The sequence below is a fragment of the Homo sapiens genome, chromosome 21 (assembly GCF_000001405.40).
Source record: "Homo sapiens chromosome 21, GRCh38.p14 Primary Assembly".
NCBI classification, from domain to species: domain Eukaryota; kingdom Metazoa; phylum Chordata; class Mammalia; order Primates; family Hominidae; genus Homo; species Homo sapiens.
This window is the reverse complement of record NC_000021.9, coordinates 20,870,244-22,008,430: the sequence shown is the minus strand read 5'-3', so window position 1 is coordinate 22,008,430 and position 1,138,187 is coordinate 20,870,244. Positions and strand designations below refer to the sequence as shown.

At 34.8% G+C, this 1,138,187-nt stretch overlaps 1 protein-coding gene and 3 long non-coding RNA genes across 20 annotated transcripts, besides 6 other annotated features; 2 read left to right on the top strand and 2 right to left on the bottom strand.

Moving 5' to 3' along the window:
- Positions 39,247 to 39,541: a silencer, noted in NCBI's record as "tiled region #9223; HepG2 Repressive non-DNase unmatched - State 24:Quies". NCBI's record gives its function as "represses a minimal TATA promoter and a strong SV40 promoter by Sharpr-MPRA in HepG2 cells {active_cell/tissue: HepG2}" and the evidence as "EXISTENCE:reporter gene assay evidence [ECO:0000049][PMID:27701403]".
- Positions 108,055 to 108,255: a silencer, noted in NCBI's record as "peak4379 fragment used in MPRA reporter construct". NCBI's record gives its function as "represses an SCP1 promoter by STARR-seq MPRAs in K562 erythroleukemia cells {active_cell/tissue: K562}" and the evidence as "EXISTENCE:reporter gene assay evidence [ECO:0000049][PMID:32103011]".
- Positions 147,015 to 147,215: a silencer, noted in NCBI's record as "peak4378 fragment used in MPRA reporter construct". NCBI's record gives its function as "represses an SCP1 promoter by STARR-seq MPRAs in K562 erythroleukemia cells {active_cell/tissue: K562}" and the evidence as "EXISTENCE:reporter gene assay evidence [ECO:0000049][PMID:32103011]".
- Positions 211,016 to 261,446, bottom strand: LINC01425 (long intergenic non-protein coding RNA 1425). The gene is made up of 5 exons (NR_109958.1): positions 261,388 to 261,446; positions 259,747 to 260,036; positions 223,378 to 223,458; positions 222,040 to 222,132; positions 211,016 to 211,252 (listed from the first exon to the last, which is right to left on the bottom strand). It is a non-coding gene; the product is annotated as a long intergenic non-protein coding RNA 1425 (long non-coding RNA).
- A 9,665-nt stretch (positions 261,447 to 271,111) lies between these two features.
- On the top strand, positions 271,112 to 285,138 carry LINC00317 (long intergenic non-protein coding RNA 317). The gene is made up of 3 exons (NR_038872.1): positions 271,112 to 271,179; positions 281,338 to 281,399; positions 284,657 to 285,138. It is a non-coding gene; the product is annotated as a long intergenic non-protein coding RNA 317 (long non-coding RNA).
- A 179,963-nt stretch (positions 285,139 to 465,101) lies between these two features.
- Positions 465,102 to 1,010,022, bottom strand: NCAM2 (neural cell adhesion molecule 2). Of its 17 annotated transcripts, none has more exons than NM_001352592.2 (19): positions 1,009,813 to 1,010,022; positions 797,740 to 797,890; positions 727,779 to 727,853; positions 724,031 to 724,237; positions 722,019 to 722,162; positions 716,190 to 716,327; positions 683,931 to 684,048; positions 672,766 to 672,926; positions 669,897 to 670,042; positions 634,418 to 634,568; positions 597,970 to 598,157; positions 589,862 to 589,958; positions 576,150 to 576,323; positions 541,706 to 541,825; positions 539,648 to 539,769; positions 530,960 to 531,140; positions 499,376 to 499,580; positions 473,775 to 473,894; positions 465,102 to 470,585 (listed from the first exon to the last, which is right to left on the bottom strand). In NM_001352592.2, exons 2-19 carry the CDS (start codon positions 797,867 to 797,869, stop codon positions 470,474 to 470,476), a joined length of 2,589 nt encoding a protein of 862 aa, NP_001339521.1. In that variant the 5' UTR covers positions 797,870 to 797,890; positions 1,009,813 to 1,010,022; the 3' UTR covers positions 465,102 to 470,473. The 17 variants fall into 17 exon arrangements, with proteins under 17 accessions (NP_001339521.1, XP_011527877.1, XP_047296740.1 ...); XM_011529575.4 differs by lacking the exon at positions 1,009,813 to 1,010,022 and adding an exon at positions 861,180 to 861,269 and having other exon boundaries at positions 473,739 to 473,894; XM_047440784.1 differs by lacking the exon at positions 1,009,813 to 1,010,022 and adding an exon at positions 861,180 to 861,269.
- Positions 643,045 to 643,617: an enhancer, noted in NCBI's record as "OCT4-NANOG hESC enhancer chr21:22737134-22737706 (GRCh37/hg19 assembly coordinates)". NCBI's record gives its function as "activates a minimal SCP1, AML or CMV promoter by ChIP-STARR-seq in naive H9 embryonic stem cells {active_cell/tissue: H9 hESC(naive)}" and the evidence as "EXISTENCE:reporter gene assay evidence [ECO:0000049][PMID:30033119]".
- Positions 675,568 to 675,862: a silencer, noted in NCBI's record as "tiled region #4883; HepG2 Repressive non-DNase unmatched - State 24:Quies, and K562 Repressive DNase matched - State 8:EnhW". NCBI's record gives its function as "represses a minimal TATA promoter and a strong SV40 promoter by Sharpr-MPRA in HepG2 and K562 cells {active_cell/tissue: HepG2 | K562}" and the evidence as "EXISTENCE:reporter gene assay evidence [ECO:0000049][PMID:27701403]".
- Positions 818,087 to 818,381: a silencer, noted in NCBI's record as "tiled region #4841; HepG2 Repressive non-DNase unmatched - State 24:Quies". NCBI's record gives its function as "represses a minimal TATA promoter and a strong SV40 promoter by Sharpr-MPRA in HepG2 cells {active_cell/tissue: HepG2}" and the evidence as "EXISTENCE:reporter gene assay evidence [ECO:0000049][PMID:27701403]".
- Positions 1,010,023 to 1,080,585: 70,563 nt separating the features above from the next.
- On the top strand, positions 1,080,586 to 1,081,453 carry LOC124905057 (uncharacterized). The gene is made up of 2 exons (XR_007067936.1): positions 1,080,586 to 1,081,068; positions 1,081,230 to 1,081,453. It is a non-coding gene; the product is annotated as an uncharacterized LOC124905057 (long non-coding RNA).
- Positions 1,081,454 to 1,138,187: the final 56,734 nt, after the last annotated feature.

Sequence of the window (1,138,187 nt, the reverse complement as noted above, 5' to 3'; positions counted from 1 at the left end):
GCAGTTTTGGGACTGGTTAAAAGGTAGAGGCTTGAAGAATTTGAAGGTGAGTGCTGGAGGAAGCCTAGATTGCTATAAATGAAATGTTAAGGGTTGTTTTATTGTGTGCTCAGAAAAATAGAGCTCTAGACAGAGTCTCAGTCATCCCAGAGATTACCTAAGTGGTTGTGATCATAATATTGGTAGAAATGTGAATGGCAAAGGCAATTCTGATGAAGTCATAGAAAAAAATGAGGAACAAGGTATTAGAAACTGAATAAAGGCCTTTCTTTACTATAAAGTGGCAAATAACTTGGCTGAATTGTGTCCACATCCTAAAACTTTGTGGAAGGCAGAATTTGGAAGCAATTAATTAGGATAGTTAGTAGAAGAAATATCTGAACAGAGGGATCAGGGGCCTTCATGGCTTCTCTTTATTGCTTATAGTAAAATATTAAAAGAAAGAAGCAAATTAAAGATGAAATGTATAATCAAAAGGGAAGTGGAATGTAAAGATGTGGAAAATTCTCAGCCTGAACAGTTTGTAAAAAGAAAGAGGGCACGTTCATGACAGAATACCAACAGTGTGGCCAAATTACTCTTTTTTCTTTCTTTTTTTTTTTTTTGAGATGGAGTCTTGCTCTGTCACCCAGGCTGCAATGCAGTGGCATAATCTCGGCTCACTGCAAGCTCCACCTTCTGGGTTCACGCCATTCTCCTACCTCAGCCTCCGGAGTAGCTGGGACTACAGACACCTGCCACCACGCCTGGCTAATTTTTTTTTGTATTTTTAGTAGAGACGGGGTTTCACCGCATTAGCCAGGATGGTCTCGATCTCCTGAACTCGTGATCCGCCTGCCTAGGCCTCCCAAAGTGCCGGGATTACAGGCATGAGCCACCGTGCCCGGCCCCAAATTACTCTTGATAATGAAATTAGTATGGATAGAAGGAAGCCAGATTATATTCATCAAGACAGTGGAATAATGGCCCTGAAGGCATTTTAGATGTCTTAAGGCTGCCACTTCCATCACAGGACAAGAGTGACAGGCAGAACAGTTTCAAGACAGAGCCCTAGGGAGCTCATGGTACCTCAGAGCTCATTACCTAGGGCCATGTCGAGTTTCGCTTCATGCATTCCTGTGCAGTGTTCTTTGGCCTCCCCAGTGTAGTGTAAGGAGGCCCAAATGCAGCTCAGCCTATCACTATGCAAAGCAAATGTGGTAAACCTTGGCAGAATGCAAGTGGTGCTAACTCTGCAGCTGTATGGAGTGCACAAACTATGGAGACATGGCTCTCTCCATCTAGACTTCAAAGAATGCCTTGAAGAGTCTCTGGACCCAGGCAAAGAACTGCCACAAAGTATGGCTGCCACAAAAGCCTCCACTAAGGCAATACCCATTGGAGCCCCTGGTTCAAGTCCACTGAGCCTTAAATTCAGGGATTCTGCAGAGAAGCCCCACAAGGGCTATGTGTAGAGGAGCTCCAGGAGCAGTGCCACCCCCATGACCCCAGAACTGTAGGGCCACCACATGCAATTCTAGCCTAACAGAGTTACATGTACTGAACGCCAGCCCATGAAAGATGCATCATGGGTGGCACCAGGCAAAGCCATAGGCTAGGGTCTTCTGGAAGCTTGTGGACCCAACCCCACCCTAGTGTGTCTGGAAGGTGGGACCTGGAGTCAAAGAAAAGAATTCTCAAGCATCAAGGTTTAATGTTGTTTACTTTGTGATTTCGTACTTAATTCCGATCCTCCTTCTTTCTGTTTTTCCCTTTGAAATGGAACTAACTGTCCTGTGCTTGTCTCACCATTGTATTTTGAAAGCACACAACTGTTTGACTGTACTGGCTCACAACTGGAGAGCACTTTGTTTCAGAATTATTTTGTACCTTGTGTCTCACCTATATCTGATTTAGAGATGCTAGATGTAAGACTTTTGAGTTGATGCTGTAACAAGTTAAGATTTTTGAGGGGTACTGGGATAAAATATATGTTTTTTGCATGTAAGTAGGACATGAGTTTGGGGATCCAGAAGTGAAATTATGTAGTCTGAAAGTTTCTCCTAAAATTTATATGTTGAAACTTAAGAAGTGGGACATTTAGAAGGTGATGAAGCCATGAGAGCAGGGCCCTAATAAATAGGAGTAAGGCCCTGATAAAAGGGCTTGAGAAAGTAGGTTCACCACTTTTTTCCCTTCTGCCATATGAGGATATGGTGTTTCTCTCCTCCAAAGGATGCAACAACAAGGTGCCATCTTAGAGCAAAGACCAGGCCCTCACCAGGCACCGAAACTGCCAGTTCTATGATCTTAACACTTCCAGCCTCCACAACGGTGAGAAATGTGTTTATGTTGTTTATAAATTATACAGTCTCAGGTATTTTCTGATACGAGCACACATAAATAAGACACCAAGGTATTTTCAGAGTTGATTCCTGCTGAGGACCGTGAGGAAAAATTTTGTCCAGCCTCACCTCATTCCTTGGCTTGTAGGTGGCTGTCTTCTTTCTGTGTCTTCACACTGTCTTTCCTCTGTACATCTGTGTCTAAATTTCCTCTTTTTTATAAGAACATCAGTGATACTGGACTACGGCCCACTCTAAAGGCCTTATTTTATTACCTGTGTAAACACCCTAACTCAAAACATGGTCACTTTCTGAAGTACTGGTGTTAAGACTTCAACATATAAATTTTTCAGCTCATATCAATGGCTAAATCAATTCTATAAATGCCTTATATCATAAATAGATTTTACTGAAAGTATCTGGAAATTTGCAGTAGATACTCTCTGTTCTGATAACAGAGTCTCAGTTTTACTGGTTGGCTGCTAAAGAAAATTATTTAATTCCATTCCCCAAGGAGCACGTCTACACAATGTATCTTAAAATGTTTATTTTGGACAGGAATGCAAAGCTGCTATCACCTTATAACATCACATTTTCACTTACTCATGTGCAAAGCCATATGCAAGATTTTAGAAACATACTCGCTTTGGGTTGTAAAACTCATAGTAAACCTGCTAGTCCTGTTGCCCGAAGAGAATGTCTATGCCGTCTCCTCTTCTGTCTTCTGGATACTTTATTTTGCGCATTAACAATTGATAATGTTACAAATACTGACAACTGCTCTTTTTAGAATCACCTATACCAAGTAGTATATGTGCTTTTAAAATCTCAAATCCACATCTGGCTAGAAAAACGTGTTAGAAATATCTAGACACAGCATTTAAAAAAATTTTACCTGCCTTCCACCTTTATTTGCTGATGGCATTAAAAGAAATGATTGTATAACTATTGCTTCTACCTGGATAAAATGCAATTATGGTGTCTTATAATATTAGTTAGCTATGTCTAAATAAATATAACTATGTAACCAATAAAACAAATAAACTGCTAAAAAAGTGTCAAAGAATCATATAAACTATAAACCTACAAAGCTTTCAGCCTTCCCAATAGGGAATTGGGCCTTAAGAAATGATAGCAAACACGCAGTGCTTACTATGTGCCAGGCACTCTTTGAAACTTTTCAAATATATGGTAGCTATAAATCCATGTCATCTTTACACCTATCTTAGTAAGGAGTCCCTATTATCATCTCCATTTTACATATGCGAAAACAAAGGCATAGATCAATGAAGTAATTTATCCAACATCAGCCTAGTGAATAGACAGCTGTGGTCGAAAGAAACTTTAAAGCAAGAAAGTCTGACCCCAGAATTAAGAATCTTAGCTACTGCATATACTACCACTTATTAGAACCAATGAAAAGGTGCTGAATGGTTAAGCACGTTGACCCGTGATCATGAGACCCGCATTCGAACGAGCTTTATCACTCATCGTCTGCGTGACCTTTCTGTTTCTCAACATATTCTTAGCATTCAGCCTTAACCAAACCCTCAATATCTACCCAATGCAGAGCCTCTTCTTTGGTGTTGCCAGCTTCATTCTTGTTCATTCTAAATGCATCCCATAAAATATATTATGGCTCTCACTTAAATAATAATGCCTCTCACCTATTGTGATAGGCAAAAAAGTGATTATAAATTCAAAGAGCTTAGCATCATTCTAATCACAGGGTAAGCACTCAATAATCCTTAGCTATTATTACCAATACCTTTTTGTAATTAGTGCCACCATCCTATGATTACAATTACTACTATCAGTACTGTTGATACTACCAATAAACTTGAATTATATAAGATTTAACCCTTTTCTTGTTTAGAAATAAAAAAGTGCAGCTCACTGCCAGTACTCATTTAATTTTACGTAAACATGCTCTTTGAAGCTAAACCAAATCTAACTGATTTTCAATGAGGAAATAGAATATAAAAACTGTTCTTGGAGTTATTCGTAATCAGAACTAACATCAGAATCATCTGAATCATGAGAATCATCTATTTTGGAAAAATCAGATTCATCAAATGAATCTTCCGCGAACAGCTGTTCGAGAACGATGTTAACAGCACGAGAAGGAGCTACGTTTTCTAGGAGTTGACATTTTCAGCAATTGAGAATTACTGTATTTTGTAAATTGAAATACCACTACTAAAAACAGAATGCTATAAATAGAATGATGTCTTTTGTTTCCAAAGTCAATAAACTACAGCGATGCCAAAGTAACAATAAAAGCAAGATATATCGTGGCAAAGTTATCTAGAGTGCAAGTGCTGCCGGGGAGTATTCTCTGGGCAAACGAGTAAAGGGTTAACATAAGCAGTTAGTCTAAATGTTGTTTAATGTAAATTTTCTACTGTGACTTAATGTTCAGTACAAAATATAAACTTTATACATATAACCATGATACTTAAAAGATAGAAAAATGTGTAAGTCAAAACTTCAGAGAAATGTCATCGTTTTAGAGAGAAAAAAAGAGATTTCCTTGCATTGCCTTCCTTTTCCACCAATTTTGCCTCTACTGCTTTCCTGGAGCAAGGGGTTCTTTGTAGACTAAGAAAAATAAAAATGCTATTTTGGCTGGATTCCCAGTACATTACATATAAAGGAATTTACTTTACTAATTTATAGTTTCCCAAAATTGTACTTCCAAAATTTTGTCAATTTGGTGGAATTCCTCAGATACTCTTATTCTTGTACTTTTTAATTATTTTTTCATTGCTACCATATAACTCAGTAAATAATGACAATAGATAAACAAATTTAGAGTATTCCTTATTTTGAACTTTAAAAACATGTAAAAATTATCTATTGTTGACACAATAGATTAATTAGAAAAATTAGAAAAAATCTCTGATTTTTAAGGATACTTATACCAAAAATGGTATACAGAAGTTTAAAAGAATCAAAAAACAAAGATCGTTTTTCCATTTCAAGTATTGAATGTGTGATTTAAAATAAAATATGAACAAAATAAGTACACCACTAAAGTTGTAATCATTATTATTATTATTTATTTATTTTCTGTTTTATTTTGAGACAGAGTCTCACTCCCTCTCCCGGCTGGAGTGCAGGGGCGCAATCTTGGCTCACTGCAACTTCCACTTCCCAGGTTCAAGCAATTTTCATGCCTCAGCCTCCCCGAGTAGCTGGGACTACAGGCGTGTGCCACCATGCCTGTCTAATTTTTTGTAGAGACAAGGTTTTACCATGTTGCCCAGGTTGCTCTTGATCTCCTGAGGTCAGGTGATCTGCCAGCCTCGGCCTCCCAAACTGTTGGGATTACAGACCATAACATATTATTTTATTTAGGATTTCAGTCTTGGAGAAGCATAAAAGCAATTTATATCACATAAAAGTTGCTTAAAAAATAAATAGTGGCCGAGTGCTGTGGCTCACGCCTGTAATCCCAGCACTTAATTAATTTTTTTTTATTTTAAGTGGTTCAGCATTAGAAATCAATACAATATTTAAATCTTAAAGAGCATTTTTATTATCCACATTTTTTAAAAAAACAAGTAATTTCTGAGTTGGAATTTCACCAAGAAGACCGCAGGAATGACATGCATGGGAACCATTCTGTAATGCATTGATAGGTACTGAAGAAAGTATACTTTCTTCTAATTAGGGTATGAGCAAAGAAATTGCAACTAACTGTGGAATTATAATAAGAATAGGATCAATATCAGTGGTGTTAAATTCTGCAATATTATAATATAGAGACTGAATAATGTCACTTGTGTATCAACTATTCTCATGAAATAGGTAGAAGACTGATATGGTTTGACTGTGTCCCCACCCAAATCTCAACTTTAATTGTATCTCCCAGAATTCCCACGTTGTAGGAGGGACTCAGGGGGATGTAATTGAATCATGGGGGCTGGTCTTTCCTGTGCTATTCTCATGATAGTGAATAAATCCCAGGAGATCTGATGAGTTTATCAGGGGTTTCTGCTTTTGCTTCTTATTTTTCTCTTGCCACCACCATGTAAGAAGCTCCTTTCGCCTCCTGCCATGATTCTGAGGCCTCCCCAGGCATGTAGAAGAGTAAGTTCAATTAAACCTCTTTTTCTTTCCAGTCTCGGGTATGTCTTTATCAGCAGTGTGAAAACAGACTAATTCAATAAATTGGTACCAGTATCGTGGGGTGTTGCTGAAAAGATACCCGAAAATGTGGAAGTGACTTTGGAACTGGGTAAGAGGCAGAGATTGGAACAGTTTGAAGGGCTCAGAAGACGACAAGAAAATGTGGGAAAATTTGGAACCACCTAAAGACTTGTTGAATGGCTTTGCCCAAAATGCTGATAGCAATATGGACCATAAAAACCAGGCTGAGGTGGTCTCAGATGGAGATGAGAAATTTGTTGGGAATTAGAGCAAAGGTGACTCTTGTTATGTTTTAGCAGACTGGTGGCATTTTGCCCCTGCCCTAGAGATTTGTGAAGCTTTGATCTTTAGAGAGATGATTTAGTGTATCTGGCAGAAGAAATTCCTAAGCACCAAAGCTTTCAAGAGGTGATTTGTGTGCTGCTAAAGGCATTCAGTTTTATAAGGGAAGCAGAGCATAAAAGTTTGGAAAATTTGCAGCCTGACTCTGCTATATAGAAGAAAAACTCATCTTGCAGGAGAAAATCAAGCCCACTGCAGACATTTGCATAAGTAGCAGGTAGCCTAATTTTTTGTTGTCGTGTTGTTTTGTTTGTCTTTTTTTGAGATGGAGTCTCGCTCTGTTGCCCAGGCTGGAGTGCAGTGGCGTGATCTCAGCTCACTGCAAGCTCCGCCTCCTGGGTTCACACCAGTCTCCTGCTTAAGCCTCCAGAATAGCTGGGACTACAGGCACCTGCCGCCATGCCCAGCTAATTTTTTGTATTTTCAGTAGAGACGGGGTTTCACCGTATTAGCCAGGATGGTCTGGATCTCCCAACCTCCTGATCCGCCCACCTTGGCCTCCCAAAGTACTGGGATTACAGGCATGAGCCACTGCACCCGGCCTAGGGAGCCTAATGTTAATCCCCAAGACCATGGGGAAAATGTCTTCAGGCCATGTCAGAGATCTTCATGGCAAACCCTCCCATCACAGGCCCTGAGGCCCAGGAGGAAAAAGTGGTTTTGTGGGCTGGTCCCAGGGTCCCTGTGCTGTGTGCAGCCTAGGGACTTGGTGCTCTGTTTCTCAGCTGCTCCAGCCACACTGAAAGGGGCCAACACAGAGTTTGGGCTGTGGCTTCAGAGGGTGGAAGCCCCAAGCCTTGGCACCTTGCACATGGTGTTGAGCCTGCAGGTGCACAGAAGTCAATAATTGAGGTTTGGGAATCTCCATCTACATTTCAGAAGATGTATGGAAATGCCTGGATGCCCAGGCAAAAGTTTGCTGCAGGGGCAGGGCCCTCAAGGAGAACCTCTGCTAGGACAGTGCAGAATAGAAATGTGTGGTCAGAGCCTCCACACAGAGTCCTTACTGGGGCACTGCCTAGTGGAGCTGTGAGAAGAGGGCCACCATCCTCCAGAGCCCAGAATGGTAGATCCACTCACAACTTGCACCATGTGCCTGGAAAAGCCACAGGCACTTAATGCCAGCCCATGAAAGCAGCCGGGGGGGAGGCTGTACCCTGGAAAGTCACAGGGATGGAGCTGCCCAAGACCATGGGAACCCACCTCTTGCATCAGTGTCACTTGTGTGTGAGACCTGGAGACAAAGAGATAATTTTGGAGCTTTAAAATTTGACTGCCTTGCTGGATTTCAGAATGGCATGGGCCCTGTAATCCCTTTGTTTTGGCCAATTTCTCCCATTTGGAATAGCTGTATTTACCCAATACCTGTACCCCCATTTTATCTAGAAAGTAACTAGCTTGCTTTTGATTTTACAGGCTCATAGGCAGAAGGGACTTGCCTTGTCTCAAATAAGACTTTGGATTGTGGACTTTTGGGTTAATGCTAAAATGAGTTAAGACATTGGGAGACTGTTGGGAAGGCATAATTGGTTTTGAAATATGAGGACATGAGAATTGGAGGAGGCGAGGGTGGAACAATATGGTTTGGCTGTGTCCCTACTGAAATCTCAAATTGAATTGTGTCTCCCAGAATTCCTACATGTTGTGGGAGGGACCCAGGGGGAGGTAATTGAATCATTGCGGCCAGTCTTTCCCGTGCTATTCTCATGATAGTACATAAGTCTCAGGAGATCTGATGGGTTTATCAGGGGTTTCCACTTCTGCTTCTTCCTAATTTTCTCTTGCTGCTGCCATGTAAGAAGTGCCTTTCTCCTCCGGCCACGATTCTGAGGCCTCCCCAGCCATGTCCAATTAAACCTCTTTTTCTTCCCAGTCTTGGGTAGTATTTATCAGCAGCATGTAAGTGGACTAATACAAGGACTAAGAAAAGGAAATATTTGAAACCTATAAATATAAGTGTATTTAAAAAATATCCTCATACATACTTGCATAGTAGATAATGAGAAGATCTCATTAAAAGTGAGCCAAACACGAAGTCTATCTGCAAACAAAATGAAGAAAGGAACTTAAAGGATGAATCAAGTTAAACCAGCAGTCCTAAATTTTGGCAACCTGTGCCGTTTTCTAGACACCTCTCCTATTTGCTGAGATGTTGGCGTCTTGTTAACTTTGCGGTCTTGATCTAGTCTGTCAGTTAACAGTTATTGAAAATACTGGCTAAACCATTGCTTTCCAAATTATTTGTAGTGGAGAGCAAATATCCTTAATTTTCAATTCCACAGAGGCTATTACTTGAGTACAATTTAATAAAAAATGAGAAACTCCAAAAAAAAAGAAAGGAAAAATCTATAAATATAAAAACCCAGACTCCATTTTTTTTTTGTTTTTTGAGACGGAGTCTCGCTCTGTTGCCCAGGCTGGAGTGCAGTGGTGCAGATCACACCACTGCCTCAGCCTCCCCAGTAGCTGGGACTACAGGCACCCTCCACCACGCCCGGCTAATTTTTTATATTTTTAGTAGAGATGGGGTTTCGCCGTGTTAGCCAGGATGGTCTCAATCTCCTGACCTTCTCATCCGCCCACCTCGGCCTCTCAAAGTGCTGGGATTACAGGTGTGAACCACCACGCCCGGCCTCCATTTTTTTTTTTTTTTTTTAATTATTGGATTCCATGGCCAAAATTACTCCATTAAATTGCAAAAAACCCATAATTTAACTATTTTTTCAAATTCTTCTTTACTGCTTTGACTTAAGGGTTTGTTATTTCAATAGAAATGCTTTTCTAATAAACGGGATGAGCAACAATTTAGTAAATTACACAGATTACCACATTCCTCATTATTACTGACAGCATATATTTTAAGTAATTAAAAATATTTCTCATTTCAGAATTGCACTTGGGAAAACGTCAAGAAAAGCAAATAAACATATATTCTTATATAAGTATGTAACTATGCTGGAATAACTGATTTTTAACTTTTCTGAGATCAATATACAGCATGTTGATTATCCTAGTAGTTGAGTAGTATACATTTAAATTTTACTAAGAAAGTAAATTTTAAATATTCTAATGAAAATTTTAATATCTGAGGTAAAGAGTATGTTAATTAACTTGATTTAATTATTCCACATTGTATTAAAAAATTTAACACCACTTTTTACCCCATAAATACAACGATCATTTGTCAATAAAAAAAGAAATTCTTCCATATACAAGTGACATAAAATGCAAATCAGAAAGAGTAGAGCAAGATGCTCAAATGGAAGTCTTCACTAGCTATCATCCCCAAAGAATCAGCAAATTTAACAACTATTTACACACACACACACAAAACCATCAGATGAACCAAAAATCAGGTGAGCAATCACAATACTTCATTTTAATTTTATATGCCTGAAAGAGGCACTGAGCAGGTCAGGAAAGACACTCTAGAATCATTGACACCACCCTTCCCACATCCCCTGGCAGTGGCCATGAGGTGCATTGTGGGTTTTGGGTGAGACTCTGAAATGTACTAGCTTCAGGTGAGATGAAGCAGATTCCCAGTTCTGGTGGCAATGGTGAAAGAATCCTTCTGCCTGAGAAAAGCAAAGGGAAAAGTAAAGGGAACTTTGGAGCCCACTGTCCTGCAGGGTGAGACCCAGGCCTGGCAGCATTTTCCACAACCAGATTGAAGATTGCTTGGGCCTTAAGTAAATATCAGTAGTAGTCTGACAGTGGTACACATAAGCCTTTAGTAGTGGTGGCCACAGGGAGAGGCTCCTCTGCCTGTAGAAATGGCAGCACAGAGTGGAAAGGACTTTATCTCATGCTTTGAGTGCTAGCTTAGTCACAGTAATATAGAGCACTCAGGAGATTTCCAAGTTTTGGACTTTGGTCCCTGGCTCCTGGATGGCATCTCTGGACCTGCTTGGGCCTGGGGCCTGGGGAAACTAACTGCTCTGAAGGAAAGGAAACAAGCCTGGCTGGCTTGGCCACATGCTGATTGTAGAGCCCCAGGGCTTTGAACAATCTTAGTGGTAGACAGGAAGTGGGCACAGCAGGCTTTGAGCTAGACCTAGTTCTGTGCTTCAAGTCTGACCCAGCACCATCCAAGTGGTGTTGGCCACAGGGGTGCTTGTGTTACCACACCCCTAGCTGCACATGGCTCATTAGAGAGAGAGAGAGAGAAAGAGAGAGAGAGAGAGAGAGAGAGGGACTCCATTTGCTTGGGAGAAAGTAAGAGAAAAGAACAAGAATGTGTACATTATAATCCAGATAATTATTTCAGATCTTATCCAAGACCACCACAGCAGTACCTCTACAAGTCTGCAAAAACTGCAGCAGAAGACTTGGGGTGCCCTTAAAAAGATATAGCTTATATCGTAACAACCAAGTCCCTTTGAATACCTGGAAAGACTTCCCAAGAAGGACAGGTACAAAGAAGCCCAGACTGCAAGGCTACAATAAATACCTAACTTTTCAATGCCCAGACATCAGTGAAGAGCTACAAACATCAAGACCATCCAGGAAAACATGACGTCACCAAATGAACTAAATAAGGCACCAGGATCCAGTCCTGAAGAAACAGAGAAATATGACCTTTCAGACGAACAGTCAAAATAGCTTTTTTGAGGAAACTCAGAGAAATTAAAGAAAACACAGAAAAGTAATTAAGATCAATTTCACAAAGAGATTGAAATACTTAAAAAGATTGAAGCAGAAATTCTGGAGCTGAAAAATGCAACTAATATACTGAAGAGTGCATGAGACTATTAATAGCAGAATTGATCAAACAGAAGAAAGAATTAGTGAGCTTGAAGACAGGTTATTTGAAAATACACAGTCAAGGGCACAAAAAATGAATCATGCTTACAGGATCTAAAAAAATTGCATCAAAAGGGCAAATATGAGTTACTGGCCTCAAAGAGGAGGTAGAGAAAAAGATAGGACTAGAAAGCTTATTCAAGGGAATAATAACAGAGATCTTCCCAAACCTAAAAAAAAAATCAATATTCAATCACAAGAAGGTTATAGAATGCCAAGTGGATTTAACCCAAAGAAGACCATATCAAGAGATTTAATAATCAAACTCCCAAAGGTCAAGGATAAAGAAAGGGTCATAAAAGCAGCAAGAGGTAAGAAACAACGTACAAGGGAGTGCCAATATGCCCTACAGCAGACTTTACAGGGGAATCTTACAGATCAGGAGAGCTTGGCATGGCATATTAAAAGTTCTGAAGAAAACAAAAATCCCTTTACCCTAGAATAGTAGCTCCATCAAAAATATCCTTCACACATAAAGCAGAAATAAAGACTTTCCCAAACAGAAGCTGAGGAATTTCATCAACACCAGACCTGTCCTACAATATGTGCTGAAAGGAGATCTTCAATTAGAAAGAAAAGGACATTAATGAGCAATAAAAAAATCATCCAAAGGTAGAAAACTCACTAGTAATAATATGTATATAGAGAATCACAGAATATTATAACACTGTAATTTTAATATGTTAACTACTCAAGCATAAAGACTAAAAGATGTACCTACCAAAAATAATAACTCCAACAACTTTTCAAGACATAGAGAGCTAAGAATGAGGAGAACTGTAAGTAAAATCAGTAGGAAAGAGCATGATAATGAGCAACTGAGTCTAGGACTCCTGGGGAAATGGAAACTTCAGAGAATGGAAAAAGAATAATAATAGAAATAAAAAAGAATTATAACTTGTATAATTAATAATCTTGGAACTACAGTAACAACAAAAATATTTGACTTCATTTCTATTATAAAACTTTCAGAGTTTTGTATATACTAATTTACTAATGACTTCCAAGAAACTTATGGAATGATTATTATTTTATCTGTGCTTTATTGATAAAGTAAGACAAAAATCAAACGAAATGATTTGCACAAATTCAGGAAGAAAAACAGTACAGTAATTAAACGAAACCCTACAAATCTGTGCATATATATACACATGGAGAAATTTGTTTTAATTGCTGAAATGTTTAGAATACTAACTAGACCCATGATTATAAACAAATATAAGAAACCATTTTAAAAAGTGTATATTATATAGCCATAGAAAATGATTTAAATAATATGGGTCCTACAAAATTGAAAATATACAAGTAGAAATCATATATAAATAATTTTAAAAATCCTCCTACATTTGAAGATTGACCAATGAGCACTCAAATGTATAAATCATTTAGACCTATATGTAGACATTCCTTTGTAAAATTTTAGAACACTAGGTCAAAAAAAAGTCAAAATATTCTTTCAAAGAATAAAAAAGCAGAAAAACAGTGGCAGAAAAAATGCTATTTCAAAAATACTTGAATGTGAAATCTGGCATTATTTGTAAGGCTAAGAACATTCTCTTTTGAGTAGTCTAAGATATCCAATACTATACTAATGTACCTTTAGCTATGTAGTGAATTATATATATAGTCATGATAATGCAAATTAATTTTAATTAAAAAATTTTGGTCAACGTGGTGGCTCACGCCTGTAATTCCAGCACTTTGGGAGGCCGAGGCAGGCGGATCACTTGAGGTCAGGAGTTCAAGATCAGCTTGGCCAACATGATGAAACCCCACCTACTAAAAATACAAAATACTAAAAATACAAAAATTAGCGGGTCATGATGACGGGCACCTGTAATTCAAGCTACTCAGGAAGCTGAGGCAGGAGAATAACTTAAACCCAGGAGGCGGAAGTTGCAGTAAGCCGAGATCACACCACTGCTCTACAGCCTGGGCAACACAGCGAGACTCCGTTTCCACACACACACACACACACACACACACACACACACACATACAAAACTGTATAAACGATAACCAATACCCAGAAAACAGCTATTGAGATAGAGCAGAATATAGCTATTAAATATAAAAACATAACATACACAAAGAGTGGAGGAAGTATGATTGTATTAGAATGAGAACTAATATCTTTACCCTTCCTAGAACAGGTCATTGTTGAAAATTCACAAGTACATATTGTATACTATTCTTATATAAATAATAAAGGCATGCAACAGAATAAATACATGTAATTATGTAAATATCAAACTTGGGGATGGAGTAGGAGAGAAGCAATGAAGATTTAAGTCAGTTGCATTCTTATCTCTCAAAACCAAAAGAAAATAGATACGTGTTAATCTGAATGAAATATTAAGAAATAGTCAAACTTATAGTTAAAATTATGGATGTAACAATCCTGACAGGGTTGTGGGCTGAGGGAGATGTTTTTCTTTCTGCTAATAAATACATATATATTCTCTTGATAAGATAAATGTTACTTTTTGGAATCATATATCTCAATCGTTTTCTGGATTCAAGTGAAAAATTGCAATCACAGGTCATGTCTTCTTGATTAAACATAAATTAAGAATGCTAAGCATGATAAGCTACTTGGTTTTTACTGTTGAAAACATTCAATGGTAGTGCTCACATAGCATTTTAAATTATTAGATTTCCATTTAGAAGTGAACACTTCTTTCACAAAATGTATGCTTTTAAAAATCAGTAGAATGCAATATTTTAAAATTAGAATATTACTTCTTGCAGTATTACTTTTTGAAAATTACTTGAGTTAGGATAATATATCTTGAACTTTTCATTTATTTATAAATTGTTATCCAAATATTCCAACTATTTAATATTTCAAGATCCATCCATTAGGTAGAACAATAATGTTTTACCAACCTACCTGTACAATAAGATTGATAGTCAAATTAGTTTATACTATCTGGAATATAGCATATTTAGTAACTATTTTTGAGTCTTTACTCATTCATTTGAAAACATTGTGTAAATGGAAAAAACCCTATACGATGTTAATTAATTACTTATGCCAGTTTAGTGAAATCCATCAAAATATTAGCATATTTATTCAAGAATGGCTAACATAGAAATAATGAAGCAATTTACCAAGTATGGATTCATAGCATTTCACTTAAGGTCCAATTGAACAATATACAACCTTGTAATTGTGAAAAAGTTGGAGATATAACTCAGTCTTCCAATTTTGGAATATCTTTAGGAAAGTTTTATATATAATTCGAATTATATAACTGAGGGCAAAAAATGTACTCAAACATGTTACAATGTAACACAGAGAAAACAGAATTATACAGGAATTACATGCCAGGTATCTACACTATATGAAGAGGTCACAGTTGTTTGTGTAGTCAAGATGCAATCAAAGAGAGACAAAGAGCTAATACCTTATGAATCATATACAGTGATGGTTTTCCTCAAGAAGTGAGAAACCAATATACTAATTCTACATAAGTCTGCCCTTAATTAGAACTGTAAAATATGGCTTAAATAACCACGTATGATTAATGCACAGTTTTAAATTAAATAATTAGGTGTTTCACAAATATTTAGTTTCATTGTCTCTAGAACCTAGATACATGCAAAATAACTTCAAGGCATTTGGAAATAAAAAATATATATATAGTGTGTGTTAAGAATGGAATACATTCTAAATAGTTTTGTATCTAAAACTACAATTTACTATTATAGCAACATCACAAAATAAATTGGATTATGGTCTGAACATTACAGTTGGGAAGGTAAGAGATTACATCAAATATCACTGTAACTGGTATTGACACTAGCCAGGCTGACTGCCTTCCAAAATGTGGAAGCTGAGACAATAATAAAAATAACTTGTATATCTGAGTATTTCACATACGTTGTCACATCTTATCCTAATACAATAATCAGTTACGTTGCAGTTTGTAAGCCAAAGGAATACTTACATTAGAGCTACATTATGTAGAGGAGAAATAATGTTAAAATAAACCCAATTGTTACTCTAAATACAAATAAGCCCTTTGTGAATTTCTATGTTTTCTGAATGAGCATTGGCTTATTAATGTCCTTTAAATCATAAAGCAAAACATCAGTTAAAATTTATTTTCTATTGGAGAGGCTTGTCATGTGCTCTGAGTCTTTGAAACAGAGAGCGGTTAACTCATAAGAATTTTGCATTTCAAAGTTACCATGCCCAAGGAAAAATAGCATTTATTTAAAAACAGTAAAAATGAACCATTTCAAAAGCAAATAGATTAGTGTGTTTTGTGACTTATGAAATATTGGTTTCTGTTAGAACAGATTTTATCCATTTCAAGTCATTTGTTCAGCCCTGAAAATATATGCATTTTGTGCCATTGTTTTCTAAAGGGCGGATCATGCCTTTTTATTTGGTATACTATTTTCAAAATGTCACAAAATGGCAAAGAGTAAAGAATTCTAGAGACCAAGAGAAACAAGTTTTGCATATTTAATTACAAAAGAGAGAGCAGAAAACTATTCCCAAGGCTTTTCAAGTAATTTTTATCTAAAATATGCATGAATATTTCATTTATGGATATAAAAATAGAAAAATAATTATCTCTTGATTACCTGTGCTCAGATATTGCTCTTAAGTATATTTATGACTGAAAACATTTAGAAATACTAACCTAAATGAAGGTGTGGTGAGAATGAGCATTGTTTGCAAGTCTTAAGATATATTATGATGACTGATTTGCTTAAAGTTATACTATGATTGAAATATTTGAAAATATTTTGTAAATTCTCTCCTCTTTTTGCTGAAAAATATCATTTTTTCTGTGATCTTAGTCATTATCATGCTTCCCAATATAGTTACGTAGCTTTGCTGATTATACCCAAATTTTAGGCCTTCTAATATCCAAACAGATATATTAAAACATCAGACATTATTACATTGTCATGTCACACGTAACACAAATCAAATATGGCCTGAACTAAAATCTTCATGTCTCCTGCATAGATCTTGCTTTTATCTTGAATTCAGTGACACATCTATGGTATAATCCATTACCTTCAAACTGGAGGCCTTGTAGACATCATTGATTTTTTTTTATTTTCATCATTTCTCTGTGTAATCAGTCTTAAATTTCTGTAGATTTTCTTCCAAATACACACTTTCTTCTCTAACTCTTCCGTACTAAGTACATTTTTCACCATCCCGATTAGAATTTTATGCTGTACTGTTAACAATCAATATTACATTTATTTTACTCATAGACCTTATTATCTATCATACTTCCCCCACACATCCCTATTGGAATCATTCTGTAAACAAACCCTGGATATGCCACAATAATAATTACCTGTCTTCTTTAATTTACTATTGTTCTTAGATTGAATTGCAAATAACTTAGCATGGCATAAAAGCTTTATCACAATTTGATCCCAACTAAGTTCTCAGTTTTCATTTTCTGCTTTACCCAACACTTCATCACTACCACAATATGGTCCTAGTAAATTACTCTCTGGCTGCTAGTTACATAATTTATTTTATTATTGTACTTTTCCACACATGTTTTACTTTGCCTGAAGTGGCCCTTCTGCATTCTTCACCCAACAAACTTCTCATGTTTTCACTTTCCTATACTATTCCATTGCATCTTCCTATTTCCTTTTCTTAGTATTCTTTGAAACAATGAAAAATGTATGGAGACTTTGCAAGCACAGTTGGCCCGGGAACAATGTGGAGTTTATGGACCCTGATGCCCTGCACTATTGAACACTCTTGTATAACTTTTGCCGCCCTAAAATCTTAACCACAAATAGCCTACTGTTGACCAGAAGCTTTACAGATAAACAGCCAATTAACACATTTCGTATGCTTTATGTATTATACATTGCATTTTTACAATAAAGTAAGCTACAGAAAAGAAGATGCTATTAAGAAAATCATAAGAAAGATAAAATATATTTAATATTCATTAAATGTGAATAAATGATTGTAAAGGTCTTCACTTTTGTCATCTTCTTGTTAGGTAGGCTGAGAAGGAGGAAGAAAAGGAGGGGCTGGTCCTGCTGTGTCAGAGGTGACAGAGGCTGAAGAGGTGAAGAAGGTGAAAGCAAAAGCAGAAGAAGCAGGCACACTCAGTGTAACTTTCCAGAAATGCATTGTAATTTCTGAGTTACTTTTCATTTCTCTAAAATTTTTTCCATATGGCACAAATCGTGCCATCATTTTTTATTTTTATTTTTTTAGTTTCAGCACCTGTGTCATAGCATGGCCTATGTCATAAAAGAAGTCAAATGAAGTCGTGAATAATTAGAATCTTTCTCTCAGATTGTCTAAAATCAACCTGCTTTTTGGCACTGCTTCTTCTACATTTTCTTCTTCATCTTGAGGCACTGGTTTGGAACCAATTATCTACATCAAGTCATCTTTTGTTAATTCCTCTGGTGTGGTGTTTATTAGTTCTTGAGTTTCTCCAAGATCTATATCTTGAAACCCTTTACCTCCTACCTTTTTTTTTGCTACAGCCACAACTATATGATTTCCTTGATTGGCTCTCTGGACACAGTTTTCTCAAGCAGGAATGTATTGTATCTGGCTTGATGGCTTTCATGGCTTTTTCTGTAACAATGGCATTTTCAATGCGGTAATCTTTCCAGACTTTCGTAATGTTCTATCAGAGTTCTCTTCTATAGCACTGGCAATTCTTTCCACAGAGTACCACGTGTAATGAACCCAAAAGTTCCTTATGACCCTCTAATCTAGAGGCTGAATTAGACACAGACTGTGTGTTTGCGGACACGTAGACTATGATGACATCTTCACTGTTGAACTCATGGAGTTCTAGGTGGCCAAGAGCATTGTCAACTATCAAAAAAACTTTAAAAGGTGGTGCTTTACTAACAAGGTACTTCCTGGCTTCAGGGACAAAGTATCTATGGGGTCAATACAGAAAAAAAATATATTTTTGTCAAGTCCTTGTTGTACAACTAAAAGATTGGCAGCTGGAATTAATATTTTATTAAAGATTTGAGGATAGAAGCTTTAAAGATAAGGGCAGCCCTGTTTATAAACCCAAACTGCTTTTGCACAAAACATTAGAGTTAGCCTATTCCTTGCTGCCTTAAGTCCTGGTGTATGCTTCTCTTTCTTGTTAATGAATATTCTTTGTAGCTTTTTTATTTTCCAGAATAGGACATTTTCATCTGCATTAAAATCTTGTAGATTCTCTTGAGATTACAATATTCACCTTTAACAAATCAATGTACACTCTCAAAGAGCATTATGCTACTTCATAAACCAGTGAGTGTAGTGCTTGCTTTTCATGCTTCTACTGTTATATATTCTGATTCTACATGTTATAAACCAAATAACATACTGTTTTTATCTTGCTTTAAACTACCAATAATTCCTTAAATAAAATAAAGGTAGATAGATGCATGGTAAAATGAATGTTTATGTATTCCCACACTTTTATTCGGCCTGGTATTTATTTTATCCTATACCGTCTGGTATAACATTTCCTTACCTGGATAACTTTCCTTAGCCTGTCTTATGTGGATATGCTGGAAACAAATTGTTGCAGCTTTACATCTGAATTTTTTTTACTTAATATTTGTTCACTAAGAAATTGTCTTGAATAAAAAATTTTGTATTCACAACTTTTTTCTTGATCATGCATTATTTTTGCATTTATTCTTTATTTAACGTTTTTATTTATCATAAATTGATTTTGCTTATTTCTTTATATCTGTGAGTTGTTCTTTTGGTCAGTTTGGAATCCACAAAGCTCTGAGGCTGTCACACTGAGAATGTGAGTCTTCTAAACATTAAGGTTGTTAGATTGTAGGACATATGATAGAACAGTTGGCTGCAAAATGATAAGATTGAGAGACTGTGATACCATGAGATATCAACATTGTGAATCTCTGATTACACTAAACTACAAGAACACAAGATCTCTTTCCATTTTTTATTTCTAACCTTAACCTCTACTTACTCAGAAAGTTATCATGAAAGAGATTACTTGTGCAAGAGAAATAACTTTGTGTTTGGTGTTCTTTCAGATTTAACTCTAACATGCTAGTCCAGAGTTGATTAAAAAATTGCTATTTTTCCATATGCTATTTTTTTCAACCTTAGCGATTAGTCCCATATATGAAAGTGTCTCCTGTCTCTTGTTCACTTATGAAGGGCTTCTCCCATGTTGACATTTGTTTGTGTCCACAGCTCCTTATAATGATTTTAAAGAAAAATATAATTTTTAAAAATTATATGATTTCTTATTGTTTCTATGAATGGTTTTCTATGATCTTCTATAACCTAATCATAAGTGGACATTTTTAATTCCTCCTTCTAAATGTTTTTTTGAGCTGGATTTTGTGATTCTCCTATGCAAATAGGATGAATATTACAATAGATTGTCTATTCCCTTTCTTATGAGACCATGTTGTTAATAACCATATATTCACTTACAGTATATGGGATCTAACGTACATTGTCATCTATCCATCCATTTTTGTTTGTTTGTTTGTTTGCTTGTTTGTTTTTGAGACAGAGTCTTGCTGTGTCACCCAGACTGGAGTGCAGTGGCGCGATCTTGGCTCACTGCAAGATCCACCTCCCAGGTTCATGCCATTCTCCTGCCTCAGCCTCCCAAGTAGCTGGGACTATAGGCGCCCGCCACCACACCCGGTTAATTTTTTTTGTATATTTAGTAGAGATGGGGTTTCACCGTGTTAGCCAGGATGGTCTCAATCTCCTGACTTTGTGATCAGCCTGCCTTGGCTTCCCAAAGTGCTCGGATTACAGGTGTGAGCCACCGCACCCGGCCTATCCATCAGTTTTTAATTGTCTAGCAACCTACCTTTATCTTTCTATATCAATCTATCCTATATAAGCAACTGTATCCTACACACACACACACACACACACACATATACACATATAGATGTTTATGGATAAAGTATTCTTAAAACCATAGACAATATTTTATTTTTGGTTAAAATCTAAGAATTATTTAATATAATTCTTAAAAATCTAGGCTAAGAAATAAAATGTATTATCAGAGAGGAGAGTTTAACATGAGTTATTGCCCTAAGATCCCATATTTTGCTTTTCAGGGCAAGTTATCTGTTGCAGACTCTAGTTCAACTTACTAATTTTACCCACTGATTCTGATCAGAACTCAGGAGAATGTGGATAGTTGTTTGTTTCATGACAAAGAAGGTTTTGCAATTTCAGGGTCTGTTTTCACTTACATGTATCTTTTCATCTAACTTATTTATGTAATCATTGACAGCCTTGCTTTGCCTTTGTATCTGGTACTTATATAACCCCTGACTCTTCAATACATGAATTCAGTCTAATGTATGAGTGGCATCAGGTTAGTGCTACTGAGATTAGTCAGGGTAATAAGCTTGGTAAGAAAAGTACCAGTGTATTCTAAGGTACCAATGAATCCTTACATATGAATAAATAACTTTAAGGCGAAATAAACTGTCAATGAGATGGCTTTCTAATTCTGGGGAAATTGTTGTTGATCATAAAGATGGATTGCATGGCAGGTCCCCAGAGCCCTGGCATTTGGTTGCCATTTTGCTTATCTCATGGTATTTCTAATTCATTTAGAACACAGTTATTTTACATAGAGTTATTTTGTGTCTTTCTACATCTATTATTCTATTCTGCCAGATCTTTGGTCACTTAAGATCAAGATCTCAAGTACCATAATAGAAGGAAAGTATCAGGTAAACATTCTGAGTCTAGCTAGGGCAGAGATCAAGTCTAGCTGAGACAGCTGAGGAGTTTTGGGAAAAAGAATCAGGCAGCCACACAGCATGAGGTACGTACGGTCAGTCACAGTGAGATATAGCGACATGCTGAGCAGGCCACACTAATCTGAGCACTGGTTTTAGGGCCAATATGGAAAAATACATTTTAAATTTAAACCCAATGTATGTTTGAGGCCTAAAGGAAATGTCTGCCGCTGATGAAGACCACCAGAGGGGCTGCTAATGTCAAACTTTATTTCTAACCTTTAATTTCATTCCGAGAGATAATACAGGCTTAAGGAGTGTGGTTTGTGGCTTTCATTTGCTGTGTTGCTTCCGTGTGCTAAGGCCTGGCTTTTTTTTGTAAAGTGAAATGCCAAAAAGTGCATATATATATATATATATATATATATATATATATATAGTTTTTTTAAAAAAACAAAAAAACTTCAAAAAATTTCTCAAAGGTGTAGTACATTTTGTTATTACAATTTCCAGATAGGCTTTGGAACATGTCGCTAGTGAGCATCAAAGTTTATAAAGGTTCTGCTAGGAAAAACATTGGTACTAGTTAGTCTTCAAAAGAGAAAGATCTGGATATCATTGTAGCTTTTTCCTTATACATATAGAGTTACTTAGTGGTAGCATCATTCTTCTCAGGTATTTTCTAGTTCTACCGGTGAAATGAAATGTGGAAAGCGTGTTATCACAGAAGAGTAGAGGAAAATTGGCTATGGAAGAAAAGTACTCTAGCAGTAAATGCCTTTAAAAACAGAATTAACTGATACATTTTCCCCCTTAAGAAAGAGACTCCATCTCAAAAAAAAAAAAAAAAAGAAGAAAGAAAGAAAGAAAGAGGCTCACATCGCAGAAGAGTTACAAGGAAGTTTCTCTGAGTGTTTGATTAGGTGATCGCAGAAGATGCTTTTAAGTTCTATAAGTGCAATTGTCAGAGTTGTGAAAAGAATAACTAATGAACCAGATGCAAAGAGAAAAACACAGTTTAATGCTACTAAAAAGGAATAATGCCCGTGCTAAATACATCCTAAGCTTCTTTAATTTCCCAACTTAGTATAAGTCCAAGTGATAAAAAATAGTACTTTAAAAAACTATATTTGGAACTTGCAAAAACAGGATTCTGAGATTCTTTTTTTTTTTTTTTTTTTTTTTTTTTTTTTGAGACAGATTCTTGCTCTGTCACCCAGGCTGGAGTGCAGTGGCGCAATCTCGGCTCACTGCAAGCTCTGCCTCTTGGGTTCACGCCATTCTCCTGCCTCAGCCTCCTGAGTAGCTGGGACTACAGCCGCCCGCCACTACGCCCGGCTAATTTTTTTGTATTTTTAATAGAGACGGGGTTTCACTATGTTAGCCATGATGGTCTCGATCTCCTGACCTCGTGATCCGCCCGCCTCGGCATCCCAAACTGCTGGGATTACAGGCTTGAGCCACCGCGCCTGGCCTCTGAGATTCTTTACTTTTCAATTTTGTCTTTACAAATAATTCTAATGTTGTATAAATTACAAAGAGGAGATTAAACATAAAATATTTTCATAATTGTTACATTTTATCAATTTGAACATCTGTCACTCAAAATAGTGTAACTAATATTTGAAATATAAAATCTTAACAGATTCAAATATATATGATTCATTAGGAAATGTAAAAAATGCATATTAGTTACATGTAATTGTTTATGTAAAATTGAAATACCAACAAAAATAAGGGGTTTTCAAAGGAAAAGAGAATCCAAAAAAACAAAGCGAAACTTTTTACCGAAAATTAAAATGTATTTTGCATTTCCCTAATAATTAGTGATGTTGAGCATTGTTTCATATGTTTTTTGGCCACTTGTATATCTTGTTTTGAGAATTATCTATTCATGTCCTTTAGTCCACTTTTTGATGCGATTTTTTTTCTTGCTAATTTGTTTGAGTTTCTTATAGATTCTGGATATTATAGTTTTTTGTCAGATGTATAGACTGTGGGATTTTCTCCCACTCTGTGGGTTGTCTGTTTACTCTGCTGACTGTTCCTTTTGCTGTGCAAGTCGTCAGTTTAAGTCTCACCTATTTATCTTTGTTTTTGTTGCATTTGCTGTTAGGTTCTTCATCATGAAGTCTTTGCCTAAGCCAATGTCTTGAAGGGTTTTTCTGACATTATCTTCCAGAATTTTTTAGTTTCAGGTCTTAGATTTAAGTCCCTCATCCATCTTCAGTTGGTTTTTGCGCAAGGTGAGAAATGATCCAGTTTCATTCACCTTCATGTGGTTTGCCAATTATCCCAGCACCATTCGTTAAATAGGGTGTCCTTTCTCCACTTTGCTTGTGTTTGCTTTGTCAAAGATCAATTGGCTATAAGTATTTGGGCCTATTTCTGGGTTCTCTATTCTGTTTCATTGGTCTCAGGATATCAGAGAGATACCTGCACCCCTGTATTCATTGCAGCACTGTTCACAGCAGTAAAGATATGGCATCAACCTAAGTGTCCATCAGTGGATAAATGGATAAAGAAAATATGGTATATAAACATGATGAAATACTATTCGGCCATAGGAAAGAATAAAATCCTGTCATTTGTAGGAACATGGATGAAACTAGAGTTTACTGTTAGGTGAAGTAAGGCAGATACAGAAAGACAAGTATCATCTCATGTTCTCACTCATATGTGGGAGATAAAAAAGTTGATCTCATGGAGGTATATAGAGTAGAATGATAGTTACTAGAGGCTGGGAAGTTTGGTTGAGAGGGATGAAAACAGTTTGGTTAATGAGTACAAACATATAGTTAGCTAGAAGGAACATGTTCTGTGTTTAGTAACACAGCAGAGTGACTATAGAGAACAAAAATGAATTGTATATTTCAAAATAGCTAGAAGATTTCAAATGTTTCCAACATAAAGAAATAAATTTTTGATGGGATGGATGTACAAAATACCCTAATTTAGTCATCACACATTGCACATATCAAAACATCACATGAACCCCATGAAAATGTACAATTATTATGTATCAATAATTTTTTAATGTGTAAAAAATGTAAAACAAATTAAAAAGTAAACAGGAATTTGCATAACACTATAAAAATGGCAACCAGATTTCAGGAAATATTTCTGCTTTACAAAACATGTTTACATTATTTTATTTTATTTATTTATTTACTTATTATACTTTAAGTTCTGGGGTACATGTGCAGAACGTGCAGATTTGTTACATAGGTATACATGTGCCATGATGGTTCGCTGCACCCATCAACCTGTCACCTACATTGGGTATTTCTCCTTATGTTATTCCTCCCCTACAACCCCACCCCCAAACAGGCCCTGGTGTGTGACGTTCCCCTCCCTATGTCCATGTGTTCTCATTGTTCCACTTCCACTTATGAGTGAGAACACGCTGTGTTTGGTTTTCTGTTCTTGCGATAGTTTGCTGAGAATGATGGTTTCCAGCTTCATCCATGTCCCTGCAAAGGACATGAACTCATCCTTTTTTATGGCTGCATAGTATTGCATGCAGTATATGTGCCATATTTTCTTTATCCAGTCTATTATTGATGAACATTTGGGTTGTTTCCAAGTCTTTGCTGTTGTGAATAGTGCCACAATATACATACATGTGCATGTGTCTTTATAGTGGAATGCTTTATAATCCTTTGGGTAATGGGATTGCTGGGTCAAATGGTATTTCTAGTTCTAGATTCCTGAGGAATCGCCACACTGACTTCCACAATGGTTGAACTAGTTTACAGTCCCACCAACAGTGTAAAAGTGTTCCTATTTCTCCACATCCTCTCTAGTATCTGTTGTTTCCTGACTTTTTAATGATTGCCATTCTAACTGGCATGAGACGGTATCTCATGGTGGTTTTGATTTGCATTTCTCTAACAACCAGTGATGATAAGCATTTTTTCATATGTCTGTTGGCTGCATAAATGTCTTCTTTTGAGAAGTGTCTGGTCATATCCTTTGCCCACTTTTTGATGGGGTTGTTTGTTGTTTTCCTTGTAAATTTGTTTAGGTTCTTTGTAGATTCTGGATATTAGCCCTTTGTGAAATGGATCGATTGTAAAAACTTTCTCCCATACTGTAGGTTGCCTGTTCACTCTGATGATAGCTTCCTTTGCCGTGCAGAAGCTCTGAGGAAGACTTATCACCATAGTTCTAAAGAATAATTACCATACTGTGGAGACTGGAAATACTTGATGACAGTTGAGAGCAAATGGGGCCCCAAGCCAAGTCATAGCTATGATATAAACCAACTTAGCTAAAGAGTACAAAGTTACTTATTTAATATTACCATTATTACTTTAATGAGAAAGATGTGGAAACTGGCATCAGAACTTATTTAACTATAGTTCTGTGTAGAGCAATGTTTAAAAGTACTGACCTTTAAGGCCAACTCCCTGTTTGAAACTCAGATCTACCCAGTTGTGTGATCTTACAAACGTTACTTACCTTCTTTTTTTTCTTTTTTTTTTTTGAGACAGAGTCTCCCTCTGTTGCCTAGGCTGGAGTACAGTGGCGCCATCTTGGCTCACTGCAACTTCCACCTCCCAGGTTCAAGCAATTCTCCTGCCTCAGCCCCCTGAGTAGCTAGGATTGCAGGCACACGCCACTATGCCCAGCTAATTTTTGTATTTTTAGTAGAGATGGGTTTTCACCATGTTGGTAAGCTGGTCTCGAACTCCTGACCTCATGATCTACTGGCCTTGGCCTCCCAAAGTGCTGGATTACAGGCATGAGCCACCGCGCCTGACCTACTTACCTTCTTTATTCCTCATAAATGCCTGTGCAACTGTGAATATTAAATAAATCATTGAATATGCTTAAAATAAAATTTAACACATTATGAATACTATTTACCGGTTATTCATATATAGCCAAATTTACTATTACACTAGTGTATTTACATAAAATAATTTATGCTATACTCCCAAACCATGTGGGGTAGGAATTATTATAATCACCTTTGATATCATAGTAATACACAGAAACTGAGTCATAGAGAGTTCATGTGACTAGCTCAACTCACATTGTTTGAAAGTGGCAAAGGTAGGATTTGGACTCAGAGCTTGACCAATTTGCTTTTTTAGATTTAAATACTTCATATATTGCCTGTTATTTTGACAATTATAAAAGTTATAAAGATATGTCTCTATGATAGACAGAGATAGACGTGGACTAAACCAGGTTGATAGAACAAGGGCATTTGAAGAAAATATAGCATTGTGGAATTCACACTAGCCTTGCAACTAGCAGTCTACCTATTTTTCTTTCCATAGACTTTTAAGACCTTACATACAAAAGCATATATTCACATTTGTAAAAATTATGAAGTGCTATATTTTTCTCTTTGTAGTCCTAACTAATAATTTTATTGCCTTTCCTGTACAGTTCATAGTGTGATTTTTTTTGTTGTAGTTATTTGGCTAAGAATAACTGGAAGTACACTGACATCGCCATTAAATTACTTGTGACAGAGGCTGTAGATTAATACAAATGTCTTTCCCCCAAGGACATGGTTCTGAAAATCCAACACTAAGAATTAAAAGCTAAGAGTTCTTTATGATCTCTAGAAGAAAGTACAAAAGATAACTACATGAACAGCCTTATTAAAAATGACATTAACGTTTCAATTCAGATAAGAATTTAACCCAATACGAATTTAGAAATGATTAAAAAGAATTGAAAATTTTCTTCCTTTGATTATCCTGAGATCTACCAATAGCTATGAATAAGCATAAAATTTTTCATTTATATTTCATATTTTTCGTTTATTAAAAACACTGTTTTGGAATCTTCTTTTAAAGAAAATAATTGCAAGAATGAATGAGTTAAAAAATGGTCAAACTATGCTGGGCACGGTGGCTCACGCCTGTAATCCCAGTACTTTGGGAGACCAAGGCAGGCGGATCACCTAAGGTCAGGAGTTCGAGACCAGCCTGGCCAATATGGTGACACCCCGTCTCTACCAAAGTTATAAAAATTAGCTGGGCGTGGTGGCAGGCGCTTGTAATCCCAGCTACTCAGGAGGCCGAGGCAGGAGAATCGCTTGAACCCGGGAGGCAGAGGTTGCAGTGAGCCGAGATCGTGCCACTGCATTCCGGTCTGGGCGACAGAGCGAGACTGTGTCTCAAAAAAAAAAAAAAAAAAAAAAATTCAAACTAGTGCTTAATTCCTATCAAATGATATTGAATGAATAAATGAATAAATGATTTAGTGTTCTTTTATATAATTTAATCTCAATTTCCTCCAATGAAATTTGAATTATCGTCATTCTCCAATTTAGAAAACATTTACATACTATGAAAGTTTATATTCAAGTGCATTATCTAAATGTGGTAAAGACAATTCCAAAATCAACTTAGCCACAGACCCAGTTTTGTTGTTTGTTTGTTTTGTTGTGGGTTTTTTGAGACTTTGTTCGATTTTAGAAAATTTCAAGTTTGTAGTTGTTTTGCTAAAACATTTAATAACAGAGCCCTTTTCACTCACAAAACTATATCAGTTTAGGCAATAAATGATATGGCCACTCTATTTTATCTATCTATCATCTATCTGTCTATCTCTCTGTCTCTCTATTATCTATCTATCTATATCTAATCTATCTTTCTATCATGTATCCACCTATTTTACACATTGATTATAGAAACAAATTGGCACTAACTTATAAAATAGGAAATTCACATAAAACAAGAGATTCAGCATGTCTCTAAAGAAATCTTAAATATATCTCCAAAGGAAATTGGTTCTCATTCATAAGAAACAGTTATAAGAACGCTTAAGAGAGAAATGTTCAGAATTGCTAAACAGTGAAAAAAACACAGTTACTCTTAAGAGGACTGTAGATGTTTAAACTGTAGTTTGTTTAAAGTATGTTATATTCCTGCCATACTACATTATATGTTACTTAAGATAAATAAATTATAGCAAAGTAATGTTTAAATTTCATCATAACGTGTGTATAAAATCATCTATTGTTTAGAAAGCTAAAATAATTTCAATAAGAAAAATGTACTTAACTATATATGTTAATGCTATAAATTATATTTTCAAAAAAACAAAGTAAAGATAATTATTAGCGTTGCCTTTTAGATAATAGTTTTATGAAAGATGGAGTAAAGTGAGGAAGCAAGGAATGAAATGGACGGAATGGGAATATCCATCCTTTCCACTCCATTCCCTAGGCCCCAATGCCTTAGCTTGTGTGTGTCTGTCTATGTGTGATGGCGGGTGGGGGAGCAGGTGGTGATTCTATAGGTTCTTATTATGTTACTAAAATGACTAACAAAAAAGCAGATTATGCATAGACTGAGGAGAATGTATTTTCAATCAAGAATTATGATAATTTTCTTCTCTGGAGAGGGGTCCAATCCTCCCCAACATACATACACGTACAGACCACAGACACGCAAACACACTCAATGCTAGGTAATACTAACAACACATTCAAAACAAACGTGAACCAATTGCACTAAATGTGATTTATTACAAGAACTGTTAGTATGATTAAGCGCAGAATATTTAAGAGTTCAATTTTAGAAATAAAAAGATATACTAAGGATTCACTTATCTAGCTCTATAACATAACTGTAATATTTCACGTTGCAACAAGCTCTACTTTTCTGACCTAACAGTAATCAGTGATTTTGTCACTAATGGATTTAATTGGCCTGCTTTAATATATACACAATTTCGAGTCTTTAAAAAAATATGAATTGAACTTAACAAATGCACCTTCATTTTTAAGGCATTTTGAATATATGCATCTCTCTCAAATAATTAGTACTCTCTCATTGGACTTTACATGGCCTTTCTTAGACATGCAATATGCAACTAGCTTCAAAAATATGTCGTTATAGGTTAGAGCACAATAAAGGGTACAAAAAATTTTCATATGTGGTATTACGCTCTTTAATTAACAGAAGACTCTATAAATTATCACACATCAGAAAAATAAATAAATAGATAACTAACTTAAATTGGTATCTGGAAATCAGGCTACTTTCAATTGAATTTCACGTTACTTATATTTATTCAACACTGACACTGAGTTTTTTGCGATTCGTTAATTAACTTATGTTTTAATTAATGAAAAATGAAAATAAGCAACCTGGTTTATTTTTACCTGATAGCAAAAAATAATGAAAAACAGAAAATAAGAAAATATGTTTTATGTTCCTGTATAAATTCACTTTTTTACTATTTTTTTGAATGTATATGGGACCACATTGTTTTCCACTTTAATCATGCTACTATATTCTTTTGCCAAATAATTTGATACTTACTTTAAAGTCCTTACTATATGAGCAACTTCTATAGAGTTAGTCAATAACATTCAAAATGTATCATTTAAAAAGGCAGTTAATGCAGATTTCTTCAAAATAAACAGAAAACAGTCTAGATTTGGTGGCTCACACTTGTAATCCCAGTACTTTGGGAGGCAAGGCACCAGATTGCTTGAGTCCAGGAGTTCAAGACCAGCCTGGGCAACATGGTGAAACCTCATCTCTACAAAATATAGCAAAGCACGGTGGTGTGTACCTATGATCCCACTACTCAGGAGGCTGAGATGGGAGGGTCGCTTGAGACCGGGAGGCAGAGGTTGCGGTGGGCTGAGATCGCACCACTGCACTTCCAGCCTGTGTGACAGAGTGAGACCCTGTGTCAATAGATAAATAAATAAATAAGTAAAAAATAATAGAGAACATTACAAATAGAGAACACTAAAATGTGCATGCATGTTTGAATACTTTTTTCAAATTATATAGTACTTTAGTAACAAATAGGAATATTGTATAATAGAAAGAACATTGTAAATAAAAGAATAACATACCAGAATATCTGAAAATAGGCTGAAAAATTCCCTTACAATGATTTCAGTTGTACACATTCTTGTGCATTCTAATAATTTCAGGAAATCCATATTTTAGGGAAATTGCATTTCAATGCTTCCTATAGTATGAATGTTTATGTCCCCCTCCCAAAATTCATATGTTGAAATCTGATCCCCGAGGTGATGGTATTTGGAAGCGGTGACTTCTGGAGTTGATTAGGTCATGATGGCAGGGCTCTCGTGAATGAGATTAGTGCCCTTATATAAGAGGCCCCAGGAAGCTCCTTTGGGAGCCTTGTGTCCTTTGTATCCTTTGTACCTTCTGAGTAAAAGATGGTTCTTTTTGAGCTGGGAAACAGGCCTCATCAGATATAAAATTTGCCAGACCATAATTTTGGACTTTCCAGGCTCTAGAACTGAGAAAAATAAATTTCTTTTATTTATAAGCCAACTAGTCTATGGTATTTTGCTTTAGCAAGCTGAGTGGACTAAGACCAAAATTGGTACTCAGAAGTAGGCTTGCTGAAGTAACAAATGCCAAAAAAATGTGAAAGTGGCTTTGGAACTGGGAAATGGTTAGGGTTCTAGAATATTCTTTTCTAAATATTTAATAATGGCAAGTTGAATAATTTTCTTTGATGCTGATTTTAACTATACTTTTTTCCTCTTTTTTAAAATTTTTATTTTTGGCAGGGGGCTATAGAGAGGTTTGATTATAGGCATTATCAATAAATTGAAGGAGTATAAATCAAATTTTTTAAAGAAACCTGTATCTGTGGATTTTTTCCCTTTTTTTCTAGAGCTGTATTAACACATCACACACTGCAGTTTCAGTTAACCCCACATCTATGACATGGTACTTAATCTTGGTTAAATTATGTTACAATTAACTTATAATTTCACAAGACTTAGTTTTCTTACTTTCCATTTATTATTATTATTTTGTTGATTATTATATTATATTTCAGGAAAGAGTCTTTTTGAGAATATATACGATGAAATTAATGGTAAAGCAAGAAGTTAAAATATTGCCATGGATTCCCTAACTCATCTCTGTTTAAAACAAATAAGTATTTTGTTATTCAAAATAGAGCTTCTTTGATCAAGACACTTCACCTCTAAGTCAACATCTGTGTTCTATCACTAAGAACACTCCTCCATTTATCATTTTGGATCACTTTTGCACCAACTTTTTAATACAAAGCCATTCTGAGTAGTTGTTTAAATGGCCCACTTTTTGTGCTAAATTTCATGTCTTACTACCAGTTTGCTATAGAGTTAATATAGTAACTACATATGTGTTCCTTATATCTTCATTTTATGCCTTTAAAATAAATGTTGCAACCTCTTCATAGATTTTAACATATAAGCATTGCTTACTCTGTTGCTCCATAAAGAATTGCCCTGAGAAGAGTCTCTCTATCATAAATTCATGCTTTAATTAGGAGGCCATCAGTCTCTTTTATATGTTTTGATGGATTTATGGTTCCCACTATGAAAGTGAACCCAACCATGCAAAGCTAATCTCCCTAGTAGGAATAAGCTTCTAGAACAGGACAAATGAAAGACACCTAAGTAATAGAGATTCCCTATGTTCTTCATCAAGTGTGTAGGGAAGTGTTTAATCAATGAGAAGTCCCAAGTAATATTAAACATAAGCACTCTTTTATGTACTGATAATGTTGCAAACTCCTACTTCTCATGGAAGTATGTATATAGAGAAGTTAGACATTGCAATTTAAACTTGGCATTAATGTTTAGTTAATTAATTTTCTCAGAATATGAGTGGTCACCATTTTTATAATGGTAATATAACTTTTTTCTAACTTGCATGAAATTGAAATAAAATGTCATAATAGCCTAGCAGAATTGCACGGTTTGTTACCATTTCATATTGATAAATCATGTTAAAGCATTCATAAACATTCTTTTCTCTTCCCCCACCTAATCCCTTTAACTACTCCTTAAAAGAGCATTGACAGACATTTAAAGAACAAAGAAGTAATTACCATGTTGATATGGTTTGGCTGTGTCCTCACCCAAATCTCAACTTGAGTTATATCTCCCAGAATTCCCGTGCATTGTGAGAGGGACCCAGTGGGAGGTAATTGAATCACAAGGGCTTTCCCGTGCTATTCTCCTGATAGTGAGTAAGTCTCATGAGATCTGATGGGTTTATCAGGGGTTTCCACTTTTGCTTCTTCCTCATATTCTCTTGCCGCCACCATATCAGAAGTACCTTTTGCCTCCCACCATGATTCTGAGGCCTCCCCAGCTAAGTGGAACTTTAAGTCCAATTGAACCTCTTTTTCTCCCAGTCTTGGGTATGTCTTTATCAGCAGTGTGAAAATGAACTAATACGCATGTGTTGGACAAGAGAGGCTCCCTAGCAAACATTTTATGACATTTAAAGAGTTGAAGGCTGAAGCATATTGGAAAACAATACTGGGGAGAAGATGTGTAAGTATGATACAAATGTTAGTGGTGTAGCTCTATGGATTATATTTCTTCTCTTTATTTATTCTTCTAGGCATCTGATATGATTTGGCTCTGTGTCCCTACCCAAGTCTCCCGTTGTCTTATGATCTTCAGTGTTGGAGAAAGAGCCTGTTGGGAAGCTATTGGATCACGGGGGCAGATTTTCCCCTTGCTGCCCTCATGATAGTGAGTTCTCAGTAGATCTGGTTGTTTTTGTTTAAAAGTTTGTAGCACTTCCCCCAATGCTCTCTCTCTCCTGCCACCATGTGAAGGCTTGCTTGGATACCCTTCATCTCCCATCATGATTGTTAAGTTTCCTGAGGTGTCCCCAGCCATGCCAGCTGTACAGCCTGAGGAACAGTGAATCAATTAAACCCTTTTTCTTTATAAATTACCCAGTCTCAGGTAGTTCTTTGCAGCAATGTAAGAATGGACTAATACAGCATCTTCTCCAAATTTAAGCACCTGCCTTCCCACAATTCATTTGAGAATTATCTAATATTTCACTCATATGCTCACAAATACTAAGGTTCGCTGTATAAGATCATTTTATATATTCCTTATTTTATTCATTCTGCAAAGTCCCTGATGTTTTTCTTAATTAAAGTCTCTATTATTTGCTTTTACACACAACATAATTAGTTTCAATGCTAAAGTAATATTCTTCAATTTTCATAAACAGATGGGTAGTTTGTCTACTTCTACATTTTTGTATCTTAAAGTTACCAGTACATTGACATGTCCTAACACAACAGTTGTGTATATTTTAGAAATGTATGCAATTGAAATCATATAGTCAGTGCTATTTAGTGCATAGCTTTTCTTGATCAATTTTATTTTTTGTAAGGTTTATCCCTTTATGTGCATGTATGTATGTGTGTGTCTTTTTATACTGTAATATGTTCCTCATTCTTTTTCATGTGTATTATTAAATGGAATGAATTTATGGCATTAAATAATTTTATTTATCTTAATTAATATTCACTAATTTTTTGTTGCCAGTTTTAATTTTTTCTATATTTTAAGAACTACAAACTTATAGAAAATTTGCAAGAATATTTGCATCAGTCTGCTACATATATGTCTCTCTTTTGCATATACGTACTTTATTTTATGACTTACCATATCAGTGTAAGTTGTGGATATTGTTACACTTTAACCCTAAAGTCTTTAGAGTGTTCTCATAAGGAAGAAAATAAATTATCCTATATAACCACAACAAAATCATCATATAAATTTAAAGCTGTTTCAGAACTCTTACCTAATTTAAAGCCTATGTCCAAATTTCTTCAATTATTCAGTATTATCATCTTTCTTTTATAGCTTTGTTGTTGTTATTGTTTTCTTTTCTGTCCTTTTTTTATAGCAGATAGATCCAATTTATACTACATTGTAATTAAATCTCAAAATTACACATCTCTGTCATATAGAACCTTTATCTCATATTTCTTTTATTATTAGCCTTCTGCATTTTGTGCTCCAACACATTTAATGAAAATAAAACAAAACGAGACAAAGCAAAAGGAAAATTACAGTGCTCTCTGAAAGCTAAGTTATTTTGTTTAAGAAAGACTTGTATGAAAACCCACACAATTCGTCACTCCTTAGTAGAGAATGTCACTACTAAAAAGGAGTCTTTAACCTCACTAAGAGTACATGAGGAAAAACACATGAAATTTGTTGCTAATCGACTTCTTCCGCCATTGTGAGAGCTGCTGAGTTAACCCCCTGAGTGTGCTTTGCATTCCTCACGCCAGGGTCCTCTGCCATGGTTCATGCTTTTTCTGCATCCTGTGAACTCTTCAGATGCAGTACCTTCAGGGAATGTTAGAAACCCCAGAAACCGCAGTATAAGTAGTCAGAAACTGAATGAGCAGAAATTCAATGAGTTTTTTTTTCCTTTAAGGATTTTAATATATTTAAAAAATAATCTAGAAACTATATATTCAACATGATCAATATTAAAACAATCAATGTAAAATGTAATCTTGTAATTATGTTTGCGTTTGTGTCATATTATATACTGTTCCAGAAAGAACTGACTCTACTCCTTCACAAAGAAAATGGGATCTTTTTCATTTTCTGATAATCTCTGATTTTTATATGAGAAAACAAGAGAATGCAGGGCATGTCTCAGTCACACTACTGTATCTATGATAGGCTTTTTCTTCATTATGTTTTTATTAGCATTTTTTAAGACATCATTTATTTTGTTTCTTCATAATAGTGTTATATTTGCATATAAGAATCTTTGTATATTTTTAATTCTGATTTCAAGCTAATGTTCCAGAGAGTAAAACAAATTTGAACCCTCTAATGAAAATTCGTGTGAGCAATTTGTCATAAGTAGAATAAACACAATGATATTATAGTTTTCCAGAGGGGGGAAAATTCACAGTAACATTGACTTCACTTTTTGATAGGGTGTGTTTGAGTTTTCTACAATTACTTTATGTAAACTTGGCTGTAAACTCTGTTTATTTTCCTGTCATTTGAATTACAGATTCTGTGTTCAGTCAAAATAGGAGATAGTTTGCTGTATAATGTTAAAATTCCTGTCTTCGTTGAATGATGCCCCAAATGTTGATATGAATTACATAGTGTGTCCTGCTGTGAGCATCAGAAGGTATGTAAAAGTTCAGGCAGGGAAGGAACTGAGCATTAAATGATAGTGACTGCCTTTTATGGACAAGTCAGTCATTTAACAAGTGCATAATATGGCTATTTTATATGACATGCATGTTATTAATTTAGGAGGAGGTCTTTCTTTTGTATTTTTAGGTAACTGAAATTAATTATTTCATAAAATAGTAGGAAGTGTGATGGTAATCTGTGGTTAAATAGCATTTGTTGTCTTGATATTGAAAGAAGATATTCTGTCAAAATGTTTATGGAAAGTCTGATTTAATATCAGGAATTTCAAAATAGTACCATGGAGGAGGAGGGGATGGTGGCAGAGAGGAAATAAGATTAACCTTGTCCTGAGGATTAGCGATGCTTGCATGGCAGGTACACTGGGGTTCATGGAAATTTTTTCTACTTTTGCATATATTTGAGACTTTCCATTTAAAAAAATGTTTTAAAGTTGAGGCAGGAATATTCCAGATGAGTTTGTTACCATTTGGGGGTAGCTTAGTAACTCCAGGTTAAAGAAGAGGTCTTTCCTCTAATGCAGAACTGTGCAAAACTCTCCTTGAATTTCTGACACCAGCTTCTGAGTAAATACATCTTTTTCAATGACAATGCAAAATATTCATGACAATTATTCTGAAATCGAGGGTTTTTTTGGCTTTAAATATAGCTGTCCAGTGTGGTCATCTGGTTAAAATGAAGAAAAGGAATGTATGCATTACAAAGAGCCTGTCCTATCCTATATGACAATAATACAGCAGCTTAGTCACTGAGAGCCCAGGAGAGAGTGGAACAGTAGCCAAAGAGCCAAGCACAGAGATTCGATAAAAGAAGCACTGGGGAAATAGAGAGAAGGAAAACAACTATTCAAAAAGTACAAAAATAAGGGAAAAAACGTAAGGTTGTTTAAACATTGACTTGTCTGTTTTTTTCAAGTAGCAAGCAACAACTGACTCTATTCTGCCTGCTTGGAAAAGATGAAAATAACACTTGTTGCACTATTGCCCAGAGTAGTCCTGTGGAAAAAAAAAATGAGAAAAGGGAGCTCAAACTGTTTGGTTAGAATTTTGCAAAAAAAAAAAAAACAAAAAAAAAAGTCATTCCCTTCTTAAAATATAATTTGTATCTATTTAAGGTTTAAATGAAATAAAACATCCTCTGTTTGCGGGAGACTGTTTAAAGATTTAGTCCCTAAAACTTAAAAAAGATTAGACTAAACAATAAGACTTTTATATGTAATGGTCTTTAACTCTCACTATCCACCCAATTTCATGCTGACCAGAGGGAACACAGCCGCCTTATTGACCCTCGGGCTTAAACTAGCTCTTGGCATATATTAGGGGCTGATTCTAGAAGAGGGTCTTGTCTATTTGAAAGCATACATGCTGTAACCATTAAACTGAAGGCTAACGTTCCGGTCTTTCCAAGACATCTGCTCACCTTATTAGAAATTCCTTTCTCCCTTGTCACGTTAATCACTGTGTCACTTCTGATCAGTATACACTGCAAGTCCAGCCTACTCAATTTACGTTTAGGCATCATGACTCCCATGGTAGTGCCCTGGCTGCCTTCCCAGAATGTGTTATTGGTGACCCTGTTGTTCTCTTCTTTAAACACAAAGTCAATTATAACTTGTTGGAACCTCTAATGATATCTGATGACTTTTGAGACATCATACACTCCCTCACTATGCTTCTAACAAATACAGCAGAGTCTATGAGAGAAAGTGTCCCTACAAAAATGCCAGATCAGACAAGGGCAAGCTGAATGGTCTCTTCTGATCAAGGGAGACTGCAGACAGTGTATTTGTGAGGACTCAGATCCTAGGGACTGGATTGACTCTGATGTTATTCCAAGAGAATGGAACACCTATAATCTCATGTCTAATTAGTATGTGCTAAATTAAACATGTACTGGAAACACAAAGCTGAGAAAAGAGGTTTCTATGACACTGTCTAATTTCCTTTTTAAAAGACTTGGATTTTCACAGACTGATGTAATAGCTCATCTTTAAGTTAGATTTATTTGTTAATTTAATTCAGTATGCATCTAGATGCATTAGATATCAGAACAATTTTAGGAAAAGCTATTACACATTATTTTCAGTTTAGATATCCATAAATATATATCAAAACATAATACATGTATTTAATCATAAAAATTTGTTTTCTTATAGATTATCAGTTGTAGAATACAACACACTAGTAAGCTTAACAGATTCGTATTTATGTGATATTCACAAGCACGTGAGTGATGAATTTTAGCAGGTTATATATCATCTCATTCAATGTTTCTCATAAGTATTCACGGTATTTGCTATTGATAAATGAAAATTTCTTGATATGGTACATCTTTCTTGTTGTAGAGTAAAAGTGGACTTTTTAAAAATAGAAATATGTCTTTAATTATTCGAAATATTCATAGGTAATGGAATACAGCTATTTTGTATTAAATGTATAAAAAGTAGAAAACTAAGCCGGGGGCGATTGTTCACACCTGTTATCCTAGCACTTTGGGAGGTCGAGGTGGGCAGATGACTTGAGTAATCAGCCTGGCCAGCAAGGAGAAATCCCATCTCTACTAAAAACACAAAAATTAGCCGGGCGTGGTTGCGTGCACCATAGTCCCAGCTACTCGGGAGGCTGAGGCAAGAGAATTGTTTGAACCTGGAAGGCGGAGATTGCAGTGAGTTGTGATCGTGCCATTGCACTCCATCCTCGGCAACAAAGTGAGACTCAAGTCTCAAAAAAAAAAAAAAGGAGAAAACCATTGTGGATCTTTACATTTTATTAAAAAGTAAGCCACATACAAATATATAAAAAGAAATATACTTTCATTCATTACAACCTGAAATATAAGTACATAAGCATGTACTATATAAGTATATAAAAGTATGTTTATCTTACATGCAATTCAATGATGAATCTGATGAGTCTGAATCAAGAATTTCATGGACAAAGAGTAAATATGTACATAGTTGTTATTTATTGTAATTGTGCTTTGTTACATGTATCATGATCTATAATTTTACTATATATTAGTGAGAAAATAGTTCATAAACCTTCTTCTCCAGAATATGGCATTTATTCTGAAAAAAACATATACACTTTGTATAAATGAGCTATGAAACATATGTGAAAGGAAAAATAATGCAAATAAGATGACTATATGATTATGCAATTAAGGAAGGTAAACAGGTTGATAACAGTTGAGAGAAAGAGGAAAGGAAAAGAGATATGTTTGAAAGACAACAAAATGTTGAGCTCTTAAGGCTATCACACACCCTTCTGTCACCAATTAACCTTTAGACTTCTATTTCAAGAAGTCACTTGTTGGAACAAAGATTCTACAGAAGCAATTGACAGATTTTGTTTTCCAGAAGTTACTAAGCAAAGCCAATTATAGCAGAGTGGCCCCAGAGACCCGCAGTATGTGATATTTACCTGTCAGTTGGCAACAAATCTTATTGCTGAGGGAAAGTAGGGTGGTATTAACCCAGGACCTACCATAGCATAATGAACCCAATACTATAATTTTTGAAGGACTGGGATGAGGCACAGGTAGAAGAGCAATGATTGTGTTATGCTGTACTTTCAGCACTTGAACAGAATGCAGGCAATAGTAATTACGAAGATTTAGTGGTTGACTGGCTTCTGTGTGCCTTGGAAGCCTTAAATAAAAAGGTTTCTGTGGGCCAAATAGCAACTCAAGACACGTCTTGGAAGCCAGAAGGCCTCTGTGGCAGAGTTTAATGAGACATTCAACTTTGGCAGCCATAGAGCAGAGTACTACAAATCAGGCTGCAGATTTAACCACAATGATAAAGAATCATAAATTTTTAAAAAATAGAGATTTGACAGATCTTCTAAAATGAAACTAGGGCCTGGTAGGGAATGGGGGACAGACTTGGATCACTGCGTGTGAGTCATTTGAATCCACAGATTCCCTGAAACTCTTAGTGCTGGTACAAGCAACACAGACCTCATTGCTGAAAGACAGAAGCCTCCTCTTGCCTGGAGGGCCTTAGACACACTTCCCTGATGCATATCTTATACAAAGTATACTCACCATGTTCTGTATTCACACCTGCACTAACCATTGTCCTCTGACAAATAGCTGGGTTTAGATCTCAGCAAGCACAAATAGAAAAATATGTTCCCTGCTGTGAGGTTAAGTAGCTTATTCACAGGAAAATATTACAGGATCTGACAGTTATGTACCAGCAGAAACAAGAGAAATGATTTTGAGGGTTGACCTTAACATTGTTGGACCGGGAGGAGGTGAAATATATGCCTGAATAACATTGAGTTTATGGATGTTTGATCACTTTCCTGTAAGTCAAGTTTTAACATCAGACAATGACACCTGGAACTAATCCTAATATACTTTAGGACAGTCAAATGATGCCTAGAGACAAAATTGGCCTTTTGTAAATGAAATTATAGAAATTTCAGACTTGTCAGAGTTTGGGTGAAAGGTAAGAAAACTAAGGAAAAAAACTTAAAAGAATAGATTTTTTATAACAGACTGAAAATCTCATCATCTGACAATGTTCTTCAGTATGGCCCAGAATACATGCTTACACAAAAGCAATAAATATTGCACCAGTGGAGAGGGCATTGGCATCATATGGTCAGTAGTAACTGTAGAAAAACTTGCTGTGGTCTTGGTCCCACATTTCAATGAGGATGACAGGATTCCACAATGGCAGAAACCACGTGTCTACACTTACCTATCGGAGAAGAGTTAGAGTAATATTCCAAAGAGAAACAATGCCGGGGTAGCAACCAAGGTGCCATGCTCCACAATGATCTGTAGTGATTACTAATACACTACAGTGCTCTGAGGGGTAAGATAGATGTTGATATGACACGTTATTGTTTAACTTACACAAGCAAAAGAAACTCAGTATCTGTTATTGCTGCTTCAATAGAAAAATCATGATCCCTACCATGTATCACTTGCAAAGGATTATTATTTCAAGAAACTCTTGTACAATAAATATTCCTCTAATGTGTTCTAGAAAATTGTGACTTGACGTCTACCTGACTACTGTCCATTAAAAAAAGAATAATACCTACTTTTTTTGATGTATGGACACAGATACCAAGGTCTCCAAAATGTTATCATACCACTCCTTGCTCCCGACCTGTTTGATTTAGGATTTAAGGAGGTCAGGTGATAAACAGATTCCTAGTTCTAGTATATCTCACAATGGGTTTAATGGGCCAGTGGTCCTACCCTCTGGCTATTTACCTTATTCTTAGATGTGTAACTGGTATCAGTCTACTTAGCAATTGGCTAAACTCTCACAAGGAACCCTAACTTGTGACAGTTATGTCCAGAAGAGATAAGTGAAGCAGTGCCTGACATTTCATTCTCCAGATGGAAGAGTAAATCAGAAGCATTACTGCACCCACAGAAGAATTCAGAGATCAGTGATACCCTTAAAGACTTATGATGATTATCCCCATTATATCAACACCGAATTCCCTAATTTCAGCTAGTTTCCCTACACACATGTGCTAAGAAGCCCTCAACTGAATAATTGAGTGAGACTCAACAGATCTCTGGAGTCTGTTTTCTGTAGAAATCTCTCCTCTCTAGTATCCCTCCTTGTGAATGCTAGTTAGCTGCCTTGACTTACCCAGGTTCACAGCTTGATCTACTTAGTTCACAGAGTGTTCAGGATTGTGCCTGGGTTCTGCTCCTTCCTGTCCCATATCCTGGAAATTTTCTGCAGCCAGTAAACTGTAGCAATCATAGGTCTCACCTCATCTCACTCCCATGGATCACTGCCCTTCATTGCCTGCTGTTGCTTCATATTCTGTCCATTTTTTTCTTGGTTCGTTTCAAGTAGAATCAGAAATATGGTCTCTGTTACTCTATCTTGACTGGAAGAGGAAGCTGGTGATAGAAATGATGTAGTGTGAGATATGAATGGCTGTGAGTGGTCCATGTGGTGTATGGCAGAATCTTTAGTGCCTTAACAATATACTCTCTGCCCAGGTCTCTAATCCCCTCTGCTGTGTTAGTGAGTTCCAGTGCAGGCTAAAGCACCTCACCTCAAGTTTCTGCCCATTCTCTTCACTGTTGTGTTTAAAGACTTTTTTTTTTCTGAAGTCACCTGGCCCACAAACGGGACTGTTGGGAAATACAAGGAAGTTATTGCCTTTCAGAGAGGGAAATTTATTCTCAATAATTGGAGAACAGGAGTTAGTGGGAAAATATGCTATTCTTTTATCCATGACAGAAAGACTTTAATGAAATCTACACTGGCAATGAGAGTGTCCATTGAGAGTGACTCCCATTTTCCACAGTAGCTTCTAGCTCAGTGACACACGTTTTGTTTTTCTTCTCCTCGGTCTCATTTTCCTAGAAGCCTTATCTTATTTCCTTAGAGCATGTCCCAAGCAAATTACTTACAGTCAAATCTTTGTCTTAACCTCTGCTTTTAGAGAGAATCCAAAATAAGATATCACATAATTTAGTATTTATGTTACATTGTATCAAAAAAGCCTTGAGACGTCACTAGAAAAGGAGTGAATGTCACTCCAAGATGTGTATTACGATATACAGAGCAATACATTTCCTTTTTGGAAGGAGAGAATGATCATAATTTTATTACAGAAAAGGGATCACATCCCGTAAAAGAGACAGGAATGATTTTATCACTGCTGTTACTCGAGAATTTTAAATTGGCAAAAGGGATGTGTATGAACCCTCAACTGATAAATGGGTGGGTTTTCTTATATTGTCTGTTGTCAATTCATCATTGCCTCTACCTCTCCCCTGAGATATCATCTGACTTTCATGGGTAAAGCTGAAAACTTCATTTCTCAGAGTCCTTTCTTATGTAGTTCTAGATAAAGTCAGTTTATGGGAGGCATTCACAAAAGATTTAGAAGTCAGAAGAGAGAGAAGATTTAGAAGTAAGAAGAGAAATAGAGGTCATCATCATTTGGAAGCAGTTGCAGAAGTGGGGTTCACTATGACTTCATATTAGACTTGACAAGAGCATTCATATTGATGCTCTAGATTGAGATATTTGGGAGCTCTGAAATTTAAGGTTTACAATAATTTCTGAGAACCACGAGAGCAACCATGTTGTTGTTGCAGACTGAAAACATGAGTGATGACTTTGCTCCTCTTTGTTCCAGCAATGATTGTGTAAACCTGTACTTCTTTCCATTTAAGCCCTTCATGAATGAACACATAGAGGAGCTTCTGATTTCTGGCTGATTGCTACAAGGGGCCATGCAGTAGTGCAAGTCTATCTGCTTCCACTCTTGCCACTCCCTAATGCCCACAGCAGTCAAAGATGTCTTCAATAGGATTTTGATCAGATCACAAACCTGATTTAAAAAACAAAAACAAAAACAAACAAAAAAACTCCTTAATGACACTCAACTTTTATAAAAATTTTTATTTTAGTTTCGGGGTACACGTTCAGGTTGATTCCATAGGTAATTGTATGCCATGTTAGTTTGGTGTACATATTTCATTGCCCAGGTACAGCAATCCCATTATTGGGTATATACCCAAAAGAATAATGACATTCAATTGATTTGAGAATAAAGTCTTGTAGGAATTTGCCTCTGATCACCTCTTAAAGCTGTAGTGAAGCACTGTTGTATGAATTTTCCTCTGATCACCTCTTCAAGCTGTAGTGAACCCCTGTCTTCAAGATCTTTACAATAAAGCTATCCCATTTTCTCTCAGTTTTAAAAATATACTAAACTCCTTTCATCCTTTCATCCACGAAACAACCAGCTTTCCTTTTTTTAACTTAATTTTTCTCACCTCCTGTTCTTTATGTCTAATACCTACTTGTTTTTCTTATCTCAACTAATAAATCACCTTCTTGGAGAAGTCTCTCTAACTCCCAAGAATATAATCCCTCCCTATTGTACTGTATAATCTCATTGTGTTTATCACAAATGTAATTAAGTCTTTGTATATATATTTCTACAGAAAATAATTAGTTACTTAAAGAGAGATATCATGTCAGTCTGGTTTATTATTTCATTTCTACCATATTACCATATTTTCTTTTTTAATTTTATTTTTAATTGACAAATAATAATTGTAAATATTTTAATGTGATGTTATAACACATGTATATATTGTGGAATGCTTAAATCTGGTTAATTACAATATTCATCATCATTATTTATTTGTTGGTAAAACATTTAAAATTGTTGGGAGAAAAGTTGAGTGTTGGGAGAGAAGCTGAGGCAGGGCTTGCATGTCTGCTAGACTTACTGGTTCCTTGCTTCTAGCACTCCCATTATCTCAAGTAGCCATATGTTTCTCATTCACTTGATACTCCATTTCCTTTCAACCCCCACATCCTCACCACCTGTTCTTTGTTTGATCACCAATAAATAGCGTGGGCTTCCAGAGCTCGGGGCCTTTGCAGCCTCCACACTCGCAATGGCCCCCTGGTCCCACTTTCTCTCTCAAATTGTCTTTTTCTCATTCCTTTGACTCCGCCAGACTTCGTCACCCCCACGACCTGGTGTTGGGTCTGATCACCTCCCAAAAAACCTACTTTTTTAGTAATTTTAAAGTATATACTATATTATTATTATTAAATATAATTACCATGCTGTACAGTAGATCACTAGAACTTTTTCCTCTTGTCAGTCTAACTAATACTTTGTACCCTCTGACTAGTATCTCCCCTTTCCTTACATACCCTCTTCCCTAACAGTTTCTGGAAGCTATTATTCTACTCTCTACTGGAGGACAATTCTTTAGGTGGCCTTGAATCCATCCAATTATTTATGATTTTATGATTATACTTCTAAGAATAACTGTAGAATGTGCTGGGAGTGCAATATTCTGAGAGGGGGTGGAACTGCCTGAAAGTACCAAGGTCTTATTCCTATGCCTCCTAAGAAATGTGACATCTTGAGTTAGAGAGGAACTGCCTGGGACAGCCCAGGCTTTGTCTTCACCTCAGTAACAGGATGCTCTTCGAGGCTTTTCCCAGTGAATCACAGGAAACAGTGATGAATAAAAGTGATTTATGGGTTAAGGTAATTTAGGGGAATGTGAGAACCATATATGAGGTAGCTCTGAAGGCTGCTGTGCCTGCCTTCCCACAGCTGAGAATTATTGCTTTACATATTCTCATTGCCAATACTACTAATAATAACACACAGATTGAACACTCTGTCCCTAGTATCTTAACATAAAGACTAGAATGGCAGTATATTAGTTGGCTCCAACTATTAAGTCTGAGCTCCCTTCCTCTTTCTAAACTTCATCTACCAAAATGCACTGAACCTAATGGGGAAAAGATAAATTAGCAAGTCTTCTTTTAACAATTTAAGTGAGTTTTCTATTCTAAAACACAACAAAATGCCATTGAATTTATGATCTTTTTCAACATTTTAACCTCTTTTTATCAGCTCTGATAAAGCTCAAATATTTTTTACAATGGATAGTTAATCTACATTTTAGTTTAATTTGTAATATTTACAAACTGCTATATTCAAAAACAAATACAAATCCTCCTTTGGAATAAAAGAATATGGTGTTTTCTTAAAGAAATATCTTTAAGGAAATTGGATGTCAAGACAGATAATGGGCAATATTAGTTTTACTTTTAGTAACTCTTTGTCAGTATGATTGCAAAGACATGATGAAAGAAAACTAACTGAATTATATAACTACATTCAGAAGGGATTAATGCTGAGAAGGAGCCCAGCAAATTGGATGTCGTAGGTGTGTCTCAAATCTCAAGTGGGGAGCAGGAAAGAAAGACTTCTAAGATAAAGTTAATGAAGAGGATAGTTGAAGGAGTGGGCTCAGTCTCAAACAGCAGTGAAAACCCAGTCATGAGGAAACAAGAGTAGATTAAAATCTCTTGACTCAAGTTATCTGTGTGTTCATTCAATAAGCATTATGATAATGTTATTGAAAATATGTTTGTATGTCACTTTTTTTTTTTTTTTTGAGATGGAGTCTCACTCTGTCACCAGTCTGGAGTGCAGTGGCACAATCTCAGCTCACTGCAACCTCTGCCTCTTGCATTCAAGTGATTCTCCTGCCTCAGCCTCCCGAGTAGCTGGGACTACCGGTGCGCCACCACTTCCAGCTAATTTTTGTATTATTAATAGAGACGGGGTTTCACCATGTTGGCCAGGATGGTGTCAATCTCTTGATTTCGCGATCCGCTCACCTTGGCCTCCGAAAGTGCTGGGATTACAGGCATGGACCACCACAAGTGGCCGGTAACTCACTTAATATGGAAGTAAAACAATGTTTTAGAACAAATGTGAAACATTTACCACTAAAAAGTACTGAAATTTTGCAAATTATCTCATTTATAAATTATGGAATTGAGCTCACATGGAAGATTCTTCTATTTAAAGAGGGAAAATATTTTTTAAAGTTACAAAAGATCCTTAGTATTCAATTTTCAGGGATGACATAATCCACCAATCATCCACTTTTATTCTACTCTTATCCACATCTGTGTTTAACTTTTTGCATATTTTTAAACTCATAGAGAAGTACTATTCATGTGTCAACGTAATCTAATAGATTAAATATATATTTAGAAAAAAATCCTGATGTTTTATAACTCACTGGGTAATCAGGATAATTATAAATAAAACTCCCTAATAGTTAAATCACCTCCTTATATTATATGCAGGCCAAACTATAATTTTCACTCCAATTTATTACTGGAAGTTCAAAATAATGCCCTCATACAGCAATAACCTACTCTTCTTAACATCTGCTCAGTATTAGAGGCTTTGACTTATTCCTCCAATTCCATGAATCACTATATGGTATGCATAGATTTTTGTCCTTGTATTACAAACTTCTTGAAAGTAGTGCACATGCGTGGTATTGTATCTTCAGGGTCTAATATATAAAACATGGTCAAAAAATGTTTGTTGACCTAAAAAATAAATCAGCAACCTAAATTAATTCTGAAAGCATGGATCAATAGTTTCCAAACATAGCTATTTTTCTTAAATTCTAGCATTTATTTTTATTAAACCTTTAGAAACATTTTTCCTTTTGCTTTTTCCTATTTACTATAAAATTTATTCCTTATTTATTGCATTACTCTGGAATATAGATTATAATAATAATGCATTTGCTAATGTGTTGACAATAATAGAATATATTTAAAAAATAATAGACGTGATATTTCTAAATATATTTTCAAAGTAAATTAAAATAAACTCAAATTACAATCCTCTTTAATTTCAAACCATTTATTCAACAATTTCCAAAGTAGAAAGCAAGAGTATTTGATAGTATTATATAATACTATACTATAAAAACCCTGGAAGACAACCGAGGCAATACCGTTCACGACATAGGCACAGCCAAAGATTTTATGACAAAGACACAAAAAGCAAGGACAACCAAAACAAAAATTGACAAATAGGACCTAATTAAACTAAACAGCTTTTACACAGCAAAAGAAACTATCAACATGACAAACAGGCAACTTATAAAATAGGAGAAAATATTTTCAAATTATGCATATGACAAATGTCTACTATCCAGAATTTATAAGGAACTTAAGCAAATTTACAAGTGAAAAACAATGCCATTAAAAAAAAATGGGCAAAGGACAAGACCAGACACTTTTCAAAAGAAGACATACACGTGGCCAACAACCATATGAAAAAAATAGTCGACATCACTAATCATTAGATAAATGCAAATTAAAACCACAATGAGATACCATGTCACACCAGTCAGAATGGCTATTACAAAAAAGTCAAAAAATAACAGATGCTGGTGAGATTGTGGAGAAAAGAGAATGCTTACATACTGCTGAAGGGAATGTAAATTAGTTCAGGTATCGTGTAAAGCAGTGTGGCAATTCCTCAAATAACTTAAAACAGAATTACTATTGACCCAGCAATCAAAGGAATGTATGTTGTTCTACCTACCATGAAGACACATGCATGCACCATTCATTGCGGCATTATTCACAATAGAAATAATGATCCTGGGAAATCTTTTACTCATATACAGAAGAAAGAAACTAGATCCCCGTATTTCACCATATGCAAAAATCACCTCAAAATGGATTGAAGACTTAAATGTAAGACCTGCAACTATGAAAATAATAGAAGAAAACACTGGAAAATGCTGCAAGACATCAATCTGAGCAAAGATGCTTGGGCAAGAACTCAAAAGCACAGGCAACAAAAGCAAAAAATAGACACATGGTATTACATCATGCTAAAAAGCTTCTACACAGCAAAGGAAACAACACAGTGCAGAGAAAATTTACAGAATAATAGAAAATATTTGTATACTATGCATCTGACAAGGGATTAACAACCAGAATATACAAGAAACTCAAGCAATTCAATAGCCAAAAAAGAGTAAACCCAAATAATCAAATTTTTAAAATGAGTAAAGGATCTGAAAAGACTCTTCTTAAAAGAAGACATGGAAATAACCAACATCATGTGAAAGAAAAATTATCAACATCACTAACCATCAGGGAAATGGAAATCCAATCCATAATGAAATATTATCTCATCAGGTTAGGGTAACTATTATCAAAAAGACAAAAAAAATGCTAGAAAGGATGTATGTGAAGAAAGAGGTACCCTTGTACCGTGTTGGTGGGAATGTAAATTGGCATAGCCACATTGGAAAGCAGTAGTATGGAGAATCTCAAAAATACTAAAAATACAACTACCAATGATTAAACAATCTCACTTTGGGGTATGTATCCAGAATAAAGGAAAACAGCTTTTAGAAAAGATATATGCAACTGTATTCACAATAGCCAAGGTTTGGTATCAACTGAGGTGTCCAATAGCAAATAAATGTGTAAAGAAAATGTAGTAAATATACAAAATAGAATACTATTCAGCTGTAAAAAGAATAAAATCCTGTCAATTGCAGCAGTGTGGATAAAACTGAAGGTCATTATGTTAGGTTAAATAAGCACAGCAATACTGCATGTCCTCACTCCTATTTGGGAGCTAATAAAATGGACCTCATGGAAGCAGAGTGGAATGGCGATCACCAGAGAGGGTTGAAGGGGAAGAGGATAGGGTGAAATTAAGAGAAGTTGGTTAATGGGTACAAAAATACAGTTAAATACCAGCAATAAGTTCTAATATTGATAGTACAGTAAGAAAATTATATTTACTAATGATATATAGTATATTTCAAGAAAGCTAGAAGACAAGAATTGTAATGGTCCCAAAATAAAGAAAAGATAAATTTTTCAGGTGAAAGATATCCCATTTACCCTAATTTGATCATTAAACATTCTATATATGCATGAAAATATCACATGCACCCCATAAATATGTACAACTTTGATATATCGATTAAAAAGTGGGGGTAAATAACAAACACGTACTCCATGTATCTAAAATAAAAGCTGAAATTTTAATTAATTAATTAATTTTTCATTTCAGTAGGATTTTGGGGAACGGGTGGTGTTTGGTTACATGAATAAGGTCTTTAGTGGTGATTTTGGAAATTTTGGTTTAACCAACACCCAAGCAGCATGTTATACCCAATGTGTAGCCTTTTATTCCTCACCACCCCACACCCTTTTCCCTGAGTCTCCAAATTCCAGTGTATCATTCTTATGCCTTTGCATCCTCATAGCTTAGCTCCCACATATGAGTGTGAACATAATGATGTTTTAGAAACACTGCCCATTGTTTTTATGCATTTTAGTGTGTTCGATGTGACCTTTATGTTCAACTCAGATGTCACATTAAAAAAGCTTCTAAGTACCATTTGTCAAGGCAATTTAATGTGTTTTGATGACTTTTTAAATGTCATATTAGCAATTTAATGAGCTGAGACATATAGCTTACACCTTGAAATATATTTTGTCTGAAATAGTTTATACATTAGTGCCATTTTCAAAAAAAAATTAGAACTGTACCCTCAACAACTTCACATTTCACTTGGAGTTGAACCTGTGTCCTAAAGCCTCCTCACTTTCCCACCATGCTTCAACCATCTTGATGCCCCTCTAAGTTCACTCCTGCTTTGTTTTTGCACTTGCTATTGTCTTTACAAGAAAGATTTTGCTCTCTGGTATTTGTGCTTTATTTCTCAACCTCCTTCAATTTTCTGCTCAAATTTCTCTTTCAGAAGGATCCTCTCTTACTACATTGTTTAAACTAGAACTTCTTCTTTCTGACCCATCAAAATTGTCACTCTTTAGGTCCTTATCTCATTTATTTTAATTAAGAACACTTTTCACCACCTGAAACATTATATACAATTTCCTTTTTTAATTTGTCTCACACAACAAAATACAAGCTAGCTATAGAAACACCAATATTATTTTGAATATCGAGTGTTTTCTCAATGCTCAGAATAGTATCTGACTTGTAGAAGGTGGTTAATATATGCGTAATGATTGAATGAAATTAATAGCATTTTATTTTTCAGCAAAATTTCTAATATTTAATTATTTTGTCCTTGTTCATGATGATATGCCAACACAATTTAATATTAGTTGTTTTAATGAATGTATTTTAAAGCTGTTACTGAAAAAAATGTATTTTCTGGCTAAAACAGTTTTTATTCTTTGAAATAAATAAATTATGACTTCCAATGGCCTCATCAAACTGCCAAAGTGAAATTGTGGTTACAAGAAAATAATGGAAGCTTGTTTAAAATTAAACATTGTGTATTTTTTAGATCTGGAGAGCCTCAATAAGTTCCCTATCCTTTGTACCACAATATAACACACAGGCATTTTCTAAATCAAAGCTTTTACTATTTAAGTGGTAAAATAAATCAAGCAATTTACCAATATAGCAAAAGTTATTAAATCTTTGTTGAAGAAAACGTCACATCAATTAGAAACTTCCTTTGTAAACATGGCACCATCAGGGCAACAATTTACTAACACCAAATAAAGATTTTCGGGAGTGTTGAGTGGATTTACAAATAGTGTTCCTCCAAAAGAAAATATCACTTTCTGAGCCTGACAACACTCAGCCAAGTGGCAGCTGTTCTATAACCCTAGTCATATGAAAATAATAGAATTGAGATGATGAGCTATCTAAGGTAGAAATAGTATTAATGTGACATTTTTATAAAGAGAGATACAACAAACTATCAGAATAAAGAGAATAGGCAACAACAAATCAAATTCTTCAGTCTTGACTGTAAGATGAATGTTGGTGAATCAATCTTTTTAAACTCTTTTGAAAAGAAATTACATTATCAGATGCATTTGTTACACTACATTGTGTTACACTGATGAACTATTAATATAGCATACACTGGATTCTTTCTTCACCTGAGCAACTTTAATTGCTGCTTCTTATTTTCCTACTGTGGCTGAAGCCCAGTATTTTGATCAAAGTGTTATCATATAAAAGGAATATTTTTATATAGAAATGACAAACTGCCCTAATATATCACAGCACAACTGCTCTACTCTAGAGTAGCAATAGTTAGGGCCATAAATAAAGTCTTGCTTCTGCTAAACAAAGGAATAACAGCAATGACATTAACTGTCTGGCTGGAAAACACCTAAGTGAATATTCTCAAAGGATATCTTAGATGATAGAAAAAAAAAAATAGAAAAGACCAGCCGCTTCTTGAAGTTTGTAGCATGAATTCAGAATGTACCTGCATAATTGTCAAGGGCAACACATTTTCCCCATGTAAGTTTATTGTTTAGATATTGCAAGTTGAGAATGAAAAGCATTTTTGCATGCTTTTTTAACCTATGAAATGTACTTCAGAGAGCCATATTTTCTAATCATGAAATCATATATATATATATATATATGTATATATATGTTAGTAGTTATTTTGTGTACATCTACTCATTTTTTTTTCATTCAAAGCCATTTGGCAAGGTGAAAATAAAGACTGTTGTTAATTATGCTACCACTCTTTATCCATCTCTATGATATTCTGAACCAGCAAGATATAGTGAGATCTAACAATGGTGAAATAAAATAAGTACTAAAATGATCACTGAATTTTTATTTTCCTTAATTTTTTTTGTTTTGTTTTACTTCATTGTGGTGTAAAATGTAGGAGTATGAAAATAAAGCTTTATATAATTGTATCTATACTTTACCTATTTGTAGGCTGTCATGTTGCACGTGATTTTTAGTACACTAAAATCAAGAGCAGTAACTGAAAAAAAAGGAGGAAAAAGGGTTATGAATAGCAAGAAAACGTCAGTGCAAAGAAATATATATATGTATGTATATGAAGTTAAGGATTAGGTAAAGACATAATTATGAGAATAAAGATTACATAATTGATTCAGTTAACCTTCAGTTTGAATCTTAGCTTTCTAAAAGCCAAAGAGAAATGGAAACAATCATTTTATAGTCAGTAAAAAGAAAGGAGTGCAGATACCTTAAGGAAAGCAAGTAATGAACCCATTACAAAGATCTCAAATAATATTACCGCATTATATCTCATATGTTTACAATGAGGAGCATATTGAGTAATATCATAAAAACTGTTGGTGTGCAAATCAGGAATATATTTTATATTATTTTTAATATGATTTTTGAGGACTTAAAAATATACTATTTTATTAGTCTGTGCTCACACTGCTAATAAAGACATACCTAAGACTGGGTAATTTATAAAGGAAAGAGATTTAATTGACTCACAATCTTGGTGGAAGGCAAATGAGGAGCAAAGGCATGTTTTGCATGGCGGCAGGCAAGAGCGTGTGGGCAGGGAAACTCCCATTTATAAAACCACTATTTCAAGAACAGCATGGGAAATACCTGCCCCATGACTCCATTACCTCCTACTGGGTCCCTCACCCTACACATGAGGATTATGGAAGCAACAATTCAATATGAGACTTGGGTGGGGACATAGCTAAACCGTATCAACTGTAATACTGTTTTGTATCATATTATTTTAGGAAATTGTTTTTTGGTGTGAAAAACCAGTTCTCTTTAGATAAAAGGGTATACTACTTCAAAAATTTATCTGTTAACACCGTATCTACATTTCTATTAATGCTTTTAAGAATCTAGATAGAAGACAGTTTTTGTCGTTGTTGTTGTTGTTTTTTGAGACTCTCACTCTGTCGCCCAGGCTGGAGTGCGGTGGTGCGATCTCGGCTCACTGCAAGCTCCGCCTCCCGGGTTCACGCCATTCTCCTGCCTCAGCCTCGCGAGTAGCTGGGACTACAGGCGCCCGCCACCACGCCCGGCTAATTTTTTGTATTTTTAGTAGAGAAGGGGTTTCACCGTGTTAGCCAGGATGGTCTTGATCTCGTGACCTCGTGATCCGCCCGCCTCGGCCTCCTAAAGTGTTGGGATTACAGGCGTGAGCCACCGGGACCCGCCGAAGACAGTTTTTAATAGTATTCTCTAATGATAACCTGGAGCTAAGGTACTCTTAGCTGTTGAGTGAGACCATAATGTATGAGTGATGGGAAACATCTCACTCAGAATTGAGTCCAAGGAGCACTAACCCCAAAGCTGTATGGGTTTGGATGAAGAAGTGCCTTCAGACAGAACAAGCCTTTTATTTTTTCTCATAAAAAACGTGGATCTAGTCTAGCACATGAAAGATTGATTACCTAGATATCTAAAATTATAAACCGTACAGCATGGTCAGGATCATTTCAGCTTGATGATTTCAAAATGCATGTCATTATCACTTGCTTGCAATAGCATATGGGTGGAAAAGATCTGTAATTCTTCTACGGAAGTTTAATATTATGCAATGTTGTGTCTTAATGATTCCTGGAAAAATTTGTTGCAAAATACACCCAATAAGTAAGTGAAACCTTTGGACTTCTATATCTGTCTGAATGGGGAAAACATAAAAAAGAAATCCATTTTGTATAGTTAATAATAAGAGTGTTTTGTATGATATTATGCTCATTACCTCTTTTAACTTACAGGTAACTTTATTTACTGCTAGTTAATGACTAGCACAATATACGGGGTTTATAGATCCTGGTTTTCTATAATGGACAGGACTATGTTTCTGAGAGTGGTGTACTGGTGATTACTGAAAGATGGGAGAGGTTGAGCAATGATTTGTACATCTGCAAATCCCATAGTGTAAATACACCCACCATATCCAATTTCAAGTTATGATGGGATGTCACTAAATGTGGAGTTGGGAAGAGGTGCTTAGTAGCACGTCATTATATAGTATTTTCAGAGTATAGATTTTACCATAAATATAGAAAACCCTTATTTAAATATTAATCATGCTCCCTCTACTATCCTGAATTAAAATTATATATGAAACTTAACACACATTTGAAAAATCAACATAATGCTATAATTGTAATACAAAGAAGAAATTATATAAGAAAGGTGGCTCCAATGCCAAGAGAAGCATATTGCTATTTAGGATAAGAGTTTCCAGGATGGTAAAATATTCTTGATAAAATTTTGAGTCATCCCTCGGTTAAAAGTGAATTTTAATTTGAGGAAAATTCTTTACAACTTGAAACTTCAAAAAATAGTTTATGTTGATATTTGTTTTAAATATATTCTAAGACAGATAATTATAAACATGTGTTTCATTTATCTGAATGTCCAGTCACCATTTGAACGTGAGTAGAATGAAAGTCAAGCCTGTCTGGCAGGCCTTCTATCTTTCTTATCCCTGGCACAGTAAAGGACAGAAGTATTCTCCAATCTTGTGACAACTAGAAAAATTGTATGCATGTGCCAGCTATTCCCTACCAGCGGTGTTATATCCACTGAAAACTACTAGTATTGGGGTCACTATGATGAAAATCAAAATACCTGGCCTCTGGTTCCTGGATTCTATTAAATAGCAATAAGTGTCTCACTTAATCTGTTACATGAAGGATATTTACTATTGTTAGTTATGATTTTTGATAATGTCCAATTAATAAACATCAGTATATCAACAAATTATAAAAAGATTCATTTCTATTTCATCTTAATTCTCAAATTTATTATACTGAAAATTTCTATATAAATATCATTCAACAAAACCTTAGTCTCACCAGCTGTGTATTGCTTTTATTAAAGAAAGGCATAATGCACTGTGGTGATTCTATTTCTACAATTTGTTGAGGTTATGTTCCATAAACCACTTAGAGCCAAAAAAGACATAGCTATTGATTTCTGTAAGTAAATCATTATTTCAGTGTAAAATGTTTGTCCACGCGATTGCTCACCCATTTAGCAAATGACATCTTACAGTATACTAATTGCTACGTCGTTTAATTCATCTCGATAGATATGCTGTTAACCACCAAAAGAAACCAAGAGAAGTGGATAACATAATTGCGTCTTAAAAATATAAGTATAACCTTCCGAATCATCCTAAGCCTCCTTTAAGACAACAAAATAAAACATATAATTTCCAATAGCTTTTAAAGCAATGGTGCTTCACAAATAGGCAGTTATATTCTAGTAATATTTTCAAAAGCTTTATATGAATTTTTAGACGTTATCTTCTTCATAGATGTATAAGTAATTTCCATTTCACAAGTCAAAACATTTTTAAACTGTGCAGTCTGATTGTTTTCACTGATCCATTTGAAACAAGCAGGCAAAACATGTTAGCATGTAGGTTCAACCTTAGATATTGTGCCACAATTATGCTGTATTGATCAGTGGATACTTACAGACAAATCTAGACATCATCCCTTTAATCAAGATCTCACAGTCTTATGGCTGAAACAGATTTATAAACAGGTAATTTGAATCCAAAATGTGTAATGTGCATAGAACATCATGGAGTCAAAAATTAGGGCACAGTGTAAGTTAAAGTAGCACCAGTGGCTATAAAATGTAAACATTGAAATATCCACGTGTTCAAATAATACGTTTATTTTTCATTCACATAAATATCAAAAATGGTGTTTCTGATTAGTGCCTGCAGGAGTCAGGGGTGGGAAAGCACTCTACTCTACTGAGTCACTCAAGAACTACAGCCTTCAACACTGTTTCCAGAGTCTTCTAGGTGATCATTTCAAGCTAACAAAAGTAGAGAGAGTGGGTAAAATGACATATCTGCTTCCTTAACAAGTATGGACTGGAAGTGACACCCTTGAATTATTTGGCTTTCTATGGTTAAAATCCAGTCAGTTGGCCATCTCTAATTGCAAGAGAGGCTGGAAAGTGAAATCTGGCTGAGATCTGAGAAAGAAAGGAAGGGGGAGAAAAGAGGGAAAGAGAAAAGGAGAGGGAAGAAGGGAGAAAGAGAGAGAGAGTTTATTTTCAGAGATTACATAGCACTCTGTCACTTTCCTCTGTGTTAAAACTAAAAGAAAAAGCACCACGCAGCTGTAAGCAATAGGAGATTTTAAAGGACTTTTAATCAGAGAAGTAACATGATCAGTTGCACATTTTGGATGGATGACTCTGGCACCTGTGCGTAGGAAGGAATTTGGGGGTGGCACATTTCTGGGAATTACATTTTTAGCCATTGATTAACAGCAAGTCTGAGCGAGAAGAAATAAATCATAGCATGAGTGTCTAGTCTAAATATGCTTCAACTGAAGAAATGGGGTGTATAATAAAAAATAGTTTTAATGGGGGTCAGAGATTTTCATAAAACTCTGCTGCTGACATTTTGTCTGTCAAGTACTAACTTTCTGAGCATTACATAAAAGAGAAAAGTTAGAGCAGGCAAGTTAGAAGAGCCCTTTCAAATCTACTATTCTAATGAGTCTTTGGAAGTATCAGACAGGATGAATTAGGGCAGTTCTAACATTGACCACCTGACTTCATGAGGAACATACAAACCAGTCAGTGTCGGTCTGAAATGGTAGTAAAATATATGAGTGTTACTAAAACCAGAGGTGGAGGATTGTTGAAATAAATATTCGATTGGATTATAAAATATATAAAAGTGAGGAGGAATAAAGATGTATTAGCTATATGAGCTTGAGCAAGTCATTTAACATAATTTTATGTCAGTTTCCTCCTTTGTAAGATGTAGATTGCAATAGTACTTACCAAAGAGAGCTATTTGATTAAATTAGATCATCCATGTAAAGCTATCATATTTTCTAGTATATAGTCAGTGGTTAGTAAGCTAATAACCAAAAAATGATAAAGAAGGTATGTCCCACCTCTTTGTTCACCAGACCCAAAAGTAGGGTGGATTCAACTTTGCTTTTCCTTGTAACTTCCAGACCATTCGTCCTAATTGTCCCTAAAATCCCCAGTTTTAGATCTCATGCCCTTATATTATAATCTTCAGTTTTAGATCTCATGCCATTTATTATATATTAATGCCATCTAAATGGCATTTAGATCTCATGCCATTATATTCCATCCAAGTTTTAGATCTCATGCCATTATATTATATTACTATATTCAGTTGTTTTCAATTTTAGAATATGTCACAATCATCTGGAAGACTTGTTAAAAGAGAGATTGCTGAGCCCTAACCAGAATTGTTGATCAAATTTGCATTTCTAACAAGAAATTTGCTTGGCAATTTGCATTTCTAGCAACAACCATTGAAAGTCACACTTTAAGAAACCATTTTTCTAATGCACGTACAATTACTCGGTGTTACAAACACTTATGGACTTCCACGTCTTTCCTCATTTCCCGAGGGTTTTACTTCTTGTCTCACTCTCACTCATTCCTAAAATACTTTGACATAATTCTTCGTAATATAAATAGCCACACAGGTGGCCTTTGCAACTCTCTGGCCTAGGAGGTGAGGCAACTGCACTCTTAGTATTTTTCCCACTGTACCCCAAACTTCCATTTGAATGACCCTACAAAGAACATGCTATCAGCAATAATTGCAACATCTGCATTACTTCAGTTTTGTACAACCCTCTCACAGACCAATACTTCTTATTTTTCCATGTTCTACTTACTAAGGCTCACACTCTAACAATCTTTTGGACCTAAATTCCACTGATGTCACCACCTTTTCACAGTCCTTCATCCTTGCCATATATTCAATAACTTCTTCTCCACCTTAAATTCTATGGTCAACTATTATTATATAAACTATCAACTTCTTGGTGTCAATTTCCTTTTATTGTACTTACCTAGAAAAATCCCAGACAAGATTAAATATAATCCCCCTCCTAATACATACCACATCTGCAGAGCTGTATACAGTTAGAGTAAAAACACAGAAGGCCGAACGCGGTGGCTCACGCCTGTAATCCCATCACTTTGGGAGGCCGAGGCGGGCAGATCACGAGGTCAGGAGATCGAGACCATCCTGGCTAACACGGTGAAACCCCGTCTCTTCTAAAACTACAAAAAATTAGCTGGGCGTGGTGGCGGGTGCCTGTAGTCCCAGCTACTCGAGAGGCTGAGGCAGGAGAATGGCGTGAACTCAGGAGGCAGAGCTTGCACAGTGAGCCAAGATTGCGCCAGTGCACTCCAGCCTGGGTGACAGAGCGAGATTCTGTCTCAAAAACAAGCAAACAACAAACAAACAAACAAACAAACAAAAAACAGAGACATACTGACTTTTGGCACTTTGAATTCATGATTAATAATCTGAAGTGTCTCCTTAATCTTGCCTGGAAATCATATGACTTAGTCAATTTGCTCTCCAAATGATAATTTCATACCCCCTACTCTCTCTTATAATCTCCCCTTCCTTCTCTCCATCTTCAGTCATGCTTCTAATTTGACTTGCAAATCATCAGAAGTTTCTAAGCTATAACCTACCTTTCTATGCACCTAGCATAGTCTACTTATACAATCTGACCCTTTCCAATGTTATGGTCCATGAACTGTAAGTTTCTCTCTACTCAAAGCCAGCTCTTCACTCATACGTTAGAACCCATCTACTTTCACCTATTCAAAGACAGTACTCTATAGCAATTTGCCCACATCTTTTCTGAAGGTTATTTCCTCTCTACTGGATTATTTATTTACTGTATGTGATAGTTATTGTGTATCAACCTGACTGGGTTGAAGGATACCCAGATAGCTGATACAACATGATTTCTGGGTGTGTCCATGAGGATGTTTTCAGAAGAGATTAACATTTGAATCAGCAGACCAAGTAAAGGAGACCACCCTCGCCAATGTAGGCAGGTATCACCCAATTCATTGAGGGCCCAGACAAAACAAAAAGGTGGAGGAAGTGAAAATTGCTCTCTCTCTGGAGATGGGACATGCATCCTCTCCGGCCTTTGGGTATCAGAGCTCCTGGTTCTCAGTCATTCAGACTCCAATATTTATTGCATCAGCGGGTCCCTTGATTCTTTGCCTGTCATCATCCGTTTCTGCAGCTCTAACCAAATACCTTAGAATGGATAATTCATAAAAAATAACAAATATATATCCTTTACGGTTCTAGAGTCTGGGAGGTCCAAGATCAAGGCCCTGGCATTTAGTGTCTGCAGAAGGCCTTCTTGCTGTACCCTCATGTGGTAGGAGAGCAGAAGGGCAGAAATGGTCCTAATTAGTTCCCTCCAGCCTTTTCCAACATGGCTAATCTCATTCATAAGGGTGGAGCCCCTATGGCCTAACCACCTCCTGAAGACCCCTTCTCTTAATGCTGTTACATTAGGTATGAAGTTTCAACATGATTATTTGAGGGGACATAACCTTCAACCATAGCACACATTTTTGCTATGGCGCTGAGAGATACAGTGTTGGCTCCTCTGGTTCTCAAGCCTTCAGAATCAGCCTAAATTACACCATCAGCTTTCCTGCTTCTCCAGCTTGAGACGGCAGACTGTGAGACTTCTCAGCCTCCATAATTGCATCAGGCAATTCCCATAATAAATCCCTTTTTTATATGTCTAGGTATGTACCCTATTCTGTTTCTCTAGAGAACACTGACTAATTGAGTATGTAAACATGTTTATATCCCTCCCATTTTAAATCAAACAAAAATATTGCTCTTATGACTATTTTTCCCTTCCAACGACTGCTCCTTTTATATACAAGTTCATTTGAAGTGTTATTTGTGCTATCCTCTTCACTGACTTTGTCTAAACTAGTTTCAATTAGACTTTTACCCACACCATCCTACCAAATCTGCTGTCAACAAGGGCAAATCTGCTCTCAACAAGACCCCTTTATTATGCAATGGTCAATTGCATAATGTCCAGTTCTCATCTAAGATTTCCTATCATGAACATATAAAATGTTAACCAAAATTTCTCTAGGCTTACGGAATATCATACCTAATTGGTTTTAATGCTACTTATCTGGCAGCTATTTCCCATTCCTTTTGGTAGTTTTGCCTCACCTAACGTCTAAATGTCTGTTTCATTCTGTTATATCACTTAACCTAAAATAAAAAAGTAGAACATAGTTAGTGATCAAAATTACATCTGTTGAAATAATTATTTTATCTGGCAGAGGATCACTGTATGGTTCAGATTCTAAAGTCTGGCTACCAATGTTTAGACCCTGACTATATTCATCAACAGCCACTTGATTGAAGCTACTTAATTTTTCTGTACTATAGTTTCTTATTTGTAAATGTCTATGGCACATAAGATCATTTAATAATATTAAATTAAATAGGATAATATAGGAAAATTACATGGTATATACTCAATAAATATTAGTTATCATTTTATCAAGTTTATTTTATTATTATCATCCCTCATAAAGAATGTATTGGGTAGATATCATTGCCCCTATTTTTCAGATGAAGGAATTTGAACTCTGAAAGTGTCTTTACAAACTTAACAGTAGTAATGGACAGTTTATATTTACATTCAAATTTTTGTGATTTCAAAGCTTATTGTCTTGCCACATGTAATAATAATAGCTAACACTGTATCAGCACTTCATGTATGTTAGGTACTTGAATTAATTATTTCTTGCTGCAAAGCAGTGATGCCACAAACTTAACAGCTTACTAACACACAGGTACTGTGGGTCAGCAGTTAGGGTAGAACGTCACTGGATTTTCCAAATCAAGAGCTCCTATTACAAGTCTGCAACCAAAGTGTTGGCCAACACTAGAGTCTTATCTGAGGCCTGTCTGGAAAAGGATCTGCTTCTAATCTTGTGGGGTTATTGGCAGCATTTAGTTCCTTGTAGACTGTCAAACTGAGAGCTTCAGTTTATTGCTAGCTGGCACCAAAAAGCCATCCTTATTTTCTTGCCCTGTAGGCCTTCCCAACATTCCCTTTTGCTTCCTCAAAGTCAACAAGGGAAAGAGAGTCTCGGTGTAAGAAGGGGATTGCAATTGCCTATAAATTAGTGAGGTAATCAAATAATAACATACACATAATCCTATACCTACTATTAACTTTGCTGTCTTCTACTCGTTAGAAGCCACGCGCAGGCTCCACAAACACTCAAGGGAAGGAGATTACATAAGAACTTGAGTATCAGAAGGCTGGATAATGGGGCTTCCTTAGGATTTGTCTGCTATAGTGATATTCTAAGAAATTCAATTACATTAACTAGAGTTCGAGTTTGTCTGTTTGTTTAGAAACAGGGTCTCATATACACCATGGAATACTATGCAGCCATAAAAAATGAATGAGTTCATGTCCTTTGTAGGGACATGGATGAAACTGGAAACCACCGTTCTCAGCAAACTATCGCAAGGACAAAAAACCAAACACTGCATGTTCTCACTCATAGGTGGGAATTGAAAAATGAGAACACATGGACACAGGAAGGGGAACATCACACACAGGGGACTGTTGTGGAGTGGGGGGATGGGGGAGGGATAGCATTAGGAGATATACCTAATACTAAATGACGAGTTAATGGGTGCAGCACACCAACATGGCACATGTATACATATGTAACAAACCTGCACATTGTGCACATGTACCCTAAAACTTAAAGTATAATAATAATAAATTTTTTTTTAAAAAAGATACTTATGTAAAAAAAAAAAAAAGAAAGAAACAGGGTCTCACTCTGTTGCCCAGGTTGCAGTGCAGTAGCATGATAATAGTCCACTGCAGCCTCAAACTTCTGGGCTCAGGTGATCTTCCTCCCTCAGCCTTCTGAGCAGGTGGCACCACAGGTTCTTGCCACCTCACCTAGTTACTTTTTCTAAAAAAAATTGTAGAGACAGGATTTTGCTATATTGTCAAGGCTGGTCTTGAAATGCTGCCTCAAGCAATTCTCCCGTCTTGGCCTCCCAAAATGCTGTGATTACAGGCATGAGCCACGGCACCTAGCTTATTTCCTGAATCACCACACTGTACTAGATGAAACATTTTATGAGTAAAGATTGACCTATTCTGAAGTATTAATGATTTAATTTTATAAACAACTTCAAGACAAATATAAATCAAGGGAAAATAGACTGAAACTTTGGTTAAACATTAAATTCATGTGAAAACTATTTTTTTAATTCAATTCAAATCATATAAGAAAAAGATTACAGAGAATATTAAGAATGTAAATTAAACCAAATTTGGTCGATTCAATGTATGAGTTTAATATCTATATACACATTTCTATTAGTATCATTATTTTAGGCTTTAGAAATTGTCTAAAAAATTACTTGATTTTTAAGTACTTCTGTTTCCAATATTTCCAATATTGTAAAAACTTTTGATTTTTGTTTCACACCTGGGTACCAAAATAAATTACGTTACCCAGCCTTTCTCAAAGTTAGCTGTGTGGCCTTGGACTTATTTGTGGTTTGGGAGACACATAAATCACTTAATATAAATTCTATGAAGTGTCTGAAAAAGAGAGAGGGTATAGGCTTTTCCTCCCTCCTGTTAGTTGGAATGCTGAAATTACAGCTTCAGTAAGAACAAACATATTGCATCACGAGGTGGAAGCTGCATTCTGTGGATGGCACATCAGAAAGAAAATGGGAGCCAGAGACCCTGATATTCATGGAAGTGACACACCACACCTGGATGCTGCTTATGACAGAAATAAGCTTTAATTTTATTGAAGTCACTATTAAGTCTCCGTTAGTCAAGGCCAAACCAAGTTCATACTAATACAATAAAATGAAAATAATAACTGATATCCAGCACTGTCCTTATGCTCACAGAACTGTTAGTCCTCATCTATATTTTAAAATCTTGATTTTTTAAAACTGTAAACGAGGTACCTTGCCCACTTTATAAAAATGAAGTTCTATTTTGTTTAAACTTCCAAATAATGCTTGGACCTTTCAAAGGAAGATAAATCCTATTCGACAGAAATTCCTGTTATGAGACCTGTTTATTTTTTAATATTAATCATTATGTAAATAAAATTTTATATTTAGCTGAAATATTGTCATACAATATATTTTTCAAATAATATTGACACTACTTCTCAGAGTATCTTATTAGAATATCATGTGACTTATTGATAAATGTTATTAAATATTTTATTATTATATAATAAAATGTAGACCAGTCCTATAAACTATTCAAGCAAATAGCCAAATTTTAAAAGCTATTGAAAATATAAATTTATGCTAGTAGTTTTTATCTGTAAATACAGCACAAACTTAATTCTATGTCAGTAAATTAAGGTTTCCAACAAGTTATACAATGCATAGAACCATGTAATCATCCTGCTCTTTTAATATGCTTTCTTTAAAATAAAGGTAATGAAGATAGCTAAAGAAGAAATGCAAAAAAGTCACGTTTTCTGTTCAATAAATTGTACATTTTAGGCAGTTGGCTTGAAAATTAGCCCATCATATTTTCTGTAGTAGTCAATCTTAGTATTTGAAGAAAGCAAGTCCCGATGAATGATCAGTTCATTGCCACTTGCCAAAATACAGTGAGGATTTAGTCTTTGTCCTGAGCAATTTAGTATTTATACAACTTGTGTGGTGACATTTTAATACAAAATGCCAATGTTCCATTTACAATGTGGATATCATGCTCTTTCATAGTTTTATACAGTGAAGTTATTGGCATTTTGGATAAAGTTAAAACATTAAATAATTGCAATGGTGTTATAACTGAAATATATAAAAGGTTTTAAAATTAAAAAGGGAACTTATGATTATTAAATAATTATAACATTTCTGATGTGTCTACACGAAAACTGGTGAAACAATTTAAAAGGCAAATATATTTGTTTCAAGGCAAATAAAATGTTTCATGTATGCTATGTGTAAGGATAAATGGTGAATCCATTTTCTAAACATTCTCCCTTGTCTTCTCACTGAGTTCTATTGCCCGGCTATTCATGATCTAATCAGGTTTCAATATTTAAACAGATATGGCTTATTCTTTCAAGCAGGTGGATTTTTTTTCAAACTATTTTAGTGGATGACCTTCTGAACTTGTAAGTCAGAAAATAGATTCCTCATTCTAAATCTCACTTTTCAAGACAGGACATTTTAAAAATGAAATTCAGAAGATACTGAGATTCTTCACCTTTGTGGGAAAGGTGGGGAAAGGAGGTTATATTGTAGAGGCATGGGCCATATATTTATAGGCAATGTATTTTGTTAACAAGTGAAAGGGGATATACATCTTAAAATATATTTAAAATATGTTTGACAATAAAAGTTTTTATAACATTGAATAACATATAGAAATTCCACCTCTGCCGAGCGTGGTGGCTCACACCTCTAATCCCAGCACTTTGGGAGGCCAAGGCGGGTGGATCACGAGGTCAGGAGATCGAGACCATCCTGGCTAACATGGTGAAACTCTGTTACATCTCTACCAAAAATATAAAAACATTAGCCAGATGTGGTGGCGGGCGCCTGTAGTCCCAGCTACTTGGGAGGCTGAGGCAGAAGAATGGCGCGAACCTGGGAGGCGGAGCTTGCAGTGAGCTGAGATTGCACCACTGCACTCCACTGCACTTTTTTTGAGACTCTGTCTCAAAAAAAAAAAAAAAAAAGAAAAAGAAAGAAATTCCACCTCAACTTTACATAGATCATAGATCAAATTCTAAAGCTGGTCATGTGTATGCTGACCAGTACAGCATCCAATATAGATTTTTATTTCTGTATTCCTCCCAATGGTCTTTATCTCTCTCTTCCTTCTTCCCCTACAGGTTATTATATCTGTATGCTATCTAGGTAATCATAAGTCATGACTTTTTTTAAAGAAAATGTGAAATAGTTAAGTAAATTCTTCCATATGATATTTGTCATGCTGTTTCTATCCCATAGGTCTGTTTGTTATTGACACATTGCTGCCATCTGCCTTGTGGATGTTTCTCAGGACATCTGCTGCCTATCAGATTCTTTGTTCTGGGTCTTTTGTTTTTGTTTTTTCCTCCCATTGTGTAAGAAATCATGAAAATCTATTTTATAACTCCACTAAAAATACAGATTCAAAGTGCTCAATGTTCTTGGCCAGAGGACATCCAGCATCTTCGTCTCTATCTTTGCCTCACAGATGTGAGGCTACTTGGTTTCAGTATTGTTGATCTCTCAAGTGAGTTAATCAACAAAGACTTTTTGATGGAATCATGGTCTAGCTTTATTCTTAGAGCCCATTGACTTCAGTTTTTTTCTTTTAATTTTATTTTAAATATAGACAGTAAAATTTGACTTTTTTTTTCCTTTTATTCCTAGTGTGACCATACAAACTGTTTTGCCTGGGGCATGCTAGGTTTATCCATGTTTTCCCAATGTCTTTTCCAATTTAGCTACTGAGTAAGATTTTTCATTTTTAATGAAATCAGCTTCCTAATAGTTGTGTTAAAATTAGTCACGCTGGGTTTTGTTGAACTACAAGTTCTTCCAGATCTTCTTTATCAGTGATCGAGATGTATGTGCAATGAATAGACTTATCAATTGAACATGTATTATACCTGAAATCTGTGTAGTGATATGCATCTCTCTTTTTTCAAAGTTTTCCAAATTTAAAGTAACTAACACTTCTCATTCAAGCATACCATGCATGATGCTCACTGGAAAAACAAGCAGCTCTCACTCACAAATAGCAAAACACGTCCAAGCTCTGGCGTGACCCCATCTCCCGGGTTCATGCCATTCTCTTGCCTCAGCCTCCAGAGTAGCTGGTACTACAGGCGCTCACCACCACGCCTGGCTAATTTTTTGTATTTTTAGTAGAGATGGGTTTCACTGTGTTAGCCAGGATGGTCTCGATGACCCCATCTCCCGGGTTCATGCCATTCTCTTGCCTCAGCCTCCAGAGTAGCTGGGACTACAGGCGCTCACCACCACGCCTGGCTAATTTTTTGTATTTTTAGTAGAGACAGGGTTTCACCGTGTTAGCCAGGATGGTCTCGATCTCCTGACCTCGTGATCCGCCCACCTCAGCCTCCTAAAGTGCTGGGATTACGGGTGTGAGCCACTGAGCCCGGCCCTATACTGGTACTATTAACCACATAAAAGCAGAAAAAAAAAATGGATGTCTATCCCGTTTCTACTTTAAAGTCGGTATTTTAAAAAAGTTTATGCCCACAAGGGACAATAGAAAGAAATTCTAGCCATGGAGATACGTTTGCATATCATCTTGTGAAGCAAGAATTTTTATTTAGATCAAATTACAAATCTTCTAAATTAATTATATCATTATTTAATTCTAATATTCTCTTGTGCATGAAGAAATGAACCAATACCTCCTAATATGGTAGCTTCTTTAGCAGAACTTCCAAACAGTAAAATGAAGACTTCTTCAGCATTATAAAGTGCTTCAAATAGGAAATCGATTAAGTAAACTCCAATAATAGATTGATATTTTTAAATTCAATTAAGTGAGTGAAAGTACAAGTTTAGAATTTATTCTATCAAAGATGAACCATCTGACATGTTGAATGTTATTGTAAATTGTAAACAATTTTATAATTTCAGGATTGAAGATAAAATTATTAGTTCTTGAATTAATAGTACAAATACTAGAGTAAGAAATCAATGCAAGAGGCCAGGCGTGGTGGCTTATGCCTGTAATCCCAGCACTTTGGGAGGCGGAGGTGGGTGGATCACCTGAGGTCAGGAGTTCGAGACCAGCCTAACATGGTAAAACCCTGTCTCTACTAAAAATACAAAAATTAGCCAGGTGTGGTGGCTCATGCCTGTAATCCCAGCTACTTGGGAGGCTGAGACAGAAGAATCGCTTGAACCCGGGAGGCGGAGGTTGCAGTGAGCCAAGATGACGCCTCTGCACTCCAGCCTGGACAACAAGAGCAAAACTCTGTCTCAAAACAAAACAAAACAAAAACAAAGCAAAACAAAAAAGCAGAAAGAAAAGAAATCAGTGCAAGAAAATTGAACTTAAAATTGAGGATGATGGACACCTAACTTATATTGTGCCCAAGCACGCATCAATATTTTGCCAATTAAAATAAAAGCTGTGCTTGTCAAAGTGCATATAATTAAAAAAAATAGACATTCGTGGTACTGAGCCACAATATTTTGATAACGCTGATATTAAATGCAAAATAGTCTTCAGCATTGCAAATAGCTTTCTTTCTTTGATGTTCATTAAAAAGCAGACATTAGAAAATCTGAAGAATTACTTTAAAATCAACCCAAATGTCCCACTAATGGTTTTGAGTATTATTGCAAATGAGTCCTTTAATTTAAATTTCATTTTATTTTTCTAAATTAGTTGTACATCTTTAATCAAAGTGTTCACTAACTGCAATGTCACAAAATTTCCACTTTCAAAACTGTTAGAATAATTCAGTCACTATAAAAAGGGATTGCAAACAAGAAAACTGGAACTATAAAAACAAACTAAAAGATAATATATTTGTGGCAAGAATCTTTGTCTAGAGCTTCTATTTTTTTATCTGGATTAATTTATGTACTGTTTGGGAGAAAATAAAATCGACAATAATTTTAATACCTTTTTTTGTAATATATTCAAATAATAGAGATTATTTGATAAGCTTTAACTTGAAAAACTTTCTTGGAAAATGATAGTATCAGTAATGGCAAGATAGCCTATATAACAATATTTTGATGGAAATATTAATGTTGTAAAATGAAAAAAGTAGAACAGGGAATATCCTCTGGCAGCATTTTCTCTTAGTTTATCGGGTCTCTCAAAGTCTCTACAGAATGATTTCTCAGTGAAATTTGTTTTGTTATAGAGAGTAGAATCAATTACATGCAATGATTTTAAACGTATTAACCATAAAAATGCAGAATGTCAGGACTGAAGATAAAATTATTAGAAGATAAGAATAATTATTTAAACCTGATTACAGGAAATTATAGAAAAATAAAATAAAAAATACACAATAATTTTTAAAAATATGCTTTAAGAAACACAGAAGACATAACATTATAGAAAAAATATAGTTAAAAACTGATTACGATATATAGAAATGGATGAAGAATAATTATTTTGCTTATATTATGTTTCAATGTTCAGTTAATCAATATACATATTTTTTAATTTTAGTTTTACATATACAGATTTTTATATTTATTTAAAAGGAATTTTTACTTAGTATTTTAAATAGAAATATATGGACACTAATCAAATAATAGCAATTTGTTACTTAATAAATATTTCAGTGTGTTACTTTAATTATTTTAGCGTCCTGTTTTATGCTTTAAAGCTGCATCTATATGGAGTTAAGAAATTTCTGCATTAGGGAATCATGCTGGCGCAGTTCTTAGTTTCTGACCATTTCTATCTCTGATGGCCCGTATCCCCAAGCCACAGTACTCTTTTACCTTGATATCTGCAGTAGTTTCCTAACATGTCTTCCATTATTTACGCTTGTCCTCCTAAACTCTATTCTCCATTATAGCAGCTAGAGTGAGAATTTTTTGAATGTAAACCGGTTCAAAAGTTTGTAAATGCTCCTTATTTCAATCACAGTAAATAGCCAAAGTCCTCATTATGATCGTCAGTTCTCTACAATAGCCCACCTGTTACCTCTTTGACTTTATCTGTTATAATCCCACCCTTGCACGCTCGATTTTGGTCACCGTGACCTTCCTGCTATTCCTCAGATATGATAGTCAACTTCTCTACATAAGAGCTTTGTTCCAGCTGTTCTGCCTCCAAAAACTGAATTTCTAACTTTATTCAGATCTTGATTCAAATCTTACCCACCCAATGAGCTCTACCATCTCTCCCCAACATGCATACACACACACACACACCCCACAACCACCACCACCACCACCACCACCACCCACTACATGCCAACCATTCTTTCTAGGGCCAAAGAACTTCTCCTTTACCTCCCCACCCCTTTCCCTATCACTCTCTTCATCCTTCTGTGTGCCACATACTTATATGCATAGTTATGGACTCTTTCATCTTCCAGAATTCCTCAAGGTCAGGACCTTTGTTTTCTCTTCAGTGTTAAGTCCCAAATACGTAGAGCCATGCCTGTCACATTGTATGTTCTCAGGAAATATTTTTATCAGATTTACATTTTAAAAACACTAATAATCAGAATTTATTATGACATATAGTATAACTATTTTGGGAAATATATACAATCCCGTACCATGTAATGATGATGTTTCAGGTCAACAATGGATGGCATATGACAGTGTAATGCAGTATTTTTATTGTGCCTTTTCTACACTTAGATGCACAAATACTTACCATTATGTTACAATTGTCTACAATATTCACTACAATAACATCTTGTTGAGGTTTGTAGCCCAGGAGCAATAGGCTATGCCTTATAATCTAGGTATGTAGTAGGCTACACTATCTAGGTTGTGTAAGTACATTCTGTGATGCTTGCACAATGACAAAATCACCAAAACTACTTATTTCTCAGAACCCATCCCCATCATTAAGCGACGCATGGCTGTATATACTACCAAGGCCATTCTTTTTGTCACCAAATTACAATCTTCAGTCAAGAAAAATTGATTAGAGAAAAATTTGGAAAATATTATAGAGGAGGAAAAATATTTTCTTTCTATCCTTTTAGGTTCTCAGCTGAAGCCCCAGTAACAAAATACATATTATCAATAGAAAATCATAAAAAATTTTTTAATACAAATTTTACATGACATGGGGGCCTTGATGAGGAAATGGAGACCAAAATGAACTGTCAAACTGAGTGTTTGTATACCAAGTTTGATGAAAAGTGGAATCATGGGAAAACATAAGAAGACAACAGGATTTGAGCTAAGTGTAGTAAACTAGTGGAAACTTGACAATACCTGTTCATTCAGATTCTTCTTGGTGTCCTTCCACCTTCACAGATAAGGTCACTTCTTTCCCATGGTGTAAAGAGGACATTTCTCACATGAGGATCTTATGATCTGCTTCAGTGCAAGGTAGGAAAATTCTTCCTGCACTTGCCATTTCTCAAATTTATTCAGCTTACAATATCCAATATGCCAAAGTATTATATTTTTGGGTAGCATATCCTAAATCTAGTAAATATAAAAATATTTTCTCCTATTTGCAAAAGCTCAAAATTCACCACTAGCAATGTGTAGTATTATAATAATTTAAAAGCACAATATTCTTCCTCCTTGATAAAAAATATGCCATATGCCTTTGACATCCAAGATAGCTCAGTTTTGTTGTTGTTTGCTTTTGTTGTTATATTTTAACATCTTTGAGAAAGCTTAGGATATTTGACTCAGTAATTGAAATATTTAACATACACTGTAAAAATCAGAAATAGAGTCTAGAGAACATAATTGCTCAAGTTATAAACTTCATATTGAATATTCATTCTCCTATTCATAAACACATCAAAACCAAAAATGAAAACAAGGAACCATAAGTTAACACAATTGTGATGCAGAAGGTGGAGAATAGGACATTCGCCAATTTTAGGACTTACTATTATCTGTCAAAGAGTTTAAAGTCTACGTTTTTTAAAACATTTTTAGAATATTTACTGTATGCAATGCTGGATGTAACTTTTTGTCATCTCTCCCAAATTATAATTCAGAAAACATTTAAATATTTTAAATATCTGCATACTTCTTTCTCATTGAATGAAGGATCACTAACATGAGAAACAGACACTATTGGTTTTGGTTATTAAAGGAAAAAACATATTTTAATCTTATCTACTTTAATGTATGCCACAACACCTAATCTGCTTTTATTTAAACTTTTCTTCAGTAAACAGAATATTTTCTTGATTTAAAATAATTGAATTACAGAAAACTTAGGATCCTGAAAAGTTCATTTGGACATTTTCTCCTCATCAAAATAATCTTCCTCAGAATTAAACATAACCCATCTACAAAGCATTTGAATATGGTGATATATCCAAAGTTGTAAGAATGTATTTTTGCCTAAGTTTTTTTCCTTCTGCCAAGATAATTACCAAAGTATGGAGAAATTTAACATTATATTTAATGTTAAATATGATTGTCAATTATAATATTAAAATGAATGAATTGTGGAGCATTGTTAATATGATTTATAAATATGTTCAGTTAAATGTAAAAATTAGACATTTGCATATTCATTTATAGGATATAAAGACAACAATTTCAGAATTACTCAAAATATAAAAAAGAACAGTGAACTAGCATGCTGAGGTGATTTTAGCTCTAAAACCAGATATACCTGATCAGTTAAGTTGGGGTCTTTGAGTAGAAAAAAACTTTTCACTCCAAAATCAGATGAAGAGAGTGGACTTCCATTCTGTATTGGAGCTAATGGTCACACCTCATTGAGCAAACACTTCAGGTCACTCCTCACAAATAGGGGTAAAATCTTTGCTCAAACCATCCCAAGATCCAGAAGTTTCCCTGGCCACTTTCATTCTGCTATATTAGGAGACGCCTAGTGTCTACCTTCCTCCAAGTTCAGGATAACTGATAAAATTCTGTCACTACTATCCTTGACCCAGTCCTCTGTCTGTATTCCCTTGTGAACCCAAAAATAACCTCAGAGCAAAGTGTCTATTACAGCAGGAGATAAATTGTATTAAGGATTAAAATTCAAACCCAATATAACTTGCTAAAACTCTTCACAATCTGCAAGTAAACAAAGCTCACTATTAGGAAGAAATTTTTCATTCTCTATTAAAATTTATTTTAATTTTAGGTAAAATGTAGTCATATGTAAAAAGGTGTAACCACAAGCCTGGTAGCAGAAATAAAACTAGCCAGTTTAGATATGTAGTGCAAAAGCAGAGGAAAAAATCAGTCCCTCAACAGTGATTGTCCTGCTAAGCATATGGAAAAAAAGCTGGGCATTACACCATGAATTAGGTAAAGACTGAGTGAGGATAATATTAAGGAATAATAGCCTCTAAACATATATACATATGATTGAGCAAAAGTTGCACTCAGTTGGCAAATACATGTCTGACATTGTTCTTATTATCAATATCAAACTTCACAAATAGGAATAATATTCATCTCAACATATTTGGGGATGTCTATGTCCCTTAGAGTAGATATAATTTTCTTCTATAAAAAGTCAAATAAGAAGAAGTAGTACAGTAATATTAATTTTGTCTATTTCACAGTGTAGTTCATTTAACATAATTGCAAAAAATAGTCAAAACTTTATAAACATGTTTGTTTTGGCAGGTGTATCAGTTCCTAGGGCTGCTGTGACAAAATATCACAAATTATCTTGCTTAAAACAGTATAAATTTATCCCCTCACTCTTAAAAGGCGAAAAGTCTGAAATCAAGGTCTCGGCAAGTCAAAGCTTTCTTTGAAGTCTCTAAGAAAGGAAACTTCTTTGCCTCTTCCTAGATTCTAGTGATCACCAGCAACCCTTTGTATTTGTTGGTTTGTAGACACATCATTACAATCTCCACCTCCATCTCTCATGGTCTTCTCCTGTTTGAGTTTCTCTGTGCAAATTTTTCTCTTTTTATAAGGACACTAGGCATTAGATTAGGGATCACTCTAATCCTGTGTATATATAAGGAATAACTTGATTATATCTGTGAAGATCCTATTTGCTTTTTATTTTTTTAATAGAGATGGGGTCTCACTTTGCTGCCCAGGCTGGTGTTGAACTCTTGGCTTCAAGTAATCCTTCTGCTCTGGCCTCTCAAAGTAGTGGGATTACAGGTCTGCCCCCTATTAAAAAATAAGGTCATATTCAGAGATGTTAGAATTTAGAACTTGTATTATATATATATTTTTAATTTTGTATGTGTATACGGAATACAAGTACAGTTGTATTAAATGGATATATTGCATACTGGTGAAGTCTGGGCTTTTAGGATAACCATCACCCAAATAGTGTACATTATATGCATAAGTAGTTTCTCATTCCTTATCGCCTTCTATCCTCCCACCTTTCTGAGTCTCCAATGTTTATTAATTTGCACTCTATATTTGTACACATTATTTAGCTTCCACTTATAAGTGAGAACATGTGGTGTTTGACTTCCTGTTTCTAAGTTATTTCACTTAAGTTAATGGCCTCCAGTTCCAATCATGTTGCTGCAAAAGACAAGGTGTCATTCTTTTGTTATGGCTATATAATATTCCATTGCATATATGTCACATTTTCTTTATCCAGTGTCGATGAACTTGTACAAACATTTTCTGTGTCCAATCATCCATTGATAGACAGAGGTTGATTCTATACTTTTGCTATTCTGAATAGTTCTGCAATAAACATAAAAGTGCAGGTGTTTTTTAATATAATGATTTATTTTTTGGAAGGTAGATACGCAGTAGTGAGATTGCTGAATCTATTCTATTTTTAGTTATTTGAGAAATCTTCATACTGTTTTCTACAAAGGATATACTAGTTTAAATTCCCATCAAGAGTGTAAAAGCATTCCCTTTTCTCCAAATCCTTGACAACATCTGTTATTTTTTGCCTATTTAATATTAGACATTCTGACTGGTATAAGGTAATATCTTATGGTATTAACTTGCATTTCTATTTGTTCCTGGTTCAATCTTGGGAGGTTGAATGTTTTCAGGAATTTATCAGTTTTCTTCTAGGTTTTCTAGTTTTTGAGTGTATGGTTGTTGATAGTGATCTCTGCTGATGCTATATATTTCTGTAGTATCAGTTGTAATGTCTCCTTTTTCATTGCTGATTTTGTTTATGTGGATCTTCGCTCTTTTTTTCTTGCTTAGTTTGGCTAGCAGTCTGTCAAATTTGTTTATCTTTTCAAAGAACCATCTTTTATCCTGATCTTTTATACTGTTCTTTTGTTCTCAATTTCATTTCCTTCTGTTTGCATATATATTATTTATTTTATTCTGCTAGCTTTGGCTTTAGTTTGTTGAATTATCTCTTTGAGGGATTATAATTAACTCAGAACAAAAGGTGAGAAAGAAAAGAAGCATGAGTAAAACAGAGAAAAATACTAAAAAGTGCATTTTAGGAAGTGCTGAGAGTACACAGAGGAAGAGACTGAAAAAGTAGAAAAGTAATGGATATGCCAGGAAAGTGATTGAATAAAATCATATATGAGGTGAAGCAAATGAGAATCGAGAATCAAAAGATTATATATATATATATATATATATATATATATATATATATAATTCCAGAAAACATTAAAAACTCATATTTAGTTAAACCCAGCAACCAAAATAGAAAAGTCATTAAGAAGGCAGCTCTGTTCGTGCCTTTGTCCAGGCTTATGTTCCCATTCCTAGTGACTACAACCTTAGGACGCTGACTTTTCTAATCAAAACTATAGTCAAATGGTTCTTGCTTCTTAAAATCTACTTGATTAATGGGAATTACCCCAGAAGACCCAGGGAGTTTTTGTTGAAATTTAGTTGTGCCTCTTGAATTGAAATATGTGTAAGAAACCATATATGATATCATGACTCATATTTTTTTCCATCCAGCTTTGTTATTTCAGTCCCGTATAAAGATGGCCAATAACAAGGCAGTGATGTTTGTATATGATAAATCCTTTATTCTTTTGCATCTTTTGTAAAAGCACAAGTGTCAGTCTCAATCAAAGAACTTAGGAAATATTCAGCTACAAATTCAAATTTCTAATATAATAGGTAGTGTATGAGCTTACTGGAACTCAGTGCAAATTTAAAGCAAACTTTATTCAGAAAAAGCCTTCAATTTTACTATCAATGTGACACATAAAATATGTTGTACATCCTTAATACACTAATTTATGTATACCTATAGACTTATAGAATTCAATGCTTTAGTCAGTTCAGCCTGCTGGAATAAAATACCATAAAATGAGTAGCTTAAAATCAACAGAAATTTATTTTTCACATTCTGGAGACTGGGAAGTCTAATATCAAGATGGCAACAGATTTGATGTCTGGTGAGGTCTCACTTTTTGTCTCATAGATGCTGTCTTCTCACCATGTTCTTAAATAACAGAAGCACAAGGAAGCTCTCTGTGAGGCCTCTTTTATAAGGACACTGATCCCACTCATGAGGGCTCCATCTTAATGACCTAACTTCCCAAAAGCCCATCTCCTAAGAGCATCACATTGGAAATCAGTTTTCAACATATATATTTGGTGGGAAACAAACATTCATACCATGACACTCAGTGAAATTCCCCTTTTCAGATTTTACTAGGGTTAGAAAATAAAATATCATTATTCAAAATTCCTTTTAAAATTCTGTAGATTCATATATAGTTTACATATTTATATCTGTTAAATTTTAAGTGAGTCATTTTAATGAACCTTTCTAATACATCAGAGAACTAATGTCAAATTAATAAAATGACAATTCCTATATCTCTTTGTATTAGTCTGTTCTCACATTGTTAGAAAGAAAGACCTGAGACTGGGTAACTTATAAAGAAAAGAGGTTTAATTCGCTCATGATTCTGCAGGCTATATAGGAACCATGATGCTGGCACCTGCTCAGATTCTGGGAAGGCCTCAGGAAACTTACAATCATGGCAGAAGGCAAAGAAAAGGAAGGCAAGTCTTACGTGGCTGGAGAAGGAGGAAGAGGGAAAGAGAAGAGGTACTACAGATTTTTAAACAACCAGATCTGTGAGAACTCCATCATGAGAATAGCACCAAAGGGATGGTGCCAAGCCATTCATGAAGGATTCATCCCCATAATCCAATTACCTTCTAGAAGGTTCCACCCCCAACACCGGGGATTATGATTTGACATGAGATTTGAGTGGAGAAACAGATCCAAACCACATCACCCTTAATGAAAACAAAATCAAATAAAAATGTACATAACGTACATACAGAAACATATGTGTTTATATTTTAGAAGATTTTTATCTATATTATATATGAATTTGTGTATATATGTGTATATGTCTCTAAGTATTTGCACATGTTAACAGATATTGAACTTCTTTCTTTCAGAATTTTGCTTGCCCATAGAGAAGGGGTGTTTTGCTTTGCTATTTTGCTATGCAGTAAAGCACTTGCTTGAGAGGAGGCAGAGGAAACTCTTTCTTGCCCAGTTGGACCTGTGACAAGATTTCTGGGTGATCAGTTTAAGTCAGGAAGATATTAATCAGCAAATTCATTGGCCCCATATTTAAATTTGAATTTTAATTATAATAGTCCTCCCTTACGTGCAGTTTGGCTTTCCATGGTTTTAGTTACTCATGATCAACCGTACTCCAAAAATACATGAAAACGGTATGAGAAAATATTTTGAGAGAGCGACCACATTCATATAACTTTTATTACAGTATATTGTTATAATTGTTATATTTTAATTGTTAGTTATCTTGTTAATCTCTTACAGTGCTTAATATATAAATTTAATTTTGTCATAGGTAAATATATATAGGAGAAAACAAATCATATAGGATCTGGTACTGTCTGCAATTTCAGGCATCCACTAGTGGTCTTGAAATGTATTCCTACAGATATGGTGGGACTACTCTAGTAATAAAAATGACATTTGATTTCCATCTTTCTGACTCCTCAGTCATTATCACAGTGGATTGTTAACTTTTAAAATAAAGAAGAGAATGATTTATTATTACAGGATTTCAATAGGAAACACATATTTAATACCAATCCAGATATATTGACTTATCTAAATCAAAAATCTGATAGCTATTCTAGAATATTTTCATCTTCAAATTCATGAAACTCATTATTCATTCACCCATTTGAATAAACCTCCAAATTAGATTTTTTTTTCAATTTTGTCACATTTTCTTTATTCTCACTGCCATTATTTTGTCTTGGTTCTCATCATTCATTAGACTACACTGAATAACACAGGCTTCTGGCAAGACAAAAAAGAGCACAATATTGCCATTTAAGGGTGGTTCTGGTTCAATTCCTGCTGAGAGTTTAACTTGGTCAATGCTTTGATTTTAGTAGGATTATTTCTTTTCTGGCCTCTGAAAAATCAAATTTAGTTGAATTGAAAACTTAGGGAAAACTCTTCTTATTTGTGTACCTTTACGGATGCAGAGGAAAGAATAAAGTACAGATTAAGTAAATATTTTATTTTATTTTAGGTACTCTATTCCAAACTCTAGACTAGTGGCAATTATAGATGGCTAGAGTGAAGGAGAGTTGAAAAAACATGTATCTAAAGTGCTTTCATTTTGCAGATGAAGAAAATTAAATCCAGAGAAAGCCCTTAATGTGCCCTCTGTTATTGAGATTTTAGAAGAGGAAAATCAATATGAATCAGTGGGTTTGAATTCTGAAGATTTCCACTGATCCTTAAAATGGGACATATCTTTTATTATGCTGAACTGGCACTGTGGGGGTATAGTGCAAGAACAAAAGCCAGCAATAGGTGAGGATCCTCAGTTACATATGGAGCACAATGGTTGCAAACCCTTTGGATAATGCTGCTACACATACATCTGAAACAACATAATTGCTTGAAGAAGGGTAAGGAGGTTAGCTCTCTCTCTCTCTCTCTCTCTCTCTCTATATATATATATACTATATAATATATGTTACATTATTATATATAATATATATGTTTTATTTTATTTTATTTTTTGAGACACAGTCTCACTCTGTCACCCAGGCTGGAGTGCAGTGGCACAATCTCGGCCCACTGCAACCTCCGCCTCCCAGGTTCAAGTGATTCTCCTGCCTCAAGCTCCTGAGTAGCTGGGATTACAGGCACACGCCACCATGCCCGGCTAATTTTTGCATTTTTTTTTTTTTTTTTTTTTTTAGTAGAGACCGGTTTTCACCATGTTGGTCAGGCTGGTCTCGAACTCCTGACCTTGTCATCCACCCACCTAACCCTCCCAAAGTGCTGGGATTACAGGCGTGAGCCACTGCGCCTGGCCGGTTCACTCTATGTTTTAAATACATACATGTGTGCACACACACACATGAATAATCCAATAGCTCCTAAACAGATTGAATAACTCCCTTTAAATACCTGTTAAGATATTCACAGATATAATAAAGCCATTTTTACATGAGTGTATCTTCAAGAATTATTCTTACTAAAAATATAAACTTTAGATCTCTGATATTTATCACCTTACTAATTTCATGACAAGTTTGCAGTAGATGTCAGTTTCCACTGTGACATGCATTACAATAAATCACAAGAGTTCCATTAAACTTCTCTCCAATTCCCATGCACAGATACACACACACACACACACACACACACACACACGAAATCCCAATTTTTCCTTCAAATTTCTATTATCTCTTCAAATTGCATGAACCATTTTAACACCTCTCACAGCTCTTTCTTTTCCCTTTCTGGGTCACCAGAACTACTTAGAATCCTTTCAGAGCAAAATATCTGTTTTAAAGAATTCTGTATAGCAAATGCTAACTGGTACCTTTATAACAGCTACAGCATTGTGTTCTCATTAGAAGACAATTTCCGTTTTCCCAAGAGCATAGTAATCTCAAGGAGGTCTATCACTTGTCCTCTGGCATGAAAAAAAATTCTCTTAATGATACCAATTAAGAGGTGTGAATGTCATTTCTACATCTTTGTTCTGTTTCAGCTCAGCAAGTCCAGGGCTCAAAACAAAGTCATAACAACCTTGTTGAAGCTTGTAGACTTTTGTAGAATTAGATTGCAAAGGCAGGTATTTCAAAATAACTGTAAATGTCTTACGATATTCTCAATAAGAGATTACAGATTACATTATCCTCTATTTTTATTTATGTTTGTGTTCTTTCTGTAAAACACAATAAAAAATGTAGGGAAAGTGTCTGTAATATTGTTTGACATTCTCTTGTCTAGTTAGTACTGTTTGTGAATTTCACAATAAGGCATTATTTTTTCTTAAATCCCTTTAAACAAATAATGCAATATTTATATAACATTCCTTTGATTACTCTTTTAAAGAATGACAAAAACAGCCACTCCTTTGTACTTTTCTGTTGACCTCCCATCCAAAAATGTTGATTTCTTCCTCCTTAATGTTAACATGTGCCCATGCAGCAGTAATTCGTCACCTCTGTCTGGATCAGCTTGTGACCAAGCGCCATTCAAAATCAGTTCTGCTCAATGAGGCGGTAAAGATCTATGGCTTCAGGAGTGCTCTGGATGAAAGTTCCAAAGTGAAGTATGGAGGAAAGAAGGAAGGGTCATTTTGTAGGAGGCGTTTTAGTCCTGCAGATGCAGTAATAGCTGTGTCCTTCTGCAGTAAAACACTATGGTTCCCTTGCACATAAAATAAATATTTTCTATATTTGAACACAAATATTAATAGTGTAATATTTAAAAACTAGTATGATTTATTTAATTAGCATTACATAAGTTAATTTTATAGTACATCGTTAGGCTTAGTTATAAAAATTAGTACAAATTTGCATAGCATTGAAATTGTTCAGTTATTTTCTTCATTGTAAGTACACAATAAACCTACAACAAAAATGCATTTGGATTCCTGTATCCTGTAGGTAATATTAGTATCAGCAGTACCAATTGTGCTAAGTGTGACAACTCAAAAAAATTTATAAAGAATTCCAGCTGTCAACTTTACTTTCTCTGCTCAGTTGAACTATGTAGTCAGTTTTGTAAAGCAGTTTTAAAATTCAGTAGTTTACACAATAAACCTTGCAACACTTTAGAGTACTTTGGACTATTGTTTCTATTTTACATACAAGCAATCTGAAAACCATAAAAGTTACATGATTTTCCAAGATCACTAAGGAGTAAGTAAACAATCTTGAGGCCCAGTGAACAGTCAGAGGTACGATTATATTCATTTTCTTGTTTGACTCAAATGTTTGACTCAAAATATTATGAAATCCTTTTCTGAATATTAATTCCAGGGAATAGGTGAAATGTAATCAAATTCTTCAATATTCTTCCAAGAAGCCATTTTAATCAGGTCAAATAAAATTTCAGAGAGAAAGTCATAATCAATATTTTTAGCAGATCTATTTAACAAGTTTACTTGCATTTCCTAATTTCTTCAGCTTCTTTTTCATTGTTAAAATCATTTATCTTACAAAGAGTAAAGCATAAACATAGTGAAGAGGTATATTTTAAAGTATAAATAAGTTTTCTGTTTACCACAAAGATATCAGATTCACTCCTTGAGAAATGAACAGGCCTAAAAAATTATTTTGTGTCTTTATATGATTATATATACAGAGAAATATACTCATCAGTGTGTGTGTGTGTGTGTGTGTGTATAACCACACAAACAAAAGCAGATAATATATCATATATATATATATATATATATATATATATATATATATAAATATGGTGTTTGTATATTTACACATGTACTTTTTTTCAGGTAATCATGTATCTTCAAAATCTTTCCCCATGGGCATATATAGTTTTATCTTACTTATTCTGATGATAATATGATATTCTATTGTCTTTAAGACATTATATAAAGTAATTATTTACTTATCTCCTAGTGACTTATTTAGATGTCACCCTCACATGCATATAACTCTGTATTACATGTCTATAATATAGAGTATTCAGTAGAATCTAAATTAATGTCTAGGCATATTTTATGTTTTCATGGATGTTATTAAATTGTCCAATATAAGGTTTGTACTAATTTACACTATTATCAGTACTGTGAAAAAGCGACTGTTTCATTGTACCCTTGCCAACACTTAGCATTATCAAATATCATGTCTTTATAATTTGAGATTTCATACATGATATATAAAGCTGATCCTTAAACAATGCAGAGATTAGAAGCACCGAACCCAACCCCCCCACACACACACTTGAAAATCCACGTGTAACTTTGATTCCCTGAAAACTTAACTGCTAATAGCCTACTGTATATTGCTAATAGCCTACTGTTATTGCTATATACTATATACTGTTATATAGTATACTGCTAATAGCCTACTGTATATTGCTACTTACCGATAGCATAAAGTATCAATTAACACATCTTGTGTATGTTGTATGTATTATATACTGTGTTGTTATAATAAAGTTAGCTAAAAAGAGAAACTTTTTTAAGAAAATCATAAGGAATAGACAACATTCACTATTTATTAAATGGAAGTGATTACCATAAAGGTCTTCATCCTCAATATCTTCACATTGAGTAGGCTGAGGAGGAGGATAAAGAGGAGGTGTTGGTCTTTGCAGTATCACGGGTCGCAGAGGTGGGAAAAAACTACATGTAGAAGAGGATCTACGTAGTTCAAACCTGTGTTGTGCAAGGGCCAACTGTATATTCACATTCTGTAAACTACCAGATCAGTAGTTTGCTTTTCATTTCTTCAATGATGAACAGATTTTATAATAATTCATGAATTCCCTGTTCATGTTTGTGGCCCATATTTCGGTAATGTTTCTAATGCTTTGGGGTGATTAGATCATTGGCAATTTTTGCAATTCATTTCTTTGTCCTTGACCTGTTTGGAAATACCTTGCTGCTCCTTTGTTGTCATAGATGCTCCATCAATAACTAAGTACTATTCAATTCTTTGCATTTTTTATTCCTTCTTTTGCTTCAAAGCATTTCCACATGCAGAGACCCAGGAGAATGTCAATGCTAGGAGAAGCCTTCTTGCCTGACTTCAGACTTCACCTTTCAGAGCTCTTTCAAAAAGTGATTTTGGGAGCTTTCAAACTAGTTTAGATGTCTCTACTCTATCTCATCATTTATCACTTGTTATTAATGTTTTCTGTTTTACAAGTTTTAATAAGAAAGGCAGGAAATGCTTTTTTATCCCCAGCACATAGCACAATGCCTGGGCTCAGTATATAGTTATTATCTCTGCAAAATCTTCATTGAGTTAAAAACATTCTAAAGTTATTAAATATATATTGAATAATTTTAAAAGAACAATTATGTTGAGATTAAATTATATTATTTGTTCATTTAATTATTTATGCCTGTATTTATTCTATAAATATAACTAATCACCTACTATAAATTTGACATTAAGAATGGAAATAAATAACAACATTAACTATTGAGCAAGTGTTTTTTCTGTACTAAGAACATTGCATACACTTTGTATTAATTGTTACAAAATCTTTTAATGAGTGAAACACTTATAGAGATTTTACAAATAAAAGTGAAATTAAGAGAGTATGATGTCAATATTACAAACCTCCTAAACAACAGCATCTGGATAACAGAATTCTAGGTTTCATTAATTCTAACACATAAATATTTAAAGATCTCCATTAAAAAGACAATAATTCTATTTTTGAATAAACAACAGACAACCTGTTCCATGTAAGATAACTGTTAAAATAGTTCCCATTATGTCCCTTTCATCTTCAAAACTGTATGTGTCTTTGTGATGTTTTCCCTTCTCTGCATCCACTGAAACAATATTGCATTTTTTTTCAATTCTGCTAATGTATTAAATACAGAGGTTGATGTTAGAATGCTGAAAATTGAATTCCTGAAATAAAACTTTCTTAGTATGAATTTATTAAATTTTTCATATGTTTTTCAGTTTGGTTTGCTAGCATTTTGTTGAGGTTTTCTCCATTTGTGTTTAAAGGATATTTTTAACTTTTGTTTTTAGATTTATTTGTTGTGTTTGTTATTAGAATTATGCTGGCTTTGTAAAAATGAGTAAACAAGCAGTTCTTCCTCTTCAATTTCTGGAAAGAATTTGTGAAGTTTTAGTATTGTTTCCTTTTTAAATGTTGTAAAAATATAAACATAAAACTATGGTTTAGAAAAGATGTTATAGACTCATTTCTCCCTGCTCATCCCTGCCAAGTACAGCAATACACTCTGGAAATAACGCAATAGACAACAAATGGAGAACTGTGAACAGAGAAAAGTGAATGTTAGAGACTACAAGGACTGGAGGAATAGCATAATATTAGGATGTCTTGTGAAGCCTCAGCCAACACAAAAATGTGTCTCAGCCTGATGTTGCCCAACCTCCAAGTTAGCAAGAAAATATAGTCAGCTTGGTTCACCACTCACCTAGATCAAACAGGAGTCCTGCCAGCAATATCAGTTGAACCTAGTAGTACTGGAAAGAGGGACTGATCAAAACCCCACTGACAAAAATCAAATGGAAAAGTGCTACCTTTCCGCACAGGGCCTGCGACTCCTCTCCTCATGACAGATATAGCAGGTATCTAGTGTCATTAGCAAGCGAGATTTCACCAAACCAAGCACCAGGCCAGGGCAGAACTCTCTGGCCCCTGCCGGCAAGGGATCCCACCACAGGGAATTGAGCACAGAAAGACTATTTTGGTCCCTATGGGCCTAAGTCTTTCCTCCCTCACATAGAAATACTGAATAGCCAGTAGGCACCCACAAAGGGGATCTGCTCACATGAGTGGTCCTGCTTAGGAAGTGTTTTTCATTCTCCCAGGCCAAATCCTCACTTTCCCACCATGGCCCAGCCTCGTAAACACCTTCTGTCCTCTCAGGCACCACCGATAGTGACCACCGCAATTTAAATGGTCATGGGATGCACAGCTGAACAATATAGACCAGAACCTGTGTGGTAAACCTGAACAGAGTGAATACCTACTACAATAAAATATTAACTGGGACCCTGACTTTCCTAACATAACCAAAATATTCAAGATTTAAAGCAAAAAAAAATCACCCATCATCCCAAGAGTCATGAAAATAACAACTTGGAGAAAAGGCATTCACATAACATCAATGTCGAAATTCATCAAGTATTAGAATTATCTGTCTAGTATTTTAAAGCAGCAGTAATAAAAAAAAGCTTCAACAATTAGACATTCTCTTGAAACAAATTTAAAAATATAGCAAAAGGTAGACAATATAAAAAAGAGCAAATGGAAGCTACAGAAATTATATATATATATAAAACAGTGAAATAAAACTTGATGGAAGGGCTCAAGAGTACAGTGGAGATAATAATTGAACTAGAGGACAGATCAGTAGAATTTACCCAATCTGAAAAATGGAGAGATAAAACATTGGAAGGAAAATGAAGAGCCCTTCAAGGACTTGGACTTGTGGGAAAATAATTTAAGATTCAATATTTCTGAACTGATGCCAGTTCAACTAGGAGAGGTTAATATAGTGCTTGGCAGCATAAGTCCCATGATTAGCCTTTTTAACAAATGGTTGTACTTGGATCCTGCCTCTGGAGCATGCTGTCTGAATAAGTAGAGAATTTTTCAAATCGCCAAATGCTTGCTCCTTTTAGCTTGGCTGTTTCTTCTTCAACATATCTGTTTCTTCTCACATTTTACTATAAACAGCAAGGAGAAACCATGTTGCACCTTCCACACTTTGCTAGGAAATCTCACCTAAATATCTAAGTTTATCACTTACAAATTCTACTTTCTACCCAACAACAGTACATAATTCAGCCACATTTCCTGCCACTTTTTAGCGTGGATTCCTTCAATGTCCAATAACACATTCTTCATTGCTTTCTAAAGGCATTACCAGAAGCACCTTTAACATTCATATTTTTACCAACAATCTGTTCGTGACAATATATGCGTTCTCAATGATGTGAGAACATTCTCTGTAGCTGTACCCATTTCTTTTGGAGTCTTCACTAGATCACTTTTAACATCTGTATTTCTGCCAGCAGTTCCTTTAAGAGAATCTAGGCTTTTTCTGTCAAGCACCTCAAAACTTTTGTATCCTCTATCCATTTTCCAATTCCAAAGCCACTTCCACATTTTTTGATATTTATAACAGCCGCATCGTACTTATCTGTGCAAAACTTTGTATTTGTTTTTTAGGGCTGCTGTAATAAAGTACCGTGGAATGGGTGGCATAAAACAACAAAAACGTATTCTCTCACAGAGAGAAGGAGGTTAGAAGCCATAAATTAATATGTCAGCAGTGCTATGTTCTCTCTTATCGTTCCTTGCCTCTTCTGGTGGTTGCTGGCAAACCTTGGGATTCCTTGGCATGTAGGTGTATCACTCCAGTCTCCATCTCCATAGCCACATGGCACTCTCCCTGTGTCTGTGTCTCTGTGTTTCTGTTTTCAATTCTTTTGAAAATAATCAATTATCACATTAGAGCCCATTCTAACCCAACATGACCTCATTATTACTTAAAATTAGTTATATCAGCAAAGACTAAATTTCCAAATATGACCACATTCTGTGGTTTTTGGTTTCTGAGAGACACTATTGAACTCAGTATATCATTCTCCCCATGAGTTTTATAACATTTTATTATTAAAAGAGAAATTATAATACTATCCTATACTCAAGACAATGTTATTTAAAAGTAGTAAAAGTACAGGAAACTGAAGGGAGGTAAGTTTTCTACACTGCACTCCAAGTGCTAAATGTTATAAAGAAGTACTTTTTGAAACCCTCTCTGTTTGGAATATATACGTATTTGTATATATTTGAGATGGTTTTGATCATTAACTCAATATTCTTAACAGATATATGTCATTTTAGATTCTATGTTTGTTCTTTAATTTTGTAGAGTCGAGTTTTTCAAGAAATATGTCAATTTCATCCAAGTACTCAAAGTTATTATAAAGTTTTCTTTTAACCTTTTAATATCTGAATGATCAATTTTTGATATCCTGGTTTTTATTTCTTATTTTGGTAATTTTCTCTTTAAAATATTTCTTTATTAATCTCACTATATGTTTATCATCTTTATTAAACCTTCAACAGAACTACGTTACTTTGCTTTATTTTTGTTTTTGTTACTCTTGTCTTTTATTTCATTGACTTCTGTTTTTATTTTTATTATTTACTGCCCATTATTTTTAATTTAATTTGTTCTTATTGAGCTTATTGGGTAGGAGCTCCTACAATTGTTTTCAAAATTTATTCCTCTTAAATTATAGGCATTTAAATCTACAATCTTGCTTCTAAGAACTATTTAGGCAGTATCTTATATATTTAAATATTTTGAGTTTTCCTTTTTTTATAATATTTTAAAAATAATTTGGGGATGTTTGCTTTTACCTATGGGCTGCTTAGAAATGTGTCATAGAATTCTCAAATATTGGGGAATTTTCTGTTTCTTGTTTTATTGATTTTGAATTTAATACAGTTTGAGTCAGGCTAAACACTGTATTTTTTTATAATTTGAAATGCATTGAACGTTGTTTTATGGACCGAAATATGTTTTTTTCTGTGTGTATTTCTAAAGCCTGTAGAGTTGTAATTGTTGGACATACCTTTCTGTAAATCTTCATTAGGTCAAGTAGGTTGATAGTGTTGTTATGATCTCCTATATGCATGCTGTATTTTTTCTACTTATTCTATTAATTACTGACAGAAGAAATGTTAAGTCCTCAAATTTTAGAATTTGTCTGTTAGTTTTGTTTCATGCATTTTTCAAGTTCTGTTTTTAGGTGTATACATATTTAGAAAATAATGTCTTTCTAATGAATTGTTCCTTTATTATTATGATGAAATGTCTTTATTTCTTGACTCATTCTTTTTTTATAAAGTCTACTTGTATCGTAATAAGATAGTCACTAGGATTTTTATGCTTATTATTTTACTTCTAACCTAATGGTGTCTCTCATTTTAATACGTATGATTTGGGCATTGTTTCTACTCTAAACTCTTAGCATTTCCATGGTCTCTGACTTGATGACCTGAGATTGAGAGATGATTAACGATCTCTTTCCCTTTTACCTGAGCTAGACCTCTGATGTCCCTGTAGCACTGTCTGACCTCTCTTATTTCTGTTGCTTTGTTCTACATTTGGCTGAAACTGCTCCACTGTAAGCTTCATGCGCTCTTGCTCCGCACATTCTGTCAAGCCGTTCATCACAGGAAGCCCTCATAAAGATTTCTGCCTCCTCCTTACCAACCGTTTGACACTACCTCCTTTCCAGTGTCTTGCCCTGTAGATCCAAGATTGCTGATCTGAACTCTGATTTTTGCTCTTGGGTCCAGTAGTAACACCATGCCCTGCTAAGAATGCAGCTTGCTCTGCCACTTTTAAGGATACTTTCACCAGGAGCCAGGGTGATTTTGAGGTTTGCCTTCCGATTTTCCCTTCCCTCAGTGATCAGTCTTTTGTTGCCTCTTTTCTTTTGACTAATAACATTAGTCTCAAATACCCCGTCTAGCTTTAAAGTTGTTTATTGTGGGATGGCAAATTCAGTACCAGTTATTCTATCATATAATCAGAACCCCCTATTTTTTGTTATTGTTTCCTTTCATCTTTCATCTTTTCAACTTTATATTGCTTGTGGGAAACTAGCTTTGACTCTGTCACTTAGTAAATTCTGTGACATACTAATATCCTCCAGGGGGAGCCAAAACATTAGCGTGCAGGTATAATGCACCTGGATCTCTGAGGTTCCACTGACCATGAAGGTATTTCAGATGAAATCTTAGTAAGAAATGCCTTGATTTTTTTTTTTAATCGCAGCAGATACCTCTGTTTTAATTAGGACACACACTAGTTAAAGGAAAATTTCCTCACAAAGATGGTCATCAGATCAAAGTCATATCTGTGAAGATGATCTATAGCTTCAGTGGAGATTCAAGGCCTCAGGGCTTTAGACGGAATGTTGAGTCTTTGAAGATAAATAATGTCAAATCCATTATTTGATAAGGTCTTGCAATCAAACTGTGGCAGTGATTTTAATGGTTTCATTTGAATGTTTGCTGTAATAAAAGGATAAGAATGTTACAAATATGGTGAGTGTGTAGGGCGGGTTCTTTAACTTCAGAGAGTTTGCTCATAATCCTTTTTGGCTTTAATTTATTTTCATTGACTGAATTTCCCTTTGAATTTTTAAAACTCCAAGCCACTTTGCATATTCTCTTTTTAACTCTGACCTTTCCATTTATTTATATATTTATATGCTTGTTGCTCTGTTTCAGTTTTTTTTTAGTTCTTAATCTCACTGCCAAACACTGGCCCTTGAGTTCTGTTTATTATAGTTGAATTTAATTGTGACTTGATGTAAAATTACAAATGGGTAACAAATTGTGAATTTGTGATAAAAATGGAAAGCTATTCAAAGGAAGAGTCACCTATTTGGTTTCCTAGAGTCATCTCCCAGTTGGCCTCTCAAATGCTAATTTCACTTTCTTTTAATCTATCCTCCATATTTTGCCCATGTGTTCTTTCTAAATACAATTCTATTTTGGTTTCTCTTTGCATCAAATATACCAGCAACTGACCATGACATAAAATTCAAAGATAAATTTATTAGTGAGGCAAGATGGAGGTCATGCATATCCATTAAACTCATCACTAACCCTCTCTTCTCTGCACACTCTGTGTTCCAGGCATTCTATGAAGTATGTTAAACTCTCCAGTGATATGTTTTCTCTTAATGTCAAGTCTTTATTAATTCTGTTCCTCAGCCTAAAATTTCACCTCCAAACACATCCATCTGTAAAGTGCTTGCTTCTTTTATCTTTTTTTCAAGTGTTGCATTTTCTTTTTAAGAATTTATTGACACCCTTTCCTCCCTCAAGCAGGTCCTTCCTTCTCTTTCATGGTTTTCAACTTCATTCTCTAGGTATTTCTACTGTAATAAAGTGTTGAAATTGTCTAATTTATGTCTATATTTCCCTATATAGTTTGTGGTTCTTACCTTCTTATGGACTGAGTCCCACATTATTCTAAAATTCTCAATGTCTACAACTTTATTTATATTTGTCCCCAACATCATTCAAAGTAAACTCACACATAGCAAAAGACTTTGAACTGATAAATAAATAAGTGTGTAAATAAATAAATAAAAGGTGGAAAGAGCCCTGTTTTTTACATAAACACGCCAACTGAGGTCAAGTACAATATGGAAGTTCTTTTTAGCCTACTAAAAATAAATCGAAACTCAAACAGAATATGTCATTTTTTTAAACCTTGACTTTTTTTTCCTGGCTATAGTAAAAATGTGGGAGAAATATAGTTATATGATGAGAAAGCAATTGTAATAACCCTGGAATATGATTTCCTAGCCAGGTCGGAAGCTGAGCAGAGACATGGCTCCACTAGAGTAAGTGTTCTGCAGAGAGACGACACCTCTGGCTGATCTGTGTGTTCCTGCCACGCAAAGCTGCTCTCTAGGCCCTCTGTGAATAGACATGATACTCACTATGCATATTTCCTAGATATGTTCCTGAGCCTAGGAATTCCTTGATATATTTTCTGGTTTCTTGGAAAAAAATAGGTGTTACCTAGGACCTCTCGGCTTATGCTAGAGATAGCAACATAGGATGGGAACAGAGCCTGCTCTCTTTGTTGAGGTATTCTCACTCCTACTAGTCCAAACATACTCTTTTTAGCTGGTGAATTAGTACATTTCCACACTGCTATAAAGACATACCCGAGACTGAATAATTTATAAAGAAAAGAGGTTTAATTGACTCACAGCTGGGGAAGACTCAGGAAACTTACAATCATGGCAGAAGGGGAAGCAGGCACATCTTACATGGCAGCATGCAAGAGAGGAGAGTGAAGGAGGAATTTCCACACACTTATAAAACCATCAGATCTCATGAGAGCTCACTCACTATCATGAGAACAGCATGAGGAAAACCAACACCATGATTCAACCACCTCCCTTCCTCCACACACGGGGATTATAATTCGAGATGAGATTTGGGTGGGGATACAGAGCCAAACTATATCTGTTGTGATCTCAGTGAAACTGCATAAAGAACAACTATGTCCAACATAAGGCTGTAGAATAATAAGGAAAAGCATGCACTGTGCTACATCCCTTCTTGATTTATCCCCAATAAATTTTATCTAGTATCATGAGGCATTAGTAGTGTGTTTCAGTAACTCCCTTAGATGATACTAGAAACCCAAGATAAGCTGTGTTTTACTCATCCTGGTACCCTGTTTCATTTTTAATTTTGCTTTTTGGAGATAATTCTAGTGAGCCATCTCATCACCTAGGGATAATGACAGGTGACAAGGAGGCACAGACCCACAGGAGTTAGTCCCCGTCCTCCCACAGAGACTGGGTGAAAGAACAAGTTATCTCCCTGAATGTTTGCATTTCAGAGATAGCTCTCAGGTCCTTGAAGAAACAGTTTAGAGTGTTAGCTTCACGTCCATTACAAGAGATTAAAAAAAAAAGATACATAATTGCAAGCTGCCTATGGAGTGAACATTTGTGTACTTCTAAAATTTATTTGTTGAGACCTCTTTCCCACTATGATGGTGTTAAGAAGTGAGGTCTTTGAAGTTAATGAGATTATTAGGGTAGAGTCCTCATAAATGGGATTACAACCCTTACAAAGGAAACACCTGAAAACCTCCTTATCCCTTTCACCATGTGAGGATACAATGAAAAGACCGCAGCCTGCAACCTGGAAGAGGGCTCTCAACAGGCACCACTGTGATCACAGACTTCCAGCCTCCAGCATGGTGAGAAATACATTTGTGTTTCTTAAAAGCCACACGGTCGATGGTATTTGTTATAGCAGCCTGAATGGAGCAGTCTTTTGAAGTAGCTTCTCCAAGATGGTTTTCCACAGCCTATCTGCTTATCAGCAGGTTTTTGATGGAACAAATAGTAAATTCATTTGGCAACATTGAGCTTTCTCAGGCCGACATTATAAGGGGAAAGGGGAGGATGTAGAGTAGGGGGAGAGCTGGGGTCATCCCAGGAACACAGCCTTATACTGCTATTATAGAAGCCATTCTAGAGTTTGGTCATCTCTTAGTGCAGGGGTTTGGATGGAATCGCTGAGTCGTTATATGTCGAGAGGTCTACCGGTCTCACTTCAATTGATATAATTTTCACGCCTGAACTATTCCTCCTGACCCTCTTCTGGTGCCATTCCTGGGGAGGACACGGAACAGGGGAAATGGTGATTTCTCCAGGTTAGCCTCTTGCTTGTATTATGGCAATAAGTGATGGGAGGCTTGACTGTTTCTCGTTTTGGCTTGTTGTCTTCATTGGCTACTCCCACACCTGGCAGTGTGGCTTCCTCCGACTCAGCTGAGCCTCCTGCCATACTCCACTCCTTTACCAAATAGAGTCCTTCTCTTCCTTATTTGAGAAGGAATTGTATAGTTCATTTCTCTTCTGAATAATATAGTTCTGTTTTTTTTCTGTGTGTATGTCAAATCTGATTTTTGAGGAACCTCCATACTCTTCTCCATGCAGATATACTAATTTACGTTCCCACCAAGTTTATGAGAGTTCTCATTTCTTCATATTCTCACCAGCATTTGTTATTGCTAGTCTTCTGGATAAAAGCCATTTTAACTGGGGTGCAATATATGTCATTGTAGTTTTGATTGTGAGAATTGTGACTCTTTCTAAGCCATTACATATTCATTCATCTGCAATGTCTGAAAATGGATAAAAGTTTTATCCAGTGGGTGTTTTGATCTAAGGGGATGGATAGACAGATCGTATGCTCCTATCAAGGGTACCTGGAGCAAATGTAAACTTGTGTTTCAGCTGGTTTTCAGACCACCCTCCTCTGCCCCCAGAGGTCACTTAGGATGACACCAACAACTAAACAAAGAAATTATCACTTCAGAAAACTGATCAATCAACTGCCTCATTCTCAAGTGGTCATGACAGACTTAAGTTCCTGTGAGCATATACTTGCTCAAACCTGGGAAATGACAGGGGAGTGGGTTGAGAGTAAATAATTATCTTTTTCTCCAAATATTTTATAACAAGCAATCTTAGTGATGACTCATAAGGCAAATTCCTCAGAAAGTGGGATCAATCCTTTTGCATCTAATCCAGTTTTTTGTGGTTTCCTTAATATCGTTCAAATGGTGTTCCTGGCTATCAAGCATACCAGGCTACACTTGGAAAACTACACTATTCTCAGACAGTACTGTGGAACCCATTAAGATGTAGCATCAATCAGAACTAATTGTGAAGCTTATATTTAATGATACCCCAAGCACCAAAGGGTGGGCTGATGAGGAACCAATTTGGGCGGCCTGGAGGCTCACTTCCTTCCCCTTCCTGTTGTTTTGCTCAAAGCTGGCTCATCATGACTGATTAGTCTGCAGAGGGACAGAAAATTATTTGATGTCAGCATTCCTGGCTTGCAAGACTGTTCCTTTGATGTATTTCTTGTTGCTTACAGAAACTAAGTGTTCTTTTTCCTCTTAGGCTAACCCGAAGACACAAAAACCTGGTGAAGAGGCAGGGATGACATATGGAGTAGCTTTTTCTTTGCATGTTCAGGTTGTTGGTTGAGGCAAGCATCTCTGTGGTGCACACAGAACATCTATATCCAGCCTAGGCTGTAGAACAATCAGAGTTTGGGAGACAGTGTTCATTATGCTACTGCTCTTCTAGTCCATGTCCCCAGTAAACCCTGGGTCATATCCGTATTACTTGGATCTAGTTGTCTTTATACCTGACCCACCTCAAGTCCCCACAACTAATAGGCAAACAAATTTGTATAAGGTTTGGAAGACATTACTTTCCATTTAATATATATGAACATGTGTGGAAAAAAATTAGTCAATGCCCTATATTTACACAATGTTTGCAAATCTTTGGGTCAAATGAGAAACTCATTCAAATTTAGAATAATATGACATGGCAGATAATTAATTTTAACGTATCACCTATCCTTAAGTTAACTGCCTAGAAAAGTATATGCATTTCCACATTTTAATTTGACTAAAGTGAGAAAATTACACAGCAAATTATTCAGACACATGACCTGACAGTGTGCGATTAGTTAACAAGTGTTATTTATCGATGATGCTATTCAAGCTTTGGAAAATGTCCAAAAAGAGAGCCAGTTGGTGAGTTCTGAATGATACTGTGCAGTACGGTAATTACAAAGTAAAATATTTAAATAATTTTTGTGGCTATTCAGTGAGAAAAATTAACCCTGACAGCAAATCTCTGTAGTATACCGGTAATTTCCTCTGATAAAACACTTTGTGACCTTGACAACTCTTAGTTATTCCAAGTTTTTCGAAGTCACATATTTCAATTGCTAGAATCAATAAACTTGAACTAACTTTACCAGAAGGGGAAAATTATGTTTTGTTGGAAGTGAGATAGAGAGATTTCCTCAGAGGTGTCTCAGGATCAAATTGCAGTTAGAACAGTCCTTGACAGAGCATAACCGTGTAATAATATTGTACATATTGGAATGATGTCATTTGATGAGATCCAAGGGGACTTGTGGTAAATAAATTTGGGGCAGTTCCTGGTTATAGGAAATTGCATAATCCAGTATCAAGTCTCACTGCTCTTATTGTATAGTTAGATTACTTTGTAACTGCCCTGACTATACATATTTATATTTGTAATTAATCATTCTCATCAACCTTTTAACATTAATTCACTATATTTAACATAATTTATTGCTTCAATATAACTCATTATATTAAATACATGTTTTATGAATTCAAGATTTTGTTTATGTTAAGAAACAAACATGATAAATGTATTCAAGAGAGAAGTAGTTATTTTGTTCTTCAGAAATAGCCTCAATCTAACTGTAAATCTAAAACATCTATGACCTCCTTTTCTACATGCAGGTTGAAACAAGCAATTACATTTGTCTCTAAGCAATACTTGTCCATCAAGTCCTTGGCAGCCAAAGCCACATCATTATTGTCTCTACTGCTGCTTAAACTCTTCCATTCTCCCTTTTGAAAATAATGGTACACATATAGAGTCTCCATCTAAATCCAGACCAAGAAATTTCAGAGTATTTATAAAATACACTATGCAAAATTGTGAAAATATAAAATCATAAGGGTGAGATATGCACCAAAATAATATAGTTTTGTTAAAAAGAGCTTTTCTTTTTCAATACAGCCAATTTTTTTCTTTTAGTTTCTCTTGTAGTTTTTTTGTTTGTTTGTTTTTTGTTTTGAGACAGAGTCTTGCTCTGTCTCCCAGACTGGAGTGCAGTGGCACGATCTTGGCTCACTGCAAGCTCCGTCTCCTGGGTTCCGGCCATTCTCCAGCCTCAGCCTCCCGAGTAGCTGGGACTATAGGAACCCGCCACCTCGCCCAGCTAGTTTTTTTGTATTTTTAGTAGAGACGGGGTTTCACCGTGTTAGCCAGGATGGTCTTGATCTCCTGACCTCGTGATCTGCCTGTCTTGGCCTCCCAAAGTGATGGGATTACAGGTGTGAGCCACCGCGCCCGGCCTCTCTTATAGTTTTTAAACTCCCATTAAGCTCAAATACAACAAGAGGCATTATGCCAGCAGGTATAAGGTGGTCTCACCATGCTTACTAGACAGAAAGGCACCCACACTACATGCCGGTTACCACTGGATTTACTACCTGTCAGCAGATGCTCACTGAAATGAAAATGTTCCCTGAACTCATGTCGTGCCAGACTTCGCTACTCCCCGTGCCTTTCCTCCTGGGAGAATGACAGGGATAACTATCTCTCTCTCTTATAACTAACATTTAAAATCTTACAGAGGAGTGCGTCTTTGCCCCTCTCTGGGGAGTCATTTACCTCCCCTGAAGGACATATTTTGTTTAAAAGAGTAAAGTTTGGGTGCACAGAACCCATTCAGTTATCAGGGTCAAATGCAGTTGTTTCTGGCTTCCAGGGTGTTAGGGTGAAATGCAATTGTTTCTGATATCCAGGGTGTATGCTCCCCATATGATGAGTGGTTTATAAATGCTATACTCTGTGATTTCTGGCTTTGCTACCTATCCACTTAAGGAAAACTCTTATTCCTTCCAATGCACACTGCATGCATCATAAAAACCCAGTGAAAAATATTTTTACTAACAATATCTCAATGAGATGAACTGGAAAATAAGTTAGTTGTAGAGGAAATGGAGTAGAATAGGAAAATTTTGTAACAGGCTCCTGATCTGGTATTGGATTCAGAACTTGCCTGTTCAATCTTTGATATCTGTTTGATTTTTCCTTACCCTTCTCTCTCTCTTATCCTTTGGCCCATTCCCTCTTCACTGATGTATCTGTGGATTGGATGTGTGGTGGCTCACACCTGTAATCCCAGCACTTTGGGAGGCTGAGGTGGATGGGTCAACCTGAGATCAGGAGTTCCAGACCAGCCTGGTCAACATAGTGAAACCCTATCTCTACTAAAAATACAAAAAATTAGCTGGGCCTGGTGGCAGGCGCCTGTAATCCCAGATACAAGAGAGGCTGAGGCAGGAGACTCGCTTCAACCCAGGGGGCAGAGGTTGCAGTGAGCTGAGATCGCGCCATTGCACTCCACCCTGGGCAACAAGAACAAAACTCTGTCTCAAAAAAAAAAAAAAAAAAAATAGAAGTGGATTAACTTGATAAAAGGCTTAGTTATTTAAAATAGATCTTGCCCAAAGTTACATTAGTGACACTTCTACTTAATTCTATTACTACTACTACCACTACTAACAGCAACAACATCAACAAAAATACTTGATATTTACAACAATTCTGTGGGGCAGGCAGAAAGTACAGGCATTCTTATCTCTGTTTTACTGGGGAGAAAAGCAAAGCTAAAATACTAAGTGAATAGCACAGGGTTGGAAAGAAGCAGAAATCAGATTTGACATATTCCTTTTTCATCAGAAGATTTTAAAAGCTTTCCTCTTTGAAAACACTTACATTGACACACATTCTAGAGTGGTCATAAATGTGTCTTTTGCCTTACACACTGAAGTGTTTATCATGTTTTTTTTTTGTACTCCCAATTCTACCGTTGTATGGAGATTCAAAGGAAAGGATCCTATCCATAAAATTCATTAGGCATAATACTTAGAAGAGTGCCTGATTCATGGTGGGTACCAAATGCACACTTGTTGAGCAAGTACATCAAAGGCAGCCATTGTGCCAAATTTATCTTGAAAAATATTTATGGCCCACATGGTGATGTGGAGACTTTCATACAAAAGATTAGTGATTGAGATCGGTTGGCTAATTAAATATTGACAATCCCCAAAATATGTGCAGTGTTGCTGAAAATAAAAAGAAGGAAAAAAAAAAAGAAAACTCTGAGCAGGTAAGTTCCTTTCATATATGATATTTTTTCCATAAAATGTGTTCTAAATTGCAGTTAATTTATTAGGCTAGAAAAATATTGACTTTAAACAAAAAACATATATTATGATATATCCACTACTCTTCCAACTTGGGTATGTGTCTAGGCTAATATATATTTATTATGAGAGTTGTGTATGATGAACAAAAAATTATTCAATGATACTTGTTAAAGCATGGTAAGAAAGACTTTATTCAGGACCACTGTGATAGGTATTGGGGCTGTTGCAATGGGATTTTGCTGTGAGGGGGAGAGATTGGGCTCACCTCCAGGATAAGTGGGGATTTATAGCCAAGGAGTAGTGTGAGGGTGAGTGGATACAGAATTACTAAGAGAAAACATCAGAGGTAAGGGGTATTCTGGCTAAACAGACCTAACTGGATTCTTGCCGAAGGCAGGCATCACCTGGAAGTAGAAGATAAGGAACCAAATCAGATATCGAGGGTGATCAGTTCTCAATATTGTGGGTTTTTGCTAAACCAACTCAGCTAGGTTCTTATTAAAATTGTATTTATAAGGAACTGCACAGATGGACCTAGAAGAAGGTTCAGAAAACTGTCTAAAGTTTGGTCAAGCAAAGAAATTTTGTCATGTGGGAGTATATATGTGTGTGTGTGTGTGTGTGTGTGTGTGTGTGTGTGTGTGTGTGATATTTTCCATTTCTTAAGTCTCTATTGTAGGTAAACTGTTAAAACATATTCCAATTGATTGAGACTGATCAAACAATTGATCAGTCTCCAGATCAGTTGAACAAAGGGAATGTGAGAGCGGTTGTCAGTGTATTTGGATTTATGGTGAATATATGTTAGGATTTGGAATGCTCCAACTATAGTTAATGCATAGGTTGAAACAATAACATTGTTTTAGTGTGAGCATCACTGGAATGTCCCATTTCCTGGAGAAGGAACACTATAATGTCCTCTTTTGCTTTTCTATTCAAGCATTTGTATTTTTTTTTCAGGAGAATCTCCATACTTGTATTCAGTAATGCCGATTTGATTACAACAACCTCTTCAACCAAATATATAACTAGCATAACAGCATTTGGAGTACCATGGTTAACAGTGTTTTAGCAAAGGCTTCACTTGAATTCCCAAAGCAGAAAAAAAGATAAATAGCTATACCCAACACTGAAGATTTATCCAGTCCCTATGTACTTGTGGACATGTGTGGTATAGTTATGATTCTGAGAAAGTTCTATCGAATGAGGCTGTTCTCAATGACTTGTGTTATTTTGAATGTGAGACCTAATTTCTCAGTACAGCTACCAATTCCTATTGATGTCCCTCTCACATTCACATGCCTGTGTCCAATCAGTCTTAGCATGATTTTATTTTAAATAGTCTTTGTTCTCAAAGCAATTTAGGTTGTCAGAGAAGCTCATAGAGCTCAGGTACAGCTTGAAGAGCTGCAAATGAGAATATGAAAGGCCATAAATCATGTGGCTTTCAGTTGACTAAAATATATATGGAAACAATCTGCCTTTTCTTCTTCTGTTCTAGAAATATTTTGTAGAACCAGCTCCCTCCCAAACTTACTAGCCTGAGAGAAAGAATTCTTGCAATGTGATAGATAAGGATTTAAAAATTATAAACAAACTGTTACAAATGTGAAAACAAACACTCCCATATGGCTATTTCTTAATTCACCAATGAGTTTTTGGCCAAAGGAATAATAGACAGGCACATCAGCTGCATATATTGTCTGAAAATGTTAAAGATCACAAATTTGATCTTTCTGTTCATTTTTTTTTTTGTGTCAGAGATCGTTGCCAAAATAATAGAATTAGTGGAACATAAAGCATCTCCTAAGATCACATAATTAATGTATGTATCTGTATGTATATCTAAATCAACAGCAATAAAGCTGTTCTTTGCAAATGTTTGTATTTTCAAACTGTATAGTATTCTATGTGGTCTTCATATTCTTAAAAAAGTAAATTATATAGAAGCATAATCAATCTTATTCTTTTTTCTTTCTTTTTTTTTTTTTTTTTGAGACAGGGTCTCACTCTGTCGGAGTGCAGTGGTGTGATTAGTATGAACAGGAGACAGGGAAATACAGAGTAAAAGAGGGCAGTTCCCCCGCAAAGGCCCCGCTCCCAAGCCTGCAAACCATAGAAACCCGTTAACCTAAATGGGAACAGGCATTCCTGTTTTCGTGCCCAAAAGTTGCCTTCTGGCCTGCCAAGCCCCCTATCCTGTACCCATAAAAACCCCAAACCCCCAGCTCCAGAAGGAGACGAGAGGATACTAGCGGATGAACAGAAGAGCAGAAGAGAGGCAGAGAAGGAGGGAAGAGAAGGAGCGTCAGGAGGAGTTCAGCTGGGGACAGTTGGAGAATTGTCCGCTGACCAAACTCCAGGGGAAGATTGTCTTCCCACTCTGTCCGCTTCCCAGCTACCATCCATCCTGCTGACAGCCACCTTCACCACTCAATAAAACCCTTTCATAGGCCATCCTTCAAGTACACGTGACCCAATTCTTCTGCAATGCTGGACAAGACCTCAGGATATAGAAAGCAATCACATTGGCCCCCTGCCCTTGCAAAAAGGCAGAGGGTCCATTGAACACTTAAGCCATCAGCAACTAAAGGAGTCACCGTAACACACGCCCATTTGGGCTCTGGAAGTCACAGGCTCTGTGGTGCTGGTGCCCAGGGGTGTTCACTCTGGTTCCTGCACCTGCCCATCTATGTGCTCCCCATCCTGTAATGGGTTTGAGTAGCAGTGATGACCTAAAAGAGGAGTCACACTCCTATCACACATCCTGTGTGTGTGTGTTGTGGGGTGGTGGGGTGGTGTCAGGGAACTCTCCCGTTTCAGAATCATAGCTCACTATAACCTCAAACTTCTGGGCTCAAAGTGAGAGGTGACACCAGCTGGGCTTCTGGCTCAGGTAGGGACTTGGATAACTTTTCTGTTTAGCTAAAGGATTGTAAATGTACCAATTAGTGCTCTGTGTCTAGCTAAAGGATTGTAAATGCACCAGTCAGCACTCTGTGTCTAGCTAAAGGATTGTAAATGCACCAATCAGCACTCTGTAAAACGCACCAATCAGCACTCTGTAAAACGGACCAATCGGCTCTCTGTAAAACGGACCAATCAGTGCTCTGTAAAATGGACCAATCAGCAGAATGTGGGTGGGGCCAAATAAGGGAATAAAAGGGGGCCACCCAAGCCAGCAGTGGCAACCTGGTGGGGTCTGCCTCCATGCTGTGGAAGCCTCCTTGTTTTGCTCTTCGCAATAAATCCTGCTGCTGCTGACTCTTTGGGTCCGAGTGGCCTTTATGAGCTGTAACACTCACTGTGAACCTCAGCAGATTCAGTCCTGATATCAGAGAGACCACGAACCCACCAGGAGGAGTGAACAACTCTGGATGCGCTGCCTCCTGAAGTCAGCGAGACCATGAACCCACCAAGAGGAATGAACAACTCTAGATGCGCTGCCTTTAAGAGTTGTAACGTTCACTGCAAAGGTCTGCAGCTTCACTCATGAAGTCAGCCAGACCATGAACCCACCAGAAGGAAGAAACTCTGGACATGTCCAAACATCAGAAGGAGCAAAGTCTGGACACGCCATCTTTAAGAAGTGTAGCACTCTGTGAGAATCCAGGGCCTCATTCTTGAAGTTAGTGAGACCAAGAACCCACCAACTCCGGACACAAAAGCATCTTCCAACCCCAGCTGCTGCATAGCTGCAGATACAGGTATACAGCACCATACCCAGCTAATTTGTTAATTTCTTTTTTGTTTTGGTAGAGATTCACTAGGTTTTTAGGGGTGGTCTTGAACGTCTGGCCTCAAGCAATCCTCCTGCCTTGTTCTCCCCATGTGCTGGGATTACAGGAGTGAGCCACTGCACCCTGCCCAATCTTATTCTTTTTCCTACCTTCATCTTCTATCACCTGTACTTTGTCTGAAACACCAATGTATTTTGTTATTGTTAACCTACCCCAAATTTTTCTACCACGTCTTCTCTGATTCTAGTGTAATGTGATCCCTTAAGTGGTGGCTCCCAATAGAAACCGTGTGTGTGTGTGTGTGTGTGTGTTTACTTCGTGCCATTTAGATAAGTCTGTGTGTGGGTGTGTGTAGGATAAATAAATTCATCTCAAATTAAACTTTGTTTTGCAGATGCAACCTAAGGTTTTAATGTTCTCACTTAGTCTAAGTAAATTACTAATACACAATGTCAGTGGAAAACAGAAGGAACCCTTTTGAGAAAGAAAAGGGAGAAAAAGATAAAAAAAAAAGGATGTTAACTGAATTAGCTGAGACGCCTCAGAAAAAGTGTATAACACCTTACTGAATTGATGTAGTTTTAAAATCTCCCTGTGACTTCTTTTGCTTTTTAATATTAAAGAGGAGGCCAACGTCAAGGAAAAAGAATGAAGCATTGTGTTAACTAAAGACAATCTTATTTGCCTTGCCACTTTCACAAAATAAGAATTCTTAAAGACTTTTGTAAGTTAGTAATACATTATAAAATGTATTTACTTCCACACTGCATGAATTGATGACAACTCAACTTTGAAATCCAATCTTTTTTTCTGTAAAATCAATACAAAATGTGATTAAAACTTTCTACTCCAATGTTATGATAAAGTTTCATTCTCTTTTGTCTCACTTTGTTTCCTTTAATGACCTCAGTTGATCAAGGTTAGTTTATTGCAATATCTTTATAATTGGCTTCAATACCCTCAAAACTTCATCCCCAGATTCTTCAATATTAATTGTCTATTGGTATACAACACTGATAACAGAAGGCTTGTTTACTGACTTGAAATTATTAGACTTTAACTCTTTCTAGTCTTCAAAGTAAGCTTTTTTTTTAAGACTCACTTTTATGTTTTTTACATTCTACCTAGCAGAATGTATGAGAAAATTATAGTAATTTTTTCTATTTTATTTTTTATTCTCCCTTTTTTTTAACCAAAACACAAAAGGTTCAGTCTAGGTCCTCCTGCTCACACAAAGCCAATCACTGAAAGCCAATCTCTGAGACAATTATGGATTATGGCCAAGAAAGGAGGCTTTAATGGTGTGCAGCCAAGGAAATGGGAGATCAGTCTCAAATTCATCTCCCTAACCAACTAAAATTAGGGGTTTATATATCAGAGAAGAAATGTAACTATATGTAATAAAACGGGAACTGGGGAGGCCTAAGTAAGCAATCATGATGAATGAGGGGACTGGTATGTCATTGTCTGGATGGGAGGATCTGGTGAGTTTCAGTTGTTTGATACTTTTTGAGAGGTCTGGTTTTCTGAGGAAGGAACTCAGATAAGTAAATGTAAGTTTCAAGCTTTGAAACCAGAAGAGTCAATTTCTATATTTATCCAAAAAACTATCTATGGGAGTATTGGGTTAGTTTCACTTCGGTGATTCCTTCCTTACATTGACTACTTTAAAAGCATAAAAGTTTACTACATAGTTTTGGATAAAGAATTATAATTTTTTGTGGATTTTCATGCCCTTAAAATTTATAATCTAATAATTAAATTGATTATGTTTGAAAATATTTAGGTTAAATTATAGAATGATTGTGTCAATACATATCTTTTTAAATAGCCCACCCTATGTGGAAGCTGAATAGGGAATTGTTGGACAGGAAATGGAGCCTGGCCAAGGTCACACAGCACGAAGCCATCACAGCATGATACTAGATTCTGGTTTTCAGAAAGCAATGTAGCTTTTTCTGTGTGCCATTCCCAAGTCTTTCCCCACCCACATCCCACAGCTATTAGAGGCAGCTTGTTTCCATGTCTACAGTTTGCTTTCTCTTAGGAAAGTTACGTCAAAGACACATTAAAAACATTTTAAAAAGTCATTTCTACCTCAAAGTGTAGTCTCAGACCTGCGGCTTCTGTATCACTCAGGAACTGTTTAAAGAAAAATTCTCAAGCACCACTGATTTATCAAATTAGAAATTCTGGGAACGGGATTCAGTAATCTGTTTTTAACAAGCTTTCTTAGTAATTCTTATACACACTAAAATCTGAGAATCACTGCTTTCAATGATGGAATTCTACTCCAGGCTGACTTGCAAGTCTCATCTCTAAATAGTTTGCTCATTTTGCTCTCTATATTCTATCCAGGGCTTCAGCTCTTACACCTTCAGGATAAGAAATATTACTGTTAAAAAAAACTGTATGTAGTCCTACAATTGCACTATGTTCACTTGCCAGAAAATGGAGTATTAGCTGGTTGTATCATTTTTCAGCTTCATCTATATTTCATTGAATCAGGTTGCCATTTCAGAATGTGTGGGATGATGATGGGAACTTGTCTAGTTTTACTGTAGATGAAGTTTTCGTGTCTATTTTATTGTGATTTATGTAACTTTTAATGACTGTCAAACAATTTGCGAAATGTGTACCAACTCTCTGTCTTTCTAGGAAGTCTCTCAGTGCACTGCATATTTATTAGACACTAACATCTAATGAAATGTAACTTCTTAGCTTTAAAATATAAACTCCCTTGCAATGTCATGGTTTCAGGTACACCCGAGAGCTATTTCAGTGCATCGTCATCTCCACTGAAATGGAAAAGGTATCTAGGGGTTATTTCTCTCTAATAGCAGAGAGGTATACCAATCATGCTGGAAAGTATAGTAGGTTGTCCCCAAGTGTTGACTGAAAAGCAAGTGGTATTTTTAAGAAGCATAGTCCCACTGCACATTAGAAAGCTCTGAAGAACTACATTTGTTTAGCTATCTGGTTAAGAATTCGGATCACATATTGGCTTCTCACTGGTGCTCTTAATAAAAATAATGTGCCAAAGAGGAACTGGAGAAAGAAACTGACTACTGTGATTAGGGGGAAAGAGTTGTGCATAAACCAATTGTTTATTTAAAAGAAACACCTGCTGTAGCAGGCGGAACCTAGAGTGATAGCTACCCTAAATGCTGCATCTCAAAGGAAAAAAAATAACTCAAGAGGTCTGCAGCCACCCACCCTTGCTTCCTTCCCTTGACTTTGTTGTTCTTTACCAAGAAACTCTCTGGTTTTCTCTTATAGGCGGGGCTGTCAATTCACTTTCACTGCTTCTTATTTATCCCTCTATTAAAACCTTTATAGGCCCTGAGTTCATTAAAAGTAACAGTGCCCCCATAAATCACAGGACTGTTTCTTTAATTTAAAAAAATCCTGCAGAAAAGTATTGAAAATTTCTCAACCTTTTCCAAAACTTGTACTCAGTAACTAACATCTTTGACTATAGTTAAAATGATATAAATAAATATAAACATAAACTAAAAGGTAAAATAGGTTGTGAACTTGAACTTATGTGCAAGGAGTGCAAGTAAAAGTTACGTACAAGTACCTGTTATTTTGGAGCTGTAACTATACTGATACATGAAAGTGACAGGAAGTACAACTAAATTCCCACATTTCTCATAATGTCACATTGATGTTTACTAGGATATTAAATACAAAATTTTCCAGACAATTATGTCTCTGCATATTTACACCACCGATTGTATAATCAAGTAATGGCCATGAGTGATAATTTTGCTCTTCAGTTCCCAATTTGCAAATATACCAGCTAATGGAAAAATTGACCTATCTATGAAAACAAGAAGTGTCATTCAGGAAACCCTAAGCGCCTTGTACAGAAAATACATGTTGGAGTTAAAGTTCACTTTAAATATGGGGAGATGGGGCAGTAAGAGGCAAGGCAAAGCACCAGAATGAGGAATGACAGACCAGAAAACTGGTTTTATTTTAAATGTACTTGAGGAAATGGACTTATGTATTATGAATAACATGAATAAGATTGAACACACTAATCTATTTCACATATTATTTTACTATATATAAACAATTAATTGATATGTTGAATTCTTTCTTGCTCCCTCTCTATGTGTTATATACATAAACAATATCTCATATTGTTAATAATTTTTTACAAATTTAAAAATAAAATAACTGACAATTACTACATATAGAACACCACATTCTCTTAGTTTATCAGGACCGTATTTTTGAAATATGTAGTATTTTCATATCATTTTATATCTATAGCAAAAAACTTTTAAAAAACACTTAAATACAAGACATTTTGGGTACAAATAAAAATACTATTTGTAAAAATTAACTCCTAATACACAACAATTTGACTTCTTTCTGACAGTGAGCTAGACTGTTAGTCAACATAATGTAAATAAATTACATGTACATTAAGGTTAACTAATTATAAAAGATAAGGTGAAAAATACAAACTTGTAAGCTTTAGTATTCTTTAAATCTTAGAATAATGCCTGAATATTGAAATACGTTAAGAAAGTGTCATAATAAAATAATTTTTATACTTCTTCAAGTATATTTTATTTTGAAAGCCCCATCCTTCGTAATGATTAGGATATACTATAACCTAATCTGAAATTTCCATTTTAATGATATAACAAGATAAATGTGTTTTACAATCCAGCGGAAATGCTCTTATAGTTCAGCAGTGTATTTTTATCATATGGTTTTGTACAATCATCTTTTCTGAGGCTCTGTAGTTTCATACAGATACCAAATTCTGTATGTGTGTGTGTGCGTGTGTAAAGATTAACTTACATAAATTTCTGAAAGCACATGAAACAAAGTGTCTTCAGCTGGCTTCATATCCCTATTTATAAATTTAAAGATTAAAAAAATAAGTCACATGATGATAAAATTGTTTTCTTACCTTTTATTTACCCAGGTAAAATAGCACTTTTGGCCTGTACTAGTCTCATGAATCTCTCAAATTTCCAATATGATTTATGTACATAGACAAGGCCTATATAGAAATGTACTAGGGTCCTCATTTGTCATTTTTGTATTGAATACAAAGCAGCAAGTTCGTAAAATAATTGGTGCCATACACAATAGATGCACTTGCTAAACTTTTTCACTTGAGTAGATCTATTTATTTTTCATCTGTTTTTAGGTAGTGCTCTGCTTACATACCTATGCCCTGGGGAAACAAGAGTTATCTATTTGTACCTAGAGAATAATTAGACTTTGATAAATGAAAAGAGACAGAATTCATGTACCACAGACTTCATATATCACTTTTTATAAGAGATCAGTTTTTGGTGTCTGTAATATGTTACATCAGCAAAGGTTTTGGTTTATTTTTATTGCTTACCATATTTAGCATATTGTTAAATAGTGTCAGTTATTGTGTACAAGTTTTGAAAAAGGCAAAGAAATTTTCAATAGAAAAAATTTTAGTAGCAAGATTTTTTTTCTCCCTCCCTCCCTCCCCTCCCTTCCCTCCCTCCCTCCCCTTCCCTCCCCTCCCTCCATCCCTTCTTTCCTTCCCTCCTTCCCTTCCTTCCCTCCCTTCCCTCCTTCCCTTCCTTCCTTCCTTCCCTTCCTTCTTTCTGTGTCTGGAATTGGTGGGTTCTTGGTCTCACTGACTTCAAGAACTAAGCCGCGGACCCTCGCGGTGAGTGCTACAGCTCTTAAGGTGGCGCGTCTGGAGTTTGTTCCTTCTGATGTTCGGATGTGTTCGGAATTTCTTCCTTCTGGTGGGTTCGTGGTCTCGCTGGCTCAGGAGTGAAGCTGCAGACCTTCGCGGTGAGTGTTACGGCTCTTAAGGTGGCGCTTCTGGAGTCGTTCGTTCCTCCCGGTGGGCTCATGGTCTCGTTGGGCTCAGGAGTGAAGCTGCAGATCTTCGCGGTGAGTGTTACAGCTCATAAAAGCAGCGTGGACCCAAAGAGTGAGCAGTAGCAAGATTTATTGCAAAGAGCGAAAGTACAAAGTTTCCACAGTGTGGAAGGGGACTCTACCGGGTTGCCACTGCTGGCTCGGGCAGCCTGCTTTTATTCTCTTATCTGGCCCCACCCACATCCTGCTGATAGGAGAGCCAAGTGGTCTGTTTTGACAGGGTGCTGATTGGTGCGTTTACAATCACTGAGCTAGACACAAAGGTTCTCCACGTCCCCATCAGATTAGTTAGATACCGAGTATGGACACACAGGTTCTCCAAGGCCCCACCAGAGCAGCTAGATACAGAGTGTCGATTGGTGCATTCACAAACCTTGAGCTAAACACAGGGTGCTGATTGGTGTGTTTACAAACCTTGAGCTAGATACAGAGTGCCGATTGGTGTATTTACAATCGCTGAGCTAGACATAAAGGTTCTCCAAGGTCCCACCAGAGCAGCTAGATACAGAGTGTCGATTGGTGCACTCACAAACCTTGAGCTAAACACAGGGTGCTGATTGGTGTGTTTACAATCCCTGAGCTAAACATAAAGACTCTCCACGATCCCACCAGACTCAGGAGCCCAGCTGGCTTCACCTAGTGGATCCCACACGGGGGCTGCAGGTGGAGCTGCCTGCCAGTCCTGCATGGTGCACCTGCACTGCTCAGCCCTTGGGTGGTCCATGGGACTGGGCCCCGTGGAGCAGGGTGTGGCACTCGTCGGGGAGGCTCCGGCCGCACAGGAGCCCACGGAGAGGGTGGGAGGCTCAGGCACGGTGGGCTGCAGGTCCCGAGCCCTGCCCAGCGGGAAGGCAGCTAAGGCCCGGTGAGAAATCGAGCGCAGCGTCAGTGGGCTGGCACTGCTGGGGGACCCAGTACACCCTCCGCAGCCACTGGCCCAGGGGCGCTAAGTCCCTCATTGCCCGGGGCAGGCAGGGCTGACCGGCTGGCCTTCTCCGAGTGCGGGGCCCGCCAAACCCACGCCCACCCGGAACTCCAGCTGGCCCGCAAGCGCCGCACGCAGCCCCGGTTCCTGCTTGCGCCTCTCCCTCCACACCTCCCTGCAAGCTGAGGGAGTGGGCTCCAGCCTTGGCCAGCCCAGAAAGGGGCTCCCACAGTGCAGCGGTGGGCTGAAGGGCTCCTCAAGTGCCGCCAAAGTGGGAGCCCAGGCAGGGGAGGTACCGAGAGCAAGCAAGGGCTCTGAGGACTGTCAGCACGCTGTCACCTCTCATTTCTCTCTCTCTTTCTCTTTTTTTTGTGACAGGGTCTGGCTCTGTTGCCCAGGCTGGAGTACAGAACCTCCACCTCCTGAGCTGAAGCAATCTATCTTCCAACCTCAGCCTCCTGAGTAGCTGAAAATGCAGGTGCATGCTACCACACCTGGCTATTATTTATATATACATAAATAATATATATACACATTTATATATTATAAACTATAATATATAAAAAAATATATATATATAGTAGAGATGAAGTTTTGCCATGTTGTCCAGGCTGGTCTCAAACTCCTGGGCTCAAGCGATATATACCTTGGCCCTCGATAGAGATGAGAGTACAGGCATGAGCCGTGGTGCCCAGCCAATAACTTCTCTAATTGAATGAATAGAGAAAATGATTACAATTTAACAACAGTATGGTGAACAAAAAGTATTAAACAAATCATTATAATCTACCTATTTTTACTGCAAAAATCCTGACCCAGTCTCTCGAGTAGCTGGGACTACAACATACACCACTGCATGCAGCTGAAACAACTTTTAAAAGGAGAATTAAGTTGTGAGATAACATATTTTTAAATGACATTTTGAAATGAATTACTGATTGGCTAAAGAAAGTAAAGTATCTGTTGAGGTCATTTTTAAAATAAAGTCAGGATTCCTACAGCACAAGCAACTCCAAAGTTAATGAACTTTAAAAGTCAAAGATCAGAAATCACAAAACAATAAGGAGACTAAACTTGCCAGTCACACTAAAAGGAAGATCTTCAGAAAGTAATAAAAGAAAATTCATTTATTATTTGTTTTGTTTATTTTAATTTTAATTTTTGGAGACGGAGTCTCGCTCTGTAGCATCAGCCTGGAATGTAGAGACGCTATCTTGGTTCAAAGCAACCTCTGCCTCCAGGTTCAAGCAATTTTGTCCCTCAGCTTCCCAAGTACCTTAGACTACAGGCGCCGGCCAGCACACCTGGTTAATTATTTGTATTTTAGTAGAGACAGGGTTTCAGCATGTTATGCAGGCTGGTCTTGAACTCTTGAGCTCAGGCAATCCACCTACATTGGCTTCCCAAAGTGCTAGGATTATAAGAGTGAGCCACCGTGCCTGGCTGAAAATTTAGCTAAGCCTGTGTGGGAAAGCATTGCAAAGTCAAAGGAATTTAAAACATATTTAAAAAAGTACAACTATCCTCACTTCCAGATATTCGTTAACATCAGACTTCATATCTTTAATATATCAGAATGTCAGGTCTTAATTTGTACGCAAGAACAACCTAATATCCTCTCCGAAAATTCTCCTATAGGTAACAATCAAGGAATCTTGATATTCAGGCAGGAAAAGTGAGAATTCTGGGTGCTCACAGCATTGTCAGATCTTTTTTTATTTAAAATTTAAAAATTTTGATATGCCATTTGCTATAGTTTGGATGTGTTTGTCCCTGTCATAACTCATGTTAAAAAAAGCCAATATAGGCTGGGCACTTTGGGAGGCTGAGGAGGGTGGATCACCTGAGCTCAAGGGTTCAAGACCAGCCTGGCCAACATAGTGAAACCCCGTCTCTACTAAAAATACAAAAAATTAGCAGGGAGTGATGGCACATGCCTGTAATCCTAGCTACTTGGGAAGCTGGGGCAGGAGAATCGCTTAAACCCGGGAGGCGGAGAGTGCAGTGAGCCAAGATCTGGCCATTGCACTCGGCCCAGGAGACAGTGTGAGACTCCGGCTCAAAAAAAAAAAAAAAAAAAAAGTAAGGAAAAAAGTCAATGTAATGCTACTGAGTGAGAGGTCATGGGATCGTTAAGAGGCATTTGGGTTATGAGGGATTCACCCTTAATGAAAGAGCTGATGTAGTCTCACAGGACTGAGTTCTCTTCTCACGGAGCTCTATTAGTTACTGTGAGAGCAGATTATTATTAAGAGAGGTTACCCCTCATGGTTTGCCTCTTTGTACGTGCTTGCTTGCCCTTTTGTTTTTACTTCCCCACCATGTTATGACTCAGCAAAAGGCCCTCACCAGAAGCCTAGTAAATGCTAACACTATGCTTCTGGGACACCCCAGCCTCCAGAATTATGAGCCAAATACACTTTTTTCCTTTCTTTCTTTCTTTTTTTTTTTTTCTTTGAGATGGAGTCTCGCTCTGTTGCCCAGGCTGGAGTGCAGTGGTGCGATCTCAGCTCACTGCAAGCTCTGCCTCCCGGGTTCACACCATTCTCCTGCCTCAGCCTCCAGAGTAGCTGGGACCACAGGCGCCCGCCACCACACCTGGCTAATTTTTTGTATTTTTAGTAGAGACGAGGTTTCACTGAGTTAGACCAGGATGGTCTCGATCTCCTGACCTTGTGATCTGCCCGCCTCAGCCTCCCAAAGTGCTGGGATTACAGGTGTGAGCCACAGCGCCCGGCCTTTTTATATTTTTTTTCTTAAACGGAGTCTCACTCTGTCGCCCAGGCTGCAGTGCCATGGCACAATCTTGGCTTACTGCAACCCCTGCCTGCCGGGTTCAAGCAATTTTCCTGCCTCAGGCTCTGGAGTATCTGGGACTACAGGCACCCACCACCACACCTGGCTAGTTTTTTTTTTTTTGTTTTTTTTTTGTATTTTTAGTAGAGACAGGGTTTCACCATATTGGCCAGGATGGTCTCCATCTCCTGACCTTGTGATCCGCCCACCTTAGCCTCCCAAAGTGCTGGAATTACAGGCGTGAGCCACTGCGCCTGGCCAAACTTTCTTTTCTGTATAAATTATTGTGAATTATCCCATCTCGGAATTTTGCTATAGCAACACAAAATGCACTAGGGCATTTGTATCAATTCTGATGTTTAAACATATATGGCATTAAATATTTATCCAGTTAAAACAGTTTATTTTTTTTCATGTTTTCTAAGACTTTCATCCTCATTCTATTCCTTGCTTCACATTCCTTCTAGTCCTACTTATGAACGCTGCAGATTAACTACTCCTTCCTTCTAGGTTAAAGCTACCACACAGTAGTGGTGACATATATGTGCATTTCAAAGCTGCACAGTCTCAGATAATATCATTGATATGCTGAGGAGTTAAATTTATTTTGGGTGATGGTGGATGTAATATGGTTTTGTTATATGTTTCTCCTAACTCAAGGTCATGGGGCAAGGCAGACTTATAATATAATGTGAGTGTCCAGAAAATTCTATTGCAATATACATGTTAGAGGTTCACAAGAGAACTTCCTAGGGCCTGAACAACTCATCGGCAAGGTATTTATTTTTAAATTCCTTTACATATATTCAGTCCTGAAGCTATAACATTAGACCCTATGGGAGTCCAGTGTTAACATATTGTATTTTTAACATATTGTATTAGTCAGGGTTCTCCTAACAGACAAAACCAATTAGATAGATATAGATAGACAGATAGATAGATAATAGACAGACAGACAGATGATAGACAGAGAGATAGATAGATAGATAGATAGATAGATAGATAGATAGATAGAGGATTTATTCGGGAAATTGGCTCATGTGATTATGGAAACTGATGATTCCCATGATAGGTCCTCTGCAAGCTAGAGACCCCTGAAAATTGGTAATGTGTCTCAGTTCAAGTACAAATGCCTCAGAACCAGGGAAGCTGATCGTGTAGCTTTCAATCCAAGGTCAAAAGCTTATGAAACTAGGGGGCCACTGGTGCAAACCCCAGAGTCCAAAGACCAGATCTGGAGTTCTGATGCCAAAGGACAAGAGAAGCAGTGTGTCACAGCTCCAGAACAGAGAGCATATTCACTTTGCCTGTTTTTTTCTACCTGGGCCCTCACATAATTGAATGGTACCTGCCCACATTGAGGGAAGACCTTCCTTAACTCATCCACCAATGCAAATGGCAATCTCTTCAGAAAAACACTCTCACAGACATCCTCAGAAATAATGCTTTACCAGCTATGGACGTATGCCTTAATCCAGTAAAGTTGACTCCTAAAATTAACCATTATACCTATCAAACAGGAAATACAATAAAAGTATTTTGATATTTTATGTATCCTTGAGAATAAAATATAAAATTAAAGTGCAAGTAGCAAGCTTCCAACCTCTGTTTTACTCTGTATGTATTTGCTGTTTTCTTCATCTTACAAGTAGCACAAGTAAGTCAGCATAAACCATAAAACTTTCTATTGATTATGAAAGTCACTCTATTACATTACGTAAAGGAGTCACATTAAACACAAAGATGAAGAAAAGTTAAGTATAAGAGAGTAAAATAGTTTTAACGAGTAAAAACCAATCTAAAAGAAAGGAGAAAAAAGAAAAAATATTACTTGTCTCGAAGCAAGTCATTTTATAATAAAATATTGCTAATTCCCAAGTATATAATAGAATATGTCTGCCTATAAAAACGTAAAATGCTGTATAATTTCTCTGTTGCAATAAAATCTTTGAATGACAAACAACACACACATGCCAACACACACACATATAGAGCACACAATGTCAGGAGTATTAAAAAAACGTATTTACTCATGAGTCTGCAGGTCAACTGTCTAGGCTTGGATTGACAATCTAGTTTTTCTGGCTCACATAGTTTTACTCATATAACTGGTCATTAGCTAGCTGCCAGCTAGTTTGAATCATCTTGGCTGGATATCTGCAAAAGACAAGCCAGGGCATGAACTTATTGTGATCAGCAGATGGCAAGAAACAAGCACAATTGATCAAGCACTGTTCAAGCTCATGCCATGTTTTTGCTAAAGACAAAGATTAGAGTCAAATGGAAAAGCACTAGAAGGTTAAACAAAGGGTGTGGATTCAGGGAGAGGTGAAGAATCAAGGTTACAAATGCAAGCAATGTGCCATAATTACATAAAGCCAAATCAAATAACTGCAAGGGAAAATCAATAAAGTCCACATTGTGTGTGGATATTTTAACTCACCTCTTTCAGTAATTGATAGATCCAGCAAAAAGAAAGAAATGAAATATGTGCATAACAAAATTATTATGTTTGGACATTGTAGAATACAGAAACATAACATAGGCTGGGCGTGGTGGCTCATGCCTGTAATCCCAGCACTTTGGGAGGCCAAGGCGGGTGGATCATGAGATCGGGAGATCGAGACCATCTTGGCTAACACAGTGAAACCCCGTCTCTCCTAAAAATACGAAAAAATTAGCCGGGTGTGGTGGCAGGTGCCTGTAGTCCCGGCTACTCGGGAGGCTGAGGCAGGAGAATGGTGTGAACACGGGAGGCAGAGCTTGCAGTGAGCGGAGATCGCACCACTGCACTCCAGCCTGGGTGACAGAGCGAGACTCTGTCTCAAAAAAAAAAAAAAAAGAAAGAAACATAACATAAATATTCTTCTGCTGTGAACATGGAACATTTACCAACCATACATATGTGCAAAGCCATGAAGCAAATCTAAACAAAATTTTGAATAATCACTATAATTAGTTATCTACCATAAATTTTAATTAAATTAAAATCTAATTAAAATTAAAAATTTACAAAAATATAACCATACCAAAATAAGTTAAATACTTTTAAAAATCTTAATTCAACATATTTATGTTTTGAATAAAAATGTATACTGGAAATTAGACATTATTTAGAATTAGCATTAAGCCATTAAAAGAATGAAATAGGAACCTATGAAATGGGAAAAATATTTTCAAATCACTTATCTAAGATGTTAATATTCAAAATACATAAGAAACTCCTACAACTCAATAAAAACAAATAACCTGTTTAAAAAGTACTTGAATAGACATTTCTCCAAAGAAGACATACAAATGGCCAACAGGTATGTAAATGATGCTCAACATCAGTAATCATTAGGGAAATGCCAAGTGAAACCGCAGTTTCACCTTGTGCTGTGAAGCAGGTTCATTATGCACTGGTTAAAACTTGTCTGAGTCTAATGAGACAGAACTTGTTGCACTTATATACAACAAGTTACATGAAGTTGATTTATTATTTAGAGATAGTAAGGTACAACAGAAGCCTAAGATTCATTGGGAACTAGTCCCCCAAGCTCAGGGAAGCTGCCCAGGGCAGATGAAGTTCCAATTGTGTGTGCTCCACTTGCACCACAGCTGAAGGGCTCTGGACAGCAGCCTGGCCTGGATTATATGACCTTGGAGAAACATGACATGCTGTGGTCATTCATTAAAGGACATCCTGAGGCCTGGCACGGTGGCTCACGCCTGTAATTCCAGCACTTTGGGAGGCCGAGGCGGGTAGATCACGAGGTCAGGAGATCGAGACCATCCTGGCTAACATGGTGAAACCCCATCTCTACTAAAAATACAAAAAATTAGCCAGGCTTGGTGGCGGGCACCTGTAGTCCCAGCTACTCAGGAGGCTGAGGCAAGAGAATGGCGTGAACCCGGGAGGCAGAGTTTGCAGTGAACCAAGATTGTGCCACTGCACTCCAGCCTGGGCAACAGAGAGAGACTCCATCTGAAAAAAAAAAAAAAAAAAAAAAAGGACATCCTGTTCTAGCAAGTTCTTCCCTATCTCAGGGCTGCATTTCTTGCACATTCTACTGTAATTCTTGAGAATTACTAAGAGAAAGCAGCAGAAGAAGATCAGTCCAAGCTCATCAATAGAACTGTCTCACACACAGTTAAGGTGATGTATTATCAAAAGAACAAAACAGCAAGTGTTGGTGAGGATGTGGGGAAACTGGAACCCTTATGCACTGTTTGTGAGAATGGAATAGGCAAAATGTCACCGTCAAAAACAGTATAGACATTTCTCAATAGCTCAAAATAATACTACCATGTGATCCAGGTATCCCACTTCTGAGTATTTATCCAAAAGAATTGAAATCAGAATCTTGAATAGATATTTGCACTCCCATGTTTATCATAGAACTATTCACAATGGCAAAAATAGGAAAAAAATAGGAACTTCTCAGGAACTGGAACAATTGTGACTCTTTCTATGCTTTAGCAAAGAGACTGGTGGCATTTTTGCCCCTGCTTTAGAGACCTGTGGAACTTTGAACTTAAGAGAGATGATTTTGGGTTTCTGGTAGAAGAAATTACTAAGCAGCAAAACATTCAAAAGGAAGTAGAGCATAAAAGTTTGGAAAATTTGTAACCTGATGATGCCATAGAAAAGAAAAACCCATTTTCTGGGTAAAAATTCAAGAGGGCTACAGAAATTTGCATAATTAATGAAGAGCTGAATGTTAATCAGCAAGACAATGGGGAGAGTGTCTCCAGGGCATGTCAGAGAGCTTCACGGGAGCCCCTCCCATCACAGATCCAGAAGCCTAAGAGGGAAAAATGGTTTTCTGGGCCAGGCCCAGGGCCCTCCTCTGTGAAGCCTCAGGACATGATGCCCAGCATCCCAGCTGCTTCAGCTCCAGTAGTGGCTAAAAGGGGCCAAGGTACAGCTTGGGCCATTGCTTCAGAGGATGCAAGCCCCAAGCTTTGGCAGATTCCATGTGGTGTTGAGCCTATGGATACACAGAAGTCAAGAATTGAGTTTGTGGAACCTCTGCCTAGATTTCAGAGGATGTATGGAAACACCTGGATGTCCAGGTAGAAGTTTGCTGCAGTAAGGGAACCCTCATAGCCAGCCTCTGCTAGGGCAGATCAGAAGAGAAATGTGGGGTCAGAGCCCCCACACAGAGTCCCCACTGGGGCATAACATAGTAGAGCTGTGAGAAGAGGGCTACCATCCTCCATATCCACCTACAGCTTCACTATGCATCTGGAAAAGCCACATCACTCAGTGCTAGGCCATGAAAGCAGCCAGAAAGGGGGCTGTACCCTGAAAATCCACCCTGCTTAGCAGTTCAAGGCTGTGGGAGCCCACTGCTTGCATCAATTTGACCTGTTTGTGAGACATAGAGTCAAAGGAGATCATTTTCGAACTTTAAGGTTTAATGACTGCTGTATTGGATTTTGGACTTGCATGAGGGCTGTAGCCTTTTTGTTTTGGTCAGTTTCTCCCATTTGGAACCAGTGTATTTACCCAATGACTGTGCCCTCATTCTATCTAGGAAGTAACTAACTTGCTTTTGATTTAACAGGCTCATAGGTGGAAGGCTTTTGCACTGTCTCAGATGAGACTGTAGATCTGGACTTCTGGGTTAATGCTGCAATGAGTTAAGATTTGGGGGGACTATTGGAAGGGCATGATTGTGTTTAGAAGTGTGAGGACAAGAGAATTGAGAGGGGGCAGGAGTTGAATGACATGACTAGGCTGTGTCCCCTCCAAAATCTCATCTTGAATTGTACTTTTCATAACCCCCACATGTTCTCGTAGGGAACTGGTAGGAAGTGATTAGATCATGGAGGTGGTTTCCCCAATGCTGTATTCATGATAGCAAGTGAGTTCTCATGAGATCTGATGGCTTTATAAGAATCTGGCATTTTCCCTGCTGGCACTCACATTGTCTTGCCCCCTTATGAAGAAGGTTCCTGCTTCTCCTTTGCCTTCTGCCATGATTGTAAGTTTCCTAAGGCCTCCCGGGCAGTTTGGAACTGTGAGTCAATTAAACCTTTTTCTTGTATAAATTATCCAGTCTTTGTCCTTTCTTTATAGCATCATGAGAATGGACAAACACAGATAGATACTGTAAAAAAGAATCAAAGATCTGGAACTGAAGAAATTATTGAATAAAATAAAAAATACATTAAAAACTTCAACAGAAGACTAGATATAGCAGAAGATACATTCTTCTGACCTTGAAGAGAGTGTTTTGAAATAACCCAGACAGAAAATAATAAAGGAAAGAAACAGATAAAAAGAATAATCAATGCTTATTTGACATGTGAGACAATAAAAAGTGACCAAATACTTGAATTTTCAATGTTCCAGAAGGTGAAGACAAAAATGAAAGGTATAGAAAACCTATTCAACAAAATAATATATGACTTCTCAAGTCTAGAAAGAGATTTAGACATACAGATACAGGAAGTTCAGAGATTCTGAAAAAGATACAATTTAAAAGGGTCTTCTTTATGGCACATTATAGTCAACTGTCAAATGTCAAAGACAAAGAGAAAATCCTAAAAACAGCAAGAGAAAAGTATATAGTCACTCATAAGAAACCCCTAGGAGACCAATAGTGGATTTCTCAGAAGAAACCTTACAGGCCAGGAGAGAATAGAATGATATATTCAAACTTCCCAAAACAAACAAACAAAAAGCAGTCAAAAATATTGTACCCAGCAAAGTTACTCTTCATAAAATAAAGGAAAAACAAAGTATTTCCCAGAGAAACAAAAGCTAAGGGACTGGACCTCCAAAAAAATGCTTAATAGAGTCAAATGCCTGGGAGCAAAAGATGATATCTTTTATCATGAAGACACATCGAACTGTAAAATTCACCAGTAAAGCAAACACACAAGTAATGAAGAGAAAACATTCAAATGGTACCACAACAGAAAACTACCAATTCACAATGATAAACAAAAAGGGGAAATAAAGGAACAAAGGATATACAAAAAACCCAGAAAGCAGTTGATAAAATGACAGGAAAAAGTAAATACATATCAATAATTACCTCAATTGTAAATGAATTAAACTTTCCACTTAAAAGGTATAGACTGGCTTAATGGATTTAAAAAAAGAAACAAATATGACCCTACTAAGCTGACTATAAGAAATTATTCTCTCATCTCATCATACACATATAGATAAAAGTAAAGAGATGGAAAAAAGATATTCCACATCAACAGAAATTTTTAAAAAAACAAGTGGGAATAGCTGTATTTATATAACATAAAACAGTAAGTCAAAAAATAGTAAAAAGAGACAACTGCATCATTATAAAAGATATGAAGTCAACATGAGGCTACAAGAATTCTAATCATATATGCACCTGATAATGAAGTACCTAGATATACAAAACACATATTATTAAATTAAAGGAAGAGCTAGACTCTAATATGGTAACAGTCAGAGACTACAAATCTCCACCTTTCAGCATTAAACAGATCATCTAGGCAGCAAATTAATAGACACAGTGCATCTAAACTGCACTTTAGATTAAATGAACCCGATATTTACAAAATATTATATCCAGTAACTAAAGAATATACACTCTTTTCATTAGCACATGGAACGTTCTCCAGATAGACCATATATTTTTATGTTAATCAAGTCTTAACAAATTTTAAAATATCAAAAGTATATTAAGTATCTCCTAAGACCAAGATGGAACAAAACTAGAAATCATTAACAAGAGGAACACTGAAAACTGTACAAATACATGGAAATTAAACAATATGTTTCTGTAAAACGCTGTTACTGATGAAATTAAGGATAAGTTCAAACATTTATTGAAATAAATGACAAATGAAATATAATATACCAAAATCTATGAGATACAGCAAAAGTACTGCTAATAGGGAATTTTATAACAATGAATGTATGCATCAAAAAAGTAGAAATATTTCAAATAAACAATCTAACAATGTACCTAAAGGACCTACTAAAGCAAGAACAAGCTGAACCCAAAACTAGTAGAAGAAATAAAAATCGGAGAAGAACTAAACAAAATAGAGACAAAACAATAAAAAGTCTTGATGAAATGAAAAGTTGTTTTTTGAAAGATAAACAAAATTGATAGACTACTAACTAGACTAGCAATAAATGACAGAAGACCTAAATAAACAAAATTAGAAATGAAAAAGAAGACATTAAAACTGATAGCATAGAAATACAAAAGACCAACAGAGAGAATAAGAACATCTATACACTAACAAATAGGAAATTCTAGAAAAGTAGAAACATTTTTGGACAAGTACAACCTATGAAGGTTGAGTCGGAAAAAAATAGAAATTTGAACAAATCTATAAAGTGTAATGAGATTGAATTAGTAATAAAAATATCTTCCAACAAATAAGTACTCAGGACTGGATGGCTTCATTGCCAAACTCTGCCAAATTTACAGGAAAAAACAAAAAACAAAACAAACAAACAAAAAAAACAGCAGTGCTCTTCAAATTATTCTCAAAAAATGAAAAGGAGAGAATTCTCACTAATTCATTCTACAAGGTCAACATTACCATGATATCAGAACCAGACAAGGTCATAACCACCACACAAGAAAAACTATGGACTCATATCCCTGATGAATATAGATGCAAAAATCTTCAACGAAATACCAACGAACTGAATCCCACAACACATCACAAAGAGAATACACACTGATCAAGTGGGATTTATCACTGGGGTGCAAAAGTAGTTCAACATACATGAATCAATAAATTTGATACATCATATCAACAGAATGAAGGGCAAAAAACCAATGATCATTTTAATAGATGCAGAAAAAGCATTTGATAAATTTCACCATCCCTTCCTGATAAAAACTATCAAAAAACTAGATATGGAAGGGATATACCTTAACCCAATAAGGCCATACAGAAAAAAAAAAGCTACAGCTAACATCTTACTGAATCGGGAAAAGCTGAAATCCTTTCTGCTAAGAACTGGAACAAGATGGTTGCTCATTTTCACAACTCCTATTTCAAATGGTATTGTAATTGTTATCTAGAGGAATCAGCAAGAGAAAAAATGAAAGCATTCAAACTGGAAAAGAGGAAGTCAAATTGTCCCTGTTTGCAGATGACATGATCTTATATCTAGAAAAACCTAAAGACTCCACAAAAACTCTTAGATCTGATAAATAAATTCCGTAAAGTTTTAGGATAAAAATCAACACAAAAAATCAGTAGTATTTCTGTTCATTAATAATGAACTAGCTAAGAAACAATGAAGAAGGCAATCAGTTTTACAATGGCTACAAAACATTAAAATACTAAGAAAAACTTAACCATGGAGTTGAAAGACTTCTATGAGTAAAAGTAAAAAACATTGATGAAAGAAAGTGAAAAGGACACAAAAAATGGAAAGAGGGTTCATGCTCATGTATCAGAAGAATTCATACCATTAAAATGATCACACTACTCAAAGCAATCTACAAATTCAATGCAATCTCTATACAATACCAATGTCTTTTTTCAAAGAAATAGAAAAAATAATCCTAAATTATTTATTTAACCATAAAAGACTCATAATAGCAAGAGCATTCCTGACCAAGAAGAACAAAGCTGGAGACATCCCATTACCTGACTTCAAAATATAATACCACAGTAACAAAAACAACATGACTTGGGAGGCTGAGGCAGGAGAATGACGTGAACCCAGGAGGCAGAGCTTGCAGTGAGCTGAGATCGTGCCATTGCAGTCCAGCCTGGGCCACAGAGCAAGACTCCATTTCAAAAAAAAAAAACAAAACAAACAACAACAACAACAACATGATATTGGCATAAAAATATACACATTAAGAGAACATAATAGAAAACCCATAAATAAATGTATCTACTTACAGTAAACTAATTTTTGATAAAGGTACCAAGAATTTACATTGGTGAAAGGACAGTCTCTTGAATCAATGGTGCTGAAAAACTGGATATCTATCAAGGTCAGGAGTTCCAGACCAGCCTGACCAACATGGTGAAACCCCTTCTCTACTAAAAATACAAACATTAGCCGGGAGTGGTGGCATGCGCCTGTAATCCCAGCTACTACATCAGGTAAACTCAGGAGCCTGAGGCAGGAGAATCACTTGAACCCGGGAGGTGGAGGTTGCAGTGAGCCGAGATTGGACCACTGCACTCCAGCCTGGGCGACGGAGCAAGACTCAGTCTCAAAAAAAAAAAAAAAAAAAACAACTCCAGATGTAATCAAAGACTTAAAAACAAGATCCAAAATTATAAAACGACTAAAACAATTATAGAAGAAAAACTATGGACATTGCTCTGGGCAAAGATTTTATGGCTATGATTTCAAAAGCATAGACAACAAAAACAGAAAAGGATAAATGGGACTATATTAAACTGAAAAGCTTCCACTCAACAAAGGAAACAAACAACAGAGTGTGGGACAACCTGTTAATTGGAATAAAATATCTTCAAACTATTCATCCAACAAGGACGTAATATCCAGAATAAACAAGGAACTCAAATAACTCAACAGTAAGAAGAAAAACACACACAAAAAAACAAATAATTTCATTAAAAAGTCAGCAAAGGACATAACTAGACATGTCTCAAAAAAGATATGCAAATGACCAACAGGTATATGGAAAAATCTTCAATATCACTAATCATCAGGTAAATGAAAATCCAAACCACTGTGAAATGTCATCTTAACCCAGTCAGAATGGCTCTTATTAAAATGACAAAAAAACAACTGATGCTGGTGACGAGGCAGAGAAAAGGGAATGCTCACACACAAATGCTTGCTTATACACTTATACTCTACTAATTTACATTTCAACCAACAGTGTATATTCTAAACTGCACCCTATTTAAATGGCATAGCACATTTGGTAATTTATAATCTTTTAATGGTTATTGCTAATAATTGAGTTTGAACAATAGTAGTTTTATTTTATTCATTTCTACAGAGATGTCCTAATGTGAGTAGACTTTGATAAAGTAAATAAGGCTATTTTTAACATTTCATTGATCATATTAACTTAGTCATTATAATTCTATTTAAATAATCAAATATCATCTAAATTTTCAAAGTGATCATACTCTACCTAATACATTTTGTTAATACAGCTTTTATCCATCTTAAATAAGTCAAGGTTGGCACTGAGATCATGGTTACTTAACGGAGAGAAAAGTGAAGCTATTGTATTGATTAGCTGACAATCAATAGGAGATTATAAGCACTAAAGTGAATTGGAGGTGAAGGTGGTGCTAAATTGTCTGGTTACGGGTATTGATCAAGTTAATAACATAATTGCAGAGTCCTTACTTCCCTCTCTAACATATATATTCAATTCTAAACATTTTAGCTGATTTGCTACTTCAAGAAATGTACTAAGATTTATGATGATCATTTTCTCTTCAAAAAAACTCTGTCATTTTTATGTATCTCTATTTGTTAACAGAGGCATTTAACTTTATTTTTCTCCTCTGTTTTCTCCTTCATTATTGACTCATTGTTTATTACTTTGCTCCTATTTTCCCAATTTTGGTTTATTTCTCTCCCGTATTTGGATTTCTTACCTTCTTTATCCTGATTTTTGTTCATCTTGTCCTTACTGTTTTCCCTTCATTCTGAGGTGATCTTCATTTTCGGATATTTACAGTTTGGTGAGATTTCATCACAAAGAAAATGAAGGAGTATGTTTGGATATTTTTGTTACTACTAACACCTGTCACGTCATTTGAGTGTCAGTTAATGCTCACGCTAGTTGTTTCCGGAAAATGGTGGTCTCTGCACTCTTTTTGCTATGTTCTTCATTTGTAACATGTTACATCAGAAATCCCCCCAAACTTGATTAAAATGGAACTTAAAATCCTAGTCAAAACAAAACTTCAATGTGACTTATGAAAGAGTAATCTCCTTAATGCCTGAGTCTTGCTGTATTATACTCTACCTCTGCTCCAGATCTTTGCATCCTGGTACGAAAAGCAATATATTAGAGCTTATCTGAACAAACCTTACAGCTTAACAAGATATTATATTTTCCTTGAGAGAGAAAGCATGTATGTGTAAAACTGAATCTTCTTGAGTTCATTTTTTTCTTTCTATCTTGAAGATGTTATCTTTTTTTGTGGATTCCATTATAATTCATACATAAATTCATGAGGTTTCCTAAATCCCTACTGATAGCTCTGTTCTGTGCGGTACAGGTTCTCACTGCATTACAAACCGGAATCACAAAACCGTATCCCTTGGTCTATCAAAAACCTTGCCCAAAATAGGCTATTGATGCATTGGCTAAAATTGTCATCTAAACCCATTACCATCTAACCATAGAAGTAAATGATTTTGTTATTCATTCCCCAAATTGGTAGTCTCTGGTGACCAATGCTGTTACTGAACCATTTCAACTGAATTCATGGACAACTGCTGATATTTCTTTCTATGAACCTTTAGGGATATTTTCTTTCACTTCACGACTAGGTAAAGCACAGGCTTAAAATCAAACATGCATTGATTTAAATACCAGTGTTTCTATTTATTAGCTGTGGTAGTATGACAAGTTGCTTATTTTCTTTATCTGTAAAATGAGGATAATAGTATAATATCATTAAAATCTATAATTATTGATGACCCATTCCACTGCATAGTAACCTTGTTCATGCTATGCCTTTTTTGGTTAATATTCTCTCTGACATCTGTAAAACTCTCTCAGTTTTACAAATTTGGATATTCTTCAGGAATAAATATAATCAACTTGATGACAAAAATTGTGACATCCTAATTTTATTCTTTCATTTATAGAAAGGTGTTACACATGGCCCAAGACTTATCAATATAAATAAAGTGTGTTCATGAAGAACGCCTTTAAAAAATATTATGTGACATCAACGATCTTATATTTTGATATCAGGATATTTCTTAGAAAATTTGGGACACATTATGTACCTTTATGAGTTCTTATATCTTGATCTAAGTACATTTTTATTGTATTTATAAGATTCCAATTCTGCACACCTTTGTTGATTAGGTAGATACATTTATAAACAACAAAAACTAAGCACAATGTTTAACTAGAGAGACTGCCCTCCTACAAAGAAAATCTAGTTTTCTGAAACTGTTTGACATCAGGCAAGTTATTTCTTCTCTTTCAGCCTCAGATTCTACTTAAGTAAAATAGAGATAAAAATATTACTGATTGCAATAAGATTTTGTGAGACTTAAAGTACTTAGCTGATAAATAGCAAAAGTAACGATTTTAGAAAGGATAGCTATAATATTATTATTATATGAGCTCTGTTTTTATCATTAAAAAAACATGGAATGGTTTTACAAAACCCCTGTGTTCTTCCCTTGAATAATTTGTGCATGTCTGTAATAATTTTAAATCATGTACCAGAGCTGAGAAATTAGTTTCTTTTAAAAATACTCCATTGATAACCAGCATCTTTGCTAAAGAGGACGTATTGCTTCCAACATCTCCTTTGTCTAATTTAGATTTATTCATTAATGTATGGTTTAAACAACATTAATACGAATATCATATAACTTTAATGTCTCAAATTTTTTGTTACCTCACGGCCATGCTTTAAACTCCTTGGCAGAAAAACACGAATAAATCTCAAAAAAAAAAAAAAACAACAACAATGTCCCTGTAAACGTAACATGAAGATATACACCCTTTGGCCAAGTTGCTTTTCAGCTGATTGCTTCCAAAGAAATTTGCGTTGCTTACTCTATTTGCAGGAGAGACTGGGGATCATCCCTTCCCACCTCTTACTGTAAAGCAGAATAAGCTGAGTTCCCTTTCTGCAGATAATTGGTGTTGGTAGTTTCAGGAGCACAGTCATTCTACACACGGGAAAATCAGCACTGTTTTAGAAATTTAGAAAATAAATTCTTCTGAACATTTGTTAACAATATAACTTGGGCACTTTTAATCAAAGAGAAGATACAATTTCATAGTTTGCACGTTGTGTTTAAACTTGTAAACATTCTTTATATGTGATAGTACTGTAAGATAAAATCATAAATGCTGCATAATATGATATCAATTTTATGAATATTCAATTACTGAAAGCTATTTTTCCCTGTATTTATTTTTGATACTACAGTAATTGGCATTTTTGTGCATGTAATTTTTACTTTCTTAGAATTTCCTTAGGCTAAAAATCTCTGGAACATATTTACTAGGGTAGTAGAATTTTTACTACCTTTATTAAAAATATTTTTTCAAACGATGAAAATTTAAGTCACATATTTTGTTGTTTACCACTTTCTTTGAAAATGTTGCCAAGGCCCAGAGTATACACAACGATATCATTTTATTTCATTTGAACCAAAAAAGAAGTTTATACTATTTAATAGTATTTTAATTGCATTTAATAGATGGAATGTAATTATAAAAAATAGTATTTGGTAAAATCACACGTAAGTCCGAAGGAAATATACAATTAAAAAAAGAAAATGCAGCTGGGTGTGGTGGCTCATGCCTGTAATTCCAGCACTTTGGGGGGCCAAGGCTGGTGGATCACGAGATTAGGCGTTCGAGACCAGCCTTGTCAACATAGTAAAACCCCGTATCTACTAAAAATACAAAAAAATACCCGGGCGTGGTGGCAGGCACCTGAAATCCCAGGTGCTCGGGAGGCTGAGGCAGGAGAATGACTTGAACCTGGAAGTTGGAGGTTGCAGTGAGTCGAGCTCTCACCACTGCACTCCCGCCCGGGTGACAGTGCAAGACTCCGTCTCAAAAAAAAAAAAAAAAAAAAAAAAAATGCAAAAACAAATAAACGAAAGGTTAAAAAAAATTAAACATTTTAAGACAAAATTCAAAAAGAAAGATTTTATATCTAATTTACAGAATAATAACATTAATTTTAATCAAATTAAATGTAATCGAATTCCCACAATATACTACATACTAGACTAAGACTAAGGTAATATTTTCAACACTTATTTCATTGTGTCTAAAGAAATGTAGCAATTTAGTTTAAGCATTGTATAAATTAACCAACTTACTTGTTTGATTTATAAAGGCATATCCACAAGGGTGCTGTATGTACATCATTTGCACTCTATAATGCTGATTGATGGTAGAAAACCAGGAAAGGGGAAGTTGGGAGACAATTAATTATAGTATTTAAGAATATATTATAATGGGAGGTATGTATGTATCCAAAGTGGGCTTGACTAAAGAAGGAATTTTATCTAAACCTTAAAGGTGTCATTCTATAACATCGAGAGTTTGAAAAAGGGAAAAAAAATAGAAGTGACAGCAGGAACAAAGCCTTAGAATTTGGGTAACAAAAGCTCTTGTGTGGGCGATTCAACGTTGCTTTAAAAATGAGCATGCTTGGGATTAAATTTTCACACATCCGGGGATAGGGAGACATAATCTTGTAAGTAACAACCAAAAAATGAGTAATAGAAAATATTTATGTTTTAAGTTCATACTGTGTAACATGTACTACCCAAAATAGTTAGCATGAATTATGTCATATAATTCTACAACAACCCTTTGGGTGTGACATTTTCAAGCCCATTTTATAAACGAGCAAACTGAAGCTCAGGCGGATGAACTAATTATGCATGGGATTAAATTATGGGAAAATGGCAGGGCTGTACTTTGAATGTACTTTTCTTAGTACTAGAGTTGGCAGTCTTAGGGCTATGAACTGGAGAGGAGCAATCTTCTCAGATGTGCAGATGCTTGAGGGATTGATTTACCTGTGAATGTTATAAGGAATTCCATTTTGATCTAGAGAAGAAACACATTGAAAGCTGTGGGAATGGAAACTCCCTTTATACATTGCAGGAAATTCTGTGAAAATGTGGACTTAATACAATTGAATGTATCATCTCTTTAAATACATGCTCATCTTTCTAAGTTGCTATATTGTTAAACTCTCCAGAGCAATTCATCATTTTACGTGATGGAATGATATGGAATTTTGGTTGTGTTCATTTTTTTGCTATAATTTTTGGAAGTTAAAGTTATAATAAAGAAAAAATATAAGCAGGGCACGATAGTCTAGGCATGACCAAATTATAATTAAACACATTTATCCTGCTTTATGTTTTCCCTAAGGAGTTAAATCCTTTAGGAATATTACCTAATTATTTAAGCAATGATTTTCTCTTTACAAGTAAGAAAATTAAACCAATGCCATGTACAGTGGCAGAGCTGTTATGCTCAAAAAGACTGAACAGTCCATCCCCCACCCCAAAACCCTAAACAGAAACAAAAAACAGATTTGACCTTCTCTTGTTACACAGACAGATAGAATCACGTTTTAACTTTATTCTCCACTGAATTTTGTGTAGCAAAGTCACAGTAATGACTCCACTATGTTCAAGTGAAAAGGTCTTTATGGTTCAAATAAGTCACAGAAATTAATAGGCACACTTGAACTTGGTTAGAAATTGACTTGCACTTTCTGGTTTGGTTTTCAAAATTACTACTTAAAAGCTTCTCTCAGGTTGTAATATATGAGGTATTTATGATGTGGCAAATAGAGCATGAAGGTTGGACCACATGAACAATTAGAGGCTTGGGAAATACAGTTTTTGAATTTCTTGTCTTATAATGTAAAGTTGAAATATAAAATCATAAATTCTCCAAGTAGGAAATTTGTGATGAATACCATCAGACCACAGATAAAAACAAACCTTTTCAGGGATCTGACTTCCTTAGTTGCAAGTCTAAGCAATAGACCTTACCTTAAGTTTTGAGAATTGTGGTTTGAAATTGATGCAATACATTGTATCTATAATAGCCTGTTAAAAAGCCTGGTTATTTTATCAAATGTATTTGCTATTGAGACTTAAAATTTTGTATTAAAAAGTCAGTAACTTTGAGAGTGTTTTAGTCAGTGAGGTTATGAAAACCTAAAAGTGTGAAAGATTATATACCACAGGGAAAACTGGAGTGTTTCATATTATATAATACTGCATAAAAGATTTTAGTAGAGTAATAAAGCTAGAGTTTTACAAACCAACACTAATGGTAGTGGTAAAAATGATATCTACATGACTTAGTAATACTGTAACTTTTAATTTATATTAAGTTAATGAATATCAATAAGGAAATGCAATCTCTTACTTTACTAGAACATACGATATTTATGATTCTGAATTAAATGATATATTTATATTTTATTTGTATGAAGGAAGATGTTTAGTAAAACAATGTAAACTTGAAGGAAAAATGTATCTGTTATACCACCAGTATTGTAATTCTGCATCTTATGGTTTTATGAAATGTTAGAAGGGCTATGCAAGTATCTCAATTCTGTACTTTCACAATCATCTTGATTTTGAACTGTTCCATCTCTGAGTAGAAGTCTGTAGAACACAGTTTTACTAAAGATGTTTTAAACTACCTTAAAAATGAACAGTTATTTTATAATGTAGTGGTTATGAATTTTTACTTCATTTCTTCCAGCTTTTATTTGCATTAACTGAAAAACACACTAAATCTGAAATATAGTGAATTCAATTATTTATTTAAATTTGTAACCAACTTATTTATTGGCGATTGGTATATGATTAACTCTAGTCATGTCTACATGCATTGGAAACTCTTTTTCACCTCTGATAAAATTTATTTAGTTATTTTGCAGTTTCTTCTTTTACAAAAATAGATACAGCTATATCCATAATTAACAATTAATTATTTTTCCATTTACCTGTATACATTTTTTCACCTGATAAGGAGCAACCCTGTGTAGGGGGAAGAGCATGGGGCTTGGGCACAGAAAATCTCATTTTATCACTAAGTAGCTGTGTAATTTTATGCAAATCTTTAAACAAAACACATTTGATGTTTCAAATATCAAATGAGAAGACATAGATGAATATACTTTACAAAATACAAAGTCACTATAAAATTGTTCACTATTACATTCAGAAAGAAATGAAATTATTTTTGTAGTATTGTGAAAAACTAAGCTTATTAAAATAGCTTAACACTGATAATTAATTTGAATTTTCCAGAAATCTGTTGTATTGGATTTCATAGAACCTGGCTCTGATAAACATTGTCTTTGCTTATATGTATTCAGCAATTGAACTTTCATCTTTTAGTATTACTCAATTGAAAACTCTGCCATATTTATGTAGGGTGATTTTTAGTGTGAATTTTTTACATTTGTGAATTTGTTGCCTTCCAGTATCTGTGTTGAAACCTACAGATCCAATTCTGTATAAACATTTGTTATCTAGTACAAAGGTTAACATACTTTCTGTCAAGGGCCAAATAGTAAATATCTTAGTAGCATATGGTTTCTGTTGCATATTCTTCTTATTATTTGTTTGCTTATTTATTTTTTTCACAACCTTTTAACATTTTTTTTAAAAATTAGCATGAGGGCAGTACAAAAACATACTGTGAACTGGATTTGGCCCATGGGTCATAGTTAGCCAGTTGCTGGTCCGATGTCATCTAGAGCTGCATCACCTTAATTTAACAGGTGATAAATTAGATTACACTTGAAGGAGGTTGACCAGCTGATCCAAGAGCAGAATGTCATTTCAAAAACCACATCTAATATTCTTCTGTGGATGTACAGTTACTTTGAAAATTGATATTTCTGCTTTTTAAATTTGAACATTATATTGGATATAAAATAGTTCAGGAGCCAGTAAAGAAAATATAAAATTAATGTTAATTGTTGAACGCATGTTCCTTGATAGATTTCATGAGGCAATGATGTAGAATTTGTATAAGAATCAATTACCACCTTCTGGATGTATACCTAAGTGTTTTCTCATTTCGATTTTAAGTACTTTTAACAATATAAAACTGACAGAAGGCAGGTATTCTATTCCTGCATCTACATGGAAAAGAAGAACTAAAATGATTCCATGTAGTGTCAACAGAGAGAAAAACAGCAAAAGTTGCAATAGTACACACTGTTATATCCAGGTTATATCTGGATTTAACTGCCCGTAGATACTAATTTCAACTCCGTCCCATATGGTGGTTAAATTAATAAAATCCTTCATGTGTATTTTAGAACATCAGAAAAGCCATCTGGCTACTATCACCTTAAATTTTAGTGTCTTACTGTGTGAATTTTACCGTCCGATGTACCACTTTAATGCCAGGGAATGTTTTATCATCCATATTTAATTATTAAGTACCAAAAAGCACTGGCATTTTGAAACCAGATATGGTAGGGCAGATTAAGACCATGCCCATACATGCCAAATAGAGTACTGGAAAATTATTTGTAATCCAAGGCAAAAGACTATTGACCTGAAATAGGCAGGTATCTTAGGTGGAACTATTATTCAATTTGCGTACGTCTGTGAGAGGAACAATTCTCCAATTCCCTATGTGCATATAGACTCAGTTATAATATATTATCAAGTTGCTTTCATAAAAATTCATAAGCAAAAATTATTGTGTAGAAAGTATAATAGACTTATTCAGGGCAAAGAACTGAAAATAAATTCCTGACTTGAATACAAATTTGTGACTTGAGTGTAAATTATAGATAATGAAGAATTTAGCTGATGCTATTACTCTGCTTAAAAAAATTTAAGGATGGCGTATGTTTCAGAAATGAATTGAAATGTAAAGTCTGTGACTTCTATTTTGCGACTTCTCTCTTTATTCTAAAGGTGAGGCAAATATTTAGAATAAATACACACTGAGAAGTATGATTCTTTAATCAATGTCAATAAAGGAATATAGCAGTTTAAAATTTTAAGGAAATACTTTGAATTTCTATACTATTTATATAAAAATACAATTCTCATGTATTTTACTGTTTTATAGGACTCAGATGATTTTATTGATTTATCACATAAAGAGAGCATATAAAAAAGCCACTTGATTAAAGTACTATATGCAAAAAAGTAAAGTCTGCTTTGCCATTTAGAGTTTAATGATTTCTACTTTAGGCATGCTATAAATAATTATGTAGGATTTATAAGACTGAGAACAAGATGATACACTGATGATCTGTTGGAGAGTCCAGAAGCAAGGCTGTATTTTCACAAACCTGTTTTAATCAGACACGTAATGTGTCTTTAGTGAAGGTTGTCCACATTGACTCTCTGTAGATTGTGTAGCAGTAAAGGTGGGGGCTGGAGCAGGCTAGAGTAGAAGCAATAGCAAAATCATCAGAACTATCAACTACTATTTACATTGATTTGCAATTTCCTTTCTTCCTCCTAATCAAATTAATAGTTTCTTCAGGGCTGGGATGGTGTCTGATTTGTCCCTATTTCCCCCACCCTTAGCACCACGTCCAGCACTATTGTAAATGCTTAATGATATTCGGTGAACTGAACTGACCTAGGAAGCTAAAATTACATTTGGCATCAAACGATCTATCAGAAGTTGTGTACTGTCAACAGAATCAAAGCTGTAACAATATAAAGCAGCCAATGCAGAAGAAATAATCAGAGGAGAGCTCCATCACAATTTGTGTTAGAATCAGGGGACCAAGACTCTTACAGGTAAAGTTGGATTTGGAGACCTTACCAGAATGTGGCCATTAGCAGACCCAGAAATGTGGGAAATGGAGAGCATGGAACGAGAGCAAGATGAAGTGCAAATGGTGACATTTGAAGCAGCTGCAGTGAAAAGCAAAAGAAGTTGTTTATGACCACCAGCAATGACACATAACCGTGGAGAATTCAACTGGAGTAGATTACAAGATGGTGGACCCTAAGTATACCTTAATCGACATTTGGTTGCTAGCGCCCAGAAATTGTAATTAGGAGAAAGTGAAGGAGGCATGGAACACAACTGCATCAGGACAAAACCTGATTAAAACAGTATAGAAAGACCCAGGATTACCTCAACTTGACCCAAATAGATGAGTATCCAAGGCAAAGGGAGAGTAATACGTAACATTTCTCTCCCAAGAGAAGATTAAACTCTGGGAAGTAACAGAAACCTCAAGGGCGGATTAAACTCTGGGAAGTAACAGAAACTTCAAGGACAGGAACAGGAGAAGTTTTCTGGCTCTAATTCATATTTATTATTTCAAGGCTGAATTCTAAATGTCAAGGGAAGAACTAAAAGTCCTGAAATATGGTTAGCAATTAAGCCGGGAGGTACAAAATTATTTTCTAGAAACATGTTTGTCCTCAAATGCAGAATTCTTTTTTTTTTTTGTATTTCTCCCTGCATGTCACAGATATACACCTTCTTCAGCTACACGATGCTAAATTGACTTCCTTAAAAAAATAGAAGGTACAACTTCTAAAGTAACATTTGTGAGATAGCTTTGATTGATTCAAAAGTGATGGACAGTAATCCGAGACTATCTATTTTTTTTCTTTTTTTGAGACGAAGTTTCGCTCTTTCGCCCAGGCTGGAGTGCAGTGGCGCGATCTTAGCTCACTGCAGCCTCTGCCTTCTGGTTTCAAGTGATTCTCCTGCCTCAGCCTCCTGAGTTTACCTGATGTAGTAGCTGGGATTACAGGTGCCTGGCACAATGCCTGGCTAATTTTTTTATTTTTAGTAGAGATGAGGTTTCACCATGTTGGCCAGGCTGGTCTTGAACCCCTGACCTCGTGATCTGCCCACCTCGGCCTTCCAAAATTCTGGGATTACAGGTGTGAGCCACCGCGCCCAGCCGACTGTGGCTTTATAATTACGAGTCTGCCCACACTATTTTTCTCTCCTTAATATTTTTAACAAGGAAAAGTATGCAATAATAACGTCAAAGGCATTATTAGCTTGGAGTTCTATTTAGTAAGCCGTAATGCTGTGAGTTGTGTATGGGTATATGTGTCTGTACATCATCAGAATACCTAGCTGAAATGAGAGTAACACAAAGAATTATGACTGACAAACAATATCATCAAGGATTCAAGTCAATCAGTTAATAATATTAACACGGTAGACATAGTTTTACAAGGCAAGATTAGGAATATACAACCAAGTTTCCTTGTTTTTAAAGATAAAATCTATTGCCTCCATTACTGAGAGTCTTGGTCCCTTTTTCCTACATAATTACTGAGAAAACAGCTAATGTCTATTTATTTCTGTTGTACTGGATTCTTCCTATTGATATTACCCTGATTCTGTTACTACATACCAGAGGATCTTTGCTAAAAATAGTTTAAGGATTTCTGACTGAGCCTTCTTTCATAATCACTGGATCCTCTCAATACAGTTATTTTGTTAGAAGAGTGAACTTTTAAAAAAATTATACATAATATAAAACTTGCAAATATGATGAAACTTGAAAGTAGCTCCTCCATATTGTGGTGGTGGCTGTAACATCCCCAATTAAAGCACTTAAGAATGTGACAGAGCAGGTAGCTGGAAGACCATTAAATTTTCTTAAGAAGTTAGTTAATATTACATGAAGCTTCACAGAGAAAATATAAATATCTATTTATAATGATATATTCACTGTGAATTGACTTCTTTATTGTAGTTGGAACACTTAGCGTGAGATCTACAGTCTTAACAAAAATTTAAATACACAATGCAGTAATATTAACTATAGGTGCTATGGTGAACAGAGGTTTAGAACTTACTCATCTTGCATAACTGAAGCTTTATACCTGTTGAACAGCAACTCCCCATTTCCCCCATCCCTCAGCACTTGACAAGCACCATTCTCGTTTCTGTTTCTATGAGTCTATTACAGATAATTCGTATAAGGGGAAAAGTGCAGTTTGTCCTTCTGTGACTGTCTTATTTCACCTAGCATAATGTACCCCAAATTCATCCATGTTGTCATATATGACAGAATTTTCTTATTTTTAAGGCCAAATAATATTTTATTGTATGTATATGCCACATTTGCTATATTTGCTTATCTATTGATGGACATTAGTTTCCATATCATGTGTATTGTAAATAATGCTGTAATAATCATGAAAATGCAGACATCTCTTGGAGATCTTGATTTCAATTGTTTTGGATAAAAACACAGAAGCGGGATTGTTGGATTATATGACAGACATTTTTCCAAAGAAGACATACACATTGCCAAAAGGTATATGAGAAATGCTTAACAACACTAACTGTTAGAGAATTGCAAATCAAAACCATAGTGAGATGTCATCTCATCTATTAGGATGGCTATTATAAAGGGAAACAAAAGGTAAGAGTTGGCAAATTCATTGGGAAGTAAAATGGTTCAGCTGCTGTGGAAAATTGTATGAAGCTTACTCAAAAATTTTGAATTTTTTCTCCCAGGATGCTTAGCTCTTTGTGTAACTTTTATTTTAAGTTCAGGGGTACATGTGCAGGTTTGTTATATAGGTAAATCTAAGTCATGGGGCTTTGTGGTACAGATTATTTGATCACCCAGGTATTAAGCCTAGTACCCATTAGTTATTTTCCCTGATCCTCTCCCTCCTCTCACACTCCACCATCCAGTAATCTCCAGTGTTCATTGTTTCCCTTTTTGTGTCCATGTGTTCTCATCATTTAGCTCCCGCTTATAAGAGATCATGTAGTATTTGCTTTTCTGTTACTGTGTTAGTTTGCTAAGAATTATGGTCTCCAGCTCCCCCTGCAAAGGACATGATCTCATTCTTTTTTTATGCCTGCATAGTATTTCATGGTGTATATGAATTAACTTTCGAGTGGAGAAAAGAACTGGTAGATTTGTGAGATTAACAAATATTTCCATAGATTCAAGTTCATTTTCCCAGGGTTTTCTGAGCCTAATAACCTCTGAAGTATCTAAAATATAGTTTTTCTTCCTTTCACAGAGCTATTTATGTTATATATGAACTACAACATAGAGTATTTAAAACTGAATAAATAGTGAAATTATGTCCTTTTCACAGTAATTTCTCATATGCTACTTCTCTAAAACAGTGTTTTGTGTTAAAGGAGGCAATCTATTTTGGTGGCTATTTTCTTTCCTCTAGCTTATTAAAATTTTTTTGCACAGATGTTAGCTGAAAAATTAGGAGGTAAATTATTCAAATGCACTCTAATAAATGTAAGCAAAGGAATAAGTCTGTAGAAATGTGATATTAGAGGTTGATTATAAATGTCAGCTTTCATCATGGGGAAGCATTTGCTGAGAAGACTTAATATATTAATGAAACCATTCAGAGTATCCTTCCATATAATTAGGATGTCAATGTAAGCTACAAAAGTATTTTTTGCTAATTCTATTTTATAGATTAAAATTCTGAGATCATATTGAAGATATTATTTACCAAGTTATCAAATAAATAAACACTTAGATAAAGTAAAGTAACCATCAGATATTAGATCAGAAATCAAAAACCCTAAACACAATGCATTACTTTGTATAACACAAACAAAATTTTACTGGATTAACTTCTGAAATTCTCTCTCTCAGACATACTCACATTTGTTTTGATTTGATATGACATATATGTTTGATTTTATTAAGCCTTGAAAATTTCTGTTTACTCTCAATAGACAATAAATCTACTAACCATAGTAGTAGAATAATTACAATAGGAACAGAATGAGACAGAAGGATAGAAAAGACACTCTACATTTTCAGTGTAATATTAATCTTAGGATATGTTAGAAAATGCTTATTCCTTAATAATAACTCACATGTATTATTTGTGACCCCTTCCCCCTCACAGTCATCTCCTCTTAACCCAAGCCATTCTTTCGGTCTCCAGTTTCAGTAACTGTCACACTGGCATAAGTACAGGAGTTTAGTAATACTTCATTTCACCTATCCCTTTCCAGACCATTGTGATTCTCATTGTCCAAATATAAATTGGTAGCTCCAATTTATATTGGACAAAGTATTTTTCCAACAAAGAAAAAATTTTTAGTGCCAATAGATAAAATAACTACACCTGTACCCAACTACATCAGTAGAATAAGTAACAAACATTTTGATTTCTCTCTGTCAAATAAATGTGTCAAAAGATCCCTTGTAAATCTAATATGATGTGTTAGGCTCAATGTGTGCTGGAAGACCTGGCTTTCTGAAAAAGGAAATGGAGAGCTCCTGTTGGTGTTTGCTAATATCCATCCTTTAAATAATCTCACCATTGCCAATATAAGTTGTGAATGTGACATCGAAGAGCTTACAAAATTCTTGAAAATTTAACAATTGCTCTGATAACCCAGTAGAAGCAAGGGCCAGCACAGGTCTGGGTGGGTTAAGTTCTGGAAATTTTGAGTGTCTGTTATGAGGCAATTAGATGAAGTAGGAAGAACAAAATAGATCCCAGTATCCTTTTATCAAAGATTTGTAAATGATCCCAGTTTCTTATAAAGCAAAAGTGAGGGCATGCACTATTGCTAACTCTGTCCCATCTTTGATGGCAAAATGCTAAGTATCAATATAATAAGTTATGACAAATAACTGAAAGTCAAGATTATAAACCTGTTTTGCCATGCCATGAAGGAAGCTTGCAAACGCAGTGATAAGCCAGTAGCTGCTGGTCATTGCATGCCAATCATGCGTCAATGGAAAACAACATTCCTATCATGTCTCTCCTTGTTCAGTAATTCTTAGACCCCAGAAAAAAGATGGCTATATGAAAAAAATGCATCCAAGAATGTTTCCTTTCATCCTTATTCTCTTGTTTACCAACAAAGAAACCTAGCACTCTATGGAGCTCTGTGTTTAAAAATTTCCTTTACTAGTAATGAGCTTACATCTGGGGAAGAACCTTAAATTTGAGTATTGTATCTGCTACATAAAAATAAATGCTCTTTGGTTTTATTTACTTATTTATTTTTATTTTTTATTTATTTATTTTTTTGAGATGGAGTCTTGCTGTATCGCCCAGGCTGGAGTGCAATGGCATGATCTCGGCTCACTGCAAGCTCTGCCCCCTGGGTTCACACCATTCTCCTGCCTCAGCCTCCAAAGCAGCTGGGACTACAGGTGCCCACCACCACGACCGGCTAATTTTTTGTATGTTTAGTAGAGACGAGATGTCACCGTGTTAGCCAGGACGGTCTCGATCTCCTGACCTCATGATCCGCCTGCCTCGGCCTCCCAAAGTGCTGGGATTACAGGCGCAAGCCACCGCACCAGGCCTACTATTTGGTTTTAAAAGATAGAGTGAGAGAACAAGATGGCTGAACAGAACCCTCCAGTAATTGTCCTCCCAACAGGAACATCGAAGTGAACAACTATCCACACAAGAAAGTGCCTTTATAAGAACCAAAAATCAAGTAACAATCACAGTGCCGAAATTTAACATGATATCAAGGAAAGAGGCACTAAAGAGTGTAGGAGAGACAGTCTTGAACTGCCTACCCCATCCCTCCCTCATCCGCCAGCAGTGGCCACGTGGTGCAGAAAGAGAATCTGTGTGCTTGGGGAAAAGACAGCATAGTGAGCGCGGGCCTCTGCATTGGAACTCAGTGCTGTTCTGTCACTGCGGAAAGCAACACAGGGCAAATTCGGTTGACACACAGGGAGTGAGCATTTAGACCAGCCCTAGCCAGAGGGTAATCATCCATCCTAGCATTTGGAACCTGAGTTACAGCTAGCCCAACCTTCATGAGCTGAAGTACCCTGGGGTCCTAAATAAACTTGAAAGATGCTCTAGGCCACAAGGACTGCAATTCCTGGGCAAGTCCTGGTGCTGTGCTGGGCTCAGAGCCAGCAGATGTGAGGTACACATGACCTAGTGAGACTTCAGCCAGAGTCCAGGGGAGTGCTTGTGCCACCCCTCCTCCAACCCCAGGCATTGGAACTCCTAGCTCCAGGAAAGACTCCTTTCATCTATGTGTGGAGAAAACAGGATAGAGTAAGAAGGACTTTGTCTTTCAAGTTATAGACCAGCTCAGACACAGTAGAATAGGGCACCTCATTCTAGGCCCTAGCTCCCAGATAACAATTGTAGACACACCCTGGCCCAGAAAGGAACCCACACCTTGAAGGGAAGGGCCCAGTCTTGACAGGATTCATCACCTACTGCCTAAAGAGCCCTTGGGCCTTGAATACACCTTAGTGGTAATCAGGTAGTATTCACTGTGGGCCTTGGGTGACACCCAGTATAGAACTGGATTTGGGGGTGACCCAGAGCATTTCCAGATGTGGTAGCCATGGGGAGAGACTCCTGCTTGAGGAAAGGAGAGGGAAGAGTAAATGAGACTTTGTCTTACAGCTTGAGTACAAGCTTGATGATAGAGTGATGGAGCAACGAGTGGGCTCTCCTAGGGACACCAATTTCAGGCCTTGGCCCCTCATCAGCATTTCTGGATCCACCTTGGGCCAGAGCGGAGGCTGCTGCATTAAATTGAAAGATCCAGGCCTGACGTCATTCACCACAAGATCACTCTTGGACCTTGAGTGAATATCAGTGGTAGCCAGGCAGTACTTGCCACAGGCCTGGGGTGTGATCCAGTGCTGTGCTGGATTTGAGTCTGACCTAGCACACTCCAAGTGGTGGTGGCAACAGGAGTACTTGTGTCACCCCTCCACCAGCTCCAGAGAGCTTAACACAGAAAGAAAGACTCTTATTTGTTTGGGGGAAAGAAAGGGAAGAGAACAAGACTCTTGCTGGTAATCCAGATAATTATTCTGGATTGTACCGAAGACCATTAAGGTGTTGCCTCTATGAGTCTGCAAACATCTGGCAGCCAACTTCTCAATGGAAGCTTACAGGCCAGGAGAGAGTAGCATAATATATTTAAAGTGCTGATGGAAAAAAACAAAAAACTTTTAACCTAGAATAGTATATCTCATGAAAATATCCTTCAAACATGAAGAAGAAATAAAGACTCCCAGACAAACAAAACCCGAGGAATTTTCCTCAATATCAGTCCTTTTCTACAAGAAATATTAAAAGGAATTCTTCAGTCTGAAAGAAAATAACTTCAAAGAGCAATAAGAAATCATCTTAAGGCCCCAAAGTCACTGATAATAGTAAGTATGCAGACAAACATAGAATATTATAACACTGTAATTGTGGTGGGTAAGGTACTTATATCTTAATTAGAAAGATAAAAGATTAACTATTAAAAATGACTACAACAATTTTTCAAGGCAGACATTATAACTAACAACAAAAAGTTAAAAATCAGGGGGATAAGGGTAAAGTGAAGAGTTTGTATTAGTTTTCCCTTTGCTTCTTTGTTTGTTTGTTTTTGCAATCAGAGTTAAGATGTCATCAGTTTAAAATAACAGATCATAAGATGTTATTTGCAAGCCTCATGGTACCCACAAGTCAGAAAGATACAACAGATATACAAAATATTTTTTAAAGTCTGGGCACAGTGGCTCATGCCTATAATCTCAACACTTTGGGAGGCCAAGGCAGGAGGACTGCTTAGACCCATAAGTTTCAGAACAGCCTGGGAAACATAGGGAGACCCTGTTTCTATGGAACATTTAAAAATTAGCTGGGCGTGGTGGTACTTGCCTGTAGTCCTAGCTATTTGGGAGGCTGAGGAGGGAGGATCCCTTGAACCCAGGAGGTCAAGGTTGCAGTGAGCCATGATTGTGCCACTGCACTCCAGCCTGGACAGCAGAGGAAAACCCTGTCTCAAAATAACTCAAATAATAATAATAATAATAATAATAATAATCAAAAATTGAAACATACCCCAAAGAAAATCATGTTTACTGATAGGAATACAGGAAGGAAAAAAGGAAGGAACAGAACACCACAAAACAACCAGAAAACAAATAACAAAATGGCAGTAGTGAGTTATTAGTTATTAATAATAACATTAAATGTAAATGGACTAAACTCGCCAATCTGAAGATATAGAGTAGCTTAATGGATAAAATAGCAAGATCCAAATCTTGCTATTTTTTGTTGCCTACAAAAAACACATTTTGCCTATACAGACACACACAGACTGAAAATAAAGGGAAGGAAAAGGATATTCCATGCAAATAGAAACCAAACAAGAGCAGGAGTAGCTGTATATTTATGTCAGACAAATACATTTCAAGACAGAGTTAGTAAAAGAAAAGAAATAATGAAGAACAGAACAGTAATAAAGAAATTGAAATAAAATATACACAAGATAAATGAAATGAAAATTTGGCTTTTTGAAAAGATAAACTATGTTGACAAACCTTTAGCCAAATTAAAAATCAGAAAGAAGATCCAAATAAATAAAATCATACATGAAAAAGGAGACATTACAGTCGATACTACAGAAATTCAAAGAATCTTTGGAGTACTAGGAGGCACTATATGCCAATAAATTGGAAAATCTAGAAGAAATGGATAAATTCCTAGACATGGATAAGATTGAATCATGAAGAAATCCAAAACCTGAACAGACCAAAAAAACTAAAGAGATTGAAGCCATAATAAAAAGTTTTTTGATAAAAAAAGCCCAGGACCTGATGGCTTCACTGCTGAATTTTAGCAAACATTTAAATGAAAACTAATACCAACCCTACTCAAACTATTTTGAAAAATAAAGGAGGAGGGAGTACTTCCAAAATCAAGCTATGAGGCCAGTATTATTCTGATACCAAAACCAAACAAAGACATATCAAAAAAAAAAAAAAAAAACCCCAAAACAACAACAAAATAACTAAAGGCCAATATTCCTCATGAACACTGACGCAAAAATCCTCCACAAAATACTAGCAAACTGAATTCAACAACACAGTAAAAAGACTAGTCATTATGACTAAGTGGAATTCATCCTAGGGATGCAAGGATGATTCCATATCCACAAATAAATCAATGTGATACAGTGTATCAACAGAATGAAGGAAAATAACCATATGATTATTTCAACTGACACTAAAAAAGCATTTGATATTATTCAGTATCCTTTTATCATAAAAACCTTCAAAAACCTGGGTATAGAAGGAACATACCTCAACAATATAAAGGCCATGTACAACAGACACAGCTCATATCATACTGAATGAGGGAAAACAGAAAGCCTTTGCTCTAATATCCGGAATATGACAAGGATGCCCACGTTCACCACGATTTTTCAAAATAGCAATGGAAGTCCTAGCTACAGCAATCAGCCAAAAGAAAAAAATAAAAGGCATCCAAATTGGGAAGGAAGAAGTAAAACTGTCCTTGTTTGAAGATTATATGATTCTATATTAGAAAAACCTAAAGATTCCACAAAAAAAATCTATTAGAACTGATAAACATATTCATGTTTATTGGCATGTGAAATTATACTTATTTCAATAAGAAGTTAGAACTGGAAAAGAAAAAGGGAGTGTGGGAAGGAATTAATGGATGGCTACTTTGATAGATAAGGTTGACGTGGTCAAAGTAGTAAATGTTACGTGCAAGAGATTGCTGGGCCTTGTGTGTGATGTACACTGTACCCCGCTTTCCTTTTTTTTTTTAACACAAGTATTTTACCTTAGAGGTGGTTTTAGGTTTTAGGTTTGTGGTTTTAGGACAAACAATCAACATACAAAAATCAGTAGCATCTCTATATGCCAATAGCGAACATTCTGAAAAGTAATCAAGAAAGTAATCTCATTTACAAACACTGCAGATAAAATAAAATACCTAGGAATTAACCAAAGAAGTACAAGATCTCTGCAATAAGAGCTATAAAACATTGATACAAAAAGTTGAAGAGGACACACAAAAAAATAAAAGATATTTCATTTTCATGGATTAGAAGAATGAATTATTGCTAAAATGTCCATACTACCCAAAGCAAGCTACAGATTTAATGCAATCCTTATCAAAATACCAATGACATTCTCACAAAAATTAAAAAAAAAATCTTAAAATTTACGTGGAAATTTTAAGACCCAAAAAAGACCCAAAATAGCAAAAGCCATCCTCAGCAAAAAGAACAAGACAGGAGGAATCACATTACCTGGTTTCATATTATGCTGTAGACCTATTGTAAGTAAACAGTGTAGTAGTGGCATAAAAACAGACACATAGACCAACAGAAAAAAATAGAAAACTCAGAACTAAATCCATACATCTACAGTGAACTTGTTTCTTATGAAGCTGTCAAGAATATAGTTTGTGTAAAGAACAGTCTCTTCAATAAATGGCGCTGGAAAAACTGAATATCCATATGCAGAAGAATGAAACTAGACCCTATCTCTCACCATATGCAAAAACTAAATCCAGATCAAAGATTTAAATCTAAGCCCTCAAACTATGAAACTATTAAAATAAAACACTAGGTAAACCCTCGAGGACATTAGTCTCGGCAAAGATTTATTGAGTATTACTCCAACAGCACAGGAAAACAAAGCAAAAATGAACAAATGGAATAACATCAAGTTAAAAAGTTTCTGCACAGCAAAGGAAACAAACAACAAAGTGAAGAGACAGCACACAGAATGGGAGAAGATATTTGCCAACTATCCATTTGACAAGGGATTAATAACCATAATATGTAAGGAGCTCAAAAACTCTATAGGAAAAACAAATCTAATAATCTGATTTAAAATGTGCAAAAGTTCTGAATTGACATTTCTCAAAAGAAGGCATACTGGCCGGGCACGGTGGCTCACACCTGTAATCCCAGCACTTTGGGAGGCAGAGGCTGGTGGATTACCTGAGGTCAAGAGTTCGAGAACAGCCTGGCCAACCTGGTGAAATCTTGTCTCTACTAAAAAGTACAAAAAATTAGCTGGACATGGTGGCGTGTGCCTATAATCCCAGCTACTGGGGAGGCTGAGGCAGGAGAATCGCTTGAACCTGGGAGACGGAGGTTGCAGTGAGCCAAGACAGATGATGTTCGCTGCACTCCAGCCTAGGCGACAGAGTGTGGCTCCGTCTCAAAAAAAAAAAAAGACATACAAATGGCAAACAAGTACATGAGTTGGTGCTCAAAATCATTGCTTATCAGATAAATGCAAATCAAAACTACAATGACATATACTGCACTCCAGTTAAAATGGCTTTTATCCAGAAGACTAGCAATAACAAATGCTGGTGAGAATATGAAGAAATGAGAACTCTCATAAACTTGGTGGGAACGTAAATTAGTATATCTGCATGGAGAAGAGTATGGAGGTTCCTCAGAAAAATAAAAATAGCACTATTTTGTAACCCGGAAGTCCCACCGCTAGGCATACACCCAAAAGAAAAGAAATCAGTGTATTGAAAAGATAACTGCTCTCCCGTGTTTATTGCAGCACTATTCACAATAGCCAAGATTTGGAATCAACCTGTGTCCATCAACAGACAAATGTACAAAGAAAACGTGGAACATATATACAATGAAATAGTATTCAGTCATAAAACAGAATGCAATCCTGTCATTTCCAACAACATGGATGGAAATGGAGGACATGATTTAAGTGAAATAAGCCAGGGACAGAAAGACAAACTTCACATGTTCTCACTCATCTGTGGGTGTTAAAATTAAAACAATTGAATTCGTGGAGGTAGAAAGTAGAATGATAGTTACCAGAGGCTGGGAGGGGTAGAGGGGAGTGAGGAATGGGGATGGTTAATGGGTACAAAAGTATAGTTGATAGAATTAACAAGATCCAGTATTTGATAGCACAACAGGATGACTGTAGTCAGAAATAATTTATTGTACATTTAAAAATAAAAGTGTATAATTAGAACATTTGTAGTACAAAGAAATGATACATGCTTGAGGTGATGGACACTCCACTTACACTGAGGTGATTATTACACATTGTATGCCTATATCATAATATCTCATATATCCCATAAGCATATACATCTACTATGTACCCATAAAAATTAATTTAAAAAAAAGTGACAAAATTGCTCTCCTAATCAAGCCTATGTCATGCATATGAGAAGCTAAACATCAGGCTTATGTGGATTGTTATGTTTTTATCAGACATAATTTACACCACTTTTATGAATATTGACAAGGTCAATTTTATAAATCACCAAGTGATGTTGAGGCTCTATAATAATAATGTGTAATTTACGACACCATTTTCCAATTTTTTGAAAATATTACCATGTTATCTGTAAAAGTAACTTGCATTAAGACTATCAGTGTTAAACAAATGTCTTAACAGAGAATTTAATTTGTTATTTATAAAAAGGAAAAGGAGTCAACATAATTTTCAAGTGTATAATTGTTTTTATTTGTTATGTGTTTGCCAGATTAACTGAATTATTATTGATTTGGCAGATGTCTTAAGTAATTTAGGGTGACATAATACATGTCATCAGGAGAATATATTCTTTATCATACGTCAAATTAGACTGTCTCCCATTGTTTTAAATAAAGCATTAACTAGAATGAATTATTGAAAATATCTATGAAAAATATGTAACAGTGTACACAGGATTAAATCTTTTAGTCAAATCGATAATGTGTGCTATATTATATTTTTCAATTAATTTGTGGTTTTCTTATTGTTGTAGATTTCCAAATTGGAAAATCTTTTACTGTGAAGATTTATAAATATGGGGCAGATTTTCCTTGTTTTACAGTGCAGATGACATTTATCACACTTTTTGGTGGTCCAAAAGGTTTATATATGTTTCCTATGTTTGTGAAACTGACCATATTGATAGTATGTGCCTCACCCAGGTAGAAACTCACCAGAAAATCATCTTCTGAGGCTTGCATCAGGCAATATTCAGACATGTGACATGAGCCTTGTTATAGACTGAATTGTGTCCCTCTAAGATTCATATGCCGAAGCCCTAACTGCCAATATGACTGTATTTGGATGTATGCCCCTTAAGGAGATAATTAAGGTTAAATAAGATCATGAAGGTTGGGCCTTCACTCCATAGGACTAGTGTCTTTGTAAGAAGAGTCACCAGAGCTCTCTTCCTTACTCAGCATACTCGTAGAAGAAAGGCCATGTGAGGACACAGAGAGAAGGTGGCCGCCTGCACGCCTGGAAGAGAGATCTCATCAGACTAGCCTTGCAGGCACCTGAATTTTTTACTTCCACCTCCTAAAACTGTGAAAAATTAAATATCTGTTGTATAAGTTGCTCAGTGTGTAGTATGTTGTTTTGGCAGCTGAAGCTAATACAAGCCCCAACGATCAGAAATATTGCTCGAGCCTTTATTCATAAACTTGAGATATCAAGAAATGGTGCCCTCCTATGTGTCTTCAGTGTCAGCAGAGCCAGATCTTTCAAAGGCAGCTTACAGTGTCCAGTGTCTGTGACACAAACAGCGGTTGTGCCCAGCAACAGCCATGAAGGGTCCTATGAACAGTTGTTCCATCGTATGGTTTGAGTGTAAGCTCTGGTTGTGTAAACTCCAAAACTGATTCTCTGGCCCTTCCTGAGATATCAAATATTAATTAATACATTTGTATTCTCTCTAAAGCAGTTTTTGTGTGTGTCTTTATTTATAACCAAAAGGTGAAACAAACGGTTTAAAACAGTGCTTTGCGAATTGGTGAGTCATAAAATATATTTACTATGTAATTTTAAAAAATTAAACAGAACAGAAATAACAGAGTAAAACATAGTAATTACAGTTTCATGAAATGTTTGTTTCATGCATGTAAGTATATATGACATATATGCATATGTATGTCACATGTGTATGACATGTATGTAAGCATCTTTGAATATGCACATACATTAATGTATGCATGTGTATGTGTACATACAGATACACATATCCAGAATATGTGTCCTGGATCTCAGATAAAACCTACTTTAAAGTGAACTTAGGGTTGGGGAGGCTGAGTAACCACTGGTTAAATGTATTTTGGATGGAGACTTTGATGGTATAACATGCTTCTTAAATAATTTTGAAATGAAGTAATATACAATTGGATTATATTAATTAATCACCAAGTACAATTTTCTTTACTCCCTCAAAAAATATCCCCGCCTAATTTTTGAGTAAATCTGGTTATACCTAAATTATAGAGCAAAGCAAAGTATTCTCAGCTTATCTTTCCTGATTTAACTTTGAAACAGAAAGAATTCCCTTCCTGCACATCCAAAAAATCAAGTTCTGCTTCTTGTTCCAATGACTTTTCCCCCTCACAGTAGTACCTTAAAAAAATGTAATCATGCTGACTTTAAAAGCATGGTTTCATTCCCTGGCATGATTTGTTTTTTTTCTTTATCTCAGAGATGAAAAGTTTTAGAATCTCTCTCAGAAGGGTGAGAAACTATTGTACACATCTATATAAAAAATCAAGAGATTTCTTCTGTGAGAAGTTCATATCCAATTTGTTTAACTTACTTTATGTTATAAACTTCAATAGCTTATTTGCTTTTTTGGATTCTGTGGCCCTTTCTGTTTGTGAAAAAACCTCTTGGCAACCAGGAATACATGACAGTATTCCTCAGCTGACAACGTGCCAAGGATCATCACATCTAGAAAAAGCGCTATCTGGCGGGACATAAATACAGGGTCATACCATAAAAACGACTAAAGCAACTGCTGAAGAATATAGAATGGATGTAAACCTCAGCTGACTCATTCAGTATAAATGGAATATGTGTGACTGAAATATAATTGCTTTTTAACTTATTCATTTGCATTTTAGACCAAGAGATAAATATGAATTGGATTTTATTCTCTCAACTGAATGTAAACAGACACATCATAAACCACATTCAAATTGGAACTTTAAGTGCACTGTATAGTTAGGATCCTTTCCTCATCCTTCTCCCCTTCCAGCTTCTGCCCTCAACTAGGACAGTACTTTGCTCAATATAGTAGCCGCTCCTTCATCCTGGTTCCTGGAAAGAGGGAGACACGAAAACTTTGGTCCAAGCCAGCCCCACAAAGCCCAGCTGCAGAATAAGCATTTCCTTCACTTAACATCAGGAAGCACGTGGTATATATATAATCTATTATACTTTGAAGGTTGTTTTTTGGAATCCAAAGCTTATTAATTATTAATATACAATTTAAAGTAGGGAAGATTTTATTGAATATATGTCTTATAGTATACAAAATAAATTTAAAAATATAACTCCCAAGGAAAAAAAATAATTAAAAGATCCGTGTCATTTGGGAGAAGTTGTTAAATCAGTGTCATGGTTCATATGAAAGTGAAATTTCTTAGCAAAAAGGGCAAATGACTTCTTTTGTTGTTGTTGTTGTTGTTGTTGTTGTTGTTGTTGTTGTGACGGAGTTTCACTCTGTCGCCCAGGCTGGAGTGCAGTGGCACGATCTCGGCTCACCGCAAGCTCCGCCTCCCGGGTTCACGCCATTCTCCTGCCTCAGCCTCCCGAGTAGCTGGGACTACAGGCGCCCGCCACCACGCCCGGCTAATTTTGTTTTGTATTTTTAGTAGAGACGGGGTTTCACCATGTTGGCCAGGATGGCCTGGATCTCCTGACCTCGTGATCCGCCTGCCTCGGCTTCCCAAAGTGCTGGGATTACAGGTGTGTGCCAAAATGACTTCTTAATATTACCATGGAATAGTCTTAATCTCATGAACCCCCTGAAAGCATCTTAGACACTCCTGGGGTCCCTGGACCATTTCAAAAACTGCTAGCTTAGCACAAGTCTTATTTCCTGGAAGGCATTCAATAAGTACTTGTTAAATAAATTAAGTCTAAAATGATTGATGGGGCTGGCACATCGCTGTGTTTGTAAATTCTGATGTGGTCATGCTACTTGTCCTCAGACCTCAAACCTGTGTCCACTTCTCCAGAGGGTAGGGTGTGTCTTGGCCTCTGTGCTCCTCTGCCCTTCCCATGAAAGTTGTTCTATGAATGAGTGGGTCAGAGCGTCTTCCAAAATCTAGAAGCTCCTAAGCACTCTGGAGAAGCCAAAACACCCTCCTCTGAAGAGGTTCTTTGTAGATGATTTTGAGGAATCAAGATAAGAGTTGTCTGACTTTGAGCTTTTGTATTTGTGTGAACAGGGTGTCATGAAGTCTGGGAAATCTGGAAACACAGACAAATGTATATCATACATCTTAGAAATGTAGAGGCACTTGGGGCCCAGACAAAGAAAAGATATCTCATTTAAGAGAAAAGCTAGAACATAAGTTGTGTTCTTTAAAAGACTTTTTGATCTTCAAAATGGCATGAGTTGCTCTAACTAGAACCTTGATTTTTAACCATTAATGTTCTCAGAAACATACAGTAAGTGATTTTATCTATTATCTAAAATGACAAAATAACTATAAAATTTAGTCTCCTTCTCCTAACTTGTTACATTGGGGAAATAATAGCCGTGGAATTCTTTTAGTTTTCAATCAAATGAGACAATGTACATGGTACAAGGCATTAGATTAGAATATGTACAATGACTGCTCTCTATTTTTGTTGCAATCCATATGTTGGAAATCAAACATTTGGTGGAAAAAAATTGAGGTGATGACTTATCTACTGACTTCCAGGTTCATGTATTTAACATCTTACCTGACACCTGTAGATACGACCATAATCCACATCTAAAAATTCATATGATCCCACCCCTCCTACTCTTAAGCCTGCTCCCGTAATCTTAACATCTCAGCTCCTGAGATTTTGCCCCCTTATTCTATTTGCTAAAGCCACAAAACTTGGTTTCCTTGACTCTTCTCTTTCTCACCCACATCTAGTTTCCAGTGAATAAGATTGACTTTACTTTCTAGATACATACCAAACTTGACTTCTCAACAACTGCATTGCCACCATCCTGGTACAAGTCACATTACCTCTTGCCAGGTAATTGCAAGAATCTAGTAACTGATTTCCATATTCCTGCCCTTGCCCTTTTCACAGTAGTTTTAGCACAGCAATCATAGTGACCAAAATAAGGCATAACAAACAAGTTTATTCCCATCCCTTGCTCAAAACCCTCCGGTGGCCTCTTATCTCCTTAGGGTAAAAATCCAAGAGTGCTTAGAACCCACAAGTCCTATGAGTGGCACATGGCACTTCTTGGTCCTCCCCACTTTACCTCTCTTTGCCGCCTTAACCCATTTCATTCTACTCTCTTGGCTGTGGATTCTGCATGCTTCTTAGACATCTAGGTGTGCTCTTGCTTCGTGGCCCTTTGAACAGGTTGATCACTTTTTCTGGAAATATTATCCCCTATCTCCTCTTTAGATCTCCAGTCAAATTCACTCTCTCAGGGAGACTTGCTCTGGAAATGCTGTTTAAAAGTTCAACTCCATCTACCAACACATACATACTTCATATTGCCTTTTCTACTTATTTTTCTTCCTTAGCAATTAGCATCATGTACATCATTATATATGTGAGTCTTTTAAAAAAGTTTTTAAGCCCAATGATGGCAGATTTTTTTCTTTTGTTCATTTTCAGTGGTCAGAATACTTCCTGGCAGTGAACAAATGCCCAGTGTTGCCTAAGGAATGAACTGATACAGGACTTGCAAATACATGCTACAAACCAGCGCTAGTACCCTTATCCCATCACCTCAGCAAAAGTTAGTAAGAATTAAGAGGTGAGGGGAGGTTGTTTGGGAGTAGGGGAGAGCTCTATGAGTTTGCTGTGCAAGCTGACTGTATTAGAAAGAATATTTATAGAAAGAGATTGTAATCCGTTTACCCCGAAAAAACAAAAACAGCTTTCTTACCAAGAGGCTATCTGTTGAACGTTCAGGGGATGGGACATCTGTGAAAGCCATAAAAGTGTATGTGAGAGAAAGAAACAGCTCTAATCACCCACCAGGCCAATGACAGATCCCACATATGCCTCCCGTGTGGTCATGAGGAATTTCTCTAATGTTACTTCCTTGGACCCAACCATGGAGAAATGGGACCAATTGTAAGTGTGTGTGTGTGTGTGTTTTGAGAGGTGAGAATATCTAAGTTAGAGATTAGAAGCTGATAATATCCACTATTCCATTTTCCCATTCCTAGGCTAAAACAGGACACCGTTAGAGGATGGGAAATGACCTAAAACCTCTGACTCATAGCAGGTTCTCAATTCTATTTTTAGAGTAGTTGGTAATAACAGTGCAAGTGTAAATTCTGTGGCAAAGTGAAAGTACAAACAACTTTACTATAGCTTAGGAAAAAAAACAGGTCTGCACTAGCTACAATGTGAGAGAGGTTAAATAGAGGATAGAGATAAAATTGTCACTGATACTCCGAATAGGAAGGAAGGTTTTGATTTCACAGAAGGGGACTGGGAATTGAGAAGACTCCACTGGTGACCCTAAAGAGTACATATATAAAAGGAAGAAGAATGTATTTGTGGTAGACAGAGAAGTTTGATGCATTTGCTCTTAATTTCTAGTGACTATGTTCAACTGCCTTGTAAATTAGAAATTTAAGGGTTTTTGACTGTCATACTTGAAATTTCTTAAAAAAGTAAATCAGTGATAAATTCACAACTCCTAAAATGTTAGTGGTTCTGATAAAAGTAGTTTATGTTGATTCATGAGTTGATCTGTGTGCCTGGGCTGTGTAATTGTTACAGGCATTTTATGTTAATCAGGCTTTTGATGTGTAAATAGCATGATTTAATCTCAATTTCATCACCAAGAAGCACTGACTTCAATGACCTTGTTTATGTTAAAACTCTTTTCTTATAAACTAGACTTTGAACTGGAACTATAAAAGGAATATCTGAACATCATTAACCTAGTGTTCGGTACCAAAGTTAATGACCATTTATATTATAATCATTAACAAAATAATAGAGTGATCAAGAATATTTTCCTACACCCGTGTGTGGCAACATACACCAGAGCGTAAATAATCTCTGTAAGTTTACTCAGGAAACATGTATCAGGTATATATAAAGAGAAAGATTAATCTACATCATAAGACATGAGAATAGTAAGTACACTAATTAAAAATAAATTAAATAATCCACTTGTATGTTTCCATTAAAACTCCTACATTATCTTTTAAAAATGAGTTTTAGACAAGCAGTTTTGCAGAACAATAAAAACAAAACTAGTGTCCTAACTTTATGAAGATTGCCTTAAATAAATTATTGATGTACCTTGAAATAAGTTTAACACCTTTATATGTTCATGGTAAAATGCACTTTTGTATTTTCACTTATCACTATGGGTTGTTAAGCCCGTATTGTGCATAAATAATCTTGATAAAAATTTTAAGAGAAAATCACATTGTGTGCTAGTGAATCAACAGAAAGGAGATTACTTTAGTCATGCCCTGTAATAACAACTTTATCTTTGTCAAGGGAGAAGCCTTGAAAGTTATTCTTCAGGAAATTGCTCTCGTATCTGTATGTTAATAACAAAAAGAAGAAACATAAAAATTGAATGTGGAAATATAAACCCCCAAAATTATAACAGAATTAAACATGAAGATATTATGCTTCATGCATATTTAAAATTAAACACTAGGTATGTGCTGTATTCTCAATTCTGCTGGCATATTTGCATATTAAATTCTTTTTAGAAACTGGTTCATGAAAACATCACAAGATGTGATACAGGAATTGCTGTATTACAACAAATCATATTACCATAGAACCTCTTGACAGAGTATTACTGTCATTCTAATTTTCTGTTTATTTGCATCTTTGATAATGATTGTGGTGATCTTGTTCTTCAGCAGTTAAACTGGTTTGATTACCAGTATGAACAATGGCATGTTATGAATTGTAAATGTTCCAACCCACTCTGCAGGTGCATCTCTGAGGAATACACATAAATTCTTAGGTTTATATCGAGGATGGTGAGTTATTTTCTTTACCCAACTCCTGTGGGTTCTGATGACCAGCAGGCAGATGATGCGGTTGAGTTGTGGAATCCAATTCCCAGTCAGAAAGCATGTTCCTTAGGTCATAAGTTTTCTTTCTTTTCTTTTCTTTCTTTCCCTTCCTTCCTTTCTCTCTTTATTTCTCTCTTCTCTTTTTCTTTCTTTCTCTTTTTCTTTCTTTCTTTTTCTTTCTTTTCTTTCTTTCCTTCCTTTTCTTTCCTTTCTTTCTTTCTTTTTCTTTCTCTTTCTTTCTTTTGCTTCTTTTTTTCTTCTTTTTTCGCTCTCTCTCTTTCTTTCTTTCTCTCTTTCTTCCTTTCTCTGCCTTCCTTCTTTCCTTCCTTCTTTTCTTCTCTCACAGTGAAGTTCTTCTGCTATTAGGTCATGCAGACAACAGAGATAACAACACAACTGAAATCATCTGAAGCCTCCACCAACTAACCATCATTAAAATAGATTCATTTGTGCTTATGAGATTCTATATCCTTTGAGAGTTTGCATTATTGCCCTCATTTCTGACAATTTAAATACAATCTTAAAATTTTGAATACCATTTATTAAAAAAATAGTAAAAATCAATTTGCTTGGAATGTTTGAAGAGAATATGCTGAATTGATCAGATGCTTAAAAGTAAGCTTAACAAATTTTTAGAAATTGCTGATGCTGATAATTATGCTCACGAGTTTTACTATATGAGACTGAAGAGTGTTAATTATTGCAAAATTACTTAGTTTTAAAATAAGATTTTGAAGTATTTGGAAAAGACTTCATGACAATATTAAACTAATGAATTTTTATGTAATGGTGAAAATGCAAAGGTGCCCAAATTTTGAAATACTAAAAAAGTTTATTACATAGCTATTATTGTTTCTAAAAATCCAAGACCAACTAAAAGAGTCTTCATTTTGTTTTACTTTAATTTAAAATGTTTAGTTACCACCTCTAAATATGCTGATACAGTCGGTCTAGTATGGTGTTCAAAAATCTGAATTTTATTATTTTTGCACATTTTTAAATAAAAGTCAGATAATTTTTTCACCTGGATTGTATGAAGCATTGATATATCAGCTCCTAGTTATGTTTGACTGGGGTTTTGAATGGATAAGGCAAATGCACTTGCAATATGAGTTGGACTTTTTAAATTCCCCCATACAATTTGAATATTTTTATAATATCATCATTTGCAGAGTATAATTTGGGGACTTTTACATGTTCCTGAACAGTAAAACCTGAATTTTCTCTAATAGTATAAGTCACGTAAGTCAAGCATGTACTTTTTTGGGAGTGAGGGTGGGAGTTAGCATCGCTGGTTACTGTGCAGGGAGAAGGGGAGATAACTGATGAAGGTAAGAATGATGAATTACACAAGATAAGTAATCAGGCTTTTTATTTTTAATATAATCTGTCTCAATCCAACTAGATCCCCCATTTGTCACTATTCTCTATATGCCGTCAATCTCAAAGGATATAAATCACCTGTTAATCATGTTGCTTTTTATCACCCCCTAATAGATCTGCATGCATTTCACAGCACAGTAGCCCAGCATGATAGGAATATAAAATCAAGGAACTTTAGGTTGTTATGCTTTCTCAGCTGGTACCTGTAATTGATGCTGTGGTTGCTAGGATGGAATTCATGTTTGCTCCTACCAACATAAGACAATTGGAACAGAAACTGAAGTAATACTACCGTCATAAATACACCTGTCATCTAAAAACCACACCTTTCTTTAAAATCTACACCTAGTTTAACACATTGTTAAGCCACATTGATTATGCAGCTCAGTGTGGTACACCAACATTCCTTTCCCTTGAAATGTACACATTGCCCATAATGATATAGAGTCTGCATATTCAGATTGACTAAGATAGGGTCAAAAACACATTGAGTTAATTTTATCAATTAGGAATTGAACTTAGCTAAGAGAAAACAGTGGTTTACATAATTGTTTTAACTTTTAAGTTCAGGTGTACAAGCACAGATTTGTTACATAGGTAAACATTTGTCATGGGGATTTGTTGTACAGATTATTTCATCACCCAAGTTTAAAGTCAGTACCCATTAGTTATTTTCCTGATCCTCTCCCTCCTCCCACCTTCCACCTGCCAATAGGCCCCTGTGTGTGTTTTTTCCCTCTACGTGTCCATGTGTTCTCATCATGTAGCTCCCACTTATAAGTGAGAACATGAGATATTTGGTTTTCTGTTCTTGCATTAGTCTGCAATGGATAATGGCCTCCATTTCCATCCATGTTTAAAAATTGTTTTATTTGTAGGAACTTCATTTTTTTTTTACTTTTATTTTAGGTTCAAGAATACATATGCAGATTTGTTATACAGGTAAATGCATGTTATGGGGGTTTGTTTTACAGATTATTTCATCACTTGAGTATTAAGCCTAGTATTTTTCTGATCCTCACCTTCCTCCCACTCTCTGTCCTCAAGTTGGCCTCAGTGGCTGTTGTTCCCTCTTTGTATCCAAGTGTTCTCATCATTTAGCTCCCACTTATAAGTGAAAACATGCATTATTTGGTTTCCTGTTTCCACATTAGTTTGCTAAGGATAATGACCTCCAGCTCCATCCATGTTCCTGCATAGGACATGATCTCCTTCTTTTCTATGGTTGTGAAGTAGTCCATGGTGCATATGTCCCACGTTTTCTTTATCCAATCAGCACTGATGGCATTAGGTTGATTCCACACCTTTGTTATTTTGAATAGTGCTGCAATGAACATATGCGTGTGTGTGTCTTTATGGAAGAATGATTTATATTCCTTTGGGTATATACTCAGTAATGGGATTGCTAGGTCGAATTTTCTGTTTTTAGCCCTTTGATTAATTGCCACACTGCTTTCCACAATGTTTGAACTTATGAAAACTCTCATCAACAGTGTACAAGTGTTCCCTTTTCTCTGTAACCTCGCCAGTATCTGTTCTTTTTAATAATAGCCATTGTGACTGGTATGAGATGGTATCTCACTGTGGTTTTGATTTGCATTTCTCTAATGATCAGTGATATTGAGCTTTTCTTCTGAAACTTAATGTTATCAGACTTCAAATTATACTACAGGGCTACAGTAACAAAAACAGCATTGTACTGGCACATAAACAGACACATAGAACAATGGAACAGAATACAGAGCCCGGAAATAAGGCTGCCCACCTACAACCATCTGCTCTTCAACAAAGCTGACAAAAACAAGCAATGCAGAAAAAAGTTTCTGTTGAAGAAATGGTGCTTGGGTGACTGGCTAGCCATATGCAGAAAATTGAAACTGGACCCTTCCTTACACCATATACAAAAATCAACTCAAGATGGATTAAAAACTATAACACCCAAAGCTATAAAAACGGTAGAAGACAACCTAAGCAATACAATTCAGGACATAGCAATGTGCAAAAATCTCATGATGAAGATGCCAAGAGCAATTGCAACAAAAGCAAAAATCAACAAATGGGTTCTAATTAAACTTAAGAGCTTCTGCACAGCAAAAGAAAACTATTGACAGAGTAAACAGACAACCTACAGCATGGGAGAAAATATTTGCAATCTTTGTATATAACAAAGTCTAGTGTCTAGCATTTATAAGGAACTTAAACAAATTTACAATAAAAAAATCCAAAATGGGCAAAGGACATGAACAGACGCTTTTCTAAAGGAAACATACATGTAACCAAAAAGCATATTTAGAAAAATTTTAAAAAGGAAATCTAGGATGGATGCTGTGGCATCAAGATACTTTCAAAGCAAATCAGTCCCTTTTACCATCATTTGCATCTGTTCATTTGTTATATCCTCATTTTTATATTTGAAAGGTGGCAGCCAGAAATCCAGCCATAAAGTTGATATTTCGTAAGAAAGATGGTAAAACACAAATGAGGCTCATGTCAAATCAATACATTCCCCTTAAAAGGCTCCCAGGAACATCTTCCTTTATCTTATTGGTAAAAAATTGTGTTACATGACACTAGCTGCTGCAAAGAAAGTTGCAGAAATTTTTGCGGGGGTGTAGGGGGAGGCTATTAATGCCAAAGGGAAAGCAAGTTCTATACTTAGGAGAGAAGAAAGAATGGATGTGGCAGTGGCCCTTGCTGTTTTGTTACATTTATTAGAGTGAGGAAAGCCAGCTTTTAACAACTTGTTTAACTGTGAAAAAAAAAAGGATGCCATAATTAGATGTAATAAATTTCAAAATCAGTAAGATTTTTGACTGGGATGCTGATAGCATCATAGCCAGAAAAGGGTAAAGAAGACTAAAATGTATCCTTACCCTCCTGTCCCTTTGGTTTCACTAGAATGTCATCCACTTCCACAGTTACAGCTAATTTTTTGTTTTTGTTTTTTTTTTTTGAGATGGAGTCTTGCGCTGTTGCCCAGGCTAGAGTGCAGTGGTGCGATCTCCTCTCATTATAGCCTCCGCCTCCCGGTTTCAAGCAATTCTCCTGCCTCAGCCTCCCGAGTAGCTGGGACTACAAGCGCATGCCACCACGCATGGCAAATTTTTGTATTTTTAGTAGAGACGGGGTTTCACCATGTTGGCCAGGCTGGTCTTGATCTCCTGACCTCGTGCTCTGCCCGCCTTGGGCTCCCAAAGTGCTGGGATTACAAGCGTGAACCACCGCACCTGGCCAACAGCTAAATTTTTTTTTATTGATAACTCTCAGATACATAAATGATATGTTTTTCTCCTCTCATTCATTATCATAGAAACATAGACACACTAAATATCCTAAAGCTGACCAATTTATATCAATATGTCCCAAACTGATTTTTTTCTGATTTGTTAATTTCTGTTCATGCCTTGCCCATTATCTCTCAAGCAAAATTAAAACCCACTTAATTAACTTTTATTCGGTGTTCTTCTTCATTTATCTCACCCAACTGGCACTCAATATTGTAGTTCTCCATTTCCAACATTTATTTCTAATAATCTTTTCATCTACTCTTACTACCACTATCCCCATTCATATCCTGGATGATTCAAGAGAAAGCTGTTTCCTCAACATTTTCTCTATCCTTTGTAGCATTCTTTTTACAAACAATGCACAGATCTTGTGAAAACCTTGTTACAATCACATCGGTCTCTTAATGAAAATCATTAAAGAATCACGATACCTAATAAAGTGGAAACACCTTAAGGAGATTTCCAGACTCTTAATCAAATATCACCCCATTTACTTTGTCAGTTGTATTTCTTTTTATTTTATTTTATTTTTGAGACAGAGTCTCACTCCGTCTCCCAGGCTGGAGTGCAGTGGCAACATCTTGGCTCACTGCAACCTCTGCCTCCCGGGTTCAAGCAATTATCCACCTCAGTCTCCCGAGTAGCTCGGATTACAGGTGCCTGCCACAGTGCCTGGCTAATTTTTGTATTTTTAGTAGAGACGGGGTTTCACCATCTTGGCCAGGCTGGTCTGGAACTCCTGACCTTGTGATCCACCCACCTCAGCCTCCCAAAGTGCTGGGATTACAGGCGTGAGCCACCGTGCCCGGCGTACCAGTCGAATTTCTTAACTTTCCATTGTGTAACATAGTTGAGCTAACAGACTACTTATTCACCCAAGGGAAAAAAAGCAAAACAAAAATACCTTTCCCTTACATCTGGACTTTTGCTTACACCCTAGGAAACACTTCTTAGGTATCTGTTGACATTGTATTTATCTTCAATTTCAAATTCAAATTAAGCTTTCTTAACAATTTTTGTCTAATTCAGCTGATTGTAATTTCTCTTTCTCTCTCTCTCTCTTTTGTTTTTTTTTGTGTGTGTATGTGTGTGTGTGTGTTTTTCTTCATGCAGGACAGGTTCCCAGATGGCCACAACCAGCCTAGCTCTTTCCCCTCCTTTCTTGTTTGTACTTCTCAGAATAATGTAGAGTGTTCTAGGAATGCGACATCCGGATGTACGGAGGAACTATTTGGAACAGCCTGGGCTCTGTTCTGTCCTTAGAACGGGATACAGCTCAACACTGTAGCTCAATGAATTCAGTGACCCCTGGGCATAAAACCCACAGCTCATTGCTTTTGGGGTCTCTTAGCTGTGGTACAACATGGAGCACATGCAGACAAGAGTCCATTTACCCTGGGAAGTTCTCCTGAGCCTTGCAGGATCAGCTTGCCATAAATCCTAGGCTTCCATTGCCACTTGTTACCTATCTGTGAGTAATAAAGTTGTTTCGCTTAACCTGGTGTGTGAACGTTCTGTCTTACCAGGCTGGTTCAAATAGTAAAAATTGCAAATCAATAACCAAGGCGTGGTAAGCTGGCTTAGCACACAGTAGTCCTTAATTTTTTTTTACCACTTTTAAACCACTTAATTTAGTAGCCCTGTTTTTCATGTAACTTGATATGGTTTTATATTCTCTTCTGGATTACGTAGTTAAGGGAATACTAATTATTAATGTGTCTCCTGATATGCTAATCACAGTATAGAAATGTGACCCAGTTATATGTCCAGGAAAAAATATGGGTATTTATATGTTGTGAATGAGATCTGCTCTGTGCCATCGTGCATAGGATGAAGGTTTAATATCAGAGGCCAATATTTATTTTCAAACCACTAAAAGATTACCTTTATGTAATTTACATCACTGCTATTCAAACTTTAATGTCTATATGAACCACTTAGGAGTCTTATTAAAAATTCAGATTCTAATGCAGTAGTTATTTGATAGAGCCCAATATTCTGCATTTCTTACAAGCTTCCCAGAGATGTAGATGCTATGGACCCTCAAACTAAACATAGAGAAGAAGGGAAATAAATAAAGGAACAGTTCAGGAGGACATTTAAAATATCTTTTTCTATGCCTAATCTATAAATAGAATACTAATAACAACAATATTTACTTTATGCTGTTGTAGATATTAAATGAGATTATAGGTAAGAAAGTGTTTTAGAAACATAAATGTGTAATTCCTTTAATCAATATATCTATGTAAAAGTAAATATTTTTTTTCTTGGGAAGACTGAATTACATATGTTGAAACATAAACATAGAACTTGTTGATAAACAAATCGCATATACCATTAACGTAACCATCTAATAATAATATTCCTGTTATTTTTAAGACTTTCTGAAGATACTTTCACTTTGAATTTCTGATCCTAATTTTTGCCCTCTGAAGTCCTTACAAAGATATGAACCAATTAGTTTACAGCCTGAACCTTAGACACTATTGTTCCTAAAACTATTCTAAATTACTCTGCAAATTTCTAATTTGTTTGGGCTTTGCAACAACTTTGAAAACTCACATTTTGTTTCTAAAACTATTCTAAATTACTATAAATTTCTGTTATTTGGGCTTTGGAACAACTCTGAAAACTCACACGCAATACAGAGCAAGATCTACAGAGCTAAAAAGAGAGTTTAAATACATGGATCATTGTCAGTTTGTCAAACCAGCCAAGCCATTTAGCAATTAGCAGCCGTAGTCACAAAATGCCAACTAAATCCAGAAGCATGTTCCTCTCATCAAACAGTCCAATTGTTTGTATTGATGCAATGCTTAGTCATAGACCAGGTGCTCTGTGCTTTAAATATGAATTCATTTTCTGAAATTAAGTCTGAAAACCTAATGAAAAAAGCTGGCTGTAATTGCCAGGATACATTACATCATGACAATAGTTATAAATGATTCAAACAGCAATTAAATATGCCTCTTACTTGTTTGACATGGGTTGTCGGAAGAAATTCCTTTAGTTCAGTTTACTTTTAGTATTTTACAGCTGCATTTCTCTGGAATATAGAGCCCATTTCCACAACTAAAAGGCCAATAGATTTTCTTTATGTAACACTCCAGTGCACTGCCTAACCTCAGTAGGGATAAGCATTTACCCTATTTAAAAAAAAGTTATTTCAAAAAACCCCTCTGACATTGCAATGAAAAGTGTAGTAATTGTTGGTAAAGATGATTTCTGTTTTTTCTTTTTCACTGTATTAAATGTTTCTCTGTAGCACAGCATGGTGACTTTTGTAACCTTTACAATGTTAAAATGAGCCATTCACTGTTTACTAGAGCATTTCTTTTGTAAGGTAAATGTATTCAATTGATTGAATTCTGGTAAGCAGTGAATTCATCCACAAAAGTAAGAAGTTTATTTGTTCAATTTTGCATTTCAAATAAATTTTATGCTTTGAACAACTATTCCTTTAACATATTTTTATGTTTATTTTAAATGAAGATACATAGAACATTAGGTTCTTTATTTAATGACATATTGGTTAGTCATTTGATGAATGAAAAAAATTATAATGTAGCACGAGTTCAAGTTGGTATGTATTATTAAGTGATAAAGATTTTTATCAAATTGTAATATAGTGTTCTGTTCTCATACTTTGGTATTCTTAAGAATAGTTGATTTATATTTTTAACATACACACGTACACACATAAATGTGCTTATTCAGTCATTCTCTTCTGATTTACTGGACATTTCAAGCAAAATTACAAAGTACTTTCTTTGCCATGTAAATTCTGGAATGTTAGAAAAAAATGATTATATTCAATAGGTTATTTTTGTTTCTGCTATTAAAACTAAAGTATACGTACACTTTAAAGTGATCATATTTATTATGATTTAACACCGTATGCATTTGAGCTCGTGATCAGCTGATATGGTCCTAAAATATTTAGTACTACGTCTTGAAGTTCAGCATTTAATTCCAAATTTATTACTATATAGGCTAAAGGACAGTTTGGCAGCTAGGATAAATTAGTTGTATTACCTAATTATTTTTCACTATTTTATAAGTTATTTCTGAAAGAAAAATGCTATGATTTTTTGTGATTATAAGGTACTAAAATAGAGTATTACATATTCTGTATGTATTTTTTTGTTTTTCAAATCACTAAGGGAGGGGGTTTAAACCTTTCATGGATATGCCATTAGTTTCATTGGATCTATAATGTGAGGGCAGTGGTGGCTGCTATTTCAGTGAATCAATAAAGTTAAACAACATGCTTCAAATGTCTTGATCTTATTATTTGTTAAACTTTTTATTAGATCAGTGTTTTGGAGTCTCAGTGACAGTCGTGCACATTATGTTATGTGTGTGAAAAAACAGAATCATGAGTAATAAAACATTGTTTTAGAAAAGTTGCCTCCATGATTCTACTTACTATTATACTGTTTGCTATAAAATCAATTTAATAAAAAGTATCTACACAGTGTTTACATTTTTGAACTCAGAAAAATAATAGTGAGAATTTGTACACTTAAGGTCAACTTACCACATGGACATCTGAAATTCTCTTGGGGAGTCTACAGGAAATAGAAAACAATAATAGTGCAACAATGACCTACGAGGATAGTAATTATATCAGCCTGCCTTAAGGAGCGCACTCAACTTCAACACTATCAGTCTGAAAGTTCCCTCCCGTTGGAACTCACAGTAATAAACGAGTCCATTTGTATTAAAACATTTAATTCCTGACACAATGGAAATAGGAACAGAGACATAAACATTAATTCAATTATTGACAGGATATTTTGGAAATGAAATAATAAAAATAATTGCAAGCTGCCAGATGAAGAATCAGATAAACAAATAGCAATATTTACTAAGCACTTCTTATGGGCCAGAAACCTTTATATGGTTGGAACAAGGCAATATGAGATATTACTTTGTTATCAGGAGACCTAGGGCAAGTAATGCATGGAAAACATCATAACAATGGAGTGTTTTTGAAGAATAGAGAAGATGGAAGCTAACAGATCATAAATCTTAATAGTTTTGATATGAAAAGAATATACGAGGCAGCCTGGACAGTACACATATTCTGAATTATTGAAGTTTGTTGTTCTGTTAATGTCTATCACTTTGTGGATAGAAGAACCTCATTTGCAGTTGTGGACTTCAGGGTCTGAATTAGACACCCAGCATTTTCATAAGGAGAGGATTAAAAGGATGTATTTTCAAGTCTGAAATCCCTTGTTTAGAATTTGGCTCTCCTCCCCATAGTTGATAATACTAGGTAAGTTGTTAACTCCTTTAAGACTTGCTTTACTCTGAAGTAAAATACACATAATAATACTTATGAGTTTTTTTTAGATTAAATGAATTGACTTATAAATCACTTTGATTGGTTAGGGGCTCAAAAAATAGTAGTCAAAAAACAAATTGATAATTTCTTTTCAAACACATAACATTGAGAAGGTTAGACATTCTTGTGGAATGAAACACTGATCCCATTAGGATCAAACAATATATATGCATTTTGAAACAGAAGGAGGTATAACATCACCAAGATGGCAGAGTAGGAGATACCAACCTTCAACCCCCTTAAATACACACACACACACACACACACACACACACACACGTACATACACACATAAACACACACAGAGCTATCCTCAAACCAAAATAACCTTGAGAGAGCTCAAAGTCCTATTAAAGAATCTTCTGTAACACACACAGTGGAGCAAATCACCAGAGAATATCTACATAGATATGATTTCTGGCTATATTGGCATACCTGAGATGCTAGAAAATGGATAGGAAGAAAGAAGAAAGTCAGAGGCTATTGGTGTCAGCCACACAGCAGGTACCACCATAGTTCTTGGCAGCCTGCTCTGCAAAAGACACCAGCATCTTCTGCCACTAAGTTAACCAACAGCTATTCCTGCCAAGGAACCTCAGGCATCTTTTCCAAACTCCCTAAGAAGCAGACACTGTTCAGCCTCACTTTGGGTAAGGAGCTGCCATCTCTCCCAGCCCCACTTGGGCCCAATCCCAAAGCCGTGGCTACCTCTTGAGTGCTTACACTCCAGACCTGGGCTCGGCAAACACCCACATTTCTGAAACCAGAGCCATCAATATGGTGAGGGAGCTAGTTATCAACCCAGGCCTGAAACCAAGGTCTCTCTGAGCATGCCTGTGCTCCAGGCACCAGCTCAGCTACTGTGAAGAACTAAAATCCACCCCAACACCAGAGTCACTGTAACTCTGCACATAACTATGCTCCTGCTCTTGGCTCCCTGGCTGCTTCATAAGCATATGCACATCACATATAGTTACGAACATGGCAGTGGGGCTGCGTGTACCCTGGACACCAGGGCTATTATCACTGCAGATCCGAGCCATAGTTTCCTCTACTTATACCATAGTTCAGACTGTAGCTGTGTGACCACTCCATACATGCTACTCATCACACACTGGTAACACCACTACTGCAAGTGGACTTGCACGCCGGACCTACTGCCAAGAGGGATCCCCTCAGCCACAACTACCTTGGTGGGAGAATAAGAGATCAGGAGGACCACAGCAGTCATCACCACTGAAGACTCTAACAACCTTTGCCACCACTGAGAACACAGGATGAGAATCAATTCAAAATAAATCAAAGACTTAAATGTAAACTGAAACTGTAACACTACTAGAATACTTAGGTGAAAAGCTCCATGACCTTGGGCTGGGCAATGATTTTATGGATAAATCCTCGAAAGCACAGGGAACAAAAGCCAAAAATACACACATGGGATTTTATTAAGCTAAAAAACTTCTGCATATTCAAGAAAACAATCAACAGAGTGAAGAGAAAAACCTATGGAATGGTAGGATATATTTTCAAATCATACATCTGAATAGGGGCAACTATCTAAGATATATATAAGGAACTCAAACATCTCAAAATCAAGCAAACAAAGAAGCTGATTTAAATACGGGCAAAGAGCTGGCCATGGTAGCTTATGCTAATCCCAGAACTTTAGAAGGCTGAGATGGGAGGATTGCTTGAGGGCAGGAGTTTGAGACCAATCTGGGCAACATAGCAAGACTCTGTCTCCACAAAAAATAATTTAAAAAAAGCTAAGTGTGGTGGTATGCTGTAGTCTTAGCTACTGAGGAGGACGTAGCAGGAGGATTGCTTGAGCCCAGGAGTTCAAGGCTAATATTTTAGAGGTTTATTTGGAGTACATCACAAGTTCAGTTAAGATTTAGTGATGCAATACATGAAAGTTATCTGACATTTCTGTCATTATATTCATATATGCTATTGAGATTCTTAGAGATGGCTTCTCTGCAGCCATCACAAAGTGGAATATTATTACTTAATTCACAATGTTTGTAAAAATGAAAAAATCAAATTTCTAAAGGTAAAAATACTAAGGACTGTGTTAAGTTTTTCAAAGAATATATATTAAGGTTATAAACAATGCTGCTTAATTATTACAATAAAAACCACAAAAGTGAATTTTATATATTATTTCTTAGTATGGCCCTCAAAATAATGTGTATGTGAGTAAAAATAATTCCAAAAGGACCCTAAGTCGATTGATAAGAGCATGTAGCTGTGTGGCTAAAAATTGAAGACCTATGGGTTACAGTCCTCTTCATTGTTTAGCCTGTTCACAAAGTTTAAAGTTAACTTCCAAAACTTGAATTCATAGGGCCTTTAAATTGATATCTAGGTTTTAATTTTTTTTCAAAAACAAAAGATAAGACAATATTTAGCCTTCATTCCCACTTAGCAAGTGGTTATCATTTCTAAACAACTGCTGCCTCTGTAGCTAAGATGTTAACAGTCCAGTTTCACTGTCTTATATTTCATTGTCTTACATTCTGCCTGTTCCTTGTAATCAAGATTTCTGTCTGAATCTTATACTGAAATTTCCTCACTTTAAGAAAAAACTTCGGCATTGTAAGACATAAATTTGACTTTACATTTTTCAAAATTGTTCTTTACACTTTGTTGAACTTTTGTATAACCTGAGGAAGTACATATTTAGAGGGTTTCTTTCAGTCAAATAACTTACTCATATGATCCAAATAAATTTATGGTCAAATGATCTCTATTCTGGATTGATATCATTTTCTGAATCAAAAGACGTGTGCCTTAACATAAAGCCGATTCATCACGTAGGCAAGTATGACCCTGTCAGGGAATTAGTATGGATACCAAAGACAGAGTAGTCCATGTCTTTATGTAGTTTAAATTTTGGTGGTGAGACCAAAAATGAGTAAGTTAAAAAAAGATGTTCTTCTAATTTAAAATAACAAATGCAATTTTAAAAAATTCAAGGTAGGAACATGAAATGATGATACATGGGAGATGTGTATTGCAGCAACAAATGCATGTGGAAAATGCTCTCAGATGACACAACTTGTAAGCCGTGATGTGTAGGGATGTCAGGGGCCAGCCTTGTGGCAGTACTGGAGGAGTAAGAGCATCACAGAAAAAGCTGTCAGGGTAACTTGATATTACCCAGCTGAAGAACCAGTCCTGCTATAAACAGTCTTGTTTTTGTTCCTTTCACTTGAAAGTCTTCTCCACAATTTGACACAACACATAAAAATCAATGACAGAAATAGGATGACTCATTCATGAATACTCTTCATACAGAATATGTAAAATTTCTCAAATTATTCATGGAAAAATACTGACATATTATTTTAGGTGAACAAGTTGAGTAATGGAATATAACAGTGAATAACTTAGGAGAGGATGTCACCATTTAACACTGGTTACATCACATTCTGCAATTACCAATAATTATTACCATCCAAACATAATGGCAGACATAAAACAGTAACCATTATGTGTCTGGAGTTGGTTCCGTCTGGTGGGTTATTGGTCTTGCTGACTTCGAGAACGAAGCCACCGACCCTCACAGAGTGTTACAGTTCCTAAAGATGGTGGGCCCGGAGTTTGTTCCTTCCAATGTTCACGTGTCCACAGTTTTTTCCTTCCCGTGGGTTCGTGGTCTCGCTTGACTTCAGGATTGAAGCCTCCGACCTTCACAGTGAGTGTTACACTTCTTAAAAGTAGCCCATCTGGAGTTCTTACTTCTTTCCCATGGGCTCGTGAGCTCGCTGACTTAAGAAGTGAAGCCACAGACCTTGCGGACCTTCGCAGTGACTGTTACAGCTCTTAAAGGTAGCACATCTGGAGTTGTTTAATCCTTCCGGTGGGGTTGTGGTCTCGTTGGCTTCAGGAGTAAAGCTGCAGACCTTTGCAGTGAGTGTTACAGCTCATAACGGTAGTGCAAACCCAAACAGTGAGCAGCAGCAAGATTTATTGTGAAGAGCAAAACAACAAAGCTTCCACAACATTGAACGCCACTGGCTTGCCGCTGCTAGCTCAGGTGGCCAGCTTTTATTCCCTTATTTGGCTCCGCCCATGTTCTGCTCATTGGTCCATTTTACAGAGCACTGATTGGTCCATTTTACAGAGTGCTGATTGGTCCGTTTTTACAGAGTGCTGATTGATGCATTTACAAACCTTTAGCTAGACACAGAGTGCTGATTGGTGCGTTTTTACAGAGTGCCCATTGGTGCATTTACAAACCTTTAGCTGGACACAGAGCACTGATTGGTGTGTTTACAATCCTTTAGGTAGACAGAAGAGTTCTCCAAGTCCCCACCCCACCCAGAAGCCCAGCCGGCTTCACCTCTCAGTTATGGATTATAATCTCAAATTATTTCACAGCATTGTCAAGTGGAAAATCCAGGTACCAAGATGATATTGTATGAAATCAGTGCTGTATTTCTTTATTGTTTTAATAGATGTTAATTGAGTGGCTATTACACGCAATGTTCCCAAATAATGGCCAGGAAGGGGCAAGAAGTGATAGGAATAATATCCAAGTTTCTGTTTTTGGTTAGTTGGTAGTGCCAGTCTACAAAATTCAGTAGAAAGAATAAATCTGAGGGGTGAGTAGTCAAGGGAGAGAGATGTAAACAAGTCTTAACTAGGCTTTTCTGGTTACTTTTTTCTGCCATTGACCTGGTGAAGGACAGAGTGACAGCATTCTTGTAAGGTAAGAGCTTACATAAACTGCAGATATTTTAATTAACGTTTCTTTATTAATGGATTATGGGAGGAGAATGTGAACCGGCAAAATGTTTTGGATAGCTATTTAACATAATAAATCTATCAGCCAAGTGGGATCGGACATTGGAGAAGGATGCTGGGTGTGAAGAATGCGGGGTACTGCAACATCTTAGCCTGACAACCTCAACAAACTCTGATGTTAAAACACCTTCAAGTATTTCTTTATAATTACACTAGATATTATAGAAATTAAAAGGTTGCACAATCTTTTTCTTATATTATCATTATTTTATTATTCAAGTCCATTTCAAAGCTCAAAGAAAATAACATATAACATTATGATAAACAGAATAAAGTTACAAACCACTTTAAACCTAAAAATGGAAAATTATGCTAAAGATTTCATAAAATTGATTTTTTAGTTTGTTGAAGTTGTCGATGATTATGGAATTCATAAATATTAAGAAGTTATGCCTAACACTAAAGCCTCTTCTCTTACCAGTAAATCAGGTATTAGACTTTTTTTTCGTTTTATGTCACTCATAAAAGGGCACAGTAGAATTTATGAAGAAATTATACATCTTCAAAAATTATAAAAGGGCACTGTTTATCAAACTTCATGTTTCGGTTTCTGTCCCTCTCTCTCTCGCTCCCATTGTACGTTTCTGAGAAACACAAATAAATTTTGACTAGTTGGATCAGTAGCATTGTATTTTAATATATTCAATTAATTCTGCAGCTGGGCTCTCAGGTTAGGCAGTTTTGGCAAAGATTCTCTAGCTTATCTCAAATTTCATTGCTGAAGCTGATATAAATGTGATGTTCTACAAATTCCTAACAAATTCCTGAAGGCCAGTTTTAAAATAAAGGTGTTAGCCAGGCACAGTGGCTCATGCCTATAATCCTAACACTTTGGGAGTCTGAGGCAGGCAGATTGCCTGAGGTTTGGAGTTTGAGATCAGCCTGGCTAAGATGATAAAACCACATCTCTACTAAAAATAACGAAAAAGAGCCAGCGTGTTGGCGCACACCTGTAGTCCCAGCTAGGAGGGAGGCTGAGGCAGGAGAATCACTTGAACTCAGGAGGCCAGAGGTTGCAATGAGCAGAGATTGCACCACTGCACTTCAGCCTGGGCGACAGAGCAAGGCTCTGTCTCAAAAAATTAAATAAATAAATAAATAAGGTGCTAAATATATGTTTCAAACTACTGTATTTTTCTGTTATATAACAAATAGATTATCAATAAAATTAAATAATATTTAGTAATATTACATTTGTGTTTCAGGCCATGAATGTTGAATGTATCAAACATCAAGAAAATGAGATGTATTTATCTGATTTGCTATCTGTCTTATCTTGGAAATGTACCCCAATCTTAGTTGTCACATTTACTTAGATTCTTCTTGGCTATTTCTCAGATTTTCCTTGTTTTCAATGACCTAGCAGTTTTGAGAAGTACATGTCTGGTATTTTGCAGACTGTCAACCAATTACTTTTGTCTGACATTTTTCTCATTAAACTGGGATTATGGGTTTGGAGAGGAAGATCTTAAAGGCAAATTTCAATTTCTATCACATCATTTCCAGAATACATGCTACCAACATGACTTATCACTGACCATGCTAATCTTGATCACCTAGCTGAGGTAGTTTTTGTCAGGCCTCTATACAGTGAAGTTACTCTATTTTAAAATAATACTCTAAAATAAAGTTCTATTTACTATTTTAGAGAATAGGATAATGAATATTAGCAGTAACATGCACATTAAATTTAACATTTGACCTATACTTCTATATATTCCTCAATACTGGAACTTATTTTTATAATAATTTATACTTGCATGACATAGAAATTATGCAATTTACTAGGGATGAGTATTCAAGTTCTTCTGTGAGTCTCTTGTCACTCTATGTAAAGGCTGAATAACCAAACATGTAATTTACTAAGTATTACATTCTGTTATTCTATGTTACTATATTCAACCAAGTGAAATTTATTTCATAACAAAAACTAAAATTTCAACTACCACACGATCCATTAATTCCACTACTAGGTAGATAGATACAGCACTATTCACAATAACCAATATTTGACATCAACCTAAGTGCTTATCAGTGGAACAATAGATAAAGTAAATGTTTTATATATTCACAATGGAATATTATTCAGCCATAAAAAGTATAATTCTGTCATTTTAAGCAACATGGATGGAACTGGAGGTCATAAGCTCATTAGGTTAAGTGAAATAAGCCAAGCACAGAAAAACAAATATCAGATGTTCTCACTCATATGTGGGAGCTAACAAAGTGGGTTTCATGAAAATGTTAGATTGGTGATTACCAGAAGCCAGGAAGGATAGAGGGGAGCAGAGGATCAAGAGAGGTCGATTAATGGGTACAAATATACAGTTAGAAGAAATGAGACCTATGTTCAATGGATCAGTAGGGTAACTATAGTTAACATTAACAATACATTTCAAATAACTGAAAGAGAATATTTTGAATGTTCCTAGAATAAATAAAAGATATATGTGTTGGGAATTCTTTAATTTCTTTAAAATGGCTTTGGATTCTTTATGTGTTGTGTAATCTTATTTTTCTTAAGTGTTTTTGGCTTGGGTACTGCCAAATTTTATCTGCCAAAAAGTAAAATCTAATGATTATGCCATTTCACTTTTATTCCCTGTGTCAAATGATAAGCAATTTCAAAGCCAACAGATATATTTTAAAAATTACAATTCAACAAATAAAATATAGAATTATAAGCCAAAAATAAAGTCATCTTAACAAAATAATGCATCTTAGATCATTTTATAAGGGAATTAGCTGCTCCCATTATCCTGAGTCTGACTTGTACAACAAAACGTGATCCTAAATTTATAATTATTACAAAGTTGTGCCTTTCCTATGTAAAGCAATCAGTTCACAAAAATACATAATTCGTCATACACAGACAAGAATAGTCAGCCTTATAACGAAAATTAAAAAAACAAAAAAACAAAACAAAAAAAAACAGGCCGGGCGTGGTGGCTCACGCCTGTAATCCCAGCACTTTGGGAGGATGAGGTGGGTGGATCATGAGGTTAAGAGATCGAGACCATCCTGGCCAACATAGTGAAACCCCCATCTCTACTAAAAATACAAAAATTAGCTGGGTGTGGTGGAGCACATCTGTATTCCCAGCTACTCGGGAGGCTGAGGCAGGAGAATGACTTGAACCAAGGAGGCGTAGGTTGCAGTGAGCCAAGATTGTGCCACTGCACTCCAGCCTGGTGACAGAGCAAGACTCTGTCTCAAAAAACAACAACAAAAAAACAAAATAAACAAAAAACAGAAAAATATAAAATATGTATGTATATTTATGTGTATTTGCATATATTAACATATACATATTTATATATTTGGTATTAAAAACAGTGAATTTGTTAAAGAGCTCATTAAATGAGGCTTAATTGAAAATTAGTGAACTGTAAGATTAAGCTAAAATTACATAGAATATCATGTGGATGCCTAAAAACATGAGAAGATAAAATAGAAGCTAAGAAATAGGAAATATTAAATGAAAATAAGATGCATTAGATTTGAATTTTGGTTGTATAATATATCCAGACATTGCGGATACGTGGCTGTATCTGCTTCATTCCACCTCATTAAGCATCAAGTTTATATACGATCCATCATTGCCTTTTTGCAGTCTTTGCTCAGAGCAAGAAAAGTATCCCAGACCTTGATTTCAAGAGGTCAGCAAGATCTCACATCATAGGTCAAACTTTTCATTCCTATTACTCACAGAGTTCTAATTTCTTTCTCCGCTTGTTTTTTGACTTTGAAACTAGCGATCTTGCATATTTAATTTAAACACACTTATTGCTTTGTGTTTATAGTCTTTCTAGTCTTAGAAGATGTTTTGAGGAAAACTTAGCAAAGGGCTCATGAGGAAATATATATTCACTCTCTGGGAATACATGAGTGTTTCAAAATAAAATTTTGTTAAAAATGAAAAAGAAGTAAATATATTTTTTCATATACAAATGCTGGAATAATTCAGTATTAACAAACACACACTACAAGAAATGTTAAAACAAGTGTAAGTGTCAAGCAGAAGAAATATGATACCAGATGAAAATATGAGATAACCCTTAAGGAATAAAAAGCACCAGAAATTATAACTACAGGGATAAATATATGAGTTGCATGCCTTAAATCTCTTTAAAAGGTAATTGACAGCTTAAAATATTGTGGAGTTTATAGCACATATATGTCAAATACATATATATATATATCTCTCACACACACACATATAATACACACACATACACATACACATACACATTCACACATCCAGTAGTTGATCCTTGAGCAACACAGGTTTAAACTACGTAGATCTACTTATACACAGGTTTTCTTCTGGCTCTTCCACCCCTGAAACAGTAAGAACAACTCCTCTTTTTCCTCCTCTTTAGCCTTCAAATTGAAGACAAAAAGAATGAAGATCTTTATGATGATCCACTTCCACTTAATGAATAGTAAATGCATTCTCTTTTTCTTCTAATTTTCTTCATAATGCTTTTCTTTCTCTAGTTTACTTTATTGTAAGACTACAGTAACATATAACATATAACATACACAATATGTGGTAATTGACTATGTTATTGGTCAGGCTTCCTGTCAACAGTAGGGTATTAGTAGTTAAGTTTTTAGAAAATCAAAAGTTATAAGGAGATTTTTAACTGCATGGGGATTGACACTCCTAATCTCTGTGTTTTTCAAGGATCAACTGTATATGTCAAATGTATAACAACATTTTCATAAAGACCTAGAAGGTAGAAAGGAAAGTACAGTAAATCCTCACCTAATCTCATTGATATGTTCTTGAAAAGTGAGTGTGTCTTTAACATAAACTATATATAAGGAAACCAACTTTTATCCTCATCAATATTGTAATGAAACTATACTGAATTAAATGACATTATTCAAGCATTTTCTGCATGTTGTTTCATATGAAGTCAGTTTTTTTAATTATTATTATACTTTAAGTTTTAGGGTACATGTGCACAATGTGCAGGTTAGTTACATATGTATACGTGTGCCATGCTGGTGTGCTGCACCCATTAACTCGTCATTTAGCATTAGGTATATTTCCTAATGCTAACCCTCCCCCGCTCCCCCCACCCCACAACAGTCCCCAGAGTGTGATGTTCCCCTTCTTGTGTCCATGTGTTCTCATTGTTCAATTCCCATCTATGAGTGAGACCATGCGGTGTTTGGTTTTTTGTCCTTGCGATAGTTTACTGAGAATGATGATTTCCAATTTCATCCATGTCCCTACAAAGGACATGAACTCATCATTTTTTATGGCTGCATAGGATTCCATGCTGTATATGTGCCACATTTTCTTAATCCAGTCTATCATTGTTGGACATTTGGGTTGGTTCCAAGTCTTTGCTATTGGGAATAGTGCCGCAATAAACATACGTGTGCATGTGTCTTTATAACAGCATGATTTATAGTCCTTTGGGTATATACTCAGTAATGGGATGGCTGGGTCAAATGGTATTTCTAGTTCTAGATCCCTGAGGAATCACCACACTGACTTCCACAATGGTTGAACTAGTTTACAGTCCCACCAACAGTGTAAAAGTGTTCCTATTTCTCCACATTCTCTCCAGCACCTGTTGTTTCCTGAGTTTTTAATGATCGCCATTCTAACTGGTGTGAGATGGTATCTCATTGTGGTTTTGATTTGCATTTCTCTGATGGCCAGTGATGATGAGCATTTTTTCATGTGTCTTTTGGCTGCATAAATGTCTTCTTTTGAGAAGTGTCTGTTCATATCCTTTGCCCAGTTTTTGATGGGTTTGTTTGTTTTTTTCTTGTAAATTTGTTTGAGTTCATTGTAGATTCTGGATATTAGCCCTTTGTCAGATGAGTAGGTTGCAAAAATTTTCTCCCATTTTGTAGGTTGCCTGTTCACTCTGATGGTAGTTTCTTTTGCTGTGCAGAAGCTCTTTAGTTCAGTTAGATCCCATTTGTCAATTTTGGCTTTTGTTGCCATTGCTTTTGGTGTTTTAGACATGAAGTCCTTGCCCATGCCTATGTCCTGAATGGTAATGCCTAGGTTTTCTTCTAGGGTTTTTATGGTTTTAGGTCTAACATTTAAGTCTTTAATCCATCTTGAATTAAACAAATGGAAGAACATTCCATGCTCATGGGTAGGAAGAATCAATATCGTGAAAATGGCCATACTGCCCAAGGTAATTTATAGATTCAGTGCCATCCCCATCAAGCTACCAACGACTTTCTTCACAGAACTGGAAAAAACTACTTTAAAGTTCATATGGAACCAAAAAAGAGCCCGCATCGCCAAGTCAATCCTAAGCCAAAAGAACAAAGCTGGAGGCATCACGTTACCTGACTTCAAACTATACTACAAGGCTACAGTAACCAAAACAGCATGGTGCTGGTACCAAAACAGAGATATAGATCAATGGAACAGAACAGAGCCCTCAGAAATAATGCCGCATATCTACAACTATCTGATCTTTGACAAACCTGAGAAAAACAAGCAATGGGGAAAGGATTCCCTATTTAATAAATGTGCTGGGAAAACTGGCTAGCCATATGTAGAAAGCTGAAACTGGATCCCTTCCTTACACTTTATACAAAAATTACTTCAAGATGGATTGAAGTCAGTTTTTAAGAATATATTGATGACATTAGGTGAGGACTCACTGTATATTATTCTATGATCTTGTGAACTGTGTAGAGTGGTATAATATCTCTTTCATCTGGACTGTGACAAGTTAAAGTAACCATTAAAATAACAAAATAAAGAGATATAACTAAATAAATTATAGAAGAGAAACAAATTGATTTATAGTAAAAGTAATAATGAATCTAAAATATGGCAGAAAGAGGGAAAATGAGAGAGAAAAGATAAAGCAAATAGAGTATAAATAGCATAATGAAAAACATAAGTCTGACTATACCACTAACACATCACATTTAATGGCCTAAATACTTCAATTAAAAGGCAGGGATTTTCAGATTGCATTTAAAAGCAAGCTCTAATCATATGCTGCTTGCAAGAAAAAAAACTTTAAGAACTATTAGCTTAAACCACAAATAGATTAAAAGTAAAAGAGGTTAAGAAGATAAATCATACAAATGCTTGTCAAAATTAAGATGAAGTGACTATACTAATATAAAAAATGTGATTCAGAGCAAAGAATATTACTGAGTATAAAGATTAATTTATAATGTTAATACTGTCAGGTTATCAGGAAGACATAGCTTTAAATTACATGAAACTAAAACTAATATACAAGAAAATTCACAATTGTAGTTAGAAATTTTAATTCTCCTCTTCTGACAATTGAGAGAACAAATAGAGTAAGAATGAATGAGGACATAGAATATTTACACAACACTACCAATCAACTTAACCTAATTAACAATTATAAACACTCCAATCAACAACAGCAAAACACATATTCTTCATATGTATGCATGAAATATTTACCAAGTTGGACCATAAATCAAGTCTCGAGTAATTAAAGAGGATTGTAATCCCTGGAAGTAACCTAGGAACTAAGTTAGAAGCAAATTAACAGACAGATCTACAAAAATGTCTCCATCATATGGAAAGAAAGAACACACTTCTAAATAATACATGTGCCAAATAATAGTGAAATTAGAAAGTATTTTGAACAGAATGGAAACAAAAGAACAACATATCAGAAGTCGTGTGATGTTGCTAAAGCAATACTAAGGGAGAAAGTCATGACATTAAAGAAGAAAAATCTAAAATCAATGCCCTTGTCATCGACTCCAAAACAATAAAACAAGAACTATAAATAAAACTCAAACTAAAGCAATAAGAAGAAAAATTAATAATCAGAATAGATATTAATGAAGTAAAAATCACAACACCAATGTAAAAACATCTACAAAAACAAAACTGGTCCTTTGAGAAAATCAATAAAATTGATAAATCTCTAGCCAGATTTATCAATAAAAAAGAGAAGAGTCACAAATAATCCATTTAAAAAATCAGAAAGTTAAAAAAAAACTCTAGGTGATTATACAATTAGAGAATAATGTGAAAATTGTCAGAATCAAAATGCAAGGGTGGAAAGTGGGTGAGGGATAAAAGACTACAAACTGAGTGCAGTGTGTACTGCTCAGGTTATGGGTTCACCAAAATCTCACAAATCACCAATAAGAACTTACTCATGTAATCAAACACCACCTGTTCACCAATAACCTATGAAAATAAAAAAAATTAAAAAAATGAAAGAAAGGAAAACGAAGACAGAGAGGAAGGAAGGGAAAGAAACCCTGACAAATAGAACCTGGGAAGCATATTAAAGTTCTCATGCTGTGTGCCTAATAACAAAAAATATCAAAAAAGACTGCGAAAACTGCAGACTTGCACAAAGGCCATCACAAACTTACACAAAAAATACTTCTCCAAAGACATCTGCCCAGCAATTGCCTGTTCATCCTAGAACTGACATCACGTTTGTTATTGATCTTATTGATCTTTGCAGCCAAGGATAATTATGTCCATACAATTATGTAATCTTCATGTTTCCTTTAAAAGCTTTGTCCTTTACCTCTCTAAATCCACACATAATTTAATACGGCGTGTGTATTCATATTGAAATACCCTGTTTCCCAATAAACATTATTCTCCTTTAGAAAAATGTATTTTAGTTGACTTTAGGAAGAACTTTACTCAATAAATTTATTAAGTTCAATATTTCAATTTCCTTGAATGACAAGACCAAATTTTATTCAGGTAGAAATAGGTGGCCTAGATATCTCATATCTATTGAAAACAGTAAAATTTTAGTTAAAAACTTTCTCACAAAGAATCCTCTTTATTACTAAATTTTTCACAAGAGAATGATAGCAAATATTTAAAGAAGAAATAATGGCAATTCTACAGAAACTCAGAAAATTGAAGAGAACGAAACTCATTCTATGAGAACCACATTATTCTAACATATTGTGAGAAACGCAAGTTATAGTTCAGTATGTTATATGAATATAGATGCAAAAAAACTTTAACGTTTAGCAAATAGAATCCAAAAATATATAAAAAGAATATTTCACCATAATTATTATCTTGGAAACACAAAGTTGTTTTACATTCAAAATAATAAAATATAATTAACCATGTTAACATTAACTGTTATTTGTGAAATATATATTTGATCTCAGTCCCTGTTTCTCTTTTTGTATGCTACTGAGTTTATTGGTGGCTGGGGGCCCTTAGACAGATTCAGGATGAGAGGTGGTCACCAGAAAGAATGAGGCATTATTAGAGGGTTAGAACTTTCAGCCCCACACTAAAACTCTGGGGAGAAGATTGGCACTGAAGATCGAGTTGATCACCAATGGTCAATGATTTAATCAATCATGCTTGTAATGAGACCTCCATAGAAAACAAAAAGGACTGGGTTTGGAGAGTTGCTGGATAGCAGAACACATCCTTCGTTCAGTTCCTGGAGGGGGATGTGCCTCAGGAGGGCATGGGAGCTTTGGGTCCTGATGACTCCTTGTTTTTTAACGCAATGAGAGTCATTTAGGACTTTTGATCTTCACAACTATAAGATAATACATTTGTACTGTTTTAAGTGAATAAGTGTGTGGTAGTTTGTTACAGGAGTAACAAGCAATTAATACATGAATGTATGCAAAATATACATCCAACATTAATAATTAATGGTGAAATTGATGCTAAATGCTGTCCAACTAAGATCAGGAACAATAGAGGGATATTCATTTCAACATGTACTGGATATTTTAGCCAATGAACAAAAGCAAGGAAAAGAAATAAATGGCATCTAGATTTATGCAAAAAGGAAAATTGTCTTACTGTCTTATTTGTGGAAAGCATAATTGTCTATAAAGAAAATCTGATGGAACTTGATAAAATCTTTAAAAGGAAATAAAAAGCAATGCTATTAGAACTAACCAGTGATTTTAGAAAGTTTACAGAACACAAGACCAATATACAATAATCCATTGTATTTCTAAATATTAGCAATGAATAATCAGAATTATTTTATTTAAAATTTATTTATTATAGCTTCAAAATGTTAAATGTTTAGGGATAAATTTGACTGAACATGTGCATTACCTGTCCAGTGAAAACTACAAAACGTTACTGAATGAAATTAAAGGAGGCCCAAAGAAATGGAAAGAGATACCTTGGTCATAGATCAAGAAGTCTCAATATTGTTAACATTCAATCCCCACCCCCACCCCCCAACTAGATTGGCTGATAAATTCAATGCAATCTCTAAACCCATCAAGGCTTTGTTGCTATTTAAGTTCTCAAGCTAATTCTAAACAAGTATTTGAAAATCTGAAAGACCTGGAGTGGCCAAAGCAACTTTGCACAAAAACCTGCACTAAAAGAAAAATCTTGGAAGTTAAGGGATAATTGAATAGATAAAAACCTCCAGAGAAATACAGAGTTATCTCTGGACAGACATGTTTACATTTCAAAGCGGGAAGAAACCTGGAACCATTTTTTTGTACAGTGTTCCCTATATATCCATGGGGGACTGGTTCCAGGAAACTTTGGGATACCCAAATCTAAAGATGCTCCAGTGCCTGACATAAAATGGCACAGTACTTCCATATAACTATGCACATCCTCCTATATTCTTTAAATCATCTCTAGATTACTTATAACACTTAACACATTGTAAAAGTTATGTGAATAGTTGTTGTATGGTATTGCTTTTATTTTTAATATTTTTAATTGTTGTATTATTTTTTATCGAGATTAAAAAATATTTTCCATCTGTCATTGGCTAAATCCACTGTGCCGAACGTGGCGATACAGAGGGCTGACTGCATGCCTTATCACTAAAGGACTATAAACTAGGAACATCCCACTCCTCTTCCCACAGATGACTTGCTTGTATTGGAGAAATGAGTTATCTCTGTCTCCTATCTCTTTATTATAGCCTCTTTCCCTCCACTACTTTGTTATAAATCTGGATTTTATTAATATAAAAAGGGGATTATGATCCAGGTCACCATATGTTATCTCTAATAAATGCATGAAGTATAGTCAACACATATGCTAAAATGAAAATTCCAGAGACAAATCTAATCCTATAGTCACAGCCAAAACATGATGGAAGCATCATCCATTCTTTCAACAAGTTTATACTGAGATTCCACTATATGTTCCTGCACTTTTCTTGGAACCAGGAACACACTGGTGAAAAAGAAATAGTACCTGCCAATCAACATTTTTAGAGTGAAATCATGGCTATAAGCTAAGACAGCCAAAAGAAACAAACAAAAACTTACAAGCGAATTGAAAGTGTGCTATATGCAATACCGGATACTGAACAGATGGTATATGCGCAGCAGAATAAAATTGCCAGGACAGAAATAACAAGGGTGCTCCTTCTTTTGGATGTAGATTTGTCCCCTCCAAAAACAGAAAGAAATTTTGTCCCCATGGATATTTTTGATTTAGGAGGGAAAAAGAGAGACGTTGGTTAACAAGAGAGAGAGAGAGAGAGGGAGGGGGAGACTAGAATTAGGAGCAAGATCATAACATAATGGGCAAACACCTGTAAATGGGTAAAATGAACTGAAATGAGTAATGTGTTTTTAATGAAGCTCACCAAATTAGAACAGGAATAGGAAATAACAGTGGAAAAACACAAACTGCTAGAGTGGTCTGAATAATTAGTATATTTCTGATGCTTTTTGTATTTTCCATAATATTGAAAAAACAAGGGCTACTATTACACTAGACCAATTTTTAATAACAAAAGTTAATTATCTGGTAAAAATCCAATGAAAATGAGATCACTATAACCTGAAATTAGTGACTTATGGGGACCAAAATTTTAGAATGATTTGAACAAGTATCCTAGATTTTAACTAGAAAAAAATGAAGTTATAAAAACAATGTCTGAATTTTAAATGTATCATTAAAATATCTTAAAGATCTTTAAAAACTAAACTCTGTAAATATAATTTTAAATGAGTTGGATGAGAGTGAAGATGTGAAATGATTTAATGATATTAATATGTCTAACATAAAGGTCCGTAATTAACACATTTAAGGGTTAAAAAATAGTTAATAACCAAAAGAAAATACAAATTTCAAAAATCTATAAAGTTAGTCTTAGGGGACTGTAATGTTAATTTTATAGAGCAACTTGACTTGGCCAATATGTGCCCAGGTATTTGGTGATACATATTCTGGGTATTGCTGTGGAGGTGTTTTTGGGTGACATTAACATTTAAGTCAGTAGACTGAGTAAAGCAGCTCACTTGCTCTCTCTGATGTGGGTGGGCCTCATTCAATCTGCTGAAGGTCTGAATGAAACCAAAAGGATGACCCTCCCTTAAACAAGAAGGAATTTATTCTGCCTGACTGCCTTCAAATTGGAACATCAGTGTTTTTCCCACCACAGATCCCACTGAAACATTGGATCTTAGATTTTGAGGCTGCTGGCCTTCAGGTTGAACATTAAATCATTGGCTTTCCTGGGACCTCAGCTTATCAACTCACCCTTGAGGTCAGCCTCCAAAATAGTGTGAACCAATTCTTTCTCTCATAAGAAATAAATTCCATGATAACTCTCTCTCTCTCTCTCCATATGTATGTGTGTGTGTGTGTGTGTGTGTGTGTGTGTAGTCATGTATCACTTAACAATAGGGATATGTTCTGAAAATTGTGTCCTTAGGTGATTTTGTCATTGTTTGAACATCACAGAGTGTACTTATACAAATCTAGTATATGTATAGGTATAGATAGTGTAGTCTACTGCACATCCAGGGTATATGGTATAGTTTTTGCTTTTAGGCTACAAACCTATTCAGCTTGTTACTGTACTGAATACTGTAGGCAACTATAACACAATTTTATCTGTATATTAAATATAGAAAAAGTACAGTAAAAATATGTTATAAAGATAAACATGACAGTATATAGGGCAGCACCATAATAATATCTCTCATCATATATGCAATATGTCACTGACAAAATGTCATTATGTAGTACATGACTGTGTATGTATATATATGTGTGTGTGTATATATATATATATATATATATATATATATATATATATATACACACACACACATATACCTAATATGTATAGCCTATGTGATAAAGGATATTATATTTCTCTGACCCCTTCACAGGACTCTCAATAAGGGTGTCTCATTTACCTAGACTGCAGTTTTCAACTCCTCGTGAAACTGGAGTGCATGAACGCTGGAAGCAGCCAGCTGTTTCAACGCCAGCAGGGCCGAACTCCACTCACTGGGACCTGCTGCACAGGTGAGCCATTGCAGGAGTCAGGGCAAGCATTTTTGGGCGGCGGCAGGAGCAAACTCCGTGCAGGCCCCGCGGTAGCATCTGGGGGAGGTGCCTGCAACCCCGGAAGCCCCAGAGGGAGTGTTACAGTGCTTTTTTTGCTCTGCCATCCGTGGACTGCTTAAATGTTAACAGCTCAATGGGCCCTCTGCCTTTTGTATCCATACTTGGGTCTCCCGAGCTCTTGTCCGGAGTCCAAGAGAAATTAGGTTGCATGAATTGAAGGATGGTAAATTCAGGTGATTTTATGGCTGATAAAAGTGGCTTTCAATGGGAAGGGGAGCTGAAAAGGGGATGGGGCAGGATGATCATCTTCCCCTGAATTCCGACCATCTCTGACCAGATTCTTCTCCGAAGTTATGCCACCAAGCTGTCTTTCTAGAGTCAAGCCGCTTCTCTCTGACATCCAACCGTAGGCTTCAATGTCCAGCTACCTTCCTCTCTGCCAGTTTTTACAGGCACAGGATGGGAGGAGGGGTCATGGATGGTTTAGGAAAAAGGCAACAGTAGAACAGTAAAGCAGAGGTGTAAGTTCTCACTTTGGGTCATGGTTTCAGACTTGAGGGTGGGGTTTTGTCGGGGACCCACCTTTTCTGCAGAGGAGAGGACCAGGTTAACTTGACTGTGTCTGGAGGAAGAAAATGAACAGAGACACCATAGATCTGGTCAAAAAACAAACTGAAAAATAAGAAAATAAGGTATTTAATTGTTATTTTGCTTCTATTTTCTCTGTAATTTGGAAATGAGATTGAAACCAATTGGTAAGAAGAAAAATTGATTAACACAATCAATCAAATGTATTGAGAAAAATTGTAAGAGAGCAACTAGCTTACTAAATGAGCTTGACTCATGGCTCAGACAAATTACATCTCAGGGCAATGAACAAACTTCAAAAAGAGTTAATTAAAGTTATGTCAAATATCTTTGAGAAATGATGGGAAGCCAAATGAAGATGAAAAAATATAGACTGAATATTTAAGAGGAGAAAGTTAAGTCTAGACCCCAGACTAGCTAAAGCTTCATATTGGCCACGTCCAAGATTGCAAACTCAGCATCAACTAGTTGAGTCTTGGGTACCTAGAAAAAATAAGTAATGAAAATCCTAAATGTTCCGAATTAGGGAAGGTTTGGAAAGGTCATGGTCGAGTTTAATAAATTACAGTGCATAAGGCAAAGAGGATAATAAGCACAATTTTTTCTGTGCTGATTATTTCCATCTGAAATATTACCTTAAGTTCTTGATGAAATACATTTAAGAAAATGATGATGTACTACATTACCTCTTCTCTAGAAGTATACGCAGAATAATGAAGACAAGAAAAGCCATAGTATTTAAGAAATTGTTGGGGGGCATGGATGATAGTAAATACAGAGAAAAGACATTTAACAGCAATAATTTGTGGTACATATTTGAAAACATGGCATTTTGTATAAAGATTTGGATGCTGTCTGGCATAGCTGTGATGAGAAAAATCGGAAGTCACAATTTGGAAAAGCTTTCTAATAATTATCCCCACCTCACCCCCATGGATCAGTTTGTCCCCTACTGTGGCATCATTTGATTTGAAAATGTGGATGCTCAAATTGAATTACCACATATTGGAAATGTTTTATGAAGGATGTCACGGTAATTGAGGCTGGTGTCTCAATCAATGGAGGCTTATTGAGCCTGTTTGATGGTCCATCTGGGAAAAATGTGAGTCACAGACACATTGGTGGCTGCTTTTTTCCAAAAGGATCCCAGGAGGTTTGGAATTTATACATTTTTCCTCAGAAAGGGATGTGAGGTGTATAGCTACATACTTCTGAGACTTTAGTTAATGCTCATTACATCTACATTTTGCAAGATAAGTTGAATGTTGGAAGAAAAAGGGAACAGAGAAAGCAGACATCTCAGAGAGGGGTGAAGGAATGATGAATCTCGTCTTTGTTCTATACCTGGAAAGATAAGATAGTAATTAACATGATCAGGGTGGAGTGTTTTGAAAGGACTGATTCTGGTTTATCCCTTAGGGAAGAACGCTTAATGGCAGTTAGCGAGGGAGTGGATGTAATGAGAAGTGTCCGAAGCCCCATCCTACCATGGCAGGGAACTCAGCTTGCAAAGTTTCTCTGGAGTCCCCTTAGTCAGGAGGGAGTTGAGGGGCTTAGAATTTCATTTTTCTTTTTCAGATGTGAGAAATTGTATTGGGGCTCAGGAAAATGACATCCCAAACTATAGTGCTTCGGCATGCTGAGTGCTTTAAGCTAAACGATAACCAAGATCTTGCTGACCTTTTCCTGCCCTCCTTTATTTGTCTCCCAAAGCATGGAGAGGAACTCTCTCTGAACTTCCTTTACCTACCTAAAGACTGATCTTTCAAAAGGGAATTCAATTTTCAAGAGCTTCCTTCTCAAGAATCTCATTAACCAGAGAAGATTAACTCAGAGGAGATACCACACACAGACACACTTTGTCACAGACTATCATCTATTCTTCTGATGGGCTCTCATGAGACCACTTATTACCTGGGAGACTTTCTATCTGCATAACAGACAAACTTTGTTTGTCCTGCATGTCACCATCAACACCCACAGAAGCTCCAGGCTCCCATTCCTTTCTATAGCTAAGGATGCTGTATAAACTTCAATCAGCTGACATTTCTTTGAGTCTCACATTTTGTGGAACTCTCATGCATGTTTTTTTTCTCCTGTTAATCTGTCTACTGTGTAAAGCAAACATAAAATTCTAAGGCCCTTCAACCATCTGAATGGAACCCTCCTCTTGGCCAAAGGCATTCCAAGGTTAACCTGAATCCAGTTTAAGCCATGATGGGAAGGGGGTTTAGACATGCCTTAGCACACCCACCTCCTTTTTGGAATTCAGGAAAAGCCAACCAGCACTGACGTCACCACATAAGTTAAACCTGGTAAGAAATATTTACATTCTCTGCTCTCTGAAGCCTAATACCTGGAGGCTTCTTCTGCATGATAAAACTTTGGTCTCCAGAACCCTTTATCATCATTACCCAGATATTCCTTTCTATTGATTCCAGATCTTTAGAAAATAACTTAACTGAATAAATTGCCTTTCAGAACATTTCTAAATCTATCTGTAACCTAGATGCCCCCGCTTTGAGTTGTCCCACCTCTCTGGATCAAACCAATGAGTATCTTACAGGTATTGATTGACATATTATGCCTCCCTGAAAAGCATAAAAGTAAGCTATACCCCAACCACCTTGGGCCATATGTCCTCAGGACCTCTTGAGGCTTTGTCACCTGTGTGTCCTTAACCTCAGCAAAATAAATTTTCTAAATTGATTGAAACCTGTCTCAGATGCTTTTGAGTTCACCACTGTCAATTTATTTTGTGGAATCAATTATCAAACCTTCAGAGAGGAGACATAAACCTTTCTCTTCCCTAGATATAGAAGGTGATCTTAAGACTGATCTTATGACATACTTCTAAATCTGATTGCATGCTGATAGTCATAACTATTTAGCTGATCTGTGCAACTTTATTTGTGTGTACTCATCCCTTCTTACACTGAAAGACAAAAATACAATCTGCATACTTCTATAATATTATTTGACTCACTGTGAGCACTATTAAATGAAAGAAGCTTTACTTTGGCTATGAAGTCATTTATGAAGAACTACAGCTTACATCATTTGCAACTTGCAAATGTTCTAAGAATATACTGTAGAGAACACCCTGCATGTCAAGGTGATGACCCAGGTGGCCCAGTTGGATTTACCCAGAGATAATTGCTTCAGCACTGTAAAAAAATTTCTGGCAGAATTAAAATATGTAGTGCATTACTTTAAATATTTATTATAGTCATTAAATTGCCAAATGCAATACATTCTCTCTAATTTAATCTGTACATCTCTGTAATTAACAACTTATTCATTATAAGAGCTATGTCTCATATATCATCTATATGCACAGGATTAAGTAGCAGAGTTGCCAAGAGTAAATGCTTCACCTATCTATAAAAGAAAACAAAGCAATACCCATTTTAATTATTAAATTATTTTCTCTCCATCAGTGAAACAACATATTCATTTCTTCATATCTATACGTATACATACAAATAATTATAAATGGGAACAAAAATATCAGTCATTAAACAATGAATCAAGGGTTATGATTTGAGATCCACCACCCTCTGCCCCACTCTAAGTGCATAATGATATTAGAAGAATCTAAGCTTACAACAGATGTCTTCTAGGACCAAAAAGAATATAAACACACAGCAATAAGCAGGTTTAAATATGCAGGCCTGCTAGTATCACAGTCAGAAAACAAGCAGAGGAAGAAGAAAATGAGTTATCTTTGGGTATAATAGCTATTAAAAGGTTTCCCTGAAATGGAGAACATTCCTGACTTTTTGAAATCAAGACGTGAGCCTGGTTTCTTACTTTGAAAGGAGACTGAAAAAAAAAAAAAGTTGTGATGGCTGTTTTGGCTGAGGTTATAGAGTTCACACCTAATGAAGTGGAATGAAGCAGATATAGCCATGCAGCTAATCATGTTGTTTATGTTATTTACCAATGTCACCATGGCACACGGATTCTGAACCAACTAAATTAGAACTTTCTGGTTCTGGTTAGAAGAAATTTATAACGCACAAAACCACATTATAGGAAGGGGTGAGTACACAAAGATAAAGAGAGAAAAACATAAAAATATAAACAACCCCCAACTTGGTACTAACTTGCAAACCAAAAGCTGGAAACTCAAATTGCTATTAATAAGGATAGCAAACTAAATCAATTGAAAGATGAATTTAGAGTAGATAAATTGAAAATAATAGAGGATTTTTTAGTCCTTTTAGGCTGCTATAGTAAAACATCGTAAAACAAGTAGTTTATAAATGACAGAAATGTATTTTCATAATGCTAGAGGCTGGGAAGTCCAAGATCAAGGTGCCAGCATATTTGGTGTTTGGCAAAGGCCCTTTTCTCGGTTTATGAAAACAATACCTTCTATATGTGTCCTCACATAGTGGAATGGGTGAAAGAGCTCCCTTGGGCCTATCTTATAAAGGGATGTTTCCCAGTCATGATAGCTGTGGGTTAGGATTTCACCATCTGAATATGGGTTGCGGGGGTGGGGAGGACAAGCATTCAGATCATAACAATGAAACGTAAAATGACTTTATTATAAATTTTTTAGATATCTCATAGGGATAAAACATGGAATCCCATTAATAAAAAGAAAAAAATTATAAAAAGGCATATATTAAATAAATTCATGTGGTTATAAGATTGACTTATCAGGAATATGAGAAAATGTAGTCATTGAATTAAAAAAATTAATGAGTGGAAGGAATTATAGGCCACATATAGTAAAGAAAGAATGAGTGCATCTAGAGACAGTTCTGAGGAATTTGCCCAGAAAGCAACACAAGAAAAGTAATTTGCCAAAAAATAAAAATAAGGAAGATTTAGGAACTGCGACACATATTTAGTAGGATTTTCACAGGATAATAGAGGAAATGTCAAAGAAACAGTATATGAAGATAAAAATTAATTATGTTTTTCTTAGCATTTTAAAATACTAAGAAGTCTCAGATTGACAGTGCCAAAATATAACTACAAAGAAAACCACTCTGAGGCCCTTTGCAGTAAAATGGAAGACCAGGTATAATTAAAAGGAAAATTATAGGAACTCCCAGATAAAAAGAAAAAGAAATTTTAGAGATGTTAATTAGATTGACAGTAAGTTTTTAATCATTAATGTATGGCAGGGTCACTGAAAAAAAGTTGGCCCAGCACAGTGGCTCACGCCTGTAATCCCAGCACTTTGGGAAACCAAGGCGGGTGAATCACGAGATGAGGAGTTCAAGATCAGCCTGGCCAACATGGTGAAACCCCGTCTCTACTAAAAATATAAAAATTAGCCAGGCATGGTGGCAGGCACCTGTAGTCCCAGCTACTCAGGAGGCTGAGGCAGGAGAATCGCTTGAACCCGGGCGGCAGAGGTTGCGATGAGCCGAGATTGCACCACTACACTGCAGCCTGGGCGACAGAGTGAGACTCCATCTCAAAACAACAACAAAAAAGTTTAAGAATTACATCAAAAAAGGTAAATGTCACCAAAAATTATCCATCCAGGTGCACCATCATTCATAATTGATGTGGATAAGTAACTATGAAGAAGACTCACATACCACACACCCCTCACTTTAAATCTGCAAGACATATTTTGGTAAATGGCAACCTATATGAATGCAGTATGCTGCCAAAAAAGATGACTACAATAAAAGACCAAAATATATTAGCAAGTTAACTGTCACGTGTGAAAACAATAATAGTGACCAAACCATTAGAATTTAATTTCTAAATAGAATCAATTAGGACAATGTGAAAAAGTGTTTCCTAAGTGGTTAAAATTTGCTAACAGTGTCTTATTTAACAGCCAGGGGCTAGAAGCAGTAATTATAAAAATACTTATTTAGATATATAAGTTAAAAGTAACAACTAAGAGAGTAGAAGAACTAGGTGTAACTTCTAAACCATCACAGGAAAAAAAAAGATTCTGAGTTTGGTAGGGTATAATGTGTTGGTATAAAGAGATAAAACATACAACAAGAGTTAAAGAATCAGCAAGATCATTCTAATTAAATTACATCAGTGAAAGAATATGGGCCTGAAGCAAGCCTTGCTATACAATTAATTGGTTCATATTTGATATATATAAATCCAAATACTTAGCAACGATCTTCCCAATCCTACAAATATAGTATTTCCCGTCCCCACCCACGCACCCCTAGTCTAGTGATATATCTCGAATCCTGTGTTCTCTGTCTAGGTTCATTTACTTCTTATAACCATCAACTCTTACCGTTGTTAAAACAAAAATCTAAAGGCAATTTTCTTAGTGTTTGTATGTTGGCTACCTATTGTGGCTACCTCTAGATCAGTGAACTGAAATACCGAGCTTGTGTCAAAACAAATGTGTTTCTCCCTTTGAATTTCTTTCCATGGGGATGTTTTGCTTGTTTTGCAGGGTACCTTTCCTTTGCTCCTTTAGATTCACTCTCCAGACTTTTCAACTCTGTTATCTACTACATGAAGCTGACCTCTAATATATGGATCAATGGGCTCCCTTGTGTCCTGCTGTTCTAGTTTGGCTCAGTCTACTAGATGCTGTGAGTTAGAGGAAAAAAGAGGGAAGATAGTAGGTCAGGGTATTCATTCCCCTGATTTCCTTTTCTGTGAGGTTGATTTGAACTGTGCAATTAATTCATTGTCACTGCTGCTCTCAAGGGAACCTCCATTCCATAATTTTCGTCTATCAGGTTATTATCACTGCTTCCTTTCCTCAAGGGTTGTGGTTTGGTGTCTCTCGACTGCTACCGAGCTCAGGTCACAGAACAGTCATATATGCCTTGTTTGCATCCAATAAACTGTGCCCAAACTTCAAATTTGACTATGCCATCTGGTTCTTATAGAAACCCTGTTAGGTACATTGTTTATTAAATATATAATTTTTAAGACCTGCCTTAGTATTCATATACTAAATGCATCATTAGGGATTTCATTGTTGCGCAAACATCACAGAGTGTACCAACACAAACCCATATGATACATCTTACTACACACCTAGGCTACATGGTATGAACTATTGCTCCTAGACTACAAACCTGCACATCATGTTACTGTATAGGGAAAGGACTCCCTATTCAATAGATGGTGCTGGAATAACTGGCTAGCAACATGCAGAAGATTGAAACTGGAACCCTAACTTTCACCATATGCAAAAATTAACTCAAGATGGGTTAAAGAATTAAATGTAAGACCTCAAACTACAAAAATTCATAAAAGAAAACCAAGGAAATGCCCACTTGACATCAGCTTTGATAAATAATTAATGGCCAAGTCCCCAAAAGCAATTGCAACGAAAACAAAATTGACAAAGAAGACCGAATTATACTAAGGAGCTTCTGCACAGCAAAATAAATTATCAACAGAGTAAACAGACAGTTTATGGTATGGGATAAAATATTTGCAAACTATGCATCCAACAAAAGTCTAATATCCAGAATCTGCAAGGAATTTAAACAAATCAACAAGCAAAAACCAAGTAACCAAATTCTAAAATGGGCAAAAGACATTTCTCAAAAGAAGATATATAGGCAGCCAATCAACATATGCAAAAATGCTCAACATTACTAATCATAAAAGAAATGCAATTCAAAACCACAGTGAGCTACCATCTCACACCAGTTAGAGTGGTGATTATTAAGAAGTCAAAAAATAACATGCTGGCCAGGCTGTGGAGAAAAGGGAACACTTATATACTGTTGATGGGAATGTAAATGAATTCAGCCACTGTAAAAGCAGTCTGGAGGCTTCACAAAGAACTTAAAACAGAACCACCATTTGCTCTAGCAATCCCATTATTGAGTATAAACCCAAAGAAAAATAGTTCTATCAAAAAGACACATGAACCCGTGTGTTCATCACAGCAGTATTCACAATAGCAAAGACGTAGAATCAACCTAGATACTCATCCAAGATGGATTGGATAAAGAAAATATGGCACATATACACTATGGAATACTAAACAGCCATAAAAAATGAAGTCGTGTCCTTTGCAGCAACATGGTTGCAGCTGGAGGCCATTATCCTAAGTGAATTAATGAAGGAATGGAAAACCAAATACCACATATTCTCACTTATAAATTGGAGCTAGACATTGAATACACATGGACAAAAAGATGGTAACAATAGACACTGGGATTTACTAGAAGGGAAAAGGAGGGAGGGGGTGTGGGCTGAAAACCTACCTATTAGATACTATGCTCACTTCCTGGGTGATGGAATTGTCTGTACACCAAACTTCATCTTTTGAGTATATAGGAAGGGAAGTTTCAGGGAATTTGTAAAAATGAGGAGTCATCATCTTCATTTGACATTTTCCCATTTATTTGACTATCTGAACTATAAAGGACTTTCTTACAGAAAAGTACACTAAAACATAGGAACAGATACTTGTCTCCCTAGCAGCCATTTGCCTTCTCATTTGTATTTTTCTTTCCAAAATCAACCTTCTGTAACAGAGACTGACAGAGGCTGAAGATTGTTGAAGTGTATCTTCTTACTATTTTGAATAGGAGTGACCAAAACGACTCAGTTCTCTTCCATGAGCTTTCAGGGAAGACTATTTGGAGTAGTGAGGGATTTGGAAAAATATTTCCACTTTAATAAATGAAGGTATTAAAAGAAGAAAACTTTGTTCTTCATTCTTTTCCTTCCTGCTTCAAATGCTGCCATAGTTGGATACAATTCTTAGAGACAAGACATTTCACTTTATACTATGAGGGAAGATATTGCCACTACAAGGAAGATAGAAGAATGGAGAGCAAGAACCTGGGTCCTCCAGGGCTTGCTGGGGCTCTGAACCAATCCAAAACAGCTCATAATTAGACTTCTGGTTATGTGAGATAACTGAATGTGGTTATTTTATGAGTCACAATTAGCTGTGCATTATGTTATAGCCAAAACAATATTTTATTGATATCGAAAAGAAGCTTCAAGCCACATAAATTCAACTTGAATCATTTAAATGAAAAATGCAGACTTTTTAATTTACATATTCAAAAATGACTCAAAAATACATCTCCATTGCAGACAGAAAGAAGGCAGGGAAGTCAAGGTAGGAGTTAAATTATTTTCCTTTATGACCTAACCCTTAAACTGTACATGTTACATTTTTAAAACATTGTATTTATTTATTTAATTGAAAATATTATACATATTTATCATGTACAACATTATGTTTTGAAAATGTATACATTGCAGAATGGCTAAATTAATCTAGTTAACAAATGCATTATCTCATACACTTATTTTTTGTGGTGAGAACACAAATTCTCCCTTAGTCATTTTCAAGCTGCAATATATTATTATTAACTAGAGTAATCATGTTGTATAATAGATCTCTTAAACTTATTCTTCGTATTAAGTGGAAATTTTGTATTATCTATGAACATCTCCCTAACCCACTCCATCCCCAGCCTCTCCTAACCACTCTTCTAACTCTGCTTCTATAAGTTCAACTTTTTAATCTTTCAAATGTAAGTGAGACCATACAAGATTTTTCTTTCTGTGCCTGGCTTATTTCACTTAACATAGTGTCCTCAGGTTCATCTACATTGTTTCAAATGGCAGGATTTCCTTCTTTTTAAAGGCTGAATACTATTCCATTATGCATATGCACCACATTTTCTAAATTCATTCATCCGTTGATGAACACTTTGCTTTCATATCTTAGCTGTTGTGAACAATGCTATAATAAACATGAGAATGTAGATATCTCTCCAAAATACTGATGTCATTTCTTTTGTATGTATATCCAGGAGAAGGGTTGTTGGATCACATGATAGTTTTATTTTCATTTTTTTTGAGAAATTTCTCTACTGTTTTTTGTGTGGCTGTAACAATTTACATTCCCACCAGCGTACATCTCTTATTGAAGAGAATTTCATTCCATGAACACACCTAATTCCTTAGAAGTGAAAAGAATGTGATTTTTTTTTTTTTCTGGGCAATACTGTGTGCAGAATAAAAGTTCTGTTACTGTGAAAGAACAGATGGTGACAATGTCCTTTATTTTTGCATTGATTTCTGTGGCCAAATATCCATGCGCTCGCTTCTCACAAATGATACAAACTCTTCCCATCTCCAGCAAAAAATAAACAAACAAAAACAAAACAAAGAACCCTTCCCTACTAAATTACAATGTCATTAAATGTTAATGAACAATGGATAATATACTGCAAGTTCCAATATGGACACTTAGTTTAGATAACTAAAAGACAAGTTTACACTCCCCATGTCAAAAACCATTGAATTTGGAATAGAATAACAATAAAAATCTGATTTGCAAAAGGCGGAAGAGGAAATGATAGGCCTTGTTCAAAGTATTTAACAAATGTCACTAAGCAGGACACCGCACCTCAGAATTAATTCCCTTATTCATGGTCCTGAGTGCATTTTGGCTGTCCCCCTGGGAAATTTTCCTTGTATAGTAATTTGCCCTGGTCAGAGTAAGAGGATATTGGAGAATATCTTCCTGGGGGGTGAATGTAGGTTTGGTGTCCTGGGAGTTGCTTATTAATTGTACAATCAAAGGCTCCGCATATCGAGCTGTTGGTGTCCTTGCTAATATAATTAACTTGAAAGACTTAAGGTCTCCACCCCTTAAAATGTTGGGCTGTGCCTAGTGACTTACCTCTAAAAGGCATGATATAAAAAAGAGGAAGAGAAAAGTAATGTTACAAGCACTCTCTCAGCCGGGTGATCAAGGATAGCATAAAAAAATGATATCATGTTGGTGGTATGATAAACATGGCACTTTACCTTTGTGATGTTTTTCTCAAAAATCCTAGTCTAATCATAAGAAGAACACCAGATGAATCTGAATTGATGGAGAGTTTACAAAATATCTGACTAGTACTCCTCAAAACTGTCAAGATCATCAAAAGCAAGGAATGTCTGAGACACACTCATCTTCTAGCGGTGCCTAAGGAGATAATGGTCATTAAATGAAGTATGGCAACCTGGACGGGATACTAGAACAGAAGAAAGAACGAGATTAAAAATGATAAACATGTGAACATAATATTGACTGAAAGAACAAGAGATTAAAAATGATAAACATGTGAACACAATATTGACTGTATTTAATGAGAAATTCAATAATGTTTGATTAATTGTGACAAATGATCTTACTAATGCACGATGTTAGTGGCAGTGGAGACTGGGAGCTCTCTCTACTCACCTTGCAGCCTTTCTGTATATCCAAAATTCTGTTAACATAAAGTTTATTAAAGAAGTCTTAGCAGGCATCTTGTCTAATTGCTTCAAATCAGTTTAATTGTGAATAAAAGTATCCAAATATTATTACTAGACATAATTTTAATTCTGAAGTGTATTGTCTTCAATTAAATGTTCTCTGCTCTATCTTGATCCCTCACCCCTCTTACCTTATAACAAAATAATGACAGATGTCTTGCTTTCCTACAGGCAGAGCTTGAAAGTGCATCTGCTTAGCATCTATGGGGATTAACCACATGTGATCATTGTAAATTAAATTCTAGGCTTAGGGTTTTATGCCGTACAAGTGCTGTCCCTTATGGCTCCAGAAACCTGTAAGGCAGGCTTGTGTCTAACCTCCCCTCTACCCAGAACAATTTTCCAATTTTAACTGGCAAACATGATTAAGTTACGAATCTTCCCTAATGTGAAGAATACTAAGCAATTCAATATCCTAAGATGTGTATCTACACATTCCTATAGTGTGTAGGACTCTGGTTCTAACAGTGAATAGGCTCACTTTGCCAGAATATGTGTTTCTTGCCAGAATGTACAGCTACATTTTTAATTTAAGAAAATAGTTTCTAACAATTCGACTTGAAGAACACCTGTCATATTTGAAATTATTAGATACAGCTAGGATTAGTCTCATGGCCACGTATTAGATACTTGTGTATCTAATAATCTTGCCAGCATTACAGAGGAAAAGTCACCAAGTTCCATAATTCTATACAATAATTTTTATGCAAGCCAGAGAAAGTATTTTACAGCTGCGATTATATTATTAGCTTCTCTGTCTTGGAAACCATTAGTGAGGACTCATTAACAGTGGATAAGAAACAGTAACAAAGATGAACTATTAAGACATTGTGTACAGGTTACAAAGGGTGGGCAGATTGTTGAGTAGATCATGAGAAAGGAAGAGTCATCCGGGGTTGGATCTTATGGATGCATTATTCTGACTACTCTACACATTTCATATATACTGTGATTTGCTGAAGCAAAAATCTGCATATCAGGTTACACCATTGTTAACATTTTTTCTACTGTTTTTTCTTTTCACTTTCTTCTAGGATGCATATCCTCCAAGTTGACAGTCCCTAAAGCAACCCAACTTTCCTTTTTCTATGTTCATTGCCTAATTTTTTAGGCTATTTCATAAGTATCCTTGTGAATTCACTATCAACATTCAGTATCAGTGTGACCTGCACTCCACTGCACTCCAGCCTGGACAACAAAGTGAGACCCTGTCTCTAAAAGAAAAAGAAAATTGGAATCCATATGAGTACTAGTTCTTTGTGAAATTAATATGGTGAGGAAAAATATCTTTCTCCCAAAAGGTAATTTTATACCAAATTATATGCAACTGTAGAGTAAAATATTTGTTTTGTTTCAAATTATATTCACAAATTTTTTGATGTATATTTGGTAAGTTTTAAAATTGACAATCACTCTTAACTCTGTATGAATGAGCTGCATGATTATATGATAATTAAACAGAAAAGTACAGCAAAGTTTCTAAATAATACTGACTAAAGAATTATGTTATTTTAATGATATGTAACACAATCAAATTATATCACACATTATATAATGAATATAAAATATATTATTTTCTCTAACATAGAGAAATCACATAATTTCTACCACCAATTATTTTACAAATGTAAGTACATTTTTTTCTTCAATCCATGTAAAGAAAATTGAAAATTGCTCATCACCAAATATAAGGATGACCTTTCCAGTATAACATAAGAGTTTTGTTTTTGCTTCTGTTCATTGTCAATCTTTACTTTGATTTTATTAAAAATACATTAAAATATTTTTTGGCCAATTTTACTAATGATAGTAAAGCCCATTGATATTTTTACCAATACAAATTACTTGCTTTATATGTTGCTTGCTCTACTTCCATTTCCTTTCAGGTTCTCACTCATTTTGTATTTCAAATGATTTTGTATCTCAGAATCCTAAGGATTTGTGTCTCAAATCCTAATTTACAGATAGTATCTTAATTATTTTGATTGCATGTCCTGATGAAATCCTGTGTGAATTCACTTCATGGATATATAAGTACTCCTCTCTTAATACTACATTAGTTATAAAATTTAATCTGCTTAGAAACATCTTCTTGTTACCCAAGAATAAAAATTTTCTTCAAAAATTACATATATCTTAATAATGGCATGGTTCTAGTATCAAAAGTCTTTAGCCTACAACATTGGCAAAATCTGAGACCATCTATTTCTTGAAACACAGTCCGGTGCATTCTATAATTTGGATACAGACCAGGTTTACATAATCATGCTGATGAAGCCATTCCAGAGAGACTAATGAATAAAACGAGAGTATGTTTTCCTTTCCAGATCAAGAGACAATTCTGCTGATAAAATCCTGGTAATTGTCAGATTGAATCAGATCCATTGTCTTCCAGACCAATGTCTCATATAATATTTTTCGCTGTAATTTCATTTGACATAAACTGTAACTGTTTGGGATGAGACTAAGATATGATAACCTGGGTTCAAATATCATATGGGTTTCATTGCTTCAAACGTCTTATCCACTATTAAAAAGTGTATGAAATAGTTTCTGTTAACTCTAATTTTGACAATGTAATGCTGCAAAGACTTGCTCTGTTAATTTTTATTCTTTGTTGTTTTATATTTTATTTATATACATTGTCATTGTTTACATTTTCTTCAGAACTCTTTAGACTTCCCCAAAAATGGCAGCATTCTTACCCTTGAATCAATTTTATCTCTTTTTTAAATACAATAATTTAATTGAATGTTTTTTGAGAATGAGAATTTTAACTTGAGACATAGGCAGATCAGTATATATATATAAACTTAGTAATGTATAAATATAATATGTATTGGTATCTATATAGTTATAGTGGTTATTTATTAGCTGAATTTTATTTATAGTGTCTTCACTTTTTCTATAGCTTCACTAAATTTGTCTACTTTTTCTGTCAATCGCTGTATAAGGTGTGCTAAAACCACCCAATAAGATGGTGGATTAGCCAATAATTCCTTGTATTTTCATCTTTCTTTACATATTTTGAAACTATAGTGTTAGATACATGAAATTTGGAATGTTTTTAAAATCTGGCATATTGAATTTTCAGTTCGAGATATTTTAATACTCTTTATACTAGTATTTTGTTTGCTTTCTTGCTATTTAGCTATTATTAACTGCCTGATAATTTTTTTTCTGTGTATATTCCATCTTTAATTTTTAAATTTTGGTTGTATTATCTTCTGGGTGTGTTGTTTGTCTCTACTGTGAATGACATATAAATACACCCTTTTAGATCACACACACACACACACACACACACACACGATAGCTAATGTAGCAAATTCAGCATCAGAAGACATGCACTACCACTATAATATATCGATAAAAACTAAAAGTTTCTTTGCTGGATACAGGGAATGAAATACCCACTCTCCAAACCCAGCTTCGAAGAAACCCTCAGTGACTGACTTTGCAAAGTGGTTGTCTGTGTACTCCAGCCCCCTCAGCCCTTTAGGAGCAAATTCTGATATGTATGTTTTGCATAGTTTCCCAAAGGTTTCCTTTAGAATTAACTTGACATCTATAAGAGCAATTAAATGCATCTTTTTATTGGCTTCTTTCTCATTCCATACTTTCCTACTTGTATTCATGCAAACACCAAATAAATTACATGTACTCAAATCCTTTTCTCATGGTCTGCTTCTGAGAAAACCCAACAGAAAATTCGAAAGTTCCAATGTTTTTGTTACCTAGGAAATATATTCATATTTATATGTATTGAGTTTTTGATATGATAGAATTTATTTTGACCATCTCATTTTGCCTTTTTTATGTTCTCTATATTTATAATTTTCTTTATAGCTTGGAGTACATACTGGGACGACATTTATTATTTCAGAACTTACTTTTATCTTTACTTCATTCTACCCAAAGGAAAGAAAAGGAAGCCTGAAGTTAATTTTAGAGAGAAAATGCATTTGCAATACAAAGAGGATAAAAAAATCTATATATGTTAAATACACTAGAGCAAGCATTTAAAAACAATTCTAGAGTATGATTTCAAATTACCTGTCCAAGAGACAGGAAAATAGTTGTAAATCACGGAGGAATATTTGATACTCAGGCATGTGCTTTGATCATTAAAAAAAGAGTTGCAATATCAGAATATTATTTATTTTGTAACTTTGAAAGGGGAACAAATTATAAAAATCTAGTAAGTATAACAACAGCAACTACCATTGATCAAGTGCTTACAATGGCAAAGGCATAGTGCTCAGAACTTTTCATGCATTCCCTCCTTCACTTTTCATCATAGCCCTGGGGAGTTGCACTGATATCTCTGTTTTGCAGATGAGGAATCTGAAGTTTCAATAGATTCAGTAAGTTGACCATGTGATAGAAAGTGCCCACATTACTCTGATATGAATTAAATAAATCGTAGAAATATTTAAGCATTCTGGAAGAGGATGAACTTGAAAATATTTTTTCTGAGGCAAACAGTTATGAATGTTTTGAAGTGTTTAATAATTCTCTTCTGCAGTGTATTGCTGTATGTCATATAATACTGTAATAAAGATCCTGTAATTTTAAAAATCATGTGCTATCTAAACTTTCTGAATAATATAAAATTTCAAAAAATATTTTCTCTTCATAGATATTTCCCTCAATTGAAGGTCCAGATCTGTTTTTCATACATACATGTATTTTTCACGTATGTATATATTTTACACATGTATGTGTAAAAATTTATTCTAATTATTAATGGAAACTTCATGAAATAAACAGAATCTTATCATTGTTTTGAGCGTGATAGGCATTTCTAATATCCTATTTTGGTTTATTCAAACAAAACTCTACTCACCTGTAGTAGACATGCTATAAAATAGAAATAAATATTAAAAAAAAGAAATAGGAATAATGTTTCAGAGCAAAGAGCAACACATTTACTCAGCAAAGCCATATAATATTTTGGGTTCTTGCCATTAATTTAGTGGTTTTCAGTCAGGACTGGTTAATATCTAAAGCCCTCATGTTTTTCCCCAGAAGCATAACACTGTCTCCATATTCTTCACACAGATGTTGTCAGGATCAAATAAAATGCTCTAAAAACTGTCAACTGCTATATAGTAGACAAATAAGGTATTATTGTTAATAAAGTAACCATTTACAGGAATTTTTCATTTATATTCTCCACTAATGTTTCTCTGATGGAATGTTTTGCCTTAGCCACTTAAACTATGTGCCCCATAGATAACCTTTAGCATCTTGAACTTTTCTGCTGCCAAATAATAAAATCTCTGCTCATTATCTTGTTGAATTAGAAGATAATAACCCAACAGAATGACTCTGCCTTTATTTCCCAGATGTTTGCTGTATAAAGATGTACCACTTGTTACACTATCCCCCCAATAGAATTTCTGCTAAAATTTGGTGATTTACTATTAACATGAAAGGTCTTTTTAGTCCCCTAACCTTAGAGTTCTGAGACTTCTTCACTTCCAATGATCTGGGCCTTCAGTTACTGACTCTCTGTTCATGCCCTAGTTGTTGTTATTTCCAGCGACTACATTTCTTCCTTAATATCAGCTCGAACCTTCACACTCTCCAGCCACCACTTCTAATTTTCCAAATTCTTTATTACTTGAGAATTCCAAGACCATTTTTTTCCTACCTGAACTTCCTTCAATCCTTTGACTTGCTGCTGATTGTCATTTCCATTATGTCTTCATTCTTCTCATTACCTGCTTTGGTTTCTATGAGCTATCATTATAATCATTCTGTTGCATGTATTTGCAATCCCCTTGTCCCTTGTCCTTCTGCATTTTGCAACCTTGAAAAAAACCCAAATTTAATTAAGTCAAGCTCTCTCCCTGTTTTATGCCTGCCTCTGAGCAACTCAAAGTAGTTGAAGAAAAACACACACACCCGCACTGACTCATCTTGCTTTTAACTTATGACTAGCAGCCTCCATTTACCTTCTGTTCAAAGATCCTACTCAATGTTCCTGGTATATTTACTGTATAGTTCTAATCTCAAGGACTATATCATACCTTAGTTCTTTTCTAAAACATTATCTTCGTAAACTTGAAAAGGACAATGAATCAGAAGTAAAATACAATACATTTTCAGGCGCTATCTACCTATCTCTGCAATTCTACTCGCTGGTTTTCCACCTGGTTTAGTTTGTCTTATGTGTATAACTATCTAACGCCAAAAACCAAATCCTAAACTTGTACAATGAAATTATCCTCTCTCAAATGATTTTTTTGTATACACTTTTGTACTTTCTATTATGAAATAACTCAGTGCAGAATGAATTTTAAAATATTTTTGGCTGCACAGTCTCTCTGCTATCACCAACAACATTGCTCTCCACACTTTGGAGTAAAACTCTCCTGAGTTGTCTGTATTGTTGAATCCAATTTTTCTTCTTCCATTCTCCCTTGAACTCCATCATGTCTGGTAATACAACAATTACAGTTAAAGCTTCCAATGAGATTTGTTTGTTAAATCTACTAGATATATTGTTTTTTTGCTTTCATCTCACTTGAGTTATATGAAGCAGTTGGCACAGATGATCACTCATTCATACAGAAACAGGTTTTACTTTTTGGTAGCCAAAACCCATGACTTAATAATTTTTCTGTCATTTCACCTTTCAGGCACTTTTGCTGATTCTTCTTCTAAAGTTTTCATGTCCAGAGCTGAGCCTTGAGTTATCTTTGCTGTACTTATAATGACTTTTTTGGTAATCCTACCCATTTCCATAGCCTTAAAAATCATATAAATGTTGAAAACTTCACTTCTTTGCTTCAGGCTGAATCTGTCACCTGAGATATTCCTATGAAAAGCATTCATTTTTATGTCTCTGAGTCATCACAGATTTAGCAGGTTTGATTCTTCACTTTGATTTTCAATCACTCCTGAATTTACTTCTTTTTCAGTTGTCCCCATTTCAGTAAAAAACAATCCCACTCTTCCTATATTGCTCACACCAAAACCTTGGGGTCTTCCTAGACTCATCTCTTTTTCTCTCCTCCCATAGTAATTGCAAAAGCTAACAGTGTTTACTATGTGTCAAATAGTGTTCTAGCTAGTACACAGACACGCACACAGAAAGGAGAAATTTTCACAACTAGATTAAGATAGGTAACACAGTAACCTGTTTTACACAGATAAGGTATCATAAAAAGTTTAAGTAGTACTCTGCTATGTGGCAAGAAACAGGCAATTTTGGGATTTAAACCAAAGTAGTCTGGTTCCAGATTGCATACTCCCAACAACTACTGTCATACTTTCAAGATATAGTCGGAATCTAATCAATTTTCATGGCCTTCAGTTACTGACTTGCTATAAGCCACCATTGTCTCACCTATAGTATTGCAAGTGCCATAGTCTTTATTTATAGGCCCTACTAGTACACCCTCCTGCTTGTCTTGCTTCCTCTCTTCCTTCTGGTCTCTTCAACTATCATCTTATTCAAGAAGCTATTCCTGGTCACCCTGCAGAAAATAACACTGGTCTTTTCTCTCTGCTACTTGACATTTTATCCTTTGTAACTGAGTACTCCCTTAGTTCAGGGTGAGTTTTCCTTTTTTCACCACTGTTCTAGTATTAGAAGAGTGCCAGATATTTATCAAATATTTTTAGAACAAATTAATATTCCATGCATACACTGAAAGCATTCTGAGTTATCCATATACTTAAGCTAAACTAAGCTGAAATAATACTTACCATGTTGTGAATAGTCTTCTTTTCAAAGGAAACTGACAAAATTGGTTGCTTATTTGAGTGGCATATATCATCAATTATTGGACAATTTGATGTGCAAAAGTCTGGAACAACTTTGTCATATTCTATTCATAGGTAGGGGTAGAACCTAATAAGTATTCTATGTCCATTGCAAGCCTGGAGTTAGACAACTTCCTAATTACCAAAATCTGATTTACTAGCTATACTCCTGAGATGGTTTGGAAGACTCCAGACACCATTCGTGTACCCCTTGTTTGCAGGGGCACAGTTGTCCTGTGTATTCCTGAAATTAGTTGTCTCCAAAGTGAGGTGTATGCATCAAGATGATCCACTGGGGTATAAGAAGAAAACATTACAATGGATAATATTTAAATGTCGAGAAATATTATTTTTATAATATTTAATATATGGATAAATACTGATGTTCTCACTTCATCTTAAGACAGATGGAGGGTTGTCCTACATTGTGTAAATATCCCCTAAAGAAAGAGAAGTGACAATCTTACTTTCTTTTTCCCCTAACAAGTTATCATGCATGCAACATTCCTATTTCAGGTTTAGTGAATTTCTGATAGTATTATTTTATTTTAACAAAAGTTAAGTTTTATAACATGAACAAGCAGCTGAAAAATATCCCTGCAAAGAGCCATTAGTTGACAATATTGGTCATAGTATAAACACAAGCAAACAAGCAATGGAGGAGCATATATGTTCTTAGTTAGAGCATATTAACTTTGTCAAGAACTACAGGATAAAGCAAATGCCAATTTAAGAAGATTTCAAGGGATGACAACAGAAATGGAAATAAAGTGAAACTAATTGGAAACATGTATTTAATGTCATGAGAGTGTGTGCTATGCCTTGAGATGCTTGTTAATAATACCATTTACCCATCATCATTAGCAAAACTGTTAAGAACTAAGCACTAAGTGTCAGTGATTGTTTCATTGACAGTAATAAGTATCAAAATTTATTTTATTGTGAATTTTTGTGAAAATAATGGATGATATGAAATATCAAATCATTTGACATTATTGTTTGTTAATTATCATTTTATTTTTATTTAGTTAATTTTAATTTCTCTTTTGTAGATTTTTGCAATATACATACATATCAGTATGGCAGTATAAGTTGTACAAGTATATAAACTATAAGCAAATCATACATATATTGGAGTATGTGCTCACAAATTTTAGAAATACAGGTGCATGAGTAAAATGGTTTGGCAATGAAAGGCTCATAATCTACATACGGTATTCACATAAATCTCAAGCCGTTAATGGAATTTGTTTATTCAAGCAATTGATTAATTTGATAAATATTTAAAATCCATTACACAGACCAGTACCGTGCAGAAAAATAAAATGATTGCATTATTGCCAAAAGACCCATATTAAAAACAAAAATTTGGAGAATGTTTAGCTAGTTTTTCTTACAACATGAGGTAAAATTAGACTAATTTATCATATTGTACAAATATGAAAATAAAGCCCTCAAATATTATGTGAAGAACCAAATAACAAAAATAAAAACAATGTCTTCAGGTAGCAGTTAAATCATATTTATAAATAAATGAACTGATATGATTTTCAACTCTAAAAGCTTGTTTTTATATCATATTTAAATTGGTATATCTAACATAAAAACAGTACATAATTTGTACTATACATTATTAAATAGTGAATACTTTATGTACAAATTCTTACATCAATATGCATGCTATTGCTCCTGATTAATGAAAAATTGAAGCATTTTTAGAATAACACAATTATGTCTCTAAAGTATTAAAATATTGTTGTTGGAATATACAATATATAATTACAATTAAATAATATTGCATATTTTAAAATATTTGCACATGTTTATTCATATTTATGGTTTTAAAATATAAATGTTATAAGAAAATTAGCTAAGTTTTGTAGTCAACTTAAAATGCAGTATTTATAATTGACTTTATTATTTAAAAGTTAGTAATATATTGAGGAAAACCTAAGAAATAGCCACAAGAATAATAAATCATGCTGTCATATTTCATATTATATTCACCAAAGATTAACTCTTTAAACTTCCCACTTAGAGTTAATGTATTTATTGTTATTTTTGAATGAGAAGAGTAAAATTCTTAAATTTTCAATCAAAATTTTAAATTTATTTTTTAAATGAGAGGAATAAAACAGGGCTATATTGTACTTTAAAAATATTAAACCTTTTAGAAATGTTAGGAAAATACTGATATCATGCTAACATATATAATATTTAATACAAATTAATACAAATTGACTTTCTGTTAAAATGTTCGTACTATCTAATAATAAGGAGCAATTATAATGTAAATGGTTGTAAGAATTTGACCCTTAGAGAAAACTTCTTAACAGAAAGACAAGGCCATGATTTAGGTATTAGAACATGGCACCTCCTACATCTTAAGTCAACTAAGCCAGTGAGTTTTACCTCCAAAGCATCTGTCTCCATTAACTCATGTTTCTTTGTCATCTGCAATACACTGCTGACCCACATAGGTAAGATGATAATATCTCTCAACTTCTCCATTAAAACGTCTCCCTTACTCCCTTTTTTTTTTTTTTTTTTTTTTTTTGGGACGGAGTCTCCTTCTGTCGCCCAGGCTGGAGTGCAGTGGCGCGATCTTGGCTCACTGCAAGCTCCGCCTCCCGGGTTCACGCCATTCTCCTGCCTCAGCCTCCAGAGTAGCTGGGACTACAGGCGCCGGCCACCACGGCCGGCTAATTTTTTTTGTATTTTTTAGTAGAGACAGGGTTTCACCGTGTTAGCCAGGATGGTCTTGATCTCTTGACCTCATGATCCTCCCGCCTCGGCCTCCCAGAGTGCTGGGATCACAGGAGTGAGCCACCGCACCCGGTCCCCCTTAATCCTAATGTTGGACTCACACCAGCTTACCACTGAGACTACCTAACCTACAGTTCTTAAGCACATGTCACCTTGGCATCCCTGCTTTTCATAGTAAATAATAAGAAGAAGCGAAGAAGCAAACAAGCAAGCCCAAACAAATGTGTTAGCGACCTGTGCCTTCCAAACAAAGTTGTGATTCCACCTTCTGATCTTCCTGTGCCATGCACTATGCAATTTTCTTCCAGACTAACTGTTTACAATACATCACACTCAAAGCTCAACCTTCTCCCAAGTTCTTGCTACTATAACCGTTTTGATGGTTGCTCCTGGACACATATGACTTGTTTAATGCACTGGACCTTTATAGATTTAAAGGTTAAAGGAGCATGCAAGAAATAGTTTTTTTAGCACCGTACAAAAATTTTTCATAAATATATGTATGTATAGTACGGTGGTGGATTTAACTTATGTTCTCAAATACATTGATGTTCCTCTCTTATAGGTAGAGTTTAAGCTCCTTCCATTGACCCTAGATTACATACACAGTTTGTGGACAGGCAACTTATAGGAGTTTATAGAAAGGGGGTACAGAAAGTTTCGATACACAGGAAGTTTCTATGTAGTTGTAAAAAATGATAAAATCAGTCATCGTGAACTTTCTCGAGTCACTTAGAAATATCAATTTTAATTTTTTAGTAACTTCAGATTTTTCCATATAACTAAAACAGGTAAAAATCATAAAGTGAGTTATAAAATTTCTTAAAAATATGTTAAAAACTCTCTTGATTAATAATATATTTATAAGGAGTTGATTTTCACTTTTTGCAATAAGATAAAAACTAACAAAACAACTTACAGATCTTTTTTCTCTTTCCCTGCAAACTTAAATCACACTTTATGGGGAGGCTATTGACTTAAAAGAGCAGAGTTACAGTGTTTTCAATCATTTGTCAGAGCGCATCTATGAAATCAAATTAAGAAACTGTTGCAAATGTGTTTAAATCACACACCCATGAGTACATCTAGTCCTAAATCCCTAACCACATGAGTAGAGCAGTCAGCACAGACAGATGCTAATGGAGACTCAAGAGACAGTCCTGTGGGAACCTACACAAACATGGTAAATATAGAGCAGTAGCTGATTAGTAGTAGTGTTTAAACGGTGTTTTTTTTTTTTTAAACAAATCTAGAAATACAATTACTGCTTTATTAAAGTCAATTTCCTTTTGTTTAGTCCTGTGTGGACATAGAAAACTGCATTTCCCTCCTAATTACTCTATGTATGAGTCATTTCTATAATCAGATTGCCCTTGTCCTTCCTTTCTCTAAGCTAAACAAATCTAATTCATTTAATATTACTATTTACCCGAGGGTTAATTATCTTTGTTTCTCTTCTCTGACCATCTCCTTTTTCACCCTTTCTTAAATAAGGTCAGCATCTAAAACTAGACACAATTATAGAAACCTGATTGATGTAGAACAGCAGAAAGATTGCTTTCCATTTCTGCCATAATTATTTAGTACTTCTCAGTATCTTATTGGATTACATTTTATCATGACATTTCCCCATGGCCATAAATGCCAGTTTCAGTAATTATTATTTTTCAACCTTATGGATAGCATTTCCCCCAAAATGTTCTCTTTGCAATTCATTTCTACGTCAACAATTTGGGGTCTCTGACAGTATCATTTATCCTTGTCACACTCTCCTCCAATGCACTTATCTTCTACCATCAGACTAGTTTCGTAATGTAGCATCAGATACCTTCATCCAGTATGAAGCCAGTCCCTGTTAACTGTCACATGAAGTCAAAGCTCTTCTGGTTAGTTGCCAAGTGTTTCCCCTTTCATCCCTGGCCTGAAGGTGAGCTCTCTCTACTCCGCTGTATGCCGCTGAAGATTTCTCCTTTTTCAAAATCTTTGTAACACTTTTTTGTAAGTTTCTATTCAATTATTTTTCTTTCTGCCTTACTGTAATCTCATTAAGAACATAGACTATCTGATTTACTCTTTCACCTTTATAGCCTGGAATTTCGTGCTAGTGCTAACATAATATATCTTTTATAACAAAATACATACAAAAGTCAGTTAATATACAAATAATATTGTGAAAGTATTAATATATAGTAAATACTTTCATAATTCATGTTATTCTGTAGGCCATTAGTCATGTCCAAATGAGAACTTTTGTCTATCCTATAAAAGTGGGAAGGGTGAATATCTCTTGGAAAGAGGAGAAAAAGGCAAAGTGGTAGCCCCTATGAAATTAACTGTTTGTGCAGAGAGAAAGAAGGAGCAAGAGCACAGTCAGACTTGAGGTTTTTTAACTCTCATCTAGGTCATAACTTCATAGAGAAAGAGCCACAACACTATAAGATGTTCCCAGAGTAAGAAGGAGATTGGATCTAGCAGGACTTTTGCTTATTTGTTCATATAAAAATATTTTTGAAATCCATTTCCTACTTTATCGTAAACTAAAATTATTCAAAATAGAAAAAAGTATATGAAAGTGTATTTAAACCAAGAAGAATTATAAAAAACAAAGTTCTCCTTTGAAAATACCAAATATTGAGTAATTATTATAGTGCCAACTAATTGACTGTATTAGAGAATTGGGACCACCTTGAAGAAAGTCATACCTACATAATTTTAGAAGAGAAACAGTATTTGGTTTGTTTAAATTCAGAGAGGGACTTAAGAATTTGGGGGAAAATGCCACCTATACGTTTAAGCATCAAATCTTGAGTGTTGTGTAGACACAGTTTAGAACCGGTAGGTCTGTTTTGTACTGAGGGTAGGTGTTGATTCCATTACCAAGGCTACAGCTTAAAGAGTGTATTAGTCAGGGTTCTCTAGAGGGACAGAACTAATAAGAGAGATTTATAAATGAAAGGAGTTTATTAAAGAGAATTGACTCACACACTCACAAGGTAAAGCCTAATGATAGGCCATCTACAAGTTGAGGAGCAAAGAAGTCAGTGGTGGATCAGTCCGAGTCCTAAAATCTCAAAAGTAGGGAAGCCAGCAATGCAGCCTTCAGTCTGTGGTCAATGGCCTGACAGCCCCTGGCAAACCACTGGTGTAAGTCCAAGAGTCCAAAAGCTGAAGAACTTGGAGTCTGATGTTCTAGTCCATTTTCACAGTGCTGATAAAGACATATGCTAGACTGGGCAATTTACAAAAGAAAGAGATTTAATGGACTTACAGCTCCACATTGCTGGGGAGACCTCACAATCATGGTGAAAGGTGAAAAGCACGTCTCAAAATGGTGGCAGACAAGAGAAGAATGAGAGCAAAGCAAAAGGGGTTTCCCGACCATTAGATCTCATGAGACTTATTCACTACCATGAGAACAGTATAGAGGAAACTGACCGATAATTCAATTATCTCCCACTGGGTCCCTCCCACAACATAAGGGAATTATGGGAGCTACAATTCAAGATGAGATTTGGGTGGGGACACAGCCAAACCATATCAGGCAGGAAGCATGCAACACAAGAGAAAGATGAAGGCCGGAAGACTCAGCAAGTCTGCTCTCCATCTTCTCTTGCCTGCTTTATTCTAGTCACACAGGCAGCTGATTAGATGGCACCCACCCAGATTGACGATGGGTCTGCCTCTCCCAGTCCACTGACTCAAATGTTAATCTCCTTTGGCAACACCCTCACAGACACACCCAGGAACAAGACTTTGCGTCCTTCAATCCAATAAAGTTGACACTCAGTATTAACCATCACAAAGAGCCTAGGACAAATACTGAATGAAGGACATGTTTGAGTACTCAGGATTCAACAGGATCTGCAAGAGTCATGGTGGGGATGGACCCACTAGGAGGGCCCTGAAGTCTCTGATTGTGGCCACTTCTTGCAGCCTAGATGGCAGGAAGACACTTACTGCTAAGGAGTATTAATTCATGAGCCCGAGGACAGCACAAGGATCCAAATCAGAGCATAGGTCCATTGTCCCATTATGATGAGGACATATAAGAATCTTCTACATGTCAGCAATAATGAGGAGCAGAGGGCTTATTAGAAGACTTAGTGTTTCCCCCAAAGGAAACCATTTTAAAATTAAAACAAACTGAATTTCTTTTAACTTTAATTTTACAAACTTCCCCTGCCCATAGCAGAAATGGAAATTTGTAAGCCCAATGGAAAAAAATATATACATATATATATCCAGCAACAGATAAATAAAAGGATCATGTTCCTGATTAGTGCCAAGGCAGATGTATAGGATTTCTTTTTACCTCTTCACAAATTTTCTGTATCTATTTGAAACCTGCATTCAGAGTCAGAATGCAAAGCCTTCTCACAAAATCCAGTTCTATCATACTTGTCTAAGCCCATCACCCACTTGGCCTTAATAGCTATCTCCTCTCTACATAAATTTTCTATACTTATATTAATCTCTTCACTGTGTTGCATAGTTGCTCATTTTTGTCTTTCTTTATGAATTACCTCATCTTTCTTTTCATTTTTTTTCTAATCCTACTACGACTGATCTTTAAGATTTAAGTCAGCCTCTAACTTCTAGATACTAGCATACTTTTATCTCTCTCTATGCTACAATTTCCGAGCTTCACAGTTTACCTCTTCTTTTTTTCTTTTTTGAGACAGAGACACACTCTCTTGCCCAGGCTGGAGTTCAGTGTTATAATCATAGTTCACTTAAGCCTCGACCCCCTAGGCTCAAGTAGTCTTCCATCTCAGGCTCCTAAATAGCTGGGATGACAGATCTGTGCCACTAAACCTGGCTAATTTTCTTTCTTTTTAAAAATTTCTTGTAGAGACAGAGTCTTGATGTGTTGTCCAGGTTGGTCTGGAACTCCTGGTCTCAAGTGACCCTCCTGCCTCAGCCTCTCAAAGTGCTCAGATTATAAGTGTGAGCCACCACATGCATCCCAGGATTTAGCTTTTAATTAACTTCATACTGCTCGTTTTAATTTGTTAGACTTTCTTCAGCAGTTAGACTTCTTAAGGAAAATACACAATGTTTGCACTTATTAAATAAATCCCTCTATACCCAGCAGAAAGTTAGATTAGTGAGTATTTTACTTAAGCTTATGGCCAATTATAACCTTCCTAGATCTACTTCATCTGTAGTTTTGTGAGGTCATTTTATCATCATGCATTTTAGTCTCATATTAGTGATTAATTTCCTTTACAAATGTACTTTTCTTACTGACTGTATACCTTTTATAGTTGTTTAGATAAATGCATATTTTTAGTTTGTTTTTCAATTTGTTTTACTACGTGGCAACCTATTCAAAATATCCATGTCTCTTATTTCTAAATATCATTGTATTAGTCAGTTATTGTACCATATAAAGAAATACCTGAGACTGGGTAATTTATAAAGAAAAGAGGTTTAATTTGTTCATGGTTATGCAGGCTCTATAGGAAGCATGTCTGGGGAGACCTCAGGAAACTTACAATCATGGCAGAAGGCGAAGAGGAAGGAGGCATGCCCTACATGGCTGGAGCAGGAGGAAGAGCAAAGCAGGGAGCTGCTACACATTTTTAAACAATTAGATCTCGTGGGAACTCACTCACTATCACGAGAACAGAAAGAGGAAATCCACCCCCATGATCCAGTCACCTCCCACCAGGGCCCTCCTGTAATATTGGGAATCACAATTCAACATGAAATTTGGTTGGGGGCACAAATCCAAACCATATCAATCATCATGTTTAAAATATTGTAGAAAAAATAAAAGGCATGGAGTCAGAAGACCATTGAATAAGTCTCTTAATTTCTCTGAGCTTGTTAGCACCCTTTTTCAAATACTAAAAAAAATCCATTTCCTACTTTATCCTAAAGTATAATTATTTCTTTTTTTCTTGTTTTTATTTGTTTCTTTGTTTTGTTTTGTGCAGTGGCATGATCTCAGCTCACTGCAACCTCCACCTCCTGTGTTCAAACGATTCTCTGCCTCAGCTTCCCAAGTAGCTGGGACTAGAGGTGCACACCACCACACCCGGCTAATTTTTGTATTTTTTGTAGAAATAGGGTTTCATTATGTTGGCCAGGCTGGTCTCCAACTCCTGGCCTCAAGTGATCCACCTGCCTCAGTCTCCCAAAGTGCTGGGATTACAGGCATAAGCCACCATGCCCAGCCCTAAACTATAATTATTTCAACTGGAAAAACAGATAAAAGTGTTTTTAAACCACAAAGAACTGTGAATATTATAGTCTTCTTTGAAAAATATCAGATATTTAAAAATTATTGTCATGCCAACTAATTGACTATATGATAAAATTTTACTAAATAATTTAAAACAAAATGTTGATTTTGTATACTACTTTATATGTCAATAGTTTTTAAAATTGGTTTATCATTTTGTTATGTAATTAAAATATAATTGAAGTTACAATGCCTAATTTAGCAATGGCAACCCTAGTGATATATTTTAAATAATTATTATGAGAGGCAAATTTCCTAGATAGGCTATAACAAACGTGTCATTTACATAGGTCAAAATGCTAATCATACTCACCTCTTTGCTGCCACCAAATCTATGCTTCTCTATGAACTTCTTTGAAATAAAAGGACTGAGTGAGATAAAGAAGATGTTAAAAGATGCCAGATAATGATAGTGAAAGGGAAGTCCAGTTTAAATAACAATGTGGCCTGCATTCCGAGGGAAGGCACTTTTGAGTGGTGCAAAGAAGTAGCAAGGAGCCAGGACAGTGACCATTGCTTCCTGTTTGGGAATAAGAGAATGTGTGTACACAGATACAGGTGAATACACACACACAGACACATACACACACAATTTTATGGTTTCTTCTTTTTCCTTATATCCAATACACACTGTATTGGTTGTGTCATTAAAGTGTGAGCCTTCAGAGATCAGTTACTGTGCAGCATGTTCCTGATTGACAGCCTCCCCGACCTAACCATTGTTACCAGAAAAATCTTACCCTTAAAGTACCTGGCATCTCAAGCGTGATTTACATATTCTCATTTCATAAACATCCTCATAGAGTTAGATCAAGAATTAAGAAAATTTTATTACAATACATTCATTACGTAACTTTTTTTCCTTTTGGTTTTGTCATCTCTAAATTGTGTGCTTTTCATGACATGGCAGATTATTTTAATTATCATAAGACATTGTTATGCTGTTCATAGAATACAAAAAGAAAAACTCATTATTATGGGCAATTTCAATGTGTAAGTATCATTTCTATCTGGCTATTAAATCTCAGATCAATATGAAAGCAGCCAGGAAGCAGAGGAGGTAATCTACTCACTAATAAACTGTAAATGAAACTCTGTGATTTATTACATTTTTGGAATTTAATATACACATAAATATTTCAACTGGTTCATTTAAATGTATTCAGAAACATACTAATAGATACTTGGATAACACCAAAGTCATGAGGTCTGAAGTTGTAAAATTGAATTATTATTCTAATTGGAAATAACCAGTGGTAAAGAATTATTTTACTTATAAAGTTATCATACTTCATATTTTATTCATCTTTTACTCACATAAGCTTTCCGCAGGAATGTTCTTTCTTATTCTCTCCACTGGCCCGAATCCTGAAAATCCAGAATAAAGGACACCTTTGTGTCTATAATTTCCCATTGCACTTCATTTGTATCTTTTTTTGTAGCATGCCACTCTCTGAATTATACCACATATCTAGTTTTTCATATTAGATTATATTAAAGGTATTTGAGGATATAATATGTTTACCTCTTTATGTTCTACAGAACCAGGTACATTACCTTAAATACTGTAGATATTGAATAAATATTTCTTGAGTCAGTATATCTGTAACAGATTGTTAAAGGGAAGTTTCCTAACTCACTTTTATCTGAGACATAAAAATAATAGGTATTGCATTTCCAAGTAGCATTTCCAAGTAGCTTTGTCTGAGACAAAAAATAGTTTGTTGCATTTCCAACTAGGTAGGTGGTTAGGAACCAGTTCGAGAACTCACTTATATCTAACAGAAAAGGTATAATTAGAAAGACCTAAATTCGTATCTTCAACAAGGTGAAGAATGTGTGCCATTTGCTTAAAGTCTATGGGTGCAGTGCCACTTGAAAAGCTTAAATATTTGTTTCCGGCAGCTGGAGATTTGGGGAATTGATGTCTGACGCATGCCTGAGAAAGATGAAGGAGAGAGATTGACTAGAGCAGCCTGTGGTGGCTGAGACTTGGAATAAGGCAGTGAAGGAGAGGCATGGTCTGCATTGAGAGAGTTGTGGTTCAAGGAGCCCAACATGGGGCACGTGACAACAGAGAATAAAAACACACTCTTTTAAAGGATGCTTTAAAATAACACCTGTTCTGTAAAACCTTTTGCAACTGTGAAGATTTAAAGGATAAAACTGAATAATTTTGACACTGTGAAATACTCACCGCAATCAAAATAGTGAACATGTCAACATCCCCCAAAATTTCCTCATGCTTCTTGGTAATACCTGTCTCTCATCCATTCTACCGTACCGTTCCATCCCCAAACAATCATTGCCTGCTTTTTATCAATACAAGTTAGTCTCCCTTTTGTTGAGTTTTGTATAAATGGAATCATCTAATACATACTCTTTTTTGGGGAGGGGAAGGTCTTGGCTTCGCTTATTCAGGAACATTTTCAGGTTCATCCATGGTTGTTGATTTTATCAGCAGTTCCCCCATTTTTGTTGCTAATATTCCATTTGTTGGGTACATTATAATGTTATGTATTCACCTATTCATAGGCATTTAGGTTGATTTTGACTATTACAAGTATCTCTTATAATGATACATGATATACGGACATATATTTCCTTTTTATTCCTTTGGGTAAATATCTAGGAGTAGACTGGCTATACCATATGGCTGACATATGCTTAGCAAATGAAACAAGACAAGTTGTTGAGCTGTTTTTCTAAAGTGGTTGTGTCATTTTACATACACATAGTCAGAGTATCAGAGTTCCAGTTCCACCCTCTTCTCTGCAATACTTCAGGTAGCCTCTTTTAATATTAGCCATTTAAACAAGCGTGTCATAGTATCTCATTGTGGTTTTTAATTTGCATTTTATTAATAATTAATGATGTAAAGCATCTTTTAATGTGTGTACTTTCAATTTACATAACATTATAAATTACAGAAATTATGCAGTTTATATGACTTTAAGTGACTATAAGTCTGTCTGTATCTTGCTTTTACAACATACCAGCTATAACTGAATCGGCTATACAGTTTGTTATTTCAGTGAAAATCTCCTAACTCAATAACTCAGTAAATCCATAATATGTTGTTTAATTACATGTTAAATGTTACATGAAGTTATTAATGTAGCAGATTCTTTAAAAAACTACTTTTTAAGGAAACATTAGGGTAATTTTTGGACTATTATAACACAAGGCAAAGCATTTGTGAGGTTAGCATATTGACAAAAATAAATGGCAAACTGAAGAATGATGTAAAGAAGCTCCACTAGATATTTTTTAAATGTTTCAATACAGATTTCAAAAAACTGCTTCAGACTATAAGCACTACACTGAGTATCACCCAACTAATAAATAAAAATTAAATGTAAAATTAATAAAATATGACTACAAAGTTAATTTCAAATTATTTGGTTTCTATTAAATGCAAATATTATATAAGGCAAATGGTGATAAACAAGAGTCTCCATATCTACAGTATATGTGTTTTGAATAATACTGTATTTGTACAATTTTTATTCTAGCACAGAAAGGAATTTATATTTCATAATCTTGGACTTATTCTGTTTTGTTCTGGTTACCAATTATCCATACGTTTCCCCCAGTCTATTTTCTAACTTGGTTCATAAAATATCCTATAGGCATTCATTGGTTGAATAAAAATCCCTCAGTAATATTTTCTAAAAGCAGGGAAGGCATAACCCTAATGAACAGCCACAAGGTATTTCCAGTTTGATGAATGCAAGTCCTTTGACATTACATTAGACCTTTTGCATTATTGATCTAATGAGGAAGCGAAATATAAGAATGGTGATTTAATATTAACCCTCAAAACTAAGACTTTGACAGCATCCTGTGCTGTCTATTAGGATAATTGTAATAAGCTGAAAAGAAAACTCACCTTAATAATTTGACTCATAGTGAAAGACAAAATGATCACAAAAACAGTTTATTTTGCCAAAGTAGACATAGTCTGATAAATCTTAATTTTTGATATAAATTTTAAATAAATTTTACTTTGAAAAATGAAAACAATAGAAATTAAAAAAATAATTTCTACTAGTTATAGCATATTTTAAGAACTCTGTTTAATACTTTTTTTCAGCACCACTCAAAATGGAGGATAAAATGAATTATTTTTGGGGGGTAGAAATCTAAGAAATATTGTCCTCTAATTAGCTGTAATGTTTTCACGGAATATGATCTGTCAATTTGTATGATATTACATCAAACTTTTAAATACTTTATAATCATTTATCCCTGCAAATATTCATTTTCATAAGTTTTAAAACATAACATCATAAAAGCTGTTTCAAAGCAGGTAAAAATATGTGTGACTATGCCATGGAAAAATTAATAACAAGTAACTGGCGGATCTTGTACTTTGAGACCCAAATGAAACTGACCATATAGTGTACGGAAGAAGTCTTGAATAACTCCAGTTGTCTCAGAATTGATATTTAGAGCACTAGAATAGATAATATATTAATATATGTCTATAATATACACTGATCCATACATGTATACATATATCTATACATGTATGTATCTATTTAACTATTTCATAAGCTGATATTCCCAATTTAAATTCCACACTAGAAGATCTGTTCTATTCCCCAACTCCTTTTTATGTGGTTACTCCCTCTTCCAGCAGTGCAACAATTGTCCACAATACATAATCTCATTTGTCAGTCTTAGATTACATTGAAAGCAGTTCTAAAAGTACCAATCCATGCCAATACAAAAATATTGCTAATGAGGTTACAGAACCTTTCAGAAAGTCTTTTTTGTCTTTACACTGAAGGTATTATAGTCAAAATACTGTGCTAATGTATTTGCAAGTTATTTGGATTCCTTCTTTGCTCCAACCTTCAGTTTGGTTGCATTTTTCCAATACGTTGAATGGAAATACTGTTAGGTTCATTTGTTTGTTGGTTTGTTTTTCATTTTAAAGATGTTTCCCTCAAACTTCTTAATTTTATTTTATTAATTATGTAAAATATTAACATGGGTCCAAAAGTAAAACCTATACCAAAAAGGGGAGTCTGAGAAGCTCACTCTTTCTTTAACACCGTTTCTCCCCATTTCCATTTCTATGTATGAATAGATATATTAGTTTCCCAAGACTGCCATAAGAAAACAACAGAAGCAGCATGGCTTGAAACAAAGGAAATTTATTCTTTAATGGTTCTGCAGCCTAGAAGTCTGAAATTAAAGTGTCAGCAGGGCCATGCTCCCTTTGAAAGACCAATCCAGGGACGAATCCTTGCTTGTTTCTTCTAGCTCCTGGTGGTTTCCTCATTCTTGGGCTTGTGGCAGTACAACTCCAATCTTTGCCTTTGTCTTTCTATGGCCTTCTTCCCTCTGTGTGTCTGTGTCTCTAAGTCTTCTTCTCCTAAAAAAAAAGTAAACACACAAAAATAAAAGAACCTCTACTCTACTACTCTGCTACTACTCTATACTACTCTAAAAAGTTATAGCAAAAATAAGGACTTAAGGCCTACTCTAATCCAATATGACTTCATCTTAACGTGACCGTATGTACAAAGACCTTATTTTCAAATAAGATGACATTCATAGGTTTACAGTAGACATGAATTTTGGGGGACACTATTCAACCCACTAATATGGGCAATATCATTAGTTTTAGATGTATCATTCCTGGCTTTTGTTTTGCAAAAATAAGCAAATATATGTATATTTCCTATTACTCCTCTTTCTTTTACACATATGATAGCACACTATATATACTCTATAAGGTTTTTTTTCCACTTAACATTGTATTCCTGTTTCTCCACTATTGGCAAAACAGATCTCCCTCAGTTTTTGTTTTCTTCTTTTTTTTTGGAGACAGAGTCTCTCTTTGTCGCCCAGGCTGGAGTGCAGTGGCGCGATCTCGGCTCACTGCAAGCTCTCCCCTCCCGGGTTCACACCATTCTCCTGCCTCAGCCTCCCGAGTAGCTGGGACTACAGGTGCCTGCCACCATGGGTAATTTTTTGTATTTTTGGCAGAGAGGGGGTTTCACTGTATTAGCCAGGATGGTCTCAATCTCCTGACCTTGTGATCCACCTGCCTCGGCCTCCCAAAGTTTTCTTAAATCAGAAACATAGATTTCAGTGTGTAATTCTAATAGTGTATTCAGTCAATCTCTTATGTTTATGCATGCATCTTCACCAAACATCTTGCTATTAAAAACAATGAACAACCTGTTGCAGGTGCATTTTCATATTGTTGGAAATGTGTCTTTAAACTCCAAAAAATGAAATTGCTTAATTCAAATGTAAATACACATTTGTTTTAATATATACTGAAACATTTTCTTCCTTAACTTTTTAAAAGCTATACCAATTTACATTTCTATCAGCTATGTTTGAGTGTTCTTATTTCTTTCTCTGTAGCTCTTTCTTTCTCTCTCTGTATATATCTGTTTTATACATACAATATACAGGTTAATAAATTTATAAATTTTATTAAATTATATTCAGTATATATCACATTTATTATAATTTTTTTAATATTTTGACACTTCCAAGGATATTTTAATAAATACACCATTTTATATCTAATAAATCAGAGCCACAGAAAGATATGGACATATAACTATTTTAGGCAACTAATGATTTTCTCCATTGTACAGGTCCTATATGCCTAAGTATGAATTTTTTTATACATAGTAATGTAAGAATAATTTTTCATTTTCACAATTTTTAGTTTTTCTATCTTTTCCCATGTAATTAATTGGTCTCTGGAGCCAAGTCAACTTTATCCCATGTTAAAAACATGAAAACATGGTTTTTTACATGACTTGAGAAACTAAGAAATACTAAAAAAGCACTAAATATCATCTAGTAGATTTTCTAGATGTTCCTATTTTCAAACTAATGCAAGGAATGTTCTTACAACAAGAATCACATAGGCAAAAACCAATGCTATTTAAATAATTCAAATGTTTTCTATAGAAGCATGCTTCCCATATTGATTATTAGGGACAATTTGTTTATGTGTAATGAGCTTGAGATAAATACTGAATCTAACAGATTTTTTTAGCTTTCTTGTTTTGCAGGCTCTTGGAAGGATATAATAATAATAAGATTAAGTTGCCATTGGGGAATAGTAGTAATTTCTTTGTGTATTTGTTGGTTGTTTATTTTTTTCTATTGTTGTATTTTGTTTTGTATTTAGTCCAATAGCAAAAAGAGAATAAAAACACGATAGTTTTTAGGACAGAGTAATGATAATTGTTACTATTGATTGAGTGTTTATAACATGTTTGATCTCTTGCTAAGTGCAGCACCTACATTAATTTTTATTTCACACAAAACTCCCATTTTGTAGTAAATAAAACAGATTTAATGAAGATAAATCACTTATTACTTCCAAATCACTTAGCTAGTCATTGGTGATATCAAGCATATCACTCAGTGTTCAGAGAACCAGAAATAGATAAATCAATAGAGATTTGACCTCATGCAGTATTTTCAGAGGCTTGACCATACGCAAACTGGTTAAGTAGTATCTGTAAATCTTTTGTCTTTGTATTTGATGTTGGATCTTGAAGTACACAGGACACGGGCAGCAGGGAAGGAGGGATAGGTGTTAGGTGGGTGAGAGCAAGCAGTAAGTGAAACCCAAAAGCGCAAGCTGTAGCAAATGAGAACAGGCTAAACGCTAGGTCAGTTGTTACTGCCTCTGAACCTCATTGGTATGGGTGTTCTGCATAAGCCAGACCTAACACACACAACTGACATAGGAGTTTATGAAGCCAAAAGAGGAACAAAAAGAAGGTGGGACATTTGCAGGCTTGGCCACTGCCTCAAAGTAAGGAAACAAGCAAGTGAGTGACACAGTGGAGAGCTACAGAATGGCTGCCCCTTCACTTTCACCCTCTGAATCTCTCCCAACAGTCTCTTCTGTGATCCAATTAGCCAGAAACATACAGAAAAGGAAATAATAAAAAACGTATTTCAGTGTAGCTACATTGACACATTACAAAAGTACATGAAGATTCAGTCGCAGAGTTTTCTATTTTCAAAATCTGTGTTCTCAAGTCCAGTGCTCTGTGGTTATCTATCATCGCAGGAAGTTTAAAGGCTTTTCTCCATGATTTCTGACTGTAAGGGGAGGAGAAGCTGCCCATGTCCAGGCAATTGAAGAAAACACATTCTCAAAGAAATGATGCCTCACGGGAGTTAGCAAATCCTAACACTGTGCTTAGCACAATTGCTTGGAAAAAGTTAGGCACTCGGTAAGTTCATTTTAAATAGATGACCACTTCAAGAAAGGTGGAGAGAGGGGGCGGAAACACAAGTCGCAATGGCTACAAAAGCAGGGCCCAGGGTGCCAGAAACTTGGTGGGCCTGAGGAACCAAGAGAATGCCGGAAACCAAATCCCCTAAAATCACAGCTTAAAGTCTGGTAATTTAGCTACTGGGTTTTCACATGATACTTGTGATCTAGTAAATAGATGTTCTTTTTATTCTTTCCAGTTTTTTCCCCTAAATTTTTATATTAACAGGGCTATTTACCAAGTGTTCTGTGGATTTAGATTTTTCTACATTATTCACTAAAACATTTTATTATTTGTTTCCTACTATCATCCACATGCACAGATTTAAAAACTACTCAGATCTGTTAAGAAAGTACTTATATTCAGCCAGGTGTGGTGGCTCAGGCCTGTAATCCCAGCACTTTGGGAGGACAAGACGGGTGGATCACCTGAGGTCATGAGTTCGAGACCAGTCTGGCCAAATGGTGAAATACCATCTCTACTAAATATACAAAAATTAGCCAGGCGTGGTGGCGCACACCTGTGATCCCAGCTACTTGGGAAGCTGAGGCAGGAGAATCGCTGGAACCTGGGAGGCGGAGGTTGCAGTGAGCCGAGACTGAGCCATTGTACTCTAGCCTGGGCGACAAGAGCAAAACTCTGTCTCAACAAAAAAAAAAAAAAGAAAAAAAAGAAAGTACTTATATTCAGTAAACAGCCTGAATTCCAACAAGTGTCCTTTAAATCTATTGTTTTGATAGCAATGAAAGGTATATTCTGAAGAATTTGAATGAACTATTATCTTTGAAGAGTATGTTTTTTTTTTTTTTAATTTTAAGCATGTGTTAGTTTTTGTTTATCTTCTTTTATTGGCAAATAATAATTGTACATATTTCTGGGGTATTAGTGATGTTTCAATACGCATAATGTATAGTGAGAAGATAAGGATTAACTTACATATCTATCAGCTTAAACTTTTATCATTTATTTGTGTTAGGGATATTCAATATCCTCCTTCTAGCTATCTTAAAACTATATAATATATTTTTGTTAACTATAGTCATCCTGCAATGGTATACAGCAATAGAACTTATTCTTCCTATCTGGTTGTTAGAGATAATTTGTTTAATAAATTATTAAGACCATAATTTTCTGAACTATATTTTTGAGCAAGCACTTTTTAAAAATAGGACAAATATTATAGTTAATCCAAAGGGATTTTTAAGTGTAAAGGAAAAATGATAATTCGTACTTTTTTGTTTTTAATGTTAGATTAGTAGTAGATTAGATTAGATGGTAGTAATAAATTAGATTAGGGCAGAGGATATGATCAAAGACAATGAAGTGTTCTAACATAAAATCACAAAATACTGTTTTATTTAGGATTTCAGTCTTGATGAAGCATAAAAGCAATTTGCATCACATAAAAGTTATTTAAAAAATAAATAGTGATAAGTGGTGGGTGAAAATGGAAATCTATAAATTTGTGAGCAATAGAGTTATTAATGGAAGGAGCCTATATGATCAACAGAATATCATACGCCCCAGTTAGAGTTCATGCAGGTGAAATGTGAGAATTAGTTTTGCAAAAAGCACAAAGAAAATAAATGAAAAGCTAGTCATTTTTTTAAAACCTTAAATACTATAGAGCATTCTATTCATTAGCCTTTGAAGTTTCCTGTTTTTCCATTGATTATTCAGTATAATTATAACCATGCATTCTAACAAGGTCACCTAGGACATAGAGAGCTTGAGTTCAGTTTTGGAGCCTCACTCCAAAATGCAAATGAGTGCAGTTACTTAAGAAAATAATTCTTGAGCCAATTAACGTACTCCTATTCTTTCCTTTATGATGCAAATTGCCATTAAAAAGCAGTGCAAAATTTTACTGAACATCACTTAATGAATTGGGAAAGTTCATACCATCTAACTTTAAGATGTAGAGGGATTGCCGTTATAAATATTTCCAGCATTCTGAATTGTACCTTCAACATTTCTCAACAAATGAAACATATAAACCAGTTATAACTGCCAAGGTACCTCATTATATTTAATATGTAAACATTCTGTGATATAGAATAATGGCATGATTACTCATAAACACACATATGTGCACACACTACACAACATCTTTAGTTGCCAACCTTGTGGTACTACCTCTTCATTCACCAGGAACTTACAGATCTACTTTAAAGACTTTCTCACTTCAACTGTTGTCACTATTCTGATTAATATCAAACTCATGTGGGCTGCCTGCTTAATATTGGGGCTTTAACTTTATATAAGAAACTGAAACCCTTCCCATCCCTTAACTTTTATTATTTCCTGGAATATTTTATCCCCTGAAATCTCACTTTACTTTCACCACAGCCTAAACCATATATTCAATAATATGCGTGACTATCGCCACCATCATTGATTCTCTGGGTTGTTTTTATCTACCATCTACTCCCTAACTCACCCCCATCTTCTTTGAGATCATTTTCCTTTATCCTACATCTCCTTACCCAGTACACAATATTTGCTGGTGGAAAAAAAATAATACCAACACGGTAAACGTATTGTTGCCATTTCAAATACAATGTTGCCAAATACAAATCTAATTGTTTCATGTCTTTTACCTTATTTTATTTCTCAGCTGCATTCCACATGGTTAATCTTCTTTTTCTGGAAACATTTTCTTTTTCTCCATGGCAGATATTTTTTTGGTTTTTCTTGCTACTATACTGGATTTTACTCCTCAATCATCTTTGCGAACTCCTTCTCCACCACTTTGCCTCTAAACACAGAGGAGCTCTTTGGTCTTTTTCTGGATTTTCCTCTTTTTTTCTATCTCCATTCAGCTTTTTAATTTATTTATTCACTTGTCTATATAGCTTCAAATTCAATGATGTTGTGGGTGTTTTTGATACAGAAGAAAATATTGTCCCCAATTATTCACTGACCCTTCCTGTAAGAAGATGATGGCCCTCCCAAAACATCTGGATTATCAGGACTTGCTTTAACCAATGGAGGGTGATCAGACATGATATATGCCATGTTTAAATCATCTAAGTAGAAGTTTTAAACCATCTTGTGCTTTTGCAATTCTATTTTCTTTTTCTTTTCTCCTTTTCCATGAGAATGTCTTATCTCAGAGGGAAGCATTTCTGCAACCTGCATTCAAAACTAAAGAAGACAGGTGGCATAATTATAGTCGAACTTCAGCTGACAAGTAATTGAGCAAGAAAAAATTTTACATTTGGATGCCACAGAGATCTGGAGTTATAAGCACCCCTACTTATAATTTTCCAAAAGAATTACTCACACTTAGAATAAAATTCAAACTACTTACTTTTTCTAAAAAAAAAAAAAAAAAAAAAGTCCTGTATCATTTGATACTTGCCTGATTACCTAACCTCTTCTACTATTTTCCTTGCTTCTCTCAGGATGTTTAAGCATCTTGATTTTTTTTCTCACTTTCTCTATGGGTCATTGTACTGTCTATTACCTTATTACAGCTGTTTGGAATGATCTGTTCTGATTTTTGTATATCTTGCTCCTCTTTTTTTTCCTTTAGGTCTTGGAATAAATGACATTTGAGATAGACTGTTAAGAAAAAAAATTTTTTTAAACCCACTAATTTTTCACCTCCTTTTATACACTCTTTTTTATTTTTTGAGACAGAGTCTTGCTCTGTCGCCCAGGCTGGGGCGCAGTGGCGCGATCTCGGCTCACTGCAAGCTCAGCCTCCCGGTTTCACGCCTTTCTCCTGCCTCAGCCTCCCGAGTAGCTGGGACTACAGGTGCCTGCCACCACGCCCAGCTAATTTTTTGTATTTTTAGTAGAGAGGGGTTTCATCGTGTTAGCCAGGATGGTCTCGATCTCCTGACCTCGTGATCCACCCGTCTCGGCCTCCCAAAGGGCTGCGATTACAAGCGTCAGCCACTGGGCCCGGCCTTTTTTTTGTTTTGTTTTTTAGACGGAGTCTCGTTCTGTCATCAGGCTGAAGTGCAGTGGTGTAATCTTGGCTCACTGCAACCTCTGTCTCCCGGGTTCAAATGATTCTCCTGCCTCAGCCTCCTGAGTAGCTGAGACTACAGGTGCATACCACCACGCCCAGCTAATTTTTGTGTTTTTAGTAGAGATGGGGTTTCACCATGTTGGCCAGGATGGTCTCGATCTCTTGACCTCTTGATCTGCCCACCTCAGCCTCCCAAAGTGCTGGGATTACAGGTGTGAGCCAAAGTGCCCAGGTTTTACTTACTCTTGGCTCACTGCAACCTCCGCCTCCCGGGTTCAAATGATTCTCCTGCCTCAGCCTCCCGAGTAGCTGAGACTACAGGTGCATACCACCACGCCCAGCTAATTTTTGTGTTTTTCGTAGAGATGGGGTTTCACCATGTTGGCCAGGATGGTCTCGATCTCTTGACCTCTTGATCTGCCCACCTCAGCCTCCCAGAGTGCTGGGATTACAGGCGTGAGCCAAAGTGCCCAGGTTTTACTTACTCTGTTTGTGCAAGCAGAATCTTTAGAATCATGCCATTATCCTGGGCACAAATCTGCTACAAGCTTCAATTTCCTCTGAGTCTCAGTTTCAGTTATTCCCTTCCAGGCTTAGTCCCATGGGTAAAGCTCTGCTTAGGATTAAGTTTCCTTGTATAACCCTTTCATTTTTTCTATAACATTTCCGTTCCTTCTCTAGTCCAAGGTCAAGGTACATTCTCTTCTTATCATCTAAATCTTTGCAAATGCACATTAATTGGATTCAAATCACCATTCTTACTCTTAACCTGTATGTACATATCAAAGGTGAAAATGAAGGTCAAGTAAAGAAATTTTCCCTGATAGAATACTGTTAACCAATTCAGCCACTCCAAATATTAGGGCAGGCTTATCCCTTAACACATTACCCATTTTAACTAAATGTCTCCCACTACCAAGTCTTGCTGAAAACTTACAGTTATGTGTATTGGAAAACACAGCTACTCTCAGTATTTCTAAAAATACAATGTGTGACTCATCTGCGACAGAATCACCTGGATGCTTGCTAAGAATGCAAAGTCCTGATTCACATCTCAGAAGTACTTCATGAGAATCACAAAGATTAGGGAGAAGGAATTTGATTCTTATGTGCTTTAAAAATAAATACATTTAAGGTGTAATAAGAATAAGTGCTCAAATAGGTTTACATAATGCAACGAACCCACTGAAAATTACCCATCTATTTCTCTTTGTTTTCATGTGGTAGCAATAATCCTCTTCTCTCCTTCAGGATGGACCAATATCTTGTCCTATCAGAAATGCTATTCATTTGTTAAGAATGCAATAACCAAAGAGTATGGATATGTAGTAAATCTTTCCAGAAGTTAGCCAGACATTAGAGCATAATATCACATTGATGTTGTTCCAAGAAATTTGGAAATTTTAGACACTACTGGTTACATCTGAATAATTCAGTTTGGCTAATGTAAGAGTTCTTATTATTAGCCTACTTGGTTAGCTTCAAGAAACTGACCTTGGCTTACTTCCCAGGACTTTATGTTTTAGAAAGAGAATTAATTCATAAACTTATTCTGAACTAGCCTGTGTCTGAAGTAACCTTTAAAGTAGTTAAGCAACTATGCACTTTCTTAAACCATTAGGTTAATTAATCTATGAAGATTACTAAATGGTTAATATTTTAAAATACATTTTTTACAAAATTTCTGGACAATAATAAACTTTTAGGCATTATACACTAAGAAAAATATTTTTTTCATTTCATTTAATTAAATTCTAAGTATTTTATGCATCCCTGGTAAAAAAATAGTCCAAACATTGTTCAACAGTGCCACTAATCACAAGACATTACCAATACAATTATTTGTTAATGTCAGTTAGGAATAAATATATACATTTAAAAACACTCTGAAACAAAACATCATTTTATTTCTGAAACTGTCTTAAGCATGTGAAACTCAGATAAAAGACTTTGAGAAAAATAGACATCTTCACAATCTGAAAATGAATATCGAGTTTTGCAATATCAGAATCAATAAAGCTTCTAGTCAAAAGGCAAGTAACACAAGCAATTAAGCAATGGGTTCTGGATTCAGACTTTCTGGTTACAGACTTTAGCCATATCATAATATTTTCAAAAAGTTAAAGTCTCAATTTCCTAACATAGATGATTTGATAAGAAAATGAGTTATTAACATAAGATATAGTCAGTGCTCACTAGATGTTATCTATTAAAGCATAGAGCTTTTTCTTTATATATTCCAAAGTAGCTATATATATATTTTAAATATGGACTTTTCTAGATCTGACATTGTACGTATGTCACACACGTATCTGAGCTTAAGTTTCATTGACTATGTTCCTTTCTTTGATATAATAAGAAACCAAATTTGATGGAGCTATACATATTTTTCCAAGGACTGAAGACCATCTCAAATAAACCTGGAACATCTGAGTTTTTAAAAGACATGATATATTATTTTAATTAACATTTCAATTGGAATTATTTCTGTACTTTAAAACATGTCAACAAAACCCTGCTTCTGCTTGCTTTGGTTTCCATTTTATAAGTGAATGCCTTATGAAATAATTAGCATCTTTTACAAGCAAATTAAGATGAATAATCACAGCTGCGGTCACAGATCCAACAGACACAGTGGGCTGGCCCATTACCATATGATGTACATTCTCAGGTGAAAAAAAATCTGAAAGGTGAAGTTCATTTAGCTTCCAGTCTCAGGTGATGGGGTATCATAATAAAGAAGAGCATAGGAAGGAACTAGGGAATCTCGACCTTTTTATTAACTGCATTAAAGAAGGAGAATTACCATATCAGGTAACAAGGAAGAAAACTATGACAGGCTATAGGGCTTAAAATGTAGTAGTGTATATTATAATCTGAATAAAATAATTTTTTTTAAAAAAGCCTTAACAATGTAGATAATAATTTTGTAATCTGTGACTTAACGTAAAAGAAATTCTATTTTTCATTTCCTCAGGCTATTTCAACTAAGTTCTTCTAATTAAGCCTGATTGGTTTCCCAAATTCAAATGTCTGCCTATTCTAATAGAATCTATAGAGTAATGTAATTACATAATCCATCTATTATACACGATAAAGATAGTACAGTTAAAGTGTCAAATAGAATCAAGGCTATCTTAATGAGAAATATTTTCTATTGTAATTTTTTCTTTCCCCAAAGAGATATGAAGGTATAATTTCCTGCGTGTGTGAAATGTTTATATGAAGCTTCTAAAAAGAAAAGTCTCAAGAACCATTTCAAAGTAAAAAGTGCTTTATATTTGTGACCTTGTACAAATTTCCTAATTTTTCACGGCCTCAGTTTCCTTATCTGTAAAGTAAGAAATAGAAGCAAAATTGTCCCCTCACTATGTGAATAACCAAGGATTTTATGTGTCCCCCAAATCAATTTTTTAAAGTAAGAAAATGATATAGTGGCATTTAGCCACGTGCAGTGGCTCATGCCTCTAATCCCAGCACTTTGGGAGGCTGACTTGGGCAAATCACTTGAGGCCAGGAATTTGAGACCATGCTGGCCAACATAGCGTAACTCAGTTTCTACTAAAAATACAAAAAAATAGTTTGGCAAGGTGATGCATGCCTGTTGTCCCAGCTACTGAGGAGGCTGAGGTGGGAGAATCACTTGTACCCAGGAGATGGAGGTTGCAGTGAGCCGAGACCATGCCACTGCACTCCAGCCTGGGTGACAGAGTGATACTCTGTCTCAAAAGAACAAAAAAGAAAAGAAAAGAAAAAAATATGATATAGAGGCACTTAGAAATGTATTAGGATTGTAGCAATTATAATATCAGATTTATTGACACTGAAAGCTAAGCATTTAATTGAGAAGTGTTTTATAGGAAAAAAGGTAGAAACTGCAATTCAGTAAACTGACATTTCATCTTGACATACCTTGAACAACTCTTCTTTTGTCTGCCTCAGAAAGCATGCATTCCTGGAAAGGGATGTGTTTCAGAAGCAGGGAGAAAGCCAAAAGGAGAGATCCTGTCCGGAACACATTATAATTACTTTGTTAGAGTTTTTACTAGCATTATACTCACCTAGAATAGAGAATGGGAATGAGATAGAAAAATGAATCAACATTTTATCTGTAACACACATAACCCTTTGCACAGGAAGATAAATGTGGTCTTTCCATTGTCAGTGGATGCAAAGTTAAACAGTTTTCTGGAAACTCTAAATCATATAGACAATCTGAAGATAAGAACATAAATATTGAACAACATATATCCAACAAACATATTTGAGTGTTTAATATATCAGGCACTTGAGATATATCAGTGGAAAAAACATCAAAGATCCTAGCCTTGTAAGGACATGCATCCTGGTAAATAGTAGATGTAGTAGGTAAATGATGTAATATGTTAAAAGCAATAGGTGTTTTGGGAATATTTAAAAAGAGAATAAAAGAAGATTAGAAAAGGGGTTCAATTCAAATGCCTTAGAATTACCTGCTGGCACACTACTTTTCAGTCACATTCAGCTACATGCAATACAGGCATGAAATAGTCAGGGGGTGAAATTAATCAAGTGTTTCAAAATGAATGTTTGAAACCAAGAGACAAAGGAGATTTGAGAATGTAAGCAAGAGAATGACTGTCGTGACTAACTATACCATTAAATCTAGTAAGGAAGAGAGAAAAACCATCAAAATGTTGAAGAGGAGTTGAAAAAGAAAGTGGTATGTAGAATCAATGAAATGTGTGTTTGGTGGGTCATGGAATGGCATAAATAAGGGAATAAGAGGAGATACATTCATTCTAAACCTGGGTCCTTACATTGATCTGGTGGTAGAGTGGGTTGGATGAAATGAAAATTATGGGGAGGTTTTAGATATTGCTAATATATAAAGTAATAAACATTTTTGTCATGAAAGAGTAAAATTGTTGTCATTTCAAAGACATGAAACACAATTAAGGATTATATTATAATAAATCATTGAGTATTTCATTATGAAAAATAAAGACTGTTTCAATGATATCAAATTGAATTGAGGAAATGCTGTAAATTTTTGTATTTCATTTGAAAGTTAATATCCATCACTGAAATGGCATTGGAGATTTGCATTTGTTTCCCTTACTCATATTGGCTCAGCTCACTTGCTTGTCATGGAAAAACTGTCAATTAGATAGCCCAGTTCATATTTTGCTGATAAGAAAACAATGGCACAGATAAATGAAATGACTTCCTGGTATAGAGAAGTTCCAGGCCTCAAACTAAGCTACTCACTTTTGCCTGCCAGAATATTCCAGTAAAAACCACACCTCCTCCCTGGTAGGTAGACCCGTTGGGTCACATCTCTGCATCACTCTGTGAGTAGAACAATAGACACAGGAAAAATTAATTTTAATGACAAATAGAAAGAACTTTGGTATTCAAATTGTTTAAATTATTTACAATATTATTTTATATAACATAGTAATATGCAAAATGTAGCAATATACAAAAATAGTTAAAAAATTGACAACTTGCAGGAGTAAAGTTATGAAAATCCTTTTGTTTGTTATGTTGGAGAAAGGCGGAGAAACTTTCAAATGCCTTGAAATTGAATTTTGATTAATTACTATTTATCCATCTCCAAAAAAAAGTGCATTATTTCTTACAGTAAAGATGTCAATGGCTGTTTCCTAAAAGATGCAAGGGTGTCCAACTTCGCACAATCCTGATGCTTTCCCTGAATATAATGCAATATATCATTTTGTGATTTTACTATATGAATATCCTTCAATATCACTTTTACTGTTTGTAGTATACTAAATAGAGGTGAAACCACTTTATTTTCCAAGCTACTGTGAGTTTTCATTTAAAATAATAAAAATTAATATGAGACCTTTTGAACAAAATGCAATTTAACTTTAGTGTAGTATTTTGAAACATACCAAATTCTTCAGCTAGAATTGAAATAACTAAATATGATTATTCAGCCCAATAATTTTAAAAGGAAAAAAAAACAGTCTTTTTTAGTGCATCTCAAGAAAATGCTAAAATCATCAGTGACAAGGTTAACATTCCAGGGCATTCAATCTATCTTTTGAATATGCATTGTCAGACAAGCCCGAGATACCACCAAAACATGTTTCCCTAACAGTAAATCATCATCATGATTGCCATTATTGATCTGTAGAGTCAGTAACCGAATCTATCCATGAGATTCAACATCATCTATCTTGATACTATATAGCCCCATCCTCCTGCCTAAACTCATTAAGCTGTCATCTGTTGGTTTACATCATTTTTATTTGAGGGCCCTAGCGAAACTTTGCACTTTACTTGGTTTCTAAAACAGTTCTAAGACCAAATTGTCTCATCAGGAAAATTCCTTGTTTCCCGTTAACATCTGTTGATTCCTGTCACATCTGTTTCCAAAAATGAAGACCATAATAATTTTAAATGGGAGGATAGGTTGAGAATGAAGCAAGATGGCAGAATAGAAGGCTCCACCTATCATCCCCTGCAAGGACACTAATTTAACAACTATTTACACACAAAAAAGCACCTTCATAAGAACCAAAAAATCAGGTGACCATTCATAATCCTTGGCTTTTACTTTGTATCACTGAAAGAGGCACTGAAGAAGTAGAAAAAGGAGACTTGAATCACTGACACCACCCTTTCCCCACCCACCAGCAGCAGCAGCTTTCTTTAGAGAGAGATTTTGTGCCCTGAGAGGGAGACCCAGCAATTTTGAGCCATTGAACTCCATGCTGCCCTCCTTTATAGAAGAAAGCAAAACTAGATTAAACTCAGTTGATGCCTGTCCACTGAGGGTGCATTTAAACCAGCCCTAGCCAGAGGAGAATGACTGATCCCAGAGGTCAGAGTTTGAGTTGTCGTAAGGCTCTCCACTGCAGGCTAAAGTGGTCTGTGGCTCCAAATAAACCTGAAAGGGAGTCTAGGCCACAAGAATTGCCACACCCAGGCAAGTCATGTCCTAGGGCTCAGCTGGGCCTAGAGATAGTGGATTGGGGTGGCATGTGACCTACTGAGACTCCTCTGCCTGTGGAAAGGGGAGGGAAGAGTGGGAAGGACTATGTCTTGTGGTTTGAGTGCCAATTCAGCCGCAGCACAATAGAACCCAAGGACGATTTCTAAGGTCTTTGACTCTAGTATCTGGCTCCCTAACTGAACCTCTGGACCTTCCCAGGGGCCAGGGGAAAGAAATCACTGCTCTGAAGGAAAGGACATAGGTCTGGATGGCTACAACGCTTATTCTAGAGACCCAGCGCTTTGAGCGAACATAGGTGGTACAAGGGAGTGGTTACAGCAGACCTTGGGTAAGATCCAGTGCTGTACAGACTTCAGGTGTGACCCAGTACACACTTAGGGGTGGTGGCCACAGGGTTCTTGTGTCAATTCACCCCCAGCTCCAGGTGGCTTAGAGCGGAGAAAGAGGGAAACACACATATACTGAAAATAAAGGGATGGAGAAAGATATTCCATGCCAATGGAAACCAAAAAAGAGCAAGAGTAACTAGTCTTATCAGAAAAAGAATAGATTTCAAGACAAAAACTCTAAGAAGGAGCAAAGAAGGATATTATGTAATAATAAAGTGTTCAATTTATCAAGAGGATATAACAATTTTAAGTATATATGCACCAAACACTGGAGCACCCACATATATAAAAAAATATATTATTAGAGTTAAAGAGAGAGATAGGCCCCAATACAATAATAGCTAGATACTTCAACACCCCACTTTCAGCAATGGACAGATCTTCCAGACAAAAAACCAACAAAGAAACATTGGACTTAATCTGCATTATAGACCAAATGAATCTAATAAACATTTACATGGATCATTCTCGAGGATAGACCATATGTTAGTTCAAAAAAACAAGCCTTAAAACATTCAAAAAGATTGAAAAAATATCAAGCATCTTCTATAAACACAATGGAATAAAAGCAGAAATCAATTACAAGAGGAATTTTGGAAACTATACAAATACATGGAAATTAAACAGTATGCTGCTGAATGACCAGTGAGTCAGTAAATAAATTAAGAAGGAAATTGAAAAATTTCTTGAAATAAATGATAATGGAAACACAACCTACCAAATCCTATGGGATACAGCAAATGAAGTAATAAGAAAGAAGTTTATAGCTATAAGTGCTTACATCAAAAAAGAAGAAAAACTTCAAATAAACAACTTAATGATGCATGTAAAAGAACTAGATAAGCAAGAGCAAACCAAACCCAACATTAGTAGAAGAAAAGAAATAATAAATTTCAAAGCAGAAATAAATGAATTTGAAATGAAGAAAACAATACAAAAGATCAATGAAACAAAAAGGTGGTTTTTGAGAAGTTAAACAAAATAGACAAATTTTTAGCCAGGCTAAGGAAAAGAGATTATCCAAATAAAAAAAAAATCAAAGATAAAAAAGGAGACATTATGCCTGATACCACAGACATTGAAAGTATCATTAATAGCAACTATGAGCAACTATATACCAGTAAATTGAAAAATCTAGAAGAAATGGACACATTCTTAGACATGTATAACCTATCAAGATTGAACCAGTTGAACCAGAAAGAAATTCAAAACCTGAAAGGACCAATAACAAGTAATGAGATCAAAGTCGTAATAAAAATCTCCCAGTAAAGAAAAGCCTGGGGCTGGGTGCGGTGGCTCATGCCTGTGACCTCAGCACATTGGGAGGCCAAGGCAGGTGGATCACCTGAGGTTAGAAGTTCGAGACCAGCCTGACCAACATAGTGAAACTCCATGTCTACTAAAAATACAAAAACATTAGCCAGGCACTGGGGGTGCATCCCTGTAATCCCAGCTACTCAGGAGGCTGAGGCAGGAGAATTGTTTGAACCTGGGAGGCAGAGACTGCATGAGCTGAGACAGTGCCACAGTACTCCAGTTTGGATGACAGAGTGAGAGTCCATCTCAAAAAAAAAAAAAAAAAAAAAGAGCCCAGGACCCAGTGGTTTTACTGCTGAATTCTACCAAACTTTTAAAGAAGAACTAATACAGAGCCTATGCAATCAATTACAAAAAATATAGGAGAAGGGAATACTTCCAAACTCAGTTTAAGGCAAATATTATCCTGATACCAAAACCAGACAAAGGCATACTTAAAAAAAAGAAAGAAAGGAAACTACAGACAAAAATATCCCTGATAAATAGAGATCCAAAATTCCTTAACAAAATATAAGCAAACCAAATTCAACAATAAATTAAAAAATCATTCATCACGACCAAGTGGAATTTATCACTAGCATGCAAGGATGGTTCAAAATACACAAATCAATCAATGTGATACATCATATCAACAGAATGAAGGAAAAAACCCCACATGATCGTTTCAGCTGATGTTGAAAAAGCATTGATAAAATTCAACATCTCTTCATTATCAAAACCCTCAAAAAACTGAGTATAGAAGAAACATACCTCATCATAATTAAAGCCATATATATGAGACCCTCAGCTGTCATACAGAATAGTATCATACTGAATGAGGAAAAACATAAAAGCCTTTCCTCTAAAATCTGACAAGAATGCCCATTTTCACCACTGTTATTCAACATAGTACTGGAAGTCCTAGCTAGAGAAATCAGACATGAGAAAGAAATAAAGAGCATCCAAATTAAAATGAAAGAATTCAAATTATCCTTGTTTGCAATTAATACGATCTTATGTTTGGGCAAACCAAAGAGTCCACTAAAAAGCTATTAAAACTTGTAAACAGGTTCAGTAAAGTTGTAAGATACAAAATCAACATACAAAAATCAGAAGCATTTCTATATACCAACAGTGAACAATGTAAAAACGAAATAAAATATAATCCCATTTACAATAGCCACACATAAAATAAATATCTAGGAATTAATTTCAACAAAGAAAAGAATGATCTCTGTAATGAAAAGTATAAAACACTGATGAAAGAAATTGAGGAGGACACCAAAAAATGGAAAGGTATTTTATGTTCAGGGATTGAAATAATCAATATTATTAAAATGTCTATACCACCAAAAACAATCTACGGATTCAATGCAATCCCTATAAAATTATCAATGACATTCTTCACAAAAATAGAAAAAAAAACCTAAAATTGTTATGAAACCACAAAAGATCCACAATAGCCAAAACTATCCTAAGCAAAAAGAACAAAACTGGACAAATCATATAACCTCACTTCAAATTATATTACAGAGTTACAGTAACAAAACAGGATGGTACTGGCATAAAACACACACACACACAGACACACACACACACACACACACACACACACGGAACAGAATAGAGAACCCAGAAACAAATTGACCCACATACAGTGAACTCATTTTCAATGAAGGTGCCAAGAACATACACTGGGGAAAAGACAGTCTCTTCAATAAAAGAGGAAAACTGGGAAATTCATATGCAGAAGAGTGAAACTAGACCTCTATATCTCACCATCTATAAAAATTAAATAAAAATGTATTAGAGAATTGAATCTAAGCCCTCAAACTATGAAACTATGACAAGAAAACATTGGAAAAATTATCAAGTATATTGGTCTGCACGAATATTTCTTGAGTAAACACCCCACAAGCACAGGCAACCAAAGCATATATGGACAAATGGGGTCATATCAAGTTAAAAAGTTTCTGCACAGCAGAGAAACAATCCACGACGTGATGAGACAACCCACAGAAGAGGGAAAATATTTGCAAACTACCATCTGACAAGGTATTAATAACCAGAATATATAAGGAATTCAAACAACTCTGTAGGAAAAAGTCTAATAATCTGCTCAAAAGATGGACAAAAGATTTGCATGGACATTTCTCAAGAGAAGACTTCCAATTGGTAAATGGACATATGAAAAAGTGCTTAACATCATTGATCATCAGAGAAATTCAAATAAAAAAATACAATGAGATATCATCTCAGTTGAAGTGGCTTTTATCAAAAAGGCAATAACTAATGCTGGCAAGGATGTGGATAAAAGAGAACCCTCTTGTACATTGTTGGTAGGAATGCAAGTTAGTGCAATCACTATGGAGAAATGTTTGGAGGTTCCACTACCATATGATCCAGCAATCCCCTGCTGATTATATACCTGATATAGTTTGGCTATGTCCCCACCCAAATCTCATCTTGAATTGTAACTCCCACAATTTCCACATGTCTGGGAGGGACCCAGATGGAGGTAATTGAATGATGGGGGAAGGTCTTTCTCATGCTGTTCTTGTGATAGTGAATAAGTCTCATGAGATCTGATGGTTTTGTAAAGAGGAGTTCCCCTGCACAAGTTCTCTCTCTTTGCCTGCCGCCATCCATGTAAGACGTGACTTGCTCCTCCTTGCCTTCCACCTGATTGTGAGGTCTCCCCAGCCACGTGGAACTGTAAGTCCATTAAACCTTTTTTTCTTCCCAGTCTCTGGTATGTCTTTATCAGCAGCATGAAAACTGACTAATACAGTAAATTGGTACCAGTAGAGTGGGGCACCCAAAATGTGTAAGTGACTTTGGAACTGGGTAACAGGCAGAGATTGGAACAGTTTGGAGGACACAGAAGAAGACCGGAAAACGTGGGAAAGTTTGGAACTTCCTAGAGACTTGTTGAATGGCTTTGACAAAAATGTTGATCATGATATGAACAATAAGATTAAATCTGTGGTGGTCTCAGATAGAGATGAAAAACTTGTTAGGAACTGTATCAAAGGTGACTCTTGTTATGTTTTAGCAAAGAGTCTGGCAGCATTTTGCCCCTGCCCCAGAGATTTGTGAAACTTTGAACTTGAGAGAATGATTTAGGATATCTGGCAGAAGAAATTTCTAAGCAGCAAAGCTTTCAAGAGGTGACTTCAGTGCTGTTAAAGCATTCAGTTTTATAAGGGAAGCAGAGCATAACAGTTCAGAAAATTTGCAGCTGGACAATGCGATAGAAAAGAAAATCCCATTTTCTAAGGAGAAATTTAAGCTGGCTGCAATGACAATCCCCAAGACAATGGGGAAAATGTCTCCAGGGCATGTCAGAGAGGTCTTTACTGCAGCCCTTCTCATCACAGGTCCAGAGGCCTAGGACAAAAATATGGTTTTCTGGGCTGGCCCAGTGTCCCAGTGCTGTGTGCAGCCTAGGAACTTGGTGGCATGAGTCCCAGCCACTCCAGCCGTGACTAAACGGGGCCAAAGTAAAGCTCAGGCCGTGGCTTCAGAGGGTGCAAGCCTCAAGTCTTGGCAGCTTCCACATGGTGTTGAACCTGCAGGTGTACAGAAGTCAAGAATTGATGTTTGGGAACCCCCACTTAGATTTCAGAGGATATATGGAAATGCCTGGATGCCCAGGAAGAAGTTTGCTGCAGGGGTGAGTCCTTCATGGAGAACCTCTTCTAGGGCAGTGTGGAAGGGAAATGCAGGGTTGAAGCTCCCACATAGAGTCCCCACTGGGGCACTGCCTAGTGGAGCTGTGAGAGAAGGCCACTGTCCTCCAGACCCCAGAATGATAGATCCACTGACAGCTTGCACTGTGTGCCTGGAAAAGCCACAGACACTCAATACCAGCCCATGAAAACACCCAGGTGGGAAGCTGTACCCTGAAAAGTCACAGAGTCAGTGCTGCCCAATACTATAGGAACCCACCTCTTGCATCAGCATGACCTTGATGTGAGACATGGAGTCAAAGGAGATTATTTTGGACCTTTAAGATTTGACTACCCAGCTGGATTTTGGAGTTGCATGGACCCTGTAGCCCTTTTGTTTTGGCCAATTTCTCGCATTTGGAATCGCTGTATTTACCCAATACCTGTACCCCAATTGTATCTAGGAAGTAACTAGCTTGCTTTTGATTTCACAGGCTCATATGTGGAAGGGACATGCCTTGTCTCAGATAAGACTTTGGACTGTGGACTTTTGGGTTAATGCTGAAGTGAGTGAAGACTTTGCCAGACTGTTGGGAAGGCATGATTGGTTTTGAAATGTGGGGACATGAGATTTGAGAGAGATGAGGAGCAGAATGATATGGTTTGGCTATGCCCCCACCCAAATCTCTTGATGAATTGTAACTCCCACAATTCCCACGTCATGGGTGGGACTCAGTCGGAGGTAATTGAATCACAGGGGTGAGTCTTTCTTGTGTGGGTCTCAGCATTCTGAATAAGTCTCACAAGATCTGATGGTTTTATACAAAGGAGTTCCTCTGAACAAGCTCTCTCTCTTTGCCTGCCACCATTCATGTAAGACGTGACTTGCTCCTCCTTGCCTTCCACCATGATTGTGAGGCCTCCCCAGCCACATGGGACTGTAAGTCAGTACCCAATTGAATACAATACCCAAAAGAAAGGAGACCAACATATGCAAGAGATATGTCCAACCCCATGCTTGTTGCAGCTTTGTTTACAAAAGCCAAATCTTGGAAGCTGCCTCAGTGTCCATCAACAGATGAAGGGAAAAAAAAAAAAAACTGTGGTACATGGGCGGGCACAGTGGCTCACACCTATAATCCCAGCATTTGGGAGGCCAATGAAGGTGGATCACCTGAGGACAGGAGTTCAAGACCAGCCTGGCTAACATGGCAAAACCCTGTTTCTACTAAAAAATACAAAAATTAGCCAGGCGTGGTGGTGGGCACCTGTAATCCCAGCTACTCAGGAGGCTGAGGCAGGGATAATTGCTTGAACCCAGAGACGGAGTCCGCAGTGAGCAAAGATTGTGCCATTGCACTCCAGCTAGTGGAACAGAGCAAGACTCCATCTCAGCAAAACAAACAAACAAACAAAAAAAAATAGAAAAAGAAACTGTGGTATGTATAGACATGATGTGCTATTCAGTCATATAAAAGAATGAGGCCTTGTCATTTCCAACACCATAGAAGGAATTGTAGGTCATTATGTTAAGTAATATAAGCCTGGCACAAAAAGACAAACGTCATATGTTCTTATGTATTTATGGGATCTAAAAATCCAAACAACTGAACACATGCAGATAGAGAGTAGAAGGATGGCTACCAGAGGCTGAGAAAGGTAGTGGGGAGTTGGAAAAAGGCTTAGTAACAGGTACAAAAAATAGTCCAAATGAATGAATATGGCCTAGTGTTTGATAGCACAATAGGGTGCCTATAGTCAGTAAAAATTTAATTGTACATTTCAAAATAACTAAAACAGTATAACTGAATTGTGTGTAACACAAAGAATAGATATTGACAAGATGGATAACCCATCTTTCATAACGTGATTATTATGAATTCCATTCCTGTATCAAAATATCTCATGAACTCCATAAGTATATATGTCTACTATGTACCCACAACAACTTTTTAAAAAGAAATAAACCTCTTGCATTTAACACATCAAAAAAATGGGAAGACAGCTGTCATCACTGAACATAGCATGTCATATAGGTCGTGCATGTTTATTTTCATGTCTACACGTATACTTACAAGAATGTATAATAAAATAATAATTCAATAGCTATCAGAATATAGGAAACACTACATAATGATACCTGTTATGGTGTACATTCAGAATAAATTAAGAATTGTTGAATACTATTTAATACTGTTACCTGTATCGTTGAAATAATAAAGTGGTAATAAAGAAATAATTTAGTTAATACTATTTACCTAGAGTTAAGTTGAAGATGTTTTGGTTTAGGAACTTAAGTTCTTTCCTTACCTTCATTTCCAAAGACTTTCAATTAATGAATTGCAGTATGTGTGTGAATATCATGACAATGCACACTAAATATTGTATCTATGTTCATTTCTCTTAACCGATGAGAAAAAGATTAAGAGTTTTTAACAAATTATCAGGAAAGCCCATGATTTATAAAGTATTTAAAACTACAAGATACATAGAAAACATGATTTTTTAAATTCAACGAATAATTGTAATAGTTGATTTGCTGAAAATAAAGAAGTAGTATATTGTACTTAAGAGTTTACACTCAAAACATTGAAAGTAAACATTAAATATCAGCTCAATATCAAAATGAAACATGAAACATGTTTTATCTACAGGTTAAAATCTCATGTGTTAGGAGCTTTTAGAAAAAAGCAAACAGTTTATGCAACAGGGAGAAATATATTTACATATATATGTGTATATATATACACACACATATTTCTCCCTGTTGCATAAAGGAGAAATATACATATATACATATATTTCTCCCTGTTGCATAAACTTATATATATACACAAGTTGGTATAATATATATCCTTTTTGACTTTTGAGTACCTTATTATGCTCTTTCCTGTAATTTCTATATTCTGTAATTAACAATTAAATGTTATACTTAAGAAAGTATAATAATTGCTGTTACAATAAAATTTATAACTAGTTTATAGGTGATAAAATTTTGAATTTTTAAATCACAGAAGGTGTAGGCAATTGAACATATTCTTTCTAATCTCTAAAGTGTAAGGTAAAAAATTAAGGTACATCATATCTATATATACTTATATAGATATATGTATATATATGTATATGTGTATGTATCTATACATATGTGTGTGTGCATATAGATAGATAGATAGATAGATAGATAGATAGATAGATAGATAGATTCAATCATCTTGGTGCAAATATACTATGCACTAGACTCTTGGCAACAAAGGTGGAAATGATGTAATTTATTATCCCTATCTTCAAGGACTTTACGTTCTGGTGAACTATTTAATTACATTAGGTTGTTGCAAAAGTACTTGAGGTTTTTCCATTACTTTCAATGGCAAAAACCACAACTACTTTTGTACCAAACTCATAATACAACTCTAACACAATGAGGACACTACAATGATGGAGATACACACAAGGTTGGACTAGCAAATGCTGAAAATATTTTCTGGAGAAAGCGACAGGAGGACTGCAAATGCCTTCAGTGCCACCATTCTGTGAACTCCTTGGGTTTCCAGCCTATCATCTTGTGACATCAACTATGAACTCAGCACATAGCAAAAGTACACTGTGCACATTAGGGGTCTTTAAAATACTTTATACTGAATGTAGATTAAGTTATATACTCATTCACATTGTATCAATTCCACCCTACTTAGGACTAAGCTCTTTTTCTAAACCTGGATTTAGTTAAACATACAGGTTTTGAGGACAAAAGTAAAATAGTAGTGAAGATGTATATATCTCCATTTTTGAAGATTTCTAAGATTTTGTTCATTGACACTGTACTAGCCATGATGAATTTTGCAGTCATGAGCATAATTCTAGGCACAAAACTGCACTTGTGCACTTTCTTTCTCTCTTTTTTTCTCTCTCTCTTCGTATGTGTATGTGTGTGTGTATTACCTTTATATTATGTAAATTTCCCATAATTTGTGATGTATGCATGCATACATCCACACATATACACCCATTTTATTTTTTTAAAAAAACTTTGTATTATGAAAAATTTTAATCATGTGCAAAATTATATAATGGATCCCCACGGATCTCTCACACAGCTTTGATAAATGTCAACACAAAATTAATCTTGTTTCATTTATACCCTCATCCACTTATGCTCTAGCATATTATTTTAAAGCAAATCTCATAGGTTAGATCACGTCATCTCTAAATATTTTATTATTTTACTCAAAAAGAAAAGGAATATTTCTCCTTTCTAGGAACTCATTATTTATATACCTGTAAACACAGATACATAGAAAATGATAAGAAACAGGCAATAAAAATGAATAAAAATATAGGGAGATACAGAAAATTGGAAGGAATACTGTTATTTAGCACAGCCAGAATATAGCAAATAAGCTTTTCAAGATAGTAGGTGAGTCTTATATATTTAAAACATTTCTAAAGTCATTTTTGATGTTACTGATTTTCATGTTGAAATAACCTCTGAAAGTTTTTATACAAATCTAAATGTGTTTGATGTTCCCCTTCCTGTGTCCATGTGTTCTCATTGTTCAAATCCCACCTATGAGTGAGAACATGCGGTGTTTGGTTTTTTGTCCTTGCGATAGTTTGCTGAGAGTGATGGTTTCCAGCTTCATCCATGTCCCTGCAAAGGACATGAACTCATCATTTTTTATGGCTGCATAGTATTCCATGGGGCCTGTTGTGGGGTGGGGGGAGGGATAGCATTAGGAGATATACCTAATGTTAAATGACCAGTTAATAGGTGCAGCACACCAACATGGCACATGTATACATATGTAACAAACCTGCACATTGTCCACATGTACCCTAAAACTTCAAGTATAATAAAAAAAAAAGAATACCCTCAAAAAATCTAAATGTGTTTTGCTTGAACAGAATCCCATTTCATATTTTTTGAAACAAAAAGCATTTCTTGCACATGTGGTATACATATTCTTCATACTAAAGATTTAAAGCAGAATAGGAAATGATTCTAAATTTGTGGACCCAGATAAAAGTATTCTATGTGATATGAATCAAGAATTTCCTCAAATAGGAGTCTTTTCTGAGTCTTAAATTTGAAAAATAATTTTCTTAGCCCTGCCACAAAATTAGGAAGTTTCTTAGTAAATGAAAGCCAGCAGCCCATGCAAAGACTCATCGATATGAATGAACTTGGTGGGTTCTGGCAGACGGAAGGATTGTGCTTGGTAGGGGAGGGAGTAAGTGGAGATTTAGTGTAAGGAGTTGAGAAGTCAGGGGAGATACTGTGCTAAGGAGTTCAAAACTTTTTGCTCCAGGCAGAGGGAAGTGACTAGAAGATTTGTGAACAGATTTGTGTTTTTCAAAGTCTAGGTTCAGTGTAAGAAGTGGACTTAATGCAGGAGAGATTCAAGACAGCAACAGGAAGTTTTACAAGAGCTGATGAGACACCCACTAGCCGTCCTAATTCAGTCTTTCCTAGTTTCTCACAGTAAAACCAAGGGAAGGCTTATGGACCCTCATCCGATTGTATGCCAAGAGTAGATTAGTAGGAGGTAGTAGAATACTAGTAGTCTACTCTGGGTATAGGCAATAAGGGGGTATATTTTATGTGGAGAAATTTAAAACAATAATGAAACTGACTAAATGTCTGTTTCTTATTTTCATACTAGCTGACAATGCTAAAACATATCAGAAGATATATTTGTTAGCCTAAGTTATAAACAATTGCTGTGATTAATGTTGTTTTAATAATACATCTGTCAGTTACAACTTGGAAGTTTGTATTACTTATCATTTAATCAACATTATATTCTATGGGAAATTTAATTCAAAGAATCCCTAGTTATATAGTCAACCCCGAATGCAAGGAGATTCACCTACACATTTTCATCTTGAGAGGAAATTTGTAAGAATTCATAATTGTTTGACCTTCCTTAAATTCATCTTGTATCTTTAACCCCAAAATAATTGCATAATTCTGTGTGCAAGAACTGTATGCAATTTTTCTTTTATGAGTTATCTTTTTCCCCTAATGTAAAGATTTAAATGAGGTTAATGAGAAGCCAAATATATTTGCAAGTAGCCAGAATTAGTCTTGAAAAAAATATACAGTGGACCACTAAGCTGAAATCAATCTTTGAAAATTAGTACATGGAAACTGTGGAGTAGGACATTGTGCAGCCACAACATTAAGGGAATGGATCCTTCCAAAGAAAAGTAGAATCAAGTTGCTAAGAAGAAGACCAAGAGAACTGAAAAAGGTGCTCATCTTATATAGTCAAAGATTTTTAAAAGTGGGATGGTTTATTGCCTAGATTGTTCTCTTTAATAAATGGATACTCATTCTAAATTGATGAATTAATAATGCCAATATTTGTTATTATTCAGCTGTTTCTACAATTTTTATAAAAGACAAAAAAGTAACAATATTTTAATAAATATCATTAAAATTCATGGTGTATTTTCTGTTGAAGATGTTTTATGGGAAATTTTGTAAGAGCAAGAAAGAAAACAACATTATAATATGTATTTCAAATAGGATATTTATAAACTTCTGCAAAACTCATCTTTATATTGAAGACTTTTGTTAATAATTTGTGTTCCTTGTTTCTTCGTGTAATAGAACATTTTCAAAACTAAAATTAATAATAAGTATTCTTTCACCAACAAGGAGAGAAAGAAGAAGGATGAATCTGGTTATAATAGCTATAGGACATGAAGAAGATCAACTTTGATAAAGTGATTGATAAATTCACATAAGTTAAGGCTGAAAAAAAATGTAATATTTATAAATATAACAAATCCGTACATCATATATTTTTCCTTTTTAAAAAGATATTGCAATTAAAAACTATCCATTATTTTCCTTTCAGATTTTATATTTTTTTGAATTTTTCTTTCATAATTCTACATATATGAAATTCAGAAACATAAAATTCTCACCCTGCAAATTTTTTGCCATAATTCACACTTATTTCATCTTATTAATAGCCCAGAAAATAATGTTGTCCTATAGACAAGGAGGATGCTAAAAAATGATTCACCCCGGCTGTCAAACAAAACAGACATTGCCCTCATTAGAACTCTAAACATCTCGATTTAAATCACCTTGCACCAACCTCTGAAAAAACTTAAATTCTATCAAAAGTTTACTGTATAGATTGGATATTAAGGAATTATTATACATTTTTAGCTATGCATGATGATGACATTACATTTACATATGAAAAGTGGAAGGCCATAAAGTCTGAGATATTTTTGAGACATTTTATCACCAAAAGAAAAAAACATGTGAGGAAACAAAGAAGGTATTAAAAAGATATCAAACAAGTTTAGAAGACTGTTTATCATTTGAATGATGTATATTTGGAAGATTGTTATAATATTCTCTCTCTGTGCAGAATAATTCATTTTTTTCATAACAAAAAATAATCATGAAAGAGTTCAGCTTGATCAATGGATCTGGATTGATACATTACATCATTATGTTTTCTGAGAAAACCTGACCATCAGCAGGACTGAATAAAAAAAAAACATAAATTTTAGTACTTGTCTTAAAGACTCAAAGTCTACCTTAAAACTGTGTACTTATTCTTCCACAACAGAGATACTTATTTTGTAGGGAGGATATAATACTTTTTGTAGTCCATCTTGATATCTCGCTCCCTCTTTTTTCCCCTCATCAATATATCTTATTCTGCCTGCATTCAAAAATTGCAACTTGTAAAGTAAGCATGTCTGGAGATGGAAAACCTGTAGTAAATGCGGTAACACAAAAAGTTAAAAGATGAAAGGAATTCTTCTTGTTGCAATGTATCATGGGAATTATGAATTAGTTTATTAGGTTATGAATTATGAATGAGTTTATTCATTAGTTCATATGAATTATGGATTAGTTTATTCTTCAGTTCAGAAATCCACTGAAATACTCAGTGGGAATAAGAGAAGAATCCAACTCAGTGAAGTAATAGCCCACAAATAGCTTCACTTTATTACTTTTTATGTTCCAGCATCTCTGATAGTTGATACGCACATTTCCATTTTTAATTCAGGAAAATATTAAGTAAAGGCTCAGGAATCTAAAGAAAATAGGACAAAACAGGTAAGATAAATGTGCTAAGTAGAAGAATATTTGCAACAAGTGTGTCTACAAATGTGGGAAAGGAAAGAAAAGATCTTACAATAAGGAAGCTGAACCCACGCACCTAATCCATCACCTGTGGAAGCAGCAGGCCAGGAAGGACACTTAGTCCAAAATAGAAAATATATGAAGTTAAAGTTAATGAAGCCATTGGTCAGAGTCTTACAAAGACAAGGGCCACAGAAAGAGGAGGCAAACAAGGTGGGAGAACTTAAGTTCTGTTTCTGGAAAGGTAAAAAAAATAAGAAAAGACTATTTCTGCAGAGGCAGGAGCAGAGTATATAATCAGGAAGTCTGAAGGGCAAAGAATTAGGAAAGTCCCCAAGTAGTGTCGAGGGAAATTAAAAGGTACATAGTTAGAAAGATAAGGAAGATTTATCTTTCTTGTTGCAAAAGACTATTGCAACAGGAAAGAAAACAAAAGGCAGTCTGAACTGAATTCAGGAAGTCTGAAGCACCAAGAATTAGGAAAGTCCCCAGATAGTCTCAAGGAAAAATTAAACCTGACAAAATAAAAACGCTAAGGAAGATTTTATTCAAGACTATTGCAACAGGGAAGATAAAACAAAAGGCAGTATGGACTGAACTCTGCTGCAGCAAAAGCCTGGAGAGTTTTGAAGAGCTGGGGTGGTAGATTATAAGCCGTGTGTGTTTTCAAATTAGCCTCATTCAAAGGAAATATAATTTCAACTTTTATTTTAGATTCAGCAGGTACACGTGCAGGTTTGCTAGATGGGTATATTGTGTGATGCTGGGTTTTAGTATTGATGATCTCATCACCCAGCGGGTGAGCATAGTACCCCACAGGTAATTTTTCAGCCCATTCCTCTCTTCCTCCTTCCTCCCTCTAGTAGTCTGTAGGGTTCCATCTTTATGTCCACATGTATTTGGTGTTTAGCTCCCACTTATATGTAAGAACATGCTGTATCTGGCTTTCTGTTACTGCGTTGATTCACTTAGAATAATGGCTTATTATTTGCAGAATGTAAACTCTCTTTTTATGACTGAAGGAAAATTTACAACTTAGATTTAGGCTTCTGTGCTCAGATAGAGACTGGGAGATGGGGGCTCTATCTTCCTTAATGATTACATTTCAAAGGGAAGGCTCCCAGGTCCTTGAAAAAGACAGTCCTTTTGAAACAGCTTGAAATCTCAAAGAAGCAGAGGAAGAACTTGCAATTACATGTTGTCAAAACTATATGCTTTAAGAAATGAGAGTTTAGGGTCTTAGAATCAGAAAGAAGTCTGTCCAAGATTTAGTCAAGCTGAAAAGAACATTAAAACCATCTTGTTCAGCATGGTTGTTGCTAAAATGCAGAACTGAGGAACAGAGCTATCTCTATTTATTAGTTACCTTTGATTACCTTGTAAGAAGGTATTTCTGTACTTTAAAGGATCCAGTGATTAAGATTAGCCCTAATTTCCATAATACAATGTTCTTCTTCATTTTGACCCTTCTTTTATCAAGGCACATTTCCCTTCTAAGATTTAGGCAAAGGTATCAAATGGTCCTTCACCAAGGCCTTTGATAAACCCAGAAGGCTGATTGAAACTGAAGAAAATGAAAGTGTAATGGAAGAGCACATACATGTGCTCAGTACTACAGAGGACTTCAGTCATTGAGGTACAGGTCTTTCAGTCAAGGAGCTCCTCTATATTTCCAGTTTGGAATTATCCAGGGAGACTAGTGTGTATGAAACAAACAGAGAGAAGCCAAAGGAAGTGTTTGGCCATAATGCAGAATGGATGGAGAAGGCCAGTTGCTGAGAACATATTAAAATAATAAAAGAGGTGCACTAATTCAGAGACAACCAATATGGGAAGGAAATGATTTAATTAAAGGATGATGAAGCACTGCAATGCAGAGTCTCCAAAGTGCTCACCAAGTCATTTTTTCAATCCTATACACAAAGCTAAACTATTCTTTTCTGGCCTACAACCACCATCTTGTAGAAAGATGAAACCATGGGATCAAGTTTTGGCTGATAAAATATGGGCAGAGATGAGGCATCTCTCTTCCTGGTCTATTACCTAAATTTTCTTTTTCCCTCTTTCCTCTTGAAGGCTGGAAAGGTGGAAATGAGTCTGTGGAGAGCTCCATATTTTTGAAGGATGTTGGAACCACTTAATGGAATACCTATATCCTGTATCTCAGTTCTTTAAAAAGCGCCGTCCTAGAGAGTTGCATGTTTAGCAAATTTACATTGGATGTAGGAAGAGCAAAACATATACGTTTGCTGTGTTAAGCCACAGGGATATTTGATTATTTATTTTGGCAGTTTACTGAGTTCTTAGTTCTAGAAGTAAAGCACAAAAACAAGGCTGACAAAATAAATGTAGAACGTTGGAACAAAAATGAGAATGAATAAAATCTCTAAGGGAAAGAAAAAGGCCAAAAGAAGCAATACTCAAAAACGGAGCTCTTGGAATGCGTCAAATTGGGAAACAAAAGGAGGATAAGTAGCTCTAAAGGAATAAAATAAACCGATTATGTAATAAGTATATAATAACATGATGTCATTGAAAATAGGAGAGTGAACATTTTTTTAAAAATGAGGGGTTAAACTGAATAAATAAGATCCAGACTACATTGATTAAATGTGTACATGAGAGGGATTCTGAAATTTTAAGTTCAATTTATCATAAAACTTACAGTTGAAGGGAGACATTTTATTCAGTGCTCTCATTTTAAAAGGGATATGGAAAAATTAATAGAGAAAGATATAATGATTAAAATTACACATAATACAGTGAGTCTTTTAATCAAGATAAACTATCATGAATGTTTCAGCAACAGATTTTTTCAAATATATTACTGTGTGTTGTTTTATGTTAAAGTCAGTGCCAGACACTTAAGGAGTCAATGTAAAAGTAGACTGAATTTCTTCACTCTTATTCCAGTGAAATTATTAGAAAATTGATCAATGCTTAATTATTTAACAGGGAAGTTTTGCTTGTGTTATTACTAGAAAAAAGAGATACTAGCAAAAATATATCTAAACATCCAAATAGTGATAATATAGCAGACCAGGAAATGTTAGAATTGTATGCAATTTTAGACTCTGAATCTAAAATTATTTAACTAGCAGGAACCTCTAGGACATACTCATGAATGAGCTACAGGGTGTCATTGTATTCCTGAAATTAAAAGTAAAATACAAAGTGCAAGTCATTTTTATAGAGAGAAGATATAACTTTAATCAAATTTTCAAAATGTCCATGACTCAAAAAGATCAAAAGAAATTGTTATAGTTCAGCTTTATCCCTTTTCAAATGAGGCACGTAAAATTCAGACCAATAAAATGTCACACAGGTAGTTAAAAAATTACCACCGTAATATATGTTTTCTTATCTATAGTACTATTCTTTTCCAGATACTGTTCTATGAAGAATTCTAGAAGCAATAAAAAAATTCAAATCAAATGATACAGTTACAGGGGAGAGGCAGGGGATGTTTTTTCTCATTCTTTAAGACCATACAGCTCTTTTATTCTGTTGCTTCCCCTGTAAAATGCCTGGAACCATTCTAATAAGCATAACGATTTACATGTTCTGGGATAGTTATTAAATCTGTCTAGGCCTTTCAGGCAAGGTATTATCAATTCTACTTTTTCTTTACATATTATATTTTCCATTACTTTTATATTTGGTCTCTTATGAAAGGTCTCCAAGTCTTTCCCATGTATTTTCATGTTCGATAACTACAAATTAAAGACATGGTAAATACTCTAGTAAAATATTCCTTTCCTGAAGCATTTTTTATTATTTATTCTTTACTCTTCCAGATATTTCACTTATGTAATTACTTTGGTCTCTCTAAAGTTGAAGGAACTTTGGAGAAAATAAAAGTATCCATTTAACTGAATTAATTACTGTAACACAAGTTTTTGAGATTTTTCATGAAATTTGATAGCAGTGTAATGTAGTCAAAGAGAATAGACTCTGAAGCATTTATGAGCTGCTTTGAAATATCTCCAACAATTAATTAACTGTGTAACATTGGGTATATTATTTTACTTCTATGAGTGTCCATCTCCTTCTTAAAATGGAAGTATTAGTAGAGAGACTAAAGGTTTTTAAATTAAACGTATCAATGAATTAGAAATAATAGATTTAAATTTCCTATAACCCTTCCCAAAAATTTTAATTATTTGTTAAATCTTAATGTATCATTTGAAATATATATTAGCAACCTTACTCAAGATTATTAATTTATGCTAAAAGATAATACAATATTGATTATTAGATTTTATCATTTTGTCTTTCAGTTATATCCTACATTGTCTTTTTTTTCGGTTTTTAGGTTAATGTTGAATTCCACAAATAATTTGGATTTTCTCAATTTTATTTTTTCATTTTTTTATTATACTTTAAGTTTTAGGGTACATGTGCACAACGTGCAGCTCCGTTACATATGTATACATGTGCCATGTTGGTGTGCTGCACCCATTAACTGGTCATTTAACATTAGGTATATCTCCTAATGCTATCCCCTCCCCCCATCCCACAACAGTCCCACAACCCCTAGTTCAAAGGGAATTATGGATGAACAAAGTGTGAAACACATAAAAACCAAAACTGGTTTTATTTAATAATGAGTTGAAAGTTCAACAGCTCACCTGCTGATTTGACATTTTTCCCCAACACTATAATCCTCCTGAGAGTTCATATTTAAAATAGTAATGGGGATGTATTTATGGGAGAATTATGTTTGAACTCTATATCTCTTCCTAGGCACCAATTTTATTTTGTATAGTATTTTAAGGTACAAATTGCGTGTGTGTGTGTGAGTGAGTGTGTGAATGCTGACGATAATGTGTATACATCTTCAATCCTAGCACAGAGAAATGACAATTTTGACTCCCAAAATATTACTTTTACTTCCCACAGCTTCTTATTGTTCCTTTCTTTGTCCAACAATTTGTCTATAAGAAGTGTTTTCTAAAGTTTGACAAAATATTTAACCTAATTATTTTAAAGCTTAAAAAAATCAAGTCTGAGGAACATAAATAGAAAGGAACTGGAGTAATACTGCACAGGCCATGCTTTACTGAGATAACATATTCACATGTCCCAGAATCTCAGCAACTTGCAGCTCTTTCTTTATTTTATTTATTTATTCATTATTTTCACAACTTAATTTAAAATATGCTTACTAGTATATTATGAAGAAGCTCAATAAATAATTGATACTACCGTGAAAATAGATATATTTTGTAGTTTGAAATATGCATATTACAATTTTTGGAACAAATGAGAACACTGTATTTTCTACATAAAGAGTGGTAGTCACATATGTTAATGTCTGAATTACAATATGACACAGCACAAGGCAGCACAATATGTCACAATAACAACACTGGGTACAATGTACCTCTGTGCTATAAACTTGGAATTGTTTTATTGATGCCCTGGCAATGTGAACGTGAGTATCTGGTTATAATTTAATGTGAAAAGTGTTTCTGCAGGCATTTTAACAGTGGACATTTTTATTGTTAGTCAAATCTAGCTTTTTGCAAGACAGGTAAACATAAAACAATCATGACATGTTATTTCATTGTTTAGTGACCAATATATCCGAGAAATATTTTTCCAAATGCAAATAACATTCCTATTTTCAATGCTAAAAAAGATAAATATTTGTCAAAACTGAGTACACCGAATGTTGTGTGTTTTACACATGATTTTTTCATTGTTCTATAAGTACATGGATTTTAACAAATATAACTCTTCATGCTTTAAACATAAATATTTTATTAATAACTGAATTTTTTTTAAAGTCATGGCTCTTGGAGATTTGCATGAGTTTAAATATATTAAGTACCTCACAGAATGCCTAATACTCAATGGAGACATGTTTCCTTCAATTTCCCTTCTTTATTAAAGATTATGATTTACTTTCTGCTATGTTTTAAAAGATAATTTAATTTACTGTAAATCCATAAATTGATGATGGATGTCAAAAATTTCCCCCTCATCAAGTCTAAAGCAGTATCTTCATTTTAGAAAATCTCCTTCAATTTTTCTCTCCAAGCAAATATCTCCCAAATTTTAAATTATGTCTTATTTTATTTTCATTAGCTAATTTACAAACATGATGAATACAAATCTCACTCTAAGTACTACGCTGAACATTAGGAATATGATGTCAGTAAGAAAAATATATTTTCTATCCTCAGATGCCTTACATTTCTAATGGGAAAATATGGAATAGAAACAATTAAGTAAATAATTTAACTCCTTAGAGTGCTCTGTGCTTTGAAAATTCAAAGGAAAAATATCGGTCAATGTATGACAAGACGAAAAGCTACTTTTGGAAGGATATGCTGAAAGAAGAACTCTTTGATCTTGATATGTCCTACATCTCATTGACAAGACATGAAACTCTGAGGAAAAGACCGTCTAGGTAAATAAATAAACAAGGACGGTGCCTTGATTGGAATGAGTTTGATTTGACAAAGGAAAAAGAATTACCAGCCTCATGTTTACATTACAGAAAGAGTTTTCTAGCTATATTTATCCTTGCCATCCTACATTCAGTTCTCCAGACAGCAGCATTTGTTGAAAAACATCATCAGATGCTTTGCTTGGCTAGTGAAAGGACTTCAGTAACTTCTTTTGAAATATAAAATAAATTCCAAATGATTTACTATAGCCTGCAAAGCCAACTCATGCTCAATCTTGTCTTTCTGACATCATCTTCCATTAGTACTTTTCTCATTCAACAAGCTCCAACAATATTGATTTCATGGTAAAGGGCAGAACATTAACACACACATGCTTTATCGGTTTGCAACTGATGACAGTTTGAAGACTAAGATGCATTGGTGAAGGTGACAAGATGTATCCTTGACTTGGAATGTAATCATACTTGATATTCTTCAGAGTGTTGTAACTGAGAAAGAAAAAGCAAGGATGTGCCCAAGGTTTTGGTCTGAGAAATTAAGTAAGAAGAAGAATGTGACTGGGTGTAACATGGGCAAAGCTGAATTTATTATTGCTCAACCCCTCCCAGTCTGGCCCTTTGCTCTATTACCTGGCAAGTCATTCATTTGAAGTTTTTCAGACTCTATTACCTTCACTCTTCACATTTAATTAATAGTCAGATCCACTTGATTATAAGTTTTAATATTTTTGTGTCAGATCTCTACCAGGCATCTATTAACTGGGTTAGGGATAGGGTTAGGGTTCGGGTTCGGGTTCGGTTAGAGTATGTATGATATATATACTTGGTGATGATATTTCATCACTGTCTCTAGAAATATTCCTAAAATGCAAATCCAACTATCTCTTGCTCTGCAGAAAGTCCTTTATGATTTTGTATTACCTTCAAAATCAAATCTAACCTTAGTAGAAAGGGGATAGATAGATAGATAGATAGATAGATAGATAGATAGATAGATAACCTCCATCATAAGGTTTCTGCTTCTACCACCAATGTCATCTTTTACTGTGTCCTATTTAGGACTTCCAGCTTTAGCTATTCTTAAATAATTGCAACCTCCAAAAATAAATGTTTCATAATCTATTCCTTTTTCCCCCCTTGAATGTCTCCTTCCACCATTGGACAACTGTTAACATTTAAAGACTCATTTCAAGGGTATTATTCTAGTAAATTCCATTTATAAAAAATTTTTTAAAAGATCACAGAAAGCACAATATATTAGTCGCTGATTGTATGATTCATTGCTGTGTGCTAAAAGAAAATCAGAAAACTTACTGACCTGAAAGAACAACAATTATTTTGTTTCTGTATCTATTCCTCGGGCAGGGCTTATGAAGGGTTTAGTAGGGAGCTTGCCTTTGATTCAAGAGGTCAGTTTAAAGCAATTGATCTCAGAACTGGAGAACATACTACCAAAATGGTTGACTCACATAGGTGGTGATTTGGTACTAGCTATCAGTTGGGATCTCAGCTATACTGTCAGTCAAAATTCATGCATACATCCTTTCCACGGAGTCTCACTGCTTTGCCTGTTTGAACATTCTCACAGCGTGGTGGCTCTTTTTCTACAGCAAACATCTCAAAAGATCACAGTGGATGATGATGGCATTTTTATGTAATATATTGAAGCAGTCACAAAAAGCCAGTGAGTTTCAAAGGGAGAGGGCAAAGACCCTATCACAGGATGCACTGTAGAAAGAACTTATGGAATGGAGATACTGTTGTGATCTTCACTGAAAAATGCAATACACCACAAAAATTTTGATTACATACCCCACACTCCAAAGTATATCACCCCACCCTTATAAATTCTGGCTCCCATTCTAAAGCAATCAATCGCTTGTTAGACAGAATGGATTTGACTGACTACTTAATCACACGGCAAATAATAACTTTCTCATTTGTTTCCTCATTTATGGCTGATATGAAATGGCATGGTGGGAAGAGGCTCAGCTTATTCCTGGTATAAATCACATACAGTGTAATGACCATCAGGCATGAAATATTTCAGCATTTTACCTTTATACAAAGAAAACTCATATTCTACGTTATTAAAAACTATTCCCATCCCTGTTTACTCAAATAACTATACCTGTTAAGATTCTCTTGCTTAGCAGAGTCCCAGTCAACTAACTCCAACTTACTTATAACAGTCCTCAACATATGTAATGTAACTCAGACACTAAAAGGGAGTAATGTGCTCTTCCAACTTCAGGGAAACATGATTGATAGTAGCTTCTCTATTCTAATACAACTAATCATCTTCCAGAAACGTCTATACTATACTATAGTTACATAGCCTGAATTCAAATTTTTATGAAACAAGAGGTGCTTAGGTATTATCCTCTTTCAAAGCCCATTCTGTAGACTGTAAGTACCCGTGAATTGAATTGAATGCTTTGGTGTGATCATGGAGGGGAAGTCTAGTTCATGTAGTATAAAGCTTAATCACTAAGGCAGATGGAGCAATAGCTGTGAAGTGGTGGGATGAAGCATGAATAGGCAGACTTTGCTACAGTGCATATGGAGGGCAGGAATAAAGGTTAACATACCCAGAATAACATAACAAAACTTGCATTTTCAATATCTGGTTTCTTATTACATTGCACCTCTTTTCCTTCAAGGTGCATGTGTGATTCATACTCTAAGCACTATGGGTAATACAAGGTAATCCTCCACTAATGCCATATGCCCTAATAAATGACAGCATAAAGAAACCAATTGGTTATATTATTTATTATGGTCTTTATGGCACTGGGAGATTATTGTAAACAGGGTTCATGTCAGGTCTTATATACAATAACATGAAACCACACTATATATGAGGAAAAGTCAGACAATTTCCAAACACTGAGTCAGGCACTTTCTACACAATGAATAATAAATGATACGTGCAGCAATTTGCTTTAGTATTTAGTTAACCAATTATTTAAATCTATCATATTCAATATATTATCAGGAGATATACGTGCTCTAACCTACTGTAGGATAGTATTTCAAGATTAGTACCTAATCAAGAACCAGACATGATACCTCTTACTTAGTGCATACTTCTGAATGGAGGACATGAATTCTCCCATATCGAGAAAGCACTAAGACACTAAAGTAGAAACTCAAAATATGAGTGACAAGTTTTGCAAATATTCTGTTTGATTCAGGTACATACTCCACTTTAAAGACATTAAGCAAATTAGAGGATTGTTTTAGTTCATATATGAAGATGGGCACAGAAGAGTAAGAGAAACAGGATGGGAGAAGCTTACCAAGACACAGTGATCTGGATAAGTTAGGAGCATTAATTTTGTGTAGCCAGGTACCGAGAGAGTACATACATAACAGCAAAAATACAAAGCCATAACAACAAATAACTTCCTGACAAAATCATGCACAAATCAGCACGTATTTTTTTAATTAAATAGGCTTCCCTAAGTGGAACAAAACAGAGCCATTGGATAAATATCATAACAACAGAGAAATGATCCACATTTTCATGTTTCATATAAATATTGGAATTCTGTCCCAAATCAGGATTTACACAATTGGGTGATGGATGTGAGACGGAAATCCTGACTCACAGCATAATAATTGTAAATACAGCATAAAAGATGCATTTCTACAGGAGAACATGAACAGCTTTAGCTTGTTGGTTATAGTTTTGCAGATCTAATAGTTAACAAGACAGCATTTCTACTGATGCATAGGTTCCACTGACAAGCTCCAGGATCATCTCATTCTAGTCATAATCATTGTCTGTCTTGAAGCCTGGTAGGGCATTGGTCATCTTCTTCTGTGGACATTTTCTCACTATGAAGTGACACATTATGTTATAGGGAATATAGCACATGTACCCTTGGCTGCCAGGTATGCATATGAGTGTGGCCATTCTACCAAAATTTTCTTTTCTGCAAAGCCTTGCAGAGGTGGAAATACTTGCCCTCCTACAGAGAGCTTGAGATTGAGCCATTAAACTTAATGTAGCAAAAAAGCAATGTTTGAGATCATTATATAGCTTGTTTTGGATTTACATATTCTTAATGCAAATTTGTGATAGTCAAAATTTCAACATAGAAATATCTATTCACCATAACAGTAAAGTTCCCATTTCAGTGCTTTCAGATATTGAAAAATATATATTTAAAGTTATGCACACATTCACATATACATGAATACATATATATGTAAAATCAAGCCAAGCAACCAAGCTGTACATATATTAAGGAAAATATCTAGTTCGAAATAAAATAATGTAAATATGACTATGAAAGGAAAAGAGTTATCTGTGTTGTTTGCTGTTGGAATTCCCCCGGATTACTAATCCTTGTTAAGTTTAAGTTTCTTTTTAATAAAATGTTGTATAATCTCATTTTTTTTTCCTAGCAGTTTGATGAATGTATTGTTTGGGACATTTAAAAAAAATATTTCTCAATTAATGCATTCTAGAAAAAACTGTTAGATATTGATCCAGAATACTTCAAGAATGGAGGTTCCAAAATATTTCAACATAACCAACATGACCTGTTTTTATGTTTCACTGTGGCAGACCTCCCCAAGAGGATCCCGAGTAATTCCCTCCTCATGGTATATCACACCTCTGTGTGTTCTCCCTGCCACCCCTGTCCCTTGGCTGGAGGTGGCAACTGTGACTTGTTTCTAACCATTAGCATATGGCAAACATGGCAACAGTAATGGCGTGTCATGCCTATGGTTTGCTTACATAATATGGCAAAGTTGATGGAACGCCTATGCCATGGTTCCCGTGGTTACATTATGTAAGACTTCATTCTAGCAGACTGAACGTGAAAATTCACCTTTGCTGGATTTGAAAGTATGCTTCCATTTGTGAGAGGATCTATAAAGTGGCTAATGTGGCAAATAAAAAAAATAAAAACTTCAGGCACTTAAAGGAGACAAGAGAGGCCTGCAGGCTATGGCCGTCAAGGAAATGGGAATCACAGTCCTACAAATCCAGGAAGATTGATCCTGCCAACAACCAGAGAGAGCTTGAAGGTGACTCTGATCCCAGCAGAGCCTCTGATGAGACTAAAGCCACGACCAATGCCTGGATTGCAGCCTGGTGAGGTCCAATTAAGCTATAGTTGGGTTTCCGACATACAGAAACTGAAATACAAAATGTGTGTTGTTTTAAGGCACTAAGTGTATGATAATTTGTTATGAAGCATAGAAATTAATACACTCATACATTAACGTGCCTATAGCCAAAGTAGAACATTTCAGTAAAGTTGAACCTTATGAAACCAGTCACGATGAAAAAAAGAAAACTTTCATCTTTACTATGCATTTCACATTTTATGGAGACATATTTAATGAGGAAATTATTTCATTTCTATATTTTGTGCCCTGGATCCATTAGAATTAGCATGAGACTAGACAAAGAAAAGGAGTTATTCTTCTCTCGTGATTTACAGCCCTAAATGTTGTCATTCTTGGCAGTACTATAAATCAGAAGTGTCTTTGTAAGTTACTAAAAAGTTACAATAGTAATTAAAAATTAGACTCAACCCTTAATATTTGGAATTGCTGAATGCGAATGTTCATGTTCTCTTTTTCACACACCGTGTGTGGGGAGTGCCATGGTCTGAACGTGTTCTCCAAAATTTATGTGTTGAAACTTAATTCCCACTGTGATGGTATTAAAAGATGGGGCTTTTGAGACATGTTTAAGTCAATGAGGGTGAAACTCTCATGAATGGGATTAAGGCCTATATAAAAGAGGCTTCAAACAGCATTCGGCTTTTTCTTTTTTTCTTTTTTTTTTTTTGCGTTCTAGGATTTTTGGGGGTTTTTTTGCCCTTCTGCCTTTGCCATGTGAGGACACTGTGTTTGTCCTTTTCAGAGGACACAACAGCAAGGTACTATCCCAGAAAGCTGAGAGCAGCCCTCACCAGACACCAGACCAGCTAGTGACTGGATCTTAGACTTTCCAGCCTTCAGAACTACAAGAAATAAATTTATAACATTTCTATATCCACTTATTTACATATTTACATTATCTGTTGCCCAGTCTCAGATATTTTGTTATAGCAGCACAAAGACAGAGAAAGAGCAAGAATTGAGTCTCTTTCTGCAAAGGAAATGGCCTTTTCAAGAACTGCAAAGGCAAATCTGGGTCTTTCACTGGTTAACAGCTACTACCTTAATGTCCTCTCATTCCTGTAAGAAAAATGTGGTCTGACATCCGAGGCTCTTCACAATACGACTCCACTTATGTTCCTAACATCCCGCCCTGCTTTCATGATATACCAAAATACTCAGTTATATAAACCGGCAATAGAATGTGATGCTATTTGATCTATGATCTGCCTATTTTGCCACTTCCTATTTTGTTCATTTGCAGTTTCTTCAGTTCCTTCAAATATGACTCCCCAAGGATGTGTTAGTTGCACTCCATTCATGCTGCAGCCCTGCCAGTGCATTCCCAGTCTTCTTAACACCAAGAATGTTGTACTGTGATTTTTTATATGCATTTACCTTTATAATTAACAACAATTGTCTTGAAGTCAGGGACAGTGTGTCATTCATATTTATATGACCAAATGCAGCAACTAGCATGCAGTAAAAACTGAAGAGATACATTTAGTGCATATACACACACATACACACACAGTGTAGTAAGCCCTTAATAGATAATTATTGAATCAATAGCTTGTAAGATAGTATTTGATTGTAAAAGGTTTTCACAAAAATAATGAGTTCTTCAGAGGAAGCTTTAATTCCATGATACTTTCTGAAAATGTGACAGTTAATTTTATCTGTCAGCTTCACTAGGCTATGATGCCCAGTTGTTTGGTCATACATCCTTCTAGATATTGCTGTGAAGATATTTGTGTGTGTTTTTAAAATTTTCAATCAGAGGAATTAAAGGAAAACCAGATTACCCTCCAAAAGGAGAGTGGGCCTCGTTCAATGTATTGAATGCATGAAAAGACAAGATGGAAGAATCTCAGAGAAGAAGTAATTTCTTCTCCAGACGGCAACATAGAAACCATGCCTGAGTTTCCAGCCTCTTGACTCATATGCAGACTATTTCAGATTTAAGATGGCAAAACCAACCTTTACCTGAATTTCCAGGTTGCTGGCTACAAATTTCAAATTTACTAGCCCCCACATTGCTAGAGTCAATTCTTAAAATATATTTCTAGATAGATGATGAGATAGATGATAAATTGATAGAGCTATTGGTTCTCTGGATTACCCTAACTCATACAGTGAGTAAGTTTTAATTGATGATGGCTTAATATTTACTCTGCCCTAAAAATGGTCCATCCAATAGGAGACGTAAAGAATGTCCTAATCCCATTATTTTGAACCTCAAATAAGATAAATCTTTTGGAATTTTAGAAAATTGCTTTTGACAATGAAATATCATATGTATAACATGTGTGTTAAAGATGTGTGTGGTGGCTCACGCCTGTAATCCCAGCACTTTGGGAGGCCGAGGCAGGCGGATAAAGAGGTCAGGGGATGGAGACCATCCTGGGTAACACGATGAAATCCCATCTTTACTAAAAACAAAAAAAAAATTAGCCAGGCGTGGTGACATGTGCTTGTCATCCCAGCTAGTCGGGAGGCTGAGGCAGAATTGCTTGAACCTAGGAGGCAGAGGTTGCAGTGAACCCAAATCGTGCCACTGCATTCCAGCCTGGGCAACAGAGGAGACTCCGCCTCAGAAACAAACAAAAAACAAAACAAAACAAACAAAAAAAAAAACCCACACAATTTTACTTTTAACCAACTTTCCTTATATACCTATGTTATTTATACTAAGCTCAATCTTGGTTTCAATGGATATTCAGATGACTTAAGGGTGCCATTATAAGATAAATGGCTTTTAAATAGGTATTTTATTGTCCTATGGGCTGAGACATTTTTTTTGACAGAATATCTATATAAAATGAAAGGAAAAAGGATCCCTGCTAGTGAGAGATATAGTTCCTATCAAAATACTCAGAGCAGTAGAGGAGGCTGTAGGCAGTGTAATGCAATCCCCTTTAAAAAGATGTCTCCATTCTAATCACTAGATCTTGTTGATATTAATATATTATCCAATACAGAAAAAAAAGGTTTTGTAAAAATAAGCAAAGGCCCTTGAGATATGGAAATTATCTTGAGTCTGATCTAATCACACTCATACACATACAGTCATACACACACACACACACACACACACTCTTTAAAAGTGGGAATCCTTTCCCATTTGTAATCAGAGGAAGAGTCGACAAATGCAAAGGCACTGGTTTTGAGGATGATGGAAGCTGGCCATGAGCTAAGGAATGCGAATGGTTTTTAGAAACCAGAAAAAGCAAGAAAATAGATTGTCCCTCAGAGTCTCCAGAACACAGTGCAGTAGGTACTGACACTTTGATTTTAGCCCAGTGAGGCCTATGTCAGACTTCTAACTCATTGAAATGCAAGATAATTCATTTGTATTGTTTTCTGCCAGCGAGTCGGTGGTAATTTATAACAGCAGCATTAGAAAACTGATACAGAGGTTTTCAAAGTAATTATGCTATGGAGACACGTCTATGAAGTTAAAAACGCACTGTTCAAATAAGGTCATCTAGCACATGCAAGTATTGGCTCACACCACTGATCGTTTCCACCAGCAGGCAATTGTGAGCACAGCTCACTTGGTTCAGTGGTGACCTTAGTACACAGCTAGAACTTCTAGATTGTTTCATTGAAGAAGACCTCAATTCAGGGCTGTAGCCAAGCTTTTTGAAGATGTGGGGCATTATTTAAGAAAGTTAGAAATTTTTGACTTCGTAATACCATCTTTTTCCCCAGCGTAGTTTGGGGTGCATTCTTGTCTTCAGTGTTTCTAAAGAGGAGCTTTTCAATGGCATTATCTCTAATAGGCACAGATGTACTATCCAAAGTTCAATGGCTGCATTGCCTGTCACGGTGAATTCCCATAGATGAATAAGTAGCATGTTGGGCTCCAAAAGAACAATATTGAGGACAGTCAGCCTTTCAAAATTATATCAATTATGCAAAAATAAGACAAATCTCTTGACTGATTATTGAATGAATGTCTAAATTATAATGAAGAAATGTTGCTGTAAGATGCTCTGCTCCCTGCATATAGGCAGATTAGTAAAGGAAAGGTAAAGCTAAAGTGAAGATAATTTATTTCCTATCACAGAGTTATTCTGAGGATAAAAAGGGATAAAGAAAAATATATTTGAAATTATATACATATGGAGAGGCAAGACTTTATTAAAAATCACAAAAGCTACTGAAGAAAAATAGAGATGAAAGAAAAATATAATGTACCTTTTGTATTGGTAATTTATAATTTTTAAAGTATTCTATAGCAGCAATAACTTTAAAACATTTCCTTCTCTAAATAAACTTTTGATTCAATCCTAAAAATATATAAAGAGTTTGAAAACAGCTAATTGGGACCATCCTCCATAAGCTAAATTAAGTTCCAACTTAATATTCATTGATGTTCCCTAAAGCCCAAATGCTTAGAGATTAGCACTGTCTAATAAAGACAAAATGTGAGATGCATATTTAATTTTAAATTTCTGGCAGCTGCATTTAAAGGGTAGAAAAGACAGAGATGAACTTAGTTTTAACAATATATTACATTTAATCTAATATATTCAAAATAGTGTTACTTCAATATGTAATCAATACAGTAAATATTATTAATGCATTTTATCCTTCTGTTTTACTATGTGTATAAAATCAAATGTGCAGACTATCTTTTTAACTATCTATATTGCAAAGACCTAATAACCACATGTAGTTAGTAGCTACCATATTAAAAAGAATAGCTGTAAATTTTATGCTTGTCCTGCATTTTGTTAAAAAAGACAGGTTTCATTCAATCCCAAGTTTTATTCAATTGATTTCTCAGAAAAAAACTTGATATACTCTCAGTCACTGACCATCAATCTGTAGTGGAGATATGGGCAGGTAGGAGCAATGACTTCCTTTCATAGCTTGGGCTAGAGCCATTCTAGTTGGTTTTTTATTTGTTATTTTAAATTTTTATGTAATTCTTTTTGGACAAACTTTTCTTGATAAAAAAATAGGCTTGAAAACAATGCTTTTGGGTAGTGATTACAAAATACAACCCACAAGCAGAAAGAAACCCATGGATATAGTATACTTTGGGCTTGTATATTTTATTGGAATTTTCTTTTTTACATAAACTGCTATGCTTATAGCTTCTTTCAAAAAATTAAATATTTCTTTAAACATTCCTTGCATGCCCGTTCCTCAGTCACTGACATATGTCAAAGTATCCTAGACTGATTTCTAACACATATTTGTATCACCTATTAAGTTTATAAGGGAAAATACAAAATTTGGGTTGTGCTCTAGCATCGGAGGTGACTTTCAAGACTAGACTCCAAATACATGAAATTAAAGTTTCCTATTAGTTTTTTTCTAAGTGCTTGAGCATTACCTACTTTCCTTTAATCTCAGAAACTGAAGCATACCTTCTCGAATTTGAGGTTTAGTATTTCGACCTGTGTTTTTCATTCTCTATTCTTCTATTGTCTCCAGGCAATTTGTTTTTCAGTTATCTCATTTCCTCTCCTATATCTTCCAACTCTTCCTCTCTCTGCATTCTTTACAAGTCTGATCCATATTACAGATCTGTTCTCTATTTATTAAATAGCACCATTATTATTTGAATCACTTGGGAATTACTAATGATTCCAAAGATTCTGAGTAGATTGAAAGTGGTGTGGCCTGTATATTAGTATGCTTTAAGTGCCCATATAATTCTAATATGCTGAAGTTTGAGAACCACTGGACTATATAATTTTCAGCTAGAACCTGATTCATTTTTTATTTAGTACCTATCAACACCAGTGAGAGACACTTTTAAGAATCCTGTCAATCTCATTTCTTAATCAGCTGTCAAATTCAGTCCTTGTTATGTATACATTACCACTTCCTTGTGTGGGAACTCATCTTTCCTTAGGACTAATTCGTTAGTAAAATTAATCATCCTGATCTTGATCTGCCTCTTGGACAGTAAACTCTTCAAACTTGTCAGACCATGCTGTATAAGTTACAAAGTGGATAATAATTTACACTCATTAAAAAACATTTGAAGGTTCACTATTGTGTACAGCATGAAGTTCAAATGCTTTAGTTAAATACATGACTATGTTAATCTGGTGCTTTCACATTCTTCACTATCTATAACATCATTCTCCCTCCATCCCACACTTTATCCTAAGCCCTTGTTCTATGTGATTAGTGATTAGTGCAAATCTTCTTGGTTTTCAGCATTTAGCTAAGACATCAAATTCTCTATCTAACTTTTCTATCTTACTCCCCACTGCATACTCCAATTCAAGTAGAAAATTTATACTTTGTTTTTATGCCATATATACATTTTTGCCTTTTTGCAAAACATGTATAAGCTTTGGTGCCTTATTTGCTTATAGATTTGCCTTCATTCTCCAGATTTTAAGGTTCTTAACAACAAGCACCATATATTTCATCTTTATATTATATTTATGTATACAGAAGTGGTCGTAACTGTGTGAATAGATATGATCAAATTAGATGATCACATGCCCTTATCCAAGTATAAATAGTGCCGACACTTCCTTCAATAAGACCACTTTACCTTCATGGGTTTTGTTCACGTATCTAAACCTATAACAGAGGTTCTCAAAGTGTGAGCCTTGGACAAGATGCAGCAGTGTCACCTGGGAACTTGCTAGAAATGTTCATTTGGGGCCTTCTTCCAGTCTTAATTAATCAGAAACCTGGGGGAAAAGCCCAGCAATCCACATTTCAAGAAGTTCTTCAGATACTGGTGACCTGCCAAAGTTCAAAAGCCACTGTAACAGTCAGGGAAAGAGCTAACATTTGCTGCCTGCCTAATTTTTCTCCTTCATATCATGCTGTCTACTAGGGGGCCTGGGAGAGCAAGCTCTCCATGGGAATTATAGCTCACACTCATCATCTGAATAACGTGAGGAAGTGGCTTAATTTTTTTGAACCTAAGGTTTCTCATTTATATAACAGGGTAAAATCTCACCTACCTCAAGAGTTGCTGAGAATATTAAATGAGTTACTCTATAGAAAATGCTTAGCACAGTTGATAGAGAAAGTGCTTCGCCTAATGGCTGTTCAAAATTTTTAGGTGTTTTTCTGCCACCTTTGGCACTATTGCTGCTATTTCTATAATTGCTATTACCCCTATTATCTACTATTACTACTATTACCATTACCAGATAATACAATTTTTATAGTAAATATTACGACTAACATAACCTACACTGCAAAAGAAGGGAAAATAAGAAATGCTTAGTAAATGAATAAAAAGGAAATTAGGTCATTTGAATAAAAACTATAGACACTGCAATGTCAGGTCATTTTAAAAAGTGGTAACTCAATATTTCACTGTCAAAGCCCAGTTAGAATATGGCAATAAGGTATACAACCCTTATGAGCCTATTGTTTTCTTTTGAAATTTGATATGCATTTCAACCCGAACTCACTCAAACTGGGGTGCTTACTTAGTACTGAGATGTTGTTGGAATCTCCTAGCCCTGAAGTAATCTGTTCATCTGAGTATCTTCCGAGATTTTATTGATCCCATTTGGTCTTCAGTCACTCATTCTTTCAGGTTGTCATTAAAGCATTCTCCTTTCCTGTCTACTGACTTCATTCAGATTCTGCTGCTCTTGCTGCTACTTTCAAGCCAATTGAAAGGCCAAGGGCATCATCCCTGGCTTCTTTCTCACCCTGGGACTTGGAAAACACTGTTATCTGTGACTCTTTTCTGCTTAATGCTAAAAATATCCATTCCCACATATGGGGAACGCAAAATAGCCTAAAGGCGTTGGCAAGGCAGGAAGTGAACTACAGAGAACATAAAAATGATATTAGTATTTATAATAAAAATCATTCAGTTTTATTTCTAAACATGGCATACTTTCTGTAATATTTCAAGGCTTGAATCATGTGTCCTTAAATTCACCTTTGGTTGGAAGTCACCTAACCCAGTTAGCTTTCCTTCACAAAACAAATTAAGTAACCATTCATCTGATAAGCTAATTCAATTCACCTGATCATGAAATACACCCAGTTCTGATATCTATCATGTGCTTGGCAACAATATTCAAAGTTTGTATGAACTGACAAAGACGTTCAGATCTTTACCCTGGAGAAAGATGAGGAGAAACATACAGTATTCACAATGCTAGTAATCAAATCTTAAGAAGCATAAAAGGAAAAACTTTAAGATCCTGCAAAGTGGAGAGAAGGAACATCAATAATGGTCCATGCATTAGTGGAGAAATAGGGATACAAATTTGGTTTTATCAAGAAGATGTGAGTTGAAATTGATAAATTTATTCCAAATGGGCTGAAATAGGTTCAAAATGTCATCAAGCTTAAATCTAAACTGTCAGGGAAAATTGATTCAAAAGACAATAATTGGTTTTGTGTCCCCACACAGTCACAAGATAAAACCACATGCACATGCACCCATGTACACAAGCTTTATTTTTGATATATGATTGTAATACATTTTGGTCCATAGATTTCTTTAATATGCAGATTTATTTATTGCACCCAATAATTCATACATTCATTTCTAATTTATCTTAATAATGGACTTGATATTTTCATTATCTATGTAAACGAAGTGGTAGTTTATCAGACTGAACAGGCTGACTTCATGATCCAAAGCTCAAATACCCAGTCCCAGTGTTGAATTAATTTACAAGGCTTGTTACTGACCCAGAGATAAAATAGAAAAACTACAGTCCCAGAATAAATGCTTAATAAATATTTATTTTAAACACAAATTAAAAATACTGAGGAAGGGAGAAAGGGAGAGAAGAAGGAAAAGTGGAAATTAAAGAAAGGAGGGAAGGGAAGGAAAGTAGAAGAAAGAGATGAAAGGAGAAGGAGAAAAAAGAAATGAAAAATAAAAATAATTTTCAGAAGCTCTGGTGATAAATATGCAAAGCCACTGGCTGCTGTTCTTACTATGAGCATTAGCTATTTCTTTCTTCAACTGATGCACAATTTCTACTGTAGTCATCAGTCAAATTTTTATAATATATAGAGAGAATCCCATTTCTTTCAGTAGGACTCATATTCTTCCATTCATTTAGGTTAATTCCAGAAGCTGTTTTTAAAACCTCACTTTACCTTGACACAAATTTCAGTAGCTTCTCAAGAACTGTGAACTCTCTTCTAAAGCATCTATATTGCTGGTAAATATCTGCTTCCAACACCACATTTAGACTGTTGTAATGACCACTTTAACGATTCCCAAGCATTAGACTCTCCCTGTAGACCTACCCAAAAAGCATAAATAAAACCCATCTCATTAACTTTTCTAAATTCCTGCTTGTTTGCCATCACTCCTTTTAACCGTCTTCAGTTTTCTACAATATCATATTCAAATGTGTACTCTCGCACTTTTCCAAATCTATGCCCCAACTACATTCCCAAACTTATTTTCCACTATTCCTAGGCATAAAAATCATTATCTCCTCCAAGGCTGACCTCTAAATATTCCTTTTATATTCCTACCTTGTCACCTCTTTTCTGAAGTTCTCAAATGGAATGCCCCCCCCACCCCGTATCCTTTCCCTCACCCTTACTTTATGACTTTTACTCCTAATCCCAAGCGTTATCAGTTCCCACTCTTTTTGCAAGCTTTCTCTAGCCAGCCCAGTCCACAGTGTCCCGTAGCTCACCTTTATGTGAATTGTATCTATGATCAGCCCATGTATTCAGCATATGCCATGAAGAATTCAGTACTTTTAGTTAACATTTTCTGGAGGACAGCAGTCCCCGTCTTATTATAAGTGAGATAGGCCAACACAGGATTTGGCCAAGAGGAAACACAAATCATGATTAAGAGCATGGGTAATGGTCAGGCGCGGTGGCTCACTCCTGTAATCCCAGCACTCTGAGAGGCTGAGGCGGGCGGGTCACGAGGTCAAAAGATCGAGACCATCCTGGCTAACACGGTGAAACCCCGTCTCTACTAAAAAATACAAAAAAATTAGCCAGGCGCGGTGGCGGGCGTCTGTAGTCCCAGTTACTTGGGAGGCTGAGACAGGAGAATGGCAGGAACCCGGGAGGCGGAGTTTGCAGTAAGCAGAGAGCGCGCCATTGCACTCTAGCCTGGGAGACAGGGCGAGACTCTATCTCACAAAAAAAAAAAAAAAAAAAAGAGTTTGAAAAGTGAGTAGATAATGACCCAGTGAAAGCAAGATATGTCTACATTTCAAAATGTTTTCAGAGAAAGAAAAGAAACAGATAAATTTAAGGATCTAAAGAAGAAAACTTTCAGGATAAGACAAACTAGAACATATTTAGAGGCAGGAATACAGGAAGTAATACAGAAATTTAAATTAATGAATTTCTATTAATTTAATAGAAATTTAAGCACAGAGGTAGAGGAGAAGATGCTGAATGGATTGTCTTCCCTGAGACATATGTGATGAGAGCAGAGATCCCCATCTTGATATGAGAGATCAGGAGTGAACTAGGATAAGGAAAGGTTTATTAGGAAATACAGGGTAGGGATCTAAAACATTTTAAGCTCAAGGACTTCAGCGAGGTAGGAGATAAATTCATCTTTTTAAAATAAGGAATGGAGGTGTATTAGTCCATTTCACACTGCTGATAAAGACATACCTGAGACTGGGAAGTAAAAGGGTTTTTTTGTCTGTTTGTTTGTTTGTTTGTTTTTGAGACCAGAGTCTCACTCTGTTGCCCAGACTGGAGTGCAGTGGCAAGATCTTGGCTCATTGCAACCTCCGCCTCCAGCGATTCTCCTGCCTCAGGCTCCCAGGTAGCTGGGATTACAGGCACGCACCAACACACCCAGCTAATATTTGTATTTGTATTTTATTTTTATTTATTTATTTATTTATTTACTTATTTTGAGATGGATTCTTGCTCTTGTCACCCAGGCTGGAGTGCAATGGCATGATCTCGGCTCACTGCAACCTCTGCCTCCTGGGTTCAAGCATTTCTCCTCCCTCAGCCTCCCGAGTAGCTGGGATTACAGACACACGCCTCCACGCCCAGCTAATTTTTGTATTTTTAGTAGAGACGGGGTTTCGCCATGTTGGCCAGGCTGGTCTCGACTCCTGACCTTGTGATCCGCCCACCTCGGCCTCCTAAAGTGCTGGGAATACAGGTGTGAGCCACCATACCCGGCCCATATTTGTATTTTAAGTAGAGATGGGTTTTCGCCATGTTGGCCAGGCTTGTCTTGAAACTGCTGACCTCAACTCATCTGCCCACCTCGGCCTCCCAAAGTGCTGGGATTACAGACATGAGCCACTGCACCCGGCCAGGAAAAGAGTTTTAATTGGACTTACAGTTCCACATGTCTGGGGAGGCCTCAGAATCATGGCAGGATATGAAAGGCACTTCTTACATGGTGGTGGCAAGAGAAAATGAGGAAGAAGTAAAAGTGGAAACCACTGATAAACCCATTAGATCTCGTGAGACTTATTCACTATCACGAGAATAGCACAGGGAAGACCAGCCCCCATGATTCAATTACTTACCCTGGGTCCCTCCCACAACACATGGTAATTCTGGGAGACACAATTCAATTTGAGATTTCAGTAGGGACACAGCCAAACCATATTGTTCCACCCAGGCCCCTCCAAATCTCATGTTCTCACATTTGAAAACCAATCATGCCATCCCAACAGTCCCGCAAAGTCTTAACTCATTTTAGCATAAACCCAAAAGTCCACAGTCCAGAGTTTCACCTGAGACAAGGCAAGTCCCTTCTGCTTATGAGCCTGTAAAATCAAAAGCAAGCTAGTTACCTCCTAGATACAATGGGGGTACAGGTATTGAGTAAATACAGCCATTCCAAATGGTAGAAATTGGTCAAAACAAAGTGTTTACGGGCCCATGGAAGTCCAAAATCCAGCAGGGCAGTCAAATTTTAAAGTTCCAAAATGATCTCCTTTGACTCCATGTCTCAAATCCAGGTCACGCTGATGCAAGAGGTGGGTTCCCATGGTCTTGGGCAGCTCAGCCTCTGTGGCTTTGAAAGGTACAGCCTCCCTCCTGACTGCTTTCATGTGGTGGTGTTGAGTGTCTGTGGCTTTCCCAGGCACCTGAAGCAAGCTATCAGTGGATCTACCATTATGGGCTCTGGAGGATGATGGCCCTCTTCTCACAGCTCCACTAGGCAGTGCCCCAGTAGGGACTCCGTGTGGGGGCTCCAACCCCACATTTCCCTTCTGCACTGCCCTAGCAGAGGTTCTTCATGACAGCCCTGCCCCTGAAGCAAAATTTGCCTGCACATCCAGGTGTTTCCATACATCTTCTGAAGTCTAGGGGGAGGTTCCCAAACCTCAATTCTTGACTTCTGTGCACCCACAGGCTCAACACCACGTGGAAGCTGCCAAGGCTTGGGGCTTCCACTGTCTGAAGCCACAGCATGAGCTGTATGTTGGTCCCTTACAGCTATGGCTGGAACAACTGGGACACAAGTTCCTAGGCTGTGTTCCAAGTTCCTGGAACACAAGTTCCTAGGGCACCAAGTTCCTAGGCTGCACATAGCACGAGGACCCTGGGCCCGGCCCACAAAACTGCTTTTTTCTCCTGGGCCTCAGGGCTAGTGATGGGAGGGGCTGCTGCGAAGGTCTCTGACATGGAGAACATTTTCCCTGTGGTCTTGGGGACATTTTCTCCAAGGTCATGGAGATTAACATTAGGCTTCTTGCTACCTATGAACATTTCTGCAGTTGGCTTGAATTTCTCCCCCGAAAATGGGTTTCTTCTTTTCTATCACATAGTCAGGCTGCAAATTTTCCAAACTTTCATGCTCTGCTTTCCTTTTTAAACTGAATGCCTTTAACAGCACCCAAGTCACCTCTTGAATGCTTTGCTACTTAGAAATTTCTTCCACCACATACCCTAAATCATCTCTCTCAAGTTCAAAATTCCACAAGTCTCTAGGGAAGGGGCAAAATGTCACCACTCTCTTTGCTCCAGTTCCCAAGTTCCTCATCTTCATCTGAGATCATCTCAGCCTGGATTTTATTGTCCATATCACTTTCAGCATTTTGGGTGAAGCCATTCAACAAGTCTCTAGGAAATTCCAAACTTTCCCACATTTTCCTGTCTTCTTCTGAGCCCTTCAAGCTACTCCAATTCCTGCCTGTTACCTAGTTCCAAAGTCACTTCCACATTTTTGGGTATCTTTTCATCAATGCCCCACTCTACTGGTTCCAGTTTACGGTATTAGTCCATCTTCACACTGCTGATAAAGACATATCCAAGACTGGGAAGGAAAAGAGTTTTAACTGGACTTACAGTTCCACGTGGCTGAGGAGGCCTCAGAATAATGGCACGAGGCGAAAGGCACTTGTTACATGGTGGCAGCAAGAGAAAATGAAGAGCAAAAGCAGAAACCCCTGATAAACTGAGCAGGTCTCATGAGACGTATTCACTATCATGAGAATAGGATGGGAAAGACCAACCCCCCATGATTCAATTACTTCCCTCTGGGTCCCTCCCATAACAAATTGGAATTCTGGGAGTTATATTTCAAGTTGAGATTTGGGTGTGGACACAGTCAAACCATATCAGGAGGAAAATATTGAAAAAAATGGCATAGCCCATGCAAGGAAGTGTGTCAGAGGATCAGCAAGAGAAACATTTCAATAAAGACTGTGGTATCTATTGGTCAGCTTGTTATCTAAAGTAAGATTATGGTTTTTAATCATTTCCATCATTAAAAATTTTTAAAATAAGGTTCATGTTTCACTGTCGTAATTATTAGATGCTCCATTACTTGTTGTGCTAAGTAGGCAGTCAATGGCATAATTTAAGAAAGAGCTCTCAAATGAACCAATAAAGGATTTGTGTCAGCATAAAATGTTAAATAGGAAATGATTTTTAATATTAATTACCATAATCTACATTGGAGCTGCAAGAAGGCAATAAAGTCAATCACTGAATCATTTGTCATCAATTAATGTTTCAATGGCTGTAGGGAATCTTACTGTTACTCTATCACACATTGGCAATTATAGGTGTTGCAAATTAACTTTCAAAAATTTTATTTAGTTTTTCTAATTACACGGTTTTAATTATTTTAATTTTTATCTTATGAAGCTATTTTCCACATGCTGGAGTGTCCGAAATAGGCTACACAACTTTTGTCAGAAAACAAAATAAGAAAATCATTTAAAACTGAGAAAAAGCAACTAAAATTTGCTTCTAGCAGCATCTAATTTATTTAGGCATTGCAAAGTACATAAAAAGTACTAGGAAAATGTAAGTCTATAATTTTTTACATTTCTATACAAACTAAACTTAATGTAGAGCTTTAACAAAACATATGTTTATGGAATCTTCTAAGAAGTTCTAAGAACATTCAGACGCAAATAATATACAACAATCAGAAGGATGATGTGAGGGAAAATTGTACCTAAATTGTTTGTGCCAGAATCACAGATGCATTGTCCTTCTGCAATAATGATTATTGTAGTTAGTGTTTCAATGTAGAATTATTCCATGTACTGTAGAGATGTCTGGAGTATATACTAGAATTTGTTTATCAGAATTTAACTGTGTACTCTCTGAAAAGCTAAGGTAACAACAAGAACTTCTTAAAACCAAAATTATGAAAATTTATTCTCTGAATATTCTGTGACCTGTAAGGATTTACAGTGTTCATTTATTATACAGCAAGTATATTAGTTTCTAATAGCTGTTATAACAAATTTCCACAGATTCTATGGCTTCAAACATGACAAATATGTTTTCTTACATTTCTGGAAGCTAGAAGTGAAAAATCAGTTTCCTTGGGATGAAACCAAGGGCTATGCTACCTCTGGAGGCACTAAGGGAGAATTGTTTCAGCTTGTAGGGTTGCATTCCCTGACCCATGAGCCCTTCCTGCATCTTCCAGTCAGCAGCATAGCTTCACTCTCTGATTGTTTCCTGCTGATTCCTTCATATGGTTTTCTTCTTCTGTAGCCTGTGTTAAATCTCTTTCTTATATGGGTACATGTGATTGCATTTAAGACCTGCCCATTTGGATAATTCAGAATAATCACCTTATCTGAGGATTGTTAATTTAATCAGATCTCCAAACCCTTTTTATGCCATGTAAGATAACACTCACAGGTTCCATGGTTAGGATGTGGTTATATTTGGAGGTTCCATTTTTCAACCTACTACATTATGTAATGCACACAATAATCTAAAACTTACTATTGTATGCAATTTTTCCTTTATCTAGTGTATAAAAAGGAAATTGCAAGGAAAAATCTTAATAGTTGAGAACTTTCAAACTGAAAGGAGCATACTGAAACTTGCAGACTAAAAGGAGCATGTTTAGAAAAACATGTTTCTATAAATATATAAAAAAACAGAGGCTGGGTTTCCACCCTGAGGGATTGTCACTTCCTTTACTTACAAATCTCTCATAACTGATAACTATGTGAGCATCTCCAGGTTACAGCACTTTTATGTCAAGGACACTACCTAGCAAATGTGTGCCCATGGGCAAAAGAGTAGAAATATAAAGATGAAAGCAGAATATTGGGAGGTTAAGTCAACATCAAGAAAACATGTGCTTCAAAAATGCAAAGAGAGTAATGTTTGCAAAAAGTAATAAAGGATCCTGGAATATTGGTAAACAAATACCTCTGCCTGGCCGGGCGCGGTGGCTCACGCCTGTAATCCCAGCACTTTGGGAGGCCTAAGTGGGCGGATCACGAGGTCAGGAGATCGAGACCATCCTGGCTAACACGGTGAAACCCCGTCTCTACTAAAAATACAAAAAAAAAAAAAAAAAAAAATAAGCCGGGCGTGGTAGCAGGCGCCTGTAGTCTCAGCTACTCAGGAGCCTGAGGCAGGAGAATCTCTTGAACCTGGGAGTCGGAGCTTGCAGTGAGCCGAGATCTCGCCACTGCACTCCAGCCTGGGTGACAGAGGGAGACTCTGTCTCAAAAAAAAAAAAAAAAAAAAAGAAATACCTTTTCCCAGGATATGCTATTACTTTTAGATTATTAGATTATCATGTGCCTTACATAATATGGTAGGCTGAATAATGAACCCTCCAAATATAACCACATCTATCTATCCACACACATATATATAATTGGTAATTGATCTCATTGCGAGTATATCTGGCATAACAGTCTGGATTAATAAGCTGATCTGCTGGTATCTGTTAGATAGCAGTAGAGGAAAATGAAAAGTATTTTGTGTGTGTGTCTGTCTATGTGTGTGTGTCTCTGTCTATATAAATATGTATACAGTTGATGATTGATCTCATTGCAAGTATATGTAGCCTAACAGTTTGGATTGATAAGCTGGTCTCCTGTTATCTGTTAGATAGCAGTAGAAGAAAATTAAGTGTTTTGTTAAAAGCACAAATCAGTCTCAGTAGGTGGAATATGTTCAAATGAGTTCAAATGAAAAATACACCCTTTGGCATCAGAGACCTGGGCATATTTTGATATGGGCTTATTTTTGTATGAAAAGTATGCAGATTTAGACATTCATAAGTTCCTTATAGAGACACAAACCTCAGTGTAAATGTGTCGCAAATTGGGCTATTACGTGATGACATCTGTTAATTAACTACTCATATATTTACATGTTATCTCTTCAACTGGCTTTTTTGTCCCTCATGGGATAGAGCATGGCTGAGGCATAAGACATAATCACGCATAGCAATAAATGTTCTGAGAGAAATATCATTTCCCTTTCAACAATGGCAAACCTAAGAGTTCAAAGTGAATCTATGTGTTCTAAAATCACTCAGGCAAAGCTTTTGAACCTAATGTAATGCATAGGATAGCATCTGGTACATAGTAAAGAGTGAGTAAAAGTATATTAAATATGTCATTAATGCAATTTGTAAAACCTCATCTGTATACAGCTGAATAACTTATTTTTAAAATAAACCAAACATTGGACTCAATATCAGAAATTCTTAGCTGAATAAGAAACTGTCGTATTTTTCTTTGGAAAAATAACAGTATTTAGCCACTGATACAAAGGTATACTCTCCTCATTTTTTTTCCCACCTTTTCGATTCACAGCTTGACTTTACAAACATCACTCAGATGACTGACAAGGGCTTAAGACATTTTCTCATAATGAAGAAAGGAAAAGAGACATCATAGAGACAATTCTATCTGGGTACATGGTAAATCAAAATTAAAATTACTTTTTTTCAGTCTAGTTTTCAGCTACCTGCAGTCTTGAAACTAAGTTCTGGACACCAGGCTATATGTCTATATAATCTCTGGAATTGCTGAAATGTAGAAAGAAAGAGTTCAGCTATTATCCCTTTTTTATTCCTTCTTATTGATTAGAATTTGGACCTAATTTTAGCAGCTGGAGAAGCCATCTTGGACTTCAGAAATCACAGGTTGAGTTTTCCCTGAGCAGACGCTGAAATGGAGTTTGGCATGCAGGATATTTATTAATAGGGCTTGTTATATCATTCTCAGTAGAATGTGGGGAAAGAAACAGGATTGGACAGAGGAAGAAGTCGAACAGAGATGGAGGCCCATGATAACCCCTCGCAGACTCTGGAGATCTGTGGATTTGGAGCTGCCCTTCAGAACAGTTTCATGGTGGTTTGAAGTGGTCATGGCTTTATACTCTTGTATTGCTTATTCACTGGCTATGGGTTACCCTGGCAAGGCATGCGACCATGGGAAAAGAAGCTCTTCGCAGCTGAAACAACCCCTTAAGGGGCTGATAGTTCAACAACCAGGAAAAAAAAAAAAAAAAAAAAAAAAAAAACCTTTCAATAGTGGAGATCTCAATGGTGCATCATAATGTCCAAAGCAGTGGCCACATTTTAACGGGCAATAAAAACCAGAAGTATCATGAGGCGTGGATCCCTGACAGAAATTTCCAGTCTTGTTCTGCTGACCTCTAGACTTCGATACGACATGAGAAATTCAAGCACATTCACTGTGGCATCTCCTCCACTAGCATGGCTTTTATTAGCAGCTTGATGGTAAGTCCCAAATCTTTATCTCTAATCTAGATCAAATACCAGACCCATATAGTTCATAAACTACTTGGCATCTCCAGTTGAAACAATGACTTCATCTTCATTTTCCCTCCACCAAACTAAAGTAAACATTATCGCCATCCAAAGAAGATTTTCTTTTTGTGCTATTAATCACAGTATATGGCACAACCATTTATGTAGATGCTCTTGTTCCACATTCTGAATTCTTAACTGAGTTCATGAAGGATTTCATGAGCTGACCTTTCCTATTCCATCTCATGGCACTCTTTACTAGATACTAAAACTTTCTTTCAGTTTTAAAGATGAGGCATTTTCTCTTTTTCCTCCAAACTGTTGTTCATGTCATTCCCTTTTTCGACTCACTCTTAAACTCTGTCCCCTTCCAACTAACTTCTATTCATGTGTAATGCCCTAGGCTAGATATTTCTGGTCACTCTCTCTACAGTGTAAACCAACTGCATTTCCAATAATTTCCATCCAAAACATAACTTAATCATGTCATTACATTCTTTTGTCTCTAAGGCCTGCAAAATATCTAGCATATAGCAGATGATTAATAAATATTGAGTGGATATGTGAATGCATGCATTAATGAAAGAAATCCTCGGTTTCATCTATTCCACTTTAATTTCCTTTCTCCATCAACTTCTCACCATCCAGTCTTCATGGGCTAGAAAAATGGTGAGAGGTAAAGTTGAAAAAAACACATTGGGATCAAATAATAGACAATGGCAAATATGAGAACAAAAGTAAATTGGACTTACTTCAGTAGTGTGGAGCCATTGAAAAAATTTAGAAGTCTTTACACAAAAACATGAGTTTAAGTTCTATGCTGTCATCAATTAAAGTGAACCAGAATGATTACTGCATCAATTACATTTATTTTTTAGAAATGCGTGGTCAGTGTTAAGCTGTGAATCATTTACCTGAAAAAACTCTGAAATCAAGGTAGTAGAATATCAACTGTGCACCTTAACTTCAGATAACATTAAACAGCAAGAGGAAAAAAGGATGTGGCTTAAAACTGAGAGGATAGGGTAACAATTTAAAATGACCTCTAAGAATAGAAAGACACACAGGACAAGATGCATTAAAGATAAGATGAAGGAAATATAACTAGAGAGGAAAATAATTTTAAAATGCAAAAATACAATATGTGCAAGTGTGACAGAAACACAGCTATGTGTCATAGTAAATAACAAGCTAGCCATGATCAGTGATGCAGCTCTGGAGAAAGCAAATACAGTGCAAAATTCTAAGTAGGAACCGTACACTCAGAGACAATATGATTCTCAAATTATATTCTCAGTGCTTCTGACATTTTTTAAAAGATTTTGTTTTTGGAACAGTTTTAGGTTCACATCAAAATTGAGAGGAAAGTACGGAGTTCCTATATTTCCCCTGTCTCAGCACATGCATAATCTCTACCATGATCAATATCCCCCACTAGAGTGGTATATTTGTTTCAACTGATGAACCTACATTGACACACCATTGTCACCCAGAATTTGCATTGTGTTCATTCTTGGTGTTAGACATTTTATAGGGTTGGACAAAGATATAATGACATGAACCCATTATTATGTATCAGATAGAGGATTTTTAGTGCCCTAAAAATCTTCTGTGCTCTGCCTGGTCATCTCTCTTTCCTCTCTCCCAGTCCAAACCCTAGTGACTACTGATCCTTTTAGTGTCTTTATGTTTTTGACTTTTCCAGGATGTCACGTGGTTGGAATCATATAGTGTGGAGCCTTTTCAGGTTATCTTCCTTAACTTTGTTATGTGCTCTTAAGATTACTCTATGTCTTTTCATGGCTTTATAGCTCATTTCCTTTTAGTGCTGAAGAATATTCCATTGTTAGGATGCACCACAGTTTGTTTATTCATATGCCTACTGAAGGACATCTTGGTTGCTTCAACCAAGTAGTGGGGATTATGAACAAAGCTATAATTATCAGCATGTAGGCTTTTGTGCAGACAAAAGCTTTCAGCTCCTCTAGGTACAGACCAAATAGCATGATTGCTGGCTTGTATGTTAACAGTATGCTTAGTTTTATAAGAAACTGTCAGATTGTCTCCCAAAGTGACAATTATTTTGCATTCTCACCAGCAATAAATGAGTTCTCTCTCTCTCTCTCTTTCTAGGTGCACAGAGGAAAGGCCATGTGGGGACACGGTGAGAAGGTAAATGTCTGAAAGCCAAGAAGAGAGTCCTCATGAGACATCAACCCTGTTGAAACCTTGATCTTCAACTTCTGGCCTAAAGAAATGTGAGAAAACAATTTCTGTTTTTAAGCTATCCAGTCCATGGTATTTTGTTATGGCAGCCCTATCAGACTAACACAGGTGGTTAGATTACTGTTCTTTATACATACGTTTTATCAATCAGATCATTAGGTTTTGAGTTCTCTTGGCTGTGTTTTAATAATGTCTCCTATAAATAGATTGTAACATTATTAATACATAAGTATATTTAAAAAGGGGAAAAGATTAGTGAAATCAATGCCCTTAGTAGAGTTATATTAAAATTTCATCACAACAATGAGAGTGTAGAAATTAGACACAAACTTGAAGTTGGGAAATTTAATATAAGGATAATCTATGTTCCAATTTTCTAAATGATGGCAATATAAACAATAGAGAAAATTAATGGAAACCTAAGTAATAAAAATACTATTGTGTAAATATATTCTTTAAATTATTATATTGTTTCTGGAATTTATAATTTTTAGGGACTGTGTGTATGTGTCCCTCCTCCATCCCCAAAGTTCATGTGCGAAAGTCCTAAAATGCAGTGTGGCTGCATTTTGAGTAAGAAAGTAATTGATGTTAAATACGGTCAAAATAAGTTGTTAAATATGGCTTGGCTCCGTGTCTCCACCCAAATCTCACCTTGCATTGTAATAATTCCCACATGCCTAAGGAGGGACCTTGTGGGAGGTAACTGAATCATGATCCTGGGTTTTTGCCATGCTGTTCTCATGATAGTGAATAAGTCTCACCGGATCTAGTGGTTTTATAAAGTGGAGCTCCCCTGCAAATGCCCTCTTGCCTGCCGCCATGTAAGATGTCCCTTATTCGTCTGTCATCTTCCGCCATGATTGTGAGGCTTCCCTAGCCATGTGGAACTGTGAGTCCATTAAACCACTTCACTGTATAAATTACCCAGTCTCGGGTATGTCTTTATTAGCAGCATGAGAACGGCCTAATACAGGTGGGCTTTTGAGACAATGGAATTAGTGTCCTTATAAGATGAAACAGCACAGAGATTGGTGTTTTTTGGTTTGTTTGTTTGTTTGTTTGTCTTTTTCCCTCCATGTAAAGACACAGGGGAATACTACAATCTGCAAGCCAGAAGGAAAGCCCCCATCAAAAATCAAGTTGTTTGGCACTTTAATCTTAGACTTTCCATTCTCCGGGACTTTGAGAAAATAATCTGATGTTTAAAGCACACAGTGTGGCAGTCTGTGGTATTTTATTAGGGCATCTAGGGGCAGATTAAGACAACATTTATTATTTCAAATGACTGCACTAAAAATGGTAAAGTTTTAAAATATCTGGGCAATAGGATGAGAGACCACGTGTAGACATGAGAATCATGAAGAATAAAGTCAGAGAATAAGTTATGAGGATATTGTCTGTTTGTGAGGGAGTGTGGCTTTCAAATACATTCCCCATTTGTTATTCACCTCTTAGAGGAATAGAGAGGGAGATTGATTGTCATCATTATTGTTGTTTTTGTTTAGTTGTTTTTTTTTTAAATCTAAGATAGACACAGTTCTTTGTGTGTGTGTGTTCATTATGAGACATCGTTTTTAGCTGATATTAAACAGATCAGAATTTTTAAAAATTCATGTAATACTATAAGAATTGCACGTTTTCAGAAACAAAATAGCATAAAAGTAGTATCAAAGAATGTCATTTGGGGGGCACATTAAGGAAATCTCATGCCGGCGTTCTCAGTGGTATTTTTTTCCATTCTTAATATTACCTCATACTCTATGGACTTAGTTGAGAGAAACTAGTGTTAGCTTTAGGAGAACTAACAAGATATCTTACTTTTCTTTAATAACCTACTAACTTTTGGGTTCAAAGATAAATTTTATTAATGCAGGATTTTATAAATATGCATTAATTTATGTTTACATAAAATTATACAATGAACTGAAAACTTTGGAAAACACAAATTCACCATAATGTCATTTCCTTGATTAATTTCTTTAGTTACTTTCAGTTAAAGAGGTTTAAATGAAAAAACTTAACAAACCACGTTAAGTTTCCTTGAAAAAAGGCACTGAAAGGTTAAAATAAATGAGAAATGAAAATGTGCTAACAGAATAAATAATGATTTTACTTCCTCCAAAATACAAATTTGTTGATAGTGATTTCTTTTGTATTCCAAGCCATAATTTTATCTTCTGTGTTTACTAAGGAATAATTTATTTTCTGAAGAGTAAGACTTTCTGTCATAAAATGATATCTGATTCAATATTGCAAAGACATTCTTCATAATTTTCTGCTGAAATGGGAGAGAAATGCTTTTCATTATCAAATTATTATTGGAAACATTGGGCTTACCAGTATTATAACTACAGTCAGAGTGTTTGACTACAATTATTTAAAAAACGTAACCTCCCGTACAATACAGCATTCTAGTTTAATTCTTAATTATTTAGCAATATTAGATAATTTTACGGTTTTCTGCTATGAATGTTAGCTTCTCTGGACCTGTTTTCCTTATCTATATATTAAAAAGAAAATTTGCTTCAATATGGCAGAAAAAAACTTAGGCAATAAGTTAGTTTTCTGCTCCAAATACATAAAAGTACTTTATAAAAAGAACAAATTTTAATTCATTACAAGATTTTTAATACATAGCAATAAAGTATAATTTTCCCCAGCAGTAATAAAGCACATATATATTTATATGTATTCAGTACATGAGAAGTAGATGTGCAAATATAAAAACATAATTAAAAGTAATTTTCTTAAGAATAGAATGCATAATATGTACTTAAAAAGATATCTCAAAATTTGAAAAATGCATTTTGGCGGGAAGAATTATATGGAGACTTCACAGTTTATCACAAATTTATTAGAGTTATATAAAGTGTGAAATATTATTTTTATAGCCCAAGTAAAATATCTTAGTGAAAAATAATTTTAAATAACATGCTAGGTTACCCTTATGAACTAAGTAAGACCATCTGAATTTCACATTAGCTTTATAACCTATGCAAATTAACGACCATTTTGCAAATGTCAATTTTAATGTGAAAACCTTTTATATTTAAAACCACGACAAACTAATTGTTACTCAGAAACGAACCATATTTGTAACAAATTCCATTTTGAAATGTGCATCTGATAGAAACTCTGCAGTTGAATTTTACTAAAGATTTTGAATTCTTACATTATTTGAGCCTCTGAATTTTAATAAGCTTTTACAGACACATTTTTGCTGTTTGAGTAGTACTCTCCATCAATGTTAATGAATATTTTTACAACATAACTTGTAAAGAACTGTTCCAACCATTAAATTAGATGAGACTTTTAGCATCATCTTGAAAAAAGAGATGCATCAGCTATTTTCAAGCACTTTTAAATACGTGATACATAACTTCTAGACTACAAAATAAAGTTGGCAGAACTCATATAAAAATGCTTTTGGTATTCTTATACAAACTTTTCAAAGACCAATGTCAATAGAGAGGGCAAAAGGTTAGATGAAAAAGGAAGAAACTTGAAAAATCTGGGAATAAATAAGCCATAGCTGGTAAACATGTTTAAAGCCAAGATGTGTTTAAAGATATTAGACATAACCCTCACATCTGTTTGAGAACCAAAAATATATATTTTTTAAAGTGTCAATGTCTTTAATTGATGAATAATCCTACTCATTTATGGTACATTGTGATATTTTACATATATGTATACATTGTATAATGATCAAATCAGGGTAATTAGGATATCTATCACCTCAAACACTTGTTTCTTTGTGGTGAGAACATTCAGAATCCTCTCTTTTAGCTCTTTTGAAATATACAATATATGATTGTTAACTATAGTCACCCTATTGTGCAATAGAACACTAGAACTTACTCCTCCTATCCAACAGTACCTTTGTACTAAGAGAACAATCTCTCGCCTTACTCTCTCCAGAATCTGATAACCACTATTCTACTCCTTACTTCTACAAGATCAATTTTTAAAAATTCTACATATGAGTGAGATCATACAGCATTTGTCCTTTTGTTCCCTGCTTATCCCACTTAATGTTCTCTAAGTTCATTCATGTTTTGCCATCGTGTATATACATCACATTTTTAAATCTAATCATCCATTGATGGATGCTTGGGTTGATTTCACATTTTGGCTATTATGAGCAGTGCTGCAATAAATAAGACAGTGTCTTAAAAAATGTTATAACATCAATACAATTATCTTGAGACAAATGCAGGTGAAGATAGATTTTTAAATGTATGCTAATATTTATCTTTGATAATGTTTTTCATTGTCTTTTCTTCCCAAGGACTTAAGGAATATTAGGAAGATTTTAAACATTACTAAATTTGAGAATGCTTTCTTGCTGAAAAGGATGGGCTTTGAAAAATACCTTAAATTTATGTAGCAGAAGGAAAAAAATCATAATAGTTCCAGTAGTATAAGAAAAAGTCATCTTTTTCTGTATTTCCTATAAGAATAGGTAAAGAAAAAGAAATTCCAGATGAATGTTTTCACTGCTTACAATGTTAATAAAAATGCTCTATTTGAAAAGTAAAAATAATTGGAGTAACTCAACGTTTACCAAAATAAACTGGTAGAAAGTGTTCATAGAATAAGTATTTTATCACACCCATATTTTATGAATCTACCTTCCAAATATTTAAATTTAATAGCAAAGTAGCCCAGAACATAAAATATTAAACATGTATAATAGCTTCTTTTCCTCAATAAATCTAATGTCAAGTGAGTTATACTTTTGTGGAAGCGACTGAAGTTTCTCTGTTTCAGAGGCTTTAGAATAATATATTTTTAAAATGATAGAAAGCAAGTATCTCCAGTATTATAAAATTATGGCAACACAAAATACATTGTGAATCATTCTCTGGACATCATTAAAAAAATATACTAACATGTCTGTATGTGTTTTATGTTTCTCATTCTGCCAGAAACACATCCTTTAACAAACTACCACATTTTGAACGAGTTTCAATTGAGCATAGCCTATGTATTTTATGTATATTTCATTATTCAACTGGTGATCAGATGCAAATTAAAGATAGTCAATATCTTTTTTTCAACTCAGCCAATATTCAAACACAGGTCAGATAAAAATCAAAGAGCTTAAGCTTTTCTATACAGATAGTCTCATTATAGACTTGTCAAACTAAATCTCAGTCTTTTCACAGTATTTCTATTCGAAGAAGTTCTAAATTGCTTTCTAATTCTTTAGGCAGCCTGCATTCACCAGATGTCAAGACCGTGCATAACATTGAGCATGAACTTAAGGCTTAACCTACAATGTACATTTGTATTCTTTAATTAAGCTAGTGCTAGGTTAAAGTGACTATACATTTGCAGCAACTGAGATAAAATATCTTATAAAATACAAGGGCTTAATCACTTACGTGTGATTACAAAATCCAAAACCCTCTAAAAAATTGAATGTTTTTATTCCTCGATGGGCAGTAAAATTTGACCTGCTCTGTATTCCCTTAGCGAATAAATAGATTTGAGATTATTTATAGTTTTTCTTACCCACTTAGTGTGAATATTCATAGGATTTGCTGTGAACATAAAGCTGTGCTTGATTGCAGACTTCACTAGAATTTGTATGTAATACACAGTAGATACGCATATTGCTTCTGAAAGTATTTCCAAATTTCTACATTCTAAAATACATCTGGGTTCATGGGCTTCAGAAAGACATATATATATATGTATATGTGTGTGTGTGTGTATGAATTTAGGGACAGTATTCTTAAGTAAGTAAATAAAAGGAGTCTGAAGTTTTTCATATAGCTCCCCTTTCTGAGCAATTTGTTGCAAGACCAGAGCTACGAAGAACCATTCTGACCTTAGACCTATATCTAGTACTGTCCCCCCTGAAAGTCACATCTACCTGGATGTCATTTTGCTCACTATTTCGCTTTTTGGAAAGTCTCATTTTTCATATTTGAAACCTGGGATGCCACTAGGGTCTTTGCCTTTGTAGTGACAGAAATGAGTTCTTATGCTATAATTTTGCTGAAAGAAACTATTTTCTTGCCTCCGTACTCCCCATAAGATGTAGCAACCTAATCTGACTGCCCTGAAGTGAGCTTGGTTTACTGGACAGACCACCAGATGGGTTGACCTTCTTTCACCGTTGTGCCTTTAGAATGTCTTGTCAGTAAATAAGGTGATGTAAGTCATGTCAATCCTTGGCTTAAAACCTTGAGGTAGTTCTCAGTTCTATCCAGGTAAAACACAAATCCCTTCCGATGACCCAAAGGCTTCCGGGTTACCCACTCCTTCTTCAACCTTGTCTTCCATGACTCACTCTTTCAGCTCCAGCTACATTGGCTTCCGTGTGTCTGTTCCTCTGGCACACTTCGAAGACTTTGCACTGCCTTTTTCCTGTACTGAGTTGTTGTTCCCCCGAATGTCCACTTACTCAACTTTTTATCTCCTTTAATTCTTCACTGAAATGATACCTCTTAGATGAAATTCATGGACTACATTTTTCAAATTTCAGTAGTCCCCAAACTCATTCCCTGCATGCCAATCCCCCTTAATCTGTTGCCTTTCTTTTTCCATGGTACATAAAACCATTTGGCACACACTATAATTCATGTATTTAATAGTTGCAATGATAATGTTATTTTGTCTGTATGCCATGTTAACAAATCAGTTGTTGTCACACAGTAGGCATTCACTAAATATTTGTTGTATGAATGAATGAATTTTTAAAATAATGGTATTGATATTGACTTAATCCAACTATGAGTTTAGAAAGTGCTGGATTGTTGGAAAATACATTGGATGAAGAATTAGGAGATGTGGAGTCCCCTTTGCTATTTTTCTGGTAAATCCCTACAGTGACTTTGAACAAGTTACTTAACATGGGCTTTAGTAATACAATGTTACAACAACAACAACAAATATAGAAAGGATTAGACTAATTCATTTCTAATTTTTCTCCCTTCTTATTTTCCATCTTCTTACTCAATTACTATTCCATAGTTTCCCATAAAAAGACAAAAAAGTGCCTAACAACCAACTTACAAATATTTGCAATGCATGGTAAATGGTAGGAGTTGAATAAATATCTGTTGGATAAACAAATGTATGGATGAAAGAAAAATTTAAGTGTATTATTTTAAATATTCAGATGATAAACTTATTAGGGTACTTTGGAAAATAATTCTGGGATGAAAACAAAAATTAGAGGTACAGCCAACTCTCGCATAGTATGCACACAGAAGAGGACAACAACATTATAAAAGTCATCGATGGGTCACATTCTACTAAGTGGATAGAGAAATAATTTTTGTGGGAGTGTAGAAAGAACACTTATGGAAGTGTGCCATGCCTGTGAAATTCTTTCTTAGTCGTGTTAGTCTTAAAAATGCATCCACAGTTGGAAATAGTGACCTTTGGGAAATAAAGGATGACCTAAGCTTTCTCAATCTTGCTCTGATGAGAGTAAGATATTAGTCCAAGAAGGAATGCTGCCAACAATTAGTCCATGTGCTGTATTTCTAAAAACGCTGCAATCCTTATCTCCAAAAAAGATGATGACATTGTAGTATATAAATGTGTACTTTCACTACAAAGCTAAAAAATAAATTCTACCTGCCAACGATTATACCCTCGAAAAGTTAGATGAAGTTTATTTCAATGATATTGATATATACTTTTCAAAACTAATTGAATGTTTTAAAGTATTATTATCAGTAATAACTTGACTCAGAATTAGTGGTTTATTGCTAAAATTAGTGTTTATGTTATAGGTAAAAAATCGCTAGAGATAAATACATTTAAATGTATTAAATCCAAACATATAAGAGCAATATGTTGCATTGAGAATGACTGGAAATAACATTTCAAGCTTTTTATTTCTCAAATAAGTAAAATATTACATCTGAGTTTTGTCCAAAAGATCAGGGTAAACCAGGAAGGAGGAGAATCTATAGTACACAAGAATGAAAAAACCAGATGAAGGGACTCCTGTGGATTTTTCAAATCAGGACAAAAGAGGAAAAAATCTAAAGTAACCTGAGGCTGTGAAAACGCAATGGAAATTTGAAGTGAAATTTAAGAAAATGAAAGTTTGTAACATGATTCGAAGTGCTTACAATATCAAAGGGCCAGAAAGTAGTAGAAGATGGAACAAGTGAGGGCAAAGTGTCTGTGTTTTAGAGATTCCAAAAGGGCAGTAAGGCAAGCTATTCAGAAATAGGCATGAACAACCTAAGGATATAATAAAAGTTAAGCTGGTGGCCGGAAGTGTGTCTGTCATATGCTGTTGTATGTGGTCATCTGAAGGACCCATGGAGAGCTGTCAACCGCATAATGTGATAGAAACGAGCCTCAGTAAGACATCTTCCTTAAGATAATAATTATGTTTGAGAGAAAATGTATTTGAAGTGAGAAAACCTGGATCTAGACTTAAGTATGTCTCAAATAAAAATATATCATTAAACAAATATTCTAAGAATTCAATCCCGTTTTCTAATCTAAAAAATTAACTAGCATCATAAAAATCCACACTATTGAGGCTACAATAACATTAAAAACGAAAATTTACATTTTAATCGACATTTACTTAAAATTACATTAAATTAATTAAATATTATTGTAGCCCTCAATAGTGTGAATAAGCAGTATTTACAACTATGAGCGTATCATTCCCCTGAACCTCAGCGTCATTGTGTTCTGAAACATATTAGCTATAAGTAGAAATGTTTTATTTGAATTATTTCCACCTATGTTAATAATCACTTAAATAATAATTAATTTACAACACGATTTTCTCACACTGCCATGATTCCCAGAATTTCTGCTAAAAAATAGTCCATCCTAGCCTGGCGCAGTGGCTCACGCCTGTAATCCCAGCATTTTGGGAGGCCGAGGCGGTGGATCACGAGGTCAGGAGATGGAGACCATCCTGGCTAACACGGTGAAACCCCGTCTCTACTAAAAAATACAAAAAATTAGCTGGGCCTGGTGGCAGGCGCTTGTAGTCCCAGCTATTCGGGAGGTTGAGGCAGGAGAATGGCATGAACCCAGGAGGCAGAGCTTGCAGTGAGCCGAGATCACACTTCAGCCTGGGCGATGGAGCGAGACTCTGTCTCAAACAAAACAAAACAAAACAAAACAAAACACAACAAAACAAAAATTTTATATATATATATATATAGTCCATCCTCTTTTCCTTCTTAGGCTTTTGAAAACAGATTGTCTTTTACCTATGTTCCTTCTACACTTTGAGCAGTGCCAGACACCTGATTAAAACTCAGTCAAGTATGTGTTAAACAAAATTTTGACTACCCTTCAGATGTCCCATAATATCAAAATCAAAATAGCTGCTGCTGCAAAATATCCAGGCACTACCTTTGTATCTTGAAAGCAGCAAAACTTGAACCAGTCTGCATGAATATTTTTACGATATTTCTTAGTTTGTGTTCCTAGGAGCAATGTTTGGAATAATGACTTGAGTGCAAGTATGTGTTGGGAAGGATCCTAACGCCTCACTGGAGGGCAGGAAGACAGAGAGGAAAGGAGAAAATGTGTAATAAGGAGGAAAGGAAGAATAGTTTGTTTGGTAAAGATGTAGTCAAGAAAACAGAAACCAGATGAGGTATTTTCACAGAAGTAAGTTAGTGTAATTTGTTATATGGGTGCTGGAAAGCTAACAAAGCAAAAGAGAATCATTCAGGTAACAAAGAAAGATGTCAGGCTAGAGGAGCAACAGGAGGAAGTTGGGGTTCTGGAAACCTAGAAAATTGGAGAAGGGATCCCATGAAATGGGGCTAAGACCTTCAGGACAGGATGTTACCAGGCTCTTGCGGGCACCCCTCGCGGGAGAATGCATGAGACTAGCCTTGGGTGAGCTGAAAGAAGCTACTGCCGGTTTTTACGTTAATTTCTGGGGAGAAGCTGTTGGGAACAGCTTACAAATGAAACAGATTCAGTCCTTTCTCTACCTTCCTGCCTTCCAATCTCCTTGTGGGTCTTCTTATTAACAGAATCTATTGAAAGGTGAGTAAAACAAAAAGAGATGTGTCTTGCTGAGATGCAGTCCCAGCATCACTAAACAAAGCACAGAAATACCAAGTATAATAGCTTCAAGTTCAGCAGCCTCTTTCAGCGGTTCAATCATTGAACCATTAAACTCCATTATAGAGGTTAAAAGTTTTTTTCTTTTCAAAATAAAGAATTATTATAGCCACAGGAGACACTAAGCTATGCAATGTATTTTTGGAAGTATTTTATTTGTTCGTATAGGCTATGTATGAACTAACATACAGTTTATATCCCTTTACAACTATAAAGGAAAGACATTAGAAATAGGCAAAATGTGTACTTTATTATTTTTTTCTTTTCTAACTTTTAAAAAATTTAAGTTTATGATTCATGTGTTTCATGACTGTTCATCTTGAATAATGTAATATGTTTTAATAGAGCCCAGATTCACCAGTTCTGGCGTGCACATCCTGAGGATGGATTTCTAATACTAATTCTCTGAATCTTGATTCATAACGTTGTGTAAATAAATAATAAGAGAAAGGTTAAAGTGATATTTTTAGTTTTAAAAGTATATAATCTCTTAGGTAATCTTTATTTTGTCAATGTTCAAGTGAACATTTTTCCAATCATATAAAACTGTGGTTTGATCAGTTTACTTTTTTTGGCTTCAAGAACAATGATTTATGGAATCAGGGAATTTTTGGAGAATATTTTTCCTACATCAATGATTTGCAAACCTAAAGAATTTTCAGAAATTATAACTTAAGGGTGACGGGTGGGAGGAGGCTGAGGACCAAAAAACTACCAGTCAGGTACCATGCTTATTAACTGTACACCAAAACCCTTGCCACAGGTCATTTACCCATATAGCAAACCTGCATATGTAAGCCTGAAACAAAATGTTTATTTTTTAAAAAAAGTTTTCATGTAAAAGACATGCTGACTTTTGTGTTGATACGCAATCTTTCTTCAGTTTTATATTTCTTAATGTTGAAAAATAACAGACTAAAATATTATAAAAACAGATAATAAAACTGTTTCCAATATTTAGGCAAGAATTCTATCACTGAACTACCAATGCCTTTGGAAGTATCCAATATTTTGGTTGTTTTGGTGAGTAACATTTCTGTGATCATTGATTGACAGGTGGCTTATGAAACAGTTTATATTTTTATGTATATAATCTATTAAGGTAATTTTTCTGTTGATTTGAAAGTTGATTCAGTTTTAACTATCACTAACATCTGAACAATCGTTTGTAAGGCTTTTAATAAAAAAACTCACCCAGCTGCATTTTATCAGTTACTTTTTAAAAATTTAATAGAAGAAAATTATTAAATAATTCAATTTTCAGAAAGGTGTATTTCCCAAGCTTCAAAAATAACACAGAAAGTATTATTATAACACGGCAGTTATTTTTCTTTAATGCATACTTAAATATCTTTTAAGTAAGGCCAAATAATTTTGAATCCTTAGGTGAAATTTAGAGTACATGATGTTTTTTCAACAAGTATTATGAAATATTCTATGGAGAAAATGAGGAATGCATGAAACTAGGTTGTGCTTTCTCTTCCTAAGATAAAAGAAGCTGTGAATAATTATGCCAGATTGGGTGGGAGTGTGTGAAGAACTAAAAACGGGGATCATCTCGTATATTAATGTTCTAATACGATAGAAATATGAGTTACTCAAAATCTGAAAAAAATCTGTGAAATTCAAGCAGATTAAATACTACATTTTAATGCCATTGAAAAAAATTTTCAACCTCTGTAAGAAAACACTTGTAAAAAAGGTAATACGGCTATTACAGTAGTCCCCCATTATCTTTGGTGGATGCATTCCAAGACCTCCAGGAGATGCCTGTTACCTCAGATAGTCCTGAACCCTATATAAACTGTATTATATTTTTTTCTATACTAACATACTTATGATAAAATTTAATTCATAAATTAGGCACATGAAGAGATTAACTGTAAGAACTAATAATAAAATAGAACAATTATAACAACATTCTGTAATAAAAGAGATCATGAATATGATCTCTCTCTCTCTCAACATATCTTACTGTACTATACTCACTCTTCTTCTTGTGATGGAGGAGAACCAAATAGATGGTGTGAGATTTCATCCCACTACTCAGAACCACATGAAATTTAAAACTATGAATTGCTTATTTCCAGAATTTTCCATTTAATACTTTTGGACTTGATTGCAGGTAACTAAATCTGCAGAAAATGAAACTGCAAATAAGGAGGGACTACTGTACATAAGAGATCCCTGCAGAAACTTTATGGGATATTGAAAGCATATTAGTGCAATACTAATTTGCAACAAAACAACTAGAAATAAATGTGATGGGAATGCATACCAATGATTGAATAATCTTAAAATGCTGTTTATAAAAAGTAATGATGTAATAAAAGGTACATACTTCAGGGAAGAATCCTCTCTGACATTTCTTAATGCTGTAGATAAGTAGAATGTTAATGCAAAAGTGTATGCCTGGGAGCGGTGGCTCACACCTGTAATCCCAGCACTTTGAGAGGCCGAGGCAGACGGATCACGAGGTCAAGAGATCGGGACCATCCCGGCCAACATGGTGAAACCCTGTCTCCACTAAAAATACAAAAATTAGCTGGGAGCGGTGGCAGGTGCCTGTAATCCTAGCTACTGGGGAGGCTGAGGCAACAGAATTGCTTGAACCTGGGAGGCGGAGGTTGCAGTGAGCCGAGATTGTACCACTGCACTCCAGCCCGCGCAACAGACGGAGACTCTGTCTCAAAAAAAAAAAAAAAAAAAAAAAAAAGAAGTATGTTTGTATGTCCTGTAGGGTGTGAAGCAGACAGAGGACACTGCAGTCTATGAACAGAGAATGGTATGAATGGAATAAAATTGATAATATAAAAACATACTGTGAGAGAACAATATATTCTATCTAATTCACTCTTAAATTTTCTACTCTCTGGTTTTAAAATACAGTTTCCTCCATAATATTTCCTAATATATATTCAAATTGTTTTCTGTTTTTGAGAATTACCTGTTACATTAATGAACTAATTCCAGGAATTACAAATATGTTTTACAAGCAATAAATTCCTAACCACATTAAATCCAGCTCAAAAAAAAAAAGTTCTAGGTAGAATGATATACTCACTGAACAATTTTCTTACATTTCAATGAGATGTAGTGTACAGGAAGTATATTTCATGAAATAGTGTCATTAAAAACTCACTACATCTTCTTAATAACATTTTGGTTCACTTAATTAGGCACATTCATTGTGTGCCATATTATAGATGCTCAAAAATAAGATATCTAAAATAAAAATCTGCCAGCCAATTTTCTTACAGTGTAAAAAATACATAAATTAGAGATGTTACTGTTATTTATTCATCAAATCTGATAGGATATTTTTCGCATAACAGTAGATAATCAAGAATGCTAGGGGACAGAGGAGGAACAGCATAATAAGCAGGAGAAAAATAAGAGAAAGAGAAGGAGGAGGAGGAGAAGGGGGAAGAAAGAGACAAACTTCCATATTGTTGCACCCATTTTTCTTGCAAATTTTGAAAATTATTTTTCCTTCCTACACTCTAAGCTTTAGAGTTAAACTTTAGAGGAACATTGCTTTACTAAATGTTATTAAACTTTATATTTGCATGATTTCCTCTTATTTTATCTGATCATATAAGAAGTATTTCGATTTTCTCATAACACCCTTAACCAAAAATATCACCTTTAGATTTTTACTCTTTGAGAAAAATCAGTTGAGAATAGTGAATATTCACAATGTGAGCCAAAGATGGGATATGCATGTGCATTAGGAGAAGTAGAAGAATAATAAAACTCATGATTTCAATATTCATAGCAAATTTCTCCAGCAATTTATGAAATGGGCATTGATATTTTTTGTTCTCTTTCAGCCCTCCATCAATGTTCATGGGTAAATAAGAACCCCGTAATATTTTTGTGAAATGTTTTCTACTCAGTCTAACCTATTCCAGCAAAATTTGTCCAAAAGAATTACTTTCATGGGGTTTTGGGGCAACATTTAATTTTGAAATAATGTTATATTATTATATATGACATACGGTTTTTGATTGTTTCATGTATTATTTTAACAGTAGATTTAAGCACTCTTTCCATACATACATACAGAATACCTATAATATGCAAAGCTCTGTAACAAGTGTAATGGGTGAAACATTTAAAAATGCATCTATAGTATGCATTTTTAAAATATAAAAATGCACATATAGTTCATTATATAAATATTTTGCACAAATGAAGCTTTATCCTATAACCTGTTTTTCTTTTTCATAAAGCTTTATTATTTATTTACTTATTTATTTTGCTTGCCCCTACTTCAGCTACCTATGGGATCATGCATATCAGTACTTGGAAATAAATGATGAAAGCAGCAGCTCAGCCACCTGTCCTCAATGATGGGAGGGCATTCACCTCTACAGGAAAGAAGACAGATGGTCAACCTGATCTATGCTGCTTGTAAGCATGGTAATGGCACACTTCCTGTCAAACAAGTTGGTGACATTGACTAGGCATGGCTTCTGGGAAAATGTCATGTAAGCTTTGTTACCATCTGAGCAAAATGGAGATGTTCCTTGACTGAAATATTTAGCATGTGTGTGTGTGTGTGTGTTTAATTTATGTGGCCACAGTTATTACATGGAAGACACATATTTTAATTTTGGCCATAAAATATACTCAACATCATAAGGAAGCACCTGGAGAGCTGTGTTCCTTTTCCTGAGGCTTCCCTGTTCCTTGTGATAACTTACATACTTGGAATTATAGAGACTTAATTTTGGTTAAAATCTCTAATTTGTGTGAATTCAATGCCTTGGGTGATTACATCAACTTTGTATTGGTCAGGGTTCTCCACAGAAACAGAACCAATAAGATGTACATATACAAAGACAGACAAGGCCCACAAAGAGAAGTTGGCAAACTGGAGACCCAGAAGAGCCCGTGGCGTAGTTAATGTTCCAGTGCTGGCAGGCTCAAGACCCAGAAAAAGCCAGAATTTCAGTTCAAGTCTAAAGGCAGGAAAGAACCAAGATCCCAGCTCAAGGCAGTCTGTGCAGTTCCTTTCTGCTGATGGGATGGTCAGCATTTTTGTTCCATTGAGGCCGTCAACAGACTAGATGAGGTCCAACCACATTAGGGAGGGCAAGCTGTTTTTCTCAGCCTATCAATTCAAATGCTATTTTCATCCAGAAACATCCTCACAGAAATACTCACAATAAATTTTGGCCAAATGTCTGGGAACCCTGTGACTCAGTCAAGCTGACATGCAAAATTAACCATCGCACATAGTAAGCATCCTTCCTTTTAAAAAAATTTTTAAAATGATACACAACTTTTGATATACCTTACTTTTTTAACTTAAAAATGACTTAGAGGGGCCGGGCGCGGTGGCTCACGCCTGTAATCCCAGCCCCTTGGGAGACCGAGGCGGGCAGATCACGAGGTCAGGAGATCGGGACCATCCTGGCTAACACGGTGAAACCCCGTCTCTACTAAAAATATAAAAACAAAATTAACCAGGGCAAGGTGACGGCCACCTGTAGTCCCAGTTATTTAGGAGGCTGAGTCAGGAGAATGGCGTGAATCCGGGAGGCGGAGCTTGCAGTGAGCCGAGATCGCGCCACTGCACTCCAGCCTGGGCGACAGAGGGAGACTCCATCTCAAACAAAACAAAACAAAACAAAACAAAACAAAACAAAACAAAACAAAACAAAAAAACGACTTAGAGAACTCTTCTAGTTAAACTGGAATAATGGAAATTAATATTTTTAATGGCTGTGTAATTTTTATGGCATGTATTTTCCTGGTGTATACACCATGCTTTGTCTATTTTTTAAAACTGATGACAAGATCTCTGTTTCTAATTTTTGCTACTTAAAAAAATGCTGAAATTAACATCCTTGTACATATACCTTTACATGACTTCACTTTTATTTCTTTTGTATAGATTCTTAGGTGTCAATGCTGCATCTAAAGATGAAAGTATTTTTTATTTTAATAATAGTCCCCAGAAAAAAAACCAAAAATGTGTGTAGACACTCTCATACTTTACATTACAAAATAATGGACTCTCATACATTAATTATGTTATAAGTTCTATGAAGAATGAACACATGTTCTAATAGTTTGTGAAACACGAAGATTGCCAGTCACTCTTTGTTCCTTTGCTACTGCAGAACCAATGTATTCTGATTTGTGCTTCAGTGTTTTACAGAGTTATCAGTAAAACAGCTTTCTTTTTTTGTTGTTGTTCTTATATTCTTAAGCCCTAGCTATCTTTTAATGATTTCTATGAAATCATCACCTAGTATCAAATGATTCATATGAGACATACACGCTCCTACAATCATCATCATTTTGAACTCTGAATCTTCATCCTTTCTTAAAGCATGTGGGCTTCAATTCTCTCTTTCCTTAGCTTACTTATTTCCCAGAAAGTAATTTTTAGAACGTGACTCTCATTAGCATTCTGCAATTTTTTCAATCCTGTATAAGAGATTATAGACCTAGAAAAGTGGAGCCTTTTATAAAATGGTACTGAGTAGTTGAGAAGGAAGAGGTTTCTGGAAATGCTATGAAAGTTGCCATTGTGAAGTCATTGTTGTAATGTTAAAAGAGTAATGAGATGAAAGACTAGCAGAGCTAAAGGAGAGACAGAGAAATTTGATGTCAATTATAATGAAATAGAGAAGATATTATATTAGAGTGGTAGCAAGAGAAAATGGGTTTGAAGCTTAGAAAATCATAAGAATTTTTGTAGTTAAAAGGGTTCCATGGAGAAAGATTTGAGAAGCATGGCAGAATAAGGAAATAATGGAACAAAATCCCTAGAGATAGAATAGATTGAACAGAGGATACAAATGGCGGAATTGGCTCTGGTGAAATGATAGTCAACGTCTCACTCAAAGATAGAACAGAATAAAGAGAAGGTGGATGAACATAAAGGGAAGTTTCATGCATAAAGAAAGTTCTGAAAGTACATAGTAAAAATAAGTTTTACATTTTTTCAATTAATTAGGAACCCAGGTCAGCTTTTGAAAGTAACAGGGTGAAATAAGGAAGCCAAGTAACTGATCTCCCCAATAGAAAGAAGACTTAGCCTTTTCCACTGGGCCCAGAGAACCAGATTGTGTTGCTTCATGTATCTGGCCTGGATACACGAGTGGGGAAGGACATGTTCTTGGCTGTTGTGTGTGGTGTCAAAGGAACAATAAGATAAATGACTTTATAGAAAAGTTAAGATTTAAACCCAGGGATACATTCCAATAGGGCAATCACTCTATAAAGGTGACATAAAGAGAAATTGGGAAGGGTGGAAGATAATAAAATATAATCTTGAGAAACCAAAATAAATATGGTGGGTAGAACATAAAGTTTATAGAAATTCTGTAAGCTCTGTGACAAAATTCACAACTGTTATATGTATGTGTGCATGTGTGTACTTATGTAAGTTTAAATAGACAAGCTGTTGTCTTATGCAATGTGTTGAGGAAGCTATTCAGAAGACAAACTTAGCCAGGTGCTGTAGTTACACTTGTAATCCCAGTACTTTGGGAAGCCAAGGCAGGCAGATCACTTGAGCTCAGGAGTTTGAGCCCAGCCTGGGCAACATGGCAAAACCCCATCTCTACAAAAATGCAAAAATTTGCTGGTTTTGGTGGTGCCTGTGTTCCCAGCTACTCTGGAGGCTAAGATGGGAGGACCATTTGAGCTCAGCAGGTTGAGGCTGTAGTGAGGTACGATCATGCCACTGCACTCTAGCCCCGGTTACCAAGCAAAACATTGTCGAAAAAAGAGAGGAAGGAAGGGAGGAAGGAAGGAAGGAAGGAAGGAAGGAAGGAAGGAAGGAAGGAAAGAAAAGACAAACTCAACTCTTATTTGGGAGCTTAATAAAAGTGGAAAAGGACATATTAGATTATGTATTAAGTAAAATAATTTAAATGAGTAAAAGTTAACAATGAGAAATTACCTAATTCTGAGTGACAGGAATTTTAAGTAGACAATCATCTATATTTACAATTTTCCTTTGCAACGTTAGCAGTGATGCGGTGGTAAGTGAAGAAAGGCTCATCCAAACATAGCAAGTTTTATGTTTGATCTCATTAAAGGTCAGAGGAAAATCAAGAGTGCTCTGGATAGGACAACTGACATGGTTCAATGTAGACAGGATAACAAAAAAAAAAATTAAGACTAAAAGTAGAATGAAAAACTAATACATGGAAAATTTCTGAAGAATACATGAGCAGATGAAGGAAAATATCAGATGCACTAAACATGATCAGATGATAAAGGGGAAGGATGAGATAGAATAAATAGACACAAAAACGTTAAAGTTTTCAGTTTGCAAGTGATGCCGTTCTGTGTCATTAAGAGTGGAAGTCCGAGATCAAGGTGTCATCAGGGTTATTTTTTCCTGAAGCCTCTCTCCTTGTCCTGCCTTCTCGCTGTGTTCTCACATGACCTCTCTGTGAACAAGCATCTGTAGTGGTTCTGCCTCTTCTTAAAAAAATCACAGGTCATATTGGATTAGGGCTCACTCAGATTACCTCTTCTAACATTACATACCTCATTAAGGTCCTATCTCCAATTACAGTCACCTTCTGAGGGGGGCTAGGGGTTAGGACTTCAACATCTGAATTTGGGCACGGGCATAATTTAGTCAATAGTAATCGTGTCGTAGCCTTGCCTGTGGGTGTAAGAAGGACAATAGAGAGAAAAAGGATCAAGAAAATGGAAGAAATAAACATAAAGATAGTAACTAACCAAAGGTGAAGAGAGGCAAGCGAAGTAATTACTCTGTGAATGTAAATTTGAATCATATAATTTTGGAATACATGAGGTAGCTAATTGATTAAAGCTATGTTAACAATTTATTTGGGCTCTTTCTTCTGTCAGACATTAGAATAACTGCTTTATTTCCATTTACCATGTCATATTCCTAACAATTTCGTGAAGTTGGTGCTATTGCTAAGCCTCTTGTACAGATAAAAATATCTAAGACTCAGAAAAAAAGGCTCAGCAAATTGTCCACCATCACAAAGTAATACAAACTGAGATTTAGACCCAGAATGTTTCAATTGTAGAGCCTTTACTTTTAGACTTAACTATCAGACACAAAAACTATATTAACTTATCAAGTTTGTCTTTCTTCACTTAAAGACTTAATATTATGGATTTTACAAGCTATTTGAATTTGAATAATATGTCTGACTAATACTCTTTAAAAAATCATTTGTAACAAACACATTACAGCCTATGCTTTTCTATCTGATGCATAACTAGCTGAAAAAAAGCTTAAATATGGATTAGGTTGGTTATGTTTTATGTTGCCTATGTCTTTATTCTCTTTCCAAGTCAGTTCTTTCCCAGCTGATTTTTATGATCTCTATATTTTTTGTTCTGTATTATTAGAAAAGTTAACAGAGAGTTCAAACAGTTCACCATAGAACTGATTCTTAAAGTCTTTTCTCACAAAAATGTGACATGAGGGCTAGCCATAGCACAAATTTAGATATAAATAAAAACTAAATAACATTATATGTGTACCTATATATATAAATATGTGTGTATATATGTGTGTGTATACATATATGTGTATATTAAAAATTTTTTCTAATATTTTAACTATGTGTGATACATACTATGGTATACTATACTCACTATACACTATAACTATTTATGTATATATAATACTGTACTGTATATTATAGCATACTATACTATATACTATATGTGTGTATATACAGTATAGTATATGATACTATATAGTATATAGATAATTTGTATAGTATGTGTGTATACGTATTATAGTGTAGTATACATATAGTATAATGTACTATACTATATATTATAGTATATAGTATATAACCCCATTAATGATGGGAGTAAATGGTATATAGTATACTGTACACTATAGTATACCATAGTAGTGTATACTTCATCACTTCACGTTACTGAAAAGTTGGTGGAAATTAATTACTGATGAAAAATGATAATTTTTTTTAACTTGATAAAAACTCCTTATACTCATTTGGTGAATACTAGGTAACCAATGCCTCTGTAAACTGAGAAAGAAAGGGAAGGACTCTAGCATTTGTTGTAACATTTTTATACAACTGCAACTAAATAATTGATGAAATATACACTATTATGATGTATAGCATATAATATCTATATAGAGTATAGTATATATAATATAGTATATAGTATGAATACAGAGTATAGTATATAGTAGGAGTATAGAGTATAGTATATAGTATATAATATAATGAATCATATATAGTCTACAGTATATACTGTAAAGTATATACCATATATAGATAGTATATACAATACAGAGTATGTACTATACAGAGTATGATAAAGGGGTAGGATGAGATAGAATAAAAAGACACAAAAATGTTAAAGTTTCCTGTTTGGAAACGGTGCAGTTCTGTGTGATTAGATAGCATATACTTTATAGAATAATATATACTATGTAGAGTATAATATATACTATGAGTATATAGTATATATTCTCATATACTATGAGTATATAGTATAGTATATATATTATGTATATACAGTATACAGAATTTAGTATATATATTATGTATATAGATTATATCAACTATATTATATACTATGCATAGCATAGTCTAGTATATACACTATATATAGAGTACATAGAATATAGTATATACTGTATACTATGCATAGCATAGAGAGTATAGTATATGCACTATGTATATAGAGTATATAGTATATACTATGAGTATACAGTATATATACTTTACATATAATAAAGTATAGTATATACTATATACTATACTCTATAGTGTATGTGTGTATATAAAGTATAGCGTAATATACTATATAAGTATACTATACTATATATACACGTATAGTTAAAATAATATTAGTAAAAAGTCTTTAATGTCTTTACACTGTTTGAAAACCTTTAGGATTTTCAAAACCATATAGAAACTCATAGTACTTGCGGTATAATCTGATATATGCCTTAAATTTTATAGACATTTATTATGATTATATTCCCAAAGAAAGTAGCTGTAAGTTATGTAAAACAGAAAAACAGGTACATAAAGTAATATTTTGCAACATTGTCTGCTTCATTTTCTAAATTTCCATTTCACATAACTTCTCAATTTTCTCAGTTTCTCAAAATTCTCAATATTCTAGTTCTTAATGTGATTTTTATCCTAGTTATTGATTTTCTACAGGTCCTGTGTCTATATTCATTCACACATAATTACATGAATATCCCATAATAGAGAATAGAAAATGTATGGTTCACACAATATTGATCTAAATTTACTAATTAATGATAATGCAAATACAGAATTAAACGTTATCTTTTTTTATTCTTTACATGTTAATGATTTACATGTGCAGTACCTTAGAGATATGGTGTTACAAAAAAAGCAAATATTTTAGAGTGTTTATATATCACCACTGCTTCTTGAATATAAGTAATAATGAGCCAAATGTTAGCATCTTCTGCCAACTGGGGTCCCATAAACCTTCTTATACTTCTAACATCATTGAACAAAGAGCTTAATTTATTGAGAATTCTGAATCCTAATCAGGATTCTAGATTTTTGCTTTTTCTGATATTTCTGAATAGCTGGCCAACGGAGCTTCTGGTTTTTTCCTTCTTATTTACTAAATTTTATAAAAGAACATATAATTACAGTTTATTTCAGAGCACAAAATGTACCAAATTTTATTTTTGATTTCTATTTCCACCTGCTAGAATTGCAGTGAAGCATTAAATCAAAGAGTTGATTGAGGTCTGAGCAATTTAGCATGCCACAGTTGTTTAATTATACAAGAAAAAGATAATTTAATACACTTTTGAGGTTTTTCCCCATTATAAACATAATTATAGAATTTTTTAAAGACTCATGAATTTATTTCCATAGCTAAATTTTAAACAATTCATGAAAAAATGATCAGGTTATTGATGCATTTTTAATTTTTATTTCCAATTAAAGCCTTAAGACACTTAATTTTATCTTTTCTCGTCCTTTATTTGGCCAAATATTTTTGTTAAAAAGTGACCATTTTACATTTTTAAGGAAATGAAATTTTATTAGTATTTATTAACTTGACTATGTTGAGTCCACTGTCCAATGTTTTCATGAATGAAATATATATATATTTTAATTCACCCAGTACATTCCTAGTACAAGCTTAGCCTAAACTATGATGCGGAGCTCTCCAATGCACTAGGTGGGATGAACCACAAAAATTCTGCTAAGAGACTGAGGAAATTCCTGGGAGCGAAATCATCTTAAAGGATAAGGAAACCAGACACAATGAACCTGACCTAACTGAGCCCTTTACATTGGACGAAAAGGTCATCAATTCTGCCTGCTGAGTCTTCTCTAGGCCTTGGGGAAAATTCAACTAAATTCAGAAAGAGATATCTTTCTAAAAACCATTGTAAGATATTGAGTCAGAAACAGCAATACTTCAGTGTATTTTAAGCCACAATAAACGGTCTATTCTGTCAAAGGCAGCTTGTGATATCTAATATGATAAAGACTAAAGAGTAGGCTTTAGATTTAGAAACCGGATACTTTATTTTTGACCCTGACACAAGCTCCTTTAGAATATATGGAGAAAGTGAATGGTGACAACTCTTTCAAAAATTTCTGTGGTAAAACACAGGAAACAAGTAAGATTATGTCCTCATGGATATTGAATGCGTACATTGAAGACCAAGAAGCTTCCGCTGTATTTTGGTGCATGTCAGCCTGTTTGTTTTAATGATGGGAGAAAATTGAGCCATGTTTTGTGAACATATAATTAAATAGTAGAAATTTGGAAGTCAAGGATCTTGGAGAAAAACAGTTAAGCAACATGATAAGGTGCAGAAAGGAATATAGGGATGACCTTTATAGAAGATACGGAGAGGTGAGTCTTTACTAGAAGCAGATCTTCCTCCATTAATGATGGGAGAGAAAAAGAAAGAGGTGAGTACAGATGCCGAAAGCCTTATAGAATTGGCAGTGGAAATTTGAGTTGGCATCCGCCTGATGACTTCAATATTCACTGTAAAGTAAGAAGTGACAGCATTTATAAGGGTAATGGTGTATAGGTGAGGAGGAAAGTAGGGATGACATTGAGAAATTTGAAATACTAGAGAATGGATAGTAGGTGAATTTTTCAAAGAGAGATGAGACAGTATTTCCCATCTCACATGCTCTTCAGCACTGTGGCTTTACCACTTTCCAATTAAGAACTGAAGTCGATTTTTCAGCCTTCCTGAATCTCACTAGTTACAGTGACTGCTTTTGCCAATAAAACACAGGCAAATTGACGCTGCCAATCCCACATATATCCTATAATGGGAAATTCAGCTTTGATTCTCCTTCTTGGAAGACAGGACCATATTAGAAGTGTGGTTGTCCTGAGTCCATCATGTTATGAGAAGCCAAAGCTATGACAAGTGATCCCAGAGATCAGATGCCATACATAGAGAGCTAAAGAAAGGAGCAACAAAATACCGAATGTGTGAGTAAGAAAGCCACATTGGAGCCAACTCATGTGGCTGCAATTAAGCAATTCAATTAAGAATTCAGATGACTCTATCCCCAGACACTATCCATATGCAAGGAAAAGATATAACTACTCAGCTGAACAAAGGCAATCCATAGAACTATGAGACATATATATGATAAATTATTGATTAAACCACTAAGTTTTGTGAATAGTTTGCTATGCAACTATAAATAATTAGAATAACATTGAATATGTTATTTTGCAGGGTGCTAGAGCAGGTTAACAAGAGGAATACCGTAAGATAAATAAAACACGTTGAATGTCTAAAAAGGTGTTTATTTTGGTAAACTCTCCATTTATAAAGCCATCCAGCTATAGTCATTAGCTAAGTATGGGCCCTGAGCACGAAGAAAATTAGTTGGGTTTAATCTAACGTTAAGGTTTAGCCAAGGCAAGTACAATAAAATGAAAATCAGTCGAGAGAGCAGAAGATTATAACAAATAATTATTTCAGTTGTTATTTTAACCTAAATTGAGTATCTCATTGGCTTTTATTATTTTATATCATCTTTACTCAAACTGTGTTCTGGAGTGCTCTGAGTCACCATCCTCATCATCCTCATTACCCCCAAACTTGCTCTTGCATTGAATGTAATCACAGTTTCTCTCCATCAAAATAGTGGGTGGAAATCACTACACTGTTCCTTTGGGTTGCTGTATGTCATTTTTAATCTTTCTCAAATGATTGGCATTAATTATAGATCATCATTCTTGAGAGGATATGTGTTTTTCAACGGGCTGATTTGGCACTGAAGTTTCTCTTTGTTCCTCTTCAAGTGGATGCTTATAATATAAAACCTGGGAAATTGTATTGGATCTTGAAATAGCAGGCAGGCTGTACTTTACAACAGTTTCCCTCTAAGTAAAGTTATTTCTGTGATGTTGTTTCTTTTCTCTCTTCTTTTTTTAAATAAGAAACGAGAGCTGTATTTTGTTTTTTAGGATTACACTTGAAGGTTTTATCAGAGATTAGAAAAATTATTTAGAACAGGAAATGAACTTCCTCTAGATTTATTTTTTTAAAGGCATCTTGAGTTTGTGAAATTGTTGGTCTTAAGCGAGAAACTTTATGATGTTAAATCACACTTACATTTTCACCACTCTCCTGAACTGTGAGTCACAGTTACAATTGCCAAGAAAAAAAAGAGTGCTTTAAATTTTAATAACTGATTTGCTGTGTTTTCTGTTTTGCTGGCTGCCAGAAAAGAACTGCTAGTCCTTTTCCATGCCAATGAAAACTGAAATAGAATGAGATGCATTTACACTGATGGTGCCAAAGGGGAAGGATGTGAGAAGCTGATATAAATGAACTTGAAATGTTCTTTCTAGTTTTATTTCTTCTTTGAAAAGAGATTTTCCTAAGAAAATGCAAGAATCTCGGAAGAGTAATTTATTTTGAATTCCTTTGTAAATGAATTAAAAATTGAATTGGCTTCAAATATATTCCCTGTGTTCTTCAGTAATGCGTAGAAATAATTACTTGATGGAAAATTTTTAACATAGCCATGCAAAGAAGTATGCAGAACAATAGGCTACTCCTTGGACAATGAAAATGCAACCCCACCTTCTCTATTTGGTCATGCAGCCTACACACGATTATCTAGTTCAATCATTCTGTGTAGTAGGGCAGTCATGTCCAAGAAAGAATGAAATAGAAGGAAGGCAATTTATTTTCTGAGGTAGCTTAGCCAGTAGAGTTTATCCCCCTCTGTTTTATAACACAGTCCCTATAGATATTCAAGTTTACTATTATTTACATGAGAATTAGATAAGTTCACATTTACATTCTTTTTTCTTTTACAAAGCTCTAGCCAGTTTTCTGGAATTGTGTGATTTTTTTTTTTTAAATAAGTCAAGGACCCCTATCCATCATTACTGCGTGATTTTAATATTTCTCTTGATTCTCTAACCTGTGAAGACTTACATCCACAGATGGAAAACAAGAGGTCCATACTATGTTGTGGTAAACCCAGAGACGCCTGACATTTGATTCCTTTCTGTGTTAATAAATCAGCTTTGTAAGCTTTTAGACAAGTAGATGGGCATACATTCTGATGTTGATGATTTTCATTTTCAAAGTGAACACCACACAAGGCAGTGTTTATCCATTAAGACTTTGGATCATTGTCTGTTGTGTATACCTGAGCTTTGACATGAATAGTACACTCTTATCTCATAGGTTTGGGAAATTGCTCAAGTAGAAAATTTCAGACCCCGGCTGTTGAATACCAGTCTCGACTGACACTTGCAATTATCCTCCATCCCATAATCCAGACACAGAGCAGGGCTGACTGAGGCTGTCACTGTGAATCCCCAAAGAACTTTCCTCTTTCTGCTTAAAATAACTCCCCAATCACCTGCGTCAAAACAGCTGCTTGAAGATTCTGCTTGCTCCCTTCCATTCTTCACACAAGATTATCTCCACATTGTTCTGTGGGCGCAGTTCTTATACTGGCAGAATTGCTACATGCCAGGACTTTTTATCAGAGACCTTTGCCTCCTGATGAAGTGTCACATTCAGAAGTAAAGCTTCTGACATTTTGGAAAAAGTCAAGGTCTTAAAGTCTAAACATTGGTTACACAGTAGCATTGAAGACCTCAGTTTTGTATGGATTTGGATGTCACATTTGACAAAGCATTCTGTCTCTCGTAGTCACATATTTCTAAAAAATCAGAGTAGATACTATTATCCCAATGCTTTGCAGCTAGTCAGAACTTGGGCCCACAGGGTCAGGGAACATACGTAGAGCAGATAAATAGAGTTCGGATTCAGATTCAGTCAAGAGCACGTCCACTGTGACTTTTGTGCACAGATAAGTAGAGGGGGAGAAAGAGTGACGGAAAGTAGAATGAACTGTATCGTTTTTGAAAGGAGTCAGAATTATTTTTTAAATATTGGTACATATATGCAATGATACATGATTAAATCCAAGGAGTAAGTTTTGGTCAATTCTGGAAAGTTATTTTAGTAAATTAATTATCAGTAAAGATGGTTTCTAAATGTTCCTTTCTTTGAATAGTAAAATAAATTAATATGAGCAAGGCATCCTTTCTATCTGAACCTGTAAGTGTTGTTTTATTTCTTTTCCAAATTAGCGTTTAAACTTTTACGAGAATAAAATTTACTGATAAACTAACCCCCCAAACTCCATCTTAAATGATGCAGTGCTACAGTCAGATGATATTTATAAAAAATATTAAGCATAAAGTGGCTTATTTTTTGGAATATTGAATACTGAAATTTAAACATCTGAAGCATTGGGATATTATAATTATCATAGTGATTTGCTAAAACATATAACTTTATTAAAATTGTGAATATGCCCTCCTATCAATCATTCCATAAATAATGTATAACAAAATATTTTTATCATTCTATGCTTAATTGACAATATTTAAGAAATTAGCTATTATGATAATTATTCTAGTTCAGGTTTTTGTGTTTATTCATTTTTTTCATTTCTATGGTTTTTATCCTGCTATCTGAATAAGTAATGTTATTCAGTCTTGTTGTTCTTGATGGCTTAAATGTCCTAAGCACATATAATCATCTGTATATTTAAAGTCAACTATATGTCTGCCTTAGAGAAAACCTTCAAAAGGTCCCTAATATTATAGTATCTTTTAACCTGCTTTCTTATATTACCTAGAACAGCACTGACCAATAAAAATATCATGCAAATTAATTAAAAATTAATTTTTAATTTTCTAGTAGCCATATTAAGAAAGTAAAATGAGTGGGGGAATTTACATAGTAAGCTATGTTACATAAACTGATATGTTCAAAATGTTATGTCAAATATAATCAATAGAAAATTATAAATGAGGCATTTTACATTTTTATATTATATATGAAATTCATTGTGTATATTTCAAAGTAACTAAGAGAGCAATTTCAAATTTCTCACCATAAAAAATGATGGGTGAGATGATATATATTAATTAACTTTATTTAATCATTCCACATTGTATTCATACATCAAAATAATAACATTTTATTCCATAAATGATTACAATTATAATTTATCAATTAAAAATAATATTTACGAAAGAAATGCATTGTGTGTTTATATCACATTACATTTCAATTTGAATTACACACTTTTCACTTGAAGAGAAATGTGGGTAGTGGATAAACGTGGGTAGCAGATACACGTGGGTAGTGGATACCATTTTAGACGATGTAGTTCTTAGCTGACTTTGCGGCTTTTTAAGTTGCTCTTTCCAGACTAGTGCATTAAATGTTGCTTCAAGATAAAATAAGCACACAATGTTATCACTTTCTCTAAATGTTAACATTGTTTTTAACTTTTATAATGGAAAATTTCTAAAAAATTCAAAAATAGACTCAAAGATATAATGGATTCCTTTTGTTCATTACTCAAATTTCACAGTTACCAGCTTATGATGGTACCTATATTTTATGTCAATTCACGTTTAATCTATATCTCCACCCACTTCTTCCCTCTATTTTTATTAGAAAATATATTCCAGACATCACAGCATTTCATTCACAGATAGTTAAGTATGAATCTCCAAAAGGCAAGCCTTTTTGAAAGCATACTGTCATTAGTAGTATACCTAAAATATCTGCAAATACTTTAATATTCAATGTCAATGTTCACACTTCCAATTGTGTCAAAATTGTCACACATTTTTAACCATACTTTGGAAGACATTTAAATTGATGATTTTTTAAGGTTTTTTTTACTCCAAAGATTATTTTTTTGTTTTTTCTCTCTCCCTCCTCTCTCTTCCTTCCTGCCTTCTGACCCTTTCTCTCCTTTCCACTTATTTGTTGAATAAATTGTTTTTGTTTTCTTATTTTATTTTATTTTGTTTATTTTTTCTTTTTTTATTTTATTATTATTATACTTTAAGTTTTAGGGTACATGTGCACAATGTGTAGATTTGTTACATATGTATACATGTGCCATGTTTGTGTGCTGCACCCATTAACTTGTCATTTAGCATTAGGTATATCTCCTAATGCTATCCCTCCCCCCTCCCCCTACCCCACAACAGTCCCCGGTGTGTGATGTTCCCCTTCCTGTGTCCATGTATTCTCATTGTTCAGTTCCCACCTATGAGTGAGAACATGCGGTGTTTGGTTTTTTGTCCTTGCAATAGTTTGCTGAGAATGATGGTTTCCAGCTTCATCCATGTCCCTACAAAGGACACGAACTCATAATTTTTTATGGCTGCATAGTATTCCATGGTGTATATGTGCCACATTTTCTTAATCCAGTCTATCATTGTTGGACATTTGGGTTGGTTCCAAGTCTACTATTGTGAATAGTGCTGCAATAAACATATGTGTGCATGTGTCTTTATAGCAGCATGATTTATAATCCTTTGGGTATATATCCAGTAATGGGATGGCTGCGTCAAATGGTATTTCTAGTTTCAGATACCTGAGGAATTGCCACACTGACTTCCAAAATTGACCACATAGTTGGAAGTAAAGCACTCCTCAGCAAATATAAAAGAACAGAAATTATAACAAACTGTCTCTCAGACCACAGTGCAAACAAATTAGAACTCAGGATTAAGAAACTCACTCAAAACTGCTCAACTACATGGAAACTGAACAACCTGCTCCTGAATGACTACTGGGTACATAACGAAATGAAGGCAAAAATAAAGATGTTCTTTGAAACCAATGAGAACAAAGACACAACGTACCAGAATCTCTGGGACACATTTAAAGCAGTGTGTAGAGGGAAATTTATAGCACTAAATGCCCACAAGAGAAAGCAGGAAAGATCTAAAATTGACAACCTAACATCACAACAAAAAGAGCTAGAGAAGCAAGAGCAAACACATTCAAAAGCTAGCAAAAGGCAAGAAATAACTAAGATCAGAGCAGAACTGAAGGAAATAGAGACACAAAAAACCCTTCAAAAAATCAATGAATCCAGGAGCTGGTTTTTTGAAAAGATCAACAAAATTGATAGACTGTTAGCAAGACTAATAAAGAAGAAAAGAGAAAAGATTGAAATAGACTCAATAAAAAATGACAAAGGGGATATCACCACCGATCCCACAGAAATACAAACTACCATCAGAGAATACTATAAACACCTCTATGCAAATAAACTAGAAAATCTAGAAGAAATGGATAAATTCCTTGATACATATTTTATTTTATTTTATTATACTTTAAGTTCTAGGGTACATGTGCACAACGTGAAGGTTTGTTACGTATGTATGCATGTGCCATGTTGGTGTGCTGCACCCATTAACTCGTCATTTAGCATTAGGTATATCTCCAAATGCTTTCCCTCCCCCCTCCCCCCACCCCACAACAGGCCCCGGTGTGTGATGTTCCCCTTCCTGTGTCCAAGTGTTCTCATTGTTCAATCCCCACCTATGAGTGAGAACATGTGGTGTTTGGTTTTTCGTTCTTGCGATAGTTTGCTGAGAATGATGGTTTCCAGCTTCATCCATGTCCCTACAAAGGACACGAACTCATCATTTTTTATGGCTGCATAGTATTCCATGGTGTATATGTGCCACATTTTCTTAATCCAGTCTATCATTGATGGACATTTGGGTTGGTTCCAAGTCTTTGCTATTGTGAATAGTGCCACAGTAAACATACGTGTGCATGTGCCTTTATAGCAGCATGATTTATAATCCTTTGGGTATATACCCAGTAATGAGATGGCTGGGTCGTATGGTATTTCTATTTCTAGATCCTTAAGGAATCGCCACACTGTCTTCCACAATGGTTGAACTAGTTTACAGTCCCACCAACAGTGTAAAAGTGTTCCTATTTCTCCACATCCTCTCCAGCACCTGTTGTTTCCTGACTTTTTAATGATCGCCATTCTAACTGGTGTGAGATGGTATCTCATTGTGGTTTTGATTTGCATTTCTCTGATGGCCAGTGATGATGAGCATTTTTTCATGTGTCTGTTGGCTGCATAAATGTCTTCTTTTGAGAAGTGTTTGTTCATATCCTTCGCCCACTTTTTGATGGAGCTGTTTGTTTTTTTCTTGTAAATTCGTTTGAGTTCTTTGTAGATTCTGGATATTAGCCCTTTGTCAGATGAGTAGATTGCAAAAATTTTCTCCCATTCTTTAGGTTGCCTGTTCACTCTGATGGTAGTTTCTTTTGCTGTGCAGAAGCTCTTTAGTTTAATTAGATCCCATTTGTCAATTTTGGCTTTTGTTGCCATTGCTTTTGGTGTTTTAGTCATGAAGTCCTTGCCCATGCCTATGTCCTGAATGGTATTGCCTAGGTTTTCTTCTAGGGTTTTTATGGTTTTAGGTTTAACATTTAAGTCTTTAATCCATCTTGCATTAATTTTTGTGTAAGGTGTAAGGAAGGGATCCAGTTTCAGCTTTCTACATATGGCTAGTCAGTTTTCCCAGCACCATTTATTAAATAGGGAATTCTTTCCCCATTCCTTGTTTTTGTCAGGTTTGTCAAAGATCAGATGGTTGTAGATGTGTGGTATTATTTCTGAGAGCTCTGTTCTGTTCCATTGGTCTATTTCTCTGTTTTGGTACCAGTACCATGCTATTTTGATTACTGTAGCCTTGTAATATAGTTTGAAGTTAGGTAGCATGATGCCTCCAGCTTTGTTCTTTTGGCTTAGGATTGTCTTGGCAATGCGGGCTCTTTTTTGGTTCCATATGAACTTTAAAGTAGTTTTTTCCAATTCTGTGAAGAAAGTCATTGGTAGCTTGATGGGGATGGCATTGAATCTATAAATTACCTGGCACAAGACAGGGATGCCCTCTCTTACCACTCCTATTCAACATAGTGTTGGAAGTTTTGGCAAGGGCAATCAGTGAGGAGAAAGAAATAAAGGGTATTCAATTAGGAAAAAAGGAAGTCAAATTGTCCCTGTTTGCAGATGACATGACTGTATATCTAGAAAACCACATGGTCTCAGCCCAGAATCTCCTTCCACTGATAAGCAACTTCAGCAAAGTCTCAGGATACAAAATCAATGTGCAAAAATCACAAGCATTCTTATACACCAATAACAGACAGAGAGCCAAATCATGAGTGAACTCCCATTCACAATTGCTTCAAAGAGAATAAAATGCCTACGAATCCAACTTACAAGGGATGTGAAGGACCTCTTCAAGGAGAACTACAAACCACTGCTCAACGAAATAAAAGAGGACACAAACAAATGGAAGAACATTCCATGGTCATGGATAGGAAGAATCAATATCATGAAAATGGCCATACTGCCCAAGGTAATTTATAGATTCAATGTTTTCTCATTTTAAAAAGTTTGTTTCCATAGCATTTCTTACATTCTGGATTTTGTTGATTGTATTGATGTAAAATAATGAAACTGTATTCTCTGTTCGTTGTATTCCGTATGCATTGAAAGGTGAATCTAGATGCAGGTTTTATATATTTTGACACAATTATTTTATAGTATATATGTGCACTGTTTTGATTTTTTTAATCAGAAAATTCATATTTTGTATTAGGAGAAACATATGAGCTGGTTATCATCTTGTTATGGTGCTAGCAGCTACTGGTGATTATTGCACAGATTATCTTATTGAAAATTGCAAAAAGTCAATATTCTAATCCAAATGTTTACTCTTTATTTTTTATCTGCAAAATCTTTCAGCCTGGGCGACAGAGTGAGACTCCATCTCAAAAAGAAAAAAAAAATAGAAATTATCATCAATTTCTGCTTGATCACCAAGTGGTATAATTCCTAAGGAAAAATTTAGAATAAATACTTCTTTCTTTGAATTTATCAGGTTTCAAAATAGTTTTTTTCTCAAGCTTTAAAAAATAAAGTATTTTTAAGAAATATAATCAAATTACAGATATGATTACATTTGATAGATTGATTTTTTTGTGAAACTAAGCATGTGCCATCTTTTGTCAATGGAAACTTCTATTAGATTTCTGTGTCTTTGAAAGCATCCTTGTTATAGAATATATCAGCGGCTGCAAACTCATCTTGTATATTATCTTGTCCATAGCTAAGTAAGTAATTTATGCTCTGTACCTTGGCACTCGGTAAAAGTATTATTAATAGGGGATAGCCCATATTTCCTAGGTGTTTATAGTAAAAAATTAGGAAATTTTTGTTGTTATTTTTTCTTCGCTGATTTCCAAATAAAGTCCAAAATGAGTTTACGATAATACTTCCCATTTAAAATGCAGATTATAGGGTTTATACTCAATCCATTTTACCTTCTAAATTTGTATCTCCTTTACCTATGCTGAGAAGCTCATTTCTCTAGGACATTGGGAGCAAAAGATTTCAAAGATTACACAGTTATTTATTGTTTAATTTGTATACCTTAGAAAACTACAGGCTGGGCGCGGTGGCTAACACCTATAATCCTAGCACTTTGGGAGGCCTAGGCGGGCGGATCACGAGGTCAAGAGATCAAGACCATCCTGGCCAACATGGTGAAACCCTGTCTCTACTAAAAATACAAAAAATTAGCTGGGCATGGTGGTGGGCGCCTTTAGTCCCAGCTACTCAGGAGGCCGAGGCAGGAGAATCGCTTGAACCTGGGAGGCGGAGGTTGCAGTGAGCCGAGATTGTGCCACGGGACTCCAGCCTGATGACAAAGTGAGACTTCCTCTCAAAAAAAAAAAAAAAAGAAAAGAAAAAAAAAAGAAAACTACAACCATCTCAAAATAAAAATACCAATACTACCATAAGTAATATGATTGTTTAAAATTTTTTATACCTATTTTTGTTCCACTATAAATTTATAGTCAAATTACTGTGTTTTAAATCCATTTGGCATAATTTTCACTTGTGGATATGCCCAACTGGGTGCAAATTTATGTTTATTGCATTTTATTTTGATTGTGTTATTTGAGATTTTTAATTTAATTTTGTGTAATAATTATATGCAATATTAGCATGAATTCAAATAAAACAAATAAAACTTACAAAACAAATACTATTTTAAAAAGCATAGTTTTTTTTTTAATCAAAGTCCTCTCTATCTTATTTCTACCATTATAGATAGGCTTCTCTTTCAATTGTTTATTCCTTCATGTTTTGTTTATTTTAAGCAAATATTTTTATGTTCTATATCCTTCTTAGATTAACTGCACCATACTATAGAAGGCATTATAATACTATATAGACATAAAACCTTAACATTTTAAAAAATAAGTCACTTATTAAAAATATTTAACTTTTTTAATGGAAGGAGTGAAAGACTTATATTTTGCTTTGCTATTATAGACTTTCTGGGATAAGAAGTTCACAGTTACTCAAAAAGATAAAAAAGAATTTATGGTCTTCATGTGAAAGGAAGTCTTTATAGTCTTTTATAAAATTTACACATTTTATTAGGATATATATTTGAAACCAGAGTATTCTTTCAGTTTGCTCCTGCAAGGGAAGAGGGCATAGATCTGTTTGATTCTTTGTCAAATTCTGTTTGATAGAGTTAATTGTCACTTAGAGTTGGAAAACAAAGTAGCCATTGGGCCTGCTTCATTTTGGAAATTGGTATATGCTTCTAGAAATATCTCCTAGAAATATTTCCTCTGGATTTGAGAATATATTCTGCCAAGTAGGCAGTAAAAATTACCCTCAGCTAGAAGCACTTATCTTCTATAACTCTAATTTTCAATTAAGCTTTGTATTTTAAATAGTGTTTATTAATATCTCTGATTTATTGGATGATAGATTCATATGAGAAGATTTTGCTTTAAGTAATGTAAACCAATTCAGAATTACCATAAAGTGGTGACTTTGAATTGCTCCAGTCATAGCTAATTACCAAAGTTTTAAATCCTTTCCATTTGTCTTCTCTCCTAAATTTAGCAAAGAGAAAAGATGTTGATGGCTGAGGTACTGTGTGATTTTCTCCAATCAGAGAGTTTTTGTCAGGTGTTTGTATTTGCCCTCTCCAGTGAAGGTTTACGTGCCTAAAACGTCTAGAAACAAACTTAGTAGGAATCATAATTGTCGTACTGCCTTAAATACACATCTAGGGATTTTCAATGTGTTTGCTTTAACCAAAAAAGATATTTAAAACAATGTATAGAGACAATTTTTTTAACAACTTGTTATGAGAAGGTCAGAAGTAAATTGATCTACATGCAACATATAGAGCTAACAGAAATCAAATATCCTGTCAACTAGACTACATTTCTTTTTTTAATGTAGACACTTAGGAAATCAATTCTCTCTCAACTTTATATTCCTTTATTTCATATTTTGGTACTCACAGATATGAAAAAGAACTTAGTTAAAGAATGAAAGAAAACTTTCACCAACTACCTGGAGTGGAGCATGCATGTATTATAACAAAGAGCACACATGAGCAAAAGACACTAAAATATGGGTAACTAAAATGTTCTGAAAGAAAGAAATTGTAAGAAAATGCAACTTTCCTTTAAGTATAGATAATATCATTCTCAAGAGAGTAATAAACCATCCAATTGCAGAGATACATATTTCATTTAATAAGCCATCTTAACACAGCCTTGGCCTATTTAGACAGGGGCCAAAGGTAGCACTGATGATGATGATGATGATAAATTATGCTTTGGAAAATGGTCCATCAGCTTACATTGGTTTTGAGGTGTGCCCCTCTGTGGTCAATATAAATTATAAACTGATTTCAGTACTTGATTTTTGGGAATTCAATCAAAAGGATGAGGCTTAAGGCAGTTGGATGCAAGTACAAAAGAACAGAAATGTAGCTGAATATGTGTGCATAGGGTAGGTAACTGAGTGTTGGGTAGAATCTCTGTATCCAGTCTTATGGCCAAAAGTATTTACCGATTCTGCCATATTATGATATTCAAATTATATATATAGTTTATATATCAATTTGATATAAATGTGATACTTATATATTTGTATATATTTATATATCATATTTATATCAAATTATGTAATTATATATAATATCTATATATTAATTTGACATAAAATTGATATTTATGTATCAAGTTTTTTGTATCAAACTAAATATATCAAACTATATATAATATAATTATATATAATTTTGTTATATGTTATTGTATATAATTTGAATATTATAATATAGCAGAATCAGTAAACAGTTCCTGATCATTACCCTGCATAATTTAAAGTTGCATCTAATCATTTCATTTTTATACACCCGAGGAAATGATTAAAGATTTTATAATTGAGAAGAAAAATATGAACATGCCGATACCTAAAGATAATCATTACAAAACAAAGCCATTGAAAGTGGGGAAAAAATAAATAAGCCAAGTGTCTTATTCCTTTCCATTGTCATCTTCACATTGCCTTTCTGGCAATTAAGCTCCTTTTAATTTGGCTTTTGCAGATATCGAATTCTAAATATTGAAGAAACCACATTTCATTGAAAAATGCCACACTTTCATTTTGGAATAAAAGATTTAGTCCATAAGAGATGAGATTCTAATCTGAATTTTCCTTTTAATAGTATTACATTCCATTATATGGCAGCCCTACATATAAATGAGAATGATAGGTTTTTTTTTTCCAAAATTAGGATATTTAGAGATGCCTTCAAAAAGGTTCATGTACTTTTTAAATAAGGAAATGTAGGGTCTGAATCAATGGGCTATTTTAAGACTGAAAATAGTGTGTTATTCCATCTAAAGTTCCACTCCACATCTTCAAATGGGTCACCCACTATTTTCATAGCCATGGTTTCCAGATGTGAGGTAGGTGGCCAAATTCCTAATCATAAAATCTTTACTAAGCCTCATTCAAGGGAAGAAATGACAATTGCCTTTACCACTTCAGCGCCTGGAAATTTTCTACAAAAATAACTTAGAAATGCATGGGGGCCATTAGGATCCTACCCACATCGTCTATTCTGTCTTTAAAAGTTGTAAGATCAGAGGAAAAGTGGTTTCAAGGCATTTCATAAAACCTGTATTTGTGAGCTCCTAATTAAGTGCTTACATAAAATAAAACCCTAACATTTAAATTAGTATTAGTATAGGAAGGGACGATACTATTTCCACTTTACATGAGGAAACTCCAGTCTGAGAATTGACTCTAAATCCTGCTCAAGAAGCAGCAGCTGGTAAGATAAAAACAGGATTTTAACCTGTAACTATTTGGCTTCTAATACACTTTTTCACCACAGGCTCTTGAGGGCTAGGCTAAAAAAAAAAAGAAAAAAAAAAAGAACCTAAATGCCTTGTAAGATACATGGACGTAATTCCACATTCTCTCTTTACCTCCTAGTGTTGTACATCTTGGTATTAATTTTAGGTCATTTTTGTCATGCTTGTTTATATTAATTCCCTCAGGCAATTTTCCAGTGATATTGTTAAAGAAAAATATATTCTGACACTTGTCACAGATGGTAATGAAGATTTTATACAAAGGACTCTGCAATAGGGTTTTGCAGCAGAAGAGAAAAATTGAGCTCAACTCCTAATACAGCATGAATAAGAGGGATTTATATCCAAGGAACAGAGAGAGGATCAGTGGATGAAAAATTACTAAAAAGAAACATCAGGGATAAGGGTACATTCTGGTTAAATAAACAAGATTCTTGCTGAGGACAGGACGGGGTGATCAGACACCCCTGGGGGGTGGCGAAAGATGAGGAATTTGATTAGATATTGAGAGTGAGTAGATACTGAGGGTGAGGCTTCTTGCTAAACTGACTATACGAGGTTCATGCTACAACTAGGCTCTTGAGATCAAGGCCCAAGAATGAGAATTAGTCAAAGAAAAACTCAGAGGAACCTGTCTAGAATTTGGTCAAAGAGAGAGTCTTTGTCAATATTAACACTGACCTTTAAGCTAATACTAACAAAATCTGCACCTCAGTCCCATTTTGCATCGGTATTTTTTAATCTCTTGTCCAACTCTATTAATCTCATTATAAATGATCCATGAATGTCTTTAAAATAAATCTAATGTTTGCTATTCTTCCCAACGATTCTATAATACCCAGTAGTTCCACCATTGCAGTTAAACCTCGCTAATTGATTGCTTTTTTTCCTGAACACCCCAAGTTTACTAGATTTTGGGTTATAGGCGTGGTTGGTCTCTTTCCACTAGTCCCTCCTTACCAATCCCATTGCAATCCCAATGCTAGTACTTGGAGAAACATGTTATATATGGAGTAGAGCCATCTACCACAAGGTGATACAAATACACATATTTCAAGTAACTTTACAAATTAGTTTGAATATTTCCATAATACATGTATGCCAAAAAATGTGATTAAAATTGTCTTCTATGGGTTGATAGATGCAGCAAGCCACCATGGCACATGCATTCCTATGTAACAAACCTGCACATGCTGTATAGAACTTAAAGTAAAACTTTTTAAAAAGTCTTGTAATACAATATTATTTTAAAACTCTGACTGTGCAACTGATATGATGCTGAAATAATTGCACTTCATGTAAGATCTTGATCTTGGAAGTATCATCTCTAGATCTTCCAAATTCCTCAGACGGCTCTATCATATGTGACTCCTTTTCAAATAATATCTGAACCCCTAAGAACTTTTGCAGAACAGCTACTCTATTCTAACAAAGAACAATGAGGAAAAGAGTTTTCATTGCTATGTTATAACATATATTATGTTATAACATTGCATTGCTATGCTATAACATTGCATTTCTGATAACTTCACCCTTTCATATCTCATTCTGAGTATTTTACTATTTCAATTAGAATCCTTTTATGTTGCCACCATAATCATCTTCCTGATTTTTAATCAATCTTTCAATATCTATATTTGCCATCAGCCACTGATCTTGCTACCCTGCTCTTCGTTGTATCGCTGTTATATACAATTTACTGAGTGTTCTTATCTCAGATAAAGAAAATTTCCTTATGTTATGTTATATGTCCGTCTATTTGACTTAAGCTAATATTATTTTCTCAATTTGCTTTCAAGTTTTCTTTTCTTCTTCATCAATATTTACTTTCTTAGCTATTTCTTTTGACTCCACAATTAATAAATGAATGGCAACTCTAGATATTGCTTAGTCCTTTCAGTAGAGGCTAAAATGATTGTTGCCATGTTTTATAAATTATTCTATTTCTATTTGCTATTAAAATGGAAGGTTATTTCCCTCTAGGTATTACAACCAATAGCCCATTTTGATAAGACACTAATGTTGAACACACTTTCCCTCTTTTTTTGTTGTCTTCTTTTTCCTGTAGCAAAATATTAATCAGTAAACAAAGATCTAGACCTGGAGTCATAAAACCTGAGTTTAAATCTCTTGTTCTTCCACTGAAAAGATCTGTGTCTTCCTCTACACAAGTCATTTAAAATTTCTGGTCTTTAGTTACCTCAATCACAAAATGATAAGGTAGAGTTTGTAATATTTAATTTTTCTTCTAGATCTATAAAATATGGAGATATCCATTAACCATATATCTTATCTCTAGCCTATATCAAATCAGACAAAAGCAGAAACAAATCTTTTTTTTTCTCTTTGTGAATGTGTAGTACATTGGATAAGATAAAACCTCCCATGTTTATTAAATATTTAAGTGATTGAATAATTAAGGAAACGCTTCTTGTTATTCACTGAATAAAGTTCATTTAGGTAGCTAATGGTTTCAAAAACTATAAATGTTAAGAATTATATCCATAGATTTAACCAGATTTAACCAGATTTAACCAGACCTAAAGAGAATAATGGTTTAACTAGTAAAACCACTAGTAAAATTTATCAAAGCAATATAAATTTTTAGTAATTATATAAAGGTTTTTGATGATATACTTATTCAATACCTTTAGTACCTAGCACATAGTCTGTGCTCATTATATAATTGAGTGATTTAATGTCATAGTAAAAAAATATTCAGTGAATCAATAGAAACCAATGTTTAACGGTTGCATATTGGATAATGCAGCCCCATGAGTAATGGTGTAATGAGTAACTGGCAATGATGATAAGGGAATGTACGTGGCAAAATCTGTATTGTTATAATATGGATTCTGAAATGCCACAACCTTGTGCTGCCCTTTTTAAATGTGAATAATATGAAATTAGCCAGCAACTGCACATATGACAATTAATTTTAAAAGAGAGGGGCCGGGTGCAGTGGCTCACACTTGTAATCCCAGCAATTTAGGAAGCCGAGGTGGGCGGACCCCCTGAGGTTAGGAGATCGAGACTAGCCTGACCTACATGGAGAAACCCCATCTCTACCAAAAATATAAAATTAGCCAGGTTTGGTGGTGCATGCCTGTAATCCCAGCTACTCGGGAGGCTGAGGCAGAAGAATCACTTGAACCCGGGAGGCGGAGGTTGCAGTGAGTTGAGATGGTGCCATTGCCCTCCAGCCTGGGCAACAAGAGTGAAACTCTGTCTTAAAAAAAAAAAAAAAAAAGAGAGAAAAAAGAGAGAGAGAGAGAAAGAGGTGGTTCCTTAACCAAAACAGGAAAATATGGACAGTGGAAAAATCTTTACAGGACTTTATTGAATAATAAACAAATATGCCAGTGTCTCTTCTGTATTTATTTTGATAAATTTTATTGATAAATCACTATGACTCACGTCATTAATAAATATTGTAGATTTATAATTAAAGTGTACATACAGGTAGAATCCAGCAAGAAATATTTGTCTGTTCCTGTACATTCTATATGTGACCTTGACTTTGTCACACATCCAGTCTTCTCCTGTTATAGAGAGTTAGTTCCATAAAGTTATATATTATGATAGCATGTGCAAACTAAAACCATCTACAGCTACAAAGCTCAAGGGTTGCAGTAAGTTAAATTTCTAATTAAAAACCTACATTGGTGGGATTCTATTATTCCAAGAAATTTCTAATCCAGACAGATAAATTGCAAAAAGCATTTGCAAGATGAAATTGCAAATAACATTGCTTAAGAACTGTCTGAATCTCCTTTTATCCAAACACAAGACCCCTTGCACGGTCACGGCCATCATTCTTTTCTCAGAGAAATAGATGGTTGTATTTTGAATCTCACATCAAAATGTTCAACTCAACTCACTTTGAGCACTATTTGTAAATCATTCTTTTGCAAATGCTGATTAAGATACTAATTTTAAAAATCTACCTTATAACAGTCCCGAACTCTTGTAAGTATCATAACTATAACCTCTCTTCCCCATATGCTACCAAGACTCTACAGAGGTAATAATAGTTTTTGCTTTAGTAACCAATAAACTCAGGGTAAGTTTGATGGTATCTTTGGGACTTGACCTAGACTCACAGTTAACGTTCTTCAGTAAATATATGAAGAAATAAAAAAGGAAATATTTATTTTCTTTGAAAATAAGACAATTTTAAAACATAATGATATATATTAAGCAGTATTTTACAACATTTATTACAGACTGACTACCATAAATGAGCTAAAGAAGAGCCTGCATTTTTTTCTTTTTCTTTCCTTTTTTTTTTTTTTTTTTTTTTGAGACGGAGTCTCGCTCTGTCGCCCAGGCTGGAGTGCAGTGGCACAATCTCGGCTCACTGCAAGCTCCGCCTCCTGGGTTCATGCCATTCTCCTGCCTCGGCCTCCCGAGTAGCTGGGACTACAGGCGCCCGCCACCACGCCTGGCTAATTTTTTGTATTTTTAGTAGAGACGGGGTTTCACCGTGTTAGCCAGGATGGTCTTGATCTCCTGACCTCGTGATCTGCCTGTCTTGGCCTCCCAAAGTGCTAGGATTACAGGCGTGAGCCACCGCCCCCGGCCGAGCCTCTACATTTTAAGAAGACATTTATAAGGGAGAGGTAGCCTTATGTGCGTTCTATATCCATATTTCTATCCTTCCCAACTATCCTATAACACAAATACCCAGTAGTTCCACCATTGCAGTTAAACCTCGGTTATTGTTTTTTTATTTCCCTGAACACCCCAAGTTTACTAGATTTTTGGTTATAGGCATGGTTGGCCTCTTTCCACTAGTCCCTCCTTACCACTCGCATTGCAATTCCAATGCTAGCATATAACGTCTATGTAAAAATAATATTGCAGGCCGGGAGCAGTGGCTCACGCCTGTAATCCCAGCACTTTGGGACGCTGAGGCGGGCAGATCACGAGGTCAAGAGATGGAGACCATCCTGGCTAACACAGTGAAACCCCATCTCTACTGAAAATACAAAAATTAGCCGGGCGTGGTGACAGGCACCTGTAGTCCCAGCTACTCGGGAGGCTGAGGCAGGAGAATCGCTTGAATCCGGGAGGTGGAGGTTGCAGCGAGCTGAGATTGCGCCACTGCACTCCATCCTGGCAGCAGAGCCAGAGCGAGACTCCATCTCTAAATAAATAAATAAATAATAAAATTGCAAGGAACATTCCAAGTAAGTTTATCAATAAACAACGGAAAAGTCAGTTTCAGACAACCCATGTTCTTAAATTTTTTAAAATCTCTTAATTGTGCAATTAGAAAAAAATATATGCCTTTTTTATGTTAAAAAGTTTTTAGCCACATGAAATTTAACAGAGTTGAATTTCTTGCAAAAAGAATGATTTGTGAATAGGGCAGCCTCCTGTTCCAGAGTAGGCTCAGAAAGACTCCAGCTCAGCCATGCATTGGAAGAAGATTTATAGACAGAAAAAGGAAAAATGAGTATAGACAGAAAACATAAATGAGGTACAGAAACAGCCGGATTGGTTACAGCTTTTACCTCATTTGGACATGGTTTAAACAATTGGTCCTCCTTAGTTAGCCAAAATTTGGTGATTGGCACAAAAGGTTACAGTCTGTTTACACCTCCACTTAAGTATACAGGAAAATCTTTAGGATGAATTTAAAGTATGTGAGGAGGCAGCTTTAGGCTAAACTCGGTCGAATAATTATGAATACCAAATGTTTTCAAAAACTGATCTATTCCTTTGAATAGATCAGTTCTATTTTAAGAACTGATTTCCAAAGTTCGTATTTCCATTTTAATATAATGTTAATCACCATCTTAAAATCTAATGCATTTAATATATCACTTATTAAGTACTATTTTTCTCTTCTATAGATCTTATAATTTAAAAAAGTTCTGGTATTCTTATTTCATAGATTGACATGGTTTAGTTTATCAAATGTATGGAAAATGTCAGGTGAGTCACATTTTTACTTTCCACAGAAATCTGTGTAGCACCTGTGAACTTTTGCTTCAGGTTTTGGTAACAAATATGGTTATAAGGATAAATGAGAATAAATGAGAACCATTCTGTGTCCTAAAATAATTTATAGTTAAATCGAATTCTAGAGAAGTAAACAGGAAAATATAACACAGTTTTACTTTAACAATTAAAGTGGATATAAGAAGCAAGAAGAGGAACACATATTCCAGGGTTGGAGACAGAGAGCAGCTACCTTACTTAACATTTTCTAGAAAACTAGATTATGGTATGAATATATTATATCATATGAGAGTTTTTATAGTTGACAACAGCAATGTTTTCTGCCTGTCCGGTAATGAGGGAGGACCACCCATCCATAATTAACAGAATGTTATGACACCTGAAGCTAAACTATTAAACGACATCTTTAACAGTTTTTAGTTCTTTTGTGTTAGATTCCTTTTTCTTCTAAGTAGTGTGATTCACTTCCTTTTCAAATATGTGTTTGAATTTCAGATATATGTTTTACCTTATTTACTGAGCTTCTCCTTTTTAAATGAATATTTACATTTTTTAGATGTAGATTTACATTGTTGACTTCCTTTGCTTCTTCAAAAATGCAAATTTGAACAACTTTCCAAGTGTACATTATTAGGTGTGGGAATTTCCTTTAGTCTGGAATGAAAGGGCTTTTTCTCCTCCTTCCAGTCTCAGAATAATAACTGGAAATGTGGAACGATTTGGAAATGTACTTATACGAATTATGTTTATAGTTGGTGAAATAATACCCTGTTTCTAGATGTTGGTCAACCACCTCATTTCTTCCCTTAGTAGCTATTCATTAAACAACATAATACAGGTTTAGCAACATGTGTTCTCATTTCTTTAAATTTGTGCTTTTATTTATTTTTTTTAATTCTGGTTATATTGGGATAATTTTTTATCCTCACAAGTCCCATCATCCCAAGAGATGAAACTCAGAAATACTGAAAATATCAGCTTCTATAGGACTCAAGATTCAGAGATATAACGTTGGCTTTACTAGTCTGATAAATTCACAAGATAATTCAATTTGGAGGGGATGATTTGGTAAAAGAAAGCATATGTCCACCTTTCGAAGGCTCTTGTTATTTGAAAATTGAGCCCCTTCTTGTATCAGCGTCTGCACTGGCTATGGGAGTTTCTTCCGGAGCTCAGAGCAGGCAGCAAAGCTGGAGAAGTTTCCTTAGCATCCTCTTCTGTGCTTTAGCAAACTTTCTCTCCAGCGTGGCTCTCCTGTCCTCAGCACTTCCATGGACTATCAAGAGACAAATAAAAAGAAAACCAAAGAATTCCCCTTCTGTTTAATCAGTTAAGAGCTCTATCTGTTCCAAATAAAACCGATTACTATGACTTCTAAATGATTAAATCATGAAGACTCTGACATTAGAAAGCCTAATTTTTTAAACTATCTTTACACTCAGAAGCTGAGGAGCATCAGAGGAAACCCAAAAAAAGGTTTTAATTCATCCATGAGTGTATTAGTCACTGATGAATGAATGACAAATTACCCCCAAATTTAGCAATTAACACATACTTACATTACAGTTTCTATGGGTCAACAATCCAGCTATGCTGTAGCTAGGTCCTCTGCTTCACTGTCTCCCAGGAAACTGTAATCAAGATGCTGGTTTAGGATCTGTGGTCTCACTCAGGTCTTAACTGGGGAGGAAACCATTTGCAAACTTGCTCAGTGAATGTCGCAGCACTTTGTTGCTCCACACACTATTGGACTGAGGGCCTCTATTCTCTGCTGGCTGTTGGCCTGAGGCTGCTGGCACTTCTGTGCCATAATGGCCTCTCTCATAGGGAAGTTTGCTTTATCAAAGCATGCAAGTTGAGAAGGTAATTGAGAAAGTGTACTAGCAATTCAGAAAACACCATCTTTTGTAACCTAATCCAAGAAGTGACATCTCCTCAATTTTGCTGTATTCTGTTGGCTAGAGGCAAGTTACTCAGGCAGAACATATAACACAAGGCTGTGGATGTCTTGAAGTGAGAATTATTGGAGGCCATTTTAGAGTTTGCCTAACTCAATTAGACATTAATTACCCTACATATAATCTTTCTTATGCTTAGCATTAAAAAAAGTCTTAAAAATAAGTCCTCTTGTTGAAAGCTGTGGAAGGTGTTCACGAATAGCTAAAGTAATTGCACTTGTTATTACTAAGTTATTAACATAGAATAATTTAGTAGGAGATGTGAAGTTCAATTATTCGTGTGCCTTGTGCAATTCAGAAATTAACAACCTAGAAGCTATAGCATAAAAGAAAAAATTAAATATCTGGTGTAGAGGAAAAAAGATAGCTTATGAAGTAAGATTTGGAAACTTTAGAAGACATCTACAGACAACTTCTTTGTAATAACTGTTTCAACAATGATAAAAAGAACTTACTACTTAATTGCGGACTATTGTGAATTAACAATTGGTTACAAAATAATTTGCATTGCAGAAATGAGACCAAATGAAGAAATCTTAGACAATAAAAAGGAAACCATTACAGCCTAATGAAATATTTGATCACAATCAAGAAAATTTTAATTTTACTAATTATTTGGCTTATACATGATTATTTTTTAATATTATAGTAGTAATATGACATAAAAATATAGAATGTGGCTCCCCAAAGACCATCAGAATAGCCTGTTCATCACCAAAAGTGGAGTTTATTACCTGCTGTAGTATGGAAGAGCATGGGCTTGACAAAGTGATAACACTGCCTGGGAAAAGGGATGTGGTGTTGCAGGCCTGTAATCCCAGGTACTTGGGAGGCTGAGGGATGAGAGGGTCACTTGAACCCTGGAGGCTGAATTTGCACTGAGCTGAGATCATGCCACTGCCCTCCAGTCTGGGCCACAGAGCAAGACTCTGACTCAAAAAAAAAAAAAGTATGGAAAATATACTTTATCTCTGAACACTAACATTGGAAAACTAAGAAACATTACTTACTTCTTATTTTCTCTTTATTGTGGAATATTTGAAATATTCGTGCTTTTACAACAAGCATGTATTGCTCCATAATTAAAAGTAAAATTAAATTTTATCACTGAACAAAGTTCTAATAGCAAGATCCTAAAAATATCTGGTAAAAATAGCACTAAAATAAGTGCCAGTAAATCTATCTTTACTAATAAAACTAGTATTATTATATATAACTTTTAGGTAAATGACATTATAAAAGTCATTACTTTTTAAGTAAAAGTCATATCTTTTCTAGGCTCAAGTTTCTCATATGTAATTGAGGCATTATTACATCATTATAAATGTCTCTTCCAGTTGTACTATCCTCTGATTCTAAATAATAATAAACCTGAATATCCATGGAAAAAAAATAGAAGTAGGGAGAATGGTGACATAAACAGCATGAAAGTTTACATACAAAAACAAGAATCCTCATTTCTAAAAGTATGCCTTAAATTTTCTCCATGATTGTACAAGATTTATTGGATATATCTGCTGACTGCAATTTATGAAGGTTAGGGAAAAGAAACAGTCTCTTAGGTGAGAGACCCAACTTAAATTCTCAAACAGTTTTCTCAAACCAGGATCTTCCGAAAACCAGAGGCAGACTCATTAGGGGAAACGCATAAAATATGCATATCCCTGGGCTACATCCAAGATCTATTGGATTAGAAAGTGACACTGGATCTCAATAATCATCATTTATGGTAAATTGGTCAAGCGTTACTGATAAAATCTGAGAACAACCTGTAATTAGAATTAGTAAAAAAAAAAAAAATGGCAGCCAGTAATAACTACAAAAACAGAAATTACAGGTTAATTGCAGATATCATTATACCTGCTTTAATTTTTTTTTAAACAAATCTGCCATAAGTCATCTATTCTGTATCTGGATGACCACTGGTTCCAAGTTAAAGGAGTCTAAATTGATAAACTTAGAAAGAATGTTGTGGTTCTATAGCTAAAGCAAGATTTTTCAGGTTAGTATAGAGCTAGACTTTAAGATAAATACAGTAACAGAGAGATGGCAAGTAAGTTGGGAGGGAGTCTGTTCAAATAGTTCAGTGAAACCATAGGAAGCTTTACTCCTTATAATCACTCCCATAGCAACCTGACTGAAAGCTCTCAAAAACAGTGCAATTCCATCGACTTTCTGAGTATTAGTTCTGGGCGAAAATGTGGCTGCACTACCACAATCTCAGAGAATGTGTTCAAGGACAAAGTCACTATTCCAAAATTCGGGATAGTGAGCCAATAGATGGCTGATTTGTCATCTGCTCTACGAGAAATGACAAAAATACAAATGTAAAACTAAAACATGATTTTTTTTAGCAGCCCGCTTAAAGCAAACCATTTCAAAGGATTTTATTCAATAAATACATCCATTTTATGTCAATGAATATGTCCATACATTATAACCGATGCAAGTGAGTTAGAGAAAAACATTTGGGAGGAAAAATTAAGAAGAATATTTCTATATGATTCTTTCACTGGAGCGATACATTTGTAATATATTTTTGGTAAGATCACTTGTTATTTGATTAACAGATGTTTACAATGTCATTAAAGCAGTGACTGTAATTTCACCAGGGTCACACACACAAAAACTTTAAAAATGATGAAAACTTTGGAATTCTCACAAGCAAAGTGTATATATACAAGACATTTTCATGTTTTCCCAAATCTCTTGAATCTCATTCATGGAGCATTAATTGTTATTTTGGAGAATGTTTCTGTAAAAATAGTGAAAAAAGTAATAAATGTAAATTGATCTTATTAAAGATTTAGCTTTTCAAATCTGTCAGAGGAAAAGGTGCTTTATGATTTTTAACTGTCAATCACACCAAAGCATTAGGTAGGTTGTTCTACATATTAGTCATTGAATTTTATCTGTCAAAATGGAAAATACGTGGGTAGTCACTTGAAAGTTCAAGCAAATTTAAATGAATTAAAGGTTCAAATAAGTAATTACTGTCATTGAATAAAAGGTTACTTAGGACTAAATTTGACCACTCCATCTATTTTATAGTCTCCAGTCAAAGTTTAGGTGGCTGTATATCATTGCCACTGTTTTTAAAAAGCTGACATAGGCATTAGTATGATGACATTGAAACTAATTTTACAAGATATTTTGAATGTAACTAAGCATGCGACCTGTGGTCTAAAGATATCCTACTGCTCTTTAATTCTAAGGACAAATCTCTGACAGATTAAGTGCTGTAAATCTTTTACAGATGCTGTCATGAATGCCTTCAAAGGCCACTCAATTTCCCCACAGTTCTGCCAGGAAAGAAAGATCAACTATGGGTACATATACAAGGAAGGAAGCAAGATAATCATTTTTTTTCTAGGAATTGCAACGCTGATTGGAATTCCATAAAATGTTATTAAAATGCTCAAAAATGTAATTAATGACAGTTGAGAATCTCAGTACTAAGCTCTAAAGCTTTGACAGCAAAATATTAAAAATAAGAATAATAATATAAATGTAAAAAACAGAATAAGTACATTACATGATGTCTAAATAATGACATGTAATTAATAAAATAATAATAGTTTGTTGAGCATGTAGTATATGCTGAATATATTTTATTTATAAAGTTTATTTCATCTACAAAAGCTGTACAAGGTTGTGTTCCCATTTTTTTCTTAGGGCCCAAATCAAGTGCGGCAAAATTAAGAGATGAGAGTCAGGCAACTGCAAAGTATCAAGCTCCAGATTCAAAGTCAGGTCTTACTGGTCTCAAAAGTTACATCTTTTTTCAATGAATTGGAGATTTTGTAATCATCTAGATTATAATATCAATGACGTTAACTAGATAAATAACCTGGTTGGTATTTATATCAATTAACCTTTGCTACGTCACAATGTGCCCCGCAATTTCCCTCAAAAAATTAGTAGCACGTAACAAAACAACAAGATTTTCTTTGACTGTTACTTGGCTAGGTGGTTTGTTTGTTTGATCGGGGTTGGGTGGTCTTGGATGTTTTCCCTCCAGGGTCCAGCTGGAACTAAGACACTCAGGCACTTTCTCTGAGTGGTCTCTCATCTTTTAAAATATTATCCCCGACCTGTTCATACAATGACAAAAAAGCATCTCAGAGAGAAGAGTGGGGCAAGTCTCACTGGGTGAGCACTTTTCAAGGCGTGGGTTACTTCATCTCTTCTTCCATGAACCAAAACAAGTCACGTGGCAAATTCTTTCCACAATACAATGCTCTGATAGAAATGGACTCAATTCTATGACTATTAAACCAAATGCTTTAAAAAAAAATCAGTGTTAGCCTTACCAAAACAAACAAAACATTTTTTGAATGAACAGAAACTTCCACATATGTGGTAAGTTTTCATACTTAATTAAAACAGAAGCTTTGCTCCTCCCTACCACTCCCTGCCACACCTGCTCCGCTGCAGTCTTCTATGCATCCAGCTGATGGCGACGCGGCCCTTCCAATTCGTTTGGCCCAAACAAGCCTCTTTCTTGACTCTTCTTTTTCCTTTTTCACATATCTCTTTTCTTTTCCAATCCACCAGGAAATTCTGCGGCATTTACATTGCAAATATGCAGAAAATGGCCACTGCTCACCACCTCCATTACTAACATGTTGGTCCTCGACGCTGTCATCTCGTTTGTATTTCTGCAATGGCCTCCTAATTAATTTCCCTAAGTCCACTCTTACAAACCTACACTTAACCCGGTAGTTAGAGTGACTCTGTCAGATCATGTCAAAACCTAATACTGGCTCCATATTTCAGTCAGAGTATAAGCAAATTCCTCACAGTAGCCCACAGTTTCCTACATATATCTGCACACTCTACCATCCTCTTTCCCTCAGTACCTTTTCCTTGAATATCTCATTTCAGGCTTACCAACATCTCAGAGGTTTCGCAAACAGGGAAGGCACACTTCTGCTTTATGAACTTGCAAATATCCTCACAAATCAGTGTTTTTCCTCCTTTTATTTGTTGCTCAAATGACATCTTCCCAATGAGGCCTGTATTGATTCTGATCAATATCTTTATAATTATAAACCATGATACACATCCTTGACTCCCCAAACCTCTATTTCATCTAATGTTTCTATTTTTCATAATATTTATCACATATAAACACATCATATAATTTACTTATTTTGTGTTTGTTGTTCTACAAGAGAAGGAAAGAAACTTTTGTTGTGTTTAGTGGTTTATTTCAAGTACCTAAAAGGTGCTCAAGAAATTTTGAATGAATGAACGATCATAATAATACAGAGGATTAAGATATTTTGATATTTTAGCAGAAAATAACCATATTTGACTATTTAAATTGACCAAAATAACACTGAACAGCAACAAAAATTTACATATATATATGATATACATATTCTCAAGTAAAGGTTCAGTATAGTAAACCAAGCTCTCTCATTTGTGCTCATAAACTTTAATCCTGCCTTTATAGGAAATAATTGAGCATAATCAATATCTCTGATGAGCAATCCATGAGGAATATCATACTTATTTTTTTCTGAAATCCCTGCCATCATTAATATGGAGTCAGATGAAGTGAAGTTACAACTAAGTGTAATGATAAAGCATTTAATATTCCTAGACAAAAAATGAACTTGAACTAATTTTATTGTTCATAACTTTCATTTCCTAACCATTTGTAAGTGACACTTACCAGCACATTACTTGGTAATGACCCTTTACAATTAAAAACAAACACTTTAATTAGCATATTTAAACTTTTTTTCCAAAATATTAATTGCCTAATAATTATGTGGTAGATTTTGACTCCAAGGTACAGAAGGGATTACTACATTCATATTAATTCTATGATTAGTGGTTTGTTGAATATTTTTATAATAATGATCTTGAATTATTTTTAGGGAAATAAGGAATTAAAAATTATCCCTGAACTATTTATAATAAAAATGTTTTATTGAATGCATTAAATCATTTATGTTTTAAAAACTCTACATTTATCCACTCATTCATTTATTTTATTTTTTATATTAAATGTGTAGATAACATACATTCATTTTATGTTCACTTAGCATTTGCCTGGGAAGCCTCAGAATAAAAAGGAGTTATTAAGCAAACTGCTACAATCATGTATGCATTTGGGTTAAAAAATGTGTTACAATGATGCTATCATAAAGAGAAAAATAAGTAGTTGTAGTCTTTTACCAATATGCTATGTAGAACCAAATAACACTGAAAATGGAGAATTTATCTGCATCTTCATTATCTTTCTCTTACACATCCCATTTCTTGTATCTCAACCTAGAATATGACTATTTTCTAGTTATACTCTATGTAGATTAAACATGCTAGCTAAGTTACTACTTCAGACTCTTTTCTCTGGTCTGTTTAAGGAGCCATCTCTAGCAGCATTCTTCTATTCTCTCCTACCCCTCACCAGATACAGACGGTGATCTTAAAACATAGATCCAAATTCATGTGTATATCAAAACATCATTGTGTACACCTTAAATATATGGAATAAAAATAAATTTAAAGATAACATTTTTAAAAAGAAATCTTTATATTTTCAAGTTATTCCCAGACATTGGAGTCTGTCTGTAAACAAACCATTCCCTCTTTGCCAAATCCTAATTATTGATGCAGAGAATGGACAATCATAATGTAATGGTGACTATTTCAAGCCATTAAGTTCCAGGTAGTTTGTTATACCACACTGAATAACTGGAACACCAGGTATGCACCTTAATGACTGATGAGAGTGATTGTGTGACTGAATAATTGATTGTAACCTCTGTTCTATAATCATGATGCATTTAACGAGAAATTCAAAATTTTGGACAGAGCTTTGTTAGATACTTCATCATGAAAAGAGAAACAGATACCGGTCGTCTGTCAAGGCACAAACCTACAAAATCTGTAGATTTCCTTAACCATTTCACTGATCATGGTCACCAAAGCTGATCACAAGCAGCACTTTCTAGATCAGTTTATCAGAGAAAACAATAATGCTTTGATCAATGATATAGTTCCGTTGTGCTTCCACCCACATTTCATCTTGAATTGCAGTTCCCATAATTCCCTTGTGTGGTGGGAGGGACCCAGTGGGAGATAACTGGATCATGGGACTGTTTCTCACATACTGTTCTTGTGGTAGTGAATAAGTCTCATGAGGTCTGAAGGTTTTATAAGGGGTTTCTCCTTTCACTTGGCTCTCATTCTCTCTTGCCTGTTGCCATGTAAGATGTGCCTTTTGCCTTCGATCATGATTGTGAGGCTTCCCCAGCCACATGGAACTGTGAGTCCGTTAAACTTCTATTTCTTTATAAATTACCCAGTCTTATGTATGTCTTTATCAGCAGCATGAAAATGGACTAATACAATAAACTACACCATTGCAGTCAGGGGTGTCGTTCATGTAAGACCTGAACTGATTTTATGGCTATGATACAAATAATCTCTTGTTAATTAAAGAAGAAAAAGGAGGAAGATAAGAACTGCTGCTCTTCTCAATAGAGGCAGTGAAAGCTAACAAGATTTAGTTGGTAAACTCCAAATCATAATTTTTACTTTAAAAACTATTTTCTGATAGTTGTTAAATGTAACTTAAATTCAGTATCACCAATAGTGCTTACAGGAGACACTGTAAGGTGTTGAGAGTAATTAAGTAACATTAATAATTTTTCAAATTACTCAAATTAATCTGCAAATAAAATAAAGAAATGTGATTAACATTTATGCTGTGTCAGATCATTTACAAAATAAAAATTTTTGATCAAAATTTTTATAGCTGGGTTTTAACCAGCAACGCAAATTATAGGAGTAAGTAGGTTTAGTAAATATTTTGATTTTAATTATAATTAGTTTTACCTACAGCATCAGTTTTACTAATAATGCATTTCAATAATGTTCATTTGCTTATAATTTTATTTTTATGTAGAGTATATTCAATTTCCATTATATATAATACCTCTACATGTGTGTAATTATTAATACATGTATATAATTATGCCTTATCAACACTAAAGCTCTGTTCTAAAATCAAAATGTTAAAATATAGAGTTACATTAAAAGGCATTACCTTCTGAAATTACACAAGAAAAGTTTTTTCATTTACCTCTGTGATGGTTAGTGTAAAAGAGCAACCAGAATTATGGCAATATTTCTGTAAAAATGAATAAGCTATGAGAATAAGAGCTATTTGCCAAACAAATTAAGTGAAAACCAGAGAACTTTGTTTTTTTGATTTTTTGCATTACACAGAAATATTGAAATTATTTTACTTCATTCACACATTCATTTTGTTATATATTTTCTGTTCTGAGAAACTTATGAGTTATCTTGTCAGAATGATTTTTGAGAAGTTTAATAATAATGAGAAAGTGTGAAATGACCTAAGAGAGTAGAAAGAGGAATGGAATAAAAGTATATAGAATTTCCACATAGTACTGGGGCTTCTAACTACAAATAAATGCATCTTCTTGAGGGAATAGGTTATGTATTAACTCCTTTTGTGTATCCACAATATTGGTAGAGTATCTACCACATGACTTTTACTAAGTATTTGTTGAATTAAATTGAATGAAAATGAATGCTGCATCATTTTTACTTAACCCTGACCTAATAATATATGACTTCTCATGTTTATCTACAATTATATTATAGGAAGAAAGAAAAAAAATTACATTTGTTGTCTTGATTCATTTTTACCACTACTGCTGGGACATAGATCAGAAGTCCTGGTGTTTGACAATATTGCTCTGTTTCTATTATATCTCTCTTTTTGGGGGTGGAATTTGCTGGTGTCCATTCTTACAAAGGCATTTGCAAGCTTAGAGGAAGAGAGGACTGTCTTTGCTTGTGTCATCTCTATGGTGACCAACTTAGGTGATTCTATAAAAGAAAACCAAACAGTTTACAAGGATTTCCTTTCAGAACTTATTCTTGAGGTTGTACTGCTGGACTCAATTTATCTAACCCTTCTATCACTCAACTTTCTCTTCCATATTTAAAATGGGCTTCCTCTCTCAAATATCCTTGAACTTTAATTGCCTGTTGTCAGCAGACTATTCTAGTGAGAGAAAGAAAAAAGCTGTCTTCATTTTTTCTCTTTTCCCTAATATCACCTCCAGGGTTCATTTCATGACACTCACAACCTAAGAACAGCCTGCCTAGGGGTCAGGGTATGATAATTATTCATTATAAGTACCCCTGGGGTTTTTTGAGCAGTCCTGATGACACTAGCTCATGACCATTGAATCAAATTAAATTGTAATTTTAAATATCATGCCAAACCTAATTTTATGTAGTAATTAAAATGACTTACAGCTCTCTCATTTTTCACTTTTTCTCTCTTTACTGAACACCTCATGCACTGCATTGTGCTTAGCAGAAGAGAAAGATAATATTGAGAAGTATCTTATGAGATCCTTTTCCTCAGGACATTTACAATGTTAATAGGGTGACAAGAAATGTGTGCATAAGATTTTTAAAACGTCTGCCAAATTTTTGTATAATAATGAAGTCCAGAGAATTACATTTTTGGCATAGATGAGTTTAGTTTAAATAGTGTCAGTTAAATGGTGTCAGATGATAGAAATGCAGTCAAGTGGAAAAGTCCTGCAGGCAGTAGAAAATGCAGGACTAGAGTTCGAAGAATGGTAAAAACTAGAGATTAAGATGAATTATTCTGTTGCATAGAAGTGGGTGAGTTTTTAAGGAAGCTCATCTCCATGAGAAAAATAAACAGTGGAGATGTATTTTAATAAGATGCATTCAATAAGATGACTGAAGACTGTTGAGATCTTTGAGTCAAAGCATGGATTATAACTTAGTTCTATATCTGCTATAAAATAAGTTTTGACCGCTGGTACCATCAAAAGATCAACAATAACAAAGAAAACTGTTCACCAAAGAAAGGTAAGTAAATTATTCTTACTGAAAAGAAGAGTCTTGAGTCTGCAGCATTTCAGAACGGAATGGACAGAGGAGGGTATTTACAAGATGCCTACACCTGTGATACTGCAGATTATTTCTGTTCATTCAAAGAAAGAAGATAATTAGGTTTGTGCAAAGATGGTGACATAATTAAGATTGGTGGACACAGTTAGATAATGGCCTTGATAAGTAAACTGTTGTAAAATAAGCAAGCTGTTTGGACAGGTTAGCAATCTATTGCCTGAGGGGAGACTTGCTTGCCTAAATTATCTAACTCTTTACTTGAGGAAAAATAATATGGCTTTGAAAAAATTTCTTAGGAAAATGTAAAATTGTTTACTAATTTATAGGCTTATTTTCCTAGGTAAACATTTCTGCACCAAATACATAAGTTATGCCAACACCCGCACCACTGATTGAGTGTTGGGGCCAGTAGACTAGGAACACCTTGGCCCCTATAGCATAGCAGATTTCTAACCTTGGGGGTCCAGAAAACAAAGCCAGAGCTCAGTACCAGCTCCCGATAGTTGGAACACACAACCAAGGAGTGCTGAGCCGAGCCTTGACCCACTAGAATCTTCCAGAAATGAAGACTGTAACCCACTTTATACCACCATAAAACCCCCAACAGCATCAAATAAGATAAAAGCAAAAAACTTATCCAAAGGATAGCATCTGCAAAGACTGAAGAAACTTCAGCACACGGATATGAGAAAGAACCAGCACAAGAACAACGACAGCTCAAATAGCCAGAGTGTCTTTTTTTCCTCCAAATACCCACATTATTTCCCCAGCAATGATTCTTAACCAGGCTAAAATGGCTGAAATGACAGACAGAGAATTCAAAATCTGGATAGGAATGATGATCGTCAAGATTTAATAAACAGTCAAAATCCAATCCAAGGACTATAAGAATACAACAGAATAATAAAGAAGCTGAAAGAAGTAATGGGCATTTTGAGAAGGAACTAAACTGATTTGATGGAGCTGAAAAACTCACTTCAAATTTTATAATACAATTGCAAGAATTAACAGTAGAATTAACCAAGTTGATGACAGAATATCAGAGATTAAAGACTTCTCCAAAACAACTCAGTCAGAAAAAAACAGAAAAAAAAGAAAAATGAAGAATACCTCTGAGAAATACGACACTATATAAAGAGATTAAAATCTATGACTCATTGGCATTCCTGAAGCAGAGGGAGAGAATGCAAGCAACTTGGAAAACATATTTGCCGATAAAGTTTGTAAAAATGTCCCCAACCACACTAGAAGACTAACACTCAAATTCAGGATATGCAGAGGACCCCTGTGAGATACTACACAAGATGACCATACCCAAGACACATAGTCATCAGGTTCTCCAACATTGAAATGTAAGAAAAAAATGTTAAATGCAGCTAGAGAAACAGGCAGGTCACCTACAAAAGGAACTCCATCAGGCTAACAGCAGAATTTTCAGCAGAAACCCTACAAGCCAGAAGAGTTTGTGGGTCTACTTTTAGCATTCTTAAGGAAAAGAAATTCCAACCAAGAATTTCATTTCCAGTCAAACTAAGTTTCATAAGTGAAGGAGAAATGAGATTCTTTTCAGATAAGCAAATGCTAAGCGAATTTGTTAGTACCAGACCTGTCTTACAGGAGGTCCTTAAGGGTGTACTAAATATAAAAAGGAAAGACCGTTCCGGGACAACACAAAATACAGTTTAAGTACATAGACCATTGGCATTATAAAACAACTATACAATCAAGTCTGCATAATAAATAGCTAACAATATGAAGACATGATCAAATCCACAAATATCAATATTAAACTTGAATGTAAATGGGATAGATGCCTCAATTAAAAGGCACAGAGTGGAAAGTTGGATAAAGCAAGAACCAACTGTGTGATGTCTTTAAGAGATCCATCTCACATGCAATGATACCCATGGGTTCAAAGTAAAGGGATGGAGACAGGTCTCATAAGCAAATGGAAAACCATCAAGAGCAAAAGTTGCTATTCTTATTTCAGACAAACCAGGCTTTAAACCAATAATTATCAGAAAGAACAAAGGAGAACATTTCATAATGGTAAAGGGTTCAATTCAACAAGAAGACCTAGCTATCCTAAATGTACATGCATCCAACACTGTAGAACCTAGATTCATAAAACAAATTCTTAGAGACCTGCAAAGAGACTTAGAAGACCACACAATAATAGTGGGAGACTTCAATAACTTACAAAGAGTAATAGACAGGATAGAGAGGCAGAAAGATAAAAAAAATATTCAGGACCTGAGTTTGACACCTGACCAAATGAAGCTAACTGACATCTACAGAACTCTCCACCCAAAACCAACAGAATATAGATTCTTCTCATCTGTATATGGCACATACTATAAAATTATCCACATAATTGGTCATTAAACAATTATCAGCAAACTTTTAAAAACTAAAAACATACCAGCCACACTCTCAGACCACAGTGCAATAATAATGGGTATCAATAATGAAAGCATCACTCAAAACAATACAATTATATGGAAATTAAACAGCCTTGCCTTAGTGACTTTCGGGTCAACAAAAAAATTAAGACAGCAATCAATAAATTATTTGGAACTAATGAGAACAAAAATACAACATATCGCAACCTCTGGGACACAGCTAAAGTAATGTGAAGACAGAAGTTTATAGCACTAAACAGCCACATTGAAAAATTAGAAAGACAAACTTGCAACATAATATGACACTTGGAGAACTAGAGAAACAAGAGCAAACCAACCTCAAAGCTATCAGAAGGAGAGAAAAAAAATTAGAGCTGAACTAAAATGTGAAAAACTATAGAAAAGATCAATGAACCTATGAATTTATTTTTTGAAAGATAAATAAGATTGATAGGCTGCTACCTAGACTAATGAAAAATAGAAAGATCCAAATAAACACAATCAGAAATGACAAAGGGGACATTACCACCAACCCCACAGAAATACAAAAAAAAAAAAAAAAACCAAAAACTGAGAGACTACTGATTACTATGAACACCTCTATGCACACAATCTAGAAAACCTGAAAGAAATAGATGATAACTTAATGAAACATACAACTCCCCAAGATAGAAAAGGGAAGAAATTGAATTCCTGAACAAACCAATAATGAGTTCCCAAATGGAATACATAATAAAAAAAAAAGTTACCAACCAGAAAAAGCACAAGACCAGATAAATTCACAGCCAAATTCTACCACATGTATAAAGAAGAATTGATACCATTAATATTGAAAGTATTCCAAAAACTTGACTAGGGGGGAATCCTCCTGAAGTCATTTGGTGAGGTCAGCATCATTCTTATACCAAAACCTAGCAGAGACAAACACACAAAAAAGGAAAATTTCAGGCCAATATCCTTGAAGAACATAGATACAAACATACTCAACAGAATTCTAGTAAACTGAATCCAGCAGCAAATGAAAAAGCTAATTCATCACAATCAAGTAGACTTTATTAATAAGATGTGAGGTTGATTCAACACACAAATCAATAAATATTATTCATCACATTAAAAAAAGTGAAAACAAAAACTACATGATCATCTCAATAGACTAAGGAAAGGTTTTCAGTAAAATTTATCCTTTATGTTAAAAACTGTCAACTGACTAAGTATTGAAGGAACACACCTCAAAATAATAAGAGCCATCTGTGACAAACTTACAGCCAACATCATACTATATGGGCAAAAGCTGGAATAATTCTCCTTAAGAACTGGAAAAAGAAAAGATACTGACTCTTACTACTTCTATTCATCATAGTACTAGAAGTACTAGTCAGAGAAATCAGGCAAGGGAAAGTAATAAAAGGCATGCAAATAGGAAGATAGAAAGTCACATTATCTCTTTTCACTGATTATTTGTTTCTATACTGAGAAAACCCCATAATCTCTGCCCTAAAGATCCTTGATCTCATAAACAACTTCAGTGAAGTTTCAGGATACAAAATTAATGCACAAATATCAGTAGCATTTTCAACAGCAAACAATGTACAAGCTTAAAGCCAAGTCAAGACACAATTTCATTCACAATAGCCACAAAATAATTAAATACCTAAGAATACAGCTAACAAAGGAGGTGAAAGATCTCTACAATGAGGATTACAAAATACTGTGCAAAGAAATTGGAGATGACTGAAACAAAGGGAAAAACAGTTCATATATGTTAATAGGAAGATTCATTATTGTTAAAATGGCCATACTGCCAAAAGCAATTTATAATTTAATGCTATTCATATCAAACTACCAATGACATTCTTCACATAATTCGAAAAAACTATACTAAATTTCATATGAGTCCACAAAAGAGCCCAAATAGCCAAAGCAATCCTAAGCCAAAAAACAAAAACAAAGAACAAAACAAAGCTGGAGGCATCACATCTCCCAACTTCAAACTATACTATAAGGTTATAATAACCAAAACAGCATGGTACTGGTACAAAGACAGGCAGATAGGCCAGTAGAACACAATAGAGAGCTTAGAAATAAGGCCACACACTTACAACCATTTGATCTTCCACAAAGTTGGCAAAAGTAAGCAATGAGGAAAGGACTTCCTATTTAATAAATGTTGTTGGGATAACTGGCTAGCCATATGCAGAAGATGGAAACTGGACCCCTTCCTTCCTTCCTTCCTACCTTACACAATATACAAACGTAAACTTAAGATGAATTAAAGACGTAAGTTTAAAACCTAAAATTATAAAAGCCTTGGAAGATAAACTAGATAAAACCATTCTGGACATAGGCCCTGGCAAAAACTTTATAATGAAAACACCAAAAGTAACTGTAACAAAAAGAAAAATTGACAAATGGGACCTAATTAAGCTAAAGAACTGCAAAGCAGAAAAAAAAATCAATAGAATAAATAGAAAACCTACAAATGGGAGAAAATACTTGCAAACTATGCATGTGACAAAAGTTTAATATCCAGAATCTATAAGGAACTGGAACAAATTTACAAGCAAAAACCAAACCACCACAGCAAAAAGTGGGCAGAGGACACTAACACTTTTCAAAAGAAAATGTGTGTGGCCACAAAACATCTAAAGAAACGTTCAACATCACTAATCATTAGAGAAATACAAATCAGAACCACAATGTGATACCATTCACACCAATAAGAATGGCTGTTATTGAATAAAGTTAAAAAAAGAACAGATGCTGGAACAGAGAAGAGGGAATGCTTATACACGGCTGGTTGGAATGAGTATTAGTTCAGCCACTGTGGAAAGCAGTTTGGCAAATTTATCAGAGAACTTAAAACAGAGTTACCATTTGACTCAGCCATCCCTGTATTGGGTATATACCCAAAGGAATATAAATTGTTCTACCATCAAGATGGTATTCATCCTGATGAAAACCAAAAGGTAGTTTAATATGAATAGCGTTGAATTGATGTCTACAATCACCACATATGTTCATTGCAGCACTATTTACAATAGCAAATACATGAAATCAATGTAAATACCCATCAGCAATAGACTGGATTTTAAAAATTTGGTACATGTATACCATGCAATACTATGCAGCCATAAAAAAAAAAAAAACAAAAAAAACAAAAAAAAAAAAACAAGATAATGTCCTTTACAGCAACAAGGATGTAGCTGGAGGTCATTATCCTAAGTGAATTAACATAGAAACAGAAAACCAAACACTGCATGTTCTCTCTGGTAAGTGAGAGCTAAACATTGAGTACATATGGACACAAAGAAGCAAACAACAGACACTGGGGTCTACTAGAGAGTGAAGGTTGGGAGGAGGGTGAGTATCCAAAAACTACCTATCGGGTGCTATGCATATTACCTGGGTGACAAAATAATCCGTACACCAAGCTCCTGCAACACACAGTTTACCAATATAACAAACCTGCACATGTACCCCCAAACACAAAACAAAAATTAAAAATAAAAGTACTTAGGGCAATGCTTGACTTATGAAAATCAATTTGATAAATTTTGTAATATTATTGTTATAATATTATTGTTATAGTAATATTATTGTTATAAATCAAAAATTTGGTGTTTATATTGCTTGTTATTCTTTCAACTTCCTGGATTTGATAGGATTTTATCTGTAAATAATTTTGGAAAGTTTTCATACATTACAACTTGGAATATGTCTTCCTGTCTCTTTCTTCTGGTTCTGATAATCCAATTCTGTTTATGAAACACCTTTTGAAATCATCCCATGTTCGTGGATGTTGAGTTCTCTCTTACATTATTATTCTTTCTGTCTTTAAATTTTACTTTACAAAATTGTATTGTAATTTCAAGCCCACTGAATCATTCCTCAATTTTGTCAAATCTATTGTTGAGCAATAGAAGGGATTCTTCATTTTCGTCGGGATGTTTTTTATTTCTAGCATTTTCTTTTTATTCTTTCTTACAGTTTCCATCTCTCTGTTTTCATTACCCATATGATCTTGAACTTGTTTCTTTTACTTTTCACTAAAGCCTTCAGCACATTGATTATTGTTATTTTAAATCCCTCATCTGATAATTATATCTGTATCATATCATAGTCTTGTTCTGTTAATTGTATTATTTCCCCCAAGGATATTTTTTCTTGCCTTTGGCATTCCATCTAATTTGTGTTGAATGCTTGACATTTTTTACCTGTAATATTAACTGAGGTAAATAGGCTTTTTATATTAGTATTGATGTAAATCTTGCTAGAGATGGGCTAGTTTAAGTTTTGTTGTAGCTATAGGTGCCAGTGGTTTACAGTTTTCTAATGTTTTTATTTTAGTCTCTTATTGATTTTTGGCTTCCCTAAGTACTCCTCAGTGACAATACATGTCTTGCAGCTCTTTAAGCTTCAATCCTTAGTTATTACACTGCATTGCTTTGGTGACAAATTGTCGGGGAGGAATGAGGCCATCTTAATTCTAAATCTTCAGTAGTTGAATGGGCATGTATCTTGAGAATACATTTTTTTAAATCTCCCTTCTCCCTAGTCCCCTCATTTGTTCAGTATTCCCGATCTATTTCCTTGAAGCTCTGACTCCTTTTCACTATTGTTTTTTGACACTGGCCCAATATTCCTACATGCCTGACACCCAAAAAACTGAAGCTTGAGAAACTTACTTATGTACAATGAGATACATCTGGCCCAGGGGGCAGTGGCTCATGCCTGTAATCCAAGCACTTTGGGAGGCCAAGGTGGGCAGATCACATGAGGTCAAGAGCTTCAGATTAGCCTAGCCAACATGGTCAAAACCCATCTCTACCAAAAATACAAAAATTAGCCAGGCATGGTGGCGGGGACCTGTAATCCCAGATACTCTGGAGGCTGAGGCAGGAGAATCGCTTGAACTCAGGAGGCGGAGATTGCAGTGAGCCGGGATCATGCCACTGCACTCCAGCCTGGGCGACAGAGTGAGACTCTGTCTCGAAAAAGAAAAAAGAGATCTATCTGCTGCCTGCTGCCCTCTTCCTTACCCCTCATTAATTCCTGTTTTTTCATATGTGGCTACAATAAGATGCTAAACCCCTCATTGGACCACCTGCTGTCTTTGACCAACTCCTCTTCCTTGCCTCTCTAGTTTTCCTCCCCCACTCTGTAAATCCCAAACATTAGTAGTTAAAGAAAGGATAATTTGGGTCTTGCCTCCCATCTCTCGAGCTGACGTTACCCATAATAAAGCCATCTTTCCTGGCAATACTCATAATCTCAGTGGTTGGCTTTCTGTGCAGTCAGCCCTAGCGTTTGTTTACATTTTCACCCACAGGTGATGTAGGAAGCCTAGCGGGGACTAGATTGGGAAGAATGCCTTTCCCTCTGCTTGAAAAAGACACTGGAGAAGTCTTTTTCCATAGAGAATAGACGTTTGTTAGAGAGAAGCCTCTAGGCATGTTTCACAATTAATTTCCCTCACCAGCAGGAGTCAACAATGGCATCTTTCTTAGACCTTCTCAGTGATAAATTGTTGATGTTACTAGAGATGATGCCCACCAAGGGTTGAAACTGTGGCCTCTGGGAATTTCTCACAGTGGACCACACTCAGTTTCCATCAATTGATAAAAATTAGTGTTGAAATACTTCTATCAGTTTATGGCTCAGTGATTTGCTTCAGTAAGCTGATCTCGACTATGACTCCATGGATGCACCTGTGTCTCCAGATTTTGGCACAGCATTCTGCTCTACAACCTCATTTATCTGAAGGATTTAAAATTTTGTGTCTTAAAATTCATCTACTTGTTCTTTTTGTAAAGATGCTCATGTTTATCGTAGACTTAAAAATTACCCCTCAAAGATGTTCATGTCGTAACTCCTGGAAACTCTGAATGTTATATGGCAGAGGCTCTTTTAATATCTGATTAAGTTAAGAATCTTGAGATGCAGAGATTATATTGGGTTATTCATGTGAGTATGATGTAATCACAAAGGATCTTAGAAGAGGGAGGCAGGAGTTCAGAGTCTGTAGTAGGTGTGATGATGGATGTGATAGGTTAAAGTGATGTGAAGAAGTGTCCACAAGCCAAATAATATAGGCAGCCACTAGGAGGTAAAAGGGCAAGAAAATAGATTCTTCCCTTCAAAGCTTGAAGAAGGAATTTACCCCGTTGACACTTGTTTTTAGCTTCGTGAGGCTGATTTTTGAACCTCTGACTCCAGAGATGTAAGACAAATTTACACTGTTTTAAGGCGCTGTGTTTGTTGTAATTTCTTATACCAGCAATAGGAAACTAATTTAACTTCTAAGTTCTTTATATGTCACAGTAAAATTGAAAGTCCTAGAGAGAGTATTTATTTCTTCCCATATTGAGAACATCTGGTGCTTGTAGAGATATGGAAGTAGGTGTGATCAGGTAGCACAATAGCAAGAATGCATGCCTGAAAAATGCTTTTCAAATCTGGCTGCCAAGTTAGAATTACTCAGAGAACCCATAGTAGAACAAACTGGAGTAGGCAGAATTCTAAGGATGTTTTCCAAAATTCCCATCTTTTGGTTATTCAAGCAAACACTCGTCTAGGTACTGCTGTAAAAAAGACTTTAGGTGAAAATAAGTTACCAATCAGCTCACCTTAAAATAAGGTGATGGTCTTAGGTTATCCAGGTGGGCACAAGGTAATTACATGGGCCTGAAACAAGCAGGAGAGGATGGAAAAGAATCAGAGTGATGTGGATGAAAGAGTAGGAGAGATGAAGCAGTGGGGTCCGGGGGAGGGCAGACCATGGAGATTGGATGCAGGAAAAGGGTTCAACTTGGCATCATGAGCTTTGAAGAGGGATAAGCAGTCACCACCTAGGGAATGTGGGTGGACTCTAGGATTTGGGAACAGTCTGTAGCTTACAGCTAGCCAAGGACACAAGGATCTCACTCCTATTACCCTCTTCAAGCAATTGAATTCCACCAGCAACCTGACTGAGTAAGGAAATGGATTCATCCCCAAAGCCTCTAGGATACTACTTGCTGACACCTGGCTTTCAGTCCTGTGAGACTAACCAGAGAAACCAGCCAAGCCACATTACACCTAGATGTCTGAACTACAGAACAATGAGATAATACATTTGTGTTTAAACCACTACGTTTTGGAAATCTGTTATGACAGCAATAGAAAACTAATATACAAACAATACAATACCTGACTTCATCTCAGACCAGTTCAAATATAATCTATTTGTAGGAGCTTGGGTGTGTTTTAAATTTATTTTTTTCTTGTACAAAAAACATCCTCAGATAATTTGGGTAAATGGTAAGAACCACTGCTAGGTTGACCAGCTTGTCGTGTTTTGGCCATGGATTTTTCTTACTTTTACCATTCTTGAGAAAGCCCTTAGTCCTATGTTAATGGAGACATTTGGTCACCTTATATCCACTGCCCTAAGTGAAACAAAAGCTGTATTGAATGTATAAGAGGCTTTTGACATTTTATCTTGGAAATACCTTTTAAAATCCTTCTAATTCCTCTTCAAATCATTTCTTTCATAACTAATCATGCAATTCTTCCCCTGCCTTCACAATGATTATTTGTCTATTGAACTTCTGTTTCTTCAAGCATTTTTGTGTAATTATGTAGATGTCTGGAACCTAACTAAAACTTTTACTGAATATCTTTGTTTCCTTGTAGGAAGTCCAGCCTTGTCATTTCACTTGCACACTTTTTTTTTCTTTTTCTTTTTCTTTTTTTTATTTTTTTTGAGATGGAGTTTCCCTCTTGTCACCCACGCTGGAGTGCAATGGCAAGAGCTCAGCTCATTGCAACCTCTGCCTCCTGGGTTCAAGTGATTCTGTGGCCTCAGCCTCCTGAGTAGCTGGGACTATAGGCATGTGCCACCATGCCTGGCTCATTTTTATATTATTAGTAAAGATGGGGTTTCACCATGTTGACCAGGCTAGTCTCGAACTCCTGACCTCAGATGATCCACCCACCTTGGCTTCCCAGAGTGTTCGGATTACAGGCGTGAGCCACCGTACCCAGCCTCATTTGCACACTTCTTATCAGCTATTATGAGTTGAGACTTTATTGAAACTTACCATTTATAAGTATATCAAACTTTGTATTTCCACATATAACAGCATTTCAATCAAGCAAAGATGCAATACCTCTCCAATTTACACTGAATAGCGATTCAGACATTTATGAATTGTTTTTACTATCTCTAAAAGAAAATCAGCATTCAATATTATGAAATATGAAATATTTAAACGTGTAATTTAAACATATTTGTCTTTTTCATTTGTTGGTGACTAAACACTTGTGGTTTATCTTAAACATGAGTTTTTATTCATTTGTATTTGACTAGTCATCAAAGAATCATCTTTTGTAATGAAAAACATATATCATAAAAGCAACTATTTCTGTTAATAGCTATATATACTATAAGTGCTCCCTTCAGTGATCACTTCACTCTTTACATTTTCTATTAAAACGTTTGTGCTAACCTGTATTCAAAGGAGCATATGTCAATTACTTGATACTTCTAAATGCATCTTTAGCACAAAAATGACAAGGACATTCATGTGGGACAGTTTACGTGTTTATACACTAGAATAAAATTTAGGAAAAAATTACAAATCAGGACAATTCATATGTCCAATTGATGAATTTGAGCTATATAATCTAAACAAATTAAAACGTAAAAGTAAACTCTGTAAGCAAGTACCAATTAAGATTTTTCCATTCATAAGTGGCAATCACATAGTAAAGATGAGAAGAAAGTCAAGTCATTTTGTTTTTGCTAAAGCCATCAAATACAACTTTGATTAGAGGAATTATAGGCACTAAAATTAATACAAGAAACTCTCATTTTTATTTGAGGATACCTTAACCTGTCCTCTGTCATATTCTTCAGGTGGATCTCAATAGTCATTAGGTTTTATTTTATACAAAAAGTCCTTAAGGCAGAATACCTACTTCAAAAATTGTTATACTTCATGTTAAATATTAACTTTTTCAAATGTATGTTCTATTTGTGTATTTTATGCTTACTCTTTGAAAAAGTGAAATGAGGTTAGAAATTATATTTGCCTTTATGTCATATCCTTTCTATATAAATAAACATGATGATTTTGGCTCAATTGATTTTTAGCTCAAGGAAATATAAATATAGAATGGATATGAATATCCTGTATTATTTTAACCAAAATCTCTCTCTAGTCTCAGTTTAGATTGATTGAATCTTATCTTTTTTTAAACTACTTCCAAAAATACCTTAAAATTTCTTTTTTCGAAGGACATTTAGTTATGACACACTCAGATCAAGTATTTGCTGAATAATTTAATAATTTTTTCACCTTAGGGAGGATTATGTCAATATTATTATATTTGATTAAGATAGTTCACAAGTTTGACCACTGTCTAAACATAGGACTTTGTATCAAATTGGATTTCCCATGCATGTCTCCACAATGACGTGTTCAAATGACCTGAACATATTTAATTTGCTCATTGTGATAGGCTTGGCCAAACCACAAGACTGAATCTCATATGAATAAATTAGTCTTTGTTAGTCCCACCCCAATTTGGTTATCTTAAAAGCAAGGCTAATAAGATGTTAAAACAAAGACTTATAAGGTAACCTGTTGTGCTGGGCATATACAAGGTGACCCCTATGTGTCCTGACCCTTGAAAAGTTTTTTTCCCCATAAGTTTGAGTGAAATCTCTGACTTGTTTTTACCAAAAGAATATGGCAAAGGTGATGGGGTAGCCACTCCTGTGATTCTTACGTAAGACCCCATATTAACAGAGTAGAGCCAGAAAGACTTTTGCTAGTCTTGAAGAAATAATCTGTCATGTTCTCAGAGGTCTGTAAGAGAACCTGAGAAAGAGCCACATGGAAAAAATTTCTGAGTGGCCTCTGGGAAATAAAAGCATCTCCCAGCTGACAGTCAGCAGAAAAGTGAGACCATACTCCTACAGTAGCTAGAAGAGAATTCGACCAATAATCATATGAGCTTGGAAGGGGACCTCAAGCTTCAGACAGAAATGCAACCTTGCTAATAATACATTAAATGCTGCCTTGTGAGACCCTGAGCAGAAGACCAAGCCATATTATTCCTGCAATTCTGACACACAAACTGTGAGATAATTAAGATGTTTTGTTCTAAACCTCTAAGTGTGTGGTAATGCATTGCACAGTAGTAAATACTTATACCCACGCATGCTTTGGCTTATTAAAGTACTTATACATTTTCTAGTAATATCTTACAACATCACGATAATTTGTTTTATGCAGTACACAGTTTGTTTCAAATGGATTTTTAAAATGTTTCCTCAGTTTTGCCATGATATTAAAATATACTCTTCAACTTTTCAATCTTAAGATTAACAATATAGTTATTCTTACTATAATCCCTTACTATAATTGGGACTATAAAAATAAATATAGTCCCAATTTATAAGGAAAATAATTCACTGATAATAAACAAAAACTACGGTAATCAAAACATCATATATCTACATTTTATTAGAAAATGTTTTGATACGCAATATGTCAATTGTTGTGCATGCAGCTCATAATCAAGCTTTAGCTATATCTAGATCTTCAACAGAAAAATTAAAGAAGAGTGTTACCTTTTGTTAAATCTGCACAACTCCTGTTTACACCTAGAGAACGGCACAGAATGAAATAGAGATAGAAGAGATTCAGCAATGTCAAATGGGGAAATAGTAACAGCTGGGGTTAGTAGTAAAGATAGCACCCCTGGCAGGGACATTGGAGCCAACCACAACCTGAGGCCATTTTGGTTGCTCTTGAACATGTCTAAGTGAGCCACTCTCTTCAGCTATTATGGAAGGGAGGACACTGGTAATGGGGTACCCTTCTTTTACACAGAGAACGAAACCTACTTCCATTGAAGAAGCAGACAGCCTGGCTATCCAGATGTTTGGGTGGGCCAAATTAAAATGTCAATTAAGAAAATCAGTATGAAAACATATATCTATTACCTAAGTTTCACATTGGTTTCTGTTGAAAAAACTTCTTTTCATACAGCACTCATACCTTCTTACATCTTCTCAAATTATTTGCTTTTCACTATAAAATCATTCAGTTTTATGTATCCACAAAGCTTTGGTGTGGAATTGGAACTTATGTTTAAAAGGGAAGCAGAGCATAAAAGTCCAGAAAATTTGCAGCCTGAAGATGCAATACAAAAGAAAAACCCTTTTTCTGAGGAGAAATTCAAGGTGGCTGCAGACCTTTGCATAAGTAATGAGGAGCCAAACGTTAATCTCAAAAGCAGTGGGAAAACTGTTTCCAGGGCAGGTCAGAGACTTTCGTGGCAGACCTTCCCATCACAGGCTCAAAGGCCTAGGAAGAAAAAATAATTTCCTGGGCCTGGCCCAGGGCCCCACTGTTCCGTGCAGCCTAGGTACTTGGTGCCCCGTGCCCCAGCTGCTCCAGCCATGGCTAAAAGGGCCAAGGTAGAGCTCGGGCCATGGCTTCAAAGGGTGGAAGCCCCAAGCCTTGGCAGTTTCCACATAGTGTTGAGTCTGTGGGTGCACAGAAATCAAGAATTGATGTTTGGGAACCTCCACCTAGATTTGAGAGGATGTATGGAAATGTCTGGATGTCCAGGCAGAAGTCTGCTGCAGAGGCAGGGTCTTCATTGAGAACCTCTGCTAAGGCAGTGCAAAAGGAAAATGTGGGGTTGGAGCCCTCCCACAGAGTCCCTACTGGGCACTACCTAATGGAGCTGTGAGAAGAGGGCCACCATCCGCCAGACCTCAGAATGATAGCTCCACCGACAGCTTGCACTACGTACCTAGAAAAGCTGCAGACACTCAATGCCAGCTTGTGAAACTATCCAGAAGGAGGGGTGTATGCTGAAAAACCACAGGGGTAGAGCTGCCCAAGACCATGGGAACCCACGTCTTGCATCAGTGTGACCTGTATGTGAGACATGGAGTGAAAGGAGATGATTTCATAGCTTTAATATTTGACAGGCCTGTTGGATTTTGGACTTGCATGGGGCCTGAAGCACCTTCATTTTGGACAACGTCTCCCATTTGGAACAGGTGTATTTACCCAATGCTTGTACCCACATTGTATCTAGGAAGTAATTAACTTGCTTTTGATATTACAGGCTCACAGGCAGAAGAACTTGCCTTTTCTCAGATGACACTTTGGACTATGGACTTTTAAGTTAATGCTGAAATGAGTTAAGACTTTTGGGGACTGTTGGGAAGGCATGAGTAGTTTTGAAATTTGAGGACATGAGATTTGGGAGGGGGAGGGTTGGAACGATATGGTTTGGCTGTGTCCCAACCAAATCTCACCTTGAATTGTAGGTCCCATAATTCCCACATGTTGTGGGAGGGACTCAGCGGAAGTTAATTGAATCATAGGGGTGGGTTTTTCTCCTGCTGTTTAAAAAGTCTCATGAGAGCTGATGGTTTTATAAATGGGAGTTCCCCTGCACAAGCTCTCTTGGCTGCCACCATTTAAAATATGACTTTGGTACTCATTCACCTTCTGCCATGATTGTGAGGCCTCCCCAGCCATGTGGAAGTATGAGTCAATTAAACCTCTGTCCTTTATAAACTACCCAGTCTCAGGTATGTCTGAATAGCACCATGAGAACAGACTAATATAGTCACCAAAATTTGGTGACCATCTTTTTTCAGTAAATACATCTAGATTTTTTTTTTTTAGCTCTCTGTTTGCAAGCAACAGAAACCAAAGTAGGGTCCTTTAAACAAGTATACAATCTTATGTAGATAGACAGGCTGATAGAACTTACAGAGAAGCTAAAAATGCTATTTTCATTTTCATATTTAAAATAGAAACTGGGGTAGCTCCAAGAATATAACTAACAGAAACCAAGAAACAGTTGATTCCAGGTTTCTCTGTTGGGATTCATCAGCTCTCACTGTTAAAAGTGATTATGCGCTCCATTCAAGATCCAAGAGAAGGGTGGGCACCTTGACACTTCCTATCAGGACTCAGGATTCTTCAGGATTCTGTCTAATATGTGTGTTATGTCGGGGGCAGTGATAGTAGATAACAAAGGCTAATTAGTATGAGTAGAGAAATAGTAGAATTGATGGGGTTCCAGCAGCCACAACAGATGCTCACTATATCTCTAATGCAATTTTAATGACTTATAAGTATTTCACTTAATAGATTACTTAATCAATGACTTTCTACTAAATGTTAACTGCTTAGCAATTTTTTTCATTTCATACATTGTAATTATCATTCTGGTAGCCAAGGCTTTCTAAGATCTCTCAAACTGGCTGATTCAGTGCAATGTAAGCATTTTTCAGCTAATTTCTCGTCATAAAGTTTGTACCAATTTAAACTTTAACCACAAGTTGAAGGGACAATCTATTTTCGAAACAAACAGGAGGAATTTATTTTGTTGTTTTATTTCATCGTTATTTTATTTGCCTTCCTTGGATCTCTGATTAGATCAAACATTTGAACATACTATTCCTGATGAGTATTTCTTTTATGTTTTCTGGCATAACAATGGTTCAATTTTTTTAATTTCAAATTTTATTTCAGATACTTGAGGTGCATGTGCAAGTTTGTTACATAGGTGCATTGCATGATGCTGAGGTTTGGGTACAGATCCCATCACTTAAGTAGTAAGCATAAAACCCAGTAGATGGTTTTTCAACCACTGCCCCCTTTCTCCCTTACCATCCCCACTGTAGTAGTCCACAGTGTTAATTGTTCCCATGTCCACATGCGCTCAGTGTTAAGCTCCCACTTATATGTGAAGAAATGCAAAATTTGATTTTCTCTTCTTGCATTAATTCGCTTAGAATAATGGCTTCCAACTGCCTTCATGTTGCTGCACGAGACATAATTTTGGTCTATTTTATGGCTGCATGGAATTCCATGGCATATATGCACTACATTTTCTTTTTGCAATCCACCATTGATGGGTACACAGGTTGATTTCATGTCTTTGCCAGTGTGAATAGTGTAATAAACATATTAGAAAGTCTGTCTTTTATTATAAGAGATCTTTACATATTTTCTTTTCAAATCTTTATATTTCATATATATTACAAGTATTTAAGAAATATGGTTGCTTATTGTTCACCACTTTTTATAATATATTCCATTACACAGAGGTTTTACATGTATATATACCCAAAGTATTTAGCTTTGCTTTTATAACATCTGCCTTTTTCTTGTTCTTGTTGCTTTCTAAGTTTCCTGGTGTGAAAGAAACCATAGAGTTTGTAATTGTTTTGTTTTTAATGATTAAATCAGTTCTTTCTGCATGATGACGTAGTGATTAATTCATCCTTACACAACATAATTGAAATGTTATCTTCATCATTTTTAAAAATGTGTATACTTGGTGTTGGTAATGAAAATTAAATGATAGGTGAGCACATGTAGAATCCAAAATTTCATCTTGCCATTCCCTCTTCTGCCTGAATTGTTTGAAAAAAGAGTTTCTCCCTGGAAATTATTTCTGTCTTGTATTCCACCAGAGCCCTGATTAAAATACCTTCCTGTCACCACCTTCCAATGTAGGGGAAAATTAGTTCTTTATAGACTCCCTTACTGGGTGCCTGAAAAACGAAGACATTGTGATGTATCTATCCAATAGGAAATTCAAATGTAAGTGTCCCAAACAAAATTATTAATTCACCAACAACCCTTTCTCAAGGTTTCTCCATTCCAAAAATATTGATCAGGAAATTATTTCCATAATTCTGTTACCAGTTCTCTGATCAATAAACTAAGCCAGAAATGCTATTTCAAATCTCTTGAGTTGATTTGTTTTCATATCCTAATATTTTTTCTGGCCTTCCTATTCAAATGAGTTTCAAGATTAGATTACATGCAATAATAATAATAGTATTTACTTCAAATTCAGTCTTATGTCACACTATAAATCTTCATGTAACTTTGTTTTAGTAAAAAATCTACTTCTCTTATTTAGAAATATACATAAAATCTTATAGATTAAACATTAGGTGACCACAATTTTTACTCTCTTTCTCCTGATTTTTGTTACTATACATGCAAAAGCAAGGTAGAGCACAAATTTAAAATGACCATTTTAGATAGCATGTTATAATGTTTTAGTATAATAAAAATGCCCATATTTTGGTTCTTTATCCCCATAAACCCTTATGTGAATATAGATATGCTACAAGTAAGTTACGAAAAAATTGTATATCTGCTACTTGCAGGGAAAATTCTGTCAATGTATTATCAGCAAGGCCAATGGTATTCAGGAACTGACGTATAAAGATTTAAAAGTACTTGAAGAAAAACAGCTACACATATGAACATATGCACTCTTTTGGCTACTGCTTCCTATAAAATTTTCAATATAATACATTTTGTTAATGAAATAAAATAAAATTTTGACATTTAATTGTTAATCAGTTCTCATATAGAGTTCAGGCCCAACTTAGAGTCCGAGGTATCACAAAATGAACAATCCTATTTTTTCATTTTGTTATATTATAATGTGAAAATAATAGACAATGTTTGTAAAAATATATCTTTAAAAGATAATTTAAAAGTAATGAAGCAGAATTATTTATGAAATGTATTGTCATAAATTTCCACAAATATATGAGGTTGACTACAGAAGTTAAAACAAAATATGTATTTATTTATACAAGACTTTGTATGAATACAAAGGTATAATGTTTATTTCACAAATCCACATTAATGCCACATATACTTTTAAAAGAAAATGTTGTCTAATTTATTTCCTCTGGATCAATCTAATATCTATATTGTCCTAAAGCTTGGAAATTTCATTATGTGGGTCAAATTTTTACTGAAGTTAATAATGGTCAGCTTTGACTTTTGTGATTTCATATAATTATAACAACAGTGGTATATTTTTTTGTCATGCTACACTCCAGAGTCTTGATACCAAGAAGGGACTCTTTAAAAAAAAATTAAGCCTGATTGTTCTTTTGTGCTTTTACTGTCACCAACACAACAGCAGTTGATTCAGAATGTGAACTATAAGGCGGCAAGTGAATCAGTTTGGGAACCAGAAGTTCTTGATTTATGTCCCAGCACTTTCTGCTGAAGATATGACCCATGGTGAAAGGAGTACAGCACAGTTTATTAAGCGTGGGCGGCTTTGTAAGCAGTGGAAATACATTCAAATGTAAGTCATATCTCTTTTTAGCTGTATCAACGTGGCAGGTTACTTAATCTTCTTGAAACTCGTTATTTTATAAATAGAGTGACTGTAAAAGAGTGACTGATGTTTTATGCCCAACATTGCTTAATATCTTAACCAGGAAAACATTCTAAATAGTTTGACAAAAAATCCCTCAAAATATGTTAGATATTTCTCACCTTCCTGTCTCTGTGCCTCAGTTGCTCTTCTATACATAATCCTTCCCTATGATTATATCCATGTACCCAATTGCCCCACTGGTTTTCTCCTGCCTAAAGCCCAATATTGTCCACTCTACTGAAAGTAGTACCTCTTGGATTATCTTTTTCTAAAAAGTAGACATACATGTTTCCATCCTTTTCCTTTACAATCTTCCCCTAATTATAGCTCTCATACACAGCTGGTTGTGCTCTCATTTTCCCCCCTCAAGTTTGGTAAGATTTGTGTTCTGTTTTAAAACCACGGTTATGTTTTCTAGAATGCGTTAATGAAATCAGTCTAAAAACATTCATACCAACAGAAAATACTCACATGCCTATGGCTATGAATATTTCTCAAAGTTGAGCAGAGGATTTTACTTGTTACACTTTAAATTCAATGTTATGTCTCTGCCACTCATGGGGAATGTTGCTGTCAACAAGTTTAAGTTGCATCTCTGCTTTTTATACCTCACAAATACCTTCAATCTGTCCTCAAGATTTTCAGGGTGCTTAGCTATATACCATTTCCATCCATGCCTTACTTTTACCGAGACACTTTTATCTTAAGCACTGAGTTGAAATTGACACACCAAGAGACTTCTATCCTCTACTTTCATGTTTTCTTTCTTCAGTATTAATTGTTTCATTCTCTTCATAAAATGTTAATTTTCACCTATGGATTTTTTTTCTATTATCACACTGGACTGATTCCTTGGAAGAATATGGAAATTTAGATATATAGTTATTTTTCCAGGAATCTTTAGACTATTTACCCTTTTTTAGCCTCTGGTGTTACTGATGGTATATCTGATACCAATTTGATTATCACCACTATTTATAGGTCTTTGGTTTACTTTCTGAATACCATCACCTCTTTTTTCAGTCTTAAGTAGTTGAAAATTTCACAATGTTATCATGACTAGGTCTTTCTGTTGTTGTTCCCGTAATTGTTTTAAATAATTAACAGGCTATTTCAATTCAAGGCATAAGTTCTTATTAAGCAATGGAAAAAAATCTCTATTTATTCTTCCCTCATCTATTTTTCCCTCCTCTATTTTCTAATTATCTGTTTTAGTAACTCTTTTATGTCTGGCATGGAGTCTCCGTATTTTATCCGTATGTTTTTTCCTCTTTTATTGCCTATTTCCCATCTCTTTGTTGTTTTGTTTTGTTTTTGTTTCTGAAACTAGATTTTCTTGGCTATCTCTCCCAACTTTCTTTTATTGTTGGCTTTAGTGAAGTCAAAGTGGCCTTTATTGCTACGGTTCGTTGCTTCATGTTAAACAGTTCCTATTTTGGTTCATGGATGCATTATCATCAAGCTTTTTCAGGATGTAATTAAGCTTTTTTTGTTTGTTTGTTTCTCTATTTTTTCTAATAACACTAAGGTAAATTATCCCCTCTTTGTTCTTTCTAGTTTTTTTTTAAATCACCTCTTAAAATATGCTTATGTTTTTTTGCCAACTTATTTTTAAAAATTAAATCAGAGATGTGTTTGTCAGTGCTGTTTTGGTGGCAGATTCGATGAATGGATAGATACCTAGCTATTTTACTGATGGAGCTTCTTATCTTCTGGAAGGTTGAGGTGAGAAATAAAGGAGATCAATTCCCCATTTAAAATTTTCCCATTGATTCCTATGGTTTGGGACTCACTTCTCACTATTGCCATACCTGGTACCTGCTTTCACTTCAACAATAATTTCCCTGGGATTTCACCAGTAGAATTATTGCCCTGTCCCAAACAGAATTTCCCATTCCCCAAATATTCAGACTATGGCTTCATTTTTTCTGGCAGTCAGTTGACATTCTTCTGCCCTCTCTTAATTCCATTGATTTGTTTAAAAATATCCCATGTGTTTACAATCTGTATTCCATATGGTGATTTTATAGCTATATTTTACTTATTCCTTTGCTATAATATCATTCTCAACTTCAGAAGAAACTATAAATCAATGTTTTCAGTGTAATACCCTGACTTAACCCTTTTAAGATTTAGAAGGAAGTGAAACACTGGACGGTGATTTTATTTGGACCCAAGAATTCCATAATTTGATACTCTGGAGTGATTCTCACTGAAAACTGGGAGCTGATCCCAAACACCTGGAAAGGTTCCCCAACATGTACAGCTTCTCCCGTCCTCCCATGCCACTTGAGAGAAAGCACACCACAGTCTCCAGAGAGAAGACCCTGAGCAAGTATTAAATCAAAGTAAAATAAGACAGGACTTGCCCAGAGCCTCAAATGACTTCTCAAACTTGGAAATCACTGATTGCAAATGCTTCTTTCATCTTGTCTGCACAGACAAATCCTATCTAAATATATTTTGTCATAGCCTCTTCTACAATCTCCATTATTTAGCTTGTTGACCTTTTTAAAGAGTTGTAATGTTCAAGCAAAATGAAAGGAGCTATGCTGAAAGGTGGCTGGTTAATAGTTCTGCTGCCTCTTTTACAGTGTGGCCTAATCAGAGTCCTGTTGAAGAGTAAGCCTACTTGCTCCTTTTTGTTAACAGCCTTCATGATTAATCTGTCTTACATCATGCTTCTCTTGCTTACATTTTAAAGTCGATAGCTTTTATTACTTGGGATCATCTTACTATGTGAGGATACTTACCATTTTCAGGATAAGCTTTAATTATTGATATAAGAGAATCATTTAAAATTGATTGTCGTCTTCTATTTCTAGCTGGTTTTACTACTAAGAAAGTGATATTTGCAAACCACTTTTTAAAAATTCACAAATGATCCATAAATCCCCTGATTTAAGTATCTGATATCAAAATGGCTGGGAAAGAGCCTGTCTTTTCATACATGTGGGAATTCACAAAAGGCAGAGCCAACAATAAGCTGGCTTCATAACATTCTTGAAATCCTAAAAAGGCCTTGTTGACAAGTTTGGAAATAACAAAGCAGTGACCTGGACAATCGAGTCCCATGCTATCCTGAAAGGCTAAAATTTGAATGAGAAGCAAAATGAGAGGCCAATATCAGAGAAGAGGTCAGATATATAGGAAATGATGGAAAAGTGTGAATGTAGAATTTGGGTTACAGATGCCAAGTTTTTTTCCTCTCTCAGTATTTTATTAGGTATTTGACACTTTGATCAAATTGCAAGCATATCCTAAACTTGAAAACTTTGATTTTTATATTTTATTTGCTCATCTTGCTCATAATTTTTTTAATAAGCTATATTCTTTAAGGCCCATTTAATTATCTTTTTTCCATAAAATCTCCCCATAATATACTATTCTATACTACTCAGAGTAGTATAAAATGTAAAATAAAATTTAATATCTCCACACATTAGTTTTTTTGTTTTATCTTTTTCCTTGCTTATTTGAAACTGAGCCATATTATTGCAATTAAAAAAAATGAATAAAGTTTTTAGTCTTTATTTGTTCTACAAAAAACATTCTTCATATAATCTTTTGTAAGTTAGCCTATATTCTGGCACTGTTGAAACATACACATCCCTTGTAAGTTGGATTCCTAGGTATTTTATTCTCTTTGAAGCAATTGTGAATGGGAGTTCACTCATGATTTGGCTCTCTGTTTGTCTGTTGTTGGTGTATAAGAATGCTTGTGATTTTTGTACATTGATTTTGTATCCTGAGACTTTGCTGAAGTTGCTTATCAGCTTAAGGAGATTTTGGGCTGAGACAATGGGGTTTTCTAGATATACAATCATGTTGTCTGCAAACAGGGACAATTTGACTTCCTCTTTTCCTAATTGAATACCCTTTATTTCCTTCTCCTACCTAATTGCCCTGGCCAGAACTTCCAACACTATGTTGAATAGGAGTGGTGAGAGAGGGCATCCCTGTCTTGTGCCAGTTTTCAAAGGGAATGCTTCCAGTTTTTGCCCATTCAGTATGATATTGGCTGTGGGTTTGTCATAGATAGCTCTTATTATTTTGAAATACTTCCCATCAATACCTAATTTATTGAGAGTTTTTAGCATGAAGGGTTGTTAGCCATAAAAAATGATGAGTTCATGTCCTTTGTAGGGACATGGGTGAAATTGGAAACCATCATTCTCAGTAAACTATCGCAAGAACAAAAAACCAAACACCGCATATTCTCACTCATAGGTGGAAATTGAACAATGAGATCACATGGACACAGGAAGGGGAACATCACACTCTGGGGACTGTTGTGGGGTGGGGGGAGGGGGGAGGGATAGCATTGGGAGATATACCTAATGCTAGATGATGAGTTAGTGGGTGCAGCGCACCAGCATGGCACATGTATACATATGTAACTAACCTGCACAATGTGCACATGTACCCTAAAACTTAAAGTATAATAATAAAAAAAAGAAACATACACAAAAATGGGAAGATTAGCCTAATTCATAGTAGATAAAATTCCATTTGCTCATGACCCCACTTCAGCAATTAGTTACATTTTGTCAATTTTTTAAAAATTTTTCTCTCCTTTCTCAGTTGATTGACTATATGAGTATAGTTGACCCTAGAACAACACGGGGGTTAGGAGTGCTGATTTCCCCACAGTCAAATACTTATGTATAACTTTGAATCCCCCAAAACTAAACTACGAATAGCTCACTATTGTCAAGAAGCTCTACTAATAAGATGTGCAGTTGATTAACCCGTGTTTTGTATGTGAAATATATTATATACCATGTTCTTACAATAAAGGAGGCTAGAGGAAAGAAAATATTAAGAAAATGATAAGAAAGGAAAATATATTTCATTAAGTGGAAGTAGGTTTTCATAAAGTTCTTCATCCTCATCATCTTCACATTGAGTAGGCTGAAGAGAAGACAGAAGAGTATGGAATGATCTTGCTGTATTTGGTTGGTGGAAGTGAAATAAAATTTGCATAAAAGTGGATCTGTGAAGTTCAAACTTGTGTTGTTTAAGGGATGAGTGTGTATAGTTTATAACTCTTAAATCCCAGTTCCGGTTATCATTAATCCCAGGGTGGACACCACATCTATCAACATTCATAAATTGTGCTTCTCTAAATTTCCCGTCAGTAAAAACCTATGTAGGTTATTGGAATAGTACGTACAAGGTGCCCATGTATTCTATCCAATACTTACATAGTGTGGTTATGTACAAATTACTTAATCCAGCAAAACAAGGATGTAGACTGACATACCCCCAAATTAATCAATAAGCTAAACTGAGCTTGGCAGTCGGACATTTATTATTTGCCTTTCATAGTCTTCTAATTCCTGATGCTAATATTCCTATCACACCACTTTCATTATTGATTCTTGTCTACTCTACATATTCACTGTCAAAATACTTCAACCTTGGAGTCAATGGCTATTACTCCAATCTCCACTTTATTATACTAATTTTTTTTTTGGTTGTCATCCAGTAAGCTATAGTCAGACTAGTACTCCCCCTCTAGAAATACATACACAGGAATGTGACATCAAATTTATCCTAACTTGTGATGGTTAATATTTGGTGTCAACTTGATGGGATTGAAGGGTGCAAAGTATTGTTTCTGGGTGTGTCTGTGAGGGTGTTGCCAAAGGAGATTAACATCTGAGTCAGTGGACTGGGAAAGGCAGACCCACTCTCAATCTGGGTGGGCATCATCTAATCAGTTGCCAGCATGGCCAGAATAAAAGCAGGCAGAAGAATGTGGCAATAGTAGACTGGTTTAGTCTTCTGGCCTGTATCTTTCTTCCATGCTGCGTGCTTCCTGCCCTCGATCATCAGACTCCAGGTTCTTCAACTTCGTGACTCGGACTGGCTTCTTTGCTCTGAAGATTGCAGACAGCCTATTGTGGGAGCTCACCTTGTGATTGTGTGAGTAAATACTCCTTAATAAACTCCACTTTATATATACATCAACCTATTAGTTCTGTCCCTCTAGAGAACCCTAATACATAAATTTCTTAGAAAATTGATGGAATTATTTAAGAATTTATTAAGATTCTTTGTATAAAACATTTTATTATTGTAAAAATTGGTAAGAAAAAGTATTAGTGAGATTTAAATTTCAGCATCATTGGAAACTGAAAGCAAGTATGCAGTGTGGAGGGCAGAAGTTTTGTGCCCATTTTTAACTGTCTAAAAAAGATTATAATTTCACAAATTATATATAATCTAATTTTATTTTTATTATTATCTTGACCAAAAAAAAAAAAAAAACTTATCTGAGTGTTCCAGCATCTTTGCTCAATCCCATCTCTTTTTTCAATCCAACTGTGCTTACATCAGCTACTTCATCAACTGGACAAAAATAGTAATTGTATCAATATGTAAAAACCAAAGAAAACCCCATACTTAAATGTTATCACCAAAAAGACTCCTAACTTTCTCAGAGAATTAATAAATGCTCAATAATTCATTTGTATTTATATTTTTTCAATGAAATAATCACATTATTGTTGATCTAATTTATGTAAAGATTTAAGTACTTCGAATTTTAACATTCTGGAAAAATAAAATTAAATTGGTTTATGCAAGTGAAAAGTCACAGAATTTCTTTCTGGCTCGTATGATCTGTAATTTTGTAGCAACTATGTTCTTCTCTATAACTTTCCTTATTTTTGAAAGACCCATAGAAAAATTGGTGCAACAGAAAGGACAGTTTATCTTTATACCATTGTTTTCTCCTGTTTCAGGTTATGTTTAATTTCTTCACACCACTCAAAACTCAGCTTCTGATTTCAAGAGTTCAACAACAGCCCTGAAGGATTCTGTCTGCTTTACAGCTATGTAAAATATGTTTAATCTTCAGATTCCTACAAGTTCCAGATGACAATGGAATATAAAAGACACAGTTAATAGTTCTTTATATTATACTTTAAGTTCTAGGGTATATGTGCACAACATGCAGGTTTGTTACATATGTATACATGTGTCATGTTGGTGTGTTGCACCCATTAACTCGTCATTTACATTAGGTATATCTCCTAATGCTAATGCTATCCCTCCCCCCTCCCCCACCCCACAACATGCCCTGGCGTGTGATGTTCCCCTTCCTGTGTCCAAGTGTTCTCATTGTTCAATTCCCACCTATGAGTGAGAACATGCAGTGTTTGGTTTTTCGTCCTTGTGATAGTTTGCTGAGAATGGTGGTTTCCAGCTTCATCCATGTCCCTACAAGGACATGAACTCATCATTTTTATGGCTGCATAGTATTCCACGGTGTATATGTGCCACATTTTCTTAATCCAGTCTATCATTGATGGACATTTGGGTTGGCTCCAAGTCTTTGCTATTGTAAGCACCGTCAAAAAGTGAGCGAAGGATATGAACAGACACTTCTCAAAAGAAGACATTTATGCAGCCAACAGACACAAGAAAAAATGCTCATCATCATTGGCCATCAGAGAAATGCAAATCAAAACCACAATGAGACATCATCTCACACAAGTTAGAATGGCGATCATCAAAAAGTCAGGAAACAACAGGTGCTGGAGAGGATGTGGAGAAATAGGAACACTTTTACACTGTTGGTGGGACTGTAAACTAGTTCAACCATTGTGGAAGACAGTGTGGTGATTCTTCAGGGATCTAGAACTAGAAATACCATTTGACCCAGCCATCCCATTACTGGGTGTATACCCAAAGGAATATAAATCATGCTGCTATAAAGACACATGCACACATATGTTTATTGCGGCACTACTCACAATAGTTTATAGTTCTTAAGGGTGTTGATATCACAAAAATTATTGTTTTTCTTAATAACACCAAATATTTGTTACTGTGATAGTTTATATTTTGAAATGGGCCGTATGGTTCTACAACAGAGAGTTTCCAAAAAAAAAATATCTTTTGGTTTATTTTATTCCCAGAGGCAGCTTCTGAAAAGCCACTCTGCCCTAAGAAGTCAGCCTACATAATTGAAGACAAGTGATGTAAATAATTTGCCCTGTGTAAGTAAAATGAAAACACAGCATGTTAACTATTTTTAGTTCCAATTACTAGGTAAATCTGCTATTAAATTATTGCATTCAAGGCTGCTGGAATAAGCTTAGAATTATACTTGGTATGCCATACCATTTTTAAAATGTGAAATCTAAATTATTTTTCTGTCAAGATTTAAGTTTAGTGATTGAACATGTACATGATCAATTTCTTGCTCTGATTGAACTTCCACTTTATGAGAACTATGTTATTGGATCAGATTTCTCCTAGAAATATCGTGTGAGAATTTGAGACAAAATTAATAATCACCCCAATTTTTAACTTTTCCACAGAGCCATCCATCTCATCTGTCCATGAAACACCTTTTAACTTCAAAGGATATTCAAAGTTCAGAAAAGATATATGATGTACAAAAAAGGCTTGTAGGGGGCATAATGGCACGCTGCATTAATGTAGCATTCTGAATTAAAATAACTTCTTTCCTTTTCAATAATATCTTGACATATTCGTGGTTCTTTAACAAAAACTTGGAAGGTGAGATGGATGAATTTAGATTTTGTATGATGCCTGCATAGTAAAACCACTGAGCACAGGAATCATTTAGAAGCAAATTTCAGTGGTTATATGTTTTTTAAATCAGTATTTAGGGAGAATATTTGCATAATAATATTACTAATTTCATATATTTCTCTATCAGACATGCATTAAAAAGACATTAAGTTATAGTACCATGGAGGAGAATAAGTTCTGAAGTTAAACATGAATGTGACTACCGGATGCATCAATACTAGCTTTTTATAAAACTACTTAAGCATCTTTGAACCCACCTGTTAAAGGTGGAGTTAAAATATAGCTTAAATATATCTTGGACAATGGGGTAACTTTTCAGTATAATTTATTTTTCTTTTCTACTAAATCTTCATTTGATAAATGACAATTTTCAGTTACCAATAAAACTAATGGGATAATGATTTATTCAGAAATCAATTACAGAGTCGTGCTGTGTATGTGGTCTTGAATTACACATAAATACAATGTTATCCTAGACCTTGGCAGTCTCTACCGTGTTTGTGTCCCTGAAATAAATTTGCATATAACCTGATCTTTGACATAAGAAACTCACAATGAAGCAGCTGTTAACATTTTATTATCAGCTGTTAACATTTTATTCTCATCTCTGGAATGAGATAACAAACAGAGCAAGGTGCTTTGGGAAGGAAAGGCTAGGTATCTTTTACTAGAAACTCTTATCTCATTATTTATATACAATATTATTACACAGAGAGTTTCATTTTAATGATTTTGAAGAACAATATAATAGCTGTGTGTAAAAAGATCGTTTTCATAAAGTCTCTTCTTTAATTTATATATTTAAGAGGAGAGAGGCTTTGCTTATATTTTGCCATACATGATACTCATCAAATACTGATTGTCTGACTGACTGTCCTAATTGAAGAACTAAATGAGGATAGGTGCTTTTGATGAGGAATGGCTTCTGTCATATGCTTTTCTGGTTGTATATTCAGAGTTAATGAATTTCTGCAGTGTCTGTATCTGTTAGTCTTTTCATGACAAACACAGTAACTATATGCTGTGATTTGTGTGTGTCCCCCAGAATTTATGTGTTGGAAATTTGGTTCCTCATGTGGTGATTTGGGAGGCAGTATCTTTAAGAGATGATTAGGTAATTAAGAGGGATTAATGCTGCTGTCACAGTACTGAATTAGTTACTGCGACAGTAGGTTATTATAAAGCAACGACATTCTTCATATTTTGCCACTTTCACACTCATGCCTTTGCCCTCTTTTCATGTGATAACTTGCACCTTTCTCTCACCAGATGCTGGTCCCATGTTCCTGGACTTCTCAGTCTCCCCCAGAACTGTAAAAAATAAATTTCCTTTCTTTATAAATTACCCAGTCTGTGGTATTCTGTTATAGTAAAGGAAAACAAGCTAAGGCATTATGTTAAATCTTGTAAAAAGAACCTCTTTCCTATGATTAGAGCTCCTCTCATATGCATATAGAAATCCAATGTTGAAGCTATCATAATTCTACTGAACCATCAACTTCAACCCACCCAGGTAAGATTATGCCTTCTTGAATATAAGAGAAACTTCCCCAATCCCTTACCCAACCAAAAGGATGAATCTTCGAGAAAAATATCAAAAAGCCCTGCTTCAAATCAGTAAATATTTGGTGGTAGGTGAGTGGTGTTTTCAAATAATAAATACAATCATTCACTCTCTGTTATGACTTTTTGAAGATAATTCATTTTTGTTTTTCTTCTCTTAAGGGCTGATTTAAACTTTCACAAATGTAACATCATATTGAATCACATCACATTGAATTTGTAATGAAAAAATGTGTTCCCCAGACGTCTTATGACCTCTGAAACTTGGAAACCAAGTTGGCAACTGAGGAAAAAACTATTATTTCCATCAAAAACTATGGCAACAAAAACATGGTCATGTTCATTTTAATTACTTCTGCCATTTTACTTGTCCCTCTTTCTAGTTATCTTTCTTAAGAATATTAATCAGTCTAAAGAGAATAAATGATTTATTATTTTCAGAGAGGTAGGTGTTTTGAACAGATCTTAGAGCCATGTGGGTCAGTGTTGTCAATCCCAGATTTATCTGTTTAAAATGCATGCCTCATGGACTTACACTTATTAATGTTATAATGTAGGTAAGAATCTTACCCAGTGCTCAGTACATACTAAGTTGTGGGTAAAACCTGCTTATTACTAATTATTCAACAATTCACAGAAAAATGGAAAATTCAGTTGTTCAAATTATCACCAATATGGGTGTTTTCTTTATAATGTGATAAGATTATTTGAATTTTATGACACATATGCCATGAATTTAAGATAAGTATAATATGGTTGCTTTAAGTTTTTCTTTTTCAATTACAATAATAATAATACAAACCTCCTTAGATCTATACACTTGAGATATTTAAAACACAATGTGTATGCAAAACATCATAACCTGGTTCCTCAAATCAACAAGGGACTATGAGTTTTATTTGTATGAGAGGTCTTGGACCTGTGGTATTTTGTTTACTACTTATCACTTTTGATGGCCACCCATTTGAATAGAGATCTAATCTGGCTCTGGGGGCAGGGAAGATCTTGGGACAGGAAAACTACCCCTTTCTTTAGGAGATGGCCCATTGATCTTTGCTTTTATCAGCTCCTGCAACTATCATTTGAAGGTAAAGATCAAGTTATTTACAAATTGCTTTAGATTGAAAGGCATTAGACTAGGCAAGGTGAAAATTAAGAGCTTGTGAATACATTGTAGGTGGAAATAATTTTTGGAAACGATTTCCCAGTATATATAATACACAATTTCTAAAATGAACAAAAGTTTGAAATAAGTTTTAAATAAGATGTTGAAAAGATGTAAGCGTAGCTGCTTTAATCTTAATCAATGCAACTTGTGATGAGGTAATGAAGAGCAGGCAATCAGTCAGAACCCAATCTACCCAAATGAAATCTCAAACAACAGAGGATATTTTTTACTTTAGTTTGTGTTAAGAGAGATGGGCAATGTAAGTGCTATGCAGATTTAATGTGCTAATGAAATAAATTCATCAAGATTTAAATTATGGAGGAAATTAAAATAAGAAACTGTTCTGTACACAAAAGAGACTATGTCCCAAGAGAATATCCAGCCTTGGTAAAGAACAACCCTAATGAATTTTAGAATAGATTTACAAAATATTATATATCACCTGTTTTTAAAGACTTTTTATTCTTTAGTTTCCTTAGTCAGTCCCTAGAATTTTTATTTAGGAAAGACCCTAGAAATAGAAATCTGAAATGCTCAGCCAACAAAAGCTTTGTGAAGTTGTTTGCCCAGCCAATGTATTGTTGGTGGTTAGATCATTAGTCTACTACTTCGATTTTGGGTGCTCAGTGAAGTACCTGGAGGCATTCAAGGGTGTGAGCACAGATAATTTAAGGGAATTAATTTCTAATTTAAATAATTTCATCTTTTATGTTAAATATTTCCTAAGGCCATTTGATGGAGCTTCAAGTTCTAATTTTCTTTTTTTTTTCTTTTGAGATGGAGTGTTGCTCTGTCGCCCAGGCTGGAGTGCAGTGGCATGATCTCGGCTCACTGCAAGCTCCGCCTCCCAGGTTCATGCCATTCTCCTGCCTCAGCCTCTCAAGTAGCTGGGACTACAGGCACCCGCCACCACGCCTGGCTAATTTTTTTTGTATTTTTTAGTAAAGACGGGGTTTCACCATGTTAGCCAGGATGGTCTCGATCTCCTGATCTCGTGATCTGCCCTTCCTCAGCCTCCCAAAGTGCTGGGATCACAGGCGTGAGCCACCATGCCCAGCCCAAGTTCTAATTTTCTGCCATGTTATAATAAACCTCTCCCAATTTTTCAAAGTAAAATATCTGTTGCCCAGCACTAAACTAGCAGGGTGATTGCCCCAGAAAATTACAAAGATCCTAGGCATCACTACTGAGACCAATCAAAATGTTTTTATAATGATTTTGAAAAAATAAAGAATTTTAATGACAGGATAAAAAATAAATACATTTGAAAATCAAATGATTCCAACTATCAGTTTTCAACAAAACTAAAGAATTTACCTACTTGGATTGTTTGTTGATAGGCCACTTAAAAATAATATTTGCTGAAGAATTAGAATGAGACATTTACAAACACCTGAAAAGAGTTGAAAGAATTCAATGTCATTGCTAGAATAGCACACTTATCCTCATCTATTTGTTTATGTGGACAAGTTATTTCAATACCTACATCTATAAAGATGAGTGTATTAGTTCATTTTCATATTGCTGTTACAGACATGCCCGAGACTGGACAATTTACAAAAGAAAGAAGTTTATCAGACTTACAGTTCTATGTGGCTGAGGAAACCTCACAAACATGGCGGAAGTTGAAAGGCACATCTCACATGGTGGTAGACAAGAGAAGAGAACTTGTGTAGGGAAACTCTGATTTTTAAAACCATCAGATCTGGCGAGACTCATTCACTATCAAGAGAACAGTGCAGGAAAGACCCGCCCCCATAATTCAATCACCTCTCACCAGGTTCCTCCCATGACATGTGGGAAGTACAATTCAAGATGAGATTTGCTTGGGGGCACAGCCAAACCATATTATTCCACCACTGGCCTCTTCTAAATCTCATGTCCTCATATTTCAAAAACCAATCATGCCTTCCCAATAGTCCTCCATAGTCTTAACTCATTTCAGCATTAACTCAAAAGTCTACAGTACAAGGTCTCTTCTGAGACAAGTCAAGTCCCTTCTGCCTATAAGCATGTAAAATCAAAAGCAAGTTAGTTACATCCTAGATACAATGTGGGTACAGGCACTGGGTAAATACAGCCATTCCAAATGGGAGAAATTGGCCAAAACAAAGGGGCTACAACCCCATGTAAGTCTGAAATCCAGCAGAGCAGTCAAATCTTGAAGCTCCAAAATGATATTTTGACTCAATGTCTTACATCTCAGTCATGCTGATGCAAAAGATTGCTTCCTGTGGTCTTAGGCAGCCTCGCTCCTGGCTGTTTCCATGGGCTTGTGTTGAGTGTCTGTGGCTTTTCCAGGCTCACAGTGCAAGCTGTCAGTGAATCTACAATTCTGGGTTCTGTAGAATGATGTCCCTCTTCTCACAGCTCCACTAGGTAGTGCCCCAGTAGGGACTCTCTGTGGGGACTCCAAACCCACATTTCCCTTCCATGCTGCCCTAGCAGAGGTTGTATATGAGAGCCCTGCCCCTGAAGCAAACTTCTGCCTGGGCATCCACTCGTTTCCATACATCCTCTGAAATGTAGGCGGAGGTTCCCAAACCCCAATTCGTCACTTCTGTGTACCAGCAGGGTCAACACCATATAGAAGCTGCCAAGGCTTGGGGCTTGAATCCTCTGAAACCATAGCCCAAGCTCTAGGTGTACCCCTTTCAGCCATGGCTGGAGTAGCTGGGATGTAGGGCACCAAGTCCTGCGCATAGCACTGGGACCCTGGGCCCGACCCACATAACCACTTTTTCCTCCTAGACCTCCAGGCCTGTGATGGGAGGGGCTTGTGAAGAGCTTTGAAATGCTTTGGAGACATTTTCCCTGTTGTCTTTGGGATTAACATTTGGCTCCTAGTTACTTAGGCAAATTTCTGCAGCTGGCTTGAATTTCTCCTTAGGAAATGGGATTTTCTTTTCTAACGCATTGTCTGGCTGCATATTTTCTAAACTTTTATGCTGTGCTTCCCTTTTAAAACTGAATAGCTTCAACAGCACCCAAGTCACCTCTTGAGTGCTTTACTGCTTGGAAATTTATTCCACCAGAAACCCTAAATCATCTCTCTCAAGTTCAAAGTTCCACAAATCTCTAGGGCAGAGGCAAAATGCTGCCAGTCTATTTGCTACAACATAACAAGAGTCACCTTTGCTCCAGTTCCTAAAAAGTTCCTCATTTTTATCTGTGACCACCTCAGCCTAGACTTTATTGCCCATATTTCTATTAGCATATTGGTCAAAGGCATTCAACCAGTCTCTAGGAGGTTCCAAACTTTCCAACATTTTCCTGTCTTCTTCTGAGCCCTCCAAACTGTTCCAACCTCTGCTTGTTACCCAGTTCCAAAGTGGCTTCCACAATTTCAGGTATCGTTTCATCAGTGCCCCACCCTACTGGTACCAATTTACTGTATTAGTCCATTTTCATGCCACTGATAAAGACACACTTGAAACTGTGCAATTTAAAAATAAAGAGGTTTACTGGACTTACAGTTCCACATGGCTAGGGAGACATCACAATTATGACAGAAGGTAAAAGGTCCATCTGACATGGTGGCAGACAAGAGAAGAGAGCTTGTATAGGGAAATTCCCATTTTTAAAACCATCAGATCTCGTGAGACTCATTCATTATCATGAGAACAGTGCAGGAAAGACCTGCCCCATAATTCAACCACCTCCTACTGGGTTCCTCCCATGACACATGAGAATTGTGGGAGTTACAATTCAAGATTAGATTTGAGTGAGCGCACAGCCAGACCATGTCAATGACCTAAAAAATAGTAAGAATAGAATGTATGGTAAACTCTGTCCCATTGTAATAATAAATTAATCATTAATATAAATTACGTTCTCATAGAGAGCTGTGTTTTCAAAAATCACTTTAATTTGTTAAAGTTGTTTATGAAAACATGATAAGTTTACATCATTTATAACAGGGACTAATAATTACTAGAAGAATAACTTACTCTTGATTTTTTTTATTTACAGATGCTTATGGTCACAAATAATAAATTATATCAAGAAAATATTTATTTTTAAATATATATGCATTATAATGATTATTAAATAGTGATAGTTGAGTGAAATTGGTTTGAGGAGAAAAAGATAAAATTTCTGACTGTTAAACCAAACACTGTTAATTTTTTTTTGAAAGCAGATAATTCTGGATATTACATAATTATTGTGTTTTGATTCCATTGGAAATATTTACAGATATGATGTAAGACCTTCATCTTAAAATGTCAATATCCATGTTGTGCTAAGTATTAAACTCAATGAAACTATCAAAACTTACAATAAAATGGTAGATGTCTGCTTAAAAGTGTATTTGTGTCCATAATTTATACACACTTATATAAATTAAGCAGTCAGATTAAATGTTGATTTTGGTGGCTTGGATTTGCCTAGGTAAATTTGATGATTAGTAAACCTCCATACCCTACTGTAAATAAAAATTATAAAACTGAAAGTTTCCACTTCCCTATTGTAAAGTAGAATTCAGTTGACTCAATATACTTATTTCCATTATATCATTCAGCAAAATGTTTAAAGGGTTAAAATTTTCATTCACACTTATAATAGGCTACCTATTTTTAAAAATTCCATGATTATATCACTGAGACTTAATATAGCTCTGTGACAGAGTTATAATGATCTCTTAGAGATAAATACGTTAACATTTTGAATGGATAATGGAATTTTCTGTGATCATTGACCTATTATACAAGTGGAGGAGTTGAGATTCAAATCCAAGGAGTCCGCCATCATGGGGTGTGCTCTTAACCATTATTATTTTATGCCTTGATCTTTGTCAATTTCTGAGACAAGGACATTTTTTAAAAAGTGTGCTCATGAGTTGCTGGTTACTGTTATGTGTCAGTTTGACTGTGTATAACTTATTAACCATTATTTCTGAGTGCTTCTGTGAGGATATTGCCAGCAAAGATGAGCATGTTCATGTATGGACTGATTAAAACAGATGGACCTCCCCGATACAGTTGAGTATTATCCAATCTTTTGAAGGCATGAATAGAATAAAAGGGTAAAATAAGATCATTCTCTCTCTCTGCCTGTCTTTGAGCTTAGACATCAGTCTTTTCTTGCCTTTGGATTCAGACTTAGACTGGAACTTACACCATCAGCTCTCCTGATTCTTAGACCTTTGGACTTGGACTGGAATGATATTGCTGGCTCTCTTAGGCCTCCAGCTCAACAACTGAAGATCTTGAGAATTCTCAGCCTCCATCATCATGTGAACCAATTTCTTATAATAACATTCTCTCTCTCTCTCTCCACACACATATAAAAACACACAAATATATATATTTCTATTGGTTCTTTCTCTTAGAGAATCCAGACTCAATCCATTTTAATTGAACAAATGTCGTTCTACTTAACAGTGATATAAAATTGGTTATACTGAAAGTCAAATTTGGTTACCCTTCCATTTTGCTACAATAATTTTTTATATGTTTAAGAAAAACTTAAACTGCATAAATATTATGCTCAATACATTTGTACCTTGGTACAGTAGAAAATATTTATTTTCTAAATAATTTTACACTAAATATATACATCCTTATAAATATGAATATTTTCCCATATGATTACTGTAGATTACATATATCTCTATTAAATACGGACAACATAGAAAAAAGTTTTGGAGTAAAAAATCTAGTGGAACTACACAAGTTAAATAAGAAGAAAAATGTATTTATTCTTTTTCTTAAATTTCTCTCAAGGATATTCAAAATAATTATTAAAATGAAGAAATTTTATTAAATGCCTATGAAATACTTGTTACATTTCAAAGTAATTTTTTATACAAAATTGTTTTCCAAAGACAAATGCCAGTAAATTAGGTATGTAAATTAAATAGCTTACATTTATTACTCACCTTGTTGATGAATGGTATATATTTAGAAAGTATTCATATAGACTTTAACAAATTTCAAATATTACAAATGATAACCATATAAAAAGAAAAATAACAGATGATCAAAATGTATGTGATTTTCAGTCTTCTGCTTAACTGAGTTACTAAGTCACAACTGTTCTCTTTTCTTTCATTATTGTTAGATATTTGAACACTTTTTTTTTAACAGATGGGGCTATTCAGAGTGCTAATTTAGGCCATATAACACATGAAAGATGACTTACTTGGCAATTTTTAAGCCCAGAAAATATTAAACTCATAAATTCTGACATATAGTCTATAACTTCAGCTATCATCATAAATAAATTAATAAACTTTTGTTAGGTATAAAAGTTTATAGTCAAAGAAAATGATTTCTAGATAATGATATTTGATGTGCTCAGAAATTATTGGCTGATTCATCTGTGAAATACGTTTCCAGATGCAATATATTCCTAGAAAGCAGTAGATCACTGAGGAAGACCAATAGAAGAAGTCACACTCATACTGTCATAACCTGATGTATAGGTTTATACACATATATACCCTCATGTGTGCATGCATATATACCCATGTGCCCACATAAATATATAATGGCTAATAGGTGACAAAGAGAGTGTTATAATTTTCTTAGAGAGCTGTAAAGAACAGTGCATTAAATCTAATTAGGAATATCATGAATAATTTTTTAGCAAAGGGCAGCTACTGCTTTTTGTACTTGCCCACATGGCCTGGCATCTCACTCTTCACCATATCCTATTAACCACCAAGCACAATGCAGAAGATTAATACTTAGATAACTCTCCTTCTCATTCCTGTTACCATTTACTACATGAGCCTCTTAAGATCAGCTCAACTCTCCTAAAGCGAGAATCTTTCTTTCACTCAAATGCTTCACTGCTACCAAATATTTTTCTAGCATAGATCTGATAACAACATTAAACTTTACATACTTAATTGACTTTCCAATATCTTTGACATCACATTTTATAATATTAACTACATATGTAGGTGTGGAAAATTAATTTAAAGGAAGGAAGCAAAAGTAGGTTTAGAGAAACCAGTTAGTAAACCACTGCAGTAGTCTAGGCAGGAAGTGATACTAACATGAACCAGGAGAGACTGAAACATACAGAAAACAATTAACATATTCTAATGATATTTAATGAGTAAAATAAATAGGGTTTGGTAATGAATTAAATAGAGCACGGAAGAGGACACTGGGAGAACTGCAGCTTTTCTGAATTTTATCATTGTAAAGTCATTGGTAACATTGGCTTTGAAAGACTGTTGATAAAGTTTCATGGATTCACTTTTGGATAGGTTTAATTCAAGGTGCCTCTGGAAAAAATGTGGAGATGTGAAATGAACATTGGAACAAATGAGTGTGGATATTCAAAAATAAGTCAGTGCTGGGAGTCATAAGAGTAGAGAAAGAAAGAAAGAAGTTAATACAGAAAAATTACTTTGAAAATATGGCAAATTTAACCAGACTAAAGTTCCAAGCTTCAGGCAACATGAATATTTGATGTCTAGGTAGAGATGGATAAGGCAGGATGAGAGAAGATCAAGAAACAGGATGAAAACCAGGAGAATGTGCTATCAGAAAAGCAAAGTGAAAATACTGTTTCAAGAAGGACTTTAATGAGGATCAAATCTGGGACCTGATCTCCAATGTTAGTTAACAATTGTGACACTACATTCTACAGAGAGATGAGAATGTAATCCAGACTGAAACAGATTGTTAAAAAAAAGTAGTAAGTATATATACCTTCTCAGGTGGTTGACTCTGAAAAATGATTAGATAAAGAAGTTGAGAAAGAACAAGGCATATATAAGTTCCAATTATATACAGCTGGTGTACTAGTTTTCATGCTGCTGATAAAGACGTACCTGAAACTGGGAACAAAAAGAGTTTTAATTGGACTTACAGTTCCACATGGCTGGGGAGGCCTCAGAATCATGGTGGGAGACAAAAGGCACTTCTTATATGATGGCAGCAAGAGAAAAATAAGGAAGAACCAAAAGCGGAAACCCCTGATAAACCCGTTAGATCTCATGAGACTTATTTACTATCATGAGAATGGCACGGGAAAGACCAGCCCCCATGATTCAATTACGTCCCCCTGGGTCCATCCCACAGCATGTGGGAAATATGGGGGATACAATGCAAGTTAGATTTCACTGGGGGCACAGCCAAACCATATCATTCCATCCCTGGCCCCTCCAAATCTCATGTCCTGACATTTCACAACCAATCATGCCTTCCCAACAGTCTCCCAAAGTCTTAACTCGTTTCAGCATTAACCCAAAAGTTCAGAGACCAAAGTCTCATTGGAGATGAGGCAAGTCTCTTCCACCTATGAGCCTGTAAAATCAAAAACAAACTAGTTACTTCCTAGAGACAATGGGGATACGGGTATTGGGTAAATACAGCCATTCCAAATAGGAAAAAATGGCCAAAACAAAGGAGTTACAGGGCCCATGCAAGTCTGAAACGCAGTGGCGCAGTCAAATTTTAAAGTTCCAACATGATCTCCTTTGACTCCAGATCTCACATCCAGGTCACGCTGATGCAAGAGGTGGGTTTCCATAGTCTCGGGCAGCTCCACCCCTGTGGCTTTGCAGAGTACAGCTCTCCTCCTGGCTGCTTTCATGGGCTGGCGTTGAGTGTCTGCAGCTTTTCCAGGCACACAGTGCAAGCTATTGGTGGATCTACCATTCTGGGGACTGGAGGACAGTGGTCCTCTTCTCACAAATCCACTAGGCAGTGCCCTAGTAGGATCTCTGTGTTGGCTCCCACCCCACATTTTCCTTCTGCACTGTCCTAGCAGAGGTTCTCATGAGCACCCTGTCCTGCAGCAAACTTCTGCCTGGACATCCAGGTGTTTCCATACAACTTCTGAAATCTATGTGGATGTTCCCAAACTTCAGTTCTTGATTTCTGTGCACCCACAGGCTCAACACCATGTGGAAGCTGCCAAGGCTTGGGGCTTCCACCCCCTGAGGCCACAGCATGAGGTCTACTTTGGCCCCTTTCATCCACGGCTGGAGCAGCTGGTACACAGGGCACCAGGTCCCTAGGCTGTACACAGCACAAGAACTGTGGGCCAGGCCCACAAAACCACTTTGTCTTCCTGGGCCTTTGGGCCTGTGATGGGAGAGGCTGCCATGAATATCTCTGACATGGGTTGGAGACATTTTTCCCACTGTCTTGGGGATTAACATTTGGGTCCTAGTTCCTTATGCAAATTTCTGTAGCCAGCTTGAATTTCCACTCAAAAAAACGAGTTTTTCCTTTCTACTGCATTGTTAGGCTACAAATTTTCTGAACTTTTATGCTCTTTTTCCCTTTTAAAACTGAATACCTTCAACAGCACGCAAGTCACCTCTTGAATGCTTTGCTGCTTAGAAATTTCTTCCACCAGATACCCTAAATCATCTCTCTCAAATTTAAAGTTCCACAAATCTCTGGGGCAGGATCAAAATGCTGCCAGTCTCTTTGCTAAAAACATAACAAGAGTCATCTTTGCTCCAGTTCCTAACAAGTTCCTCATCTCCATATGAGACCACCTTAGCCTGGACCTTATTGTTCATATCACCATCAGTATTTTGGTCAAAGGCATTCAACAAGTCTCTAGGAGGTTCCAAACTTTCCCACATTTTCCTGTCTTCTTCTGAGCCCTCCAAACTGTTAGAACCTTTGCCTGTTACCCAGTTCCAAAGCCTCTTGCACATTTTCAGGTGTCTTTTCAGCATCACACCACTCCTGGTACCAATTAACTGTATTAGTTCATTTTCATGCTGCTGATAAAGACATACCTGAAACTGGAAACAAAAAGAGTTTTAATTGTCCTTACAGTTTTGCTTGCCTGGGGAGGCCTCAAAATCATGGTGGGAGGTGAAAGGCACTTCTTACATGGTGGTGGCAAGAGAAAAATATGAAAGAAGCAAAAGCAGAAACCTCTGTTAAACCCATCAGATCTCTTGAGACTTATTTACTATCATGATGATAGCACGGTAAAGACCAGCCCCCCTGACTCAATTACCTCCCCCAGGTCGCTCCCACAACACTTGGGAATTCTGACAGATATAACTCAATTTGAGATTTCAGTGAGGGCACAGCCAAACCATATCAGCTGGTTATGATGGATAATTTGCTCAGGACCTGAAGATTAAAACTGAAATAAAATAAGCAATTAGCAAGCTTTGGGCAGTAGGTCAAATTTCAATTTCTTTACTTTTTCCTTTTTAGTCCCAATCATTTATTAATTGAAGCTCATGGAATACATCTGCATGCCCCTACAATATGTAAGTAAGTTTGTAGCATTGATGAGTAAATGCAAATATTCCAAGGCAAATAAAACGTAGCAGAAAGCCACAGATTGGAAACATGTTGCCATCATTTAGGTGGAACTGTGGCCAGGTGATGTTAAAACAGGTAAATAATTGATGTTATTTATTTGTTAATTACTAGTTGTTATACTTGTCTATTAATTACACACCTACATACACACAATACACACACATATGTATACAAATATATGTATACACACACTCGTATATCTGCCTGCTTCTATAGCAATAAAAGAGTAAAACAATGAAATTGATGCATAAGCACATTATGAAACAGTTTTCAGTAATGTCTGACATTTATATTCAAACTTTCATTCTAAATGATTGGTATGTTCTTTACATAATGTATGCATAGCAGGTGTTTCAACCTCCAAAAAAGAAATTTCTCTGAAGTGGAAATAAAGTAATTGTTCTGCTTCAGCAACTGCAAAGATTTTTTTTGTAATGGGAGAAGAGTCATTTTTGCACCAAAATAGAAATATGAAAGGCAAGAAAAGGTCAATCTTATCTTAATTATTGATAATGGACCTTAATTATTGATAATGGACCTACAATGGAACTACAAGGTTAGTTCTCAAAGGCCTATAGTTGGCAAAACTCATTTGCATTAACATTAAACAACAACAAAAAAGAGACTCTGATTTGAATGTATACAAATACATAGAGTTAAATATTTAAAAAATCCAAGTAACTATCTAAATCACTAACTTATTATCCATGTACTAGTCTGTAGTATATTTTGCTGAAGCTGTAATTCTTAGTGAGAAAATAAAATAAAGTCAAAGCTTGGGATAATAATTTGAAATATTCAGTTATAGCTTGTTTTATTTTAACTGAAATTATCATTTGATTATTGCATATGGCATGATAGTGAAACGCACTTAGTTTTGTAAAGGATTATAGTTGGTTGATAATCTTGTATTTTAAAAGCGAAGGTCAATATTTCTTTCTATATCACTTAAAAAAAAGATGACAGAATTTTTCAAGAAAAAGAAATGTTTCAATTGATTTTACCAGCGAAGTAACTCAGAAATCCTTACTGAAGCAGGTAAACAACATACTATTTGGGATTTAAGGGTTCAGATATTGCTATAATTATAATTACTAAAAAACCCAGGAGAAACAGTTTTAAAGCAATTTAATGGGATGATTTTAAAAGTATATACACAATTCTGTAAATAAGAACAAAACAGATTCATTTTAACATAAAACTTGGTCTTTTTCTCTTTTTATGGCTTATAAAAGTGAGCAAATAGAAATGAAAATAAGACAATCAACTTAGTTAATATTTATCTTAGAATAACAATAAAAATTAGATGAGGGCAACCCATTAATCCAACTTTGATTTGAAATGGCGAAAAAAAAAAAAAAACACACACCAGGTGCAGTGGCTTATGCCTGTAATCTAGCACTTTGGGAGGCCGAGGAGGGCAGATGGCTTGAGGTCAGGAGTTCAAGAACAGCCTGGGCAACATGGTGAGACCCATTCTCTACAAAAACTACAAAAATTAACCAGGCATGGTGGCGCACACCTGTGGTTTCTGCTACTTGGGGGACTGGGAAGGCAGGAGGAACACTTGAGCCTAGGAGGTGGAGGATACAGTGAGCCGAGACTGTGCAACTGCACTCCCAACTGGGTGACAAAGTAAGACCCTGTCTCAAAACAAAACAAAAACCACAATAGCTTCCACCACAAGATTTCCAAATTATAATAGAATAGGCATCCACAAAGGTAATATTTAAATACAATCTATTCTTATTATTCACAGTGGTTATGTTTTATACTGTCAACACTGGTATAGCAAATACAGAATCATTGCTCCTAAGGAAAATACAGAGTTAGGTTGCTGCAAGATTCTGCTCACAATATTTTCATCAAACTTTTACATCACCTTGTGTTATGTGTGTTTATATTTAAAGGGGTCTTATTTAATATATCTTGCTAATTCATTAACATTGACTGCAAGACCAACAGCACTACAACACATGCCTGAAGGAAACTCATGTTACACATTATTTTCTCTATCACATTGTAGTCTTCTTGCACCTACGTACCCTAGACAGCACTTCAGCATTATACTTAGGGAACATTTTTAAACAGCAAAATCAAAAACAGAAAGCACAAAAAATGAAGAAAACATGCACAAAAAACATGCACAAAATTCAATACAAAAATGTATTCAGTGAGAGAGTGGTACATTTGACCTTAGCTGAAAATGTGTAATTTGGACGGCTCAAGTTTTTTGCTGTTCTGGGCATTTTTGTGAATGATCATCAAAGCTCTGGAAGTATCAATTTGGGGGCTGCAAATAATTTTAGGAAATTGACAAATTTGCAAATACTGAATCCGCATATAATGAGGATCTACTGCTTCTCTTTTTACACTCACAGTCCATGATAATAGAGCTCCAATGTACATGGGCAGATAGAATTTATGTTATTGTCAAGAGCACTTGAAAGACCTCAAAATAGAAAAAAAAAACACATAAGACGCATACTTGTTGAGAGTAAATTAATCAGAGCTCTGTCATTAAATACAGACATGAAAGACCATAGTTAACAACTAAAAATAAACAACACATCTGTAACCATTTTTTAATAGTTAAATTGGTGATGAGGGTTTTTTTGTTTTGATTTTGTTTTCTTCTTGTGAGGGACAAATACCATTTAAAAGGGAATTTAGAGAAAAAGTATGGAAGCATTAATCTGAAACTTGCATTCCCAGACCAGGGTAAGTCTATGGGTAAAATCAATATGTATTTTATGGAATCTGGGCTGCCATCTCTAACTGATTGACAATGGATCTATTCGGTGAAGTTGGAGCACCAGGGTGAATACAAAATGATTTTAAACTTATTATTCCTAAAGTTTTCCTGTTCTAAATTTCCAACCACCAAAGTTACAATATCTCACAGCCTCCTGGGTGACTGTTTCTCAAGAACAAATGCTGATTAACTTAACAAGACACCTGTGTATATTTGTAGACCACTGATTTTAAGAAGCTTCTTAAAGCATAGGCAATATTCTAAAATCAGTTTTAAAGTGATTTATATATTCTTATATGTGACTATGAAGCAAGTCAGGGATGTCACTAAAATCTGTGAGCAGAAACTTAGGGGCCTAAAAATAATTTCTGAGTTCTTTGTATGCTTTAATAAAACATTTACAAAATGCTAAGACTCTTGAGAATGCAAAGGAAGATTTTAAGGGGGAAAAGTGAGTCCGTTTGGAAACAACACTCAACACCACTCAACACCAAAAAGTGACTTAAAAAAAAGAATATTTAAAATAAATTCAAAGATTATCACTAATAAAAATTCTCCCAACAAAGAAAAGTTCAGAACCAAATGGCTTCACTGCTGAATTCTACAAAATATCTAATGATGAATTACTACAAATTCTTCTCAAATTCTTTCAAAAAATTGAACAGGAGGGAATTCTTCCTAACTCTTTCTATAAGGCTAGCTTAACCCTGATACCAAAACCAGATAAAGACACAACAAACATAACTACAGGCCAAAATCCCTAAAAAACATAGACTCAAAAATCCTTAACAAAATACTAACAAACTGAATCCAATGTACATTAGAAAAATGGTCAAGTGGCATTTATTTCAGGAATAAAATGATGGTTCAGCATACACAAATCAATAAATATTATACATCACATCAACAGAATGAAGGAAAAAACATGATCATATCAATAAATGGAGAAGATCTTTGATAAAATTCAACAACTCTTCATTTTTTTGGGCAAGGGGACAGTGTCTTGCTCTGTTGCCCAGGATGGAGTGCAATGGCGTGATCTCGACTTACTGCAGCCTCCATCTCCCAGGTTCCAGCGATTCTCCTGCCTCACCCTCCCGGGGAGCTGAGATTACAGGCACACACCACACACCCGGATAATTTTTTTTTTTTTGTATTTTTAGTAGAGACGGGGTTTCACCATGTTGGCCAGGCTAGTCTTGAACTCCTGACCTCAGGTGATCTACCTTCCTCGGCCTCCCAAAGTGCTAGAATTACAGACTTGAGCCACCACGCCCAACCTTTTCATGTTAAAATTCTCAATAGTTATATGTAAAAGAAAAGCATCTCAACATAATAAAAGCCATATGAGATAAAACCTCAGGTAACATCTTACCGAGTGAGAAAAATCCTAAAGCTTTTTTTCTAAGAACCAGAATAAGACAAGGATGCCCACTCTCACCAATCTTATTCAGCATGGCATTAGAAGACCTAGACAGAGCAATTAGGCAAGAAAAAGAAAGAAAGGGCATCCAAATTAAACAAAAGGAATTCAAATTGTCCCTCTTGCAGACAATACAATCTTTTTAGAAAAATCTAAAGATGCTACGAAAAACTCTTCAGATAAATAAAATCAGTAAAGTTGTAGTATACAAAATCAATATACAAATATTGTATATTGATAAAATGTTATATATTGATAAATACTAGTGTTTCTAAGCATGAAGGGCAAAGTGAATGGAAAAGAAATAAGAAGGCAATGCCATTTATAAGACCACAAAGAAGTTAAAAGACTTAGGATTAAATTTAACTAAGGAGGCAAAAGACCTCTACAATAAAAGCAAGAAGATACTGATGGAAGAAATTGAAGAGGATGCAAACAAATGGAAAGATATCTCATGCTCATGTTTTGGAAGAATTAGTATTGTTAAAATAATAATAATATATAAAGCAACCTACTTCTTCAATGCAAGCCCTATCAATATACTCCACAGAAATAGAAAAAATCTTAACTTTTGTAAAATTAAACTTTTAAAATTGTGTGAAATAATCAAATACACTATGTACACATAAGCAATCCTGAACAAAAAGAACAAAGCCAGAGGCATCACAATACCAGACTTAGAATATACTACAAAGTTGTAGTAACCAAATCAGCATGATACTGGCATGAAAATAGACATATAGACCAATTAAACAGAGTAGAGAACATGGAAATTAATCTGTGTATCAAATTCCAACTGATTGTTGACAAAGTTGCCAAGAACACTCATTGGAGAAAGGACAATCTCTTTAATAAATGGTACTGGGTAAACTGGAAATTCAAATGCAAAAAAAAAAAATCTGTAACTAGACCTTCCACCTCTCCCACTATAAAGAAATCAACCCCAAATAGATCAAAGATCTCAATATAAGACCCAGAACTACAAACCTACTAGAAGAAAACAAAAAGGAAACACTTCAGGATACTGGCCTTGGAAAATATTTTATGAATCAGACCTCAAAAGCACAGGCAACAAAAAAATATATATACAAATGTGATTACATTAAACTAAAAAGCTTCTGTACAGCAAAGGAAACAATCAATAGAGTGAGAAGAAAAGCTACATAATGAAAGAAAATATTAGCAAACTATTCATCCAACAGAAGATTAATATCCAGAATATATATGGAACTCAAACATCTCAGTAGCAAAAAAAAGCATTCCAAATAAAAATTGACAAGTGATTTGAACAGACGTTTTTCAAAAGAAGACACAAAAATGTCCATCAAGTATATTTTAAAATGCTCAACAACCTCACTAATCATCTGGGAAATGCAGATGAACCCCACAATGAGGTATCATCTCAGTCCAGTTAGGATGGCTATTATCACAAAGACAAAAAATAAAAAATGCTGGTGAATATGTGGAGAAAAAGCAACTTTTCTACATGGTTGGTGGGAATGTACAGTAGTACAGTCACTACGGAGAACAGTATAGAGGTTCTCCACAAAACTACAAATAGGACTACCATATGATCCAGTAATCACACTACTATAGATTTATCCAAATTAAAAAAACCTCAGTACATCAAAGAGACATCTGCATCCATATGTTTATTACACTATTCACATGGCCAAGATATGAAATTAGCCAAGGTGTCCAATAACAGATAAATGGATAAAGAAGATGTGTTACATATTCACAATGGAATACTACCGGGCAGTCATGAGAAAAAATGAAATTCTATAAGTTGTGGCAACATGAATCTAACTAGAGGACACTGTTAAGTTAAATAAGCCAAGAACAGAAAGTTAAACACTGCAATGTTCCCACTCACATGTGGAAGCTAAAAGAAGTTGATCTCACAGAAGTAAAAAGTAGAACAGAGAATACTAGACTGGGGAGGGTAGGAGGAAGGGGATAGGAAGAGATTTATTAAACAATGCAAGTTACAGCTAGGTAGGAGAAATAAATTTTAGTGTTCTGTAGTGCTGTAGGATGACAATAGTTAACAATAATATTTAGTTTCAAAGAGCTAGGAGGAGGATACTGAATGTTCCCAACACAAATAAATGATAAATGTTTGAGATTATGAATGTGCTAATTACAGTGATCAGATCACTATACATTATTACATTATATGGATGAAACATTACCATGTACTCAATAAATATGTACAATATTATATGTCAATTAAAAATAAAATTAAAGGCTGGTCACAGTGGTTTATACCTGTAATCTCAGCACTTTGGGAGTCCCAGGCAGGCGGCTCACCTGAGGCCGGGATTCAAGACCAGCCTGACCAACATGGAGAAACCCCATCTCTACTAAAAATACAAAATTAGCCATGCATGATGGCGCATGCCTGTAATCCCAGCTACTTGGGAGGCTGAGGCAGGAGAATCGTTTGAACCTGGGAAGCAGAGGTTGCAGCGAGCCGAGATGGTGCCATTGCACTCCAGCCTGGGCAACAAGAGTGAAACTTCAACTCACTAAATAAATAAATAAATGTTAAATTAAAAAGTTATTTTAACCAAAAATCCAAAGGGAATATGAAATATGAAATTCAAATATACTATGACAGGAACCACAGAAATTAAAACGAATAGAAAACTTTCCAGAAAATCTAGGTAGATGAACAACATGCAATTATTTTGTCTCCTATTCAAAATTAAAATAAAGAAAATAAGCTAAAGAAAAATGTAAATTAATAGGTGCAGCTGACCCTTTAACAATGTGAAGGGTAGGGGTGCAGATACTCTGTGTAGTCGAAATTCCCTATAAAACATTTGAATCCCAACAAACTTAACTACTAATAGCCTATTATTCACTGGAAGATTTACCTATAAAATAAATAGTTATTAACACATTTTGTATGTTAAATTTATAATATGCTGTATTCTTACAATAAAGTAAGCCGGAGAACATAAAATGTATGACAAAAATCATAAGAAACAGAAAATACATTGACTATTCATGATGTGGAAGCGATTGTTTTAAAAGTCTTCATCCTCTTTATTGTCCTCACATTGAGTAAGTAGACTGAGGAATAGGAGAAAGAATAGGTTGGGTTTGCCTTCTCAAGGATGGCAGAGCTGGAAGAGGTGGAGGAGATGCAAGTGGAAGCAGGAGAGGTAGGCACACGCGGTGAAACATATTTTGTAAAAAATCGTTATATAAGTGAAGCTGTGCAATTCAAGCCATGTTGCTCTGGGGTCAACTGTACAAACCCCAATGAGATTTCAACATTTTTTTTTAATCCAACAGAGATACAGTAGCTGACATGGCAGAGTTAAAGAAGAAATCATCTATGAGCAAACAAGCCCCATCAAATACCAGGAAGGTTCAGCACGTATGGTGCCAGGTAACTTGAACATAAGAATGAAAACTGGCAGCTTGAAGTTGAGAATGCAAACGGAATCAGGGGAGGTGGCGCCAGAAGAGTCAAGAAGAAAAATGGAAATTGAAGGCTATCAGACACATTTGAGCATTTGGGAAATAGTATTTCCAAAAACAATTTGACAGTTTTGATGCAGAAGATGGGCAAAACCTATTTAACTAAAAAATGAATCATAATTATAGCCTCACCTCTTTTTAGTTCTATGTGACTCATTGGTGGAAGTATTAACATAGTCTCAATATTTACACAGCTCAAGCAAATACTAATTCATAATTTGACCAAAAATCAAAATTCTATTTGAGGCAAAATGGAAGTAGGTGGTTAATATTGTCAACTAATTTGACAAGAAGACTATATATATTTGAAGTTGAAAACTTAAAAAGGAACAGTATAAACATATTATTTGAAAACATAGAGCTAATATATGAAAGAAGAGCTGAAAGACTTGAAAATATTTTTCTCTAGTACTGAAAGTGTTGGTGGAGAGAAGCAAAAATAGAACAGGCAGAAGAAAGCTAGTTTCACATAAGCTTTAGTAACATACTTTTCATGTACTTAAATGTGTTACTTTCACTAAGATAATATTTTTTAAAACACAAGAAATGCTGAAAGGGAAATTTGAGCAATTGCTTATAAGGGTATATGGTTTGGCTGTGTCCTCACCCTAAATTTCATCTTGAATTTTAATCCCCATAACTCCCATGTGCCAAGGGAGATACAAGGTGGAGATAATTAAATCATGGAGGCAGTTATCCCCATGCTGTTCTTGTGACAGTGAGTGAGTTCTCACAAAATCTGATGGTTTTATAATGTTTGGTAGTTCCTCCTGCATTCATTGTCCTTTCTGCCACCTTGTGAAGAAGGTGTCTTGCTTCCATTTCCCCTTCTGCCTTGATTGTAAGTTTCCTGAGGCTTCCCAGCCATGCTGAACTGTGAGTCAATTAAAGCTTTTTCCTTCACCACTTACCCAGTCTTGGGTATTTTCTCAAAGCAATACGAGAATGGACTAACACAATGTACTGGAACACTGCTATAAGATACCTGAAAATGTGGAAGCAACATTGGAACTGGATAACAGGCAGAGTTTAGAACAGTTTGGAGGGCTCAAAGAAGACAGGAAGATCTGGGAAATTCTGGAACTTCCTAGAGACTTGTTCAATGCCTTTCACCAAAATGCCGATAGTGATATGGACAATGAAATCCAGGCTGAAGTGATCTCAGATGGAGATGGAGAGCTTGTTGGGAACTGGAATAAGATTCACTCTTGTTATGCTTTAGCAAAGAGACTGGCAGCATTTTGCCTTTGCCCTAGAGATCTGCAGAACTTTGAACTTGAGAGAGATGATATATAATATTGGGCAGAAGAAATTTCTAAGCAGCAAAGCATTCAGGAGATGACCTCGGTGCTCTTAAAAGCATTCAGTTTTATGCATCCAAAAAGAGATAGTTTGGAATTGGAACTTATACTTAAAAGGGAAGCGGAGCATTAAAGTTTGGAATGTTTGCAGCTTGTTGATGTGATAGGAAAGAAAAACTCATTTTCTGATGAAAAATTAAAGCCTGCTCCAGAAATATGCATAAGTAACGAGGAGCCAAGTGTTAATCACCAAGACAATGGGGAAAATGTCTCCAGGACACGTCAGACATCTTCACAGCAGCTTCTCCCATCACAGGCCCAGAGACCTGGAGGAAAAATTGGTTTTGTGTAGTGGGCCTACGGCCTTGCGCTTTATGCAGCCTCAGAACTTTGTGCCCTGCCCTGCATCCCAGCCATGGCTAAAAGGGGCCAACATGCAGCTCAGGCATTGCTTCAGAGGGTGCAAGCCCCAAGACTTTGGCAGCTTACACAAGTTGTTGGGCCTGCGGGTGCACATAAGTCAAGAATTGAGCTTTGGGAACCTCCTACTAGATTTCAGAGGATGTACGGTAACACCTGGATATCCAGGCAGAAGTTTCCTGCAGGGGTGGAATCCTCATGGAGAATCTCTGCTAGGGCAATGCAGAAGGGAAGTGTGGGGTCTGTACCCCCATGCAGAGTCCACACTGGGGCACTGTCTAGTGAAACTGTGAGAAGAGGGCCACTGTCCTTCAGAACCTAGAATGGTAGATCCACCAACAGCTTACACTCTGTACCTGGAAAAGCCAGAGACACTCAATGCCAGCACATGAAAGCTGCCAGTAGAAGTTTTTCTTTTAACAGTTTTAAACAGCACTCAGGGCTCTGCTCAAAACATTCTTTGAAGAAGTTTTGAGAATGGCAGTCCTTAAGTTATCATTGCCTCTGTGTGAATTAGGACCCTTACAGTTACTGGTGCTATAAACCTAATTAAAACAGCTTACAAATAAAAGGGCTTTATCAGCTCACATCCTTGGAAAAGACCAGGAGTGGAAGAGATTCCAAGTATTGCTAGATCCAGGAATCCTTCCTTCTATACCTCTTAATCCTGCTTTTTTCAGTCTTGACTTTGTTTTCAGAAGGTTTTTGTAACTGAGAGACAAATATGACCAGGAGAACTTTCATGATTTCCTCCTACCAGCCTATAACCCCCATAGAAATAGTTCCTTCCACATTGTTCTGGTAAATCAAAAAGCAGATTATTCACTGGTCCAACTTGAGGCAGTGTGGCTAGGGGAAGAATATGCTGATTAACCAGACAGGAGTCATGTAAACACCCTACTGGTTTTTGAGGTTCATTTTAATCTTATTTTATCACAATGGTATGAAGAATGATGAAGTGCATTACCAAAGGAAAACTGAGCTGACAAAAGACAAACTTCCATCATTAGATCCCTCCTCTACCCTTCTATATATCCGGTTTACGTTATTTGACATTTAACATTTAGCTTATATTACTGTGGATGCATTGTGTTTGCTCATGTATGTTTATGAATGCATATGTGTTTTCTCATCTAGACCCTAAGTCTTTATGGGAGGCTACGTTTTATAGTTACTTTTTATATGTAGCTACCAGTTCAGTTATCTATGCCAAAGAAGGGTTCAATAAACATTTGTGGATAATGCAGAATTATAGGGAAGGATGTTTAGTAATCAATCAGCATATCTTATGCCATCTTGTGCATGAAAGGCTATGATGAGATGTTTCAGTAAACATCACATATTCAGTGTAAGGATCTGTTACGAAGAAATGTTATGTACAACAAATTCTAACCTATTAACTGTGGTTCCATGCTCCTAAAAACCAAAAATTGATTTAGTTGGTAAAGCTGCATATAAACAGGCAGAAAATAATTCTGACCTTATGCAACAATAGAGCATGGTATTTGTAAAACCAAATGTTTTAAAGAAACACATCATCTAATAAACTGGAAATTGTGGTGACATTTTAGAGCTTAAATGTGAAATGAAAGGGCATTTCATCGACATTCATGATGCTCTAAAAACAAAGGAAATTACATTATATAAACTGCATTAAGTAGCCACCACTGCTTCTCCATATTGTTGATTATTCATGAGTCATCTGGATCAATCTCATCTGGCTCGGACCCTGCCCTGCCTGGCGCAGTCCTCTGTGACTTTCATTCACTTGGTCACATCCAAAGCAGCCACACCTCATTCTCCTGCTTGTCCGGGGCCATGGCTGTGGCTTCTGAAGCCAGCTCACAGCTCAAGGTTCTCTGGCTCTGCTCCAGCTGAGAACTGAGCTGCTGCTTCTCATCCCTGGCTCGGCTCCGCATGAACTGAGCTGAGAGTTTGGTACAGGCAGAAAGCTCTGACATTCTATGGCCTATTTTCATCCCATTTAATTCTGGAGGAGAATATGCCTGCAGGAAAAGTCTCAATGGACCTGAAGAGGACAGGGACTCAGAATCTGTCTAGTGTGAAATTAATGATCAAGCTAAAAAATGACTGGGAGAATGTGGAAAAGCTACTGCAAAAGGGCAGGGAGACTGTTAGGCAGCAGATTAGAAAGACGGGGTAGAGGGCAACCTGTATAAAGGTGGTCTCATGGCATATAATATATTGTAGTCATTCTCAAAGTGTTGACTGGGGACCCCTGGGTATTCCAAGTCCCTTCCCTATCATCCAAGAGATCAAACGTACCATCCTTAATTTGACTTTTTTTGGGCATAAATTTATAATAATATCAAGATGTTATTTGTCTTTTTAAATCTTATTCTCTCAAAGGAATACAGTGGGTTTCTTCCAGAGATTCATAGCATGAAGATGTCATCATTTTGAGGACTAATGGACTGTGTGCTTATCTATTTGAGTTTTACATATATTAATATAAATGTGTAATACAGTGAACATCCAAAGATATAAACCAGGTACACAGAAGTTCTTTGGGTTCTTCAATATACTTATTCCTTGCCTTGCATGGATCTGACATTAATGGGTTTCTCCTAACAGGGTACTGTGCAAGGTGAGGGTTGCCTACAATTTTAAGTGTATAAGAGTGTCTTTAGACAAATGTGCGTAATGGAAAAATGATTGCTCTAGGAATCACAAGACCTATTTCCAATTCTGACTTATGATCCTACATAATTCATTTGAATGCTGACCCTTTGTTTCCCAATATAAAGAGGGCCTAAGGATTTCCATTCAGTCTACCTTACAGGTTAATCATGGGTGTTTGGTGGCAATCAAGATCATAGAAATGAAAAAGGCTTTAATAACTGTAAATCTCAATTATAACCTCTTTCTGATAACTGCTAATATGTGAGTAAAGTGATAAGCACTGCTGTATACAAATGATGTCTTCAAACTGATTTGGTCTTAAAACTACTTTATGAAATAGATACTATTACTACCTACAATTTAAATTTGATGAAACTGAAGCCTACGGAGGTTAAGTCATTTTGCTTTGAAATTTGTAAACTTTAAAGAGGTTTCAGATTCACAGCAAAATTGAGCAGAAAGTACAGAAAGTTCCCATATATCCCCTGTCTCGACACAGCCACATCTTCCCCCACTATCAACACTTCCCACCACCGGGGTATATTTGTTGCAATTGATGAACTTAAATTAACATGTTATTATCACCCATTATCCATCATTTACATGAAGGTTCACTCTTGCTCGGTGTTGCACATTGTATGGGTTTGGACAAATGTGTAATGGCATGTGTCCACCACTGCAGTATCTATCATACAGAATATAGTTTCACTGCCCTAAACATCCTCTGTGTTCTGCATTTTCAATCCTTCCCTCCCCCAAACCCTTGGCAACCATTAATCTTTTTATTGTCTCCACAGTTTGGCCTTTTCCAGAGTGTCATATAGTTGGAATCATACAGTATAGAGCTTTTTCAGATTGGCTTTTTTCACTTAGTAATATGTATTTAAGATTCCTCTGTATCTTTTCATGGCTTAATAGCTCATTTCTTTTCAGCATTGAATCATATCCCAATTTCTGAATGTACCACAGTGAATTTATACATTCACCTACTGAAGGACATCTTGGTGGATTCAAATAGTTGGCAATTATGAATGAAACTGCTATAAACATCTCTGAGCAGATTTTTTTCTGTGGCTATAAGTTTTTAATTGATTTAGGTAAATATCAAGTAGTGTGATTGCTGGGTTGTGTGGCAAGAGTAAGTTTAGTTTTGTAAGGAACTGCTAAAATGTCTTCCAAAGTGGCTATACTATTTTGCATTATTGCCTGCAATAAATGAGAGTTCTTACTGTTAAGTAACTTTTTAATTTGTCTAAAGTCATGAAGCTGGTAAGTGGCTGATGCAGAATTTTAACCCAGTTGTAGACTGGCAGGCTTCAGAGTTCAAGATTCCTTAAAGTGTATATATACCCAAAGGCTTCTCCAGTTCCTCCATACACACATAGGCATATAAAACTGACTGCTGCTCAGAGCTTTCTGGCAATGTTGGAAACTACTGTCTTGCCTAGTAGGAATAGCTCAGCACACCTTATAGTTGCACTCCAGGAACAGGATAAAATTGCCTATAAAACGCCACTAAACCAATTCCTGGAGTTTTATATGTAATATATTTGCAAATACTTAGGAAATAAGACTGCAACTCTCAACTATTCACCGATTGTATGAAACAGATTTTTAAAATGTTAATAATCAAGCCGATATTTGATATAAAGTAACTTAAAGAAGGAAGAGCTTCACATACCTAATAATGATGCATGACATGTATGCAACAACAGATTGAAAGTAATGGGAGAGAGTGGAAACATTCCATTGCCTTTCTTTGATCCATGAAGTAAGAACTATGCATTTTATAAAGATGTCTTAAATTATTTTTAAACAGATAGATCATACTTAATTATTCTCTAATACATGTTTTACTCATTATTATTTTTTCATTTCGTATTTCTATGCTCTTGACTTGCCAGTAAGCTTTCCAATGAAAGCTGAGAAAGAACTATAAAATATGGTAGCTGTCTTCTCTCCTTTTTTCTCTTCTATTCTCTTTTCCAACATGGACACAGAGATAGAAACCGCCAAAGAGAAATGAAAACGTGTTTCTGTTATGATGTTCTAGAAAACAACTAATACATATCAAAGGTAGCCCCTTCGACCTTTACGCCTTGTCATCAATCACCATCCACTCCAACACAAAAAATGCACTAAATTTGTAGAACTAATTGGTACCTGATTTAGGACAGTATGGTTGTTGATTTCTAGTGACCTTTTTTTATCACATTTTTGATGATAATTGAGTTTCGTGCCAGTGGGCCACACTACAAGATTTGGGAGGTAACAGACAATTACTCATCCCCAAGATTTCTTTTCTACTCTAGGTAGTTTTCCTGGAGCACTTCTGATTTATACTTTTCTCCAGCATTGAACCTGGATTTTATACTTTTTAATAAAGGAATGTTGTTAGTAGTTGCATGAAAATTAATGGGAGATGTTTTGGTAGAAATCCACTTGTATTCTTGTTCTTGCCAGGATCACCATTAGTGATATGTGTGGTGCATGCATAGTGAACAAAGCTAACAAGTGGTTAAATCTCACCACCAGCAGCATTAACCTATCACTCTTTGCCCAGCACCTCCCCACGGCAGCATACCTAAGGCCTCCTTTTTAACATGCCAAGCAACACTTAGTTATCAATAGTCTAAGAAAAATTGTACTGGACAGATTTAAACAGACAAGGAAGACTCTATTTAAAACTATTGCAATATGAAAGAGAGATTCACCTAAACAAACTTCACCTAAACAAACATCAGCTCTGATACCAAACGCAGCCTCTGGGTGACCTTCACTCTGGCTTTGAATTTGACTTTGAATATGTCTAGAGATAGCCTTTTTTGTCATTTAATTTTCTGGTATTCAAGCCTCTGCTACTGGATTATTTTATCCTTCAGTTGGACACTTATCTTTTTTATTCCAAATATTTATCTATTTAAAATAAGAAAAAATAGACCGGGGGCGGTGGCTCAATTCTAGCACTTTGGGTGGCCGAGGCGGGGGATCACTTGAGGTAAGGAGTTGGAGACTAGCATGGCCAACATGGTGAAACCCCATCTCTACTAAAAATACAAAAATTAGCCAGGCATCATGGTTCACTCATGTAATCTCAGCTACTCGGGAGTCTGAGGCAGGAGAATCACTTGAACCCGGGAGGCGCAGGTTATAGTAAGCTGAGATCCCACCACTGCACCCCAGCCTGGGTGACAGAGTGAAACTCCGTCTCAAAAAAAAATAAGTAAGATTTAAAAATAAGATAAAATAAGGAAAAATAAATATTGAACAGTAGACTATATTGCTGGACTAACCTTGACAGTAAGATAGCTTACTGTCAAAGGATAAAATAAGGTCCAATATTTCTCAGAGCAAGATGAGAACCTTAACTGTCACATTGGTTCAAATAGTATTTTCTAAATACTTCTATAGGACACAATTTACAATTTTTTTGTGGACAGCAGCATTTAGCTGGTCAGTAATTGCTCCCACAGACAAAAATATCAGGGCCATCAAAGTTACTGAAGTTGGCTTTTAGGGAAACTGGTGTAATTGTTATCATTTCTATCACTCAAGAAACCCAGCCAGTCATCTCAGGTGTGACTGAGGCATTAAGACACAACACCACTTTAAAAGCGCAATGGGTGTCCTGAGAAACAGATTTGAGGGACCATCAAAATGTCATATCTTTAGTTGGTAAATTATGAACTGTGAAATGTGTCCTTGAAACCACTTTAGATTCATTTCAAGACTTTTTTCCACATAAAAATGTATATTCAAACATTTATATTCAAGTACAAATTTAATGAGCACAGGCAATGTTGAAATATGACTTTGATAACCAAGCTGATGAGCATATTAAAAAAGAATCACTGTTTTGTGTTTTCCTAAAAAACATGTAGACTTAGAATATTGATTGTTGAACAGCATTCAAGAATTCCTCCGTCTCTCTCTGTTGAAACTACACACCTCTAATCGCCTGTTGATAATGAGAGTTTCCAAGAGGTCTGTATTGTTTCTTCTTTATACCCTTGTCAGTTTAATAGTGCTTGACATGGCTTCAGCACATAAAATTCACACCTTGCACTTACATAATAAGATACTGAGTCTACAGCTCAATTTGGATTCTGAGCAATGTTTACCAATATTCTAAGTCCATTCTTGATGGAATAGCCTGTTGATCTCCTGTTAATGGCATTGTGTCTGAGCTATTTCTAATTCCAATAAAGGGAAACAGACCTGTATTATACACCCAGTTCTAATGAGAAAATTTTAAACAACTGGGCAAAAGGTCAGAGCAATAGTCTGAAAGCTGATATTCAGGTATATGTCATATTTCCTCAAGAAATTCAAAACTACCATGACAATGTTTTAGAGTTTGTATATCATATAATTGTGCACTTTACAATCTGTTCTACTGTACATTCAGATGGAAAGACAAAAGTTACGTGAGATTTACAGTTCTAACACTCACTATATTGTAAGCCTCTGAAAAGACTTTTCTGTATCCTTTTATATCAAGCACCCAAGAATAGTATCTTTTTTAAGCCCTGTTCAATTCAGGTGTTTCGTTAGTCCTTTAGATAAAGTGCTTTGATTCTGAATATTAATAAGCCTACACTTCCCTACAATTATTCCAATACCCTTTGTTGATCATTATTGCTTTCACACTGTGTTTTGCCTCATATTAAGGTTCTTTAATGTTAACTCACTGTCCCCAACCACCCTCCTCAACTCTATGCCGAGAGAACCTTGGACCTTTCTCTCCTCACAACTGCACTCGAACCACATCAGCTTCACTTTTACTGGCTTCAAAGGTTGGGCTTCTGCATAACATTTCACTAGAAGAAAATAAAAATGTGGTGGAGTTCTGCTGAAACAAAAGTTTGCAATACAATTTTCTGGGACATAGCCTATAAGCTGCTAATTCAGAAAATTGGAGATTTATTCACTTTACCTAAGTGCTTTGTACTTGCCACTTTCAGCAGCCAAAACCTCTTGATTAATTCTAAACCAGTAAGCAAAGGCAGCACCAAAAGAAAATGTAGGAACCCTTTGTCCAAAAGTTAGCAAGAATTTCACGACAGTGATAGCATAACCTAAGACCATTCACAGGGTTCTTCTAAGCATGAGGCCATTGTGATTGCATAGGATGCAAGCTCATGAAACCCACCCACCCTGACCACGGAGAAAGTCTATGTTTTGATGCTTTAACTTGTAATTATCTGAGTATTTAAAACTATTTTTCTACTTGTTAAATTATAAAAGAGATACTCTTTAGTAAGTAAATAAAATCAGCTATTCAAGCGCAATTCCTTGTTGAGAGCTATATCCCTGAAACCTGTGCTGAAAGACTTGAACCACATTATCCTTCTTGGAATGTCAACACAGCGCCGTGTGGACAATAAACTTGAAGGAGAATGAGGGCATTTTTCAGCCAGCTTTGGCAAGTTACCTCTTTAAAATTCTTAGTTCCTTAACTGCAATAAATATCCACATTTCCAACCTCCAGAGGTATAAAAGAGAGTTGTAGCCCAATGGAGGTGATTTCTTGTTAAAAATAGGGTGAACAGTAGATAACCCTTCCAGGATTAAACCCCCAGCCACTGCAATGAGTAGGATGGCCATTGCTTTTTCCACAAGGATCACCCTGTAGTTTGAAGGCCATTGCACCAATAGGGACTTTAATTAAGCTAAAGTCATTTCTGTTTCAGTAGGTGTCCAGCTGGAGAAATGATCACAAGAATATTCTGAATGTGGTTAATATCCACAAAGGGTGTAAGGGGCGTAAGAAAGGTTTCCTTTGTTTTGGCATAAGTAGTTTTTATACATTTATTTTACATGTTTTTATAATTTGTGCAGTGTTCATAAGGAGATAGAAATTCTATATGAATATGCAGTTTTATGAAATAAGTAGAAAACATATGTTTAATAATCTTAACTTTTTTTAATTACATAAAATAATACTTGCTTGGGCTAACATCAAAATATGGTTAGAACTAAGCTGAGTTGCAATCATGAAAATTTTAGATTCCTAGGCCAGTTGCTCTGAGCAGTAAATTAATTTTGTGGAACATGAAATTCAATTAAGCCAACATTTTAATGCAATTGTTATATTCAAGTCATTTTTCTATTTCCAAGGAGACACAGACCTGCTGATATTAAGTTCATATAATGGTATGTAACCAGTTGTAATGCACATTAATATTATACATGTCATAGTATTCTAGTCAAGGCATTATGGAAGAGCATTTATTGAAGTATTACATTATTAGTTATAAAAAGGATAAATCAGGTTAGCTTCCACAATGTTGGTGACTGATGAGTTAAGTGTTGAAAGATAAGTAGAATTTAGACATAAAAAAGGAAAGTATCATCTAAACATAGAGAATAACAGAACAAAGGCACAGCCACAAAGAAGTTTTGACATTTAGGAATCATACACACAGCTTAAAAGACCCAGTTGCTTTTACCACAGGCATGTGTGGGTTATTAAAGAATCCTTCTCTGTTACTCCTTTCTCAGCTGCCTATTATCATCATATGATTCATTCTGTATGAAAAGACATGAAGAAATCTAAGGAGAGAAAAATAAACGTAATCAACTGGGTCATAAAATGGATGGCTTTAGGATAAGCAAGTAAATTTCTAATTCAACTAAGGTTGTTTAAAGCTGAACCTTTCTCTTTATCAGATGCCCAAGGGGTAAAGGTCGTATAACATGGAGTAGTTAGCTACGATGACTTTTTAAATTATTCATTAATCAGACTCTTTAGGATGCTTTAACATCCATTCTTTGGCAGTTACATGGTTTCGTAAATGCTTTCAGTCTTGTAAAATCTTATTGTTCCCTTTATTCACTCTCCAATGCCATTTGAAAACAATATAATGGGACTTTAGGAAGAATCATTTAAAGATTGGTTCCAGAAGTTCAAACACATTGCCTTGGATAGCTTTTTTGTTTATTGGTTGGTATTTAGTTATCCTAACATGTTCTAAATGAACTTCCACATAAAGGCTCTAAGATCTAAGATATTTGAAATGCCTAATGAAACTTTTAGACAATTTCTAATTATTCAAGTATAAATTTTGAACTCAAATTTTACACATTTTTGGTAACACCTCATGATTCAGCTTGTTTGTGGCTTAGTGATTTAATTAATTTATGGTAAGTAAATCATTTCTATAGAGCAAATACATTCTTTCTTTTTCCTTTTCACTAGTGAGGACAATGATGAACGACATTCCCTGAAATGGAGACTGGATCTATCAACATTGATTCAATTTACACTGAGCAGAAAAGAGAAAAACTTACAATTTTAGGATGAGTAACTCATGAAGATGCTGGTAACAGAGATAGGGAAAACTGAAAGGGGAGTGCACCGGAAGTACAGAGAATGAGAATTTGGGCTTCTTGTGGAAATCAAATTAGAAACACTATAGAGATGCTGTGGAAGAGGATGCTTTGTGAATAATTTTTAATTGAGTATATAATGTGAATAAGTGAATGAACAACTACAGTTTTAAATCTCAGGAAAGACTATAAATTTCAGAGTGAAGATCATGTTTGAAACTATGAGATTAGATAGATTATCAGGCAGATCATGAAAAGATAGTTGAGAAGACTAACAAAGATAGCTGGAAGAATATCAACAAATTCTAGTTTGTAAGAAGAAGAGTCAGCAATAGATTGTGAGAAGGTGTAGGAAGAAAGAAGGCGAACCAAAGTAAAGAGTGCTTCATACGCCAAGGGACATCAATTAAATGAGCATATAACAAAATCAAAGGGTTTGGCCCTTATGAGATAGATGATTTATTTAAATCTTTAGATACTAAAAATAAAAATATATTATTGTACGTTAAGGCACATTTATTCATATTTATATTGAGAAGTGAAAAATAAATATGATAAGCCAGTGTTGTTTAATTGAAGTTTTTATTGATTAGGTTTCGTCTAATCATGTCTTGCCTCATCCTGATCTACCTTTTATCCCAAGACCAAAGCTAACCCATTATTTCAGTTTCCTGTGAGTCAGATCCTGATCTAAACCTGAGAGCTGACTTTTAGCTAAAATTGAACAGAGATTTGGGGAATTTATAGTGCTTAAATTTAAGTAGATGAAAGCAACTACCTACAACCAATATTTCTGCTTCCATAATTTATTATGGGCCTATGAAGACCAAGAAGATTATGTCCTAAATGATTATTGTCCTTGACCATATCCTTTGCGTGCTTTCATGATAATTTCCAGAAATGTTTTGACTAAACTTTTGAGTGTGTAAATGAAAACACACACAAGCAATTAGAGAAGGCTGCTATAAAATGTGCTGACAAAGAAAAATCACACAATAAGTCTTCCTAACTCCATCATTTTAGAATTATGCAGATAATGTTTTGTCTCCATGCCTAAATTATTTTTTATTTGATACAGTGATAATAGTACCTACCCCACCTGTCATTACACAGTGCCTGTACAACAAAATGTATGGCATTATTTGAACATACTGAAAATTTCTCTGGTATATAAACAACCTGCTAAATTATATGTATGAAATGTGAATATCATTAAACACTTAACTTATTCATAAAATGCAAGGTACATTATTTTCCATATACAATATCACAACTTTCCGTTTTTAGGTCAAAAATTATTCAGACAATGCTGCATAAAAATTCCTCTTGCAGAGCAAAATGGCTGACTAAGCAGCTTCAAGCCTTCATTTCTTTGCAGAAACATTTAAGAAAAAGAAACCAGGAACTAGCTGGACTAACCTTTAAAGAGTTCCAGAAAACAATTACAGCTCTATAGCTGCCAAGCAAATGCTTAATCAAGAAAAAGCAACCTTTAAAATGGTAAGAAACATCCTGACATATTTACTCACCTTTGCTTCCACGATATTTGTACACCAATATTCATAGCAGCATTTTCACCATAGGCATAAAGCAGAAATAAAATGTCAACCAATGGATGAATGGAAAAAAAATGTGGCATATCCGTACAGTGGGATTATTATTTAGCCTTAAAAAGGAATGAAATTCAGGTACATGAAACAATGTGGATCAAACTTGAAAACATTATGCTAAGTGAAATAAGCTAGATATAAAATGATAAGTATCGCATGATTTCATTTTTATGAGGTACTAAGAATAGTCAATTTCAAAGAGACAGAAAGTAACAGAGTGGTTACCAGAGTTTATGGATAGGAGGGAATCAGAATTTTTGTTTAATGGCTACAGGGCTTAGTTTGGGATAGTAGAAAAGTTCTGGAGATGTTTGGTGGTGATAGCTGCACAATGATGTAAATGCCCTTAATGCAGCTAAATTGTCCACTTCACGGTTAACACAGTAAGTTTTATGTTGCATATATTTCATCACAATAAAAAAGTATTCCCAGCACAATTTTTCTCCTGAAATATCAGTGCTCCCTCATAGGATAGCAGGAGTCATTCTTGTAGCTTGATTAATAACCAGAAAAAAGCCATTAATAATTCTGAATTCAGTGTATAGATATCAGTTATATTTGCTGAAAGAAATTCAACATTTCCTACTATATCCTTTTAGGGAAAAACAGGTGTGGGAGAGTATCAACATGATTTTTAATTTGTTTTTAATGCTCCTGAGTGTAGTTTTCAATGCAGAAAATAGTATTCACACATTACCCTTTAGCCTCATAAATTAATATTCATTAAATTTTCAAACACCAAAATTTAACTTACTACAAGACTTCTTGTAAGTTCAATGTAGAAATATTATTCCATTTATAAACCTGGAATCTTTTAATCTTTTGCTTATTTCCAAATTTTGAACACATTTTCTTAAAAATAGAAATTACATTATTAATCTAATTGCAAGTATTAATTGTATCAGATAGAAGCAAAGTATGCTAATTGAAGAAATGTGAAAAGCTTTTAATATAAGAGAACAAACATGGCCAAATGCAAACTATTGGTCCCATACAATTACATGAAATTAAAAAGATAATAATTATTAAGAATGTACTAATATTTTAAAATCTTGTGTTACGCTAGGTTGCTCAAATTTTATTTAAACAAGTTTTAATGGTTAGAGCATTTATTTTAATAAACTTGTTTTGGAAAAGTCACTGAAATGAAAGTAGAATTTATAATGTAATTAAAATATTGTCATATTTGACTAAAGTACATTTAAAAATTTTAAATGCTACATTTGAATATATTAAAAATGTTTTCAAAGTTTCTGACTCATTAAAATAAATATTCTCTGTTGATTAAAAGGTACTATTACATGAAAGCCCACATATTGTAAGTACTCTGTTATGATCAACTTGCTGTTTTTATCAATTTGTTTTCAACTAAATTGCTTTCTAGAAATTAAGTTTCTGCCATTTCTCCTGGAACTTGTAAGTGCAGAAGAGTTTGGACATTTTAGCAGCTAGTTATGGCAGGGTGGTTGAATTTGAGCTATATTATAGCTCAGAGTTTTTATTTCCTATTGAATTAGTCCTCAAGTTTATCTTCCGTGGGTGAGCAAGAGTGAAGAAAGTTTGTAGGTACTTTTAAGTGATTTGAAATCACCTCACAGAAGTTAGGACACAATAGAAGAAAAAGATTAAAACAATAAGATTTATTCAACTGGGGCTTGAAACCATAAACTTGTCAGTAGCACAATTTTGTAATATTGTGAACATGTTTACGATTCTTATTACTTAAACCTATGACCCAAAGGGCTCTAGTTTAGACACTCTTGCTCGTTTCCCTCATCAGACTTGCCTGAGGTTATAAGCTTAGGTATAATGTGTATAACTTATCGATGCCACATAGAACTGCTGTGTGTTTCTGTTCTTAAATTCCAGCTTTTATTTCAACCCCAGGTTGCTGACTCTCTCTCCTCTCCCCCTCCTCTCTGGAACTCTCAATATTCCTCTACCTGATGCCCCACCATGTTTCTTATTCAACTAAAGGACCACTGAAAACAGAGATCAAACCTATTCATGTCTATTTTGCTCTAGAAGCAAAGAATTATATTGTGCATCATTACAACTAAATAAACAGACTGTGCATACACATGAACTTGGAAATTTAATAGAATACAGAATTCTCAGACGTTATAGAGGTTATGAAAGGTCTCAGACATAGACTGATGTAAACTAGACTTCATTTTGAGATGGTAACTATTCTATTTGTTCTACTGATCCTTTGTCTTTTCTTTGAAAATGATATTCATTGTATTTTTTATTTTTTGCCTTCGCCTTCACTTTCTGTTTATACAACTGAACCACTTGGTGCTCCTTACACCATTCTGTTACCTTCACTTTGCCACTCTTGATGTAATATGCCTATTTTTAATGGTAAATATGTACTTCGTATCTCTAAGAATCTTTATGCTTCCAATTCAGGAGACACAGGGCTGAAAATAACTTTCTATCATTTCCATAAAACAACTGTTATTTATGAACGCCATAGGAGTAAAAGATATTCACTTTACAACTTTTTACCCTCTTAGAACCCTCGTGTCTTTATTTTGCCAAATATTTATCAAAGTGCAACTTGTGCCAAGCAAGGTATGCAGTCAAAAATGCTGAGTTAGGCTGGGTGCAGTGTCTCACACCTGTTATCTCAGCACTTTGGGAGGCTGAGGTGGGCAGATGGCTTGAGCCCAGGAATTCAAGATCAGCCTGGGCAATGTAAGGAGATCTCATCTCTACAAAAAATTAAAAAACTAGCCAGGTGTGGTGGTGGGCGCCTGTAGTCCCAGCTACTTGAGAAGCTGAGGTGGGAGGATTGCTTAAACCCAGGAAGTGAAGGCTGCATTGAGCTATGATAGCACCTGTGCATTCCAGCTTGGGCAACAGAGTGAAACCTTGCCTCAACAACAGGTGTTTGAAGTGTATGGTTTTTCTTTTATTAATTCTAGCTAGTGTTTTATGTGTATTATGATGGGCTGCCTGTGTCCTTTTGAGTTATTCAAGCAATTCTGATTCCACTGAAGTGTTGAGAGTGGAGGTTGATAAAATTTGCATTTTCCAAATTCCGGTTCTATATTTGAGAATGTGTAGTATCATGGAAGATTATTACTAAAACTTTTATAACTTTTTGGAAGTTTATCTTCCTTGAAATTAAATTGTCATTTAAGTTTAAGCCAAAGGATAGGTTTACATTTTTAATTATTTTGTAATCATTTGAGATGTAAACTTTTAAACCTATTATTTGGACAACTGATTTCCTGCTTTTGTGCATTGAAATATACTTGGAGGGAAACTCTAGAATATTGTCACAATTTGTTAACAAATGGATTTGAGGAATTAAAAAAAAACATGAATTAGCCCAACTGGAATTTTCAGATCAAGAAAACTTTAGCTTTAGACACAACCAAAGGCTCTTGGGATAAATTTTCCAAGACATGTAAATGGGCAAACAAGCTTACTGGGTTTTCTTTCACTGAGATTCAAGACAGTGTCTAGTAGACCTTGAAGGATTATCAGATTTTATGTGTTTTTCACTTTTGATTTTTTTTATATTCACAAGGATATTTAAAAACCCTGTAGCGGTAGAGGTTGAATTGTAAAATTTGATGAAAATTGAAATTATTCTTATTCATAGCAACAAAATGATTTTTTTCTAGGGAAGGTAAAATGGATTTCTGCTCTTAGAAAATATGACCCCAACTGTTGCATTTCATTTCCCTATAAACTATGAAATATTTTCTATCTCTTAGCAAATTCATTTTAGATTTCTTGATTTGGTGTGTGTATACACACACGAACTATACAATGTTCTTCAACTTCTTCTTTGAACTTGTTTTAACATCTTACTAGTTCCTACATTAATTAATGAGTTAAAACGCTTAACACATGTTAATTCCATATTCATAGAATCATACTTTTATCTTTTTAATAATTACAGTTTAGCAGTACAAATAAGTCACAGGTCAGAGCTTTCTTGACCTTTCCTTCACAGGCCCTGATCCACATAAAAGTGGTTCTGAAGGTAAGAATTCTTCAAAGGAAAGAATTTTCGACCACTTCAAATGAACTGTGGGGGCTCTCCATGGAGTTGCTAAAATAGGAACAGCATTAGAGCTACTTTTGCCTCAGAAGCAGGAGTCAGAATGAAGTTTAACTCTCTGGTGTTCTCTTTGCTGATTGATCAGGAAGTCGCCTCTGTTTCTGTCCACTAAGAGGCTGGTATTCTGGATCACTTGTTAAAATTGAATGGTGCTTTACGAGTTTCAGTTGATTGGTTATAATCAGATACAATATAATAAAATACAAAATCTCGTTTTTCTGTCTCTTAGATAAGTTCTGCTCTCAAGCAAAAGTTCATTTTACATCTTTAAAGAAAGTATACATCTGAAAACAAAACTCATATTAAAAATAAAATTTTTTTCCTTTTAAGATAAACTTTTCAATTTCTTTTAAAAAGATTATGTTATCTGTAGATGTCGACAATTAATTTTTTTTTCCTAATTCCTGTTTTGTACTTTTGGCAAGCTCCAGAGCTAGATAAGGCTTAAAGAGTTTGTATTTCTTTTGTTTATAATTGCTACCTTTTATTGTATTCTCTCTATTCTGAAGTCTATCTTTGAATTTCAAAAATTAGCATTTTTATTCTGTTCTTTATATCTTGAATGATTAATTTTCCATATAACTGATTTCCTACAAACCTCAAATCTGTTCTTACTCTTTACAACATGGTGAGAAGTATCTTTTATTATGTTTCATGTTCTTCTAAACTAGATTCATTTTCAACAGACTCCTAGAATATATCCACCTCTCTGAAATAATGACATTCATAATGCAACATAGCTAAATGATTAACGTCCTTTATATTTTAAGGAAATCGCAATAATATTCTCAAGCTTTTAGAAAAAAAAGACACACTAGAGAGCCTTTTCATGTATTAATATCATTGGGGAAAATGATAATATGGAAGACTAACCTTATAAGAGATAATATACAATATTAACACTTTAATATAAAATGTATTTTTGAATGCCTTAATATGAGAATTATACCTTATATCACAATTATTTTGGATTCTAATATAGGCGCACATTTGAAGAGGCAATTATTTGTAAAACACTATATGCAGAAATGAATTTTTGTAAAACATTACATTTAAGCCAAGCAAGCATCTAAATATAATAGAGTTTTAAGGGTCCATACAACCTTGATAAAAACAAACTTAACAAACACAAAATACAGACTAAAATTGTTCTATTGGCTTCTATGAAAAATTTTTTAATCCATAAATATTTGATGATATGACCATTCAGTTCAATTTATATCAACAAGAATATTAAAGAACAATACTGCAAATTAAGAACAGAAATACATTAGCATTCAAATACATGTGGCTTGCTTAAATAACAAAGGAAACAGTCTTATTTGAGAGATATGCAATATGAGTAAATGGTTAAAAACATATTGTTCATTCATTCATCTAGTCAACAAATACATATTTATTAAAGAAATAAATGAATAACATCAAATGGGGCATAATTTTCCACATGAATTTATTTACTTGAAAAATACTACTTATTTCAGTTTAACATTTCTAAGATAATATGCTATCCAATTTAATACCATTCCAAAGTAGTTTTACAGAATTTTAATGTTAAGATCCTAATATTAGTGATAATAATACTAGTAATGATAATGTGTTTTATAATATGATTAGAATTAAATGTATAGAATTTTTAAAATATGACTATAGAGACCATGCAGTATGACCCAGTAACTTGTTCTGAACCATTCTTGTCATTGGCGTACAAATAACTAGAGAAGATGTGAGTTAAGCCTGTAGCATACTATTCATTTATCAGATATATTTGAATTGGGCTGGAACAAGAGTCTTCATTTTGAGCCTGTGGTTTCCACAGAATTTTATATTTTCTGCCAGTTTTAGTTACATTTATGGAAATAATGACATTTTTGTGTCTTTCATGAACTAGAGTCTATTTTAAAACACACAGTGAAAAGCCACTCAGAGACAATAGCCACACAATTGAGTTAGGAGTGGGATTACTCAAACTGGCCCTTCACATCCCCCTGCTACTCTCTACATTACACTCGGCTGAGGCTCAGCAGACCTTTCTTATTATGTACAGAGGTAAATTAGTAAATTATTTTTTTCCATCTAATTTTTAAAAAATAATGATGATACCAACAATAGGAACTGAAGGCAAGGGGTAATTCCTTAGGACAACTGCCTATCGGAGGAGGGTGTTTGTATAATCTTCCTTAACTATTTATTTAAGAGCTTGAAGTATTCACTGAACATACCTACTTCATAGATTTGTGGATTTTTTTTTTTTTACCTTAACTACTCCAACAAGGAATTTGCTTTAACATCCAAGTCAATGACTCTCCTATTTTTTATACTCCTATTTTTATACTTATAATTTTCTGCATTGTTGACATTACAGGTTCTTCACCTGTAGTTCTGAAATTCAGAAAGCACTAAAATCTAAAATAGTTTTCCCAACTCATTTAGAAGCCAAACCTAACTTGAGATGACATGAATTTTATAGTCTCTGTTTATTTTGCTTTATGTGAATATTCATTTATTTTTCTCCAGAATGATGTATTGAGGCATTGTCCCAGAACCTGCTGGTGACTGTTAAAACATATAGTGTGTATGCATTCTAATAACTTTATAAAGTATGAAAATTTCTATAGTTCAAGCACATATAGTCCTAAGACTTTTGGATAAATGTTTGGGAACTGGTATTGTTTATTTTCTAAATTTTATTTCCATAATTGCTTAAGCTAACAGTTAACCCATCTCTTTCTGCTTTTCTGATTACAGTAGTCCTCCCTTATCCACAGGGGATAAATTCTGAGACCCTCACCGGATACCTGAAACCACATCCTGAGAAGGACAAAGTAAAATAGCATGAGGTTTAGTTATGATACTCAGAATGGCATGCATTCTAAAACTTACGAATTGTTTACTTTGGGAATTTTTTATTTAATATTTTCAGACAACCTCCGTTAAATGCAGGTAACTGAAATCCCAGAATGTGAAACTGTAGATATGGGGAGACAACCACACTCTTTCTCTGTTTCTCCCAGTGACATCCTGTGTATCAGCTCTGTGTCCGGGGTCTGCACCACTTATTTGTATTAGCTATTCCCATGTAACTACCACAAAGCTGAGGGGTTTAAAGCAGCAATTCGGTATCATCATTCACACATCTGTGAGTTGAATAGGTGCTCAGAGGCCCTTGGCTGATCTCTGCTTCTCATTGAAGCTCTGCAGGAAGTTAAGGTGGCAGATTTCAGCTGCAGTGGATGGGACAATTCAGTTTCCAAGTCCCTCGTCTTTCTCCTGGAACCAGAAGGTTAGTTCATCCTATTTTCATGGTGATGCAGAGGTGCAAAAGAGCATATATTTACTATTAAAGTAGGGAGATGGAGGAAGTGGGAGTAGGGAGGAGAAGACAATAGATATTAGGGGAGCAAACGACTGTATCTGATAGATTTCTAAAATATGACACTTCTGCTACTTTGTTTCCTCCCTTCTATCATTACATCTCTTTGAGCATAGAGGAAGGAGATCATACTGGCTTATGTGGCCACTTGTGATGGGACTATGAGCACGGAAAATTAGAACATAAATAAAAACTGAAGAATAAATTGTCCTATTTCATCATAACCAACCCCTACATTTGGAAATAAAGAAACAATGAGATTTTACTATCTAAATAAATACTTCACAATATGATTTACTCCCAAGTTTACACACTGGGAATGTATTTTTTTTATTAAAATACTTCCAAGTGGAAAACAAGTATTGATCCTGTTCTGAAAGTCAAGTTTTATATTGTACAAAAATTTGTAGTAAGAACAGTCATTGAACATATGAAAAAGACTCTTCTATTTTAAACATCTCATTTTTGACATAATATGAGTTGGTGGTTTCCAGGAACAAAGGGAGAGGGGAGAATAGGAAGAAACTGCTTAATGAGTATGGGATTTTACTTTATGGATGGAAGTGTTTTGGAACTAGGTAGAGGTGGTTGTTGCACAGCATTGCACAATGTACTAACTGCCATTCAGTTGTTCACTTTAAAATGGCTGATGTTATGTTACATGAGTTTTACTTCAAAAAATTATTTTTTAAAATGCTTGGGAAAAAAATCTCATTTTTAAAATGCCTATTTCCAATGTGTTTCAATATTGTATTTACATACATACTACTTAACAATTAGTTTTTGACAAGTCTATGATATCAAATCTTTGCATTTGCAAGTACCAAGTAATATTAAATTTCAACTAAAATTATTCAAAAGCTTCCAGTAACAAATTTGTTGGGCATGCAAAATGTTGACATAGCTTTCAAGTGATGAAAGAGTTGCTCCTTCAGGTTTTGAAAAATAGATTTTGTTTCAGATTTCTGGGTTTCAAAATCTTTTTCTTTAAATGCAATTCTCAAAATGCTTGGGGCATTTGTTCAAAGTGCAGATGCCCAGTCTCTTCTTCAGCCTACTGTTGACGGAATTCTAATGGTGGGACCTAGGATTTTGCATTTCCATGAGCCCTCTGGCAACTTTTAATCACATTAATGATAGGAGGGCTCTGCAAGCTTTATAAGGCAAAGGGGTTTTATTTAGGTAATGCTACATATTTGCTGGCTCTAGTAAGTGCAGCATTTGTGCTCCAAAATAAAGCAAATTCTGATTAAACCAAGGACAAAATGCCTAATTATATTTATGAAAATTACCTTTTTCCAAATATATTTATAATTATGATGGGAACAAAATATGGGGATTAAGTAATAAATTCTACTATCCTAATACACTACAGCTGTGTCTACAAAAGTTGCCAGTCATTCAGATATAATTTTGCTCTAGTTGACAGCATCTAGTCCAGTTTTGGCCAAGATACAAAAACACTAAGATCTCTGTAAGGACAAAAAAAATTCTTTTTATCTGGGTAGTTTTATAGTTTATAGATAAACCATTCCTATAAAAAAATGAAAACTCATTGATTTTCAGTAATGAAGCTGGCAACTGTGAGAGAGTTTTTTAAAAAAATGTAAAACTATAATATTAATTCAGGGAAGTACCAGTTGTTCACTTCTCTGATTCATAAAAGCTGTTAAGTTTTAAAATGTAGTCAGGTAATAGTGCTGATAGTTTTTCCACTTAAGACAGAAAAATTAGTCATTTCCACAATTGTGGCAAAATGATTAAGAATAGTTTGTTAAAGAAAATCTTAAAAAAAAATGGGTTTAACCTACAGAACAGCCTTGGGGGCAAGTATAAATGATGGTTTCTGCTGTAAAGTTAATTTTCGTGAGCCATGACCATTCATTCTTTGTTTTCATCATCTCTTTGGAGGAAAATCAAGGAAGAATCCTTTTCCTCATAATCTCCCTTCTCATTTTCTTTTCCATTTCAAACCATGTAATTTCTCTCAGAAAAATTTTGATAAATGTCAGATGTGATTTTATAACTTTATTATTAATACTCTTTTTAGGTTTCCTAATGGTATTGCACAAGCATACATTATATGTACATGTTTGAATCACTTTCTGTTAGAAATACCAACTAAATATAAATTTTGAAAAACCGGAATATCCATCTTAATCACAGTTCAGTACTGTATATAATATTAAGGAGCCTACTCTCTGATACGAACTGTAATTGACTGATGGATCTATGAATCAGCTCTGACTCATCTCTCCTCAGTAACTTCCCTCCCCTTTACTCAAGTTCCTCTCCCAAGCCTGAATCTACTGAGCTTCTGGAACAGAATGTGACTGCTGGTGAAATGTGGAAACAAAGGCCATGGAACTCAGGGAATGTGTTTAAGCTTACAGCCCACATCCCATGCTTCAGAAAGAACTCCGTGATCTGGAAATTTGGTTTTACTTATGTTTTGCTTGTTCTACAGAAGCTAAAAGTGAGAAATAGTGAGGAAATAGTATTTAAAAATAACTACAGAAATTTGTTACTTTTTCAAATATCTTCTCCTTTTTCTGTATTTTAATTTTTGAAAAGACTCATTCATATTCACTGTAGTACTTTCATGGTTTCTAAAGTGTAAAACACTAAATTTGTACTAGAATGTAGAATTCTAGAAATTTCACTACTGTCTTGTATGACAATGGGTTAGGATGTGACATAGGTAACTAATGGGAAATAGATGCAAACTAAAATATATCTTCATAAAGGGACAGTGATCAAGGAAGAGATACCTATTGTCAAGCACGTGTGATTCTTTCCAGTTTTGCTGTGGAAAGTGGGATGTGGTAGTAGAAGTTTGTGAATCTCTTCATGGTGAATAAAAATTTGGGGGTGAAATTTTGAAGAGGTTCCACGTTATTTCTTTAGGATATAGATCAGCAATGAAAGATCACAAAAAAAATGACTTTGACTTTTTTAAACAACTTTGTAAAATGTCTTAGGTTTTAATTTTTATTATGTCAAAATTTCTTATTTTCCACTTATCCATAATGTTGAGCAGAAATACTCTAAGTCAGTATGGAAATTGCTTCCTTTAATAGCAGCAAGCAGCAGCTGGAAGTCAGAAGCCTAAAAGAATACTGAGAATTGGGCAATAGAAGCTATCAAAGGTAGATGGTAAACAACTGAGATTTAGAGGGCCGCTGCAGAAACAAAGCAAATGTGTTAGTCCATTCTTGTGTCGTAATAAATAAACACCTGAAGCTGGGTAATCCATTTTAAAAATAGGTTTAATTGGCTTATGGTTCTGCTGGCTTTACAGGAAGCATGATGCTGGCATATGTTTCTGGTGAGGGCTCAGGAAGCTTAGAATCATGGTAGCACGCGACAGGGAGCCAGCCCATGACATGGTGAGAGCAAGAGTAAGGGGGTGGGAGGTGGGGAGGTCCCAGACTCCTTTAAACAACCAGATCTTGCAGGTGCTAGCTGAGCAAAGACACACTCATCACTAAGAGGACAGTGCTAAACCATTCATTAAGGATCCACCACCATAATCCAATACCTCCCAATAAGCTCCACCTCTAACATTGCTGATTACATTTCAAGGTGAGATTTGGAGGGGACAAATATCCAAAATGCATCAAGTGAATTCAGAGGCAGCAGGTTGAGCCCAAGACAGGCTGTAGTCCCCAAGAGCAGAAATTGTCCTGTGAACAGTCACTGTCATTCACTACAGAAGCATTTTACAAATGCTTTTTTTTTTTCATACAAGCCATAGTCCCCACATAGCTATATTAGAACCCTGTTGGATGGGATGCCTATTTTAATATTTTTATGATATTCACCTCAGATCTACTCAGTCTTAATCTTCTAAAGTGATACCAAAGGTCTATGTTTAATAAGTGCTCCAAGTAATCCCAAAAGGATGTCAGGAATGGAAACCATGGGATAGATATTCTCCTAGTTGTAATCATATCAAAAAGTAATTTCCAGAGTACTCAATGCTTTGATGTTTTTGAGGGGCATTGATGTTTAGAAATAAGGGTGAAGTTCTCAATGGTGAACAAGTATATTCAATGTTCAAAGTGAGATAACACAAGACACTCATAACTTGACATTTTTCTTTTCTATGCTATTTATTGAAGAGATTTTCAAGGAGGCTATGGAGTAGAAAAGAATGCCTGGAATTATATATGACCAATCAGGTCATCATTATTGCTGTTACAAATATTTCTGGATCTCCTTGTGCAATATGGTGGTATTGCACTTCTGTATCTTGAAATTAGGCAGGATCACATGGCTTACTTTAGCCAAAGACATGTAAATAGGAATTAAGAATAAAATAACTGTGCTCCCCTAGAGCAGGGAGCTATTTTATGCAATTTCAGAATCCTTATACCTTAGATCTTTAGTACAGTGCCTAGAAAATTCTCAGTGGATTTGCACCATTATGCACATATGACTTTGGGCAAATTTAGCTATATGAAGTTGTAAATGTACACATATTCACAGAGAGAGAGAAAGTATACTCAAGGGCCACATAATGACTTTACCGTCTACCCTAGACCATATATACTATGGTGGCCCCATGAAATTTTAAGGAAACTGAAAAATTTCTATCACCCAATGTCATTGTAGCTATCATAACATCATAGTGCAATTACTTTATTCTTTTGAAATTTAGTGTAACTTAAGTGTACGTTGTTTACAAGGTCTATGGTATTGCACAGTAATGTCCTAGACCTTCACATTCACTCACCACTCACTCAATGACTTACTAGAACAATTTCCAGTTCTGAAAGCTCCACTGATGGTAAATGCCCCATGCAAGTATACCACTTTTTAAAAATTTTTTATACTATCTTTGTTGCTGTATTTTTGCTATGTTTAGCGGTTTTTCAATTCACAAACACTTATCACTATGTTACAATTGTCTCCAATATTCAGTATAAGAACATGTTGTAATGTAAAGATTCGTCAACTGAGAGCAATGGGATAAACCATATAGCCTTGGTATGTAGTAGACTATATAAGTCTATTTATATAGTATATACATATATACTACATATAGACTATATACGTAGTATTTATAGTAGACTATATATAGACTACCTTCTAAGCTTGTGTAAGGACACTCTATGATCTTTACCCAATGATGAAATCATCTAACAATGTGTTTATCAAAGTGTATCCTGTCATTCATTGATGCATGACTGTATTTAATGCCACTTACTCTGCCGACTTTTGTGCTCCATGAGAAATTTCCCAAAACAAGTATGAGCTAAAATATGAAAACTTTCTCTTTTATCAATTATGTATTGATGTATTCATTTCACAAATATTTATTGAGTGCCACCTAGTCTAGCTACTTGAGATCGTTGCTGAACCAAATAAAGATTTCTTGCCTTGGGGAGCATATGTTCTAGTGGAGGAGATGCACAATAACCAGTACACCTACAAATAATTACATTATGTGGCACGTTTAAATGCGCAAGCTACTGAAAATGGAAAAAATAGAGTGTAATAAGGAAAGATCAGCAGCATGATGGTGTCACTGGAGTACCTGCTATAGCACTAAATTTGGTGGTTTAGGTAGATCCCTGTGAGAAAGTCAGATATGAGAAAAAAACCTGAAGGAGGTGAGGGACTAGCTAAGCACATATCTTTGGAAAAAGTGTTCCAAGCAAAATGGATATCTAGAACAAGAGTTCTAAGATATTCTCCTGCATTTGTGATCAGTAGATTAGTAGAAGATAAAGACAGATAATTGGCAGGAGGTCTTATGGCCATTGTATGGAGCTTATTGTTTATTTGCTGCTCTGATGAAATAGAAATTGATTGTAAGTTTTAGTGCAGAAAAGGGATATGATCTGACTTAAATATTTGAAGAATTGATGGTAATTTTCAAAATAAAATAGACCATTTAAGGGGAGGATAGAAAGAGGGAGACCATTTAGCATCCAACTGCAGTAATAGTGACAAATGACTGTGATGGCTTAGACTAGGAATGTAGCAGTGAAAAGGAGTTAGGCACAGTTCTTACTTCTTATTTTAAAAAAATTATTGTAAGAAAACAAATAAAGAGAATAAAATAGAATCATCTATATGCAATCCCTTTTTTTGTTTGTTTTTAATCATTAAAGTATTTCTGAGCTAGAAAACTGTTGAGAAAATAAAACACTGTGAACCCATCTGTAATATAAACTATTCCAGAATCAAATAAAGTCTTGTGTATCCCTACACAGCGTCAGTCTCTATCCACTGTTCCCAGAAGTAATCACCTTTGCGATTGTAAAGGTGAAGAGAAACCTTTGAAAGTTTGTTGAAAATTGACTGACAAAAGGCGGATTAATAGGCGAAATGGCATGCAAATTTTTATTAATGTGCATGGAGGAAAATCACAGAGTGATTAACTCCAAACCAACAGGGGACAGGTGCTTATGTACGCTTCTTAGGGGAAAGGGATTTGGGAAAGTGTGAATAATTTTAGGGGGAGTAGTAAATGATTTTTAGGGGAATTCTGTGGGCTTGGAGAATATACAATGACAAAAGTCTGTCCCAGTGTGTTGACAGACTTTACTCTTCCTGTGAATGAAGATTCAGGAAGGGAGCAGAGGTAACTGTTTTCTTCTTTGGTGGGTCCAGATTTTAGGCAGATAAGGAGATGTCAGAGAATAACTTCATTCTCTGGTTTGGGAGAGACAGAAGATTGAGAGACAAGATGAGGGAAAGGTCAGAGAGACCATGTGGCTTCTTCTTTAGTTCGTCATTCAAAGTTTCATATTTTGGGATATCAGTTTCTGAGTGCCAGCACTATTTATAAATGCATCAATAAGCCAACATAAGCTTGATTAGTCTATTTTTAGATTTTTATATAGATGGTATCTTACTATATATGTAGTAAGAGATGATAAATATTCCACACATGTTTTTTAATAACAATTTTATTATTTAAGACTCACTCATGTTGATAACATAGGTGTAGTTTCTTTGTCTTAATTAAGCTATTTTATTCTACTGTATGAATACAATTTATCCATTCTTCTGATATTTAGCAAATGTCACAGGTATTCAGGGAAATGCAATTAAACCACAATGAGGTTACGAATGTGTTAGACAGGCTTACGCAGAGAAAAACAGAACTATGTAGAATACATATGAAGATACTTATTGTAAGGTATTGCCTCAAGTGATTAGGAAGACTGGGAAGTCCCTGTCTGGAAGCCTGGCAGCTGGAGTGTTAATAGTGCAGATTATCCCAGCTAATATCTTCTAAATATCCATGGACAGAAGATACCATTTATAATTGTTTTAAAGTTGAAACTTGTAGAACTGTGAGAAAAAAGTGCATGAGGGAAAAACAGAATAAGCAAAGGCATAAAGATGGAAAAATTACAGGCATCTTTAGAAAGAACCTACTTCCGATGGAATGAGAGGTTTGTAAAGGATGTAATATGTGGTACGAGTTGAGCATTTCTAATTCAAAATTTTGAAATCTGAAATACTCCAAAATCTGAAATTTTTTCAGCATCAACATGAAGCCACAAGTGGAAAATTCCATACCTGACTTCATGTGATGGCTCACAGCCAAAATGCAGTCAAAACTTTGCTTCATGCCAAAAAAGTATTAAAAATATTGTATGAGGCCGGGTGCGGTGGCTCACACCTGTAATTCCAGCATTTTGGGAGTCCGAGGTGGGTGGATCACTTGAGGCCAGGAGTTTGAGACCAGCCTGGCCAACATGGTGAAACCCCATCTGTACTAAAAATACAAAAAATTAGCCGGGCATGGTGGCATGTGCCTCTATTCCCAGCTAATCTGGAGGCTGAGGCAGGAGAATCACTTGAACCTGGGAGGTAGAGGTTGCAGTGAGCTGAGATTGCACCACTGCATTCCAGCCTGGGGGAAAGAGTGAGACTCTGTCTCTCTCTATATATGTATATAATACATATACATGTATTATATACATATGTATTATATACAATGTATTTAATACATATATGTAATTATATATATGTATTATATACATATAGAGAGTATGAAATTACCCTTAGGCTATGTTATATAAGGTATATGAAACAAAATGAATTTCCTGTTTAGACTTGGGTCCCATCCCCCAAATATCTCATTATATATATGAAAATATTATGAAATTTAAAAACATCTGAAATCTGAAACATTTCTGGACCTCCAACATTTCTACAGAAGGGATACTCAGCCTGTAAAAGGGCCGGTTAACATCAAATTGTAGAAGGCTTTGCACGACATGGTGAGGAATATATAGTCAGAGGACCGCGGATAATAAAAACAGCAATTCCACTCCCAACTAAAAAAAGAAAAAAAAATACAATAAGAAGACATATATGTTCATGATGTAAAACGGATAACAAATGTTAGTGAACAAGTACAGTTGTTATGCAGAGCAGTAAATACCATAAAACATTGAAATAGATTAGTATTAAGTAACAACTGAATGTTAGAAGAAATGAAAACAATTTTAGGGGAACAGATGGCTAGTGTAGTTACTGAGCAGATGAGGTTTTCGGGAGTAATAGCTAAAAATCTTGGGGTTGCTGACCATGTTGCTAGCACGTTATTCCTGGAAAAGCAGATTTGTGTCTATGGTTTGAGCATCCCCTGCCTAGAAAGAAGCAAAAGATCTCAAATCAGGGACATCTGCTGAAATCATCAATACCTTGTTTACAAAAGCCAGAGCAAGAAGAGCTTGCTGTAGCTCAGCTGTTATTGTGCTTCCATAATTAGAAAATAATATCTGATTTCATGGGAAATCAAGAAAACAAGAGCAGCATGAAACACCAAAAATGGAAAGCCTCAATGAAGAGTGATTTCAAGCATAATTGTTCTAGTCCTCTTTTACTCAAATCAATAACAAAAGGGTCATAATCAGATGGGAGGGATATGGTTTTACATTCTTTAAAAAAAAGTAGTTTAGCTCTGAATGAAAATATTATGCCAATATTATTTTCACCAAATACAATATTAAACTAAACTTCACCAAAACAATATTAAACATTGGGAAACATCTGTTAAGATATTCCCAATACATTTAAAAATATTTGGTTTGACATTTGGCCAAATATATCTATCTTTCATTTGCTATTATTTGCAAGCAGAATCAGAGCCAATTTTCATATCATCAACAAATACTTTCCCATATGCTTTTCAAAGGCCCATGTTTCTTTAGCAGAATGTAATACAAACTCAATAACATTAAACAGAACTTAAGAAGGTACAAACCACTATCATGACTGTTGTTAAAAAGCCATTTATTAAGTTTCCATCTGCACAGCTGCTCTCTGTACACTGCATAAAGTGAATGACCATAAACACTTCTTTGGCATGATATTTAACCAAGCTAACAAACAACTCTTTTTGGCAAAAATACATATGAATATGATGAAACTAACCTTTGTTGAGAGTGAGTGTCTTTATACAATTAAGTGAATTTAATTCTCACTATCTCCCTATGAGTTGCTGTCACTCTTCTTCCTGTCAAGATGGAAAAACTATAGCAAGCAAAACTGAAGCACCACGGCCAGTGTACTTAGTGGAAGATACAAATCCACATCTCTTTGACCCCAAACTTTGATAGTTCACATAAACGTCAAAATATGCTAAGCCAGACATACTTGAAGTTACTGTATCTGTCCCTCTGGCTCCTTTGTTCTTGGGATATTAAACATTCGACTGTTCTCTCTTACTTCCAGGACTTTGAAAAAGCATCTTCCAGATTCTTTCCCAACTTACTTATATTTCTAGAATCTTTGTTCCACATATGGATTCCTGGGTAAAAAGTCAAATATTTTGATTCAGTGGATATAGATAAAGGCAATCAACTTGGGATGTTTAAACCCCAGCAGGTGACTCTAATGCAAATGATCTATAAATCACACTTTGAGAAACACTGTTGTTTCTGAGAAGTCTTCCTTGATCACTCAAGCTTGGCAAGGTTGTCCCTCTTTATTTCATATATTGCTCTCTGAGTATTTATTTGTAATTCTCACCACACTATTACTGTGATTGTCCACTTACATAGCAGGCCCCTTGAGTAGGTGTAAATATTTTTGAAGGAGACATATATATTTTAGCTCTTTTATTACTCTTTACCCAAGTCAGACCTTGGGAAAAAGTAGATGCTAAATAAACGTTTGTCTAAGTGACTGGATAAATGATAGAGTGATAAATGCCATTTACAATTGATAAACAACTGGATGAATGAATGAATGAATGAATGAAGGTTTCTATCAATTTTATCAGTCAGGTTATTCTAAAGAACAGAATCGATTTTTACTGGTTGAAACCGAGACATACTTAATTAAAAGTGTATTAAATAGTGCACAGAATCATTATGAAACCTGGAAACACAGAATTGAGGCTCTGCTTCTAGGAAAAAAAATGTGAAAGAATGCAAAAAAGAAAAAAGTGTTCTAATAAAAACACTATTGAAGTTGTCATTGCTACCTCCTAGCACAAAATACAAAGACCTTGACTGTTCTGCAATCACCACTACCCCACAGAGATGCTACTTCTGAGTTGGAAACTTGAACTTTACTGCTGTTTGTAACACCAGACACCTCTACTATCCCCGATGGGCAGATGGCACATATCTACCATATCAGTAAATTATTTTCCTGCATCTATTATGTGAGAGATATTGAGCCAGGGTAAGGGGTAGAGAGGGTGGAATCCTCTTTTCATTTAAAAAGACTAAGATCCACTCAGTCCAATAATTAAAATATTACAATGGTGTTAATGTGGTCTTCTGTGGTGCTGAATTTTTGGAATATCTATATGTTATGTGAATTGACACATTTAGATAATCATAGGGGAAAATAAATTCTCCAAAACTTTTTGATTAACTTCAGAAAATAAATTTGAGTGGCACATTGGTATATAAGGGTAAAGCTCTTTCTTGTCTCCTGATAGTATTCATAAAACGGTGAAAATAAAAACTTGGAAAGAGTGACAATAAAATTTTATTACTAGAATGAACTTATTGGCATGGAAATGAAAGTCAAGTGAAAGTTATTTAAAATGAGGGAAAGTGGAGTACCAGATCTTAACAAGGACAAAAGACTACCTAAAACCTGACACACAGAGCATGCAAAACATTCTCAAAAAATTTCCAGATAAAATTCAAAATGCAGCCACAGGAAGAGGGCAAAATTTCTTACATTGTGTTTTAGTTCACACACATTAAATTTATACATTAAATTGATGTGGAATATATTCTTAAATATGCATGGTAGTTTTTATGAATTCATCCAGATAAATTTCAGTCTTGCTGAGTTCAACATTTTTTTTCTATTTTTTTTTTATTGTGGTAAAATGTCTATAACACAAAATTTACCATTGAAATGATTTTTAAATGTAAAATTCAGTGGTATAGGTAATTCACATTTTTGTTCAATTATTACAACTATCCATCTCCAGAGCTTTTTTCATGTTCCCCAACTGAAACACTGTATCCGTTGAACACTAACTACTAATTCCCTGCTGCCACAGCCCCTGACTGCCACCAAACTACTTTCTGACTCTAGACACCTTATGTAAGAAGAATCATCCAACTGTTCTTTTGTGACTGACTTATTTCACTTAGCATGCTGTCTTTAATGCTTATCCTTGTTGTATCATCCATGTTGTAGCATGTGTCTTCACTTGAATTATTGCTACTACCATCCATAACAATTTTCCTAGGAATTCAGAAAGTATTCAAAGTAAATGATATCCGCCCGCCTTTTTTTTTGAGGAGTCTCACCCTGTCGCCCAGGCTGGAGTCTCGGCTCACTGCAACTTCTATCTCCTGGGTTCAAGTGATTCTCCTGCCTCAACCTCCCGAGTAGTAGCTGGGATTACAGGAATGCACCACCATGCCCAGCTAATTTTTTTTTTTTTTTTGTATTTTTAGTAGAAACAGGGTTTCACTATGTTGGCCAGGCTGGTCTCTAACCGCTGACCTCAGATGATCCACCCTCCTCGGATTCCCAAAATGCTAGGATTACAGGCGTGACCCACCGTGCCCCGCCAAGATATCCTTTATATACAATGTAGAAAGTTGTAAGTCGTGCTTGATATAAATATATTTTCTCAAGTACCATATGCAACCTCTCACCTTGTGTCATTCTACCCCAAAGTAATTTAAAACTGTGTATAGTTCATCTCACCTTCATGGTTCCAGAATAACTTGAGTCAAAAAAAAATCTTTTGCCTATAGTATTACAATAGCTTTGCATCCTTGTTTCCTCATTTCCATTCTTCCAATGTCTCCGCATAGCATCCATGATAATGTTCTTACAACATGTCATTCCTCAGCTTACAATCTGTCTACATGATTTTCAATGCTCTTAGAATAAAATTGATCCTCTGACTTGGTCTTCAGGGTTCTATGTGACCTGGCTTCTCCCACCACTCCCAAATTTACCTCTTGGCAGTCTTGGATACACTACCTACCATCCAGCAGCTCCTCAGTGCTCCACACCTTCACCCTTCTTAGACTTTTTCTTTAATTGTCTTAGTGTGCTTGCCATTCAATTCTGTTTAAATATCTTTCCCTTCCCTGCTTTTTCTGTTTGTTTCCTTACAGGGAATCTAAGGGTTGTTCCCCCTCTTCTCAGTAACATTTATTACAATTTCAAAATTTATAATTGTGTGTATATTTGCTAAAAATCTGTATCTCCCACAAAAGTGAGCCAGGCACGATGGTTTTGTTTACCGTCATATAGCCAGAACTTAGCATGACACCTGGAAGATAGCAGACACTTCCATGAAAATATTGATGGGTGAATAAATTGATTAATTTAATTGATGAATGAGTGATGTTGTGCTATGAAGTTGAAGGATGATTTTTCTCTAAAACATATATCTAACAATGAACTCCAGGTTCATCTCAGGCTGCAAACCCCTTTAGACTTTACTCACTTGAGAAACCATGAGATGTATACTCTTTATGATTCTCACCTTAAAGCTTTTTATTTTAGTCATGGGTAATGTCTTCCTTTCTTCACACATGGTTATCATTAGAAATTAGGGTTAGAAGTTTCCATGACACTCCTTGATACCCTGAACTAAAACTCTGAGTTAAATAAGTAACCAGATGCTCAATGATAGAAGAAAAAAGAAAGGAGGAGGTAACATAAAGATTTCTTTAATTAATTAAAATTAAATCTATTTTGCTCACAAAAGGACAATTTTGAAGTAAAAGTTTTTTCCAATTTTGATTCTTTACTACTTTTTAAAATTCAAAACATTATTTGTGATTCTGCTGACTCTAATATTAAATACAATTAGCAATACTTCTTCAAACTGCCTTCTTAGGTGGTTGACATCATTAAAACAAAAGTGGCATTTTATACATTTAAAGTGCCTCACAAATATGTTCTGATAATATGTCTGTGTGAATGAGCTAAATTTCTATAAGATGGTAGTGAGTTTAATGTGTTGTGTTGGTGCAAAAGTAATTGCAGTTTTTGCCATTAAAAGTAGTGACAAAACCACAATTACTTTTGCATCAACCTACTTAAATTATTTTCGCTTTATTGCTAACAGGTAGGAAATTTAAAGGACGCATGCATACATTTTTTGATTTTTAAAAGAATAACACTGTAAACTAATGGAATCCTTACAGGTTAGTTAAAAAGATAACTAGGTCAATTCATTAATTGTGCTGTTGATTTATTCCAATGATAGTAGCTGAGAGCAATGGTCACTTTCCGTCTGACACGCTCTATATCACAATATAATTCCCAGTTTCCCACTTCTACTGAGAGTTATGCAGACTGTTTTCATTAAAACCATGGCATATTTTGATTTTCTTCTTCAGTTATCCCAAAAAGGGAATGTTTCTGAGACCAGTCATTTGTGCTGCATTTCCCCTTGAGAAGCACCGCTATTAATTGGAACAAAAATGTTTGAATAGCAAATGTCATTGAATCTCTCAGGATGTTTCAAGCCTCTGCAGCAATGAGAAAACATAAAGCAAGTCATCACTGCATTATCTAGATGAGCTAAGGAAACAAAAGGGTCCTTAAATTGTGCCAACCTGTTACAAATAGCCTGAGAACTTTGACTGAACTCACCAGTGAATAGCATTTACTACGTATCTGTTGTGTCTCGGGCATTTAACCTAGTTGTAAGGTTATAAAGAAGAGCAAAAAAGGGCCTCTATCCTTGTTGGATGTATGATACACTGAGAAAGAAAGACAATGTCAAGTCAAAATAATGTGGAAAACGGCAAATGAAGGACTGCAACGTGCTGTTAGCAGAGCAGGGTCGATTAAATCTGCCTTAGGATTTAGTACTTGTGGACTAGTTAGTTATTGCTTTTAGTGGATAATAAACACTCTGTCAACTTAAAGCCAAGGAGTCATCTTTTCGAAGTGAATGCCCAGTACAGGAGATGGACAGGGCAACATTTAAGCTTGTTTTTGCTAAGCATCAATGAGGATTGAGAATAAAGCCGTTTCTAACAAGTAAATGGTTTAGCATTAAACAGGATCTAACCAAGCTATGAAAATTTGCTTTTCAATATAATCCAAAATTTGGCTTTGCCCATATATAAATGCCATATTTTTATCAGATAAAAATATGTACAAAGTTTATGTTTAATTTATATACAAAACCAGGTTCTTGGTTTATTTATTAATTGAGCATGGAGGATCATTTTTAGCTTTCTTAATTAGTAAGTTGATTCTATTATTTCTTTTGAAAAAATTAAGCTATTTTATTGTTTTCAATTGTTTCAGTTGTCTTAGCCTCAATTTACATTTTAACATTTAAATATCGTTTTAATGATTTCACACGTCACATTCTATTTTCTATTTTCTGACCCTAACTAAACTTTTTCCAGATATTCATACATTCAAGTGATTTGTGCTAATCATGCTTCTTGTTTAAGCTTTTTCTTTTCACTGAAATATACTCCACTTTATTTGTGATCAATTCTTCAGCATTTAATTACTTTCTTAGCCCCAAAATAAAAGTTTTACTTGTGAAAATGATGTATTAGACTGAAATATGTTCTATCACTTTACACAAGTTTAATTAAAGTAGAGAATTCCAGATAAGTTTTTGTCAAAACAAATTTATAAATACGTTGACATTTGGATCCACCAAAAAATGAATTATTCACTGGAATCCTTGATTCCTGAATTCTATTGTTCTAGTTTTTTTTTGTTTTGTTTTAAAATTAGCCTATTTATTTTTAAAACCGAGTTTGTTGTAATACATTGGTGTAATGTTATACTAAAATGTTCATACATCTCTAGGACATTTTAACTATAAAATTTTAAATCCATAATCATCATATTTTCCATTTTAATTCTAACAATATCTTATCTAGTTGATGAATATAAATTATTACTAGAATAATTTAGAATAAATAATCCTACAAGTATGACTTTACTTTTTTTGATACTAAAATAAATTTTATGCATATTTGCTTTAGTTAAAAGTTACTTTCCTGGTTTACAAATTATACAATACAATCTCTGATGTTTTGTATACAAGAACATTGACTGCTGTAGATCAGTGTGAGAATCAGTTTTACTCATTCATCAAGCTCAAATTTCAAATTCCTAAATTACAAAATGCCAAGACATTATTAGTTACGGAAATGGAACTAATTTGTGTGCATTGATCTTGTATCCCAAGCCTTTAACGAAGTTGTTTATCACTTCTAGGAGGCTTTTGGCAGAGTGAGATTTCTAGGTATAGAATCATATCATCAGCAAACTTCCTTTTGTTTATTTGGATGCCATTTGTGTTTTTCTTTCACCTGATTGCTCTTGCTAGAACTGCCAGCACTATATTGAATAGTAGTGGTAAGAGTGGGCATCTTTGTCTTGTTCCAGTTTTTAAAGGGAATGTTTCCAGCTTTTGTTCATTCAGTATGATATTAGTGTGTGTTTGTCATAGATGATTCTTATTATTTTGAAGTATGTCCTTCCAATGCCTAATTTGTTGAAGGTTTTTAACATAAATATATGTTAAATTTTATCAAAACTCTTTTCTGCATCTATTAAGATGACCATGTGGTTTTTGTTTTTAATTTGGTTTATGTGGTGAATCACATTTATGTGTGTTGAACCTGCCTTCCATTCCAGGAATCAAGCCTATTTGATTGTAGTTAATTAATTTTTTGATGTGCTGCTGGATTGGTTTGCCAGTATTTTGTTGAGTATTTTTGTATCTATGTAAATCAGGGATATTGACCTACCTAAAGTTTTATTTTTTATTATGTTTCTGGCATGTTTTGGTATCAGATTGATGCACCCTTTGTAGACTGAATCTGGGAGGAGTCCCTTCTCCTTGATTTTTTTGGAATAATTTCAGTAGGATGGGTACTAACCCTTCTTTGTACATCTGGTAGAATTCAGCAGTGAATCCATCTGATTCATGCTTTTTTGGTTTGGAAGGTTTTTTATTACTGTTTCAATTTTTGAACTAGTTACTGGCTAACATTACAGACATAGAATCAAAATTTGGATGGCGAGGAGGCTCGTGAGATAAAATAATTCAAACTCTGAAATAGGACATAGTCCTTTCAAGAAAGAAACAAATGATCTTCTGGAATCAAAAAACTTACCAAAAGAATTTTAATATACAATTAGAAGTATTAATAATAGAATAGACTAACCTGACAAAAGAATCTCAGAGCTTGAAGGTCAAACCTTTGAATAAATATAGGCAAACAAAAATAAAGAACAAAAAAGAATTTAAAAAGATTAACATAACCTCTGAAAAGTATGGAATTATTCAAACTGACTCAACCTAAGATTCATTGACATTCCTGGAAGAGAAGCAGAGGGAGTAAGCAACTTGGAAAACATATTTGAGGATTTTGTCCATGAAAATGTTCCCAATGTCTCTAGAATGGTCAAAATGCAAATTCAAGAAATTCGGAGCACCCTCGCATGATGTTATGCAAGATTACCATCCCCAAGATACTTAGTCATCAGATTTTTCAAGGCCAACCTGAAAAAAAATGTTAAAGGCATTTAAAGAGAGGGGGCAGGTAACCTACTAAGGGAAATTTATCAGGTTAACAGTAGACATTTTAGAAGAAACCCTACAGGACAGGAAAGTTTGGGGACATATATTCAGCATCTTTAAAGAAAAGAAATTCTGACCGGGAGCAGTAGCTTACACCTATAATCCCAGTTATTTGGGAAGCCAAGGTGGCCAGGTCACTTGAGGCCAGGAGTTGGAGACCAGCTTGGCCAACATAGTGAAATTCCATCTCTAATAAAAATACAAAAATTATCCAGGCATGGTGGCACATACCTGTAATCCCAGTTACTCGGAAGGGTGAGTCATAAGAATCACTTAAACCCAGGAGGTGAAGGTTGCAATGAGCCAAGATTACGCTGCTACACTCCAGCCTGAGTGACAGAGTGAAATTCTGTCTCAAAATTAACAAAAAAGAAAATAAATGCCAACCAAGAATTTCATATTTAGCAAAATGAAGCTTCAAAGATTAGGAGAACTAAAATCTTTTTCAGACAAGCAAATGTTAAGAGAATGCACTACCACTAGACCTGCCTTATGAGAGGTCCTTGAGGGAATGGTAAACATGGAAATAAAAGGTTATTACCTGACACAACATAAACATAGTTAAGGACATAGCCCACTGACACTATAAACAAACTAAAAAATCAAACATACATAACAACCAGATAACAACATGATATGACCAAATTCTCACATTTCAATATTAACCTTGAATGTGAATGGGTTAAGCCCTCCACCTAAAAGACAGAGTGGCAAGTTGAATAAAAAATCAATACTCAATTGTATGCTGTCTTCAAGAGATCTATCTCACATGCAGTGACACTCATAGGCTCAAAGTAAAGGGATGAAAAGAAATAAGAAGCAAATGGAAAACTAAAAAGAGCAAGGCTTGATACCTAGGATCAGATAAACAGACTTTAAACCAACAACAATCAAAAATGAAAAAGAAAAGTATTACATAACAATAAAGGTTTCAACTCAACAAGAAGTCCTAACTATCCTAAATATATACACACCCAGTATTGGAGCACTCACATTTAAAAACAGTTCTTAGAGACCTACAAATAGATTTAGACAACCAACATGATAAAAGTGGGAGATTTCAACACCTCGCAGACAGTGTTAGACAGATTATCAAGGCACGTCTCAAAAATTCCAAAAAATCAAAATTATACCAACCATATTCTTTGACCACATTAAAATAAAAATAGCAGTTGATATCAAGAAGATCTCCCAAAACCATACAGTTACAGGTCTCAAATTAACAACCTAACATCATACTAAAGGGAACAAAAAATACAAGAGCAAACCAACCCCAAAGCTAGCAGAAGAAAAGAAAAAACCAAAATCAGAGCTGACCTGAACAAAATTAAGGTGTGAAAATCCACACAAACTTTCAGTGAAAACAAAAATTTTTTTGAAAGAATAAACAAAATTGATACACCATTATCTAGATTAAGAAAACAAAAGACAGAAGATTAATGTAAGCACAATCAGAAATGATAAAGTATCACTACAACTGGCCTCACAGAAATACAAAAACACCATCAGAGACTATTGTGAACAACTCTTTGCACACAAACTAGAAAACCTACAAGTAATTAATAAATTCCTGGAAACACACAATCTCCCAAGATTGAAAAAGGAAGAAACTGAAATACTGAACACACCATGTCTTAACACGTAGCTGTCTTTATTTGATACATAAATAAAATCCAAGATACTAGCAATCACCTCCTGCCTTTTTATTCTGGTATCCATAGAATAAGAAGGCTCTTTTACTCACAAATACACAAACATAAAAGAATTGGCTAATATCTATATCTATGTATATACATATTTAAAGTGATTGAAGTATACAGTTTGAAAATGTGAGGAATGTAAAGATACAAAGTCAAGTACATATGAATTTTTAAAGATATTTTAAATGTATATTTGAAGAAAGGAGACAGAGTAAACAAGATTTAATATGTATTTCAAAAACAAGTCTGATAAATTAAATATTGTAAAACTTATATTTGTTAAAAAAAGATTCAAATATGTGTGAAAATAAGGAGACTCACAATATTTGTTCAGAAGAATAAACAAAAGAGTTTTACAGCGAGGGAGAAAATCATCAGAGTATTTGTAAGTAAAGATTGAAAAGATTTGAAATGTCAGAATCTGTGACATAATCTCCTATTGATTTGGGGGAGTAAAAAATAACTGATCATTCTTCCCTCTGTGGATATATAAATGTACACATTTATAGCTCATTCTCCTTAGTCTATTATAATTTCTTTATTAGGGGAATTAATTATCTACTGCCACATAAGAAATTACCACAAAATTTAGTGATTTAAAGTAAAAAAATACTTATACTCACACAGCTCCTGATTATCAGGAATCTGAAAGGGGCTTAGCTGGGTGTTTCCTGTTCAAGGTCTTTCTAAGGCTGTAAAGAAGGTATCAACCAAGACTGCATTTATCTCTGGGGTTGACTGGGCAAGAATCCTCTTCTAAATTCATTCACAAAGCCGTTGCCTGAAATTATCAGTTCCTTGCCTTGTGGGCCTCTCCATAGAACTTCTCATTGTGTGAGATATTGCTTTCCCCAGAATAAGAAATCTGAGAGACAGAAAGCATAAATTAAGGGAAGATAGAGAGAGAGGGAACAAAAAGAGAGAGAGTCTCTCATGGTCTTTCATGGCTGATATGGTTTGGCTATGTCACCATCCAAATCTCATCTTGAATTGTAACTTCCACAATTCAAGGACGAACCCAGTGGAATGGAATTGAATTATGGGAGCAGGTCTTTCCTGCATTGTTCTTATTATAGTAAATGAGTCTCACGATATCTGATGGTTTTAAAAATGGGAGTTTCTCTGAACAAGCTCTCTCTTTTCCCGGTGTCATCCATGTAAGATATGAATTGTGTCTGCTTGCCTTCCACAATGATTGTGAGGCCTCCCTAGCCAGGTGGAACAGTAAACCTCTTTTTTTGGAAATTGTCCAGTCTCAGGTATGTATTTATCAGCGTATGAAAATGGCCTAATACAGTAAATTCATACCAATAGAGTGGGTCGTTGTTGAAAAGATACTAGGAAATGTGGAAGAGACTTTTGAACTGGGTAACAGGGAGTGGCTGGAACAGTTTGGAGGGCTCAGGAGAAGACAGCAAAATGTGGAAAGTTTGGAACTTCCTAGAGACTTGTTGAGTGGCTTTGACCAAGATGCTGATAATAATATTGACAACAAAATCCAGGCTGAGGTGGTCTCAGATGGAGATGAGGAACTTGTTGCAAGCTGGATGTAAGGTGACTCTTGTTATGTTTTAGCAAACAGACTGGTGGCATTTTGCCCCTGCCCTAGAGATATGCAGAACTTTGAACTTGAGGGAGATGATTTAGGGTAATTAGCAGAAGAAGTTTCTAAGCAGCAAAGCATTCAAGAGGTGACTTGGGTACTGGTAAAGGCATTCAGTTTTATAAGAGAAACATAGCATAAAAGTTCAGAAAATTTGCAGCCTGACAATGTGATGAAAAGAAAATCCTATTTTCTGAGGAGAAATTCAAGCTGGCTGCAGAAATTTGCATAAATAACAAGTTAGTCCCCAAGACTATGGGGAAAATGCCTCCAGGGCATGTCAGAGGTCTTCACGGCACCCCCTCCCATCTCAGTCCCAAAGGCCAAGGAGGAAAAAATGGTTTTGTGGGCCAGGCCCAGGGTCCCCATGCTGTGTCCAGTCTAGGGACTTGGTGCTCAGTGTCCCAGCCATTCCAGCCATGACTAAAATGAGCCAAGGTACAGCTCAAGCCATGGCTCCAGAGGGTGCAAGCCCCAAGCCTTGACAGCTTCCATGTGGTATTGAGCCTGTGAGTGCACAGAGGTCATAAATTGGGATTTGGGAACCTTCACCTAGATTTCAGAGGATGTATGAAAATGCCTGGATGTCCAGACAGAAGTTTGCTGCAGTGGTGGGGCTCTCATGGAGAACCTCTGCTAAAGTAGAGCAGAAGGGAAATGGGTTGGAGCTCACACTTGGAGTCCCTACTGAGGCACTGCCTAGTGGAGATGTAAGAAGAGGGCCACCATCCTCCAGACCCCAGAATGGTAGATCCATGCACACCTTGTACCTTGTGCCTGGAAAAGCCAAAGACACTCAAAGCCAGCCCGTGAAAGCAGCCCAGAAGGAGGCTGTGCCCTGCAAAGCCACAGGGACAGAGCTGCCCCAATAGCATGGCAACCTACCTCTTGCATGATTGTGACCTGGATGTTAGACATAGAATCAAAGAAGATCATTTTGGAGATTTGAGATTTGACTGCCCTGCTGGATGTCAGACTTTCATGGAACCTGTAGCCCCTTTGTTTTGACAAATTTCTCCCATTTGGAATGGGTGTATTTACCAAATGCCTGTATCCCCATTGCATCTAGAAAGTAACTAATTTGCTTTTGATTTTACAGGCTCATAGGCAGAAGGACTTGCCTTGTTTCAGATGAGACACTGGACTCTGGACTTTTGAGTTAATGCTGAAATGAGTTAAGACTTTGGGGGACTGCTAGGAAGGAATGACTGGTTTTGAAATGTGAGGACATGAGATCTGGAAGGGGCCAGGGGCAGAATGATATGGTTTGACTGTGTCCCCACCCAAATCTCATATTGAATTATAACTCCCATAATTCCCATATATCGTGGAAGGAACCTGGTGGGAAGTGATTGAATTATGGGGGGCGGGGCTTCCTGCACAGTTCTTGTGGTAATGAATGAGTCTCACAAGATCTGATCATTTTAAAAATGGTAGTCGCCCTGCAGAAACTCTTTCTGTGCCTGCTGCCATCCGTGTAAGATATGACTTGCTCCTCTTTGCCTTCAGCCATGATTGTGAGGCTTTCCAAGTCATGTGGAACTCTAAGTCCATTACACCTCTTCCTTTAGTAAATTGCCCAGTCTCAGGCATGTCTTTCTCAGCAGCATGAAAATGGACTAATACAATGTCCTAATAGTGGATTGACATCCACTAACTTCTCGTTTTTTGTATTTGTTACATGGGGAGTCTCTAAATCCAATTCACATTGTAGGAGAGGGAATTCCACAAAGGCAATGGCACTGTTGCATATTACATGAGAACAGTAATTCTTCAGTATAATTATTTGAAGAAAATAAATATTGTCAAAAGAAGATCTCTTTGTTAGAATCACTCAACTGAAAACAAGATTGTAAATGCCATATTGAATTTATTGTCCAGTAATTTTTTCACTACACCATTTTTGAGTCTTTATTGTGGTCTTCACTCAGTTAACTGTGGATACCACAGCTATTCTCCCTTTCAACTGCAATCCTAAAGCTTCTATTTGTGTACTAGAAACATAACACTGTCCTTCTGGGCTTTCCATATTTTTGTGGTATTACTAATTGACAGAAGATTCAGCTGATATGGCTATGATGGTGTGAAGTCGAGCCTTTGTCTAGAAGCCCTCAGTTCTGTAGAAAAGGACGTCAAAAGAGAAGGTAGTTTTGAGCAATGACTGTAAGCATTGGAAGAATATGGTGTAAGCCCCACTGTCAATTAAATTGAGCTCACATAATTATCATTATCTTTAGAGACTACTTACCACATTTTTTGTTTTTTTTTTCTATTTGTTTTTTACCAACTACCAAGACTTAAATCTGAGGTTTCCCAAATCCTTGTTTGAGACCCTTATGGAATGTGCTAAGCTCTGTTTATAGTCATTCTATGAATTATTCCATAACTCCAAAAGGGGAATGATTATTATGCCACCTCTAGTTGTTCAGGTTATTTAGTTCCTTTAATAGAAGACTGTAGCTTCTAACCATATTAATAAAGTTTTTTCCTGTTAGCCCTAAAAATTTTAACTTAAAGGGATCCTAGAACTATAATTTTGACACAATTTTAATGAGATATTTTACTTAACATACAATTTATTCCCTTACAGGGTACTACTTAGTGTTTTTTAAAATATATATTCACTGAGTTGTACAACCATCGTGGCAAAAAAAATTTCACAACGTACTTGACACCCCAACAAGAAACTCCATATTCATTAGCAGTTGTTTCCTCTTGCACCTGAAATCCCCAGCCCTGGGCAACCACCAGTCCAACTTCTGCCTGTATGTATTTGCCTTTAATGGACGTTTCAGATAAATGGAATCATACAATATGTAGTCCTTTGTGGCTGACTTTTTTCACTTAGCATAATGTTTTCAAGATTAATCCATGTTGGAGCATACTTCAATACTTTATTTCTTATATTAATGTTATCCTATTGTATGAATATACTACATTTTATTTATCCATTGTTAATGAAAACTGAGGTTGTCTCAACCTTTTGGCTATTAAGAATAGTGTTACTATGAAGATTAATGTAGAAGTTTTTGAATGGACAAATGTTTTTATATCTCTTAGATTTACCTAGAAGTGGAATTACTAGGTCATATGGTAAGTTTATGTTTAACCCTTTGAGGAACTGCCAGAATGTTTTCTAAAACAGCTGCACTTCTTTACCACCAGGAATTTATGAGGATAACATTTTTTCACATCCTTGACAATGTTTGTTAGATGTCTTTCATCATAGCCATCTTAGGAGGCATGAAGCATCATCTCACTGCAGTTTCGTGTTGCATTTTCCCATTTGACTAATTATGTTGAGCAATTTTTAATGTGATTATTGGCTATTTAACATTTTTTTGAAGAAATTTCTATTCTGATCTTTTGTCCATTTTTAATTAGATTATTTATATTTTTACTAATGAGCTGTAAGTGCCCTTTATGTATTCTGGAAGCATATGGCTTATCAGATACATAATTTTAAAATATTGATTCCCATTCTCTTTGTTTTCAATTCCTGGATACTATCATTTACAGCACAAAAATTTAAAATTATGAGTATGTATAATTTATGGTTTTCTTCTTTTGTCATTTGTGCTATTGGTGTCAGATCTAAGAAATCATTGCTTAACTTAAAATCATATATTCCTAAGTTTTCTTCTAAGATTTACTCCTGTTTTTCTAAAAGTTTTTTATTGTTCAATTCCTACCTATGAGTGAGAACATGCGGTGTTTGGCTTTTTGTTCTTGCAATAGTTTGCTGAGAATAATGGTTTCCAGCTTCATCCATGTCCCTACAAAGGACATGAACTCATCATTTTTTATGGCTGCATAGTATTTCATGGTGTATATGTGCCACATTTTCTTAATCCAGTCTATCATTGTTGGACATTTGGGTTGGTTGTGGGGTGGGGGGAGGGGGCAGGGATAGCATTAGGAGATATACCCAATGTTAAATGACGAGTTAATGGGTGCAGCACACCAACATGGCACATGTATACATATGTAACAAACCTGCACATTGTGCACATGTACTCTAAAACTTAAAGTATAATAAAAAATTTTTAATTTAATCTCTTACATTTAATTTCTCCAATATATGATTGGGAAATTTCAGTGTATGGTGTGAAGAAGGACTCTTACATATTCTTTTCAATGTGTAAATCCAGTCATCATAGCATCATTTTTTGAAAGGGATATTTTATATATAGAACTGGTTTGGCACCTTTGTAAAAATTGATTTACTGTAAATATGAGAACTTATTTCTGTACTTTCAGTTCTATTTCATGGATTTACATGTCTATTCTATTGCAGTATCACACTGTTTTGATTACTGTAGCTTCACAGTCAGTTATGAAATCTGGAAGTATGAGACTTCCAACTTTTTTCCTTTTTCAAGATTGTTTTGGGTATTCTATGTTCTTTTTGTGTTAATTTGCTAGGGTTACTAAAGCAAAGTACTATGAACTAGGTGGCTTAAAAACATTTCCTCACTATTCTGAAGACTTAAATCTGAGATCAAGGTTTTGGTAGAGTTAATTTCTCCTGAAGCCTCTTTCCTTGACTTATAGATGTCCATCTTCTCCCATGTCTTCACATGGTCTTCCCTCTGTGTCTACCTGTGTTCAATTTTTCTCTTCTTACAAGGACATAATTTATATTAGATTATGACCCACTCTGGTGACCTCATTTTAATTTCATTACCTCTTTAAAGACCCTAATACTAAACACTGTCAAATTCTGAGATACTAGTGGTTTGGACTTTATTAATATAAATTTTGAGGAACAAAATTTATTCCATAACACTTGCATATCCACATGACTTTTAGGATCAATTTGTCATATAACAAATCCAGGGTTTTCACATGGATTTTTTGATTTTGGTAATATTGCCACCTTAAAAATACTGTTTTCTGATTCAAAACTTGGATTGTGTTTCCATTTATTTAGATCTTCTTTAATTTCTTTCAATATTTAATTTTACTTTTCAGTGTAAAAGTATCAAGCTTGTTTTGTTAAATTTATTTCTAAGTATTTTATTCTTCATACTATTACAAGTGGCATTATTGTCTTAATTTCATTTTTGGACTTTTATGGTTAGTCTATAGTAATTTTTAATATATATTATAATTCCATATACAAATAAAAATAATTTTAATGCTTCTTTTCCAATTTAAATGGCTTTTTATTTCATGGTTTTGCCTAATTTCCATGTTTAGGACTTCTAATAAAATGTTGAACGTAAGTGGTGAGTGATGACATCCTTGCCTTATTCCTTATTTTAAGGGAACATTAGTCAGTCTTGGAAATTTCATCAAAAGTGTGAACTATGTCACAGTGACTGGAGTCCAGTATTTTTGTATTATGTTACTCTTGAGGGCTTTGTAGGGGAGATGAACACCAGTGCTCTGCTCTTCGATGGATTTGCTGAAATACAGCTTCTGCAATACAGGGTTAGGTGGTATAAGAGTTTCTGCTCTCTGTCCCTCCCTAGATAAAACTGTAGTCCCAAACTGTGATGAAACCTATAGGGAGAAGGAGATCATCTTCTTAATTACACCAAGCTGAAGTAGAGCTTCCATCATACCGCTCTGCAGTTGAAGGGAACAAGTTGTGGCCAAACACCACCGGCATTGTTTCTACTGAGACAGAGCAGATTTTCCTAAATAAATGTTTCTCCATTTGATGTATGCCCTTAGCACCATTTACAGAGACTTCAAATGGTTGCTTATGATTTCCACATCCTTAATGGCTATTTAGTAGGGAGGGTGTCTTCCACCTCCCCACATCATCACTCTGCCGTTCTGAATGTCCTAGCTTTAAAATATGTAATTATAAATTCATTTGAACCTCATAAATGTTCACCATTCTATTATCTTAGGGCAATAAAACTCTTAAAGGTACTTAAAACTGTATCCAGTTGAATTTAGGATACTTGCATGACCAGCCATGAAAACAGAAGGTCATTCCAAGTCAGTCAAGTTAGACCATGCTTTCTAACTATTTTATTTATATTTACTAATTTTTACATTTTTCTTGGTAAAATAAATTAGTCAGTGATAACAAAATGATTAATGAACAAGACTCAATGGAAATGCATTGTTTTCTTCATCTTCATTAATACACTTGGTTAACATAGTATTTTTTGTTTCATTATTTATAATTTTTCATATTCACTGTAAATTAGACAAACTTAATATTCTTTTAATCTAAAATTGTCTCTACTTGGCCAATGTTTCTGTAAGTTTAGCTTGGCCCTTCAACATGAACCTTTTATACTTAAAAGACGTCTTGGTTTCTGACATAGCAATGTGTTTGAGGCTAACCTTTTACCTTTCAAATATCAAATATCAAATCAGCCATTTCTCTAAGGAGTCGTGATTCTGTTTAGTGGGAAACAGTATTAGAAACAAGAATTCAGATGCTTGTATGAATCATGGAATAAAATTGATCCCAGGACATTTCAATTGATATAGCTGGAAAAATACTATTTTGAATTTAGTTTAATTTTGCAATATATTGACATTTACAATGTCTGCAACAGGATACTGTTCTGCTTAAATTCTTAATTCTTTCATTGTACTTCTCAAAGTCAATGTTAAAATAGATGTGAGAAAGCAAGAGGCAGTTTTGCTACAGATCTGGTTATTAAATGAAATTATTTCTTTATGATGTAGAGGTTCACCAGGCAATCTTACTGCAGTGAAGGTCACAGAAATAAAGGGCTGAAAGAGAAGCTTAAGAAGTTCCAGATTCCAGATGAGAACAATAAAAAATACAAGAGGAAGAATCTGTGATAAGAATTCCATTCATGTCCTTTTCATTCTTTCAAAATCTCAAATCTCTGTATGAGATGAGATCCACACAGCCCTCCTTAGTCCTTTGCTTCTTGGAACATTCATTTCCTGTCTTTGACAAAAACAAGAGGGAAGTAACATGATATAGTTGTAGGTGGCTTGAACTCTGGTTCCAGACTGACCAGTAAAATTCTGACTTTGCCACCATTTAACTGTTTGACATAGCAAAATGTCATAATCAGTCTCAGCCTGAGCTTCCTTATTTGTGAAAGGGAGTAGATGATAATATTTCCGTTTATATGGTTGTTATAAGAATTAAATAAGTTAATGTTTACAAATATGTAGTATTAAATGAGACAGTATTACAAAACACTTCAACAATGCCTGGCAGAGATTGTTAAATAAATTCAATATAATCCTTAAAAGAATTTTTTCCTAACAAGTGTATAATCCTTGTCCAATCTTTTTCTGAGTTCTTGAAACATTTCTTGAAAAATATGGCTAAGGCATATATAAATGTTTAAAAAAGAAAAATTTTAAATTTATCCATGTGAAGAGTAAAAGCACGGATAAAGTATTTGCCAAAAAGTTTATCAATCTTAAATATTTATGACTAGTCTATAATAATTTACATTAAGATAATTTATGATTTGGGAAAAGAATACTTCAAAAAATTAAATTATAGCAATTTACTCTGAATATTCTGATAAAACATACATCATTTCAAAGGAAGATTTATAGTAGTGTAAGAAATGATTATGAAGGTGACTGCTCTTCCTTCTACTTGTATTTTATAGTGGGAATTTGCCTCAGTTGTTGTTTCTGATGGGTGCTATACCAGATGTCCTCCGGATGGTGCTAAAAACGTATGAGGTTCCTGGGGGTTAATTTCTGCTTCCATGGAAACTAACCCAGTGTGCCCCAGTTTTGAATAACCTCCTGCAGACTAACAACTGGAGGCACCTGCTCAAAAAAACAGTTTTCTTACGACTGGAGCAACCCACAAAATGAGAAAAAAAGTTTCTTATTTACCCTCCTCTGCATTAAATATTCCAGTTATCATTTTCAATCTCTTAAAAATAATTTCCATGCAATACACTTAGCTATGATTATTTTTAAAGGTGTTCATTTAAGTGCTTAGAAGTACTGACAGTTTAAGAACATCCCTTCTGACATGTAAGAGTTATTTTGTGCCATTAATAACAGAACCACCAATGGGCCATTTGTTCATTAAATAATTATTTAATTATTGATATTGATTTGATGTTGTTAACAAGATGAGAGTAATCAAGACATATATGCAGACACCAAGAAGTCAGCAATCTGGTTGAAAAATAGATCCACAGAAAAGATTATTCTAAGACAAACTGGAAAGTAAAATGTGTACTAAGTACACATGGTCATATGTGGATGTGAGTATTTAGAAAGTGTACATCACCAGCCATGGACAACAAGTCATACAGACCACTTGAGAGCAGGTTAAGAGCCTAAGGAACAGGACAGTGAGAAGATAACATAGGTGTGGAAAAAAGAAACAATGTGGTATTTGCATATATGTAGGATAGTAGGATAGGGTAAGTTATTCAAAATTGTCCAAACAGAAAATACAACGGAGGAAGTTTAAAAAGGTTTGAAGACACAGATAACATGGAGGGTCACATAATCATTGCAGTATGGCTTTCACCTATAAATTCTAGGTTAAGGGGAGCCATTGAATGCTTTCCAGCAAAGAATAAGCATACTTGGATTTTATTTTTAGGTAGATCTCTGGTGGCCATGTTGTAAATATGTCTGAGAGCAGAGGATATGGGAGGAGATGATAAGTAGGAGTCTAGATCAGAAAAGATGAAAGGCTAAAATAAAACAATGAATTAAAATATATAGAAGACAATGTTAAATATTTGCATGGAAAAATTAAATAAAAAGAACTTAAAGGTTTATTTGTATGGGAGAACTACCAACTAAGACTAATTATTCTTTTAGTTCACCGATGATTCCAACAACTTAGATAGTCAGTATTGGATATGAGTTTAAGATGACTGTGAGTTCCTCAAGTAAAGATGAGATGAGCTCTGTACTGAGTCTGAAGTTTAGGAGAAGACACTGAACTACACTAGAGACTAGGGGACTCATCCACAGAGAAGTAGTTACCAAATTCAAGTAATGGATATACTCACTTCGTGTAAACGAGTAGACCAAAACTAAGTATAGGATCTAAGTATAGGATCAAGTAATTGCTGAAATATTTGTGCTTCTCCTCCCTATGGATAGAGTCAGTTGAATGAAAAAATCCACTTCTCATATGTTTGGCAAAAAAAAAAAGTGAATAACTGGGAGGTCAGTGGAAACAGTTTCAGATTATTCTAATTTATAAATAATACACAACATACACATGAAAACTAAATCATTTCCTTTCTTCACTATACCTTTAATCTCAATTCACAGAAGTGACCTATGTTAATGGTATTAGTTTTTATTGCTTCTTTAACAACTATTCTTCTATTTCTTAACATATAAAGTTTTGTCAGTAAGTACTAAACCCCGTCTCATAAAGGATGATTAAGTTAGCATCTGGGTCTTGCTTTTGAATCTTTTATTAATTTTTTTTATACAGACATACTGTATTAGTCCGTTTTCATGCTGCTATGAAGAAATACTTGAGAATAGGTAATTTGAAAAGGAAAAAGGTTTAATTGACTCACAGTTCTGCATTATTGGGAAAGCCTCAGGAAACTTCCAATCATGACAGAAGGGACCTATTCACAGGGCAGCAGGAGAGAGAATAAATGCCAGCAGGGGAAATGCCAGACACTTAAAAAAATCAGATCTCATGAGAACTCACTCACTATCAGGAGAACAGCATGAGGGAAAGCAGCCCCATGATTCAATTACCTTTACTTAAACCTGCTCTTGGCTTGTGGGGATTATGGGAACTAATCCCAGTAATTCAAGATGAGATTTGGGTGGGGACACAGCCAAACCATATCATTCTTCCCCTAGCCCCTCCCAAATTTCACCTCCATTTCACATTTCAAATACAATCATGCCTTCCCAACATTCTCCCAAACTCTTAGCTCATTCCAGCATTAACCCAAATTTCCAAGTCCAAAGTCTCATCTGAAATAAGGCAAGGCCCTTCCACCTACGAGCCTGTAAAATCAATAGCAAACTTAGTTATTTCTTAGATACAATGGAGGTCAGGCATGGAGTAAATACACCCATTCCAAATGGGAGAAATTGGCCAAAACACAGAGGCTACAAGTCCCATGCAAGTCCAAAATCCAGTAGGGCAGTCATTAAACATTAAAGTTCCAAAATAATCTCCTTTGACTCCATGATTCCAGCATTACATATCCAGGTAACGCTGATGCAAGAGGTGGGCTCCCATGGCCTTGGACAGCTCTGCCCCTGTGGCTTTGCAGGTTACAGCTCCCCTCCTGGCTGCTTTTCCAGGCTGGCATTGAGTTCCTGTGGCTTTTCCAGTTGCATGGTGTTAAGCCGTCAGTGGATCTACCATTTTAGGGTCTGGAAGACAATGGCCCTCTTCTCACAGCTCCTGTAGGCAGTGCCCCAGTGGGGACACTATGTGGGGGTTCCAACCCCACATTTCCCTTCTGCACTGCCCTAGCAGAGAGTCTCCATGAGGGCTCCACCCCTGCAGCAACCTTCTGCCTGGACATCCAGGCATTTCCATACATCCTCTGAAATGTAGGTGGTGTTTTCAAACCTCAATTCTTGACTTCAATGCACCCACAGGCTCAACATCACATGGAAGCTGCCATGTTTTGGGGCTTGCATCCTCTAAAGTAATGCCCTGAGCTGTACTTTTGCCTCTTTTAGCCATGGCTGGAGCTGAAGTAGCTGGGACACAGGGAACCAAGTCTTGAGACTGCACAGAGCTGGGAGCCCTTGGCATGGTCCAGGAAGGAAACTATTTTTACCTCTTAGACCTCCGGGCCTGTGATGGAAGGAGCTGCCTGCAAGGTTTCTGACATGCCCTAGAGATATTTTCCCTATTGTCTTGGTGATTAGCATTTGGGTCCTAATTAATTATGTGAATTTCTGCAGCAGATTTTAGTTTCTCCAGAGAAAATGAGCTTTCTTTCCCACTGCATAGACTGGCTGCAAATTTTCTAAACTTTTATACTCTGTCACGTCTTGAATGCTTTGCTGCTTAGAAGTTTCTTCTGCCAGATTCCCTGAACTATCTCTCTCAAGTTCAAAGTTCCACAGATCTCTAGGGCAGGAGCAGAAATCTTCCAGTCTCTTTGCTAAAGCATTACAAGAGTGACCTTTACAGTTCCCAGCAAGTTTCTCATTTTTATCTGAGACAACCTCAGCCTGGACTTCATTGTCCCTATCACTATCAGCATTTCGTTCAAAGCCATTTAAAAAGTCTCTAGGAAGTTCCAAACTTTTCCACATTTTCCTGTCTTCTTCTGAGCTCTACAAACTGTTCCAACATCTGCTTATTACCCAGTTCCAAAGTTGTTTCCACATTTTTGGGTAGCCTTATAGCAACAACCCACTGTTTCCTGTACCAATTTAGTGTATTAATTCATTCTCATACTGCTATGTAGGGTAATTTGCAAAGGAAAGAGGTTTAATTTACTTGCAGTTCTGAATTGCTGGGGAGGCCTCAGGAAACTTGCAATCTGAAGAAGGCACCTCTTCACAGGGCAGAGGAGAGATAATGAGTGCCAGCAGGGGAAATGCTAGATGTTTATAAAACCATAAGATCTCATGAGAACTCACTATTATGAGAACAGCATGGGGTAAACCACCCCATGATTCAATTACCTCCACCTGGTCCTGCCTTTGACACATGGGGATTATGGGAACTACGACTCAAGATGAAATTTTGTTGGGGACACAGCCAAACTATATCACATACCTTGAAGATATTGTGGGTTTGGTTCCAGATCACTGCAATAGAGTAATTATCATAATAAAATGAATCACATAAATATTTTGTTTTCTGAGTGCATATAAAAGTTATGTTTACACTATTCTATAGTCTACTAAGTGTGCAATAGCATTATATCTAAAAACAATATAAAGGTCTTAATAAAAAGGTACATTATTGATGAAAATGCTAGCCATCATCTGAGCCTTCAGCAAGTCATATTCTTTTGTCTGTTGGAGGATTGTGCCTCTATGGTGATGGATTCTTACTGATCAGAGTATCGTTGCTGAAGATTGGAGTGACTGTGGCAGTTTCTTAAATAAGACAATTAAATCAGCCTCATGGGTTTACTTTTTTTTTTTTTCACAAACGATTTATCTGTAGTGGGCAATAATGTGTGATAACATTTTACTCACAGGAGAACTTTTGTCAAAATTGGAGTCAATTTGAAACCCTGCTATTGTTTTATCAAGTAAGCTTATGTAATACTCTAAATTATTTATTGTCATTTTGAGAAAGTTCACAACATCTTTGCCAGGAGTAGATTCCATCTGAAGAAACCACTTTGTTTGCTCATTCATAAGAAAAAAAAAAACTCATGCATTTACATTTGATCATAAAGTTATAGCAACTCAGTCACATCTTAAGGCTTCTCTTTTAATTTGAGTGTTTTGTTATTTCCACAATATCTGCAGTTACTTTCTTCACTTAAGTCTTGAATTCCTCAAAGTCATCCAGGAGGTTTGGAATCAACTTCCTCCAAAACAGTGTTAATGTTTATATCTTCACTTCCTTTCATGAATCAGGAATATTCTGAATGGCATCCAAAATGGCAATTCTTTTTCAGAAGGTTTTCAGTTTGCTCTGCCTAGATCTCCTAAAGAACTCACTATTGAATGCAGCTATAGCCTTATGAAATGTATTTCATAAAACTGAGACTTGAAAGTTGAAATTACTCCTTGATCCATGGGCTGCAAAACAGATGTTGTATTTGCAGGTATGAAAGCATTAATCTTCGTGTATTTCTTGATCAGATCTCATAGGTGACAAAGTGCATTGTCAATGAGCAGTAATATTTCGAAAGAAATCTTTTTGAATGAGTAAGAGTTCTCAATTGTAGGCTTAAAAAACTTAGTAAAACATGCTGTAAACAGACATGCTGCCATCCAGGCTTTTTTGTATTCCATTTCTAGAGCACAGGCAGAGGCAATTGGTGTAATTCTTAAGGGTACTAAGATATCCAGAATGGTAAATGAGCATTGGATTCCATTTAAAGTCAGCAGGTGCAGTAGCCTCTAACAAGAGAGTCATCCAGTCCTTTGAAGCTTTAAAGCCAGGCACTGAATTCTCTCTTCTAGCTATGGAAGTCCTAGATGGCATCTTCTTCCAACAGAAAGCTGTTTTATCTACTTTGAAAATCTGTTGATTAGGATATCTACCTCTATCAATTATCTTAGCTAGATATTCTGGATGACTTTGCTGCAACTTCTACTTTAGCATTGCTGTCTCACCTTGCACTTTTAGGTTATAGAGATAGCTTCCTTGATGAAATCTCCTGAACTAATCTTAACAAGCTTCAGACTTTTCTTCTACAGCTTCATCACCTTTTTGGTTAAGGGAATGTTGAGCCTAGTTTAATCTTTTCTCCAGACCACCAAACTTTCCCTCTACCAGCAATAAGGCAGTTTCACTTTCTTATTACTTGTGTGTTCATTGGAGCAGCACACTCAATTTACTTCAGGACCTTTTTATTTGCATTCACAACTTGGCTATTGGCAAAAAAAAAAAAAAAAAAAAGCCTAACTTTCACCTTATCTCAGCTTTCAACATGCCCACCTCACTTGGCTTAGTCATTTCCAGCTTTTGATTTAAAGTGGGAGACATGTGATTCCTCCCTTCACTTGAACATTTAGAGGCTATTGTGGAGTTATTAATTGGCCTAATTTAAATATTGTGTCTCAGGGAATAGAGAATATAAATACTTGAGGAGACGGAATAGATAAGGGGGATAACTGGTCAGTGGAGAGGTCGAAAGCATACCCATTTACAATTAAGTTTCCCATTTTATATGAGCACTCTTCAGTTAATGTTTTCTGTTTCTACCTAGCAAAGAATTACTCTGTCTTTGGTGTGTTGTGCTGGGCTCTGCTGTAGCTCATCAGTTGATCTGATCCTTGTTAATTTCCATTTTTCTGAAATATTCTAAATACCACTTTCAGCAGCCTGTGAGAGCAATGGAAAATTAACTCAGTGGTCATGTAACCCAATACTCTTTTACTATGCCTCCCTCCACTGAAGAGGCTGGAAAGTTAAAAGCAAAACAAATTAAAACCTAAATTTCCTAAATTCCCTTGCAAATTGGGTTCCACAAATTATATTCAAAAGTGAGTTGAATGCGGAAAGACAGGCTGGGTAATCATGAAATTCATTTTGCTGGTGAGAATTGTAGCATAGATGATCTTGCTCTAAAGACCCCAGTTCTGATGATGATCTTCTAATCCTTAGATTGTAGGAATTGTGTTCCTGGGGTCAACAGGCAACAGTTATTATGCTGGATTCAATTATAGTCTGGGGACTCATTACTTGACGCGAACATAAAGCCTGCTATTTTAGACTTTCTAACAATCTTTGTGTTTACCAAATTCTCTGTAGTAAATTATTTTTGCTTAAATTGGTATGTAGATATGATTTTTTTTACTTGCAAACAACCTTTGCCTGATACATATCTGTTTTATTTTGAGACAAGGTCTCCTTCTTTTGCCCAGGTTGGAGTAGAGTGGTGTGATCATAGTTTATTACAGCCACCACCTGCCTGGCTCAAGTGATCCTCCCACGTCAGCTTCCCAAGTAACTGGAACCCCAGGTGTGCACCACCTCTCCCTGCTATTTTTCTTTATTCTTCATAGAGATGATGTCTCCCTATGTTCTCCAGTATGGTCTTGAACGCCTGGGCTCAAGTGATCCTCCTGCTTGGGCCTCCCAAAGTGCTGGGATTACAGGCATGAACCACCAAACCTGGCCTTATTTTTTTATACTGTCATTGTTAGTATACTTTTTTGTGGCCTTTATTGAACTTCAGAAATCCTCACATTTAATGAGACCTTGAAAAGGAGGGTAAGTGGATAGCTGTACTCAGACTGATATATAATATATAAATCTTGGCCTGGCATGGTGGCTCACACCTGTAATCCCAGCAGTTTGGGAGGCCGAGGCGGGTGGATCACCTGAGTTCAGGAGTTCGAGACCAGCCTGGCCAACATGGTGAAACCCCGTCTCTACCAAAAATACAAAAATTAGCTGAGCATGGTGGCGAGTGCCTGTAATCCCAGTTATTTGGGAGGGTGAGGGAGGAGAATCGCTTGAACCTGGGAGGCAGAGTTTGAAGTGAGCCGAGATCGTGCCATTACACTCCAGCCTGGGAGACAGGAGCAAGACTCTGTCTCAAAAAAAAAAAATTATATGTATATATATATATCTTCATGTTTTATAAAAAATTATAAAACATGTAGAGCTCAAATATACATATTGTTATGAAAATTATGCTTAGATGCATCCTTTGTATTACATGGATTTAAATATTTCATATTTCAATTTATGTTTCATATATTTATCACTATGAGATGGTGTTAAAATTGTGCTAAAATTGGACATGAAAATATTACCCTAATGTTCACACACTCTAGGAATAACGGTTTACACTCCATTCTAAAATTGACTCTTTTGACTTTGAAGAATCCGGGTATCCATTGTCACTTACTCGAAGTACAGCACCTTGACAGTTGCTGAAGGAAAATGCACTGCCCAAAACCATCTGGATTAAATGCTAATGAGTAATTTTGCCTAAAAACTTATGCCAGAACAGACTGATTTGAAAAACATGGTTTGCTGGAGTGTCTCCTTGGATAATATTAACACCATGCTTACAAAAGCATTGCCCATCTGTTGTATATTTGCTTATTTTTTTCTGATTTTGTCAACATGAAATTAAGGTACGGAGAACATAATTTAATTTGAAAATCCTCCCACCTAGAAAAGAAACAAATTAGAGACTCCTTGGGTTGCATGTAACTTCACATTTAATTGTAATTTTGAGGTAAACACACAGACATATCTTAATAAGTTTTAGAAGTAGTAACAAGAAAATTATGGGGATAATTAATTTTATAAGAACTTGGGAAACAAGCTCATTCTGGTTAATGACTGTCTCTTATGCTCAGTGCTTCAGGTGTAAAGTTTAGAGTAACAAGGTGATTATATAGGGCTGAAAAGTAAATGAAACCCATGTACACACACCCATATGCATTGTGTGGCAACCGGGAGGCTCAATTTTCTAACTAACCTAAATTAAGTTCTTGATATTAAATCAGCATTTATGAAGTTGCATGGAATTCTAATTTCCAATTATATGTTGAAAAAATATTGCTTCATAAAAGAATACTTACATTCAAAATGATATAAAAGTTAATAGATGAAGACATTGTGAAACCCACACTAGATAACTAGAGCCATATGTAAAATTACTCAAGTTAATTTCTTCCTTATATTTGGACACGGTAAAAACTATTACATCTAAGGTAGGACAGTTACAGATAAATAGCAGCTTATTGGAAAGGAGATTGCTAAAGATGGAATACACCAATTGATAGGTGATATTTCTGGATTAGACTTTGCTTATTCTTTATACTTTCTCAGTCTCAAACTATTTATGAATGAAAGAATGGCGGCCAAAATCATATAAAAATAACAGGCACTTTTGGAACATATCCATGCCCAAGTCAGGATTGAAACTGGCTCCATACTAATAACCACATCAGAGAAATGTAAAAAGAAAAAAAAATACAGAGAGGAGTATGTACTAGGGTGTGTGTGTGTGTGTGTGTGTGTGTGTGTAAAACAGGACGGTGGGCATGAGAATAATTGTGCAGGAAGAAAAAGAAAGAATGTCAGGGGAACCCCACAATCTGCTTCTGCTCTCAAATATTGGATTAAAACTCTTCTCAGCTTGCACTGTACCTTAATGAGACATAACATTGGTCAATCGGTCTTAGTCACAACCTTAGATGACTGTCTCTGCTTTTGTCTTTCTAGCATATTCACATAAAAAATGTAACCAGTTTGTGTTGAACTCTGATTAAAATGAAAGACACTAATCAAGCAGGATACGAATACTAGTTTGAAACTGATTACACACAATTAAATTTTAAAAACACAGGGTATTTTACTATGAAAAGCATGAAAAGACATTTCTTAAAAATTGCAAATATGAAGGTCACATATCCCCTAAAGCAAGAATGCATGATTTAGATACGCCTGGGAGCAGCTGGAACTTGCCCTCTAGTTACAGAAACATCTTTTGATTCTAATATTTTCTCAAGTATTCATTTTACATGGTGAATTCTCATTTAGTGCCACCCCACACATGCAAAATTGCCCATACCATGCCTGAAAACATTCTATGGTTTTGTTTTTTTGGGATTTTAGATTTACAGAATTTTTATTACTGAAATAAAGTAAGGAGAAAAAATTATTTTACTCCTAGATTGAACTTTTTTATTTTATTTTGGCTTTTTTTGTCACAGAGTCTTGCTCTGTGGCCCATGCTGGAGTGCAGGGGTGGGATTATGGCTCACTGCCACTTCAATCTTCTGGGCTCAGGAATCTTCCCACCTCACCCTCCCAAATAGCTGGGACTGTGGGTGTGCACCACCACACCTGGCTTTTTTTTTTTTTTTAATTTTTGTTTTTAGTAGAGACAAGGTCTCACTATGTTGCCTAGGCTGATCTTGAACTCCTGAGCTCAAGTAATCCTCTCACCTCAGCCTCCCAAAGTGCTGGGATTACAGGTGGGAGCCATTACATCCTGTAAATTGTGCTAAAATTGGACAGGAAAATATTACCCTAATGTTCACACATTCTAGGAATGAGAGAGAGAGAGAGAGAGGAAAGAGAGAGAGAGGAGAGAGAGACAGAGAGAGTGAGAAAGAGAGAGAGAGACAGAGAGAGATTCACTCTTGTTGCCCAGGCTAGTACAATCGTAATCTTGGCTCAACTCAACCTCCACCTTCCAGGTTCAAGAGATTTTTCTACCTCAGCCTCTCGAGTAGCTGGGACTACAGGCACGCACCACCACACCTGGCTTTTTTTTTTTTTTTTTGGTATTTTTAGTAGAAACAGGGTTTCACTGTGTTAACCAGGATGGTCTCGATCTCCTGACCTCCTGGTCCACCTGCCTCGGCCTCCCAAAGTGCTGGGATTACAGGCATGAGTCACCGTGCCCGGCCTCCACCAATACATTGTTAAAGTTTAATATGCATTTCTGCCTTAATTCAGTTACCAAATATGCATACCATGACTAGATAATAAATGCTTTGTATCTACAGGTATTCTAAGAGTTTTATCATATTTCATATTTTCTTTAATTTTTCCCCTAAATAATCTTTAAGAAAAAAATGCAATGCAAACATAGCACTAAATGAAATTAAAAGTGAATAATATCAGGGTGTATGCGTTTAAACTTAAGCCAAAGGAAAAAATGGCATTGGAAATAAATGATGATCTAAAAACAATAGAAGTAACATTTATTGAACATTTACTATGAGGAAGATCCTGTGCTATGAAACTTCTGTGAGATTATCCTATGTAATCCTTGAGTATTTTCTGTAATCAGTTGTAATATCCCTGTTTCAAGGAGATAAAGCAACTGAAACTTGGAGAGTCTCACTGATGTGTCCCTGATCTCAAAGCTAACATATGGAGGAATAATGATTACTTGCGCTCACTGCAAAGCTGTCTCTATGCTTCTTAGGCTCTAAGAAGACTGTCCAGACTTCTTGGAGGTTTCTGGAAGCCTTGTGACTGTCCTGACTGGTGAACAGTGAAGGGAAGTCACGTGTGTCACTTCTGATGAGAGTCTTAGGAGCCATGATCGTTCTCCACAACTTCTCTTTCACTGATGCTGCAGCTACTGTGGCCATGAGATGACTTAGCAGAGCTGCAAGATAGAAGTGGCCTCTACCTTGTGCTACCAGGTGAATGTTTGTGCTGCATGTTGAAATCCTAACCCCCAAGGTAAGAGTATTAGGTGGTGGAAATTTTGGAAGTGATTAGTTCATGAGAGTGGAGTCCTCATGAATGAGATTAGTGCCCTTATAAAAGAGGCCCCAGAGAGATTCCTCACCCCTTCCACTATGAGGACACAGTGAGAAGGTGCCATCCATATCTGAACCAAAAAACGGATCCATGCCAGACACTGAATGTGCTGGCACCTAATCTTGGCCTTAGCCTCCAGAGCTGTGAGAAATAAATCTCTATTGTTTATATTCTACCAAGTTTATGTTATTTTTATAGTAGCCCAAATGGAGTAAAACACTTTGAATCATAAATGCCTATTGAGCATATCCACCAAATGTCACTGGACTTGGAGAGAAATCAAACTTTGCTTTGTTAAGCCACTGTAATTTCAAGATATACTGTGTCATTGAACAGCCTATCTTAGCTAAAATATAGAAAGGAAAACAATACCTTTTCCTGGTGTTATTAAAAGCAAGGAGAATAAACATCATACAGAGTCCATTTAAATGGAACATCACATACTGCATTGGCTAATATGGTAACAACTAGTTTCCAGTGACAATTTAAATTTAAGGTAATTAAAATTAAAATGTTATAAGTAGAGTTGCTAGTTACATAGCCACATTGTAAGTGCTTCATAGTCACCTGTGGCTAGTAGCTACTGTATTAGACAGCACATGGCACATTATTAACATCACAGGTTTCTATTGAACAGCGATGGTAGAGAATATTATGAGCAACTGATTCCATCTTTACTCTGTGTATTCTTGGTATTGACAGTGACTCCAGTATTAAGTGGATTTTGAAGCAGGTACTTCTGAAATTCTTTTGAGTCATGGCATTTTTAAAGAAAAGACTACAATTGCTTATGGAAATAATAAGAAAGAAAAGTCATGGGTTATCTCTTAAAAATGTATTTGCCTTTTTGATGATGATCATTTATAGATGTTTGTATATATGTGTAAATTTGACTATCCCTGTATTATATGTAATTGTACTGGGAAATGTCAGAATTTATACAGCCTGTCAAGTAATACAAAGCTACTAAATGAATAATAATATTTTTCAATACACACTCAAAAGTGCACAAACCCCACTTCTTCACCCTTTGCAATCACGATGTATTTCACTGCATGTAGAAAGGAAAGGTGTCAAGCAAAAATAGCTCTCTGTAAAGTAACATCTCAAAAAATATTTTCTATTCTTGCTCCTAAATTAATGTTTGCGACTTTGTGTCTGTGTGTAAAAGAAAAGGGGAAAATAAACTAATACCTGGAAGAGGTTAACGTAAATTGATAATATGAAACTTTCTGAGCCAAAATCAAAGCCAACTAAGGCATAAATACAGTTGTTACTTTGCAACACCTTGAGAAGCTACCTCAGCAAAGATTCAAGTTTTTTTTTTTCTCTTTAACCCAACTCTCCATGTCTCTTAGTAACAAATTAAACACTCTAAGAAATTAAAATCTTAAATGCTCTGAAACAAATTTTTCAGTGTTCCAGTTTTGCTTCAGGCTCTATGCTTACCCATTCTCATCAAGAAATACTATGCTATTATGAAATTCATTGTAGTACTGTCCAGGGAAACAGCAGCAGCTCCTTCTGCCTCAACTCGTAACCGTGAGAGTGGAAAGGAGAATCACAGTGGCCACTGGATTCCACTTTATCCTATGGTCAAATGCACCACTGGTATCGCCCAAGACAGGCTTCGTTCTTGACACTTGATTAATGGCAAGCCAAGGGAGAGAGAACATGGGGGCAGTCTGCCTTGTCCTAAAGGAACATTTTATCATTGACACTAATAGAATGACAATAAAAATGCAAAACAAATTTGAGTTGGCTTTTTAAATGTAGTTTTAAAATTCTCTACAGAAAACATATCCCCTAATTTCCAGCCCCACAGGCAGATCAATTTCGCTGACCCACCCCCATCTTGGTCACCTCTATTACTGGTCACATAAACCTGTAGTGACATGTATCCTGGGACCATGTCTGGTCTACAGTGTAGAAGAGGTCAAATAGGGCCAGGCGCGGTGGCTCACGCCTATAACCCTAGCACTTTGAGAGGCCAAGGTGGACAGATTGCCCGAGCTCAGGAGTTCGAGACCAGCCTGGGCAACACGGTGAAACTACATCTCTACTAAAATACAAAAAAAATAATAAATTAGCTCAGTGTGGTGGTTTGCGCCTGTAATCCCAGTTGCTTGGAAGGCTGAGGCAGGAGAATTGCTTGAACCCTGGAGGCAGAGGTTGCAGTAAACCGAGATTACACCATTGCACACTGCAGCCTGGGTGACAGAGTGAGACTCCGTCTCAAAAAAAAAAAAAAAGAAAGAAGAGGTCAAATAGTTACTTTTTCTCTAGCAAATCTATAATTCTATAAAAATTCAGCAGCTTTCTTCTAGTATAAATGGACTCTTCTTATCTCAATTAATTTACACATTTTGGAATAGCCTCTTTTCATTTTTTAACTGACTCTTCATTTAGTCTCAAATACCCTATAAAATATTTTCATTTATTCTGTCTATTCAATACTTTCTCAGATGTTTGTTTTGTAGCTTTGAATTATCCTAATATTCTTTAGGGCATAGTTGGTATAAATCATAACAGCAAAATAACTGTAAATTATATTATGAGTCAGTGCCAATTAACTTTAAAGGAATGGACTTTTTAACTCTGAGAAAAATGGCTTACAGCAGTCTGAGGGTGACATAAAAACTTAACAAAACTGAAGCCTTTGAAATCATAACATTTACCCTGAGGCTATTTAAAAACACTATGTTACATGGGCTTAGGGAAAAAATAGTTAATAAAATCCACATTCTAATAGAATAAATGTTGGAATTCAAAAAGGATGGGATTTTATTGAAGTCAATTTTTCCTCTGTTAGGAAAAAATAGATTAGAGGAAAAACTAAATGATGGAAATATATAACAGTAATTCACTTTAAGTGAAAAAGTTAGACGTAAGAATGTTCAATTATTTGCCATTAAAATACCAGATATCTAATGACTTGTCATTGAGGGTAAGTAATGTCTTATAATGTTCTTCTGCTTTTACTATGGTCTTCCCATTACACTCACACCTTTTCAGATTCACAATAGTGGTTCCCAATCTGAGGGAGCTAAACACAGAGAAAAGTAGTCAAAATATGGAAACAGGTGGAAGTATGTACTGACTGATTGATACACTTGCTGAATAAAAGGGAATAACTCAAAGAACCTCATGTTGCATTCTCTGAAAATGGAAGACAGGTGCAATGAGTAGCTACAGGAAAATCAACATGGTAAGGTGATTAATCAAAACTTTGTAATATGCAGCTGGGTGCGATGTCTCATGCCTGTAATCCCAGGACTTTGGGAGGATGAGGTGGGTGGATCACCTGAGGTCAGGAGTTTGAGACCCGCCTGGCCAACATGGTGAAAGTAAAATTACAAAAATTAGCTGAGCATGGTGGCAGGCACCTGTCGTCCCAGCTACTCGGGAGGCTGAGGCCAGAGAATTGCTTGAACCCAGAAGGCGGAAGTTGCAGTGAGCCGAGATCACGCACCACTGCAATCCAGCCTGGGTGGCAGAGTGAGACCGTGTCTCAAAAGAAAAAAAAATTAGCTTAAAAAAATAGTTCGTAATATGCAATCATATGCACTGGAGACATTTTCCTCATTGTCTTGGGGATTAACATCTGGCTCCTGGTTACTTATGCAAATTTCTGCAGCCAGTTTGAATTTCTCCGCAGAAAATGGGATTTTCTTTTCTATTGCATTGTCCTGCTGCAAATTTTCTGAACTTTTATGCGCTGTTTCCCTTTTAAAACTGAATGCCTTTACCAGTACCCAAGTCACCTCTTGAATGCTTTGCTGCTTAGAAATTTATTTTGCCAGATACCCTAAATCATCTCTCTCAAGTTCAAAGTTCCACAAATCTCTAGGGCAGGAGCAAAATGCCACTAGTCTCTTTGCTACAAAATAATAAGAGTCACGTTTTCTCCAGTTCCCAACAAGTTCCTCATCTCCATCTGAGACCACCTCAGCCTGGATTTCATTGTCGATATTATTATCAGCATTTTGGTCAAAGCCTTTCAACAAGTCTCTAGGAAGTTCCAACTTTTCCAATATTTTTCTGTCTTCTTCTGAGCCCTCCAAATTGTTTCAACCTCTTCCTATTACCCAGTTCCAAAGTCACTTCCACGTTTGGGGTATCTTTTCAGCTGCACCCCACTCTACTGGTATCAATTTATTGATTCTGATGATAAAGACATACACAAGACTGGGCACTTTACAAAAGAAAGAGGTTTAATGGTCTTACACTTCCACATGGCTGGTGAGGCCTCACAATAATGGCAAAAGGCAACAAGGAGCAAGTCATGTCTTACACGGATGGCAGCAGGCAAAGAGAGAGCTTGTGCAGAGGATCTCCTCTTTACAAAACCATCAGATCTCAAGAGACTTATTCACTATCACGAGAACAGCAGGGGAAAGACCTGCCCTCATGATTCAGTTGCTTCCCACCAGGCTTCTCCCACAACATGTGAGAATTCAAGATGAGATTTGGGTGGGGACAGAGCCAAACCATATCAGGTGTTAAATTTCCAATTAGAACAGTAAATAATAAGCAGTAGGCTCTTCTAAGGGACTTTTCTTACCCCTAGGGAGACAAGGTGAAAGCTAATGGGGTTTTTCCTACATGAGAGGGCACACCTGTCATAGATTAAAGAGAAGAAAAAAATGTATCTGCTTATAAAGGGGAAAAATTGATGTCCCTACTCCACTGAAAGCATCTCCTTATTTCAGAAATTTGACATATACAAAATTTTGATATATAAAAATTTTGATGAGCACCACATAGCTTTCATGTCACAGATATTATAACCTAAAGCTCTCTCCAAGGTCCAACGGCCTCATTATTCCTTGGAATGTAAGTATTGAAGAAGATAACCCCAATCTTCCTAGCTCCTCAGTGATTTAATCTAGGAATGTATTGGTGCTAGAATCATTTGAACCCTTCAGGCAGATAGAAGAAATTGCACTATCCTTTTGAATCAAAACAATTAATTAGACAAATGGCTGCAGATCTAATTTTCATGGTGTGTAAAGAGTCTCAGGAAACTATGACTTACTGAAATTCTGAGAAATCCAGGGCAGTGTTATTTCTTCACAGTTAGGAAACTCTAGGTCTGTTTAACTACTTTTATTTTTATTTACTATTTCAGCAGGCAGTCACCTTATTTAGGTTTAGCCCACAGCTTGGCCTACTTTTACAGGCTGTCAGTGGAGTTTTCAGAACTTTTGCAGTTTTGTTTCCGTCTGTGTGTTAGTCTGTTAGGGCTGCCCTAAGAAAAAATACCATAGACTGAATGGCTCATTAAAAAAAATATATCTCTCACAATTCTGAAGGCCCCAAAGTCCAAGATCAAGGAGATGACAAGTTCCTTGTCTGGTGAGGGTCCTTTTTCTGGTTCATAGAAAGTCATGGTTTCTGTGTCCTGACATGGTGAAAGGGGCACGGGAGCTCTCTGGTACCTATTTCAAAAGGGCACTAATGTCTAATGGGAGGTAATAGATATTTAGACCCTACCTCCTAACACCATCACATTGGGGATTAGGTTTCAACATATAAGCTATGTGGAGATACAGCATTCATATCATAGCAGTCTACCTGGCTTATTGGTTGCAGCTGGCATTCTACTTTGTCCTGCTGGTGTTGCTTGAGGAGGTAGAGGGGGCTTCCCCAGATTTGGTAGGTAGGGGGAAAGTGGTAACTCCCCTTCCTTCCTACACTAATCGGGCAAGCTTTCTCTGGGAAGTGAAGGGTAGTTTTAGTCCTATATAGACGAAGAGGTTTACTGGAAAGTAGTCTTGCATTTGATGGGAAAGGACAATGCTTGCCGTACAGCCTCTTCTTTATTTTGGGAAAGTGGGGGGCTCCTAATTGATTCCTTATTTCTGATGTTGTCTGAGGGACCTTTTGATTTATTCAGGGGAGAAATGAACTTATGTGGGCTGCCCTCTCTTGCTAGGCTTAGGTCGGTAAACGATGTGTCTGTGTGGCCTTGTGTGTGTGCGTGTATGTGTGTGTTCCTTGTGTGTGTGTGTGCTTATGCACATGCGTATGCATACACATGTCACTGTGTTGTTTCTCCAATCTTGTTTCTGTAACCCGGTCAACTTTTTATCACATTTCAGTGTACATTTTGGGTTGTCTGCTGGGCTATTTCCAGGGTTCATAGTATAGTGCTTAGTGGGGAAGAGGAGGGAAGAACAGAGAGGAATAGATCTAGATCATTTTCTCTGGACTGGGAGTTTCTCACTGTACTTCAAAGGCAACAAAAATAGAAACCCATGAGTTCAAGAGTTTTGATTTTTATGTTCCACAAGTAAGTGAAAACATATGATGTTTGTCTTTCTGTTCCTGGCTTATTTAGTGACTATAATGAATAATAACCTAATTGTACAGTTTAAAATAACTAAAAGAGTATACACAAAGGTTAAATGCTTAAAGGCATGGAGACCCCCTTCTCCATAATGTGATTATCATGCATTGCATGCCTGTGTCAAAATATCTCATGTACCCATAAATATATGTACCTACTGTGCCCCCACAAAATTTAAAAATAAAAATTAAAACAAGAAATCCAAGAATATATACTTCATGTATGTTTTTGGATAAGAGGACAACTGTGACATCATTCTCTATGAATATCTAAAAAATCAGTGTTAACACTGTGGAAGACACAACTACAACATTAGAAGGAAAATTGTCAAAAACAGTTGTGGAATCAGATTATTTTGCAAGTATCTTTGCATATTTACCTTAAAGAATAGAAATGGAAATTACAGAATATATACTGTTAGCGTCTTTCAGGAAAGAAAGACAATCTTATACACCATTCTCTAAGATTCGCTTTGCATGCCATTCCATAATAGTTTTATATCAAAAGATTTGTTTAAAGTACATACCTTTATAAGATTTAAATTTAAATATATATGGTTTTATGATTTTCAAAGACATTAGCTTTAACTGACTGATGACCAAACTATCACTAATGATCACAACCACATCAGGTATTTTTTTCACTGTATTTATTATTGTGGTGATTTGTTACTTTAGCTACCTAGCATAAGTATGGGTCTCTTCTCCATTTTCTCCTGTTTCAGCATATATGCACTGTGTTAGCCAGTGATGAAGTGATCAGTTTTCACAACATCTAGAGCACTGCTCTATGTTCAAGGATGGGCATAATATACAATCTGACTCAAAGAAATCAACTGGCATTTCAACAGAAATTGTCAGGGTAAAACCACTTTCCTACTAAATGTAGATGTAATCTCAGAAATTGGGTATATTGCAACCACATGGAGTTTCATGTGTAAAAATGAAATAATTTTGAAAGACAGAGCCAAGTAACAGAGAAACCAAATTTAATGACATTATTGAAGTCTTTTTTTTTTTTTTTTTAGACAGGTCCTTGCTGCTTTCCTCACGCTGTTATCAAACTCCTTTCCTCAAGCAATCCTCCTGCCTCAGCCCCCCAAAGTTCTGGGATTACAGGCGTAAGTCAACCCACCCAGCCTGAACACTTAAAACAAGTTGTACCTGAAGAAATCCCTAGCAATCCCTTCCTTTGAAGATAAGGAATCTTCAGTGATAGAGGATAGTAAATTCCCTATCTTAAACCAGTTTGAGTGAGGTTTTTTTTTTGTTATTAGTCGCATTACTTAGGAATATTTAGGATACAAATATACCTAAGTGATGCAACTATTACAAAGTGATTTCATATTTATTTATCTCATTATCTTTATTCACATCTTCCCTCATGGATTAAAGTTTGAAGAATCTGGATCCAATTTAACTGCAGGCTTTTTTTTGTGGAGGTGGTCAATTGGTAATGCCTCTTCAAATACAATTTCTCTCTTTCCAAAAAGGTATTTACTTACAGATAGAGTACCCCAGAAGGACCCATGAAAATAATGATTATTCTTCATTACTAGGATCAGAAGAAAAGTGGGCCATCTGTGATGTTCCCAATGGTAAATATTAAGTGGATGTCAAGCAAATAACAATGAGAGGCCCCAGCAGGGTCTTTAATGTTCTGATAATAGCAGAAGCTGTGAGTGACCTATATTATAATGGCCATAAATGATTATGGAAATGAATGAGTCATTAAGTTTTCCCTATTTAAAATTTTACACTAAATAAAGGACATCCTAAGATGGGAATGGGGTTAAGGGAGAATATACTTGTATTATAAACCATAAAAAGTTTTGCCTCAATGACATAAATTATATTAAAATTGAAACATTTAAAAGATAATTATGCTGCTTAGCCTTTCCAGATTTGCAATTCTAAAACATCTAAATGACGTTTTATTCTTTAGCTATATTCTGGCTTCAGTTACTTATATTCAAATGGATATTGCTTGTAGATTATTAGACAGTTCACCAATAAAATCAAATACCTGATCTCTCCTCATGCCTTATGTGTCACCTTGCTGTCACACAGCCATAGTGGTATCAAACCCAGTGACAGGCTTTTATTCCATTGAGGAACTAAATGACCATACTAATAGTTTCCATAATAATTATTCTGCAGGGTTGCTCAATGGCAAACCAAGTATATTATCTCTGTTGCCAGCAGAGAGCTCATCTGGAAATGTTTCAGCTCCATGCCAAGGACAACCTTCTTTGTTCAGCCTGTCCATTTCAGTTCTCTTTCAAAGAGGTCTACATGACTGGTTGCACACACCACATCCTGATACATATAAAGCTGTTAAAACTGTCCTAGCCTCTTCTCTACCCACTGTCCCAGTCTCTATATGTTCAGTTCATGAGGGAATTCCTATTCTTGTTTTCAATACCTCAAACCCTCTCCGGCCCTTACCTGTGATGATTCTTTTGGCCTAAATGTACTTTCTCTCTTCTCTGTATCAGACACTTCCTTCAGTTCTTTACGTTCTGGCTCAATTTAATTTCTGTGCAGGTTGTTTTTGTTTCAGTGCCCCAGTTGCTCCTTTCTGTTCTCACAGTAGCCTTTCCACGCCTTTATTTTATTGGTTTGTTTCTGGTTCCCCAAAACACTGAGCTGGGCAAGAAGAGACATTGTTCATTTTGCATAGCATAGTTTTTATTTAGTTTTGTGTTTTACTAGAACTCTTCAATGTTTAAATTAATTTAAAATGGTTTCAAGATTATTCTAGGGGTCAGATCCTTTGTATAGTTTTTCAATGGTGAAAAATCAATTATGATGATGGGTAGTTGGTTTAACTACTGATTGCATGAAAGTGAATTTTCTGTATATCACAATATTGAATATGATCAAGGTAATATTTTTATACAATGTTATTTTCAGTCACTGTCTTAATCCATTTTGTGCTGGTATAACAGAATACCTGAAACTAGGCAATTTATAAAGGACAGAAATGTATTTTCTCACATTTCTGGCACTGGGAGGTCCTAGATCTCGGAGCTGGCACCTGGCAAGCACCTTCTGGCAGCATCGTTTCATGGCAGAAGAGAGAAGGGCAAAGGCAGAGTAAGGGGGGCAGGAACTTGTCCTTTAATAAGGAATGCACCCCCACAATAACAAAGACACTTCCTGGATGATGGCATTAATCTATCCATTGGGCAGTTCTCCCACCACTCAAGCAACTCCCATTATATCTCATCTCCCAACACCAACATTGGGGATCATGGTTCCAACATTATGAATTTTGGGGGACACATTCACACCATAGCAGTCACAAAAATAACTTTTCTGCTTATGGTTCCTTTCCACATGTAAAACAATCAAAAAGACTAATTAACTACAAACAAAATCACCATGCCAAAAAACTTGAACTAGCAGAATTCATTCAAGGAATATTGTTGTTTTATTGAAACTGTTATGTTCAATGTGTTGGGTTTGAAAGTAAAGTGCAGGTTTTGCATTTCACTTTTTTCTTGGTCCTGTCTATTCAGAAAATAATATAACCTCCTTTGAGATGTCTTCATTATTGACATAATTATATATCCTATAAAACAATTTTTATCCGTTTCCATTATTTTTAAGGAGCTAATCAATTTAATAATGTACCCATCAAATATAATAATTATATAGTATTTACTGCTCCTAAAAAAGATCTACACATTAGTGAGGCAAAGGACCACAGGTAGGTGATATTCTACTTGAAATGTTAATGCTTTGCTGAGTTTGTTTTTATTTTGTGTTGTCCTGTATTTCTACACTACATTTTAGGATAAATTCTTCTATGTTTTCCACTGTTACCTATATTTAAATCACAGTGAAACTTTTATTTATACTTTTATTTTATTTTAATACTTGAGACACAGTCTTGATCTGTCACCCAGGCTGTAGTGCAGTAATGCTATCATGGCTCACTGCAGACTTGACCTCTTGTCCTCAAGCAATCCTTCCACCTCAGCTATCCAAGTAGCTGGGACTACAGGCATACACCACCATATCTAGTTATTTTTTGTACTTTTTGTAGATACAAGGCTCCTCCATATTGCCAAAGTTGGCTTCAAACTCCTGTGCTCAAACAATCCACCCACCTCTGCCTCCCAAAGTTGTAGGATTCACGTGTGAGCCACAGTGCCCAGCCTACTTACACTTTTAACTAGAATATGATTTTACTTTGCTTTTCTACAGAAAGGCTCGAACATACAATATCAAGTAAATACAAAATAACATGGCCATGTTCGTTTATGAAGATTACACCTAGTTGATGCAGAATATGTTGACCTTGGTTCTTTTCAAGGTTACTACATTATAAGGTTTGGCTCTGTGTCCCCACCCAAATCTCATTTTGAATTGTAATCCCCGTAATCCCCACGTGTCAAGGGTGGGACCAGGTGGAGGTAATTGATTCCTGGGGGTGGTTTCCTACATGCTATTCTCCTGATAATGAGGGAGTGTCACAAGATCTGATGGTTTTATAAGCATCTGACATTTCCCCTGCTGGCACTCATTCTGTCCTGCCATGCTATGAAGAAGGTGCGTGCTTCTCCTTTGCCTTCTGCCATGATTGTAAGATTTCTGAGGTCTTCTCAGCCATACGGAACGGTGAGTCAATTAAATCTCTTTGCTTTATAAATTACCCACTCTCAGGTATGCCTTTATAGAAGCATGAGAACAGAATAATACAGTAAATTAGTATCACATAGAGTGGGGTGCTGCTGTAAAGATAGCTGAAAATGTGAAAGCGACTTTGGACCTGGGTAACAGGCAGAGATAGGAACAGGTTAGAGGGCTCAGAAGAAGACAGGAAAATGTGGGAAAGTTTGGAACTTCCTGGAGACTTGGAGGGCTCAGAAGACAGGAAGATATAGGAAAGTTTGGAACTTCCTAGAAATTTGTCGAATGACTTTGACCAAGATGCTGATAGTGATATGGACAATGAAGTCCAGGCTGAGGTGGTCACAGATGGAGATGAGTGAAGGTCATTCTTCTTATGCTTTAGCAAACAGACTAGTGGCATTTTGTCCCTGCCCTAGAGATCTGTGGAACTTTGAACTTGAGATAGATGATTTAGTGTATCTGGCGGAAGAAATCTCTAAGTGGCAAAGCATTCAAGAGGAAGCAGAGCATAAAAGTTCAGAACATTTGCAACCTGATGGTAAGATAGAAAGAAAAACCCATTTTCTGAAGAGAAATTCAAGCCAGCTGTATAAATTTGCATAAGTAAGGTACTGCTGAATGTTAATCACCAAAACAATGGAGAAAATTTCTCCAGGGCATGTCAGAGACCTTCACAGGAGTCCCTCCCATCACCTGCCCAGGGGTCTAGTAGCCAAAAATGGTTTTATGGGCCTGGACCCAAGGCACCAAGTCCCTAGTGTGCACACAGCAGGGGGCCCCTGAGCCTGGCCCACAAACCCATTTTTTGTTCCTAGGCCCCAACGGTAAATGGAACCTCAGGGCATGGTGTCCTGTTTCCCAGCTACTTAACTCCAGCCATGGCCAAAAGGGGTCTACGTATAGTTTGGGCCATTGCTTCAGCGGGTGCAAGCCCCAAGCCTTGGTGGCTTACACATGGTGTTGGGCATGTGGGTACATAGAAGTTGAGAATTGAGGTTGGGGAACGTCTGCTTAGATTTCAGAGGATGTAAGGAAACACCTGCATGTCCAGGCAGCAGTTTGCTGCAGAGGTGGAGCCCTCATGGAGAACCTCTTCTAGGGCAGTGCAGAAGAAAAATATGCAGTCAGAGCCCCCACACAGAGTCCACACTGGGGCACTGCCTAGTGGAGCTGTGAGTAGAGGTCCACCATCCTCCAGACTTCAAAATGGCAGATCCACTGACAGCTTGCACTGTGCTCCTGAAAAAGCCGCAGACACTCAATGCCAACCACTGAAAGCAGCCAGGAGGGAGGCTGTACCCTGCAAAGCCACAGGGGTAGAGCTGCCCAAGACTGTAGAAACCCATGTCTTGCATCAGTGTGATCTGGATGTGAGACATAGAGTCAAAGGAGATCATTTTGGAGCTTTAAGATTTGACTGCCCTGCTAGATTTTGGACTTGCATGGGGATTGTAGCCCCTTTGATTTGGCCAATTTTTCCCATTTGGAATAGCTGTATTTACCCACAGCCTGTGCCCCTATTGTATCTAGGAAGTAATTAACTTGCTTTTAATCTTACAGGCTCATAGGTGGAAGGGACTTGCCTTGTCTCAGATGAGGGATTGGACTGTTGTCTTTTGAGTTAATGCTGAAATGAATTAAGACTTTGGGGGACTGTTGCAAAGGCATGATTGCTTTTAAAATGTGAGGACATGAGATTTGGGAGGGGCCAGGGGTGGAATAATATGGTTTGGCTGTGTCCCCATCCAAATCTCATCTTGAATTCCCAGGTGTTGTGGGAGGGATCAGGTGGGAGGTAATTTAATCGTGGGGGCAGGTCTTTCTTGTGCTGTTTTGGTGATAGTGAATAAGTCTCATGAGATCTGAAGGTTTTATAAAGAGGAGTTCCCCTGAACAAGCTCTCTTTTGGCATGCTGCCATCCATGTAAGACCTGACTTGCTGCTTCTTGCCTTCCTCCATGATTGTAAGGCCTCCATAGCCATGTGGAACTATAAGTCCATTAAACCTCTTTCTTTTGTAAATTGCCCAGTCTTGGGTATGTCTTTATCAGCAGCATGAAAATGGGCTAATACAACACCACATGTATGTATTCAAGACAAAATTATAAGGATAGATATTAAAGACCCAGTGCTAACAAAATAATACAAACTGACTAGGATTCATTTGAAAATAACCCATCATACTAACATTTAAGAATTCATAAGTTTATTGAAAAAATATGATCAACTAAGCCTATCACTGAAATGAATCAGATATCAGAATTATCTTAAATGATGTTAATGTAGCTATCTAAAAATCATTTCAATTATCAATTACAGATTATCTTGAAAGAAATTTTAAAATGGGAAATTCCAACAAAAATAAACGTTATAAAAGTATACAAATGAAAGTTTTAAAATTAAAACGTAAAATAGAATAAAAATATACCAGATGGAACCAGCAGTACAATGGATATGATAGCAAATAGAATCAATAGTGACCAAGCTGAGAATCAAATCAATAGGTTAACCCCTTTTACAATAGCAGCAAAAAAATAAATTTATTGGTTTATTTTTCTTCTTTCATCTTTCTTTTCTTCATTTATTCTTAATAAAGTGACAAACATTATTTATTTCATTTTTATCCATATTGTGTTTCAAACTTCTCACAACCATTACTTTTACATATAATTTTAAGGTACCACTTGTCTATTTCTTTTTATTTATTTATTTATTTATTTATTTATTTATTTATTTTTGAGATGGAGTCTCACTCTGTCACGCAGGCTCTAGTGCAGTGGTGTGATCTCAGCTCACTGCAACCTCTGCCTCTGTATTCAAGTAATTCTCCTGCCTCAGCCTCCCGAGTAGCTGGTATTACAGGCATGTGTCACCACCCTTGGCTAATATTTGTATATTTAGTAGAGATGGGTTTTCACCATGTTGGCCAGGCTGGTCTCAAACTCCTGACCTCAGGTGATCTGCCCTCCTTGGCCTCCTGAAGTGCTGAGATTTCAGACATGAGCCACTGTGCCCAGCTCACTTATTTTAATTAAAATTTATTTTTCTAGCAAAGCTACATTAAGATTTATCCAAAATGCAAAATAAATATTCCACTTCATTTTGAAAAACTTCAAGTTTTTCCACTTTAATTATCTCAGTTTATGGCAAGGTAGTTGTAATAATGATGGTTTGATTTCTCTGTAACTGTTTTCTGGCCTATGTTAAGATAAATTCCTTTGGCTGTGTAGAAATTCATGATTTATTTTATATTTTAAAAAATTAACCCAGTTTTGCTTGGATGTCCTAATAATTTTTGTGTCATCTGAATTTCTACTTGTCATTTTCACTGTATTTTATTAATACTTTTGAAAAGTCAGGTTTGTACAATCAATTTTGAATAGTGTTCCATGAAAGGCCAAAGGAGTCTAGAAACAAAAGAACAAGACAGACATATTTAGTTTGTCTCTAAAGGATAGTTCATCTGGGAACTTACAGACAGCGAAACATGGTCTTGGGTGGTAGCAAGACAGGTATAACTCCACACTGATACTCGCCAGTACCAAGGGCTATATACCATAGAGGAAAGATATAAGTGGTCTGAGCAACACAATTAAAGACAACCCTCCAGACTAGGTAACAATGCTACATGCCTCTACCCTACATTTATGTGATAACATCAAGTTTGCCTTATTCTTACACTAAGGACAGTGAAAAAATAAAATAGAAATCAGGAAGTATTCACAGGAGTAGGGCTAATCAGAAGTCAACATGGCAGATTAGCATCCAAGTTGGAGTCACTTTTATTTCTATAACTAGTTTCAAAATTTGTATTTTCACTGCTTGTAGGTCACAAAATTTACCTAAATAATATAAATGAAATAATTTAACTGTTCATCTGGAAGAGTATTTTCATTAAAATTGTCTTTAGTAGATAAGATGTCAAAGTGGAATAACAGTGAATGGCCTGGCTGGGTGTGGTGGCTCATGATTGTAATCCCAGCACTTTTGGAAGCCGAAACAGGTGGATCACTTGAGGTCAGGAGTTTGAGATCAGCTTGTCCAACATGAGGAAACTCCATCTCTACTAAAAATTAAAAAATTAGCTGGTGTTGTGGCATGCACCTATAATCACTACTCAGGAGGCTGAGTCAGGAGAATCACTTGAACTCAGGAGACAGAGGTTGCAGTGAACCAAGATCGTGCCACTGAACTCCAGATTGGGTGACAGAGTGAGACTCCATTCAAAAAAACAAAACAAAAGAACAACAACAAAAACTAATAGATTTAGCCAGAGAGAGCTTCTCCCACTGAGATAGAGGATACCATCATGCAGAGCAACACACTCTAATCTGTTCTTTGGAAAGAAGGTATTGAAAGTGGAGACAGGAAGAATGAAGACCCCCAGCTGGTGTGGAATCTGGGGACCCTGCATGGGATTGCTGAGCACTATGACCCGTTCCTGACCCTAAGCAGCTCATAGGTATTAGGTGAGTAACATAGGCATGGAGAGGCCAAAAAATGAACTTTTTAGATCCTAGATGTGGGAGACCCCACAACCCCCACTAGCTTATAGAAAGAAGTTCCCAGAGAGTTGGAAGAGACTGAATTTCAGCCTATGTGGAGCCCAGGTTTGGCATGGGAACAGCTATAGTGGAGAATATCCATGAGTATACATCTCTGAATGCTTGCTATGTTGCTTTAGGTGCCTTTAGCCTTTGTTAGATGCTAGACCTGGACAAAGCAGGGGTGTTGTGCTGGTAGGATGGGGTAGTCTAATCTTAGTGTCCCCCCTCCCTGCTGACCTCTCTAAGGGCTCCTGCCTGGCTGCATATGCTTGCAACACAGCCATAGTCTGCCAGTGGCCACTGCCATAGCTTTTTCACTGGCATACTCCTACTCATCAAAGTGCTTTTCCAGATGGAATCCCACAGGCATGCACCAGCTGCAGCCTTCTGGAGCCTGTGAGCACTCACCATTGACCTCCCCCAGCTGCCTTGCTGGTGTACACATGCATGTGAACCCACCACTGACCCACTGAAGTGCTTTAGTCAGCAGCCCCCATTGGAGTTTTGATGCCAGTAGAATGAAAAAACCTCTGCCCTTTCAGTGGAGTAGGTGTTTAACGTCGAGGGGCCAAACAACAAAGCTGTGGGCATGGTCCAAGCCCTGAAGTTTAGAGCATGCAGCCCAGGAGTGCTGAGCCTCCAGAAATGTAGCTGTATTAGTCCATCTTATGCTGCTAATAAAGACATTATTAATGTTTTTATTGATTATTAATAATTGTTAATATTTTAATCATTAATTTTAATTAAAATTAATTATTAATAATTATTAATTATTAATTTTAATTAAAATTAATTATTAATAATTATTAATTATTACCAAGATTGGGTAATTTGTAAAGGAAAGGAGGTTTAATGGACTCACAGTTCCACATGGCTGGGGAGGCCTCACAATCATGGAGGAACATAAGGGAAGAAGAAAGTCATGTCTTACATGGTGGCAGACGAGAGAGTGTGTGCAGGGAAACCACCCTTCATATAACCACCAGATCTCGTGAGACTCACTCACTATGATGAGAACAGCATCATGGCAGTAACCACTCCATGATTCAATTACTTCCCACCCAGTCCCTCCCACAACATGTGGGAATTATAAGTACTACAAATCAAGATGAGATTTGGGTGGGGACCCAGCCAAACTACATCAGAAGCCAATCAATTAAACCTAACTTATACTACAGTCAAACCTTCAAGGGCACCAAACAATATAAAAGCAAAAGCCCCACCCAAATGACAGCAATTTCAAAGATCAAAGGAACATCCAGAGACATAGTCAAGAAAGAATCAGCACAAGAACTCTGGCAACTACAAATATCAATGTCTTTTTGCCTCCAAATGGCTGTAATAGTTCTCCAGGAATGATTCTCAGCCAGTCTGATATGGCTGAAATGGCAGACATAGAATTCAGAATGTGGATAGCAAGGAAGCACATGGCGATATGGGAGAAGCTTCAAATCCAATCTGAGTAACGCTGCAAAAGGATTCAATAATTGAAAGGCAACATGACCATTTTAAGATAGAAACCAAATTGAACTTCTGCAAATGAAAAACTCACTACAGAAATTTCAGAATGCTACTGGAAGCATTAATAACAGAACAGACCAAGCTTAAGAAAGAATCTCAGAGCACAAAGACTGCTCCTCCAGTTCAAAGAAAGCAGAAAAAATAAAAAAGAAAGATTTTGAAAATTGAACAAACTTCTAAGAAATATGAGACTGTATAAAGAGGCCAAACCTATGACTCATTAGCATTCCTGAAAGAGAAAGAGAGAGGTGAAACAACTTAAAAAAAGTATGTGACGATATTGTCTATGAAAATTTCCAAAATACTGCTATAGAAGTTGACATGCAAATTCAGGAAATTCAGAGAAACACTGCAAGATACTATACAAGACAACAATCCACAAGATACATAATTATTAAATTCTCCAAAGTCAACATAAAAGAAAAGGCAGCTAAAGAGAAAGGCAAGTCATGTATAAAGGGAATCCCATCAGGCTAACAGCACATCTTTTGGAAGAAGCCTTACAAGCCAGAAGAGATTATGGGCTTGTTTCCAGCATCCTAAAAGAAAATAAATTCCTGCCTAGAATTTCATATCCAGACGAATGAAGCTTCATAAGGTAAGGAGAAATGAAATCATTTTCAGAAAAGGAAATACTAAGGAAATCCATTACCACCAGAACTGCCTTACAAGAGGTCCTTCAGGTAGCCATAAACATGTAAACAAAAGACCATTAATTGACACCTCAAAAACATACTTAAGTACATAGCCCACTGACACTATAAAGCTACTATACAACCTAGTGTACATAATAACAAGCTAAGAACACAATGGCAGAGTCAAATCCTCACATATCAGTGTTAACCTTGAATGTGAATAGGAAAAATGTCCCACCTAAAAGGCACACAGTGCCAAGTTGAATAAAGAAGCAAGACCCAACTTTCTGCTGTCTTCAAGAGATCCACCTCCCATGAAATGACATGCATAGGATCAAAGTAAAGGGACAAAGAAAGATCTAACAAGCAAATGGAACACCAAAAAGAGCAAGCATTGCTATTCTATTTAAGACAAGATAGACTTTAAACCAACAATTATCAAATAGGACAAAGAAGGGCATTACATAATGATAAAAGATTCAACATAAGAAGACCCAACTATCCTACATATATATACACCCACCACTGTGGCACCCAGATTCATAACGCAAGTTCTTCGAGACCTATGAAGAGACTTAGATAACCACACAATAATAGTGGGAGACTTCAACACACCATTAATAGTGTTAGACAGATCATCAAGGCAGAAAACTAACAAAGATACTTGGGATCTAAAATTAACACTTGACCAAACTGACCTGATAGGCTTTGACAAAATACTCCATGCACCCTCAACAAAACATACTTTCTTCCTATCTGCACACAGCAAACACTCTAAGATCTACCATACACTGGTGATAAAACAATTCTCAACAAATCCAAAAAAAACTGAAATCATATCAACCACACTCTCAGACCACAGCAATAAAAATAGACACCAAGGCTGGGTGCAATGGCTCAAGCCTGTAATCACAGCACTTTGGGAGGCTGAGGCAGATAGATCATGAGGTCAGGAGTTCAAGACCAGCCTAGCCAAGATGGTGAAACCCCATCTCTATTAAGATACAAAAAAATTAGCTGGGTGTGGTAGCAGGTGCCTGTAATCCCAGCTACTTGGGAGGCTGAAGCAGAGACTTGCTTAAACCTGGGAGGCGGAGGTTGCAGTGAGCTGAGATTGTGCCACTGCACTCCAACCTCAGCAACAGAGAGAGATTCTGTCTCAAGAAAAAAAAAGAAAGAAACCAATACCAAGATCTCTCAAAATCATACAATGACATGGACATTTAATAACTGTATCCTGAATGATTTTTGGATAAAAAATGACATTAAGGCAAAAAAAGATTGTAACTAATAAAAATACACAATGTAAGTACATCTCTGGGACACAGCTCAAGTACTGTTAAAAGGAAAGTTTATATACTAAATGCCTACATCAAGAAATTAGAAAGACTGCAAATTAACAACCTAACATCATACTTAGAGGTGCTAGAAAAACAAGACCAAACAAATCCCAAAGCTAGAAGGAGAAGATAACAAAAATTTGAGCTAAATTAAAACTGAAAAGCAAAAATCCATTCAAAAGATTAATGAAACCAAAAGTTTGGTTTTTTGCAAGAATGAACAAGATTGACAAACCACCAGCTAGATAAATAAAACCAAAAAGGGGGAAGATCCAAACAAACACAATCAGCAGTGACAAAGGGGGCATTCCTACTGACCACACAGAAATCCAAAAAAAAAAAGAAAAAAAAAAAACCTCAGAGACTATTATAAACAGACACAAGAAAATAGATAAATTCCTGGAAACATACAACCTCCCATGACTGAACCAGTAAGAAGTTAAAATCCTGAACACACCAATAATGAATTCCAAAATTGAATCAGTTAAAAAAAACCCTACCAACTAGAATAAGCCACGGACTAGACAGATTCACAGCCAAATTCTACCACATGTATTCAGAAAACCTGGTTCCAATCCTACTGAAATTATTCCAAGAAATCAGGGAGGAGAGACTCCTCCCTAACTTATTCTATGTGACCAGCATTATTCTGACACCAACATCTGGCAGAGACCTAACAAAAAAAGAAAACTGCAGATCAGTATTCATGATGAACAAAGACACAATAATTCTGAAGAAAATACCAGGAAATCGAATCCAGCAGCACATCAAAATGCTAGTCCACCACTATCAAGTAGGCTTTATTCCTGGAATGCAAGGTTGGTTGAATATATGCAAATCAATAAATGTGATTCATCACATAAACAGAACTAAAAGCAAAAACTACATAATCATCTCAATAGATGCAGAAAAGCCTTTCAATAAAATTCAACATCACTTTATGTTGAAAATCTACAATAAATTAGTCTCTGAAAGAACATACATCAAAATAATAACAGATATCTATGACAAACCCACAGCCAACATCTTACTGAATGAGCAAAAACCAAAAGAATTCTCCTTAAAAATTGGAAAAAAAGACAAATGCTCACTGTCAACACTTCTAATCAATAAGTATTAAATTCCTAGCCAGAGTAATTAGTCAAGGTAAATAAATAAAAGGCATCCAAATAGGAAAAGAGAAAGTTGAACTTCCTGCTTACTAATGATAATTTTATACCTGGAAAACCCCATAGTCTGCCCAAAGAATCCTAGAACTAATAAACAACTTCAGTAAATTTCCAGGATATAAAATCAATATGCAAAAATTATTACCATTTCTATACACCAGTAATATCCAAGCTGAAAGTCAAATCAAGAATGCAAACCCATTCACTATAGTAACAGAAATAATAAAATACTGAGGAATACATCTAAGCAAGTAGGTGAAAGATCTCTACAATGAAAATTATGGTGCACTGCTGCAAGAAATCAGATATGACACACAAAAAAGGAAAAACATTTTATGCTCATGAATAGGAAGAAATAATATTGTTAATATGACCATTGAGTCCAAAGCAATTTACACATTCAAAGTTATTCCTATCAAACTCCCAATTACATTATTTACAGTACTGGAAAAAAAACTATTTTCAAATTCATATAAAACCAAAAAGGAGCCCAAATAGCTAAAGGAATCCTAAGCAAAAAGAACAAAGCCAAAGACATGACACTACCTTACCTCAAACTATATCACAAGGCTACAGAAACCAAAACAGCATGGTACTAGTACAAAAACAGAGACATAGACCAATGGACAAGTCAGGGGACCCAGAAATAAAGCCCCACGTCTACAACCATCTGACTTTTGACAAAATAAACAAGTATTGAGAAAAGGACTTCTTAATAAATGGTACTAGGATGACTGGCTAGCCATATGCAGAAGATTGAAATTGAGCCATACACAAAATATGTACCATACACAGAACATAAACCATACACAAAATCAACTCTACTCACTGGCTTGAGGTGTCCTAAAAACATAGGGAAAGAAAAAAAATCAGTTTGAGATGGAATAAAACTTATATGTGAGACTCAAAGCTACAAAAACCCTAAAAGAAAACCTAAGAAATATAATTCTGGATATTGGCCTTGGAAAAGATTAATGATGAAGTCCCCAAAAGCAATTGCAACAAAAGCAAAAATAGAAAAGTGGGGCTTAATTAAAGTAAAGAGTTTCTGCATAGCAAAAGAAACTATCAGCAGAGTTAATCGACAACCTACAGGACAGGAGAAAATATTTGCAAAGTATGCATTTGACAAAGGTCTAATACTGAGACTCAGTTAGGAACAGAAGCAAATCAATAAGCAAAAAACAAACAACCCCATGTATGAATGGGCAAAGGACTTGAGCAGACACTTCTTAAAAGAAGACATTCATGCGTCCAACAAGCGTGTGAAAAGATCCTCAACATCACTAATCATTAGACACATGCAAATCAAAACCACCATTAAATATCATCTAACACCAGTCAGAATGCCTATTATTAAAATGTCAGAAAATTACAAATGTTGATGTTGTTGTGGAGAAAAGCAATGCTTATACACTGACAGTGGTAATGTAAATTAGTTCAGTCACTGTGGAAAGCAGTTTGGAGATTTCTCAAATCAATTAGAACAGAACTACAATTCAATCCAGTAATCCTATTATCAAGTACACACCCAGACAAATATAAATTGTTGTTTTAGGGCATTCTTGTGATGGTATAAATACCTGAGACTGGGTAATTTATATAGAAAATAGGTTTTATTTTATAAAGAATTTAGAAAGAAATTCTAGGTAATTTATAAAGAAAATAGGCGTATTGGTTCATGCTTTTGCAGGCTGTACAAGCATGGTACCAGCATCTTCTTGGCTTCTAGGGAGACCTCAGTGAGATTTTACTCATGGCAGAAGGCAAAGTGAGAACAGACTCATAACATGGCAAAAGTAGGAACAAAAGAGAGAGAATGGGAGGCACCTAACACTGTTAAACAACCTGATCTTGTGTGAACGCACTCATCACTAAGGAGATTCCATTAAGACATTCTTGCGGGATCTACCTCATCAATGATCCCAACACCTTCCACTACACCCTACCTCTAACACTGGATATTACATTTTAACATGGTATTTGGTGGGGATAAAGATACAAACCATATCAGTTGTTCCACCAAAAAGACACATGCACTCATATTGCAGTGAACTGGGGTATACTGCAATGAACTCAGTCTCATTGCAGTTCTATTCACAATACTAAAGACATGAATTCGACCTAGATGCTCATTGACAGCGGACTGTGTAAATAAAATGTGGTACATACACATCATAAAATACTACAGAGCCGTAATAAGAATGAAATCATGCCCTTTGCAGAAACATGGATGTAGCTGGAGGCTTTATGCTAAATTAAATTAAAGCAGGAACAGAATACCAAGTACTGTATTTTTTCACTTATATGTGGGAGGTAAAGGTGGAGTACTCATAGACACCAAAAGAGGAATAGTAGACACCGAGGAGAGTGTAAAAACTATCTATCCGGTACTGTGTTACTAACTCGGTGATGAAATCACTTATACACCAAACCCCAGCAACATGCACTTTACCCATGTAACAAGCCTGCACATGTACCCCCAAATCTAAAATAAAAGTAGAAAAAGAAATACAAAAGAAACGAAATGATACCTTATCCCCCATACTTCATTCCTAATGAAGACAACACGAATGAATGAGGTGGATGCAGACCTTATCCTCCATACTTCATTCATAATGAAGACAATATGAATGAATAAGGCGGATGCAGATTCAGCAAAACTGAGTTCTGGTCCTGGGTCATTCACTAGGTGAGTGTATTAGTTCGTTTTCACATTGCTATAAAAAATTACCCAAGAGTGGGTAATTTATAAAGAAAAGAGGTTTAATTGACTGGCAGTTCTGCAGGCTATACAGGAAGCACGACTCGGGAGACCTCGGGAGACTTATAACCATGGCAGAAGGTGAAGGGGAAGCAGGCATGTCTTACTTGGCTGGAGAAGGAGGAAGAGAGTGGAGGGGGAGATGCTACATACTTTGTAACAGTTAGATATAGAGAGACCTCACTATCACAATAACAGCAAAGGGGAAATCCGCCACCATGATCCAATCACCTCCTACCCAGCCCTTCCTCCAATACTGGGGATGAAAATTCCACATGAGATTTGGATGGGGACACAAACCCAAACCATATCAGTGAGAAAACCTGAAAAAGCAATGCTAGTAATCTTTCAAAGTAGGCCTTTTACAGAATGCCCTTTAAAAATATATACATAGTGCACACAAGGTCTAGGCTCAGTATCAATTAGTACAGAATTATTAACAAGACTCAATAAACCTTATCTTCTTCATATGTAAAACCAAAGCCCTTTTGAGCTCTAACCTTTCACTACTCTGTGTAATAAAACAGCATCTACATACAGGCATCTACATTTCCCCATGGAAAAATACAAATATATATTCATTTTAGTGTGCCTTTGGGAAAATAAAGATATCAAAGTGGGATAACTTAAACAACAGATTATGTAAATATTTTGAAGTATATTTCATCAGTTACTCTTAATTGTTTGGATTTTTATATATAAAAATTGAAATGCACTACATGAATAATTTTATGTCTTCAGAGTAAAATGCATATTTTTTTTCAGAGAAATTACTATTTGACCTTATCAATTGTTCACAGAACAAATGTTGTTATACTTTACTAATGCAATAAGACTGTGAGTTGCATTTACACTGGTTTACTGAGGCACATTTGATAAACAATAAACTGCACAAGTTTATGTACACAATATGATCAGTTTTACCAGATGTACACACCTGTGAAAGTAACAAAACAATCAAGATAATGAGCATATCTATTATCCCCAAGTTGTTTTGTAGCACTTTCAAATCTCTCTCTCCTACCACATCCCATTTTCCCCATGGCCAGAAAAATACTGATCATCTTTATTTTATTTTCTGTTAGTTTGACTTTTCTAGATTGTGTGTGTGTGTGTGTGTGTGTGTGTGTGTGGTGTGGGTGTGTATGTTTAACAAATGGGATCATAAAACACATGGTCTTTTGTTTCTGGCTTTTTTCTTATGGACAAATAATTCTGAGAATCATTTATATTGTTCATAGCAATAGTTCATTTCTTTTGTTGGTAGCTGTTATAGTGGCTATTGTAATATCACACAAAAAGTAAATTTTAGCGAAGAGCATTTTACCTAAAATAATAGGATCTTTTTATAGTAATAAAGGAGCTGATTCATCAAGAGGCCATAACAATCTGAAACATTTCTATATCTGATAATGAACTTCAAGTAAAATAAGGAAAAAGCAATAGAATTGCAAGGAGAACTAGAAAAGTTCTTTATTATAGTTGCAGATATTGACACCACTCTGAATAGTAGATAGAACCATGAGACAGGAAATTAGTAAGGATATTGAACACATAAATAGCATTATTAACCACAGTGACATAATTAACATTCATAGAACACTCAATCTAACGGCACCAAAAAACACATTCTTTGCTAGTTTCTATGGAACATTTGCCAAGATAGATTGTATTCTGACTATTGAAATGTATTCAAGTCCTACAATGTATGCTCTTTGAACATAATTTGTTTATTCACTCACCTATTAATGTGCAATTGAAAATAATAAATGTTTCTCAATTTATAAGAGATAGAATATTTTAGGATCTGAATATTGTTAAATAATTTGAAATCCTCAAGAAACATGGATTATTATAAACGTGTATGTTTCAATCAGTGAAACATGTATATTTCAAACACATAAATGCATATATTTCAATCAGTATGCATGTTTCAAACACACATTCAATAATATGTGTATTCCAACACACAAATTATAAATACACGTATTTAAAATACACATTGAAATATGTGTGTTTCAATCAGAAATTATATATATGCTTATATATATTTCACTTAACAAAAAATAGCTTTTTGTTAATTGTAGGAGACATAACAGAAACTGTAAACAAGGTAGCCATTTCTCTTAAGCACGATTGTCTTTTATTTAAAATTAATTTATTTTCTACCTTTTTGGCTGAAGAATTAAGTTTTGAAAGTTTCTGATCATTTTGGTGTGAAAACAAGGTAGGTGATTATCTAAGTCAATTTTATTTGAGGTTAAGGAATTCTCTCTAAATCACAATGCCCAAAATTATATTCTATAAAATTTTTTCTTATATTTTTAGACTGTACGTATTTTATTTTTTATACTTAAATATACAGTAATTAGGCATCCGTTTACAATGGTATAGCTGATTGTTGTAATGTTTCTTCATTGCAAAGTCTGAAACGTGTAACTCAAGGTTTAGTTTATCTGGGAACCCAGACTAACATAAATTTCAGTACCAAGAAAGGTTCTAGAGGAAAATAATTTTGAGAATGAGTTTTAAAATTTATACTGGGGTTTCCAGAATAGGCTTTCTAATCCAATTAGATTTAAAGATACAAATGTCTTTATTTCCAGTAATGTAAAGAGCACTGATAGTCCACGTCGTGAACTCTTTATAGAGGTATGAAAACTGTCTGTAATATATACTACTAATCAACCAAATACAAAAAGTAAGGAGATGGATGACTGTATATGACACCTTCAAACATTTTTGGAAAACTAACAAATATAATAACATGGGTTAGTTCTTTCTAATGTCACTGGACAAAGTAGGGGAATAAAAGATGAGCTCAGACATTTGAGTTCTCAGCTCAAGCATCAAGTAAACAACTTAAGACATTCAATGTATACCCAGAAGGAGAATCTTATTTCCTGTAGTCACAGGGCTGAAATTGCTGAATATCAAACTCAAAACCTCATCCTGTGACTGGCTGAAGTACAATGCAAATCAAAGGCCCAGTCTTGCATTTTGCCTCTTCTTAAAGTTAGGACTATTATGGTGGGAAAGACCAAGTGAAAGCCATTATCACTACCTTTACCTGGGAAAATAGTAAGTAACAAGCAATATCATATTCCTGGAAGAACTGCGGAGTTTTGTGCCACCATCAAGGTTTTAAAGTTTGCAGGGGCGGTAATTCCAACATTATTTTTCAACTCACCTATTTGACTTTTGCAGAAGACCTGTGAATCTTGAAGAATGACAGCAGATTATCATAAGCTTAATCAGGTGGTAACTCAAATTGCAGATGCCATTGTAGTTTTTATTTCATTGCTTGGGCAAATTAACACATCCCTTGATATGTGATATGCAGTTACTGATACAGCAAATGCCCTTTTCTCCAACACTGTCTATCCACCAGACGTGATTCGTTTTCAGCTAGCAAAACCAGAACTTTACCTTCACTGTCTTGCCTCAGGGTATATAAACTCTCCAGCCTTATATCATAATTTGGCTTGCAGGGATCTTCATCCTCTTTTCCTTCTGCAAGATATCACACAGACCCATTACATTGATGACATTTTACTAATTGGATCTAGTGAGAAAGAAGTAGCCGCTATTCAGACTCATTGATAAGAATTTTACATGTTAAAAGATGAGAAATAAATGTTACTAAAATCCAGAATTCTGTATCTAACAAATTTGTGGACGTCCACTGGGAGGAATAATGTTAAAGGTATATCTTAAAGTGATGAATGAGTTGTTGCACCTGGTGTCTCCCACAATAAATAAAGAGGCACAATGCCTAGTGGGCTTCCTTAGATTGTGAATGCAACACAATCCACAGTTTAGTATGCTACTTCAGCCCATTTAAATAGGACCCCAAAAAGCTGCTAGTTTTTTGTAGGGCTTAGAACAAAAGAAAGACAGGTCCAGGCTCTGGGCAAGCTGTTCGGCCACATGGGCCATATGATCCAGCAGATTCAACGGTACTTGAAATGTCAGTGGCAGATAGGGATATTTTTTGGAGACTTTGGCAGGACTCTATAAGAGAGTCACAGCATGAGCTTTTAGGATTTTAGAGCACGACCCTGGCATTATCTGAAGATAGCTATTCTTCTATCGAGAAACAGCTTTTGGCCCAAAACTGGGTCTTAGTAGAGGCTTAATACTCACCCACGGGCAAACAATGGGTGAGTATCAGTAGGGGTTTCCTCTAGAGAACCCCAACTAATACAGTGACTGACTTCAACACACCAGGAAGGTAGGGAAAAAAATATATAAAATCAACCCAACTCAATTCAAAGAATTACCAGATAAAATAAAGTGGGATTCTCTTAGTCATTATATTTTGCAGTGGTTTGTTATGTAGACAGTGGAGGGCAAGATAATGGTACCCCAAAGGATGTCTTATTTACTGAAAGCTGCAAATATATCATCTTACATGGAATGAAATGACTTTTTAGGCCAGGGGAGGTGGCTCATGCCTGTGGTCCCAGCACTTTGGGAGGCTGAGGCGGGTGGGTTATCTGAGGTCAGGAGTTTGAGACCAGCCTGGCCAACATGCTGAAACCCTATCTCTAGTAGAGATACAAAAATTAGCTGGGCATGATGGTGCACACCCATAGTACCAGCTACTTGGGAGGCTGAGGCAGGAGAATCATTTGAGCCTGGGAGGCAGAGGCTGCAGTGGGCCGAGATTGCGTCACTGCAATCCAGTCTGGGCTATGGAACAAGACTCCATGTTAACAAACAAACAAACAAAAAAACCACCACCACCACCACCACCAAAAAAAAAACCACTTTGTAGATGTAACTAAGGACAAGAGAGGGGAAGATTATGAGATTATGCTGGACTATCAAGGTAGACCCAATGTGATCGCAAAGCTCCTGAAAAGAAAATAAGGAATCAGGGAGTCTGAGTCAGAGAAGGAGGTGTGTCGATGAAAGCAAGGCTCAGAGTAAGGCAATTGCTGGCCTGGAAGATGGAAGAGGATCATAAGTCAAAGAATGCAGGCAGACTCTAGCAGCCTTTAAAGTAATGTAATACTGCTGACATTATGATTTTAGCCCAGTGAAGTCCATAACAGAGTTTGACCTCTAGAACTGTAAAATAATACATTTGTGGTCTTTTTAAAGCCACTAACTTCATTGTAATTTCTTACAGTAGCAAGAGGAAACTAACACACAGGCATAGATAAGTGGAACCGAAACTGGAAACTGCAAGTGGGCTCTTATTATAACAAAACGATATCCCTTCTGTCATCAGCTTTGTGATTATATGGGAGATAAAGGCCTAAATGGAGGAAAGAAGACTGTTAGTGAAGTCTCTTAGAGCAGTGAGAAAATTGCTGTTAGGGACTGGAGACAAAGAAAACCGTGTTTGCAGATATTTAGGAAAATTGTTGCCTATGATAAATTGGAAAACAGAAAATGTACCTAATGTGTTTGTGAATGTGACTAAGGAGATTTCAAGGCAGCATATTGAAAGTGCTAATTGTCTTTTTTTTTCTTCTCAAGTATGATAGGGTGTTGCAGGAGACATACGTGCTAGAGAGATATATGCTCAATTTTCAAGCAGCATTCAGAAGATTATTTCTTACAAAAGACTTGTTCTCTCTTTCCCACACTTTCTAGCTGTCAAAAGTTTCTCAAAAGTAATAAATGTCATAGAGTCAAAGATCAAAGTCTGGGTATTGTCAGTAAAACATAGTTTGGGGATAAAAAAAAAATCAAGGGTGTCCTTTGTTAGATCACATGGGAATGTAAGGCCGTGCCTTATAGGCTTTTATAACTGGATAAATGGGCTTTTAAAATTGTTAAGGGAATCATATAATAAGATCCCCCTTTGCAGCCCCACAGAGAAGTAACTATCTTGAAAACATTCCTAAGTGTGGTTCTTGTCTAATGTAGTAGACTATAATTTGATACATTTACACATACGTATATATATGTATATATATAAACATGTATGTATATACATATATATACATACATGTTTTTATATACATATATATACATACATGTTTATATGTGTGTGTCTATCTATCTATCTAGAACTCCCACTGTTTTAAAAAAGTTGTATCAGCTTGAATTTAGTGGGACTTAAGAAGTTTAAATGAAAATAGTTTTCTAGGCAGTAAATACATCTGGCCAAGAAACAAGCCAAGAAATTTACCCAGCTATAATCACGTACTCTTTCCTATAGAAAAGTAGGAATATCTCAAAGAGTGACCCTAACAATACGAAGAACAATATAGATAGTTATCTTACCCTTGGAATGGAATCAAACCCTAATTAAGGAAAATTCCCTGTGCTGTTGGTGGGGGGCAGTGGGTGATGGAATTGGTCATTTTTTTCTGACTGGATCTCAAAATTTCTACAGACACATAACTGTCAAAAGTCTCCAATTCCTTCCCTATTATTTGAATTGCCGTGTCTATTGTTATATCCTGCTCCTGCCTTATAATTATCTGTAGAGTTTTCCAGAAGGAGTTACATTATCTTTTTAGTGGACAGAACTCTGCACTGAAGAATTGAACCCAGGTGTAATCCCTGAGATGCTATGATCACCTGGGATTAACTTAGTTGAATAAATTCTAAAATTCAAATCTTATCATGGTAACACAATAATATACATTGAAAGTTTCAGGAAGGGTTTGAGTGAGTTTAGCATGTGGAAAAGATGTGAAACATTAGGAGACATAAGGAATATTGAGCTACATTGTGACATTAATTGTGCTCAGTGCATTATGCCCTTGTTTACACCCTCTATGCAAACACATTGACTATGTGCTTATCCATATGATTTAATGTGACTGACTGAACATCACAAGCATGATGCAAATAGAGGCTTGGGGAGCATTTGCATATTGGGACTTCCATTTGGAAGGTTGCCTTTTAGAAGCTGGTAGCCACTTAAGGGAGCTCAGCTACATCATATGTTGCAAAATAATTACCGAATTTATTCAAATCAATATGTGAAATCATAAAAAATAATACATTGTTAATGTTTTAAGTCACTACTACATTTCAATTTGTTATTCAATAATAGGTTACTGTCTAACGTAACTTACTCTGAGAATCGATGTTGAAATATGGCGGATATAAAGATACTCATGGCTACTATTTATTGGTATTTTCTGTGTGGTAGACATTGCATGAAGAACTGCATAAATATGATCTCAATAAATCTTTAAATAATCTCTTGAAGATGAATATTATTTACTTTAGGATAACAATTTTATACATGAGGAAATAAAGCTGCAAATTTTTATCTAAATTTATCACATTCAGAGCTAGTAATAGGTAACGGAATTGGGGTGTGAACCTAGGTTTATTCTAATTCTAATATCTCGGTTCTCATCTGTTTTTCAATATTACTCCAAGGATCCCAGTTTTGCATCCTGGTTGCAAAGACGTAGGAAATTCTTTTCTCTTCTGCTGAGTAAATGTGTGGATCTCTTGGATCTCTTGGTTTCTGAATTGGTGAAAATTTTTTTTATGCTTTTCAGAGAGTACTTCCCTTATAATTAGTAGGGGACCTTCACATAGTCAAACCTAGTGCTAAAGCTTCCTCAAACAGCATTGAATAAGCCCTGGATGTGTGTTGCATCCCCTCTGTGGGTTCAGTCTGTGTCCTTGCTTACAAACTAGATGCCTATTTCCTTCTCTTCAGCCAATGCTTCCCAACACAAAGAAAATTGCAACTTCCTTCAAAAACTCTATTTTCAAAAACGACTCTTCCAAGATAATTGGTATTTGCTTCATCTCCAGATGTGATGGTATACAAATGTTTTGGACTGATTTTGGTAAATATCCTTTTCTTTATATATCTCAAACTTCTCAGGCCAGTTTCTGACATTGGTCATGATTGAGATAGATGAAAGAAAGATGAGAGAAGTAGGAAGTGTGGAAATTGGAGGTGGAATTGGAAAGGTTGATGTAAACTAAAATAATCAAGTTAATCTTGTTTTCCAAATATGAAGACATTTAAATACTAGAAATATCTGACTTTACAGCCCATATATTAATAAAAATCTAAATTAAAGACTAAATTAAAGTGTAATAAATTTTATATTATTATAGTGGCCACTCTACCAAAAAATAAAATGCAAAAGGCTATCTATGGAAGATGTTAAAGTTATCCAGAAAAGTTAAAATACACAAACGTATGCGTTCTATTAAAGAACAAGTTTATGCCAAAGACGAGTACATATATGACACCTCATATAAAATATAAAATAATATTTATATTTTGAGAACATTTTAATTTGTGTATTAAAAACTCATGTTAAAAAAGAAATTTAAAATGCTGAGGCCATATATGGCATGAAACTTAGGAGAAATATGTTCATTATTTAATGTATAATAAAGAGAATTTGTATTTAGGCAATGCCTTGGGTTAGAAAAAATGTGGAAGAAATTCTCTAAAATATTATCAGGGTTACCTGCACAATTTCCAAAACACATCAGAGACTTAATTTTGGCTTCTTTCATGAGGCATAGTTTGTATTTTATTTTAATTGTCTTTATAATAAACATAGAATACTGAAATACCAAGCACAATATATATCTTTTTCTTCACTTTTCAAAGTGTTTGATGTTATTTTTATTCTATATGTGTATGTATTTTGAGGTATTTGTAAAGCTTACATTGAAAATTGCCCCGTTGTGAAAAGTTGGCACTCAGATTTTTAGTTTTTAAGAGTAAGTCACATTTATACTAGTTTTAAAAAATGAAAAGTACTTGTGAAATCATGTGTGAAATGATTAGCTTTGAAACAGAAGTTAATAATAGACTATCATTCAATATGTTCCAATGTTTATACTCTCTTTTAAAGAATGGTTGTTTGCTGTTAACTTGTGACAATGCTCTGGTTCCACAGTTGTTTACATTTTGACTGGTTTGTTCCAAACTTATTTTTCCTTCAAGTCTTTTTATTATTAAGTGCATTATTTTGCAGAATATGATGCTGTTGGGGAATGCATACATTGCGTTAAAGCATAACTGCTATATTTAGTTGGTTGCCTAGCATTTATAAATTGATCAACACAATTTGGTAAATGAAAAAATAAAGTGTCTCTAATCCATTGGACCTCAAATTTTAGCGTGCATCAGAATCATCAGAAATTCTTATTGAAACACAAATTACCATGGCCCTCTCCTACAACCTTCTGATTGATCGAATCTCTGGTGAGGTCTAGAAATTTACAATTCGAACAAGTTCCCAGGTAATGCTGCTCTAGGGGGTCACATTTTGAGAACCACTGCTCTAAACCAACTGTTTATTCATTAATTCTCTGAGCTCTGCTCAGTGTAGAAGCCAAAAGATTGTAACTCATTGAGAGATAAGATGGCAGAAAGCATTCTCTTCTTTAGAATATCTAGACATATGTTTGGAAATTTCTTAACACAGAAGTATTTGAAAAGCCATAAGCTTGCTCACTGCAGAAATGTTATTCAAAATAAACATAAAATGCAACACTTTATTAAAGTAAAAGTATCTTTACTATTAATATACAAATGGTGAAGTGTGACAAGTTTGATATACTGTAAGCCATACTTTCAATGTCTCTCATAAATACAAAACTTCAACATTTGCAGTATAATTTTTACAGTTTAGACATATATATACAGCATTTCATTGGGACATACCATATTGAAACAATAAGAAAACGTTGTGGTAGCTAACTTAAGAATATAGAATTTGAATGGAATATATAAATTAAAGAAAATAAAAGATAGTATGTTTCAGTACATACTGAGCACAGCATACAGTTCACATACCAAAAAAGCTTTTTTTTTAAAAAAACCTTTATTTCTAACTTCACATATTTCTAACAGGGTTTAGAGGCAAATGCTAAACCATGAATATTTCTTTAAGAGTTGGAACAAGTAGGTTTGTTCTTAATAGTATCATTTCTTTTATAGTATGCATGTTGTTCTCTAAAAAAACTATTTGCAAAATTAAATCATAGATTCTATCTCTGTTAACTTTCTCCTCTGTGTTACACTGTTTTCTCCTTCGCATCAGTGTAATCGGCCATAATTTTTATCTAAGCAACGTTCCTAGTCCCTGGTCTAGCACTTCTCAAAGTCAGGTCCTTCTTAGCTATTCCAAATATAGCAATTCAGTTTGCCTTTCTAGATCCACTCATTTCTTTGTTTCTCTACTCTCCTATGTCGGGTTGTGATTTGAAATTCTCCAACAGTGATGGTTTTGCTTACTGTCTTCCATGGGAGGCTAAAAACAGATGCCAAAAGATTCATGTTTTCATTTCAGAAAAGAAAAAAAATAAGTAGCAATATTTAAATTTACATGAGCAATAATTCTGAATGTTGTGTGGCCAGAATCTCAAAAATTGTATAAAATGAAAATTTAAAGAGGTAATAACAAATAATATATTTATGTTATAGATAAAATCCTAAAGTAATAAACTATTTTTCTAAGAATATTGTGTTATCAAATAAATATTTAGCATTATATATAATATAAAATTCTTTGCCTTTATATGAGAAGATATAATTAATCTATTCGCATTCTTGTATAATTGTAAATAGCTGCATCTACATGGGTAAATTCAATTTTTCAAAAAGGAAGGATGGGAGCTGGAAGAAAATTATGTTTGTTCAGCAACTACTATATGTGGGTCTTTTTATAAATTTCTCATTTGGACATAAAATTGTTTCATCTTAAGACATTATTAAGTCCATGAATAAAATACTTTCTTGAAAATTTTACCTTCTAAGATGAAGTATTTCATTTCTGCGACATCCATAATTTAATTTTAGCCTATGTTGATACATCCATATGCAATTTCAATGTGAGTGACTAAGTATTAATGCTTCAAAGGGTAAATAAACAGATGCAAATATTTTCTCTCTAAAGATAAATAAATAATGCTAACAAACTTATTGTTAAAAATATATCCAGATACAAAGTTTGTTGAATAAGCACATTATGTGATAATGATTATGAGTATGAGCATGAAAAAACTTCATGGGGGATTTAAGTTGAATGTTTACCTTATTTTCTGTGAAAAACAACATTGGGAACCTCATAAATAATTATAATATGCTATTCCAATATTTCCTAAATTAACTAATGGAAAATATTATTTCTACTTCTTGAACTGTACATATTTTCGTCAGTGATAATCTTATTGCCAAAAATAAAGGTTGATTTATTATTCGAAATAAAAAATATATATAAATGGAATAATGAAGACCCAAGAAACACCATAGTAATTTGCTTGATTTTCAAAAGTTATCTGTTGTCTTTGTCTTACAACTGGCAAAATTTAATTTCAACAATATCTAGAATGTATTTATTGTTTAGAAAAACAATACAGAACAGATTAAGAATATTTCATGTGTGTGTATAAAAAGAATTGTTTTGACATGAATTAAAGTAAATTATACAGTATAGTTTATTATATTTAGATTTTATATTCAAGGTAAAATAGTTTGAATTGAACTTAATTACTGACTGTAAATAAGACAGCATCATTTGAGTATCTCAAATCTAAGCAAAATATACTAGTAATGATGTTAATTGTAGTTTTTTTCTTTTAATAAAGCAGACTGTCATGCTAATTAAAAGGCACAGATACATCTTAATTATTTAAAATAAGAAGCATAAACAAAGATATGATCATAAAGTTACAATTAATTGTTGGCACACAAATAAATAATTTGATTAATAAAATCTATTTATATAAATATTTAATTCAAAGACTAAGATCCATATGAAGTGTGCTGGATCAAATAGCCTTTGAAAAATGCTTTTATAGTTATTAATATTAAAAATAAAAGAAAACAAGAAACATTAATGTTAGACATTAGTATCAATAGAATGGCAATGTCTTAGCCCACAAAAATAATAAATAAATCTTTAAAAATACAATTCTTAAATTCCTTTGACAATCATTGTAAAATATGTTGACACATTAATTTGTGTCAAAATTCTGATATTACTCTTTCCTCTTATATGTTGTTGAATACAGATTGTCACTGCCTAATTGCACCTAACCTATCAAGAAATACCAAGTTTTAGGTGATATCTTTGCCTCTTGGTTTAAAATATCATAGGGTTCAAATTATTTTAACAGTACTTATATTCAGTCAATTCTTTTGACACTTTATACTAATATTTAAGAGTACTCTCAGACAATAAAAATAACATTTATATGGTTATATGTATATGTTTGTTTAATCTAGAATAAGAATGAAACAGGTTATTTCAGTTCTACTCATATTTTACAATTTACTACAAGCCATCTTTTATTTTGAAATTTTTATAAATCATTTGGAGCATTCCATTGAAATATTAAAAAAAATACTTTATCACAGTATTGCCTTGCTTCAGCATGGCATGGATTTCAAGGACAAGAGGTAAGGACCACCCGGGCAACTGAAACAGTGCACTTGAAATAGTCTGAATATAATTAGCTTCAGATTATCTGTTAATTTCAGATCATTACTCCACATGAGTGGCAGGAAATTTAACATCATATATATATATGTATATATATGTGTATATATATATATGTGTATATATATATGAAATATATGTCAATTTCTTTACAAGGAAAATCCGAATAAATGAGAGAAACAGAAATGTCACATTGAGAAAACACAAAAATAGTTTGTTATTTATTATGATTTCTGCACTCTTGAAGTAAAGCACGAATATAACAATAGTAAACATGCGAAATGACTTTCTCAGTCATCGTATTTCTTTCACCATCATTAGTTTAAAACCATGTGGCCCTATTTAGAAATAATTAGCATTCATGGCTATTGCTTCATGGACACTTTACTAAGCTTGTACACTTTGCACAAACAAACTAATTCAAGTATTTTGACTAGTTTTAGTACACTGGTACAAAACAAAACAAACAACAAAATAAAACACAGCAAAATAAAGCAAACTGGATGATCAGACAAACATAAACTAAATATGAACAGTCAAATCTGTCAAAGACCAGTTGGATAATCAAGTCAGTTAAAATGACCTAACTGCTTTGTTTGTTTAGACACTACTCAAATTCTTAGGTAGGCACAAGAATTCTGTTCTTTTCTTCAGAATACGCCAGACAGGAACGCAAGGAGAGATTCCCGCATTTAACCCTGCAACTTATGGCAAAGACACTGCGACGATTTGGTGCCTTCAAACGAAGATGGTCATATTCTGTCCTGCTGTAGCCAGAAAAGTGATGAATTATATAAAAGTACTTAGTTTTCTCTCCTTGGCTGAGTTTCAAGCACTTTGTAAATAAAAATATTCATGAGTTGCCTTAATTTTACATTTAATAATCATCAGGTTATCTCTACAGAGAGACACACCCAGAGCAGGTTTCTGCAATGTTAAAATTGCTCCAATATTCCTTTGGAACGCATTCCCTGTCCTGTCACTATTTGAGCTATAATACCACCTGAAACACCAAAGGTTCTGAATGTTACAGGGCCTAAGGAAACCTTTGGCTCTCAAGGTTAATAAACCTGCTCCCAAATGGTATGTATGTTTATAATGATAAATACTTTTTTAAACCTTACATATAAGTTAAATCATGTGTCACTCTATTACCTCTGGGAGCTTGCATAGCTTGGAAGTAAAGAAGCATTTTATTCTGGTATAACCCTAACAAAAGATATTAGAAAGTTTGTGTTGAATACTTAAGGAATTTCTTCAACCAAAGTTGTTTATCAAAATCTTAAAATGACTTCTAGCTAGAACATCCGGAATAGAACACATAGTGGCATTTAATTATTTATCATTTACTCTTTTATGGCACATTAAAATGTTAAATAATTTCTTCTTAATTTAGTCAACCTTAAAATTTTTATTAGCCAATTATATTTAATGGTGAACCTATAACAGTGGTAAAATTAGTTCTTAAAGATTATATAAAACCATGGGCTAAAAATATATCTGAGGATATGATTTGAAGTATTTGAACACTAAAGACTTGTTTTTTGATAAATTATTTTAAAAATAAATGATAATCACATATTTATAAATATATCAAGACACCATATTGATATTGTTCCCATTTCAATTTACTTTATTTGAAGCTGAGGGCAGAAATCAATATTATTTCACTTGCAATACACTTTTTTTTGTATAATCCATTGTGAATGAATAGGACATATATAAAGAGATAGAGATTTAGAAAGTCTTTCTAATCTAATTTTATATACAACTAATATTCTTTCAAATGGGTAACAATTTTGATCTGGCACTTCAGTCTATCAAAAATCAATGTTGAAAATGCACTGAATCATAACTTGAAATGAGTTCTCCAAAGTTTTCAATTTTTAATATCTGCTAAAGATAACTGGCTCTTTGACGCCTACGTTCCCTGAAATTCCCCTGATAAAATGAGTAACCATTATTAAGCTCCTTCATCTTGAAGTTGAAAGCCACTTTAAGAATCTATTTGCCCAGAATAGGACTCATACACATGCAGGGCCTTCTTACACATGTAGCTCACGTTTTTTTTCCTTAACCCCTATATTTGTTGGTGGTATTAAATATAGTTCTTAATAAATAGAGCACTTTAGCCACATAATAAATTCCAGTACTTCAGTCATAGAATCAAATTGAATACCAAAGTGTTGGTGCCAGTCAGTCTTGATATTGAAATTCTTAACAAAATTAACAACAACAGCAACAACAACAACAATAACAAAAGGGAATGGATCATGGGCAGGAGTATTTGATCATATGTATATGTGTACAAGCTATTCCAAGCTAGAAGTTTCCCAAGAAATTAAGGTCAATGGAATAGTTTTGGTCATAGGGTCACGCAATCCAAATACTCTTCGTAGTGTTGTTCAAGCCCCTGTAATATTGTTGTTATGCTTTGCTGTCGTCTTCTTTTGATTGAATGATGTCGTTAGAAACTTTAATTTCTATAGTTTCTGGATTTAGAGCTTCTTTCCCATCTTCTTCCTTTAAAGGCAATTTTCTGGAAGATAAAAAATAATAAGCTTCATTTTCTGAGGTATTTAAGGAGACGTACCTTAACCTTTAAGTTACTGTTTTGTAAGGAAAATATGCTCCAATAATATGCTAACATTTTATATATGCTAAATAAGTTACTATTTTATAGAGAAAACGTGCTACAATAATTAGAAAGGAAAAATTAAATTTATTAACATAATATAAAATAGATTTAAAAAGATCTAAAAGAGAGTAAAAACAATTACTTGGCCTTTTAAAAATGTAATGCAGAATGATGAATGAAACAATATATTTGTAGATATAGATGCACCAAATTGCTCACTATAGGGTGGCTTAGATTTGGTAACTAGTTGTTGATCTCCAAAATATAATTACATGTTATGGAAGGTAAAATGCCAAAATATTTTTAAATGTCAATGATATGATTTATTAGCACTACGTTTTCTCCAGTGAAAACAATTAATAATTGTTGCCATATTCTGTTACATAAAATTCAGAAACCAGGCTGGGCGTGGTGGCTCATGCTTGTAATCCTAGCACTTTGGGATGCTGAGGCGGGTGGATCACTTGAGGTCAGGAGTTCAAGACCAGCCTGGCCAAAACGGTGAAACCAGGTATCTACTAAAATTACAAAAATTAGACGGAAATCACTTGAACCGGGAGGTGGAGATTGCAGTGAGCTGAGATCATGCCACTGCACTTCAGCCTGGGCAACAGAGCAAGACTCCATCTCAAATAATAATAATTATTATTAAAATAAAATAAAATAAAATTCAGAAACTAAGTGAATTAACAATATTCCTTAGAACTTAATGCAAATGAACATATTTTAGGACTTGCTCACTTTTTAATATTTATTGTATATGTTTTCTTTTGTCTCTTTTCACATTGTTTTTCTTGTCACTTTTATGTCACTTTGCAACACGGATTTTGAGTTGTTTGCAATTGTAACTTATGAAGCAATACCAACTTTATTTCTTAATATCAAGACAGCGTCATAAACCCTACTTCGATGCCAATGAATTGTGCTTTCAAGATTTTCCTAAAACTTGCAAATTCAATTGTTTACTATTGTGTACATGACATTTGGAGATGGGTTTTTCTCCCTTAACAACATACTTTTTCCACACCAAGAAAATTAAGTTAGAAATAGTATTCCAGGCCAGGCGCAGTGGCTCACGCCTCTAATCCTAGCACTTTGGGAGGCCAAGGCGGGCGGATCACATGAGGTCAGGAGTTGGAGACCGGCCTGACCAACATGGAGAAAGCCTGTCTTTACTAAAATACCAAATTAACCTGGTGTGGCAGCGTGCGCCTGTAATCCCAGCTATTCGGGAGGCTGAGACAGGAGAATTGCTTGAACCTGGGAGGCGGAGGTTGAGGTGAGCTGAGATTGCGCCATTGCACTCCAGCCTGGGCAACAAGAGCGAAACTAGTCTCGGAAAAAAAAAAAAAAGAAAGAAATAGTATTCCAATCCATCTCTGTGACTTTAACCTTACCATGTTATAATGGAGTGAAAGTTACAATGCTAGTTCATCTGGGATTTATTTGTAATTTATTTTATATTTTTGAATGAGAAGGGTAAAACATTCTGCAGATCAAAGCAATCAGAACTAATCAAAAGAAGTAATAGGCAAAAACTAGTAATATCCATTGCTGGGAATGAAAAAAACATTAAAAAACATTGTACCAACGAGAGCAGGCTATTTTATATATGTTATAAATAGTGCAGTCTCAGTTATTCCTTTTTAGCATTCACAAGTACTGAAAATATTGACAATACAAGGTCATAAAAGCAATGTGTCACCTCAAGCATCAAACTGTAGAGAAAGAGTTCTGATTAGAGTTCTGATAGTAAGTTAGCATAATAATATATCTCTTACTCATGAAATATATATTAAGTTTTTAATGACCCAGTGCTTTCACCAAATTGATAGTTTGTTTCTGGGTATAGAATTTCTCACCACTTACGTATAGGTAAAATATGTTTAAGATCACTGTTAATCATATTATTTTATATTGGTGATTAATTTTCTATAATTGTGAAATAGTTATTAAATTACCCTTTTTTCCCAAAATATAGCCTGGTCCAAGAGCATATTCTTAACTAGTTTTCATGTACACCTCTTATTTCTAAAGTGAAGAATGTAGAACCCACATCTAATACAGTTAATTTGAATTTACATTGTAATAATCTCTAAATGCAATCACTAAAATTGGCCCGAGGATTTATATTAAATTTTTTTCTATAGAGTAGTACTTTGCATTTGTGTAAATATTAATTATTTCAGCCCCTTGTGGGTAGACAGAGGGAATTTATGAAAATAAAATCATTTTCTTCATCTGTGACAACATTTTTTCTTTGATTTAGGATGAGAAACCTAAATCAGTTTACTCTGCAAGAAAATATTAGGTGTTACAAAAATAAATATTTGTTTTGAAAAATAATAAAATTAAAAAGTTTTTTTGGTGCACAGTAAAGAAGTGTGTGACCACCATGGTTTTGTTAGTACCACATACATCCAATAGAAGAATACTACTATTACTACTTTGTAATAATGCCTTTGCTTTGAATTATTCTAATTATTCTGTGCATGAATCTAGGCGTATATTCATCTTTTCAGCTTTTGATATCTACTATAGTTTTAACAGAGCTATTAGAGATGCAAAATAAATAACATCAAGAATGGAAACCAAGCATCATTTACTACATAGATATTGCAATGATAAACACTTTAATATTATTTTCTCCTCTGCACAAATATTTCTTTTTAAAATAGCCGTGCGTATATTTCAATGACATTTATATTCAAAGCGATGACAAATTTCCTAACATGTCCTTATTTCAGTAAATATAATTATTTTATCTTGAAAGAGAAAACAACACTATCTTAAAAAGACAGACTATTGTTGAAAACCTCAAACTCTGTAAGATACTTACCTTTTTATACTTTTGCATTAAATTACAGATATATGGTTTAACAGACTTTCTCTGACATTCATACAAAGTTTTCATGAAAAATGTCTCCTTAGAAAATGGATTTTAGATATTCACATGTACTTTCATCAAAAAAGTAAAAGCACAATTCTTTTACAAATAATTAATATTTAAATATGTAATACAACAATAATAATGTGTTATCATTTTGCCAATACCCATTTGAACATAAGTGAGCACTCCAAGCCACATACTCAGGTTCTGTCAGTGGTGTGGTTTCATTTGGCTCATTTACTGGGCTCCCATCTTCGTGATTAGTAACTCTTTCATCCTCTGTTCTCATCTCCACTATTGGTTCTTTTGATCCATCTTTCCTAGAAACATAAAGAGAAACATCTCACCTGTGTAATTTAAAAATGGATGCATTATGGAAAAAAACAGAGTTTAAAATCACCCAATTCTACCTTCCTCCAAATAAATCCAACTTGGTTAATTTAAGAAAACCACTGAGAAATGCTTTACCATTTAAATTTGTTTCACCATATATTATCACTCAGAAAAAAAGGAAGAAATTCCATTTTTTCTAGATAGATTTTCTCATCAAAACTGTATCAATTATTTTGCAAAATTGGTACACATTTTAAAATCCTACTGTATATATTCTATTTTGAAAAAAATGAAAATATTTTGTTAATAAAATGTACAGCATCAAGTAGGTTTCTTTCCTCTAACTAGCCACATTTGAAACTATCAAAATATTTCAAAACATTTTTAAAATAATAAAAAAGAAAACATTTTAAAATTTTAAAATATTTGAAATACTTCAGAAGGGTTGCTTTTATTTCAAAATTTAGAAGACAAAATTTGTATGTGTTGTCTTCTTTTAAATATGTCTATCCATTTGTATGAAAGATCTTAACTATAAAATGATTATGGACTTCTAACTTATTCACGTTTTTCAAGAAAATAGTTTAAATAAAATAATCTTTGTAACATATATGCATATCTTTTCATTTATAACTTCATCCTCCAATGTCGTCTTTATCAAATTTTGAATATATAACAGTGAATGTAATTTTTCACAATTGATGAAAACTAGAAAACTTATTATAATGTTTCATGCCTCACAACTGAACAACAACCAAAAAAAGAGTAACAAGGAAGTTATTTGGTGATGACAAGGAGTAAAGTGAGACAGAAGAATTGGGCATGAGGTACTCCTAATAAAGATTTCAAATAGGTACAGAAAAAAAAAAAAAAAACTAAAGAAGGGTTGGGGACTTCAATTTGTATTCATTCAACAGTCTTCATATGAATGTTTACAGTAACACTATTTATAAATTGCCAAAAATTGTAACCAACTTGTCTTTCAATAAGTGAATGGATAGTAGGTAATGGGTAAGTAAGCTGTGGTCCATCGGTAAAACTGAAAATTACTACTAATAAAAAATAAATGAGCTAACTACCATGAAAATATATAGAACTTTAAATATATTTACTAAGGCAACTGAGGCAGTTTGAAACGACTAAATACTTTCTAATTCCAACTATATGACATTCCGGAAATGACAAATGCATAATGACAATAATAAAGTCTGTAGTTGCCAGGGACTAGAGGAAGGGTGGGACATTTAGAACATTCAGAGCAGGGAAACTGTTATGTTTCTTATCATAATGGTGGATATAGGATATTAAAATTTGCTCTTAGGAAGCATATACACTAGGATTACCAAAAAAAAAAAAAGCAAGCAAACAACAAATCTACAATGGTCCAAAGATTGAACAGACTCTACAAATGCTGAGACTTATATAGAAAAAAACACTAAGGATATAAAACACTTTTGATCAGATCACAGTTCCATATCATTCCTCTTATCTGAGTATGTAGGTACCTCACATACACATGCATCATAATTTGAAGAATGGGTGTTTATAAGAATAGAAGAAATCTAGAAGTGAATAAACTTTTTTAGCTCTGAAAATCAGATGTCTGTAAGAGACAGTGATTCACACAGATTTAGCAACATTATCTGATCAAGGGCCCCAAGTAAGTAAGATCTACAGAGTAAGTAAAGATGGATGAAGAGCCCACCACCACTGGATCTTAATGTTGTTTGGTCTGTTTGTGTGTTAGTTTTCATTATTCTTCAATTGATTCTTTTAAAAAATTCTGCATTATGCCAGTGTTTGTGATGACATACAGGAGTATACTATTTGTGGAAATGTGGCTATTGATGATTCTTAGCAAGAAAATGATTCAAACATTTTCTTATATTAACAATTGGTACAAATATACGATGAACTAAAGCACAATGCAGAGAGAAGACAGAACTAGTGAATTCTGATTTTAATTCTTTTTCTTACTAAGAATTAATATGCAAACAAATATCTTTAAATTAAAAATAATTAAATATTACTGAAAGGACATTCAAGATTAACAAGAGAAAATGGTTAGTTAGTAGCCTTTACAATTCTTATTTTTGTTTTTGGTGACCTTTTTAATTTTAATTTTTATTACATTAATTTTTTTCCAGAGACATTCTACACAGATATCAGCACATATGAATCAAATGCATACAGTTATTTTTACACAAATAATATACTAACTGTATATAATTGAGCCTTTTGAACTAACACTGAGTTTTAGCTATAATCTATAAAAGAATATTTAGAGTTGTCTTTTATTTTTTCATGCTGCATACTATGCTGTTGTATGTATGTACCACCATATATTTAACCAGTTACCAACTGACAAACATTTAGGTTATTTTTAACTTTTTTATTATAATAAATACCATAAGTATTATCAAGTGAATATTTTACTTAACCTTGGTTGGCTATATTTGAAACACACATAATTTACATGTCGAATCTCCTATCCATTGTAAGATATATATATAATATTTTTCTTTTTTTTTGAGACGGAGTCTTGCTCTGTCGTCCAGGCTGGTGTGCAGTGGCGTGATCTCGGCTCACTGCCAAGCTCCGCTCCTGGGTTCACGCCATTCTCCTGCCTCAGCCTCTCAAGTAGCTGGGACTACAGGCGCCCACCACCACGCCCGGCTAATTTTTTTTTTTTTTTTTGGTATTTTTTAGTAGAGACGGGGTTTCACCGCGTTAGCCATGATGGTCTCCATCTCCTGACCTCGTGTAAGTTATATTAAGTAATACCAGAATCATTATTGATATTGTCTGTAGAATTAAAAAGAGTAAATGAGGCAATTGTTTGTCAAAATAGTCACAAAATGTAATGTGGATAAGTTTCACAATGTATAGACTGGTTAACATTATATAAATTCCTGCCATATTTTAGAACTTACTATTAAATAGGAAATAATAACAAGCATAGCATAATGTTTAAGGGAGGTGTTCAGACCTAAATTAGCTGGCTCTCCCACTAACTCATTGCATAAAACTCCCCATCCTTCGGAATTGCTTAGTTAATAAAACAAAGATGGTAATAGTGCCAAACTAATTCCTGTAGGTTACTTGTAATAGCTGATGCATGTGCCACACTCAATCAGTGTTACCTGCATCACTGTCGTGGCATGCATGGAGAATTTACATTTGGAAATATATTACTGAAACTTTCAATTTTAAGAAATTTTTTAAAAATGAAAATGTCAACACTGAAAAAAATTTATGAAATTCATAAACTTGCAGATAAAAATATAAACTTTCATGTAATAAATAGCATCATATAAATAAATATTTGCAAGTAATACAAAATCAAATGATTATAGGGCACATGATATAAGCAACAAGTAAGAGAAAAGGTTAAATAACTCTATGAAAGTGTGTAAAGATATTAAAAGACAATTAAAACAAAGTAACCAAAAAAAGAAACAAGCTCAGACTCAACCTAAATAGACAAATGCAAATCTTAAATAACATCAAAATAAAAACTTTTACTTACCAGATTGTCAAAAAATAAATTGGTGATATTTAATATGTCAGAAGTTGTAGAGAAATATGCATTCTTTGCTTTTATTGCAGCCATGAATTGGAATAGACTTCTGTGGGCAATTTGCCAGAATTTTTCAGTTTTGGCCTTCCATTCTACATCTAGTATCTTACTGTATATTTACAAAATTTATATATATGGATATTCAAAACAGAACAGTCCATTATAAAAATATTGAAAGTTTCTTCTAAAGTGTAACAATAAAGAAGCAGAGAAATACTTTATTATATCTAACACTATGGAATACTACTCATTTATGAAAAGAATGAGGAAGAGATTTATGTGCTGAAATGGAACATTATTGCAGCTGCATTTCTATGTGACATAAATTTGCTAAAATTTATATATGTATATATGTAGTACATAGAAATATCTGTGTGTGTGAGTGTGTGTGTATCCTAGGATATTATTTTTTACAAACTATAGACCACATGGAAAATTATTGGGAAGGAAGGAAAAAAATATTAATGCTTATGTATGAGGCAGCAAATAGGATCAGTATTGATTAAGGTCTTTGATTTCTACTTTTTACATTTCTTTGATTTTTGAGTGTTTAAATAAAATTATATATAATTTAATGTAATCAAATTATATTTTAATTTAATTATGTATAATTTAATTTAATTTAATTATATATAATTTAATTTAATTATATATAATTAAATTAAATTATATATAATTAAATTAAATTATATATAATTAATTTAAATTAAATATATATAATTAAATTAAATTAAATTATATATAATTAAATTAAATTAAATCATATATAATTAAATTAAATTAAATCATATATAATTAAATTAAATTAAATCATATATAATTAAATTAAATTAAATTATATATAATTAAATTAAATTAAATTATATAATTTTATTTAAAGTATATATATTTTTATTTAATTAAATATAAAATTACATATAGATACTGCTTTTGAAACTAAAATATTTGGTTACTTATGGAAACGCTAATATATGTTATGTTTTATCAACAGAGAGGGAGAGATTTTGCATTAAAACTGTGAATGTCTAAATGCATTCTGCCCCTGTCAAATGTCATCCAGTCTATCATAAAAGGTGATATTATTAAATATAAATTATATATGTTGGTACTGCTTTTGTAACTAAAATATTTAGTTACTTAAAGAAACACTAATACTATGTTATGTTTTATTAATATTAACACAGAGAGAGAGAGAGTTTCCACATTAAAGACAGTAAATGTCCATGCACTCTGCCCCTGTCAGATGTCATCTGGTATATCATGAGAGGTGATATTATTGATTAATTAATAAGCACACCCTGCCAGAATGTAAGGATTTCATGCAATTAATAAATCATGAAAACAGCTTCGAGAATGATTAGTTTAGAAAAGGGAAGAGTAAAAGGGTATACTGTGGTTACCTTAAAATACAAATATGGCTGTAAGGTTTTTAAAATATTGATGTATTCTATGTTTTATTTCAGAATGCATAATTAATAGAAAGTTTAACTCTACTATGTAGAATAACTTACTTGCAAATAATTTTAACTTAAATGCAATGGAAGGATATGCAAAAATAATCCAAATAAAACACATCCCAAAACAAATTTAATATTGAAAATTTCATGTTCCTTATACCTGCGTTGGATAGGAGGTATCATCATGTGACTTCATATTCTCTTTACTTTCTCAGATTTTCTGATTAATTGCTTGTGATTCAAGTTTGGGCCCATGTATATAGCTAAAATTGAGGAGCGGGTATTCATGTAATATTTCACTCACAATAACCATTGGATCCTACTGTCATGATACTTTCATAAGGGGGGATGAATGAAAAGGAGATTAGGACTGAACATCCAATAAGACCTCATTCATCTGTGTTTTTATGAATCAACCATGATATTTTCATTTTACATATTATAGAAAGGATGAAAATGATTCAAATATGCCAAATAGACAACAGCAAAATTTCACTCGTTTTTTGTAATCTGTGTGCCATTTGTTTCCCAGGGTTTAGAAATAAAGTGCTGAAGTATATAACTTCTTTTCTGGAATATTTGAAGTTATATAATTATATTTCTTTTAGATTTTATTCTGTATATTCACTTTTCCCCAACATCTATGATTCTTCTTGTTTCTTCCTTATTATTTAGATTAGTGTAATTCAGTATAATAGCCAGTCTTTCAGGTGATAAATGTGTGGTTGTCATGGAGTAATGATAAATATTTCCAGACACACATGTGAATATGTCTACTAGAAGGTAAACCTTGTTTATTAATGTTTTTCTTTTTCTTTTAGTCTTTTGACTTTCCCACGTACAGGTATTCACTGTTACAAACTATTAACCATATACATTGTAATTTTTTAACATCAGGAAAACATTCTGCTATGATGCCCAGCAATTATAAACTACAAAGAATAATTTTAAAATTCCATTTGTATAGACTTAATTTAGACCAGTTTTAATTTCATAGCAAAATTGAGAGGGAGATACAGAGATTTCCCACGTATCCCCTGCTCCCACACACGCATAGCCTCCCCCATTAGCAACATCTCCCACCAGAGGGGTGCATTTGTTACAATCAATGAACCTACCTTGACACATCATTACCCCAAATTTATACTTTACATTAAGGTTCACTCTTGGGGTTGTACATTCTATGTGTTTGAAAATGTTTATCATGACATTTTCTCACAATTATTTTATCATACAGAATAGTTTTACTGCCTCACAAATCTTCTGGGCTCCCTTTACTTATTCCTCCCTTCTTTCCAACATGTGCAACCACTGATCTTTTTAGTGTCTTTTGCTTTTCTCAAAGCAAAACTATATTTGTCATATAGTTGGAATTATAAAGTAGGTAGTCTTTTAAAATTGGCTTATTTCACTTAGTAATAATCATCTAAGTTTCCTCCATGTCTCTTCGTGGCTTGCTATCTCTTTCCTTTTTAGTGCTGAATAACAGCCCATTGCTGGGATCTACCACAGTTTATTCATTTACCTACTGAAGGATGTTTTAATTGCTTCCAAGTTTTGGCAGTTATGAAACAAGCTTCTGAAAACATCAGTGTGCGGTTTTGGTGTAGACATACACTTTCAACTTCTTTGGGTAAATACTAAGGAGCTCAAATAATAAATTTTAAGGTAAGAGTATATTTATTTTCTTGAGAAGCTGCTAAATTGTCTTCCACAGTGATTGTATCACTGCATTTCCATCAGCAATGAATGAGATGTCCTGTTGCTTCACATCTACCATTTGGTGTTGTCAATGTTCTAGATGTTGACCATTTCGATAGGCTTGCAGTGGTACAGTAGCTCATTTTAATTTTCATTTCCCTGATTCATAGGATTTGAAATGTCTTTTCATAAGCTTATTTACTATTTGTATATGTTCTTTAATTAGGTATGTATTAAGTATTTTGGCCCACTTTCTAATTGGGCTCTTCTTTTTATTATATAGAGTTTAAGAATTATTTGTATACATCATATAATAGTCCTTTGTCAGTTATGTGTTTTGCAAATATTTCCTCCCATTCCGTGATTCGTCTTTTCATTCACTTAACAATGTCTTTTGCAGAGCATAAATTTTTAATTTTATACTAGTCCAGCTTATCATGAGGTCAGGAGTTCGAGACCATCCTGGCTAACATGGTGAAACCTCATCTCTACTAAAAATACAAAAAATTAGCCAGGCGTGATGGCACGCGCCTGTAATCCCAGCTACTCAGGAAGTTGAGGCAGGAGAATCACTTGAACCTGGGAGGTGGAGGTTGCAGTGAGCTGAGATCAGGCCACTGCACTCTAGCCTGGGCAACAGAGCGAGACTCCATCTCAAAAAAAAAAAAAAAATCTTTCTTTCATGGATTGTGCTTTTGGTGTTGAATCCAAAAATTCACTACCAAAACCAAGGTCATCTAGATTATCTGCCATGTTTTATTCTAGTAGTTTTATAATTTTTTGATTTATATTTAGGTCAATATTACATTTTGAGTTAATTTTTATGAAGTGCATAATGTCTGTGGCTAGATATATTTTTTCTTATGGATTACAGTTGTTCCAGTACCATTTGTTGAAAATAACATCTTTTTACCATAGTACTGCCTTAACTATGTGTGACATGTCAGTTTACTTGAGTATATTTATGTAGGTCTATTTCTGAGGTTTTTATTGGGTTCCATTAATTTATTTGTTTACTCTTTGGCCAATATCACAAAGTCTTGTTTATCGTAGCTTATAGTAAGTATTGAAGTTGGATAGTGTCAATCCTACACATTTACACTTTCAATATTACTTTGGTTATTGTGGGTCTTTTTGCCTCTCTATGTAATAAACTTTAGAATCAATTTGTCAATATTCATATAATGACTTGTGATTTTGTTGGGATTACACTGACTCTACAGATCAAGTTGGGAAGAGCTGATGTCTTGTCCATATTGAGTCTTTCTATCCATGAACATGAAATAACTCTCCATTTATTTCATTCTTCTTTTATTTTCTATCATAAGTTACATAGTTTTCTTCATATAGATCTTGTACATATTTTATTAGCTATACGGCTGAGTATTTAATTTTGCGGGGTGCTAATTAAAATAATAATTTTGTTTCAACTTCAAATTTCACTTGTTTATTGCTGGTATACTTTTGATTTTTGCATATTAATTGATTTTTGCATATTAATCTTTTATCCTGCAACCTTGCTATAATCATTGACTATACCCAGGTGTTTTTTCAGACTTTTTTCATAGACTATCATGTCATCTGCAAACAAAGAGAGTTTTATTTCTTCCTTCCCAATCAATATGCCTTTTATTTCCTTTCTTTGTCTTAATGGCTTTCGCTAGTTCTTCCAGTACACTGTTGAAAAGAATTAGTGAGAGAGGATATAGTGGGGACAGCTTCTAGTTACTCACTAAGATGTAAAAAATGATGTAAGTTGTAGTTTTTTAGATATCCTTTATTAAGTTAAGGAAGGTCCACCCCTCATTGTTATTGAAAGCTTTTATTATGAATGGGTATCAAATTTTGTGAAATAATTTATGTATATATTAATATGATTTTATGATTATTTTTCTTTATTATCTTGAAGTGTTGGATTTACATTGATTTTTTAACGTTGAACCAGACTTGCATACCTGGGATAAATCCCACTTGGGTGTGATATATAGTTTATTTATAAATTGTTGGATTTGACTTGCTAATATTTTGTAAATGGTGTTTGCATCTATGTTTAGAAAGATATTGGCCTGTGGTTTTCTTGTCATATCTTTGTCTGGTTTTGGCATTTCAGTAATGCTGGCTTCATAGAATGAGAAAGTATTCTCTCTATTTCTATCTTTTGAAATAACATGTAGATAATTGATATAATTTAATGTTTAAATGTTTGGTAGAATTCACCAGTGAACTTGTCTGGGCTTGGTGCTTTCTGTCTGGGGAGACTATAAATTATTAATTCAATTTGTTTGATGGATATAAAGGTCTGTTCAGATTGCTTCTTCCTTTGTGACATTTAGCTGATTGCGCCTTTTGAGGAATTTCTCTATTTCACTTTGGTTATCAAATTATTGGCATAAAGGTGCTCATGGTATTACTTTATTATCCTTTGAATGACAATGCTGTCTATAGTAGTTATTCCTTCTTTATTTCTGATATTCTTGTGTATTTTCTTTCTCTATCTCTGTCTTCTTTTATTTTTCTGAGTTAGCTTAGGTATAGACTTAGCAATTTCGTTAATCTTTTAAAAGAACCAGCTTTCAGTTTTAATTTTCTCTATTGATTTTGTTTTGAAATGCATTTACTTCTTCTACAATGTTTATTATTTGTTTTCTTCTGCTTACTTTGAACTTAATCTGCTCTTCTTTTCTCAGTTTCCTGAGGTAGAGGTCTAGATAATTCACTTTAAATCTTTCTTATATTCTAATATATGTATTCAAGGAAATTTCCCTCTAAACATTGGTTTCACTTCATCCCCCAAATTTTGATTTGTTGTGTTTTCATTTTCATTTAGTTTAAAATATTTAAAAATTTCTTTTGAGATTTTTTCTTGGACCTATGTGTTACTTAAATGTACATTGTTTAATCTTCAAGCATTTGGAGTATTTTCTAGCTTTCTTTTATTTATTTGTAGTATAATTCCATTGTGGTATGAGAGCAGACATAGTATGATTCCTATTTATAAAATGTTTTAAAGTGTGTCATATGACCTAGGGTGTGATCTATCTTGGTGCCTATTCTAGGCAAGCTTGAGAAGTGTATGCATTCTGCTGTTATTGGATTAATTCGTCTACAGATGACATATATAGTTGATTGAACTTGATTGGTTAAGCAACGTCCTTACTGATTTTATTTTTTTCTCTTTTTTCCCAAATTTTCCCATTTTTTCTTACTTTTTTTCTTTTTATCTTTGTATTCTCCCCCCACACCCCCTTTTTTTTTGTTACAGAGTTTCGCTCTTGTTGTATAGGCTGGAGTGCAATTGCCCGATCTCAGCTCACAGCAACCTCTGCCTCCTGGGTTCATGTATTCCATTTTTTTTTTTTTTTCTGCTTGCTGAATGAGTTCCTTATAGGGCAGCGTTAAAGTCTCCAGCTATAAAGGTGGACACCTGTATTTCTCATTAAGTTGTATTAATTTTTGCCTCACATATTTTTATGCTTTGTTGTTAAACATATACATGTTAAAGATCACTATATTTTCCTTGAGAAATGACCCCATTATGATTAGGTAATACCCGTTTAGAAACCTGATAATAGGTAATACCCGTTTAGAAACCTGATAACTTTCCTTGCTCTGAAGTTGACTGCATCTGGCATCAATATTTCCATTCCTGCTTTCATTTGATTCATGTTAGCATAGTATGTCTTTTTCTATCTATTTATCTTTAATTCACGTGTCATTATTCTTATTGTGTGTGTGTGTGTGTGTGTGGACAATATCTGGTTGGGTCTCGTTTTTTTTTATTTACTCTGACAGTCTCTACCTTTCAATTGAGCTATTTAGATAATTATAATTTTCAGGTAATTACTGATACAATGGATTAATATATATACTATATTTGTAACTATTTTATTTGTTGCCCTTATTCTTTATTTCAGTTTTTGTCTTTCACTATTTTTCTGTCTTTGGCGATTTCAATTGAGCATTTTATATGATTTAATTTTCTTTCCTTAGTATATCAGTTATCTTTCTTTAACTTGTTTATTTGTTGTTCAAGAATTTTCAATATACATTTACAATGAACTGAATGAAGTCAATTTTCAAATAACACTGTACTTCTTAATGGGTAGCAAGAGTTCTTTATGATAAGTTATTTCTAAGTCTTTCATCCCTTATATCATTGTTACCATTCATTTATCTTATACGTAGTATATACACATAATATAATACAATACATTGTTTCCATTATTTTCAATAATCTTATGAATAAGAATAAGAAAAGTAAAAGTTTTTAATTTACCTTCACTTAGTCTTTCTCTGATGCATTTCCTTTCTTTAAACATATATTAGGGAAAGGACAGCCTCTTCAATAAACCATGCTGGGCAAACTAGATAGATATCCATATGCAGAAGCATAAAACCAGACCCCTATCTCTCACCATACACAAAAATCAAATCAAAATTGATTAGAGACTTAAGTCTAAGATCTGAACCCGTGAAACTACTAGAAGAAAAAGTTGGGGAAATTCTTCAGGACATTGGTCTGGGCAAAGATTTCTTGAGTAAGACCTCAAGAGCACAGGCAACCAAAACAAAAAATGGACAGATGGGATCGCATCAAGCTTAAAAGGATCTGAACAGCAAGGGAAACCATCAGTAAAGTGAAGAGACAACTTGCAGAATAGGAAAAAATATTTGCAAACTATTCAATTAACAAGGAATTAATAACCAGGATATATTAAGGAACTCAATTCAATAGCAAAACAACAAACAACAACAAATAACAACAACAAAACATAAACAAGTCCAATTTAAAAATGATCAAATGATTTGGAGACCTGAGTTTCTAGTTTAAAGCATTTTTCTGCTCTGAAGAACTTGTTCAGGGCCAGGCACAGTGGCTCACGCCTGAAATCCCAGCACTTTGGGAGGCCGAGGTGGTTGGAGGTCAGGAGTTTCAGACACGCCTGGCCAGCATGGCGAAACCCCGCCTCTACTAAAAATACAAAAATTAGCCAGGCGTGGTGGCACACGCCTGTAATCCCAGTTACTCAGGAGTCTGAGGCAGGAGAATTGCTTGAATCTCAGAAGGGAAAGGTCAAAGTGGGCCGAGATCACACCACTGCACTCCAGACCGGGCAACAGAGTAAAACTCTGTCTCAAAAAAAAAAAAAAAAGAAAAAGAAAAAGAAAAAAAGAACTTGTTCAAGCATTTCTTGCAAGTCAGATCTATTGGCAAAAAATACCCTCTATTTTTGTTTGTCTGAGAAAGGATATTCTTTCTGCTGCACATGTGAAGGATAATTTCACATTTCACAGAGACAGAATTCTATACTAGCGGGGTTTTCTCTCTCAACACTAAAAATACTTCACTCTCTTCTTGTTTTATGGCTTCTGCAGAAAAATCAGATGTAAAACTTATTTTTCCTCCATCAGTAAGGGCGTTTTTACCTCTGGCTCTCTTGCTCCTTTCAGTATTCTATATAGATAAGGAATATATATGTATAAATATATCATTCATTCATATATAATCATATTTATATATAAATATAGTATTCATATATATTCATCTTCATAAATATAATAGTCATTCATATATAATCATATTCATATATATAGCATTCATTCATATATATTCATATTCATATATATAGTATTCATTCATATATATTCATATTTATATATAAATATAGTATTCATATATATTCTTATTCATGTATATGGATTCATATATAAAATATATATACTATTCATTCATATATATGAATATGAATAATATATTTATATCTATATTTATATATTGATATATACACATTAATTTTCTGCAGTTTGAATATGATGTATATATGTGGGCATTTTCTTTTTACATGTTTGAATTTACACATTTGAATTTTCTGGATCTATGGTATGGTGCCTGACATTAATTTGGTGAAATTCTGTCATTATTGCTTCAAATATTTCTTCTGTTTATTTCTCCCTGTCTTTGTTTTTTAATATGACCAATATGCACATATTATAACTGTATTTACTCCATGGTTCTTGGATATTATGTTCTGTTTCTTTTGTTAGTTTATTTGTTTGTTTGAGTCTTTTTTTTTCTTATTTCCTCTTTGCCTTTCCATTTTGGCAGTTTCTGCTGAGATACCTTCAAGCTCAGAGATTCTTTCTTCAGCTGTTTCTATTCTAATAAGCCTATCAAAGACATTCCTCTTTTCTAGAATCTTCATCTCTGTGCTTGCATACATTGCACATCTGTTATTGCTTATTGTCTACCTTACCTGTTAGAGTTCTTAGCATGTTACTCATCGATATTTTAAATTCCTAGTCTGATAATTCCAACATCGCCATCATATCTAAATCTGGTTCTAATGCTGCCTCTCTCTTCAAACTGTGTTTTTTGCTGTTCAGTACTCCTTGTAATTTTTTTCCTGACAGCTGGACATAACATACTGAGTAGGGGTAAATATAATCAATAGGCCTTTAGTAATTTGGAGGTAATGTGTGGGGCAGAAGAAGAGACTATCATCCCATGATTAGGTCTCAGTCCTTTAGTGAGTCCGTGATTCTGGCTGTAAACTTCACAAGCATTTCTCAGATCCTCCCACAGCCTTGGTGGGACAGAATGAATAGAGTGGACTGGAGTTGGGGATTTCCAGGGGGAAACATAGAGCCGGGTGGTGTTGGCTATTTCCATTCTCCGGGTCAGTTAGGCTCTGTTAAAAACCCCATGTTAGGCTCTGGTTAAACAGTTTCTTCTGAGAGTAGACTTTGTTAAGAACAGAATGGTCTGATATATTTTAATGTAGTTACTTCCCCCTTCTATTTCCAGAAACATAAGGAGATACTTCTCCAATAATCATTGTAACAACTAGGTTAAGCTCCTGAAGGTAAAATTCTCAGAAGTATAGGACCTCCTATGACTAAGTCATCCTGGAGTTTTCAACTCACAGATTTGTCCACATCGAGCCTCTACCAATTCATCAATAACATTTTACATTTTTTTCCTATTCCTGAACTGGTTCTCACAGACGTTTCTGCTTACAGGTTTCTGCTCTGATAAGTTGTGATTTTCTGCATCTGCCTCTCTGCCTCTTCAATTTTCAGGACGGTAGTTTGCACTAACACCACATTTTTCTTATGAATCTAAGAATTGTTGATTTCAGTTTGTTTAGCTTTTGGTTTGTTAGGAGAGAGTGGCAACTTTTAATCTCTTTGCATGCTGGGCTGAAAACCGGGAGTATTGTTTTGGTTTGTTTTGTCACTGTTATTCAGAAAATACAATTGATATTTCATACATATTTCTTCAGTTTTTGTATCAAATCTTACTTTCTCTTATAACAAAGCCTTTTACACAGTCCATTCCCTCTGCCTGAAGAACCATCTTCCACACACCCCACCAGACACACACGAGCTAGTTAATTCCTACTCTTCCTTATGCTTTAGTTCTTCACAACTTGCTTACATAAATATGAGTAGGTAAATTATTTATTTTACATAACATTTATAAAAATTATTTATCATTTGATTTTTTTAAATTAAAATGTGGTTCCTGCCAGAATAAAAGTTTCCTGATAGAAAGGAATGAGTCTGCTTTTTCACAAGTTGTATTCACAGAAGTTAGAGTTGTCTCTTGTTGTATAGATGTTTAATAAATATTTTTAATATTAATGCTTAGTAAATTATGCTTGAGTAAATAACAGTAAAAAGATAATTTGATTAAAAAGTATTATTAGTCATTTTGATAAGAAAAACCCTTGAGAATGTAAGATATATAGTAATTTAAATTGATAAGAACCAAATTAAAATAGAACTTTACACTAATACTATCCTCTATGACACTGATCTTAATTTTTTTTTCTCTGCCTTGAGATGCTCTTAAAACAAAAATGCTTTAGGTGTAATTAATGCAGTTTTAATAAATCATCATAGTCATAAGTTTTGAAAACATGAAAGAGCTAGTCTCAGAATGCTTGGGATCATGTGTAAAAGATAGTATAAATCCGAACAGTCAAATCAGTTAACCCTATTCCTCATTAAGATTTTATATCTTTTTCAAACTTGAACACTACATTTTTGAAAAGAGCTGAAATCTGTTTTTCCAAAGCAGAAGAAATTTATATAAAAATTGTGTGATCAATAATAAGCATGGAATTAACCACATATTTTCATTTTCCCAATTCCTTAAGGTTAATTAAACTCAGCAGGTTTTAAAAACAGAGGTGTGGTGGACAAATTAACAAATAACAGGGTTATATAAAAATAAACAGCACAACTGCATACACCTGGTTGTCTGCACAACCAAACAACATCATGAAGGTACATTTTGATTTCTCTCTTTCCCTAATCCAAATATAAAATCAATCAGGTGATTGACACTACCCCAACTATATCTGAAATATACTCACTCTTATATAAGTGTAATACCACTGCCTTGGGCCAAAAAACCCCAACTTTTTTCATCTGGATTACTTCAAGCTCCTCTTAACTGGGCTCCCTGATTTTAAATCATTCCCCTAAACCTATTATGTCCAATAACCCATTCTTCACACAATAGCAAAAGTCATCTTCTTAAAACTCTTCTAGTAGTCTTCTATTTCAAACAAAATTCAGACCCTTTTCATTGACCCAAGAAGATGGAATAATACTTTGGCCCCTAGATAATTTCCCAATCTGATATTTATACCAGTTTCTCTTTCTCTGACTCTCACCAATAAGCGTCATTTGCCTTTGAACATAGCAAGCTCATCCCCATGTTAGAATCTTTACATTAATTTACACCTGCCTAGAATGTTCTGTCCCTTGATTGTTGTATTACCAGCTCCTTATTACCCACCCTTAAGCTTAATGTCACCTCCCTGAGAGGTATTTATGACACAGTATCAAATAACAACTTAACATCCTGCCTTTCATTCATTTAGTGCTTATCACTACTGGACATTTCATTTTTAGTTAACGTTTATTAACTGCCATCTTCCACAATAACTTGAACTCCATGTGAACAAAATTATTGTTTGCTTTGCTTACTAATTTGTTCCTAAGTTCTATAAAAGTGCTTATAACCTGGCATTTATTCCATAAATATTTGCTCAGTGGATGGGCAAAAGAGAAGACTTATAAAATTTAATATATATCTCTATCTATACCTTTATATATAATAGCATAATATATAGTATATGTAATGATGTTATTATATATAATATTTATTCTATGTGTTTTTATCTTGTGCCTCTATTTAAATAAAACAACTAAAACTAAGCTTTGTGATCTGTTTGTTTAGTTAGGAAGACAATGTAAAAGTACAGAAAATTATTAGGAGGCATAAAAGGCAATGACGAAGAAAGCAAAAAATATTGGAAATGAATTGATTCCACTGTATTTACCATGTCTCTTATTTGTATCTCATTTAGTGTGCAGTAGAGGCTAATTTATGTTTGTTCTTTAGTTTATTCCATGTCCAATAAATATGCAGTTTGCATTTTGTTTGAGAACAGTTGAATCTAATTTTTGAACTGAAATATGTTATCTAATTATCATCTCATGAAGTAAAAATATCCCTTACAGAACATACATAACAAATGGTCATAGACAAACAATCTAGTAAAGTTGAAAAAGGCTTGGTGATGTAAAAAAAATGTAGCTAGGAAGAATCGATTCTCCTGTATTTCTAACCCTGATGCATAAATTATTATTAAATGCCAGGCATTATAAGGGTAATTTTACATATATTGCATGCATTTCTTTACTTATGTCACACAACATGTGGAGCAGAACTGTAAATTCTCATTTTATGAAGAAAGAAACAAATGTTCACAGAAGTCAGAATGACTTCTCCAAGTGTACTGGGATTCAAGCTCATTTATTTTTCCACTGGTTCTTGGAATCTTTTCACAGCTACTTAAAAATAGGCTGAAAATGGTACTCTCTTACAAGGTGATAAAGTTTTATTTTACTTTATTTTTATTTTTCTTGAGATGGAGCCTTGCTCTGTAGCCCAGGCTGGAGTCTATTGGTGCCATCTTCGTTCCCCAGGTTCAAGCGATTCTCCTGTCTCAGCCTCCCGAGTAGCTGGGATTACAGGCATGCACCACCACGCCAAGCTAATTTTTGTATTTTTAGTAAAGACAGGGTTTAGCTATGTTGGCCAGGCTGGTCTTGAACTCTTGACCTCAGGTGATCCACTCACCTCGGCCTCCCAAAGTGCTGGGATTACGGGGGTGAGCCACCGCCCCTGGCTGTGTTAAAGTTTTAAGTCAGTACTTACTGAGGGAAAACTGATGAGACTTTTGAGTTAGGTTTTGAAAACAATATATCACAAGAAGAACACATAGCTTTCTATCCCTCTAGTTCCTTGCATACTATCTACAGAATAGAAGGAAGAAACTAGTGTCTTCTTATATGTGACAGAAAAAGACCATTTGGTAGAATGTTAATGTTAATATGAGCCAATGCCAATAATCAATGAGCTTGTAATTTATTCAGAATGGCTTATTTAAAACAATGCTAAGAAATGAATATAAAAATATGTAATAAAGGATATAAGAATATGACAAATGGAATGAAACAGGAGTACACAGATAAAACAGGATTTTAGCCAAGTTGATGAAATAGAAAATCTTTATTGAGCTAGAAGCATTTGAAGTGGAATTGAAGTGGAACTGGAAATATACTTATTCCATTGACAGAGATGAGGACCACAGAAACAGAAAATAATTTGGGAGTAATCACTCTAAGTTAGATTTCAGACATTCTCAATTACTGCCATTTTGTTTAGAAATAGACACACACAGGCATCCTGATGCCCAAGAGAATGATAAGGACCAGACGCAGACATTTATTTGGTATTCACACATGTAGAGGTGATATTTGGAGTTATGGGATAAATTATACATAAAGAAAGAGAACTGAGGAGGAAACACAGAGAAAAAAGATGATACAGAGTCTTGGAAGGGGATGGTAGAATGTCGGTGAGGGAACATGTAAACAATATCACATTCTCCAAGATGGTTTGAGAATTTGAAAACCAAAGTAAGACATGAGATTTGATCAACATAAAATCTCTCGACTGAAAAGAGCAGCTTTAGTGAAGCATAAGCCAAAAATAGAAGAGATTAAGCAGTGAGGGAGGAAGTTGAAAGTGGAAAAAAAATACAGATGGTTGACTTCTAGATTTTCTCAATAGAAAGAGCCAGATTCGAAAAAAGAGAAGAGAAAAAAACACTGGTATACAAAATAAAATGTGATATTACAGGAACATTTAACAGTTAAGTTTCTTGAATTTTAGGCACATAGAAATTCAGAAGAATTTCAATATTTAAAAAGTGGATTAAAAGCCTTTGTTTTTCAATTTTGAAAAATAAATCTCAGTTGGCATATGGCGTTTCATTTTAAGAAAAGTAATGATTACTTCTGCCTTAGAATTGAAAAAAAAACTTTTATAATTAGATTATTAAAATATATTACTTCCCAAACTAATAATTATTTGCCAAACTAATTTTTATCTCAATGGTCTCTCCATTTGTTAGCACTGATGTTATGAAATGCCTGTGCAAGGATTTTTATTCTTATTTCTCAGAGACTGTAGACCTTACTCTCCTTTTGTGAGTAATACAAGCTTTTCTGTAAGAAGCCAGACACGAAAGAGTACAAACTGTAGATGTGGTTCTTTGGGGAGTAATTGCAAGGGTAGGATGCCTTTTGTTCCTTTTGTTTTCTAAAACTTGTGTTTTTGTCATTTCTACTTCCATTCGATACATGGACATACGGTATGCTTCTGTGTGGCTCCCTCAAAATCCTGAGATCTTAACAACTGTAGAGTTATTTACTGAACAATTCATAATTGGAGTGACATAATTTTAGATTTGTAAAGAAAGTTTAAAATTACATGGCCCATGGTCTATTTTTATAGGCAAGGAATACAAAAACTCTAAAATTGCCGTCTTCTTCAGTTATAAATGATAAAATTTAATAAGAAGATTTCAAACACCTAAACCCAACAGTTAATTCTAGCTAAGTGTGGTCATTATACAGTACTTTACACGGGTTTAAGCTGTCATTGTTTATAGTGTCTTATCAGTATTAGTTCATGGTCATACCCAGGGTGAATGTCCATAATATATTGGATTTTAATTATGGTATTACAGGTAGTAAATTAAATTTTCCACTGAATTAATTCTATCGAAATTACTTTATTCAATGAAATGAGAATTGGGAAAAGTCAGCATTTTTTCAAACTTAAAAAGTACATTAGAGATAATATCTTGTTAGGAAAGCAATTTGCTTTGGTTCTAACAAAAAATAAAAATAATTATGTTTAAAATTTAGAGACTATCTTGATGATTTCACTATGTTTCATGAGTACATGTATTTTAAGACAAGTGGTTATAGGTAGAAACATTTTTTAAAAAATTTATTGTTTAGTTATAATGCATTCTAATGAATAACTCTTTACTGAAGTAAGGGAATTGGTCCTAAGGTTACTGCACTCATTTTCTCACAAGTCAAGTGGTGTCATGACCCTCATGAATAGCCCTCTTTGGACTCGTGCAGAACACCATCTGCTTAAACATATTCAGCAACCCAAAAGGACTGCATGTGAAAGAATAAGGTACTTTAAAAATTTCACTTCATAAGTAAATCTAGATTATTTACAAAGCTCACACAAGTTATTATTGGCTTGTTGCTTAAAATAGTTTATCTTGCAAAGATATTGATTGTCTTTCAATGAATCTGCAAAATTAATGCACTCCCAATACAAATTGTAACATTTTTAAAATTTGTAATTGCAAATTTTTTTATGGATAAATAATTTAAATTTTTTAAATGGATATGTGAGTCAAGACTAGCAAAACGATCTTGAAGAACAACAAACTTGGAGAACTTATTCTATCAGTTAGAAAACAACCATGGCAAAGATTTAGTGGTTAATAAAGTCTGGCATTGGTGAAAGGATAGAGAAAGTGAAAAGTGGAATAGAATAAGAAGAACAGAAACAGGCCTATTTGAATTCTGTCATCTGAGATGTCACAACCATGGCACTGCTATTCATGAGAAAAGAATGACATTTTCAATTACTAAAATTACTAGTGCTATTTTCTAAACATAATTTAAAAAATACTAACTGAAAAGTGTGTGGAGTCCTAACTCAGGTATATTGTATGTCTAAAGGTAAAATGCGAAATGATAAAGATTTAGTGGAAAATATAGAGGGCCTTACTGACCTCAGGATAGGCAAATATTTAAAAAATAAGACAAGAGACAAATTAAAATATTAAACTACATGAAGATCAGGCACTTCTGTTCACCAGAGAAAACATTTTTTTTTTTTTTTTTTTTTTTTTGTTTTTTGAGACAAAGTTTTGCTCTTGTTGCCCAGCCAGGAGTACAATGGCTCACTGCAACTTCCACTTCCGAGGTTCAAGTGATTCTCCTGCCTCAGCCTCCCGAGTAGCTGGGATTACAGGCACCCACCACCATGCCTAGCTAATGTTTGTATTTTTAGTAAAGATGGGGTTTCGCCATGTTGTCCAGGCTGGTTTCGAACTCCTGACCTCAGGTGATCCACCCGCCTCAGCCTCCCCAGAGACAACATTTTGCCAGTTAAAAAAATAAGAAAAGAGGTTATATGTAAAATTATATTTCATATGTAAATATTTTATTATAAATATAAATTTAATTATACCATATATAGGTTTATGTATACTTATAATAAATTGTATATACATAATTTATATGTATAGCCCAGGTTATATATGTAGAGCATGTTGTATAAAAGAACACACCTGCATAACAGTAAGGAAAAGAAAGGCAACCTAATAGAAAATGACTAAAATGCTTGAATAAGGACTGTAAAAATAGATGAATAAGGTCATTATAAAATGATAAAGGGGTTGGTTAATCAAGGGAATATAACAATTATAAATATGTATGCACCCAACATTGGAAAACCTTGATATATAATGCAAATAGTATTTGACCTAGAGAGAAAGATCCTAATAAAATCGTAGCTGTGAACCTCAAAACCCATCTTTCAGCATTGGACAAGACATCCAGGCAGAAAATCAACAGAGAAACATAAGTCCTAAAATATGCTATAGACCAAATGGACCTAATAAACATTTAAAGAACATTTCATCCACGTTTTTAAGAATACACTTTCTTCTCCTCAGCACATGAAACATTCTGAAGAATAGATCGTATGTTAGGCCACAAAACAATTCTTGAAAAATTCCAAAAAATTGAAATCATATCAAGCATATTTTCTGACAACGGAAAACAATAAACTAAAAGTCAATAAAAAGAGGAACTTTGGAAACAATAGAAACACATGGAAATTAAAAAAAATATGCTCCTGAATGACCATTAAGTCAATGAAATTAAAAAGGAAAATTAAAAATTTATTGAAACAAATGATAATGGAAACACAACATACCAAAACCTATTGGATACTGCAAAAGTAGTACTGAGTGGCATATTACAGCAATAAACACCTACACCAAAATAGCAGAAAAACTTTAACTAAATAACCTTACAATGCATCTTAAAGAACTGGAAGAGCCAAAGCTAACCCAACCCAAAATTAGTAGAAGAAAATAAATAATAAAGCTAGTATCATACTGAACCAGGAAAAATGGACAGCCTTTCCTCTAAGATCTGGAACAAGACAAGGATGTCTACTTTCACCACTGGTATTAACGTAGTACTGGATGTCCTAGCCAGGGCAATTAAGAAAGATAAAGAAATAAAATGTATCCAAAGTGGAAAGGAAGGAGTCAAATAATCCTTCTTATGATGACAGATCTTATATTTAGAAAATGCTAAAAACTCCACCAAAAAAACTATTAGAACTAACAAATATATTCAGTAATGTTTCAGGATAAAAAATCAACGTACAATAATCAGTAACATTTCCACATGTCAACAGGAAACAATTTGAAAAAGAAACCAATAAAGTAATCCCATTTATAAAAGCTCAAATAAATTGAAATACCTAGGAATTAACTTAAGTGAATAAGTAAAACATCTCTACAATGAAAACGATAAAACATTGATGAAAACTTCAAGATGACACAAAAATTAAAAGGCATTTTATGTTGGTGGATTAAAACAATAAATGTTGTCAAAATGTCCATACTACTCAAAGAAATCTACAGATTCAATGCAATTCTTATCAAAATGCCAATGACATTCTTCACAGAAATAGAAAAAAAGATCGTAAAATGTATATGGAAACACAAAAGACCCACAAGAGCCAAAACCATCCTGACTCAAAAGAACAAAAGTGAAGGAATGACATTACCTAACTTCAAATTATACTACAAAGGTATAATAAACAAAAAAGCATGCTACTGGCATAAAAACAGACACACAGACCAAGTGAAATGGCGTAGAGAACCCAGACATAAACCCATGCATTTACAGTAGAGTTATTTTTAACATAGCTGCCAAGACATTGGAGATAGGGAAGTCTCATCAATAAATGGTACTGGGAAATCTGGACATCCATATATAGATGATGAATGTAGACCCCTATCTCTTGCCATATACAAAGAACAAATCAAAACAGAATAATGACTTAAATCGAAGACCAAATCTATGAAAGTACTAGAGTAAACATGGGGGAAACACCTCAGATCATTGATCTGGGCATAAATTTCTTTGAGTAATACCTCTCAAGCATAAACAAAGCAAACATGGACAAATGGGATCACACCAAGCTGAAAAACTTCTGAACACTAAAGGAAACAATTAACAAAGTGAAGTGACAACCCACAGAATAGGAGGACATGTTTATAAAGTACCCATCTGACAAGGAGTTAATAACCAGTATATACGAGCATCTCAAACAAAACAGGAAAAAAACAAAACAAATAATCCAATTAAAAATGAGCAAGTGATCTGGATAGACATTTCTCTCAAAAGACAACATACAAGTAGACAGCAAGTATACAAAAAATGCTCAGCATCATCATCAGAGAAATGCAAATCAAAACCATAATAAGATATCATCTCATCCCAGTTAAAATGGCTTGTATCCAAAAGACAGGCAAAGATGAATCCAGATGATGATGTGAAGAAATGAAAACCATTATACACTTGTGGATTAGTGGGAATGTAACTTAATACTGTCACTATGGAAGACAGCATGAAGCTTCCTCAAAAAACTAAAAATAGAAACTACCATGTGATCCAGTGATTCCTCTGCTTGGTATATATCAAAAATTTTTAAAAAAATCAAGAGATATTTGTACTCCCATGTTTATTGCAGCAATATTCAGAATAGCTAAGATCTGGAATTGACCTAAGTGTCCATCCATGGATGAATGGATGAAAATTTGCTAAATACACAATGGAAAATCATTTGTGGAAATATTGGTGGAACTGGAGAAAATTATGTTAAGTGAAATAAGTCAGTGCAGAAAGAAAAATATTGTGTGTTTTCATTCATATGTGGGAGCTGCAACAACAACAACTTAAACTCATGGAGAAAGAGAAAAGAATAATTGTTAGCAGAGGCTAGCAAAGGTAACAAGGAAGGGGGAATGGGGGATTAAGTAGGAACAGTTAATGGGTATGAAAATACAGTTAGACAGAATGAATAGGATTCAGTATTTGGTGTCACAATAGATTGACAACAGCCAAAAATAATGTATCAGATATTTACAAATAACTAAAGGAGGAGAATTGGAATGTGTTCCTAGCACAAAGAATTGATAAAGGTTTGAAGTGACAGATACCACAATTATTCTGATTTGATTATTACATATTGTATGCCTGTATCAAAATACCCCATATGCAACAAGTATAAACTCATTTATGTAAAGTACAAAACAGGAAAAAGTAATCTATGGTGCTATGAAGTCAGGATATTGCTTAGCACGAGATTGAATAGGGACAGGAAAGGAGACGTAGATAATAAAGTTCTTTTTCTTGATTTGAGCGTTAAAAATGGGCATGCTCAGCTTGTGAATATTTATTAAACTGTACACTGATAATAGCTAAGCCTTTTAGAATATTATACTTCCATGAGAGTAAAAATGTTAAAACAATTAGCAAAAAATGCAGAAATATGTAAAAAATGATATATATTTTGGCATATATTTTAAAAGCCAAAACTTTAAAGTAAAAACTTTTCAAATAAAAGAATTATCCTTAAAATTTAAGGTGTAAATGATACAATGGAACAAAATTATATGATAAAGCCAAGACAAAATGTGTCTATAAAACAGTATGAGACCTTCCACGCTTCAACAGATGCATAGAAAAAGAATATAAATGATTCAACAATAAAAAAGCATCAGTCCTTGAAATACAAAACATGAATGGTCCTAATACAACATTTTTGAAGATGTCAGATACAGAAGGGTAGACACTGCAGGAATCCATTTATGTGAAGTTCCAAAATAAGCAAAAACTATCTGTGGTGAAAAATCAGGAATAGCAATGGCCTGGGTGAGGGAGGTTAATGTGGGTGGACTGGATAAGGAAATGAGAGAACTTCCAGAATGTGGTGGTAAGGTTCTGAATTGTGATATGGCTTTGTGTTACACATATAAAAACATTTGTCAAAACTCTTCAACTGAAACATTTGGTGCATTTTATTCTGTGGCTTTACTTACATAAATGTAAACACCTTTTAGACTGTATGTAATGATATGCAAGTTGAATTATGTAGGGGTTGTGTGATGATTTTTTGAAATTCAAGAAAATATAAGGGATTAACGTATGAATAAACATATGACAAAATAGCACAAAATGTTAATTGTGGAACCCAACTAGTTGTTTGCTTTAAAGTCTTTCAACACTTTTGTATGTGTCAGAAAAAGTATGCAGTAGAAAGGACTTAAGGTTAAAAATAATAAAGGGAATGTCCTGAACTCTTAAGACTGTTTATTTTTTGATTGCTGTGTTTAATGCACACATGTATATGTATACAAACCCACACATAACACACAAACGTGTGTGCATATGTTTGTGTATGATTTCCTGTGCTTGCTGAATTTTTTGCATTGATCATATTCTACTTTTGAAATTAGATCTATATCTATGTAAAGACAAACACAATAAAACAAAATGGAAATATTAAAACATTGTAATTTCCCTTTTACAGGACAAAATAATTTTCTAAAAAATCGATCTACATACTTTCTTGAAAATTATATCTGCTTAACTAAATAGAACTACACAGAGAGCTCCAAATTCTAACAAGTAATCAACTTTTGATCAAATTTTAGAATAGTATATTCAGAATCTGTAATATTGTATTTTATAGCACATATCATATTTTCTATACAAAAAATCATGAAGCCTGTTGTAATCATGCCTTACGTTTGTAGAAGTTGCCACAATTTTGTTGTTTTTAACTCAGTTCAACTGAGTTTTTAGCTCAGATTATTGTTGAAGCCTTTCTTTTATTTAATATAAACAAAACCGGTGGAATAAATCAAAATGGAATACATTTGCACAACTATCCATCCATCTATATGTTTATCATCTATAAATCATGGTAGTGATTCTTTTCAGTGAAGATCCCATTGTGAGGTTTAATTTTGAATAAACTGTTGTCAAAGTCACTTTGTTCTAGGTTATATATAAGGATACATAGTTTCAAGGTCAGAGAGCAGGCAGTGCAGTGTCCAATGTTGCATAATCAAACTCTTTACCCTACTCCTTTACCCTACAACGCCCTCAGGTAAAGCACTCGAGCTTGACTGTGGCGCTTGTTTAATATGACATGATGTAGATGCCTGATACTCACAGGTATGCAGCTTTTCCTTCTTCGAGTTCTTTACTTTTGCCACTGGAGCCACTTTTCTTTCCACACATTCTCCTAGTGATGCACATCAGCAACCCACATTGCCGAATAAAGAAGCAGCTGACGTCTGTTACCACAAGAATTAGCAGCAGTGCAGCAACTCCCAGGCCAATTACTGCTCCAAGCCCAAGACCATTAAACAGCGTGTCTTAAAAAGTAAAAAAAAAAAAAAAAAAAAAAAAAAAAAAAAGGAAAAAAAGTATTAAACCTCTAAATTAGAAAATATTAGATGATTATTTTAAAAATAAATCTTTTCCAATAATTCAATTTAAGAGACAGAATAAAGTCATAGTAACCGGCAGAATTCAATTTCATGATTGTTGACGCCTATTCCCTGGTTTCAAACAATATTTTAAGCAATTGATTTGTTAATTATGTGACTATCTTTTTCAAACTTCTTTTTTTTTTATTAACAAAGAAAAAGTGTCTAAGTACCTCTTCTTTTAAATATACCTCTTGAATCCCTGTGGGGAAGATAATGAATATTATCATATCCCTAAATGTACTTTATCAGAAAATGACACCCATTAATAGATCATAATGTTAAAAGAAAATTATAATCAAAACTTCTGTGAAAAGTGTTAAATAAATCTTCTATATGAGATTATGTTAGTTTTAAAACTTAAACTTGAAAATGGATGGTTCTGAGCGCGTTATTTTAACAGAGAATGTATTTAAATATACCTTTTTATGAATATTTTAGGAATCATCATTTGGCAAGAAATGGATCACCTGTATTTCTCCAGTTAATATTTTAACAAATATATTAGATTAAAGGCAACATTTTATAGCTATGGTATTTATGACCTTTTGTTAGTTTCTACCATGAGAAGGTAGGAGAAGGTGGAAGCCACTTTTCTTTGGCATATGGTTGCAGGAAATCCCAAAAGACATAAAGAAAGTAACCATGAAAGAGGTGAATAGGAAGAAGATGAAGTATTCTGATTGATAAAATTGAAATGGCAAGTGGAGCAAGTAGTAATGAAGATGAATCACGTGTTACGTGTTTGTAGTAGAATCTGAGGGTAGACTCCGCAGCTATAACAATATGGATCAGAAAATAATAACAATGAAAAGAAATAAACTGGTGATAATGTATTATCTAGAAGAATAAGGAAGAAATATAATTTGATAGGCATTCAAAATGATTCTTAACACATGTTAAGAATTAGCTTGCATAACAGTTTAGTCTTTTTTTTTTTTTTTTTTTGAGATGGAGTCTTGCTCTGTCACCAGGCTGGAGTGCAGTGGGGCGATCTCGGCTCACTGTAACCTCCACCTCCCGGGTTCAAGCAATTCTCATGCCTCAGCCTCCCGAGTAGCTGAGACTACAGGCGCCACTGCACCTGGGTAATTTTTTTGTGTTTTTAGTAGAAACGGGGTTTCACCGTGTTAGCCAGGATGGTCTCGATCTCCTGACCTCGTGATCCGCCCGCCTTGGCCTCCCAAAGTGCTGGGATTACAGGCATGAGCCACCGTGCCTAGCCCAGTTTAGTCTTTTTAATGACAAAATGCATTTATTACTCAGCATAATAACTGCATGTTCAAATATGTAACTGATGTGAAACACAAGTGACAGATACGGGTATAGATGTAAATTTGAACTGTGAGAAAACCACTCCTGAAAAAATATGTATATAAAACCTGTATTTGTTTTATATATGTATAAAAAGTTTTCCTATGTGATATTTTTAAACTTAGGTTTAATATTTTAATAATGACTTGAAGAAATAGTGATCCAAAGGAAATAGTGATCCAAAGGAATCAGAACAACTGCTAACATACAAAAGCAAGCACTAGCAGGTCGACTTTGAGTATGTCAGACTTGTCTGAATACTAGTTCTGTAGGATGACTGAGTGTCATGTCTACATTATTTTATTTTTTTTTTCAAAAAATAGGTTTAAGTTATTTTTATTTCTTATAATTCTAAAAGCAAACAGCTCAGTTTTGAAAAAAAAAATCATTCAATTTGTGATTTTGCCTGGCACTTCATCCCAGCAACTTTGTGGTTCACACTTGCAAATATACTTCTACAATGTCATCATGATACGGCAAATGAGAATTACTTAGTCACTGAATTAACAAATTTAGAATGCTCATGTCCAAGCAAGTATAATTTTTATTGAAATTATTTTGTTTTTCATGAAGAAAAACTAGTGATAAACACAAGGTAGTGAAAAAAAATAATGTATTAATGTCAATTTCAATACCTTCCTATACCAAATTTTAACATGCTACTTAGATGGTGATAGTTTAGTAAAATTGCTTAGCTAGTATCCGGGAATTTTCTGGTTTCGACAGAACTATTATCTTTGCACATGAAACCACTTGAGGAATAACTAGAGAAAGAATAGTATTTTCTCAGCCATGGGGATTTAATATTTTTTTTTAGTTTGCAAAATCTCAATAAACAAGTGTAGAATGAGATTCCAAAGATTAGTTATCAGTTTTTCAAAGGTATATCTCTATGCATGAATTAAAAAAGAACTATTGCCTCATGCTACAAAAATAATATATCAAGCAAGCTAGGATTTCTGTTTGCAGTTAAAAAAAATCATGGTATATATTTTCTTCCATTATCCATTTCCAAATATAAATGACTCACTTCTGAATCTATCATTACAATACAGTGAAATCAACTTACCTATGAAACATGTTTGATTATATGAAAATACAATATTTTCTTCAATTTCAAATGTATTCATTTTAGATATGTTGCACATTACTCAACAACTAAAGCTCAGGAAAAAAAATTGGAAAAAAATATACAATTGTGGTTTAGCCCTGGTGTATACATTCACATGATGATCCTATTGGTTTGAATGGATCACTCTTCTGCTACTTCGTTTAGGGTCTTCTCACATGCAGATAGTTCTAGGCAATAAATCCTATAGATCAATGACAATATATCTGATTTATTATACACATTCCCATTTACCTTTCCTAAGTATGAAGATTCTTGCTTTGTTCTTAAAAACACTGCATCAGGAGTAAGAAACGCCTGGTTTCATCACTTACCATCATTAGCTTTTGGGGTAAGCCATCTAGTATCTCTCAGACTGAAGTGCCTCTTTATTAAAATGGAGACAGTAATAATAAAAATAACAACCAAAAATAGGTCACAAGTTTGTTGAGAAGATTGTGTGAATGTGGTAATGTACTTAACCTCCAGCACTTATTGCCCAGTACAAAGTAAAAATCTAGCAAGTACTGCTTATAATTATTTTAATATTATAAAATTGATATTTAGTATTATAAAAATGATATTTCAACTAAAAATTATCTAATGTTAAACATTAAACTATTCTGTAAGCACATCTTTTCAGCAGTAATCTAAAGTGGAAGACTATCTCTTATTAAGTAATGATTATTCTCTTGAGGCTAAAGTAAGTTTTTTTTTAATAATTCAGGTTTGGCTAGTTAGCTTTTAAATGACAAGTATTTCATCCTGTGACCTTTTTAGCATTAAACTAGTATAATTATATGCTTCATTTTTATCTTTAGAAAAGCTTTCAGAAAAATTATATATGTAAAACATCTTCATTTTTTGGCTTAAACAAAAGAAATTTATTTCTTAACAGTTATGGTGGTTTAGAGTTTGAGGTCAAGGTACCAGCATGATTGGATTCTGGTGAGGGCTCTTTTCCTGGCTTTGCAGACAGCTTCCTTCTCACTGTGTGATCACTTGTGGGATAGAGACTCAGAGAGAACTCTCTTTTCCTTTTCTTTTAAGGCCATTGATCCCATCAGATTAAGATCCTACTCTTTTTTAACCATATAGGAGCCCTATTTTATTATGGTGAAGAATTGCTAAAATACTAATAGCTAGTACTTTTTTCTATATATAGAAAATTAACTTTATAAACTTATTACAATCGTAGGTTGCTTGAAGTTATTTTTATGAAAAAATAAGTATCTTTTTGTCATTGCAGAGGATAGAAGTGAACTTCAAATAGGTTTGTGTTAAAAATAGAATAAGATCAGGTATTTAATAGCACAACAGGATGACTATAGTCAATAATAATTATACATTTAAAAATAACTAAAAGTATAATTGGATTATTTGTAACACGAAAGATAAATGCTTGAGGTGATGGATACACCATTTTCCCTAATTTGATTATTACACATTGTATGCCTGTATCAAAAGTTGTCATGTACCCCACAAATATACAAATGTACTATTCTCTGAAAAAAAATTAAAATTGAAAAATAATAAGTTTATAAGTTTTGTCTTTTGAAAGTTATGTTCTATGTATGTATATACATATTATATATATATTAAATGTCACCTTGAGGATGTATTTAAATGCTTATACTTTCTCATATCTCATGAGGTTAGGCTGTTACAACTATAAAAGTTAAGTATTTTAATTATTTTCTCTCACCAATTTACTCTGGCATAAAAAGTCCACTATTTGTACTCTGGACGTTTCACAAATAAAACCATAAGCACATATGAAATGACATCATTAAGATTCGGGCACTACTAATGATGTATTTTCACAATAACATCCAGAACATTCATTTTTATTAGTTAATCATGGTTTATTACTTAGGAAATCAAACCTGAGCATAAGTAATAATTTAAATAATTGTAAATCCATTTTTTATTTTTTAAGATCATCAGAATACTTACACTTACGACTTATGGTGTAAATTTTATGGTAACTTTATAAGGTAGGAAAACAATATTATCAGTTCTAATTTACATAAAAGAAAACTGAGATCCAGAGAGGTCATTGGCCTAAGTCACATACTAACCCCTAAAATGAGAACTGTACACGTGAATCACTAATTAACTCCAGGTTGTATACTTTTTATACTTGTGTTAGAGTCAACATTTTATCTTGGATATTCACCAACGAGTAATGAAAAGATATGGATAAAATACAGTACAGCAATACAGCAAATACATTAAAATATGTATTATTCTTATAGAAAAATGTCAATATCCATATACCTTTAATATTATTTGGAGGTACAACTATTTAACAACTATTTAAATGAAAAACATCAATGTAAATTATTTATCTAACTTATATTTCTGCTTTAAGCTTCCTCTTTAATGATCATTTTGTATTGCTGTTATGAAAAATGGGCTTCATAATTGAATAAGAATAAATAATTTAGAATATAAAAAGTTAAAAATATATTTGGTTTATATTTTACTATTAAAAGCAACTGTGAGAATCAGTTTCCCTCTGAGCTGCATTTTCTCTAACCCCATGAAATTTGGAAATTGACTTTCTAAATCTGTTTCCCCATATCTTCTTGTAATTGCATTCAAATTTTCAGCCAAACATAAAATCAAAGTATTAAAGTATGAGAATCCAAGCTTCATTCAAATGTCTTATATACAGTAGTCCCTCCTCATCCAGTTTTGCATTCTGCAGTTTCGGTTATCTATAGTCAACTGTGGTCCAAAAATATCAAATGGAAAATTTAAGTATACAATTCATAAATTTTGAATTTGAGGCCATTCTGAGTAGTGCGATGAAATATCTTGCTATTCCTCTCTGTTGTGACAGGGACACAAATCATCCCTTTATCCAGCATGTCTATGTTATCTACACTACCCACCTCTTAGTTACTTAGGAGCTGTTTCAGCCCTCTATTGTCAGTCTCAAAGCGTTCATGTTCAATAACCCTTATTTTACTTAATAATGGCCCTTATACACAAGATTAGCGATGCTGGAAAATTGTTGTAATTGTTCTATTTTAATAACAGATATTATTGTTAACTTACTGTGCCTAACTTGTAAATTAAAGTTTATCATAGGTATGTACGTAGAGGAAAATCTGTATATGTAGGGTTAAGTACGATCAAAGGTTTCAGGCATCCACTGAGAGTTTTGGAATGTATCTCTGGCTAAAGCAGGGACTATTGTATGCGTCTTTTCATGTTTCTGTTGTATAAATTAAATCCCAACTGCAATATTAAAATATTTGTCCATGAAATGTATTATATTTGATAATACTAGCTTTTCAAAAACCACTGCACTATTAGATTCATAAAACTAGCCATGCTTTTTGACTCCTTATATAGTTCAATGTTTTATTTAACTTTTTTCTATGTGCATGTATCATCTTCTCCAGGTAGACTGAAAATTAATTTCAGGACGTGGAAAGCTGCAATAAAGACATGGAGAAAAAAGTCAGAGTCCTAAGATGGTGATTGGTTGCTGTTTCCAGAATACTGGTAGCTATTTTCATAAGAGATATTGTTGGATGCAGCAGGCAAGTAGGTTAAGCATATGAAAAGAGAAGACATTAAATAACTCTGATTGGTGTTGATGATATTACTACGTACGGTATCTTTCCACATTGGTGATAAGTCTACATGACTCTTAATTATATGTTCTTACTTCGTCCTTCGTAGTACAATATACTCCCTAACATCAAATGATATTTGGAAAATTTTGGCCTAAGTCTATAGCAAATACATACATGTATATGAGGAAAAACTAAAGAAGATTAAAAAATCCCCTGCAACTTGAAATTCTACCTGGTGATATCTAATCATGGGGGATGTTTTAGTTTGCTTTGTAGATTAAGGTCAATAGACATGAATTCAACAATACTTTTGTGGAATCTTATGAAGTGAAATTAAGTTAAGAATATTTTAAAACATACTCTTCAAAATTACCTCAAATTTGAATCATTTAAATAGTGCAGAGTTAATCCTACAATTAAATAAATTTGATACATGGATAGAAAATTGAGAGAATTAATAACTGTTCTTTAGAGTTTCAAAAAATATTTTTAGAAATTATCCATTGTAAAACATACCCCAAAAGTATCTTCTTTGAGAGGCATGAGTATAGTCTAAAGTTTCACTAACTTCTATTCAAAATGGTTTGAGAAATACTTAATATAAAGTGTCAAAATGTTGAAAACATTAAATTTACTTAATATAGTCAAGCAAAACAACTAGGCAAAATTTTTCTCGCAAAATACTTTAGTCAGTAGAAATGTTTCCTCCAGGGGATAGAGACTTTTTAAAAATTTGGAAGGTATCTAATTACTCTTATTTACCAATTTCTGGGAAATGTATTATCAGTGTTGGACTTCACAGGGATACTTCTTAAAATATTGCTGATTTGGATTTGAATGGCTTTGTAAATTACTGAAGTAAAACTATGATTGTAATTTTTAATATTTGAATTTGGTATACTGAAACTTAAAGGGCAATTTCTCAAAAATTACAAGAACACAGTCAATTAGTCTTGTTTTGATTGCATTTCTGGTGTGGAGAAAGGTGGAGTAGGCATCTTTCTGCAGCAGGGCTCCATCTAGGTCAGAATTGACAGCTACTTAAGAAGTCAAACATCTGGATAGTCTAAAGACTTCTGCAGCTACATAGCAAAAAAAAAAAAAGGAACATTAATCCATGTATGCTTCATAAACATTGATTGACTGTCTAATAAAATAGTGCAGAACCAGAAGGGTTGCCTAAAATGTACTAAAATAGAATTAATAAAATTAACATAACTCTTTAGAAATATTATACTTCAAGTCCATATTTACTTAGGGAGCATTATAAATTCCCTTATATAATTTCATCCATTGAATTACAAAAGACACGACAAAGGAGCTAATGGATATGATATTTACATTAACAAGGGCATACTGGTAATAGTTAACATTATGGCAAAATTTTGCGTTATGGAAGACACATTCTGAGATAATACATAGTTTTAAAGAAAAATGCATTGCACTAATTTAAAAACCAATTAACATTTCTGAGATTTATACAACGCTTCTTGTTGTGTTATGTTAGGCAAGCAGTCTACCAAGATTACCTATTCCTTATAAACCTGGATATTATATTAAATTGATGAATTAAATGTTTGTTTTGTGGCATTTTCCATAGAATTCCCTTGAATATACAAAGAGTAAAATGTAGTTCAAAGAGTCAATGTGTAGCAGAATGTAGAAAGAATCAATCAAAGCAGATACTAGACTAGGTGAGCAAAATAGTGTTCAAAAATAATTTTTTTAAAATTAAATGCTCACGGCTTTAAAAATGGTGGGGATATTGAGAATAAACTGTATTCATAATGTTCTTCCAGTATAAAACCAAACAGCATCCTTTACATTTCTTAACAGAAGCCACTTGTCACGAAATAAAATAGTACTCTTCAACATTATGGAGTTGTGAAGAGAGATGTCTTATATTAACAAAACTTCCTATCTTCTACAGGGAAGACCTTACATGTTAATCACAAACTTACTTACCAAATAGTTTAAATGAGTTAAGATTCATGTTTGGACTTTGATAGACTTCTCTCAGTTAAACTACATAGATAATTAGAAATATATGTATAAATGTTTTCTTTATATATTTGTGGGTGGTAAGAAAAAAATTATTCCAAAATATTTATCTTTATATATTTGAAAGAACATGACTTTCAGATCGCATTTGCATGTGTTGTAATTACAGGTAGAAAAAAAGGAAAATGAAAATTTTGATTTACGCAAGTTATAAAATTCACTGAATTTTATATGGAACCACTGATACTAGCAATCCGAGCACAATGTAACACTATTTCCATTTCTCTGAACAGGTTTTTCTTCTGCATCACACCAGGTGGGGCCTCTTGCATTTTTGCTACCTGTAGTGCATCCCTAAATGGATAGATTTATTCAATTTTAATTCACATTAAAACTCCTTATTTGAAAGAAGTGTTTGTACTTTTGAGGTTTCCAATGTTTAGTCAATACTCCTTTAATTGTATCAATTAGAGAAAAAAGAGAAAAATCATGGCAAATTTCATTAGCAAGGATGATTAAAAATATCATTTGACATTCATTCAAAATTTAAAAAAATAAACAGCACACTCAACAGCAACCATGATTGAATTTTATATTCTTCCTTCCTTCTAGAAAACTTTTAAAATTGTTTCCTGTATATATCTAGAGAAGAGCTGAGTATCCACTTCCAAGATGGGTGTTTTTATTTTAAATTATAAACAGGTAGTATTTTATAATATATATTGAAATATGTAATGCACATTATAAAACAGAAAAATAAAAAGATGAGTTGATATAAATGCACTTGGAAATTCTAACATTTTATATCTTCAGAGTGAATTATATTTTTCACCCATTTTGTGGTCCATATAATACAATTGGAAATATCTAAATAATATTGTTGTTTCATTCCCAGTTTCATTGTTGGTAAAATGGTGATATACATATCTAGTTATCTTAATGAAAATGCTCTTTTAGGCTCAAGCAAGAAAGTACTTTGGGAATTCCAAGTCATTATATACATATGTTATTATTTCATTTGTTAAATCTATTATTTTAAAAACATTCAGTTTAGAGTAGCTTCTTGTTACTTGTTGCTTATAGCAGTATTTTTTTTTAAACTAGAACTTCTCCACTTTTATACAAAACCTTCCTAGATTTTAGCAAGTACAAACATTTTGTTTTAAAATTTATTGTTATTGGCCAGGCACAGTAGCTCACACCTGTAATCCCAGCACTTTGGGAGGCTGAGGAGGGCAGATCATGAGGTCAGGAGGTCGAGACCATCCTGGCTAACACAGTGAAACCCTGTCTCTACTATAAGTACAAAAAATTAACTGGGCGTGGTGGCACGCGCCTGTAGTCCCAGCTACTTGGGAGGCTGAGGCAGGAGAATCGCTTGAACCTGGGAGCTGGAGGTTGCAGTGAGCCGAGATCACGCCACTGCACTCCAGCCTGGAGCGAGACTCTGTCTCAAACAAACAAATAAACAAAACATTATGTTATTTGTTTAATATGTTATCTTCATTAAGGCTTAAGGCTTCAGATCATTTCCATTCTTCTACTTTTAGCTACGCATTTTACTGTGGCCAGAATCAACAAGTTTTTAAAAATTTTAATATTATTCCTTTTTTATTTCTTCACTTCTTAGCTAGTAAATTTTGGTTTTGGTCATTGCTATATTCCTAATTGACACTATAAAATTTTTCTTCATCTTTTTAAAACTCATGTGAAGATGGAGGAAGTCCATATAATTTACTAATGCTCTTACTGTCACTCATATATGACTTTGGCTTTTGCTCAGTTTTGAGATAAGGAGATACTGGATTTTGGGAGGCATTCTCTTCTTCTATAATTCATTTTGCCCCCTAGTACATTATTACGTTTTTGTGATCATTAACATATTTATTGTATTATTATTTTGTCCAATATTTTAGATCAATTCATCTTCATTGTAATAAAACATAAAATTATAACTTTTAAAAGATTGTTACAAAGTGAATCAAAATCACCTCCCCAAAATAAATACTGTACTTCTTTTGTGTTCTAATCTTTTACTCTGGTATGTCTCGGCTCCCTCTGGACAGCTCAGAGTATTTATGAGATTATAAAAAGGCATTACATCTTTCAGCTCCCTGACAAAATGCACTTATTGGCAACTTTTTTAAGTTCACTCAAGTTCGCAGTCATCATATATAAAACTGCTTACAGAAATAATTGAATGAGAGCTGTATGGGTACAACATGTGTTACAGAAATAATTGAATGAGAGCTGTATGGGTACAACATGTAATCTCCTGTAATTTTCAATGAATAATTTGAAAAGAAAAAGTATGTAATGCTAGTAATGTCTGTGATGGCTGTGAAAAAAGCATTGTTATCTATGAAGAGAAAACTGCAAAGAGTGTCTTTTTAAGAGATAAATTCTATGAAATGAGTTTTGGAATATTAAAAATAATAATGCTTAAAAACATTAAAAATCAAAATTAAATTATAATCAGGAATACAGCACTTAATTTGATGAAATTACACCAGCTTATGGATTGTGTGTGGCCAGTTGGAGGGATTTTTAATTTTTAGAATCACACACAAGTTATTTGCTCTATTTTCACATACGTATATAATGAGTTCATTGGAACTCTTTTTAGATCTATAAATAAATTATAAAAGTTTATACTGGACATTAATACACTGATGTAGATTGTGTAAAATCATTTTACATAATTTCCAGCTCTTTTAGTCCCTTACAATACTATTTACAGCATCCACATATTATTTGGGGAATTTGAAAACTTTAGGTTTTAAAAATTCTGAGTAAAATTCATCAACAATTTTCAACATTACTTAAATAAATAAAAAAAGGCTAATGCTTATTTATATATGTTTTACATCCTCAGGCTATTTTTGGTAACTTTCAATAAGGTCGTTTTAATGTACCATTTTATGTGTACTTTGCTGAACAGTCTTGATGTAGACATTTTATTACTTACTACCGAATTTCTTTTCCCAGAATGCTTATTCTTTAGGGGGTAGATGTATGTATTTCCCAACACTTATTCTTCAGTACTGAGTCTCCATTCTCTAATGATTTTAAATGTTTTGTCAAAATGTTGTTACACGTATAAATAATTGTTTTGTAAATAAACTCAGTGGCAATCCAAAATTTTCCTTCAAATCACTTCAAAATCCTAGGAAGCTTATCAGGGATTCGGAACAGTAAAAAGGTAGCACCGATAACCATATCCTTTTATTTGCTTTTTCTTAATATCTGATTCAGGGCAAGAAAAAGTAGCTAATTGAGAATATTTGGTTAAAAATGGGGGAACTATAAACAAGTAGATTATAGGAATGGCATTTATAATTGTAAAACTGTATACCTTTTAGAATTTCAACTTTTATTTTTGATGTAGGGGGTATATGTGCAGATTTCTTACATGCGGAAATGCATGATGCTGAGGTTTGGAAGTCATATCACCCTGATAGCGAGCACACAGCTTGATTGATTGGTAGTTTTTTAACCCACACCCCATCCTCTAGTAGTCCACAGTGTCTGTTGTCCCCATATTTATGTCCATGTGTGCTCAATACTTAGCTCCCAGTTATAAGTGAGAACATGTGATATTTTGTTTTCTGTTGCTGAGTTAATTTGCTTAGGACTATGGCCTCCCGCTCTATCTATGTTGCTGCAAAGGACATGATGTCATTTTTTTTATGGCTGTGTAGAATTGGATGGTGCAGATGTGCCACATTTTCTTTATACAATCTACCACTGATAGGCACCTGGCTTGAATGCTCTTAGACAGAACAGAAAACCCAAAGTAATGCCACACACCTACAACCACCTCACCTACAACAAGGTAAGGGGGAAATAACTCTCTATTCAGTATATGATGCTGGGATAACTGGCTAGCCCAATGCAGAAGATTTTATCTGGATCCCTACCTTTCACCATATACAAAACTTAACTCGGGATGGATTAAAAACTTAAATATAAGGCCTCAGACTATAAAAATCCTGGACGACAACCTAAGAAATATTCTTCTTGACATTGGCCTTGGCAAGGGATTTTTGGCTAAATCTCCAAATGAAATAGCAACAAAACAAAAAATAGACAAGTGGGACCTAATTCAACTAAAGAGCTTCTGTATAGCAAAATAAATGATCAACAGGGCAAAGAGAAAATCTACAGAACGGGGGAAAATATTCACGAACAACGCATCCTACAAAGGTCTATTATCCAGAATCTATGGGGAACTTAAATCAACCAGCAATAAATGAATAATCTCATTAAAGAATACGCAAAGGACATGGACAGACGCTTCTCAAAAAGAAGATATACAAGTGGCTATTAAACATATGAAAAAATGCTTAGCATCATTAATCATCAAAAATGTAAATCAAAACCACAATGAGATAGTATCTCGCACCAATGAGAATAATCATTTTAAAAAGTCAAAAAACAACAGATGCCGGTGAGGCCGTAGAGAAAAGAAAATGCTTATACATTGTTGATGGGAATGCAACTTAGTCCAGCCACTGAGGAAAGCAGTCTGGAGATTTCCCAAATAACTTAAAACAGAACTACCATTTGACCCAGTAATCCAATTACCAGGTATCTACCTGAAAGATATAAATCATTCCACCCAAAAGACACGTGCACTCATATGTTCATCATTGTGCTGTACTTTGTTAAAGGGCATGTTTTCATATATATATTTTATATATTATATATATATTTCATATATATATACACACACACATACACTGGGTAATGTATTGGGAAGAGTAAGATACATCATTTAGAAATTAATATGCAGTGTAATTTATTGTTTACCTCTTGGCAAAAAAAATAATGTGAGGTTAGCAAATAGGAGGGAGAAGCATATAAATTAGTGACCAATGGTCAAGGAAACATAATAAAGAAAATAATGTTTGAGATGGTTTTCGAAAATAAGAATCAGGTTCCCATTTGACGTAAGGAGTCCATTTTAATCTGAACATGGCTTGAATAAAAAAAGATGTATGAAACTGTGTGTGATTCTGACATTAGAAAACATACATGGATATTAGAGGTGATTGGTGGGCATTGGAATTTTAGTGGTGAAGGATGCTGTTAAAGAGGATGGAGCTTGCAAGTGAATTCAGTAACAAATAAATAGATCAACCAAATCAAAATTGACAAACAGCACCAAAAACAAACTAGAAATTGTGATCATTTTCCAAAAGATGGTAGGGAGTCATTGGAGGGAAGCAGAATCGTCACAATGGTTTGGAAAGAGCTAGAGGCGGCCTGGGCTATGGTAATGGCTATTAAATGTCTGTCCAGTCTTCCCTCTCTCCTTCTCTCCTATTCCATGCCCATTTCCACACACCATATAAGAATGAGAACTCCTTGGATAATGTTTGGATTGAAAAGGTGAAGAATTAAATAGACTCAGCCCCTTATATATGATTAGTTGTTGAATTAAAATTACATAATTAAAGTCTATTGGTATATTTTAAAAATAGAAACTAAATAAGATAAAATACTATGAAATTGTATAATATATACGTTTATATTTATGTATAACTATTCTCTATATATTTATTTGGAATGGAATTTTAAGTAGCCCCCCATGGCCGCCCTGCTTTTTAAAATATCTACACAATCCCTCTTATAGTTTTAGCTATCCTTTTAGAACAATCTTGTGTAAAAAGTGAACCACTAAAATAGAAGTTTATTATGCTTGTATAGAAATGTTGATGAGAACTTGTCAAATTCTTGTTATCCTTTAAAGTAACTGATTTTAACATAAGAAAAAGAAAGAAACTGAGCTGTGCTTATTTTGAAAAAAATTGGCTAAAAACAAATTCATACATAACAGCTCTTTTGTGATAAATATCACAAAGTACTAAAAATTTTAAAAATAAATATTTTAAAATATCCTTTTAATAAATGTGGTACAACTGTAAACCATGAAAAATCATAAAATATCTGAAGTCTTTGCACAACAAAATATCTATTATCTTATCTATACTGACATTTCACATTATTATGTATGTTGGAACTGAGATCATTTTGGCACATATAAAATATCTTTTGTGTTCTTTAACTATCCAGTTGAACCTCTTCTTTTGATGTTTGCTATTATCTTACTAACTCTAAACTTTTCCAAATACTGTTTAAATTTGGTTATATTTCTGGTTGACTTTGATGGATGCAGTTTGTTTGCTATAAAACAACTAGTGTTTGTATTGATTAGTAGAAAAGGCAGCTTCAAAGATTTGCATGAATATGACCCAAATATGTATTAGCCAGTGTAAAAGAACTGAATAATTTTATTTTTAGTTCTTTGTTTAAGCCCCCACCTGACCAATTTTATTTTTCTGTCAACATTGAAAGGCTGCTCCATATATAGAAAATGAAAAATATATTTTCATTGTACAAACAAAATTATTTTCCTAGACTATATTACAAAATTGAAACATATCTCTATATGATTATACTTCAGTTCATATTTTATAATTTGTTTTCGAAAGTCCAAACTGTTTAATTTTCTCCAATATAAAATTCCTAACTATTTATAAAACTTCTGCGTTTTCTAAACATGTAACAGAATAAATGAAAAATGTGAGCAAATACACAGAAGATACGTATTATTATTTTTCTTGGAATCTATGGTAATTTATTAAGATGTTTAAAGTTTTCAGTTTTAGATACTCACTGCATTCTATCTTAGATATTTCAATTTCTGCTTAGAGTTATACAAAAACATCAATTCTACATTATTAAAACTACATATTTTAAGCATGTAGGGTTTATAAACGTCTATTATTATATAATGCATCTGACTGAAGACATTTTATGCTACCAGCTATCAAATTATAAAAAGACACGTAGAAACCTTGAATGCATGTTGCTAATTGAAAGAAATCAATTTGCAAAGGCTACATAATGTAAAATTGCGACCAAGTGACATTCTGGAAACGGCAAACCTAGGAAATAGTAAAAAGGTCAGTGATTGCCAGGAACTAGTGGAGAAAGGAGGGAGGAAGAGAGGATTTTTAGGACACAGAGGATTTTTAGGACAGTGAATTTATTATGTATGGTACCAAAATGGTGGATACAGGTCATTATTAATTTATCCAAATCCATAAAATGTACAACACCAAGTATGCACCGTAATGTAAACTGTAAACTTTGGGTGATTACAATGTGCCACTGTGGGTTCATCAAGTGTAACAAAGGTACCACTTGGGTGTTAGATATTCATTATCAGGAAGGTTGTGCCTGACTGGGGTAGATGGTATATGGGAGCCCTCTTTAGTTTCCATTCAATCTTGGTGTAAATCTAAAAGTATTTGAAAAACTAAAGTCTATTTAAAAGGGAAAACATGCAATGGTGATATCTCTATTACCTGCATGGAAAGGGCTACTATGCCTAGATTGATTATCTCCTATAAAAACAACTTTTACTTTTCTGTCCTTTAACAAATAAAAAAACTCCACATATTAAGTGAGGAGTAACACATATAGATGCTTTAAAAGGTTTTAGCTTCCTGTTTTTATGTAATAGAATTCAGCAGTGAACCATACCACATCCTATTTTAGATAAATATTTTTCCCTGTTCACTTAAACTTTCTTTCACGACTGAGCCATTTGACAGGACCGTGAGTCACAGGCTATTATATAAAAATTCCATACAAATTTTAATGTTTTCTGCCAACATGCACTAAGAAATAGGATGTTTTTCAAGAGCCAAGGGTAGTTTGCACTTCACATTACATACAAGTATATCCCATTCAGCTATTGTGAAATTATATTCTAGAAACAATAGTAAAATTTAGGTGTGTTATTCATGGATTCTTTAAAACAGAAATGCCAATTTGAAGATAATTTATTTTTTATTTAACCACATTTAAACAGAAAAAATAAAGTCCTCTATCTTGAATACTTGTTTTTAACATTTTGTTTCTCTTTGTAATATTAAATAAGAAATCAGTAGAGAAGCAAACACATAGCTGCTATGCAAATTGTAAGTGTTGAAACTATTTACTTTGAATTCTTAAAATAAAAAGGATGCATATTGAGATGAAAATATCTTACTTTTAGTGGACAGTAAATAAAAATATATTAATTAAAAATTACCTATCTCTACCAACAATGCAAATAAGTAATTTAGTAAGGTGTTATCAAAATATGTGTAAAAAACAAGAAAGTGATGAAAATTTAATTTGATATTCATTTAAAACCATAAACTTAATGTGTGCTTACTTACCTTGGTCATAGGGAAGCAGCTATATGTAAAAGTTTGAGTGAGAAAGATAAAAGCTGACTAATAGAAATACTGTGATTAATGGATGAAACCGTGGTTGTTGTACACATAGCCTTTCCTCTGACACATAGGGATTTTTTGTTGTTGTTCTCCACAGGCCAATCAAGAAAATAGCAAAGGAACTAGACCTAAGACATATGACCATATAACTTATAGGTCAGAAATTTACTTGTACCAACTTTGATTTAGTGTAATACAACAAAGATAGGAGGAAAACTGAGAATCAAAGTTGCTTGACTATATCAATGACTATTTGGTTTTTCTGATCCTCAGTTTGTTGATATAATAAAATAATAGAGTTTGGTTATAATAGCTTCAGATTTTCTCAAATCTCTTTAGTTTCTTCACAATGGCCCAGAATAGTAGAACAATAAAAAATTAATAAAGTAATATATATTTACTACAACAGTAATCATACAAATTCCTAAGAATTCCAAGATACCCTCCATTTGATATCATCCTATTATCAAGGGGATTCAGGAAAAATAAAAACAAAAATAATAAAAAGAAATAACTGTTCTGGTGTATGTTTCAAACTACTATAACTATTGTATCATTTAAAAGAAGTATAAGTATTACAATATATAAGACTTATAAATGCATTAAAATTTTCATTTTGAAATATACACAAGCATGTTTCAAAAGGTGTATAATAATGTATATATTAAAATATACATTTTGGACTGGACTGTCATGGAATAAGAGAAATTAAATATGCTCCAAAACAATCCAAAATCCTGAAAATGAACATTTTCTCTTTTGAATTTTGGCATCATTTCATATTTATCAGGCAATGTAACATTTTGCTCTAAAAGAAAAATATGACTTTTCTGTTTATATCTATGTCAAAAATTATTTTTACACTATAAAAGCTAATTAAATAATTTTTATATTACTTATAGTATTATTCCAAAATTTCAACTTACTATTTGTGTTTCATACCTTTGCAGTGGATAAGCACAGAATGTTAATCAATTTCTGCAACTTTATTCATTTGGTGCCCAAAACAAAAGAAATGACCAAAGGAACTGGAGAAAAATCACTTTACGTGTTTATATTTCCTTTATGGACTTTTGCTAGCAATGGAGACTAGTTAACAATCTTTATATTACTGAAATTGTTAACTATGTTCATGTGTTTTATTGAAATATATGATTATTTTGGCCTCCCACTAGAGATCGATGTTTTTATGAAGACACTAGAACAAGTTTACAATGGAAGTAACAATATTTGATATTGTCACGAAATTATTTTTACAATATACAATTGTTATGAATCTGCTGATGATGTATGGGTTATCCAAAAATTGAGTAACTTAATGAGTATAAGTTTATTACCTGCTCCTAAGTAAATAAATGTTTGTATTAAATTTGATCAAGTTAGATATGACAACACTCGACAAGGACAAAAAAGGCTGTACCAGTAATAAAGAAAACACGTATAACAAAGCTTTTCCTCAGTTTTCTTTATTACAACAATGGAGACACAGAGGTACAGAAAATAAAATGACATTTAATATACTATGAAACACACGCATAGGATTACACACAGTGCTGGATATTATGTTGAGGGTTTTAAATAAGATGATACTGAGGACAATACACTTATAGCATACTTTTTTTTCAAGAAAACAAGCTATGATGAAAACGAATGCAATTAAATGATCAGAAGTACTTTAAAACAGAAGCGTTATACATGACATCAATGAAAATGTAAGAGAAAAATATTCTTGAAAGGGGTACATGAATTGTGTACACTATTTAAAACAGTAGTTGTAATTGCTTGCTTTTTAGGAAAAAAAATAAGACTAGCTAGATTTATGTCGTAGCCCCTATTCAGTACATACATAGAATAAAAATAAAAATATATTTTCTAAACTGAAGTTGTGTCTCATTATTATGCATTCTTTACAGTGTGTAACATATTTTTACTAACTAAAATGAAATGATAAAGACTAATTGAATTTAACTTAAGCATACATAGTTTTAGAACTTTCAATATATCTAAATTTAATACAACCAATATTAGATTAGTTCACAATTAAAATTAAGTTTAATTCTACTTGGATGAAAGTATCCTTAAAAAGTAGATGAAATAATAGTCTACCAACAAAGGAGATGAAATGCAGTTAAGACCATCTCAGAAACACTAATAGAATTCTTAAACATAATTATTTTTTACATTTCTTGGATATTGTTTTTTTTTAGTTTTACAGAATATTAGCTAATACAGATGTTATGGACTATTCCAGGCTATGTGCAACATTTACTGACAGTTCAGGCTTGGAAATTAGTTAATAGCCAGGGAATATGTTGAATTATTACAAGAGATCTTTGTTGAGTTCTTAATTTTAGACAACAAAACTAAAGGTTTTTGGAAAACAAAGCATGGATATTAAACTCTCATCTTTGTCTAATTTTGAAAAAAATAAAATTAGATTTAAACTGAGGGAATGTTTTCCTTAGATAAAAATTGGGATTATGTAAGTATATAGAAGGAATAATACAACTTTGTATTTAAAAGACAAACCATATTAACTTTAGAATAATACTCCAATTTATATGGTAATTGGTAAGAGAACGAGTTAATAAGTGTTAATTTTTTTCTTTAGTTAAGTCCCAAAATTTACTGTGGAAATATATTCTGAATATTATGTTTAACTATCAAATATTAATGATTAAACAATACTATTTATGAGATTAATTTGGAAATGCCTCGTCACCAATTTCAACATAAGTTGTAATCATTTTAAAGACAATTTGTAGAATATCTGTATATTCAGTTATTTGAAATATGCAGATTTCAGCTATCTATCCAATATATTAGATTTGCTGAAGCTTTTATGACATATTTCTATACCACAAAGGTTAGTATTTTAAAATTTACAAACAATGAACAGAAACATAATAGAGGAAATATATTCCATTCATTCATGGCCAAAAATTTAGAAAGGAAGCATAAGAGAGACAGAGAGAGAAAGAGGGAGAGAGACAGAACAAAAGAGAGAAATGGAGAGAAAGAGAAAGGAGGAAGAGACAGAAATAGAGAAAAAGGGAGAAAATTAAAAATAAAGCATTAGAAGAAAGTAAGAAAGGATAAAAGAAAATAAATTTTAAAAAAGTGAAAACATGAGGCTGGGCACCATGGCTCACGCCTGTAATTCCAGGATGTTGGGAGGCTGAAGCAGGAGGATCAATTGGGTTCAGGAGTTCGAGACCAGCCTGGCCAACATGGTGAAACCCTGCCTCTACTAAAAATACAAAATTAGCCAGGTGTGGTGGCTGCACGCCTAGTAGCACACCCAGCTACTAGGCAGGCCGAGGCATGAGTGTTGCTTGTACACAGGAGGCGGAGGTGCCAGTGAGCTGAGATCAGGCCACTGCACTCCAGCTTGGGCGACAGAGCAAGAGTCTGTCTCAAGAAAATAAAAAAATAAATAAATAAAAATTAAAATAGAAAAAGAAAACATAATTAAATTGGACTTATTAAAAGATCATTTAAAGGATGTTACATTATCTCTTACACAGATTAATCATAATAAAACACATAAAGTTACATATTTAGGTATGATCAATATTATAGTTTATCTTTATTCAGTGAGTGAAATCATAATACTACAAGGCCAGACAAAAATATATGTGATAATATTTAGTTTAATACCAGAATTGATCATTTCAAGCTCTTAATGTTGCTTATATCATATTAATATCAAATTTAAACCTTTAAAGAAAACTTTACATGACTAGGGATATTTCTTAATTACTACAAACTCAAATGTTATCATGCATAATACTGGCTATTAGTCTTGAAAGCTAGACCCAAATATATTGTATTATTGTATTGATATCAGTATCCATCTTGAATTATTAAAATAATTTGTAATTTTAAGGTTTTATTTCTCCATTATCAGGGTAAATATACCATATTAATATTTAAAATTATTTTTATGTATCTAAGAATACCTCCAGATCCAAAAGTTCATGGTTTAATTCTTTCTTGTACAATATATTTCATTTAACATAAATGACTAATCATAAATTTAATTGTACGTGGTTGAAACTACTTTGGAATTTTTCTTGTTTTAGCTTTAATTTAACTCAAACATAATGAATGAGTATTCTTACACAGAAAATATTATAATTAATTATAATGGTTTCCCAATTGACACAAATTGCATATTATTGTGTGTAACATGTGCACTAGGATGCATACTTGTAACTTTGTTAATTTAAAAAGAACTTGAATATTTAAAAAGTCAAATTTATTTGCAATAAAATTATTTGTCTTTATATGTATTTGCTATATGTAAGTGAAAATTGCATATATATTAAACATCAATCTAACCCCTTCTATAGATAGGCATATTTAAAATGTTTACATATTTTAATTTCAATCTTGTTCATGTATACCAGGAATGAAGGCATATATGTGCATTTGCAAAATGCTTCTGGAAATAATATGAATATAGAGTTTATAAAATTAAACTTAGTCCGTCCTAATGACCTATAGTATTAGGAAAGAAATGAACAAAAATAGCAACTCACCTAAGGTTTTTCCACGTAAGAATACATTTTATAGGAAAGAATTTACTGCTACCTCCTAGGCCTACTCTGTTAGCATATCTGAAACATGGTACTTGTGGGTCTTACTGTGAACTGATGAGTAATTATAGTTTTGATTGGGGTAGAGAGGCCAGTAACGTTGACTGTAAAATGGAGGAAAGAAGACAGACTAGAAGAGATTGGGAGGAGAAAGAAGGAGATATCCAGATCTATATTTTAAAAATCCTGATATTCCACATGCAGATAATGGCAATCATGCATAAGTAAATCAATCTAGCTTCATAACTGGTAATACGGTCAAAACAATCTTTTGAAATATTTTAACAGTGAACGATACAATACACACACCATTGGACATAGACATATATTTCTGATTATATATAATGACTAATCTTACACTCAACACACAAGCTCAAATTTATACATCTTCAGAGACAGAATTTTATGTAAAACTCCATTGTATGAAAAAAAAATCATTGGATGGTACTAGGAAGATACTTAAAATAAGTTTAAATTTTTATGTCTTGCTTACCAGTAATCACATTTACTTAGATGGGTAGACAGATGAAATAATAGTAAAGCCAAAAAAGTAACAAACTCATTTTTAAAATAAACAAGTAAACTGTCTGATTTTTATGGCTGCATATAACAACAGTATTGTTCAGATAATATAAAAGATAACTCAGCAACACATTAAAACTTTTAAAAAATCCTAGGATGTAAAATGTCTAAGGTTTTATTTATTGGAATGCAATAGCTTTATTGTTTAGTTTTGTACTTTTTAATTTCTTAGAGAAATAAGGCAGATCACAAAGCCTATTATTTTACCATCTCTGAGAATATTTTTAAAAGAATTTATGTGTATCTCAGAGTTGTGAAATAGGTGTTCATGTAAGAATAAACATTTGGCCAAATGACAGACTGCTTATAAAGTTTAGGACTAAAACTAGATCCACACTTAGATGCTTAAAATCTAACAAACAACTCTTTAAATGTATATAACTCTGCTAACATAATTTTAATATTAGGTTCTTTTCAAAATGCCAAATTGATGTATCTTATTTCTGTGTATACCTCACTTTGAATGTTCTTTATATCACTTAGTGACCTTGAGTTATGATATGTAAAACTTCAAGATAAATAAACTTTGCACTAACTTACTAAATAAGTATTCCGTGATCTCCAAAAAAATATTTTGTCATTCCTAAGTCAAGATCATTTCTACATGAAATTCTCACAGAAATGTCTCTAATTTATTGGAAAGATCAAGTAAGGTTACAATGAATGTAAAAAACAGTTTCTGGAGGTGTTACTAGAAATCTTTTTATCAACGCCTTCTACAAATTAGTAACCAATATAAACTCTTCAGTCTCAAATATCGAGAAATTTAATATGCAATGATAGTTATTTAATAAACGGAATATTGGTTATGGTGATTTAAAAACAAAACTTGCCCTATAAATGGATTATATTTCCATAATGTGTGAGTTGAGATATCGTTTTATCTCAGCAGGGGAGAAAGGAGGGAAGCAGAAGTTTTTTTTTTTTTTTTTTTTTTTTTGAGACGGAGTCTCGCTCTGTTGCCCAGGCTGGAGTGCAGTGGCGCGATCTCGGCTCACTGCAAGCTCCGCCTCCCGGGTTCACGCCATGCTCCTGCCTCAGCCTCCCGAGTAGCTGGGACTACAGGCGCCCGCCACCACGCCCGGCTAATTTTTTGCATTTTTTAGTAGAGACGGGGTTTTACCGTGTTAGCCGGGATGGTCTCAATCTCCTGACCTCGTGATCCACCTGCCTCGGCCTCCCAAAGTGCTAGGATTACAGGCGTGAGCCACCGCGCCCAGCCGGCCAGAAGTGTGTTTTATCGGTTGATGGGTTGCTTCTGCAGTCTACAGGTCTATTACTAGATTACAAGAAAGGATAGCAGTTGACAGCTAGGAGTTTGGAAAAGATAAGTTAAAAGAAAATCTACTATGAAAGAGAGGCCTAGCCCTCATATGAAAAGATTCTGTAGCTATCTCTTTAAAAAGAGACACGAAAAATATTTCTGTTCAACAAAATGATAGCTTTTGATGAATGAATCACAGAGTCCAGAACCCAATCATTTGATTTACCAAGTATGTTATGGTCACTTTTATGCATATATGTACATCTGGTTGTTTCCTATTGTCCTAAATAAATAAGTAGTAAAAGTCACTTGTTAAGATGTGGTTGCAAGTGAAAAACACAAACACTCTTTACTTGTTTTGAAATTACTTAGGTAAAGATTACTTAAGTGAAAATTGCATATTCACATAATGAAAATTTGCAAAGACCAAAAATCATTCTTCATGCTACTCCCTCAAATCGAAATTCCTTTGAAATTTGGAATCTAGTTCCAATCTCAATTTCTTCCCATCTTGATTTCAACTTCTTTAAAGGAGTGTCTATAATATTTTCTTCTCTCTCTCTAATGCTTGCAAGAATTCTGACTACCAGATGTCCAGAAAAATGTAATAAATAACTACTTATGTTAGAACAATAGGACTTGAGGTCAGCTCAAAATGTAATCTAAATCCAGTGAATTGGGTGTAACTTTTTAGACATATACAAATTTAATTTAACATTCATTCTGGGAAAATTGCAGAGATATTTTCACTTAATGAAAAAAATTAATCGGTGTTCAAATTTAAAATAGGAAACTGTTTCACATTTATTCCTTAAGACATTTTGGTTCAACAAAGGGAAAATAAGCAGCACAATTGGGATACACATCTAATAAAATATAATGCTTATGTTTTATATAAATGGTAAACACATTGAAATATTAGAAATGTTCATAAAGTTGGAAACTTATACTTAAAAGTAACAGTAAAAAAAACAATAGTAGTGATCCACAATTCTACATAATAAAATTATGATTTTTAAAAAGTATGGCCATGGATATTTAATTATTTGCAAAATAATAATGAAAGATTAGATGTAGCAAAGGCTTAAGTTTCAAGTACAAGTGACATGCTATTTAACAAGGTCAACTTTAGGAATTAATGGAAAATTTAGAATAAAGTATGTTATGCAGTGAACTGGTAGCTGAAAGTAGCAATCCCGATTGAATTTCCTTCATTTGATTTTCTGACAAATTATCCACTTAAAAGGTTGATAATTGGGGGAAGGAGAAAAAGCTTAATCATTCATGGGTGAAGATACATGCATAATTAATTGGACCTTAGGAAATATTTTATTATAATTTTAGATAAGCCTTGCTATTACTATTTTTTTTTAATTTTCAGGGCATAAGAGGATATACCATATGATATAACAATGACATTAAAACACGCAAGACAAACTTATGGCTATAATGAAAGAAAACCCAGCAGCATTCAGCTGCCACGACTGGCTTCCATTTTCGCCTTTATTCGCTTCACAGCATTTATCTGCATGATGAAAATTGTTTTTGAAAATAGAATAAGAATGAAATAATTAAGAAAATAAAGGGTAGAGTTACAAACGAGGAAATCAAAAGAGAAAAAACGTGACAGTAGGAAAGAAAAAAGAATAATTAATGCAAGATTTACACAAAGTCATTAACAATTAATGCAAACCTACAAAAAATACTTTCATACAAAACAAGAATGGCTAAAATCTTGTATAAAACATTTCTATGTATTGTCACATATTAAAAACATACAAAGGTCAATATTGATGTTTATTCTGCATTACTCAGAAATTAATTCTGTCACTGATCCCTTATATGTGAATATCTTTCATTTATAAGTTGAAAATGTAAATTACAAGGGAAAAGTCACCAGTCATTTCACTGTGCTATTGGTGAATTCACAGTGCTACTTTTAATATGATCTCAATATATCCCACAATGTTTGATGGTAATTTTTTCTACCGTAATTTCTTAGGATATATTTAATAAAAGCCATTCTATTTTAATAATAAACAAGCTACCAACAAATATAAGTGAAAATTGCATATTCACATAATTAAAATTTGCAATAAGCATAGAAGCTAGAAGCATTAACCTATTGGCCATAAGCAAACTCCAGACATATGTCACTGCATCTCTTTTAAAACAATTTTAGGAACCAAAGATTATGAAAATATTTTTTAGACTTACTTTTTCACTACATGCTAAACTAAATGCTGCTGCAGGTGTAGTATCAATATTTAGGTTAGACTGAAAATTCCAGAGGGTTAAGATGAAGTTTCCCCAGGTAATTGGACTTCTATTTCACCATTGTTTTAGAATTTTTAAACTTATGTTCTAAAACAACCATAAATGTAATCCTAAAATAATATTTTCATATTTGCCATGTGTTTGAAAGTTGTTTTCTGTTCATGTTGAATTATCTAGTGATGAAGGATTTATTAGTGTTGCTTGAAACTAGAGTTGAGGTGATCAAAATAATTTTACTGTATAGTTCATTGGAAGTACAAATTAAAAGCCCATGAAAATACAAAGTAACTGAAATATTTTAGCAATATTTTTTGTGGTGATTTATATTATTTTTTTTAGCTTGTTAAATCTAAACAACTATTTTGTATGTATTATGTATGCATTACATGTTCCCAGAGGGCAGAATTATTTTATCATTGAATATAAAAAATGTTGAACAGAATTATTGTCATCAAATTATATTGATAGTCAATATTAAAATTAGACATGTCTTCAGGAAAAGAAGGAAGCAGTTACTGAAAGATACTAACGTCTTTTTTGGTTAAATATAAATGTTATCAAACATGTGGCAGGCCAAAAGAAATGGTGAAAATGTTTTTCAAAGTAAGTTTATTTATTTCCAAGGATTTTTTTAAACATTAGATTATATCCAGTCCAGAAGTTTAGTAGTATTTTTAGTCATTAAGATTACAGAACAAATCAATAAATGCCATGCTATCAGCCTTGAAATCCATAGTTTGGTAGTCATTTTATAACAATTAATCTGCTATAGTTTCCCAATATTCTTGTTTCTTATAAAATAAAATAAGATGGAGTTATGCTGCATGAATATTCTGAAAAGGAACACGATTGATTATGGAAACTCCATTTTAAATAAATCAAAATACATATCTTTCAAAATAAGTACATCTTTAATAAGAAAAAATGAAAAATATTAATTACAAAATTATTTTTTAATAATTATAAACTAAGAAGAAATGTAGTATCCACTAGCATACTTACAAGAAAAATTATTGTTATCAATGTAATATTTTATATGAATGTAAAGGGAGTAGGTTGATAAAAAACGAAAAAATAGTGCTTTAGTCCAACAAATAAATGTTCTCTAGACTTACCCTATTGTTTACAAAAAGTTAAATATATCTAATATACATAAGTAATGGGTTTTTAAATTCAAAATTCCAGAAAACTTATTTTGACAGTCTACAATGCATGAAATATAAAAATAAATTAAAACCACTTTAACCTTTAAACTCTATATCTTCTCTAACTTAAATGAAAAGACTTAAGATGTGCTAGTTTATTACAGATAACTTATTTCTAATATGTTTGAATTTATATTTCATTTTAAAATGAAAAATAAAATGTTATAAAATTATATGATCTTTTTTCATATTTTGCAAATATATAATGTTAACTCTATAAGATCTGAAAGGTTCTCAAATTCCCCATCATCACAGCCTTTAAAATTGCCTCACAAAACCTAGATCTAAATCAAACAATTCTTAATTTATGGTTTGTTTCTGATATGACTTTCTATGAGGCCTTAGCAATCCGGATTCAGTAACAGTAAATTAGACACGATTTTATAACTTTTTTTTTTTCGAGATGGAGTCTTGCTCTGTCACCCAGGCTGGAGTGCAATGGCGCGATCTTGGCTCATTGCAACCTCCAACTCCCGGGTTCAAGCAATTCTCCTGTCTCAGCCTCCTGAGTAGCTGGGATTACAGGCGGGTGTCACCATGCCCGGTTCATTTTCGTATTTTTAGAAGAGACAGGGTTTCACTATGTTGTCCAGGCTGGTCTCAAACTCCCGACCTTGTCACCGGCCTGGGCTTCCCAAAGTGCTGGGATTATAGGCGTGAGCCACTGCGCCTGGCTGAATTTGTGACATTTTTACAAATAAAATAAATATTTCATTTTCCCCTTTTTTTGATAAGTTGTGATGGCTTTGTATCAGCTACATGGTTTAGAGGGGTGAATACCATCTCCTACCTTCTCAGATGGCTTTGTCTGTGTGCCTGTATGTGTGATTGCTCCACGACTCCTTGATTTGTTTCATCTAGCATTTTTCATCATAAAAGACCTTCTAACACTGGCTTTTTCCCTCCTCTGCTCACCTTCATAGAAAAACTTCCTGAAAGCATTAAATAAATATGGAGTCTAAACTCCCTAACCTCACATACAATTCTCTGCCCACTTGTACCTAATTTATCTCTCAATGACGTCAGCAAAGCTGCACGTGATAGGGATACTTCACATCTGTTCTGGTTCAGTTCCATTGACCTTTCAGCAGCATTTGACACTTTACATCTATTCTTCTTGAAATATGACCCTTTGTTAACTTCCAAGATACTACGCTCCTGTTTTTCCAGTAAGTTTGTAAAGTGTTAGTCTCATGATGAGGGGTGGAGTGATCTGGTTTCTTCTTCTAGTATAATATGATAGTTCCTTGGAACTCAGTTCTTAACTTCTTTCTACTCTTCAGTAATTCAAGAAATATTCTCTGGAAATCACTGCTGTGCCAGTCGCCCTTCTAGTTACTGGCAAACACAAATGAGTACTACAGACATCAACCCCTCTTCAGATATTTTAGGCATTGCTTAGACGGGTTTACCCTCACTCACATACCATTCACCTGTTAACACTGACAGCATCATGGTGTATGTTTCCAAGCCATGGTTATCTTCTCATTTCCATACGCCCACATATCTAACCAACGATTTGATATTTCAAATTTAACAAATACTAAATGGATCTGATGTTTGATCCTCATTCTCCAAGTCTTGCTTCTCCTACAAAATTCTTCACCTTGAGAAATGACATCAGCAATGTTCTAGTTGCCCAAGCAAGAAACCTAGAAGTCATTACTGACTGAATCCAATCTATTGCAAAGGCAGCGTTAGTCTACACTTATAATGTGTCAGGAAATTTTTCGTTCTTTTATTTTTTCTACCGCTGTTCATCCATCAGTTGCTCTTACCCATAAGAGAAAGAATAATCTGTTTATAATACCTATCTCTTCATACAACTTTTCTGCTTACAATTATTTATTTCTTTTGGAAGATGTTTTACAATTACGTTTTTAAAAGCCCTTGAATTATCTGGTTTGCATTCCCTCTCTGACCTTATCTATAGTCACACACTTCCAGGTTCTCTTCCACACATGCCTTTTCCACCTCCTAGAACAGATCATGCTCTTTCTTGTCCCAGAGATACCTTCCACGTCACACATTTTCCCTGGAAAGTTCATTCCTGCATGTTTCCTTTGGAAACTCACCTTCTAAGAAAAATCTCTCTTAGTTGCAGTTATTCTTTTTTTTTTTTTTTTTTTTTGAGATGGAGTCTCGCTCTGTCGCCCAGGCTGGAGTGCAGTGGCGCCATCTCGGCTCACTGCAAGCTCCGCCTTCCAGGTTCACGCCATTCTCCTGCCTCAGCCTCCCGAGTAGCTGGGACAACAGGCGCCCGCCAGTACGCCCAGCTAATTTTTTTGTATTTTTAGTAGAGATGGGGTTTCACTGTGTTAGTCAGGATGGTCTCGATCTCCTGACCTCGTGATCCGCCCGCCTCGGCCTCCCAAAGTGCTGGGATTGCTGGCGTGAGCCACCGCGCCCGGCCAGTTGCAGTTATTCTAACTCATGTTGAATATCTGTCTTCTCTACCAGACTGTGGAGATTTTGGGGGACATGGGTCAGTGCTGTATTTTTCACAGATAAATCCTTTGTACTCATTCAAGGGTTTGTCACAAAGAAGTACTCCAATAAATAATTCTTAAATTAATAAATGATAGATCTTAACATTGCAGAACCAGAAGGAACTCACTTTAGAGATGAGGAAACAGTTATTTTGACAAGTTATGTGACAGGAACAAATCTGGGAATATAAACCAGAATTCTATCCATTTTCTTTCCAGGTCTTGCCTACAAAGCTCTCAGGACACGAGTTTCTCAAATTGAAAAATATATATATATAGAGAGAGAGGAAATGAATTACAGCATGTCTTGGTTACTTTGGTGCCTTCATATCTGCTTTTATTACCTTTTAATTTTTTCAACCTTTTGTCTACACGTATTGTTGGTTTTTATCATCAACAATTTTTTTTTTTTTTTTTTTTTTTTTGAGACGCAGTCTCGCTCTGTCTCCCAGGCTGGAGTGCAGTGGCGCGGTCTCGGCTCACTGCAAGCTCCGCCTCCCGGGTCCACTCCATTCTCCTGTCTCAACCTCTAGAGTAGCTGGGACTACAGGCGTCCACCACCACGCCCGGCTAATTTTTTTCTGTTTTTAGTAGAGACGGGGTTTCACCGTGTTAGCCAGGATGGTCTCCATCTCCTGACCTCGTGATCCGCCCACCTGGGCCTCTCAAAGTGCTGGGATTACAGGTGTGAGCCACCGCGCCCGGCCAACAATTTCTTACAAAGATAGCAGAGTCATTGGGGGTATAACATTTAGTAATCTGTGTAAAATCTATTTTTTTGATTTTATGTTTTATCTATGTTATTAAAATTTTGCCTTCTACTTCATATATTAAATTTAATACATTATTAAATTAAACGGATTAAGTTAATTCATTATGTTTCAAAATATATACACTAAATTAAAAATTTGGGAGATTATAGTATATACTGTTGCAATTTTCCTTTGGAGGAGGCTCTGGCTCAGTATGGGAATACGTATAGCATGTTCCTGATATTTGCATGAAATATAATTACCACATACGTATTCATTACAATTGTAGAAGTGGTTTCTGATGTTTCAAACATAGAGAGGTAATGAATTCGATAGTACATTCAGTCATTCTTATTTAGATGTGTTATCTTGTAAGGGCATCAGATTTGTCATATAACTAGAAATATTTCTGACCTCCAACATGTCATTAAACCTCTTAAAATCATATTTGTAAAATGAGAATAATGCTTCCTTATCCAGCTCAGATTTAAGAATAAAATGACATAATCAATGCAGAAGGGCTTTGAAAATAGTAAAAAAAGTCCTTAAAATGTAACATACCAGTGTTATTTCCAGGGACTTTTTACTTCCTAATTTTAAATTATAATTTGGTAGAATTTATTAACATTAGCAATATAAAGCTCTAATATCAATTACTTTTTAAACCTTATAACCAATACTAATTACTTTTTAATTGAAAGATTAATCATATAAAACTGCTTTCAATTACTAAACAACTGATGTATGATATAACAAAATCATAATATGTGAAATTAACATCAATTTGAAATTACAAGAGGGTTTAATGACATGACTGAACTAGCTAGTTTTCTTTTCCAGTTTCAAAAATATTATATATCTATACTTATACTCTAATATAATAAGACAAATAAATCTTGGTTTCATGGATTAATATGCTGTTCTTTTCTGTATATATGTACCTATAAAGAATATACCATATATACATAAATATCTGTACATGTCTGCATAAAATTAAAATATTAAAAGTAATAACTGAGGGAAAATAAATGTAGAAATATGACCAATTTAGCAACTCATGAACAGAGTTAAATGTTATTTTGAGTCAGAATAAATTTTTGCATCTTTACTTCAAGAGCATTTATCTGAATAAAAGTTTTAACATCCCTGTTGTGAACTTTCATAATATTACTAACATACTAAGATGTAACAATGTAAGCACTGTTACCTATCAATGGTAGAATCTAACCAGTGTGTTGCAAAGGCTGATTTACAGTGTTCTCCCATTTTATGAGCCTTCTTAAAACTCTAGGTATAGGTCTTTATGGAATTATATTTGTGGCTGTTCCTGCCTTTCTTTGTGACTAATTTTATGTTTCCAAAATCAACTTGCTTGGTCAGGCATAGGTTGGCTCATCATTACCTTCGGTCAAATCTAACAAGAATTGGATCATCAGTCTCCACATGATTGGCAGAGAAATTGTCTTCTTAGCAAAGCTTTCGTATGGCCTCAATAGACACTTTTCACGTTGATTATCATCAGTCACTCTTACTCTCTATGTTCTCCTAGTCATTCTTTCTCCACCACTCCAACTATTAATGGGGTCAAAATATATTTACAAATTAAGCAATACCCTATGGCAAGAGCGATGAGAAACTTTGTGTATGATATGTCACAATAATAATTAGAACCTGGAATTTACATTTCAGTTTGTTTTAATTATTAATAAGAAAAGTCAGTAAGGGTTATAAAAAGGTGGTATCATATTTATTGTTCAGTCTAAAAAAGAATATAGTTTTGCTTACCTTTAATAATGTTGGGCTTTGGTGGCATGCTGAATTCATAAACTGTCGGTTCAGAATATCCCAATCTATTGGCAGCTGTAATCTGAACTTCATACCCCATGGTCCACTGGAGATGCTCCAAAATGATGTGGTCTTTATTTCCTTGCACTTTTTTCTCTAGCCATTGGTCTTCCTTATCTTTCTGTGAAAGCAATAAAAATGCAGTTTGTAAATATCCATACACTAAAGTGACACCTTTTTAAAAAAATTATATTGGAATTGGAACAATATACTTATATTGGATATTGGAACAATTTTCATAGGCACAGGGATACATGAAGTTGCTGTGTCAATGAAGCCAGTATTATTTCCAACATTTTTCTATATAAAATATAATGTTGTTTATATTAGCCAAAAAGTGGTTTTGTCATTAATCCTTTATTCAGTGGTTGACAATTTACCTCCATTAGGATTTTTTTTTTTATTTCACATATATCAGTTAGTTTTTTGGCCATTTTGTTGATTATTCATCATTATGTGAATGGGAAAATGAAACATGATACACAGAAAAAACTTAGTATGTCCATTAAAAGAATTGCCAGGGACTATTGTTAAAGTTTTTTGGGGGGAAGAAAGATAAAGTATCTTGAAATAAAGTCTGGATATGAATGATAGATTTATATTATCACTGGTATTTTTTACTACTATGATGTTTTATGACATAAAATAATATACAAACAAAATTACTAAGTTTTAAATATATCATTAGCATAAGAATATAAAACAACGCCATCCTATTCTCAAACATTCTACACTTAAATACTATCTCATTCTTTTTCTAAAATATAAATTTGACCATATGACATTTGAATTTCCCTTTATTTGAAAAAATTACCATTAGAACTACAATTACTAATGAAATATAAATTGATACAATTATAAATTAAATTATCTAAAACAGTGTGATTATTGGGTTGTGCCATGTATTAAAAATTTAAACACAGAAAGCTTCCTTAACCTTTCTGGCTTGTCTTCCTTCTCTTTATAACAAAAGTGATGGTAGCAGCTGCTTCTGTCAGGTTTTTGGAAAAGCAATGAGGAAAATTGAGTAAGTTGTGTATTTCAGGGCCTTAGAGATCATAACCACTTAAAAAAATAACAGCGATTTTAGGATATAACTGTTTCCATAAAAACTGTATGGAAATGAAACATTTTCTCTGAAATCATGTATCTAATAATCTATCATTGCAACTGCAAATCTCACTTTCCCAGGGTATAAATATAAATAAATTACAGCCTGTCTATAACAATAGATGCAGACATGTCTTTTAACCTCATAGCTCAGCCCTGTATTACTCTATGTTGAGCCACAATTTAACACTGCTTCTTTGAGTATAAAGAATAACGATGTATTCTCCATTTTTGGTGACAATTAAGTATTTGTTCTCTAAAATATAATTGTGAAAGTTAAATTCATGATTGCATTAAATTGACAGTACTCAAACATGGAGTGTCCTTCAGAAGGAGGCAAGAAGACATTGTAATTTTGATAACATACTAGTATTCTCTTTTTCTAGTTAATATTTTTTTTGGTGACACAGAACTTTTATTACAAAGGAAATAAACTTTTTGGTGACATAGAACTTCCATTACAAAGGAACAGAAAAGTTTGGCCTGTTTTGCTATTTCGTGTAAAAATGAAGATATTAGAACCCCTAACGAAGCCCTGGTTTTAAATGAACAAGCACTACAAGTTATCAATATACACAAGAGGCACTTGCCTTGATTTTTGAAACTCAGGAATATCTGTTTTTATAAAAATGGCCTGTAGCCAGTACTACTTAAAGTATTATGAGATGTATGAACGATGGAATAACTGAGAAGAGAGGTTGTAACTTTTCTAAGTTAATCAATGGACAGTAAGGTTAAGAAAGAAACCTAGTTGCAATTTTGAAATGCTTAGGGCAGCTATGCTAAAAAGCCACAGCTATCACAACACCCTCTGTCTTCACCCACTCATTCATCAATTATTTATTCAGTTAATTGATTAGTGAGGACTTTCTAGAAGGCATGAACACAATAGTGACCAAGACATGTGCAATACCCTCATGTTGTAGTTTGCAAACCAGCCCAGAAGAAAGACATGAGGCCTTTGAAAAATGAGAAGGTGGAATGGAGGCACATAATACCTAATAAAGTCAAGGGCTAGGCAGGTCACCAGTGGGGAGGTGATATCACCCTTCCTGGAAATAATACACTCTAGCGCCATTTTTCTCTTCATTTGTCCTAATTGAGTTAATGACAAGAAGGTGTCAGTTTTTTACACAGCTTTAAATCCAAAAAGAAACACAGTGATTTTAAGCCTTAGATGCATAATCACTGGGAGATGTATAAGCAAACACTGTAGCTGTTTCATATAAATTTTTAAAAATTGTGTATATATATATATATGTGCATTATATATGTGTATTATATATATGTATTATAATGTATTATATATGTGTTATATATATAGACCTACATAGAACAAAAAAGCTTAAAAAGTCAACCCAAAAGTAATTTGAGATGATATGTTAAATGTATGTATATATATACACACACAAACACACACAACATATAATTGTAAATGCTATGTATAGCATATTCAGTATGAATATGCACATATATACATGTAGCATGTATTTTTATAAGTTATAAATTGTGTATACACACACATATATGGGAAGGAAGGGGTGTATGGCAAGGACACTGAAGGGTGGTATGAAGACAAGGGATCCATGAGGCAGCAGACAGCTGCATGTCCCTGTGGCCCTGGCATTACCTCAGCTATTCAGTACTTTCTATGTAACGATGAAGTGGTTGATGTGAGTAAATATTTTTGTGGAAATACTTGGAATTCAGTTTTGTTATGTATCTGAGTGAAGATGTGGGTGAAAGAGCCAGAAAATAAGCCAAAAAATGAGACCTTAATTACCCCAGAAAAAAAAAAAGTATTCTTTAGAGGGATAGATAGATGTCATGTCCTTCAGGTAATCCTTCAAAAATACCATTTTTGGAAATTAGACATTTAAGGTGAAACTTCTGTACAAACACAAGGCAGTCTCTTGTAAATTAACAATCATTTAGCTCTTATTTGTTGAAGCCCTTAATATGATAAATTAAAGGGCCCTCCATCATTTTAAGTATTTGGGCTGATAGTATAAGAAACCAAAGGGAGCTCTAACATGTTCCCAGCATAAATCAATTACATTTTCCTTTCAACATTAGGCAAGAAGGCATTTTAATCCCCTAATTGCTATTCCTAGGGAATAGGAAAAAAATTAAAGTGGGTGTTACCAAATACTCCCCTGGCATCAAAATCTCAAGTATGCATATCTGTAGAGTGTCTAATTTACAAAGGTTGAAATGCCTAGGGAACAATTTAAGATAATCTAGTTGCAAAACGTTCCCCTAGGTAACTTAATGAGATGATTTGCTGAATATGGCTATTATTAATAAGCCAATTAAATGTTGAAGGGCAGCTACTGAAAAAAAATGGTCATTTGCCTTTGGTATCGCTTCTCTTAAGCAATTCCTTTTTTTTTTTTTTGGTCAGAAAATAGCAGGGCCATATGGCAATTCAGGGTACTTCTTAATAGTGATTCTGAAGTCATACTATCAGCATTCAGGAAAGTATTGGCTATCATCTCTACAGGGAAGTGATTAGAGGCAAGGTGTAAGGGTCACTATTTTCTTATTTTCAGGGGCTGCTTGATACTTTTATTCATAACAAGAAACAGTTTACTGACTCCTTTTGAAGTCTCATGAAATGTATTATCAGCATCATTTTAAATATAAACTGAACAATTATAAAATGAGAGGACAATAGAGAAGGTGAGCTCATATAAGCAAGATGAAGTTTTGATTCTTCTGACTCTCATGTCCTATGATTTAAGATTTTGTATGTATATAAAGCAGTTCCCGGTTCCTGGATTCCCTGGTAGCATGGTTCAGGTATTCATATTTACATGACCTCACAGAAGGCCCAGAAATTATTTAAAACTCCATTTGCTACTCTCAATGTCAGAGAGGTGATTGATCAGTCTGGATTTTATATATAATATATATATATATATATATTTATACATATATTTTGTATATTATATATAATTGCATATATATACACACAAGCATATATTTTTATATATATATACAGATAGACCATATACAGAATTCAAGAAGAGTTTACAAATGGGCAAACGAGAAGCATCAAGGGACCTGGCTTGAATACCATGGCACTGTCAGATTCATCGAGAGACCAGTGAGTCCTTCAGAGCTGTCCTGGGTAGAGGCACAAAAGTCTCCATATCAGAATATCCAAAAGAAACAAACAGGTACTCATCATTGTTAGCATGAAACCTGGGACAAAAAGTTGTCCTCTGAGAAAGATATTAATCTTAAATTTAAAACACCGAATTGTATATAAAATTATATATACGTGTGTGTGTGTGTATGTGTGCGTGTGTGTGTGTGTGTGTGTGTGTGTACATATATGTATATATATACATTTGGAAGATTTAAAGGTTTGAAGATTTTAGCCGAGTTCTAAATTTAAATCTCTTTTTCCATGATCATAACAGATTCTACTTGCCTTTGTTCCATGTGCTGATGCTTGGTAAACTTTTTTAAAATTAGGCCCTACATAATCTGTTGCTAGTCTCCACCACCCACATAGTACTTAAGGCAAAATAAATCTAATTTTCCTATTCATTACCTTCTGTGTTCTCATATCTATAAACATTGGCAGTGCATTTTTTCTTGTGTTTCTTATTTCTCATATTAATTATTCTATTTATAATACTATTTATAATTGTATAGTGAGCTAATTTCTTTATTGATTTCTTGCTGTATTTGTTCATTCAGACAACACATAGTCTATCTATACAAAGAAGAATAAAACTCATCCTCTTAACTTACAGCAAAGAAAAATTACTAAAATGCTTGCTACTCTTTAATGTCCATAAGTATTCATTGTTTAAAAATACTTCAAAACTTAAACTATAATGGCTTTAAATAAATTTCCATGTACATACATAAACATTATTAACTGGAAAATGTTTTCTTAAGAACCAAAGCTTGATTTTACTTATTTATTATTTTAATGCCCTTTTCAAACTTACCTTTCTTATCCTATGGCCATTGAGATAGTGTACAACCTCGTGGACTCCAACTTACTTAAGAAGTTCAATTAAGACTTACAAATGCTAGTCCCTATAGTACTTCCTTACAATTGATTTTAAGCTACCAATTATTTTAGTTAAGGAAATGTATTTAATATGCCAACACTAAGTGATAGTTATGATCCCATAGCTATCATCAAATTAGAAATAAAATGGTGAAAAACTCATGGAAACATGTAAAAATCTATGTACTAAATTATATGAAGTTACATTGACACTATAAGTACAAAGTAGATGTAAAAATAACTTCATGATTTTTTCCAAACATTTCATGAGATTAATATGTTTGTCTTTATTTTCCAAACACACGGTTTAAACTTACTGATTTATTGTTAGAGACATTAATTTTCATGAAGAGTCCACAGAAATATCTCATTCTGCTTTTATTACTCTAGTTCTGTTCCAATAAATTCTGTCTTTGTAATGGGTGAGTGAACAAAGCCATGTGCTGTATTACAGGCTGACAGAATAATGGTGTTTCCTGGTTCATAATCTATAGGGAGTTTTACACTTTCTATAATAGGATATAGCTATTCTTGTCCTTTCCCAGTGAAACCCAAATTAAAGGCTTAGATTCAGTGTCTGCTAGAAATCAAGTCATATAAAGAATATATTGTCTAAATTACATTGTTCTCAGAATATAGCCCTGTGCACACTGGAGTTGAAAGATGTGGCCAAAGAAGAAATCAAGAAGTGAAAATCTTAGAGCTGTTTCTTATTTTCCAGATTCCTCTATGTACTTTTTTCTTCATTTTTTATTAAAAATATATTGAATATGTCTAAACCATTTTTTCAAGTTATTCAGTTGCACTTTATTCCACTGTGGAGTTCATGTGGTTTGAGAAACTAATAGATGAAGTAGTTTGGAATCATATAAAGAGAACAGATGATCAAGAACTTTTTGAAGTAGTTATTTCATTTTTTATTCAATCATGGTATCTCCAATTGGATCCTCAGAGCATGATGTTGACAGGATGGAGGAGGTGGAGAAGAGAAGAGACAACAACAAAATAGGGATATATAGAGTATTTTAATGATGAAACTAGAAGGCATACTATCAAGTGATATGGTCAAGAGAAACTGTGCCAGGATGGCTGTATCCGAAGGCACAAGAGCTGGGCAGTTGAGCTGAGATGAGATAGTGATTGAGGGGTTGCCTCTTGCCCAGTACTGCTGCCATCCATATTTAGACTGTTATGAATTACATTCTGATGTCTGTTCCCTCTCCCCACCAAGTCACTCAAATTCTCTAACTTTCCATTGGCGCTTGAAAAAAATGTGAAAAAGTATCACTTTATATTTGATTAATTACAAAATACAAAATAGCCAAGAGTGAGCAATGCCTATCTCATAATACAAAGGATATGGAATCATTCCCTTTGCAAAATTTGCCATAGGTGCCTAAATTTCTACTATTAAAACAATGTCCCCTGTTAAAATGATAGTAGCTCTAAGATGGATAACTTAGTAATTGATTGATTATCAGACAATTATAGTTATGTATGAATTAATACAATCAATCATTTCCAATGTGTTATGAAAAACAGATCCTCTAGCACTTCTGGAGTTAGAAAGGGTTGGAAATTAGAAAGAAGAGGAGGGAAAAGGACATACTTTTATTGGCGTGGTAAGCACAGACACTGGGTAACTGGGAAGAAACCAGGCACTTTTACCATTAGGTTGGGAGGAGAAAGAGAAAGGCGAGAAAACGGAAGGAGTAACTTTACTGGAGACAAAATTTGTTCTTGTTTAAACTTTATCAGTAAGCCGTATCAACTATACCTTAGCAACTATGTGCAAAGGTAAAATTTATTGAGTACCATTATATGAACTTGAGTCTCTTCAATCTTACTAATCTCATTATGCTTAAAATCTTACTTATTTCTATCCATCTGTGTTTCACACATAACTTCTCAAAAAAGATTAATTCTAATCCACATTTAAAGAAATCAATATGAATTTGAAGTCAGATTTTTAAAATAGTAATTTATGTTTTAAACTGTGTATATGTATACATAAATATATGGCTGTCTAAAATGTCATTATTTCCATTTGTGACTCTGCTTTGCTCTAAATAGATGCAGTGCTACTCAAGAAATATTTTTGATTACATCAATGACTGGGGCCACTACTGACAATACAGTACAAATAAAAATATACAACACGTTGTCTCACAAGTAGTCATTGCATTTTAGAGTCCACTGTGGGATTGTATTAGAATTCCTTACAAACTGTTACTATCCCCCAGTATTTTGTACAATAAATTTTTTCATCCTAGAATTGTGAGCAACAATCTGCATGGAAAGCCTGTTCTAACAGTCCAATTCATGAATTCTGGCCAAGCCTACCTCCCTAGAAAAGATTATCTCTCTTCTACCGTGTTTACAAATGTGCAAATGAGAATGGCCAGGAGACCTCACTTGAGTATGAAAGCTGGGACAAAAACTTGTCCTCTGAAAGGAGTATTAATCTTAAATTTTAAAAATTGATTTGATATCTAAAATTAATTATTAAAATATGCCATTCAAAATCAAATTTTTCTTTTTTATTACCCCTCAGAATGTAGATCTTTCCATTTAGAAGCAGCAGTATTATAATTTAGAAAATTGATGAGAAAATACTGAAAATTAACCCACACACTACTATGGAGTAATTATTTTAAACATGATCTGCTAAAATATAATTAATTTGGATAGCACTAATATGGATTCAGTCAACATAAGCATAAAACGCATGTTGTATGAATCTTAGAAAATTTAACTTAAAATTGTGTTTCATTTTTAACTTATTTTACAGTAGACACCAATACTCCAAGGTACTTATGGAAAAAAATGTTGAAGAAATTATTTTCAGTGGCTTTTGAAATCATCTTTTCTGAAGGCAAAACGCAGTTGTCCATAGTGTCACTCTATGACTCTGCAACTAGTGAACATTGTTTACCTCTAACCTCTATCAAAAATCTGTGTGCAGCTTTTAGCTCTCCAAACATCCTTACTGGATAGTGCTAATTAAAGTTGAAGAAAAGGATTCCCTCTTCATCAAGTTCACCGTGGCCATTCTTTGTTAAACATTATGGATAAGTAAGTCAAATTATTTGATTAATTTGTTTTGAGGTGTGATTTTTCTAATAATATTACCTAACATATGATTGCCAGGGACTTAGCCTGAAGTTACTAATATCAAATAAAATGAGAAGCTTGTCAGCAAAACAGGGGAAATAATATCTCATTTCTGAAATGTTTACTAGTCCCATTTCACACCTAAAAATCATAAGATGAAAACCATGAGAATACTTTGATGATCCATGCTTAGATTTTACAAAAAAAATAAAAAAAAATCACAATGATGACTGTCAGGAATGGAAGGAAGATTAGCATTTATTACCACAATTACTAAATACACATTCTCTCCTGATATGTTTATAAATTCAGTGCAACTCAATTTAATTTGAAAAAACCTAGCATGATATGACAATAAACAAGGTACTTACACTTCTATATTTCACAATGTATTCCAAAATAGGGGCCCCTCCATCGTCCTGTTTGGTGATGCTGAGTTTAAAGCTCTTTCCACTGCTTGGCTGTCCATGTATGGATGGAGGACTTGGTTCACCTAGATATACAATACAACATTTCTTCATTTGCACACATTTCAGATACCTAGATAAACTATATTTTAATAAAAAGAACAGTAATGTAATCAAAATATATGGTGTTATCCTGGATTTACCATTTGACATTGCCCTTTTGTGATATAATTTCTGAACATTTTCCCCATCCAAGAAGCAGCAACATTATAAATCTAGAAGTGTCATGCCAAAACTGTAGCCTGAGGACCAAATATATTATTTTCACTGATATGCAAATGCTCTGAGAAAAGTATAGCATTGCACAAATGTAAAACTTTATTTCTCTTATTATTAATAGTATTAAATCATTTTTATTTTCTTAATGTAAATTTAGTTTGTAAATGTTTTGTAAGCATTTATTAATATGAATACATTAACACATCAGTCTGTATGGAATATATACCTACCAGTAAAGATAATGACTTGCAATTAGTAAATGTGCTTTAATAAGCATTTTCTTTCCTGGGTGCAAATTTGAATAAAGTTTGCAGTATCCAATTTTATAGACCTGTGTTTCAATATTTCATTTTCTTCTAGGTTCATTCATATACTTGCCTTTGATATTATACTTCAACATAGAGATAGCCATATAACAATGATGCTTATATTGTTTTGAATAGAACAGGGATCTACCAAAGTGCAAGAATTTTCTATGTGAAGGGCCAAGAAAAACAGACCATGCACTGAAAAGGATTTCATATCTCTAAACCGGCATGACCTGTTATTTCTTCTCAGCAGGTTATTGTCATTTCTTTTTTCTTTCTTTCTTTTCTTCATTCTTTTTTTGAGGCAGGGTTTCACTCTGTCACCCAGGATGGAGTTCCATAGTGTGATCATGGCTCATTTCAGCCTTGACTTCCCCAGACTCAGGTGATCTTCTCACCTCTCACCTCAGCCTCCCAAGTAGCTGGGAGTACAAGTGCATACCACCACACCCAGCTGATTCTTTTTTTATTGTTTTTTGGAGAGATAGGGTTTTACTATATCACCCAGGCTGGTCTTGAGCTTCTTGGTTCAAGTGATCTGCCTGCCTCAGCCTTCCAAAATGCTGGGATTACAGGTGTAAGCCACCGTATCTGGCTGGTTATCTTAACCACCAGCATTGGGAATGGAGAAAAGAAACTTACCTGACAGATTTTATGATTACCAATAGAGAGATACTCTGTAAGATAATATATTGCAGCCATTTTGACTGTCCTAACATATATATATATATAAAAAGATATATATATACACATATACAACGATATATATATATATATAAAGATATATATATCAGGCAGTGTTACGCATAGATTTTTATAACAGTGGTTCAGTCGTATTTATTATGTTTTCTCACATTTAAAGTAATTTATTTAACATAAAGGAAATGTTAAGTCTTTTAAAATTTAATCTTCACTCTATGTAAACTCAATTAACTTACAATTCCCCAAAATATGATAGTTATCAGAACAAGGCTTCTCCTGCAGTCACTGTTTTAATGAATTAACATAATGATTCCTTTTCTGACACTTAGAGCCCATATAATTTGTGGAACAAGGTCAATAGTCAGGCCTCCAAAAAGAACAAAATATTGAACATGTTACATAGACATTTTTCTTCTCCCAGAATATAGTCTGAAGACTACAATCCAATTAATCAGACCATAAGTAAGAAGGACACTTTTGCAATAAGGACAATTTCCCGGGAACAATTTTTACTGAGTGTATTCTAGTGCACTCTTTTTTTTCTGCCTTGCTCTAAAGCAAAGTTATTTTTATGTTAATAAATCTCAGATGTCACTGTCTTCAGAAACCACTTCACCAAAGACATAATTCATGTCTCAAAAGTGTTGAAACATCTCCCTACATTTTAAAATCTATTAAATTTGCAAGTGAAGAAAATGACAAAAGAGAATAAAAAATAGAGATGATTACTTACGAACTGGTAATGTTTGGAAGATTTCTATTTTACTGTAGTCTCCTTGTCCCTTTCCATTTACAGCTGCAACCCTGATTTCATAAGTTGTATTTGGTTCCAGGTTGTTCAAAACAACCATTGCTAGAAGAAAAACAAAACAAAACAAAATAAAACATATATATACATATATATCTAATTGGACACATTTTAATAAGGAAAACAAATCAAACTATTACAATTCTGAGTGAATAATTTCACTGAAATCTTTCCATGAAATACCTAAAAAATAGATAAGTCATATAAGAAGAAACTGATTTGTGAATAGTTCTCTTCTTCACCTCTATTTTAGCTTTCCAAGCCACGTACTTTCAAAGAAAATTACCCGTTTCATTTGTGACACATTCTCAAAGTAGAAAGTTAAATCTTTTTAATATCCAAAAACCAAGAATGATGTTAATGATGCTAAAATGCATATATTCTGTATGTGTCTCAAGTAGAAGTACTCTACATAGATTATTTCTATAGTATTTAATAGAATCATGGAATTTAATATGCAGATTGGCTTCCAATGTCAGGTGATTTAGTCATGTCAAACAAGTGTGACAAAGTTGAAAATACAGCAAAAATAGTTTATTCTACAATTTCAAATCAAATCAAGTTGTTTTAATTCTAGTTTGAAGCCTACTCATAACTTGTATTTTCACTCTGAGTTTCTTCTCATTTACATACTCTACCAGACCTGGATTCAATAAGACACTAAGGAAGAATATGAAAAGGCACAAGGAAATAAAGGTTACTAGAAATATCTGGGTCATGTCAACCCTTGTTATTTGACCCTTGTTAATTTTGGATGCAATTATAGATTTCAAAATATTACATCTTCAAAAATTCATCTGATGGAGCCACCAGAATTTTATAGTTGCCACTTTCTTTAAATGCTTTTGCTAAAGAAAGCAGAAACTCAGCTAGGGGATATAACAATATCTTGATGAAAATCAAAAGGAAGTTATGTCTGGTTTACACAGTAACTCCAAGTCACATAATCAATTAATATTAGGAGATATAAAAGATTAAATCATAGGTAATTAAGATTATCTTTGCAGAACTATAGTTTTACATAAACCATGACCAGAAATGATATACATGCAATAACATTGTAATATAATTTATTAATATTATTTCTAATGATTATATTATAATTTACTAGATAACATATTCTCTGTATTATATGAGGATACTTAATGAATTTGTTGTGATACTTCCTTGCGTTCCATTCTTTTCCTCAATATTTATGATCATGGTATTTATTTAGCATTTTGTTTGTTTTCTATAGAGATGGGGTCTCACTATGTTGCTCAGGCTGGTGTTGAATTCTTGGGCTCAAGCAAACTGCCCACCTCAGCCTCCCAAAGTCTTGGATTTCAGGAGTGGGCCACTAGGTCTGGCTTAGCATTTTGTATTGTAATCATTTAATCTATATTATCACATTCTAGAAAAGAAAAAAATACATTGTTGAATGTACTGTGTCCAAAATTAAAAGAAAAAATATATAAAAATTACTTAATACCAGATAAATATTAATAGCCACAACACACATATCAACCAGACATTACTTAATCCTGTACAGATGTTCTAAAATCAACAAAAAAAATTAAATTTCCAAATGGCAAAATTTACTTTCGTATTTCTCAATTTCTCAACCTTATAAGAAAACTGAACTTGCTTTTTAGAGTGTACTGCCTTATTGAAGCCTCAGATTATAATACATTATTTCAGATTTAAGGGAGGCCAATTGGGAATAGATTGATTGGCACAGAAATCCTACTGATTAGAAGCTGCAAGGATAAATGGCATAGCCAAGGCTTGAATTCAATGATTTCTGACAGGGTAATGACCTGCAAACTTTTCAGGAAACCCAAACCCACTTGATAACTGGTAGTTAATGGTATATAATTTAAGCCCCAGAAAAGTATATAGTTACACTGAAGAGAAGCTGAGTGCATAGATAAAGAGTTGTTTATATAGATTATGGAATGAGAAGAGGAAATTTAACCAAGGTTGCTAAAATGCTAGTAAATTGGAATTTTACTGTCTTTAAGATGTAAAGCCTCTGCTGAAAGTCAGCATAACATGAATTTGTTTTGATGCTTCCTTTTGTTCCATTCTTTTCCTCAATGTTTACAATCAAGGCATTTATTTAGCATTTTGTTTGGTTTTAATAGAGATGTGGTCTCACTATGTTGCTCAGGCTGGTCTTGAACTCCTTTAACAAGAGTTTAAAAATCACAATATTTTATTAATTAAATCAGATAATGAATATTTTTAAAAGCAAAAGCAAAGGTGAGCTAGGCTCATACGCCCCATGCTATATCTAGTCATGCTTCATTAGGGTAAAGAGTGCAATAGAACACAGACTGTGCTATAACATCATATTGGCTGTCCTAAGGCCTAACATGTTTTGGAATAAGACTTGAAGAATAAACGCCCTTTTATAAAACAGCCAACTTTGATATATGGTATGCCTTTCCATATTTCTGTGATATCCTGGTGCAGCTGCAACATCATTTTAAGAGCATTCAGTAGTCTGTGACTTGGCTGCGTTGGTGATGGCATCTGGCAATGCTTATATTCAATTGTATTTCTTAATACAAGGCAAAAAGAGAAGCAAAAGAATTTAAACATGCACTTTCAATTGCAAATAAAATCCTACATAAATCAGAAGTGTAGAGATCATTATTCTAGATATGATTTCTTCATCTTTGTAGGTTAAAAATTGATAACAGCAGAGCTACCAAAGTACCAGGGCAAACCTACTGTGAGAAAAGTTGAGGTTATTAATTAGGTTAAACAATAAAGATGATACTCACCCCACATACCCCAGCAAAAAAAAATCAAGTGCAGATCTTACTTGAATTATCTGAGTATTTCAGGCAAAAGCTCTTTCTGGCTTGTATTGTCAGCAATCCCCTTCCTTCAACATTTCACAGGCGCTATGAGGAGTTTTGCATGCCCCACTACCTCTGCCAAGGCTAAGTATTTCCTTAGTTACACTGTATCAACTCAGAATGGAATTTCCCTGTTTCCTCACATGTTTCTGTTCTCAGATTCAAGGCTTACCCATGTACTGACCGAGTTTCACATCAGTTGGCAGAAGAAAGGAGCGAAGAGGGCACACCGATGGCTAAACTGTTATTACAGTCCTGGGCTAAAACATGAAAACTGAAAGCTGGCCAAAGAGAGGTTTTATAGATAACCTTTAAAATTATAGGGAAGAGGTATAAAATAAACCTACTGATGTAAGTTTTGCAAAGTTTATATACAAGAAGTCAGTTTGTTTTTGATTCGTGAATGCAGGTTTTGATACAATAACTCTTATTATGAGGCTTATTAACACTGCGTGAACATGAAGATTATTGTGTGAAATAGAACTCCACACATTGAGACTACATTAAAGTGAGAGAGGGAAAAGATTTGGAGGAGGCAAAGCCTGGATCTGTAATTTGACTTGCCTTTCTTAAATGAGAGGATATATACATTAAATCATCTGTAATTTACTGGCATTTTACCAAACAAGAGTTTCTGAACACCCAAGGTAGGGACTGAAAGAAAACTACCACTTGGAAAATGAAAGGCTGTGTACTCAATAATAGAGTTGTACCTCAAATTATGAAGATAGTTAATGTGAGACTTTCTTTCCCTAAATCTGCATATACAAACAGAACAACAGAACCTTAAACTGAAGTGTGGGATGGGTTCTTGCCTTGTAATTTACTAGAAATTCAAACTCCAGAATTAGGAGAAAGCAGATCTAGATTACAAACTAGTAAAAGCTTTTAAGGACAAAGTATAAATTAAGGTATTTTAGAGCTATATTTAGTCAGCACGATTTACAAATCTTAACACGGTTCTTCCAAAAATTATAAACAATCATGAATTTTTCTTTAACACGGCAACAGAAATGAATTCTCTATAGAATCTAGTTTCCTGCACTAATATTTCTACATCATTTATATATAACTGAATTTTAGAAATAACGCTTTATCACCTGTCTATAAAGGCAAAAAAGACAAAAAAGTCAAGATACATTAAAAACACTTTAACTTAAAAATGACAGAAAAATATAAATCTTTTTACATTTTTTATAAGTTTGGAAATGATCATAGTAGAGAGAAAAATTTGAATTTGAAAGTTTATTCTCTTTTTATTAGAGAACCAGACTTTATTAAAGGGAACTACACAAAATAATTTTTTGTTCCTATAATGCATTATAAATTACTTCCTGTTGGCTGTCAAGAGAAGTAGAGGCTATAGAATATTTACAACAATTGCAGCAACGACATCAACTAAATACATATTTGGTAACTAATTAAGCTCAGCAAAATTCTAAAGTAAGATTATTTTTATTCATGTTCTCTTTCCTTTCTCAAACCCTGGCTCTCTTCATGGGGTTTTTGTCCTATTCAACGTAAGCAATTACAGTCTCCCCAGATGTAGAACTGCTTTATCACTTAACCCCAATGGAACTGTTCATATTGTCAAGTACTGTGCAACAACTCAGAGAGCTATGAGAAATTACAAAGCTTAGCAAGGGTAAAACTGATCATCCAAAATAACACTTGGTGTTAATCCCCTCAGATAGATCTGAAAACACAGTGAAGTCCCTCAAGTTTCTCACTTAAAAAAGCTTTTGATCTGTAAACAATTAAAAGAAACAAAAGCAGGTCTATTTTTGAGAGAATTATCTGACTGACTTCTGCAGGAGTTAGCAACAGGCAAAATAAAAATAATTTTTTACTGTTTCTATACACACGCAGAACATTTTAATACTTTGATGCCAGCTCCACACGTACGAATGACTTCAGAGGGAATTCCATTATTAATGAAATTGCCTTTAAGTTTCCTTAGAAGCTTAGGTATGTAATCATCTCAGTTCAATTATATTTTCACTTACTTCTGAAATTTACATTTTTGCACAAATTATATTGTGTTTGAAGTTCTCATTACTTGCATAATATTAATAATATAATCTTAGTTTTTTTAACAGTACTTTAAATATTTTATGAATCATACTTTTACCTGTATGCATACATATTTTGGTATAAATAACTTTTATGGATAGATTATTGGTTAATAAAACATTTATATGGATATATATTTTGATGAACAGTGGAAAGAAAAATTAATCTAATAATGATGTGTCATTTGTCTAGGACTTTCATCAAAACAATATGTTGATGGCATTATTTTAAGATCACAGTTCAGCACATCCAAATGTTTACAACATATTTATTGTACTGCTTATGTAACTTTCCATCATGAGTATAAGTTATACTCAAAATAAACAATTTAACAATTGGAGTTTAATTGCTGCGAGATTTTATACAGGAAGTACATATTACCCTTAAAATCAGATGGCTTCCTATTTAAATAGAAAAACTTTGCCTTATATAAAAACATTAATTTAAAAACATAACAGTTTCATTGAACAAAATATGTTTCATAAACAATTTATAGTATTTTTCATTTCAAATATAATACTTCTTAGTATACGTAAAATTATTTATGCAAGAAAAATTCAACTGACGTTTTTTCAAGGTCCACTGAGTACGTAAAATATCACAAATGTGTAATTACTAAACATTTCCTTCTATAGTCTAAATGCGTAGATTTTTATAAAATATTCATAAAATATCTTCATGATGTCAGATAACCAGAAAATTGCTAAATTTTTTCACTCACAAAATTGCTAACTTCCCTAAATGTCCATACTGCCAAATTCTTTTTCTGCCACAAACTTTTTAATTTTTTTTTTTTAGCCAGGTGAACTGGGATGAGTTAAGGTTTTGTAATTAAATGCTCTTCTCTCTTCTGTGCTGACGGAAACTCTAACCTCCATTTTACCTATTTAACCTCCTAATAACATCTCTATATAATTTTTCTCAGTTATTGATCACACCCTCATTATTGTATTTGGCTACTATACTGTGAGAATCTTTTTATTATAAGGATCTTGTGAGGACACATATCACATACCATAAATACTGTCCTCAGCCCTCATCTAGCCTACACATTTTAAATGTAAAATAATAATTCAGCAGTTAGTGCTTGAATTTATGTTTTTAAAAATTATACCAAATGAAACACCACTTTTAAAGAAAACTGACCCAATGAGAGCACTTGTTAAATCTATAGTAGTTATCCTTTATTACAAATGCACTCTGCTCTTGTTGCTGAACATTGAAAACAAATTTTACTTTTCCAAATTAAAGTTTGTTTTAGGGAAAAATCTACTATTCAAGTCCTATCTGATCCTATTTCATTTAATACCAGAACTAACAGAGTTTGGTTACATTCTCCATTTCCTACACCAGTAAAGGGAGGCTCAGAAAGATGAACTAGCCACTAAGCATCAGAGTTTGGATTTGAACATGATTCTAGCTTAAGTTAAAGCTTTGTATGACCCATAGCTTTATATTGACCTATTAATATAAAACTAGAGTACAGAGAGCACTTTGTAGTAAATGAAAATCCTCATAAACGCGAATTATAAGGAAAATGTATTATCTCCCAATAAAACATTCAATACAAACAAAAATAAAAATGATAAATAAGAAAAATGATATTACTGTATATGCTTTTCTCCCAGCTTTATTGAGAGATAATTTACCAATAAAATTATATATATTTAAGGGGTTTAACTTGATGTTTTGATATATGCATACACTCTGAAATAATCACCATAAATTCAAGCTAATTAAACATATCTACCAATTCTCATATTTACCAGTTTTTTAATATGTTTGTATTTGTACACTTAATATGTAGCCTCTTAGTACATTTTAATATGCATTGTTAACTATAGTTACATTTCTTATTAACTTAGCACATATCCATATGTATCATTAATATGGCATTATTAATTATAGTCACAATGCGGTACATTATCTCTCTAGAATGCATTCATCTTGCATAACTGAAATTTTGTATCCCTTGACCAACATTTCTTCACTTCCCTTATCTCTCACTCCTGGCAACCACCATTTTACTCACTGCTTCTATGAGTATGATTCTTTTAAATTCCACATATAAGTGAGATCATGCAGCAATTCTTTTTTATGTCTATATACATATGTGTGTACATATAAATAATGTATATAAATGTATACATATGTATAAATATATAACAATATCCTATATTCTAATATATAAACAATATTATATATAATATATATAAACATTCTATACACATATGTATGCATACAGGAATATTATATGTGTGTATATATATTATATATATTATAAATATGGCATATGTGTGTGTGTGTGTGTATATACATATTTTCTTTAACCATTCATTCACAGATAGACATTAAGGTTGTTTCCAAATCTTGGCTCTTGTGAATAATGCTACAAAGAACATAGACGTACACATTTCGCTTGAGAATATATACCCAGATATGGGACTGCTGAATTAAGAAATGTCATACTATTTTCCCTAACAGTGTACAAGTGTACACTGTTACCGTTTCTCTACATGCTTGCGAACACTTAACTTTTCTCTCTTTGAAAAAAAAGCCATCCCAACAGGTGTGAGTTGATATCTCAATGTGGTTTGATTTCATTTCTCTGATGATTAGTGATACTGAGCACCGTTTCATATACCTATTGGCCATGTGTATGTCTCCTTTTGGGAAATAGCTATTCTGATCCTTTGCTTATGTTTTAATTGGGTTATTTGGTTTTGTGCTATTGAGTTGTATGAATTTTTCATATATTTGTGGAGACTCACCCCTTATCAGGTATATGGCTGACAAATATGATCTCCTATTTTATACATTCCCTTTCGCTCTGTTGGTTGTTTCCTTTTATGTGCGGAAGTTTTTCATCTTGATGCAATCCCACTTGTTTATTTTTGCTTTTGTTGCCTAGGCTTTGGGTGTCATATGCAAAATAATCATTGTGCAGACCAACGCCAAGAAGCCTTTTCCCTATATTTCTGTCTTAGTACATTCTGGCTGCTAAAAGAGATTACCATAAACTAGGAGGCTTATAAACAACACAATTTTATTTGTCGCAGTTCTGGAGGCTGGGAAGTCCAAGATCAAGGAGCTGGCAGGTTCAGTGTCTGGTGACGGCCTGCTTCCTGGTTTATACATATGTCACTTTTTCCTCACATTGCAGAAGGGGCAAAGCAGCTCTCTGAGGTCTATCTAATAAAGGCACCATTTCCAAGGCTAAGAAGGCTCCACTCCCATTGATTTGCTCCACTCCCACACTGCCCCTAAGTGTGCTCAGTGCCTGAGCCCCACTCCTACACCAGTTCTCTGCTGGGGCCCAGCGGCTCTCCAGAGCTAGGGACCTGAGCCTGCAGCTCTGCTAAGAGGCCCTTCCTCTGAAATCCACGTGGAGGCAGCCACGCTCCCAGGGCCTGGGGGCACATTGTGCCCTGGTGGAGATGGTTCCACAGGAACATGACCAAAGTTTGCTGCCTATGTTCTCTGAAGGGGCACCCACCATGTCCTACCCGAGACCAGGCCCCAGTGGGGCCACAGCTGGGACAATGAGAGGCGTAGTGCTGGCGTAACAGGAGCAGAGCCCACGATGTGAGATGGCACTAGGAGATCCTGTAGGCACCTTCAAACCTTCCTTTGAAACTTCCTGTCTCCTAGGCACCTGAACCCTGATCCTGTGATGGGAGTGGCAGCTCTAATTATCTTTGTATCTGCTTCATGGACATTCCTCCATTGTCTGGAAAAATTAACTCCTAGCTTCGACTGAGATGGCTGATCCATGCTAATCAATCTCTATATCAAATGTCCTCCTGGCCAAACCCTTAATGTTCTTTCCCAGTTTTTCTCATTTGTTACAAAATGGATACGGTAAAAAGTTCTGCATCCTTTTTGATTAATAATTCTATCTTTAAATCATGTATTTCTCTAGCCCTTTAATATAAGCAGTCAGGAAAAATCAGACTGCTTCTTCAACACTTTGTTGAGAAATTTCCAGGCGAATATCTGATTCCATCACACACAAGTTGTAACTTACCAAAAACACTAGCATACTAACATAGTGTACCTGAGTTCTTCACCACTTTTTTTTTTTTTCTTGAGAAGGAGTCTTGCTCTGTTGCCCAGGCTGGTGTGTAATGGCATGATCTTGGTTCACTGCAACCTCTGCCTCCTGGGTTCAAGCAATTATCTTGCCTCAGCCTCCTGAGTAGCTGGGATTACAGGCGCATGCCACCAAGCCCAGCTAATTTTTATATTTTTGGTAGAAACAAGGTTTCACCATATTGGCCAGGCTGGTCTCGAACTCCGGACCTCATGATCTGCCCGCCTCGGCCTTCCAAAGTGCTGGGATGACAAGCGTGTGCCACCGCGTCAGACCTCTTTGCCACTTTTTAACAATGATGCCCTTTCCTCCATTGTCCAACACATGTCATAATTTTTGTCTGAGACCTCATCAGAACGTCCTTTACTGTTTATATTTGTATCAACAGAATTCTCTTCACAAAGAAGTATTCACAAAGAATACTGAGACTTTCTATGTAGCTCTTTTTTCCCTTGTGGGCCCTCACAAGAATTTCCCTTAATAGTCTATTTGAGGCAATGCCAACACTTTCTAGCATGTACTGCAAAACTCTTACAGCTTCTAGCCATTACCCAATTCTAAACCCTCTTCTACATTTTCAGGTATTTGTTAGAGCAGCACCTCTACTTTTTGGTGCCCATTTCTGGCTTATTACATTTAGACAATTATAAGAGAATATCTTAGACTAAGTGGCTTATAAACAAGAGAAATTTCTCACAGTTCCAGAGCCTGAGAAGTCCAAGTTTAGGTGAAAGCAGATTCGACAGCTGATGAGGGCCTGGTTGTTGGCTTATAGACATCTTCTCATTCCACCCTCACATAGATGTAGAAGTTAGGTCGCTCCCTGGAATATCTTTTAAAAGGGCACCAATCCTACTCATGAGCATTTTGCCCTTAGGATTTAATACCTCTCAAAGCCCCACCTCCAATACCATCACATTGAGGACTAGGTTTCAATATATAAATTTTGAGGGTACCAAACAGTCATTCTATAGAAATTTTCTTCTAGTAGATTTATGGGCTCAGGTTTTACCTTTAAGTCTTTAATCTATTTTGAGTTGATTTTTGCATATGGTGTAAGATCTTTTTAAAATTTAATTTAAACTATTAGAGGACACAGTGTCTTTCTCAGAATATTTTACTTAATTACGTGTTTCTGAGTTCTCATTAGACTAAAAAAATGTAAATCCATGCTGATTATCCTCATGAATTGCTAGCACTATAAAATGAATACAATTCAGCATTTTCCTTATAGTTCACAGGAGCAAATTGTAATCACACTAAAAATACAGAGAAGAGAGATTCAGAATAAAGTCAATCAGATTCTCTGGTTAATTAGAGATTTTATTCTTAGGCCTTTTGTAGTAAAGATGCATGTACCAGCCACTTTGTTACTATTATACACTCTGGCCAGCATATTCTGTCATTTCTTAAACTATGAAATCAACCTATTTATTTCATATATCCCATTCAAGATTCCCAGTCAAATTTGCTAATAATGATGAATGAACTGTTCTTGCTATATCATTTGTATTCTCTACTATGGAACATACCAAATCACACAGAAAGCCCAGAGGCCTTGTTAGAATGTGAACAAGATTTGAGATCAACGCACCAATTGCAACACTAGGCAGGTTTTTGTTTCTTTTTTTAAAGTTTTCTCTCTTATTTTGAAAGAATTTTTAATATTATATTGGGAAGAAATTCATAATAATATTTAAAATTTGTCTTTGCTAAGCCATTCTTCTATATAGTTAACCCAGATATCTCCATTAATTCTAATAAATTGCTTGTTATTTTTCAATGAAATTCAAGCCATAAAAACCTTCTAATCTCTCTAGATATTTGGAAACATTTATGTTTCTTTCTGTCCTTTGTTGTTGCTTAACACAAATTTTTCATTTTCAAGTTATTTATTTAAATATTTTAAATGAATTAATATGAATGGTTTGCCGAGATTTTCACATCACTAAATATTTGTGACAAGAATTGTATTCCTAAATAATAATTCAAATATTTCAGGAAAATATTGCATTATATTTTTCTAATGCTATTTTGAAAGATTACACGTTATTTTGATATATAGCATTTTAAAACATGTTTTCTGGAGAAGTTAAATTATTAGGACAGTAATTCTATGAATAAACATTTCTATGAATAATTTATTTTCTTATGAGCATGTCATAGAACCTGAAAATGCTTATTTGAATTATTCTATTGGATCTCCTCCTAAATTAAAAGGAAAAAAAATCACTTGAACCTTGCATTTTAGAGCTCAAAAAAATGAGTATTTCTAAATTAAAGTTGCAGTGAATACAAATAATTGTAGGTATAAATGTAAAAACGATGAAATCATATTATTCCAATAACTTTTGATCTGGGATATCCTGGCTGTATTGAGTCATCAAACAGGACAAATTAAACTTTTTTTTTTTTTTTTTTTTTTGCCAATAGGTTTCCTTTTAAAAGGACTCTGAGTGGAAGATTATGTTAGAATTTGGGAAAGAAACCATGTGATCTTATTTGGCATACAAATTTATAATGGTAGACGTAAAAACACATATAATCTTCCCTTATGAAATTCATTTGTATTTGGTAAAGCTTAATAAAATGCAAAGAAGAATAAATTAGTAATCCTAATTGCTATCCTTAGGCAAATTTGTGATAATTTCCCCTTGTATCTAGAGAAGGAAAATGTATATTAAGGCTATGAGAATGCAAATAATGGTACTAACCACCTGCTTAATGAGAAAGACAAGTGCAACCTGTTTCTGTTATATATTTCTTTTTCTATTTATTAAGAAATTTGAATACTTCATATCTGCTACAAAACCACAGAGCAGGTGTTTTCTCCTTAAAGCCCTGGTTTTTTAAAAGCCCGCCAGCATTTAGATGCTTGAGAAAGCTAACACTTATATTTAGCCAGACCTATTTGTATACCAAACATTCTGAAGCTATCTTGAATATGTTTTTTAACCTAGGATCACAAAGTTTAGCATTAATGAGATTAATTAATACTGAAACCAACAAATACAGGGAAGTTATTAAAAATAACTTTCCTGCTGAAACCGACAAATGCAGGAAAGTTATTTAAAATATTAAAATCGTTTTACAGTCTAATACACATTATTTTGAACACAGTCATATATGAGTTGCATGACACAGGTTCGTATTTATGAGCTGTACCCATACATAAGTTAGGGATGTTAACACCTTAAAATTATATATCAAACTCACCACAAACAGCAATAAAAGCAAATGGAGAAAATAGCTGCTGGAATGTGGGATTCAAATATATTGACTAAGTTTATCTAATTAGATCAGTTGGCAGAATAAAACAAACTTCCAATGGGTATACACAAACATACACACTCCATATATACAATTTAATATGAATTAGGGAAGAATTTTTGTGATTATATTCTCACTTCCTTGAACAGTGCCTTGGCACACTGTAGGCTTTAGTTGTTTAATGCATGAAAAATTTAACATCACTCTAGAGTTTTGTAATTAGTACAGGAAAAGTATGATTTCTCTGTGTGTGTCTATATATATATTTAGAAAAGGGTAGGTGGTCAAATTTCTACAAAGTTAGATCAATTAATTTCCACAATATGTAACTAGAAATCCTAGGCATGGTAAATCATAACTTACCTTCATCATACTGTTTAAAAATTCAAAAAGAACATTCATAGGACGCTGAACTATTGTCATTGTAGACCTCTGTATTTCAAGAATAAAAACACCATACCGAAGAAAGAAACAAACAAAAACAAACCTTAACTATAAACATCGCCTTATATTCTAAGGACTAATTCAAGAATAATACAGGGGGAAACTAAATTTCAATATTTTGAGAACTAGTAAAGATGAGAATTTCAAAAATAGCAAAGAATCATTTGTTTAATGTAGAAAAAGAAGGAAAATGTATATCAAGTGATACAATGCACTAAGGATTCTTCATCTTTACTAAACATATGGCAGAAGGTAACTTTTACTTTTCTAACCCCAAAATTTTGCTTCATGTGGTAAAGGAGATTTTGAGAAAGGTTGTTCCCTACTCAAAATGATCCCTTTTAATAATGTCAGTACTTAAAAATGACCTCTCCTATACTCCTTTCTAGAATTACTTACGAGATTTTCAATAAGGTTCCATGACATTAAGAATAAAATGCAAAGTCTTCTCCATAGCCTGTAAGGCCCCATGGGACATTGGCTTGGCTATCTGTCTACTCCTACTTCATTTAATTCCTCTCTCTGATCATGCCATTCCAGGCAGGACGCCCTTCATACTGACCTCTGCCAAGGCTAGGCTTCCCTAGGTATTTATGTGATCATGCCCTCACTTCATATGGGACTCTGCTTAAACATCACAGACCCTGCTGACTCCTCTTTATAAAATTAGTCCCCATTCCCACCCCCACTTACACAGCATCTTGCTCTGCTTCATTTTTCTTCATACTTTATATCATTAACTGTTTTAAAATTATAAATTTTGATATATTAAACATTATATATAAACTATATATATTTTGTTATTATATATAATATATATTTAATATAATATATTAAATATATAATAATTTATAAATATATTTATATTTTTATATATGTATATATTATTTTTATATATTATATATTTTTATATATTATATATTATATAATATAATATATAATATATAATAATATATAATATATAATATATAGTATAAATTATATTATATATATTATATAATATATAAAGTAATATATATTATATATTATATAATATATAATGTAATTCATAGAAATGTTTATTCATATATAATGCAATACATTATATATTATATATATTATATAATATATAAAGTAATACTATATTTTATATATAAAGTAATACTATATTTTAATACATAAAGTAATATATTATATATTATATATATTATATAATATATAAAGTAATATATATTATATTTTTAAAATGATATATAAATATATAATACATATTAAATATATATAATATATATATTTATATATAATATATAATATATTGTATATATTATACTATATATACAATTATATGCACAATACAATATATATACAATATATATACTATATATAGTATATATTATATATTTATTTATAATATATAATATATTTTATATATTATATATTATATATAAATTGATATTTTATCTATTGATGCATCTATAAATACATCTTCCCCCCCGACAATGTAAATTCCATGAAGACATTGTATTACTTTCTTCACTATGGAATCTCTAGCAATTCAAAATTCTAAAATCTCCCTAAACATAGTAGGTGCTTTTCAGTTTTTGTTAAATTAAATGAATGGACATATATCATTTCAATTAAGATGACCAAGCAGGAAGTCATTTGTGTTAGAATATGTATGTATATATACATATACACATATGTATATGTGTGTATATAATATATATGTGTGTGTACATACATCTATGTGTGTGTGTGTGTGTGTGTGTGTGTGGTCAGTTCACATTTATAAATCAGAGGAGATAAAAAACCTCCTGAAAATTACATAACATAAGAGATAAAGTCACTAATAAACTATATCCTAAAACGAAAGAAAGGAAGTGTTCTTTAAAGCTATTCAGAATCTGAGCATCAAGAAATAGAGTAGGCAGGACAAATATTTGTAGAATTAAGTGAGAATCATTTGTCAAGAAAGAGTTGAAGATAAAGAATGTAGTATGAGTGGCCCAACCAATAGATGGGGAAAAAAGACAACACTACCATGGACAGAAAATCATGGGCCTTGAAACTTAAACCTACATTTTTTGCTATGTGTTTCTGTGTCACAATAAACTGTGGAGATGAAGATGTCTGGTGAGGTTTCCAAGTTGAAGCAGCGTCATGAAGCCCATTATTTTCTCTGTGATGTGAAATTTATCTTATTTTTCATTGACAAGCCCACGTTACCAGAACGGCACAGGCTTGTCCTGTCACCAAGGGGGATTCCCTTTTGTCTTTAATGTTAGATAACCCAGTAGAAGTAGCACATATTACACAGTTGTTAAATGCTGCTTTTAATTTAAAGGGTGGGAGAAAGAAGTAGTAACAATTAAGACTGTGCTTTAGAGGAAGAGAAACTACTATTTTAATTTTACTAAAATGTCTACTTATGTCTGCACTTAGAATAAAATAAATTGTTGCAATGGAATTTTTTAAAAATCTTGGTAAGTAGAATGAAGGTTTACTCATGTTCATTAAGAATTAATATTGAAGAACAGCTAACTACATAACATTACTTCCCAGAAAAGCTTGTGGATTCTCTTTCTACAAATTCCAAAGAAAGAATAAAACGATCAATGTGCTTAGATGGTTTAATTTGATTTGACCTGGACATGTTGATAATTTATAGATGTTTGAAAACAGTAACTATTTAGTTTTATTTGAGTGTAAACAAACAGTAATTAGATAATCCATTTATTCACCTCAAATGATATGGAAGACTCAAAGAGCCAAATGAACGGTAAACAGGCCCTCCAATGTGCAGTCAAGACAGAGAGGCGTGACTGATGTCATACTGCTTAACAAGTGAGCAGCTGGCAAAATACCTGTATGAGCAATAGTTCCTATAGGGTACCAAAGGAAGAGAAAACTATTTCCACTAAAAATGAATCTCATGAATTCTCATATAAACGCTTGGAATATATTGGACCTATATATATATATATTCCTACTTCTTTCTCCCACCCTTTAAATTAAAAGCAGCATTTAACCTGTGTGTAACATGTGCTACTTCTACTGTGTATTCTAACATTAAAGACAAAAGGGAATCCCCTTTGGTGACAGGAGATATGTGTGTGTGTGTGTGTGTGTGTGTGTGTGTGTGTGTGTGTATACATACATACATACATACATGATGGGGAGGAGGAATAACACAAATTCATGCATGACTGTAAGAAAGTAAAATGCATATTGGACATAATAAGTGGACAGACATGAAAGTGCCAAGTATTTATGTAGAGAAAAGATATGAGGTAAGGCAGAAAAGAAAGGCTAAGGCAGGGCACAGTGGCTCATGCCTATAATCCCGGTGATTTGGGAGGCTGAGGCAAGAGGACCACTTGAGGCCAGGAATTTGAGACCATCCTGAGCAACACAGCAAGACCTCTTCTCTAAGAAAAAAATTTTAAATTAGCCGTGTGTAGTCCCAGCTACTCAGGAGGCTGAGGTGGGAAGATCGCTTGAGCCCAGGTTTTGGAAGGCTTCAGTGAGCTATGATTGTGCCACTGTACCCCAGCCTGGGTGATAGAGCGAAACCCTGTCTCCTAATTTATAAAAAGAGACTAAGATATTAAGACACATGAGGCACACACACACACACACAAACACACACACACGCATATATTAAAATAGTATATATATACACACATACATACATATACATATATAATGTGTATATATACACAGTATTGTCAATCATTTATTCAGTGTGATTATTTAAATTGTAATTTATATTATTTGATTAGATGAATTGAAAATATTTTCTGATTTATCTTTGTGTACCCTGATGATTGATCTTTCAAATACCCTGGAATAGGTGCATCTTTAAATAACACTGTTATGTGCAATGGAGATTTTGTAAAAAGGCAAATCAGGCAGTGCATTAGTTTAAAAAATCAAAACAGTACATTAGTTTAAAAGATTAAAAGAAAGATGAACAGACACTGATACACAGAAAAAGAACGAATACAAGATGCTAAAAATAAGAAAAATTAATAATATTATCTCCATAATCTATACATAAAGTAAAAGCAATGAGAACCAAGATAGTACCAGCCTCTGAAATCATATCTGTACATGTCAGTCTGCGGCATTCATCACTCCATATAGGATGGTACTATTGAAATAGAAGATTAGAATCTTGCTGATATAAGCATCTTAAGCCATTGAGTGAATAATGGAATGGCTCTATACCCCTCCTTAACCTTTGAGGACATTTATATACTATAATAGATAAAATATTTAATGTTTATAGTAAGTAGTTTTAATAATCCAAAAGTTAAATAATGTTTAATACAATAGTATATGTTGGCATAATTTCAAAAATTTTATAGTTATTATATTTAAATGTCATCTAAAATGCGCTATCAATAAAATTCACTCTCAAAATGTGCATGAGAGCCCACAAGAATTCTTCACTGGGATTAGGGACTTAAAAGCTACATTCTAGCAAACATCATATGTACATTGAATTTTAAATTTGCCTTAAGAGTGTATGTTTGAGCAGTCAGATGAGCTCTAATTTTTTTTTTTTTAAGTTTCTGGGCACTATGAATACTTTCATTCTCCTCCCGTGGATTAAACTCCTATAAAACACTCATGAAATATTCATATTTGTTTTCTCACTACTCACAAACATTTTTCTTACATAAATTAATATCATTTATTTGTACTATTTATTTGATTCATAAAATTATGCATGCACAGAAAAGCTCATTAATTTTATTGAAAAATTAAAAAAAGTATTTGCATAGAAGTTCTCCTTAACATATAGCAGAGACCAGGCTGAGTATAGAATTATGTATGAATTTGTGTCTTCATCTTAAGATAAGTGAGGAGGTTTCTAGCAGACAAGTAATTTTACCTAAAATTGTTATTTTGCTTAATTTTTCTCTTAGCTTAGTGCCTGTATACTTTGATCTACATGGTTTAAAATCATTAAGAATGTAATTACATACAACATCCTAATTTAGCTATGGTTCTCTTTATGGGTGCAATGAACACAGTCCAAGATATTCTTATTTGAATTTTAACATACAGAAACCTTTCCACAACATGCAAATCAGAACAAATTTTCTTTCACTGAAAATATGGAATTAGTGTGGATTACTTTTCTTCTTTTTTGCAATTCATAAGTTTACTGCAGTTTCATTTAACATAGTCAGATGAATTTTATAGTCAATTTCTCCTTTATCATATGAAATATAGTCATTTAGAAATGATAGTCTTTTTTCTTTGGGCATTTATGTTAGAAATAGTGTAATCATAGAAAATACTCTAGTAGAAAAATTTTAAAAGCACTGTAACTCATTAAGATTTTAAAATCTGTATAGTAGTTTAAAGCTAAGACCAAATACTGATTATTTTACTTATTTATTTATTTATTTATTTATTTATTTTACTTCAATTTCCAGGATACAGGTGCAGGTTCATTACATAGGTATATATGTGGCATGATGGTTTGCTGCACCTATAGACCTATCCTCTAAGTTCCCTCCTTTTGCCCCCACACACTCAACAGGCCCTGGTGTGTATCTTTCCCCTCCCTGTGTCCATGTATTCTCATTGTTCATCTCCCACTTATGAGTAAGAAATGAGGTGTTTGGTTTTCTGTTCCTGTGTCAGTTGCTGAGGATGATGGATTCCAACTTCATTCATGTCCCTGCAAAGGACATGTTCTCATTCCTTTCTATGGCTGCATAGTATTCCATGGTGTTTATGTACCACAATTTCTTTATCCAGTCTATCATTGATGGGCATTTGGGTTGGCTCCGTGACTTTGCTATTGTAAATAGTGCTGCAATAAACATACGTGTGCATGTGTCTTTAGGGTAGAATAATTTTTATTCCTTTGGGTATATATGCAGTAATGGGATTGCTGGGTCCAGTTATATTTCTGGTTCTAGATCTTTCAGGAATCTCCATACTGTCTTCCATGATGGTTGAACTAATTTACATTCCCATCAACAGTGTAAAAGCATTCCTATTACTCCACAACCTCTCTGGCATCTATTGTTTCTTGACTTTTTAATAATCAACATTCTGGCGAGTGTGAGATGGTATCTCATTATGGTTTTGATTTGCATTTCTCTAATGATCAGTGATGTTAAGCTTTTATTCGTAAGTTGGTTGTCCACGTAAATGTCTTCTTTGGGAAGTGTCTGTTCATATTCTTTGCCCACTTTTTGATGGGGTTGTTTGTTTTTTTCTTGTAAATTTGTTTAAGTTCCTTGTAAATTATGGATATCAGACTTTTGTCAGATGGGTAAATTGCAAACATTTTCTCCCACTCTGTAGGTTGCCTGTTCACTCTGATGATAGTTTATTTTGCTGTGCAGAAACTCTTTAGTTAAATCCCATTTGTCAAATTTGGCTTTTGTTGCAATTGCTTTTGGCTTTTCGTCATGAAGTTTTTGCCCATGCCTACGTCTTGAACTGCATTGCCTAGGTTTTCTTCTAGGGTTTTCATGGTTTTGGGTTTTACATTTAAGTCTTTAATCCATCTTGAGGTAATTTTTGTATAAGGTGTAAGGAAGGGGTCCAGTTTCAGTTTTTTGCATATTGCTAGCCAGTTTTCCCAGCACCATTTATTGAAAAGGATATCCTTTCCCCATTGCTTGTTTTGTCAGGTTTGTAGAATATCAAATGGTTGTAGATGTGTGGTGTTATTTCTGAGGTCTCTGTTCTGTTCATTGGTCTATATGTCTGTATTGATACCAGTAACATGCTGTTTTTGCTACTGTGGCCTTGTAGTATATTTTGAAGTCAGGTAGCTTGATGCCTCTAGCTTTGTTCTTTTTGCTTAGGATTGTCTTGGTTATACAGGGTCTTCTTTGATTCCCTATGAAATTTAAAGTAGTTTTTTTCTAATCTGTGAAGAATGTCTATGGTAGTTTGATGGGAATAGCATTGAAAGTAGAAATTACTTCGGGCAGTATGGACATTTTCATAATATTGATTCTTCCTATCCATGAGAATGGAATGTTTTTCCATTTCTTTGTGTCCTCTCTTATTTCCTTGAGAGTGGTTTGTAGTTCTCCTTGAAGAGGTACTTCACATTCCCTTGTTAGCTATATTCCTAGGCATTTTATTCTCTTTGTAACAATTGTGAATGGGAATTCATTTGTGATTTGGCTCTCTGCTTGTCTACTGTTGGTGTAAAGGAATATATGTGACTTTTCCACATTAATTTTTTATCCTCAGAGTCTGCTGAAGTTTCTTATCAGATTAAGGGCATTTTGGGCTGAGATGATGGGGTTTTCCAAATATAGAATCATAGCATCTGCAAACAGAGACAATTTGACTTCCTCTCTTCCTATTTGAATACTCTTTATTTCTTTCTCTTGCCTGATTGCACAGGCCTGAACTTCCAATACTATGTGGAATAGGAGTGATGACAGAATATGGGACTACGTAAAAAGACTGGGCTTATGATTGATTGGAGTACCTGAAGAAGATAGGGAGAATGGAAACAAGCAGGAAAACATACTTCAGGATATTATCCAGGAGAACTTTCTAACCCAGCAAGACAGGCCAACATGCAAATTTAGGAAAATACAGAGAACACTACTAAGATACTCCGCAAGAAGGTCAACCCCAAGACACATAATCATCAGATGCTCCAAGATTGAAATAAAATTAAAAAAAATGTTAAGGCCAGGAAAAGGTCAGGTCACCTACATGGGGAAGCCCATCAGACTAACAGCAGACCTCTCAGCAGAAACGCTACAAGCCAGAAGAGATTGGGGGCCAATATTCATCATTCTTAAAGAAAAGCATTTTCAATGCAGAATTTCATACCCGGCCAAACTAAGCATCATAACTGAAGGAGAAAAAAAATCATTTTCAGATAAGCAAATGTTGAGGGATTTTGTCACCACCAGGCCTGCCCTGCAAAAGCTCCTGAAGGAAGCACTAAATATGGAAAGGAAAAACTGGTACCAGCCACTGCAAAAACCACCAAAATATAAAGACCAATGACACTGTGAAGAAACTGCATCAACTAGTTTGCAAAATAACAAGATGGCATCATGATGACTCTTGATCAGGATCAAACTCACACATAACAATACTAACCTTAAATGTAAACAGACTAAATGCCCCAATTAAAAGACACAGACTGGCAAAGTGGATAAAGAGTCAAGACCCATCAGTGTGTTGTATTCTGGAGACCCATCTCACGTGCAAAGGCACACATAGGCTCAAAATAAAGGGATGGAGGAAAATTTACCAAGAAAAAAAAAAGCAGGAGTTGTAATCCTAGTCTCTGATGAAACACACTTTAAACCAACAAAGATCAAAAAATACAAAAGAAGGGCCTTACATAATGCTAAAGGGATCAAGTCAACGAGAAGAGCTAACTATGCTAAATATATATGCATCCAATACAGGAGCACCCACATTCATAAAACAAGCTCTTACAGACCTACAAAGAGAGTTAGACTCCCACACAATAACAGTGGGAGACTTTAACACCCCAATGACAATATTAGACAAATCAACAAGACAGAAAATCAACAAGGATATTCAGGACTTTAACTCAGCTCTGGATGAAGTGAAACTAATAGATATCTACAGAACTCTTCACCCCAAATCATCATAATATTCATTCTTCTCAGTTCCATATGGCATTTATTCTAAAATCGACCACGTAATTGGAAGTAAAACAATCTTCAGCAAATGCAAAATAACTGAAATCATAGCGAACAGCCTCTCAGGCCACAGTGCAATCAAATTAGAACTCAGGATTAAGAAACTCACTCAAAACCACACAATTAAATGGACATTCAACAATCTGCTCCTGAATGACTCCTGGGTAAATAATGAAATTAAGGCAAAAATTAAAAAGTTATTTGAAACCAATGAGAATGAAGAGATGAAGTACCAGAATCTCTAGGACACAGCTAAAGCAATGTTAAGAGGGAAATTTACAACACTAATTGTCTACATCAGAAAGCTAGAAAGATCTCAAATCGACACCCTAACATCACACTTAAAAGAGCTAGAGAAGCAAGAGCAAACTAACCACAAAGCTAGCAGAAGACAAGAAATAACTAAGATCAGAGAAGAATTGAAGGGGACAGTGACACCAAAAACACTCCAAAAAATCAATGAATCCAGGAGCTGGTTTTTTGAAAAATTAACAAAATAGATAGACCACTAACTAGTCTAATAAAGAAGAAAAGAGAGAAGAATCAAGTAGACACAATAAAAAAGATAAAGGGAATGTCACCACTGATCCCACAGAAATTCAAACTACCATCAGAGAATACTATAAACACCTCTATGCAAAGAAACTAGAAAATCTAGAAGAAATGGATAAATTCCTGGACACATACACCCTCCCATGACCAAACCAGGAAGAAGTCACATCTCTGAATAGAACAATAACAAGTTCTGAAATTGAGGCAATAATTAATAGCCTACCAACCAAAAAAAAAGCCCAGGACCAGACAGATTCACAGCCAAATTCTACCAGAGTTACAAAGAGGAGCTGGTACCATTCTATCTGAAACGATTCCAAACAATTGAAACGGAGGGACTCCCCCTAACTCACTTTATTAAGCCAGCATCATCCTGATACCAAAACCTGGCAGAGACACAACAGAAAAAGAAAGCTTCACGCCAATATCCCTGATGAACATCGGTATGAAAATCCTCAATAAAATACTGGCAAACTGAATCCAGCAACCCATCAAGAAACTTACCCACCATGATCAAGTCAGCTTCATCTCTGGGACGCAAATCTGGTTCAACATACACAAATCAATAAACGTAATCCATCACATAAGCAGAACCATTGACAAAAACCACGATAATCTCAATAGATGCAGGCCTTTGAAAAAATTCAACATCCCTTCATGTTAAAAACTCTAAAAATGCTAGGTATTGATGGAACACATCTCAAAAAAAGAAGAGCTATTTATGACAAACCCACAGCCAATATCACATTGAATGGGCAAAAACTAGAATTATTCCCTTTGATAACCAGTACAAATACTGATTATCTTAAAGTTTTTCTATAACAGTGAAGTTGAGTAGTATGATAGAGGGAAATCCAGTTACTTCCAGGGAATTGTAAATAACTAGTTTCAAAGAAATGCTGCAGGATAAACACCTTGAAGCATAAGTGGAAATTAATTTACAATGACCTTGAACCTCTGAGAAATCTATAGGTCCTCCTACAGAACAACTGCCTCTACTATAATGGAAAAGGGCTATCTCTCACTGAGTACTTAAAAAGAGAAATTTAGACCCATCCCATCAGAACTGTTATCCAAAGAAGCTTCATATCTGGTATGCTACAGCATTTGAAAAATGCAATACCTGTCATTGATTCATGTCATTGGACCAAATGAATCCTTTACTCATTGCTTATAAAAGATGTCTGCTAATATACATAAAAATACACAGTAATATATTTTTCCACAACACAGAAAGCAAGCACAATAGGGAAGAGAAGAAGAAAAAAGAAAAAAAAAATTATACTTTTAAGTTCTGGGGTTCATGTGCACAATGTGCAGGTTTGTTACATAGGTATACATGTGCCATGTTGGTTTGCTGCACCCATCAACTCGTCATTTACATTAGGTATTTCTCCTAATGTTATCCCTCCCCAGGCTCCCACCCCTCGGCAGTCCCCGGTGTGTGATGTTCCCCTCCCTCTGTCCATGTGTTCTCATTGTTCAACTCCCACTTATGAGTGAGAACATGCAATGTTTGGTTTTCTGTCCTTGTGATAGTTTACTGAGAATGATGGTTTCCAGCTTCATCCATGTCCCTGCAAAGGACATGAACTCATCTTTTTTTATGGCTGCATATTGAGAACAGAGACACAACATACCAAAATCTCTGGGACACATTTAAAGCTGCGTGTAGAGGAAAATTTATAGCACTAAATGCCCACAAGAGAAAGCAGGAAAATTTTTGTATAGTTAAAGTAATCCAGTGTTTGTAGGAGGGGCGAGGGTGGGATAAAGAGAAAGATCATTTCTTGTGGAATATCTTTTGAGGTACATCTCCCCTTAAAAAATATTTCAAGTAACATAGACTCATATCAATATTTTCTTTTATTATTTTTAGTAGTGCCATAACACAATGTAGAAAATTCCCCATAAATTTAGAAAAGTCACACTTTAGGTAACTCATTATTATATAGCAAACATCTTTAAGAAAATATATACTAATATGTAAATAAACCAGACAATGGCTCAGTCTATGGGCCTTTTCTTTCCCCTCTCTGCATTTATTTATTCCTCTGTTGACTTCACAATATCCTGACTTTAAGCATCCAAATGCAAGTGACTTTTAAATTTGTACCTACAGTCTAGACCTCTCTTTAGCCATCTTCTACTGCCTTCATGGTATTTCTACGGGATTAAAGACATCAGTTTAAGTCTTAATTCACAAGGCTGATTTCCACTCACCAAACAAGATGCACCTAGTTTTTCCCATCTTGGCAACTTTTAGTTGAGATTTTAGGTCTAAAATGTCAGAATCAGCTTCAGTTTCTTTATTTCGTTTATTTCCACCCTATGTCCTATCCTCCATGTTCCTACGCATCTAAGGAAATTCTCTGGACACTACCTTTAAAATATGTCTAGAATTTGACAACTTCTTCCCATCCCTCCTCAACTGCCTGGTTTGAGTGCTGTGTGTCTTTCATTTAGAAGACCACCATTGCCTCTGAACTGTTCCGCCTTATTGCACTCTTTCCTCAAGATAGTAGCTAGAGTGATCCTAGATATTTCAGGTCATTATACTCTACACAAAACACCCCAAAGGACTGCCTCTAAAAACCAGAAAAAGAATTGAAGTCCTGTGCGATCTTACAATGTGTTATATCAGTGCTTCTGGAACTTTAATGTGTATGTAAATATCGGGTCATCTTGTTAAAATGAAGTCTAGATTTCATAGACTTGAGAAAAGATACAAGAGTCTGCACTTCTAACAGTCCCTCAGGAGATGTCAGTACTGCCAGGTCATGTTCATTACATAGAGTACCCCTTTGCCTAGCCTCGTATCTTTCTGATTTCATCTCCTTACGCCATCTGATTTTTTCTCTCTAGTGCAACCATGCTGACCTCTTTGTTCCTTAATCAAACAAGCCCACTCCAGCCTAAGGGCACTTTTGTTAGCAGCTTAACTCTGCCTGGGAGGCTTTCCTCCAGGATACCACGTTCATCTTTCCCAGTCTCTGCTGAAAAATCACTTTGCCAATAAAACCTACCCTCACTACCTTACTTAAAATTGCTAAGTCTCCCAACCTTCTCAATATTTTCAATCCCTCTCTTCTTCCCTTTTCCCCATTGCTCTTTTAAACCTACGAAATAAGGCATAAAAATCATCTGAATCCATCTGTTAGAATCTAAGCTCCTTAAGGGCAAATAATTTTTTGTTTCATTCATTGATATAGTCCAAATATTTGAAAGCATGCATCACTAATAGTATATACTAAGTATATATTTGTTGGAGAATATTTAGTAATTAGATTTTTTAAATGTATATTTTGTTCAATATAACTAAAATAAATGAAGATAATCATCATTTTGAAGTGATGGTATGAGTAATCACTTTGTGCCAGAACTGGAAAGCTTGAGGTCTCGTGACAAATGGAGATTCACTAGGATGTCACTTAAAAGGTATTGTTTTTGTTTTTGGTATTCCATGCTTCGTAAAATAATAACTGTCTTTTAGTTTTGTAGACATGAAACATGTATGGGTTTCTCATGAAAACTGCATTAAAGTTTACCTGAAGGTGATGTAAATATTAACTACTGCTGAAGCAGAAACACTTCCAGAATTTAAAAATCTACAAATTGAGAGTGAAGTATGATGAGCAAGAGAGAAAAGTATGTTTGAAAATTTTGATTTGGAAGACTACAGGGTTATGAAGAATTTCATTAATTTTTATTTGAAACCCTGCTAATTCGAGTCATTTAAATGAGTCAATCAAATGAGTTTGATTGTTAACTTGACTTATATTTCTACCTAAAAATTGTCTTAAACAAACAGAAAAGTAAAATTCATCTAAAATGTTTACTAAGCTTGGTAAGTACATGTAGCTTTTACTTGTTGAATAGAATTTCTGAAATCTTTAACAGGTAAAAATGATATGAACTTTTCCATGTTTGCATTCTTATTAATCCATTTTTTTCTTTTCTTTTTTCTTTTTCTCTCCTTCTCTGTTTTTTCTTTTCTTTTCTTTTCTTTTTTTTGTTGTTGCTGTTGTAGGATTTCCTTCTGTTTCCCAGGCTGGAGTGCCGTGCTGCAATCTCAGCTCACTGCAACCTCTGCCTCCTGGGTTCAAGTGATCCTCCCATCTCAGCCTCCAGAGTAGCTGGGACCACAGGCGCCTGCCACCACACCCAGCTAATTTTTGTATTTTTGTCAATATGAGGTTTCGCCATGTTGCCCAGGTTGGTCCTGAACTCCTGAGCTCAAGCAGTCTGCCCACTTTGGCCTCCCTAAGAGCTGGGTTTACAGGCATGAGCCACTGTGCCAGGCCTATTTATTTTCAATATGAGATAACTACAATAGAGGAAGGCTGTTAAAAATGACATTTCATAATAAACTCTGTAGTTTATTTACTACTAATATACCCATGATAATTCATTAATTTTGATACATGTACTGTGGTATGTTATTATAAGGGGAGGTTGGGTGAAGGGTGTCTGAATACTTTTGGTACCATCTTTGAACTCATATATAAAAATCAAATTATTTTTAAGTAAAAGGTTATTTTAATGACACATTTTTTAAAATGTCAAGCTGTTAGAAATATGTAAGCATGAAATCTCTACATCAGCAGCGAACTAAAGTTTGTTGAGCCAAATATACTAAGAGAAATTCTACCATAACTTTAGCCCTAACGCAGAACTTTATGACTGCACAACTAGGCTAGTAGGAGTTACACATATTCCATGAGTCAGTTCCTCTGTTTTAAGAGATTTGGGAAGTTTCATTAGCCTCCTCTTATTTTTCACTAATGAAACCAATGACTCAGTATATGAATGAACATACACGTGTTCTATACTTGAATAAATGAATACATTTTGTACATCCCCAGCTGCTTATTAGGATGCAAGAGTAGTTTTCTTTGACAATGTGTATCATAGGTATAAAAACATTTCAACACATATCATTTAAAGAAATAGGAATAATTTGTTTTTTGAATGCTGGCTATATTTATTGCTGGTACTTTGCATATTTGCACCTAAGATTTCAGTATCTGATCTACTAAACTTTACTATATTTTAATTCAGGCCTTTATTCAAAATTAGTTTTCTGACCTATCAAGAACAGGCATATTGATTATAAATCAAAATCTATATTTCAAAACCCTATCAGGAAAAAAAGGTATATAAAAAACAAGAAAGCACTACTTTTCTACCAAACTGAAATAAGTTTCTCTACCACAAATATTTTTTCCTCCAGATTTCTATTAAAATAAAAACTTTTGCTAAAATTAAACCTGAAGGCCGGGCGCAGTGGCTCACGCCTGTAATCCCAGCACTTTGGGAGGCTGAGGGAGGCTAAGGCGATTGGATCACCTGAGGTCAGGAGTTCCAGACCAGCCTGGCCAACATGGTGAAACCCCATCTCTACTAAAAATACAAAAATTAGCCAGATGTGATGGCGCGCACCTGTAATCCCAGCTACTCAGGAGGCTGAGGCAGGAGAATTGCTTGAACCCGGGAGGCGGAGGTTGTAGTGAGCTATGATTGTGCCGCTGCAATGCAGCCTTGGGGGACAGAGCAAGACTCTGTATCAAAAAAAAAAAAAGGAAGTACTTACTTATTTTTATTTATTTATTTTTTTAGAGACAGTATCTTGTTGTGTTGCCCAGGTTGGAGTTCAGTGGCACAGTCATAGTTCTCTGCAGCCTTAAACTCTTGGGCTCAAGTGATTCTTCTGCCTCAGCCTCCTGAGTAGCTGAGACTACTGGCCCATTCCTTCACACCCAACTAATAAAAAACAATTTTTTTAGAGAGACGGGGTCTTGCTTTGTTGCCCAGACTGACCCTGAACTCCCGGCTTTGAACAATTCTCCCTCCGTACCTTCCCAAAATGTTGGTTTCACAAGCGTGAGCCACCATGCCTGGCCTAACATTTTAAAATATTGATATTGTCATTTGTATTAAGAAAACTGAAAAAAAAAGAGTAGCTGTTTGTAAGATTAGTATTTTCTCTTCATTAAGTGGCCAGTGAGGTGTATGAAACCCACAAAATATTATATGATTTGGCAATGAATACATCCTGTAGCTTCCCCAACCAAAAAGTCTTGCTACAGCTGTGATACATGTTTCTCACTCAAAATGAAGAGTCACACTGACTCACATTCTATATCTCTATAGTTCGAGTTGTTGATATGTGACTGGTTCACAATTCCTTACAGTTTGAAAATTAGTTTCATGTCACATCATTGGTTGGGATAATTAGTACGGCTTCAGCTAAACCTTCAAAAAGAATATAATAATAGGCCTGGCTTCCATTGTACCTTAAACCTAGGACCAGGTGCACAGTGAGAAGGTAAAATTAATAAGAATTTGTTAATGATTTATTTAAGATTAGAATCTACTAACAGGACAGTATTTATGCTACAATATTCATCTTAAATAGCATTGCAGTCCACCAAGAGCTGATAATTACTTCTGGGTGGTGACATCAGCAATTAGAATTGGACACATCAATAAGTGTATTCAAAATCATATATATTTACTACCAAGGAAAAGTAACTAAACATTAAACTCACATAAATTAGAATAAATAAAGCTGCTCAGAGGGAAAAGATAGCTGAAATGTTGAGACCATATGTACCTGCATTTTCAGAGATAAACCTAAATCTATCTTCTAACAAATGCTTCAGAGAATGAGTATAATTGTGCTTACATAGAATTCTTAAACTTTAAGATATATGATTAACACAACCTGTGATTTACAAAACGAAGGCACAAACAAGCTTTTCCTTAGTATTCAAATATATATATATATAATATGTGCTTTAAATATGTATTCTAATTTTCAACAATATCTTCTCCTAGATAGCCAGAAAAACAAGCCTTCTAAGTACACCTAGAAATTATGCATATCATTTTCGAAAATCTTTTCAAATCCACTGATTATCTCACAGAAAAGGAAAGCAAACTCTGAAACATCAAAAATGAAGTGTGTGGAAAGACCAGGAGCTAGAGGAGCAGCCATATAATTGTTTTTTCTATAAATTGTGGCAGTTTTCTGGTACTCAGATTCTCAGAGCTTTTGCATGGGTCTCTGATGTACAAGATTGGTTTTGAATGGCCTCAGTGGGTTAAAAAAAGATTCAAAATGGGGAGATGAAGTGGGGATCCCTGCATAAACCGGGACCGTTAATATCCTTAGAATGAAATAAAAGGGTGTGCTAGAAACACACACACACACACACACACACACAGAATCTTGGTGGGGGATTGGATAAATACTTCTTTGAAAATTCATAACCATTGAATTGCTCACATAGTATAAATTGCTCACATGATCGATCTGGTGAGGCTGATATTCGTCAATACAATAGAGGTTGGAAGAAATGTTGTGTGGAATTTCTGGCATGCCCCAGTGGAAGAATTACAGTAAAGTCTTCTGGTTTCTTGATCAAGGTAATGTTATATGCAGTGCAGAGTTGTGTACCTTAAAAACAACAATAACAACAACAACGACAACTCCCGGCATACCACTGGAGCCTGAACTGTAGCTCACTCCATTGGCTGAATTCTGCTTCATCTTCACTCTTTTCAAAAGTGTGTTAATCTCTCATAAACACTTTGAACCTTAGTTTCCATTTAAAAGTTGCTTCTGGCGAGGCGTGGTGGTTTATGCCTGTAATCCCAGCACTTTGGGAGGATGAGGCAGGTAGATTGCCTGAGCTCAGGAGTTTGAAACCAGCCTGGGTAACATGGCAAAACCACATTTTTACTAAAAAATACAAAAATAAAAAAAAAAATTAGCCAGGTGTGGTGGTGCACACCTGTAATCTCAGCTACTAGGGAGGCTGAGGCACGAGAATCGCTTGAACCCGGCAGGCGGAGGTTGCAGTGAGCTGAGATCACGCCACTGTCCTCTAGCCTGGACAAGAGCAAGATTCTGTCTCAAAAAAAAAAAAGAAAAAAAAAGTTGCTTCTGTAGACACATACTTATTGGAAGGGGATGTATAATGGATTCACTTAAGACCCAGTCAGAGGTGCTATAAAATAATCCTTTCCATTCTCCTACCTCCACCAAATTTCAGTATTCCCTCTACCCTAATATGCTTTTGGTACTTGAAACAATGACATAAACAAGGCATACGAGGTCCACTCATGGAGTTTATAAACTAGGAGAAAAAATCCTTCAGAGTTATAATGTAAGAGAAGTACCATAAAATATAATATGTTATATATTAAAATATGCACAATACAATATAACATCTGAAATACAGTGCCACTTGGCAGTCACTCATTCTGGAGGAAGAGGGAATTTTACTGTGAGAGCACTTTCAAGGACTGATTGTGAAAGTATGTTGTAAGTGGTTCAGGGTAAAACAATAATTCTGGGAAGTATTAAAAGGACCTAAGTCAGTCAGATGGGAAAATGTGAGTAAGGTGGAAATGCTACTTTAAAGGACATAGTGACTCATTGAAATCACAGAAACAAAATGAAAGTATGTTTGGTTAAAGTAGAACGTTTCAGTCAAAACTATGTCATATGTTTCAATAATCAAATCATTCCTGTCAATTTACAGTAAATATAATTATGACTATTAACATCACATTTCATATTTCTGTCAGCAAAAATCATGTTATTCTGATGAATATCTTTACTATGTCTTTACAAAATAATACATCTCTTGGCTAAAGAAAGAATAAGTGCCAGACACACATATCTTACAACGTTAGGGGTGGTCCCAATGGAATTACTCAGCTTCTTTCCCTGGGTACTCATTGCATTTATATTGATCTTACAGTTACATATTTACATTCATGCCTGCTATACAAATATGGAGTCTACACTAAGAAATCCTTAAAAACTTGGTTTTCCCCAAAACATGATTTTATATATAAAGTGAGATCACATCACCATTTGAGATATAAAGTGTAAATGCAGCAATAAATAAATCCCATTACACAGGTACTCTTAATCTCAAGTAGAAAGAATAGTACCAGCACAGCCATAAGAAACTGTATGGAAACATGTAGCGGGCATGTTTCTGTAGTGCTGTAATTTTCAACTGAGACAATTCATAGAGAGAAGAAAAAAACATTAAATACCTAAGATTTGAGAAGAGGTCAGGCACCTCCTGCAGAGTTAAAGAAGAAGATGTTAAACTGGGTTTGCAACCCAAGCCTTGAGAATTAACTCCCATGCCCCCTGTCCTTCCCACTCCCCGCAATGTAAGCAGAAAACTAGGCGGAGGAAAAAATCCACTGATGAAACTAGTAAGTCTTCCACCCAGAAGAAAGCGCAGTGATGCTTCCCTCCCAGTAAGTGAAGGTAAGTCCAAGAGGTGAACAGAACCCACTGAATTGTTTGGCACAAGAGATGAGAGGAGAGATATGATATTTGCATCGCAATTTGGAAATTTGGACTTCTGCTTTTACAGAGGATTGATCTACTATGTCTCTTTAAAATGAGGAGAAAGAAAATGAGAAAGAGATCAGCTGCAAAGAAATGCAGTTTCTTACATCTTAGCTAAGTGAGAATGTGGAGCATTTCTCTTGGTCAAGTGGAAATTGCATAATGTTAGTGGGTGACATTCACACTTAAAAGAAATCCTGCTGAAGTAAAGGGTGAGGAAAGGTATAAAGAGCTCAAGCTAAGCAGCACCCCATGATGAATATTCTGTCTCCAAAAAGGAATATTCTATCTCCAAAAATGAAATATTCTATCTCCTTCTGGTGTGCTTGCACTCCAGTCACACATCCCCAAGGGGCAGGTACTTAGATGCCTGTCCCACAGAGGGCAGGTGACAGCGACAGCCCAATGAGGTCAACAGCACCAGAAACATGAGGTATTTGATCTCTTTCACCTTCCCAAGACAAGATGCAGTTCATTTCACCATTAAGCTCCCCAGGTTGAGGTTTATCTTTCATGGAGGCCAGAGACAATGTGAATGCAAAATTAAACATTATTATAAGTTTTAAACTGTGCATGGCTGAACTGTTTATTCTGGAAGGCAGCGATGCTCACCACTATACCAACAATATTGAACTTTTTTTTTCTAATACTGGAAGATGATAATATATCTACAGTGTCTGCCAAATATATTATTAAATAACTGAAAGGGAGAATCAAAAAGAAGAGCTTAATGTAGTAGTCAAATTTAAAATTCATGTTTATACTGCACTGAGTTGAGATCATACAGTGGTTTGATTACATAACTGTAACTTGATTTTAAGGTACTCATTAACATACCTATGGAAGATGAATCAACAATGGAAACAGAAAAAAGTACTAATGCTGTCATTTTCCTCAAATCAAAGTGAGAAATCCCTAGCCACAAGACTTTTGAGTATTTTATTCTCATTCGCAAGCTTTTAACTGTCCCAGTCTGAGGCCACTAAACATTCTATGCACGCAGCTTCCCTAGTTCATATTCTAGACTCACCAAACAAGTTTCTGACTCTCATTTTGTATCTTCATAATATACCAACAGGTAAAGTATGTACTTATATAGACTCTGAATGTTCTAATTTCTGTGACAGTTATTTCTCATTTCAAAGTAACGAATGTGCTTTGTTATTATATTTCAGTTTTATAAACATAGTGATCTGCCTCTGACAGATGGACAGGTAAGATAAAATGTCAGGATTTTTACCTTGATCAACTTGGCCAGATCAAGGGCACTATAAATTCTCCATCGTGCTGCACCTTTGCAAGAAGTCTGGAGGGAGCCTATTAACCTTTTCCTGGGTTTGGCAGGGCTAGGGTGCAGCAGCACTTTTGTGCCGTGTTCAATTTCTATAATATTCAGACTTAATATTAATTTTCTGTGTGCTTGTGCTTGAGCACAAACACTGAGTTTTATGCAGTTTAGGAAATAATGCCTTTTTTCCTTCTGTTTTTCACCTACCACCCTCCTTTTTCTCTCTTTTATTTTTATTTTATTTTATTTTATTTTATTTTATTTTATTTTATTTTATTTTATTTTATTGAGATGGAGTCTTGCTCTGTCGCCCAGGCTGGAGTGCAGTGGTGCGATCTCGGCTCACTGCAAGCTCCACCTCCCAGGTTCACGCCATTCTCCTGCCTCAGCCTCCCGAGTAGCTGGGTCTACAGGTGCCTGCCACCACATCCGTCTAATTTTTTTTTTGTACTTTTAGTAGAGACAGGGTTTCGCCATGTTAGCCAGGATGGTCTCGGTCTCCTGACCTCATGATCCACCTGCCTCAGCCTCCAAAAGTGCTGGGATTACAAGCATGAGCCACCGCTCCTGGCCCTTTCTCTCTTTTAATAAAATAAAACAAAACAAAATTTAAAGTAGCACAATATTCCTGCATCCAGGTTAATAATTTTTTAAAAAAAAACTATAGTCCTTCGTCTCACTCATTGTTTTTGGGGGGCACTGTCTTTATAAATCTCTCCTAAACCACACAATGTGCACAGATAATATAATCCAAGTATTTCATAATTAAAATAAATAATATGAGCTCATCAGTTTGAGAACATTATTTGAAGTATATGGTACATGATAGATGACTGATTAATGTTTCTGATACTTCTATCAAAAACCCATAGTTATGCTCAGTGCAAACTGATAAAGTAGGGTCAACACAGATGAGACCAGGATGATTTCATTTGCTTTCTCTCTATGTTCACTAGAATTGGTTCCCTCTTTCTTTCTCAGGAAGGCTCTTGCTTTTTACTGAACCCCTACACCATATGTGTTAGGGTCAAGGTAGGATCCTCATAGAACAGACCTATGGAACATTAATTTCCTCACTATTTTATGCTTCCCTTTTGGAACACTCAGTATGGTTCTGTGTCTTAAACAACAGAGGCCAACGCTGGTAATTCTTATTATTTCCTGCTTTAGTTTTGTCTCCTCCTAATGAGAAAACAAACTACATTTTCATAAGACGATGAAATTTTACGTAAGTGAAAAGAAGCTCTGTAAATTATTTTGATTTTTAATAGAAATATAAAAGTAAAAAAATATAAAAATACAAAAAGTAAACAAATATATAAAATTCTACAGATTTTTAGAGATGGCTTCATAAGTATAGAAGGTAACTACATTTTGCAGTATCATTTTCACACCTATTCTTGAGAGAAATATTAATAAATGAAACATGAGCATACATTTCATAAAATCCAGCCATCATATCTAGTATGTGAGCAATTGCCTTTCCACCAACGAATTTTTTTAAAGTGACTTCTTCCTCCAGAATTGAACTCTGCTGATTCTACTAAGCTCTTTCATTTTTACTGAAGATGGAAACTATTCACTCTGTATTCGAGTTATTATCAAGAAGAATGGGGCACAGAAAATATCTTCCCAACACCATTTTATTAAAAGAAAAGAAAATGTTGGAGGAAACCGAAAAAGCCAATCATACAGGTATACTGAAGATCAGCTTGAATTAACCAACACATTTTGAAATTGTTGACTCACTTTGAACTCCATGGGAGCGTACAATTTTCCAGATTTCTGACGCTACTTCTTTGACATCCACCTGATAGTGATGAATAGGTACACCTCCATGGGAGTCCGGTTTGTTGAAGGAAACCTTGGCCGTGGTCTGCGACAGCTCTATGATCTTCACTCCATAGGGACTGGATGGCACGTCTATGGACAAAGAAATATAAAGAAAACATAACCAAGGGAATGGGAATGGCCATTATTAAGGCTTATGGTGTTATGAGAACTAGGAGTGAAGGAAAACTGCTACCTGTATCACTTAATATGTTCGAGTTACAGAACTTCCTGAAACACCTGAATGTTCTTTTGAAATTACAAGAAAGTATACATGAGTCAACTTTTATTACCTCAGAAAATAGACAGTAAAATTAAAATCACACTTTAATTATTGAGGGAATATGTTACTTCTGCATTTTCTATACGATATAAACATTTTATTGAGGTCCAGGAAAACAATCTCGTGTGTGTTTAAGAAAAAAAAATAAAAGAGAGATAAAGAGGGTAGTTAAAACGTTAGAATACATAAATCAATTATTCAACCATCACCATAAATAATGGTGCCTTGTGAAAATACAAAATGTATTTTCTTTGCATTCACCACAATTATATTCCTAAATTGTAGGTAAGTGCTAAGTTTTGAGAAAAATGTCAGTATTATGAACTAAATAAGACTGTAAACTATTAGGTCTAATTTCATTTATATATTATCCAATTAAATTAAACCTTTAGTTGAGATATTAAAATACTATTCCCATATTTTCAAAATAGCTATAAAATTCTTCTTGTGTGTTTTATTTTAATCCATCCACTACTTAAATTATTTCAAGTTCAATAAGGTATCTTAGGTGGACATTTAATTTAGTGTCTAATATAAAAAATTATTTCGGAAGAATTATCTCAAAGGCAGAGCACGCAGAACTAGAAAAAAAAAAAATCCCAGTGAGGGATTTTTGAAAACTCTACTCCAGAAACATCAAGATTTAGAGACACATTAACATTAATTTCTCTATGAATCTCTTCCTCTTTTGTTCCTATCACATCTGAAATAATCTTAAACTTTGGATAAAAAAATAATTTTTTTTCAGAGAGGGAATATATATATATGTATACACACACACACACACACACACAAACATATATTATATGGTTTGGCTCTGTGTCCCCACACAAATCTCACCTTGAATTTTTTTTTTTTTTTTTTTTTTTTTGAGACGGAGTTTCGTTTTCTGGCCAGGCTGGAGTGCAGTGGCGTGATCTCAGCTCACTGCAACCTCAGCCTCCCCTGGGTTCATGCCATTCTCCTGCTTCAGCCTCCAGAGTAGCTGGGACTACAGGTGCGCACCACCACGCCCAGCTAATTTTTGTATTTTTAGTAGAGATAGGGTTTCACCATGTTGGCCAGGATGGTCTCAATCTTTTAACCTCGTGATCTGCCCACCTTGGCCTCCCAAAGTGCTGGGATTACAGGAGTGAGCCACAGTGCCTGGCCTCACCTTGATTTTTAATTCCCATAATCCCCATGTGTCAAGGGTGGAACCAAGTGGAGGTAACTGAATCATGGGGGCGGTTTCTCCATGCTGTTCTCATGATAATGAATAAGTCTCATGAGATAAGATTGTTTTATAAATGGTCTGGCTCTTCCCGTTTTTATAAAGGTCTGGCATTTCCCCTGCTGGCACTCACTCTGTTCTGCCGCCCTGTGAAGGTGCCTGCTTCTCCTTTGCCTTTCAGCATAATTGTAAGTTTCCTGAGGCCTCCCCAGGAATGCAGAACTGTGAGTCAATTAAATTTCTGTCCTTTATAAATTATCCAGTCTCAGATATTTCTTCATAGCAGTGTGAGAATGGGCTAATATATATAAACTTGACTGATAAATATGCAGTACATGTGAATTTCAATTCTTATATCAGTCATTTACATAAAATTGGGGCTGGGCATGATGGCTTACAACTGTAATCACTGCACTTTGGAAGCTGAGGTGGGCGGATTACTTGAGGTCAGGAGTTTGAGACCAGCCTGGTCAACATGGTGAAACCCTGTTTCCACAAAAATAAAAAAAACAGCCGGGTGTAGTGGAGTGTGCCTGTGATTCCAGCTGCTTGGGAGGCTGAAGCAGGAGAATTGGTTGAACCCAGGAGGTAGAAGTTGCAGTGAGTTGAGATCATGTCCCTGCAAATCCAGCCTGGGCAACAGAGAGAGACTCTATCTCAAAAATAAATAAATACAAATAAAAAATCTCATATGGCAGTCAAAAGTCAAATGTACTCTTTTTGCTAGAGTTAAAAAAGGTCACTGTAGGTCATATAAAAATATGCCTTATAAATAGTACTGAGCAAGAGCCAGGAGCACAGCTTTACGGCCTTTCACATGTGAATACTGTAAAGAAATGCCACAGTGTATATTTCAACTCTAATTAGAAACTGTGAATTATTTAGAGAGCCTATGAAGTACATGATGTTACAACTCTAAGGTTCAAACACACGTGTAGAATTCTGATGCATCCAAAAGTCTTAGAACTATTAAAATCATATCTGGAAATACAAATTTTAAGATATCTAAATAATGTTTTGGCCTTCAAATATTCTAATAATTTTCATGTTTCCTTAATCTCCAGGTTAATCTGCATGTCTTTTCAGCTGTAGGTTTGATCCAAAATTTACTTATAAGTTTGATCCAAAGTATAGGAGAAAGGCAAACAAATGCACACGGATCCCCTTAAAAAATGCCAATTCTTCAATCTGTGCTGAGTGGCTGACTCCCTAATGTACATTAGGTCTAAGTTGGATGTCATAGGCATTACACTCCAGTTTGGGGACATGTGTCAAAAGTGAAGGTAGTATATTCTGGGGGATGAGAGGGAGATATTATCTATCCTCTTGGGCTTCCATCTTTGAATATATGGTATAAACATGATTGTTTGTTTTTACTCTGACTGCAGAGGTTGCACCATTCACCAACTGTGCACCCTGACATGGTGCACCTGCAGAGAAAGAAGAGCCTTTGTTTTTTCTTTCAGCACAAAGCCACCATCATCAAAACATGGGCCAGTGCCTAGTCTCTTCTAGTTATATAGTCCGTTTTCAGATCTGCTGACACTTACTGTAGCCTTTTTTTCATATTATTTTCCACTGGCCTCTTATTTCTATTACTTCTTTTAAAGCAAAAGCATGCTTATGACTTTCATTCTCTTTCTAAATATTTTTTACATTTTGGTTTTATAAGTCCAACTGTCAACTGACTACTAAATTGTAAGTTTCTTGAGGAAAGAGATAAAACACTTTACAAACACACATTCGCACACATGTATTTATACATGCATACAGATAGATACATGTAACATAGAACAAAGTGACTGGAATATAGTAAGTTCTCAGGAAATACTTGATGAATTAAATATTTCAGTAATGAAAAATTATATACAAAGATACAGAACATATCTAAGTGAATAGTGTCAGATGTGCCTAGAATCAACATCTCTAATTCTTCTCTTCACTTTCTGGATTTTTCTGTAATCTGTAATTGTCTTCACCCTTGATTCCTATCTATCTTATACATCACAATCAGTCAAAACACTATTTTAATAATTCCTGCATTATAATTCTTGTATCTATTTCTTCCTTCCCATTTCCTCTGTTACCTCCCAAGCCCTGGCCCTATCTGACTTTTCCTGTGATGCCATTAGTGGCTCTTGGCTTCCTTTTCTATTGGATGTCTAACAAAAACATCAATGCACGAGGCATGCAAATGCAAAATCAATCTTTGTAAAGAACCACTCTGATCACATCACTTCCCTGCAATGGTATTCAGGAGCTTCATTTTCATTACAACATTAGTCTCGATCTTTTCAGCCTCATGTTCAGGATCCTGGATTATCTAATGCACTGGGTGTATGCAAAGATACTGGTCTACTCTAAAAGACTTTCAGACACAGCCCAATATTTCAACTGAGGCTCATATCGGATGCTCAGTTTTACACACTATTATTCCTTCATTGTTACCATATTTTTCTAAACTATTTTCTAGTGTCTTATATCCCAAAAATTGATGAATACCATTCACCACTCAATGAATGAATAAATGAATAGAAAAGCAATTGTGCAAATACTTATTTGTTTAATTACCCTTTCTCTTCACCTCTAACAGTGCTGGCAAAGTGCTGGATTAAGAGACTGGATATGTCATGAGAGTCCATGGATTCAAGACCTGGCCTTGCCACTTTTGTCAACTACAGCACTTAATCTTTTCACATCGCAGTAGTTTTCTCTCTCAAATGGAGATTAGAATAGTACGACGGCGAGTGTTGTTGGAAATATCAAGTAATGTTGAGCACTTAAACCCTAGAATACGTTAAAACTCTTAGCAAATGTCAGTCATTGTAATTTTTCTATCCCTCCCTGATCATCAGCCTCCTTCTATTACATACTTTTGTATCCATTGACATGTATCAATGTTTTAGTCAAATGGCAGGTAATGGATACAATATCGATGTTCAGCTCAGAATTTTTTGAGGTGTGTAATGGCAAGGAGTTGGTGCCATGACCTAGGAGTCAGATGGATACAATCTCTGGAGTCACTGAATGAACTTGTGTTTATTAAACTCCCAGAAGCTATTCATCTTGCATAACTGAAACTTTTTAATCTTTGTCCAACATCTTCCCATTTCTCCCACTCCCCAGCCCCTGGCAACTACCACTTTTCTCTGTTTCTATGACTTTCACTGTTTTAGAATTCCACATATAAGTGAGATCATGCTGTACATCTTTATATCTTGGCTATCTTGGCTATTGTGAGTAATGCTTCAATGTAACCAATGTCTTGGACAGCTATCACGTCTTGATTAACTGATAATGGAACTCTATCTTCTTATTTTCCAAGACTAAACCCTTCATCTCTGAATGACATGTCTTTTCCTTTTGTCTTCTCCAAAATTTTTCTTTATCAGATAGCTCTTTTCCTGTTTCTTCTTCTTTGGAATTTTATTCTTTCTTCTCAGTCTTATTACTGTGAATTATAAAGATCTCTTTTTTTTGTTTTCAATCCCACTCTCTTCTCAGGAAACATACTCTTCTTTTGTTCTTTGTTACTCTGTTTCAATAGATTATTTCTAATTTCTGCCCCAACATCTTTATTTCTGAGAATTTGCTCTCCCAGCACGCATAGTTCATAGACACTAACTGTGCTCTTTTTACACATATGAGGCTGTGGTGTTGCTAAACTTAGATCCAGGAATCTGAAGAGTTTGATTTTTGTAAACTCTCTTTTAAAAGGAAGTGCTAGCATGAATATTATTTCAGAATGGTGTTTTAAACCCTATCCTAGATATTTTTCTATTAACACTCAGAGTCAAATTATACGATTTAAGACACTCCTGTTTATCATAAGAAATTGCAGGCTAAAATCTTCATTTCCTAGACTGACTTGCTGCTATGGTTCTAAGTTTCATGTAGTGAACCTAGAATGAAAGGTACATGTATACAGTTTAGAATGCTGGAGGGGTGTGAATGTCAGTCCCACTTTTCTCAGGAGGTGCGCATGGACAAGAGGCTCTGCAGATATGAATGAGAGTAGCATCCGAACTCCCCATTCCACAGCCTATTCATCCAGTTTCAGGAGTGGTGTGGCTGTGATTATTAGCTGAGGGGTAACTTGGCAGGAGGGCTTCCTGACCTCTAGTTAGTCATTGCAGACTTCACATGTGGACCACGCTTATGCTATTTTGTGACCTTGAAGGTAGAATATTGGTGGCTGTCTTTGGTCTTTTCTCTGCCTTTCCAGTGATTTCATAACCAGCTTGTTCTTTATCATAAATCAGTTTCTGCTTGATTTCCTCATCAATTTCTATCTGGTAAAAGTCTCAAATACTAAAAGAATTGGAACATAAGTAACTGAATTTCCTAGATCCAGTAACACTGTTACATGCAGTGTCACCATAATTGCTTACAACTCAAGGACTTCTATGCTGAGATAGGTTCTATCTATTTCTGTTTTGAGTGGCTACCTTACTTCTATAAGGTTTTATATACATTTTTCTTGTTTCGATCATGCTGTGGTTTGAATGCTGGTTTCCCTCCACATTTTATATGTTGAATATATTATTAAGAGGTGGGGTCTTTTGGGATGTGATAAAGTCATGAGACATCCACCCTCGAGAATAAGATTAGTGCCTCCATAAAAGAGGCTGAATGAAGTATGTTTGCCCCTTTCACCATATAAGGACACACAGAAGGCACCATCTATAAAAACAATTTGGTTATTGGACCTACACCAAAAACCAAATCTGATGGTGCCTTGATCTTGAATTTCCCAGCCCCTAGAACTGTAAGCAATATATTTATGTTGGTAATACATTACAGAGTCTAATATATTTTGCTATAGCATCCAGAATAGAGCAAGAAACATTGTGAGCTTAATCTAATATTATATAGCCAACCTGCAATACATCTGAAATGCTGTAAATTCCTTCTCATTTCACTACTCACCTAGTTTTTACCAATTGCCAAATCCAAATTATTATTTAGACTTTTTCACAATATTTGACCAATTATATTTACATTTATCCTTCAAAATAGATACACTATCTCCCTGAAAAATTTCTTTCATTTTTTTTTTGTTCTTATACATCCATGAATTAAACTGAAGTTGTCCAGAGATCTGACCTTGGTTTTCCCATTTTTACCTCTAATATTCTCCATAGCAGTGTTCATTCACTACCAAGATATCAATGGAAATTATTTCCTCCAAATATGAGTATGTCTTGACTCTTCTCACAACTCACGGACACCCAGATTCACTTATCTTTAGTACTGGGCATTTCAACAATGGGTCATAAGCAAATCAAATATAACACAATGAACCATTCAAACATTCAATTTAGAGCTATTATGAGCCAGAAAAAAATTTTGAAGAGTGAACATTAGAGTGTTTGAGTTTAAATTTATATATTTTAGATATTTGGAGAAATTTGGAAATTGGCAGTTGTGTCACTTTTTTTTATTATACTTTAAATTTTAGGGTACATGTACACAACGTGCAGGTTAGTTACATACGTACATTTTATTCTATGTTGAAATCTGTCTCTAGAACACCACCAAGATAATTTTCTAAGATACATGAATCATGTTGCTTTATGAATAAAAATCTCCAAATTTCCCTCGTTGTATACCAGACAGAATGTAAACATGATGAATTTTTTTTTTTTTTTTTTTTTTTTTTTTGGAGGAGGAAGAGTCCCGCTTTTGTCGCCCAGGCTAGAGTGTAATGGTGTGATCTCAGCTCACTGCAACTTCCGCCTCCTGGATTCAAGCAATTCTCCTGCCTCAGCCTCCCGAGTAGCTGGGATTACAGGCACCCATCACCACACCCGGCTAATATTTTTTTGTATTTCTAGTAGAGATGGGGTTTCACCATGTTGGCCAGGCTGGTCTCAGACTCCTGACCTTAGATGATCCACCCGCCTCGGCTTCCCAAAGTGCTGGTATTACAGGCGTAAACCACCTTGCCCTGCAAACATGATGAATGTTTTTAAGATCTATAACTTAACTTCTCTCTACCTCTCTAAGCACATTACCAACACTGGTCTTCTCATACAATATACCCTTCCAGTCTTCCATTAAATGCCTTACTCATTAACAGTCCCATCCTTTCAGAGCATAGTGCCTATGTACAAGTGTAACCTTGATGTTTCTTTGAGTCTTTCCCTTTCATCTTCCCTGGACCTGTTTCTACTCCCTCTTTCAGACTCAATTCAAAAGTTGACACCTTTTGAAAGCCTTTTCCAAGAACTCCAATCAGAATTCATTTTTGTTCTCCCAAACCTTTGATTCACACTTCTACAGCAACCTTATATCTTTTGAACTCCAACTTATGTGTAAAGACCAGATGCCATGTATTATTTACCTTCAGATTCCCAAGATCTAGAACAATGTGTGGTACCTACTAGAAATTCATTATATTTTTTGAGTGAATGAATTAAAAAGTGATTAGGAATTGATGCAAACATGGATTCTCTGAAAATAATGTCAAGTTATCCTGATTTCCTTTCCTTCATAGCAATATGAGAATGAGAAAACCAAGAATATATTATGAATAGTTTCTGAATATCACTGTTTGCTTAATGAGTTCTTTGAAAAATCAAGATGTAGACTTGTCCAGGCTAGATCATAAAACTGATTATGTTAAAGAATCCTGCCGTTATATTTAGGTGAAGAAAGTGTGATACCAAATGAACTAATTTTAACATGCTTTCAAGTGTTATGGAGCAAAGGTCTGGCTAAGATAAAATCTAGGTACACAGACCAGTAGATCGGCCATAATTCCATATCTTAGAATTCTATTCAATTGATCCAGTTTAACCTGTAAGCCAATCTCTGTTCTCAAGGATGACTTATACAGGCTAATCCTGACTCTGGTGAAAATACAGATGAGTGCTTCATGATATTGTACTTGTGACTTAAATCAATCCTGAAAAAAAGAGCTAAAATATTGAATTTGACAGGGTTTCAGTAGGTTAAAAAATGAGTCAAAACTGACAAGATGAGATTTAATAGGGGTAAGTATAGAGTCCTGAACTGAGGTTAAAAAAAATCAATTGTGAAGCACAGTATCAGAGACCTCCCTTAATAGCAGTTTGTGTAAAAAATTGGTAGTACAAGCTCCTAAATGGAAAAAAATAACAAAAGTCAAATGAATTTAACATTATTTAATAGAAGTATAATGTTCAGAATAAGTAAGGTCATTATCTCATTTTACTAAGCCTTGGTCCTTGATGTCTAGATTGATGTATAATAACTAAAGAGGTATCAAGGTACTGACTTCTATCCAAAAGAAAAGTGACCAATATGAACTATAATTAGGCCATAATAATACCTACCTAATATTTGTTGAGTACTTGTCATGTGCTGGGTGCTTGAATGCATTAACTCACTTAGTTGTCACAATACTGTTACCAGGTACCTCTTGGAATGACTGCACAGAAACTCTTAAAGAGCTGAGGCTCTCATTCCCCAGGGGCTGGACATACTACCTGATGACAGCTAACAGCCAAGTCCCTCCCATAAAATTGCCCAAGAGAAGGTGACTTTATCAGAAACCTGCATCAATTAATGAAACAAAGGTGTGATTATTTTATTTAGGGTTAAGGTTTAATATAAAAAAGTTCAACAGTTAAAAATATAACAATGATGAAACAAATTAAGAAATTTAAAAATATATAAATGAAATTACTTGATAATAATATTTAAAATGTAGGGTAATGATTTTTTAAGAAAAGAAATAATAAATATGCATATAAATATACAGAATGCCTTGTCAGATAATCATCTTTTGGAAGTAGAAAATTGTAAGGAAGAAATAACACTATATAGTCAAACTTTTATTTAGCCTTACATGCTGTACAACTTTAATTTGATTCAAGATATGTACTTCAATCCAAATAGAGAATGCTTCCTACTAGAAAGCAGGATCAACACCTAGGAGGTACATTTTAAAAACCAACTTTATGGTGAAGTCTTAAAATATATACGTATTTGTCTGTCTTATATTTCTAGTTAATATTTGGATTAAAAGTTAAGAAAACAAAATTATCAAGCACATATGTGAAATATTTCATATTTCTGTAACAACATAGAAAGATTACTTTTTCCCCCCAATGTTCTAAAAACAGAGGAGATAGGTAAAAGAAGACTACGTCAACTCCTGCTCATTAATAGGAAGTCAGGGTTTAATGGAAAGTCCTTGCTTAGGGTTAACTGACTTAAACCAAACACATATACATTTTACTTCCATTTCAAAAATATTTCATTTTTATATTATTTTTATAGGTGTAGGGGGTTTTCTTACAATCACATATTATGTACTAGCAAAGTTTGGGCTTTTAGTGTATCCATCACTAGAATATTGAACATTGCATCCAACAAGTAATGTTTCAATCTTCCCCTCTCTCCCAGCCTCCCACCTTTGGGAGTCTCCAGTGTCTATTTTTCCATGTGTGTACACACTGTTAAGCTCCCACTTACAAGTGAGAACATGCAGTATTTGAATTTCTGTTTTTGAGTTGTTTCACTTAGGTGAATGGCCTCCAACAAGCCTGTTTGGGTTGCTGTTTCTGTCTTGGCAAGTGGGCACTCTTTTTACCCTCTCTGGATCCCAACACTCAACACTGGACCCCTGCAACACTCCTTCCACTCCATTCACTCTGCTCAGGCTTTCACATCCCATGCCAGGCTTCTGTGCTTCACCCTACTCCTACACAGATGCCTACCTCATTCCGATGTAGGGCTAAGTTATTAAAAAGGGAAAATGCAAGGAAAAAAGAAGGAAAGGAGGACAAATGGGAGGAAAAAAGGAAAAAATGTTTCTGAATGCTGAAAAAGTAATTGTTTCCTATATTACCACTGAATGTGTACAAAAATTTCACACTACATTTTGGCTCTAATTAATTCCCTTTGGAAGTAAGGTATTCTCTTACACTGTAAAATACCATATGCCAAATGATCTTGACCTTTTACAAGGCAAATAGGCCAATGAAATCTTAAACTGTGGTATCCTCATATATTAGGAAATATTTAATTTTTTATATAATAAATGTCTTACATCTTATTTAAAATCACAGTATAGTTTCAGTGTTAGGATTCTGCAGGACAGATTGTTTTCTACCAAATATTAGTATTAAATAAGAGTACCATAAAATAAAGCATATTTATAAATGTTGATATTTAAATGCATGTTTCCCATCTAAGGCTGACTGTCTGAATCATTTTTATATCTTCATTACAATTTCAACTGAATCCACCTTTTTCTAAAACAAATTCTTAGCCTGGAATTGATAAAATTTGGAATATTAGGAAAATTGCTGAAAAATATTCAAAAAATTTCCAATATTTTCTAACTCAGCTTTGATGAAAACTTTAATTTTTATTATGTTTGGACAGAAGAAAACTCAGTAATTTAATATAGTCACTAGAAGGATAGGAATCAAATATATTTTTCAATGAACAATATTGCAGTAAGTATTGTGAGATACAAAGGTACATGCACATTAAATACTACCTGTGAAGTTCATGGAATTATTTAAACCTAATCAACATAATGTTTTAAATACCAAATATTAATACACCCTCCTAAAAATTCTGGTCATTTATTAAGTTGTACCTAATCGAAAAACACATCATTTACGAAATGGCAATATACAATACTGGATCAATATTAATAACATTATATATACATATATTGATCCTATATCTAATTATTTATAAAATTATATACTAATTTAAAGAAAAGTTGCATAATTTCCAAAGGCTTGGAATTAATTTGAGTAGTGAATGTTTCTTATTAGTACAGTTGATTCTTCAATTTATTATCTATGCATTTTGGTGAGAATTAGCACACTTCATTTTCTTATAATTTAATTTGCTTGTATAACAGTCTCTTCACATTTCTAAACTCACTTATCTTGATTTTTTTTCTCCCTGCCTTCTTCCATCAATTCCTTCCATGTAATCTCTTTTCTCCCTTCTCTATCAATGCAGTAAAACCTGAATTGGAGAATAGCAGGTTCTCTAAGTTACATAATAATTTGACATTATTAGCTTAAAAATTTCCCTTCTTGGCCTTTACGATCAATGACATTAATATTTAGAATATATTTATACAGCAGTAAAAATGAACATTTTTCTGAACTTAATATAAAATTAAAGTTATAAATAAAATCTCTACCTGAAAAGGTTATAAAATTTCTTTACAGATGCTTTTAAGTCTGTTAAAATATAATATTACAATAATTTTCTGATATTACTTTACCTAGTCTTAGAAGACTGTAAATCACATTTTTTCCATTTGAGCTACATAAACTATTTTTTAAAATGTATTTTAGGATTCCTTATCAGTCTTGTAAAACATAATGGCAAATTTTATAAATAAGTAAACAATATCTGGCTTTCTGGTTTGTATGAATTTTTTATTCTATATGTTGTTATTTCTATATCTTTAAGTTTTAGAGGTAAAACTAGAATATTAACATATACATACAAAATAAAATATTTTCAACAAATTTATGTAACCTTCAATTTTCTATTTTCCTTCAGAAGTAAGATAGCTCTTTGTACTTTCAAGTCTAAAAGTTTAAAATATATTATTATAGTTCATTTTTTCTCAGAGTGTTTTGCTTTTTAATTTTTTCATCAGGATTCTCTCTTTACTTGAAATATAATTTAATTTTTTAAAAGTCAGGAAACAACAGGTGCTGGAGAGGATGTGGAGAAATAGGAACACTTTTACACTGTTGGTGGGACTGTAAACTAGTTCAACCATTGTGGAAGTCAGTGTGACGATTCCTCAGGGATCTAGAACTAGAAATACCATTTGACCCAGCCATCCCATTACTGGGTATATACCCAAAGGATTATAAATCATGCTGCTATAAAGACACATGCACGCGTATGTTTATCGCGGCACTATTCACAATAGCAAAGACTTGGAACCAACCCAAGTGTCCAGCAATGATAGACTGGATTAAGAAAATGTGGCACATATACACCATGGAATACTATGCAGCCATAAAAAATGAAGAGTTCATGTCCTCTGTAGGGACATGGATGAAACTGGAAACCATCATTCTCAGCAAACTATCACAAGGACAAAAAACCAAACACCGCCTGTTCTCACTCATAGGTGGGAACTGAACAATGAGAACACATGGACACAGGAAGGGGAGCATCACACTCCAGGGACTATTGTGGGGTGGGGGGAGGGAGGAGGGATAGCATTAGGAGATATACCTAATGCTAAATGACGAGTTAATGGGTGCAGCACACCAGCATGGCACGTGTATACATATGTAACTAACCTGCAAATTGTGTACATGTACCCTAAAACTTAAAGTATAATAATAAAAAAAAATCGAAAAAAAAAACCATGACCGTTCCTAACATCCAAAAAAAAAAAAAAAAAAAAAGTTCCCTATTTCTTTCACAAATATCTCACTTTTAAGTTGGAGGGATTAGAATCAGGTTTTAAAATCAATCCTGATGAGTAAATACATTGTACATGCTCACTGTATAGCAGATACAATGGTTTGAAGTTTTTAAAAGTGATTCATTCTTTATAAAAAGCAATCTGTATTGTTACCTATAAAAATGTAAAATATATTCTTTGCTAACATTTAAAATTACATGACACCCACTTTTTGGAAGTTCATATTTTTGTTATAGACACGCTAAAGTCTAAGGTTTTGGAAAATTTTTATGCATGCAAAATTGTTGTACATATTTACAGGGAACATGTGACTATTTAATATAAGCAGACAATATATAATGATCAAATCTGAGTAACTGGCATGTCTGTTCTTTCATACAATTGTCATTTCTTTGTGCTTGGAGCATTCCAAATATATTCTTCTACTTTGAAATATGCAATAACTTATTGTGAACTATTATAGCCCTACCGTACCACTGAACAGCATATCTTATTCTTTGTAATCAACTGTAGTTTTATGCTCCCTGAGTAACCCCTCTTCATTCCCTCCTTCCCAATATACTACCAAGCCTCTGGTAACCACAGTCTACCTGATATCTCCAAGAGATCCATTGTTTTAAATCCCACATGTAAATGAGACCACTTTATCAACTTAAATTTTCATTTGCTCTCAGAAATATTGTGTGCGATCTCAAAAATTATTGTGCTATACTTACCAGCCAAAGCAAGAATATATTCTTGAAATCTTGTTCCTATATGATTAGTGGCTGTGCAATTATAGCGTCCAAAGTCATTGTCAGATGTAGGTGCAATCTGAAATAATTATAATAACAAATGTTACAATTCTAAAACATCACAGAAGTTTTATAATAAACCCCAGTATGACTACCACTTTCACACATTTCATTTTTTACCCAACAACTCCTTACCATATATTTTTAATTTTCTTTATTAAGTAAGCATTACTAAATAATATAAATCCTTTTATGATGTATCCATGAGCCCGTAATATCCACAGGACTAGGCAAATCAGAATTTATCTATTAATTCATTAAGTAAACAAATGGCACCACTTCGATGTATCTATTAAATAGCATAACCATTATATCTACATATATGTAAAGCTCAGAAAGTAGTACACAGTTTGAAATATATATGTGTATATATTTATGTATACATGTATATATATATGTATCTATAGTTTGCAATCAATGTAGGTGTAAACTTGAAAACAGGAAGCTTGTAATAAAAGCATTGTTAACTGTTTTTTATGTTTTGGCCTCAGATCAGTTTGCTTTAATGTTCAACAAAGTCTCCAGATATGTGATATTTCTCTCCCTGTTTTGAGTTTATTGAACATATAATACTAACGAAGGAGGAAGGATCATTCTTAATGAAATCTTTCCAGGAACATACTGTGCAATAAAATGTTACTCTTTGCAACAATACTCATAGACAGGCACTTTTTCTCGCTATCTAATAACAGTATCTTGCTTCCATTTCTGTTCAATTCCTACCATTCTTTTTCACTCTAGGTAGAAAATAGCTGACCTCTATCCTTAAACATTTGAAATCCATAATTAAGTTAACCTTCGGGGATTCTATTGGTGAACACTGAGACAAACCCTGTAATTCTAATGTACAGAAATTCTGAAGTATCAATTTAGATAAGAGATTTGATGATAGTAATAGATATAATTTTCAATCTCTGTAACTATTATTAAGAGAGAATATGCCTACAAGAGTTGCTGTTAATTTCAACTCTATCCCAAAAGAGGGAAAAATGATTTTGTAGTAATGGGAGGCTATTAACTAAGAGTGCAATTTTGAGGCCCATTGAAGATGATAATTCTGAAAGAGTACAGAAAAGCTGTGTCATTCGTTTTCTAGTCAGCTGTCCATCTAGAAACAGATCATAGGAATAAGCTTAGAATTTGTAACAGCTCTTACATAATTACTGCTAAGTGATTAAAATATTCATTTTCCTTATGTGTAGCTTTTAATAAGCAAGGCTAATTTAACTCTAAACTAATTGTTCTAATGAGAAAGAGATTTAACAAAAAATTCTTATTCTACATGCATATGAGAAAGTTATTTGCAAATTCAACAGAGAAGAATGTGTTTATTGAATCAATATAATGCCAAGACAGGATAGCCACAACAAAGAAATGTGACTATTACACAGCTCCTTAAGATTAATAATTTAAATAGAGCCATTTTCATTGGAACAATTTCTTAAAAGCTCAATTCATTTTTTTGTTGTTGTTCCTGGGAGTTCAGCTATCAACAGATAAAAGTTCATCTTAAATAAGCAACCTTTTATCATGTTGTATGCTTAATAAATAAAGAAAACACCCATCACGACATAGATTAAGACACACACACACACATCCACACACATGCTCTAGATATAATCTGGCCAAATCATGTACCCTGAAGCTTATTTGATGTATTCTAGGAAAGCAACATAAAACTAAAGTCCAATAGTGGTTTTACACTTAAACCCAGCACAATGAAATGTTATATAATTTTATGAAAATATAAGATAATATAACGAGGGTATATTATAGACCATTAAGTAAAAATATTTAAATGTTTAAAATGTGCAAAGCATTGAAAATATTAATCAAGAAACATCTACTGATAAACACCCACTGATAAACATCTACTAGAAACATCTACTGATAAAACTATTTCTTCATATTTAAATATAGGCATACCTGTTTTATTGTGTCTTACTTTGCCATGCTTGAAAGATAGTGTTTTTCTTTTTTCTTTTCTTTTTTTTTTTCACAAATTGAAGGTTTGTAGCAATCCTGCATTAAGCAATCTAACAGCACCATTTTTTCAACAACAGTTGCCCATGTCCTGTCTCTCTGACTTTTTGGTAATTCTCTCAATATTTTAAACTTTGCATTATTATTAAATTTGCTATGGTGATCTGTGATCAGTAATCTTTGATGGTACTATTGTAACTGTTTTGGAGAACCACAAACTGTGCCCCTAAGACAGTGAACTTAATTGATAAATGTGTGTTCTGATTGCTCCACTGACTGGCCGTACCCTCATCTCTCTCCCTCTTTGGCTTCCTTATTCTGTGAGACACAATAATATTAAAATTAGGCCAAATCATAATCCTACAATGGTCTCTAGGTGTTCATGTTAAAGGAAGAGTCACACATCTCCCATATTAAATCAAAAGCTAAACATGATGAAGCTTAGTGAGGAAGGCATGACAAAACCAAGATAGGCTAAAACAGAAGCCTATTGCAACAAACAGCCAAGTGGTAAATGTGAAGAGAGAGTTCCTGAAAAAAATCTAAAGTACTACGCTAGTGGACTCACAAATGATAAGAAAGCTAAACAGCCTTACTCATGTTATGGAGAAATATTTTGTTGGCCTGGATAGAAGACAAAGCCAACCACAATACTCCCTTAAGCCAAAGCCCAAGCCAGAGCAAAGATCTAACATGCCTCAATTCAATGAAGGCTGACAGAGGTGAGGAAGGTGCAGAAGAAGAGTTTGAAGCTGGCAGGGGTTAGTTCATGAGGCTTAAGGGAAGAAGCCATCTTTATAACATAAAAATACAAGGTGGAGCAGCAAGTGCTGATGTAGAAGCTGCAGCATGTTATCCAGAAGATCAAGCTAAGGGCCGGGCGAGGTGGCTCACGCCTGTAATCCCACCACTTTGGGAGGCCGAGGCGGGCAGATCACGAGGTCAGGAGATCGAGATCATCCTGGCTAACACGGTGAAACCCTGTCTCTACTAAAAGTACAAAAAATTAGCCGGGCGTGGTGGCCGGCGCCTGTAGTCCCAGCTACTCGGGAGGCTGAGGCAGGAGAACGGTGTGAACCCGGGAGGCAGAGCTTGCACTGAGCCGAGATCGCGCCACTACACAGCCTGGGCGACAGAGCAAGACCCTGTCTCAAAAAAAAAAAAAAAAAAAAAAAAAAGATCAAGCTAAGATCATTGATGGAATTGACTACACTAAAAAATAGAATTTAAAGTAGATGAAACAGTTTTCTATTGCAAGAAGATGCCATCTAGACTTTTATAGCTAGAGAGGAGATGTAAAGGGCAGGGTTCAAACTTCCAAGGACCTGTTGAATCTCTTGTTAGGGGCCAATACAGCTAGTGACTTAAGTTCAAGCCATTGTTCATTCATTTATCGTTATGAAAATCCTAGGGTCTTTAAGAATTATGCTAAATCGACTCTGCCTGTGTTCTATCCATGGGAAAACTAAGCCTGGTTGACAGAACATCTGTTTACAGCCTGGTTTATTGAATATTTTAAGCCCACTGTTGAGATATAGTGCTGAGAAAAAAAAAAAAAAGATTCCCTTCAAACTAGTCGTGCTCATTGACAATGTACCTAGTCACCCAAGAGCTCTGATAGACATATACAAAGATATTAATGTTGTTTTCATGCTGGCTAACCCAACATCCATTCTGAAGCCTGTGGATCAAGGAGTAATTTCAACTTTCAAGTCCTAGTACTTAAGAAATACAATTTGTGGCCGGGCGCGGTGGCTCACGCCTGTAATCCCAGCACTTTGGGAGGCCGAGGCAGGCGGATCACGAGGTCAGGAGATGGAGACCATCCTGGTTAACACCGTGAAACTCCGTCTCAACTAAAAATACAAAAAAATAGCCGGGCGTGGTGGCAGGCACCTGTAATCCCAGCTACTCGGGAGGGTGAGGCAGGAGAATGGTGTGAACCCGGGAAGCGGAGGTGCAGTGAGTGGAGATCGTGCCATTGCACTCCAGCCTGGGCGACAGAGCGAGACTCCCTCTCAAAAAAAAAAAAAAACACACAACAAAAAACAGAAATACAATATTTAAGGCTTCAGCTGCCATAAAACAGTGATTCCTCTGACGGATCTGGGAAAAGTCAACTGAAAATCTTCTGAAAAGGATTCACCATGCTGACGCCATTAAGAATATTTGTGGCTCATGGGAGAAAGTGAAAATATCAACATTAATAAGAATTTGGAAGAAGTTGATTCCAACCCTCATGGATGACTTTGAGGGGTTCAAGACTTCAGTGAAGGAAGTAACTGCAGATGCGGTGGAAATAGAGAGCTAGAATTAGAAATGGAGCCTGAAGAAGTGAATGAATTGCTGCAATCTGATGATAAAACTCTAACAGATGGGAAAATTGCTCTTCATGGAGGAGCAAATAAAGTGGTTTCTGGTGGTAGAATTTACTCCTGCTGAAGATGCCTGAAAAATGTTGAAATGATAACCAAAGATTTAGAATATTACATAAACTTAGTTGATAAAGCGGTGACAGGGTTTGAGAGGATTTACTTCATTTTTGAAAGATGTTCTGCTATAGGTAATTCCTAACAAACAGTATTATATGCTGTTAGCCTTATAGCATCACCTGCTACACAGAGATCTTTCATGAAAGGAAGTGTTAATTAACAAAGTGCTTCACTGTTGCCTTATTTTAATAAACTGCCACAGCCACTCCAACCTTCAGCAATCAACATTCTGATCAGTAAGCAGCCATCAACCTTGCGACAAAACGCTTCACCAATGAAAAAAGTTACAACTTGCTTAAATCTCAAATTATTCCCAGAAAATTTTAGTAATTATTTTTCAGTTATGTTATGTAGACCTTTTTATACATCATGCTTTTGCACACTTAATAGACTATAGTGCCAACATAACTTTTATATGCACTGAAAAAAGCAAAAATTTGTGTGACTGGCTTTATAGAGATATTTACTTTATTGAGGTGCTCTTGGAACTAAACCTGCAATATCTCCAAGGTATATCTGTATCCAGCTAAAAATGCTGATATTAATTAATGATATTAGGTTTGGACAGAGTATAGTGAACTAACAAATATAGTTTTGAATATCTAAATATAAGCTAAGTGTATAATATTAATCAAGAAGCTTGCTAGTCTTTTTCTTAAACCTAAAAATATTTATTTCTTCTATGTATTCCATGATAAGAAAGTCATGGACACAACAGTAAGCACCCCTATTTAGGATATGAAACAAAGATACAGACAATGCAAAGCACAATATTATTCTAACAAACCTATTAAAACCAATCCTTCTTTCAATGTTTGCCCACATATTGAAAAGTTTTGTAATTTCCTCAGGATGTGGTCAGTTAAAAAAATAAAGTTTTGATGACCTTGACCTTTACAGATTACAGAGGCATTTATTGGCAGTAACTTAAATAATTTATTGAATATTTGGTTATGTTTTAAAACACACAATTTTAAAAGTTTGAATATATATACTTAAAGAAAAAATCTTTAAAACAATTCAATAAATTTATTACTGACAACTTGTTAAGTGTAAACTTTTCCTATATTTCCTTTTATATTCTAAAGAATTAGCACATATATGACTTTTACAATAATTACTAAACAAAAGTAACTGTCTCAAGCAACTGTATATACTAATAATTAAATATTAGTAATGCTCATTGTTGCTTTCTCTTTATATTATTGTTATTTTGTTATGCTATGTTTTCAAGTTGTGTTAATCACACATTTATATTTTTCATTCAGAATTTAAATTTAATTTGTGAGAGTATACACATAAACATGTCTGTTTAAAGTCAGTGGTTTAGCCAACAGATCACCTGGCTGTGTGTCAAGTAGGCAAAAATTGTGGGTTTTTTAAAATTTTATTTTGGAGTGCAGAGGGATGTCTTTAGGCAGAAGTTTAAATAGCATACACTATATACTATGTTGTATGTATAAAATGTCCCTTCACATTAAATATAGAGAATTATGAGTTGGCTGAGGAACTAAAAAATGTCAAGATGAAGTAAAGCAGAAATTACACATTAGTCTGTCATTTACTCACGAAATTCAATCTACTTTCTATGGACTGAACTGCCCGCCTCCTCACTCTGCCCATTCATATACTGAAACCCTAAATTCCGGTGTGAATGAATTTGGAGATAGGATCTTTAAGAAGGTAATTAAGGTTAAACGAGGTAATAAGAGTGGGACCTAATCCAACAGGACTGGTATCCTTACAAGAAAAGGAAGACACCAGAACTCTGTGTGCGCACAGAGGAAAGGGCATGTGAGGACACAGCAAGAAGGCGGCCAAGTACAAGTCCAGGGAAGAGTCCTCTATAGAAAGCAACCTGGCAGGCACCATGATATTGAACCTCTATCCTCCAGAACTCAGAACAAATTTCTGTGATTTCAACCATCCTGTCTATAGTATTTTATTAAAGTATTCAAGGAGACTACACACTACACAAAACAAGTTAAATCTAACCTGAGCTTTTCACTAAGGTAAAACACATAAAATTTAGATTAAAACTGTCCAGATGTTTTTATGAAATTGACATCCCTGTCAAGTCACAAATAGCTAATTCTTCTAAAATATTTCCAAAGAAACTTATTTATATTGAAATTGATTTAGACATAGCGGTTTAATTACCAACCAGCCAGCTATGCAAGTATTTGCAGACATGATGGCTAAATCCTCCTATCAAACGAATTTTTTTAAAGTCTAAATGGCATCAATGAGGACATTTTAAGTTAAGGCAGTATGGATATTAGACGGTATTCTAAAACGTGCATTTCATTTTAGCTTATGCAAACTGAATTAGTGAATAAAATGTAGCAACCTTTCAGCAAATAAGGCTGTGTGAAAAAGATTCCCAATTTTCCTAACCGCATCATAATTTGGAAAGGGTGATGATCATTTTCATAGATTTTTTTATGTTTCGGAAATTGATACACACATACACTCCAATTAATAAATAAGAGGCACTTTATTCAGACAGTATTTAAAGGCCAATTACTTGGCAATATAAAAATAATTATACAAAATCTTATTTTTAGTAATAAAACAAAAGATACTGAACAAGTAAATTTCATTTATTTTGGAATTTACACTAGAATTGTAAAAATCTAGCCAACAGATAGCATTTATACCTGCCAGACTGAAAAGAAAAAAAAGCTATACCACATGGAATCAATGAAAACATCAACATTGAAGACAAATTTTTAGCCCTCAATAACTATTACATTACCAATTTTTTCTTCCTAGATTTTTCCATATATATATATATGGAAAAATTTTTATCCCTCAATAACTATTACATTACCAATTTTTTCTTCCTAGATTTTCCATATATATATGTATATATATATACATATATATGTGTATATATATATACATATATATGTATATATATACACACATATATATATGTGTGTGTATATATATATATATACACACACATATATATATGTGTGTATATATATATATATATTTTTTTTTTTAAGACGGAGTCTCGCTCTGTCACCAGGCTGGAGTGCAGTGGCGTGATCTCGGCTCACTGCAACCTCCACCTCCCAAGTTCAAGTGATTCTCCTGCCTCAGCCTCCTGAGTAGCTGGGGCTATAGGCACACACCACCACACCCAGCTAATTTTTGTATTTTTAGTAGAGACAGGGTTTCACCATGTTGGCCAGGACGGTCTCAGTCTCCTGACCTTGTGATCTGCCCTCCTCAGCCTCCCAAAGTGCTGGGATTACAGGAGTGAGCCACTGCGCCCGGCCATATAATTGTTTTTATTCCTAAAAGTGCATTTATAAAAATAATGGTCTTTGCTATATAGCCACATTGCTATATAAGTGAATAGACATTCATACACTCATCATTAATGAGCCATGGACCTTTAAGTAAATAACTGTAAAATATATACACCATGATTTCTCTCTCTTATTATATATATATATGCATATGAAGATATTTAAATATATTCTGAAATAGTAGATAGTTGTTAAAATAATACAATTTATTGATGTATACATGTGGACTTACCTCTAATATCATCTTTCTTCCTGTACTATAAGTCTTTAAATTGGTCGTGTTTTTAGCAGGTAAGACTAATTTATCTCTTCTCCAGTGAATTGATGCTGGTGGATTCGATTTCACATCACAACTTATATTGATAGGATTTCCTTCCCAAGAGTAATAAATTGTTTGGTTTGATATAAACTTGGGGGCATCTGTAATACAATATAATAAAATAATTATAGGCATTTTCTTTAAGTTAAATAATCATTTAAGTAGTATAAGCATTAGTTATTTCTACTGTATAAAAAGAAGCCACATAATTCTAATTTCGTGTATTTTTTTTTTTTCTTTTTGAGACGGAGTCTCGCCCTGTCGCCCAGGCTGGAGTGCAGTGGTGCAATCTCCGCTCACTGCAAGCTCCGCCTCCTGGGTTGATGCCATTCTCCTGCTTCAGCCTTCTGAGTAGCTGGGACTACAGGTGCCCGCCACCAAGCCAGGCTAATCTTTTGTATTTTTAGTAGAGACGGGGTTTCACTGTGTTAGCCAGGATGGTCTCGATCTCCTGACCTCGTGATTCTCGATCTCCTGACCTCGAGATCCGCCCGCCTCAGACTCCCAAAGTGCTGGAATTACAGGCGTGAGCCACCGCTCCCAGCCTAATTTTGTGTATTTAACACAGTGCATCAGAACTCACGAAAATATATGTCATTTGAATACTTTTATCACATAATTTAATAGGATTAACATACACTCATAAATTACCAATTATTAAAATATAAGAGAACCAGAGTTAAATTTGCTCTTACTAATCTGACAAAAAATACATATTGACTATGTTAATGACTATCTACTTGTGTAGAAACTATTTCTGGAACAAACTATAAAGTGAGAGTTTAGGATAAAATCTAATAAATGGTTCTTTCCTCACTTTTTATTTCGTTTAAGTCATAGTCACTTTTTCTATAAATTATTTTGAAGACTCAGGTATGAAATCTAAGCTGGAATGGCAACAACATAACTAAACATTTTTTCCCTAAAGTATCCATATTTCCCATTTTTACTAAACCACAGATGTCATAAATTAATCAACAATAATTAATTTGAAAAGTAACCAGTTCCTATTCTTACGATTCCCTATCAATTTTTTCAGGTCTGTATTCTAGATCTCTATCACAGAAGTTAAGAGAAAACAATGTATAATTTTATTTAAAAATCTAAATGTGAAAACATACAAATGTTGTTTTCACTCTTCCTCCACCCCAGGACTACGATCTAAATCAAATGCCAAATATTGTAACCTCTCAATTTCCTGCCTGCATAATTATTTGAGAAGATTTTATAATTATTTTTACATGAAAGCATAATTCTCAAGTAAGCTGTAGCTAAAATTTTGCTCATATTTATGCTGATTATTGTTACTAATATTAACTACTTAGAACTTAATATCACATCAAAAATTATCAATTTAAGTCATTTAACTTTTAAATATTTTATTACTGCAAACTACTTAAAAAAGCAATATCCAGTTTTGTTATATCTACTAATTATATAAATATCAGATATGTAACTTATCTGTAGTACAAATGCAGAAGTAATCATTTAGAAGTCCTTGTCCTATTTTACTTTAATGAATGTTTTTAATGACAATCTCACATACAAGTCTGAAATGCTTACTGAATCATTTCTATATGAAGGTAAGTTGTTTATATACTTTATTATATTTAATATTTTTAATAACCTTGTAAGGAAGGAATAATCTCTGTTCTATGGAAAAGGGATCTGAGTTAAGAGATGCCAAGCTCATTCCCACAATAAGTTTTAGGGCTCAGATATCAATATAGGGCTATTTTAACCAACGTCTATTATATGCCCAATCAAATACAGAAATAAAATTATAATTTTCAGGGTTTGAAACATTTTGGTGCTGTGAATCCTATCATCTATTATTAAAGGGAATATAATTGAAACAATTCTCAGGAAGATAAAACAGCTTTATAATCTTGATTCTGCAATCCAGTATGTATCCAGAGAAAATAATTATAAATATTATAAAAGTTTATTTAAAGGACTTTTAATGCACTATTATTTTAATAACAAAAACTGAAAACAACTTAACATCCCATAAATGGTGGTACATCTTTGTACTTAGGTGTGCTAAATATTACACAGATACATTTGCCTATGGCTTTCCATTAGCTCGGCATATACCTGCCCTTCCCTTCAACTGACTGAGTTCAAAAGTAAGCTCCTCACTTTCTAAACACAGCCTTTCCACACTCTTCAGTTCTAGATGAGGTGGCCTAAATTGTGCACCCACAGCATTCTGTGATTTCCCTCATCATGGTCATTAGGCAATGGAAGCATCTATTTGATCGTTTCTACACCAAATGATGTCCATTTGGGGGTCAGAATGTATCTCAGTCACAATTATTTATCTAATGGCTTACACAGTGTTTTTTAAACTGTACATTGAATTGACTGGAAATTAAATAGTCAAATAAATTTTAATTCAACAGTTCAACTAAATTGAAAAAGCCAGGGACATGAAGAATCTAAGAACACACAACTGATTAAAGGAACAACTATAAGAGAAGCCAAATTTCTTGATATTCAAAGTCAAAAACTAAGTTTACGTCTATATCTTTATTTACAACCCTTAAGGTATGTAAAATAATTTATTTAGCATTATACTATTTCTTGGAGAGGATTAAGGAAAATATAATTACAAATAAACTCAATCCAACAAGAAATTCATACGTCTATATCTATATCTTTAAATTTATTTACAACTGTTAAGGTATGTAAAATATAACTTATTTAACATTATACTATTTCACGGAGAGGTTTAAGGAAAATATAGTTACAAATAAACTCAATCCAATAAGAAATTCATACATCCTAATGGAAACATTAATAGCTGACTTGCAGTCACACTCTGTCCACAATGTGGCATCTGCATGTAGTGTATTTTAATAGTGTAATTTAACTATATACTGAGGGTAAGATTTGTTGTTTTCCATAACAGAAAGCAATTGCCACTAATTGCTTGCCTGATGATCTCAGTGTGAATTTTACTCAGAATTATCAGTGTTGAATGCAATACTTGCTACAGGCAATACATGCTATACTGAAAGCCACATTAAAAAATGTATTTGTGGTATCAAGCAAGAAAATATTGATAACGCCGGTCTATAATAAAACAGAAACTAAATGTCTATACAGGATATGCTTTGTAAATATCAATACAGTAGCAAGGCAGCGATATTCACTGGCACAAGATTAGCATGTCAATGCAATTAACAACTTGGTACTGGGCCAGTGTGGTATGAGGGATGTGACTCTTGCATAGCACCATCTGAAGTGGCTGAAGAATGTAGCCATATGTCATGTTGGTGTACCAAAAATAGTCATTTTCAAAATCAGGAAGGCCCTTTACATCATGAAAGGTTTCAAATGTACAGAGGAAATAAACACTGGTGGTTAGAGAAACACATACAGGGGAAAAAGGAGAAAAGAATATAGCATAAGCAGAAGTGGAAAGATACTTTTGCCTATGCTATATTCTTTCACATATATATGAAAGAAAAAAGGCAATAGGCATGGAAACATTTTTATCTTGAACTTGCATTTTTTTGGCTTAGGATTTGTGCCCAATTAATTCCTGACTACATGAAATATGAAGTTATGGAAGCATATCTTAAGGAGTTATGTGTCCATCAATCTTATCAAAGTCCAAATCAAAATATGATTCTACAAATTATAATGAAAAGAAGTGACTTTATTGGAAGAATTAATTTTTATCTGAGCAGAGTAGAAAAAAGTTAAGATAAATTTGAATAGTGAAAAGATGGAAGTATGTCATTCACTGGAGGTGGAGAAAAAGATCTCCTTTCTGAAAGCCTCCAGTGCCAGTGACAATCAAGAAAGTGACACAGACACCCTCTTTGATCAAACTTTAGTCAGGTTCTTCTTAGCCCACTTTTCAACTAGGCCTTGACCTTGGCACTGTCCCTGGCTTGCCAGTAGCAAAGAATCCTGCCAAATCCATTTATAAGAGTTCCCGCACCCTTGATTTCTGATCACTCTTGCTATCTGACCAAGTTCTTCATTCAACACAATTGTGGTCTAAGTCTTTGGCCTGTCTTTAGCAAGGACCCTGTTAGGCCAGGTTACCAAGAAAGTCATTACCTCTGAAGTTTACCAGGTCCCTCTTAATAACTTTTCATCCACTGCCATCTCTCACTCTACTCATTGGCTGTACATTCCAACTTGTCCTTGTATTTGGCTTTGAGCTCAATCTCTCTCTTCTATTGCAATAGTCTTGAGCACTATTGTGTTAGTAATAATGACTAGTCTTCCTTACAGTTTTTAACAGGTCTCGGAATAATTTCTGTTTGACGAATGAGGGTAACCCCAAGAAGGTGTTTAAAAAGAAAGCTTGATTCCCTTTCTTAAAGAGAGAATGAGAGAGACAGATGTGAAGCAGATGCATCAGTAATAAGAGATAGTGGGTTACTTTTGGTAAAATTTGTATATTTGAAATATGAGAGTTAAAATAAAAAGCTACAGTTAATTTAAAATTATGAATGGGCAGGTAAGTTAATCACTTGCTTCATTATCAGAAAGTCAAAGAAGATTCCCTAGATTGTAGTTTAGAAATGTTAAAATGCCTTCCATTTTGAATTAATAAGAAATATTGTTAAACTAGTGTAGAAAATTTGTTGCAATATTGTTTACAGACAAGATTTGGATTTCAAAGGTGAATTTCAAAATTGTCTCCCTAGCACAGTTGTGATTAAGAAATTACAAATAAATTGATTCATAGAACTTTTGCCCTTGATCATAACAAGTAAACTTCTGCATTAAAACATATTTGCCTAAAATAATGGAAAATGTCATTTGACATCTCAAGAAAGAATACCCAAATAAGTATACTTACTAACGTCTTCAAATATAATAATTGATTTTAAAGACACTTTTTAAATTATACTTTTTATTTTAAAATACTTTTACTGTATAATTTTACATCAGGAATATGCATCTGGACCTCGCCAAAGTTAGGTTCTATAATCAACTTTCAATTAGGACATTTATGAAGAAATTAGGTTGTTACCTCTTCCCAAGTCTCTGCTGAGGCATTAAGAGGTTAAAATATATTACAATGCTCCCATCATTGTTAATACTAACGTGTTTGGCAGTAGGCATATTGTGTATGCTTTTTTCACATTTTTTTCATTGAGAATATTCAGCCTCTATTAAATCAATATTCTGAAACATAAAAACTAAAAGAGTCTTGTTAGTAATTATACCATAAATAAATAACAAAAATACTAAACATGACTGCAAAAATATCTTGATAGTCTAAAAATAGTAAGTATAATAATAATATATTTGTTATACTGTACTTTCCTCAATAGTGTATTCTAATTTTGATGTTTTTCAGTCCCGGTAAAGTTACAAACTTTTGGAAAGCCATATGTATGGCTTTAAAAATGTAAAATGCGTTACTACATGTGGAGTCTCTTTAAATTTTTAAAAATGAAAATAAAAACCCTTAGAGTTTTAATTTCAAATAATTATGTAGGCTTTACTATTGTAAAGTTGCTTTTGTAAAAAAGCAACTTTACTTTCACTTCTGTAAAGTGTGTGCACATATGTATATATGTATATATGAGTGAATATATACATATATGTACATACGAGTGGGTATGTGTAAACACACATATGAATATATACATATTCACTCTCATGTATACAAATATACATTTAATGGCATATATTGTGTATATATAGATATACTGACATATATTGATATACGGTATATACACATACATACTATATATACATATATACACTCATATACACAAATATATACTGTATTAGTTCGTTTTCATGTTGCTGATAAAGACATTCAAAACTGGGTAATTTATGAAGAAAAAGAAGTTTCATAAACTCGCAGTTTCACTTGGCTGTTGAGGCCTCACAGTCGTGGCAGAAGGGGAAGTGAAAGGCACATCTTCCCTGGCTGCAGACAAGACAGAATGAGAGCCAAGCAAAAGGGGAAACCCCTTATAAAACCATCAGCTCTCGTGAGACTTATTCACTACCCTGTGATTCAATTATGCTCTGCTGGGTCCCTCCCACAACACGTGGGAATTATGGGAGCTACAATTCAAGATGAGATTTGGGTGGGGACACAGCCAAACCATATTGTACACATATACATACAATATATTGACATATGTTGATATTGTTTACACACATATATTCACTCTACAGTAAACACGTATGCCTCACATCAGGGGAAATATTGAGTTATCTATTTTATTTGTTGAGAGGCATAATTATTTGAAATTAAAATTGAAAGAGGCTTTATTTCCATTTTTAAAAATGTCAAGACACTCCATATGTAGTAAGACACTTGAAAGCATAAAACAACATCAATTATTTTTATCATAAAGAGGGCAAAATTCATATTAAATTTTAACAGTATTATGATACCATATATTAAGCCTGACCCCTTAAATAGTGACTTTATTTTTATTTAAATTTCTAAATTGAACTCATATTTTAATGACAGAGCTCATACATTCTATATTTTCACATATTTCAATGCTACAATAACTTGTTTAGAATTAATCATACTCCATAACGTATGGTGAATAATTAACATTTTATTTATGTTTTGGTTTTATTTGTTTTGATTTCAAACTAATATTTACCTATTTGTACATTTATTCTACCTTCACTTTCAAAAAGATGTTGAAGGAATTTAACTTCTTCATGATATACTGCCATCATGGGTTGCCTTGCCAAATAAAATGTTAAAATCCTCCAAATCAGAATGATATATTTGATTGTACACTAATAATTCAAAATAATATCAAAATTTATGTCTATGAATAGTAAGCCATTTAGCAGATGCTGGACACAACTGTTTGGGTATAAAAGTTTTTCTTCCCTGAGTATTAACTGGCACATTGAGAGTTTGTGGAGGAAAAAGATGAATGTCTCAACCTTAATCTTAAAGATTTTCCATCTGCAGCTCTGGGAGGGCAACCACTGTCCCAAATTATCACTGGTAGTTTATTTCATGCAAATTACTGTTTAAATGCAAGGTATTCATCTCAACAGGAAACATTCTAGTGGATGAGGCAGATGCAAAAGTAAATAAATATATTGTTATATAACTGCAACCCAGAGAAAGATTCCCAGAAGAACATTAACTTAAATCTCTACTATTTTGTGAGCAGTTAAAATGTCCCAGGCATAGTGCTTCTCACAACTTGTCACAAGTCTTACAACAAGAATCTGGAGAAAATTCAATAGCAAAAAAAACACATAATCTGATTTTAAAATGGGCAAAGGAACTGAATTAGCCCAAAAGAAGGTAAATAAGTGGCCAACAGGTATTTTAAAAAATGTTCCACATCACTAATCATTAAGAAGATGCAAATTAAAGCCATAAGAAGATATAAACTCACATCAGTTACAAAGGCTATTACAAAAAACCCAGAAGGTAATTATTGTCAAGGATGCAGAGAAAAGATAACCCTTATATGCTTTTGGTGGGAATGTCAATTAGTACATGTATTATGAAAAACTGTATGGAGGTTTCTCAAAAAATTAAAAACGGAACTACCTATCAGGGGAACCCACCCCCAATATTTCAGTGTAGGTTCTTTATATTTTCCCTAAGTGTCAGCCACTCTGAGAAATAAAGAGAAAGAGTACAAAGAGAGGAATTTTACAGCTGGGCCACTAGGGGTGACATCTCATATCGGTAGGTCCATGATGCCCACCTGAGCCACAAAACCAGCAAGTTTTTATTAGGGATTTCAAAAGGGGAGGGAGTGTACAAACAGGGAGTAGGTCACATGCTTCAAGAGGCAAAAAGCAGAGCAAAGATCACATGCTTTTGAGGAAACAGGACCAGGGCAAAATCAGAAACTCCTGATAAGGGTCTATGTTCAGCATTGCACGTATTGTCTTGATAAACATCTTAACAGAAAACAGGGTTTGAGAGCAGAGAACCAGTCTGACCTCAAATTTACCAGGGCTGGGGTTTCCCAATCCTAGTCAGCCTGAGGGTACTGCAGGACTCCAGGGCCTATCTCAGTCCTTATCTCAACCACATAGGATAGACACTCACAGAGTGGCCGTTTATAGACCTCCCCCCAGGAATGCAATTCTTTTCCTAGGGTCTTAATATTATATTCCTTGCTAGGAAAAGAATTTAGCCATATCTCTCCTACTTGCATGTCCGTTTATAGGCTTTCTGCAAGAAGAAAAATATGGCTGTTTTTGCCCAACCCTGCAGGCAGTCAGACCTTACTGTTGTCTTCCCTTGTTCCCTAAAATCGCTGTTATTCTGTTCATTTTCAAGGTGCACTCATTTCATATTGTTCAAACACATATGTTTTACAATCAATTTGTACAGTTAACGCAATCATCACAGGGTCCTGAGGTGACTTACATCCTCAGCTTACGAAGATAACAGGATTAAGAGATTAAAGTAAGACAGGCATAAGAAATTATGAGTATTATTAGGGAAGTGATAAATGTCCATGAAATCTTCACAATTTGTTTCCTCTGCTGCAGCTCCAGCCGGTCCCTCTGTTCAGGGTCCCTGACTTCCTGCAACAATTACCATATTATCCAGTTATCCTACTTGTGAGTATATGTCCAAAGGAACTTCAATTAGTATGTAGAAAAGATATCCATACTCCTATATTAATTGCAGCATTATTCACAATAGTCAAGACATGAAATCAGATTAAAATGTGCATCAGTAGATGAATGGATACAAAACACATAGTATATATACAAAATGAAAATAGAAGGAAATTCTGACATTTTCAATGACATGAATGAATCTGGAGGATGTTATCTTAAGTGAAATAAACCAGGCACAGAAACACAAATACTGCATAATCTAATTTATACATGTGGAATAAAAAACAGTCAAATTCATAGAAAAGGACAGTAGGTTGGTGGTTACCAGAGGTTATGGTGGTAAGAGGAATAGAAAGATGTTGGCCAAGGGATTCAAAGATTCAGTTAGACAACAGAAGTAAGTTTTTGAGATGTATTACCCAATAAGATGACAACAGTTAGTGTATCATGTGTTTAAAAATTGCTAAGACAGTACATTTCAAATGTTCTCACCACGAAAAAGGCTGAGTATTGTGAGGTGAAGAATTTAAACATTCCACACTGTTAGACATATATGAAAATATCACACTGTGACCCATAAATATATACAACTAAATTAAAAAGGTCTGGAGATGTGCACACACATACACACAGAGAATAGTGGATGAAAACAAAATAAAATTTGTGGCTGGTGCTCATAAGCAAAATTTTGTATTGGAAATAGCATTGAGCTTGCAATCAAAATTGAGTGCCAACTCTGTCAAGTAGAAAAGATGTGACCTTGAGTTTCTGCTTTTAAGTTTGGCCTTTTTTTCTTTTCTTTAAAGAATTTAGGAGTTGAACTAGATAAATTCTTCCCAAATTCCTTAACCTCTAAGATTTCTTTAAAATTACCCTGGGACAAATTTAAAAAATAAACATGCATATTACTTTTAGGATACATAAAGTAGCACTAGTCCATATAAAAGGTGGCATTTGCCTTTCTAAAGAACTATGTAAGCCACTTGGGATAATAATTATTTCATGTTTATAAAAGCCTCTGGTGTAGTTTACTACATACAAATGCAGGCATTGATACGCATATGTTTGTACAATAAGGTGCCTTTGATCCCTGCTACTTGGGAGGCTGAGGCATGAGAATCACTTGAACCTAGGAGATGGAGGTTGCAGTGAGCCAAGATTGCATCAGTGCACTCCAGCCTGGGCGACTCCATCTCAAAAAAAAAAAAAAAAGTTTTTGGTAAATATTTTAATAAGTGAATATCTTTCAAACAGACAAAAAGAGACTACATGAGGGTAAATAATGCAGTAGTCCTTGGTGGTAAATGTATTATCTTAAGACTCCAAAATCTTCTTAATAAGTATATAATTAATAAAAATTGTGCATTACTATATAGACCATAAGAAAAGGAATACTGCAAACAAGATGTAATGTGTCTACAGACATTAAAAACAAGGAACTATGCTCTTTTAGCTGTTATCACAATGAAATGATCCCTAATGATAAATTATTTAGATTTAATTAAATGGCAGCTGTACAGGCAGAAGTCTGACCTAGAACATTTATTCTTAAATCCATGCCCTTGACTGAATCTCTGACATTACATTGCCAGCATCACATGAAACAGTAACATATGCCAGCATCTGAATGTGTCACCTTCCTCAATGTTTCATTCAGGACAAGCTTATTTCCAGCCCAATCCTTTCCATACTAGGAGACACCAAAGAAACTATAATAGGGTGTCAATTTAAAGCATGTCTTTGGACTTGGTACCAAGTTATACTTGTTTTGATAAATGCCCCCTCCCTGCCTCTTTTTTTTCTTATTCTGAGATTTAGAGGTGAACTTGGAGTCAGTACTGATCACTGCATTCTCCTGCAGTATGAGATTTCTTGACTTGATTACTTGCTTAATGCAAGCTTTCTACTTTCTTTTGTAATTCCTCCTTTGGCTCTGAAATATTTTCTCTGAGCCTAGTTTATTTGTGGTTGGTAACTGTGACCTAAGAAAAGTCTTATTTCTTGCTCAGTGCTGGCCTGCATTACTGAATTCTGCCTGTGTCTGAGCAGGGTGAAGCTGATAATAAAGCATAACACAGGCTCTGGGAACTGAAATATACAAGTCTTTGACCTGAATTTCCACTAGGTCATGAATATTAGAACCAGGTAACTCACTATAAAACTCACGATATACAATCCATTTTCTAAATCAAATTGAAAAGGCATTACTAGGGAAATAATTTATAATAAAAATAAGTTTTTAAAAATCATATTGATGAGAATAAGAATAGGCATCATCCTTGTAAAACTGTATTATGATTGTATTGTAGATTATGTCCTACATACTCTTCAAAGCATTCACATACTAGAGTGAAATATCTTCCTCTTTTCCAGTCATAATACTCTGTGGCAAACAATTTTCAAATGTCCTTTTTAATATTATATTTTAAGAACTACAAATAACAGAAAGAGTTATTTTCACATGTAATAGTGTAACAGTGAAACAGCAAAAGAACTGTCATAACTAACTCCATTTTTGTTTAAGGAGCCTTTATCCATTCTTACATGGAGGCTAGAATAATTTAATAACGCTCATAATACGCAAGGACAGCAATCATAATTTTCAAAACGAATTCTGGAGTTAAAGGAAAAGTATGTACAAATTAACCATATTTCTCATTAAATATTTATGGAAGCATTGTGACTTGACCAAAGACAAAATTTTCCAACCCCATTGGATCCTCACTGACACTCAGATGTCTGCCACCCTTGGTCACCTCTTGATCCTAATCCCCATCTCTTCACCCTCCCTGCCCTTAACCAAAAAGAGGCTGAAATTTGTACTGACTTAATATGGTACTTTGGGATTTTAGTCCACCATTTTCTTGGTTTGCTGGCTCTCAGAATAAACCTGCTTTTCCTCCTGCCAACTCTCATCTCTCATGTTTGGCTTTCAAGTGATGAGCAGCTGAACTTAGATTTGGTTATAATAGGGTGTCAATTTTAAAAGCTTTGTCATTGATTTCTCACCACTAAAGCACAATATATAGAAATATCATTCATGTCTCTCAATATTTAGTATGAGCTCTCTTGCCCAGTTCATAGTCACTACCTGGTCAGTTTTAGAAGCCCCTTGCTGACTTACTCACCTACCAGTTTCTACTTTAAGCAAATGTAACTATCCTGCTTAAAACCTTTTAAAGATCCTATTCACACTCCTTAAATCCAAACTTTTATGACTCTTTACAAAGCTTCACATAAAATAACCTAGGCTTATTTGTGACCTTGCATACATTTAAATTAACTCTTCTTCTTAAACCTTAATCATCCCGAACTCTTTTGTGCTTTCGGTGCTTTGTACTAGCTGTCTCAATCTGCCTAATCACCTTTTTTCTTCTTTTTAATTTTAATTTTTTATTTCAATAGGTTTTTGGGGAACAGGTGGTGTTTGGTTCTAAGGATAAGTTATTTAGTGCTGATTTGTGGGATTTTGGTGTACCCATCACCTGAGCAGTATACACTGTACTCAGTGTCTAATATTTTATCCCTCACCCTACTCTCACCCTTTCCCTTCAGTCCCCAAAGTCCATTGTATCATTCTTATGCCTTTGCATCCTCATAGCTTAGTTCCCACTTATGAGTATGAACATTTGATGTTTGGCATTCCATTCCTGAGTTACGTCACTTAGAATAATGGTCTCCAAATCCAACTAGGCTGCTACAAATGCCATTATTTTGTTCCTTCATATGGCTGAATAGTATTCACGCACACACTACATTTTCTTTATCCACTCATTGATTAATGGACATTTGGGCTGGTTCCATATTTTTGCATTTGCTAATTGTGCTGCTATAAACATGCATGTGCAAGTGTTTATTTCATATAATGACCCAGTAGTGGCATTGTTGGAAAAATAGTGGATCTACTTTTAGTTCTTTAAGGAATCTCCACACAGTTTTCCATAGTGGTTGTGATGGCAGTGGCAGCCCATCTGGAGCAGCCACTGTGAAGATGCCAGCTGCAGTTGGGGAGGTCTGGCCAGGTTTGTGCACTCCACAGAGCCGGCAGGGGCCAGGAACAGGAAGAAGCCCTGCCTCCTACCGAGTAGGTGGGGTGGGAGCCCTGCACTCCCTGGTGCATGTGCAGCCGCACAGTCGCGCTCTGCTCTCAGGAGGTGAGGAACTCCCCCTTCCCCCAAAGGCTGGGAAGTGCCTGCTCCCATCCCTGACCTCTCTCCATTCCTGGTGCCTGCTCCGATTTTGGAGCAAAGTTGTGGCCCAGCCCAGGTGCCGTCCCATCCCACCTAGGTGTGTGCACACTCAAGGAGGTGCTGACACACCAGACCCCTGCTACCTCAACCCCCTCTGGACATTGGGCACCTAGGAGCATAGGAGGGAGGCTGAGGGAAGACTAAATGTGGCTCAGCAGGGGCCTATAGGCACCCCTTGGCATGAACAGCCTGGGGGCCATATACAACATGTTGATGGCAGCAGGAGGCAGACAGCCTTCTGGGCAGAAAGCTGAGGGTCCACCTTCAAGCCAAGGAGAGCCTGAAGCCTGGAGTTAGGGCTATAAGTTCTGGGTGGAATCGTGGCCCAGAGTGATAACTTCTGGTGCTTTTTCCAGGCCTACCCATGGCCAACCATGGACCAATCAGCACTTCCTCCCTCTGAGCCCATAAAACCCCGACTCAGCCAGAGTTGGACAGATGTCAGGATGACCTGCCAGTGGATAGAGCTACCCACTTAGGGTCTACTGAGAGCTTTTCTGTAGCTCAATGAAACTGCTTTCCTCCTTGCTAACCCACCACTTGTCTGCATACCTCATTCTTCTTGGACATGAGACAAGAACTCAGGATCTGCAGAATGGCGGGACTGAAAGAGCTGTAACACAAACAGGACTGAAACATGCCCCCTACTTGCCACGTTGCAGGCAATGAGAAGGAGAGAAGAGCTGTGGTCCTTCTGGGAGCCTAGACCTTGGGGCTCCCCATGCCAGGGCTGTGGCGTGATGTAACACCATCTTTGGGGCTGTTCACTCCCTGAAGTCTCTGAGCTTTCGGGCACCACTGCATTCCCCTGGTCCAGATGCTTGTGCCCACAGTGGAAGCCCCTTGAGATACACCTGGTTCAGCCTTGCATGGAGTGGCACCTGGAGCTGCCTGTCCCACCACAGCAGCTGAAGTGCCTGGCTGGGCCCAGTGGCTGGACCCTGCACTCGCCCACTGATACACCCCTCACCACTCCCCACCTGGTTCACCCTTGGCGGGTATGGGATCTAGGCCAATAGCATGAGCTGAGTGGGCAGAATGAGCCCAGTGGAAGCAAGCAAAACCCAAGCAGAGGTACTACCAGCCACAGAAGTTTCTGGCTGGCAAAGTGACACTGTAAAGATCCCATGACAGTGTTACTAGTCTACATCCCCACCAGCAGTCTAAAAGTGTTCCACTTTCACCATGTATGTGCTAACACTATTGTATTTTTATTTTTTTGATTATGGCCATTCTTTCAGGAGGGAGGTTGTATCACATTGTGGTTTTGATTGGCATTTCCTTGATCATTAGTAATGTTGAGAATTTTACATATATTTGTTGCCCATTTGTATATCTTCTTTGAGAATTGCCTGTTCATGTCCTTAGCCCACTTATTGATGGTATTTTTTTTTTTTTCTTGCTGATTTGGGTTCCTTGTAGATTCTTGATATTAGTCCTTTGTCGGATGCACAGTTTGTGAAGATTCTCTTCCTCTCTGTGGGTTGTCTGTTTACTGGCCGATTATTTCTTTTTCTGTAGAGAAATTTTTTAACTTAATTAAGTCCCATCTATTTATCTTTGTTTTTGTTGCATTTGCTTTTAGGTTCTTGGTCATGAAGTTTTTGCCTAAGCCAATGTCTAGAGGATTTTTCCCATGTTATCTTCTAGGATTTTTATGGTTTCAGGACTTAGATTTAAGTCTTTGATCTATCTTGAGTTGATTTTTGTTTAAGGTGAGAGATGAGGATCCAGTCTCATTCTTCTACTTGTGGCTTGCCAATTATCCCAGTACCGTTTGTTGAATTGGGTGTCCTTTCCCCACTTTACGTTTTTGTTTGCTTTGTCAAAGATCAGTTGGCTGTAAGTATTTGGCTTTGTTTCTGAGTTCTCTATTTTGTTCCATTGGACTGTGTGTCTATTTAATCCATGCTGTTTTGTTGACTATAGCCTTATAGTATAGTTTGAAGTTGGGTAATGTGTTGCCTCCAGATGTGTTCTCTCTGCTTAGTATTGCTTTGGCTATGAGGGCTCTTTTGTGGTCCCATATGAATTTTAGAATTATTTTTTCTAATTCTGTGAAGAATTATGGTGTTATTTTGATGAGAATTGCATTGAATTTGTAGACTGCTTTTGGCAGTATGGTCAAAACCTAACCACCTTTGATATATTTCATTTTAATGTACCCATGTATGTTCTATCTCCCTAATTTAAAAATTATTTTTCTTTTTTTTTCTTTGAGACAAAGTCTTGCTCTGCTGTCCCGGCTGTGGGCCAGGAGTTCAGTGGCGTGATCTCATCTCATTGTCACCTCTGCTTCCCAGGTTCAAGTGATTCTCCTACCTCAGCCTCCCAAGAGCTGGGATTATAGGCATGCGCCACCAGGCCCAGCTAATTTTTTTTGTATTCTTAATAGAGATGGGGTTTCGCCATGTTGCCCAGGCTGGTCTCGAACTCCTGACTTCAGGTGATCCACCTACCTCGGCCTGCCAAAGTGTTGGGATTACAGGTGTGAGCCACCACACCCAGCCAGCCTAATTTATACATTCAATGAGGGAAAGAACAATGTTACTTGCCTCACAGTTCTTCTACAGCACCTGAATATAAGTAGCTATTCAGTCAATAACAGTAAAATGGATGAATGAAAACCAGGATAAGTATGTATTCCAGATGTCATCACTCCATTTAAAAGAAGATGAGAAATACACCCACATTTGTTTGATATTTCTAAAGACACAGAAATTTGGACTTCAATCCAGTGTTATATCTATTGTAATAGATTGTCTTTCTTAGACCTTTATAATTATTTTGTAAAGAAGCTGGCCCAGCACTTTGGGAGGCCGAGGCAGGAGGATCACGAGGTCAGGAGATCGAGACCATCCTGGCTAACACAGTGAAACCCCGTCTCTACTAAAAATACAAAAAATTAGCGGGTGTGGTGGCGGGCACCTGTAGTCCCAGCTACTCTGGAGGCTGAGGCAGGAGAATGGCGTGAACCCGGGAGGCGGAGCTTGCAGTGAGCCAAGATTGCACCACTGCAGTCCAGCCTGGGCAACAGAGCGCAACTCTGTCTCAAAAAAAAAAAAAAAAAAAAAAAAAAAAAAAAAAAAAGCTGGCCCCTTAAATTAACTAAGGTCTAACTGCACATTTAAAATAACCTGTAACACTCACTGTTCTTTTTTTTCAGTCATTTAAATTTTCTCATTTGATTTATGCTGAGGGAAACTACCAAGGGAGTAAAAACTAATATATCTTTTGGCACATTTAAAGGGTAATTCAATTAATGATTTCATAGATCCAGTTCTCTGTGTTCTGTCATATGTAGAAAAAGCTATGACAATTAACTGGATTCAGTCCATGTACCATGGGAATTCTAATGGCTATGTGGAATACTAAATTAGATGTGTGCTTATTTCCAGTTAACCATAACACTGGATATGCAGTTTTTGTTCTAATTTTAAACAGCCAAGTTATGCATACATCTCAGCATATTTTATGATCCTTGAGTCACAAGAGTAATTTTTATTAAGGAATACCTATATGTGACTTCTTAGCACATACTGGCTTTCTCTCTAATTTGACTTTCATTCATGATAAAACATTTACTGGTCATAAGAAAAATTTGATAAGTAAGGTGAATTATTCATATTTCTAATATTATTCTCCTTTTTCTAATCAGAATATCTTTCCTTCATCAAATCATACATAAAATATGAATAAAAATATTGTAGCTGTACTTCCAATGGCTAATTTGTCTTCTATTGGTTATGTTATATATTTGAATTTTTCATGAATAGCTGTATCATTTTTAAGTATAATTTCACCTATGTATTTAGAAAACAAAGATTAAATGAACCTCTTTCATAAAAACTTCTGAGTTATCAAAGGAAGAATTACTGGTGATATAGATATATCAGTATTCAAGTTGTTTCATAAATAATATAATGCCTGTTTTTTCAGAATTTGCCTTTCAAAACAAACCTGCATATATCCAAATAAAATTAAAATCTTGGTTTATTAAGATATTATCTTTAAATTTTACATATCCAATACTTATTAGGTTAATAAAGATCTCTTAAAATAATTAAAATAAACAGTCATAAGAAAAAATTTTGGTATGGTAAGAAAAAATTGTACAGGACAACCGTTTTAGCATTGATCGCCCTAGTATTTGCATCATAGAAATTAAACATTTTATACTATCTGGAAAAAATCACAGAAAAGCTACAGGGCTACAATAACCAAAACAGCATGGTACTGATACAAGAGCAGACATATAGACCAATGGAGCAGAATTGGGAACTCAGAAATAAGAATGCACATCTATAACTACCTGATCTTCAACAAACTTGACAAAAATAAGCAATGGGAAAAGGATTCCCTATTCAATAAATGGTGCTGGGATAACTGGCTAGCCATATGCAGAAGACTGAAAGTGGACCCCTTCCTTATACTGTATACAAAAATTAACTCAAGATGGATGAAAGACTTATATGTAAATCCCAAAAGTATAAAAACCCTGGAAGGCAACCTAGATAATATCATTCAGGACATAGACATGGGCAAAGATTTCATGATGAAGATGCCAAAAGCAATTGCAACAAAAGGAAAAATTGACGGGGTATAATTAAACTAAAGAGCTTCTAGCACAGCAAAATAAACTATCAACAGAGTAATAAAACAACCTACAGAATGGAAGAAAATGTTTGCAAACTATGCATTTGATAAAGGTCTAATATCTAGCATCTCTAAGAAACTTAAACAAATTTACAAGAAAAAAACCAACCCCATTAAAAAGTGGGCAAAGAACATGAACAGACACTTCTCAAAAGAGGACATACATGTGGCCAACAATCATTTGATAAAAAGCTCAATATCACTGATCATTAGGGAAATGCAAATCGAAACCACAATGAGATACCCATCTCACATCAGTGAGAATGACTATTATTAAAAAGTCAAAAACAACAGACCCTGGCTAGGTTGTGGAGAAAAAGGAACACTGTTACACTGTTGGTGGCAGTGTATATTAGTTCAGCCATTGTGGAAGACTGTGTGGGGATTCTTCAAAACCTAAAGACAGAAATACCAATCAACTCAGCAATCCCATTACTGGGTATATACCCAAAGGAATGTAAATCATTCTAGTATAAAGACACATTCATTTGTATGTTCACTGCAGCACTATTCACAATAGCAAAGACATGGATTCAACCTAAATGTCCATCAATGATAGACTGGATAAAGAAAATGTGGTACATGTTCACCACGGAATACTATGTAGCCATAAAAAAGAATGATGTCATGTCCTCTGCAGGGACATAGATGGATCTGGTGGCCATTATCCTTAGCAAACTAACTTAGGAACAGACAACCAATTATTGCATGTTCTCACTTATAAGTTGGAGTTAAATGATGAGAATACATGGACACATACAGGGGAACAACACACACTGGGAACTATCAAAGGGTGGAGGGTGGGAGGTGGAGAGGATCAGGAAAAATAACTAATAGGTACTAGGCTTAATACCTGGGTGATGAAATAATCTGTACACACACAGACACACAAACCCTCTGACTCAGGTTTACCTGTGTAACAAACCAGTACTTGTACCCCTGAATTTAAAAGTTTTTTAAAAATAAGAATTTTTTTTTGGCATTAGACTGAACTCATTGATAATTGCTCTTACAATCTTAGCAAAATTATTAGCAGCCCAAGAAACATCAAAGATCATTTAAACAAAGAGGATTATCATAAAAATAACTTGTACCTAACCAGCAATGTTTCAAATTCTGTTGCATGTGAAGAATTCTGAGATACCAAGAGTACTAAAAATAATGATTTAAAGAGGAGATTTGCTCTGATTAAGCCTTCATCTTCATTCCAAGGGCAGGAAATTTTTCATGTCCACAATACTAAAGCAGAGAGAAGACATGTTAGTGTTGGTGAGCTGTAAATTTGCAATGAAGGGATCTATGTGAATAAATACACTAATCTGAATTAGTCATGTATGTTTTAATATCACATTTGATTCAGATTAATTATTATCTGATCATTATTGTTTTAATGTTGTATTAGACTCAGATTCAATATTATCTCCTCCTTAGGTTCTACTTCAAAATACTGTGATGATGTTACCTTTCAAAGAGTTTTTTCTCTTATTGCTCATTTGTATACTATCTATGACACATATTTTCTTATAAGCACATTAAGTTGTATGTTAATTTATGATGCTTTCTAAGCTATTCTACATAAGTAGATTCCGGTTCCCTAGACTTATTGAAATATTTGTAAGTATGTTCAATTATTTGCATGTTTGAAAAATACTAACAGTCTATTTCTAGTGTTGTACAATAAATATTATTATTATTTCTATTATTACTATTATTACTTGAGATGGGGTCTTGCTGTATTGCTCAGGCTGGTCTTGAACGTCTGTGTTCAAATGATCCTCCTGCCTCAGCCTCCTGAGGAGGTGTGATTACATGCATGCACTACCACACTCGACTAAATATTATTAAATTGAATAACTAAAATCAAAGGTTTTTAAACGAATATACAGAAATACCATTTTCTTCTTGAATAACTTTAAGACAACTTACAGAAATATTGTTTGTTTTTCTTATCAATATGTGATGATTATCCAAGCAAGTTGGAAACCACTTAGAGAAAAATATAGGTGTGCATATTTTCACAAAGGTGAATACTATTTTAAAACTAGGCACATTACTCTTTTGACCATACATTTAGCATAAAAAAGCACAATTTTACATTATACCTAGAATGTAATATTTCCCTGTGATTAATGTTTTTCTCTTGCTTTCTAGAATTGCATGCATTTCTTAAAAATACAGTCGAGTTGTTTTTATAAATTCTTGAAATGATTTGAATAAAGAAAAATATATAACAAACTCAATTCTTGTCTTTAATGTAATCCATTCTAATTAATATATACTGAATATGTTATTTGTTCTTTTTAAAACGATGTTCACTAATAGTTATATACATTTATGTTAAGGTGATGTAAATTACAATAACACTATGAAATGCACTTGATGTCTTGCAATAGTCTCCCTACTGGTGTCCCTCCCTTGCTTCTGCCTTTGTACCCCTTTCAGTCTATTCTCAGCTCTGAAGCAAAGGTCATTCACTTAAAATATGATCTGAGAAGACTGCTTGTACCTCCGATCAGAACTCTCCAGTGGCCTCTCATCCTTTTCAAAGTCCTCCTTGATATTATAAAGCTCTATATTAGTGCTGTCTAATATAGACAATGGCAATGGGAGCCACCTATGCAATGTTAAATTTTCTAAGAGCCATACTGAAAAAGAAACAGAATAAAGGTCAAATTAATTGTAATAACATAATGCAAGCCAATATATTTACAGTGGTATAATTTCAACACGTAGTCAATATAAAAAAAAATAATAGCCAGGTGGCGCGGTGGCTCGCACCTGTAATCCCAGCACTTTGGGAGGCCGAGGAGGGTGGATCATGAGGTCAAGAGATAGAGACCATCCTGGTCAACATGGTCAAAGCCTGTCGCTACTAAAAATACAAAAATTAGCTGGGCATGGTGGCACGTGACTGTAGTCCCAGCTACTCGGGAGGCTGAGGCAGGAGAATAGCTTGAACCGGAGAGGTGGAGGTTGCAGTAAGCCAAGATCGTGCCACTGCACTATAGCCTGGCAACAGAGTGAGACTCCGCCTCATAATAATAATAATAGCCATAATATGGAATCAACCTAAGTGTTCACCAGTGCATGAATGGATAAAGAAAATGTGAGACACGTACACAATGGAATGTTATTCAGCCATAAAAGAGAATGAAATCTTATTATTTGCAGCAATATAGACGAAACCAGAGGACACTGAGTGAAATAAGTCAGGCGGTAAAAGACAATGTTCTCACTTATATTTGGGAGCTGAAAAAACTGATCTCATGGAGGAAGAATAGAATGGTGGTTACCAGAGGCTGGAAAGGATATTGAGCAGGGAAAAATGAAGAGAGATTGGTTAATGGGTACAAAATTGCAGTTAGATAGGAGGAATAAGACGTAGTGATTGGTAGCACAAGAGGGCAACTATAGTTAACAATAACTTACTGTATATGTCAAAATAGCTATAAGACTTAGAATGTTCCCAATATGGTTTAGCTGTGTCCCTACTCAAATCTCATCTTGAATTGTAGCTACCATAATTCCCATGTGTCATGGAAGGGGATTGGTGGGAGGTAACTGAATCATGGGAGTGGGTCTTTCCAGTGCTGTTCTTGTGATACTGAGTAAGTCTCATAACATCTGATGCTTTTTTAAAGGGAATTCCCGTGCACACACTCTCTTGCCTGCCACCATGTAAGACATGACTTTGCTCCTCATTTGCCTTCAGCAATGATTGTAAGGCTTCCCCCCACCCATGTGGAACTGTGAGTTGATTACATCTTTTTCTTTTATAAATGACCAGTCTACGGTATGCCTTTATTAGCAACGTGAGAACAGACTCGTACAGTTCTCAACACAAAGAAATGATAACTGTTTGAAGTGAGGGATATCCCAGTTACCCAGATTTGAGGATTACACACTTTTGCTTGCATTAGAATGTAGCATGGATCCCTTAAATACATACAACTAATACATATCCATATAAATTAAAAATAAGTAACAAAATTAGTGAGATATAGTTAGTGAGATATTTTATATCCTTTATTTTTTGTTCTAAGAGTTCAAAACCTGTTGTGTACTTTACACTTACAGCATATCTCAAATAAGCCACTAGATTTGTATTGGGAAAGCCTCTTCTGCATTTAGATTTTATATAATGTACAACCGAATAAACAGATTCACATACTCAATTTGTTCCAAAACTACTTAAAAGTTTTCCAATAACTAAATCGAGCATCACATTTTAAATTTAAGTTAATTAAAGTAAAAAGAAATCAAAATTTCAGTTGCTCAGTTGTACCGGCAGCATTTCCAGTGCTCCATAGCCATATGTAACAAGTGGCTGCCGGACTGGACAGCACATCTCTATAACATCTGGCAGCTTGTTAACTTCATGGCCTCATCTTCCCCTCCTCTCTGACCCTTGCTTATTCAGCTTCAGCAACATTAGCCTCTGCGCTGCCTCTTGAATTTCCTAGAATTGCTCTTGCTTGAATAATCTGCCCTTGTTCCCTCTGCCTGGAATGTACTTTTCCTACATTTGCAGCAGGTCCCTCTCTTACCATATTTTCTTTATCTACCTAAAATTTCACCCACAAGCATATATGTCTGATATGGATTAAATTGTTTAGCAAAATTTCACTCCAAAAGACCTCCAAATAGAAGGCTAGTGTATTACCCTGATGAACTGATGTTTGGCTTAGCCACATGACATTTTTGGATGTGATGTGAACAAACACTTTAAATATGTCTTTGTTGTCGGGCTTGTTTTCTTGTGCTTCTGCCATCACCATAAGATGATATCCTCTCTGTACTTATTGCCTCTTCAGCCTGGTTATATGTGTTACTGGATCCATACCAATGAGTCAAGCACTGCTGTTTGAAGCCAAGCTCCTTATTCAAACCTGGCTTTGATCAGCAGTTTCCAACGTGATAATTATCGTATGACACTGTGTTTTTGGGTGTTTATGATGCATAATTATTATGGCAAGCTGACTGATGTGTCTCACTGCACTGTTTTACTTTTTTCTTCCTTAGACTTTCTCACTGTTTCCCACATTATTTTTCTACTTTATTTTTTAAAGTCATTGGTTTCTCTTGCCAATGTCCATGAAAGCAGGGGTGTTTGTTTGCTTTATTCAATTCTATACACTAAAATCCTAGAAGAGGGCTTGGTGTGTACCATACGGCTGATTCATATTGTTGAAAAAATTTAATTACAACCCTAACCTCAGTATGCCTTAATTCATAGATATGTCTCTTTCACTTTACAAAATGGGAAATTGAAACTTGGTAATTTAAATGAATTAACCAATGTTTTAGGATTAGATCCATATGAACAGTGTGAGGCTGAGATCACATCATACTGAGCTGTTACAGACTTCACTGAGTTTTTTTTTTGTCTTGAATATCCTGAAAGATACACTAAGACCTTGTGGCAGATGACTTGCTGTCCCCTCACGCTGTGGAAATTCTGTACTTGTCCTATCCATGAGGTGTCTTCTCTGTTAAACCCAGAAAGCTCACTGAATGCTTGTGTCCTCCCTAAATTGCTATGTTAAATTCCTAACCCTCAAAGTAATGGTATTTGGAAGTAGGGCCTTTGGGGAGCAATTAGGTTTAAGTGACGTTATGAGGGTGAAACACCTGTGATGGGATTACTGCCCTTATAAAAAGAGAAAGGGACACCAGATTTGTGTGTGTGTGTGTGTGTGTGTGTGTGTGTGTGTGTATGTGTGTGTGCGCACCAAGTAAAGGCCATGCCAGTACATAACCAAAAAGAGGGCCCTTACCAGTCACCCAACCGTGCTAGCATCCTAATCTCCAACTTATAGCCCCTAGATTTAGAGAAATAAATGTTTGTTGTTTAACCCACCCTATCTGTGCTATTTTAGTACAGCAGCTTGAACTAAGATATTCATTGTCCCAGTGAGAACTGGGATTCCCAGGGCAAGGTCTTCATTCCAGAGAAAGGACAGAAAGCAAGGGTAAGATTCAAGTAGACTTTAGTATTTCTGACTGTTAAACAGACGCCAACAGGCAGTGATAAATCCAGTTACAAAATATGTTTTTATTTATTTGTTTGCTGTTTGTTCACTTCTAAGGCTTATCATCTCAAGGATTGAATATTTCCTAAAGTTCCTTAAAAATTTTCTTACCATTATCTCTGAAATACATTTTAACAAGATCTGATCTGAATCAAATAACACCTGTCAGAGAGACAATAATGTTATAAAACGAGGACAATCGACAGTATCTATACACATGAAGAATGTGGTATTTCACATTTTCCCAGGGGGCTCACATAAAGTTTGGGTTAAAAATCTACAGCTTAACAATAAAAGACTCTTCACCTTTCTTTTTTAATGGTCTGTTCTTTTTATCTTCTGGATGAAGAGATATGCTTTCCATTTTTCTCAGTTGCTGTCCTTGAAATTACCATACTGGACATAAAACCTAAATAGTTGCAGGCAGTAGAACCAATTTATGTCTGCAAATGAGCCATCTTCTTTAAAGTTTCATTGGCTTAAATGTACTATGGTGAGTGTAAAAGTCAGGGTCATAAGACAAGATTTTAATCACAGATATAAAATGTGTGTCTGCTATGACCAAGGAATTTTTCTAATTTCTAAGTGTTTACTGAAATAAGCTTCTTTATATGTTTAAATTATGTTCACATCTTATTTACCTCATCCTATACATCTAACCAATCATGCTAGTAAAATCACTTTATATATAGAGAATGTACATCCACTGTTATATTCAGAGAATTTGAGATAAGAATTACTCAATAAAGCACACATCTATTAATTATATGGACAGCATGTAAATAAGTAACATGATTCTGTGTTATGGGATTATTTAATGTAACCATAACCTTAGAATGTATCTGATACTGCTAACTCTCTCTTTTATACTACAGGAGAAAATGCATTTACAAATCACCATTATGTCTAAGGAGAATTAAAGGCAGGTGCAGCAAGCTCAAATAGAAAAAAAAAGTAAATGAAAATTTCTAATATTTCTTAGCATGCATTGTTAGTATGTAACTGTTAAATTAAATTTATACATAAAATAATTAAGTCTAATTAATAGTTACTATGTAATGATTACCTAGTCACAAAACTTAATGATATTCTAATTGTAATCAAACATACTATGTAACCAGTGCTTACTGCATTAAACTGTATATCACATGCCTGTTTTCTCCTTTGTTTTAGAAATTGGAAGTTTAGTTCAATTCCTGCTTCTTAGTAAAGTAACGCCTCGGAAATGTTGAAAATGAACTGGAAGAATGCCAAGAAATCTGTTTAAGCTGAAACACAAAAGAGGTTTTGAGCAAAAAAAGGCTTAATTTTCTAACACCTTAAGTTTAGTGCTATTACAGTAAATGCGGCTTCTATCAAATTATAAATGGTTTGACTCTTTTCTACTCACTCTTAGCAGTATTACCCTGTAGGTGCTTGGTTCAGGTGGTATAAGACTGTTCTGGTAATTGTGTGTGTGTATGTGTGTGTGCGTGTGTGTGTGTGTGTGTGTGTGTGTGTTTAACATTGTGTAATGTCTTTGTAATTTTTTGTCTCCATACAACTTTGATGGCCATGATGCATAACAAAAGTATTCTGAGCTTTATTAATAGGTAAATATTTAATTACGACAATAGCTTTTTGTGGCCTTTCACATAAGGTACTAAGAGTTTTATTACTATTATGAATTTGTTGCGAAATAAAATATCTAATAACAAACCAGGCTTCAACTGCCAAAAAATATACTTATTAGACAACTTCCACATATATCATGGGCATTTGATTGCAATATACAACTAAAAATGTGTCATAATCTTCACATAAAGGGAATTAAGATTTAATAAATAGTGGTGGCATAAACGTAAAAAAAAACAAGTTTCAACTTTCATAATACAATCATACAGGCTTAAAAGGAGTGTAACTAAAAGAGAGGACAGGCTAAATTTTAAATTACAATCATGGTTACATATTCCAAATGGTTATCTAACCCAATACCCCACTAAATGTAGACATATATCTCGTGATATTTTTTCTATTTCTATTACAAAAAATAAAACCTGAACTGTAGCAACTAATGAAATTAATATTAAGAATTATATTACTTTCTACTTAAGTATTCATCAATCTTTCACTAGCATATTTATATAATTTACCATAAGTGAATTTTCTATCATCGTGTTCATCTACTTTAAACATTATTTACATGATTTGGTCTTTCAATTAATTATAGGTCACTTAGAAGGTAATAATCTTGTATCTACAATAGTGAAGAGGTTAGGCAAATATATGAGCAAGTCAGTATCATGCTAAAGTTAAAAATTTATTCTTATATGTAGCAAAAGTTTGGAAACGTGAGGTAGATTTCCAATATATTTGGTATTTTCCTGGAATTCATGAGTAACTTTAATTGTGAAAAATAATAAATTTTCAGGAATGTATGTAAAGAAATACTATAAGAATCTAGATTAATCAAAAAGGAAACTAGACTGCTAGAGACTCACAAGTAATTTATAACAAACATGTAAGACATTAATAACCAGTCTAAAAATGGCATTCATCAAGCATAGGTTAGATCCATAAGAAAAAAAACTTTCAATAGAAATAAAAAATAAAATAAAATATGTAAATATAATCCATGACAAAATTTGAGAATTTGTTTAGTGATCTTAAAGATTTTCTTTTGCTTTATGTGAAATTCATTCTATATGAGTAGAAATAACGTTTTATAGTTAAAGGATACTATTTAAGACTTTAAACATATAACTCTAAATTCAGCTAAAGTTATAATATCTTTCAAATTAAAATTTAAAATACTTATATATCTACCAGTAAACTTATTACAGTTTTCATGAAGATAGTTTTTGTCTCTATGTAAACATGTCAACAAACACCAGGCTAATGAAGAAAATATTAAACAAAATTGACTGTCCAAAGGACTGATACACTGACAGAAAGAAAAGATACTTAAACACTTTTTTAAATTTTGTAGTTTAAACAATCTTACATTACAAAAATAATGTTTTTGAGAATATATGATGTAAAATACTCTAAACAATGTGAAAAATAAATTTTAAAAAAGAAAAATAATAAAAATACTGCTGAAAACTGAAACTAAAACACGTAGGTTATTGGTTCCAGACACTAGACATACCAAATATATTAATGCTTTAAAGTTGTACTAGAAGTAGAATATATAAAGATTTTTCATTATATAATGGCAGCTGAAACCCAAGATAGTACATCTTCACTACTAATAAGAATTTAGAACTCTGAAAATAATATGAAATAAATTTCAAAAACAACTATCCAAGGGTTCTCAAGAGGAAAAAAATCAGGAAGATTGTGATGGGAAATGAAAACTAGCTTCCATTTTTTTTCTTTGTTTTTCTCTCAAGGCTTTTCCCAGGGGACGGGCCCTAGTTGAAGAGGTTCAAAGTGATCGTGGTAACTAAAACTTGTCCAGAAGGACAGAGGTATCTTGGAAAAAAGCATACATAATGTTGGAGAGTGTGAGGGTAATCTCAGCTAGGAGTCAGAGAAGGGTATGTCAAAATTCTGTGTAAAAACCCACAGAAATTTTAGCCTATGCCCTAGCTCTGCACGCACAAACCAGCACAGCAAAAGCTTTGAGAAATCACTTGAGGTTTGAGTCACTGCTGACAGGATGGAACACAAAACTTAGAGGTGATTAACTCCTTGAAAAATAAAATCCCCACATATTTATCTAAAGATACAGAGAATGCACAACATAATATTTACAATATCCAGGACACAATTCAGTATTTTTTGACAACCAGTACAGTGAGGTGAATTGTAAAGGAACAATACAACAAACACATGCAAATACTAAAATGACCTAGATGTTAAATTTATCAGATAGTAGATTTTAGAGCAACTATTTTAGAGCAGCTTTGCTTATCATTTATGAGGTGAAGAAAATGTATATATTCTAAAATAGATAAAATGAAATGGATGAAACTATAGGACTTCTCAGTAAAAAGACAGAAAGAATAAAATGGAGCAAATTGAAATTTTAGAACTTAAAAAAAAAAAATACTATTTGGGCCAGTCGCAGTGGCTCCCGCCTGTAATCCTAGCTCTTTGGGAGGCCGAGACAGACAGATCACGAGGTCAGGAGTCTGAGACCAGCTTGGCCAACATGGCGAAACCCCGTCTCTACTAAAAATACAAAAAACAAAACAAAACAAAATTAGCCTCGCATGGTGGCACGCACCTGTAATCCCAGCTACTCAGAAGGTTGGGGCAGGAGAATCGCTTGAACCCAGGAGGTGAAGGTTGCGGTGAGCGGAGATCACACCATTGCACTCCAGCCTGGGCGACAAAGCAAGACTCCATCTCAAAAAAAAAAAAAAAATCCCTGAAATAAAACAAAAACTTTCACTATTGGCTCACCAGCAGAAACGAGATGATGGGGTAAAGAGTCAGTTGACTTGAAGAGGAAACAAGAGAACATTACCTAATTGGAAGGGCAGTGAGAAATGAGATAGATAAAACTGAAAAGTATATCATGAGCCTGTGAAACAATTTCAAAGGGTATAACATATGTGTAAGTAAAGTTCCAGAGATTAGTAAGAGATTACACACACAAAAAAATTGCAGAAATAGTGGCCAGAAAGAAATAGTGGCTCAAGCATATTGACAAATATAAATCCCCACATTCCAGAAGCTCAGTACACTCCAAATAAGAAAATTCAAAGAAAACAATACTTAGACTTATCCTAATCAAATTGATAAATAACAAAGGTAAAGAAAATAGCTTTAAAGCAGTTAGATAAAATGATATATGGCATATGAGGGAACAATGGGTCAATTTATATGGCTTTCTCTTTGAAAACAGAGGAGACTAGAAGATAGTGAAACCCCATGCTTAAAGAAATGTCAATGTAGAATTCTCAAGAGCAAAGAAAAACAATCCTTCAGAAATAGGAAGGAAGAGGTGTAGTGGACATTTGATGAAAGATAAATTAATGGAATTTATCTCTGGAAAATCTGCTCTACAAGAAATGGAGAAGAAACTTCTTCAGATGAAAAAAAATTGGGATCTTCAAAAATGAAGGAAGAATAAAGAAACCACATATAGATGAATACATATAAAATATTTTTTTAGTTCTTTAAAATATGCGTAACTACTTAAAAGAAAAAATATCTTAATTCCTGATGGGATTTTTAATGATTTGAGATGTAATGCATGATGTCAAAAAGATAATTAGATAAGGTGTGTGTAAGGAATCCAAATGGTTGCAATGTTTCACATTTTATGTAAAGTGTCAAAATATGAACTCAAGTCTATTTCAAGGAAACTTTGAAAATGTAGGTTTGTATTTTAAAATTCCTATAGAATCGCTTAAAACAAAACAAAATGAAACAAAACAAAAACCAAAAATATTGCCAATATATAAATTAAAATCAAATACTAAAACTTCGAATAACTCAATAGAAGGCAGAAAAATGGGCATAGAATGTGAAAAAAACATAGGAAAAAAAACAGAATATAAATAAAAATTGTAGGCCTAATTGAAATAGTAACAACAATGGCATTAAACTTAATAGCCTAAACCAGTGGATGGCAAATTATAGCCCATGGGCAAAGTCTTGCCCAAGGGCTTCTTTTATATGTGACTCAGAGATGAGGATGGTCTTTACATTTTTCATGGTTTACAAGAGAAAAAAAAATATGGCAGAGACTGTATGTAGCCCAGAAAAAGTAAAATATTTATTCCCTGACCCTGTTAATTACTGACTGCTTGTTAAACACTCCAATTATAAGGAGATTTACAGTCAATGAGAAAGCAATATTCTATCATATGCTGCCTAAAAAGACACATTTTAATTTCACATAAAAATGCAGACAGGTTAAAAGTAAATGAATGGAAAGTGTTATACAAACAAAAAGCATAAGAGGGCTAGCGTAGATATTTGATTATTAGCTAAGATATGTCAAGTGAGAGATCAGCAGAGAAAAAGAGAGGTATTTAATTCTGATGAAAGGGGATATTCATAAAGACACAAACGGGAGGGAGAATAACGACCTCCCAAAGATACTGACACCTTTACCTTCGGAAACTGCAAACACATTACCAGCTGCGACCAAGGTAAAGATGTTGACATGAGAAAGTTATCTTGAATTATCCAAGTGGATGCAATTAATTGCAAGGAAAGTTTGAGACAGAGATGGACTTGTGAAGAAGAAAAAAGAGTCAGAGTGATATGATGTGAGAAAGACTAGATCTGCCATTGCAGGCTCTGAGAAAGGAAGGAATCCATGAGGCAAGGAATGTGGGCAGCCTCAGAGAAGCTGAAAAAAAAAACAAGAAAACAGAATCCTTCTGGAGCTTCCACAAGGGAACACAGCCCGACCCACACATGATTTTAGCCCAGTGAGAATCATTTCAGACCTCTGACTTCCAAAATGGTTAAGACAATAAATTTGTTTTATTATACAACTAAGTCTTTTGTAATTGATTACAGCAGCAACAGGAAAGTAACACAACACACAAAGTATAAATGTTTATGTGTCTCATTGTAAGCCTCAAAATACATAATGCAAAGAAAAGAGAGAAAAAATAGTTCACAGTCATGGTAGAAGATTTTAATACCTCTTAATGTGATCAAACAGCTATAATAAAAATTCAGTAAGGATAGAAGTTTTAAACAATACTGTGATGGTTAATACTGAAGGTCAACTTGACTGGATTGAAGGATGCAAAGTATTGCTCTTGGGTGTATCTGCCAGGGTGTTGCCAAAGGAGATTAACATTTGAGTCAGTGGACTGGAAAAGGCAGACCCACCCTTAATCTGGGTGGGCACCATCTAATCAGCTGCCAACATGGCCAGAATATAAAGCAGGCAGAAAAACGTGAAAAGACTAGACTGGCCTAGCCGCCCAGCCTACATCTTTCTTCCATGCTGGATGCCTCCTGTCCTCGAACATTGGACAAGTTCTTCAGCTATGGGACTCGGACTGGGTTTCTTGGTCCTCAGGCTGCAGATGGCTTATTGTGGCACCTTGTGATGGAGTGAGTTAATACTCTTTAATAAACTCATATATATATATACATATATATCTTATTCTGTCCCTCTAAGGAATCCTGATGAGTGCAAATACCATAATTTACCTTGATCTAACTGACATTAAAACACAATAACAACTACAGAATATATGTGCTTTTCAAGTAAAATCGTCTATTCACCAAAATAGTTAATATGGTGGGATATAAATAAAATCTTTATACATATAAAAATAAAAAATACAGGGTTTTCTGAGCACAACTGAACTAAATTAGAAATCAATAACAGCAAAATATCAAGGAAAAATCCAAATATCTGAAAGTTAAACAGATTCTTGTACATAACTATGAGCCAAAGTTGAAATCAAATGGAAAATTATATTTTTAGCTGAATCACAACAAAAATGCAACATACTACAATATTGGGGGGTTCCGTTAAAGCACTGCTTAGTGAAAATCTGGAGTTATGTGATTCTATTAGAAAATAAGAATTATCTAAAATACATATACTAAGATTCCACCTAAAAAATCTACAACTAAGTGCATGGTGAATTCAAAATACATAGAAGAAAGGAAATAATGAAGATAAAGCCAGAATCATCAAACTGGAAAACAGACATATTATAGAAAATATGAATTAACAAAATGGAAAGCTAACACTCTGAAAAGATCAACAACTTTGTCAAACTCTTAGCTAGAAAAAGAAAAGTCCTTTCTATTAACTAGTGCTTGATCAACTAGAAATAAACATGGAAAAATAATGAACACCTACTCCACAAAAATGAACTCAAAATTAATAACAGCCCTAAGGTAAAACCAAAATCTACAAAACTTTAAAAAGAAAGCTTAGACATAAATTGTCATGGCCTTAAATTAGGTAATATTTTTTCAGAAAAAACACGAACCGTATAACATGTAAAAGTCCAGTTTGATAAATTTAATAAACTAGACGACAGCAAAATTATAATTCTTTGCTTTTGAAAAATTTACCTGAAGAAATCAAACAAAAATGTTTATTCCAGAGAATAGTATTTATATATCCACACAATCTGCAAAAATCTTTGCAGAAGTTTTTTGTCATAGTAGTCAATAACTAAAAACACGTAAAATGTCCATCAATAGGTACTAGATAAACAAACTCTGTTATATCTGTAGGATGTAATAACAGGAACAAGTAGTATAAATTATTGATGCACACATATACATGCGAATGTATGCCAGCTGTGAAAGCTCAGCAGAGACAATTCAAATAATGTGAGAAAATATTTGCAAACCACACATCTGATAGAGGGTTAATATTCAAAATATACAAATAACTCAAGCAAATCAATATCAAGAAAACAACCTGATTTTAAAATGGGCAAATTATCTTTAATTGATATTTCTCAAAAGAAGACATACAAATGGCCAACAAGTACCTAAAAAAGTGCTCAGCATCACTAATCATTAGGGGAATGCAAATTAAAACCAGAGTGAAAAATCACTTCATTAGAATGGCTTTATTCAAAGAGATGAACAATAACAAGTACTGAAGAGGAAGTAGATAAAAAGGAACACTTGTTGGGAATGTAAATTGGCATGGCCATCATAGAAAGTGGTATAAAAGTTCCTCCCAAAAAGAAAATGAGAGCCACCTTATAATTCAGGAATCCTTTGTCTGGGTTTATACCCAAAGGAAAAAAAAAAAAGTCTGTACCTGGTAGAGGTATCTGCAGTCCCATGTTCATGACAGTATTATTCACAACAGCCTAGATATGGAATCAACCTAAATGTCCACCAATGAATGAAAGGATAAAGGAAATGTGGTATAGATACACAGTGGAATACTATTGAGCATTTAAAAAATGATAAATCTTGTCATTTGCACAACATGGATGAATCTAGAGGACACTGGTGTTCAGTTAAATAAGCCAAACACAAAAAGACAACTACCTCATAATCTTCCTTAACTGTGGAAGCTTATAAAGTTTAACTCACAGAAACAGAGTAAAATGATGTCAGCAGAGGCTGGGGTGGGTGCATGGGAAGGAAGGAAATGGGGAGTTATTGATCAAAGGGTAGACAGGCAGATAGACAGGAGAAATAGGTTTTGAGAGTTATTGCATAGCTGGATCACTACAGTCAATAATGTGCTTTTCAAAGTAACTAAGAGTAAATTTTAAATGTCTCACCATAAAAAAGGTAGGTGAGGTAATGGACATGTTAATGAGCTTAACTGAATCATTTAACACTATATACATATAACAAAAATTACATTGTACCCCATAAATGGATACAATTATTGTTGGCCAATCAAAAATAATACTAATGATAAATTTTTAAAAGCATCACATTTGTACACCTTAAATATATACAATTTTTATTTGTCAACTATAACTAAATAAAAGTAAATAAGTACATTTCAAAGATAATAAAGTAAATTAAAAATAATACTGCATGACTCTATGTATATACATTCTTACATGTAAATGTAAACTAAATTGTAGTGATCAAAAGTAGATAAATGGATGCCTAGGGATAGTTGTAAAAAGGAGGGATAGATTTTAAAGTGACTTGAGAAAATTCTTGAGGGTGATGTAAATGTTTATCTTGATGATTATTATAGATTTAGTGGTGTATACATAGGTCAAAACTCATATTTTACATTATATATGGGCTTTTATTGTACTTAAATATATTTGAATAATGTCTTAACAAGAGATGATATTTATTTTTCTAATTATCCCCACTCAAGTAGAATAAATTTGAATGTTTCATTTTGGAAAAAAAGGAAAAATGATCAAGTGTTATAAGAGCCATTCAACTCATTTTCAACAATATTTGCAGAAAAATAATCAATGCTTAGGGAAAACAAAAAGTAGTTATATTTACATGAAAGTTTAATAGTAAGAAAATTTTTTTCAATGTATATTAATCTAGCTACCCTCTAATCAAGATGGCGGCAATAATAATCTCAGGGGATACTCAAATAATTCTCAAAACATCCTTTTAGAAAACAAGACCTTTCATCCCTGTTTAAATAAGATAAACTAAACTACATAATTTTCTGGTGAGCTTAAGTCTGCACATTTACCTTGGAATAATTAAGCAGAAACATAAACCAATATTTAAACTTATAAAGAAGGAATGCAATGTGATCAAAAGCAACTTGTACTTTGTTAGAAATCAGTCCTTGAAAAATAAAGTACCCAATGTACTTTTTTCGTATTAAAGTTATTAATTCATGGTATTAATAGATTACAAGAGCAAATAATTCAAATTGCAATATACAGTTGTTTGTTTATCCCATTATTTTCTACCCAGCTAAAACCAATAACTAAAAATCTCATGTAATTATGTATTAGCATTTTACATTAATTTGATATTTTATTCATTCTCACTTTGAAATCTGAATACATGCTGCGGTTTAATTTAAACTCCTGTTGATGGTAGACTTCTAATAAAGGAGGAGCTATGTTTTATTCATCTTTGTGTCCATTATCACTCAGCACAAAACCTGAAGCTTAAGGTGGACCTAGTATGGTTTTTAAAACTATTTTCAGTGAGGTTTTACAACATAAACATATATGAATTATAATCTTAATTTCGGTTTTCATTTGTTTCACACAAATACCTATGCTGTCATGCATGGACAATAATTCAGAAATCCCAGGGCATCTCTGGAGAATGTGGATACGCTTGAATAAAAGTATCTTTAAATGCTTGAGTATAAATAGGTCCCAACAGTCTCTTCTTTAAACCCTCTTATCTTATAACTAAGGAAATTGAGGACTCAGGGACACATAACACACTATTAATTAACATATTAGCTAGTCCTATTATTCTAATACTAGCATATCTTGTACGAGCCACTCTGCCTTACTGTGCTTTGGAAATATCCATAGTGTTCATTTCTCATAAACTCCACTTTTCTGAGGACCTGCAACAGACATTTAGTACTAATCCTATGATACAGCAAATGTTTTAAAATATTAATGAAATGCAAAGAATAAAAGTCCTAAATATAGTTTCATTAAGATAATATGTTGCCTAGCAGCCTAGCACTTTTGTAGGACAGTGGAAGAGGCCAGGAGGTCTCATATAAATCATATCTTGGCATGCTTAAGTTTTTTTTTTCTTCATTTAGATTCACATTTAGAAAAATTAAAAAAAATCATAAAGTAAATTTTGGTTTAAATAAACAAATTTTAATTAAAAATATAACAAATGTACTGTAAAAGTGTAAAGTATTTATAATTTGCTAATGATGTTGTTGGTCTGAAAAAGAAATATACTGTAATAATGGAAAAAAGTAGAAAAAATTATTAAGGGAAAAAGGTTAAGTAAGTTATTGGCATCACTTCCTCCTTTGTGTGTTCTCAATATTATCAATGCTTTCCATTTTTATTTTTTTAGAAAGTGTGATGGAAATAAAGTGGCTTTCTTAGAAGCTGCCTAATATCAGCAAATGAAGTCAGTAATTTGTGTCAGAATCAAGTTGCCTTTTATTGTTGACTGCCTTTCATAATCCTTTTTTCTTTTTTTTTCTTTTAGTTACGAAGTTTAGTAAATTCCAACAACTGTATGAATAGTTTTAAAAAGGTTGTTACAGATCCAGGAATTGTATAGTTTAACAAATATATCAGTGGGTGTTTTTTTTTTTGTTTTTGTTTTTGTTTTCTTTTTATCCTATTATGGGAATTTCTTTCCTTTTTATTATTATTATACTTTAAGTTTTAGGGTACATGTGCACAATGTGCAGGTTAGTTACATATGTATACATGTGCCATGCTGGTGTGCTGCACCCAGTAACTCCTCATTTAGCATTAGGTATATCTCCTAATGCTATCCCTCCCCTCTCCCCCAACCCCACAACAGTCCTTTTTTCTTTTAGAAGTTTCTGATTGGTCTTTCCATGAATTTCTTGACAAGCACAGTCTATAAAATGTAAAATAATATGGATAACTTATGTCTATTCTTGAGAAAATATTTTCTTTTTGAAGGCATTCTCGATAAGAGAATGCATCTTGTTTCACAGTTACCATTGCATTCTATCAATATTAATGTACTAGACATGCTCCAATAGAAATATTTTGTCAATAAGAATATCTCATACATTCCACTAAGAACAGCTATGTCCTTTCAAGCATCAGAGACTCTCCAATATTGATGCTTCATAAATATTTATTGAGAATGATGTTAAGTTTCTTCCTTTTTAAATAGCATGTATACCAAATTATTTTTAAATTCCATGCAGTGACCAGAGGGGTTTTGTGAAAGCTTGACTTACATTAGCCCTCCCATTTCCCAAAACTCACGTGGTTATGTACATTTTTAAATTTATTTTAAAAACTATCCTTGTCATGCTCCTTTCTTCCAGACAGAAAATAAACACTATTTTGATAAGACAGCATATTAGTACATTTCACTGCATTTAAAATACTCTTTATAGTTTATGAAAATGTAAAATAGCCTAACAAAACAATTTGAATAAGAAATGTAAACACTACATATTTGAGACATAATCATAAATATTATAAAGAAATAAAAAATCTAAAGTGATATCGACCAATTACTGATAATTAATATTTTTCAGTTGATACTGTGTTTTGAGTTCAATGTTGCAAAAAAAGAAAGACCATTTTCAGGAAAAGCAATATCAAAATGATGAAATATACAGCACTGTGAAATATCCTGTAATTTCCACTAGATGTCTCCAATAACTGACTGAATGATTCCTATATTTCCTCTAAAGCTATGCATTAAGTACTGAAATGTGAACTACATATATATTTTGGTCTTTATTGAAAAATCATATGTTTCAAAGCATGCAAAGTTATTTTAATGAAAATACAAAGGAAAGTAACTTACATTCAATATCAAGGTACATGCTCTTTTGATGCCCTCCAATTCTGCTTGCAGCTTCACAGTCATATCTCCCTGAATCTGACAACTTCACATCTTTAATATGCAGTGATGAGCTTCCATGCTGCCCTTTGACTTCGATACGGCCGTCCAGGCTCTGTTTACATCGATTCAGGAAAAAGAAAGATTTTATGCTTGTGTGTGCAAAATGGTGACCAAACATATAACATTATGTTACTTCCCATGTTTCTCTGGCAAAAAGAAAAAAGAAACTGTTCCTGATGTAGAAAGTATTTCTTGTATAGCTAAGAATAAGTTTTTTTTAAAAAGCACACTTTTTACATTCTCATAGCTTCATGAAGGTTTCCTGTACCCTGGCTGTATAATGATAAAAAGCATTTCAATGACTCCAAACAAAACCCAATCACTCAGCCTGATGTTTAAAGATCTCTCATGTGGTATCACCTTTCTGTCCAAGCACACTTTACAATTTGGATACCGTCAATTCCAATTATTTTGAATTACTTGTACTCTCCACAATATCCTGTGCTTTGAATAAACACTCTTCACAGACGTGTTTTACACTTTTCCCCTTTTTTTCTCTCTATATTTACATGGCAACATCCTACTTTCTATCCTTTAAGTTACTGGCAAAATTTCATATTGTATTAAAAATAGTTCCTGATTGCCTAAATAATTATGACTTATTTGAACTACATAATTTTCTTGGAATAAGTTGCTTTTACTAAAGTCTTGCTGGAACTTCAGATTTCATCCCATAGTGTGATAGTATAGTTGAACAAATGTAAGAAAATATTTATGGTACTTCACGTAAAAGTCACTTAAATTTCTAGGACAGAAACAGTATATTCTAATATTTTTAGAAAGCAAATTATGTTATAGTGAAATTTACATGCAGTTGAGTAAAGAAAATGTACTCCTTCAGCTATTATTTACTATGAGTTAAGCACTTGTACTTAATTAACTTTATTGGAATATAACAACAAAATACATTATTAATAATGCAAAGCAAATTATTCATTTTTATAAAGGAAACGTAATTATTTCACAGTATTGAAAAGTAAATTTTAAAGTTACATGATCTTCGCTTGAAAATAAACATGTTCTCTTGTAATTACCTGTTATACATGACATGGCTTTGACTTGTGAAAAACTATTGGTGTATATAGATGTTATTAGTAAAAATGTTTGCATTTAAAAGTTATTATCAATATACCTGAAATTATTAACATAAATTCTGGAAAAACAGACACTGTGCCCAAGTGTGTGATTCCTAGGAAAGTTAGAAGCCATTCTCAGGTTCATCACTGGCTCTGTAATGATGCACAATATGCATTTGAGTCAAATACTTGCACTAAAAGTCCAAGGTCATTTTCTATTTTCGTTTCTGACATTCTAAAGGACATGTCTCTTTGTGCTACAGAAACGCATTACAAATATCTGAAAGAAAATTCATTTATATCTTGGCTCTGATTCAACACCTACTAAAGATTCATTTAAGACATCTGATATTTGATTGAGACAGGTTAATGAGCATTTTTGCTGTCTATCTAGTATTTCCAGGTTCTATCACTGAATTAAGTAAGATGATTAGAAAACAAAGTGTCTGACTGTACATTATTATTCCATCCTTTACAAAAACGCACTCTCTGAAATTTGATTTGATGTTATGTTCTTTGCCCTTCTAGAAGGTCAGTTTAAGAATTGCTTATTTAAATGGTATTTCAATATTTTTATAATATGGTTATTTTTAGAGTTTATTGTCCTTTCAAAAATCCCTTAATCAAATATCCATGTGATAACCACTTCTTGAGTTTATTTGCAACTAAAAGTTTTTGTTGACAATTTTAATTGTCAAACAATTGAAATTATATAATGTGTCATTATTTATAGGTTATTTTTTGTGGCCTCACCTGACTAGACGTTTATTGTCAAATTTAGAATCCAATTAGAGTTCACAGCACATTTGAGGTGGCCAGTATTCCAAAACTTTCTATTCTTTCTACTGTGTCATGGAACACTTTTAGAGTCATTAAATCCTTTGGCCTTTTGGGAGATTGATGGATCATCTCACTTAACCATTCAACAATTATTTTGTGTCAGAGCGTGTGTGTGTGTGTGTGTGTGTGTGTGCACGCGCATTTATTTTACAATAAGCAACCAGGCACTGCGATGCAGTGCTGAGCAAACTGTAATAGTTTCTACCCTTGGTGGCATTAAAGTTAAACAAACAAGATAGATACTAATTTTACAGTACAATTCAAATAAATGTGAAAAGCACCAGGTAGGCAAACTATATCTTTCTAGGAGTAAGTGGAGGAATGGGGTAGGTATGTTTCCTGACAAACCAAAGTGTGGATTGTGATCTGTAAATAGTGAAAGAAGGGTGGTGTTGAGGGAAGAATTCCAGGCAGATGCCCTAAGAGGACATAAGAAAGATATGAGAGAAGCAAGAATACGCACAGAAGACAGTGGGGTCATGTGGTTCTCCTGATGATGGACAGGTAAATAGGGACCATAGGCAGAATGCAAGATCAATGCAGATACACAAAAGAATATGCACCCCATTGTGGATGCCTTCTATAGGTATTCTGTTTGCCTCATTCCTAATGGCATTATTTCTCTATCGAGTAAGTAAACTCAACTTCAAATACTCTGAGGTAAAGACAATGCATAACTGCTAAATATGTAGACAGAAAAACCAACACTCTCCAAAGGTTATTAGAATTAATTTATCCAAACTACCTTCTCAAAACTGTTTTAATGTATCAAATCCACCAGTTTCTACAGTCATACTAAGAATTTTAAACAGAAATACTGTTTTCCCTCCCTGTAAGTTTCTTCTCTTTACTATTAGCAATAATGTTCTTTCCTCTGGATTTGCTCCTAGCTTTCTAATCTTCCTCTTATTTCAATTTCATGAGCTGACCTCTTGTATAATTACCATTTCACCCAGCAGTGTAAATGATGTCAGAAAGATAAATACATGCAATCAAAGTTCTTCACTTAGGTAGTTTTCTTATTAGGTCCTCCTGTCTTTCTCTTTTCTTTGATAATAAAATAAAAAATTTATTCAACAAATAGGAATTGAATGTAATAATTATAAAAGGCAATACATACATATGATAAATTATACTTGTTAGACAACATCCAAAAAGCTTTACATTTACTAGTGTATTTAATCTCCATGACATCACTATGAGGCTGAGGCTAGTATTTCCATTTTAAGATGAGGAAATTGAAAAATATTCAATAACTAGCCCACATCCCACAGCTTATAAGCTTTAGCAGCTGAATGACCAGGTTGTCTAGCCCTGGAGTTCATGTTTGATTATTTTTGATATATGATTTACCACCTGAGTAGCAACTATGAGTTTGAACTATGTATGTACCGCAGCTATGTAATAGACACTTTGCTGGGTTCTGGGGCTAGAAAAATGCATTCACTCAAATTGAAAAGTGGGCATTTTTACCTACTAAATGTGTTTATTTCATTAGTGATTTTTCTAATTTTTGTTTTTAAAATATGTTATTCAATTTTAAATGAGGATTTCAAACACCAAAACATGCCAATAAGATGTTTGAAACATTTGATGGCATGTACAATATTTGGTTTCAAAAATTAGACACAAAACATTTATTTTTGATGCTTTAATGGGAATAAATTAGCACGTTTACTTTTACATATAAAAAAAGAAAAATGGGTAAGAAAGCAAAGCCCTTGGTCTCTCAGGTCATAAGGATCAGAGGAAAAAATGACAAATTATAATGCATGCTGATATAGATGACATTCAGAAAGGAAACCTAATTTGGTAGACAAAGGTGAGGAAGAGTTTCTCGTAGGTATTTATGCCAAAACGGAAGGACAAGTCAAAATGATAAGTCAGGAACTGTACTGGCTATGTAATTTTAGGGGGCAATTGCAAAATTTAATGTGGGAGTTTCTATTTAAAAACTATTAAAATGCCAAGATGACGATGACTGCAGCATATTAGCTCAAACTTGGGGTCGTTAAAGAGTGCAGAATCTGTGCAGTTGCATGAGTTGTACCCCTACAAAGTCAGCCCTCACCAATAAAAAAGTAAGAAAAGTAGGAAAAAAATGGTAACTGTGTGGGCTTGAACTTGAGGAAAAAAAAAGCTGTGTTGAAAGAGTTTAAAGGGGCTCACTGGAACTATCAAATTAAATATGAGGTTGAAGGGGTAAGATATGAAAGAGTTAGAGAAATAAACAAGACTACAATAAGAAGTACCCAAGCAAAAGAAAGACCAATAAGATCATGAGAAGATGCTGAAACTCACTAGCCATCAAGGACATTTAAATCAAAATCATGATACCACTTAGCATTCATTGGAGTGGCTACCATGAAAAAGTCAGATAGTAACACATGTTGGCCAGGATGTGAAGAAATTGGCACCCTCATGCCCTGTGAGTGGGAATGTAAAATGGTGCAGATGTTTTGTATAAAATGTTTGACAGTTCCTCCAAATGTTAAACAGAGAATTGTAATTACATTCCAAAGAGAAATGAAGATATATGTCCACACAAAAACTTGTACATAAATGCTAATGACAGCATTATTAATAATGTCAAAAAGTGAAAACAACTGAAATGCCTATTTACTGGTGCATGGATTGAAAAAAACAAGTGGTATAAACATACAAAGGAATATTATTTGGCCAAAGAAAAACCAAAATGAAGTACTCACACATGCTTCAACATGGATGAATCATGAAAATGTTACAGTAAGAGGAAAAAGCTGATAACAAAGGACTAGTATTGAATAATTCAATTTCTTTGAAATTTCCAGAATAGGCAAATCTATAGATACAAAAAAGTAGAATAATGTTTGCTTAGGGCAGGCAAGGGGAATGGGAGGTGGTGGTGAGGAGATTGGGGGGTGATGACCAAAAGAAGTGATCAAATGATCCAAAATTGATTGTGTTTATGATTGCACAACTCTAGGAAAAAAGGCTTTTAATTGCACAGTTTAATGGGTGAATTGTTTGCTATGTGACTTATACATAAATAACACTGTGAAAAGGTAAATATCAGTTGAAGGTTATTGGGTGTTTTACGAACAATTGGAAATGGACAGGATAGGTTTTAGGCAGAGGAATAAAGTAGATGCACTTGTGATTTAAAAAGATCACTCACACTGCAGGAAAAAAAGTAAATTAGAGAGGGTGCTATGGTCTGAATGTTTGGGTCCCCTCAAAGTTCATATGTTGAAATCCTAAGCCCCACTGTGCTGGTATTTTTGGAGGTTGGGCCTTTGGGAGTTGATTAGATCATGATGGTAAAGCCCTTGTTATTAGAATTAGTGCCCAATAAAAGAGCCCACAGAAAGCTAGCTAGTCCCATGCACCATATAAGAACACAAGAAGAAAACAGCATCTTTGACAAAGTGAGCCCTCAGCACACCTCAAATCCATCCTGCTAGCACCTTGATTTTGGACTTCCCAGTCTCTAGAACTGTGAGAAATAAATTTCTGTTGTTTATAAGCCACTTTACAGTATTTTGTTATAGCAGCGTGAACAGACTAAGATGGTGGGGGAGGGAGAACAACTGGAAATACATTATTACACTGATGACATGCTGGGAAAGGTAATGGTAGTGAAAATGGAAAAGAGTGAGTGGATTCCAGAAATATATTAAGGTGGAAGTGAAAGTGTTTTTAGTAAATGACCAAATGAGAAAGTGTTGATGAAAGAAAAGAGAAAAGAAATATTTCTTGCATTCTGTCACAGACCCTTTAGGTATAAAATGTTATCTACATTAGTAGATTGTTACCTCTACATAAAATTATACTATGGCTGTATACATTTATATTTTAAAATAAGTACCCATATTTTAATACATGTATAAAGTCTATTCCGTATTTCATATTCAATACTTTAAAAATAATATTTAAAATTAAAATATTATGATAATAAAGCTTTAAGTAGAATAAACCTTTTAGAGATTATTATTTTTAAATTTAAAACATGAGACTAGAGACTAGGTGGGTTCCAACAGACAGTTGTCAAAATGCTGGTTTTCAAAACATGACCTGAGTATTTATATTATTGCACAGGCATCCTACCTACTTTAATGTAATATAATAGTTAGGACCATAAATTGCAGAACCAGAATGGATAGGCTTATATCCTGGCTGTGGCACCTATAATCTCTAAAGCCTGAGATTAACTACTTTACTTAGTGGTACCTCAGTTTGCTTTTCTGTATAATGGGTATGATAAGAATACAGATTTCAAAGGATACCTATGCAGATTAAATGAGTGAATATTTGGAGTTTAGCATCTGTAAAGTACATAATAAATTGGCTAAAGCTACTGATATGCAGATCTAAGCAATAAATATGAGTTTCATACACCCATCTATTTCATTGTGATTTCCAAAAGCATTCTACATATATTCCATCTCAAAGTAAAATAATAACTTTCCCATACTCTATTTAATTGACAGTTTATTTTGCTGCTAGACTTTTCTCTTGATCCCATGAACCACGTGCAAATAATTTATAGTATTTTTCCATGGCCAATACATAATATATTTAGTAAAAGACAAAATACAATTAGGACAAATAACTACTATAGGAGGAGACAACTGCTATAATAAATAATAAAACATTTCACATAACTCCTTGTCAAGGTACATTATCAGGATGATGGTGAATATAAAAGCCCAGATTTCACCAGCATGTAATATATCGATGTAACAAAACTTTAGTTGTACCCCCTAAATCTATAAAAAAAATCACCAATAGATAAAGAAGCCAAGAAGATAGTCAGATCTAAAATGTACATCTTGTAAAATTTACTTTCATGTCACAAAACTATGAAAACCGCAAAGAGAAATCTGAAAGAATGAGCCAAATTATATTATGAAGCTCTTCCTTTTAAAAATGCGTTATAATATGGTCAGAGATATGGTGATAATGTATGCCACATAATTGAATTCACCCTGTGAACAGCGATACCATGTTATTAAACCACACTGCTCTCAAGTCATACAACTAGTCATTAGTAAGTATTGACTGCATTGTTTCAAGGTTTTGAGGGAGTCATACATCATATGGATCAACTATTTTAAAATCGAAAATTTAAAATGTTTTGGTATCTAATACAAAGTCAAAATTCCCTACTGGAAAACAGATAAAGTGTGATACTTAAAACGTGTGAATTGGAAGGGAAAAGTATTGATAACTATTGAAGCTGGGTGACATATACATGGGATTTGATGACACTATTCTCTAGTACTTGTCTTCTTGTAAAATTACATTTTGTATTTTATCATGGAAATTTTCAAACATCACACCCCAGATGGGATTTTCCCTGCAGGCTGTTTCCTGAATTAAGAGAATATGTGGAGCAGATCAGAAACCAGACTCAGGTCTAGAGCATGCTGCTATAGCATACTTAAAAGAGACCTACAGACTTTTGTATTGAAAGCTACTGAGATTTTGATGACATTTTACTGAAGAATTATGACAGCACAAGTGGACTAATGCACTCATTTAGTGCTGGTTGCTTTAATCCACATCTGGTGAGAATTAAATAAGATTAGGCAGGCTCCATGCTAGGTACATGATAAATATTGTTAAAATCAGTGATATAATTAGTACCCAGTGCCTAAGCAGTATAGTTAATCTAGTTCAAATTACAGACAAATGAGAGGTTGTTTTTTTAAGCAAGAAGCACAATATCCTACAGGAGATGCTACAATATCATATGATATGCTTGTAACAATATGTGACGTATAATAACTATTAAACAAATGTTAACTATAGTCATTGCGCTTGTCCTTTAGTATGTTTTTACGTAAATCTCCCAAAGTGGAAAAATACAGTAAATACACTATGAAGAAACTCAGAATATTTTGGGAACATTCTTCTCTATGCTTCTTGCTCTATCTACCAGAACAAATAAAAGTCCCATTCTGAGCCTTTGTCCACCCCATACTCACAGCATGGAAAAGACACAGTTCAGGTCAAAGGATATATTCACCTTTTTTCCTGCCTAAAACGGGAAACAGTACAAAGCTTTTTCAAAGAACTAAATATATCAATCGAGACAGCAATCCCACTACTGGGTACCTACTCCCCCAAAAGGAAATCATAGCACTTAACCTTTGGATAGATTATGGTGCTATGTCTTGATTTTGCTAGTCATTTTCTGCAGTATCCACTATGCTACTAATCCCGTCCAAGGTCATTTTCAGTATTGAAAATGTTGTTTTTTCAATATATACAATTTTTATTTGAGCTGTTTTATATCATCGGCATCTCTCCTTGTTGTGCTTGTGCTTTTCTGTATCTTCTAAATACATATGCAGGGCCCATTAAAACAATTGATCGGGTAGTGTTCTCGCCTACTACCATCATGTATGTCATCGATGGTATGTTTCTATTGATACTGTTTCTGTTTTTTCTTATTATGGGTTATTTTTTTCACCTTGCATATGCCACGATTTTTTTAATTTTATGCCAGACATTGTAACTGATATATTTTGAGTGCTATATGTTTTGTATTCCTTTATGTATGTCCAGTCTCTCTTCTGAGACATTAAGTTACTTGAAAACAATTTTATTCCTTTGAGGTTTGCTTTGAAGCTTTGTTAGGTGAGTTGGGAACAACTTTTAGTTTAGGGCTATTTTGGCCACACAACCAAAGCAACAGTTCTAGCATTCCAATGATTCTTTCCAAGGCCTTGCATTGTTTTTACACACACACACACACACACACACACACACACACGCACTAAGCAATAATTAGCTCAAATCTCCAACGGAAAGCACTGAAGATCTCCGGAGGTATTTCTCTGTGTGTGTGTGAAATTCTGTCATCTCCACAGGGCTCTGCCCTTTCAGCTACCCCACTGTGCGAATTCCAGCACACGTTGTCACCCAAACTCAGAACACTGTCTCCTAACAGGGAAAACAATTGAAGCATTCATCCCTGTGCTCCCGCCTGAAATCTCTCTCCAGGCAGTAGGCTTGAGCAATAATGGAGCTTACATCACATGCTTCTCTTCTCTTGGGGATCAATGTGCTGCCCATCACATTGTACATTTTGTTTTGTTGTTGCTGAGGATTTTTAAGTTCATTGTGCAAATCAGGCCCCACTTCATCCATTATGGAAGTTCTAAAAAGTATTTTAAATTGTCACTAGTTCCATAGTTAATGTCAGTGACATCTAGTGACCACATTTTGTCACCAATATGAGATTTCTTATGTTATAGAACACATCCTTATTCAAAGTATTAATTTTATTGGACTGATACCATAAAATTAAAAGTATCTGGCAATATATACATATATAGATGTATGTGTATATGTATATGTACATATTTATGTATACGTATACATATACATGTATATACATGTGTATATATGTATATATACAGGCTACACATACATTTTCTTTTTAAACAATCACATTATGCTAAATACATGTTAACATACCTATGTCATTAGATGTATAAGAAATCTTATATAGTCTATATGTATAATTACTGTTGTATGTGCTGATATTATTATAGCAAATATATGTTTTATTTTGAATATGGAGACATGCTGAATGATTCATATGCATTATTTGTCATGATGCCTTATAACTACACATTGGGTGAGAAGTTCAAGAAGGGTAAAATATATCTATATTGTGAGCTTTGAATGATCCTCAGGCTGTCTTGTTAACTCATGTATAATTGATAACAGATTTATATTTAAATAAATATGCCTATATTTATTGGAAATATTTTATACAGAACATGAAAGAAACATCAAAATACTAAAAAAATTAAAATCTGAAAACCGCAATTTCATCAAATTATTTTTGTTATAGAGACATAGAAACAACCTATCTCTAAGAGATGAGTGGCTAAAAACTAAAAGTGTGGAAAACAAATAGATGAACTCCACTGAGTTGCTTTTCAGTTTTGATTTTGCTTTTTGTTGTCTTAGTGTAAAGCAACCCTCCATGAAGAACAGGTAATTTATACAAACACTCTATATACAAATCAAGCTTTTTGTGATTGTTAGAAGCCTTCAATTAAAAGAGAAGAAACTCTTCAGAGAGGATCTAACAGAAGTTATTAAGATAAAATAATGTATAGGAGAAACAGAGTTGGAAATGTTGATAAAATGTTACGCTTTTTAAGCAAAATCAGGAGTCTTATCAAAACACCTTCCCAGTGTGGGATAAAATATACAATGCTGCAACAACCATAAACCATTGATAGAGTATGGATTTTGTAAAAAAAATAATTAAAACAGTACCAGGAATAGTATATTTTCTATATGATACCTTTTCTATAAAAAATCAAAGAAAATCATGTGTCAGACTGTGATGAATCTTTAACGTATATCAATCACCAGATGATTAATAAAACACTATGGATATTTTCATTAAAGGTAAGTCTGGTGACAGGGGAGCTAAAGACCCACGAAGCAGAAATGGTCTAGAAAATTATATGTATCTTTGCTAAGATATAAAAATGATGAGAAACAGCCTTTTTCCAGCTTGTAATACTGTGTTGGGATATGCAGGTATGAAAAGTGTTGAGTATTTATAGTACAGGGAAAATTGAGGCAAATTGTATGAGTGGGTATTTAAAAAGTATTCTACCTAGTGGTAATATCTGCAATATGACAACTTATGATGCTGATCTAAACAAAGCTAGCCATGTTTCCAGTAACATAGAAAGAGGTAGTTATGTCACAATAAATCTCCAAAATGTTCTCTATAATACACACAATAAAAGCATGCAGTTTCATTGCTCTTTAATCTCTTGCTTCTATAAACTTGTGTATGATATGTTAATTATCACTTTCTCTATCATTTGGCCCCAAAAGAGATTCTAGTTTATAAACAAATTATTCACTAATCAATCAAAAATTACATCTATTTATTCATATGTTTATCAATGAATATGCTACTAAAAATTTAATATAAATTTGTGTTTTGTTTTAAATTTTGGTTCCAGTATTATCAAAGCTCTTGTCACTCTACTGGGTATAGTGAACTTCGGAATTAAATGCAAATATCCATATAGAAAATCAACTATAGTGTGTCATGTACATTGACTTTTCATTTTGTAAGTTGAATGACAGTGGACTGAACTTTATCCTTAGTTTTTATCTAAAGAATCCAACAATTAACCTAAACATATTCATAGTTATTACCTGTTAAAAATCAATAGTCTATCATATAGATTTCAGTTTGACAGTTCAAGCACTCTCTCAGAAAATACAAAAAATAATTAGAAACTTCAGTAAGCATATTAAAGTTTTGAAATAGTTTTTACTGAATTTAAGACTTGCAATTTGCAGTCTTCTAAATGGATAAATTACCACTGAAGAGTTTGCAATGCCCTAGGATTTATGGAGGAAACATGAAATTTCATTGATTCATTAATTGATCTTAAGAGTAGGATAAGCTGGGCATGGTGGCATGTGCCTGTAGTCCCAGCTACCCAGAAGGCTGAGGTGGGAGGATTGGTTGACCCAGGAGTTCAAGGCTTCCGTGAGCCTTGATTGCAGCACTGTACTCAGCCTGGGTGAAAGAGCAAGACCCTGTTTCAGGTTTAAAAAAAAAAAAAAGTAGAATATGAGGAAAAGCAGGTTGTCACAGCAAATGGAAAAGTGGTCTATCATGTAAAGCCATTAAATAAGAGCAGAGAATTCCAAATTATATGAGACTATTAAAGGCTTTTGAACAGAACATTTATATTATATGGCTTGTTTCAGGTGAATCAATCTAACCATTTTAATGAAAATAACAGGCACAAGGGTGGATGCATTAAGAACTCACTGTTGTGTTCAAACTCTGTTCAAATAAAGCAAACGCTGGTCTGTAACCCATCCAAAAAAAAAAAAGTTACTGAAATAACGCAGGCAAGTAACAATGGTTTCGGCCAAGGCAGTAACAGCTGGTTGTTGAAAAGTAATTGAATTATGGATATATTTAAAGTAGGGCTAATAAAATTTGCTAAAAATATGAATTTCTATAATCTGTGCTTCAATACCCCACAATGTACAATTTACCTATATAACAAACCTGTACGTGTATGTCTGAACCAAAAGTAACAGTTAAAAAATGTATTTCTAGCCAGAATAAAAATAAATAAAAGCCAAAGATGTTTTCAAGCATTTTCCTAAACAGAAAAAGACACCACTTAATGAGAATGGGATGATTGAGGGAGAAGCAAATCAAGGGGAAAAAGAAGTACAGTATTGAACTGAATATTTTAACTTTGAAAGATTTATTTAATATCCAAGTGAAGCTGTCTGGTAAGTCATTGGACATAGAAGACTGGAGTTCAGTAGAGAGGTCCACAGTTGAAATTTGGAGATTACAGAATCCAATTGATCATTAAAGCCGTAAGACTAGATGAAATCACCAAGGACTCAGCATCATTAGAGAAATCCAAGAAAAAATGGCAGACTAGGGTGCCCAATTATTTAGATGTCAATTAGAAGACAAAGAATGATCAAAAGAGATTGAGGAAGTGAACAGCATAGTAAGAAAAAAACCAAGAGAGTTCACTAGAAGCCAAAAAAAACATGGTACAAACAGAAGAGGTTGTTTAACTAGGTCAACCATTAGGTTTCATAAAGTGAAGGTTATTGGTAAGCTTGCCAGAGAGTTTCAGTGGAGTGGTAAAATCTAACTGGAGTATGTTCAAGAGATAATTGGAAGAACAGGCACACACATAAATATACACATACGTATGAAGGATGTGTATGTGTTTGTGTGTGTGTGTGTATCAAGAGAAATAAGAATAGCTTTAAAAGTTATGGTAATGATCAATGAGGTATGATTATATATAGGGAGATGAATTACTGGACTGATGTTAGAGTGGATGAAATCCAGACTCCACATGAAAACTCAGATATTTCATTCATGGTAACATACAGGTTCCACTGGGTATGTTTGCAGGTGTAGTAGTCAGGATTTATTAAGATTTTCTTCTGTTTCCAACTAATTAGTAAAAGAGGAAGTGAATCATCAGCTGAGCTTTTTGATGATAGAGGAGTTTTGTAAATTTGAGAATAGATAAAAATTTATGAAGTAGTTATCTAAAACAGTGGTCAAGAAAATGAACCAAGAAAAGGTAGGATGAGTTCTAGGCAGCAGAAAGAATTTACGTTATGTTCTGGAACATAATTTTAAATACAGACCACTTAAAATTACTGTGGGATTTTCTTCAGCTATATTCAGCTGTGCTACTGCATGTGGAGAAAGAGGAGAAAAGTAAATTAAACCATGACTTGTGTTTTGCCAGAAATGTTTCTTTAAGCGAAAAAAAAAAGACTGGCATATACATAATGCACTGATTATTGTAATAGACAGTAAAATATAAGTTGGTGATTGAAAGGAGTGAACAAGGTAAGCGCTATGAACCAGGGGTAAAATGGTAGGATTTATGCATACTAGAATTTTACTATTCGTACTTATTTGAAAGAGTATGAAATACATTATCTTATAAGTAGATATATTATTGTCAATCTAAAAATCATGTAACTTCTGAGAAAGAAAGACTTAGATAGTCAGACAAAAACTTTGTGGATTACAAAACAGAAGCATTGATGCTATCATAAGAGATAGATCATGACAATATAATATCATAGCGAAGAAAGATTCTTACCTAAGAGTTTTTCACCCTCTATAAACACAGCTACTAAACATACGGTTGATCTTATAAATGAATATGTTCATTGAATATATCTTTTTTAAATGTATTATGTCAATCCCTGAGTCAAGAGAAATGAATCCATTGCAACTTCTGTGTTAAGGCAATTTTTGTTATAATGGATTCCATCTTATTAATTAATTATTGTGAAAGCAGTATTATCTTACGCACTGGTTTTTGTTGCATGCTTAAGCTCAACAATGAAATTCATCAAATGTATTCTTTTGCTGCAATTTTTATTAAAATGTTTGCTCAGATATTTTCATAGATACTATACTTACTTGTATATAATTTATTCAAATTGTTTTTCTATATATTTTTAAAAATTGAACCAAAATGCATTGCTGTACATACATTCATTCAAATTTATTTAATCTTGTTGTTTAAACAATTTAACATTATTCACTAGAATACCACATACCTAACTCAAATTACATTACTAGAAATTTGTTGTTTTTGTTAAGTCTATTAATATTCACTGATATATTTAGACTTCTTTATAGTGATACGATTTTATATTTTCTTCAAGTGTAGTAGTCGACTACTTCATAAGCAGATGTAAATGCTAACTGAATTCTGTATGTAGAATATGGTATTTATAAGAAGAAAATAATATATGTTTTGCTGCAAAGCCTTATTAAAATCACTTTTAGTATATAAATAACATTTTCCCCCAAACAACTATCATAAAATTGTAAACTACTATCACATTATCTTATAAAACTGACGACAGTTTTTTTAAGTGAAAGGTCTTATTATAGACTTCAAAATAATAGTTCATTAGTAAATGATGCTTTTAAAAAGACATATTCAATTTAAAAATATTATCTAGAATTATTTCAAAAACAATTTTTAAAATGACATTTTCAACATATGACTAGACTTTTCTGAAAATCTTTATTCAAGCTGTGTACAGAAAAAGATTTCAGAAAGTTGTAAATGATTGAAAATCCACCTCTCAGCAAGCTCAGAAGCATCAAGGAAGATTTCTAACAGGCCTAATTATATTCTACCACCTACATCAGATGGGGAATAGAAGTATCCATTTTGCCTACTGCCCAGCAGGGACTTATATTATTGCTCTTGGGGCACTAGTATGAAAAAATGCATTAGGTAGATCTTTAAAATGTCATTCAAATAAAAAATCCTTCAGAAAAGTCCATTATCTCTGTTGAAAAAAGAAAAAAGAAAAACACACACACAGCGTGAAAATCTACAGGTGCCAGGAACTGGTGGTATGTTGTTCAGCATTCTTCTCTACAATCAGAAGTTGACTTTTGTTTTCAATTTAAAGACATTATCCAAATAACCTTGGCTTTCCTTACTAATTGATTTATATGGAAAGCTAAACAGAAGAAAATTGAAGAAACACTCCCTCACTATACAATGTTATTAGAAAATCATCAACTAAAAAGTTAGTAAATATCAAATTTATATGAATTAAAAACTATCTAAAAATTTGTAATATTTACCGAGCCAACTGGAAGACTTACAGAATAAGGGGATGTTGCAGATTGAAGGAAACTTATTTATAAATGGTAGACTTGTACCAGAAAAAGTTATAACAATTTACCTGCTATCACAGAGCAGATAAATCAGTGTTAAAACTACCACGTAATACTAGTTCATTAAGCTCTATTTTATATAAACTTGGAATGCCAAAACTATCATGATTAGGAAGACATGAGTCATATGAACTAATTTGTTTTATGTAACTTATTCTATATGTAGTTGTATTTAATATCAAAACCGTAATAATTTTTCTAAGTAACAAATGTTTCATGAAAGTGGATGTGCGTGTATTTTTGTATGTTGAGTGTATGTGTGTGTGTCTGTGATAGAATAAATAAAGTAATTTCAAAGACAGGATCTCTATAGGGCATATACACAAGAACCATTTCTGGACATTTTCAAAATGAAACTCTTTAATCCCCACTGAAAGTTAGTGTATCAAAAGATCTGAAAGGTAGGTGCAGTTATATCTTAGGGAGTGAGGCTCAGTCAGGTTTACTTGTATACAGCTCCTTATGTGATTCTTACGTACAAAAGTGAGTTAGTCCCACTACGCTGAATACTAACTCACAGATCTAAATCCTAAACAAGACAGAATATCAGGGAAATATAGATTATTTGAGATCCTCTACGGCAACATCACATCGAATGAAAATATTTTCTCTTAGACATTGATGATCTTGCAGATTACGCTAGAGAAATTCAAGGGAATAGACATTCTCTTGTTTGGAATGTAATGCATGCTATTATCTATAATCTCTGTTGCAAATTCTATGCGTTTTCGTAATTACAACCCTGTTGATGTACTACCATGCACAGTAAGTAAGCAATGTGTCTAGTTCGGCTGTATGTATGACTAAAATATCTGAACAAACATATTATTGTTCCTTCAATTATTTGCTAAAGTATTTTATTAAGTTTATTTATTTGATTTTTATATTAAACTTATCTCTTTGACATTTGTTCTTCGCTTTTTGTTCTGTATTATTTGTTTTTTTATTTGTCTTAGAATCAAACACTAAGAATTGTCTATAATTGCATCCCAGAATGCACCTTCAGGGTTTGGTAAAAAGGTAGAAATAAAATTCCTCATATAAGTAATAAAAATAAAGTTGTAAAAAATTTACCCAGAAGTATAACTACTCACAAGGATGTATAAAAAAAAGACTTACATACTGTCTTTCAATCTTAAAGACAATGCTATAAATATGCCACTTTTTTATATTTTAGTTTTTCATTTCACCAGAGCTTTTTTTAAAAGTGCAGATATTTGAAATGCTACAGGCTCCATATTTTAAATCAATAATTATGGATTTGTTGGTTTCCTTTTGGTGATTTCTATTTGAGGTGAAAAAAGGAAGTTCAAAATCTTAAAATGCCCCCTATAATATAAAGATGCTTCCAATTAAGTATACCGTTACACATTTTTTAAGTTTTGTATTTTTTATAATCAAAGTCTAAGTAATTTTTGTCAGCCTGAAACAAATTACGAGGAGATATTTTGGTGATAGAGTTTGCAAAATACACTGAAAAAGAGGACTGTGAGGCATACGCATTGAACGGGCCTGTGTAAGTGTAAAGAAATATGCCAAAGCTATATTTGTGACCTTGTGAAAGCCCACTTGTATACTCAAAACTGGTATTTTGTATATGAAAACTGCATATTTCAAAAGTGTATATTCATAAAAAATGACTACTAATTTTAAATGTAGTTTAGTTTCATCTCCCCTCTTAAATTGCATGGACCATGAAGCAAGAAACATTTATTTATTTATTTATTTATTTATTTATTTATTTATTGATGGAGTTTCGCTCTTGTTTCCCAGGCTGGAGTGCAATGGCGCGATCTTGGCTCCTGCAACCTCCGCCTCCGGGATTCAAGCGATTCTCCTGCCTCAGCCTTCGGAGTAGCTGGGATTACAGGCATGTGCCACCACGCCCTGCTAATTTTGTATTTTTAGTAGAGATGGGATTTCTCCATGTTGGCCACGTTTGTCTCGAACTCCCGACCTCAGATGATCCAGCCTCCTTGGCCTCCCAAAGTGCTGGGATTACAGGCGTGAGCCACTGTGCCTGGCGAAACTTATATTTTTAGCGCTACACTCCTTGTGTCTAGATTAGCACATGCCAATATAAAAGTCTTCATTATTTATTGATAGTTGTTAAGTGAATTGGGGTTAGTAATAAAGGAAATGTTAGTTACATAAATTACTATGACTGATTAAGTCACTGCTTATATTTTATAAAATTTATTTTCCAGAAGTTACATTTTCTTAAGAATAAAAAAAGAAACAAAAAATATAATGTAATCTTCACATTTTATAAATAAAAATAATCTAAGAATTTTGTATTGTGAAAAGTTCACTCCATTGTTTTCTGTCTTCCAATAAACCTGGCTTAAATAAATAATTTTTAAAATATAAAGTTTGCTTAAATCCACAGTAGGAACCGCGAACCATAAATGACAATATTAAATTGCAATAAAATATTTGTAAGTATATAATAAAGAATAATATAACTGAGAATAAAACAATAATATAATAATGAATGCAGCAGTGTTGTAAGAAATATTTACGTGGTGAGATATTTAAATTGTTATAAGTTTAAAAGCATCATATTTTATTCATGTAGTTGTATTTAAGGAACTGCCTATCTTTATTCCTGAGAGAAATTCCTTTTGAATTGGTACTTTAGTCTGCAAAATATTTTAAGTATGTATTCTTCAGATCATTGTGTCTAAATTCGTGGAGGAAATACTATTTCTACACTACGGAAACAGCAAGGACCACTTTGGTAAAACTACAATTTATGTGTATTTGTGTGTGTTGATGCGAAATTAATTGTTAAAGGTGACTATCCCTACTTTGAATTAAAATTAAGGCCGGGAGCAGTGGTTCACGCCTGTGATCCCAGTACTTTGGGAGGCCGAGGTGGGTGGATCACCTGAGGTCAGGAGTTCAAGACCAGCCTGGCCAACATGCTGGTCTCTACTAAACATACAAAAATTAACCAGGCGTGGTGGCACGCGCCTGTAGTCCCAGCTACTCCGGAGGCTATGTCAGGAGAATCATTTGAACTCGGGAGGCAGAGGTTGCAGTGAGCCGAGGTCGTGCCACTGCGCTCCAGCCTGGGTGACAGAGCGAGACTCCGCCTTAAATAATAATAATAATAATAACAGCAATAAAATTCAAATAAATAATCTTTTTCCTTCCTTCCTTCCTTCCTTCTTTCCTCCGTCCCTCCCTCTCTCCCTCCCTCCCTCCTCCCTCTCTCCCTCCCTTATTTCTTTTCTTTCTTTCTCTCCTTTTTTTTTTTTTTTTGAGACATAGTCTCAGTCTGTCACTGTCACTCAGGCTGGAGTGCAGTGGCAGGACCTCGGCTCCCTGCAACCTCTGCTTCCTGGGTTCAAGTGATTCTCCTGCCTCAGCCCCCTGCAACCCCCTTTTCCCGGCCCCGTCCCGAGTAGCTGGAACTACAGGTGCACACCACCAGGCTCGGCTAATTTTTTGTATTTTTTGGAGAGATGGGTTTTTGCCATGTTGGCCAGGCTGGGCTTGAACTCCTGGCCTCATGCGATCCATGTGCCTAAGCCTCCCAAAGTGCTGGAATTACAGGCTTGAGCCACCATGCCCGGTCACGAAATAATCTTAAATTTCAGTTTTAATACATCTATTTATTGGAAGGAAGAGAAGGTAAAACTGGACTCACAGTACAAAAATTAAAGTTGAATCAGTTTATTTTATTTAACACAGAAAGACACATTTTCTCAATAAATGCAAAATCACAAAAAATACTACTATTTTGATTACAAATTATGCAGGTGATCTAGGCTAAGACCAAGGCCAGCATTTTATTATTTCACTTTAGCAGAAAAAAGGGAAGAAATTGCTTTTAAAGCTTATCCCGCTGTTTTATTTATTCAGTTTATTGGTCTCATCCTAAAAGAACATTTAGTGCTAAGGACTGGAAGTAAATGAGTTTCTTTTACAATGATTTGTGAATAAACTCAGTGCCCATTAGTGAAGTGAAGCATATTATTTACTGGAGAAAAGTGCATGGACCCACAAACAGGAGGATGGAAAACAGGTTCTATCCTAATTACAACATCTTTAAACATGTCCCACTCAATATTTCATAGCTAAATTTTGTATCACATTAATTCAAAATATGTTTGGACACAAAAGCAGAATTTCTAAAAATGTGATCTGTGAACCACTGGGGGAGGGTGGATACGCTGAGGTTAGGTAATATTTTGAAAAACAATTGTACTGTATATTTTGTATTAATTTTAATGTGCATTTAAAAATATAACTGGCATATGTATCATACTTTTAATTTCACTGATCATTTGGGTACAGATAAGAATAAATAAAAACAATTCAATTTAAAGAAGAAAGAGGACATGTAACAGTTCAGGCAGCACATGAATACAGAAAAGAGATGAAGCTGGTTATCAAATGACTGAAGTTGAGAAATGCTGCCTTAAGATAGTTATAATTTATTGCTGTACATTTCAGATACTTATTCAATGTACAGTGGGATTAATTTCTAGTGGATGTAGGTCTATACTACGTAGGAGAAGTATAACAGGAATAAAGTAATTATAGATTCTGTTTCTTAAGAGATGATAAATGATACAAGGGAGATGTCATCTGCTAGATGATATAATAAGCACTTTATATTTATGATATAAAACATTATATTCATATACATAAAATTACTTACTGTTATGTTTATCATTTTGTAAGAATTCTAGAGGCAAAATCACTCCCTCGGTAGAACTTTTTACTTCAATTTAATACTAAAATTGACAAGTAACATAGCATTTTTAGACAAATGTTCTAAAAACACCCAGTTTTATCATATGATATAAAAACATAGTTTGAAAAATAGATGAAGAACAAAGCATTCTTCAATAACTTGTTTTGTGGAGCACAATATGTTCTTTTTTTCCTACCTTAATGCCCTATTTAGGTACTTCTTAGAATGTTGAAGAATCTTTTCCAAATCAATATATACTGCTATAAAATGTGAAAGGTGTATAATGGCCCAAAGAAGGAAAAAACTGACTCACTTCCCACAGAGGAAAAATTTGAAGGAGTTAGGCAAGACAGATGTGAGAGAAAGGGAAGAAAAAGATGATGATATAAGAAATCTATATTTCTATTCTGATTTTGTGCCTCATAGGTAGAGACTAGCCTTCATCACTTAAGAGTGGCCTGAGAATCTATCTTCATCTAGCATAGGACGTGAGAGACCTTATGTGCACTCGCCTGTATGGATGGCGATTGAAGGCAAACATAAGGTGGTTATGACAAGAGCCAAATGCAGACTTCCGACATTGTCAACTTCCAAAAGGAATAAGATATACAGTCACAAGATCTGGAATTTAGTGTGGTAAAACCTGATATATGAATCACTGAATTAATATTGCTAGAGATTATTTTAGAGTAAACTTTGTAGCTATACGGAAGCACAATCTCTGACAACTAAGGGTAGAAGACTCAGTCATTTTTTAGATGGTATTCCATCATAAAGTACATAGGACTATGCTTTAAAAATTTTTATCTAGTCTCTTGTGTGACAGCAGTCATTGAAACGGAGTTAACATATTCATTTTTCTTTATGAAAAATGTAATTGCAACATAACAGTATGTATAATATGGAATGAAGACAGGATAACTCCAAGAATAATAGAAAATAACACTTTCCAGCCTGGCCAACATGGTAACATGGTGAAACCCCATCTCTACTAAAAATACAAAAATTATCTGGGCATGGTGGCGGGCACCTGTAATCCCAGCTACTCAGGAGGCTGAGGCAGGAAAATTGCTTGAACCCGAAAAGCGGAAGTTGTGGTGGGCTGGGATCGTGCCACTGCACTCCAGCCTGGTCAACAGAGTGAGACCCTGTCTCAAAACAAAAACAAAAACAAAAACACTTTCTTTTTTTTTTTTTTTTAATTTTCTAATCTTTTTTTTTTTATACTTTAAGTTTTAGGGTACATGTGCAACAACTTGAAAGTGTTTTTCTAGTTATACATTCTTCTAAATGTATAACTAGAAAAACACTTTCAAGTTGTTGGGCTTGTGTCTGAGATATTGTTACATGTAATCTCATTTCATCTTCAGAACCCTTTTTCAGGTAGGTCTTATATCTTGATTTGTACATGCAGAAACTGAAATCAGAGATGAGAACTAACATGGTCAATGACACACCAAAAGCAAGAAAGTCAGAATTAAGCTTTAATTGTGTGACACTTTCCATGACTTCCCATTATAATTCATCAATATCTGTGATTTCTATGTATACTAACATTTATTGATCAAGAAGAATGATAATAAGAGACGATCTAAATAAATTTGGAGCCAGGCAAGGTGGCTCATGTCTGTAATCCCAGCCCTCTGGGAGTCTGAGGCAGGTGGACTGCTTGAGTCCAGGAGTTCATGACCATCCTGAACAACATGACAAAACCCTGTCTTTACAAAACACCACCACCACCACCACCAACAACAACAGCCAAATAAAATAAAGTAAAATAGAAACCTACAAAAATTTAGCTAGTCATGGTGGCATGTGCCTGTAGTCCTGCTACTCAGGAGGCTGAGGTGGGAGGATGCTTGAGACTGGGGGGCTGAAGCTTGAATGAGCTGTGATTGCACCTCTGCACTCCAGCCTGTGTGACAAAGCAAGACCCTTTCTCAAAAAAACAAGGAAACAATAACAACCAAACAACTTTGATTCAAAAACAGATGAGAGCCTGCAATCCCAGCATTTGAGGAGGCTGAGGTGGGAGGATCACCTGAAGTCAGGTATTCAAGACCAGCCTGGCCTATATGGTGAAACCCTGTCTCTAGTAATAATAATAAAAAAATTAGCCGGGCGTGATGGCGTGTGCCTGTAATCCTAGCAACTCCAGAGGCTGAGGCGGGAGAATCACTGGAACCTGGTAGGGAGAGGTTCCAGTGAGCCGAGATCGTGCCACTGCACTCTGGCTTGGGCAACAGAGCTAGACTCTGTCTAACAAAACAAAACAAAACAAAACAGAAACAAACAAATGAACAAATAGATGAGAGATGTTTATATAAAGTGGCAATATTTAGTAGGTGTTTGTTATGTGACAAAATTATGTTAAAACACTTTGAACATACAATCTCACATATATCTCAGATCAAGGCTTTGAAAAAAAGCATGGTTTAATTTAATAAAGAAAAGTTTTTAATAAAAACAATATATTGCTTAGTATGTACAAGATAATTCAAAATTTTGACTTATGGCTATTTCATATTCTGTGGAAAGAGCTTTGGTTTGTCTTAAGCTTTATTATATACATTTAAATATTACAATTAAGTACACAACATTAATTAAATAAAGAGGTCAGGGTTTCCAATTTGTAAACACAAGTGCATCTTAAGAAAATGCCAAATTTCTATGAAAAGTTTAAGCTGTTGATTTATTTTTGGATAGCCCTACTACTGTACATCAATTATATTTTAATGGAAATATCGCCAATAATATTTGAGTTATCACTAAAATAAATTGCCTAGAAATTTAAAATAAACTAATAATTAAAAGTTAGTGACAACTAACTCAATAAAATAGAGAAAAATTATCTTGAAATTATATTGGATATTAGAAAAGTTTCTTTTTTTTTTTTTTTTTTTTTTTTTGAGACAGAGTCTCGCTCTCTCTGTCTCCCAGGCTGGAGTGCAGTGGCAGGATCTCAGCTCACTGCAACCTCCGCCTCCCGCGTTCACGCCATTCTGCTTCAGCCTCCGGAGTAGCTGGGACTACAGGCACCCGCCACCACGCCTGGCTAATTTTTTTTCTTTTCTCTCCTTTTTTTTTTTTTTTTTGTATTTTTACTAGAGACGGGGTTTCACCCTGTTAGCCATGATGGTCTCCATCTCCTGACCTCGTGATCCACCTGCCTCGGCCTCCCAAAGTGCTAGGATTACAGGCGTGAGCCACCGCACCCGACCTAGATATTAGAAAACATTTCTAAGGAAAATAGATACGCTTATATGTATATCTGAAATTGATCTGAACAGTTTTAAAAATTGCATATATTATTTTACATGTACATAAAATGCTTTGGATGACAGATAACAATAGTCATTAGTTTAAAATAGCTCTGTTTTTAACCAGTGTGAATTCTGTTGTTTTTGAAGGATATCACATTATGCAAAGCTATTTTGTGCTGTATTCATATGCACAGTTCAACAGTTCAATATCTTCCTCAAAGCAAGGAAGGGTTATTAGCATCAGAAACCAGTAGAATATGAGAAATTTCATATAAAAGGCATAATTTTTTTCCCAGTAGCATTTATGTGAAATAATATAATTCTATCACTATTTGAAGCTGTCCTGGATTGTAGTATAAAATTGTGCCCAATAATAAAATAAAAACAATTAGGAACACATCGTAGTTAGTGAGTTACAGTTATTAAAACTTTAACCCATTATCATTGAAGATGAACTCTGAAAATATTTATTTACTATCTTAATCATTTATTTTACAGTGAGAATAGTGTTAAGTTTCTAGATTTTTTTTAATTTTTAATTTTTAAATTTTTAAGTTTTGGGGTACATAGTAGGTGTATGTATTTGTGGGGTACATGAGATGTTTTGATACAGGCATGCAATGTGAAAAAAGCACTTCAAGAAAATGGGGTATTCATTCCCTCAAGCATTTATCCTTTGAGTCACAATCCAATTACACTTTTTAAGTTATTTTAAAATGTACAATTAAGTTGGTATTAACTATACTCACCCTGTTGGACTATCAAATAGTAGGTCTTATTCATTCTTTCTATTTCTTTTACCAATTAACCATCCTTACCACGCCCCACCTCACTATACTTCCCATCATCTGGTTACCATTCTTCTATTATCTATGTCCTTGAGTTCAATTGTTTTGATTTTTAGATCCCACAAATAAGTGAGAACATGTGATGTTTATCTTTCTATGCTGGCTTATTTCACTTAACACAATGATCTCCACTTCCATCCATGCTGTTGCAAATGACTGGATCTCATTCTTTTTAGGGCTGAATAGTACCCAACTGTGTATATTTTCTTTATCCATTTCATCTGTTGATGGACACTTAGGTTGCTTCCAAATCTTAGTTATTGTAACAGTGCTGCAACAAACATAGGAGTGCAGAGATCTCTTTGTTGTACTGATTTCCTTTCTTTTGGGTATATGCCCAGGAGTGGGATTGTTGAATCATAGAGTAGCTAGACTTTTAGCTTTTTAGATGAACCTCCAAACTGTTCTCCATTGCTATTTTACTATTTTACCTCCCCACTCAGAGTGTACAAAGGTTCCCTTTTCTATACGTCCTTGTCAGCATTTCTTATTGCATAGTTTCTGGATATAAGCCATTTTAATCAGAGTGAGAAGATATCTCATTGTAGTTTTCATTTGCATTTATCTGATGATCCATGACATTGAGCACCTTTTCATATATCTGTTTGCCATTTGTGTATCTTCTTTTGGTAAATGTGTATTCAAATCTTTTGCCCATTTTTTGATTAGATAATTATATTTTTTCTATAGAATTATTTGAGCTCCATATATATTCTGGTTAATCCCTTGTCAGGTAGTTTACAAATATTTTCTCCCATTCTGTTGGTTATCTCATCACTTTGTTGATTGTAACCTTTGATGTGCAGAAGGCTTTTAATTTGATGTGATCCCACTTGTCTACGTTTGCTTTGGTTGCCTGTGCTTGTGGGGTATTGCTCAAAAAATTATGCCCAGGTCAATGTCCTGGAGATTTTCCCCAATGATTTCTTGTAGTAGATTCATAAGTTGAGGTCTTAGATTTAAGTCTTTAATCCATTTTGATTGGATTTTTGTGTTTGGTGAGAGACAGGGGTCAAGTTTTGTTCTTCTGCATATGGATATCCAGTTTCCCCAGCGCCATTTATTGAACAGACTGTCTTTTCCCTATTGTATATTCTTGGCACTTTTGTTGAAAATGGGTTCACTGTAGTTGTGTGGATTTGTTTTTGGGTTCTCTATTCTGTTCCATGGGTCTATGTATCTGTGTGTACACCAGTATCATGATGTTTTGGTTAATATAGCTCTATAGTATCATTTGAAGTCAGGTAATGTGATTTGTCCAGTTTTATTCTTTTTGCTTTGGCTATTATGAGTCTTTTGTGTTCCATATAAATTTTAGAAAGTTTTTTCTATTTCTGTGAAAAATGTCATTAAATTTTGATAGGGATTGCACTGAATCTGTAGATTGCTTTGGGTAATATGGACATTTTAAAAATATTGATTCTTCCAATCCATGAACATACAATATTTTTCCATTTCTTGATGTCCTCTTAAATTTTTTTCATCAGTGTTTACAAAGTTTTCATTATAGATACATTTCACTTCTTTGGTTAATTCCTAGGTATTTAATTTCATGTGCAGCTATTGCAAATGGGATATTTTTTATTTTTCACATTCTTCACTGCTGACATATAAAAATGCTACTGATTTTTGTATGTTGATTTTGTATCTTGCAACTTTACTGAATTTATCAGTTCTGACAGTTTTCTTGTGAAGTCTCTAGGTTTTTCCAAATATATGACCATGTCATCTAAAAACAAGGATAATTTGACTTCTTCCTTTCCAATTTGGATGTCACTTAGATCTTTCTCTTGTCTAATTGTTCTAGTTGGTACTTTGATTATTAAGTTGAATAACAGTGGTGACAGTAGGCATCCTTGTAGTGTTCCAGATCTTAGAGGAAACACTTTCAATTTTTCCACATTCAGTATGACACTAGCTGTAGGTCTGTCGTATATGGCTTCTATTATTTTGACATATATTCCTTCTATTCCCAGTTTTTTGAGTGTTTTTATCATGAATGGATGTTAAATTTTATCAAATGCTCTTTCAGCATCAAATGAAATGATCATATGGTTTTTATGCTTCACTTTGTTGATATGATGTATCACATTGATTTTATATGTTGACCCAAGGAAAAATCCCACTTTGTCATGATGAATGATTTGTCTAATGTGTTGTTGAATTTGGCTGCTAGTATTTTGCTGAGGATTTTTGCATCAATATTCATCAGATACTTTTTTTATGTGTCTTTGTTTTAGGTATCAAAGTAATACTGGCCTTGTAGAATGAGCTTGGAAATATTCTTTTCTCCTCTATTTTTTGAATTAGTTTGAGTAGGACTGGGATTAGCTCTTCTTTAAATGTTTGGTAGAATACAGCAGTGAAGCCATCAGGTTCCAAGCTTTTCTTTATGGAGGATTTTTATTATGGCTTTCACCTCATTACTTGTTGTTGGTCTGTTCAGGTTTTGGATTTCTTCCTGTACCATGCTGTTTTGGTTACTATAGCTCTGTAGTATAATTTGAAGTCAGGTAATGTGATTTGTCCAGTTTTGTTCTTTTTGCTTAGGACAGCTTTGGCTATTCTGAGTCTTTTGGGGTTCTATATAAATTTTAGAAAGTTTTTTCTATTTCTGTGAAAAATGTCATTAAATTTTGTTTATGTGTAGGTTGTATGTATATAGGAATTCGTCTATTTCTTCTAGATTTTCCAATTTATTGGCATATAGTTGCTCATCAGTATTGGTTGTAATGTCTCTTTTTTCATTTATAACTGTATTTACTTGTATCTTCTTTGTTTCTTAGTCTGTCTAAAGCTTTGTAAATTTTGTTTAACTTTTTAATAAAGCAACTTATTGTTTCATTGGCCTTTTGTATTTTTTAATTCAATTTCATTTATTTCTGCTCTGTTCTCCATTATTTATTTTCTTCTACTAATTTTGTGTTTGGTTTGCTCTTGCTTTTCCATTCTTTATGATTTATCATTAGATTGCATATTTGAAGTTTTTCCTCTTTTTTTGATGGAGGCTCCTATAGCTATAAACTTCCCTCTTACTACTGCTTTTGCTATATCCCATAGGTTTTTGTATTTTGTGCTTCCATTATCATTTGTTTCAAGAAGTTTTTAAATTTCCTTCTGAATTTCTTCATTGACACACTGGTCATTCAGGAGCATATTCTTTAATTTCCATGTATTTTTATACTTTCAAAAAGTCCTCATTATTAATTTCTAGTTTTGTTGCATTGTGGTCAGAGAGGATGCTTGATATTAATTTTTTAAATATTTTAACATTTGCTTTGTAACATAGTATATAATATATCCTTGAAAATGATCCATGTGCTGAGGAAAAGAATGTGTATTCTGCAGCCATTGGATGAAATGTTCTATAAACATCTACCAGATCCATTAGATCTATAGTGCAGATTACATCTGAAGTTTCTTTGTTGATTTTCTGTCTGAAACATTTGTCCAATGCTGAAAGTTGGGTGTTGAAGTCTCCAGCTATTATTGTGATGGGACCTCTCTCTTCAGCTCTAATAATATTTCCATTATGTATCTGGGTTCTCCCATGTTGGGTGCATATATATTTAAATTATTATATCCTCCTGCTGAATTTACACATTTGTCATTATATATTAACCTTCTTTGTCTTTTCTTATAGTTTTTGTTTTGAAATCTATTTTGTTTGACATAAGTATAGTGACTCCTGTTTTTTTTTTTTTTTTGGTTTCAGTTGGCATGGAATATTGTTTTCAGTCTATGTGAGTCTTTATAGATGAAGTATGTTTCTTGTAGGCAACAGATCAATGGGTCTTATTTTTGTTATCCATTCAGCCAGTCTATGTCTTTTGATTGGAGAGTTTAGTCCATTTATATTCAATGTTATTATTCATAAGTTAGGACTTACTACTACCATTTTGTTGTTTTCTGGTTGTTCTGTGGTCTTCTCTTCCTTCTTTCTATCCTTCCTGTCTTCCTTCAGTGAGGGTGATTTTCTCTGGTGATATGATTTAGTTTTTTGCTTTTTTATCCTTGACCATTGGGAGTTTCAGTATTAAATGCCTTGAGGTATTAAATGCCTGTGCTATTATTTGGACGCAGCAAGTCTCAGAGGCTTACCAAAGCCCTTGATGTAGTACCTTCTTTAGGGAAATCTTTTGTGTTCTATAACTTTCCTGCGGTTAGATATTGATATTTTTCTCTAGGTTTAGGAAGTTCCTATTATCCCTTTGCATAAACTTTCTACACCTATCTCTTTCTCTATCTCCTTTTTAAGGACAATAACTCTTGATTTTCATTTTGAGGCTATTTTCTAGATCCTGTAGGCATGCTTCATTTTTTTTATTCTTTTTTTCTCCTCTGTGTATTTTCAAGTAGCTTGTCTTCAAGCTGACTATTTCTTCTGCTTGAACAATTCTGCTATTAAAGGACTCTAATGCATTCTTCAATATGCCTGCTGCATTTTTCAGCTCCAGAATTTCTACTTGATTCGTTGTAATTATTTCAATCTCTGTTAGATTGATCTGATAGAATTATGAATTCCAACTCTGTGTCATCTTGATTTTTTTTAGTTTCCTCAACACAACTATTTTGAATTCTCTGTCTGAAAGTTCACATATTTCTATTTCTCTAGGATTGGTCTCTGGGGTCTTATTTAGTTCATTTGGTGAGGTCATGCTTTCCCGGATGGTGTTAATGCTAGTAGATGTTCTTCAGTGTCTGGGTATTAAAGAGTTAGGTATTAATTGCATTCTTCACTGTTTGGGCTTATTTGTATCCATCCTACTTAGGAAGGCTTTCCAGATATTTGAAAAACCTTGGGTATTGTGATCTAAGTTGTATTTGCTTTAGAGGGACCCAAAGCCCAGTAATGTTGAGGTTCTTGCAGACTCATAGAGGTAATGCCTTGATAGTCTTGGACAAGTTCGGGGAAAATTATCTGTATTACCAGGCAGAGACTCTTGTTCTCTTCCCTTACTTTCTCCCAAACACAGTCTCACTCTATTTTCTGACCGCATAAAGCTGGGAGAAGAGTGACACAAGCACTCCTGTGGCCATCAGCAGTATGGCTGTGCTGTTTTAGACCTCAAGCCACCACAGCACAGAGTCTCACCTAAGGCCTGTTGTAACCTCTCCCTGGCTACTGCCTATGCTCGCTCAAGGCTTTAGGGCTCTACAATCAGCAGGAGGCAAAGCCAGTCAGGCCTGCATCCTTCCCTTCAGGGAAGCAAGGTCCCCCTTGCCCCAGGTGGGTCCAGAGGTGCTGTCTAGGAGTCAGAGACTAGAGGTCTAAAACCTTAGAAGTCTACCTGGTGTTCTATGGTACTGTGGCTGATCTGGCACTCAGACCACAAGATTCAGTTCTTCCCCCTCTTCCCTCCCATTTCCAAAGGCAGAGGAGCCTCACCCTGTAGCCACCACCACCCCAGACCACAAGGAGTACTGCTAGACTACAACAATGTTCCCCTGAGGCTGAGGTGCTCTTAAGTTAGCTTGTGGTGAATGCTGCCTGGCCTGCAATCACATTTCAGGACAGTGACCCACAGCAGGTCCAGAAATGGCATGCAAGAGTAAGGTCCTGGATTGGCAGACCCTACGACCCCACTTCATGCTTTACCCCCATGGCTGTGCTATTATTTGGACCCAGCAAAGTATCAGAGGCTTATCAAAGCCCTTGACGTAGTACCTGGGTATCACTGTGGATTATTCAGGGCCCAAGGGCTCTTTAGTTAGCCATTGATGAATGCTGCCAGGACTGGGTCCTTTCATGAAAGCCAGTGTGTTCTCATCTGGCCCAGAGTTTGTCTATTATAGAAACACCGTTTGGGAGATAAGACATGGAACAAAGTCCTCACAACTCTAACAGTTGCCCTATCTTGCTGTGGCTGAGCTAGTATCCAAGTCCTCCTTACTCTTTCCTTTCCTCTCGTCAATCAGAATAAAGAGGTCTCTTTTGGAGCCACAAGCTGTGCAGGCTGGGGTTAGGGGAGGGAAGATGACAGCACTCCTTTGGCCACCCCAGCTGGTGTATCTGTATGTCACATTCCTCCCCACCTGACACCAGTCCACTGTCTCTTGGCCCAGTTCAGCGCTAGGACTCTCCTAAGAGTTGCAGTCCTTATGGCCTAGAGTTTCATAAGTTTTTTCAAGTTTACTGGGAGACACAGAGCACTTTGGTCCTCACTGGTGAGGTTTGCAGGCACTCAAGTTTGTACCGCTGGAATCGGTGATTCCTTTCTGGCTAGGGCTGGTTTAAATTGTCCCTCTGTGGGTGGGTGTCAGTTGAATTAGGTCTTGTTTTCCTTTCTGCTCTAACAGGTCAGGACTGAGTTCACTGCCTCAAAATTGCTATGTTCTCTCTCCTCCAGCTCCCAGAGAAGCTCTCGACACCATGTCAAGGCTGCTGAGGGTGGTGGAGGTTTGTTGGTGTTGTTTATTCAGGACTATTTTTTTCTATCACTTCAGTGACTCTTTCAGCAATATGAAGTTAAAACCAAGTACTACAACTGTTCACCTGATTTTCGGTTCTCATGAAGATTGTGTGTGTGTGTGTGTGTGTGTGTGTGTGTGTGTGTATGTGTATAGATAGTTGTTAACTTGGTGTCCTTGCAGGGTTGGGGAGACAATTGGTGGAGCCTTCTATTCTGCCATTTTGCTCCCCTCCCACACCTCTAGATTGTTTTATATGGCATGGGTTTTCAAACATTTTGGTAGTACCCATTATACGAAGTAATTTTTTACATATATGTATTTTAACAAAAACCAGTAAATAGTTTTGGTGTTTACTGAACACTATATTTTAATTAGTTTAAAATAAGTAATATCAGATTATAAACAAGTTTTAAAAACAAAGCTTCTTCTGACTTTTCAATTATTTGATTAAATGGAAATATAATTTAAATTCCTATGAGAGTGCCAGCCATACACTTTAACAGAATCCTGAAGCCCTTGCACGGGCATGCACTATGCAGAGTGAGAGACCACAGTTCAAATCCTGCCACTGCCACTTACTCCCTGTGTGACCTTGTGCAAACCCCTGAATTTTCCTGAGCCTCAGTTTCCTCATCTACAAGCCTGGGAAAATGATTGGACTTAAGTCATGGGAATATTTTGAGATAAATTGTAGATGCATTTCCAAAGATGGCCTTAACAATATCTCCCACCCCACATACTTATCTACAATATGATTGTGAATCCTTCCCCATCAAGACAGAGTGCCTAATTCCTCTCATGTTGGATTTGGGCGACCTTATAATTTGTTTGTAACCAATATACTGTGGCAGAAGTGAGAAATGTGTGACTTCCAAGACTATGTCAGAGTAGACCAGATAGTGTCTGTCTGGCCTGATTCTTCTGAAATGTTCTCTGTGGAGAAAGCCTGCTGCCACAAAAGACAGCAGGCTGCTCTTAGATAGCCATACTGGAGAGGCTTCATATAGATGTTCCAAAAACAGCTCCACCTGAGCTTGCAGCCCACAGTCAAGACTGAATTCCAGCCACTTAAGTGAGCCATGTTGGCTTCTCAGCAAAGTTGAACCTCCTCATAACTACAACTACAAGCAACATTAGTAGCAACATCTGATACAAGCACATTAGAGATTCCAAGTGATATCCATCTGGCCAAGCCTTACTCAAACTTCTGATCCACAAAATCAAAAGTGAGAGAAAATTATTGGTTTGTGCCATTATATTATGGGGTCATTTACTATGCAGTAATAATACCAGACGATAAACTGAGATAGTTATGTATATGGTGATTTAAATGTTATTAGCATATTGTTAGTTGGGCAGTGAATGCTACTCGTGAACTCTTAATCATTTATTCCATGGGGAGGAAGGTCTTCCAACATACCACAGTTGGACTTTTCAAGTCCCTTACTTTTTCTCCCATGGGAAGTGAAGAGATATCTGATAGGTAACTATGGGGGCACAAAAAATTAAATACACTTCCTAACCACTCCTTTTTTTCTTTTCAGAAAGGACCACCCCAAAGAGAACATGGGTTCACCATTGTCCCCCTCAGTCAAGGTTATCTTAGCATGTCTTCTCACACAGGGGAGGGCTGTAAGTCTCATGCTACTTGGGACTGTGTTGAGTATGTTTATCTAATTATTGAGCTCAGTATAAGAGCATTCACTCATCTATACATTTAAGTCACATGGTATTTTATCCCCATTTTTTTTGTCTTATCTGGTGATTGAGAACTTAGACAAAAAAAAAAAAAAGAATATTGTTAATTGAGACCCTCCTCTCTGAAAAATCTAAAATGATGAACATATTTGCTAAATACATTGCCATGTTGTTAGATGAAATTATTAGTTTTTACTACACGACATTTATGATATTTCACTATTTTTGATCTATATATTTTAGTTTCATCAAAACTTGACTGATACATGCATAATGGAAATTTTAGTTTAGTTTTGTTTTATAGTTCCCAAGCCCCCATCAGGTGTCAACTAATTGGTTAAGATCATTTTTCTGTTGGAAATATTAGCTGTTAATTTTCATCCTTACTTGAAGTTGTTTCCCAAAATATGGCTTGAAGACTAACAATATGACACCAACTGATGAGTTTATTTAATATGCATTCCTATGCCCTGGGCTGCATATACTAAATCAACTTCAAGAAGTGGGAATCTAGAATCTGCATTTTCATAGTCTTCCCACGTGATTCTTATGGAAAGTACAATCCCATGCTACTTTCCATGATAGGAATAATATGATCTCATTAAAGTTCAATCAAACCTTAGTTATACTTTACAGAGGCAACAAGATAAACTATGCTTCAAGCGTGACTTGACCATTCTCATATGTAATTTCATTTCTAAGCTGTATTATGTGAGGCCATACTGTAAATTTGTAATATGACAAAGTAAAATGTGTAAATTTGTACTGTAAATTTGTAATATGGCAAGGTAAAAAGTAAAGTTTATTGGATATTTATAATATGATAAACATTGATATGCATTTGTAATGTGCTCATCTTCCTTATAACAAGAGGGTAAATATCAACATTTTAAAGATGAAAAAATTCATATTAAAAACTCATATTAAAAAGAGTTCAAATAACACTGGTAATGTTATTTGGACTCTTTGAACTCAATTTTATCATGCTGAGGCATCATAAATGGCAGAGCTGAGATTCAAAACTAGATAAACTTTACTTCAAAGTTCAGCTCAACCATTTGATTTGTGAATTATGCTATTCAGGAAACTAGAAATATTAGGGGAAAAGAAGTGTACTGGAGTATAGAAAAATAAGTCAAGGATCTTAAAATATATTTGGAGAAATATAATAGAAATACAATAGACTTAATTTCTTTATTGACTGGATTAAACTTGTGCAGAAAAGCATATTTGAGTTTCTATAATTGTTTATTGCAAAGAAACCAAGTCAGATTTTCTTAAAACAAGATGTGTTTTTTAATATACTCCTTAGGAAACAAAAGCTTTAAGATTATTTTTCACAGTTACTACAGAATAAGTATCTGTGTGTAGTTTGGGGTGGCCTGAGGCATAGATCCAAGAATAAAATATAACAGCTTTCTTGTTACTTGATGACATTTATTAATGAAATAACTGAGTATAATTTATCTTTCATTCTCTGCATAATATATAAGGTAACATTCATTAAATGCAGAGTAAAAACTATCTTTGAGAAGATAACTTTTAAGAATTTTGCAGTAAGCTGAAAAATAATTAGAAAACAGCATTAGAAATATGAAGGTATGATAAAGTCTAAGGGCATGAAAGTAAATACTTTTGAGTGATCTAATCTAAATAAACATGCAAAATTGAAACAAAAACAATCCTCTATGGTTTCAGATACGATTGTATTTTTTTAATTTCACATAAATTTAATTCTTTTCAGATTTGGCAACTGTGTCATAGTAACATACATTATTTTTTGTTAAGAATATACTAAAGCAAACTATAACTTTTATCTGGGTTGCAGAAGATTATGACTGTCATTCACATTTTATAAATTTGATTTTCAACTTGAATATATAAAATAAGTATATCAAAATAGTACAATTATCAAATAATCTCTTAAAATGCCATTATGAGGAGAAAATGAAACAAAAAAGGGTAACATATATGATAACACAGTCTTTCAAAAGGAAAGTAATAAATTGACCAGAGAAGTTACTTTTTTGGTGAATTTATGGGTTTAGCATGTTGTTAAATATAACATGATGGGATGGACTGATTGATGTAAAGTGTACTATGGACAAACATTTATTCTTCTCTTTTTTACTATCAATGTTAATAAATCAAAGTTATATTGAGGTGTATGAATACTTTAGAAATTGGACTCTTTACCTAAATAAAGTTAATAATGAAAAAAGTTTAAAGGAGGTTTCTCTTTAACACTGAGTAGAGAAAAGCAATGTAATAGCCTAATGTTATAATCTTCACTTATGTGAAATTGCCAGTTCTATCATTTCAATATTTCACCATCTTTTCCTTTCTCTTTTGTTTGTATTTGAAGTTCATATGAAAAGTTGTGAAATATAATAGTAATTAAAATCCATTAGTATAGTGAAACATATAGTAATGTTTCATTAATTTCTAAGTAAGTTGAATGCATTCTGGTTAAAGGTCATCACAATGCAGTAATTTGTTTGTACCTATTTCTCTACATTAGATTCTAAATTATATGAAAGCAGAACCTACACTTCTACTGCAGAAAGACAATTTCTAAAGGGTAAAGCATTGGATGACAGTCAGACTTTTTTGAATTTAAATTACTCTTTTGCTTTAGTTTCAATAAAGCTTTATTTACCAAAACAGGCTGGAAGCCAAATTTGCCCTATGGACTGTAGTTTGTTGACACCTGTCTAAGTAGAAAATACATTAAATTAATTTGAAGTAAATCTTCTTCGCCAATCCCAACGCTCATCACTCACCACAGTGTTTTCTAAATATACAATCATTTCTTTAAGAAACTGAAATTGCTGAGGTTTAAAGTTAAATGTACTGGTTTGTAAATCTTTATTCCTGTTTTTAAAATGGCAATATTATTTGTCCTAGCACTTTTCTCATGGTCAGTGAATTTGCAAAGGCCAGATACTCACACAGCAGGGGTTAAAACTGCAATAACATACTTTATAGATTCAACGTATAACAAAAGTCTAGTTAAGCAATGCTAGTAATACCAATAGCCTAAACGTTTGTGACTTAATAAAGAACATCTTTAAATATTTCATATTGACATTTCCCCTCCCACGAAAGTGGTAAAGCCGACATTGTGTTAGTTACCTTTTTAAAAATCAAACCATTTATTTGATCCTACAAGTTACTAGGTAAATTGGAGACTAATTTGTGATTTAATGATATTGAAAATACTGAAATTGCATGGTAATGGAAACCATTACATATTGAGATGTGGTTACCTTATCGCCTTCAGTGAACGTGAAGCCATCCACAGCTCTTTTCCAAGTGATTTCTGGAATAGGCTCCCCTTCCGCATCACATACGAGTGTGACTTGACCATTCTCATATGTAGTTTCATTTTTAAGCTGTATTATGTGAGGCTGTACTGTAAAGAATATATATATTACTCAACCGGTATTGGAGGAAAATATTACTTCTCAGACAAAAGTCATGATGGGTGTTTAAGTCTACTATAGTATAGTATGATATTATTAGCTTTGTAGAATTACAGTGGCCTGCTTTGCCTTACAGACGTACCAGGACAGTTGAATAGCACAGGAAAAAAAATTTAGGAAATAAAACTCATCTGTTACCATTATACAAAATAACTTGAGGTGACTTAGAAACCAACATCCAAATTATAATTTGTTTCAAAATTCTGCCAATTTAAAAGTCATCTCATGATTTATTTTCCTATCTTAAAGCCACAAAATCAAAATTTCTTCCTTTAAAGGCACATGCATATGGGTGCATATGTGTGCACATATATGTATATATACACATACACACACATGAATATATTTATACAGACACATGCACACACAATTGGTTTAATTCTCTCTTAAGCTTTAACAATTTCACCAAAGAAGTAAATGATATATCCTGAAAATGTAGCAAGTAGAATCATATAAAATTTTGAAACATTTACTAAGTAAATATATTTACTTTACTTATATATATTATTCCACTTGATTTATTTTGACTTCAGTTTACTTAACAATATACTAGACAACGTAACTAATTTTTAATCATCAATTGTATAAAAAGAAAAGCATTATGTCTACTAATTTTAATTATCTTAATATTAAAATATGTCCCTCCATAAACTTACATAGTTCCAGAGAGCTTTATTTTTTGAAATCTGTGTTATTTGTATTTCCTAAATGTTTGCTTGTTTAGATATAAAATGGATACAATCAAGTACTCATTATTTCAGTGTGAGTTACTTTTTATATATTTTAATACATTTAACAAAGAAACACAAATAAGTTGTTCTTAAGCTCAGAAAATAACATTCTTGGTATCAGAAAAACAGCATACAGAATTTTTAACAATTCACTCTTTATTTCATTAACTTTAATAGATTTAGTTATATTCCCACAATATGCATACAATTTTGTGTCAGGAGCAACAAAAGTTTGTTGAATGTTACTACACAAAAGGGATTATAACAATAACATAACATGTAAAATTTTCATGTATTATGTTCTACTTGAAAGGATGAAAATATCAGAAATGTAAAAAATCTTTTTTCTTTTTCACTGCAATCCTGATAAAAACGATGTAAATACTATTTCAGATGAGTACACTGAGGCAGATTAAGACCATCTATCCTTTGGAATAATCTCACACAATACTATTTCTAATATGATTATTTTTATACTGAATCATACTTATTTAATTTTGTAGGTTTTATAGAAAAAATATTTTCAAGTGGGGAACACTGCTAGAACAAGTTAGGGACTTTCTATAATTTCTAAAAATGTTAAGTATATTTACTTTTCCCTGTAAGTGAACAATCTTCTCCAGGCTCTTAGCTTGGCCTACTTCTGATCATTAGAAGATCATCATTCTGAACATCACCTAAACATTATCCTGCTGAATAACTTTCCAAACACTATGCTATCCAAAACAATACTTCTCTTTATTCAATGCTTCCTGATTTATCCAATTTCTTTCTCAAAACATCTCTACTTTTAAAATTGTATTTTTTATTTTAATACATTTTGGTATAGCTGTTTATTCTCCTTGTCACTCCACTTGAAAATAAGCTTTATAAATATCTCTCTAGCTCAGAAAATGCTTCCAGCAGTGACTACAGGGCCAGTCTGCAGAGGGCGTGTCCACGCAGGGATTACCATTCATCTCATGGTCAGTGTAAGGGGCACTCTGCACCTGTCAACTGCAAACACTGGTCCTTCTTTTTTTTTTTATTATACTTTTTTAGGGTACATGTGCACAACGTGCAGGTTAGTTACATATGTATACATGTGCCATGTTGGTGTGCTGCACCCAGTTACTCATCATTTAACATTAGGTATATCTCCAAATGCTATCCCTCCCCACTCCCCCCACCCCACAACAGGCCCCAGTCCTTCTTATTCTAACAGATTTCTCCTTCCTTCCTTTTCCCTCTTTTTGTTGTGAAAGCATTTCAATAACAGTGTTTTTAAAGTTGGAGAAAACATATTAAATGTTAATAGGGCATATATTTTTTAGTGTTACACTAATTAAAGGGAAAAATTCTATTAGAAGCACCCACTGCCATCACTGTCTTTCTTCTTGTAAACATAATTGAAGCTACGTCATTATATTTCTGTAAAGTACTAGTTTTATATGCTCTATAAGTTACCCAAATAAGATAATATGGCTCTTGGTAAATATGGAAGATATTTATCTTATATTTTCATTTAGTTAAATGAAAGCAAATATTTAAGTATAGTTACATGTCAATGTTTTTAAATTGTAGCCTTAAAAATGTGCCCTTTTGAACTATATTGTAAGTAAAACTGATCCTAACATGTGTCATTTAGAGACTTACAGAGATCCACCCTTACAGACACAGATGACAAACCCCACTAGGTGTAATTTAAATTATTTTTTTCCAGCTTCTGTAAGCATATCAATGACTTACAAAAATTTGCATATGTAATTTTACGTTATTCTTCAAAAAATTCTATCTGGTAGCTGAAATTTAAAAAACATATTACAGAGAAGAGGAAACAGATTTAATATGGAAAGTTTAAATAGTTCAAATGATTAGAGTAGAATTTCACTCTGATCTTCCAATAGACATAACAGTTTTAGCCACTATGCTATAATACTTACCAAAGACTTGGAGGAAAGCTTGCTTTTCATCTTCTCCTGCCTTATTTGTGGCCCTGCAGACATAAGGACCACCATCACTATTGATTATGTTCCTGACAGTGAGTTCTGTATTGCTCCCTTTCAATATGTACTTCTCATTTTCTTCAATGAGCTTGCCATTCCTAAAGAAGAAAAAAGAGGTTCATCCTCACAGATCTGGCTTTATAATTTAGTAGATTTTAATCAACTTTTTAATCTATAGGCATTGATGACTATATGGCTATCATCATTGAAAGACAGGGCTATATTCCAATCAAAAGTATATTTTTAGTAGCCTCAGAACTTAACGAATAAACAATAAAATTATACTTGAAATTTTTTTTGAATGTAAACACAAGAATAACATTTGAACTATGTCAAAATCTTAATAGTTACCAGGCAAAAAGTATATCAGTTCAATTTGTACTTTGATTATTGGCAAAAAAAACATTTTGTTTGCTGTTTTTAATCCCATACACAATTAAATGTTGGTGAGACAATACATATTTATTATATATATTTATTTACTCCCCTCTTGGGACACATTTAAAATAATTTATGTAGAAAATTTCTTCACAGAAGCTTCAAAGTAAATACAATGTAAATATATCATAAATGTATATTGCATATAAGTACTGCCAATAAAATAGTAAGATGAGAGAATTACATGAAAACACAATTAATTTAGAAACTATTTTGAATGTGATAATTTTATTCTTTAATGAGGAAAATAAATTGTTTTTCTGTTTCCTCTTAGTCCCAAATAATTATCAATATTTTTAAGGTTTTTTTTCTCTACTGAAATACATCTCACTCTGCTCCATTCTAGTCTAAGTTGTCCTTTAAAACCAACCACGGCTTTCAAACATTTTTTACTATAATCTACAGTAAGAAATATTTTCAATATATTAAAATCTGAACTATTTCTATGATTTCCCTCGGTATTTGTGAAATCGTTTTATATTGTGTATTCTCCTTTCATTTTATTCATCTTTTTTCCTCTTTTCTCTTCTTTGCATCCCCTCCTGTATTTTTCTTATAATAGTATTTTGCATGACTGAATTGATTTTAAAACCACTAATGGAAAGTTCTGGAATTTGTCCATTGGTATGGAGACATTTGCTTGTCCATACAATTGTAAATTTAAAAAAATCTCTATAAATATTATTAAAACTATTTTCTAAAATAAAATCAAACATTTCTCTGATACACTAAGCAGTTCCTTCCAGTGAATTCTGGTTCTACTTTCCAGAAACCACTAACACATATATGAACATAATCTTTATATGTCTATACTCAATAGAATTTATTGTTCCAGTTTCTCATGACATCTCTAAATGTACCATGAAGTACACAACATTTCTTAAGAGGAGTGGAAGATTGCAAAATTAGGATTCATAAAATAATAACAAATGGGTCGGGTGTGGTGGGTCATGCCTGTAATCCCAGCACCTTGGGAGGCAGAGGCCGGTGGATCACTTGAGGTTAGGAGTTTGAGACCAGCCTGGCCAACATAGTGAAACTCCATCTCTACTAAAAATACAAAGACTAGCCTGGCGTGGTAGCAGGCGCCTGTAATCCCAGCTACTCCGAAGGGATGCTGAGGCAGGTTGCAGGGAGCTGAGATCACACCACTACACTCCAGCCTCGGCCACAGAGTGAGACTGTGTCCGAAAAAAAAAATAATAATAAATGCATATATAGTATCTTTTATATATATTTTTGATATTATTACTAATGCAATCTTTACAACAGGTATAAAAATGACATTTCAGAGTTTTTATCTAGAATTTAATATGTAGATAGGGTTTTCATCATAATTAGGGATACAATATATTTCTCAATATCTTCAATGAAAATTATTCATTTGTTTCCTAATAATAATAATAATAGCACGGTAGAGGTTTCAGCACTCACAATTAGCCCATAAATGTGCATTTTCCCTCTGCTTACTCATTCAAAATCAGAGAACTACAGTATGTGTATATCTCTACTCCTCAATTCACAAATAAAAAGACAGGCTCACCCATTAATAAAAGCAGCAGGTTAATTAAGTTCCAATGTTCTTTCTAAAAAAGAGGGTTATCTCCTTACTTCATATAAAACATTGTGCTAAATGTTTGATGTATAGCAAATTAGTTGCCACCCATCATGAGGAACCCATAATTTGGTTGGCATTAATAGAGGTTAATGCAGATTCCATTAGTGGACTTACAACTTTTTTGAGCAGGAGGTGATCTGTTATAACGGGAGATATGACAAGGAAGATGGCTGTACTACTCTGGGAATTTTCATGAGAAAATAAAAATCCTTGATTTGGCCTTTGAAGTAGAGGGGCAAAACTTGAACATATTTAGAGAACATAAGTGTGTACAGATTACATTCACTTTAAATGCTCAATAGGAAATATAATTAAGCCATCATAAATAAGGGAATATTACCAATGCTTTATTACTCCCTCCCAATAAATACCTTATTACTCCCTCCCAATAAAGTCAGGTAGAAATGCTCCTATTGCTATTCACAATCCATGTCTATGAAATGTCAACGTCTAAAAAATCACTCCAAGGCATTCTGACACATGCATTAAGCCCATTCTTTGAAACTCAAACCACTTCTCTAAGCGTCCCCTTTTTCAGGTACAAGAATGTAGGGGTCAGGATTACAGAATTAATGTAAACACTAAAGAATTGAATGATAATTTCATTTTGAACAATATTGTATTAACATAAACTATATGCTCCCAATTTAAACAACAAAAACACTGGCTATACATATAAAACAATAGTTTTCACACATTAGCCAACTGGTTGCATATGACAGTGGCATATGAGTACCTCCATCGCTGACTGCCTGAAGAGAGTTTTCAGGCTGCAGCTGGGGGAGGCAGAGAACACGAACAGAGTCAGGCAATGTATCTGGGTTGGAAGACAGAGTGTGCAGTTGGGGGAGGTCAAAGCGACAGAAGGTGCAGGTTAGATAATGTGAGAGAAGACAGCTGCACAGACAACAGAGCTATAGATATCTGCAGAGGGTTCCCAACAAATCTTTAACTGAGTATTGATCAATGAGTGTACACCAGTAAGGCCTTCTCAGATGAGGGAAAGAACCATTAGAAAATATAAAGTACAATAATTCCAGAAGCTCACACAGCACCAGGAATAATCTGCAATTCAACCATCCAGAGTAAAAAGATATCCTAAAACACAGGACTTAAGTCATGTCCTTAGAATAATATTGCATCAGTAATGGAACCAGATTAACCCTAGACTGAAGGTGGTTTGGATCCACCTAAAAGAGCCTAAATGGAAGCTCTCCCTCAAATAAAACTTTTTCCAAGTCACTTAACTGCATCTATAAAACAAAGTAAAATAATACAAAAATATTCAGCACCCCAAAACACAAAATTCTGAATGTCTGGAACCCAATTAAAAATTCCTGGCTGGGCATGGTGGCTCACACCTGTAATCCTATCACTTTGGGAGGCCGAGGCGGGCAGGGCAGATCACAAGGTCAGGAGTTACAGATCAGCCTGGCCAATATGGTGAAACCCGGTTTCTACAAAAAGTACAAAATAATTAGCTGGGCGTGGTGGTGGGCGCCTGTAGTCGCAGCTACTTGGGAGGTTGAAGCAAGAGAATCACTTGAATCTGGGAGGTGGAGGTTGCAGTGAGCCAAGATCACACCACAGCACTCCAGCCTGGACGACAGGGCTAGACTTTGTCTCAAAATAAATAAATAAATAAAAATTCCCAGGATACGGCCAGGTGTGGTGGCTCACACCTGCAATCCCAGCACTTTGGGATGCCAAGGCAGATGGATCACCAGAGGTCAGGAGTTCAAGACCAGCCTGGCCAACATACCAAAACCCCATCTCTACTAAAAATACAAAAACTAACCATGTGGTGGCACGTGCCTGTGTTCCCAGGTACTCGAAGGCTGAGGCAGGAGAATTGCCTGAACCAGGGAGGTAGAGGTTGCAGTGGGCCAAGATCGCACCACTGCACTCTCCAGCCTGGGCGACGGAGTGAGATTCTCTCTCTCACTCTCTCTCTCTCTCTCTCTCTCTATATATATATGTATATAGAGTATATATATATATGTATATAGAGTATATATATATATATATAGAGAGAGAGAGTATAGAGTATATATACTAACCAGGATAGTAAATAAACATGAAAATACAACCCAGAGGAAGGAGAAAAATCACCAGGCACAGTGGCTCACTCCTGTATCCCCAGCACTTTGGGAGGCCAAGGCAGGAGGATTTCTTGAAGCCAGGATTTGAAGTTCAACCCTGGCAACACACTGAAACCACTTCTCTAAATAGTAATTAAAAAGTTAATTGGGCATTGTGGCGCATGTCTATAGTCCCAGCTACTGGGGATGCTGAATCAGGAAGATCACTTGAGCCCGAGAGTTGGAGGTTGCAGTGAGTGCCACTGCACTCCTGCCCAGGTGGCAGAGCGAGAATCTGTCTCCAAAAAATAAATAAAACAAGAGGGAGAAAAATCAGTCAGTTACAAAATATAGGTATGATACAGAGGGTAGGTGAGTAGATGCCTATTAAAACAACTATTAGAAATATATTCCAATATTTTCAAGGAAGTAAAACATGAGAATGGTAAGAGAGGCATGGAGGACATACAAAACATCTCCTTGAAACTCTCAGAGAAGAAAAATAAAATTATGAGAAATACTCTGATGGGATTAAAAACATTAGATATTACAGTAGAAAATATTAGTAAACTTGAAGACATAGTGACGTAACTTAGTTCACTTGAAGACATGGTAAAATGAAAAACAGAAAAAGACTGAAACAAAGTTCTATATGGTATCATTTTTTTCCATCCTTAAAGCCCTTAAATAATAATTTTCATAGTACTGATCTACGTGAATAAATGTTTAAACATATAATACTAGAGCTTCAAAAAATATGAAGCAAAACAGAGAGAACTGAATATAAAAATAGACACATTTAAAAATAAAGTTGGAGAAGAATCGTTACAAAAAAATATAGAAGACTTCCACAATACTATCAAGGGAGTTGATCTATTTAATATTAGGGATTTCTCCATACAATAATAGTGGAATACACATACTTTAATTTAAGACTCAATAAAGTTAAATAAATTGAAACCATTAAAAAGTCTATTTCCTGATAAGTATAGAATTTAGTTAAAAATCAACAGCAGTAATATTTATGAAATATACCCAAATACTTAGAAACAAATCAGCATACTTCTAAATGAATAGTATTAAAAATAACATGAGAATTAAAAACAAAATTTAAACCCCTCCAAATTGGAAATATGACATATCAAAATTAGCAGGGTGCAATTACAGCCATATTTAGAGAGGAAAAACAGATGCTTGTATTAGAATAAATGATTAGAATCAATGACATGAGTCCACCTTAAGCAATCAAAAATGGAAAAGAAAATTAAAGACAAAGTAAACAGGAGGAAAATAATAATAAAAATAAAACCAGAAATTAATGAAATGGAGAATAGGAAACAAAAAAGAAATAAGTGAAGCCAAAAGCAGATTCACTGACATTAGTATGTGCATAGACCTACATCTAGAATAATCAGGATAAAAAAGACAGTAGAACAAATAACCAGTTATGAGGTTATCAAGATGAGAGAGGGGAGAATACTACAGAAAACATGCAAATTGAAGTATAACAAAGGGATACTATGAATGACAATGCCAGTAAATACCATTTAAAAGAAATGGACAAATTCCTGGAATTGCGTTAATCATCTAAGCTCACTAAAGAAAATTACCTGAATAGCCCTATTTCTATGAAAAATATTATTGAATTTGTACTTAAATGTGAACTTAAGAAAAATTATGACATGGATGGTTTCACTGGCAATTTTTCCAGAAATTTAAGAAATAATAAACATTACATAAAAGTTATATTGGAAAACAGAAGAGGAAGAAATACTTCACTACTCATTCTCTGACACTAGTAATGCCCTGACCCCTAAAAAGTCAAGAACAAGAAAATGATGGAACAATATTTCTCATAACCATGAATATAAAAAATTCTTAACAAATTATTGACACATTGATTCCAGCCATGCATAAAAAGGATAATGCAGTCATGCATTGCCTAACCACAGGGGTATGTTCTACAAAATATGTCCCCAGTCAATTTTGTAGCTCTGTTTACATCATAGAGTGTACTTAACACAAACCAAGATGGTATATAGCCTATTACACACCTAAACTATATGGTATGGCCTATTTCTCCTAGGCTGCAAACTTGTACGGTATGTTACTATACTGAATGTTGGAAGCGACTGTAACATAATAGTAAATATCTGCATATCTAAACATATCAAAACATAGAAAAGGTACAGTAAAAAATATGGTATAAAAGTGTTTTTTGCTAGGCGTGGTGGCTCACACCTGTAATCTTAGCACTTTGGGAGGCGGACGCGGGATAATCACATGGAGTGTGAGACCAGCCTCACCAACATGGTGAAACCCGTCTCTACTAAAAATACAAAAATTAGCCGGGCATGGTGGCACATGCCTGTAGTCCCAGCTACTCAGGAGGCTGAGGCAGGAGAATCAGTTGAACCCAGGAGGCAGAAGTTGCAGTGAGCCGAGATTGCACCACTGCACTCCAGCCTGGGTGACAGAGTGAGACTCCATCTCAAAAAAAAAAAAAAAAAATTAATGCTATACATATATAGGGCATATATATATGTTGTAAATGGAGCTTCCAGGACTAGAAGTTCTTCTGGGTGACTCAGTGAGTAAGTGGTGAGTGACTGTGAAGGCCTGGGACATTACTGTATAGTACTCTAGACTTTATAAACACTGTATACTTAAGCGACACTAAACATTTTCTTTCTTCAATAATAAATTCACCTTAGCTTTTTTTACTTTATATACTCTTAAAAATTTTAAACTTTTGACTCTTTTTTAATAACAGCTCAAAGTACAAACACATTGTATAGCTGTACAAAATATTTTCTTTATTGTTTATTTTATAAGGATATATATTTTTTCTTGTTTAAGTTTTTATCACTAATTTTTTTTTTTTTTAAAGGAAGATACCCCCATTAGCCTCGGCCGACTCAGGGTCAGGATCATCAATATCAATGTCTTCCACCTCCACATCTCATCCCACTACAAGGTCTTTTGGGGGCAATAACAGGCATGGAGCTGGCATCTCCTAGGATAACAATCCTTTCTTCTGGAATATTATCTAAAGAAACTGCCTGAGGCTGTTTTACAGTTAACTTCTCTCTTTTATAAGTAGAAGGAGTACACTCTAAAATAATGATTAAAAGTACGGTATAGTAAATATATAAACCAGTAACATATTTATCAAGTATTATGTAGTGTATAAAATATGTATATGCTTTTATATATTGGTTTGTTTACACTAGTGTAACTACCAACTCATGAGTAATATGTTGAGCTATGATTTTATGATGGCTGCGATGTCAATAGACAATAGGACATTTTCAGCTCCATTATAATCTTATGGAACCACCATCACATATGAGGCGTGTCATTGATAGGTCATTATGCTGGGCATGCCTGTGTATCATGATTAAGTGGGGTTTAAATGGAACATTTTAAAATAAATTAAATTTATGAAATTAATGGGCTAACAATAAAAATCCATATTGTATTCTCAATATAGAAGTACCGTTTGAACGAAAATGAAGGGGGGAACCTTTAGAGTCACTGCTTTTACTCCCTCTTGGATTTACATGTCACTAAGTGCTTTTGATTCTCTTTGTGAACATGTTTTATAATTCCCCTATTATGGTCTTTAATTATCTTATTGATGTTATGAACTAAATTGGGTTTTCCCAACCCTCAAATTCACATGTTGGTGTCCTAACCCCCAGAATGACTGTATTTGAAAATAAGGCCTCCATGGAGGACATTAAGTTTAAATGAGAGTATAAGAGTGAGGCCTTAATCCCATAAAACTGGTGGTTTTTGTTTGGTTGGCTGAAGTTTTAGTAACTGTATTGAGTGGTTCAACCATCACAAGAGATCTCTTATACCCATTCACAGTTAATCTCTATTCTCATATCCAGTCCCAGGCAACCAATTATCTACTTTCGGTTTCTATAAATTATACTCATGTAACAAACCTGCGAATCTAAGATAAAAGTTGAAATTATTAAAAACAAACAAAAAAGGATTGCTGTTTCTGAAAGAGGAGGAAGATAACCAGAACTCTCTCTCTCCATGAGTTTGTACACAGAGGGAAGGCCACCCTGCTGGTATCTTGATCTTAAACATCTAGTGTCCAGAAATATGGGAAAAGAAATTTTTTTTTTTTTTTTTTTTTTTTGAGACAGAGTCTTGCTCTGTTGCCTGGCTGGAGTGTAGTGGCGCGAACTCAGCTCACTGCAACCTCCGTCTCCCGGGTTCAAGCTATTCTCCTGCTTCAGCCTCCAGAGTAGCTGGGACTACAGGCGCGTACCACCATGCATGGGATTTCACCATGTTGGTGGTTGCTTGCGCCTGTAATCCCAGCACTTTGGGAGGCAAAGGCAGGCGGTTCACGAAGTCAAGAGATCAAGGAATTCCTATTGTGTGAACTACCCAGTGGGTGGTATTTGGTTTTGGCAGCCCAAGCTGACTAGTACAACTGACTTCACTTATCTCGCTTGGAAATATTATCTCTATGAAACAGTCTGGACATTTCTCTCGGGATGCTACCCTACATTTCCTGATACTTTCAGGAATTTTTTCTTTTCCACAAACATGACATGTCTATATGTCAGATACAAGGTCAGAATTTCCCTCTAACACAAATTTTACCTTCGTTAACGTTACAACCACACATTCTCATCCTCCCAGTATATATTTTATATCCAGAGACTAGAACAATTATTTAGGTTTTCAATAAATTGTTATTTCATTCTATCCAAAGGATGAAACTAATACCATATGAAGATATGGAGAAGAAAAAATATAAATTTAAATTACTCATTATATTATTCTTTGAATCTGATTTATACTAGTCTATATAATACTATTTCTAATTAAATATAAGAAAACAGTTTTGAAGGAATGTAAAACTTTAAGAAAAAAAAATCTCTGCAGAAAAGAAGTCTCTCTGAAAAACCAAGCCAGCTAACACTTCCCAGCTGCTGGAGGATCTTGGTATTCTGGTGAGAAGTAATTGGTAAGCTGTTATTTGAAAGGGTTGTGCTGCAGACAACTAAACTGACCAAACTAAAAGCATCTAGTCTCACAATTACTATTCTGACTTGATGGTAAGTGTTCTAATATTATCCTAAAGATGGGACTAATGAGGAATCTGCATAACTTAACATCAACATAAATAGGTGGGGAATCTGAAATTACTATCAAACTTGGAATCATTGTGATCAAGTAATCTCAGAAGTAAAGGAGATTTTCTTCTTAAACCTGGTGTCATATTTTTCAAGGACATATGTTCTAACACTGTAACAATCACACACCCAGTTTCCATGTATTTCTGCCTCAGAAATGATGAAGTGCACGTCAGGACGAATTCACAGGATAAAGAAACATGTTCCTTTCTTCCTCTTGAATGCAGGAAGACTTCTAGCCCCTTTACACAGAACAGTTTACATTTTATAGCATTCCTTAATGAATGACTGGAAAATTATTTCAAAACAAGGCTTATTCACCTGTACTTTCCTACCAGCTACTATTCCCACTATTGGTTTGTGGAATCATCAATTACATTAGCTAAGATCGGCATAAGCTTGAAGTTTAAGATGTTTTTCCCACTACATACAAAGTGGAACATGAGTATCTCAAGCTCATGTTTGTTGTTCAATTTCCTGCTCATATTATTTTTGTGCTTTACTTTCTTTATCTGTTAAATAAATGCTGTTCAAATAAGAAAAAAGAAATCTCTGTGGAAATACAAAACCATAGGAAAAAAGATTGTAGAACAGTATTTTTTCATTGGAATGAATGATTCAGTAGCTTTTCTGTGATACAATTAGGTCTGATATGGACTTTTAAGGATCCACATTAGTAAATCAGCAGTCACTGAGACAGACGATGATTATCTGGGGTGGATATGTTAATATTCAAGGTGTAATCCTACTAAAAAATACCAACAGTTTGTCCCAAGAAAATTAGTGTCTGAAAAGAACATCAAAACACACAATATTTGAAGAAACATCTCATTTATTGTTACATCCTATATTAAAATGATAAGCAGTAGAAACAAAGGGTTGAAAGTTGAAGGTAATATCAGTACATGCTCAAGCAAAAAAGAATAAAAGTTAGTTTGGGATTTCAATTGTTGTCCTTCAAAGAACTTTTAAAACAACAACCTAATACTTAGTAGGGACACTTTTGCACTTCTGATGTATATTTTACTAATCTTTTTAAATAATTTTTCACTATATGGTTTATGAAGTGATTCTGTAAATACTTGTAGCTAATGCTTCTGTAGCAACCTGCATTACTAATGCATATTTACAAGATGGTCCAGTTTTAAAGTTCATCGTCTCCAATTTCGTAGTTTGAGACACAATCTAAAAGAATGGAATATTTTAAAAATATTCTTGAACTTAATAAAAATCAAATAGTATTTTAAAATTCTAAAAAAATAAACTATCAAATTATAGATTTAGAATACAGAATTTCATTTGATGAGGTAATTTTTAAAAATTACACATTAAATTCATTGAATTTTAATGCTATAAATCAGTTTTTTCTATAATACAACATTTTGTGTATAATACAAATATACACAATTATATTCTAATAAAATATGATATTGTATACATATGACAGTGGTGTCAATAACACTAGAATATCAATTTCAAGATAAATTGTAATGATAATAAAATGTTTGAATAAGTCACAGGTGCTCCTGGTCCCATTTTTCCAAAAGTCTGCTTTTACAGACAGAATAAGTATAATGGGTACAGCCTTTGACTCAGAATATTAGAGCGGGGTCACACTGTTGATCTCTTTAGCAGTTTAATCTAACCACCGTAAGCCCCAAAGATAGCACCAGGATTTTTTTTTAATGAAACTAAAATGCAATGGTTTGCTTTTTACCAAAATGATTAAGATCCCCAATACTGTTCCATAAGCCTGATAATGGACACAAGCCAGAGGGAGGGGGGTGCATAACCTACCTGAACCAGGAGATGGCGGGTTCTGGAGAGCCTGAGGCCCTGCAGGAAAATGTCATTTCTTCTCCTCTCTCTGCTGTGGCATTAAAAGATTTCTGAGGCATTGAGATTGCTGGCGGCACTGAAGGAGAGATGAATACAGAATAAATAGAGACGAAAACACCTTCACTACCATCATTTAGAGAATTTTTGCTACATTTTAAGCTTTCAAATGTCATCCTTCACATCTCCATTTATATTAATGAAACTGATTTGGTTTCACAGTAAAATAACTTTATCACTGATCTGCGTTCTTTTTTATTTTATTTTTATTATACTTTAAGTTCTAGGGTACATGTGCACAACGTACAGGTTTGTTACATATGTCCAAATGTCCATCAATGATCTGTGTTCTAATGTGCAATAATTATATCAATTCATTGTAAAGCTATTTCACTACTAAATCTGTTAAACAATAAAGTACATATTTTAGCAAACATATATACTTTTAGGAATTATGTCTCAGAAAAAGACAATACCACCCTAACTTACATCAATATGGAGATCTACTTTGAGCATAAGTGGATTTCCTATTTGGCTTCTCATTGGTCTGTGTAATGCCATAAGCAATATATCACTGCTTCAAAACAGGGCTTTCAAATTAGGTGTCAAAACATAATGTTCTTTCTGATTAACTAAACTTAATTTCTTCAAGCAGCTATAGAACATTTTATGAAGAGAAACTGCATAAGCCATACAGAGAATGGAAATAGATTTTCATGAACTGTTCAATTTTAAAATTAAGCATCTCCAATTTCTAACTAATTACATTGCAAAAACTGTATATGCTGCACATTTGGAACATGTTGAAACTGTTACTGAAATGCACTGTTTGCAATAAACAAATCACTAGCATCCACAATAGAAGCTAAATTTCAAAGTAGAGGATAAATTGTGACTCAATGCACACTTTTATAATTTTAAGCTGAATATCATAAAGTAATATTCCTAAAATTAAGTATATTAATATTTTTTACATATACTAAACAATACCAGACAGGCATTTACAAGTGTGATTATACTCAAATATCTCTATAATAGCATTCAGGTCAGCGTTGATGCCACATTACCTCCATTGATGGTAGAGATAAGAACTGGTATGTAACTTAGTAATTAAACACAATAAATCAAGTTTCTGCCCTTATGAATTTAGATACAAGAAACATAATCTGACATGTTGTCTCTAAAGTAACATAATAATTACTAGTATTACAAAAGATAGAACTTTTTCAGATATTAACTCTGAATTTTAAGTACATTGTCATTTGACTATCTGTACCCTGTTTTTCTTCCTCTGTAATTATGGGAAATAACATTTTAAACAAAATGCATGTTTTACCTATCATTATTTATACATTAGTTGCAAGAGCAGTATTACTCTTTTTATTACAGTAAAGGTTTTTCATTCCTTAGAGAATTACAATGAAATGAATTCTTTCATGGATTTGTATTCTGTATGTGTTAAGTAGTCAACGCTTCCTGGAAAGTTTCTATTTTTTCTTTAGCTGGAAGGAACATGGGGATGTATAGTGAAGTAGTTCTATTAACTCCCACTAACATGGACGTGGTGGACTACCTTCAAGTTATAATTCTCCTGACCGGTTGCTTAGGCAACAGAGATACCACTAATTTGACAGACTGATTTACCTTTTATGAATAATGGCATGCAGCAATTTCATATGTTTTCTGAGTCTTCCAAGTCTTTCCTCAACCCTCAGATATTTCTCAGAAGATAAAGATGATACCAACCATGAAATGCCTATTCATGTCACAGCTTGTTTGGTTCAGATTAACCGGCACCCACTAATTCCTTCAAATTTATTTGAGCCAAGGAAAACTAACTCCACTCAAGCACAGCCAGGAAGTATACTCATTTGTAATTCAATTCCAATTCTGTTTTAAATATAAAGCAACAAATAAATGCACACATAGATTTTTCACCTAGCAGAGGACTGCTAATCTTAAGACTCACAACCCTTTTTTTCTCTTTACTTCTTTTTACGTTTTCTTTTTTTGGATTCAGGGGACATATGGACAGGTTTGTTAACTGGGTATATTGCATGATTCTGAGGTTTGGGGTAAAGGTGGTTCTGTCATCCAGATAGTTAGCATGATACCCAATAGGTAGTTTTTCAGACCATCCCACCTCCCTCTTTCCCTTCTCTAGTAGTCCTCAGTGTCTATTGCTGCCATCTTTATGTCCATGGGCATTCAATGTGAGGATATGCAGTATTTGGTTTTCTGTTCCTGTTCCTGTGTGAATTTGCTTAGGATTACGGCCTACAGTTGCATCCATGTTGCAGCAAAGGACATGATTTCATGTTTGTTTGTTTGTTTTTTGCAGTGTAGTAGTCCATGGTGTATAGGTACTGCATTTTATTTATCCAGTCCACCGTTGATGGGTACCAAGGTTGACTCCATGTCCTTGCTATTGTGAATAGCACTGTGATAATCGTACGAGTGCATGTGTCTGTTACAATTTATTTTCCTTTTGGTATTTACCCAGTAATGGGTTTGCTGGCTCAAATGGCAGTTCTGCTTAAGTTCTTTGCAAAATCTCAAAATTACTTTCCACGATGGTTGAACTATTTACATTCTCATCAACAGTGTATAAGCATTCCTTTTTCTCTGAAGTCTTGACGGCACCTGTTATTTTTTGACTTTTTAAATAATATTCATTCTGACTGGTGTGAGATGGTATCTCATTGTGGTTTTGATTTACATTTCTCTGAGGATGAAAGCTGCACACCTATATCCATCTGAACTTTGACAAAGTTAACAAAATGTTGACTCCTTATTCGGTAAGTGGTGCTGGGATAAATGGCGAGCCATATGCAAAAGAATTCAACTGGACCACTATCTTTCATCATACACAAAGATTAACTTAAGATGGATTAAAGGGTTAAATGTAACGCCTCAAACTATAAAAAAGTATATATAAAAAAAACTTAGGACATACACTTCTCGACACTGGCTTTGGCAAAGAATTTATGGCTAAGTCCTCAAAAGCAATTGCAATAAATACAAAAATTGACGAGTGGGACCTAATTAAACTAAACAGCTTTTGCACAGCAAAACCAATTATCAACAGAATGAACAGACAGCCTACAGAATGGGAGAAAATGTTTGCAATCTATGCCTCTGATAAAGGTTGAATATCCGGAATCTATAAGGAACTTAAACAAGTCAACAAGAAAAAAATAATAATCCAATTAAAAATGGGAAAATGACATGAACAGACATTTCTCAAAAGAAAACATAAAAGCAACCAGCAAACATATGAAAAAATGCTCGTTATCACTAATCATCAGAAAAATGATTTTACATTTAGGGCTGTGTGTCCATTAGAAAGTCACAGAAGTGATCTTGGTTCCTGGCCAAGAGAATAGATAGAGCAGATTAACACCAAAGTTATTTGATAGTTCTAACATTCTCTATTTATATTCTCAGTCTGCATGAAAAGCAAATTAGTTTATTTCTTTGGGTCTTCCCATAATTTCATTAACACATCTCTTTCCATTGCATTTTATTATATGAAGTTAGAAAAGTGAAACACCTGGGAAGCCACATTTGCAAAGCTATTTTTATTACTCATGGATAGTAAGAAATTACATGTTTTCAGTTAATTTTAAGAACCTTCCTTTGATAACAAATGAAGTACCCTCATTTTTCAATTTACATCTTTGACAATTTTTCAAATACTTAATTGCTTATATGAGGTAAAGAATGACTAGTATTTTAATATTATATAGCCTCTCAATATACAATAAGACATCTCAATTATGGAGAATGCATTCATCATGATTTTGATCATGAAATTGTTACTTTCATATAGTCATATCAGGCATCAATGAAATCCATCTGTTTTCTTTTTTTAAAAATTTGTATGTTCTGCTCTTCCCTACTGCTGCAAATGCTGTAATATGATCTAACAGCTCTCAATTTTCATTAATATTGCTTCTGGTTAATTGTCATAGTCCTCCATTCTGAATTTATGAGGGTGATCAATTTAAAGTGCTATTTAATGAGAATACTTTTCTGGAACTCAAAATGCATACAAAATTTAAAAATGCAAAGTATAAAATGATGGGCATAAGGAACAATAATTTTATAATTTCGTTTGGAAAAAAAAAGTCTATCTTCCTGATTACTATAAACTAAATACGTACATACAATTCTTTTTAAACAAATGTAGCTGAGTGGTCTTCAATCTTCAGTGTCAACTGATTTGGTATATCCGTCTTGTTACAAAATCTAATCAATAGAGCATTTCTATGCATATTTGACGAATAGCAAATTTTGGGCATTTTCCACATGGTTGTTCCTAATTTGTGAATATAGTAAAGCCGTGACCTAACTGCCATAAGGTACTGAGTACTGACTTCTAAAATCAAACCTATCTGAACAACACAGTAAAGGCTTTATATAGTACCATCAGACTGTAGAAGCGTGAGGATCAAATTTGGCTCATTAAGTTGGTTTAAGAAAAATCAAAAAAAGGTTCCATTGGCATTTACGATTACATTCTTAGTGAAAGTTAATATAAGAGGAATCAGCAGTTTAATCAAATAAGTATTTCCTTCCTTAGACAGCAAGTACAAAAACAATGAAAAATTGTTAACTGATGCTTTGTTGCATTTTCATAATTACGCTTTTCTCCATTTTCTAATTATTTGCCAAAGGAACCTGATTATTATGTTTCTTTTAAATTGGCTTTTTGCGTAGATCATATGTACAAGATCAAAAATAAAAAAAAAATAAGAGGCAACTAAAATTATTGACCTTTTCATTTTCCTGGTTAGTTATTATTGTTTATTTTTTGTTCTTATGGAGTCTCACTCTGTCGGACAGGCTGGAGTGCAGTGGTATGATCTCAGCTCACTGCAACCTCTGCCTCCTGGGTTCAAGTGATTCTCCTGCCTCAGCCTCCTGAGCAGCTGGGACTACAGGCACGCGCCATCATGCCCAGCTAATTTTTGTGTTTTTAGTAGAGATGGGGTTTCACCATGTTGGCCAGGCTGGTCTCAAACTCTTGACCTCGTGATCCACCTGTGTTGGCCTCCCAAAGTGCTGGGATTACAGGCGTGAGCCACTGCACTGGCCTTGGTTAGTTATTTTTATTAATTACAGTTGTTAACTCGTATTCACAGAGGATTGATTCTAGGAACTCCCTCAGATAGTTGTTATACTATATTGTTCTTTATTTGTATGTTTTCATTTTTGTATTGTTAATTTTATTGCTATTTTAAAAAATATTTTCCATCCAAATTGGTTGAAAACACCAGTGTAAGACCACGAATATGAAGAGCTGACTGTGCTTGCATTTTTTTTTGTTTGTTTTTCTTTTTGATACAGGGTCTCCCTCTGTCACCCAAGCTGACATGCAGTGGTGTGATCATAGCCTCTCACTGCAGTCTCCAACTCTTGGGCTCAAGCAGTACTCCTGCCTCAGGAGTGTCTCACAGAGCCTGGCCAGCATATGCATTTATTTATGCAAATATTGATTAATATTTCAATATTTTTTCTTTCTTTTAAAAATACGCCTGCTTCTGTATTCTGTTTCTTTTATCAAGCTGACATTACATGTAAGAGACATATTTATGTCAATATATAAATAAGTCTTCACTCTTACTCAAACTGATCAGTATTCCAAACCCTGTGGATACACTATTGGGCAAGTATAAGTCACCTGGCCAAATATGACCAGATACATATCTATTACAGCATTTGTTTACATAATAAATTCTATATTTAATTAACCATAATTGAAATTCATAGGTAAAGTGGTAAATGAATATTTAATATGTTGATTTAAGAATATAATCAGCTCTTTTGAAATGTCCTCAGTAGACATTATACAATTTTCTATACTAACATTGGATTATTTTTATAATCAGAGAAGTATAAATGAACAAATTAAAAAACATAAAAATAAAAATGTTAATAGATTTTTTAATACAATTTACTAAAGCTAATCCATCACTAGATGTCTACGACATTTTACCACCAATCTAAAGGGCTTATTAAATAAAATCTAAGTGAAAAGTTACAGTTGAAAGGAGGTAAAACATTACTGTGACTTTATTTTTGTCAAAAGAAGTCTTTCCACAGTATGAGATAATAATTAAATAAAAGGCCATAGTTAATATGGAAGATCTCTCAAGTCAATAAATATATAAATAAATAAATTCAAGCTTGAATGTTCCTTTAATTCTTGAAAGTTAATTTCACCACTAAACATGGCAATTTTTATATTCTTTCAGCGTATATTCTACAGTTAACAATATTCTACATGAAAGGCCCTCAGAGTATTTCAAGAAACCTTGAGGTCCCAAACACCTTTCAGAAACTCTCTTGGGTCACCCCTTTTCCAACCATGTATCTGTGTGCAGATGGATTTTCTTTTGAGAAAGTCAGCTATTGGATTGTGCTAATGGAGAAAAAGTTCAATTATCTCCTTATCCAAAAGTCTTTCTCAGGTTCTAAAATATATCAGGAAAGACTGATTGCAGAAACTGATCTGAGAATTCACCTGTTTTATGTCAACCTATACATTAAAGAAAAGTTTTGGGACCACCTGGGGTACAAAATGGACTAGAATACAAGTTGGTAATTCAAGTTTAAAAAGAAGTCAAGGCCTGGTGGCTCGCACCTGTAATCCCAGCGATCTGGGAGGCTGAGGCAGGAGAATCACCTGAGCCCAGGAGATTGAGATGAGCCTGAGAAACATAATGAGAGCCTGTCGCTACAAAAAAATAGAAAAAATTAGCAGGATAGGATGGTGTGTGCCTGTACTCCCAGCTATTTAAGAGGCTGAGATGGGAGGATAGCTTGAGCCTGGGAAGTCGAGGTTGTAGTGACCTGTGATTGTGTCACTGCCTGGTCAACAGAGCAAGACTCTATCTCAAAAAAAATAATTAATTAATTTTAAGAATCATATAAAACTTATAAGAAAAATAATGTATAATAAAAGTCATGATGTATATTTAAAAGTAATCTAAAGGTGTAAGATTTCAGAACGTATTTTTAGAGTTGGTAGTACTCATTTTTGCAAAATTCTGCAGAAAATAATCTGTTGGAAAGTATAAGTAAGTGTGAAGATTTCAGGACTCATCAAGGAAAAACTTATGATGATAGGAGGCATTAACACATAATGAGTTTGACTTAGGTGCTACTCATACAAGTTGCTTGACATTGGAAGTTCCTGATAGCAGGAGGCTGTTTAAAGACACCATGTCCAGTCACCACTCAGAGAGTGGGAGAAGGGGAAGGAAACTCCTGGAAGAGTGAAGAATCTGAGAGGGGGATAATGTGTCCACGTGATGTCACTCAGCAGTACAGCAGCGTCTCTCAGACTCTCTCAGAAGGTAGAAGGGCAGCTGTGGGCTTGGTGTCTTGTATTGCCCTTGGAGTTTGTGTATGGCTAGCAGAAGTTAGGTGCAGTTTTGCAGTTTCCAAAGCAGGCTGATTGTAAATGTTTAAAATAGGCTTATGCAGGGTAATTTAAAACAGTCGGATGTGTAAATTTTTGAATTTGGCACCGGGGGGTTTATGTGCTAATGGTCCAAGGACCAATATACAGGGGCTATATTTGTTTTATTTATATATCAAGAATAAATATGGCCGGGCGCGGTGGCTAACGCCTGTAATCCCAGCACTTTGGGAGGCTGAGGCAGGCAGATCGCCTGAGGTCAGGAGTTTGAGACCAGCCTGGCCAAGAAGGTGAAACCCTGTCTCTACTAAAAGTACAAAAATTAGCTGAGCGTGGTGGTAGGCACCTGTAATGCCAGCAACTTGGGAGGCTGAGGCAGGAGAATCACTTGAACCTGGGAGGCAGAGGTTGTAGGGTTGTAGTGAGCCGAGATCACACCATTGCACTCCAACATGGGCAACAGAGTGAGACTCTGTCTCAAAAAAAAAAAAAAAAAAAAGAATAAAAGATAAAATTGGAAGATGATGGAGATGTTGGAGAAAGGGTCATCTTGGTTTTTAAAACTGGTCATTTTACTGTAACATCTTAATAATACAAAAAATAAATATATGATCTGGTGTTTCAATTTTGGCAAGTTATTATTGCATGTTTTTAAAGTAAGTTAATGGGTGCAGCACACCAACATGGCACATGTAAACATATGTAACAAACCTACACGTTGTGCACATGTACCCTAGAACTTAAAGTATAATAATAAAAAAGTAAATAAAATAACAAATTTTGTAAGAACAGCATTATTTCCACCTTTGATAAACTGCCAGAAAGAAATAATTGGAACTACTTTCATTTTTCTCCCCTATAAATCTTTTACTTTTTATCCCATTAACTAAGAAAAGTATGGCTTTAAATACACAGCTTTCAAAAGGCAGTAAGAATCCTAAAGTGTGGGCTAAATGTTCAAAGTCACACTGAAGTGATCAATTAAATATCAATAAAAAAGTAAGCATCTGAAAATCACTTTGTTAATATATATATTAATTCCTTATTGTTTAAATAAGGCTCTGATCATATATATGTCAACAAGTTTAAAAGTAATCACAGAATTCCAGTTCTGGATTAATTCGAGACATCTTGCAGTGTCCTATCTCCCCACTTAATATGACCAATATATTTGGATAGAATATGTATGTCATCTATTTGAAGACTCTTAAAAGTAAATCGCAGCAGACATATTGCTATTAAGAAATATAACAGAATTTAAAATATCACCAGACAAACTGTGAGATAACAATTTTCTTTTCAGAATTCCATGGCCTGGATTGAAGGCATCACAAAACCCAGAAGTTGTCATCAACACTGCTCTAGAAATGTCCAAGAAAGAGAAGCCTTCCAGTTCAGACTCAGGAAGCAGGAAGGAAATCTGGCAGTGACAATGTCAACAGAGGAAAGCTGCAAACACCCAATTCTCTGAGAGATGACATTCTTCTTCAATCAGATAAACTGTAGTCCTAAGAGCAAAATCTCCCATTGCTTTTATCCTCCTCATTAATCTCATCAGTTGAACCAGAATAAGGCCATAGTTGGGGCAGAGAGAGATAAATAAGATCGCAGCTTTCTGGCCAGGGGACTAAAAAGTGGTGACCTAAGAAATAGGAAAGTATGTCAGAGATCATAGAGTAGGAAGGTCTTAGGAAGGCATCCACAGCAAGTTCTTTAGGAAATCTTGAGCTCTGTCCTGACCTGTGCTTATTGAATCGGATTCTAAACATTGCTAAGATTTTGTGAATTTAACTAAAAGGTAAACCTCCATATGGGTCCTGGAATGGCCATTGGTACACATGCAGGACAGATCTGACAGTCACTGAAAGGTAATGAAAATGGCGTCTGAATATAAAACCAAGAAAGATGGTCAGAATTTGTTGTCTGATCTAAACAAACTGATTGCCTACAAAAACAACAAAAAAAGTGAGCATTTTCCGTAATACTGAAATAAGATCCAGAGTCTGATTATGTAATATTCAAAGTCCTAAAGATAATCTATTGTTTTACCTGTTAAGAACTAGGAAAATCATGTCATTGGAAATGCCAATGGCATGCTGACACATGTTGGATTATCTAAAAGCTATTTTAAAGCAACTGTTTAAAACATGTTCTAAATAATTAGGTGAAATAAATGGAAATATAGAAAGTCTCTCCAAAGACATACGATATATTTTTAAAACCCCAAATAAATATTAGCATTCTACTTATGTTAACAACAACAACAACAACAAAATTCATGGATGTGCTGAATTGATTGACAGAGAGAGTTATCAAACATAAAGAATTACAAATGGAAGTTATCCAATTTTGAAAACAAAAGGAAACATATTAAAGGAAAAAGTGAATAGACTTCAGGAACTTCTTAGACACTACCAAAATGTCATGAAATCCAAGAAGGAAAAGAGAAAGACGACCAGGACAAAATAATGTAGGTATATACGTGTACATATGTGTATGTATCAATGCATCTGACATCTGAAAACTTCTCAAATAGGCCAACAGCATCGAACCCAAGAAAAACCCAAAACAGTTCATGTTGAGGCACATCATAATCAAACTTCTAAAAACCAAAAATATACAAACACCAAAATATGCAATAGTTATAGGAGAAGAATGATTCACATGACTGAATTTTTTGACCAGAAATCATTAAGGCCAAAAGGAAATGAAACAAAATTTATAAAGTTCTGAAAGAACACACCTGTCAAAGCAAGGTCTATGTTCAGCAAAATCCCCTTCAGACATGAAGGTAAAGGAAAACTATTACAATTTCTACCAGCAGACCTGATACAAAAGAATTGCTCAAGGCGCCTTCTAAAAGAGAAAAGAAATTAAATCAAAGGAAACATCAAACTCCAGAAATAAAACGTGAGTTACAAACGGTAAATATCTGAGAAATATGTCACACTATTCACTTTTTAAGTTATTTAAAGTAATTTAATGGTTGAAAGAATAAAACAAATTCTCTGATGGAATTTTCAATGAATGGAGGTATAATACACAGGAAAAGTATGATATAAAGAGAAGATGTAGGGACCTATATGATGCTATACTTTCTACATTCAAATTGAAATGGTAAACATTGATTCTAACTTAAATAGGGACATTGAATTACAACGGCAACACCCCCTCCCCACAAATTGTGAAAACAGATATAGCCAGAAACATTATAGATACAGTAAAATACAATTCTAAATAATGTTCAATAATCAAGAATTTAGAGCAGGGAAAATAGAAGAATGAAAGACAAAAAGAACAGACTAAAATAACATTTTAAATGAATGATGTGTAAATCTGAATGAAGTGTAAATGGCTTAATTTCATGAATAAAAACACAGAAACTGGCATAATGAATAAAATATAACCTAACTATATGCTGTCTATAAGAAATCACTTGAAATGTAATGATAAAACTAGAATAAAATAAAAACAATAGAAAAAATATGCCATTCAAATGCTAATCAAAAGAAAGCTGCAGTGGCTATGTCAATATCAGAAAATGTAGGTTTCAGAACAAATGAAATTAAAAGATGTAAAATAGAATATTACATAATGATAAAAAGGCCAATTAAGCAGGAAAATATGACAATCCTACATGTGCATTCAACTTGAAAAAGTGCTTCAAAATATATAAAGCAAAATCTGACAGACAAAAAAAATTGGAACAAATTCACAATTACTCTTTGGGATAGCCTAATAAACTAGATAAACAAGAGCAAAATAAGCAAAAATTAAGCAGGAGGAAGAAAACAATATAAAATAAAAGGATAATAATGAAATTGAAAACAGAACAAAATAGAGAAAATTTTTTTAAATGAAGTTTATTTGGAATAAGAATACAATGATTAAACCTCCAGCAAGACTCAGGATGAAAAAAGGAGAGATGACACATATTGCCAATATCAGGATTGAAAGAAGAGATATCAGCACAGATTGTACAGCTAATAAAAATATTTAAAAAAATCCAGATAACATTATGCACACAAACTTATCAATGTTGAAAATACGAACCACATCCTTGAAAATCAGAAACCACAAAGTTACTCAAAATAAAATATATAACAAAAACAATCCTATAATTATTAAAGAAATATAAAAAATACATTTATTTAAAGATAAATCAAAAGTCTCCTGAAAGGAAATGTTCAGACTCAGTTTATCTGTTGAATTTAAAAAATATTTAAAGAAGAAACAATAGCATTTCTGTAAAATCTCTTTCAGAAAATATAAGAGGAGGGAATGTTTTTCAACCCATTTTTATGAACACAGCATTATGCTGATAATTTAACATGTCATATATGGTACAAGAAAATAAACCTACATACCAATATTTCATGGAAAATAGGTGCTTTTATTAAAAAATTAGAAAAAAAATCTAGCTGTAAATAGGAAATATATCAACATTAAGTTTTTTTTTCTTTTTCCTGTGAATATAAGGCTGACACAATACTGTTATCAGCAAACAGTTTCTTTAAAGTGTTAGGTTGGATAGATTAATTGAGTATTAATATAATTTAATTATATGACATTAATGAATAGAGCTTCAGAAACCTCTGAACCTAATATTATTAAATAATTGTTCTTTAAACTGTTAGGTGGATAAATTAATTGAAGATAATTAAATTATATTAAGTATATTGAGTATTATTAAATTATATTAACTATATTAAGCATATTAATCAATACTCAATTAATTTATCCAACTTAACAGTTTAAAGAAAAAATCATGTAATAACATGAGTTGATGCTAAAACAAAAAAACAACAAAATTCCTCATCCACTCATGATAAAATCTCTGAGCAAACTATGAATAAAGGAAGACTTCCTTATCATGATGAAAAACACCTGCCAAAAAATTTAGACCTAACATTGATATATAGGTAAAGAAGTGAATACTTTATCTGTAAGACTGGGAGCAAGTAAGGAAATTCGCTGTCAGCTCTCCTATTAAACCTCATGCTGAAAGAACAACACAGCACTCAAGTAAAAATAGATTTAAGACGTACAGTCAGAAAAGAAAGAAATCTTTTCCAATTTGCAGAAATTAGAAATAGATTGTTATATACAATATAAACTCAAGGAACCTTCAAAAATATTGCTAGAACTAATTGTTGAGTGTAACACAGTCAAAGGATTAAAGAAAAACACCCCAAATCAAATCTCATATGCATATTAGCAATAAACATTTGGAAACCAAAATTTTTTTTAAAAAAATGTACAACAGCTCCAAAACTATCACACTTAGGTACCAATCAAGCAAAATTTATGTATGATATCTGAATGTTGAAAACTACAAGGATCTGATAACGGAAACAAAAGAAGACTTTAGTAAATAAGAAGTCATACCATGGGCCGGGCGCAGTGGATCACGCCTGTAATCCCAGAACTTTGGGAGGCTGAGGTGGGTGGATCACGAGGTCAGGAGATCGAGACCCTCCTGGCTAACACGGTGAAACCCCGTCTCCACTAAAAATACAAAAAAATTAGCTGGGCGTGGTGGCGGGTGCCTGTAGTCCCAGCGACTCAGGAGGCTGAGGAAGGAGAATGGCGTGAACCCAGCAGGCAGAGCTTGCAGTGAGCGGAGATTGCATCATTGCACTCCAGCCTGGGCCACAGAGTGAGACTCCGTCTCAAAAAAAAAAAAAAAAAAAAAAATGCCCCATATTTGTAACCATCTTTTGCATAAAGTCATTTTTGTTATTCGTTCATTCATTTAACAAAAGCATATTGATGTCCCAAACACTAGGCCAACAACAACAACAAAAATATATACCATGTTAATATATTTGTAGACTCAAGATAGAAAAAAAGTAAAATTCTTTTAAAACTAATATAAAGCTCCTTTACAATTGTGATTAAAATCCCAGCTTGATATGTTTGTGTAGACAAATTGTTGTGAAACTTTCAATGGAAGGCAAATAAATTATAATTTCTAGAACCTTTTGTAAAAGAACAGTTGGATAAATGATACTACCTGATTTTAAGTGCATTGCCAGTGCACTGTGATATTTTGAAAGAAATATTTCCTGAGAAGTAGGTCTCAACTGTGGGACTTACTATAAAGCTGTTCTAAAGCTGTGCTAATATGGCACTCTGGAAAAGATAAAATTATAATGGCAGGGAAAGAAGTGGTGGTTGTCAGAGTTTAGAGGTTGAAAGAGGAAGTGACTATAAAGGGATTAGAGAGTGATTTGGGGTGAAAGAACAATTCTGTATACTGACTGTAGTAGAGCCAAGATGAATCTATGTATACGTTAAAATTCATAGAATTCTACAATTAAAAAAGTGAATTTTACTGTATGTTAACTTGAAAACAAACATGCAAATATTAAAAATCATATTGATAGTTAAAAAATTGTCATTGTGTTTTGTAACAGTTACAATCAGATTCAATAAGCTGATACTCTGAAACAGCCCATCCTCCTGGAGAAGTCAGTTCCTGATCTAAAGCAGAAAAACATTTTTAATTCTGCCTATTTGAGGGAATCATGACTCTTCTTCAAGGAATGCCTGTTTCTACTTCAGTTCATCAGACTCTTCTCTTTCTTTAAATCATTGCTCTGATCTACCCAAAGTATTCTGAAGATTCCTTCACTTCCTACTGTTTGTCTTTGTTATGAACTTCAGATTGCACTGGTTGTATATTCTTCATGTTCCTGAGACACCTAAAATGTGGGCCATGTTTCAGTTCATAGTGCTACATATTTTGAAAAAACCATTGTGATACCCTGCTGTTAAAAATTCACTGGCAAACCTGAGGGAGAATTAAAGTAATTAATTAATAAAAATAATTTATTATAGAACAAGATGTATGGATAAAGTAGGAAGAAAGTGAAATTCAGACATAGCTATCTGAAATTGCTTTGAGTTTAGTACAGAATGAGAGATTAAAATATTTAGAAGTCAGGTCTTCCTATTACTAGGATACATTTTTCAAAACCTTAGAACACTGAAATTTTGTTTGCTGTACTGAAACATATATCTAAAAATATCAGTTTCCAACCAAGATGCAGAAACGTATACCCAATTTATCTTAGCACCTGAAACAGCTAAAAATGTCAGAAACATTGTATAAAACAACTGTTTTTCAAGACTTTGTGAATCAGTCAATGAAATCATTCAATAGAAATTCCTAAAATATGGGGGGAAATGAGGTGAGTCCTGCTGTGTCTCAGCTTACTGTCTAGAGAGAGTTTCTAGATTGCAGCACAGGAATGAGGATCTCAGTTGGAGTTTAGAGGTCTCTCTGAGTGCGGAGGTAGTGCTAATAGTACAGAGAAGTGGATATTGGCTATAGTTCACAGGCCACAGTGCCAGACAGGACTTAATGGCAAAGTGAGGATTCCCTGAGATTTGCAGTGATTAACCCTGGAGCCTCCAGATGAGTACTGATGAGTGCACCCATGAGAGGAAAGTAACTGAGGCCAGGGAAAGAACTGTGCAAAAGAATTGGAAGGAACAACTTCCAAGCTCAAACAGAGCAAACAAAAGTTCATACTCTCATGAGCCAGAATAAAATCAACTCCTAATGCATGACAGATAAAGAATTCAGAAACATTCTTATCTCATGGGTGGGGCAAAGAAAGTCCAGAGCTATTCTGATCAAACTTAACAAAGCTTAAAGGCACAGACTGAAGGATTAAACTGTTTCCAAGTAGTTCATCTGTATTTCTAGAAAAAAAAGGTCTAAAATATTGAAAAGAACAACAAAACAAAAAAACAGCAGATAAAGAGGTAACATTTATAACATCTAGCATCCATGCTAAAATTATTATGAAAAGAAGCAGGAAATATAAGATATAATGAGGATAAAATATAATTGGCCAAAAACTAACCCAGGAATAACAGATGATAGTACACAATAACATTAAATCAGTTATTATGATGGCATTCCATGCAACCAAAAATCTAGATGAAAGACTGATCATGTTGAAGACTTCACAGAAATTTAACTTATTTTTATTTTCATTTTCAGTTCTGGGGTAGGTATTTTAAAAATCATGTGTCTACATATTAAAAGCTAAAGTGCCTGAGATGAAGCCTTCAGCAGAATGAACAGTGGATTAAACATTGCCAAAGAAAAGATTAGTAAACTAGAACATGTAATAAGAGAGAATATCCAAAAATTAATACAAAAAGGAAAAAAAGGAAAGAAAATGATCAAAAATGAAAGATAAGATTATTTTCTGAAAATTATCCGGAAAATGAAAGATAAGATCAAGATCAGTTGGAACATTCAAGTAGCCTATATATGTGAAATTGGAGTCCCAAAGGAATGTGGGACAGAGAACAATATGTGAACATCTAATGACTAAAACTTTTCTAAATTTGTTAAAAATGATCAATCAAGGTCATCACCAAAACCTGGGTACAAGTATGATGAAGAAAGCTTCACCAAGGTATAATGTATCCACACTGCTTAAGAAAAGCGATAAAGCAAAAATCTCTAAGAATCTGGGGGTGACTGGTTGGATGGGATACTTTATGTACAGAGGAACAAAATGTCAGAGGAGTTTGTATCTAAAAAAACTCAGGCAAACATAATGATTCATAATGTTTATAGTACTGAAAAAATAAAATCTGTTCATTTAGAATTCTATATCCAGCAAAAATGTATTTTATATATAAAAGTAAAAAAAGGTTTTCTCAGACATACAGTAGGTGAACTGAATCATTAACAACAGAAGTGCACTACAAGAAATGCTAAAGGAAGTCATTCAAGCATCTGGGAACTTATACCAGATAGAAATCTGGATTTACACAAAGTATTGAAAAGCCTTGTGAATAGTAACTATGTAGATAAATATAAAATACTTTTTTCTAATAACTTTAACATTAATTTTAATGTAATAATTTATGAATATGAGCTAATTGGAAGTTTGAATCTATACATAGTGTGTGTACGTGTGTGTGTGTGTGTATGTGTGTATGCATAGCACAGTTGTTGGGGGAAGAATAATGTCTCTTCCCAAAGATGTCAATGCCCTAACACCTGGCCATCTATGAACACATTAAATATCATGATTTAAAAAGACTTTGCAGGTGTTTTTTAAAGTTACAGACATTAAGTGAGGAAATTATCATGAATTATCTAGGCGAGACCAATCACATGATCCCCTTTTCATCTGATATTAAAAGCAGAGATTTCTCTTCAGCTGTAAGAAGAAGAGGAAGGCAGAAGAGATGCAGCAGAAGAGAGATGTGTCAGAAATATTCCAAGTATGGGTTGGATTTAACATACTGCTGCTACAGAGCTTTAGAGATTCCCATTCAAGGTTCAGAAGGGAATTGCTCAAAGGTAAAGGCACCCTCCTGCAGGTGACTTCAAGCAAGCCAACAGGACCTCAGTCCAACAGAAGAAAGAGGCTGGATTCTGCCAAAAACCTGAATGACATTAGGAAGGATTCTGCCTCAGAGCCTCCAGAAAAGATCATAGTCTTGCTGACCCCTGGATCGTGATCTTATAATATACTGAGCAGATCCCAGCAGAGCCTATGTGGACTTCTGACCTAATTATTAATTTCTGCTGTTTTGAGCCACAAAATTTGTTGTAATTTGTTGGAGCAGAAATAGAAAACTATTATGAGTTTTATGATTAATGTAAAAATATCTGATAAACTTAGCACAAAGGCTGGAGGGGGTATTTTTTACATTATATGTGAAGTAGTGCAACAGCATTTGAAAAAAGACTGAAAACCACGTACTAAAATAAGAACGAGTTATAGTTAACAAGACAAAATAGGAAATTAATTGATTCATTAAAATATTCAAAAATGAAGAAACAGAAGAAAAATAAAACTATGAACAGATATCAGACAATACATAGCAAGATGTAATAGGCTTAAACCCAATTACATCAGTAATATATTCAATGTGTGGCACTCTAATTCAAAGGTAGAGACTGTCAGAATGGATTAAAAAACCACAACTGTACACATCCTACAAAAACCCACTTTAAGTATAGGTAAATGCTTATTTGCAACCACATGGATAGAACTGCAGATCATTACGTTAAGTGAAATAAGCCAGGCACAGAAGAGCAAACATTGCATACTCTCACTTATTTGTAGGATCTAAACATCAAAGCAATTGAATTCAGGGAACAGAGAGTACAAGGATAATTAACAGGGGCTGGGAATTGTAGTAGGGGGTTGGGGGAGGAGGTGGGGATGGTAAATGGGTACAAAAATAGAAAGAATCAATAAGACTTACTATTTGATACCATAACAGGGTGACTATAGTCAATAACAATGCAATTGCACATTTTAAAATCTCTTAGAGTGTAACTGGATTGTTTGTAACTCAAAGGAAAAACACTTGAGGAGATAGATACCCCATTCTCATGTGAATGTGCTTCTTTCACATTGCATCCTTGTATCAGAAAATCTCATGTACCCCATAAATATATATGCCTACTATGTTCCCTCAAAATTAAAATATGTTAAAATTAAAAGAAAGGAAAAAAGATACACCATGTAATCCTTAATGCAAAAAATGCTGGGGTAGCTATATTGCTAACACTCAGGTATTGGAGCAAATATTATCCGGAATAAACAGAATCAATTCCTAATGAGAAAGACGTCAATTCATCAGGAGGACATCATGATTCTAAACTTTTATCTATATAATAAGAGAGCTTAAAATACATGGAGAATAAACTGACAGAACTGTGAAAAGAAATAGACAAATTCTTAATTTTATTAGAGTTTAAACAGCTATTTCTCAATAACTAATAGAGCAAGTAGGTTAAAAAGATACAGAAGACTTGATTAACATTACCAATTGACTGTAACCTAACTGATAATTACCAAAACATTAACCAACATCAACAAAATACACATTCTTTTTAAGTGCATCAGGAATATACTTGATCTAAATCATAGTATGTTCTCTGACCTCATTAGAATCAAATTAGAAATTCATGACAGAACTATCTCTGGAAAATCCACATATAATTGGAAGCTAAGTGCATACTTCTAAATGTTTCATGGGATAAATAATAAGTCAAAAGGGAAATTACAAAACATTTTAAAATGAATGGCAATGTATATGCAATATATCAAAACTTGTGAAATAAAGTTGAAGTAGACATATAGGGAATTATTCAGCACTAAATACATGCATTAGAAGACAAGAAAGATTTCAAATCAGTATTATCAGGTTTAACCTTGAGAAAACAGAAAAAAAGATCAATATACCTCCAAATAAGCCAGAAAGATAAAATAATAAAGATCAGATGGCACGCTGATAAAATAGGAAAAGGAAAAACAAATATAAAATCAAGAAAAACCAAAAGCTGTTTCTTTGAGAGATCAATATAACTAATAAAACTCTATCCAGTCTGATCAGAAAGGAGGCAGACAGAGAAAAATTCATTATTGATAAAAAAAACTCAGTAATTTAGGAAAAGGTCAGTTTCTCAACCTGATTTTAAAAATCCCTGAAAAGCCTATATCTAAAAACATTTGATATTAAAAGAATGAATGCCCTGTCTCCCAAAGTTTATGGACAAGGCCAAGTGTGTTCAATTGTATCATTTCTATTCACCAGGAGAGTCTGTCTACCCAGTATAATAAGCGAAAGTGGAAAAACATACAGATTGGAAAGGAATAAGTAAAAGTGTCTTTATTCATAGTGATATTATTATTTTTATTGTTATTATTATTATTATTTGAGACAAAGTCTTGCTCTATCGCCCAGGCTGGAGTGCATCGGTATAATCTTGGCTCACCGCAACCTCCACCTCCCGTGTTCAAGCAATTCTCATGCCTCAGCCTCCCGAGTATCTGGGATTACAGGTGCCCACCACCAAGCTCAGCTAATTTTTGTATTTTTAATAGAGACGGGATTACACCATGTTGACCAGGCTGGTCTTGAACTCCTGACCTCAGGTGATCCACCTGCCTTGGCCTTCCAAAGTGCTGGGATTACAGGCGTGAGCCACTGTGCCTGACCCACAGTGATATTATCATTTATGTAGAGAATTCTACGGAACCATAAGCTAATTATGAACTACTATAATAAATGAATTTAGTACATTTCAGAATATATTATCTATCTTTATATATGATGCTACAATTAACAATTAAAATGTGGTTTATAATAGCATCAAAATATATGGAATAATTAGAGATAAATCTGCCAAAAGATGAGTTAGGACTGTATAAAAAACACTTAAGAACACTGCTGAGAGAAATTAAAGAGACCTGAATATACAGAGATTTTCTGTTTCTGGAACAGAAGGATCAATAATGTCAAGAAGACAATTATTCTCAAAGTGATCTATAGCTTCAACACAATTCTAATCAAAGTTATGGTAGTGGATGTGTATGTGTGTGTTAGTGCATATGTATATGTAAAAATTGAAAGCTTGATTCTAAAATTAATATGGAAATGAACAGAACCTAGAGTATTTTATTCTATATTAAAACTACTTTGAAAAGATGAACAAAGTTGGAGGACTTATAATACATTATTCTAACTTATCATAACGGCTTTTGTTGGTGTAAAGGGACAAATAAATAGATCAATGGAACAGAATAGATTCCCTAAAACACATATATTAAAATATATTTTAAATAATGAAAAGGCAATTCTGTTGCTAAAGTACGGTGTTTTTAGCCAATGATGAAAAATCGGACATTCACATGCCAAAAAAAAAATACAACAAACCAAACAAAACCTTTCGCCAATTTGTCACAATATCGTAAGAAATTAAGAAAAAATTATCATAAATCTAAACTTAAAAACAACAACTACAAAACTTCTAGAAAGAAGAATTGGGGAAAATCTTAGTATTAACATATTTGTTTTACACAATACATTCGTAGATTTGAAACAATAAGCATGATTCATATGAAAAAAGAAAAATTAAACCTCATCAACATCTTTCACCCACTGAAAGGCAGTGGTTAAAAAATAGAAAAACAAGCCACAGATTGGATAAAAATATTTCTAAATCACATATTTGGTAAGTGGATTACATTCCAAATACATAAAGAATTCAGTAAACTCAATAATAAGAAAACAGCCCAGTTAAAACTACGTTAAATATTTGAAAAGACATTTTACCAAAAATGATCAATGCTGAGTTGTATATGAGAAGATGTTTAACATCCTGAGGCATTAGGGAAATGCAAATTAAATCCACAACATGAAACCACTAAACATGTATTAGGATGTCTAAACATAAAGTCCTGAGTATGTCAAGTTTTGGTGAGGATGTGGAGCAAGTGAAATACCCGAAATACCCGTACACTGCTTTGGGGAAGGTAAAATAGTACAATCACTTTGGAAAACTTTTAGGAAGTGTTTTTTAAAAGTGATAAACATACACTTGGCATGTGATCCAGCCATTACCTCTCACAGGTATTTAACCAAGAGATATAAAAACATGCCCATACCAAGATAATATATAAATATGTATATATTTGTAAGCCAAAAATCTGAAACTTCCCAAAAGCCATTTTGGTGAATGGGTAAGAAAATTGTGAAATCTTCTTAAAATTGAATACTAATAGCAATAAAAAGAGATGACATATTATGGCATGGGATAACATAAATGAATCTCAAAATAATTTTTGAGTGAAAAAAGGGTAAGAATCCACTTAAAAGAAAATACATATTGCACGGTTATATGACATTTTTAGAAATTATTATGGATAATAGATACATTCACTATAGTCACTATCTTTTTTAGCATTTCATAAAGTTTACTATGTTTTCATTTCCACTTCTGACTTCTTTTTAAAGCTTTATATTCTTTTTTTTTTCAACTTTAGATACAGGGGTACATGTGCAGGTTTGTCACATGGGCACATTACACCCAAGCAGTTTGCATAGTACCCAAAAGGTCGTTCTTCAGCCCACGCCTCCCTTTCTCCCTCCCTGCTCTAGTATTCTGCAGTGTCTATGGTTCCCATGCGGAGGTTCATGTGTGTTCAAGGATTAGCCCTTACTTGCAAGTGAAAATATGTGGTATTGGTTTTCAGTTCTTGCACTAGATCACTTACGATTATGGTCTCCAGCTTCATCCATGTCACTGCAAAGGACATGACTTCATTCTTTTTATGGCTGCATAGTATTTCATGTTGCATATGTAATACATTTTATTTATCCAATCCAATATTGATGGGAATCTAGGTTGATTCCATGTGTGTACTATTGTGAATAGTGCAGTGATGAACATACACGTCTCTATGCCTTTTTGGTATAATGATCTATATTCCTTTGGGTATATACCCAGTAAAGAGATTGCTGGGTTGAATAGTATATCTGTTTTAAGTTTCTTAAGAAGTCTCCAAACTGCTTTCCACAGTGGCTGAACTGACTTACATTTCCAACAATAGTTATATACATTCCCTTTTCTCTGCAGCCTTCAACATCTGTTGCTTTTTTGACTTTTTAATAATAGCCTTCTGAGTGGTGTGAGACAGTATCTCATTGTGGTTTTGATTTGCATCTATCTGATGATTAGTGATGATAAGCATAACCAAAACAATGTGGTACTGGTACAGAAAAAACAGACACATAGTTCAATGGAACAGAATAGAAAAATCATACACTTAGAATCATTTCAGCTTCAACAAGGCCAAAAAAACAAGCACTGGGGAAAGAACTCCCTATTCATTAAATAGTGCTGGGATAACTGGCTGGTCATACGCAGAAGATTGAAACTGGACCCTTACCTTTCATCAGATACAAAAATTAACTCAAGATGGTTTAAAGATTCAAATAAAAGACCCCAAACTTAATCCAGTCTATCATTGTTGGACATTTGGGTTGGTTCCAAGTCTTTGCTATTGTGAATAATGCCGCAATAAACATACGTGTGCATGTGTCTTTATAGCAGCATGATTTATAGTCCTTTGGGTATATACCCACTAATGGGATGGCTGGGTCAAATGGTATTTCTAGTTCTAGATCCCTGAGGAATCGCCACACTGACTTCCACAATGGTTGAACTAGTTTACAGTCCCACCAACAGTGTAAAAGTGTTCCTATTTCTCCACATCCTCTCCAGCACCTGTTGTTTCCTGACTTTTTAATGATTGCCATTCTAACTGGTGTGAGATGATATCTCATAGTGGTTTTGATTTGCATTTCTCTGATGGCCAGTGATGATGAGCATTTTTTCATGTATTTTTTGGCTGCATAAATGTCTTCTTTTGAGAAGTGTCTGTTCATGTCCTTCGCCCACTTTTTGATGGGGTTGTTTGTTTTTTTCTTGTAAATTTGTTACACCATGGAATACTATGCAGCCATAAAAAATGATGAGTTCATGTCCTTTGTAGGGACATGGATGAAATTGGAAACCATCATTCTCAGTAAACTATCGCAAGAACAAAAAACCAAACACCGCATATTCTCACTCATAGGTGGGAATTGAACAATGAGATCACATGGACACAGGAAGGGGAATATCACACTCTGGGGACTGTGGTGGGGTGGGGGGAGGGGGGAGGGATAGCATTGGGAGATATACCTAATGCTAGATGACGAGTTAGTGGGTGCAGCGCACCAGCATGGCACATGTATACATATGTAACTAACCTGCACAATGTGCACATGTACCCTAAAACTTAAAGTATAATTAAAAAAAAAAAATAGAAAAAAAAAAAGACCCCAAACTATAAAAATCCTAAAAGAAAACCTAAGAAATACCCTTCTAGACATCCAATTTCGCAAATAATTTTTGGCTGAGTCCCCAGAAACAACTGCAACAAAATAAAAACTGACAAGTTGGACCCAAATAAACTAAAGAGCTCTTGCACAGCAAAAGAAGCAATCAATAGAATAAACAGACAATTTACAGAATGGGAGGAAATATTCACAAAGTATGCCTCCAACAAAGATCTAATATCTAGAGCCTCTAAGGGACTTAAACAGATCATCAAGCAAAAAACAAACAATCCCATTTAAAGAAATGGGCAAAGGACACGAACAAATACTTCTCAAAAGAAGATATATTCACTATCCGTGGTGATTATTTTTCCGACACACAAACGCATATCTATATATACACATACATTAATAAATATATGTTGAAATTTTAAATCTATGCAGATTATTGTACATGACAAACTTAAAATACATGCAAGATATCTGGAAGTGCATTACTAGATTGATAGTTTGAGGAGGAAATGTTCTCAAGATAATAGTAAAATAACTTGGATTATATAATCTAAAGGGATAGAGAAAAAAACTAAGTAATAATTATGAAATAAAATATCTTTGTGATTGAGATAATCACATATTTGCACAAAATAATTAAAAATTAAAGAAATCTTTCCAGAAGTTATAGACCGCCTCCTGTATGCAAATCTCTACAGTATACCTTAAGGTTATAAAATATCACCTTTTTCCTTGAAGGATTAATGGTGTTATCTGTGAGATAATGTCACACATAAATGGATAATTTCAAGTCAGTGTGAAAGGTACATTGTAAAGAGGCTGTGGAATGGAGTTGGTTTCTGGATCAGCTGGAAAAGTTCTATCAATATCTTCAAAGATACGTGGATGACTTTTGGCCAAGGTAAGGACATTGGAATTTATGATGGACCAGAAAGTTTCCTGGCAACCTCCAAAGTCATTTTCTGCACTGATAGTTTGGACTCAACCTAAACAATTTGTGAAGCTTGGCTAAATTACTTAAAGAACTCTACCTGAGAGTCTCTTTGAGGTGCCTCATTTGGATCTTCGTGGTTCAAGGTGAACATACACATCATCTTGTTTGCAAATAGGGCCCCTGGAAATCTTGTGCAGGGGATTGTCTCTCACAGGTCTGACACTTTGCATTCTTTTTCTGGCTGCACCATATCCTTTTTTTTAAGAATAGGGCATTTACATGACTATACAGTCAGCCCTCTGTATCCCCAGGTTCTGCATCTGAGGACTCAACGAAGCAGGGATCAAAAATATTTTTAAAAATCATTTAAAATACCAATACAGCAATAAAAATAGAACAATTTTTTTAAAATACAGTGTAACACTATTTACACAGCATCTACAATGTATTAAGTATTATAACTAATCTAGAGCTGATTTAAAGTATATGGGAAGAATGTGTGTAGGCTATATGCAAATACTATGCCTTTTTACATAAAGGGACTTGAGCATTCATGGATTTGGTATCCCATGGATGTTGGTCCTACAACCAACTTCCCATAGATACCAAGGAACAACTGTACTTTGTGAAGCCTGCTGAGTCCTTTCAAATACTTAAGCGTTGAAAAGTTTACAGAGTGGACCTAGTACTATGAGATCTCATGGGAAGAAATCTTGCAATAAGGCAGGTCATATTTAGAATTGCTTTCTAGTTCTAGAAATGATGCTTGGACTAAGTTTTATAAGACAAATAGCAATCAGTCTGGCTAAAAAGGGAGGGAGGGAGGGAAGGAGGGAAGGAGAGAAAGAGAGAGAGAGAGAGAATCACATTTTAGACGGAGATTGTGAAATCTCATCCTAGAGAAATTAAGCATATCTGCATAAAAAGAAAAACAAACTATGCTTAAGAAGATGATGTAGCACATGGAACTAGTTTTACTTATAACTGAGTGGTTATTTCATTTTTATGTAACGTGAGTTGAATTCTCTCTGCTTTATTACTTTCACCATCAGAAACAGACATTCTCCGAATACCTATGCTTTTATTAAAAGCCATAGGATATGACACAAGCAAAAAAAAAAAAGGCAAGAGATAGTGGTGATACTGGTCATTCGTGAATTTCAGTGTGAATAAAATACTGATATGGTTTCATAGGTTATCCTCTAGTGCAGCACATTTTGAGGAACAGGACCCATGAATGTCTCTCCAAAGTTATTTAGACATTAATTTTCCTGAATGCCATTCATCTCCACAATGTCAGATGGCATCTTGATGGTGACTTTTATTTTACTGATTGATTCTATGAAATGATAAAAATTTGCATTATTGCAGTATCTTGTGATCCCTATAGATTTCTATAAGTTGTGGTTTCACAAATGATAGGATTCACTTCTGTACTCATCAAATAAATTTTAGAGAACAACATACAAAGGTCAGCCCCTAATCAACAAGCAGAAGACTGTTACACTTGAAACAGATAAATTCAGAATGGGAATCCAATTCAAACAATGAGAAAATTCTGCCATATATTTAATCAGGGATTAAAAGTACAATGTTGAAAAATCAATACATGCTTTTCTACAGCTTTTCAAATATGATATTATGACACTAAGTGTACTTAGAAAATCTGAGTAAAAGAGAAATAGAGACTTAAGGAAAAGAACTGTATTAAATACTCAAATCAATTACTTATATGGAAGAGAAAAGCAAAGAAAGATGTGCCTAGATCTGTGCAGATTATCTCTATCTATCATCTATCTATCTATCTATCTATCTATCTATCTATCTATCTATCTGTATCTATCATTTCTCTAGTTTATATAAACTAAAAATTTCTGAAGTAACAGTTATATAAGAGATAAGGAGAAAAAGATATACTTTTCTTTTCTTGTGTTCCCAGATTGCCTATTCTTGAAATTTAATAAAATCATTAGGGATACACAATTAATAAAACTATAAAATACTCTGGTTTGGGTAAATATTTATTGATTTGGGTAAATTTATATATTGTATATTATATAACATTGTTACAAACTACAAATTCCCTCATAATTTGCACTCATTAAACTGACTTAAAATAGCTGTCTGCATGGTTGATTCAATTACATGATTCAACTACAAGAGACAAATTCACTCTTTCATACTTGTATATGCTTTACATTCTAAAACACTGCATACAACTTAAAGAGAAAATTTTGACTTAACTTTTCATTTTTTATAAATAGAAAAGTTTTTTTGCCTCATTTTCATGACTTCAAGAAATTGCAAGAAATAGGTAGGAATACAAAAATTACTGCCTGGGGGTTACTGAGATAACAAAGTGCACTATACATTCAGACACTCATTTGTACGGACATCTCTGGCCATTATCACCCACTGTTGATTTTACTGTTCAAAGATCGACTAAAGAAACAATTGCTTTACAATTGCATTACTAGGTGTTTTTTATCCAATCTCAATTGTTCCTGCCTCCATTACCCCAATTTGAACCTGCAGTTAGTGAATCACTCTTTACAAATTTACAAAATATTCATAAAATAATAAATCACTATACGTTAGAAGAACATTTTATAAAATGAACACTCTACTGACTGTATTTTAAGTTTAAAAGTTATTTCCAGGTCTTTCATCTATATGAGCCTTTTTTTTTGAGTAGTACAGTGTGTATTATTTAACTAAAGCCTAGGAATCAGATGGTGGGAGAATATATGTGGGTTAAAGTAAGAGAGACAATATTAATCCTCTTTTAGAAAAGCGTATCCATGATGTGTAAGTGGGCATGTTTGTGTATATGTATAGCACAATTATCTAGTTAAAAGAATATGAATTTATGGAAAAGGTAGCCAATCAATTCAGTCAATGTCTCTGTTAATCTGTTTTTAAAAGATTTCACATAGTATGTCAGAGTGAAACAAGGTATGATGATATGAGGAAAGCATTTACTCAGAGGTTCATGAACAGAAAGGTTTTAGGCAGGTTGGAGAGCTTACCTGAAGATCCAATAAAAAGTTTAATATAAGCAAGTAAAATTTTTTTATGACTATCAAGATTATATCAATGTTTGTTCGGTGAGGGCAACCAGCTAACTGAAAATAGAATACTGAAGTCATGTAGCAGGATTTCTCTCAAATTATTGACCAAATCTACCTATGAATTTATGCACGTCCTTACTCATTTTTTAACTCATTTCCTCCAGGCTCAATATAAAATATATTCTCCTTATGTTCAAGGTAATATTCCTTAATATTGTCCTAAAGCCTCAACAACATCCTATAGTCATTAACTCAACTTTGTGATGTTCCCCATTTAATAGCTAAGTCCAAAAACCTTAGGTAGCAGGTCTTTAACTTTTTTTTAGCTTTCATCCTTTAAAAAATATATGTGTACCTTTATGCTTCAAGTCCTTGTAATCTGAATTTAACACAGAGAACATAAGCAGTATCATCTACCATAATGTCTCTTGCAACCTCATAATCTCTAAATTCAGCACACTTATTTTTGTGCACACTGTATTGGTCATTTTTGCTTGCATGGATAACTGGAAGCCCTAAAACCCACACTAGAAGTCTTAAAATTACCCTTGATTCCTCTTGCCTCTGTGACACAGGTATAACATGATGATTTTGCTTTGAAATCTAGTTTTATTGTACGCCTTCCTCTTCATTTCCTTGCCCTTTAGTAAAGGCCCCAATTATCTCTCACATGAACTCACTTTTTCTCCCTGCCAATATCCTTGTGTCAACTCCCTTGCTCTCTGGATTACTTGCTTCTCAATGGCAGCTCTTCCTTGTCCCATAAATCAGGTTTTTAATAAAGCATCGATGGTCATCCATGATTGACTGCTACCTGCTTTTCAGCTGCACCTCCACCTAATCTCCAAACCAACCAACACACCATTGTTCTTATTCCTGTCAAAAAACAGTATATTTCAATCACAGTTAGGTGCTTGGATTTTTTCACAACTTATGCTCTTGTTTGTTTTACAAGTGTTGGTCTTTCTGTCTGCAACATATTATTGCCCTATTCTCCTAAATAACAGTTTTCCTTCATTATATTTATCTTTAATACCAAGGTACTCTCCTGTCTTCAGCTGCATTGGGTTTCCATTCTCAAAAAATAGTCTGTGAATATCTAGGAAAACTGCATTTGTTAAATGCTTTTGAATCCAGCTACCCCATAAACAATAAAGGACTTTAGTAAAGTTGATTCTTACAGATTGTTGAGCTACAACTCTAAGTGTCTAAAGGGAAATGATGCTGTGTTAGGCCTTTTAGTAGTCCAAGCACAATATAGTGTAAAACATATAGCCAGCACTTTGTATATACCTGTTGAATAAATATATGAAAACAATATAAAATAATTTTGAAATGACAGTAAAAACTCTTCAGCTAAATTTTCAATACCTCAATAAGGTGACAAAAATTTGTCATAAATGATCACCATCAGGGAAAGTGAAAAGGGACACCAAGGTAAGTAATTTCAAAAGTACACCTAGGTCAGATGGTGCTTAAATTGATTGTTTAAAGACAGAGAGAGAGAGAGAGAGAGAAACAGACAAAAGCACTAGTTTTGCATTTGTCTGTTTTTGTGTGTGTGTGTATGATAACAACTTTAAAATCTCAGTGCTTAAAAATATACTTTATTTTGTACTCATGTTATGTTGTCTGCACTTGCAGATCAACTGTAATCTGCTCCTCCTGTGTTCATCAAGGTGCCCAGGATGAAGGGTAAGTCCCTATTTGGGTCATGCTCTTTTCATGGCGGAAGGAAAAAAACAAGAGAAAAAGAGAAAATATGTGATGTTTTCTTGAAGTTTGATTTCAGTCATGGTGTGTATTTTGTTTGCTTCTAAGTCACTGGCTAGAGCAAGTCACATGATCGACTGGGTGAAGATGCATAATCCTTCCTTTGGAGGCGCCATACTTCACATATCAAAGGCATTGGTGTATAATCTTCTTCAAGGGAGGGGAAGAATATTTGTGAAAAACAATACCCAGGCATTGAAAAACACATTAAGAAAGTCACAGAGGGAGGTAAGAAAAAATAAAGGAAGTAATAAGATCCTAAACATGTATTATTGCTGGTACTACAGAGGAAGCCAGCAAGGATATCTTTCAACTAATTGGTGAACAAAAGAGTATGAATTGGTAGGATAGAAATGTGATGGAAAAGTTTTGCAAGAACAAAACGTAGAATAAAGGGCAGGTCCTCCTACAAGGCCAAGATTTGACAAGGAAGCGCTGCATGTGAAAAAACATTTGACTGGGGCATTTGGGTAGGACTTCGGTATACTTGAGGTGGAAGAAGATGAATGAAAGAGGACCAGAATAAATGTCAAATTGGTAAAGATAAAAATTAGTAGCAATTAAGTGAGAGGGCTGGGAATGTAAACTGAGAGGAACAGAATAGGGCAGCAGTCAAAGTCAAAGTAATTAAAGATCAAATAATATGAATAAAAGTAGCACTTTTATTTTATTGGTATTATTTTTTGCAGCCTCAAAATTTTCACTGAAACATCTTTAAGCAGTTTTATAAAAGAGGCATAATAAGGGAAAACTTTCAAAAAAAAAAACCTCGATATTTAAAAGGAGCCAGTAAGCAGGGTGAAAGTCAATAAGACTGGAGTAAAATGATTTTTCTGTCTTAAGGCAAAATGTGAGAGAAAAGCACAGGCGTCTGATGGCATTAGTCAATGCATTCTCTCAGCAGTGTCCAACTGCATCCTCCAGACGGAAATCAATTGATACCTGATTTTATGAACACTGTTATTTAAAATAAAAGAGATTCCAGGAATTTTAAGCTACGCGAGTTTGTGATCCTAAAGGGAAAAATGAGACTAATTATCAATGTCCGAGCAAAGATGTTCATATTAGAATCTATGGTTGATTCTGTTAGAGGAAAGTGGGAGACAGAGGAGAAGAATTTACTTTTGGGAGGGTCCAACTGATACAGACAAAACAGGAATTATTTGCATGATTGATCAGAAATGGCACATAAAAACATATTCCTATATTTGTCTCCTTATACATCCTGAAATAAATAAGTATAGAAATATAAAACTAAATATTCCAGTTGAAATGCAGACCATGATGGGCATGAAGATTCACACTTTATTAAAAGAATATTCATACCTGAATAATCATTTCTTTAAAATGAATGTAATCATAATAATCACAGATAATCTAGTAGGGAAAAAGATTACAACATGCTATAAATATATTAAAGAAAATATTAGGTTGGTGCAAAAATAATTGCGGTGTCTGTCATTAAAAGTAATGATAAACACCACAATTACTTTTGCACCAACCACATATTAAAGTAGAAACTACAATAGCAGAATGAATAACAAAGGGTTACTATGCCTGCTGGATAAATTTCATTTTAATATCAAACTTGAATTAATATTTTAGTGTAATTATATGTATATATAATAACAATAATAGGAAATACTTATATACTGTTTCCTATAAACTTAACCAATTTTAAAGAATTTTACATATATTAATTTTTATTATAATTCCCTTTTTCATAAGTACGTACTTAACACAAAGACTGCTCATGATGAAATACACTTACATATTTCATCATAAATCTTTTTGGATACAAAGTATGGTAGACAATTCAATAATTAACAAACTAAATAGCCACTATATATTTATTACCCTTGTTTATTGTATACAATAAAGAGAAAGAGTTACATATTGATATAGATAAAGGTTAGATACAGACATCTCCCTATTTAAACCTATCCTTTATGCACTGAAATCTTCCTCCCGCACTGAAGGTTAACTACTCCACTGATTATGGCACCCTTAATAAATATCGGACTCTGTACTTCTAGAAAGACCATTGAAAAATACTAGATCTCCTCTAAGGACCCAGTTTCCCTATGACTGACATCTAATGGCAGAATGCTTAGGGAAGGGGTGGATCATAATGGGTTTTCTATGCCATGAAAAGTCGTTTTGATTTTGTCTTGACAGTAGTGAGAAACACTGAAGAATTATTACAGTTGAAAGTCTTGGTGGAGAGAAAGGTAGAATTGTGAGATTAAGTGTAGAGAAACCAAGTTGTATGAATTCAAGAAAAAAAAAAATTAGATCACCACTCTCATGGAAAACAACATGATAGAGAAAATAGAGTATGTTTGAGAGATGTTAAAATATACAATGGATATGTCTTCATAACAGATTAGACTGCCAAAATGGAGATGAAATTGTTCAACAAAATCTGTGTCTTCAACAAAATTTCATCCCATGTTGTATTAATAATTCCCAGGTATCCCAGGGAAGGAACTGGTGGGAGGTGACTGGATCATGGAGGCGGTTTTCCCCATGCTCTTCTTGTGACAGCGAGGGAGTTCTCATGAGAGCTGATGGTTTTAAGTGTGGCATTTCTTCACTCTTTCTCACGCACTCTTGCCTGCTGTCATGTAAGACATGCCTTTGCTTCTCCTCTGCCTTCTGCCATGATTGTGTCTTGAGGCCTCCCCAGTCACTTGGAACTGTGAGTCAATTAAATCTCCTTTCTTTATAAATTACTCAGTCTCGAGTATTCTTTATAGCAGTGTGAAAATGGGCTAGTACAGGAGACAGCCAAGATAACTGTAATGTATTTTCCAGCTCCATAGAATATCATGTTAACACAGGAAGGAACTATATAGGAGAAGCAACTTTGGAGGAAGAGATTTCATCATGATTTCATAAAACCAGTCACTAATGTCCATTAATACTTGTAAATATAACCTTAAAAATTTAATTATTAAATTTGAGAAACATGTAGAGTAAAATATGTAAATTTAAGCAAAAATAATTCATGTAATTTAAAAGTAACATTTAGTATGATACTGTACTATGTTTATTTGATATTCTTTCAACAACTACAATTCCAGCAAAAGGCAATTACTCACATATAGCCTATTTGAAAAGGGTTATGAGAATGACAATGTAACATAAGTCATGGATCCTGCCTTGAGGCTGTAATACAATGTTACAGATGCCATAATAAAGATGGAAAGATTTCTTCCTGGTATAGAAGAGGTTTATTAGATAAGACTTGTATTTTGAGTTCACATGGTTGCCATTTAATAAAAAACATTGCTAAAATGAATCCATAAAACATGTACAAATTATTTACTGCTTACCATTAACAATAACAATGATATCACGGAAGTCAATTTCTCCCCTGGCCTCCACTCTTCCTTCACATCTGTATATACCTTCATCACTTTTATTGATGTTGAGAATCTGCAGGTTATTGTTTGCTAACATAGCGAACCGATCTGGAAAGAAAGCAAAGGGGAGAAAATGGTATCAGTAATTGAAGGCTAAGTCCAGAGTGCTCTAAATTGTTAAGAGTTAAAATATGGCACTGTCTGACACTATCAAGCTTTTCATCAGCAAACAAATTCAAATTTGAAAGTAAAATGTAATTTCATGACTTCAATTTTTCCACTCTACACTGCTTTGTTACACCTTTTTTTTTTTCCTAAAAGAATAAAATAAAATACATTCAAGACTTTATATCCACATAAAATGGTTAGGCTATTATTTCCCCTTGGTACTTTGGATGCAGAAATGATACACAAAAGAACAATGCAGAGAGATTAGGTATCACAGATGTGCAAACTTTTGACTGCAAATATGCGGCAACATGGGTGGAAAAGGGCTAGAAAATTTATTGAACATCCTTCTTCATACAATAATTAAACAAAAAATTTTGCGTCTCTGTGGAGGCAACTAAATGATATAATAATATTCAAGTCATATAAAGGATATAAAAAAGATTATATCTCAAATTTATTCAAGGGATTTTTTTGGCTAATAAGATAATCTGTATTAGGAATAAATAGATTAGATTTTGTTATTTTATTTCAAGATTCCATTTGTGTGTGTGTGTGTGTGTGCACATGCATATATAAAAAAATAAGCTGGTATACAGCCTGCATTCACTGATTGTGTAAAGTAATCTGCTACAGTAATCTGTGACACCTAAGCAGCATCTCAGCCTGGCATTATTTTTTGTGTCTGCCCTGATTTTATAAGCATCTCAATCTTGCTGCCATGCTAAAACCTTTTCTCTCCTTATCATTCAAAGAATGCTTTTACATATAGTCCAATTTTGAAACTCTTTGTACAGGCAATATCTAAAATTTCCTTAATTAACACATCCATAGATCTCATTGACTATTATCTGTTTGCTGGATACTGTATATAAGACACTTTGATGAATAAGAGACACCCCGCCTCTATCCCTTTGGGATTTTTGATCAGGTAGAAAGGTGATTATTTTAAGGTACCCAGCCTCTAACATATCTACAGTCTATTGTTTACCTTTGGGCCTGTTCCAATGTGTACTGCTTTTTTCCCTATCTGTGGCTTGATTATGAGGTTAGGAAAACCACTTGAAGCCACATGTGAAAAAGGCAGAGTCTCCATCAGCCTGATCGTGGAAAGGATATGGTAGGATCCTGCCTATACCTCTGCTGCCAACTGGACTTTGCATGAGTGAGCCATAAACTGCTAGGGTAGTAGGCCACTCCAATTTGGGGGCAAATTTGTCATAGCCGTTCCTTAATGAGAGGGGAGAAGTCGGGGCTAGAAATAACAAATAGAAGAGTCATCAGGGCATAGATACTCATTAAACGGACAAGCCTGTAGTTGCTTTTTGTTTAAGAGGTAACTAATCAGGGGTGAAAATGCACAGATTCAGAGGCTCCCCCAAAGTGAAAATAGTGATTCTAATGCTACGGCCACATGATTTGCAGCCCATGAGGTGTAAACTTTTCCATAATGCTCACTTTTTCCTTAGGTTGAACCTAAGAAGAGAGACAAAAATGTTTATTCAGATTCTTTCCCCTGGTAAATTAAAGCACAAACATGAAATGCCCTCATCAAAAGAAAGACTGGGGAGAAAGAAAACCAATCCACAAGAAATGTTAGAAGATAACTCATAAGTGGTCCTGAAATAACCAGAAACTCCTGAAACTTCATAAAGTTTCAAAGTCAATTAAAAATCCTCTCTTAAAGTGTGTGTTCAGAAATTTAGATGAGAGGCAATTATAAATAAATAAAATTTAAAATGAAGAGGAACACTATCATACTTAGATCATTGTATTACTGCATTTTCTAACTTTCTAAAATACCTATCATCCTTCACCTATAATGATTTTTACTGATTATATTTAATGTGAATTAGGAAAAATATATTTAAAATTTAGCTCAACATCTCCACCTGAAATTTATCACCTGGCATTCTCCAGTTCTGTCTTCACATGCCTTTACATGGAACTAGTTGCCAAAGGAATATTCCATAAGTGATGGAACTCCATGGAAGGCAAATTCCACGAGTCATTCTTGACATCTTCATCTCTCTGAGTCTGCAGACCCAATCAGACTCCATGTCTCATCACTTCTCTGTTTATCGTTATTTAATTTAAGTCTTCTTCTCCCTCAGCAATATTTCATTAGGACCTGAACTATTCTGAGTCTCAGGAGTTTTGCCTTGACTCCCATCTAATTTGTTGTTTTCACTGACATACAAATATTCTTCTCAACTGTATATTAGCTTATGTCACTGCATTGATTAAATCCCTTTAATGATGCCCCCTTTGAATAAATTACAAACTCCGTAGTAGCAGATATCAAGGCTGTGCTGACTTGGTTTGACCTCCTTCTTCAGCTTCCTTTCTTATTAGTCCTTTGTTTAAAAATCCTAGTTAGATTTACTCATTTGTAAAAGTATCTAAGTTGCACTTATTAATAAGTTCTAGTAATAATAAACTTATTCCAGTTTCAGAAATATGCTTTCATGCTGCTTTTCACCTCTGGGCCATTGCACATGGTCTTCCCTCTTCCTGAAAATTCCGCACCGACGTTTGCCTGGCTAATACGTGTGTATATTTAAAGGTAACTTTTTCCTCCTGGCAGGCATCTTTGACACTCTCTCTTATCCTACGTAGTTTACATTTATTTTATCATCCTTTATTACCACAATTTCGTTATCATAGACTCAATGTGTCTTGTTCTCACACTGATTTACCTATTTATCTTTCCCTCTAGATTCTTAGTATTTTGAAGGCAGTGAACTTATCTTGCTTACCATGAATCATAATCATCTGGTACACTACAGCATAGATCCTGTGTATTCCATAATTGTTGAATTAATCTTTTATACTAGAAGTAGGTTATATAAAAATTGTATTGAACAAGGTAATTTTAATCAGTTTTTTTAATGCAGAAGGAGTATATCAATTAGGTGTTGGCCAAAGCATTTAAAAAGTTTAAGAGAGAATTTCCAAACTGGCCAAGATTGAATGGATATCAGCAAATAGCATATCCCTCCATCACGATGACAGATATTCAACTTGTATAATAAAATGTCACCTTTACTCCCACAATGCTTGGATCCTTTAGCATACGGATCTCCTTTCTATGAGCAACATGGAAAATCTCCACTGCTTTTCTGCAGGAAGTTTAATTCTGAATATCTGCCACGCAGCTACAATCAAAAGCATAGCTAATAAGATGAGCATTTCCAAGCTTTCATTATTTCCTCTGGAATATCTATATTTTACTTTTGAATCAGATTATGGCAAAATAAATATATCTGGGTCCGTGGCATTATTCTAAATCCTCATACATAATTGTAATCTTGATCTTATTTCATCAGCTTTAATAAAGGACTATATGAGGTATAAGCAGTGAATAATATTATTTCATATAAGTCTATTATAAATGTACAAATTGTTCAATAATGATTTATGTGATAAGTTTCTACACTATTTCAAGGTTAGAAAAGTGTGTCCTTCCTGATAATTTACTTGAATACTTTAAATTCTATAGTTAAAAATATGATTTTATTTTATTTTTATTTTTCACCTGCCACACAACTTAGTGTTATGTTTCACGTTAAACTATACCCATTTCTTCTACATTGGATTTTCTGGTTCTAGATATAACCTAAACACATGTAATTTTAGCAAAACTGATTCCAAGATTTAAAAACTCATAGAGAAGGAATGAGAGCGATACATGTCATTTATTAAGAATCTAATATATAGCCATATATTTTATTCATTCACTTAACAAATGAAGTATAGCTGACCCCCCATATCCATGGATTCCACATTCGTGGATTCAAACAACTGCTGATGAAAAATATATTTTTTAAAAACTGCATCTTTATTGAACATGTACAGGCTATTCCTTATTTCCCAAATAATACTGTATAGCAACCATGTACATAGTCTTTATGTTGTATTTGATATTATGGATAATCCAGATGTAATTTAGAATATATGGGAGGATGTACATAGGTTATACCAAATACTATGCTTTTTATATAAGAGACTTTGGCATCGGCTTATTTTGGTATCTGTGGGAGGTCCTGGAACAAATCACCCATAGATGTCAAGAAAGGACTTTATGTCTAAAGTCTCATTTATGACACAAAGCCATTATTTTAAATGAAGGCAATCATCTGTGTTTTACAGATAAAGAGTCTGATTTAGGCACAGAACATTTAGAAAAGATGTTCAAAGCTTCAGGGCCAAGGAAAGGAGGAAAGCCAAAATGGAAATCTGGCTGTACGTCATTTAGTCCTGGGATGCTGGGGAAATACGTATGAGCTCTAGCATGGAAATATCACTTCTCCATCACCACTACCCGTTGTCATCAGTCTTTGCTTTGAGGCTTTGCTCTATTTGACTTTTAAAAATAAAATTTACTTCAAAATATTCTACTAATAAAGTTTTACAATAAACCTACACTTGAGGTGTAAGATTAGACAGTCTGAAAATATTTAGACATTGTCATTCCACCGTTACAAAAGGACTGCTTTTTCTTTATTATTGAGGGGAAAAGAGCTAAAAATACATCAACCCATTTACTCATGTGACTTGTTAATACACTGTACAGAGTTATGCTGAAACAGAACAAGAGGAAATAAAGTGTTATTTCTCATTAATGTATTATAATGGAAACTGACAAGCATTGAACATGCTAAGCTCAGAAAAATTCTTTCAAAATTAAAAAAGTGACTATTGAACATGATTATCATACATTCTCCCCACATATTCAAAAATAGATATTATTTTCTGTCTCTTCTTTATGCTGTAGAATCTTCATCCCTTGGACACAAATCAGAATCATCGAAGATGGAAACTACTTTAAAAGATTCAATTATTTTGTACCTCTCTGCTGTGCAGGTGCATTGAAAAAATTCTAAATTGAAAATGCTCCCTATGAACATGGTAAAGGAACATAATGTAAGCAAATTATACATTCGATTTCAGATGTCATATTATTCTGAAATTTTAGCACAGTCTAAATCAAAATCATGAAGACAATTTGAATGAAAGTACTTTTCTATTATCTATATGGATCTTTCCATAATATTTAGAACTTGTAGATAACCTTGAACGTACTGCCCCAGAATAATAAACATAATTCACATCAATACTAAGTTTACATATAGTGATACCATAGAATCATGTATAAATTATACAGAATTTGAATACAGCAGGATGTACTCCTTCATTTACTTAGTACTGCTTATAATGTATTCATCTTTTCTTGACACTAGAGCAAAGGTCTGCAAACCTTTTCTGTAAATCTCCAGGTACTAATGATTGTATTTTTTTTAGGCTAACGATTGTACATTTTTTTAGGCTAATGATTGTATATTTTTTTTAGCCACAGCTTCTCAACTATGCCTCCAAAGCTGCCACAGACAGTATGTGGTGAACGGGCATAACTGTGTTTTGATTACAACATAGGGGTAAAGGGCAGTGAATTTGCCCTGAGATCCCTAGATTGCAAAATCCTAATGTAGAGCTTACAGGTTCTCAAAATAGTTGTTGAATATTTGGGGTCAAAAATTCAAATTTCTACAACTAGACACATAGATTCAGATTTTTAAAAACTGCAATAGTATTAGAACATATAACTTAGGGAGTTACCAAAATACTAACTGTCGGAAATAGTGGTGACTTCCTCATTATGATACAACCAGCTGACAGCAGGTGCAGGTGAACTGCTAACTCGGCAAACCACTTCTGCATCTTCTCCTTGTTTGAATTCTTGTGGAGATACCACTTCTCTGAAAGTGAGTTTTTCTGTATCAACAAAGTAAAACAAATCACAAATCACAAATCACAAAAGTATCATTGCTTATTTCTCCCAATAACATAATCCAGACTCTATTGATACTATAATAAAATAATTAGGGAAACCTAGATACTTTAAAATCTTAAACTAGATAATCTACTTCTCCCTAATACCTTCCTATCTCACTGAGAATAAAATCCAAAGATCTTTCAATGCCATATGAGGTTCTGTATAAACTGGAGTGTATCTCCTCAACTCCAATCTCAATTTCTCCTCTCTCTTCCTTGTCACTCAGGAAAACTGTCTTCTTGGAGGTTCCTTGAACATTCCAAGTTTGTTCTCACCACAGGGCATTTGCACCGCCTTCAATTCATTCAGATTCTTATCCAACCTGCCTATATAAAATAGCAATATTCCTTTCCATTTCAAGGTTCTCTATCTCTCTACCCCAGGTAATTTATTTTCCATAGGATTCCATAGCATGTTTAGCTAGCATCTATGTATCTGTTTCAGTTTATTTATTGTCTGTCTGTCTCTGGCTAGGACTCAGAATTATAGTGGATACACACCTAATAAGTGTCTTTAATGAATGAATGAATGAATGAGTGAACATGGATATTTATGCTTGATGAGAAATTCTCACAGAAGTAATGAATTGTTCTTGCAAAAATTTTTTTTACCTTTGCAAATGTCACAATTCTTCTTTTGCATCATTTAAAATAAAGAAGTATTTCCAAACATTATATCTATAAAATGACCATTTCAATTTAATTATTTGCTATTGTGAAATAGATACTCTAGGGGGTTACATAAATTAGGAAAATATCATTTCTTCGGAAGCTCAGAATCAAATGGGAGGGAAAAATTCCAAATCAGGAAACACAAGAGCAACAATGTGCCCACAAATTGCGTTGGTCATCAAACAGGAAGTCCTACTGTAGGAATGTTCCGACTTTGTTTTTCATATCCTATTTCTAGAATAACAAACAAAACACAAAGCTACAGATATGAGATGATTTAAGGGCTTGCATTCCTAATATATATATAATTTACCATTGGTAGAAATGCTAACTACCTATTAATCGTAAGGCATTGTTGTAAGTACTTTATGCAATATAATTTAAGGTAGTACTCAAACTCCATATATCACATAGGTACCATTATTATCCTCAGTTTATATATGAGGAAACTAAAGACAGAGAGGTTACATGATTTGCTCAAGGTCACGAAAGTAATTGGGATAGCTTGCTTTAAAATGCAGGAGTCAACAGATTTCAATGTTCCTAAACAGGTTAATGGTTCTTAAATATAAGGAGGAGAAAGGAACATAGGAAGAAATCCATCCCAGGACATAAAATGAAGTGCAAATGTGGAAAGCTTTGCTAATAAAAACACTTAGTGGTAAAGAATCCTGACTCAATATTATTGGCTACTAGATCAGTTTCAACTTTCTGACTACTCTTGTTCACTGACCCTTCCCCAGATTCTCATTCTACAATGGTCAGTGCTGTCACACATTTTCATTTATTCTAATCATGACCTTCTATTTTACAGTGAAAAAAAAAATGCTGAATAAATATCATACCACTAAATAAACCACTATTCTCTATATACCCAGTGAATTCTTAATGGCTTGAGAAAATGAAAACATTTTTATTAATATTATTTAATATAATTGATGCCCTATATATGTTTATAACCACTTATTATCTGTTAGCTATTCTATTCTAAGATACACTCTGGTAAAGCATAAATAAACTGATATTTATTTTCAAAGCACATAGTTCTTAATAAGTGTTATCAAACATTTTATTTTTTCGGTTATTTATAAGCAACTGAAATTGAATAAACTAAAACATATAAATACATTACTTACGGTAAATTTCCAAAACTACTGTAGCTTCTTGTGTTTGTCCTTTGGCATCTGTTGCTTGACAACGATATATCCCTGCATCTTCTATATTTGCATTGTAGATGGTTAACCGTGACCTAACACCTTCCTTTTGCACTACTACCCTCTGTGTTGAAATTATCTTCTCTCCTTGAGGATTATACCAATCTATACTTTCAGGTTCACCAATCGCTGCAAAGAGCCATGGAAAATAAAGGTTTGAAAATTGTTAAAAATATTTGTTTGAACATTGGCATTTACTATTATGTAATAATATTAACCATTTAGAAAAAAAATTATGTAACAGACTGGAAATCTGAGAATCTTACAAAACTTAAAGTAAACACAAATGTTAGTGCAAATGTTCACCTTTGTTTATCCAACATGGAAGATTCACGCTTGAGTAAGCAATACCTAAAAGTTTCACAGCAAACTTCTTGTACAGTATTTAAGCTATGATTGTTGAAATTTTCCCTTGGTAATCAATGGATTATTACATTTAAGTTCTGAAACTTCCTTGACTGCTGAGCCAGACATACAACCCACTTATAGATAATATCTGAACAGAACCACAATTACTAATATGATTTCATCTGCTCAGTGGTCTTTGCTAGGGTCAGGAGATAGCACTTAAATCTCTGAAAATGTCGAGCTTACAAAAATGTAAATCTTTCACAAAACCAACTTTGGCCTTTGATAATACTAAATTTGAAATTAATTTCCCTAGTTGCTAAATTTGAATAGATAAGGCCAACGACCGTTTTTATAATGATGTCCTAATCTCTTTTCCCAAGAGAAATAAGTAGTTTCATTATTTTAATCTAAAACTGTTAACTATTTATTCATATGATAATTTCAATGCATTGAAATGATACTTATCTAGGTAATTACAACCAAATCATTACAGGGTAAACATTTATTTAAGTTTTCCAATTCAGAATCTAGGTTACTATCCTTTCATTAAAGCTGAAGATTTCTGTGTCTGCTTTTAGTCACCAAAAGGATGTATTTCACCTAATTACTTCAGATATCATTTATGGAAGCAGCAGACACTATTAACTCAAAAGTATCGATGTGGAAATGCATGAAGTCAACTAACATCTGCAGGACCTCTTTGAAGAAAATTATTCCTTCTCATTTTTCCGAAGAAATGGTTTTAGAAACAAATTATCCTCCTTTCTATAAGAAATTAGACATGCTTGAGTAAAAGTATGAAAGAAAGTTTAGTGAATCTTAAAAAGATCTCAGTTACATTATCTTCATCTTTTTCTAAACAAATCATAAAACCATAGTTGTTACAGAGTAATGCATTTGAAGAGGAGGGATGTGTTTTATTTAATTCCTCCATCTATGGAGAAGTCACAAAAAATAATTTAAACATTCATCTCTTTACATTTGAATAATACAAAATAATATTTTATATAGTAAGTTAAATAGGATATTCTGATAAATATTTTGAGTCTTTTCATTCTTAATATAATAGAACATTTCATTTTCATTAACAGTTTATTGCAGATTTTCATAAAGCTGTTATAATTGTTTTCTTTCAGGCATCTCTAACAAATAATTTCTATCAAAATTTTCCATTTTGATAAGGCTGGACTATTTGTACGTACAGATTATTTATAAATAGCATTAAACTTTATTTTCTTAAATGTAGTTATAACAATTTTCTGTATGACACTTCTTTAGCTCTTTGAGGGTGTAACATCCTTCTAGTTTAAATTTAAGATATTTATTTTATTGAGTTTTAGATTTTGTATTTTTAAGGCGTCTGGAAATGTTGGAGGAGTATCTAGATTGTCAGCATTGTAGTAGAAAAATACATACAAGCAGAGTGGCTTGCATGGTTTTCCAATATCTTTATTTTTAGAATCTTGTTTTACTACTATATTTAATATAAATAAGACTACTTCCAGTACTATAGAAAAGCTCTAGGTGATACATCTTTATATAAAAGAAAATAAATGCTTACTTAGTTTACATTCTTATTAAGAGCAAAACTCATCACCAATGAATGGCCTTAATTCACTTTAAAGTATGTCTTAATTTGAGCTATGCAATACATACAGGCAAATTAGTCTGTGCAATATATTTCATAGTAATATACAAATCCATAAAAGTACAACAATTTCATTGTATTTTCAAAATTGATTTTTTAACTATTTTGTTATTCTACCTTTATGTGATACAATTCGTGTGTTCTAATTTATGAGGATATTAATAAAATATGGATGGGATTTAGAAACAGTAACCTATATGCTTGTGTCAAATTTCTGCTGACATAATATATGATGCTGAATCAATCTCTTCCACACTCTCTGATTTTTTCATTTGTCAATATACAAATACTTGTATTAACATAACTATCAACTGACATCTTTAAGAAGGAAAATGTATAAAGAATCATGGGCTCTATTAATATTCCTATAAAATGTGACATGTTATACATATATGCTCTGAATATGATTTATAAAATGTTATAACTATATCTTTTATTTATAAAATATTATATCTCTATATTTATAAATTTGAATCTTGGTTTAAATAAATCATGTCATTCTCAAGACAATTTTTATAATGCATTTTATGTTTCTAGTGTCTATTTTAATCCAGTTTTAAGTTGATTTAGTGTAATCAAGATTAGAAACAATTCTAAAATAGTCTCAACTAATTTTAGCACTAAGGTTTAAAAAATTATTTAGGTATATCATAGTTTGGATATGAAGACTTGTATTTGTAAAAATGAATATATTGTACCTAAATAAATAATGCATTCATTTGTCAGTTCTATAATATGTTTGATTAAACTTTGATGCTGAAATATTTAAATTTCTTTGGAAAGAAAACCATATGTATATTATTATTCTGAATGAGGCCCATAAAATATGCCATAGGCATGATGACATATGATTCTTTCCATTGTCATAAAAATCTAGTCAAAGCTTTCCTGACTAAATAACTATTTCTTCAATGAATATTAGAATAAATTTTTGGCCTAATATTTTCATTCAAGTATAACTATAGTGCAGTGTGCCATACCAAATTTATTCATTGCATATTTACAAAAATGGTTCAGTTATAATCTTTATATTCATCCTAATATTACTGTTTAGACAGAAATATTTAAATTGATTTAAGTTATTATCAGATATAATGCAAGCATAAGGTATTTTCAAAATAAATGATCTAGATTAGCAGTCTAAATTAACAAATTAACAAAAATAAAATTAATATCATTTTATATGCAAGTTATGGCTATTAACACTTTTCCAATCATTATAAGCCCAACAATGGCCAGGTATGATGGCTCACACCTGTAATCCCAGCACTTCAGGAGGCCAAGGCGGGCGGATCACTTGAGGTCAGAAGTTTGAGACCAGCCTGGCCAACATGGTGAAACCCCGTCTCTACTACAAAAACACAAAAAGACAAAAATTAGCCAGGCATGGTGGTGAGCACCTGTAGTCCAGCTACTGAAGAGGCTGAGGCAGGAGAACGGCTTGAACCCAGGAGGGGGAGATTGCAGTGAGCCGAGATCACACTACCGCCCTCCAGTCTGGGAGACAGAGCGAGGCTCTGTCTCAAAAACAACAAAAACAAAAACAAAAAACCAACTGTAAGATGTTATTGTTAGAGAACTGAGTTTTTAACTAGTTAAATTTAGCCAACACATTTTATTAATATTTTAACAGAAACCACGTTATCTGAAGGTATTTACAGAAATACGTACCTGTACATGTGAAGAATTTAGATTCTCCAACACTAAGCTCTACTTTGCTAAGTGAAATTGTCACTTGAAGAAGAGCTGAAAAAAAATTGGGAAACAATTAATGGTGATTTTTAAGCGTGATTTCTAAGATTTTAATGCATGATGTCTAAACCACATGGTCCAAACGCTGATTATTTCCCCCCAATTTTTTATTACCTATAAAGAAAAATGAAAGTTTTGTAAAACATGATCTACCATTATACATATTACTTTGTTATGCATTTAACCATCAGACTAAATACAGCACTTCTTCAAGCTGATAGTCTGAAATTCTGTTAGTCAAGTAAATGAACAAATTCACACTCAGACAATCTGTTCCTTATTCAGAGATTAGGTCTTATATGTGTGACCACATTGGGCAATAGCTAAAAAAAAGATGTTTGCCCAACAGTTGTATAAATCCTATATTATCATTACAACAACTACACACACACACACACACACGCAAATTAACTACATGTAGACACCTACTAAAAATTGTCTGTGAAGGCAGGCATACAAAGGAAAGAAAGCACTGCACAGAGTAAGATGAAGCAGCACTGATTTTCACAAGATCAGAAAGTTAAGTGAAGGACCCAGGACAATAAAAGAGAGGAGATGCCTGATATTTTAAATAATTTTTTTGTGAAATTTGAAATAAAATACTTGAATATCTAGAAGTTTAGAAGATAAGCAAAGTGTTATTTTAATATGAATTGACATATTTCTAACAATATGGTAGAAAAGAGAGCATGACCACTTTCCAAACTCCGTCTCACCTTCCACGTGCTCAAATGCACGTACTTGAGCTTTTGGTAAAGTGACAAAGCTGCAAGAGGTCAATCAAGGAAGATCTGAAACTAGAGTACGAACCTGCACTGGGAATTTATTGATCATAGTAACCAAAATGCTTATTTCAGTGAACACAGACTACACACAGATAGGATCCAAGTTTTCCCAGAACAACAGGCTGTGATAGAACACCAGATAACGACCACGCCTGTAATCCCAGCACTTTGGGAGGCCAAGGCCGGCAGATCACAAGGTCAGGAGTTTGAGACCAGCCTGGCAAACATGGTGAAACCCCGTCTCTACTAAAAATGCAAAAATTAGCTGGGTGTGGTGGCAGAAGCCTGTAATCCCAGCTACTCGGGAGCCTGAGGCAGGAGAATTGCTTGAAACTGGAAGGCGGAGGTTGCAGTGAGCCGAGATCGCACGACTGCAATCCAGCCTGGCAACAAGAGTGAAACTCTGTCTCAGAAAACAAAAACAAAAAAGAACACCAGATAACACTGGACTGGAATAAGATTTACCATCAAAGGAGGGTATAAAATCAGTCAACCCAATGGTGAAGGGAGATTACAAGGAAACTTGCCTCCCCCAAGCTGGGAAGGGGGAAAATGTTTCTCATTAGATAAACCAGAAGTTTTGCCATATCCCATGTTTGGGATTTTAATTATAAACGTGTTCTTTGGAAAACTTCAACCTGGAAAAACTAAAAAGCAGTCTCACGTGTAGGGCTCACAGCTAAGTGGCAAAAGCAATCACAAAAACCATTCAGAAGAACCATATCATAGGCTCATACTGGCCAATAGTTGTATAAATGAGGCTGTCTTCAATCTGGGGGTGTAGTCTGACATTATAAAACACATGGTGAAATAAGGCCTGTAAGCAGGAGTCAGCTGAAACAGCAAATAGGAGAAATAAACCCATGAGATTTCAACTAACATAATTTTTAGACTAAGAATATAACACAACTACATTGAAAGTATTTAAAGAAATAAAATGTGTAATAAAGAACAGGAGGAAGCAACAAAATATTTACCAAAAAAAATAAATAAATAAAACCCTGGTAATTATGCTGTTTAAGCTCTTTAAAATATGTTTCCTCACAGTCTCCACCTTAAATTGTTAAATTCCTTCCTCCTTTCCAGAAACCTCTCTGGAAAACTTGGGCAGGGTCTACATGACTTTCCTGGGTCCTATTTTTATTCATAATTTACCAATACTCAGAGAATGGTTGTGATATTATAGAGGCTCAATAAATGTTCAAATATATCTAACGTTTCAGAAAGAAAAATAAAAGTGCAAGTCAGAAAGAATAAGAAAAGTAGCCAAGGGAAAAATAGATTTTAGGTACTCTCTTTTTCTCCCTTGCCTACTTTTCTTGTAGATAAACCATTAATGCCAAATCCAGTGAAAATTCAGATGTCTTTTTCCTTTAAATAAGTAAACAATTTTCTTTTTGAAGTTAGCTTAAGTGGAATGAGGTCAACAGAGGCAAAATGCAGAACTCAAGAAATTTGAGATTGCCCTTATAAGAAGCTTGAATCTGAAGAGATGTATGGGGTTACTGGAATCCACAATTCTGGGCAGTAGGGCATGGATTTTATAAATTGAGAAGACTTGAGAATGTTTATGGATAGAAGGGAAAGAAGCAGAAAATATATTACAAGTTTGAAAAAAAAAGGGAGGGGAAATTATAATTATGTGTCTTCTCTTTTCTTTCTTCCCTTTACTTTCTTCTTTAAGATATAATCTTATTTCCCCTAAAACTGTACTTTCTCAAAATCTAATCTTGCCATCTTCAACCTGCAGTTAACATTAGCATACTTCAATTTCAAATTTTCTGTATGCAAACCAAACATATTCCTCTAACATCAAAATTTGCTCACGGTTCACTGTCCCATTTTTAGTCACCATCAATCAATTTTCAAACATTGCCAATATAAACTATTTGTATGCATTTTTTTATTTTTAAATACACGCACTCATTAATTTTAATCCAATATATTTCATCTGCCATATTTTTTCTCACTTTTGCCTCTTTAATCTCTTTTCCCTCTAATGTATTTGTCAGACTACTGCATGCATATATTTCTAAAACTATGTTTAATTTCACTCTTCTGCTCAAAGATCTTCAAAATTGATTTAATTTGTCCCTTACCATACAAATTATAATTGGAAGGAAACTTGCCTTTCCAAGTTTATTTGCTATTACTCATTTCCAATGCTTCTGCAGCTATGATCACCTAGGATTCATTCTCTCTCCTCTCCCCAACTGACTCACACTTGCCTACCATTGTGCATTTGCCCAAACTGTTTTGTCTGTTCTAATCTCCTTTTTCTATACAACCCCTCATGGCTTCCTACTTTCTATCTTCAAAGAAAACATAAAATATCATGAACTTTACAAAACAGTGTGTGATAGACCCATCTATGGTATCAATAAATACATCAATATCTTTGATCAGTAGGAATTTCCATTAAACAAATAAAACTTATTTTGTTGATCATTCTATTTGGTTCTCTACCTTATTTAAATATAAATTTCTGGAAGTGAGGGCTCATTCATCAAACTTTATTTCTCCCAAACTAATAATATATGAATGAATGGCAGAATAATTGACACTTACGAAGAGCTTATCATGTGCTAGTTATAGAACACCGACTGTATTGACAACATATAATTTTGGAATGACTTCATTTAAGGATATCAGGAATCTAAGAAATGTGTGTGAATTATTACTTAATGCCTACCACTGACCTTAGGAGTAAATTTGCTTTTCTAAGGAAGGGTTTATAAAAAAGAACTTGAAAGCTATAGAAATTTTAAAAGTCAAATACAGTTCTGAAAACTGTTTATACTGATTTGTTGATCTTAATTCATTTTAATAAAATAAAATTGAACATGAAATTAATTAATTTATTTATATTAAACATCTGGTTAATTTTTCATTCAGTACAAATTACCAATGCACATATTAATTAAGCCATATTATTCATGGACATTTTGGTGAATGGGCACAATGATATATTTCATTGCTATATATGTTTAAAATATATAAAGAAAATATAATTCTCTACTTCACTATATTTCCCAAAGACCAGATTTGCTCTAATTGAACTATACATATATATTAAAACATTGGCATATTAGTAAATCCTACATAACTAAAATTTGAGGTTGTGCCTTAATCTTGCCCTAGTGGCTGATTTTTGACCCAAATCAATATAAGGTAAGTGATGAGTTTATCACCTATGGCAGCCAGAAGAAAACTAAATTGTTTCCTAATGTCAAAAATTTATGTTTGGAGAAAATTGGACAAGAATGAAACATTTGATAGCTATCCATAAATATCATCACAAATTTCTTACTTAAGGTAAGGAAAAGTTTTAAACCCAAGGACTCAAAAGTAAATGCATGATGAATATATGTTCTCTGTGAATAATTCCCAAAGAAGTGCATGAAATAACAATCTTATAAGTAGAGTTGGGTAAATTAAAAATTATGTACTATACTCATAAGTATTTATTAACTATATGTATTTTGCAAATCCCTCTTCTAAATATGATCATACTCAAAAATAGCAAGAAATACTTTCTAATATCAAGGGGTTTAAGATGTATTTGGGAGGACTATGGGGTACATAAAATTATGAAAAATAAAATAAGATGGGGTGTATCAAGTTTGCCCATTATAAAATTTATGATCAAGAAGACTTTATAGACGACAATGAAACATAAAAAGATAAAAAATGCCATAGATATTGTTATAAAAGGATAGAAAAGAATAAGGGCATTCCACATTGGGTAAGGCTGAAGTGTTCAAGGAACATTTAGGAAATTAGTAGGTCAGTATAGACAAGGTCCATCTCATCTAGAATATTGCTGAAATATTGGAAAAATAGTTTGGAAAACACTCAGGAGAATATCAGAAACAACTGACTTGAATTTTTGTCCAAAATTACTTATAAATAAAAACATACATGATAAAATTGGCATTTGGTAAACACTAGTTGTGAGGTAAAATTACTGACAAATTGAATGAAGGGAGATAAAAACAAGAGGGTATCTTGTGATAAATATATAAGTTTACCTGTGGCAAAGAATATGAAAAGGTAGAGAATAGATGTAAGAAAAGATTCAAGGTACGTTACATCTGTGATCAGTTAAAGCATTAGTGATAAAGGAGAAAAGTCAAAGATGTTAAGATTTTCTACCTCTGTTGACACAAGGGTTATTGATATGACAAAGAATTTTACTATGAGTGTTTACCTACGAGAAAGGTAGGGAGACAGAATTTTGGATATTTCTCATAATCAGTTAATGGAGGGGAAAATATAAGGCCATAAATTTATTTATTTTTATTTTTTATTTTTCTTTTTTTATTTATTTTTATTTTTTATTTTTTTATGACAGAGTCTCGCTCTGTCGCCCAGGCTGGAGTGCAGTGGCATGATCTCAGCTCACTGCAAGCTCCGCCTCCCAGGTTCACGCCATTCTCCTGCCTCAGCCTCCAGAGTAGCTGGGACTACAGGCACCCGCCACCACGCCCGGCTAATTTTTTGTATTTTTAGTAGAGATGGGGTTTCACCGTGTTAGCCAGGATGGTCTCAATCTCCTGACCTGGTGATCCACCCGCCTCGGCCTCCCAAAGTGCTGGGATTACAGGCGTGAGCCACCGCGCCCGGTCCAAATTTATCTTTTTAAATAAAGATTATTTCTCAAAATAAAACATAGGTAACATTATATCGAAGATAATCATTATCATAACAGAGATTAAATTAATATTTATAAGTAAGCACCCAGAGCAAACAGATATTCAAAAGATATTTTTAAAATTTATAGTAATATAAATATAATGAATATATTAGCATTTCTAAGTTCCATCAGGGTACCAAGCGCCCTTTGCTATTTGATACAACATTTAGCAGTGGCATTTAAAATGAGTTTATCACCTACAGAGATTTAAAAACTGACAACTGAACCAGCCTTCTAACTGTCTGACACAGAGCCTGCTTTGGTTCACTTAGAATTTCATAAGACATGTGGAGATAACTTAAGACACTGATTGATCTTGGGACAACGAGCTGCAACATTTTTCAACAAGCACTTTTTTTATTTTTCTAGGCTTCCACATTAACAGTGTTAAAAGACTAAGATATTTATTTAGTAATTATAGAAAATCTCAGAGTATTACTCCTTAAAATGTTCTTATAAATTATTGATTATAGCAAATGAATACAATTTTCTCATTGAAACATATTTTAAAATGTTATCTGCTGCAAAATAATTATTTACGTTATTTAATTATTCTCTCCTTGTTATTGGATTTTTATAACAGTGCATTACAACAGCCTATGTGTGTTATTTGATTCTGAAAAATGCTACAATATTCAAACAATTTCAGAAATTTTGGATCACTTAGGAGAGAAATTCTCTAACGTCAAACATTTTAGGAATTCATGAATATTTTTTAAAAATTATTTTTATTGTTTCTTCTAATTGTAACAAGAAAATAAAGTTAAAGATTTTAGTGTAGTTCCTCTTTACCTGCATACATCTTTATATCTGTACTCAAACCTCTTTGATCTTCTCATCCTAAATTAGGAAAATAGATGTCCCTGCTATTAGGTCATCTGAATCCTTCTAGGGCTAAGTGATTAAAATTTTTTTTTTTTTTTTTCAGACAGAGTTTAGCTCTTGTCGCCCAGGCTGGAGTGCAATGGTGCGATCTCAGCTCACCACACCTCAGCTTCCGGGCTTCAAGTGATTCTCCTGCCTCAAGCCTCCCAAGTAGCTGGGATTACAGCCATGCGCCACCACGCCCGGCTAATTTTGTATTTTTAGTAGAGACAGGGTTTCTCCATGTTCTTCATGCTGGTCTCAAACTCCCGACCTCAGGTGATCTGCCTGCCTCAGCCTCCCAAAGTGCTGGGATTACAGGCATGAGCCAACGCACCCGGCCTAAACTTCTTAGTGATTCTTTTTCTATAGCACTTTTCCTGTCAAGCTATGCACACTCTTTAATAAAGTTTCATCCTAAACAAGAAATAATAATAAATTTAAAACCAAAAGAGAAAATAAAACAAAATAACCAAATAATATTAAAAAATTATCTCCCTAACCCTCTCAAATTAATACAGTATATCCTACTTGTCATTACATTGTTTTAAAAAATGAACTTTCTAGTATCCATTCTTTCTTTGTTTTTTATTCTGTCCTCTCCATTCTACTAATAAGTTTAGTGTTCTTAAAATAAACCATAATCTTCTCATTTTCCAACCCAATAATAGTTTTCAGTTTTCATTTTTATTTTACTTAAGAATGAGATACTGCCAACTACTTTGTTCTTTGACCCTCCTGTTTCCTGACACCTCCATATTTATAGTTTGCTCACTTTCCTGACTATTCTTATATTAGTAAGGATAGTATATAGTATAGTATATAGTAGTATATGGTATCTCTTCTACCATGTATCCCTTAAATATTTGTTTCTTAGCAATATCTTCTTTGTTTTCTTCTCTTGGTGTTCTATCTATCTTCCTGTACTACAAACATATATGATATTTACTATGCATACCCACAATAACTACTTTATTCCTCAAACATTTCTATAAAGTAGATACTACTATAAGGTAGATATTTCAATCTTGTTTTAGAGATGAGAAGGCTGAGGCAAAGGATTGTGTCATTGCTACTGGCCACTCAGCCAATATACGGTGAAACCAGATTTGAATCCAGCCATTTGTTTGGTCCTTCTCAAGCACTTGAGACTCAGCTTCTATATGCCCACCATCTCCTTATCCCTTTATTCCCTTTTCTATATTTTAATTACAGATTGTGTGTGTGTGTGTGTGTGTGTGTATGTGTGTGAATGCATGTCCCGTGTGTGTGTGTGTGTGTGTGTGTGTGTGAATGCATGTCCCTATTATCATTTTGGAGTCTGGAAACATATTTGCTAATACATTAAATACCATATTACTTTGAAAAATTTACATGTCTCAAATTTGGCATATCAAAATTCAAGAGCATTCTCTTTCTGTCTTACCTTATTCCTTAATCCTCATCTTCAGTAATGTAATTGTTATCCACTGAGCCTATTTGCCAGATAACTGAGAAATGTATAAGATTATATCTCCTTTTCTCAAATATAAATACTCAAAATATCCAACTCATTCTTTTTTTAAATGTCCCTTAAATATGTCTCTCTTCATTCTTGCTTAGTTTTAGTCTCCCCATTGCTAGGCTGCTCTAGTGAATATTCTGCAAAATTGAGTCAGGTCAGGTATTGAATTTATCAGAAACATCTGAGGAAGTGTGTGTGTGTGTGTGTGTGTGTGCGCGCGCGCGCATGTGTGTGTATGTGTGCGTGTTTTTTTCTGGTATATGTGTGTAGTTTTTAAATTTAGTTTTGGTCTCATCACTGGAAATTCTGATTCAGTATATTTGGTGTAGGGCCAAGGAGTCTCATATTTAAGTAACTTCCAGATGCTAACCATTGCTACTCAGAAAGTGGTTACCAGTCCAACACTAGTGACCTCAATTAGGAGCTTCTTTGTAGTACAGATCTCAGGTGCCATTTCAGAGTAATCACAATGTATAATTTAAGTTGATTGCAGCACACATTAAAATGTGATCAGCATTGATTTGGACTATGGCAGTCTAATATGTCTACAATCTCTAGAACAAATATACTTCCCACTGTGTATAAATAAAATCCAAACTCCTTCACACTTTATCATTTAAGCTTTTTAACAATCTGGACATCACCTGACCTTACTAGAACTTATTTCTTTGTTTTTTAAATTATACTTTAAGTTCTAGGGTACATGTGCACAACATGCAGGTTTGTTACATATGTATACATGCACCATGTTGGTGTGCTGCACCCATTAACTCATCATTTACATGAGGTATATCTCCTAATGCTATCCCTCCCCACTCCCCTCACCCCATGACAGGCCCCGGTGTGTGATGTTCCCCTTCCTGTGTCCAAGTGTTCTCATTGACTAGAACTTATTTCTAACCAAATCAAAATAACACAAACAAAAAATAGTAAACTATCAGGAAATTTTGCTAAAGGCCCCACTTTTTTATTACTCTATTTCTTTTCACATTTTGTTCCTTATTTATTAGAACTCTTTCCTTTTTCTCAACTATGAATATTCCTATCAGTCATACATGAGTACTCCAAATAGCCACATTGTCTTATAAATAGTACTCCAAATAGCCTTTCATTGTCTTCTAAAATTCTGTAATACTTTTTCTTAGAGCATATAACACACTGCACAGAAATAGCTTGATAAGCATTACATAATTTTAATATGCAGAAAGCACAAAGAAAGTTTAAAGGCATGATATTACCCTACACAAAATAATTTAGTGCTATTTAAGTTAAAATTAATCTAAAACTGAAAAAGGCTGTTTGTTTTTAGTTTCTGTACTATTTGCTAGGAGCACTTAACACATATGAAATTTTATTGGCACATTTGTCTCTCCACTGGATGATACGCTCTTGGAAAATAGTGACAATGTCTTGCCTTATTAATCTTAGTCTATAAACCCAGCACAGGTCTGGAAGAAAATACATGCTAAAATATTTGTGCATACATGAATATGTACTTTAGCAAAAATAAAACAAAAATTAAATACATTCTTTTTAGATTTTTATTGAGTTTAAAAGTTGAATCCAATAAAAAGCAATTTTAAATTTATTTCATTCTCAGTAGACTTGTTTTATTCAGTAGTATGTGGGTGTTTTTCATTTCAAACATACACATATCACATGTGAACATAAAATGTACAAAAATGTCATCTAAATAATCAGTACTGAAAAACTAATTGATGTCCAAAAGAGGCCAATTGAATAAAATGGAAAAATAAGGTTCAAATAAAAAAAAAATAACTAAAAGAGAAGATGAGAATATCTGTTTTAAAAAGTGCAGAGATGATGAACTAGGGAAGGCCATGATGGTCAGGCAATGTATTATATAATCATTACAGGCCCATCAGACATCAAGCCACAGAACTGAAAAAAAAATCAAATAGGTTTTGAAAATCTCCCAAAGGTCAAGCATGTAGAAACCTGGGCTCACCAAAAAATTAAAGTGAAATACATCATACTAAAAAGAAAATATTTATGAAAGGAGGCTTACGCTACTTTGAATATGCTTTTGTTTTGAAAATGGAGGGAAATGATTATTTTCCTAAAACGCATTGTATGAATTAAATAGCTGCAATACATTTAAGAAGTAAATATAGAAGTCACAACTCCAAACATAAGTAAACATTATTGCATAGAAATACCTAGCAATTAGTTTATTAGTAAAAGTAAAATCATTACGTTAAGATTCAAAAACCAGTAAGCAATAGGACCACCTGTCTCATATTTTTGTTTTAAAGTAAATCCTTTTTGTCTTATATCATTTAATGTAAATAAAAGTAGGAAATATATCTTAGTGCCAATTAGGCTGGGGAACGTTGTCTGAGTCATGAGTCAACCAATCTGTGCTTATGTGGTAGTTAGGCCCTGAGTACATTATGAGACCAGGAACAGGTCACTCATCACTTACTTTGAGAGTGATATTTAATTAAAACTAAAATATCTTGAAGAGGCAGCTAATCCCAAATTATACATCCAATCCAAGTTTATTTCAACAGGCAACACTTAGACATGTAAGTTATTAGCTGCCTTGATGAAGTCAACATAGAACATAGTGTAAGATTTTTTTATCACCACTAATATTACGCAGTACTAAATTAAATTACAGGAGTGTTTGCACTGTGCCTAATACCTAAGTCTCCAGATGCTTATGTAAGTGCTTTGTCTTCCCCAATGTGGGTATTCTCTCTCCAGACTAAGGTTAGCATAAACCTTGTGTAGAAACCTGACAAATCAGAAATCAAACATATCTGTCACATAAAGGTTCAGTCAGAAGGTTTTGCCTTCCTTTCTTTCATGAATTATATGATACTACTAGATATTCAACACTTACATTGCTTAACAGTAAACTTTGATGTACATTGTCAGAAAATGTGAAACTTATCAGAGTACTGCAAATGCTACTACAAAATATTGTAGAGAAAAAGGAAAACACCCTCTTCCACATTAGAAAAATAATGATTTTAATTAGAAGCACTAAAATGAGAGACTTATGAAAGATGTTACCATTAATGTGAGAATATACTAATTTCTTTTGTTAAGTGCCAATCATAAAATTACTGTAACATGAACTTTATATTACACATTCCAAAATATTTCTAAAGGCATACCCTTCTTTAAAATAAACAATTTAGAAAGAATATTACAAGGCATGTGTAGGTTTTCAGTAGCACATGGTAACAGTGATTACCCAAATAAAATCGACATCTATAATCAAAGAAATATCTAACAATTTACTCATTACTTAATTGGTTCATTCAAAAGCCATGCATGGACTCACTGAGGAGATGTGTTTGAACTGCTATGAAGTGTGCTGCGATGTAGCCATAGGAAAAATATTTCACCAGGCTGAAAAACTCCCACTTTCCATAAAATCAACCATTTAAATGTTTTAAGTAGTAAACAGCAATTCTGTTTCTCAGGCCTCCAATCAGTTGCAGGAGCTCTTTATATTATAGCCAGGGACATTTATGTTTAGTACCAAGATTAAGTATTATACAAAGAAAACACAGTTTACAAAGAATGCACTCCAAAGTATTCATAAAGATAGGGAAAGGATGACAGATAAATTTTTAAATGGCAAATAAATTGGAGTGGCTAAATACAGAAACAACCTTTTGTTTAAGTTTTTTCAATGCAAGTATTTCAGGCATCTCAGAATCTTGGATGATTCTAGCCTGAAGGTGTCTCCAGGATCTCTAGTCTAATAATCTCAGGTTACATGTGGGGACAGGGTTCAGGTTTATTTGTTTCTGAAGGATCCATAGTTAGATTAGTTAGATTTAAGTGCACCTGTGCTTAGACTGTAACTCCTAGCCTGAATCAACTTTCGATCTCCAAAATACTTGGTGCTATTTTGTTGATGCTGCTAAAGAATTTAAGTGAAGGGGCAAATTCGGTACCTTCTCAGAATGAAGAAAAAGCTAAGCTTGGGGGATTCCTTCCAGGTTGGAGGAGGCAACAAACAGTCCATCCCTTCTCCGATGAAGCAAAGTGAATCAGAAGAGAGATAAGAATTATGGGGATATCAGATATATTCTCATGTACAATGGCTTCCCAGCTTGAGATAAAATAACAGTGAGAGGTTTTCCACATATTGAAAGAAAGGCTGATATAACGAAATTGGAGCTCACAATTTTCTGGGGCTATATGTGTGTGTGTGAATGTGAATGCATGTGTTTGAGAGAGAGAAAACAGCGTGAGGCAACTCCCAAGACAGTGATCCTGCATCAACGTTAAACACTGCAAGGAAGCAAAGAAAACAATTCACTGTGGCACAGTAAGTCCAAAAGAGAAGCAGTGTCATGTTGTTGGGTAATTCTTGGCTCCTGTGTGGTGTGGGAAGGTGCAATGTCCCAAAACCCAAACATGCAGCACAATGTAGCTTCAGTCATTAGACTTGCTGTGAGAAATTCCTCCGTGAGAGATAAGTGACTGACCTTGAGGTGCACAGCAGCCACGAGTGGGATGGAACATGGAGCTGAACTCCGAAAAATCCTCAGCACCAACAAAAACTGAGATGGTGCCATGGCAACATGAGGGAGCCCCTTGACTTAGACCGAGTCATGCGTGCAAACCACATATTCACCAGGAATTTCTCTAAATAAGCAGTTCAAAGAGTCAGAAATTCACAAGAGCCAAAAATGCTGCAGCCGAACCAATGAGCAGAATATGAGCATGTATCTAAGGGTCCACCAGTAGCCACAGCCGTATATAAGCACATTTTCCCTTCTCATGAGATATACAGGTGATATCTCAGGAAGGTATATTAAACCAAGAGTCTATCTATGAGATATCCAATTAACTGTATAAACTGCAAGAAACAAACTTTCTGTCTTTAGGACTTTCTTACATAAAACTGTGAATTCAATACTAGCTCCATTATATTTACAAGAAATAGTATAAAGAATTTAAATCAGTGTTTGACACATTGTAAATAATCAGTAAATGTTAAATGCTGTAATAGTAACTCTTCCTCTTAACTCTAGAGGAGCTCGCAAAGACAAATGTATGTAATTTTTGTTTGTTTCACACAAGAAAATTGCTCCATATTTGTACACCTCTGAGTGGAGATTGCCAATCAAAATTGTATCTACAATTTTTTTTCTTCCAAATGAACTGTGAAAAATCTTTACACAATCCAAATTTAAATGGAATTTATTTAAACAAAATTAGTTTTCCTACATTTGATGATGTTGACTGACATGCTTAAGATTTCCAGCCCAGGTAAGGTTGTACAACAAGCTGTAGAAGTTATAAGCAAATAATACTCAAATATTCAAATACTCTATTACCCTGGTGAGGAATAGGAAATGCAGTGCAAAATTTAAAGTTTTATTCTTATAAAGCAAAATGAAAACAGTCTATTGCCTTAGTAAATATTTGAAGAACATTGTGTACTAAACAAAGCTTATTATAATGTAACAAGTATGCTTGGAGTCACCAAGTTTCTCAATCAATGCTAAGAAAAATTGTAATAGTATCAAAAGTGCTTTATTTATGTCTAACTAGTATGATAATAAACATAATTAAATATTAAACTGTGCAGTATGCTTCAAATTTGGTCACATGGAAGTATGACTCTTTTCCCAACTGCTTCCCCTGGTGAGTTGTTATTTACACATCAGATATCTCCTTGGTGGGAGAAGGGAGAGGATTAGGAAAAATAACTAATTGGTACCTAGGCTTAATAGCTGCGTGATGAAATAATCTGTACAATGAACTCCTATGACACAAGTTTACCTGTGCAACAAACCTGCATATGTCTCTCTGTGTGCTCCCACAGCTCATTTTGGGCATAATTATTATTATTTTTTATTATACTTTAAGTTCTAGGGTACATGTGCACAACGTGCAGGTTTGTTGCATATGTATACATGTGCCATGTTGGTGTGCTGCACCCATTAACTCGTCATTTACATTAGGTATATCTCCTAATGCTATCCCTCCCCCCTCCACCCACCCCACAACAGGCCCCGGTGTGTGATGTTCCCCTTGCTGTGTCCATGAGTTCTCATTGTTCAATTCCCACCTATGAGTGAGAACACACGGTGTTTGTTTTTTTGTCCCTGTGATAGTTTGCTGAGAATGATGGTTTCCAGCTTCATCCATGTCCCTACAAAGGACACGCACTCATCCTTTTTTATGGCTGCATAGTATTCCATAGTGTATATGTGCCACATTTTCTTAATACGTCTACCATTTATGGACATTTGGGTTGGTTCCAAGTCTTTGCTATTGTGAATAGTACCGCATAATTATTTGTTTATATGGCCATATCTCTAATTAGAATGCAATTTTTGCTGAGAAAAGAGAATGTCTTATTGAATTTATGAAACCTCATGGTCATTCTCAGAGGCTGGAACATTGCAGACATCTATAATGTTACTTAAATAATTTAGGAATACAGTAGTTGAATTAGTTGAATGAGTAAAAAAACAGTATGTTTAAGTCTAAATTTCCCAAATAAAAAGATGCAACTCTACTCCCCACTGTCATCCCCAGAAAAGGAGTTAATTATTTTACTCATATTTTTGAAAGGGTTTTTAAAATCAAACCATTTTTTTAAAATATCAGGTAGAAGGAAGCAAAAACATTTGAATATATTCTAATTGATTGATTCTAAAGAAAGGTGACTATTACCGTATCACTGAGTTCTAGATAGGCTTCAAAATCAAAATAACACCCTCACTTATTCATTAATATTTTTCATTCAATCATTACATCTGAAAACAGAGCTGGTTGTATGAATAATAAAACAATCTTTTATACTATAATTTTTTATTATAGATTCAGGGGTACATGTGCAGGTTTGTTACATGAGTAGTTGAGTAATGCTGAGGTTTGGGTTTGAGCCCATCACCCAAATGGTGAACACAGTGAGTAGTACTCAGTAGGTCATTATTCAACACATTTCCCCCTCTCCTTTTTCCCCATTTTGAAGTCCCCAATGTCCACCTATATATCCATGTGTATCCGTTGCTTAGCTCCCACTTATAAGTGAGAATATGTGGCATTTGTTTTTCTGTTTCTGAGTTATTTCACATAGGATAATGGCCTCTAGCTCCATGTTACTGTGAAGGACATGACTGCATTTTTTTTAATGTCTGTGTAGTATTCCACTTATACATATATACATACATATATACATACACACATATGTGTGTATGTGTATATATACACACATATATTATATATGTGTATATATAATATATATACACACATATATTATATATGTGTGTATATATAATATATATACACACATATATTATATATACACATATATAATATATGGTGTGTACATATATGTGTATGTGTATATATAATATAATATATACATACATACACATATATATTATATATGTGTATATATACGTGTATGTATACACGTATATATACACACATATGTGTACATATATGTGTGTATATACGTATATATACACATACACATGCATATATATAATATAATATACTATATACACACATACATACACACATATATTATATATACATATATAATATATATAAGTATATATGTATATATATTATATATGTATATATAATATATGTATGTATATATATTATATATGTATATATAATATATGTGTGTATATATATACACATACACATATATAGTATATATGTGTACATATATACACAGACACATATATAATATATATGTGTATATATACACATACACATATATAATATATATGTGTATATATACACATACACATATATATACACACACATATATATGTGTATATCTAATATATGTGTATATATATACACACACATATATATATCCCACTATGAACACACACACACGTGTGTGCGTGTGCATGTGTGTATATAAAGTGGAATATATATACGTGTGTGTATATATATAGTGGAATATATATATATGTATATATATAGTGGAATATATATATATGTATATATATACACACTTATGCCAAAGATCTTAACAAAATGATGTATGTGTGTGTATGTATGTGTGTGTATATATGTGTGTGTGTGTATATATATATATGCACACACACATACATACACATCACATTTCATTTATATAATCCAACATTGATTGACACTTAGGTTGATTCTATAACTTTTCTATTGTGAATAGTGCTATTATAAACATACAAGTCCAGGTGTCATTTTGAAAAGTGATTTGTTTTCCTTTGCTTAGGTACTGAATAATGGAATTGCTAGGTCAAATGGTAGTTCTATTTTTAGCTCTTTGAGAAATCTCCAGACTGTTTTCTATTGGGGTTGAACTAATTTACATTCCCATTGATGATGTATAAGTGTTTCCTTTTCATCTCAGCCTCACCAACATCTGTTAGTTTTTGACTTTTTAATAATAGCCATTCTGGCTGGTGTCAAATGTTATTGCATTATGGTTTTAATTTGCATTTCTCTGATGATTACTGATGTTTAGCATTTATTCATATCTTTGTTGGCCACTTGTATGTCTTCTTTTAAGAGGTATCTGTTCATTTCCTGTGCCCAGTTTTTAACAGGGTTATTTGTTCATTTCTTGTTGATTTGTTTAAGTTCCCTATAGATTCTGGGTATCAATCCTTTGTCAGAGGCATAGTTTGCAAATATTTTCTCCCAATTTTGTAAGTTTTCTGTGGGTTTTGTTGATGGTTTCTTTTGCTGTGCAGATCTTTAGCTTACTTAAATCCCATTTGTCTATTTTTGGTTTTGTTGCATTTGCTTTATGATCTTCATCATAAATTCTTTGCCTAGGCTAATGTCCCAAAGGACATTTCTTTTAGGATTTTTATGTTTTTGGACTTTATATTTAAGTCCTTAATTCATCTTGAGCTACTTTTTGTGCGTGGTTCAAATTAGGGGTCCAGTTTAATTCTTCTGCATACGTTTAGCCTGTTTACTCAGCATCATTTATTGAATAGCCATCCTTTCCCCATTGTTTATTTTTGTCAACTTTGAGAAAGATCAGTTGGTTGTAGGTGTGTGGCTATATTTTTGCATTGTCTATTCTGTTTCATTGATCTATGTATCTATTTTTGAACCAGTAATATGCTGTTTTTGTTATATATTCTTGTGGTATAGTTTGAAGTCAGGCAATGTGGTGCCTTTGGCTCTGTTGTTTTTGCTTAGGATTGCTTTGGGTATTTGGCTCTTGTGTGGTCCATTATGAATTTTAGATTTTTAAAAAATTTTTTGAACAATTGGGTGGTAATTTTATATGAATTTCATTGAATTTGTAGATTACTTTGGAAAGTATTGTTATTTTAACAATATTGATTTTTCCTATCCATTAGCATGGGATGTTTTTCTATTTCTTTGTATTATCTACAATTTCTTTGATCAGCGTTTTCTAGTTCACCTTGTAGAGATCTTTCATTTCCTTGGTTAAATGTATTCCTAGGTATTTTATTTTATTTTATTTTTTGTGGCAGTTGTAAATAAAATGGAGCTCTTGATTTGATTCTCTGCTTCAGCATTGTTGGCATATAGAAATGCAACTGATTTTTGCACATTAATTTTGTATCATGAAACTTTACTGAAGTCATTGATCAGGTCTGGAAGTCCACTGGAGGAATCATCAGTGTTTTCTAGGTATAGGATCATGTTGTCAGAGAAGAGGGATAATTTGATAATATGGTTTGGCTGTGTCCCCACCCAAATCTCATATTGAATTCCCACATGTTGTTGTGGGAGTGACCCGGTGGGAGGTAATTGAATCATGGGGGCAGGTCTTTCCCATGCTGTTCTCATGACAGTGAATAAGTTTCATGAGAGCTGATGATTTTAAAAAGGGGAGTTTCTCTGCACAAGCTCTCTTCTCTCTCTGCTGCCATCTGAGACTTGACTTTCACCTTCTGCCATGATTGTGAGGCCTCCCCAGCCACGTGGAACTGTGAGTCCATTAAATATCTTTATTTTGTTAATTGCCCAGTTTGAGGTATGTATTTACCACCAGTGTGAAAATGGACTAATACATCTGACTTCCACTTTTCCTATTTGCAAGACATCTTTTTTTTTTTTTTTTTTTTGACTGATTGTTCTGGCTAGGTCTTCCACTATTTTATTGAATAGGAGTGGTGAGAGAGGATATTCTGTTTCTGAACCAGTTCTTAAGGGAAATTCTTTCAACTTTTGCTCATTCAGTATGATGTCGGCCATTGGTTAGTCAAATATAGCTCTTATTATTTTGAGATGTATTCTTTGATTTTTCTTGCAAGTATTTTGTTGAATATTTTTGCATCTATATTCATCAGGGATATTAGCCTGTAGTTTTCTCTTTGGTGTGTGTGTGTTCTTGTCAGATTTTGGTATCAGGGTAATACTGGTTTAATAGAATGAGTTAGGAAGAAACCCCTTCTCCCTGATTTTTAGAAACATATTCAATAAGATTAGTACTAGCTCTGCTTTGTACATCTGGTAGAATGTGGCTGTGAATCTGTCTGGTCGTGGGCTTCCTGTGGTTGGTGGATTATTTATTACTGATTCAAGTTTGTAACTTGTTATTGTTCTGTTCAGAGTTTCTACTTCTTCCTGGTTCATTCTTGGAAGGTTGTGTGTTTCCAGGAATTTATACATTTCCTCTAAGGTTCCTAGTTTGTATGCATAGAGATGTTCATAGTGGTCTTTGAGTATTTCTTTTATTTGTGTGGTATCAGTTGCAATGTCACCTATTTCATTTCTGATTGTTCTTACTTGAATCTGCTCTTTTTTCTTAGTTAATCTAGCTAGCCATCTATCACCTTTGTTTAACCTTTCAAATAATTAACTTTTTATTTCATTAATTCTTTGTATGATTTTTTGGTCTCAGTTTCATGCATTTCTTCCGTGACCTTTGCTGTTTCATGTTTCTGCTAGCTTTGGGTTTGATTTTTTCTTGTTTTTCTAGTTTCTTAAGGTGCAATGTTAGGTTGTAAATTTGAGATCTTTCTATCATTTTGATGTAGGCATTTAGCACTACTGCTTTCATCTTAACACAACTTTTGCTGTATCCCAACAATTTTGGTATGTTGTGTCTCTATTTTCATTTGTTTCAAAAATTTTTTGATTATTTTCTTAACTTTGTTAATTACCTAAAAGTCATTCAGAAGTAGGTCAATCAGGAACAGGTTGTTTAACTTCCATGTAATTGTGTGGTTTTGAGAGTTCCACTTGGTATTGCATTCAAATTTTATTCCACTGTTGTCCGACAAAATATTTGGCATAATTTTTATCCTTTTGAATTTATTGAGACTGGCTTGATTACCAAGCATGTGGTCAATTTTAGAGAGTGCCCCATGCACAGATGAGGGGAAAAAAAAGCATTTTCCAGCTGTTGGGTAGATGTTTTGTAGATATCTATTAGGTACATTTTGTCAACAGTCCAATTTACGTCCAGATTTTCTTGTTAGTTTTCTGCCTTGATGATCTAGAGATGTAAGTGGGGTCCTGATGTCCTCCACTATTATTGTATTGCTTTCTGTCTCTTAGGTGTAGTAGTAATTGTTATTTTTTAAATCTGGCTGTGCTGATGTTGTGTGTACATATCTAGGACAGTTAAATCTTCTTGTTGAATTGAAACCTTTATCACTAAATAATTCCATTCTTTTTTTTTCTACTGTTGTTGGTTTAAAATCTGTTACATATGATACAAAAAGAGTATCCCTTGTTCTTTTTTTTGTTTTACATTTGTGTGACATAACTTTACTTCAATCTTTTGGGACTGTGGGCATCAATACACATGAGACAGGTCTCTTGAAGGCAAAAGATGGTGGTTGAGTATTTTTTTTAATCCAATTTGCCAATCTATGTCTTTTAAGTGGAAAAATCAGACTATTTCAGCTCAAGGTTAATATTGGTATGTGAGGTTTTGTTCCTGTGATAGTGCTGTTAGCTAGTTGCTTTGTAGTCTCAGTCATGTAATGGATTTACAGGATCTGTGAACTCTGTACTTACATATGCTTTTATTAAAGGAAGTACTGACCTTTATTTCAATGTTTAGGACTCCTTTGAGCATTTCTTGTAGTGGTGGTCTGGTGGTGACAAATTTCCTTACTCTTGGCTTGTCTGGGAAAGACTTTATTTTTCTTTATTTATAAAGGTTAGTTTGGCAAGAAATAAAATTCTTGGCTGGCATTTTTTTTTTTCTTCAAGAAGGCTAAAAAGAAGCCCCCAGTCTCTTCTGGCCTGGTGAAATTTCTGCTGAAAAGTCCGCTGTTACTCTGATGAGATTTCCTTCATAGGTAATTTGTAACTTTTCCTTAGCTGCCTTAAGATTTTTTTTTCTTTTGTGTTGACTTTAGATAGTTTGATGACTATTTACCTTGGTTATGGTCATCTTGTACTGTAACTTGCAGGTGGTTGTCTGAATTTCTTGTATCTGGATATCTATCTCTCTAGGAAGATTAGGAATTTTTTTTGGAATTATTATTCCCTCAATTATGTTTTCCATGTTGCTCGCTTTTTCTTCTATCTCAGGAATGCCAATAAGTCGTGGGTTTGGTTGTTTTACATAATTCCACATCTCTTGAAGGATTTGTTCTTTTTAATTCTATTTTTCTTTATTTTTGTCTGACTGGGTTAATTTGTAAAATTGCTCTTCAATCTCTAAAATTGTTTCTTCTGCTTGATCTATTCTATTGCTCATAATTCCACTTTTATTTTGAAATTTCTTTAGTGAAATTTCAATTCCAGATGTTCTATTTTTTTAATATAGCTATCTTGTCTTTCACATCCTGAATCCTTTGTGTGTGTGTGTGTGTGTGTGTGTGTGTGTGTGTGTGTGTGTGTGTTGCTTCTTATTTTTATTTGGATGTAACTTTTAAAAAATTATTTTGTTCCTTGAGGGTATGACTGTGATTTATGTTGTGTATGGTTGTTTGGATTCATTGCTGGGTGCTTTCAGGGGCCCAAGGCTCTGTAATGAGTGTTTTGGTTGTGGACAGCTTCTGTGCTGTGGCTTTCTCAGATGGTTCTTCTTGTAGCAATCCATTGTACATTTAATCCAACAAACTATGTCCTGCTGGGCTGAGGGTGCAGAGGTCTCAGTAATCCTATCACATGAACTAGCACTAAGCCATTCTAGCAGCAGGTTTTTTATTTGGTGGTGAATTTTGGGCTCCAGTTCAGTAGGTGGCATTTAAGAGTAGGAACCAGCTCATCCTCTGGTAGGCTGTTTAAGTGTGGAGCCATCCACCCTGACTAGGGGTGGGGTTTAGAGGGAAATTGTGTTGAGGTGTACTGAGGTCTCAAGAGAAGGGGCTGGGGGATGCACCAGCTCCTCATCCTGAGTAGGAAAGATAGAAATCCTCTTCCCTATCATGCTGCTACTGCAGGACTTACGACTTTCAGTTCATACGGTTTTTGTGCTTTGGTTCCTGGCCACAGTGTGGCTGTGGACCATGAATATGCCCCTCTGGTGGCTACCACCAAAATGGGCTCAGCACAGAGACTCTTCTCTCAGTCCAGAGCAGACAACTCTATGGCTTGTCTGTCCTCTGTTGCTGGGATGCTGCCACACTGTGTTGGGAGGGGAAGTTGGGCCCCACTCTTTTTGTAAGTCCAAGCTGCACATCCTCATTTTCAGGGGGAGTGGAGCCACCGCAAAAAGTGTGAAGAGCACCTTCTCCAGGTACAAACATGACGACCCTCAGGGGGAGAACCACTGCTTCATCTTCAGCAATGAATGGGGCAAGGCACAATGATGACCCTCCCTCCACATCTGTTCGTGGCCGTCAGTACCTCCCTGTTCAGCAATTGGTGCCACGTCCGTGTTTCCTTTGTCCCAAGATGAGCTTTATGGAGCTGTACTTTTCTCTCCTTTAGGGGCAGCCCAAACCTAGACGTAGATGTCCAGGGGTCCTGCAGCTCCGCAGGCACTCTCTCTGACTTTGGCCTGTGCTTGCCAAAGTCAGAGAGAGTCATGTGGGTATGTTTGTGGGAGAATTAAAGGTGCAGGGACTCAAGGGTGGAGGTTCCCTGGGGAGGGCAGTGGCCCACCATGCGTGCACAAACAGTATGGCGCCTGCCACCTCAGTTCATGTTTGAGGAGAGTTCAGGCTCAGCTGCAAGCCAGCCACCTGGTTCTCTGACCCCAGCAAGTTCCTATACTGCCACTGACAGTGTTTCCTTAGGTCCTGAGGGTGGAGGGCCTCCCCAGCAGATTGGCAGTCAGCAGGTTGTTGCAGGGGTGAACGAAACAGAGAAGCTCTCCCACTTACCCTTTCTGTGGGGTTGTGATTACCTCAGGAGTCAATCTCTACCAGACTCTCTCTGCTTTTGTTTTTTTCACCCCACCTAGTTCCCATGGGCACTCTGACAATTCTTGGCTCTTTTCCCTTAGTTTTCCATTAGGAAAATGTCCATTCATCACTTTGATCTTTGTCCTGAGCAGAACTGGCATCTGATGTTCCTAGTCAGCCATCTTGAAAATCCCCTCAATATTTTATTACTTACCCTAGAACTTCAGCAGATGTGAAAAAAGTATTACCAGTGCATATTAAATACCTATACTTTAAAGTAGAAAATTCACAGCAAAAAAATACACATTCTGTGACTCACAGGTAATGTTCCACTTCTTCTACCCAAGTTGTTTTTCCAGATAATGAAAAGTGTGTGAATCTGTCCTGAACTTATGCTTTTAAACTTCATCAATCAGTCCCTTTACTCACAAGTTCAAGGCATTAGGAAACTAAATAGAAATAAAAACCAAGAACAATAATATGATGCAGTTATCTAAGATTTCCCCAATAACTGCAAGCCTACATATGTGGATCTCACCTCTTCACCATACGTGTGTGAGTAGACCAATCACATAACAATCAACATTGGGGGCCCGGTACAGTGGCTCATGCCTGTAATCCCAGCACTTTGGAAGCCCGAGGCGGGCAGATCACGAGGTCAGGAATTTGAGAGCAGCTTGGCCAACATGGTGAAACCCTGTCTCTACTAAAAATACAAAAAGTAGCCAGGCATAGTGGCGGGTCCCTGGAACCCCAGCTACTCAGGAGGTTTAGGCAGGAGAATTGCTTCAACCCGGGAGGCAGAGGTTGCAGTGAGCAGAGACTGCGCCACTGGACTCAGAGCAAGACTCTGTCTCAAAAGAGAGAGAGGAAAAAATAAAAAAAAGAGTCAACATTGCATGGTCTTTCTTGTACATGATAGTTTCCACATTCTTGATGTTTATTTTTCGTACTGTCTAATCTAGCAAAGCCTTTGAAGACATTGTTAAATTGTTTGGGTTCTTACTGTCTCAGATGATAAAACAACGTGCTCTAATGATTACCAAGAAGACTCCACAGGACATTTTATCTGCCATCAAGGGTTCCTGAAGCTTTTGTCTTCCATTCAGAATGGGGGATAAAATCATGTAAACAGTTTATTTCGTTCTTTACTTAACTGATGGAAAGGAGTGCTTGGCTGTCAATTCTATGATTACTTCAGTGACCAGCCTTTGTTCAGAACCTCCAGATAAATTTGGTTGTATTCCAATTTAATCCATCTCTTTATGTTACTGTCAAAGAGTTTACAGTTTATGGCAATCTCAGACAACTGGTTTCTTCTTTATGACTTGTTTATCAAAAAGACTGAAATAGTACAAAGATCTCCTCCTACATTCTGAAAGCCCAGAACAATGCTTCCTAGAACTGGACATCCTAAATCACTGCAGAGATCCATTGTACTTTAGCAGCTTGATTAAAAAGATGAATTGCTGCAGGTTCAATTCAGAAAATCAGAGGAAGGAACTCAATTATCTCATCAGAGACGCCTCTGCAATCTTTGCAAAGATCAGAAGATCCTTCCTATTCTAGAGTTACTGAGTACACTCCATTTGAGGTCATTACATTTTAGGTAACATTTTATGAAACTGGATTTCCAGCGTATATGAAACTTCCTCTGGATGATGATCACAGGAGGTTCCAACACACAGAAATGACTCGACTTCTCTTAGAAGTCCATTAACAGTAGTTGAATGTTTATACTTACAAACTATAATATATGTAAAATACATTGTAAAGGGTTTTTTTAGTTGGCCTTATGTAAGTCCCTGATCTCAGTATCTGGATTCATGACACTCCTTAAAAAAGGCATATGATTGTAGAGGTGGAGCTTTATGTCATCAACAAATTAGGGGGACTTTCACAGAATCTGAGTGTGGAAGACTTATAATTAATGGTGTGTAATATAGTTCACTGCATTTGCAAGAACATATGAACAGTCCATCATCAAACTTATACCATCCAGCTAAAATAATAAACATCTACAGGCAACGAACAGGAGTAGCCTGGTCCCCAGTAGTGTCTATACTAGGCTAGTAATTAGAAATATTACTATTATCATCATTATTATTATTTGAGACAGAGTTTTTTGCTCTTGTTGCCCAGGCTGGAGTGCAATGGCGTGATCTCGGCTCACTGCAACTTCTGCTTCCCAGGTTCAAGTGAGTCTCCTGCCTCAGCCTCCCTAGTTGCTAGGATTACAGGCGCCCACCACCACGCCCAGCTAATTTTTGTTGTTTTTAGTAGAGATGCGGTTTTGCCATGTTGGCCAAGCTGGTCTTGAACTCCTGACCTCAGGTGATCCACCCACCTCGACCTCCCAAAGTGCTAGGATTACAGGCGTGAGCCACTGCGCCCAGCCAGAAATATTATTTTTTATATCTCCATTCTAATCTACCTAACCCAGTATACACTACATTATTGAAATTTGGCTTTTAACATGGGCCTAGGCAGGGCCATGGACTTACACTAAGGAGGCAGTTACTACCATAATTCTCTATGTTGTTGGTCATAATCAGAGATTATGTTGAGGTCACAGTCAAGCTGCACCAAGGACAGAATGAAGCTGTATTCTGAGGAAAGAGCCAATTTCCAAGGGACTCTGGTGCTCTGAGACTCTTAGACCTAATCATCACAGCCTGGAGTAGATAAGGCACATCTCAGCCTATACCAACTAAGTTGGGCCATGTTTATTTAACAAATATTTAGAGGAACTTAGGCAGTTAGGTCACCTTTGTCAAGACAAAAGATGGAAAACTCTGCCACTGTGAAATTTACATTCTAGTAGCTGGGAGACAAAGAAATATGAGAAGTCGATTATATATTAGGAATTGGTTAGTGTTATGAAATTAAGAAAACATACAGCATTCTTCAGAACAGTTTGAAAGATTTTTACAATCAAACACTTCCAAAAGGCTCCCATCACAGAAGCAGAAACACTATCAGCTAAAGGATACAGTATAATGACAGCAATGGATTACTTCCACCTGGCAATGGTGCCAGAGAGGCAGAAGTGAGCAGAGACAGCTTAGAGATTTCACAGAAGGTGAAGCCCTGCTTTATTAAACGGGCAGCCTTAGATCCTGGGAGGCAAAGTCTTTAACAAAGTGCAACATGAGAAGCACATTTCAGTCTCTTCAATAAATAGAGCACAGCTCACAGGGATGTCTGTAAGCTACTCATAAGCTAAGGCCTGTTCCAGTGTACTCCAACGTACTCGGGGATAACTCTGATCCAGTGCTAAGACCACAGACAGTCCTACAAGACATAAAGGGCTACTACGATCCCAACCTTCAAAAAACCATGAGATCCCGACATTTAACCTGTGCCCTTCCCAAATTGTTAATATTATTCTGATAGCTTGGTATGTATTCTATCCAAGATATCATTTGGCACCCAAATCTGTTTTGATGCAAAAAATTATTGATAACGTTCAGTATTATATAAACATTATACACACACACACACACACACACACACACACATAGATATGCTATGTGGGTACACATACACACACACACACACACACACACACAAACTATTATCCAGTGGGTACATATTGTTAGAAATAACGTATGTAACATCTGCCTGTATTCACATCTGTTGTGCCATAAACAACCTTGCCACAAATGGAGGGCCTATAACCCTATCGCCGAGGTGATCTTCTTATTCTAACACCCCTACACATACTTCATGCATATTTTTTCCTGCTTTAGAAGTATCCTGTTCCATTACAGCTCTTTACAACTAGAATGTGCAAAGGAAATGGTGAAATGAGCTTCATAATATCATAGGGCCAACTTCAGCCATTAGCATGGTAAGAAGATTATGGTCCAGACGACTTGTTATGGTCTAGACATTAAAGTTCACCTTTTTTCAAAATAATGCTCCAGAAGAAGGAAGAAGAGGAAACTTGAGGAGAAAAGTGTGTCAATTGATCAACATGCCATTTTCTGATCATCCACAAACACGACTTAACTAGCAGATTAAAATTCAAGCTATAAAGAACATCTTCTATTGCAGGCAATTGACCTAGATTTCCAAGCCAGGGTTATGAGTGATTAAAAGCTCAAGTTTCAACAACAAACCTGAGTAGATAGGCTGGCGTTGCGACTTAATAGCTGTGTAACTTCAGTCAAATTTCATGATTTTTCAGTTTCAGATTCTTCACTTGCCAAGTGGCAGATGAGTAGCATTTATGTTATAAATTCTGTCTAAGAAATAAAAGGAATAATACGCTAAATGTGCTAAGTGCGGCTTTTGATACTAAGCTGAGACAAAAATATAAATAAGACAAATGAAACTAAATAAAATGAATATTTACTGCCTTGATTTTCAGTCTCCTGAGATTGTACCCTTGTTTTGGTACTTTATTTTCTGGTGTAAGTTTTTGGTTTGACAAATTGTTATATTCTCCTTTTTGATTCTTAAAATTGGGCATCCTCCATAGGTCTTAAATTTTATAATCCCTCTGCATTTTGAAAATTCCTGTATACTCGGATAAAATCAAGGATATTTCACTGAGGTCTGATGCCAAAAGCCTGAGCATATAAATCACTAGTAATTCTGTGTCTGAAATCTAGGCTCGTTACCTACTGGGCCTTAGAACTCAAGTGTTTAAGCGATTTCCCTGATATCTACAAGTTCATAGCGTAAGCATTTTAAGTTTGAATACTTTTCTAGTGTAAAAACAAACCATTTCTAAATTTTGGTTAATTTTAGGCTAGTTCATCCAAATAATGTCTTAGTATGTTTGGCCTGCTATAACAAATTACCAAAAATTATGTTGCTTATAAAGAACAAACATTTATTTCTTACTATTTTGAAGGCTGGCAAGTCAAAGATTCAGGTATTCCAGATTCTCACAGATTCTGGTGAGGTTTGTTTTCTGGTTCATTGATGGAGCCTTCTAGCTGTGTCCTCGCATTGTGGAAGGGGCAAGGCAGTTCTCTGAGGTCTCTTTAAAAGGGCACCAATTCCATTTATAAGGGCTCCAATGACCTAATCACCTCCCAAAGGCCCCACCACCTAATACTATACTACTGGTAATAAAGTTTCAGCACATGAATTTGGAAAAGACAAACATTCAGACCATAATAAGTAGTGCTTACTGAGGAACTACCATGTAAAGGAGGAATTGTTCTCAATACTATTAAAAATTACCAAAATGAACCCACTTCCATTCAAATTGCTTAATGAATTTCGTAGGAAACTTGAAACATAACCATCCATGTTGATATTCAGGAAAGAATGTGAGAGAAGTGCATAAGCAAAGTGTGATAGTTGTAAAAAGAAGGATAACAGTAATAATGGCAGAGAGTTGTAAAAGGACTTTAGAAGAAGCAGTTCAATGATGTCGGTTTCTAATTATTGAGAAATCAAGATCAGAGAAAAGGGAAGATGGAAAAGTAAAATAAAAAACACATGGAATGAGAAAAATGGCCAGTTTTCCATTAGCTTTTAGTGCTGGGAGATTTGACAATCTGGAGTAAGATTATGATAATGCTTCGGATGTTCACTAAAAGAGATGATCATCAATATATATGTGAGACATAAAATGTAAGGCTTGACTTGTCTGAGTGGTAAGATAGCAATGTCCCTGCAAGAACAGGAAGGAAGGAAATCAGGGGAGGGAGAGTAGACAGGAGAAAATAAAGAAAAATAACAGTTTTGGAGGTTTGACACGAGATGAATTCATTTTCACTTTACTTTATTTTGGCTACTGGTTTATCCAGCATAATTTCTCAAGTGTTTAAAAATGTAGTAAGAGTGTACGGGTGTGGAAATAGCTTCATTTGTTTAGCTGCTTGATATAAAACTGCATTACTGTTTACAGCATCAAGCAGCTCTACATATGTCACTCTTGTTTCATTTTGATTTCAGTTTTGAAAAATTTTCTTTCGTAGCTCTCAGGTGCTTTGGCATATTCTATAATTGATTGACTAGATTGTGTCTTATATAATGAAGGTGATTAGATTATATCGTATATATTATATGGGTTATAATAATTGATTATATTTTATATAATAAAGGAGAGTATATATCTTATATATTGTATCATATAATTTTATATAATAAAGATTATATTTTAAGGGCATATTTGGATAGCTTATACAGCAAATAAAGTTTGATTCAGGGATACACATTTGTTATCTTGTTAAGAATAATTCTAATTTACACTCCCATCAAGAGTGTAAAAGGGTTCCTATTTCTCCACAGCCTCGCCAGCATCTATCGTTTCCTTACATTTTAATAATCACCATTCTAACTGGCATGAGATGGTATCTCATTGTGGTTTTGATTTGCATTTCTCTAATAACCAGTAATGTTAAGCTTTTTTTTCCATGCTTGTTGGCCACATAATGTCTTCTTTTGAAAAGGGTCTGTTCATATCCTTTGAACCCCAAACTATAAAAACCCTAGAAGAAAACCTAGGTGATATTATTCAGGACATAGGCATAGGCAATGACTTCATGATTAAAACACCAAAAGCAATTGCAGCAAAAGCCAAAATTGACAAACAGGATCTAATTTAACTAAAGAGCTTCTGCACAGCATAAGGAACTAGCATCAGAGTGAACAGGCAACCTACAGAATGGGAGAACATTTTTGCAATCTACTCATCTGACAAAGGTCTAAAATCCAGAATCTAAAAGAAACTTAAAGAAATTTACAAGAAAAAAAAAAAAACATCAAAAAGTGGGTAAAGGATATTCAACCATTGTAGAAGACAGCGTGGTGATTCCTCAAAGATCTAGAACCAGAAATACCACTTGACCCTGTAATCCCATTACTGGGTATATTCCCAAAGGCACACGTATGTTTACTGCAGCACTATTCACAATAACAGAGTCTTGTAACCAACTCAAATGCGCATCAATGATAGACTGGATACATAAAATGTGGCACACAGACACCATGGAATACTATGTAGCCATAAAAAACAATGAGATCATGTCCTTTGCAGGGACATGGATGAAGCTGGAAGCCATGATTCTCAGCAAGCTAACACAGGAACAGAAAATCAGCACACATGTTCTCACTCATAAGTGGGAGCTGAATGATGAGAACACATGGACACAGGGAGGGGAACAACACAGGGGGTGGGGGGCAAGGAGAGGGAGAGCATTAAGACAAAAATCTAATGCATGTGGGGCTTAAAACCTAGATGATGAGTTGATGGGTGCAGCAAACCACCATGGCACATGTATACCTACGTAACAAACCTGCACATTCTGCACATGTATCCTGGAACTTAAAGTATAATAAAATAAAATAAAATAATAATTCTGGCTTATGTTAGATAAAGAGCACTTAGCTTTCTCTAATGACTTATAATCAATAAGGAAAAAAAATCACGACACATTTAATCCTTTCCCCAGGAAAGAGAATAGATAAGCCAGGTGTTAAAAATAATCATGCCAGGTTAAACTTAAGTTTCATCTGGTTCTGCACTAGTGGAGGACATATAATCTCATAAACAAAAAGCAATTATGATCATGTAATATTAGCATAGCTACAGAGGAACATCTCTGATCAAAACTGTTTTCCATGAATAAAATACAAGTGGACCAGAAAGAAATTCGTTAAATACTTATTCTACATATTCCAGGATCATCCTTTACCACTGGATGAAATTTAATACACTTTATAATATATTCATAATGAAGTGAAAGTTTGCAGTTGAAATTTTCTGTCATAGATTACAAAATGGAAATCTGTGGATATAGTGTGACTAGTAGAAATGTTTTGTTTGTCCCACAACGTTGTTTTTTAAAAACATGAATTTTAATTTGAAAAAAACATATGACTTCTGCGAAACCATTCACACTTAGATTTGCAGGGGTCTCCACCTGGTCTCTTCACTAATAATTGTTACCTTCCGCAGTCTGTGTAAGCCTTAGACTTACTGACCCATGTGTTGCATATATTTATAATTTCTTTGCTTATTGTTAGAAAAAATAGCCTAATCATATTTTTATGCATTCCTCGAAATGCTCTGTCCATCAAATGCAAACTTTGTAAATACACAGCACCTATGGTTGCATTATGTGACATGTCAACAGCAACTTTTCTCTAATTTGCTAACGAGTAATGAGATTAAACTCATAGGTAAAGTACGCACCTCCCTAGAGAGCATGAGTTGAGAAGGACCATAGTGCTTGTAACAAATTTAATGCAAATACAATTTTTTCTAGCATCCAGTTAGAATTTTGGTAACTCAAGTGCACTTTCTTCTTTATAAGCTTTGTCTTGCTCAATTAGCTTTCAGTGGTGCTTGAAATTCCCACTAGAAATGCCTTATGTTGACCTGTCCATTTTAATCAAGCTAAATACTACCTGGGAGGAAGATATATTAGCTATCACTTAGGCACAGATTAGTCTATCCGAACCTATTACTGCACATTTTCAAACAGCACAAAAGAGGACCTGAGGGCAGTGGTTCTTGAAATCATTCAAATGCCAGACCAGAGAGAGGCATGATACACTTGGTGGTATGCTTCATTCATTACTCTTACAACAATTAAATACATGTGGATGTGCTAAATCAGACGTCATATTTTACCGCAGTCTAATCTCATAGAAAAATTCATAGATTCAAATAATTTAATAGAAGAAAACTTGACTATGAACAGTTTATTCATATTAAATTTTAACAACTGTTTTTTCATCTGTGGAAAATCTCTTGTTCCTTGTAGGGACACTCTATTATTGACCTAAAGAACAGACAAAAAATACTTAAACAAATAAATAAATAAATAATTGTGGGGGTGCTGATTGTCTGCTAAAGAAAGTACTAGATTCTAAGAAGCCATTTATTGTAAGGCAGGTCATTATCTTAGCACAAATTTGTCAGGAAACAAAGAAAATGTGACTTGACTGAAGTACACGGTGGCTGTAAGACACATCCAAATTTCAGAAATGTGAAAAGATGTTTATAATAAACCTGAAGATGGAGCTCATCCTAATGATGAGCTCGAACTAACTGCCCTGGTTGGGTAAGGAGCAAGGTGGGGCAGGTGGGTATTGTTTCAGTATCCTGGGGTTCCAGCAGTTATGAACCACAGTTCTATGTAAAAATTAAGCTTCAGTGCTGAATTGTATGCAATGTAGTAACTTTTCTCAAGTGCATCAATAATTGTATTAGCTAAAGATCATGCTTGAGAGAAATGTGAAAATAATCACTCTAATCATTTTCCATAAATTTAATTCTCTTGTGGAATCCTATTTCAGAAGACTGGAATATGTAACTGAGGAAAGGATCATGGATATTGGGAAAATCATTCTTTTTGATTTAGATTCTAGGTAACATTAGTTAACAGTGTAATTATCATTATTATTATTTTATTACTATTTTTACCTCATAATTGGTAAGGAAAGCTAGATCAGGGATAAAAAATGCATTTCTCAAACATTAGCATTATCTGACCTTCAAGATATTTTTATAACCCAGGCAGTCAAACAATTCAGCAGATACCTGGACATTTATTTGGGAGCCTCAAAACTGTTAACCCAATAGGTTAAATGCCATTATTCAAGATAAAGTGCAAGTTCAATCAGTCTATGCCCTTAATGTGAGAGCAAAGCACTTTGCCAAAGAAAGAAATTCATAAATCTTTTTTTTTTTTTTTTTTTTTTTTTTTTTTTTTTTTTTTTTGAGACAGAGTCTTGCTCTGTTGCCCAGGCTGGAATGCAGTGGCACAATCTCAGCTCACTGCAAGCTCCACCTCCCGGGTTCACGCCATTCTCCTGCCTCAGCCTCACTAGTAGCTGGGACTACAGGCGCCCGCCACCACGCCCAGCTAATTTTTTTGTATTTTTAGTAAAGACGGGGTTTCACTGTGTTAGCCGGGATAGTCTCAGTCTCCTGACCTCGTGACCCGCTTGCCTCGGCCTCCCAAAGTGCTGGGATTACAGGCAGAAATTCATAAATCTTAATGGACTTTTTTCACAAGAGAGCAAAGACTAAGATGTGACAATTTTTTCCTGTGTTTCAAGGAATTTTTTTTAAAAGAACATTGGAAGATTATAAAGAGGAAGAAAAGTAAGGTTACTCAATTGTTTAATGATAATCAAAATGAAATTATTTAAATGATGAGGGAATATTAACATTTAATTCATCAAATAAATAGAAAGAAAAGTAGATTGGAAATCATAATTCGGGTTACTTTTATATAACTGTATGTTTTTTTTTAAATAAGCTCTGAGAAGAATTAAGCATACAAACAAGTCAATTGGACTTTTTGTTCCTGAAGATTTACATCTATAAAATGGAAATAATACTTTTTTGTCAATTCAGGGAAGAATTCCATATACATGTAGAGTTTACTTATTTATACACATACTTATATAATATTATTGTCTATTTAATTGAATTGAAAAACTCAAAGATATCACACACACATGCACAAGTGCCTCTTCCCTCACATTCTGTCCTCTGTATATGCCTTATCCCCAACTACAGGAATTTAAAGTCAGTTTAAACTCATAAATTAAAAGAATTGAAGAGAAAGAAGGAAGAAGGGAAAGGAGAAAAGGACGAGGAATAGAAGGAGGAAAGAAGGCAGGAAAACAAATTCTACTGGCAGTGATGAGCATTAGTAGAAAAATATTTTCATTCAGATAAATTGATTCCTACTATGATAATTGATTCCTATTATGATAAAATCATAAAAAGTATGTACTGGACAATAAAAATAAAGCAGATGTGAGTAGAAACAAGTGTGCATTCTTCATACCTTTAAACGTAATACTGTAATTACATAGAAATATGACTCTATCTAAAGCAAACACTGGTTAAGATAAACAATGTGATTACAGGGTGACTCATTTCATCCAACACAAAATTCCTGATGAGATAAAAATAATTCAGCATAAATTATAGGGTAGCTATATTTCACTTTCACAGTAATAATTTTAGGAATACCTAGATAGATTTTCATTCACCCAAAGCATAATTAGTGAAATGCAGATATTCTAAGATAAAAGAGATCTTAAACTTTTAATTTCAGAAATTAATTTTGTATTTCGTTTCTCTTTAATAGATTTCCTTGAAACAGCCCTAGAAGCAAGCAAAATCCCTCTGTTTAATTAAAGTTTGTTGTTGTTGTTGTTTGAGACGGAGTCTTGCTCTGTCGCCCAAGCTGGAGTGCAGTGGCGAGATCTCGACTCACTGCAAGCTCCGCCTCCCGGGTTCACGCCATTCTCCTGCCTCAGCCTCCCGAGTAGCTGGGACTACAGGTGCCCACCACCACGCCAGGCTAAATTTTTGTATTTTTAGTAGAGACGGGGTTTCACTGTGTTAGCCAGGATGGTCTCAATCTCCTGACCTCATGATCCGCCCGCCTCAGCCTCCCAAAGTGCTGGGATTACAGGCGTGAGCCAACGCGCCTAGTCTAAATTTTTTTTAAACATATTAAACTCTATGAGACAGACTACAGAGACAGTGCAATGGGAAGCTGTTTACCCAGTAGGTTAAATGCTATTATTCAAGATAAAGTGCAAGTTCAATAATTCACATGCTAGCCCATAATTTACATACTAGCCACTCACTAGCTATGTTGCCTTAGTCTTCCCATCCATACAGTACATTTACAGCCACGGTACTTCAGAAGATAGAAAAATATAATTGACAGTTTTCTGAAAAGTTTCAAAAATGCATGTTTAAATTTAAAATTTGAACCAAATATTGAGAGTGAGAAAATTACATTGAACAGATAACTTTTCATGGATTTATTTTGCTTATTTTCAATCAATGTGATTATTAAGAATATCTAGAAACTGCAATAAAGATGAAATAGAGAATAAAAGCTCACAGATTTATATGCAATTTGTTACTACCAAAACCTCAAATTTGTGGCAAAATTAATTTACATAAAATAACAACTATCACTTTATTATTACATACGTTTTTGAATTTTCAAACATATTTCTGTAATAACATATCTCTTTGTATGCAAATATATTGGTATATTTTAATTTTTCTACTTCTCTCTGATTTATCATCTATCAATTTGTCTCTCATCCACTATATTATCTATTTCTGCTATCAAATTACCCCAAAAATAATCACCTAAAACAACAAATATTTACCTCATAGTTTACCGAGATCGAGAACTCAGGAGTGGCTTAGCTGAGTGGTTTTGGCTAGGATCTTATAAGCTCATGAGCTTGCAGTCAGGATATCATTTGGACAGTTCACTTCCCAGATCACTCACTTACATGACTGGCAGTAAGAAACCTCAATTCCCATGAGACTCTTCATGGGCTGGTTGAGTGGCATGGCAGATAACTTCCCCAAAGTTGAGGGATCCAAGAGACAGCAAGGGAGGAAAAGGCTCAGTACCTTTTATCACTAGTCTTCAAAGTAGTACGCTGTCATTTTAGCTATAATTTATTTGTCAGAAGTAAGTCATTAAGTACAATCCACACCAAAGTGGAGGAAATTAGACTTCCTAACTTGAAAAGACAGGTATCCAAAATTTATGGACATATTTTAAAACCATATCTACTGTCTATCAACACATATCTAACCTATCTACCTACTTACCTTCCTTCCTTCTCTTCCTTATCCTCATCTTCCTTATCTCTCTCACTAACCATCTGCCATTTATCTCTCTACCATCTCCCTATCTATCATCTACCATCCACCTAACTTCCTCTCCCTCAGGGAAGAAAGAAAGAAATAATGTAACTGAGGGTTTTAGGAAAAAGTATCTGAGAAATAAAATTATGAAACAAACAGTTTATGAACTTTGGTGTTTACAACATGATTTTGGGGAATCAGTGCAGTGAAATATTTAGGCACATGTTTAAAGAGGCAACCTCGGGCAATTTGGGTCCAAAGAAGGAGATACCTTGACCCACATTATCTTCATGGGTCTTCCTGACAATCTTCCTGAGTGGACACGTCTGGCCACTGCAGGTGGATGCCATTACTTTTCTGTCTGTGTGAGAAAACAACTTCCCATGTACATCCAAGGACAGCGAAAACTGATGCTTATGCCAAAAGGAAAAGTGATGCCCATGTTATCAAGCAACTTACAAACAAAACAAAAGAAGGGTCGAACACATATGCAATCACTCACATATGAACATAGAATGTGGTAAGACAGAAAAGTTTGTGGAATTACAAGGGAGTTAGCCATTAATTATCTGACGCATGGAAATGGCGAGTGTAGCATACAGAGAAGTTGATAATAGTTGACCTCTGAATGAAGAATGAGTGATATAGAGAAAAAAAGGTACCTATGCAAACACAATAGCAAAAGCTTGGAGGAATGCATGTGCATAAAATGTAGTGTTGATGAATGGTACGGCCGCCACATAGAAAAATGAAGAAATGTGTAAGGAGTGATCCCAGATGTCTCTCAACACTCTCAGTCCTCACATCAGTCCTTGGAGTGTGTATACCCCCTTGAATACTGGTTATTTTATGTCTATCTTGATTTGAAGAATTCGGACTTCTGGTTCTGTGTGTTACAGTTTCAATTCAAGGAAGCAGTTGGGAAAACAGATATTAAATGAAGTTAACGGATATCACATTGAAGTGCTGTAATACCGTATGTCCTTTTTTTTTTTTTTTTTTTTAGACAGAGTCTCACTCTGTCCCCAGGTAGGAGTGCAGTGGCGCGATCTCGGCTCACTGCAACCTCCGCCTCCCAGGTTCAAGTGATTCTCCTGCCTCAGACTCCTGAGTACCTGGGATTACAGGCACCTGCCACCACTCCCGGCTAATTTCTGTATTTTTAGTAGAGACAGGGTTTCATCAAGTTGGCCAGGATGGTCTCGATCTCTTGACCTCGTGATCCAACTGCCTCAGCCTCCCAAAGTGCTGGGATTACAGGCATGAGCCACCGCACTCGGCCTGTTTTTTAACTGTGGCCTATATATAATTTTGGCATTTAATATACAACGTATATGATAAATTCAAATAAAAACAAAATTATTTAAGGTAATTTTTGGGTGAAAACTTCGTATTATCGATAACAAAATTTCATATTCTTTTAAGAAGGAAAGGCACCAAGGTACCTGAGAGTTTATGATGGGTTTATTAGAATATGCATAAATTGTGTACTGTATTTGACTACAATTCATCAAATTTATACTAAATAAACATTTCCAGTTACTACGGGTTTTGACATTCTTGTTACTTCTATTTTTTTCTTTTCTTCTTGGGAGCAACAAAAGGTTTCCTTTTATAGTAAAGGGGTTTTATTCTTTTGGCTAGCTAGTCAAAACTTTTAGGAGATGAATAAAAGAGGATGGCCTGTGTTCCTTGTTCAAGGACTTGCCACCAACCTAAATCAGCCTCACATTATTACAGTTACTTAGACAAACAAACATCCTTCCTAAACTGGACCAATGGATATCACCTCTGGTTATACATTAGATTACACTGGAAGCTCTTAAAATTTACCCATGCTTGGGTCCTATTCCCTGATCTACTGACTCATAATTAAAGGGAACAAATATAATCATTACAAAGCATTCTCCAGGTGATCCTTATGGGCATACAGTAACTAGAATCATGGCTGTTTATCTTCCTCATATTTTTATTATGTTAAAGATCAACTCTATCTTACTTTCCTTGAACAGGACCTTCCTTGAATAGGACCGATACAACCCTCTATCTATTCTTTCCATCATAAGGCTCCCAGATGTGTGTGAGCTTTAGGACCTGTTCTAGTGGATGCAATATGGATTTGGAAGCCATGGAACACGTCCATCTTCTAAGCAGCATTTGAGTGGCCTAGACTTCTTTTTAGAGGAATAGTCTCAGGTTTCTTAAGCTAGATAGTCATGTGATGGTGGGCATGCCACCATGGGCACAACTATCAGAACCAGGTGTCATAACCAAAGCCAAAGTCAGCCAACTGCAATATGGGCAACAGCTTTGAAGGCTTCCTTCTCGACATCTCTTAACTGTCAAATAAATTTTCATCAACTGGTTAGCCCAAGCATGTCTGTACTTCTTAAAACCCAAAACCCCAAAAAGGGTAATATAGCACCAAACACATTTCAATCAGTAATAACTGAACCTCTGCTAAACTTTATGAGCTATAATATTTCCCCTACAAAAAATGTAATAGTATTTTATGACTTTTTTCAAGGTGTAACTCTCATTCTCAGATGGCCTGAGAACATATCTATGCATTCTAAATTATTTCTTCCCATAGTTCTAAGACTTTTGCTCTTTATTAATAGAAATACTGAACCTCTGGGACAATACTGAAACCTCTGAGTTTCATGCAACTGCTGCCTGCACTGACATTATATTATTTCTTTGGCTCTTAAAACGTTGGAAGTATTTTGCCCTATGGGTTTTCTGTGTCTCTTTTAAGATTCCCTGCTTCATCTCTACATTCTATGTATGAATTATTAATTTAATTATTTTATGAAACCTTAGCTGAAAGTTCATCTGGTTTTATTTTTTGAAATAAGAGAGTCCAAAATACACAGAGAATAATTATCTTTCCCTATATGTTTTCTTCAATAATTTCTCCTGCTATTGTCATTTCTGCTTTGATGCATTTCCCATATACCTCTTTCCCTTCATAGCAATTCCAAAAGCTTTTCCTCCTACTTAAATGTTAAGAACAAATAACAAAGAAATGGATAACATGATGCCAAAAAGGTATTCATTCATTGCAGTATGATTCACATTAGTTAAGATATGGAAACAAACTAAGTGTCCATCATCAGATAGATGGATAAAGACAATGTGGTCTTATATACACAATGGAATACTATTCAGCTGAAAAGGAAGGAAATTCTGTTATTTCCAACAACAGAGATAAAGCTAGAGGCCATAATGCTAATAAGCCAGGCACAGAAAGACTACTTCGGCAGGATCTCACTGACACCTAGAATCTTAGAAAGTGAACCCATAGAAGTAGAGAACAGAATGGAGATGACCAGAGTTATAGAAACACAGGTGATTGGGAAACGAGGAGATGTTGCTAAAAGGATAAAAAGGTTTCAGTTAGATATGAGGAATAAGCTTTATCAATCTATTGTACAGAATGACTATGATAAATAAGAATGCATTGCATATTTCAAAATTGTTTTAAAAAGTAGATTTTAAATGTTTTCACTACAAAAAAATAAGTATGTTAAGTGATGGACTTGCTAATTAGCTTCATTTAATAATTCCACTATGTACACATATATCAAAGCATGTTGTATCACATAAATATATACAATTATTTGTCAATTAAAATATTTTTGAAAGATAAAAAGTTAAATTAAAAATACAGACAATAGGGAGGTTTCTTTTTTAGTAACAAAGAACTGGTAAACATTTGTCGATGTACTTTGTATATATCAAATTTGTATTTCACCACTTAATGTAATTCCAGAAATTTAATAGGTATTTGACAATTTTAGTGTAATGGCTGACTGAATGAATGATTTACTTTCCACATTCTTATTCTGAGATCCATTATTTTAATATTTTCTGAATTTTTACTTGATTATTAGTCTGCAAGCTTTCAAAATATATTTCTAGCTAGAGCCAATTTTTATAATGAGCAATATTTTTTCTTCCTACTTGTACTATCAATTAGTGTAGAAGCTAACCAAATAATGACAGTTTTTGAACACTCACCATCAAATTTTATCGATCAAAACCAAAATGTTCTCTATGCAGACCCTGGTCAACATGGAACTCAGAAGTATGCAGCCTTTTGTCCAAACTCAGATTATGTTATTAATAAAAAAAAAAACAGAGCCTTGGTTTCTGTTATTTAATTTACCTGGAATAAGCCCTTTACAACCTGGCAGTTCCTTCACATGAATGGAGTTGGCAAGGTTTCCTAGACTGCTTGCCATTAGACCCCTCTTCACCATCTGCCCTACTGCAGTGGGGTAAAGCACATGTGATTTACACTGAATAAATCTGGGCTACAGCCTGAACTCCATCACATATTTTCAATGAGCTTGTCCAAGTTAAATAGCTTATATGCATTTAATTCCATAATTTATAAAATACAGAAGTTAACAATTTATATGCTATATAATTCAAAGGAGAACTTAGAATTTAATGTAAAAAGACCCAGCCTATATAAACTGTGAAAATACTGTATGTTTTCTCATTTAGAATAATTTAGACAAGGATTTTTTCATTGATAAATCATCAGGAACTTATCTTTTTTTAAGGTCAATGAGTAGAAATAATTTCCAAAAGAACAATATATTTTTAAAAAGCCATTTTTTTGTTGTCATTGTTCTTTTCTTGACATTCTAAATGTCCAAAAACTTTTTGTTTTTAATTGAAAGTGTTTGCATCATATACTATTGTATGCTGAATTTATAAATCACACTTTACAAATGGAGAATATTATAGTCTTCAAGATACATTCAGATGCCATATATAGTTTGCTTCCATCAAATCACTATGATATTGTCATATAAGATATTGTCATATAAGGTCCAAGCAATTTTAACTATAACATGATACTGCTAACAATAATGATGTTCTTAAAACACCATCAACAATAATAATTGAAATATTTATTTGTCCCAAAGACTGTTCTAAACATTTTATAAATATTAATTAATCCTCAAAATCCTGTGAGATATATATAATTATCCCCATTGTTTTCAGAGGAGAATTGAAACACAGAAGGTAAGTAAATTGCCTAAATTCACTATAAATCCTGAAGAATTTTTACTTAACCAGGTCACAGTGTCATTTTAAGGGACAAGGAGATTCACCAAATCCCTCACTGGGGTTGATGTGAGAAAAATATGAGATGGTAGATATAAAAATAAAATTAATAAACTATTAGAAAATTCAAAATTTCACAGAAGAATAATTTGTCATTCAAAGAAGTTAGGGGATTTCTCCAGAGACAACGTGGGTAATTAATGACGGAGTCAGAACCAGAGTCTGGGTTAAGTGCCTTTTCCACCACACCATGAGGCTCTCTGGTAAAGAGACAGAAAACTGACGTAGCCTTCCCTTTGGCTGGATATCCAATAATCTTATGTAAGAATCCATCTTTTTTCTCAGAAACAATTTGTGCAAAATTGTAGCTTTTTTTGCTTTTTTTTTTTTTAGCATTTTAGCAAAATTATATAATATATTTTTGCATGCAAATGTTTCAGTAGTTAAAACTCTATAAAATTTTGAGAAAATATGGTATGCTTTGGCACATTACTTTTTAAGAATGTATGCCACCACCAATGGGAATACATGACAATCCAAAAATGGCTGAAAGAAATCTGTTGGGCATTTGACATAGTCCCTTTTAAAACAGTTTTAGTTTAAATCTTGCTCTTAACATTTCTTCAGTAGAGCCATTTTACAACACTAAAAATATATGTTTAGTTCAAACACAACTTCTTCTAGAAGAAACAGAAGATAGGTGATAATATTATTTTGTAGATGATGGTGTCATATTGTGTATGTGTGTATAAGCTTAAGAGACAGAAACATAAAGGGAGACAAAGAGAGGGGGAGAGAGACAGAGAAAGAGAAAGAGATTGATTTTCCTGAGCCAAGTATCCTTTGGAAGGAAAAAACATACTTGAGATTACCCAACACAATTAGCATTTATATAAATATAGACACAAGATTTAAAAGAATCCCAACCTCAATTTTTAAAATGCTAGTCCATCTGTATTTAAGGTGTATATATTTTATATATTAGGGAATTTTACTTTTAAGTCTACCTGTCCTCCAGGTACAGTCTTCATAATTAGTTTTTGAAAAGACTGACTATGATAAAATGTGCTTTAAGAGCAGAGAAAAAAAAAATTCCACCTTTTAGGAATCAGTGTCTACATTTATTACTGAATGGCCACTAACTCCATGACCATGAACACATCATCTAAAAGTTTTAAAGGAGGGTTTAATAATTAGGTGATGTATATAATACCTTCAAATTCAATGTTTAACAATAGAAAGCCTTACTTTTACTAATATCACCCTAACATTGAACCATTATCCAGAATACCTGGTAATATCTTTAAAGGGAGATAATTTTTATGAACATTGCTGGTTACAAAGAGCCATACCCTATATATAGATGATGGGCATCAGACTGCTTGCATCCTGTCTCCTGCATCCGCCACATATTTTCCCTTTTAAAATGTTCTGCTCTAGATGTCTACTTGGATGAGCATTGCCTGAAGATGGCTGTGGTGGGAGGCGCTCTCTGCCTTTCCACACGGAAACATTTTATATATATTTTTAATATGGGTTGCCAATGCCTCAGGGAAAAATTTCTGGCCAACCCTTTTAGCATTGGGCTTGCCCAACATCTGATTTTGCTGTTTGCATAAATGTTTAATTTAAAGAATAAACATTCTAGAGGCAAAGATAAAGGAGATGAGGGAGCTCTGTGTATCTTTGTACAATGTCAACCCCACCCCCCGTTTATTGCTCAATAAATGCTGACAACGTTTTGAAATATTCTTATCTGAAGGAAATTGGGAATCTAATTTCATTTAGTCCAATTGTATCTAGAGGTTACAAATGCTTCCATTATCTGCTGTAATGACCCACTGAGGGGAATTGCTCTGAGAAGATTACGCCATGTGATTGAAGCCTTCATCAGTATTTTAATACATATTTGAGGAGCTGCCATTTTGCAACCCCAGGAAATTGACGTAAACAACTCTTTGAACTTCTAGTTGATTATGTCGGTAGAAAATGGCCAATTTATTACTTACAAGAAAGAAAATCGCCCTAATATTTATTACCGAAATGACCAGTGATTCTATTTTTACATGCTTTAACTCTTTTGAAAAGTGCTCTGATGTAGGCCTGAGTTAACAAATACTAATATTAAGAAGAAAAGAGTATTGGCACACCATATTCTCTTTAATTAAAAATAAAAATATATTTTTAAATTTAATTTCCCCCCAAACTAAATGTTCACTGTTATGAACATCTTTATGATTTCACGTTATCTGTTTTCTGAGTTGTATATGTAATAATATATTTGGGCTTCTGTAATTTCCATGTTCAGAATATACATTTTCATTCACCAGATCAAGTAATGCAATCTGTCAAACTTCCAGTGAATAATGTTAGATAAATACTGTTTGGCTAAGCAAATAAATGTATGTATTATTTTAAATGAAAACAATGAAATAAATCAAATTAGCTTTTTATTTTTGTTCTAATAATCAGTTCTTAAGGCAAATTAAAATCAGTAATACTGTTTTGGGTGGTCGCGGTGGCTCATCCCTGTAATCCCAGCACTCTGGGAGGCCGAGATGGGCGTATCACCTGAGGTCAGGAGTTTGAGACCAGCCTGGCCAAGATGACAAAACCCCACCTCTACTAAAAATACAAAAAATTGGCCGGGCGTGGTGGCACGTTCCTGTAGTCCCAGCTACTTGGGAGGCTGAGGCAGGAGAATCGCTTGAACCCAGGAGGTAGGGGTTGCAGTGAACCGAGACTGCACCACTGCACTCCAGCCTGGGCGACAGAGCGAGACTCCGTCTCAAAAAAAAAAAAAAAAAAAAAAAAGAATTACAATGCCCTGGACAAAATTTAACAAAGAAATGAAAGATTCTTTAAAGGAAGTATCATTTTTTTTTTAGTATATGCAATTCAGCATTTTACAAGTATAAAACTACCAAGTAATGCTAAATATGAGTATTGGTTAAGAAATTCCACTGAAACCATAACTATACTATATAATTTGTGAAATTAGCTTTCTTTTTTTACATTAATGCCCTTTATTAGGAAATATAGCTATGGGAAAATGAATTTACCTTTACTAAAATTTCTGAAAAGACAAGTCTCAAATTAATTTGAAAAACAGTAAACCTTCAACTGTCCAATAGAACATGTGCTTTCATAAGAGGGAAAAATAAAATGAAATAGAAATTCTTAATCTGGGATATAAATCCTTTATTTAAACATAATCTTGAGGCTGAAAGGTAAGCTAAAAGATCATTTAAAGAAACATTTTTTCCTCCTAATTCATAGAAAAATAAAAATTTTATCTCTGAGTTCCAATGACAGAAAGAGAAAATAGTACTCACAATGTTCATAATTATACTACAATTTGCTATAAAATATTTAAACCTGCCCAGAGTTTTACGTTTCATCTTACCTACTGACAGAGCTAATTATAGAAAGTAGCTAGGTAGAATTTTCCTTAGAAGAGGTAATGATATGGAACCTTAAAAAAATTGAAACCACAGTGACAATATGAGCTGATTTCTCAGGGCTCTCTGCAGGATTAAATACTCTACTAAATGGGATGCCTGACTAATGAAAGGATTATGGAATTAGGTAGTCATGCCGATTATATTTGTATTCTTTCTGTTCATTCTCATGAAAATGCCAACCATGTGCCTCCAGAAATAGGATTAAATATCAATCAGTAATTAATGATCTGAAAAGCAGAGAAAGCAGGGATAAAAACATAAATAAGGAGCAGAAGTCTAACGTTAGCAGGTTTGGCCTTAAGGAAAATAAAAAGACAGAAAAATGTTGAAAATAGACAAATGTGACAGAGGAATTGTAATGAAACACTATTGTCTACATAACTCTAGTTTTCTATCCTAAACGTCCAACTCTGCCGAAGTGCTTAAAGATTATTTTGTTCCTAGTGATATTGTGGATATTAGGGAAAGCATGAAGACTCCAAATTTTATTTGTAAAATGCACACGTGTGCATGCACACACACACACACACACACACACACACATATGTACTGATTTCTCTGAGAATCTATCTCATGGGAGAGAGGACCTATGAAGTTACCTAATGGGTATCTAAAAGTTTATTAAATACTAGGCAACATAAAAAGACCCAAGTTTATCTCACTTTATTTACGAATGGATATTTGGAGACTATTATGCAATGAAAATGTATTTATTATTTATCAGAGGATAATTATTTTAAAAGAAGCTACTCTTTTATGTTATAATTTGCACAAATTTGATTAAATACAATTTTGCAGACCACTAACTGCACAAATCACCATAAAATTACTTTCACATTTGCAAAAAAAAATTACAAAGAAACTGATAGTTATAAAACAGTTAAAACAACCAACACTGAATAAAAGATAACATAACTTTCTTTTAGTTTATTAACTTAAAAATATTTATTGATGGTTGTGATATCAACGAATTCTCCACCATGGAGAATAGAGGGAAAAATGACACAATTTTTGTTCTTCAAACTATAAGTTAGCAGAAATTACTCTATTATATTTATGATTATGATCAATGTCAAAAGACAGAGATAACATCTTGGGATTTCCTAGATAGGAAGCGCTTTATTTATTTATTTATTTGCTTGGATAATCAGGGAAGTTTCATAGAGGGTAAAATTTCATCAGAGATGAAATGACAAGCACTAAACAAGGCCAAGAGAGAGGAACATTATTCAGGGTATTTATGTCCCTGGTCATTCCATGAGTTAAGAATGGTAATGGGTGCTTGACTTCATTCAAGCATTCATTAACTCAGTAAGTACACATTACATGCCTTTCATATGCCAACCAAGGAAATAATTGGTTATGAAATGTAATGACTATATTACTACTAATAATACTAACAGTAAGTAATAGTGACAATAGATGGTTCTCTGAGGACATATAACAAGGGGCCTTGATTGATTTCAGTAAAGACAGGGGTTGAGGATGAGTCTTTAGTGGCATTGACCCATAAGCTGAGATCTGAATTCAGGGTATTGGTCAACAATTGTGCACAGATGGAGGAGTGAATTTTCTGCTGAGTTTGAGGTGCTAGATAAAGTTTCATCTACAGCTTCTATGCATTTCAGTTAGATGAGTCAAGTAATTCTGTTCACTATATAAATCAAATTGAAATTTTTATTTCAATTTTCTGTTATATTCAATACAAAAGGTCCTAACTGATTTGAAGATAGATTGACTACTTGAACTATAGCGTTTTCAGTTTATAATTTTAGGTATTTCTGGAGAATTTTGTAATTAATCAATTAAATATAATGAATTGAGAAAATGAAGTGGATTAGGTTTACCTACTTACATATTTTTTCGAATGCTGGTCACGTTAATTTACATATATTACATAACAAATAAATTTGATATTATTTAATCAGAGAAGAAATAAATAAAACTATTTCTTAAATTTCCCTGCAAAATTCCTGTAACATTTCAATCTCAAGTACTTCTTCCTTGCCAAAAGCTGTAATATAAAATGTAACTCATTTCATTAAGTTCTTATAAAAAATTGAATTGATTTTAAAAAGCAAAGATATGAAGCTTTTATAAAAATATCTTTCTTACTAAAGCATGTTAAAATTCATGTTAACTCTCTCCCCACTTTTTTTAATGTTTTAACTGTGTACCTGCCATAAGATTACCTAAGAAAAAAGGTGCTTAAATAATTGAATTCCATGCCCTATTCTGACTTGCCTGATGGACATATGGAAATAACTTCAAAACTATTTTGCTACGATGTTTCACTTTTAAAACTGCAAAATATTATAGCAGACATTATGCCATTATAAAAGTAGGCACTATAAATGTACAAGATGGAATTAAAATACCCTTAGCTGCAATTTGCTTATTACTAAATATCTACTTGAATTGAAAAAGAATCTACTGAACAATTTATTCATCATTCATTTAAATTCTCAGCACGGTAACAGCAATAATGACCTGTTGGTCAGGCATTTCTCGTAAGGTAATGATCATATGGATCAAGAGTCCTCTACTCTGCTTAAAAGCTCCCTCTGCTCCAGACACTCATTAACTCAGAGGAAAAGCTTGGGTTAAGAGGTCATTAATGCCGGGAAAACAATCGCATGTATGATTCACACCACGGATAATGTGCAAATGAGAAAAGTCCTCACTAAATAAAGTTATTATAAAATTGAAAATCAGCATTTTTTATTCTCTGAGCACTTTAACACAGAAAATGTTTATTTGGAAATAAATCGATACTTCAACACTCTCTTAAGAAAAGAGTTTATACACATTCTAAGTTAATTTAAATTCTTTCCTATGCATATTTCCATTTAATTAAAATGTAAGTGTATATTTAATATATATTCTTACAAGGAGTCTTACTGATCCTGTCTTTAAACTAAGCAAGATGCATCTATTATGTGCTCACATAGTGTCTTGTATATTTCCTAGCATTGTACATATGTATCCATTTATTTACTACTTTTTTTTTTATAGACTTAAAGTTCATGAGTGAAGGGTTCCTATTTTACTCCTGCATTAACTAGAGTACTTCCAGGGCAAGGTGCTGCTCTAGTGCATTGTAGATTGTTAATGAATGGACAGATAAAATAGTGCAGAAATATCCCTCACACATTTCACCTAAGTGGCAATCCAATATTAATAAATTTTCCTTACACTAATACTAGTAAAATCTCTGTGAGTATTTTAAATACACTCTTTGTCACTGGAGTATATGACAATTGAGCACTTGTAAATGTAAAAATTATGAACTTTTATACGCTCTTAAATAGAGTACTGTATATACCTACTGATAAACGGACTCTCCATCACACATGACATAAAAATTATAACTTCTTTCAAAAGTTAGGTATTTCTATTGATAATGGTATATAATATTATCACCAGATTTCACTCTATTACTTCTATTCTAAGACCAAACAAAAATGGTAATTTTTATTGATATTCTTAGATAGCAAAGAGAAACTATATTATGACCCAAATTACTACTTTCGTGGGGAAACACGTTATTGAATTTCAGCATTTTTAGACATTGCTGACATACAACTTATTGTGTTTTACATGTTATTTGTATCTATAGTGGGTGATGCCAAAACATCGTTTGTACTCACAATATACCTTAAAACAAGTTTTGAAATTTAAGTGCATTCAGTACCATTTTCCAGACAGCAATAAATATTTAATATGATCATTTTTATCTAAACAATATAAATTTTGTAGTATCTTATTAGCTGATCATTTCAATAATTAATTTGATTAAAATGTCTATATGAAGAGAAAATGGCATGTCAAATTAAAAATACTCTATTGCTTCTAAGGAGTTAAGAAACATATATTTTTGACTATTAAAATAAAAAAATGAAATCATATTCTATGAGAGGTCATCAGTAAGGGAACTCCAGTTTAAATGACATAAACTGAGAAAAATGTAAAAGTTGGAGCTTTATGGGAAACAGAAGAATGGTTGAACATCTTTTTAATGCTGCTAGCAGTAGGATGTTTCCAAGGCAAAAAAGTCAAATTTCATCCTGATTGTGAAGAATGTGTCTTGGAGAGGGAGGTAGAACTAAAAGCAAAACAAAACAAAGAAAGAAGAACTTGCCAATTTTGTATCAATCTTCTTTCTCCTGCCAAGTAGAAAATAAAAACTTAATACAGAAGGAAGTCACAGAAAAAAACCCAAAACTACCTCTCAAACATAACAGAATTTTTTTAAAAAATAGAAAGTGCAAAATCAGAAAATTAGTTAACATTTCAGGAAAAGCAACTAAGTTCTTCTATCTTAAAGGAAAAGTAGAAATATAGAAATTTTCTGCAAAATTCCCAGAATTTTAAGACTATGGAAGTTTTCAGGTCTTCAAGAACCAACATTTGGAAACCATTTTGTAATTAAATATGTCAAAAGACTGGAATTTTTTTAAGTCTGGGTCAAATACAGCACAAGGGTGAGTTGCTCCTACAGTTTATGACACTGATAGAAAGGATGGCATATAAAACTAAAGCAATGTTGGGATTCCACCAGAAAATAATTTTAAAAGCTAAAATATTTTGAAAACTTTTTCTTAATAATGTCTACACATAAAAATCATGCATGAAATATACGTTTACATATCTAGCAAAAATTAGTCCTATTAATGGATGTTATTTTTCCCATAACAAGTTAAATTTTCCTAAGATCATTGGCTGTATTTTTAAATACTCTAAATCCTATTTACCAGAAGAGAAGCAAACTGCCCTTCTGATGCCAAAGACATGACTGCCATCAAGTGGCAACTCAAGCAATATTCAAACACAGCTGTACAACTGAAACTCAAAAATGATTATTAACTGATTCCTCTAAAACCTAAAAAATATTTAATTCAATGTTTTTATAAATAGGATTGTTAATATTAATGTAACAAGTTAATATATTTGCTTTTCACAAGTCAGTAATCTGTTTTTTATTGGTAATTTATATATGAATGTGTATCCATTTATGTGTTGTTCAAAAATTATGTACATTTTCTTCATATAATTTGAGTATAAGAAAAATGCAAACATGCATAACTGGTAAAAATTTAAGTAACTCTAGCATTACTTGGGTGACAGGAATCTACAGCCCTCAACCATCAGAAAGCTCCTTCTGATCCTCTCTATGAGTCAAGTATCATCAGAGTTCACCCTTCCTGCAAGATAACTGGGGAGAAAGGATTTAAAATTATCTTTAAGAGTGAGGTGGAATGTGAAGGGGTGGTTCTGAGTTAGGAGCTAAAAAACTGACACGACTGAGGAAAATGTATTACAATTAAGAAAGCTGGTTTTTATAATGGTAAAATATCAAGAAAAGCCATTGTATTGAGCATATGCTGTTTATGTAGGCAGAAAACATACAAAATGAATGTAAAATAATTATGTAAAGAGGTAATTATATACACAAATATGGTTTTACATTTAAAGAGATATTCATCAGTTGTTTGGAAATCTTAGACCTCAATAGATGAGAAAATGACACATTAAGGTAACATGTGTTTGGTTGGAAACAGTATGACCTACATAATATCCATAAATAATATCTCATTATGAGTTCCCCTCAAATCAAATTATTCTGTATAATATTTACTCCGATGGAAATTTTTACAAGGTTTTAGAACCAAGATATATTAAATAAACTCTCCTATATTTTGCCCCTTAAAAATTTCTAACAATTATTAAACTACTAAAACTGTCCTTGAAACATAGTTTAATACATAGAGTCATTAGCAATTGTCCATAATAATATGCATTAATTCTATAGTATAAAATTATACTTATAATAAGCCAAGTCTTTTGGCAGTTATATTTAATTTTATATTCTGTTTCTTTTTCCAAAAGTGAAAGTCTTATACTGTTTTCCCAGGAAGTACATGATAATGATACATATATTCCTGTAAGTTTTTGTCAGAACTTTGCTCATTAAATTATAAAAGGGATAACTGCCATATAAATCCCAGAGAAGTTCAATTTATTAGGTAATATTTTGGATGTTCCAAGCACATCTCTCTTTTATGAAAAATTCTGCTAAATTTACTGCTCCCTCATCTACTAAATCAGCTCTATAGCTTCAAGAGTTAGGCAACTAGGTACTTTTGGCATTGTACTTTCAAATTTTCTTACTGAAAATCAATATATCACTTCTAGGGTTTTAGCAATAATTAATTCTCAATCACTCATCTTGCCAGAAATTGCTTGTTAATTTTGCAAATTTTTAAATTTTCAAAATTTCACATCCAGCACACACTGGAGTAATGTCCTCGGAAATACGTTATAATTTCCCAAATTGTGTCTACATATCTCTCATTATCTCTTTCTATAATAAAATATTCCAGTCACCTACAACTACAGGGAGAAGGTAGGAGAGCATACTCTGTCCATGGTTCTGAACTCCATAGGTATTACCAGAAGTGTTGTTAATGAACCAAGACCTAAGTATATTTTATGCAATATTTTTGTGATTAAATTATAAGCCCTTAAACGGAATACTCATGAAAGTGTGGTTTTCCCATTTTCTGGTCCTAACATCACCTGAGAACATTTTGGAGGGCAACATGATTCAATTTTGACACAATGCTTAAAAACAGATTATGGCTAAGCACCCTACTGACAGCAAAACAATTTACAAATATGAATGAGACAGACTTGATATTTTTCATCGTGATGAGATGAGAGTGGGAAAGAGAGAGGATAGAGAGGAAAGAAGAAACATCACAGAATAATATTTCTACTTATAGGATGAAAGCATATGGTGATCGAAAAAGAGTGCTTTAGTATCTTTGGGCCTCAGGCTTGGAATACATGGTCCAGTAAAATCACATAATGGAAACAAAATAAATATTTTGGGAATAGACAGCGTGGCCAATTTTTATCTTTTTATACAGGACATTAAAATCAAACAAATCCGAAATCACCTTTTATCATCATAATCTCAAAAAAAAGTGAGACAATGATTTTTAAAAAACTTAAAAGAAGAATATGGATGAGATGAATATAGAAAAATGATTGCTTCTTTCCATTTTTAATACATTATAGAGTAATTAAAAATAAATAAAAATTAAATATTTTCTGTATTTTTTTTCTTTTTGCAAACAAATGGCATTTCAGGACTACTGACAGAGAGTAATCATCCAAATCAGGCATGTCATGAATATGAGAATTTAGACAAAGTCCATAAAATTTATATGCCTAAGATTACTCATTGTTAAAATGAGAATAATAATAACTACCTCTTACTTGTGTGTTTCTCTCAAATAAATATAAATCTGTTAGAACAGTTCTTGTGCATATATTTTAATAATGTTATATGATATTTTTATTGATTTTATACAAGACTTAATGTAATCTCCAAAACACTGACCAATTTACAGTTCAGAGAAGCTTAAAAACCTTGGCTTGTAAATACGTCTGAGATGGCTAATATATTTTTGGTTCATGAAAAATCCTTATCGCTTCCATACTACCAGTCCAGGAACAATAACTGATACAAGAATGGATTCACTAAATACTTATTGAACTAGTTAGGGACTAGATTCACATACAATATGGTATGAACAAAAGGGATTCATAGGCAGAATGAGATAATGAGATAATGAAATAAGCACTTAATCTGGAAGACAACTATTACAATGCAATTGCCATATGTACCACTTCCCGGCTATGCAACCTTGGGCAACTTACTTGACATTCTTGACTCTATGTGTCTCATCTATAAGAGCTGAGCCATTGGGTGTATGAAGATTAAATAAATGTATGTATGCAAAGTATCTGCAAATGTCCACAACACAAAGAAAGCAATAGAAAGTATTTATTAATACTATAATGCCTAAGATATAAGTTGTTAAAGTGACATCTTATTAAAGACACTATCATATTTTGTTTTCCATGTATTTCGAATATAATTTTGACATGAACAAAGTCAACACTATGAAATGAGAAATGTGTCTATAACTTCGTATTTACTAGTCTCTATTGCAAGCAATGCAGCAAATCAAACATAGGTTATTAAGATATTAAAGTGACAGGCATTTGATAATGCATTTAGGTATATTTTATTACTTTTAAATTATTTTGATAAATTAAAATCCCCTCAAATACCACATTAACATCTCCAAGCAAGTTCAATGTGTTTTGTGGGCAGCATAGGGTAGAGAAAATAATGGAAGAAGAAAATGTCCACCATTATTATTAATCTAAAGCCATTTCACAAGAACATACACACATACATTTTGAAATACAGAAAAGAGTAACTTAAATCATATGTTTATACAAAATAACTCTAGATATAATTTAGAAATTACTTGTTTTATGTTTAAAAACAATAATTAAATGCAAACATAAAGAAAAATACAAAATAAAAATGTAACAACAATTATGACCCAGTATTAAGATACAATGTTTTGCCATACTTTGTCTGGATTTTTATTTAATAAACAAAGTGTTAAAAGTTGCAGCAGATATGACTAATATCCAACTGCCATCCCTTCTCCTTTCTTGCCTCCCAGGTGTAAATACTATCTCCAAAGTAATATTGATGGTTCCTATGAAGAGTTTTATCTTTAGTCTACATATATGCAATCTAAACACACAAAACATATCATTTCTGTGTTTTAAAGTTTTACATGAACTGTATCCTTTTTAACATATAATTTTGAAATATTTAATATTTGAATACTTCTCTCAGTGTTTTTAGATTTTTTTCATCATGATTCATGAAGAGGTACTTCATTCCTCTTCACCAGTATATAATATTTCATTGTGAGAATAAATTGTAGTTTATCTATTCTCTAACAGAAACATACTTTTGTTGATTTTACTTATCTGTTATTACAGTCACTGCAATAACAAACAACACAAATTATATATTCAAGAGTTTCTGCAGACTAGATATCAGGCAGAAAATTGCTAATGTATCATGATTGTAAAACTTTAATTTCCTAAATTTAATAAATTGTATGACTTTCTATTTCCATTAATCATGTATTAATCTGACAGCCCCTCTAGCATTTGATGCTATTAGACTTATATCTTTTTACCAATGTCTTTGTTAAAATAACCATTTGTCTGATTACTAGTGAGACCATAATTGGCCATTTAGTTTTCATTTTCTATAAATTCTCTGTTGACTTTCTTTAGCAATTCTCCATTAGGTTCCTGTTCTTTTGTTATTGATGCATATCTTTCTAACCCTTTATCAGTGGCATGGGTTGTATGTTCCACTCCCTACCTGTGATTGACCTTCAGTCTGAGCTTTTATCATTTTTCTCATCTCACAGGAATTTTTAAATTTTATGAAATCAAATTCATTAAAAGTCATTAGTTGTATTATTTATCTTGTTTCCCTTACTTAACAATCATAAAAGATCACTTATATTTCTCTAAGTTTTAAAATTGTGCTACTCACAAAAGCTCTTTAACTTATTTGGAAAGACTTCTTTTCTAACTTGTAGGCTGAGACAGGGATATAACTCAATTTTTTTCCATTCAGATAGCCAATTTTCTATCAATTATTAATTGAATGATTTCTCCACAATTTAAAATGCTAACAAGAAATTAATACAGCTTTTATTTAGACATATCTGCTAGAGAAATAAACCACCTCGTTTTATTCTCCAAAATAATCTTTGCTATTCATCAACATTTACATTTCCAATTTCATTTTCTATTCGGAAGCTCATGTTCTATGAAAAACTATGAAATGCTGTTTGGAACTGACTTGGATTTGCATATTATTTTATTAAATTATTCATCATTATGTTTGATCTTTCTAACAATAAACATATCTTGTTATTATTTAGATCCTTGGGGTTTTGACTACGTTTTCTGTATTTTTAACCTTACTTTTACATGACTTATATTTACAACTCTAAAAAGTATCTTTTTATTTGAACTTAAATAATCTTCTTTTATGTTTTTATAGTAACTACCTTTTCTTTGTATGAAATGTGGATTCAGTGATCTAGGTGAACATTTTAATGGACCTTAATAGTTTGCCTGTAGATCCTCTTGATTTACTGTCATCAATTATATAATCTGCAATAATAGTATTATTTTTCTTTTCCAGTCCTTTTAAATTCTTTACTTATTATTTTTTCACTATAGCACTTACTAGTATCTTTAATTCTATGTTCAACAGAATATTTGTTTGCAGTAACATTGTCTTATGCCTTACTTTAAACATAATGTAAACTAACTTTCTCCATTAATTATATTTGCCATAGGTTGTTCATAGACTTTATCAGAGTAAGATTATATATTATTACCAACTTGCTAATAGTTCTTATTATAAATGAGTTTTAAATTCTTTCTCTTCTTCCATCAACTTCGATAATCATATGTATATTTTTCCTCCTTTGATCTATGAAGGTGGTCAAATGTATTAATATGCTTTCTAATGTTAAAGTACCCTTGTGTTGTTCCTAGGTGAAGATGGACAGTGTGTGAATTATAAGAGCTCTGTTTCTAAAGTGATTCAACTATACTTGCACAGAATTCCAAAAGCTCTACTGTTTATTACTCTTCATTACTAATACAGCCTTTGATTGTAAGCAGGCTGTCCTTTGTGAATAACAATCACAGATACAGACATCTTCAGACAGTTCAAGGCAAGTCGACTATGATCTCATCAGGGCAGTTGGCTTTCTTGCTACTTTTAAGGTTTGGTAGTACTTTATATATTTTTAGTTCTGAAACAAACATAATAGACATTGTGGCATGTAGTCCAACAAAACTGCCTGTGTTAAAATTCAAATACTATCTTCTTCTTCAGTATTTTCAAAGAAAATTGTATCAGGGATTTCTAAGTGTTATTCTTAGTTGTGTTTACTCAAAATTAAATCTGAGGTAATGAATATCAACCTAACTCACATACATTTGTTTCTGTTTCCCTTTATGTTGCCTATTCTGAAATCCAAAACTAAAGTATTTTATTTTTTATTTATTTTAATTTTAAATTTGGGGGTATATGTGCAGGTTTGTTATATGGGTATTTTGTAGGATGCTGAGGTTTGTGCTTCTAATAATCCTGTCGTCCCAGTAGTGCACGTAGCACCCAATAGGTAGTTTTTCATCCTTTGCCTCCCTTCTTCTCTCCCCGCTTTTGAAATCCCGTGTCTATTGTTCCCATCTTTGTGTCTGTGTGTGCTCATTGTTTATATCTTACTTATAAGTGAGAACATGCAGCATTTGGTTTTCTGTTTCTGCGTTAATTTGCTTACGAAAATGGCCTCCAGCTGCATCCATGTTGCCACAAAGGACATGATTTCATTCTTTTTATGGTGGCCTAGTATTCTATGGTGTGTATGTACCACCACTATCGATAGCCACCGAGGTTGATCCCATGTCTTTGCTGTTGTGAGTAGTGCTATGATAAACATATAAATGCAGGTTTCTTTTTGGTAGAATAATTTAGATATTACTACGTATGACAATAGATAAGTATGTTCATTAATTCTTTGGTGTGTTGGCCACACTCCAAATCAACTTTGGAATATTATTACATGCTGTGATTTCTGGAAATTCAATTTAATTTTAATTTGCTGCATAATTTACAACTTTAATTTTAGGTGAAATTTATGAGTAAATATTAAGATATTAAATAGAATATAAAACTAAAATTTAAATAAAATAAACAGGTTTATATCTAGTACTAGTGATAAAATATGCAGACATATTCTGACCCCTGTAATAAGTTATTTAGCATCATTTAATTAACACACTGAGATACAACTATGACATTAATTCATGATGTGAGCTTTGAGAAATTCTATAAACTGCCGTATATGTAAATTTCATCACCTTCAAAAGAAACAATATATGTTGGGTACTTGTTATTTTTTGTATTTTTTTTAGATCTGGGGTACATGTGCAGGATGTGCAGGTTTGTTACATGGATAAACATGTGCCATGGTGGTTTGCTGCACCTATCAACCCATTACCTAAGTATTAAGTCCAGTATGTATTAGCTATCTTTCCTAATGCTCTCCCTCCCGACCCCCTGACAAGCCCCAGTGTGTGTTGTTCCCCGCCCTGTGTCAACGTGTTCTCATTGTTCAGCTCCCACTTTAAGTGAGAACATGTGGTGTTTGGTTCTCAGTTCCTGTGTTAGTTTGCTGAGGATGATGGTTTCCAGCTTCATCCATGTCCCTGCAAAGAACATGATCTATTCCTTTCCATGGCTGCATAGTATTCCATGGTGTATATGTACCATGTTTTCTTCAGCCTATTGTTGATGGGCATTTGGGTTGATTCCATGTCTTTTATGTTAGGTACTTCTAAGTCCTCTGCAAAAACTGTAAATTGTTTTGTATGATTTGGAAAGGAGCCAACATTTCATACATGCCATTCTAATATATAATGAAGCAGAGCTCTTACTTTTCTTTTATAGTTGATAATTTTTAAGGTAATATGCAACTAACTTTTCTATTTCATCATTGGTTTTAATGGTTTTACAATTGCTAAGAGGAATGCTATGGACAATGGTTCTACATATAACATTAAAATCTATTAATTTTACAATAGGCTTCCCAATATAAGGGCATCTGTTCAGGTTCAGTCTTTGTCTGCTAATCATATATTACAAATGAAACTTTACCAAATATTGCCACTGTATAGATAATATTCTCTTTATATTAATTTTATTTGGGATTTAATGAATGTATATAAAATGAGGACTGTTGTGTGAAATTTAGAGGCAAATTTTTATATTACCTCTAAAAACATATTTAACATATATTTATATGTGCTTTTGCAATGATTACAAGTATTTTGTACAAACAATTATTTAAAACAATCCATTGGTGAAGGACAGCTATTTGAAAGTACAAGCTATAGATAAAAGAATAGTATCTACGTATTTGTTTATATTCTACCTGGGTTATCTTTAAACATTCTGTATATTTAGGATAAAACAAAAACATCTTAAGCATAGTGGAAATACAGTAACATCTGAAGCAGAATGGAGGGCCATTCGCTAACTCTCACAGCAAACAAAATTGCTTTTCTTTTTTGGAGAAATTTCTTTCTTATTCACAGAAGCGTGGAAATGTGAAAAACCTTCAAGTCTTAAAGACTTTGCAGTATCTGATAACACCCATGGGGGAAAATTTTGTCTTTAACATTCTGTGCTGACTCTCAAATTGCTACACATTTATATGGCTGGATTGAAAACCGAGTGTCAGTGGCTTCACAAGAAAAGTACTTTCTGAGCTCCGCAATGATAATAAATGTTCTAGAGAGCTCTGGGCCTCCCACTCCCCACCTTGCCATGCACTGTGTTCCGTGATTGCTTTCTCTTTCATATGGGCTATCTTTCAGGCCTCTCCAATTGTGTTTGAAATGTGATGATAGCAAATGCTTTTTCTGCTTTATTTTCTGTTTTTAGATGATGTTTTATTCGTCTTAGGCATGTCATTTTATCTCTGTTTATATTGTATGCAGTTTGGCAGTGTTTTGAGATAAAGCATTGACTTTTGAATTTTATTAATATAACTGTTTTCTCTTTCAGTCGTGTGCTTCAATCAAACTCTAGTCGGAAAAGAACTTTCAGAGCAAGGCTGCTTCCACAGTACTGACAAAATCTGCTATATATCACATAACATTGCATGGTGCACTCACTCAAACTTTATGTTTCCCTGTTTTATAAATTCTTAAGAGCACTGCATGGCTCACAAAAATCTAATACTGGCACTCTCTATGTTGGCGATTACTGAATGGAAATATGCATATTTAGCTTGAAAGAAAGAAGGGTAATATTTTCCTTGCAATTTATTCACCATTTCCTTTATATAACCTGAAATCATGAGCTTTGTGACACATTGGAAAAGAAATACTTTATTATAGAAAATATAACTAGATAGTAATGAGTTTTAAAGCAGAGTATTGACCATGTATAATGGTTCTCACAGATATGAAATGAAAAAATCCGAAAAATAAAAGTAAATCTCTTAAAAATACTAAATGTTATTGAACCTGTTTTTACTGCATGGATATTTTTGTGATTCTAGAAATTACCTAATTAAATTTTATATTTATAGAATGAAAAATCATGTAAGAAATTATGTAAAGGTGATTCAATACAATATGACATTTAATCAAGGCAGTTTAGTAAATAGTAAGAGGACTAAGAGTGCTAAATGACTATGCATATATGTGTGTTGCATAAAATAAAAGGAAAATGAGAATAATAATCCACACAAGTTATCAACAGAGTATGTAAGAAGTAAATTTTTTTTTACTGGTGGAGGGTTTTGCATCAACGTCATGGCTGCAGACTGATCAGAGAGTGGTTACTGAAGATTGAGGTGGTTGTGCCAATTTCTTAAAACAAGACAACAATAAAGTTTGGTGCACCCATTGCCTCTTTGTTTCACAAAATAATTCTCTATAGGATTCAATGTTTTTGATAGCATTTTATCCACAGTAGGACTTCTTTGAAAATGAGAGTCAGTCCTCTCAAAACTTGCTGCTGCTTTATCAACTAAGTTTTAGTAATATTCTGAATCCTTTGCCACATTTCAACAATGTTCATAGCATCTTCACCAGGTGTAGACTCCATCTAGAAACCACTTCCTTTGCTCATCCATAGGAAGGAAATCCTTGTTTGTTAAAGTTTTGTCATAAGATTGCAGCAAGTCTTATGTCACATCGTCATGCTCCACTTTTACTATAGTTCTCTTTTTATTTCCACCACATTTGAAGTTACATTCTGACTGATAATTTGGAACCTCTCAAGTCCTCCATGAAGGGTGGAATCAACTTATTCCTAACTCCTGTTACTAACGACATTTTGACTTCTTCCCATGCATTACAAACATTCTTAATGGCATGTAGAGTGGTAAATCCTTTCCAGAAAGTTTTCAATTTACTTTGCCCAGATCCATCAGAGGAATCACTATCTATAAAAGCTACAGCCTTATGAAATGTATTGCTTTAATAATAAGACTTGAAAGTTGAGATTACTGCTTGATCCATGAACTGTAGAATGGATGTTGTTTTAGCAGGCATGAAAACAACATTTATCTTCTTGTACATCTGCATCAGAGCTCTTGGGTGACAAGATTCACTGTCAATTAATAATCAGTAATATTTGAAAGAATCTTTTTTCTTGCGTAGTAGGTCTCAACTGTAGGCTTAAAATATTCAGTACATCATGTTATAAAGCTATGTGCTGTCATCCAGGCTTTGTTGGTCTGCTTACATGCACAGGCAGAGGAGATTTAGCATAATTCTTAAGGGCATTAGACTTTCAAAATGGTAAATAAGCATTGGCTTCAAATTAGTCATCAGCTGCATTAGCCACCCCCTGCCCCACACCAAGAGAGACATCTGTCCTTTGAAGGTTTGAAGCCCGGCATTTACTTCTCTGTAGCTATGAAAGTCACATAGATGGTATCTCCTTCCAATAGAATGTTATTTCACCTACACTGAGAATGTGTTGTTTACTGTAGCCATCTTCATCAATGATCTTATCTGGATCTTCTGGATAACTTGCTGCAGCTTCTCCATCACTATTTCCAAATTCACCTAACATTTTTATGAAGATGGCTTCTTTTTAAAAATTCCATGTGCCAGCCTCTGCTAGTTTCAAACTTTTTCTTCTCTAGCTCCCACAGCCTTTGCAAAATTGAATAATACTAGGGTATTGCTCCGGATTAGGCAATGGCTTAAGGGAATATTACCACTGGTTTGGTCTTCTAGCTAGACTAATAAAGCTTTCTCTGTATTAGCAATAAAGCTGTTTTTCCTTCTTTTCACCCAAGTGTTAAATGGAGTACATTTTAGTTTCCTCCAAAACTCTCCTTTCAATTACCAACTTGGCTAACTGTTTGAAGTGAGAGGATAGCTTTCAGCCCTATCTTGTCTTTTTCACATGACTTCCCTGGGAAAATTTGGGTGAGAATCACTTCTGTATTTTGTTTTAAATTGAGAGACCTGTTTGACTCTTTCCTTCACTTGAACACTTAGAGGCCATTGTAGGGGTGGTAATTGACCAAATTTCAATATTATTATGTGTTGGAGAATAGGGGAGCCAGAGAAGAGGGAGAAAAATGAGGGACTGGCCAATGAATGAAACAGTAGGAACACACAACATTTACTGAAGGATTCACCGTCTTATATGAGTGCAGTTCGTGGTGCCCCAAAACAATTAAAATTTTATCTTCAAAGATCACTGATCACAGATCACCGTAACAGATACATTAGTGAGAAAGTTTGCAATATTGTAAGAATTACTGAAACATGACACAGAGACATGAGGTGAGTACACGCTCCTGGAAAAATAGCACTGACAGACTTACTCAAGGCATGGTTGCCACAAAAATTCAATTTGTAAAATATGAAATATCTGTCAAGAGCAATATTAGCATGGTGTAATAAAACAAGTTATGCCTTTAGTGCCACCTGTGGCAATCTTATCAGCTCAGGATAGCAAAGTATGCTTTGTGTACCAGCAGCTTATAAAAAATGCAGAATCTAAGGCCCCACCCCAGTTTGAATCAGAATTTACATTCTACGATAATAAGAAAGTGATTCATGGGCACATTAAATTATGAAATACATAGGAGTATGATTTTGAAGAATTACTGGAATTGAAATAGATTTAGGAGGTCGAGTATAATACATGAAAGGGATGAAATAAGAGGAATAGTTCATTGAAGGAGCTGAACTAAATACAGTCATGAATTGCTTAATGATGGAGATACCTTCTGGAAAATGTGTCCTTAGGTAATTTTATCATTATGTGACATGATAGAATTTGCTTACACAGACCTAGACACTATAGTGTACTACAAACCTAGGCTGTGTGGTATAGCCTATTTCCCCTAGACTACAAAATTTTATAGCGTATTATTGTACGGAATACTACAGCCAATCATAACACAATGATAAGTATTTGAATATCTAAACATGGAACAGATACAGTAAAACACAGTACAAAAATTAAGAAAAAATAATATGCCTATGTATGACATTTACCATGAATAGAACTTGCAGGACTAGAAGTTGCTGAGGGTGACTGAATGAATGAGTGGTGAGTGCACGTGAAGGTCTAGAACATTACTATACACTACTGTAGACTTTATATACACTGTACACTTAGGCTACAACAATTTATTAAAAATATTTTTATTTTTAATTGTAATTTAGCTTTAGCTTACTGCAACTTTTTTTACTTTATAAAGGTTTTTTTTTTAACTTTTTGACTTTCGTAATAGCTTGAAACCCAAACACATTGTACAGCTGTACATAAATGCTTTCTTTCTTCATAACCTTATTCTATAAGCTTTTTTCTACTTTTAAAGTTCTTTTGGTTTAACTGTTTTATGTTTTTTGTTAAAAACTGTGACGCAAACACATACATTAGCCTAGGATCAAGATCAGAATCAGAATTATCAATATCACTGTCTTTTACCTCCACACCGTGTCCCACTGGAAAGTCTTCAGGGGCAATAACAAGCATAGAGCTTTCATCTCCTATGGTAACTGCCATCTGAAATACCTCCTGAAAGACCAGCATGAGGCTGTTTTACAGTTAACTTTTTTTAACAAGTAGAAAAGATACACTCTAAAATAATGATAAAATTATAGTGTAGTAAATATCTAAACCTGTAACAAAGACATTGATCATCAATATCAAGTACTATGCAGTATTCATAAAAGTATGTGCTATGCGTTTATTGACTGGCAACACAGTAGCTTTGTTTACATCAGCATCATCACAAACACATGAATAATGTGTTTTCACCATGATGTAATAAAGTCTACAATGTCACTAGGTGATAGGAAATTTTCATTCCATTATAGTCTTATGAGATTACCATCATATACGCAGTCCATGGTTGACTAAAACACTGTCATGTGACTGTAAATGTTTTAAATTGAGTAGAAACAATTTAAGTTGTACTTAAGCCAATTTACTTTTGCATTAGTTTTCTATTTGCTGCTGAAGCAAATTATCACAATCTTGGTGGCTTTCAAGTCCAGGGGTGTCTAATCTTCTGGCTTCCCTGGGCCACATCAGAAGAAATGTCTTGGGCCGCACATAAAATACACTAACACTAATAATAGCTGATGAGCTAAAAAAAAATTGCAAAGAAAAAATCTCATAATATTTTAAGAAGGTTTATGAATTTGTGTTGGGCTGCATTCAAAGCCATCCTGGGCTGCATGTGGCCTGTGGGCCATGGGTTGGGCAAGCTTGGTAAACAACACAAGCTTGTTTCACGCTCATCGCCCAGGCTGGAGTGCAATGGCACGATTTCAGCTCACTGCAAACTCTGCCTCCCGAGTTGAAGTGATTCTCCTTCCTCAGCCTCCCAAGTAACTGGGATTACAGGCATGTGCCACCACGCCCACCTAATTTTGTATTTTCAGTAGAAACAGGGTTTCACCATGTTGGCCAGGCTAGACTTGAACACCTGACCTCAGATGATCTGCCCACCTCGGTCTCCCAAAGTGCTGGGATTATAGGCATGAGCCACTGCGCCCAGCTTATCAGGTTAAAATTAAAGTGCCAGCAGGGCTGTGTTCCTTTCTGAAGGTTCTAGGAGAGATTTCACTTATTGCCTTTTCCAGGTTATAGAGGCCTCTTTCCAGTCTTCAAAGTCAGTAAAGTTGCAAATCTCTGCCTTTCTTCCATAGTTATATCTCACTCAAACTATTTTAAGGACTCCTGGGGTTACACTGGACCCACCTAATTTTTATTATATAATAATCTTTCTATTTTAAGACCAGCCGATTAACACTTAATAATTCATTGGCAATCTTAATTATTTTTTGACATATAATCACCAGTTCCAGACACATGGACATCTTTGGGGCCATTATTCTGCCTACAACAACCTTTAACTTAAACATTCACTATCTAGTTTGTGGCCCTCCGTATTGAACACCAACAGAGCTTTCTGAGAGTATACTTGGTCACAAACCTCTAAAGTGAGAGCTAATTCTCTTATTTCTATTTCAAAATATGCTAGATGGAATCTGGTAACTTAACTTTACTGCGCACTGGACTGTTTGAACAGCTCTTGGATCAGCTAATAGGCCACGCTCACAAGTCCAAGTAAGCCCTACCTAACAATATCCTAAACGCATTTATGCAAAGTGTTCTCTATTTTTGCCGTAATAAATGACCACACACTTAATAGCTTAAACAACACCCATTTATTATTTCACAGTTTCTGTGAGTCACAAGCATGGGCACAATATGGAACAGCTAGCCGTCTGCACAGGGCCAAAATCAAGGTGCTCACAGGAATGCATTTCATTCTGGAGATTCTATGGCTGTTTACAGAATTTGGTTCTATGTGGTTGTGGGGCTGAGGTTTCCATTTTCCTACCAGCTTTCAGCCTGTGTTCTTGCCATCTTCCCAAAGTCACCTCCATCCTGTTTTCGGTCCCGTCTTCAATGCTAGCAGATGTGGTGGTGTCTTTCTCTTACTTTTGACTCCCTCCACCCTCCCCTTCTGCATCAACTCACCTCTGCCATTACTTTTTGAGGCATTTATCTGACTGACCCATTAGCTTCCTCTGCTGCTTGTAAACACTGATGTGACTACACTGGATCCACCTGGATAATCCAGAATAACCTCTCTAGTTTAAAATCAATTATTGAGTTAATTAATTCTACCTTCAAAGTCCCTTCCTAGCAGTACCTAGATTTGTGTCTGATTGAATAACCAAAGTATGGGAATCTTGAGAAACCACTTTCAGAATTCTCCCTGCTACATGTAGAAACTAGTTTTTAAGATTTTTTTTCATTTCTATAGCACCTTTCAAACTTTCACTTCTGCAACAGAGACATAATTAAGTAAATCTGAGAAATAAAAATGTATACCCAAATATTAATTAGGTACCGGTAACATATACTCACTAGGAATCTTTATTCTATGTTTCTAGGCCAGATGGGCTGTCTTGCATGCTCTTGTTTTTGGACTTCGTGCTCTGGGGTTTGTGCACAGACTTAGACCACTATACGTAATTTACCTAAGCATTGATTTTCCATAAGTGTTGCTTGTACTGAGCAATAACAAAGACCTGGTGGTATGGTGTGTTATGATTGTGATCAAATATCAGATATACTGTTTACTTCTTGTCTGACTGTCTCACATACCATGACAGCAAAAACTGGATTTTCTACCCAGAGAAAAACTCCCTGGCACCCTCAGCATTTATCCTGTGCTATGTATACCCCTTATACCTTCAATCATTACACTGCTAGTCCTTCTAAGTTTAAAAAACAGCTTTGTTTCTTTGGGGAGTTTATGATTGCCAAAGATAATCACTTGCCCTGAGTTAACAGACAAAACTTCAACCAAGGTTTCCAAGCTACCTGCTTCAACCAGGAGACATTTGCTAAAGACCTTGTGATTTTCTTTTCTTTTAATTTGTGTCATGTGGCTCTGGCCTATTACCCAGGGTTTTCCCACCTGTACCTAAGGGAACCTGAAGCAGACTCTCTTCATATTTTCAGAGGAAAGAAATCCTCATTCAAATCCTCACCAAGGTCATGTATTGAAAGAACATGTCTACCTATCCTTAAATCCCCCTTATTCACCATAACCAGGACGGATGAGATATAATTGATAAGCTAGAGAGAAGGAACTGGGCATGCATGGTTCAGCCCCTGGCTAAGGACAGGACAATGCATTTGGCTATGTTCCCTAATCTCACAGTAATGCTACTGGGGCAAGCTGTAGTTTTGTATGGAGAAGTTCAACTCAGAGAGCAAGTATTAGAACACCAGATTGTGGCCACATATCTAGGTCATGTCCTTCCAACCAGTTTTAGCAGTAATAAAGCTAAAGTTTTGTTCTCCATCTGTCCAACTCCATGTCTATTTCTCAGTTGGTTTGTAACTCACAAGGGAAGAAAAAATGTGATTAATTGTGGTCCCTGAAAACACAGCAGTACCCTACATCTGCTCTAGTTTTTAATCCACCCTTCCCCCACATACTCCGTTTACTCACTGTGATTTTTCTACTTCTGTTTTTTGTTGTATTTTCTTTCCCAGATGTTAGAGACTCCTCGTGCCAGCTAATTAAGGGTCTGGGATTTTGACTATCTGATATTTTCCTGTTGCCCAGAATAGTGCCTGGCACATAGTCAAAAGCCACTAGTTATTTATTGACTATCTCTGCCCAAATTACATGTCAAAAATTGCCTTGGGTACAGTAAAACTGAGACCCAAAGTCCTGATAAATATATTGTCTCAGGTCTTTGAAAGAACAGGTCTAGCTTTCCTTGAAGCTCCTTAAACAGTGCCTATTTCAGTTATAAAAGAATATTTTATCAGCATTCGAATTCAGCTCATATTAAATTTTAGCTCTCTTGTTACTGTACTATTTATATATTTTCCCATCCAAGTGGAAAAAGGCAGGAAAAGGAGCTAAACAATATTGTTTCTTTTCTGTTCATGAAAAGAATCTTCATCAAACACCTTACAACACATACACATACACACAGGCATGCATGCATGTACATACACACACACACACGTTTACTCTGTTTATTTATTTATTTTTTTGAAATGGAATCTTTGCTCTGTCGCCTAGGCTGCAGTGCAGTGGCATGATCTTGGCTCACTGCAATCTTTGCCTCCCGGGATCAAGCAAACCTCCTACCTCAACCTACCGAGTAGCTGGGATGACAGGCTTGCACCACCACGCCCGGCTAATTTTGTTTTTGTTTTTGTTTTTAGTAGAGGTGAGATTTCACCATGTTGGCCAGTCTGGTCTTGAACACCTGACCTCAAGAGATTTGCCCACCTCGGCCTCCAAAGTGCTGGGATTACAGGCACACATATACTCTTGAAGAGACTGAAACATGTACAAACTCTATTTATTAGAGCAACATTTAAGAATTATTATTTAGTAAACTTTCTGTGTTAAAAATGATCTTTATATTTTTCAAATACCTCAACAATGTTGCTGCTCTAACATGAGAACATCTCTATGACTGTGTTCCATACAGCATTGCCAAAATCATTGTATTCTGAAAGGTTCTGATGCAGTATGCCTTACTCTTTGCATAATGATAAGCACATGCATATACAGATAATTTTATGCATATAACTTCACTAGTCATGGGGCATCTGGGTTGGCTCCCAATACAGCACCATATTTCCATTATCACAATTTTTTTAAGGCTTTGATCATCACAAATAAAATGATCAGTAAAATTTCAGTACCAGCCTCTGACCTTCAATATTTCATGTCCCTAAATGTATTCAAAAGACTTCTAAAATCAGCATATTTCCAGGATTACATCACTCCACTTGCCAAGAGTTTCTTTCAGTACTACTTTAAGCTAAAATTAATTATATCAGAGTTTAAGCCCTTCTAATAAGACAATCCTAATTTCCTTTTCATTTTTGTTGCTGTATTTGAGGCAGTAATAATTCTGTTCAACCATATATACACATATATATACATATATTCGATACACATATATACCTATATGTATATATATGTGTATATATATATTACATATATGTGTATATATAGTGTATATATATATATATATATATATATGGAATATATATATTTACTCCCCCTGATACCAGAGAAATGTCTAGCACATAGTCAAAACACACTGGTTATTTATTGACTATCTCTGCCCAAATTACATGTCAAATATATTTGAGGGTCTAAAACTTAATTGTAAGTAGTTCTTCCTTATAATGCCTTGTGCTGATAGCACATCCTGTATTTTCTCCAGAAACACCACTTAGGAGTCCCTAAGGAGTTAAAGACAATTACTTGGATTGGTAAGAAGAAATCAAATCTTAAGGCATTGCAGTTAATTGGCCAATTATCCTGGCACCCATATTACATATGTGACCCTACCCAAATTTTCACTAAGCTTTGCAAAATTTAATAAGTGCTTCTCCAAAATGAGATATCATGGAAAGAATAATGGAGCTAGCTATTTAGAAATACTGACATTACTAAAGAATGCAGAAAATGGGTAATTACCATGCTTATTTCCACAATCTCAATCTATAAACATTTTTCATAAAATTCTTTACTTGGAAAGACTGTAATTCTCAAAAATCGCAAAGCTACACAAAAATAAGTGGAAAGCACAAAATACACCCACACAACACCATGAGCTCAACTTCCTACACATCTTTAGTATGAGTGAAATTCATTCAGAGAAGCAAGGAAAATAAACATTTAGAATTTAGTTTTGTTATGTCTTACCAGGTTGAGCTTAAAGTAGAAGTTGGTGTTCAGGTACTGTCCTCCAAAATGAATCACAAAGGTTTCAAGGAAAAAATGTGTACTTAGTGTCAACCGTCAAAATACGGTTGTTAAATATTCAGTTATGTTGATCTGAGTTGATCAAAAGGTCTATGATTGCAAGGCCTGGAACATCCTCCTGTCACCCCTAAATACTATGTGTATGTTTACATTAGGCAGGTTTTATTTTATAAGAGATATCAAAGAGGAGATTATGTACTTCTTTATAAGTACTTGGAGTATAATTTGTTATTTTATGTTTTCAGTTGATGTTATATCCATATGTTAATATAACATTATAACACAATGGGCAGCCATGTTCATATAAAACCTGAATACTAACTGAATGTGTTTCAAATGGGCCTGAGTCTTTGGAGAACTGTAGACAGAAGAACAGTATTCCTTTTAGGTGTAAAAGGCATAAAAACGCTGTAATGTGACATATCTCTAAAGCATTATTCCTAATAGCATCTACCCAGTGCCTTTATCTTGAAAATTCTTCATAAAGTATGCATGACTCAGAATTTGGGCAATGTAGTTTCCTAGTACATTGGTAAGAGATCATGAGCTATACATCATATATTAAATAACTTAACAATATTATGCTATTCATAAATCTGTTTAATATTGGGAATCATCTATCTAAAACTGTGACTTTAGCTCTAAAATAATTTAAACTCTAGCTTAACCTTTAGTCAATAGTTGCCCCCTTAAAACTTAGTATTAACGTTAGAAGTTAAATACATTATCCATGTCATTACCATTAGAAAAATGCTCCCCTATTTGCTATAGCTGGTATGAATGAATCTAGCAAATCTAAATGTAATTTTAGGTCATCAATTAAAAAGTAAAAAAGAAGATGAGTCATAATTCTTATAGATTAACAGGCAACTAAATATTCATTCATTCATTCATACATTGACTCATTTGGGGGACAACTAGTTAGTGATCTACATTTTAAAAGCACAGATAGGTCAGGCGTGGTGGCTCATGCCTATAATCCCAGCACTTCAGGAGGCCAAGGCGGGCGGATCATGAGGTCAGGAGATCGAGACCATCCTGGCTAACATGGAAACCCCATCTCTACTAAAAATACAAAAAATTAGCCCCACGTGGTGTCGGGTACCTGTAGTCCCAGCTACTCGGGAGGCTGAGGCAGGAGAATGGCGTGAGCCCGGGAGGCGGTGCTCGCAGTGAGCCAAGATCATGCCACTGCACTCCAGCCTGGGCGACAGAGCAAGACTCCACTTCAAAAAAAAAAAAAAAAAAGCACAGATAATTGCAGATTTACATACCAATATAAGAAGCAATATAGAGACACCTCATGTACATTTTGTCCAATTCCTCCACTGATAACATTTTGCAAAACTATAGTATCACAACCATGATATTGTCAATGATATGACCCACCTATCTTAGTCAGCTTTCCCCAGGTTTACCTGTATTCATTTGTACGTGTGTATGGGTGTGTGTATTAATCTCCCTATAATTTTATCATCTGTACATCTTTCCATGTCTACCACCATAGTCACAGGCATGACACCAAACATTGCCATCATCACAATGATCTCTCTTGCCATTTTGTACTCACACTCATTTCCTTCTCACTTGCCCCTCTGATGTTGCTAACCATTGACAATCAATAATCTGTTCTTCATCTCATAAATGTTACCATTTGAAACATTTTAGATAAGTAGAATTATACAACTTTTTTGAATTGGCTTTTTTCATTCTGCATAATTCGTGGAAAATTCATCCAAATTGTTCCAAGTTTAGTTTATTACTTTTTATTACTAATATTCGGTGATATGTATTTTGTACAATTTATTTAACCATTCACCTCTTGAAGGACATATGGGTTGATTCCGGTTTTTGGCTATTACAAATAAACCTGCTATGGATATTTTTGTAGAGGTTTTGTGTGAATGCATGCTATCATTTCTCTAGAATACATGCCCAAGCACGAAATCGTTGGGTTATATGGGTATTTGTACATTTAGTTTTACAAGAAACTTCCAAACAGATTTCACAAGTGGCTGTACTATTTTACATTCCCATCACCAATGTACAATAGATCCAGATTTTCCAAATCTTTGCCAGTAGTTGAGGTAAAGAACTGGGAATCAGGGTTAACAGGACTTGACAAGTTCCTATCCTCAGGAGCGTATAGTCAAGCCAGGCCAGAAACTCTCAGGCTGCAGTGGACAGTATATTTCTACCATAGGAGATAAGGAACAAAGGAAGTTAATATTCCATGAGAGAAATAAACGAAAGGGACATGTGGAAAGAAGCAGTGACCACAGCATAGAGCAAACTAACAGCACTTCAATGTTGGACCAAGCTGTTCTTTTGGAAAACGTGTGCCCTGTTTTTCTGTTTTGTTTTGTTGTTGTTGTTGTGTTGTTTGTTTTGTTTTTCCTGCAGCATGTATTCCATATTTCAGTATACTTAGCCTAGTTATTTTCTGTAACTGAAAGTAATAATAAAATAATTCCCACTAACACATTAGGTGGTAAAAAGTGCAACTGCGGTTTATGGTAAGGCTATTTCCAGAAACACATTGAAAATGCTAAGGATTCTGGGGTCAGACAGATTTGAATCGGACTAGAGTCCTGGCTCTTAGCATATGTAAGTCATCTATGGTCATGGTAAGGATTAAATAAAGTATGTGTATAAATGAAGTATCACAATTCCTGGTAAATACCACAGTATTTTGTTTCTCCTAGTAAAAATAATTTGCTGGAAGTCAGACATGCTTCTGATAAGCAAGAAGTTTCTGTGCTTTTTAGATGAAATGGCTCAAGAACTGCTAAGTTCGTATTCGGGGAGGAGATGGTGTTGACCTTGGAACTGAATCCAAATAAAGGTATAATTTTAAAAACAGTATTTAATCTGCACGTTTATTTAGTACAGAGTTTAAGATTCTTAAAATGTATTTAGCAATTTATGAAATAAATTGCTGGTGGAAACACTTGATAATACTAACCCGTGTGTGTGTGTGTGTGTGTGTGTGTGTGTGTGTGTGTGTGTGTGTGTGTGTGTGTTTGGGGAGAGTATTAGTAAACTCCTGTACTTCTCCTATATGGAAGCTACCTTGGCATCCAGTCTAGTGGCTTCTCCCATTTCCCACCCTCCCAACTCTCCCCCTCCTCTGCCTTACCCCACACCACTGGTAATTTATCAAAGTATCCCTTTGAACTACAAGACACATTCTCCCTCTAGGGGAGTTCTAGTAAATAAGATGTTCTCCACCTCATTGCCTTTCAATGACATTTTGACATTCCTTATAGATTACAGCCCTGGGCAATGGTCCAGCTGACCTGTCCTGTAATAAGTCTCTGGTTGCCCTTCTTCAAGATAAAGTGCTTCGTTGTATTTCCAGTCAACAAAGAGACCTTGCCTGTTGTGATAATCAAGGTAAACTTGTCCTCCTGAATCAGATCTCACCATCGTGGTACTCTTCAAATAACTCTGAAAGAAGAAATTGTTCTTTAAGTCTCTTACACCCTTTGAGTTTTTAATTACTTGTACTTCATGAAGAATTCTTACAGTAAATATGTCATGGAGTGTCCTGGTGCTCTTAAATATCTCAGTATTTTGAAAATTGTTAAATAAATTAATTCCTCAGCTTATAGAATCTAGGTGATTAAAGTGTTTTCAGGTTATGAACCTCAAATGATCAGGTAGTTTAGAATTATTTCCGTTTGTAAATAAACACTGCATTTTAACGTTTTATGTTTTCAATCTATTGCCTAAGTTCAGTAAGTACAAAAGAGGCAATATTTAGCAATGGATACAGTCTTGCCAAATTAACCCATTTTTCTAATAAAATGTCTCAATGTAACATGTATTTGATTAGAGATAACAGAAAACAATGTATTGCACATTCAAGTTTGATCTATCAATGCATTTCCATTATTTCATGGCATGAAAAGCCATTGTTTATTTTCTGTGTCCTCCTCTAAGACACATTATGGAGTATGAGCTCTTGACTTCCACAATGGAAAGTCGGCCAGCCCTTCCAATCCCATACTAATCCTGAGTTATTGCTAAGAAATTCTAAGTATGTGCTTGGACAAGTTTTCCGGGATGTTTTAGTCGCAATATCTTACCATAATGCCATGTTACTGTCTTTGGGGGTTGAGGGGAAAGTAATAATGTGGCAAGTACCATCTTTGGGGAACATAGCAAGATTCGGCTAGTGTCTGCCACTGTTTCTTCTTCTCAGTTTTCTGAGGGACACTACTCAGCCATTGTATATTCCATCTTATGTGTAGAACACACGTATCTTTTAATTTTTTAACACAGAGCAGACAATCAGAGCTTTCATGATAGCAGACTATAAAAGAATAGCATTTTATAACAGACAACCTCTGCAATAACCTATACCTTTGTTGATGGACCCACTTCCATGACTAGCTGCAAGTCTCCCTGCCCTTTTCCCATCCTGCCTCATGTGACCAGCACAAGCTCCCACCCATACCAGATGCCTCACTATACTTTAAAACCCAAGCTAGGCCAGGCATGGTGGCTCACACCTGTAACCCCACCACTTTGGGAGGTCAAGGGATTTGAGACTGGAAAACATAGCAAGACCCAGTCTTTCCGAAAAAAATAAAAATAAATAAATTAACTGGGCATTGTGTTGTACATCTATAGTCGGAGCTATCTGGGAAGATGAGACAGGAGGATTACTTGAGTCTAGAAGTTCGAGGCTGTGGTGAGCTGTGATCGTGCCACTGCAATCCAGCCTGGGTGACACAGCAAGACCAATCTCGTAAGTAAATAAATAAAACCCAAGCTAAACCCATTATCAACCCTAGAAATGGCAATAAATTCCTGACCCTGGCCTAGGGACTATTACCATTTGATGTTCTCAAAGTTATCTCTTAATAGGACGCTGAGAGTGGGGAACATCAAGGTGTCGATAAAGCAATCACATTAAAGTAAAAAATCAATATATTTCACAGATTCAGAATTATTTTTACATTAAATCACAACACAGATGAGGCATCAATGTGCCAGTCCAGGTTAAAAAAAAATGATCCTGTTCAACCCCTGCCTATTAAGGATACAAATCTTATAGCTCAATCTCAACCAGGTTTATGTTATTGAACATAGAACAAAGAAAAAGAAGAAAATATTTATAAATATAAGATAATTTTAGGTTGAATCTAAAAACTTACTGAGCATGATATAAAATGATGCAATGGGAAAATTATATTGGGAGTTTTAAGAATTAAATTGTCACTTATTTTTCTGTGGTGATTTTTGCCTATAAGCTAAGCAGGTACAGGAAGAAAATGTCAAAGATTTTTTTTTTCTTAAGGTCTCCTCTACAATAATCTCCACATAGGCAGTTCCACATTTCAAGTTTTCACGGTTTTAGAATCAGAATCTGATATCATCAAATAAACCCACTGAATGAAAGCTGAAACTTACAACCATGTATATTTTACCATAAAGAAGCTAAAATAAAAAGATGCTGTCTTTTACCCAAGGTCATCCTAACATTGAAAACAAGAAATAAAATTATGACATTTTGTAGATGTCAGCACACTTGGGCTCTAAATATTACAAAGTCTTCTAACTGGTATTAATATTACAACAGAGACATCAATTCCACCCTCCCCTGCTGCCTAGTACAGATTGGATTTTATTAGTCTAAAGACATTTAAATGGTTTGAAGTGATAATTAAAACATACTTTTAATATGTTCTATTTTATTCATTGTCAGTTGACTCAAGGTCATACACCATTGTCCATTGTTACATTCCACTTTAAACATTTTTTATTGTAATTTATACCTTGGAAGTATTTATAGCTTGGTATATTTTCAATATATCTTGGAAAATTCTTTCTAGCAACTGATTGTAATTAACTTCAAAGGGGCTTATGATCTAACACAGCATTTCAATTAATTTGGTTACTCAAGTTCACAGAAGCAAAAATTTAATAATGTATTAAACAGCTATTTAATAATTCATAGGCATAGTTTTGTTTATTTAAGTTGGAAGAATGACAGTCATACCTGTTTTACAGAACCCATTAAAAAGCACAATTAACTCAATGTTTCAGAGCTTCTGTTTAATTCTTCTTGACAAGTCATATGAAAAGGAAGAGACTAAAGCATCTGTATTGCCCTGATAATATGCAGTTTACATTCAAGTGTAATATTTAGTGGTCAGCCAATTTTTATGCATATGAGTTATAATGATATTTTACTATTTGGGGAGGGGAGTGTCTTCCTATATTTAAAGTTTTAGTTTTCTGTCCTCACATACTCTCAGTCTCCTGTTGATTGGCCAGTCCTCATGCCATCCTGGAATAGGTATTTGGAATGGGTACCTGAATCATCTACATAACCCATAGCTCAAGTTTGCACTTGCAGGTCAGAGATTTTTATAAGCCATCAATAACTTTGTGTCCTGTTCCCAATAGTCAGGACCTTATTAATTCTCTGTGGGAAAGCCCCAACTTACACCTTAGTTCAAATAGTTTACATTCCTGTTTTGTTTCTCTGTGTTACAGTCACAGTCTTGAATCCTTGCTTGGCATGACAGATTCAAACACAGTATCTTTAATTTCCATTGAGTATTCAAGTTCCATCTCTCAACACCTGCCCTAGTGGTAGATCACAGGAAAATTGTGCAGATATACAGAGCAATAATAACATCCAAGACAGATAACATTCTGCTTCTTCCTGAGTGCCAAAAATTACCATTGTACACATTATTTCCCACTCTTTAAATTAAAGCTCGAGAACGCTAAAGCTTTTCCCAATGAATAAGACAAATTTTATTTTAACATAACAATATTCTGATTAATGTGTGTTAAATGCTGTATGCATGCAAACAATTATGACTACATAACTGATAAGGTGTCTTGCACTACATCTCCATTTTATGTTAACATTCAATAATAATCACAATGTCTATAGTTTAATTTTTGATTTTCTAAAGTAAATGTGAAAATTCTTAAAAATGTGAACGGATGTGGTTTTGGCTTGTTGAGATACTGATAAATACCTTGTATAGTCTAAAGAAAAGGATATTGGCCATCTCTTCACCCATGGGCAAATTATTTGCTTACAGTTTTAATAATACATAATTTAATATCTATAATAATCTGATTTAACTGTAAATGTTATAGATACCAGACCAAGAAGCACTTTATATTATTCCATTGGGTTCCTGTTGAATACATGCATGCATTCATCCTTTAATTAATAAGGCTTACAAAAATAGTTACATTTTCTCCAATTTCTATACCAAAGAACTAAGGTACAAATTTAAGATATCCTACATTCCTAATTGTGACAAAATTGAAAAAGTTATAAAACATGTAATTTTATGTCGCAGAAGCATATAACAACACCTGTAACCTAAAGCCATAAAAACAAACTCCGTTCCCTACACGTAGGTTCTTAAAGCTTGTTTTGCCCCATGAATTTATTGCGGGTGGTGTTCGTGATGCCATTAAATGTTCAAACCCAGTAAGACTATATGATATTTCAACATGCTAAGGAGTCTTTCTGCAAGGTCATAGCAGCATCATGGATTATAATTAGTTTAGAATAATTAGGTGAATCAATTATAATTAGGTGAATCTACTTTTATATTCTTCCATACACAACTAATTTAAATAAGTTTTTGAAGGCTGTTTGAACAGTTAAGTGATAACAGAAGTTTTCAAGAGCTTTCACAACTTTATGTTGTAAAAATTCTGTCCTACCTAAGGTGTAATGGTGAATTTATTATTACAAAATAAGAATTTATAACTGTGATATGAAACTTAATGTATTACAAATGGAAACAAAATCCAAGTTAACCATCATTCTATCTCCCACACGCTACTCTGAATACTCTTCATTCACTTAATTAACATTTGCTAATCACCTATGATGTCCTAAAAAGCACAGTACATATTTTAGAAGAGATGAAATTGAATAAGTTGCTAAGAGTACTGCTACAATCTGAATGTTTGGGTCCCCTTAAATGTCATATATTGACACCTAATCACCAATGTAATAGTTTCAGGAGTTGGACTTTTGGGAACTAACTAAGTTATGAGGGCAAAGCTTTCATGAATGGGATTAGAACCCTTATATAATAAGCCACAGAGAGCTACCTAGTCCATTCTACCATGTGAGTGCACCACTAAAAGGTGCCATTTGTGAAACAGAAGACTGATCCTCGCCAGATACCAAATCTGCTGACACCTAATCTTGGACTTTGCAGCTTCCACAACTGTGTGAAATACATCTCTGCTGCTTATAGGCTACCTCAGTCTATGGTATTTTCTTATAGCTGCTGAATAGAGTAAGAAAATCACTCCTAACATTTCTTGAAAGTTTAAAGTTTTTCCTTAAAAAAAATTAAAGATCCTGGATATTTCTTCTAAATAGTCAACTATATAAACACAAATAATTTATACTGTTAATTGCATTTCCTTGTTTTCCATTTTAAATGAAAAAAAGTGTAGGCTTTATAATGTGTCACTAGTTATTAAAAATTATCTAAACTTAAAACAAGATATAAGCCACATAATGTACACAACGAAACAGGTCTTAAACAAAGATAATATACATCAGAATGCCCCCAAAATAAAGGCTACACTCCATCAGATTCTGATTCCACTGGTACGCAGTAGTATCCACAGACTAATATAAATTAAAATACAATTTTAAAGTGTCACAGTTAATTCTGACATGTTGACAAACAATGCAAAAACTAAATACAGTTTTATGAGAAAATTGTGATGAAAAGCCTGCAGGTGCATGTAGGAAATAAACAAATGTTCAGTTTGTGTATTAAAATATATTTAATTTTTGTCGGCAGGTGAAATATAATATCCACACCATTAATGGTAGATTAGGAGAACAAGAAATGAATACGGTTTACCGTTAGACTCTTTCTTGTGTGCACATGTCACACATATACATATACACGTGAATGTTCACTTGCATATATATATATATGTTATTTTGCAGAAACTTCCATCAAATATCTCAGAAGTCCATTATTAAAGTGAATGATATGTGTGCTTAGAAAAAGGAGAGTTCGAACTTACACAAAGGAGGCAAAGAGTGAACGGAAAGTGGAAATATCTACTTAAAAAGGATACGTTCTATATTTATATGAAAATTGTAGTCAGGAGAGTTACAGCAGCTCCTTGCTGTGCATAACACACCAAAAAGCAATTAAGAAAAACATTTTCCAGATGGCCATATGCAATGATATGAATAAATTGGCAATAGCCCAATTTTTCTAAAATATTTTTCTATATAATAGAGAGTAGATGTATCAGCAGTCTGATAAAGGTTCTTTCAAATAAAGTGGACAGTTGAACTTTGGTATATGTAAATATTCATGGTAGAAACTAAGGGATCTGTGTTAATCTGAATGTCAAGGTTAGATGACACCTTGTCAGAATATTGGCTAGAATCCAACTCTAATTTCCAATATGGCTTTCTTTTCAGCCTTAAAAAGCATAACAAGTTTGAAAATGTTATTTACAAAACAGCGAACAAAACAAATATCTTTCTTCCAAAGAAATCCCTTTGTCAAATTGATTTAAAAACATTATGCAACACAAGGTTAAATAGTGTGTTCTGTATCAAGTACCCTGTATAAGAAAGCTACCGAAAATCTCAAAAATAAAATATGACCACATAAATAAATCCAGCAATAACTAGGGCATCATAAATAATAATATTTATATTTTTATTACATGGCATGGCTGTCTATAAATAATTGCTATGCCAAGATGGCAGCAGCAGTAGACATCAAAGAGCAAGATGCTAAAATTGTAAGAACCAAGGGAGATAAAGGTAGAATCACTTATATGTGAGCTCTGACTCAGCAAATACACCTATGTCAAAATTGAAGATGGATCATGTGCAGTAACTGGAGGTAAAGGTAAACAGGTATGTTAGAAGACACTTGTTGATACTCAATAGACACTTGTTGAATGAGTAACTTCCAGTGTTAACTACGGTAAGTATTCTGCCACATTATCAAAGTGATTTGTTCATTAATAAGAGGAAACAAACAAGAAAAAATCTTATGGTTGTAAGTAAACTGATTACATATTGGCATAGCTCAAAGGAAGAACTCATGTAAAATGAATACTTAATAAACTTAAGTTATAAATAAGCCTCTACAGTCATAAACTAACCAATCTGGACCACAATGATAAAACATAAAAAGATCTCAATACCTACACACTTTAAGAAGTAATCAGGAAAAAATCTTCAGTCTTATCTGCTTCAAATACTGATATTTTAATTACTTACACTGTTGCCTATTACAGAACTTCTACAGAAAAGCAGCATCTCCTAAAGTTGTTATAATTTCTTCACTCATAAACTCTTGATTGAGCATATAGTATGTATTAGGAAATGCAATAGATTCTGTGATCCAGGAATGAATGATACAAAATTTGTAACCTGTAGGAAATCAGACTACTGGACAATTGTATAAGCAGTTCTAAATTCACTCACCCTGACATCATTACTGTACATATGAAATGATACTCCAAAGGAACTTTGTACAGGCAAAAACAAATGCCATTAAATCCAGGTGTGGAAAGTCTGGGTGGTTTACACTTACAGGCTTTCAAAAACTGCATATTCTTATCTTAAACAGATTTGTTTTTCAGATTTTCTTGGTGAAATATGTGAGCATAAATGAATAATAAGCAGATCTAGAGGTAGTAATTAACAAGAGAGGCAAGAAAACAAGACAAAGCAAAGGCCATAGGTAAAAGGAGCCAATTAATTTAAAAGTCTGATTCCTCTTACACGGGAGTCCTTCATATTTTAATTTTCAAAATATTTGTGCCAAGAATTCATTTGACAGTCTAGTGACTCTAACTCAGAATTGTAATTTAAATCTATAAAATCAAAGAGAGTTTCAAAAACACCAACTATATTCTTATAGAGTTCAATCCATTAAAGTTGGTGCTCTTGGACTCCAGGTTAAAAACTGAAGATTGGAGTAGCCTGTGAAATTGGAGACAAACAACTGTTATTGATAGTGATGGTCACAGTGGCAAATAACCATATCTGATATACCCTGATAAAAATATGATGAAATATATGTCCTAGAAATTCATCCATCCTACATTGATAATATTTTTAATAGATATAGGTGAAATGGAAAATATCCACTTATAAATATTTAAGAGTTTTCATTACTGCAAGTTAAAAGTTTGAGAACTTAACCTAATTTATTTGTTTTAAGTTCAACCTATTCAAAATTAATTACTTTTTATAGCATAAAAACAAAGCATGGGCCCGGCACAGTGGCTCACGCCTGTAATCCCAGCACTTTGGGAGGCTGCGGTGGGCAGATGATCTGAGGTCAGGAGTTCGAGACCAGCCTGACCAACATGGTGAAACCCCGTCTCTACTAAAAATGCAAAATTAGCCAGGCATGGTGGCACATGCCTGTATTCCCAGCTACTTGGGAGGCTGAGGCAGGAGAACCGCTTGAACCTGGGAGATGGAGGTTGCGGTGAGCCAAGTTTGCACCATTGCACTCCAGCCTGGGCAACAAAAGCAAAACTCCGCCTCAGAAAAAAAAAAAAAAAAAAAAAAAGGATATTTGCTTTATATTCAAGGCATGTAATTATAATACTTTAATGATAAGTATTCTAGCTCACATTTATTGAGCATTTATTTGGTGCCAGGCACTATTTTAGGTGCTTTACATTTCTTGGCCTATTTAATCATCACAACTACACTAAGAAATGTGTACAATTATTATCACCAGATTTATATGGTGGTAAACTGAAGCACAGATTAATTTATACAAAGTCACAAAACTGGGAAGTGGAGGAACATGAATTTTAACCCTGATATTCCAGCTCCAAAGCCAGCCTTGGCTCCTCACGACTCTCTAAAACCACTATGCTATGCTCCTTCCCCTTTTAAAGAAGGTCCTGTAAGGCTTGTGCTTCTCAACTCCAGATTCCATGAGACTTGCAAGAAACATTTAAGCGACACTGATGCATAGACCTCATCCCAGATACTGATTCTCAAGTTTGGGATACAGTTAGACCACCTGGAAGTCTTTTTTTAACATGATTTTGAGACCCATCCATATTTTCTGATTTAGAAGGTCTAGAGAAATATCTGAGAATTCAGATTTCTAAAAATTCCCCAGATGATGCTGAAGCTGTAAGTCCAGAGACCATTATTTGAGACCTGCTGCTCTAGAATACTGGAAAAAGAAAATCTGGAGTGACTGCATCTCCTTAAAGGATTCAATCGTGCAGCTAGGAATGAACCACTGCTTTACATTATCTACTTCATTAAACATGCTGTGGAAGATTACAACAATGAATATTAACAAAAACTGGGGTTGAACTACATTGTGTACCCAAGTTTAAGCATCAGAGATATCCATCTAGTGAATATTTAATCAGCCTGAGTCTTCCAGCTTCTATCCTTCTGGATAATACTTTTCTTTCCATTAATTCACTACACAAACATATCACTATTGTCCTTTAGTTTGTCAGAATTTCATAGTCATTTGTTGTTATGAAGTCATATTCAGATTGCCTAAGCTGGGATTCCCAGGATGTAAACTTGCTGTTTTGTGATTCTGGCATTCGCCTACTGGTCACAGGCCGTGGCACCTGTGTCATTAGGAGTATTCCTTACAAAAAGGCAGTGGGAGCAGCATAACTGAAAATCATGATCTTGGGGAATTGCACTGCTTTAGGTATAAACTATTTCATATCAGCTCAAATATAAACTTCTCTAAATTGGATAATAAACTCATATTCATAGTCTTCTCATATTTCCTAATAATCAATAAAATAAATTATACACGTGTATGGCAAAGAAATGGGATGAAAATGGGAAAGTTGTTTCACTTTGGAGATGTGCTTAGTAATCCGCACACACGGTATTAGGAAGTATCAGTAGTCTCTCATTAAGTTTCACTTTCATTAGGGCATTCTGTTGTCAAACTGCTTTGAAAGTGAAAATATATATTAAAATCATAAAAAAGTATTCTCCAATTATCCACTCATTAATATGCACTCTGATAGATAATGTTGGAGAAGATCTATACACATATTATCACTACACCCGAGAATCTGTGGTCTAGGGTTAGAAAAGTATCAGACAAGAAAACTCTCTCACACACACAAACACACACACAGTTTATAAGACTAATTTTATTTCTCAAAGATGGAACCAAAATGCTTTTGGGAGGGTTGACACTTCAAAAAAAAAAAAAAAAAAAATGAAGGGCCCCATTAATTTAGACCTATTTTTAAGGACAAACATGTTTTCATTTTTGTCCCTAATTGAGTCAAATAATTTCCTGTAAAATACAAGATAGCAGTGTGGTAAGTTAACCAGCAAAAAAAAAATGTTTATAGTCTGCATTTTCTATGAATCTGATTTTATGTTTTTATGTTTCACAGTGACCAGAAAGTTCTAAGGCTTTATAAATTGCATTTGACAGTTTTATCTGGCCACCTATTGGTTTCTATCTTCTTTATTTCTTAAACGTTGAAAAGTAACAGCTAGTAAAACTGTTAATGAAATACAATAAAGATTTCAAGGCTTTTTTTTTTTTTTTTCAGGCATGGGGTTGTCTTACTTGGAATTCTCAGAACCCATTCCTGAGAGTTGACGGACTATATGAGTCATGCGACTTCTGAGAACCCTCACGCAGCGTTTCCTGGTATGAAGGATGTGTTGTGACCCATGCAAGTCCATTTGATTATGTTCTAAAGTGTCATCTTTTTCAAAGTGCATTTCTATCTATTCTTTCATGGCATTGTTACTAGGGGTCAAGCCTGGGTTTCATGGGGATTGTTATCTGTCAGCTGAGTTAGTCCCATCTTAACTTTACCTTGGTTTATTACTCTCTTCTCTTTCTCTTTTGGGCTGCCTCCTTGAGAATTAAAAAGAGAGAGACAGAGACAGAGACATTTTCTTTCTTGGAATCCCTGACAATTCGGGGGCAGTCTTCATGGAGTGGCAAAAATTATCTTGCGTTAACATGCACAGCAATATAATTAAAAGCATGTGAATTCTCTCTTTAGTGGCCACTTATGAGAGTGTGTAAGCCATTGTATTAATAATTAGTAGTAGTTAAAGGCCCAGCCTCTAATGGTGAACCATTTTGACAAACAGAAGACACGAGATGTGACATAAATAGCTCACATTCATAAGTATAAGAATGCCATACGATTATAGAACAGGACAACAAAACTTCCATTAATAAAGTTTTTACAAACTGACATAGGCCTATCCTATTATACTGGACATAATCTATGCAGTGGTAATGTGTATTTCTTACGTAGATATTAATCTTACTTTATTATTTTTGTGTTCTTTACTGAGGTCATGAAGTAAAATCATTCAAAGTTGATTGGGACTATAGTCTGAATGAGATCACTACTCTCAAGGTTAGTCATTTTCACAGGAAGACGCTCTTTAGACAGGTCATCAGAATTGGAGGAAGACCCTAGACAGGAGCATGCCTCCATGTCTTGCTCCCTTGGGCCTGGATGCTAAGCTTCAGCTGCTTTTTCTCCAAGCTCAGTCATGAGGTTTTTCATCTCTACCCAGGTCTGAGCCACACAAGTCCGAATTTGGAATATTTTAGATATGGTTGTAACAACCTGCTAGTAGCACTGGGTATGTGTGTTTGCATATGTATGTTTGGGCACCAGGCATTTCAAAATCTCTGGCCCTTATGAAAGACAGGCAAGTTTATTAATGCAGAGCTCTCTGACTGTTTTATAATTGGAAACATTTTGCAATGAAAGACATTAATAAAACCTGAATCCAAAAAAATATCCTGGAGATATTAGATGTTCCTTAGAAGTGGAGGAGGACTGACTCTTTCCACAAACTATAAATGAAAATAGGGATATCGAAATGTAGAGTGGTCACACAATGCATACAAACTGGGTTACATTTAAGACTTTAAAGAGAAATGATTTTTTTAAATCCTAGGACAAAAATCATAAATGGGACTGTTCCAGCAAACCAGAACAGAAGGTAACCCTACATACAGGAGCTCTTAACTGAGCCTGAATTTGCCACCCAGATACATAATGGAAAGTGAATTTTCCATGTTTGCATCCTTTTATTTGATCTCTGAGACACTGGTAAAAACTCTCTTGAATGCTTCGTTCTGGTCTCTGACATTTATATTCATTCAGAAATCTCATAGCAAGTACTTTTTTATGTGCTAAGTTTCATGCTGTTGATTTGAAGGGTGTACTGTAGACAATATAGAGAGAAACAGGGAAGTTTATAGCCACAGTAGGCAGGGGTCTTAAAGAACACACGATGTCTGTTTTTTCTGTTCCCACAGCCTTGCTCCAGTAGTTATTATCAACAGACCTTGAGAAGAAAGTGAATCTTGAGGACAAGAGTCAGAATGATAAGAATTATTTTTTCTACATTGCTAGCCTTGGATAGTCAATGCTTCATTTTATTAAGTGAACTAGCAGGTTTCCATTCAACTTCTAAAGCATTTTAATTCATCTTTCTATAAGGTCATTCTCTATTCAAGGTAAGAAAGTGATAATTCAGTGCATTTTTTATATCATTTTCTTTCCAGTAAAGTACATTCCGGCCAACTTGAAAGAACATTTTCATCCACTGTATTCTACATGATTATTCTTACTCAAAGTAAATGGAAAAAAGAAACTTATACTTACTTTAATTGCATTAAAATGCAAATTGATAGAATCCAGTTAACTATATTAAAAATTTAGAAAGGACAGATCACCAAATGAATACACACACACACACACACACACACACACACACACACACACACACATATACTTTACATATTTAAAAAAATAACTAGATTCTGTTTAGGTAGATAAGTAGCAGCTGAAAAAATTCTGAAGAATAAATATATATAAAAATACATAAAAATGGTTTTCATATATGTTAACTCACATGATTACCCATAAGAGTGATATGAACCAGGTAAAGTAGGAAGTTTTAATATTAACATAATTTGGCAGAGGAGGAGACAGGCATGGAGACCACTGGTTATATCTCCAGTCATAGTAACAGTAAAGGCAACATTCAAACTCAGTATTTTGTCACCAAAGGTGCAATGCTGTCCATTTCACAATGGCTAAATGATATTTTGGCTCCATGTTAGACATGCTCAAGAACTTCCCTCCCAACCCCCTCAGTAGTTGCCTAGAAAATCCCTCAGCTCAGTCTACTGTTTCTTATGATCCCAGTCATCTCTATATTCTCAACTCGTTGGCCATAGAGTTGGAAGGGAATTGGTAAGGCTTATCCTTCATAAGAGAAAACACAGAAACGATATGTGTTAGACCTTGCAAAGTCCTATTTTAGACAGAAAATGCAACGTGTTCATCAGGATTTTAGATTTGAAATCCCTGAGTACTGCTTTATTTCTATGCCTCTTAACATATGGCTTTATGCTTGGAAGATTTAACAGAGCGGCTTCTCTTTGGTTATAAAATATATTTTGTTTGCCTCAAGTATTTGTCTGTTTCTGCACAGCTACAAAGAAACACCTGAGACTGGGTACTTTCTAAAGAAAAGAGGGGCTGGGCACGGTGGCTCACACCTGTAATCCCAGCACTTTTGGAGGACAAGGTGGGCAGATCACTTGAGGCCAGGAGTTCGAGACCAGCCTGGCCAACATGGTGAAACCTCATCTCTACTAAAAATACCAAAGTTAGCCAGGCGTGGTGCTGGGCACCTGCAATCCCAGCTACTCAGGAGGCTGAAGCAGGAAAATCGCTTGAACCCGGGAGGCAGAAGTTGCAGTGAGCTGAGATCGTGCCACTGCACTCCAGCCTGGGTAGCAGAGTGAGACTCTGTCTCAAAAAACAAAAACGAAACAAAAATGAAACAAACAAAAAAACGAGGTTTAGCTAGCTCACAGTTCCACTGGTCCTATGGGAAGCATAGTGGTTTCTGCTTCTGGGGAGGTCTCAGCGAGCTTTTACTCACAGAAGAAGGCAACACAGGAGCAGGTGTATCTCACATGGTTGGAGCAGGAGGAGTGAGGGGAAGGTGCTACGTGCTCCACACTTTTAAACAACGAGATCTCCCAAGAACTCACTCAGTACGACAGGAACAGCACTGAAGGGGACGATGTTAAATCATTCATGAGAAACGGCCCCCATGATCCAATCACCTGCCACCAGGCCCCACCTCCAACACTGGGGATAACAAGCGGGCATGAGATTTGGGTGGAGACACAGATCCAAACTAGTTCACCTCAAAATAAAATCACAACATTTTATTGTGATTAAATTTGATTTTTCAGAGGTCTGTGCTCTCCAGTTTCTGGCCCCTGCCATATCACCACCACACTCACTACTTGATACTTGAAGTCACTCACTCCACAAATTACTCACTTCACTCCTCTAGAATTTGATCTTGTGACCCTAGGGCCTAGACTATACATTTGTGGATGAGATCCATACATCTTATGTCACAATTTGGATTCTTTGTGAAGTAGAGTCCAAGAAACATCTAGTGCTCAAGAATCAACCCCTGTGGAAAGGAGGGCAGGAAGCAAGGATTGAGAAGAAAGAAAAATTCAACTGTGATGTAAAATGAAGGCCCAACAGGTTCAGCAATCCTCATAGGAAGCTGTGGAACCGAAATGGCTCACCAGAGTTATCTTGTGTTGGGAAGAAATGGTCAGTCCTTTTTGCCCAGCCTCAATCAGTCATTGGATGTGGGTTGACCCAGGAAGGGCATGATTCCTGGTGAGGTAGCTCTCTGCGGTTGAGGCAGTCCTTAGGGGTGCTGACAGCTAAGTCTGACAAAACTCCCAGAAGGAGGAGCAGCAAATTCTTTCTTAAAGTGGGAACTGAGTGGGCTTTCTCAGTGTCCACCACGCCATAGGACCTTAATCACACTAAAGAGTTTTTGGTTAGAATTTAAATCATGTAGGATTACAAAAACTTCATACACTGATCCAGCTTAAGTTGACTGAGAATGTAAAATATATTTTGAGAAGTCAGATTATTTTAATTATTTAAACTCAGATATTAATCACCTCTGTCACAATTTTAAACTACCTCTCCATCCTCATTATAAGTACATATGATCAATGTAGATCACACAGTTTTATTTCTTCATTCAGTGACTTAATTCCTAGGTTTGGCACTTTTGAATGTATAAAACTGAGAAACTATTACTAGAGTCTGACTAACATTTCATTTTTACACTTTGGAGTGTGCATTACAGCTACAGCAATCATGTCTGGAGTATCGCACATGCTGTCAAAATACATGTTCAAGAGTCAGTTGATCAAACACACATCAGAATAATTTTTAGTCATATCATTTTCTTATCCTTTTCTACAAAACAGAAAATGTCTTTCAGATTCTAGATTTTGCTTTTTACTTATCATATAAAAACCTAGTTCTTGCTAATGCTGTTATATTAATGTCAATTTTGAGAGTTTTATGCCCTTGGGATGATTTCCTACAGACAGAATCTCATGTCATAATAGAAGCAAAAACATAGTGATGCTGAAAAGAAGAATGCACATTCATTAATTATTCTGCTCTTCCTTTGAACTCTGTTTTTAACTGAATATTTCATTTTCTTATGCATGTACTTCTGTTTAGGTCTTTATGGATGAGATACATACTCAAAGCTTTATCTGTAGAATAATTTTACTGAAAGTTGTAAACATGGCATACTTTTAAAATTCAGATTTTTCCCCTTTATTCCATAGTTTACGTTACTAAGTTGAGGGTTATATTTCCTACATCTTAGCAATTTTACAAACTTATGCATGTTTATTTCTTTGAGGTTCTATGTGTTTCCTACCAAAATATAGCAATACGAACAAATGAATGATGTTTGTTTCTGTTCTCCATTCCTATATTTCCTCAGTGGTTGCTGTAACACTCATTCCCTAATCTTAAAGTCATAACATCTTCTCTACTCCTTTCATTATCATTCATTTCACAGAGAAAACTGGACACACAGAAATATAAACACTGCATATTCTAATTTATATACAGATCATAAAAAATTTGAATTCTTAGAAGCAGAGACTGAAGTGATGGTTGCCAGAAGCTCAGGGTGATGGAAATGGGGAAATGTTGGTCAAAGGGTACAAACTTCTAGGCAAAAGATGAAGAAGTTCAGGAATTCTTATGTACAACATGAGTGGTGATGGATGTTAGGTAATTTGATTGCAGTAATTATTAGACAATGTATACATATATCAAATCACCCCCATTGTATACCTTGAAAAAATGGATATTTTATTCAGCCTATATTTGTCAATTATTTAAAATTTAAAAATACAAAATAAAATATTGAAATCTGTCAAGTTTGTGTCTCTCAATTTAATTTTGTACATATTTAATACCATAGCTGCCAATTTTGTACATATTTAATACCACAGCTACCAGTAAGATTTATTAGTGCTACTGGACTCATGGAAACACTGAGTGTACAACAGAGTGATAAGGATAATAATGTGTTTGCCCCTTACTAGTGTAAACTACCTTGAACTAGTTAAATTTTGTGTCCATTTATCTAGGTTTTCACATCTTTATAAAATAAAAGTATATGAGTTAATAGATGTAAAAAGTTTAGGTCAAGTCCTAAGATATAATAATAACTCAGCAACTCTCTTTATAAATGTGGTTTCATTCATATCCTTATGTTTCCAAGTCCCTCTAGCCTGAAATGATTTTCTGATAAAGAATCAGAGAAATGAATAACCACATGGCAAATTAAAATATACTTAAATGAAAAAAACATATACTAATTGCAATTACAGTTTTAATAATAGAGAAATTGGAGCTGTTGCTGAAGCTTAGAATTTGTCCTATTATGGAACTGTACATTGTATTCCATGTATATATGGAACTATACATTAAGAACGTATTTCTAACGATAAGATTAAATGTAGGTTGTACGTGTCATCATATTTTCATTCTTTCTCATTGCTTTGTTTTTGGAAAATTGTGTAATATTTTTGGTATTTTCATATGAAATTAAAACACTTTAATACAAGGCACATAAAATTCAGTAAAAAAGTATCATCAAGATTAATAAAAACATTTTAAATTCAATACCCATATTTAATTGTAACAGTTATATTCTCCTCAAAATTTGAAATAATAATGCAAGAATAACAATATGTTGGGAATTTCTCAATAGAACTGTAACTGTCATAAAAATGAAAATAACTGAGGCCAGGTGCGGTGGCTCATGCCTGTAATCCCAGCACTTTGGGAGGCCGAGGTGGGCGGATCATGAGGTCAACAGATCAAGACCATCCTGGCCAACATGGTGAAACCCCATCTCTTCTGAAAATACAAAAATTAGCCAAGCATGGTGACACGCCTGTGTAGTCCCAGCTACTCGGGAGGCTGAGGCAGGAGAATTGCTTGAACCCAGGAAGCAGAGGTTGCAGTGAGCCGAGATCGCGCCATTGCACTCCAGCCTGGCGACAGAGCGAGACTCCGTCTCAAAAAAAAAAAAAAAAAAAAAAGGAAAAGTACTACTCCTATATTCTCACATTATTGTCAACTGTTTTATGAGGTTTTTCACTTTTGTTTTCCCTGTTATGACCACAATTATTCCCAGAACAGGCTGTACTTAACTTCCCATTTCTGTCAATCATGACTAAGTAGCTTTGTCTTTTCTTCCCCTCAGCATGGCTATAACAGGAAGAATTTACAGGAAATTTCATTTATTATATATTAAAAAAGATAATAATCTAATAAAATACCAATATTGCATACCTATAATCCTTTCATTCATTTAACTGTAATCTGAGTGCTTATTATGGATGCAGACTGGCTAGACATGATAGACACAGAGAGCTTTACTGTTACAATGGACTGGGATAAACAGAGAGATGGGGATAGTTACCTTGAATAATCCATAAACGGAGCTTTTGTTTACAGCCAGTATCTATTTAATTCAAAACTAAGTATTTTAAATAGAAAAGTTAATCTGAAGAAGAAAAGGATATAGCCCATGATTGGTAAGTGTGTAAAGTATTCTTGTATCTTTCATAAAGTTGTGTGCCTGTGTCTAGTCTATCACTCTACTCCCCTTGCCTCACGACACTAGGATGTACAGATAATATCTTGAACCTGGTGTTCTGGTCCAGGAAACCTCTTTCTTTCAAGACTCTTCTTGTGTGTAATAATTATTAGGTCTGAATGGCTGACCTCAACTTGCAGGTGCATTGTGACCTCTTCCCATGCTAGAACCATGTCTTATTCACTCTATTCACTCACGGTTGTTTTGTTTGTTTTGTTTTTTTTACCTTCACCATCAACCTCAGCCCTTTGTGGATTTTTCATTTGTTTGTTTGTTACGCTGTCCTTTCCAAAATTCTCCCTTTATTCCTCATTTCTCTACAACAAACATCCCAATTCTCTGCACCCTGTTCAGCTAAACTTTTTGTAAGTAATGCTTATTTGTATTGCCTCTAATTCTCTGATTCACTTCTAAATCCTCTTCAGTTTAGTTTCAGCACCCACCATTGCAACCAACAGGCTTGGTCAATGTTTCAATTACTTCCATATTTTAATGTCATATGTGGACTTTATTCTATTTATCTACTCTATTTACTCTACTCTAAATGCTCTATTTACCACCTTCTTTTGAAACAGTTTCCTCTACACTTTGCTTTAGAGCACAGTCATGATTCTCATCCATCTAAATTGCTTTTCTTTCTCACTCTCATTTGCTTCTTCTCCTCTCATCGGGTTTTTTTTTAGTTTTTTTGTTTTTGTTTTTTTGTTTTTTGAGGGAGTTTCCCTCTTGCTGCCCAAGCCGGAATGCAATGGTGCAATCTTGGCTCACCACAACCTCTGCCTCCTGGATTCAAGTGATTCTCCTGCTTCAGCCTACCGGGTAGCTGGGATTAGAGCAGCGCGCCACCATGCCAGGATAATCTTTTGTATTTTTAGTAGAAGCGGGGTTTCACCATGTTAGCCAGGATGGTCTCAAACTCCTGACCTCAGGTGATCCGCCTGCCTCGGCCTCCCAAAGTGCTGGGATTACAGGGATGAGCCACCGCACCCAGCCTCTCTTCAGGTTTTAAATACCAGTCCTCTTCTCTATTTTGCTTAGGTGATCTAACCCTTCTTCTCTATGTCAACAAGTCAAAATGTAACATTGTTCATCCCCCACTAGGTTGCAATCATCCTAAGGACAGTGACCTCATCTCTCTTGTTCTCATTTGTATTTTCAGTGCCTGGCTTTATTTCCTGCTGCACAGAAGAAACTCAATAAATACTGAGGATGTAGAATAAATTAATGATGATAATTAAAATTAACGAAAACAAGCCAAAACAAATAGTGCCAATATGTTTCATAGAGCTCTATCTAAATTATCTCTGATTTGCAGAGCTTCACAAATCCTACCAAAGACAAGAGAAATCTGATAACTCTTACAACTGCTTTAAATATCACACAGTTTTGTATGTATGTAAACTAAAGGCATAACATTAAAATTAAGTTGCATATAGAATAACTGATTTAAAGTAAAGCATGTAAGTTTGTGCTAAGAAAAGAAATACATATTTAACTATATAATTATAAAAATTTTAATTGTTTCTGAAATCATTGCTACATGCTTGAATATGGAAAGGTCACAACAGGATTTGAGAACATTAAGAAAAGAAGTCAGGGAAATCCATCATTGGTCTTATAGCCTATAATCAGAACATCATTACAAGCCAAATGAGTGTAATTTGTCACTTTGAAAATTCTCAGGTTGAGAATCAGGTCATTTCAAATACCTATTTTCACAGGGCAAACAGGTCATGCAGTCCACCTGTTCTGTATATTTCTCCCAAATAACTTTCAAAGTGGTTGACTCTCTATAAACTATCATTCATTGCTAAAGGGACCTCCTGACAGTTTCCCTCACATGGCCTCAATTTATAATTAGCTTTTTATACTATATCTAGAGAGAGAATTATTTGTAAAAAGCTTTTAGATGGTAGTTTGACAGTATCTAATAAATACTGTATGTAAATATACACGGCCTTTGATCTAACATTGTCAGTAACAAGATATCCAACTAACTGTAATTTATAACAATATTAGCAACAATAATTTTGTGGAACTTTACATATGCTTTACATATGCTACTTTACATATGGTAGGAATTCTGCAACTCATTTATTCCTCAAAAGAGCCTATAAGGTACATGCTATTCTTAGACTCATTTTACAGGTAAGAAAATTAAGGCACCAAGAAGATAAATAAAAGTTGTCCAAAGTCATCCTGTGAGTAAACAGTAGAGCTAAAACTTGATCCCAGGCAGGCTTGTTCTAGAGTCTCTTCTCACTTTCTGCACTAGGCTGTCTCAAATATATACATGAACTGAATTATGTCAGTGGAAGAGAACTGGGAAGATTCCTAAACCAAACTAATAGTGCATACTTAATCTCCTTCCAAGTGTATTGTTAGCACCAGCGGTAATAAATAACCAGAACACTGAAGAAGAAGACTCAGAGTCGAACCAGAAGAGCAAATTTATTTTTATCCTATTGCCACACTGAACTTACTTAGTGATGAAATTTCTTCTCTTGCCCCTGGATAAAAAGTTGGGCATTGAAGATGGGTGGGTAGATAAGAGAGGCAAAGCAACTAAGATCTTACTTGATTGGTAATGCCCAAAGATAGCTCTCGATTCTTGGAACTGGGAGATGCTTAAAACTAACTCATTTGTTCAGAGCACACATTCTGTAGGTTTTTGGAAATGTTTCCTTACTTGCACTAACACTTACAGATATTGCTTATTCACTTTTTAACAGCCAGGGATCCAGTGGTTTCTCCCCCACTTCTGCCTGGTCAGTTTTCATTGCCCAATTGCATAGAGTCTAAATCAAGTCCCTTCTTCCCCAGTGAATGCATCTCTTCTGCATAGTCCAAATTTGGTCAATGTAAACACATATGCATTCTTCTCTTGGATATAATGCAGAAATTAAGAATGATCGCAACTTAGCAGCTGCTCTCCTTTGTTCCATTACAAATACAAATAGAACCACCTTGCCCATCTATCATGGCAAGTTTCTGAGTAACTAGGCAGACACCACTTGACGGCATTGCTCTGACATTAAGAGACACATACTGGGATTTCTATGTAGACTAGTTAAAGGCTGACCAGAAAAGACTAGAGCATAAACTCACATCCTTGCCTTTGCATCAGAATGGAGTAAATTACTGGCAATTTTCCCCAAAGAAATTAATTTCAGAAAGACCCTTCTATAAACATATCCAACAAATTCATCACTTTATGATTTCTAGTGGGTGAGGATTTAAGAGCAATATAAAAATAATCAGGTTTCAGATCACTTTTGAAAATGTCAATCTTGCTTAACTTTCAATTATGGTACTTTCTAAAACTTGCTAAAATCAAGTCTGGAATTTATTTTTTTTATTTATTTTTTAAATAGAGACGAGGTCTTGCTGTGTTACCCTGGCTCATCTCAGACTCCTGAGTTCAAGGGATCCTCCTGCCTTGGCCTCCCAAAGTGCTAGGATTACAGGCAGGAGCCAACACATCTGGCCAAGTTTGGAAATTTTAACATTCACTTATTAATCCTTGACATCCTCATTTGCACAATTTTTAAATCTTATCTAGAAGCAAATGAGTTTATATTTTCAGCCATTATTAACTTCAAAGGCACCCTTTAAGAAATGACCCAGTTTTATTTTTATTTTATTATATATTAAAAACTTCACTTTCAACGTATTTGCTATTAAAATAGAGACCAACTGAACAAAACATTAAAAATAGAATGGTTTAATACCATTGATTTGGCTTCAAAATACATAGTTTCTTATTATTTTCTATGGGATTAAAGGCAAACCCCCAAACCTGATGAACTTTACTACTCATTTGTACAATACAGAAGTGAGTCTAGATAAATGCTAAAGCTTTCTTGGTTCTAACACTGTATAATTTAAAATGCACATGTGTTCTGTTGAATGCTTGGAATCCCTGGAGGGTTCTCATAAGTTTCTGGGCTGGTTTCCAAGACACCTGCCCCATTTAATCTGCCTTACTTTTATACTTTGTATATAATGGGGCCTTACATCAAATTGAACTTGAAGAAAAGGTTCTGTGCTCTGAAGGGTTTTAAAATTTATTTTTTAATTACCACTCAAGGCACATTAAATATATCTAGCTCTTTATATGCCTTTGTTTCTTAAATGGACGGAACCAGTCACATATCTTATGTATCCTGTGATCCACAAGATGCATATGATGTAATTAGCTCTATCCTTCCCTGCAATTCACTGGCATTACGTAATTTTGTCATCTACAATTTACACACATTTGAGTATCTGCTTCATGATTTAAAAATCCAAGGGCCCCTATGAAATTATTTATCAAGCACTTCTTTTAGTCCAGAGTCTTGCTTACTATTAAGGGGACATCAGTAGAATTATATCCTGCATTATGTTTAATAAGAGCTTCCTTTAGAGAATAACACAATGATAAGAGAATATTGGTGCTATTTTAACCCATAGCTAGTTATAGAAAAATTTTAGTCTTTTATAATAAATATTACTTTTTGTTTCAAAGTATATTTATTAAATAACTTTCACGGATATGTAATTATACCATAACACCATCATCAAACATGAAAAACAATACCTCCAAATTTGTTCTCACTTCCATATACTACTGAAAATTGGCAAAAATTTGTAAGTATTTATTATCTATTGCAGCTGTTAGCAGATCTTAACCTATATCTAAATAGTTATTTGCTTTAAATATTGCTATTGTTTGAATTATCTGCTTCATGCTCACTTTCCCAGTCCCTTACTTGTACTTCCTTATAGGAAATCTGCTTGTCCTACTTCAAATATATAATATGAATATTACAGAACAATAAAAGGGCAAGGCTACTTAAATTACATGTAACCAGGCTGGGTAAAATTATAAACACTTCATTTTGACCCTGTAAAACACTCAGACGTAGTCAAATAAATGAATATCCTCCATTTTTGCACAAGTACTTATTTGTGTTAACACAGTGAGAATCACATGTATCATACTCATTTAGCTTGTGATGAAATTGTCTAGAAGTACATTTTTATAATAAAGTTTGAAGTCTAGAAGTTCAGACACACTATTTAGCTGACCCTGACGACATAATTTCCCCTATAGATTTCTAGTCTCAAGACAGTTCGGTGTGTTATCTCACTAATGTGCTCACTCAGTAGTGAGTCAGGTTTAATGAATACCCAAGGCATAACAATTATACAAACTGGGATGGTGTAATCCTCAGGAAGAAATAAAGTTTTAATAACTAGCACCATTTTGTGATGATCTTCTATTTACATGGTTTATGTCATGTCATAGTTCTATTTAATTCCAAATCATTTATTTAACTGTTCCTTTAAAATGACTTCATTGAAAAACAGAAAGTAAAAGATGCTTTCTCCTTTGAAAGCCCTCCATGACCCAGAGCCTACACATTATTGGGAATAGGATGAAGTCTGATAAATGTAACTGAATGACATAGAATTTCCCTTTTTTGTTGTTGTTGTTGTTGTTGTTGATGGAGAAGTACAATATGGAGGTTGGAGGCTAAAACTCACCAGGGAAAGAAACGTTAAAAAGTATGTGGTGCAGCATGACTATGTGAACTAATAAGTATAATTTTAAAATGATGTTGTCTAGTAAAATTAAATAGTGCTATCTTTAGCTGTGGCTACTCAAATTAGTAAGTATAATACATTCAGGGTTTTTTGTTTGTTTGTTTGTTTGTTTGTTTTTAGACGGAGTTTCGCTCTGTCGCCCAGCCTGGAGTGCAGTGACGCTATCTTGGCTCACTGCAACCTCCGCCTCCCAGGTTCAAGGGATTCTCCTGCCTCCCGAGTAGCTGGGACTATGGGCACAAACCACCACACCTGGCTAATTTTTGTATTTTTAATAGAGACGGGGTTTCACCATGTTGGCCAGGCTGCTCTCGAACTGCTAACCTCAGGTGATCCACCTGCCTTGGCCTCCCAAAGTGCTGGGATTACAGGTGTAAGCCACTGCGCCCAGCCTCAGATTTTTTTAAAAAAGGATACCTACCCACTTTGTTTCCCTTTCCAAATTTTATTATCTTTTTTAAAAATCAAAAAGAAACTGATTTGTATATTTACAATCGTATTTTTGTTTTTAGGCAGAAGCTTCATAGAAAATTATTTTTCTGTTCTTTTTTCAATGTATTTTCAAAGATATATAAATAAAGCTATTCTTCATCATCATGTAGATCATCTTTTATATATGAAGGAATAAAAATTGTAGAAAATTACAAGCATAGGATCTACTCAGATAAATCATGTTTATGTCCAAATAATTCTTTTCATATTTTAACCTTTTACTAAATATAAATTATTTTAAACACTTACATGATTTAATTTCTTGAGGTTCACAGGTATTACTGTTTTGTATAGACAGGAAACAGGATTAAATTAATTATTGCCAATAACTAAACTGTTTCTTATCCATTAGCAGTGTTAGCTAGCATGGTCTTATCCATTTTTCAAAATTTTATAAAAATAAAATTATTCCCAAAATTATGAATTTAATTAGATGCCATAGAATCCATAATATCTTAGATTTTCTTTTATTTTGTTGACTTGAACTAATTTCAAATGTAAACTTGAAACATTTATTTAATAGCCATCACATTTTATAATTTTCTGGCCAAATCAAAGCACAAATTTTAAGTTCCTTAGAAAAGAGATGAAAAAAGAAGACATAAATTTGAGCTATTACACAAAAAACTATTACCCTTGTGACCTTTGAAAACTAATTTTTGATAGCTTTAACATAATTCACTTCTCTTTATAATGGGACTAGCGATAATTTGTTTTGTCTATGTCATAATGCTCCTCTAACAACAAAAAAAACCCCTCATGCATTATAAAGTTACTTCTCTATGAACTGTCACAGACTGAAAATAACTAGAATCTATGTCAAGAAAGAGAACCGCATCAGTGCTCCAGAAGCATCTCTTATGTTATTACCACTGCAATCTGCTTCCTCACTTTGACCTGGCTATCACGATCCTGTCTTCTAAAATGTTAGTTCGGGCTGCATTTTTATTGTATATTAATGGAACTATATATTACACTTTCTTCTTATTCCTTTTCTTCAATATGATATATTGAAAATTACCCACTTTTATGCATATTCCTTTAGATGTTATTTCTCATTACTGCACAGTAAATTTATGTGTGAACATGATACAATACACTCACCACTTTAATACTGATTGGCAGTCACATAGTTTCCAATTTGGGGCTATTTTTAATAGTGCTGCTATGAATATACTTTATTTCTGCTGCAAGTATATGGAAGAGTAGAACAGCTGGGTGATACTACAACACAAGCTTTGGGAGATGTGACTAAACCATTTCTCAAAGTGATCGTATGGCTGACTTTGAAAGTGAAAAGCAAATAATAAATGTTGATAATTATTTTTCCATAAAAGCTAGAAAATATAAAGGAAAAGGCAATTTTTTACAAGTAAAGTAGAAATAATTCTAGAAGGAAGATTGCAATTTCAAAAGTCATGCTAGACAGGAGTCATTACAAGAAAGTTAGCTAAAGATGAAATTGAGTACCTGAAGAAAATGGCTCATAACCACGTGCCTTAAGTTTGAAGACCTTTCAACATGAGTCTTTGCTAATCTCCAACTACTCTCAAAAGTAATGAAGTATAGAACAAAAATGACATCTACAACATATGGATGAACGTGATTTTTAGACAGGCATTCTTATTAATTTCAGCCAAAAATCTGAAAAATAAAAATAAAACCCACCTATAGTGAATATCGGTTTTTGTAAGAGTGTGTTAAATGTTAGATTTTATTTCATAACTGCAGAAGATTAAATTGTCATTTTAACTTGCTTTGAGGTACTATCAAATGTCTGGGAAATGTATCATTATTTTGCATATGCACATTACTCTCATCCTACTGAAAATACGATGTCACTTGTCCACACTGACTAAATTAGTGCTGACTCCCCTATCACCTCAGACAAATGCATCTGTAAGTGTGGTGTACAGCCATCCCTCCCACTCCAAGTCATAAACTTATTTTTAAAAATAGGCTGCAGAAGTGCTAAAATGACAGTATTTGGTGAACAACTTTCAAAATAATAAAATTCATTTTCTCTTCCTAGAAATAGCCTAGGGTTTTCAATGCTGATTCATTTCATTAGAGGTTCACTGAGAACAAGGAACAATTTCTTTCAATATTAATACTCTAGGTATTTACTAGAAGGGAAAATTGGCAAGAAACTGGGATGTGACATAGAGACACTGTTATTTGAATATTAACTCTTTCCAATAAATAACCATCCTGATTTTAATTTGCTATAGAGGTCTGGATTAGTTATTATTAACAATGGTTGTGCACTGGAATCACCTGGAGAGCTTAACAATATGTATTCATGCCCAGGTCTGCATCCTGTACCAATTAAATCCTAATCTATAAGGGGAGCCCAGGCATCAGATTTTAAAGGATCCCCAAGGTGACTGTAAGAAGCTGCCCATTCTGAGAACCATTGTATGATGCTACCAGCCTTTAAAGTACCAAAATGTACTCCACAGTTAAAACAGAGAATGTTCAACACTCTTTGAAGATATCATAAAAAGATTACTTTTTTCTTTTCTTTTTTTTTTTATTTTATAAATCCCAACTTTAAAGCACTCCCTTGGCAGGTGAAGTCACTAGCATTTCCCATGTCCTTATAGAAACTAATTCCCTGGTTGTATTCCTTCCTCCACAAATTCCCTAACCTAAATTTTATCAGAATAGCTAAATTACCTCTTTTCAAACCATCGTATATAATTCAAACAAAAATTGTACAATAATAGTAAAATTCCTCCAAAGCCCAAACACATTCCCCAAGTAATACTTGTATTACTATATAAGTATTAGAAAACGAATGTTTTTCTCCTTTGCCATTTTAATACCTAAGATAATAAACATTCTGGTAAATTCTTATTAGGATCATAAACTGATTAAAATGTAGTGGTCAGCATTCAATCCCATCTCTTTACATGTATCAACTGCTAGATCTTTAAAATGAAAATGTGGGATCATGAAGTTGGTCGGTTTTTCTTTTAATTTTTTTTTCGTTATTTTTCCAATGTAGCCTTACTATAATAAATTGGAGTGACACTTAGTCTTCTTGGTCAGTAACACTGAGGTGGTGTTTTAGATACTATACAGTAAGAATATAACAATGCATAGAACAAGTAGTCTGAGACTCATCTACATTATAATCATACGAATTTCTCAAAGAGATCTCTTGGGATTTCATACATTGAAATTTTAAGATTTTGCTTAGATGTCACACCTGATTAATTTACCAGTTTAACAGTACCTGTTTAGCACATTCTCTTGCCAAGTACTGCCATGGCCAGGTGGGGGAATACGACAGTGAAAAGATTAACAAGGTCTCTCCCCTTACCATTTCCTCATGTCCTTACCTCCCAAAGCTGATTTAGCTGCCCCCACTAATATGTCCCCATGGCATCTCTTACTTACTACTGCCACAAAATTCACTTCACAGTAAAGACAGATCTGCTTGTTTCTCTCTCTCATAGACACTATCCACGGTGGCTCTGTTATTCAGTTATGTGGGAGCCATCACAGCATTAGGATTAAGAGAGTTGCTTCTGAAGTCAAACCACAAGCATTTTAATTCTGGCCTCATAATGTATCAGTTATGTGACCCAGGCAAATTTTTTAACCTTGTTGTCCCTGAATTTCCTCTCCTGTAAAATGGAAATAATAAACAAACGCCTGTCTCATATGGTTGTAGTACAGACTGCAAAAAGTAATTTATATAACATTCTTAGCACCATGCCTAAGATTTAGTAACTTCTCAAAAACGGCTACTTATTCCCATACCATATTTTAGCAACAAGTCTATCACAGAATGTATGCACAGTCACTGCTGGTGGAAGGATTTATCATCTGTATTGCATTACTTAATACAAACATTATAAAAGTACACGTTCAAAATTTGGTTTTAAAAATTATCAAATTATCTTACTTTTGCTGGACTATTTATTTTGTCTCACAGAAGAGCAAATGTTCCATAGAACACTTTGAGTAAGTGACTAAAACGATTTGGATGAGGCCTACGTATATCTTAGTAGGAACAATGCTGCCCAACATGTCAAGTTGCCAAGTGCTGATCTCTGTTAAAATAATAACCACAGTATATTTTAGAAAGATATTGCCTTTCCAGTGCACTGGGGTATGATAGCAATTGCATGAGAAGTAACATTCTAAATTGAAGAGCTAAAATAAAATTGGGTTGGTGAAGATAGCTAATATAAATTTTATCAAAGCCAATTCAACTAGAGCAAAACACTGATGAAAATGATAAAACAGACACATGACAAAATTTATAGATGTTATTCAGTACCATGAATCACATTAATAGCTGGGATAATAGAGATGAATATCAAAGTTGAAGCTACTGCCTCTGCAACTTAAGACCAGAGTAAAACTGGAGGAATTCATTTCATCTGAAAACACATATTCTGGATTTAATGTGAAAATAGTAACCACACTCAACCTTAACCATTTATTAAAACATTTTTCTACTGTGCAGAGAATTCATGGTAGAGATGTTTGCCTCTTACACTGTGTGAGATGTGCCAATGAGGAAACTAATATATATTTCCAACTGCTCTTGTGGAATTTAACACTATTATAAAGTTACTAAATAATACTCTACATGAATCAACATGGGAAGGTTTATATCAATACCAGTTAAAATATATTTGTTAAATATTTCATTAATTTTAATGCTGAATTATCATTTCCTAAAAAATGATCAATTCATTTGTTCAAAATTATTACTAAGTGACTACTATGTGTTGGTAGCTATTCCAGGTGCTCGGGATACAGTAATGAGCAATATTTTTATTTGTTTTTTTTTTTTTTTTAGAGATGGTGGTCTCACCATGTTGCCCAGGCTGGTCTCAAACTCCTGGGATCAAGCAATCCTCCCACCTCAGCTTCCCAAATTGCTGGGATTATAGGCATAAGCCACCAAGGCTGGCTGTGAACAATATTAAACAAAAATTATTTCCTGTGGTAACAGAGATTACATCCTATGGGACAGGGAGACAGGCAGCAGACTGATAAATTAATACAAGATCTGTCTGATGGTGATAAATATTGTGCAGGAAAAAAAACGAAGGAAGAGGATAAGAAACATTGAAGGACTAAAGGAACGGTCACAAAGAAGAAAACATTTCAGAAAAGAACTGAGTAAGGAATGAAGAAGCTGAGTTCTGAAAGTGTCTGCAGAAAGGCTTTTCAGTAGAAGTTTCAGAAAGTGTAAAGGCCCTAAGATAGGAAAGGGTCTAATTGATGAGCAGCTGTCCTACGAAGGATGTGTGGCCATCAGTCATAGGCACATTCACAAAATTCATATTTTAAGAGAAATAAGACTTTATTTTAATTTTTGACAACGCACACGACAAGCATGCAACAAGGTTTTGGTAATTGGGTAAGCATGATAACAAATTAGTTATTGTAAACTATGTAATTCTGCTTTAACATTACTTATTTCATTCTCATACCAAATAGGTTTTCAGTTGTATAAAATGCTGAGATTATTTATGGACTACAAAATGGTAAGTCGGTAAAGAGACAGATTTAACTACCTATTTACAGAGGAAACTATTAAATATATACAGTAGCTGTATATATTAAAGATGATAAAAAATTAGAACTCAAATCAAAAGTCCTTTTCTTCCTACTGCCATATTCCCTTATTTCAGCAAATCTCAAGACAATGGAAAAATATCTAGGCAAAGGCATACAAAACTGTGCTTACATTTTTAAAAATGTAATCGAAGCAAGCCCTTTTCTAATGTGCAAATGTATAGTTTGATCAGTAGGTTAGGTTTCAGAATATAGCTTGTTTTCAGCAACATTGAAGGTAAAGTACTCATGAGAAAAGAAAATGACCCACTCATGTACTTGGCATGATCACAGAATATCATAACATTCTTTAAAATACATGTGCTACATACCACACAATTCTGAGAAATATCATGTTGATAACTTCATACTAAATTACTTTTTGTTCCTGAATTTCTCACAGCATTGGTACAGTTTGAGGCTTGAGACACTAATACAGTGTTTTCATTTCTCTACATAACTCTTCCTTCTTTCTAGAATGATGGCTTGCTTCATTTTATGGTATTGTTTTAGAGTGCTTTATCATAAACCACAATAAATACATTAACCTCTTGTGAAACAAGGCAAAAACTAATTAGTGAATGTTTGAATAGATAAAAAACTAATCTTTAATGTATAGTATTTTCTTGTATTAAATCCCTTTCATAGAAAATGTCTGCTTCTCTGGAAACATCTATATCTTCAACACAGCAATTAACATTTTTTGAATAAATAAATTATATTATTGAGTAGTTAACAGGAGGTAGATTTACCTATTTGACTATAATCTCATCTCACAAACTCAACAAATTGAATCTTGTAAGAGTGACAATTAACAAAGTGAGGAAACAATCTATAAAATGGGAGAAAATATTTGCAAACTCTTCACCTGACAAAAGATTCATAATCAAAATATATAAGGAACTCAAACAACTCAATAGCAAATAGATCTGATTAAAAATGGGTAAAATATCTAAATAGAATTTATCACATGTATCGCATAAAAGGCACAACTATTATGTATCCATAAAATTAATTTTTTTATTTAATTGTTTTATTGGAAAAATGTAACACTGTGTAACTTTGAGGTCTGGGTCTTAAGAGTTACACAGCTTTTCAGCACCCATTGGAACGTCCTTTGTTGGATGGTAGCCATCAGTCTGTGAGGAAGGCCAAGTAGTGATGAGGAGAAGCCAAGAGGAAGGACAAATGAAGTCCTGCTCAAAAGCTCCAGCTGATCTCCCAGATGGCAAGTGGCACCAACAGTCAGGCATTTCAGGGAGGCCATTTGGGACTGTCTGGCAGTCCAGCGTTCAGTTGACAATGAAAGAGAATTTTCAATCAACCAACAGAATTATGAGAAATAATGAATTGTTTTTCTGTTAAGCTACCAAGTTTAGTTTTGTTTTGTTACACATCAATAGAAAACTGAAACAACAGATGAGTACGCCCTCTGTGGATACACTGTGCTACATCCTGGGGATATGTCTGACACTGCAGTTTACACCGGAGTCAATCCATGACGTCCTACATCTGCACTTGCAAAAACTGACCTGAAAACAACTGTCTATTACCCTTGAAAATGACACATATATTAACCAGAGATGTTTACTTCTATAAGGAAGTAAATATATTTTCTAGTTTGAATAAAACAGTCCGGATACAAAATAATTAGCTGACACTACGAGGATGACTTCTTGACAAATGTCACACATAAAAGAAGACAACAGCTGTTGGGATTAATTATAGTTAACACCAATAGCATGTGGGGAGAATGTCACTTTAGAATTGACTGGAATTTCTGATTAGTGATTTCATGCCAAGAAAACAATTTCTTAAGGCAAAACAGTATATGAGGGGAGGAAAAAAAGAAATCTAGGCAAAACATTCAATTTGTTTCGGGTATACTCGACTTTGTACTGCTTTCAAATATACAGCATAAGAAATAAGTAGACTATCAGAAAATATTAATTTAATAATACAATCAGCAAATATAGTTAGTAGACATTACCAAGTAGCTGTTGAAAAAAAAATCAGGATAAAGCTGGTAATTATTACTTTGTTTAAGATATAAAGGTTCATAAGCTTAAATTCATTCATTCATTAGAATGAATCTTAAATCTTAAATTCATTAAGATATAAAGTCTCCTAACCTTAAATTCATTAGAATTCATGTCAAACCTTAATTTCGTGAAACTCTTGCATAAAAGTTCAGAGGCAGCTCTGAAAGCTCTGATAATTATTAGAATTTATGTGTTAGCCCCTCTGGCCTGAACAACATTTGAATATTATGAGCTTTCATCTCTGAATCTACCCTCAGTAATTCATGGACTTGTAAGGTAGACACCACCTTTGTGAGAAAATTTCACCGTGTACTATGCAAATATCTGATACTGATGAACTGCCAAAATGTATAGTCTCTTCAAGCCTGAAGCTCAAGCATAAGAGAACCATTTCATAGGTAGTGATAGTAATCATTTTTTAGAAAATAAATATTAAAAATATATTATTTTAAAAATGTAATTATGATACTTTTAAGTGATTTCTACTTCTGTAAAATAATATAGACTAGAATAAAAGCTTATATAATTTAATATAGGTAAAGGTATATTATTAATTCTAACATACATTAAAAATACAGATATGGAGATCTTGGACTATGAAGTTAGTAAGCATGTCTAATTCATCTCTTTCCACCTCAGTGTCTGGCTCATAGCATAAACATAATGTATAGTATATTCTTGTATTAAATTCCTTTCATAGAAAATATCTGCTTCTCTGGAAAAATAATCAGAAAATTAAGGTTTTGCTTTGCTGAGTGAACCATTTATATAAAAATTAAAAATTGTAGAGGAAAATATGAAGCAATCAGAAATTAACTTAAAAATCTGAATGTTTGGATTAAAATTAAAAGAAGGCAGTAGTGACTATATTTACCACTAGCTGAACTAGTCATTGCTCTGTCTCAAATTCTCTCTCTGCTTCTTACTTTAGCAGAAGAAAAATCAAGAGTACCAACGAAATTCAGCCTTATCACTGTTCTATAAGGAATAAAAATATAGATAAATTAATTCATCCAGATTAGTTGCTTTGATTTAAAAAATGTGAAATGTTTTTCATTGTAAGAAGAAAACAGCAATAAATTGTTTTTATTTTGTAACTAATTGTCAATACCCTTGTGTTTAAGTTAATCAGACAAAATTACTTTCAACTTAAATTATTAATTTCAATGCAATGACATTAAAACAGACCTTAATTCCTATTCCATCTAAAATCAAATATAAAAATATATAAACTGTTTTTATAAAATATGTGACAGACATTATCAAACAAAATATTCTATTTTTATTTTATAAACTTACCTATAATTAACATTGTCCCATGGCAAAAGCAGTTATGGTCAATACAACAAGGAAGATAAAGTGCAATTCATTTCATTGAGAGGAAAGTGTCCAGTTCATTGTTGGAAGGAAGAAAGGAAGGAAGAAAGAGAGGAGAGTGGGGAGGGCAGGGGATGAGAAGAGAGGGGAAGGGAAAGGAGGGAGAGAGGGAGGGAAAAAAGAGAAGGAGAGGGGAGAGAAAGAGAGTAGGTGAGAAATGGAAAGGGAAAGGAACACATGTTAACATGGCATTACTTTTTATAAAATAAGGATTTCATTAAAAATTAATGTCATACATGGCTTCCTTTCACTTTACTGACTTTAAATATATATATGTGACATGTGCTATTCATAGATGACTATGCAATAAAAACACTATAATTCACTTATAATTGGTTGTCGTTCATGGGAAATGGTGAGCATTTCAGGTGCATTTGGTAATGCTAATTAATAAATATTTCTAAAACTGTTTATAAAAACCCAATGAAGCATGTAATAGTATGTTTCTAGACATCTGCAAATGCACTTTTAAAGATATGAATAAATATGGATTTTGAGTCAGAGATATATGATGGGTGAAATCTTTAAGCAAATACATATTTAGAAAGTAGTTATAGTAAATACAAAAGAAAATAACAAACAGGGTTTAACACTGATTTATTTGTAGGATATAATTTGCTAGCACTGAATTAGTAAACATAGGATCTACACACGATTTTCATTTAAGTTTCTGCTGTATCTAAAGATTTCTTGAATAAAAAAAGTTCACTGGGAGATAACTTTCACAATTGCTCCTACAATATATTCTCTTTCTTACTTTTTAAAATGTGGCTGAAATTGCCTTTACAGAATAAATTAAGTATAGTTGATCCAATAAAGTAACTATAAATGTTCTAAGTAAATAGGCATTGATATTGAATACAGGCTAGACATTTATATTTAGGTGTAATTTTTGGTTATAATAGGTATGTCTGTTAGGAGATTTCAACTTCCAGCCTTTGTTGTTTTCTTTTTGCCTTTTTTTTTTAACTATTCCATCAACAAACAGTTCTATAATCCTGAGCCATAAGTAACTAGTACAGCAATTCTCTAGTACAGATAAATGCTGATTTAAACAAAACTTTGCTTTAATTTCCTGATTGTATTTAACATGGAAAATGAAATATATAATATTTTTATTTAGGAAATAACTTCAAACATTCCTGATGGAAAACAAAATTCAAAAAAAACACTTTTAAAATATTCTGACTTAAAAACTGTCTTAAAATGTTATTAATTTCTCCCTCAAAATATTTTGACTCTTATTTTGTTCATGTTTCAATAATCTATGTTACATTGTAATAAATGTGTCAAGTATCCATTTACATTTTCATAGAAAAACTCTAGAGTTAATATTTTGTAAAAACTAGATTGATACTAGGCAAGAATTTGTTAGAACACCAAATTAGCAATATATATGAAAGATAGATGGTTAATAAGGAAATGCAGTTATGATTATCCATCACCATTAGGAGGATATTTCAACTATATATAGATGGTTGCTATGACACTCTCATTTCTCAGTATTTATGTTTTTTTCTGAATTATTCTGATGATACTTTTGGTCCAATACATTGGAAATGGCATTGTGTTATCAATACAGGCTTATAATGTATGATTGATTTGATCTAAGAGTTCCAGTCAAGTGATTCAGAGATGGTAACACAGTAATACAAATAGCCTAGTGCTTCCAATAATTCACAGGTGTTATCTCTTAACTGAAAGAGCCCAGTTTGTCACAGTGGTATCTCAGCTACCCTAATGCTTTTCTTTCTTTTTCCTTTCTTTCTTTTTAGTTTTCTGTATTCTTGGTAACTCACAGAACATCTAATGCACTTTTTTAGAATAAATACTGGACGTTTCTGAAAGTGAAAGTTAATGCAGGCATTTCTGTTTTAAACCACATTTTCTGCAGAGAATTAGTCTTCTGGGGACAAGGAAGGAAACAAAAGGTTAAACACATAAAATTGGTTGTTTTGGGGATCAGATGGAAATGTTAGGTTATTCATTTTAGGAATCTATCCAGAAGTAATGTGTATACCTACCACAGTACAAATCAGTTTGTCACTACTGATCACTAACACTGAATTTTACTTCACAAATCTCTTCTCTCCATGGCTTCCTTCTCTGAATAAATACACTAGGTACTCTCAGCTAAAATACAGAATCAGCCTGATTCATTCTCATTTTCTATCAGACCTAACAACTAAACCCTTAACGGTTTCTACATGCCCTCCTCACTAATTCCAAAGCAAACCTTAAATTAATCCACTTCTTGCTATCTTTAATGTTACCACCCTGTTTTATTATTTTATTTTTTTTTATTTTTTTTGAGACGGAGTCTCGCTCTGTAGCCCAGGCTGGAGTGCAGTGGCACGATCTCAGCCTGCTGCAACCTCCACCTCCCAGGTTCAAGTGATTGTCCTGCCTCAGCCTCCTGAGTAGCTGGGAAGACAGGTGCATGCCACCATGCCCAGATAATTTTTGTATTTTTAGTAGAGACAGGGTTTCACCATGTTGGCCAGGATGGTCTCGATCTCTTGTCCTCATGATCTTCCTGGCTCGGCCTCCCAAACTGCTGGAATTACAGGCGTGAGCCACGGTACCCGGCCACCACCCTAGTTTTTCAAGTCTACCATCATCAGCCTTCCCCACCCACTGACCCCGGATTACTGAATTTACATCTTGACTTGTTTCCCAGTTTGTGATCTTGCTCTTCTACCATCTATTCTGTTAACCAGACTCATCTCAAAAGACATATCAAATTATGTTATTTTTCTGTTTCAAGCCATCCTTTTTCTTTTTAAAGAAAAAAAAACTTTATTACTGTGACTTGCAAGGATCTATATAATTTTTCACTATGTTCTAGAAATAATTATCCATTACGCTCCATGTCAAGTTCTTTCTTGATTTACGGTATTATTATGTATAGATTCCCACTCCTTAGAAAGCTCTTTTCTTAGCTTTGGACATGACTATCTCAGATCATTCTTTATCTTCACTCCTCAGCTCAAAACATATCCTCTCAGTTAACCCTTCCCTGGCCTTTCTATTTAAAGATAGCTCTCTTTTCTCATAACAATTTTCTTTATTTGTAATTGTATTATTGGTATTTATTTATTTTTTTTTAATTTCCTGTCTCCTAGCTAAACTTGTTTTCTCCCTAAAGGCAGTAATTTTATTTGTTCCCTGACAAGCACCTAACAGGATTTCTTATATCAAGTAGGCACTCAGCAAATATTTCCTGTTATAATTCAATTTAAAAATAAAATTTATACTTATTGCCTTCCAGAAACATAGTCTGTGGGAAATTCATTATCCCTTAGACAGCACTAGTCATGTGGCAAAAATGATGCTGATCCTTGTCTGTCCCAAGCTGTCTCACTATAGGCTTGCTAGAGAAAATACAGGATATCCAGTTCAATTTGTTTTTCAGATAAAAACTAATATTTTTTCCTAGAAATATGTTCCAAATATTGCGTGAAAGACACTTATACTGTTCAAAGAAAGCATTCATCACATATCGGAAATTTAAATTTAACTAGGCATCTTGTGTTTTATTTGTTAAATCTAGTACTCCTATCACATAATATGATCCATGCAAAGGAATGGATGGCTGACTCTTTAAAGAAAGGTTTTGTTGGCCAGGCGCAGCGGCTCACACCTGTAATCCCAGCACTTGGGGAGGCTGAAGCAGGCAGATCACGATCTGAGGTTAGTAGTTCGAGACCAGCTTGGCCAACATGGTGAAACCTCGTATCTACTAAAATACAAAAATTAGGGCGTAGTGGCGCACGCTCGTAATCACAGCTACTTGGGAGGCTGAGGCAGGAGAATCGCTTGAACTCGGGAGGCGGAGGTTGCAGTGAGCTGAGATTGCGCCACTGCACTCCAGCCTGGGTGACAAGAGCAAAACTCCATCTCAAAAAAAACAGGTTTTATTTAAACCTCTAATTTTCACACCTGTATGCCAATCCTAGGTCTTGCAACCCTTCAAGCCTCTGGGTATGCTAATTATGCCACACAGAATCTTTATGCTGTAGCCTCAATTTTCATCAAAGGTCTCATTGATAAAAAATGACATATATGACAGTTTGCAGCGCATCTGGGATGTTTATTTATCTAAGCATGCTAATCGTTATTCCAAAGATGTAGGATGATTCAGGATTTAATACAGCAGGATATGAGTGTATTTACATCCAACTGTCTATGCCTCTCTCAAAAGAGGTTTTATGGCATTTCCTTTAGAGATAAGTTCTTGCCTTACCCTAAGGAAATCTATGGAAACAACTAAATAAACTCAGTTTAGCATGTTCCATAAGAATACTCTCATGGTCATTCACTACTCTGTCTTTCAAGGTTCACTAAGTGAAGGTGCAGAAAATACATTATTTCAGACTTCACTGCTGTAGTACACTTCTAACTAAATACAAGGTTCATTGCTATTGACAACCTTATAAATGAAACGGAAAAAAAAGTCTATTAATGTGCCTCTAAGCAAGTCTGTATTACTCTGAAATGCAACTGCTCTGAAGTATAATACTATACATAACTCTTCATAACATTACTTGTCACATTTAATTCCATTGAACATTGTCCACTTTCTTTCCAATGAACACCAATGAATTAGCGACTAACTACATATAATTCCCTGGGATATCTTTCTACCATCAGTAGTTAAATTTTCTTGTGTGTTACTAAATACACAAAAAAAGGAATAATTTTTCTAATTCATTTCTACAACATTTGAATACCCTCTATGCTTCAGGCATAATGTTACATTAATTATTTACAATACTCTGCACTCTCAAAGTCCCTTGCAAGAAGTGAAGATACATTTCACACTATAACTATTAGTCAAGTCCACCCTTATTGAGTCTCATAAATAATATTACAGGGTAAATTTTTAAAGCAGTAAAAGATCAAACAGGAAAAGTGAAATAAACAAAAATATTTTATTTTCTAATTTATTTCTTTAGTAGTTCTTCTTTATAAAATATACATTTGGAAAATAAGTTGAGAAGTATATGTGAAGAGACTACAGATGTCCGTAAATTTTAAGAAAAATCTCAGCCAATAGCATGTTTGATGCAGTATATGTGTCCAATTTTCAGTTAGATATTTTAAATGTCATATATTCAATGACTAAAGTATTAATGAATCGCCTGCAGCTCTAGATAAAATTGATAGTGTCATTTAGTAAGTAAGAGAAAACACTTTATCCAGTTAAAGGCTGAAATACTTTTAAACCAATGCACTTGCTTCTCACATATAATTATGCCAAACTTTATAAATGGCAATCAAGTGATTATATAGTTATATATGACTAAAACTATGCAATATGCAATGTACATGTAAAGTATATGCTAAGAAAGAGTTATTTTAAAGTGTCATTTTACAGAACTTTTCAGACTTACAGATGGCACATGACTAGAATAAAAAGTTTAGGAAAAAAGACATTTAAAAAAATCTCCTCATGATTCAAACATGTTAGGTCAAAATGAAACACATGTCTAAGGAAGTTCATTTTATGGTTTAAAGGTTTGTAAAATCTTACAAATATTATAATATTCTTAAATAAGGGTGGTACTAGTGCATCTAAAAACTTTTTTAAAATTTTTGGCCTGAGGTTCCAGTATGTGAAAATCTGTTATTTTTTCCTCTTAATTTACCAAACTGATGATATTGTCATTCCTCTGTCAGAAAACAATTGGAAACAAATGCCCATTAAATAGGGGACTACACAGAAAAAAAAGGAAAAAAAAATACGATCTATATTTGATGAGGAAAAAAGTCAAAATGTGGAAAAGCCACAGCCCATGTGTGTTATGCTGATTTATTAAGGTTATTTGAGGATAAAAGACATAAAATTTATTTATTTTGCTTACAGTGATTAGGCTTTTTAAAACATAAGGGACTGAAGTTCTTGCAATTTGGAAATATAAATAATGTGCAAGCTATAGCACTATACTAATAAGCATAATTCCTTCCATTTAACCTACCAAGCGAAAAAAAAAATTCTGTTGATTGAATATTGACCTTTGATTCTATCCCCATTAGCATTCTCGAGTACAATAAATTTATCCTGTGTTGTAATTCAATCAACTGTACTCTACTACCTTTTAGCTACAGAAAAGATTTTCAAAATATTCCTTATTGTTTTGTTTCTTTGCCCACCAATCTTGTCAGATGCCTACTGACCTCGAAAAATGGTAGCATCAAATATTTTCTTCAAAACTCAGTGCCCTCGCTATTCCAGTCTGTGGCAGTCAAGGGTGGTTAAGAAAAACAACACAGCAAAGTGGGAACCAGTATGAGAAAATTGCTACAAGGTACACTCCAGAGGCGAGACCATTTGACACCTGACTTCAACATTTTCTGTGTGACTTAGAGCAATTTATTTACCTCTGAGTACCTCACAGTTTTCTCAATATCAGACCAAGACAAAATATACCCTACCAAATAGAGATAAAGGAAGGATTAAATAACATTATTCATGCAAATCCTCTTACTATCAGTGCCTAGCAAACATGAGTGTTCATTACAGTTTAGTTCTAACTAATTTTTTTTCTAAATTGTATATGCTTCATCTTTTACTGAACATTGCTGCATAGGCATTTGTAGTTTGGAATAGTTCCTTAAGAAAACATGCTACAAGTCCTTGTCATACCCCAGCTTAGAACCTGCTTAATAGTAATAATCCCATCATCATTTTCAAGTGTCATTTCTCAGCCAATGTTTAATGCATGGCAATTAATCATAACAGTGGCTGAAAGTATCACATTATAAATGTATTACCACACCCTTGTCTAATTGACTGTGTAATCTATTACAATATCAAATTTAAAGCTGAAAAGTGTTTCCAAAACCCTTTAAATGAAAGGCAGAAGTTCACAACTCGTAACATTTTTTTTTAGCAATCAATAAATGTGATTTTTCAGAGCTGTTTCAAGTTCACAGCAAAGCTGACAAGAAAGTGCAGAGAGTTCCCATATAGCCCTGTCCCCACACCAAGCACAGCCTTCCCCCCTCTAGGAACACCCTATGCCACAGTGATGCATTTGTTACAATTGATGAACCTACATTGATACATCAACAACATGCAAAGTCTATGGCTTACATTAAGGTTCACTCAGAATATATATTCCATGGATTTTGGTAAACATGTAATGACATGTGTTTCCACCACTTAAGTATCAAACAGAGTAATTCCACTGCCCTAAATAGCCTCTGAAGTATCAAACAGAGTAATTCCACTGCCCTAAATAGCCTCTGTGTTCCCCTTGTTCATCCTTTCCCTTGCAAACCCTGGAAACCACTGATCATTTTGCTGTCTCCAGAGTTTCGCCTTTTCTAGAGTCTCATATACTTGGAATCATATGTAGGTAGTCTTTTCAGATTGGCTTCTTTACTTGGTAATATGCACTTAAGTTTCCTCCATGACTTTTCATTATTTGACTGCTCATTTCTTTTTGGTGCTGAATAATATTCCATTATCTGGATGTATTACCATTTACTAATTAATCTACAGGACATCCTAAATAAAGTCACTATAAATGTTCACACGTAGGTTTTTGTGCAGCCACAAGTTTTTAATTAATATGGGTAATACCAAGGAGTAAAACTGCTGGATCATATATTAAGAATATGCTTAGTTTTGTAAGAAAGTCCCAAGCAGTTTTCCAAAGTGGCTGTACTATTTTCCATTCACGCCACCAATGAATGAATGTTCATCTTGTTCCACACCCTCACTAGCACTTTTTGTTGTCAAGTGTTTTGGATTTTGGCCACTATAATAAGGGTGCTGTGGTATCTCATTGTTTTAATTTATAATTCTCTAATGACATATAATGTTGAATATCTTTTCATATGCTTATTTGCTGTCTGTATATTTTATTTTATTTTTTTGAGACGGGGTCTCACTCTCACCCAGGCTTCAGTGCAGTGGCATGATCTTGGCTCACTGCAGCCTCGACTTCCCTGGGGTCAAGCGATCCTCCCACCTCAGACTCCTGAGTAGCTGGGACTAAAGGTGTGCACCACCACATCAGGCTACTTTTTATATTTTATTTTTTATTTGCAGAGAATGAATTTCACCATGTTGCCCAGGCTGGTTTCAAACTTTTGGGCTCCAGTTATCCTCCAGTCTCAGCCTCCCAAAGTGCTGGGATTACCGGCATGAGCCACCATGCCTGGCTGTCTGTATATTTTCTTTGGTGAGGTGTCTCCTCAGGGTTTTGACCATTTTTAATCAAGTTATTGATTTTCTTATTGTTGAATTTTAAGAGTTATTTGTATATTTTGGATAACAATTCTTTATCAGATGTATCTTGTGCAAATATTTTTTTCTCAGTCTGTGGCTTCACTTCTCATTCTCCTGACAGGGTCTTTCAAGAGAAATAATTTTCAATTGTAATGAAGTCCAGATTATCAAATATTTCTTTCACAGATTGTGCCTTTGGTGTACCTAAAATGTCATTATGATGCACAAGGTCATGTAGATCTTATCCTGTTATCTTCTTTCTATGAGTTTTATAGATTTACATTTTATATGTAGGGCTACGATCGATCCATTTTGAATTAATTTTTGTGAAGGATTTATGGTCGTTGTCTAGATTCAGTTTTTGCAAGTGGATATCTAGTTGCTCCCATATCATTTGTTGTAAAAACTGTATTTGTTCCAGTATATTACCTTTGCTCCTTTATCAAAGATCAGCTGACTATAATGATGTGGGTCTACTTCTGGAATCTCTACTCGGTTTCATTGATCTATTTGTGTATCCTCTTCTCAAAACAACACTGTCTGTACTGCAGATAGATAGTAAATCTTAAAGTCTAATAATGGAGTCTTCCAACTTTGTTCTTCTGCTTCAATATTGAATTGGTCATTCTGGGTCTTTTGCCTCTCCACATGAACTTTAGCTATCCATTTCTTGATAGCTACAGAGTAACTTGCTAAGATTTTATTGAGATTATGTTGAATCTATAGATAAAGTCGGAAAAAACTGGCATCCTGACAATATTCAGATTTCCTACACGTAAGCTAAGAATGTATCTGAATTTATTTAGTTCTTCTTTGATATCATTCATCATAGTTTTGTAGTTGTCTTCATATGGCTCTTAGACTTTTTTAGATTTATACTCTAATATTTCATTTTGGAAAGTATTAATATAGTAATGTGTTTTAGTTTCAAATTTTATTTGGTTATTGCTAATATGTAAGAAAGTAATTGACACACATTAACCTTATAATCTTCAACGTTGCTATAATTGCTTATTAATTCTAGAAAGCTTTTGTTGTTTCTGTTGCTGATTCTTTGGATTTTTTAAATAAACACCCCTGTCATCTGTGAAGAAAGACAGTTTTATTTATTCCTTTCCAGTCTGTATGTCTTTTCCTTTCTTCTATTTTTTTATTGCATAGCAAGGACTTCCAGTACAATGATGAAAAGCGCTAATGAGAAGGGGTATCCTGAGCTTACTCCCGAATCTTAATGGGAAGGCTCTAATTTAACACCAAGTATGGTGTTAGCTGTAGGTTTTGGTAGATGTTCTTTATCAAGCTGATGAAGTTACCCTCTATTGTTTGTTTGCTGAGAATTATTATCATGAATGGGTGTTGGATTTTATTAGATTTTTTTTCTGTATCTAGGATCCTGTGTTTTCCTTCTTTAGCCTGCTGATATGAGGAAATGTAATCATTGATTTTCAAATGTTGAACCAGACTTACACACCCGGAGTAAGTCCCACTCGGTTGTAAAGTAAAAATATTTTTATATATTGTTGGATGCTATTTGCTAATATTTTGTTGAGGATTTTTGCGTCTATGTTTATGCGCTATGTTGGACTGTAGTTTTTTTTCTTATAATATCTTCATGTAATTTAGTATTAGGGTAATGCTGACCATATATAATTAGTTAGGATGGATTCCCTCTGCTTCTATACTTTGAAAGAGATTATGGAGAATTAGTGTAATTACTTCCTTCAATGTTTGGTATAATTCACCCATGAACTTATATGGGATTGGCACTCTCTATTTTGTATTACTTACGGATTCAATTTATTTAATAAGGGCCTAGTCAGATAATCTGTTTCTTTTGTGAGTTCTGGAAGATTGTGTCATTCAAGGAATTGGTGTGTTCTGTGTAGGTTATAAAATTCGTAAGCAGATAATTTTTACAATATTCCTTTATGATTTTAATGTCCATAAGATCTGTAGTGATGCCTCCACTTTCATTCCTGATATCAATCATCTGTTTCTTTTTTCTATTTTCTGAGGAACCCTGAATGGAACGAAGTTTGTCAATCTTAGTACTCTTATCTAATCTTATTAAACATTGATTTTTCTCTCTTGATTTCCTGTTTTAAATTTCATTGATGTATTTGTTTTATTATGCTTACTTTAGGTAACTGTGCTCTTTTTTTCTGTTTCCTGAAGTTCAAGCTTATAAAATTTTAAGAAAAATATATTATAAATATCTCTTTTATGCTATTCAAACTAAAACCAAAGAGTAAACCATTATATAGAAGTAAACAGATATATTGGATTATCCTTTTTTTCTTCAAAATCTACATCTAATCATGGCTAAAATTTTTAGCGATCTGATAATAAAGCACAATAGATTTCAAGGGGAGGGTGAGAGAGAGAGAGAGAAAACTGGCAGTCCTCTCTGCAAACAACACAAGAACGTTCACTTTAATTCCCACCCACTCACCCAGTAGTAATTCCCAGATCACCCCCAAAACACAACTAAAAAAATCTAGAAAGCCATTTACATAAAGGTTAATCACATAAAAGAAAGAGAAGGGACATAAAACAACAAAACTAATAGCATAATTTGGAGATAAAGCAATACTTAGAGAAGGGTAGTCAGCAGGTTATGGTAAAATATTTAAATATTTGTATACAGGTTATCAATATAAGTTGATGAAATGGCGTTTAGTCTGAATTTTGTGACTGACCAGAAAGATTCTATTCCACCAAACTTTTTGAGAGAGATGCAATATGTTGAAAGACAAATTACTGCTTGGGAATCCATGTAGCAGGAAGAGAGTGGTTTTATTTGAACCTAGCAAATTCAAATAAAAATCTGGTAAACCTAGAGGCATCATTCTGCGTAACAATGTGGTCACACAATGTGATGATGATCTGCAATAACTTTTAATGACTGGGTGGAACTCTAGCAATGTATAATATTAAAAGTAAGTAACTTTTAATGACTGAGTGGAATTGTAGCAATTCTAGCAAGAGTCTCCTGACTCTTATTGTTCTGGTTACATCTATTGCAAATGGCCCATCAGAGAATATGATGGTATACAACTTCTGGGAAACTTATCATTGTATAAGTCTTGATGACCAGGCCAGGCGCGGTGGCTCACGCCTGTAATCCCAGCACTTTGGGAGGCTGAGGCAGATGGATCACGAGGTCAGGGGTTCGAGACCAGCTTGACCAACATGGTGAAACCCCGTCTCCACTAAAAATACAAAAATTATCTGGGCGTGGTGGTGGGCGCCTGTAATCCCGGCTACTCAGGAGGCTGAGGCAAGAGAATTGCTTGAACCTGGGAGGCGGAGGTTGCAGTGAGCTGAGATGGCGCCACTGCACTCCAGCCTGGGCGACAGAGCGAGACTCCGTCTCAAAAAATTAAATAAATAAATAATATAAGTCTTGATGACTAAATGCTTAAAGGCGCTCCAGGTTATAATGTACTAAACAGGAAGCTGTATGCCCTAAATGCCAATGTGTTCTTTGTACAAATATGTATTGCCTTGTTTTGGTGCCTGAAAAGCTATTAAGCAGACCTGAAAAATACAATAGGTTTCTCAGGGAATAAAGCAATAGGCATCACAGCGGGGGTCCCAATTCCCTTAGAGAATGGCCCCATCATTAAACAGGAAAGGTTATGGGGAGCTCTCATAGCATAGTCAAATTAAATTATAGCAATCTTAGCACAAGCCTGTGACCAAGGCACAAAGACTGCTTTGACCCCAAATGACTTATAACCCAGAGATAATGAATTGTAATGACTTATAACAATATCCTGAATATGTACAAGGGCCAATTCATTTGGGAAGGCAGGGAAAATACACCTGTAATTTTTACTGATTTGTTCTGTGATTAAATATAAATGTGATTAAAATATAAATGTTATAATAAATATAAATGCTCAGGAAAATATGATAGTTTTATTGTAAGAGAGTGTATGCCAAGGGCCAGATGGGTGGAATAGGTAAAAAATGAGCAGGCCTCGGTTACCCCAACTCTGCACATTCCAAAGAAAGAATTGGTTGACTTTTCAGAGACAACCTATTCCTTAGAATATTCTCCCTGGTAAGAGTATGCGTGGTTATGTATGCTTGAGGCCCTGGGCCACACTGTATTTATGTTGGCCACCAGTACTTGCATGCCTGAGGCCTTTGGTCAGAGTAGCAGTTGGATAAACCATGTGATTTAATGTGAACATCTGTTTTTGCTCTGGAAGGAGGCTGGAGTGAGTAGCTCAATCAGTCTAGAGGGTGCTAAATGCTTAGGTAAGGGACTCTGATAAAACTTCTGGACACCCAAGCTCAGAGGAACTACTCTAGTGGACAGCACTTTGCATGTGCTGTCATTCATCATTTAGGGGAAAATTAAGTGTGTCCTAGTGTCATTACACTGGAAAGAGACACTAAGAAATGTATGTCTGGCTTCTATTTGCCCCATCTGCCATTTCCCTTTGCCCTTTTGATCTGTATCTTTTCCCTGAATGAACAGTATCCATAAATACCACAGGCTTTCTGAGTCCTCTGAGTTTTTCTAGTGAATTGCCAAAACCAAGGATTGTTTTGGAGTAAAACAAAACTCAAACAAGGCTGTTATGAGAATTAAATACAACAGTGCATTTAAGATAGTGCCTGGTATATGATACAAATTCAATCAATTTTTGTAGTTATAGTTACCTTAAGCCCTTACATGTTGCATGTATAAAACTAACACAATTGATAGTCACTCTATTTATTTATCTGTGAACTGTCTTTTCTTCACATGAGAGTAAACCCTACATTGGTAAAGTTTTTATCTGTTTGATTCACTATTTGACCCCTAACACCAGGCATAGAGTAATCACTCAATTAACATTTCTTCAATAAGAAAATCAATTAAAAAATAAATAACAAGCATGGAAGTTGCAATAAATTAACTTAAACTTAACTAAAATTCATAATAGGTTTAAAAAATCTGAAGAAAAGTTAATTTGTAATTGCCTCGTTTGGTTTTATGATGTTTCTAAAATTAGAACCTTGTAGAGAAACAAAAAAGTTGTGAAAACACAGATTTTGACTCATTTGATAACTGCTAACTTCTGTCATCTGACCAAAGGTAGTCCAGTTAGTCTCTCGGGGTTATGTTACTCACTAGAAAGGTCAGGCAATATCAATTCTTCTTTGCAAATATCTTGCAAAGGTAATTCAGTCATTCCTTACATTTAAAATTAGTGGCTTTTCAACTTCTTTGCAAATCTAACATTTTGTTTCAAAAGGTCAAACTTCTATAGTTTTTCCAAAAAAGTATTTGTAATCATCCATGAAATTGTAATACTCTATTTTCAAGATATTTTTCAATGTCAAATAAAAATACAGAAAATTCCATCATAGCAAGACAATTGGAGTGCAAATATTTCAATTCTGTAAGTTACAGTACTGCAAAAATAAGGCTGAGTTTGCCCAGCCAAGGATGATCAGGGATGCTACTGCAGCCATCTAGTTTTAATTGAATTTAGTGCCACCTGGTGGCAGCTGTCCAGTCTTGCTAAATATAAATAGATTTTTTTTCTAGGTCCTGGGATGTTGGTTGAGACTTCCAAGTACACTTGCAGTGATTCCAGGAATCGTTATTAATTCTCATCCATTGCATTGGTCTAATCCAGACAGACTGGGCCAGGAGAAAACTGGGGCCATCAGAACCCAAACTGGTCCCACTGTACTAATTATTAGCTAGAACACAAGACTCTGGGAGTAAAAAAATAGCATTGTATTTCAGTCCCACCTTACTAAATGTGAAACTTTTGTATTTACTTAAGTTTTTCTCACTTCAATTTGTTTATCTGAAAAATAGCAGTGATGATGGTGATTTCTCTTTTAACATTTTAGTAATGATTACATAGATAACACATGTAAATTCTGAGAACGGTTCCTGACACTCAGCAAACAAATAGAAACAAAAGTACAAACAAGAAACTATTATTATCATGTCATGTTGGTAACTGTACAGAAAACTACTCTTAAAAGATCTAATTCATTAATGCTTAATTCATGTACGTTATATCAAGCAACACAGGCATAGCAAAGACAAACTGTGGCAATTCAATGTTTTGAATCTAACAATAAATAATAACCTCAGCAAAAAAAAATAAAGCAAACGAAAATGTTTTCAAGAGGGAAGAGTGCTGATTAATTAAAACATATTTAGCAAAGCAGAGAAGAAGGCCAGACAAACTAGCTGTACTCTGGATAATACTGGAGCTTTTCATCTCTCTTCTACCTTCCTACATCCCTCTAGAGCCTCCCTTCTTTCAGTAAACTGCCTTTGAAGTACCTCAACCTGCTCTCTCCTACAGGTAATCACCGACCTCTATTTTGGCTGTCAACACTGAATGTAATGCATTTATCTTTATTTTTACTGCACTGTAAGCTTCTTCAGTGGAATTGCTGAATGTATTTCCTTAGTCTGTATTCCTGACATCATTAATTCAATGCTGTACACCAAGGACAGAAATACATGATTATATGAACATCTCTTTTTGCTTCAACATTAGTATTTAGAAAAGGGGATGAAAGAATATGCTAATTGGACTCTTCATTATTTTAAGCACAAGGACTGAGTAAGCAATTGGGACTTCCCTTTTTTTATTTATTCATAAAAGCAGTTTTATCTCCTCACAGGAACTGCCAAATTTCTTCTAAGTGGCAAACTTAAACTACTGTTCATGATATCTTTTGACAGATAAAACATCAATCCGGTTTCTTCACCAATAACGGATATATTTCGGATCAGTGCTGATGTTGGCAACTTTTAGAAATAACGATGACTTGTTTCCTAAGGTTTTGGGTAATCTGACAGGTTTTTTTTACAGGTCTTTGTCTGAACCATGATACATGCCAATCATCACCAAGAACTTCTTTTTCTTTTCCATGGCTGCAATCATTTAAGTACATATGTCAAACATAAGACTGGAATATAGTAATGCACACTTTGGACTTTTTCACTAAATGTGTGGAGACAAATTGTACGAACTTGAGAGGACCTTTCTTTTTCATACAGAATTTCTGCTGATCCAAATATACTCCATTCTCTTAACAGCCCACAGTCATATGTAAATTGTGATATATATTTTATGCTAGTAATTTGCTAAACTGGTATTTAAACAAAGTTTTAAGCACAACTGCTCATGAAAATTTACAACCTGGTGAATCAGCAAACATTCATCTTTATGTTTTATGTATATTTTTCAAACTCATGACCCATTTTATTTTTGTATTTAATAGGAAAAATATTTTTCTTAACTTGCCGGTAGAGTTGTCATTCATTCTATAAAGTGGTTTTGAAATCATATCTTAGAACTTATTTTGTGAAAATATAATTACACTTCAAGTGTGTTACAGATAAATATCTGTGTGAAGTAAATCCTTCCCTGAATTTGTTTCTGTAACTGGATGTGGCAAAATAAAGTTTTCTTTAAGTACTATGAGGTGAATTAAATATGGGAATATCAACAAAGTAATAAGTATCTCTAAATACATTATCAAATGGTTCAGTGACACACACAATAAGATCCTAGTATAGAATCCCTTTTGTCAAAAATCCTCATTTCTGAAAGCTATAATGCAGAGAGTGAATAAGAAACAAATATGAAATGAAATATTTTTAACTATTTTACAATCCATTATATCGTTGAAAGAAATTATTCCAAAATTACCTAAACTGTACCCAATAACCTACTTCTTGTCCTCATAGACATGACTACTGCAACATCTCTGCTCATTTAGCCTTCCCCTGGCCCGACTGCGTTAATTATCAATTACGTACTAAGTGCACCTTCAGCTCCCTAGCTCTTCTAATTACTCTATGGAGTTTGCATATATATTGGTCCTTCCAGTAACACTAATAGATATATATACATATATGGATATATCACATGTATATGTCACTAATAGGACAGACACAGGATATTGCATAAATATTTTTAAATACACACATATATATCCTATACATGTTATCTTGCTCTCTCTCTCTCTCTCTCTCACATACACACACACACACACACAAATGAGAGCACTGCAATCCCTCACATTTCTCAACAATTCTCAATTATGAGATTGTTGTTAAGTCCAGCTTCAGTGGGCTATCATCTGAAATAATCGTTTTGGCAATCTAGGTGTGAATATATTAAAAAACAACCCTACCACACAATTGCTTAATCTGAAATCTGGCATATAGTAAACAGTTCGTGTTTATTGAACAAATACATGAAATAATAAATAAATAAAATAAATAAATAAATAAAATGCACCAAATGCCTTACAGACATTGTATTTCTAACTTAGTCCTTTTTCCGTCTTAAAATTTTTTATCTTTTTTTCTCTATAATCATTGGTTTCCCTAATCTTCATTCTGTCTTAAGATTATTGATCTTTTTCCTATCTATTCGCAAATAATATTCATGTGTTATAAATTTTTTCAAGGATCTAACTTTTCTTGTTTAAATTAATTCACAGGACAATTTATTCCTTCATTTTGTAGCAGAGGTGTGCTAGATAGCAACAGGAAACCTAAACATACATTAATAGTCCAAAGTTCTCAATCACTATTTCAGGGACTTCTTTGTTACAGTATGGAGTGATCTTACGTATACTGAAATATTTGAACTCAATAATTTAGACTGGATGAAAAATCTCTCCAACATTATTCAGTGCTATAGGGCTCATTCAAATATAATATAGTCAAGAACAAACAATTAAATAGAATAATTAAAGCAGAATGTCATTGCATATCAAAATTATGATATTGGGTCCTTGTTTTCACATTTCATGGTGTATATGAAATGCAGATACTCCATTTAATAAAGTCATATTGTTACTGTATCTTCACATTTTATACAATGTCCTAGAAATTTTACCATACTCAGTATTGTCTTGCATACACAACACTATAGCATAGAATTTAAGTTTCCAAATGTAAATAGTAAGAAATAAAGAAATGATTTCACAGATGAGATTCATCCAATTTTACTGATATGAGACTGCAGTATAGTCCCTAAGTTGTTTCACTTTTAAAGTTTGTTAAATTAATTTTAAGCTTTTTCAAATTAAAGATTTTAGAAAATATTGTAAGACTTTAGGATATTTTGTAATAAATAAATATTACTCTTTAATAAAATAGCCATTCTCATATTTAGTTGTAATACAACACAAATACTCACTAGAAATCTAATTGGTAAAATTCTTGCCTGCAATGGCAATGTATTGAAAACAAGTATTTTATGCTACAACAATATATTTATATTAAAGAAGTATATAGATAATTATATATTATAGAAGCATATAGATCAGTGGCATTACTAAGTAAGCTACTGTTTATGCTTATTTCAAACATTCATTCATTATCTTTTGGTCTTTTTGTCCACATGATGTCCACACGCTGAAAATATTTATACTGCAAAAATTAAATAAAATATAGTAACAGTTGAGTCTGCCAGAAAATTTACACGGTACATATATTTAAAAGACTTGTTATTGAGAAATGCTAAATCAAAACTTCAGGAGTCTAACTGAGATCTACCAAGGCGCAAAATATTTGAATACGCGATGAGCATAAACTGACTTTTCTCAGGTCTTCCGTATCTCAGGCAATAACAAATTTCTATAGTTTAGGGGCTCTTTCTTTCCCAGTACGTATCTCTCACCCAGACCAATGTTGGAGTTGAATATAATTCACATATACATGTATATGTATACTCATTTTTTTTACATTATAAATGTTTAAACCACAAAAATCAAACAATACCACACACATACACAATATATGCACACAGTATACACACACAAAAACATATATATACAGAGAGAGAGGGAGAGAGAGAGTATCATGTGTTGCTTAATGACAGAGAAACTTACTGAGAAACTCATAGGCAATTTCGTCATTGTGTGAACGTCAGAGTGGACTTACACAAACCTAGATGGCATAGCCTACTACACACCTAGCCTATATGGTATAACTTATTGCTCCTAGGCTATAAACACGTATAGCATGTTAGTATACTAAATACTGGAGGCAACTGTAATACAATGGTTAATTATTTGTGTATCTAAACATACAAAAGGTCCAACAAAAATGGAATATAAAAGATAAACAATTGAACACCTGAAGAGGCCAATTACCATAAATGGAGCTTGCAGGACATGACCTCATTCAGAGTGAGTCAGTGAGTGAGTTTTGAGTGAATGAGATTGTCTAGGACTTGACTGTATATTACTGCAGACTTTATAAACATGGTAAACTTATACTACACTAAATTTATTTAAACATTTTTCTTTCTTAAATAATAGCTTACTGTAATTTATTACTATATAACTTTTTTATTTTTTAAAATTTGACTCTTTTTGTAATAATAGCTTACAACACAAACATATTATACAGCTATATGAAGATATTTTTTATTTATATCCTCACAAATTTTTCTACTTTCAATTTTTTATTTTACCTTTTATACTTAAGATTTTTTCTTAAAAACTAAGACACAAACACACATTAGCCATTAGCATAGGCCTACTGAGAGGATCATCAATATCACTGTCTTCCACCTCCACATCTTACCCCACTGAAGGGTCTTCAGGGGCAATAACATCATGGAGCTATCCTCTCCTATGATAACAAGGTCTGCTTTTGGAATACCTCCTGATGAACTTGTTTGAGGCTCTTTAATAGTTACGTTTTCTCTTTTATAAATAGAAGGAATACACTCTAAAATAACTGTAAAAAGCATACAGTAATAACTAGATAAGCCAGATATAGTCATTTATTATCATCTTCAAAGACTATGTACTATATATAAACATATGTGCTATATTTTTCTATGACTGGCAGCCCAGTAGGTTTGTTTACATCAGCGTCATCATAAACAGGTGAGTAATGCGATATGCTAAGGTGTTACAATGGCTACTTTGTCACTAAGTGATATAAATATTTCAGAACCATGATAATCTTTTTTTTTTTTTGCGGGGGCGGGGACGGTGTCTCACTCTGTCGCCAGGCTGGAAAGCAGTGGTGCGATCTCAGCCTACTGCAACCTCCACCTCTTGGGTTCAAGCGATTCTCCTGCCTCCCAAGTAGCTGGGACTACAGGCACGTGCCACAACGCCCAGCTAATTTTTGTATTTTTAGTAGAGACGGGATTTCACCATGCTGGCCAGGATGGTCTTGATTACTTGACCTCATGATCTGCCCACCTTGGTCTCCCAAAGGGCTGGGATTACAGGCCTGAGCCACTGCGCCTGGCCCCATTATAATCTTAAGGGACCATATTTGTATATGTGGTCCATATATACACACATTTAGCTGTATTCAAGTAAAACAGTGTGAATGTGCTATTTTAAAATATAATTAATCAGATTAACATAGAAGAGAATCTAAATTACATTCAGTACACACTATATTCCATAGTCTGTCTTTTTAAAATTATTTTGTTTAATTCTTAAGAGGGTAGTTTTGCCAGTATTCTATACGTATGCCTTCTGCAGTTCAACAACTATTTCAGAATAAGCAAACATAGGGAGAAACATTTAAATTTCCGAAGATTACACGGCTAATAAGTTTCAGAAGTGAGGTTCAGGCCCAGGCTGACTTCAGAGTCCAGAATCTTTCACCTACTTGGTTCCCTCATATTAAATACAAACATCTTTTGTATTAGGAGGAATGAGAAGCATAACTAGGCTCTACATTTCTGAAACTGGAGAAAGAACTTTCCAAAAAGGATGCTTGATTGGGCTAGAAATAAAACAAGAACAACAACAACAAAACTTTTTAAAGACTAACCACTTTGCCTAGAATGAATCCTTTTAAACTTCACCTGTCATGGTTCAAGCAGAAACTGTGTAGTAAAAATGTCTGTCTTGCAGCTGCAAATATAGGCAGCTGCTCTTTGCATGTTTTACGAAGTTTTTTTTTAAATGCAGATGATTCCATATAAAGGAAAATCTCACTCTGGAGATTTTATAAGAGGGAACACATTACAAAGTGTAATTAAATTAATTCCTCCCCTTCATTTATTTGACAATGTACAAAGATGATGATATATGATTACTTTCTAAAATTTTATATATGTAATTGCTTTTTGATCATAACCCTATATGGTATCTTCAAAACTACCAACTAATCGGCTTCCAAAATAATCTGTAAAAATACAAAAGCCGAATTTTCATTAATGCATAGAGTGACTGTAATCTATAATATCATGTGCCAAATATAGTTAAGACTATAACGCCATGTGCAGCAGCCAAGGAAAAATGTTCAAAGGTATTGCCTAGAGCACAGCAAAGTGTTCATTTTTATACCAAATGTGGAAGTTTATTTTAGCTCGGGTTCAAGTAGTGAATTGCTCTTCTTGCCAAAATTCAGGGAAATATATAATTCCTTTCTATTAACCCAACAATGAGTAACATATTAGTTGAGTGAAAGATACAGCCATGAGTCCACAGACAAATAGTGTAGTCACCCTTGGGGATAAGGAACACGTGGCAGGCATCTTACACAGTCTATTAGAAAAAAGTGAAAAAAAAATCTGTAGGAATACAGCTGCTGCTCTGCAATGAATTGAAAACCTGCGGGTGCAGAAACTTGAAATTTTTACCAATAATAATTGGGATTTTGTACAAAGAAGAGCTATTAGTTCAGTGAGGGAGAAAAGAGAGGTGAAAGTTAATGAATAAGAAGATATTAAGCCTTTATTAGAACACATGTCATCTTTTTAGTCAAGCCTGGATCATATTTCCTATATGGTCTTTGTTGCGAGATACATTACACATGTAATTGTAACTTTATGTTTAGGTTTATATCCATAGCTCTGTACATAATTATGATTCTGGTTTCTGGAAGAAATTACCTTATGAAGTTCAGTTACTCTCAAGTCATTTTCTCTGTTGTTTCTAAAAAATATCATTAAAGAATACCATACTGGGAATATGATACATATAACTAAAGCTATATCTACAATTATCTATCTATCTATCTATCTATCTATCTATCTATCTATAATCTATCTATTTACACTTGACTTCCATAGTAAAAACTTTGGTGTTTACTATATCCATGCAAACAAAAGACTAACATAACTTTCATAGGATTATCAAGCAATTATTTTTTTTCTGACTAGGTATACTGTATTTGTATTGTCCTATATACTCTGCATACCCAGACTAAATAGGTAGGGCAAACATTTATTATGAATGATTTGATGGCAAAACATTGTTGTTCTTCTTGAATATATTACTGTCTCATCAACAGTGTTTGAATGTGTCCAAAATAAATTTACTCCTTTGGAGTTCAAAGATGAATAATGTGGAATTCACTTTATTTTTGTTTGTTTATGTTGCTAAACAGAAACAAAAAATGCTTCATTCTTTATAATGAGACAGAAATACTACAGAACAAGCATGCTACAGTAGCAAGTCTTCTTTTATTTTGACATTCTTGTATATGAGTGCCTTAGAGAACTGGTGGAGATTGAATATGGATTAGGATTATCTCTGAATCTTTTCCAGATACTGAGTCAAGGGCAGGAAGCAGACAGTATGACTACTACAAACTCACCAGTGAACACTTAACTGAAGTAAGAAGAACCTTCCACATAGATGAAAATGAAGGGGTATGATAGTGGTTCCACATGCCAAATTAAATTAATTACAGATTAACTGGTTTTAGACTATTTTAAGGGGTTTTTCCCAAAGTATCTGCTAGTATTTTCTGCATCTTCACAGGCAATGAAAATATTTTTTAAAAACTTATTTTGAAAAACTTGCTCCCATGGTTGTATAGAGTAGAATCAGTATCTCATTTAATTTGTAAAAATACAGTCAAACTAAATTGTGCTGCAATTACACAAATTATGTTTAAATTATCTGAAACTCTTGTGTATACGCTGTATATAACCATAGTTTCTATTACATTATCAATTTAAAGATATTATTTTGAAAAGGGAGCTCATACCATATACTAAAGCCAATGTTAACTCCAAGATTACATTATAACATTAATAAGCCATTTATTTAACCAAGAATTGAACATTTTATATAAAAAGAGTAACAAGTACTATGCTAGTCATAGTGATGTGATGAATAATCATGAGTAACTAACACAAAACCAGAGTGTCAAGTATTAAGTTTAAATAAAAGGAAAAAGAAAGAATGGAATACCCACAAGACTTTGACACATATATAAATAATTTTAACATTGTAATGAGCTGCTATTAAAATGAGAAAATTTACAGGAATACAATTTTTAAACATATTTAAACCAAAACATTTCAATAGTGGAATTAAGCAGACTCAAAATTTCAGAGTGTATGAAAAGATAATGGGTTGCCACTCACCTTTGTGAGGGCTCACATGGCAAACATTTTCTGAAGTGCCTTTTCTTTAGTGTAGTATCTTACAATAAGACCAATATCCATCATAGTTCCTCCCCAGCCTACACTTCTTTCTCTGTCTGTTATTTTGGTTGATGGCATTACCATTTATCCTTCCTGTTCAGCCAAGTACAAAATCTTGTTTGCAATACTGCATTTACCCCTGTTTTTTCCTCTCAATATGAAACTGTTGCCACTTTTTGGATTTTACCAAGACAATGCTGCATCTTGCATCTTGCCTTTCTTCATAATTTTAATTTTCATTACCATAGCAAAAGCCCACTCCCTGCCACTACTACTTTTCCAGATGGTGGTACGGCTTCTTGTATGTCTAATATTTTTCCAACAACCTCAACTATTGCTGGCTCCAAGATGTCTGGTTTTGACCTTCTATTTTTATACCCTATTCTAATGGTATTTAAGACAATTTGTAACTCAGAGTATCCTACACATGCATATAAACATACACACAAATATTTAGCTTAAATCTATATACATATCTAAGAGTTTTCTGGGCAGACTCTATTTTTAATGTCACAGAAATGGCAAATATACACAGATGAAGAAAAGTGTAGCAGAAAGCATTTCCATGTACCTATCCACTCATGTTTCAAGAATAATCAAAATGTTGTCGTTTTCGTTTTGTGTCTTTCCTTTATTGTTCTTTGCTACAGTATTTTAAAGAAAATATGAGATACCATATCATTTTATCTATAAGTTCATTATGCATCTTTAACTAATATAAAACTCTTTTCTAATGGAACCACTATGAAATCCTCACAACTAATTAAGTTAAAATCCTTCTTTAATAGCATATACTATGCTATCCATATTCCATTTCCCTAAATGCTTCCAAAACATATTTATAGTTGGTTTGTGCATATCATGATTAAAGAAATTTCACATACTGCATTCTTTACCAAAGCTCATAAAACTTTTTATTCCATAACAATGTTTCTTTCCTCATATAATTGATATGCTAGATAAAATAAGTCATTTTATCTATGTAATCCCCCATATGGATTTGGCTGATTGTTTCTTTATGATGTTATCTAACTTGTTATTCTATCCCCATATATCGTGGAAACCCATAATTTAAGTGCCAAACAGACAATATACATGAACATGCAGCAGGCATCTCCAAATTTGCATGCTAAAAATAATATGACCTCTTCTCTAAAACATTTTTTTCACTTATCACATATTCTCTATCTCATTTATAAACTTAATCATATATTTAACCAAGAAAAATAAAAATTAAGAATACACTTTGAACATGCCCCTTCTCTCTCTCCCACACTTTATTTGGCTGTCATACTTTGACCTAGCTACTTTAAAAGCTGCCCAATTAAGTCTACCTCCTCTACCTTTAAAATGCTTTCAGAATGATCTAAACTCATCAGTCTCTTACTGCAAAACCCCTTAATAGATTGAATGTACTTTTCCATCATAGCTCCATCATTCAATACTCTTCACATTTTGACCCAAGTTATATTCAAACATTCACTTATATGTTTTCAAAACTGCAAATTTTGGTTCCATTGTTCGCACGGTACCCCCCACCATGACTAAAATGTGGCTCCCTCCCATTCCAAAATGCTCACATTCAACCATGTCTTACAAAAGTCATGATGTTTGCTTTTCCACTACTTAAAATGGATTTCTTTCTCCTCCAAACGTTCATTTAAATATGCACATTTATGGTACTCAATATTTCATACTTTTCTATTATATTATACATTTCTATATATTTATGTTGTGTGTAATTCAGTTATGCATATATACAAGGCAAGGGGCAAATAAACACAGCATAGTAGTGTAAGTTCACTTATGGAGAAAGCACAGAATACTGACAGCATATAAAGAAGACATTTGGACATGCAGATTCCAGGGAGCTTCATGAAAAAAAAAATGACATTTAAACTAAGATCTGAAAGAGTCAAACAAAATGATAATGGAATTGTCTTCCAGATGTAAAGGAAAGAGCTTTGTAAAGGCACCCAATTACTAATACATTATTACAAAAAAAAAAAAAATAGTGAATTTTCCATGGCTGGCCATGACGGTATAGTTGACTCCAGACAATCCCTTTCATCTAAACAACTAAAAAACAGAAATAAAAAATAAATACTGTCACATCTGGTAAACAGGCAGTAGAGAATATTAATCCCTGAGAGAAGGGGGAAAAACTAGATCACCCTGACTTTCTTCCTGGAGACACTTACCAGACACAATACTGAGGGGGAAAATGGCACAGTGGTTTCTATGTGCTATGAAGACACATACGCAACTTTACAGGAGTTAAGATGGCTAAAGTTTATGTCAGATTATTATAGAACAGGAGGCTACATAGAAGGAGCTCCAGACATCAGCATAAGTGTCCCATTGAGTCTGTAGTTGAATACTAAGCTAATCTTAGAGAGGGAAACAACAACTACTGGAGAGTGGTAAACTGGAACGCTACCAGAACTCAGGTTGCTGAGAGATTTCCAAGTTCCATTAAGGCAGAGTACAGTGATTTGTTGAGTAACTGGAATATTCAATACAGACCCCAAAAAACCCAAAACGGTGAAGTAGAACTAAGCTACTTCTAGAGTACTGGCTCCACAAAGTCTAGCCTAAAATACTTTAAAACAGGGCTTAAGCAGATCATCTTAACCCTGAAATGTTTCAATTGTTGCCACAAAGTAATACAATCTGCTTTAAAGGAAAATACCAACGTCTAGAAACTCAACAATATGATAATCACGACGACCAACATATAACAAAAAACAGTAGACTACTGAAAATTCATGGAAATGTGACCCACAAGCAGGAGAAAATATATCCACAGAAATATATATAAATGAAAAATAAAATGGAATTAGCATATATATTCGAGGATTTGAAGGAAAATATAAATCAGGATAAAGGGAAATGGAAACCATTGGGAAAAAATAAAACGGAACTTTAAAGCTATAAGTACAAAATCTAAATTAAATGCTCACTGGCTGTGCTTAACAGAAGAAAAATAGTAAACTTTAGGACATCACAATTAAAATTATCCAAACTGAAACATGGAGAGAAAAAAATAAATGAGCAAAGCATCAGTCATTGACTGTGATAAAACGTCAGCCAGTCCAACATACATGGAGTTAGAGTTCCAGAAGAGAGGGCATAAAATGACTGAAGAAATATATAGTGGAAAATTTCCACATTTTATTAAGCAATACAAACCCACAAATTCAAAGAAACTTAATAATCTCTAATTAGGATACACATAAAGAAATTATAATGAGGTATATCATAACAATATTTCTAAAAATCAAGAATTAAAATCTTGAGAGCAGCTAGAGAAAAAAGTCACTTAATGCACAAAAGAACAAATAAGAACAATGGTGACAGTGCATCAGGAATAATGCAAACAAGAAAAGAATGGAAACAGATTTAAAAACATAAGCATGTAAAAACACATCATGCAAACACTAATCATATGATGGCTGGGAAGTCTCTATTAGTATCAGGACCCAAGTTTATTACAACATGATTAGATATAACGGAGGTCATTTCAAATAATAAGAATCATTTCACAAGAAAGACATAAAAATCCTGTACGTGTATGCCACTACCAGCGCTTCCAAATACCTGAAGAACTGAAAGGAAATCCTGACAGAATTAACAGGAATCAATCAACAATTATAGGTAGAGGCTATACCATTCCACTCTGAGAAAGTAAAACAGGTAGACTAAACTAGGTCAGAATTTAGAAGATGTGAATTAGCCTATTAGCAAACTTTACCTAATAACCATTAATAATACACTACAACCAACAACTACTGAATAGTCTTTTCAAACACACATTAAATGAGGTGCAGCACACCAACATGGCACATGTTGTAACAAACATGCACGTTGTGCACATGTACCTTACAATTTGAAGTATAATGATAAAAAATACACATTAAATATTATCTAAGATACTTAATATTCTGGAACATAATTAAGTCTAAAGTGTAATATGACTAAATCCTCCAGATTATATTATCTAAACCTAAGGAATCACATTCAAAATAGGTAATAAAAATATATCTAAATTGCCAGATACAGAAGTGTTTTTTTAATTGATTTAAATAACACTGGAAAATAAAAATATAAATTTAATCATCCTAATCTCCTTGAAAGACAAAACCCACCAAAACTGACACAAGAATGGTATCAATCAAACATATCACGATTAAAAATATATATATATTTTTAAAATCTTCCCACAAAAAAAAGTTAGCCAAGATGACATAGCCCATAAATTTTGTCAACCATTTAAGAAAAAATAGCATCCAGCTTCTATAAACTTTTTCATAAAATCAACAGAGAGCACTTCCCAATTAAAATCAACAGAGAACACTTCCCAATTAATTTTATAAAAATATCATTATCTTTATACCAAATGCAGAAAAATATATTACCAGAAAACAATACCATCACTAATATAGACACAGAAATCCAAAAGAAAATATAAGAAAAATGGATCTAACAATATATACCACAGACAATATCATGATGAAGCTGGATTTATCCCAAGAATGGAAATCAAACAATGGAAGTTATCACATATATAAAATAAAAGATAAAAACCATATGATCATAAAGATAGATGCCTCCAAAATCTGACAAAATTCAACATCAATTAATAATAAAATAGCAAACTAGGAATATAAGAACATTTCCTCAATCTGATCAAGAATCTCTTTTAAAAGTCTACATTTAACCTCATATTTGATAGTGAAAATTTGCATATTTTCTCCCTGAAATCAGGAACAAGACAAGGATATCTGTTCTCATCACCTCTATTCACAATTTTTCTGGAATCCCTAGGCAGCAGACTAGGCAAGAAAACAAAGAAAAAAGTATAAATCTTGGCAAGAAGTAAAACTAATTCACAAATAATTTGTAAGCAACTCACAGAAATTACATTTTAAAAAACTATAAGAATAAGTAAATATATTTGCAAGGTACTGCTCAACATGCAATAATTAATTGTATTTCTATATCCACAAAGAAAAATACCTTTGCTATAAACACAATACCATTTACAGTAATAAAAACACAAAATATTTAGAAAAAAATTTCACATAATATATAAGGAACCTAAACACATAAAAGTAGAAGGCTGTGGAGAAATAGGGACGCTTTTACACTGTTGGTGGGACTGTAAATTAGTTCAACCGTTGTGGAAAATAGTGTGGCAATTCCTAAAGGATCTAGAACTAGAAACACCATTTGATCCAGCAATCCCATTACGGGCTATATACCCAAAGGATTATAAATCATTCTACTATAAAGAAACAGGCACATGTATGTTTATTGAAACATTATTTACAATAGCAAAGACTTGGAACCAACTCAAATGCCCCATCAATGATAGACAGGATAAAGAAAATGTGGCACATATACACCATGTAATACTATGCAGCCATAAAAAATAATGAGATCATGTCCTTTGTAAGGACATGGATGAAGCTGGAAGCCATCATTTTCAGCAAACTAACACAGGAACAAAACCAAACACCACACGTGCTCACTGATAAGTGGGAGTTGAAAAATGAGAACACATGGGCACAGGGAGGGAAACAGCACACACCGGGCCCTGTCGGGGGGTGGGGGGCAAGGGGAGGGAGAGCATTAGGATAAATACCTAATGCATGCAGGGCTTAAAACCTAGATGATGGGTTGATACGTGCAGCAAACCACCAAGGCACATGTATACCTATGTAACAAACCTGCACATTCTGCACATGTATCCCAGAACTTAAGGTAAAATAAAAAATCAAAAAGTAGACAAAGTTCCTGAAGTTAAAAGAGATCTAAATAAATTGAGAAATATTCCATGACCTTGAATTGGAAAAATCTATATTACTAATATATCAATTATCTCCAAGTTGACCTATAGATTCAATGTAATTCTCCAAAAATGAACTGCAGACTTTTTTTGAGAAAATTGCCAAGAAGGTTTTAAATTTATATGGAAAAGGAAGACCTCAAATAGCCAAAATATTTTTCCAATAAAGAACAAAGACAGTGTGCATTACCTTATTTCAAGATTTTATACAAACTTACAGATATCCAGACAATTTAGTGCTGGAATAATGATAGAAATACAGATTCATGGAACATAACAGAGTCCAGAAATAGAACCACATATATACAGTATTTTTATTTGAACTAAGGTCCTATAATCATTAAATTTGAAAAGGGACATTAGTAATCGTCATTGAAAGAGCTGGATATTCTTTTGGAAATACACTGTGGCTTATGCATGCCTTACCAGCAAAATAAATAATTTTAGTAAATATGGTATGAGATATACAACTTTAGACTGACACTATTTCTACTGTAAGAATAATTCCCAGATTATAATTATTTTCTAATTCTGTTAATTTCCTAATTCTCCTTCAGGTCAACTTCTCTGCAAAGATTTGAACATCAACTGAATATACTGGGAAATCTAAGGGAAATTCTCAGAACTATTAATAACTATGACAACTTAAGTACTTATGAATACTTCTTACTGCAGTTCCTAAAAAAGCGTCTCTCAAAAAAAGCTTCAGGCCTAGGATTCTTATCTACTTTTGAAGATTCTAAAGGAAAATTTAAAATGAAGATGTCTGTTCTTAAGGTTTTTGGTGTTGAACACTGTATATCTGCACACTTTAGGTTTATTTTAAAATCTCCACTTTAACAGTATCTTCTTCTCCCTACAAGGACAAATAAATTTTTCCAGAGAGGCTGTTTGATGACAAAGCAGTCAAAGAGACGTGCCCCTACCTGTGAAGTATCTTCCAGTAGAAACTATCACCAGTTATTTGCATTTTTGCTTAGGCATGCTGTGTATCCCTGCTTGTTCCACAGTATTAAAGTTAGAGAAAGCCTTCATTTATGAGGTCAAAATAATTAAGTACACATCCTCTGTGATGATTAATTTTATGTGTTAACTTGACTGAACACAGGCTGCCCAGATATCTGATCAAACATAATTTCTGAGTATGTTTATACAGTTGTTTCTTAAAAAGATTAGCATTTGAATTGGTGTGCTGAGTAAATAAAGCACATGGCCCTTCCCAATGTGGCTGAACAGCATAGGATACATTGAGAGCCTGAATAGGAGAAAATGGGAGGAAGGTAGGATTGGCACTCTCTCTGCCTCAATGCCTGAGCTGGAACATCCATCTTATCCTGCCCTCAGTGCCCCCGGTTCTCAGGTCTTCAGATTCAGACTGGAATCACAGCACTGGCTTTTCACTTTATATATATCCTATATGTTATTCATCCTATTATTATCCTATATATTATATAGAGAATGAAAAATTATCCTAATTTAAATATCCTATATAAATAGGGTATTTTATAAACATATCAACAGATATATATATTCAATAAATTTATATATATACACACCAGTGCATATGCACACACATCAAAAACATGTACGCTTTTATATTACTATATATTATATATAGTATATAATATGTATGTTTTTGATGTATGTGTGCATATGCGCTAGTGTGTATATATATAAATTTATTAAATATATATCTGTTGATACTTATTAGTGTATGTATATATACATATATATACAGTGTATGTATACTGAGGCTGCAGTGAGTCATGAGTATACCACGGCATGTATGTATACTGTGGCTGCATTATTAGTGTATATATATATTAGTGTATGTATATTGAGGCTACAGTGAGTCATGAGTATACCACGGCACTCCAGCCTAGGGGACAGGGCAAGACCCTGTCTCAAAAAATAAAAAATTAAATGAAATCAGAGTGAAGTGACTGAGTCACTCCAAAATTTTCCTTCTACTCTAAATTTCAACTGATTCTAGCCCCTTCTTTCAACATTCAACAAATAAATTGTCTTTTTTTTAGCATGTTGTAGTAATTCTCATTCAGTGACACATCTCTGAATATTTACATTTTTGTTGAAATGCCGGGTACGGACTAAGAACTGCGGAGGCAGAGTTCCATGTGCTGAAGTAGAAGGCAGCGGTACCAGCTCCGGTGTGGGACAGGGCGCGAGATTTCAGGAAGTCCACTAGTGCTGGCTTAGAAGGCAAAGGGTATGAGTTCCGGAGTAGAAGGCAAAGGGTATCAGTTCCGGAGTAGAAGGCAGCCGTATGAGTTCCGGAGTGGGACAGGGCGCGAGATTTCAGGAAGTCCACTGGTGCTGGAGTAGAAGGCAGCGGTCTGAGTTCCGGAGTAGAAGGCAGCGGTCTGAGTTCCGGAGTAGAAGGCAGCGGTATGAGTTCCGGAGTGGGACAGGGCGCGAGATTTCAGCAAGTCCACTGGTACTGGAGTAGTTCCACATTGCCTTTATTTTGTTTAACCTGTCTTTGTGTCAAAATGATAGTTCATGTTCCTCATGTTAAAACATGCAGTTTGAGTACCATGTTTTTGGTGTTATCCAAGGAAAATTTAAAACCCGTAGCATGAATAATGTATGTTTTTCACTTGAAATCTTGCGAAGGTATTAAATGTATTGCTGTTAAGAAACTGTGAATTTAAGTTTTTTTTAAAGCTGTTCTTTAATACGTTAAATGGCTCTGAGTAAAGGAAAAACACACACACACATACACGTATTTTATATAATCCATATATATATATATATACATATATATATCCTGTAAGTATTTTATATAATCACATATACACACACACATACACATATATATTCTATTGAGTATATATTGGTTCTGTTTCTCTGGAAAATGCTGCCTAGTACACCCAAGTAATTTCAGTCCCTATAGATTATTTAAGTATCACTGTAGAAGACCTAAACATATGATCAGAAGAATCAGATCAAAATTCATGTCAGAAAGACAATTTTCCCTCTATAACATTTTATAATCCATGAAAAAACAAAACAAAACAAAAAACCCTGGATATAAAATAAAAACTAAGGCTGTGATAACACCAATGGAAATAGTGTATTTTCTTAAAGTGTATTTGTATGAACTATAATATTTTAAAATATTTTACTCAGTAACCAATATTATAAGTATTTTATATAATCACATATTCTAAAATCTTACCTTTTAAAATTTTTACAATGGCATATTGTGATAGAAATTATTAAATTCATATTCTCACTTTAGCCATTGTTACTTGTAAAAACTGTCAAAAAACGTGTTTCTCTGTTGCAAAAGTTTCCAGGCAGAACTGCTATTTAAAGACATTGCCATTTTTGCTGTCTATGTGCCAGCTCTTCTGTGAAGGCTTCCTGGCCTTTCTTCTTCCTTCGGGCAAATTAAATCACAATCGTCAATATTTTACCAAGCTCCTTAAGTACAGTAGTATTGTTAAATCTATCACACTCTACCTGAGTTACTATCTTCCCTATAAGACTATTAAATCCATGGATTATAAATAATCATCTTATTTATTTATCGTTTTGTACTCAGTGTCCTGAATTGTACCATGCATACTGGGTATTCTAAATCTCTTCTGAATACATCTTTAATTTATACCTTCTCTTGTGTTGGTTATACTATACTATCCATAGCTTCCTTTTGCAATAATCCTCTTACCCACTTCTTTTTGGCTTCATTTTATTGTTTGTAACATACAGATTTATAGACTACTTAAAAATTTTGCAGAACAGCAAGGAACTAAAGGTTTTATTATATAAAAAGTATGCCTATTTATCTGTAATGTTTTGATCAACATTTAATTTGTTATAAGACATATTGCATACTTTGATGGACAAAAGAATTTTTATGAAGATTGTTATCATCATTGTGGTGACACATAAATTGCAGTAAGTTGTTCTTGGTTTATACTCAATTTCAAATTAGCTATTCAATTTTAAAACATCTAAGTAATGCTCAAGACGGTGAAGGACATTATGCATAATCAAAAGCAAGTAAGCACAATTTAAAATATTTTTGTTTTTGTTGTTTTTCTTGTTATAGTGAATGAATCTATTATAAAAATAATTTGTAATTCATATTAGCATGGGCTTCAAAACCCTTCACTCTATTGTTGTTTCATTATTGTCAGAGGTTTTCTTGTTTTTAAATGGTAAGAAACCATGAAAAATTTGGTGGAGTAATCAAAAAAATAAAATGCTTTGATGTAGCAACCTGCAGTGGATATCAACTTGAATCTCTATTAGGGATTCATTTTAGTATAAAGTAATATTGCTTGAAGAATATTCATATCAGTGCCAGTAACATTTTTAAATTCTTCATGATCATTATTTCTTTCAGCGTCCTATATTAATTTGCTTTTCACAACACGGCGACCCCTGACATTTCAAAGATCAGTTGTACTAGTGTTGACATGCTTTTATGCCTTTGTTTCTCTACATTTTCCTATATTCCATTTCTTAAGCATTTCATTAAACAAGATGCATCTAGCAAGACTAGATTTCCTAGTCTTGCTTTGTCTGTAGTTAAATCTATGAATGTAAGTGGAAGAAAGAAGAAATAAATGAAGGAAGATGTGTCAGATATTTGGGAACAGAGGTGTTTGACTTAAAGTGGTGAGGATTTCTCTTGTATTTCAAGGGGAATTCAAAGATGTCAAAAGAATGGAAATATTAACTTTAAGAAAAAAAAAGACAGACATTTCGATTGAATGAAATGTGTAGATCGATTTTAGGAAATTGAGACCTTGACATATGTTGATTCTTCTGATCTATGATCACCATGTGTCTCTCCATGTATCTGAATTTCATTGGCTTTCTCTCAGCAATGATTTTGGTTTGGAGTGTATAATCTTGAACTAATTTGGCAAGGATATTATCTTTTAAGTTATTTTGAATGCCATTTTATCATTTTGTTTTGTAATTTGAAATGTTGATTTTTTTTTTTTTCTTTTTGAGATGGAGTCTTGCTCTGTCTCCCTGGAGTGCAGTGGCACAATCTTGGCTCACTGCAATCTCCACCTCCTGGGTTCAAGCAATTTTCTGGTCTCAGCCTCCTGAGTAGCAGGGATTACAGGCATGCACCACCACACCTGGCTAATTTTTTATATTTTTAGTGGAGATGGGGTTTCACCATGTTAGCCAGGATGGTCTCAATTTCCTGACCTCATGATCCGCCCACCTCGGCCTCCCAAAGTGCTGGGATTACAGGTGTGAGTCACCGTGCCCAGCCAAAAGGTTGATTTTTAATTGTATGATGTTGGTACATAATACACAATTTAACTTGGGATTTTTTAAAAGATGAAAGGTATGAAAATAGACAAAAAACGTTGTGAAACAAATAACACATTGAGTTTTCTACTAACTAATTTCAGGATTGACAGCAATGCCAATATGATCACAATTCTTATTTCCCCTGAATTGCAAGAATATGAGTAGAAAGTTATCTTAAAAAACAAATAAATACAAATAACTGCTGGAAAAAAAAAAAAAAAACTTCCTAAAAAAAAAATGAGCAAAAAGGAGAAAAGGCCTACAAGACACCAAACATATTTTAAATAATGCGTTTTTGGTGCATGAAGAGATGGAAAAACCAAGGCGCCAAAATAGAAAAACAGCATAGTAGAACAGTGAGGGAAAAAAATACTTAAATAAAAAGATACAATATTAAAAAGATAAAATTGGGTGAATTCATCATATTGTGCATCAGGGTAAATTCCAAAAGGACCAGACTGAAATGTGAAAGTATAAAACTATACACAGAGGAAAATCTGGTCAACTTTTCTACAAGTGGGAGAGGGAAAACCTTTTAAAACTGTAACTCAAAATCCAGACGCAATGAGAAATTAGGTACATTTGATTACATTAAAAATTCACAGGGCAAAGGACACCACAAGTAAACAGTCAAGCTAAAACAAATCAAAACTGAAGAATCAGAGTTAATATGTTTAATAAAGAACACCTAAAATAGATAAAATTTTCAATAACCCTATAAAAATAGATGCGTTGACACACACTTCATATAAAATGAAATGAAAATAATAAAGAAACAAAAATACCATTTTCTCACATCTTCCAATGGAAAAAAACCCAAAAGCCTAACCACATAGTCTGCTAAGCAGGGGTTGGCTAAATAGGAACCTTCACACCTTTGCAGTGAGACAAAAAAATGTTAAAATCCCGATGAACAGTAACTTGGTATGTGTGACCAAATAACTTAATCATTACCCTTCGACCAAGCAGTATAACTTCTTTGAATATAACAAAAATGGACAACGGCAAAAATATTTTTATAAAGATGTATGACCAGGGCTAATAATTGTGACATTCTATAAGATAGAGGGAGATCCCTCGAAATCTAATAACAACCAAAATTGCTGTCTACAAAAATACAGTTTAATAAAATACGCTACACCTACAAAAATCATAGCTCTGAAAATGAATGAATGAGGAATACTTTACATTTAATTATGGTTTTTATAACCATGTACTATAAGGGAAAAAATAAAAGTGCATATAATACAGATGTGTGTTAATATACAACTTTATTATATGCACTTTGCTTTTTGACCCAGAAACCACAAAAAACATTTTACATAATTACAATAAAAATAATGGTCAAGGCTGGGCGCAGTGGCTCACGCCTGTAATCCCAGCACTTTGGGAGGCCTAGGCGGGCGGATCACGAGGTCAGGAGATCAAGACCATCCTGGCTAACATGGTGAAACCCCGTCTCTTTCAAAAATACAAAAAAATTAGCCAGGCCTGGTGGCGGACGCCTGTAGTCCCAGCTACTCCGGAGTCTGAGGCAGGAGAATGGCGTGAACCCAGAAGGCGGAGCTTGCAGTGAGCCGAGATTGCGCCACTGCACTCCAGCCTGGACGACAGGGTGAGACTCTATCTCAAAAAAAAAAAAAAAAAAACATAAAAAAAAACGGTCAAATAATTTAAAAAGTGAAGTTAAACATATATTTGTAGTTATTAAATATGCACATGTGCACAAACATAAACTATCCAAGTGCCTTTCAGTCACAGTAATTTGACTGTATTTTTACAGCAAGATATACTCTATGGACAGGAAAAACTACCCAAAAAAGTCACAAATGTTTATAGTATTCATATTAGTTGTTTTCGCTATTGCTAACTGAGAATGCTTTATGTGCATCATGGAATAAAGCAAATGTTACTTTAATTATTCCCAGTGTTATAAACCAGAAGAAAGGAGATCAAGATGTAACATGACCGATTATGCAAAAATCCCTTAAAGGCTGAATTTGAATTAAAACACTCAGATGAACTTTCTACTTATTTCATCCATTTATCTCTATCTATCATCTTTCATGTATCTATTATTTTTCTGGCTCTGCTTTCTAAAATGTCTGGAAGCAAAGATCAATACAGTACTAATGAGCATACCTTGAACCCAATTTATGGTGTTCAGATACAATTTCCCACTAAAAGTAATCAGTTAATCAGTTCACTTCAGACAAATGCCTGATTCCTGGTCCAGGGCAGTAGATATACAGCCTAGGCCTGGGACACCTTGTCATGCCAGATAGTGTGGAGGCTCTCCAAAAGACTACCAGAGCAGTGTCAAAAGAACTTTGCTAAATTTAAGAGCCTTCCATGAGTAAAGGAGGAGAAAATTTGAGCACGAATGAGACCATCTTGAGTGGAATGAAATCTATCAAATATGCTCTCATATCTAACTGTCAATAATTATGTTTATTAAAACTACTAATTACTAATAAAGGTGTGAGGAATGCAAAACTTTATTTTAGAATATAGTAATTGATAGGAAAAATCCAACATTTATTCTGCCTTTCTGGTATCACTGGTAACCATATCATTGATAAGAGGATTTTTTATAAAAATATCTGCTAATAAATGAGAAAAGAATTGTGGCATTAAAACAGAACCATTTCCAACTGCCAGTGAATTAATGGATCTAGCAAAGATCATCAATAGCTGCTAACATCATTAAAGGAGACACCAGACAACAAATATGTGCCTCCTGATAGAAGAACAATCTAAGGAAATAAGGAGAAGTTTGTTGTTTCATCATATCAAGTTTGTTTACACGTACCTGTAGCAACTTTACAAAATTTCTAGCGAAAAACTTGAAAACCATTTTTACAAAAGTGTTATACGTTTTGAAATTATGAAGTGTTATGTCTTCTAATTTTATCATGATAGAAAAATCAAGGTTACAAAAATGTACAATGCTGGGAAGGTATGTATTGTTTAGGATACTACTGCTTCCTGAATGGAGAGTCTTTGCCTCCTGGACCATAGATAAATAGCCCATTTTTAAAATATAGAGTCCTTCACAGCAGGGTACATGTTAAATCAGGGTTAATTTAAGAAATTACCTTTTCTCTGTTGTTTCTGCACACTGTAAGCCTTCTTAGAGTAACTGCTACACTCTGGCCTCATAGCAATGTTCAGAGATTTTTATCAATGAATTAATTTGACTCCTCAAATTTCACTAGTGTTCATTTTTGAAAAGTAGCATGCAGATTCAGGAATTGTAACATATTAAATTGTTGAAAAATAAAGTGATTTTCCAGGACTTTCTTCATGGTGGTCTGAACAAAAGTGACAGAAGAGAAAACCAAAGAATAAGCTCTTCATGAGCACTTCTGAATAAAATAACAGCTGTAAATCAGGGTATGAGATTCTGGACCCTGGTGGTCCTACTAAGAGAAATAGCTGATGAGGCTTAGACTGGAGAAATGGCAATCTCAGATGATTTTTAAGATTTATATTTATTTCATATTTTATAATATACTTCATTTGTTAGCATCGGTAGGATGATTTATTAAAGCCCAAAAGGAAAAGATTATCATTATTTCTGCTAATGGTTTTATTTTCACCAAGAATTATTTATTGAAGGTATGGCTTACAGGAAGTGTTTGCTCTGCCCAGAGACCCTGATGTGCATTTTCAGATGCTCTAGCCAACATTACCAAAATAGAAATGTTTAGCTTCAATGCCTAGAAGGATGCAATTATTTGTCTTTATATCCCACCAAACTGTGTTTAAATTTCCAGTGTCACTTATTTTTCAAGCTGTCTTGTTCCTTATACTTATTACTCTATGGTGTATACAATTAATACAAAGCAATAACATGATACCAATTGTAATGACTTAAAAATGGATCTTAATTTTATTTTAATCACTTTCTAAAGAGTAACCTGAAAACTTATTCTAGCCATAAAAAATACTCTTGAAACAGAAACTCTGGATAAATCTTAGAACCCACCATGACAATTTGATGTCCTAAATTCTTGGAGACACCATCATCATTAGTGAGCAAATTATACAATTGTTCATGATGAATGTTTTCTTATCATAGAAATTACCAGAATATTTCCAACAAGGCAAATATGTGTAAGACGTGAACTTGTGAATATTTTAGATTTATTTTTAATAAAGGAGTAAATTTTAATAATTAAGGAATTGAGTTTAATAAATAATGGTATTAAGTATTTTTCACACATAGAACTATTCATACATTGATGTTTAAAATATTTTCACATAAGTATGTGTATGTACATATGCATAGCCATTTTTATATATTTATTTTATATACTTCTGCACACATATTTTCAAACAATTTAATCTTCCCCTTAGAATGTAAAAATTCCAAAAATGTGAATTAAAAAACTACCTGAATATTTATCCTACATCACATGTGAACAGACAGAAAGCGAGATAAAATATCTATAGACTGTTACAATTAGATGTTTTTCCTGGTTAGTTTGTATATTAATTTTCTCCTTGTATTCTATAAAGAAAACAAAATGCATCAAGGTTGTTTGTGAAAAGTCGTGCTTAATCTTCAGAAACAGATGCCAAGAACTAGAGACATTAACACATCTGTATTCATTTTCTGAAGATTTCAAACTAAATTACCACAAACCTGATGGCTTAAAACAACAAAAATGTATTTTCTCACAGCTCTTCAGGCTGGAAGTCCAAATTTTAGCAGGGACACATTCCCTCTGAAGCTTTAGGGGTGAATCTGTTCTTTGCCTCTTACAGCTTCTGGTGGCCTTCGCCAAGCCTTGATTTGTGGCTGCCTCACTCCAGCTCTGTCTCTGTAGTTCCACTGCCTCCTTCACTTCTGTCTGTCTCAAATCCCCCTCTGCCTTTTTCTTATAAAGACACTTGTCTGAATTTAGAGCCCACCCAGAGAATCCGGGATTCTCTCTACATATCAAGATGTTAAATTACATAAGCGAAGATCCTTTTTCAAAGTAAGAAAACTTTTATTCACAGGTTCAGGGAATCCAGATGTGGCCATATCTTCTGGGGTGACCACCATTCACCTGACTGCATTATATAACTATTATTTATCATTAAAATACCATAACCTGAACAAAATGATGAATATGTATGACAAAAAATTACTTCAATGACTACATTAAAGGGTTATTTTACCTTACCTTACCTAAGTTGGCTTCCACAGTGTCAAAGAAAGTGTCAGTCGTATATTGAAGCAAAAAATATATATATCTATTTTGGTATCAGAATGTTTAGCTATAAAACTCAGTTTTAATTATTAAGTCTATTTTTCAAATCAAAATACACTAATTATTTATTATAAATATGTCACTGCTAAAATCAGTTACCTGTTAGAGCATAATGGAGGTATATATGGGTCGCTGTCTGTTTACAATATTGCTGGAGATGTGAGAGGATGGCAATAATGTTAAAAAAAGATGCATCCCTTATATTCATGTAGTTCACAATATGGAGAGGGAAATACCAGTCAACTCTTCCAGTTATCATTGATTCCTACTGTGTAGTAGGCAAATAAATACACTAGAGATGTAGCTTAAGATTGGGGAACTACGACTACTGTAATCATCTTCAATTTACAGATAATGAAAATGATGTGGAGAAACGACAGGTCAAACACATCTATCTGTCTCTGAAACCCCTGGCTTTGTCTTGTTTTTACTATCACACCAAGGTTTAAAAAGTACTGCAATGCTGGTTTGCAGAATGAACTGGAGAGATTGGAACGTCTGGGGCAGATCAAGGCATACTAGTAAGGACGTTTTTCTTCCACCTTCAGCCTTACAATCAGTGAAGACATCTGTGCTTGCTCACACTTAGGGAATGTGAACTGCAGCTGTTCCCAAGATAAGGAACTAGCACAAGCCAGAAATTGCTTTTTGATATGCCCTGATCAGAGCTTGGAAATAGGACAAAAGGTAGGACAAAAGACATGAGTTTCTCTGTTCCTCAGATATAAATGCTAGAGGAGATGGTAATAAGCTGGTATCTGGGGTGAACTGAGTCTAATGAAACACCGTTACAAAGGTTCTCCCCAAGTCCATCAACACAAATCCAGTGTCACCTTCCTGCTAATATCCTACACTCATTATGGAAAGGACAAAAGTCATACAAGGAACACAAAGAAGAATCACAACACAGAAAAAAAAAATGAAGTGACGACTGCTTTCAAAAGATATCCTCTGGATTTGGAAGCAACTAAAAAAAAATCACTCTTACACTTTCAACATTTTTTTTAATGGAGTTTCGCTCTTCTTGCCTAGGCTTGAGTGCAATGGCACGATCTCGGCTCACTGCAACCTCTGCCTCCTCGGTTCAAGCGATTCTCCTGTCTTAGCCTCCCAAGTAACTGGGATTACAGGCATCCACCACCATGCCCAGCTAGTTTTGTATTTTTAGTAGAGACAGGGTTTCTCCATGTTGGTCACCTCAGGTGATCCGCCTGCCTCAGCCTCCCAAAGTGCTGGGATTACAGGCGTGAGCCACAGCACCCGGCCAACATTTTTTATAAATCATATTGAATGCTACACCCGGCCAACATTTTTTATAAATCATATTGAAGTCTCTCACCTGATTTAGAATACTTTATAGGAACATGTTTAAGTATCAATTATTTTTAAGTGTGCTGTATTGTGAAATGCCACAATATGTAAATACATACTTCTTGGAAAAGTTCTAATTTGTAAATAATTTCTTTTAAGTAACAGAACTTTGTATGATATTCTGACATAAGCAGTCATATTTTAGTATAATAATGGCAGTGTATTTTTCTAATTTTTAATTTTGACAATATCGGCACCATGTGTTAAACACATTTTATAATATGTTCAAACAAACTTTATTAATTGTGGCTGGGCGCAGTGGCTCACACCTGTAATCCCAGCACTTTGGGAGTCTGAGGTGGGTGGATCCTTGAGGCCAGGAGTCCCTGAACAGCCTGGCCAACATGGTGAAACCTGCCTCTACTAAAAATTGTAACCAGAAACCAAGCAACTCTAAGTCATAAAGTGGCACTCGCCAGTATTAACTCTTGGCAGTAATAACAATTCTTAAAAATTATAGCTTTTTTGTCCTTAAACCAAAAAAAAAAAATCAATTATTTACTATTAACATTCAAAATTTCTTTTGAGGAACAGTTGTTTAACTTTCCCTTTGCTTTGCATGGTGTCTGCAACCGGAAGGATTTCATTGCATGTCGTCTTTTGTAGAAAGAGAATTAGAAAGAGATAAAATGGGCCGGGCTCATGCTTGTAATCCTAGCACTTTGAGGGACTGAGGCGGGCAGACTGTCTGAGCTCAGGAGTTCGAGACCAGCCTGGGCAGAACGGTGAAACCCCATCTCTACTAAAAATAAAAAAAAAAACAAAAAACAGGCGTGGTGGCCTGCACCTATAATCCCAGCTACTCCAGAGGCTAAGGCAGGAGAATTGCTTGAACCCAGGAGGTGGAGGTTGCAGTGAGTGGAGATCGCACCACTGCACTCCAGCATGAGTGACAGAATGAGACTCCGTCTCCAAAAAAAAAAAAAAGAGATAAATTGAGTAGAGTACAATTTAGCATGTGGGTATCCCATATTTAGATAAATCCATCAGAAAGATTTTTCAATGCTGTTATCATTTGTGGTGTTCTATAGTGTTGCTCACCAGTGTTTCTGGTTGTTTTCCCTTCTGGATACATGGCTGAATCGTATTCCCCTTCACCCTTAAAGTTAGTTATGGCTATATGACTTCCTCTAGCTATTTACATGCAAATGGTAGCAAACTGTATCAGAAGAAAATGGTAAAGAATAGTGAGGAGTCTCCATTTCCTTTATTTTCCTTCACCAGAGTGACCCCTAATGTTGCAGATAAGTGTCTGTTCAAATAGTCTGGGTCCAGATGTAAAGAAAGAGAAAGGCCCCAGGTAACCCATGATGGATATATAAACAGAGCGATAAATAAACAATTCTTGTAAGTCACTAAGCCTTCAAAATTGTTTGTAACTGCAGGATAACATGGTCCATCACACCAGAAATTGGTAACTAGAAGTCAAATGATGTCATAACAATTTTTTTTAAATACATGGGACACTGACTTAGGATCTGTGGACTTTAAGGCAAGGAAACTCCTAGGAAGGGCTGGGAACATGGAATCCATGACACATGTTCTGAACTATTAGGTACAATTGCCACCTGTAATAACTTGGAAGAAAAATGTATATACTTAATGAACTTGGAGTCCCAGTGGAAAAGGTTGAAAAAAGCACAGGTTGGTTCCTAGGAGTTGAATTTGGCAAACTGTCACAAGAAACAGATCAGATCAGAAAACAGTGAGTTAGGACACGGAAATAGTGGAGATAGTGAGAGTACAAGCATTCCAAGGACTGTCATGGTTAGAAGATGCAACCGCTAATCAAGGCCAACGGCATATAAAACTGAGAAGAGCTTCGAGTGACAAGAACAATTGAACTCAGACTTGAAGCAGGGATAAAATAAATGCTAAGACTGTCACATTCACTGTTAAGTAACTTCAGTTCTATCGAGGTGTTTCAGAGCAAAAACTCGAATAATATTATTTGGCACCTACCGAATCCTTTCTACTGAGCAATATGCCACAAGATAAAAGGGACTTAACTTGTGGCTCTCTCACTAAAGGCACAAAAATGAAATACAACTGGCAAGGTATGGTGGCTCATGCTTGTAGTCCCAGCATTTTGGGAGGCCAGAGTGGAGGACTGATTGAGTTCAGAAGTTTTTTTTTTTTTTTTTTTGAGATGGAGTCTCACTCTGTAGCCCAGACTGGAGTGCAGTGGCGCAATCTTGGCTCACTGCAAACTCCGCCTCCCTGGTTCACACCATTCTCCTGCCTCAGCCTCCAGAGTAGCTGGGACTACAGGTGCCCGGCACCACGCCCAGCTAATTTTTTTTTTTTTTTTTGTATTTTTAGTAGAGACGGGGTTTCACCGTGTTAGCCAGGATTGGTCTTGATCTCCTGACCTCGTGATCTGCCCGCCTCGGCCTCCCAAAGTGCTGGGATTACAGGCGTGAGCCGCCGCGCCCAGCGAGTTCAGAAGTTTTAAACCAGTCTGGATAACATAGTGAGACCATGTCTGTACAAAAAAATAAAAATAAAAAAATAGCCAGGTGTGGTGGCACGTGGCTGTAGCTCCAGCTGCTGAGGAGGCTGAGGTGGGAGGATCCCTTGAGCCCAGGAGCTTGAGACTGCAGCGAGTTGTGATCACTGCACCACCGCATTCCAGTCTGGGAAACAGAGTGAGACCATAACTCAGGAAAAAAAAAAAAAAAGGCTGCAATATAACCATAATTCAACTGGAAGTAAGTGAAATGAAAAATTAAAAAACAAAAAATATGGTAAATCTAAAGACTATATCTCATTTTCTATTAGCACATTAAAAAGTTTTAATGAAAATGATAGACAGTTTTAGGACACTTTATTTTGTAAAAGAAAGCATTATCCAGGACTAAAGTGTCTGTAGATATTCAGAGTTTAATGGACCATTAGGCTCTTTAACTCCTATAGACAAAAACCAATCCTACAAAGCCACCCAGAACCCATGAAGGCCTACACTCCTGGTCTCCACTGTCTTCTTCTGAGGTAGTTAAGAAGCAAATAGAAGAGCAGTGCTGGCCAGGCACAGTGGCTCATGCCTGTAGACCCAGCACTTTGGGAGGCCGAGGTGCGCAGATCACGAGGTCAGGAGTTCAAGACCAGCCTAACCAACATGGTGAAACCCTGTCTTTACTAAAGATACAAAAAAAATTAGCCAGGCATGGTGGCGTGCACTTGTAATCCCAGCTACTCAGGAGGCTGACGCAGGAGAATCTCCTGGACCCGGGAGGCGGAGGTTGCAGTGAGCCAAGATTGCACCATTGCACTCCAGCCTGGGTGACAGAGCGAGACATCATCTCAGGGGAAAAAAAAAAAAAAAAAGAGAGGAAGTGCCACCCAAAGTGTGAAGATAAGGGCCACAGAGACCAGGGCTAGGGAGAAATTCAAAGGAACCAGAAATGAGGTCTGATCAAGGAATATACTGCACCATTAAGATTTGGAATATCCACAACCATCTACCCAGTGTTACTTCAGCATCAATATGTACCAGTGAGATCTCAACTTTCTCCCCTTTCTGATGGATTGTTTTCTCTATGGGTATCCTGTTCCTATTCCTCCAGTGAAAGTTGGTTGGGTAAGGGATGGGGATGTGGGTAAGTTAATACCTTTTTAATTTCATGAGTTTCCAGATCAGGGTCGAGGCAGCAACAACTGTGCATTATGCACTGATGATGAAAATACTGCACATCATTCTGGTATCTTGCACTTTGAGAATAATTCTATGAGATCTTTTTTGGATTGACTCCATCATGGAGGGTGAGTGCCTTTTGTGGGCAAAAAGGACAGTGGATTGAATATGTGATGACTAATTAATACCACAGTTGTTGAACTGGTCAGTGCAATTTGCCATATATTTACAGGTCTTTTCCCATTTGGTACTCCTCTGCCTCCTTGAAATCAGATATGGGCATGTGACTTACAGTGGCTAATGAATTAGGAGTGGACGTGAACTGTGTCAGTTTGTGGCAGAAGCTTTAAAAGACAGAACACGATCAGCCCATGTGCTCATTCCCTTTGCCACAGAACATGTCAATATCCCAGATATGGCTGCTACTTCCGAGTGTTAGTGTAAACTCCATGTTGAGTAGACTAGTGAGGTATGTGTAGAGAGACAAGTCAAGGAGTTTGGAGATTGTTGCCACAGCATATTCTAATCAATTCTGAATGTTTTCTTCATTGTTAGTATTATCATTGTATCTTACTATTTGTTTGTACTGTAGCTTACTGTTACTAAAATGATTGCATAATAAATTAAAGCAATGGAATGTTGTATAAAAATTGAAATAATCCAAAGTCACATACAAAAAGATAGATGGATCTTAAAATATAATTTGAGCAAAGAAAATAACTGTCATAATATAGGTAAAATGAATTGATTTATATTATAAAAACACGTATGATTATATTGTTTAAGGATCTATGTATAAGTGATAAATGTTATCAAGAAAATGATTCTCAGAAGATAGAAAAGTGGTTATGTCTAACGGTTTTACCCTGGAAGTGGCACACAAAGGATTCTAGAGTGCTGGGTTCTATTCTTGCCTTGTGCAGTGGTTATGTGGTTATTCATTTTAAAAAATATTCATTATGTTGCAAGTTTAAGCTTATGTTCTTGTCTCTCTTGGTTTTATATTCCATAATAAAAATGTGTTCATAAAAATAAAGTGAGATTTATCTATGCTGATAATACAAAACCAGGATCTATGTTTATTTTGGAGCATGAGGAACTTTACTTTAAAGTCTTTAGTAAGGCTTATGGAATTTAGTAATAAGTTATTTTAATGTGTGTAGGGACTGTGCTACAATCTGAAATTAGAATACTGAGGTGCTTTTTCTCCCATTCAGTATGTACACATACATAATTAAATACAAGCTGTAATAAAAATGCAGATATACTGACAATGGTAGACAGAGCAATCCCTCTTCCCTCAAAGTATTCCCTTTATAATCCCTGGAACCTGTGAATATGTTGAATTATATGAAAAAAAAAAGACTTTACAGATGTGATTAAGTACAGGATCTTGAGATGAAATGGGAAAATTATCCTGAATTATCCTAGTGGCACTATTGTAGTCACAAGGGTTCTTATAAGGAAAAGAGGGTGGGAGTCAGGGAAGGCTATGTAACCACAGAAGCAGAAGTCAGAGAGAAAGAGAAAGCAAAAGCAAGAGTGAGAGTAAAAAAGAGTGAGAGCAAGAAAGAGGGAGAGATAGGGAGATGAATTTAAAGATGCTAAGCAGGTGCCTTTGAAGATGGAAGAAGAGGCCATGAGCAAATGCATGCGGGAAACTCCTAGAACCTGGAAAAGATTAGGAAAAGGATTCTTCACCTCAGCTTTGAGAAGTAACAGATGCTAACACCCAGATTTTAGCCCTGTATGATTCATTTCAAATTTCTGATCCACAGAAGTGTAAAATAATATATTTGTGTGGTTTTTAAGCTTTGTGACAATTTGTTACAATATCAATAGGAAATTAAGCCACTTAGCTATTTATATAAATACACACTTTCTATTATTCACTTTTCTGTATACAGAATCTTTTCTAGTATCTTGGCCATAACAGAAGTTCAATACATACTGGGAAACAATTTAAGTTAAAACCTTTTGAATAAAATATATGCATAAAATTGAGAAGCATACAATTTTCATACAGCACTATTATATAGGTAGTGTCATATATATAGCTATATATAAAATTGTAGTAATTGACGTATATTTTAAAAAATACAATATTATTCTACACACATGTAAGTCAATACATAATTTTAAAAGTAAAGTATGAAGGCTAATTTGTATATATAAATTATACCCCAGCCAGGAGTGGTGGCTCATGCCTGTAATCCCAACACTTTGGGAGGCCAAGGCGGGTGGATCACCTGAGGTTGGGAGTTTGAGACCAGCCTGACCAACAAGGAGAAACCCCATCTCTACTAAAAATACAAAATTAGCCCAGTGTGGTGGCGCATGCCTGTAATCCCAGCTACTAGGGAGGCTGAGACAGGAGACTCCCTTGAACCCAGGAGGTGGAGGTTGCAGTGAGCTGAGATCATGCCATTGGACTTCAGCCTGGGCACCAAGAGCTGAAAAAAATTAAAGCCCCCCCCCAGAAAAATTAAACCCTAGAAATAAAGTAACTTATCTGATATTGGTTGTAGATATGGTTATTGAATGGTGATAACTCTGCCTCTATCACAAACCCCACCATTTATCCAATGATCAGTTAGAAATGTCTATATTAGCTGTGATTTTCATAAGTGTTAACACACCTTGACATATTTAGATGAGGATTTCAAACTTATTTAAATGGTCTATTCCTTTTCATTCTCACATGATTACGTTTTTGCACATATGGATCACAGAGGAAACAAAAAAAATCTAATGAATTCCACAAAAGAATTTAAAACATATCACTCTGTTTTTTAGTTTAGTATCAATAACGTTGATCACGTTATACCTGAAACATTCAGTTAAACTAAATATCATTGTTTTTGCTTGGCCAATTTAGAAAAATGTGAACTAAAATGGTAATAAATTACCAGCTTATATTTTTGGACATATGTTTTGCCATTTTAAATATTCACCCAGAAACATATTTTCAACTGGTTTTTATTTAATAAGTTAATACCACTGTTAAAAACACCAAAAAAAAATTGGTAATTTACATAGAGGCAAAAGTTATGGCACAGAGTAAGCAAAAATTAAAGCATTTCCTCAGATATGAATGTTGACATTTGGCAAAGATGTTTTAAAATGTCAAATTAAGTTAATATAAACATAGTAATTCATCCCTACTGACTATCCCCAACAGATTACCAATAATCTATCGGAATTAGTGTAATTATATATACTTCTTTGTTATACAATATATTTAGGCTTTTACATTCGGGAAAATGTTATTGGAAGCACAGTTACACAGTCAAATAAAAGTTTGGGAGATTGATGCACGTACCATTATATATTATTCAACATCTTTGAGGACTGCCAGTATTGACTAAAAATTCCTTAAAAAAGAAATGTTCCACTAAATATTTTATTAACTACATTTAATAAAATCCTATTGACAATATTAATTTCCCCAGATGAACAAGATAACCTTTGCATGATTTCCAGTTGTACAAAGCCTTGTATTACCAACTGCTAGATGATGTCAAATTATAATGTTAACACTATTCCACAGTGCATAAAATTGTAACCAACAATTCAAAAGACATTTCACACAAAATTTTATTTAAAATATATTTAGATAATATTCCTAGTTAGCCTTTGTTTTATACATTTATTTTTTTCTCATTGTTCCTTATTTAAAATTTAACTGACAACACTATTTAGAGTAAGAAGAGAGGTCCATATCTAGCACAATATATTAGTTCTTCCCAGAACATGAGTTCTGTATTCTTATTTAAATAAAATGATGCTACTTTAAGTAATATCCCAGGCAAAAAATAATGTATTCTTATTCAATAGGTGCATTTTCTAAGTCCAAAATTCACCTTGCATTTTCTAACATTACATATCACCAGAAGCTGCATAAGCAGATCCTCGTGAAAATATACAGATTCATCATACAATGAATTTACCATACTTAAGATCATTACTTACACTGAACTATTGCTATGGACTGAATGCTTGCGCTCCTCTAAAATTCATATATTGAAACCTAATCCCCCACATGATAGTATTAAAAGGTGGCAACAGCGACAAAAGAGGCGACAGTGAGCTAGCTAGCACCAACTACGTGAAGAAAAAGTGAGAATGCCATCTAAAAACCAAATCGCCAGCCCTCACCAGACGCTGAATCTACTGGTGCCTTGATGATGAATTTTCCAGTCTCCAGGAGACTGGAGATAAATTTCTGTTGTATATAACCCATCCAGTTTGCAGCATTTTTGATATAGAAGCCCACGTGATATAGCAGCTGGCAGTAGAAAATAGACAATATTCTACAACAGAATTTGCAAGCAACTTAAAAATCTAGTAAGACTAGTTGAGTCATTACTTTAACCTTCTTTTATTTGCTATAATTAAATTAATAAGACATTTGGATGTGTTGACTGTGGTAATCATAATACAATGATTAAATCATTAAGTTCTAACACTTCAAATATAGTCAATCTTCATTTGTGAATTAAATACATTTTTAAAAGTAAAAGAAGTGTTTGATAAAGGTAAGTCTGTACAGTATCTGATATAAATTTTCAGTCTATTTTTAAAGACTTAAAAGTTTTCACATTATAAAGACTAATATGATCAATAAACTTGCCACAGTATCTACATGCAAATTTATACGTTTTAAAATTTGTTTACCTGAAAACTTAATGATAGCTCTTAATAAGCAGTTCATAAAATAATTTAAAATTTGATAATATTTGTTGTTCTTGGCTGTCAAATTTGTTTGCTGTCGTTTTAACTCATTTCTGCTCATTCATTCTTTGGATGTTTTTACATTGGTCCCCACAATATCTTCTAATAAACTGGCTTTAATCCCTCTAAGATTATTTTCTGATGTCTTCTAATGTTTCTGCTACAATTCTGATTTGATTTTGTATAGTAATAATTATATTTTTGCCATTTCCAAGGTAGATTTAATTTAAGCATTGATCTTTTGTTTTATTATCTGACGTCAAATAATTTCTTAACTCTTCACATATGCTTTTCAACTCATTTTTCTTTTCTTGCCTTACAAAGCCCAATTATTTTATATTTTATTTGTAGATTTTACTTTATATTTCACTCAGAATCAAATTAAATGACTTACACAGAAGATCAATAAATCATTATTCGACACTACTTTTACTTTGTTTCTACAGGATCTATAAATTCCAACTTTTGGGCACAGTAATATAAAATGCTCAATTATGATTTTTGCTCTTTTTCATTAGTTGTCTTAATTCTCAATTAAGGAAAGATCTTAATCTTTTCAGTACAAGCAAAATGCAGAGTTCACTACATCAGTCACCCTCTCTGCTCATTTGTATGCCAATAAAGTTCTCCTATCAGATGCTAAGTTGAAAGTCAAGGTGACATGTACAACCCTTAGACAAATTTCCTGTGAATACCAGGCATGCATCCATTTTAATACCAAAGTAAAGAGAGACTTTATCTTATTCCAGTGATGCTTTGCTTAAAAGAAAAAAAAAAAACCCTCACAAATCTCATTCACTCTATATTTGTTCTTTGACCAACTAACAACCACCACAAACAAGCTAACACAATATGAACTACAGTCCCCTACCTAGAGTATATTTTCTGTTGGATTGCACCTTCCTTAAAATTCACACCCAGATGTAATATGTAATATTTCCTTTCCTACATACAGTTCTTGCTTTTTATTGATTTATTCTTTAAAAAAAAATACAAAGGGAAAATGGTAGGTAGTAACAATGGGTGGCAAGTGTGACATGCTGGCCATCACAAACTGCAGGTCTCATCAATGAGCTGGGCGTCAGCCAGGTTTCTAGTTAATATAATTGTGTGTTATTTAAGGAAGCTAAACGTATATTTAAATTTAAATGTATATATTTAGAGACATAAATATAGAAAAAATAGTTTGTGTATATACGTATATATACACAATGAAATATTCGTCATAAAAATAAAACCTGTCATTTGCAGCAACATAGATGGAACTAGAAGACGTTGTGTTCAATGAAATATGCCAAGCACAGCAACACAAATATCACATCATCTTACTCATATGTAGAATCTAAAAAATGTTGATTTCATAAAGGTAGAGAGTAGAATAGTGATTATCAGAGGCTGAGAAGGTGAGGGAGGCAGAATGAAGAGAGGTTGGTTAATGAGTATAAAAATATTAATATATTTACATAAAACAAGTTCTAGTGTTCGATAGCACAATAAGGCTACTATAGTTACAGAGAAATTATAGTAGATTTCAAAACAGCTAGAAGAGAAGATCTGGAATATTCCCAAAACAAATAAATAAATAATGTTTGAGATGATAGATAACCAGTTACTCTGGTTTGATCGTTACACATTTTATGCATGTATCAAAATATCAATGTACTGCATAAGTACGTACAATTATTTCGTATCAAAAAATAAAATAAATAAATTTATTGACTATACTTGCAAATGTTCCATTTCAGTTTTTCGTTTCAGAGAAAAACTGAAATGTAATGTATCAAGAAATACATTTGGAAATGTATTTCTTGATATTTAGTTTCTAAATATATATTACAGTGTTCATTTTATGCTTAAATAATGTATTTAAGGATTATCTAAAAAACTACTTACAAATAAAACCGTCATGTAAATAGAATAAATTTAATATAGTTACATTATGACAGATTCTTATTCTTTTTTAATAGTGAAAAATATAATGAAATAACATGGTAAAATGTATATGCATCAGTTATTTCTGAAAGTTCTTATGAGGGAAGTAGATGAGAGAGTAAAATTTAGATGCAGTTTTTTTAACTTCTACCTTTTTCTCCTAGAAGGTAAAAGCGTCACTTTGCTGTGTAGTTTATCTACTTAGCATCAACGTTTTTTAACTTACAAAAAAATGACAATGACCTTTCATAATACACACGTATGACAGTTTCAGAAGTATAACTGTGTATGAGAAATTATCTTGGATTTTTTCAACATTACAGCTAATCAAACACACTGATATTTTATTTGATTATCAGTTTCTGTGTTTGAGGTCATTACTTTTCACAAAACATAAGATTAGCTCCTCTTTTCACAGAAGCTTCTGTTGAAATTTCACTTGCATTATTAGATTTTATTAAGTGTGCTTCAACAAATATATCAAATATATGATATTTCACAATCTGCACACACATACAATTAGAATACACACAAACACAAATAGGTAGAGAAATGGGGTTGGTATTCAAAATAATTAATAATATGTTGATACTATGGTTATTATGTTACAGTGACAGGAATATAAACAAATACATCAAAAGTTAGAAGACATTTTCTCTATCTAAACTGAATGTACATACCTGTGCATATGTATGGATGTGTATGTTTAGCTTTACCAAAAAAAAATTTGTTTGGATGTATTTCACCATGTTACAAAATCTGAGAAGTGGACCATACTAATTTAAAAAATGTTTTCACTAGGTTACGCTAATTCAAATACACTTTTTCTGCGATTTTTTTTTTTTTTTTTTTTTTATGTTCCATGATAGTATCGGAAATGGAAGTCAGATCTGGTCTCATGGCTCCTACCCCGGAAATGATCCCTCACTAAACTCTGTCAAAAGCAAGTATTTATTTATGTTTCTAAGAAGAACAACTTGAGAAATAAGACTAATAGAGCATCTTTACTAGGAAACATTACTGGATGTAGCCAGTTTTCATGCGCGTGTTAGACAAACATTACAAAATTTGAACAGGCTTAGTAATTCTCTGGCTTAAATGGAATAAATACTAAAGCAACAGTTTTGCAGATAATTTTGGTTGGTTAAATTACATACACTAGTGAAGAAAGGAATGAGTTATTTGCTTAACTTTCCATCATTTCTTCCCATGAAATCTGAAAATGAATGGAAAATGAAGTTCATTCAGTTTCAATTCAGAGACTATTGTGCTGCATTAAATCCATTCAATTTTAACAATTTTGAAAAGTAGGTTTGTTTGAAAAAAAAGAATATGTGGTTTCTACTTTTCCTGGAAAACCTCAATCTCTCTCTCTCTATATATATATATGTAAAATATTATTACATATATATCTCTATATATAGATATATATATCTCTACATATACACGTAAAATATTATATATTATATATAACATATTATATATTTATATATTTAATAAATATGTATATTATATGTTTTATATGCATATTATATATGTATATATGTAATATATATTTTATATATTACATATTATATATGTAAAATATTACATATTACATATATATCTATATATAGATATATATATCTGTCTCTATATATGTAATACATTATATATTACATATGTATGAATATATGTAAAATATTATATATTACATATATATGTAAAATATTATATATTACATATATATGTAAAATATTATCTCCCCACCCTGAAATTTCAAAACTGTTTCCAAGAAGCAGTTAGATGAACTAGATCTCACATCAGGGGTATGATACAGTTGAATAAATATTCTTTACGAAGAAATGATGAGTATTCATTTGGAAAAAATTTCATGATAGTTCTCACACAAAAATGGCACACCAGCCACTAATGTGACATTACTGAATGTGGTATTCAAAAAATGCACAGTAATACGGAGTTACATAGTATTTCTATCATATGCAGACATGTACAATAGACATAAGACAACTACAGAATATAGGTAATAGTATATGTAATAAAACACTTAGAAACTGGTGAGTTTTGAGCATTTATTACCTTTGCTTTTAATTTAGCTTATATTTCTGGCTTATATAATTTAATTTTTAGTAATGGCTGTGTTTAACAATCAGCTTACAAAATTTCAGAAAATGTAACAATGAGTTTTTCTAAAATGATACAATCAGGCTCCAGCATAGCCCTGCCTTCTAGTTTTACATATCCTGCCATTTGTAAAAATGGTAACATACATGTCTCATTGAGACTCTTCATAAGAGAAGCAGAAGCAAGTTTTATTCTTAGTTGTTTTAGGATGGTGATAGCACTAGGGTGAGAATTGGAGGTGTGCTATCACAGACTAAAGAAAAGGAGCCTAGGAGAAGAAAAAAAGGTACTTAAACTTTCTATGGCATGACTCAGTTTTAAACGACTTCTTAGGTTTGGTTCATGATTCAGAAACTGAACACAATGAGTTTTGCTCAAGTTTCAAAGTTTTCCTGAGCATAAGTTTTTACCCTGATTCCATGTCTCCACAATAGTTCCTGCTTTCCATTGTTACTATTTCAATTAGCAAATGTAGCCCTCGAAAGCTGACCTAAGTTTACTATTTTAGAGGCCTACTCCAGCTTCTGAAAATCCTAAACTGTTTCAGGTGATGAAAAAATGCTCTTGATATTTCTTTGTTATGTTAAACAGGCAAAACTCAAGTTGTGTGATCATTGCAATACACACAGGCACTTGCACATAATGTTACATTCTAAATATAAGAATGAATTATAATTTTATTGTAAATAATTTAAAAATATTATGGAAAACAGCAAGAGTTTGGTCAGCATTACCTTGTCTGCCACCATGTTGATTAATTTTTGAAATGGCCCTTACATTTGTCAAAGATAATCTACTTGAATGTTATTAGAAAGCAATCAGGACGGGCGCGGTGGCTCACGCCTGTAAGCTCAGCATTATGGGACGCCGAGGTGGGCCGGATCATGAGGTCAAGAGATCGATACCATCCTGGCCAACATGGTGAAACCCCGTCTCTACTAAAAATACAAAAATTAGCTGGGCGTGCTGGCGGGCGCCTACAGTCCCAGCTACTCGGGAGGCTGAGGCAGGAGAATGGTCTTGAATCCGGAAGGTGGAGCTTGCAGTGAGCCAAGATCATGCCACTGCACTGTAGCCTGGCGACAGAGTGAGACTCCGTCTCAAAAAAAAAAAAAAAAAGCAATCAAGAATGAATTCAAATGTGCACTATTTTTCTGTACCTCCACTTCATCATCTGTAAAATGAGGATAACAGTAACACCTAAATCATAAGGTTGTTATAAAGAAAAGTTTGGGTTATTAATATAAATACCTAATTTATATTACCTCCTCTAATTTACTAGCTCATCAAATTCCTAAAGCAAAATATATTAATTGCAATGCGCATCAGACATATTTGTTAAAGAAATAAGGCAGAAGAGGAACGTATTTCAAGACATTTGTAGCATCTTACAACATTGCAGGTTGATCTCGGGAACCAGTGTGTTACAATTCCTCACCACGGGGGTGGGATTAGACTGAGGAAAGGTAGATAATATCGAATGGGTATTAACAGACGACAATTGTAGACATAATTTACTGTGTTTTTAAAAATCTGCATTTCACATAGCAAAACTTTTTTTTTTTTTTGAGAGGGAGTCTCTTCGCTCTGTCTCCCAGGCTAGAGTGCAGTGGCGCGATCTTGACTCACTGCAAGCTCCGCCTCCCCCCGGGTTCACGCCATTCTCCTGCCTCAGCCTCCCGAGTAGCTGGGACTCAGGTGCGTGCCACCACGCCCGGCTGATTTTTTGTATTTTTAGTACAGACCGGGTTTCACCGTGTCAGCCAGGATGGTCTCGACCTGCTGACCTCATGATCCGGCCCACATCAGCCTTCCAAAGTGCTGGGATTACAGGCATGAGCACCCCCTGCCCAGACACAAAATTTTCAAATCATATGTTCTCACTAAATATTTTGAAATTTAATTATATTTGTTTAATTATATTACCAAGGAAAATACACAGACTGCAATGAGATGTGTTTACTTGAAATTGAGTTGCTGTTTCAATAAGGAAGAAGTCAGCTGAGGAAGGTTCATTCGGGACAATCACCTTGCTGGATTTGTTTCTCACAAGTGTACACGAGACTGCAATAGATAGTTTGCACCACAGCTCTGCCAACCTCCTGTCAAGAGTTGTAGCTTATTTCTCTCTGAACTCTGGATGACTGTTAACTTGCCTAGGCTAGTAGAATGCAGCCAAAGTCACAATGGCTCAGTTCTGATGGACACAGCAGGTTTTGCATGCTTCCAAAAACTCTTTGACCCCTGCCTTGGATATAAAAACACAGGGCTACCTTGGTGAAAGACGTAAGCCATAGGAAACAGAACTGAATAGGTCCATCCATGGCCCAGCCAGCTTCCAGTCAACCCACCAACTAACTGGAGATGGCTGAGCAAACCCAGCCCACATTAGACAATACGGGCTCAGATGAAAAGAAATCACCCCGCCAACCCAAAGAATTGTGAGAAATAATAAATAGTTGTTGTTTTATGGCAGTAATTATTAAGACAGCTTTTGTACAGCATTATTGTGGAAATTCACAATGAATATAATGAGACAATGCATCATGGGAAAAAGTATTCAAAACTATCTTCTTCCTGTTACTAAATTAGGGCTCTAGATTGTTTCATAAAACTCAGGCTTTATACAGTATATGGAGTGCCTGGAACACTTTTTCCATATTTAACCATGTGCCATTCTAAGTAATCACCTTACCAGATTATATTAAGAGGTTAAATTAATAATGAAATATGGCATCATATATTAAAATATTAAGTTATCAAATTATGCATGGACAATCAAGAACAAAATTCCTCGGTTAAAAGGTTGACTTTAGTTTCTTTTCCTAATCTAACAGTATTTGCTGCCTTTGATATCTAACTTCATAGTTTTTAGGCATTTCCAAACCTCTAGTAATAACATTAATCGATTTTTGTTCTCTCTAAAACCAGCAGTCCAAATCCTCATCAGAATGCACTGCTCATTCGGAAGCTCATACTGTCACATTTAACAGTTGTTCTTGGAAACAGGTAGAATAACTCTTTTGGATTCAGCTCAATGAATTGTCCTTTTCACTTTACCCTGTCTCATCACTTTTGAAGAAATGTAGATCTAGAGCCTTCGGCTGTGGTATCAGCTTCCTGATTTATCATATACCCAATCGTAACACAGGCAGCAGATCGATCCATGGGCCACTTCAACGGCATGATTCTGGCAGGAATTCCTGAAGGCTCAGCCTATATATAGCCTTTTCCATCAGACTTCCAAACGTTTTAGTGAGCAAGCTATAATTCATGATATATCCTTTTTTGCTTCAACTGGCTAGAGTGAATCCTTCTATCTTTAAATAAGGATTCTGAACCTCAAAGAAGGATCATGAATATTTTGTATCCTTGATCATGTCTAGCCACATATTAGTTGATTAACAGACACAGAAGGAAGAATAAACCCTTATAGCTTTACCTTCATAATTAGAGCCCAATTCAAAGTCATTCATACATTCAGCTATGATAGGCATCTGAATCTAAAATTACGGTGCAAAATTTCTTCAATTATTTGGAGTTTATATCAAATAGTAAATATCAAGTAAGACCACTGATTTCATCCTGTCCCTCCTTGACATCAGTTAATGTACTCAGAGATTATGGTACTGTCTTATTAAATACATTTTGAAGAGCAATTCTTAAGGAAGAGTTTAAAGACAAAAAGAAGTGAAGGACAAAGAAAAGAAGGAATGATCTGTGTTATTCACTATACTAATAAGAAGCTATTGAAATTAACATGTCAGAATGCAATCACTCATACTTTCATAAAGATAATCTTCTGAGATATTTTATATGAAAATCTGCAACACTAAAAATATACTATAAATAATGATCATGTGAAGTAGTACACTACTGAGAAATCCAACAGAGATATAAAGAACAATATAAACTCAGTAAAGACATTTGCAGTGTACAAATAAACATCCATGGCCGGGCGCGGTGGCTCACGCCTGTAATCCCAACATTTCGGGAGGCTGAGGCGGGTGGATCATGAGGTCAGGAGTTCAAGACCAGCCTGGTCAAGATGCTGAAACCCCATCTCTACTAAAAATAAAAAATCAGCCAGGCTTGGTGGCACCCACCTGTAATCCCAGCTACTCGGGAGGCTGAGGCAGGAGAATCGACTGAACCCGGGAGGCAGAGGTTGCAGTGAGCCGAGATTGCGCCACTGCACTCCAGCCTGGTGACAGAGAGAGACTCCATCTCAAAGAAAAAAAAAAAAAACCCACAAAAAAATAAATAAACATCAATTTTTTTAAACTTTAATTGCCTTTAAAAATACCACAGTAATCTTCCTCTCTGTGTTGAACCAAGCTGGACTCATCCTCATTCTTGAAAACAAACAGGCTCCTTTTTCATTTCAGGGGCTCTGCCGAAGCAGCGTCCCCCGCCTGTGAACACGCAGGCTTAATCAGTCACCTATTCGAATCTACCCCATGCTGCCAGTATCAGTTTAAAATCGTCCTCAGGAAGAAACACAAAGATAGACACATACATACACTAACTCACCTACAGTGCCACTAAAGGAATCAGTTTCCTATCCCAAAATTAACATTATTTCCTTCTTCATTGAAAATCACTTGATTTGTTTTTTAAGTCATGATATAACAACTGCCAACAGTTAAGTGGAATCATCTTGTTTTTCAACTTCTTATTTTAAAGAAAATGTTGGGACTCCGAATTTATCTGTGTCATTATCCTTGCAAATCATTAATAAAGCTGTTAATTCCAACGAATACCCATATACTTAGAAAATGCATTATCCTTCTACCTAACAAACTAATAAAACTTGCAAAGTCTTTCATTCTCTACAGCATACAAGGAACAAACGTAACTGGGAAACCTTTCCAACGAAATAAGCAGCAGATTAAAGCAATTATCAAACAATGGTGGAGCTTTACTATGAACATGACTAACTGCACAAGAAGTCAAGCACTGAGGTAATGGAGAAGTATCAGTGCTTAGGGACCAATGTGGGTTCAGGTCACAATGGGATTTTACAAAAACTGAAAACAAAGTAGAAAGGTTATGCTTGAACACAAACAATAGAGTTTATTTAAACATTCACACTTATCTATTAATGTTTCAAGATTCAAAATTTTCAGTGCAATAAACATAAAAATACTAATTTCTGTTTTCATAAGCTTCATTTAGAATTACTTATTTTTCCTAAAAGTTTAGAAGTACTATTAATAAGATATCTCCAGATAATTTGTTTTTCTTTTGTTCCTAGATAATATTATCAAAGGAAAAAAAGACTTCATAAACAAATCTTCTTAAAGCTCCTTAAGAAATCTGCATTATTTCCTAAATTGGCTTATTAAACAGAATAATAATCAAGTAAAAGTTATTTTAAGACACATATAATTAGTTGATACATTTTCTGCCATTTTATAAACTATGAGTGATTCTAGCAATAACAAAAATATATTAGCTGCAGAGCAATTACTGCTTCCCATAAACTTAAGGCCAAGAAACAATACTACAATTCTTTTAAAATCAAATACCTTAGAGAATAGCAAAAAATCCTTCATTAAAACACTAATTTATTCTTATTGATGGGGAAATGGAATAGCTGTATGACTACCATAACCACCAGAAATCTGAGCTCATAGTCGGCTAATTTAAGAAACAAGATATGAAATTAGTACCCTTGGGCTGAAAACAAGCACTTAGAATTGAGATGTGACATTAATTAAAGTAACGAAAGGACTATAATATTACTGTGAAGTAATCATTATGCTAAGGAGAACATGTAAAAGAGAATTAGAACTAAAAGAAAATGCCTAATTATCTAGACTCTGAATGAATTTCAAATGCATTATCATGATCTCCCAAATGAAAAATGACAGTTGAACTTCTGAAAAGTAATGCACAGTATGATCAAAACAAAATAAAACGTAAAACAGACAAACAACAAAGAAACCATAAAACAAAAAGAGGAGGTGACAAGAATAACTATAGATATATTTACATTCGTGCTCACTAGTCTAAAAAGCTAGAAATGAACATAAAATTAAGAACCTTAACATTAAACATAATTTTGTACTTTTGTTCTTGCCAACACAGTCACCTGAAAACACTGGGGAGAGGGAGGTTTATCTTCTTATATTAGAAACTAAGAAGTGTGTGTTGGGGCCAAGTAAGGGAGCTGTCAAACATCCTAACTCCGATAATGTAAAATAATATGTGTGTTGAGGATGGATGTGGGTGAGAAATATTGGGAAGGAAAGGATAGCAATAGGACAGAAACAGAAAAAGAGTAGAAGAAAAGTGAAATTAGAAGGAAGTAAGGGGAAGTAGAAGAAAGAAATGAAAGAGAAAGAAAAACAAAGCAATACCCTTTGTTTAAGAGTTACGGTAATTAACATGGCTGCTGATCAGTTCCAAGACCATAAAGTAGATGAATTTAGAGCATTCTTCCTTACTGCTTTCTCTCAACCTACAAGGTCCCTCACCCCTTCCTTTTAGCTTGTCTGAACTGGCTAAGCCTTCAGAGTGCAGTTCAGATCATCTTGCAGAAAGACAGAATGATCTCCTCTCTCCTTCCTGAACTACTAAGGCACTTGTTCCTAAGCTTATTTTGAGATTTAATCATAGCCTGCCCCCCCGCTGCATCTTTGGGTTGTTTGTAATAAATAACTCGTTAGGACAGGCATGTATTATAGTGACTTGTACGCCTATGCCTAGCTTCTTGCTGATGGTCTATATAATTAATCACAGCTATTGAACAAGAAAAAGGTGATGCATTCTCATTTTGAAGAGCATCAAGGTTACCAAATAACTTCATTAGAAGAACATATTCTGTATTTGTTGCTGAGAGTCTAGGTAGGTGCTTGAGCAAGTGAACATTTAACAGGGAAATATTGGAAAATTTTCTTCAATTTAGCATTCACCAAGAGATTTTCCATTAGGATTTGAAAAGTTATCCCTAACTAAATGGAAAGTTATTTCTAGCACTATTAATATATTTAAAAGTCATAAATATCAGGCAACTTAGTTTAATAAATCCACTTATTAGTTCAATCATTATATAGAATTAGATAAACTTTTTAGTATACCCTAATACTAAGCCATATCCTTGTTTAAATTGGTGACCAAATGAGAGAAGTCTCTGTCTTCACAGAACTTGAAATCAAGTAAAGGAGACCACGATTAATCAAGGAAAGATACACATAAGTGCAGAATCACGAACAAAGATATATGCTTTGAAGAAAAAAGACTAGGTCCAATAATCCTCAATAAGACTTCACAGGCTGAGTGAAATAATGAAAGAGTAGAATCTGTAATGTCAAAGAATAATATTGGCTTATTTTACTTAGCATGATTTTCTCCAGGTTCATTAATGTTATTGCAAATTGTAGTATTTCCTACTTTTTTATTGCTGTTACATTTCATTGCATTATCATATATATGAAACATAAATATATTCACAATTTCTTTATTCATCTGTTGATCAATACAAGTTGTTTTCATATTTTAGCTGTTGTGCATAATGCTGCAATAAACAAGGAGGTGCAGAAACCTCTACAAGATATTTATTTCACCAAGAGATGGAAATGCTGGATTGTATGATAGTTTTATTTTCATTTCTCTAGGAAACTGTAAAGTTTTCCACAATGAATATACCGATAGTGTATGATCTCACTTATATATAGAATCTTACAAAGTCAAACTCATAGAAACAGAGAGTAGAAAAGTGATTGCCAAGCTGTGAGCATGAGGGAGGTAGGGAAATGTTGATCAAAAGGTATAAACTTTCAGATATAAGATTAATAAGTTGTGGGGATCCAATATATAGCATGAGTGGTGCTGGATATATTAATTTGATTGTGATGCTCATTATATGTAGATGTATATATCACAATGTCGATATATATCAAATCATCATATTGTACACTGAATATACATAATCCTTTTTCTTCAAATAAATATTTTAAAATTTAAAAACACAAGAATTTTGGTGACATTGTTTTTTTCCCCAAAAATTATCGCCTTAAAATTTTAATTCTTTTTGAGCTTTCTTCGTTTATTCAAGTATTTGTAAAGTCCAATGGTGAGTATTTCTTTTCTTTTTTTTTTTTCTTTTGAGACGGAGTCTGGCTCTGTCGCCCAGGCTGGAGTGCAGTGGCACGATCTCGGCTCACTGCAAGCTCCGCCTCCTGGGTTCACACCATTCTCCTGGCTCAGCCTCCTGAGTAGGTGGGACTACAGGTGCCTGCCACCGCACCCAGCTATTTTTTTTGGTATTTTTAGTAGAGACAGGGTTTCACGTGTTAGCCAGAATGGTCTCAATCTCCTGACCTCGTGATCCACCTGCCTCGGCCTCCCAAAGTGCTGGGATTACAGGCGTGAGCCGCTGCGCCCGGACACATTGGTGAGTATTTCTTGAGTACCTACTATGCTAAATGGACCAAGCAGGTGTTAAGATAGCCCGCCTAACTGGTAAGGCCTTAAACTAAACAGGCCGTCCTATCAAGGTGAAAGACACTTCGTCAGCCATATCTACTTGTGGTATATCAGAGTTATTCATATGCTACATATATATTTAACTCTCTGTAAACTATAAAGCACTTAAGAGCAGGTTTTCCACATTATATTTAATTTATATAATCTCTCATGGGATCTAGCAATGTGTAGTAGTCAAGTATTTTTCCCTTCAACACTCCACTGGTCAGAGTGGTGTTTTCATTGAAACAATTATGCTAATCCCTTCACACATGGCATGTGGTTCACTTCTCGTCAAGCACATGTCCGCTGGGAGCATCTTAAAAATAATAAATGGATCCTAAACTAATAAACGCAAGAAAATACATTTTATTTTCCTGAATATGATGTCTGGAACTGTACATCTATGTGCAAACAAGGTGACTTAGAAAAAACCCTTCTCATGAAAGACACACACACACACACACACACACACACACAATCTCAGCATGAAAGACAGACAGACACACACACACACACACACACACACACACACACAAAATCTCAGAGAAGCGGACCTGAAGCCCTGAACTCTAGTCCTACCCATGAACTTCTTATTTCCAAAAATTCATTTCAGTATTTGGGATCCAATTTGAATTGATTTTCTTTCTTTAAATACAAGACATTGCAAATTCTACACACAGACACACGCACAATATCCCCACTGTTTTGAACTTATAATTAAACTTTCCCAGGAAAATAATGTAGAATGATTCTGAAGGAGGTTTGTGTAATTATGATTACTGAAGGAAGAAGACAATTATGTCAGAGTATAGAAGTATATAAAATAGCTACCAGGAAGTTATTTTAGAGAAATTTTTCTTAAAAGACTGTAATCAGAAACAAAGACAATTAATGCAGGGACATTCCATGAACTTATTCACAAAAGCTGGTAACAGGACTTAATAATCTTTGAAAGCTGCATTTCCAAACATTGACCTAACCATTAGGACCAAGATGGACCTAATATTCTAATTACCAAGAAGAGAGTGGTGATGAATTAAGTGGGGAGAGAAACTGAGTGTAAACTGGTAGATTTTAATGTTTTATTTAACTTAACTAATTCTGGTAGAATTTTTTACTTTGAAACTCTATTTTATGGTAATTTAACAATAAGGATTCTAAATGGTGGCTTAGCATTCAGGGCTGAGAAAGACACTGAAGGGTAATGCCACAAGGAGAGGCTGGATAAAGCTCTAATAAAATTATTTCTTTTATGCTACTTACTAGCAGTAAACATATCCCCAAGCAAATATAACATTGACCTGAAGGACTCACTAGCCAGGACTTCATTTTTTTCACTCAGGAAAATTGCATCTTTAAATGAAATTAATATGGCCGGGTGCGGTGGCTCATGCCTGTAATTCCAGCACTTTGGGAGGCTGAGGCAGGCAGATTACCTAAGGTCAGGAGTTCGAGACCAGCCTGGCCAACATGGTGAAACCCCGTCTCTACTAAAAATACAAAACTTAGCTGGGCGTGGTGGCAGGCGCCTGTAATCCCAGCTACTATGGAGACTGAGGCAGAAGAATCACTTGAACCCAGGAGGCAGAGCTTACAGTGAGCCAAGATCATGCCACTGCATTCCAGCCTGGGCGACAAGAGCGAAACTTCAAAAAAAAAAAAAAAAGTCAGAATTTAATAGACATAATGAGCGAATCAGGTTTGTTTTGTTTTGTTTAATAAAAGCAGAATTACTCATGTTAAAGGGGAAGAAGCTCTGGGAAGCCCTGAAGTGTGTTTGGTCTGTTATTCTGTTCCCCACAGGGCCCCAAAAAGATACTGATCAGTGGTTTATTACAACAGCTGTTGGGAACCACTTTTGTAGTACCATTGGCATCATTAAAGTAGCTCAAGCTCTTTGTTCTGCCATGCTCTTTAGACTTAAGAAACAGCTTTTGGCAAAGATGACATCTCCACTCTTGTTACTAAGCTTTTCCTATGGCAGAACATTAACACCGACCCTTGTAAACTAAGGAGTATATCCCAGGAGGTCTATTAGTACATAATTCCCAAACAATTTTAGAAACACATTCATGCAAGACCAACTGCAATTTACAAATGATATTTTTAAACAGACAATAGGAAAATGAAACATTGCTTATAATAGCCCACATTTCTGTTTAAAGAATACAATTTTTGTAGAGAGCAAAGGGCTTTAAAAAATAAAATACCAGATATTTTATCTTTCTTTTAGATTTGCATATGCCTGGAGAGTCTCATGAGAAGCCTGCCACATCTTTCTGCTAAAACTTGTGTGATATATCAGGATATTTGAGAGTTAGGTTAAAAAGCATACTCAAAATGCTTATTATTTTTCTAATAAATACTGTAGAAAATAATTTTTTTCTTTGTTCACAAGTATTCACAGACTATTGAGAACATATACATTCACACACTAAAAGGGAGAGAGAAATGATGGCTACACAAGCTACAGCAAAATTGATTATGACTCATGATTGATTATAACTCAATGTTAGTTAGAGAATTATATGGAACTTTTGGACCTTCTTAACTCCCGAATAAAGCAATTAGTATAAAGCTGAGGTCATACAAATAGAAATAAAGACTATCTAACAATATAAATATCCATAGTAAAAACCCAGAATTGGTATTAAATTATCATGAGGCCAATCAAAAAAAAGAGGCATTGCTTTAAGCCTTATAATCTTAAATAACTTGAGAAAATACACATTAAACATTTACAATACAAAATAGTTCTATTTAGGATAAACTGATTAAAATACAAATTTTGTCAACGTTAAGAGTTGATAACAATTCCTAGTACTTCCCTGAATTGACAAACACACTTTGTGCGTTTTTGGAAAACAAAATCTGCTAAATACCTCAGTCTTAATAATCATAGTTTCCCAGTCATCTTTTTTTTTTCAGTAATAGGCCATGTGTGTAAAAGAAACAAAAAGCAACTAGTTTGTCTCACAACTCAAATAATCCACACTTACTTCTTCCTCAAGATAATTATTGTATCTGTTTGCCACAGAAAATGGCTAATATGCAGTTACAATTTTGTCCAATAGTGCACCGTTAAGTGCTTAGATATAAAACATTAGTATATTTTACTGCCTCTTGACGGACATTCTTAAATGAAATTGGCTTTTCCCCTCCTGTGATTGTGTGACAGTGAAGAATAAAATGATTACTAAAACAATTTTGTGCCACCGTGATTCCTGCTAAGGAGCAGCAGTTTTGTCCACCATTGCTTTTGCCTACTAGCGCAAAGGTCAAGAAGTTGAAAAATCGCACCTACTGTGTGAGCATTATCATGAAAATAGTTTTGTTTGGTTTGGTTTTTAACCTCACAGAACCCCGAAAGCTATATTCCATGAATCTGGTGGATATTGTCACTTTGAGAACCACTGGTATATGTCTTAAATTCTAAAAACCACAATACCCCTAATATAAAGAGAACTTAATGCTAACACCTGGAAAAGACGAAGTTTTGTGAAAAAAGAATGCTGTTCAGAAAAGCAACACATGCACCCCACGTTCAGCATCACGTGCAGGAGAGCAAAAGAACACATCCCATTCTTACCAATCCTACGAAGCCAGTGCTGCATGGAAGTAGTTTAAGGAAGCCTCAAAGATATGCTTTTACTATAATACTTGTTATTGACTTGAGAGTGCAAAGATGAATCCTGTGCAACTTGTTTCATCTTGCTGACTAATCTCCTATAATAATCTGCTATGGGGCATTCTTTATGATCTGCACTGTTCTTTTAGCTTGACCACTTGCTTGTGGGTGATAAGGCCTGATGGTGACAGACCGATAAAAGTTTTCTCTTCATAGGATTCTTAAATGGAGTTATCAGGACTGATACCATCCAGCAATCAGTGTGTCAAAAAATAACTTCCAGAGTAGTGGCTGCAGCCTTTGACGGATGAGAAGGACCTGAAACATTTCAGTTCATTTTGAGGTGTATTTAAAGTATGTCCAGGCACCAGATATGGTTCAACTTTATTTCAAATAGAAAGCCAACACTGTTGATAGAAGTTGTAATAGAAACAGGCAAGCAAGCGGGAAAAAATGAGAAGGATAGGCCAGGTCTTTATAAAAATAGCTACTTTTTTCACACTGCTTCTCTGTTGTCCAGAGATGAAAAATATTTCTCTAAGCGAAAATCAGAATTCAGAGCAGAATGCAAACTGAAAAAGAAGCAAAATATGTCTCAGAGAAAAAGGAAAATAGGAGAGAAAGTGTGAGGGAGGATAGGGGCTGGGTAAAAACAAAACACAATGAATCACTATAGAATATTATGCCGTTTTAAAAAGGAAAAGAAAGCAAAAGCTATTTTAAATGTTAAAAACACAGTATTTTTAACAGAGAAGAGGAAAACTAAAATGTTGTATGAAAGAATTATCATAATTAAAATAAGAGAATGTCTACAGTCATTTAAAGTTGGGCAACATTCAACATGTTAACAACACAGGCTTTAATGCAATAATTATGTGATTCTTTAAGTGAATGTCTCAGTAATTTACACAATAAACATTAATCTACTATGCCAGAAACCATCTATGAAACTTTATATCTAATGAATATAATACTGAAAAATTCACAGACCAATGAGAGGATAGAAATTCTCCCTTGTCCATTTGAGCTCCTAGTCTTTTAGTGGAGTGGAATGTTCCATGTCTTCTCCCACTTTCCTCAAACCTGAAACGACCCCCGCTACCTCCTCCCATTCAAAAAATAAATGTGCCTCTAATTTTGTTGGGAAGAAAAAAGAAATAAAAGAGAACTTTAACCTTTCCCCTTCCACCAAATCTACCAAGCATCTTGCTTCTGTTACCATCTACTGTGCTTTCTTCTCGTTCCTGTGAATGGATTATCCCTGCTCTGTATCAGATCTTCCTTAATCCGTAGCATGTGTCACAGTGGGCTTCTCTCTCCTTGCACTGCCTGCATTCGGCTTCTGGAGCCCTGCCCTCTTGGTTCTCCCTCCATCTCAGTCTTCGATCTTCTTGTGGGATTAACCTCATCTTCCAGACCTCCGCATTGTGGGTGTCCCAGAGCTTAGCCTGATATCACTTCTGCCAACCCATTTCCATGCCTCCGGGCTCAAAACCAATCCCATAGTATTAAATAACATCTCTGTGCTTTCAATCCTCAATGCACAACTCTAGTACTCATCCCTTCTGAATACAGACTTACATTTTAAAAGAGAAGTAACGTATGAATAGCAAAATAAAATAGAATAATCAAAACTTGTTACAATATGGCTACTGTGATTTATTATTGAATTGGAGTTTCTTAGAAATATAGATTATAAAATAAAATACAATAGATTTTTTATTTCCTTCTCATAAGTAAAAGTAAACATACTGTTTGGTTTGGAGAATAATCTTTTTGCCTGAAACTGTACTCTAAGAAGAATTAATTTTATTGCCTTTTTAACAAAAATAGTACACAACAAATATACTTTTCCTGAAACATATGCATGATGATTTCTTTTTGTGTAAGCAGAACTTTAATGTATCCCCTTATTCAATTATTGTTATTAAAAAACACACCATGTCCAGGAGCCCTTTTTCCTCTTACATTACCATTTTGATATTCTCACTGACTCTGTGTTATAATCTGTATTTAATTGAATTAAAAGCCAAAGTTACTAGTTTAAGGAACTAAGTTCAGTTCCTCGATAAGTGGTAGAACCAATTCAGTCACATATCCTTTGCCTTCTCATAAAGGACAATGTCTACTGGTAGTTTTGTGGTAGAGAAAGATGCAATCTCCAAATAATTGTTTTAATAAAATCAAAATATACAGGTTTTTCCAAAAAAATAACTCATACAAGGCATTCCCTGGTAGTCTCATGAAAAGATCCATGAAACTACCAGGGAATGCCTTGTATGAGTTATTTTTTGTTCATATTTTGTTGCATTAATCTGGTATACCCTAGACTTTATTAAACACAGAGGAAATTGTATCTTTATATGTAGAGTCCCCAGTGTCCCCTATTTTCTTTCTTTGTCCTTACCTAGAAAGTCAGAGTGCCTTTAGTGCTCAGTGACCCAGCCAGCTTCATGTTTTTCCCTGCAGGCTTAAACCCAAACTGGGGAAACTGGGGCCTGGAAGGTATCAAGGAGTACTCCAAGGCCCACAGGAAGTTGTTTAGGTGGTTTTCCCAAGCCCTGAAATATCAAGCATGCTGCCAAACACATAGAATCTAGCAACGGCCTGGGCCAAATTCCTGACACTCTTATATAAACTACATAGGGTGACACTCTGGTTAAGGACATACTTGGGTAGAACGTATTTTTTTCTGTCATGAGGACGCTGAAGCCCTCTGTATGTAAGTTCCCCTAATGCTGCAAATGCTTTGGACTCATCACCCCGGCTTTTAGTGTTTCCTTCTTTGTAATCCCAACTGGCCCCTTCATGGAATGGTTTGAAGCAGTCCCTTGAAGGAACTCCCCCTACAACGGCTTTGGAGGCAACTCCAGCAAGACAAAACACATTACATACTCGAATTAAGAAAATAATTATGAGCCTGTGCTATTTAACATTTAGCTTGAATTATACACAGAAAATACATACCCTGTGCCTCCTTTACATTATATGACTGGCATTTTCTGTTAAAGGTTCTTATCTTTAAATAGTAAATGAGTTGTTAACCCATGCCAAATCTTGTGTTAACAGCTAGAGGAAAGAGGGATGAATTAGACACTCTTACTATCGTCAAACAGTTAACAGTTGAGAAACAGAAAATACTATTGTAATTGAATCACAGTTTGACTATATATTTACAAGAAAGCATGATTGACAAATATTTTAGAGGTTCAACACATTGTCAAAGTCTTACAGCAATGTAAAAAATGAAAGAAAAAACTGGTGGAAATGGCATTTCCACTGAACTTTAATGAACATTTAAAATATTTCATTAATAATTGAATGAAATGAAGAAAAACACAAGAAATAAAATTAGAAATACTTTTAGAAAAAAGAGCTATTGCAATTTGCCACATGAAGCAAAAAAGTTTACTTTTTTATTTTTGATTTTGGTGGGTACATAGTATGTGTATATATTTGTGGGGTACATGAGATGTTGATAATCATATCCTGTGAAAGCTAATTCATGGATTTAGCTACCTTTTATATTTAAAATATATAAGATGTGCATATAAAACAATGCAATTCAAATATCTGAAGTTCATTTTTCAAGAGTTTCCAGTCAGTACAGACCCATATTTAACTGGTCATTCATATTATTAATCTTAACAATGGAATCACACCTTACAACTGGCTTATCTTTACAAAGGCATTTTAAAGCCAAGATTTTTTTCCCCAGTGACATCTAAAAGTATATTCCAACCACTGCACAAATTATGACTGATCTTTTCACAGTAGCAGTGACCCCAGCAGCTAAATAACTTTCACAAATGTGATATGTTATGCTATTTTCACAATTAGTTAGACATCAGAAGGAAAAATATTTGTGTAAAACTAGAAACCATTATCATAACTGTAGTCAATGAAAATATGGACTCCTGCCCACAGAACAGCCTATGGTGATACCCGAGAGTTAGCAAATAGTGGGGTTGATTTACCCTATAAGTTTTTAGATGTATGATCTGACTTATAAACAAATACTTATGATTTATCAGTTGATTACAAATTCCTGAAATGCTAACATTTTGTGTGCTGGATAGTTTTTCCAATACAATAAGTAGGGAGGAGATTCATGAGCTATGCTAGTAAGGAATTTTGAATCCTGGTAGAAATGTCCTTATTCTAAAAATCCTAAACCAAGGAATGCAAGAAAATACAGCTCTTCTCTTCTGCTGAACATTATTATTCACAACAAATTAGAATTTGAAAAATCCATCTAATGTAGGATTTTCAAATTATAGCCTGCCCTTACAATTTGATAAATTCAATTCACCTTAAAATCCATGTTTTATATAGTGTTCTTATCTATGCTTGATAAAACTGCAACACTTAACTTCATAGCCAGAGCTTTTCAATTAGCATACTCATTTTTGACAGTAATTTGGATGGTAGTGTGACAGCTTCAGTACAGCTTCAAAATTGAAAGTGCCGTCAATGGCCAAATGTATTCTAGATTGCTATTTTTCAACTTTTACAAGAGAAATTAAACCGTGAATGAAATCCAGTTGTATGAAAATCTGGCCTCACTCTGCAGAATTCTTGGGTGAGACTTAAAGCCTGGCACACAGTACATTTTAATAAGTGTTTATTAAAAAAAAAAGTCTTTATGAGTCAAATTACATTTTTCAAATATTTAGTTATGGTTGGGTTGAACAATTTGGTTTTTCAGATGTAAAGACTTTGGTGACATAATACACACAAAAACTATAAACAAAATTAAAGTACAGGATTTAAAGAATTAAATTACATGTTTAGTTATATATTGCAGCTGCTTTTACTTTAGAGGAAATATATACCTGCTTATCGTGTGAAATTTTGGTACTCTAATCCCTACAACGTACACCAAGAATATTCAAATACATATTAATAAATTGTAGAACAAAACTAGATAATATCCAACTGGTACTTTATAAATAAGCTTCTGAAGGGTACAGGATTAAACAAGAAAAATATATAATTCTTCTCCCACTAGATATAAATTAAGTATTGGCAGTGACACCGTGGTTGAAGCAAAGTCAGCTCATATCCACTGGGTAGTGTCAAACAGATAAGAATCAAGTCAATAACAAATGCATTTGATTACCAGTTGCTCTTTCTTACTGTCCAACATTTTCTATAAAATAGTTTGTGTCCTGAGTTACCACAGTAAGCCCCTTTAGGATTAGAGTCTTCCCTTAATGCTAACGTGCAGTAAATAAAATATGTTGAAAGTTTTTAGAAGTTATTTTTAATATAATTAAGATCACAATTATATTTAAATCAAAAATTAAGTAGGAAATTTGGCAACTAAGATAGTTAATATGTAGAGGGAAAAATACAGGCTGGGAAACGGGGGTGGAATGACACTTTTCAGAAAAAACTGACCTGTCCCTATTCAATAGTGAAACCAAAGGAAACATTTTGGAAGCTGTGTGACTATGTCTATTAACCTTGCATGGAAAAAAACATCAGATATAGTTTTTGAGGAAATGATTTCATTGTGGGCTCTGGTATTATTTTTTTGCACCACCATTTACTAGATCTATAGTGCTGGACAGGTCATGTAATCTTTCTGAGCTTCAGTTGTCTTATTTTGCAAGTGAAAACCATTAATCAAAGCTACTCCATGTTGTGATAATGATAAAATAAAATAATACATGTGAAATGTAAACAGGATTAATAATTACATAAGTAACACACTATTATTATGGCTGTTATTACCAGACGTTTTAAGAACTCCAATAAACCCTAAACGAGATGGACTGGTATCAAATAAATATGAAAAGCAGAAATTTCTTACTGATTTTAGATTTGATCTTTGGTCTCTCTCTAAAAAGGCAAATATAAAGCAGTATTTTAATGGATAAGATATTTCTTATCACAAGTACCTCATACTTTGAATAAACTAAAATTCAGTGGGAGAATAATTTTTGAGAAATAGTTTTTATACAACTAAACTGTTTTTCAAAGATTGACTCAGAACAAAAATATCATGTTAACAATTTTTAAAACATTTGTGACTAGCCTATGGTTTATTTGAAAACCATAGAAACTGATAACTCTACTAAATCTGTAGCGGTTATCTTTATTCTTTTTTCTTTCCTACATGTCCTGATTTTTTTTTATTAATGATCAGTGTAGTTTTACTTTTTCCCATCATTCTCATGATTTTTTCTTCTGTTCTAATTAATACCAATAGATAAAAATAATGTTTTCTAAAGACCTAAAGATGTAAGCATAAAGACTACAAAGGATCTAAAATTATTACTATAAAGAAAATATTTGGAGAAAATGACAAATGTAATGAAATTAACTTTGTAATATTTCTTATAATAGAAAGTCATAATATAGGTAATGTTTTAGCTTTTTTATATTTTACATTTTTGTCAACAGTTTTGGATTATTTTTATATTTAAAAATAATGTTGGCACAAAGAATCTCTAAATAAAGAAAAATCTAAAGAAAGAAACATCATATTTAAATATATTGCCCAGAAATAATCATATTTGGCTGTTCCTTTTTTTTTTTTTTTGCTTTTGAGACATGTCTCTCATTCTGTTGCACAGGCTGGAGTGCAGAGGTGCAAACACAGCTCGCTGCAGCCTGGAACACCTGGGCTCAGGTGATCTTCCCAGTTCAGCCTCCTGAGTAGCTGGGACTACAGAAGCATGCCACCACACCCAACTAAGTTTTTAAATTTTTTGTAGAGACTGTGTCTTGCTTTGTTGCTCAGGCTGGTCTCAAATTCCTGGCTTCAAGCTACTGTCCTTTTTTTGGTAAATACTGCCTTTTTACATACACACGTACACATACCATGAAATATAACATGGACATATATAGTTTTACACTTATATATATAGATTAATGATAAACATACCCTCTTGGAACATGTATTTTATATATTATGCCATAAGCAAGATTAATTATATACGATATGATGAGCCTATGAGGTGCTTCCAAGTATCCACTATTATAAATGGTCTTACAATGAACAATGAGTGTTCATTAATATTGCAAACATTTCCTTGGGAAAAATTCCGTGAAATTCACTCCCTAGAAGAAAGCGTATGGACTTTGCAGATTGGCTTTAGAGACTCTATATCAATTTAGTGTCTTATCTACAATAAATGAAAGTGAATAATTTTCCAGTCTTGCCAATGAAGAGTTTTATTAGTCTTTTTAATTTCTCAGGATGAAAAATATGCCATTATTATTAATGTTTTTGCCAATACTAATGAAATTGAGCATCTTTAAAACACATTTTTTTTGCCATTAGTAAATTCATTATTTACTTGCCTTGTATTTTTCTTGTTGATTGCAAGCAATCATGTATATGAAGGATACCCATATTTATGGCCAGTTCTGTCTTCCATTGCATCGCAGAACTCTCAACTTGCTTCCATTTTGGCTGTTCTACTCTAATCAATGTCTCATATCTACCTGGACAACTCCTTTTAGCTTGACATCCTGATTCATTCTATGCCCCTTCAAACACTGTGTACTCCATAATTGATTCATTTTTATTTAAAACAAAGTCAAATAATGTTACATGGACCCTTCATAATTTCAGATTACTACCCATTAATTTAAACAGCATTCAAATCCTACTATTGTCTATGAAGTCCTACTTCATGTCATTTCATTTCTAACCTCTCTGTTTTGTGTTCATTATCTATTTCTGTAAACATGCTACCTCAAAAATTTGTGTTTACAACAATAAACATTTATTGCTCCATTTTTTTTGAGGGTCAGAAATCTGGAAGAAATTTAGCTAAGCATTTCCGTCTCAGGATGGTTAATGAACTTGCTGTTGGCTAGGGTAGCAACCTCTGAAGACTTGTTTGAGACTGGGGGATTTGTTCTAAGCTCACACACAGGGTTGTTGGCAGAGATTTCAGTTTTTCTCCTTGTAAACCTCCCCACTGGGCTGCTCCCAACATGATTTCTCCCAGAGGAAGTGATCAAAGAGTAAGAAAAAACAGCAACAATGAGAGAAGCTACCATTTCTTTTATAGCCTCCATCTCAGAAGTAACAGACCATCAATTCTGCCATATTGTATTGATCACGCAAATCAATCCTGGTACAATGAAAGAACAGACTACCCAAGGCAGAGATTACTAAAGACTCTTAGTAGCTTGTTACCACACCTTGCTAATGCACCCCACCGACAGGCCCTTCTTTCTATTTCTTGCATATTCCAAGCTCATTCTTGTCTTAGGAACTTTGCATTAGCTTAAATGCACCCTCTTCGAAAAAAAATTAACCCCTCTAATTCTGTTTACTGACTAACTGTCTCATTCTCTCTTCTTTACTAAAATATATGCTTCACAAGAGCAAAGAATATTTACATTGTTCACTGTCGTGCATGAAACAAATGCTTGGCAGATAACAAGTATGAAGTAGAAGTTATCGATGTGTTAGCATCTCTATCCATGAGAAAAAAAATAGGTACTAGAAAACCTTTTTAAAACATGTATGGCAAATACTTCTTTGTTCCTATTTTTCCATCCTATGTATTTTGCATTTGACATGCAGATATATACAATACACTAATGTACTAATAAATACATGTAAATATCCGATTATAACTTGAAAACAACTTACGTCTCTACGGTGAGGAGGAGGAGAAGGGAGGACAACATTTACTGAAAAGATAACATGTCATAAATTCGGAAACTTTATAAAACTATTTTGAGATTATCATAACATATGTATTTTTCACTTGTGGAAATTGAGTTTCAAAAAAGTTAATTAATGTCTCCAAAGGCAAAGAAATAATACTGAAAAGGAATCAACTTTTGACCTATAGCCACTGGATATCAAAGACACCCTTCTTTGTTCTTCTACTCTGTAGTGGTAAGCCTGAGTCAATACACTGAAAATTCCACAACCACGATTATTTTCTCATTTGGCATTTTTGTTGTCAGATAAATGGTACTAACATGTTTCATTTTCCATCTTTAAACTCTGCATGTTTCTCATCAAGATGTATCGATAATAAATAAGTCATTAACACACAAAAACAAAATGACTAACTTTAGGCAAGTTTCACCTAATTACAAAAACTCTATTTGTTTCATGACAGCAAGTGCATGCCTACCTTTCATAGTAGCATGATAGTGTAAAACACAGACGTATTTCTAAAAGCAATATTCCATTGTACTTCTCTTAGCATCCAAAAGACAACATAACCAACAAACTGAGCATGCAACACACATATAAAAGTACAGAAGCATTATGGATTTTTTTCCCTCGATAGCAATTTTGAAGTTCATTTAGTGCAAACTCTTAATTTCATGGAGATAATGTGGCTATTTCATGTATTGTTAATTTTTACACTTTATATTTTAGAATACATATTTCTTCCAGTACATATATACATTCCTCTTAATTAATTGCTATTATACTGCCTAATAAATTATTCTGTGTGTGCTTTCTGGATTTGTATTTTTTCAGTGTTTGTTTGATGACCATTCCCTTCAAATAATCAGCCTTTTGTTAAGTTTCCTGAGTTTAATTGCAGTTCCACTCAGATCAAGAAATGAAAAGTGTCCAGATCTGGGTTTTGCTGATTTTTTTCTGCTCACTAACAAATGACTAACCTAAATACTATTAAAGTATTTCTTATTCCATGTTTAAAAATAAGGTGAGATTGCAGGAATCCATCCTTGGGAGATTTCACCCCCAATAATAGCTGTTTTGTAAAACTTGGACTTTCTACAGCTGCTGAATTTTTGAGTTTCCTAGGAGACTGTAAGCTAGCGTCACTTTCTTAAAAACGATGAAAGCTCTCTTAGTCTGGGTCTATGCCTTGTTGATTCACAAGAATGAATCCTTTCATAAAAAGACTAGACAAGAATGCATGCATTAGGTGATGGGACTTAAAACTATGACAGATTTTACACAGAATTATAAAATCATAAAGCATAATAAGAGATTAGGATATATTACATAATTATAGAGGAGAGTTTTTTTTCATTTTGCCTTAACACCTTTCAGGAAAATAACATACAGAGAATGGTGCCTGTCTTTCTGTTTTCTTTCTTTCTAAATAAGTAAATAAATTCTAAAACCAAAAGTAGGTTGATTCACAGAGTGGCTTTTTCAAACTGTTTCAGAATACATTAATGATATTTTCCACTGGATTTTTTATAACTGAGCATCATTAATTTTAAAAAATCATATGTTAACAACTCAAGTATTTTCCTTTCTTTTTCCCCCCTCAAAACTTATCACAGAGCTTTACGCATAGTTAACTAGTGAAAAGTGTTCCTGAACTTCATTGATTTTTGACTGCAATTGTTTTGGTTTATATCCATGAGTTATTAGTTAAGTGCCAAAAAATTTTATGAATGATCAATTCACCTTCCCCAAATATACTTGTATGCGCCCAAAACCTTAATAAAATCTATACCATATATTAAATATAACCTGAGAAATCCTGTATTGTGAGGAGTTAAAAAAATTAAACTACATTAAATTATCAAGTTGTCACACCCCTTTAAATTAAAAAATATAAGTAAAAATCGTGTTTCTAGTAAAAATTGTACTTTTTTTACAATTTTAAAAGTAAACTATAATACAAATATATGCAGTGATTCACAATCTACATAAGCATTCCAATAGTCAGGTTTGTTGAGGCTATGACGCAGTAACCTACAATCCTGAAGAGTCATGTTTTAACACAAGTGTGCATATTTTACTCTTGCTTCATCTCTGGTTAAGGTCAGCAGGGGGCTCTCTCATCATGGCACTCAGACACTCAGGAAGACAGACCTTCACTTTAACTAGTGCTTCCACAACATCAATGTTGCACAAAGGGCTTCAGACAAGAGGTGACACAAGCTACTCCTACACTTCATTGGCCAAAGCTTGCCACATGCTAGACCCAACAGAAACAGGTTAGCACATATCCAAAGACAGTGAGAGCTGGAAATGCTTGTTAAACACTATTTATAATTGTCAAAGCTATGATTTTCAAGTAGTAGTCTTTTATAAAATCAACAGATGAAAGCATGATTGAGAGACAAAATGATTTTAACTTTACTTATTTTGTTCATTTATTTTTTTGTGTATAGGTCTTAAGGAATTGTTTCCCTCCTCTTTTATTCTTCTGGTTACCTCAAATATCAGCAAAGAACACATGACTGTGACCTTTTTGAGAAATGGTTACATTTAAATCCATTATTTATCAATATTAGCTAGTGAATCACAGAAAACTTGCTGTTTTTATCTGTACGGCCACTGTGCCATGTTTACTAAATCAGAATGACAGATTTGAAATAAAAGAAAGCTTTAAAGTTACAGCTAGTATGTAGTGAAGGTGGAATTTATACATGGGCAGAAAACCAGTTACTTATGTTGACTCTACCTTGATTCTTATGAGAGTATGCATGAGTCCATATCAATAAGGTAGTGTGCACCATTATGCTTCCAAAAGTAAAAAGTAGTATCTTAAGTTATCAAAATCACAGAATCAAAAACATAAATGAAATGTAATATAGTTTCTATTTTACATTTAGCTATGATTATGTGTTTGCTGTATTTTTACATTTTTCCATGTTTTATCAACATATATTTATTTTCTATTATGTTTACAGCTTATGGATATGTTATTTCTGCATATTAATATCTTAAGGAAAACAGAGATATCATTTACAATTTATTTGCATAAATCTAAGGTGAAAATTAGGTAATGCACATGAAAACACTGCATAAGGAGTAAATATAATAGCCTCCCATGAATTAAATATTATTCTCTTCTTTGTAATACCTCACAAAATAGACAATATGATACATTACATACACAGGTGTGTCCTCAAATACCACATTATTTAGATTTCATTTGGGGAATACAATTGGGAACATTTAGGCAGAGTCAATAAGTCAATGTAACAGATCAAATTCATTAGAATCTAAGCCTCTAGAAACTGGATACTAGGAAAGTGCATCTATTTGTAACATTCAGAGAGATGAAATGGCACAGAGCTTCCTGAAAGAAGGGTGCTCCCAAGAGAACAGCTATGTGTCTATGCGTACAGGTCTTGCATGGGCAAGGAAGAGGACAAGAGCAAAATTACTGGGAGAAGTCATAGGCCAGACACCTAAACAGAAAGGGGGTTAAAGGGCAGTTTAAGCACAATGAAAGGCCAACTACACCCACAAGCCATATTCAGTGGAAGTAGACTCAAGTGTTAGAAATTTAAAACCGCTTTCTACTACTGAAGTAATTGTCTTTTATAAGATTTCCTTCTGCATTATAACAGGAAATGTAACATAGGGAAATATAGGTAAACTCAGTCGCTTTTAGCTATTCTATTCTATTTACAATGTCATGCTCCTTTCTCCCCGTTTCTACACGGCATCATGTTTTCTGGGGCAACCACCACCTTGTACTTCTGGCTTTGTCTTTCATTACCAGCATCCACAAAGATATGCCTTATCTTGGCCTTGGCTTTTGGGGGGTCACTGACATCTACTCTGGTTGGCCTCCACTGACATTCATATAGCTCCTTTACAGGCTCTCGTCTTCAGTAAATGGAATTTGTAAATCCTTGGTCCCTCTTGATATAATCTCTTTAACCTCATGCATAGATTTCTTTGGGGCTTCTCTTTTTTTTGGTCAAATACCAAATGCATGAACTTTACCTTCCTAAAAAGGATGGTCTTCATAACTCAAACATTTTTTAAACTGTGGTTTCTGCCACGAATTTTGAAAAATCAATTTTAGACTTGAAAACTAACAATTTGACATTTTCTTTGCTGTTTTTGGCTATGTAGGCCTTTTCCTGAAGCAAAACCATGGTCAGTTGGAAAGGTAGAAAGGTTAGAAAGGAAGGAAAAAGACACACTAGAAATAAACACCACAATAATAAACAAACACATAATTTAATTCCTTGATCTGTGCTGATCAATAGAAAGCAAAAGTTAAAAAAGTAAAAAATGGCAATAAACCCAAGTGTCATGAGTAAGGTACGGTCAGTAGTGTAGAAGTAAAGATGACATAACAGGCAGGGTGGGTTAGGTGAACTGGGATCGCTAATATAAATTTTAGGTTCACGAGAAAAAGGCAAAAGCAGGAATACTGGCAATACTGCTGTTGACACTTGGAAACTAGCTAAAGCTAACAACCTTCACCATTTTCTTAAAGCCTGATATAAGGTTTGGCTGCGTCCCCACCCAAATCTCATCTTGAAAGGTAGCTCCCACAATCCCCACATGTCATGGAAGGGAGCCTGTGAGAGGTAATTGAATTATGGGGTCTGTTACCCTCATGCTGTTCTCATGATAGTGAGTGAGTTTTCACCAGATCTGATGGTTTTATAAGGAGCTTCCCTCCACCCTTTGCTTAGCACTTCTCTCTCTTGCTGCCCTGTGAAGAGGGGCCTTCCATCATGATTGTATTTTTCCTGAGGTCTCCCCAGTCATGCAGAACTGTGAGCCAATTAAACCTCTCTTCCTTATAAATTACCTAGTCTCAGGCAGTTCTTTATAGCAGCGTGAGAATGAACTAATACAAAGCCCATCTCATTTATTTGTACCTTTAGTGTAGCTTGCCTGAGCCAGGTGACACCAAAACCAATAATCAGTAAAGGCAAAATGTATAAACCTCAGTACCATTTAAGGCATGATCCAGCATCTACTTTTCTATGTTCTAAAACTGATTATTGATCCTTTGTTTTGCCTTTTTCACTTACTGACTCATTCATTTTGTTTCATTTTATTTTTTCACCCACTTTGGACCCGTGGATAATGTCTAACACTTTGAAGGACACTAGCTCATTAACAGAGGTCCACTGACACACAAGTGAATAAATTAATCCACTGATGGTCATATCACCTGGACTTGGTTTCCTCATTTGATTCTTAGCTTTTTATAAGTGCTTTCACCAAAACTCATCCCAATCTCATCGCGTGCCTGGCCATTTCAGGCAGGAAAATTTCCCTTTATCAGGCTTTGGCAATTGCTTGCTGAAAATTGTGGCCTGCATGACACCTTGACTCTGAACAAAACTGAATTTTTTAAAAAAAATTGCTGCCATCAGGATATGTACTTAAAAAATGCATCTTTTTTTGTCCATCTTCACATATCATACTAGTACAGTTAATAAACATTCAGATAAAGTTATGAAGAACAGGCCTTCACATTGCCACGCACATCTTAGAAAATACTTCAGCTTTAGAATTAAGTCAAACTAATTTCACTGCTTAATATATTGAGCCTCAGTTTACTTGTCTATAAAATGGGGATAATACCTCCCTAATAGAGAAGATGTGAACACTAAATATGATATGCATGAAGTGTTTAGTCCACTACCTGACATACCATAAAAAATTCAAGAATTAACTGTGTTCCTTCTGGAATGTATTTGGATATGTTTAATATAATATGAGGTTTCAGTAAGAATAATAAAAGTGATTCTCTGAAGATTCACACAAAAACTGCATCACGTAACAAAACTATTCTATTATGAAGATACAGAAAAAAGGTCTAATAGGCTTTTACAGTTGAGAGATACAGTGACATTAAAATTTTGACATTATATATCTTTAAATTTGGGTTTACATAGTAATACCAAGGCACATTTTTATAAATATTAGGTTTCCAAAGGTTAACTTCTGAAACATCAAAGCCCCAAATATCAAAATGAAATAAATGTATTCATCCAATAATAATTAACTAACAATAGTTTAAAACTATATAATATGTGTACCTTCAATTTTGTAAAACTAAATTCCATATATATGTGTAGTACATTCAACTTCATAAAACTAAATTCTCAGATGTGCCTATCTGAAAGAGATATTCGACTAGCTAAATTCTTTTCATTGTATTTCGCCATAATAATAAGAAAAACCTACAGTGATTTAACACTGCCTTGTCATTTACTCACATTTTTACTCTTGATTCAAGCCCTTCAAATCATCAGCTGAAGACAGAACTGGGGTTCCTATTTGGGAAAGCATGTCCTATAAACCAACCACAGAACGTTTGTTCAATTCTGGGTTATATTTGTGATTGTCAATTCAAAATTTTTATCCAGCTTATCAATTGCTTTCTTGCTCTTTTGATTAGAATAAAACAATCTCAGAAGGTCTGGTAAACAATGAGTGTCCTGATGTAACAGTGTTTCTGGACCTACAAAGCTGCAGACACTTTCTTGCACAAAACAGCCTTGGTGGATCTGAAACAGCCAGCTTGTTTTTTCTGCTCATTCAGCAGATATCTGTTATGTATACAAGTTTGTGCAGTGTAAATAGGACCATTTATTGAAATTTTTATGCAGTTATAAAATATAGCAAGTCTATATTTAAAATAGTAAGCATATAAAAAATGTATCTCTGTTAAAAAAATATGTAGTTTTACATTTGTCCACATATAATAAAATGACCAATATCCATAACCAATAATAAAAACAGTCCTCAATTTTGCAGTTCTAAAATGCATGAAACTCGTTTCCACTGTTTAGTGAAATAATACCTGCTTCCCATAACACATTTCAACTTTCAGTTACTATGGTATATTGACTATACTGGCATAAAGTATAAACTTCACTGCTAACTCTTCAGCACATGGATTATTATGTAAATAACAGATGCTTATCATGACCGATGACCAATCACCTCACTTCTTCATAGTCTGTTTTTGATTGGCTGCTGAGCATGTATTCAATTCACGTGCAGAAGGGAAAGCCTGTGGTTGCCTTACCTCTTTGTTTCCCAGTGAAAAACCCACGTGATGTTTACCAAAAACGTATAATGAAAGAAGGAATTGGCCGACAAAAATAAAAGTTCAAGGGAGAAACTAAAATGATGATGCTGTAAGTGAAATTGAAATCAAAGGTAAATGGAGTTATGGAAGAAATAACTGGCTTAGGGATGTTGACACTGTCTCCATTACAGAGGCTTTAAGATAGAAAGTCAGAGAAAATTGGTTAAGGCTGACATTGGCATAAATGAGAAATCCGGTTGTAACAAATAAAGATATAGACATTCCAGATGAAGTAACGCCAACAAAAAAACTAAACATTAAATAAACACTTGCAAATAAAGACGTAAACATTCCAGATGAAGTAACACCAACACACACACACACAAAAACATTAAATAAACGCTTGCAGATATTCCATGATATTAAAAGAGTAAAGAATAAAATGTTGGAAGCTGATCCAAACTTAGAAAGATACATAACCATCGAACAAGGCATAGAAAAGATTCTTGCTTGTGGTACCAATAATAAATGATACTAGGAGAAGGAAAACACTACTTCAACTATTATTGATAAGAATTTTACAGAGAAAAAAACATTTTAATTCTCAATATTTCTAATGTTTTAGAGTATTAAATACATATTTGTTTTTTATCTTTCTACACATTTCTAAGAGGAATAAATGTTTTAATGCTTTGATACGAATTTTAAATGTCACAGAACAATTGTAAGTTTTCAAATGATTTGTTTACACAGTTTTAATTTGCACTGCCACTTTAACAATCCACTACTGTGCAAAGTGAGGGCTGTCTGTATGCACTTTCAGAGATCGTTAATATCTAGTGAAAATGTAATAAATTCACATATGCAAATAAAGCACTTTGGAAATTAAAAAAATATATATATAGCATTTAAAGTCAACAACTTATCTTTTCCAAAATAAAGAAAACTGGAAGAACCTAGCAAGGTTACCCTTGCTCACAAGAATGTGTGGCATTATCCGAAGTATTAATTGAAATTAACAATAATAGTTAAGAGGTTTTCTGAAAGACAAAGACAAAATAAATGAAGGCTCTCCATGGATAGTCCCATAGGGTAATTGAGGTCTTTCCTGTTTCTCATAAACAGATGTTCTGTTCTTATTACTTTTGATACATATCTGACTCAATAGTTTCTTCTTTCTTATCTCTCATTCGCAATTCACTTAAAATGATACATATAGTAATATTCAACAGCCAACCCTTAACGGTTCCTCTGCATCAGGTACTGGGCTAGATTCATAATATAAAGGGAGATAAATAAAACACAGCTCACTGAAAGACACTTCATGAAAGCTAGTAGTTCTGAGAAATATGAAAGTAAAAGTTGATATGCAATTTTTCCAAAATAGGTGATAATCAAATACTCAGTATTTTCCGAATTTACTGTTTTTATTATATTCACAGGTCCTTGCTTCTAGTTATTTTTTCTGAGGTATTCAATATCTTTATTCCTTATAAAAATAAGCATATATTTAAAGTATCTTATCATCTTTTCTTCCTTAAAGAACTTATTTAGCCTCACTTACTTATTTTTCCTCCATACTTACTTTTTGGACATGCAGTTCATCTGTATTCCTCCAAGATGTTTTTTCCTGCTTTTTTTTTTAAAAAGGTAAAATTATCTGTGTCTTTAGATAGAAAGATAGGTAGCTAGCTAGATAGATAGACAGAAAGATGACAGATCAAGATGTAACTTTAAATCACTTTTACAATATTACATACATTTACCATAATCAATAATCAATTACACTAGCACTTCAGTTTTATTATCAACAGTCTCTGGTATGTATGTGTATAAATTTTTTCCTTGGATTTCTTCCTTGGATTAAGGTCACCTGTGATTTGCGTTGAAAATGTGTCCACAAATGAAAATTAAACTGGAGCACATATGCATTGAAGGAATCAATTTGCTGATTTATACTATTTAACAATTAAGCTGAACTCTATTTTAGAACTGATACATAATTTACTACTTAAAAACATAAGCCATAACCTGACTTGACTTCACATTTCTTGAAGACACTGTAAGACAGCAGCACCACTTCTGGGAATATTTATAATACTTGACTAATCAACTATTAACTAATCTATATATAGAGAAAGCTAACTAATTAACTCCAGTTTAGTGAACATCAATGTTCAGAGGAACTTAAAACTCTTTTAAAAGTCAACAATTATGCTTTTAATATATACCAATATTCTTCATTATGCACTGATTGTGATTAATGTCCCCATGGAATTTTTTCAATTAGAAATGTTTAATTCAAATTTTCTTAAATCTTCATAGGTAATCTACCTTTTGAGTATTAAGTCTTTAAATATGACCCACTTACATCGTTATGTAAGCCTTCCTATAATGTCATGTCTAAAATCCTTGCAGAAAGTTATCCCTGTAAATATACATGATTTTTACAGTTCAAAACACTACATACATTTATTCTGAGAACGTATTTAGAAATGTTGACATAACTGAAATTCATAAAATCACATTAAATGCTTTACTCCAGTAAAATTTCAATTTATTGAATTACACATGCAATTCTAAATAACAGTTTATCTAGAAGATAAATCATAGTTTAAACTAGATAAATAGTTTATCTTCTAGATAAACTATTATTATACTCAATGTCTGAGTATATTGTTTAGCTTTTAGGTAACCAAAAATGCTCAAAGATTAACTGTCCTTATATCACCTTTTTTGAAGGATGTTTTAGGGCATACTATTTCCATCTTTTTCCTGGTACATTTCCTTCTTGAACTATCCAGTTGATAATGTATTTTCTATGTTGTTTGCATGTCTTTCAAACAATTTGATTTCTCTTTCATTTCCAATGGATATTTGTGTATATAAGACTGACAAACATTTGAATTTTGTTTTCATTCATCAACAAATTTTAATTTTCAAGTTCTGATTTTTTTCAATATTCAGCATGTACAGCCTGGTATTCAACTGCAGTTCCCTAGCATCGAGTGTATCAAATATATAATCAAGATTAAGTACACAATTTGTGTCAAAATGAGACACTGGATCTCCTCTCATGGACATGAACATATCCCTGGAAACAAAATAAATATAAATTTGCAATTACCAATTTGACGAGAATTCTTAGAAAAGAGGCATTTGACCCACTCAGAGAAATTTACTTGAGGAAAATGTTTCCTTGAGAAAATTACACTTTAGATAAAATGTAAACAAAAGAAGGAAAGTGTGAGCATTCTAGGCAAAGAAGCACAAATGAAAAAACTAAAGGACTGGAAAAAAGGGCAGTAATTTAGAGCCTAGACTCCAATGTCAGTAACAAAGAGAAAGATGCTGCTGGGTTTGGAGGCAGAAATGAGGCACTGCAGACAAAGAACATCAAGGGAATTACTGTTACATTAAGATGCTTATGACTTCACCCCAAGACTAATGAGAAGTCACTATTTTTTTAAGCAGAAAAAATCTGGTATAATCACACCTGCAATTCTAGAATGGATGTGGACAGTTACAAGGTTACTACAGCATGGTGGCTTACCCTGTGATGCAAGTTTTAAAGATGGAAAAATAGTGAATGGTAACCAAAGACAATTTTCTTTAACAGGTCAAATCTGCCTGATTTGTTAATACATTTTTTGAGTAGGTGATGTCAAGGATAATGCCAAGATGTCAATTTGGACAACGGATGAATGGACTCGCTGTTCACAGACATAAATGTTAGAAGACGAGAGGTTTGAGGATGGCAGTGAATTGCACATGCTCGCTCTTGGATTAATGACAATGTCCAATAGCATCTGTAACTGGGATCCCTAATGAGACAAGATAAAGGGACAGTTCCCTGAAGAAGAGGTAGTCTATTTCCAGGAGGCAGAAAAGGGTGAAGAGACAAAAGACGTCTCCACACAGGAGACAGTTGGCAGACTCTCTGTCTGCCTTCCTGTCATTCACATCCTTTGCCTGTTCTTAAGCATCACCTTATTCAAACCTTGACCCAATTTATTATTCTTATTAAATAATTTACCGGGACATAACAAATTGTCTTCTTGATCTTCCTCTGATCCCTATATTTACTGATCTCTTTGGGGTTTGACGAAAGTTTATGAAAGCTCATGAGAAAATTTAAAAAGACTCAGGCAATGTCAGGTTACTGATATTCCACTCATTGTTGCAAAAATTCTGTAGAACATTTGAAAACTTACATTGTTAGCTTTGTTCTAATATTTTGTATAATTATTAATAAAATTTTGCTTAACAAATGACATTCACAGAAAAATATTTATAAAAGAGATATAAATACATTATTATTTTATATTATATACTAATTGAGCTATGTAGCATTTCAACATCTTTGAAACACGTCTACGGTATGTAATTATGTATCACATTTATATATATGTCTGAGCTAGGAATCAAGACACTCAAGTTCTTGTCCTAGATTTTTCTAGCGTATTTCACTCCTTTGTCTTCATATTTTGTTTTCCACTTAGAAATATTTTGTCAACAATTTGATATTCAGTTGACATAATATTAGTATTCAGAAAAATGTAACTCACTTGTGTGGCTTCTACTAGTATCAAAGCAGGTAGTTTCTATGAGTCACCATTGTTTAAAATAAAAATAATTATTCATGCTAATAAATATTCATGTGTATAACTGACAGATAAAATTAATAATATTATTCATTCAGTAAATTCTTCTAAACTAGCCATAGAATTTGTATTATATAAAGATAAAATAAATATGCATAATTATTTTTAATATTTAAATTTATACTCCACCCAAATGAAAATATTATAAGAAGTCTACTTAAATTCATAAATCATTAGAGTAGATTAATGATATTTCAGAGTTTTCCTCCCTTTGAAGTTTTGTATCTACCACATAAAACTGTTTAACAAAGCTGAGGAGAGTATATTTTAAGTAACTCTTAGTCAAGAGTTCCAACCATTCACCTATTTCATTTCAATAAACAGACCCTTGTGATCACAGGCAATTTCTTCATGTATCACGGAGAACTTTGTACAAGGTCTATCCATTCCATACACAAATAAATATTTCTAACAGAAATTCACTCATTGATTCATTCATTTGTTTATTTTCAAATATTTATTAAGCACCAACTTTGTCAGGCCCTCTTTTAAGTACTAAAAACAGAGGTATCTAAAACCGAGCCCCTACTTAATGTAGAGTACAAAAATGAATATTAGCTTTCAAGATGTCGCTGTGAACATTTTCACAGCATTTTATTTAAAAAAAGTCAAAGGAAGAGTATTTTTTAAAAAAACTATTTTCTAATATTGAAACTTAATTACAGGAATAAATTACATTCTATATTTTAAGATATATGATTGCTCTATTTTGGTTTCAGGTAATTATGAGGCTAATTAGTATACTTGAAAGTATTGTACAGTTTCAAATCTCTTTCTTAGATTAATAACTGAGTAGAACCTGGAATCATATTTGTTATCCTCAGTAAAGGATCCATGTAATCCTTATCCATGTAAGACAGGCCTTGCTCCTCCTTGCCTTCTGCCATGATTCTGAGGCCTTCCCAGCCACATGGAACTGTAAGTCCAATTAAACCTTTTTTGTGAATTGCCCAGTCTTGGGTTTGTCTTATCAGCATCGTGAAAACATACTAATACATATGTATTAAAAAATCACTATGTACTTTAATGAACATCGACAATTTTTGTGTGTCAATTAAAAAAATTGAAAAAAAGATTTGCTACAGGCACATTTGGACGTGAGCAATAGGGATGAAAAATTTCCAAGATGGCAGAAAAATAAATAACCCAGAAGTAGGTTGTGTATCTAATGCATAAAATAAAAAAAGACTGTAATAATAAGCTACAGCAGAACTATATAATTACATAATAAAATCACCTTCAATTATGTACTACTAATAAAAACAAACAAAAACCTCAGTGAGCAGTGTCATGTAGTTTTTAAGCTTGGATATCATTCATTCATGCAACACACAGTATTGAGAACCAATTATGTATGTGCCAAGCATCGAACTCAGATTGGGGAAACAACATGAACAAGAGACCAGAGGTCTCTTCTTTCAAATAACTAACATTCTGGTGGCAAAAGACTTCAAGTAAACAAATAAATCAGTGAAATAACTTACAGACATCCAATGGTAGTGAATGCTCTGAAGAAAAGCATTAATGAGGAGAATTTAGGGGTGGGGTTGTGGTCTATTGATTTATGGTTTTCATCAGGGAAGCTCAGATTCTTAAAATGACATTTGAGAAACAGATTGGGATAGGTAAGACAGCAAGCCTGGCACATATCTGAGGCGAGAATACTGAGGCAGAGTTTGTCTAGAGGGTTGAAGCAATTGCAAGCTTGCAGGGGTGGCTGGACATACATTTCCAAAAGAACAACTAAGTGAGGTGCTCTCAAATAGCTTGTAAGGTACTGGCTTTTATTCCTGAGTAGGAAAGAGAGAAGCCACTGGAGAAACGAATCGTTTCAACTTAAGTTTTAAATGAGACACTCTAGCTGCTGTATAGATATACACACTGGGGGCAGAGTGGTGAAGGCAGGCAGCATTATAGCTAAAATAGGCAAGGGATATTTCTTGAAAAGGAAGTAAGATATATCTACTGATGGCAATGCTTGCTTTTTTATCATCAAGAGTTTTGTTTAGATGTCACTATTCCCAGAAAATAACAAGAATAAAACTGTCCATATTCATATTCACTCTTTGACATGCAGATTTTTAAAACTAATGGGCCCCTAGGCCTATTGACATTTTCAGTATGTTTTAGTGTTCCCAGAAAGTATTTAAAAAAAAGCTGAATTAGACAATGTTTTTAAAATTAAGACCTTCTCCATTAAAAACCTGCATATTTTTAATATTTTAAAAAGTCAGCATATCTGACAACAATAGATAAGAGAAAAGCAGTGCTTCTTAACCTTGAATGTGCACACACATTACTAGGAAGATTGTGAAAGGCTGATTCTGATTCAGTGATTCTGGGGTGGGGCCTGAGATTCTGCATTTCCATCAATGTCCAGTTGCTGCCGATGCTACAGGTCCTAGGTCCATGCTTTGAGTAGAAAGTCGTTGCAGGGTAGTTGTGGTTTCCATTTCCCACCCCCAGTCCTTGCATCCCTACCTATTTGTTGTTGGTGTGGCTGGGTGACTGTGTTGGTGTTCGTTGGCTTTTGAGTTTGTATTCCCTGCTTTTACGATATGGTCTCTTGGATAAAATAAGTAAATAGAGTGGCCATTTTTAAACCAGGAATTGCTGTTCCATGCACACAAGCCATATACGTATAAACTCAGAAGAAATAATATTATCATGTTTTTTACCATTCATACATCGGTAGCTGATTTTCAGAAACACGTGGCCAGACACCTTAAATGCACTTGGTAAAGAGTCATGGTAGATCTCAGTGCAGGATGCAATGAAGGAGGGGCAGGTGGCACAATCACTGAACCATATAAACATAGAGAAAACAGAAGAGAAAGCAGAGAGCAGTTGCTTTAGATGTCAGGCACACACAGGCTCAAATCCCAGATAAAGTCATTCTGGCACAGGCATTTAGTTTCAATTTGAAATAGATGTTCAGAGAAATATTCAGCCTTGCCACATCAATATTTGTAGTGACAGAGCTCAGGGAACTAACAGGAAAAAAGTGTGGTTTTTTAAAATTTGATTTTTTGTATTGTGGGTTTGATTGCCACTAATAGCCAGCAGATGGTATAGACATATTAGGGAGAGAAAATTCTCATAGGTTTTGGGCCAAAATAATCACTTATACTTTAAATTGCATCATAACTTTGAGAACAGCAAAATTCTTTTCGATGAAATTTTTCAATAATAAAAATAATTTTAAAGGCAGTTTTATTTACTAGCAATAACTGTTCCCAAATATTTCTATTGGGGTAATTTTTTAATCATATTTTCAAACACAGAATCTATTTTCTTACAAAGTATAACTTCTCCGAAGTAATCCTTGTATTCAGTGGAAGTATGGCCAGATTTGCTAAAAACAAAAACAGAACAAACAAAAAACAACTAAAAAAAATGATTGACATAATTTAGCTAAATACCAAAATTGTAAACCTATGATCCCTGAAGCCTGAAAAACAGTACCTAAGAATGTGGATGTCTCTTCTTTTTTTTTTTTGAGACAGAGTTTCGCTCTGTCGCCCAGGCTGGAGTGCAGTGGCGCAATCTAGCTCACTGCAAGCTCCGCCTCCCGAGTTCAAGCCATTCTCCTGCCTCAGCCTCCCGAGTAGCTGGGACTACAGGCGCCCGCCACCACGCCCGGCTAATTTTTTTTTGTATTTTTAGTAGAGACACGGTCTCGATCTCCTGACCTCGTGATCCGCCTGCCTCGGCCTCCCAAAGTGCTGGGATTACAGGCGTGAGCCACCGCTCCTAGCCCCAAGAATGTCTCTTCTTAAGACTGGAAAGGCTCAACTAAGTTTGCCAAGCCCTGAATGTCAAAGTCAACAACCCCCTATATTTTATCCTGAAGAAAGAAATCATAAACACAAAATCTGGAATGCACGTCTATATGAAATTTGTCTGCATGCAACATTATAGATCATGGAGGTTGTTATATGTGGTTTGAACTTTTCCTTTATGTGAAAATTTGAGGAAACAAAATTGGCATCATGTTTTTAATTCATTCTCACTAGATGTAATGAATCCCAACCCAGCATATTTTCTTAAAAACCTACGGCCATATACACAATTACATATAATTTAAATACAGTTATTGAAGATGTTTAATTTGATGTTAAGAATAGTAGTATATTAAACAATTCTATTAATATATGAATTACAATTATGGCATAACCTAATATCTGGCTTTGCATTATTTCAATTTTTATTAACAAATGCTTGGCTTAAAAAGGATATGATGCTCGCCCTAAAGTGATCTAGATTTAGCATATTTTCTTTACATTTGGATTGATTATTAATGCAGTTTATATTTAACTGTTTGAAAGCTATTAATTGTATACACAAATTTAAAGCATTTTATCATTATTTAATATAGCATCATATACTAGCCATATGCAATTACAGTTCTACACCATTCTGTAAGATTCCAATATATAAAACACATGAGAAAATATTTATTTCAAGGTGAATTTACAGAGCTTATGTGTATTTGAATGGTGATATTCAGATAGTATGGATAAAGGCAATGACATGACTTACTCCTGACATATGAATATGACTCTTATATCGATTCCCTGTGTGATCACACAGCAATTGATCATACCCAGTACCAGATTTGCCAGAGATTATGTTAAGCAGACCTTCATTATTTCAGCCTTCCAGGGGCCAAAGAAAGAGCCAAACAGAAGACTGGTCTGAATTGCAAGACCAGGATCTAAATGAGACGCATCCTTAGTACCTTATGCAATAAGCCACCATTTCCTCTCTCCTTGCATGCCCATTCCTGTCTGTGACCCAGAGTGCTATATCTCCCAGTGGTCCCAACAAGAAACAGATGGCACACTCAAATTAAGATAACACCTTATTTACAAAGGGACTAATTACAGAGTTTTGGGCAAGCTACAGAAGAACCACAAGGGAGAGGTCAGGGACCAGAGATAGCACTAGAAAAGCTGTTGCGACCCCTTAGTCCAAAGGACCAATAGGAGAACAGGTTATCAGAACCCAGGAGGATAAAGAGCTGTGTGGACTGTGCTCTGAAGAGGGGAGCAGCGACAGTAGATGAGGACACAACCTCAAACAGGGAGCTAGGAGAAAAATACTCAGACCTTTTTCTTCTCCTCGGTCTCATGACTTGGCTCACCATTGGCCAATCTCAATTGGCAAAAGTACAAGTCAGTTTCGTGAAGCAAGTGCATAGTACAGAAGACAACAGACGAAATCCAAAGGGGCAAACAGAAAATAGACAACATAACATAAATCCTAGGCAGAATGTGGAGATTATCTTTGACTGTTTTTACAAACTGACATTTCTTTTCTAATGCTAGTGATTACCATGAAAGGACTTAAGGGAAAATATACAACACACAACACACACACACACACACGCACACACACACATAATCTTAACATAAACTTTCATGTCATTCTTGTCACCTTTCTGGGAAGACAGGTTACAATGTTAGATATGTCTACAAAACGATCAATATCCCTATCAAAAGGATAGAGTTATTTCTGTATTTGTAAAAAAAAAAAGATGAAATTCAATTTGAAAAAATCCTAGCAAGACATAATAAGTACACTGAATAAAATTGTGAAGATTAAGAATAGGAAGAAAATCACACACACACACACACCCTTGCATTTAAACTGAAATCTCTTAAACCATAATCTTTGCAGTTTTCACACAAATACAAGTTTGGCCTGCCACACACGTTCTAGTTAAATTAACTGTCCATTTCATTTAGGACGCACATTTCAGTACCCCAAAACCATTCTTTTTTAAAAATACTTCAAAAAGTCTAATTACCGTTTGTGGTGATGTTACATTTTGCTACACTGAAAAATATTTCATTTCTCTTGATGGTTCTAATCTCTGAAGTACCCTAAAGTCAACTCTCTATGTATGTTAGGCCTCATTTTACACAAATAAAATGGTGTCAGAGATAAACTTTCTCTGACCATGTATGCTATAGCATATATTTTGAACAGATGTCTTCTGTATGCATGTGATTCTGCCAATCATATAGTCCCTTTCATGTAAATACAAATGTAAACGTAAAATGTGTAAAGGGTTATGAATAGACTCTCATGTCTGCAAAACGAGCTGTTGAATCCAAGGATAAAATGCCCTTCATTTAAATTGTCCTTCTTTGGTTTTTCCTCTGTGTCACCAAAGTCGTCTTCTGTTTCAAGATTGTCTTTTATATTTCATGGTCATGCAAAGCATCCATTGCTATCTCAGCATCAGTGATATTAGGTGACACATCACCTTCCTGATTTCCCTCACTTTTTATCTCTTTTACAGGAAATGTGTGGATTGATTACAAAGAACATTCTATCTCATGTAAAGAATGTGTCCCATATTACACTTGAGTCACATGGGAAAGCCTTCAATGTATTCCTATAACAAGGTTATACTGCAAGTGAAATATTAGAATCCCTTAATACTTTCCTTTAAATAAATCTGAGCACATTAAGTTAAATCTGAAAGACTTACATAGTTTCTGCAGTGCTTAATAAATTTATTTCCTCCTATGATTTTCTCTAATATACAATAAGAAACTTAAAAATCATACACACTTAAAAATCATACTTGCTGTTTGACTCTACTTATGTAACATTTTTGAAATAACAAAATTTTTTAAATAGTAGGCAGATAATATGCTGAATAATATTTGCTCCCAGATTGAAAGCAGTGAGGTGATATTAACTTTCAAGAAAATAGCAATAAACAACTGGAAACTAATCTTTACTCATTGTTGGAAGAGTCTTTAAAGATGTCTTCACATGCCTTTAAAAAGCTGTAATCACTCACACCCTAGCAGAAAGGGCGCATAGTGTTCTGCATCCTAGGGCCCCATGTCTCCAACCACGACAGCTAGAATGGTGGTGAAAATTTGAAGAGAAAGAAGCCCATCCAGAGATTGAACAGCAGCCTTTGGCTCATGAGCCCAGCTGGACAAGTGAGAAGTCAAGCAAAACGAGCATGAGACAGCAACATGGCTGGAACTGAAATATAAGAGGCCAGTGTAAGCTGAGGAACCCAGCCAGTGGAGAGATAATCGGAGCAGATGTGCAGAGGGCAAAGTTCCATGACAGAAAGGGCAGGGAGGGGTAGAGGGAAGAGAGTGCCCACTCTGGCAAGTTGCCATGCACTAAGCTCTTTACCCAGGTTCCTGAGTGCATGCATCCTTTCAAGAAACTCCCTTTTTGAAGGAAGTTAAATTAAGAAACTCTCCATTCTTTATAATTAAAAAAAAAAACCCCAACTAGACACAAATAATGGTTAATTACAATAACAACATTAACAACAATAACTTTGCAAGATTTTTGTACAGGCTTTAACTTAATCAAGTATATTTTGAATAAAGAGATTCAATTTCAGGTTTTCATAATCCTGTGTTAATGGAAGAAGTTGACCCATTGACTGAAGATGATAACTGTGGAGCAGAAGCGGCGATAGAAGGAAGGGTGCATCGGTTTCTCTAGTTCCTGTAAAATCACACCAGCACAGTGACTATTGAAGCCCAACATTCAAGCATTGTATTTATATTTATTTAACATGAGCAAGACTTTCAAGTACAAAAAGGTACTATTTTTACTATAAGCCCTAAGTATAAAGCTCTATAATTTTAACTCCTATATTCATCCATATAAACAAATATTTATTGAATGCTAATTACATTATCAGTGCCTTACAAGACAATTGGGAAACAAAAGACTTGAGGGGAAAAAATAACATTCCCTACCTCCATGGCATGAAGAGGAAGTGTCCAAATACAACACTTTCTTAATCCATATATATGACATGCAAAAATGAAAGTGAATTTCTAATGTTTTATTACATTATTGTTTACAGCAATCTCAAATTGGAAGAAACTTAAACATCATACATACTTAAAAATCATACTTGCTGTTTGACTCTACTTATATAACATTTTTGAAATGACAAAATTTTTTAAATAGTAGGCAGATAAGTAATTGTCAGGAGTTAGAAACTGAAGCAAGGGTTAGGAAGGAGACAAATGAGTGTGGTTATAAAAGAACAACATGAAAAACACTTGTGACATTGTAACTATTCAGTATCTTGACAACGGTGGTTAACAGGAATCTAAACAGATGATAAAACTGTTTAGAACTTATCACCAGTTATGGTATGAATGTTTGTGTCCCCTCAAAATCCACATGTTGAAATCCTAAACCCTAAGGTAAGGGTGTTAGGAGGAGGGGCCTTTGGAGGTTATTAGGTCATGAAGGCAGAACCCTCATGAATGAGATGAGCACTCTTTTTTGAAAAGAGAGTCCAGAGAGCCTCCTGGCCCCTCTGCCATGTAAGGACACAGCAAAACAACGGCCTTCTACAAACCAGGAAGTGAGCCCTCAACAGACATCAAATTGGCTGCTTTTTGATCTAGGTCTTCCCAGCCTCCAGAACTGTAAGAAATAAATTTCTGTTGTTTAAGCCACCCAATTTATGGTGTTTTTGTTATGGCAGGCCTAATGGCCTAAGACACCATCCACTCTCCCCAACATATACACAAACGAATACAAGTAAAGTTGGGGTAAATTTAAATAAGATAGGTATAATTTATCAATGTCAATATCCTAGTTATGATATTACATTACCATTTTCCAAAATGCTGTCATTGGGAGAAACTGGGCAAAGTATATAAAAACATCTTGGCATAATTTCTCACAGCTATCTGTGAATCCATAATTATCTCAAAAAATAGAATTTTAAAAAAGATGAGGCTGGGGGTGGTGGCTCACATCTGTAATCCCAGCAATTTGGGATGCCGGGGTGGGCAAATTGTTTGAAGCCAGAAGTTCAAGACCAGCCTGGGCAACATAGTGAAATCTCATCTCTACTAAAAATATGAAAGATTAGTTGGGTGTGGTGACATGCATCTGCAGTCCCAGCTACTTGGGAGGCTGAGAAGGGAGGATCACGGGGAGGCAGAGGTTGCAGTGAGCTGAGATCACACCACTGCACTCCAGCCTGGGCAACCAGAGTGAGACCCTGTCTCAAAAAAAAAAAAAAGATGATTTATAGTGTTCAGCTTGGGTCTAGATTCCAAGTTCGGCTTGGATATCTATAAAAAACTAGTTCCAACAATTTGAACTTCAGTTTTCTCCCCTGTTACATGGAAATAATAATTACCAGCAAAGTAATAATAAAATGGAGTAATAAGTACCACCAAATACCAAAGATACAACTTTATTCATTCATTCAGTCATCTATCCAAATATCAGGCACAGACCAGGTTCCATGTACCACGTTAAGAAGCTGGGAATATAAATGTTACTACTACTGTACTGCCATTATTACTACTCTTGCTGTTGTTACTACTACTATTACTGATTATAATAGAGCTTCCTTACCTCAAAAATGCATAAGCCAGCAAGAGAGACAAATTTACAGAGATATTCTGTTCTGACAAATGCTTTGATAGAAGCAAAGGCTGCTCAAGGAGCAAACAGTAGACCTCTAACTCAGATTTCTAAAAAGAGAAACTAGGAAGCTTTCCAGAGTACAGGATGTTTGGATATTTGACCTCAATTCTGAAAGTTACATAGGTGTCCCGCAGAGTGGAAGAGCTCCTCAGGGAGAGGAAACAGAAGTACGAAGGTTCAAATACCTAAGAGAGATGGTGAATTTGTGAAAATCTAAGGCAGGCACTACAGCTAGAACAAAAAGATGGAGAGGAGAAAACGGCAGTTCTAATACATAAAAACACATGACATAAAGATGAACATAATAAATCAGCCCAGTAAAACCTTCAGTTGGCATCAAAGCCTCAGGTTACCTCCAAAGTACCCTCTACATGCATAGCAAATATAAAACATTTTAGGTATTGGAAGTAATGATATAATGATGTAATAGCAGTGGTAAAAATAGCATAGGTGGTAGTAATAATCAGTGTAACTTTTACAGAAGACTTTATTTAAATGAAACCTAATTTTTATTGACCTAGCTACTTTTAAAACTAAATTTAATTATCGTGGTAGAGAATTTAGTCTACGAAACAGGACACTTAAGGCAAATGCCACCTATGGCAATGGTCATAAGATGACCAAAACTTTTTTTTTTAATTAGAAATTACTGAGCAATTATTCAATGCATACAGCACTTCTGTACTTACTGCAATCAATAAGGTGTTTTTGTTTTGTTTTTTTTTTTTTGTTTTGAGCTCTGATAGGTACAAAGCATGAGAGAATTCTTTTTTTTTTTTTTTTTTAAAGGATTCTCACTCTGTCGCCCAGGCTGGAGTGCACTGGCACAATCTCAGCTCACTGCAACCTCTGCCTCCCGGGTTCAAGCGATTCTCCTGTCTCAGCCTCCCGAGTAGTTGGGACTACATGCGCCTGCCACCACGCCCGGCTAATTTTTGTATTTTTAGTAGAGATGGGGTTTCATCTTGTTGGTCAGGCTGGTCTCGAACTCCTGATCCACCCGCCTCTGCCTCCCAAGGTGCTGGGATTACAGCCGTGAGCCACCGCGCCCGGCCCAAAACTTTTTTTAAATTAGAAATTACTGAGCAATTATTGAATGCGTAGAGCACTTCTATACTTATTGCAATCAATAAAGTGTTTGTTTGTTTTTTAGCTCTGATAGGTATAAAGGCATGAGATAATTTTTTTTTCTTTTTTTTTCTTTTTCTTTGAGAGGGAGTCTCATTCTGCCACCCTGGCTGGAGTGCAGTGGCAAGATCTCGGCTCACTGCAACCTCCACCTCCTGGGTTCAAGCAATTCTCCTACTTCAGCCTCCCTAGTAACTGAGATTACAGGCACGCACCGCCACGCCTGGCTACGTTTTGTAGTTTTGGTAGAGATGGGGTTTCACCATGTTGGCCAGGCTGGTCTCGAATTCCGGACCTAATGTGATCTGTTTGTCTCAGCCTCCCAAAGTGCTGGGATTACAGGCGTGAGCCACCATGCCCAGTTGAGAATTCTTAATAAGTAATACATTGTCTTTTTTGTTACAGTAGGTAGCTAGTCAGGAATAGGCAGGACAGATGGTTCCACCTCAACACACACCAGGAATGTCAGGCAACCATCAGGTGATGGTCAGGTGGTTGTTAACTGTCTCTCTAAAATAATACTTGGTGACAGCCGGCATCAGGGAAAGGCACTCTCCCAATAGATAGAAAACACCTGAAACTCAGTAGCTTCCCGACAAGATCTCAGGAGTTGGGTGAGTGAGCTCCAGCATGTGCATTAAGAAGCAAAATGGCAGAATTTAACTGGTAAATGACCTCCTAGGAGCATTCAGCCGGTAAGGGAAGAACGCCTAAGTGAGCATGCGTACAACTCTAGTAAACACACTGTGCATGCTCCCCTCCCAAGCGCAAGCAGGCCACTGTGCACGTGGACAGCCCACCCCAATGGAAGAACCAGGGTGAAGTAACGCAAGATCCTGGAAGTAAGCCATCATATAAAACTCCAAGTCAAAAGGTCAAACCGTGCACTTGATCTCTCAAGTCGCCTGCTTGGCCCTCTTCTAAGTGTAATTTACTTCATTTCATTCCTGTTCTAAAGCGTTTTAATAAACTTTCATTCCTGCTCTAAAACTTGCCTCAATCTCCCTTTCTGCCTTATACCCATTGGTCGAACATTTTCTTCTGAGGAGGCAAGAACTGAGGTTTGCTGAAGACAGTATGAATCTGCCTCTAGTAACACTTTAAGCTCCAGGAGCTCACGGATAGTCACAACAGAAATTTACCCGAATAATTCTACAATAATTTAGAGAGTAATAAATGTTAGGGGTATGAATCAATGTTGGTTTTTTTTTTTTTTTTTTTTTTTTGAGATCTTATCAATTCCAACTTAGGAAGTCTTTTTTTTTTTTGACAGAGTTTTGCTCTTGTTGCCCAGGCTGGAGTGCAATGGCCCAATCTCAGCTCACTACAACCTCCACATCCCAGGTTCAAGCGATTCTCTTGCCTCAGCTTCCCAAGTAGCTGGGATTACAGACATGTGTCACCACACCTGAATAATTTTGTATTTTTAGTGGAGATGGGGTTTCTCCATGTTGGTCAGGCTGGTCCTGAACTCCCTACCTCAGGTGACCTGCCTACCTCGGCCTCCCAAAATGCTGGGATTACAGGTTTGAGCCACCATGCCCCACCAGGAAGTCTTTAATTGGGGTAAAGGCGAAATGTTAATGTCTTTAGGGGTTTTTTGGACATTTTATCTGTTTATAATAGCTTTAATGTGATGTAATCATTACACAAAAATACTGCACAAGTTTAATGTATACAATTTGATGGGACTGAGCAAATACATACACCCATAAAACCATCATTACTATTACGGCAATCAACATATCCATCACCTCCAAAAGTTTCCTTTGCCCTTTTGTTTTTGTTTTGTTTGGGAAGCTCATTTGCATGTATAAGAACACTTGAGATCTACCCTCTTAACAAAATTTTAAGTTCATAATACACTATTGTTAACTATAGGCATTATTTTGTTCATTAGTAGCATCTTTAAATAAAAGCATGATTGTTCCAGGCAGGAGCAGCAAGCAAAGGATGTTTTAAGGACAAGGAACAGAAAATGGATAAAGTTAGAAAACAGATGTTTCATGTAGGTAACAGTTATAGCACTGAGTATTTGAAAAATGTGACAGGCACAGTGTTGCCCAGATGGTGAACAGACTCTTAGAGTAAGCTGGCTAGATAGTCTTAATGTCATAGAGATGGGAATTTATCAATATTTTTAAGGAGATGAGTCTTTTAGAAGACAATCCAGTGATAATGTGAAGGAGAGAGTATCTGGGTAGGGGGCAGAAACAAAGGGGAAGTGGAAGAAGTTATAACAATAACACAAGAGTGTCATAGTGATGGCCTGAATAAGAAAAGAATGCAGTGGCTAAAAAAAAAGGGGGCAAGAGAATTTTCACTAAAACAGAATTTAGAAAACATGATATTCATTTCCTTACCAATTACTGTAATACATTGTTTACCCCTTTAAAATATTTTATTATAAGAAATCCTTTTAGCACAATTTTCATGAAGTCTTATTTTCCCCCTAGATATAAATTCCTGAGGTCAGAAATGTGTTTTCATCTTTGACATTTCTACAAATTCTGTCATAGCTTCTCACTCATAGAGGTGTCTTATTAAAAGTTTATTGAATGAATGAAATTATCTCTTAAGAAAGATAAAAGCAAAAATCATCTCTAAGATGAAACAGGAATTCAGAGTAAGAAGTTCATATGCAACTGAATTCAAAAGAAACGTTTTGTTTGTTTGTTTTTTATTTTACTTTAAGTTCCGGGATACATGTCCAGAACATGCAGGTTTGTTACATAGATATACCTGTGCCATGGTGTTTTGCTGCACCTGTCAACCCTTCAGCGAGGTTTTAAGCCCTGCATGTATTAGCTATTTGTCCTGATGCTCTCCCTTCCCTTACCCCCATCACCAACAGGCCCTGGTGTGTGTTCTTCCCCTCTCTGTTTCCATATGGTCTCACTGTTCAACTCCCACTTATGAGTGAGAACATGCAGTGTTTGGTTTTCTGTTTCTGTGTTAGTTTGCTAAGGATGATAGCTTCCAGCTTCATCCATATCCCTGCAAAAGACATGATCTCCGTCTGTTTTATGGCTGCATAGTATTCCATGGCATATATGTATCATATTTTCTTTATCTAATCTATCATTGATGGGTATTTGGGTTGGTTCTATGTGTTTGTTATTGTAAACAGTGCTGCAATAAACATACATGTGCATGTATCTTTATAATATAATGATTTATATTCCTTTGGGTATATACCCAGTGATGGGATTGCTGGGTCAAATGGTATTGCTGGTCTAGATCCCAGAGGAATCACCACACTGTCTTCCACAATGGTTGAACTACTTTATATTCCCACCAACAGTGTAAAAGCGTTCCCATTTCTCCACAGTCTCGCCAGCATCTGTTGTTTCTTGACTTTTTAACAATTGCCATTTTGACTGGCATGCAATGGTATTGCATTGTGGTTTTGATTTGCAAGACATGACATTTTTTACACATCTGAATTATATAAAGCTTTGTTTCATTCTACAGCCAAAGGAACATCACCAATAAATAAAGAGGTGTTTGTGAATATTACAATCTTCTTCACCTTTGGCTACATCTGCACAAAGCAGGATGGCAAGATAATTAATAAAATGAACTAATTTATCTTTTTAACAATTATAATTTTTACATGATTAAAGCACACATATACCTGAGCACTCTAATACATGAATGCACTATATTTTTCCCTAATAAAAATGGCTGAGAATAAGCTAGAGGTAATAATATTAATGCTTCTATTTTGTTATAGGTTAGCATAAAACAAAATCAAATAAACTCCCCTTATAAGTGAGACAGTATCTTTTACTTATAAGTAAGCTATATCCACAGTATAATATACATTAGAATTTTACTGATTTTAATTTTACTATCACTAAGATTATTTTGGTACTATTTCTATTACCTAAAAAACAAAATTTGCTTGTAAGGTTCTATAAATAAAGTAACCTCCAAAATTTACTGGTACACCTCACCAATACTTTATTTTAAAAATGTTAGATGAGACTTGGCCAGTAAAAGTTACATATCAATTTTTTCCCTGAGAGAGTATTGAGTAAATGTGTAAAATAATGTGCCAATAAATGAATATACTTATGTGATATAAAATGTTTACCTATAAATAATCTATTTTTAAAAACAGTTAAAATACATCTGAAACTGTTTCTAATGGAGCCAATGAAAGTTCATTTCAAATTCATCTTAAAATTTTGAGTTACTGCCTCTATTTGTTTAGACTATTTTATTTACTCTTCCAGGAGAAACATAATATTTATTTTGTACTTCTCTTTAGTTTTTACTTATAAAATTTGCATTGCTAACATGAAAGCAAAGGTCCTGGTTTTTTAGAGCACATAAAATTTGTTACATATGGGCATTCTCATTTACGAAATGTTACACTGTGGGCCTCATTAATCTGAAATCAAGAAACAGATGGAGTAACAGAGGTCTATTGTTTTTATTTCTGTACAATGACCAGTAGATGCTTCTTTCTCAATAATCCTTCAATTATCCTTCAAGGTTTATCAAGGATCTATCCTACCAATAATCACTAAAATGAAGTTATAATAGAAGGCACAATGTTTTCTCTTTTAGGCTTAAATCATTTAATGTGAAGATACTGGGATGAAGTAAAATGTTAATTCCAAAGCCACACATAATTTACATTAAATAATCACCATGTCAGTTGCAAATTACAGAATAAATAATCTCTGACGGGCACCTCATCTAAACGATGTTGCCATAAAGTTTTCTTGGAAACAGGAAAAGCTTCCTTAATAAAAATCTAAGAACAAGAGAAGCTGAGTAACTTGCTCAAGATCACAGATGATATGTGTGGTAGAAAATGATTCAAAACCTCACTTTTCTGACCTCTCCACTCCACCCACTGCCTCTTTTTCTCTTATGACCAAACTCTGATAATGGAAAGAAATCAGCCTCAACAATTGGGCCAAGGTTGCAGTCACCTCAGACTCTATGTCAATGTACTCATTCTGCAAAGGACAGTCCTCCAATTCTACTACCCTTCCTGGTTCAATGAAAGAAGAAAACTGAGAAAGAAGCTATGTACATAAATGGCTTATTGGATTCTTCCCATTTTGCTCCAAGACAAAAGACCAGCTGAAGCCAAAAATGTTATTTTCACTGAGCATTTTTTTTAAAAAGCCGATTACAACACTGTACAGTTTTATATCTTCATACAGTTAGTTGTGAGTATGCTACAAACTAAACTTCGTGACTTATATGTACTAGTGAATATCAGGAAGATTCTTTATTGTGAAATCTACAACTGTTAGGAAATAAGAAAAGTGAGATCAAATAGACTGACCCAGTTTTAAAACAAATGACGATTAGAGAAAAAACAAAGGACGGAAGAGGGAATGGCATGTTTCAAACCTAACTGACAGAACTATAAAGATCTTTAAAAGGGAAAACTAGACAAAGCAAAATGTGCACAAAAGAACATAGTTAAAAAAATTAAATGGCTCTAATTTTCTAACAAATTTTTGCAAGTATAAGCCCAAAATAATTACCTAGCAAAGCATTCAAAGAGATCACAACAGAAACTGAAGAACATGCTTTTTGTTTAAGTTTATTTTTTAGTAAATTATAAGGGACCAAGTTTCATTATGTGCTGTATTAAATGCACAGTCAGCTTAAACAAATCCCATAAAAGTACTAGAGAAGAAAGTTTTCAGCTCATTTCCCTTATAATATAAATTATACTTTTATTGAACTTTTGAAAATGCTGATTTTTATGGTCATATTCTTTTTTTTTTTTTTGAGATGGGGTCTCACTCTGTCGCTCAGGCTCGAGTGCAGTGGCATGATCTAGCCTCACTTCAACCTCCTCCTCTTGGGTGCAAGCAATTCTCCTACCTCAGCCTTCTGAGTGGCTGGGACTACAGGCAGATGCCACCATGCCTGGCTAATTTTTGTATTTTTAGTCGAGACGGGGTTTCACTATGTTGGCCAAACTGTTCTTGAACTCCTGACCTCAGGTGATCCACCAGCCTCAGCCTCCCAAAGTGCTGGGATTACAGGCGTGAGCCACCACACCCGGCCAATCATATTCTTAAGCTACATCATTTTAAACATGAAGATTTTTATTTATTTTTCTTAAAGGAGAAAAACTATATGTTTATTTCGACATACCCAGGAAATAAATGTACTTGATAAAATTCAATACCCATTTATGATAAAAATAAAACAAAACATGATAAAACAACAACAAAACCCACAAATTCTTTGCAAACCAGGAATAAAAGGAAATTTCCTCATTTTAATAAAAGGTATCTGTGAAAACTCTACAGGTAACAACATAATTAATGGTGAAATATTGAACACTTTCCTCCTAGGATGAAGAACACGGCAAATACATCTGTCCTCGCCATTTCTATTCAATGTTGCACTAAAGCCAAGAAAAATTTAAAAACATACATACTAAAAAAAGAAGAGTATCTTTATCATGCACAGCATTAATAAATCAAATCAGCTTTGTTGCAGGACAATATCAATATAAGAAAATGAACTGTATTTCTTTGTTTTTCCTTTTTTAAAAAAATTATACTTTAAGTTCTGGGATACATGTTCAGAATGTGCAGGTTTTTTACAGAGGTATACACATACCATGGTGGTTTGCTGCATCCATCAACCCGTCATCTACATCAGGTATTTCTCCTGATGTTATCCCTTACATAGCTCCACACCCATCAACAAGCCCCGGTGTGTGATGCTCCCCTCCCTGTGTCCATGTATTCTCATTGTTCAACTCCCACTTATGAGTGAGAACATGCAGTATTTGGTTTTCTGTCCCTGTGTTAGTTTGCTGAGAATGATGGTTTCCAGCTTCATCTATGTCCCTGCAAAGGACATGAACTCATCCTTTTTTATGGCTGCATAGTATTTCATGGTGTACATGTGCCACATTTTCTTTATCCTCTTTATCACTGATGGGCATTTGGGTTAGTTCCAAGTCTTTGCTATTGTGAATAGTGCCGTAATAAACATACATGTGCATGTCTTTATAGAATGATGAAGAGTTTCACACACATAAAACCATCACCACCATCAACAGAGACATGACCTTCATAGTTTCCCTGCATTGATTCTGTCACAAAAATCTAATTTGATTTTATTAAAATCAGACCAGACAAGAAGAAAAGATAGAGGAAGCAAGAAAGAACGAGTGTTAGCTTGACCCATCTAATTGTAGGGATGGCTCTAGATTCTGCGGAAGCAAAACAGTGCTTCTCACCTTCTCCACCTGCCAAACCCGACTCCCATAATGAAATCCAGTTCCTGGTCCATCTAGAAGAGTCCAGCACATTGACGTGGGGTCTAAGATTAGGTCAGAGGAGATCCCTTTCCACCTGATCCTGAATTTGAAAGTAAACCTTCATGGTGACTTTACACTTAACATGTGTCATACACATTCATTTTATCAAATCAAATTTATGTAAAATAAATGTAATTAATGTAAAATAAATGTAAATTAATAAGTAAATGTAAAATAAATTAAATGTTAATCAATAAATGTAATAAATGTAATAAATGCTAATAAATAAATGTAAATTAATGTAAAATAAATGTAATTAATGTAAAATAAATGTAAAATTTATTTTATATTCATCAAAATCGTTTAAATTATATTATACATCATAATTTTCTAAGACTAAATTGATATTAAATTACAATTCTTTATGTACTATATGACGGACAGAAATATAGCATACTTGGAAATTTTTCTAAAGGGATATTAAATGTGATTTTCACAGTGACAATTTTATTACATAATTATGGATGTGTAATTATATCAAATGAATGTTAAGCAAACAAACTTGTAATAAAAACAATATAATATTAGGAACTACCAAGAGCACTGTGTTGTAGAAAGAGCTAAGGGAGGAAATCAGAAGGTCCCAATTTTTCTCCTGGCTCTGAAGAAAAGTTTTTGACCCTCTGCTAGTCACTTTAAATCCTCAATCAGAGTCTCAGGTTCGTCTTCTGTAACATATGGAAGATAAACCTGCCTAACATATATTCTGGTTACTAGGACTGGAAACGAGCATATATTAGAATTTCTTGTCATGTTATGTGACCTAAAATGCCTGCACTTGACAGGCTAGGGGAATTGTTGATTGACTGTTTCTAAAACTGGACTGGACAATGTGGTTGTATGGAGTGGGCTTCATACCTCCAGATATTAATTACTTAATTACTCGGTCTGAGGTATGTTAAAGGTACAGTGAAAATCAGAGACACAGCTCCTCTGTTGTACATGTCATAGCATGTGCAGGGTCTTAGAGAAATGCTAGGTTAATTGCTCACTGAAATTTTGCAGGATGCACTGAATGTGTTATGAGTGAGGCATAATACATTAGATATAACACAGGATGCAATGTATTTTCAGTGAAGTTTAAACTTTAGAGTCATATATGCCTTTATAAATGGCCATCTCCAAGTAACATGCTGAAAAAAATACTTGATTAAATATTGTGATCTGTATCTTACATTTGCAACTCTTTTTTAGACACAGATTAATAATAGTATACTATAAACTATAAAACTTAATTACCAGAAAATCTTAACAATTAGTGTTTTCAGTGGTAGAACTAAAAATTTTATGGAATTTTAAAAGGAAGTCTTGGTGAATAGCATTTATAAGTGTGTCCATCAATAGATAAATGGACAAATAAAATGTGATATATGCATACAATGGAATATAATTCAGCCTTAAAAAGAAAATAAATTTTGACATATGCTGCATATGAATGAACCCTCAAGTCATTAGGCTAAGTGAAATAATCCAATCACAAAAAACAAATATTGCATTATTCCACTTACATCAAGTACACAGAGCAGCCAAATTCAGAGAGACATAAAGTACACTGGAGATAGGGACTGGAGGTAGGAGGGAATTGAAAGTTATTGCTTAATGGGTATGAAGTTTCAGTTTGAGAAGTTGAAACAGTTCTGGAGATGGACGGTGGGATGGTCACACAACATTGTGAATATACTCACTGCCACTGAACTACACACTTCAAAATGCCTAAAGGATAAATTGTATATTATGTATATTTTACCACGAGAGAAAGTTATAAATAAATCTTTAAAAAATTGTAAATATATATTTATTAAAATTAAATAGAAGTCAGAATACTAAAATAAATAGGGCAGCAGTAAATTTTAGGCAAGTTACACTAATAATGGGCACTCAACAATTTGTATTCTTTTAGTAATACAAGCAGAATTTCCATGTTTGAAAGTTTCAATGAAACGTTTTCAGATCCATTTCCCTTTGTAGATGGTAATATCCCTACCAGCAAAAAGTCTAATTTATTTATCTGGTCCTCTATAAAACTTTTTAATGATATTTTACATTGTCATACAATGCCACTGAACATTTTTCCTTCCATTCCTCTATGTTATAATAGTTTGATTTTAACTTTAGAAATTTTGTAAGTTTTCTATAAGTATTTCTTAAATGAAGATCTTAGATTTGTCCTTGAGATCTTAGCTAATTTTTGATGTAAGAGAAACATTTTAGAGGCAACCAGTATGTACATGGTCACTCTTTCCTTACAATATATTACTGAGAAAGAAGCCAACATGGGTTATGTGGATTCTGATAATTCCATTTCCATTTAAACATGTCATATTCGCTACCCTCAAAAATATTACAAATAGGCCAGGTGCTGTGGCTCATGCCTGTAACCCCAGCACTTTGGGAGGCCGAAACGGGAGGATCGCAAGGTCAGGAGATCGAGACCATCCTGGCTAACACGGTGAACTCCCATCTCTACTAAAAATACAAAAAATTAGCCAGGCGTGGTGGCGGGTGCCTGTAGTCCCAGCTACTCGGGAGGCTGAGGCAGGAGAATGGCGTGAACCCGGGAGGCGGAGCTTGCAGTGAGCCGAGATCGCGCCACTGCACTCCAGCCTGGGCAACAGAGCAACACTCCGTCTCAAAAAAATATAGATAGATAGATAGATAGATAGATAGATAGATAGATAGATAGATAGATAGGCAGACATGACAAATAATTGGGCAGTATACACTTTATTATGTAGCTAACATTTACTGAATCTTTTTTCCATTTCCCTTTTTTCCGCAGATATTTAAACATTTGCTTATTAAAATGCCATTTTAATTATTCCATCTTAGAATAATTATACTTCGTCAATTTCCACAACTTTTTGAAAAACCAGAGGAAAAAAATATTAAAACCAAGTTAATATTATGACGGATGGCATAAATTATTTTCACTTCTAACTTTATTTTTCAATTTAACTTCTAACTCTATACGTCAATGCTATAGCTGCATAAACCTTTTTCAATGCAATGCCTGCAACTTCACTTTAAAGGCATGAAAATCTTAAATATCAAGTGTTATCTTCTCAAACACAAAATCAAATGCTTTTTTTTTAGCTTGAGCTCTGCACTCTGGACTTGCTTTCTCCACATTTGTTTTACCATCTCCCAGAACATTTTATTTTGAAAAATTCCCAATTTACAAAGAAGCTTAGAGTTTGGGTCATCAATAACCCCATAAAATTCGCCAATGTTTACCAATTTGCTTCACCAACTCTAAGTTGATAGCAGGCACATGTTTCTCATTTGTTCCCTTCATTCCTCATGTTCCTTCCTTTTCTTTCAAATGTCTATTCCCTAAGATTGAACAACATGTCCTAAGTTCTTCAATTTTTACATTCTCTTTCTTGAAGATCTCATTTACTCATAGGAATTAGTATATCAGTTTTTCGTGAAAACACTGAAACCTTTATCTCATTTTGTGACTGCTCAGAAGCTTTGATTATGTGTTTGTAATCAGCTGGCTCAAATTTCCTCTTTAATAACCCTCAATTTAATTCACTAAGTTTAGAAACGTACTCTCAAAACTTTATTTCCCATTTGCCTTCTTTTCCTTCTGTTTAATGTTACTGTCATCCTACCAATTTTACAAGCTCCCTAGAGGCATTTCAAATTATTAATTTTTCTTCAAATGTAATATCTAACTACTTTCCATTTTCCTCTCACAATATTTATTGGATAGCCCATTCCTAGCTAGACTGACTACTTACCAACAGGATGTAGGTTACTACCAATTCATCAACAGAGGTGGGAAAGGCTATTTGAATATCCATAATCCTTGCCATCTTTAGTTAATCAGGCACATTTATGCATTCTGCTCACCCAGCAACTCTACACTGACCACCTAATCTCCCTATTTAAAAGTAGTCAATGACTTCTTTACCTATAATATGAAGAACACAGTTACTACCACAACATGTTAGACCCAAACTTGGTGCAACTTCCCTTTTAGCCTCCAACTACTCACTTTAAATAAATACTCATGTTTTCCTTACTTTCTTGCCTTCATTTCACCCCCCTCTTCCTCTGTTCAATTCCACTGCCCTCTGTCTACCCTTTTATCACTGCTGATTACTCCTCCTTCATTAGTTTCTGTTTGTTATATTAGTGCATCCATCTAATTATATGGCATTTTGACAGAGAAAGACTTTTTGTATTGTCATTTAACAATTTATTTTTTCTATCTTCTATTTGTGCCATGATTTTCCATAAATTGATAACATATTTACATATTAGATTATATATATATATATATATACACTATGTACATATATCAGGTTATATAGGTGTGTGTACTTTTATAAATGGGTTGTTCATTTTTTGTTTTATTGTTTGATATTTTGGCCTCCATAGTAATATGTCTGGAGCTTGATCTTTATAAGTTTCTCCTGGTTCTGTGAAATCTATTATCACCAAATTTTCACGAACCAGGCAATGACATTACTATTTATTTTGTAGGTTGAAACATTTTTTAGCATGCAAGGAACTTATTCAGCGTGCATGCATACACATGCACAAAAACACATTAAATTGCCGGTGTTCACAGTGCATGTGAAGGTAATTGCAAGAAAATATGTTTTAAAAGCAACAATAGAAAGATAAGAAAAGTACAGGACACTATTAAAAAAGGGTGATGAACTCTGTCTTGGGATGTCACAGAAGGTCCCCAGAGGATATTTCACTGCAGTTGAATGCTTAAAGATTGGAAAGGTTTCCAGGTAGACATCGAGAGGAGTTGGAAATAAGAAACGTAAAATTCAGTCTGGGTTTCCTTCTTTTTTAGCTTTGTACCTCTACCCCTAGGAAATGTCTCATTTTACCACTTATCACTTCCCTGCCTTCAAAAGTACAGGCATCATGGTATTAACCTAGTCCCACAATTTGTGTCATACATTTTATTTCTGGAATTCCTCAAAACATCTTTTAAAGGAAGGGTAGGTCGAAAAGTGTTTGAGTGGGTACACAGTTGGGGAATCATCACCAGGTATTAGAACTTACCTGTGGCAAAGAGGTATTACTATACTATGGGTAGTCTATGACAGAAAACATTTTCTGTGCTATCAGAAAGATAATTAAACCTTTTTGGTTTGCAATTACTACTCTGGGAAAATAGTCAAGTTAAGGAAGGAGATGATGTTGATAGCTAACGCATTTTTAACCTAAAGGGTCTCTTCTGCAATTTTAAAGGTTAAATAAAAATATTATTCATATATAATTTACATTCTCTCTGCTCCTAGAAAATGAACTGATATATACAATGAAAGACACTTCAGCATTAAGTACATATTAATAAATCACCTATATTTCTTCTTAGATAAGAATTAGTGAATTCAACTAGCTTCAGTCGAATTTTTACATGGGGACATAACACACAATGTATGAAAAACTCTCCAGAGTTTCCATGAGTTTCTGAATATTCTCCATAGTGAATATAATTACAATTGGATTTTAATCATATGCAAATTAGCTAGAGTACATTATCTTATAAAATCAGTTTTTAAAGTCACATGAAATTGCATCCCTTTGGAAACTAGAAAGTATCAACTTAGCAGAGTGATTCCAGGAAAGCATTTGGCCATGGAAATATGACAGTACTTTTACATTTTAGTATGAGCTACAAGGTTGAACTAGCAGTGAAAAAAGCAATAATGGGTGGTATGAAAATTTTAGATATATATAAAGTGACTTCACAAACTGGAATATTAACAACTTGGAAAAAGTGTGTAGCACCCGTTACGCAGATAATAATACAAAAGAGGAGCGTAATAACGATAAGTCATTGGTCATTGCATACAAATGCAATACCTTGGGAGACCGAGGTGGGCAGATCACAAGGTCAAGAGTTCGAGACCAGCCTGACCAACATGGTGAAACCCCTTATCTACTAAAAATACAAAAATTAGCCAGGCATGGTGGCACATGCTGGTAATCCCAGCTACTCAGGAGGCTGAGGCAGAAGAATCGCGTGAACCTGGGAGGCGGAGGTTGCAGTGAGCCGAGATTGCGCCACTGCACTCCAGCCTGGGCTACACAGCTAGATTCCATCTCAAAAAAAAAAAAAAAAAAATGCAATACCATGACTACCACAGGACACTGTTGTGTGGTGGCTCAGGCCTGTAATCCCAGCACTTAGGGAGGCCAAGGCAGGCGGATCACCTGAGGTCAGGAGTTCCAGAACAGCCTGGCCAACATGGTGAAGCCCAGTCTGTACTAAAAATACAAAAAATTAGCCAGGCACGGTGGTGGGTGCCTATAATCCCAGCAACTCTAGAGGATGAGGCAGGAGAACCTCTTGAGTCCTGGAGGCAGAGGTTGCAGTGAGCCAAGCGCCACTGTACTCCAGCCTAGGCGACAGAGCAAGACTCCGTCTCAAAAAAAAAAAAAAAAAAAGAAAAAAAAGTCATTATTTTAGTAGTACATAATTAATTAGTCTTTATTTGGTTATGTACATCTTTCACAAAAAGTTAAATGAACACCTTACATACATGAAAACCAAGTTCCTCAATCAGAAAGTTATTTCTTTCATCAAGAAACTGAGCTTTAAAAATATAGCACTTTTTGGAAGACAAGAAGACAAGAAATTCAGTTTTTTTAATGTATCCTGACCCAATTCCTCTGCCCCAATATACATCATCCATCTCTATTATAACCCACATAAAAGGGTCAATGGGCTATATTCCATAATTCCCTTGATTATATAACTATATGCAAAGAAAACATATACTGATTCTAATTTATCAACAGAGAAATAGATCTGGCCCTGCCAGTTTATTTTTTCTCTCATGTTCTTAGAATAATTTATGCAAGTCTACTTTTTTCTTTCTTCATAGGAATTTAAAACAATTGTATGTAATTAATATAAGTAGAATGATTATGTTAGATTTATACAAAGGTCTTACCAGTGTTTAAAGAGGGGTCTGTGAAAAGTAGGATGATGCAAGAAAGACTATAGAATGTATTGCATAATATCAGAGTGTGCATTCTCCCAAAGTTTTCAATACATATTGAGAAGAACTGAGTGAAATGTTGGAAAATGCACATTCATATGGTAATTCATATTATTCCTATATAAAAGAGGTAGCCCATGTTTTAAGATCAATATTCCATTATTTGTCTATATATGTCAGTAGCATATTGTAAAATTTATACTTGTAATATTCATTAACATAGTTCTCATGTTTTATTACAAACGTGGTACACAATTCCCCTCTTCATACTTGTTTATGAAGTTTATTTTTTCTAGAAAAGAGCACTTTTTAGTAACGCATTTTTAATTGAAGTAATATTCTCTCTCTCATGCCAGCTTTAAAGATAGATTGTTACAATCAATTAAGTTTTGCCTTTAAATTTACTGTGTAATACATTTTGCTATATTTAAATATAATTTTATAATAAATATATGTATTTTTAAACATTAAGTATATTAGCAATAATTTAAAAAAGTGTTTATGCATACAGCTCCTTTCTTAATATTTATACTCCATATCTGCATAAACCTACTTAAACAGACGCATATATTTTTAATGATTTCCAGTAGCAATATAACATTTAGTTAACATTAAGGTAATACCCCCAGTGGAATGAGTATCTCTAACACACGCTACAGTTATGCTGTAGTTCTCTCCATTGCTAAGATCAAATGATCACTTCCTATCAATAACACAGTAATTCAGTTATTTCCATAGAAACATTAAGAAAACTGACTTCATCTAATAATGCTTTGGGTACATTAAACACCTGTAAACAAATTTTAGCTTGCTATAGGCTTAAAAGTATATATATTTATAATATTTCAAATGTAAATCTGGTTCCAAAATCATTCTAAATTTCCTTTGGATTTTAAAGTAAAAGACGAAACAACAAAAAAGCCAACAACCTAAAATACATCATTGGAAAATTAATTTTACAATTTTACTTTATACTTATATTGAACTTTCTTGCGCATAGAGGCATCAATAGTAGCATGTCAAAAGATCAAGCAGTGTTTCCACAGCTACATCATTTTTTAGCTGTGTCCCATAATGCCAATAACAATAGCAGAAGCAACAGTAAAACAATTACGGTTTGAATTAAATGCCTTAAAGGTGTATATCTGTGTGTGTGTGTGTATATGTTATAAAAAACTGCATTTAGAGTCATACATTCTATATATGGAATAATTCAAATCAAATCAGGTGTCATTTTTAAATGTGCTAATATACAAAAATTAACTTAAAACACCAATCTCCATTGTCTGGCAAAGCAAAGGTATGGTAACAAAAAACTGTATTCAAAGACGAAACTCTGACCATAAAATCAAGTATCTATTCATTTGTAAGAAAATGATAAATTCATCAGCAAAAGATGAATCTCTTTTACATTTCAAATTCTACCAAACTGCAGAGAGAACTGAACAGAGAAATATCCAAATTACATAGAATATCCCATGAAGAAGTATCGTCCTTGTGTCTCCAATTTGAAATTCATTCACTGATCATAGGGGCACTTAACAAGGACACTCCCTGCTCAGTAAATCTGGAGACAGGTCATAGAGGCATCTGTTCTGCATATACCTATTTAATGAGGTCATTTGGTACACATACCATGCATTGGGGAGTGCTTAATTTTTAGTAGGACCATTAATCTAGCTAAGAGTTAGTGAATTAAAATTATCTTTGAATTGAAATAGAACACTCCCTTGTCTAATTTGCTCAAATTTATTGACATAAAACTCTTACATATAAACCGTTTTGTAAATGGCTAAGGATAAATATAGTAGTCATAGTACACACTCCCATCAAAATAACGAAGCACTTCTATGACCTTGAAGATAATTAGAACTCAACGAATTTTAAACAATGAATATTGAATTTGTCTTGAAATAGCCATCCTCAATGAATTGGGACTCTAGAAACCCTGCGGTATATTGATTATAGAATAATTTTTCAAGGCGTCATTTTTAATGACGAGATACTTACATGATTAAAAACACAACGTAAAGAAGATTCACCTATTCAAAAATGAGGAGAATAAAAAGTATTCATTCAGTGCCACATCACTTACAGTTTATGATGCTTAGACTGTGGGTTATGTAAAGTATTTGTTGTTTTTGTTTTTGTCGTTGTATTAGGTAGTTTTTGTTGTCCACAGATCAGATATAAGTACAAGCAATAAAGCTTAAGACTCATGTAAATCAAGTGGGAAAAAAAAGACCCAGATGACTTAGGGTTTTAATATAATTGCTTGTTAAATGGGATTAAAGGAAAGGAAGTATTATTGGCTTATGACTTCTATAATTTTCTCTTATTTGGAAGTAAGTTTTTTTTGTTTTGTTTTGTTTTTTTGTTTTTTGTTTTTTGTTTTTTTTGAGAGAGAGTCTTACTCTGTCGCACAGGCTGGAGTGCAGTGGTGTGATCTCGGCTCACTGCAACCTCCGCCTCCCCGGTTCAAGCGATTCTCCTGCCTCAGGCTCCTGAATAGCTGGTATTATAGGCTTGCACTATCAGGCCTGGCTAATTTTTGTATTTTTAGTAGAGACGGGGTTTCACCATGTTGGTCAGGCTGCTCTTGAACTCCTGACCTCAGGTGATCCACCTGCCTCAGGCTTCCAAAGTGCTGGGATTACAGGTGTGAGCCACTGCGCCCACCCTTGGAAGTGAGACTTTTAACCCTAGAAAAGAAATGAGCACAGAGTAATCATGTTGCCCGTTGATCAAGTTCTTAACTCATTTGACATCTAGGTTTACACACTGAAAAATATAGTAGCAGTCCCATATGTAAACAGTTATAATAAGCTAAAACCCATTTCCTGAGGCCTTGAGATTAATGTTTCTCAGTTTTCTGTAGCATGATTCAGGATTTTATTACCAGAAACTGTCCACATGAATTTCTACTGAAAAAGCCAAATTGATTTTAAAAAATGACACATCTCAGAGTGATGAACCCTGAGGGGCAAGAGAACACTTCTTCCCACAGCAATTCCTAGAATGACTAACCTAGCTGGTGACCACCTGCAGGTGGAAGACAATGCTTTCAGTGGAGAAAAGACAATAAATGACAGAAACCATAATAGTGGGACCTCAGCAAGACATCAATAATACGATATAGTACAATTCTTAATGAGTTATGTGATTGAGAAATTTTGGAGCCAAGATATTTAAAGAAGCCTTCTGCCCAGCACATTCCATAGAAGTTCTAGGCCAGCCCTTTTTATGAATGCCAGAATGAAGATTAACATTGTTCTTTAAGATAGCTAGACTGAGTCTCCTTTTATTATACTCTAAAGTTAGAGGGTTTTGTACTTGGATTGAAGTCACAATTCTTAGCACGCCCTCAGTGGCTGGCATGAACCTTGCCCCCACCAATATCTCCAGCCTCAAAGCCTCCACATTCAATGCTGTAGCCACACTGACCTAATTTTGTTTCCAACATGCACTAAAATCTCACAACTCAGGGCCTTCACACACTCTGCTCCTTCTACTTAAGATCTGTATCCCCCTAATTCTTTGGCAAGAATCACCCAGTATCCCTCAGGTCTAAGACAACAAGCCACTTCCTGGATGTCCAAATCCAAACAAATTAACTTTGCTTTCTCCTTGGCTGTTATCAAGAAATCATTATGTGTGCAAATATCACATGCCCATGGCCAGAACAGAAATATAATTGATGTAAGAAACTTTATACAAATTTTTTAACATTTTATCCCAGAGCTTAGTAATATGACTAATAAACAATAAGCTCTTAATACACATAGAGAAAAAAAATCAAGTATAAAATAATTGTAACGTAAACCAGTAATAAATACCAAAGAAACCACTGATATTAGTGTATTAAATATTCAAGTTATTGAATGATTTTGATTTTTGTTTTGTTTTGCTTTATTTTTCCTTCTTTTCTTTCGAAAGTTCTACACACATACTAAGGTAAGGATTTTAACAACTAGAAAATTTATTTTTTTTTGACACTTTCTATATTCATTTTTAATCTTCCCCATTATACATTTCATTTGGCATTAAGAATGTAACGTGTCCAGGCACGGTGGCTCATGCCTGTAATCCCAGCACTTTGGGAGGCTGAGGCGGGTGGATCACTTGAGGCCAGGAGCTCAAGACCAGCCTGGCCAACATGGTGAAACTCCATCTCTACTAAAAATACAAAAATTAGCCAGGCGTGCTGGCGCATGCCTGTAGACCCAGCTACTCAGGAGGCTGAGAGGCAAGAGAATCACTTGAACCCAGGAGGCAGAGGTTGCAGTGAGCCCAGGTCACCTCTGCACTCCAGCCTGGGTGACAGAGTGAGACTCCGGCTCAAAAAAAAAAAAAAAAAAAAAAAAAAAAGAATGTAAAGATAAACAGTGCTATGACTTGAGGGACCAGGGTAAAATTTAGGACTGATTCAAAGATATTTTAAGGCTATTTACCTATGCTACAGAACTGGTTTTGCCAGCATTAGGTGCAAATTTAAAAAGTAAGGTAAGATGGACTTTGTACTAGCAGAAAACTACTCAGATTTTTTGTTTTGTGTTAATGTTCATTTTCTCTTTTAGAAGAACTTTTATCCAGCATGAATTGCATTATGATACAACATAACACTAACACTGCAAAGATACTTGGAATGTAAATGCTTTATATTTTGAGAACCAAAATCAAGTATTTCAATTACTTCATCTGCATATGAGTTATGATCACCTTTCTCTGCATATGACACAATGTTTTTAAATGCTGATAAACTTAGGAATTTTTTTCTGAAAATGTTTACATTGTATGATTATTTTCAATCACAGATATGAGGCATAATTGACCTCTTTATCACTATAAAAATTAAAAACAAACAATACATTTTGTCTTTCAAAAAAACTGACCTACTAGTTGGTGCATTCGTTTGCTAGGACTGCCATTACAAAGTACCACAAACTAGGCGGCTTAAACAACAAAAATTTATCTCAAAGTTCTTGAGACTACAAGTCTGAGATCAAGATATCGGTAGCGTTAGCTCCTTATGAGGGCAAGTCCTAAAGGGCAAGCTTCCTGTTCCCTGAGTGCCTAACACATGGCTCTGAATAGATGCCCAACATTTGCTGAATGTGTAACTCACTGGGATTTGTGAAAATACGTATAAGTTATGATTTACCAGTCAAATATCACTTTCATGATTGTATTACTGTGATTGGAATTGAAATACTATGCTTCTAACTTTATGGATGGGGATGATGATTTCTGTATACTTAGGCGAAAAAAAAGCAAAATAAAAACGACTACAAAATACTTTGAGATATTTCTGTAAATCAGCATTTTGCAGATGGAAGTAATTTTAAATATATCCCACTATCCTTCAACTTTGTTTATACTTACGTATATGCCAATATTTAAAACCAGAAACAAACCCTCTCTTTTTCAAGATATTTTACTCACTTAAAGCTCCTCTCCTTTCAAATTAATATTAAAACTTTACATTATACCACTTCTAAATATTAAGGAAATATAGGAGTGATACCTCCCTTTATCATTTAAGTGAGGAGAGATGGTGTATCTTGGTTAAAGGTGTCTAGACAATCTACATATTTTAAAGTCAATTCTATGCTACCCTCTCCATTACGGCTGCTTTCCAACATAAAAAACACAAAGTGATGACAACAATTATTGCATTGAAATACTGGTAATATTCCTGTGATGTTATGGTGATTGAAAATCACAACACTGTAAGTGAATACATAATTTTTAAAACCTATGATGAATATTTAATAGATTAATATAACTAAGTAAAATAACAGTAAAAGCCCCTATAAAGGATGGTAAGTAGGCATACTGTTAAGACATATCTATGTGTTAAAATAAGTTTATATTTTAAAATATTCAATCAATTTCAAAACATTCAAACGACTTGATTTCTATTATTTTGTCATAGTACTTACTTCATAAGAAAAGATTCAAAAAGAATAGGCTGTATGATTCCAACATAATTAGTATCTTCTGTTTAACTCATCTCTGAACAGATTAATTAAATATTTCCAATCAGGTTATCAATCAAAGGGGCTTCATACTTTTTATGTGGTAAGTTCTATCAACTTAAACCTAGATAAGAAAGGTATCATGAATGTTCATCAAGACTGATAGTATAAAATGCATCTAAATCTAAATTATGTGATTATCATTAAAACAGGAACAAACTAAAGCATACCACCTGATGACAGAAAATATGTGTTCAGCATCTACAACTGTGATTGTTTATAGCAGCCACGTTGTAATTAAGCCAAGCCCCAGCAATAACTTTAAATGACACTTAGACTATATTCAAGAACACTTTGAAAGAAAATATTGAACACAGGTCTTTAACTCTTTTAGAACGGAAATATCAAATTATCTGCAGATGATGTGGATTGATGCTATTTAGCTGAACTCTTCAGACTATCACTTAATACCTACAGCTGTTTTCACTGCTATAAATTGCTACTCTGAAACGTCACATATTTTCACACCTTATACAATCCTTACTCCTTTTCCTCTCAGCAAACTTATACCTTAAAGAGAGAGGAAAAAAAGATGGCATCTGAAAATCTTCCTCACATACAATCTTCATTTTAGGCCCACCTTTCCTTGGCTTCTTCCTTTCTTCTTAGCATTTTTAGTTGCATGCCTATTATCCTAGAATAATAATCTCTTTACCTGGGCCCTGGATGACTTGCCCTGCATTCAAGGACATTCACCATCAACCAAGACTTTTCTCTTTTAAATCTTCCACTTCTTCCACTGTACCTGCTCTAAGCTCAATTAAAATAAGCCAACAAATAGGTTAAAAATGGGCTCTTCAAATAAAACTATATGTGTGGGTAAATGTCTGTGTGTGTCTATGCTACTCACATCCCCACCACACCATATTAAAAGGAAACACTGCAGTATTCCAATTTTGTCATTTTTTACTCCTGCTTAATAGGGTGTGATAGATTTATATTCCATCATAATAGACAATTTTAATTAGCATTAAGTATTATTAATGTTCCCATATGTCTTGAAAACTTGTTTCTGATAATGTTTTGATTTCTAAAATTGTCTGCTTAAGACAACATTTTAAATATATGGAAAGAAAATTAAACATATATCCACAGACTTTGGATAAATAGATAAAATAGTTTTTCTAAAAAATATCTACCAGAATCTGGAAGATTTAGACTAAAAAATACACAGAACCCATACACAGATATGCTTGTGCATTTAAAACATAATATGTTTGCATATTATTGAATGCTAAAATTAATATAATTTGATTATTGTGACTATTTTCACATATGGTATAATCATTTTACTGTTTTTTAGTGATGTGGTAAGCTGAAACACATCAAAATACTACCTTTTTCAATTGGCATTATGCATAATAAATCCAATTAAATTTAACAGCAGTGGAGTAAATACACTGTGATAAGTATAGCTATAATGGCCACTCACAAATACATGTCAAGCATGTACAAACGCAATCCTCACCTTATTATCAGATTAGTTCAGACATGTGAATGGCTGACATGTGAAATTATATTTCACATCATTAATTATAATGATAGTAAATCCACAGGGTTAGACATTTCCATATCGGAGCTAACATATTATCAAATAATTGCTCCAACATTACAGCCCTTTAACTTCTAGACCAGAATTTCTCTGTCTGGACACTATTAATATTTTGCACTTCGTTGAGGGTGGAGGTGCTTTCCCTGTAGCATATTTAGCAGCTTCCTTGGTCTCTATCTGCTACATACTATTGGCACCCCAACACCCATGTGCAGTGTGGCAACCAAAAATGTCTCTAGACATTGGCTAATGTGTTCTGTGGGATAAAACATCCTCATTGAGAACCACTATTTTAGAGAACGAGAATGTCTGTTCATCTAAAATCAAAGAGGATACTGTGCAAAACCATTTTTAACTTGTCAATAAAATGTGGCTTGTATGAGAAATGCTATGTAAAAGATGAAGTCTAGATTAATATGTACAAGAAACTATTATATTCCAAATATAAAAAGGTTCTTATGTTAGGTTCCCTAAATAGTATGGCCATTTAGTCCACTGTGGCTATTTATAAAACAGTCTTGGCATATACAACTCAGCAGCCACAAAGTCTAGAGTTAAATATTAATTTTATTTAAATTAAGCTAACCAAAGTTGCATTATCTGAAGTTCTGAAATGCTCTATCTCTGCTGCACTATTTTCTTCCAATACCCTCTCTCAATGTCCCCAAGTCTCTGACTTATTTACCTTAAAAATGTGGTTTTAAAATTCTCTTCTGGATCAAATGACATTGCAGAAAGCTTTTTTCCTGGCTTGGATCTAGTCCTCTCCCTGCCTTTATACATACTTCTCTTATATCTCAAATACTGTACACTGAATCAAAAAATAAAGAAATGCAAAGAAGATGGCATATATAAATTATATAAGAGGTAGTCACAAAATGAGTCAAACATGTGACATGATAGATTAATAAAGAGTTAATATAAACTTGTTGCTTTAAAAGAAAAATGTCTATTTCATATTAAACAAGACAGAGATATGCAGTCAAGGAAATATCTGGGATATTAAATTCAGCTATGAATGCCATACTTTAAGTAGCTATTGGAAACTGATGATCGTGGATAGTCCTTCGAAAAAAGCACTAGAATGTCCAAAAACAGTCTAATAGAAATTCACATGGAGGTATTTGTATTAGTAAGCAATAGTAAGAAATACAATGAAGAATGGAAAAGCAAAAATGCAGTGAATAATAAAATGTTCTGAAAGAGAAAACTCTTCTTTTTCTTCGTTTTTCCATATGGAAATGTATGCAAAATAACATGTATTTCTACATGACTCAATGGGTCAATGTAGAAGTACAATGAATAAAAAAAAAAAAAAATCCTGTGTGAATTTTAATGCAAGTCTGCTTCCACAAACACCTGAATCCATGGCTGACAAAACAAAAGCATTCAAAACACTTCACATAGGTTTACACAGGTAAATAAAATACTTGAGGCAACATATTTCTGCCTCTGTAGCAAATAGCTACATGTTTCTTTTTATTTTTCCTTGAGAGTATAGACATATTTGGTAATAATCTTTAACACAAATTAACACATATTTAATGCATATTCACAAAATAAAATATCATTTGCTTTATCACAAAGTAGACAATATTCAAAGTGACCCCAACAGATAAATGTGAAACTAGGTTTAGGAATTCATATGTGCAATGAAATAATGTCATACAACAAGCACACATACATATGCACACACACATAGCAAGTGGGTCCCAGTATTTCGAACTTTAATCAAGTGAAAGTGGGAGCAAACTGCTGTTTTATATCTTGTTTTTTTTCTTTGCCCTTTGGTTTTAAGTGTGGAAGCTAGTTTGTTTTTTGGGTTTTTTTTTTTTTTTTTTTTTGAAGAGACTTAGGGCCCACTTTGGCACATTCTTTTTGTTCATTATATATAATCAATTCACCCAGAGTTACTGGGCATTAGTGATCTCTGGAGCAGATGGCTGTTGATTAAGGACAAAGCATTATGTTCAATCATATAGAAGTCATTTTCATTGGGAGCAGGAAATTCTTCGGAGACATCATCATATCATGCTCCTCTCTTGCCACTGGCTAGGCCTAAAGGAGACAGGTATTGGAGTCTCCATAAGGGGTAGGGAAAGTTAACGTGAGGGATATCCCATAGAGAAGGTCAGAATTTGAAGAAATAGCTGTTAAAGGACTCACAGGGAAAGAGAGAGGCCTGAAGCTTTTAGGAGCACAGGTAGATGATATCCCGTTTTAGCTAGTCAATAGCGTAATTTCATTTTATTATCCTCAGCCCTTAGGAAAGTCTTTCTTAAATGACAACTTTAAAAATGCTTTTGTTAAATATGTAAGAATGGCAATTGCATGGAGAAGGGCCCAAAAGCAGTCGTGATGGGGAAAAGTTATGAGCACAGATTAGATGAAGGATGACAAGTAACGATCAGGAAGGATTTGTCGGGTGCATGAGGACTTTGTCCCAGCAGGAAGCACTTATCCTTGTGGAATATAAGTGCTCCGACACTGTACAATGAAAGTATGAGTTACCTCTCTGAAGTCTGGAAACCTTGAGAGTATTAAGGTTACATGCATAAAATCTTTAAAATGGAAGTGTCATTACATGGTAAACCAATTCAAATTAAAAATAATCTCATGCTGTGAAAGCAAAATATATAACTGGTTTACCCATTCATAGGTAATTGCACGTCTTTGTTACATCTCAATAGTTTCTTTGTATTTGTTGCAATCACCCTCCTTCTTCTCAACACTCTTTTCTACCTCCATGTAACTGCTGTTGTGAATTCTTTATAATATTCTCATCAATGTTTAAAGATGAAGTTTAAAGTGCTTACAAAGGAAGCATTTTAACTCCTCTTAGAACTGAGCCTTTAAATTTGGTTTTAGACACCCTAGGTCTTTCTTTCAATCTTTCAATACTATAGTGGTTAGCCTCTTTATATTTTGGGGGGAAAGTATTTATATATGAAACACTCTTTAAGAGAACATGTTAAAGACGAGTAGGATTTTTTATAATAAAACAAAAATAAAATATTTCAGTCCAGTCTATAATTAAAGAGGGTATATAATATCAGATAAATAAATGGGGAGAAAGCAAAGACTATGAAGGCTCAAGAGTTTAGTTTCTTAACTGTTACATGATTCTCGCTCCAATTATGAAAGAGCACCCTGAAATCTCCAGGCTTCCCGTGACCTTCTCATCATGATATTATCTATCTATATTTATTTGCAATTTTAAAATGTTTAAACCAAACTATACTAAGACTTTCTATGAGTAGCAACAATTTCATGGTTGTACTCCATGATGGAAGAATTTCGACTCTTCCTGTCTTTCAGATCAGTTTGACTTCTGGAGAGCCATGTCACACCTCTGTTTTTTCTTTAGGAGAAGTAATCGTCTTTGTGATTGAAAAGATTCTCTCTCTCTCACTATCTCTCTCTCTCACTCTCTCTCTCTCTCCTCTCTCTCCCCCTCTCTCATGCACACACACACACACACACACACACACACACACAGACATATCTCTGTCACTTGCTCTAAACTGTCAATTACCCATTTATATTAGTGTTATCTGGAAGAATTTTTGCAACTTGATAACTGAGTCAGATGAATGGGCAATATTACCAATGTAAATTAAAATTACGCTATTGGGGGAAAAAAAGAAAGTCAAATATAATCTATTTGCTCATTTATTCCAATAGGAATTCCACAGTTTTTCCTCAAGATTATATTCAATACACACTGTTAATCAAAGGGAAAGCTACTGGAAAGTTTAATGAATAAATATGACTCCCTGATTCCATGTTTAGATCTTAAAGTGCATCATTTCAGTACTATGTAGCATTTCTAATATATAAAGACACAGGCTTTTTTTCCTCCAATTATTTTATTGCTATGCGTAAAGATAGTAGTTAATACAGTGCAAATAAAAAATGCTTAAGCCAGAATTTCTTTACCTAGAGAGAGAACAGTTTATTGACTATAAAAATATTGCTAGCAAAATGAGGTACCTTAAGAAGAGTGTACTGTTTTTATCTTTTATTCATCCTGATGGATTTTTAGTCCCATAATATTTAGGGATGTGTAAGTGTCATAATAATGGTGACAAGAGCTACTAATTACCGAACATGGATTATGCCAGCATTGTATTTACATGTTTCCTCTTTCACTTCACACATCAAATCTACGAGTTAGGCTCGATTATTACTGATTTTACAAATGGGGAAAGTAAGGTTTAGGAAGTGTAAATAACAGCTACTAAGTGATGAGACACTTAGTCTAATCCCAAATCTCAAGTGGGGTGTCCCTGAGCCTTCTCCTAACTGCTAACCTTGAACACCAGTTCCCCAGTGATCTCCATTTTGTGTTGAGATGAGCTTTAGTTTTTACATATTACTAAGAAGCTGTTTTTCCTCCTTAGAGTTCATTATAATTCAAACAAATTAAGAAGTTAGATTGAGAAGAAAATAGGTAAGCAGGTCTGCTCTCAGAGCTGTTCATGTTCCCTATCATTACCCTACACCTAAAAAGTCTCCTATTAATACATTAAAACTGTCATTATTTTAGTAAAGGAATAGTCAATGTAGTTTTCTGTTTGTTATTTACTGGATAATAAGTTGTTGGATCACAAGAGATAATAAGGTTATTTTTAAAGCATCTTTAAAGGTGCCCAGTGGGCATAATCACACAGACACATACAAATTATCTGAATGATTTCACAGGATAATCACTTAATCATTCTTTAAGTGTTTTGGAGACAATTTATATGACTTCATGTGGCTTCTTGGTTTTATTATTATTATTATACTTTAAGTTCTAGGGTAAGCTTCTTGGTTTTAATCACCTTTCTGAATTTACACAGCACTATCAAAAATATACCAATACTTAACAGATAAGAAAGGTTGTCTGAAAATTAAGAGATGTTACAAAAAGAAATAGCATGTTTATATTTCTCTCTTGTAGCTAATATTTTTAAGTTTCATTTTCCTTAAGGGTGTTTGTGAGATACATTCTTTCCTATGGATCTCAAAGCTAAAGAAAATATTCCCAACTTAGGGTCTTAAGCCAACTTCGTTTCTACATATAAGAAAACTTCATTCTAAGGAAGTATTTAAAAATTTATGAGGCAGAAACAGTATCCTGGACTTTTCTGCAGGACTGAGAGAAAAGAATCTAAAACAGTTAAAGGCTAGTTTTAAGCAGCACACTGTTCAGATTTTGTCAGTTTTCCTATACTCATAGTTCTCTTTGAGACAAATTTTCAAAATCTAATTTAACAGAGAGACTTGAATTAATTTTGGCAAAAAGTATGTTATGTCAAACTTTTAATTCATTTCTTTTCTAGCAATTTAAAATAGACATCGGTATCACATCTTTTGGAATCAATTTACATGTGTTTTAAATCACTGTATATATTGATTTCATATGCCTGTGTGTTAACACTTGGGTAATTACTCTGGCAATACATCTTGATAGATATTATCGAGTCTATGGTTATAAACCATGCCTTTAAATTTTGTTCTAATTATCATGAGCTAGTATTTGAGTATGTAAGGAGTATATCTTCATGTACTAAATCACAGTTACAACCTTAACATTTTACGCTGATCTGTTAGACCACAGGAGTACGTTAGCAGTAAGATTTACAAACTGAAGTAAATGAGTTCAAACACATTTTTAAAAATAACCCATCTGTTTGAATATCTGAAATACTGTACTGTGTGGTGACAACCAATATTCACCAACAAATTTGTACTTACGCCTAGGTTCCTAATATGTAACATTATTGAAAAAATTTCTAATTCAGATTATTCAATCACAAAGTCATGAAAAGCTTCGGCAATGACTGTTGACTGGGTAGGCACAATTTATAGTTTATAATGTTTATTTTATAAAAAGTAGAGTTTCTAATTCTGAAGTCAAACCAATGAAAATGTCAAGTGATCTTTTGGATGTTGGTATGGAGTAAATAATTGGTGTTTCCAAGGATCACCTTCCAAACTTACACGGAAATCATAACACATACCAAATTATATAAAGATGTAGAGTTGAAAAAAAAAAAGAATAGCTTAATCCTAAACCTATAGGAACAGGTATGTACTCATAGTAATGTTCAAAATAGTAAAAGTTTTATTATTAAAAATACCATATATGAATGTATATATGTATGTATATACATATAAGTAAGTAGAAAAAGAACAACAATATAAACCAAGAAAAATTTAGGAGGGGAATTAAGATGGATAAAAGATGAATTTACCATAACAAAACGCAAAATGACAGAAAAGGAGTAAATAAAAATAAAACTGGTTTCTTAAATATACTCATGACAAAAAAAATGAAAAAATGAGAGGGAAAAAATGATAGCGCATTAGAAATGATATAAAGGGGCATATGCATATATGTAGAAAATAATATTATAATATATATGTAAATAAATGGCAAAAATTAAAACAATTAATTTTTAAAAATAACACATAGTCTACAAAGTTGACCTTCAGAGTTCCAAAAAACCAAAACAAAGACAACACACAAAAAAGAATTTAAAATTAATTAAACTAGTTAAAATGGTAACTGGTCCACATGCTTCACAGGTTAGTTTCATCAGTATTGGTAATAAAAAATTTTGTAATATACACAAGTAAGGAATAACATGTCATATTCACTTAAGAAGATGGATGCAATGAAAATATTGGAATTAGAGAAAACCTAAGAGTGAGAAAAAGCTATTAACCATATTCTGATGTCGCCACAAATTTTTATAATGCAAACCATTTGTCCTTTTGACATTAAAATGCACAATCATTATATAAATATTTACTCAGAAGCAAATTTTAAATGCTACTTTGAGCCTATTACCATAATACTTAATTCCATAGAATTATAATAACTATTTAATATCTTCACAATGAAATACCAGCAATTAATTGTTTTTGCTTTTTTTTTCAACTATTCAATAAGAAGTTTGTCCGCTGTAAGTAAAATAAATTTATACATGCTCTTAAAGCATAAACAAGTGGTAAGAAATGGTAAGGAGAATAAGCAAGCAAAGCAAAATACAAAAACAAACAAACCCTTAGAAATGAGTATATGAGGCTTATGAATACTTTATTTACTCTAAATTTTTTAAGAGGACACAAATTTTGTGCTGACTGGTTGAATATTATCTACTTCTATTTTCACTTTGGAAAAAAAGAGAGTAAATAGGTACTACGCAATAATTGATTTTTTAACTATAGTAGAAACCCCAGATGGAGCCTAAATTTAGTCCATTACAGTGTTTCTAATCTGTCTAAACTTTGTTTGCTTGGTAGGATTACAGGCCACCAGAGGTCTATTTGCCCAGGGGATGAGATATTTCTGGGGAAAGAATTCATTCCAAGAAATCAACTGTTTGGGTCTAAAGAAAGAGATGATTTTGAATGTTCAGTATTGTGGACAATTCCTCAGATTTTTTTTTTCTGTCCAGCCTAAGATTTGGGGAATCTTTACTATATGCTAGAGAGACATATAGAAGTCACACCTGAAATAGAATATGGACTAAAATACCTGGAAAACATTTAAGAAATGGACATCTACCTTGAGAGGCTGAGGTGGGTGAATCACCTGAGATCAGGAGTTCTATACCAGCCTGTTCAATATGGTGAAACCCCATCTCTATTAAAAACACAAAAAATTAGCCAGGCGTGGTGGCGGGCGCCTGTAGTCCCAGCTCCTCAGGAGGCTGAGGCAGGAGAATGGTGTGAACCCGGGAGGCGGAGCTTGCAGTGGGCCGAGATGTTGCCAGTGCCAGTGTACTCCAGCCTGGGCGACAGAGCGAGACTCCGTCTCAAAAAAAAAAAAAAAAAAAAAAAAATGGCCATCATGAGTTTGAGTTCTCATGATACAGCTTACGAAAATCCTGGTTAAAAAATTCTGTACTGTGCACACTGCCTGGGTGATGAATTCGTTCATACTCCAAACCTCAGCATCATGCAATTTACCTTTGTTAAAAAAAATCCTGCATATATACTCTGACTCTAAAATGAAAGTTGAATAAAAAAAGGAATTCTGTTCTTCCCTGGAGAACTTAGCATGATAGCAACAGTAATAACTGTGGAAAAAGGTTTTTGCAGTCGCTTATCTGTGCCACTGTTATTACCACATCAGAAATATCAGTTACAGAGAGCCACAAAAAGGGAAGTTATTAATTGTCTTGAAGTGACAGAGATGAAGAAGTTCCTACAATTGTATGAGACTCCAGAAAGTAAATTTGGAAAAGAAACAGGCAACAGAGGTTGTAAACCAGCAAATGTGGCCAAATTTACAGAAATGTCTGCTTTTCTTGCAAGCAACACTGTTTGCCATGAGCCTATTATGGCACAAGATACTGTGCTGGGTTCAGAAGCTGTAATGCTAAGTCAAAACACTTATTATTACTAATTTTATCCCCAGCCTAACACAGCCTAAGAAACCTGAGTTGCAAACAATTTGCATTCTGAAAATGAAGTTTGTTTCATATTTTGTTCTTCAGCGCAATTTGATATCCATTTAATTAAGCATCCACTACATGAAAAGTTATAACTCTATGTGAGTATCCCAGACTGGGTTTCCTGGATACAAACTGAGCTGGTTTAGCTTGAAGGATGTTTATAAGAAGTGTCCTTGGGATCAACACATGTGAAAAGGGGAAGCGAAGATGCAGAATTGGGAAGGAGAAGTCAAACTGCAACAGAAACCCAATGACACTCTTGGCTAGCTAGCTTCATGGGGACTTCCATAGCTTGAAGCATGCTTTAGAATTTTTTCTGAGATGGTCAGGTTTTTATATTCTGCCTTGCTGGCTGTGAAAAAAACCATAAAAAGGATATTACCTCGGACATGGGACCATCTAGAGCTAAAGCAATTCTTGAAGAGATTAAAATCTGCTGTTGACATCCCTCCCTTCAACTGGGACAAACACTTCTTTTATTGAAGGGTTATTTGCACCACATATCACGGTGGACACCAAGTGGCATTGGGTCCAGATATTTTGGTCTGAAAAATAACAACTTTAAAGTATCTTGATAAGAGGAAATCAAATGTATCATGCTGTTCCCAAATAAATATTTAACTATTTCCACAGCCAAATTCATTTTGATATTGTAATCATGTTTCCTACAACCTCGAGAAAGAATACTAATGATAACTAAAATAGTTCACATTTGTAGTGTCTACGTATGGCAAGTACTGACTCATTTAAATCTTATAATCACGCAGGCGTATAGGCATGGTGCTCATTTTCATTTCCCAGATCGGGAGATTAAGGCACTGAGAAGGCAACACTTCTAACACTAAAACATCTTTCAGGTTCCTTGTTAGATCTCCAATATCAGACCCCCAATGACAGGTGTTGTTGGGAATCCGAAGATGAATAAAGAACAGTGGTTGATGCTAACATCTTCCATTCTGGCAGGACAAACAAAAATGATACACATCTAAAACTGAAGTGCTAGGCTAAGTAGGGTTGGCATCACTGAGTTGGAATACGAAAGAAGGAAAAAAAATGGGTCAACAAGGAACACAGAAAGCAGTATCAATCAATGTGCCTTCTTTACTTTGACCAAAATGGTGGCACCTGACTTACCAGAGTTCTGTTAACACTCATAAACCATCCCCAAAAATAATCATATGAATGGTACATAATCCCTGACTTAACTCCTACTAAAATCAGGTTTTGGCATACTTGAACTACATGGGTTCTAAAATGATAGTTTCTCCAGTGCATCCTTAAGAAAGTTAATCCTTTCACTTTTTTAGGTCTGGTACAAATTAAGGGAGTGTGTGAAATGCAAATCGAGGAGTACATCAGATTAAAACAGAGTCTAAAGAGAAAAACCTTTTTTTTTTTTGCACTTTACAGTGCTTAATGTGAAATGAAAAAAACATTCAAATTTTGCAAAGTCTAGTTAGTCAACTTGAGAAGTCATTTGATCAGTCACCTGATCTGATGCATACTGTAGAATAATAATTGTGTGTCCATTAACCTAAGGAAATGAATCAAGCTATCTTCAAATGCTCCTAACCCAACAATAACATTTCCACTTTATACTATTTACATCTTCAAAAACCCATTTATATGCATAATGATGTAATATTAACAATTTTTTTTTTTTTGAGATGGAGTTTCACTCTTTTTGCCCAGGCTGGAGTGCAATGGCGCAATCTTGGCTCACTGCAACCTCCGCCTCCCAGGTTCAAGCAATTCTCCTGCCTCAGCCTCCTGAGTAGCTGGGATTACTGGCATGCATCACCATGACTGGCTAATTTTGTATTTTTAGTAGAGACAGGGTTTCTCCATGTTGGTCAGGCTGGTCTTGAACTCCTGACCTCAGGTAATCTGCCCACCTAGGCCTCCCAAAGTGCTGGGATTATAGGTGTGAGCCCCCACGCCTGGCTAACAACAATATTAAAAGGAAATGGAAGACTTCTAAATTCCTTATAGTAACATTTAAAAAAAAAAAGTAGTCAGTGTGATAGTCAGTGGCTGACTCTAATTTTTCATGCTCTTTTTATTAGGCAATTCAGAAGGGTCTATGCCATCAATTATTGAATCTATTAAAAAGAATCAAACATGTAATTAGAAGCCTAATGTAGTGGTGTTTTATGGGCATGAAAAATTATGTTAGAATTTGATCATTATAGGGTATTTAATCAGTATAGTTTAATTGTATCAGCATATAAATTATATACAAAAATAAAGGAAATATGCGAGGCCGAGGCGGGTGGATCATGAGGTCAGGAGATCGAGACTATCCTGGCTAACAAGGTGAAACCCCGTCTCTACTAAAAATACAAAAAATTAGCCGGGCGCGGTGGCGGGCGCCTGTAGTCCCAGCCTACTCGGGAGGCTGAGGCAGGAGAATGGCGTGAACCCGGGAAGCGGAGCTTGCAGTGAGCCGAGATTGCGCCACTGCAGTCCGCAGTCCAGCCTGGGCGACAGAGCGAGACTCCGTCTCAAAAAAAAAAAAAAAATTAATAGTAAATATAAATAGTAAATAGAAAGTATATAAAATTTCCTAATACTTTTTGTTTTTTGGTTCTTTGTGATTATCTTATGAGAGCTACAAACTGTATGAGAAATCTAAGGTCAGGAGAATTAAACCCAACAAAGAAGAATGCATGATACACAGATCTAAAAAATGTTGACGAAAAGAGTCAAACTCTGTAAAATATTTTTAGAGATTTATTCTGAGCCAAATATGAGAGACCATGGCCTGTGACACAGCCCTCAGGAAGTCCTGAGAACATGTGCCCCAGGTGGTTGGAGTACAGCTTGGTTGTATATATTTTAGGGAGGCATGAGACATTAATCAAATACATTCAAGGAATACATCAGGCCAGGTGGTAGCTCACGCCTGTAATCCCAGCACTTTGGGAGGCCGAGGCGGGTGGATCACGAGGTCAGGAGATCAATGCCAACCTGGCTAACACAGTGAAACCCTGTCTCTACTAAAAATAGAAAAAAATTAGCCGGGCGTGTGGCGGGCACCTGTAGTCCCAGCTAACTCTGGAGGCTGAGGCAGGAGAATGGCGTGAACCCTGGAGGCAGAGCTTGCAGCGAGCAGAGATTGCGCCACTGTACTCCAGTCTGGGTGACAGAGCCAGACTCCGTCTCAAAAAAAAAAATACATCGGGTTGGTTCAGAAAGGGGGGACAACTTAAAGGGGGTCTTCCAGGCTATGGGTAAATTTAAACACTTTCTGATTGACAACTAGTTGAGTTTATCTGAAGACCTGGGATTAATAGAAATGAAATGTTTAGGTTAAGATAAAGGATTGTGGAGACCAAGTTTTATTGTACAGAGGAAGCTCTCAGATAGCAGACTTCAGAGAGAGCAGGTTGTAAAATGTTTCTTATTGGACTTAAAAGGGTGCCTGGCTCTTAGTTGATTTATCTCCTGGATTTGGAAAGGAAAGAAGGAAAACAAAGGGGAAAGGGGATTCTTTATAGAATGTGGATTTTTCCCACAAGAGACATTGCAGGACAATTTCATTGTATGCCAAGGAAATATATTTTGGGGTAAAACATTTTGATTTCTTCCTGGTTATACCAGAGTCAGATTGGAAATTAAGTTATGACATACAGTGTTAAATAAAATCCATGTGATGAGAATTTATGATTTGTAGGACATGACTTCCCAGACCTCTTAAGGAGGAATTTGGGCAAGATGAAAAAAATCAGAGCTTAGTTCTCAAAAGCAAACAGAACAAAAATCCACACAGCTTCTTACCCCTGAAAATAAGCAGTAAAATGGCCATTAGCAAGTTAATGAGTTATGAAAGAAAAAAACAATGCATAATGTATTGAATATGAGTTGATTACATTTCTTTCAATAAGTTTAACTATTAGTGCTCTTTGTGTATTAGTTTTATTTATCCCTACAGTTGTAGAAATATTTTTCTGAAGTTTTAATGCAAGCTTCCACACCATATTCAATTCTATTACTAGAACATCTTTCCTTAAGTCTCATCAAGTTGAATACTTTCTTGTTTTTCTTTTTTGTTTGTTTCATCAACATATCTGTACCTTTAGTCTGTCTGAAATAAACAAGCAAAAAAACCTGTCAATTCATTTCTGTTGCTCATTAAACATCTGCTCATTAGCCACCTCCTGGTTAATGAATACTTAGAATCTAAATAGCAACCCATTAGCAAAACCAGTTTTGCTTTCTGGCATATTTTTCTATTTTCAAATAATTGTTGTTTTTAAAAATATGTGTTTAGCCAAAATTCACTAAATTATATCAAAGAAATCATTGAACACTTACAAGCATTGTCTTAAATACCCCAGTAAAAACAGAAACATCCTTAGAGTGTTTCCAAGTAAAATCTTTATCATTTAAAGCAAACTTAATAAAACTATTTCACTAGTAATTGCATAGCTTCTCTAACTCGTACACAACACAAGTGATGTCACACACCCCTCTCAAAAAAAAGGAAAATAAGCTGTTTCATAAAGCAGCTATAAACACTTAGGCAGATTCTCTTATTTAATACAATAAAGGAGATGTACCAATTAGGGAGAATAAAATAACTGAAAAATATCACTTAGAGAAAAAGTTTTCATTCTGACAAAACAATTATCAAATTTTCTTAGATATTTTGCTATTATTGTTTGGTTTGGTGCTTGTCTGCTTTTTTCTCATACTATTTTGTCAAGCAGCAGGACTAGATTTTTGTTTCTTTACTTTTGCTCATGTCCTTTCAGACATTATCTCTTATTAAACTAAAAACAAAACAAAACAAAACAAACCAGTAAGAATTAAGTTTCCCTGAACTGCAGTACCAATGCAGTCACATAACTGAGAAATAAGCTACAGGAGTTTTTGGTGCTGGCAAGAAAACCTGAACCAAGAGGTGACGCCAAAATGGTGAAGCAAAAATAGAAAGAAAAAACTGTAAAATAACAGTTTGGAGTATGACAGTAAGTGTTGGTTGGAAGTGTTGGTTGAAAAGGACATATTTGAAAAGCTGTTTTAAAAGAAAAACAAATGTTATATGGGGGAAATTTGAGATTTAAATGTTTAAATGCTTGTATTTTGAACAGATAATCCAATAGAATCTTGAACAAAATTTAGTACTGGTCATTGAGGTCACATATTCGACCTCAATTTGACATTATAATACCTATGAAACTGCAGGAACCACTTTTAAAATTAAGTCTAACAACAACTCAAATGCTAATCCCCTGCCATTTGCATGACACTGAGATAAACTTTCAATACAAAAAGATAAGTAACAACAGTTTCCTTGCTGCCAACAAGTTCACAGTGTCCTGCTGAATACAGATGAAGAAACTTGTATCATGAGACACTGCTATATAAAAAACATGGGTAACAGCTATAGAGATCAGAGTTTTTCGGAGTGCTTTACATATATCACTTCACTTAGCCTGCATGCCCATACTTGGATTTAAGCATCATTATGATCATAAGCCTTTTACTAGGCAAGAAAACTGAGCCACAGAGGAGATAAGTAACTTGCTCAAAGTCAGAAACTTGGCAAGAGGTGCTATCAAAATTTGAATCCAGGCAGTGTGGCTCCAGAAGTTGTAAAGATACATATCTGATACAAATTTGCTCTACAGCTGGTTTATCAGATATGTCAGAGAGAATAGTCTTGAAAGACAGCAACACTTCCCAAGATATCTAAGATAGAAGGGAATATGGCTAACATCATGTGACATATTTTATGACGTTGAATTTAAGGAAGCTGAAGGTTCAGATAATTATTTCCCATTTAAATAGACCTACTTTAATATTCAATGCCAGGGTATCAGATGACAGAACATTGACTCATGTGCTCCACTAACATCTGGTTCCTTTTTTTTCTTTTCTGAGACAGGGTCTTGCTTTGTCACCCAGGCTGGAGTGCAGTTTGTGTGATCACAGCTCACTGTATTCTTGGGCTCCTGGGCTCAAGTGACCCTCCTGCCTCAGTTTTCCGAGTAGGTGAGACGACAGGTGTGGGCCATCATCCCCATATATTGTTTTATAAATTTTGTTGTAGAGATGGGGGTCTCACTATGTTGCCCAGATTGGTCTCTAATTCCTGAGCTCAAGCAATCCTCCCACCTTGGCCTCCCAAAGTGCTGGAATTACAGGCATGAGCTTCCATAACCCCAGCCTAGTTTCTATCTATTCTGAGGCAGGAATTGCATATCAACTTTCTTGAGGAAAAAATCCTATGATATTTGTATTTTATTTATTTATTTATTTGCCTTGTCTGTGTTTCACTTTTAACAGCAGACTGAAGTGACATCAGGAGTGGACTGGAGTGGGCTTGAATTTCTCCACTATGATAATCTTTTAAAGTTTCTGTATGTTTTTTGTTAATGTCTGTTAACAGTTTTAAGTATCAAAATATGTACATTCTAGAAATGCACTATAAAATACATCAAACTGGATGATTTTTATTCTTGACATTTACAACACCCTTTCAGGATGCACACACACATATTTTTATATATCTGTGTTTTTATATATAGATATATATGTATTTTCATTCACACACATATATATTTGTATCTGTGTGTGTATACATATATACATACACATACATACAAACATGCATATTTTAAGACAGGGTCTCTCTCTGGGCTCAAGGGATCCTCCTTACCTCAGCCTCCTAAGTAGCCAGAACCACAGATGCACGCCACCATGCCCAACAAATTTTTTTATTTTTGTAGAGACAGCATCTCCCTGTGTTGCCCAGGCTGGTCTCAAGCTCCTGGGCTCAAGCAATCTTCCCACCTTGGCCTCCCAAAATGTTAGGATTACAGGCATGAGCTGCCATATCTGGCCATATCCTTTCAGGATTTTTAAAAAACAATAGTATGGTCACACATTTACAGAACATAATTCTTTTATTTTTATTCTTTAAAAATGAATCATTTTTATTTGGTTTTAATATATCTAAAAATCTTAATTGTCTGGGCAGAAAGACTTTAAATATGAAGCCAGACTAGTTATTTATACAATATAAAGATTTAATTAGCATTCTGAATTATAATAATGAACCATAGTTACCATTCTTAAATGCAATACTGAAATATTAAATATTGCAGCAAAGAGGAACCATTTATTAAAAACCCTACTCTTCTGTTGCTCTTCAAGATCTTCCACAGTCTTGAAAAGGAAGATTAACTCTTGAGCACAAATCTGCTATAAGACCATACTTTTCAAGATCATCGAAGCTATGAAACACACCCTTACAAACCCTGCTCTTCTGTTGCTCTTCAAGATCTTCCATAGACTTGAAAAGATCAACTCCTTTGAACACAAACCTGCAATAAGATACTTTTAAAGATCTTCAAAGCTATGAAATACATACCCTTAGGATATATTGACTGAAATTCATATTTTGGTAGGTAAAATGTATTAGTATGTTTTGCAGTAACTGCTCTCATTAATAATCTCTTTCTTTCTCTCTCTGCCACACACACACACACAAAGTCTTCAAATAAAATGATTTCTACAGCTAAAATGATTAAAAAACCAATTTTCAAATATCCTTGATTTGGAGTATTCCAGTAAAGTCTGTTTAAAATTTCATAATCTACATTTTTAAATTATTTTAATATTTGCAAAGAAAGATTCACATATCTACTTTCTTTTTTCTTTTTTTTTTTTTTTTTGACGGAGTCTCACAAGTCACCCAGGCTGGAGTGCAGTGGCACGAACTCGGCTCACTGTAAGCTCCGCCTCCCGGGTTCACGCCACTCTCCTGTCACGCCTACCGAGTAGCTGGGACTACAGGCGCCCGCCACCACGCCCAGCTAATTTTTTTTTGTATTTTTAGTAGATTCGCGGTTTCACTGTGTTAGCCAGGATGGTCTTGATCTCCTGACCTTGTGACCCGCCCACCTATACTTTCCTTTTTAAATGAAAACATAATTTGATAACATCATCTAACAAAAATAAAAATTACTAACATTGTATATAATATTATTTCTTCAAAAATAATTTTTGTCTTTAAAACAAAAGCTACCTTCTGAATTCCATGCCAGTTGAAAAAAGAATAAAAGGGTAATATAAAAGCAACAACTCCTTATTAGGTGCCATATGTGCGGCTATCCAATTTATATACATTATCTCATCTAATTCTCAAAATAACCCCATGAGATATTATTATAACAATTCTTATTTTACATATGATTAAATTACTCATCCTAGATTCTGACCTGTGTTACTATAATTCCATATTAGTTATACTGAGTCCAGAGCCCTGGTTCTTAGCCACTGAGTTAAATTTCCTATATAAACTCAATTACTATGTTTTTGATAATGGCACGAACTTTAACAGAAAGACCTTTATAGAGGGCATGGGGCAGGACTAAAGGAATAAGCAGTTCCCCTAAATCTTATAGTGGCTTGATATGTAAATGCTTAACCAGATAAAATTTGCACTTGTAAATTAGCTGAAATTTGACATTTTGAAAAGAATGCCTTCCATTTCATTAGTCTAATAATTTAGAAAACATAAATGCTTGAGTAAGTTATATTGACAGTACATGTTACAACAAAATTGAATGATGATATTGATATTTGGATTTCACACATTTTCTTTTCTTTTCCTTGCCTTTTATAAAGCTTTCAAACAGATAAAGTACAGTAATATGTTCTCTGAGATAAATAAATTATGTTGTTATTTAAGCCTATTAATCAAGGACAGTTCTTGCAGAAAATAAGATTTACACAACTCTTGCATTCTGTTTACTTAGCCACACCAATTCTTCCTTATTTTAGAACCTCTAGCCCATTTCAGGTGCTTAACATAAACACTGTATAACAGATGCTCTGGGAAATGAAGGGCCTGAGGGGAGCAGTTCAGACCTCATTTTTTAGTTGGCAACATTCCTCATTTAGAGATGGCAAGATTAAAGCTCAAAGAATTTAAGATATCTGAAAAGAAAAATCCCTGAGATTTTTGTACATTAATATTTACCTCTAAATTCAGAAAAATGAGGCTTATATCTGTTAAATTAATTTCTCAAAATATGAAGGTCAGGCGCAGTGGTTCACACCTGTAATCCCAGCACTTTGGGAGGCCGAGGCGGGTGGATCACCTGAGGTCAGGAGTTTGAGACCAGCCTGACCAACATAGAGAAACCCCATCTCTACTAAAAATACAAAATTAGCTGGGTGTGGTGGTGCATGCCCGTAATACCAGCTACTCGGGAGGCTGACGCAGGAGAATCGTGTGAACCTGGGAGGCAGAGGTTGTGGTGAGCCGAGACAGTGCCATTGCACTCCAGCTTGGGCAAAAATGAGCAAAAGAAAGAAACCCTCACTCACCCCAGAAAGCAAGTAGAGATATTTCTATTTATTCCACAGAGCAGTCTATTGATGTAGAGTCAGATTGACCCATCTTCCAAACTTTATATTCTTTATAGATAGTATAATCCCTGCCTTTGTATATGTGTTATAGTTTGAGAAGAAACATGAAAATATGTTAGGAAGGGTTCTACTGCACTTAAAATTAACGAAAGTTGGCATCGTCATTCAACCTGTTACAAATTGGTTATTGTGTCCATATTTCTCCATCTTAGCCACAAGATAAGCTGATTCAATGCTGGTCTCATATTCTTGATATACCAGGTATATGGAATTTCCCTAATTATTTGTCTGATGACTAACAAGGAAGTCAACCAAGATCAGAATAATCATCTATCCCCTGTCTTTCAGGACAAGTGTTTGTGAATAGACACACACATACACTTTTCTCTTGCTTTCTCTCTCTGTTACTATATAATATATTCTGACGTCTTTCCCTGAAGCAAAGTCAAATTCACAAATCTACAATTTGCTGCATCTACTTTGTGAAAAACTCAAAATATTCATATCCTTACACCACCACCACGATGTTCTAGCTACTTCAAAGCCTGCATAATAAAATGTTCCCACCAGGTTCAGGCACTACTCTTTAATGTAACCTGTTGAGATAAGGAAGCTGAGAAGCACTTATACGAGGTAATGGTTTAAAGACTCCTCACCTAATTCCACTTTTAATGCTCTTGTACCATCTCTTCTTAAAATCACTCTCAAAGAAGTTAAAGAGAATTGTCTGCCCACCTTCTGTCACCAGCACCCTATATAGTTGCTTTATTTAAAATCAGCTACTTATACAATTAATGAGTGAAAAAATTCTGTTGAGAGCATAACACGGCTTCCCCAAGTGGCTTTTTATTGTTGTCAACACCGTCCAAAAGACTTACCTTATGCTAGACTGTACTAATTCTGTAATATTCTTACAGAGAAATGATCTTATTTTGTATTCATCATAGGTTCTATGTTTCTTATATGACCCTTTGTAAATGTGAATTTACCAGAAAAACCCTTTTCAATTGATAGCTCTTTCTTTTCTTTGTGTTTCTGTTTTGTTGTTGTTTTTCAGTCTTTTCTTTCTTATAATTATTTTTAAATGGCACATAATAATTGTCCATATTTATGGGCAATGGAGTGATATTTTGATACATGCATACAACACGTAATGATGAAATAAGGGTTATTTGCATATCCACCCCCTCAAACATTTGGCATTGATTTTTATTTGGAATATTCAAAATCCTCTCTTCTTGCTATCTGAAGATACACAATAAATTCTTGTTAACTAGAGTCACCGACAGTGCCATAGAACACTAGAACTTATTCTTCCTAACTAGCTGTAATTTTGTAGCCATTAGCCAACTTTTCCCTATCACCCCACCCACCTACATTTCCCAGCCTCTAGTTCTACTCTCTACTTCTAAGATAAACTTTTTAGCTTCCATATATGAATGAGAACATGCAATATTTGTCTTTCTGTGCCTGACTTATTTTACTTAACATAATATCCTCCAGACTCATTCATGTTGCTGTGAATGACAAGATTTCTTTTTTTTTTAAGACTGAACGGTATTCCATTGTGTATATATACCATATTTTCTGTTCATCTACTGATGGACATGTAGGTTTGTCCTATATCCTTGTGAGCACTTACTATAGAATATTGCATCATTTCTATAGTGGACGTTTCCATTGGTTTAATACTGTAATGCAAACCAGTACAGTAAGACTGGAAAAGATATATATATTCATATATCTAAATAATTATACACACCCACGCACACACATAAAGTCATGGTTCATTCAGTCAGAGAGAATGAGTAGGACACCAGAACTCAAACTGGCAGTGAGGAGTCAGTTGCGTAATGGTAAGAAAGTGAGTTAAACATCTTCTCTCGGCCAAAGCTTCATGAGTCTTTAATAATAAAAAGGCATCAGTATCTTCAAAAGGAAACTAAAGATTCAGTAAGATATCCTCTACAGTTTTTTCCCTCTTTCTAAAATTCTATAACTCTATAAAAATCTTCATGGCTGGCAGCTGTTAGCCTAGTAAGAGGAGTAAATAACGTTGTGGTATGACAGAAATTAAAATAGAGGACTGTAGAGAGAATTACAATGTGCTAGCGAAGGTTGCCCTTAACAGTAATAACTGGCAATGTGTATCCTCCTCACTGGTATGAAATATCCGCAGCTACTCATCACAGAGTCCCCTCTCTGGGAAGCTGTCAGAATAAAAAACACTCCTAACTGTTTTGAAATATAATAACTCTAGTTAATATGCTTCCCTGATCTGACAAGTGCTGATTTATGATGTTGACTGAGGATTAGGTATCAACAAGCAATCCTAACACTTAGTGCTGTACTTGAGAGAGAATCACATAAGTGACCCTCCGGCAACTTCAGTGATTTGCATATGTCTACGGCAAAAAAGTTATGAGTTTCCTGGAAAAATGTTCTCATTTCCATTTGTAATGTTTTCACACACGAAAAATCCAAATGATTATTTAAATATTAATTCAAAATATGCACACATTTGAATATAGTCCTTTTGCCCTGAAGTTACATTTTTTACTGATACAAATATTTATTTGCATATATTTATGGGGTACATGTGATATTGTATTACATGTATAGACTGTGTAATAATCAATTCAGGGCATTTGTGGTGTTCATCACCTGGAGCATTTATCATTTTTATGTGTTGGGAACATTTCATGTTCTTTCTTCTAGCTATTTTGAAATATATAATGCGTTGATGTTAATATTAGTCACCCAACTCTACTACTGAACATTAGAACTTATTCTTTCCCAATGGTGGATTATTAAGGGATATCTTTTTCGAGGGAACTGCAAATCTTGTAAAAATAATAACACATGCTTTCACTCATATGTGAAAGATTAAAAACTTGATCTCATGAAGGTAGACCATAGAATGATAGGTACTAGACGCTGGGAGGGTGTATGGGTAGTGGAAGGATAAAGAGAGGTTGGTTAATGGGTGCAAACATATAGTTAGAAGAAATAAGTTTATAAAAATGGGCCTGTTACATGTACTTTCTTAATTAACTACATGTCATATAGTCTACATAACAAGTGAGAGAAATATATTTCTTTATGGGGATTATTAATAGAATAAACAAATCTTATAGTTTTAAGTCTTAGTTTCTCTGATCAAGAAATATACCCTTTAGTGATATTGTTGGAAAGGTGATTCAAACGGTTACAATTCTAAGATTATACATATCAAAAGAAGGTCTTCCTGTAGAAGAAAGAGGTTCTGCCATGTTTTAGCGGCCTTCGTATTCCTCACACAGAGCCATGCTAATTGAAACCTGGGGATCACAAACACTGAGTTTGCATTTGGTCTACAGTCAAATGGGATTTGATGAATCAGTATATTTCAGAAGTGTATTGGTCTGTTCTCACACTGCTATGAAGAAATTCCTGAGACTGGTAATTTATAAAGGAAAGTGGTTTAACTGACTTACAGTTCCGCAGGGCTGGGGAGGCCTTAGGAAGCTTATAACCTTGGTGGAAGGAGAAGCAAACACATCCTTCTTCACTTGGCAGCAGCAAGGAAAAGTACTGAGCAAAAGGGGATTAAGGCCTCTTATAAAACCATCAGATCTCATAAGAACTCACTCACTATCACAACAACAGCATGAGGGTAACTGCCCCCATGATTCAATTACCTCACACCGGTCCCTTCCACAACACATGGGGGTTATGGGAATTACAGTTCAAGAAGAGATTTATGTGGGGACACAGCCAAACCATATCAAAGAGTGACAGTAGAAAGCCAGGATTTGCATTTTCTAAACAACAAATATGTTTTTTCTTTCATAGAATAAAACATTTTAAAGTATCTAATTAGTAAGTATACATTTTCTTTTATATACAAAATTTCAGCTGAAATAATATTTCTATATATCTGTATCATTCTTATGTGGAAATAAATGTCAACCTTGTCAGTTATTTAAATGAATTTAGATTTAGATCATGCTAATTGGTAAGTTAACAGTAGCAGCAGAAAAATTCCCAAGAGATTTGTGAACAGAAGCAACTCAAGGTAAACCATGGGTTATGGCTAGAACAGAGGAGGGATCATATCCAATATATTTTCTTCCCATTTTTCATAATGTCATGTGCAAAGCATGTGCAAAGCAGAATAAATTAACTTAATCAGCTATTACAAGACAAAATGTTGAGATTGTCTACATTAATATATCCTTAAAATGGGAATTCTGTTTGTGAGGTAGAGAATGTTCTGCTTCAACACTATCAAAAAATTAAACCATTCTTCCATGTATGTTCCAATTTTACTCAAGTAAATCTAAAATTCCAACTTCAAGTATGTAGTATATAAAGGATCTGTCAAAATGAATCAGTCCACTCAAACTAACATTATACACCCATTCTACTCTTAAACTTAAATTTTTAACTGACAAAATCCAAATTCCAGTAATATGTCTACAGTGTACTTTTATGCTTTGGTTTATGGTAATCCTGATGCCTTAACAATTAGGCTGAAAATTAGAAAATTAGTGTTTATCTGTTGTCTCTTATTGAACACATACTAACATAGAGCCTACAAATAAATGCCTGCCATTTCTTATTACTAAGAATTATATCAAACTGAAACTACTTTTAAGTGAATAATCAACTAAAAATCATTTAATCTCTCTCATTTGAAGACTTTGAATAGCATCCATAAATTCATTTGTCTTCTTAAAACTGTTAACTGGCTTAGTAGTTTTTAAGTAGAATAACAACATATAACATAACAGGAAAACATGGAAAACTATGGGTATAAAATTATATTTTATAACCAATATCATTCCATATGTAAGAAAGACATGAATATTTTTTGATACCATGACCTTAGCTATAGTCACTTGCTATTAATAATAAAAGAAAACAAGCCTCAGCAACATGGGGAAAACCTGTCTACAAAAAATACAAACAATAGCCAGGCGTGGTGGCGCAGGCCTGTAGTTCCAGCTATTAGGGAGACTGATGGAAAGATTCATTGAGCCCGGGAAGTCCAGGCTGGAGTGAGCTGTGGGTGTGCCATTGCACTCCAGCCTAGGTGACAGAGTGAGACCATCTCAAAAAAAAGCATTTCACCCCAAAATATAGGTACTTGACATCTATTGCTATTTAGTGGGCCTAAAGAGAGGAATAACCCTGAAAAGCTGCCATTTGTGCAGGAGATTTGCTTCTGTAGAGAAAAACCTATATTAGTGAAATAAACAGCCAGGATTTATCTCTTGGGCCCTCTCTTGGCCCTTCTCTTCTCTGGAACTAGGAAAGATTAGCTCAACTTCAGGCTACCATCTATTCTTTCTGAGGGCAGCTTTGAAATTATCTGAAATACTATCGTCTGCATAACAAGCCTTTGCTTCATGTGATTTGCTTCCTTCTCTGTCCTATAACCTATGATGCCACCCACCTCCAGGGAAACTTGGTCCCAAGGCCATTGTTCTTTGGCTTCATTCATTTCCCCTGAAAATCATTTACTCCTACACCTCCTAATCTACACTTTCCCCAACGAACTGAGTATTTTAGTGTCAACCATCTGGTCCTTCTTTGAGTTTTCATATTTCATATGACTTCTGTGCCCATAAGCATATTAATAAATATGTATGGTTTTTTCTTGTTAATCTATTATCAATTTGTTTTATAGACAGAAATTATCAAAGTTTCAGGGAAAAACTTAAACTTCCCTACCATTTTGGTGTCATAAGAGATAAGAAAATATTTTTGCTCATTTTTGGGCAAACTGCAGGAAAGGTAAATGATGGGAGAGAAAGAGAATCAGATTTTGTGTGCCTCCTGCTGTGTTTATTAAGTCCTTGAGTTATTCAGAAACTGAGACTTTTGTCTGTCAAAGAGCAAAGGACTTCACTTTCTGAAATCTTTTAGTTATCAATTTGGCAAAGTCAATGACTATTATTTCACAGTGAGTGGGGATCATATTTTGATCAAGTGCTTTAAATCCATGACATATTTGACAAGCTTCCCAAAATCAAGTTTCAAATTCTAAATTCAATCTTTTTACTACAAACTAACTTTGGAGCGCTATCGAGGGCCCTTAATGCTCCAAAAAGAAAGAGAATAAAAAGCTTATTTCATATGTTAAATTATGTGGGAAGCACTCACTGTCAAATAAAAATGTTTAACTTTCTTTGAGTTATATTTGTATGGATAGGTTATTAGTATGTGCTCCAAATCTGATATGTTAAATTGCTATAGGCCACAGAAAATAAATAAGTTGATTTGTCAATTGTGTCTTTAACCATGGTTATTTTAAGTCTTGTCCAAGGTAAACTGCTTTATACTGATGCTTTCTTTTTTCTTCCAAAAGCTCTTTGCAAATCCTAAAGTGTGTGTTCAAGCAGGTTTATGGAAAACACTCTTATCAAATACTCTTATCAAACACTCTTATCAAATACTCTTAAATACAGTTTCTGACAAGTTTGAGATCATATAATTGAGCTGGGTAAGAATTTCAAGAAATTCAATGGAAAAAAAACTGGACACATAATATTGCTAACCTAACATCATGAGATTTAACACCAAATTGAACAAGAATTAATTACACAGCACTAAACTAATGAAGGACTGAAATGATTTTTATGACTGTTTTGTTTAAAACATTGATTATTTTTATGTTTTGTTTTCTAGAGTTAGGCTTTTCTTTTAAGCTATTTATAGTTTATAGCAATTGGGTAAAGTATGTTTTTGAGAGCAAAATTGAAACATTTACCTTTCTCTCTACCTGATTTATCTAGGATTCAATAACTATCCATGAGTATTCTTATTTTATGGCAGTATAGTTATTTGCATAAGTTCAATAGAATCTGTTTTCTTCTGTAACAAACACAATTGGAAATACCAGTTATTTTATTAAGGCTTTGACTGGGATGTGCTATTTTCAGATATATCCAGATTGCTTTGAGTGACTGAGGTTGATTTATGGAGCCAATAAATAGTCCTTTGGAAAGATTAACCTGGTCCCTTGTTTATACAATTCCCTTATAAAGTCCCTGACCTTGTGTTAAATTAAAAAATGCTACTTTTTGACAGGTCTGAGAACCTCAAGATATTTTAGAGACCTTGAGAAGAGAGGAATTTACCCAATTCATACAGTTGTTACAGACAAGTTTGAGGGTGTGGCAAATCCTCCTCCTGGTTTCCTAACCTAGAGACTCTTTTAGAAGTCCAGTCTGAGATTTCTTATGAAAAGTTCCAGCAAGGTAACTTTTAAAAACCCTATATGGTAAATCACTGTTTCTACTATACTTCTGCAAATAATTAGGCCAAGTTAATGAAACTAAACTTGTTTCACAAATAAATTGAACTTGCCATAAATATGTTTTGTAGATGAGGGACTGGAGAGAAAAAAAATACATTTCAGAAGAAATCTAAGGTGTACCAGTTAATAGATTCTAGCCCTATCCATTGTTTTTCAGTTTTTTATTAACTCAACTAAATTCTAAAACTTAAGTTTCTTTCAATACCTGACTGTAACTTTCCAAATGAGTAGTTGAAATTTTTCTTCCATTTTTCTGATTTAAAATCATTAGAAATTAAAACTGTCCTCTTGTTGAAGGCCTACAAACTGAAGGAAGACACCTTGATGTAAACCTCTGTGGAAATCACTACAGAAACTGAGTATCAGCCTTTGTGCCTGTTGATGTATGGACGACCGAGAAAGTTCACTGGAATACCTGATTCAAAGTGCAACCCAGGAAAATCTGTCAGATTGCCACCGCTTGCCAGTTCCAACTGAAGATGCTTCAGAGTTTCTAGAAAAACTAGCTTAAAATACTCCAAACATCAACCTTTTTTTGTATGCTCCTACAGAAAAATCTCTTGTGAAATCTCTTGTGAAATATGGTGTATGCTTACACCATATAGAGACGATTATGCCATACAGAGACTTAACCTTGATGGGAGCCAATCTGCAATGCCAACTCCAAGAATGAGACATAGCTGTTTAACAAACTGACCTATTCTCAGGACTAGGAGATTGAAGAATGTATAAACTAGGGTACTCAAACTTGTTTTTATCTGCTTATCTCAATCTTTGTTTCCCCCCCCCCTTTGCCTATCTCTTATCTCACAACCTCTAGCCTAAATCTCTCCAAAGGTACCAATCCCACTTTAATATGTAAAACTTCCTGAAAATAAAGTTTCGAATGGGGGACTAAAGAAAACAAACAAAAAAACCAAAATATATTACTTTGACATACTTTCGGATGACTATTAACAGGGCCTGCAGATGGGGATAGTTCAGAAAAGCTGCCTTCTGTGAAAGAGATTTGCATCTATAGAGAAAAATCTATATTTGTGAAATAAACAGCCAGGCTTTCTCTGTGGCTCCTCTCTTGTCCAGATCCAGGAAAGATTAACTCTATGTCAGGCTACCATCTATTCTTTCTGAGGGCAGCTCTGAGATAATCTGAGACATTTTAATCCGCTTAATAAGCCACCCTTTGCTTCACATACTTACCTCCCCTTACTGTCCCTGACCCTGTGATGCCATCCCTAAGCCCAGAGAAACTTGGTCTCACGCCATTGTTTTGGGGGGGAGGTCATTTATTTCACCTGAAAAAAAATTTACTCCCACTCTTTGTCATCTCCACTCTCCTCAGTGAAGAGGATATTTAAGCGTCCACCATCTGGACCTTCTTTGAGCTTATATATATTGTATGACTCCTGTGACTATATATGCAAGCTAATAAATTTGTATGCCTTTTTTTCCTGTTAATCTTCTATCAGTTTGTTTTATAGACTTAAATTATCAAAGTTTCAGGGGACAAATTTAAACTTTCCCATGCCAACTTATCCCATGTGCCTGAAAACAATATGGCACACATGTTCGTCTTGTATGAAACCAAGAAACCGGCCAGGTGCAGTGGCTCATGCCTGTAATCCCAGCACTTTGGGAGGCCAAGGTGGGTGGATCACCTCAGCTCAGGAGTTTGACACCAGCCTGGCACCTGGTGAAACCCCGTCTCTACTAAAAACACAAAAATTAGCTGGGTGTGGCGGTGGGTGCCTGTAATCCCAGCTACAGCTACTTGGGAGGCAGAGGCAGGAGAAACCTTTGAACCCAGGAGGCGGAGGTTGCAGTTAGCCGAGATCATACCATTGCACTCCAGCCTGGGCAACAAGAGTGAAACTCTGTCTCAAAAAAAAAAAAAAAAAGAAAGAAAGAAAGAAACCATGTGCTGTTAGCAATTAAATTTGCTACCAGAAACAAAACAGAGTATTTTGCTAAAGTATGTAGACAAAGTTTTAAATACATTTTATGAAAATGAGGGATTCAGGTCACACAAAAATACTGATGAGCTTGTTCCTAGGTACCAATAACCATTAATGTACCTTAACAAATAAGATAATTATTATGTTTCTGACTATTCTATTGTTTGAGTAAATTGGTATTTGAAATAACAATTCCTTATAGTTTCATAATGCACTGTAATTATACTCTTTAAAAAAACTAAGAACTAATCTATATTTTATAACTAAGGCAAATGAAGAATTTAGATGTGAAATATGGAAAGGTTTATTTTGATTTGCTTAGTCAACACATATTTTTCTTTTCAAACTGATGTAATGTTGACATTAGTATTACTTTGCTGATGGTGCTTCTGGCAATTACAATAACATTTGCTGGTGCTAATGCATAGGTACCCTGTAATTTACAGACTAATGCCAGTGGTTTCTAGAAGAAAGATCATAGAGACTTATTAGCCTACATTATAAGGGAAATCTCATGATGAAGTTTAAATTTTTAAAATAGCCATTTTATATATTAGGCTAAAGAAAACATAACTTACAATTTAATTTACTTACTAAATAATAAATAAAAAACATATTTGCATTAGATTTATTTCCATTTTCATAATCACTGGTTATTGCATGCCACCACCAGCTAAAGATGATTTTCTAAGAAAATATTATTTATAGAGTTATTTAGAGTGTAACCAATACTTTTCTAAATAACTAATTAAAAAGGCTCAAGAACAGCTAGATTTCTTTTCCTAAATTCGTACGCTCACCATTGCATTGAGATGGCATAATAGTGGTGCCTGATAAACTTTGATTAGATTAAAATATATCTAATCAATGATAAAACCTATCAAGCCACATGTGCCTTAATGTTCCTGTATGTAGCATGCTCCCTGTTAAGATCTCTACAAGAGATTTACAAAAACACAAACAAAAACCAAAAATCTGCCTAAGTCACAGAAATAATATAAAACATTTAACTTTTACTTTTACAAATAAAGACATTGCACAAGCACACGTGTGTGTGAGTGTGTGTGTGTGTGTGTGTATAAGAGTGTGAGTGAGATTGAGAGAGAGAGATATATCGAGAGAGACAAAATTTATTTAGTAAATGTTAAGGTAAAAAATGTTCAGTTCATTTGGAAAAGGCTTACAGCATAGTATTAAATATTGCTTTAATTTGCTTGTCAAATCAACGTCCATCACTGCCTACTTGCATATTGGAGACATACTTTACAGCTTTATAAGATGTAAATTTCCTCTTCCAAAACCAAACCAAGATGGTGTAGATCACACCAACAGACAACTATTTATTGCCAATTAGTATATTACACACATGAACCTGCACAGGCAATAAAATCAGAAGGCCAATAGCTCACTAATCTCTATCTTAGATTTGGGAGGTGGTTGGGCCCAACAGTAACCACTTTAGACTGATGTCCAGTGAACCAAGTAGCAGGTGAAGCTCTATTACTAATCAGTTGTGTGACTCTGAGGAATTTGCTAAGGCTCTTCATGTCTCGATTTAAGGTATTTTATTTATTGGGATTAATACCTCATCTAGTCTTTACAAATATTAGAGCAGGTTATAAAACAACTCAATATAAAATGGCAAACTTGAAATTTAAAATGGCCAAAACATAAACAGTAAAACAATGCATGTTAGCTTCCAGACCTCAACAGAGATAATTATTTATAAAGTAGTTTTAAGAGCCTCCAGTTCTATTAACTCCAAGATTATTTAAAAATCAAAAGGAATCATAGATTAGAAAATTTTTCAAAAAGAATAAAGTACTATGCAGTTCAAGTATTTCTTAATGTAAGGGCTTTCTCATTCTGCAGAAAATAAAACATTTAAAATGAAAAATTTTATCTATTCACCTGAGCCCTTGTCATTATCTTTTTTATTTTAAATTCATAACTATATTAATATTTATCAGTTAGAATTATGGTGATGAATTCCTTGCCATACAACGTATGCAGCTTTTTAAAGTCCTTTATATTTTTTATTTCTGTATAATCTAACTTTTAAACAAAGTCAGTTGCTGTGTTTAAATGGTATTACTATTTATCTGACTAATCAATTAATACTGAATCATCGCTTTGGAGCTCTTCACAGATGAGAGTAGTAATACATTCTCCAACTTACCTCCCTTAATACCACTCATTTTAAAAGGAAGGCACTGTCAAAAGTCAGTATAATAATCGTGATAGGCAGAATGACTCCCCTGGAGATGCCCACTTCCAAATCCCTGGAGCATGTGAATGTTGCCTAACTCAACATGGCAAAAAGACTTTGCAGGAGTGATTAAGATACGAATCGTGAGATGGGGAGATCATCTTGAATGATCTGGGTGAGTTTAAAACAATCCCAAGAGCCCTTAAAAAGGCAGGTCATTCAGATGAAGACGTGATGACAGAAGAGGAGGGAAACTTCTGACCTATAGAACAGTAAGATAAAGTTTGTATCATTTATGCCTCTAAGTTCATGGTAATTTGTGACAACAGCAGTAGAAAATTAATATCGTGGTAGTCAAGGACCTGCCCTTTGAAATCAGGCTACCTTGTCTTCAAACTAAGTCACAAAATTTCTGAGAATTGCTTTCATCATCTGTAAAATGTGTTAGTAAAAGTATTTACCTTAAAAGATTATGTTTAGGCTTAAGTGAAATAATACATGGCTAATGCTTAGGATAGTATTCTGGCATAGTAAATGTTCAAGAAATAGGAAAGAAAACCAGATAACAAGTGCTTTTCAATGTTGCTGTCTTTCACCCCCAGCTACAGAGCAGGAATTTTTAGACATTTGAATACCATGAATAATTATAAGAATGTAATATGATTTCAACATATTTAATTAAATCAAGTTTACATGAAATTTATTGCAGATTTACATGAACAGCATAGGGCAGTTTAAAACAATAACTGTGGCTGGCTGTGGTGGCTCACACCACAATCCCAGCACTTTGGGAGGCTCAGGCGGGCGAATCACGAGGTCAGGAGATTGAGACCATCCTGGCCAACGTGGTGAAACCCCGTCTCTACTAAAAATACAAAAAATTAGCTGGGCATGGCGGTGTGCACTTGCAGCCCCAGCTACTCGGGAGGCTAAGGCAGGGGGATCACTTGAACCCAGGAGGCAGAGGATGCAGTGAGCCAAGATCGCGCCACTGTACTCCAGCCTGGCAACAGAGCGAGACTCCATCTCAAAAAAATAAAAAATAAATAAACAATAATAAAAAAATAAATATAATGCTCAGCAAAGGTTAAGTTTATGAAGATAACTATTTGTTTTCTAATTCTGAAAGGCAATGCTATTGTGACATATGCATTAACTACAAATCCACTGTCCTAAGTTCTCCTGCTCCTAAATTTGTCTCCAACTGACAACCTCAAAAGTTAACCGCAGACATAGGTTTGGCAGGCATCCCAGCACAGAAAAAAGGACGTATGGATTAAAACTACTTGCCATTCTGGTCACAAATAGCACACTAGCAACATGACAACCAAGAATTTTACATCAGAAAGAATCTATTGTTCTCTGAATTGCACTAAATGCTTGTGATTAAGTCAGAGTACACCTTGACCACTGTCACAGATTTCATCTGAAAAATAAGATAATTGAAATTTGGGACAATGTAGGAAGTCAAACAGAAGAAGAAAGAAGATCATTGTAAATATTTGTGTAAAAGCATATCTTTGTTAATGAACAGTTTATATGTTTTTTAAAACAAAGATTGTGGGTTTCTGTTTATCAATTACCACATAACCTTGTTACCTACACTAAAACATGTTACTCATTTCATTCTAAGTCCACATTTCAAGATAGTTTAAAAACGGCTCTGTTTGCATTCAAATACTGTCAAAAATTATAACAGTTTTCCATGCTGAATTTTAACACTAAATGTAAATTTATATACTCAGACTTATGAAAAAAGGATTACATACCTATGATGATAGCTTACATAATTTTTAAATGTTTATTATAATATTAAACACACACCCCAAATACACTTGTTTTGTTTCCCTCTCCCCAACAGAATGTTAAATACGACCAGGTGTCTTTGATTCTTCATATGGAAACACTGATTTTTACAGAAGAGTATTAGAATATAATAGACAAATCATATCTATGTTATTGCACAAATAAAAGACTATTAGGGCATTTTGTGTGCCAATTTCATATTTTTGTCTTGCGTAATTCTGCATATTGCATTGCACTGTCTCATTTTAATTCAGTTAAGGTGGCCTATGCTGCAGTTTTCTGTCCCTGATTATATGCAGGCTGCACACCAAAGTTTTCTGGCAATAACGAAGAGATGCTGAGAAGATGAACAACAAACAACAACAAAGTGACCTCACATATGATCCAAGTTCATTTAGATTGAAGGTCTGTTTATGAAGTGTGAATCACTGTGTTTGGTTTTCTCTCGAAAGAGCTGGTCAGGCCTCATTAAAGAATCTTATAAGTAAATATGCTTCACACAACATAAATTTTTGAATCGGATTATGATTTTAACATTATTTGTTCAATAACAAGATGACTGGAATTGGGAATCTTGCATCATTGCTAATGAGAACCAAAACAACAAATTTGGTACATGTGAAAATGTCAAAATTGTAAAAACAACAATCCAATGAGCATAAGAGATCTTTTAGCAAAGACTTTGTCCACTCTTAAAACTTAAGAAACAAGGCTGGGCACGGTGGCTCATGCCTGTAATCCCAGCAGTTTGGGAGGCCGAGGCGGGCAGATCACCTGAGGTCGGGAGTTCCAGACCAGCCTGACTAACATGAAGGAATCCCATCTCTACTAAAAATACAAAATTAGCTGGGTGTGGTGGAGCCTGCCTGTAATCCCAGCTGCTCAGGACTTGGGAGGCTGAGGCAGGAGAATCGCTTGAACCCAGGAGGCGGAGGTTGCAGCGAGCCGAGATCGTGCCACCGCACTCCAGCCTGGGCAACAAGAGAGAAACGACGTCTCAAAAAAAAAAAAAAACTTAAGAAACAATTATAATTCAGAGGAAAGGGCAATTACATATTCAGGACTCAATTTTGACATATTATAAATTACTGAAGTAACTACAAAATAATGTATATTAACGCATAATGGGCTCTGTAATTAAAAGGAAGTGTAGAAGGATCAAATGACGTATCCAGGCTAAACACCTGTAATGTAAACTCCCTGTAGGTGTTAAGCCCATAGAAGTATTTTTATTCATAGTTCTTCCTTTGAGATCAAACATGCTTGAAATTAAGCTATAGTCTAATATTTTATCATTGAAGAAATCACTATAAATTGAAAGCAGACTAGTCAAATAATATAACGAAGTGCTGTATTAGTATTACCTCATGTTTACAAATTATTTCCAAATGTGAGAGTATGGTTATAATTAGAAATTGTATTGGAACAATCTGCATAAGTAACTTCTCTGAATGAAACTTATAGTTCCTGGCAGGAAAAGACAGTGTTTTATTCATCTCTATGAACCAAATTTCTATCATAATGCTACCATAATGACTGGTAAACAGTTGACTCTCCAAAGATGTTTTAAAATAAATAAATACATGAATGAGCTCACCTTACCTAGCAATGGAAAATATAAATAAATTAATACCCCAGATAGCCTGGGTCAAATAAATAAATTAATACTGCATGTAGTCAATTAAAAAATTATAACTCAGAAAATAAAAGTTTTGGGCCGGGCACGGCGGCTCACGCCTGTAATCCCAGCACTTTGGGAGGCTGAGGCAGGTGAATCATTTAAGGTCAGGAGTTGAAGACCGGCCTGGCCAACATGGTGACACCACGTCTCTACTAAAAATACAAAAATTGGTCGGGTGGCAATGGAGCACGCCTGCAATCCCAGCTACTCAGGAGGCTGAGGCAGAAGAATCACTTGAGCCTGGGAGGTGGAGGTTGTGGTGAGCCAAGACTGCACCACTGCACTCCAGTCTGGGCAACAGAATGAGATGCTGTCTCAAAAAAAAAAAAAAAAAAAGAAGAAGAAGAAAAGAAAACATTTGCCATGGTTAAAAATCTCATATAGGATTAAGAAAATGGTGAAAATAAAAATATAGATATTTTCTCCACAAAATGAGAAAAAACAAATGCCACAGAAGTGCACAAATACATCACTACAGGTTATGTTATCAAACAGAATTTCTTAGGAATAGAGAAACTACGTGATATCCAGGAAAGATACTAAATTTGAAAAATTTTTTTTTTTTTGAGACGGAGTTTCACTCGTATTGCCCAGGCTGGAGTGCAGGGGTGCCATCTCAGCTCACTGCAACCTCCGCCTCCTGAGTTCAAGCGATTCTCCTGCCTCAAGTTCCTGAGTAGCTGGGATGACAGAAGCCTGCCACCACGCCCAGCTAATTTTTATATTTTTAGTCTCGAACTCCCGACCTCAGGTGATCCACCCGCCTCGGCCTCCCAAAGTGCTGGGATTACAGGCGTGAGCCACCGCGCCTGGCCTAACTTTGAAATTTTTAAGTAAGTTTTCATGGAGATAATCTCAAGTATTTTTGACTTGGAAGATTTTTCATTGTAGGCATTTAAACTCAAACTTTAAAACACTTAGACCTTCTTTTCTAACCTCTTCCTTTTCTCAAATAAACCCTAGTTAATTGCCTTCTTTTATTAACCTTTACCACAATGCTAGAAGATGCTGAGCCCGGCTCTTGCTTCCTTCCAAGGTTCATGTCAGTTTCTCTCTTCACCACCATCATCACACCTCTAGAACAAATCCACGTCACACTGATACTTCCCAAGTTCTCAGCACTCATCAAACTTATTTCTCGCCTTGAGCCTTTTAAATGACTTTAGATAAAACAAGCTTTAGGTTATTCTCCACCTGACTCCTGTTGTCATTCACAATTCAATTAAAAATATTGACCCTCCCTGAACTCACTAAACTCTATCTTCACATCAATTGCCCAAAGGCATTATCAATTTGCTAACCAATTTTCAGCCAAGACTTCTCATATACTTGTGGGTATACTTGCCAATCAGTTAATCTGAGTCCAGTCTCTCATTCAAAGACACAACAGCTCACAGCTCCAGTATGTATAGCCAGTTCACCAATTATTAGCTCCATCTCAGCAATACCATATCCTTTGCCCAGGAAGTAGTACTAGTTATTTCCATTATTTTTCTTATAAAATGCCTCCTCTTTGTGAAAAAAATGAATATTGATATAAGAGAACAAATTCCTGGGTACATAGGAGAATAAATTCCTGGGACACAAAAAAATATAGTGGTTTGACTCCAAGTAAAATTAATACATTTTGTTCATATTCAGTAAAGACTCTTACCATTAATAACAGTAATTTCTACATTTAAAATGACAGACATTGAATTCCTCTAATCATAAAATATTAAACAGTGGGACACTCACTATCTTAGAAATGACGTCTCTCATACACAGAAACCGCCAGTCCTGGGGAGATAGAACATCATTTAAAAATGGCCGGGCGCAGTGGCTCTCGCCTGTAATCCCAGGACTTTGGGAGGCCTAGGTGGGCAGGCCACGAGGTCAGGAGATTGAGACCATCCTGGCTAACACGGTGAAACCCCGTCTCTACTAAAAATACAAACAATTAGCCGGGCATGGTGGCAGGCACCTGTAATCCCAGCTACTCAAGAGGCTGACGCAGGAGAATGGCATGAACCCGGGAGGCGGAGCTTGCAGTGAGCCGAGATTGCACCACTGCACTCCAGCCTGGGCTACAGTGCGAGACTCCATCTCAAAAAAAAAAAAAGTTATAGTCCTTAATTTTTAAATCCTTTTCCTTTGTAATAAAAGACCATAGTGTGTATTTAGAGGAAAGAATGCAAACAATAATCTAGCACATTCAAAATAACTTTTAAAGCACATAAAATTCTGACCTGAAAGTAGTTTTTAATGAAAACAAAACAAAACAAAACCTTTTTTTCGTACTGTACACTTTTTTTTTTTTTTCTTTGAGACGGAGTCACCCTCTCTGGCCCAGGCTGGAGTGAAGTGGTGTGATCTCAGCTCACTGCAGTCTCCGCCTCCTGGGTTCCAGCAACTCTCCTGCCTCAGCTTCCCAGCTAGCTGGGATTACAGGCATGCGCCACCATGCCTGGCTAATTTTTTTTCTTTTTCTGTATTTTTAGTAGAGACGGGGTTTCGCCATGTTGGCCAGGCTGGTCTCGAACTGCTGACCTGAGGTTATCATCCGCCTCGGCCTCCCAAAGTGCTAGGATTACAGGCATGAGCCACCGCGCCCAGCCCCCAATGTACATTTTTTAAAGTTTTTTTCTACTTAAGTTGGACAACTGATTGAGGATCAAGCCATTCTCTGTGCTGGCTGTGGATAATTGAAGTCATTTATACCTTTAAGGGATTTCTTTTCTCTTTATTTGTAAAATCAGGATGTTGTATTAAAATAGTTTGCATGTTTTATAAATAAATACTTCAATTTTCTCTGTTTTTTCCCCCCCCAGGATTTCTTGGAGAACACAAAACCTAACCATCTCCTTTGTTCCAGGGGAAAACTGCATGTGCAAAAGCAAGGTGTGTGTCTGCTCCCAGAAATAGTGGTATCATAAAGGAACTGATATCCTGTAGGTGTCAGAACAAAACTGGTTGATTTTATAGTTCTTCCTGAGTGAGAGACTCATTTTGACTGCGTTGTTTCAATCAGATTGTCAGCATTCATGCACACACATACAATCAAATAGCATTCGCAGGCTGACATCACATTTCATCACTTATATGGAATATCACATATTCTTTGTATTATTGCTTTGGGAACAAGTGTATTATTACCGATGCTTGGATGGTAAATCCCTTGAGAAAATGATCCAGGGTTTATACATCTTTTTATTACCCACAGGGCTCAGTGGTTTCACAAAGCTAGGATTTGACAAATAGAAATGAGTATACGACATTAAAGCCAAAATCCTCAGAAACATATTTGTGAAAATTGTTTTATTATTCATCACTTTAAATTACATTTTAACTTGTTGCTTTAATGTAAAAAATTAGATATGAATGACATATCTAAATATATATACAATAAATGCTAAACAATAATGCTCCTTTCTTTGTGACAAATATATCCATATTTATAATATGCATACATGTATGCATATATGAGTAAATTAGATTATAGGCAAATACAATCCACTAAGCTCCAGGCTGTTTCCATGGCTAATTTAAAATAATACTATTAAAAAGGTTTTGGATCTTTTCTAAAACCAGTTTGGGAGACATCATCTATTAAGCTGTTTAAAGTTATCTAACTTGAAGAACCACACAATAAATTAATTTCAATATTCCTTCTTCTTCTTTTTTTTTTTTTAATGGAGTCTCACTCTGTCACCCAGACTGGAGTGCAGTGGCACAACGTTGGCTCACTGCAACCTCCGCCTCCCAGATTCAAGTGATTCTCCCGCCTCAGCCTACAGAGTGGCTGGGATTACAGGTGACCACCACCACGCCTGGCTAATTTTTGCACTTTTAGTAGAGACGGGATTCCACCATGTTGGTCAGGCTGGTTTCAAACTCCTGACCTCAAGTGATCTGTCCACCTCGGCCTCCCAAAGTGCTGAGATTACAGGCGTGAGCCACCGCACCCAGCCTTAATATTCCTTCTTAATAACTAGTACAGTTACCTCATTTCATAATAAGAATTATAGTATATCCCATCTTATTCCTTTCTCAGTCAACTCAAAATTAAATGCAACTTTCAATGGAGTAAAACAGCCAGTTTGGATTTTTGTGCTAGTTATCTTTCTTACTTCCCATGTTCTTATTTAGGTATAAAGCTTACTGTTGTATATATGTCTTTCAGACTATGACCATATATGTATTTTCACATTTTTAGACTATAAATATTAACTCATTTTAAAGTAAATATTTTATGTAAAATCAAATACATGTTTACAATGGTTGACTTCTTCTACTCTAACTTTTATTATGCTATGCCTCTGTTATTGCTGCTTTTGTTATTTAATTATTGTAAGATCTACATGTCTATGACAATCACTTCTTGACATCCTCACCTTTTCCCGGTTAAAACTAAATTTCCCACAACTGCAAACAGATTATAAAGTTTTAACATTCATTTCATCAAAGTGAAACATTAAAAAAACTCATTATTATTACTGTATATTACATGAAAACAAATGGACTATTGAAATGAAATTATGTTAAAATAATTTGCAATTGTATTAATAAATAGTAACCTATGTTTTAATCTATTCTTTAGATACAGAGGGTGGTCACAAAGAATTAGCCTGTGTGTAAGTATAACTAGTATAACAGTTTTAGCAGTAAAATAATTCAAATATTGTTTACCTGAATAGTAATACTTGAAAATCCACTCCCTATTTTTATAACTGAAATCAATTCTACTATAGAACATTTAAAGCCATGCAAAAATTAAAATAATTTAGTTAGGCAGGACATGAAAATAACTAAATTATATACACAAAGTCTTCTAGGAGTTTGACTATTACCTTTATTTGCTGTCTTCTCTAACAATCTGGAAGTAAAGTATTGAGAAGGAAAGTGTTGTATATATTCTTCATTAAGTTTCCAATAAACTACTAAGTTAATCTAAATAAAGAAGGAAAAACACATGAGTTTAATTTTTTAAGTATGTATTTTTTTAAAACACTTGGATACAACTTATTTTACTTTTATTTTCAACTAAACTATTCTAATTAGATAAAAGGGCACGCTTATCTTTAAAGTCTTTCAAGACTACATTCTATGACATTTATCAGTACAATATGTTCATTTATAAAAGCCATCACAGCCAGATATTTATTTAACTTTATATAAACCAAATTTCTTGTGTTACTGTTTTCAATCTCTTCTTTTATTCTAAGTATAAATAACAATATCAGAGCATCATCCATTTATTTTTTCAAAAACTATTTACTGAACATCTACTATGTGCATGACATAAAACTTCTGTGTATAAAAAGCTTAGAATGTAAGAAGCTTAGAATAAAATTTAGAGGACGAGATTAACAAAATTAAAAAACTCTAACACTGGATTATATGAGATTACATGTTCAAATGAGCGGTACTAATCTTTGTACTAGTCGTTCATAAGAGATGGAGAAATATGGTTTAAAATGACTAAGAAGTGTTTTTAAAAATTAAGTATGGCTTGAGCTTGGGTTTATAAGATAAATTGGGATAAATGAATAGATTAAAAAATACCAGCTTGTGAAAGATTAAAAAAGCTACCCCTGGAAAATTGTTCTAGAATTGCAAGTTGGGAATCAAATCAATCCTTCTAGTTTTTATAAACATAACAATCACCGTTGACTCAATTTTATCTCCTACTGTTTGTTTCTATTTCATTCTTACATGTCTATGTATTGAGTCTTTCTCACTCTCTAAACAAGTTCTCTAAGGCTTGTTTCTCCAGGCTTTACACGGAAGTGAACTAAGCCACCCATTGCTTGATGAGGTCTGCAAAAGCTGAGAACCAAAAAAGTCATCATCAACTTTGCTTTTCACAGCACACTTTAAAATAGAGCATGGCAGAATGGATGGCCTTGAATGCTGGGGTTTTAAAGCCCAAATCCATGTGCTTCAAAGAGATGAATGTTTTCTTAATAAGGACCCCTTTAAATATCAATAACTAAATGGCCCATAACAAAGAATTTACAAAAAAAAAATGATCCATAGAAAAAGAATGCATTTGCTTAAGTATAGTTTCCCATTTCCTTAAAGAGAAGAATGCAATAAATTGCTGGGAAGGATGAAAGCAGAAGATCATCAAATGTCTCTTGGCATACTATGTTTTCCTTTCCTGTGTTGTAATTCTCTGTGGGACCCAGGAGACACCTGGCCAACCTACCTTACCAACCCTACTGCCACAATCTTTACTATAACCACCACAGAAAGATTTGAGGGATAAACGGACTTTGTCTTTGCAACAAGCATGGACGGTACTCTAGAATGACTGCCTTCCAGAGGGTATAAAGATAGGGAAGTCTACTAGGCCACAGTGAGTCCAAGTTTTCCCTCTCCCCTATGTCTTTACTGCTCTACTATAATGTGGAAGATATTTAAAAAGTGTTCCTATAATACCTTTAATAGGATGAATACATTAGAAGAGAATATATTGTTACCGAACTAGCTGGGGGTATCACTAGAGCTCGAATCAGGAAACCTGGTAACACAGGTTATGGGAGGAACTCCACCAGCCAAGTCCCGAGGGAGAGCATGCTGAGCCTCTGGGCACGACTGGATCAGTGGGAGCTGAGGTGGAGCCTTACTTAGAATTGCGGAAACATCTGTGCTTGTGCTGTGGTCACGCTGTGAAATGCTGCTAGTACAGACACTGCACAAAGTGGAGGCACAACCAAGGTCTACAGGTGAGTTACAGATGAAGAGAAGTGGAGAAAAATAACAACAATAAGCTTCCACCAGAGCCCAGACAACAGTTCGAGTAATGTCAGGGAAGAAAGGGAAAGTCCTTGAGAGTGGAGGACAGCCCTGAGAGGGAAACTGAATGTTGGTCACCCGGGTGCAGTGGCTCACGCCTGTAAGCCCAGCTCTTTGGGAGGCCGAGGCGGGCGGATTACCTGAGGTCAGGAGTTTGAGACCAGCCTGGCCAACACGGTGAAACCCCATCTCTTCTAAAAATACAAAAATTAGCCAGGCTTGGTGGTGGGCACCTGTAATCCAGGCAACTCGGGAGGCTGAGGCAGGAGAATTACTTGAACCCGGAGGCAGAGGTAGCAGTGAACTTAGATCACGCCACTGCACTCCAGCCCAGGCAGCAGTGCGAGACAGCATCTCAAAAAGAATAAATAAATAAAAATAGGAAAAGAAAAAAGAAAAGAAACTGAAGTTTGTACTGGATTCAGGATTTATGCAGTTAGTCAGTTAATAAACTGAGTAATTACCCTCAATTCCACATTCTGACTCATCTATGAAGCCCTGCACCACGACAGCACCCAGCTAACACAGAGAAGCAGAAAGGATCTAGACACCATAAAGCCCACAAAAGCTAAACTTATCAGCTGCCCTAGGCACTTAGCGAAGTATGCGAAAACTGAATAGAATGTATTCAGTGGCAGAGTGGTAATGTAACTTTGCAAAGCTAATAACTACCTCAAGATAAACATTCTGACATTTTACTGGAACATCATTTTTGATATATCCAAATTTTCTTTGAATATTTTTTAAAGGAGGCTTGGAAAATAAATAATAAAAAAAATAATTATAAATTGGCTCTATTGTAATACTAAGGAAAAGAGCTAATATTAATTGGATACTTTGTGAATAGCACTAATATTATTATCCTCATTCTATGGATGAAAATATTAAGGAACACTCTTAATATTCTTTTCTTAAGAAAAGCATTGAATGACTTGCAGAAGACCTCACATCCAGCAAGTGGATGAGCAAGATTTATATGCAAATCTGCCAGATCTCAAACTCCGTGCTGTTTAATCATCATAAAACCTATGGCATGGAAGAATATTTTGAAGTTTGCATGTCTACAAATAAAAATAAATTTTGAAGTGTGCATCTCTACAAATAAAAATAAAATTTTTGCAGGTATAATTATCAAAAAGTTTGCTTTGAAGCTAAAGGGAAAAATACTTAGATATTTAAGTATACAGAGCGAGGCTTCACTGAGCATGGAACAGAACTGGGAACAAAACACAGACACTGAATTATCTGCTGAAGAAATTATTTAGGCCACAGGATCCAAATTTATTCACAGGAAACCACCAGCAACTTGTGCATGGGAAAGTGTTTCACCCCAGCACTAAGCAGTCATTGGCCTCAATGCCTGGAACTGCCATGTGCTGGCAGGAATCCATTTAGCATCCAACCATTCAGCCAGAATACTTCAATGACCAACCACGTGATGTGAATTCTGAAAACCTCAGAAACAATTTTGACTGGTGTCACCAATCTGTAAGAAGTAAAAGTAAATCAAAGAATTGTTTTAAAATAGAACCATTCAATGCTAGTTATAGAAAAAGGAAAGCTCTCTAAATATTTTTATTTCCATAAAACCATAAACCTGCTAGCAATAAAGTTACTACAAACTCTCTAATTTGAACATTCTTATTTTGCTGCAAATAAGTGCACTTAGTTGACCTGAGTACCTGAAAATATGGAAATGCTTTATATGAAAAACAGAACCAACATACCTCACAAAAGCTCTTTACACAAATGAAATCTGTTCTCTGTCAACAGAAATAGAAGCAGATAATCTATTTAGTAATTCTCAAAAGGGACACGATGATAGACCACTGAAATATAAGAGAATATGCATCTATAATTTTATGATCCAATACTTATTGTGATATTACAAATATGTTAAATTTGTTCAGCAGCACTGTAACAAGAAGTGTGATAATTCAGTTGTGCAGTCCAATGTAAAACAGAGTATAACACCATCAGAAACTTAGCAGCCTTCATCTCTTTAATTACAAACTGGAGAAACTGAAATGAAGAATTCAAGTCTGCGCATGCAGTTCAATTACAGTCCCTGAGCTGGAACCAAAACATTCATACTCCAAATGCCGATTTTATCTATATTCACTGACTATGTTTTGATGGAAAACATCATCAATTATGGATACTTGTGTGTTGGGAGTTTCTTTGAAAAAATAGTGGGGAGAGGTGTTTAGCTCTTCGTTTTGTGTAACAAGGAGACAGCAGATATTGTTTTGTAGTCTTGAGAAATTAAACACTGGCTAATTAGTCTTCAGTTATACGAAGTGTGAATAATGAGTCCAATGTTTTAGAATGAAGTACATTTGCTTCTTAGAAGCAAAAATCAGCAAAGAACTAATAACGTAAAATATTCATGAATTTCAGTACTAATGAAACTAATGAAACAAATAAAGCAAACATTTTGATAGAGCATTGAAAGAATTTGATACAGCATAGAATGGTTTCCCCAAGCTTCTGTATGCATATATATGTAATATCTGTATGTGTATAAGTATATACACACACACAAATATATATACACAGACCTATACAAACAAATATATATGTTACATAAATTTTAAAAATATATTTTACATAAAATTTTATAGATTTGGCTATTTTGCACAGTGTTAATGCAAGTGCCTGGCAAAGAAAAAGCATAGCTATCCTAAAAAGAAATTATGGAGCGCGTGCATAGTTTCATACACCAAGTGCTTCAAACCATGATTTTGTATTACCCTAACTTTTGATTCACTGTGCAGCTTTTGGAAGAAATCATAAGCGAGGAATAGTATAGCTCACTTTGGTCGAGGCATGCACCCGGATTAGTGAGTCTGCATAATCGCCCGTGCTTCGATATATAACTTGCCTCATCGGTCCATTTCAAATCACCACTCTTAGTTACAACTTCTCCCTCTATAGAAGACTCTGGTTCCCGTTTCTATTTCTTTTTTTTTTTTTTTTTTTTTTTTGAGACAGAGTCTCACTCTGTTGCCAGGCTGGAGTGCAGTGGCGTGATATCTGTTCAATGCAACCTCCACCTCCTGGGTTCAAGTGATTCTCCTGCCTCAGCCTCCCAAGTAGCTGGGACAACAGGCATGTACCACCACGCCCAGCTAATTTTTTGTATTTTTAGTAGAGACGGGTTTTCACCATGTTGGCCAGGATGGTCTAGATCTCTCTAACCTAGTGATATGCCCACCTCGGCTTCCCAAAGTGCTGGGATTATAGGCGTGAGCCATGGCACCCAGCCCCATTTCTATTGTTTAACCAATTCTTCCTCTTCCAGAAACAATATGAATATTTTCCTAAGCCTCCTTACACTTGAAAATGTTATTCTCCTACATACTCTTGAAAAGAATGTAAAAACAATAAAAATATTTACCTTGAAAAATGTTAGCTTCTTTTATATCATAAGCTTTTGGAGGACTAGACAAGGGTATGCATTTTGGTTTATTCCAAATCTATTACCCTTCTCCTGCCATATATTGACTATAGTCCCCAAGCACTGTGTAGTGGGAGGCACCCAGGTCTTCAAAGGCAAAGCAAGCCTGAGTTCAAACTCCACCTTGGTCACTTCATAGCTACGTGACCTGCGGCAAATTACTTATCACTCTGTCCCATAATTTCCTTATTTGTAAAACCTTTTTAAATAATAATAATATATAAGCAGATATAGGTATTAAAGAAGCTCAAGCATAACAGCTTTTTTTTTGGAAAGTGCCCAGAACATAGCCTGTTCACAAAGCAAGTTAATAGCCTTACCTTATCATTCTTACACTTAACAAGAGTAAAACTATGCACAATGCATAGTTTTCTTTTATGGCAACTTGGCTGGTAGAAGACAACTCTTTTTGCCCATCAGACTGAGTTCAAATCCCAACTTTGCCACTGACAGTGTTGTCAGTTAGGCAAGTCATCTAAACTCTTTAAAATCTCATTACCTCATTTATAAAAGATAATTAATCTCAAAAGTTTGGAGAATCATATGAGATCACACATACGAAGCGCATAAATATGGTACACTGTAAGAACTTTATAAACGTTGGCTTTGATATTGTTTGCATTCTTTGTCAAAAATGGTCTTTTCAACATTCCTGCGGCAGACATATTTGACTACAATATTCTCGATCCTTCATTCTTCCTTGCAAGATGGACACGTCATTTGATTGGCCAGTCATGTACTTCGAGGGAGGCAGATCTTCCCATCAGCAAAAGGGAGTTGATTCGGGAAAGGAAATCATGTTAATGTCATTCTCCTCACCACCAATTAATTTAGGAGTGATCATATGAAATGATTATAGCCAATGAGTATTGAGGGAAGTTGGCTAGACAACACAGGGTAAGGGGATTTTTCCTCCAAAGAAAATCAACTAAAGAAATACAGGCGACTGGGCATTGTGGCTCACGTCTGTAATGCCAGCATTTTGGGAGGCCGAAGTGGGCGGATTACCTGAGGTCAGGAGTTCAAGACCAGCTGGCCAACATGGTGAAACCCTGTCTCTACTAAAAATACAAAAAAAAAATTAGCCAGGCATGGTGGCAGGCGCCTGTAATCCCAGCTACTCAGGAGGCTACGGCAGGAGAATTGCTTGAACGCGAGAGGCGGAGGTTGCAGTGAGCCGAGATCGTGCCATTGCGCTCCAGCCTGGGGGACAAGAGCGAGACTTTGTCTCAAAAAAAACCAAAAACAAACAAACAAACAAAACAGAAATACAGGCATACCTTGGAGATATCGCCAGTTTGAGTCCAGAATACAATAAAGCATATATCACAATAAACTAAGTAACACAATTTTTTTTGGTTTTCCAGGGCATGTAAAAGTTGTATTTATACTAGTCTATTAAGTGTGCAACAGAATGATGTCTAAAAATGTCCATACATTAATTTAAAAATGTTTTATTGCTAAAAAAGAGTGAAGGATCATCTAAGCCTTCAGTGGGTCCTAATCCTTTAGCTGGTAGAGGGTCTTGCCTCCATGTAAATGGTTACTTCCTGATCAGGGTAGGGGTTTGCTCAAGGTTGAAGTGACTGTGGCAATTTCTCAAAATAACACAACAATGATGTCCGGTGTTTTCAATCGGCTCTTCCTTTCCTAACGTACTTCTCTGTAGCATGCAATATTGTTTGATCGTGTTTGACCTACAATAGAATGCTTTTCAAAATTGAAGTCAGTCTTCTCAAACCCTCTGACTGTTTTATTAACTAAGTGTATGTAATATTCTAAATAATGTTTATATTTCAATAAGGTTCAGAACATCTTCACCAGAATTAGATTCCATCTCAAGAAATCACTTTCCTTGCTTACCCATAAGAAGCTAATAACTTCTCATCCATTCAAGTTTTGTCATGAGATTGCAGAATTTCAGTCCCATCTGCAAGCTCCACTTCTAATCTATTTCTCTTCCTCTTTCCATCAGATCTGCAGTTACTACTTCTGCCGAAGTCTTGAACCTCGGCCATCCATGAGGATGGAGAAATACGAGGAATAACTTCCAAACTCCTATTAATGTTGACATGTGACCTCCTCCCATGAACCACAAATGTTCTTAATGGCATCTAGAATGGTGAATTTCCAGAAGGTTTTCAATTGACTTTGCCCAGATCCATTAGAGGAATCATTACCGATGGCAGCTATAGCCTTATGAAATATATTTCTTAAAGAATAAGAGCAAGAGTCAAAATTACTCCTTGATCCCTGAGCTACAGAATGAATGTTGTGTTAGTAGGCATAAAAACAATGTTGATCTTTTTGTAAATCTCCACGACAGCTCTTGATTGAGCAGAGGCATTGTCAATTAGCAGTAATATTTTGAAGGGAACTTTTTTCTTTTCTGAGAAGTAGGTCCCTACAGTGAGCTTACAATATTCAGTAAATCATGTTGTAAACAGATGTGCTGTCATCCCAGCTTTTTGTTTCATTTGTAGAGCACAGTCAGAATAGATTTGGCATAATTTTTTTTTTTTTTTTTTGAGATGGAGTCTCACTCCATTGCCCAGGCTGGAGTGCAATAGCACGATCTCGGCCTACTGCAACCTCCGCCTCCCAGGTTCAAGCTATTCTTCTGCCTCAGCCTCCAGAGTAGCTGGAACTACAGGTGTGCACCACCACGTCCAGCTAATTTTTGTATTTTTAGTAGAGATGGGGTTTCATCATGTTGGCCAGGATGGTCTCGATCTCTTGACCTCATGATCTGCCTTCCTCGGCCTCCCAAAGTGCTGGGATTACGACTTAGCGTAATTCTTAAGGACGCTAGGACTATAAGAATAGCAAATGGGCATTGCCTTCAGCTTAGTCACCAGCTGTATTATTCCCTAAGAAGAAAGCCAGCCTGTCCTTTGCAACTTTGAAGCCAAGCATTGACTTCTCTTCTCTAGCTAAGAAACTTCTAGATAGTATCATCTGACAATAGAAGGCTGTTTCTTCTATATTAAAATTCTGTTGTTTAGTGTAGTCCTGCCTTCATCAACTATGTTAACTAGAATTTCTGAATAACTTGCTGTAGCTTCTCCATCAGCATCTGCTGCTTCACCTTGCACTTTTATGTTATGGAGATGGCTTCTTTCTTTAAACCTCATGAACCAATTTCTTTTTTATTTTCTTTTTTTTTTTTTGAGATGCAGTTTCACTCTTTTTGCCCAGACTAGAGTGCAATGGCACAATCCCAGCTCACTGCAACCTCCGCCTCCAGGTTTCAAGCAATTCTCCTGCCTCAGCCTCCCAAGTAGCTGGGATTACAGGCATGCACCACCATGCTCCACTAATTTTGTATTTTTAGTAGAGGCGGGGTTTCACCATGTTGGTCAGGCTGGTCTCGAACTCCTGACCTCAAATGATCTGCCCACTTCAGCCTCCAAAAGTGCTGAAATTACAGGTGTGAGCCACCACGTCCGGCCCTCGTGAACTAATTTATGCTTGCTTCCAACTTTTCTTCTGTAGCTTCCTCACCTGTCTCGCCTCACCTCTCCAATTCAGCCTCCACAGAACTGGAGTATTAGGACCTTTCTCTGGATTACGCTTTGGTTTAAGAGAATATTGTGGCTAGTTTGCTCTTCTATCCAAACCAGTAAAACTTTCTCCATATAAGCAATAAGGTTGCTTTGCTTTCTTATTTGTGTATTCACTGGAGTGGCTTTTTTAATTTCCTTCAGTAATTGTGTTTTCTGCATTCATAATTTGGTTAACCGGCACAGGAGGCCTAGCTTTTGGCCTATTTTGGCTTTCAATATGCCTTCCTCACTAAACTTAATTATTTCTAACTTTTGATTTTAAGGGAGAGACCTGTGACCCGTCTTTTGACTTGAATATTTAGGGGCCATTGTAGGGTTAATTTATTGGCCTAATTTCAATATTGTTGTGTCTCAGGGAATGGAAGGTCTGAAGAGAGGGACAAATACCAGGAAACAGCCAGTCAGTGGAGCAGTCAGAGTATACACGACACTTATAAATTGATTAAGTTTGTCATTATGTGGGTATGCTTTGAGGTACCCTAAGATAATTACAATTGTAACATCAACGATCAATGATAACAGATCACCATAAAGACATAATAATAATAAAATGTTTGAAATATTGCCAGTTACCTAAATGTGACACAGAGACCCAAGGAGAGCATATGCTATCAGAAAAATGAGGCCGATAGATTTGCTTGACACAGGGGGGCCACAGACATTCGAGTTGTAAAAAAAATGCAGTATCTGTGAAATGCAATAAAAGGAAACACAATAAAATAAACTGCGCCTATATTTCTTTATTTCCCAACTTCAGGTAAGTGCATAAGTATGTGATGCTTTGAGTTGCTGAAGACAAGTTTCTTCCACAAAGCCAAGTAAAAACAGCAAAACCAGGAGTAGAAATATGAAATTAAAACCTACCTCTATATGGCCTTTCCTGTGCTATAATAGATTATTTTTAAGCCATTTTGAATTTGTCCTTCTCTTCTTTGCCCCTAAAAGCATCCTAAACTGATGTAATTTCACTATGATAATATTCAGTAAGTCATCCACAGACTGACGGCTTACTAAATTATTGATCATTGTAGTGATTCACAATAAGAAAAGCCATTTAAAGATACAGCTCATATTTAAATATTAATGTTATGTAGTTCTTAATGAATTACACTAATCTAAACAATCGAGTTTCCCCACCTTACAACCACTCTAAACCCCACCCTATTATCTCTAAATCCTGCTAGTTCTCCATGCTTATTAATATTTTAAGTCTCTAAAAGAGTTACTCGTTTACCAACTGGCAGTCACTAACCTGGATTTGGCCATTCAAAAGCAATGAACCAATGATATGGCATTTCCATTTTTTCATTTTTATGGAACCTCCATACTATTTGCCATAATGTCTGTACTAATTTCTATTCCCCAAAACAATGCACGAAGCTTCTCTGTTCTCCTCACCAACATTAGATTTTGTCTTTTTTATAACAGACAATCTACCAGGTGTGAGGTGATATCTCCTTATGGTTTTTAATTTGCATTTCCTTGAAAACCAATGTTGAGCATTTTTTTGTATGCCTTTGACCATATATATGTCAGCTTCTAGAAGATATCTACTCAGTTGTTTGGCCCCCTTTTTTTAAATTGGGTTATTTGTTTTCTTGATATTGAGTTATCTGAACTACTTATATATTTTGGATGTTAACCCCTTATCAGAGGTATAGTTTACAAATATATTCTCCCATTCCATAGTTAGTCTTTTCATTCTGTTGAATAAGTTCTGAAGATGTACTGCATGGCACGGTGACTATAGTTAAAAATGTATTGTATACCTGGACATTGCTAAGAGACTAGATCTTAGATGTTCTAACAACAACAGAAATAACTATATAAGGCGATAGATACTTAGCTTGATATAATAATTTCACAATACATACGTACGTCAAAAAATCATGCCATATACTGTAAATATATGTATTATACAGCTGGGTGGGAGGCGGGGGGAGAATTGGCCAGAAAAAAATGATAAAAACCTGAAGCTAGAGCTACTCCTAGTGCTTGTCTTTTTCCTTCTGCAACTCCTCGTTTCTTCAAGGGACTATGTTTCCATCAGTGAAATGAGCATCATTTTAGAATCAGATATTCCTGAATTTGAATATCAGATCCTTCCCTTATTAGATGCTACATATCTTTTATGAAAATCAGTTCCCTCATCTCTAAAATAATAGTTCAGATGTCCTACATGCTTTGAATTTAAAAATGATGTAATCCCTATGGAAAAAAAGAAAAAAAAACCCTGCAGAGTAAATGGCAGGTTTCCTTCTTTCATTCAATTAATTCACCAAATACTTAAAACTACACACTGATCATTAAGGAAACAAGGCTGCCTATAATCATTCTATACATTCTGGGTATCTTTTTCTCCCCTGTATGCATGAAACTATATTAGATTTTATCCAAGCTCTTCGCCCTTCTAACACAACCACCCACATTCCCATTCCCCTTTAGGTGATGAATTATCCTCCCTGAAACAAAACAGTGATTAGTCTTTGAGTATTCACTTCCCTTTATCATTCAACCTCAGCTCCCTGCATGCGTTTCTACTGGGAGGTTAGAATGTGTTTCGGAGTTCTAATTAGTAATGACACTTTACACTTATAAAGATTTATCTTCTTCCATCACACATCCACATCCATGTCCATCACCTGAGACTTAGAGACTTTAAAATGAGGTAAAAGGCATGGGAGTGAGAGGCAGCTGAGCAGGAAAGCTCAAGTGAAACTTGACTAATCACAAAGTCCTCTTTCCTCCCATAGTCAATAGTTTAATCCTTTGATTTTCCTAGTAAGAAAGAGGTATTTCCTGATTAAAGAAGTCACTGTTCATCAAACAATCGCTGTATTAATGCACAGTGTAGGAAGGAGGCTATTTTTCATAAAATGTTTCATTAAAATAAAAATGATACAGGGACTTGAAAGCAAAAATACATTAACAACTTAGGGTATTGCATAATAGCTCTTAATTGTGTACTAAGAAGTGTTATTTTAATAACACGAGCACAGTAAAGTTGAACATTTCATATCCATTTTGGATGTGGTGGTGAAGGTTTTTATAAAGCACATAGGCCTTCATAAGCCATTGAACAACCTAGGTTAAGTTTTGTTCTTAAATTGCAAACCACCTGCAATCCACACAGAGGTAAAATGCATTAACATAGCGTGTATGAGGGGGCTTTGAAATAAAATAACTCATCTAGATTACCAATTAAAGTGATTATATGTAAACTTTAGGAGGGAGATAAAAGTAAAAATAGATAAATCAGAAGCACTAGTAATTTCTTTAATTGCAAACTGTGTTTCCAGTTAAAAGCATCATATATAATAATGGTAACATTAATAGATAAATGGCAGGCACACAGATAAATAGGTGATAAAGATTTTCTGGGGTATCCAAAAATGTACTCCGTCCAATAAACTTAAATGCTTTTATCACTGAAGTTGGACCTAGAGAACACCACAAAAATCATTAAAACACACACACACACACACACACACACACACACACAGCTATCAGAGGCCAAAGGAGGATTTTTGAGGTTAAATGAAATTTCATCTTTTTAAAACAGAGAAAACATTAAAGTATCTCTTAAAAACTAAGATAAAACAAGTATTTTCTCACTTCTCTTACCATACATACAGTTCAGAATTGGTTTCCAATAACAATAGAATGAATAATCAACTTTTAATTAACTATGGGGGATTATCTTGATTTTGAGGACATTAAATACTTGCTTTATCGACACAGCAGACATTTACTATTGACCATATCTAATCTAGTTAATTATACCTTTATCAAGATATTATATCCCCCTCATTTATTTATATATTTCAATATATATATTGAACAGTTTTGAGACCCCAACTGTATAACCATCTCCTATGCCTCAGATAAGGCTTCAAAAGAACAAATCTTACAGAACGATTTCAGTTTTCTCTATTCCAAGCCTAATTAATTTTCAGTGAGGACATAAGACCAGGGATAAGGTGATTCATCCTTGTTATTCCTCCTGAATTAGATAATAACTATGACTTTATTATTTTATAGACGTTCATATATTTATGGAAGATCTCCTATATGCATGTCAGTGATGTAAACAAAACGTGTGAAATAAACACACAGGCCAACATATCATGTATTTTCAACAAAACAAATCATTATACAAAGGCAAAAGTAAATATGCTTTTTAAAATCAGTCAATTTGGCTTCTGCCGGGTAATATTTAAATATGCATTCAGCACATATTTGCCGGGCTTCTACCATGTTCTAGGAATACACATATGAATTTACAGAAAACTCTCTATTCTCTCTATTCAAGTACATTGCATTTAATGGGACACTAGCAGGGAAAGGCATTCTTGCTCCCATGGAGTTCACATGGAAGGTCACAGTAAAGTACCGTAAGTTTGAAGTGCAGAATTCAGGTATATTATCTCATCTTTGATTGGCTCCTCAAAGCCTTTAACAATGACTGATACAAATTAACGAATATTTGTTGAATGAACTGGTGTGCACAGTAATGAGCAATGAGGCTGAGAGAATAGGATTGTTCAATGAATACAAGGCAAAAGTATTAACAGTTCTAAGTCAAACACTCCCAAATATTTCAAACAAAAGGTAGATCTCCAATTAAAATTAATGGCATCTTATAAACCCAGTCCAAAAGTAAACTCTGAAGAACATAATGATATTAAATATGTTTCATACCAAGAAGTAATTTTTGGTAACTGCTTCATGGATGTGAGTAAAACAAACCTTTAAGTAAAACCAGAAACATAACAGGAATATATGCTGTATCTAAAGTAAAATATTTATATCAAGTCTGGCCCTACCATTTTTTAAAGCATTCTATTTGGGCAAGTAATTTCACCTTTTTGAAGTTTATTATCCTATTCTAAATCAGAAATACTATCTACCTTTCAGGATAACTGTGGGGCTTCATTAGATAAATTAAAATGGACTATAAGTGTTTTGTCAATTAATATGTCCCACAACATATCGTATATACATTCAAAAATATTACCATAGTATAATTCTTACCCTTTGATGATTCACAAGTTTTACCTGGTGTAAAGATTAGTGTGTAATCTATAGAATAAGTAGCATGAAGCCAGTTTTTCTATGCTAAATAGTATGATAAAGAGCGAACAAGATTAAAAATGTGCTTAATTTCAGCTTGTATCAGAAAGTTATAAGTGATTTATCTAAGTAAGTAATTTTTTTAATCAAAAGCACGTAAATGTCATTGATCAAAGTATATGGGACATACCTCACTGTATATATTAATCTTCACATAATCTGTTCTTGGCATTTCTCTCATGCATGATACTTACAAAGTTACTGCTAGAACATAGAAACTCAACTGCTCTCTTCAGGCAGTGATTAGTAGAGAATGATAATCAGAGAAAAATTAAGTGAGAGAATGGATATAAAAATAATCAGAAAGCCTAGTATTAGAAACGTCAGAGGCGTCTGAATCACAGCAACTCCATCTTGAATAGCATCTGGGTAAAATAAGGCCAAGACCTACGGGACTGCATTCCCAGATGATTAGGCATTCTAAGTCACAGGATGAGATAGGAGGTTGGCACGAGATACAGGTCATAAAGACCTTGCTGATAAAACAGGCTGCAGTAGAGAACCCGGCCAAAACCTACCAAAACCAAGATGGCCACAAGAGTGACCTCTGGTCATCCTCACAGCTCATAGTACCTTAGTTACAACGCATTCACATGCTAAAAGACACTCCCACCAGCACCATAATAGTTTACAGATGTCATGGAAACTTGTGGAAGTTACCTTATATCATCTAAAAAGGAGAGGCACCTTCAGTTTCAGGAATTGCCCACCCCTTTCCCAGAAAATTCATGAATGATCCACCACTCGTTTAGCATATAATGAAGAACAAAAAATGGGCAACCAGCAGACCTCAGGGTTGCTCTGCCTATGAAGTAGCCATTCTTTTATTCCTTTACTTTCCTAATAAAGTTGCTTTCACTTTACTCTATGGACTTGCCCTGAATTCTTTCTTGTGCAAGATCCAAGAATCCTCTCTCAGGTTCTGGACTGGGACCCCTTTCTGGTAACAGAGGTACCAAAAAAAAGCGCTGGGAATGAACAAGTTACAATAATAGAAAAAATGTCCCCAAGTCCTCTCATTAATATTGAGAACAAACTACAAGTGAGCTTATTTTCTTACATTGGGACCTATTCATATTATACTATAGGTTTTAGTCAGTACATTGGCTGATTTTACAAGTAAAGACATGCATTTCTGATATCACACCATATTTGCATCCCTGAAAATCTCTGGGGTCTGAAAACTTGTGCAGTAAAAAATATCATACTTTATGGGAAAAGACAGGATTAGGAGGCAGAACATTCAAAACCTGCAGAAATCTGTAAACAAGCACCAGCAAAAACCATAAAAGTCTTAATTACAATACTAGCATAGTTAAATCTCTGCTGGTATTTGCACCTAGCTTTTGCACCCTCTATCAGGATGCAAGACCTGAAGGGCATTCACTTTAAAATGCAAACTATGATCCACAGTGTAGCCTTTAAAAAATAAAAACAACAAAGTAAACAAAAAACAAACATCATTTTTCAGCAGGCAGAATGACTTCCCAGCTTCTTCAGCTGCACTTTCAACTTCACGAGATGCCTATTACAGCAGAAATCAAGATGTTCTTAAAGCCACTAAGTACATGAATACTTGTACTAAAGGAAGGGCCTTAAGTTGATTTTTTCATATTTTTCTTAATGTCTTCATAGCTTGCTAAGGCTTTCTCTGTAATTGTGAGGAAGCCTGGCTCTTACTTAAGAAATTAATGAGTGGAGAAAATCATGTATGGATCGACACATGTTTTTCATTTTCTTTTTTGAGATGGGGTCTCACTCTGTCACCCAGGCTGGAGTGCAGTGATGCTATCTCTGCTTGGTGCAGCCTCTGCCTCCCAGACTCAAGTGATTTTCTAACCTCAGCCTTCCAAGTAGCTGGGACTAGTGAGGTATGCACCACCACGCCCAGCTAATTTTTGTATTTTTGGTAAAGACGGAGATTTGCCATGTTGCCCAGGCTGGTTTCAAACTTCTGATCTCAAGCAACCTGCCGGCCTTGGCCTCCCAAAGTCCTGGGATTACAGATGTGAGCCACCACTCCCAACCCATGGATCAACACAATTTCTGCATTATAACACATCATCCCCTGGTTTATCAATGGTGTAACAAGATAAGATGCATCCAAGAAACAAACACTGTAGCAAAAAAGACCGAATCATATCTTAAATGTATTTAATGCTCTTTGATATAAATGTGAGCGTCAGCCTAAAGAAGGAACTTAAAATCTCTGGGCAAATCAGGCACTCTTAATCTCAGGAATGTCATCTATAAAATACGATATAATCAGGATTCAATGAGATAATGAGTAAAAATGCTCAACACAGCTCTCTGGCATAGAAGAGGTGCTCAAAAATATTAGTTCTTTTTTTCCTCCCTTGGACACTAATAGAAAAATGTTAAAATTTTATATATTCAATACCAAAAATCTTTTTTCATGTCAGTTTTTAGGGTTTTTTTTTTGGGGGGGGCGTTCTCCTGGATTTTATTTTGTTTTGGTGTGCCAGTGTTAAAAAGAAAAAGAAACTATAAATAAAGCAGAGAAGCTGACTTAAATGAAGAATATATAATGAAAACAAATTTTACCTACATACTTCTGAGATTTTACCCAAAATTCCAGAAGTATACTACACAACATTTAAAGTATAAATGGGGATGGAAGAACAAGATAAAGACAGATGACAAATAAAAGTGAAGAAATTATTCTGAAGAATTGGCCAATAAAAAGATCAACAGTTTCCATTTTCAAATTTATTGACATTTTTATCTAGATGTGCCATGAATACAGCAACTTGATATATAATTTTAAAAATAACAAGTTAAAAATTACTGAAAATGGGTGCACTTTTTCATTTATTTTTCCTATTTCTATTAAGATATAACCTTTTTTTTCTGTTAAATAAACGTAAAACTTCATGCGGCACGTTCCTACCAATTTCTCAATTTGTATTTGTTACTAAGATCCTATTAAGTCTTCCATAGACACATGTGCCACGTCCACTTCTTTTGCTTTCCTTCTGGTCCATCCTACACATGGCCATGGCCAGCAGACTTAAAAACAAACCAAAATTTAACCATGTTACTCTCCTGCCCAAACAATGGCTCCAAAAGATTTACACTAGAGTCAAACCAGCTTGGCCTCCAGGTCACTCTATCTTCCACTTCCACCACTATTTCCAGAACTGAGTGCAGAGGCTCACCTTTCCAAACTGCTTAGTGAATCCTTGGATTCATTAAACTGGATTATTTCTATTCTCTCAACGCGCCCCTCCCTTCTTACAATTTGTTCACTCATTTTTTTTCTCCTTGTATTAATAATCTTCTCCATTTACTCTCACTATATTGAAGCCCTTTCTGTTTCACTGAATGGCAAGGTGATGTCCTGGTAAGAGGCTAGGCTTTGGACATGTCCCATATGCAAACCCTCATTTCCAAGCAGTACAATCTTAGTTATTTAAACTCCCTGTATCTCATGGCCCTCATGGATAAAGGAACGATAATCGTAATAATAACAAGCTAATAGAGGATTATGATAAGAGAGCCTGTCAGTTAGTAAACACAATCAATTTTAGCTCATTCTAGGCACTAAACCGCTAAGGACTCAGACTACTTAGTGTTTAATTAATTATATGACATATTTTGTCATTTTATAATATTTTGTTGAACAAGTTATATATCTCCCTCATGCTTATTTGGCTTTTTAAATTTATATTATTTGTTTTTGTAATTATCAACATTGAATTTTCCACACACATGCAAATTTTTAAACAAATGAATCAACAATATATCAAAAATAGGTATGCAACTGGAAGTTGGAAAATCTACTCCCAGTTCCAGATAACTACAAAAATAAGTGATATAGGCAAATCGGATCATTCTTCTGTACCTCAATTTCTTCATCCATAAAACAAAGCTAATTGTCTCTTGACTCATTGGTAATCATAAGTTATAAGGTGACTGAAAGCACTTCGCACAAGTGGTCGGTACTGTTAGAAGGTGCTGATAATATTCTCATTTTAAGGCCTCAAAAAGTGCTTGTTATTTGATTATCTGACAAAATGGCACAGAATTTAAATATATTTTACTTTGAGCTGAAGATATATTAGATTCATTTAAATAAAATCTATGAACAAGTTTGGTGTTAGGAGAACTGAAGAGTTTGGAGACTGGAGCTCTAGTAACTAACCTTTTTACTTTTCTGTTTGATCTTTAGTAAGTCATTTATCTTCATTATGTGCCCATCCTAAGCCTCTTGGTGTTTAACACCAGCCTGATGTTGGTCCATAGAAAGGATTCATGATACAAAAAAAAGCGCATCATTCCTCAAAACCTTTTACTGCCATCTGCTGGCAAATTGTAAAAATAAATATGTGTTGCATCACTAGGACAATAAGTGACGCCCCCTGGAGTTGTTCTTCACACAATCTACGCAACCATTCCTAGTAATGCTGTCTAATGAGGTGTCTGGGACAGGGCAGGTATTCTGTAAATGTTAGATAAATGAATAAATGATGAATGAGTCGCCCTTATCAATAACTTAAGTAATCTCTGTCCCCTTGATATTTTTTTCTAATCACAGAGCAGCTTATGATGATTTTTTAAAACTAAATAAATGTTTATAAGCCACAAATTAATCTGTATACACATTATTAAAAAATATAAACAAAGCCTAGCATAGTAGGGTTGACATTTGGTAAGGTGCCTGCCTACACATATTTATTGTTACAATTGCTCCTCATGGCCGAGCATCAAGGTCAACTGGCCAGATTTTATAATATCAAATTTTCAAATAAGCAAATAGTGGTTCTAAGAGCATAAGTTGCTTCTTCAAGGTTAAGAGACTCTTAGTAGCCTAGGTCTTCTGACTCCAAATCCAATGAATTTTCTTCATCCCTGTGAGTTGTAATAAATCAAATGGAGCCAAGAAAGATTTGATCAATGGACCTGAAATTCTTCAAACTATAATGTTTTGATTGCCATGCTTATAAATATTCTCAAAATTCCCCATTATCTTTCTTAATGATTTAAATTCAAACATCTTGATTTAAATTCAAGATGTTTCATTACTTCACAGCTTTCTAAAATGTCTGGTAATGTTTGATGGATCCTTAGTGGCACAAGTGAACATAGAAAACTAGGAAATATGTTGATATCTATTTGTGATTAGTACTCTTATTATAACTGTAAATTGTTAAAAGTTATTAAAATATTTAAAAGAGCACCAGAGAGAAGCACTTTTATTTGTTGAACAATTAGAGATAGCTTGGCTCTATAAAGTGCAGGAATTTTACATTTAATAAAAGCATAAAAGCACTGGTTGCATCTTAAAGTGTTCTCATATCATGTAATTTGGAAAATTAAAACAAATTTATAATCTTTTAAATAGGCCTATCCTCAGTTTAATTGGGATTGTATAAAGGGAACAATAAATTTAAAATTTAGGACAACAAAATTTGAAAAACAATGATAGTCCCTTCAGAAGTATATTCAAATTATTAAATTAATTTTGCACATATCAACACTCAAGGGATTAATTTCATTTTGGGGGGAAATAGGGCAATTTAGAATCACTCTATAGTTATTGAGCACTTTTCTTCATGCTCTCAAAAATTCATTGCTGTGAGAGATGACCCTGAAAAGAGATAAGTTACAATGATTTCCCAAATGTTAAAAGACAGAGAATGCAGGAGGACCAGTTCCAGAGTCTTCAGATTGTCGATCCTGTTACTATTTGCACTGCTTCCACACGAGGACAGGCAAAAACAAATTACACTGTTCAGCTTGGTTACTAGCCTCAATCTCTGTAGCTCATTTCTCAGTTTCATTGCAAACTAGTCCTATTTTTGAAAGAAGGCCATTCTATTTACAAAATCATATGAAGTCTAACTTTTGGTACTGAATGAGGTTCTTTTGTTCCATTAATTGCTTCTCTAGTAGGACAGTACCTCGGGGAGAAAATTAGCTCCCTGTGTCATTGAAAAGACTCATCTGACACTCTCGGGACCCACCAACTTCCCTTCTTGCTCTATGGGCTCCGATTCTGCATTAAAAGTGAGAAAATACTCTGCCTAACTCCTTTGATATGAAGTAGTGAGGGAAATCCTCTGGGTTACTCTGACAATAAAGATATTAATTTACATTAGCCTTTACATTACATCTTCCCCAAGTGCAAAAGAAGACCCAGTCGATTTAATAGAAACTTTGCACAGAGAGGCTGATATCAAAGAATTAGAGCACAGCAGATAGAAAAAGCATACGAGAGAGGCTGGAGCCATGTAACAGCCCCGACAGAAGATGAGTTTGTGGAGCTCTCTCCTGTAATCTTCAAACTAGTAGACACTCACACACCTGTGCTCTATTTTTAGAAGGTACATTGCTGTAATGTACAATGACTTACTAGCACTTCACCAAAGAGAATAACTGTAAGCAGATGACTGCTTTAACTGATCAACTGGGCAATTCACCCCTCCTTTCCTCACGATTTTGGCTTAGGTAAGTGTTCTAAGTGGTACGTTTGAACTGCATTGCAAGAGAGATGAATAGCATTATTCTTACTTTAGGTTTTAGTATAACAGTGCTTCTATCTTACATATGTGAACATCCAGGAAAAATGCTTATTAATCATACTTGTTTAATTTTTAAAGGAAGAAGGAAGTGGTTTCAAAAATGTAAAAACTCTCACGAAAGCAATCCATACATACAACAGTTTGGAAATTTGAATATACAAAGATCCAAACAGCAAATGCAGTTAATCAGAAACTGAAGTTATCACTTGAGATTTATGATTACAAAGCCTGTGACCAAGTTTTGAACACAAAGGAAAAATAATTGCAAAAGTTACAGAATTACAGCATTTTCTTTCATTGACAATTAAATTCAGACTTCACAATAACATTCTAACCTTACTTCATTATACATTAATCTTGCAGTGGAAATTAGAGGCTTTTAAAGGAGTATTTCTGCTACAATAAAAAAAAGCGTCTTACTACTGTACAACAATAAGGTTGTATTGAGAGTTACAAGTAAACTATTAGGCCTTGTTAGCTAATTATAGTATTGGCATTCACTTAAGTTAGTCAGTTTCTCACTTAATGTCATTTTCTCCTATTCAACTGCTTCAGTTCAAAACGTTTTGACTCCTAAAAAGGGAATACATCATTGTTGCCTTTCCTCAGTCTAACTGCACACCACTTTCCAAAGCAATAGCTTCAATCATGCTTCATAAAATCCCCTGCAAGTATACTGTTGGACACATAAATCAGCAAGCTGAGATTTTAGTATTTCTAAGGCAAGACCAGGGATCACTGACTGGTGGCTTTTCCATGGCCCTCTTTACAAGAGAATAAACAAAATCATGAGTTACACTAGGTCTGTTTTTTTAAACAGCTCCCGGTGGTGTGTCTGATACTTGCTGCTGCATCCTTAATTAGAGAACAAAACACTAGCATAGAGGAATTGGACTCCAGGATGAGGATATCTATATCCAAGCATCTCTGACTTCATCAGGACACATGGCATAGAAGTACTATATGTTCCCTTTCACAAAAGCTACGTCTCTCTGATATATATCTGTGTCTCTATGAGTGCCACACATTGTGAAATTGTACTAGATAGAGAGATCTTTACAATGATGGTCTCCTTCTACCCTGTTTCATTACAGTGAATATGGGCTCCCCTTCAGAGATGCTTGTCTCAGAGTGCCTCTTCATAACCACCTCGTATCCTGACTTACAAATTAGCTGAATCACAATTTCACATCTATGTTACATGTACACATCCAAATTTTATGTCTCTGTGTACTATTTAAACCTATATATCTAAACATTTCTAATTTCCTATGTCTCCAAATTCCAACACACTTAGCCTCTACAATGATAAATTCAGATTCCACAACTGAGACATTTTTCTTCTCCAAACCACTCACAATGTAATCCTAAGTCTGCATAAACTTGTTTCCTATTATGCTCCCATTCTGCCCCACACTACCTACACTTATTTAATTGCAGTTGTATTTTAACTGCAATTTTCAGGGATTGTTTCTTGGTGCTCAAAAATACCTGTCTATGCTATAAATGAACAGTTAAACACAATCAGCAGCTATCTGAAAATTAAAGAAGCATATCTGTAGGACATATGTGCATGCTGATCTTTGCTTAAGAACCACTGAATTAACGAATTGGGCTAGTATTAGCTTCAGATGGACATATCTGCAATTTTGCTAAGACTGAAATATTTCATACTCTATGTTAGGAAGGGAAAATGAGCAGAATCTTATCAAGACACTTTACAAACTATAGGAATATCCAACATTTGCATACTGATTTCTGAACATTAAATCTGCATCCAATCGTGTTTCATCCGCCACTAACACTATAGCTGTGGGGAGGAGAAGGGCAGAAAAAGGAAGGCTTCACATCCAAAATGTCAAGCCCTGCTGAAGAATGATAGAAGGACTCTGTGGAAGAGCAGAAACCAACTTCTGGGCTTAAAATGGAGTTCTACCACCCCCTGCTGGACCAAACGAGCAATACAGAAGAGGCTAAAAATGCTTAGAACTGAATATCTTGGGGATATTTTAACTTGTCTTGTAATTTATTATATTATTTTAAAAAACCAATTTCACACTACACTAACAACATAACATTCTTTGCAATCATTACATATCTCAAAATTAGTGCTATTTTATTTTTCCTTTAAAGACTTTCACCAATGCATGTTTTAGCATTTTGTGTCCCTAATTAAACGTCCAAACTTGTCTGGACAGTTGAAAATGCTTCCATTTATTGTAAATATATTTCATGTGAGTGTTTACTATCTAAACAGCCAGATAAATTCATATCTATCTCTCTAGAGACAAACAGTGATAGCTTCCACAAATTCCCTCTCAGGTTATTCTACCAGGCTATTCATTTTTTTTTTTTAAGAGATAAAAGCTTCCACCAGTTCTCCCACAACCCCAAAAATCCTCTACAGGTGTAATTACAATGTAATGTTATAAAATGATTCCACCTTTCTGTATTAATAAGGGGTTGGGGTCAAAATGAATGACTGCAACACATCCCTAGTTTTATCCATTTGCTTTCTTACACACAATATCCACGGCCCCTCTCTTAGTTTCCAACAGAAATAAGCCATCATCATTCACTTCATAGTCAGGAATTAGGGTTTTGGGAAAGGGGTGGAAAAAAAAAAGAGTCTCCAAGAATCGAACGTCTTGCACACAGCAGATATTTTGCAAATGAGTTTAACACTGATAGTTTTTGCTGCTTCTGTAAAACACCATCGTGCCCTTTCCTTCCGCAACCTCAGATATTTCACTGTTAACACACTCATCCAATTTCTGATAATAAAAATAAGAGAAAGCCATAATCCCAGAGGAAAAAAAAAGAAGAAGAAGAAGCGGTTTCCCTGGATATCCTGCTCACCGATTCCCCTCTCCAATTCTGTATTTTCCCTTCTCTTATTTAAGGGTCTCCACACAACAGATACAATTTTAGGGACAGCTAGGAGAAAGAACGAAAATAATAATAACAACAACAGCAATAACTGTAACTTTAGTTCTTTCATTTCATTCTTCCTGCGCCTCCCTCTTTGCCTCTCTTGGCCGGGTGGAAGGGGGAGGGAAAGTAAATGCAATAAAGCGCCACACTCCTACCTTGCCCGCTACTGACAAGCAACCCCAGCAGGTAGAAGGAGAGGAGGAGGCTCATGTTCAGGACGTGACACCGGTGGACAGTTTCAAAGTTATTAAGTCCAGCCCTGGAGAGAGAACCTTTCGCTGCCCCGGCCGCCTCTGCTAGAGCCGCCGCCGCCGCTCCCGCGGTGCCCCAGCCGCCCGCAGCCCGCGCGCTCCTCCTCGCAAAGTGACTGCAAGCTCCGCTCTTGCCGCACTATATCCAGGCAGCGGCGGCGGCAGCGGCGGCAGAAGCAGCAGCAGCAGCGGCCGCCGCGGCGGCAGCAGAGCCGGGCGGGGAGGGCGGCGGGGGCGGGGGCGCGGCGAGGGGAGGTGCGGCCGAGGCGTATCCCTCCGCGCTGCACGGCGGCCGCTCTTCCGCGAGGCGCGCGGTCCCGGGATTCGTCCGCAGTGGAGCTCGAAGTCACGGGTTCGGTCCCCGGTGCCTCCGCCTAGAGGGGCGGCCGCGATCGCGAAGGCGCCACTCGCCCGCCGGCCATCCGCAGGTTCATGCACGCCCTGAGCCGAGAAGGGCGTGGGGATGGGGGCAGCCTGGAGCTCCTTCACAGCCGCCGGCTGCCTCAGGACAGCTGAGCTGATGCTGAGCTGAGCTGAGCTGAGCTGATGCTCATGCAGATGCTGATGCTGATGCTGATGCTGATACTGATACTGCAGGCGACCGCCCCGAGCGCGCCCCGGCTCAACGTGAATGGGGGATCTGGAGGCGGGCGGTGTGCCCCGCAGCTTATTCCTTTTGGGCGTGGGAGGAGGGAGATTCTTGTCTCTCCGTGGACCTCCTTCTCCCTCTCTCGCTCAAACCTGGAGCAGGCTGGCCCCTTGCGCGGCTGTCCCCTTCCCACGCTCCCCACCCCGCCGCGACAGAGGGGAAGCAATTGTACCCTAAAGTCTACACTGTCTGTCTCCTCAGGCGCTAAAGGGTGGGCGGAAAAATAACGTACAGAGTGTTTCCTCTACATCTCGACCCATTGCTGTTGGGAGCGGCACCTTACGGGAGAGACACTGGAGAGGGGACGAGCCGCGGGAGGGGCTGCGTTCAACTCAGCCTTAGCCTCAGCTGTGTCCTTAGAGGCCTGAAGTCTCTCCTGGCCTCACTCCGCGGGCTCTGCCCTCGGTCCCAGTGCGCTGCACTGGCCAGATCCCCGCCAGGAGTGCACCGAGGGAGGACTGCAAATGTGCAAAGATGAGTTGGGTCGCGGGGGGGAGACCTTCCCCAGATCAGTGCCCTACCCCGAACACCCACGTACCCGCGTGTGCGAGTGTAAATTGAAGTGAGGGAGCCGTGGCAAACGCCCGGAACTAACTCTCTGCTCCTTAAGATTGGGGCTTATCGTTATTTCTCCTAGAAGGGTAGGAAAACGTTTGTGAGATTAACGTCACCTCTCCTGCAAGAGCGGTTAAGAGGCAGAATCACCGGCCCGGGTGCGGAGCCCATGTCAATCTGGCCTGGGGTTACCGCGACCTGCAAACGCTGACGATGGGTCCTTTCATCTGCACTTTCTCTCTGGCTCCTTAGAAAACTCAACTGCCTCGCCCCGGCCTCCACAAGGACCCTAGCTCCTTCCTTATCAGTGAGGACATAGAAATAGCGGGGGTTGGAGAGGGGGGAGGTAGAAATGTAGAGCTCAGAATCCAGCCCCAGCCTGGGGATTTCACGCTGAAAAGGGCAGTGCATTGCCTTCAGGGAGGGCAGGGGGCAAGAGTAGACACAGGCTAACATGCATAGGGGAGATACCGTCTGCGATTTGTCCTCCCCAGGCAGAGCGCTTTATACAGATGATTCGTCCACTTGGCATCCTGGGATGGGGTTATCAGGAAGAGAGGAGGGGAAAGGCGGCCCTCAACTCACCATCGCTGAACTGCCTTAAGCAATGGCCCTCTCAGCACCTCACAGCTAGAGAACCTCTTATTTCCTCTTGATCTTATAGCAGACAATATATTTAGAAAGTTATTTTGCCACGGTACCCTTCTCACACCCTTTACTGGTTCTGGAATGCACTAACCACACTTAAGTAAACTCATGGTCAGCTCTTTGCAGGAAAGGGTGGAAGTAGCACATTTATAGATGTGAAAGACCGTGACTCATTTATTTACTCCAATTCTTCATTTCTCTTGGGCATTGATAAATGCTACACAGTAGGCCTTCTGCGTCCACAGTTCTACATCCTCAGATTCTACCAACCATGGATGAAAAATAACTTTAAAAAAAATGAAACAATGATACAATCAAAATAACGTAAATAAAAAAATACAGCAAAGTGACTATTTACAAAGCATTTGCATTATATAATGTATTACACCTAATCCAGAGATGATGTAATATGCAGGAGGTTATATGCAAATTTATGCTATTTTATATAAGGGACTTGAGCATCCAAGGATCTGTGAGAGTATTGAAACTAGTCCCCCCTGTGGATACCAAAGAATGACTTCAGCACACACACACACACACACACACACACACACACACACACACAAAATCACAGAAGACAGTTAAAAGTATACTCTGTGTGTCAAATAGCATCTTCACACAGCCTGCAATTTTTCAACCTGACACTGGGAGTGGCCAAGTGCCTATCACACACACATACATGCACATCTGTTAATCAGGTGGAAATATTGACAACTGAATTCTCCTCTGTGTTATTAGAAGTCAAATTACTTTCAGGCTGGGCGTGGCTCATACCTGTAATCCCAGCACTTTGGGAGGCTGAGGTGGGCGGATCACAAGGTCAGGAGTTCAAGACCAGCCTGGCCAATATGGTGAAACCCCGTCTCTACTAATAATACAAAAATTAGCCAGGGGTGGTGGCACACCTCTAGTCCCAGCTACTCAGGAGACTGAGGCAGAAGAATCGCTTGAACCCAGGAGGTGGAGGCTGCAGTGAGCTGAAATTGTGCCACTGCACTTCAGCTTGAGTGACAGAGCAAGACTCTGTCTCAAAAAAAAAAAAAAAAAAGTCAAATTACTTTTTTCTTAGGCAATGGGTTAAACCATGCCAGAGGAAAATTTGACTGGTATCCTGTAAGGTAATTTAGACATTAAATGTTCTTAGAGTGAGGTTAGGGAGATGGTAGCAATAGTCTATCAGACACAAATGAAATTTCTGATTAGAAGTTTGTATCATAAGACTATACTGTGTCCAAACTTCTGTGTGTGTGAGAGAGAGACAGAGAGAGAGAGAGAGAGAGACAGAGGGAAGATAAGAGAGAGAGAGAGAGCATCTCTGTGTATGGAAAAGATAAATGGACAAACCCTTGGTACTCAGGAATATACAAAGAAAGGTGATACAGCTATGGATCCTGCCCCTCAATTCGTTAATAGCCACTTGTTGAAGATATCAGGCATAAGCACACAATTCAATCATCTACATCAGGTTTTTAAAAAATGCCATAAGAAGAGTGAAAATGCCCTGCTATTGTGACATAAGAGGAGGGGATCATTTCTGAATAGAGGATTAAGAAAGGATTCATGAAGCTTTGAAGAAAGCGGAGAAATTAGATAGGTAGGGACGTGGGCAGGGCAGAGAAAAACTTAAGTAAAGCCTGGGGGCGTGAAACCACACAGCATGTGTGGAAAGCAGAGAGAAGTCTAATTTGAAAAAAGTACAGAGTGAAAAATACAAGGTGGGAGAGAGTTATGCTAACAAACCTGATATTCACAGCCTCTCACAATGTAAGTCGTGGCATGCATAGTCAGAAAAAGTTAGGATGACTCTCTCCATCCCGGGGGCTACACGTCTGACGGTGAATCATAGGCCCACATGAGGATTACAGTTTCAATGTGTCTATCAAAAAGCATGTGTTGGAAACTGAAATCCCAGTTCAACAATGTTGGGAGTGCGGCCTCATGGGAGGTATTTAGGTCTAGAGGGCTACACCCTCATGAATGGATTCATGCCGATTATAAAAGGGCGTATGGTTGTGAGTTCCATCTCTCACTCTCTTGAACATACTCTGTCGTTTATGTGATTCATTCCACTATGTAATGAGGCAGCTAAGAAGGCCTTCACCAGCCTGGGCTTCCCAGGCTCCAGAACTGTGAGCCGAATACACTTGTATTGTTTATAAATTACCCAGTCTGTAGTGTTCTGTTATAGCAGCACAAAATGAACTAAGACAATTCTGAGGCTTTCAAGGGTTCTCCCCATCTTTAGCCTAAATTTATATTGCCATAAGGACTCAATAGCAGAATGTCATATACTCAAAAAAACTTGCCTCAACTGCTTCTTAGCCAAAAGTAGAAGTGCCTCTCCAGGGCTCTATCAGACGCACATTTATTTCTCATTGCAGTGACAAAGTAATATGCAGCCTGACATTTGCCTTAGCCAGTTCTTCTTCTTAATAGATTGACCATATGAGGACACCATGTAGAAAAATTGCCTCTTCTCACTATTCCCCTCCACTGTTGGAAAGGAGTGCTTTCTATTATGTAGACATTGAATACTTTTATTGAATGTACCAAATCTATGAACATGAGTAAGCCATGTGCAGTGTAGGATATAAAAGGTATAGAAACGCATCCTCCCTCCTCTATGTAGCTCATAATTTACAAGTAAGACAATTTATCCACTTCTTCATCTCTCCGAGGAAATGTGTCAGAGGCATAGTTGGGGTGATAGTTATTTCATTTATAAAAATAAGAGCCAGTTGAACAAAACTCAGGAATCTATGAAAAGCTGAGTAGTAGGAAATACCAACAGGACTGGATGCATGGTTAACTGAAAGCAGATAAATTTGATTTAAAAGAATCAATAAAATGAACATAAAGGAGTAGCAGAGAGACAGAAAATGGTAAGGCGCATTGTATGTGGAAATTATCTTCTCAGAGAGATTCTGTTTCTTACTTTTGCAATCTGCTCCTGCAAAAATCATGCAGGTATATCATGTACACATAGAGCCTAGGCATGAATGATGAGCTGTGGATATTAAACATTATTTTTATTTGTGTACTTCTGATGTTATGTTTGTTTAATCTCTCTGTTGATGGAATTCATGTGTGTTAATATCATACTATTAAGAAATAGGACATTCCGTGTGATCATTTATATTTTTAAGATAGCACAAGCCATTATAACTATTCATTTACTTGTCTAGAAAATTGCCTGTTTTGACTTTTCTTATTTAGGCTATCTTATATAGACAGATAGCCTAAAACTTCTATAAATAGATGATCCTGCTACTGCCTTCCCCTCTCCATTAATGCCACTTTTTTCTAATGATCGTGTCTTTGAAAATAATTTTAAACTTCTTGACACAACATTTTAGACCCTTTACCAGGCATGTAACTGCAGCTACTTTAACGATAGCTTTTAGATTTTAACACCTTGCTTTTAATATGTTTTACTTTCTTAGCTGTTCTATTTGAAATTAAGAAATGGAGGAGACAGATTTATGGTACTGAGGCACCCTCATTGTCACAGATTCTTACTTTTTAATTTCTTCCAAGATACATGGGGTCATTTTCTTTCATGGCTACTTCATGGTCCCTCTGGGCAAATAACTGCTCACTTCGCTCAGAAATTATGCAATAACTGCCTATAATTTGCCACTTCCCAGAATAATATTTTCTTAACTCTAAGGGGATATTACACTTTTCTTCACCAAGACATCCCTGGGAAACACAATGATGGACAGAGCAGAAAACTTAACAAGCCTAGAACATGTTGACAAAACAGTGATTGATACAATTTCAAGAATATATTCAGGACAAAGTAAGATAGGAAAAAGGAATCAAGCAATGGATAGCAATGAACCTATGTGATATGACAAGGATCATGATGCGATATTTAGGTTGCCCAATTATTGATCACAGCACTCAGGAATCACATTTTTGTCCATAGGTAACATTGACCAAGGTGGCGTCTGCACAAATCCTTCCATGTGGAGGGGAGTTATCACATACCAGGTAACAATAAATCCTTCATCCCTGGCAACTGATCCAATACAAGTATAGATTTGATAGGACACAATATTAATCATTGCATTTTGGCAGGGCAATAAAATTAGGCATTTCATTCAAAAATCTCTTATTGCACAGGATCATTTGGTTCTTTCCTTAATGGAGATGTGCTTGCATTAATTTTCAACTTAGATAAGAAGTTCTATTAGTAATAGGCAAGCTAGTAGTAGCAATAAGATTCTTTCCTATATAACCACAAACCGTTAATATTCTACCTAATAATCCACCAAGGCACATTGTTTGGATACACTTTTTAAATTTTAATGTTATGGGAAAAACTCTTATACTTTATGTCTACGTGAAATAATCTTAACTCGTTTTTAAGAAAACAACACATTTCCCCACCAACATTCTTAATGATTGGTCCTCATATTTAAATAATTATGTACCCAACACCTGCTACTGGGTTTCACAACCTTTCTAAAGTTAAGAAACTCAACACCTATGAAAGAAGTTGACTTTAAAAGAAATAGCTGAGCTATGTAAAAAAAAAAAAAATAGAAAAATAAAACTAAAGAGCTGTGCTTGTTTATTTATAAATTAATGTTTAATCTTCTCAAATTCTGGCATGCTAGTTATAAAAAAAAATTAGGAATGCCCATGCCCTATCAACCAGAGGCTATCTCTTGAACATTTTGGCATATTTTCTTCTAGTCTTTCATATAAGTGTACATTTTCTTAACATAATGAGAAAATGCTATTTGGCATCTTTGTATTTTGTTTTGTAAAGGGAATAAATTTTATATTTTTATTAATTTTTTTTGAGGCGGAGTTTTGCTCTTGTTGTCCAGGCTGGAGTGCAACGGTGCGCAATCTGAGCTCATTGCAACTTCCGCCTCCTGAGTTCAAGCGATTCTCCTGCCTTAGCTTCCCGAGTAACTAGGATTACAGGCATGAGCCACCACGCCCAACTAATTTTGTAATTTTTAGTAAAGATGGGGTTTCTCCATGTTAGGCTGGTCTCTAACTCCTGACCTCAGGTGATCCTCCCGCCTCGGCCTCCCAAAGTGCTGGGATTACAGGCATGAACCATCGCGCCTTGCCTCTTTATTTTCACAAACATAAATTTAATGAATTAATTTGTTGACATGGACTGAACCTAATATTCTTAACAATTTTCTTAGACTAAGACGTTACGATTTTATCCGTAATTTTAATTATTATGATGAATAACACCACAGTGTGAATATCTCTATCCATAGAGCTTTGAGGTTATTATAGATTACATTCTTAGACTACTAGAAAATCAATAGTTTTGCAAAAACATATGACCATATGTAGCTACTGAACTCATATCGCCTAAATTGTTTTCCAAACTACATAATTTACACTGTCATCTGGAAGATGTGAAAGCACTTCATTTCTATCAACATTGACAGCTTACTATATTTTATTTTATATTTTGTTGGTTAATCTAGAGTTTCCATTCTGTAATATCTACCTTTAATCATCTTCAATTGCCTGGCTGTAGATAAATTTTCATATTCATATTTATCAAATTTAAGGTCCACTGAAAGACATCTCCACCTTAACATGTTATATTTTAAGAATCTTATTCTTCTGCTCTAGGATCCAGGAAGTCCCACTGTACTTTTTAGGAGAAAATTCTGCACAACTCGATAATTTGGGGTAACCAAAAGTTCTCAATTATTCTAGCTCACCAGCATCAACTTTCTGTACTACATCACACAGATAAAGTCTAAGTATCCCCATCTATTTGCTAATAGGGATCTCTGAAGATGCCTGAAGAATGTTGGCATGTTTCACACACAAGATCAGGAAGGTGTTTCTCATTCCAGCCCCATCTTTGCCCTAATCTCTGGCAGTTATTTTTGGCCATCTTATATAATAGGCTTTCCCAGGCTGTACCTTCCTTCTGTATCACCTCACTTGAAGCCTGAACATATCTGCCTGCCTTAACGCCTCAGGGCTCAAGCAAAGACATATTTATTTATTTATTTATTATTATTATTATTATTTGAGACAGAGTTTCACTCTGTCACCCAGGCTACAGTGCAGTGGCATGATCTCGGCTCACTGCAGCCTCCGCCTCCCTGGTTCAAGTGATTCTCCTGCCTCAGCCTTCCGAGTAGCTGGGACTTCAGGCGCCCTCCACCACACCCGGCTAATTTTTTTTGTATTTTTAGTAGAGACGGGGTTTCACCGTGTTAGCCAGGATGGTCTCGATCCCCTGACCTCATGTTACGCCCGTCTCAGCCTCCCAAAGTGCTAGGATTAGAGGCGTGAGCCAACGCGCCCGGCCGCAAAGACATTTATTACAGCTTACGGAAAGATTGAGAGTAATAGAGACACAATAACTTATTAGAGGGAAACCCAATATTGAGTAAGGAATACCTACCAGTTGTCTTGGAGACTACTGGCTACTTCTTTGATTCCCTGTACAGAGTCCCTTCATGGATTCATTTCTTGGACCCATGAACTTTTTAGGCACCAATTACCTCCCAAAGAAGAGTTTCTCTAACTCAGAGCTTCAAGATTGGGTTTCACACCCCTTGAACATGTGACAATATTTAGAGACTTTTTGTATTGCCATGACTGGGAGGAAGGTGCTCCTCGCATCCAGCGGGAAGAGGCCAGGGATGTTGCTATGTGGCTAAACATCTCATGCACACAGGCGACCTCCACAGCAGTTAATTATCCAGTCCAAAATGGCAGATTCAAGAACTCTACTCTAAACTGTCTTTTCTTAGGCTGAGTATAAGAACAACTCCCTGAATCTCTAGAAAATGAACAATTTGTTTGTTTCTCCAAAACCAAAACCTGTCTCACCCCATATTCTTCCCAGAAATATATATAGATTAAAATATATATTTCTTATATATAAGAAATATATATATTCATAATATATCTATATATATTATGAATATATATATATATTTCTGACAGAGTCTTGCTCTGTAATCCAGTCCAGAGTGCAGTGGCATGATTTTGGCTCACTGCAACCTCCGCCTCCCGGCTTCAAGCAATTCTCCTCCTCAGCCTTCCAAGTATTTGGGACTACAGGTGCGTGCCACCACACCCAGCTAATTTTTGAATTAGTAGGGACCGGTTTCACCATACTGGACAGGCTGGAGTCTCCAACTCTGGACCTCAAGTGATCCACCTCCCTCGGCTTCCCAAAGTGCTAAGATTACAGGCATAAGACACTGTGCCCAGCCTTCTCAGAAACATTTTGAATAATACAATCTCTTTTAAGAGCAAAAGTTGATCCTATACAGGTTATGATGTGACCTCTCATGACCTAAAGAAAGACAATAATAATGTGGAAATTTAATTTTTGATAGTTTGTTTTCTCAAATTACATCATCTGGGAGCACGCAAAGGGAAAAATGCCTGGGTTAGAGTACCTCTGTTTGTGGGCCTATACCTATATTATTCATATAAAATGTCTGAGTTAGTTATAAACCTAAACAATTTATGAGAAGACTAGTCTGCTCAGTTCTACTTACCTAATAGTGCCTCTCAATCTTATAAACAAATACTTGTCAATAGCATGGTTTTGAAACAGTGATAGGAAAGTCCTGAGAATGAACTGTAGATTTAAAACTACTAAAGTCTTACCTTATTTCTAAAAATAAAGACAAACATATTTTCCAGAAAGGCTTATCTTGGTAATTGTACACTCACTCGGTGTGTCCTCACTCGGTGGAAGGGACAGGACTACTGTCTGGGGCTTCTTTATAAGAGCAATATCCCATTCATTAGGGATCTGCTCTCATAACATCATTGTGTCCTAAAGGCCCCACCTCCGAATATTATCACTTTGGTCATACAGTTTTAACATACAACTTTTGGTGGGACACAAATATTCAAACCATAGCACTGGGAAACCAGAAAGAAAGCATCCATGGGAACCTACGCTCTCTCTGTGGAATTTCTCCAGACTCACCTAAAACCTCATTTCTTTCTTTCTTTCCCTCTTTCTTTCTTTCTTTCTTTCTTTCTTTCTTTCTTTCTTTCTTTCTTTCTTTCTTTCTTTCTTTCCTTCCTTCCTTCCTTCCTTCCTTCTTCCCTCCCTCCCTCCTTCCCTCTCTCTCTTTCTCTTTCTTTCTTTCTTCTCTCTTTTTTTGTTTTTGAGATGGAGTTTCACTCTTGTTGCCCAGACTAGAGTGTAGTGGTGTGATCTCAGCTCACTGCAACTTCTGCCTCCCAGGTTCAAGCAATTCTTCTATCTCAGCCTCCTGAGTAGCTATGGATTACAGATGCCTGCCACCACACCTGGCTAATTGTTGTATTTTTTAGTAGAAACGGGGTTTCATCATGTTGGCCAGGTTGGTCCTGAACTCCTGACCTCAGGTGACCCTCCCGCCTCAGCATCCCAAAGTGCTGGGATTACAGGCATGAGCCAAACCTCATTGTCTTTCTTGGTTTCTCTACTCCATTAATGGCTTTGTGTCTTGGTTACTCACCTCCTTGCAGGATGTCATGTTTACAGGTCAAGTTTTATACTCTCTTTCCCATCTTTGATTTTGGCCTTATCCCTTTCTTACCACTTCAAGTCATGTATTCTTATATTTGACAAGGACTCACACCTGCCACCATGCTAACTTACCCCTCTCTAGACCTCATGCTAGTTTAGGGCTGATTCCCTTCATTGTTCTCATAGCTATTTCTATTGTACCACTAATGAATTGCCTTCAACCAGCACCCTAGAAGTGTGAACATAGCAGTGCTCCTAACTTTATGTTAGAGAACTTGTAATGAAGGGCTAGGGTCATTCTGAAATTAATCAGAGTTATATGATTTATCACAGAGTTATTTGTGTTATTCAATTTATCATATAGTTATTTGATTTATCAGAGCTAAAGCAACATTATTTTAAAACACTTGAGGGTCTGTTTTTTAACTTACCTTGAAATAGAGCAGTTGTATTTGAAAATCTTATGGTACTGAGAAAATGGTGTTAATACTGGTTGCAGAGCAGAGATGGAAAATATTGTAGGGATAAACTAGGAATATGGCAACTTCAGTGAAGCCTGCTACTCAAATACACTTTTTACTGCTGCCCTTATTAAAAGAATAATTATACCTAACGCACCTTAAAATTAGCAAATGGCAATATTAAAGAGTGGTCATAAAATGTAACTTCAAAATTCATTGCTCACACAAGAAAGAAAAATCAATGCTCAGAAAATTTGACCTTTAAGTACATCTTCTTCAAATTACAGGTGATGTCTTTAACAAAAAGTATCACAGTAACTCCTAAGTATGGTAAAATTAGGTTTATCCAGTATTACAAAGGCCAAAATATTGTCCAATCCAATGTTTCCATCTTTACCCCATTTACTTGAATACATTATTTAGATTGGTAATATTTTTTTACCTTAAAATTAAAAGTCATAATATTTTTATAATTATCTTATGCACAAGTTTTCTTTCACTAAGAATCAAATAAAAGTAGTACTTAAAATTTTGTTTTCTGTATCATCATCATTAGTACCCTATTGTCAATTAGTCATAGGTACAGTATGAGAGATTTTAGATATAACATATAAGTTTGACTCTAAATTTACAAAGGAAAAAAATTAACACAGAGAAAGATTAAATGACCTGCTCAATTTCATAGAGCTTCAATAGAAAAACTATAACTTGTATTCAGGGTAATGATTTTTCTGCTACAGAATGCTTAAAAATGAAAAAATGTTAGATTAATTTCCCAATCACTGCATAACATAATTCTATAATTTATGTCCTAAATGAAGTGTGAGAATATTGCCTGTTAAGACATTTTTTAGAAGTTAAATTCTATGCTAATAATTTAAAAGAACAGTTTTATTTATTGGTAACCCTGATGCCATTATTATATATTAATAGATTCTTATCTTCTTAATTCAGCTTTCATCTCTAATTACTAGAGTGACTATAGCTACAAATGCCAAAATCTTATTTAAAAGTGTAGAACTGAGCCAAATCATCACAAGCTTTGACAATTTATTGGCTAAAAATCCCTAAGAACTAGTTTAATTTTTTCTAAAGGCGCCTGGTCAACAAATAGATGCTCAATAAATAATAGATAATTGGCTGTAACCAACTTTTTTTTTTTTTTTTTTTTTTTCTGAGACGGAGTCTCTCTCTGTCGCCCAGGCTGGAGTGCAGTGGCGCGATCTCGGCTCACTGCAAGCTCCGCCTCCCGGGTTCACGCCATTCTCCTGCCTCAGCCTCCCGAGTATCTGGGACTACAGGCGCCCGCCGCCACCACCGGCTAATTTTTTATATTTTTAGTAGAGACGGGGTTTCACCGTGTTAGCCGGGATGGTCTCGATCTGCTGACCTCGTGATCCACCCGCCTCGGCCTCCCAAAGTGCCGGGATTACAGGCATGAGCCACCGCGCCCGGCCTGTAACCAACTCTAAGCATAATGCAAAAAGGGAAAAGAGAAGAGATATGTTTTCTGCTATTAGGTAATTCAGAAAGCAATGTACTATCAGTTCTATTAAATAGACCCTAGTTTTGGTTTTGTTTGTAACATATAAAATCACTTTATTCATTGTGGGTGCTTAATAGATACCTACTGAAAGTAAAATTTAAATTTGAATTGCCTGTAATTAAAGTGACTAAACTCTTACTATGATGGCTGTAATACAAACGAGAAAAAAGGACATAGGTAAAAGATAATTACAGAAGGAATGCCTCTATTAAATATATTAATGTTTTATAGTATAACATAATCTACTTGTCATATCTAAATCGAAAGAACTTACTGACATCCACATTCGGTAATTTTGTCAATTTGAATAGGTTACATGTGTTGGGTACTAATTGAAGCCTTTTAAACACATCATCCAATGTATTTCTCCCAATATTATGAGTAACATTGTTACTCCCATTTAGTGGAGGAGATTTGATAAGATCACAGAGCCACTGTGTGTGAGAGATGTAAGTCGGACCCAGGCATCCCTGAGTGCAAAGGCCTTTTTTTCAATCAGTTTAAAACATCTCTTTTAACTATAAGGGAAACATAAGCTACTTCCTAAATGTTCTTAGGAAAACAAAGATGTTTTTAAAAAGGAAAATGTAGAAAAAATTTAAAATTTTTCCCACAGATTACAATTTTGATGTATGATATGGTTTGGCTGTGCCGCTATCAAAAATCTCATCTTGAATTGCAATAATCCATATATGTCAAGGGTGGGACCAGGTGGACATACTTGAATCATGGGGGCAGTTTCCCATATACTGTTCTAGAGATAGTGAGTGAGTTCTCACGAGATCTGATGGTTTTATAAGGGGCTCCTCCCTCGCACTGCTCTCATTCTCTCTCCTGTCACCACATGAGGAAAGACATGTTTGCTTCCCCTTCCGCCATAATTGTAATTTTCCTGAGACCTCGCCAGCCATGCAAAACTGAGTCAATTAATCCTCTTTTCCTTACAAATTCCCCAGTCTCGGGTATGTCTTTGTTAGCAGCATGAGAACAGACTACTACAATGTACTTAGAGGCCAAAATGACAAAAACCATCAACAAAAATTCTAGGATGATAGCTTAAAATTTAAAAAGTTCACAATATTAGTTTGCTTATCTCTGACAGTCATAAAGTTTAGAGACATTGATTATGATTTACACACACACACACACACAAAGGGAGAAAGCATGCTTGTAAGTTCCCTGAGCAAAGGTAAATACCCCCCTTACATATTTTGTTATATTTTCATTGCAACATTTATAGCTTTGTGCACAAAATGGAATATGTGTGCATATTATGTTAGGTTAACTGGCATAAGTAATAATTTTAGAAAAAATTATTTTTGGATATAAACAATTAAGAAGAATGTCAACAACTTACAAATAAATAATAATAACCGGTATACTGTTAAATAAGTATTAATGATAGTGTATCTTTATTATGCATTGTGGATATATTTAACATATTTTTAATTTCTCCTAAGTCATAACATTTATAATTTCTAAAAGTGTATGGCATAATACATTGAGCACATTAAAAAAAAGTTGGCTCTCTCTTTACTAAAAATGGTACTCTTATGAATAACCTAAAGGAGAATAAATAGTTGGAGGAAATCTTTAACATATTCTGGTGGAAACCGTATGAAAGAAGCACTTAACTGAATTTTTTTTTTTTGATTGGGGTATTTGTAGGAAATTCTCTTCTTACAAAATTTTGAGTCATTTTCTGAAGTGCTCATGAGCCAAATTGCTGATCTTCACCCAATGAGTAATTATCCAAACGGAACACTTCCCTGTGAATACTGCAAATGCAATTAAAGAGACACTAACAGAAATTACGTTACAGTGTCCAACTATATTATGTATTGTATTCAAATTCTAAAAAAATTTTGAAAATATCCCCAAATATATTATTGGTACTTTGTTATAATATTCTTTAAAAGCAGTTATAAATAAATTTGGTGTGATAATAAACAGAGAATAAACTGATAATAAGCTATGTTGCTACATACCATCACCTTACAGGCTTCATTTGTGATGAGAAATGATCACTGTGTTTGTAAAGGCTGTCAGTGTTGTGTCGGTTGAATGTACCTGTGAAATTTGGATGAATATTATGCTCACTGTGTAGGATATGTGACTAACTTTGTGTTCTGACAGCACCTAGTACACAGTTGGAATTTCACTAAGGGTTGAATAACAATCTGCAGAAATCAGTTTAGTAATAGAAAAATATGCAGTTCTGCAGTGAAATCATTTATTATTTCTAGGAATTATTGAAAATATACTAGCTTAACAAAAAACGTGCTGTACTTGAGTGATTCTGTCCTGCAGGAAAATTCCATATATCCCCTGAGTGCATTTTCTATTTCTAACATATAAGAATAAAATGGTGAATTCTGAAATGAATGAAGTGCAGATCAAAGAGCAGAGAACATGGACCACATGCCATACTGTTTTGGAATGTTCTCTGAAAAAGTTGGCATGGATGTTCACAAAGCAGATGCAGCCCTCTAGGCAATCCGTGTGTTATATACTGGCCTTTTAAACTATGTAACCAATGAAAGTACCTAAAGAGCATGCCCTAGGATCATAGAATTCCACAGATGCAAGAATTTTCAGCAGAACACATCCAAGCACAGAGGCTTCAAGCTGAAGCGCAGAGATACTAAGTGACATGCTTAAAGTCATGCATAGATTGAGAGGTGACCTTTTTCACTTTGCTACCTTGTCCCAAATCAAAAATAATAAAACATTTTTCTGCCACAGGTATAAACAGAAAGCTCTGTGCCATCAAGATGGGTGACTAGAGGCACCCAACTCTTGCCTCCTTCACAAAGAAGGACCCGAATAACCACAGGTAAAATAGAGAATGTAAAGGAGAACAACAAAACTCAGCAAAGAAGTGGCACAGACCCTGTGGGATACAGAAACTCACAATGGCAGCAGGAAGAGGAAAGTGAAGCAGCCAGCTAAGATAGGCTCGGAGCCAAGAGCAACATCTCATTGAGAGGAAAAGGTGAGTTGGAGATCCCTAGCATCTACATTTCTACCACAAATGCCTGCAATCATTTGTGGGGAAAGTCAATATAGGTCTTCCCCACCCCCAAGACCCAGGCTGCTGCAGCATAGCACCATTTTGAGAGCAGAGCCATCAGAGATTACACTCTGCCTTGGCCCAATAGCCCCTGCATCTCCATATTCCTGAGGTCCTCTGCTGCACTGGTATACCAGCTAGACCTATTGATACAGCTGAGTCCCTGGCATCCGAGTTGATGCATGGCCCTACACACCAGGGAACAGGTGGTCCAGTGCATTAGGGAGGCTGCCCCCAGGACAAAGCACATATTCCCAAGAATCAGAGCCACCTGACTGAAACCACTGCCACTGACATTAGACCCACCCTCTCAAGCAACAGAAATGTCACATGCCTCCCAGGGGCTCAAGGATCCACCCACCCCGCATCTCCATCACCAGCAAAACTGCCCCAAAGCTCCATAAACAACTACAACCTAAGCCACTAAAAAACTTGAAGACACTGCTGACGGTGATTACAACTGAAGAAATAATATAGATACTACAGTACTGTGCCCACCCAAAACAAAGTTAGGCACCTTACCAAACTAATGTTATAGATATATCTACAGAAAACGTCTTTTCCTATGAAGGTGACTCCGTAACATTAAAGTAAGCAGCAATTTCACCAGATGCACATATATCAATGCAGAGACACAACAAACATGAAAAATCAAAGAAACGTGACTTCTCCAATGGAACACAGTAACTGTCCTTTAAGAGACTCCAAAGAAGGGAACAGCTATAAAATGCCTGAAAAGGAATTCAAAGTGATGATCTTAAGGATATGCAGTGCAATACAAGAAAACACACGTAGACAATACAAAGAAATTAGGAAAATGATCATCACATGAGTTAGAACTATATATATATATATATATATAATCATATAAAAGTACCAACTGAAATATCGGCACTAAATAACTTAATGAATAAAACTAAAAAATACAACTGGGGGTTCAACCATAGAGTAGAACAAGCAGAAAAAAAAGATTTGGGGAACTTGAAGAAACATCTTTTGAAATAATCCAGTCAGGCAAAATAAAATAAAATAAAATAAAAAGAGAGAGAAAAAGAATGCAGAAACCTTATATGACATGTGAGACACCATTAAGTGCACATTTTAGGAGTCTCAGAAAGTCAAGAGATTGGACTGAAAAAGTCATAGCAAACTTATTTAATGAAATAATAGCTAAAAATCTTCCCAAGTATTGGAGAAAAAAGCAGACTTTTCAGATACAGAAAGCTTAAAAATTCATCGAATATTTTCCACCCAAAAAGATCCTTTTTAAAGGCACATCAGGCTGGGCGTGGTGGCTCACACCTGTAATATTAGCACTTTGGGAGGCCAAGGCAGGATCACCTGAACTCAGGAGTTCGAGACCAGCCTGGGCAACATGGCAAAACCCTGTCTCTACTAAAAATGTGCACACACACACACACACACACACACACACACACTAGCTAGGCATTGGGGCACATGCCTGTAATCCCAGCTACTTGGGAGGCTGAGGCGTGAGAATAGCATGAACCCAGAAGGCAGTATTTGCAGTGAGCTGAGAGTGTGCCAGCACTCCAGCCTGGGTGACAGAGCGAGACTCTGTCTAAAAAAAAAAGGGGGCACATCATACTTAAGCTTTGAAAAGTAAAAATGAAAGGGAGAATTCTAAAAACAGCAAGAGAAAGGCATCAAGTCAAACATAAGGGAATTCCTATCAGACTAATAGCATACTTTTCAGCAGAAACCTCATCATCCAGGAGAGAATAGGATGATGTATTCAAAGTTCAAAAAAAATTGCCAGTCAAGAATATTATATCTCACAAAACTATCCTTCAGAAATGAAAGAGGAAAAACTCTTTCCCAGATGAGCAAAAACTAGGGAAATTTATCACCACTAGAACAGCTCTATAAGAAATTCTTAAGGGAATCTTCATATTGAAGTGAAAGAACAATGTCTGCCATGGTGAAAACACACAAATTATAAAATACATTTGCAGAGCAGATGCACAAATGAGAGAGAAAGGAATCAAATGTTATCACTAAAGAAAACGACCAAACCACAAAAGTAAACAATAAGAGAAGAATAATAGAACAAAAGATATATAAAACAATTAACAAAATAATAGGAATAAGTTCTTGTCTATCGATAACAATCTTGAATGTAAACAGTATCAGTTCTCCAATAAAAACACATGGATTTGCTAGATAAATTTAAAAAGACCCAACTATATGCTGCCTACAAGAAAAATCTGTAAAGACACACATAGACTAAAAGTAAAGGGATGGAAAAAGATAATCCATGCAAACATAAACCAAAAATATGTAGAAGTCAGAAAACAAAAATAGACACAGTAAAGTTTATTATGTAATAATAAGGAAATCCATCCAGCTAGAGGATATAACAATGGTAAATATATATGCATCCAATACTGGAGCACCCAGATTATATAAAGCAAATATTATTAGAGCTACAGAGAAAGATAGAAAACCATATAATAACAGTTGGGAACTTCACTGCTCCACTTTCAGCATTGGACAGATCATTTAGATAGAAAATCAACAAAGAAACATCAGTTAAACTATACTCTAGACCAAATGGACCTAACAGACATTCACAGAACACCTCATCCAACAGCTACAGAATACATTTATTTCTCATCACATGGAATATTCTCTAGGATGGACCATATGTTAGGCTACAAAACAAGTCTCAAAAAATTTTAAATCATGGAAATAATATAAGTATATTCTCCGACCACAATGAAATAAAACTAGAAATCAATAACCAGAAGAACTTTGTGAATGGTACAAATACATGGCAATTAAACAACATGCTCTGAACAACCAACGAGTCTATACGGAATTTAGGAATAAAATTTTAAAATGTCTTAAAAACAAATGCAAATAGAAAGGTGACATACAAAAGCCTATGGGATTCAGAAGAAGCAATTAATAATTATAAATATATCAAAAAAGTAGAAAGATTTCAAATAAACAACCTAATGATGCACCACAATGAACTAGAAAAGCAAGAACAAACCAAACTCAAAGTTAGCAGAAGGAAAGAAAGAATAAAGCTAAGGGTGAATTAAAGGAAATAGATATAAAAATAACAAAAAGATTAATAACATAATAAGTTTTTTGGAAAGATAAACAAAATTGGCAAACAATTATATAGACTAAGGATAAAAGAAAGAAGACCCAAGTAAATAAAATAAAAAGTGAAGACATTACAACTGATACCACAGGAATACAAAGAATTATTAGAGATTATTATGAACAACTATACACTAACAATTGGAAAACCTAGAGGAAATGGAAAACTTCCTGGACACATATAACTTATAAAGATTGAGCCAAAAAGGAATAGAAAACTTGAACAGGTTATTATATGAGTGCTGAGACTGACTCAGTGATAAAAATTCTTTCAACAAAGAAAACCCTGGCAGCATGGCATGGCTTTCCTGCTGAATTCTATCAATATTGACAGAACTAACTTGATTTCCTCTAAAACTACCCCAAAAAATTAAAGAAGAGGGAATTTTTATTTCTAATTTCTTCTGCAAATCCAGCATTACCTTGATACCAAAATCAGATAAGGATACACATAGAAAAGAAAATTATAGGCTAACATCCGGGATGAGCCAGATGCACAAATCTTCAAAAAAAAAAAAATTACTGGCAAATAGAATCCAATAAAACATCAAAAAGAGAACACACCATGACTAATGGGGTTTGTAACACGCATGTATGCATGGTTTAACATATGCAAATCAATAAATGTATACAACACATCAATAGAATGGAGAACAAAAACTGTATGATCATCTCCATAGTTGCAGAAGAAAAGCATTTGATAAAATTTAACATACTTTTCTGTAAACTAATAACAAGCTAGCCAGGAAAGAAATCAAGGCCTGTCATGGTGGCTCATGCCTGTTATTTCAGCACTTTGGGAGGCCAAGGCGGACAGATTACCTAAAGTCATGAGTTCAAGGCCAGCCTGGCCAACACGGTGAAACCCCCATCTCTACTAAAAATACAAAAATTAGCTGAATGTCATGGCACATGCCTGTAAACCCAGCTACTCAGGAGGCTGAGGCAAAAGGATCACTTGAACCCCAGAGGCAGAGGTTGCAGTGAGCCAAGATCATGCCACTGCAGCACTCCAGCCTTGGTGACAGAACAAGACTCCATTTCAAAAAAAAAAAATAAAAAAAAGCAAATCCATTTGTAATAGCTACAAAAATACTTAGGAATAAATTTAATTAAGAATGTGAAAGGTGTCTACCACGAAAACTAAAAAAAAACTGATAAAAGAAATTGAAGAAGGTACAAATAAATTAAAAGACATCTGATGCTCATGGATTGGAATAATTAATATTGTTAAAATGACCATAGTGCACAAAGTAAGGAAAATACCAGTGACAATCTTTAGAGAAATAGGAAAACTGCTAAAATTTGTATACAACTGCAAAAGACCCTGAATAACCAAGGCAGTACTTAACAAAAGAACAAAGCTGGAAGGATCATAGTAGCTAAGTTCAAAATATGCTACAAAGCTATAGTAACAAGAACAACATGGCATTGATGAAAACATCAACATCATGAAAAGACATTCTGTAGAATGGGAGAAATATTTGTAATATGTATGTTTGACAAGAGAGTAATATCCAAAATATGCAAAGAAGTCAAACAACTCAACAATATAAAAAATCTAATAATTTGACTTTAAAAATGGGCAAAGTATCGGAATAGACACTTCTCAAAAAAGGCATAGAAATGGCAAACAAGTATATGAAAAAAATTCTCAACAGCACTAATCATCAGGGAGATGCAATTGAAAATCACAATGCAATATCGTCATCCTTCAGTTAAGATGGCTATTAACAAAAAGCCAAAAAGCAATAAGTGCTGGCAAGGATGAAGAAAAAAGGGAACTCTTACACACCATTGACAGGAATGTCAATTAGTGAAGTTATTATGAAAAACAGTATGGAGTTTTATCAAAAAACTACAACTGTATTACCATATAATCTAGCCATCCCACTACTGGATGTTTATCCAAAGGAAAGAAAATCACTACACTGAATAGATACCTGCAACCCCATGCTTATGGCAGCACTATTCACAATAGCAAAGATACAGAATCAACATTAATGTTCATTAACAGATAAATGGAAAAGGAAAAGTATTATATACAATAGAATACATTCGGCCATAACAAAGAATAAAATCCTGTCATTTATGGCAATATGGACAACACTGGAGGATATTATGTTAAACAAAATAAGTCAGGTCAGAAAGAGAAATGCTGCATCTTCTCACTCATAAATGGGAGCTTAAAAAGTTGAGCTTATAGAAGGAGAGCATAAAATTATGGTTATTAGAGACTGGGAATGGTGGGTGAGAGAGCCAATAGGGAGAATACAAAATTATAGCTAGGTAAAAGAAATAAGTTCTAGTGTCCATAGCACTGTAGGGTAAATATAGTTAAAAATAATCTATTGTGTATTGTGGATTCTTCTAAAGCTAGAAGAGAATTTTTGATTATTCCCAACACAAAGAAATGATAAATGTTTGAGATGATGGATATGCTAATTATCCTGATTTGATCATTACACATTGAATACATGTATTGAAATATCACTCTGTATCCCATAAATTATTATGGGATTAAATTATAAATTATTATGTGTCGACTAAAAATAAAGGGAAAAAATTGAACTTATCTCTGTCCATATTTATTCAGATAGGTGATAGGCCAAACAAATACTGCTCTCAAAGACGGAAATTAATTTAATGATATTATTGGTCAATGGATACCATTCAGTTATTTGTTAGAAAATGGGGTATTTTGTTATGACGTTCCTATGCCTGTATTTTCCCCTTTCTTATTTTGAACACTTTTTTGAAACAATTTCTATCCTGTATTTTTCCTCACTGGGGATTCTGTTGCTCAGCCAAGGCTCAAATGTATTTGATCCTCCACACCATTCACTCATATGTGAAATATGAGAATGACAGTAGCATTAGATACATTAACAAGCATTTCAATATTTCTTTCTTTAGATGGTGGATTCAGAGCATAGTACTTGGATCTACAAAGTAATATTATTGTGTCCAGTGGATCTTATTTTCAATAAAACCATAATGCAAATGAAATGTTATAATTTTAAAACCCTGGTGATGATACACACACAAAGCTATTCTTTAAATTTTTTTCTTTTTCTTTTTGCTGTGTATGATAAAGCTTCTCTATAATTTGTGCTGAGTCCTAGTTATAGGTAACTCTTTAAAACAAACAATTGTGCATGATTTATGGTTTGGGGTGGTATATAAATGTGACTCTTTAGGATTGCATAAAGAGAGTTTATCTACTTCAAAATAAAAAATGCCTCATGGCTTATCATTCGTTTGCTACAACTTGTTGGACCTTTTCTCATGACCCTAGAAATAAGAAATAATTATAATAATAATGATGTAATGATGCTCACATGTTTGCCTCCATACTCTATCCATATGGTGGAGTTATGCTTGTCCTCTTTTTTTTTTTTTTTGGCAGAATTTTGCTCTTGTTGCTCAGGCTGGAGTGCAATGTTGCGATCTCCGCTCACCGCAACCTCCGCCTTCCAGGTTCAAGTGATTATTCTACTGCCTCAGCCTCCTAAGTAGCTGGGATTACAGCCATGCGCCACCACACCCGGCTAATTTGTATTTTTAGTAGAGACGGGGTTTCTCCATGTTGGTCGCTGGTCTCGAACTCCCTGACCTCAGGTGATCCACCCACCTTGGCCTCCCAATGTGCTGGGATTACAGGCGTGAGCCACCGCACCTGGCCGCTTGTCCTCTTCTAAATGGACATGCCGTCACTTGAATAATATCTGAAGATGTGTTGAACTTTAACACATGTTATCTTACTCTTTTTTGATGGTTTTTAACTTAGAGAAAATGTCATGTTAGTGTTTATATTGAAATCTTCCACCTTGAAGTGTGTTTGTCTCTTATAAAAAGAAGTCAGTTTTTGACTAGATAAAAAATAAACTGTAAGCTAGAAATACGTGGCATTACTCTCATGACAGACAGAGCTACTAAATACAATACAATTAAAAATCATGTATTTTATAATTTATAATATATGCTCTTTCAGGGAAACAAAGAACGAGTTCCATATTTATGTCAACATCTAAAAGGGCTGAAGAGTTGTAAAGTCTTTTTCTTTCTGTCCAAATACTGGTTTTCTAACAGTCAGAGAAACCTATTTCTGTACACCTGTCTCTTACTTCTGGAGACGGGAGTAATATTATTAAGCTGATCTCCTTTCTTGTCTTTGCTGAAATACCCTTTGGTGATTCAGCATGGTAACCCAGCGTGAAGGCAAAAAGATCTTATCTGTAATCCCTGAAAGATGACCTTCTTTTCCTTACCTGAGAACCTAATGCTCTGTGTAACCTAGTCTAAAAACATGCAAAACTTGAGTCCAGGTACCTTAAATCCGTCTGCAGTGTCAGATGGATTTCAAGTGAGCAGGACAATGTGTAGAAATTGGCGTTTGCAGCTCTATCTAACAGAATGGCTTTTTGTATCATAAAAGGGTACAAGTTTTAGAACTAGGCTTTTTTTTTTTTTTTTTTTTTTTTTTTTTTTTTTTTTTTTTAAGTGGCATTGCCATTGGGCTCAACTGCATTCCAAAACACTCTTTTTTTCCCAGCTCTCTCAGTATAATCTCCCTGTCATGTGGAGCACTTCAGGATTCCTCCTATGCTAGATATTACGCCTGTAATCCCAGAGCTTTGGGAGGCCGAGGCGGGCGGATCACGAGGTCAGGAGATCAAGATTATCTTGGATAACACGGTGAAACCCCGTCTCTACTAAAAAATACAAAAAAAAAAAAAAAAAATTAGCCGGGCGCGGTGGCGGGCGCCTGTAGTCCCAGCTACTCGGGAGGCTGAGACAGGAGAATGGCGGGAACCCGGGAGGCGGAGCTTGCAGTGAGCCGAGATGGCGCCACTGCACTCCAGCCTGGGCGACAGAGCGAGACCCCGCCTCAAAAAAAAAAAAAAAAAAAAATTCCTCTTTGCCAAATACGTGCTGCTATCCCTATAGAAAGATGCTGGCTGGAGTCATTGGAAGAGGGAATAAACTCTAGTTTATTCTTCTCAAAAGACAAATCTGGAGATGAATTTCTCAATAGTTAACGTAAGAAGCAAACACTTCTTACCGAGAAAAACTTGTATTTTTTCCAGAGATAATACCCCGTATTCTCAAAGGAAGAAAAGACATCCCTTTTGTTTTTGTCAACCGAGTTTCTTAAAACAACAATAAACTATAATAATAACATTAACTATGAATGTTTAGATTCCTGTCTTGGCCAGGCATACTTTGTAAGAATTAGCACAAGTTCAGATTTTCTTTTTTTCGAGTGTTGTTGTTATCTTTTTTTTTTTAATTTTAAATTTTTCCAAACCTTGGTTAAAGGATTGTGGTTTATTCCTATATGATCAAACTTTTGGGTATGTTTGACCCTTTTTTCAGAAAAGTTTTCTACATTTTTAATATGATAATGAAGTAAGGTTTCCATTATTATATAATTATGAAATAATAGAATGTATTCACTTATAAGTATTCATGGACATACACATATGAATACATTGCATGTCTCCTCTGATTAATCAAGTGTGTATGTGTATCTACTTATCAATCTAGTTAGGTGGTTTGCTATAGTTTTGTAGAAAGACGTTCAGATTACATCTACCACCATGACTGAGAAAAGGGGGAGGTCACAAATTAAAATTTCAGTGGGGACAAAATATTTGAATACTTGCAAAGGGCAAGTCAGATAGCAATAGGTGAGAATAATTTATGATCTACTAATATATTGAGATACTCTGCCCATTGTATCTTAATAAAAACCTGAAATTTGCAATGTATGTTTAATACGCCACATCTGTCAACACACTCCCTGCTTCCCTTCCCTTCTGCTTTTGGATCTATACCTTTCTGATCAGTCTCCATTCCTAAATGCAGAGGAAGATAATGAGCTGCTGTAGCTAATAGTAAGACAGGCGGCTGTCAAGTTCCAAGTTAACTTGCTGCTTTCTCTGCATTAATCTGTGCTCCAATATCAGTAACTGAATACCATTTTTTTTTTTTTCACTCAAAAGGCTGTGCACTACTCCACTCTGTCCTTGAGGCTGATTTCTAGCCCCTAAACTCTAACTCCATGTTTAGGAAATTAGTATCTGTGAAACAAAGAAAAAAAACGATTCTTCCTTATTACTAAAATCTCCACAAGTAGCCTACAGCTGTATTTTAGCTCAAGGCTATTATGAAGCCTGCAGTTCTTAATGATCTAACATCCCCTTTCTTAACTTTCGGTAGAATGCACACTTGGTACTCAACTCGCCGATGCTGGTTCTGTGTCATAGTTGCCAACTGTGACCTTCTCATTCTTGCCAAATCCTGAAATTGTTCCCATGTCTGTTTTAACCCAGTAACAGTTCCTGCCTGATTAAGCTTTCCAGATTTAACTACACCAGGCAGAACTAAAGCACTGCTTACATACCTATACTAACAAGTATATTTTAGTTTTTAAAATATATTTCTGCTTTTTGTTTGTTTTCTTTCTTGAGAAATAAAATGAATGTTTCATGCTTCCTTTCTATCAGCATGTAATGAAGTAGATAACATTATAAAATCATGTAGCAACAGAAAATATGTGTATTGCATAATAGGTGCTCAATACATATTTTTAAACTGATGAATGAATAAATAAATAAATAAATAAATAAATAAATAAATACCATTATGAAACTACCCCTATGCTAGCATGTCTTGTCTCTCGGTAAAATATTCCCAAATTATTTACTTATTTCTTCATCATGTACTTTGTCATGTTCTAATCATTATCTTTTCTGTGTTTTCTTTTTAGTATTCTATAAATTTACTTTCTACTTTCAAGTTGGAGTATATGTGTGCTAATGATGGCCTGATTCTCAAAAGATAATTATATTAGTTATAGACAATTATACTTTGTATTTAAATAATTAAATTTTGTTCTGTAAAATATTTTATCTAATTTTATTTACTTTAAAAATAACACTACATGGATGATAATCACATATAGGTAAATTTCAGTGGCCAGTATTATTTTATTTATCTCATATATCATTTATACAAATATTTATAATGTATATATCTGTATAAATATACATAATTTGTATAAATGTAACTAATTTATATAAACATGTCATTTAAATAAGCATATAGCTATATTTAATTTATATTTATATGGGTGCGTATATTCATATATAAGTAATTATATAAGTATACACAAAGCAGAAACTTCTAATAATGTATACCTTTTAAATATAAATAATAAACATTTATTGAATATTACATGCATAGTCATATGGCTTATAGAAGCAATGAAAGTAATGAAACTTTATATCCTACGACGTGGCACTATGAAAAATAATAAAAATAAATATTTAGTAAAATGTATTTCCATGCCTAAGTCTTAGAATACAAATTGCTGTTGAAATGTTCAGAACTAATTCCATAGCATAAATATAACAAAGTCATGTAAATTTAAATTTAAACACATTTCTGTGTTGTAAATTCCTTTTTTTTTTTTGAGACGGAGTCCCACTCTGTCTCCCAGGTTGGAGTGCAGTGGCGCGATCTTGGCTCACTGCAACCTCCGCCTCCCAGTAGCTGGGACTACAGGCGTGCGCCACCACACCCAGCTAATTTTTGTATTTTCAGTAGAGACGGGGTTTCACCATATTAGTCAGGCTGGTCTTGAACTCCTGACCTCGTGATCTGCCTGCCTCAGCCTGCCAAAGTTCTGGGATTACAGGCTTGAACCACTGCGCCCGGCCTCCTTGTTTGTAAATTCTAACACACATTCAAACCATAGAGTTTAGTGAAATAAACAAGGTAAAGTATCCAAAAATAGAGTGTTTTCCTTGTAGTTTTAAACTGTTACCTCTTTTTTTTTTTTGCTTTTCTAAATCACATAACAGCCTTTAATAAGGTTTATAAACCTTGTAAAACTAGTGATTTTATCTAGCATTTATTAAAATTATCTCTACACTTAAATGAAAGTTTTGTTTATTTGTAAGGTACAAGTATTCATGGTTAAACATGGTGTGGTTTTTGTACTAGCATTTTGATTAAATATAGTTAATAGTGATGCCAATTAGCTCATCTTAATATTAAATATCAGTATAAGCAGTTAAGTTTTTGTTTTGTATTTTGTTTTTGTTTTTTTTTAGCAATAAGCAACATGTTTCTGTGGAGTTTACATACCTTTATGGCAAAATTACTAAAGGACATTTCTACATTTCTTTTATCTTATGTTCTTATTTCCAAGAAAAAACAGTCTCTGGATATTAAACATTCATCATAAGAATATACATTTCCTTGTTTCAAATTAACTTGAAGTCATGCTCACTTTTTATGAGAGGTAGTATAAAAATGTAAGTTATTCTTACTATTTTATGATAGTTTATATTACAGAAGTTGGTTTTTTAAAATGATGATCATTTTTTTCTATTTCTTTTAGCTACTGAAAAAGGAACGAGGCCGACACCAGAGGGAGCCCAAGTTACCTAACCCTGTTCTCAAGAGCTAAAGTGACATCACCAGTCATCCTATTCATAAGTAGATTTAATATTCAGAGTCAGCCCAACACAGCTAAGAATGGAAGAAAGAAATGATTTACTGAAGTTTATAAAAAATAGGCTGCAACATATATTTTTCACTATTTAATACTGCAATTTCTTAAATTACTTTGAATGTTTTTATGCAAAGGCATGAGCAATTTCTAAAACTACTTGGAATCTTGAGTGAGAAAATGAATACAAGGTATACTGTGAATCCTTTAAGATCTGAACCTCAGTGTACTTGGAGCACATGGTCTATTTCCCTCCCCCATTTTAAAAAACATATTAGTTTACAGTATTCACAGTTTATCATTTTACTTTATTATTTTATAAATGACAAAGCCCTTCTGTAAGCCCCTTTTCCATTTCTTCCTCTTTACCAGCTAGACTTTATTTTTTCCCTAAAATTAATGCATGCAAAAAATATCTACAGCTAAGAAAATTCGCTTTTTCACTTGGACTTCAGCAATAACAAAATAGAGATGCCAACATTTCACCATACTCATGATTTAGTGATACAAGTTGTCTGTTTGAAACCAGCACATCAGGCAAAAGAAAGGGAGAGCTTGTGTTTGGTGGGGCTTACTGGCTGCAGTTCAAACATCTGGAGCTTCAGCCTTTGAACAACAAAAGGAATTTCTAAATTCCCTTTTTCAGCTTCTTAAAAGTGCTATTGATTGCATGTTTTTCAAATAATTCTAAAGCCAATTCATATAATCATATGAAAATTATGTTCTATTTGCCATTGGTATTTAATGCCCTTCCTTTTTCATATTTTGTCTTTGAATTTTTTTTAGTATATTCTGTCAAGGCAAATGGATAATGTGTTTCATAGTGATGGAAAAAAATAACTGTGGTTTATTTACAACCACTCCAGATATGAGACCCTCACAATTCCTTTTGAAAATCATTCTTTCAAATTCCCGAATACGTTTTAATTACTGTTGTTAAATCCTAATTTAAAAAATTTTGCAGGTGATTTTTAAACTTAATATTATTGGAATACACCTTTCAAGAATGAATTTTGTCCTTTTTCCTCCTAATTATAATACATATTTCTGACCCTTTTCATTAATTTATTTTTCCTTCTGTGCATTCTGTCCATTGATAAAGTTCATCTGCAGTGAGCCGAGATCACACCATTGCACTCCAGCCTGGGCAACAAGAGTGAAACTCCATCTCAAAAAAACAACAAACAACAACAACAACAATAACAAAGAGTAAGAAATCATCATATATACTGGTAATACCTATTAATCATGTGATTTTGATGACATTTCCTAGACCGTTTTTATTCTCAATTTCCTTGTTTGTAAATTCTAAAAATGTTACGTATCTCACGACACTGTTTTCTCAATGTAATGGATGGTTTATATGAAACATTTGGCATACTATATTTCATAATAGCCACTGAATAAATATAAGATATATGTAAAAAATTTTTACACATGAATACTCTAGTTGTACTGGAAATAGCGTTCATCTTTACAAATTTTCCCTCCAACATAGTGTATCGAACTTTTATCAGCAGTTAGATAGATAGATGACAGATTAGGTGATGGATAGATGGATAGATACATAGATGGGGCTATTTTATTGAGCTCATTGATATACCAAAGAAGATATTACAGATCAGTAAGAAATGTGTTTTACATGACCATTTCCTCGGTAGTAAGGGAATAAGAAGTATGTTTTTGTCAATTATTGAGATATTAAATCCATTTATACTCTGCTGCACACATCTGTGTTACCTTAAACCCTAACGAGTTGCTGTTTAGATGTGTAGCTACAGTCCACTTGCCATGTTCTACGCTTGCCTCGGCCTCCCACGGCCCTTCCCATGAAACAGTGCTGCCTGGATTCTGGGCCTTCTCTTTTCATTGTAATAAACACAGACCAAAACCAAAACTAAAAGCGTATCAATGATGTTTCCCTTTCTATTCTACTGACTTGGAGAAGGATAGAAAAGTCCAAACCTGGGATTTGAGATTTAGCAAACCACAGTGACATATATGGTTCTAGCACTGCTTTCCACTTTTAGCTCAGCAGCCAGTTTGGCATCTGAGCATTCCTTTCTCAGCTCGAAGTACATTTCCCAGTATATCCAGTCTAAATTCACAAGCATTTTATGATGACTTGTTTAGGGTTTAACACTGTATCCATAAAAATATTAACTGAATGCTCAAAAACATGTCACAGACTTGACAAAAAGAATTACTAGTTTCTGTTGGCAGCATATGTCTTAGTTTAATTTAAATACTTGATGAATAAATATGTATCATGAGTGTTGGAAACATAGCCAAAACGAAATACTGTCATCCTCTTAAATATTAGCTGGAAAAAGTCTGAAGCACAGAGCGACTATGCAATACATACAGAAAATTACTGATAATAGTTGCAGTGTGCTGAAGAATATCATATTTATTTACCATAATTTGGATGCAAGAAAGCAGCAATAAAAAGTATGCCTTTTATTTTTGAAATGAATTATCGTTTTCTTATATTAACCAGAGTGCATGCTTAAAGAAACAGAAAACAGTTTCAAAAGCCTGTGAGCTGCCTGTATCAAGCAGTGAGGGTCACCATAATTTGAACATTATTTTGATAATAACCTATTTTTAAAATCTCATTGCAAATGGTATTTGTACACTGTAACCACTTTTCAAAATATGTGACAAACTCCTAGTGATGAGAAGTTTCTGTGTCTTCATGGTATTCGAATGGTACATTTGTTACATACTGATTTAGAGATGTGGCATTCAATTATAGCAAAGGGACGGGTCTGTCCAATTCCCCACACCCAGGCTGTGCTAGGACATGTCCCCTTCAGGCTTCTGTACTCTCGATCATCCAGACAGAAAAGGTGGTTGCCATGGGCAGAAAAACATTAGGGGAAGCATGCTTGGCTAGTGACTGCTGATTGCATAAGCCACTGCAGTCCGTAAAAATTGGGTTTCTGTGTTTTCTTTCATAATGAAGATCCTAGAACTATTTATGCCTGGATAACTGGAAAAGGCCTGATTTTGAAATAGATCCCCTTCACTCCCAATCTTGCAAGAGTTTAGCCAGCTTCTCACATGTGGGGGGAAGAGCACACCAAAAAAACTCTCATTGTCATTAACACTGAATTAATTGCAGCATTAACACTGTGAAGTCATGATATAGAAACTAAATGTAGCTTTTTGTTCTCTCTTCGATTTTTCTGTGGCATTTATTATGCATTCCAAAATGCCTACACAAAATGGTGTGTCAGGAAATAGCTAATTAATCTCTCCATGTAATAGATCATATTCCTTTTCAATTGTTTTGACTGATAAGCAATTAATCCAAAATTCAGTATTCAGTAAAAGTGTGTTTAGCAAAAGGGATAGAATGTAGCCACAAGATAGGTAATCCAAAGTGATTAATAATATAAAAATCTTTATTGCTAAAATAAATTTAGCTTCACATTTGCAAATTGAAAAAATTAATCTAGCATAGTTTCTTTTCTTTATTTGTACTTTTCAAGTGGAGCTATTTTCAATAACTATTGTATGTTTCCTACATATTATGAAATTTTATACCACATTTTATGTGGTACATAATACACATTTATCTTTGTGTATTTATGTGTATTATGTGGTACATAATACACATAAATACACATTAATCTTTGTGAAATAGTTTCCAATATCAGAAACTTCTTCAGTCATTTTCTGTCCCTCCTATCCCAGCAAGAAAGCCACAGCTAATATTTCTTAAGTATTTCTATATCTCAGTATGTAACAATTCTAATTCAGAAGAAAAGATACATATACATATAAAACTAAACTTAAAAAAGGATAATGAAGGTGTACCAAATACAATCTAGACCAATTGTTAGAAAATGTCAATATTTTGGTTAGTTTAGTTAGGTCAGTTGTTTAGTGGCGTTGATGGGAATTTGAAACCATATTAAATATTCATCTCCAGGTGCTTTATGTCATAGACATATTTGGAATAGGTAGATAATAGTAAAGATAAGTCTAAAATCTTCCAATACTAGTTACTGAATATTATCTGCTTTCTATTGAAGTATTTTTTTTTACCCTAAAATGATGGGCACAGATGTAGACATTTGATGGAACATCTAATATAAATGGTGTTTTCCTGAGGTGTTTTATCCTACAACCTAGTTATTGAAGCTGGTTATGAATGGGCATTTTACATGTCTGAAAAATACAGAGTTGTAGAAACAAGATCTGCATTTATATGAGAATGTAATGGAAGCAGAATAACTGATGAGTGAACTTAAGGGTAAATATTTATACTTAAATATATATATATGTGTGTGTGTATATATGTCAGTGGTTTAGAAAACATCAGAACGAGTGATATAAACATAAAAAACTAAAGAGTTTAAACAATAAAATTGAGTTTGACACAGCAATCTTTATATATAAAACTCTATACAAATGAAGCATGCTAATCTCAAAGTCTGAAAAATGGAGTTTATATGCTTTATTATTATTATTATTAGTTTTATTATTTCTGTATCTTTTTATGATTATAGTTTTCATACCCAAAGCTCTCACTTCTTTGGCATGCAAACTAATATGGTGATAATTATACACATTTCCTAAATGTTTATTTCTCATGGAAATAAGAAAATCTTAGTTGTTTTTAAATTGCTCAGATACCAGAAGAAAAAATATAAAGCAAATTTAGGTATATGAGACCATAACTGCTCAAGATATGTTTGAATTAAGTGGTAAATTACCAGCAAAATTAAAAAGTAAAGAAATTGAACTTTATCACAACCACATGGCAACTCATAGAAAAATAATAAGGTGAATAAGCCAAAAGGAGAAAAGAGCATGTGGGTTGCAAGAAATAAAGTAAAAATGAAAACATTTCATTTTGGAAGTAAAGTAAAAATGAAAACATTTCATTCAGAAGCAAGTATGTGGCCATGAGTTATGAATGCTACCTAGGAAATAGACTAAATTCAAAAGAGCAGCAGCATATAAGTAAATATAAAAGCAAAAAAAGTTAAGTAATGAGACTATTTTAAGAACAGTTGAGATTCATTAAAATATCAAATTTGAAAACTCAAAAAAAGTGCATAGAACAATGAAAATTGTTAAGGGCAGACATGAAGACATTTTTAATAAAAATCAACCAAGATTAAAGGAATCTTTAATACAAAAGTCTATTTCTCCCCTGTGTGAGAAAGTTTACGTGTGAGTTTCAAATGGATAACAGGATTGCAAATAAAGACTGTTAGTTTAATTCATAGTATTAAAGTCTACTTCCTAACAGTGTGGACACAGATCTCATGGGAAACACAAAATACACTGGACATTATTTGTTAAAAATGCAGTATTACATTGGGTATCAAATAATCGCTGTAATGGATATTTTGATAGACCCCTTGGGACCATCCTCTGGTTATTAATCTTGTGTAGATCTCAAAGGTCCCATGCCTATGGGATCACCAGGTCATGTTATTACAGATTCATTCCAGGTCATCACAGTGCTCAGAAAAATGTCATTAAAGATTAATCCATAATGACACTCAAGTGTTTAATATTTTATTTGGGAAATGTTTTCACAGTGGGAAACAGTATAAACTCCCTTTCTGTTTTTTTTTTTTTTCTTTGACAATGAGTTTGGGGATCCTTCAGTGTTTCAAAGGCAGATGCTAAAGCAAATGTCTTTCTGAACAATGTTCTACGTCTGACAGTTGAGCAGGTCCTTTTTCACCATCTTGTAAAAAGAATGGAGGATGAGGGTGGACTGAACTCCCTTAGATTATTTAGAGGTTTCACTATTCCATTGTTATTTAGGCAGAAAAAACGTATGTTTTCCAAGCTCAGTTTATTTAGCAAATATCCTTCAGTTTCATCCACGTTGGGGCAAATGGCTGGATTTCCTTCTTTTTAAAAACTGAATAATATTCCATTTTATGTATATACCACATTTTTTAAAAATCCATTTATCTGCAGATGGACAGTTGGTTTGTTTCTAAATCTTGGCTATTGTGAAAAGTTCTGGAATGAATATGGAAGTGCAGATTATCTCTTTCAGTCCAAATCTTAATTCTTTCAGATAGATACCTAGAAGTGGGATTGCTGGAATACATAGTCATTTTATTTTAAATATTTTGAGGAATTTTCATACTGTTTTCATAGCAACTGCACCATTTTACATTCCCATCACCAACGTTCTACAAGAGTTCCAATTTCTCTGTTACCTCACCTTGCCCACACTTAATATTGCTTGATTCTACTTATATGTGATATTTAAAATAGTCAAACTCATTGAAGCAACAGCAGTTGCAGGGGCTGGCAAGTGGGAAAAATGAGGGGTTATTATTCAAAGGGTATAAAGTCTTAGTTATGCTGGACAAATGAGTTTTAGAGATCTGCTGCATAAACAGCACTTATAGTTAACAGTTTGGTACTATGCACGTCGTAATTTGTTAGGAAATTAGATCTCATATTAAGTGTTCTTAACACACACACACCCAAGCAAAGAGATAAAAGGAAACATTGGGAGGTTTGTGTATGTCTGTTACCTTGACTGTGGTAATGATATCATGGGTGTTTACATATGTTCAAACTCATCAAATTGTACACATTGATAGGTTTGGTTCCTTGTGTACCAATTATACCTCCAAGCTGGAGTGCAGTAGCATGATCACAGCTCACTGTAAACTTGAACTCCTGAGGTCAAGAGATTCTCCTGCCTCATCTTCCCAAAGTGCTGGGATTACAGATGTGAGCCACATCACCCAGCCAAAACTTTTTTTTAAAGCTCAATTTTAAAGCATTAGAAGTGAAGAGATTTCAGAAATTTGTCATTTCCCTCTTCAGAAAGATTTGGTAGCAATAGGAATTGATCAGTGTCTCTGTTACTTTTTATTATTCATAATAAACATTTTGGCAGTTTATTACAGAGTGTGTTTTTTAATTATAGTGAGTGTATTACATATCATGATTGTCAAATAGCTATTCAAACATTTTTAAATTTTAATTTTGTCCATCTTCATATCAACTACTCACCTAAGTGTAATGGGGAGAGAGATTAAAAGGTGTCCTTTCATAGGAGTCTGTAAAATGCTATCTTCTCCTTCATGTCCCTGAAGCAGATGAGATTTACAAAATAAGTAAGTAAATGAAATATCTAATTCATAGAGCAAAGAGTTTTTCAAGCTTTACCTTGTGCTTTACATGGATTACTTATTCAATTGTCATAACAAATTTATAAAGCAGGTATTATTTTAATTCTCATTTTACATATGAGAAATCTGTCTTATAAATATTAAATGTTTTGCCAAGGGTCACACAGATATAAATTATAGACGAAAGATTCTGTCTATACTCTTCACTATAATTCCATGGTGTATACTAATAAAAGTAATAGGTTTTCATAACAGATGAATGTATGTATCAGACCCTCATTGATCCAAGAATCAGATCTAATAATGTCACGTGAAGTGGACATATATCAGTGAAGTGATTTAACAATTCCTATTGACAAGAAATATTTTTGAACCATGTAAAATATTTGTAATTATATTCACACAATTCATAGCTTTTCCCTTTTTCTTCTACACTAAAGACATATTTGAATGTTTTATGTAACTTGAAGTATTTTCAAATCAAAGCAAACTTTTACAAATCAAAACTTTGCAATTAACAAGGAACAACGAGTATGTTGTAATAAGGAAATAATCATGATGCTAAACTGTGTACCACTTAAAAATATAATAGCTGCAAATGAAGAGAAGTCTTACATATATGAAGACACAGACTTCAGGTCACCATTTGTTTTAGCCCTTCTGTCTTCCCACCTCTATCCCCAACTCCTACCCTCTGTACCTTTAGTTCCGTACTGTACTGCCTAGGCACCTGGGCCCCAGCTTCTCCTCCACAGCTCCATAGGCCTCTTATTTATAAAGGGTAGAGTCAAGTGTTGCAACTAGCTGCTGAAAAAGATGCAAGCATTGTGCAAGTTCTTAGCCACAGGCACACACTGTCGTATGCATCACCTGCAAGGTCCGTGGGATGCAACCTCAGATTTTGCTTCTTTTGAGTCACTCTGATTCCCAAAGTAGATTGCTTGTTATTAGTGGTGACCAGCCTATCATCTTTGCCTGCCCCTAGGCTCTACCAGGGTGTCCTGTAGATTCTGGGTACCAATTTCTCATGGCCCTCCTGTTTGCCTATTTGGAACACATCAGGATGCCATAGCATATGATTTATAAAGCTCTTACCTTGAGCATTTTCTAGACTCGCATTGTGGACATGAATTCTGTTCATGAAAAAATAAAATAAAATAAAACTTATAGGCTGTTTTATACCTTATTTGGACCTAAAAACTTACAATAAATTTAATTCACTCTATATTAGTAGTTGTTTTGATTAATACCCATATGCCTGTAATTGAAAGTTACTATTATTATCAAATATTGCTCTTTAATTTATAAAAACTGTAGAACAACTTTTTAATTTATAAAAACTGTTTTTTATATTTTTTTGAATAACCTACAGCTTACCTTTCTGAGTCATCTGATTCTAGTTTTTCGCGTCTTTGAGCTCTTTTATAACTAATTTGTACACAGCCAGTTAACATGCAAATTCTGCTGATTCTAGTTGAGGTTCGAATTTTCTCTTCCACTTTGTGGAAAACTCAACTTTGCCTTTATGTACAAATTCATTTCAATATTCCCAATCTATAAATGTTTCTACCTTTTGGTTGCTCTTTTGAACCAAATATAAGTGTTTAAGTTAACCAAAATATAAGAGTGATGTCTTCATTAAATTGAATAACATTTTTAACACGGGTTCATTTTACGTATTTTTTTCTGAAAATTATTTTGACTTTTTTTGAAAATCATCTTTTAACAAAACTGAAGACCTCCTTTACTACTGTCTTGTAACCCATATAAAAAGTGTAAATCTCAATGAGATAATGCACGTGAAACCGTGTTATCCACTCTGAAGCCCTTTGCCAACAAAACATAGAGTTATTCCAATAACAAATTCAAGAGATATGAGAAACACATTATTTGAGAAAAATCTAGTATTTTCAATTAGAAAGAAATTGAAAGCTTTATTTTCTGTCAGAATTTAGGTACACTGAAAATAACAGGAAATGCTGATCAGAGTTGAGAACACAGATCATTCAGAGAGTGATAAATCGTTTAAAGAAAGTCAGCCTGAATCACAGGAAGACGGGCACATCTGACAAACCTGATAGTGCTTTGCTTGATAAAATAATACAGTTGTCAGAGAAAATTGGGGACATAATTTTCCTACAGTACGAATCGTTTCCTAAATGACCAGATTGAAAACTAAATCTACAAGGTCAACCGTTATGGAGAGAAGTGAAAGACAGCTACTTGGATAAAGAACTGTCTTGAAGAATGAAGACAAATGATAACATGAGAAGAAAAACCTCAGTGTGGATAGAGGTGACAAGGGCGATGCATCACCTACCCACATAATTTCCAATTGCAGAAAGTTAAGATGCCAGTGATGTGAAAGCAGAACACTCAACAAACCCAGCAAGTGTTCTTATGAAAACAATTTGAGTTTAAAGTTAGCAATTCATCCAACGATTAAGGTCACTATTTTTCAAGGATTTGTTAAAACTATGTTGAACGATGATTTCAATAGGCTAGTGACTTAAGTGTTATTCATTGTAATAACACTAGGATAACTAGACACTGACAAGACAGGAGAAAAATACATTCAGTCCTCCAAGGTTGTAACACATTAAACATAAAAAAGAAAAAAATATTTTACATATGTAATGTGTGTGTGTGCGCGCATACAGACAACAGGATAATCGCTATGCCTTTTCTACTGCCCTTTACTTTTTCACCTAAACCAGGAGAACGGAAAGCATGTCATCATCTCAAATATCAAGAAAAATTTGCCTAGCTATTTTAGCAGGCCAGGACATACTAATAAAAATAGTGCTGAAATCTTCATAAATGTGGCAATGAGCAGCCAGATTGAAATTACTGTACAACCTCAGTGTCTTGCATTTTGAAAAGAGAATTTCTAAGTATGAAAGTGTCTTTAGGTAGTTAGATATAAGCTACATCAAGCAGTTTAATAATGGAGCAGATACTAGGTTTAGATAAAATGCTGAAACTAATAAAGAAAAATCTCAAGTAAAGAAGGATGTTTTAGGTCATTAAATCAATTTTAGTAAGAATAATACATAATCCTTTTACATTAGTTTAAATTATTTTGTTTTTCTAACCATAAGCTTAATGCACAAACAGTATGAAAATGTAGCAAATCACATAGAAGAAAAGCACTTTTATAGAATGAATATTTGATCCTTATACTGTCATGTATGTGATATTAGTTTCATTGTTTTTATTTTTTTCATGCCATCTTAAGGGCATTTCGTTTTCATTTTTTCTTTTTCACTTTAAGTTCTGGGATACATGTGCAGAACGTGCAGGTTTGTTGCATAGGTATACATGTGCCATGGTGGTTTGCTGCACCTATGAACCTGTCATCTAGGTTTTAAACCCCATATGCATTAGGTATTTGTCCTAATGCTCTCCCTCCCCTGACCCCACCCACTGACAGGCCCCGGTGTGTAATGTTCCCCTCCCTGTGTCCATGTGTTCTCATTGTTCAACACTCACTTATGAGTGAGAACATGCGGTGTTTGGTTTTCTGTTCCTGTGTTTGCTGGGAATGATGGCTTCCAGCTTCATCCATGTCCCTGCAAAGGAAATGAACTCATACTTTTTTATGGCTGCATAGTATTCCATGGTATATATGTGCCACATTTTCTTTATCCAGGCTATCATTGATGAGCATTTGGGTTGGTTCCAAACCTTTGCTATTGTAAATAGTGCTTCAATAAACATAGATGTGCATATGTCTTTATAGTAGAATGATTTATAATCCTTTGGGCATATACCCAGTAATGGGATTGCTGGGTGAATGGTATTTCTGGTTCTAGATCCTTGAGGAATTGCCATACTGTCTTCGAAAATGGTTGAACTAATTACACTCCCACCAACAATGTAAAAGCATTTCTATTTCTCCCCAGCCTCACCAGCATCTGTTGTTTCCTGACTTTTTAATAAGTGCCATTTTAAATGGTGTGAGATATTATCTCATTGTAGTTTTGATTTGTATTTCTTTAATGACCAGTGATGATGAGCTTTTTTTCAGATGTTTGTTGTCCTCATAAATGCCTTCTTTTGAGAGGTGTCTGTTCATATCCTTCATACAATTTTGGATGTGGTTGTTTTTTCTTGTAAATTTGTTTAAGTTCCTTGTAGATTCTGGATATTAGACCTTTGTCAAATGGGTAGCTTGCAAAAATTTTCTCCCATTCTATAGGTTGCCTGTTCATTCTGATGATTCTGATGATAGTTTCTTTCTCTTTTTTTTTTGAGACAGAGTCTTGGTCTGTCGCCCAGGCTGGAGTGCAGTGGTGCAATCTCGGCTCACTGCAACCTCTGCCTCCCGGGTTCAAGCAATTCTCCTGCCTCAGCCTCCTGAGTAGCTGGGATTACAGGCGCCCACCACCATGACCAGCTAATTTTTTTGTATTTTTAGTAGAGACGGGGTTTCACCTTGTTGGTCAGGCTTGTCTTGAACCCCTGACCTTGTGATCCACCCACCTCAGCCTCCCAAAGTGCTGGGATTATAGGTGTGAGCCACCATGCCTGGCCTGATGATAGTTTCTTTTGCTGTGCAGAAGCTCTTTAGTGTGATTAGATCCCACTGGTCAATTTTGGCTTTTGTTGCCATTGCTTTTGGTGTTTTAGTTATGAAGTCTTTGCCCATGCCTATGTCCTGAAAGGTATTGCCTACGTTTTCTTCTAGGGTTTTTATGGCTTTAGGTCTTATGTTTAAATCTTTAATCCATCTTGAGTTAATTTTGTATAAGGTGTTAAGGAAGGGATCCAGTTTCTGTTTTCTGCATATGGCTAGCCAGTTTTTCCAACCCCATTTATTAAATAGGGACTCCTTTCCCCATTGCTTGCTTTTGTCAGGTTTGTTGAAGATCAGATGGTTGAAGATGTAAATGTTATTTCTGAGGTCTCTATTTTGTTCCATTGGTCTATATATCTGTTTTGGTACCAGTACCTTGCTGTTTTGGTTACTGTAGCCTTGTAGTATAGTTTGAAGTCAGGTAGCATGATGCCTCCAGCTTTGGTCTTTTTGTTTAGGATTGTCTTGGCTATACAGGCTCTTTTTTCATTTCATATGAAATTTAAAGTAGTTTTTTACCATTCTGCAAAGAAAGTCACTGGCAGCTTGACGCGAATAACATTGAATATACAAATTATTTTGGGGAGTATGGCCATTTTCACAGTATTGATTCTTCCTATCCATGAGCATGGAATGTTTTTCCTTTGTTTCTGTCTGCTCTTATTTCCTTGAGCAGTGGTTTATAGTTCTCCTTGAAAAGGTCCTTCACATCATGCCTTGTCAGTTGGATTCCTAGGTATTTTATTTTCTTTGTAGCAATTGTGAATGAGAGTTCACTCATGATTTGGCTCTCTGTTTTTCTAATATTGGTGTATAGGAATGCTTGTGATTTTTGCACATTGATTTTGTATCCTGAGACTTTGCTGAAGTTGTTTATCAGCTTAGGGAGTTTTGGGGATGAGACAATTGGTTTTTCTAAATATACAATGATGTCATCTGCAAACAGAGACAATTTGACTTCCTCTCTTCCTATTTGAATACTCTTTATTTCTTTCTGTTGCCTGATTGCCCTGGCCAGAAATTCCAATACTATGTTGAATAGGAGTTGTGAGAGAGGGCATCCTTATCTGGTGCTGATTTTCAAAAGGAATGCTTCCAGCTTTTGCCCATTCAGTATGATATTGCCAATGGGTTTGTCATAAATAGCTCTTATTATTCTGAGATATGTTCCATAAATACCTAGTTTATTGAGAGTTTTCAGCATGAAGTGATGTTGAATTTTATCAAAGGCCTTTTCTGCATCTATTGAGATAATCATGTGGTTTTTGTCATTGGTTCTGTTTATGTGATGGATTACATTTATTGGTTTTTTTTGTTTGTTTTAAAAATTAAAGAGACAGAAGTGTTTATTAAGTGACAGTATTGTCCTAACCACTTCTCTAGATATTTTTTTAACAAAAGCCATAGATTTTTAGAAAATTTTATTAGTATCCCAGGTATACAACACATACTTTATTTCATGCGCATAAAGATGAATGGAGGTTATTGGATTTATATATCATAATATCACTACGTCCCACTTTTCTCTTCCTTTTCTCCACCACAATGCACAATGTATAGTATTAATGAATGAGTAGAAATTTAAATGATAAAAATTTTAAAACTGTTTCTATACTAGAATATTAGAATCTACCACCTGATTACTAAATGAAAGTGATGTATGTTTTTTTCTAACAAGACCACCACTATCTAATAGAGCTTTCTGCAGTGACAGAACTGTTCTATAATTGATCCTCTCCAATACAGTAGCCACTAGCCATATATAGCTATTGAGTGCTTGAGATGTCATTTGTGCAACTGAGAAATTGATTTTTACATTTTATTTAATTTTCAATAATTTAATTTAATAATCACACATAACTACTAACATATTGGACAACGTATACATAGGCCATTTTTCCACTAGGTAAAATATATTTTACTTGTATTTGAATAAATCTATCTACATGGAGATGATACTTTATGACTCCTCAGAAATGATCAGATCCTTAATATCTATGATCTCTGCTGGGCACTGTGGCTCATGCCTGTAATCCCAGTACTTTGGGAGGCCTAGGTGAGTGGATCACTTGAGGTCAGAAGTTTGAGACCATCCTGGCCAACTTGGTGAAATCCTGTCTCTACTAAAAATACAAAAATTAGCCAGGCACAATTCCAGGTACACAGGAGGGTGAGGCAAGAGAGTAACATACAAATCATCAAACTTGTATATATGTAATTCCTTTAAAATGACAAAGACTCTATAAAGCTTTTATAATGTTTTATACTCCTTTAATGAAACCTATATAAGTGAAAAAGGAACAGGTAACCTAAACCTAAAAGAATGTAGTAAATATCAGAAAGAAAAGGCTGTCACTGAGGTTGTTAATTTTAAAGTATTTTGAAAGCTTGTTATCAACATTCCTTCTACAGCCCAGTTCAACAGAAATTCACTGAGCACTTATGGATGCAGTTACATTTGGTTTCAGGTGGACATACAAGTGTTAACAGGAAATTGTTCTTTTCAAGCATGTGTCCTGGGAAATGTGCTTTAATCACTCTTCTTGTTTCATTTCTAACTCATTTTTGTTGGTATTTTTAGTATCCCTTCAGATTCTGGCAATAAATATGGGATTAGGTTGCTCAAAAAAGTTAGAGTTTCTCTCAGGGTATTCACAGAACATGGAAGGGTCATGTCTACACAAAATTATAATGAAAATGCCAACTTATGTTTGTTGGAGAATTAGAACTTTTACATATTAAATCTGTTTGATACTCATTACTTAGTGAGTTTGTAAAGCGTTAACTGATGATAAACTGAGACATTAAGTCATTAATTGATGCTCGACCTAGCAAGGACTTGAACCACAGTGTCCTGATTTTAAATTTAAGATTTATTCCACTGCACCAAAAATCTAGTTAAGCCAAAAGTAACATCACCTTCAGTACACTAGAGGGGCTGTATTTAAGTGATGTTGAATTATTACACTGTGATCTGAGAGACACCCGAAAATACTCAGATAAACTGTGCCATGTGAAAATAAACTCTATATACTAACGGTTCAAATAGAAAATACATTTTAAAAATCAGTGAAGATTAGTTTTATGGCTCGGCTGGGAGGTTCTAACATTTATAAGTCCCCACAGACTTGCTTTAAAATGTTGCCTCTAAATATAATATACAAATCACGACACAGGTGCTTTAAGCCTGACTTGTTAAATGGTTTCAAGATGGTGCATCTTATTCATAATAAATCACATGAATATTTGCAATAAAATTATTTCAGTAAATTAAATTAAAGTCTAGGGCCCTAATATTCTAGTTTATGGGTTCAAGGAAAACTCTAAATGTGGAAGGAAATCATTATTAGGACTGGAAGTCAGAGAAATGATAATCGTCTCTGAATCTGAGCTCTTGTTTGGTTCTCGCAAATCATGGGAAATTGACAAAGAGCTCCATTATTCAAAGCATATTCTTTAATAGAATAATGTCTAGTTTGTTTATTCAATATTTGCATGAACATAAACAAAAATGTGTTAATTATAATAACCAAGGAGTGATAACAATTTGAATGGTTTTATTTACTTTAGGATGTCTCTGCTCCCTTAACACACTAAATGCACGTAGTGGAGAGGAATACTTGAGTTTTCTAAATATTTTAGAATCCAAAGCCACTCTTGTTGCTTTCCATTAAGGCTTTCATAGGACCTGCTTTTATTTGGAACATAGTTTGAGAAATGACTGATACTGTATTATTTCAGTCTATACTTCTTGAACTTGGATTGTTGTTTTAGCACCGAGAGCAGTGAGTGGCTGGTTTAGTGGCTTTTGCTATTAGTGTCATGATGGAGCAGGAGAAAAAAGACAACATACTGTTGGACATTTGGGTTGGTTCCAAGTCTTTGCTATTGTGAATTGTGCCGCAATAAACATTCGTGTGCATGTGTCTTTATAGCAGCATGATTTATAGTCCTTTGGGTATATACCCAGTAATGGGATGGCTGGGTCAAATGGTATTTCTAGTTCTAGATCCCTGAGGAATCGCCACACTGTCTTCCACAATGGTTGAACTAGTTTACAGTCCCACCAGCAGTGTAAAAGTGTTCCTATTTCTCCACATCCCCTCCAGCACCTGTTGTTTCCTGACTTTTTAATGATTGCCATTCTAACTGGTGTGAGATGGTATCTCATTGTGGTTTTGATTTGCATTTCTCTGATGGCCAGTGATGGTGAGCATTTTTTCATGTGTTTTTTGGCTGCATAAATGTCTTCTTTTGAGAAGTGTCTGTTCATGTCCTTCGCCCACTTTTTGATGGGGTTGTTTGTTTTTTTCTTGTAAATTTGTTTGAGTTCATTGTAGGTTCTGGATATTAGCCCTTCGTCAGATAAGTAGGTTGCGAAAATTTTCTCCCATTTTGTGGGTTGCCTGTTCACTCTGATGGTAGTTTCTTTTGCTGTGCAGAAGCTCTTTAGTTTAATTAGATCCCATTTGTCAATTTCAGCTTTTGTTGCCATTGCTTTTGGTGTTTTAGGCATGAAGTCCTTGCCCATGCCAAAAAAAAAAAAAAAAAGGACAACATATTAAGGGATCTGAGTTATAGATCTAGCTCTGCTATTACCTACTATTATCACTTTGTGCAAGCAACTTAAACTCTAAACATCAGTTTGATCATCCATAAAATACAGGTGGAATTTGTTGATAGTAAATTTATTTTCTCCAGGGCTTAGTATCTGACACTTTTATACTCATTTTTGAAATTTTTCTTTGACTGAGGCATAACCCCTAATTTTACTTTGAAAACTATTTTTATTAACTCCTCTTACTTCTTCTTCCCTATGTTTTTAGTTCTTTGCACACCCCCTACAGTGTAAAATAAAGGTAATTAAATCCTTTTCATTCTTCTTTTTATCACTATTCTAGTCTTTTTAAAAATTGGGAAAACATATTCTAGCAACAAACTGATCTTTAATTTCAAAATTCTGTCGTAAAGGGTTAAAGGATGTCTTGCTACTTAGAGGCTTAAACTGATGTCTTCTCAAATTAATTGGAAAATGTGTCATTCATTAAATAACAAAACTAGATTCTAGGTCTTTGAATATGAAAAGCTTTACTGCAAAACATTTATCTAAAAAATTTAAGTGTCTCTCTTACCATATTTTATACCACTTCATTACAATTTCTACACCATATAACATAGGTATAACAAGTTTTCTGTGATTAAAATATAAGACAAGGAGGTTAATGATGAATACATTATTCATTAACCAGTTCTTGTTTTTAGGTATCATGCTAGGGACAATGCATTGAACATCTCCTTCCTCACAACAAACTCGTATGTCATGTCCTGTATTTTGGTTTCACAGATGAGAAAACAAAAGTCAGATCTTTCTCTATAACACTTATCTAATAATTGTAGAATGAGGTTTCAAACAAGGTCTTCCTAAAGTCTACAAACTTTAAATAGAGAATTTTATATTATACTAAGTTATATTATATAAGGACAAGAAGAGATTAAATTAGAGGGAGAGAGACACAGAGAGAGAGAGAGATTGGAATTGTAATGAACTTTAATACTCAGGAAAATAATGTCAGAGTTACTGACTGAAGGAAGAACCCCACATATGTGGGTGAGTCTCTCCAGAAGTGACATCAGAAAGATACTTTTGTTAAACTGATTTCTATATGAAATAGCTTATCCCAGAAGAGACATAAGTGATAACTCTAGATTGGAGAAACGAAGCCCCAGTCCCCATATTATACTCTGAATTTCTATGTCACGTCAAAATAAAAGCAGCAGCTTAATTTGTGGTTTTCAGTTCATGCATACACAATTATAGTTCTCAGTAAAGATTTTTAAAAGTCCTAAATTACAAAATATATTACACAATGAGCAGACCAATAACCATCTTTACTTGATTATTCACTTGCAAAACAAACAAGCAGAAGAAACAAGGCCATTGTGATTAGGCAAATGCTACAATTATGGACTCTTAAAAGTCTTTAAAAATAATAAGTTCAATATCCTTATACTACATTTTTCTTCTTGTCCCTGTTTTATTAGAATAAAGGAAGACAGAAAACTCATATGTTTCCTTGGACAACTTTGAATTCTCAAGCATAAAGGAACCTTTACATGTCTGTAAACATTTGTAAACTTACAGGATAACAAACTACCTCTTCATCTATTATAAAGCACAGTTTCCTTGTAATACATTCAGATGTCTCTAAAAGCTTAAGTACAGCGAGACCTCTTGTGCCAAAAGATGCAAACTTTCATTTTTTATTGTTTGTAAAAGTTAGGTAATCATATATATATGTGTGTATATATATGTATATATATGTGTGTGTGTATATATATGTGTATATGTATATGCACGTGTGTGTATATATATATTTATTTGTTTGTTTGTCTGTCTGTTTTTGAGATGGAGTTTTGCTCTTGTCACCCAGGCTGGAGTGCAATGGCGCGATCTGGGCTCACTGCACCCTCTGCCTCCCAGTTTCAAGCGATTTTCCTGCCTCAGCCTCCCTGGTAGCTGCGATTACAGGCGCCCACCACCATGCCTGGCTAAGTTTTATATTATTGGTAGAGAAGGGGTTTCACCATGTTGGCCAGGCTGGTCTCAAACTCCTGACCTCAGGTGATCCGCCCACCTTGGCCTCCCAAAGTGCTGAGATTAAGGTGTGAGCCAGTGCACCCGGCCCAGATTTTTTTTTCTCCAAAACAATAAAAAAATCCCATATATGAGAAAGACATCCAGAATTGGATGCTGCAAATTCCACCCTGAGGTTCCAATCAGAGATTCATTGAAATGGAAGGAATTGGAATTGTACTGTTATAGAAAGACAAGTGTTATTTTTCAATTTTTAATTTTTCTGGGGAAGATCAAAACATCCTGCCCAAAACTGAATGAAATTTAGAACAAACAAGCATAATTCGTCTAGGCTGAAAATTAAGACAATTGGTGAACTGAGGCCTCGGGATAAAAGTAATTAAACATATGCAGAATTTCCTACACCTTATAAATAGTGTTTATGTCACAGATTTATGTGATGGAAATAATTTCTCTTGCTAATATGTAGCCTGTCCTAATGTCTTTATCATGAGAATAACAATCAAATGCTACCTTTGTAGCTTTACCTAAAGCAATAGGGCCGAAATTTTTCTTTTTCTTGTTTTTTGATGACATCTGTTAGCATTTACCTGCTATTCTTTATATTGTGAACATAGGGAAGAACATTGTAGTGGGAAATAATGAAAAAAGTTGGGGAGATCTTTACCAGGATATGTAATAATATTCTAGTAAAAATACCCCCTTTAAGATAGTAGTTACTTTCATAGTTATTTTAAAAAACAATGTAAGTTATAGTCTTATAAAATGTAATATTTGGCCATTTCAGTGGTACGTTATGGATTCAAATATAGTATTTGGTCATGTCAGTGGAATGCTATGAATTTTAATTCTCATTTTGACTAATAATTCATATTTATATCTTAGATAAGTTATGAAAAACTTGTGCCAATACTTGCAGAGCAAAACTAAATAAAGTTTTTGAAACATGACAATTTATTAATGTTGAAAGAAACAGGCTTTACATCTAAATATTTTGCTAAAATTTGCATCCTCTTTAAAGTCCTTGTGGTCTTTTCTAACTTAATGTGTTTGGTTTAATATCTTCAGTTAAATATACAATAAATGTCCTGTAAAAGCAAATTTAATTCTTTCACAGTCAATACAACTTTCAGTTTTTTTGCTATATCATATTGTTTATTATTTTTCCATGGGAAGCCATTTTTAATTTGTAATTGGAAAGAAATAAATGCTTTAATTCACTTGCTTTCATATGCCAATTACAGATATTATCATACTTTAACCTCAACTTACAAAAGATGCAAAGTGCACACAATTTTATTTTAAAAAATTACAGGAATTTTGTGTTATCTGAATGTATTAGGCAATTTTTCTATAGATCTATAATAAGTACAAAAGACATAATTGGCACAGTCAGGGACAGGAGTTCAGAGATAAAATTAGTACCTGACACAGAAATGCAGTTGTATTCAAGTTTTAATCTAAGATAGCATTTAGAATTTTGAGTCATTTTTACCCTAATTTGCTGAAAACGCAGCTTGAAATCTTAGTATGGTTGATATTGTGAGATCCTAAAATTATTTTGTAATTTATTACAAAATATTTTGTAAATTATTAGTAAGTAGTTCTTGTTTTGCAACCACATTTTCATTTTAAAGGAAATCTTTTAAATATTATTAAACGCAAAAATGTAAAACTAAAATGATAAGAGGCCGGTTATTCAATATTAAATTTTAGAAAACAAGCATCTACCACCACGATCACCACCACAGCTATTAGAGGGAATGTCCCCTTTGCCACTATTCTGGGTTGGAAAATTTTGGAATTCCCATTCTAGATAAATTCAGGATGATTAGTAATTTTGACACAGTACATTATATCATTGATTGATAAGATATATGCAATTAGAAATTTACAAAATTCAATTAAAGTAGATACTGCACATGAATTATTTTTAGGAAAATAGAAAAATGAGTATTTTGAAAATATCACTGGTGTAGTAAGTAGAAATGGCAAAGACATTATTGAAGAAGCAGTATTTAGTGCATGCAGGGTGTTGAAAAGGATAACCTATAAATAAGGAAAAGTAAGAAACTGTTGTGGTAAGCTCAGAATGTATCAAGAATAGGATCAATTAAGCTAAAAATTTTAAAATATTTCTGATTCCCTTCTCTGGGTTTTCTTTGTTTAGATGATTTTTTTTAAACTTCTAGAAGCTAGTTGGAATTAGCTATGTCTGAATTTCAAAACAAATACCTTTTTATGGCCTTGGTCTTTGTCAGTCCTAGCCCTTCTTTCCCTGCTTTTACTCCAAAGATCATTTTCTAGTAAAACAATTATTTTTCTTCCAAACTTCTGAAGGAAGGCTCAGAGGGGAGTTTGATTTCTGGTCTCTGGCTATTACTAATTTTGAATATTGATAATTAAATCTTAAAGCATTTGTGAAGTGGAAAATATTCTGGAAACAAAACTGTATTAAAAGCAAACAACTGAGAATTAACAAGTGATTGGTTAAATTTCAGAATAAAACTATTTTGAAAAAGTAATAATAAATCAAAGATGCAGGATATAATCTCTAGTTTAACCCTTAACATTTTAAATACTTTTATAGTTTGTAAAGATAAAAAAATAGAATTTTTATTAGCGCAAAATAAAAAATGGGGAGAGAAATAAAAAGGGATAAGTAAAATAAAAAAATTAGAAAGGAAGACATGAATGCAAAATATATCATTAATCATCTAAATATGAACTAAATACTAAGAATAAAGATCAAAGATGGTCAGCCTTGATTAAAAATAAACACAACCATATACTGTTTACAAGAGCTGCAAATCAAAGTAAAGGACACAGAGAGATTTAAGTTACAAAGCAGAAAAAGATATGCCATTGCTAAGGTTTATCAGAGGCCATCGTTTGGACTAGCCTCTTGCCCTATGCCCAGCTGACCACACCAAACCAGAATGGAGTCAGTTGTGCTAAGTGCCATGTAGTTAAATTGAACTTTGAAACGATCCAATTTTCACAAAAAATAGGAGATTCTAGTCAATCTGAGTCAGCATAATAAGGAAGTCTCCTCTGTTTTAACCCTATAAGGAAAATAACTTTGAAAGGACCAATCTAATTAATTGTTTCCTGTTTCCGCTTTCTGTAGTGCTCTTCTATGTGTAAATCGAATCTCCTCTGCCCAGCCCCTTAGAATATTTTTTCTATTTTATAGATTGAGGTATTACTCCACTCCAGAGTCAGAAATAAAAGCCAATCACAGCTTAAAATTAAATTTGTTGTAATTTTGTGGTTTGATACTATTAAACTGTAATAAAAATTCCCTGCATCTATACTCAAACAGGATAATATAAAGATCAACTAGGGCTTATTTCAGTTATAAAAATGTCTTAATATTTGAAAAATCAATCCCCCTTCATTAACAAAATAGTGAAAAATGTATAATTTTATATAGATACAGAAATATTAAAGATGAAATTCAACATATATTTATGACATAAACTCTTAGCAAACTGGGATAGAAGGAAACTCTCTTAAGTTGTGAAAAAACACACATGCACATATGCACACACATATAAATAAAGAAAAACAATACATAATTCATTTTTTTTAAATTGCATGTATTCTTTGGAAATTAGAAATGAGGAAAAAACATACCTGCCATCACCACTTCTGTTCAAGGTTTTACTGGAATTCATACTATAAAATATGAAGAAAACAAAGGCAAACAATTAGAAAGAAAAAGTTAATATAGCAATTAATTGTGGATGACACCAATTTATTGTAGAAAATCTAGAATTTTAATGACAAACACTTATAATTAAGAAGAGTTTAATAAAGTCACCAGAAACCTGGAAAACTACATAAGTAAACCAGTTATTTGTATTTCCATATTCTAGCAACAAACGTGCTATATATATTTAAAAATGTTATTTCCCCTTATTCTGTCATCAAAAAATGTCAAATTTCCAGGAATAACAAAATAATAGGTGGGCAGCCCTGCTGGTGGGTGGTTTGGAGTCAGGGTGAATTTCTTACGAAATTTTACAGGCATACTATGTACTAAAAGGCTTTTTGATGGTTGGTGGGGTGGAATTTGGTAGCAGGGATCAAATTTTTAGTAGATCTCAGGGGAAATTTGGGTTAGCTTACTTTAAAAGTGAAAGATAAAGAAAGAAAAAAGCAAAGGAAACTAAGCAAGCTGACTAAGAAATTAGAAAGGAAGGGAAGTAGTCCTTGCATGCAAACAGAAAATAACCCTTAGAAGGTCATGGCAACCCCCTGAAGTCATTGTATCAGACAGTGTCTTATTCTTTAACATACAAATAGGAGAAACTTCTCTAATTATTGAAATTTCTAAAGGGAGTTTGTTCTGTAGAAGCTGAAGATCAGATCTTCAATTGAGGTTTTTATTTCTCTTATGCCCAAGTCTTACTTTCTGACTAAGCACCTGTTTTTGACTTCTGCTTAGTCCCTCCCTAACATTAAAAAAAGAAAAAAATAAATAAAAATTTAAAAATATCTGGGTAAAATTAGATGACAAAAAAATGGAGGGATGGGAAAACTCAATGATATAAACATGTCATTTTTGCGTGCTTTGATAAGCAGTTTCAATGATAGCCCAATTAATATTCCAGCAAGTTTTGTACTGTGTGTGTGTGTGTGTGTGTGTGTGTGTGTGTGTGTGTGTATATAAACAAGTTCCCATCTAAATTTATATAGACCTGCAAAGGCCAAGGATAATCAAGGCCATCTTGAAGAAGAAATAAACAGATACATCATTTATTAGAAAAATATAGTAATTGGGTTAGCATAGTACATACATAAGTAGAAAAGTGGACCAGAATACATTGCAGAACCATACCCTTACATAAACAGCTCCCTGACAATGAGAGTGTTGACACTGTGGCATAATGGGGAGGTATGCTGTCAATAACTGGGGCTAGATATATCGGGTATTCACACAGAAAATAAAACATTTCCTGAGCTCTACTTCCCACCATACTACTCCCCTCAAAGTATTTGATGGGTTTTTTATCTAAATGTAAACCACAAAAAAATGAGAGTTTAGAAAAAAATTATATAATAATATCTTTGAGACACTGAATGGGCAAATGATATTTGAGTGGGGCACAAAGAGAGCTAAATTTGAAAGAAAGAGGTAAAGCAGACTGCACTAAAACTTGATACTTCTATTAACCAAAATTCAACTTTGAATGAATGAAAAGGAAAGCCATTGGGAGAAAGTATTTGCAGATACAATAAAATAAGAATATCCAACACGTGTAAAGAATTCCTACAGTTCAATAAGACAAAAGGATTTAAGGATGTACATTGTTCTGACTTTTTGGAAAATTGTTGGGCATTGATTAGTAAAGCTGGAAATGTGCAAACCCTATGATCCAGGCATTTTAATCCTAGATATACAACAGAAACACACAATATGTTCACAAACAAGACGAGTTAAAGAATAATATGTTCAACAACCCCAAATTAGAAACATCCAAAATTCCTCTCAATTGCCAAATGAATAAATTGTTCTGTATTCATAAAATTAAATACCATATAGCAGTGAGGATGAATGAACTGTTGCTACACAGAAAATGAAGAAATATCTCAAATACTGAGTGAAAGAAGCTTAACATAAAAAGTGTGTAGCATATGATTGCAATCATATAAAGTTCAAAAATAGGCAAAACTCCTTTGTTGTACTAAGCAGGATCATTATTAATATGTCTAGGGGTGTAGCAACTAAAGGGCAAGAGAAGGGCTCCTGTAGTGCTGAAACTCTCAGGTGGTCTGATCTGAGTGTTTGTTACCTGTGTGTTATATTAGTCTTTTATTGCTGTGTAACAATATCCCACTAACTAAGTGGTGTGATACAACATAGATTTCTTATCATCCAGTTTTCTGAGGCCAGCAGTCCGGGCATGGCTTAGCTGGTTCACTTCTCAGGGTCCTTTTCCCAGGTCTTGCTGCAGTCAAGGTGTTGGCTGGACTGTGTTCCTTTCTGGAGCTCGAGGTTCCTCTTCCCAGGTCACATGGATGTTGGCAGCATTCAGTTCCTTGCAGATGTGGCATTCGTGTCTCCGATTTCTTGTTAACGGTCATCTGGAGGTTGCTGTTCAAAAAGCCTCCCACAATTCCCAAAGGCCCTTTGAAGACTGGCTCTTTGAATCTTTCGGGCAGTAGGAAAATCTCCCTGACCTCAAAGCTCTCCCTTCAGGGAAGGTCTGGACTGTTTTTAGAGGCTAATTTGATTAGGTTATCTCACCTGAAATAATCTCCTTTGGACTCAAAGTCAACTGATTTTGGACCTTAATATCAGCTTTGTTATTTAAAATGATGTAATCACAGGAGCCAATCTCTTCAAGTTGACAAGTCCTGCTTACACTCAAGAGAAGGCACATAGTCGTGGGGATCTTGGGGACCATCTTTTATTCTGCCTGCCACATTCCTCAAGCTGTATGTTTATGACTTATGCACATTTCTGTCTGTAAGATTCACCTAACAGATAACCCTCAAAAAGTGGAAAATAAACTAATCAAGAAAGACAAAGAAGACAAAAAAAAAGTGTCAGGATAATCATGAATGTATATTCATAAGGCTAAACAAAATATACTAGATGCTAGTATTTAGAGACCAGGAGGTGAATTATTAGGAAAGATGAAGTTCCACAATGATAAAAATTTGAGGCAATATTTTATTACACTAAGATTCATAGTGTTTGCTTTCATTTCACATAGAGAGCAACCCTAGAGTTTGAGTTGAAAGGAAGTTGTTGCCTCTGCAACTGCTTAAATGAAGTATGCAAGCCTAGATCAAATATTAACCACTGAAAGTGAAAGAGTTGAGAGACTCAAGAAGGTCAATTCACTGACTGGAATCAATTCTCCAGAGAAGTCAGTGAAGATGGGATTTGAAAAATGACATTGAATTTGTCTAAATTAAATTGATAAGCCTTGAAATGACAGATTCAATGAAGTGGAAAAATAATACACTAATTTAAAAGAAATCCTATAGGTAATGTTTGCAAAGGCAGATGAAGATTTAGTCTCTTAGATGTTCATTCATAATTCTACTATTTTAAAACTGCAAAAATAAAAAAGTAAAAGAAAAAACTCTCTAACAACGGAGAAGTGATACTTGAACCTATCATGTATCTGTAAAACAGAATATTATATAGTAAATTTTAGAAACATTATTTTTGCAATCATAAAATAATTGTCATGGAAACATAGTGTATATAGTTCATAAATTTAATATTTTTCATTATAAAAAATGATGTACTGCGGAGAATACAAGAAAAAATAATTTTGTATTTGTATTCTTTTAAAAATATTATAAGATAATAGGTAAGTATAATTTAAAGGAAAAATAAATAACTGTATAAAACACAAAATTTCAGTCATCAGAAGACAGATTGTAAACAGCCTTCAGGAATTAAGAGAAGAGTTAGAACAAAAGTGATTCACAGAGCAGGCTAAACAAACATTGCCAATAGCCAATGAGGTTACTTTTCTAGTCTAGAAAAGAACAGTAGAAGAAATGAGTAGCCAACTCCATCATTTAATCATTGAGAATATGTCCATATAACACTTAGAATGAAGGTAGATGTAGAATAGGTAAAATTCTTCCCATTTGTACATATTTTTTAAATCAAAAGTGCTTTCTTTGCACATACCTGGAATTCTCTCAACAGCTCTAAAAAATAAGAAAAGTAAGAATCTTTTCTGCACCTCATGTTTTTAAGTGACATTTTCCAAATTACACAGATTATTATTATTTTTAAAAAATTCTATAAAACTTTATGCCTCTTCACATCTTATGCCTGCTTTGTGACAATTTGTTTCATGTTGCAATTTCTTGAAAGTGATCCAGTTTTCAATATTTTAATAGAAGAATGGATCTTTGTCACTCGAATTTTCTACGTTCATCTTTCTTGCTAGTATTAGGTCACATTCCCACATATTCTGTAATATCAGTAACTTGTACATATGATAAATTCAGTGTTCACAAAAGAATTTCTCACAATATTTGAAAGAATGGCTTAAGAATTCCTTTGAAGAATAATGCAGTCTTTGATTATTTTTAACTTTCCCTGAGCTTTACTTTATTGCCCTTTCTCTTAATACTAAAAATTGAGAATGAACTGAATCTGACCGTGTAAAAGAAATCAGATGCAGAATTTTGTTTAAATTAGCAGTGATATTGTGGATTGAGCAGTAAATATGGATAAGAATGATTAAGTATCTAGCTAATCAAAGAATATGTTAAATACTGCACGGGCTTATATACGCCCTAGGGAATTGTTGTAGATTTGAATACTTACGCAACCATAAGTATTAAAAATAAGGTCCTTCCATCAAATGCATTTAATAAAGACCTATCAGGAAAAAGAGTTTTAACCCAAACAGCCTATGCCAGCATAATTTTCAATGTTTTCTTAATTTGCTAAGAATAATGATAATTTTTAACTGAGCCAATTCTTCATGTAGGGAAAAAAACAGTTCAAAGTGAAAACTAGGTTTTCTTTACCCTTCATTTTGGGGCTAAAATCAACTCAGGAATTAATTTAGGTATTGACTAAAAATAAAAAAAGAAAATGAAGCTTCTTTCCTCAAATCAGAATCACTTGATTGATTGGGGATTTGTAATGAGTTATAAAACCTTTCATCTCTAGGTCACTGATACAAACACTGTCAAGATAAAGCATGACTAAAAGTTGCTGTAATTTGATGGATATTCAGTGACCCATGAGAATTTGCTAGTGGTCTGATTTCAAGTTCCAGAAGGCAAATTGCCATATCTTGTGACAGTTATATAATTTAATGCATTAGCCTTTAATAAGTAGTCCTTTGTACTGAACTGTCTGCCTCCAATATGGTAAGCCCCACAAGAAATTATATTAGGGATTTATGTGCTTGCATATCTTATTGCATGAATAAATATATCACTCTATGATTTGTCCTGATTTGAATAGTATTTAAAGGTGTTTTTGTCATTTAAAAAACTAATACAATAAAATGGGGCCAATGACATTATTAAAAGCAACAGATGAATACTTTCGCTATGTTTTTCACATGCTAGGATTAGATGGTAGCCTAGTCGGAAGTCTGCCACCATTTATTCTTCAGCTAAAAGTAAAGCAGGGCAAGCTAAGCATCTTGACATATCCGTTTAACCTCTGCTTCGTATGTAAAAGCTGAACATTTATCAACCTACACAGCCTCGGCTCTTTGAATTGCTAAGAGTGAGCATCTGTATTCAAACATATGCTGTGGATAACGAAGATATTTTAGCCAGTTTGCTTTAGCAGCTGTTCTGTAAAAGTGAGATGAGTAATTTAATAAGCAACTCTCCTTGACTCTGATACTCTTCCCCCAGTGTATGCCAACCTCAGCCAGAAATGCAGCCTAAAAAGGGTTCACTGCTTGTGAGACATAAAGACAGGATAATGATTTATGCAGAGGACCATCTTCCAGGCGCTGACAAGTGCTTACTGTCCTACACAAGCCATCACTGCTGCTCTACAGAGAACAGATGGCTTTGCACACACCACTAACAAAGAAGGAATTCTGCACAAATAGCATGAAACTTCACCACTTTTCTGAACACATCTTGTCATAACCAAGCAATAAAATGAACTTGCCAAATGCACATTGCCAAAATGCAACAAATGAGGACTTTGGCCTTGCTCCTAGCAAAACATAATATGGGGTAAAAAATATTTTAAGAAATGGATAAGAGCAAACTACCACATTTGTTATTTCCTGTATTGTACCAAATAGATGTTCCCACAACATGAAATCAAAGCAAACCCTTGGTGGATTTGGAAGATTGTGACTGTAAAGCTATCAATGTGAGGAAAAATTCTAGATTCAATGTGATGCCTAATGGTTTCTACATTCACAAAATGATTAAGATGCTTCAGAATTCACTTAGAAATGTATAGCAGTTGTATATTTTGGAAAATGCAAAGAGAAATAATAGACAACATCTTGATTAGCAATAATTTTTTAAATGTTTTATGTAATAATTTTATGCAATAATTGTTCAGGGAGTATACTCCCAAGCAACTAACCAAGTCTGCTCTTATTATAATACACCAGTTAATTTTTGTTATATTTTTACCTTACAGCATATTTAGTGTAATGGGCTTTATAATATATTTAAATATTTATAGGTTTTCATGTAACAGTTATTCAGAATGCATATTTATTAACAATTGGATCTTGGGAAAATGAGTGTAGGTAGCATAACCAATTAAAGGCCAATTTGGCAATGCATCATAAATCTCCATTGGAAAAAACAAACAACAGTAATATACATCTATTTGTAATTGTAAATGTCGAGGTTTCTGTATTGCATTGTTCAAAAGAATATTGGACAATATAGCTATGGTTTAAAGTGTGGCATTTTGCTGAGCTTTCAATTATTGCTGCCATATTTTTTTGATCCCCACTATACAACTTGAAGTATATGGAACAGTGATTTTGGCATCACCAAGGAACTTTGTAGAAATTCCTACTCTCATGAACCAACCAATACCTACTAAATCAGAATCTGCATTTTATCAAGATACTCAGCTGGTTTGCATGCATATTAAAAATTTGGAAGCACTGCTCTAGCCCATTGGTTTCAACCTTGACTCTAAGTAGAATCTGAGGAACATTGAGAAAGTAACTGTGCATGAGAGTCATTCCCTGGTTGATACATCAGTCTGTAAAATAAGTGTGAACAATACAGTTGAGGCCTCTGCTCCTTTAAAAAATACAGTCTAGTATTTTGACCGTCAGCTACATGTGAGTTCATATGTGTGTCATGACCAAAAAATGATCACCAAAATACCTTACAAATAAATGTATTTAATGCTTACATTGTAAAAGCCAAGAAGCTTTGTTGAAAATATGAGACAGTGTTTGATTTGGATCATGATCCCTTTTATTGAACAAAGATTCTGAAATAGCTCTCCTATTCTCGGCCTGCTTAACAGTAAAAAGAAACAGTTCAGATATCTAAGCCACGAACTGATCTGTATGCCGTTATTTCTCCAGTCCCTATTTTTGTCAATATGTAAAAACATGCTTTGGTGGATATTTAAAATGTTTTTACCTCTTTTTGTCATTGCTCAGCTGTATGTCAATACAAAGTAAATATACAGAAGTCTTCATGAAATTGGATAAGTAAGCTGGCCAGAAAAACAATACAGAACAGAACAAAACAAAACAAAACCCCATAAACATCAAGAAACCAGAGAAGAGTCCTGAAATACATTTGAAAAAAAATCTGAAATAACTGTTGATTTGTAACTGCAGATACATTGTTCAGATTCATAGCAGTCTGAACTGTGGTGCTTAATAAAACAAAAATGCCATCTGCTGTGAAAACAATGCCATCATCTTTGAAATTCAACTACTATTGTTCATGTAGAATTAACTAGATTATAAATCAATCAAGTGGTTGACATTCTGGGATACTGGTGCAAGTCACATTATATTTTAAATATTTGAATTGACACATATGAATTTAAATGTATACATGTACCTGTATGTATATGTGTGAACCTTAAAGCAGAAACCAGGAGCAACATTTTATCTGTAACTGGGAATATAAATTATATAATCTAAGCAATTGTCTGTGCATTACCCCTTAATGTTTGTAGACAGAGTTACAGTCGACTCTTTTTTCATTTCAATCACTGGCATAAATAACCTAAAAATCACTTCAGGCAGATGTTTATGCTAGTTGGAACTCTTCCTATGAAATGAAAGAGCTGGTTTTGAAGCTTCTCTGTGCTGCTTAAATATTCTGGAGTGGGGGTTATTTTTAGTCCTGACAACTGCAAGAGTCCTGCGGTCACTTCTTCAATGTAACCATAGAGTGCCTCGTCGCCTGTAGCCTTCACTGTCCCATCTGCATTTCATACTAACACCACTATTCCACAGACGCTATTTCTCCATTTCTAGATTCTATGCAATAGTAGGTGATTTAATTTCTGGTTGTAAATATAACCCTATCTGGTATGATTTTTCCCACCTCACAGATAAGCTGAGGAAGTATAGTCATATCTGAGTGGGCCAGGTCAGACAAATTGCTGACAATGCTCTCTTAGTCCCCACTGCAACACAAGTCGTGTAGAAGCTAACAAAGCTTCCCAACCCCAGAATTTATTTATTCCCCCGTCAGGAAGTGTTGATTTAGCACAGGGCCAAACTTTCTCATGTATTGTTAAATAGGTTTGAATCACAAGATAGAGAGATGATGGATACTGAACTCCCAACACCAGGTTTGTGTGATGTATTGGTGACAGAAAAGGCCCTTGGTCTTTAGAATTAAGTAACCTGTAAGTGGTAGACAAAAGTATAGTGATCCAGTTCAAAGGACTCAAGAGGACATGTGATTTACTGCATTCCCCCTGATATAGAAGTGAAGACTGTTGGAATTAGGATTATTTTAAAACCTGACATTGTAAAAAATAGTACTGGTCAAATATTATTTGACCTTAGTGCCTTCTGTACAACTGTCAACTCATCAGAATACGATGATAGTTGTGGTATTTTTCACTTTAATTAAACTTATTTCATTACAGAAAATGTGTGGCAAAACTCCAATCTCCTCAAAGCCATTTTCTATTCTGGGCTACCCTATGTCTAGACCCTAGAATTGTGGTTGGAACATAATAGACACTCACTAAATATTTACTGAACAATGTGCCTGTGAGTAGTAATAATTATTATGGATTCTATGTATGTTTCAGACAGTTCCTTCAAATAAAAGCCTTATGCTTAAGGCTTTTATTATACTTAAAGTATAAGTAGAAGCCTTATACTTATATTTAATGCTTTTATTCCTTCATCTCCCAGATGTGAGGAGAACACAGGGAATGTAACTTTTGGAATTCTATTACAACTGCAGAGTTAAACTGTACAAAAGGTGGCAACATCATACTATATCTCATGATAAATAATGCTGGGTCTCAATTTATCCACTACAGGGACAACAAGGTGCTTTACTTCACAAACACCACTTAGTCAACTGTCAGGCTGACAGGCTCCCCCTGACAAGTTTAATTTTAATATTCAATGTTCTTTCAGACAAATGCAAGTATTTTTATACGGGTAACTGTGATACTTAATTTTGTGTGTTGACTCGATTGGGTTGTAGGCTGCCGAGATATTTGGTTAAACATCTGGATGTTTCTGTGAGGCTGTTTCTGGATGAGATTAACATTTGAATAAGCAGACACAGTTAGGCACGTTCCCTTCCCCAATGCACGTGGGCCTCTTACAATCCATTGAAGGCCTGAATACAATAAAAGACTGAATAATAAAAAATTATTTGTCCATCTGGCTGTCTTTGATCTGGGATATTAGTCTTCTCCTGCTTTCACACTCAGACTCAGATTGGAACTGAGTCAGATTGGAACATCATTGGCTCTACTGGTTCTCAGACCTTCAGACCAAGGACAGCTATATCCTCAGTTCTTCTGAGTCTGAACTTCTCAGCCTCCATAACCAGGTGGGCCAATTCCTTATAATAAACAAATACGTACATACGTACATACAAAAAACATGGACTTATGGACAATTTGATTTAATGATTTTTCAACACTCTAATGATGCAAAAGCAATATACTTTCAGTAGAAATCATGCTGGGAGTACCCATATGATACAGTTTGGCTCTATGTCCCCACCCAAATCTCATGTTGAATTATGATCTTCAGTGTTGGGGGAGGTGCCTGGCGGGAGGGGACTGGATCATGGGGGCAGATTTCTCCCTTGCCGTTTTCAGGATAGTGAGTGAGTTCTCATGAGATCTGGTTTTTTAAACTGTGTGTAGCACCTCCCTCTTCGCTCTCTCTCTCTCCTGCTCTGCCAAGGTATGACCTGCTTTCTTCCCCTCCACCTTCCGCCATGATCGTAAGTTTCCTGAGGCCTCCCAGCCATGCCTCCTGTACAGCCTGAGAACTGTGAATCAATTAAGCCTCTTTTCGTCATAAGTTACCCAGTCTCAGGTAGCTCTTTATAGCAGTGTGAGAATGGACTAAAATACCATACAATCATCTTGTTTTTCACTTTTAGTACAGTTTTCAATAAATTACATGAGGTATTCAGCACTTTTTTGTAAAATACGCTTTGTGTTACATGATTTTGCCTAACTGTATGCTAAGTGTTCTGAACACGTTTAGATAGGCTAGGCTAAGCTATGATGTCCCATAGGTTAGGTGTATTAAATGTATTTTTGACATGATATTATCAATTCATGACGGATTTGTCAGGACATAACTTCATAGTAAGTTGAGTAGTATATACATACATCCAGATGTTTCTTTCTATTCCTCTGGAGAAACCTGACTAACACAATAACCAGAGATAAATCCCACCACTTTTGCAAAGGATTAGAGGAATGAGGACCTGCTAGAAGTGAATTATGGAAACTAATAATGAACAGAAGAAACTAGCAAAATGAGAGAATAAAACAAAAGGACACACAGTGCTTAGAAAGTTTTTTTCTTATTTACTGTTCTTTGAAATTGCTGTCAGTTAAAAAGCATAACTTCAAACAATAGTTTTTTTAACTCTTATAATATTTGTTATTCTACATACACATTGATACAAAATATAGCTCTTGGCAAAAAATGCTTAAAATCTGTCAGAATCAATGTTTTTTTTTCAATTGCAGACATATTTCCCTGTTTATTTTTTTTAAAGGATAGCAGTCACCCAAGAAAAACACATTTTTTTACTTGAAAGCTCATTTTACATTGTTTGAAGAAACGGTACTATTAGCATTTTAAGTGAAAGCTAAGTCCCTACACCAGTCTGAAGAGAGCAATAAATAATATGTTACACTTGGCTTTACATTTGCCAAATACAAGTTTCTGGGTTTAATATTGTGAACAATAGAATACAAAATATTCTGCTTTCAGGGCAATTGCTTTTATTTATTATCATTATTATTATTAATACGGAGTTTCACTGTTGTCACCCAGGCTGGAGTGCAATGGTGCAATCTCGGCTCACTGCAACCTCCACCTCCTGGGTTCGAGCGATTCTCCAGCAGGGCAATAGCTTTTAAAAATCAGAATGTCTCATTTCTTAAATGCCATTTGTCATGGTGTGTGCGTGTGTGTGTGTGTGTGTGTGTGTGCGTGTGTAAAATAAACACTCCAGAATATACTGTGGTGTATGTCAGTGGCTCCTTGATAAAGTTAATGAAGTGTGCACTATGTTAAGTTGTTAGATGTCTCTGCTATTACTTTGGTATGCTTTAAAGAATATCTGCTATGTGTTGCCAGTTAATAGAGAGGCAACTAACACACAAGCACTGCTATCAGGAGCAAGTTTTTATGTCATTTTCTGTTAAAACATTTTTTATTTACTTGAGATATTTGCTGAAGTGTTTGGTGAGTATAAAAAAATTAAATGAATGATTTATAATCCTTTGGGTATATACCCAGTAATGGGATGGCTGGGTTGGTAATTCTAGTTCTAGATCCTTGAGGAATAGCCACACTATCTTCCACAATGGTTGAAGTAATGTACGCTCCCACCAACAGTATAAAAGCATTCCTATTTCTCCACATCCTCTCCAGCATCTGTTGTTTCCTGACTTTTTAATGATCACCATTCTAACAGATGTGAGATGGTATCTCATTGTGGTTTTGATTTGCATTTGTCTAATGACCAGTGATGATGAATTTTTTTCATGTGTTTGTTGGCCCCATAAATTTCTTCTTTTCAAAAGTGTCTGTTCATATCCTTCACCCACTTTTTGATGTGGTTGTTTGTTTTTTTCATGTAAATTTAAGTTCCTTGTAGATTCTGGATATTAGCCCTTTGTCAGATGGATAGACTGCATAAATTTTCTCCCTCTGTAGGTTGTCTGTTCACTCTGATAATAGTTTATTTTGCTGTGCAGAAGCTCTTTAGTTTGATTAGGTCCCATTTGTCAATTTTGGCTTTTGTTGCCATTGCTTTCGGTGTTTTAGTCATGAAGTCTTTGCCCATGCCTATGTCCTACATGGTATTGCCTAGGTTTTCTTCTAGGATTGTTATGGTTTTAGGTCTTACATTTAAATCTTTAATCTATCTTGAGTTAATTTTTGTATAAGGTGTAAGGAAGGGGTCCAGTTTCAGTTTCCTGCATATGGCTAGCTAGTTTTCCCCGCACCACTTATTAAATAGGGAGTCCTTTCCCCATTGCTTGTTTTTGTCAGGTTTGTCAAAGATCAGATGGTTGTAGATGTGTGGCGTTATTTCTGAGGCCTCTGTTCTGTTCCATTGGTCTATATATCTGTTTTGGTACCAGTACTCTGCTGTTTTGTTTACTGTAGCCTTTTAGTATAGTTTGAAGTCAGGTAGTGCGATGACTCCAGCTTTGTTCTTTTTGCTTAGGATTGTCTTGACTATACAAGCTCTTTTTTGCTTCCATATGAAAGTTAACATAGTTTTTTCTAATTCTGTGAAGAAACTCAATAGCAGCTTGGTGGGAATCGCATTGAATCTGTAAATTACTCTGGGGAGTATGGCCATTTTCACGATATTGACTCTTCTTATCCATGAGCATGGAATGTTTTTCCATTTGTTTGTGTCCTCTCTTATTTCTTTGAGCAGTGGTTTATAGTTTTCCTTGAAGAGGTCCTTCAGATCCCTTGTAAGTTGTATTCCTAGGTATTTTATTCTCTTTGTAGCAATTGTGAATGGGAGTTTGCTCATGATTTTGCTTTCTGTTTGTCTATTATTGGTATATAGGAATATTTGTGATTTTTGCCCATTGATTTTGTATCCTGAGACTTGGCTGAAGTGGCTCATCAGCTTAAGGAGATTTTGGGCTGAGACAATGTATCCCAGAACTTAAAGTACAAAAAAAAAATAAAAAGATTTAAGTCAACATATTGAGCAGGATAAGTAATGACACATTAAATATTTTCATAAAAAAATTAAAAGAAGATGAGTTTAAGCCTGTTACAATGCACTCTCCTTCATCATATCTCAGATTCATAAAAGATAAATCTGATAATGTGCTTTCTCTAAAGGAAGATCACTTTTACTGGAAAATTGAAAAGTACTATGATAATTGGTTAATTCAGTTCACATGTTTTTGAAGATGATAGATTGACATCCACAGCAATTATCCTTCAGATAATTTTATCTATGTATCCACATGTACACAGACTTTCTTAGAACTAACTCAATTCTATGTTCTTTCATATCAAAGTATGGGAGCATTTTTACAGAGTTTTTGTTAATTCATGTGTTTATTTGAGGTCACTTGTTGCCGTGATGATTTATAATTTTTCACTCCTACTGCCAAACTTGGTTTTAAGAATTTTTTCCACTTTATCTTTGCTAGGTTTTAGCAACTGAAGTTATGTTCATCTCTGTGTGGGAATGTCTGTTGTTCACCCAGCACTATTTTCTCCCCCTCCTACACTCTTCCCTGGGGAACACAGGGTAATCCCTTTTAGTTGTGCTGTAAGTTAGGCTTTGCTGATGAGATGAGAGGCATTGAAAGCCATCATTCCTGCTGGTGCAATGGCTCACACCTGTAATCCCAGCACTTTCAGAGGCCAAGGCAGGTGGATCACCTGAGCTCAGGAGTTCAAAATCAGCCAGGCACCTGGTGAAACCCCGTCTCGACTAAAAACACAAAAATTAGCTGGGTTTGATGGTGGGCACCTGTAATCCCAGCTACTTGGGAGGCTGAGGCAGGAAAATCTCTTGAACCCAGGAGGTGGAGTTTGCAGTGAGCTGAGATTGCATCATTGAACTCCAGCCTGGGAGACAGAGCTAGACTCCATCTCAAAAATTGAAGAAAAAAAAAAAAGGGAAAGAAAGAAAGCCATTATTCTTTAGTGCATTCTCCCGGGAGGTAAGTGCTAGGAGATCTATAGACATTAGATGAAAGATGTTGCTCTCTGTTTCCAGATGAGCAAATTATTCATTTTGGCTCTACCAGCAGTTGAGATAATATGCGAGGTGTTTTCTCGGGACTTGGATTCCCCAGCTCTTCCAAAATATCATGTAAGCTTCTAATTCTCTGCGTTATATTTCTTCCTATTAAATACACCCAGAGTGTTATTTGTTTGCCTGGCCTATATAGTGCCTGTTTTAATATTTACATGTAGGTTTGAGATCTAATACCTTATTATCCTTCACATTAGCATGAAACAGGCTTCAGATATGTTCACTCCCTGCTTTTTCTACTTATGACCCATGTTTTTTATGGCTAGCCATGATATCTTGACAAATGGTAAAATTATCAAATATCTGTAATAGAATGCTTAAATTTAACTCTCGTGGTCTGAGTTTCAATTGAGGTGCCAGTATCCTTTATGAGAGTCCAAAACAGACAAATCAACATGCATAGTTAACAACAACAACAATAACAACAACAAAAACACATCTAAACTTATTTCATGACTCTTAAGCATTTCTTTCTCTTTCAACTAACATTTAAAAAATCAGAAAAGCTGAATGATTGTGGGAGGCTATTTTGCAGAAAGGAATACTATTATTTCCATCTCGTCTCCCAGGAAGGAGAAGGGAATGATACTCCCCCTTTCAGTTAAAGGGCAGCGGTATTCTCTAGAGCTTCAGCGGCTCCATCTGCATTTGGGATCATTCTGGTCTGTGGATTTCTAGCAGGGCAGGGCCAAGAGAGTCTTAGTACCCTGGAGTACCCTGGACTGCCCTGATACTCCAGAGTGGTGAGACAAAAGGTGTGTTTTTCTCATGATTCAGACACATGCCATGTAGGGGGGAGTAATCTGGGGAGCAGTTACCTCCTGTCCTGTCCAACAAGGCTGCCTAGATAGGTGGGAAATCTCAACAAAAAGAAACTGCAGGGGGCTACCAGGTGCCTAGGGCTAAGGAGTGTTGTATGTAACCACTTTTATTAAAGATGCAGAGATATTTCCATTCAAAGTGAGATAACTGCAGGAGAGAGAAGCCTAAGAAGGAGATTTCTAAAGAAACGTTTGCCAGATTCTGTGAGAGTGCAGCCAAGTCATAGTGAGACCCAATCAAATAAAAGGTTGCCTGTCCCCTTACCTGTAGCTGGTCCCACTCAACCAACACTGGTGCACAGATATACTAGCTAGTTAATTTGGGGGAGGGAGTGAACAAAAAGGAAAATAAATGCAAGTCACTGAACCCAACAGTCTGACCCTTAAATCTTCTTGTCTTATGCAGCAGTCTTTCAAATTCAATCAAGTTCTTATCTTAAAAGGGAGGAAGATTTTATATTAAATAAGATTCATAGTATTGATTCACATCTTGGACTGAACATTTAATGTCCTTAAATCAGACTTCTTGAGACAATGAGAATCATACATTTGTTTATTTCCTATAAGAGAGCAGAAAGGCCAATCAATCTATAGGAGTTTCCATGAAGGAGCAAGTCAGATTATATTCACCAAATGCTGTTTAAAGAGATGATGGGAGACAAAGTTTAGTTGAAGTTTAGGTCACAATTCGTGTTTTATGTAAGTACAATTTAATGATATGTTTTACATCCAGAATAACAGATAAAAGCATACTATCAAAGATTGGACAAGTAAAAGATGCAAATAGTTATCGGAATTCTCTATTGAATCTTGATTTAATCCCTTTTTTGGTCTTCAAAAGAGAAGGATTAATCAGTTATATTTAGGAGGAGTTATTCTCTCAAAGCAGGTTGTGCTATTTTCCTCAGTGTCATCCTATAAGAAGGAGCCCCCCAGTGCAGGGATCTAATTGATGAAACTCCTTATTTTCTTATATAAAAAAATAAACTAGTGACTTTGGAATCAGGCAGACAAAGCTCTGAGTAATTATTGACATAATTAAAGTTTTAAAGTTTCACTTTCCTAAACTTACACTAAAATGGGGCAAGGGAGATGGTGAGAAAGAGAGAGAGAACCAGTATGTATTTCATATGATGTTATCTTGAGAGTTAAATTAGCCACTCTTGTAAAATTCTCAAAATACAAATGAATTTTAAGTTCTTTCTACCTTATCTTCCAGTCACATAGAAACAAACTGACAATGGAGTTTCTTTTCATTTGAATTGTACACATCACCTTCTGGTGCAGTTTAACATTTAGGTAGGGGGTAGATCCCCATCCATCTTTAATGCATGGAAAATAAGACAACATAAGTAGCTCCTGTTGAATTAACTGGATGAGAATAGGGCTACAGACCTTTCATAAATTGTAAATTTTAAAAAGACCCCAATACAAAACTAAAGCTAGACTTCAAACTAAATTGAACATAAATTAATAACTTTGATGTGTCAGAAGAAATTGAATTTTTGATCTGAAAGAAACAATTCCCTATGTGTCAGTCTACAATTATAGCTACTAGATTTACCATCAATGTCAATTATTTTGATGTCCCCCAATTGCTGAAGATGCATCCCTTCTCTTCTTTTCCCCTAAATAAGTAAAGCTGGAAAAGTAATGCATTCTACAGTTTTTCCCCTATATTTAAGCATAGGAAGCCACTAAATGTTAAATGTATTAAAAAGCTGCGTTTAAATTATAACCTTTACTTATAAACCTCAAATCCCATTCTTAAAACATTAATGGGATGAGGAATTCTGCTTAGATAACAGTGAATAACTAAGAAAGTTTCTCCTTAGAACGTTATTGATTAACTCAGACAGTACAGTGTTCTTTTAATCTTGAAGGTTCTACTGAGATCACCGTTTTTCCTAGCCAGGCTGAGGCAACATTTTTAGATTGGATAGGAGTGAACATTAATTTTTAGAGTTGGAAATTGAGATATGTTTTTAATTTTTCTTACTTTCATCTCTTACTATTGGAAAATATTCATAAGGTTGAAATTGAGTAGTGAGGTTTGCTAAGCACTGGCATACTTTATCTGTCAGTTTGTGGTTGCTCCAGTACAAAATTAGAACAAGTTCCAAGAGTTCATTTGAGTTCCAGTTTCCTCAATTTAGGAGGAGAATTAAGTTATTCATTGAGTCATTATAGGGCATATAGTCTACATTTCTTGGAGATGCAAGAAAAAAGTACAGTAAGAGCCCCAGGAAAGATATACAACTAAAATACTAGGGGAGTTATGGGCACACAGAATGGGTGTAGGATCAGAGGACATGAAAGATATCCTTGTTTATTTAGTTCTTTGCTTATTTAGCTCTTTGGAGAATTTCTTTCTGGTGTTTACCATTTAACAGACACTGGAATAAGTATTGAAGCTACTTTGATGAATAAAGTAAAGCTGTTCCTTACAAGGCTGTCTCAGAATAACTACCACTTGGCTGTGTTTCTTAACCTGTAAAATAGAACTGATCGGAATTCTCAGTTTCTAGGTCGGCTGTGAGGAGTAAACTGGATAATCTATGGAAAATGTTCTCTGTACTGCCCAGCACTATGTAAATATTAGTTGTGTATTCTGTTAGTGTGGTAAGAGACCTTAAATTGCTCTCTGAAGGATCAGTGTGTGAGGAACTTGTCAACCATCAACCTCTACAGATTAAACTTTATATAATTTATGTGGGTATTAATATCTAAAGATAATATTTGGCACATTAGACCTAATATTTTCATAATTTGGATCTCAGATAATGTCTTGTCCCTAGGGTTAAATGTCTTATATGCATTGGTGGCATGCTACTATAGATATAGATGGTTAGAAACCTTGGCCAAATCTGTGTTGATTCAAGTTCCTTTTAGAAATAAATCAACATCAGAATACTTTGCTTTTAATGTATATCATCCTTACAAAATACCTGCAAAAATGGGAGGGAAAATGCAGTTACTCTATGCTTGACAATTAATGAGAAATTTATACACTATGACGTACTTTTGTACAAACATACCCCATTTGTTTCCAGGTAACCTCATGATTAAAGTAGAAAGCTGCTTTAGACAGACATGAGCTGCTATAACAATCCCAAATCACAATGGATTAACATCATTAAAGTTTATTTCTCACTCATGCAAAGTGCAATGTGGATGTTCTTGGTCAGACAATCTACAGGACATCTCTATCCATCCAGGACATCCAGGACATTCTGATTCATCCTTCAAGGGGTGAATAGGGAAGGAGATACTTTCCATGTATTGGTTCTGGGACCACTTTGGCTCTTGCCATCCTCCACTGAGTCTTTTGCCTCCTGCTACTAAAAAATAAGTATAAGAAGAATGTGTATGATATCATAGTGCCAGAACTGGAAGTGCACTATATAACTTCCGCCCATATTCTACTTGCCACGTGGTCCCAGCCAGCTGATAGGGGACTAACAAAATGGAGTCTTTTATGTGCCAGGGGGAAAAATGAAACAGTCCAATCAAATTATAGCATTGCATCTATCATAAAAGTCCATTATTACAACTATATTTGAAATTTTAGAAAAGTACACCAAATTTGTCATTATCAATATCTGAAACATTCTCTAAATAAATACCTCACATCTGTTTACTATAATTTATAAAAAGTAATACAAGGGATGGCTAGAATTTGTGATTATGAGATTTCTTTCTCCAAATGTAAATCTTAGGCTTTAACAAGAATTGTGCAGCACAGATTCTAAAAATAAATTTCTATGTATCCCTTTCTTCACCATTCCTGGTAGAGTGCAAAAGATAATAATATTCTTTAAATAACTTTTCACTTATACTTAATCTTGAAAACAAGATTTGTATACATGAACTCAGGTGTTTTCATACAACTAATATAATCTCATTTTGTTTTACTGAAATTGAAAAAATGCAACTACAAAGGAAACCTATTTTCTTTTCAACCATAATGAACTTGAATAAACATAACATTCAGAAGGTTTACTGGTGATTTCTTTTCCTGAAATGGTGAATAAAATACATTTCATTGTGATCTGAGTAAAATTTCATGGGGTAAAGCTTATTGTACAATAAACACACTTACATTTCATTGGGTCTTTTCAAATTGTTATATATCTCTCTATACCTGAGACAGTCTATAAAAAAAGCAATATGGCAATCATTTACAATTTCACAATTATTTTAAAGTTGATAAGTAATGAACTGCTGGACATGTGATGTAAGGTCATTTATATTAGGTTAGTGCAAAAGTAATTGCAGTTTTTCACATTTAAAGTAATATTTGTGACAAGAGGTGATTTTAAGTTTGTGTTAGAAAATCTCTTGTCTCAACATCATAATCAGAACAATGATACTATGAATCATATTATCTTACTTAGACTGCTTCAAATGTGAAACAGTAAAATGCTAGAAAATGTCATCATAGTTATATGGCTAAATATGGTGGAATCTAATAATTTTAAATAAAAGATAATCAAATATATTTCATGTGCAATAGACATACAATTGGATAGCATTGTGATGCAGATGAGTAATTCATTAAAAAATCTGGCAGAAATGAATTTAATACATTTTCCTTTGGACTGTCAGCACTGTGGTTAATCACAGAACAATTCTAACTCTCCCCAATTAGTGTATCTGTGTTTCAGTCAAGAAATTGGAACACTTACTTTAAGTAAGAAAAGAAATATGCCTAACACAGGATTGAACAATAAATAACCCTCAGTCCCAAATTTTTATCACAATTTTATTTTATTTGTATATCCTCCAATAGGCTAGGAGTCACTTGGCATATTAATAATAGTATCAGTTCAATTTTTTGTGTGTGTTGATATAATTTCAAACTTTATGAGAAATTACAAGCACAGTACAAAGTAGTCCCACAAAACTCCTTGCCAAGACATCCCATTCAAATTTGCCAAATGTCCCAATAATATCCTAAAATAAATCTAATCCTGGATCACTCCTTGCATTGATCATCATGTCTCTTTAGCATTGAGGAAATAATTCCTCAATGCTTCTTCGATTCTTATGACCTTATATTTTTGAAGACTATAAGCCAGTTATTTTGTAAAATATTCCTCGATTTGGGTTTATCTGATGTTTTTTCCTGATGAGATTCATGTTACGCATTTTTGGCAGGAATATCACAGAAGTAATTCTGTGTTTTTATCATTGCCTGTCAATCTATCACATCTCTGGGAATATTGACTTTGATCACTCAGTTATACTAGTGTGCTAGCTATCTCTGCTGTGATGTTACTCTTGCCCTCTTTATAATTGATAAGAATTCTGGAGGGAAGTACTTTAAAACTATGCAAGTATTTCAATGTTCATCCAACTTTTGTATACTAGTGATAACATCCATAGATGTTTGAGTTAATTATTACTAACATGATTGCCAAATGGAGATTTCTGATTTCATTGATTTTTTTCTACACCTACTTTTCATTCTATTTTGAGTACATTCCCTCTCTCTATCTCTATTTATAATTACTTTGTTTTATTTGGTTAGATGTATGACATCATATATATCATTATATATTACATATAATGTTATATATAATACTAATGTCAGTACAACTTGTTAAAATACATCTGTTGAATCTGTGGAGGCTCACTGAAATAGCTAATATTTATATGTTGGTCACCATGATCCAGATAAGTCTCCCTGTATCCCCACACATACCACTGTATATTTCATATGATTTCACATGGGTGTAATAATTTGCAAAAATTTTAGCCATGAAACAGGTAATTTTCCTAAACATATGAGGCTAATAAGGTTGATGGTAACCACGCTGCAAGAATGGTCCTTTTTGACTTAACCAAATTTTGCATAAATGAAGCACTCCAGAACCAACCAGGATTTCTACTTTGATGAATCAAGAGGTAATCACCAATAAATGACTAAATCAAAACGGATTGCTGAGTATCCACAAAACGATGTTTAAAACATAGCCCTTGAAGACAAAGCTAAAATTATTCATAGAATAAGCATCTAAGCTGTTTATTTTGCAACCTTCTTCATTTTGGCAATTGAACTTACTAAATTTATTTAAATAGATTTTCATAAATAGTTTTAAATTCTTTCCAGCTGAAATATAATACTCAGCATCTCTGAATCATAGAGATTTTAGAGGATATTTTAAGTTAAAAAGAGTGAACTGTTAAGTAAACCGAGAAACTAAAGTTTATTTCTAAATTGTATAGCACTGCACTTTTTAAGTTGATACAAAGTTATTATGTTATTAAATATTTTATAATAAAAGCTATGGGTGAATTAAAAGTGCTTATGTTACTGGACGATCTTTGTTCTTAGGGCTCCTAAGATGGGGCAGGCTGCTCCCAAGATGGCAGCAAGTCTTTTGTTCTCTGACCTGGGGTTCTTGGCCTCACGGATTCCAAGGAATGGAATCTTGGGCCATGCAGTGTTATAGCTCTATTAGAAGCCGTGGGTCACAGAAGAGAACCGTGGAACCCAGCAACCAGTGTTCAGCTCGAGCAGGACGAGCCCGGGCACTTAGCTGTGCAGCAACAATGGCAAGCCTTTAGCCTGGTTGGGAGTGGCAATGGGCGCCTCGCTGGATCAGGAGCACAGAGGACACCCTGCCGGATCTGGAGTGGTGGACATCAGCCGCGGGTCTGCGATGACAACCATCAGCAGTGGTGGACTGCAAGCAGAAGCTCAGCTAGAGCTGTAAAAAACACTGACCAGAAGAGTGTACAGTTGCAAGATTTAATAGAGTGAAAACAGAGCTCCCATGCGATTGGAGGGGATCCAAAGCGGGTTGCCGCTCCCTGCTCAAATGCCTGGGTTTATATCCCCATCATTGTTGCTCCCCCTGTGCTCTCAGCTGATAGATGATTTGACTATTTCTTTACCTCCTGCTTTTAGCCTAATTTGTATTTTACTGAGTCCTCTTTACTACTTGATTGGTCAGGTGTGAGCTGAGTTACAAGCCCCATGTTTAAAGGTAGGTGTGGTCACCTTCCCCAGCTAGGCTTATGAATTCTTAGTCAGCCTAGGAAATCCAACTAGTCCTGTCTCTCACTTATTCCACTATGATTCACTTTATTATTATAATTAAATAGATTAGAAATGTTTGTACTAAAGAACGACTTGCCCTTTCATTAGATTCTTCAGAGGAGAAAGGAAACCTGTGACATCGCAAATGCCATGCTAGACATTCGACTAGCCTTCTATGGCTAGACTACTCGCCATAAAGAGGACCTCACAGAAAAACAAGAGGCTTGGGAAAAGTAGAGGTGACTTGGTAAAGGCTGCAGAATATGAATGAAAAAGAAGCAAAAAACCAATAACCCTTACTTTGTTCCAGAATAAATGTTCTATTAGAGCAATTTCTTTTTTTATCGTCTTCTCAGAAGTCAGTCTTGAAAATCACACAATGGGTATTAAAGTGTAACACTTACGGTGATGAATATACACTTGTATAGAGAATCACAAATGTACATTTGGTTGTTATTTCATTACACATGTAGAGATCTCAGTTATGTGCACTCCAGTTGGGGAATGTTCTTCATTGATTGATTATAACCACAGAAGGAAGCCTTCCAAGAGCTCAATATGGAGGAATTTCTACTCAAATTTACATCAAGATAGTAGTTTTCATCTGTATTTCAGAAACTGAAACTTTATATGGATAAAATATCATATTATTATGTTATGCTATCTTGTCAAAATATGTGGATTAGACAAAATATTTGTTAACATTTAATGATGGATATACAAGAAGGCTTACACACACACACACACACACACACACACAATTATGCACACATCACAGTATACCAGTGATTTGTTTATATATTTTCACTAAACTAGTTCAAAATATATAACATGTAAATTTTAATGTATTTTATGTATTATTTGTTGTTTTATTAAAGTTCTTAAAGATACTATTTAAAATTTGTTCCACCATTAAGCTTAACTTATACTGTAGTGAAGAAAGTTGTTTGTAATTTACATTATACTCTTAGCTATACTTTATTTTAGCAATGGTAATTCCCAATCTTCTATGCCAAAATTCTATACATGTGGTTGTACCTTACTAACTTATTATTGTTAAATTTGCACATATATTAACATTGCTATTGTGTGAAATGCCTTCAAAAATACTGAAATTGAATAGGAGTGGTGAGGGATGGCATCCTTGTCTTTGTGCCAGTTTTTAAGGGAATGCTTCCAGCTTTTGCTCATTCTATATGATATTGGCTGTGAGTTTGTCACAAATAGCTCTTATTATTTTGAGATACATTCCATCAATACCTAATTTATTGAGTTTTTAGCATGAAGAGGTGTTGAATTTTATCGAAGGCCTTTTCTGCATCTATTGAGATAATCATGTGGTTTTTTGTCATTGGTTCTGTTTATGTGACAAATTGCATTTATTGATTTACATATGTTGAACCAGCCTTGCATCCCAGGGATGAAGCCAACTTGAACGTGGTGGATTAGCTTTTTGATGTGCTGCTGGATTTGGTTTGCCAGTATTTTATTGAGGATTTTCACATCGATGTTCATCAGGGATATTGGCCTGAAATTTTCTTTGTTTGTTGTGTCTTTGCCATGTTTTGATATCCAGATGATGCTGACCTCCTAAAATGAGTTAGGGAGGAGTTCCTCTTTTTCTATTGTCTGGAATCGTTTCAGAAGGAATGGTACCAGGACCTCTTTGTACCTCTGGTAGAATTTGGCTCTGAATCCATCTGGTCCTGGGATTTTTTTGGTTGGTAGGCTATTAATTGCTGCCTCAATTTCAGAACTTGTTATTGGTATATTCAGGGATTCAACTTTTTCCTGGTTTAGTTTTGGGGGGGTGTATGTGTCCAGGAATTTATCCATTTCTTCTAGATTTTCTAGTTTATTTGCATAGAGGTGTTTATAGCAGTCTCTGATGGTAGTTTGTATTTCTGTGGGATCAGTGGTGATATCCCCTTTATCATTTTTTAATTGTATCTATTTGATTCTTCTCTCTTTTCTTCTTTATCAGTCTGGCTAGTGGTCTATTTTGTTAATCTTTTCAAAAAGCCAGTTCCTGGATTCACTGATTTTTTTAAAGTATTTTTCGTGTCTCTATCTCCTTCAGTTCTGCTCTGATCTTAGTTATTTCTTGTCTTCTGCTACCTTTTGAATTTGTTTGCTCTTGCTTCTGGGTGTAGACTTTAGATCTTTCCTGCTTTCTCCTGTGGACATTTAGTGCTATAAATTTCCCTCTAAACACTGCTTTAGTTGTGTCCTAGAGATTTTGGTACACTGTGTCTTTGTTTTCATTGGTTTAAAAGATCTTCTTTATTTCTGCCTTAATTTCGTTATTTACCCCATAGTCATTGAGGAGCAGGTTGTTCAGTTTCCATGTAGTTTCCATGTAGAACTCAGTTTCTTAATCCTGAGTTCTAATTCGATTGCACTGTGGTCTGAGAGACTGTTTGTTATGATTTACATTCTTTTGCATTTGCTGAGGCATGTTTCACTTTTAATTATGTGGTCAATTTTAGAATAAGTGTGATGTCGTGCTGAGAAGAATGTATATTCTGTTGTTTTGGGGTGGAGAGTTCTGTAGATGTCTATTAGGTCTGCTTGGTCCAAAGCTGAGTTCAACTCCTGAATATCCTTGTTAATTTTCTGTTTTGTTGATCTGTCTAATATTGACAGTGGGGTGTTAAATTCTCCCACTATTATTATGTGGGAGTCTAAGTCTCTTTGTGGGTCTCTAAGAACTTGCTTCATGAAGCTTGGTGCTCCTGTATTGGGTGCATATATATTTAGGATAATTAGCTCTTCTTGTTGCATTGATCCCTTTACCATTATGTAATGCCCTTCTTTGTCTCTTTTGATTTTTGTTGGTTTAAAGTCTGTTTTATCAGAGACTAAGATTGCAACCCCTACTTTTTTTTGCTTTTCATTTGCTAGGTAAATATTCCTCCATCCCTTTATTTTGAGTCTATATTTTTCTTTGCATGTGAGATGGGTCTCCTGAATACAGCATACCAATGGGTCTTGACTCTATCCAATCTGCCAGTCTTTGTCTTTTAATTGGGGCATTTAGCCCATTTACATTTAAGGTTAATATTGTTATGTGTGAATTTGATTCTGTCATTATGATGCTAGCTGGTTATTTTGCCCATTAGTTGATGCAGTTTCTTCATCGTGTCGATGGTCTTTACAATTTGGTATGTTTTTGCTGTAGCTGGTACCCATTTTTCCTTTCCATATTTAGTGCTTCCTTCAGGAGCTCTTGTAAAGCAGGCTTGGTGGAAACAAAATTGCTCAGCATTTGCTTGTCTGTAAAGGATTTTATTTCTTCTTCACTTATGAAGCTTAGTTTGGCTGGATATGAAATTCTGGGTTGAAAATTCTTTTCTTTAAGAATGTTGAATATTGGCCCCCACTCTCTTCTGGCTGTAGGGTTTCTGCAGAGAGATCCAGTGTTAGTCTGATGGGCTTCCCTTTGTGGGTAACCCGACCTTTCTCTCTGACTGCTCTTAACATTTTTTCCTTCACTTCAACCTTGGTGAATCTGACGATTGTGTGTCTTGGGGTTGCTCTTCTTGAGGAGTATCTTTGTGGTGTTCTCTATATTTCCCGATTCTGAATGTTGGCCTGTCTTGCTAGGCTGGGCAAGTTCTCCTGGATAATATCCTAACAGTGTTTTCCTACTTGGTTCCATTCTCCCCCTCACTTTCAGGTACACCAATCAAACATAAGGTTGATCTTTTCATGTAGTCCCATATTTCTTGGAGGCTTTGTTCATTCCTTTTCATTCTTTTTTCTCTATCATTGTCTTCATGCTTTATTTCATTAAGTTGCTCTTCAATCTGTGATATCCTTTCTTCCGCTTGATCGATTTGGCTATTGATATTCATGTATGCTTCACGAAGTTCTCGTGCTGTGTTTTTCAGCTCCATCATGTCATTTATGTTCTTCTCTAAATGGGTTTTTCTAGTTAGCAATTCCTCTAACTTTTTTTCAAGTTTCCTAGCCTCCTTGCATTGGGTTAGAACACACTTCTTTAGCTCAGAGGAGTTTGTTATTACCCACCTTCTGAAGCCTACTTGTGTCAATTCATCAAACTCATTCTCTGTCCAGTTTTGTTCCCTTGCTGGCGAGGAGTTGTGATCCTTTGGAGGAGATAAGGTGTTCTGGTTTTCGGAATTTTCAGCCTTTTTGTGCAGGTTTTTCCTCATCATCGTGGATTTATCTACCTTCGGTCTTTGATGTTGGTTGCCTTCAAATGGGATTTCTGTGTGGACATCCTTTTTGTTGACATTGATGCTATTCCTTTCTGTTTGTTAGTTTTCCTTCTAACAGTCATGGCCCTCTGCTGCAGGTCTGCTGGAGTTTGCTGGAGGTCCACTCCAGACCCTGTTTGCTTGGGTATCACCAGCAGAGGCTGCAGAAGAGCAAAGATTGCTGCCTGTTCCTTCCTCTGGAAGCTTCGTCCCAGAGGGGAACCCACCAAATGCCAGCTGGAGCTTTTCTGTATGAGATATCTGTCAACCACTTCTGGGAGATGTCTCCCAGTCAGGAGACAGGGACCTACTTGAGGAGGCAGTCTGTCCCTTAGCAGAGCTTCAGCACTATACTGGGAGATCCGCTGCTGTCTTCAGAGCCAGCAGGCAGAAATGTTTAAGTCTGCTGAAGCTGTGCCCACAGCTGTCCCTTCCCCCAGGTGCTCTGTCCCAGGGAAATGGGAGTCTTATCTATAAGCCCCTGATTAGGGCTGCTGCCTTTCTTTCAGAGATGCCCTGCTCAGAGAGGAGGAATCTAGAGAGGCAGTCTGGCTACATTGGTTTTGCTGAGCTGTGGTGAGCTCTGCCCAGTTTGAACTTCCCAGTGGTTTTGTTTACACTGTGAGAGAAAAGCCACCTATTCAAGCCTCAGTAATGGCGGACACCCCTCTTCCCACCAAGCTGGAGCATTCCAGGTCAACTTCTGACTGCTGTTCTGGCAGCGAGAATTTCAAGCCAGTGGGTCTTAGCTTGCTGGGCTCTGTGGAGGTGGGATCTGCTGAGCTAGACCAGTTGGCTCTCTGGTGAAGCTTCAGCCCTCTTCCCAGGGAAGTGAACGGTTCTATCTTGTTAGCGTTCCAGGTGCCACTGGGGTATGAAAAAAAACAAAACAAAAAAAACTCCTGCACCTAGCTCAGTTTCTGTCCAAATGGCCACCCAGTTTGTGCTTGAAACCCATGACCCTGGTGGTGTAGGCACCCGAGGGAATCTCCTGGTCTGTGGGTTGTGAAGGCCGTGGGAAGAACATAGTATCTGGGCTGGAGCGCACGGTTCCTCAGGGCACAGTACTTCATGGCTTCCTTTGGCTAAGGGAGGGAGTTCCCCAACCTCTTGTACTTCCTGGAGGGTGAGGTGATGCCCCACCCTGCTTTGGCTCACCCTCTGTGGGCTGCACTCACTGTCTAACCAGTCCCAAAGAGATGAGCCGGGTACCACAGTTGGAAATGCAGAAATCACCCGTCTTCTGTGTTGATCTCGCCATAAGCTGCAGACCGGAGCTATTCCTATTCAGCCATCTTGCCAGCAACTCTAAACTAAGGAGCTTCTGCACAGCAAAAGAAACTATCATCAGAGTGAATAGGCAACCTACAGAATGGGAGAAAGTTTTTGCAATCTATCCATCTGACAAAGGGCTATTATCCAGAATCTACAAGGAACTTAAACAAATTTACAAGAAAAAAACAACTCCATCAAAAAGTGGGAGGATATGAACAGACACTTCTCAAAAGAAGACATTTATGTGGCCAAAAAACGTATGAAAATAATCTCAGAGTCACTGGTCATTAGAGAAATACAAATCAAAACCACAATGAGATACCATCTCATGCCAGTTATAATGGCGATTATTAAAAATGTCAGGAAACAACAGATGCTGGAGAGTATGTGGAGAAATAGGAAGACTTTTACACAGTGTGTGGGAGTGTAAATTAGTTCAACCATTGTGGAAGACAGTGTGGTGATTCATCAAGGATCTAGAACAAGAAATACCATTTGACCCAGCAATCCCATTACTGAGTAGATACCTAAAGGATTATAAATCATCCTACTATAAAGACTTATGCACACATATGTTTCTTGTAGCACTATTCACAATAGCAAAGACTTGGAACCAACCCAAATGCCCATTAATAATATGGGCACATATACACCATGGAATACTATGCAGCCACAGAAAAGGATGAGTTCATTCCTTTGTAGGGACATGGATGAAGCTGTAAATCATCATTCTCAGCAAACTAACACAGAAACAGAAAACCAAACACCACATGTTCTCACTCATAAGTGGGAGTTGAACAATGAGAACACATGGACACAGGGAGGGGAACATCACACACTGGGGCCTGTCTGGTGTCGGGGGCTAGGGGAGGGATAGCATTAGGAGATATACCTAATGTAGATGACAGGTTGCTGGATGCAGCAAACCACCGTGGCACGTGTATATCTATGTAACAAACATGCACGTTCTGCACATGTTTCCCAGAACTTAAAATATAACAAAAAAATACTAAAATTTACCCACTGTTCCTCTGTAATCTGAATCATTTTAACAATATTCTAAAGAAATTAATTAACTTCCATATTGTTTCCAGTAATCAGTGCTTAACATTTCAGTCCAACGTGCATTTGCTTATTTCTTCAACAACTACCATACTTACTGCTTCCAATTTGCTCTTCCCTTCCTTTATGTCTTCTGGACATAATTTGTTGATTATAATTCAATGAATTATCAAATCTTTCACATTTTACTTTGAATTTGGATGCCCAGAACAATTTATTTGCTAAAACACAATTGATATTCTTAAGAGTTCTCATAAAAATAAACTCCCTAGCTTTTCCAAAAGGAAATTCTCACTGATAATACCTTTAAAAAGTGACATCTATTTTGTGTAAAATGTTAATTTATGCCAAAATAATAGTGACTATTATAATAATATGCCTGACACATAACTGGCATTTAATGAATATTTGCCAATTTTTTGATTGTTATTGTTATAGCCTCTTTATAGTTGCTTATGTACTTGACATTGATTTGAGTGTGTGTGTGTATATCTCATCTATCTATCTATCTATCTATCTATCTATCTATCTATCATTGATCTACCTATGATATTCTCATCTTCACTCTTAAATAGAGAAATTGAAGCTGTTGGGGAGTTTGACTCAAAATGGTTGATCTCCAATCATATCACAATTCTTCTCATAATATTGACATATTGACCTCCTCATGTAGAAGCTACACATTTCAAAAAATCTGAGTAAAATAGGAATTCGTTGGATATTTATCATATATTTAACTCTGCTGAAGTATCTTTGTGAAAATAAGGCCCTAAAAACTTTTATACATTCAAATTTAAACGAAAAAAAGCCCACACTTTGAAATGAAACCATTGTTTTCTAAGAATGTGGTATATATACAAAGAAGATTAGTACTCAATTTACAAAATGAATAAAAGAAGTAAATCTCATGAGAATTTTCTCCTGTTTTTTTGTGTGTCCTTGAAACAATTTGTTTATTAAATACTTTTTGTTTTTCACCTTAACTAGATCCAGTTGATTCTCATTTGATATGGATTTTGAATTCTTCTTTATCTTTATGCTACAAATAAATCAGTGATGTGAACAGAACTCAATCATAAGAGAAAAATATTTTCACAGTTGTCTGCCTTTCAGTAATTCACATTTGCTTCTTAGTATACAAAATACTGGGCTCCTGCAGGCACATGTTTATAAAATATTTCTTAGGTGAATAATAAATATAACTTTTTTATGGCTTCATGTGATAAATGTAATTGTTGTAACATGTTACATTTTAGATTGGTATATTTTACATTAATTCATGTAGCATTGAAAGCAGAAAACACAGCTTTCAAACACATAATGTAGAACAATATATTATATCAAAAATAATAAAAGGTGAGAAAAAATGCATGCATTGAAGGAAAAGTCATGTGATGTAATAAATATGTAGTAATTTTCTTTAAAGTACTAAAGAATAATATCAATTTAGAGAATTTGTAGTTAAAACGGGGAATCTATTTTGAGGATCAACGGTGAAAAGCCATGGAATGCTAAGCTATTAAAGAGGCTTTAAAAAGATAATACATGCATATATATATACTGTATATATATGTATATAATATATAATATATAATTATATATATAAAGTATATATAATTATATATAATTATAATTAAATGTTAATTATAATTGTATATATAATTATATTTTATCAGCTACTTGATAGAAAAATTATGTGTATATATGATTTTTTAACTTTGAAATTGCCAAGACAAAGATTCTTTGACACCCAAGTGTTTGCTCGAAAGATGGGTAAATGAATTGTTGGTCATTAAAAAACCATTCCTTAGGAATTTGACTTTTATACCTGATTATTCTTGTCTGTCAGTTAATCAAGAATTTCAGATTGTTTCTCCAACTTTCCAATTTCTTTTCTTTTCTTTTCTTTTCTTTTCTTTTCTTTTTTTTTTTTCAGATGTGGTCTTGCTCTGTCATCAGGCTGGAATGCAGTGGTGCGATCTTGGGTAGCTGCAATCTCTGCCTCCCAGGTTCGAGTGATTCCCCTGCCTCAGCCTCCTGAGTAGCTGGGACTATAGTCGCATGCCACCACGCCTGGCTAATTTTTTGTATTTCAGTAGAGACGGGTTTTCACCATGTTGGCCAGGATGGTCTTGATCTCCTGACCTCGTGATCTGCCTGCCATGGCCTCCCAAAGTGCTGGGATTACAGGCGTGAGCCACCACACCCAGCCCAACTCTCCAGTTTCTTATACTTAAATTTGCACTGCCTAATGGATTCCTGAGCTTTCACGTTCAGCTCTTTCCTGCTCTTCTCTGCCTCCTCAGGGCCTCTGACTGCTATAACTCACTGGGATACTGCTCAGCCTCCCTACAAGCTCGACATTGATTTGACTATGTGTGTGGGTTGGGGGCGGGGTATAATCTTCATTATCGGATGGAGAAACTGAAGTTGTTGGAGAGGACATGTGACTAGGACTAAGTCACACAGTCACACTTCTTCGGCTTGATAAGTCAACCCTAAGATCTAGAGGCCTGTAGGCTCACCCTTGGCTTCACATGTCTCAAGGTGACTCTGTGTCTCCCTATATCTGATTCAACATCTGCACTTGCTGTTTTCCTATTCCCATATGAAACTCTAGGAATAAAGCATATGAAATATGAGGAACATATTCTTGGCAGAATTGGATGCACAACTATCATCAAGCAATAATCTGTAATGTCATTGAAAGAGAAATCATTTGTATTGCATTTCATTTGCTCAATCTAGAAAAAAATTATATAAAAAGTTTTGACTAAATTTTATTGACTTCCTTCCTAATTTTAATGAGGTGACACATTAAAATTCAAAAGGTAAATAAAGATCTATTCTTTTATGGTTTTTTTCAGAGATATTTTATTGACATTCATGGATAGATAGATAATAGATGGATGGATGATGGGTACATAGATACATATATTTGTATTTTTATATAAAAAAGCATACTATATACAATAGTCATTATCCTTCCATTTTCCTTTAGCAATATTTTGGAGCTTATTTTTTCTGATTTCCTCATTATTTCCCTGTCTTTTCTGTAGTTACATGCAGTTTATTCCTATATCCCTTCTACTCTGTCTTTACTTCTGTTGATATGCTCATGTATCCTTTCAAAACTGTAAGTATAATTTAACTATACACTCCCCAATGGGTTTTGCCTGAGTCAAAGGGTGTATTTGTTGTTTTGAAAGATATTTTTTTTTTGAAGATCAAGTAATTGTAGGTCTGTGACTTTTTTCTGGGTTCTATATCTTCTTCCATTGGTCTATGTGTCTTTTCCATTGGTTTGGTGATGTAGGCTCTTTTATGGTTTCATATGAATTTTAGAATAGTTTTTTCTAGTTATCTCAAAAATGACATTGGTAGTTTGGTAGGAATAACATTCAGTCTGTAAATTGCTTTGGGCAGTATGGCCATTTTAATGATATTGATTCTTCCTATTCATGAGCATGGAATGTTTCTCCATTTGTCTGTGTTCTCTCTGGTTTCTTTCAGCAGTGTTTTGTAGCTCCCCTTGTAGAGCTCTTTTACCTCTTTGGGTAGCTGTATTCCTAGGTATTTCATTTTCTTTATGGCTATTATAAATGATATTGCATTCTTGATTTGGCTCTAAGCTTGGATGTTATTGGTGTATAGACAAGCTACTAATTTCTGGACGTTGATTGTGTATCTTGAAACTTTACTGAAGTTGTTTATAAGTTCTAAAATCCTTCTGGTGGGGTCTATGAGGTTTTCTATGTATAGAATTATACTGTCTGCAAAGAGAAATAGTTCAACTTCCTCTCTTCCTATTTGAAATTCTTTTATTTTTTTTCTCTTGCCTGATTGCTCTGGCAAGGACTTCCAATAATATGTTGAATAGGAGTGGTGAAACTGGGCATTTTTGTTTTGTTCCACATCTCAAAGGGAATGCTTCCAGCTTTTCTCTATTTAGTATGGTGTTGAATGTGGGTTTGTTATAGATGGCTTTTACTATTTTGAGGTATGTTCCCTTAATGTCTGATTTGTTGGGGGTTATTAACATGAAGGGATATTGAATTTTACTGAAGGCCTTTTCTGTGTTTATTGAGATGATCATGAAATTTTTGTTGCTAATCCTGTTTATATGGTGAATAGCATTTATTGATTTTCATATATTGAACCAACCTTGCATCTCAGGAATTAAGCCTATTGATTCATGGTGAATTAAATTTTGATGTGCTTCTAGATCCTAAATTTTGTTGAGAATTTTTGGGTCTATCTTCAGCAGGGATATTGGCCTGAAATTTTCTTTTTTCCATTGTGTCTTTGCCAGGCTTTGGTATTAGAATAATGCTGGCTTCATAGAATGATTTATGGAGGAGCCCCTACTCCTTGGGTTTTTGGAATAATTTCAGTAGGATTGGTACTAGGTTTTCTTTATACATTTGGTAGAATTTGGCTGTTAATCCTTCTGGTCCATGGTTGTTTTTGTTTTTGTTTTTTGGCATGGCTGGCTTGTCATTATTGATTCCATTTTGGAGTATGTTATTGGTCTGTAATTTCTTTCTGGTTCAATCTTAGGAGTCTGTGTGTTTCCAGGAATTTATTCATTAATTCTAGGTTGAAAATAACAATGGGGAAAGGACTACCTATTCAATAAATGGTGCTGGAGTAACTAGCTTGCCATATGCAGAAGATTGAAACTGTACCCCTACCTTTCATCATATACAAAAATTAAATCAAAATGTAGTAAAGACTTAAATGTAAGATTGAAAACAATAGAAACTGTAGAAGAAAACCTAGGAAAAACCATTCCAAAAATTGGCCCTGGCAAAGAATTTATGACTAAGTTCCCGTAAGCAATTGCAACAAAAACAAAAATTGACAAGTGGACCTAATTAAACAAAAGAGCTTCTACACAAGAAAATAAACTATTAATCAAACAAACAGACAACCTACAAAATGGGAGAACATATTCACAAAGTATGCATTCAACAAAAGTCTAATATCGAGAATCTGTAAAGAATTTAAACCAGCAAGCAAAATAACATAAATAACCCCATTGAAAAATGAATAAAGGACATGAACAGAAACTTCTGAAAAGAAAATGTACATGTGGCCAACAAATATATGAAAAAATGCTCATCCCCACCAATCATTAGAGAAATGCAAATCAAAATCACCATGGGAAACCATCCCACACCAATCACAGTGGCTATGATCAAGAAGTCAAAAACAACAGATGCTGGCAAGGCTGCAGAGAAAAGGAAACACTTATACACTGCTGGTGGGAATGTATATTAGTCTAGCTACTGTGGAAAGCAGTGTGAAGATTTCTTGAAGAACTGAAAACAACTACCACTTGACCCAGCAATCTCACTACTGGGTATATACCAAAGAAAAATAAATTGTTCCATCAAAAAGGCACATGCACGTGTATGTTCATCACAATGCTATTCACAGTAGCAAAGACACGCATTCAACCAAGATGCTCATCAACAGTGGGCTGGATAAAGAAAATGTGGTACGTATACACCGTGGGCTACTATGCAGCCACAAAATATAACAAAATCATGTTCTTTGCAGCAACATGGATGCAATTGGAGGCCCTTATCCTAAGTAAATTAATGTAGGAACAGAAATCCAATACCGTACCACAGGGTTCTCACCTATAATTGGGAGCTAAACATTGAATACACGTGGGCACAAAGATGGGAACAATTGGCACCGCAGACTGTTTAAGGGGAGAGGGTGGGAGAGAGGCATGAGTTGGGATATTACTTATGGGCTCTTATGCTCACTATCTTGGTGAAAGGATCATTCATACACTAAGCCTCAGCAACATGCAATTTACCCATGTAACAAAACTGCACATGTACCCCCGAACCTAAAATAAAGGTGGAAACAAAAGGAATAAAGATGTTTTGCCTTTGAAGTGTTTGCAGCGTTTTGCAATTCCATCACCAGTATATGAGAGTGCATCTTCTACTACATACTGTCAACGTAGTAATACCCAACACTGGTGTTTCTGTCTATCTGATAGGTGGAAAATCATACCAGTTTTTTTCCATTTATTTATTTGTTATTAGGAGGTTGAACATGTTTTCTTTGTTTAAAAGCTAATTGTGTCTGCACTTCTGTAAACTATTTACCCTTTTGCCTATTTTTTTCTGTTGGGTTTCTTTTTCTATTTCTTAATAATTTGAAGGAGGTTTTTTTTTCTTTTTCTTTTTTTTTGAGACGGAGTCTCCCTCAGTCGCCCAGGCTGGAGTGCAGTGGCCTGATCTCGGCTCACTGCAAGATCCGCCTCCCGGGTTTGCGCCATTCTCCTGCCTCAGCCTCCCGAGTAGCTGGGACTACAGGCGCCCGCCACCACGCCCGGCTAATTTTTTGTATTTTTAGTAGAGACGGGGTTTCACCGTGTTAGCCAGGATGGTCTCGATTTCCTGACCTCGTGATCCGCCCACCTCGGCCTCCCAAAGTGCTGGGATTACAAGTGTGAGCCACCGCGCCCGGCCAAGGAGGTTTTTATAATTACATAATTGTCTCAGTTATGTGTTACAAATAATTTTATCATTTTACAAATTGTCCTTGCTTTTGATGACTTGTGTTCTCATGTAGAATATTTTGATTTTTGTAAGGTCATAAACGGTTTGATTTGCATGTAGGCAAACGTGTCATTTTTAGCTTTGCACCATTTGGTTATAGTTAAGAAAGTCTCATCCACTATGAGATTACGAAGCAATCCTCATGATTTCTTCTGTCACTTTTATGACTCTATTTTCTACCTTTCAAGTTTTCTTCCATTTGGAATGGATAGGGAATTCGAGTTTATTTGTTTTTCCAGAAAACTATCCTCCATTTATAACAATCTACTTCCTGACCTTTACCATATACTAAATTCCTATAGCTATTTAGGTACATTTCTGGATGTACCATTTTCACCCATTTACCTGTCTGTTCATACACATTATCATATTTTCTAATAATTTAATTTCATTACAGAACTATTTATTCATATTTGATTGATTTTATTTTGTTATGAATGGATGTTAAATTTTTATTAAAATGGGATAGACAGATATGTAAATTTTGTATATTTTCTTAGCCAAATATTAATCTATTTTGCATTGGTGAGGAGAAAAAAATTGTTCCTTGTCATTATTGTTTTAATATGCTTCTGGTTTATATTTGTCAATGCCTGGCATTTTTCTGACATATTAATTAATTGGTTTATTGTTTTCTATTTTTTTACAACTTGAAGAATTTGGGCATCTATGCTATGCAAGCTTCAGAAAAAAATGAAAAATTCTTTCTTTTTCTTTTCCGAAATGGTTTGAATAGCTGTAGAAATTTATGTTTCTTAAAATGTCAATATTATCTCAAAATGTGAATACTATCTGCACCTTGAGGGTTTTGTGGAATTGAAAAAATTCTCTTTTTTAATGAATGGTTTAAATAGTTATTATTTTTATTTTACTAGAAGTTCTTAGAGGAATATATGTTCATACAAAATTGTCTGTTTCATTCAGGATATCAATTTGTTTTTGTAGTTTTCAGCAAAGTTGTTGCTAAGCTTCTTTAAACATCTAAAATATAAGTGGTTACTTTCTCATAATAATTGTGTATTTGCGTTATATGTTCTTTCTTATTTCTGATTATTATGGCTGTTTAATTATTCTAGTGTTTTACTTAAATAACTGGCTTTAAAATTAAGGTACTAAATGTAACACTATTTTGATGCTGATCTATTAATTTCTATTTTTTCTTCCACCTTCATTTTGTATTTTTCCTAAGCTTTCGAGTTATATGTTAATTTTTATTTTTAATTTAATATAACCTTTTGTAAATATCAATTGTCCCTGTGATAATTACTTTTATCGTATCCCAGATGAAATTTCAGTTTTTATTTTCTTTTGACTTAAGATACTTGAAAAAGAATTTTCAAACAATTTTCATGTGTGGTGGGCTTTTGTATTTCTGATTTGTTATCCATGTCTGATACAGTTTGGATCTGTGTCCTCACCAAAATCTCATGTCAAATCATAAATCCCCAGTATTGGAGGTGGGGCCTGATGGAAGGTGATTGGATCATCGGGGTGAATTTCCCCCTTAGTGCTGTTCTGGTGATAGTGAGTGAGTTTTTGTGAGATTTGGTCCTTTAGAAGTACGTGGCACCAACGCCCTCTCTTGCTCTTACTGCTGCTTCAGCCATGTAAGACAAGCCTGCTTCCCCTGTGCCTTCTGCCATGACTGTAAGTTTCTTGAGACCTCCTCAGAATCCCAGCAGATGCCAGCATCATGCTTCCTGTACAACCCGTAGAACTGGGAGCCAGTTAAACCTCTTTTCCTAATAAATTACCCAATCTCAGGGATATCTTTATAGCAGTGCAAGAATGGACTAATACAATGTCCAGTTTTATTCCACTGAGATTAAAGAATGCTTTATGTACTATTTTTTCTTTTTGAAATATATTGATTTTTAAAGGAAAATATATAATCACTGTTTAAATGTTTCATGTACATTTGAAAAGACTGTCTAATCTCTATTTTCAATAAGTATAATACAATATATTATAATTGGATCTGATTCGCTGTTTTTATATCTATTTTTATCTCATTGGTTTTGTCATAGAATAGTGAAGGTTAAAGTTTTCTTTTTCCATTCCCTCAGGTTTTATTTTTCCTTGTCCCATGGAGTTGTTATGGATGCAGATGCTATGTTATTTGATGCAAAATCATTTGTGTGATACACTTACATAATTTTTTAAATGCCTACGTAAAAATTTAATTTTTTTAAACTCTCTTTTTTTAGCTATCTCAAATAGTCCTCAGCCCCTCACCATCTCTGCCAAATGTAAATGTTATTGAATTATTTCTTTTTTGGTAGTAAGCTGGAAGCATACTGATATTTTACTGTGAATTTGGTTTTTATTTCCTTAACCATCAAGAAGATTGAGCCACCATTCGACATCATTTATTAACTGGCTATATGGTTTTGCTATTTGTGATTTTTTCATATAATTTACCCATTTGTATTCTGGGTTGGATTTAATTGCATATGCTTTTTATACAGTAAACACATTAATCTTTTATCTGATCCTTAAGTTTCAAATATTGTTTCTATTTATTTGTATATCCTAGCTTTCATTGTCATATCTTTTGTCTTACAAAAGTTTTAAATTTTATACACCTAAGCATGCTTTTTTTCTTTTATAGCTTCTATGTTTCCTGTGTTGATAAGAAAGTTAAACCCTAGGACTGGCACAGTGGCTTATGCCTGTAATCCTAGCACTTTGGGAGGCCGAGGTGGGAGGATCACTTGAGCCCAGGAGTTCAAGACCAGCCAGGATAACATGGTGAGACCTCATCTCTACAAAAAATACACAAATTAGTCAGGTGTGGTGGCACATGCCTGTAGTCTCAGCTACATGGGAGGCTGAGGTGAGAGGATCTCTTGGGCCCGGTTGGTACAGGTTGTTGCAGTGAGCTGAAATTGTACCACTGCATTCCAGCCTGGGTGAAAGAGTGAGAACTTGTCTCAAAGAAAAAAAAAGAAAGAAAGAAAGAAAGAAAGAAAGAAAGAAAGAAAGAAAGAAAGAAAACAAGCAAGCAAGCAAGCAAGCAAGAAAGAAAGAAGAAAGAAAAAGGAAAAGGAAAAGAGAACAGGAAAAAGTTAAACCCTAGATTATATATATGAGTTTTTAATTGTCGTCTAAGAAATCCGACCTCTGTTTCCACAATAAACCAAAATATTTTAAAGCAAGCCAACCATTTTATTTCTACTCCTTCAAAAGTACTTGGTGTATTCATGGTCTTTTATTGTAGTTGTTTCATAAACATTTTAGAATTAACTTACCATATACTATTATGAACCAAGTAAAATTTCTAACAAACTTGAATTGAGTTTATATTTCTTAGTGTAGAATTTGGTACATCTAACCATTGACTTAAATCCTCTTTTAATGAGGGTGTACTTTTTGTATTTTTGTTTCTATTGTAAAGTCTCCTTTTAAAACTCTTAACATATAGTCTTTAAAAACAAATATTGTAATTGTGCTGGAGAAAAATATGTACTATCAAATCGTTTGATGTCATAGTCTACATTTATTCACCAGATAATTTCTAATTTTTATTGTGTTGGTTTTATTATATGTGCCTTTATTTTTTTATCTGCTTAATAAGAGAGAAATATGTTTTAAAAAACAAAGTTAGGGCTGGGCACAGTGGCTGACATCTGTAATCCCAGCACTTTGGGAGGCCAAGAAGGGCGTAGCACTTGAGGCCAGGAGTTCGAGACCAGTCTGGCCAACATGGCAAAACCCCATCTCTACTAAAAATACAAAAATTAGCCTGGCATGGTGGCACACGTCTGTAATACCAGCTACATGGGAGGGTGAGGTGCAAGAATTTCTTGAGCCTGGGAGGCAGAGGTTGCAGTGGGCCGAGATCACGCCACTGCACTCCAGCCTGGGTGACAGGGTGAGACTTCCTCTCAAGAAAAAGAAAAAAAGTTAGATTATCTATTTTTTTCTTCCATTTTCTATCAAATTTTTATCCATGTGTTTTGGAGCTATGTGATCCTTTGCAGATAATTTTTGAATCTTTATCTCATTGCTGTGAATTTAATATGATAGTATTATTTTTAATAATAATTTCCGCTTATGAAAGTCATTTCTTTTTATATTACTGAAGCTAAACCAGCTTTCCTTTGTTATCATTTCTCTAGCATGCATTTTTTTTATCCTTTACCTTTCAGCGTTTCTCTTTCCTTATATTGTCAGTATATCTTTATACACAGCATACAGCTGGATTTTCTTTCTCTATTCAACCTCACCTTATTAGTCTGTTAGTAAGAAATTTTATTTCATGTAATATATTGTGAATTCTTATCTATATGGATAATTTTGAACATCTTATTTTATGTTCTTCTTTGTCCCACTTTTTCAGTCTCATTTTTGCTCACTTCTTTTCTTGTATGTGTTTAATTGGCTGAGTTTTTTCATCCTAATTGTTTTATACACTCTTCCCCCTTCTACCAGTTTGCTGGTTCCTTGCTTATTTTAAAATATATAATTAACAGTTATAAAATTACTTTATATAATTACATTCATCTCAAAGAACACAGGACCACTTTCTTCCAACTTAGATACTATATTTTTTTACCAGTAATATTTTTATTGGTTATGTTATTCTTTCTGCCTTCTCAGTAAGGCGCAGAATTAGCTGGTGGGAATAACAGAGGTACCATGTTCAGAAGTACCGCAGTCTCTTGCAATTGGTTTAGTTAGGCAGTGGTATTTTTGGAATCTTTCCTCCAACCTATCTGCTCAGTTGCCAATGTGGGCAAAAGCTCCAATTCCCCAGCTGCACTGAGCAGAGGGGAATCAGCTACTTCTAATTTTCTCATTCTCTAAAATACATTTACCTACGCTAAGTCTACAAATCTTTGCAACCAAGACCTCTCGACAATCTACTGCTTGCTATTCAACCCTCTCTCATATTTTTTTCCATAATTTTCTCCTTTCGATTCTTCAGGAGTGCCTAAATATTTCTTTAATTCTAAAGGCGCAGAAGATATAAAACATATATAAGGTGGTTGGGAGCAGCAGGAACACTTTTTGTTTAAAATCTATCCAGAAACAATTTTATTTCATTGACCTCCCGAAAGAATCTTCATTATATTTGTATATTATAAACATTATAATTTATTTATAAAGAGTAGGTAGTCTGGTAGAACTTATTCCAACCCCACATCTAGTATTTACTGTCTCTTTAACCTTGGGCACTTCCATTATATCTTTATGTCTTCGTTTCTTAGTGAAACGGAGATAAGTGTCAGCTTCACAGGACTGTTAAAAAGATTCAAACAATGAGGTTTTCAGAATACCGAACACAAAATCAGACACCAGATGAGTTCAATAACTTATAGATAACTGTCATTCTTCAACTTTTCTGTTTGCAACTTTATAGATTCAAAAAGTGCATTCTAACAAGTACATCTCTACTATGGACTTTATTATTATTTTACCTTCGTGAAATGAATGAATGCTTTCCTTGTTTTCCTTTTTTTTTTTTTCGGGACAGAGTCTTCCTCTGTCACCCAGAGTGCACTCCAGGCTGGAGTGCACGGGCGTGATCTCGGTCACTGCAACCTCCGCCTCCCGGGTTCGAGCGATTCTCCTGCCTCAGCCTCTGGAGTAGCTGGGACTACAGGCGCCCGCCACCACGCCCGGCTAATTTTTTGTATTTTTAGTAGAGACGGGGTTTCACCGTGTTAGCCAGGATGGTCTCGATCTCCTGACCTCGTGATCCGCCCGCCTCGGCCTCCCAAAGTGCTGGGATTGCAGGCGTGAGCCACCGCGCCAGGCCCCTTATTTTCCTTTTTTAAACTTTCGAAATAAAAGACGTCAAGGGTAAGGCTTTTCTTTCTCACACGATTTTGGTTACAACACTAATTTTTGATTGGTAATTTTTTCACGTTCGCTACTTGAAAAAATTACTCATGATTGTCATTTTTGCACTCGTGGATGCACTTGCACACACACACAACTGCTTAGTGTTTACCAAATCCACTCAAAGTATAATCCTAAACATAGGGAAGAACTCAGCTTTCAGATTCCCAGCAGCTTTATTATAACATAAGCTAGAATGTCAACTACAACTCCAATGATTCTGATTATTTTGTCATTAAAATATTCATAAAATGATATTTCCAAATTAATTTGAAATTATATTGTAATATTTATTCAAACCTTTATGATCATTGTACTATTTTTCATATTAATTTTTACTTAAAACACTAGATATTAGTGTGTGCATGTAGGTGTATGTGTGTGCTTGTAATATTCAGATTGAGCCAATTAAAAGCTGGAGATGTAGCATGCAGAACTAGCCATTGTATTTTCCACAGGTATTCTAGCGTTGCCTCTATGGTACCTCTAAAGTATTATTGGACTATGTGGAATCACTATTGTACCAACTATTTGCAGAAATATAATAAATATTCTTGATGCATTGTCTAGATTAAAAAAATTAAGCAGAAATATTTTTAAATTATATTTAAAAGATACAGATTTATTTGTTTTTAGATGATTTTACATTGTTATTTCAACAATGTTTAGAAACTTTTGTAAGTAAGCTAATAGTACTCTCTCTTCAACCCAGGCCCAGGATAAACTGAGGTGTGATTTCTGGGTTCTGGATATCATTAGCCGAAAACCAGTTTTGTGTGTAAAATAGCCCCAACATTGCCCCTCCGCATAGATTCTTCCATATGTTGTTAATTTATGGTTCAAGGTATAGGAAATCCTAGAATGTGATATATAGACTTGTATGAAACAAAAAATTGTACGGACAGTATTTGTATTTTCAGAAGAGCTTTTTCAGCGAACTTTATTTACTGAATCATAATGTGCATCATACACAGCAGGGATACAATGTATGTACAATGTATACAAAATAACAATCAAAATATTGCTCAAGAGAAATGTACATGGATGTCTGAAACTAGGGAAAATTTATCTGTAACTTTCTTTCAGAAAAATGAACAGATGCTGCATTTCAGTGTAAACACCTGACTTGCTGTGAAGTAGATTCCATTGGAAAAATTATTTTTTCTTTTTCTGGGAATAAGAGTGAATAATTAGGAATTGCAGTATTAATGAATATAGAATGCATTAACTTATGTCTTATGACACAATTAACATAAAAATGACAAAATAAATGGCATGTATTAAATATTTCTTCTGCCATAAATTGAACTGAATTTGACTCTTTCTGGGTATGCTAATCAAATGCTACTTCTGCTACACACCAATTTAATCTAAAAGGCATATGGAACATTCCAAAAGTGTCAGTACATTTTTGGCCATTATTATTGTAAGCCTAGAACCATACCTGACACACAACAGACAATTAAATTATAAATGAAAAAATTCATTAGTGAATAAATGAATGGGCAAAAGAAAAATATTCAATATGTCCACAATGTATATCAAAATCATGAAACATAGCATTGTTTCTTAGATTCTGTTGGACATGTGTGAAAGACATTAATCTACTTCCTCCCTCTCTTTCTTTCACATACAAATATATGCAAACCCACATGGCCTCCAACACATGCTTATATAACCCTCAATAAAAACAAATATTGCTTTGACTGCAGAACTTCAAGAACTATTACCATACTCAACTGCCTTTTTTTCTTTTTTTTTTTTTTTTTCTGTTTTTTTAGACGGAGACTTACTCTGTCGCCGGGCTGGCATGCTGTGGTGGGACCTCAACTCACTGCAACCTCTGCCTCCCGGGTTTAAGCGATTATCCTGCCTCAGCCTCCAAGTAACTGGGATTATAGTCACTCGCCACCATGCCTAGCGGCTAATTTTTGTATTTTATTAAAGACGCGGTTGCACTATGTTGGCCAGGCTGGTTTCGAGCTCCTGACCTCAGGTGATCCGCCCACTTTGGCCTCCTAAAGTGCTAGGATTACAGGCGTGAGCCACCATGGCCGGCCTCAAATAACTTTTTTTCCATAAGACTCAAACATTTCTTGGAAGTTTGGGGGTGGGGGTGCAGGTAGACTGGAAGAACTGACGACACTCTAGTTTCTAAATCTCTAAACTTTTCTAGAATTCATCACTCTTACCACTCATTTGATACCTCAAATATATACCTCTTTATGCTGATATAAATTGTTTTATTTCTATAGCCATATTTACCCTTCTAACAAAACCCAATTGCAAGGGTCGAAATATCTTTTACTTAGTAGACGCACATTTTGATTGCTTAGAAGACTTGAGGATGCAACAAAAGCAAATTTCCATTAAATTAAAAGCAAGAAATAGCTAGCTCAAATCTTATTTCTAGAATTATAATATTCTCATCACATCTCCTATAGCTATGTATGTATCTTCTGGCGACAGATAGGTGCTACTTAAAATTCAACTACTCTCCAGTCTTGTTTGGAACTATTTAGTACACTGCAGTGGTGTTTACCACTTCAGGTCCATCCAGTATGTATGATCATACATCCAGTAAGTGGGTCTGGTTCCAAACCTGACCCACAAATTCACTGGGGATAGAGGAGGAGAGGAGGCTGTTGTTACTTGTGTGAGGTGGAAGGAGGTCAGGAATGTTTCTGGACATTCTACAGTGTTCAGGAAAGCCCCCGCAACAAGGCAACTAAATTATCAATAGTGCCCATATTAAGCACCATGTGTTTTGTTATTGTTATTGTTGTTTGTAGATTCAGGGGATATATGGGCATGTTTGTTCCATGGGTATTGTATTAGTCAGGGTTCTCTAGAGGGACAGAAATAATTATATATATATATATATATAAAATTATGTGTTTAATTATATATAAGTAATAATAATTATATAAAATAATTATATATAAATATATAATTATACATAATAAATATAAATAATTGTATAGCTAATATATATAAGTATGTAGTGTATATATATACACACACACACACAGAGTAGGTAATGTGTATGTGTGTGCGTGTGTGTGCATGTGAGTATTATCTCACGTGATCACAAGGTCCCAGTATGCCGTCTGCAAGCTGAGGAGCAAGGAGAGCCAGTCCCAGCACCAAAACTAAAGAACCTGGGCTCTGATGTTCGAGGGCAGGAAGCATCCAGCACGGGAGAAAGATGTAGGCTGGGTGGCTAGGCCAGCCTTGTCTTTTCACATTTTTCTTCCTGCTTTATATTCTAGCCTCACTGGCAGCTGGCTAGATGGTACCCACCCAGAATGAAGGTGGGTCTGCCTCTTCCAGTCCACTGACTTAGGTGTTAATTTCCTTTGGCAACACCCTCACAGACATACCCAGGATCAATACTTTTCATCCTTCAATGCAATCAAGTTGACACTCAGTATTAACCATCACAGGTATGTAGTGTAATGGTGGGGATTGGGCATTTAGTGTATTCATCACCCCAGTATTGAATATAGTATCCAATGGGTAATTTTTTAACCCTCACCTCCCTCCCACTCTCCTGCCTTGTGAAGCCCTGAGTGTTTATTATTTCCGTCTTTACTTTCATGTGTGCCATTGTTTAGCTCCCACTTATAAGTGAGAATATGTGATATTTGATTTTCTGTTTCTGAGTTATTTCACTTAGAATAACAGCCTCCAGCTCCAACCATGTTGCTGCAAAGGACTTGGTTTCATTTTTTTAATGGCTTCATGTAAAGAATCTTGTTTAATGGGATGGATGTCACGTTGACTACAGTGGCCCCCATCTGCTAGGACCAGGACTCAGACCCTTCCTTATGGTTACTTTTCTACCAGGATGTGTTCATGAGAGCAAAGACAGCTCTTCACTGTCCTTTCTCCCAAATATTTCCCATAGGACTGGCTATATAAATGTATAGGGCCTAGTGGAAAATAAAAATGCAGGGCTCTTTCTTCAAATATCATTAATAATTTCAAGACAATGTCAGCATAATATTAAACTGAGTACAGAGTCCCATGGGACTGCATAGGTCATACACGAGTTGGGCATGAATTGCTCCTCGATGCCCTATCAGTAGTAGGAGGCTAACTTACAAGGAGTTAATTTTATAAAGACCCAGTCAGAAGGCTGAATGATAGATTATTTTTGATTCCACAGTAAATAGTATTATTTAGAAAGACAACTTTAATTTAAAGCATTCTGCTAATTGGGTCAACATTACCATTTATATTATTTTTTGATTTTTTAAAACAGATCTAAAACATGTTGAAAACTAAAAGCACTAATGTAAAATTTCTCTTTATTTTAAAAAGAAAACCCAGAAGAATAATGTAAAAAATACCTAACATACACATGGACACTTGTTTCATTATCTCCTCTTATCCATCAAGGGGAAAACACCTCATACAGACCTTGGAGCTTGTCCTTTGGCATCATTTGCACAAGTGCTCCATTGACAGTGGTTAGAATACTGATAGTGAGAAATAATGATCTATTTCTTCCCTCAGCATCCCCCAGCCTATCGATATTAGCCAGTGGATTTTAATCTTTTTATTTCTTAGAACATCAGAGCTTATGAGGTTAGATTCTGGCTCTATGGACTTATTTCAGCTTCACAGTGTTTCCTAACAGGGTACTGTTGCTGGGCATGCTTGCTGTCACTGTCATTCATTTCAAAATATTAGGATATACCTCTCAAATTTACTGTTTTGATTACTTTTTTTCTTCTCCCTCTTACATTATACCCATCCTACCCAAGTAATCATCAACAGTGGACTCTTTACAAATAAACTTTTTTTTTAACATCTGGCTGGCAGCAGTAGTTCAGAATTTTTTAATCTTACCCATAAATCATAATCTGGTGGCAGAGCAAAGAGCCATATAATTATTTTCTCAACACAGATCCATAGAGATTTGATAGAGGTACAATTTTGACTTAGAGATTATAGAGACATCTGAGCACAATGACAACAGAGTTTTCAAGGAGAGACACATCTTCACATTCCACAAAACAACACTTATTTCTGAAAGGGCTGCTCAGTCTCAGCATGATTGACATCTTGGGCTGAATAATTATAAGAGGGCTTTGTACATTTTAGGATGTTGACCAGCATCCTAGGCTGCTACCCACTAGATGACAGTTACACCTTCCCAGTTGTGAAAAACAAAAATATTTCCAGGCATTGCAAAATGTCCCCTGGAGGGAAAAAAAAAATCACCTTTAGTTGAAAACCACTGCTTTGCCACAACTCTAAAACAAATATATCAGATTTTCAGGTTGAATTTTCATTTGTATTTCCCAAAGGAGCTTGGTGAATTTTTATGCAATGATCTATAAATCTATCTGGACAAATCACATTAGACAAATAAAGTAGAGATTTTATTTTTTGATATAATAACAAGTTTTCCCAGTACTATGAATGTGTTTATTCTTTATATTAAATTTAAAAAGAGTGACTTTGAAAACGATGTGTCCTGGAGTTGTGCCTTAGCATGTTAACTCAAGTATTACTTTCATTTTCATTGTCATATTGCAGACTGTACTAGGTCAAAATGTTCTCTTTTACATGCCAAAATGGGTAAGAAAGGCAGCATTGTCTTCAGAGCTGAATATCTGTTTACTTCTCACACATATTCGTACAATCATGTCATCTCAGGCTCTATCTACTTTACAATACCATCATTTGAACAAAAGAAAAAAATCAAACAGCTGCATAAAAATGAAGAATAACCATTTTTACTGATTTTTTTATGCTGCCTACTTGCTCAGATTCCTGAATCTTTTATGTTTATCATCGAGTTTACCTTCAAAGGGTGAAGCAATCACAGTATTATTCTTGAAGAGTAAGGGAAAAATTAAGTGGTCATTTGGAAGGATTCAATTCTATTTATTGTGTGACCTAGAAATGTGCTTAGATATATTTTCAGGAAAGGTTGAATTACATACATCTTTTATAAATATATTTTCTATTTTTGAGTCTCCTTGTGATTAGCCTTTATTTAACATATCCCTATTTTCTGTCATTCAAGATAAATTCATTCTGAATCAAATTTCAGAAAACTCCAAAGCAAACATATTTGCACCGGGAAATGAAGGTTAGAGTAGGAAAGACGACTATGAATTTCACACTATTTGTACACATTGTTTATTAGTGGAAAAAAAAAATGACTAATAAGAAATAGCCATTTCAACCACATACAAAGGGGCTTAGATTATTCAACTAGTAAAAGTAGGATTATAAAAAAACTTAAACTTCTTTTTTTTTTTTTTTAATTTGAGACGGAGTCTCCCTCAGTCGCCCAGGCTGGAGTGCAGTGGCGCTATCTCGGCTCACTGCAAGCTCCGCCTCCCGGGTTCACACCATTCTCCTGCCTCAGCTTCCCGAGTCGCTGGGGCTACAGGCGCCCGCCACCACGCCCGGCTAGTTTTTTGTATTTTTAGTAGAGACGGGGTTTCACCGTGTTAGCCGGGATGGTCTCGATCTCCTGACCTCGTGATCCGCCCGCCTCGGCCTACCGAAGTGCTGGGATTACAGGTGTAAGCCACCGCACCCGGCCTAAAGTTCATTTTTAAAGAATCAAGTACTTTGAAAATCATTCTACTTATGTTTATAGGTTGATTGCTTTGTTTTTTTCCCCTCTAAAGTGAAAATGAAGAGTGAGGTATGCTTAAAATATCAATGAAAATATTATTTCTTTATCTTGAAACTTATTGCATGAATATTCATCTGCATTGTACTATAATTGCAATTTGGGGGGAAATAACAATAGTTTATAATAAACATTATTAAGGCTTTGCTCTTAAATGATTTTTTTCCTTCAACATTTATTTTAAGTTCCAGGAACATGGGCCAGATGCGCAGGTTTATTGCATAGGTAAACGTGTACCATGGGAGTTTGCTGCACAGATCAACCCATCACCTAGGTATTAAGCCCAGCATCAATTAGCTATTCTTCCTGATGCTCTCCCTCCCACTAACATCCCCAAGACCCCCTGACAGGCCTCAGTGCTTTTCTGGGGAGGGTCTGATGCAAGATTTGGTTAAAGCATTGGTGTTCTAGTATCACTGACAGATGATCATGAAGCTCTATCCAAAAGGGGTCTTTCTTAATGTCTTATAAATCATATAGCATCTAGAATTGCCTCAGCTTTGAAATATGAAATGACAAAGGATTAGAGTACGCAAATATCAAAAACTACTAGTATATATATTTTCAAGTCACTCTTAGTATTATAGTCTTACCAGTTAAAAGTGAATTATTTCAGAAAAATATTGCAATCAAGACATAAAATATAATAGACAATCAATATGCAGAATGCCAGCAAAACATCATATAAAGTATGCATTTCTCCTTGTTAAAGTCTTATGTGAGCCATGAATTATGCAAAACAACCAAGAGATTCTATTAAAAAGGTGATACATCTTCAGGATCCTAAGACATGAAAGACCATTTGAGCTTTCCTCTCAAGGTTATTATGGAGTTATCAGAATTTCTCAGAGTCTGAAAGTTTTAAATAGAAGTAGGAGAGTGAGGATATATTGCAAATTTTATGCTGGTAGAAGAGAAATGCTCCAGAAAAAAACATTTTTTATGAAGTAATCAAATTATTTATTCAGTAGGCCACTCATTTGTTCAAAAACACTATTTATAAGTACTTTTGAACAATTTATGAAGTGCCCGACTGCATCAATGATATCATTGGATAGAGCATGTACTTTGAAAACGTTTTCATTAATATGCACAACATATTACCCAATAACAATTTGTATTTACTTATCTGGCAGAAATCAGTGCATTTATTAGATGTCTCATTAATGCTTTTAAAGCATGAATTCCAAATTATTGGAATTAATAGCAATAAAACTGCCACTCAAGCATGAGTTAGGAGACCCTGATGAATTATGATAAATCATGGAAGAGTAGGTTCAGATGGTCTGTTATGAACAAAACACTTAACACTTAAGACGGATCCCCTGTCTATAAGCCACTCATAATCTTGGATCAGATAAAAAAGAGTTATATAATCATCTAGTTTCTTTCTTTTTATAACCCTCAGCAATTTATGAGTTTCCTTCCTAATTAACCAATTGTTCTGGCAAAACTAAGACTGACTAATTTCAGTCAGATGCGTGTACAGAAGTGAAAGCATCAATAATCTGATAATCTGGTTAGCCAATGAAAGGAATAATAAAATACCCTTGGGCAAATTTAAACAATATAATTTTTATCTCACAGAACATCTAATTTTAATAGTCTTATTTTAAGCTGCTGTTAAATTCTTCCAAACATACACGCGCACGCACGCGCACACACACACACCCACACACTCCCAATTTAAATAAATGCATACTACATAGCACTTAACAAAGAAAAAGATTAGAAACTAGGACTTTAGGAGGTCAAGGTGAGTGGATCACTTGAGCCCAGGAGTTACAGATCAGCCTGGGCAACAAAGTGAGACCCCATCTCTACAAAAAATATTAGCTGGGTGTGGTTGTGTGCATCTGTAGTCCCAGCTACTTGGGAGGCTGGGGTGGGAGGATCGCTTGACTCCATTAGGTCAAGGGTGCAGTGAGCCATGATGGCACCTCTGCACTCCAGCCTGGGCAGCAGAATGATATCCTATCTTAAAAAAAAAATCAACTCATGATAATCAACTCATTGATTTAAAAAAAGAAAAAAAAAGAAACAAGATATAACATTTAAAATGTTAGCCATTTTAAACATTTGGTAATATTTGATTTAGTGGAATCAGTTTGGCAAAACATTCTGGAGAGTTTATTATACACCACACACACACACACACACACACACACACACACACACACATTTTGATGCTGTACATTACATTAGTATTCTGAGATTATCCTAATTAAATATTTTTACTGAAAATGGTAAAAGGGGTAGCAAAGGAAAGGTGTAACCCATCAACTTGTAACAATCCTGGAGCTTATTAACCCTGAGAGTCAGCATAGATATTGATTAAGGCATGGACTTGGAGCCATAACTAGCTGTGATTTCAGGTGTGTAGCTTGACCTATCTGAGCCTCACAGTTGCTTCTCTTTAAAATAGGCGTAGCACAGTATGTAAGGTTGTTATGATGTATGCTTTCCCTGTGCTTTTAGCTGTTCTGCTTCATCTCACACAGGGGATCTACTCCTGTAGGCTACACTTTCCAGGATCCAGGTCAACTGTTGTGTTTGCCAACGGGAGGCAAAGATCGGGGGCTGTCGGGCTAGAGGAAAGCAGAAGCCAGGGTATAGTTCTAGCTTCTCTCTGTTATATTGCTAGGGCTGCTACAACAAAATACTTATTAATAACAGATTTATTTTCTCACAAATCTGGAAGCTGAAGGTCCAAGATCAAAGTGTCAGCAAGGTGGTTTTCTTTTTATTTTTATTATTATTTTTTCCTCTAAGGCCTCTGTTACCATCTTGAAGATGGTGGCCTCTCAGCCTATGTGTTGTCTGTGTCCTAATATCTCCTTCTTATAAAGACACCAGTCCTACTGGATTAGGGCCTGTCCATATAACCTTATTTTATCATATTTACCTCCTTAAAGACCCTATCTCCAAATACAGTTACATTCTGAAGTACTGGGTGTTAGGACTTCAACGTATGAATTTCAAGGGACCATGATTCAGCCCTTAACACTCTCTCTTCCTTTGTTGACTTCTCTAACAACTGTGCATCATTCATGGCTGCGTCTACCCCTGGACAATGGCTGCGGGCCGTGGCTCTAGCTACTGCTGGATAGTACCTCTGTTGTTCCAGCTTCTGTTGGGTGACTTGGGCCCTAGGCTCTGGCAATCTCTGCTCCTCTTGTTTTTGTCTCCACTCAAAAACTAGTGCAGGTTTCTGCCGTTGCTTACTGGGATGCCTCATCTTCCCTCGTTGAGGTTCTTAGCACTTCCATTTGTAATAAATTCCCTCGATTAAATTATCTTCATTTACAATACTGAATTGAGTCTCTTTTCCCATAAGAGAAAGAGTCAATAGACCCAGACGCTTGAAAGAATAAATGAATTAATGCTTGCAATTTCAGGAGAACATAGTGTAGTAAGCATCATGCGTGCGTTTAGATAAGCAAAGATTTATTTATTCTGTGAATGTTTTCTGAACAACGTCTTTGCCTCAGAGGAAATTACAAACAGCTTCAAAGTTGTTCTATTCAATCCATTATTACTCCTCTCTTTCAATAAATCATTGTTCCTGAAAAATAACGTTTTGGAGTAAAACTTGGGGATTTTGCTAGATATGTAAAGATTCATTTTAACTTTTTTAAGAACATAAAAAAGAATAGGAAGTTTTCTGTACTAGTTACAGCCTCCATTATGCCATTTCTAAATGTATTTTTTCTCTGTCTTACATTGATGAATGGGTTAAAATGAGAAAGTTTTAATTTTATTTTTTAAACACTGTTTTCTAATCCTGGCTGTGCCTCTTTAATAACTATGCTAGTCACTATTTTCTCATTTATAGTTTACAGAGGTCCATATCTACCTGAAATTCAGTGCAAGGATTCAATGAGAGAGCGGTTTCTTCAATTTCACCCTTTTCCTATAATTTTACCATTATCATGTTGCTAAAACTTGAAAAAGCTTGCTCATTCCTTGAGTAATGAGTAATGTCATTATGGTATGCCTCTGAAATATGAATAAAATCTTACTCCAAAATACTTAAAAATTTGGCAAAAGGGAGTTTACACTGCAATTTTATTACTTTCTGATATATTAATACTCCCTTTCAATACTTCACAATTTCTACTGTGTTAACTGGGTGCTGACCCCTGGCCCCTAAAATGCTAAAAACAGAGGGACCTTCTCATTCTCTCTTACTTATTCCTTAATCTATCTAACAGTTTGTCTTTCTCAATCTATTCCCTAATAACAATCAACTGTTCCGGCCTGGTGCAGTGGCTCAAGCCTGTAATCCCAGCACTTTGGGAGGCCGAGGTGGGTGGATCACCTGAGGTTGGGAGTTCGAGACCAGACTGACCAACATGGGGAAACCCTGTCTCTACTAAAAATACAAAGTTAGCCAAGCTTGGTGGCACATGCCTGTAATCCCAGCTATTCAGGATGCTGAGGCAGAAGAATCGCTTGGACCTGGGAGGCAGAGGTTGTGGTGAGCCGAGATTGTGCTATTGCACTCCAGCCTGGGCAACAAGAGTGAAACTCTGTCTCAAAAAAATAAAAAGAAAATCAACCGTTCTGATTTTCCTCCTCCTGATTATTTTTCTCTCAACCTATGATTATCCCAAACACAAACCCAGAAAAAGCAACACCAACCCAACAAGACAAACCATGAATTTATAGCCTTGAATACTTATGTTTCTATTGTGTAAATATATGAATTCTCTCCGATCATAACAAACAAATCAACAAAGCAAATAAAACACATACATCCATGCACACACACATGCATATACATGCATACACACACACACGGATACACATGCATACACACACACACTCATACACACACACACACACACACACACACACACACACAGCCCTTTTACTTTTGCGTGGACCTTTGACTTGCCATTACCAAATATTTCTTTTGCTTTAGAGTCAAACATTTTGGGAAAATCTTTTATTTTTAGTGTTAGTTTTCACTTATTAATCATTCCATCCTCAATTCCAACCGTGAATTCAGGTTTCTTCTTTTGTCATTTTATACTAACTACTCTTGCCAGTGTTTGCAATAGCAAGTGTTTACCCCATAAATATTTTCCAATATTATCTTCTTTGACTTCTCTGTAACCTTTAGTGTTCTCTGCTACTGCAGCGGTGTTTTCCTTTTATTTCCTCCCACATCTTTTCAGTCTTTTTGGAGGCTCCTTTTTTTCTGTACTGAAAAGCTGGTTTTCTGGAGGGTTTCATCCCCCGATTTGCTCCTTCTGTACAGCTTCATATGTGAAACCTTACATACGCTCATGGCATTATTTTCTGCTTATGTTTAAGATTCACAAATACTTATGTCACATCAGTTATTCCCCTTGTCCACTGGATGTTGCCTATAAAATTAACTGTATGTAAAGTATCTTCTTATGAAAGACCCTTTGGGCAGATAAATATATTAAGTACAGGGAAATTAAATCATCTTGTTCTCCCCAAACCCATCCCACTAGGTATGAATGTTTCCAATGTTGAAAAATTATTCTAACCTTGAAATTATCACTTATAATATCTTACCCACCCAAATATTTACTGTTATAAAATTAAAGCTCCCTAAATGTACAAAATCTCCTATCCCCATTACCACTTATGTACCCTTCACTGATATTCTCATCATTCTTTTTCTGGATTCAGTATTTGTAAATCGTCTTGGCCCTTGTCTTGCCTGCCTTCTGCATGGGAAACTCTCCTCTCACCCCAAATCATGCTTCCTACTGCTGTGGAGTGTTATTTCACGAATGCAAATATAATTAGTTATTCTCTACTTAAAATAATTCTAGTAGCTCCCTAATGACTACAGGATGAAATTTATATTCTTACTCTGACTACAAGGTTTGCTTTGCCTTGGCTTATTTGCACAGTTCCAAACTTAATTCACCGCTTCGTTTTCAGATTATGCTCTCTAGCCATACAAATACAACTAGCTTAGAAATAAACAGATATACCACAAGATATTGGTTCGGCAATTTTATTCCTGCTTTTCTCTTTGTCTGGGGGGTCCCTAAGAGTTTTTGGCTACCCTAGTAACTCGAGATGGAGTTTTTGGTTATTCATGTATTTTTAAAAGTTCATTTGATATGCATCCACTGATAGCAGTCCTCTTTGACTACCCAATCTATATACATTTTAAAGACTAAAAGAAGATAGAAGGGTACCATCTGCTATAGTAGATTGGGGTACCAAACCCCTGTAGTAAATTTTCTCTCTTCCTCTGTTACAAAGTCTGGGAAGCTAAATTTCATTCCGTAGATGCCCCTGTGACTGGGGTTATGGGTGTTATTGAGGATCTGCTAATCAGATGCAATTTCACAGTATCTGAATTTGGAGCCTATTTAAGAAAACAGAGAATGCCAATACTTTGTAGTATTTGTGTATTAGTCTGTTCTCGCATTGCTATAAAGTAATACCTGAAACTAGGTAATTCATAAAGAAAAGAGGTTTAATTGACTCATGGTTCAGCAGACTGTACGGGAAGCATGCCAGCATCTCTTTTGAGGAGGTCTCAGGGAGGTTTTACTCATTGCAGATGGCCACATGGTAGCAGGTGTCTTATATGGTAGGAGCAGGATAAAGACAGAGAGAAAGGCGGTGCCACACGTTTTTAAACAACCAGATCTCGCGAGAACTCACTGTCACCACACCACCACCAAGGGGGATGGTGTTAATACATGAAAAACCGCCCCCATGATCTGATCACCTCCCACCATGCCCGACTTCCAACATTGGCGATTACAACTGGATATGAGATTTGAGCATGAACACAGATCCAAACCATAACAATCTGTAATTAATGATCTAAAAGAGAGGGTGTGGCTCTAGAACCAAATACTGAAGCAGTTGCTCTCTGATCCATAGGCCGAAGTGACAATGGTGTATTTCTGGAGACAACAGCTGTATCGATGGCTTATTGATCCCCTAGCTTTCTGATTGAGGCACAGGGAGGCTCAGCCTTCCAAGTTTTTAAAAGTTGTAAGTAGACTTTAGAATATATTGCTGTTTATAATTCTGTAAACACAGTTTTCTGTTTTAAAATAGATTAATAACTTGACAATAATGATAGAAGGTAAATAACATACTCCCCCACTTTACATGGATAAAGAAACAGATGAACAGAAAGCAAATCTTTCAAGATGACAAGTAGTTAACCCAGGAAATGAACTTAAGAAGCATTCTGTCTCAAATTCTACCTAATCTCTCTCTAATTCTACCTAAATCTCTGCCATTTAGAATCTTTTCTATGTTGTCAAATTTGCCATAGTCTCCACTTCTGCAGGTACTGCAACTTGATTCCTTTAGAGCATTTTGGACCTATCTATTTCTAATGGTAGCTTTATATTAAACTAGCTCACATCAGCTCACATCAGAACATAATCTGTCAACATAAAGAGATGTGTAATTTTCATTGAGATAGGAATATTTATCTTGGCCTAACCAGCACTACTTTTTGCCCTGTAGGAGACCTAGAAACCACATAACAATGAAAGTTTGCTTGGTTAGGCCAGGCACAGTGGCTCATACCTGTAATCCCATTGCTTTGGGAGGCTGAGGAGGTGGGAGGATCACTTATGCCCAGCCTGGGCAACACAGTGAGACCCTGTCTCTAAAAAAAAAAAAAATACAAATAGTAGCTGATCCTGGTGGTACATGGATGTAGTCTTAGCTACTTGGGAGGCTGAGGTAGGAGGATCGCTGGAGCCCAGGAGTTAAAGTTTACCATGAGCTATGATTGCCTCATTGCACTCTAGTATGGGCAACAGAGAGAGATCCTGTCTCCAATATCTCAGAAAAAAAAAGTGTGTTTGGTTAGCATGAAACAATAATGAAAAGAATTGAAAAAATAACATATATTATGGTTTTCATCTTTACAAAGTGTGTGGTCTTCTTAAAATTTTTTTTTGCATGAACTTCTAGCATAACTTTTAATGATATAATTAAACAGCCATTGAGCTAGAATATTTAAAACAATTTTACTAAAATCCTCATTCCCTTAAACAGCCCTTTGATTAAAACTATGTGTGCTTCTATGATCCTCTTTTTCCACTGTCCAACCTCTGTTCTGAGTAGCCACTTCTTTAAATATGATCTCTACATTCAGTAACTTGTTCCTTGTATCTTCAGGTTTTTTACCATTATTTCTTTGCGAATTCATTTGTCAACCAAAAGACAATGTTATTTGTCTTACCTCAAAAATTTTAGGAAAACCCTCAGTGTCACTGCCCTTAACCCTAGCAAGCACTTTGTGCCATTAATTCTCATCATCCTAATTGTTATATGTCTCCCTAATTAGAATGAAATATCCAGGAGAATAGAAATTATGTCTCTTTTTATTTGTAGCCTCAGTTCCTAGCACAACACAAAGATCCACAAATACAAAAAATATTATTCTGAATGAAATAATATTATATTTCAAGAGACTTTATCAGTTGCAAATGCATACTGACATAAAATATTAATAGTATAAAGCTTGTTGTTACAAATATACTTTTAGGATTTAAAGACAATTTAAACTTTGTTTGCCAAAAAGCAAATTATTACAAAAAGTTTTATGTTCTTTATTTTTATGCATTTCCATAGTGCTAGCTCCTACAATCTCAATATAATAAATTATCATTTTGAGCTCTGAGATAAGAGGAAAAAGATAAATGCATATTATTTCAACACTTCACACTTCAAAATTACTCCTAAAATGCATTCTGAAAAAAAGTGAATGCTCAATTGCCTTATTTGGCATATCTAAAGATGAAGAAACTGGAGAAAATATAAGATTAATTTGAAATATCTCTACAGAGGTAATAACTTATTTCCACAACTGTTGTCATAAATATGCCATGGCAATCTTATTAACTGATTCAATCTAATTAGTGTCAAAGTCGAGGTGCATGTCCTGAATGAAAGATTGCACTCAACAATAACCATTAGAGCCAATATACACGTAACAAGGCACACTTTTCAAAGAAGTGTTTTCATAGTGAACACTGAAAAGATTTTGTGGGACACCAGCTTAGTTTACTCCAACAAATATTTTCCGTGTATCTATCATTTACACAGTGTACTAAGTTCTAAGCAGGCATAAGCGAATTAAAAACAAACCTATCAAAGAGTTTGAAGTAGGAAAATCAGATATTCAAAGAGAAAATTCTAATTACACGTGACAAGTGAAATGAATAAAACTTTAATGGACTTTAGAGAAGACAAGAGGAGGATATTTAAACCTGCTTTGAGGTTGGGATTGGAGTAGTGACAAGAGATATTGGGGCTTCCTAATTGTGATGGCATCTGAGCTAAATGCTAAAGAACAAGAAATCTAAATCCAAGAGAATGGGAGGGACACAACCTTTTTTTAAGCCAAGAGACTTGGAAAACTCTACCAACATGAAACTACATGGTGGGTCATGGGAACAAAAATAGCTTACCAAAGTTGGAGTATAAACTGTGAGGTGGGGACTAGTGGAAGATTACAGCATGTTTTAGTAATAGAAAGCATCCATGTCATGAAAGCCCTTTTCTGCAAGGATTAAGAGTGGGTAGTGGACACTTCCCAAAATATCATTGCAGATACACTCTTTTGCACTAAGGAGTTGTTCTACGCATGCTATTGCCTTATAAGTCATGCAAGCATTTTGTAAGAAAGACACGAAGATAAAGGTAGCACCCATTTAGTTTGTTTTTAAGTAGTTATCTAATGTGAATCTCCTTTAATGTCTAAACAATATCAAATTTAGTAAAGTACCATAGATGATACTTGAACCTGAAGTGTATAGAGTCAGTGGAACTTTCTGCATCAGCCATTAGGCAGACTTTCACTGGTGGGCTACATTTGCCTCCTATCATTTTATAAAATGTGCCACTCTAAACCTTGTCAAAAATGTGTCTGTTCTAGCAACCAGGCAACCAGACAGTCTAAAAAGTAAAGCTGGGCAAGTGAGGTTATAAGCTGTATGGTAAAGTTGCAAGATCTTGCTATCTCACTCTAGTTGAAACAAATCTCACACAGAGTGTTGCAGTTGCCTCTTTGTCTTCCTCATCCACTATTGCATGCTTCTCTACAAAAAATCTATTTTTTTTCCAATTACAACCAATGACTCTTTTCAAAATATTAATTTCATCCTCAACTTCTACCCTCAACTCAGAACCCTTTGCTGGATTTGCACTGCATTTAAGACAAAAAAATAAACGCTTAACATTGCCCCTTGTGCCCTGCATAACTTTCTGCTCTCTGTGAAAATCTCAGTCCTCATATCGTTCCCGCAAGAACTCCTCGCTCTCTCAAACAAGCCCCATAGACCATTTTTGTTCTGTCTGTCACAACTTAAAACATTACAGAGAAGTTTCCTCTGCCTCATATGTTATTCATAACTCTCCCTATACCCCACTTTTCCTGCTATGGAATTAATTTGTTATCAACATTCAAATCTCAAAGAAATGTTTCCTTACCTAGAGAAGGCTCCACTTATCCTTCTACTCGTCCAACCATCTTTAGAATACGTCTCACAACAACATTCGCTTCCCTTTCCAAGCACCTCCCATACTTATACACTTTATTATTATTTAAATAATGTCTAATTTCCCTTCAATTAATAGACACTAAGCTCCATGAGCACAGACACCATAATTATTTGTGTTCAGAATTGCATCTCCATGATAATGTCTAATATGTAGCACCTATAAAAAAAAGCTAAACTCAAAACTCTTAGCTAAACTATCAAAGTCCAAAATTTGTTTTATCTCAAAAGATTTGCTGGTCCATGTGGAGATTTAAAGCTGTTGACTGATAAATGGTTCCCTTGTTCATATCTATGATGTGAAGTGTTTGAGAGTATGGATAGAAAAGGATGAGTTTTGAGCCACATTTTCAGGAAGTGCCGTTAGCCTTAACCTACTCTCCACTGAGAAAAGAGTATAGAGGAGGTGATAAGGTTCTTTTTCTAACCGTAAGCCTAGTCAGAGGGCTGTTATCTTGGCTGGTTCAGGCTGCTATAACAAAATGCGATAAACTTGGTAGCTTATAAACAACAGAAAATTATTTTTCATAGTTCTAGAAGCTATGAAACCCAAGAACAAAGTGCCAATAAATTTGGTGTCTGGCAAGGGCCTGCTTTCTGATTTATAGATGGTGTCTTCCAGCTGTGTCCTCCATAGCTAAAAAGACTAAGGAGCTCTGTTGGCCTAGTTTTATAAGGATACTAATCCCATTAATGAGGGCTGTACTGCCATCATGTAATCACCTCTTAACATCAGCACATTGGTGATTAGGTTTCAACATACAACTTTTGCAGGACACAAATATTCAGACCATATAAGGTTTTAACTAGGTCATTCCTAGAGCTTACATTGTACTTTATGTAGTTAGAAGGGCACAGACAATGAAATTCTAATTCGCACTTGTGGAAAGTAGTGACCAAAGTCATCAGAAAGGGGGCCTAAAAACTTGAAAGCAGCTACACTACTGTCAGACAGTGGACCAAAGATGTGTGGTTCCTGAAATCAATAGCAACCACTGTAGGGAAGTCAGCCCAAGAGATAGTCTGCTGTGGCTGTAGGACCCCAGCAATAGTAGGACCCCAGCAATAATAGGACCCCTGTGGAGCAGACACTGAAGAATAAAAATCTGAAGTGGTTGCTGACTTTTCCTGTTTTTTGTTGCTGTAACAATATACTTGAAATCAGTTATTTATAAAAAAGAGGTTTGTTTTCACTCATGGTTCTGGAGGCTGCAAAGTCCAAAAACATGGCAGGAGCTTCTGGCCAGGGCTTTCATAATTCATTGTAACAAGGCAGAGAAGAGGAAGAAGGAAGTGGGTGTGTTTGAAAGGGGCAAAACGCAAAGGGTGGCCTTAGTTTATAACAACCCTCTCTCGAGGTAGCTAATCTGGTCTCTGGAGAAGGTAACTTATCTGCTCTCATTTACTCCTGTGAGAAATTACTTAGTTCCAAGAGAGTGGCATTATTCCTCTTAATGACCTAATCACTTCTTAAAGACCCAACCTCCCAAAATGACCACACCAGGAACCAAATTTTCAACATATGAAACCTGGGGGACACACTCAAACCATAGCAGCTGGCTAAAGGAAAAGTGGAGGCCATGTCTTAATTGAAGAATTCAGCAAAGGACTTATGAAAGTACCTGTGAAAGAATAAGCTTTAAATATTTAATAATGAGAAGACTGCAAAGCCATCTTACAAAGCACCAGTGAATTAAACTCTTTGATTTCCTCACCTCTCTTCTCTCCAATCTCTTTGTTCCCTTGGGGTTAAATAGTAGAAAAAAGAAAAATTAACGAGTAATGAGTGAGAGACAAAACATGACGCCTCCTTTACCTTAAAGCAGCTGACAACCATTACAGCTGGATTTAGCTGAGAAAAAAAAAGTCTTATCATTGAATGATCATTGTAGTATCGATTAATATACTGGATGTTTTTAATTACCGAATTGAAACTGTGTTTCTATTATTAAATGGCTGTTGGACTTTTTGTTATTTAATTGTGATCAGAAATGCCATGGAGTCCTTCTACCTTTTCAAGTTTGTTTAAGGGGAAGAAAATCCAGACTGAGAGATTTAAGATGGAAGACAGAAATAAAGTTAATTTTATTATTACACCCCATGAGTACCACCAATTAAATATTGCATGGTACTTAATTTGTTGTGTGATTGAGATATACTTTAGCTTGCCTTCTATTAATAAGCCATATGACCATGAAAAATGCTCGATAAAATTGGCCTCATATATAAGTAAGAAATTCACTTAAATTTCACAATCCGTTTCTAACCTTGAATGAATACTATTCTTTAGTAATCTTATTTGCTTAGAAATCAGCCTCTAGAAAGTGTAGAACAGTTTAATTGAAAGATAATAATTGTTTTGCATTTTTAACATAGACGATACTAAATGAATAGACATTGAGAGCTGAACATTTAGCTGAGTAGCTAGAAATAGATAATTGCAATATACTTCATAAATGTAATAATAGAGCCTGAAATCTAAAGATATCATATGAGACATATTTAACCCCTTTAAAAAAATAGGTATTGGCTCTTTCTATGAATAACCAACATTAAAATAAGGATAATGCCAGTATATCTAAAACTTTGAAGTCAACCTAATTTTGAAAACAAACCTATTATTTAAAACTGAGAAGGTCATTTTTAACCTGAAATTTCTAGATAATCGATGTCTTTGTTTGTTTGGTTTCATGAATTTCTGTGCGTGGGCAATAGATGTTTTTCTATACATCATCCAATGCTTGACCCAGTATCCAATTAAATCTCTTAGTACATAGATTAATCCCACAAAGAAAGGTCATGGTGTGAAATGTTTAATTAGTTGTATAGAGCAGTGTTTTATTGAATACATAGAGAATCATAACAAAGTTCATACCTTGAAGTTGCTTTGAAGAAAATTTAAATGTTTGTCCTCTTTCTTGTTACTTCAAGTCACGTATTTGAATAGTTTTATTTTGGGGGCATTTTTATCACATTTTAATTAATTAGTTATAAGACAGACAACATAAAATGTGAACTATGAGGATAGAGGTAAACTGTTAAGTAGTTTTGTAAGACGAGTAACTTTTATTTTAAAAAACTGTGAGAAAAACAAGCTTGAACTTTGAAAAATGAAATATCATTGCTATCTGGGAAAAATAATATGAGAACAGATTTTCAGTGGGAGGGAACAACCTGGAATATTACAGTGCCAGAAGATACCTAATAGTCACAGACAGTGAATTAGACATTAGACATAATGTGATTTTTTAAAAAAAGGATTAAACACTTCAGTTTTGAATTTTCCCTTCCAATGTATTTAGAATCATGTAAAAATTTTAAATTCAGCTATGTGAATTTGTAAAAGGATAAAAGGTTTAAGCCCCAAATATCTTCTATATAAAATTGGAAATTTACATAGGCCATTGGTCTACATGAGGGTATCCATTCAAATTGAGAAAAAAAATTCAGATAATCTGTTATATTTTAACACAACTAATGTTTTAAGTATTAGAAACACAATCACTGTACTTTTAACAGTAGCAATTAAAGACCTTCAAATATCTTTAAAATATATGTGATATTTTAGAACATTTACTCTTAAGTACCTTAAGACATGAGTGAGAATACCTTTGTAAGTAAAGCTGGAGGCATCACACTACCCGACTTCCAACTATACTATAAAGCCACAGTAACCAAAACAACTTGGAACTGGTACAAAAACAGACAAATAGACAAATGGAATAGAGTAGATCTCAGAAATAAAGCCACACTCTTACAACTATCTGATCTTTGGCAAGGCTGACAAAAACAGGCATTAGGAAAAGGACTCTTTATTCAATAAATGATGCCGGGATAACTGGCTGGCCATATGCAGAAGATTGAAGATGGACCCCTACTTTTTACTATATACAAGAGTTAACTCAAAATAGAGCAAAGATTTATATATTAAAACCTCAAACTATAAAAATCCCGGATCACAACCTAGGAAATATTCTTTTTGACATCAGCCTTGGCAAAGAATTTTTGGCTAAGTCACCAAAAGCAATTGCAACAAAAGCAAAAATACACAAGCGGGACCTAATTAAATAAAGAGCTTCTGCACAGCACAAGAGACTATCAACAGAACAAACAAGCAACCTACAGAATAGGAGAAGATATTTACAAATTATGCATTCAACAAAGGCCTAATATCCAAAATCTATAGGGAACTCAAATCAACAAACAAAAGACAAATGACCCCATTAAAAAATAGGCAAAGGACATGAACAGATGTTTCTCAAAGGAAGACATACCAGTGGTCAACAAACATGAAAAAATACTCAGCATCACTAATCATTAGAGAAATGCAAATCAAAACAACAATAGCATGTCATCTCGCATGAGTCAGAATGGTTATTATTAAAAAGTCAAAAAACAACAGATGCTGGAGAGGTTGAAGAGAAAAGGGAACACTTATACACTGTTGGTGTGAATGTAAATTAGTCTAGTCACTGTGGATACCAGTTTGGAGGTTTCTCAAAGAACTTAAAACAGGGCTATCATTTGACCCAGCAATCCCATTACTTGTATTTTATATACCTATGTATATCTATGTCTGTATCTACATCTACCTATCTAATAAAAAATACCAAAAAAAAATCATTCTACCAAAAAGACACATGCACTCATATGTTCATTGCTGCATTATTCACAATAGCAAAGACATGGAATGAACCCAGGTGCCCATCAATGGTAAACTGAATAAAGAAAATGTAGTACATATACACCATGAAATGCTATGCAACGATAAAAAAGAATGAAATCATGTCCTTTGAAGCAACAATGGACTGAACTGGAGGCTGTAACTGTAAACGAATTAAGGCAGAAACAGAAAACAAAATGCCACATTTTTCAGTTATAAAAAGGAGCTAAACTTTCAGCACACATACACATAAACATGGGAAGAACAGATGCTGTGGACTACTAGAGGTGGGGTGGGTTAGAAACAAGATATCAGATGCTATGCTTGCTATCTGGGTGATGGGATCCATATTCCAAACCTCAGCATCATGGAATATTCCCACATGACAAATCTGCACATGTACCCACTGTATCTAAAGTAAAAGTTGAAATTTAAAATATATATAACATGTATCATATTAGGCATAAGTTTAGGTGTACTTTTAAATTTTAATTAACTATGTAGAGCAATATTCTCACTAAAAATTCAGAAACATATTAATGATTGGAGGTTACAAGAAGTTTGACAACAGAATCAGAAGAAAATGCTAAGGGGCTTTTGTAATAGATTCAGTTGGCCCTGGTACAGTAGGGAAAATAGAACCTAAGTAACCAAGTGGGAAAAATGGAGCTCAAGTAACAGTTTCTAAAAGAGATCAAATTGGAAGATAAATATTGTGAGACAGAAGTTTATCCAAAACAAATGATTTTCTCCCCAGATACTCTTTCTTCAGATACTTTCTAGAAATTGAGAAAAAAAATTCTTTGTAACATACCATAAATTATACAATGCACTTTAAAGTCTCTTTTCAACATGCTTTATGAGAGTCTGTGCAATTCTTCTGATATTGATCAAAATGTAAATACAGGATGGTTGCTCCTAACCAATGCTCATATGTTAGTTTTCACTATGATTATTTTAATGAAAACATCTGCTAGGGATTAGAATTAGTAAGTAAGTACCATGAACACTTACTGTATGTGAGGAAGTCTTGAGTTTTCAGTCAGTTTATCATACATATAACCTGCCAACATCCAAAAAATCATGTGGCAAGAATATAGTACTAATTCAATCTCCATGTCAGTTAAATTATCTCTGCTGGAAATTGTGTGGATAAGAGGTGTTCTTGATGATGAAAATAATCAATCCTATGTACATACTACTACTACTATGTTAGAGTTGTCAAGTCTTTCAACACATGTTCAATTTCATTATCACAACAGCTCTTTTAAGTAGGAATGAAAAATAATGCCTAGAGAAATTAAAAATCTCACATAATACCACAAAACTAAATCCACTAGTCTCATTATTTGGCTTGTCCTTGTCATTCCCTTTGTCAATTAATATAAACATGCTTAACAGAGCCTGTAAGATCCACGCTTTCCTTGGTAGGAGGTGGAACTTCCAAGACTGGCATTATTGCAGTGGTAAGCAGCCTCCATTGTTGCCCCCCTCCATTCTCACCTTGTGGTGGTCAGGCCCTGGTTAGGTCCCTTCCATTGTGGAATCAAGCTAAATGGTGTAACCAACATGATACCAGGGAAATTACAGAATATGACTCCAAGGCTAAGTCATACAAGACATTTTGGTATTGCGTTGTTCTATCAGATCACCCTTTGGGGGAACGCTGCTGCTATGATTAAGTCTACTGCAACACTGCAACACTGCAATGGATAGGTCCATATGATGAGAAAGTGAGTACTCCTGCCAACAGGCAGATTAATTTGGTAGTTCTGGGAGTGAGCCCATCATGAAAGCGAATCCTCCAGCCACAGCCAAGCCTTCAAATGACAGCAGCCACAACCAAATCATGACAACCACATGAGAGATTTGGAGCCAGAATTCCTCTGCTAAGCCACTTCAGGATTCCCCAACCACAAAATCTGTGTGAGATAATGAAATGTTTTCTGTTTTAAGATGCTAAGTTTTTGAATAATCTATGTGCAGCTAGGTAACTAATGCAACAGCTAATCATACTGGCACTTTAGCACTAAAATTTTTATATACTCTCTATATTGTTATATTTTATTCTTCATAATAACATTTCTACTTATTCTTCAGATATTTGAGTGAAAATTTTAATTTATAGATGCTAAAGTATCTATACACTCCTCACAATAGATAATTTCCTCAAAAACTGTTAAAAGTCAATAATGTTTTTCTTCAAATTCCTGATATTTATTTCCTCAGAAATAGTTTTGAGAGTCTATCATGTGTTGACAGAGGGATATACGATCCCTTCCTTTTTGTAGACTGCATTCCAGTGTGGAACATAGAAACTATACAATGAAATAAACAAAACTGCAATAGGTGTTACTGAGAATAACAAATTCTTTTACGGTAGGGAAGAGCTTAGGAATGACACGAGCTGACTTATGTTTACTAGAATCCCCAGGGTTGACAAAGCCCATAGGCACAGTGTGGGCAGACAGCACTGCAGACATAACCACCGATGGATGCTGGAGAATTCAACCAATGCGTTTATAATTTCAGCATGGTACCTGATTTTTCATATCAATATTTCCAGTTGAAAATATAGGGCAAGCGATGCCAATTGTTGAATTCAAAGTCATGTGACAATACACTGGTTCTAAGTATGAAGTCTAACTAAGACTGTAAAAGATCTGTGATTTTACTCTATTGTAAACTACCAAGTCAGTCTGCCACAGAAAACACAGACCACGCTGCCATGCTGAATCCGTTCTGCTTTGTTGAATATATAACCTTAGCAGGCTAATATAATACAGATGACTCCTTAGTCAGAAACAAAGACCATTTATCTTATGTTGGTTCTCTGTACATCAGTTCACACAGGGCAACACAATGAGAGCCAGATGTTATGTGTACATTCAGTGGAATACATCACAGGAAAAAAATCCTCAAAATTAGGAAACTCTGATTTTAGGTAGGGCCCCTGATGTCTTGCCGATCCTCCCCTCCAAAGAGAAAAAGAGAGACTGGAATATTCGGTTTAATCTAGAATATAAGCAAATATCTTTGGGGGAGAAGGGAAAGGATTTTCTATGTTTGTTATCCTGAGATGTAAAAAAAATCCTCCAAAAAAATATACTTTACTGTTTTGGAATGTTTCCATATACAATGATTGGCCGTAAATGCTTTTACTCAGAGTACTCAGACTATGTAGGAATGCAAGAAATCCATGGGGAAATGTCTTCCAACACAAGGAGGGGTAGGAAAGTGAATATAAGGCATTTCAGATTTCATAACGAGTTTCAGGCTGTTTTTCAAGAAGCGGAAGTGTCTGCAAACATAGAAGGCAATTCACATTCTGGATGGACAAAATAAATGTAAAATGACTGCTGAAGTTGACCTCTAACACCGGCTGATTCATTGATGTCACAAAGCGAACAGAAACAGACTTTCTTCTCATGTCTCTGTTTTCCATTTAAAAAAATTTTAATGTTAAGCTGTTATAACTATGGTAATAGCAGATGCAGAACTATGTCAAACAAAACAAAATTAAACAACATCAACAGCAGCAGCAACAGTGATAATAATAGTGCATTTTGGAAAATAGAGGAGATACTACAGTTTCCTGTGACTCTATTTTGTGAATAAGAAAACTTTCCTTAGGCGGCTTCCTGTAGAATTTACTTCTGGTTCTACTGGTTAGAATCGCATCAGTTGCCTTTTTCTGAACCAACCTGCCACCAGTGTAAGAGTATGGAATTAATCAAAATTGGCTTAATTAACTAAGATGGATATGGAGATGGCCACCAGAGGGTGCAATGGGAATGGGAACGGACCCAGATTCGAAGGCTCAAGATCCTGAAATACCAAACTAATAGGTTAAGCAGGAACTAAATAATTAAAGGGAAACAAAAAAGTGTGCTAGGTAGAACACAGTGTAGGTGGGCAGGTGTAGGGTTTTTCAGAAACAGAAAAGAGTTAAAATTAAATGGACCATTGATTTCAAGAGTTTAGTTACCAGAAATAAGACCAAAATGGCAAATAGTGTTTAGTCAGCAGGAGCCAAGAGCAAGAATATTTTTTTTTCCTAAGGGCTATATATTTGTATACTACCCTATATAACAATTCCAGTGTTGTTTATTCTATAACTTCATACACAGATCCTGCACTAACATTACTTTCAAAAATTAGAAGGTTTTTCTTAAAATTTATTTATTTTCATTTCTCAGAATGTTAGTCTTCTGTTTCCTTAACTGAGAATTGTTTTACTGTTGCATACTATCTTATAAAAAACTAAAATTCAACATGGGACCAATGTTTATTGGTAATGATGGAATTGCATACATTAGTCATCACGAAAGAGACATGCTGAAATGAATAATGACTTGGTTCTTCAGTGAATTTGCAACCTCATAGTTACAAAAGTCTTTTTTCACTTTTTCATTGTATGTTTGGGGAAGAGGAGAAAAAAAACTGTAGACCATGAACTTTGAGAAAGAAGAAAAGATATAAATATAAAAAAATAGTTTTATGGGTTCTGAATACATTTTTATCTTGAAAAGTTCTGCTTTGCACGTACCTTAGTATGGAGTAGATTCACTCCCAAGGAAGGGAAACGTGATTTGAATTTTTTTGGTTTAAGAAAGGAACATGAATTCACTTGAGGGTTTTCCCTAACATGGCCTGTCTTGCTCATCAGAGTAATATGGAAGTTAAGTATTCAAGAGAGATATTTCAAGTACTAGTGAAAATTGTGCTTTAGAACTGGATCATTTAAAATCCAACTCTAGGAAAATTAGAAGGTAAAATGCACAGCAGACACAGGAACTATAGGGAAAACCATGGTTACAATGTCATCACTTCTTCCTTTTTTCATTTTATATCAGTGATGAGTGTTGAGGACAACTGCAGAGAGAGAGAGAGAGAGAGAGAGCAGAAACAGCTCCCAGGAAGTCATTTTAAGGCATTAGAACAAAATCAAGTTTTAACTACGAAGTATTGAGAAAATTTCACTAACATATTTCTCCAAAACTGAGGTTTTTAAATTCGTACTCAAAATGAGCATCAAACTTCCAATAATAACTAGATTATTAGGTATATATTTGAAAGTGAAAATGAGCAGTTCTATTTCCTTATTTTGTGGTTGTTATTCCTTTGATAACCTCACAATACTATCACCACTTCCATAATTTTCTCTCTTATTATACCTTTACTTCTGAAATGAAACTTCAAAAGTACTAGGTGACAACAGGGTGGTAAGGCATAGCTGGATTTGAAGGTGTAGAGTGCATTCATGGCTAGTAAAGAAAATAATTAATTCTTATTTCCTAACCATTCCTGTCTCACTTTCAATTTCCCAGAAAAATAATGCTGAAAATTGCATTTATGCTTAAGCATTTATAACATATCAACTTCAACTCCTCTTGTCCTAGAAGAAATATGTAAAATGTATATAGCAAGATCCAGCTTCTTCAAATATATGCAAAGTAGAATAATTCATAGATGCATAGAAGAATCACTGACAAAAAGATGTCATAAAAATTCTGAAAGCCTTGGATTTTTATTATCTCTAATTTCCCTCCCTTGAGAAGTTCCATTCAATTACACATTCCTTTATTCTCAGCACATATGTTCTCAATTTGCACCATATCAATTTGCATTTATTGGTAGATTGCTGTTGATAAAATATTTCTTAATGTTGTGTGAATGTACATTTGCATTTCTATCTCCACAACTTGGTTGAAATTGCATGCCGGACAAGCACTTAATTGATTCTCTGTGTTCCTAAGCTACGGTAAGTGCTTAATGAAAGTTTATCGAAAAGAAAAACTTTTGCTTTAAAATTCATCTTTACCACCAAACACAAAAACTATAAAGGAAAAGGTTGACTGATTTAGCCAAACAAATATTTTAACTTTGAGCGTTAAATAATAATCAATAAGCAAAATTAAAAGGTAACTAAAAATTGAGAAAAAAAGAGACACATTTATGACATACAAAGTTTTAATCACTAATGCAAGAGTTTATTTAAATCAATAGTAAATAAAAGCAGTGGAAGATACAAGTGGGTGGGAAATATTATCATGCACTTTGCAATGAAGACTAGAGAGATGATAGATGATAGATTGATAGATGCATAAATACATAGATAGACAAGTATAGTCATATACAGAATATATGGATGCAAATTCTAATCAAAGAAAATATGATTGAACTAAATGTAAAATATGTGTTTATCTCTTAAGTTGGAATCTAATTGAAGAATAATAATGCTAAATATCAGTATATTTGTGGAGGAATCAGGAGTCTTTAGATCTCTGGAAAGCTCTCAATTGCTAAAGATTTTATGGAAAGATTCTTCGCCATGTGAACCAAATATTTAAATATACAATCAAATTTTGGATGATAGTTGTATTTATAAGAATTTTCCTAAGAAAATATTAAGTGTATTTAACAATATAAATTTGTAGACTATGAAATTTATAATCTGAAAGGGGTTTAGTTTTCAGGAAAATTAGTAATATACATAAAGAGATGGCATATTTCTTCACTGATTGCTGGTTGGTACATTGTGTGTAAAAGTATTGCATATGATGGATGTGGATTTTTTTCACAAAGTGAAGTATAGATTGTACCAAAAATGGCTAATTTTCATACTTTTTAAATTTTTATTCAAATTATTACATCACAATTTTTTATTATTAACTTATACCTTGCTAACCTTAGACCTTGCCTTCTAACATATAATTGTTATCCAAAGGCAATCAAAAGGATATAGACAAAACTTTTTCCCCTAATAAGATTATAGCGTATGAAATTGTTCATATAGCTTGCGGCTAATTTTACATGTTTGTTAGAAAATCATATTTGACGTTATTATTTTAGACTCAACCAATTTCAGAAATTAGGCAATATCAAATGCAATGTATGTATTTTTCTTGGAAAATAACTGATAATAATGTTTGGAGTAACTGAATTCAAATTACATATTACATGTTATTTCAAAAATATGACTTCAGAAATTCAGGCATCGATACAAAACTCATGCTTTTGAGGATTTCAGTATTACAAGAGAAAATTAATTTTTCTTGATCATAAGTCATCAGTCTGCAACTGCCCTAGCAATATAGGAGTAGTATAAACAGCTCCTTTCTTGGACAACTGACTTTAGTGGATCAGAGAAAATGGTACTAACTGCACAACATGCTTATTGTTGCTTTCTTGGTCTTGCATATTTACAAAATGTTTTTGTGATAAAAACATCTGTTTCCTTTGCTTGTGGTTATAATACTAATGAAAATAAACTAGACAGAGGTACAGGATTTGTTGGTTGTATTTTTCCAAATGTGAAGGTAAAGTAACAATAAAAGTAATAATTATGTTTTAAAGTAGCACAACATAAGACCACTTAAAGTACTTTACACGTAGCAGGATGACCATGGCCATTTCAGCTGGGTAGCTACAGGGTATATTGGAGAACACCCTCAGGAAATATTGATGAAACATGTATTTTAGGAAAAATATTATAATCGTAATATTTAATTTACTTATTTATGAAAAGAATAAATTTAACTTACATATTTATGAAAAGAATAAATTTCAAAGCAGTATTTGCAGCAATTCTAAAGGCCTGATTTGTTTATGTATAGTGGATCCTATTCCTATTCCCGATGACTCTTAATTGTAATTTTTTTCTACTTATAATTTTGAGTAGATTTGTAGATACACACGCACACATATTTTATATATGTTCAATATTTGTTTTCATGGAGGCAAGCTGCTCAGGTTGTTAACTGCAGTTGAAATATTAAAGATTTATAAAACGAGTTAATAAGTTATAAATAACTTACTTGCTAGAGATAAAAGAAAGATTTTCCCAGTTTTCTACAGCGGCTCATACCAAGCCTCCAAAGACGTGCCATGAGGAGCCAACTCTACAACCCAGGATAAATGGTGTCACCACTCGAGTCCCTGAACTCATTGTGATAGCAACCTTAGCAGCTAAAAATAAGGAAATGGTGGGCCCAACAATATGGCATTCTGGAAAACGCACAAGTAAAGATATAGCAAAACAATCAGTAGTTGCCAAGGGTTCAGTGGACAGAATTGAACAGTCAGAGCAAGGGAGATTTTTAGGGCAGTGAAACTATTCTGTATAATACTGTAATGGTGGATGTATGCAGGATACATTTGTCAAGATCCATAGACTATACAACACAAAGATTGGACCTTAATGTAAACTATAAACTGTATTTATTACAATTGATAAACCAATATTGATACATTATTAACTAATCATTAATAGCTAATAATTATAACAAATAATAATTCTTTATTATTAACTAATAATATATCAATATTGGTTCATCAACTGTAATGAATATCCCACACTAATGCTAGGGCGCTGACAAGTTCATCACTTATACCCCCCCTTATATCCACTCGTGTCTCACAACATATTCTCTCTGTGCTGACAATGCTTCTTTGTGAGAGTGGTAAGGCATAATTTTTAAGGGGGAAAAAAGTGAAAGGAGTAGTAGCAGGCCTATCTGTAGTAACCATGGCTGAAACTGGTACTAAGGCTATCAATAATACTCAATATATTCTTCCTCTATATTTGATCAGGTCTGGGTTGCTCATCTCATAAGACAACCCAGACTTTCATTCTCAAGGAATTGAGAACTTGGTTACCATGCCCTTGTCAGACTATGATTTCTTATTATTTTTACCAGACATAGACATGCCAAGGTTACCAGAGAATCACCTCAGTTCCAACAATCCTCTCTCCTGCACCTATTGTGTCACAATGACTCACTGTTCTCTTGATAATCAGAGTCAATTGTACCTGTAAGAATGATAACTTTTTTTGTGCTTGCTGTTTCACTATAATATTGAGGCCAAATGACCAGGAAGCACCATTAACGTTATATTTAGTGAAATTCTACACAAGGTTTAGTTGACCTAGGATGGGTTTGGCTGGAAGTCTCTGCGTGGCCAGGCTCTGTACTTAGAGGTTGGGACCAGGTCTTTATTTGTTTATTCTGGAACCCAAACAGGGACAGTGACTGATATATCATAAAAGCCTAAGAAGTAAGCCAAAACATGCAAGCACACTGAAGATCTCTTTTCTGGTCAATGTGTTGTACTTGCCAAAGCAAGTCTTAAATTCAAGCCCAGTTTCAGTTGGGTGGGATCATATACTGGATCATATTCTCATTCACAATGGGTGGAGGAGGGAGGGAATATTTGCTGAGCAAAATTAATCTGAATTATTCCAGGGATTCTAGAGTTTTTAGATAATTAAATGAATTAATATTTTGGCCTAGTAGGGCAGCACCTGACCCAAAACATGGTATGTAAGAATTTTCTTGGCCGGTCTCAGTGGCTCATGCCTGTAATCCCAGCACTTTGGGAGGCCAAGAGAGGAGGATTGCTGGAGCCCAGGAGTTTGAAACCAGCCTGGGCAACAAAGTGAGACCTGTGTCTCTATTTCTGAAAAAAGAATTTGTACATTAAAATGCATAAATGAGTAAACCAGTGATCACTTGTGAATTAAATAACTTTTCCAGTAATATCTATTGCTATAACTTTTTCTTAAAACCATCAGAAGTAACTAACTATATGATAACTTGGTAGAAGTAGAAAAGGAAAACCTTATATATGTGTGGTATGAAAATTACACTGTGGTAGTAAGAAACTCCAGAATATTAAATGCTTATGTTTATTCTCCTTAAATACAATTTTTTAAAGCTAAAGTCATATGCCAAGTTCATTTCATCCTGCCTAAAAGAAATGAAAGTTCATTATTGAAGAATGTCAATGAAGCAGAAGGTTGGAATCTAACGAGCTGAATATCCAAATTGAAAATTTTTAAAGCTATTGATTATATAAGAGTGTTGGCAGGGAATACAAATCAGAGGGCAGTGCAGTCATTCTGTACATGGAGAGGTACCATATCAAAAGGTACCAAGTATATTTTTAGATAATTTGTATAGTTTATGTTTGGAACTCAAAGTTAATATGCTGAAAATAATGAAAAAGAATAAAGTTATGAGTAATTCCCCCAAATCTTGTGCTCATTGTGATAATCACCATTAAATAGTAAAGTATATCCTTTAAATACAAATTTATATGATAGAGTATATTTTGATTTTAATCATTTCTATAAAGTCTGTTGTTCCTTCCATGTATAGCTATGTTTCATATCTCTCAGTAAGGTAGCTACTCTGAGACAGTAATCATAAATGGTTTTCTGATGTACAACTATCCACAAGCTGGTTTCCATGTATGGCTCAAGCAATGAGACTCTGGAAACCCTGAATGGATAGATTTTGTTTTCTCTAAGTACCTAATAAAAATTAAATTATTAAAGAAATCTGCTTTCAAGAACTTTTGATGATCTCTTCTTTCTCCCAATGTAATCCAACCTTCCTATTCAAACCACTCCCTGGAATAACATTTGAAACATACCAAACAGTAGAAATCCAAGCAACAGAAGTTAGATGTGGACATTGCAGCCAGTAGATGTTGCTGTTGAACAATGTGACAGAGAACCACCTGCCAGGAGTGGGAATAACAGATTGGCACTTTGATTTTAATAGATATGAGGTAAGTAAATATGTTTGGAATTTAAACTAAGTTTCTAGCAAGTAGGACTTCCACTATATATTATTATCTTCTAACCTATCACAGTAAATCCCATGGTAACCCATATGTTATTTAAAATACTTTTCACAGATTTATTAGACAAATATATTATTCTGCTTAAAAGATTTAGGACTTGATGCTCCATTTTCCAGTGTTTTCCCATGTGTACCATTGGTAAGAGGAATAGCAAGGTCTTAATCGAATATGCTGTTTTCTACTATATTTTTAACTGAGACATATATGCAAGTTAATGCTCTCTGCTTTTTCCAATATTAAGCTATAAATAAGTAAAATGATAAATGACTTATTTTAACTGGAAAATATCTGGATTCAGTCACACTAATGTATGAATTATTTTCTCTCAAGTTGAGTCATGCAAACAAAATTGTGTTTTCTGTTGGATGCTATTGGATCTATAAAAACATTACTAGACATTATGTCACATCAGTACTCCAGCATTGTGATGGTAATGGATTCCTCTTTTTGCCCCACTTTAAAATCTGCTACAAGACTGAAAAGAAGCATTAGGATTTGTGATATTATGATATATAAAGTGAAGTCACATAGACTGAGTTCAAAAATAAATTGATCAAGGCCAGGCGCGATGGCTCACGCCTGTAATCCCAGCATTTTGGGAGGCCGAGGCAGGCGGATCACAAGGTCAAAAGATTGAGAGCATCCTGGCCAACATGGTGAAATCCCGTCTCTACTAAAAGTACAAAGATTAGCTTGGCATGGTGGCGCGCACCTGTAGTCCCAGCTACTCGGGAGGCTGAGGCAGGAGAATCGCTTGAACCCAGGAGGCAGAGGTTGCAGTGAGCCAAGATCGCACCACTGCACTCCAGCCTGGGCAACAGAGTGAGACTTCATCTCAAAAAAAAAAAAAATGTTGATCAGATAAGATACTATGTCCTGAGTAACTACCTTAAATTACCAACCGATGGCTTTTGCCAAAGCAAGAAGAATTTTATGGAGACTAGAAAGTTTAAAACTTTGCACTAACACACACACACACACACACAAACTTGTCATATATGTGTGCATATATATGGACATCATGCATTTAGAACAGGTATGTATGTATGACATATATGATATATATGACACATTACATATAATATTATCAGTATTATAATATATCTACCACTTTGCGCAGAAATCACTAATCCAAATGCTTTTGGTCTGGGGTTGAATAGTGTCTTTGCTACCTATAATATCCTAATGCTGAATATCTCAGAATGTGATCTTATTTGGAAATAAGGTCTTTACAGAGATAATCATGTTAAGATGAGATCATTAAAGTGAGCCCCAATCCAATATGACTAGTATCCTTATAAAAAGGGAAAACTGGGACAAGAGATGACACACACAGAGGGAAAATGACTTGAAGCCACACAGGGAGAAGATGATGGCCATGTAAGTGGACTAATGTATCTACGAACTAAGAGAAGGCAAGGATTGCAGATAAACAGCAGAAGCTAAGAGTGGCAAGGAAGAATTTCCCCCAAGAGCAGTCAGATTGATCATGGCCCTGCTGGGACCTTGATTTCAGACTTCTAGCCTGCACACTGTGAGCAAATAAATTTCTGTTATTTTAAGCCACCTGGCTTTTGGTACTTTTTTATGACAACCCCAGGAAATTAATACACCTTCATATATATTTTTTTAAAAAGCCTATACTGGCTAATGAAAATGCTCATGTAGATCTAATTTAGCCCTCAAGACTTTGTTTTGCATCCTTAAGCAAAGATGCATTTTATTCAAGTTTGTGCTTAACACAAATCTGAAATTGCTGCTTAATATCATAGATGTCAGAATCAAGATTTAGAATTATCTCAAGAACCTGGAAACATGGGTTGAAACTAATAACTATCATCTTAATGGGGATAAATGAAGTGTGAAAATGCACAAACTCCAAATGATGTTAAAAATCGTGGAGTGTTTGCTAGTCACAAGTATGTGGCAACAGGAACATAAATTGCTAAAAGAAATTTGACAAAATTTTAGAAGACTATATACAAAATATTGCAATCATAGCAGTGATTATTATTTCAGGCTGCATGAAATGATATATGGAATCATATCTAATTATACATGTCATATTTTAACTGAGATTATGCAGGTTCTGGTTATCAGGGGAGAGGCTGTGTAGGAAAAAGGCAAGAAGCACTGGAATCAGTTAACTGGCTTGCATTTTAGTACAAACCTGGCTGCAGACTATCTAAGTGGTTTAAAATAATTCACTATCGTCTTGTGGCTCAGTATCACATATCAAATAAGAGCTTTATATTAAGTGTACAGTGACATGAGATCATTTGGAGCTACACAATACATCTGTTTATTCATTAATTTCACTGCTATTTCTTGAATATCTACTATGCGCCAAGAATTGTTGTATATACTAGGGAGTCAATCATGAAGACAGTAGATGATTATGATTTTGCAGGGAACTTACTTCAATGTATGAAATGAGACAATAAATAAGTAATAAAATAATTATCATAGTTCTAGATACTGTACAGAGAGGAAAAACTATTTGGCAATAAAGATTAAACATGGCATTAGGGTTCACTAATTTACTGAACTCAGAGGGAAACATTTCATGAAAATAGTTCACTGAATTGTGAATACCAGCTTAAAAGAAAATGTTAATATAAGAAATAATAGTACATTTCAAATATTTGAACACATTTTTCAGACAAAATCTTGTTTTGGATGTTTCATTAAGGCACAAATATTACTATATGGGTAGGTGGAAGATAATAATACTCATTTTTGATTTGGAAGAAAAATGTTCTGCAAATGGAAAATTAACATGGACTGAGTGCAGAGGCTCATGCCTGTCAACCCAGCACTTTGGGAGGCTGAGATGGGAGGATTGCTTGAGCTCAGGAGTTCCAGATCAGCCTGGGCAACATAACGAGACCTCATCTCTACTAAAAATTAAAAATTAGCCGGGCATGGATTTGTGCCTGTAGTCCCAGCTACTCAGGAGGCTGAGGCGGGAGGATCACTTGAGCCAAGGAGGTCAAAGCTGCAGTGAGCTGTAATTGCACCTCTGCACTCCAATCTGGACAACCGAGCGAGACCTGGTCTCTTAATAATAATAATAATAATAATAATAATAATAATAAAGAAATAAAAATTGAGTAGACTATCTTGTGACCATCAGTTCCCTGAGGACTATTTGACAGGATATTATATTTGGTATTCCATTACTGACTATGGCATCTTCAATGTCTGCCGTTTAGTATGATTCCAATAACATAAATAATATTGATTCCTAAATGCGAACGATGTGCTAACCACTCTGGAAAACTCTCAGGAAAACAAAATCAAACCAACAGAGATTTTCATTTTACTTTTAAAACCTAAGAGAATAACATAGTTTCTCTAAATGTTGTTTGTTTTACCTAAGGGTGTTGGAGTGAGTGTGTGTCTGTATATGTGTATGTGCTTCCCTTGTAGCTATATTTTGTTGTTCCAACATATTTTTATAGGTAGATAATTAGGTAAAAAGTGGGAAGGGAATTGGGGAAGTATCAACTTAATTTTGGAATGAAGACATTATGAGCAGAGAAATTGGGAGTGGAGGGTGCCTGGAGGATTGGAAACAGAATGTCAAAAGTCTATTAGTGTTGTGTTGAAAGTAGGTAATCTTTCTTCTGTATTCTTGCTTCTGCAGGATATTCATGAATCCTCCCTCCAGAAATGTCAGCCTTAGAGATTTAAGGGTGTGAGAGTAAGATTATGGAGAAAAAGTCCAGGTAATAGTATATCTGCTATATCCTTATTGTAAGTTTACTCATAATATAGGTTCGTAACAACTCCAAAGACCAATTTTGCATGTTTCATTCAAAATCTTCTAAACAATTTTTTTCTCATACTAAATTTTGAAATTATTTTGAGGTACTACATCTTATTTTTCAACCAAAGCTACTGAGTTTTATTCTTGGTTTTATTTCTGAATGCCTGGGAGGCCATTTCTTATTTTCCCATCAGCTCAGCAGCCCATTTATAAATGGATATAATATTTAAAATAGACTCAAAGGACCATGCTAAAATTAATTCATTTTACATGGTACACTGAGATTTTTGCTTACTGCTTCATTTAAGAAAAAGAAAATCTCAGCTTAAGAATATCTTTATGGTATTATGGTATTGTTCAAAAACATTTAAGTGCCAGCTCTGTCCTAGTAATTTTTCAAAACTAAGTAGATATATGAATTTGGGCTAGACATTTAAAACCCAGTGTATCCAATATTGTTTTATAGTTATAATTAGGAGACAAGCAATTGCTTACAGTGTGGTTTAGCTGGTGTGAGCAGTGGGATGTTCTTTCTTGATTTCTAGAGAAAACCCCAGTTCATATACATCTTTACACTGGCAGAGTGTGCAACACATTAACAAAAAGGAGAGCGAGCAAGAGATTACTTAGTTACTGTACTTTACAGTCTGATGGGAACTCAATGAGGTGTGAAAGATGGTGGCTAGCCCACAGCCATGGAATACCAGCTGGTATAAATCGACATGAGCCTATCTCAGTGATGCAGTGGAAAGTTATGAACAATTATCCCACAAGACTGTGATGACAGAGATTGACATTAGCATTGGGCATCCAAGTAGGGTTAGGATATTTTCCTACTATCTTGTATATTGCCCTCGAAGATATGCTTACATAAAGGAGTTCTATTCGACATTTCTCTAATTCCATTTAAAGAAAGGAGAAAGTGTTAACAGAAATTACCAAACAGTTACTACATTGAAAAAATACGTGAATTTATAAAGGTAATATGCCCGTACATTGCCATTGATCCACATTAGTGAGAGGACACTGAGTTAACAAGGTAAAAAATGGTTACAAATGAAATCACGCAGGCCAAGTTTATGGTTATTGGAACTAAGTTAATTCGAGTGCAGTGTTCGGTTACATCAATTTAATCTATTAATAAACCAAATTCAAGTCTTGATATACGTTAAGTGTTTTATGACTTAATCATAAATAAAATGATAAAAAACTATGACTAGTTGGACAGTGAGTTTTTAGTTTGCTTATTAAATTAAAAATAAATAATGAGTAGAGTTTAATGGTAGTCTTACATGGCTATACCTAATCATATATCTTGTTAAGCCCCCAGATTCTAAACTTGTTTGTACATTCCTAGAGGTCCCTCCATAAAATGGTATTAAAATACATTTATTTTAATCCAAAAACATCATGTGTGGTTTTTAAAGGAAAAAAATATGCTGGTATGTTTAAAATTGGGAGTCGGTGTTCTTTTAATCCTTCCCTAGTCATTTTATATCCCAGATCTATACTTATTTCTAATAATGGTAATGATCAGTTAAAGATCTATCAAAGATTGACTGAAAAATATGGCAGGCTTATGAAGGGAAGGATAAAGTTCTCCATAGGTATCTTTAATAAAAGAACATGAAAGCATAATTACAACACAATGATCCCCCAAGGAGAATAATACTGAGAGTTATTTAAAAAAATCAATGTGTTGATTTTCTGTCATTTAAGTCTTACTCCAAAATACTTATATAAAAAATGATATTTAAACATAAACGTGAAGAACAGTCAGGG

Excerpts from the sequence above, each read along its gene's own strand:
- NCAM2 (XM_011529575.4), bottom strand. The coding sequence starts at position 797,869 with ATGGTGAGATCTGATTCAGGAGGACAAGTTTACCTTGATTATCACAAC. Across the intron at positions 716,328-722,018 it reads AGTCACCACTATTTCCGACA|ATCGGTTCGCTATGTTAGCA; the intron begins GTTAGTATTTTG and ends CTTTCTTTCCAG. Across the intron at positions 473,895-499,375 it reads GAAGGAAAAGCTGCATACCT|GAAAGATGGATCAAAAGAAC; the intron begins GTGAGTATCAGG and ends TTATGTTTCTAG.